Raw genomic sequence first — 1153433 nt, 5'->3', positions numbered from 1 at the left:
GGGGTCCTCTCTGTGCCCATGGAGGGGATCACACCTGCCAAATTTCAGACAGTTTGGCCCAGTTCTTTTTGTACCAGGTGCAGCTGAAATTTGACTTTTTCCACAAAATTCTCAGAGCAAAGAGCTGTTATCTCCCAGCCCTGTGCCTCCTCCTCCTGCTGCCTGCTTGGCTGTCGAGGACCGCTAGCCATCTCCTACTCACAAGGAGGAGATGGCTAGCTAGCAGTGGGGGCATGCGCCACACTGCTGGTTGGCTGTCCTTGACAGCTGACCAGGTATGAGGAGGAGGTGTGGAGCACACCCCCACTGCTAGCCATCTCCTGCTTGCAATTCTCCTGGGCAACTCTCAGCACCTTTTGTGTATAAGTCCATGTGAGCATAGACTTCCAATCGCTACATTTTTAAAAAACATGGCAATCATGATGGAGGGATCATCGAGCAGAGCAGGGGTTGGGTGGGTGGGCATCCAGAGAACTCAGACAGGGGTGGGTTCTCACATCCCTAAGTAACACCACCAGAATGATCTCTGTCTCTGAAATGCAGCCGTTTTTCTCCAGTTATTCAGTCTTCCCCCCTCCTCCACCACTGTCACTGATTGAGAGCCAGTGTGGTGTAGTGGCTAGGGTGTTGGATTGGGAGCTGGGAGATCCGGGTTCTAGTCCCCACTCAGCCATGGAAGCTCACTGGGTGACTCTGGGCCAGTCACAGACTCTCAGCCCAACCCACTTCACAGGGTTGTTGTTGTGAGGGTAAAATGGAGAGGAGGAGGATTATGTAAGCTGCCTTGGGTTCCTTGCAAGAGGAAAAAAGGCGGGATATAAATAATAATGATAATGATAATAATGATAATAATAGATTGCTGGGTTACGTTCAGCCCTGATTTGGCAACTAGAGTTTCCATTTGCCAAAGCTCTCTCCTCTTCCCTTCCCCCTCCTCCTCCTCAGCCTCTCATTGAACTTTCTCAAGGAGGTGTTTTGGGCACCAGGGTGTCTGGCAGCTCAGAAAGAATCACCAAGTCCAATGAGGCACTTCGTATACAAGCCACTTTGCTTCGGGGTGCCTTGTTGCTGTTCTGCTCCATCTCATATCACTCAGAAGCACCTCCAAAGCAGCCCACTTCAACTCGTTATTCGGGCTTTGGACCAAAGCGGAGCACAGCCTTATTACTTTGGTTTTGGTTTGGCTTCAGTCTATTTCAGTATACATGCTTCCCTCACTTCAAGTTTGACACTAAGGCCGCACAGCCCTATACACATTTCCCTGGGAGTAAGTCTCATTGAATTCAATAGGGCTTATGCCTGAGTAGACATATTGTATAGATGGCATGCCTACTTACTTGGAAGGAAGCTCCATTGAACACAGTGGGGTTATTTTCAAGTAAAGATGCACTGGATCAGGCTGCATGCCAATCCCATGATTGTGAGGAGGGATGGCTTTTACAACTATATTTTTCTGGCATCATCCTAGTACCTTGGCTAAAATATCCATTTTGTACCAGAAGACAGTGTAAGCAAAAAACTTGCATGCAGCCAGGAACAGAAATTTCGTGATGGCAGGGGTGTATGAAACCCCACTTACCTGGCTCCGCTGGGGTCCACAGGTGGGGGGAGGCGATCTGTTCCTCCCCTGGAATCCTCAACGGGGGGAGGCAATCTGTTCCTCCCCCCCCCAGAATCCTGCCCGGCCGGCTCTGCTCCATGGCCAGTCCGCGGAGCTGCTGGCCAGGCCGATCCACAGCAGGGCCTCCACCTGCTGCCAGGCTGCTGCAGATGCAAATGGCGTCCTGCGTAGGGGATGCCATTTGTATCCCTATGCTAGCCAGTGATAGGGTACGTAAATATTTACGTAGCCTATTATGGCTAAAGCAGGGACACAAATGGCGCCATTTGCAGTCCCTGCTTTAGCCGTGATAGGCTATGTAAATATTTATGTAGCCTACCACGGGCAAGCTTAGGGATGCAAATGGCGGCGGCTACGATGGCCGCCATTTGCTGATGCATTGGCCTGTCAGAGGCCGGAGCTGCCACTGCTTCATCCACCACCGTCACATCCGCCACCAGGTAGGTCCATCCCAGGGGGATTCCGTGGGGTGGGGGAGGCCATTCCGCCACGGATTCCAGGAGGGGGGGGATTCTAAAGAATCCGGCCTCACTGCAGTCCATGGCGGAATTATCTGACATCCCTACCTGATGGTAATGTGTGAATAGGGATGTACGAAAGTTCCGCCACGGATCTCGGGAAAGCCGAATGCCAGCGCATTCGGCCCCCCGAAATCGGTGGCGGAATGGCCCACCCCCCCGCCACTCCCCGGGATGGGACTTACCTTGGGCGGATCTTCCTGGCGGCAGTGGCTCCGGCGGCGGTGCAGCGGCAGCAGCTGCGGCAGCCGGTCTTTCAACTGGCTGCCGCCGCCACCATTTCCAGGTTAAAAAAAACAAAAAAACATGATAGGCTACGTAAAGATTTATGTAGCCTATCACGGCTAGATTTTAAAAAAAACACCATGATAGGCTAGGTAAATGTTTACGTAGCCTATCACGGCTGACTTAAAAAAAAACGAGCGTATGCAAATGGCGGCGGCCATGGCCGCCACCATTTGCATTCCTTATTTTGGCATGTCTTAGTCTACGTAAACATTTACGTAGACTAAGACAGCGAAAATAAGGGGGATGTAAATAGTGTAGACACTACGCTATTTGCGTTCCTCTTATTTTCGCCATCTTAGTCTACATAAATGTTTACGTAGACTAAGACGTGCCAAAATAAGGAACGCAAATGGCGGCAGCCATGGCCACCGCCATTTGCGTACGTGCTTTTATTTTTTTTTTTTAAATCAGCCATGATAGGCTACGTAAACATTTATGTAGCCTATCACAGCTGACTGCACTGACACAAACGGCGGCGGCTACAGCCGCTGCCATTTGCGTCCCTGCTAGCCAGCGGCCGGATGTCCGGCTGCTGGCAGAGCTGACCAGCAGCTCCGCAGAATCGTGGAGCACAGCTGGCTGAACAGGATTCCGGGGGGGGGGAGGAACGGAGCGCCTCCCCCCCCAGTGAGGGTTCCGGGGGGAGGGATGGAACGCCTCCCGCCCCACCATCAGCTTAATCCCCGAAAGTTAAGTGATTTTCGTACATCCCTATGTGTGAACTACCAGCAACCAATGCATTAAAAGTTTGTGGAGGCTGATCAGATCCTTCACTGATCAGACCTCCTAATGGTCACTTTAAACACCTTCTGATTAAGAGCTCTAATCACCTGTGTGGCTTGACAGTTTTTACTTTTTGTTTTAGTCTTTGAGAAAAGGAAACCTTATGTATGGCTAGAGCAAAAGCCACTGGACCTAACTGTAGGGATGTATGAAACACTAACCTGGTTTCGTCCAGGGACATCCATGGGGGGGGGGAGTTGCTCCTTCCCTCTCCCCGAAATCCTCGGGGGGGAGGCAATCCGTTCCTCCCCCCCCCAGAATCCTGCCCAGATGGCTCCGCTCCACTGCCAGGCTGCTGTGGACGCAAATCGCGTCCTGAGTAGGGGACACTATTTGCGTCCCTATGGTAGCCCATGATAGGCTACATATATTTACATAGCCTATGATGGCTAAAGCGGGAACTCAAATGGCGTCCCCTACGCCATTTGCATTCCTGCTTTAGCCGTCATAGGCTATGTAAATATTTACGTAGCCTATCACGGGCTACCATAGGGATGCAAATAGCGTCCCCTACTCAGGACGCCATTTGCGTCCGCAGCAGCCGGGCAGCAGCCGGAGCCGCCGGAGCCGAAGCCACAGCCAGGTATGCTGTTTCGCGGGGTGGTGGGGTGGGTTGCTCCTTTCCGCCACGGATTCCGGGGGGCCGAATTCACTGGAATTCAGCCCCCCTGGGATCCATGGTGGAATTCTCTAACATCCCTACCTAACTGTCTGAAATTTGGCAGGTTCAGTCAGCTCCAGAGAGGCTGCCAGGTCCCCAAATTCTATGCACTTATGTGGACTCACAAAACAATTATAGCTCTTTACTTTGGCAGATTTTCTTCTTTCTTAATTTTTTTAATTTTTTTTTTTAAAAAACACACACAACAACAACATAAATACACAATACACATACACTAAAACATCTCTTAAGATTGTAAGATATATACCTTTGGCTCCCTTTACACAACAAATGCTTATTATTTTCTCTAGTTCTTAGTTGTATATCATACATTGAGTTCACAGACATTATCTCATTTCTCTCCTAATTTTAACAACAACAACAACAACAAGAGAACCATCTCAAAGTTCAAAATCCGCATACATAGATATCATTTTTCTCTATTTCCTGTACAAATTTTATAAAAGGTTTCCAATCTAACATAAATTTAGTTGCTGATCCTTCTTTAATTGTAATAGTAATTTTTGCCATCTCTGCCAGCTCCATCATTTTCATGATCCACTTGCTCACAGTTGGTATTATTTCATTCTTCCACTTTTGTGCATACAATAACCTTGCAGCCATTGTCATGTAGAGAAAGAGGGTTACCCCCTTCCTTTTTACGTGTTTATCTATTAGTCCCCCCAAAAATATTTCTGGCTCTAATTCTATAGTCGTCTTTAATATTCTTTGAGCTAAAGACTGTATTCATTTCCAAAATGTTTTAGCTTTTTTTACAAGTCCACCATAAATGATAAAACGTTCCCTCTTGATCTTCAGATTTCCAACTTTTTCCAGAAACACCTTTATACATTTTTGACAATTTAAACGGTGACATATAGCATCTATACATCATCTTATAAAAATTATCTTTAAGACTTGTACATAAAGTAAATTTTAAATCTTTTTGCCACATACTTTCCCACTCTTCCATTGATATATTTTCAATTTCAATTGAAAATATAAAAAAAAATTATGACCAACATTTATAAATAAAAAATTATTATGACCAACATTTTGTGCCCATTTTATTTATCATACAATCTTTTACTTGTTCATCGTCTGTCTCATACCTTAAAAGTAATTTATACAGTTTAGCAATAACATGTTCATCATTTGTACACAGTGCTGTTTCAAACTCAGATTCTGTTTGTTCAAATCCACCATTTTTCTCATCTATTTTAAACCTTTCTTTAACTTGCAAATATGAAAACCACTGACATTGGAAGAAGAAAACCACTTTTTTCAATAAACTTTCCCTTGATTTTAACTTATATTCCCCTTGTGACAGTTCCAGTAACTAATTATATCTTATCCATTTATTTATTTATTTATTTATTTATTAAATTTATTAATCGCCCATCTGACTGGTCACCCAGCCACTCTGGGCGATGTACAACCCACCATAAAACAATTTAAAACAATAAAATTTTACCATAATTTTTTTTTTTTAAATACCCTAACCCACCCCAAATGCCTGCCTGAAGAACCACATTTTTAATGCACGACGGAAGCTCATTAAAGAGGGGGCATGATGGAGTTCCCTAGGGAGGGAGTTCCACAGAGTGGGGGCCACCACAGAGAAGGCCCTCTCCCTCGTCCCCACCAGTCTAGCTGTCCTGGCTGATGGGACAGAGAGAAGGCCATCCGAGGCTGATCTTGTTAAGCGGCCTGTCTGGTGTTGCTGGAGGCGCTCCTTAAGATAGGCTGGGCCGGAACCATATAGGGTTTTAAAGGTCAAAACCAACACCTTGAATTTGGCCCGGAAAACAACTGGTAACCAGTGCAACTCCTTCAGCACTGGAGTGATGTGATCTCGCCGGCGGCTGCCTTTAATCAGGCGAGCCGCCGCGTTCTGTACCAGCTGCAGTTTCCGGACTGTCTTCAAGGGTAACCCCACGTAGAGCGCATTACAGTAGTCTAAACGAGAGGAGACCAGGGCACGTACTACCAATACGGGAAGGAAGGGGCGCAGCCGCCGTATCAGATGAAGTTGATACAGCGCTGTCCGGCTCACAGCTGACACCTGAGCCTCCATGGACAGCTGGGAGTCCAAAATGACCCCCAGGCTGCGGACCTGGTCTTTCAAGGGTAGCCGTACCCCATTCAACACCAGGTCAACATCCCCCAGCCTCCTCTTGTCTCCCACCAAAAGTACCTCTGTCTTGTCAGGGTTCAGCTTCAGCTTATTCCTCCCCATCCAGCCACTCACCGTCTCCAGACATTTGGACAGGGATTCTACGGCCAACCTTGGTGAAGATTTGAATGAGAGGTAGAGCTGCGTGTCATCCGCATATTGATGACACTGCACCCCAAACCTCCTGATGATAGCCCCCAGTGGCTTCACATAGATGTTAAATAGCATCGGGGAGAGGATGGAACCCTGTGGCACCCCACAAGTAAGTGGCCACGGGTCCGAAACCTCCTCTCCCAGTGCTACCCTCTGGTACCTGCCGGAGAGGAAGGACCGGAACCACCGCAATACAGTGTCTCCAATGCCCAACCCCTCCAGGTGGTCCAGGAGGATACCGTGGTCAACGGTATCAAAAGCCGCTGAGAGGTCGAGGAGAACAAGGAAGGAGCATTCACCCCTATCCAGAGCCCTCCTCATATCATCCACCAAGGCGACCAAGGCCGTTTCTGTCCCATGCCCAGGCCTGAAGCCCGACTGAAATGGGTCTAGATAATCAGTTTCTTCCAAGTGTGCCTTCAACTGCACTGCCACCACCCGCTCAATCACCTTGCCCAAAAATGGCAGATTTGAGACTGGGCGAAAGTTGTTCAGAACTTGAGGATCCAAGGAGGGCTTCTTTAAGAGCGATCTTATCACTGCCTCCTTGAGGGCTGATGGCATCACTCCCTCCTCAAGGGAGGCGTTCACCACCGCCTTGATCCCCTCACCCAGTCTCTCTCTGCAGCTCATAATGAGCCAAGATGGGCAAGGATCAAGTAAGCAGGTGGTCGGCCTTACAGATGAAAGCACCTTGTCCACTCCATCAGGAGGAAGAAGCTGGAACCGATCCCACAAAACCGGTTTGCCACAGGCCGCCTCTTGCTCACTAACTGTATCCACAGTGTGCAGAGTAACACACCTAATCTGATCAATTTTATCTGCAAAGTGCCTTGCCAAAGCCTCACAGGAGGCCTTAGAATGCTCCAGTGGTTCCGGAGCCACAGGACCGACCAGGCTCCAGACCACTTGGAACAGCCTCCTGGGGCAGCTCTCTGCAGACGCGATGGAGGCAGCATAATATTCCTTTTTTGCTGCCTTCACCGCCACGTGATAGGCTGAAGATATAGCTCTAGCCCGTGTCTGATCGTCTTTGGAGCGAGACTTCCGCCACCGGCGCTCGAGCCGTCTCACCTCCTGTTTCAGAGCTCGTAACCACGGATTGAACCATGGTGCAGTCCGAGCCCTGTTCAGGGGGAGAGGGCGTTTCGGAGCCACCCAATCTAATGCCCCAGTAATTGCGGCATTCCAGCCACCCACCAGGGTCTCGACCGAGTGGCCGTTGGCATGCCCCAGAGAATCCCCAAGCGCGTTCAGGAATCCATTTGGATCCATAAGACGCCTGGGGCGGACCATTTTAATGGGTCCTCCACCCCTGCGGAGGGGTTGTGGAACCGAGAAGTCCAACATCACCAGATAGTGATCTGACCATGACAAGGGGGTGGTGGATATACCCCCCACTTCCAGATCACTCCCCGCTTCTCCAGAAACAAACACAAGGTCTAGTGCATGACCGGCTACATGGGTGGGCCCAGTTAGAATATGGTGCAGCTCCCAGGAGGCCATGGTCTCCATGAAGTCCCAAGGTGCTCCTGTGAGGATGGCCTCTGAATGTACGTTGAAGTCCCCCAACACCAGTAAGTTAGGGGACTGTACACGCATTTATGCATGCTATCAAATTCTCTTCTATGCATTGCTTCTTGTGAAGATATCCAATGTGGTATTTTTTGATAGAACCTTAATTTAGACAGATTTTCTTGAAAAAAGCAAATTTTATCTTTGACTAGCACAAAAGTCACTTGGCCTAACTGCCTGAAATTTGGCAGATTCAATCAGCTCTATGGGGGCTACCAGGTCTCCAAATCACATGTATTTATCATACAAACTAAAAACGTTATGGCCATTTCTATTTTCCATTGCAAGTCAATGGGAAAATGTTTTTAAAAATGGCAATTAGGACAGCTCAGAAGTTCCAGGGCACTGCTCAAAAAAGATCCGGGGCCTGTGCCCAGGTAGGCCCTTCCCTAACAATGCCCCTGCACAGCAGCCTGGAAAACCAGGGGTCTCCTAGCCCATTTCTCCATTCCAGAGATCAACCAGGGCTTTGACAGAATCACCTGCCGAGGTGACAGGAAAATCCCCAATAGCCATCAGAAAGCCATCTGGATTCATCAGTCTCTTCGGATGGACCATCTTAATGGCCCCCCCACCCCTGCAGAGGATCTGAATCTAAGGTTGGCGGAGAATTTCTCCACGAACCTTTGGGAGGCCAAGTGCCGACGCATTCGGCCCCCCAAAAGTGTTGGGGAAATTCTCCGCCGGCCCCCTGCCCCCCCCCCCGGGATGGGACTTACCTTCGGCGAATGTCCCTCTCGGCGGCGGGTCCCGGCGGCGGTTCGGCGGCGGTTCGGCAGGGGCGGGGGCGGCGGCCGGTCTCCCGACCGGCTGCCGCCACCGCCATTGCAAAAAAAAAAGTAAAGTAAAAAACACACACACACACACCCGTGATAGGCTACGTAACGATTTACGTAGCCTACCACGGCTAGATTTCCAAAGTCAGCCGTGATAGGCTACGTAAATCGTCACATAGCCTATCACGGGTGACTTTGGGGGGGGGAAAGTGCGTACGCAAATGGCAGCGCCCATGGGGCGCCACCATTTGCGTTCCTTATTTTGGCACGTCTAGTCTACGTAAAGATTTACGTAGACTACGGCGAAAATAAAGGAAAGCTATTTGCGTTGCCCTTATTTTCGCCATAGTCTACGTAAATCTTTACGTAGACTAGACGTGCCAAAATAAGGAATGCAAATGGCGGTCCCCATGGGAGCCGCCATTTGCGTATGCACTTTTTTTTTTTTTCAAAGTCACCTGTGATAGGCTACATGACAATTTACATAGCCTATCACGGCTGACTTTGGAAATCTAGCCGTGATAGGCTATGTAAATCATTACGTAGCCTATCACGGTTGTGTGTGGTTTTGTTTTTGTTTTACTTTTTTTTCACGACCAAGTAGACGGGGTGCTCCTACCCGGCCTGAATTTCACCTGCGAGGGATGGGGCGCCTCCCCCCCGGCCTGAATTTCAGCCAAGCGAGGCGGGGCGTCTCCCCTCCCTCACCTGAACTTCGGGGGGAGAACCGAAGCGCCTCCCCCTCACCGCGAAGCAAGCTGCGGGACCAGGTAAGTCCCTTTCGTCCATCCCTATCGGAGTCTCGTCAAGTCTAAACCTTACCAGATAGTGATATGCCCATGTCAATTAAATTATAGAAAGTTCCTTCACCACTATCCCACCCATCTACACAGAAAACCAGATCCCAAGTGTGCCTTGCTGAATGAGTGAATGATTGGGAGAGACCCTTGGTTGCCATTGAGGCCATGAAGTTTTGAGCCAATCCTGACAAGGCAGCCTCATCATGTGTGTTGAAGTCCCCAAGCACAGCAAGCCACAGAGACTCCAGCACCAACCCCGAGACAAGCTCAGGTAGCTCAGGAAAGGAGATTGTTGAGCAGCAGGGTGGGCAGTACACCAACAGAATCCCTATTCTGTCCCAAACACCCACCCTCAGATAGGAATGGATGGGCATCCCCCCCATTTGGGTTCTCTCAGTGCCCACCCAGCCCATGCCCTCGCTCACGCACCCCCGGACCTGCGCTTGAGCCCCATGCCCACTCACTGAGCCGCCTGCACTCACCCAGGCCCCATCCTCCTGCACCACGATCGCATGTTGTGAGAAAACATGGCGATCACAAAAATGCACACATAGACATATGTAAAATGGGGCCGTGACTTGCCCATATACACAAGATTACTGGACAGGTCAGCACACTCATCCAGGATCAAGTCCTGGATGGTGATTGTTTTTCCATTCCCATTTAGCAGAAGGACCTTCAACCCGGGGGGACTGTCACCAGGGCTATTCAGGCTATCTGATACGGGAGACAGCTTGGGAGCAGCCAACACCCTGTCGCATTCCCCAAACCCATAATGACCCAGCTGACTTCCACCACCATATCTCCCTTTGACCTCTACTGTTTCAATGGCCTTTCTTTGTGTCTTTCAACAGTACTATATGACTGCTGTAACATCCAAATTCTCAGTGTTGATCACTAGGTAAATATGGCAGGCTATCTGAGCAGACTTTGGTTATAATTAGTTATTTATTAATACTGAAGAGCCTCCAAAGTCGTTGGGATGTGGAACGTGTCACAGGTCATTATTCCAGTTTGAATTTGTGAGCATAAGGCTGTGAAAGCCAGAGTAGCCATTGTTCTCCATGAAGCCTCCTCCCATATGTGCCTGCCTGGACCTAAGATCATCTTCAAGGATCCTTCTCTGTGAGCCCCTGCCAAAGGAAGTGAGATGGGTGGCTACCAAGAAAAGGGCTTTTTCTGCTGTGGCACCCCGGCTATGGAATGAGCTCCCTAGAAAAGTTTGCCTGGCACCTATGTTGTACTCCTTTCGGCACCAGAAGACCTTTTTATTTTCCCAGTATTTTAGCATTTTAGTTTCCTAGCCTTTTAGCTCAGGTATTTTAAAACTGTATTTTAAATCTCTGCGTTGCTGCTAGGTTTTATTCTAATTGTACTGTGATACTGTGGTTTTAAGCTTTCTTATTTTAAATTGTTTTATGCTGCACCTTGTGGTTTTAATTTTTGTGAAATGCCCAGAGAGCTTCGGCTATTGGGCGGAATAGAAATGAAATGAAATAAATAAATGTTCCAAGTGATTGTAACCAACCAGGACATAAAACTCTTTGTTTTCCCCCTACTCTGAAACAAACAGGTCAACGTACCTGCCCGAACTTTACTTCACCCTCTTTTTCCTGATATTGCTCTAAATCTGTCTGTTCTGCCCCTCGGATGGCTAACCCTGGCTGTGCCACTGAAACTTGAGTGTCCTTTGTTGCATGTAGGCCTCTGAAGAGTACCCCACCGTTGCACTAGCAGCATCTGCACTCCTTACTTGGCAAACTGTAATTCTCCCATCTCCACCTTTTCTTGCTCTGTCACTGCTATTAGAGACCATTGGGGGAAAAGCTGTCAATCCAATGCTAAGGGTAGTATCCTAACCAATCTTTTCTTTATGTATTCATTTATGATAAAATAAAATTAAAAAACTATTTTTAACATTGAAGTTTTGTCAGTGTTTACTGGACTAATTTCCCCACTTTGTCTACATTTAGTGTACAGTCCGCTGTGTGTGTGGGCCACACCTCTGCGTAAGATCCTAATATTTCTGTGTCATTCGAGTACACCATTTACACTCATGTGTGACTGAGGACACATGGTAACAGGATACACCTTGGTTAGCACATCATAGTCCCACATAGTAGTTAGGCCTGCACCTCAGTTTGTGCATAAATAAGCCCCAAACGCAAGAAAATATATGACATGTTAATAGGCCTGTTGTTTTAAATGTCACTGAGGGTCAAACTAGATGTGTCATTAAATGCATCTTTGCATTTAATATGCACGTTTAAAAATGGAAATAGCAACCAGTCAGGGGTGAGGAGATAATTGTTAGGATCACAGCATGCAGGGAGGGAGAGTTTAATTATTTCTTCCCCTGCTGCAGTCCTGACAAAAACCAAACCACTCTTTTGAAACTGCTATTTGTATTGGGAAGAAACTTTCCATTGCCACTAATGTACTGTTCTTTTTAAAAAATAAATAAATAAATAAGGTTTCTCTCTGACACTTCTTTAAGGTATTAAAATGGTTTTCTTGCTATCCCTTTGGTATGAACATTGTATTCTCTATACGACTGTTAAAGAGTAACATAAAAAGAAAACTTACAGCTCAAGGGTAGAGTTAGTTTATTCCAGCTATGTGAGTTTTTATAGTCCTTTGCCATGATATTGTTAGTCATTGTGCTGTTATTATGAAGAGAAAGGCTTTATGAAAATAAATGTTGAGCTTCTTTTGCAAATAGCCAAGGAAAGATGATTCCTCTACACAGTAAATGGGTGATAACTTCACAATTATAATCTCTCCGGACCATTAAACCTTGTTATAGGTGACTTAAGTAATATCACTACTACTGAGCACTCATTTAGGGAACAGAGTGTAAGTAGCAATAATCTTTTTTAAGTGCTAATGGAAGTCCCAGGAGAAATGTCGGTAATAATGTGTGAGAGATACTTCAGTTACGGTTCAGTAGCCACTTCTGCATTATCTCCAGCTTCCAAGAACAGATTGTGCCAAAATGGACATGACTTTAGACATGGCAGCCAGTGAGGTGGTTTGCTAGGTGAAGCTGCTGGTAACCTTAGTGGGGCGATAGACTGAGGAGGGTATAATTTTGAATTGTTTTACAGAAGTTTTCCTTTGAGCTACAGTTTCCTCAAATGCTTTAGAAACCATATCCATCTGTGCAGTTGTCTTTTTTGTCTGATTTTTTCCCCCTCTGGCCATAACTGATCCTCTTTTTTGTGGCATTCCCACCTTTTCCTGCACTGGGGGTGGGGCAGTGGGAATGCCACAGCCAGTACCATATAAGTCCAGGCCATGACTCCGAGTGGCCATTGCTGAGTAAATGGGTGACCCAGAATGGGCACATTCTACTACTGATATTGGCAAGGACAACTATCTACTCAGCAGCCTTGTATTGCGTGGAGCGTGGAACCCCCACTTGGGCTGCTGTCTCCTGACACCAAACTGTACGGATAGGAATACCCATCTTCTTCTGTCTCCACACTGTAACCAATTTCAGCCTCCATGAAAAAAAGAAGAAGTCCACTCTCAGGTTAATACATCAGTGGCATTTAAAATCAGTAAAGCTACACCACATTAGGAAAACCTTCGCTCCACTGTATTGGAGAGGATGCAAGGAATGAGGCAGTCTTATTCACACGTGGTGGCCTTGCCCCTTTGTAGTGACCTTCCATCATCAACCAATAATAAATTGTTGTGAATGGTCCCAATGAAAAGCATCCCCATGCATAGCATTACATTTTTTAAAACCCAGACATGGTTGCTAACTATGCATTTAGCAGAATGTGCAGTTTGTCCTTCAGAGACGCTTGACATCAGGATGCATTGTCCAGGGTTTGGGAAAAGCAAAATACAGACACAACCTCTGCTCGTTATACTCAACCTCTTGACCATGTTTCCATACATCTGCCTTCATTTTGATCTTGCTGTCATGGTCCCGTGAATGGATTACAGCTGAATAGGTCTGAAAGGTAAAGGGACAGAGGTAGAAAGGAAGCTCAAGCAGGGATGCAGAGCTGGCCAGAAGTGGGAATCCTGTGGGATAAAAAGAAAGAAGCAGTGTTCTCTGTTGCATATAGGCCTCTGAAGACTGCCCCACTATTACACTAGTAGCACCCTCAGTACTCCTTATTTGGCAAATTATAAAAGACGCCCCCAAAAGCAGCAAAACACAGCTGGAAAAGGAATGCTGGGGCTAATACACCCACCTGGCTATCTATTCCTTATGGTCTATTTATCTCACTAAAAGGTAAAGGTAAAGGTGTCCCCAACCAGTCATGTCCGACTCTAGGGTGCGGTGCTCATCCCCGTTTCTAAGCCGAAGAGCCAGCGCTGTCCGAAGACGCTTCCGTGGTCATGTGGCCGGCATGACTGAACACCGAGGTGCACGGAACGCTGTTACCTTTCCCGCCGAGGCGGTACCTATTTATCTACTTGCAATGTCTTGCTTTTGAACTGCTAGGTTGGCAGGAGCTGGGACTGAAGACAGGAGCTCACTCCGTCATGCAGCACTCGGGTCTCGAACTGCTGACCTGCCGACCTTCCAGTCTGCAGTTCAGCGTCTTAAGCACTAAGCCACCGCGGCCCCTATTTATCTCACTACTATGCAGTAAATGCAAAATGTGTTCCATTACATTTCAAACATGAAATGAATTACGGTTTCAGCATTTGATAGACCTGTTTCAACCTTGTCATTTTGGACCACTAAAACAAACACCCTTCTTCCTTGAAGAAGAAAAAAATTGAATGCTTCTGCAAAAATAAGCACAGCAGCACCCCTCCTTAGCAATCACAGCTACATTTCTTAAAGTCTTTTCTCTTGCACAACTCTTGGCTGTTGTGACAGACGGCACCTGGAGGGGGAAAAAACCCAGGCCCTCTGTGGAGTAGATAAATGGCACTTCTTTGGATCATATTCATTTTGATTTTATTTCAGGCACAAAAGATACAGCTCAGGAAAAGTGACTTGAGGTGTTTGGGGGCTTTGGGTACTCATTCCTTCTTTTTAACAAAAAGGCATTTAATAATAAAATAATAACAGACAATCTTAAGCATTTGTTAAGGAGTTGCACTCTCACTTACAGCAAGTTTGCAAAGTTTTGATATCAACACCACCTGAAACATTCTACCTAGAATCATAGAATCATAGAATAGTAGGGTTGGAAGGGCCTACAAGGCCATTGAGTCCAACCCCCTACTCAGTGCAGGAATCCAAGTCAGAGATATACTTGTCTCTATTTGGCAGAGATTTTCTAGAACCTGTCACTCAAAATCCACTAGGGCCAGTCCAAGGCTTAGGGCTTAAGAGTGGAGGTCTGGCAAGGTGCCCTACAGTAAGCCCCTTCTATTAGTCAGTGAAACAACCATAGCTTCTCCCCCCCATTTGCCTCAGAGACGAAGACCAACAGCAGCTGTTCCTCCTACAGCTCTCACCACTCACTCACTCATCCACCCACCCGCCTGCCTTCTCCTTGGTGTGTGGGGATGAGGGCGTACATGCACATTGCTCACGCTGCTACTAGAGATTGTTTGCCCGTTCTGACACATGTGCCAGAATGGGCAAGCAAGTGGCAAAGATGCAGGGCTCACCCTACCATTAGGCAGAGTGAGGCAATCACTTCAGGTGGCCCATGCTGGGAGGTGACAGCAAGGTGTTGAAGGAAAGGGCTGTGTCTCCCATGTGACCTGCCCTGCATCCCCTAGGCTAGCATGCTGCCTTCTGGTGCAGAGGAGGATGGTGTCCCATTACAACAACAGCCATCTGCCCGGTCCATCTGACTGGTGGATAGGACAGCGGGGCACTGAGGAGGGGGGAAATTCTCCAAGTGATGCCCACAGATAAGGAAGGCGGCTGATGTCAGAGAGGTCAAAATCATTAGGAAGAGTTCCACTTGGCCCCACCTTCAACTCCTGACATCAGCCCTACAATCACTATTTATTTATCCCTGCTTTAGGGACTGTGTAAAATCTAGGGATGTCAGAGAATTCCGCGACGGATCTCGGTGAGGCTGAATGCCAGTGCATTCAACCCCCTGAAATCCATCACGGAACGGCCTGCCACCCCCCTGCCCCCCGCAGATCCCCCCCAGGACGAGACTTACCTGGGGCGGATGTTCCGGGCGGCGGCAGCTCCAGCAGAGGCTTCGGCGGTGGCAGCGGTGGCGGCTGGTCTTCCAACCGGCTGCCACCGCCGCAATTTGCAGTCTGTGACTTCCCCCCCCCATAGACGTGATAGGCTACGTAAAGACTTACATAGCCTATCACGTCTGGGTTTAAAAAGAAATGCGTACGCAAATGGCGGTGGCTATGGCTGCCGCCATTTGCGTTCCTTATTTTTTGCCGTCTTAGTCTACGTCAATATTTACGTAGACTAAGACGGCGAAAAATAAGGAACGCAAATGGCGGCGACCATGGCCGCCACCATTTGCATACGCTTTTTGTTCTTCTTGTTGTTACCGAGAGCCCTCCGCAGCCGGAAATCCGGCTGCGGACGGCCCTGGCCTGGGCCTGGCCAACTGTTCCACGGAGCCGCCGCGGAGCACAGCCGGCCATTGAGGATTCCGGGGGGGAGGACCGGATCGCCTCCCCCCCCCCGTCGAGGATTCCGGGGGAAGGGATGGAATGCCTCCCCCCCCACCATGAACAGAATCCGCGAAAAGGTAAGTCACTTTTGTACATCCCTAGTAAAATCCACCCCGTCTGTGTTTTGTGGATTGTCAGGCACCTTTCATTCTGTCAACCACTCACAGACAGATGTGAATATATTTCTTTGTCATGTGGAAAAATATGGAAATATTTACTTAAATATGTATGTAGATATTTATGTAAGTATTTATAGAATTTACTTCAGTATGTAACATTTAGTGTATTGTCCCCCATTCCATTCTACATTTCCTCAGCAGAAACCTGCGTATTTTTCTACAGATTTATGTGCAGAAATTTCAGGAAAGTAAAAAAATCATCCAAAAGTCCACGGACTCTGTACAGCCTGAGGGGGGCACTCCGCAGTAGATTCCTCAGGTCAGATTCTTAGATATCCAAGCTTATTTTAATTCATCTCGAATTTCTCCAGCATAAGGATGGACAAAAGTCCCTTACCTGGTCCCAGAGCTTGCTTCGCGGTGGGGGGGAGGTGCTTCGGTTCTCCCCCCAAAGTTCAGGCCGGGGGGGAGGCGCCCCGCCTCGCCCGGCTGAAATTCAGGCCAGGGGGGAGGCGCCCCATCCCTCGCTGCCGAAATTCAGGCTGGGAGAAGCACCCCATCTCCCCGGCCGCGAAATACAAAAGTAAATGTAAAAAACCCCACACACACGTGGTAGGCTACGTAACGATTTACATAGCCTATCACGGCTAGATTTCCAAAGTCAGGCGTGATAGGCTACGTAAATCATTACGTAGCCTATCACGGGTGACTTTGAAAAAAAAAAGCACGTATGCAAATGGCGGCGCCCATGGGGGCTGCCATTTGCATTCCTTATTTGGGCCTGGGTAGTCTACGTAAAGATTTACGTAGACTACGGCGGAAATAAGGGCAACGCTATTTGCGTTGTAAATATTTGTAATATTGTAGGTAAATATTTGTGTAAATCATTACGTAGCCTATCACGTGTGTGTTTGTTTGTTTTTTTACATTTACTTTGTAATGGCGGCGGTGGCAGCTGGTTGGAAGACCAGCCGCCGCCCCCGCACCCACCGAAATGCTGCCGAAACGCCGCCAGGACCCACCGCTGAGAGGGACATTCGAAGGAGGTAAGTCCCATCCCGGGGGGGGGGGGGGAGAATTTCACCGCCAATTTCGGGGGGCCGAATGCGTTGGCATTCGGCCTCCCCGAGATTCGTGGAGAAATTCTCCGCCATCCCTACTCCAGCATCCCTTCCCTGCTTTGCTTTAGGGAGATTTTTGGAGACAACTTAGTATGGCAATTCATAAGGTTTCAGCTACTTCCCAGGAGTCTGTAGAAATTTAATTTGGGGTGGGTGGGGAAAAGACATGTCCTGTCTCTAATGCACAGAAGTAAGGCACCATCAGGTGCATTTAACAAAGAGCAGCTGGTAAGGTTCAAACAGCACCGTAGGTACTCTGCTTTCCAGGGCCAACACAGGCATTTTACATCTGTTTCTAGCACCCATGTCTTTTTTTTTTTTTTCATTTTTACTCTACAATAGACACAGGGGGCCTGATCCAGAACTTAGTGTGTGGAGTACGGGGATTTTAAGATCCAGATCAGGGGTCCTGGGCCTACTCTAGAATAAAAAGAAAAAAGACATAGCTACTAGATACAGATTTAACATAACTATTTTGACCCATGACATATGATTACCGATAAATGGATACAGCAAACAGGAGAAGAAATGTCTTAAATAACATGTAGGAAAATTCAGACAGTAAACCATAATGCAATAATAAGAGTGTTACAAGTGTGCAAGGCCATCCCAATATTTATCTGTGAAATACTGGAGACTGTGCAACTACACAAGGTTAATTGTATAGACAACAGCCAATCAAATACATGTTCCTTCATCACACTAATGCATCCATCTCTCCTGTAGGAAGTGTGCACAGACCAGAAGTCCATCCTGATGAACATCCTTGTGGAAAACAGTGCTTCTCACCATCCCTGCAGAGTTTCTTCGGGGATTTCACTTGTCCTTGCCCATGAACTGCAGATCTATCCTCAGAGCCCATCTGCTCATAACAGATACCCAGACAGTAATGGAGGTAGTGATGGACAGTAATTTAGGCTCATTTTTTATCAGAATTTACCCAGTTTGCACCTCACAAAGCCAAATGCAGGCCTTAACACAATCTGTGGTTGAAGTCTGTACACGTCTGAGCTTGCAATGTGACTTGTTGAACAAAGAAAAATGTGTTTGAAAAATATGTACATTTTTAAAATGTTCATGAAAATGTGCACTTTTGAAAAATGCACACTTTCATCAATGGAAGAAAAATGCATAATTTTAAAAATGTGCACAAACACACTTTCATCAATGGAAGAAAAATGCGTAATTTTAAAAATGTGCACAAGCACACTTTCACCAGTGGAAGAAAAATGCGTACTTTTAAAAATGTGCATGAAAATGAGTTCTTTTGAAAAATGTGCACAAACATACTTTCATCAATGGGAGAAAAATGTGTGCATTTAAAAATGCACAGAATTGATGAGTACATTTGGAGAAATACACACGAAAATATGCATGAATATTCATGCAAACCCCCCCCCCCTCAAAGTTCACAATCTGATATGGAGAGAATGAGTTTCGAGGTAGAATTTGGAAAAACGTGACAAACTCACATTTTGCTCATTCTCACATCCCTAAATTCGAAGTGTGGCAGCACCCGATGCTATCCTCAGCAGGATTGCATTATGGGAAACCATTCTGTACGGTACGAAGGGGTGGCATCACCATCTAGCCATTGAATTCCTGTAGGGGACCCACTGCCAACTCCTTTCTGCTCACAGATGCATTCTGGTTTTCAGTGTGTAGAAAAATATGCAAGAAAATTCTGTTAGAGGGTTTGCCACAATTCATGTAATGTATGTTAGCATGTAACATTTATCATATTGTCCCCCACTCCATTCGTCGTTTCCCCATGTATATTTTCTAGAATGACATACATCTCAGCATAAACTTGCATATTTTCTAACTAATAAATTTGGGGAAATTTCAGGAAAGTACAAAATATTATCTGAAAGTCCACATATTCTACACGGCCCAAGGAGGCCAGTCTGCAGCAGATTCCACAGGTCAGTTTCTTAGAAATTCAAATTCATTGATTTTAGTCCATTTCAGATTTCTCCAGCAGCCCAACGGTTAACGTTGCTTTAAAACGAATAGTAAAGAGATTAAATATCTCTTCAATACTTGAAATTCTTGTCTAAAATTCAAACAAGATTTAAGATTTAGCTTTTTATCAGCATACCTGAACAATGAAATAAAAAACTAGCAGAACCTGTGCTTGAGGTCTAAAAAACTTGAAAACAAAACATGAAGGCCTGTGTTCAGTATTACTAGGGTTCTCATGGCCTGGGGAAAAGGAAGGTTTAAGGTAACATATTTTTTTATTATTTTTCTCAGCTTTTCACATGAAAACAGCAATTCTGTTTAGTCTAAATAAAACTGCCTTTACCTTGAACTGAACATAAACTGAATCCTTTTCTTTCAACAAATGAATCACCATATCCTTCCGACAAAACTGGAGTCATTTTGTGTGCTAAAATTGAATCAGTACTACACTCAGATCTCATATCAAACAAATATATCCCTTGAGAAAAATGAGGAAACAATTAATCAGAACTAAAGCTACTGTGGCAATTTTGATAGGAAAGATCACAGCAGCTATCTCTATTTAGTGTAGGGCTGGGCAACTTGTGGCCCTCCAGATTTTTTGTCTTATAACTCCCATCATCCCTCACCATTGGTTATCCTGGCTAGGGCTGATGAGAGGTGTATGTATCTGGAGAGCCACAATTTGCCCATCCCTGGTTTAATGGTTGAACTAGATGGACTATGTCCATCCCAAACCTATGATGCTAGAGGTATAACCCTCCCTAAGCAGCCTTAGGACACACCAGAATAGCTTCTTCTTTTTTTACAAAACCAAATGTTTACACTTCTCTTTAAAGCACGGTTGGGCAACAAGCAGCCAGCATGCAACATGCACCCCACACTGTTCCCCACTGTGGCCCCCTCTACCCCCAAATTTGGGGGGGGGGAGAAACTGGGGAAGAGATGATAAAGTTGACCTTTTGGTGGTTTGTGGCTACTACAGAATGCCAAACAAGCTAATTTTGATCCTTTGGGTGCTCCATAGCTGCTATGGATGCCATTTTAGAGAGATAGATAGAACTCCTAGTCCCAATAGCCTTAATCTGGAGGACAATTCCTAAGCATAATACCACTCCTATCTCTCTTTTTTCTCCTAAGGAACTTTCATCTCCAGGCATTCCAAAGTTCCACTCCTGATACCCATTAAACAGCACAGCTACTGATGAGGGAAGAAACTGAAATGTTTCACTTAAAATATATTTTTGAATACTCTGTTGCTAGTCTTTCCACTTTTCTTTATATATGTATATCAGTGCCCAAGGGGGTCCAGCCCACAGGAAATTCTGGGTGGAAATGGCCCCCAAACCTCCTGCAGTTGCCCACCCCTACTTTAAAGGTAGTCATGATGTGTCATGGGAGAACATTGCAACAACATCACATCTTGATCACATGCACATAGCATAGCCTCCGTTGGACGGAATCCACGCACTATGGTTTCCACTTCTGTCAAGAGCTGCGAAGGATCATTTTCTCACATGGGTGATGATTTGGTACAATTCATGAACTGAACAAATGTGATAAATGATCTGGGGCGGGGTGGATGTCACATAGGTATGTCTCTTATGTGGAAGTAAGAGCTGATTTAAAAATGCGGCAGGGCCTTTGGTACAATTTGTATCACATCAGATGGCATCACTGGTTTGAAAGCTCCCCAATTTCCAAGTCTCCCTGCATGAGACAAAATGACCATGTCAGGGAGGAGCCTAGCCTTTGTACATACAACGTATCAGGTTCAGTGTTGGAAGCTGTACAGTCCACTGAAAAATAATGGAACATAGAGGCACTTCACATGAATCATCCCATCCAAATTTCATATTAGTATACACCATGTGTGATCTACATTCTACCTATCTTCCCGTTATGCAAATCTATGAACTGATGGCTTCTTGTCCCTCCAACTAAAACATGTGGTTGCTTGGAGAGAAAAGAGACTCTATGCGTGTCTGCATACAAATACCTACATTTTCTTTTTTAAAAAAATAACAATTTATTTTATTTACCTACTTACGAGGCAAAACTCCATTTTATATTAGGTAATTAAAATTTATCTTTGGTTCTTCTGAGTGCCTTCATTGCCAAATGGGTCTATTTTACAAAAGTTGATGAGAATGGAAGTGTAGAAAGGGCATCAATTATGAGGATTACAGTTTCTCAGTCAAGGCCATGGGAATTAATTTCAAACGTCAGAATGACAGGCAATGAAATGCTATGAAGAATGAAAGAATTGTTTAATCTACGGTTGGCATTCTAAAGTGAACATAAAAGATTTTTTGATCAGGTAGATTAGTTTTGCCATCTGACAGGACCAACTCTCAAGCCTTCACACTAGTTTGTATTTTTCACCCAAATCATTGGAAAGGAAAAAGAAATCTAATTCCTTTTCAGTACAAGTTCTTATTTCAAACGCATTGGCAGTTAATGAGTGGAATAGTTGTTTCAACCAGTTCAGAGTGGTAGCTCCAAATCCCTAGCCCTGCCCCATGTGTTTACAGGGAACAGGAAATCAATCATTGATCTTCCAAATCTGTTTAGTATGTAAATAACTGAAATGAAGAGTTAATTAAAAGTGATCACTCCAATGAGATTTAAACTTGAACTGCAAGAAAAATGTTTTGTGAAGCAGTTACTAAATAACTGTGATTGACAAGTTGAGCAACATGTTCAAATAAGGGAAGTCCAACTTTTGCACAGGAAAGAGCTTATTTTTAAGAAGTTTTTTGTCCACGTACAGACCACATTTTCCTATTTCTTAATGGGAGGGGGGGGGAAAGGGGGACAGACATTCCTGAGCATAATTGCTGTTGCTTCCAGGCCCAGAAACCCCCAAGTCCCTAGCTCAAATGCCAGAGGGCTGGCCATTGCAACTCCATAGAAAAAAGAAGGACTCTATACCATGTTCAGAGGCAATTTCCCTTCCAGGTGTGGAGAACTGCTGTCCAAGCTAATGCACTATCTGGCAGACAGTCAGTTGGGTCCAGATTTAGGACATGCAACTGGGCTAGCAGAGGTGTACTTTCCATGCCAGTCCCTCCACCACCCTGAAAATATTACACCAAGGGTCAGAAGACCCTGCTGAATGGTGCAGGGAGAAGTGGGATTGAAATTGAGCAGAACCCTTCTGTTCAGGGAATGCAGTTCCTAGATCCATCCCAGTGTGTGATAGCAGCTTCTGAAACAGATTCTGGGGCCAGATGCTGACAAGCCCATAGCCAAATTAGACCTTGTTTTATTGTTTGGGATTGTAACCAACTCACATGAGCATATAAAAATTACAGAGTTGAAGAGCTTTTCTACATGAGGCTGTTAATCCACTGTATCTACTTTTGATTTTGTCACAGAATTCAGATCCGAGCACTACATGAGGGCTGTTTCCTTTCCTGTTTTTCTGCTATATAACCTCCAGGTGGCACTGTGGTGTAGTGGAATAGCATAAATGCATACATGGAAAAGTGTTTTCTTTTGCTTTTGCAAATAATACCACATTTTCCCTGCTCTTACAGAACTCATCAAAAATGCTTTTTAAAAAGAGAAGCAAAAGTGGAAGGTCATGACATCATCTAAAGGACCCAGAAGCAACTGTGATTAGGGAATGACAAGCACACAATAAATGCCTTGTGCAGAAAAAAATTTGTGTAACAGAGTTAAATCAAAGGTTGGCTTTCATCCATTAGGTATGGGGTGGGCAGACCTCAGGCTTGCAGCATCTACTATTCATTTTTAACTAAAATTTTGATGTCCACAATAGAAGCCAGGTGCAAAATAGTGGTTTAGACTGGTGGACATATGCTAAGAATTCAATAACAGGTGTTTCTAATCACTTGTTCAGCCCAGGAATTTGTGATCAGTACCACACCAAGCTCACAAGTCCTTTCACACAAAAATATTCTCTTGGTTTTCCCCCCTCCCCTGCCAGCCCCTGCAAGTATTCATTTCCAGCAAAGTAATTTAGGAGGGAGGAGCTTTTAGTTGTTCCTATTGTTAGACAATTGGGAGCCAGAAACCCTTGCCCATATACTGCAAATCATCCAAAGATCATCCTGATCTATCTTCTGCCCACCTCTGAGTTAGGTTGTAAACCATAACTAAGTCACACCCAGACTATTTTTGCATAGTTTTAAACATTTTATTTCAGGAAAAGAGAGAAAAAGAATGGCATAATGCTTGGCAGTTTGTCACTAAACTCCCCCAAGACATTATCTGTTTCATGGAAGACAGACAAAGAAGAGGTTTCCTCTTCCCCAATATTCTAATGTTTCTTATCATCAAAAATGTTTATACAGATTGTTTTCAGAGAGAATGTCATAAACACTTGATTTCTTTATTTATCTTTTAGAAAATGGATTGATGGGTGGAAGCCTCAAATATGGCTATCAGTATATGAACTATCCCATGATCCCAAGTCTCAACATTTTGTATCACATGTTCAAATGGCTTTAATTTTTACTTCCTTTTTCATGACAATAGCACTCATATAATTCAGCCTTTCTAAAAACGTACCACTCATTCAGAAGAGAAACAGGCATTATTACAAAGGTCCTCTACAGGTTCCAGCTCTTTTTACTGGATCCCATAAAAATGCTGATGCTAGGGAAAGTGGAAGGCAAAAGTAGAGGGGCCGACCAAGGGCAAGATGGATGGATGATATTCCGGAGGTGACAGACTCGACCCTGGGGGAGCTGGGGGTGGCGACGGCCGACAGGAAGCTCCGGCGTGGGCTGGTCCATGAAGTCACGAAGAGTCGGAAGCGACTGACCAAATAAACAACAACATTGACACATACGCAACAAGAGCTGGCCTTGGACTGTGGTTTTGCACATTATGCCTACCTTGAGAATGTGCCATGTGGCTCAGTGTACCAACTCCACCAGCTTCCTTCTAGATCAGTTTGGGAAAATGTCACAGAAAATGAAAGTAGCTCAACAAATGTACAGAATTATAAGAGTGAATGCATTCTTTGACCTGCTAAGTTTTTAATTAACCTATGTCACAACTGGCTGAACGGATTATCTCTGCTACAGTGGCTCATGCATAAAACCAACTGTTACAGGCCTTTGTAAAGCAGATCTTGCTCAACTGGCAAAAACTCGGGAATACAGGAAAATACTGCAGATGAAGAAAACACCACTTTCCCAATAAATTGGAACAATATCCACAATTTAATAAATGTATGTATGTAAAACAAAGCAAAAGAGACCCATTTGTTGCTCCCCACCAACTTACCAGGCAGCAGGAAGAGAAGAGACCAAGGTGGTGTGGGGTCGGGGGTGGGGGGAGAGATGGTGGCACAGAGTCCCTCGAAAGGACCTCATCTTACCCAGGGCATAAGGACTACAGTGAAATGGGAAGAATGCCTACATTCCCCAGTTCATTCATCCTAGAGTCAGATACATAGTGCAGCAAGAAGAGAGACCTGGAATGTAACAATAAGGATCCCATGACTGAGATCACAGCACCTGTTCATTTCTTGTTCCATTAACTTTACTAGGTAATTTTTGTAGGGCCCAGGCATAATCTTTATGTTCCTACCTGACTTGCCTTTTCTTTTTATATGTTCAATAATATTTTTCAAACTAGTTCTCAACTCAGTATTCAACAGAGATGTGTTGTACATCACATGTTAGTTTAATGTAAGTGTACTTTCATTACTTATATCCTGCTTTTCTGTTGGAACAATCAAAGTGGCTTACAATATGAGAATGGAATACAAAGGAAAACAAGGTAAGCACATACAGCTTGCAAAGGAGTTGCAAAGATTAATTGGTTCACCAAATGGAGGATGCTGCAGAGGGAATGCAGCTGGAGGAAAGTGTGTGCTAGATCCTAAGTCCTAACAATAACTTCCACGGGTTCAATATGGCCACTTAGCCATTTAGTGTTCAAAAGTGTGAGGTGGGAGGGAGGATGCTCTTGTTTTGCAAATATTTTATTCCATCTGTCTTTATTAAACTATTCACAATACGCTTAAATGTCTGGCTGTGTGTCCATCACATACTTTTGCTCAGCAATAAATGGACTGCTCCTCAAGTTGACAACTCAGCCAGAAGCTGCTATCTTGCCTTCTCTTCTTTCTCTGATGGGGAGAGGGCTTTGGGGAGGGGTGTGTGGCTTCACTGGAGGCCTTTGTGGACCAAATGGGGAGGACTGGCAGGTTGAGGTCCCCAATCCCCGCGTTAGATCCATGCAACCAAATTATTGGTTCCTGCAGATTATGCCCTGGATAGTAAATTGTAATTGTCCCAATGAAGCCTTTGTTTAAACTCATGTGTTTGTCATTCCATTTGCTTACAAGTTTGTTTATAGGTTTTATTCCAATATCTCAAATTTATTGCATTAACCAACAAACATACAAATAAATGTAATATACTATATATGTAGGGTTCCATCCAATGTCACATGAGCAGGCTTATGTTCACATGGCAGGACTTCCCCTTACTCTCCTCCCCCTGCACCTCCCTGTGTGTGTCCGAAATCTGCTTCAGAGAACACTCTGAAGTACATGGGCGGGGGGGGCAGGTGGGCTGCAGAAGGGAGAGGGCATCCGGTCTGCATGTGTTTTTCACACTGCACTATGTTTCCAGTTGGATTACAGGTGACTCATCCACCCACCCAATTTCCAAAAGGGGAAAGAAATGCAAAATACAGCACAGTGTACTTTCTCCCTTAAACACTGACACATTGAAATGAAAGCTGGTGTGCATGTTCAGGATGCTATTTTATGTTTCAGGCTGAAATCATAAATCAAATTGCCAGGGTCCTCTATAGTTTGGTCCTCAAACAAGATATTATTACCATGAAGAGTGAGGTTGAATGGGCCTTAAGAAGCTTTGCTAATAACAAGGCAGCAGGAGATGACGGTATCCCAGCTGAACTGTTCAAAATCTTGCAAGATCATGCTGTCAAGGTGATGCATGCCATATGCCAGCAAATTTGGAAAACACAAGAATGGCCAACAGATTGGAAAAAATCAACCTATATCCCCATACCAAAAAAGGGAAGCACCAAAGAATTTCAAACTATCGAACAGTGGCACTTACTTCACATGCCAGTAAGGTAATGCTCAAGATCTTGCAAGGTAGACTCCAGCAATCATGGAATGAGAATTGCCAGATGTACAAGCTGGGTTTCAAAAAGGCAGAGGAACTAGAGACGAAATTGTCAATATCCGCTGGATAATGGAGAAAGCCAGGGAGTTTCAGAAAAACATTTATTTCTGTTTTATTGACTATTCTAAAGCCTTTGACTGTGTGGATCATAACAAATTGTGGCAGGTTCTTGGTGGTATGGGGATACCAAGTCACCTTGTCCACCTCCTGAGGAATCTGTATAACGACCAAGTAGCAACGGTAAGAACAGACCACGGAACAACAGACTGGTTTAAGATTGGGAAAGGAGTATGGCAGGGTTGTATACTCTCACCCTACCTATTCAAACTGTACGCAGAACACATCATGCGACGTGCTGGGCTTGATGAATCCAAGGCTGGAGTTAAACTCGCTGGAAGAAACATTAACAATCTCAGATATGCAGATGATACCACTTGGATGGATGAAAGTGAGGAGGAGCTGAGGAACCTCATGACGAAGGTGAAAGAAGAAAGTGCAAAAGCTGTAGGGATGTCAGAGAATTCCACCACGGACTCCAGTGAGTCCGGATTCTAAAGAATCCCCCCGGAATCCGTGGCAGAACAGCCTCCCTCACCCCACCACCTCGCAGAATCCCCCCGGGATGGAACGTATCTGGTGGCGGATCCTGCGGCAGCAGCAGCTCCAGCTGGTCTTCCAGCCGCTGCTGGGCTGCTGCGGCCGCAAATGGTGGCCGTCGTAGCGGCTGCCATTTGTGTCCTTGCAGTAAGCCATGAGAGGCTACATAAATACTTACGTAGCCTATCACGGCAAAGAGCAGGGGTGCAAATGGCGGCCGTTATACCATTTGCATCATTGCAGTAAGCCATGATAGGCTACATAAGTATTTACGTAGCCTATCACAGCAAAAGGCAGCCACACAAATGGCGTAGTGGCCACCATTTGCGTGGCTGCCTTTTGCCGTGATAGGCTATGTAAATACTTAGGCAGCCTATCACGGCTTACTGCAAGGACGCAAATGGCAGCCACTGCGACGGCTGCCATTTGCAGTCACAGCAGCCCGGCATTGGCCAGGAGACCAGCTGGAGCTGCCGCCGCTGCAGGAGCCGCCGCCAGGTACGTTCCGTCCTGGGGGGATTCCGCGAGGTGGCAGAGTGAGGAAGGCTGTTCCGCCATGGATTCTGGGGAACCGGATTCTAAAGGGGAGGATTCCAGGGGAAGGGATGGAGTGCCTCCCCCCCCACCGCGGATTGACCGGCACAGAGCCAGGTAGGGATTTCGTACATCCCTAAAAAGCTGGGTTGCAGTTAAACCTCAAAAAAAACAAGATTATGGCAACCAGCTGGATTAATAACTGGCAAATAGAGGGAGAAAATGTGGAGGCAGTGAGAAACTTTGTATTTCTAGGTGCAAAGATTACTGCAGACGCTGACTGCAGCCAGGAAATCAGAACACGTTTACTTCTTGGGAGGACAGCAGTGACAAATATTGATAAAATAGTGAAGAGCAGAGACATCACACTGACAACAAAGGTCCACATAGTTAAAGCAATGGTCTTTCCCATAGTAACCTATGGCTGAGAAAGCTGGACCATAAGGAAGGCTGAGCAAAGGGAAATAGATGCCTTTGAACTGTGGTATTGGAGGAAAATTCGGAAAGTGCCTTGGACTGCAAGAAAATCAAACCAGTCCATACTCCAGGAAATAAAGCCAGACTGCTCACTGGAGGGACTGATATTAAAGGCAAAACTGAAGTCCTTTGGCCACATAATGAGAAGACAGGATACCCTAGAGAAGATGCTGATGCTAGGGAAAGTGGAAGGCAAAAGGAAGAGGGGCCGACCAAGGGCAAGATGGATGGATGATATTCTGGAGGTGACGGACTCGACCTTGGGGGAGCGACAGGGGTGGTGACAGCCGATAGGAAACTCCGGCATGGGCTGGTCCATGAAGTCACGAAGAGTCAAAAGCAACTGAACAAATAAACAACAACAAAGGACTTGGGGACATCTAATTGTGGGGGATCATAGCAGGAGGTAACAGAATATATCCAGAGAAAAAGAAAAGTTTGCATTCTTCTTGGTTATCAGTATGTTAGAAAAAGAAGAAAACAAACTTCCAAAGCCATGAGAAAAGTTGGAAGATTTTCTTTTAAACTCATAGGATTAACATATTTGATCCCCACCACCACCATATCAGTAGTTTCCTAAACAATTAGCACATTATCAGGAACATTTCTCTTTTCCATTGACCCCAGTGTATGTATTTCAAGTTTGCATTGGCATAGAACAGAGGAGAATTTGTCCTTTCTTGCCGAATACAAAAACTAATTAAAAGTAGTTCTGATTAACTGTGGCCTTCTAAGTCCTAAATTAATATGCCTTCATAGAAAAAAAAAATACTGTGTCTATCTTTGACCAACTGGCACGTCTAATTGTTTTCACCTTTTGAGGTCTTACAACCTTGCCAAGTTATGGTATTTTCTTCAATTTTCTAATTGAAAAATATACCAAGGCTTTAATATCTGTCATAGAATCCACAGGGGAGCTTGCCAACTCTCCTCTGTTTCAGTGTCATGTGTCTTGGTATTTTTCAATCAATAACTGTCTTGTTTGTCTATATGTTGATTAGCATGGTGCCAAAAATGTCTTCTGCTTTTTTTTGGGGGGGGGACCATTCTCATTTTATCTGATAGAAAAGAAATTGCTTTTGGGGGTGGGGGGAGGGGAATCAAAGAGGAAGAACATTTCATTGAAATGCTCACAGTTGGGGTATGAGGTTCTTGCACTTGCCTTGGTCACAAGGTGGCAGAGGGGTTTGTGTGTGAATGTCCCGACTTTCATGGTACAATCATCTCCCCAGTGGCTTGCAGCCTCCCAGGCTTCAATGGCTTCACTTAAATAAAAACAGAAAATGTCAGGAGGTGACTTCATGGGGCTTTTTTCAGATCAGGAAGGGACACTGCAGAACAATGGACAGATTTGTAATAGAAATAAGAAGAAACACAGCACCCTCAACCACCTAAAGCACCCTAAGAATGAGACAGAAAAACAGAAGCCTGTTACGACTGATTGATTGATTGATTGATTGAATCAATTTATATCCCACATTTACACTACAATTAGTGCTCAAGGTGGCTGACAACAATAAGATACAAAGTAAAATACAAAGTAAAATATACATACGAAGTAAAATACAGTAAGAGAGCAATCTTATGGCCTGCTAGACACTGTCTAGTGGGCCATAGGATATGCTCATTTCTGGGAACTGACCTCGGAGCCCGCGCTCCAAGGTCGGTTCCTGGAAAACTGACTGCCCACCTCACCCGCGCTGCCTCGGAGTGACTGAAAAGGGGCGGAGCTGGGGGCGTTCTGGGACGGGGAGGGCAGAGCTGCGTGTACAACACATCCAATGTGTCATACAGCAGCTTCCTCTCCCAGTTGCCCCCTTTCCGCCGCCGTTGCTAGGCAGCCAAAAACAGCTGTCTAGCAAAAAAGAGCAAGGCAGGAGAGCGTGGAGGGAACAATCCCCCCGTGCCTATCCTGCCTTGCTTTGGATAGGTGGTCACCTCCAAGGTCTGAGGCGGCCACCTATCTAGTTAGGATTGCGCCCTAAAATACACAATAATTAGAAAAGCAAATCAGTTGAAATCACATATGTTAAAAAGAAATGCAGGGGAATTCCTTCTTTTCAAGGGGAAGAAAACGTTTGGGGAAACTGAAGAACAGATTTTGGCACAGCATTCATTGCTGATGTTTCAAGAAGTTAATGCATTCAAGCTACATGAGGGGAAAATGTTTTATGTAAAATCTCATTGTTAAAAAGCTATTCTTTGCAATTATAGCTTGTCAAAAGCACAGCAATTACTTTCTTTGATATTCAGTAGTTCCTTAGAATAGTAGGGTTGGAAGGGGCCTACAAGGCCATCGAGTCCTTATTTACTTTCAGGTTTGAAAATCAAACTAGAGGTCATCATCCATTTTCTGCTTCAAATATTCTATAGCTTCACTTCTGAAAAACACCCTCACAAATACACACACACACACTCCTAGTGGGGTAGTACAAGCTTCCCTAAAAATGCTGGTGATGGAGAGGGTTAGCAAAGGAGCCTTTAGGGCAGCAGTGGGAAGCCTGTGCCCCCAGATGTCCTTGGACTACAACTCCTATCATCCCTGGCTATGTTGGCTGGGGCTGCTGAGAGTGCCTCTGCTTTAGAGCTTGTTACCTTTTCATAGCACAAGGCTGGTTTATCTATTTGGAGCCGTTAGATTTCAGGGAACAAAAGTGCAAGGAATACCCTAAGCCCTAATTACAGGCACCACGGGATTGTTTTCTGTTGAGATGGACTAAAGCCAGACATCCACACACTCACATATGTCTCATAAACTGCAAATTCACACTTTACTGTGAATGCTATACAGGTGATGCTATAAAGTAGTTGATTCCCTATGGCTCCTTTTTCCCCCTACTCTGGTAAACTTTGGATGCAGATGGGGCCAGTAATGTTGATTCTTTCCACCTAAATGTTGCCTTCCAGGTATTCTTATATCAAACATTATAGAGGCAGCATGGGAAGAAGACTCTGGAAATCTAACTTGGATGTGTTGGCATCAGTGGAAACTTCCTTCCTGGTGCAAATAGAAACATAGAGGTGGGCAATCTAGATCAAGATTGTGGTTGGTGCAAAAGGTTAGATCTCCCTCCCTCCCTGATGCCATGGTGCTAATCCAGATTACCCCTTTATTTTTTACTGCTTGGTAAAGAAAAAGCAAGTATGCAAGGCCCAGTCTTGTCAGTCCTGTCACACATCTAATTTAGCCCCGAGTCTGAGCAAAAATCAACATCATCCGAAACTCTTCAGAAACAAAAATCCATTGGAAGGAGTAGCAAATTTAATTTTGCTATCTCAAAACTTTCCCAAATGTCTAGGGACCAGCCTTGCTCAATAATTTTAAGTAAACAGCTCTGTATGTTTTGCATATGGTTCTTGCAATAAGGGGGCCGCGGTGGCTTAGTGGTTAAGACGCTGAACTGCAGACTGGAAGGTTGGCAGGTCAGCAGTTCGAGTGCTGCGTGACAGAGTGAGCTCCCATCTTCAGTCCCAGCTTCTGCCAGCCTAGCAGTTCAAAAGCAAGAAATTGCAAGTAGATAAATAGGTACCGCCTCGGAGGGAAAGGTAACAGTATTCCGTGCACCTCGGTGTTCAGTCATGCTAGCCACATGACCACGGAAGCGTCTTTGGACAGCGCTGGCTCTTCGGCTTAGAAACGGGGATGAGCACCACACCCTAGAGTCGGACACGACTGGTTGGGGACACCTTTTATCTTGCAATAAGATGTTTCATGTTCTATTTTATAAGCTCAAGTTCCTTTTACTCTTGCTGTACTTGCCAAATCCAACTCAATAATCAAATTCCACGGTGTTGCCAATTAAAGCTGGAGCGATGCAACCTCTTTTCTCTTATTTATCTATTTATAGCAAGAGCACCCACAACAATAAAATCAGATTTATCTCTACAAATCACAGTGGATCATCATCTGGTAATAATCACAGCGGAGAAAGAAAAAATAAATGCCGCAGCCTGCCTCTGAATAAACTATTAGTAATACCATTGATGCACTTCACTAGAATACGGCTGTTTGTTCCTAATAATGGCGCAATTAAATCCCTGTAACAAAAACAGCAAACCTATCACAAAGGGAATTTGGGGAACATATTTTTCAAAAGTATTTATTATTGGTAGAAGATGGTTGCAGTGGATACCTAATCATAATATTTAAGAACATCTAGCATTTTCATTCATAGAGGTAAATAAATATAAAGCCAGTGAAGGCTGGGGGAGAAGAAGCAGTCCATAGAATGTTGTAATTGTACTGTAAAAGAAGATTTCACCATTTCCTTATCCTCAGGCAAAATTAAAAGTATTTTGAAATTACACGTGGATGCAATCACAAATATCAGTGGTCAGTGGGAGTGGGGAGAGGAAGAACAGGAGGATCTGGATTACTGTTTCTGTTTGTCCGTGTGAAGGAGGTGCGATCTCCACTAAGAAGTACTGCGAGCAATCCCAGCACAACTAAAAGAGGCTGCTGGGTGGCTGGGTTGCTGTGCTTCCAGACCAGACTTTTATTATGCAATTACCCTGGCTCATTCATAGAATGCTTATTGGGGGGGGGGGGGTGACCGGATGCCATTATATTCCATTTGTAACTCTCCCATGTTCTCCCGCCACTTTTTCCATCTTTTGTTTTGTTTTTGTTTTTTTTAGCACCGATAGTCTATTAAGGAGGGAAAGGCAGAATAGCTGCACAATGCCTTTTAACTGGGTAGCATCAGAAGCCGTCTGTCTGGAAGCACCCCAAATATTCAGCAGCCTAAGTCATATGTGAAGTTCTAGCTCCATTTCAGAACACCAACTGGCTACAAAGCTAGAGCTCCTTCTATTAGATTATCAGAAAGAGAACAACATGTTTATTTTTGCAGTTCAGCAAGCTAGAATTAACAGCCCCCCCTAGAAGATCATCCTCCAAGATTCTGCAATTAATTGTATGTGTGTGTGTGCGTGCATGTGTGTGTATATATATATATACGTATGTATGTATGTGTGTGTGTGTGTATATATATATATATATATATATTCACATGTCTTCAGATTGGAGCCAGAAAGTTATCTTAATGACTAGCTCAGGGCTTGTTTGTCATATGAGCGCGCACATGCACGCACACGCACACGCACACACACATACTTGTATGACAAACAAGCCCTGAGCTAGCATTAAGATAACTTTCTGGCTCCGATCTGACATGTATTTTATTTATTTATTTATTTATTACATTTATATCCCGCCTTTTTTCCTCCAAGGAACCCAAGGTGGCTTACATTATCCTCCTCCTCTCCATTTTATCCTCACAGCAACAACCCTGTGAGGTAGGTTGGGCTGAGAGTCTGTGACTGGCCCAAAGTCACCCAGTGAGCTTCCATGGCCGAGTGGGGACTAGAACCCGGATCTCCCGACTCCCAGTCTAGCACTCTAGCCACTACACCATGCTGGCTCATGTGAATTCCTTTAGTGATTACATGGGTAAGCAGGCAGCTGATATATATCTCCAGATGTATAGACAAAACCATTTCCCTTTTCTGCCATCTGTCAAGTCTGGCATTTTTATGACATGAGGAGGAAAAGAGAATTTCCCCTGTTTAGACAACCAGCTAAGTTGCTGTTGCTGCGAACTCTGTGTAACCTCAATTAACAGGTTATATCCAAGCAATTAAAAACACACCTCCCACTGTGAATCACAGAGCTAATGAAGTGCAAAGGTAACAATCTTAATCATCCTGAGAAATGAAGCATTCTTAATGCGGCCAAATATATTGTATGGGAAAATCCATCATTCTGTTTGGGAATTAACATTTTCAATATATGACATTCAATTAGATAAAATATTGTGTGTGTGTGTGTGTGTGTATTATACCTGTAGCTATCTACATTCTTAATTTATTATATTTTTATCTCCAAGGCACTGAAGACAGTGTACATAGCCTCTCCGCCCCCCACCCCCATGTTATGCACATAGCTAAACTATGGAATTTGCTACCACAAGATGTAGTGATGGCCACCAAATTGTACAGCTGTGGGATTTGACAAATCCATGGAGGATAAGGCTATCAATGATCACTAGTGATGATGGCTGTAGTATATATTACTGCCAGTGGCAGAGGTAGTATAAAGCTGCTAGGCAATACAAGTGGGAGGGTGCTATTGCACTCATGTCCTCCTGCTGTGGGCTTCAGTGGCTGGCCACCGTGGGAACAGAATGCTGAACTAGATAGGTCTTTAGTCTGATTCAGCACAGCTCTTCTTATCCCCAACCAAAATGAAACCCAGGTCCATGTAATTGCACGTGCCCAAGTGGAGGCTGGTGGCTCTGATGTCAGTGGGGCAGTGCATCTGCTCTGGCTGTCAGTCAGAAGCAGTCAGAACACTAAAGGAGCTATCCAAGGTGACTGGTTCTGACTGAAACCCAGAGCAGATTCACCACCCCACTGACATCAGAGCCACCAGCCTCCACTGACATCAGAGCCACCAGCCTCCACTGACTTGCCCACATTGATTCCTTATTCATGCTTGCTTGCCTCCTGCTAGCATTCCTAGTCTTAAGTTAGAGTGTAAAGTTATCAAGGGAGGAAACTTGCTTTTTTTCCCCCGTTACTCTTGTTTATGTCACTCTATATAGCACCATGCACACTGATGGCTCTGTATAAATAAAAATAAAAGGCACCTTCTCACACTTAAAAATTAAGAACATACACAATGGATTGGAAGTTCATACACTCATGATCGTAAAAAAGAGGAAGATCTTTAGAAGTTCATAATAACAAGAAATCTACATGCAAGAAAAAAGACAGCAATGTCTAAAGTATATTCTTCAAGGTACAAAGGAATACATTTCACTTCACATTAATAAGTTACTCAAAAGGGGCATCTTATAACTATATGGAGAAATGCCAATTAAATAGAACGGAAATGGTATCTTTCTTGCAAATGATCATTGTCTTCTTATTTAGTCTTCTTCTATCACAAATGTGTCTTTGCTGTGAGAAATCATGTGGGATGTGGCCCTGGCAACTGCCACATGAGAGCCAGATTCTATCCACTTCATTGCCCAATTACTTGACTGGCTAGTTTTGCAGCAGGCTGTGTCCTGCATCCATTTATTCCTTTTCTCTCTCCTTTTTTAGCTGGTAGTCTGTTTTCTAAATGGCTACCAGGAATTATTTATTTTAACTGGGGAACTATCTGTCACTTTAGAGGGAAGAGGGGAGGCAGAGACAGGGTTTGAATAATGGAGGAACTTCTCAGAGCACAGAGACCCATTCAGCATGCCGCTTTGGGACAGGAGATCAGAACAGCCAACTCAAGGGGCAGAGGATAAATTTAAACTCCCTCCACCCATCCTGCAGTGGTGTCTTACTTTACCCTTTGAGGGCTGACTGAAACCTGGAGCGGATTCACTGCCCCACTGACATCGGAGCCACCAGCCTCCACTGACATGCCCACATTGGTTCCTTATTCATGCTTGCCTCCCCACTACCACCCCTAGTTTAAACTTAAGAGTGTAAGTTTATCAGGACAGGCAATGTGTTTGTTGTTTGTTTCTTTTTTTATTTGGGAGGAAGTAACAGTGTGTGTTCTCATAGACACCACTGGGAGAAGGTTAAACCTGTCCCTGCCCAAGATGACACCTTCTTCTTCTTGAGGAGAAGAGGTTTCCCTTCATTCACTCATCCCTTGCCAACTCAGCATGTGGAGCACAATTTTCTGTTAAGGAGGCCACCAAAGACCTTTCCTCTCTCTAGCAAGCCCTCCTGCCTCTGGTTATTCCACTTTCTCATCTCAAGACTGGGGGAAGAGCTTGGGAAGGAGAGGACAGGGAGGGCTGTCTAGCAGTAGGGGGTGTGCCATTTTTCAAGCCATATTTCAAATTCAAAGTGGGCTGAGCCCAACTTGAAATGGAGTGAGATTTTTTGAACTGGCTGACTTCATATTTTGAACTTCTAGATTACAAATTGTCCCCCTCATCAGTTAGTAAATCCTCCCTCCCTCCCTCTCTCCCTCCCTCCCTCACACACACACCATATTGTCCCCTGTGCTTCTCAGAATGTATGTGAAACCACTGAATGAGCCTATCCAGAAACTTGAGGTTGGGTATCATCAATATGCAGCTGACACTCAACTCTGTCTCTCCTTTAGGTTGGATTCAGGCGAGATGGTGGAAGTGTTCAAGTTGGTAAGAGACTTCGCTTTCTTTAGAAATGTATGTTTAGAGTCATTTATTTGAATCAGCTGGAGAGATTTGCTCTTCAGATCACCTTCCTTCCTGTAGTGCTTCTATTTGTGAAGATTTAATTTAATCCATAGTAGGTGAATGGTCATTTAGATACCTTCTTCAGTCTACATTATTCTTAGGTATATTTTTCGGTAACCATGAAGGCTACAGGCTTGGATGTTTCTGGCTTTTAAAAAATACATTCTCAACTGTGCTGTGTGGTATCAATGAGTGATTTTCCACTTGCCAGGCAAGCCAAAGGATGCAAGAAGTGTAGACTATCATAAGCTGTCCCACCTGCTCTCAAATAGCACTCCTGGGCAAATGTGCAAGAATCTTATCTCCCAATCAAGCTTTAGCAGGGGCTCATTCTAAACTTAAGTATTTGTTCTTTCATATGATGTAGCTAAACTGATCCCAATAGATAATATCTGTCATGCTTAATACACACAATTGTTGAAAGCACTAGGAAATGAGGTATGAGGTTTTCAAAATATGTGCAATAGGAAAGAAAAAAGCTCCTAAGAGATCTGTGTATGAAAAGCAAAAGAAAAGCAAAAGAAATTCTGTGCCAACTGAAAATACTTTTTTTTTCCCCTGACAAGGCAAATCAATCTTGGATAGTTAATGAAAAAGACCTTATCAGAACAAACTCCTTTCCAAACTATGCTTTAAAACAAACCCAGATTAGCACTTTAATATGTTGTTGTTGTTCAGTCGTTCAGTTGTGTCCAACTCTTTGTGACCCCACGGACCATAGTACGCCAGGCCTTCCTGTCCTCCACTCTCTAGCACTTTGATATAAGATACTGTAAAAACAAAACAAGAAGGCCCAACAATATGCCTAGAAATATTTTTAGACCTATTGAAATGTGCTGATCTGTGCCACACAGTAGACCTACATTTCCAAGAGGCATCATTTCTGAAGACCCATGAAGTTAACAGTTATCACACAGTTTAACCAAGTTTGAGTTCAACCCTTTTAGATCTACATTGTATTAAAGGAATGAATAAGATGCTCCAGTATTGCTTTGGGTATTTGAATGAAGGTTATGAATAACTAGAAGATCAGAGGTAGAGAGTGAGTCTGCAGTACTACACAATTAAGATACTTAACTCCTATTGACTTCAATAGGATTTAAGCAGCTTATGTTCAGGGTGGTGACTGTGCAGTCAGATCCCGCCATGTTTCCTTAGAAGTAAATCCCATTACTTTCAATGGAACTTACTCCCAAGTAAATATGCATAGGATTCCGGCTGTAATATTTTGGTAGGCTTAAGAAAAGGCATTTGGTTCATTTGCCTGCTGAAGACAGACCATAAGTCTCATGGTAGCTATGCTTAGACAAGCCAAATTCTGGCTGAACATCAGGAAAAACTTCCTGATTGTTAGAACATATAACAATGGAACCAATTACCTAGGGAGGTGGTGTGCTCTCCCACACTGGAGGCATTCAAGAGGCTGGACAGCCATCTGTCGCGCATGCTCTGACTTGGATTCCTGCACTGAGCAGGACTCTGGTTTTATAGACCCCTTCCAACCCTACTATCCTATGATTCTATGATCATCCAACATGCAGCTGGGCTGTATCCAAATATTTGGTACTATTTTTATAAGTTCTCTTTACATTCAGACTGTAACAGGACAATCTTATGCTTGTTTATTTTGAAGTAAGTCATTAAGTTCAGTGGGATTTACTCTCATGTATACCATTCCAGCCTGAGATTGAGGGAGAAACCTTGTGACCATTTTTTCATTTTCCTACTGAATGGGTAGGCAAGGGAGCAGTTCCCCAAATTTGCCAGGCTTGAGAAATTCCTATCAGCAGCTAAAGCGTGTTTGTCGTAGGGATGGCAGAGAATTCCGCCACGGATTTCAGTGAGGCCGAATACACTGGCATTCAGCCCCCCAAAACCCGTGGCAGAATGGCTTCCCACCCCCCGCCCCCCGCGGAATCCCCCCCGGGACAAAGCTTACCTGGGGCAGATGTTCCGGCGGTGGCGGCTCCGGCAGCGGCAGTTGGCCTATCGGCCGGCTGCTGCGGACTCAAATGGCGGCTGCCGTGGTGGCCACCATTTGCATCCAGCCAGGCTGCCATGATAGGCTACATAAGTATTTACGTAGCCTATCATGGCAAAGGCAGCCACGCAAATGGCAGCCACTACGCCATTTGCGTAGCTGCCTTTGCCGTGATAGGCTACGTAAATACTTACATAGCCTATCACAGCAACAAAAAGAAAAAACTGCTTACGTAAATGGTGGCAGCTATGGCAGCCGCCAATAGTGTTCCATTTTTTTTTTTTTTTTGCTGTCTTAGCCTACGTAAATATTTACGTAAGCTATTACGGTGAAAAAAAAGGGAACGCAAATAGCGTAGTGGGCGCTATTTGCGTTCCTTTTTTTCCGCCGTAATAGCTTACGTAAATATTTATGTAGGCTAAAACAGCAAAAAAATGGAACGCAAATGGCAGCCGCCATAGCCGCCGCCATTTGCATACACAGTTTTTTTTTTTCCGAAAGGCTACGCAGGGGCTGGATGTCCAGCTGCCGGCAGCCACAGCCAGCGGCTCTGCGGAATCTCCGCGGAGCAGAGCCGGCCGGATCAGGATTTCGGGGGGAGGTGTGGAGCGCCTCCCCCCCACCGTGAATCACCCCGTCGAAAAGGTAAGTGACTTTCGTACATCCCTAGTTTGTCAGAAGCCTCCCACCTCCCTGCCACCGCCAAATGAGAACCAAAAGAAAAACAGAACAGGGTGGAAAGGGTATGGTAAGGATTAAATGGATTCGATGGCCTTGTAGGCCCCTTCTAACCCTACTATTCTATGATTCTATGATAAATCATTACATTATACTGGACAGTCACCAAGCAGGAAATCTGCACAATTTGAGGCGAACAATGCTGTATATTCACACTAGACAAGTTAGAGGCCATCTCTGATAGATTCACTTCTGTTAATTGAAAACTGACATTTGTGTGACTGTAGGTTAACTCTTCCTCCACCCCTCACCCCATGATGGCTTGAATCCAGACTTACTCATGCTTAGAGTTTGCCATTGATTTCAATGGGTCTTAAGTTAGTCATGACTAATTTGCAGAAATTCTAACAGCAGCAGGTTGTTTTTTTCTGTACTTCTCAGACTGGCAGAGTTACAGTCGAATGATACCGAAGTGTTTCAAAAATCTACATATACATACAAATACAATAAGGGCACAATCCTATGGGGATAGGCGGCCGCCTCTGAACTTGGAGGTGATTCCCTATCTAATGCAAGGCAGGAGAAGCACAGAAGGGATTGTTCCCTCCGTGCTTCTCCTGCCCTGCATTTGTGGCTAGGCAGCCTATTTCAGCTGTGTAGCTGCGGGAAGGCGGAGTGGGAGAGGAGGCTGACGGACAACACATAGGTTGTGTCGTACCAGCATTTCCTCCCCCCCGCCCCAGAACGCCCCCCACAATGCCCCATTTTGGCCGCTCTGTGCTCATCCTCAGAGCACAGAGTGTGGGGCTGTTCCACGCTGCCTGTGAGGCAGCGCAGAATGGGGAAAAGGTCAGTTCTCCAGGAACCGACCTTGGAGCACAGGCTCCGAGGTTGGTTCCTGGAAAACCAGATATCCTATGGCCGTCTAGCCACTAACTAGCGGCCATAGGATTGCTCCCCCACTTGTTCAATATTTCAGAACCAACAAGGTCAGACCATAATAGTTTCAAGGCACCAATGGAAGGTTACATTTTCATATCAGATTCTGATTATATGACATCAGGTCTAGAATGAGACATTAGTTCAAGTCTTGAGACCAACTGATTAGCCCATGTGGAATCTTTCATTCACTGCCAACAACACTGGCTACCAAGGGTTTCAAAGGCCCATCTGGACCTCTCACTGAATAAATGCCCAGATTGTTCCAAAAGCCTAGAAATGGTTCTTGCTCTATGAAGTGAACCATTGGCATTAAAATCTATTCAGTGTTCTGGCAACCATTTACATAAGAGTTAATTTAGGGAAGAAGAAGGAGAAGGAGAAGGAGAAGGAGAAGGAGAAGGAGAAGGAGAAGGAGAAGGAGAGCATGTCAATCCAGTGGTGAAATGAAATATGGATAATGACTTATGACAGGAGGTATTGCATGGCCCAGCTGTCTTTGTTCTATCAATTTACATACACATGCATATTCATTAATGTACATTGCAATCATATGAACTAATTCCAGAACAAAGCAAGTAAGCTGGGATAAAATCCAGCCCATGATGAAATTCTAATTGTACTTTTTTAGATCTTGACTGGATGTAGCTCACTGTGCCCTGCAGGCACTATACTGTTTTCTTATTCTATCGTATGATTTGCTGCTTCATTCAGCAGCAAACTGTCTTCCATTGCATTTTTTTCCCAATTGCAGTCAGCTTTTTTCGAAGGCTTAACAGCAACATGTGCACTTTTAAAAGAAGTAACTTCCACTTTTCAAGAATCCATTTGTGGCTATGGCTGGTGTTGTGCATGTTATCAGTTCAATTATTACTGTTCCCAAAAGGAATGGCATTCTCTGTGGTTCTCAATAGCTCCTGGAGAACCTCACAAAAAAAGAGAGGAAAAATCTAAGAATAAGCTGAAATGGCCAGCCCCCAGCACTCTCATCCTGGCCGCAGTGCTCCGAGCCACTCACTGAACTCTGGGGAACTTGGCAGCCAGGTCTGTCAGCACCCCAGGGCTCAGCGAGCAGGATCTGGGAGGCTGGATGGGGGAGGGGGAGTCCATCACACTCTATTCCCTTTTTGGACTCCCACACCATCCCTAGAAAAGGGCATCAGAACACCCCTGCTGTTCTTGCCAAGCGGGGCAGTGATTGCCATTTGTGATCATGGCCAAATTGTCTCCATGGAGTTGTATAGGAAGGAATATAAAAGTGGCCCCGGCCAAAGATCAGCTGTGAGGGGACCAGCCCCAACCATGGGGCAACAGGGCCCATGGCAGGGGTTTGGATTTTGCCCCCCCCCCACCAGCCACTTTTCAGCATTGGAGGCGCTTAAAAAGAATTGTGCACATTCCCTGGGCACGGGGAACTGCAAAAAAATATTTTCTAGTCCCATTTTGTGCACAAATCAGCCTGGAAAATAATTTTTAAAAGTGCTGCATTCATGACCAAGATGGCAAGATCATGACTGGAGCCTGGAAGGGGGAATTGGTGGCAGGCAAGATGGGTCTGCCATCAAGTCCCCTGGGATGCGAGGCAGAGGATTGAAGGGGAAGGATGGGGTACAAGAGGGCAAACAAGCCATGTGGTGTGGGTTGTTTTCCCAATAGTCTGGCAGGTGCACTAACCACACAATGTGGGTTGTTGACAAGACAAGAGCTTCAGATCTTCAAAGCAGCCAATCAGCAAAACAAAACCCATGGGATATCCTAATCATGGATCCCCGATGTTCTATCCAGTGTTGCAAACAATCTTGAGCTATACGAAATATACTACTAATAATAAGTATGTAATAAATATTTCCTGGCCTGTACATTCCCATCTAATTTTGAATTGCACTCAATAGTCAAAGCATGTGCCCCTCTTTTTTTGTTTACTTTAAAACTGGTATGAACCATACACTTCCTGTTACTGCATTCTGAAGATAAGCAAACTACACACTGTCAGTGTAATAAAATACAAATAAGTAAGGTGTTACTTTCAATGGCATTGGCATGTGATTTGCAATAGTTGTCACTTCTTGGTGCTGAGGAAAAGTGTAGTCCAAATCTAGTAAATACAGCATGAATCTCTCCCTTAAATTAAATGAGTGATCCATCAGTTTTATAACATGACTTTTCTGCTTCCACTTAATTCATACAAAACATCTTTCCTAGTGAGAACTCTATTAATACAACTGTGCAGTATCTAGAAATGAATTTATCTCACTGTAACTTATTGGATTTCCTGGTCAGTTATAACTTGCAGCATTTATTTTTAAGGGAAGAGTGTTAGACATATGCAGAGAAGGGGATTTTTCCCTCCTATGAAGTCCTGCACAATTCTATTTCCTGTGAGAATAAACTGAAGTAGAGAGACCAAGTTTAAATAATAATTTTCAACATTCTCCACTAAGATTTCAAACTGCTGAACATGGCTTCAGTCAATGATCCTTTGGGTTCTTTCCAAACTTATGAAATTAACTCAAGATGCTTAGGAAGTTCTGAAATGTTATTTTCTAGTGGCGGCAAATCTATTCCTCAGAGTAATCGCATATTTAGAGAAGCAATTTCCTTTCATCATTTTTAGGATAGTTTCGTATTGTTGTATGAGTTCCTGTCCTTTTATTATTTTCTGCAATTACTTGATACCTGCGGCTGCTTTTCTTCATAAAAGACAGCCTTCTAGTGCTTGCAGGTGTTTGTCATTAGAGAGCTCATTTACTTCATTTGGATTGGACACTTAGTGCATTTGGCTCTCTACTGAGTGGCCTTCTTCCCAAACTAGCTTTCTAAGAGATGTTCTACATTCAGATAATTTAATCTGAAGGGTTTTGCTACCTATGTATAGATATACTTTTCTTATTTTCAGTAAAGAAATGAAATCACTTCAGAAAACAAAGAGGAAAATTGGTTTTCGAATAAAAAATAAATTAGACAATTCCCTCTGGTTAATTCATGTTTGTTTCCCCCAGCCCCTTGTGCCTATTTCTTCTCTTCTAACTTAACTTAGAGTTGTGGAGCAAGTAACAAAGCTTAACTAGAAATAGGTGTACACGCACACACACTCACATGTGCACTCACTCAATTGCCATAAACACAAATCCATTCATTCCTACTTTACATTCAAATGCTTGGCCAAACGCCCAAACCAGAAAATCTTATGTCGACTGCATAATGTGCATTCACCACTCCTTGCTGCGCATTGTTCTTGATTTCAGTCTGTGCTAGGGATGTCAGAGAATTCTGCCACGGATCTCGGTGAGGCTGAATGCCAGTGCATTCGGTCGCCCGAAATCCATGGTGGAACAAAGCCCCCCGCCCCACGAAAGGCGCACAAAACGGAGCACTTACCTGCTGCCATCCGCGCTGACTTGCGAATGGCGGCCACATCTGCGGCCACCATTCACTTCTTTATTATAGCCGTGATAGGCTACGTAAATAATTACGTTAGGGATGACAGAGAATTCCGCCATGGATCTTGGTGAGGCCAAATGCCAGTGCATTCAGCCCCCCGAACTCCGTGGTGGAACAGCCTGCCACCCCCCCACACACCCTCGCGGATCCCCCCCGGGACGAGACTTACCTGGGGCAGATCTTCTGGGCAGCAGCGGCTCTGGCTGCGGCGATGGCGGCAGTGGGTCTTCCGACCGGCTGCTACTGCCGCCATTTCCAGTCTTGGGGGGAAAAAAAAAAAGACGTGATAGGCTATGTAAATCTTTACGGCCGCCGCCATTTGCATTCCTTATTTTGGCCCATCTTAGTCTATGTAAATATTTACATAGACTAAGACGGCGAAAATAAGGGGGAACGCAAATAGCGTCCGTTAAGCTATTTGCGTTCCCTTTATTTCCGCCGTCTTAGTCTACGTAAATATTTAGGTAGACTAAGATGGGCCAAAATAAGGAATGCAAATGGCTGCAGCTGTAGCCACAGCCATTTGCATACGTGCGTTTTTTGGGTTTTTTTAAAGTCAGACGTGATAGGCTATGTAAAGATTTGCGTAGCCTATCACGGCTGACTACAGGGATGCAAACAGCGGCAACTACAGCTGCCGCCATTTGCATCCCTGCTAGCCAGCAGCCGGATGTCCAGCTGCTGGCGGAGCCGGCCAGCGGCTCCGCGGAATCCCCACAGAGCAGAGCCAGCCAGCCAGGATTCCGGGGGGGGGATGGAGCGCCTCCCCCCCCAGTGGAACCCGGCGGAGCCAGGTAAGGCCAATTTCATACATCCCTAAATTACGTAGCCTATCACGGCTAACGCAGGGACACCATATGCATCCCTGCGGAGGCCGTGATAGGCTACGTAAGTATTTACGTAGCCTATCACGGCAAAAAAAAAACCAGTGGATGCAAATGGTGGCAGCTACAGCAGCTGCCATTTGCATTCCCTTTTTTTGCCATTTTAGCCTATGTAAATATTTACGTAGGCTATTAAGGCGGGGGGGAAAGGGAACGCGAATGGCGGCCACTACGCCATTGGCGTTCCCTTTTTTTCTTTTGCCGTAATAGCCTACATAAATATTTACATAGGTAAAATGGCAAAAAAAAGGGAATGCAAATGGCGGCCGCCGTAGCCGCCGCTATTTGCGTCCGCTGTTTTTTGTTTTTGTTTTTGCCGTGATAGGCTACGTAAATATTTACGTAGCCTATCACAGCAAAATACAGGGATGCAAATGGCGGCAGCTACGGCAGCCACCATTTGCATCCCTACAGGCTGCCCAGCGGCCGGATGTCCAGCTGGAGGCGGCCCCAGCTGGCAGTTCCATGGAATCTCCGCGGAGCGGAGCCAGCTGGAGTGAATTTTGGGGGGAGGGACGGAGCGCCTCCCCCCCACCGCGAATGTCACCCTTCAAAAAGGTAAGTGACTTTCGTACATCCCTAGTCTGTGATTCCATCTGGCTCTTAGGCCTGCTTCACACCCACAATCCTAGAACCCAGGTTTAGGCTCAGGCCATGCCACTTTCCTCTTAATATGAATTCACCTCTATCCTGTTTTGGCATTATGTGTGCCCTTTTCCAGCTTAGATTGAAAGAATTCCAGTTAGAGATGTTGGAGAATTCTGCCACGGACTCCAGTGAGGCCAGATTCTTTAGAATCCAGCCCCTCGAAATCTCTGGCAGAACGGCCTCCCTCTCGCCACCCCCCGCAATCCCCCCCCCCGGAATGGACCTACCTGGCAGTGGATGCGGTGGTGGCTCCTGCTCGTCTTCTGGCCGCTACCAGTCTGCTGAGCGGCCACCATTTGCGTGCCTGCATTTGGCCGTGATAGGCTACGTAAATACTTATGTAGCCTATACGTAACGCCATTTGCACTACGCCATTTGTGCCCCTGCTCTTTGCCGTGATAGGCTATGTAAATACTTACGTAGCCTATCACGGCTTAATGCAAGGACGCAAATGGTGGCCGCTACAACGGCCACCATTTGTGGCCTCAGCAGCCCAGCTGGCCGGCAGCTCCACGGAGCACAGCAGAGCCAGCTGGGGAGGATTCCAGGGGGAGGGCGGGATCGCCTCCCCCTCACCGCCGAAGCCCCGGACTGGAGCCAGGTAAAGGATTCATACATCCCTAATTCCAGTTCACTGCTAAACACACTTTGAGAACCTGGGTTCCTACAGACTAGGTTGATGTGTTACCTTGGTAGTGTTGGAGGCTCAGCACCACCATTTGTTCTCATGCAATTAATAATGTGAGAGATGCCTGCACTGCAGCTCCTCCCCATACCAGCTTCAACTGCTGGAAAACTGGATTTATTCTGGAGTGGGAAGAGCCACAGAATGGACTTTGCCACACACTCACAAGCTTTCTCACATTATCCAGCAGCATAAGAAGGAGTAGAGCTGCTCCGGCCCTCATACTCCCAAGAACTTAACCCAGTCAAAATTAATTCAGCAGCACATCCAGTTTAATTTCTTGCCTTAGAGGCCACAGTTCACAAATGCATTTTCATCATTCATTCACTAGCTGGTTTGCATGTGCGCTGCAAACTAATGTTCATAGTCAGAATTTTCAGGTCAAACAATCGTTTTCCATGGAGACTACTGGCACATTTAGCCGAAAATCATGAAGGATCAAGAGGTGTGCATGCATGTGAAAACCCACCCCTGGTCTTCATAATATCATCAAAGATAATGAATTTTCTATGAACATATCATTAAAAAGAAGATAACCTATTCTTCATATCCGTTTACAGACAAGTCAGATTTTGTTTCTATTTCTATTGAAAAAGCAATACTCTCTGGTATTCTCTCTCTCTCTCTCTTGCTCTCTCTCTCTCTCTCGCGCGCGCTCTCTCTTTCTCTCTCTCACACACACACACACTCACACACACACACTGTTCCAAATAATTTAAAGGACTGCACATTCTATTTTTTAGTGCAAGGAGTGGGGAACAGACACTTTTTCCTGAATTCAGTGATTCAAGCAGAAGGCGTCACTGCCAGGCTCTGCTACTGCACCCCAGCAGCTGTTATGGATGTCAGGTGCTGATACTAACTCTGCCTCCACACCACAGAGTATCCCAAACATCATTACTCCATAGGGATGGCAGAGAAATCTGCCACGGACTCCGGTTAGTCTGGATTCTTTAGAATCCAGCCCCCCAGAGTCCATGTCGGAATGGACTGCTCCCCCCCGCTACCCTGCAAAGCCCGGTCAGGACGGACCCTACCTGGCGCTGGCTGGTCCGGGTCTGTCGCCTTCGTTCTGCAGCCATCTGCTGCCAGGCTGCGGAAGCGAATGGCGTCCGGCATAGCCAATGCCATTTGCATCCCTGCCCTTGGCCATTAGCCTATCACAGCCAAGGGCATGGATGAAAAAGGCGTCTGCTACACTGGACGCCATTTGAGTGGCAGCGGATGGAAGTCCAGCTGCGGATGGGCCCAGCCAGCAGTTCCACAGACTCGCCATGGAGCGGAGCTGGCCAGGGAGAATTCCAGGGGGAGGGAGGGATCATTACTCCTCCCCCCCCCATGGACCCCTTCAGCGGACTGGTAAGTGGGTTTTGTGCACCCCTATTACTCCAGCTTCATCTTTAGCTGTCTCATTGTCAGGATTGATTCTGAGCGCAAGGAGATAGTTAGCAGCTCAGATTCAGAAGAGGAGCAGCCAGAACTGGGGGACGGTTTTTCACAGGCCAGTTCAGATATGGGTAAGCGTGCTTCGCAGGTTACCAACTCCCAGATGGCCGGGCATGAAGCTTCATCTTAACCCCCTCTGTGAGAAGCAGCAAGGAGGAGGAGGAGGAGGGATGTACGAAAGTCACTTATGTTTTCACGGATGTGATTCGCGGTGGGGGGGAGGCGCTCCGTCCCTCCCCTGGAATCCTCGATGGGGGGGAGGCAATCTGGTCTCCCCCCCTGGAATCCTGCCTGGCCAGCTCCACTCCGCTGCAGCTCCGCGGAGCAGCCAGCCAGGGCCGTCCACACCTGGAGTTCTGGCCACGGACTGGCTGCTGCAGACACAAATGGTGGCCGCTGTAGGGGCCGCCACTTGCGTCCAGCCAGGCTGCCATGATAGGCTACGTCAGTATTTACGTAGCCTATCACGGCAGGTTAAAAAAAAACAAAAAAAAAAGGAACGCAAATAGCATAGTAGGTGCTATTTGCATTCCCCTTTTTTTTCGCCGTAATAGCCTACGTAAATATTTACGTAGGCTAAAACAGCGAAAAATAGGGAACGCAAATGGCAGCCATTGTAGCCGCCGCCATTTGCATACACTGTTTTTTGGGGGGAGGGGGGTTCTGCTTGCCGTGACAGGCTATGTAAATACTGATGTGGCTTATCACGGCAAACAGCAGACGCAAATGGCGGCCGCAACAGCCGGTCGAAAGACCAGCCGCCGGAGCCGCCGCCGGAGCCACCGCCGCCAGAACCTCCGCCCCAAGTAAGTTTGTCCCGGGGGGGAATCCGCGGGGGGGCGGGGGGGAGGCTGTTCCACCACGGATTTCGGGAATTCTCCACCATCCCTAAGGAGGAGAGGCTTGAGGTCTGTGACCTAAGAGATGCCAGGCAGAGACACAGAGCTAAGAGGGAAACGTCGGGGCAGAGCTTAGACGTTTGAACCGGTTAGCAATGCATGAGAGGCTACGCAGGGGAGCAGCAGGGGAGCAGCAGGCGAGGGGTGGGACCTCCCTCCCTCAGTTAGCCTAGTCAGACAGCTGCCCTTTCAAAGTGCGGGCAACTTCCGGTGATTCCATTTGAATCCCCTGGAGGCATTCCTTTGTAGCCATAGAGTCTTCGAGGATTTGCATCTGTAATGAACCTATGAATAATGAATTAAAGGCATGAGACTGAAGCCTCTCTTTTGTGTGTTTGTGAGTGCTTGAGGAAAGAGGGGGCCAAGGGAATCCTGGCAGCCATCTACTTGTACAAGAGGGTCACCAACTCTGTTACAACTCTGCATGCCAATATGTAATTGCATACAATTTCATCATGGAGCTGCAACTAACAGACAGGTTGGAGGATGGATGTGCTCCACTGTCCTTAGACAGGTTGTCTCATTACATCAGCAGAAACCACTCTGTGCCATCATTTCTATATGTATTTATGTAGGGCTGGACAACTTGTGGCCCTCCAGATATTTTTGCCTACAACTCCCATGATCCCCCACCATTGGCTATGCTTGCTAAGGCTGATCAGAGTTTTAGAGCAAAACATCTGGAGGGCCACACATTGCCCATATGTGATTTATAGGATCCACATGTTAGAATACAATAGTTTTTAAATGATGAATATGGATGATGGATTAATCCTTCCATATCCACATAAAACATTTGCCTGGGCTGGTAAATTCAACACGTACAGGGCACTCCTACCCTGCAGCCAGAGGCATTAGGCCTAAATCCAAATTGCTTCTTACACTCATGCAAGGAGCTTATGCGGAATTTTATTTTGACTGGTATTTTCTTTGACCAGCTGGCTGCCATGCTATATCACAAACTGTTTTTAAAATTGAGGGGAGTTTCAAAAACAGTTTACCACATGGCATGAGGAATTGTAGTTCAAGAAAAACAAGCTGAAATCCCCCTTGGGCTCATGGAACTAATGTTGCTGTTCTTTGCAAATCAGGCCTTAGAATCCAAGAATCCTAAACAGATGTCATGGTCTACAAAGCTATGTGGTACAACATTACAGTTTGAGAAAACACTGTTTAACACTGTTTTGAAAAATAAATGCTCTGAAGAAGAAGAAGAAAGGCATTATAAATACAGTGTAAATATATTTTCTTGGGGGTTTAGATATACATTTACTCCTAACCCACTACAACAAGCCATTAGTGCCTTAGCTCTGTTACATTAAAAACAGTTTGAGCAGAAAGATACATGCGAACCCACAGTGGGTTCACATGTAATGAGAAGCCACAGTGGGTAGATTTCCCTCATTGCGGTGGCCACTATTTTGAATATTTGAACCACAGCAATGGCACATTGTAGCTTGCCATTACATATGAATCCAGTGAGGGTGGGTTGTTGGTATGGTTAACAAGCCACCCAAAAGAGGCCATGGGTTCTGGGCGCCCCAACAACCCACCCTCGCCGGGTTTAATGATAAGCTACAACGCACTCCCACCGCAGCTCAAATATTCAACACAGCGGCTGCTGCTAAAACAAAAAACTCTGCAGTAGGGATGGCGGAGAATTTCTCCCCGAATCTTCAGGGGGCCGAGCGCCAACGCATTCGGCCCCCCGAAATCGGCGGTGAAATTCTCCGCCACCCCCCCGCCACCACCACCCCGGGATGGGACTTACCGTAGCCGAATGTCCCTCCCGGCGGCGGGTCCCGGTGGCGGTTCGGCGGGCTTTCGGTGGGGGCGGGGGCGGCAGCCGGTCTTTTGACCGGCTGCTGCCGCCGCCATTACAGCTGAAGTAAAAAACAACAACAACTCCGTGATAGGCTACGTAACGATTAACGTAGCCTATCATGACTAGATCTCCAAAGTCAGCCGTGATAGGCTACGTTAATCGTTACGTAGCCTATCACGGGTGACTTTGGGGGGGGGAAGCGCGTACGCAAATGGCGGCCCCCATGGGGCTCTGCCATTTGGGTTCCTTATTTGGTCCCTGTAGTCTATGTAAAGATTTACGTAGACTACCAGGACCAAATAAGGAACGCAAATGGCGGCGCCCCATGGGGCTGCCATTTGCGTACGCACTTTTTTTTTCCCCAAAGTCACCTGTGATAGGCTACGTAACGATTAACATAGCCTATCATGGCTGACTTTGCAAATCTAGCCGTGATAGGCTGCGTAAATCGTTACGTAGCCTATCACGGGGTCTTTTTTTTTTTACTTTCGTAGTTCGCGGCCGGGGAGACGGGGCGCTTCTCCCCGGCCTGAATTTCGGCCGGGCGAGGCGGGAGACTCCCCCCCTCGCCTGAACTTTGGGGGGAGAAGCGAAGTGCCTCCCCCCCACCGTGAAGCAAGCTGCGAGACCAGGTAAGTGACTTTCATACATCCCTACTCTGCAGGGAAATTCAGCCATGGTGGCTTCTCATTACATCCAAACTGGGTCATATTGACATAGGGTTTGATTATTAAATAGCAGCTTCAGAAGTTGCCATCTAATTTACTTTTACAGTCTTAAATGACCAGGACTCTATACCATATGAAGTGGTTAGTAGGGTTATGAAAAATGTAATTACTTGAAACATTTGACATTTATAGAATTTTACATTCATGAAACAATTGCCAAATGAATATATTGTATGTTGATGAATTCAGTGTCTTTCTTCCTTGTTCAGTGAATATTCAATTAGCATATAATCGCAGCTTTATTAAATGCAAATTAATGCATTGTTTGGTTATGGTTTTAGTATTATTTTAAGTAAATCATTGTTACAGCACCTCTCACATAGTTATAAAAAATGTTATCCCCAGATGAAATGGGAAGGCAAAATCAGCTAACATGTTCCTTATAGGCCAGCTTCTTCTTTTCTTATAATCTGCCTTCATTTATGCCAATTAATTCTCTTAGCAACTGGTGTGATAGATTTTGCATCTGTCAGATACCATTTTTTCTTTCAATCAGAGCTAAAAAGGATGGCTAGTACTGCTGATTTTGATACAATCTGTGGTTTTGTGGAGGACTGCCATAATGGGCCCCATTTTATCATCCAGTGTTTCCAATACTGTGGAGTCTGAAATATAAGAAGCGTTCCATTCAAAAGCCCCATGGACGGATCACCCTCAACCAATATGTTTACTAACTATTAGGGTCCACTCACTTTGGATAACAAACATTTTCCTAACTCACTCTAGCAAACCTGAAACAAATTGTTTATATAGGTATAGCCTGTTCCACAATACAAATACTTCGGGTGCATCTTTTGTGCTGAAGGTTTTTAGAAGAGAATAAATTACTGTCTAGGTTTTGATTAAAAAAAAATATTATTAACTATTCATTTATTCAATGTGTGCATTTTTAATGGTCTGATTTTTTTTTTTAAAAAAAAAATCTTTGCTTTGTAGTATTCAATTTTTACTTGCTGCAGTGGGATAAAATATTCCAGGCCACCATGAGCCATTTAATATTACGGACATTTTGTGTACATTTCATGCTTCAAGTTTAATTGCTTTTTAATACCTATTCATTTTGTAGTGTTGGCAATTCTGTTTTAGTAATAATTGATATCACTTAGTCTACCATTTTACCCAATGCCCAGAAATGAGAATTTTTTTGAGATCCATTTTTTTCTCAGTGGTTTTTTCAAAGGAAAGGACAGCAGCCATCTTATATATGTTTGCTGCTTGAAGTTATAAGATGGTTTACCCAAGAAGTCAGGAATACCAGAGGGGCTTCAAGCAATACTGATCAAATACTGCATTGTGTTCCTAGTCTCACCTGTACAAATCCACAGTAATCCTACAAGTAAACGATTGCATTTTGATTGGTGTATCTGAGAGTAGAAGCTGGCCCAAGAGATGGCCAAGCATATCTATTTCATGTACAGGGGTTTTCTTCGGGCGGGTAGTTGGTAGTGCTTTCTTTCATGAAAATTTGATCTCCCCAAGTTCCCCAAATGATTTATGATCTTGCTTTGCAAATCAAAGACAGCAGTACCTACTGCAGTTCAGTAGCGCACATTGCAACATTGACTGTTGTTATTGGGATAACTATATGCCTAGGATTAGAGCTGTGCACAGCTGGCTTCTTGAAATTCTTCACCTTGTGGACAGAGAAATTTGGGAGACAAATTCACCTAATTTCTCCAGGGGTAGGAGAACTCCTCAACAGTTTCTCACAGGTAGGGCTCGCCAATGGCAGGGGTCATAGCACAGCTTCCTTTTTTCACGAGAGTTTTTGAGTTTTTTGTGTTGCAACAGCATCAACTGTGTTGGCAGGCTTGCCCCCACTTTGCATCCCCCACAATGCAGGTGTGAGGGGGGGCAGTGTTGTGTCTAGCTACAGGGATGAGGTGGAGTTAGTGCTCTGCCAAAATCTGTCCCCCAATTTCCTGAAAGTTTTCTGCCCCCACGAAAGGGGCTTCCATTGTTCTGCCCCATTCTTAGGGTGTTTTATAATGTATTTTTCTGGTGTTTTTGAGCGTACCTCCTAATCACAGCTAGCCTCCCAGGTTGCCCACACATTCTGATCTGCAAAAGCCCCATAGGAGGAATTAGCTCATGGTGCCTTAAACTGGGCTTTAATTGAAGTGTAGGAAGCTGAGGAGTCTACAAGCTGCCAGAGAGATCATTGTACAATGAAAACCAGGACCCTTGTGCTCACTTCTCAGCCACCTCCTAAGTAAGGTAAGCCCCAGAAACCCAAACCCAGCCCATGAGAATTTCTCCAAACATTCTTCAGTATAGAATTTCTTTTCGAAAGTGATTTCTCTTCTATCCTATTGAATAAGGATGGTCAAAAACATGTGGCAGAAATTTTTGGCACAGAAAATTTTCCGCACCTAGAGTCCTATCATAGAAGTACATCTCATAATGTCTTGCTAGGGAGAAAAACTTGCTGTCAAAGAGACAGCCGAGGTTTTAAATCCAGCCTTTCTGATGGCAAATCGACTGTGGGCTGTGTCGGCATCCCGCCCCCCCCCGCCACCCTTATGGCCAATTGGCACTGGAAAGGGGTTAAGTTTGTTTCTTACCTACTGTGCCCTGTCTGGTTGGGAATGGGGTTGTTAATGATAGGGACGGTGTGTGGAGATTAGGTAGACCATACACAGTCACATCAGGCAGGACGGAGCAGGAAAGGAAATAGAGCAACTAAGGGTGAGCGGCTGGAAGTGCTAAAAGACCAGCAAGTCAGGGCTGTGGGACCTGGGCAGCAGGAAACAGAACTCCTCTGTGGTGTGTTGGCATCACACACCCAGCACTTTAGGAATTGTGCATTGGTGGGGGGTGACATTGGCCAGCCTCCCTCAACATGAAAAGAAGTATAGCAGGGACAGCTGAAGCAGACAAGGAGCTGCTTCTCCAACTCTGAGCTGTGGCTAAGCTCAGACTAGGCATGGCGGAGAATTCCGCCTAGGGATGTGGGAGAATTTCTCCCTGAAACTTCGGGGGGCCGAGTGCCAATGTATTCGACCCCCCGAAGTAGTTTCGGGGAGAAATTCTCTGCCCCCCCGCTCCCCCCCCCCGGGATGGGACTTACCTTTCCTGAATGTCACTCCCGGTGGCGGGTCGCAGCGGCAGTACGGCAGGGCTTCGACAGGGGCAGGGGCGGCAGCCGGTCTTTCGACCGGCTGCCGCCGCCGCCATTCCAAGAAAAGTTTAAAAAAAAAAAACGCCCCCGTGATAGGCTACGTGACGATTAACGTAGCCTATCATGGCTAGATTTGCAAAGTCAGCCGTGATAGGCTACGTAAATCGTCACGTAGCCTATCACGGGTGACTTTAAAAAAAAAAAAGCGCGTACAGATAATGGCGGCCCCCATAGGGAGCCGCCATTCGCGTTCCTTATTTGGTCTAGGGATGGCGGAGAATTTCTCCCCGAAACTTCGGGGGGCCGAGCGCCAACGTATTCGGCCCCCCGAACAAGTTTCGGGGAGAAATCCTCTGCCCCCCCGCCCCCCGCCCCCCCCGGGACGGGACTTACCTTCCCTGAATGTCCCTCCCGGCGGTGGGTCCGGCTGGCGGTTCGTCCGGTGTTCGAGCGGGGCGGGAGCGGCAGCCGGTCTTTCAACCGGCTGTCGCCCCCGCCATTGCAATGAAAGGAAAAAAAAAAACGTCCCCTGATAGGCTACGTGACGATTCACGTAGCCTATCACGGCTAGATCTGGAAAGTCAGCCGTGATAGGCTACGTGAATCATCATGTAGCCTATCACGGGTGACTTTAAAAAAAAAAAAAAAAGTGTGTACGGATAATGGCGGCCCCCATAGGGAGCCGCCATTCCCGTTCCTTATTTGGTCGCTGTAGTCTACGTCAATGTTTACATAGACTACGGCGAAAATAAGGGCAACGCTATTTGCGTTTTTCGCCGTAGTCTACATAAAGATTTCATCACGTAAATCGTCACGTAGCCTATCATGGGGGCGGTTTTTTTTTTTTACTTTTTATTTCGCAGCCGGGCAAGGCGAGGTGCCTCCTCCCCGGCCTGAATTTCGGCCGGGCGAGACGGGAAGCCTCCCCCCCCGGCCTGAACTTCGGGGGGAGCAGCGAAGCGCCTCCCCCCCACTACGAAGCAAGCTGCGAGACGAGGTAAGTGACTTTCGTGCACCCCTAATTCTGCCACGGATTTCAGTGAGGCTGAATGCACTGGCATTCGGCCTCCCGAAACCCGTGGCGGAACGGCCTCCCACCCCCCGCCACCCCGTGGAATCCCCTCCCCCGGGACAAAGCTTACCTGGGGCGGATGTTGCAGCGGCAGCACCTCCAGCGGCGGCCGTGGCAGCTGGTCTCTTGGCTGGCTGCTGCGGACGCAAATGGCGGCCGCCATAGCGGCCGCCATTTGCGTCCTGCCAGGCTGCCATGATAGGCTACGTAAGTATTTATGTAGCCTATCACGGCAAAGAGCAGGGGCACAAATGGAGGCCACTACGCTGTTTGCACCGCTGCTCTTTCCATGACAGGCTAAGTAAGTATTTATGTAGCCTATCACGGCAAAGAGCCACGCAAATGGCGGCCGTTTGCGCCCCTGCTCTTTGCCATGATAGGCTACGTAAATACTTATGTAGCCTATCACGGCAGCCTGGCAGGACGCAAATGGCGGCCACTATGGCGGCTGCCATTTGTGTCCGCAGCAGCTGGCCGCCGTGGCCGGAACTCTGGCTGCGGATGGCCCTGGCCGGCAGCTCCGCAGAGCCGCTGCGGAGCAGAGCTGGCCCAGGGAGGATTCCGGGGGGAGGGAGGAGCACCTCCCCCCCACCGCGAATCCAAGCTGTGAAAAGGTAAGTGACTTTCGTACATCCCTAGCTCAGACCTACATGGGGAGAGGCAGAGGCTCACCGGATGGCTCCTGTTCCCACCCAGTGATTTGCCCACTCTACCATTCAGTCTCATTGCAGATCTATTTCGTAAGTGTTGAGGAAGTTGTGGCCCTAGTTCAGTCCAACAGTGTGTCTCTTGCCAGATCTTTGGATGTGGGCACAAAAGCTGCTCTTCACTTGGGTACACGGCCATGTATTATCAATGCTAATTCTTGGATGCACACTTATGTCACGTGTGTATGAGAAACTTTAAAAAATCTAGTGGATTCCCAGTAACAAAATCTTCATCTTTACTCCTATTTTTCATCTCTTTTCCTCTTTTCTTTCCATTGACATTTTTGACAGCTGGTTTAAGGAGTTCTCAAGACACACAGGACTTGCCTGTGGTTAAGAGTGATCTTGGGATTTTAAGCAGTGAAAGATTATTCTCTCTTTGGCATTTTTTAATTTCTTGAAAGCTCCACTGTCCTTTTTGTTCAGAAAACAGTGAGCAAGAATTCTTCCGGGCCACTGTGATTACCTTAAATAAAGGGAATGCAGCTCTTGTACCCCTTCTGAAAGATATGTACAGACAGACGCATGTGAAATGGGCCTCTTTCATCTGCTGAGACTTTTATCAGAATATGGATGATAGGAAAGTGGGGAGCAGAGCCAGCCTTTTAGGGCTTACAGCAGACATCCCACATGCCAGCTACCATTTTGGTGGGGCAATAAAACATTAGGTTTTCATCATGATGACAGATATCTAGCAGTAGCCATTACCATGTAACAAAATAATTTTGCTGCAGAAAATCTAGCTAAAATGTACTTATGTGTTTAACTTTCAATCCAGCCCATTGTTATGGGTACAAATATCCTGCTGAATACATGGAGCTCCTATGCCCAGTGGCACTGCTAGCTATGGACCACTGGATGGAGGTGAGGGGTCCCACAGTCCAGGGCCGGCCAAAAGGGCCCACAAATGGAAGCAAAATGCTGTGCTGACAGCCAAGACTGCAACCACACATCATTTTAATTTAAATCATGCCCCCCACCTCACCTCACACACAGAGAGCAAGAGTAGCAGCAAAAAGTACCATCCGATTGGTTGAGCTAGCACTGTCACTTTGGGAGGAAATTATTTAAATTAAAATGGTGCATGGCTGCAACCTTGGAGTTGGCCAGTCAGTGCTTTGCTTTCCACTGCATGTCAGCCAGCAGCAGACTTTTTTACTTTGTCAGTGTCATGTCCCTAGCCCACGGATCTTCAAGTGTGCAGCAGAGGATTCTAATGAAGACAAGGCACAACCTAATTCCTCAGGGGTAGGACAGTCAGTGCCTTATTCGGGGGGCCCTTGGCCAGAGGAAATAGCCCTGCCATCATCCGCTGGATCTGAGGATGAGTCCCAGATAAAAATCCATCTCTTCAGCATCGCAGAAATTTCAGACTACATCAGATAAAAAGCCCTTTAACAGTCCAGCCAGCTTCTCTAGGAGGGCCAGAGCTTATCACATGATATGTCTTTTTAGCCTACATAAAGATTCAGTTGGCTTTAGCTCCCTGCTGAGACAACTTCCTCCTATTGTTCTAATAGGAGAGAGCCCAGCCAGTAGAGAGTTCCAGCAACTAGGAGCTGTCCAAGGTCCCATTTTCTTCCTGCCTTTATCTGACTGCCATCAGATGCTACCAGCTTCCCCTGCAACCCTCAAGGAACCCCAGAACAGGGCAGTCAACCAGAAGGGGAGGAGAGCAGAACCACCACCACCGCCCCCCAGTGGAGAAAGAGAAGGACAAGTGGGGGCTGTGGAGTCAGGGAGAAAGCCCAACAACAACTTCCAACAAGAAGCAGGATGGTCAGGGTAGTGGGAGGGGGGGTCTCAAACCTGGCAGCACCTCTGGGGATACCCCATTCACAATAAAGCTTCCACTGAAGCCATGAGGAGGCATCCCTTTGTGCATGTGCCTAGAATGAATCAGTATATTTCCAACCTATGTCACTTATATATGTATTCACTCATAGGTCCTTTCTGTCCCATTCCCTCATTAATCTGCAATGCATGAAAACTGACATTTAAACAATATGTTCAATGTATGATCTCTCAAAACACACATTTCTAAAAGTGCTTTCTCTCATAACAAGCATTTTTATAGTTTTGACTTGAGAACTGCATCGGAACATTCGAGGAAGTGCAAACTCTGGGGGATAACTAAGTTCTGATCTGCACATTGGTTTAGGAGGTGCAGATCAGATCACTTTGTATTGGAATTCACAAAGACTGAATTCCTCAAGCACCCCTGAACTTCTGGTAGGAGCCATGCTGCCCTGGCAAGCATCCTGTGGAGGCTCCGCAGGTCACCTCCTCAAACAGCTTTTAAAAGGTTGAAAAACCTTTTCATCTTCCCCTGGAATTAAAAGGGGAAGCTAGAGTACCATCTGGATAAGATCTTGGAAGAACAACTCCTTTTGCAGAGCGCAAGAGACGGCTATGCATGCCTCCCATAATATCCTGTCTGCGAGAATTTCCCAACTGGAGGCATATACCTGTAGAGCGAATCTGCGTACCCTTGGTAACAAAGATCTGCCTGCTGATATAAGTCTGTCTAAATTCTTGGATAAATTTCTGCATGAGCTACTCGCTCTGCCATCTGATTATTTACTTGATATTGAGCATGCATACCATGTTCCAGGTCCAGTTTGTGGCATCAAAGGGACTGCCTATACTGTTATAGTTCAATTTGCAAGAGTTTCTACAAAAATCATATTTTGTGCTTGGCAAGGGAAGTGGGAGAACTTTGGGGGGGGCCAACACAAGACAAAGTTATGTTATTTCCAGATTACACTAAAGAAATCACTGACAAAAGAAGGCAATTTACCAAGGCAAGAAATCAGGCAAGACAAATGAATCTGCAATATCATATCAAATATCCTGCTATATTTTGCATTCTTTTTGAAGGCCAGATGAAAAAGTTTTTAAATCATGAAATGGCAGAGGCTTGGCTAGCTGGAGTTCAAAGTAAGTCATGGGAGACATCTTCCCCAGCCTCATGAGCTGGGAACTTTTCAAATATTATTCTTCTTTGGATTTGTTTGGGTTATAAGGTCCAGGCAGTACACCAGTCCAGAGGACTGTTTACATATATTCCCCCCTTTTTTTCTCTCTTTTTCTTACTTCCTCTTTTTTTACATTAGACATGATATAGTGTATAATAAAATTCCTGTTTGTGTGTGTATAGATATGTATACATTCAGATATATATTTAGAAATGACACTATCTAAAATATAGATAGCATAAAGTTATTATTACTTATCCTTTTTAATTTTCTTCCTTTTTTATTATTATTACTATCATTATTATGAGGCTTTGATTAGTAATATTTTTGGCTGGTTAAATTGTTAAGCTTTACTATTATATGTTAACTGAAGGGCAATACATGGTTACTGGAAATGAACTGTAGGCCTGCTCCCTTGCTATAAGACTGAAGATATGATATTGAAATGTGAGGCTGATTATCTATGCTGTACTGAATTGTAATATTGGCAATGTTATAGGTATAACTTTTAAGTAGAATGATACTTGAAGTTTGTGTGTAATGCAGTGTAAATTTAATCCTTTTAAGTAACTTTTTAATATTTTTTCTTTTTCTTTCTTGCTTTCTTCTTCCTTTTCCTTCTTCTGTGTTTTTCTTTTTCATTACTGCTGTGTCCTCCTAAGAATACTGTATTGTTGGAAACTATAGATAATGACTAAGTTGTTGTTGGTACTGTTTATTTCATTTATAAAGATAAAAAATAGAATTAAAAGCATTTTTTAAAAAACACCCCTACCTTCATTGTTGCAATGAATAGCTCTACCCATACATTCAGAACCTCCATGTGGAGGTCTGGGTCAGAGTGCTAATCTCCTGAATGAAAAAGGCATTATCTAATATAGGGAAAATAGAGGCTTTCGGATCACTCTTTAATATTCAGATTCGTGTCTTAAGTTTGCTTGGGGCTTTTTGTGGGGAGAGCAGATTCATGTGGGATAAGGTCAGCAACACAGGCAGCAGGACACTGCCTCCCTGTATTGCCCCTGCAGTAGGTTTCGAACTCTTAATTTAGAGGTGCCAAGATAGTGATAAATCAGATCCAAGTTTACTTACAAGGAGACATTATTGAGTAACTTGCAGCACACAGGCATAACCAATGGTTGGATCAGACAGCTTCTCTGAACCCAGAACCATGGGGTAAAAATGGGTCTTATACTATACATGTTAGCAGTGAGGCAGCACGACACTAGCAAGTGCCACCTAGCATTCATTCCCAGCATAGACTAGCAGTGCTTGGTTCCCAGCATAGCCACCTGCAGCTTCGCATAAACATAGCCTCACTTCCCAGGCGCATCCTGATAAGATGTGCTTGAGGCTGCCCTATCACTCTTTGACTCGTCCTGGTAAATCAAAAGGCCTGTTAGGGAAAACAGTAGCCTTCTGAACCAAATTCAGAGAGCATTATGGGGCATCTAAGCCCCTCTAAAACTATTAATAGCTTGGTTCAGGCCCAAGGCCTTACACTCCCCAACCCTTAATGAGAGCTCATGCCTGCTTAACTGTCAGGCCCCCTGTGACTGGAAAATAAAGGAGGGAGATCAGCTTTGAGGCCTACTCACCCTTGTGATTCAGTGGTTTGATAGTGCCGCAACTTTATACAAACCCTATTGCTAAGGCCACCCCACTGCTCTGACTCAATTTCTTAACCCACGAGACCATGATATGCTTTGTGTTTAAATCTAAATCAATATTGTTCAGACAGGCTCATACAATGAAATAGAGGTGTTTATTTACTGACAAAGTCAGAGGTATAAATAGAACAAAAGATCATACGTAGAAATGAGATTGTTGTAGGCACCGAGAAGAACATGGAGATACAGTTCCATTTTAATTTGTGTTAGAAACACCTAGAAACCTAAAGCTGAGATTTTTTTATGGCATTCCACTGGCATTTATGATAATCCAATCAATTTCTCTGGCAACCTCAGTTGGGTTTGTAGCCCACAGCTTTGGGAATCATAGAGATAAAGATTTGTTCTACTTATATTCCCTTAGGAAGAGCAACAAAAGATTTCATTTCTTACCTGAAAGAATAATAGAGAACTTTGATTATTATTTTATCCCCAGGCAGGACCTAAATGACAGAGTGAATTCTACCAAGAGAATTGAAAGCCAGGGGTAATGCAGAATCTTTTGCAATACATTTTTACTGAAGTGGCAAACAGTTCTGCAATTGGCAAGAATAAACAAGTTCACATTGGGGATATATTTTTTTAGAGTTAGGATTTCACCTCATTTTTAAAGAGAATTTAGAGGGCTTCTTCAGAGGTAATATTAGCTTCCGTGGGGATGTTTTTTAATAAATTCCTGTGGATTCAGACACCTGAAAAATGTACGTCAGAATGGCCCATCCATGGCGACATGTATGAGAAGATTCTATAAGCAAGGAAAAACTATGACACAAATATCCTGGTTATAGATCTTTCTTGAAATCCACATGGACGACCAGTTTGAACAATGTTTTTTTTCCACACGTATGCTCCCATTTTCTTATGAAGGGTCATAACTTTATAGTAGAGCACATGTTTTGCATTCAGAAGGTCCAGATTCACTCCTTGTCATCTCCAAATAGGGCTGGGGGAAAGCCCTGTTTGAAACCCTGGAGAGTGGATGCCAGTCAGTGCGGAGCTAGGTCTGACATGGTGGATGGCAGCTTCCCATGTTCCTTCCCAAGGGCGCAAGCCTATCCAGATAGTCGACAGCCTCCAAAGTCAGAGGCTGCTGAGTATCCTATGCAGGGCAGCTGGAGCACGGAGGGGATCCTTTCTTCTGTGGTCCAGCTGCCCTACATTTTCGGCTAGACGGTCATTTTGGCTGTCTAGCCAGGGCGCTTTGGAGCAGGAGGGGGAGGCTGCACGGTGCATAGGAAGCTGAGTAAAGTGGCTTCCACAGTCTCCTCACCTTCCCACCCCTGGGATCGCCCTCTTTTTACCCTCTCCATGCTCCATTTCCAAGCGCAGAGACTGGCGAATACCGTGCTGACTATGAGAGGGAAGGGGGAAGGGAGCACAGTTCCTGGCAACCAGTGTCAGAGCCAGCACTCCAACCTCGGTTCCCATGAAATGCAATATCCTATGGCCCTCCAGACAGCATCTAGTGGCCATAGGATTGCTCTCTCAGTATCATAGAAGAACTGTTCTGAAGACACACAAAATCCCAAAATGTACATGGCATAGGTCAAGCTGTCAAAACACCATGTTTGTGGAATTAAAGTAGGCTAAATCTTCTATTATGAGTTCAAAAGGGATACTTAAACACTCTCTGTGAACCAGAATAAAGCACCTGATTCTTGAACAACAGAATTCAACCACAAAATATTTTATCGGGATTTAATGGCTGCAAGCAATCAAGTCGAATAACTATAAGTTCATACATGTAGTATAGTGTGCTTACTTCTTTCATTTGTTTGTTTCAGCACCCACCTGTACAATGTGACAGGCTACATTTTAGTATATACATTTGGGCTGTTCTACAGAAAGCTTTAAAAGCAAGTACAGGTTTAAAATCCAAGTGTGCATGCAAATGTGAAATGCCAAGTCTTGGAGATCATAAGGTATGTGTACGGTAGGGTGGAAAGGAAAAATACAAACACCCATGGTGATTTAATATCCCATATGCTTCTATTGTGCTGAAGGAAGCAAATGAGAGCTGAAATGATTGGGTGCTTCACACACTGAAAATTGGTCCCCATCTGGTTTAATAAATGCCCAAATGCATGTTCACAATGGAAGTAACCTTTGCCTTGATTAGCACTTCATCACCTCCTTGTTTAGTACTTCAGAATTTGGTAGTCCAGCTGTTCGCTGCCTTCCCTTTGTTTTGTGAGAGAGGCTTAATGGAGGATCAATGACCTACCGAATTTCAAAGGCAAAAGATCTGCAAAACAGAAGACAACATAATCCCATCGAATGAACACTTGAATCTCAGCAACAAATTTCACATAGGTATTTTTCAAATAGTAAATATCAGCAAAGCAATACTGGAAGGGATTTCCACCTGACAGATGTGCTAATGCATGTGTACTTTTAAGCTCCAAATCTACATGCCAGCGTGGGTAGTTATCTTGTAGTGCACAACATTCCAACCATCATTTTGAAAGCTGAATAGTAAAATAGAAGACTATAGTCTACATCAGCCTTCCCCATCCTGGTGCCCTCCAGATGTATTGGACTTCAACTCCCATCATTCCCAGCCAGCATGCTGGCTGGGAATGATGAGAGTTGCAGTCCAACACGTTTAGGGCACAATCCTATGCATGGTTAGAAAGAAAAAAAAGTCCTACAGCTCCCATCATTTCCCAGCCAGCTATAGCTATAGCCAGCTGGGGAATGGTGGGTGTTGTAGGACTTTTTCCTGTCTAAACATGAATCGGATTGCACCCTTAAGTTAGAGGGCACTAGATGGAGAAGGCTGAACTCTAAGTGGTACCTAACCTTACTCCTTTTGTGCATAGCAGTGTTTCGTTAACACCAGGAGGACGTGTCTGCATAGGTGCATCTTTTTATTATGATGCTTTTGAATTAATGGGTTTTCAATCCAAATCAGGTCCTCAAGGCAGCATCACACATCATTAAAATCACACTAAACCAACATAACTTAAAACAATTATGAGAACAGTACAAAATTATAAACATGATGTGATACACTTGTAAAATATGAATCTGTCAGGGAGACAGGATCTAACCTAGTCTTTTCCCTTGCATACTAGTTTCTGTTTGAAGGGTGTTTGTTACATAACAGACATTCAGTCATGTGGTCCTGACTCCTTATCTGCATTCTCAAGTTGTACAGGCACAGGAGTGCTACACCACATATGGTACAAAACAGTAGAGAACTTGTTCAGCCAAAATATATACATTGTGTATACACTTTGCAGTTATGTGGCCAAATATTTAGGAATACTGGTGAAGGGCTGGGAAATAAGCAGCAAACATGAAGAGAAGATTGAAAAAAGAGAATATAGTTCCTGTTGCATTCTTCTGAAAGAAAGAAATGCAAAAATAATTACTTGAAAAGTGTGCAGTGTTATCTGAGAGGTGAATAAACAGACAGAAAACATTAATGGGTTGAAAAGTATAGATGATAACTTCCACTTAAAGCTTAAGAGATGTGCTGTGATGTATATCTATATCTATATCTATATCTATATCTATATCTGGCTTATTCCTACTCTTAATATGTTGCTGTAAGAAAGCAAATTATAATTGCAATTATCACAGTTTCAGATCGGAATATTAAGCATACAAACCAACCTTGCATTCCTGGGTTAGTCAATTAAAAATAATACCCAGCTTATAATAGCACAATGTCCTCTAATTACCCATCCTCATGGAACCATTATGGTATATCACATCAACATTTTGCAGTCTAACAACTCCTTAAGAAGGAATTGTCAGGATACACCTGTTTTAGCCTCAACGGAGCCATAATAGGCTATTATATCTGAAATCTCTAGATTAAAGACTCCCTTAATGGACACTGAAATTCTAGAATAAAGCAACTACTACTGCTTATAATATCAAGCATCCCTTTAAAATTTAGGCTGCAATCTTAGACAAACGTACCTGAGAGTAAGTCCTGTTGATCTTAATGGGACTTACTACTGAATAGACATGCATAAGATTGCACTGTTAAGAAATCAATCCACTTCCAGCAAGACTGAAGAATTAGAATCAAATTGAAGAAATAATAGTAATTGCTGCCTCAGTGAGTACCACTAAATGGGTTTAACTTAAATGGAAGCATTGCTTTTACCTCACCATAAAATAGCAGATCTAAGTATCTTCTAGCAAGAATACCTTAATACAGGATATAGCAGAGCTCAGCTCACAGAATAAATGCCCAGTTAATTTTGCTTTTCCTCCAACACTTATTTTTAATAGAATATGTACAAGCTAGTATTAATTTACTGAAGTGCAGCCCTTTCTTAAAATAATCATTACTTGAAAAATCCTTTTTCACTTGGCAATAATTATAAATATTAGAAATATTTGTGCATATGCAAAACAGATGTATAACAGTATATGCAATCCACCAATTCTATCACCAAATCAACTTGGGCAAACCCATTACTAGGCCAATAAAAATTAGCTAATACATCAAAGACTTATTTACCTTCATATCTTCCAATGTGATAAATGCCATCTATTGCTGATCATGCCCTGTTATGTCTTTACATAGGCCAAACATGTGAAACTTTCAACGTGAGAAAATAAATATAGGGACAAGCCAGATACTACTATGTCAGCCTTCAGGAAATCACTAGGGGAGCTCTTCAGTCTTCCAGCAGCTGTTGGCCTTGAAGTTACCCTATTTCTACAAAAGGTTTTGAAATGGTGGACCTAATGTGAAGCTTCTGGATTAGAATACATTGGGGAATTTGATACTGTGTAATTCAAGCTTAACAAGCAACAGGCTCTCTCACCCCAGAAAGTATTTGTCCAGGGAATTGTCCCTATCCTGATTTATTACCAGTGCCTTCAGCTGGGAGTGGGGTCACATCTCCCTTGACTGGATCTTCTATTCACATGTGCTCTTGATAGAACTAAATACTTATATTTTTTAAAAATGCATTTTCTTGCCTCTTGGCCCTACTGTCTCCAGGTTAATACACCATGGAATGGTGTTATTTTTGCCATGGGAAACTAAGATGTCTACCTTGTGGGAATCTTGAGCAGAAACATTTAACTAGACCTTTGTAACTTGAACAGTAAGAATAAGCAGCATAGGATCAAGGATTGTCCCAGATTACACATATTAGAACATTTTTTAAGTATGAGGTCTCTAAACGGGAGAGTTCTAAGTGCTGCAGATGAAATCATAAAATGTGCAATAATTCTGCTCCCTATATTTAAAATGTGAAGTTAGGATGATTTTCATTTACTCATCCACCTGTTTTATGGAAATATGTATAATTTAAAATAGGGACGGATGAACTGGCCTATTTCTGGGCTGTGTCACTTACCTAGGTGTCCACTGATACGTTTGTTCTGTTTTCACATTAATCTAAGATTTTAAAACATCTGTGCAAATACTTATATTTAAATATTTTTAACACCTCTATGTTTCTGAGCTGAGAAATGCATCTGAAGTACATTTGGGAAGCATATAAGGTAGGGATGGCCGTGAATTTCTCCACGAATCTCGGGGAGGCTGAATGCCAACGCATTCGGCCCCCCAAAATTGTTGGTGAAATTCTCCGCCACCCCCCCACCACCACCACCCTGGGATGGGACTTACCTCATACTAATGACCCTCTCGGCAGCGGGTCCTGGCGGCGTTTCGGCAGCATTTTGTCGGGGACAGGGGCGGCGGCCGGTCTTCCGACCGGCTGCCGCCGCCACCATTACAAAATAAAGTACAAAAAAACAAACACCCGTGATAGGCTACGTAACGATTAACGTAGCCTATCACAGCTAGATTTCCAAAGTCAGCCATGATAGGCTACGTTAATCGTTACGTAGCCTATCACGGGTGTTTTTTTTTCCCATTCACTTTTTATTTTGCGGTCGGGGAGACGGGGCGCTTCTCCCTGGCCCGACTTTCGGCTGGGCGAGGCGGGGCGGGGCGCCTCCCCCCCGGCCTGAATTTCGGCCGGGCGAGGTGGGGCACCTCCCCCCTGGCCTGAACTTTGGGGGAGAACCGAAGCGCCTCCCCCCCACCGCGAAGAAGCTGCGGGACCAGGTAAGTGACTTTCGTACATCACTAATGTCAGGTAGGGATGTCAGAAAATTTCACCATGAATCTCAGGGAGGCCGAATGCCAGCGCATTCGGCCCCCCAAAATCAGTGGCAAAACGGTCTGCCCCCCCGCCCCCCCCTGGGATGGGACTTAACTTGGGCGAATTTTCCTGGCGGCAGCAGCTCCGGCAGCGGTTTGGCGGCGGTTCGGCGGCAGTGGCGGCGGCGGCTGGTCTTCCAACCGGCTGCTGCGGCCGCCATTTCCAGTAAAAAAAAAAAAAAAACTGATAGGCTACGTAAATCTTTATGCAGCCTATCACGGCTGAGTAAAAAAAAAAAACACGCACATACGCAAATGGCGGCGTCCATGGGCGCCGCCATTTGCGTTCCTTATTTTGGCATGTCTAGTCTACGTAAACATTTACGTAAACTATGGCAAAAATAAGGGGAACGCAAATAGCGTAGCGTCTACGCTATTTGCGTTCCCCTTATTTTTGCCATAGTCTACGTAAATGTTCACGCAGAGTAGATGTGCCAAAATAAGGAACGCAAATAGCGGTGCCCATGGGCGCCGCCATTTGTGTATGCGCGGGTTTGTTTGTTTGTTTCACTCAGCTGTGATAGGCTATGTAAACATTTACGTAGCCTATCATGGCTGACTGCAGGGTCGCAAACGGTGGCGGCTACAGCCGCCACCATTTGCGGTCCCGGCCGGCCAGGATTCGGGGGGGGAGGGACGAGGCACCTCCCCCCCAGCCAGAATTTCGGGGGGAGGGACAGAGCGCCTCCCCCCCACCGCGAATCAATTTCGTAAGAAGATAAATTACTTTCGTACATCCCTAATGCAAGGTGTGTGGGGGGGGATGTTCTGTTCTATACATTTGTCCAGGAGATGCGGATCAGCTTAGTTTGTACTGGAATTCACAAAGATCAAATTCTTTAAGCATCCCTAATTTAAACTTCCTCTGAAGAAACACTGACTCAGTTCACACATAACAACCCATGGGTTCTGTAACCCATGGGTTGTCGAGAACAAGCAAACGCACTGTCACTCACTCGTTTGCTGCTTCTGTTTTATTTCCACTTTTGTAAACAACCCAGGAATGCTCCAACAACAAACCATGGGTTAAACTCTGGGTTGCTTCTCCCCTCAACAATCCAGGGTTCCAGGTTCGCACATTATGATGAACAAGCCAGGAATGGGGCATACCTGGGTTGTTTACAAAAGCGGAAATGAAGTAGAAGTGGTGAGCAAGTGGCAGGCAGCATGCTCACTCGCTCCTATATGGCCCTGAGTATGGGTTGTTTAAGCAATAGCTGGTCGTGAAGTGCAAACCAGGTCACTTTCTCTGTCTCTGGGCAGAGTAGGTTAATAATAGCATCTGATTTTAATTTGGTCTAGTCTAATGCAATACTTTAAAAAAATGCTATAGGATGTTCATTTTTCTCGCCAATATAAGCATGAGATACATATTTCTTTCAGTACTTAGGTCTGAATGACAACAAAAAGGAAACTCCAAAGAATGCTATGATCATGCATGCCCATTTAAATTATACTAAGTGTATAATTGACTTATTTGGGAGGCAGCTGCAAGACCACCTGTTAAATGAGTTTACAAAGCTCATCTATACTCAATTTACTCTTTGGCAAGGACAGAGCTTACATTTGTTTTGCAATTTAATAGATTTGCAATCATTAAATGGTTGTGGTAGATTCCAAGAGGGAAAAACTAAAGGGTTGTTGCTTGTTATCATTATGAAAATAACATTGTTTGGATGGAAATATACAGAAAACAACTTCCTTTTTTGTATAAATTAAGTAATTATTATTTTTTTAAAAACTGAAAGAGTCATAGAATAGGATGAAGAAACATTCTGAAAACCATCTCAGTCAAACTGTGCTCTAGATGTATTTATAACATCTTTTAATGATCATTGCCTGAGCCTGTCAGGGGTCTTGTTAAAAATTTACAGGAAGATAAATGTACAACCTTTCCAAATAATTATCTTTATTAACCAGTTATAAAACTCTACATATTTTAAGGAGTATACACGCAACAGACAAATGTCAGATTAGGGACAAAATTAAACTAATTTGAGCACTTTTGAAAATCTAGCCTATAATTTGTTTTTCAAATCACTTTCTAGCCAGATGGTTTATTGCCTTTAAACCATTTGAGCAATGGGCTGATACATTCCACTTGGTTTAGCTGGGGCAGAAATATCCACATGTTCCTGCAACTCCACTGAAATAAATAAATCACACATTCAGAATAAAACCCACACTCAAGGCTGAGTATGGGTTGAGTGTGGGTTGTTGAAACATGGGTTGGGTTGTTGTGCTGTGTGAACCCAGCCACACTAAGAAACCATGTTTTTCTAATCACAAACAAGCCACAGTTCCCAACCCAACAATGACACATGGGTTCTCTCCTTGGGTTGTTCATAGTTAACAAACCAGCGCTTCTTAGCACAGCTGGGTTCACCCAACACAGCAACCCATGTTTCAGCAACAATTTATGGTTCAAAGTAGGGATGTATGAAAGTCACTTACCTTCTCACGAAATTGATTCACGGTGGGGGGGAGGCGCTCCGTCCCTCCCCCCGAAATTCTGGCGGGGTGGGAGGCGCTCCGTCCCTCCCCCCCGGAATTCTGGACAGAGGGGGAGGTACTCTGTCCCTCCCCCCCCAAATCCTGGCTGGCCGGGTGTGCAAATGGCGGCGGCCATAGCCGCCGCCGTTTGCATCCCTGCAGTCAGCTGTGATAGGCTACGTAAATGTTTACATAGCCTATCACAGCTGAGTAAAAAAACAAACAAACACGTGTATGCAAATGGTGGTGCCCATGGGCGCCGCCATTTGCATTCCTTATTTTGGCACATGTAGTCTACATAAACATTTACGTAGACTACGGCGAAAATAAGGGGAACGCAAATAGCATAGACGCTATGCTATTTGCGTTCCCCTTATTTTCACTGTAGTCTACGTAAATGTTTACGTAGACTACACGTGCCAAAATAAGGAACGCAAATGGTGGCGCCCATGGGCGCCGCCATTTGTGTACACGCGGGGTTTTGTTTTATTTTTTACTCAGCTGTGAGTTTTTACGTAGTTTTTACGTAGCCTAAAACGACTGGATGAAAAAAAAAAGGCATACACAAATGGCGGTGGCTATGGCTGCCACCATTTGCGTTCCGTATTTTGGGCCGTCTTAGTCTATGTAAATAATTACGTAGACTAAGATGGCGAAAATAAGGGGAACGCAAATAGCGTCTGCTACGCTATTTGCGTTCCCCTTATTTTCACCGTCATAGTCTACGTGAATATTTACGTAGATTCAGACGGCCAAAAAGAAGGAATTCTTTGTGGTTTTGTTTTGTTTTTTTACCCAGAGCGGTTTTGTTTTGTTTTTTTACCCAGAGCCCTCTGCGGCTGGAAATCCGGCTGCGGACGGCTCTGGCCTGGCCAGGCCTGGCCTGGCCAGGTGCTCCACGGAGCTGCCGCGGAGCACAGCCGGCCACGGAGGATTCCGGGGGGGAGGAAAGGAGCGCCTCCCCCTCGTCCAGGATTCTGGGGGGAGGGACAGAATGCCTCCCCCCCCTACCATCAGCATAATCCACGAAAGGTAAGTGATTTTCGTACATCCCTACTGCTTGTGTTATTTTTGATACACTGTGTCCAGGCTGCGCTTCTAGACTGCTAAAACAATGGAGCATATGATGGAACGTTTGATTAATATCAAGAAAGTTGGCTGAAAAGCATTCTATGGCCACTGTTGTTCAGCATAATTGACAAAATGGAAAAGAAAACTGATGGGAATTCTCAAGAAAGAAGGCATCATGGCAATAGATTTGAGAGAACAAGCAAGCTCCAGATGGTTGTCGCTTCACAGGGTCATCTCAGCTGCTTGTGACAAGCAGTTGGCAGCTCTGAACAGAAGCAAGGCCTGTTGTGGTCCAGGCAAATTACTACTGTTCTTTTTAGCAGTGACTATAAACCTTCTATTGTTTTCTTACTACATCCCTTCTTATTATTGCATTTCAGCAAGTGGAAATATACATCTAGACGAGGGGGAATCAAGAGAATTACATATTTACTATCATTTTATATAATGTAATCATCCTTAATATTTTTCTTTGTTGCTACAGTAGTGTATTACATTGATATAATAGGGTTATGAATCCACAATTGCAGCCTCATCATAATCTGAATGAACCATAATCCTTTTCTAGAGATTTATACACAAATCTTGTTGCATCTCACTGAGGCAATAGGAAACATAGCTCAGAGTCAGACGCCAATGTTTCTGCAAGTATAGCCAGCTTTCCGGGATTCTTCCCCTCTTCAGGACTACCCTCTAAGGAAGATTTCTTCCCTCCACAAGAAAGTTGTCTGAAACATCTCTCAAGCAGCTATGAGAAGGTTTGTCTCTATACTGCAATGCAACTTCTTAGAATACTGAGCACCAGCATATAATATTGTTGGTGTCAGCAGACAATAGCAGAAAGAAACTGTACAGTTAAATGTGACGTATTATTTGCCCCCAATGATCTCTGCTTCAGTTCATTATTTCTGAATTCTGTTACACTTATAAAACTTTTACAAAATTAAATTAAAGTAACAGTATTATTCAACCACACCAAATCATTAAAACTTAGCTATTAAATTGCTTGTCAATTCCCCACAAAAACCTAAGACTCTACCCTACATGTCTGGCTAACAAGTCTAAGGGAAATAACATTAGAGAATTAAGCACCCATCACAATGAAATAAAATGTAAACACAGAGGAATACACAGACAAAATGTGCACACATAAAACCAGACTTCTAAAATTCTGTATATGAAAACTCTCCCTCGCCCCCCACCATCCCAAGGCACTTCAAATATAGAGCATGACAACAATAACCTACAGAGCTGCTCCCAAAAGCCCTTATAATGAGATGATGGTTGCAGACATACTGGAATTCTTGTTTTCCCATTGCAGAGAGAGCTCTGTCTTCCCTGCCTTTGCTTCTCAAAAACATGCTCAGCATGTGAATCAAATCCTTCTAGCCTTTTCCTTTTCACTCCTCCCATATGCTTCAGGCAGTCTGTCTACTCTGTTCATTTGTTTTAAGAGCCTTGAGTGTTTATCTGGTCAAATGTTTATACAATGTTCTTTAAAAAGGTTTCAATACGCTCCCTCTCCCCCTGTACACACACACAAACACAATATTTTGTCTTTGAAAACCTGCTCCAAGAAGTGGGGAGGTGGATTCATGATTGACACAATAAGTGCCAGCCAATCGGAACTAGGGATGTACGAAAGTCACTTACCTTTTCACAGCTTGGATTCGTGGGGGGGGAGAGGCGCTCCATCCCTCCCCCCGGAATCCTCCCTGGGCCAGCTCCCTGGGCTGGCTCCTGAGTTCCGGCCACGGATGGGCTGCTGTGGATGCAAATGGCGGCTGCCATAGCAGCCGCCATTTGTGCACAGGCTGCTACAGACGCAAATGGCAGCTGCCATAGCGGCCGCCATTTGCATCCAGTGAAGCTGCCGTGATAGGCTACGTAATACTACGTAAGTATTTATGTAGCCTATCACAGCAAGCCAAAACAAAAACAAAAACAGCGTACGCAAATGGCAGCAGCTACAGCAGCCACCATTTGCGTTCGCTATTTTTCGCCGTTTTAGCCTATGTAAATATTTACGTAGGCTATTACAGCGAAAAAAAGGGGAACGCAAATAGCGTAGTGGGTGCTATTTGCATTTCTTTTTTTTTTCTGCCGTAATAGCTTACGTAAATATTTACGTAGGCTAAAATGGCGGGGGGGGAAAGGTTCGCAAATGGTGCCCACTACGCTATTTACGTTCCCCTTTTTGTCACCATAATAGCCTACATAAATATTTACGTAGGCTAAAACAGCAAAAAATAGGGAACGCAAATGGCAGCCGCCGTAGTCGCCATTTGCGTACGCTGTTTTTTTTTTTGGCTTGCCGTGATAGACTACATAAATACTTATGTAGCCTATCACGGCTATGATGAAGAAGCAAATGGTGGCCGCAGGGCGGCCACCATTCGCAAGTCAGCGTGGACAGCAGCAGGTAAGTGCTCCATTTCACGCACCTTTCATGGGTTGGGGGGGCGGGGGCTTTGTTCCGCCACGGATTTCGGGGGGGCCGAATGCACTGGCATTCGGCCTCACCAAGATCCGTGGTGGAATTCTCTGACATCCCTAATCGGAACTATGAACAGCACCACTGGAGATGTTTTTGTGATTGACACAAGGGCCTGCCAATTAGTGCTGAACAAACTTGGCTTATGCTGCAAACCAAAACAGTTTTCTTCTGAGAAGTGGTACTGTTATTGCAAGTAGATGGTGGTAATGGGGTCCTTTTTTTGGCCTCGCTTTGCCATCAAACAAGGGGAGGAAGATGGCGGGGAGGAAGAGGAGGAGGAAATGTAACCTGATCTTTGGGGGTGAAGATCTTAGAATCTAAGATTTGGTGAGTATGCTTCCATAGCAGGATCACCTTAAAATTATGTAAGTCTGTCCACATATTTATATATGCATGCACAACTGTGCCTAAATCATACAAAAACACATACAGGCACACATCTTCCCTCTCGCTGCATAGGTGTCTGCATATTGACCTGCTGTCTCCTCCTGAATTCCTGTCCTCTGATGATCCATTCATTCCTGCACACCTAAGGCCAGCTTTAGGCAGCTATGCCCACACTGCATTTTACATTCTTTTTTACTTTTTCCAACCAGTATTAACCTCTCTATCAGAAAAAAAGTGACTTGGGAATCAGCCTCGAGACATTTGCTTCTGATGCCCAAGGATTGATTCTCACTTCTTGGTTGTTATTTTTAAATCCAGTCCTCAGGGGATCTGATTATTTGAATACTGATGCCTCTTATCAAGTCTGAGAGTTTGCATGGCTAAAATCTGACTCTTGTCATAAAAAAGTATTTAAAGGCAGAGGCCTGATCCTTTCAAGGTCTGTTTGTTTGTGAATGTTTTCAAAGGAAGATAAATGCAGAACAGCACGTCAGACAACAAAAAGCCTCAGACTTCAAGCAAAGGGGAAATCGTAATACATATGCATACCACTGTAAGTTCCTTAGGGTAGGGACTTGCCTTTCTTTCCTTTTAAAGCAATGTTCATGTATGGATAATGTTGTTGATGATGATGACGATGAGACAATGCCATTTTGACGAGGAGACAATGCCATTTAGAATAGGAGCGGCAGCCCATGGCCTGTGAGCCCAGGGGCGTCCCACCCTCTTTTCCATACAGTCTAACTGCTGGGCTATGGGGAAAAGGCCAGTGTTCTGCTCTGCTGTTAGCATCGCTGGGATAATAAGGATTGTTGGAGGGGAGAGGCTTAAGCATCCCCCTCCCCAGGGATCCCATCTTCCCTGTGTGTGTATGCATGTATGTGTGCATATGCACATGCAGCCCCTGACCCCCCACCCAGCACTGCATGCGACCTTCAGGGCCGAAAAGGTGGCCCACCCCTGATTTAGAGGATATTATCAAATGCATGTGTCCCATTTTATACATGGTGAACACTCTCCTGGTGACTAGTCCCAGCCTCACTCAGTGAATCTAAGGCGAAGAATGCCAAAAAGATGCATCATGCAACCAATGAATTACACATCTAGAATACAAGTACAAACATTACCCCATGCCCTTCCTTCTCCTCCTCCTCCTCCTCTCCCTTTCACTCATGCACACAACAAAGGACTCAAACAAGCATTCATCACAGACACTCCTGAAAGGGCTTAAGTAAGCACAAGTTGCCACCCCCTGTATCCATGCATACAGAGCAAGCACCCAGAGGGAGCAGACCTGCATGTATTCCACTGTCCATGTGCAGGCCTCCAACCAAGCCAGAACCCCATGCTTTCAGGGTTCTAGCTCATGTGGAGACCTATGTGCTTCCAAGGCCTCTCCCTCCAAATGTTTGTGGTGTATATGCAGACACCTGGGGGGACAAAGTCCCATGTGTGGTGGGCAGGGGGAGGGCCAATGGAGGCTTGTGGCTCCAGTGTCAGTGGGGTGGTGAATCCGCTCCAGGTTTCAGTCAGAACCAGTCAGAACTCTGGAGCTATCCAAGGTGCTTTCGCCACCCCACTGACATCGGAGCCACCAGCCTCCACTGAGCAGGGCTATCCACTTCCTGCTTGCATGTTTACTGAAGCCATTTCAGGAATGCCTGAATAGGACTAGAAACAAAGCACATTCTAACCTCACGCTGTCGGCAGTGAGCCTTCTCCCTTTCAAATCTTGACTCCTTCCAGCAGACAGCCTCCTCCATACTGCCCTACCAACAAGCTCCAATGACAGCCTCAAGCCGACTTTGCAGCATCTCTTGCTCTTATCTCCTGTTCAAGCTCTACAGCTCCCTGCAGCTCCAAAACCAAGAACAAGCTGTGCCAGCAGGCCACGAGAGTGCGTGTTGGCCACATTGAGGGCAAGCAGGGATTGAAAGCTCCACGTACCCCTGCATTTGTAGAATAACTGCCAAACTAGATGTGACAGTAACCTGGATCAAGACCGCAGCAGGGGCAATGGGTTCAAGGCCCCCTACCCTCCACTCCAGGGTCCCGATCCGGATCGGGGGCCCAGCCCTGAGTATTTGTGAGGGAAACAAAAACCTGCACTTAAGGACAAAAATGTGTGATTAATGCCACGTGCAGATCCGCCCTCATTGTATCCACTTCCTCTTTGTTGCCTCCCAGACCAATTTTGCAAAGCACTTGCTAACTTGCTAAGCACAAAGTTGGGCATAGCAGCTCCGCTCTTCATTGCCCCACTAGTAACCTGAGTATCTATTGCCTTTCCCAGGGAGGTAAGAAGAAACAAACCCCAGGATGTCTGCAGAACAATGATGTCAATGTATGTGGCATTGACATCAGAAAATTGTGACAATCCCAGGGGGGTTGGGACTGCTGGAGGGAGGCGGGATAATTCAATAGCTCTTCCATAATAGTACCTTCAATTATTATCCTTCCTTTGGTATAATCCTGTTCAGGCGTTCAAAACTTGTCAGCATGGAGGGGAGCCAGGACACGAACTCCAGCCATGCCACTCAGGACCTCCCCATGTTGTTGAGGAAGATTTGCGGAGGAAATGGAACAGTGTTCACGTGAATGCAATGACAAAGCACTGGAGGAGGGTCCCGGTTGCACGGAGCTTTGTAGTTGTGTTCACTTATTTTATTTATTTAAAACATATTGTATCCCGCCCTATATCATTAAGAACTCAGGGCAGCGTACAGATAAAATCAATTTAAGCAATATAAAGCAATAAATAAGTTAAACAGCTAAAAGCATATTAAACCATTAAACAAGCTAATACCAATTAAAAATCTAAAACAATAAAACAGGTAAAACAGTGTGCAACTTTAGGGAATGCATTTAGCCCTCAAAGGCTTTGGTGGAAAGCCATGTTTTTTTACTTGGTGCCAAAATGAAACCAATGTCTGCGCCAATCGGGCCTCCAAGGGGAGGGCATTCCGCAACTGGGGTGCCACAGCAAACAAGGCCCTCCCCCACATCTCACCATAGTGTATGTCTCACACTGGTGGGATGCAAAAGAGGGCCCCTCCAACAGATCCCAGTCCTCAGGCAGGCATATATAAGGAGAGGCGTTCCCTCAAATATCGAGGTCCCAAGCCACTTAGGGCTTTAAATGTCATCACCAGGACCTTGTATTCTGACCTGAAAGGTATTGGCAGCAGTGCAATTCCTTTAAAACTGGTGTTATATGATCTTTACAGTATGTTCTCGTCAACAGTCTAGCTGCTGCATTTTGCACTAGCTGCAACTTCCAAGTAGTCTTCAAGGGCAGCCCAACATAAAGTGCATTGCGGTAGTCTAATTGGGAGGTTACCAGAGCATGTACTACTGTGGCTAGGTTATCCCTGTCCAGGAAAGGCTATAGCTGGCAGATCAGCTGAAGCTGGCCCCAAGTACCCCAGGCCACGGAGTCCACTTGGGGCTCCAGTGACGGGTGGATCTAAGAGTACTCCCAAGCTATGTACCTGCTCCTTCAGGGGGAGTACAACCCCATCCAGGACAGGTCCTGGACTCGGGAACCACTAGTCCACAGAGCTTCCATCTTGTCAGGATTTCGCTTTAGTTTATTGGCCCTCATCCAGCCCATTATAGACCCAGGCAATGGTCCAACACTTATTTATTTGTTTATTTATTTATTTATTTATTAGTATCTGGGCTGGGAGGGAATATTGGTCCACTGTTTGGGGCCTAATGATAATCCTTTGTGCTCTGAACATGTCCATGAATAACAAGCCTTTTGATTAAAGATCAACCTTTTTAAAGACTGGGGGAGGTTTTGGATGCAGGAAATGAAATAATTTGAAATTTAAAAGAGAGACAAGAAACAACAGTGCAATTGGAGATAGTCGTGAATAAAGCTATCATACCTTTTTCTAACAAATGTTCATCAAAAGGAACAACTCTTTAATTTAGAATGCTAGATATTTTTCCTTGGAAACCAAAATCTAGTACATAATCTAGAGATCTGATACATCAATATTTTGGCAGAGCAGTTAGACAAGCAATTAATTTTTAAAAAGTGTATGTATGATTCAGTAAGGGTAATCTCTCTGGTCTAAATGCTTAATTTGCACAGGTCATTGGGGAGGGACACATCAAACCCCTTTGCTCCATTGGTTCCATAAAGGCTTGACACAAAACATAGTTTTAACTGTGGTTGATTGATAAAGTCTTACCTAGTTACATCAGTGTACAAAATGAAGCAGGACAAAAGCTAATAGAGTTTTGCCAAGAGAACACGCTGATCATAGCAAACACTCTTTTCCAACAGCACAAGAGGCGACTCTACACATGGACATCACCAGATGGTCAATATCGAAATCAGATTGATTATGTCCTTTGCAGTCAAAGATGGAGAAGCTCTATACAGTCAGTAAAAACAAGACCTGGAGCTGACTGTGGCTCAGATCATGAGCTTCTTGCAAAATTTCAGCTTAAATTGAAGAACTTAGGGAAAACCACTAAACCATTCAGGTATGACCTAAATCATATCCTTTATGAATATACAGTGGAGGTGGGGAATAGATTTAAGGGATTAGACCTGATAGACAGAGTGCCTGAGGAACTATGGACGAAGGTCCGTAACATTGTTCAGGAGGCAGCAACTCAATCCATCCCAAAGAAAAAGAAATGCAAGAAAGCCAAGTGGCTGTCTGATGAGGCTTTACAAGTAGCTGAGGAAAGAAGGGAAGCGAAAAGCAAGGGAGAAAGGGGAAGATATATCCAACTGAATGCAGAGTTCCAGAGAATAGCAAGGAGAGACAAGAAGGCCTTCTTAAATGAACAATACAAAGAAATCGAGGAAAACAACAGAATGGGAAAGACTAGAGATCTCTTCAAGAAAATCGGAGATCTCAAGGGAACGTTTTGTGAAAAGACGGGCATGATAAAGGACAAAGAAGGCAGGGACCTAACAGAAGCAGATGAGATTAAGAAGACGTGGCAAGAATACACAGAAGAACTATACAGGAAAGATCTGAATGTCCCTGATAGCCATGATAGTGCGGTCACTGAACTTGAGCCGGACATCCTCGAGAGTGAAGTCAAGTGGGCCTTAGGAAGCATTAGTAACAACAAAGCTAGCGGAGATGACAGTATTCCAGCTGAGCTATTTAAAATCCTAAAAGATGATGCTGTTAAAGTGCTGCACTCAATATGCCAACAAATTTGGAACACTCAACAATGGCCGCAAGAGTGGAAAAGGTCAGTTTACATTCCAACTCCAAAGAAGGGCAACGCCAAAGAATGTTCAAACTACCGCACAATTGCGCTCATTTCACATGCCAGCAAGGTGATGCTCAAAATCCTACAAGCTAGGCTTCAGCAGTATGCGAACCGAGAACTACTGGAAGTACAAGCTGGGTTTCGAAGAGGCAGAGGAACTAGAGATCAAATCGCCAATGTTCACTGGATCATGGAGAAAGCAAGATAATTCCAGAAAAACGTCTATTTCTGCTTCATTGACTACGCTAAAGCCTTTGATTGTGTGGATCACAACAAAATGTGGCAAATTCTTAAAGTGATGGGAGTACCAGACCACCTTACCTGTCTCCTGAGAAACCTGTACGAGGGTCAAGAAGCAACAGTAAGAACCAGACATGGAACAACTGAGTAGGGTTGGCGGAGAATTCCCCGAAACTTCGGGGGGCCGAGCGCCAACGTGTTCGGCCCCCCCCGAAGAAGTTTCGGGGAGAAATTCTCCGCACCCCCCCACCCCTGCACCCCCCCCGGGACGGGACTTACCTTTCCCGAATGTCCCTCCCGGCGGCGGGTCCCGGCGGCGGTTCGTTGGGTCTTCGTCAGGGGCGGGGGCGGCAGCCAATCTTTCGACCGGCTGCCGCCGCCGCCGCCATTCCAATAAAACTAAAAAAAAAAAAACGCCCCCGTGATAGGCTACGTGACGATTAACGTAGCCTATCATGGCTAGATCTGCAAAGTCAGCCGTGATAGGCTATGTAAATCGTCACGTAGCCTATCACGGGTGACTTTAAAAAAAAAAAGCGCGTACAGCTAATGGCGGCCCCCGTAGGGAGCCACCATTCCCGTTCCTTATTTGGTCGCTGTAGTCTACGTAAAGATTACGTAGACTATGGCAACCAATTAAGGAACGCGAATGGTGGCTCCCTATGGGGGCCGCCATTTGCGTATGCGCTTTTTTTTTTTTTTTAAGTCACCCGTGATAGGCTACGTGACGATTTACGTAGCCTATCATGGCTGACTTTGCAGATCTAGCCATGATAGGCTACATTAATTGTCACGTAGCCTATCACAGGGGTGTTTTTTTTTAAACTTTTTAGTTGGCGGCCGGGCGAGGCGAGGCGCCTCCTCCCCGGCCTGAATTTCAGCCGGGCGAGGCAGGAAGCCTCCCCCCCGGCCTGAATTTCGGCCGGGCGAGGCGGGAAGCCTCCCCCCCCAGCCTGAACTTCAGGGGGAGAGCAGCAAAGCGCCTCCCCCCCACCGCGAAAAGCTGTGAGAACAGGTAAGTGACTTTCGTGCACCCCTACAAACGAGTGGTTCAAAATTGGGAAAGGAGTACGACAAGGCTGCATATTGTCAGCCTGCTTATTTAACTTATATGCAGAGTACATCATGAGAAATGCCGGGTTGGATGAATCAGAGGTCGGAATTAAGATTGCTGGGAGAATTATAAACAACCTCCTATATGCAGACGATACCACCCTAATGGCAGAAAGCGAAGAGGATCTCAAGAGCCTCTTGTTGAGGGTGAAAGAGGAGAGTGCAAAAGCTGGTTTGAAACTCAACATTAAAAAAATGAAGATCATGGCATCTGGCCCCATCACTTCCTGGCATATAGAAGGGGAAGAAATGGGTAGGGGTGCACGAAAGACACTTCACTGGTCTCGCAGCTTGCTTCGAGGTGGGGGGGAGGCGCTTCGCTGCTCCCCCTGAAGTTCAGGCCAGGGGGGAGGCTTCCCTCCTCACCCGGCCGAAATTCAGGCCAGGGAGAAGCGCCCCGTCTCCCCAGCCGCGAACTTCAAAAGAAAAACAAAACAAAACAAAAAAACGCCCCTGTGATAGGCTACGTAACGATTAACGTAGCCTATCACAGCTAGATCTGCAAAGTCAGCCATGATAGGCTACGTTAATCATCACGTAGCCTATCACAGGTGACTTTGAAAAAAAAAAAAAAAAAGCGCGTACGCAAATGGCGGCCCCCATAGGGAGCCGCCATTCACATTCCTTATTTGGTCCCTATAGTCTACCTAAAGATTTACGTAGACTACGGCGAAAATAAGGGCAACGCTATTTGCGTTGTCCTTATTTTCGCCGTAGTCTTCGTAAATCTTTACGTAGACTACAGGGACCAAATAAGGAACGCGAATGGCGGCTCCCTATGGGGGCCGCCATTAGCTGTCCGCGCTTTTTTTTTTTCAAAGTCACCCGTGATAGGCTACGTGATGATTAACGTAGCCTATCATGGCTGATTTTGCAAATCTAGCCGTGATAGGCTATGTTAATCGTTACGTAGCCTATCACAGGGGCGTTTTTTTGTTTTGTTTTGTTTTTCTTTTGAAGTTCGCGGCCGGGGACGGGGGGGCGGAGAAGTTCTCGCCCAGCCGCGAAATAAAAAGTTTTTTTAAAAAAACGCCCCCGTGATAGGCTACGTGACGATTAACGTAGCCTATCATGGCTAGATCTGCAAAGTCAGCCATGATAGGCTACGTTAATTGTCACGTAGCCTATCATGGGTGACTTTAAAAAAAACAAAAGCGTGTATGCAAATGGCGGCCCCCATAGGGAGCCGCCATTCGCGTTCCTTATTTGGTCGCTGTAGTCTACATAAATCTTTACGTAGACTATGGCGAAAATAAGGGCAACGCAAATAGCGTTGCCCTCATTTTCGCTGGAGTCTACGTAATCTTTACGTAGACTACAGTGACCAAATAAGGAACGTGAATGGCGGCTCCCTATGGGGGCCGCCATTAGCCGTACGCGCTTTTGTTTTTGTTTTTTTAAGTCACCCGTGATAGGCTACATGACGATTTACGTAGCCTATCACGGCTGACTTTGCAAATCTAGCCATGATAGGCTACTTTAATCGTCACGTAGCCTATCACGGGGGCGTTTTTTTTTTTTTTACTTTTATTGGAATGGCGGCGGCGGCAGCCGGTCGAAAGACTGGCTGCCGCCCCCGCCCCTGACGAAGACCTGCCGAACCGCCGCCGGGACCCGCCGCCAGGAGGGAAATTCGTGAAAGGTAAGTCCCATCCCGGGGGGGGCGGGGGGGCGGAGAAGTTCTCCCCAAACAACCTTCGGAGGACTGAATGCGTTGGCGCTCGGCCCCCTGAAGTTTCGGGGAGAAATTCTCTCCCATCCCTAGAAATGGAAGCAGTGACAGATTTTACTTTCTTGGTCTCCAAGATCACTGCAGACGGTGACTGTAGCCATGAAATTAAAAGACGCTTGCTCCTTGGGAGGAAAGTTATGGCAAACCTAGACAGCATAGTAAGAAGCAGAGACATCACCTTGCCGACAAAGGTCCGTCTAATCAAAGTTATGGTTTTCCCAGTAGTAATGTATGGCTGTGAGAGCTGGACTATAAGGAAGGCTGAGCGCCGAAGAATTGATGCTTTCGAACTGTGGTGCTGGAGAAGACTCTTACGAGTCCCCTGGACTGCAAGGAGGTCAAATCAGTCCATCCTAAAGGAAATCAACCCTGAGTGCTCATTGGAAGGACAGATACTGTAGCTGAAGCTCAAATATTTTGGCCACCTAATGCGAAGAGAAAACTCTCTAGAAAAGACCCTGATGCTGGGAAAGACTGAAGGCAAAAGGAGAAGGGGACGGCAGAGGATGAGATGGTTGGATAGCATCACTGATGCAATGAATATGGAATTCAGCACACTCCGGGAGAGAGCGGAGGACAGGAAGACCTGGCATGCTATAGTCCATGGGGTCAAGAAGAGTCGGACACGACTGAACGACTGAACAACAAGTTACATCAGTGGATTCAATATCGAGAAAAATAAAAATGGGATCTGCTATATCTTGGGAGGATGGGATTTTACAGGAATGAGGACAAGATCTCCTTCTTGCAGAAAAGTTATAAACCCAAGGGTCCTTTTCCTGCACCCCACCATGACAGCATATACCAAATGCAACTAATTCGTTTTGCTGTATGGTGTTCTTCCTCCAAGAGGGTTTTTTCCCATAATTCCAACATCTTCAACCAGAGTAAGTTATTCCAGAGGATCGTCTTCAGGATTCTCCCAGGTAGCTCTGTGCTGGGTTCTTGGGATGGTCCATTCCTGTTTCCAAAAGGAGGGTTTGCTATCATTGGTCTCCTCTGGAGAATTTGTCTTAGTCTCTCTGGTCTCCCAGGGATTACAGGGATTACAGGTGAGTTCCTAGAGTGAGATCATCTGCCAGCATGTGAGTGACTTCCCCTTCTGCCTCTCTTTCTCAATCTCTCTCCTCACTTCCCTCCTTCCCTCCTCTGGCCTCACTCAATGGTTTCCTTCTGTCCTCTCTTCTCTCTCCCTTCTGACTCTCCTCTGTCCTTCTCATCCCCCGCCCCTCTTTACCTTATCTCCTGCTTTTTGCCCTCTGCTTCTGCTTATGAGGACCACTCCTCCCCTTCCCTCCTTGTCCCCAGCACATCCAGGCAGCTGGCACAGACTGTGGGCACACAATAGCCACTGATGTCATTGAATAAGGCCATCCCCACCCACGGCCTCTCTGACCTTGCTGTTCTCAGTGGCAATGGGGCTTGAAGAGGAACAGTAAATCCCAGCTGAGTATTGTTCCATCCTGAGGGAGCATGGTAAGAGGTGGGGAGCCTCAATGACTCACAACACTTAATAAAGTCTTTCCAGTTCAATTCTCTTTTCTAAATATCCTTCCCCCCCTCATCATAGCTTCCTGCTATTCCCCTTTTTTCCTCTCACCAATAGAATAACCTCACAGCCAAACATAGGCTAGATGATGCTACTATTCAGTGGATTTGTAGCTGGTTGATGGGCCATCCCCAAAGGGCAGTCATCATCAACCAGGACAGAAATAACAACTTGGGATCTGTCCTGAGCTTATCTTGGTAAATGACTCGAACAAAGGGGTATTGGGGATGCTCATCAATTTTTCAGACAAATCCAAACAGGGAGGGGTAGTTAATACCTTAGAAGGAAGGAAGAAGATTCAAGATGATGTTGACAGGATGGAGAACTGGGATAAACCTAATAAAATGAACTTCAACACAGATTAATGCACTTAGGTAGGAAGCATCAGATGCACCACTAATACAGGATGGGTGACACCTGGCTTGACAGAAGTATGTGTGAAAAAGCTCTAGGGATTTTAGTAGACCACAAGCTAAACATGAGTCAGCAGTGTGATGCAGCAGCTAAGAAGATTAATGCAATTCTGGGCTGCATCAACAGAATGTGTCCAGATCATGAGAAGTAATGATACCAATCCATTCTACTTTAGTCAGACCTCACCTGGAGTATCATGTCCAGTCCTGGGCACAGTTTAAAGTTTAAAAACGCTATCAACAAAGTAGAACATGTCCAGAGGAGGGCAACAAAAATGGCAAAGGGCCTGGAGAACATGAACAGGTCATGTGAAAAAAGTTGGAGGAGTCAGGTATATTTAGTCTAGAAAAAAGGTGATGAAGAGGTGATATGATAGAATCTTCAAATATCTGAAGGGCTATGATACAGTTGGTAGAGCAAATTTGTTTTCTGTTGCTCCAGAGGAGTAGGACCCAAATCAATGGCTTCAAATTACTGCATCATGTAATTGACTGCTAAATGTGCTGCTGTCTGCCCAGCCCTTCAGGCAAGATTCCCAAGATGCATTGCAAGAACACATGCACACACAAAAAATTACAAACCAGTTTAGAACTCTTAAGGGAAAAGTGATTTGCTTCCCTAATTGTTTGCAAAGAAGGTTGTAATAAAGCCAGCTATAAGTAGAGTGGAGTTTGCACACCACAACACTACTTTAGACAGAACCTCTTAAAAAAGAAAGGTTTTTTTTAACAATTCATTAGACAAATTTCATAGCTAAGGATTTTCTAATTCTTTTACAGTCTTAATATGGCAGCCTCATGAATGTAAACAGGAAGTTGTCTGTTAATTGTTCTTGGCAATTAAGGCCAAGGCAACGTCAAAACCTTTTGAGCATAACTTTGATATTGAACACTTTCATTCAAGGATGGTTCTCAAAGAAGGGTAAACAATTCACTTGAATTGGATAATCAATGCATTTGATTAGACTCTTTGTTTATTCTATGAGTTGATGCAGAGGAATTCTTGAATAGGACTAGACAGAACAAAATCCACACAGGACAACCTATTTACGTAGCCTATCACAGCAAAAGGCAGGGACGCAAATGGCGTAGTGGCCACCATTTGCATCCCTGCCTTTTGCCGTGATATGCTATTGCTACGTAAATACTTACATAGCCTATCATGGCCTAATGCAAGGATGCAAATAGCGGCCGCTACGACAGCCGCCATTTGCGGCCGCAGCAGCCCGGCAGCAGCCAGAAGTCTGGCTGCGGCCGGCCCCAGATGGCAGCTCCGCAGCCTTGCCACAGAGCGGAGCTGGCTGAGGAGGACTCCGGCGGGAGGGACAGATCTCCCCCCCCACTGCGGATCCCCAGAACGGAACAAGGTAAGGGATTCATACATCCTTAATCTGGGCATCCATCTCTGATTGAGTTAAAATCCCCCTTCATTGAGAAATAATACAGAGTAGAATCATAAAACTGGAATTGATCAAAAAGGCCAATATAGCCCACTTGATGCTCCTGGGTGCTGAACACATGAGGGGGCTTCTGAGAACATGCCGCCCCTGGACAGGGATGTTCGTGTCAGCCATGCCTCACAGCCGACGCATAAGCGGTGCCAATCTGAAGGGGACCCTATGCACATACAGCTGTAAAGGTGTAGTCTTTATAGATCAGGGTTCTCACCTCTGTGGAGAGAGCTACATGCATATAAATGCATGCATATATCCATATATGTGTGGAAGCTGCTTCAGACTGATGGCAACCGTGTGTTGGCCAGAGGCGCGGCCAATGCATATGCTGCTGGCATCCTGCCGAACACCTGCAAAGAGCTGAAGTCCAATTCCAGGCCTCAAGGCTGGACCACCCACCCACCAGCCTCACATGGACTAGCTTACGCGATCCAGACCTCAGTCGATCATAAGCAAAGGCACTGCGGTAAGGTGCCTCTGCCTTTTTTATGCTACCTACCTAGGCACTTGGTGTCAGCAAATTATACTCTGCGCTCTCCCTCTCTTTTCTAGCCTTAAAAGGATACAGGAAAAAATGCAACCTCTGCATTTAGCCAGCCTAGCACCATCCTGTGTTTAATGCAGAGCACTATTGAACTGGTTACACAGACAAAGATAAAGGACTGGGTGCCACCATATCTGTCTGTAGGCTCACCTTGCTGTCTCCCTTTTGTCTTAAGGATTTACTGCCAAAGAAAGAGCGCGCATGACGACAGCATGGCTGCATCATTCACTACCTATTCCGCTGGGATTCAAAGTCCAAATGTAGTAGTGGTGGGGAATCCCTCCTGTTCTCAGTCAGTCCTTGTTCCAGGAGAAAGACCAGGGATGACTCACCACTTGCATCCAAGAGCAGCATGGATGGAGGGGGAGCACAGAGGAAGAGAGCAACTGAACATAGGAGAGAGTGTGTTACCACATCCCTACCAATTGTTTTCAAGGCTACAAAAGCTACCATAGCCATCCATAACACCAGCCAGTGAGCCAAGTCGCATGCTACAGGGAAGAACAAGAGCCAGTCCAGAGGTATAGCAGTGTGAATATGGCTTTAAGCTCTGTTTCATGCATGACGTTAATGCATTGCCCTTCTGTGGTGATGATGTATCGTCTGCACAAATATTTTTGGCATATTTTGTTTCCATTCAGACTGAAGACTTTCATAAGCTTTTCCTTTTGAGTGAGGCTTTTCTTTACCTTCCATAGATTCCTCTGCAGGTCTGAAGGGACTGTAAAGCTGTTTCATGGTTTTTTTTAAAAAAAAAAACTGTTCAGGGATTTGTTTTTTCAACACACTTCTGGATGTAGATAGCTCATTAGTTTCCATATTCAGAGATTTATGACTTGAAAGAAGCTCTCTCATTCCAGGGGGAATATCGGTCTTAACTTCTTAATTATCTGTCATCTCTGTCAGAGTATTCCCCCACACTGTCTAAGCCAGTCCCTCTGGCTTTCACTTCCTGATCTCTGTAACAAGCTAATTTGAAACTTTCCTGAGGAGGAACTGACATATTTGCCCTTTCCAGGTAGGTTGGGGACAGGCAGGGACTATTGTTATTAGGCTAACCAATTGTTCAGGGGTGATCATTTTTAACATGAAAAACAGCTTTCAGTGGACCCAAAAGGTTTCCCCAAAGATCCACCCCCCCAACTTTACCTCTTTTGTATCAGCTCGCTACTGTTTGCTGTCTTAAGCTGATGCTTTTTTGCTTGTTTTAAGAGTGCCCTTCTTAGTCATAAGAGAGCACAATAAATTTTGCTTTTTCGAGCACCAGAGCCTGCCTCCCCCTTCTTAGTCATGACACAGATTGGCTATGTAATTATGTCACTGAATTAGCATTGTTTGCCCTCAGTGAGAGCAATGTCAACTGGAATGCTGGTACAGTATTTGAACGTTTGCTTCATCATGTCAGGGTGCAATCGTATGCATGTTTAGACAGAAAAAAATCCTTCAACTCCCAGGATGCCTCAGTCAGCCATACTGGCTGGGGGATGCTGGGAGTTTAAGAACATTTTTCTGTCTAAACATGCATAGGATTGCACCTTCACTGGGGCACAATACAGGCATTGCTCCCCACCTAGGTTTGCCATGTCAAGGCCTCATTCAAAAAGACATGCAGCAGTGGGTGGTACTTTCCTGTGGTAACAATTTTCAGAGAGGTAGCTGTGTTAGTCTTGTAGCAAAAAAAGCAGAGAGTCTTGTGGCACTTTGAAGGATCTAAATCAGGCATTTCTCAGACTGCAGTCCCTACCCAATGAAGTGAAAAATACAGATTAACAGGACCAGACTGGTACGCAGGAATAATCTACTACAGAGTAGACCCAAAACAGAAAATGACAGAGCACCACTTGTCATCACCCAGCTAAGACCATACAGACATAATCAATGATCTGCAGCCCATCCTGGACAGCAACACTTCCTTCTCACAAGGCTGCTTATAGACAGCTAACAAACCTAAAAAGGTTATTCACCAGCAACAGCAGACCTCTGACACACGAACCAGACCATGTGGCAGACCCATATGCCAACTCTTCCCCCATATCTACTCTGGCAGCACTATTACAGGACCTAATAATGCCATCCACAATGTCAGTACCATAGGACTGGGTGGAAACAGAAGTCTAGCTGAAAGCCCTCTCTCTTTGGCAGCTCCAGGAAAGACCACCAAGTTAGAAGACTCCGGCTCTAAAAAGACACATCTCCTGTATCAAAACTATCCTGCTTATGCATACCAATTCTGTATTTCAACAAATCACACATGCTAATAAACTCTGTATACATGTGCTTTTTTTTTCTAATAAACTCTGTATGCATGTGCTGTTCGTGCTAATAAACTCTGTATACATCTGCTGTTTTTGCTAATAAACTCTGTATTAGGCATGTACGAAACTCACCTTTTCATGGAATCTTTAGCGGTGGGGGGAGGCGCTCCATCCCTCCCCCCAGAATCCTTGACGGGGGGGGAGGCGATCCGGTCCCCCCCCCCCAGACTCCTGCCCGGCCAGCAGTTCTGGCGGAGGCTCCGGTGGCTCCAGCAGTGGCAGCGGCGGCTCCAGCGGAGGCGGCGGCTCTGGCGGCAGCGGCTCCGGCAGCGGCGGCTCCAGCGGCTGCGGTGGCTGGTCTCCTGGCCAGCCGCGGCCAGGCTGCTGCCGCCACCATTACCATCCTGGCTTGCAGCCATGATAGGCTACATAAAAATTTACGTAGCCTATCATGGCTAGGTTAAAAAAAAGAAAACCACCATACGCAAATGGCGGTGGCTACGGTGGCTGCCATTTGCGTGCCCTATTTTTCACCAAATTATCTTATGTAAATATTTACGTAAGATAAAATGGCAAAAAAAAGGGGAACACAAATAGCGTAGTGGGCGCTATTTGCGTTCCCCTTTTTTTCGCCATTTTATCTTACATAAATATTTACGTAAGATAAATCAGCGAAAAATGGGGCACGCAAATGGTGGCCGCTGTAGCCGCCGCCATTTGTGTACCCTGGTGTGTGGGTTTTTTTACCTAGCCATGATAGGCTATGTAAATTTTTACTGAGCAGATATGTAGACGGTACGCTATTTGCGTTCCCCTTATTTTCGCCGTAGTCTACATAAATGTTTACGTAGACTAGACGTGCCAAAATAAGGAATACAAATGGTGGCGCCCATGGGCACCGCCATTTGCATACGCATGGTTTGTTGGTTTGTTTTCACTCAGCCGTGATAGGCTACGTAAACATTTACGTAGCCTATCACAGTATTTTTTAAAAATCTAGCCGTGATAGGCTACGTAAATCGTTATGTAGCCTACCACTTTTTCTTTTTTTTTAACTTGGAAATGGCGGTGGCGGCAGCCGGTCGGAAGACTGGCCGCCGCAGCTGCCGCCGAACCGCCGTCGGAGCCGCCCCCTGAAATTGTTGGTGAAATTCTCCACCACCACCCCGCCCCCCCCCCGAGATGGGACTTACCTCCCTTGAATGTCCCTCTCGGCGTCGGGTCCCGGCGGCGTTTCGGCAGCATTTTGGCGGGGGCGGGGGCGGCGGCCAGTCTTCCGACCGGCTGCCACCACCGCCATTTCAAAGTGAATGAAAAAAAAACAAACACACCCGTGATAGGCTACCTAACAATTAACGTAGCCTATCATGGCTAGATTTCCAAAGTCAGCCGTGATAGGCTACGTTAATCGCTACATAGCCTATCACGGGTGACTTTGGGAAAAAAAAAAAAGCGCGTACACAAATGGTGGCGCCCATGGCCGCCGCCATTTGCGTTCCTTATTTGGGCCCGGGTAGTCTACGTAAAGATTTACGTAGACTACGGCGAAAATAAGGGCAACGCAAATAGCTTTGGAAATCTAGCTTTGGACTTTGGAAAACTAGCCGTGATAGGCTACGTAAATCGTTACGTAGCCCACCACGGGTGTGTGTGGGTTTTTTTTTTCACTTTTGTATTTAGCGGCCGGGGAGACGGGGCGCTTCTCCCCGGACTGAATTTCGGCCGGGCGAGGCGGGGCGCCTCCCCCCCCGGCCTGAACTTCAGGGGGAGAACCAAAGCGCCTCCCCCCCACCGCGAAGCAAGCTGCAGGACCAGGTAAGTGCCTTTCGTACAACCCTAGATCCTATACACTGACCCTAACAGGGTAGTGTTTCATACCTCCCATGTTACTGCACAGTTGTAACTTAATAAATTTAACCAGTTAGCTGAATTGGCACAGACTCCTGCCATTGACTGTGGAGTAAACAAAAAAGGTGGAAGGGCAACCTTGTTTAGCTTCAGCAAAGCAGAAGCTACCTGTTCCTCCAGAGCACGCCCTTGGAGCGAATGCTAAAGCCGCTGCCTCGCAACATGAACAAAGACCAACCCTTACAATCAACCCAGTGAGACGGGTACGCAGAGAGCCAGGGATTGGCCTAAAGTCTAGGGATGTACAAAACCCCTACCTGGCTCCGCGTCGGGCAATCCGCGGTGGGGGGGAGGCGCTCTGTTCCTCCCGTCGGAATCCTGCCTGGCTGGCTCCGCTCCGCAGCCAAGCCGTGGAGCCGCCGGCTTGCTCCAGCCACCCGCAGCTGGACATCCGGCCGCTGGACAGCCCTGTAGGGACGCAAATGGTGGCTGTTGTAGCCGCCGCCGTTTGCGTCCCTGTATTGAGCCGTGATAGGCTATGTAAATATTTACATAGCCTATCACGGCAGGGGGAAAAACCCCAGTGTACGCAAATGGCGGTCGCAAATGGCGTCCCTGCGTTAGCTGTGATAGGCTACATAAGTATTTACGTAGCCTATCACGGCTAGGAAGAGGAGGAAGCGAATGGTGGCCAGGACGGCCGCCATTCGTACAGCTGCGTGGATGGGAGCAGGTAAGTGCTCCATTTCGTGCGCCTTTCATGGGGGGGGTGGCAGGGACTTCATCCCGCACACCTTTCGTGGGTTGGGGGGGCGGGGGCTTCGTTCCGCGACGGATTTCGAGGGGCCGAATGCACTGGCATTCGGCCTCACCAAGATCCATCATGGAATTCTCTGACATCCCTACTAAAGTCACACAGTGAGCTTTTCAGCCGAGTGGGGACTAGAACCCATATCTCCAAGTCCCATTATGGCACTTTAACCACTGCACCGAGCTGGTGCTCTAAGCTGCCAAGGAGGTGTGAAAACTGGAGAACCCCAAACCCACATAGCTACCGGCCTCCCCTCACGGGGGTTGGCAATGGCTGTACCAGGGCGTGAGTCAAGATTCTCACCATGCCCTACCCAGGGAAGCTGGGTAGCGAGCCTCAAACCTTGTTTAACAATAAGGGGGCTCTGTGAGATGCTCAAAGGCCCAAGTATGAAACTTAGGCAAGGCGGAGGGCCTTTCCCCTTTCTCTCCGCTCACTTTTCTTTTCTTCTCATTTCCTTTTGTCCCTTTTCCTCCCCGTCTATGGACCTTGCACTCCGACCTGGAAAATTAAGACCACAATTCGAAGCTGCCTCCCCGCGGAAAGGAGACCCTCTATGTGGGGTGGGAATGGACGGAAACAACCCTTTGAATTGTAGAGGGGCGTCTATGTCTCCACCTCCCCACCCAAACACAACAGCCCGCCCTAACGGTGGCCAGCACCCTCCTGTGGCTGGCTGGAGCCGTTGCTGCCAAGTGCCGCCGCCTCCTCCTCGACGCTGCTGCTGCTGCTGAGCCAGCCAGAAAAGCCAGAATGAATGAGGAAAGGGGACGGGGTGGCCTAAATATCAGCCAGCTCAGCCCTCACCCCACCTGGACATTGACAGCAAGGGCAAATGGCCTTCGATCTCATCCCACCCTTTCCCCCCCCTGCAACATCCCCCCCCCTGGACATGGCCGGACACAGGGTGAGGGGACATGTGTCGTACACACAGCTCCGCTCTCCCCGCCCCAGAACGCCCCCAGCCCTGCCCCTTTTCAGTCGCTCCGCGCTCCTCGTCTAAGCGTGTAGGATGGGGCTTCTCCACGCTGCCTCCAAGGCAGCACGGATGTGGGGGGAGGTCAGTTTTCCAGGAATCCACCTCGAGGCGCAGGGTCTGAGGTCGGTTCCTGGAAAAGAGCATATTCTACGGCCCTCTAGACCATGTCTAGTGGCCATAGGATTTCTCCCTAAAGGACTATAACCTTGTTTCTATATTTTTAAGTGCAATACTTTAATTACAACCTTTGCCAAATTACACATACGCACATGCACACACACACACGCATGTCAAAGGTCCTAGGTTTGACCCCTGCTATCACTAATTTTGAACATCTCCGCTATCACACCTAGGAAATAACTGATTTAGCTGCTGGCAATTAGAGTAATTATTACCAGTCTCAATTTCGGATATAGAAACATTAAACATTAACCACACACAGGCATGCAAAACTTCTGCATTATTCATGCGGCGACATAACAAAAAGATACAAAAACATACAATTGCAGTGTCATATAAAAATGGCACTTTTACAGAAAAGCCAGTCCCTGTAGACCTGATACACTTGGGCCTCCTGTATGCACTGGTTCTTGACTACACAGATGAAGGAACAACTGAAGGACAAGTCTGGGATTTGCCCTTTATGTGGCAGAAAAGCGGGATGGGAAAATATAAAAGAAAACTGTGGATGCACAGAGATTAAGTTCTAAACAAGCACAGTTTCTGACATTGCACAATATCATTGCAGATCTCGGGGCACATCTGTTAGGTTCCAATTTCCTGGCTTTGTGGAGCTCGAGCCAATACGAGATAGCCTAAACTCTGGTCTTAAACTAGGAGAGCACGAAAGCCACTTACCTGGTATCGCAGCTTGCTTCGTGGTGGGGGGGAGGCGCTTCGCTGCTCCCCCCGAAGTTCAGGCCGGGGGGGGAGGCTTCGTGCCTCGCCTGGCCGAAATTCAGGCAGGGGGGGAGGCTTCCCGCCTCGCCCGGCCGAAATTCAGGCGGGGAGGAGGCGCCTCACCTTGCCTGGCCGCGAAATAAAAAGTTTTTTTTAAAAAACGCCCCCGTGATAGGCTACGTGACGATTAACGTAGCCTATCACGGCTAGATCTGCAAAGTCAGCCGTGATAGGCTACGTTAAAATCTTTACGTAGACATAAATCTTTACGTAGACTACGGCGAGAATAAGACACTTGTATAAGACATTTGCGTACGCACTTTTTTTTTTTCAAAGTCACCCGTGATAGGCTACGTAACGATTAACGTAGCCTATCACGGTTGACTTTGGAAATCTAGCCGTGATAGGCTACGTTAATCGTTACGTAGCCTATCACGGGTGTTTTGTTTTGTTTTTTACTTTATTTTGTAATTTTTATTTTTTTATTTATGTAATTTTTATTTTTATTATTTTGTAATGGCGGCAGCAGCAGCTGGTCAGAAGACCGGCCGCCGCCCCCGCCCCTGCCGAAACGCCGCCGAAACGCCGCTGGGACCCGCTGCCGAGAGGGACATTCAAGGGAGGTAAGTCCCATCCCGGGGGGGTGGCGGAGAATTTCACCAACAATTTTGGGGGGCCGAATGCATTGGCATTCGGCCTCCCTGAGATTCGTGGAGAAATTCATGGCCATCCCTAGTCCTGAGTAGGGGACGCCATTTGCTTCCCTATGGTAGCCCATGATAGGCTACGTAAATATTTACGTAGCCTATCACGGGCTACCATAGGGACCCAAATGGCGTCCCCTACTCAGGACGCCATTTGTGTCCGCAGCAGCCTGGCAGCGGCTGGAGGCCCCGCTGCAGGTTGGCCTGGCTGGTGGCTCCGCAGCCTGGCTGCGGAGCTGGCCAGGCAGGATTCCGGAGGGGAGGAATGGATCGCCTCCCCCCCCGTCGAGGATTTCTGGGGGAGGGATGGAGACCCTCCCCCCCCCATGCATGTCCCTGGACGAAACCAGGTAAGTGTTTCTTACATCCCTAACCGCAACGGGGAAAATAGGGATGTACGAAAGGGACTTACCTTGTCCCGCAGCTTTTTTCACGGTGGGGGGAGGAGCTTCACTTCTCCCCGCGAAATTCATGCGAGGGGGGAGTGTCTTCCCACCTCGCCTGGCCGAAATTCAGGCCGGGGAGAAGCGCCCCGTCTCCCCGGCCGCGAACTTCAAAAGAAAAGTAAAAAAAAAAAAAAAGCCCCATGATAGGCTATGTAACGATTTATGTAGCCTATCACGGCTAGATCTGCAAAGTCAGCCATGATAGGCTACGTTAATCGTCACGTAGCCTATCACGGGTGACTTTAAAAAAAAAAAAAAGTGCGTACGCAAATGGCGGCCCCCATAGGGAGCCGCCATTCGCGTTCCTTATTTGGTCCCTGTAGTCTACGTAAAGATTTACGTAGACTACGGTGAAAATAAGGGCAACGCTATTTGCGTGATAGGCTACGTGACGATTAACGTAGCCTATCATGGCTGACTTTGCAAATCTAGCCGTGATAGGCTACGTTAATCGTTACGTAGCCTATCACAGGGGCGTTTTGTTGTTTTTTTACTTTTCTTGTAATGGCGGCAGCGGCAGCCGGTCGAAAGACTGGCTGCTGCCCCTGCCCCTGACGAAGACCTGCCGAACTGCTGCCGGGACCCGGCGCCGGGAGCGACATTCATAAAAGGTAAGTCCCATCCCAGGGTGGTGGTGGAGAATTTCTCCCCGAATCTTCGGAGGACCGAATGCGTTGGCACTCGGCCCCCCGAAGTTTCGGGGAGAAATTCTCCCCCATCCCTAGGGGAAGATGGGTGAGTGTGGAAATCACGTTTTAATGCGAGTTTAGCCTGACAGGACACCAAATTCATTGCGATGACGGGCGCAATGTAGATCAGCCCCTAGTCATGTGAGACTTTAACCCAGCCACATGGTCAACTTTCTCTTCTCAGAAATTGGGTTGCAAATATTTTGAGCTTTATTGTCTTAGCACCTGGAATGTTTGTGAACATTCCTTGCCATCACACCAGCTCAATCAATGTGTTTCAGATACTTTACAGCCACAGGCTTAACACAAAATAGTTTGGATACCAAACTGGGATTGTTATCAGAAGGACTGATAGTAATAATCTCATGTTTGATGTTTCTGAGGGCTGATCTGGCTTGTACATATCCAGTGTGGTTCACTGTGCATCTGGCCTGCTCTTTTGAAAGTGGTATGTGTAGCGGGGCACAGGAAAGAAAGAATGTGCCACTCCCTATACATCCTTTTGACTTGAGAAGGCAATGTGCCATTTGTGCTCTGGGTGCTTGAGACGGCCATGTGCTGTTCATTAACTTTCATAAGGGCTGTCTGACCAATCAGCAGCTCATGCTGTTTGTTTAGGCTTCTGCTCAGACAGGGATGAAGGGAGGGGTAGTTGGCACGAGAAATCAGGAAACAGGGGCCTATCTTCTACAACAGGGTTGGGAACCTCAGGCCCCGGGACCAAATCTGGCCCTCCTGAGGGTTCTCAGAAGTTTTACGCTAAAATATGGTGGGTTTGGGGTGGGTATTTTTGGCCCCACCTCTTTTGCCTGCCTAGCACTGGAATCCAGCCCCCAGGAGCTTCTCCGAAATTGCCTACTGCCCTCAGGCTAAAAGAGGTTCCCCACCCCTGTTCTAGAAGAAAAATCTGTTCTGCTCCGAGTCCTCCCTCTTCTTTTTGTTGTTGTTGTACCTTTAATTCTTTCAGTACCCTCTATTCTACCTGACTACTTACGGGTGGATTTCTAGTTTCATACAGCTGGATGAATTCCTTGGATGCTAAAGGTAGAGGCTGACTAGTTACTGCCAGCTGTGGCTCCGGGTGGATGCTCAGGTGTAATGTCACTTGGCCTTGTTGCTGCTGGATAACAGATTGGTTGGCAGGGGAGCTTTGCTGTTTGAATTGGGCTGGCTTCAGTCCTGGTCAATGAAGTTATGGCCCCAATTTTAAATCCAACATCTGTGGCTTGATTTGGGCATTGAGGAGGAAAGATGATTACATTCCATTCAAAATGTCCACACACAGGAAACTAAAAATGCAACGCCTGGGATACATCCCCCTGTCTGCGTCTGAACTGTACAATTAGACCTGAGTGTGATGCTGTTGGATGAATATTCAAGTGCAGAATAGGTGTTCCAGCTTGGCTGTAAAGCCTGTAATGCAAACTTCTAATTGACTCTTTCATGAAATTATAACTAGAGCAGGGAATGTACACGTGACAATAAATTACTGGTGGGTTTTACTGTTTGACTGTATTGCTACTAATGACTCTCCCTGGGTATAAGCATTTGCTTTGGCAAGCCCCTTTGCAAGCCAAGTGAATTACTGGGGAACTTTTGAGGCCAGAGTGATTTTTATAGGGCGGCTTTTGAATCTTCCAGTGGTGAAATACACAGTTCTAAGTGCAATTTCTATTGTTTTAGGGAATCTAAGGCCAAGACTATACAGGGAAAACCCAAAATTAAAAACATGAATCTTATTTGCAGTATTGGACAGGATAATCTGTGCCAAAGGATAAGCATTTAAAGGAACATCCCAAACTTCTTTTTTTTAAAGCTAACTTTTGAGGATACTTTATTAATTTTACAGTTACAGTAAATAGCCTGAAATATATTCCCTGTTTATGCTGCTTGCTTTGTTCATTTGATAATTCTTCTGATTTTTTCCCTGGATGGTGAACTATGCTGTCCACCACCTTCATTTTGGCAACATAATATTGAATATTGTATTTTTATGACTCTTGGGAAATGCAAACGTATACGCATTGTCAAGGTTCCACTTATGACCACATGAGTAACTCCTTAAGGATTTCCTGTCTCCTTGAGAGTCCCTCCTTCCTTCTTTTAAACTTCCCCTTCCCAATGATGTCAGGTTTAGGCTGTAGACGTGGGGTGATTGACACACCAGACACTTAGGGTTTAACCACAACAGTTTACTGTTAAGTTTAAAGCAAGCAATCACAATTATAGGTATGTACACAATAGAGCTGAGTGAAACAAAAGACCTTAAAAGAAAATAAAAGTTGCAAAATGCAACCTTTACCCTAGCTGTCCTTAGACTTTTCTAGGCTGCTGCTTCTTTCTCACTCTTCAGACTCTGCTCTCCTCCAGGCTCTGGCTGTCTCTCTTGCTCTGACTGCAGCCTGGTCTTTCTGATTCTTACTGGCACTCTCACTCTCTTTATATACCCTCCTCCCTCAAAACCTAAAGTACTGCTTCTAACTTGAAGAAATGAAATTTAAGTGGCGAAATGAAACTGACACCCAACCAGAGAAATGAAACTACTCCTCTCAGGCTTTCCACCTCCCAACAGAAAACTCCAGGCCTCTAAGCCTGACCATTTTTCCTTTTGCCTCTGTAGGCCTCAAACTTTCTCACCCATATATACCATTACCTCCAATATCTGCCATCCCATTTTGCCTTTTGAAAACTCATTTGTCAGAGATCTGCAAGTGAATATTTCATTTTACTTGAGCTAGTGAATGCAAGAGTCCTGTCTCTTTGCTATTGTGTCCTGCAGGGTTGCATCTTCTCATTCCCTGTTTTTAACATGTATATCACAGGTGGGGAAGTCGAGGCCTGCCAGATGTTTTGGCCTAGAACTCCCATCAGCCCTCACCATTGGCTATACTGGCTAGAATGGATGGGAGTTCTAGGCCAAAACATCTGGAGGGCCACAAGTTACCCAGCCCTGATCTATATGAAGCTGCTGGGTGTCGTCATCTGGGGGTCTGCAGTGAGATGCCTCCAGTATGCTGATGGCATTCAGCTTTGTTGCTCCTTATCTGAATCAGGTGAAGCTGTAGGAGTGCTGCTGAACTGGTGTCTGTAATCAATAATGGGCCGGATGAGGACATGTGAATTGAATTCAGTCCCAAGAAGATGGAAGTGGTGTGGGTAGATGGTTCTCAGGCTCAGTTAGGTGGAATTTAGCCTGCTCTGGAAGGGGATATACTCTCCCTGAAGGATTAAGTTTGCAGCTTGGGGGTTCTCCTGGAGACCCTCAGTGAGGCAGAGTGCCTTCTACCACTTTTGTCTGCTACACCACCTGTGTACTTTCCTGAACAGAGTTAATCTGGCCACAGTTATCTATGCCTTGGTAACCTCCTGACTGGATTATAATGCATTATGCATGGGACTGCCTTTGCAGATGATCGGAAGCTTCAGCTGGAAATTATACAACACTGGTAGGGTTGCTTACTTTACAGAAGAACTGTCAGAGGAGAGTCCTCTATCTGAAGTCTTTCTCTATTGGAGGAGCTGTCCAGACCAGTCCATGTCCAGTTTAAACATGCAGAACCAGAAGAAGAGAGAGCAGGAGGGCCTTGAAGTTTCCCGTCTACTGCATCTTGCCAGCAGACTAAGCAGGTACACAAGTCACCTGGTCACAGTCTTCCCCACTCTGGTGAGATATATTGACTGGGTTCACATGATCATGGATGGGAAAAAAACCCATGGTGCTCAGTCATAAGCCATGTGTTGGTTGAGAGCCACCTAATTAGCATAATTACTCTTGCTGGGCACAGATTGTCATGATGACCGAACCTGGCCAGGTTGGCTAGCTGGGGTGGCTTACAAACCATACTGAAACCAATGGCTTGTTCTTGGGTTTCAGGGTGTTTTGTAAACCACCCCTGCCATGCACCCTCACCAGGTCTGGATGTCACAGCAATCTGCGCCCAATGAGGGTAATTATGTTAATTGGCAGCTTGTGATCAGCACAAGTGGGGAGGGAAAGTAAGCCACAGAGGCTGATTTTCCCTCCGTGATCGTGCGAACATGCCCAATACATTTAAATGTTAGCCATTATTTCTAAATTTGTATATTCACATACATTAGCATATTCAAAAGATATACAGATCTGTGTTTTGTCATCTTTTTTGGTGTTGCAAAAGTGACCAGCATAAACACAGGCTCTCAAACTGGCCCCAAAGGAATTTGTGAGTGGCTTTTGAAAAGTGGGTCCATAGCCTTCCCATAGCTAATGATTTGGGGGTAGGCTCTTGAGTAAGATGCCCACTTCCCTCTCACTGCTACAGATGTCTGGCATGGGGAAATCTGTCCCTCTTGGGGCTTGATGGATTTCCCCCAAGCCCCCAGCTCAGCTTACATTGGCAAGCCAAAGTGCGGGCTCCCTGCCAGAACCGGTGAACTCCCATTCACAGGTGCAAGTCTTTCCTTCTCCTTCCTGGGGCTCAGGAGTAGGAATGTACGGATTTCCCACCTTCTGATCTGGTGGGGAATCCGCCTGGGGGGGGGAGGCGATCCGTTCCTCCCCCCCCCCCCGAATCCTCTGGAGCAGCTCCACTCTGGGAGTATTCTGAGGAGCCGCACACTGGCTCCGTACTGCTGGCATTATGGTAATGGTGGCCGCCATTACTGTATGCCAGAGCTCCAGAGCTGGTGTGCCTTTCCGCCTGCAATCCTCCTGGAGCAGAGGTAAATGATCCGTTCCACCATGGATTCCAGAGTCCACGAGTCATTCCAGCGTCATTTGAGTCCGTGGCGGAATTCTCCAACATCCCTACTCAGGACTGGGGTCTGGTCCAGCCAGGACCTACACTAACCAAATTCAGGAATACCAATATGACTGAAGTCCACTTGTGTGAAAGAATGATAGAGTTTATTGATGGTAAATGCATGCAGATAGAATAAAAGCAAATAAAACGTACACATCCTTAATTGTTAGTTCAGTCACCCTGGTTCCCAGGGAAGTGACAGACAGCTTTCAGTGGGGCTGGTTATCTGAGCAAGTGGTGCACCTTCTAAGGATGTCACGCAAGTCTGCACAGGGGTGGTGGAGTCTGATTGATTCCCCCTCGCCCGCTCTCCCAGACCCCATTCACCGAACCACGGGGCGCTCATGGACCCACTTGGCGAGTACCCCGCCGCTCGGTGGGTGCCCAGCAGCTGCCCGTCCTCCCTAGCAAGCTTATATTGTGCGCAATAATGGCAGCTTGGGCACTTCTGGGTAGGTACTGTTGCCTATTTGGTGGCCGTAAAGAGGCCATCTATGCAACATTACAGGCGTGAATGGAGCATTCATGCCCGTAATGTTGTGTAGATGGCCCCTTTGCAGTCACCAAGTACTCAGCATTACCTACCCAGAAGCGCCTGAGCCGCCATTGTTGCGCACTGTGGTGGCTCACTAAGGAGGATGGATGTCCCCACAGCTTTGTTGGGTGCTTGCTGGGCCACGACAAAGCTTGCACAGTGCTGCGAGCAGGGGCGGGTGGTGGTGGTGCTTCGGCAAGTGCCAGAAGATGCTGGGCATGGGTGAGTCCATCCATCCCTAGCACATTTCCCCTCTCAGACACGAACAGGTAACAGGCCAATTTGTTCAGGATTTTTTATAGAGCAAGTCTTGCTGAGTTAGAAAACTGTTGGGAAGCACACCCACCCTGCCCCCCCTTTACCAAGGCCTTTCCCTCTTGGAACAGTGAAAGGAGCATCCCTATCAGTTCAAAGTACAGACCATGCAGAGCTTTGCCAAGCAACTACTGTGCATTGTCTGTTTGTTTCTGTGAGTAGCACAAAGTGTGGCCTTCACTCTATATGAATACAGCTATGAGAACCCACTCTAAAATCATAAAAATTGCCAGCTGCTTTAGCAAATTAGTGTACTTATGCTGTTAATTACTGCATTAAATACTGCATACGACTCTGGGTAAATTCACGCCTGACTGCCCTCCATTCTTCCCAAACCAAATCCAACACAGGGAGGGAGAAGGAAAGACTTGTGCATAGCGACCAGCAACGGGGTCTCTGTGCACGAGTTACTCCTCTCTCCTGGGGCCTGGGAGGGAGAAGGAGACACTTGCACACAGCACAGCAATGGCAGTGGCAGTGGTGGCAGACGTTTACATGCTGGCAGGTCTTGACCTGTGCCAAGTCAGGCTAGCTCACGAACAAGTAAGCTGGAGTCAGGGGGCAGGGGCTGAGCTGCTAAAAGCTTGGCCAGCTCACCCCCTGGATGGTTTCCTCTGCCATCCCTACTCACTGCTGTCACTGCTGCCCCTTCACCTGCCTAGTTCCTCTTGAAGCACTCTAAGTGGTGGCCTGGCAGGAGGATTTAGTGGTGGCAGCTGCACGGGCCTTGATGTGCATGCCTGATGATGCCAGTCCCAGGGGCCAGTTGCTGTGCATGATATGGCCATCATGTGAAGACTGCCTCCTGTTGCTACAGGCTGGCAAGCTGGTCATCTGCAGTGACTCACCATGTGGATTGGGCAGTTCCTTTGCACCACAAATACAAAGGGAGCAATTTGTAGTAATGTGGGGAAATTCCTGTGCGATGAGCCATATTGTGCTCTGTCTCTTTAAGAAGCAAGCCAGAAGTCTCAACTTGAGCGGGCCATAAGGGTGAACTTGAAGACATAGTTTGACTCAGGAGCAGAAGCCTGAATGAGTGGTTGGACCTGCATATCCTCCTTAGGGGCCAGAACAGACCAATCCCCAGTTAAGTTGCCCTAGTTTCTTTTTCTCCAGCCCAAGTTTGTCTGCCCTGAGGTTTCCCAGTGAGCTTTAATAATAAATAGCTGAGTTTTTGGAAGACATTTGGTGCACGCCTGCTGTTCTCATATACAGTAAGCACATGCACTTGGAGGCTAGCCACATGGAAAGAGCTGCTGCGTTCAGAAGTATCTAGAAATTAGATCATTTGGAGGAGCAACAATAGTGTGATGGTATCAACATTTTGTGGCATAATAGTTAACCAATATAAGCTAAACGTTCAAACTATCTACATCTGGTGGACATTGGACAATACTGAATTTAGCTATTAAAGACAGAGATCCTAAAAGTGGAGGGTGAACATCTACCACCTAAAGATGGGACTTAGCTGGGATGGTACAGGCCTTCCAGCCACTGCCTAATACCGCCCAATTAGATAAGCTAGACCATTACCTAAAGTATATTCTCCACCTGTGCTATAAGGACCACATTTTTATTTTGCCTCACATTGGATCTATGTATTCCGCCTAGTGCCTAGTAACTTGTTGGCTTTTACATTCTTAAAAAATGGGGGAATTGCCTGCTTGTTTCTTTGTCGCAGTCCTTGGTGCAACTGGAAATTTCTTTTTGAACTTAACATGGTCCAGTCTATTTCAGGCTGGGAAAGACCTCCTGTACTCCATCTTCGTAGGGAACTGTTACACCCTACGAAGGTGTAACTATGAACTTCAACAGACTTTTGCCGTTTATAAGACCATAAAGGTCTACAGACCTTTGTAAGACTTTTATAAACAGCAGAGCTCGGGCTTTTCCATTATGCCTGGCCTTTTCTTCCCTCCCCACCATTCTCTGTCCTGAAGAAGGGTTGGACACTTTTCTCAGTTGGCCCTAATAAAGGTATTACCCTATTGTGCCTTAGCTAAGCTAAGTAAGTCATGCTGTGGAGATCCCTCTGGTCTTTGTCCAGTTCCTTGAGATGTTTTCATTTGACAGACCACTGTACGTTTCTATTATTCTGCCTTGCAGGAGTTTCTGAGTGACACAGCCCTCATTAATGCAACTTGTAAGCTATTTTCAGGTACTTCTCAGTCATAAAATTCAGTGCCTAATCTACGAAACAGTTACAGATCCTATTTTCACTTCAAGAGTCCACAACAACAGTCTCCTTAAAGTCTCAAAAAGCATGTCACTTGAATTAGAAAAAAATGCTAAGCCCTCCTATCCTATTCTACTGGAGCATTATAAGCGCTCTTGCTATTCTCGCTGGAGAGAACACTTGAAAACAGAATTGTTTAAGATAAAAGTCAAGGGCTGATAAAAGATAAGAACAGATTTTATGCCTCTGATAGAAGTGCTTCTAAAGATGAAAGAAACAGAGGAAGTTGATACCCCGGTGGCCCTCCAATCTGTGAGATTACTGGGCCCAGCTATAGTTTGGGGGCAGGGGATGATTTCTTTTTGAGAGCTGCTGGGGTGAGCAGGTTGAAAACCACTCACCCCAGTTAACAATACTACTGCCATGGCATCATCCTTTAGAAAAACTTTTAGGAACAAATACATACACATATTTTTTTAAAAAAACATACACACAGAGATAGATTCAATGATAACCCCTCCCCCTTGCTGGTTTAAGATAGGGATGGGGGAGAATTTCTCCCCGAAACTTCAGGGGGCCAAGTGCCAACGTGTTCGGCCCCCCGAAGTAGTTTCGGGGAGAAATTCTCCGCACCCTCCCGCCCCCCGCACCGCCCCCGGGACAGGACTTACCTTTCCTGAATGTCCCTCCCGGCGGCGGGTCCCGGCGGCGGTTCAGCAGGTCTTCGTCAGGGGCGGGGGCGGCAGCTGGTCTTTCGACCAGCTGCCGCCGCCGCCATTCCAATAAAAGTAAAAAAAACACAAACGCCCCCGTGATAGGCTACGTGACAATTAACGTAGCCTATCACGGCTAGATTTGCAAAGTCAGCCGTGATAGGCTACGTAAATCGTCATGTAGCCTATCACGGGTGACTTAAAAAAATAAAAAAAAAAGCACGTACGGCTAATGGCGGCCCCCATAGGGAGCCGCCATTCACGTTCCTTATTTGGTCACTGTAGTCTACGTAAAGATTACGTAGACTACAGCGAAAATAAGGTACGCATTTGCGTTCCTTATTTGGTCCCGGCTAGTCTACATAAAGATTTACGTAGACTACGGCGAAAATAAGGGCAACGCCATGGGTGCCACCATTTGCGTACGCGCTTTTTTTTTTCTTCTAAAGTCACCCGTGATAGGCTACGTGACGATTTACGTAGCCTATCACGGCTGACTTTGGAAATCTAGCCATGATAGGCTGCGTAAATCGTTACGTAGCCTATCACGGGTGTTTTGTTTTGTTTTTCACTTTTTATTTCGTGGCCAGGGAGACGGGGCGCTTCTTCCCGGCCTGAATTTCAGCCGGGCGAGGCGGGGCACCTCCCTCCCCGGCCTGAATTTTGGCCGAGTGAGGCGGGGCGCCTCCCTCCCACCGGCCTGAACTTCTGGGGGAGAACCGAAGCGCCTCCCCCATACCGTGAAGCAAGCTGCGGGACCAGGTAAGTCCCTTTCGTACATCACTACTCAGGACGCCATTTGCATCCGCAGCAGCCCGGCAGCAGCCCCCGCCACTGCTACTGCCGGAGCTGCAGCCAGGTAGGCTCCGTTTCGCGGGGCTTTTGCAGGGTGGTGGGGCAGGTTGCTCCATTCCACCATGGATTCCAGGGGGGGCAAATTCACTGGAATTGTCTAACATCCCTAGTTGTGGTGCTTCATCGAATGCGTGAGCTCGGTTCACACTTGAGCACTGTGCTGTTTTCCTTCTCTTAAAGATGGAGGCTCTCATTGGAGGATCAGAAACTCTTCCTGTTTCTGCTGATTCCATGCCCACCATGCTCACAGCTCTCGACAGCCCCATGCTGTCTTCCAGCTACTGATTGCATAGTTTCTCCAGCATTCATTGTTTCCTCAGCAACAAGCAAAGGGCTGGATGTGCATGCACTTGTCTGATCTCGGAAGCTAAGTGGGGTTGGCCCCAGTCAGTAGTGGGAAGGGCGACTGCCTGGGAATCAGGCTTCCTGCATTGAGCAGGGGGTTGTTCTATCCCTTCAAATGAGATTAGGTTTTACCCCCTTCGGCTTTCTTTTTTTAATTAAGGAATTATCTTTCAAGAATCATGGCTTCTCCGCAATTTTTTTCTTCTAATTCAGGCATGATCTTCGAAGATTTGAATCTTCAAAGATCATGCCTGAATTAGGAAAAACAATTGTGGAGAAGCCATGATTCTTCAAAGATAATGCCTTAATTTAAAAAAAAAAAGCTGAAGGGGGTAAAACTTAGTCTCATTTGAGGGGACAGAACAACTAGGGATGGCGGAGAATTTCTCCACGAATCTTCGGGAGGCCAAGCGCCGACTCATTTGGCCCCCCGAAGTTGGTTGGGAAATTCTCCGCTGGCCCCCCGCCCCCCCCCCGGGATGGGACTTACCTTCGGCGAATGTTCCTCTCGGTGGCGGGTCCCGGCGGTGGTTCGGCGGCGGTTCAGCGCGGGCGGGGGCGGCGGCCGGTCTCCCGGCCGGCTGCCGCCACCGCCATTGCAAAAAAAAAAACTAAAGTAAAAAAAAAAAACACCCGTGATAGGCTACGTAGCAATTTACGTAGCCTATCACGGCTAGATTTCCAAAGTCTATTTGTGTTGCCCTTATTTTCGCCGTAGTCTACATAAATCTTTACAAAGACTAGACGTGCCAAAATAAGAACGCAAATGGCAGCGCCCCATGGGAAATCTAGCCATGATAGGCTACGTAAATCGTCATGTAGCCTATCACAGGGTCTTTTTTTTTTTGTCTTTTTTTTTTACTTTTTTTTTTTCTTTTTGTTTCGTGGCCAGGGAGACGGGGCGCTTCTCCCCGGCCTGAATTTCGGCCGGGCGAGGTGGGGCGCCTCCCCTCCCGGCCTGAATTTCAGCCAGGCAAGGCGGGATGCCTCCCCCCCTTGCCTGAACTTCGGAGGGAGAAGCGAAGCGCCTCCCCCCCACCGCGAAGCCAAGCTGCGAAAAGGTAAGTGACTTTCGTACATCCCTAAGAACAACCCCCTGCTCAGTGCAGGAAGCCTGATTCCCGGGCGGTCGCCCATCCAACTACTGACCGAGGCCGACCCTGCTTAGCTTCTGAGATCAGACAAGCATGCACACATCCAGCCCTTTGCTTGTTGCTGAGGAAACATTGAGTGCTGAGGAAGCTATGCAATCAGTAGCTGGAAGACAACATGGGGCCGTCGAGAGCTGTGATTAGACAGGAGGCAAATACAAACACCACCATATATGGACAGGCAGGGGAGGGGACTATGACCAGATACGGTAGTGAAGGTGGAAAATCAGAGCACATTTAGGGGAAATATCAGGATATCAGGGTATTGAAAGCGGGAGCACAGAAGCAGGAAATTCCGGTTCCAATTCGAGGCCGGTACTGCGTAGTGTGAAAGATGGGCAGTAAAACCTCATTGGAAGTGAAAAAATCCATAAGTGTAGATCATCCCCTAGCAGGGCCAGCGCATACTGTCCTGCATATACGCACCTCCATTGTGCCTCCCTCCCGCATCTCCCCCCCTCCCCACTATGTCTCCTGTCTCTAACCTACCTCCCCATTACTGCCACTGCTGCGGCTCTCTGAAAAGCCACATCTTCCATAAAAAGTGGCCAGGGCAGCTCTGCAGACATACGGCCAGGCCCAAATGCCTGGCTCTGAGGGGTCCTTCCTCAGCACCAGGCTTTGAGAGAGAGGGTGTTGCTGGAGACTGCCCATCATGCGGCTGATCTCATCTCATACAGGGACACCCTCTTCCAGAAGGACCCCTCAGAGCCAGGCATTTGGGCCAGTGCGTATGGCCAAATTGGCTCTTCAGTCAGATCACCTACCTACTTCTGAATCACCCTGAGAGGATCCTAAGGGCAAGCCAGAGGGTGGGTGGCTGCTCTGGAGAGCCCTTTTGGTTGCTTGCCTCCTACAGCATTTGCTTCAGCAGGAGAGTGGGGCCATCAGGGCTCTCTGAGGCACCCGCTGTTGTGCTGCCAGGTGAGGCAGGAGTACCGAAGAGCCCCATCAGCTCTACTCTCCCACTGTGGCATATGCCACAGCAGGAGAGTGGCTGGTGGAGCTCTCCAGAGCGCCTTCCTGGCAGCACCCACCAAGCATCACCTGTGGGGCGGGGCCTCCTGCCACTGGGGACAGTGCATAATTTGCTGCTTCTCCCACTCCACTGCCTGAGGCAGGAGCTTCAGCCCACTTCATGTGTGTGTCTGCGGAGGGGGGGCTGGCCCTGATGATTAGCTCTGTGACACAGACTGAGGACTGAAATGAAGGCCCTGGCAAGTGGCAGGGAGCGTAGTGACAACAGGAATTTTGCTGACTAGTACACAGACCAAGAAACAGGAACTTAAGTGGAGGGTCATTAAATGATGCTTAATGAAAAGGGCAAGGAAATGGGAACTGAGGCAATAAGGAGCTAATGAAAAGGAATGTGGGGGCTGATTTGAATTAACCAGCCATTTCTCTGAATATTTTTTCAGGTTCTCTTTCTTGAAGTGGCTTCCTTTGCAAGCCCAAAGGTTAATGTTTTTGAGATATGGAAAATGAGGGTAGAAGCGAATTAAATTCAAGGGTGGATTAATTTTCCATCCTTTCTCTCCTAAACACACACACGTTTGCAACATTGGATGAGCTGGCACCAGAAACTAGTTGCTAATTTTCTGCCTTTTGACTGGGAAAAGGGGAGAAATTACACTATGTTTATATTGTAGCTACTGCTGTTGCCATCCTTGGGTAGTATCGGTTTCCCAAACTTTATATTAAAAAATCAAGAACCCACATAACCCTTGGCCCTTAGTCATTACCCTGCCTCATTTCCCCAATCAATCAGAGAGCTTATTTTCACTGCAGATTCCCTGATGCCATTTGCCTTTGCTGAAGTAACGATAAATGTACCTTGAAGACTTGTCATCAAGACAAATCCACCTTTGGCTGTGGTGGGGGATGGGGGGAGTCATCTCATATACACCACCAGGTCACACACACACACACAGAGTCTTCCTACATCAGTGTATTAAACATCAGGCCCAGGGGCCAATTTCAGCCTACTTGGGGTCCCAATTCACCCTTGGGGTCACCCAGGTCACCACGCACCCCCCCAAGTGTCTGGTGGTTTCCTGGGTTTTGCACAGGGTTTTTCAAATTCTAAAAGGTCAACATGCCTCTCCTAAGGCTTTGTTATTCATAGTAACAGCTTTAAGCTAAAATATCCTGGCATTCTTAGTATTTTGGGTGTCTGGAGCCCTGTTCCCTTTGCATTTGACCTTGCCTCCTTTTGCCTTTGGCCCCACCTACCCCTGGGATGCAGCCCCCAAGAGCTTCTCTGAGATGGAATTTGGCCTCTTGGGTTGAAAGAGGTTCAACACCCCTGTCCTATATCATGCACCTACCGTTGGTCAGAAGATCAGCAGCACTGTGGCTCCCTGTTCTAGCAAGGTTCTTTTTCTTTTCTTTTTTACTTCTTCAGGGCAGACCAGGTCTTCATCCCATATCACAAGCTGCTTTTGGAACTTTCCTCAGTTTCAAAAAGGGTATGCTTGGCAGCATAGCAGGGATGGAGGAGAAATTCTTCAGTTCACATTTTAATACGAACCAATCTATTTAGCACTTCCTGAACTAATAGATGAACCAGAATACAATTATTCATCAGCTTTTGCAAATGTTGTGATGCAGGTCTCTGATCAGAAAATGCATACAAAAATGTGTATATTAGGGCAAATTGTGTTTAAGAAATGCATACATTAGGGGAAACTGCTCCCCCAAAAGCCTATATTAGAGGAAGCTGCAAAGAAAGCACTCTGTATGGAAGACCGCATGCAATAATGTGTATGAATTTTCGTACCCTAGAAAATTGTGCGTGGGCTTCTTAAAAAAAAAAAAAAAACATTCACAAACTGATGCAGAACAGGACAGAATAAAGTTGTACTTGAAAAAATGTGAACATTACAGAAAGCGAAAAAGATGGATTTGTCCCTCCCTATGGCACAGAGCTTTGTTTGAGACACAGAAAGCCAAAGACCTCTTGGAATGTGGAGTTAGTTTTGCAGTACTTTGGTTCCTGACCAGTGTCATTAGTGGAGGCAAAACATTGACAGGCTGTGCAACAGTCAACTTTGGCCAATAATAACACTGTTTTACCTTAGCTGACCAACAGGCATTGGTCACAGTGCAACACAGTGAAACAGACAAGTGTGGGTTCTTCACACCAGGTGATAAACACACTTTTTTTAATTGCATGGGTGTGTGAGACTAATTCCATATCTGAAGCAGTTATTGATAAGGGATGTTGTGTATGCCTCATAATCTCTCCCAAAATAAATTGGGATTTTCAGTTGTTCATATCAAGCCTCCAGTCCAGGGGCTTTTCAAGTATCTGATGTGAACAGTCAAAAATCCCAGTTGAGTGACTGCTCTCCTTCACCTTCTCCAAGCCAATAAATGTTGACCCTGCTGACCTGGATTGAGACTCTTGTCCATAAAATTCTGGATTGCATCAGAGAAAAATGAGGTTTCAAGAGCTGGTTCTATTAACACAATCATTTAAAATGCTCCTTTTTTTACTTGTCATCTAGCCGTTGGTATTTTAATTGTGAATCTCAGACTTTTCCCTGCTTGGTTGCATCAGTAAAGGAATATGTTCTTTTCCCAAAACTGACTCTGTTGCACCATCTGCTGCCTTGTCACGTTCTCTTTCTGTAATAAAGTACTTTCTATGACTGTTATTTTTCTAAGTCTTTGGAGACATAATCATTGATCTTGAAGTCCAAAATCTCTGCCCATATAATTTGTAGTATTAAAAAAGCAAGAATAGCAGTTTGGAAAATACAAGTAGATAATGTCTATTAGGAATATATATTTGCTTAATATAACCAGAAAAGTATTTTTTAAAAAAAAAAAACCTGGGGGGGGAGCTGAGATCTTTCTTCAAGTACAACACACTCACTGGCCTGGTTCACACATACTTCTAAGCCATGGTGTGGTGTGTTGAAGTAGGGATGTTGGAGAAATCCGCCACGGACTCCAGTGAGGCCGGATTTTTTGGAATCCAGCCCCCCCGAGTCCGTGGCAGAACAGCCTCCCCCCCACCCCTCGAAATCCGCCCCGGGATGGACCTACCTTGAGGCAGATGCGGCGGTGGCGGCGGATGCGGCAGCAGCTCCAGCTTGTCATCCAGCCACTGCCAGGCTGCTGCGGCCGCAAATGGTGGCCATCGTAGCAGCCGCCATTTGCATGCCTGCATTAGGCCGTGATAGGCTACGTAAATACTTATGTAGCCTATCATGGCTTGGCAGGGACACAAATGGCAGCCGGCGTAGCAGCCGCCATTTGTGGGCGCAGCAGCCCAGCGGCAGCCAGATGGCCGGCTGCAGCTGGCCTAGCTGGCAACTCCGCAGAGTTGCCCTGGAGCAGAGCCGGCCAGGGAGGATTCCGGCAGGAGGGATGGAGCACATCCCCCCCACCGCAGAACCCCACAATGGATCATAGAATCATAGAATAGTAGGGTTGTAAGGGGCCTACAAGGCCATCGAGTCCAACCCCCCTGCTCAATGCAGGAATCCAAGTCAGAGCATCCCTGACAGATGGCTGTCCAGCCTCGTCTTGAATGCCTCCAGTATGGGAGAGCCCACCACCTCCCTAGGTAATTGGTTCCATTGTTGTATTGCTCTAAAAGTCAGGAAGTTTTTCCTGATGTTCAGCAGGAACGGAAGTAAGTGATTAGTACACCCCTATGTTGAACTCTGTCTTTTGGTTGTGACTTCTAATGGTTAGCCAGCTACAAACCACAATTAGAAGTTTAGAACCCATGCTTTGTTGTTGGCTTATGAAGTCTGATTAGGGATGGCGGAGAATTTCTCCATGAATCTTCGGGAGGCCGAGTGCCGACGCATTCGGCCCCCCAAAAGTGTTGGGGAAATTCTCCGCCGGCCCCCCGCCCCCCCCGGATGGGACTTACCTTTGGCAAATGTCCCTCTCGGCGGCGGGTCCCAGCGGCGGTTCGGCAGCGGTTCGGCGGGGGTGGGGGCGGCAGCTGGTCTCCCAACCGGCTGCCGCCGACGCCATTACAAAATAAAAAAGTACAGTAAAAAAAAACACACACACCCGTGATAGGCTACGTGATGATTTACGTAGCCTATCACGGCTAGATTTCCAAAGTCAGCCTCTGATAGGCTACGTAAATCGTCACGTAGCCTATCACAGGTGACTTTGGGGGGAAAAAAAAAAGCGCGCACGCAAATGGCGGTGCCCCATGGGCGCCGCCATTTGCGTTCCTTATTTGGACAGGGGTAGTCTATGTAAAGATTTACGTAGACTACTGCAAAAATAAGGGAACGCTATTTGCGTTGCCCTTATTTTCGCTGTAGTGTACGTAAATCTTTACGTAGACTAGACATGCCAAAATAAGGAATGCAAATGGCGATGCCCATGGGGCACCGCCATTTGCGTATGCGCTTTTTTTTTCCAAAGTCACCCGTGATAGGCTACGTGACGATTTACGTAGCCTATCATGGCTGACTTTGGAAATCTAGCCGTGATAGGCTACGCAAATCGTTACGTAGCCTATCACGGGTGTGTGTTTTGGGGGGGGTTACTTTTTTTTTCACGGCCGGGGAGACGGGGAGCTCCTCCCCAGCCTGAATTTCACCGGCGAGGGATGGGGCGCCTCCCCCCCCGGCCTGAATTTCGGCCGGGCGAGGCAGGGCGCCTCCCCCCCTCGCCTGAACTTTGGGGGGAGAACCGAAGCGCCTCCCCCCCACCGCGAAGCGAGCTGCGGGACAAGGTAAGTCCCTTTCGTCCATCCCTAAGTCTGATTCATTTAAACGATGGCTTGTTGTGGTGTCTGAATGCAGAACCGTGTCTTATCCTTGGCTTGCTGTGCTTCTGTCCACCCTGAAACAGAGACAACCTAGCAAGAGTAGTCTGAGGATGAAACTGCTCTGAAGGTTGGCATAATGGGTGGGTGAGAAACAACCCAGAAATAGGGAAAGCAAGACATGGTTTGTTTGCTCGTCTGCGAGACAATTCATGGCTAAAGCAACAAACCATGGTTCACATAAACCATGGCTTAATGTTATGTGTGAATGCAGCCATCAATTTCAGGCAACAAGATCAGTGCAGAAGCATCTTTGAATGACTGCTGGCACCTAACCATAGCTACAATGTTGATACAACAGCAACCACTAGCACATCTGTACACAGCAATGCCATGCAAGACGATTCAGCAGCCTGGGCTAGAGAGAAGCAGGGAAGAGGGCCACCAACAGTCTTTAAGAGGGAACACTCAGAAGAGCTATGGAACGTCTGGACCAATTGATTGTTATATATAAACAATGGAGCTTTATGGGGATTTAAAAACCAAGTGGACCATTGTTTTTCTCCCTTTGCCCTACTTGCCTAACATTGGGTGCTGTTTCAATTGCAGCAGCCCAGATATCTCTTTGTTTTGTTTTGTCTAAAAAGTCTTGTGAAAATCACGTTGCCAGTAATATTCTTCTTATGCTTTGCAAGGTTGTTTTACTCTCATTAATCTTTGCTAAATTTCTCCAGGCAACTATAATGCCTCGGTTAAAAACTCATTTATCATTATAAACTCATTTGTCATTGGTAGCTAGTTTGCATCTTTTTGCATTGTGCATCTTTGCTGTCCAATTAGCTTGCTGTTTTATTGCTCACTGTGTGTGCTGTGTGCTACTGCTGGACGGATCACTTAGGTCCCCTTCGCATATTACATGTTTGCTGTATGTCACCACTTCGGCACATGAAATTGTATGCCACCCCACCCCGCTGCCCCAGACCATCACAGGTGCAGTCCTGCCTAGAAAAGGATGAACAGGTCTCATGAGCAGGATACAAGAAGCAAGGCTGCCCCTTTCATCCAGCAGAGACATAGAAGGCACAAGGTATGCGACATAGAATCATAATTATACCACATTTGAACTCAATAAACGAAAGGCCCATGCCTAAGGGTAGGTTATTTACTCCCAAGAGATTATCATACTGCACACCACTGTCATCACTGACTTTCTAACTTCGCCACTTGTCATACATTCAGGAGCAGCAACTTCCATAAATCCAAAGAGCAGAGTGCTTCATTTCACTGCTGCCCGTGGCCCAATACACTGCCAATGCTCTTAAAACCACCAAAGGTAGTTAAGGATTGCCCCCTAATTAGACTAATTAATTGGGTGGGGGGACTTTTTATTGTATTCTATCACCTGAAGTACAGCATTCTAGGGCTGTGCAGCCCCCACCCCCGCTCTGTCTCGGAGGCTGCTCCGGGGCTTCGGAGTGGGCCTGCTTCGCTTCAGGCTGTGCGGGGGGGAGGGCTGCTTCAGCCTCCGGAGCTGAAGCAGGATGTGGATGGCCAAAACCCACTTGGGGGGCACCCTGCCATGCCGCGTGAGCCCCCAGCTCCTTACTTCGGCCATTGGGACGTGTGCCAGCAGCTGTCTTCCCGCTCCAGGGAGTCACCACCATCACCATCACAGATCTATTTCCAGAAATACAGGGACTCGCCATTTTAACAGCAGTGACTCCCTGGAAGAGGAAGAGGGCTGCCGGCTCATGTCCCGAGGGCCCAGATAAGGAGCTGGGGGCTGGCACAGCGAAAGCCTCATCTGGAAGCATCCTTGGTCTTCATCTCTACCCCTACCCTCATTCTAAAGCAGAAGAAGTTAAATACCTCTCCAACATCTGAACCATGTAAAGAAGATGTTGTTCCTGCTTTGAGGAATAATAGCGTTTCTGTGCCTGACAGAAGTGCAGACAGTGAAATAGATGATTATGGGCTTGAATAAGTTAGGAGTAATGGCACATTAATGGCTTTTCATGTCAGAAGTAATTTTTACATAGACAACCACTGTCTATCACTGTTCTATCAATCTACAAAAATGCACATTAATCTTTTTCCAGAACTGCCACATACGTTTCCTGTTTATCATGGAGATAATATGGGCATCAATAAATAATATGTAAAGGGATTATCTTGCCCTTTTGAATGCTGAATGGCCATGATGACTGAAGCTGAATTTTCAGCCAGTACTATTTTATAGTGAGCTGCATCAGGAGTGAGTGATAAGGCAAGGATAAACGCAGTGCATTGCAGCATCTTGTGTTTTGTCTCTTGGGATAAATGGGTCAATTGAAATAACTTGAGATATAAATGAGTGTGTTACAGGATGTACAGGTGGTGAGGTTCACCAATAAGAAGCAGCATCTTCCAAAGCAAGGGTAGAAAAAATAGAAGAGCAAACCTACCTCCTCAAGTTTGCAAGCCTGGAGCTGATGTAGCAAATTCTCTTCAAATCAAACAAACAAACAAAATACCTACCAGGTTAAAAAATCTGGCAAATCCACCACCTCAAACACATCCTACCCTGGCCAGCACAAGTCTGCAGGTCTACAGGAGCTGCGGAAGATTGGCCACTTCATTCACACATACACCCCAAATGCACTGAGGGTTCTCTTAATGCAGTTGGGGATAACAGAAGAAGGCTGTCTAAAAGACTTTCCCTACATGCAGTGTCATCAAATAACTCTTTATTGTGGGATGAAGGCCAACTTGTCCACCTTCAGAATGGATGTTAAGGAAAGCACTGGCTGAGAATTTAATGGAAAACAATATTTAATGTCCATTTTTGTAGGACTACGATCTTCACCTGAGTTATCCCCATGCTAATATAGAATAAAAGTGCACTATGTTTTTCAGTGTGGGAAGCAGCTATTTTACTCTACTATGGGCATCATGCAGAAATGCTGCAAAATATTCTGTCTCTTATCTAGCCACAGGCAAGATGTGGGATTTTTCCACAGCAACTGGGGAATAATGAGAAGTGACAAGCAATGTCTCACATTTACTGCTCATTTCAATTCCAAGCATTTTTCCCCCCCTGAAGCAGTGGAGTGGGAGTGTGGTAGAAAGGCTTGGAAAGCTCTCATGAGACTAGGCAAGTAGACAGGAAAATGGCAGATGAAATTCAATGCTGATGAATGCAAAGGAAGCACACTGGAGTGGAGAAATAACCCCATGACACTTACACAATGTTGTGTACTGAATTAACCACTTATATAAATGAAAGGGATTAAAAATACAGCAGTGGGCTTCCTAACAACAATAGCTCTGTAAAAGGAAAACTTTGAACTTGGTGATAATACAGCTCTGGACCCTGGATCTCTCAGTGGCTTTTGTTTCGGTGGATCACTGTATCTTGTTACAGTGTCTCCAGTTTTCATGGTTGGCTCTCCATTGGCTTCAGTCAGTCCCTTTTTGTCACACATAATGCATAATGCAAAAAGATTCAAAAAAGGGAAACAGAGGGTGGTCATTGTAGACACTGCCTCAGCTCCTTGGAGTCTGCATTGGGGAGTTCCTCTGGAATCAGTGTTAGGAGCGATCCTATTTAACATTTGTATGAAACCTCTTGGAAAGATCATCCAAAATCTTTGGAGTGTATTTGAGTTACTAAATGTGAGGGACTTGTTTTGTCTGTATTGAACTCTCCATCTTTAGAATAGATGCAGCGACTGGGAGTTTTGTTTGACATAGCCATGCTCTTAGATAAATAGGTTGCTAGAATAACTGGGAGAACCTTCTTTTGTCTCTATTAATTGCACAGGATCCCTCCTTGGCCAGGAGAGGTTTCGCTACATTAATTTCGTAACCTTTAAGCTTGACTACTGTAAAGTACTGTATGTGGGGCTGCCCTTGGAAACAACTCGGAACTTTCTGCTAGTTCAAAATGTTGCTACATATCTCCTAACAGATGTTGGGAGAAGTGAACAAATACAGTCAACATAGCAACTGCACTGGCTGCCAGGATGTTTCCAGGCTCAATTCAAGGTGCTGGCAATAACCTTAAATGCCTTCCATGGACTAGGCCCCACATATCTGGGCCCACTGAGGAAAACTCAAATGACTTTCTCACATGCTGCTGCTGCTTCACCAAGCTGCTTCACTGCTACATTCTGACCAACAGATTTAAATCTTTGTAAACCACTCAGAGAGCTCCGGCTATTGGGCAGTATAGAAATGTAATAAATAATAATAATAAAAACTGCCCAGACAGTGAACAGGAGAGGAAGAAATAACTTTTCATCTCCTCTTCAAATAGACTTTTTGTTTTACAGATTCTCCCTCCTTCCCTATTTTCAGTTGAGATTGTAAGCCTGGGGGCAGGGACTGTCATGCTACTTATCTTTGAAGGCCCCTCTGGGAGCCTTTTTGGCTAAAGGGCAGGGTATAAATGCTGTAAGTGGATAAATAAACAAATAAAATCTGAGAAACCACCCATCTTTGCATCATCCCCTCATCATCTAATCCTCAAATCAGGCCGTGTTCCGTGTGCTTATGCTGCATGAAAGGAAGAATTACTGCAGCTAGAAGCAGGTCCATCAGATGCTCCATAGCTGTGGGATGATTTCTCCCTGAGAGTTTTCCCTCCTTACTGGCTTTTAGGAGAAATTGAAAAGCTCATAAGAACACAAGAAGAGCCCTGCTGGATCAGACCAAGGGTCCATCTAGTCCTGCATTCTGTTCACACAGTGGCCAGCCAGCTGTCAACTGGGAACCCACAAGCAGGGCATGAACGCTCCCACCCATGTTCCCCAGCAACTGGTGTACATAGGCTCACTGCCTCTGGTACTGGAGGTGGCATGTAGCCACCGAGACTAGTAACCACTGATAGCCTTTTCCTCCAGGAATTTGTCCAACCCCCTTTTAAAGCCACCTGTTCTGCCTTCCTTTTAATTTGGCTGGCTAGTTTGTTGCCATTTTTTCCTGGATTGCTGTTCTTTTGCTTGTTTTTATTGTATTTTACCTGCTTCAATATTTACTGTAAGCCACCTTGAGCTGTTGAAAGGCAGTCACAAATGCTTTAAATGAACAAACAGTATATTCTCAACTTTAGTGCTGTGAGAAGTGCTGGTTACCCCGTCTCAGAAAAGGGTACAAGGGGGAAAAGAAGGCAAGTAAATACAATAGCCTATTGAAATGAACACAGAATAATTTTAAAGCATCTAAATACTTTTTGCTCTCAACTCAAATTTTTCCTGTGAGAATCCTTATCCTGCCATCACAATCTATATCCATCATAGCCTATATCTGACACAAGGTGACTTACAACACAGTTAAAACATACAAAATTTAAAGCAGCAAAACCAATTGTCCACTAAAATATATCCCATAAAAACAACTAAAACATCAGTGACCATCATAAAAAAATTTACTGATGCATTAAACAGTCCACCATATGCCATCAAATGCCTGGGAACAGAGGAAAGTCTTAACCTGGTACCAAAAAGATGACAATGTTGGCACCTCACTGTGGAGAACATCCCTTATTGGGAGGTCACCACTGAAAAGGCCCTCTCCCTTGTCATCATCCTCCTAATCTCCCTTGGAGAAGGCACTTGGAGGAGGGCCTCAGATATTTATCATAGGGTGAGTTCATACCAAGCGATGGCTCCATTGGGTATTATGTTAAATAGTAAATCTACTAGGGATGTCAGAAAATTCCGCAACAGATCTCGGTGAGGCCAAATGCCAGTGCATTCAGCCCCCTGAAATCTGTCGTGGAACAAAGCCCCTGCCCCCCCAACCCACGAAAGGCATGCGGGATGAAGTCCCCACCGCCCCCAGCCCACAAAAGGCGCGTGAAACAAAGCACTTACCTGCTCCCGTCCACGCTGCTTTGCAAATGGCAGCCGTTCTGCGGCCACCATTCGCTTCATCTTCATAGCTGTGATAGGCTACATAAATAACGCAGGGACGCCATTTGCTACCGCCATTTGCGTATGCTGGGGTTTTCCCCCCTGCCGTGATAGGCTACATAAATATTTACGTAGCCTATCATGGCTCAATACAGGGACGCAAATGGCGGCGGCTACGACAGCCACCATTTGTGTCCCTGCAGGGCTGCCCAGCGGCTCGATGTCTGGCTGTGGGCGGCCAGAGCCAGCCGGTGGCTCCGCAGCTTGGCCGCGGAGCTGAGCCGGCCGGGCAAGATTCCAGGGGGAAGGACAGAGCACCTCCCCCCCCGTCGAGGATTCTGGGGGGAGGGACGGAGCGCCTCCCCCCCACCGCAGATGCCCCTGCGCAGAGCCAGGTAAGGGATTCGTACATCCCTAAAATCTACCATTTACAACTGATAAGGGGAAAAAATCTCAATATCATAAGAAACATTCTATTGCTGGCAAGAATGCTCATGTAAATGAGTCCTAAGGATGAGATGATAAGTAACTGAAGCAAAAGAACCATTTTTCATTAACTTCCACCATCTCACCCTAAATAGACCATCCTTTTTAATTTTAAAAATAGCTGTTGAAATGACTTTCATAAATGTAAATTCAGTGGCACAAAAGAAAGGGCAGATGCCCTTGTCTAACTCTGTGCTGTGCTAATTTTGGATTACTAAAGACATTCTGTTTAGGAGGATATTACTGTTATGACCTGTATGGTGGAAAATCGCTTATCAAAAGCTTCACAGAAGCTGCACTGACAACAGACGTTCAGAATAATTGCTTGGTGATTAACATTTGGTGGTATTTATACTCCATAGAGATATTTCCTTCCAGTACTGAAAATCTGAATAATATCATTCCATTCAAACCATCATTTTCTTTAAATCTTCCTGCCATCTTTTAAAAGGCAGCTTAAATGTCTTGTATTTAAATAATAGATTTTTGTCCCTAATTTTGACCTTTGCATTTATCTTTTGTTATCTTAAATTGGGCTATTTCAAGCAAGGTTGTAGTTTGTAATGACTCATTGTTTGCAGACTTACCACATAGGAAGGCATTAATAACTCCTGCTTCGCAACAGCAAAGATGATATATTAGGATCATTTTGTTAACACTCAAATTAATCTTATCATCTACAAATAAAATTGGTGCCTTGGTTCAGAGGCACACTAACTTTACCAAGTCAGATTTCCAAATGAAATACATAATTGATATTTAAGGCATTTCTCCTCTAAAACTGGAAGATTTACATGTGACAACTATGATAAGGTCCCACAAAATAACACCCTGCTGCTATACATCTGCTTTTTATTCTGCTGTCTTCATGAGATTCTGCACACATACGTCGCAGGCTCACAAAACTTTGATTAATTTTGTCTGTTTATTTACTATGATTGTGTGCCACATCTCCTGGAAGTTTATAATGCCATTCATAAAACTGACCACTTGAACCGGGGGAAGCAGGATATAGCCCACAAAGTATAATATGTAGTAAATAGGAGCTGACAATCTGGATAAGCTCTTAGAAGTTGCTGGCTGAACAGAAATAAACAACACATGGAACCTTTCCAGAAGTTATTCAGATATTATTCAAGGTCTACCTTATGAAACCAAAAGTTCAAACTGAAGCATCACATTAGACATGCCATCCAGACCAATTTTTAATGTACTGAGTGATAGTCACAGGCTCACAGCATATGAATCTGAAGATTAAAAATTAGGATCACAGAGTCATATTGCTGACAGCACCCTACACTTTCACCAGGTTAATAATTTTCCCAATATGTGATTTAAAAAGCACTGGGCCACCCCGCTTCCTAAAAGAAACTTATCCACTCCCTCTTAAAAGTCTCCTAATACCAAGGGGGAAAAAAAATCAACTTTCCCAAGCAACCTGTAAAGTTGCCCAACTATTCTTGCAGTTAAAGCTCAACACATTTAAAAGAGGATGAGTCTGCCCACCCAATCCCATCAGTCCGTGATTCCCTATGGCTCCATCATTTGCTGATTAAACACGTATCTTAAATGTACTTTTTTCATCTGCTTTTTATGATTCTATTTAAACAGACAAGGGCCAAATGGAGAGCTCTGGAAATTAAATATCTCCTTCCTATTTCTTTTCTAGTAGTCATTCAGAATACATGAGTGAAATGCAAATTTGAATTTGCAATGCTTCTCACTCAGCAACAGTAAAGGGCACATGAAACCCCACTGAAACTGAATGCCTCTAAATTCACAAGTATAGAGGATATTTCTGGATTCAAAATGGAGATTTATCAAGTAATTGTACTTGAATCTGCTTTGGAATCCATTTTTCTTACTCTAGATAAGCTATGCTAAAAAGAGAGAGACTGAGGGTGCAACCCTATGCATGCCTGGCTGGGGAATGCTGGGAGTTGTAGGCCTTTTCTCTGTCTAAACATGCATAGGATTGTGCCCTAAAACATAGTAGTAACATCATGAGTGCTGAAAACTAGAACCCATTAGACTGACAGCAACCATAAAACTGTAGCTACAGACCACTTACTTATGGCAATTTATAAACATGGCTGTTCTAGGAGAGGACCTAGCATACACTATCATGTAGAATATATATTCTGAAGCCTCTGGTATTATTCAATAACCAGAAGTGCTGTTTTATATCACAGAATTTAGATTTTTCACACCAGTGATAAAAAATGTGGATGATAATGGATCTCAGTTGTGTTACCAAAGAAAATATGAACACACTGCTAAAATAAAAAGTCCTCACAATAAATAAATGATTGCTTCTTAAAACAAAATCCTGATCAGTAGCTGCTGTATCTGTGTCCTTGCAACAGGAATGTTTTCACCCTAACATTCTGTACCTTTGCAAGCTTGGCTCCCAGCTTGGCAAAAGCCTCCTTTTATGCCCAATATATGTGGGGATGGAGTGGCCCAGTCTGGGTACCAACAAACCTTTGGCAAGGTTAGTTGGTGGTACTTGCTAGCACACTTCCTACTTCATATCCAGTCAGATTGGCGGGAGGAGGGAGGGTTGGACACAGACCAGGCAGAGAGGTTCTCCACTCTGGTCCACACCTGGCCCATACATTGGGGCCTGCCCTGGGTGCCTAGGGATGCTGGAGAAACTTGAGATGGACTACAACAAGCTTGGATTTCTAGAATTCTGACATGCAGAATCTGCTGCAGAGCGACCCCCTCAGACAGCGCAGAGTCCATGCACTTCCAGATGATTTTTTTACTTTCCTGAAATGTACGCATATAAATGTGTAGGAAAATACGTAAGTTTCTGCTGAGGAAACATTGAATAGAATGGGGGACAATACGCTAAATATTACGTACTAAGATAAATTATGTAAATACTTATGTAAATACTTATGTAATTATTTGTGTATTTTTCCACACGATGAAAAAAAAAATTGCATCCATCTGTGGGTGGTGTCAGGAGTGCCCTAGCGGCCTCTTTCAGTAGACTCCAATAGCCAACTCAAGACACAGACAAAAGGATTCTTTTCAAGGCTTTAATCCTTTTAGAACTTAATGACTCTTTCAGATGCTAATCACCAGCGACTAAGCAAGGAACAGCAGAGAAACCTATGCTCCGAGTAGGCAGTTGATCCCCTTTTGAAGGAGAGTCACTTGAAGACCCTGAACTTATGGACTAGGGAGAGATCCTCCCTCTTTCCCTTGAGTCCACGGGAGGCGGCCGTTACTTGCGCGCCAAACGGGTGCTATGCCTCCTTTCCGCGCCCTCCATCGCTCGTTGCTCCCTGAGTCTGTGTCGAGCATCTAGCAAGCCCCGTTCCCGCACTTTCTCACTGCTAGGATCACTATCAATTTCAGGAATGCCAGTAGGAGGAATCTCTGCCAGCTGCTGTGCCTGTGAGGGATGAGCTGGCTCCTCTCCCACGGATTGCTAATCCTCCTCAGAATCAGAACTGCTCTGGGGTTCTATCGGCTCAGTTTCCACCCTGACAGGCAGACAACAGAACAAAAGGCACCTGACAATCCACAAAACACAGACGGAGTGGACTTTACATAGTCCGTACATCCCTAATGGTACCAAAAGTATTCTTTGGTTCAGGCTTGCAGAGATGCAAACGTAGGCACTGTTTATTAAAAAGAAGTAAAAATAGGATCAACATCAACCAGGCACTCTCAGAAACTATAGCCTCCCTAGGACTTGGCTTGAAGTTCTGCTCATATGTTCATAGTTTTCCATTGGTTTCTCCCTTTATTGTTTTGTTTACAATTCAATACCTCTATGTAATGTAAGATATAGCAATAAAAATGGACATTTCACATACATCTCACAAACCTTCTTTTCAAGTTCACTCTGCCACCATTTTGTTTACTTAAAACTTGTATACCCCACCTCCACCAGAACTGATCCCTAAAGTTCACCACAGACATTACATTAAAAACAACAAGCCAGTAAACACTGGGTAAATCAGGACTTCGAAAAGAATCATCAAAAATTAGTGCTAGAAAAGCTTGGGATAATTTTTTTAAGTGTTTATACTTCATATAGCATGGGTGCCACCACATAAAAGATCCTATCCCTGGTAGCCACTCCTCTCATCACTGAAGGTGGGGCCACCAGGAGCAAGTCCTCAGCACCATGACAGGAACACATGTTGTTGTTGTTTATTCGTTCAGTTGCTTCTGACTCTTCGTGACTTCATGGACCAGCCCACGCCAGAGCTTCCTGTCGGCTGTCGCCACCCTCAGCTCCCCCAAGGTTGAGTCCTTCACCTCCAGAATATCATCCATCCATCTTGCCCTTGGTCGGCCCCTCTTCTTTTTGCCTTCCACTTTCCCTAGCATCAGCGTCTTCTCCAGGGTATCCTGTCTTCTCATTATGTGGCCAAAGGACTTCAGTTTTGCCTTTATTATCATTCCCTCAAGTGAGCAGTCTGGCTTGATTTCCTGGAGTATGGACTGGTTTGATCTTCTTGCAGTCCAAGGCACTCTCAGAATTTTCCTCCAACACCACAGTTCAAAAGCATCTATCTCCCTTCGCTCAGCCTTCCTTATGGTCCAGCTCTCGCAGCCATAGGTTACTACGGGGAATACCATTGCTTTAACTTTGCGGACCTTTGTTGTCAGCATGATGTCTCTGCTCTTAACTATTTTATCAAGATTTGTCATTGCTTCTTAAGGCCCATTCAACCTCACTCTTCAGGATGTCTGGCTCTAACTCACTGACTACACCATCAAATCTATCCCCGATATTATTATCCTTCCTATATAGATCTTCCATATATTCTTGCCACCTTTTCTTGATCTCTTCTGCTTCTGTTAGGTCCTTGCCATCTTTGTTTTTGATCATACCCATTTTTGCCTGGAATTTACCTCCAATGTTTCTAATTTTCTGGAAGAGGTCTCTTGTCCTTCCTATTCTATTATCTTCTCCCACTTCCATGCATTGCTTGTTTAAAAATAATTCCTTATCTCTTCTGGCTAACCTCTGCAATTTGGCATTTAATTGGGCATATCTCCCCCTATCACTGTTGCCTTTTGCTTTCCTTCTTTCTTGGGCTACTTCCAGCATCTCAGCAGACAGCCATCTTGCCTTCTTGGTTTTCTTTTTCTTTGGGACGTTTTTTGTTGCCGCCTTCTGAACAATGTTGCGAACTTCTGTCCATAGTTCTTCCGGGACCCTATCTACTAAATCTAGTCCCTTAAATCTATTCTTCACCTCCACTGCATATTCATGAGGAATATTAGTGAGCTCATATCTGACTGCTCTGTGGGTCTTCGCTATTGTCTTTAGTCTGATTCTAAATTGTGCAATAAGAAGTTCGTGATTTGAACTATAGTCAGCTCCAGGTCTTGTTTTTACTGACTGTATAGAGGTCCGCCACCTTTGGCTACAAAGGATGTAGTAGGGATGGCGGAGAATTTCTCCCCGAAACTTCGGGGGGCCGAGCGCCAACGTGTTCGGCCCCCCGAACAAGTTTCGGGGAGAAATCCTCCGCCCCCCCTGCCCCCCGCCCCCCCCGGGACGGGACTTACCTTCCCTGAATGTCCCTCCCGGCGGCGGGTCCGGCTGGCGGTTCGTCCGGTGTTCGAGCGGGGCGGGAGCGGCAGCCGGTCTTTCGACCGGCTGCCGCCCCCGCCATTGCAATGAAAGAAAAAAAAAGAAAACGTCCCCTGATAGGCTACGTGACGATTCACGTAGCCTATCACGGCAAGATTTGCAAAGTCAGCCATGATAGGCTACGTCAATCGTCACGTAGCCTATCACGGGTGACTTTAAAAAAAAAAAAAAAAAGTGTGTACGGATAATGGCGGCCCCCATAGGGAGCCGCCATTCCCCTTCCTTATTTGGTCGCTGTAGTCTACGTCAATGTTTACATAGACTACGGTGAAAATAAGGGCAACGCTATTTGCGTTGCCCTTATTTTCGCCGTAGTCTACGTAAACATTGACGTAGACTACAGCAACTAAATAAGGAACGCGAATGGCGGCTCCCTATGGGGGCCGCCATTCGCGTACGCGCTTTTTTTTTTTTTTTTTTTAAAGTCACCCGTGATAGGCTACGTGACGATTCACGTAGCCTATCACGGCTGACTTTCCAGATCTAGCCGTGATAGGCTACGTGACGATTCACGTAGCCTATCAGGGGACGTGTTTTTGTTTTTTTTTTTACTTTCGTGTTCGCGGCCGGGCGAGGTGGGAAGCCTCCTCCCCGGCCTGAATTTCGGCCGGGCGAGGCGGGAAGCCTCCCCCCCCGGCCTGAATTTCGGCCGGGCGAGGCGGGAAGCCTCCCCCCCCGGCCTGAACTTCACGGGGGGAGCAGCGAAGCGCTCCCCCCCACCGCGAAAAAGCTGCGAGAAAAGGTAAGTGACTTTCGTTCACCCCTAGGATGTAGTCAATCTGATTTTGGTGTCAACCATCTAGTGAAGTCCATGTATAAAGTCATCTTTTAGGTTGTTGGAAGAGAGTGTTTGTTACGCACAGTGAGTTGTCTTGACAAAATTCTATCAGCCTATGTCCTGCTTCATTTTGTTCTCCCAGACCATGCTTGTCTGTAATTCCAGGTGTCGTTTAACTACCCATCTTAGCATTCCAGTCTCCTGTAATGAAAATAACATCTCTTTTTGGCGTATTATCCAGTAGGTGCTGCAGATCCTCATAGAACTGATCTACTTCTGCTTCTTCAGCATCTGTGGTTGTGACGTATATTTGGATCACTGTGATGTTAAATGGCTTACCCTGAATTTGAATTGAGATCATTCTATCATTTTTTGGATTGTATCCAAGCTCTGCTTTATCCACTTTATTATTCATTATGAAGGCTACTCCATTTCTTCTGTGGTCCTCTTGTCCACAGTAGTAGATCAGGTGGTCATCGGATGTGAAGTGGCCCATTCCAGTCCATTTCAGTTCACTGACACCCAAAACATCTATATTTAATCTTGACATCTCCCCAATAACCACATCCAATTTGCCCTGGCTCATAGATCTTACATTCCAGGTTACTATGGTGTGTTGATCTTTAGAACATCGGATTCGTCGTTCACCACCAGTACCATCAGCTGCTAGCCGTCGTTTCGACTTTGAGCTAGCTGCGTCATCACATCTGGGGCTAGTTGAACTGATCCTCTGTTCCCCCCCAGTAGCATTTTGACCATCTTCTGACCTGGGAGTCCCATCTTCCAATGGCATACCAACATATCTCTGGTTGTACTGATCCATTTAGTTTTCACGGCAAGAATACTGGGGTGGGTTGCCATTTCCTTCCCCAGGGATCGTATTTAGTCTGACCTCTCTGCCATGACCTTCCTGTCTTGGGTGTTCCTTCCTTCATGGTTTAGCTCATGGCATCATTGAGGTGCTGAAGCTCCAGCACCACGACAAGGTAACGATCTCCTTAGGCAGGCTTATATGGGAGCAGTTCATCAAACAACTCAGTCCCAGACTATGTAGGGCCTGAAGGCTGAATCCTATATCCACTTACCCGAGAGTAAGTCCCATTAAACTTATTTGGACTTAGTTTTGAGTAAACATCTATAGGATTGAGCTGTAAAAATCAAAATCAGCACTTTGAATTGCACCCAACAAACTGGAAGCTGATGCAATCTTCAATGAATGGTGAAATAGGATCAGCTCTGCATGACCCGGTGAATAGCATTGCTAAAGTTTCTGAATGCTATTCATAGGCAGTCCAAGATAGGAAGCACTGCAGTATTCCAGCCTGGACATTATCAAAGCACAGATCTCTACTTGTCCATTTTTGAGTGGAACCTCAAAGATATGAAACATATTTCTTGCAATCACAGTAGGGAAATGTTTCAGTCAAAACAGCTGAAAATTCAAATACACATAGGGATGTACAGAAGTCACTTACCTTTTCGATGGGTAACATTCGCGGTAGGGGGGAAGCACTCCATCCCTCCCCCCGAAATTCTGGCCGGGGGGGCGCTCCGTCCCTCCCCCCCGAAATTCTGGCCGGGGGGGAGGTGCTCCGTCCCTCCCCCCCCAAATCCTGGCCAGCCGGCTCCGCAAACAGCGGCAGCAGTAGCCGCCACCAATTGAGCCCCTGCAGTCACCCATGATAGGCTACGTAAATGTTCACGTAGCCTATCACGGCTGCTTTAAAAGAAAAAAAAACGTGCGTACGCAAATGGCGGTGCCCATGGGCGCCGCCATTTGCATTCCTTATTTTCGCTGTCTTAGTCTACGTAAACATTTAACTAAACGTAAACATAGACTAAGACGGTGAAAATAAGGGGAACACAAATAGCGTAGACGCTACGCTATTTGTGTTCCCCTTATTTTCACCGTCTTAGTCTACGTAAATGTTTACAGAGACTAAGACATGCCAAAATAAGGAACGCAAATGGCAGCGCCAGTGGGCGCCGCCATTTCCATACGTGCGTTTGTTTGTTTTTTCTTTTAAAGCAGCCGTGATAGGCTACGTAAAGATTTACGTAGCCTATCACGGTGTTTTTAAAAAATCTAGTTGTGATAGGCTACGTAAATCTTTACGTAGCCGATCACTTTTTTTGTTTTGTTTTGTTTTACTGGAAATGGCAGCGGCGGCAGCTGGTCGGAAGATCGGCCGCCACAGCCACTGCCGCCAAACCACCACCAGAGCCGCTGCCGCCAGGAAGATTCACCGAAGGTAAGTCCCGTCCCGGGGGGGGCGGGGGGGCAGACCGTTTCAACACTGATTTCCGGGGGCCGAATGCACTGGCATTCGGCCTCCCTGAGATTCGTGGCGAAATTCTCTGACATCCCTAATACACATACAAAACATCCTGACTATTTTATTCTGAAGTCAGGGTTCCTGAACCATGTGATATACATCAAAAAGCATATAAAATGACCATATGATGAAAGATTTTGCTAAACAGAAATACACTGAACATTTTTTCTTCAGAATTTTCCCTGATAATGGAATAGAGTTTAAATAAGAATTTATTCATTACACAGGAGAGACTTAGAATGACTTTACATAATTATATGATTTATAGTCTTCAATAACCCTTTTCATTCTAAAGGCTTTCTCTAACAAAGGGTGGTGTGATTAATAGTAAATAGAATACTGATAACAATACGATTTGACTTTAGAAATTGAAGTTCAATATACTGATTATGTTTCAACAATATTAATGGACTTTTATTAGGTCTGTGCAAATAGCAGATGTTATTCTTACAAAGGCAAGATAGAATGATAGACTTTCCAGGCCCCTTCAGGAAATTCCTGACTTGTGTGGCAGATAACTTCCTCCTACAGAAAGTAGAGGAAGGAACTAGATGATCGGCTATCCTTGACTTGATCCTAACCAACAGAGATAACTTAGTGGATAAAGTAGCAGTTACAGGAACTCTGAGGGAAAGCGACCATGTTATACTTGAGTTCATGGTTCCAAAGGAAGCAAAAGCCAAGTGTAGCCAAATCCATACCCTGGATTTTAGGAAAGCTGATTTTAATAAACTCAGAACAATGATCAGTAAGATCCCATGGCAAGTGACGCTAACGAGAAAAGGAGTCCAAGATGGGTGGGAGCTTTTAAAAAAGGAAATTCTCAAGGCACAATTACAAACAATTCCAACAAGAAGAAAAGGTGGAAGACAACAGAAGAAGACAATGTGGCTTCACAAAAAGCTTAGAGATGTTGTTGTTGTTGTTCAGTTGTTAAGTCGTGTCCGACTCTTCGTGACCCGATGGACCATAGCACGCCAGGCCTTCCTGTCCTCCACTCTCTCCTGGAGTGTGCTCAAGCTCATATTCATTGCATCGGTGATGCTATCTAGCCATCTCATCCTCTGCCGTCCCCTTCTCCTTTTGTCTTCAATCTTTCCCAGCATCAGGGTCTTTTCCAGGGAGTTTTCTCTTTGCATTAGAGCTTCAGCTTCAGTATCTGTCCTTCCAATGAGCAGTCAGGGTTGATTTCCTTTAGGATTGACTGATTTGACCTCCTTGCAGTCCAGGGGACTCGTAAGAGTCTTCTCCAGCACCACAGTTCGAAAGCATCAATTCTTCGGTGCTCAGCCTTCCTTATAGTCCAGCTCTCACAGCCATATGTTACTACTGGGAAAACCATAGCTTGGATTATACAAATCTTTGTCGGCAAGGTGATGTCTCTGCTTCTTACTGTGCTGTCTAGATTTGCCATAGCTTTCCTCCCAAGGAGCAAGCGTCTTTAATTTCATGGCTACAGTGCAGTCACCGTCTGCGGTGATCTTGGAGCCCAAGAAAATAAAATCTGTCACTGCTTCCATTTCTTCCCCTTCTATATGCCAGGAAGTGATGGGGCCAGATGCCATGATCTTAGTTTTTTTAATGTTGAGTTTCAGACCAGCTTTTGCACTCTCCTCTTTCACCTTCAACAAGAGGCTCTTTAGATCCTCTTCGCTTTCTGCCATTAGGGTGGTATCGTCTGCGTATCTGAGGTTGTTAATAATTCTCCCGGCAATCTTAATTCCGACCTGTGATTCATCCAACCCGGCGTTTCTCATGATGTACTCTGCATATAAGTTAAATAAGCAGGGTGACAATATACAGTCTTGTCGCACTCCTTTCCCAATTTGGAACCAATTGGTTGTTCCATGTCCGGTTCTTACTGTTGCTTCTTGACCCTCATACAGGTTCCTCAGGAGACAGGTAAGGTGGTCTGGTACCCCCATGTCTTTAAGAATTTGCCACAGTTTGTTGTGATCCACACAATCAAAGGCTTTAGCATAGTCAATGAAGCAGAAATAGACATTTTTCTGGAATTCTCTTGCTTTCTCCATGATCCAGCGAATGTTGGCGATTTGATCTCTAGTTCCTCTGCCTCTTCAAAACCCAGCTTGTACTTGCGGTAGTTCTTGGTTCACATACTGCTGAAGCCTAGCTTGTAGGATTTTGAGCATAACCTTGCTGGCATGTGAAATGAGTGCAATTGTACGGTAGTTCGAACACTTTTTGGCATTGCCCTTCTTTGGAATTGGAATGTAAACTGACCTTTTCCAGTCTTGTGGCCACTGTTGAGTGTTCCAAATTTGTTGGCATATTGAGTGCAGTACTTTAACAGCATCATCTTTTAGGATTTTAAATAGCTCAGCTGGAATACTGTCATCTCCGCTAGCTTTGTTGTTAGTAATGCTTCCTAAGACCCACTTGACTTCACTCTCTAGGATGTCTGGCTCAAGTTCAGTGACTGCGCTATCATGGCTTAGGGATGGGGGAGAATTTCTCCCCGAAACTTCAGGGGCCCAAGTGCCAACGTGTTCGGCCCCCCAAAGTAGTTTCGGGGAGAAATTCTCCCCACCCCCCCGCACCCCCCGGGATGGGACTTACCTTTCCCGAATGTCCCTCCCGGTGGCGGGTCCCAGCGGCGGTTCGGCAGGTCTTCGACAGGGGCAGAGGCGGCAGCCAGTCTTTCGACCGGCTGCTGCCGCCGCCATTCCAATAAAAGTAAAAATAAAAAACGCCCCCGTGATAGGCTACATGACGATTAACGTAGCCTATCATGGCTAGATTTGCAAAGTCAGCCGTGATAGGCTACGTAAATCGTCACGTAGCCTATCACGCGTGACTTTAAAAAAAAAAGCGTGTACAGCTAATGGCGTTCCCCATAGGGAGCCGCCATTCGCGTTCCTTATTTGGTCACTGTAGTCTACGTAAAGATTTACGTAGAGTACGGCAAAAATAAGGGCAATGCTATTTGTGTTGCCCTTATTTTTGCCATAGTCTACGTAAATCTTTACGTAGACTACAGCGACCAAATAAGGAACGCGAATGGCGGCTCCCTATGGGGGCCGCCATTTGCGTACGCGCTTTTTTTTTTTTTAAGTCACCTGTGATAGGCTACGTGACGATTAACGTAGCCTATCATGGCTGACTTTGCAGATCGTCACGTAGCCTATCACGGGGGCGTTTTTTGTTGTTGTTTTTTTAACTTTATTTCGCGGCTGGGCGAGGCGAGGCGCCTCCTCCCTGGCCTGAATTTCGGCCGGGCGAGGCGGGAAGCCTCCCCCCCCCGGCCTGAACTTCAGGGGGAGCAGCAAAGTGCCTCCCCCCCACCGCGAAGCAAGCTGCGAGACCAGGTAAGTGGCTTTCGTGCACCCCTATCATGGCTATCAGGGACATTTAGATCATTCCTGTATAGTTCTTCTGTGTATTCTTTCCACCTCTTCTTAATCTCATCTGCTTCTGTTAGGTCCATGCCTTTTTTGTCCTTTATCATGCCCGTCTTTGCACAAAACGTTCCCTTGATATCTCCAATTTTCTTGAAGAGATCTCTAGTCTTTCCCATTCTATTGTTTTCCTCAATTTCTTTGCACTGTTCATTTAAGAAGGCCTTCTTGTCTCTCCTTGCTATTCTCTGGAAGTCTGCATTCAGTGGGTATATCTTCCCCTTTCTCCCTTGCTTTTCACTTCCCTTCTTTCCTCAGCTACTTGTAAAGCCTCATCAAACAGCTTAGAGATGACCTGAAAACAAAAAAGGACACATATAGGAAGTGGAAAGAAGGCCAAATAACAAAGGTAGGGATGGATGAAAGGGACTTACGTTGTCCCGCAGCTTGCTTCGCAGTGGGGGGGAGGCGCTTTGGTTCTCCCCCCGAATTTCAGGTGAGGGGGGGAGGTGCCGTGCCTCGCCCGGCCAAAATTCAGGCCAGGGGGGGAGGCGCCCCGCCTCTCCTGGCCAAAATTCAGGCTGGGGAGGAGCGCCCCATCTCCCCGGCCGCGAAAAAAAATAAGTAAAACACACACACACACACACGTGATAGGCTACGTAACGATTTGCGTAGCCTATCATGGCTAGATTTCCAAAGTCAGCCATGATAGGCTACGTAAATCGTCACGTAGCCTATCACGGGTGACTTTGGGGGTGGAAGCGCGTACACAAATGTCGGCGCCCCATGGGTGCCGCCATTTGCGTTCCTTATTTTGGCATGTCTAGTCTACGTAAAGATTTACATAGACTACGGCGAAAATAAGGGCAACGCAAATAGCGTTCCCTTATTTTCGCCATAGTCTACGTAAATCTTTACGTAGACTACCCCTGTCCAAATAAGGAACGCAAATGGCTTATTTGCCATATATAAATATGGCAAATATTTATATATGCCATATATATATATATATATATATATATATGGCCTTGTAGGCCCCTTCCAACCCTACTATTCTATGATTCTATGATTCTAGGCTGTTTTTTTTTTCAATTTCTGGTGACTTGTCTGGGACTCCCTGTTTGACCTGGGAGCTAGGCAAACGCTGGATCAACCGAAGCGGAGGGCACCCTGGACCTTGTTTGGTTCACCATGAGGTTTGAAGCGGCTGTTGCCTGGCAACCCGGCAAGCAAAGGACTCCTGAAGAGACAAGGCGAGTGGCGGTCTTTGGAAGACAGGACGAAACGCTGTCTGACTCTGGGGTTGTTTGGAGGCTGAGCTATGAGGTAAGTTGGATCGCACTGTCTGGGCCATCTGGGGAGTGTAAATCTCCCAATCTTGTCCAGTTGGGCCTTGCTCAAGTAGCAGCAATTGGATAAAGAAGAAAAAATATAAAGAGCCGACAGGATGGGATCGAAACTTTCTGTAGGAGAACATAGCCAAGACCCACTGGGATGCATGCTTAAGAATTTTAAGTTGTTCAAGCTGGATTATGGTATTGAAATGACAAAAGAAGAGCTCATAAAATTTTGTAACAGAAAATTAGTAATGTTTAGTGTCGGCTGGCCGACTAGGGGAAGCTGAGAAAAAAATGTTGCGTCCAAGGTTTAGAATAAAGTGACTGTTGATAATGATTGGGATCAGTTTCCTTATATTTAGGGATTTACGAAAGTCACTTACCTTTTTGTGGATTCTGTTCATGGTGGGGGGGGAGGTGTTCCGTCCCTCCCCCCAGAATCCTCGATGGGGGGGAGGCGATCCGGTCCTCCTCCCCGGAATCCTCAACAGCTGGCTGTGCTCCACGGCGGCTCCGCGGAGCAGCCAGCCAGGCCCAGACCAGAGCCGTCCACAGCCGGATTTCCGGCTGCGGAGGGCTCTGGGTAAAAAAAAAAAAAATGCGTACACAAATGGCATAGCTACGGCTATGAAGAAAATGGCAGCTAGGCTACGAAGAAAAGAAAGGGGAACGCAAATAGCGTACTGGGTGCTATTTGCATTCCCCTTTCTTGTCTTCGTCTTAGTCTACGTAAATATTTACGTAGACTAAGACGGCAAAAAATAAGGAACGCAAATGGCCATTTGTGTATGTGTGGGGATTTTTTACCCAGATGTGATAGGCTACGTAAGTCTTTACATAGCCTATCATGTCTGGGGGGGGGAAGAAAAAAACACAGACTGCAAATGGCGGTGGCAGCAGCCGGTCAGACGACCAGCCGCTGCCACCGCCACCGCCGAAGCCGCCGCTGGAGCCTCTGCCATCCGAAACATCCGCCCCAGGTAAATCTCATCCTGGGGGGGATCCGCAGGGGGGTGGCAGGCCATTTCACGATGGATTTCGGGGGGCCGAATGCACTGGCATTCGGCCTCACCGAGATCCGTCACGGAATTCTCTGACATCCCTACTTATATTGATGCTTAAATGTTGAAAAAAAAATCCTAATTAGATAAGAAAATGTAAAGGTCAGTATTGTAAATTCATGATGGTATGCTCCGAGATGAAGCCCAAAGCCCCTGTTCTCTCTGACCCAAGCCCCACGTAAGGAGCTTGGAGATTAAGAGATCCTGCCCAAGGCTCCCTGGGTTTCCCCTGCTCTATTCGGCCTGTTAGGTTGGGAGGAGAAGTTGCTGGGGGGAGGAGGGAGGGAAGCCCCTCCGCTCCGTGGAGAACCCATCTGTTACATCCCCACATCTCGCTCCTTCTATGTATTCAAGTTTGTTAGAGGAAGCAAGAACAGCTAAAAAAGTTGTAAACTCTGAAGAAAGAGATTTGTTTGAAGTCTTAAAGACTGTGGCAAAATTAAAAAACAAACAAACAAACAAAGACAGAGCAATGTCTTAGTCTGTGTAAGCTTATCTTTGCCAGTCTACTGAGAGCAGAGCTAAGAGGGGGTTGCCTGGCCCCGCTAGAAGATGTCTGTGAGGACCTAATAGAAACAGTAAGATTTGCAAAATAATTGCCCCAGTTAAAGCATCACAGCTAGGGGTGCACAAAAGTCACTTACCTGGTCTCGCAGCTTGCTTCGCAGTGGGGGGGAGGCGCTTCGCTGCTCCCCCCGAAGTTCAGGCCGGGGGGGGAGGCTTCCCTCCTCGCCCGGCCAAAATTCAGGCCAGGGGGGAGGCTTCCCGCCTCGCCCGGCCGAAATTCAGGCCGGGGAGGAGGCGCCCTGCCTCGCCCGGCCGCGAAATAAAAAGTTCTTTAAAAAAAACACCCCCGTGATAGGCTACGTGACGATTTACGTAGCCTATCACGGCTAGATCTGCAAAGTCAGCCGTGATAGGCTACATTAATCATCACGTAGCCTATCACGGGTGACTTAAAAAAAAAAAGCGTGTACGCAAATGGCGGCCCCCATAGGGAGCCGCCATTCCCGTTCCTTATTTGGTCGCTGTAGTCTACGTAAATCTTTACGTAGACTACGGCGAAAATAAGGGCAACGCAAATAGTGTTGCCCTTATTTTCGCCGTAGTCTACGTAATCTTTACGTAGACTACAGCGACCAAATAAGGAACGGGAATGGCGGCTCCCTATGGGGGCCGCCATTAGCTGTACGCGCTTTTTAAAAAAAAAAAAAAAATCACCCGTGATAGGCTACGTGACAATTTACGTAGCCTATCACGGCTGACTTTGCAAATCTAGCCGTGATAGGCTACGTTAATCGTCACGTAGCCTATCACAGGGGCGTTTTTTTTTTTTTACTTTTCTTGGAATGGCAGTGGCGGCAGCCGGTCGAAAGACCGGCTGCCGCCCCTGCCACTGTCGAAGCCCTGCCGAACCGCCGCTGCGACCTGCCACTGGGAGCAACATTCGGGAAAGGTAAGTCCCATCCGGGGGGGGGCGGGGGGCGGGGGGGCCGAGAATTTCTCCCCGAAACTACTTTGGGGGGCCGAATACGTTGGCACTCGGCCCCCCGAAGTTTCGGGGAGAAATTCTCCCCCATCCCTAACACAGCTGGAAAGCTGAGCAGTCCTGCTCTGTTCTTATCTGTCGAAGAATCTAGAAGAGGTGTAAGGTTATACCTTCCCCTTTTAAACTAATGAAGAGACAGAGAGCTGTTGCTAAAAACATCCCATTTTTATTGCCCAAAGCCTTCTTTGTTTGGATCCATTATTGTTTAGACTTTTGAGAGGCATTCTGCACATGGACTGGAACTTTAGACTGTTAGAGACTTGCCATGAACAGTACTGTGAGGCTTGTCATAGCCTTGAACTCCCGTTGTTGTAGATTGTGTGTTTGTGATCAGCTCAGTGCACAGTTTGATTTGCATCTTCAACACTCAGATACAAAGCTGTATTTCCAAGGCTTTAATTTCGTTTACCCTAATGAAGCATACAGATGCAAACTGCTAGAGATTCACAGACTACAAAGGAAACAGCCTTCAAAAAGTTCAAAGAGAAACTACGAAAGTTAGTTACTGTTTAGAAAAAAATGGGGCAGTAAATTCTCTTAAGAAGTGAGAGAGGAAAATTCCCTCCCTTCTCCCATGGCACCTGTAAGCCCAGCTGTGCTTCTAAAGCCTGAGAAAGTTCCTGCCCCACGTGTTCCAGCTCTTTCTCAAAATCTGAACTGTCTGGACACTCTATATGCTCAGAGGCAAGCCTGACACTGTCAAAATTCATGAAGTGTGGAGTTGCCGATGCAAAAATAGTGGCTTAAAACTTTTTGCATGTATAAAAATGCCCTTCCCTTGATCTTGATGGGCCCTGACTATGCAGCCGGAAGAACAGTATAATTGCTAGATCTGCTTCACCATGCCCTACGATGAGAAAAAAAAATGTTTTTCAATCATGGTGTTAAATTTCAATGGTGTGAAGCAGAAAAGGCAGGGAAAAAAAGAAGCAAATTATATAAAGTACAGCAGGGACTGACTGAAGACCCTAGTGCATATCTTCAAAGGTTGTTTGATGCATTCCGTCAATATAGTGATATTAACCCTGACACTCCAGAGAACTTAAGGATGGTTAACATGATGTTTATTGCTCAAGCAGCAACAGACATTAAGAAAAAGTTGCAGAAGACTGATGGGGCAGCAGCGATGCCTCTACCTCAGTTGATGAAGATTGCTTATAAGGTGTATGTGGATCGTGTGAAAGTAGAGAAGAAGGAAGCAGATAAGAAGGTCAGACAGAATGCAGCTTTGATTGCAATGGCAGTCACAGGACAAGTCTCTGATTAGGCAGATAAAGGTTTAAAGAAAGATTTTGGGACTCGGAGAAAGCCGCGTTTGGGGAGAGATAAATGTGCTTACTAGGGAACATTGAGGGAACATAGGGAACTAGGGAACATAGAGAGGGAACATTGGCAAAAAGACTGCCCAAAGCAAAAGGGGAAGAAGAGGGGGGCAATGGTGGCCATAGAAGGAAAAGGATCAGATTGATGGGGACCAGGCTCCGAGACCTCCACCCTGAAGAGCTGTCCGGCTCTGAAGGACCCTCTGGTTATAATAAGGGTGGAGGGAAGAGAAATAATGGGACTTATTGACACAGGAGCAACTTATTCCATGCTGCCAAAAGCACCAAAGCCACAAATTAATAAAAATAGAACTGTAATAATTAAAGAGATTGAAGGCCAAGCCACTAAGGTGCCTTATACCTTTCCCCTTCTCACGAAGGTTAAAGTTGTCATTTGGAGCATAAATTTGTTGTGTCTGAAAGTGAAAGGTGCCCAGTTGCACTTCTTGGTCGGGACTTGTTGACAAAGTTACAAACAGAAATTTTCTTTCGCGATGACAAGATGGTTGTTAGGTTGCCAAAGCAGCAAGGATCTAACTATCAGATGTGTTCACAAGCTTATGTGGATGAAAACATGCAACGTACAGCAGATCCCTACTGGGGAGCCAATGTGGCAAAAAGGGCCCCTGAAAATGTAAGAGCAGGGAAGGCACTTGCAAGGGCAAAGTTTGTTAAGCCTGTGCAGATCAAACTTACTCATGTGCTGAAGCTACTATCTCCCTCCTGCAAGAATCGAACTTGAAAGGCTATAAAGTATCAAGAGAAAAGGCTCAGATTTGCCAGACCCATGTCACCTTCTTGGGCTACCAGAGTCAGAAGGGAACCAGAGACCTGAGCACTGCTCGGTTAGATGTCATACAGAAGTAGGGATGTCAGAGAATTCCGCCACGGATCTAGGGATATACGAAAGTTCCACCACAGATCTCGGGGAGGCCGAATGCCAGCGCATTCGGCCCCCCAAAATCGGTGGCGGACCGGCCCGCCCCCCTGCCCCCCCAGGACGGGACTTACCTCGGGCGGATCTTCCTGGCAGCGGCGGCTCTGGCGGTGGCGCGGCAGCGGCGCGGCGGCAGTGCAGCAGCGGTGCAGCGGCGGTGCTGCGGCGGTGCAGCGGCGGTCGGTCTTCCGATCGGCCGCCGCCGCTGCCACCATTTCCAACTTTAAAAAATTTTTTAAAAAGTGATAGGCTACGTAAAGATTTACGTAGCCTATCACGGCTAAATTTTAAAAAACACCGTGATAGGCTACGTAAATGTTTACGTAGCCTATCACGGCTGATTAAAAAAAAAACAACGCGCATACACAAATGGCGGCGGCCATAGGCGCCACCGTTTGCATTCCTTATTTTGGCACATCTTAGTCTACATAAACATTTACGTAGACTAAGATGGTGAAAAATAAGGAACGCAAATGGTGGCAGCCATAGCCGCCGCCATTTGCGTATGTGTTTTTTTGTTGTTTTTTTGTTGTTACCCAGAGCCCTCCGCAGCCAGAAATCCAGCTGCTGACGGCCCTGGCCTGGGCCTGGCCGGCTGCTCCGTGGAGCCACCGCGGAGCACAGCCAGCCATCGAGGATTCCGGGGGGGAGGACCGGATCACCTCCCCCCCATCGAGGATTCCGAGGGGAGGGACGGAACACCTCCCCCCAACCATGAACAGAATCCTAGGGATGGACGAAAGGGACTTACCTGGTCCCACAGCTTGCTTCGCGGTGGGGGGGAGGCGCTTCGGTTCTCCCCCCGAAGTTCAGGAGAGGGGGGGAGGCGCCCCGCCTCGCCCGGCTGAAATTCAGGCCGGGGAGGAGCGCCCTGTCTACCTGGCCACGAAAAAAAACAGTAAAGTAAAAAAAAAAAACACATACCCGTGACAGGCTAAGTAACGATTTACGTAGCCTATCATGGCTAGATTTCCAAAGTCAGCTGTGATAAGCTATGTAAATTGTCACGTAGCCTATCACGGGTGACTTTGGGGAAAAAAAAAAGCGTGTACGCAAATGGCGGCGCCCATGGGGCGCCGCCATTTGCGTTCCTTAGTTTGGCACATCTAGTCTACGTAAAGATTTACGTAGACTACGGCGAAAATAAGGGAACACTATTTGCGTTGCCCTTATTTTTGCCATAGTCTACGTAAATCTTTACGTAGACTACTGGGACCAAATGGCACCGCCATTTGCGTACGTGCTTTTTTTTTCCAAAGTCACCCGTGATAGGCTACGTAACGATTACGTAGCCTATCATGGCTGACTTTGGAAATCTAGCCGTGATAGGCTACGTTAATCGTTACGTAGCCTATCACGGGTGTGTGGGGTTTTTTGTTTTTTTGTTACTTTTGTATTTCGTGGCCGGGGAGATGGGGCGCTTCTCCCCAGCCTGAATTTTGGCCAGGAGAGGCGGGGCGCCTCCCCCCCTGGCCTGAATTTCGGCCGGGCAAGGCGGGGCGCCTCCCCCCCCAGCCTGAACTTCGGGGAGAGAACCGAAGCGCCTCCCCCCCACCGCAAAGCAAGCTGCGGGACCAGGTAAGTCCCTTTCGTACATCCCTACATATAAGAAAAGCAATCTTTTGAATCCTGCCACCTTGCTCCCTAAGCCAGATCTAAATTGTCATGACTGTTTAGAAATTTTGAGTCAGGTGACTCTGATCGAGCCTGACCTCACTGATTCCTTGTTACCAAAGCCAGACCTTGAGGTGTTTGTAGATAGCTCTCAGCTGTGTGATAGAAGAAAAAAGATACACAGGATGGGCAGTAGTTACTCTGGAAAAAGCGCATGGAAAGAGTGCCAATACTGAAGAAAGAAGAGGCAATGCTTTGGCAGATAAGGCTGCAAAAGAAGCCGCACAAATGGGAGGTGAGGAGATGCATTATAAAAGAGCCCTAATCCCATATTTGAGTACAGACTTGGTTCCAATCTACTCTCCAGCTGAGAATGAGAGAGCTCTTGAACACAAGGCAAAGCAAACTGAAAATGAATGGTGGATAGTCTCAGGAGGCAAAGTGTTCATACCCAAGCCTCTTTTGAGCTTTATAGTGAGAGACTTGCACCAGGCTACACATTTAAGAAAAACTGCAATAGAAGATCTACTCGAGAGACACAGTGTAGCCCCAAAATTATAAAATCCAGAAAGCAGTGGCTAATTGCCCTTTGTGCCTCGAAAACAATCCAAAGACGTTTAAGCCTCCAGCTCAAATGAAAAGTCGCCCATGGGCTTACTATCCTTTTCAGAGACTTCAAATTGACTTTTCAGACTTGCCCCAGATTCATGGCTATCAGTGCCTGCTAGTAATAGTAAACCAATTAACCAGATGGGTTGAGGCATACCCAACTCACACAGACAGTAGCCAAGATCTTGTTAAAAAAGTAGTCCCTAAGTTCCTGTTACCGGAAGAGATTAAATCCAATCAGAGGCCCCATTTTGTTAGACAAGTGACTTAAGCAGTGGCCCAAGCATTACAAATAAACTGAAAGCTACACTCTCTTGGAAACCTCAATCTTCAAGTCAGGTTAAAAAAATGAATCGCACTTTAAAGTCAATGCTTACTAAAATTTGTTCAGAGACTAAGTTAAAATGATCACAGGCCTTGCCAATCGCCTTGACTCAAATACGGTGCACCCCCAGGAGAAGTATTAAATTGACACCCTTTAAAATGTTATATGGGCGCCCACCTCAGATGTTACCTATGGCTGATAGCTTAAATATAAACTTAAAAGTAGAGGTTTAGAGATCCAAGAATATGTTACTGCTTTGCAGTTTGTTTTGTCTTGTCTTCACAGGTTCACAGCACCATACCAATCCTTGCCTTTAGATGCTCCAGTGCATAATTTCAGTCCTGGTGATTAGGTGCTGATGCAGTCCTGGAAAGATGAACCACTTACTGAGAAGTGGAAGGGTCCATTTCAGGTTCTGCTCACCACTCACATGGCTGTAAAAGTCGCTAGAGGAAAGAAGTGGATCCATTACACCCACATAAAAGCATCACCTGCACCAGAGAGGGTCACACCGGAAGCTGACCCACCTGAAGGCCACCGTTGGAGTAGCAAACCACTAGAGGGATGGGACAACTTGTAAGACTAATGAGTAAGAACTGTGATGACACTGTAATTATTGAAAAACAATTGTCAGATTCAGAACCAAACAGGGTAGGGGGTGGGCTAGTTACAGGATTGCTTACCCTGGGTTCATACCCAGGAATTATTGCATAAGAAAACAGAAAAAGCATCCTAGGCCTCACTTGCCATTTAGAAAAGACCATCAGTGCCACAGCCATAATGGTAAGGGCCATGCAATCTGAAAATGAAGATCTCAGCCAGCTAGTAGCCCAAAATTGGTTTGTTTTAAATTATCTCTTAGCATGCCAAAGTGGCTTCTGCACCCTAATAAAGCAAGTGTGTAGAGTAAAGTTCCATGATTTAAACAAAACCATAGAAGATGAAATCGCCAAACTACAAGATATAATTAGACAAAATTATTCAGGAGCAAGTGATCCTTAGTTATGGTTGACTTCCTGGCTCCCTGATTTTGCATGGTTAAAACAACTTGTAATTGGCGCAGTTCTGTTTGTTATGATACTATTGATGATGGTTTGTGCCTTTAAGTGTGTAGTCCATTGCTGGACCAAAAAGAGGTATGAGATTTGAGAAAAGCCTTTTGAGGGGGGAGCGTTATAGAAATTTCAGTTGTAATATGTCTGTTATCTCATGATTTTATAAGCTAGGCTATGTCTATTCTACCTCTGTGTGAGATTGCCATGCTAAACAAAGACACAGCGCCTTATCAGAGACTCAGGAATGCCAAGAATGTGTTTACGTAGTACACAACTATCTCTCTGCTGCCTCTCTCTACGCATGCCTGAGTATGTAAAAGGTGTTGTCTGTTTCCTGTCTCCCTTTCAGCTAGACAAAGAAAGTGGTAGAGAGTAGGCGTAAGACAGCCCCCAGAGACTTGTGTATATAAGCCTCTGGATCACATCACTTGATTGTGACCTTTGTTGGAGCGTTAGCCCCAAGGGTTGCCTTATTCTGCAGAATAAAATCATGTTGGACCAGATCTCTGCCTCCTCTTGTTCTTGGTAAACAAATTGGAAAGTCTACCAGGGAAAAGAACACAATTTTTGTAACAATAATAGTGAATTCAAGGATTCCCTCCTGAGCCCATTACTAGCCGAGCCCATAACTCCACTGAAGTTTGGTCACAGAGCATAATACGACTTTGGAGGTCCGCCTCACTGCCTTTCCTTTCCAAGCAAACCTATCCTTCCAACTGGTGATGGGGCGAGGAGCTGCCTTGTAGGCCTCATGAATAAGGCCTGGTGTTCCTGAACATGCTCAGGAGTGTCACCTGCTGCTGGGATGCGTAGGAATTGTAGCTTCTAATGTCTCCTGGTTCAATGGCTTGTCTAAGCTGAGGTGTGTGCCAGGCACCATTTGCCTAATCACCCTCCTGGGCCCGGCTTGTCGGGTTGTCCAAACCTGGGCAGCATGACTTGCTGGAGGGGAAAATAAATAACCCAACAGCAGCCCATGTGAGGGAAACAACCCTCAAATAATCGAACAGCAGTCCATGTGAACCAGCCCTTGTCCTTTGTTAGCCACCTTGAAGAATTTACTAAAACTAGGATAGATATTAGGGATGGGTGAATCCATCAGTTTCATTTTCTCCCACATTCAAATTCTTAAAATTTCAAGTCCTTTCTCTTCCAAATATGAAGAATGTTGTGACTTTTGGCATCAAAACAAACTGAAACGAAATTCTTACCTATCTGTACTAGCCAAATTCAATTTCCAGTATGGATTGCCAGTATGGAGTGGACTGTGATGTACTTGCCTGCCATAAAGCTTTTAGAGATGAGGAGCCTCTCAGAAAAAAAGATGCAGAAACCCACAGGATTAACATGGTTGAATTAGGGATGGAGCGGACACCCAACTTGGTCCGGGAATCTGTCAGACTCTCCACCCCCAGCACCCCTGGACTGTGCCTGCTGAGCCTCTGGCCTCACTCACCCCTGCTTGCGCCCTCCCGGCCGGATGTTCCCCACACTCACCCAGACCCATCTGTGAGCACCCGCCATTTTGCCAAGCTTATTTTTATGGGGGGGGGGGAGGAGGTCATTACAAATGTGCATATTTAAATATGCACAAATTCGGACTGAGAAAGGCTGATCTATGCAATATCAGAGACATAAATTGCCCATTTACGCCTCTAATATTGCATATATCAAGCTTTCCCAGCCTGAATTTGCACATATTTGTAATGACCTTGTTTTTTTAAAAAAATAAGCTTAGCAAAATGGCAGTCGGCCACAGATGGGATCCAGGGTGAGTGTGGGTGGCTTGGCAAGCTCGTGAGGACTCGAGCAGAGGTCCGGAGGGGCTTGAGTGGGGGCACCACTTCAGCAGGCACCTGCTGATACCAGATGGGGGTGGGTCCATCCATTTTATTTATTTTATTTATTTATTTAGAATATTTGTATCCCACCCTATATCATTAAGATCTCAGGGCAGCATACAGATAAAATCAATTGAAGTAGTATAAAACAATACATAATTTAAACAGCTAAAAACATATTAAACCATTAAACTAGTTAATACCAATTAAATCTAAAACAATAAAATAGCTAAAACAGTGTGCTACTTTAGGGAATGAAGTTTCACCCTCAAAGACTTTGGTAAAAAGCCATGTTTTTACTTGGCGTTGAAATGAGATCAATCAATGTCTGTGCCAATTGGGCCTCCAAAGGGATGACGTTCCACAACCAGGGTGCCATAGTGGAAAAAGTTCTCTCCCAGTGCCCACCATAGTGTATGTCTCACACTGGTGGGACACAGAGGAGGGCCCCTCCAACAAATCTCAGTCCTTAGGCAGGCATATATAGGGGGAGGCGCTCCCTCAAGTATCGAGGTCCCAAGCTGCTTAGGGCTTTAAATGTCATCACCAAAACCTTGGATTCTGACCAGAAGCATATTGGCAGCCAGTGCAATTCCTTTAAAACTAGTGTTATATGGTTTTTATAAGGTGTTCCAGTCAGCAGTCTAGTTGCTGCATTTTGCAATAGCTGCAACTTCCGCGTCGTCTTCAAGGGCAGCCCCATATGAAGTGCATTGCAGTAGTCTAATCAGGAAGTTACCAGTGCATGCACTAGGTTATCCCTGTCCAGGAAAAGCCATAGCTGGCAGATCAGCCAAAGCTGGGCCCAAGTACTCCCGGCCACGGAGTCGCCTGGGGGTCCAGTGACAAGTGGATCTAGGAGTACTCCCAAGCTATGCACCTGCTCCTTCAGGGGGAGTGCAACCCTGTTCAGGACAGGTCACTTACCCAATTCCCAGACTCAGGAACCACCAGTCCATAGAGCTTCCGTCTTGTCAGGATTTAGCTTCAGTTTATTGGCCCTCATCCAGCCCATTACAGCCTCCAGGCACTGGTCCAGCACCTTCACTGCCTCAGCCGACTCTGACGACAAGGAGAAATAGAGCTGAGTATCATCAGCGTACTGGTGACACCATCACCATCTATCCCTATGCTGAATAAACGGGAATTCAAACCCAGACTTTTAAGAGCTAAGGACTCAAAGCTCTGTGCCTGGAATGACAAATCTCTCAGTTTCAGTTTCTCCCACATTCATTTTTTTTAAAACTCTCCAGTTCTTTTATTCCCAAATTTGGGGAACTCTGCAGATGTCGATACCTTCTTATCAAAACTGAAATGAAACTAAATTCTCACCCATCCCTAATACACAGAAGAAGTAAATGAATAAAGGCTAACTTGAAAGGGGGATAGAGTTCTTCTATATATGGTAGAATGGTGGCCTTCTTTGGCGTCTGTTTAGATGTGACAACCTGTGTGGCCTATTACTTTGAATGCACCTCATTTATTATGCTATATCTACTGTCTTAATCTGAGAAGCTAGGGGTTTATGTCTGGTGTGTTAATCTGTTCCTTCAAACGATATGCACGTACACCTGATGTGTGAAAGCAACAGACAACAAAGGCTACCATTCCATCAGGCCACAGGAAGACCAAAAGGAATTTTACTTTAAAGAGCTTGAGTCTCCTTTTTGGAGGCTGGAAGTTCGCGGTATGTTTTTTCCGAAAGGCTCAGATGCTTGCTGACCTGCTCTTTGACCTACTCCATCCTCCAGGCATCATCTTCAAGTCTTTAACTTTTGAATTGCCCACTTGTTCATCCTCACATGGGTCTAAGGTTAAAACCTCTCTGACCTAACAAGATACTAAACTTTCTACATATTCTCTTTCTTTTCCCACATGCACACAGCAAGTGGTATAAACTTTTGTAGGATATACAAAGCATGATCAAAGATGCTCTTCAGTGTTGGAACAAGACGCTGGTGTTCAGGACACAGGGAAGGCCTGCTGTGTTGGGCAGTTTTGATTATTATTTTTTTTCCTCCCTCCTGAGGAAGACACACTTTCAATTGAACTTGGTATTGGTGAAGAACAGGCAGAAGAATCTAGTTCAGAAAACAGATCTACCCTGACAGCCATGACAAAAAGACTGACATTCATTAAACATATATATAGAAATTGCTTAGGCTAATGGTGAGTGGTTGGAGGGCCTTTTCAGTGGTGGGGCACATAGGAGTGTCCTTCCTAGGGAAACTCAGCTGGCACCAGTCCTGTTGTCTTTTTGGTGGCAGGTGAAGACTTTTTTATTTGGTGAGGCATTTTAGCCTGTTTGATAACTACTTTTTGTTTTATGGCATTTATTTCTTTGTTGAATGTATTAAACACCTCATAAAGTACATTTCTCTAGGCAAATAATAATAATAATAATAATAATACACGTAAAGTCACAATAAAATCAACAATAAAAACTAATAAACTTGCCAACAGCATAAAATATAATATCTGGTACAATGGTAAAAACCACATTGCAGGGACAAAATAATAGAACACAAAAATTTAAAAATATTTTAAAATACTTTAAGGGTGCAATCCTATGCATGTTTAGACAGAAAAAAAAGTCCTAGAACTCCCAGCGTTTTCCAGCCAGCATGGAGTTGCAAGATTTTTTTTTCCTGTCTAAATATGCATAGGATTGCACCCTGAGGGACTTTTTAAAAATTAAAACTTGGGAGAACAAGTTTTATCCTGGCACCAAAAAGAAGGATGCAGATGGATGGTATACAGCAGATGGATGGTACAGCTTTGTTGAGGTTTATTGGTTTTGTTTTCATTTAAGGTTTATACCCCGCTTTTCCTCCTAAAAAGAAGCTCAAATTCCAACACATACAGTAGCTGTGGAATCTTAAGCAAAAACTAACCAACAGATTTGGGAATCACAAGAGAAGAAAGGCAAGTGCCCAATATTTACAACGATAGAGTGTGAACGTTTGCCATTTCCAAACACGCGCAGAACTGCCCAGCCGTTGGACATTCCCCTCCAACCGCTTGTTTCCTCCCACCCGACGATCAGACCTTTTTGTATGCTGCACAGCAGCTATACAGAGTTCAACAGAGAAAAGCATAAAAACCTTTTTTCTGCTCCATTTGAGCAGAGAAAGCTGCTTATCTACTTTGGAAAATAGGGACCTCACGAAGCATTTCCAAATTATATCCTTTCCTTGCCAGTCAGTGTGCTCCCCACCCATACCTTAATGTCTGTAGTGTCAAACCACCATTCTGAAGCTTTACAATCAATAATTAAATACCTGAGATAATTATAAGGCCTGATGGGAATTTATAGAGATTGATTGCTACTTTGTGCAAATGATTTGCATTCTAACGGGTGTTTTATGATAACACACGTGCCGCTTTCAGAAGCAAGCACCTGGAAAGCGCTGGGACACTTCATGTCCTCACACTCTCCTTCCATAAAGCCCCTCGGGGACTACAGTGCAGCACAGTCATTGGTCGGGCGAGGATGGCATGCAATTATCTTGCCTAGCAAGAGGCTTGTCTTAATTCTAAGGGTCTTGCAGCGAAAATGAAAACTGAAATGGAATCAGCAGAGCTGAGCCATGTGCTTTTCGATCCTGCCAGCAGATGAGTCACTCATGCAGCATTTACCCAAGATGTGAATACACGGCCATTCAGGGTTAATGAACTGGCTGCTACGTGTCTTCGCTGTCGAATGAATCCTGGGCAGAACAATGCAACACCACTTGGAAGAGGCAGGTGTTCAAATGCATCCAACTGAATGATTCCGTATACTGGACGGAATTATGTATTCGGCTTAATTGTATATTTCCTCTGCTTCTTCATTCCTGTTTTGCATTTGTTTGTTTGTTGCTTTCTCTGGAGTTTTTTTCCATCCCTGTCAGCAGGTTGCTATTACAAATACTCCCTTTCCTATGTGTGATGTTTGATTAAAATGTTGCTTATTTGTTCTGCTTTAGTTTAGACCATGCTGAACAATGGTTGGCTAGGGATCTTTCACTGTGTCATTAAGGGCTCAATCCTATGTACGTTTAGACAGAAAAAGTCCTACAATTCCCAGCATTCCCCTAGCTGGGGAAATACTGGGAGCTGTAGGACATTTTCTGTCTAAACATGCATAGCATTGCAGCTTAGGGCCGAATCTACACATAGCAGTTATACCATTATCATACCGTTATCATAACTATTGGTACACATGACACCAATGGGCACCAATAGTTATGATAATGGTATGATAATGGTATAACTGCTATGTATAGATTTGGCCTAGGTTACTCTATTTGTACAGAGGAGTTTCTTTTCTTGTCTAAGTCAGCTTAGGGCACAATCCTATGCAGAAAAACATCCTACAACTCCCAGCATGCCCCACCCAGTATGGCTGGCTGGGAAATTCTGGGAGTTGTCAGATTTTTTTCTGCTAAACATGCATAGGATTGCACCCTTATGTATCATAAAATCGCCCAGTAATTGTTGCACAAGGAGGATCCCCACGTGAAGCTTTGATGGGTAAGAGCTGCTCCAAGGTCACTTTACAGTTCACCATAAGCAGGTAGGTAGAAGGAGAAAGCAAAAGAGCGAGAAAAGAGGGAGCAAGAGAAGGGTGCCCCACCCACCCTTGCCTCTGGCCCCACCCACCCTTGCCTCTGGCCCCACCCACCAGCAGTATGTGGTCCCTGACAGACTCACCCCCAAGGGAATGCAGGAAAAAATATCCCCACCCCTGGCCTAGGGAGGAAAACCAGCCCTAAAGTTGCAACAGAAGGGTGCAGTTTCAGCATCACTGGGAAACTCCCGCCCTTTGCTGGGAGTCCACACAAAAATACGACTGATACCAAAGAGTCCTTAGGTAGCTTGGTGATAATTTGGGAGAGGAAACATATTTTGAGAAGGGCCTGAGCATTTCCCTTTGGCCTCCCCTCCCTGAATGGGCCTTCCTCCACCAGAACCTCAGCCTGGATTACAATGGGTCCTTCTTATGGGGTATTTCTGCATCTGCCACTACTCGCTCCTATAAAGTGAAAACCTTAATCTGATATCTGTTATACCCATCAGCATCCTGAGAAAGTCATAATTGACTTTAAAGTGAACCAGCCAGTTCAGATAACAGTTGCACATTGGGAGGTACATTTACATGAATAAAAGAAAAGCAATGGCAGAAATGAAGTGGCTTTTTCTTCTTAGTAAATATACTTGGCATTATAGCCTAAGAGGCTTTCCATTAATATCAATATACCTTATTCACAGTATGCCTTACTATGCTCATCATAGATTTGATATTCAAGTCAAAAGCCAAAGTTCACTGCAAGTCAATTTCATAACCATTTAGAAAAATACTGTAGCACAGCTAATACATGGCGGGGGAATGTCTTGATTTAATTCCCTGGAAGCCTTTAAGAAAATGCAAGGCTTCAGTTCTTCTGTTGGTAGAGCATCACATATCACCTGACAGTGACCTCACATGCGTCATCATATACTCAATTATTATTTGTAATTAACACTATCAGAAACACAGTGAATTGTAATGCAAATGAGCCTGGCACATAGGTAGAATCAGCCACTTGATAGCAAGGAATAATTACAATTTATTAAGGTTGAATAAATCTCTCAAATAACAGTTTTAAAAGGTCCTATAAGTTCATAATATTTGCTGCACTCATTAATCTCCTTTGAGTGTCTTTAATCAGGGGGCTCCTTCAAAATCAAATGAATAGCAAGCTAAACCTCATCATATGAATTATTCAATTATTTAAAAAGAAATCCTGCCAATTTTAGACCAGAGTTAAGGCTCTCTCAAGTTGGCTCAAGCTCTACAAAGCCAGGAAATTGGAAGCTCGGGCTGATGCCTTAACACAGCGGTGGGCAACATGACGCCCTTGGGCACTAGTGCGCCCCGAGATGTCTTTTCTGGTGCTGGCCGAGGTGGCTGTGTGTGTGTGTGGGGGTGCAAGATGGAGACTGTGTGTGATGAGTCAGAGTGAGAGAGAGAAAAATGGTGAAAAGTGTTTGGTGCCAGGGGTGCAGCAGGTGGGGGAGAGAAAAAGCATGTGCCTTCTGTAAAATAGTTTTCTGTTGGCACTGAAAACTGTGTGTTCAAAGGAGCTGTTTTGTGCTCAGACCCCACCTCTGCCCTGTACTCAGTCTTTTGGGCAAGTTGCTTGTTCTTTGTGACTACTACCCACACTTCCGACCAGTGTGTTGTGTGTTGCCAAGGGCAGTTTCTCAAACTGCCGAATGCGCTCGCAGGGCCCAAAAGGTTGCCTCCCTGTGCCTTAGCAGAAGTGTCCCATGATCAGTAATGAAGTGGCACGATGTCACAGATGGTGCTTCCTTACATCTTACTCTCCATGCACCCACATTTTTCCTTGGTCTTTCAGGCTCAAATGAAATCCAGATAGGGAAGAATGAAGCGCCTGGGACCAGCAAAGATGCCCCGTGTTGTCCTGGTTCTGTGCTGCCTTATGACGCACCGGAGTCTTCCTGCATTGCTCGATGAATCCTCCTGTGAGTTGCCCCAGGCCTGTTTGTTGCTTCCATTAGCAGCTGGCAGGATGGGATAAAGACTAGGAGATGGAGCTCTCCTCCAGCACAGTGGGGGTGAGAGTGCCACTGCTGCTAATGTTGCTTGCCGTGGCGCTTGTAGCTCTGTTTCTGAGCACCACTGGATTGACTGATGATGCCACATGCCAGTAATGAAAAATGTCAAAGCAAGTTTTGGTAATAATCCACCCACTTCACAGATGTTTATGGGGCACCAAGAACTGATGTGTCTTAGCAGTGTGGGGGTAGGGAATGTACTGATTTTGAGCACGAATAGCTTGCTTAATTATTTCTATTTCAGTGGGTTTGTGGGCCAGTGCTTCTTCCCCTATAAAAAGTACTCACGGGGACCTCCTTAGTAGGGGTGGACGAAAGTCACTTACCTGTCATCGAAGCTTGTTCGCGGTGGGGGGGAGGCGCTTCACTGCTCCCCCCACGAAGTTCAGGCCGGGGGGGAGGCTTCCCACCTCACCCCAGCTGAAATTCAGGCCGGGGGGAGGCTTCCCGCCTTGCCCCGGCCGAAATTCAGGCCGGGGAGGAGGCTTCCCGCCTCGCCCGGCTGCGAACTCGAAAGTTTAAAAAAAAACGCCCCCTTGATAGGCTACGTGACGATTAACGTAGCCTATCACGGCTAGATCTGCAAAGTCAGCCGTAATAGGCTACGTTAATCGTCACGTAGCCTATCACAGGTGACTTAAAAAAAAAAAAAGCGCGTACGCTAATGGCGGCCCCCATTGGGAGCCGCCATTCGCGTTCCTTATTTGGTCGCTGTAGTCTACGTAAATCTTTACGTAGACTACAGCGACCAAATAAGGAACATGAATGCTTTTTTTTTTTTTTTTTTAAGTCACCCGTGATAGGCTACGTGACGATTTACGTAGCCTATCACGGCTGACTTTGCAAATCTAGCCGTGATAGGCTATGTTAATCGTCATGTAGCCTATCACGGGGGCGTTTTTTTCTTTTCTTTTCTTGGAATGGCGGCGGCAGCAGCCGGTCGAAAGAACGGCTGCCGCTCCCGCCCCGCACAAACACCCGCTGAACTACCGGCCGTACCCGCCGCCGGGAGGGACATTCGGCAAAGGTAAGTCCCGTCCCGGGGGGGCGGGGGCGGGGGGGGCGGAGGATTTCTCCCCGAAACTTGTTCGGGGGGCCGAACATGTTGGCGCTCGGCCCCCCGAAGTTTCGGGGAGAAATTCTCTGCCATCCCTACTCCTTAGAATATCACGTTAGAGAACTGAGCTCACAAACCTTAACCCACACATCATTTCTGTGGCACAGCAGTGTTGGGAGGATGGCATTTGAAGCAAAGAACTGGTGCGCTAGAAGAGCATGCTTAACCCTCCTACTTATCCCCTGGCTTGTTTCAACTGAAAAACCGTTCCACTACAAGAAAATAAGTGCAGGGACTGGGGCCCTTGTGCTACATTTCCACTTTGAGAAAGGTAGTGTGAGATCCTGTGGCTGTCTTCACAAGCAATGTAGTGCAAAGTTAGAGCAGTCTGAATCCCTTCACGACAGATTACATCGTCACCAATCCACTGCCATCAGCCACTTCCAGCTTTTGAAAAACTGCATTTCCTGAAACTCCTTTTACTCCAACTTTTTTTTACTGAAGGTGGCTCCTGGGTGGTTTTACCACAGTATGCCATGTGTCCCCTCCCCCACATCAAATCCTGTGCCTGTGCCTCTGTGACCTGGCAATGATGTGGTCAAGGGGGTGGAACACCCCATTCCCTCTTGTTTTCCCAATGGAAGTAGTTTTTCCCATTGAGAAAATTCAGTGCAGTGACCCTTGCAGTAGTGGGGTTACTCCTTCACTTTAGGTAGCCTGTTTCTAATCTTTAATATATCCCTCCTTCTGTACATGTTTACCCAGAAGTAAGAAATAAATCTCAATCCCCTGCAGTGAAAGGGTTAAAAGCTACCTTTAGTAACTTACCCAAAAGCGCTCTTTTGCTACTGTGTTGCTCTCTTAAATCACTATTGCGTGTTGTTTGATGTTCTGTAGTTTCTCTGATGTAAAGTCATTTCTCCATTGTTATGTAATGTCAGGGTGGAAACTGAGCCCAGAGAGGCTCAGAGCAGTTCGGATTCTGAGCAGGAACAGCAATCCGTGGGAGAGAGGCCAACTCATCCTCACAGGCTCAGCACCTGGCAGAGATTCCTCCTGCCAGCATTCCTAAGATAGATGGTGACCCTGGCAGTGAGGGAGTGTGGGAGGGGGGCTTCTGAGATCCTCGACGCAGACGCAAAGAGCGACGAGCAATGGAGGGTGCGGAAAGGAGGCATAGCGCCCGTTTGGCATGCAAGCAACGGCTGCCTCCCATAGACCCAAGGGAAAGGGGGAGGATCTCTCCCTAGCCCAAAGTTCTGGGTCTTCAAGTGACTTTCTTTAAAACGGGGATCTACTGATTACGTGAAGCTTAGGCCACTCTGCTGTTCCTTGCTTTAGTCACTGGTGATTAGCATCTGAAAGAGTCATTAGGTTGTAAAAGGATTAAAGCTTTGAAAAGAAATCCTTTTGTCTGTGTCTTGAGTTGGCTATTGGGATCTACTGGGAGAGGCCGCCATGGCGCTCCTGACATGTAAAATCCCTTCTCCGCTTTATCACTTTATCGCAGTAACTATCTTTCGGGTTTACGGGAGCGCCTCATTGTGAGCAAGGAGAAGGAGAAAGGGAGAAAGGGGGGAGGGGTTGGAAGCAATAATTCCGGGGCTGAGCTGCTCTCAGTAGGGTCCTTCAGATGCTGCACTGGACAACCAGGAATTTTGGCTTTTTCAGGGAAATCTGCACACATAGGGGAAATTAGTTGCTCTCCATTCATAATAATGTAGTAGCAGGGGGGAGTCTGGACAGAGGCAGGAAACAAGCCTCTCTCATTGGTTCAGCACCCCCTGCCAGTTTGATGACATTCAGTTCTACTCTCTGCACCCCACCCAGAAGTATGTTCCTTTCAAGCGCTGTGTGACCCCTGAAAACAGTTGGCTAATTTTGCTTCGTGTGTCCCTGATGGACCAAAGCTGATTCTCATTTCACATGCCAGCAAGGTTATGCTCAAAATCCTACAAGCTAGGCTTCAGCAGTATGTGAACCAAGAACTACTGGAAGTACAAGCTGGGTTTCGAAGAGGCAGAGGAACTAGAGATCAAATCGCCAACATTCGCTGGATCATGGAGAAAGCAAGAGAATTCCAGAAAAATGTCTATTTCTGCTTCATTGACTATGCTAAAGCCTTTGATTGTGTGGATCACAACAAACTCTGGCAAATTCTTAAAGAGATGGGAGTACCAGACCACCTTACCTGTCTCCTGAGAAACCTGTACGAGGGTCAAGAAGCAACAGTAAGAACCGGACATGGAAGAACCGAGTGGTTCAAAATTGGGAAAGGAGTACGACAAGGCTGTATATTGTCGCCCTGCTTATTTAACTTATATGCAGAGTACATCATGAGAAATACCGGGTTGGATGAATCACAGGTCAGAATTAAGATTGCCGGGAGAATGATCAACAACCTCAGATACGTAGACGATACCACCCTAATGGCAGAAAGCGAAGAGGATCTAAAGAGCCTCTTGTTGAAGGTGAAAGAGGAGAGTGCAAAAGCTGCTCTGAAACTCAACATTAAAAAAACTAAGATCATGGCATCTGCCCCATCACTTCCTGGCATATAGAAGGGGAAGAAATGGAAGCAGTGACAGATTTTATTTTCTTGGGCTCCAAGAACACCGCAGACGGTGACTGTAGCCATGAAATTAAAGACGCTTGCTCCTTGGGAGGAAAGCTATGGCAAACCTAGACAGCATAGTAAGAAGCAGAGACATCACCTTGCCGACAAAGATTTGTATAATCAAAGCTATGGTTTTCCCAGTAGTAATGTATGGCTGTGAGAGCTGGACTATAAGGAAGGCTGAGCGCCAAAGAATTGATGCTTTCGAACTGTGGTGCTGGAGAAGACTCTTACGAGTCCCCTGGACTGCAAGGAGGTCCAATCAGTCCATCCTAAAGGAAATCAACCCTGACTGCTCATTGGAAGGACAGATACTGAAGCTGAAGCTGAAATATTTTGTCCACCTAATGCGAAGAGAAAACTCCCTGGAAAAGACCCTGATGCTGGGAAAGATTGAAGGCAAAAGGAGAAGGGGACGGCAGAGGATGAGATGGCTAGATAGCATCACCGATGCAATGAATATGAGCTTGAGCACACTCCGGGAGAGAGCGGAGGACAGGAAGGCCTGGCGTGCTATGATCCATGGGGTCACGAAGAGTCGGACACGACTTAACGACTGAACAACAACAAATACTCCAAGGCACGTCTCATTCTGTTGTTGTGAAGACCCCTCCCTAGATCCTTTCGCTTCTCCTACCTATGCATTCCATGTCCCGCTCCCCTGAGAAATTCATGTAACTTTGAAAATGTTGCTAGTAGCTTTGTCTTACACAAAAAACCCAGACACAGAATCTGGTATGGACCAGGACCCTAGCTTGGGGGTTTATTCCTTTGCTCCCTGCTGTGGTCCTGATCCAGATTGTTGTGGTGCCTGAAATTTATATTTCAATGGATCACTTTTTGACAATGTAAATTGCAGATGTGGATCAGAACCACAATGGGGCTAAAGGGTTAAAGCCCCCATATTCCACCTGCTAGGGTCCCAATTCATGTAGTAATGTGTCATTTATTCCTTTTGTAATGGAATGTAACCTCTAAAGATCAGACATTGCACAAAGAATCCACTAGCTTCCCCCTGTAAACACTGAAGTACTGGCAGCACTCTAGCATCAGACTGAAACTGAGCATGCACCCTATAACTTTGCCAGCTGGCATAGGCTATAGTGGGGCAGGAAAATTGTGAACCAGTGCTCAGAACGTCACCAAACCAGTTACAGATTGCCTTCTTTGAAATGCCTGAATAATATACAACGGTACTTTTCACCAACATTTGAAAGAAATATATGCTATGCCCGTTTAAAAACTGGAGTAAAAAGTGTGAATTGCTGTCATCTATGTTTCCATGTGTACTTCTGCATTTCTGCACTTTTGCAGTTGCTCCATGTTTAATTTAGCAAGATAGAAAGTAATAGAAGCATATACAGTTTGTATCTAAACTATGTACTCTGAGTTCTCTAAAAATGATGTCCTTCATCAGGTAGGGATGTCCAAGAATTCCGCCACGGACTCCATTGAGGCTGGATTCTTTTGAATCTGGCCTCCGGAGTCTGTGGCGGAATGGGTCCACCTACCTCCACCTCCTGCCAGACCCACGCAGAGCCGGATCCTCCTCGCCAGCCAGCCCCATACAGCAAGCGATACGGCTGCCATTGTCATGCTGTATCACTGAGCACTCACTGCAGGAAGGGATCCAGATGCAAATGGCGTCTGCTACGCCATTTGCAGCCATAAAGGTGTTAGATTAAGCTAAATGCAGCCGTAAATGGCTGCATTTAGATCAATCTAATAGCTTTACAGCCGCAAATGGCATCCGCTTTTTCACGTGATAGGCTACACAAATATCTACATAAATACAAATGCATAGCCTATCGCGTGAAAAAACAGGGATGCAAATGGCATAGCAGATGCCATTTGCATCCGGATCCCTTTCTGCAGTGAGTGCTCAGTGATACGGCACGGCAATGGCGGCCTTATCACTTGCTGTATGGAGCCAGCCAACGGCTCTGCAGAGTCGCCACAGAGCAGAGCCGGCCAGTGAGGATTCCGGGGGGAGGAATGGATTACCTCCCCCCCTCACGGCCCCCCTGCCCCAGGTAGGGGGTTCATACATCCCTATAATCAGGAGGAACTTTTACTTCCTTTCATATTTTTATAATCTCCTGCCATTTAGCCTTTCAAGAGGCCACCAAAGAGGCTTTCAATAAAAACAAAAAATATTTCATACAAAATAGCGTTAAAAAAACCCGTGGGAAATCACATTTCTCTAGCGAGTTAAAACATCAAAACAGTTAAAACAGAGCAGTGAAAATCCACCCACAGCTGCAAAGGTCTTTTCTTCTTTGAAAGATTAGGTCTGGTATCTAAAGGGGTGTCTCCACAGTCAATTCGCTGTGAGCTGGCTCCATTTCGAGGCCGTTCGGGGCACATGACATCGTGCCCTTCCCACAACCACACTGGAGCATTTCACAGGAAAAACGGATTTCCTGAGACTCCTTTAAGTCCAATTCTTTTTCTTAAGTTTGGTTTTCCATGGTATAGTTGTTGTGTGCCTCAATCCACACGTGTACCTCTGCTTTGATAGCCCTGCCCAGGGGTGTACCTTTCACCGTGACCCCAGTCAAGGGGTCTTTCCTGTCCTTGTGTTTCCTGTCCCTGTGTTTCCCAGCACAAACCAATTAGTGTCTACTCAGAAGTAACTCCCATTGTGGTCAATGAGGCTTGTCCCCTGAATGCGCACGTCAGAATTTCCAGAGATCCCCTTCAATCAAAATAACAAGTTTTAAAGCACTAATGCCCTAAAGGCTGTAAAGTGCTATCTCAAAGCTGCGATCCTCTGTTGTTTGGTTTATTGCCATTCTGGAGTAACTAATTCTCACCTTCAACCCTGCACTGCATCAGGTTAGAAAGGGGGTTGGTTTCCCATCCCTGTGTTTCCCATCCCTGTCTTCCCCAGCATAAACATATGTATGTCTACTCAGAAGTAACTCCCATAGTGGTCAATGAGGCTTGTTCTTGAAATGCACACTCCCGAAGTTACTGAGATTCCCAAGCTTCGAAATAACACATTTGGAGCTTTAATGTTGACACTGCATGTCTTTGATATTTGCTTCCTTGCTTTTCAGAAGTAATTAATTCATAGCTTCGATCCTTTGCAGCATTGGGAGTTTCGACAGAAAGGAGAAAGGGGATTAGAAAGCGGGCCAGTTGGAGCCACGGTGCTTCATGTATTCAGAGGGTTAACTCTCCTAAAGGCTGTGAAGCGCTATGTCGAAGCTGCTTCCTCAGCTGTAAGAGAGTAATTAATGCAAAGCTTTGTTCGCAGCATTGAGTGCTTCAGGGGAGAAAGAAGGCTGCACCTGTGTTTCTTTGATGTTTGCTTTAGAGTAATTAATGCGAAGCTTCGATCATTCGCAGCTTTGTCAGCTGTAAGGAAAGGAAAGATAGGGGAAGCCTCTCACATTGGAGCGGGGGAAGCCTCTCGCATTGTAGGGATGTACGAAAGGGACTTACCTTGTCCCGCAGCTTTTTTCGCAGTGGGGGGGAGGCGCTTCGCTTCTCCCCCCGAAGTTCATACGGGGGGGGGGTGTCTTCCCGCCTCACCCAGCTGAAATTCAGGCCGGAGGGGGAGGCTTCCCACCTCGCCCGGCCGAAATTCAGGCCGGGGAGAAGCGCCCCGTCTCCCCGGCCGCGAACGTCAAAAGAAAAGTAAAAAAAAAAAAAAAAGCCCCGTGATAGGCTACGTAACGATTTACGTAGCCTATCACAGCTAGATCTGCAAAGTCAGCCGTGATAGGCTACATTAATCGTCACGTAGCCTATCACGGGTGACTTTGGAAAAAAAAAAGCGCGTACGCAAATGGCGGCCCCCATAGGGAGCCACCATTCGCGTTCCTTATTTGGTCCCTGTAGTCTACGTAAAGATTTACTTAGACTACGGCAAAAATAAGGGCAACGCTATTTGCGTTGCCCTTATTTTCGCCGTAGTCTACGTAAATCTTTACGTAGACTACAGGGACCAAATAAGGAACGCGAATGGCGGCTCCCTATGGGGGCCGCCATTACGTACGCACTTTTTTTTTTCAAAGTCACCCGTGATTAGGGGAGCACGAAAGTCACTTCCCTGGTCTCGCAGCTTTTCGCGGTGGGGGGGAAGCGCTTCGCTGCTCTCCCCGCAAAGTTCAGGCCAGGGGGGGAGGCTTCTCGCCTCGCCAGGCCGAAATTCAGGCCAGGGGGGAGGCGCCTCGCCTCGCCCGGCCGCAAAATAATTTTTTTTAAAAAAAACTGCCCTCGTGATAGGCTACGTGACGATTAACGTAGCCTATCACGGCTAGATCTGCAAAGTCAGCCGTGATAGGCTACGTTAATCGTCACGTAGCCTATCACGGGTGACTTTAAAAAAAAAAAGCGCATACGCAAATGGCGGCCCCCATAGGGAGCCACCATTCGCGTTCCTTATTTGGTCGCTGTAGTCTACATAAATCTTTACGTAGACTACAGCGACCAAATAACGAACGTGAATGGCGGCTCCCTATGGGGGCCGCCATTAGCCGTACGTGCTTTTTTTTTTTTTAAAGTCACCCGTGAAGGCTACGTGATGATTTACGTAGCCTATCACAGCTGACTTTGCAAATCTAGCTGTGATAGGCTACGTTAATCGTCACGTAGCCTATCACGGGGGCGCTTTTATTTTCTTTTATTGGAATGGTGGCAGCGGCAGCCGGTCGAAAGATCGGCTGCCGCCCCCGCCCCTGACGAAGACCCGACGAACCACCGCCGGGACCCGCCGCCGGGAGGGACATTCGGGAAAGGTAAGTCCCATCCCGGGAGGGTGGCAGGGGGTGGGGGGGTGGCGGAGAATTTCTCCCTGAACCTTCGGAGGACCAAATGCGTTGGCACTCAGCCCCCCGAAGTTTCGGGGAGAAATTCTCCGCCATCCCTACCCGTGATAGGCTACGTGACGATTAACGTAGCCTATCACGGCTGACTTTGCAAATCTAGCCGTGATAGGCTACGTTAATCGTTACTAGGGATGGCGGAGAATTTCTCCCTGAAACTTCGGGGGCCGAGCGCCAACGTGTTCGGCCCCCCGAACAAGTTTCGGGGAGAAATCCTCTGCACCCCCCCCACACCCCGCACCCCCCCCGGGACGGGACTTACCTTCACCGAATGTCCCTCCCGGTGGCTGGTCCGGCCGGCGGTTCGGCGGGTGTTCGAGCGAGGCGGGAGCGGCAGCTGGTCTTTCGACCGGCTGCCGCCGCCGCCATTGCAATGAAAGAAAGAAAAAAAACACCCCCTGATAGGCTACGTGACGATTCACGCAGCCTATCACGGCTAGATTTGCAAAGTCAGCCGTGATAGGCTACGTGAATCGTCACGTAGCCTATCACGGGTGACTTTTTTTAAAAAAAGAGTGTACGGATAATGGCAGCCCCCAGAGGGAGCCGCCATTCGCGTTCCTTATTTGGTCGCTGTAGTCTACGTAAACATTTACGTAGACTACAGCGACTAAATAAGGAACGCGAATGGCGGCTCCCTATGGGGGCCGCCATTCGCGTATGCGCTTTTTTTTTTTAAGTCACCCGTGATAGGCTACGTGACGATTAACGTAGCCTATCACGGCTGACTTTGCAGATCTAGCTGTGATAGGCTACGTTAATCGTCACGTAGCCTATCAGGGGGCTTTTTGTTTGTTTTTTTACTTTCGCGTTCGCGGCCGGGCGAGGCGCCTCCTCCCCGGCCTGAATTTCGGCCGGGCGAGGCGGGAAGCCTCCCCCCCCGGCCTGAACTTCGCGGGGGGAGCAGCGAAGCGCCTCCCCCCCACCGCGAACGGCCTTCGACGACAGGTAAGTGACTTTCGTCCACCCCTAATCGTTACGTAGCCTATCACAGGGGCGTTTGTTTGTTTTTTTTACTTTTCTTGTAATGGCGGCGGCAGCAGCCGGTCAAAAGACCGGCTGCTGCCCCCGCCCCTGACGAAGACCTGCCGAACTGCCGCCGGGACCTGCCGCCGGGAGCGACATTCGTAAAAGGTAAGTCCCATCCCGGGGGGGTGGCGGGGGGGTGGGGGGGTGGCAGAGAATTTCTCCCCGAACCTTCGGAGGACCGAATGCGTTGGCACTCGGCCCCCCGAAGTTTCGGGGAGAAATTCTCCCCCACCCCTATCATTGGTTGATCAGCACCTGCTAGATGATGTTCACTCCAATCCCTCCACCTCACCCAGAAGTATGTTCCTGTGAAGGGACTTAGAAAGGTGTGGTGCACCTGTTCATGGAGCCCTGCGGCCCTGCACAGACCAAAGCCGGTTCCTTGAAAAATCCGGCTAAGCCACCATTGGCCTTTCCTTCTCTTGTTGTGGAGACACCCTATAGGACATACAAACTGAGCTTAATAATTCAACTTCTTTTTTCAGTTCCATTAAGTGCATCTGGGTAAGAAAGAAGCCAATTGCAAACCCATAAATAGCAGGCCCAAAGTCACTGTTTTCTATCTGACCCCATAATAAGAAGAGTCTCTTTAAAATGTGGCATAGTCCCACATAGTTCACCTGCATAGTCCGGGCAGGACTAGCCTTACCATTATGTGATCCTGGGTGTCTGAGTAGTACCAGAAAGCCATTACAAACCATCCACTTTTAACTTTGCTTTATAAGAGTGTTTATAATATCCTCTCTCTTTTCTCTATACAATTAATCTGTCAGCTCTAAATGTTACATACTTGATTTCTAATACAGTCCTGTGCTTTTAGAACTGGAATATCTGTCACAATGACCTTTTGACTTTCCAGACTTCATTTTGAATTCAAAAAGCATTATTTCATTGTCCATGGTGGCTCCCTAACTAATGATTTTAAAATCCCTGATACAATCATTTATGTGGGTGAATCTGAGCTTTAAATGTCATATTTGTCTGGACACAGCAGCTAGCTTTGGATATGAGAATCTTCTAGTACTTGTAAACAATGAATCTGGGCAATATTAAAGAGGGTGCCTCTTTAGTTAAGATGAGCCACGCAAAAAGTTCCACTATTGTAACCCTCAAAGTTCTACTGCTTATAAAAATGACACCTGTTAAGCTAGTATCTTGACACTTGGCATACGTGAATTACCTGATGAGTTCTTTGTGTCTGCCAAATGTAGGGGTGAACGAAAGTCACTTACCTTTTCTCGCAGCTTTTTCGCGGTGGGGGGGAGCGCTTCGCTGCTCCCCCCGCAAAGTTCAGGCCGGGGGGGGAGTCTTCCCGCCTCGCCCGGCCGAAATTCAGGCCGGGGGGGGGAGGCTTCCCGCCTCGCCCGGCCGAAATTCAGGCCGGGGAGGAGGCTTCCCGCCTCGCCCGGCCGCGAACACGAAAGTAAAAAAAAAAAAAAAAACACGTCCCCTGATAGGCTACGTGACGATTCACGTAGCCTATCACGGCTAGATCTGGAAAGTCAGCCGTGATAGGCTACATGAATCGTCACGTAGCCTATCACGGGTGACTTTAAAAAAAAAAAAAAGCGCGTACGCGAATGGCGGCCCCCATAGGGAGCCGCCATTCGCGTTCCTTATTTAGTTGCTGTAGTCTACGTCAATGTTTACGTAGACTACGGCGAAAATAAGGGCAACGCAAATAGCGTTGCCCTTATTTTCGCCGTAGTCTATGTAAACATTGACGTAGACTACAGCGACCAAATAAGGAACGGGAATGGCGGCTCCCTATGGGGGCCGCCATTATCCGTACACACTTTTTTTTTTTAAAGTCACCCGTGATAGGCTACGTGACGATTGACGTAGCCTATCACGGCTGACTTTCCAAATCTTGCCGTGATAGGCTACGTGAATCGTCACGTAGCCTATCAGGGGACGTGTTGTTTTTTTTTTCTTTCATTCCAATGGCTCCCGCCCCGCTCGAACACCGGACGAACCGCCAGCCGGACCCGCCGCCGGGAGGGACATTCAGGGAAGGTAAGTCCCGTCCCGGGGGGGGGCGGGGGCGGGGGGGGCGGAGGATTTCTCCCCGAAACTTGTTCGGGGGGCCGAACACGTTGGCGCTCGGCCCCCCGAAGTTTCGGGGAGAAATTCTCCACCATCCCTAGCCAAATGTCAAACTGTTCTAATAAAAATTGCCGCAGCATGGCCATCTGCTCATAGGGGCAAGGAGGTGCAACTGTGCCCCCCTCTGGTATTCCAGTCCTGATGTCACTCTGAGAGGGCTGCTGTGCTGTGCCTGCCCCATCTATCTCTGCTTTCAGTTTTCAGCCAGATGGTCAAGGTCAGTAAATTAAACACAGGAGGGGGAATGCCCTCAAATTTAACCGATGCCATGGGAGTGCCTCCTTGTATGGCGCAGAGGTAGTAGAAGGCAGATGCTCTTTCAGGCCAAAGTAGCTCCATTTTGAGAATGGTAACAGCACCTTGTGCTGTGTAGGGATGTTAGAGAATTCAGCCACGGATCCCAGGGAGGCCGAATTCCAGAATCCGTGGCGGAATGGAGCAACCCACCCCACCACCCCGCGAAAGCTCTGTGAAACGGAGCCTACCTGGCGGCGGCAGCTCCAGTGGCGGCAGCTCCGGCGGCAGTGGCAGCTCCAGTGGCTCCAGCTAGGGATGGCGGAGAATTTCTCCCCGAAACTTCGGGGGGCCGAGCGCCAACATGTTCGGCCCCCCGAACAAGTTTCGGGGAGAAATTCTCCGCACCCCCCCGCCCCCCGCACCCCCCCCGGGACGGGACTTACCTTTGCCGAATGTCCCTCCCGGCGGCGGGTCCGGCCGGCGGTTCGTCGGGTCTTCGTCAGGGGCAGGGGCGGCAGCCGATCTTTCAACCGGCTGCCACCACCGCCATTCCAATAAAAGAAAAAAAAAACGCCCCCGTGATAGGCTACGTTACGATTAACGTAGCCTATCACGGCTAGATTTGCAAAGTCAGCCGTGATAGGCTACGTAAATCGTCACGTAGCCTATCACGGGTGACTTTAAAAAAAAAAAGCGCGTACGGATAATGGCGGCCCCCATAGGGAGCCGCCATTCCCATTCCTTATTTGGTCGCTGTAGTCTACGTAAAGATTTACATAGACTACGGCGAAAATAAGGGCAACGCTATTTGAAAAAAAAAATTATTTAAAAAAAAAAAACTTTTGAGTTCGCGGCCGGGCGAGGCGAGGCGCCTCCTCCCCGGCCTGAATTTCGGCCGGGCGAGGCAGGAAGCCTCCCCCCCGGCCTGAATTTCGGCCGGGCGAGGCGGGAAGCCTCTCCCCCCGGCCTGAACTTCGCGGGGGGAGCAGCGAAGCGCCTCCCCCCCACCGCGAACAAGCTTCGAGGACAGGTAAGTGACTTTCGTCCACCCCTAGCTCCAGTCGCTGCCGGGCTGCAGCCACAAATGGCGGCCGCTACAGCGGCCACCATTTGCATCCCTAGCAAGCCGTGATAGGCTATGTAAGTATCTACGTAGCCTATCATGGCTCAGCAAAGGGACTCAAATGGCGGCCACTACGCCGGCTGCCATTTGCGTCTGCAGACCTGCTGTGTGGATGCACCTGGCCGGCGGCTCTACGGAGTCGCCGCGGAGCGGAGCGGAGCCAGCCAGGGTAGGATTTCAGCAGGAGGTACAGAGTGCCTCCCCTCCACCGCAAATGTCACCCTTCGAAAAGGTAAGTGACTTTCGTACATCCCTAGTGCTGCGCATGCCTGCTCCATCTATCTCTGCTCTCCAGTTCCCTGCAGCCCAGGCGGGTGAGACCCAGGCAGGGGAGGTCAGTAAATTAAACCTGAGGATGGTGGACTGGGATTCCGTCAAGCTCAGTTGAGACTGGCTGCAACCTAAATGGTAGAATGTGGACCTGGAAGGGGCGGTGAGGCGGGCTTTCTGGCAAGCCCGGTCAGGCAGCACTATGGTCTGTTAGGCTCTCAGTTTGGTAACTGGCAGTGCCTGCCTTCTAAAGCAAAAGGCAGTAGTATGATGGGCTCCCTCACTGACTGACTATGAAAATCACTGTCTTCCCATCCTTTTCCACCTGGCATGGGCCCTTGGATGATTTCACTGCAATTTAAAGCGAACTAATGAGTTATTTTCCAGCCCACAGATGAGGAGAAGTGAAGTGTGGGGAGAATACAGGAACATCACCCGTCTGGGAATTGTGTGTGTGTGGAGGGGGGGTTGCTTGTAAAGACAATCCCTGCCAATCCCAGAATCACAAGGGAAGACGCATTCCTTACGTAAACTGGCTTTTTGTGGCTTAACACCCCCCATCCCTCCCCCATAAATGTGCATCGGATTGGGCTGTTAATGTTGGTATGTGAAAGCACCTTAAAACTCTACGCTTTCACCCACCAAGTGCTGGGAAAGTGCTGAAAGGGAACATCAGGGAAAGGGAGAGATGTCTAACCCTCACATTATGAAGACAGCCATTCCAAATTTCATCCATGCTCATGAGCATCTGCAGGAAGGGGCAAGGAAGGGCAATTCACACACACACACACACACACACGGAAAGAGCCATAATCTCCATATTCCCAGCTTTCATTTCAAGAAAAAAGCAAGTCCCTAGCCTTTATAGAACCCAAGTTATGAGGCAAAATGTTCAGCCACTTTTCTGCCTATACATTTTGTGAGAAACTCCCACCTTTTAGTGTTTGCAGCCAATGAATGAAGTCACAGCAATGGTTAACGCACCCACTATCTGGGTGTGTTAATCCTTCTGGATGTGTTAAGCCTTGGAGGGGGGGTCTTCCCTGTTAGTAAATAATTGCAGCCTCATTAAATTAAAAAAAAAATTAGGGAGCAATCCTATGGCCACTAGTCAGAGGCTAGACGGCCATAAAATAGGTCAGTTCCTGGGAACCGACCTCCACCCCCTCCCGCGAACAGCCCCACACTCTACACTCAGAAGAGGAGCACGGAGCAGCAAGAACAGGGCGTTCCTGGAGGCGTGTCGGGGTGGGGAAGTCGGAAATGCTGGTACGACACATCCTACATGTCATCCGGCTGCTGCTTCCTGCGTGCTGAGATCCCACAGATAGACAGCCAAAATCGGCTGTCTAGCCATAAATGCAGGGCGGCTGAAGCGCGGAGGGGACGATCCCCTCCGTGCTTCTCCTGCCCTGCATTGGATAGGTGGTTGCCTCCGAGGTGGCTGCCTATCCCTATAGGATTGCGCTCTTAAAAATCCAGGAGTTTCCTGTAGGTGGGTTTGGGCAGTAGTGTGCCTACCAAAAAACAAAAGGTAGCAGCAAAGACAGGAGTTCATGTTGTTTCTAACTCAGGTCTTGTTAATATGTTCTTTTTCGGAATTTATAAACATTTTAAAAATTACCTTGACAATGTATGCAGATAAAGTTCATCATTATTATACCCATATTGCAGGAGACAGGGCTGTGGCTGAGAAAATATGGGTTGCATAAGTCCTGAAAAGTAGCCCAGTGTTATTATTCCCATTTAGTGGAGGGTGTATGTTAGGGTGTGTGTTAGTGTATGACAACTCTGCGGTGTAGTCCAGTGTTGTTGGTGTTTTAGGGAAATGCAGATGGGGCTGTGAAATTGATTGTAGCAGCAGTGCAATTCGTTAATGGTTAGATCTGGTTGTTCTGCGTGTGCGTGCGCGTGTGTGTGTGTGCGAAAGAGAGAGAGAGAGTTAAGAGAACCTGCTATTTTTAGTTCTCATGGGAGGCCCAAGTGGAACCTCTCCCCATCTCTTAGTGTTGGCCTTGGAGCTGAGACAATGTGCCATGCAGCTCTGCAAAATGTTTTTCCATGTACTGTAGAAATAAAGAAACCTCTTTCAAAGGTACTGAATCTATTATATGCGTTGCCTGTAGAACAAAACGTAGCAATAGTCTCAAGCTGAACAGGTCACCCCCCCAATATTAACCAAGTCCTTCAACCCTGTAATGGTCTGTGGCCCAAAGGGCCATTACAGGGGTAAAGGGAAACAGGGAAAGAACTGAGAGTTTCAGTGGTGGGTGGAAAGACATTGTTTGGACACCAGGTCTACCCTTTGAGAAACAACAGAATAGCAGACCTGGGTTGTGATTCCACTAGGGATGGTACAGAATTCCACAACGGATCTCGATGAGGCCGAATGCCAGGGCATTCGCCCCCCGAAATCTGTGGCGGAACGGCCTGCCCCCCACCCCCCCCCACGGATCCCCCCCGGGACGAGACTTACCTGGGGCGGATCTTCTGGCCACCGCCATTTGCGTTCCTTATTTTTGGCCGTCTTAGTCTACGTAATATTTACGTAGACTAAGATGGTGAAAATAAGGGGAACGCAAATAGCGTAGCGGACACTATTTGCGTTCCCCCTTATTTTCGCCATCTTAGTCTACGTAAATATTTACGTAGACTAAGACGGCCAAAAATAAAGAATGCAAATGGCGGCGACCATAGCCGCCATTTGCATACGTGCATTGTTGTTGTTGTTGTTTTAAGCCAGACATGATAGGCTACGTAAGTCTTTATGTAGCCTATCACGGCTGACTACAGGGACGCAAACAGTGGCGGCTATGGCCGCCGCCATTTGCGTCCCTGCTAGCCAGCGGCTGGATGTCCGGCTGCTGGCGGAGCCGGCCGGCGGCTCTGCGGAATCCTCTGCCAGCGAGGATTCCGAGGGGAGGGACGGAGCACCTCCCCCCCTCAGCAGGACCCAGCGGAGCCAGGTAAGGGGACTTTCGTACATCCCTAGTTTCCACGACAACAGAAGGAGAAGCTAATGGAGGAGTACTGGATTTTTTAAAAAGGAATCAGCTTTGCTGTGAGCGGGGTTCCATGAGCAGATTCTCTGGAGCAGAAAAAAATCACTTCACAGAACACACTTCCTGGTGGGGGTGGGGATTGGAGTGCACGTCATCTGACTGGCAGGAGCTGCTCAACCAATAAGAGAGGCTTCCCCCTCTCCCCCTGCCTTTCTTCTTTCCCCTGAAAGTCCAGTTGCACCTGCATTTCAAGAGCAAGCCTCACTGAGCACAATGGGAGTTACATCTGAGGAGACACTACTGGGTTATTTGTGGGAAAGAGAGCAGTAAACACAAAGACAGAAACCAGCCCCCATTGTAACCTGCAGGACAGTGAAGAACATACTTCCTAAGGCAATGAATCGGAGCCTCAAGATCACACTTAATTGCACTTAAGGAATTAGGCTTTAAAATGTGCCATGTCAGCTGAGGGGCTTCTCTGTAATTTCTGTGGTCATTAGGGATGTCAGAGAATTCCACCAGACTCCACTGAGGCTGGACTTTTAGAATCTGTCCCTCCCAGAATTCATGGTTGAACGGCCTCCCTCCCCCACCACCCCACGGAATCCACCCAGGACGGAGCTTACCTGGCAGCGGATGCGGTGGCAGCTCCAGCTGGTCTCCCGGCCGGCCGCAGCCAGGCTGCTGCAGCAGCAAATGGCAGCCATTGTAGCAGCGGCCATTTGCATGCTTGCAGTCAGCCGTGATAGCCTACGTAAGTATTTACGTAGCCTATCACGGCAAAGAGCAGGGACGCAAACAGCGTAGCGGCCGCCATTTGCACGGCTGCCTTTACCTTGATAGGCTACATAAACACTTACGTAGCCTATCACGGGAAAGAGCAGGGGCACAAATGGCATAGCGGCCACCATTTGTGTCCCTGCTCTTTGCCATGATAGGCTATGTAAATACTTACATAGCCTATCACGGCTGACTGCAAGCACACAAATGGTGGCCACTATGACAGCCGCCATTTGTGGCTGCAGCAGCCCGGCCGCAGCCAGAACTCTGGCTGTGGCCAGCCCTGGCCGGCGGCTCCACAGAGCCACCGCAGAGTGGAGCCAGTCTGGGGAGGATTCCGGGGGGAGGGACGGAGCGCCTCCTCCCCACCGCAGATGCCCCGGAATGGACGGGTGAGTAAGATTCATACATCCCTAGTGGTCATTGAGAGGGCAAGCCCCATTCAGCACAATGGGAGGAAACACCCCTTGACCGGGGTCATGGTGAAAGGCACACCCCTGGGCAGGGCTAGCATACCCGAGCTAAATGCGGGGGTTGGGGCCCACAGCAACTATACCAGGGAGAACGCAACTTAAGGAAAAGAATCGGACTTTAAGCAGTCTCAGGAAATCTGGTTTTCCACCCTTTTCCCAGGGTGGCTGCTGGATGGCCATGATGTCATCTATCCCTAACAACCTCAACACATAGCCAGCTCGGAGTAAAACGCTGGTGGAAACACCCCCCTGGTATAGATTTCTCAGAGGCCAGATCTACCTATCTTAGTAGACCTAGTTTCCCAGGGCAGATTTTTCCCAGCCATTCCTAGGCCTGGACTCCTCGAAGCCTCTCGCTCCACCAGAGTCTTTCCATCAAGCCCAGCTGTTATCATTGGCCCAATTAATGGAGTCTCTGTCTGACCTTGAGCACCAGGGCCTGGGAGCTACAGTGAGATAACTGTTCACAGGCGGTTATGTCATATGTGCTTCCTGGGCCTAGCTTGATGGCTGGAGAAAGCCTGCCCATTGTTCTTGGCAAGCCTACTCATTTCTTCTTCCCTTGCTGAAGACACTCCCCACAGACTTCACTGCTCCTGTCTAGAGCTGCCTTCTCCAACCTGGTACCTTTCAGATGTTTTGGATTTTAGCTCCCATTAGCCCCAGCCAGCATGGCCAATGGTCTGGAATTCTGGGGTTGTGGTCCAAAACATCTGGGGGACACCAGGTTTGGGAAGACTGCTCTAGAGAGTGTTCACCACTATTTCCAAGAGGAAGGAAATCATTCTAGGATACGTCCTAGCGCTGGGCAGAAAACAACAGAATGACATTATGATTTAATAGGGATAAATGCCAAGTTCTGCACCTAGGGAAAAGAAACCAAATGCACAGTTACAAGATGGGCAATACTTGGCTCAACCACACTACAAGCGAGAAGGATCTTGGAATTGTTGTAAATAATGAGCTGAATATGAGCCAACAATGTGATGTGGCTGCAAAAAAGGCAAATGCTAATTTGGGCTGCATTAATAGAAGCATAGCCTTCAAATCCCGGGAAGTACTAGTTCTGCTGTACTCAGCACTGGTTAGGCCTCATCTGGAGTATATTGGAAATAGTGTCCAGTTCTGGGCACCACATTTTAAGAAGGATGCAGACAAACTGGAGAGGCTTCAGTGGAGGGCAACAAGGAAGATCAGGGGACTGGAAACAACGCCCTATGAAGAAAGACTGAAAGAACTGGGCATGTTTAGCCTTGAGAAGAGATGACTGAGGGGAGATATGATAGCGCTCTTCAAGTACTTGAAAGGTTGTCACAGAGAGGAAGGCCAGGATCTCTTCTCGATCATCCCAGAGTGCAGGACACGGAATCATGGGCTCAAGTTACAGGAAGCCAGATTCCAGCTGAACATCAGGAAAAACTTCCTGATTGTTAGAGCAATATGGCAATGGAACCAATTGCCTAGGGAGGAGGTGGGCTCTCCCACACTGGAGGCGTTCAAGACGAGGCTGGACGGCCATCTGTCGGGGATGCTCTGACTTGGATTCCTGCACTGAGCAGGGGGTTGGACTCACTGGCCTTGTAGGCCCCTTCCAACCCTACGATTCTATGATTCTTTGAGTCATGTGAAGTTGTCAATGCCATGATAAGGGCAGTGATGCCATAAAATATACGATATGATATTCTTAAATCAGCTGTACTGTGTTTGTGCATTGGTGTTTTTTTTCCTCTAGTTCCTATGTGTGAGTTTTTTAATCTTTCATTCCGAATAAAGTTTTGTTGGAGTTCATGATGCATCTTGAATATAACACTCTTCTGTATTTGTGCTGTTCAGTTCCCAGGATCTTCTACTACTCTGTGTAGGTTTCTACATGTCATGGAATGTGACACTAAGCAACAAAGACCACACACAAGGAAACCGCCCAGGTGTGTAGTAGCAGTGCGTGCCATGCGTGCGAAGTATGAACACAAACTGCTGTGCAGCTTTGCCTGCCCTCCGCCAGAAAAATTCCAGCAGATGCCCATGTGCCACAGGCAAGTGAAAAAGTTCTGAAAACGAACACATCCACTAAGTACTACGTAACTGATAGGTTTTATATGAAGAGCAAGTGGGACCTTGCTGCAAATGTCGCAGTGTGCTGTTCTTTCAGGATACTCCATTCCTTCTATTCCCACCCCAGTTTCCCAACCCTCCACAAGAGAGACTCGGCATTTCGCCACCACTGGGCATGCTCAGTCCTCATTTGGCTGCTTGGTTCAGGTTGGTTTTTTTATGTTGTTTTTTGTCCTGGAGGAAACAATCCTATGGCCCCTAGATGGCATCATAGGATATTTCAGGGACCATAGAGGGACCATAGGATAGTTCAGATTCCCAGATCTGAGGTCGTCGGAGACAGGGCCTCAGTGCTCCACACACACCTCTCCTTTGCAGCCATTGCAGAAAGGAGGCAGTATTACATAATCTGGAAAATGTCCCAGAACGGCAAGTCAAAATAAGCCAAATTAACCAAAATCCCCTGTCACGCATAACTGGCTAGGATGCAATGAGCCACAAAACCTCCACAAAAACATTGTTCTAATAACCAAACTTACAGTCTAGTTTTTTTACTTTTGTGGAGGATTTGTGCACATGCGTGTGCATGCATGCAAGAGCATTTGTAAATGAATGAAATTCTTGTAGAGAAGATCCAGTTCCGTCAGTGAGTGGACAGCAAAAGAAAGGATGCCTGACAATCTGCAAAACAGACAGCACAAATTTAAGAAAATGCCTACCTCCCTGCTCATGCCTCCCATTTACATTAACAGAAAGGCATGTGGCTGCAATGTAAATTGCAGGCATATAGGAAAGGGTTAAAGCCCCCCGACCCACCAGAATAGGGTCCTGATCCATATGAGGTCCCCTGAGCTTACTTTTGAGTAGAAAAGAAAGAAAACCTAGCTACATCTTTACAATAACACGAAGTTTGACCCTCAGATAATTTGGGAGGGGTGGGGATGGAATGCACAGATGGGGCGAGCAGACGGATCAGGACCTCACACCACCATTCTGAAAGTAGAAATGCAGTACAAGGACCCCCAATCCTTGCTCTTACTTTCTGTGTGGTGGGGAAAGAACATGCAAGGATCGTATCTCACACTATATTCACATGCTACACTGAACATGTATTCACACTCTATGTATGCCCATTTCATTTCACTTCCCAGACTTTTCCTTGGTCAGCAAAGATGCCCCATGTTGTCCTGGTCCCATATTGCTTTATGAAGCATCTAGTTAGGCTGCTCAAGTGGTCTCCCTCTCATTCTTTAACCCATCCGGCCAGCTACTGATGTAACTAATGAACAGGCCTGGCTCAACTCACAGGAGGATTTCTCTAGCAAGAGTAAGGCTCAGATACTTCATAAGGCAATACAGGACCAGGACAACATGGGGCATCTTTGCTGATACCAGACACTCCATCCTCCTTGTGTGGATTTGGGCCTGAAAGACCTAGGACAAACGTGGGTGCATGGAGGGGGTAAGTCGTAAGCAAGCACAATTCGTGACATTGTACAGCATCATCACTGATCACAGGGCATGTCAGTTGAGGCACCAGACTTAGCTTCAAATTTCCTGGATTCATTTGTGGACCTTGAGCAAGCAGGAGATAGCTTCAACGCTGGTCTTAAATAGTACTGTGCCAAAAGTTTCAGTTCTTCCATTTTTGGCATTTTGTGGAGGGGGTGAGGGCAAAATGAAAACTCTGGCAAAAGAGGCTGGGAGAGGTGAGAATTCTGGAGAATTCTCTCCTTGGAGAGGGGGACAGGGTTTCCACATACTTTTTTGAAGTGTAGGCAATTCTTGAGGGGTCTTCTTTCTATTTTTATTTTTATTTTTAAAAAATACCCCCTGCAAGAGCCCAGAACTCTTGTCAGGATTTGCACCAACTCCAGAGGCTGATCAAGAAACAAAAGACTGGCTTGTGAAGGGCAGTTGCCTGCTGCAGGGAAGGGGAAAAACATTTGGAGTGGATTTCTCTGGGAGAGATGGAAAGACTGTGTCTCCCAGCCTTTGAAGCTTGGTTTTGCCAACAGGTGCTTGCTGTGCTGTGGTTTGCCAAGGAACCAGGAGCAATATTTAATTTTCAGAGACCTGTAGCCGTAGGGGATTCTACAGGCTTATGCAGACAATGTCATCTTCACTATTAACCCTTCTCCTTCATTCTGTGGGAGGGGCAGCCTGCCACTTGTTGGGTGGAACATAAAAGTACTCTGCATGTGTTCAGAAGCTACTCTTTCTTACTTACGTCATGCTGGCTAGTAGAAATAATTGTTGGTGACTAAGCCCTGAAATAATTTGTGGGCCCTTATGCACTGTCATTGTGTTCATGGTCCCATTAATCATTCTAAGGACTAGGTCAGGTTAGTTCTTTACCTGAGATCCCAGGGAAATGATGCCTGGTATGCTAACACTACTGGGTGAGAAAGACTACAGCTTTGGATCTGTGTAATTAATGTAATATTAATTAATTTAATAAATACACAAAAGAAGAATGGAAAAGAAATATATTGTTTTTATTTTGCAATATTAAAATATATATTAAAATGTATACTACTCATCCTTGAATTTCTCCTCCTTTTTAAAACCTCTTTCTGGACGCAGAACCAGCCTTGGTTTTATACTTGTGCACTGTCTCTGCCTCTATTTCCTAGTCACCATGGTAACTCTCACTGATTTTAGATGGAGTGTTGTGCTGGTTTATGCGGTATACCACAAAGATGCAGAAGCAATCAGAGCACAGCAGCTAGGGATGGAGGGTCCATGAAGGCGGGAAGTGTCTGTCTGGCAGCTGCAGAGGAGGGAGGCCAGGGCAACAGGGGCATTCAGCATATGGTCAGTGGGGAGAGCCTCCAAGAGGGAAATCTGTGACTTCCATGGCAGGATTCCATGTGGATTACCAATGGAGGCACACAACTATGACAAAGACGAGATTCCTCCTTATTGCTTGCAGATGGTCCTACCACTTCCCTCTACAGCAAGGCTCGAACACTGAGGGGCAGCTAAGAGGCAGACCTAGTGACACATCATGTCAGCGGGGTATTTCATGTCCAATGGGGGAAAATATGCTGTTGGTGCTATTCTTAACCTGCCAGAAGCATTTGCTCTGGGTCTTGGGATTTTTTAAAGGGCTTGCACGTTGGACTTTTGTTGTATTATGCTTTGTTTGATTTTATAACTGGTATATCTATTTTATAAGACACCTAACATATTTAAATAATAGTATTTGAATTCTGTTTACTGTTGCTCACAGTCAAATGCAGTATAATATCACACACACACACATGCATACACACGGACACGCGCGCGCACACACACACATCATATATAATATAAAACATTTTTAATCCACAAATTATAATTAAAAAATAGCAGAATACTATTTCCCGGACAATAGTAAATCAGTCAGGCAATTTTCCCTCAAAGTCCTTCTGGAATAACTACATTTTCACTGCATGTTTGAATGTGAATAGTGATGGAGCCCAGGTCATCTCTGCTTCCCGCTCCACTGCCCCTCTGGAAGGACATTACACAGCCTTAGCTGGGCTTCATGGCACTGGTTGATTAGCTGTTTTCATGTACGAAACGCACACACACACACACACACACACACACGAACACATACACACACAGGATAACATGGTCCCAGCCAGGACATGGTCTGAGAGCACTTGAAGTAGCCACCTTGCTGATGCTAAGCAGGTCTTGTCAGTGCTTGGCAGGGAGAACACCTGGGAGCCCCATGTAGCCACCTCGATTTCCATGACAGAAGAAAGGTGGGATATAAATGTAATTAAAAAAAATGACAAATTCAAAAGGAAGACCAAGGCGTGGCACTGGTACATGTCCTACCTTTTATAACCTGCTAGTCCGTGGACTTCTGTATGTATTAATTAATTTAAAGTCTTTTAAATTTACTTTGGTTATTAGGTGGTCTAAAAATGTAAAAATTAATACATATAGAAAACGTTAGCTAATTTACAAACTTGCAGAGAAAACATATTAGTCTGTTTGTGGTTGGGGGAGAAATCAAGAAGAAAACTGATGTAATTACTAATTATAGATTACTGTTAACCTTTCTTTAATTGGATTCCTTAATATGTTTGGAATTACTAGATGTCTCCACCATTTTGATTATGCATTAACATGTCATTTTCTTAACTTTACCCTATAAATAAGGCTAATCTATGTTCATAATCTCTCCTAGAATGTGCAGTTATCGCACAGGGAGGAGAGAAGTATCTACTAAATTTTAATGAACAACTAATTGACACAGTTCAGAAAAGTGCTCTAAGTACAGGCGAATATCAGCCTCTTTTAAAATAAGAACATAAGAGGAGCCATGCTGAACCAGACTAAAGGCCTGTCTAGACTAGCATTCTGTTTCCAGAGGGGCCAGCCAGATGCCTATGGAAGACCACAAGCACAACAGAACTTTCCCATTTATATTCCCCAGCAACTGGTTTTGAGAGCCATACTGCCTCTGATACTGGATGTAATATTTAGCCATAACGAGTAGTTGCCATTAATATCCTTATCCTCCATGAATTTATCTAATCCCCTTGAACTCAGTGGCTTCCATTAAATCCAGGGGTATGTACTTCTGAATTAAAACATCTATAATCAGGCTGTAAATCTCTCTGTTAATACCTAATTTGTTTGTGTTTTTCCCTCTCCCAAATCTAGCTTTATAACAAATGCCCCTAACGGGATGAATCAGAAGATGGTTACCCCAGTTTTGGCAGTCCCAGTTGTTTTCTACATTATTAAATTCCAGAACCAGGTTGCATTGCCAGGATTCATTCATGGTCTCTCAGAATGCCTGTGTGTACATGATCCTAATGCTCTGCTGGTAATAACCATAGTCAGCATTTAGACACCTGGGGTTAATGGATGAATTTCTAGGCCAGAGAAAGGCCTAGAACATTGAGCCCCAGAACTTCTCTCCCCACCTCCTGCCTCTGCCCCTGCCATAATTTCTCAGATCTTTTCCCATTATCCCCTGTATAATAATATATCAGTAATTCTTACTGTGGCAAACTGACAACACTTTGGTCAAATGCCTGAGCAGGGAAACTTGTAGGATAAGTGACTAAGAAACTAGGCCCAAACACGATTTTGCTGGTGCTGTTATGAAAGATTATGCAATGCTACGAGGAAGCCTGAAAGAGCTCAAATGAATCTTGTATGTAAAATGGTTTTATATGATCACATGGGGATCATCACACCATACACTCATATGTAATATGCTAAAGAGAAGTGGCTTGCCTGTCACCTGACAATCCCACTTGACTGATGACGGAGCAGCTCTGTTTCCATGGGATGTTCATATACATGCACATTCAGAGTAGTGATGAAGAAAATCTCAACAGAGAGTGGACAAACAGTGTGGCTTCAGTGAGTGAAGTAAAAGATCAAGCAGGCTGGGAAGAAAACCTTCCACGGGGCCTTGGGAGAGGGGGAGCTGTAGCATTAGGAAGGAAGGGGCAGGAGGGCTAAGCAGGCATAAAGCTCAAATCTCTTAGGCTCCAGGTCTCTCGGAATATGTCACTTCTTTATTGTAAATTATTATTGATGGAGATGGAAAGTTGGATTTAAATGCAATCATGTTTTTCATGAAAGCCTGGTTATTGGAACCTTCCATCACCTCAGCTATTACAGATAGAGCTTTGTCACCTTGCATTTGTAAAATGTATTTCTATATGAGTGGAAAGCTTGGATCTACCTAAATCTCTGATAGCCGATGTATGATGGAGGATCAGCTCATCTGGCTATCTTAAAAAGTAACAGCTGGGCACCAAAGAGCTTGGTGGACATTTCTGTATGCATAAACAGGCCTCCCTTGGTAGATTTGTGATATATTTATACTGTCTTTCCTCCAAAGAGCTCAGGGTAGCATGTATAGCTTTCCCCTATCCTTTTGACCTTACAACAACCTTGTGAGGTAGAAAACACAACTGGCCTAAAGTCACCCAGTGAGGCTGAGAAGGAATTTGAACCTGTGTTCTGAGTTCTGACACCAGCCACTACACTACACTGGCTCATTTTCTTTTCCAAACATATTTCCTTATCCTTTATCCACGGGCACTTCTGAAAGGCAGGTCCCCTGAGTTTTCAGAGTGCTTTGTAAAGCAGTGCAGAGAGTTGTGGGGGAGTGGGAGGGTTGTCCAAATCTCCACTGCCTTTAAATTCAGTCTGATCGTAGCAAGCATCGTGTGAGATGCATGGCCGGCCAGGGAGACCTTGGAAGGGCCTGGCATCCAAACTGCCGAACTCAAGTCAGTTTCACTCTTCCTAAATTGGATCTCTTGATTACTGTACTGCAACAGACCTCTGAGCCAAGCATTAGGAGGTAGATGTCAGAGTGCCTATACACATACGCAAATTCATTTGTATGGATACGTGTGCCTCTGGACACTAAAAGCTGCTGTGGGGGGAAATTAAAGGACTGGAAAACAGCATTGTAAATGCCAAAGGACATACAAAAAGAATTCAGCAGGGGGACACTAGCAAATGCCAAATAAAGAACGCAATCTCCGTTTGAGGATTTGTCATTAAAGAATAGGGCCTATGCATACTACAATTCAATGTAAGTCACATAAACAGAACCTTTGAAGCAATTCCAGCTTCCTTAAAGGAAGCTCTCTGTTACTAAAGTTTATGTGGTCATAAGATCTCAGAGTCATTATATTTTTTAAAAATCCTCAATATCCCATAGTGCAGTTCTATCAAGGTGGCCCTAAAATGCACAAGCAAACATTCACCGAGTGTCAGACTTTGCATCTCTAGCCTCCAGATGGCTTGATCGGCCATCCAGTTATGCAGAGGTACTTGGATTTATGATACTGTATCCTCAGGACTATCTGTGGAGCTCAGGCGGAAAAGATGGTGCTTTTCTCCTAGAGGATGTTAAAAGTTGCCCTGGAGCTGCAGAGCCCTTCTGTTGGCCAGGGGACCCAAGGCCAGTGGGCGGCTGCAGCCCTGCCTGAGGAAGATCTGTCAGCCAGAGAAGAAGCAGTTGCAAGGAACTTGAGTTCCCTCTCCCTGCTGGAAAGTACACTCCGCTCCAAATGTCAGCGTCAAGCTATGCATTACCTTTGCTGCATAGTTCTCGCCCTGAGTAAAGGGTCACCCCCGCCACCTGCAAAATTGCCAGTATGGGAGGGGGGTGCTGATCCAGATCAGGAGCCTAGCATGGGGGAGGGGTATACAGGGGACAAGCCATTTCCACTGAGGTGGTGAGCCAGGCTAAGGCCCCTACGGCTGCAGTTTGCATTGTCAAAGAGGGTCCTGTTGTGTGCGGCATTGCCCTCGGACTGCAGAGCTGAAGGGAAGCACACCGTAGCCGCATCCATCAGTGAGGGGTTAAGGGTTGTTTGGTTGTGTGTGTGTTGTTATAGTCTACTGTAAGCTGCTTTGAAGAGCATTCTATTGAAAGGCAGGATATAAATCTTCTAAATCAGGGATGTGGTGACTCATGCCACGTGGATTTTCTGTGCGAAGAAAATAATCCCATCGCATCAAACTAGCTCTTTGGATTCTGACTGACACATGAATTTCACATGCTGTGGTAGTGCTCACATTTTGGATGAGGGCAGGGAAGAGGGCCCTGAGCCCCTTAACCTTTTGTGATGGTTAGCTACTGTTATTAGAAAGTTGCTAGGGACATCTCCCCCCACACCCTGCATAATGTGAGCATCGCTCTATGGAGAACCACCAGTTGGATTTGGGCAATTTGGGGAGTGATGGTGATGCATTTATTGAACATGTATATGTCTGCGGTGCTGTTTTTTCCTGCATATCTGTGAACTCTAGGCTTTCATAGGAACTGTATTAATTCGTATATTAAAAATTAATGAAACATGCCATTATTACACAGTAATAAACCCAGGGGGGATGGAATTTGCAAGGTGAGCCCAAGAGCAACAGGTCCGACAGCCACAAATTGAGAGTGCTTCTGTCTTACCTCAGGGGAGATCACTGTGCTGGCTTCCCTTGCCTTTGCTTTGCCAGAGACTGAGCTAAAACAATAGCTCCACCTGCTGATAGATAAAGAGGTAAACACAATGCAGCGTCACACATGTTCATGCTATGCAATGTCTACAAATGCAGTCCGAATTGTGTTTATCATATATCGTCAGTCTTCCTTTCTGCCCCGTGAAATAAAGTAGCTGCTTTACAGAACATCCTACATTTTGCTCTTTACGTTTTTATCGGAAGGCTCCTCCTGTAACTCTGCTAGCCTGCTTCAGTATTGCACTTCCAGCAGCAACATGCTGGGCAAGGAACTGGCCGCATCCTTGAGCCCGTATGGCGGAAGGGGCAGTTAAAATCTTTTAAATTACCTAAATGATATGTTTAAAAACTAGGGTGGCATTGACTATTTCCTGTTGTATTGAAAGTAGTGCTTGGGGCGGGGAAATATTTCCCAGAAAACCTCTTGAATATCTTCCTTGATGTTAAAAAACAAAACAAAGCGGTCTTCTCCTGCCATTGTTTCCTGAGTCAGCAGCTACATGGGGAGCATTTCTGCCCCCGTTCCTGGTTACGGTTTCTTCTGATTCTTAAGCGACCCCAGCCAATCAAGGATTTTGAGGCAAACCTGTTTATGGGATTGACATAGCCAGTTCTAGTTGGCTTCATAGTGTCAGTACATGATTATGTTCACACTCCATTTATCATACAAGACAGAGAGAGATCGCTTGTCTTGATTATAGGAACACAGGAAACTTCCTTATCCTGAATCAGTCCATCTAGCTCCTTATTGTCTACATTGAATTAATAGCAGCAACTCTGCAGGGTTTTAGACAGGAGTCTTTCCCAGCCCTGCCTGCAGATACCAGGGACTGAATCTTGGATATTTGCATGCAAGGCATGTGCTCTGCCACTGAGCTATGGCCTCTCCCTTCCCTATGGCCTTGTCCTGTCCTTATCTGACCACAGATGGGGGGTCTTCCGGGCCGGACAAATATGTTGCGGAGCAAACTGACACAACGTGCTCCAAGAAATTCTGGAGCCTGACTTGAGCCCTTTCATCCTCAGTCTGCCTCACTACCTGTTCAAGGCTTCACCCACTCTCTGAGGAGTGGGAGATGAGGCTTTTGGTAGAGGACAAAGTAGTTCTTTGAGGGAAATCCAGTGCAGGGGCTTTGGCAGCCTGAATGTAGAGTACTAGATTGGAATTTATGTTGGGGTCTTTGGCCCAGCTCTTGTTGCCCAGGCTGCAGGACCACAACTAATGATGGGTAGGGATGTTGGAGGACTCCATCCAGGGTGTGAAGTTGCCAAGCTTTCAGCAGCCCATCCCCCCCCCCCTGACTCTGGCTCACTAACCCACGAGCTGGCTCGAGTCAATCTGAGTCAGGCCAGCTCGCAGATTTCTGGGTGGTGTTTTTTTTTCTTTTTTCCCCAGAATTGCCATTTACACAAACTGTGGCCATAATTTGTGCAAATTTTAGCTGTAATTTGAGTTTGCACAAAATCAAGCAATTTATGGTCACAATTTGAACAAATTATGCAAATCACAGTTACAATTTGCGTAAAGTGCAATTTTAGGGGGAGGATGAGAAATTCTCCAAATTCCAGGAAAAAGCCTGTGGCTCGGCTTGCAAATGCAAGCCAAGCCAGAGGCTCTGGGTAAATCCGTCAAGCCCCCAAAGGGCCGGATTTCCCCATGATGGCCATCCTTAGGGATGGATGAGAATTTAAGTACAGTTCGGTTTTGATAAGAAATTACCAAAATTTATAAAGTTCTCCATATTTGGATGGACTTGAGATCTTAAAAAAAAGAATGTGGGAGAAACCAAAACTAATAGATTTGTCTATCCAGCCCCAAATTTGTCCATCTACTGCTTTGCTCAATCCTTGCGTATTCATCCCTGTTAGTACTGAATTAGGGTTGCCACCTCATTTTTCTGAGAGGCTCCTCATCTTTAAGAGCTATATGGCAGACAGGTACATCACACTCCTCTCCATGGTGGCAAGCACATCATGGACCTCTTCTGCTGTATCTATTGAATTTAGCTACAGCAGATGGGTGAGAATTTTGTTTTAGTTTGTTTATTATACGAATTTACTAAAATTCACAACATTCATATTTGGGAGAAAATGAACTGAGATTTTAAAAATTGAATGCTGGGGAAGGTGAAACAGGTTCGCCCGTCACTAACCACAACTCTCTCCTGGAGCTCTCTGACACTCCTCTTCTGAGCTGGAGTCCTCATCACTTCTCAACTTCTCAGCATTCTCTCCTTTTTTCAATTCTGCTTCTCATATTGTTTTCTTAACACATGCTGCTGACCATCCGTCCTCATTATATATTTTTCTACCTCTTCCTGCCCATCTTAATTATAAACTAACCCTTACTTTTAAATCTTGCTCCTTCATATCTCTTCACCTTGATTTACTTACATGCCGTTTTCTTATTTAAACTCCCGTCCATTTCAGTTTCCACTTTTATTTATTTATTTTTATTTATTTACAATATTTATATACCACTCCTCATCAGAAGATTTCGGAGCGGTGAACAACATAAGAATAAAACAATGGTTAAAAGGGTTTAAAAAGTTAAAACATTTTTAATGTTTTAAAATTTTCTTGGCACTGATTCACCTTTACGCTTTGGTGTCTCTGTATACTCAGAATAATTCTGAATAATTCTGAATAATTTCTGTTACCTGCTATCAATCTTGTCAAAAGCTTTTAAAAACCCGATTGTTCTGTACATAACTTTCTTCTATAAGCTCTTAAGTTTATAGTGTCCGTTTCCAACACTGAAGAAGGAGAATAGCCACCTTTCTGAGAACTGTGGTCTGGAGCAATTCTTCCGCAGTGTACCAGGGCAAGCAACATCCTGATTTTGGAGTGCTTTTCATGCACAAATGGGAGGATGCGGTGGGGTAGGATATCAGCATATTTAATTTGGAGGCCACAAGTTCAGCCTGTGAGCAAGTTGCATCCTTGGTAGGATCTCAGGCAGGGGCCCTTAAACGCTAAAGGAGTAATATATCCTTTGGACTACATGAACATTTTAAAAGCGGTCAGTAATGTAATGCTAGAGCGGGTGGCTCATTGTCAGATGGTGAGCCTCAGAGGGGCAAGCGCATGGTGATCTGTTGCCCAATACATTCCTTCGGCTTGAGCTGTACAGTTCCAGGTTCTGTGTTCTAAGGCAGGTCCTTTTTCAGCTCTGCTTTAAGCACAGCCAGTCATAACATTTCCTTCAGGGAATGGAGATTCAGCACTTCATCAGCTGAGTCATGTAACAAATATATTCCTAGACACTGCTTGAAAGTTCCAGAAATCTTTAAGTAGATCCTACGTTCTCTGTGCTAGATGAGGACATTGTGTTTCTCAGCACTTTCTCAATGATTTTTCATACTGTGGAACTCCATTGAATGGTTTGCTGTTTTTTATTGCTGATCACTTACTGATCAGTGATTACAAGTTTTGACATCAGATGCCTTTGCTAATACTGTGGCAAGATCTTTCAATAATCAGATACATCATGGTGTTCCCTTCCTTTTGGAGAGCTGTGTTAGCTAAATATTTTACTGACTATTTCCATTTCAAATAAAGTTGATATTCGCTGGGCTGTGATAAGGCAATGAATGGAGAGGTAATGTGTCATCTCAGAAAGGGAGCTGTAAGAAAACAAAAATGAAAAGCAGAAGCGTATTTGGCTTATCCCCCTTTCTGAGGTGGCCTATAGTAGCTTGATTAAGCAAATGATTCCATCACTGTAGCTGTCTCATGTGTAAAGGATACATTAGCAAGAGGGCTGAATAGACCTAATTTATTTCTACAGTGGTGAAACTTGCCCACATCCTCCCAGCACAAGTAAGCCAAGGCCATTCTTTCATGGGAAGTGTAGCTACAAAAGAAAGTTTCAAAAGGCAAAGCTGAAGGCGTCTGGGCTCTTTAAAGTAAGTCACCTATGAGACAGTTGCAGCTATTACAAGAAGCATTAGTCTGAAGGGTACACGAACGATATGCCAACCACTGAGGTGAAGATTGCAGTCTGTGTAAAGCACAAAAATAATTCAACACAAAAGCCTTTGGAGAATTAGAAGACAGTTCAAAGCCATTGCATTGGACACCAGTGCCATGAAATACAAACTGGTTCTGACTTGGAGAACCATTGTACTATTTTAAAAGACCTTCAGCTGCGACTAAAGTAGCCCCCTTGGAGCAATAGGTGACAGGATGATCACCAACAACTTCATCTAAATGTGAGGCTGGGTGAACGTTACCTTGAAATACATTAAGAACATCAGAAGAGCCCTGCTGGATCAGACCAAGGGTCCATCTAGTCCAGCATGCTGTTCACACAGTGGCCAACCAGCTGATGACCAGGAATCCACAAGCAGGACACGAGTGCATGAGCATCCTCCTGCCCATGTTCCCCAGCAACTGATATACATAGGTTCATGGCCTCTGATACTGGGGCTAGCATATAGCCATCAGGACTAGTAGCCATTGAGGGCCTTCTCCTCCATTAATTTGTCTAACCCCCTTTTAAAGCCATCCAAATTGGTGACCATCACTACGTCTTGTGGTAGAGAATTCCATAGTTTATCTATGTGCTATGCGAAGAAGTACTTCTTTTTATCTGTCCTGAATCTCCCATCAGTCAGCTTCATGGGATGACCCCAGGTTCTAGTATTATGAGAGAGAGAGAGAGAGAGAGAGAGGTGTCTCCCTATCCACATTCTCCACACCATGCATGCAGACATGATGCATCTCCATCATGTCTCCCCTTACTCACCTTTTTTCCAAGCTAAACAATCCCAGCTGCTGTAACCTTTCCTCATAGGGGAGTTGCTCCAGCTCCTTGAGCATTTTAGCTGCCCTCCTCTGTGCTTTTTCAAGCGCTACAATACCTTTTTTAGGTGTGGTGACCAGAACTGTTCACAGTATTCCAAGTGTGGTTGCACCATAGATTTGTATAAGGGCAGTATGATACTGGCTATTTTATTCTCAATTCCCTTCCTAAATATGCCCAACATGGAGTTTGCCTTTTTTTACAGTGGCTGCAGGCTGGGTTGACATTTTCATTGTGCTATCCACCACAACTCCAAGATCTCTTTCTTGGTCAGTCATGGCTAGCTCAGATCCCATCAGGTTATACTTGAATTTGGGATCATTTTTTGCCCCAACGTGCATCACTTTACTCTTGCTTACATTGAACCACATTTGCCATTTGGATGCCCATTCCCCCAGTTTGGACAGATCCTTTTGGAGCTCCTCACAATCCCTTTTTGTTTTGACTACCCTAAATAATTTGGTGTCATCCACAAACTTGGCCACTTTGCTGCTTACCCCTACCTCCAAATCATGTATGAATACATTGAAAAGCATCAGTCCTAATACAGAGCGCTGTGGGACCCCACTATTTACCTCCCTCCATTGGGAGAATTTACCATTTATTCCTACTCTCTGCTTTCTGTTCTTTAACCAGTTACTGATCCATAGGAGGACCTCTCCTCTTTTCCATGACTGCTCAGGAGTCTTTGGTGAGGGACTTTATCAAAAGCCTTTTGGAAGTCCAAGTAAACAATGACTACCAAATCACCCCTACCTACATGGTTACTGGCACTCTCAAAGAACTCTAAAAGGTTAGTGAGACAGGACTTACCTTTACAGAAGACATGTTGATTCTTTTTCAGCAGGGCTTGTCCTTCTATATGGTTACTAATTTTATCGTTAATAATGCTTTCAACCAACTTATCCAGAGCAGACCTTAAGCTAACTGGTCTGTAATTTCCCGGATCTCCCCTGGATCTGTTTTTTAAAAAGACAGCTTCGACTATTAGGCAGTATAGAAATGAAAATAAATAAATAAAATTCACATTGGCCATCTTCCAGTCCTCTGGTACTGGTACAGAGGCTGATCTTAGGGACATGTTGCATATCTTGGTTAGAAGACCAGCAATTTCACATTTTAGTTCTTTGAGAACTCTAGGATGGATACCATCTGGGCCTGGTGATTTATTTACTTTCAGTTTGTCAATAAGGTCGAGAACGTCATCTTTTGTCACTGCTATTTGCCTCAGTTCCTCAGACTCCCTTCCTGAAAACATCAGTTCAGGCCCAGGTATCTGTCCTATTTCTTCTGCAGTAAAGACCGCTGAGAAGAATCCATTCAGCTTCTCTGCAATGTCCTTATCCTCCTTTAGGACTCCTTTAACTCCATTGTCATCCAACAGTCCAACTGTCTCCCTAGCTAGCTTCCTGCTTCATTCTCTTGAAACTGACAAGATGTACACTCCCTGGCATTTGGACAGCTTTTACTAAGCCTGGCCTCAAGGTTTGATTGACTGACAGTGCAATCCTATGCATGTTTACTAAGAAGTAAGCCCCTTTGATTTCAGTAGAGCCTACTCTCAGGTAAGTGTGCATAGAACTGAGGTTCTAAATTAAACTGTCTGCCTCCCAAAGTATCCTTTTGAAAGAGAGAGGGTTTTCCTCGGTCAGAGGTAGGGATGTACGGAAGTCACTTACCTTTTGACGAAATGTGATTCGAGGTGGGGGGGAGGCGCCCTGTCCCTCCCCCTTGAAATTCTGGCCAGGGGGGGAGGCGCCCCGTCCCTCCCCCCCCAAATTCTGGCCGGGGTGGGAGGCGCCCCGTCCCTCCCGCCACGAATCCTGGCCGGCCGGGTCTGCAAATGGCAGCGGCCGTAGCCGCCGCCGTTTGCATCCCTGCAGTCAGCCGTGATAGGCTACGTAAACATTTATGTAGCCTATCACGGTATTTTTAAAAAATCTAGCTGTGATAGGCTACGTAAATCTTTACATAGCCTATCACTTTGTTTTTTTGTTTGTTTGTTTGTTTACTGGAAATGGCAGTGGTGGCAGCCGGTCGGAAGACCGGCCGCCGCCGCCACCACCGCCAAACCGCCGCCGGAGCTGCCGCCACCGCCGCCATGGAGATTCGCCCAAGGTAAGTCCCGTCCCGGAGGGGCGGGGGGGTGGCAGACCATTTCGCCACCGATTTCGGGGGGCCGAATGCGCTGGCATTCGGCCTCCCCGAGATTCGTGGTGAAATTCTCTGACATCCCTAGTCAGAGGTAGGTTTGTGTATGTAGCGTCCTCAATACAGGGAGCTGTCTTTTTCCTTTACTATGTAAAGCATCAAACACATTAATAGTGCTATATAAGTAACACATAATACTCTTAGCCTGGCATCCTTCTAATCCTTAGACTGAAAAGTTAGAATGATGTTCACACATTTTAGTTTCCTTTCTAAATTGTCTTTAGTCGTTGATATTTTTTTTGTAAAATGCAGAGCAAAACATCTTTTTTGGCTTAGGCTCTAGGCTGGTGTAATTCTTTAAGGTCAGGTATAACCCAAAATGCAAATATGCTCAAGTAAAGTTTCTGCTTTTAAGAAGAGTGGGTACTGTGTGGGGTTGGAAGACCACACACATAAAGAATACGGAGAGTAGACTGTGAACCCAGAATATGTCTGCTGTTGTGATTTTATCTCTCCTGGTTGGATTCCTAGAAATATTTTGGAGAGAAATATTTGGGGAGAAATATTTGGAGAGCTTCAGCTATGGGGCTGTATAGAAATGTTATTCTTCTTCTTCATCATCATCATTATTATCATCATCATCATTTATGGGTCTGGTGGCAGCTAGTTACCCCTTTGGTATGGGCCAGAGGAGATTTTAGTCAGAATTTAATAAAAAGGAATGCTTAAACTTCCTCAGGTAAACATGTTTATGACACAGTGGAAGAGTGAATTTCAAGTACTATGAACAGGTCTGTATAATAAAATTTGATTGCTTGATTTTGAAGTACTGATGGTCATGATGGCCGATAGGGTACAATGTAGGCAAAATGTAGTGCGTGTGTATAAAGGTGTATAATATACACCTTTATACACACACACAACCTCCTGCCTGTGCAGCCAGCTCAGGCCTGCATATCCCCAGGATCAAAGCCCAGTCTGTGAGTCATTAGTGACATCAAGCACAGACTGTGTAACTGGACTTTCTCCAGATAACAGTGGCCGTTTAATTTTAATATAACACATTTAAAAGCACAATTCTGTGGACTGCACTCCCATTAGACAGAAGCCTCCAAATCCAAACGCTTCCGAAAATCCTGTACCCTTCTGGGCTGTTACCAGCAGAGCAGGAGGAACAATGGAGGCGTTGTTTATTATTCTTCACAATAGCAATTTAAAAAATCAGCTAGGTGGGCCTCTAAGCCCATCTAGCTAATTTACTGGTGGGGGGTGGGCAATGAGTTCCTTGCCTCCCCTCCCCAGCTACCAGCATGCCCTATTTCTGGCCTCCCCGTGTTCCTCTGAAGTCACTTTCCTGGCCTCGGAAAGCACTTGTGCATCTTTCCACAGCAGTTGTGAGGGGCTAGGGGATGATAGATTTCCCCCTCCCAGAGTTATAGGAGCATGTATGGCTTCGGGATTGGGAAACCAAAATATCCTATGGTCCCTGGGATGCTCTACCAGAAACCATAGGATTGCTCTTAAGTGTGGAGGAAAACGAGATGAGAAACACACAAGCCCCCCTCCCCAGGAAACTGTAGACATCCCAAGGGGAACAACACCAGACACGAAATCAGCTGTGTGTCCAGGAAAATGAATGATCAGGAGACATTGGCTCCTACATACACAAACAGTTGTGAAGGACGGACTTTGCAGGCTCACATATCTCCCCAAATGAAGTTCTGCTCATCGTAAAAGGGGCACTGGGCAGGCTGTTCTCTTACTGAGATGCTCACCCTCTTGTGCTGTACTGCCCTGGGTGGTGCTTGTTTTTCACGGCTGTAAACTGAAGCAACGAAGCTGCCAGTGCCAAAAGCCGAGCTCTTTGCTGGATTGTTTAGAAATGGGGAGTTTTTATCAAAAAAAAACCGAAAAAAAGTGTATTGAGGGAAACTGAAAGCAGCAGGCGGTGCCCTGTGTGTGCATTTAGACTCTGCTTGCTTATTTGGATTACGGCCAAATCTTAATAAGCATCATTTCAGTAACAGTGCATTAATTAGAACAACTTTGAGATGCACTAAATCCTTGCTTTTAAAATATGCAATGTGGATAAGTCGCAGAAGAACAGGTAAAATTATGTATTGGCTGCTGTAACATTTTGTTTACATTTTGCATTTCCAGAGCATACTTAGTTTTCTAATTTGTGTGGGGATTAGGGGGTAGAAGTAAGTTCATAACATTAATTCAAATGGCCTTGAAATTTTAGAAATCCATTATTTAGAAAGCCTGATTTTGGTTGGTTGTTCCAGTGTTTTATACATGCCTCTTTGTAGTTTCAGGGAATTAATGTAGTCCTGTTCAGGCTTTGAGATGTATCTTTGACTGACCATATTCTGCATTTTAATTTATATATTTACTTAAGGTACAATCCTATGCATGTTCAGACAGAAAAAAGTCCTACAACTTCCAGCATTCCCTAGCCAGCCATGCTGGGAGTTGTAGGACTATTTTCTGTCTAAACATGCATAGGATTGCGCCCTTAGTTACTTACTTATTTACTAAGTTTGACTGCAGTCCTGTGGCTCCTGGGAGGTCATCCCCTTGGTGGAGGATATTCAACCTTGGATCCCTCCTTCCAGCCCCCATGGAAACTTCTGCATCCTTTACTTTCCCAACATTGGAGCTCCAACGATGGTCTTATGGGCCCCTTCCAACCCTACTATTCTATGATTCTTTGAAAAGGTTAAAAGGGGCAGATTGGGGGCATGGTATGGGTAGATCAGGGAAGGCTTTGGATGCACAAGATACAAAGCCCTCCTGGTCTCCAACCACATCCCAACGTGGGGAGCGGAGCGGGGACTTAAGTCAGCCTAGGAGCTGGCATAAATAATTTACTTCCCTTTGCTTGCAATATGTCTCACAGACATCTGCCGCAGCAGGCAGGCTGGGAGGAGAACCCCCCCTCCTCCCTCACTTTCTCTGTGCCAGAATGAGCCTGGCAGGACTGAGGATATGTCAGGGGCTCCAGGGTCAGAGCACTCGGAATCCGGAGGTAGGGCTGCCTTGCTCCCAAGACTGCAGTCCTGGCAGTACTGCCCAATGAACACAATTGGACTAAGTTTTGAGTAGACATGCACTGATTGCACTACTATCTACTTCATTTCTATACTGACCCAAAATTAAAGGTCTTTGGGCTGTTCACAAAATAGAGCTTAAAACCATACAATACAAAAATGTAACAATAAAATATGATTAAAAATCTAAAACAGAACTGCCACAAAATGAAACCAAAGTAAAACTAACAGCAGAGGACAACAGCAATGTAAGGGCTTAAAAAACATTAACACATTTTTTTAAAAGTCTGGGAGAATAAATGGTAGCCCCACATCAAGTTCTCTCCCCTCATCCACCCACATAACATGTAACAAAGTTTACCATGTGTCCTGATGTCCTTGCACTGTGTCTCCGAGGCCCCATGAGTGAATATCAGTAATGTGGTGTGCGGGGAGGGGAACACAGGCCATGGGCTATTTGAGGGTTGTTTCCCCCTCAAACAAGCTACGCCACCCGGGTTTGGATGGCATGATAAGTCATGCCCAGGCAGGTAATTAGGGAAATGGCATCTGGCATGCACCGCAGCTTAAACAGGCCACCATGGCTTGTTTAAGTCACTGTGGTCATGCAAACCAGGCCAGTGTGTAATGACGTCAGGTAACAGGGTAGGTTTTACAGTGCGGTACAGATGCCATTTTGGTGGCGTTCCCATTTTTCTTGGAGCACGTTCTGCCTTGTGTCTTAGATAAAGAGATGACGGGAGAGGACAAAACCCTCCTCCACCACATCCCTGACTTAGTGTCCATTATTCAAGCTCTTGGCACTATGAAAGTGAAAAATGGGCTGCGATGTGGGCTGTGAACATCCAGCCTGCGATGTTCCTACATGGGATACTAGACCCACAGCAGCCAGCTTTAAGGGGCAGAGACTCTAGTTACAGAGACCATTTAGTCTAGACTCTCTTAAAGGCTAAAATTGGCAAGAGGGTCTCTTCTTTTTAGGTTGCACTTTCAGAGATTTCTGGTCCGTCAGAGCTACCTGTCTGGCTGTCTCTGATAAAGAGTCTTCCTGTACTTAGCCTTGAGTTTCTCAAGCTTGGCATTGATTCTTCTGAAGACACAACCATCTCTGGTGGTCAAGCATCATTGTACCAGCACAGGTCCCATGGATTAATAATAGACTAGCCTTGTCCTACTAAGTGTCCCTACTAGAATTATGATTAGAGGAACAGACAGTCTCTTAAACCCTGTGGTTTGATCACTTCCCAAGAACCTCCAAAAGCTGGTTCCACAGAATGAAATACCCAGGTGGGAACATTGTTCCTGCTTCCTAGTAGATTGCAATCTGCCAGTCACCTCCATGGTTCTGCTAAATGTGAGGATAAATCAAGGTGGGCTGACTGGAAATGCCTTATTTAATTTTCTTTTATTCCAGGTATTCTCAGAGGGTTACAATATAACTTCAACTCAATATAACTATCTACACAAGTTAATTTGAGTAATCTGTTCAAGGCCACCCTGTGGATATCAGAGATGAACAGGGTGGTATATACACTGTATCCCTGAACAAGCAATGTGTGTGTATCACATAGGTCCAAAATTAAGCCATCTGGCAATCTAAAGGGGTTTGATTTGTGGTGTTGCTCATTGTGGCTGACTTCTAGCATTGCTCCGTGTGTGGTGTGTGCGAGGGGATATGTTCCACATCAAGACATTTTGTAAGTTTCATGTAGGGATGACTGTGGAATCCGCCACGGACTCCAATGAGGCCGAATTCCAGTGAATTTAGCCCCCCGAAGTCCTCAGCAGAACGAATGCACTTACCTGCACCTCTCCGGGCTGAATATCCACCCGCGGCCGGTTCCATTCCACCGTCTGTGCGGAACCCAGAAGTAAGTGATCAGATGCAAATGGAGTACACTACGCCGTTTGTATCCCCATTTTTCCTCGCGATAGGCTACATGTCTCTATTTACGGAGATACCTACGTATAGGGATGTCAGAGAATTTCTCCACGAATCTTGGGGAGGCCGAATGCCAACACATTCGGCCCCCCGAAATTGGTGGAGAAACGGTCTGCCCCCCCCCCCCGGGATGGGACTTACCTTGTGCGAATGTCCCTGGCGGCGGCAGCTCCAGCGGCGGTTCAGCGGCAGTTCGGCGGCGGCGGCTGCAGCGGCCAGTCTTCCGACCGGCTGCCACCATCGCCATTTCCTAGTTAAAAAAAAAACATGATAGGCTACGTAAAGATTTACGTAGCCTATCACGGCTAGATTCTTAAAAAACACCATGATAGGCTACGTAAATGTTTACGTAGCCTATCACTGCTGAGTGAAAAAAAAAACAACCGCGCGTACGCAAATGGCGGTGCCCATGGGCGCCGCCATTTGCATTCCTTATTTTGGCACGTGTAGTCTACGTAAACATTTACTTAGACTACGGCGAAAATAAGGGGAACGCAAGTGTTCCCCTTATTTTCGCCGTAGTCTACGTAAATGTTTACGTAGACTACACGTGCCAAAATAAGGAATGCAAATGGCGGCGCCCATGGGCACCGCCATTTGCGTACGCGCGGTTTGGTTTGGTTTTTTTCATTCAGCTGTGATAGGCTACGTAAACATTTACGTAGCCTATCACGGCTGACTGCAAGGACACGAACGGCGGTGGCTATGGCCGCCGCCATTTGCGTCCCGGCAGGACAGGAGGATTTGTGGCCAGAGGGACAGGGCGCCTCCCCCCCGGCCAGAATTTTGGGGGGGAAGGACGGGGCGCCTCTCCCCAGCCAGAATTTCGGGGGGGAGGGATGGGGCGCCTCCCCCCCGGCCAGAATTTCAGGGGGAGGGACGGAGCGCCTCCCCCCAACCGCGAATCAAGCTTCGGGTTCAGGTAAGGGACTTTCATACATCCCCACAGGCTATGTAGCCTATCGCTTGAATAAACAGGGATGCAAACAGCATGGTGGACGCCATTTGTGTCCCTGGTTTTTCACGTGATAGGCTACATAAGTATCTACATAAATAGGGATGCGTAGCCTATTGCGAGAAGAAACGGGGACGCAAATGGCGTAGCTGACGCCATTTGCGTCCGGAGAGCACTGTGGGAGCCAGGACAGAGCCAGCCGGTGGCTCCGCAGAGTGGAACCAGCCAGCTCGGATTCGGGGGGGGAGGAACAGATCACTCTCCCCGTTTAGAATTCCAGGGGGAGGAACGGATCAGCCCCCCCAGCAGACCCCCCCCCCGCAGACGTGAGGCAAGGGGATCTGTACATCCCTAGTTTTATGTTAATGGTTCATCTATCATGATGATGTGTGATTAAAAAACAATAGAAATGTGCAAGACTGAACTTCCGATAGGAGACATGTTGCCCTGGCAAGTGTCCTGCGGAGGCTCTGCAGGTCGCCTCCTCAAACAGCTTTGGTCCATGGGGTCATGAAGAGTCGGACACGACTGAACGACTGAACAACAACAAAGGAAATCAACCCTGAGTGCTCATTGGAAGGACAGATACTGAAGCTGAAGCTCAAATATTTTGGCCACCTAATGCAAAGAAGAAATGCCCTGGAAAAGACCCTGATGCTGGGAAAGATTGAAGGCAAAAGGAGAAGGGGACGGCAGAGGATGAGATGGCTAGATAGCATCACCAATGCAACGAATATGAACCTGAGCACACTCCAGGAGAGAGTGGAGGACAGGAGGGCCTGGTGTGCTATGGTCCATGGGGTCACGAAGAGTCGGACACGACTTAATGACTTAACGACTGAACAACAATTTGATATGATATTGCAGATTCATTTGTCTTGCCTGATTTCTCGCCTTGGTAAATTGCCTTCTTTTGTCAGTGATTTCTTTAGTGTAATCTGGAAATAACATAAATTTGTCTCGTGTTGGCCCCCCCAAAAGTTCTCCCACTTCTCTTGCCAAGCGCAAAATATGATTTTTTTGTAGAAACTCTTGCAAATTGAACTATAACAGTATAGGCAGTCCCTTTGATGCCATGAACTGGACCTGGAACACGGTATGCATGCTCAATATCAAGTAAATAATCAGATGGCAGAGCAAATAGCTCATGCAGAAATTTATCTAAGAATTTAGACAGACTTATATCAGCAGGCAGATCTTTGATACCAAGGATACGCAGATTTGCTCTATGAGTATATGCCTCCAGTTGGGAAATTCTTGCAGACAGGATATTACGGGAGGCATGCATAGCCATTTCTTGCACAGTCACCTGGTCTTGGAGAGCATTAACTTTCAATTAAATCTTTTGCAAAGAGCTATTAATTAAATCCACAGCCCCTTGAAGGTTAGTGATAGAATCTTGGATTGTATCCAGCCTCTTAGCCTATTCTGCTAATTGAGAAGACAAAGTTTTTATCAGAGCCAGCAACTCTTCTACATCTCTGGCATCTCTAGAGACCTTTGCCAAGGGAGGGGTTGGGGGAGTTGGCGGTGGTCATCCTCCTCTTCCGTAAAAAAAAGCAAGTAAGTATAATTACAAACAAACAGTCACTTCAACAGATTTTGCAGGTCCTCGGATATTGTTGGTATTTTTAATTCATAAATACTTTTGGAACTTGTCAGCCCTGAAGTCTCCTAATTACATAGGAGTTTCAAAACAGCTTTGAGTAGATGACGCTCCGGAAAACTGACCTTAGAGTCCAGCTCTTCTGCTGCTCTGCAAAAGAAATTGTTCTTCCAAGATCTTATCCAGACAGTACTCTAGCTTCCCCTTTTAATTCCAGGGGAAGATGAAAAGGTTTTCCAACCTTTAGGTTGGAATTTCCTTTAGGATTGACTGATTTGCCCTCCTTGCAGTCCAGGGTACTCGTAAGAGTCTTCTCTAGAACCACAGTTCGAAAGCATCGATTCTTCGGCGCTCAGCCTTCCTTACAGTCCAGCTCTCACAGCCATACATTACTACTGGGAAAACCAAAGCTTTGATTATATGAGCTTTTGTCAGCAAGGTGATGACTCTGCTTATTACTATGCTGTCTAGGTTTGCCATAGCTCTTACTATGCTGCCTAGGTTTGCCATAGCTATCATATCAAATATCCTGCTATATTTTGCATTCTTTTTGAAGGCCAGATGAAAAAGTTTTTAAATCATGAAATGGCGGAGGCTTGGCTAGCTGGCGTTCAAAGTAAGGCATGGGAGACATCTCTTCCCCAGCCTCATGAGCTGGGAACTTTTCCATTATTTTTGTTTTTTCGGATTTGTTTGGGTTATAAGATATGGGCAGTATGCCAGTCCAGAGGACTGTTTACATATAACCCCCCCCCCATTTTTTCCTCTCTTTTTCTTACTTCCTCTTTTTTTTACATTAGACATGATATACTGTATAATAAAATTCCTGTTTGTGTGAGTATAGATATGTATACATTCATATATAGATTTAGAAATGATAGTACCTAAAATATAGATAGCATAAAATTTATTAGTGATTTGTTATTATTATCCTTTTTAATTTCTTTCATTTTTATTATTATTATTACTATCATTATTATGAGACTTTGATTAGTAATATTTTTGGCTGGTAAAATTGTTAAGCATTACTATTATATGTTAACTGAAGGGCAATATATGGTTATTATTGGAAATTAATTGTAGGCCTGCTCCCTTGCTATAAGACTGAAGATATGATATTGAAATGTGAGGCTGATTATCTATGCTGTACTGAATTGTAATATTATATTGGCAATGTTATAGGTATAACTTTTAAGGAGAATGATACTTGAAGTTTGTGTGTAATGCAGTTTAAATTTAATCCTTTTAAGTAACTTTTTAATATTTTTTCTTTTTCTTTCTTGCTTTCTTCTCCCTTTTCCTTCTTGTTTTTTTTCTTTTTCTTTTTCATTATTGCTGTGTCCTCCTAAGAGTACTGTATTGTTGGAAACTGTAGATAATGACTAAGTTGTTGGAAATAACTGAAATATTTTACAATAACTTTATAATAACAGTTATTAACTGAAATAACTGTTTATTTCATTTATAAAGATTAAAAATAGAATAAAAAGTATTTTCAAACAAAAAAAGGAAGAAGAAATGTGCAACACCAATCCCCTTATTAATATGGAATTCCCATCTTATTTAGTTAGATATCTCTGGAAAACCCACAGAGTGCCTCAGATATCCTTGCTGTTTGAAACAACTTCTGAACATACTTAAAAAAAAAAAAAAAGTCCTCCAAGAGTTGTTGTGCGAATATATGTTACACTGGATGGCTGGTGCATATGTATGTATTGACATTTTACAAATGCTTGCACAGGGTCACTTGTCACTCATATTGTGATTTACATTTCAGTACTAATAGTGCCCTATTCAGTGGCGTGCAAAGGCTGCACATAGTAGTGCTGAAAATGACAAGCTTTCATCTCCATCTCTGTTGCCAGTTTGGAGAAGAGGGGCTGTGATATCTGATCAGTTTCACCTTGACTTGGGCTTTTCCAGACATCACTTCAAGGGACTAAGGGGACAGGCTCCTCAGTTTCACCACTGCTCTCTTAGTTTAAGCAGGATGTTGTGCATCTAACTGCATCTAATTATTCTCTGACCAGCATGTACAAATGTTTGCTTATCCAGCTGGCAATAATTCTCCCCCAATGGAATTTAAATGGGATAAAACTGAACATAAGATTCTTGGCCACACCTGTGGAACTGTTGGAAATATGGATGGCGGAGAATTCCACCACGGATTTCAGTGAGGCCGAATGCACTGGCATTCGGCCCCCCGAATCTGTGTCAGAACAGCCTCCCCCCCCCGCGGGTTCCCCCCAGGACGAAGCTTACCTGGGGCAGATGTTCCGCTGGCGGCGGCTCCGGCGGCGGCTCCGGCGGCTGGTCTTTCGACCGGCTGCCACAGCCGCCATTTGCGTCTGCTGTTTGCCATGATAGGCTACATAAGTATTTACGTAGCCTATCATGGCAAGCAAACAACAACAACAACAACAGCGTACACAAATGGCGGCAGCTATGGCGGCCGCCATTTGTGTTCCCTATTTTTAGCCGTTTTAGCCTACGTAGGCTATTACGGCGGAAAAAAAAGGTAACGCAAATAGTGTAGTGGGCGTTATTTGCGTTCCTTTGTTTCCGCTGTAATAGCTTATGTAAATATTTACGTAGGCTAAAACGGCTAAAAATAGGGAACGCAAATGGAGGCTGCCATAGCCGCCGCCATTTGCGTACGCTTTTTTTTTTGCTTGCCGTGATAGGCTACATAAATACTTACGTAGCCTATCACGGCAGCCTGGCCATTTGCATCCGCAGCAGCCTGTCCACAGCCAGAATTCCAGCTGCGGACGGCCCTGGCCGGCTGCTCTGCAGAGCCGCCGCGGAGCGGATCTGGCCGGGCAGGATTCCAGGGTGGAGGACCGGATTGCCTCCCCCACCATCGAGGAATCCGGGGGGAGGGACGGAGCACCTCCCCCCCCCACCGCGAATCACATCCGCGAAAAGGTAAGTGACTTTCGTACATCCCTAGTTGGAAAGAGAATCTGGGGCTTACCATGGCATCCCTAATTTTAAAGAAAAAAAGAAAAAATCAGTTTGTACCCTTGGAATGACAAGTAAAGCATGATGGAGATCCTGCTTAAATCCATCTTGCTGGAGTAAGTAAAAGCCAACATAGCCTCTGAAAACAGCCCCAACAAGGTAATATTTCAAATTTTAGGAATTTGAATCTCAGGAATCTCACTGTGTGCTGCTTCAATGCTAACCAGCTCTTATTTATTTATTTATTTATTTATTTATTTCATTTCTATACCACCCAATAGCCAAAGCTGTCTTCAAAACTGCTTCATGAAGGCAGATACAACTCATTAAATTGTGATTTTTATGGATCACAACCCCTTAACTACAGGATCCAAGTAAGCATATGAAACTGGGAAATCTCTCATTAGTCCACATTTGGCAGGGTATTTAGATGTCAGGGATCAGACAGAGGGATGAGCGTTTAAAATGAACCAATTAAAAGCATGATTTTACTTCAATAGAATTCAAATATTGAAATGGCTGCAAGGGGACTCCAAGGAATACTGTGGATGTTACTTCATTGTCTCTAGGAATAAAATGGGTTGGTGGTTTCAGTCAATAAAAGACAGGGACTGTCTTCATCAGATGGAAGAAATCCCACCTACACCTTCCTAAAATGAGGGTTGTTTAACCCTTGCATAGCCCACACTCACCAGGTTCGCACGGTACAACAACCCCCGAGTGGGGGTTGTATATGCAATGTGGCAGAGTGGCATGTCATCCAAACTTGGTCAGAGTGTGCATCCTGATGAACATGCTATTCATGTGATTTCAATTGCTGTTTGACACTTTCATCACATGGAACTTTTATGACAATCTTTTCACATTCTAGAACAAATTGTCAATGAGAAGAAAACATGCAAGTGACAGTCTCACCATGACCACATGAATGGGTTTCGAATAGGATGAGGCGGGGGGCTGATGACCTATCAGTATAGCCCCGTTGAACATAATTCCATATGTACAACCTGAGGCAAAATCGTCCTTGATTGTTTATGCCATATTCAAGACAAAATTGTTTTAAAATCTTTTCATCCTTGGTATAACAGGGCTTCATTTTTAAAACATTTGTGTCTTCCTCCATTTGTTGTTGTGACTTGTGATTAAATCCTTCTTGCTTTTAGCATTCCTTACTTCCTACAGTCTCCTAATTCCCATATAAAGGCCTCCTTTATAAATTAACTCTTCTATTCTTTTCATGCCTTCCTCTGGTTCCTTCCTGTCACTTTCTGCATATATTTCAGATTTTCCTTTCCATTGCTTGTTGCTCACTACTACTGCTACACTCAAGAATGGGGAACACAGACAGCACTGTAAGGCTCTGAATATTTATGAAGTGCTGCAGTCATGCTCTAGTGTGTTAGGTGTCTTCTGAGTCCAATTGGAATGTGTGGATTTCACGCCTCGATAGGCTGGGTTAATGTTGTCAACAAAAATGCCTTTCTCCCTAAGTGCAGCCTAGCTCAGGCTATAGTCTCATGAGGAGCAATACAAAACCCCATCAGTTACTTTCATGGAGTGCTACATTTATAGTTAATCTCTGATACTCATAGAACAGTGAATCTTCATTATGTCCCCAGGGGAATAAGGGCTGCTTCAAACATGACAAATCATGTACGCAGATAAAATTTCTGTTTAAGGACTAGCAAACTGCATGTTGACTGGAAAGAGTAACTTATTGTAGCTAAATGTTTGTTCTCTGTATTAAATATCCCCTAATGTTAATATTTTAGCTCAAAACGGTTTTGATAATAATTCACAATTTTGTATCTATTACTTCTTTCTTTTGGTTCTTTGTGGGATACGATCCCACATGCATCCATTTTCCCGCTGCTGAGCAGGAATCTAGGAGGAGGTTTCTGGGGAGAGGATATTTCGCTCAAGGACGCTGCAAGCCAGCCAGAGCAGCACCAAAGTGGCAGAAACATCAGGAGGCTGGGGGAAGGACTTCTTAAAGTAACTTGCATCATATCCTCACTGCCTCTGTTTTGCCACTACTGCTGAGGAACGATGCAGGACTTGCGCCTGATATGGGCCCAGCTGAGGAAGTCCCCCCTATGGATAATTGGAACAACTGGTTCTTGGCAAGAACCTAGCAGCTGACCTCCAGGGGAAGAGATATTAAGCCTGAGGAATTCTGGTGAGGCAACACCAAAAGGGGTTGTCTCCTTGAGTCATTGCTTCATGATTGGATTCAGCAAAGAACTCATGACTCCTTTTCTCTTGTGACAGAGAGGGCGCTCAGGTTTTTGTGGGGCTTTGGTTAGAGCTGGGTAATTACCAGTCCTGTGCTTGGGTGGACTAGCGTAAATGACTGATTATAGAAGTCACTGGAAAGGTATGTGGCTTGTGATGGTGCCTAAGCTTTCCAGAGATGGAGAGCCTATTAGAATGGTCCGCTACTGGCTCTCAATTATTTTCACACAGAATTTCATTTACAAGTGAAATCAATCTTATCATAGCAGTCCGTTTAAAACAAGATACCTTACATATCAATAATTAGTTTGACCGTAACCATCAAATATAAGATATTGGCTTCCATCAAAGCCATACTAACATTACAATTTTATTTTTATTAGATATGAAATGAATGTATTCTAATGCAAGGTATGCTGTAACTCAGAAACCAAAAGCCTGGAAGATAATCAGAAGTTATAAATCTTCTCAAGGTCATAATAGAAATGAAAATAATTAATCTTAGAAGGTTGTAAGAGTTGTACCAGATAGCTTGGAGCTAAATAAGGAAAGGCTTATTCAGGTATAAAGGGAATGTTATTGGTTTGAGTAATGTAATAGTAAAGGTCAGCAATACCCCACAATTGCAGGCATTTAAGTGTAACTTAAATGGGATATTAGAATGAATGAACAAGGAACAGCCCTTTTAAAAGGCATTCTAGACATTAAGAGATACATTTCTGTCATTGTCTCACTGCTCCAGCCAAGTACATTTTGTGGGGGGCAGCAGGGCAGGACTATATTCTTGCAGATACCTGGGATGGGGAATCAGGGATAGGAGTTAGGAGGAAGTGTTCAGACCCCATCTAAGCCCCGATGACATTAAAAGTGGAGTTGGAATGTGGAATTCTGCTTAGGAAAACTGAGCTACATCATGATTTGGAGAGGGAACCCCATCTTACACCATCTCAAGTCCCATGATGGAAGAAGTGTTCAGTATGAATAAATACATGAATAGTTTAGCTTGCTGAGCCCAGTCCTAATCAAGGCAAGGGGAGTTTTCCCATCACTGTCAGGAAATGCAGGTGGCTTACCTGTAACTGTGGTTCTTGAGTGGTCATCTGTGTATTCACACATATGGGTTCTGCGCCTGCGCTGAGTCCCATTTGGGAAGCTTATATAGCTGAGGAACATTTTGGCGGGAACCCTTCCCCCACCATCCAGTGTGCATGTCCCAGTGGATTCCCACCCATTCCCTCAGTTCCTTGAGACTGCCTATTGTGGCCTCGGACCCAAGGGAAACAATCACACCTTGGTACCAACATCGAAGGCAACATTGACACTGAACCGGGGACGGTGGGAGGGTTGTGTGAATGCACTGATGACCACTTGAAGAACCACAGTTACAGGTAAGCAACCTGCATTTCTTTTTTGTGGTCTCTGGGCATCACATATATGGGTAATTAACAAGCTCACTTAACAGAGGTGGGTAGGTGTCTTAAGCCAAGAGTGATGATAGCATGGCTTGCCCAAAAGCACAGTCCGAATGTGCTTGAACGTTGAGTTTGTAGTGCTTCACAAACTTCAACGGTTTTGACCATGTCACTGCCTCACACAAGTCCCACAACGGCAAGCCTTTGGTGAAAGCCATAGATGTGGCTACTGCTCAAGTGGAATGTACTCTGAGGTGATGAGGGAGTTCCAATCCCAACAAATCATAGGCTAAGCCAATGGTCTGCACAATCCAGGAAGCCAGTCTTTGGGAGGAGACAGGAGAGCCCCTCTTGGGACCGCTGATAGCAAATGAAAAGGTGTGGCGTGGTACAGAACAATGCTGTCCTGGATTTGTAGAAAGCCAATGCCCTCCTGACATCGAGAGTCTGCAATTTCCTTTCCAGATCAGAAGAAGGGTCTGGGAAGGATGGTAGCAATATGGTCTGGTTGACATGGAAGTCAGGGACTACTCTTGGTAGAAAGCCAATATCTGGCCTAAAGTCAACCTTGTCTTTATGAAAAATCATGTATGGGTGGTCCACCCACAAGGCACAGAGTTCACTGACACATCTAGAGGACGTGATGGCAACCAAAAAGGCAACTTTCCATGAGAGTAGGCAAAGGTCTGTCATGGCCAAGGGTTGGAAGGGCGTTGAGAGGACAGCATGTAAGACCACTGAAAGACTCCATTGAAGAACCAAAGTTTGAACTGGATGGGCCAAGTTCTTTAGACCCCGCAGGACCTGGTGAATAGTAGGGTGAGTGAAGAGGGGAAAACCTTGAACTGGCCCTCTGTAACAAGAAAGAGCCACTAGATAAACTCATAAAGATGAGAGTTTCAACCCTCTTTGAAATGAACTATGTAGAAAAAAGAGAACGTTCTCCAAAGAAGCCTGAAGAGGATCGAAAGCATGAAGATTGGCAAAGGACTGAAAAGACGACCACTTCGCAGCATAGGAATGACAGGTAGCCGGCTTCCTCACCACATCAAGGATTGCCTGAATTCCAGGCTGAACCCGAGAAGGAGTGATCGCTGCTGGGTCCTCCAAACTGTGAGCAGAAATGTGTCAAGATTCGGGTGACAGATCCTGCCTTGGTCCTGAGATATCAGGTCCGGATCCTGCAGAAGGTGAAGGAATCATCTTCTCAAAAGATGAAGTAAAGTTGGGAACCATGGTTGTCTCGGCCACCAAGGAGCAATGAGAATGCAGTCTGTCCCGTTGTGCTCTATCTTCTGCAGCACCTTGGAGAAGAGCAGGAACAACAGAAACAGGTAGAAAAGTTCTCCCCGCCAATGAATGTGGAACACATCGCCCAGAGAGGATCGACCGACCCCAGCTCTCATACAGAAGTGGGTACATATGGCATTTGCTGGAGAGGCAAACAAGTCTGTTGTTGGTAGGGATGTACGAAAGTCACTTACTGTTTCACAGATCTGCTTCGTGGTGGGGGGAAGGAGCTCCGTCCCTCCCCCTGGAATCCTCGACGAGGGGGGAGGCACTCTGTCCCTCCCCCCCGAGTCCTGCCCGGCGGCTCCGCTCCACGGGGATTCTGCGGAGTCGCCGGCCAGCTCCGCTTGCAGCCGGACATCCAGCCACTGGGCAGCAGGGACACAAATGGCGGCGGCCATAGCCGCCGTTTGTGTCCCTGTACTTAACCGTCATAGTCTATATAAATATTTACATAGCCTATCACGGCAAAGTAAAAAAAAACGCGTACGCAAATGGCGGCGGCTATGGCAGCCACCATTTGCGTTCGCTATTTTTCACCGTTCTAGCCTACGTAAATATTTACGTAGGCTAGAACGGCAAAAAATAGCGAACGCAAATGGCGGCCGCCGTAGCCGCTGCCATTTGCATACGCTGCACCCAGCTGCAGCCGGCCAGGAGACCAGCCGCCGCACCTGCCGCTGCCGCCGCACCTGCTGCTGCTGCACTCGCTGCCGCCACCGCCCCGCTGCACCTGCCGCTGCCGCACCCGCCGCCGCCACACCCGCCACTGCCGCACCTGCCGCCGCCACCCCACCGCCACCCCGCCGCACCCACTGCCACCGCCGCACCTGCCGCCGCTGCACCCGCCGCCGCTGCCACCCCGCCACCACCGCCGCACCCGCCACCGCCGCACCCACCGCACCTGCCCCGCTGCACCTGCCGCCACACCCGCTGCACTGTCAGGGATGATTATAACTGTAGTCCAACATCTTGAGGGCCACAGATTCCTCATCCCTGTATTATGGTATAAGCTTTTGTGGTCTACAGTCCAGTTCATGAGATGCATAAAGTGTTATCCACAGTTGGCAGGTGTACCACAATATGTTTTTCAATCCTTAAGGTGCCACAAGACTCTTCCTCGATATAAAAGATAGGAGTAACAAAAGGCTCACAGTGACCTAAGTGAGAGTGACCAAAGTCATTTGTCTTTAATTTAGGTGATGTGGGCTTAAGGTGGAAAACTGAAGAGTGCAGAAGGAACAACAGTGAAGTTAGGAAAATAATTGTTTCAATGCAATTTCAGAGAAAAACAAATGAAAAAAACTTAATTTTGAAAATAACTGAAAACCTCTAAGAAGCCAAGTGACAGCAAAACTACCTTGCTTCCATTCCAAATCTCTCCTTTTATTTGTAAAGACTGGCATTACAAGCAAAAAAGACTAAAATGGAGTGATGGACACGTCATTGGTGTTTCATGATGCAACTAATGAAATCCCTGAATGGATATTGCTTCACCTTTGATTTTAAAAATTGACCCAAGAAAAACTTTAATTCCACTAATGATCACAAATGGCAAAATGAACCAAAAGAAAAGGTAACAGAAAAAGAAAGTAAAACCAAACTACTGGCAAGTTCATAACATATACATAGTGGGTTGGTGACACTGATTCCAAATGTACAATAAAGCCCACAACACTTTATTACTATGGATATTATCGTGAATGGTTTCTCATGTTGATCAACTTGCTTCAGAAGGTTGCTTTTTTGTTGTTTAAACTTGCATAATAAACATGCAATGAAATAATTGTTTTTAAAGTTTTTTCTGCAGTCTTTTTGTTTTCATACAAAGATTTCATAAAGTTGCAGTGCTGCATCAGAGCATTACCAAAATAAGTGTAAGAGATAAAGAGGAAGATACCTGTGAATTTAGCTTAATGAGAAAAAACTACTTTTTATCCTGAGACACGCCGTAGTCTTATTAAAAAGGTGTGCACAGCCAAAGCCCTCCCAAGTCCTTCCAGAAGATAAAATAAATATTAACTGGGAAGAAAAAGAGGACAAATAAAGAAAATATAAGATGTCATCATGCACTCATCTTCTGCATAGCTCAACCTACATATAGTAAGGCACTATTTCCCCACAACTTAGTGTCCACAAAAATCCTTTACAGCACTCTGTGAACTACAGAGTTCCTTCCAGGATGATGAAATAAATAGACTGAATGAATGTGGCTATCACATTATCCCATGTGTGTTCTCCTAGTTAAGGGAGTCATCAGGCAGTCTCAAAGGGAAAAAAAAGCTGTCTCACATCTCTTTTTGTGTGTATGTGTTCATGTTATGTATGGGGATTTGTTGTGTGGGATTTTTTTTCTTCTCTTCCCAGAGTTAAGTTCTCATTGTTCTCAAATCAAACCCAGAAGAAAAAAGGACAGCTGAATCATCAAAAAACACTTTGGTGCTCCAAACAGCACACTGCTTAACAGATCCGGGAAATCTCGTAGATGTTCCCAAAGGAGTTGGGAGAGGTGTGGATGGTTTCTCAAGAGATGGTCCTCAACTATAATTAGTTAAGCTGGTCTTCATACTGCTTTCGAAAACAATCTCCAGCAGGGAAAAATTCCCAGCATCGCTCCTGGTACATTTTCCATACGTAGGATTCCTAGAAGACACAGAAGAGAACAATGATGAATGGATCTTTAAAGCATCTGTATCAATAAATCTGGAACTTTCAACCATTATTGCATGGATTATAGATACTTAGCTTTTTATATTGATATGTTTTACAAATATAAACTGAGCAATTCATGTATAAAAGAATAATTTAAAACGCACTTATGCAAGAAGTACCAAGACTATGGGCACAATCCAGTCCATCTCTATAGGGCAGGAAAGATGGGTGCACACCCCTGTGCCTTTTACAGACCCATTGGGGGCAACCCATATTAGTGGGGCTCCCAAATCCATTATTAGATGTCTTGGACTTCCCAGTATGCTTTGAGGGAGGATGGGAGGGAGCAAAATGGGGCTTTGTATGTCAGTTGCAGGTAGTCCTCATTCTTCTCCCTCCCAGGACAAGAAAAACATAATTCCAGATTTATGTTTCCGTTAGATTTAACCGGAAGGGGGGGGCATGCTTTACAAAAATGTTTGGCATTGGCCCCCTCCTTTCAGTGATATTTCACGGGTTACAGCAAAAGAGTAGCAGCCCACCCAGCTACATTGGCTGCAATCATCCATATGACCAGCACAGAAATGATGGCCTTAACAGTCAGTCTGCTTTGTTTTCCCTCAGTGATGTCATCACCCAGCCAAATCTGATTGACTATGTCACACTGTGGTGTCATCACATTCACAACACAACTGGTTGCAGTAATATAGTAAATGGAAAAGAGGTGATGGTGCAGAAGCAGTAGCAAATCAGACTGTGGACAGGTGTGAAAAACATGAACATTCAGAGGGAAGTGGTTGGGGAACATTACACACAAACATTACACATACACACCAAAGAAGGACATCTTTTGTGCTGAACTGGGGAACAATTGGTGCACCTCTAGTTTTTATTTTGTGTTTTTGTAGAAAATCCACATGGCATAATTCCCTGTCCTCTCATCCCCTGGCCCCTCAAAAGCCTCTCCTGAGAGCTGGCAACCTTTCTTCTGCTCACAGAAGGTACCTCTGCCTGATTTTCGGGGAGCTGCCCCACACCACAGTTCACAGCTCAGCAGGGTGTCTAGCTACTGGTGCTGAGTCTTACCAAGCTATTTCTGTTTTTCAGAAACTTCATCTTGCATGCTGCAAAAGATGATGTTGACTTACCTGCCCAGTATGTTCCGTTTCATCCTTATTAATGAGATACATCAGGAAAAATCTAAGATAAAGAAATAAATTTTTCATGGTATATACAGGACAGATAATATTTTCAATACAGAAATTGATTAAAAGTTAACAGTGAACCAATCTGGTCATTAGAAAGGAATAGGGCTCCCACATGTAAAAATGGCTATGTATTACATTTGATATTTTAGATAAGGTGATATAGGTCCAATTCAGACATCAGTCCAAGGAACCATGGTTTATCAGACCAGGAAGAAGCCACATACTTGTGTGCTTCCTCCTGATCCCTTCCTCCTCCCTGGCTTCTGCAAAAACATCCCGGTTTCTTAAACCATAGTTTCCTGTGACATTCAAATCAGGAAACCATGGTTTAAAAAGCAGGGGGAGGCAACCTTTTTCATCCGTGGACACATCTGGCAATTTGAGAAACTGTCCTGGGAACCACCACAAAATGGCTGCTATGAGAAGCATGGCAAAGGAGAAGTAACCAAAAGACAGAATACAAGGAAGAGGTGGGGATCTGAGCCCGAGCGCACGAAACCATTGCTTTGAACACACAGCTTGTAGCACCAACAGAAACCTGCTTCACAGCAATCACACCGCTGGTAAGAAATTATGTTGTTGTTTTTTAAAAATGGGAGGGCTAGGGCACCTTGTCAAGCACCTTGAAAGGTGTCCAGGTGCACATTGGTGCCCATGGGCCAATCCTTAGTTTAAGGGCTCCTTCCAAACCAGGATATGAAACAAAGATCTAATTTCAGTTCAATTCCCAAGAGATAGTATGAGTTAAAGGCTCAATACAACTCATTAATATAAGAGATTAAATGTATTTTTGTAGCACAACCTAGAAAAAGTAAAGCATGCCTATGTTCCAGTGAAATTTTACGTATTTGACTTTGGCCATGTCCCATGTATCGCAATAGAATTTAAGTGTTTTCTGGATTGCCAATGTAATGCTCTTTCCAAAGGATTCTGTTTCAGTTCCAAAATGCAAATAATAATATAAGTAACTATCAAAAAAGAAAAGAGGATTATCTCTTGCTGAAAATGCAAACAAATGAATAGGGGCAGGGGAGGGGGGTTGGGGTGACTCTATCTTTTCTTTGTTCATGGATTACAAATGCACTTTCTCCTTTTGTTTCCAGTCTGATATAAGACAGTTGGCAATATCATGAGTTACAGAAGAGTTATACTTCAAAAATATTGTTTTGTTTCATCTCCTTACAACGTTATATGTTTGGTGATATTTTACTTACAGATAATTAGCCAAGTTGTGCTCCTGTAGAGTGTGTGTTTCAAAACCATGCGGCACTGTGTCAAAGTAATCATTACCTATTCCACAGATAAAGCATTTGGTCTAAAAAGAATAAAGAAAACATGTACATTGTTCAAATATTCTGTATCAGTGCAGGAAAAGGTCTGAATCTATATATAGCAAGTATAAAATCTGGTTAGCAAAAGCCCTTGCTTTAAGGTCTTATGCTGGCTCAGCCAAGTACTTAAATAGAAATGTGATCATCATCATAACCTGTTCTTTCTCTATGATACAATACTCTGGTAAGTAAAAGGGAAGAAAGTAAGAGAAAAGACAATGCCAAAATGCACATTTTCCTTAGCGCTTTTCCTGTTTGTGTCTGGAGGAGCTATAAAAGGATATCTATACGCTAGGGATGTCAGTGGTGCTGGAGAAGACTCTTACGAGTCCCCTGGACTGCAAGGAGGTCAAATCAGTCAATCCTAAAGGAAATCAACCCTGAGTGCTCATTGGAAGGACAGATACTGAAGCTGAAGCTCAACTATTTTGGCCACCTAATGCGAAGAGAAAACTCTCTGGAAAAGACCCTGATGCTGGGAAAGACTGAAGGCAAAAGGAGAAGGGGACAGCAGAGGATGAGATGGCTAGATAGCATCACCGATGCAATGAATATGAACTTGAGCACGCTCCGGGAGAGCGCAGGACAGGAAGGCCTGGCGTGCTATGGTCCATGGGGTCACGAAGAGTCGGACACGACTGAACGACTGAACAACAACAAAGGGATGTCAGAGAATTCCGCCACGGATCTCGGTGAGGCTGAATGCCAGAGCATTCTGCCCCCCGAAATCCATGGCAGAACGCCTGCTACCCCCGCCACCCGCGCATCCCCCGCGGATCATGGGATGAGACTTACCTGGGGCGGATGTTCCAGACAGTGGCGGCTCCAGCGATGGCGGCTGGTCTTCCAACAAGCTGCCACCGCTGCCATTTGCAGTCTGGTCGCTTCTGGGTTTTGTTTTGTTTTTACATAGATGTGACAGGCTACGTAAAGACTTACATAGCCTATCACATCTGGGTTTAAAAAAAACAACAACACGTACGCAAATAGCGGTGGCTACGGCCGCCGCCATTTGCGTTCCTTATTTTTGGCCATCTTAGTCTACGTAAATATTTACGTAGACTAAGACGGTGAAAATAAAGGGGAACGCAAATAGAGCCAGCTACGCTATTTGCATTCCCCCTTATTTTCGCCATCTTAGTCTACGTAAATATTTACGTAGACTAAGACAGCCAAAAGGAACGCAAATGGTGGCGGCCGTATCCACCGCCATTTGCATACTTCTTTCTTTTTTTTTAAACCCAGACATGATAGGCTACGTAAGTCTTTACGTAGCCTATCACGTTTGAATACAGGGACACAAGCGGCGGCAGCTACGGCAGCCGCCATTTGCGTCCCTGCTAGCCAGCGGCTGGATGTCCGGCTGCTGGCGGAGCCGGCCGGCGGCTCTGCAGAATCCCCGCGGAGCGGAGCCGGCCAGCGAGGATTCCTGGGGAGAGGGACAGAGTGCCCCCCCCGTCGAGGAATCCGGGGGGAGCGATGGAGCGCCTCCCCCCCCCCCTTCGCGAAAGATTCCACGAAACGGTAAGTGACTTTCATACATCCCTACTGTATGAAGAGTTGGGAAAGACCATTGCCTGAGTCCTTGGAGAACTACAGCCACTTAGCATGGGCTGTAACAGCCAACAGTCCGACACGACAGTATAAGGCAGTGTCATACATTCATATGTCACAGTAACGGAAAACCACAGTGCGAGGGTCTCCAACCTTTCTGGGCCCATGGGCACATTTGGCATTCAAAAAAGTGCTCTGGGTGCCACCACAAATTGGCTGCTGCAGGGGGTTGGGGGCCAAGCACAAAAATGTTAGAGCACTCCCCCTATCTGTGGTTGTGCATGAATATGCACCTTGTGCATGTACCATCCACTCTGCTTGCTCTCTCTCTCTCTCTCTCTCTCTCTCTCTCTCTCTCTCGCTCTCTCTCTCTCTGGCTCTTTTCATGCTTTCCTTTCTCTCTCTTCCCCCTGCCCCTGCCCCAGCTCTTTTCTCTTTTTCTCTCTGGTTCCTTCTCTCTCTCTCTCTCTCTCTCTGGCTATTCTTTCCATCCTCTCTGTTTGGCTCTTCTCTGCCCCCCTTCTTCCCTTCCCTTCTCTGGCTCATTTTCCTTCCTTCCTTTCGTCACTTTTGGATGCTCTTCCGTCCTTCCTTCCTCTCTCTCTGGTTCCTTTTCTTTCTCTCCCTGACCTTTCTCATTCCTCTTTTTTTCTCCCCACCTCCAGTTCCTCTTTCAATCTCCCCCCTCTCTCTGGCTCCTCTCTTTCTCCCTCCCCATCCCCATGCAACTGAATAGGGTGAGAAAAAGCCCCCTTGCTGAAAATCGGCTGGAAGCAGGCAAATTCCACCCCCCACCAAGGACCCTGTTGCCTCAAGGGTCCTTGGTGGGGGGTGGAACTTCACACTCCCCACCAGCTGTTTTTCAATAGGGGCTTTTTTGCTCCCTAGGCAAGCCTATGAAGAATTGTTCCATACGCCTATATAGGGACCAAAAATAGCTTGGTGGGTGCCATAGCCAGACCACTGCCATCTGAGTTTAGAAACAGAATAAGTACTTGCTTTAGAGGACAGAACAAAAGTGATAATGAATGTAGTCTTCATTACCAATAAATAACCTTGAAGATGCCCAGTGCTCTGAGCTGAAGCCACGCAAGCGTAGTGTGCACCAATGGCTGGCCCATATATTCCACTATAAGGAATATATACAAATAAAATCTCAGTTTCCCAAACAGACAGTATTTGACCTATTTAAAATTATTTGCACATTCTGATACAGAATGTGTGGGACTTACCACTTCAGATTGCAGGTGGCAAGCAGATGGTACAGTTGAATCCTCCATATCCAAAGTTTCCTGCATGTAGAGAACTAGCATGCCAGCAAAAGACTAGGCTGGAATCCTCTCCCTGGCATGCTAGCTTTACACTGTCAGGAGATATTTGATGTGAGGAAGCATTCAAAGATGTAACTCACTCCCTGCACTATAAAGTTGTACAGAATAAAGCTTGCATTTCCAGGCTTTGAATTAGGAACTTCAGGGATTCATAATGATTGATTCAAATATGAAGCAATTATTATGAGCTCATAACTCTTCTTCAGCTCAGATTAAAATCTGGGCCAGAAAAGAATTCAACTGCTCCTACCCTCAACCTCACCTAGTCCTCTAAAACCCAGACCTGCTTACCTGCCCGCTGTGGGTCTTGCAACAAGTGGGAGGGATTAATGCTCCCTCATCCTCCACACCTGGTGCACTACATAGCAGAAGTGTGATAGGCAAACATGGACTTGGGAAAAGTATTTCCAAGGGCTGCGGACGGTAGATGTCAGCCCGTGAGAATACTACATTGCCAAAGTCTACTTTTGCCTGGCATACTACTGTGTGGTGCACCAGGTGTCAGAGGAAGAAAAAAGATCCCACCCTTCATCCCTCACTTTCACCACAAGAACAGCCGGAAGATGACACGGGGGGTGGGGTGGAGGTTTGCATCAGGTGGTTGAGTAGGCTGGTAGAGTTTCCCAAAGGCAAATCACTTCCTGGCCATTTATTTTCTCTGACAGTTATTACCTCCATGTCTTCTTTAACTTGTTCTTGCTGATCTCTTAGTTCTCCAAATGCATCAATAATTAATCCTGGTAATAAATAATGTGATATTTTAAACATCTGAGCATCAAATTATGACAAAAACTGGCAAATCAAAACCCTAAAACTGTAATGCTAAACTTGAAGATATATATTAGAGCATGGAGTGCCACATATTTTGAAAACATTTTTCTGGCTAGATGTTCAAACAAAACTAGCTAAGCCACACGCTTAATTTGTTTAGATTTTGTATTACAGGATTTAGTGAGGTGCCTGCAACAAGCAAACCTATATTATATACATTCAATTCTCAGAGCAGCTCCAAAGTTTGTGGGAAACGTGATTGTTACGTGTACATTTATGTCACAGTGGTCTGCAGTAGACCCAAAGCATGGGTGTTTTCTGGGCTGAAAATGCCCCCCCAACACACATACACTTTTGAGGGGCCACTTTAGGGGCATTTGGGGAGAAATTCTAATATGGGGGACAGGTTGTTTACCATGAAAGGTGAGGCGGCAGAGGTTTTCACAGTATTTTACTTTTTTTATTAAAAAAAAGAAGCTTTGTTGCCACTTCAAGCAGTGGCAGAGCTTCAATAAGCAGCGGCCTGACATGGTTTCTCATTGCCAACAGAATGGCCCAATGGGAACGGAACTACATCATGAAATAGTGTTATTTCCCGAGGTACTGTGGGTTAAAGAAAAAAGAAATTGCTGCTCCCCATCCACTGGTCATGACACAGAATCATTCACACTGGTCTGTTGTGCTGGCAGTGAGGAATACTACCAGGCTGCTGCTTCTTGCAACTTCACTGCCACCTGAAGGGGCAGCAAAGCTGTTTTAGTAAGGAGAGAATGTGAAACTCTGGCTCTGCGTCACCTCATCTATCAAGGTAAGCCACCAACCACCCCCCAAATATTAGAATTTCTCTCAATCCCCAGAGATAGAAAAAATCTTTGGGGGGCATTTTCACCCCACTGCCACCTCCTCCCAAAATTGACAAAAATCAGTGGGCTGAATACTTTGTCCTAGCACTAATTTAAAGGTATCCATTCTTGTGTTTAATGCAGGAAATACCGATGTACATCTTCATGTTTGCCATATAAACTGGAGCTGCCCAAAGTGCAATTCAGAGAACAAGATGAGAGAAATAATCGTTTTTGGACTTTGAACCCTCTCTTCCACCCCACAAAATATTTTCATATGGAGAACAAATCTTAATTGCGAAAAGATGTTTTATGTAACAATGTCTAGAGGTTACATCCTTTTCATTGTTCCTCTTCTAATCATGTCTGCATATTAGTAAAGAAGTCCCATTAATGGAGCTCAGCAGAAGTAATGGACCATGGCTTAGAAAAAATGAAAAAGAAATAAATCAGCCAAAAGCCAAGAATATAAATAAAAGGGAAGGGGAAATTTGTTGCAGCAAAAGGATAAAGAGGCTGAAAGTTATCTGGTAGATACTTGGGAAAGAGATGGGCATGGGCCAGCTGTGCAATGTCCTGCATAGGGATGTACGGATATTGTTAAGTCTGTTCTGTCTGCGTTTCATGGACTGTCAGGCAACATTGCCAGAATAGGATTTTTCTCAATTTCCCGAACTTGCATTCGTACGCACTTGCACAAATCCCTCAAAATGCACAGTTTCCCCTTTAGCCTACGGGAGAAATGCACATGTTCTACAGGTCTTTTTCATATTTTTGTATGAATAAATGTATGTATGATTCCAGAAAGTAAAAAAAAAAATGGTCCACAAGTCTGTGCGACTTGGAACAAATCAGTCCACTGTGGAATCTGCAGCTTGGTCTTACAGTAATTCAAACTCATTTGAATCCGTTGCAGATTTCTTCAACGTCCCTAGTCCTGCAGGATCTTATGAGATTAGAGATCTTGTAGAAGCAGGGCTAGCTCCTGTGTTTTCCTGGGGCCTCACAGGATATATGGGAGTACCACCTTACCTGTGTCCTGAGAAACCTGTACGAGGGAGGGCCAAGAAGCAACAGTAAGAACCAGACATGGAACAACCAACTGGTTCAAAACTGGGAAAGGAGTACGACAAGGCTGCATATTGTCACCCTGCTTGTTTAACTTATATGCAGAGTACATCATGAGAAACGCCAGGTTGGATGAATCACAGGTTGGAATTAAGATTGCCGGGAGAATTATCAACAACCTCAGATACGCAGATGATACCACCCTAATGGCAGAAAGCGAAGGGGATCTAAAGAGCCTCTTGTTGAGGGTGAAAGAGGAGAGTGCAAAAGCTGGTTTGAAACTCAACATTAAAAAAACGAAGATCATGGCATCTGGCTCCATCACTTCCTGGCATATAGAAGGGGAAGAAATGGAAGCAGTGACAGATTTTATTTTCTTGTGCTCCAAGATCACCGCAGACGGTGACTGTAGCCATGGAATTCAAAGACGCTTGCTCCTTGGGAGGAAAGCTATGGCAAACCTACACAGCATAGTAAGAAGCAGAGACATCACCTTGCTGACAAAGGTCTGTATAATCAAAGCTATGGTTTTCCCAGTAGTAATGTATGACTGTGAGAGCTGGACTATAAGGAAGGCTGAGCGCTGAAGAATTGATGTTTTCGAACTGTGGTGCTGGAGAAGACTCTTACGAGTCCCCTGGACTGCAAGGAGGTCAAATCAGTCAATCCTAAAGGAAATCAACCCTGACTGCTCATTGGAAGGACAGATACTGAAGCTGAAGCTCAACTATTTTGGCCACCTAATGCGAAGAGAAAACTCTCTGGAAAAGACCCTGATGCTGGGAAAGACTGAAGGCAAAAGGAGAAGGGGACGTCAGAGGATGAGATGGCTAGATAGCATCACTGATGCAATGAATATGGACTTGAGCACGCTCTGGGAGAGAGCGGAGGACAGGAAGGCCTGGTGTGCTGTGGTCCACGGGGTCATGAAGAGTCGGACACGACTGAACAACACAGGATATATAAGGCCTAACAATGCCATTTTAGATGGGAAATATGCTTATCCCCTTTTATGAGCTATAAACCATAGTATATATGTATGCTTGCCATTTGGGGTTGATACTTGAGAGTTGCAATGTTTTTCACCTTCAGTGTCATGGAAAGGGACACGTGGGGCATTCAAAAAATGCCATCAGCTCCATTTTGATGGATTGACATAGTGTTTTATGAATTCTGCCTGGTTTGTTCCTGAACCTGCACTTGGCTGTTTGGGCATATCATTCTTAATTATCACAAAGGCAAGAAAAGCCACTACAGGGAATGAAACACCTGAGCAGGACATCTCTTTATGAAAGGAAGATACTCCATGATTGGGACCACTTTCACAGATAGATATCATCATTGACATACAGCATATGCCAACAGGAGCTGCTGGCTGCTCAAAGATGGCAACCTGATCTTATAACTCTTTCTTGTGAGTGGACAAATCTGTTTAATGTGATATTTTGATCCCCCACCCCAAAGAGGGGATATTATTCTAATAGTTTAAGCCAAGACTGTCTATAGTGTCAGGACTGTTTAGATTTAGGTTCACAAATTGTTAAAACAGATTATAGATTATTACTGTCCTAGTTTGGGTTGTCCAGAGAAATCTTGCTGGGTGAGGAATTCTGGGGCAGTTATGTTCCAATCTGAAGGAGTAGGAAAGATGCTAGTATGCCCACACTACTGCCCTTCCCAAAGGCATTTTGGGAAGGATGAAAGAAATAGTAGAGGCCCCAAGCTCTGCTAATGTTGTGCTGGAGGTTTTTAAAAAGGAAACCAAGTAAAACTGTAAGATGAAACCCCACTCAGATGTTATAGTAAACTTCCTTATCTGACTTGGATTCCTGCATTGAGTCCAATCTGACTTGGATTCCTGCACTGAGCAGGGGGTTGGACTCGATGGCCTTGTAGGCCCCTTCCAACCCTACTATTCTATGATTCTATGATTCCTTCCCCTGAAAGAGCATTACTTGTTTTGTGTGGCTCTCTCCCTCACCTTTTTTCATTTTGAGTTTTCTGCAGAAATCAAGGCAACCCCTGAAAGTAAACTAAAGGAGACCAGTCCTAGTACAGCATTACAGTTGCAGTCCTGTATGCAAGAACATTACCAGACAGGCTGAGATCGCCAACGACTTCAGTCAGGAAATCTTGATTTGTAAGAAATAAGCAATCACAGATCCCTTGGAAGGTCATTCTCTTAGATAAGGGCTTCTGGACAATTATTATATTCAAAGGAACATTGTTTTCTAAACAACAACTGACAAGTTGGTTAGCATGGTTAAACCAGGGCCACATAAAGGGTAGCAAAATAAAGGCATTTTTATTATTTTTTTAAGAAACTTTTACTTTTCTAACTTTTTGCATAAACAACTTGGTATTCACATATACAACATCCAAGCAAAGGGAAAACATATCGAACACACCATGTGATTGATGATTTAAGGTTAAAGGTTCAGAATCCTTGTTATGTCTACTTGGTACAAGTAAGATCGTCCACTTTGCTTTTTCTTGTTCTTTTGTTCTCCCTCACAAAGACAACCCTTGGCCATATATACTCTTTTGCCAGCCCCTCCTTATTTTTAGAACCTTGATCTAAAAAGTCCCTTTGAATTTCTATTCAATTCCTCAAGATTTTTATACAGGAAAAATATGGCTTCATGCCGGGCAAAATACATGCTTCTTCACAAAGAGGCAATTGATTAAGAAAAGAATTGATGCTTCTCTACTGAACTAGATGAATTTCCATATCAAAAGAAGCCTTCCACCTGGTTGAAATTATTTGTTCTCAAAGCCTTCACAAGGCACTGAACTCGCATAAAATGGTCTCTGAGCATAAGCTAATATATCAGACACAGGCAATTTACATATTTCATATGTTGGATGGCGCATTTCACCACAACATGTCTTCTACCCTTGTGCCGGGGTGAACAAATGAAATTTCTATTAGCAGGGAAAATGTGATTTTGACAATTATACATTAAAACACAATTTAAATTGGTGAAAAGCAATGAATACGTACCTTGTATGATAGCTAGTAGAATAACAATTACAAAGAAGAAAAATGTAATATCGAAGATAATTCGATAGATTTCATATTCATCACCTGCTGGATCTTCAATTTCATCACCAATTCCACCACCAGCACGCACTCCCACATACATGTGAAACATGTAGCACTGTAAGTACATGAGAAGATACTGATATTTAAAAAATGTAAATTCTACAGAACCTGCTATGAGTACTTTTAATTTTACTTTGGGGCTTGGAAGCTCCAAAGGGAAGAAAGCTCCATAACTCAGACCGTCCTTCAATCCTTGACAGTCAGAACTGCAGATAAATGAGTGGTTTCAAAGAGAGTGGGAATGTGTATCTACCTGAGGGGAAAGGGTGAGTGCCTCACTCTCCAGAGAGAAGCTCTGGAGGATTCTGGCCTGGTTCAGGCATAGTGCCAAATCACAGTTTTGTACTTATAAATGAACCTTCTCAAGCCTCTGCGGTGAGTACTCCTTTGGTGCCCAGCCCCCCCATCACTTTCACTTTTCATCTGGGCTACTATGAAAGCGGGGGGGGGGGATTTCCAGCCACTTCCACAGTGGGGAGGATGAAATCTATTCAGTCTCGGAGGTGGGGGCTATCCATTATGAGAGGAGGAGGCAGAGGGTTCCCCATTATACTATTACTTGCCTGCTTTTTTTATTTTTGCTCTACTCCACCCCCTTAGTCTCCCCAAAAGTATAGGCCAAATACTTTACAACAGTGCTCCACCTTTCCAGCAGCACACACTAGAGGAGGAGATTGGAAGAATCTGCATCTTGGTTTAAACTAACATTGTACTGCTGTATGTCCAACAAGGCCAAACTGTAGTCAGTCCTAACTATGGGTTATTGAAACAAGCCTGACCAAACCATGGTTTCTGATCCTAGCTTGTTCCAATAAAACATACATTGAACAAACTGCAGTTCCCAGTTCAGACATAATGGCGAACAGCAGTTAGTTTAAAACAGCTTTCCCCAGCCAGGTGCCCTCCTGATGTTTTGAACATAAACTCCCATCAGCCCCAGCTATCATGGCCAATGATGAGGAATGCTGGGGGCTGTAGTCTAAAACACCAGGTTAGGAAAGGCTAGTTTAAACCAAGGTGCTTCCATCATCATCCTCTAGTGTGTGTGGCAGAAGGGGAGAGGGGAGTGCTTGACCTCAATGAGAAGGCTTCTTCACATGGCGCTAAACTATGGTTTCATGTTGTATCCGAACCAGGCATATCCCAATGTGAAACTGCACAGACAGCATGAGGAAGAACAAGATTAATTCATCGGGCAGTAATTTTGTTCTTAAAAATGGTAGAAAACTGTTGTAGCTGGGAAAGAGCTGTAAGGGACTGAAGTGGTTTCCTAAAGGTTATAAACAATGCCAATAACAAATCACAAACTGTAATAGAAATAAATATATTCCTAAAAGATCATGTGTCACATTTTGTTCTTTTCAACAGTAAGAACTGATTCAGTTGGAAGGGATAGTAGATGAGATTCTACAACACAATCAACATATTCTCATATTATGCAAAAATTGCTTGCTAAAATATAATAAATGTAATACATCAGCCCTTGCTATCCATCCTGAAGAGCCTATCACTAAGATTTTAGCTTTTTAAAAAGGGCTTCCTGCACAAAGATCCAGTTCCTGTATCAGAGATGTGCAAAATCTAGTTGCGCATGCAGTTACCCATAAGTGAAAGTATAGATTATCTGTTTGATTTCAATGGCAAAACATGTTGAATAATTTGCACTTAGAACCAAATGAGGTGCATCCGTTTTTGAAGAGTATAATGAATGTGGGAGTGTAGCACTGTCTCTGAGATCAAGGATTAGTATACTGGATTTCAGTTCAGTAAATGATCAGCCTAAATAGGCTGTCATTTTGGAACATCAAATACTACAGGATTTTCTTACATAAGGCAAGGGTGAGGATTTTTGTTAAAGAAAACTCTTAAGATTCAATTAAAGCTATCAATATTCAGTCCATCCCTATAAAAATCCTTTAACATCTGCTAAGCTCTAGGTTGGTTCCAGTTGTTGGGGGGTCCTTGTGGCTTATTAGTTGGCAGGCAGGCAGGCATTAAGATTGCAGTGTCACCAAGTTCAGGCATGTGAGCCTGAAGCTCCATTTGGCATTGCTGCTAGGGCACTCTCCTCCACCCCCAGCTCCCACTTGTCCCTGCCATGAGCAGGTGAGTGGGTGGTGTCTGAACAGTCAGACCGTAACAGCAGGAGAACAGGTGTCCCAATGGCAGCAGTGGTGGGCCCTTCTGAAGCCCAGCACTTGTCCAAGGATCCTGCATACTAGCACGGGGACAGACTAAGCTCCTTGAATTCCTAAATATTGATCATTGTTTTACAATGAATTTTAACAAAGTGTTATAGATTAAAAGGCCTAACAAACTGAGTGACTGATTTTTTAAACCAGCTGTTGTTGTACAACAAAAACTATTTTTGTTAATACAGGAGACTTCCCCTAGTAAAGAGGTGGGCAAATTGTCACCCTCCAGGTATTTTGACTTACAACTCCCATGATCCCTTATCATTAGCTATGCTGGCTTAGGCTGATAGGAGTTGTAAGCCAAAACATCTGGAGGGCCACAAGTTGCCCACCCCTGCTCTAGTAGAATGAATGAGTGTGTCTGTAATTCTGAAACCTCCATACTTCTACATGAACAAAACTCAACCCACGAAAAATTATCCCAGCTTCCCTGATTTTCATATTGCTATCCAATAATGCTAACCTTCTGTGATGTTTCTACTTGGACTAAATAATTATTTGGCAGCTGCAGAAAAATCTAATTCTTGTAATCTTCTGTTACAACCTTCTGACTCCATCAATTTATAGTAATAGAACCTTCCTTTAGCTTAAACCATTGTGTTTTACAGTAGCCACGCTGAGAACAGTTATATGAGATGGATCAAGAACTATATTAACAATATAAGAGAAAATGAATAAAAGTAAGATTTACCGTTAGCATATCATCACATTTCATATCTGGCATATCTCCATCTTCACTCTTATTGTAGAATTTGCGGAAAAAATTGAAGGCAACCACTGTGTATAGATAAACTACCACTGCCAGTAATCCCACTGTCAGCACAAGCTAAAAAATAAGTGACATGATATATGAATAAGGAATATACAGCAATATGATCTAACGGACGAAGAAAAGAATAACTAACTTTCTATGCTGAATGCTGCACATGCTGAAGTTTTCTTTCAAATAGGAAAGAGAAGTGTAAGCTGTGTTTTAAACATAAATTTCCCTTTGTTTTTCCTCTGTACAAAATTATTTTTGGCATGTCTTCTTTTTAAAACCACACTTAACCCTACAAAATTTCCTTTGCCTTCTTTTCCAGGCTAACTACAGATTTAATAACCTATCATCTGCTGTTTCATATTGTAAGTTATTATTTTAAAAGGTAAACAGAAAATAGGTATTTGCACAAGTAACAAAGAGCATTTCAATATCCCTCAGACTGAAGAAAACACCATCAAATGATCAAGTTTCCCCTCGATTAAGAAGTGCTCTTCCATATCAGCAATACATAGAATAGGGATGGACGGACTCACCTGTGCCCGGCTTCGTCAGGCGCTTGCCGAGCCACTGCCGCCACCTGCCCCTGCTCATGGTGCCACGCAGGCTTCGTCATGGCCCAGCAAGCGCCCGACGAAGCCATGGAGCCACCCTTCCTCCTAGAGAGCCAACACCGTGCACAACAATGGCAGCTCAGCCGCTTCTGGGTAGGTAATGTTGCATAATTGGCAGTCGTAAAGGGTCCATTTATGTGACATTGCAGGTGTGAGTGCTCCATTGTGCACAATGGCAGCTTGCTAGGAAGATGGGGCAGCTGCCAGGTGCTCACCGAGCAGGTCCATGAACGCCCCACGTTTTGGAGAGCGGGGTCTGGGAGGCGGGCAAGGGGGAGGTCACTGGACTCCACCACCCCCCTCCAGTAGATTCTCACAACATCCCTAACTTAGAAACAATATCCTGTAGACTAAGGTCGTAGACCTGAGAATAATTCTCTTTGATAGCAGGTGTACTTATGTCTGAGTAGACATACATAGGATTGCACTGTAAGGCTGCAATCCTAAACACACTAACTAAGGAATAAGCTCTACTGGAAAGAACTGAATTTAGTTATAAGTAAATACAGATAGGATTGCAAAGCATTCTTAGTACCAGTGTGCAAATTCCCTGTGTCTCTCTTAGAACTAATGAGGCAAAATCAGAGTTGCAATAGCAATACAGACTTCATCATATTTTCTCTGAATTTTAAAAATAGTACATATGATGAACGTTTTCCCCTTTGATTTATTTCTGTTCTTATTGCTCCTCTTTGTCCACTCGATTTTAAAGGATGGTGTGACTTTTTCTGTGCAGTTAATGATAGAAACGGCAACATTACCTGTTTCCCGTTGTGGGTCACGGATGACAGAATAGTCCGCAGTGTTTTGAATCCCATTGCTATGTCAAGGAGATGAGCGGCAAAGAAAAAGTTGTTGTAATGACCAAGGACTGACATGGTCATATACCAGGCCAGGTAAAGAAAAGACTTTTGGGCAGGAGGGAGAGAGAATAAAAAATACATTAGAAAAAGAAATGGTAACTGTGGCTCAACTACAAACACAAACAGTGAATTCAGTAGTTCATAAGGGTCCTTAGAGTCCTAGCCCTGATGATAGCAGCTCTCAAACAGATATAAAAATTGGATTTTAAAATTTAAAAATCTGTTTTTATTTAATTCAGATGTTATTTTTAAAACTCAATTATTGTGTTATTTTACATATCTGGTTAAAACTGAAACCCCTGTTTAACAGAAATGAGCATGGTAAAAGCCTAGACTTCCACATTTTAACAATTTGATCCATAGTCCCTTATCAAAAACATTGGACTAAAGCCTGCTTTTCTAAGCAAAAGAATGACTCCTGGGTGGAACATATCTGTGTTTGAGATCTGCACAACAAAATAAGCCATATATTTCTTAGTAACATAGGCTTCCTACTGGATTCAGGGATTGATAAATCATTACAAACAATGGAATCCAGGGGGAGCCACTGAATCTCATCAGGCTCACCACTGAACCCATCTGGATGATCTTGCAGGTCTGCAGTGTGATCAGTTCTGAAATTATGAATACTGACATCTACTAATCAAAACAGTGTGGGAATTTAATTGTCATCTCATAGAAAAATACTGATTTGCCCAGTAGAGATGGGTGAACATCCCCATTTGCCTCAAAAACAACTTCTTTTGGCAAACATTCAGTACCCAGTAGCCCACATTTAACCATAAAAGTGCCATTCTATAACGGTCAAGATATTAAGCTCAGGAATAAATGGGCAATGCTTGGTTTACTGTACCATGAGCCTTCATAGCACCAGCCTTCTTCATCAGAGGCAGAGCCGAACTATCCCTTACATGTGATGAATTAGACTAACCTTTCCCAACTTTGTGCTCTCCAGATGTGTTGGACTACAACTCCCAGCACCCCCCCAGCTAGCAGGGAGTTGTAGTCCAAGACATCTGGAGGCACTAGGTAGGGGAAAGCTCAATTAGACTTTTGCTAATACAATAAAACTAATGCCACAATAAATGAGAATATAAAATGGAAAACACAAGAAAAAACAAATTGAATTTTAGTCAACTGCTTGCCTTTACCCATGAAATTAACAATGCAGAGTCAATATAAGATAGCTTTGTTGTCTACAGCAGGGGTAGGCAACCTTTTCAGTTGTGGAGGTGCATTTGTTGTTTTTTCATGGGCCTGAAGATGCGTTTGCCATTCTTGGACGGAGTCTCTCTTTTTGTCCCCCCTGTGGATTCTCTTTTCTGCCCTCACCCATAGATTCACTCTTTTCTGCCCCCCCCCATGGATTCTCTCCCTCTGCCCCCATGGATTCTCTCTTTTCTCCCTCCTCTTTCCTTTCCACTTGGGATTTCCTTCCCACACCACATCTTCTTTCTTCTTACCACCAAGCTCACCTCCTCCTCCTCAGGATGGCGGAGAATTCCGCCACGGATTTCAGTGAGGCCAAATGCACTGGCATTCGGCCCCCCGAAATCCATGGCAGATCAGCCTGCCACAGCCCCACCCCCCCCCACGGATCCCCCCCCCGGACGAGACTTACCTGGGGCGGATGTTCCGGACGGCAGCGGCTCCAGTGGCTGGTCTTTCGACCGGCTGCCATGGATGCCATTTGCAATCTGGTCTTAGCCGTGATAGGCTACGTAAGTCTTTACATAGCCTATCACGTCAGGGTAAAAAAAAAAAACGGCATACGCAAATGGCGGCAGCTATGGCGCCCGCCATTTGCATTCCTTATTTTTCACCGTTTTAGTCTACGTAAATATTTATGTAGACTATTACGGTGGAAAAAAAGGGGAACGCAAATAGCGTAGTGAGCGCTATTTGCGTTCCTTTTTTATTTGCCGTTTTAGCCTACGTAAATATTTACGTAGGCTAAAACGGCGAATAAAAAAGGAACGCAAATAGCGCCCACTACGTGTCCAGCCAGGGAGCCAACCATTTGCATCCAGCCAGGGAGCCGTGATAGGCTACGCAAGTCTTTACATAGCCTATCACGTCTGAGTAAAAAAACCAAAAACAAAAAACGGCGTACGCAAGTGGCGGCGGCTACGGCAGCCGCCATTTGCGTTCCTTATTTTTTGCTGTTTTAGCCTACGTAAATATTTACGTAGGCTAAAACAGCGAATTAAAAAAGGAATGCAAATAGCACCCACTACGCTATTTGTGTTCCCCCTTTTTTTTTTTGTCGTAATACTCTACATTTATTTATTGCATTTATACCCCGCCTTTTTTCCTCTTGCAAGGAACCCAAGGCGGCTTACATGATCCTCCTCCTCTCCCTATTATCCTCACAACAACAACCCTGTGAGGTAGGTTGGGCTGAGAGTCTGTGACTGGCCCAAAGTCACCCAGTGAGCTTCCATGGCCGAGTGGGGACTAGAGCCCGGATCTCTGGGCTCCCAGTCCAACACTCTAGCCACTACGCCACACTGGCTCTACATACATAAATATTTATGTAGCCTAAAACGGCGAAAAATACGGAACGCAAATGGCGGCCGCTGCAGCTGCCACTATTTGCGTATGCCATTTTTGTTTGTTTGTTTGTTTTTACCCAGACTTGATAGGCTACGTAAAGACTTATGTAGCCTATAACGGCTCCCTGGCTGGGCACAAATGGCGGCTGCTATGGCGGCCGCCATTTGCGTCCGCACCAGCCAGTCCGCGGCCGGAAATCCAGCTGCAGATGGCCCTGGCCTGGCCGGCTGCTCCACGGAGCCGCCGCGGAGCAGAGCTGGTAGTTGAGGATTCCGGGGGGGAGGACCGGATCGCCTCCCCCCCTTCAAGGATTCCAGGGGGAGGGATGGAGCACCTCCCCCCCCACGAACAGAATCCGCAGAAAAGTGACTTTCATACATCCCTACCTCCTCCTCTTCCCACCCACCCATAATTTCCTTTTCTCTGCTGTCCCACTCACCTCCTCCTCCCCCTGCCCATGATTTCCTTTCTGTTGCTACAGTAACCTCCTCTGCCTGCCTGAAATTTCCTTTTCCCTGCCACCATGCTCAACTCCTCTTCCCCCACCTGTGATTTCCTTCCCACCACCGCACTCCTCTTCCACCTCCTGCCCACACACACAGATGTAAGGCCTCGGGCCTGAACCAAGCTACCAGTAGTTTTAGAAGGGTTTAGATGATCCATAATGCTCTCTGACTTTGGTTCAGTTGGCTGCTGTTTTCCCTAACAGGTAGGGGTGGACGAAAGTCACTTACCTGTCCTCGAAGGACGTTCGCGGTGGGGGGGAGGCGCTTTGCTGGTCCCCCCGCAAAGTTCAGGCCGGGGGGGAGGCTTCCCGCCTCGCCCCGGCCGAAATTCAGGCCGGGGGGGAGGCTTCCCGCCTCGCCCCGGCCGAAATTCAGGCCGGGGAGGAGGCTTCCCGCCTCGCCCGGCCGTGAACGCGAAAGTTTAAAAAAACAAACAAACGCCCCCTGATAGGCTACGTGACGATTCACGTAGCCTATCACGGCTAGATCTGCAGTCAGCCGTGATAGGCTACGTCAATCGTCATGTAGCCTATCACGGGTGACTTTAAAAAAAAAAAAAAGCGCGTACGCTAATGGCAGCCCCCATAGGGAGCCGCCATTCGCGTTCCTTATTTAGTCGCTGTAGTCTACGTAAATCTTTACGTAGACTACGGCGAAAATAAGGGCAACGCAAATAGCGTTGCCCTTATTTTCGCCGTAGTCTACGTAAATCTTTACGTAGACTACAGCGACCAAATAAGGAACGCGAATGGCGGCTCCCTATGGGGGCCGCCATTATCCGTACACACTTTTTTTTTTTTAAGTCACCCGTGATAGGCTACGTGACGATTGACGTAGCCTATCACGGCTGACTTTGCAAATCTAGTCGTGATAGGCTACGTGAATCGTCACGTAGCCTATCAGGGGGCGTTTTTTTTTTTTCTTTCATTGCAATGGCGGCAGCGGCAGCCGGTCAAAAGACCGGCTGCCGCTCCCGCCTCGCTCGAACACCCACCGAACCGCCGGCCGGACCAGCCACCAGGAGGGACATTCGGTGAAGGTAAGTCCCGTCCCAGGGGGGTTCGGAGGATTTCTCCCCGAAACTTGTTCGGGGGGCCGAACACGTTGGCGCTCGGCCCCCCGAAGTTTTGGGGAGAAATTCTCCGCCAACCCTAGACATGCCGCACTTTGAAGAAGTGCTCAAAGCAGGCTGGAGTGCGCAGCATCATCACTTCACCTGATTAGGATCCAGAGAGATGAGATCCTTGGGAAGTGGACACTGAAGACAAAGATCCAAGGGTTGAAGAAGAGGAGCTGGGGCAGAGTGAGGCATCAGGACCCAGGGCACAGGCTAGACCCCTCTTGGAACGTAAAGCGTGCCAGAGGACAGTCCCGTCCCGGGGCACAATGCTCCCCTGGTGGATACATTGCAAACTATGAAGGACTATACCAGCCAAGAGTTAATTGCCCTGCAGCAGCAATGTCAGCAGAAGAGAGGAGAATCTAACATGTGCTGGTTGGTCCGATTCTGGGATACAGGGGGAGATGTCATGCAGCTCACAGGAGAGGAAATGGTAACGCTCAGTGGGGTCACCACCCAGCCAGCTTTACGACAGATCCTCCAAATGGCTCCCACAGTGCAAGGCGTGCATAGTTTGACAGATTGGGTCATAAAGGCTATGTGCCAGGCGTAGCTGGACTCTACCGAAGTGGATGTCGCCACGCCCTGGCAAACTCTGGGAGAAGCACAAATACAGCTCTGGGAGCTGGGGATGTTAGCTGCCTGCTACAGGAATGCTTTCAACCGGACCAGACCAGGAATTTTTCACTGCTGGCATGCGGATGAAATTGCTCCAAAATGCGGGGGCAAGGGAGTGCTCCTGGGAATGCTAGGAACTGCCGTCGGCAGTTGGTCTGGGATGTAGGCATTATGCTCAGCCAGTTGGACCAGCTGGACGCCCAAATCGAGTAGAAGGACCCGAAAGACCATGGCAGGTGAGTCCAGGCAGTTGGCGAGAAGGAAGGTTTCCCGGAGGCAGATGTGGCGAGATCTCATCAGGGTGGGGGTGCCCAAAGATGAAATAGACCGGCAGCCTAATGCTGTTCTCCTGGAAAGATGGAAGCAGCTGCCCAAAAGCAAGCAGTTCACACCAGAGTCAGAGCCCTTGCATCCTCCCACCCCACCCAAGGAAGCAGGAGGGACCCCCAGTGGCAAGCAAGATCAGAAGGGGGAGCTTTCAACTGGCATCTATCCTGACCTGTCAGAGTTGCTGAAGTGGACACCCCCAAGCCCCCAGTGACGGAAAGGCCAGTTCCCCACTAGCGCGTCGGTGAGAAGAATCACAGGGGGACTGACGGCCTCATGTGCCCTTACAGATTTACTGGAATGAGAGAAATACTCAGCATGTGTTGGCTTTGTTGGATACGGGAGCAGAAGTGACTCTGATTCATGGGGACCCACAGCGGCATAGGGGCCAGACCATTTTCATAAATGGCTATGGAGGCAAGACTGTGCAAGGCGTTAGGACGCAAGTCAAGCTAGGAATAGGAAGTGGCCCAGCTTGCAAGGTGTGGGTAGTGATTACTCCAGAGCCTGAATACATCATAGGCATTGCCTTGCTGCAGGGATGTACTGTGGATACAGACCTTGGCACTTTCCAGTTCAGGAGGGCTCCCTGCATCCGCAGCGTGAAGCCAGTGTTGTGTTGGTCAGCCAAGTGGCAGCCTGTGGTGCTACCGCCTCCAGCGGAGCCAGTGCATGTGAAACAATATCGACTCCCCAGAGGGTTGCAAGAAATAGATGAGACGATGCAGGAATTATTGCAGTCAGGTGTCATACGCCCCACCACCTCCCCATTCAACAGCCCAATTTGGCCTTTGGTTAAACCTGATGGGTCCATTCGCTTTGGATTTCAGGCTCCTAAATCAGTGTGCTCCCCCATTGCATGCCGCCATCCCCGATATAGTTTATTTATTTATTTTATTTATTAAATTTATTAATCGCCCATCTGGCTGGTCACCCAGCCACTCCGGGTGATGTACAGCATATAATAAAACAGTTTAAAACAATAAAATTCTACAATAAAAACGTTTTCTAAAATACCCTAACCCACCCCAAATGCCTGCCTGAAGAACCACATTTTTATTGCATGGCAGAAGCTCATTAAAGAGGGGGCATGGAGGAGTTCCCTAGGGAGGGAGTTCCACAGAGTAGGGGCCACCACAGAAAAGGCCCTCTCCCTCGTCCCCACCAGTCCAGCTGTCCTGGCTGATGGGACAGAGAGAAGGCCATCCGAGGCTGATCTTGTTAAGCGGCCTGTCTGGTGTTGCTGGAGGCGCTCCTTAAGATAGGCTGGCCCGGAACCATATAGGGTTTTAAAGGTCAAAACCAATACCTTGAATTTGGCCCGGAAAACAACTGGTAACCAGTGCAACTCCTTCAGCACTGGAGTGATGTGATCTTGCCGGCAGCTGCCTTTAATCAGGCAAGCCGCTGCGTTCTGTACTAGTGACGCTAGTAGAAGATTTGGTGAAGAATGTTGGCACTGTGCATGCCGTGTTGGACCTGGCCAATGCCTTCTTCTTGATACCCATAGCGCCTGAGAGTCAAGATCAGTTTGCGTTCAAGTGGTGGCAGAGACAGTATACATTCTGGGTCTTGCCCATGGGGTTCGTCCACAGTGCCACGATATGCCACGGAATGGTGGCACAGGACTTGGCAGAGGTGCAACTCTGACCGGTGGTGTGTGTGTATCATTACATTGACGACGTCATGATAACTGGGAATGACCGTAGCACGGTCCAAGTAGCCTTAGATGCCATCGTGCAGCACCTTGAGAGCTGAGGCTGGGCAGTAAATCCAAAAAAAGTCCAAGGCCCAGCAGAAAGTGTGAAATTTCTGGGCATTTATTGGGACGGACAGCAAAGAGTCATTCCGGAGAAGAAGGCACTAGACAACATTAAAGGGGCAGCGCCACCTACTGACAAAAAGCAGCTACAGTCATTTGTAGGCCTGTTGGGATTCTGGAGGCCTTTTGTGCCTATGCTGGCACAGCTAATACGCCCCCTCCACAACTTATGCAGAAAGAAAGCTGCCGCCTTCAAAGGCAGCCAAGCAGCTAGTCTGGGAACACGCCAGACTGGACCCAGTAGATCTGAACCAGCCTTTTGAACTAGATGTCATCGCCACAGAGGAAGGGATGGCATGGGGCTTGTGGCAGCAAAGCGCACAGGCCAAGCAGAGGCCTGTGAGATTTTGGTCTGCCATGGGGATGGGAGTCCAAGAGAACTATAGCCCCTCAGAGAAGCAGATATGTGCTGCCTACCAGGCACTGCTAGACACAGAGCGGACCACCAGACCCCAGCGGGTCCAAGTAAAGACACCCTATTGCCAATTGGGTAGCGGATACCCAACTAGGGCGGCCAGGAACAGCACAGCACCCCACCATAGCAAGGTGTAGAATATACTTGCAACAGCGGAGCCGCATAGTGGCATCCCCCATTAATGATCAGATGGCAACATATCTCGGGGCTGTCATGTGGGAGGCTAAAGACAAGGAAGCAGCAGACCAAGATCTGCTGGTCCCCAGGTCACCTATTAAAGACCCACCCACCCACCCCCCTTGGACCAACTTCCACCTGAAGAGAAGCAGCAAGTCGGTTCACTGATGGGTTAGCTAGTGGCTCGGGTGGGGCACGCTGATGGGCAGCAGTTGCATATCAGCCAGAAGATCAAAGCCTGTATTGGGACAAAGGACTGGGCCAGTCCTGTCAGTGGGCCGAGCTGCGAGCCATCTGGATAGTGATTACCAGTGAAGCACAGAGGCCTCTGTACATATACACAGACTCATGGGCAGTGGTCAAAGGAGCCACCCTGTGGATAACCAACTGGTTAGCCAAAGACTGGGCCCCCATTGCCAGCAAGTCCGGGGGTCAGATATGTGGCAAAAGATGTACAGCACTGCACGCCAGGGTGGAGTGTATGTGGGGCACGTGGACTCCCATGCTGGGACATCCCCACTGGGCAACATAGAAGCTGACAAGCTTGTGAAAGTTAGAGGAGTAGAAGCAGCCCTTGCTGACTGGGCTCACACACACTGTGGGCACCGTGGGGTGGACTCTATCTGGGAAAGGGCCAAACAAAGAGGCCTACCCTAGCCAAAAAAGACGTTGAACAACTTGTCCAAAACTGCCCTGTCTGTAGCAAAGTCAAGCAGCATAAAATAGCTGTCCAGAAAAATTGGGGACACAGAGCTCGGGGAGCCAAGCCTGGGCAAATCTAGCAAATTGACTACATTGGTCCCATGCCTAAAGACCAAGGTGCCTGCTACACCTTACTGTGTGTGGACACTTTCAGTGGAGTGACCCAAGCTTTCCCATATGCCTGTGCAATGCAGCAAAACACCGTAAGAGGGATAGGGGCCTTGGAGAAAATGTATGGCATGCCCCAAGAAATTCAGAGCAATAATGGAAGCCACTTCAAAGGAAAAGACATCTTAACATGGGCAGAGGATAACGGAGTGACTTGGATTTACCATATCCCATAACATCCACAAGCTGCAGATTTGGTGGAAAGGGTTAATGAAAGAGCAAATAAAACTGTTGACTGGGAGATCTGATTTAAAGCAATGGCACAGACATTTAGATGAAGCTGTCCGCCTACTCAACCAGAGGGGGCTCCCAGGGGGGAGCTCGCCCATGGACAGGCTGGTAAATCCCCCCCTCCCCCAAAAGGTGGTGGATTGAAAGTCTGGAAATTGCTGCCTGAAGCTTGCATTCCTGTTCAAAGCACTCCGGGGCAGTGGACCTAGACATATGCACTCCCAGTGTGCTCAAGCTGTATGCAGGGGAAACTGCCACCAGGGCGGTGGGAACTGGAATCCAGACCCCTCCTTGCACATATGGGTGTCTAGCAGCCAGGTCAAGCCTGGCCTCCAAGGGCATTGCCTTATTGGGAGGGGTTATTGATCCAGACTATCAAGGGGAATTGAAGATTGTTTGCACAACCTATCCCCAAATTCTTATTCTTTTGAGCAGGGAGAACGCATAGTGCAGCCGGTATTGGAGAAGGCCCTACTCACCCCACATGTGATGGAGGGGGAGCCGCCTGCAGACACAACTGCACAAGGCAGCGGTGGCTTTGGATCGACTGGTGGACAAGTGTGGGTGCAATTGCTTGGGAGTACAGATCCAACTGAAGGAGAGGTACTGTATCAAGGCCCAGGGAATACATACACAGTCTTGCTGAGAGGGGAAGACCTGCCCCGAGCACTCCCTGCACACTTTTTGTTTTGCAGATAACGGCCAGTGCTGAACTGAGTAGAGGATTTAGCAGCCATCACCGGCATGCTGATGGTGTTCCTTCTATCTCTTATCTTTGGGTACCTAGAAATGTAAATGGCCTCCCAGGCTGACAGGTCAGTTGAAGAATATCCCCCAGTCTGTGTGATCTTTTTTCCTTTCTTGAGCAGTTGTTCAGTTATAAAGTTCCCCTGTGCTACCATGTGCCAATAGGGCTCTGGTGCCCTCACTGGAGCGTGGACTACTATGCTGATTGGTTCCCCGAAGCTCAGATTGAACTGCTCCGTTGCTTAACTGTCTTTGATGAAGTTAAAATGATTCTTAATATCCAAATTAGAGGACTCAGCCCCCTGGCAGGGGTGTGGGTGGCGCCTTCTTCCTCCAGGGGACACTTAACCCCCCACAAAGGAGGCCCAGCCCTGCGGGGACAGGCTATGCATAGAGCCATAGACCACGCCATTTGTCCAGACTGTTTCCCATGTTGATTCTTTCCTTTTCCTTTGCAGTCATGGCAAGGTTTTCTAGTGTCAAAATGAGTTTGTGGATATTGATGAGCCTGCTACTAGGGATGTCGGAGAATTTCTCCACGAATCTCTGGGAGGCCGAATGCCAACGCATTCTAGGAGTGCACGAAAGTCACTTACCTGGTCTCGCAGCTTTTCGCGGTGGGGGGGAGGCGCTTCGCTGCTCTCCCCCCGAAGTTCAGGCCGGGGGGGGAGGCTTCCCGCCTCACCCGGCCGAAATTCAGGCCGGGGGGGAGGCTTCCCGCCTCGCCCGGCCGAAATTCAGGCCGGGGAGGAGGCGCCTCGCCTCGCCTGGCCGTGAAATTAGAAGTTTAAAAAAAAAAATGCCCCCATGATAGGTTACGTGACGATTAACGTAGCCTATCACGGCTAGATCTGCAAAGTCAGCCGTGATAGGCTACGTTAATCGTCACGTAGCCTATCACGGGTGACTTTAAAAAAAAAAAGCGCGTACGCAAATGGCGGCCCCCATAGGGAGCCGCCATTCGCGTTCCTTATTTGGTCGCTGTAGTCTACGTAAAGATTTACGTAGACTACGGCGAAAATAAGGGCAACGCAAATAGCATTGCCCTTATTTTCACCGTAGTCTACGTAATCTTTACGTAGACTACAGCGACCAAATAAGGAACATGAATGGCGGCTCCCTATGGGGGCTGCCATTTGCGTACGCGCTTTTTTTTTTTTTTAAGTCACCCGTGATAGGCTACGTGACGATTTACGTAGCCTATCACGGCTGACTTTGCAAATCTAGCCGTGATAGGCTACGTTAATCGTCACGTAGCCTATCACAGGGTCTTTTTTTTTTAGTTTTCTTGGAATGGCGGCGGCGGCAGCTGGTCGAAAGATCGGCTGCCGCCCCCGCCCCGGATGAAGACCCGACGAACCGCCGCCGGGACCCTCAGCCGGGAGGGACATTCGCAAAAGGTAAGTCCCGTCCCGGGGGGGTGCGGGGGGCGGGGGGGCGGAGAATTTCTCCCCGAAACTTCTTCGGGAGGCTGAACACATTGGCGCTCGGCCCCCCGAAGTTTCGGGGAGAAATTCTCCGCCAACCCTAACGCATTCGCCCCCCCGAAATTGGTGGAGAAACGGTCCGCCACCCCCCCGCCACCCCCTGGAATGGGACTTACCTTTGTCAAATGTCCCTGGCGCTGGCGGCTCCTGGCGATGGTTCGGTGGCAGCGGCGGCCAGTCTTCCGACCGGCTGCCGCCACCGCCATTTCCAAGTAAAAAAAACCAACAACAACAAACGTGATAGGCTACGTAAAGATTTATATAGCCCATCACGGCTAGATTTTAAAAAAACACTGTGATAGGCTACATAAATCCTTACGTAGCCTATCACGGCTGATTTTGGGGGGGGGGAAGTGTGTACGCAAATGGCGGCGCCCATGGGCGCCGCCATTTGCGTTCATTATTTGGGCACGTGTAGTCTACGTAAATGTTTACGTAGACTACACGTGCCCAAATAAGGAACGCAAATGGCGGCACCCATGGGCGCCACCATTTGCGTACGCGCTTTTTCCCCCCCAAAGTCAGCCGTGATAGACTACATAAGGATTTACGTAGCCTATCACGGCTGACTGCAGGGACGCAAATGGCGGCGGCTACAGCCGCCGCCATTTGCATCCTGGCAGGAGATAAGATTCGCGGCCGGAGGGATGGGGCGCCTCCCCCCCAGCCAGAATTTCGGCGGGGAGGGATGGGGCGCCTCCCACCCCGCACAGAATTTCGGGAGGAGGGACGGAGCGCCTCCCCCCCACCGCGAAGCAAGCTGCGGGATGAGGTAAGGGACTTTCATCCATCCCTACCTGCTACCAGTCTGGACCACGGGTGAGGGCAACATGTATGTGAAACTTAGCCATCGTCTGACCCAGCCAGAGGAGCAATACGATTGCTGGATTTCCTCCATCATGCCTCACCATGTGGGGGGTTTCCCACTTATGGTGCTAGATTTTAATGAAAGTTTGTTGTGTGCATTTTATGATTTCTTAAATACTACGCGATACTTGCAAACGTCTTTACTGTCAGTTGCAACTCCGAACGATACTGAGTGTGGTTCCCATAGGGGTGTACGGAATACTCACCCTGTTCTGGTCCAGGCATCCGGGGCAGGGGGGGAGGCATTCCAGCCCTCCCCCTGGAATCTTGCTCGGCCAGCTCCACTCCACGGCGAGTCCGCGGAGCTGCCAGCCGGGGCCGCCCACAGCCGAACTTCCGTCCGCTGCCAGGCTGCGGCCGCAAATGGCATCTGGCATAGGGGGTGCCATTTGTGTCCTGCCCTTTGCCGTGATTGGTTATGTAAATATTAATGTAGCCTATCATGGCAAAGAGCAGGGACACAAATGGCGTAGTGGACTTGGATGATGAGATGGCAACGAGACGTCTTCACTTCAGCTGATTATGCCTGGAACTTATTACCTGGGGGTGGAGTAGCCACAATAATGTACAAAATGAATATTTTTGGAAGGGCAATGGAAATGGTACTGAACAACACTGCTGAGGCACTAGAAGTAGGAATGGTGGAGAATTTCTCCCCGAATCTTCGGGAGGCCGAGCGCCGACGCATTCGGCCCCCCGAAGTTGGTTGGGAAATTCTCCGCTGGCCCCCCGCCCCCCCCCCGGGATGGGACTTACCTTCGGCGAATGTCCCTCTCTGCGGCGGGTTGCGGTGGCGGGTCGGCAGCGGTTCGTCAAATGCGGGGGCGGCGGCCAGTCTCCTGACCGGCTGCCGCCGCCGCCATTGCAAAAAAAAAAAAAACTAAAGTAAAAAAAACCCCAAACACCCGTGATAGGCTACGTAACGATTTACGTAGCCTATCACGGCCAGATTTCCAAAGTCAGCCGTGATAGGCTACGTAAATCGTCACGTAGCCTATCACGGCTGACTTTGAAAAAAAAAAAAAGCGCGTACGCAAATGGCGGCGCCCATGGGGCGCCGCCATTTGCGTTTCTTATTTTGGCACGTCTAGTCTACGTAAAGATTTACGTAGACTACGGCGAAAATAAGGGCACACTATTTGCGTTGCCCTTATTTTCGCCGTAGTCTACGTAAATCTTTACATAGACTAGACGTGCCAAAATAAGGAATGCAAATGGCGGCGCCCCATGGGCGCCGCCATTTGCGTACCCGCCTTTTTTTTTTCTAAAGTCACCCGTGATAGGCTACGTGATGATTTACGTAGCCTATCACAGCTGACTTTGGAAATCTAGCCGTGATAGGCTACGTAAATCGTCACGTAGCCTATCACGGGTGACTTTAGAAAAAAAAAAAAAAAAGCGCGTACGGGGTCTTTTTTTTTTTTTTACTTTTTGTTTCGCGGCCGGGGAGACGGGGCGCTTCTCCCCGGCCTGAATTTCGGCCGGGCGAGGCGGGACACCTCCCCCCCCTCGCCTGAACTTCGGGGGGGAAAGCGAAGCGCCTCCCCCCCACCGCGAAGCCAAGCTGCGAAAAGGTAAGTGACTTTCGTACATCCCTAACTAGAAGCCATTGGGATAGAGATGACAAGCATGAGAACTGCCGTTTTACACAACAGCCTGGCCTTACACATGATCACAGCAGCCCAGGGCGGTGTTTGTGCCATGCTGCAGCAGAAATGCTGCCTGTATATTCCCGACAAGCAAAGTGTGATAAACCACAGCATCAGGGCTCTGTATGCGCAAAGTGAGAAGATACAGCACCTAGAAGGGGAGTCCCTCTTCAAACCGATTTCAGACTGGTTTCAAGGAACCGGGGGGAGGGGGGGACAAGTGGTTGCAATAATTTTGAATATTATTGGAAGTTTTATAGCTTTGTGTGCTTGCTCATATGGCTGTCATATTTTAAAGTATACAGTAAAGTCGATAACAACCCCCTGGTGATCAAACGGCAGGACAAAGAAGATCCGGCCCTCTGGGTAAGAAGAGATTGCGACGCAAAGATTTAATCGCCCTTTGATCATCTGAGGGGTGGAATGCAAGGCCTCAGGCCTGAACCAAGTCACCAGTAGTCTTAGAGGAGTTTAGATGATCCATAATGCTCTCTGACTTTAGTTCAGTTGGCTGCTGTTTTCCCTAACAGGCCTCTTAATTTACCAGGATGAGTCAATGGTCAATAGCACAGCCTCAGCACATGCCATACTAACGAGCTGGAGTGTCTTAGTGTCTGGAGTATGCCTGGGAAGTGAAGCTTGTTTGCCTTAAAGTGCAGGCGTCTGTGCTGGGAAAGCTCTGATTGTTTCCCTTCTGACCAAGCACTGTTAGCCTATGCTGGGAAAGTTGTAGATGAATGCTAAATGATGCTTGCTGTTGTCATGCTGCCTCACAGCTAACATGTATGGTATAAAACCCATTTTACCCCATGGCTCTGGGTTCAGAGGAGCTGTCTGATCCAACCATTGGGTATGCCTGTGTGCTGTAAGTACTCAATAAAGGCTCCTTGTAAGCAAACCTGGATCTGACTTATCACTATCTTGGCACCTCTAAATTAAGAGGCCTACTGCAGGGGTAATACAACGGACAATTTCCTTTTCCCTTCCATCACACTCACCTCTTCTTCTTCTCCTTCCACCCACATGGGATTTCCTCCCACAATGGCATTGCTGTACTCACCTCCTTTTATTTCCTCTTTAGGGCAGCTGAGGTGAGGGCAGAGATAGGCGAAAGAAGTAGCAGGGAGCAAGAAATCAGTAGTAGTGGTGGTGGTGGTGAGGGGCAGAGGAGGAAAGAGGTGGCGGAGGAAAGTAGTGGAGGTGACAGCAGAGGTCTGATGGGTGTACTTGGGGGTTCTGGCAGGTGCCACTATGCCTGCAGATACCACATTGCCGACCCTTGGTCTACAGCATCCAGCCAAATAGTAAGATGAATTATACTATGTATCAGGTAAAACATATGGTGGAACGGTTATCTGTATGTGCCCAGTGTCTTAATATACCACAGCATAGGTTTTCACTGCTAAAACATTGAAATCTCACATTATAAACCAGTAGTGCTCTAATTGATATTTGATGGTATAAACTCACATTATCAGTGAAAACAACTCCTAATTTCCACATCTGATACTTTACATCAATAGAATTCAGCCTGGAAAAAAGCACATATAAAACACACAATAGGAAACAGCACTGCATTCAGTATGTAAGGAGCACCTCATTCTGCCTGGTAACAAGCCATCACTAACCTGTTTTTGATACAGCTGCTAAGTATATTACGATTCATAGAATTCTAAGTCCTGTCATTGCTTTGGAATTTTTCATTCTCACAGGGCCCTCTAGGCAAAAAAGGCACATGTTGATCCTGGGGTTTTTGTTTTTTTTAACCCACAAGTCCCTGTCAGAAAATCACTACATTACCATGTAATGTCATTCTCGGTGTCTTCTGGGTAAAAACAAATGAAAGATGGCAGCTGCCAGTCAGTGGCTACTAGGTTTCACTCCCACCCCAATTTCACCTCACCTTCAAATCAATTTCACCCACCCCATCCTCAAAATGCTCTTCCCCTTTCATCACCTGCAAATTAGCTGGCAAAATTGGGGAGCCCTACGAAGGTTCTTTTGCAGGGGATGACTTCGGAACTCTAGTTTGAACCACTCCATTCCACCTTTTGAGGGTGAATGCTTTAATAAACTATCTGGTCTTTAGGGACCACACACCTTTGCTCGCAAGCTCCTTGACTCTGCTTGATTGTTTCAATGAAGTCTGAACTTGGAAAGTTCTGCCCCCAAGGAAGCCAGTCACCAACAAACACCAGCACCTAGGTTCTGACATCTCTAATTTATTTTTGTTACAGCAAATGGCCCCAGTCCAGATAAAGGTAGTCATACTTTCATTAAAATTGATGGGACAAGTTAGTCACAACTTACATGTTCCATTGTTTTCAGTGAGATATAAGCTCACTGAAAAGTATCTCAAGTATCTAATTTAGGATCACATGCTTCCTTATTGTCAAGAATGGCAACTGTTGTTTAAAAGCTGTTAGCTAGCTGCCATCTCTCTTTACAAAGGTAAATAAAATCAGAGCTTAATTCTACTCAAGTTCCTCTTCAGCACCAGTTAGAAACTGTGTTAAGTGGAAATCCTGTTGATGTGAAGCTTTTACTGCTAAAGTAGGTTGAGAATCTCATGTCATGAAAACTAAGCAGTCATTTATAAAAAGAGAGAAATGGCTCAACAAGAAATGAAAAATGCTTGAGTTTTGTTTTTTTTCAAGCAACGTTCTTTAAAAAAAAAACTTACACAGCTGATAAAGAACTATCTTTTTTGGGTTTCTTTTTTTCTCGGGCATCGCTGAAATCCAGAGCAGCTTTGTCCATTCCGAGCAATTCACTGATTCTGTCCTTGCCGTAGAACTCTCCATATTTATCCATAACCTAAAGGAATGCAGGTGAATATTATTCTCTCCTCTACTTTGCAAGGGCAATAAAACACGTCCTTTCTTATCTGAAGCTGATTTATTCCAACAGCCCAATCATAATGCAGTTAAGATACTAGTATACAAAACTGAATTATCAGTGATCTGGCTATTTACAGATCACTGTAATACAACGATGATTATGTGCCAGATGAGAGGAAAGGGAAAGGAAGGACTGGGGCCCAGTCTAGGTGTTCAGAGTGCTCTCTCATCTCCCTAACAGGCGACTGGTAATAACATCTGACAGCACTGATTGTATGACTGGAGCTTCATGACACAGTGCAGTCGGCTCAACCTTCTCCTGAATACATAGTTTCCTGAAAGGAGACTAATATGAAAAAGGAACCTGGACACATCAACTAATAGACACAGGATACTATGATACAAAAGGGTATATTTCTTGAGTTTAGACCAAGCATTTTGAAAATAAAATATGTACTCCAACAATAATGAAAAGAATTACCTTCCTTTTCACAAACTTGTCCCAATAGTTATTAGGAAATGACCTAAAAATATGAAGGAAAATATGCTTAAATGTAAGCTATCATTCATAAGGCTAAAAAAAAAATAATTCTGAGTTACAAATTCACGGGTAACACTGTTGAAGGTGATAGCAATTGCCTGCATCTAAGCTCAACGCAGATATGTATTACAAGAGGATTTCTTACTGGGAAAAGGCACTCAGTTCATCTGTGAGATTACTAATGACTTAATGGCTACCACCACCCTGTGATCTGAATACAAGTACAGTGTCACATCAAGACATCCCTGATGACCCTGCAGTCATCATTATGTTTAGTGTTCCTCTCAGAAGCTATAAACTACATCATAGGATTTTGAAATAAGCAGGACTCAATTATTGTTCAAATATGTGACCAGTGAAAAGATGAGAGTTCCGGGTTTGGACAGGACCATATGTTTACTTTTAAAATCAAAGAAAGGACCCGTTTAGACTTTCTGTGGGAAAACAAGTATTAATTCTACTTTCCTTTTTATATCTTTTTTTCTGTTCTTCTCTTTTCTTGAATACAGTTGCAAATGAATGCTTTCTCCTCCTTTATCCAATCCTGGACCAGATTATTAAGAAAGATAGACTGCAGATGCATGGCCTGACTGGCTTGCAGCTTCACTCATGGACAGCATCAGAATTGTTAGTTAATTCCTAGAAACCTGAAAATTGGTACGCCATGTACTCTTGATTTCTAAAAAAATCCAGTTGGAATTTCCTCCTCCCCAAGGTCCAAATGTCCCATCCAGCAGTGTAAGATGCAAAGGAATTTTCACAACCCAACATTCTGTATCATGTGAAGTTTAGTTTGCTGCATTCTGGAGTGCTGGGCCCTATCGTGAGGCAAGATGGTTTTGTCCGTTAGATGCACAAATATCCCTATTTCATTACTGAGTGATTGATTTAATTTGATTTGTATCCTGTATTTTTAATCAAAAAATAGCACTCAAGGTGGTTTTCAAGCTTTTTAGTAATTTCACTGGGCTATGTGTAGGGATGGCTATGTCAATTTAACATGTGTTCATTCATAAATCTGTTCCACCCCATTTCTACATTAATATGTGGATTTTTTAAAAATCTGCATCTCAAAATTCAGAGAAGTGTGAAATCCAAACAATAATTCAGTTCTGACCTGCCCATTAGTCCACGAGGTGCGGATCACGTCAGGTATTCACAAAGACTGAATTCTTCAAGAATTCCTAACTATGTGTGTATGAAATTTCATTTTATGAGTGCAATAAGTGTCTTAACTCTTTCAGGCTATACTCCGTCTCTTCTGAGGGAGAAATGTACAAATTTCCCATTGTTGTCTTTAGTAAACAATGAAACTTGGTCAACGAATGGACCAAATTTCAGCTTCCTATCAAATGTTGATGCACCTTAACCATTTGGAGTTACACACAGAATCACAGAATCATAGAATAGTAGGGTTGGAAGGGGCCTACAAGACCATCGAGTCCAACCCTCTGCTCAGTGCAGGAATCCAAGCCAAAGCATCCCTGACAGGTGGCTGTCCAGCCTCGTCTTGAATGCCTCCAGCGTGGGAAGGCCCACCACCTCCCTAGGTCATTGGTTCCATTGTCATATTGCTCTAACAGTCAGGAAGTTTTTCCTGACGTTCAGCCAGAATCTGGCTACCTGTAACAAATGTGCATCCTGCCTTTTGTTCCGCTAGGGAAACTTAAAGTGGCTAACAACACAGAAATAGAAAACAATCAAGACAATATGAAAAATAATGTAATAAAATACTCGAATAATCGAAACAGCATTTAGACTTATTAAGCAATTATCAGTTTGCCATGAGCTGCACATGTACCAACTTACCATTGTATTGTTTCAGTGGTATGGAATTGTTAACAATTTTGTGTACAGTCCAGACCAGGGAGAGTTGTGAATTGTGCGCTCCCCCGCCCTTGCAAGGAAAGCGCCTGCTATCATGTTGCTGGAGCAAGAGCAGCACTAGCAGGTGCATTGGAGAGTCCTGCCAGCCCTGCAAAACGCTGCAGCGGGAGAGAAGCTGGCGGGACTCTTCAGCGGGATCTCACAGCGAGACAGAGTATGGGCGGCAGCTGCTCCAGAGGAGCTGGTTGCTCTCTGGTTCACTCTAAGATCCCTCTCAGAGGGAGCCAGAGGGTGGATGGGCTCCCTGGAGAGCCGCATCAGTCACAAAAGTGGCCGGCATGGCTCTTCAGAGGCACCCAGACTCTGGCTCTGAGGGGGTCCTGTAGGCAATCTCCTAGGACACCTCTCCTCCGGAGCAGCTACCCAGTGCTCTGTTTAGCCAGAGATGACAGAGGATGGATGGCTGCTCTGAAGGAAAGGTGTCCCAGGAGACTGCCAGCAGCACAGGCAACCTCCTTGGACAACACTCAATCAATGCCTGGCTCTAGGACCCCCTCAGAGCCAGGCATTTCAGAAGGGTGACTCTCTGAAAAGCCCACCTTCACTCTCCTCAGGGTGGGCGGGTGGGAGTTGCGGCTGATGCAGCTGCTGCTGTGGCGGTGGATGGGGGAAGTTGCAGCTGCTGGGGAAGGGGGTCGCAGTGGCTGCAGCTTTTCTCCCAGGTCAGGGGGCGCAAGAGCTTGCGCTGTCACTGACAGTTCATGTCCATCTTTTAAAGGAACAATGTGGATAATGCGTAATTACTAGATTTCTCTTGAACTACGTGTGTTCCCAATTTCAGCTTTCCAGGACTTTTGGAAGTGAAACACTACAACAGTTTTGATATTCTCATGAGTGCGCTGTTGAGCGCAAATCATCTTTATAAATAATAGGAATAAAGCTGTTGTGTTATGAATTATTTTGAAAGTATGAAACACAAAAGATAAATAATTTGATATGTTACCTTCCATGTGTTAGATGGATTTTTTTTAATTCTAGCATTTTAAAGTTTAGCCAGCTTGACTGTATGAATTAACATTTCCTCCCCCCCCTTAAACAGTGATATTGACAGCACAATCCTATGCATGTCTTCTCAGAAGTAAGTCACACCAAGTTCCATCGACTTAGTCCCAGGTTAAGTGTCTACAGGATTGGTGGATAACTGCACACTAAAATGCTTCATGTGTTGGAGGGAGATTTTAAACAGAGCTGCTGTTTGCAGGACAGAAGAAATTTCAGATTGAAATCCTCACAGCAAACCAAACCAAAATGTGCATTAGATATTTACAGCTGTAGATGTATCCGATTATTATTAACTCCTGTCAAAATTGAGAGAGAATTACATAAGCTGTCTAACTTCAAGGAAGATAAATAAAAAGACTCACTGTGTGTTGATGACAAGTCTATCCCACTGCCCTTTAATATCATCTTCTGAAGGCTGTTCTGTAATATATAGCCCATCAAATTCCAATTTCCTTGCAACTTCCTTTTCTCGTTTAAATATAACCAGTGGAACCTGCAATTGAAAAATAAACATACTAAAAGTTAGTTTAAATTCACTGCAGCACTTGGAGCAACTATCTTTTAAGAACAGCTGTCTGCTGGGAAAAATGCAAAGACTGAATGAACCTGTGCAAACCCATAATGGAAACATTTATAATGTTATTGGGTGGATTAAAAATATAATACATAAATAAAGTGGTTTGGATTCCGCACAGCCCTTCTCCAAACAGAAGGTGCTGCAATTCAGTGGAGGCCACACTCACAGATGGGAAGATAGGTGACTTTCCTCCAGTTCTCCCTTCTCCCTGCGCCCTCCCATGCCACCTTCAACACCATCCAGACAAGTTTTTTGGAGAGCACAAGGGATTGCAGGGGGAAGAGTGAAGAAGTGAAAATCACCTTCCTCCACTTTTATGAGTAGAAGCATTCCATGAGTGGAAATACACTAACAGATCTCTGGATCCAACTTAATAAATAGTATGTTCTTTAAAAAAAAAAAGAAGAAAAAAAAGCACTGAATGATTCCAAGGCACACACTGAAGGATAAGAAGTAGAAAACTTACTGAGGCAATCCTATTTTACATTCAAGGAGCAAAAATTTATTTTCAGTCTTTATTGTAATTGCCCTCACAACAACACTTTGAGGTAGACCACTGCTACCTTAGGTTACCCAATGAGGAAAATGCAAAGATGATAAAAAATTGTGATGGAACACTGATATAAATTGCTTCCCTTTTCTACTGAACAATGCTCCCAGCTATGCCGTTTTCTTGTTTGTTTGTTTGTTTGTTTGTTTATGAGCATTTATAAACTGCTCTAAAGATTTCAAGGCAGCGCACACAATTCATAGAAACATAAAAATGAAGACCAACACATAAAATATATTGTATCTATATAAGATGCTAGGTTACAGAGAAGGTTTGCATAAACAGATGGGTCTTTAACATCCACCTGAAGCACAAGGGACTTGCATTTGTTTACATTTAGGAAATACTTAGGGCATACAGTGAAGTCAAACATGTCAAGTAGGAATGGGTGGATTTTCCTCATTTCATGCTGCTACTGCTCTATTAGTTCACTTGAACCAGGAATCCATATTGCCTTCTGTTCCATTTAACATGGAGTATTTCTAAAATGAATCCCATTTTTGCTTTGCCACAGCTTTAGTTTCCTTTTATTTGTTCTTTTATCCCCCTGCCCCACTCAGCCTTATCAATACAAATAAGCAATCATGGATGAAGACCTACAGGTATGTGCACAACCATCTTAACAGCAGTAAGATAGCGGGGAAGAAAGAAGAGAGCAAATGGAAGGTAATTAAAAGTTTAGCAAGCTGCATATGCACCATAGTCTCCACAGAGTCCTGAAATCAAAACAAAGCAATGGTAGATTTTTAAGAGATTTATACCATTCTACAAACAAGACATGGGGAGGATCTACACCGGAACACCTTTCATTTGTGAGGCACTGCTGTGCCAGTATTTTTTTCACATGCAACTGCTGCTCTGTGGGGGCCACAATATCCATGGTGTTTAGAATGTACTCAGGTGCCACACACGAATGCATGGTGTTATAATTTAGGGAGAAGTAGGGGGACTTAGAATGGTCACATGTGTTTTCTTATTTGTGTTTATAGTATCACATACCACAAGCCACATTATAGTGCTGCAATTGTGGGAAAAAGAGAGACTTCATGCTGCTATTTCAGGTTGCTTTAAAAATAAAAAGTCTGGAGATTGCATGCACACTTTCACAGCTGTGTGGGAATGTAGGCTGAGAAATAAATTGTGTAGTTATTAGCAGCTGCACAGCACTGTAGGTATGCAGTGAAAAAGACCCCCCCGCTCCCCCCCACACAAGCAAATATCACAGCTTTCCTACTTAGAAATCCTTCAAAATCTTTGTGAGGAAAAAAGCAGGGAAGGGGAGGAGGAAGGAAAGGATATTGCCGGGGGGGGGGCAGTGTTGGGGGAAAATGTTGCAAATAGGTTCTACAGCTTTAAGCCACTCCCACTGGTAAGATATTGCTAGATTCGAACACACATGACACTCCAAAACTGGGGAAAAAGCCATAAAATGGCTTATTTTGAGGTGGAAATAAATATTGGGGGAGAATATTGTCAGGACAATGGTTTGGGGAGTGTGTTGTGTGCCATATGACTGAGCCAGAAGTTCCAGTTCCAGAACAAAATGCTAGTGTAGATTGGCCCTGAATAATGTGTAACCCAAAAATCTGGAAAGGAATTTGGATGGGGAAAATTTTTGTAATCATCTCTAGCCTTAAGAGCATTCAAAGTACTTAAAAAAAATTGGTCAACAGTAACACTGTTACTAACAAATATCTGCTTCATTTATGTTTTTGGATAACAGCGCAGATAAACGTCATACACAATCTGTGCAATGCAAAGGAAGAAACTATACTAAGGCATATTTCAAAATTTGACAGAAAATTTCATCTTATGTTAAGGAATGTTTTTAATTGGCAAATATATGTTTGACACTTGAAACCCTGACAAAAAGGAATAGCAAGGAACTGTAGAAGGTTTCCTCTGTCCTTGAGGCCCATTCTTAAAGACTCCAATGCATCTGGACAATATTTGGTATTTACAGCACAACTTAAGTTACATAAAACTAGAAGCAAAATTCTTGGCATCATTTTAAAACAAGACTTTCACTGGATCCTGGTCAAAGCACAATGGAAAGTGCTTACCTTTAAAAACCCTATCTACCTTGGGATCTACTCACATATGAACCTGTCCCATGCCCTAAATGACCTTCCAAGGCCATCTTCACAGTACCCTCAACTGTCTGAAGTGAAGTAGGTGCCAAAAGTAGAGAGGTAATTCTCGGTTGCAGCCCCCACTTATCCAATTCTCTCCCTAGGCAATGTCATCAGGTACCTGAGATATCTCAGGTACCAGGCAAAGACCTTTTCAATTTCTCAGGCTTTTGACATCTTGTATCATCTGATGGAATCAGTTACCTCTCCTGGGTTTTTGCCCTGCCTTTTAAATCAGTTCTCTTTATTGTTGTTGTTACACTGCTTATGTTTTTAATGCTATGATACACAGCCTCGGAAATTTTAATTGAGGAAATACTTTATTTCGAAGTATTAAACACTTCGAAATAAATCAACAACATACTGCACACTAGCTAATCCAAATGTTAAAAGATATAAGATATCATTTGTTACTTCTTCAGTGGAGCTATATGACTTCCTTGTTGTCTTACTTTCAAACAGTAATAGCCAATGATGCAGAAAAAGGAGATGACTGTGTGTAGAATGGCTAAAATACGGAGTGTAGGTTCCATGTAACCGCTGCTTTCTTCAAGAACATAGTGCACTGTGATGATTCGATGAGAAGGGCTATCCAGGCTGCTTAGCTTGGAGTTCTCAGCAGAATCAACCACAGGGACATCCTTTCCTTCAACTACTGCAGATGTGGAGACCTGTTGATATAATTTGAAGTGAGCGGAGTAACAATTTAACATAAATGTCACATTTCTACCAGTTACACATACAAAGGAGAAAAAATAACATTCAGGGATGCATTAACTGACAGAAACAAGCCTATTCCAAAGGCATATTGTTAACAATTTCCTTGTGGAAACTCCTCTGAGAGGAACTGAGATTTTGAGACGGTGTACCATTCCCCCGACTAACGTAACTACATTTGCCTGTGAACTATAGAGAGAGCATTTCACGATTCCTGAAGTTACAGAAGGAGTCTTCGCTGGGAATGGTGCCAAGACTATCTTTTGCAGTTGGCCAGGAGAACTTTCCTACCAACTCTGTGTCCTTCTAAATTATGGTTTAACATCTTGAATATATATTTGCCTCTATATTTGGATTCTTTTTGCTGTGACACAGAGATCTAAATTCACTTGTTTTGAAACAAAACAAGGGAAGCGATACCATTTGTTACTGAGAAGCTCTGCCATGAGGGCTTGTACATCTCTATTTTGCTGGCATCACTTAGCTAGCTTCCCTCCCTCGCCTCCATTCTTCAGGTCTCTTGCTTCTATCCATGCTTGTTGAATAAAAGGCCTGCTAGATATGTGGTGGTGGGAAATAATAGCGTGAGGAGTGAATTCATTCTGTGCAATGAATCAACTGTCCAAACCTTATCGGATAATCACTGCTGCTCTGCATAAATGAGCCCTAACTCAGACATCAGTTTACTGGTTTCATGGGAATTCATAATATAACTTTTGCTACAAATTTAGCTCAAAATGGAGTCTGGAATATAACGCCTTCTAATTGTTTATATGTTAACATATATACATCCAAATGGATTCCGGAACGCGCTTGGGGATTCTCTGGGGCATGCCAACGGCCACTCGGTCGAGACCCTGGTGGGTGGCTGGAATGCCGCAATCACCGGGGCATTAGATCGGGTGGCTCCGAAACGCCCTCTCCCCCTGAACAGGGCTCGGACTGCACCATGGTTCAATCCGCAGTTACGAGCTCTGAAACAGGAGGTGAGACGGCTAGAGCGCCGGTGGCGGAAGTCTCGCTCCAAAGACGATCAGACACGGGCTAGAGCTATATCTTCAGCCTATCACGTGGCGGTGAAGGCAGCAAAAAAGGAATATTATGCTGCCTCCATCGTGTCTGCAGAGTGCTGCCCCAGGAGGCTGTTCCAAGTGGTCCGGAGCCTGGTCGGTCCTGTGGCTCCGGAACCACTGGAGCATTCTAAGGCCTCCTGTGAGGCTTTGGCAAGGCACTTTGCAGATAAAATTGATCAGATTAGGTGTGTTACTCTGCACACTGTGGATACAGTTAGTGAGCAAGAGGCGGCCTGTGGCAAACTGGTTTTGTGGGATCGGTTCCAGCTTCTTCCTCCTGATGAAGTGGACAAGGTGCTTTCATCTGTAAGGCCAACCACCTGCTTACTTGATCCTTGCCCATCTTGGCTCATTATGAGCTGCAGAGAGAGACTGGGTGAAGGGATCAGGGCAGTGGTGAACGCCTCCCTTGAGGAAGGAGTGATGCCATCAGCCCTCAAGGAGGCAGTGATAAGACCGCTCTTAAAGAAGCCCTCCTTGGATCCTCAAGTTCTGAACAACTTTCGCCCAGTCTCAAATCTGCCATTTTTGGGCAAGGTGATTGAGCGGGTGGTGGCGGTGCAGTTGAAGGCACACTTGGAAGAAACTGATTATCTAGACCCATTTCAGTCGGGCTTCAGGCCTGGGCATGGGACAGAAACGGCCTTGGTCGCCTTGGTGGATGATATGAGGAGGGCTCTGGATAGGGGTGAATGCTCCTTCCTTGTTCTCCTCGACCTCTCAGCAGCTTTTGATACCGTTGACCACAGTATCCTCCTGGACCGCCTGGAGGGGTTGGGCATTGGAGACACTGTATTGCGGTGGTTCTGGTCCTTCCTCTCCGGCAGGTACCAGAGGGTAGCACTGGGAGAGGAGGTTTCGGACCCGTGGCCACTTACTTGTGGGGTGCCACAGGGTTCCATCCTCTCCCCGATGCTCTTTAACATCTATGTGAAGCCACTGGGGGCTATCATCAGGAGGTTTGGGGTGCAGTGTCATCAATACGCGGATGACACGCAGCTCTACCTCTCATTCAAATCTTCACCAAGGTTGGCCGTAGAATCCCTGTCCAAATGTCTGGAGACGGTGAGTGGCTGGATGGGGAGGAATAAGCTGAAGCTGAACCCTGACAAGACAGAGGTACTTTTGGTGGGAGACAAGAGGAGGCTGGGGGATGTTGACCTGGTGTTGAATGGGGTACGGCTACCCTTGAAAGACCAGGTCCGCAGCCTGGGGGTCATTTTGGACTCCCAGCTGTCCATGGAGGCTCAGGTGTCAGCTGTGAGCCGGACAGCGCTGTATCAACTCCATCTGATACGGCAGCTGCGCCCCTTCCTTCCCGACCATCTGTTCCCATCGGTAGTACATGCCCTGGTCTCCTCTCATTTAGACTACTGTAATGCGCTCTACGTGGGGTTACCCTTGAAGACGGTTCGGAAGCTGCAGCTGGTACAGAACGCGGCGGCTCACCTGATTGAAGGCATCCGCCGGCGAGATCACATCACTCCAGTGCTGAAGGAGTTGCACTGGTTACCAGTTGTTTTCCGGGCCAAATTCAAGGTGTTGGTTTTGACCTTTAAAACCCTATATGGTTCCGGCCCAGCCTATCTTAAGGAGCGCCTCCAGCAACACCAGACAGGCCGCTTAACAAGATCAGCCTCAGATGGCCTTCTCTCTGTCCCATCAGCCAGGACAGCTAGACTGGTGGGGACGAGGGAGAGTGCCTTTTCTGTGGTGGCCCCCACTCTGTGGAACTCCCTCCCTAGGGAACTCCGTCATGCCCCCTCTTTAATGAGCTTCCGTCGTGCATTAAAAACGTGGTTGTTCACGCAGGCATGTGGGGTAGGTTAGGGTATTTAAAAAAAAAAAAATATGGTAAAATTTTATTGTTTTAAATTGTTTTATGGGGGTTGTACATCGCCCAGAGTGGCTGGGTGACCAGTCAGATGGGCGATTAATAAATTTAATAAATAAATAAATAAATAAATAAATAAATTCATTTATATGTCAGAGGATGAACACTTAAAACATGAAGGATTTACCTTGTAGAAGAGAAGAATGAAGTTAATGGCAAATGCAACAAACAAAGCCAGCATCCTCATATTGTAGAAATTCCGAGCAAAATAGTTCTGAAACAAAAAAATAGTAAATGCTAAGCATACTGAATAGTTATGTCAGAATTAGGGATGGTGTGGGTGCCCAGTTCTGTCCGAGAATCCGGCGGAACCCCCCCTGCCCGTACCCCTGTCCCCACTTGCCCCCGCCCTCACTCAACAAGCAGCCTGCAGTTACCCCAGCGGCCTCGGAGAACTCCACGGTCGCCATTTTTTGAAAAATAAAATTGTGATCACAAAAATGCGCATATTTGCATATGCACAAAAGTGCGCTTTTTTGTGAATGTGCATATTTTCACCTGTGAAAATGCACACTTGGCATGTTTGTGTATGCGCAAAAATGCGCATTTTGGGGGGGAAATTGCATTTTCACGCATACGCAAATATGTGCATTTTTGCGACTGCCATTTTACTTTTCAAAAAATGGTGACCAAGGAGCTCGACAAGGCCGCCAGGGTGAGTGAGAGTTGCTCGCTGAGCGCAGGAGGGGCTTGAGCGTGGTTCGAGTACCGGCAAGCAAGGGCAGGGACTGGGTGGGCGCCTGGACAACCAGATTCGCACATCCCTAGTCAGAATAATTAAAATCCATTAACCTACAGAACACTATCCTGAAGAAATTAAGTTACTGACCATATTAAAAAATGTTGGATCAAGATGATTCAAATGGTTTTATAAAAATAAAAAACTGTCCATCTTCCAAATCGTATTTGCATATTGTCTAATGAGTCTCATTGAAGAAGGTGTATCATGTACACATCAAAAACTGCTCATTTTAGGCCCAAACTATTCCTTACATTCAAATGGAGAAGCAGAGGGGAGGAATTGTCTATTTCCAGTAATAGCAGGCAGAAGTGGTATTAAGTGTCCCCTTCCCTCTTCCTTCTTCTCTGCTCTCAAAGTGTTTTTTCCAGCAAAAAAAAGAGGACCATCTAGCTGCCATTTCATGAAGATACATGTAGTTTCACCCACAAACTATATTAGGAACAACTAGAAAACTATAAGAAGAGTTGTCTATATATTAAGGTTTATTCTCATTTAATTACTAGTGAAATACAGTGTTCCATTAAGAAATTCAGACCTGCATAACGTAAGTCACAGTTTAAATCTTCCTCTTCTTCATACTGTATCTTAGTGATAGCATGTTCATTCAACAAACTACAAGTACTATCATAACCAATATTTGTGGTCTGCTAGCTTTATCCTGCTAAATAATAAAAACAAGCTTTCATTGATTTAGGCAGCCTGAGAGTCCAAAAGAAACATCGTTGTGAGAAAAAGTACGCCAACCTTCTGAGAACATGATATATACATTGGTTAACAGTGCTGGAGCAAGACCCTCCGCTGCCTGGGGTGGGAGGACACACTGCTGTCCTCCACCTCTGGCTGCCAGCTAGGGATGGTGTGGGTGCCCAATTGGGTCTAGGAGTCCGGCAGACTTCCCCCCGTCTGCTGCCCCAAGCTGTGCCTGACGAGTCCCCTGCCCTGTCCTACCCCTCCTGCTCGCTGAGCCGCCCTCACTCAGCCCAGGCCTGTCCAGCGATCTCTGCAGCTGCCATTTTGCCCTCCCCACACACACAAATGGCAACAGTAGATATCCACACATTTGCTCTTATACAAAAAGGCACTGTGAATGGCCGATATATGCAAGGTTATAGGCATAAATGGCCCATTTACGCCTACAACCTTGGGTATATCAGCCATGCACAGCACCATTGTACATAAGAGCAAATGTATGCATATCTGCATTTTTTAAAAAAACTTAATGTGGGAGAAAGTGAAACTCCCAGATTTGTCTATCCCTATGGAATGGCAGCCCAACAGGGGAGTTTATAAGCCACAACTTTCTCATGTTCAGCCATCTTCTTCAGGCCTTTATTGCAAAATCTTAAGGCTGGATCCAAAACTTGCCTCCAATGGACAGAAGGGTTCCTTCCATCCACACATTTCTCCTGGTGGAACGAACGAATGTGGAGGTGATTTTTCACTAATTCCCCCCTCCCCCTGCAGTTTCCTATGTCACCCCAGAAACTGCTCTGGAGAATTGGGGGACCATCCAGAACAGTGTGAGAAATGGCATGAGGGACTGTAAGGGGAGGGGGGAATTTAAGCCACAGTGGGTTGTAGGGCCTGGGGGAACCTGGTTGCCAATTCACACACCCCACTGCAGCTCCTCATGTTGTCTGAACCCAGAAAGGGTGGCTCGCTGGGGTGGATAACAAACCACCCCACAACTCTACAACAGGCCATGAGTTTTGGGTGGTTTGTAATCACCCCAACAAGCCAGCCTCACTGGATTCAGATGACATGAGAAGCCATGCCCAGTGAGGAGGGATGGCATGGGTATCTGGTTGGGGCTTGAAGCGTGGCAATTTCTTGCCTGCTCAGCCCCCTGGATGCCAATCCACGGACCCTGTGCTTGCCCGACTCAGCACACGTCAAGCTGGGCAAGTGCATAACTGCCCACTCCCTTGCCAAGATGCTATTTTATGTAAAAATGGCGGCTTGGCCTTTTTCATTAATAACTATTTATGCAAAGGGCGGCTGTAAAGGGGACACTTATGCAACATTACAGTCGTAAATGGTCTATTTATGCCTGGAATGTTGCGTAAATTGCCCCTTTACATCCACCAATTGCATAAATGGTTATTTAAGAAAAAGGCCAAGCTTCCATTTTTATGCAAAGTGGCAGTTTGCTGAGGGAGTGGGTGGCTGCTCGCCGAGCACCCACAGACCGCCCAGAGGCTCACTGCATGCAGTGAGTAGGCTTGGGCGGCTGGCAGGGGTCCAGTTAGCAGCGCAGGATAGGGTGAGTTCGCCCATCCCTACTGGTGAGGGTAATTATGTAAACTGGGCTGACACATGACCGGCACACACAGGGTGGTTTACAAGCCACTGTGGCTTATTAACCACCTTTGTGTCATGCAAACTGGCCCACTGTCTTTCCCCACCAGCAGGGAAACTGCACTCAGGGAATGGCTGCCACTGACAAGAGCAAACACTGGATCCAACTCATGATATATATGCTATATTAGCCTGCAGATTACTTATTCCACTGAAGAGAGATCTTACAAGAAGTTTCTGTTGGTATGCAATAATTTTCTTCCAGAAGGCTGATTCCTGCGTTTCTGGTTCACCGTGCCTATGTTTGTGATGCTGTCTTTGTTTCTGTTTTTCTTTATCCTCTTTTGTTTTCTCCTCCTTTTCTCCATCTTCTCCTCTGAAAACACAAATTACCCCAAAGCATACTGTGAATCATTCTCTACCAATTCCTGTATAATTTCTAAGTGGGAAAAGAAGCACTCTGAGCCATTCCCATGTTTCAGGGGATCTTTACAGAATAGTAGGGCCTTTTTCTAATACTTATGTAAGAGGAATGATCAGAGCTGGAAAGGGCAGTTAGGAAATGGATAAGAGCTAGCCAAACACATAATGTCTGGAGGATGCTGGGAGTTGTAGGACTTTTTTCTGTCTAAACTTGCATAGGATCTTACACTAAGTGTGTTAAAAAGGGAAAGGACATTAATAAATCAATTAATACACATAGATGGACAAGAGATGTAAAGCACTTTATAACAATGATTGCTAAAATAATCACTCTGCAGTATTCTATAGAATTTAGCTGTTGCTACATAAAATTCTTCATTTATATTCTAGCCCTAAAACATTTATTTGAAATAAACTCCCATTGATTCCAGTGGATTTTACTTCCAAATAATAATACCATCTTGATAAGTCAATTCACAAATAGTGTAAGTATTGATACATACTCTGCTTTTTCGGGTTCAAATTTAGTTTCTTCTTTCTCATCCTTTTCATCTTCATTTGCTTTCTGGTCCTTGAATGAATAAGTATATCCAAGAAGGAGGAAACCATTATGACAATGTGCTGCTTTCAAGTCATTAAAAAAAAAAAAAAGTGCCACAGCCCTGAATACTTAAAAAAAAAACAACCCACCTAGTAACATTCATGCTGAGCTGAAAATGAGGCATCACATTTTCACTTGCAAGGAGTACTTTCATTTTAAAACTCAAACCAATTTTAAACAAAGTACACTAGGGACTCTAACCCTCTTCCCTTAGGATAACTAAAGATTTCATCTGTATGTGATTACAAGCATGAAGTACTTGTTTAAAATACCTAGAAACAGGTCCAAAAAGTGTGAATATCAGATTTAAACAATGTAGATATACAAATTATATCATGTACCTGTATTTTTTCTTGCACTTCAGGTAAAGGGAGTAAAGAAGGACTACTCAACAAATCACTAAGGCCTGCATTTGGATTATGTGGGATTAGTTTATATTGTCCTCCCTCTCTTTTTAAATCCAAGCCAAATATGTCTGAGAGTAGGTCACTATCTTCTGACAAAGCTTTGAGATCCGTTAGATCTTCTGCAGGCAAGGCAGCTTCCGTTGGCTTCCTTTCCATATCTTCCCCTTCACCACGCACCTCATCTTGAGTGGGGTCAGGCATGTTTGCTAATAGTTCAGCCACCTTGATTTTCTTAGCCCCTTCAACCAGGCTTCCTCCAAGCAGCAAGCTGTACATGATTTGAAAGAATCCTCGGAAGACGCTTGCTATAAAATGCATCAAGCTCATTAAAATGCTCCAGTAGGAGGAAAATAAAGCCATTATCATGTCTTTCATTGTCATTTTTTTCATCTTCTTCATCTGCTTCTTTATACTTTTCATGCTTAGCATTTTCATGAAGGTCAAAATGTTATACCTGAGAGCTGCTAAAGCTGATTTGACAGTTACTAGAGAGAAGAAGCCAATTCTAGGATCCTGTTCCTCAGGCTTCTCATGCTCATTTTCTTCTTTATTTGTAGACCTCTCATTCAAATCCGATTCAGAGATCTGAGCAGCCAACTGCATTTCAAAGATGGTATCCTCACAGAAATTAACAAAAAGTTCCATTTTTTCCTTTTCCCCACCTTCATTTACTACATCAAAGATAAACTGTCTCTTTGACTCCTTAACTTGAGGTTTTTCCCACTGTGTCCGACTTGATTCACTTATCTCAAAATAAACTCGTTCAATGCGTTTTGCACTGCCCATTATTTCTATGCGGCCTAAGAAGGGCTGAAAATAGTTCAGAACACTGTCTGCCAGTTCCAGGAAAGTCTGCAATCGAGTATCATGAGGCATGTGCTCAGACAGGTTTGTCAGGAGAACTGCAACATTGAAGCCAATGTCTTTGGCTGGCTCATGAAACCGTTTCACAAATTCCTCATAGTCGAGAGTCTCATTCTCATCGGTTTCAGCGCATGAGAGCAGAAACTCTGTTTCAGATTGGGTGTAGTGCTTATGGCTCTCCATTGCTTTGTGGAAATCTCTTTTTGAAATGATACCCTTACCATCAGGATCATATTCTTTAAATGCATCCGAAAAAGTTAAATCCTTCAGTTTTAGAAACATATCAAAAAACTTTAAAATCATTTCTACATTGTTGGAAGATTCAACTAGCATGTCAACCATCTGCTTGCCAATTGTTCCGTTCACAACATTACCTAAATGTGGAAAAGTGCATTGACAATTTTATTAAAGTATTTACTTCCTTAACTGATTAAGTAAGAAGCAGAGATGTGGTGTGCCTTGTAAAGAAAGCCAGGCACTACAGAACAACAACATAGAATTGCACAGATCAGCATTTAGAATTAGACATTCTGGTGTTAGGTAATAAGAGGACAGAACAAAATTTCAGTTGGAAGGACAAAAAAAAGCAGACCTGAAGTATCTCATACTTCTATGTACAAGTCTAAAAGATAGTTTATACGTAATATTTCTGTAGCATTTATTCCAATTGCCCTCTATTGTATTATCTCTAGTCTTCAATTAGAGCAGGGATGGACAACCTTTTCCCCTCAAACAGCTACATGTGGCAGTGGGTGCACAGGCAGGCAGGGGTCACGTGCCAGTGTGCATGGCCAGGATTGGCATCTCCCTTGCACCCTCTCACATTGAAACACGCACACACACATTGAGGATGTGCTTCTCCCTTCCAGCTCCCCGGCCTCCCCAGCTTAATTGGGCTCTTGCTGATGGGAGTGCAATCTGGAAAAGAAGGAACACATGTGGGGACATGCATCCCCGTGTGCCATCAACTGTGCTCTGGCTAGCCCTCCAAACAACTCTTCTGTGATTTACAGGGGGAAGTTTAGCTACAGGGGAGGATTTGGTGGGAGTGGCTTTGGCACTTGGCGGGCTGCACTCAAGGCTTCCAAGAGTTACCCATATGTGACTTAGAGATAAACTCAGAGACAGCTAAATAGCGAATGCAGCTGTTGCCTTGCCTTAGTACCAGTTACGGGACAGAACAGGATGTGCAGAGGAAGAGATTTTCTATTCCAGTTATTGTAACTTGTGTTCATGGGAAATCACTAAGACAATGAAGTGCACACTGACAATCTGTAAAACAAAGACTTTCTGGAATAACTCCAGTTAGTGGAAGGAAAACAGGATACATCTAAAAAATGGAATGGGGATAATGAATACCCCTCCCCTTATAAAATGTAGAAAGGCTCTGAAAAATTGTATTTGGATATACAAGGGTTGATAACATGTGCAGAGACATTTACAGAGCAATCCTAACTTGCGGGGGGGGGGGCATAGGATTTCATGGCAGGCAATCTGCGAGTTCCAAAGCTCTGCCAGCTATCACTGGCCAAGGCCGGGGCCCGGAAGTGGGGGAGGGAGTATTTTTCTTTCTGTTTACCAACAGAGCTTTTTTTTCTTTTAATCTTCCTCCCATTGAACCAACAGGAGGGACATTTCCCACACCAACCCAAAGCTGGCATAGGTGAGGTCCCCAGTTCTGGGGCCTCCTGTATAAGTGAGGGGCTTCCAGTGGATCCAGTGCAGTGGATAACTGAACTTTTAAAATTGTGCTTTTGGACAGACTTCCTATAATGCTAAATTGGCAGGTTGCATGCTGTCTGGGCAAAACTAGATGTGGCGTTAAATGTGTTTTTTGTATTTAACTTGCACATTTTTAAAAATGCAAATAGCAGCTGGTGGGGTGAGTGGAGGCTAATCTTTACTGGGATTGCAGCTAGGCAAGGAGGGGTGGTTTCACCCTCTCCCAGGACCAGCCCTCCCATTAGGCAGAGTGAGGCAAAGCGCGCAGGCAGTGGACTGGGAAGAGTGGCTGGTCATGGTCATGGGCCCCCTCCACTCACCCAGCAGCACTACCAGCAGCTGCACCAGCAGCAGCAGCAGCTTTAGTTCAGGAGAGCCAGTTGTCCAACAGCCACTCCAGGGCCGGCACTCCCAGCTAGGGCGGTGACTGGCTTTTTTCCCTCTTGCACTGAAGTGCTGTGGCTGCTTCAATCCAAGAGGGAAAAAATGTCAGCTGTGGTCCTAGCCAGGTTTCAACACATCGCTCTGTCTTCAGGAGAAGGAAATGAAGGATGGGGTGGAGGAGGAGGAGCCGGTGGCGTGAGGAGGAGGAGGAGGCGGCGGTGGCGGCGGCAGCCATTTTCACCTTTTCTTGCTCCATCTGCATGCTTTGTGTGCTATAATATCCGTAGCTCAAGAGGACATCTTTGCTAATGTGTGGTTAATGTAATCTTCCTCTCCCACTTCTCTACACACCTTGCAGGGTTTAAAACAATTTTAGCAGCTAGTGTTCAGAGCACAGATCCACAGAACTCTCTTGGTGTGAAAAGGCTCTGAGCCTTTTCTATATTAGTTAATCCTTTGTTGTCCTTCTCTGAAATCTCTTCATCATGGTTCTCAGCTGGTGTTTCCCATTTTCGTAACAAGCTAAACTTCGTTTTGCTAATGAATTCTAATCAGTCTGTAGTTTGCCAAAGGTTTATTTCTGTTTCCAGACATAAGGAGAGCTCATAATTATTGGGCAGGGGAGTTATTTATTAACCCTGAACTTACACACAACCTGATAAGTAACATAATTATTGCCCAAAATGGAGCATTTGTACAAATGATACCATGGCCAAAATTATCAATTATCTCATAGATTATACCTCTCCAGAATACACTGCATTTGTGACTTTTTACACAAAAAATCTATGTGCAAACGCTCAGAGTTTGTGGGACTAACAAATGTGGGAACTGTGCAATTTATCAGAACAGGGAATTTATTTAATATACAAGTGTTTATTTCAATCAAAGTAACTCATGATCAGATTACAAATTTTCATGATAATATGGATCAGTTGATTTTTTGTAAGTAAATCATGAATATTAAAACTGTAGGGAAAGATTCAAAGGAGATAATGGCGAATATTGCATCAACATTGAAAGATAAGTAAGCAATCTTTAGAATCTCAACTTGAGGTTTGAACAAATGATCTGCAATAAATGTGATGAGACCAAGAAGGATTTTGAAAGTAAATAAGCAATATTTAAAGACACCTATTAGACTTTGAGGTCTAAAGAAAAATTGGCCCAAAGCATTAAATTATTAGTATTTTACAAGAAGAACAAGAACTACTGAATAAAATAAATATTCACTAAGATCTTCTTTAACAGGGGTGGGCAGACCCCCAGCTTGTCAGATCTACCTTGTTTTTATTAGAAGCCCAAGATTCAGCAGTCAGAGCCAGGTACAAAAGAGACACTACGACGTAAAAAAATAACTGGGCACCTTTGAGCACATTCTGAGACTAGGAATATCTTTTCAATAACGAAACTGAACTGAGCTCACAGTCCTTTCACGCAAAAGTCCTCTCCTGCGTACCCTCAAGTGTTCTTCATTTCAGCAGCCTAATTTAGATGGGGAAATTATTTTGTTGTTGGTATTGTTAAACAATTGGGAGTTGGAAAGTCTTGGTGATATACTGCAAATCACCCAGAGGTCTATTCCTGTTCTATAAAATAAGAAGAATCTTCTACTGTAAGACATTAAAGTAAAGCTCAGGCACTTGAAAATAAAGTGAAGAACATCAGGGCGAGCCTTACCATTAGGAAGAATGAGGTGGCTGATTTTGGGTTACTCCCAGGGAGAGGCATTTGTGGGATGTTCTGTCTCTGGTCTCAAAGAAACTTGGCCAGTCTTGGTACTATGCACCTTGACTAAGGGGTGTGTGGGAGGCGGCACCATTTCCTGCCCTACCTCAGGCAGCAGGATGTCTTGGGCTGGCCCTGTCCTCTCCTCCCCTCCTTGGTTTACATGCCTTTGGTTGGGTTGGGTGCTGTTTTTATTCTGTTATTTTGTGTTTTAAATTGTGTTTTAATATATTTGTTTTTTAACTAATTTTTATTTATCCATGGGCAGAATCCAACGCTGCCCTTGCGTTCATGGCCAGCCCGGCCAATTCCAATCTGCAACCGGCCCCTACCACTTGCAGAACAGTGATTTAGCGCTTCTGGAGGCAAGCCAAAACAAGTGGAAATGCTCATTTCTGGAAGGGGGCAGGTCAGCAGAACTCACATAAAGGAGCTCTGCTGAACTGCCCCCTTCCAGAAAGGAGCATTTCCACTCATTTGGGGGCTTGCCTCTGGAAGCACTGAGCTGCTTCAAGACTGGATTGGCGGGACTGGCAGCGTAGGGACCAGAATCAGTAGCCAGCTTCACTAGCAGATGTGCAGCACTGGATTCTGCCCTATGATTATAAGCCACCTTGAATGCCATTTTCTGTGAGACACAAATCACATAAATAAAAATCGCTGAGTCAATAAAAACGTTTTTCAAAATATGTATTTTTAAAAAATAAGCTTAAAAATTACCTTCTAACATAGATAGCAACATGACCACCATATCCTTCTGAAGATCCATTAATTCTTTCAGTAATTCAATTTGGCTAGAGTCCTGTCAACATAAAATATAAGATTTGTGACAGTGCCTTTTTAACACGGTCACTATAATCATATCGAGGAAACTACACTTGAAGTCACTAGCTTGGCTTGAATTCTTTGGGCAGTATCCAAACCTGCCAGCAAGCTGGTGGGACCCAACACTAGTGCAGTAGGAAGCTGGGAGATCCTGCAGCAATTGGAACTGAGCCGACACACTCATTTCCGGAATGGGGCAGGGCAACAGAACTTGTGGAAGGGAGCTCCTCTGACCTGTCCCATTCCAGGAATGAGCGTTTCAGCTCCTTTCCAGGGCTGCTATTGGAATGACTAGTTGCTGTTGTGCTTGTGGTGTGTCCTGCTAGTCACTGGTGGCTAGTGCAACAGAAACAGCAGGAGCACAGTGGCAGTATTGGATACTACCCTTTATATCTTAAGTAAACAAACTCACAGTGCAATCCTATATATGTCTACATAGAAGAAAGTCCCATCGCATTCAATAGAGCACTCTTTCAGGAAAGGGGGTATAGGATTGCAGCCTCAGATAAACATTAAATATGTAAGTTTGCAGACTATTGACCACATATTAAAAGACACCCATGACAACAATATAGCAAAGCTTTGAAATATGACTTCAAATTAGGTTAAAAAAATTCAGAACAGAAATCAACCATTTCAATTCTCACAGGATTGGGAACCAGAGTTTGAAAGAGGTTTGCAGAACCTTGATATGAATGAAGCTGATCAGTATTAAACACGGTTTGCATGTGTTCAGCTAAAACATGGAACCATGATTAAGGCTGAAAAGGAAACAACAGGAATTCACACTGGAGCAGAGAGTGGAAGGGAACGTGTGAGACCATGGCTCACTCCAACTTTCTGATTAAGAGATAGGCAGTGTTATGTCTGCAGCACTGGGGCACATTTGTATCAGTGAGAAACCTTTGTACTTACACATTGCATAGAAAATGCTAGGACGCCATTTGCTATTTTCAGCATGTCCACACCTTGAACGCACCTAGTGGAATTTTGACTATTTATCTTTAAACAGCAGACCTTATGCCATATTACAAACTTCTTTTGAAACTATCGGGCATGGAGGGTTGCTGTTTAGTACACACCAAGCCCAAAGCTCCCTTGGGCATATGGAACTAGTTGCATGTTTTTCTGGATCCCAGCCAATATATTTTATGCAGATCTCATTTTTCTGTTTTCCAAATTCTGAATGTAAGTAAATTTGTATACTACCACATTCTGGTTATTACATTCCAAAGAACTGAAAATTCACCATGCCGCTTAACTGCATATATCATATGATTCATAAAGGACTCATTTCTCATTTGTTAAAACTGATGTGTTCAAGCCTCATTTCACTCTAAAATTAGTTGGGGCTGTAGTAGCATGAGTTTTGCATTAGATATGTTTTTTCATATAAAATGAAACTGGTGAAGACTATATTTTTCTCAGTTCTCTTCATTTTAAGTACCTCTCTTTCAATTATTTTATAAGCCACTGGACACTGAAATTTCAAGTTTTTTAAAAAATCCCTAGGCTTATTTTTAACATAATGTAAATTCTCTCCCAGCTGTGCCCTCCTACTTGGTGCAGCACCAACACCGACTTGAGGGTCGGGGAGGGGGGGTTGCCATGGTCTATAGGAATTCAATCTCCCTCTCCAGGCTTCCTGCTCATTCGAGTGCAGATCTTGAGTGTTTGTACCTTGTGTTGGGTACCCGGGACAGATTAGGGATTCTGTTGGTGTACCGCCCACCCCGCTGCCCATCAGACTCCCTGCCTGAGCTGACGGAGGTGGTCTCGGACTTGGTGTTGAGGACCCTCAGGATGATGGTCCTGGGGGATCTCAACTTCCATGCCGAGGCCGCTGTATCCGGGGCAGCTCAGGACTTCATGGCCGCCATGACAACCATGGGGCTGTCCCAACATGTCATTGGCCCAATGCATATAGAAGGACACATGCTTGATCTGGTTTTCTCGACTAGGCAGGTGGATGGTGATCTGAAAGTGGAGGAATTAACATCTGTCCCTTTGTCATGGTCAGATCACTTCCTGCTGAGGTTTAGACTCCTGGCGGCCTTTCCCCTCTGCAAGGGTGGGGGACCTATTAAAATGGTCCGCCCCCAGAGATTAATGGATTCCGATGGATTCCAGAGGGCTCTGGGGGGTTTTCCTGCTGGTATGGCTGGTGCTCCTGTCGAAGCCCAGGTCGCTCTGTGGAATGCAGAGATGACTCGGGCGGTTGACACGATTGCGCCCAAGCGCCCTCTCCCTCTGAGCAGAGCCCAGCCAGCTCCTTGGTATACACCTGAGCTGAGGGCAATGAAGCAAGAGGGGAGACGGCTAGAATGCAGGTGGAGGAAAACTTGTGCTGAGTCTGACCAAACACAGGTAAGAGCCCACTATCGAGCCTACTCTGTGGCGGTGAGGGTGGCAAAGAGACAGTTCTTTTCCACCAGCATTGCATCTTCTCAGTGTCGTCCAGCGGAGCTTTTCCGAGTGGTTCGCGGCCTGTTACATTCTGGGCCAGGGAGAGAGACGGTGGAACCCTCGGTAGCACGCTGTGACAAGTTTGCGCGGCACTTTGAGGATAAAGTCGCTCAGATTCGTCATGAATTGGACACCACCATTAATGCAGTTCCATTGGTAGAGGCGTTCAGAGCACCGTCTGGTCCAGTTTTATTGGATGAGTTTCAGTTACTGAGGCCTGAGGATGCGGACAAGGTGCTTGGCCAAGTCCGATCGACCACTTGTGTGCTTGACCCTTGCCCTTCATGGCTTATTAAATCAAACAAGGAGGGGTTGTCTGGCTGGGTCCAGGAGGTTGTAAATTCCTCCTTGAGAGAGGGAGTGGTGCCTGCCGCTTTAAAAGAGCCGGTAATTACACCACTCCTGAAAAACCCTAACCTGGACCCAGAGGATGTTAACAATTATAGGCCAGTGGCCAACATCCCCTTCCTGGGCAAGGTGCTTGAGCGGGTGGTTGTAGGACAGCTCCAGGCACTCTTGAATGAAACGGATTATCTAGATCCATTTCAATCGGGCTTCAGGCCTGGTTTTGGAACGGAAACTGCCTTGGTTGCCCTGTGTTATGACCTCTGCCGGGAGAGGGACAGGGGGAGTGCGACCGTGTTGATTCTCCTGGACCTCTCAGCGGCTTTCGATACCATCGACCATGGTATGCTTCTGGATAGGTTGTCTGGGTTGGGAGTTGGAGGCACTGCACTACAGTGGTTCTGCTCCTACTTGGATGGCCGATTCCAGAAGGTGGTGCTGGGGGATTATTGCTCTGTGCCATGGCAATTGTGCCATGGGGTTCCACAGGGCTCTATTTTATCCCCCATGCTGTTTAACATCTACACGAAACCGCTGGGGGAGGTTATCCGGAGGTGTGGGCTGAGGTGCCATCAATATGCAGATGACACCCAGCTCTACCTCTCTTTTACATCAAAACCAGGTGAGGCAGTGGCTGTTCTGAACCAGTGCCTGGGCACGGTAATGGACTGGTTGAGGGCTAATAAACTAAAACTCAATCCAGACAAGACGGAGGTACTGTTAGTGGGTGGTTCATCTGCCCGGCTAGGTGATATTCAACCTGTTCTGGAGGGGATTGCACTCCCCCTAAAGGATCAGGTTCGTAGTTTGGGGGTGCTCTTGGATCCAGAACTGTCACTTGGGGCACAGGTGAACTCAGTGGCACAGAGCACTTTTTATCAGCTTAGGCTGGTATACCAACTACGCCCTTATCTGGACAGAGATAGCCTAGCTACAGTTATCCATGCTCTGATAACTTCTCTTCTGGATTACTGCAATGCGTTATACGTGGGGCTGCCTTCGAAAACGGTCCGGAAACTTCAGCTGGTCCAAAATAGGGCAGCAAGATTGTTAACAGGGACTGGCCTGCGAGCTCATATTACGCCAGTACTTTTCCAGCTGCACTGGCTGCCAGTCCATTTCCGGGCCCGATTCAAAGTGCTGGTGTTAACATTTAAAGCCCTTAACGGCTTGGGGCCAGGTTACCTGAAGGATCGCCTCCTCCCATATGTGCCTGCCCGGACCTTAAGATCACCGTCAGTGGCCCTTCTCCGTGAGCCCCTGCCAAAGGAAGTGAGGCGGGTGGCTACTAGGAGGAGGGCTTTTTCTGTTGTGGCACCCCAGCTCTGGAATGAGCTCCCTAGTGAGGTTCGCCTGGCGCCTACATTGTACTCCTTTTGGCGCCAGGTGAAGACCTTTTTATTTTCCCAGGCATTTTAGCATTTTAGCTTTCTAAATTTTTATCTTTGCTGTTTTAAATCTGTATTTTAAACTCCTGTACTGCTGCTAGGTTTTATTGTGGTTGTATTGTTATATTGTGGTTTTAATGTTCTAAATATTTTAAATTGTTTTATTGTGTGTTGTTTGGTTTTAATTTTTGTGAACCGCCCAGAGAGCTTCGGCTATTGGGCGGTATAGAAATGAAATAAATAAATAAATAAATAAATAAACAAACAAACATGTTTTCCCTAAAATATTAATTTTATTATTTATTAAAATAATCTCCCTTTCTATCAGTTCCGGTATTCAAGGCAGTGCACAATTCTAAAGTAGTTCCATTATTTCAAGTACCACGTATTCATATTTCTGATAAAACAGCACTATGAATTTAAGTCATGTGCCCTTGTTGATAAGGTAACTGACACAAAGAGATGCAGAACACAGAGTTTTCTATCATGACTACACCTGGTTGCTGGGTCATAACTTTAATGGGCTTTCAGGATAATCAATTGCTTTACTGCAGTGGATCTAGCTTTTTCCCCAAACGTTATTTTTTTCTTGAAGATAAACAGGATTTTTCCGGCACTCAGATTGCCATATTATGTCAGTGGGAAAGCAGCAATTCTTCTCCCAGCTATAACAATTTGAAATGGGAGTGAGTTGCTAGGTAGCTGAGCAGGGTGACAAGGAAGACATTTTCCCTGCCCATGACCTTTGTTGTCAATAGGTTTTATATTGTTGACACTTATTTAACCTCTTTAAAGGTCCCCCAGAGGACTGCTCAAACGGTCCTTTAAAAACAAAGGAAAAGGAATGAACACCAGCAAAGCTACCCTTTCCTTGCAACATGCCTTGTGCTTGCCACTTCCTGAATCTTTACAACAATCCCATTTCCCCCCAGTTAGTTCTTTCAAGGCAGTGTGCTTCTAAAATAGAAATGACCTAGCATTTTTAAATCATTCTGTACCTGAGAGAGCTTCATCTGCATGTGGGCAAACACATGAAGAAAACCAACCACAGCATCCCATAGCCTGCTATGTGCCAGACTCTGCTGGTTACCTGTACACGGTCCCTGCAGAAATTTCCCCAGCCCCCAAAAAAGAATAGGGTTGACATGTTAGAAAATTGGATAAATATAACATAAGCAGCATCTTCTGCCAGTAGGAATTGCTAATAAACATTTACACAAACGAAACAAGTTCCACTGATTGAGAGTAATTGTTAGTTGCTAATAGTTCACATGCTTAGCCCAAGCCAGGATCCCATCGTGCACCTATGAAAGCCAGATTTCCCATTCACTTCAAGAGAAAGGGCAGTTTCATATGGACATCCTTTTATATACACAGAATTGCCTACCCATTTCAGTGAGTGGAGAATGCATTGCATACAGTGTGCACCATTTGCACGTGGAGGTCTTGTACCCAGAAATAAGCACTGAATTAAAGCAACCGTCTTTAAAATATGCTTATGATGGAGTAATACATTAACTTAGAAACGTGCTCTAATTTGTGTTGCACCCTTTTAATAAAACTTCTTCCATACCAGTGACCTAAGGGTTACAAAAGAAATTACAATTGTTTTGACTTGTAAATTTGTCAAAGTTGCATATTCTTAAAGAATGTTATAAACAACCATCTTAATTTGTATAAAATAAAATCCTCTAATTACTGTAAAATATCCTTTGATTTTAAAAGCTGTGAAATAGTCCTAAAAGGCAGCTATATTACCTAAACAAATGTTACTTAAGTCAGTGTAAATTAGGAAGAACACATGATGAAGCTTTTCAATGAAGCTTTTTTTCTGTCCAAGATCTTTCATCTATTATAATGATACTAGCCTTCTTCTCATATCCTGGTCCACATATTCAATCAACATATCGAGGTGAATCGAATCATGGTCATTGGCCTTGCTCCCTCCTTGCATGTGCCCACTGGTCCTGAATCTTAACCTCCATGCATTGGGCAGAATGTGAGAATTAGCCCTGTGTGTGTGTACACAAGCATGTGTGTACAACCACTGTATGTGTGTAGAACCTATGCTAATATTCTGCTCAACATGTGGAGGTTGGGGTGGGGCTAGCACACTCAATCCTGCTCCCCTCCATGTGTTAATTGACTGCATAGACTAGATCAGACTCCCCAACCTGGTGTCCTCCAGATGTTATTGAGTTCACTTCCCATCAGCCTCAGCCAGCATGGCCAATAGTCAGGAATCCTGGGGGTTGTAGTCCAAAACATCTGGAGGGCACCAAGTTGGGGAAGACTGGTGTGTGACAAGGCAAGGGCAACTTTGGTTGCAGGCTTGTTTATGTAAGCAGGGGCATCACAGATGGTTTCAGAAGTTAATGATTCAGAGGTTAACGATGCGGCATGGAAAATGGATTCCACGCCACAACCACAATTCTCATACTCAAAAACTGTGTTGTTGTTTTTACTAAACATACTACAATTTCTTAAGTTTACCTGAATATATTCTGTAAGAGTATTGAAGACCTGCTTTGCAACTTGAATTGCTTTAGAGAAATTACGTTGTCCTTGTTCATCAATAACATCCTTTCCAGAATAATACCAATAGAAATCACTAATTGATTCCTGAAAATGGGGGAAGAAATATACACAAAGCACATGGATTCACAACTCATCCTCATAAATTGGCATTTGGTAAATCAAATAAAGAAAATTAAGTGGGCTACCCTGAGACAGACTAACATCATTAAAAATTACACTACCCAGAGTTCCTGTCAGCAATGGAAATTTCAAGCAGATCCAAATGTACTTGTTGCAGGAAAGCAGGAATGGGGAGAGGGAAAGGAGGATAACTAGCTGGTATTCGCAAATGGCTCTAATTTTGAGGAGACCAGATGATCTCCATTAGACTTTTTTGATGATGAGAAAATTGCAATGGATCCCACCAGTATGGATAGGGGAATTACACAAGATGTTCCTCATTCTATAGACCGCACTTTTCTCCCATTCCATATTACTGGAACCCTATAACCTTGATAGTTTTGAGAAGGCTGGAGAACAGGAAGTAGGCCCTCTCCAATCAGTCTACTCCATATAAAATATTCTAATGGAGGGAAATTGATGTGCTTCACAACTTATCAGCTATCAGCCATAAGCGAATTTTAATTATGGCAAAATAAGATAAACACTGCTGTTATAAGACTTTACATTTTAATTGCAGCTATTTTCAACAACTGATTTAACAACAGTTGACATGCAGTGTAGTATAGTGGCTAGAGTGTTGGATTGGGGCCCGGGAGATCTGGGTTCAAGTCCCCACTCAGTCATGAAGCTCACTAGGTGACTTTGGGCCAGTCACTGACTCTCAGCTTAGCCTACTTCACAGGATTGTTGTGAGGACAAAATGGGGATAGGGAGAACCATGTAAGCCGCCTTGGGCTCCTTGCAAGACAAAAAAGGTGGGATATAAATGTAATAATAAAAAAATAAAAACAAAATGGTATTTTACCTGAACTCTCAATAAATAATCCACAGTAGATATGATAATATTGACAGTTGTATTGTTACCAGTCTGAGTCCTCAAGTAATTCTGAAAATCTTTGAAGAATAGAATAAAATTGAATTAACAGTTGCCCCAACCTTAAATTCCTTGAAAATACTTTTCTATCATAACATACAATGTAGTATGGGTTTTCTTAAGCATATTTTCTGTTGCAAATCTGTATTTTCCTTTTTCAAACATCTTAATTATGTTAATTTAAAAGTACCTTGTTATTCCTTAAAATAATACTATACTCTTTTGCTAATTTAGGGGCCCTGGACTGGGATACGAGGGGAGGACCAAATTCAATTTTCATAAGGAGGACTAAATCCAATTTTGTGCTGTGTCTGCTTAGTTTAGCGAAAAGAGTTAATCACTTGACTAGTAGTACTATGTACTAAATAATACTTCTTGGACATTAGGAAGAGAATTTACGAAATAAGAAAAACAATGTTACACTTCTTAAAAAGAGACTAAAAGAACTTAACAAAGTAAGCACCATTTATTTCCCTTGAGATGTCATTTAAATATTTTTTTCATAGGTCACCTGTATAAGAAAATATGTTTTTAATTTACACAACTATTCTGTTTTCATACACTGCTTGTTTGGAGCACAATTTGGAAAAATGAAATAAATACGTTAAGTCTTTTACAATTGAGTACTTATATTTATAGCTGATTATTCCAGCATTGCATTAATTACTGGCATTCTGCCAACAAACCTGAGCTGTGCCCTTCACAAAGCAACTGAAGGAATCGAAAGAGGTCACAAGTAAATTCATCATCCTGCATCACCTTTTCTCCTGTGGAAAAGCCAGATGCCAGTTAAGTATTAGGAAAGATTAACTCTACAGACTCACATATACTGCTGCTGGGTTATGCTAAAAAAGACTGTGTTGATATAAGTGACTCTTACAGCATATTTTCAGAATCAAATATATGGCATACTCACACTTGAAGAAAGGTGTGTTCATCATAGGAAAAACATGTAAAATTTAGAAGTACATTTCTCTCCAAAAAATGTGGCAGCATGGGTTTGGCAACATTTTAGATTTTTTTTTCCATTTAAACTTTCTATTTGTAAACATATAATAGCTGGAATGTAATAGTTTCTCAAGAGTGACTAAAATGAGCTTCTGGTATAGTGATGCCAACTATTGACCCAAATGGGATTCCTGCAGAATTCTTCCTCTATTTAATTTAATACAAATGATTTCTATACTACACTTTAATTCAAAATTTCCAGGAGAGCTTACAATAACTAAGAAAGTCACAGAAAGCCACTGCTAAAAAGAATCACACCATGCATCAAAGTACATCGGAGCTTAAAAGTCTAGGAAAATAAGGATGTTTTCCTTATTTTGCCCTGGTGCCTAAAAGGCAAAGGAGCCCAGCAAGTTTCAATAGGGAGAGAAAGCCACAGGCTAGGTGCTGAAAAGGCCCCCTCCCCTGTGGGGATCTGCCCAACCTCAGATGGCCAGGGCACCCGGATGAGGGCCTTTGAAGACGAGTTTAGTGTATGGGCAGGCTGCGTATGGCTTTAAAGGTAAGTACAAGCACTTTGAATTGTGCTCCGAAACAGACCAGAAACCTGTGAAGATCTTTTAAGTATTAATATGTTCCCAACGTCTTGCCCCAGTTAGTAACCTAGTGTTTTGAACTAGGAGAAGTTTCTGAACCATCTTCAAAAGCAGTCCCACATACAACACATTACAGTAGTTGAGATTACCAGAGCATAAATAACTGTAGTCAGACTCTCTCTATCCAGGGGATGTTGCAGTTGGCACTCCAGCCTTAGCTGGTGGAGCACGCTCCATGCCACTTGGTTGGGCCTCTCTAGTGACAGAGATGGATCAACGATCCTCCCTCAGACTGCTAACCTGATTCTTTAGCAGGACTGCAGTTCTTTCCAGAACAAGTTGATAGATCCACTATCTATCCACCAACATCCACCAACACTACATCCATCTTGTTGGGATGGAACTTCAGCTTTTTGGCCCTCATCCAGCCCATCACTGCCTCCAGGCAGCAATTCAACACTCCCACTGACTCATCTGAATTCGATGTATTTGAAAACATTAAGTGTCATACGTATATTGATGACAACCAACCCTGAAACTCCAGATGACTCAATCAGCCATTTCATGTAGATGTTGAAAAGCATACGACACACGATGGAACCCCGCAGGACTCCATAGCATAAGAGCTATGAGAGTCAGACAGAAGTTTCCTAACAGCACTTTCTGGAATCAGCCCTCCAGATAGACGCAGAGTTACCCAAATATGGTGCCACTAAATCTCAACTCAGAGAACACCTCCAGGAGGATACCAGTGTCACTGGTATTGAAAGCTGCTGAGAAATCCAGGAAAATTAGCAGGGTTACACTCCCCTTGTCCTTTTCCTGGTGGAAGTCATCTAGAAGGGCAACCAAGAATGTTTCTGTGCCAAAACCTGGCCAGAAACCAGACTGAAATGGATCCAGATAATTAGTTTCATCCAAGAGTGCCTGAGATTGCACAGCAACTACCTACTTGAGCACCTTCCTTGGCCTCAGGTTTCAAAGGTTTCTTTAGAAATGGTCTCACAACTGCTTCTTCCAGGACAGATTGGACCACCTCCTCTCATAATGAGGCATTTATTACATTCTGGGCTCAGACGGTTAACCCCCTTCTATTAGATAGTATGCCAAGAAGGGCAGGATCTAGGAAGCATGTGCTCAGTGCCTATTCCAAGCAGCACGAAGCCAGTCTGTGTCCTTTATACTGTAGTAGGTGATGAGAAAGGGCCAGAGGCAGAAATTCTGCTCAATTATGACAAAGTTGTAGTTTTGTTGAATGGCGGTATTAAAGCCATAGAATTCCTTGTTACATCAGATACTGGAGATCTTATTGAATCAAGGACATCTTATTAAGCCCAAGGAGAGTACTTACAAGTAAAAATGAAATGACCACCCTTGCCATAAAAATATGAAACCTCAGCTTAATCAGAAAAATATTTAAATGGTGCAGAAGTAAGTATTACTGCAAACCCTGAGCTGGGCTTGTTCAAGAGAAATCTCGAACAAGATAATTTATTAAGTGTTTAATAAATTCAATAAATGAACAAAGAACAGTATTTGATTTGTTCCATAAAACTTTTGTCAAGGGAAATTTATCAAACCTTCAAAAACAAACAAACCTAGTGACACCTCCTTGATATTAAGTATCGGCCCATGAAAAAGAAACTTGTGTAGGAAGTCAAATCTTCATTCATGAATGTAGAGAAGGGGTATAGTGTATCTTTTAGGTCTCCTGGCTCTACCCAGCTTATACATGGTAGGGACAGACTACAATAGAGGAACAGATTGTACTTATATAACGAAAACTGGCAGTCTAAGCCAGAAGCCTTTAAAAACAATTTCGTATATTCTGTGCTGTAGATCTGGAAGAACAGTTATACATTAAAAAAAATCAAAGATTTAAAAAGGCTTCCTTTACATGTTTCTATTTAGCTAAAATACTGCCAGTGCCCATGCTGCATTTCAATGGTATTGTTACACATATAGATGGTTTTGTGTTTCCACTATGGACAATCTGAGATTGCAATGTATTAAACAAAAGTAACGTCTGGTAGAAAGAAAAAATGGTGTATGTTGTACTCCCTTGAAAGTGCTTAAATGCCAGTTTACTAATTATCTCTCCATGTGTTTGTTTTAAGGCTCCTTGTCACTAATAATCAGAAATGTTTAAAGAATGTTAAACATATGCAAACCACGTTTCATATTATAAGATGAGAAAAAGGTTCATTTCAGTTGAAACTAGGGCTGTGCACTGCTTCGGCCCGAAGCCCGAGCCCCAAGTTGAAGCAGGGAGCTTCAAGCCACCTCTGAGGCAAAATGGAGGGGGAACGAAGTGGCATGAAGTAAAGCGGGTCGCTCCAAAGCTTTTCAATGTGCTTTGGAGTGATCTGGAAGCCCAGCTGCCACACCACCACCACTGCTGCCACCCAGCCCCCAGCTCTTTACCCGAGTCCTCTGGACATGTGACGGAGGCCGTCTTGTTGTTCTGGAAGGGAGGAGCCATTTTAAAACTGGCGACAGGGAGTCACGATTTTCAAACTGGCGACAGGGAGTCACGATTTTAAAACTGGCAACAGGGAGTCATGATTTTAAAACTGTCTCCCCCTCTCCAGGACAACAAGATGGTTGCCAGCACGCATCCAGTGGGCCTAGGAGCTGGAGGCAGCAGCAGTTCTTCTGGCAGCAGTGGCAGCAGCTCCCCTAGTGGCAGCGGCAGCTCCCCCGGCGGCACCAGCACTGGCAGTTCCCCTTGGCAGCAGCAGCTGCCCCAGCAGTGGCGGTGGCTCCCCTAGCAGCAGCTCTCCCCCACTCATGGGCCAAGGTCCAATGTAAAGAGCTGGTGGCTGGATGGCATTTGGGGGGGAGAGAACCAGGATTCAGATGTCCAAATCCTGCTTCGGCTTCATAGGCTGAAGCAAGTGGGGGGGGGGGCAAATCAGCCCGAGCCGATCAGGCCTGCCTCAGAAGTCCCAAAGTGGCCTCCGAGTCAGATCGGGGGCTCCATGCACATTATAAAGGAAAAATAAGAAACCAGTAAGGAATGTTTATTTCTTTTTATTCCAAGATTTTACATTTAATTGGCCCTTGTCATATGCTCATAGGTAAGACAGCACCTGTGGTAAATGTACACTTGGCTTATCCCACCCCAGCTAACCTACCCATGAAATAGCTCCTAGGCAGCCCAAGTTGCACATCCATATTTACCAGAAGAAAGGTGCAAGCTTCTGGTATTGGCTAAGTCATCATTATCGACCAATTATACAGGAAAACTTATAAACAGATAGAATATATTCCATGGTTACAATTTAACATGGAATTTTCATTTATTTTACTGTGCCACCAATACCAATTCCATCAGAACTCATGACACATTTGACAGTAACCTCAGGTTTTCTTGAACAGTACTTTTTTTTCCCCTAGCCACAGCATGCACTAAATCTACAATCAATATCTAGAGAGAGGAGAGCTTGTCATTAGTGAACCTGGCAATTCTTGGAAGGAATAGGATGGAGCTAAAACTGGAAGGCAATAAATGGTTGAAATCATCTTTCCCCACCTGATTACTTAGGCTGCAATTTTAAGTACTGAACTCAGTGCGGCTTACTTATGATTAAACAGGCTATTAAGGCTATAATCCTGTCCACACTTACCTAACAGTAAGCCCCACTGAACTCAATGGGATTTACTTCTGAGTAGACATGTATAGGGTTGTGCTGTAAATATATTTCTTCTATGAATTAAAATCAATTTCAAGTTACTCCATATGTAACAAGATTTGAAACTTTCTCTTCAATGTCTGGGTGATAGGACTAAACAAAATTAACATCTTATACCATGAGAAAACCAAAGAGCATAAAAATTATTTTAAAACATATATATCAAATATATTCCATTATCTGTTAACTATGGTAAAAGACTGAAAGGAGAGAGAAAATGCACTTTCAAGCTTATCATGAGTTATGGGAACATTGTATAGATTGTAAGAATTAAATGAAAATGTAACACAAGTTAATGTACACTGATGTATCATGTATGCCTTTGGTTTTGAACCTTTTTTCCCAATAATAACTGTAGCAAGTAAAACATAACACATAAAGAAAATGCAACATTAATTACATCACAAAGACAAATCATATCTGGTAAAGAACCACCAATGTTTTACCAGTGGGGGGTCCAGTATTAAGAACATGAAGCATGAAGTTGGCCATAGTGAGAGGGCATCAGGACAGAGAGATTGTGGGGGAAAGGGCAGTACAAAGGTAACAACTGGCAACAAATCTTTCAGCCAAGTTGATTTACTAGACTATTTTCATTTTTTCTATCTCAAGGAAAGAGACAGTTCTGTATCACACCACCAGTTACAACATATAGATTTAGGTCTGTCTGAAATACTTATTGTATTACCTGCAATGAAAGCCCATACTTTTAAACAAGCAAGATATGCACTCTTCATTAAACCAACATAACGTATTCTATGCTTCATTCTGTTACTTAAAAAGAATTAACATATCCCTCAATTTTGAATAAATATGTGTTCTTTGAAAAACAGTATAATTTAAAATCCATTTTACAAAAGAGTTCTGTGCAGCTTATTGTAGTCTTGATTGTTTAGCTGGGCATAATAGAATAACACTGGATCCTATAAGTTACCATCCATATTCAACAAATGCATGTTATGTTAGAGGAATTGCTTCTATATAATTTCTCCAAGTTCCCATTTTGATGTCTAATTATCAGGAATATGCAATGCTGTTCTATTTTTAAGAGCTGACCTATCATGTACTGCAGAAAAAAATGTGCCCACTCAAAAACTCATGAGGGCTCCCTGCTTAAGTGGATTTCCCCATTCACTTCAACTAAAGGGGTAGTTTTGCATGTGCATCCCATGCTCTCTCCCCAATGAAATGAAGAAGCCCACACATGCAAAAACTCCAGGCATGATGTGCATATGGATTATGGCAAATATTTGAAAATTATAGTTCTCTGTTAAAATAAATCTTTATTATGCATGTAGTTGTTCTATCTAAATAATTATTCTATTAGATTATTTGTATCCTACAATCATTTATATTTTAGGGACATTTTATATGATTAGTACATATGGCTGAGAAATATCTGAAAAATAAGACACTATCAATTGAAAGTTAAACTTTCAATTTGAATTTGAAATCCCATTGATTTCAATGGAAGAGATGAAAGCAAGTGCTTTTAAGGCTGAAATCCTAGACATACCTGTCTGGGAGTAAGACCCATTGAACTCAGTGGGACTTACTTATGAATAGGGATGGATAGACTCACCTCCATCTGCATTTGTTGTTCACTCACCAAGCTGCCTCCACCACCCGCCGCGCCCGCTGCTGGAGGGTTTGGTGTGTGTGGCTGACAAGCACTGTAGGAGCGCCTGTCACTATACTGAGCTGAGCTGGGATTATGCTCAAAATGGTAGGGAATAGGGGAATATGGGGGAATAGAAGAAGAGCTGCTCCCTGCTAAAACCAGCAATTATCCACTCTAGCATCTGAAGGCTCCCCATGAGGTCACTTACCTGTGCAGTTTCACCCCATTCCAGCAAGCTGTCAGGGAGTTATAGCTCCCATCCCCTTTTTCTTCTCTGGTCACTTTTCCAAGAAGAAAGAAAATGACGGGGGGGATGCAGAATTCAATTTTTGCGCAATTCAATGTTTGCATAATTCTGTTTTTGCGCAATTCCACTATGGTGTTAAAGCGCTATAGTGAACAGAAGTGTCTCTGCCAGTATTATCTGGGAAGGGGTGAAATGCGCAACTACACTGTATTGCTAAACCGCTATAGCACTTTAGTGATTTTGAGATAATAAAGGCTTTATGCTAGCAATTGTTATCGGGGGGAAATTTGCAATTGAGGGTTTTGTCCCAATCCTGCAAAAACCCCAAGGGTTTATTTGTATCACCCTCTCTTTCTTGAACCTGGGATTTTCCCTCCTCTGGGGTAAGTGTGCAGGGTTTTGAGCGTGGCTCAGGTGCCTCCCAAGGAGAGGCTGTGTGTGAAGTTTGGTCCTGAAAACCTCCAAGCTTTTATAGCCGCCATCCCCTTTTTGGTGTACACAGGATTTCTGCTCCTTTGGGAGTTATTGCTCCCAACCTCCTTTCAAGCTGCAAAGTAACACAAGCATCAGAGAAGCTCCCAAGTAAGATGTACATCAGAAAAGGATCATGATTCCCTCATCACACAGCCCCGATACAGCAAAGTTGCAGCATCAGAGAAGCAGGGAAGTTGAGAGGTATAATGCAGAATGGGGAACAGCCATCATTTTGCACATAATTGCAGCTCTCTCTGAGGACAGCTGGCCCTTCAACGCTCGTTGGCCACTCGCCGAGCTCTCCAGCAACTCACGTGGCCCAGCGAGTGGGGGCAGGCATAGAAGCAGGCTCCAGAGGGGCAAGGGGGGGGAGCCCGGTGGACTCCAACCCTTTCCCAGACACCCCACGCTATCTTCCTTATGAATAGACAAGCATAGGATTGTGCTTCAACTCTACTAATGAAATCAATCAATTCAAAGTTCTTAGCTTTGGCTGTATCATACTCAAATATTGTATTTTGTGTTTGCTGAATGTTATTGCATCTTGATTTCACCACATGAAGGTGTGTTTAGATGAACAAGTAACCACTAAGAGTGTTTGGGGTATTCTCCCCTTGTGATGTTTCCCTGCCAAAATGGATTCAAATAATGTCACCCTTAGAATTTCATCTCTCTCCTAAGTAACATGTTTTAAGTCTTGCCCTGTCTATTAGAGTTTATTTCTACTAAGAGACTTGATTCTTTAGGATTTTGACTCAGTGAAGCACAGTAGGATCAGCATTATAAGAGAAGTCTTAGCAACATAGTTATGACTTTGGTGATCATGCATTAATGCTGTTTACTTTATAAAGGTAGTTTCTGTCATTAAACATCCCCTTTCTATCCCACCCTCAAACCGAACTCTGGATCCTCCACTGATTTCCTATGATTGCACAAACCAATGCAGCCATAAAGCCACATTAAATACACAACAGAAATGCTACAGGAAGACTACAGCACATGGTGGGTTTTAATATTGTATGCACACATTTTGTTTACATCCAACCATCACAAATACTTGGCCCACTAAGAAAATAAACACCACCAAATGAAGCAGAAAAAAAAATAAAAACCAAAAAAGCTTGCTGCTCTTACATCTAGTGTGCCAGTTACTGTGCAAATCCTGAGAAAGGGAGGAAAAACAAAGATGTGGGGAAAGTTGGCATACAAACGGAAAGTTTGGAGAATACAACCATAATAATAAAAAAAAGAGCCCACTCTTTTAAATTCTGAAAACAAAAACAAACTACATGGTGTTCAGGAGCTGTACAGTGCTGACACAAAGCTAACAACAGGAAAAAGAAAGGCAATTTGTATGTAATAATTACCACGCTCATGAGTGATGACTGAGGAAGGGAAAGACAGGACATTTATTTCAAAGAAAAGAAAACGGGGAAAAAAGAAAAAAGTGAGAATTTGTTTCAGCAGATTAAAAATATACGTAGCATTGCTTTTGGCAATTTAATTCTCTATGAATCCAAAACTTCAAATCAGGCACACACACACACACACAAAAAGCCTTCAAATGAGGAAACATAAAAATATCCTGACATCAGAAAAGTAATTCGTGTTAGTTATTTATATAGGCATGCTTTTTCCTATTTAGGTAACCTTTGCAGAGGTTTTAGAAAACTGGACTTGCTGAAATGAAAATCCAAGCGTTACTATGAATAATTACAGAAATATAAAATATATATTAACAGAAATTATGTCCCCAATGGCCAAGCATTATGGAGAATAATTTTCAGTAAATTAATGGATCGAGCAGGTCTGTGCATAATTTGAATATCAAAATTTACTCATATGAGCCGACTGCGACAGAACTACTCAAATGAGTAAAAATAAAAATGTATATAACATTAAAAATTGGATCATGTTGATGAATATTTGATGAAAGTAAAAGAATTTTTAGAAGAAACTGTAAAGAGCTTTAACGGTTTTCACTCAAGTTAATTGTTTTAGCTTGATGAAAACACTTGAATAATTAAGGATATGCCTGTGCATAATGGCTGCAGGCAAACCACTGATACATGCAATATCAAAAATATGAATTATGAAATTAGAAAACACAGCAGTAAATAAACAGTCACGTTTTCCCCCTTATTTTGAATACAAATATGAAAAGGATTAACTAAAGTAGATTATGGAAGAAATTACCATTGGGAATACAGACAAAGAATGGCTGCTTGGTAGCACAACTAATAATATAGAAAATAACCCAAGGATTTTGGACAGAAACAATAACAGTATTACAGTACAAACAAAAAGACAGCAAAGGGAGAGAACGAATGAGTGGATGAGAGGGTAGAAGAGGCAAATTGGTTCAAAATCAAAAGTTCAAATTTTCAGGGTTTTTCATGAAAGAAACTCAGTCTAAAATATTTCCAAGTAAATATATTTTCTAAAGAAGCCATCTTTCCGTGACATTTTATTTTAGAATTTATAAATCTAATTCTTTTCCACTGGTTTAAAATAAACAACCCTCAGGCAAGTGCTTTCTTACCACAAATCAATGAAACTATAAACTGTCTGAGGGCGCATAATCTTTAAATCACGCAGGGTGTGGCACTGGTTTGTGGTGGTCCTCCACATGTTTGGATATGACTTACTTTCATTCAGTGGATTTAAAGGGAAAGGTCACAAATCTTTTTCATTAAGACGATAATACCTGATCCTTCTTCTGTTACCATGCCAAGGCCCTCTGCTTTGTTTTGACGTTCAAAAGCATTTAGGTCAAGAACACTAAAATGAAAAAGGCAACATGCAGTTTAGATTATATCACAAGTCATTATTCTATTATGATGGACTTGAACAGGACAAATTCTTCTCTCATTTAAACTGGTGTATATCTGGATTAATTCCAATGAAGTAACAGCTGCATGTTTGAATTTTTATCTCTTTATGGCTGAAAAAATATGAGTCTCTCTTCCTTTTCACATTTTTAAGTAAATGGGCTTCATCTTTAAGAGACTGCTTAAACAGGAGGACTCACTCATTCAGAGGGACAATTAAAGATGTTCTGAATCATGCTTAAGACAAGTAAGATCTGTAAGAAATTCTCTGTTTCTGCAGTTGTGTGAGGAGGGCAGTCTTGAGTTCCATGGTCCGTAAAAAGCTGTACTAGTTCTAGGGGCTCCCATAGGTAAATTGAGCGCTCATATTTAATCAAAATAACTTTTGCAGGACCCCTTTGTACAGAATACGTCTACTAAAGAAAATGTATCCATCCTGCAGTGTCTAGGGAAGATGTATAAAAGTCTTATGTGACCAGTTTACAGATCTCCAGAGGCGAACTGCCTCAGAAAGCTGCTGTGGGTGACACCTCACCCACTGTAATCCCTTCTTAAGAGCAGAGAGCCTGATTCCAAAAGCCTACCCCATCATAGCAATGATGTACTTAGCCATGAGCTACCCAGACAAAATGGCTAAAACCTTCTTGTAATGAATCTCTGAAGGACAACAAAAAAGTATGGACAGCATACTCTTTTTTGCTTTCCTACCCTCATGAAATCTTTCCCTCTGTGCTACATAGCACTACAACAGGTTTGGGACAAGGAATATAGCAATATATCCCACGGGTGTCCTTTTTCCTTTCTTTCCTTCTGAATCCTCTCTGCATAGTGTAAAGAAGGAGTTTTTCAAATTCACAGATCTGATCAATCCTGCCTGCCCCCAGAACATTGTATATTGTTAGGGGCTCAAGCTGGCCAATTTACAACTTCATATTACTTTTTTTTTTTTTTTTAACTGACACCTTCAATATTCTGTGGCTCAACTATCCTCGATGTTCTGTAGATCCTGAAAGCCACTGAGCATACATCCTTACTGGTCCATTTTAGGCTTTTCAAAAATTACTTTTTCTTTTAATTTAAAACCATCATAATTCTGTGTACCAGGGAGGGACCAAAATATGACAAAACCACTACCTTGTTTTTTGAATGTCTCTATGGTACTTCTAAAATGATTGGCACCAGAATATTCAATTTAGGTATTAGAGGGAAGAACTGGATCTCCAAAACAAAATATTGCAGTGTATGCACAACTCCTAACAAGAGTGTTCCTGTTCAGCTAGTCTGTAGCAGGGTCCTTGTCACACTATTTAGGGTTCAGGACAGGAGTGAGGGGATGGAAAATACCTATTTCCTTTGTTTGCCATTCTCCCTAAATCTTTCCCCACTGTGCTATATGGCACTAAAGAGATCAAGTTTGGAACTGGTTATTAGCCCCAAATCTGAGAATGTCAGTACTACGTAAGCATGGTCAGGGAAAGGTTTCTGGGAAGCAGGAAAGGGTTAGGGTAGAAAGGGTTCTATCCTGAAACCCCCTTATTGTACATAGACAGCATTTTCAAAAACATTACAGCACACACATACACACTGACCCTAATTCCCTCCTCTTAAGATACAATAAGCTGCTAGCAATTCAAGAAGGCCAACATCCTCACCCATTTTCTGGTTTTTTAAGTCCAACTGACATTCTCAATATTCGGTCACTCCTGAAGGTCACTGAACATGTTCAGTCTTGGTTGGATTGGTCTGAGGTTTCTTTTCTTTTCCTTTTAATTTACAAACTAATATACTTCTGAACCTACCTACCCTACTACCTTGTCTGTTGGTGGCCATGATTTATTTCCAAGCAGATAGGCACAGGAAAACCAAATTAAGTACTGGAATTTATAACGATATGATAAAATTAGTGTGGAAAAAAATATAGTATTTGTTCTCTTACCTACAAGACTGCATAAGACCAGCAAGGCTCTGAAAGAAGCCTACATCCTTTTTGTCCTTGAGGTACTCAAGCATTTTCTACAAGGAAAAAAATGCTCTGTAAAATTATATATGAACTAGACTAGAATTTATTTTAGACATTTATATCCCATTACTTCAGCTCCAAGAGCAGCTCCAAGAATACTAATATACAGATCCATATAAAATACAGTACAGACATAGGAAAGCAGCAGGAATTTAAAAACAGAAACAAAGAACAGAAGGATTAAAAGACATCAGATGTCTGGATGAATAAAGAAGAATTACCTGGCACCAAAAAGATATCAGACTGGGTGCCAAACAGGTTTCCCTGGGGAAGTTGTTCCAGAGCTGGGGCACCACAACTGAAAAGGCCCTATTCTCTTCTCACTGCACACCTCACCTCTGAAGGCAGGGGGCTCTGGAAAAAGGCTTCTGAAGATAAGTTTAATGTTCAGGCAAGCTCAGAATCAAAGGATTCTGGATCACTTAAGGAGAGATTCAATTACTTCTTAACTCATCACAAACTGTAAGCTATCAGCAAAACGCGTAACAAGATACAGTAATACTAAGTCTGAAAGGAAACAGCAATTGAATTTTAGATTTTTAGATACCACCACAATTACCTGTTGAACAGTAGAATTTCCTCCATTCAAAATGGCAATTCCAAGTTTTAGGGTGGCTGCAACCATTGGGCCCATCTCACCTGAAAAGTAAACATTTATTTATTTATGATGCCCCAGTCAAAAAGGCTCTTATATTTCATTCCCATAATCTGAGTATTCTCTAGATACTTCAGATATCCTCTACAGATGACAGTAGAAATAAACACTGTTTTATACAAAGTTGCCAGCATCTTCCCAAATGCATCCCCACCCCCACAATTATTTGGAAAGAAAGAAAAGAAAAAGAAAAAGAAAAGAAAAGAAAAACTATAGATGAATGAGGAGCCTCTAAGGTTGCAGGTTATGTCTGAGAAGCATTCTGGCTCAGTGCTCAGGGGTAGACATGACATTGATTGCGTTAATCCAAGGGTGGGCAACTTGTAGCCCTCCAGACGTTTTGGCCTACACCTCCCCTCACCTTTGGCTTTGCTTGCTAGGCCTAATGGCAGTTGCAGTACAACAACATCTGGAGGGCCAGAAGTGAATAGGATTAATGCAATTAACCTGCATGTAGGGATGTACGAAAATCACTTACCTGTTCGTGGATTATGCTGATGGGGGGGGAGGCGCTCCGTCCCTCCCCCCGGAATCCTGGATGGCGGGGGAGGCTCTCCGTCCCTCCCCCCAGAATCCTGGACGGGGGGGAGGCGCTCCGTTCCTCCCCCCCCCCCCGGAATCCTCCTTGGCCGGCTCAGCAGCCGGCCAGGCCCAGCCAGGCCATAGCCGTCTGCAGCCGGATTTCTGGCCGCGGAGGGCTCTGGGGGGGGGGGGGAAACAACCTGTACGCAAATGGCGGCGGCTACGGCCACCGCCATTTGCATTCCTTATTTTTGACGTCTTAATCTACGTAAATATTTACGTAGACTAAGACGGCGAAAATAAGGGGAACACAAATAGCGTAGTGGAGGCTATTTGCATTCCCCTTATTTTCACCGTCTTAGTCTACGTAATTATTTACGTAGAATAAGACGGCCCAAAATAAGGAACGCAAATGGCGGCGGCCGTAGCCGCCACCATTTGCATACACCTTTTTTTTTTTTTTTAACCCAGACGTTTTAGGCTATGTAAAAACTTACGTAGCCTAAAACAACTGGGTTAAAAAAAAAAAAAAGGCGTACGCAAATGGTGGCGGCTACGTAAAAACTTAAGTAGCCTATCACGTGGGTGTAAAAAAAAAAAAAAGAACACCTGCAAATGGCGGCGGCGGCAGCCGGTTGGAAGACCAGCCTCCGCCGCCGAAGCCACCGCTGAAGCCGCTGGTGCAGCCGCCGCCGCCCAGAAGATCCGCCCCAGGTAAGTCTCGTCCCGGGGGGATCCACGGGGGGGGCGGGGGGGCAGGCCGTTCGGCCACAGATTTCAGGGGGCCAAATGCACTGGCATTCGGCCTCCCCGAGATCTGTGGCGGAATTCTCTGCCTTCCCTGGTAGGGATGTACTAAAGTCACTTACCTGTTCGTGGATTATGTTGATGGTGGGGGGGGTGTTCCGTCCCTCCCCCTGGAATCCTCGCCGGGGGGGGAGGCGGTCCGTTCCTCCCCCCCAGAATTCTCTGAGGCCGGCTGTGCTCCGCGGCAGCTCCGCGGAACAGCCAGCCAGGCCCGGCCAGGCCGGAGCCTTCTGCAGCCAGATTTCCGGCCGTGGAGGGCTCTGGGTAAAAAACAAACAAACCGCATACGAAAATGGCGGCAGCTACGGCCGCCGCTATTTGCGTTCCTTATTTTTGCCCTCTTAATCTAAGTAAATATTTACGTAGACTATGACGGCAAAAATCAAGGGGAAAGGAAATAGCGTAGCGGGCGCTATTTGCGTCCCTTTTTCATTCACCGTTTTAGCCTATGTAAATATTTATGTAGGCTAAAACGGGGAATCAAAAAGGGACGCAAATAGCACCCGCTACGCTATTTGCATTGCCCTTGATTTTCGCCGTCATAGTCTACGTAAATATTTACGTAGATTAAGAGGGCAAAAATAAGGAACGCAAATGGCGGCGGCCATAGCTGCCGCCATTTGCGTACGCGTTTTTTTGGGTTTTTTAACCCACCCAGCCATGATAGGCTACGTAAAGATTTATGTATCCTATCACGTCGTGTGTGGGGTTTTTTTAAACCTAGTCATGATAGGCTACGTAAATCTTTACGTAGCCAATCACGTCTTTGTTTTTCTTTTCTTTTTTTCTTTTACAAGAGTGGAGATGCCAAAGCCGAAGCCGCCGCTGGAGATGCTGCCACCTGGAAGATCCGCCCCAGGTGAGTCTTGTCCCGGGGGGGATCCACGGGGGGGCGGGGGGTAGCAGGCCGTCCCGCCACGGAGTTCGGGGTGCTGAATGCACTGGCATTCGGCCTCACCGTGATCCGTGGCAGAATTCTCTGCCAACTCTACTACGGAGTTGTGCTGTAAGTGTGGTTCAGACTGCTGCTGCTCTGCTCCTGAGGGCCTTCTCTGTGTTAAGGAAACAACCTGGGCTATTTCAGTATTGTCTTGCCTGTGGGGTGAAATGCGCAATTGGGAACACTTAAGTTTGCAGAATCGAGGCCAAGCTTCATACACAGCCTCCCCTAGTCAGGGGGCACCTGATGCGTCATCAAAACCCTGCGTGATTACTCACAGAGGAGCAAAAATCCCTGGTGCACCAAAAAGGGGGTGGCAGCTATAAAACCTTGGAGGTTTGCAGGATCAGGGCCAAACTTCATACACAGCTATAGTGCTCTTTAGTTAAAGTGCTATAGCACCTTTTCACTATAGCGCTTTAGTGAAAAAGCATTACAGCTGTGTATGAAGTTTGGTCCTGATCCTGCAAACCTCCAAAGCTTTATAGCCACCAAACCCTTTTTGGTGCACTCGGGATTTTTGCTCCGTTGTGAATATTTGTGCAGGGTTTTGATGGTGGATCGGGTGCCTCCTCACTAGGGGAGGCTGGGTATGAAGTTTAGCCCTGATCCTGCAAACCTCCAGTGCCTTAGAGCCACCACCCCGGTTGTTGGGGTGATGCTGGAATGTTGTCAATGGGTAAAACAGTGCCACTGCTTGGGCAGGAGGACTGCAGCGGGGCAGGGGGATGACTCAGATTACACACAGGAGCTTAATAAGCTACTCACAGTAGTTTATTAGCCCATTTGTGTGTGGTGGGGCATTGTGGATTATTTAAAAAATAAACTACTGTGAGTAGTGTATTAAGCCACTGTGGCTTAAAGTGACATCCAAACGCGATCAAAGTTTCTTTCTCTCCCACCATGGTCCCGATAAACTTTGCCTCCTCAAAGCTGGCATTTGCATTTCAAGGGAAGTCTCCAGCAGCAAATGTGAAATCTGCAGAGAAATGGGAGAGGATGTACGCATAATTTAAAAGCCCTTACCTTTGCTGGCACTAATTGTCTGAAGGACCATCTCAGCAGCTCCCCGATCATGTAGTCTTGCTTGCTGGTACAGAAGCTTTTGCTTTTCCATTTCTTTTTCCTGAACACAAATCCCAGTCACTTAAGTTGAGGCATTGCATTAATATTTGTTCTTTGTGATTTTTCATATGTATGGGCTCTATTGCAACTTTAGGTTTAATGCAATATATACAATACCGTACGGTCGATATTTTCTTTTCCAAACATCCAGCACAAGGTTTTCTCACTCTATTTTTGTGACGGAAGTTTAGTGACAGTCTCTAGAGGGGAATTGTCTCATCTGGACAAAATTAGGACAGTATTCATAGTCTTTAATTTGTATATCCCCTTTGTTTCAAACATGTGGTTTTGTATATCCTAGGGCAGCCATGTTCACATTTCATTAAAATATTTTGTAGTTTGAGAATTGCTTAATACTGCAAGCTGGAACTTTATGATAGAAGAATATATTATATATTCAGGAACTATTTAATAAGATGCAAAATTTAGGGGGACATACCAATTTCAATAAGATGACATAAGATGTAGTAATTTATATTTCACCTTTATATTTGATTGGAAATGAATAAACTGACAAGCAATGACTGAACTTTGCTTTGAATACTACAAGCTGCTACTCAAAACCTAAAAACAGTAAACCAAAAGCATCAAGGCACAGCTAATTCAAGATGGCTTGTAGCTTTCATGTAATTATTTGAAAACTGTTAGAAAATTTAAAATTATAGTAAGAAGAAGAGGTTGCATAGAGCACCATAACAAAAGAGAATCCATCCAAAGGTCCAAGTCAATGGGGCATGTCACTGTCAAGTAGTATCACATCCAAAAACACAGTGGCTAAATGATGTATATGACCTAAAAACAACTTCAGCAGAAGTACCAAGGTAGACAGTTTTGCTACCATGAACATTCCATCTAAAGTAAAGAAGGTAGACACTGGAAGATAGAAGAGGTTTAAACAATGAAAACCTTTGGATAGTCTACATTTAAAACCTAAATATTGAAGTGGGAAAGGGGAAGGAAATGTCTTTAGCAAATGAGGGGAAGTCCGTAATCTAAATCAAACTAAAGTTCCAGTCCTATAACGCTTACCTGGGAATAATCTTAATTAAACATAGTGGAGTTTACTTCCAAGTAAGCATGCAGATGATTGGGCTGCAAGTCAATTATATTGTTACCGGAAAACTCTTGTTGAAACCACACATGTGTTACTTAATTTTTTAAAAAATCATATTGGGGAAATAAAATGTGTTAGGTATTTGCTTGCCTCACATGATTGTTTAGGGTTCCTATGTTTGAACATTCTCAAGTGGTGTAAACAATCTAAATAAGGCATGTATTAGAAGAAGAAAAAATGCTTGGCAGCACTGCATTGCATTACTGCTGTAGTAGTTTGGAAAGTTTGCCTTCTTGTTTAAACCTCTTCTTGTGAAGAGAGAAATAAAAACAGAAACACACACAATCAAAACATAATTACAACACAGTTTCAACGAAGCTGCAATACAATATTTTGTCTCTTTAAAAGTATTTAAATATAGATCTTCATTTTTCCTACACTTCATTTTTTAGACCCAACAATCTTTTTCTTTTCATTCTGCTACAAATTTCATGTATAAATTTTTGCCAGTATTAGTAAAGAAAATTTTGACAACACGTTGGTATTAAGCCTTTTTCCTTCCATCTTAAATGGCTTGAGGTCAAAGTTATGGGCAAGTTGAAACAGAATTGAGCATCAGAGAATGTTATAATTTCTACAGGAAACAGAGTCTTATAAATAATGGCAAGTTGCAAAACCAAGAATAACATCAGAAATTATTAGCTATTAACATCTGACTAGAGAGCAATTGAATAGATCATGCTATGTTGCATGGACTGTGGGTGATGAAGAAAGAAAATATGTTAGAAATTGAGAACTAAAGCAATGGCATAGACATTGTTGTTATTATTAGCATGTTTCATCAGAGAACATGCCATCTGCCTATTCATTGGAGCACTTCCTTGAGCATTCCCCTGCTATGTGGGAAAATGTTCCCCTTCCTACATGGAGTTTACACCAGACTCTTGGAGCCAACCTACATGTTCAGAAAAGCATGCTATGTAGACATTAAATTAGGAGGTTGCAGTAAGCAACAAAAAGCTGCAATTTTTAAATATTCTGTATTTTTGTTTCAGCATTTTAAATAGAAAGCAGAACACAGCAATACAAATAAAAAGTATATGGAAAGAGCCATTTTATGTTCTCAATACTCTTCTGCCTATGCTTCTTTCTACTTTATCATGTGTTATCTCCTATTAAAATCTATGTTGAATCAGAAAAAATGTACTTTAAAATTTGTTTTTGTTTTTATCTCCTATTAAAATCTATGTTGAATCAGAAAAAAATGTACTTTAAAATTTGTTTTTGTTTCTGACCTAGCACACTGGAAAATATAATGTGTGCTACATTCAAACAAAAGCCCTAGTATTGGTTCCAGGTGTGCCCTTCCACAAACAGAAAGGCTCCTTCTATCCATGGAAGGGACTCTGATTTAGCCGAAGCTCCTGCTGGTGGAAGGGGGGCAGTGCAAATTTTCCCAATCACTCCTTCCCCAGCACCTCCCACACTGTTCTAGAGAGCCCCCTACCTTCCAGAGCAGCTTTTCAGGGAGCACACGGGGTTGTAGGGGAAGGAGGTATCAGCAAAATTCACCCACGGAGCACCCCATGAGTGGAATTCCCCTCATGGGAAGTCTTGATCCAATCCCAAATGATTTTACTGAATTCCATATAGGTCTGTAAAGTAATAATTAATCAAAACCTCCTTATGCTGCATTTTATAAAAGACTGATTTCCATCTACTCTAATATAGGACACTCATTCAAATAAATTTTATAAAAGACTGATTTCCGTCTAATAGGACACTCATTCAAATAAATCAGTTTTAAAGGAAAGAAGGACAACGCAAAAACACAGACACAAAGTGACTTGAAGGACATAAACATTATTGGATACTTTAACACAGAGGGTGGTATGTGCATGTGTATGAAATGTGCTTTACAATAGTTTTTCTACTGAAAGTTTTATCCTGCTAGAATTAGCATTTGCTCTAATGCTAGTACTACTGTAAAATCATATACAGTTAATTTCAGAGTATCTGTATAATGGCTCAACAGTTAGGAAGTGACAACATGTTCTGGACTGGTTCAGGCCCCATCTTCAGTGCAAACCCAAGGACCAGAAAATGCATCTGATCGAAAAAGAACACCCTAACACTCAAAGCAGACCCTGATCTATGAGATATAGGATGCAGCCTATGATGGGTTTGTCATCACTGGAGTGAACCAGTTGTGGTGGCTGAGGGATATACATAGATGCCAGCACACAGATGGTTGAAGTGGCCAAAAGTGCGACAGAGAAAATACAAGTTGTTTTCAGACACTGTTGCAAATGGAAGAATTTAAATAGGGAGGAAAAGGTAAGCAGCAAGCCTCAGCCCAGATACACTGCAAGAATAATATAAGTCAATTTCAAACTGAGGGTAGGTAGGGCAGAATTCCTCTCAGCAACCCTAAGATAATACAGGATTTCATTATACAAATGTAAGTTTGAAGGTACAGCTGACTATTAAGAAATAAGAGATCAAACACTACATTAAGGGATTAATGAACTACACCTTCTCAATTAACTTCCTTATTGTAGGATCACATTCAGATCCTACAATTCAATCTGCCTTTCTTTCTCTGTACATTAACCTGGAAAAAACTTAGAACTGTTACTATGGGTATCTTAAAATTGTTTCTCGACTCATTTTTGTCTTCGGAACCTTATATTACAATTGCTACATGAATCAGAAATTTTGAAGCCATGGAAAAAAGCCTAGGTATTTTCTACTCCCATCCCCAGAAAAAACAGAATTTTGGGGAAAAACTAAAATATATGCAATACTTACTTTCATATCAAACCTAAACTTATTCTACTGCTTTAACAAAATAAATGCATCATTTAAAACTTCATTAGCATATAAAATTGTATTTTGGTATATTTATGAAATTTAGAGAACAAGCCTATAAATGTTTACTCAGAAGACAGACCCACTCTGTTTAGTGGATTTTTCTGCAAAGTGAGAAAACACAGGATTTTAGCCTCAAGAGTATATGGCTTAATTTTGTATAATCCATAGCAGGGTGGCTGTGTCACAGCTGTGTGAAGGAAGAGATTAAAAAATCAACCACAAGAGAGTGACCAGGTCAAAAAGACAGCAGAGGTAGGATACTTCCTTCTAGTGGGCACCTATCACTAGCACAATCGGAAGATAGTGATTCCTGAAGCAATCAGAAACAAATGGGAAGACTTGTTTCTGGAATGAAGCAGGTCAGAGGAGCTCTCAGAAGGCTGCTCTGCAGATTTCTCCTATTCTGTAAACAAATGTTTCTACTCATTTCTGGGGAATAAGGATGTACGAAAGTCACTTACCTTGAACGAAATTTGACTTGCGGTGGGGGGGAGGCACTCCGTCCCTCCCTCCGAAATTCTGGCCGGGGGGGGAGGCGCTCCGTCCCTCCCCCCTGTTATTCTGGCTGGGGGGAGGCACTCTGTCCCTCCACCCCTGAATCCTGGCCGGCTGGGCCGCAAATGGCGGCAGCCGTAGCCGCTGCCGTTTGTGTCCCTGCCGTCAGCCGTGATAGGCTACGTAAATGTTTACGTAGCCTATCACGGCTGAGGTAAAAAAAACAACGCACGTACGCAAATGGCGGCGCCCATAGGCGCCGCCCTTTGCATTCCTTATTTTGGCACATGTAGTCTATGTAAACATTTACGTAGACTACGGCGAAAATAAGGGGAACGCAAATAGCGTAGACGCTACGCTATTTGCGTTCCCCTTACTTACGCCATAGTCTACGTAAACGTTTACGCAGACTACACGTACCAAAATAAGGAACGCAAATGGCGGCGCCCATGGGCGCCGCCACTTGCGTATGCATGGGTTTTTTGTTTGTTTTTTTACTCAGCCGTGATAGGCTACGTAAACATTTATGTAGCCTATCACGGTATTTTTTAAAAATCTAGCCGTGATAGGCTACGTAAATCTTTACGTAGCCTATCACGTTTTTTTGGTTTGTTTGTTTTTTTTTACTGGAAATGGCGGCAGTGGCAGCCGGTCGGAAGACCGGCCACCGTAGCCGCTGCCGCCGCACCGCCACCGGAGCCGCTGCCACCACCAGGAGGATTCGCCCAAGGTAAGTCCCGTCCCGGCGGGGCAGACCGTTTCGCCACCAATTTCAGGGGGCCAAATGTGCTGACATTCGGCCTCCCCGAGATTCGTGGCAAAATTCTCTGACATCCCTACCGGGGAAGTGCACTTTAGGAAGTGCACTCTTGTTGCCATAGCGGTAGACCCTGCATGCAAAACAACATGAGCATAGGGGCAGCACCAGTATTAGATACTGCCCCGTATCTACAGTCTAGATCAAACATCACCAGAACAAGGCAAGTAACAATTCACAAAAAGCAATGACCCTGTATACTCCTTTCGTAAAGATGGCAGCACTCTCTATTAGCAGAAATGCATCTTGAATTTGAGTGTTGTATATGTCTACTCTATGTGCAGAAATGATTTTCTAACGCTCTGGATAATGCTGTATAAAAATCTTCATACTACACATTTTGAATGAGTAGAACCTTGCCTTAAAATCATTCAACATTTCAAGAGAAAACATTTCATATCAGGTTTTTCAGTGTTCCCCAAAATTTCAACTGGATTGTTTTGTTTTAAGTTATTGAAAAGCAAACAGGTTCTACCACCCCCAACACTTTCTGATTGTTTTATGGGCCATCACAGTGACCACACATCATTCCAGGGGCATTTTGTGCAGGAAACATGGTAGTTCAGAGCTCTGATTCTGCTGCCAAAGCCCCTGCCAGCAGGTTTTTAAGAGTTTTTAAAAGAAAAAAGAGAGGAAGACAGTGCCAACATGGTAAGCACATCCACTTCCACAACTTTTTCAGACTCCTGAAACTGCACCAATCACAAAACACCAACATTACTAATTTAACTGGCTGTAAATGGGAGTGTTGAATTGGGGGCGGGGGAGGCTCGGCCCTGGGGAGTGTTACATACATATTCTACACTAGTATCCTATTGTGCCAGTACGCTTTCGGGAATGACTGCTCACAGTGGAACTTTTCTAAAATAACTTGAAATTAACAGAAACGCTCATTTCCAGAATGGGGCAGGTTAGCAGAGCTTACGGAACAGAGCGCTGCTGACCTGTCCAAATCAACAAAGTAGTATTTCCACCCATTTCTGGAGTTGTTTTTAGAAATATGAAAAGACCGTTGGTCACTTACCTATAAAAGGGATTTCTTTGTGCGTGTAACTAACAAACAGTACATCATGTGGGTCTTATGCGCCACCTAGTGGTCAAAGGCAAAATCGCTGCCCCAATTAAGTCTTAACTGTCTTTCCAGCCATTGAAGCTCAGTTTCCGTTTCCAATGACAAGCTCAGGAAGTACTAGGATCAGTGAGAACAGGAAAACACAAACAACAAAAACAGGACATTGTGCACCCTCTGCAGACAGGGCTTGGGAATAAACCAAGTGCGACAAAAAACAAAAAAAACAAACAAACATTAATCTCCACCAGCAGAAACAGCCATAACAGAATCTAAAGCTAGGATGTGGCCCTGATGTACATGCACAAAGAAATCCCTTTTATGGTTAAGTGACCAACGGTTTTTTCTCTTGTGCATGTAAACAGTACATCAGGTGGGACATACCAAAGCTTGACCCACGTAGGGTGGGATTCAGCAAGCAGTAGCTGCTGCTGCTTAATGACTGGGAAGGACATGTTGCAAGACACGCCTTCCAAAGGCCGCCTGAGCCGAGGCATATAAGTCAATATTGTAATGTTTAACAAAGGTGCTAGGATTTGCCCATATAGCTGCCCCACAGATCAATGCAGCAGAGCACTGAGGGGAAAAGCTGCCAATGGTGCGGCTGCTCTTGTAGAATGGGCAAAAATTTTGGTAGGTGGAGTCAACTTCAGGCAGGAATAGGCTAGGGAAATACATGCCTTTAGCCACCTACTCAGAGTGGCATTAGAAACCTTCCGTCCCAAGGAAGCAGGATGGAATGGCACAAACAAGGAATATGACTGCAGAAAAGTTTTGGTTCTGCTGATATAGGCCTCAGGGCCCTCCTGACAATAAGGGAATGCCATTTCTTTTCTGAGGGGTGCACAGGGGAAGGACAAAAAGTGGGAAGAAATCGCTCTTGTTGACAATGAATAGGAGACAGAACTTTAGGGCGGAAAAAGGGGTTAGGACGGAGCACCATTCTATCTTTATGGAATACACATAAGTGTTTATCCACGGAGAGGGCATTAAGTTCGGAGAACCTTTTGGCTGATACTACATCCACCAAGAATATAATCTTGAAAGAGAGCAGTTGGAGAGATACTGATTTCAGGGGCTCAAAGGGTTGCATCTGAAGTGCTGAAATTACTTTATGGAGTTCCCAGGAAGGGAAACAATGTTGAAGTGGAGGTGACTTTGAAAAAGCTCTGCACAGGAACTGTTTAAGAAGAGAATGAGAGCCCATGGACCTTTTGACAAAAGAGTAGATAGTGTGAAAGCCTGATGCTTAAGCATATTAGGCTTGAGACCCATAACCAAACTGTCTTGCAGAAATGCTAAAAGGTCTGAGATTCTGGCTTTTTGAGCCCTAAGTCCTTTTCCTAATACACCAAGTGGAGAATATCTTCCATGTACTCTGGTCAATTCTGCAGGTAGATGGTCTCCCATAGGCCAATATAATCTTGATTATCGCAGGGGAGAGGTCTGCTTTGGAAAAAATGTTTCTGTTCGATTTCCAGACATGTAAGTGAAGCCACACAAAGTTTGGGTGAAGGAGATGGCCTTGAGAGCTCCCCAACCAGAAAGGCTGGTGTCTGATGTAATCACTGTTTTGGGGGGATTCTGGAGGGGGACCCCTCTCTCCAGAACAGGATGGAGGAGCCACCAGCAGAAGGAGCCCCAAACAACCCTGGACAGATGAACGTTGAAGTGACATCTTGGAGCTATGTCATTTTGGAAAGGAAGCAGGGCCCATTGTAAGGGAGGGACAAGAATAAAGTCTTGCCCAAGGAGTTACCTGGAATGGTGACACCATGAGAACCAAAACCTTTGTTAGAAGCATGAGGTCAGCTGACTTCTTGAAGCAAATCAAATTGACTGCAGCTTGAATTTTGGAGAACCTCTCTGGAGAGACAGCCTTGATCCCTACTTGCGTTGCATGTCTATTACGGCCCGCAGGTGGAGTATTCCATGAGAGGGTAACAGATTACTCTTTGATTATTGATGAGAAAACTGAAGTCCTTGAGACATGTGCCAGTGTGACTTGCAGGTCATCCACTGCCTGAAGCCGAAAGGCTGAATGGATGAGAGATCATCGAGTTAAGGGTATACTGAGATCCCTTGCACGTGAACACGTGCCACCAAGGTGACCATGATCTTTGTAAATACCCTGCGACCCAAAGCTAGGCCAAAAGGCAAGGCTCTGTATGGAAAATGGGACCCTTCAAAGGCAAAATGGAGGTAGTGCCAATGGTTGAGGAAGACAGGAATGTGGAGATAGGCTTCTCTGAGGTCCACTGAAGTCATGAAGTCTCCTAAGCAAAGAGCTTCTTTGATGGATAGAAGAAGCTCCATCAGGAACAAGCGGTAACAGATGAAGTGGCTGAGAAACTTGAGATTCAAGATAGCTCTGATGGACAAATCTTCCTTTGAGAGAGAGTGTAAAGAAGTGAGAATAGAGCTCTAATCCTTTCTCTTCCATGGCAACAGTTCCCCTGCCATGATATCTAGTAGAAGTTGGATGGCCAATTTCACCTTCACCTTCTTGGCTGGATTTGCTGGGGCTGGTGATGGGAAAAAATAGTGGGGAGGTCTAGATATCAGCTCCAGATGCAGACCCATGCAAAGGGTCTCCAGGACCCAACAATCTGAGGTGATGGCCAGCCAGTTGTCGGTGTACCCAGAAAGATAACTGCCCACCAACAAAAGATTGGTGTCAAAATTGGTGCCTCTATCCCCTTGACATATCTAGCAGAGCCATATCTAGCAGAGAAGTTCTGTTGGCCTTTATTTCTTCCTCAGGAATGAGTCCAGGCAGGCCGGGTGAACCAAACATTTCTCCTTTGCCCAGAGGTTTTGGAGAAACGAAATGGCTTGCTAAGGATAAAAAGATCTTCTAAAGAAATGCCTTTCTTCCTTCTTTCTTGCCATGGGCATAGCCTTTTTCTTATCTTGATTCGACTACGACATCTTTTACAGCTTCTTCCCCAAAGAGCTTGCCCATAAATAAAGGCTCCGATGATAGGCTGGACTTCGAAGGAGGAGAAGCTTTCCAATGGCAAAGCTGCTACGGATCTAGCAGAGAACTGAGCCACATCCAAAGAAGCACCAGCAATAAAAGCTACCTCTCTAGAAACCTTGAGAAGGGTCTTACATAACCTCACTGGCTCATGAAGTGCCTGTAATGGCCCCAGGCCTGTAACCAAGTCACCAGTAGTTTTAGAGGGGCCTAGAGATCCACAATGCTTTGCTTTAGTTTGATATTAAGTGCAATTTCCTTGCTAGTGGGCCTCTGAGCTTGTAAGATGAGTCAAAGGTCGATATTGCCGCCTCAGCACATTCCATGCTAATGAGCTCTGAATTTTATCAGGGCCTGGGAAGCGCCTGAGAAGTGAGGCTATGTTTACAGGTGTCTGTGCTGAGAAAGTTCTGATTGTCTCCCCTCTGACGTGGAGCTGTTAGCCTATGCTGGGAAAGTTGCAGATGAACACTAATTAACGCTTGCTGCTGTCATGCTGCCTCACAACTAACATGTATGGTACAAAACCCATTGTACCCCTTGGCTCTGGGTTCAGAGAAGCTGTCTGATCCAACCATTGGCTATGCCTGTGTGCTGTAAGTACTCAATAAAGTCTCCTTGTAAGCAAACCTGGATTTGGCTTATCTCTATCTCGGCACCTCCAAACCTTAGCAGCCCACGGCCAGGGCAATACAGTGCCCCATCCAACACATCTTCCAACCACAGGAGGGAAGGTCTGGCAAAAATCGATGCTGAAGCTGCCACCCAAATAGACAGGGATGCTGCTTCATGGGCCTTCTTCAAACCAGTATCCAGCTTGCACTCAACCAATTTCTTGAGCTGCACATCGTATCTTTCACATGAAGAGCACAATTCACCAAAGCCACCATGGGCGCATCAATAAGAGGGACTTTAATTTAATCCATAATATGCTGCTCTAGAACATAATGTTTGTTAGCAATAGCGATGGATTTCTTGTGCAGCAAAGGAGAATTCAACTCACCTCTAATCACTTTTGGGATATGAGCAGGCAGCTTCACCTTGGTCTTGGGCTGAGGATCAGGACAGACAGCTGCCATCCTAGAGGCAGAGGGTTGAGGGGCTTCTTCTGAAGGAATCAAATCTAAGGCTGCCATAGATTTACATAGCAGGGGAAGAGAATGGGAGTCCTGGAATAGTTGATAGGAATCAGGCCCCTCGAGGTCAGACTCACCAGTCCACTCCTCTTCATCTGGGACAATTAAGTCCGCATCATTCTCATCTGGGTCAGGAGAGTCCAGATTTGGGTTGGACATTTTCTTTTTAACTTCCTCCTAGGTACATCATGAGGATCTGGAGATATATGATCCCTGTCTCGAGCTGGAGCTGAAGGAGACTGTGGAGACTGCTGTGACAGTAGGAGAGAGCCAGTGGGCTGCACAGCATTTCTAGATGTAGGAGACATAGAAAGGCTTAAAAGCTGAGAATGAACCAAGGCATCCTTAGTCAGGTCAGCTAATAAAGCCTCTTTCAAGTGCTGTAGCAAAGAAGGTGGAACTTCCAGAGAAACTGAATCCCCGCAGATTGCTCCCTAATTGTAGGGGATTGACAGGGTTTTGGTGGGAAAAAGCAGTGGGCCTGGAGGATGATGCCCCTGTTCCCACAGGGCAGTCTGTGAGCTCCTAGTACTCCTCCAGGGAAGGTTGCATCGAAAACAGACTGCCCAAAGTCCCCGCTAAGTCTGCCTCTCTGCCATCAGAGAGATCTTCATCTGCCCTGAGGCTCCTTCTGGCCAACCGCCTGGGCTGGGCTCCTGCGTAAGGCCAGGCTCCCCGCTCCTTGTCCTCCTCTTCCTCCTCCTCCTCCCAAACTCCCAACATCCATGCCAGCCAGGGCTATGTTGTTGCCGGCACTCGATCTTGCTCTGAGCCCTGCTTAGGAAAACTTCCAAAGGTGGAGAAAAGGGAGCTCAGGAAGCAACGGAAAGGCTTGCTTTTTCATATGCCGTAGATGGACAAGCCGAATGGGAGGAGGGTCAGTAACGGCAGCCATTATTGCCTTTCCATCGCTCACAGAGGCCATGCAGAAGCAGCTTGTGAAGAGCCCAAGGAGACTGCTAGGCGAGGTTTATGAGGAGATTCGTGGGCAGAAACAGACTTTCCTTTTGCTTTCCCCACAGCAAGCAGCAGAGCCGAAGGCACAAGGGGGAAAAGGCTGGCCAAACTGGAGCAGGGGCAGTTGGAGATGACGACAAAGGTAGCTGACAAGAACGGAGAAGCTGTGGTGGTTTGTTTCTTTATTTGTTACTGTTTTCCCTGAAAGAAAAAAAGGTTGGGAAGGGAGGAAAAAAGAACAGACAATAACACATGTGGACATGCAAAAGTTAGGGAGAAAATGGAAAAAAACAAGCCTGAGTCAGAAGAACACAGAGAGGCAAATCCACAACCACTTCAGTGTGGCAAAATCGCAAAACTGAACTTCAGAGGCAGGAAAAACAGTTACAATACTTAATTAGAGCAATGATTTTGCCTTTGACCACTAGGTGGCACATAAGACCCACCTGCTGTACTGTTTACATGCTAGGGATGTACAAAACTCACCTTTTTGAAGGGTGACATTCGTGGGGGGGGGAGGTGCTCCGTCCCTCCCCCCGAAATTCTCTCTGGCCAGCTCCGCTCCACAGAGATTCCACAGAGCCGCCGGCCAGGGCTGCCCACAGCCAGACATTCAGCCGCTGGGCAGCCTGCACAGGGACGCAAATGGCGGCTGCCATAGCTGCCGCCATTTGCATCCCTGTATTTTGCCGTGATAGGCTACGTAAATATTTACATAGCCTATCACAGAAAAAAAAAAGGAATGCAAACGGTGGCCACTCTTTTGCGCCCCTCTCTTTTGTTGTAATTTTGTTGTAAATATTCACGTAGCCTATCACACGGCAAAAAAAAAAAGGGAACGCAAATGGCGGCCGCCATAGCCGCCATTTGCGTTCCCTTAGTTTTGCCATGATAGGCTACGTAAATACTTACGTAGCCTATCACAGCTTCCGCAGGGACACAAATGGCGTCCCTGCGTTAGCCGTGATAGGATACATAAGTATTTACGTAGCCTATCACGGCTATAGGGAAGAGGCGAATGGCGGCCGCAGACGCGGCCGCCATTCGCAATGCAGCGCGGACAGCAGCAGGTAGATGCTCCATTCCGGGCCCATTTCGCGGGGTGGGGGGCAGGGGGCTTCATTCCGCCACAGATTTCGGGGGCCCGGATGCACTGGCATTCGGCCTCACCGAGATCCATGGCGGAATTCTCTGACATCCTTATTACATGCACAAGAAATAGCCCCAGTGCACAAGTGGTCACTCTCATGAGCACAACAGAACAAGCAGAAGGGAAGCAGTTCCATTGGATACTGCCCATAATTATGAAGTTTGCAAATGAAAGTGGATCAGAGTAAGTGCTACCTTTTTAATTTTATTTATTTAAACTTCAAAGAATTCTTTAAGCCTCTAAATCATTGAAGTTTTATAATAATCAAATAAGAGATGTTCTACAGCTGGGGTGGGCAGAAGTTAGACCACAGTCCACCAGTGGACTGCTGGACAATTTCTGGTGGATTACCTGTTGGTTACTAGTACTCTTGCAAAAAAAGAAAAGAAAGCAGAACTATGTGGAATTGCCTTGATTCAGTAAGGCACTTCTGGTATTCAGAAGCAAGACTGCATACTCAGGACCACTCCCTATAGCTTAATTGTGCCTTAATCGTTATGAAATTCTGAGTATCCTTCTTTGTTTTGGAAACATCACACACATTTGAGGATGAGGGGATTTTCAGTTGCAGCAAAAGTTGACTATAAAAGATTGGTCAGCCTAACCCTATTTCACATGTTATGTGGAAATCTTGGGTATGTGCTCCATATGTGAAATAGTCTAGAGGAGGGAACCAACTTGGAAAATGTGTTAAAAAAATATCATTTTGTGCAGGGAAACAAGAGTTGTTAAAGCCCTCTTCTAGAAGCGAATTGCTTGCAAAGGGCAATATCCAATGGTGACACTCCGCAAACTCAAATAATGTGAATGGAACTCCGCTGAATCTTTCCGTTGTGCAAGCAGTTGCCCATTACACTTGCACAACCGGTTGTGTGCTCAGATGAGCAACTAGTTACACAAGCGGAATGTCCAACCAGTTGCACAATGCATGCAAAGCAGTCACACAACTGATTACAACGCATTGCATGATGGGTGCAGGCAGTTACGTAACTGGTTGCACAACACACTGCAGAAGAATTATGCAAAAAACTGCTTGCTCAACCATACTTGTGCAAGTGTAACTTTATTTGAATTCTTCTCTTGCACATAGTTCGAAACCTAGTTTCTGCCAGGGCAACATCATTTGCTAGTGCAACAGAATGACACAGTTGGATACTGCCAAAAGGCGGCTGCCTTGAGTGCCATTTTTTGGTAGAAAGGTGGAGTACGAATCAAATACATAAAATAAAAAAGATACAGGCTGTAGCATATAACTATTGGTGGATCATAAAACTGATCTTGAAAAGAGTTTGTTAAAAGGCCTCTGCCTCTCTGGATTTGGCAGTATTTTTTTTAATGCAATACTCTTCCACTACGCTGGACACAACCCTTCTATAAGCAGAAGAGGTTTTAACAAGTGGAAGGGCTCCTTTGGATCCAAGCCATAGATTAATAGAATCTTGTTAGGTATACATAAAAGCTATAATGGGTAGTTATTAATATGTAAAGGCTAGCATGGCCATTTGCACATTGCCAAAAAAGACAAAAGAGGACAGAGATTTGCATAAAATGTACATAATGTTCATTTATTTATTTATTTAGATGGACATTTACAATAATTCCTACAATTTAAATAGAAATACAATATATCTTACCATAAAGGAGATGACTGTGATCAGATTACTTGTATGCCTGCTCAGTCCAGGTGCTAACTGCTGATGGGCAACTCCAAGGCCCCTGTTCTAGCTTCTTTATTGTTAAACCGGATTTGGACTTAAAACCAGATTTGGTCCTTTGAATACAGGGGGGATGGGCAACTTCCACTGATCTGGGGACCAATCCGGAACTCAGTGTGGGCTGCACCCTGCCTGGAATCGCCGCTGCATCAACAAATTTGCCTTAAAATAGAGAACTATCTTTTGACAGCCCTTCAAACAGAGGATTGTCCTCTGCAATGTAGGACGACTTACCCTAGTAAAGGCATTCTATATTTCTGAAGTATTGTAAATTAATTTTGAAATGTTAATAGTAGTAATTCACAGCTTGGAGTTTAAGGGAATTAAGCCATCTCATGGGACTGTGTGAATCAATCAGTTTTTATTACTGATGTTAAAGTCTTTAACAGCCCCCATCTCACAACATTTGCATTAGGATGAGATGTCTATGAATGAGTCTTACTTCAGGTTCTTACTTTTCTTCCTCAAAGGAAAAAGAAGGGGATGGAAGGATCCTGAATAAGACCCTAAAGTATATAATTCACTATCAAGTGATTGGGCAGATAAATAGCAATCTGTAGCCCAATTTATAACATGGCAAGAGCTTGAGGGAGTAAGATGAATTTCCCTAACTCTATGACTGGCCACGAGGACTATATTGTATGCAGACAGTATTAATGAGGCAAAAACACCAATGCAGTAATTGACTTTACATACTGAAACATCTGTCACATAAAGGGATTATCATACTTGGTGTAGAAGACTGCTGAGAGCAACAGGCAGGCAAGATAGTATCTTTGATTTCTCTTTGAACAGTGCTTCTGACAATATGTTGACAACTTGTTAGCATCACTGTCACTTATTTCTAGGACTCAAAATCTACTACATCCAGATATTCAAGTGGAGTACTAGGAGACCTCTGCTTACATTGCTTAAACTGAGTTAGTACATCAGTGCAGTGACATTTCTCTTACTTTGTTCTGTTTGCTGGCATGAAAACAAACAAGTTCTTTCCTGGAAGCCCTCTTTCTTCATCATACAAAAGCACACTCTGTGAAGAATCATACCAAGTGGTACATACCATACCAACATATGATTGACTAACATAAACTAATAGGGAGCATACCCAGTTTAAATTTCAAACAAATTATTAAGAGTTTAGGCTGCTAGAACTGGTTAAGGATTTGGGACTCATATGTGATCTGTTCTCCTTTCATAGCTGTTTTCTGACTGATCTGGGGCTGATCTGGGTGAGATCAAGACACCCAGTGTAGTGAATAACAAAAGGGAAAATCAGAGATGATTATTTTCTGCCACACATGCTATCAGCTTCCCACACTTCCATGGTCCTGCACTAATGTTCCTCATTTAAACCTCTTTCATTTTAACTTCCCCACACAAGTGGGTACCAGCTAGGAAGGCAGAGAATTCCGCCACGGATCTCGGTGAGGCCGAATGCCAGCACATTTGGCCCCCCGAAATCCGTGGCAGAACAAAGCCCCCCACAACCCCACCCCGTGAAATGGGCCCAGAATGGAGCCTACCTTTGTCAGCCATTCCGGTGCTCCTCGAATGGCGTCTGTGTCTGCAGCCGCCATTCGCGTCTTTTGAATGGCCGTGATAGGCTATGTAAATACTTACGTAGCCTATCACGGCTAACACAGGGACGCCATTTGCGTCCCTGCGGAGGCTGTGATAGGCTACATAAATATTTACGTAGCCTATCACGGTGAAAAAGGGAACGCAAATGGCAGTGGCCATAGCCGCCGCCATTTGTGTTCCCTTTTTTTGCTGTGATAGGCTACGTAAATATTTATGTAGCCTATCACAGCCTCTGCAGGGACGCAAATGGCGTCCCCTACACAGGATGCCATTTGCGTCCGCAGCAGCCCTTGAATGCTCTGGGATTGGTTTCTTGTCTTCTTAAAGTATTTGTCAGTTTTATTAGCTGTTAATCAAATCTGTTGTTGAGCACTATTTGCATCAGGTTTCAGGAAGGCCTGGGGCAGTATCCAACCACGTCATTCTGCTCATGCGAGTTACGTCATACGTAAGGGACTTCTAGTGCAGCACCAACAGAATTAGCTTGCATGATGGGTTTTCTGGGAATCCCATTGTGCAAACTAACGTTACCGGTATTGCACTAGAGGTCCCTTACACTAGCACAATGTAATCTGTGTTGGCAGAATGATATATTGGATACTGCTCCTAGGTTTATTATTTTATTTCTTAAACATATTTATATATCACTTTTCTACCCACAGGGGCCCTCAAAGTGATGTACAATCAAATCCAATCAAATCGCAACATATTAAAAAAAAGCAGAACTTTCCTTAAAACAGGCCAAATGCAATTTTAGAGATGGAGCCAGCCTGATGTCCCTTGGGAGAAGGTTTCACAGTTGAGGTGCTGCTACAGAAAAAGCCCTGTCTCATGTCCCCACCAACCCAAGCTCTCTTGGTGGTGAGACATGCATGTGGTCCTCTGATGGAAATCTCAAGTTAAATTACAGAGAGATTCATACAAGAGGAAGTGGTCCTTCAGACATCCTGGCCTCAAGCCATTTAGGGCTTTACAGGTCAAAACCAACACCTTGAACTGGGCTCAGAAACAAACTAGAAGCCAGTGTAGTTGGTTCAAGACCAATGATCTAAGTGCACACCAGACAACAGTCTGGCCACTGTTTTTTGTTCTAGCTGCAGTTTCCAAACAATTTTCAAGGGCGCATGTAGAATGCATTACAGTAGTCTAAATCAGAGGTAATTAAGGCATGGATCACTGTGGCTAGAACCACCTACCCTAGTTGGCATACCAATCAAAGCTGGGCAAAGTTGCTCCTGGCCACAACAGCCACCTAGCCCTCCTGGAGCAACTCTGGGTCCAAGAGTACCCCCAAGCCATAACTTGGTCCTTCAGAGGGAGTACAGCCCTATCCAGAACAGGTTGCACCCCTAATCCCAGGTTGGCTTCTCTGCTGACCAACAGAACCTCAGTCTTGTCTGGACTGAGCCTCAATTTGTTCACCCACATTCAATCCTTCACTGCATCCAGACAACATTTCAGGACTTCCATAGCCTCCTTGATTGAAAAAGAGAGAAAGAACTGAGTGTTACCAGCATAATGAGACCCAACCCGAAAACTCAGGCTGATCTTACCCAGCAGCTCCACATAAATGTTAAAAAGCACAGGCAACAATAATTAATGGTCGCAAGGCCAAACAGTGGTCCCACAGTACCACCTTCTGATAACTTTTGGCTGAACTGGACTGGAACCACCACAAAATGGTGCCCCCAAATCCCATATCAGCTAAATGGCCCAGAAAGATACCATGATCAGTGGTATCAAATGCCATTCAGAGGTTCAGCAGAACCAATAGAGACGCACTCCCCCTGTCCAGTTCCCAGCACAGGTCATCCACCAAGGCGACCAAAGCTGTTTCTGTTGAAAAACCAGGCCTGAACCCAGATCAGAATGGATCCAAATAATCAGTTTTATCCAAGAAAGCCACCACTCACTCTAAGACCTTAATTTTAAAAGGAAGATTGGAAACTGTAGTTATCTAGGATGGTGGGATCCAATGAAGTCTTCCTTAGCAAAGATCTTATATTTGTCTCTTTTAGAAGAACTGGAACATAACCCTCTTTCAAAGAAACGTTTACAACCTCCACACCCAATTGACAGCTCTTATCAGCCTCTATGGACATGTGCCTAACAAACAAATGGCTGGCCTTGTTTCTCCAAGCAACTTGTCCACATCCTTAGGTTGAACAAATTGAAACTCATCCATCAAAACTGGACAAGTAGTTGCCTCAATTACCTCACTAGAAACCACCCTCAATATGTAGTCCAAGCTGAAGTGGATGTGAGCAATTTTATCAGCAAAGTATTTTGCAAGTTTATCACAGTGGGTTTCTGAGGGCTTCTCCTCACAATTCTTGGGTCTAGAATGTAATAGCCCCTTAACTAACCAAAACAACTCTGCTGGATGACATTGTGCTGACACAAAGGTGGCAGAGAAGAGCAACTTCTTTGCTGCCCTCATGACCACAAAGTAGGCCCTGAAATGGGCTCTAACCTGTATTCGACTGGGTATGTCCTGAGTCTTTCGCCACCATAAGTTATCATCTACCACACTGCTTCAATGCCCTGAGCTCCTCAGAAAACCAAGGAGCCTGTGCTCTGCATCCAAGTAGAGGGTGCTTAGGAGCAATTGTGTCAACTCCCCATTCCACAGATCAACCAGGGTGTCAACAGGATCACCAGCTCTGGTAACTGGAATATCCCCCAAGCATTCAGGAATCCTTCTGAATCCATTAGTCTCTGAGGGCATACCATTTTAATGGGTTCTCCATCCCTGTAGAGGTTGTCCCAGCAAATAGAAACTCTTACACAGTGATCTGTTCATGACAATGGACTTCTTTCAAATGGCTCTATCCTGTCTCATGTGCAGTGCCAGACAGTAACTGAGTCAGGCCCATGGTTACTATGGAAACCATGAAATCCTTAGCTGCTCCTAATGAGGGGGCCTCAGCATGTATGTTAAAATCCCCCAACAAATCAGTTTAGGGGAAGACACCACCACCTCCAGGACCACATTTATCAGCTCAGGTAAGGAGACAGTTGGGCAGTGGGATGGGCAGTACACCAACAGAATCTCAATCCTGTCTTGCTGGCGTATTAGCACGTGTACATTCTCAAATCTTGGAGATTTCCAGACAGGTTTCTTCAGCAGAAGGACAGACTCACAATAGATCATTGCAACCTCACCACCCATCAGATCTTGCCTGCTGCTGCACCCAAAAACCTGGTGGGCCTAGTTGAGTCAAGTTGAGCCCTCCCCCATCTTTGGGCAACCAGGTTTCAGTCACCCATGCCGTGTCAGCTTGCTCATCCAGGATCACAAGTTGAGCATCTTCTTGGAGATTGTTTCCTCTGCACCAATCCAAATTGGAAGTCAAACATTTGCATAATGTCACCAGTTATAATTTAAAACTAAAAACTTTATGATCAGTGGAGTCTGGAAAGGATTTGCATGGACATATAATAGATAACAAATATGTCACAGTATACTGTGACAAATAGTAAATTTGGGGTGGTGGTGGTTATAAAGCAAATCAACGGCACATTCTGGAACATATGATATCAATAAATAGTATCTTATTCCCAATAAGCAACTATATAGATTACAATTAATTGGAAAAGGAAATCCTCTGTCACTGTTCAGCTTTCACCATCGTAAATTCAATTATGGTCAACAGTATTTTCTCAATACATAGACAGCATTTTGGGGATGACTGAAAATCAATGAAAAATTACTGCATTTCCCTCAGGGTGTTTCATATGGCATATCTAATTCCAATACTGGAATAATTCCAATACTGATTCTAATTCTAATACTAGAATCATGGAGAGAATTGAGATTATTTGTTCAGAAAAGAGCATGTGTCACTCTTGGAACTGAAAAAAATTCAGAAATGTATGAAAACATACTTAGAAAACTTGTCCAAGATGTTGGGTCTAACAAAACTAAGAGTCACAAAATTAGACCCACGTAAATACACACACATTATTTTACCTTGCTGCGTTGAGATCCTGTGACCTTAAGGAAAGGCGAGGATAAGAAATAGCAATGAGAAAAAAGTGTCCAAAGTACTATGATGGTAACTGAGCAACCAAATACATAAACCAGATTGTATTCCTGAAAGAATTATTATTTCTTTGCACATAATCTCTAGCAACTTAAAATACAAACCCTAAAACAAACTAGAAACATTTGAGTTTACGCTTCTCTTTCATGGAATTATTTAGCTCATCCTCTCCCTCCCTATAATACCTTCCCTATTTAAAAAACATAATAAAATGATGAAATTCATCTGCACAATCTCCACTTTTTGCTTAATTTTATATGTACACAATTTTTTTAAAAAAATCACACACTTCAACATGGTTCAGTAACAGATATTTAAAATGATCAAAAGACATATCTCTTGCCTGGTCACTGAAAGTTTCTATCACTTGCCCAGTTCATCTGTGGAATTCTGTCTATATGAATCCTTGCTATTATTAAAGACATTCTGGAAAAACTACTTTAAAAAATGTGTGTTTTTACTAAGGTTTATAATAGACATATTTACAAGACTGAGAGACTGACTGAAAAATAAAACCAAACAAGGAATATAACACATGCATTTCATGGACAACAGTGATTAGCAATAGTGAACAAAAATGATGGAAGAGGATAGGGAGAAGAGGACAACAAAAACAACAGCTCTGCGTCAAAGTAATTTTAAATGTGTTTTTCACACTCCCCAAATTATTTCAGTGTTATCAGTGAAGGAAGAGCAATACATGAAGCTGCCCCACCTCCCACTTACATATGTAATTAATGGCAGCACATAAATCGGCACATAGATTGACTTTCTCACCGTGGTCTGCATTTAAAAAAAATCATTTGCCCACCATAGCCCAAGTGCTGCTCGCACCAAGGCATCCTGCTCATGGAAATGATCCATGGAGTGGCCAAAAGCATTCCTCTTCTCATATAAGAAGATGGGGGGAAATCTAAGTATGCAGAGCTCAGTGGGTGCTCCTGCACCATAGAAACTGTGTGCAATTTTATTGCTTGGAGTATTATTCTATTTTCAGTTAAATAAGGTTTTAAAAATGTTTACTTCCAATAAATGGCTATCATCACATGTTTTGTATATATACCACTGTATCATTTTATACATCAAAACAAAATGCCTCAATAATTATTGTTCTTAATGTAAATAAGTAATATTAATTGAGAAAAAAACATATAGTAAGACTTGTAATCTAACTTAAGAAGTGAAGGAAATTTAGTGTAATTAAATACCCTCTATTCTATTTCTCATATTTAACATTTTAATCATATGATGATCCCTTGTATTTTTATAACGGAGGGAGCAATACTATGGCCACTAGTCAGCGGCTAGATGGCTATAGGATATGTGGTTTTCCGGGAACCGGCCTTGGAGCCGACACTCCGAGGTCAGTTCCCAGAGAACTGACCTTCCTCCCTTTCCATGTTGCCTCGCAGGCAGCGTGGAACAGCCCCACGCTCCAAAGGGGAGCGTGTAGCGGCCAAAACTGGCCGTTCCGGGGCAAGGAAGGCGGAAATGCCAGTACGACACATTCTATGTATCGTCTGGCAGCCTCCTTCCCTGCTCCACCTTCCCATGGCTAGACAGCCATTATCGGCTGTCTAGCCACAAATGCAGGGCAGGAGAAGAGTGGAGGGAACAATCCCCTCCATGCTTCTCCTGCCCTGCATTGGATAAGTGGCCGCCTCTGAGTTTGGAGGTAGCCACCTATCCCCATAAGATTGTGCCCTTAGTCTATTATAGTTTTAGAATTATATCTCAGCTATCCTTTCACCTACATTGCATGACATATCTGGAAACAAAAAAGTAAGGTGCCCAACTTCTATTAAAAAATACAGTGTTTCAGTGACAAAGCATGTCAAGGACACCCTCTAAAAACACAGATCCCAAGGTGGCATACCAGTTGAGTCAATGCATCCAGAGACCTTTGGACACACCCAAGTTGCAGAAATACCTTCAGATACCCACTGATTTTTATTGCTACCTTGCCAATGGCCTGGTTATGACAAAGCAGGTTGATAATCTTTTGGATGTTTTCATGTAGGGGTTGGGATGAATGAAACAGAAGCAAAAAAAATACTTAAGTGGTTCCACTCACTCCTGGCAAGGAAATCCCAGAGGTTTGTGATGAGCAACTGTTCTTCAAACATATACGTTTTCACTGATGGATCCCACAGGGTTCTGTTCCTGCCTGTTCTGTCCCGTGATCCTATTCAACATGTTTATATGCAACATCTTTCAGAAATCTGGAATTCAGTGCCATTAGTTTGACAATGACACCTTGTCATCCAGCACAAGGTTCGCAGTCTCAGTGCTTAGCGGTTATCTAGTCCTGCTGGTATACTGTATGTGGAAGAACTGACTGCTGCTGAATCCAGACTGAAATAATGGTGCTTGATGAGCTCTGTGGCTTTGGGAGAACAGGTCAGAACAGGCTTTGGGAGAACAGGCACACAGCCTTGGAGTTCTCCTAGATCAGCTGCTCGAAGCCCACTTTGCAGCAAAATTATGAGTATTTTGCTTCTGATAAAAAGATGATGGGCTAATTCCTATGAGACTTTGTATTTGGCATGAATATCAGAGGCCAAAATACATGAGTGGCAAAACAAACATGAACAATCCCTGTGTGTATTATCATCTCCATTTATCCTTAAAACACATCTGTACAGCAATTAGGTTTCTGCATATTGGCTTAAAGAAAGACAAATCAGAATAATAAGAGGAGCAGGCACAGTTCACATTTGAGTCACTACTATTTTGACTTATACCCAAGTACAAAATGTCTTGTAGAAATCAGCTCTCCATAGTCAGATCTCTCTACTACCTTCATTGACATCTTTCTAATCACAGGGATAGGTTAATAAACTCTATAGGTTACCTATGTTCATACTTCGAATTTTCAGATGATGCAGATCATGGCAACACATCTCATAACAGGGGTTGTTACAAGAAGTAAGTCACCAGAAATAGTGCTCTTGTGCACTAGCCTCTTTACTGATTTTCTCTTGCCTTCTGAACACTATTCTATGTGCTGGTCTATTTTATGTGCTTTACATACTGGGTCTAATGTATCTGATGATACGTCTACCACCTAATATCCAACTGCCTGAGATCTCTAAAAATCAACAAATACTGTCATCTTAATACAGCTTGTATACAATTGGAGATCAAAGGCCCATAGCAAAGTGTTTTACCTGTCTACCTACAACTATTGCAAAAACAAGCAAATAAACAAAACCCCTTCTAATTAGCAAACCACAAACATGGAACAAAATTTCCCACAGAGATTAAGTCATCAAATCCCTCAGGAATTTATTTGGAAGCAATATAAAATAGTTTAATTAGATTTGGCTTTTAGTAGTAAGTATGGGCTCAGAGTTTTAATTTTAAGTATTTTTATTCAAGCAGATAAGAGGTATGTACTTCTCAGGATTATGTTCATTAAGTATAGAAAAGCATGAACCAAGACATGCTAGTTAGTTAGATGCAATGGAATAATGCACAACAGAAAACATAAAAAGTAGAGAATAATAATAATCTTACTTCAAAACTCTTTACCTCTTCTTCACTGTCATCATCATCTTCATCATGACAGCTCTGAAACCATGCGAGAAGAACACCACATTCACAACTGGCCTCTCAAAGACAAGCATATTTGTTTTAGAGAGAAAAATCCCTCCTCTTCTTAAAGCAAAATAAACACATAAAATAAAAATTATCTTGTACAGCTATGAAAATCTATCTTTTTTATTTAGAGATAATGGCAAGAAACTGGTGATAGGAAGAATCTCTTGGGCTTGATTTGTAATTGGGCTCAGCTGACAACCTATTTTCCCCAAAAGGATGTCATCAGGAGCATAATAGGGTTTGATCCCTATCTCCAAGACCTTGGTGAACCCTACAAACACCCTTCCCTTAGACCCTTTGCCTGGCAGTGGCGTTCAGATGCCCTGGGGCAAATATGCTTCCCAAGGCTCCTGGCACATTTCAGGCAACGGGGAAGGGGAAGTGAGAAAGATAGAATCATAGAATAGTAGGGTTGGAAGGGGCCTACAAGGCCATCGAGTCCAACCCCCTGCTCAATGCAGGAACCCAAGTCAGAGCATCCCTGACAAGTGGTTGTCCAGCTTCATCTTGAATGCCTCCCATGTGGGAGAGCCCACCACCTCCCTAGGTCATTGGTTCCACTGTTGTATTGCTCTAATAGTCAGGAAGTTTTTCCTGATGTTCAGCCAGAATCTGGCTTCCTGTCACTTGAGCCCATTATTCTGTGTCCTGCACTCTGGGATGATCAAGAAGAGATCCTGGCCTTCCTCTCTGTGACAACCTTTCAAGTACTTGAAGAGTGCTATCATATCTCCCCTCAGTCATCTCTTCTCAAGGCTAAACATGCCCAGTTCTTTCAATCTGTCTTCATAGGGCTTTGTTTCCAGTCCCCTGATCATCTTTGTTGCCCCCCTCTGAACCCTCTCCAGCTTGTCTGCATCCTTCTTAAAGTGTGGTGCCCAGAACAGGACACAGTACTCTAGATGAGTCATAACCAGTGCTGAGTAGAGGGGAACTAGTACTTCCCAGGATTTGGAAGCTATGCTTCTATTAACAGAAATACCTCCCTCCCTCCCTGGCATTTGTGGATGGGAGGAGTCAGATTAAAATCTGAGCCAGAGAAGAACGCAGAGAGTCATAATGCTCACTTGATTTTTAAAGCAAACATTACGAGTCAGCAAGGTTTGTATTTCAAGACAAAGAATTAGAAAACTTGAGAACCTATCTACAAGAGATGGGAGGAAATTATGTGTTTCTGTGAAAAAATTACCTTTGCCATAATATCAGCATACGCCATATAAAGGTAATCTTCCTCCAGTTTACTGTAGTATAGAAAAGGAAGAACAAGTGGTTACTATTGTCATAAAAGAGCTACTCTGTGTCCAGTTTAAAATTACAGATTAATGGAGGACAAAGGCTGGTGAAGACAACAACCCTGTATTTACTGCTAGGTCAGCTGGGCCTGGGTTCCTGCTATCACCATAGCAACCTTGTAAGACCATATCTTTGCTGAATGGAACGCTGAAGGAGGAATGCCAAAGACAAAGACATCAGAATTTCTCCTGCTACTAAAACATCTGAGATTGACTCCTCCCACACACATAAACATAAATAAGAACTATAAATATATATGTGTATACTTAAAAATTCAGTATTTTTCTTTGTTTTTTCTTCACATTCTTTTATCTGTTCTTTCACTATTCAGTTGGCAATATGGATTTCAACAAGATGGTTTTCAACAAACCAAATATAAACAAACAAGGCCATTGTAGCAATGATAATGAAGAAATATGCTGCTATTCATTGTTTTGTGGTTGTACTTTTTCAAACCACAGAAAAAAAACCAGCCAGGACTTTTCGATATTCAATTTGTTATCTGCCTTCACAAATACAAAAAGTAGATCCAGCCCAGCTATTTGCTCAACTTTAGCTAAATCATTTTAATAGAAAGAAGTATAGTTTATCACCACTAACTGAGTATTCTTAGTGGTATGGATGAATTCAAAATCAGTTAAACATACTTGTACTTTACAAGTCCTTTTAAAACTCCATGAGAAGAATAACGGAAGGTCCATTCCAACATTATGAATAAGCCCTGATCTTTACATTTAGCTCTTCATAACTATGTCCAAGAGCAGGGTGCACTAAAAATGCAGATCTGGAGAGAAAACTATAAACGATCATAAATATCCTCTCTCCTATCAGTCTCACCATTTTTCAGTTAATGCTGTTCGACTGAACAGTAAAATAAGCTGATGCAAAGGATCAAATCTCTTAATGCATTGATCTTCCTCTGGTGGTTCTTCTCCCGGTTTCTATAGGGGGTGGGGAATGAGAACAGAATCAGGATGTAAAATATTTGAGATATGATAAACATATTTACTTGAAATTCTTATTGACTCCCATCAAACGTCCTGGGCAGTATCCAACGCTGACAATTCACCAGCACCAATCATATTGCACTAGCAGGAATGACTGCTAGCTTCATAGTGCAACCCCAGAATGACCGCTAGTGCTTCAGAACCAGAAACTAGTTCAAACTAGTGCTTCCAAAATGGGACATCAGCAGAGCTTTGCTGATGTGACCCATTCCAGAAGCACTAGTTTGAGATAGTTTCCAGTTGCACTATCAAGCACTAGCTTCCTGTTGCACAAGCAGTCATTGCCTCTAGCGCAGTGACAGCATTGGATAGTGCCCACTTCTAAGTAAGTCAGCTTAGATTTAGGATGCTAGAAGAATTTGATCTTTACCAATTTAGATGGGAAATGACCTGATCCTCACTTCTTGGACTAATATGTGAATCAGAACTCGGTTATTCACAGGCTTTTGCACTTTCCAGATGTTATGACATAGTTCTAAGCTTAAAAAACACATCAGTGTATATTACAAATGTGTATTTTGAGAGAAAATAGATTTTAAAATAGCTATTTAAGTACTTATTTAAATGCAAAGTTTCATGCAGATTTTTTTAAAAATTCCAAATTAATGCAGAAACATGATGGGATGGATGTATATGGGTGAACACATGCAAAAGTGGCATGAACCAGAAACAGACAGATTTCTGGTCTATGTTGGTCCATCCCCAGCATAGATAAACAATTTTGCAGCCCAAGGTGATGTCATCATCACATAACTGATTAGGATGGGATGAATCAAGAACTTTTCTAGCACATCATAAAACATCATGTTATACCATAAGTGCAGCAATGTTACTATTGAACTAAAATAGCTATGCATGTATACATATTTGAAGTAAGTGTTTCAGTTTATTAAAAGTCTTTGTCCACTGGTACCAGCTCTACAATTGTGTGTATCCTTGGGCAAGATACCGTCCATGAGCAACCTAAACTCAAAAGAGGAAGGGCATGCAAACCGATAATCTCTCACACTGCTTTTGAATTTACTGTGTACTCTGGGTAAAGTCAAAATGAAGGCACTGTTGGGTTGGTGAGCCCTTTTTTTTAGTTTTGCAACAGTAGCAAATTTCCTGACTTTGCCACCACCTGGAACTGGCCCTGGTATGCCATTGTAAATGCACACAAAATAAACAAAAGGTTCCAAACGCTATGAACTCCAAACATACTGCTAGGTCTTCTATCAGTGTATCTTCAAAGTAGTGGTCTTCTGTTTCTACCCAGGATTTTTCATATCCTTGAAGAAAAAGATTGACAGCTCGATGCCTAAAAAAGAAAATGGAAGTACTTTTTAAATGAAATTTACTTATTCCATGTTATTCAAAATGTTAGCACCACCAGTCCATAGAGAAACATACATTCCCTCTCAAAATATGCACATAAATTTTACTTTTCCCGTTTTATATTCAAACTGTATTATACACAAACTATTATGAATAAAAACACTCCCACATTTAGCATCAGGATCTGAAGAACAACATTTCTACAGGACGAATAAAGTATTATGTTTTTAAGCAATAAACACTAGCAGATAAAAAGTCACTGAAATATCTGTTTACTCATTACTTTTGGTAGAGAAAATTTTTAACTTGGTCCAATCTTGGGCTCTCACGCAACCCTCTCAGTCACTACAGAGAGTGCAGTTCATTCTTTGCCGACAGAAACTGATGAATGAACCATGCCATAGTTGTCTGAACACAGAACTCTGGCCTGGTCCTAGAGGAATGGTTTGGCTGTCTGTACTGGCACTGGAGTGGGGGAAAACATCAGCACAGCCTTCTGTGAATTGAACTGCATAGAAATATCAGATTGTTGCCAAGGTAACACTAGGAGGAAAAGTACAAAAACTTGTGTAGTTGTTTTGCCAGTAGCTGCGTATTCCACCAGTGGTTGCGCAAGCACTGGTGAAACAACTGCAAGCAATGCCTAATGTAATGAAGTTGCAATTGGTTTTGAAAGTGCTTGTGCAATGGCTTCTGCAATTTGAATCAAACTAGCACTTGTGCAAGGATAAAAATGGAGTTTCTGCAAGTGTAGAAGCTTTGCATGAGTGAAATGACACCATCGGATGCAACCAATTATATATATATATATATATCTGTATAGATTCTAAAATCCATGAAAATAACACTTTTTATGGAGAAAAAATCAAGTTAAAATTGTGTTCATTTAGATCATGGCTATAGAATTTTAATAATTTGTGAAGCCTTATAAAATGTCCAGTTAATACATGGTTTATGGAATTGGCTACATATTTTACAGAAATGGCTAATTTCTCATCAGCTTGACCTGTAGCTATTAATTTTTATCTATTTAGTATATTTATAGCCTTCCTTTCAGCAAAGATTGACTCTAAAAGCAACTTACAATTAAAATGAACAAAAATGTATATTATTAACAATAAACAGTGATGCAGTTAGGTAATTTTAGGCTCTGGACTTAATGGTCTAATGGGGACCTTCCTATTTAGATGGCAGCATCTGTTATTGCAACTGATTGTTTCAAATGTATATTGTCAAAACGAAACAGAGAGAAATGCAATGTTACACGATTGGGCTTTCCTCGCCCCTTCTCCTCCCCACTATGGCCCCCAACATCTGTACTGGAAGGTCCACCAACCCTCCGGAGTGGATTTTAAGGATGCATGGGGGGGGGACTTTAGGTGGGAGTGGGAAGCCCCCGCTCCCCATTCTACTGACAGAAAATAATCTGTTGGTGAGAGGGGTTCATTGGAAACCACCCACAGTATTTTTCAGTGAAAAAATCATTCGTTCCTTGTACTTTTTTTCTTTTTCTACTCAGTTCTCCCCTCCTAATTAGCAAAGTCCCTAGATGGCCAGTCATATGCTCTACACAAATCTGTTAACAAATTGCCTGCAGAATCATTACATTTGTGTAATACATACAGAAAGAAAGCAACAGGATAATAATATTGTAGTACATATTTTTGCAACTGCAATTTTAGCAGGTCTTTTCCAAAGTTGTAGCTTTTGAAAGTGAATGTGCATTCTGTGTGCTACACCTTTCTTTCTTTCTTTCTTTCTTTCTTTTTTTTTTTTTTAAGATCACACATACCGTGGAAGATTATATAGTGGTGCCATTCTGAAGCAAGCTACCACTGCTCTTTTTCTTTGTTTTGATAGAAGTTTATGCCATACTGCTTTTTTTGATCTCTGAGGATGTTCAACCTGTAGTACAAATGGAAATGAGCAACACACATCACTTTTAGGGCTTCTTCATACGGAGCTTTTATCCTGATATTGAGATTGGTTACTCATGGAAGTTTGCAAGTCCTTTAGGTGACGTCGTTAACCTCCAGGACACTTCCCACACTAAATGACCTTTATGCTTTATTCCATTTTTTTAAAGATTGGAGATAATGAGCTATGAAATTACAGTGCTTGCGTTCCGCTTGAGTTCCCTCCGTGTAAAGAAGAAAGCACACAATAAGAGGAACTAGACCACAGCACCATCTAGTGGCTGTATAATGAAACCTATGGAAGACTCAGATAAGGGGGGAAAGGAGGGGGAAAGAGGGGGAAGGAAGTGTGTGTAAAAGGAGTCCATCATGATCCTGCTTTTAAAATGGATACAGAAAGCCCCATTTTAAATGCGGGATTTTAGGCTAGTGTAGACCGATACTTAGTTATTAAAAAAAGACTAAAGCAATTAAAACCTCATAAAAGATATAAACCAAAAGTAGTATGCTACAGTGTAGTACTACCTTCTTTTTAGTGTGCCTGTGATACCCTAAGCCTAAAATGCATTGTCCCAGAAGCTATCTGCAGTTATGACATCCTACTCTACCAGGGGCAGGTGTTGAATATGTGTATATATGCATGCAATATTCAGTTAGGGAGCAATCCTATGGCCACTAGACAGTGGCTAGATGGCCATAGGATATCTTGTTTTCCAGGAACTGACCTCCCCCCACTTCTGCGCTGCCTCGGAGGCAGCGCGGAACAGCCCTGTCCTCTGTGCTCACAAGAGGAGCACAGAGCGGCCGGAAAGGGACGTGGCTGGGGGCGTTCCGGGGTGGGGAGGGCAGAACTGCCTGTATGACACATCCTGTGTCATACATAGGGATGGCAGAGAATTCCACCACGGATCTCGGGGAGGCCGAATGCCAGTGCATTCGGTCCCCCGAAATCAGTGGCGGAACGGCCTGCCACCCCCCCACCATCCCCCAGGACGAGACTTACCTGAGGTGGATCTTCCGGGTGGCGGCGGCTCCGGCGGTGGTGCGGCGGCGGCAGCGGCCGGTCTTCCAACTGGCTGCCGCCACCGCCATTTCCAGTTAAAAAAAAAAAAAGATGTGATAGGCTACGTAAAGATTTACGTAGCCTATCATGGCTAGGTTTTAAAAAAAAGTGATAGGCTACGTAAATGTTTACGTAGCCTATCACGTCTGACTTAAAAAACAACAACAATGCGCGTACGCAAATGGCGGCAGCCGTGGCCGCCGCCATTTGCGTACGCGCGTTGTTGTTGTTGTTTTTAAGTCAGACGTGATAGGCTACGTAAACATTTACGTAGCCTATCAGGGCTGACTGCAGGGACGCAAACGGCGGCGGCTATGGCTGCCGCCATTTGCGTCCCTGCTAGCCAGCGGCCAGATGTCCGGCTGCTGGCAGAGCCGGCCGGCGGTTCCGCAGAATCCCTGCGGAGCGGAGCCAGCCAGCCAGGATTCCGGGGGGAGGGATGGAACGCCTCCCACCCACCATCAACATAATCCGCGGAAAGGTAAGTGACTTTCGTACATCCCTAGTCACACAGCAGCCTCCTTCCGCGCTCTGTGCTCCCATGGCTTCACAGCCACAATCAGCTGTATAGCCAAAAATGAAGGGTGGGAGGAGCGTGGAGGGAACAATCCCCTCCATGCTTCTCCTGCCCTGCTTTGATAGGCGGTTGCCTCCGAGTTCGGAGGCGGCCACCCATCTTGATAGGATTGCACCTTTAGCAAGCCAAATGTTATATTAGCTGCAAATGACAAACTTTTAAAGGGCTGTGTAGTTCTGGGCCCCCAGAAAGTCTTTGAAACTGTGTTTCTTGAACAACAGCCCTCCCCTCACCACAACAAACTGTTTTTAAAATGCAGGTTTCAGAAGTTGTTTCTGCCATAGCATGGAAGTGTGCCATAAGGGAAAACAAGGCTAACATGAAAGTTTGCCTATCTAGATTATGGCCTATGAATTCTACCAATGAAGAGCCTAGTAAGGCAAAAGCATTTACTTTTTACTTCCCCCACCATGCATCCTAGTTCACTTTTCTGTACTTGAAAGCGTAGTCAAAAATAATCTCAATAGCATCCAGTGCACATCTGAAATATTTTAACAACATTTGAGGACTGTATTAAGATACTACCCTCTGAAATAAACCAGGGTTCATCAGATTGGTTGTATTGCCTGAGTATAACTGTCCACCTTCCACAATTTCATAATATCTTTCTTTCCACATGTAAGGTTTTGATCAATGGGATGATGAACAGTATTGCTCATCCTTGCTTCTGTGGAGTAAAAACTAGTGCCATCCACCAGAGATTCATTTTTCCTGACCATTCAACCTACTTGTTGACCCAGTCTTACCTTACCTCCACTGTTTCTGTTATCCCCTCCATTTGTTCTTTGTTTTCCTTAGACTGTAAATGTTCAGTGCAAATAGAATGTCATTTCTATATTTTGTGAAGTGTTTATCATGCCATGAGTATTAAATAATCTTTAAATAGCAATAGTACAAACCCTGCTCCGTTGCTGCTGTAAGACTTCCACATACTAGCTACTGCGTGATAAAGCATGAATCTCTTCATGTGGCTCATGAAGGGATTCATGGGATGAAATTACATATTCCCCATGGCAAATGGAGGTGAAAGATAAATTTCTGCAAGGATGAACAGGAATTGTTGACTTTGAAGCTTGCTTGGTTGAACCACAAATTATGCATATCCCATTATTCCCATAGGATCTGTGAAGTTAGCAATATGTTGGGAGATAGTATTATTCTTTATCGTAAAACAAACTCTAGCACTTCAAAACACATGCTAATGAGGACACTTTTAAAATGAAAGAAAAACAGAGTACTGGATTCAGATTAAAGTGAAATGTATTAGTACACTGAGTAATGGAAAAACATATGAAGGGTTGTGAATACAGTAACTTAATTAGACAAAGAAATAAAAAAATATCATTGATATAAAGGAGATAAATGTGTACTACAGAAGAACTCTTAGTGAAAAACAGATTAAGTGCTGGAAACTCTCAAACACAGAGTAAACAAAACAAGCATGTTATGAAAAAAGGTATCTGAAAAATATGTTAACCGAAATATATGTTAGGGACCAAAACATAGAAACGGATAAAGAAAACTATTCACAGGCCAACCCAATATGGCCCTAACATAATTAGCAACACGAAAGGTACTCTATACTTCCCATTCTGAAACATTTCCGGCCCCGATTAGGGAATTTCTGGAAGTAATAAAAGAAAAGAAAGTGATACATGAAGCAAAAAATGAAAGACCAAAATGATGCAATTTATTTTACAGATATAGGTAAAGAAAAAGCTTTGGAGTTAAGATATCTGGAAAAGACTATGCCTTGATGACCCTTAACTTAGGGCCAAACTACACATGAAGTTAAATGCATACCTTAGAGTAGTGTGAATATTTTTAAAACTGTAAGTAGTGGGGCCCAATCATGTTCATGTGCATGTGGAGATTAACCCTTTCTTCCTGCAACACAGTCCCAATGACCTCCCAACCCTTGAAGCAGCTATTTGGCATGGAAGGGAAGGTCCTTTTCTGGATAGAATCCCTCCCAGCTCCAGTTGCAGAGCTGGTCTGGATGGGGGGTCCTCTCTTGGCCACCCATGGCCTTTCTCACTGGAGAAATTCCGAGAGTCCAGTCACCAGTAAGATCCAGGAAGAGTGGAAGGAACTGTTCCTGTGAGAATCACTTGGGCAGGGGGGACCAGAAAGCCATTTTGTGTCTCAAGTGTGCCACTGTGCTCCCTTAAAACAGCATCTGAGTATGCTGCCAGATTAGTTACTGCACTAATTGTAGGTGCCAGGTGTATATGTCTGAAACTAGTAGCCAAGATCCAGTACTTGCCTTCTGTTCTGTACCACCAGCAGTCTGGCTCTTAACATGTCTGACAAAGCTTTGACAAAGCTCTGTGATTCAAGGGTTCCATGTAGGCTACAGCACCATCCTGCCTCAGTATTGTCAAGCCAATTCTTATCCACCAAGACCCATAAAGCCCAATCAGAACTCGCTCCTCCTCACTCTGAGCAACATGTCTTGAGCATGAGGTCTCTCCTCAGACTTCTGCTCCTTTTTCCTGACTAATGCCTTAGATCATGAATCCTGCCTGACTTTGACTATGCTCCTGTCTCTGGCCCTTCCAACTAGGGATGGCTGAGAAATTCACTCTGCCAAGTTTGTTTTTACAGATTCACCCAATTCACACCTCCCAAGCTCTTCTGCGAGCCAAGACAGAGTTGCATTCTGAAATCTGTATTTTTGCAAGCTTTCCAATGCAGCTTGTCTCAGGAAAAATGCAAACAAAAATGTACATATTAGGGGAAAGTGCACACGAAGTGCACATTGGTGGGCACTGTTTTTATTCTCCTATTGTTGTGCTTTTAATTGTGTTTTTAATGTATTTGCTTTATTATTGTTTTAATCACGTTTTTATTTATCTACGTCTGTAAGCCGCCTGTGCCATTTTCTCGGTAACATTGAAGGGCACAAATCAAATAAATATATAATAAATAGAGCTATATGAGTCTTTATACTAAGGCGTCTCTGTATAAGCCATCTATCTTCATATCTTTCCCCATTACCCACATCCACTTTTCTGTTTATCGCTCCCCCACAGTCTTGTTTCCATTCAGTGTTCATTATTGTCTGGGGTGAGAGAGGGGGAGTGCTGTTTGGAGAGTTAGGGTGGGACTGGGAAGAGCTTTAAAGTGGTGTTGTTTGTAGTTGCTTATTTTGCGTTATACTATTACAAGCTTCAATTAAATGATGATGAAGAAGATGATGATGATATAGGGGTCAGTTTCACTGCCATTTGGCAGCCCCAGTCTGAGGGGGCATGGCAGCCCATTTCCTTGGTGGGAAAGAGTTTGTCCCTGCTTCCCATTCAAAGGGGAGGTGCAATTCCAAAGGGCTGAGAATGTCTTCTGGCAATCAGGGGGGAACCTGACACACAGAAAAGGAATTGTATTGTAATTCCTCTGTTACAGCTTAGGGCACAATCTTTGCTGCAACTATCTCCCTTGCCTCTTCCCTCCACCTTGCCATATGTAAAAAACTGTGTTATGTCTGAATGTACTGCTGTCATGCCCTCTCCCCCTCAGCAGCAGGGAGCAGTCTCCCACACACACTGGTGAGGCACTCATGTTCACATGCAGGTAGGGATGCTGAAGAAATTCAAGATGGACTAAAATGAGCTCGGATTTCTAAGAATCTGACCTGCGGAATCTGCTGCAGAGCAACCCCCTCAGGCTGTGCGGAGTCCGTGGGCTTTCAGATAATTTTTTTTTTTTACTTTCCCAAGATTTATGCATACAAATTTGTAGAAAAATACACACGTTTCTGCTGAGGAAATGTTAAATGGAATGGGGGACGATATGCTAAATGTTACGTACTAAGGCAAATTATGTAAATACTTACGTAAATGCTTACGTAAATACTTATGTAATTATTTGCGTATTTTTCCTCACAATGAAAAGAATATTCACATCTGTTTGTGAGCGGACGACGAAACAAAATGCGCCTGACAATCCATGAAACACAGACAGAGCAGATTTTACACAGTCCGTACATCCTTACATGCAGGTAAGCCCCACCCCACCCTCACAGATGGAGCACCTGGCAGTGAGTAAGGGAAGGCGAGCTCTGGCTACAATGTATAACTGTGCAACTGTCACCCCATCATGCCTCCTTTTGCCACATGTAAAAACTGTGTCCTGTATAAATTGCAATGCTCTTAACATACTTCCCTTCCAACAGTGGGGAGCAGTTTCCCCTACATACAGCCAAGCTCTCTGTCAGCCAAGACTACTATCCACCCTGCTCCATCCATTAGCACTGCTAAGCAAACACCCATGTGTACTTTTGCCTTGCAGGATGACAGCCTGAATGAACGTAGCATGTACCATGCTGTTTTTTACATTAAAACATTAAAAATATATCTAACCTGTTCCAGATGAAAAAGCACATTAGCTATATCAAGAACTCGTTCCACTGTCTTCTCTGGATCTGAAGTAACTTCAGTTCTGTTTGGTAGATCTTTGTAAAGTGCCACCTGCCACCTAATGGCAGGATCTTCAAGCTGCAGGAACAAAAAGATTTTACAACCAATATCAGTGAAGCATCCAAAATAAGAAGAAACTTCTAGAAGCATAACCAACCATGCTTCTACCCAGAACTAAGCAATGTAAGATCAGGCCCAATGTGGCTTGCCCAGGCTCTCCCTTGTAAAGTCCTCTGCCATTGTTTCCTCTGGAATGACTAACTTTGGGTAAATCATCAAGCTGCTGAATACAGGCTGCAGGAATTACACTGCCTACTCATTTTAAGACAACATAAAATGAGCTTCTCTTTCTAGTATTTTCTTTTGAAAGGTCCAGTTGCTGTTATAGTATCATAGCATAGTTAATGCAAGGGTACATTTAAATCAAATTCTGAGGTGAGTAATTTGCTATGCTTTTGCAATATTCTTAAAGTGGACTAAACTGTTAATGTGTAAAATGTGACATTTGGCCAGGAAACAAAACAGCACCCACTAAAATGTACTGCTAAAAACACTATTTATGCCTTGTTATGAATACCCAACAAAAACACACAAGGTGCAAGAGACCTTACAGAACTGCATTTGATCAATATATTATATAAAAGAAATAAATGTATAGAAGTTCGCAGTAGCTTAACAGCCCCAACTGTCTCTTCTGAACACCTCTTTCTGGATTTCCTTAACTGCCTATATGCTGTCCGAGTGCTATCAGCAGATTCAAATGTTAGTTCCCCAGCACATTAACCTGCTGACTTAAATGACAGTAGAGTAGACAACATGTATAGTTGGGTTAGAATAGACAAAGGTTTGTAGTTTTTATTTGAAATCAACTAAAGGCACTCTGAGGAAACTAATTTAAATAGATCCACAGGTCTGGCCATGTTGTGTTGCATTCTAACCTGGACCACTCTGGAGCTGTGCAAAGTAAACATATGGTGGAACACAGCTAAGAGAGTAATAAAAAGATACACAACAACCCCAAATCCCCCATACATCTAGACAGGGATGCTGCAATTTCTGAGACAGATGCTGTAGTTCCATTAGTGCAGACCATTTCTAATTGATTCACTTTCAGTTGGCAGCTACTTGCACTGACTATTGTGCAAGCTAGACTGGGGTTTAAGAATGGAGATGTGCATCTGAACGTACAACCAAATGTGCATCCTATTGAAAGCAAAAGACAGCATCTACATTTGGGTGCACATTCCAATGTATCTGATTTATGTCCACAGTTTGTAGGGAAATGCAAGACCATGGTACAGAAAAACTGAAGACTCCTTGCTAATAAAAGACATCACACATCCTTAGTTCTAGCTTTTCAATTTTCAACAAGAACTCACCACTATATGTGAATATTTCAATGGGACATCTTAACCAATTAAAGCCAACTATTTTTTAAACATGGATAGAATAGCCATTTGCACTTGAGTACCCATCACTTCATATCAAGGACATGGTTTTTGTTATGCAGTTTTTTACATGCTTGACATTTTGAATGCTTGACATTTCGGAACCTGAGTTGATATGCTTGGAGAAAGACTTTGATGGTTTGCTCTTCATCCATGTCAAAATAAGTTTGTCCAGCAGTTTCTTGCAGTAAAATACTTGCTACTGAGATAACATGCAGACATGCAAAAAGAAAAAAAGAAAAGGGAAGAAAAAGGAAGAGGACAGAAGACACAGACATGAAATGAACACTGCTACACACACAGGACAGTAGGCTTCATTAATTATGATGGATCTTTCATCTACTACATATTATCAAAGCAAGATTCCGTTGACAATGTGGGATTTAAGCACTGGTAATTGAATATTGGAAAGAACATGGCACTCAGATTTAACTGGGACACATTGTGCATTCTTTTAAACAAGAGAACTGCTACTGTGAACCAGTTTCTCTATAAGCATTACCACACCTCCATGAGGCAAATAAAAGTTCTGTGCTTGCTAAACACTGTTAACAAGAAAGTTCACAAATATAGGAAGAAGCTTATATAGTCAATATACATTTAATTGTTTATAAAAACCCTGGCAAGTGGCATTTGAAAAATGGACAACTGGAAACTACCAACTAAACATAAACTCATTTCAGGCACCCGTAAAAAGCCTATTACAACAGTCACCCTTGCTTGTATAATCACTGGAGGTGACAGTATTCATCTGGGAGTGAATCATGTATTTCAATATCATTAAGCCATATCTACTTTAAGTATATTATACATTACATTTAATTTCCATTACCAGTTTAATGGTAAATTTACCTTAAATGGTAATTTAATGGTAAATTTACCTTAAATGGTAATTTAAGGCACCAAGAGTCTTGTGGTGCCTTAAAAACTAATAAATTTCTTCTGACATAGGTTTTTTTGGACTATAGCCCACTTCACCAGATGTATGAAGTGTTACCAAGAGTTTCGGGTATATATTCAGTGCAAAGTGTGTGATAGGTGAGGGGTAGGATTTGTAAATAGTGAGATAGAAGGAAACTAAATGCAGAAAGCATTGACAGTGACAATTACATTATTAACTGTGGCCATTCACAAAAGCGTTGCTGCTGATAACACTAACATCCTGGCAGTAGGTAAGCCAATTAACACATGCACTATGATAAAAGTAATCTATCCCATTTCAAGCCTCTGCTGATAGACTTGAACCTGTTGATGAATTCTAACACAGCTGTCACTTGGTCTAATCTACCTTTAACTGCTATCCAGGATCCATCTACTACAGAACAGACTCAGAAGAGGAAACAACAGAATATCCCTTATTGTCACCTACAGTTCCCAGTTCAAACCACTCAAATGTATAATCAATAATCTACAGACTGGGCAATGACACTTCACTCTCACAGGCCTTGCTGGCAAGTCTGCACTTGCTTATTGGCAGCAGCCTCCTTCCCAACAACCTAAAACTGCTACTCATTAGCAACAACAGGCCACATAACAATGATACAAGTACAGAGACCAGATGCTGAAACAAACCCAAATGCCACCTCTGTCCCCATATCTATTCTGGAAACACTGTTACAGGACCTAATAATGTCACTCACAACATTAGGGGTTCTCACTTGCTCATCTTCCAATGTGATAGATGCCATCTTCTTTCCGCCCTTCTGCATTCTACATAGGGCAAACAGGCTAGTCTCTACAGCACGGGTGGGCAACTTGTGGTGTTCCAGATGTTCTGGCCTACAACTTCATGGTGAGAGATCATGGGACTTGTAGGCCTTTATTTTACTCTATTTTTATTTTATTTTAATATATAAATGTTTATAGTATTACTTGACACATCAGTCTTAAAGTGGCTTTATGTCTACCACCATGGAGGCTGCTAAAATGATTCTGTATATAGTGGTAGTACTATATACATGTGGAGGCTTTAAAATGAGAGTCCTTTTTACCACAAGGATCACCTCCATCATGCAGAGAGTTCCTTTGCCAGGCCCAACTACTGCTAAGAACATGCTGTATGGTCATAGCAAATTTCCACAATGGGTGCAGTGCAAATGGGAAGGAGCTCTTATAGATTACAGCTTCCTCATGGAACTTCTGCAACATTAAAGTACTTCCAGCAATTTCACATGGTGACCAGAATTAGAGACATGTTAGTGTTTCCTTTGTTAAGGCCTATCAGTAAAAAAAGCATTCCACTATGTAAAATGGTAATCAGGGTGGGTTGTTGTAACCTAGGGATGGGCGGAATCCCTACCTTTTGTTCCAGGGGGGTTCCGCGGGTGGAGAGGCGATCCGTCCCTCCCCCCGGAATCCTCACTGGCTGGCTCTGCTCCACGGCGATTCCACGGAGCCACTGGCCGGCTCCAGAGCACCAGCAATACAGCCGCCATTGCCGTGCTGTATTGCTGGCTGAGGCTGACTCTGGACTCAAATGGCGTCCACTACGCCATTTGTGGCCATAAAGCTCTTAGATTACGCTAAATGCAGCCATTTACGGCTGTATTTAGCTTAACCTGAGAGCTTTATGGCCGCAAATGGCGTAGTGGATGCCATTTGCATCTGGAGTCAGCCTCAGCCAGCGATACGGCATGGCAATGGCAGCCGTATCGCTGGCACTCCGGAGCCACCGGCGGGGAGGATCCAGCCACGGAGGATTCCGCGGGTAGGCGGAGGTAAGGGATCCCTTCTGCCACAGACTCTGGAGGCTGGATTCTTTTGAATTCCATGGAGGAATTATCCAACATCCCTGTTCTAACCTTAATTAAATCCAAACGGTTTCACCAATCTTTCTGAAATTTACAGGTGCCAGAAAGAAGTATTGGTTTTACATGCCCTAAAAATTTCAGAATGACTGTTGAAATATTGAAGGAGAAAGAACAGTGTAAAGAGAAAAGGTACAAAAAAACCCCCTCTCCCTCTGTCAAAAGTGACTGAGAATTTGAGCAACCTTTTTTGCCCAGCATTTGTGAAAAAACCAAATTAGTTGTTTTACTCTAAAAGAGTTATGATTTCCTATTCCTCATGTATTAGGATTGGTGGAACACTTTTTTAAAAATTTCTGTGGGTTTTTTTTTAATAAGCTTTTTAGCAAGTAAAGAGAGTCAGTGGGACTCACCATAAGCCCGCGCAGATTCAGGAGCCTCCCTAGCATCTATCAGCTCAGCTGTTGATTTAGAATGTTGACAGAGGGCTTCTTCACACTGAGCTTTTATCCTGCGACTGAGATTGCTCCTTCACAGAAGTTTGCAGGCTCTTTACATGCTGTGATCATTCAAGGCCAATCTTGCACTAAATGCCCTTTGTTCCGTTTTTAAATAGATCGCAGATAATGAGCTATCAAATTACCCCACTGTGTTCCACTTCAGTTTCCTCCATGAAAAGAGTAAAAGCGGCAAGAAGAGGAGCGAGATCAATGAAAGAGAATGGAAGACTCAGATATGGGGAGAAGGACGGGGAAGGGGGTGGGGGGAAAGAAAGCACATGAAAAAGGAGTCGTTGTGATCCTGCATTTAAAACAGAAGCAGAAATTCCCGTTTTAAATCCAGGATTTTAGGCTGGTGTAGAGATGCCCAGGGAAAGGAAAAAATCTACAGCCTTTGTAGGCCTTGTTTTCATTGCAGGCCTTTGTTTCCCCCATCATGCCATGTTTTCTGCTGTTGTCAGGGGAAACAAATGGTTACTGCCATTAAAAAAAAATCTGAAAATTTCCGGCTGGGAAGTTTAGTGGGGATGTACTGAGCAAGCAAAGGACAGAAAAGTAGACTGGGATATTTTAAAGTAAGTAAATTCTTCAAAGAAATGGTGGTATAGATATTTTATTGTGTGTCTGCTTCTTCCTACCCATATAGCTCTAAACATTACAAGTGATTTTACTTTTGGTTTCAGTTTTGTTTCACTCTCTCCTTTCCCCCAAATTATCTTTAAATTAATTCCCTTTAAGCTTTGCAAAGATCTGTTCCTGAATATCAGCCGCAGAGGTTTAAAAGTCTCATGCTGTCATTAAGGGAGGGGGTATCATAGATTAACAGAGCACTACTATACATGTCTTTACAAAATTTCTTTATTTAATTAGGGATTGGGGAGAAGATAAGAGAGAGAAAGATCTACCTTTAAGGTGGATGGACTGGATATGAAATACCTCTTCAACTTTTTTTAAAATGGGGGAAGGAGGAGAGAGAGAAAAATATTTACATGGGAGGGGAGTGACGTTCAAGTTGCTCTAGAAAAAGTCCAAGAGACAGAGCCTCCATGTTCAGAGGCAGTGTTCCTCTGATTGCAAAAGAGAGAAAGGGACAGAGGGATAGTGCATGTGTGTGTGTAATAGAAAGAAAGAGCTTTTAAGAAAATAGAATTTGCAATGACACAAACATTTGTTCCTGAAAAGCAGCCTGGTGGTGGTGGTGGTGGTGGTGATGGTGGTGGAGATTACATTTTACAAACCACCTTCAGAAACCTTATGCCCCCATTCCTCCAGGAGGAGCAGAGAGAAATAAAAGTAGTTTGGGATGTTACTTACTTCCCAGACTCCACAAATGAAGTTATACAATTGAGCTCACAAACAAGAGCCCACACATCTTTTCTGGTGTGAAGTGATGTTGGGACAACATGATGAGTGAAACATGACAAAGGAGATTAATAGCACACTGTGAAAGAAAATTAAACTCGACATTCCTAAAGGACATAAATAAGGAACAACAAAACAAGAGGTTACTTCCTATGAAATATGAGGCAAAGGGCAAGAGGTCTGATACCATGCAAAAATGACCCAAGTAAACAGAGAGTGCTTAGTACCTGAAATAGGATAGTTTTTAAAAAGGAAATGTAAAGAAGAAAAAAGTTAAAATACATTAAAATTACCTTTCCTTGTAAATGAAGGTTATTACGAATAATATCTCGAACTTCATCCTCGGTGTCTTTCTGTCAAGAAAATAAACAAAACACCAGGTACATTTTAGTGCAAACATGTAGTTCAGTAAAGACTTTATTAAAGAGATATAAGCTTCAGTAGATTTGTTGTATTAATCCATATTTGCCAATAGTCAAGAGAGAACCATGGGTTTCCGGGATGCATTCTGAACTTTGGTAGTACAAAATACTATATGCTGTGTTGGGTAACTTGTAGCTTAAAGCTATTCTATTATTAATATCTGCACTTGGCAGATATTTATAAGAGAACTGCTCCTGTGTGCATCAGAAACAATTGGGGTTTTGCAAGCATTTCCTTCGAGTACTTGTAAAACCTCAAGGGCTTCTGCAAGTACTCAAAAGTAATGCTCAAAAAACTGAATTGTTCTTCCCTGCACACTGTGACCTGGTTCACACATAATGAGAAGTCACTGTGGGTGAATTTTCCTGTGGGGCTTTTTGTTGCAGCGGCTGCCATTTTAAATATTGGAGTTGGAGTTTCCTGCTTTTCCTAATATCCTCAAAAGTCCAACAGCTAGAAATTTAGTTTGACTTGGACTGCCATTGAGGCCCCTTTTTCATGGACATTAGAAATATGTCGTCAAAACAAAATATCCCAATTGGCTTTTCATACATAAGCCTCGTTTATTCACCATAATTTGAAGAGCTTCCAATGGTCCATGTCTCTACTTTTACAGTTTATTTCTTATTTAAGTGGGACCTGAATTTACTTGCCAGGAAGATATTTCATTGGGTTAGTATGTGGCCAGAGAGAGAATGCTGACTACTACTTCCTTGTTCTGTGTCCAAACTTGTGTGTGTAAATAGAGTCGAGAGGTTGTATTACTTGGGATTCTAATGTGAAAATGGCCAAAACATTTACTACTATAAAAGTGTTTCTGCCCTGTACTTATTAATATCATAAGGGAGAAAACTACTACATAAAGCTATATTAAGAACATAAGAGCCATGCTGGATCAGACCAAGGGTCCATCTAGTCCAGCATTCTGTTTACATGGCAGCCAACCAGCTGCCCACAGGAAATCCACAAGTGGGACATGAGTGCAAGAGCACCCTCCTGCCCATGTTCCCCAGCAACTGATGTACATAGGTTCATGGCCTCTGGTACTGGAGGTAGCACATAGCCATCAGGACTAGTAGCCATCGATAGCCTTCTCCTCCAGGAATTTGTCTAACCCTCTTTTAAAGCCATTCAAATTGGTGGCCATCACTATATCTTGTGGAAGTAAATTTCATAGTTTAACTACGTGCAACTATATTACCGCCCTTTACTCTATTACTAATTCCTAATAGTGTTTCCTAGGAATTAGAAATTATTATCATCGTTGTCATTATTATTTGAATTTCTTTTTAAAGAGAGAAAAGTGACTTACAAAAAAAATATTAAAACATACAAAATATAAAATAGTTAAAAACAATTTCATTAAAAATATCAAGACATAATAATAAAACATACATGCACAGTAGGATAAACTGTTCTCTCAATGTCATAGATGGTTTTTGGTCCTTAAGAAATTATGACCAGGGTGCGTCACAGAAAGAGGACTGGCAAAGAACCATTCCCATATGTGGAATGTGGACCACATACTGCTATGTGAACTACTATGGCATAACTGGAAAGAATCCAGGCCTCAATAATTCAACAAAATTGGTTGTTTTAGAAAGACAGCTAGGTTTTTCAAAGATGCCAGAGGTGAGAGCTTTCCAATCAATGCTGTGTCATGAACATGCAAATACTGTAGGTAATGTTGAACTTACCATAAATGTCTGTTCTCACAGGTTCCGGAGTGGGGCAGTCTTTATTTCTGGGAAATGTATCCTCTTGGATGACAAGTACGGTAAGTACAGCCTCTACCAAGAACAATACGAAGAGGAAAGGCTTCCCCTCAGCTCCCAGACTGAGCCCAGAGCCTGGATGAAAGTTACCCCCCCCCACGAGCCCTAACAAGTGAAAACTGTATACACACACACCCAAGAAAAATCATGCAACTGTGTAAGTGCATTAAGAGGGATACACTAAAGAAAAAGAAACACAAGCACATCCCACTTTTCTCCAAAGGCCCCTTGATCATGCTGTCACCTCTGGCTGTCATGTTCTATCACTTTCTTTTTTTAAAAAAAGTATGAGTGGAAACACTACCCCACTCCAGAACACGCTTTTCCAACAGCACAAGAGGCGACTCTACACATGGACGTCACCAGATGGTCAATATCGAAATCAGATTGATTATGTCCTTTGCAGCCAAAGATGGAGAAGCTCCATACAGTCAGTCAAAACAAGACCTGGAGCTGACTGTGGCTCAGATCATGAGCTGCTTCTTGCAAAATTTCGGCTTAAATTGAAGAACGTCGGGAAAACCACTAAACCGTTCAGGTATGACCTAAATCATATCCCTGATGAATATACAGTGGAGGTGAGGAATAGATTTCAGGGATTAGACCTGATAGACAGAGTGCCTGAGGAACTATGGACGGAGGTCCGTAACATTGTTCAGGAGGCAGCAACGAAATCCGTCCCAAAGAAAAAGAAAAGCAAGAAAGCCAAGTGGCTGTCTGATGAGGCTTTACAAGTAGCTCACGAAAGAAGGGAAGCGAAAAGCAAAGGAGAAAGGGGAAGATATACCCAACTGAATGCAGAGTTCCAGAGAATAGCAAGGAGAGACAAGAAGGCCTTCTTAAATGAACAATGCAAAGAAATTGAGGAAAACAACAGAATGGGAAAGACTAGAGATCTCTTCAAGAAAACTGGAGATCTCAAGGGAACGTTTTGTGCAAAGATGGGCATGATAAAGGACAAAGAAGGCAGGGACCTAACAGAAGCAGATGAGATTAAGAAGAGGTGGAAAGAATACACAGAAGAACTATACAGGAAAGATCTGAATGTCCCTGATAGCCATGATAGTGCGGTCACTGAACTTGAGCCGGACATCCTAGAGAGTGAAGTCAAGTGGGCCTTAGGAAGCATTAGTAACAACAAAGCTAGCGGAGATGACAGTATTCCAGCCGAGCTATTTAAAATCCTAAAAGATGATGCTGTTAAAGTGCTGCATTCAATATGCCAACAAATCTGGAACACTCAACAGTGGCCACAAGACTGGAAAAGGTCAGTTTACATTCCAATTCCAAAGAAGGGCAACGCCAAAGAGTGTTCAAACTACCGCACAATTGCGCTCATTTCACATGCCAGCAAGGTGATGCTCAAAATCCTACAAGCTAGGCTTCAGCAGTATGCGAACCGAGAACTACAGGAAGTACAAGCTGGGTTTCGAAGAGGCAGAGGAACTAGAGATCAAATGGCCAACATTCGCTGCATCATGGAGAAAGCAAGAGAATTCCAGAAAAACGTTTATTTCTGCTTCATTGACTACGCTAAAACCTTTGATTGTGTGGATCACAACAAACTGTGGCAAATTCTGAAAGTGATGGGAGTACCAGATCACCTTACCTGTCTCCTGAGAAACCTGTACGAGGGTCAAGAAGCAACAGTAAGAACCAGACATGGAACAACCGATTGGTTCAAAATTGGGAAAGGAGTACGACAAGGCTGCATATTGTCACCCTGCTTATTTAACTTATATGCAGAGTACATCATGAGAAATCCCGGGTTGGATGAATCAGAGGTCGGAAATAAGATTGCCGGGAGAATTATCAACAACCTCCGATATGCAGACGATACCACCCTAATGGCAGAAAGCAAAGAGGATCTCAAGAGCCTCTTGTTGAGGGTGAAAGAGGAGAGTGCAAAAGCTGGTTTGAAACTCAACATTAAAAAAACGAAGATCATGGCATCTGGCCCTATCACTTCCTGGCATATAGAAGGGGAAGAAATGGAAGCAGTGACAGATTTTACTTTCTTGGGCTCCAAGATCACCGCAGACGGTGACTGTAGCCATGAAATTAAAAGACGCTTGCTCCTTGGGAGGAAAGCTATGGCAAACCTAGACAGCATAGTAAGAAGCAGAGACATCACCTTGCCGACAAAGGTCCGTCTAATCAAAGCTATGGTTTTCCCAGTAATAATGTATGGCTGTGAGAGCTGGACTATAAGGAAGGCTGAGCGCCGAAGAATTGATGCTTTCGAACTGTGGTGCTGGAGAAGACTCTTACGAGTCCCCTGGACTGCAAGGAGGTCAAATCAGTCCATCCTAAAGGAAATCAACCCTGAGTGCTCATTGGAAGGACAGATAATGAAGCTGAAGCTCCAATATTTTGGCCACCTAATGCGAAGAGAAAAGTCCCTGGAAAAGACCCTGATGCTGGGAAAGACTGAAGGCAAAAGGAGAAGGGGACGGCAGAGGATGAGATGGCTAGATAGCATCACGGATGCAATGAATATGAACTTGAGCACGCTCCGGGAGAGAGCGCAGGACAGGAAGGCCTGGCGTGCTATGGTCCATGGGGTCACGAAGAGTCGGACACGACTGAACGACTGAACAACAACATGAGTGGAAACACTACCCCACTCCAGAACCCTGAGAATGGAAATTTACTATTAAGTTCAAATTTTCCTATCTCCAGTGGGTCCCAGATAGGACAGTCTTTACTTCTGGGATACAGAGAAACACTTAATCCCCACAGTAAACTTATATTTTCTCATTTTCTAGACACAACCTTTTGGAGGACAGAGCAACCAAAAGCTGCATGAGAGGAAGCAAATGTATTGATGAGACAGCCCCTAGAGATTGTATAGGCAGAGATCTTCAGATAACTGCCATATATAGTAACTCTATCAAAATGCTTTTTGGTGGAGAATAAGCATGGGTCTGATAGGCCAGACTAATGCAATCCAATTAGCCACCATAGAAGCAGAATCCCTGGAAACCAGAAGCAGTTGTTCAACAGGTAAGATCAGGATTCAGATTTGTAGAATCCTGGTTCCTGGAAAACAAAAGAAACTTAGGGCTCTTCTACCTTCCTTTCTTGATTGAATGGGAGGGATTTGGGCAGAGGAAGGCAAGACAATCTCCTCACACTTATGTAAATGAATGTGGTACATGTGAAGGATGTATAAAAATAGCTTTCCTTCTATATGGCACCAGGATGGCAAATAAGGCCTACATTTAACAATTTAAGGTATTTAAGCTGAGCCCTTATTTTTAATTATTTATTAAACACAACCCTGACTAAACCAGTTCAGTTCTTAGATGTACACCTGGCCATTGACAACAACCACCACAGCATGGATGTTCATTTTGTGGAACAAGAGCAGAAGTAACTGAACCAGGTGGCTTCTGCAATATTTATTTATTTGGCTGGTTAAAGATTAATGCTACCTGTTTCAGTACATAGAAAAGGTGAATCTGCTCTGACTCATTGAAGAACTATATGAAAAATTGGTCTGCCGAGAAAATCTCATTTCTATTATGCAGATTGCTTGAAAAAGGTCATTAAATGCACCATCACGATTTTGATTATGATCTTGGTGGCTACCTGATGGAGACTGAAAGATCTCATGCCACTCTGATGAATGACATAAGCCTTTGCCAACATATTGCCCAAATGTGGTTGCCTTCAGTACCAGAGAAGTAATGCTTTCTTGCCTATGGCAGGCCATCTAAGGACCCCACTCACAAAGCCAGGATGCTTAGCAAAAAAAAGGTAGATATCAAGCCTAAAGGACACTTTGTGTCTCTCTTATGGGTATCTCTATACTCGGTCTGGTTGGAAACAGAATCGAGACACCAGTGTAGCGATGGTACCCAATCATCGTCCATGACCTAACTCCATAGGCATGTTTGCTCTGTAACTGAAAGCTGGAAGACAAAAGGAGGAGCCTCTGAAAAAGCCATGTAGAATCCAGACTAATCACTCTTATCAGGAGCAGCTGACCTAGCAGTTGACCTGACAATGTAACCTCCACCTGCACCCAGTGTTTTGGCCAATGTCTTAATCCTGGATAATGTCTTCAACAACTTCGTTTTGTCACAGGTCCAGCATTTCTTATCTCTGCATCAAAGCAAAGGAACTCTCTGCTAGATTAAAAGTGAAGTAGTGGTCTCAGAGACATGCACAGCAAGCCTGAATTAGGATGAGATCTAACATCTTGCAGGCCAAAGGATGCCATAAACTCTACAAGCTTCCCTAAACACCCTCAGGGCTGAAAAGAAATAACTGGAAACCTTCTGTATTGGAAACATTTTCCAATACACACTATGGATGATCTATAGATGTCACAGAGATCTGAACTCTGGTGCCACTCCAGGTTCACTCCAGGGTGGAACCCTTCGCATTCATTAATTCTTCATGCAATGATTGAGCCACTTCAAGCTTAAATGGGTTGAATGTTGCCAAGGATCCTATTAATTGACCAGTGAGTTCGTCTGGGACATCTTCCCTTGAAGACCAGCAGATGTCAAGAGTACTAAAATAACGTGCTTGTGTTATGGACAGAAACCTAATTCTTGTTGGAATGCAATGAAACAGCTTTTTGGATAATGCACCAACAGCTGTTTGGGTAATGCAAGGCAAAGTCCTTGGAGGCAGTTTTCTGTACCCACTGATCTGATATTGTTTGAGGCTACTTCAGTGTGCAAGGTGCTGAAAAAGTTCTCATTTTGATGTCAGGAATCAGACTGAATATTGGAATGATTTCATAAACAACATCTTGTTTCTTTTCTTCATGAAGAATAAAGAGTAGGGATGTACGAAAGTCACTTACCTTTTTGAAGGGTGACAATCGCGGTGGGGGGGAGGCGCTCCGTCCCTCCCCCCAAAATTCTCTCCAGCCGGCTCCGCTCTGTGGAGATTCTGCACAGCCGCCGGCCGGGGCCGCCCACAGCCAGACACCACTGGGCAGCCTGCACAGGAACGCAAACGGCAGCTGCCACAGCCGCCGCCATTTGCGTCCCTGTATTTTGCCGTGATAGGCTACATAAATATTTACGTAGCCTATCACAGCAAAAACAAAAACAGCGAACGCAAATGGCGGAGGCTATGGCGGCCGCCATTTGCGTTCCCTTTTTTTTTTTTTTTGCCGTGATAGGCTACGGCCACTACGCCATTTGCGCCCCTCTCTTTTGTCGTAATAGGCTACGTAAATATTTACATAGCCTATCACACGGCAAAAAAAAAAAAAGGAATGCAAATGGCAGCAACCGTAGCCGCCGCCATTTGCATTCCCTTAGTTTTGCCATGATAGGCTACGTAAATACTTATTTTTCATATAGTTCTTCAATGAGTAATAGCTGATGAACCAGGAGTGGAGTGGTGTTCTCCAGACTTTGACTGAGGAAAGTAATAATGGTTGCTTGCCTGTCCTGCAACATTCCCACCTGTTGTGGAGCACTGCGAAATGCCAAGGGTGTGGCCAAGTGGTGCAAAGGATAGTTTAGTGTGGCTGAGCAACTGCTTTGCATCACTTCTAGCCCTAAAGTGGGGAGGTCAGGGAAGATTTGCAACACAAAAGTGATGCTTGCCAACTAGTTTTGCTTTGGTACCTGTTGCTTTCCCAGTCTGCATGGGAGGAAGAGAAGCCAAGTACAGGAAACTGCACCAGGAGATAAAAGGCTGTCTCTTTTTAGGAACGTTCTTTTCACCTTTGAAATGCTCTTTCCCTCAGGTTTCAGAGTCAGGACACAGCCAGAGTACAGCCAAAGTCCCTGTCTGAAGTAGTGCCTCTTTCCCACAAAAATTCCAAAAACAAAATATATAAGCTGCCTAAGTAAAAACCTGTTGTCTGGTAACCAGGCAGGGCTGGTCTTGGAGCTCAGGAGAAACCACTCTCCTTCCTGTCATTCTTGCTGGAGGCTCTTCCTGTCAACCAAGAGGAATTATGTCTTAGGAGACTGCCCGGCCCCACTCTGGAACCATTGAAAAAACTGCAGTTAACCGTGAATTGCACAACACAACTATATATATTATGGGCCTCTTTCATTGGCAGTTCCCTGTAACTAACAATTTTCTTTTGGACTATTTATCTCCTAAGCAGAAAGAAACTCCCGAGTGGCTAGACCTCTTTCTGATATTTGCAGCAAAGGGCAATTCTAATCATATAAATGGAGTGATTACGATGACAGCAGAAAATAAATATGATCATAAGAATATAAGAAGAGGCTTGCTGGATCACACCAAAAATGTTCTTTTTGTTCAGGAATGTAATTTGACTGGGAACATAGTAGGTAAGCTAATTTTTAGATGCCAGTAATCAACACTTTCAGTTACTGTTTTGGTCAAGAATTTTAAATACTTACTTTGTTATCTTATCATTTTAGGGCAACAAAAAAGTTTTTGTTTTAGAGTAGACATGCTTCTGTTAAAATTCATTGAAGCACTCCAATTAATTATTTCTTCAAAAAGCCCTCAGGTAACAATTTAAGACAGCAGTAAAATAATTAAGTATTATTTCGAGCTCCCGTGAGATTCATTCATGCTCTGCCTTTTTAATTTTATTTCTTCGCCTCAGCATTAAGCATGTTGTAAGAGAGGAACACAGTCTAGCTGTATATTGAATATTTTGGTGATACAAACAATAGTTTATTCTGAGGAAGTGCAGAAGTGACATTACATTCCGGAGTTGTCGTCAACTCATTCACTCAAGATATTCTGGCTTGGCTCATCAGTATTACGACTTGTATAAAAGGTATCTACTGAATTCATGAATGTATGATCATTTTTCTATCATTAAACATTACCATTCAGAGACAGAGTGATGTACATATACACATACTGATTTATTCACCCAAAATAATCTGGGTTGACTCATCAGTATTAAGATTTGGTGAAAAGAGATTTGTATTTATTGAATCCATTAATGTATGAGGTTGTTCACTGTTGTTAAATACCACCATTCAGAGATAGTATGATGTACATATACAGTTGTGGATTTATTCACCTTAGACAATCTGGGTTGCCTCATCAGCATTACTACTGAATTTACTAATGCATAAGCATTTGTACTATTGCTAAGTATTATCGTTCACAGACATAGTGATGTGCATGTTTTGTTTTATTTTATTTAAAATATTTCTTGGCTGCCTTTCAGGGAAGAAGCCCTCCCAAGGCAGCGTACAGCAATAAAATACATATTTAAATATTTTAAATAAATAAAATATTGTATGTACACTTGTTATCATAATTTATTGTGAACCTTACAATTACCAGTAGCATTATATTTGATGCTTTGTGGTCCCATTGATCCAGTTAGTGTCCCAAGAACTATGGCATACTGATCAGTCACTCTTCTTAACAAAGAACCTATTGCTTGAAGTCTCTCTGCCTGGAAACTTGTTTTCTGTCACTGCATGTGCTCCCATAAAGTCAGAACCCTAAGGGCACAATCCGATGCATGTTTAGACAGAAATACGTCCTACATCTTCCAGCATTCCTCAGCCAACCAAGCTGGCTGGGGAATGGTAGGAGTTGCAGGATGTTTTTCTGTCATCAACATGCATCGGATTGCACCCTAAGAGACTTGGTTCAGAAGCTTCTAATCCTAGACAAAGGATGGTCATCAACACATTCCAGCACTATGAGCCCTGTAGAAATGTTTGTGTAAATGTTTTGTGTAAACATACTTTGACATCCTCGTTCAAACAGCAGTATATCCAAATAATATATACATAAGGTATTAGGCACTCAATGCGGAAAAGAAGAGCAGCAGCAAAGTGGCAAATCTAACACGGTCCTGAAAAGCATTGCACTTAATATGTAGATAGGGAACATGATATCTCTGAGGGGATTTGGAGAACACAAATGTGATTGTATACCTACTGCTCAATTTCACAGGATGTGTTCTTGCCTACTGCATATCATACCAGTAGCATTGAACAGCTAGGCCCAGCTGCATTTTGCAGAACAGTGTAGGAATGCAACCATTTCTCCCACTTCCAGTCAACTGTGGGACATCCAGGAATATTGTCCCTATAAAAGGAATTACTAAGAGTGGAAGGAATCAAAGAGTCTATTAGGTCACATAAGAGGGGATACTTCACCTCTCTACCAGGTTAGATATACAAGCAGCTCTATATAATTAACTTACCATACTTAATCTGTTTTTTGCCAGTGCAATTAATTCTTGGTCACCAGGAGCACAAATATTTAGCCCAACAGGTAGCAATCTTTTTAAAGCTGCCACAATAAGAGAGGTCTGTGCTGAATAACGATCTCCTTTCCGCTTCATTTTTTTCCTTTCCTGATCAGAAACAGCTGCCTGAAATATGTAAGAAACAATCTATTATAAAATTGTAAAACAAGAAAAAGTCATCTATCCCTTAGATATGTTAGAGCCCAAAAGAGGAAAACACTGACTGTAAATCACATGCATATTAAATTCTTTATATCAGTAATGATGACGATGATGATGATAAAGTTCTCTTTTTCACTTTCATCTTCTTTATGCTCCCTCTATGAGACAACCTTATCATCTTTTATTTGCATTTAGACTGAACAGATAAAACTTTGCATCACACCACTATATCTTGCTATTTCTCAACTAATTTACCATCGTAATGTAATTCTTTTGCTCAGATAACATTCTTGCCCTTCAAGACATGTCCTTGTTAATATACCATGTACCTTTTCATCTTGACAAACATCTTTTTACAGATATAACAAATTCCCATTTTCTTCTGATTAAAAAAGGTGCTTACCATTGCAACAATCCTTGGGACTACATATTTTCTGCATATTTTTCTGTTATCTTTAACTAGACTGCAGGTCTAGTGTACATTTTGTAGAGAATCAAATGTAATTTGGACAGATACGTTTTTATCGTTTCTTTTAAAATAGTGATTAAAATTAAGGCAAAAGCTGGCATTCACTGGCATTCAAAACCTAACCCTAGATCTATGCCATGATGTCAGAAGTAGAGTCACTGATAAGCCAATTACGCAGTGCTCTTAAAGGTTTGCAGGCTTATCAGGACTATGAACGCTAGCATAATCGATCCTGCATTACCCTAATGCAGGAGTATGGAACAGTTTCGGCCCCAGGGACTGGGTCGCCTTCTGGGTCCCCCGCAGAAATTGGATGACTTCAGAGGGCAGGCCACTGTTGAAGCCCCACCCCTTCCCTGAAATCCCACCCCCATCAGAGGAGTCCCTTTCTCCATTGCACAGAGAAAGGGACTGCTCAGCACTAGAGAAAGGTATATTCACTCTTATCTCCAACCCGTGATTACTTTTGCTGCCAAAGCTTAAGGCAAAAGACATTTTTTAGCAATTTGTGGAGAAAATAATGTATAATGTCTGCAGTTTTCTGTACCTTGGACATCTTGGACTTAGTGTCAGTAATAAGAAAAGACATATTGTTGATTTCATTCTGCACAACAAAATTCTGTTCTTCCCTTTTAAAATTCTGAAATGATATTAGGAACATTTTTAACAACACACCAATTAAGTATTAGAAATAAATTCTGTAGCTCCCTGTTGCCTCACTCCCCTCCTTTGCTTTGTCCCTCATAATCCATAAAGTGCTATATAAACTATTTGTATATAAAAGTTTAAATATATGACATTATATATACAAAAAGGGGTTTATCAATGTTCACTTTTTTTTTTTTTTACTTACTCTGATCTTTTCACACACAGTCCTTTCTTAATGCTCTTCCTAGGCTCGAGGAATTCATAGAACTTATTAGGGCTCTAGGAATGTTATAATGATAAAAAAAACCTTCAGAGTCTCATTTTTATCTTAAAAATTATGGACCCAATTCATCTCTTCCTGCACACAACTAGTGATTCAGGAAGGGGATGCACATCTGCATCAAATGGAAATGTCAAAGAGAGCCAATATGAGTATTACAGTGTGGACTCTGATGCGCATTTGCGTCAGCTGTGTGTGGAGATCTGCTTCCTGAACAGATCTGTTTTGGTGGCTTGCGGCACACTTTCTTGGGTGCACTGGGCCTTTTGTGTTTGTCTATGAAATATTTTGAAGATAAAAAAGGAAAGCAGCCTTGCTGAAATGACAGCGCTTGGTGGACTACACTCAAAGCTTACAGTCCAGTGACAGTCACACATTTGTCACACACTTGACATTCAACAGAACATATATACACAGTTAATTTTAGGCAGTAGTCATTACTGTTCCCATTTTACAGACCAGGAACTGAAGGTGAGCAATCATGACTAGGCCAAGTCAGTCCACTCCACCGCAGAGGTGGAGCTTGAATCCAGATCATACACTTTTATACTCACTGGACCAAATTAGTACATTAATACAATCATCATGTAGAGAATAAATGCTCCCTAGTGTTTTCACTGAGGAAATGCCACCAGCTAAACAGTGTATGGCTTTTAAGAAAAGACACTGTCCACAATCACTTAGAAATTAATATTTGTTTCTTGCTTGAATAAAATGTCTCTCTCCTCCTTGACAAATATAGGCCATTTCCTGGGGCCCATAATGTTCTGGCATGGTGTCAAGAAGCTAGGCATATTAAAACAGGTTTAATTCTCAATGATTTCCAGTGGATTCTACAGTGCAAACGGGCTTTGATTGGGTAACAGTTGCAGGGCTACTAAAACCTAGCCTTTCCCCCAAACAATGGCTTAGACCTCACATCAATAGTGTCTCCAACTGCCATTTACTCCTTTATTCAGGGCAAAACGTTCCCACTATCCTTTATATAGGGTTGCGAAGCCTCTATAAACAGGAGCCCCATTGGTTCTTTTCACACTGACCTGGTTCGGATGGCATGGGAACTCATCATGGCTGCCCATAATTATGAATATGCAACCCCTGACCGGGGTTGTTGACAGTTGTCAAGTCATGCAAACCTGGCTAGCAGGGGTTATTTGAAAGCTAAACAACCTCTGCATAACCCTACAACAGACCGTAGGTTATGTGAGGGTTGTTTAGCCTTCAAATAACCCCTGCTGGCTGGGTTCACATGACACAACAACCCTCAGCCACAGGTTGCATATTCATAATGGTGATTAGCATGCGCTGCAAGTCCTCAAGGGGAAATGGACCCACGATGGGCTGTCGTGTCATACGAACTTGTCCACTGTTTCTCTGTCTCTCCACCCACCCCCTACAACACACACACACACATGTGCTATGGGCCCCTGCACATGTATATCCTGCCCATCCCAATGGCAAGTATTCTGCTAGTTACAATATAAAAAAAAATAATCAACTTACATGGGATTTTGACCAGTAAATGAATACTTCAGCGACCATACGAAACAAGTCTTCAGCCTCTGAGTTGGGTTCTTTTAGCCACTTTGCTCTGAAATAAAATAGAGAAAAATATTTATCATCACTCTTACTATTCTAGATAAAGCAGTTCGCATCATTTTAAGAGAATATGTGCCAAAGAGAGTCTATTTATTTTAACTTTCTAGACTAGAAAAGGTTGGGTTTGGTGTGGGATTTTTACAACCTTCTTGAAAAGCTCGACACAGTTTTTCCAAGCAAAAATTAGTTTTTTCCCCCCAGCTTCACTTTTCCGTAATATTAATTAGGGTTTCTTTTTAAGGAAGACCAAGTTTACTGATCAAGATACAGGGCAAAATATAAGGACAACTTCACAATCATATACATGTAGGATAGGATGTTTTATGTGTACACCTAAAAATGTGAATGCTACAAGCACATGTAGCATATAGGTACACTCAGTGGTAAACCCAGCTTTGCTAACACATAATGTTTGGAATGGGAAGAGCATATAGGGAAGCTCCAACATCCCTTTTAAAATGAAAGACAGTTTTAGAAGATGACTTTGAGCAGAGGAGTAGCTGTGAAGGGTCCTTAACCTTTGCTTGCTACTTAAATGCACCCCCCAAAACTGCCTCCATCTGCACATTTCCAAACATATGTTTATCTCATAAACATGACCCAGGATCTCCACAAGAGGGGAAAAAACAGCTTGGGGATAATTTGGAGTTGAAAAATAGCTGATGTGTAGAGGATTATGAACACCTACTGCTCAGAAGCACCCCATCCAAAACTGCTTTTCATTTTAAAAAATGGCAGGATTTCCTTGGCAGGAAAAGACCCAGGCTCAAATTCCACTCAGTCATGAAGTTCACTGGGTGACCCTGGAGTAATCACTCTCTGAATTAATACAGAATTGACTTGCTTCTTTGCATGCACTGAAACGCTTCACCAGGAAGCTAAGCATGCTGTACAGAAGGGCTTCTTCCCAATCAGCATTCCTGCTATAGTGTAACTATCTATATGTAGAATGATCTTCTCCTGCTCCAGATTCCTTTAAAACTACCCAGAGTTCAAAATATGATAGATCAGCACATAACCTGTGCTCATCTGTGGGGGATATCTTGGTTTCTCATGAGGAAATTTGCAAACACCTCTCTGCATTACACATTTCAGATAAAAGATGGGCATCTGATAGTGCAACCATTCTGGCATAGAAGTAATTACAGCTTGTGGGTCAGAGACTTGTGGAACCCCTAAATAGTATTCACTGTGAAGCCCAAAGTAATTCATAAGCCAACCCTGCATGTACCTGTTGTAGTCCACAAATCTAATCAACAATGGGTAGAAGGCATAAAGGTCCCGTGCTAGTGTAGTGAACTCATCTAGGATGAGGAGTTCTGCCTCAGACATATCTCCCCTGCCTTCTGCTCTTAAGTGTTCTTCATCAGATATAACCATTGCAGCTTTTTTCTTCAGTTTCTCCATCAGTGGCAGAAAATGTGTTTTCAGAAGTTGGGGCTTCACTTTGCTTATGATAGGCTGAGAAAACACTATGTAAGGAATCCATTAATATTATAGCATATTAATATGTGAAACTATGGTAAAAGATATTACACTCCACAATAGGACTCTATTACAGCTACATTATAGATCTGTATTACAGCTACTACAATCTCTCCCCAAACCACCAATCTATCACTGCCAGGATACTGGTTATCTGTCCTGGCTTGAAGACATGCAAACCTAGAGCCATCTACTGTATTCCACCCATCTACCACTTCTCTAATCCAACTACTAAAACCACTTACACCTTCTCATAATTTAGAATACCACAGCCTCTACCTTGCTAGCGCCCTCCTATTCCATTTTGCCCTCTTAAAAGCAATTCAATCAGAATACTTCTACCAAAATATCTTCCTTTACATTTCTCAGCTTCTTTCAAAAAATGTGTTCCTTTTCAGCTTAACATCCAAAGAAATACTGAGTATTTACATAGCAAAGAAATCCAACCAAAATTAATCAAGTAATGCGTGTTAATTTCCTTTTAACTTACCTGCCAATCTCTTCATCCAGGCTCCCTCATCTATGCCCAAGTTATTATGTATGATTTTCAGTATGTTCCCCAGAAGGGTATTCATATGTTCTGAAGTCAAAGCTGTGCAGCACATTTCACTCCCATCAGGATTGCTTTCTGGCCCATGTTCCCACCAATGTGACATGTAACTACAAAGCATTGGCAATACAACTTCCATTACATGAGGCATTTGTGTATACCGAATGCCAGATTCAGCTAATTCCACAATTTCTTCCATCAGCTTCTCCAGAGAAGGAATGTTTGGACAAAGCTCTTCTACACTGTTTGGTAAACTGATACCTAGAAGAAAGAACAATAATAACTATTAAAACAACAGCATGCTTAACAAGATTAGCAAACAAGCCCTTACATTCTTCCTGGTTAAATTTTTCTTTCAATATATATTTCCTTACATCATATTTCCATATATTACTAATATTTTACTTCAGACTTTTATCAACACGTTATTTAATTTTATGGAACTTTAATGCAAACTATCAGGACAAAAAGAACCAAAATGCAATGAAAAGAGATAGTTTAAACCTGCATTTAGGCAATCGTCCAAGCCTCACGCAGACTAGGAAGAATATGCTCGCCCAAAGAATGGTGAGTTTGATCAGGGGGGCTTTAACCTGAATCCTGTGAAGGATGAAGGTGGAAGCTCAGAGGGAAGGACTACAGAAAAGGATTCATGCACTGTAGCAGAAACTTGAAGAGCAGCTGAAATGGGGTGTGCTAAACCTCTTAATGAAAATGCAGGGAGGCCATTGAAGCATAAAATTCATGGCTTTCGATACCTTAATGATAATGCTCAGAATATGGGAGATAAACAGGATGAACTTGAACCTGATTCAAGAAGGTAAATATGACTTAATACTATAACTGGGACTTGATGGGATGGCTGAGTGATTTCCCATGAGTGAAATATAGCAATTGAAGGATAACTTGTTCAAAAAGAACAGGAGCCGTAGAAAGGGGAGAGGAGTTGCACTATATTAGAAATGTACACACCTGCACAGAAATTCAAGAGAATGAACATGGTGGCCCGGTTGAAATCATCTGGGTTAAAATAAGCAGAGTAAGGAATAAAAACAATACTGTGCTTGGAGTCTACTACTGACCACCCAGCCAAGGAGAAGATATGGATTATGCTTTCCAAAAGCAAATTGCAGATACATCAGGGAACCATGAAGTAGTTGTAATGAGGGACTTTAATTAGCCTGATAACTGTTGGTGGACAAACTCTGCCAAGCAAGGTCTGTCCAGGAAATTCTTGCTTTGTCTTGCTGACAACTTTCTCCTTCAGAGGGTGGAGGAAGGAAGGAGGGGATTAGCCATCCTTGACTTGATTCTGACCAATAGGGAAGAGTTAGTTGATGATGTGAAAATAGCAGGAACTTTGGGGGAATCATGTAATGCTTGAGTTCTTGATTTTAAGGAAAACGTGTACCTTGGACTTCAAGAAATCTGATTTAATAATAATTTTAAATAATTATGTACCTGCTCTGTCTCTTGAAGTCTTGGTGTTGTAAATAGAATATGTGTTGTGATTGTTCAGATGAGTTTCTAAAAATGCCACAGGAAAGGCACCAGCAAACGCAGCTAAGCATTCACCTAAGGCTGAGCGCTGCCTGCAAATGAAAAATTCCCATCATTATTTAAACACTTTCCCTTATTCCCTGCACGCATAGTTTGGGATCATTCTGAGTTCCTCAAGAAGTCTGTTAGATATTTATTTAATTATTTATAACATTTCTTATTGGCCCAATAACTAATGTTCTCTACACTTATTACTCCTTATCTCTATCTCTCTATCTCGTCTATCTATCTATTCAATATAGTAACTGAAAAGCCCATTGAGTACATACTGGTATAGAATAGCCCCTGAGTGATACTATGTGAATATTAGGTACGTATTTACTTATTTTATCCCACCTTTCACCAGAAACGCCCAAGGCAGCTAACAATAAAAATGTTTAAATTCAACATTTCACATTAACAATTAAAACAGTCAAACAATCATACAGTGGCTGAACAGGCCATCGAGTGTCTTGTGTAAGAGCTCTGACAAATCTAACACATTTGATAAGGAACTGAGAAGGAAGATAACGTATAATGTAATACAAAAATAGAAATCATTTTTTTAAAATTTGGAATTCACATTTTAATCCAAATATATCTTTGATTATATTATATCCTTAATTTCTGGATATTTGGTTTGTTCTGCTTTTTAATTTTGATTATTTATTTTGGAGGGTTCATTGTTGTTAAGCTAGTCTAAGTGAATTGGATGTAATATAAATATGTGTAAAATGACTTTTCTTTCGTTTCAAATGTAATAAGGATGAAAATTGTTTAATAATAATAATAGATGTTAAAGATAAAAATAAAAATCAGACAACCATAAAAACTATTGTCAAACAGGAATAAAAACTGAGAAACAGGAGGAATAAAATAGATCATAAATTAAAAGCTCAGGACAATATGATTAACTTCATCTGGCTGTAGGGATGGACGAAAGTCACTTACCTGGTCCCGCAGCTTGCTTCGCGGTGGGGGGGAGGCGCTCCGTTCCTCCCCGCCGAAATTCTGGGCGGGGGGGAGGTGCCCCGTCCCTCCAGCTGAAATTCTGGCCAGGGGGGAGGCGCCCCGTCCCTCCGGCCGCGAATCCTCCTGGCCGGACAGGACGCAAATGGCGGCGGCCATAGCCGCCACCGTTTGCGTCCCTGCAGTCAGCCGTGATAGGCTACGTAAATCCTTACGTAGCCCATCACAGCTGACTTTGGGGGGAAAAAAAAAGCCCGTATGCAAATGGCTGCGCCCATGGGCGCCACCATTTGCGTTCCTTATTTTGGCACATCTTAGTCTACGTAAACATTTACGTAGACTAAGACGTGCCAAAATAAGGAACGCAAATGACGGCGCCCATGGCCGCCGCCATTTGTGTACGCACGTGGTTTTTTTGTTTTTTGTTTTAAGTCAGCCGTGATAGGCTACATAAACATTTCTGTAGCCTATCATGGTGTTTTTTTTAAATCTAGCCGTGATAGGCTACGTAAATCTTTACGTAGCCTATCACTTTTTTTGGTTTTTTGGTTTTTTTTAACCTGGAAATGGCGGCGGCGGCAGCCGGTCAGAAGACCAGCCGCCACCGCCGAACCACCGCCGGAGCCAGAGCCACCGCCGCCAGGAAGATCCACCCGAGGTAAGTCCCGTCCCGGGGGGGGTGGGCCGTTCTGCCACCGATTTCGAGGGGCCGAATGCACTGGCATTCGGCCTCCCCGAGATCCGTGGCAGAACTTTCGTACGTCCCTACCTGCAGGCGCATCCTGGGTGCGAGAGGATATTTGTTCATCTTCTGAGGAATGAGTCCCTTCAAAGGAATCATTTCCCTCTTCATCAGAATGATACCCTCCTTCCCTGAGACCCGCCTTCTCCATGTCAGCAGAGGATCTGTCACCCTGGGAGTGGGACAAAGGTAATAGGACCCTAAAGGTCTCATCGACCAACCTCTCTGCCTCTCTTAGCTTCTCCAGGTCAGCAACCTTGGCCTCAAGGGAACATACTTGTTCCCTGAGAGCCAGGAGCTCATTACACCGAGCACACACCCATTACCTAGGGAGGTAGTGGGCTCTCCCACACTGGAGGCGTTCAAGACGAGGATGGACAGCCATCTGTCAGGGATGCTCTGACTTGGATTCCTGCACTGAGCAGGGGGTTGGACTCGATGGCCTTGTAGGCCCCTTCCAACCCTACTATTCTATGATTCTATGATTCTATGACTTCCATCCAGCAGGTAGGTAGTCGTACATGTGGCACTTAGTGCAGTACACTGGATAGCGCCCACCCCACCCCTGCTGGCTTTCTACCTTCATAACTGTTTTGTGTGTTTTTTAACTGGGTGTGTTTTCCCTGGAAAACTTAGTTGTTTGCTACAAGAAGGTGGGGAAATTATTTATAGTTATTTATTTACAGTTACTTACTGTGAGTACGGAATAGGGAGGAAAGAGTCGACTGCCCTGGCTTTCTCACCCAGTTGCTAAACTCGCTTGTTTGCTGATGCTTCGTCACTGGGGCTCCTTGTGCTTGTTAAGCGGGCTCCCTCGCAAGTGTGCCTCCTTATAGAGAGGCCTACTGCTGCTGCAGTGAATCTGATTGGAGGGCCTCATTTGAAAAGCAAGGGAGGCTGTGTGTGAACTTGTTTCTGAGCACAATACAAAATGCAGCTTTTAATCTTTAAAGTGTTAAAGATACTTGATATATCTTCTCTTATAGAGCATCTTTTCCCATATGAGGGACTCACCTGAGGGAGTCTTGATCTAAGTTTCACCACTGTTAGAGACTAGACTAATGATGTCAAGGAAAAGGCCTTTCCTATCAAATCACACTCATTATGCAGCCCCCTCCCCAAAGAGGACCCCCAATTCGGCTTGATTTTTACCTTGGAATAGGGATGTTAGAGAATTCCGCCACAGATCCCAGGGGGGCTGAATTCCAGTGAATTCAGCCCCCCAGAATCTGTGGCGGAATGGAGCAACCTGCCCCACCACGTAAATATTTATGCAAATATTTATTTGCGTCCCTACGCCATTTGCGTTCCCGTTTTCTCCGTGATAGGCTACGTAAATATTTACGTAGCCTATAACAGCTAAAGCAGGAACGCAAATGGCGTAGGGGACGCCATTTGCGTTCCCTGTTTAGCCGTCATAGGCTACGTAAATATTTACGTAGCCTATCACGGAGAAAACAGGAATGCAAATGGCGTAGGGGACGCCATTTGTGTCCCCGCTTTAGCCGTGATAGGCTACGTAAATATTTACGTAGCCTATCACGGACTACCATATGGACACAAATGGTGTCCCCTACTCAGGATGCCATTTGTGTCAGCAGCAGCCCGGCAGTGGCTGGAGGCCCCGCTGTGGGTTGGCCTGGCTGGCGGCTCTGCGGCCTGGCCACGGAGCGGAGCTGGCCGGGCAGGATTCAGGGGGGAGGAACGGATCGCCTCCCCCGCCGTCGAGGATTTCGGGGGGAGGGACGGAGCACCTCCCCCCCACCGCGGATGTCCCTGGACGAAACCAGGTAAGTGTTTCGTACATCCCCAGCTTGGAAGGGTAATAAAACCCTTATTATTTTGCTCCAGTAGGTATTCGGAGATGAGGACTTGATGGTTACATGAGCTGGTATGGGCATTTATATATTCAATCTGCTGGCAAGGTTTTTCCATTTTTCTCTGCTATTTGAATTTATGGTGTTTTATTGTTATTTTGTAAAATGTTGTTAACTGCCCCACCACTCCAGGCTCTATGGAACTCTGTTTGACAGGATACAAACAAACAAACAAACAAACAAATAAATAAATGGTTTAATTGAAGTGACTGATAACGATTTCCCCCTTACCGCTCCACATAGATACTCTTGCTGGTTCCCAGAGCATACAAGCTGGCCAATATTCTGTAACAAGAAACTTGTACATCTTCCACTAAAGAAAGTAAGAAGAAAAAAAAAGAGAGATGCAGAAAGTAATTAACAAGGGACAATATACCCTTCAGAAAACAACTTGCAACAATGAACAATAGAAGTATTACATCTGGAATTCTTATACACATGCAAAAACATAAGCTGATCTTGTCAAATAAAATGATATTCATACATCAAGCACACCAAGTTTGAGCTTAAATTCTATTATACAGGCACTTTTGAAAGTGGGAGATAGTTAATCCAAAAATATGCTGTGGTGGAAAATGGTGTTTTGATTGTTAATTTGCTCTAGATCATACACTTCGGAGTAATAAAACATCTCATGTTAATAGGTAAGATTCATTTAACAGTATTATTAACTGAATGTATTATATTATCATGGCATGCAGAGATTAAACCTGAGACCTCCTGCATGTAATGCATATATTCTGCCACTGAACTATGTCCCCAAAGTTCTTTATAGTGCAAGATTAAATGGCATATAACATTTGAACTTGCCCATAAAATTTTTACTTTCAAAAAATAAGGTCCTGCATATCATGCTTGGTTTGGTCAGAAGCAGAAATGCCCATTTGTCTCCAATAAGAGAGATATGAACCACTCTGAAATACTCATGCAGATGTTACAGTCAGAAATATAATGGTTGTGTGTGAAAAAGAAACAGTAAAGTATTACTGGAGGCCTGCACAACTTGAGATCCATCAAGTTAAAACCCTCCAGAAACCCAATAAACCTCTTAGTGTTGCTGCCTGCCTAGATTTACAAATATGGTGTGTGTGTGTGTGCGCGCGCGCGTGCGTATCTGCACGCCGCCAAGATCCTAGACAAAAACATGATATATAGCTGGTCACACGTTGAGCAGGCCTGTATTACAAGACATCTATAGGGATGGCAGAGAATTCTGTAAGGATGGCAGAGAATTCCGCCACGGATTTCAGATCCGTTCCGAAATCCGTGGCGGAACGGCCTGCCCCCCCCCGCCACCCCCTTGCAGATTCTCCCCGGGATGAGGCTTACCTGGGGTGGATGTTCCGGATGGCGGCGGCTCCGGCGGCAGGTCCGGTGGCGGCAGCAGCGGATGGTCCTTCAACCAGCTGCCGTGGCTGCCATTGTCATCTGGACTTTGCCGTGATAGGCTATGTAAGTATTTACATAGCCTATCATGGCAAGCCAGGGAAAACAAAAACAAAAAACGGCGTACGCAAATGACGGCAGCTACGGCGGGCGCCATTTGCGTTCCCTATTTTTCGCCGTTTTAGTCTAGGTAAATATTTACGTAGGCTATTATGGCAAAAGAAAGGGGAACACTAATAGCATAGTGGGCGCTATTTGCGTTCATTTTTTTTCGCCTTTTTAGCCTACGTAAATATTTACATAAGCTATTACGGCGGGGGGGAAAGGAACGCAAATAGCGCCCACTACGCTATTTGCGTTCCCCCTTTTTTCGCCATAATAGCCTACGTGAATATTTACATAGACTAAAACGGCGAAAAATAGGGAACGCAAATGGCGCCCGCCGTAGCTGCCGTCATTTGTGTACGCCGTTTGTTTTTGGCGCCCAGCCAAATGTTGCCCAGCCGTGATAGGCTACGTAAATACGTACGTAGCCTATCACGGCTGCCTGGCTGGATGCAAACGGCAGCCGCTATGGCGGCCACCATTTGCGTCTGCAGCAGCCCATCTGCGGCCGGAACTCCACCTGCCGACGGATCTGGCCGGCTGCAGAGCGAAGCCGGCCAGGCAGGATTCCAGGGGGGAGGATCAGATCGCCTCCCCCCCCATCAAGGATTCCGGGGGGAGGGACAGAGCACCTCCCCCCCCACCGTGAACACAATCCGCGAAAAGGTAAGTGACTTTCGTACATCCCTAGAATTCCGCCATGGATTCCGCCACTATGCTATTTGCATTCCCCTTTTTTCGCCATAATAGCCTACATAAATATTTATGTAGGTTAGAACAGCGAAAAATAGGGAACGCAAATGGCGGCTGCCATAGCCACCACCATTTGCATACGCCGGGTTTTGGGGGGGGGGTTAGCCGTGATAGGCTATGTAAATACTTACGTAGCCTATCACAGCAGCCTCGCTGGATGCAAATGGCGGCCACTACGGCGGCCACCATTTGCGTCCACAGCAGTCCGTCCGCGGCCGGAACTCTGGCGGCATACGGGCCTGGCCGGCTGCAGAGCAGAGCCGACCGGGCAGGATTCCGGGGGGGAGGATCGGATCGCTTCCCCCCCCATCGAGGATTCCGGGGGGAAGGACAGAGCACCTCCCCCCCACACACACCATGAATCAATCCGCGAAAAGGTAAGTGAGTTTCGTACATCCCTAAAATAATACGAAACGCATAGGGCTTTACAAATAGATTCAGGTGATTTACATTTTGAAGGTGGGTAAACTGAGACACCAAGACATTTCAATTATTCACACAATGTCACTGATAGTATCTGTCTCAAAGGCAGAATGAGGACCCAGCAGTCCTCTTTAAATCCCATCATTTAGGCAGCACAACATGCTCTAGATGTTTAGCTACCTCTGGAGTAGGGATGTCAGAGAATTCTGCCACCCCCCGCCCCCCGCAGATCCCCCCGAGACGAGACTTACCTGGGGCGGATCTTCCGGGCGGCGGCTTTTTTTACCCAGAGCCCTCTGCGGCCAGAAATCTGGCTGCGGATGGCTCTGGCCTGGGCTGGGCCTGGCCGGCTGCTCCACGGAGCCACCATGGAGGAGAGCCGGCCATCGAGGATTCCGGGGGGGAGGAACGGCTCGCCTCCCCCCCGTCGAGGATTCTGGGGGGAGGGACGGAACGCCTCCCCCCCCACCGTAAACATAATCTGCGGAAAGGTAAGTGACTTTCGTAAATCCCTACTCTGAAGTCCATATTCTAAAATTATTAAGATTAACTAAAGCTAGTTACTGACTAAAGCAGCTTTTCTTTAACCTGGTAGCCTCCCAATGTTTTTGGACTACAACTCTCATTATCCCTTACCATTGATCATACTGGCTAAGGCTGATGGGAGTTGTAGTCTAGAACATCTGGAGGGCACCAGGTTGGAGAAGGCCAGCTTAGAGCAACTGGGTTTGTATTATTGTCTGGAATATTAGAAGCCAAACACAAAATAATTTTTAGTAGTACAGAAATACCTTACATTATTATTTAAATACCTACATATTAGGTCTTCTCCAAACTGATGCTGACCAATGTGTTCAAATAATGAAGACAGCACTGGCAGGAGAGCCACAGTGGTGTAGTTAATTATTTGTGTCACTCCTTTCGGCTGACTCCTGGTATGTGTGAACTGCCCTTGTTTAAGGTTCTCCATTGTCTTCTCCAGGTCCTCTGCAGCATTATCCAAAAACGTCCTCAAAGCCATCTTAACAGACTCCAAACCTGTCTTCATCACTGTCCTACATGTTACATACACATAAAACAATATTAAATTCTGCTATAAACTAAAAACCATACACGTCCGTAGTCTCTGCTATCATACGTAAAATATAAAGTGGGAGATCTGTGAAAAGCCTCTAACAACCAGTGTAACTGGTCAGAGAAATGTCACAAGAGGGCAGTAGAAGCCCACGTACCTAGTGCAATTATTAATTTAATCCTATGCTTAGCAGTAAAACTGACTGCTAGGTGTATGATTAATGCACTACTTACAGGTAAAATAACCATAAGGCTACTTGGAACTGATGCTGCAATGTTTACACTGCATTTTTATAATTAAGAAGGCAAGATAGCAGCTTTATTTGATTCATAATTTAGCTATCATGATAAAAGTTGGCATTCATGACTATAAAATAATTGAGGTTAAATAATTCAAAGTTAAATAGGAGGTCAAAGTATTTGAGCATATTTTCCATCATTATTTAATTCAGGAATAGGGAACCTGTAGACCTCCAGATGTTGTTGGACTCCAACTCCTATCAGCCCCAGCCTGCATGGCAGTGGTCAGGTATAGTGGGACCTGTAGTCCAACCACATTTGGAGGGGCACAAGCTCCCAGACTTATTTATTTATTTATCTATTTACTTAGCGGTATCAGTGTGCATAGTGTTTGACAGAAAACAACAGGTCCCTGCTACAAGGAGCATACAATCTAAAATTCGACACGAGAAACAACAGAAGAAAGGGAGGGAAGTGAAAACAGAAGTAAATAGGAATGCAATATACAACTGTTTCAGTTACATGTGCTTATGTTCAGGCAGCCTTTCCCAACCTGGTGTCCTCCAGATGTTTTGAACTTCAATCCCATCAGCCAGCCTTAGGTACCATGGCCAATGGTCAGGAATGCTGGGAGTTAGGTTGTGCCAACGGTGGTTTTTGAGGGATTTGAAGGAAGTAAGAGAGGCAACACAGAAGTGTTTTGGAAAGCAGTTCCAAGCATATGGGACAACAAGGGGAAAAGGGTGGAATCTTTTGAGGGAGCAGGAAAATTTTGTATGGTAGAGGGTGGTAGATGGAGCTGGGACATAGCTAAATATGAAGGCTTCATCCACAGAACTATATATGCATTCAATACATTCAGATAATAGGCACATTATGCTTTACAATGAAGCATACATTTGCTTTACCATGCAAGGATGGTTCAGTCCTGACTGAGAAAGTGATTAGGTTAGAGATGGTGGTGTTTATTTCATCCAAGGATGTAATATTCAGACGTCTCTAAACAAACATGCTAAGACTGTGTGTGCTTACATGCTTAATGAAACTGAAATTAAATATATGATTAGCTTTTAATGTTTTCAGTGGTGCCAAGGCATAAAGAGCTTTCTGCTGACCCATTGCTAATACTTCAGATTTAACAACAATTCTCCATTATGGAATGAACTATGGAGCATTCTGTTCCAAATCCTACTTTTTAATTACTATTGACTTGTTTTATAATTCAAATAGTAATTCAAATCAAATGTAATTAACAGTGTGTAACATTTTACCTTGCATCCAAAGTCTGGCCCAAGATATGAAGACAATTGACTATTGAAGTCGCATCATTTCCTGAGGAAGGGGAAAAAGATAGAGACTTTGTATTATAGTATTCCTAATATTTTAAACAGTGAACAGTGCTGGTGATTTACAAGAGGGAAAAATGCCTATTAGAGAGGAAAATGCTCTGTATAATATTAATTAAATATTGTTTCATCCTTTTTAGCAGATTCCAAAATCAGAAACACTGATGCATCACCACGCAACTGGCTGAAGCAGACAAAACATATTTCATGAATATGGTGATAAACTCAAATGTATTTATGCGATTTTAAGGCTACAATTAAATCTGTGTCTCCCTTACAATAGGGACAACTTCAAAATCTAACCTAAAACAGGAACTTCAGGATACTTTTATTTATTCATTGAAAATTATTTTTAGGCGGCCTTAAAGACGGAACCCTCCCAAGGTGACATATATAAAAGAAACAATACGAAACAGTAAAACTCCCTGCTCTTTGTATGACTGCATTAAATGTCAAAGCCTATGTATCACTATATAAAGCACCCCTGCTACTATGTATCAGTACTATGTATCAGTACTGAATCTATAGCTCAGATGTAACGAAGAACTAAAGTAATGAGCTCTGCAAACAAGTATTGGCTCTTTATGATAGAAATCCCTTTTCATTTAAATTTAGGATTTGCAGAATGCAGCTACCAGACATAATATATATGGATTTTTCATACTACTTTAGTTATAATGTAAATGCATTCTCTTGAAGGTCTGTTGTAGCTGTTCTGTGAGAATATCTCATCACATAAATTGTCGAAGTGCTCCACAGAAAGGTAAAACCCAGGGTACAATCCCACCCAGTTAAGCAGTTTTCGGTTTTGATTTCAAGTGGAAAGTTAAGCACATGCTTAAATGTTTTCCACAGAATTCAACAGGCCTTAAAAGTGCTTAACTTTAGCTAGATTATGCGCCTGGGTCTTGCAGATTCTACAATGTAGAAAACACTATGGCTGGGATCCAAGGAGCTACTTAGCCTCACACACAGGGCTTATATCTTTCTAAAACTACACTGACTTTACAGGATCATCTAAAGTAGAATGAATGGGAAAAATTTTAGCAGTTCCTAGGGTGAGAAGAACTACTTCCTGTGGAATTCTGCATAATGGTAAAAACAGAATAAAGTTTACACATTATTGTGGTAACATCAAGGACACCATGTGTATGAAACATGTCAAACTCAACCATATGTTAAACCGATTAGTTAGAAATGTGGGTTAACAGTTCCTTAAAATCAGTCAAGCTGCACTCTTTCATGCTGAAAGATTTCAGTTTGATGCAGGATTCTTTCCATAACGTACAGATAAAATGTCCAGAGGAAAAGCAACTAACAGTGTAATCCTAAACATGTTTACTCAATCTCACTAAATCTCCCTAGTAAGAATGCTTAGGATTGCAGCCTGCGGCACCAGGGGTGCAAAACAGTTTCATAGTATACACACTAACCTGAGAACAAGTCTCATTGAACTCAGTGGAACATACATCTAAGTAGACATGCATAATACTGCAAACTAAAAACCTTAACTGTATGGATGGAATCTCAATAACTCTAAGGACTGAAAATAACATAAAACCTAAGCAGAAAGTATGATATGGGATAAGTTAAATTATTGGAACATTTATGAGCACAAAAAATGAAATAATATACCATAATACTAACAGAAAAAATAAAAGAGAAGAGAAGGTATAAACTGAGACTAAAGATGATCATATTTTTAAAAGGACTGTACATAAATAAACGTTCAGGGAGTAGAAAATATATAATAGAAAAATTATATTTTTTCCAGGTACTTTTAAAGAAAAAATACGTTATCAATATATGTGTATTTCTTTATATGCTACCTTTTATTCAAGGAAGTTACAAAAATGAAATCAATAATAAGCAATACAAACAAAACAAGAATCAGGTAAAAGTGCAATTAATAGTCAGGTTTTAAAATATTTAAGGTATTACCAAAAAAAACCCACCTGCCCAGCAGAACACAGAAGTTTTGCCAGGCACCTAAAAAGACAGCAAAGTTGGCACCGGACGTACCTCCCTAGGACACCACTACTGAAAAAACCCTCTCCCTTGTCAATGTAAGCCTAGCGCTCTGATGGAGAAAATATTTGGAAAAGGGCATCAGCTGATGAACTGGCATGTAGGCAGGTTGTATGGCTTACAATCACCGATATAAGTGTAATTGTACAATTACACATATTTTGCTGACATAGCAAATCGTATATTAGAAGTACAACAGCACTATATTATTCCATTCTAGAGAGGAATCATTCTGAGGAAACGATGAGGTGGATGATCTGTTCTTTATAACAGTTCACTATAAATGTAATAAATAACTATATCATACAAGTCGAACCTGTAACAAAATGTGGCAGTGTATGTTCACCTCTTGTTTTGCTTTTTAATTTATGTTGTTTAAATTGTTAAACCGGAACTTTATGGGTTTCTACTTGTTAGTGAGGCAGAGTTATCTGCCTCATGCATAGGCTGCAGAAACACAACACACTGTTTGCATCAGTGCACTAAAACAAACCCCTTAGGATCTGTCTGTTAGAAGGAAATTAAGGGCACAATCCTATCTAGAACTCGGAGGTGACCGCCTATCCAAAGCAAGGCAGGAGAAGCACAGGGGGGATTGTTCCCTCCGTGCCTCTCCTGCCCTGCTTTTTCTGCTAAACAGTTGTTTTTGGCTGTCTGCTGCAGGGGGGGAGGGGGGAGTGGGAGAGGAGGCTGCTGTGCGACACATAGGATGTGTTGTACATACAGTTCCACTTTCCCTGCCCCAGAACACCCCCAGCCCTGCCCCTTTTCAGCCACTCTGTGCTCCTCTTCCAAGGCAGCGCAGACGTGGGGGGAGGTCGGTTTTCTGGGAACTGACCTCGGAGCACAGGCTCCAAGGTCTGTTCCCGGAAAACAGCATATCCTATGGCCATCTAGCCACTGTCTAGCGGCCATAGGACTGCTCCCTAAAGCAATCGCTCTGAAGATAACCATCCTTCAGTTATACACTAAAAATGTCAGAAATTGCTTGTCTAAAATACAATAAACTATATTAGTATCTCAAACAAACCAGTTCAATAACATTTTGTATTGTCTAGCATATAGACAGCCACTGAAATTCAACCAGTAGTACTATACGTAGTACATTACAACAATATCTTACATTTTGAATGAATGCTTTCATTTTAGGTGTCATCTTCAGATAAATTATATTTGCATTGCTTACCAAGGACTATGAGGATCTAAAATGCATACATTCATACAACTTATCCATAAACCATTTCAAATGTATGCTTCTGAAATAGTCAGGATTCGAGCTGAAATTAACCTTCGAAAGTTCATAGATGTCAATGTTCACACTCTTCCATTAGAGAAGAGAAATGAATAAGTATATTTTCTCAAAGTTGTTCCCCACCAGTCACAGAGTAAATGGTTGCACTCGGACTCTAGAATAATTGACACCACATACACAACAATGTGTATATTGTGGGAGCAGACCAGCAGTCTCACTCTGCCAGTCTACATGGAATTTTTCATGACCCACATGCAGGTTTCCATGTATGCAAAACATAGTTCCCTTTTTCGGCACACGGAACAACCCTGTAGGAAGCTGCACAAATGTGAGGTCTCCACTGGATGTTGAGAAGAGAGATTACTGGATTGGGGTGAACTGCCGTGATCCATAAATGCATTGGATCCCCATTGCCAGCTATGGAAATGGAATTCCATAGTTAGGATGTGGAATGACTATGAGAATCCAAATTAATTATAACACAGAATAAATTCATATTGCATCTCCATAAGTGATACCTTATTGCTAGTGTATATAAACTCCTTTAGCAGGACAATTGTTTTAATTGTTTATCTTTTAAATCAAACAGTCAATACAAAGTTTGGATTGTTACAGAACTTTTAGGTTGCTATGTAAAAATCACTGTGATTTACTATCTTAAAGGATTATTAGTGGCCCACAAAGATCATGCTCTTGGCCGTGCAGTCATGCGGCATGCAAGAAGGCAGAACACACAGAGTTGCAAATAATGGCAAAGAAAATCAAAGGATGCTCACACAAGTATTTGTCAAAGGTCTCCTTACCAAACAGTGAAATCCTATGCCTGACAAGAACTCCAAGTTTGCAGAATAGGCTGAAGACAAGGGGTAAATAAAAGAGAAGGGAAGGGAAAAGGAAATAAAGGAAGAAAAATAACAGCTGATATATGAGCAGGAAAAAGCAACATGATGTTTTGCAGAAAGAATCAACTCTCTGAGCAGGATGTAGGACTGAGAATACTATAAAAGTTTCCAAGAGCAGCTCTTTAACAAACATGGTTAAGTAAGCACATGTTATAATTATAAAGAAACAGAGAAAAACTGACAATGAAGCTATTTACTATAAAAGCATATTTTATATAAAAAACCCTATCAAGAAATAGCCACTGAAACTGATTGAGTAGAGACAAATATTTGATGATGGTAGTACATATTAAATTTGTTTTATGTGCATCTAATCATGCTCAAAACATGTTTTGTCAATTAACATTGGCCACAGTCCAACAAAATTAAGTCCAGTGAAACTGATGGATTTAAGCATATCTAACTCATCACTTTCATTGGGTTTAAGTGCACCTCTGCTGAGCTATAAGTAGATATGAACAATTAATTTACTTAATGGGTTGGATCTATATATTATGCTTCATTGAGGGAAAGAGTTTCTACTCACAGAATCAGAGTTCCACCCACAGGAGGGCTCCTTCTGTGAATAGAAGCTCCTTCTTCCATGAACAGAACTGAATCTTTGGATCCAACCCAATATGTTTTGAATCATGGTAGTGCTCATGAAAGGTATTTGGCTCAGGGAGAGATAGAAAATGCAAGTGAGAGAACTGATGCACACATCTAGACCGAAACTAGATTATTCTTCATAACCAAATTCATTTTCTTGCAACAGTGAGGACCACTATAGACATTAATGATTCCCTTTACAATACTCAAAATAGATTTTAAAAAATCAGCAATTTGTCCTGACCCCTCTGCAGAGTACAGTATATGGCTATAGCCACTGATCATTGACCAAGATGGAGCATGGTCCATATTACTGGAAACTAGAAAGAAGGATGTGTGAGAGGGGCGACAAACTGCAGGTGTACTGCTAGTGAATGGTCCGTACTGCCACACAAGCCTCAAGTCAAAAAATAATCACCCATATCAAATTGTCCAAAATTAACCTGGGGTTGTCTCCGCTATAGTGGAAGGGTTATGGGCTCAGAGGAACGCTAATACATATGTGGCTGGAGTGCCCAGTGATTCTTGAATGTTAGTGGGCTATACTTCAAATTTTTGGCAAAATAACAAATCAAACTGTCTACTACTGAGGTGCCTTGTTTTTATTATCTATATTCACTGATGCAAATGAACATCTAATATACAAGGACTTGTAAAACTTTCATTGGCAGCTGCTCATTTGGAAGTGGTGGCTCATTGGAAGATGGGGGTTGGCCCCTCAGAACAGTGGTGGTTAGACAGAGTGTGCAACACAGCATTATCCAAAAAAAACTGGCTCATAAACTGAGGATGTTAAAGTGGGTGGAAACTTGAGACTCATTAATGTCTGTCTTCTTGCCATTTATTGAGTGTATCAGCAGAAAATGAGAGAGGCAGGGCCCGCCAAACATTCAGCATAAATTCTGCAAGGATGTATTATGACATGACTCTGAAATGGTATTATCCATATCTTAAATGAATGTAGACTGAGCTAAGTTGTACCTGTGATAAAGTGACAATAAATTATTATTATTTTTTTAAATCATCTATTTGAGACACTGCCGCCTGTTCATTACAATGGTGCTGCCTGCCCAGCCCTACCTCCTGCCCCACTGGTTTCCAGCAACGTCCCCCACTGAGGACATCCCATCCTCTCAACTGACATTCAGGATGTTTCCAGAGAGAGGGCTCCTGGCACTGCCAATAAATTGTGTAGCTATTCTGTATTTTCCTCCTCAGTGGATTTTTTCTGGTAGGAAAAAATATGGAAGTAAGTGTTGGTGAAACACAAGAGGGTTAAAAATGGAAGACGACAATATCTGAGGCCCCCATAAAATTCCGTGAATGACTGCACAATGAAAATCTTGTCTGGGGCTGGAAGCACTCTCAGTGATAAAGGATACTTATTGGCCACTGCCGCAGATTACCAGCAAAACGATGGTCACTGCTTCCACTGCCCACAATCTAATCAATGATGTAAAGCTGAAGATACTTATCAAGCAAGAGATATTTCAAAAGCACTTTATATTATTAACTTCTTCTTGAACTATCCAGCACAAATGTTACAATAAGCACACCCTCTCCTTCATCATATACATTCAATGGGGCAAAGAATCCATGAAATTTCTTAAACTATTCTACAAACCAACCAAGTGTGCCATGAAACATTTCTACTCTAACAAAATATATTTCAATTATGTCCTCATTAAAAAGCAGATAGGCAGACATTTCATTGCCAGGTTTTATTCCATGAAATTATTTTAATAAAATTTGCTACAGGAAGATGTTAAAATTAGCAGTACCTTTCAAATTACCAACTGGATCAATATTGGTGAATAATATGACTATCTTGTCTTATGTGTTTTCAGATTTAAATCTAATTATCATTTGTTACCTACATGCCTTGGAAATATAAAGAGATTGATATTGTGGATGGTATCCTAGTATCCACTGACAGAAGGCATCTATCAGCAGAACAGGAAGGGGGTTATTTTTGGCAATTCTCCCTCTCCTTTGCAGATGCCCATGCCCCCCAAATCTGCTCTGGAGGGGTCACAATGTTGTGATTTAGGTGCCAGTTAAAGACCCATTTATTTCTGCAGTCTTTGGGGGATAGACAAGTGTTTTATTTATTTATTTTGATAGAGTGATTTGATGGTTTTATAGTATTTTATTATATATTTGTGATTTTAGAGTCATGATTGTGATGTTATTTATGTGGTGTACCGTGTTTTATATAGGTTGTTAGCTGCCCTGGGCTCTTTGTGAGGAAGGGCAGGATATAAATTGTGTGTGTGTGTGTGTGCGTGTGTGTGTATTATACATTTATATACCATCCGTCAACCAAACACTTCCAAGGGCACTTCACAATAACATGAAAAACAATAAAATCCATTCAACAACAACAACCCATGTCCCTGCCTTTCTTCCAACAACAATGAGCCAACCCGCCAACTGAGCCGATAATGAATGATGGAAGAAGATGTGCAAGGATACCTAGCACTTAGAATGTTCATTGGTGGGACAGGGATATGGACAGATGTGCCTGTTCTCTTTCATCTGCGTACATACATCCACAAATCTGAGAAGTAGCCCAAATGTTCAATACATGTCAAATTCCTGGAAGGCCTAAAGTCGCCATAATGGGCAAGATCTAACATTGTGCAAGCTTTTACTTCTGCTCATGCAATGCAGCTTTCCCTTTCTCTCCTCCCCACTGCATCCCCTCTGCCCCCTCCCAAATCTGTCTAGAGAGTCACCCAACCTTCTCGAGCAGATTTGGGGGGGTGAGGCTGCAGGCAGGCAGGCAGTGGGGCGGGGGGCAGGAATCCATTCCAACAGCACTATCCCACTGGCAGATGGATTTATATACCATTCTATATCTGACAAGATTCCCGAGTGGTGAACAATATAAAGGAAGAAAGAATCAAAATGCAGAATTGAAGTATTTAAAATCAGATTATGTTATCTAAAACCATGACTGGTCAGTCAAGGAAGGCTTGTTAAAATAAAAAATTGGTGCTGAAAACAAAATAACACTGGTGCCTGCCTAACATGAAGAGGCAGGGAGTTTCACAGGGAGGGAGCCAGTACACTGAAGGCTCTACTCCAAGCAGACTCCAAAGAGATCACAGGTCCATGTGAAACTACCAGGAGCACCTCATCTGATGGCCTCAGTGCCTGGACAGGTTGGTAAGGGAGAAGATAGGGGTGGGAGAACCAGTGATGCTTGAGCTTGATGAAATTCTCCAAGCTTCACTCAAAGTTCGGTTCAGCTCACTCCTATTCCTGTTTGTGATCTGTTTCTTTGGTCTGTTCGAACGGGAAATGTGTACACTTTCCCTGCCCAGGCTAAAGTGTGAAAATGCAAAATTTTAGAAGCGTGCACTTTTAACAATGCATTTTTTAAAATGCACGTGTTAAATTGGGCATTTTTAAAAGTATTTATTTTCAAAAGTGTGCATTTCTTAATGTGTGTATGTTTAAAAGCACACACTCCCCCCTCATTAACTAAAGCATGAAAATGCACATTTTTAAAAGTGTGCATTTTTTAAAGGGTGCATTTCTTAAAGTGCACATTTTTAAAAGTGCACATTTTGTGAATGCATGTTCAGGAATTTGCAAACATTTTTCAAGAACATGAACCCCTGTTTGTGCTTGGAATTGTGAAAAGGGCATTTTCTAGCATCCTGCTAACTGAAATGAAATTCTCATACATCCCTAGGAGAAGGCGCTCACTCAAATATCCTGGTCTCAAATTGTTTAGGGCTTTATACACTAAGGAAAAATACTTAAACTTGTCCTGGTAGCAAATAAGCAGCCAGTGCAATTCCCTCAGCAAAGGCGCTACATGCTGAAAATAGGCAGCTCCCGACAACAGCCAAACCGCTGCATTTTGCACTAGCTGCAGCTTCCAGACCAACCTTAAGGGCAGCCACACATACAGCACATTGCAGTAATCTTTTTGTGAGGCTATTATTGCCTGCACCATTGTGGCCAAGCTATCTCTGTCCAGGAGAGGCTGTAGCTGGAGTACCAGACGAAGTTGGTAGAAGGCATTCCAAGCTGCCATGGCCATTTAGCCGTAGGCAACAGAGATGGATCCAAGAGTATTCCCAATCTATGAACCTGATCTTTCAGAGGGAGTGCAACTCCATCCGGAACAGGCAATAAGCCTATCTCCTGGGTTCAGAAACCATTCACAGGTTTCTGTCTTGCCAGGATTCAGTCTCAGTTTATTGGCCCTCATCCAGCCATGACTGAATCTAGTCACTGATCCAGGACTTGCACAGCCTCACCTGATTCAGATGTCACAGGAAGATAGAACTGTGTGTTATCAGCACACTGATGGCATTTTGCTCGAAATCCCCTAGTGACTGATCCCAGTGGCTTCATATAGATGTTCAACAACACTGGGGACAAGATGGTACTCTGCAAAACCCCAAAGCACAATTGTGAAGGGGCCAAGGAATGGTCACCCAATGTTACTTTCTGAAATTGGCCCCATAGGTAGGGTCCAAAACGCTGTAACACAGTGCCACTAATTCCGAACTCATGGAGTTGGTCCAAGAGAATACCATGGTCAATGGTATCAAAAGCTGATGAGAAATCAAAGAGGAATTACCAGGGTCACACACACCCTGTCCTCTCTCAATAAAGCATCCATCAAGGCAACCAAGTCTGATTTGGCCCAGTAACCAGGCTGGAACCCAGACTGAAATGGATCTAGATAATCAGTATCCTCCAAGAGTGCTTGCAGTTGCCCTACCATAACCCTCTCAAGAGCCTTCCCCAAGAAAAGAGCATTCACAACTGGGCAGCAGTTACCAAATACCCTCAGGTCTAGAGTGGGTATACAACCCAATATTTCTAAGCATTGAGACTGGACCTACAAATGTGAAATACAGAATGTTCAATAAAGAGTTATGTAACCAAGTACGTCAAAGTATGTTTAAATCAACATGTCTGTATACCTGCAATACACAAAATGAAACTAAATTATAGAAGAGAATATACAAAGAACAAGATTGCAAAAAGGGGCTTGGTCTTGTAATCCCCCTGCTCCTCGGACAAAAATTAAACTTTTTTGCAATTGTTTTAGCTCTGCTGCCTAAAAAAAAAAAGCACAGCAGCCTAGCCTGTAGCTACAATGTGAGGATGGAATTGGAATATGAGAGGTAGCGAGAGCATGGGAAACAGTACTGGGATAAGAAAAGGGGCAAGGATATGATTCAATCTGCAGTCTTTGTGGGCTGATCGTACATCCTTGTGTAACTGTTACTCTTCTTATTTCAGTAAGTATGTCCATAAATCCTCCCATGTTTCATAATAAGCTAATCAGCTTTATATTTTATTATGCCTTTACCTTGTTACCATTTCTTTCTCCTTGTTAGAGGCATGACCCCCACTGCTGAGAGGCCTGCTTGCTGCAGATAGGAAATACAGGCGATGGTTTTTGAAATACTGATCAATTAAAGGAAGTACAACCTGGAATAAATACAAGAGAGAAAAACAAACACTGGTTATCTCAAAGCCCCCTCAGCTGCTATTCTCAGTTTGTGACAGTTTCACGGCACTGAGGATTTATTAACATGCATCCAAATTCTCTGTAGGTCTTTCTGTCTGTCTCTCTCTCTCTCCCTCTCTCTCTCTATGTATATGTATATGTATACTCCCCAAATCTTCTACATATATAAAAGTCAAAAATTGTGTGTGGGTTTGTGTGTTTGTGGCTGGCTGCAGGGCCGTCTGTAACGCAGGGAATAAGGGGGAGCTGCCCCGGGTGTAATCACACTGTAGGGGCCCACTGAGCCTGTCATTTGGGCCCTACAGTTGCTGCCCCTTTTACTTCACATTCTCACTTGCCAGAGTGTATGACAGGAGTCACTGGGTTACATTATTACTTTGTTTATACTTTCCCTTACTAGCAAGTACACCCTCTCAATCAAGGTACAGGCCAGGTTTCTGATTTCAGCTATGAGTCGTCTTATTGGCCATTTTTCATTCTATTGGTCTCTCTCCCATTCGCTCTGACTTCCTTCACCTTGGATTGGCTGGCTGCCGTTTGTTCCCTCCCCTTTACTCATGGTTTCTTTTCTGACTGTGCAGAGCATTTAGTTTCTCTCCCCTCTTCCTGCAATACCCAGCGAACAAGCAACTTAGCGTTAAATATCTTTACCCCTTTCAATGCCAAAAGTATCTGTTAGTAGTGTGTGATTAACACTAATGTGAAATGTGGTGCGGGGTGTGCTCGCCTGTCTGAGGGGCTGGGATGACACAGTGGAGTGGAGACTTAGAGCTTTATTCATAATAGAGTGAACTGGCGGGAATTGAGAAGGCAATTGCAAAATGAAGAGCAAAATAGCAGAGTTTTACGTGTAGCTGAATTTTAGATTTTTGGGTTTGTGTGTTTGTGGCTGGCTGCAGGACCATCTGTAAGACAGAGCATAAGGGGGAGCTGCCCTGGGCCTAATCACACTGCAGGGGCCACTGAGCCTGCCATTTGGGCCCTAGAGTTCCTGCTGCTTTTAGTTCGCATTCTCAGAGTGTATGACAGGAGTCACTGGGTTACATTATTACTTTGTTTATACTTTCTCTTACTAGCAAGTACACCCTCTCAATCATGGTACAGGCCAGGTTTCTGATTTCAGCTATGAGTCATCTTATTGGCCATCTTTCATTCTGTTGGTCTCTCTCCCATTCACTCTGACTTCCTTCACCTTGGATTGGCTGGCCGCTGTTTGTTCCCTCCCCTTTACTCATGCTTTCTTTTCTGACTGCGTGGAGCATTTAGTTTCTCTCCCTTGTTCCTGCAATATCCAGCAAGGAAGCCTCTGTTGAACATTTTAATAGTGGTATGAGATTCAGTGTGGATTATATTGTAGTAGTGCTTACAGATTCAGTCTCTTGCATTTTTAGTAGTGTTTTTTATTCAATCTGCTCATTATAATTGTTGTGCTTTTTTAATCAAGTCTGGTGGATTCAACTTTTCACCTTTCTTATGGGGCCTTTCCGAGAAGCGTAAACCTTCCTTAATGTGTTTCTAACAAATAGTGCCTATGACAAAATTACATCCCAGGCAACACCGGGTATATCAGCTAGTATATAATACAAAGAGAGAGGGGATCAGATCAGAACAGAGATTGTAGCTTCTCAGCTGAGCAGTGGCCTCCATCAACCAAAGTAGTACCCTCCCCCTTCCTCCATTGCCTTTTTGTGGCCACCTCTGGGATATGTAGGGACTCTCCCTTACTTCTTCTCCTCATTTAGCACTGAAAGCCAGGCATTGGCATATCATCCGACATAGGCCCATGTCTGGCTGTTGGAACTATCAAACTGTGGAAATTCCACACTACTCCTGTTAGCAAACATCAGTACCCAACACAAGGGAATGAAGAGTGGGGAGGCTGTGGGTTCCATCCAACGTCACATGAGTGGACTTCTGCTTTTGTGGTTGGACTTCCCCTTCCTCTCCTCCTGCTTGTGCCCTCCAAAACTGTTTCAGAGGGTCCCCCAACCCTCTGGAGCAGATGGGGGGGCTGCAGGGGTAATGGGGAATCCATTCCACCAGCTGTCTGTTCCCACTGGTGAACAGACACCATTGGATAAAACCCATAGTTATTGGATACGTGGCAGGGAGGTACAGGATCATTTATTTATTTATTTACATATTTCTTGGCCGCCTTTTAGAGCAGAAGCCCTCCCAAGGCAGCTTAGAACAATAAAATATATAAAAACAATAAAAATATTAAAAGTGATAAAAATGTAAAAACAATAAAAGCCAACAATGATGTCAACAGCAGCAACAGCAGCAGTCATATCAGTAGAAGGCCAAAGTAAAATAATATGTTTTCAAGGCCTTCTTAAAAGACTGCAATGAGGGAGCATGGCGGACCTCCAATGGCAGTTTGTTCCAAAGATGTGGGGCCACTGCTGAGAAGGCCCTCTCATGTGTGTTCACCCACCTGACTGCTCTTACAGGTGGGCAAATGAGAAGGGCCTCTCTTTCTGATCTTAAAGTGCAGGCAGGCTGATATGGATGTAGACAGTCCTTCAAGTAACTTGGTCCCAAACCATTTAAGGCTTTGAAGGTCAAAACCAGCACTTTGAATTGGGCTTGGAAACGCACCAGTAACCAGTGCAGCTGGCACAGTATAGGCGTTATATGATCGAATCGGCTCACCCCCACCAATACTCGGGCGGCCACATTCTGCACAAGCCGGAGTTTCTGAACTGTCTTCAAAGGCAGACCCACTTATAGCGCATTACAGTAGTCCAGCCTGGACGCGACTAGTGTGTGGATAACTGAGGCAAGTTCCATCCTCTCCAGATAGGGGAGTTGGCATACCAGCCTGAGCTGGTAAAAAGTAGGGATGGCAGAGAATTCCGCCACGGACTCCAATGAGGCCAGATTCTAAAGAATGCAGCCCTATTTACGGCTGAATTTAGGCTAATCGACCAGCTTTATGGCCGCAAATGTCGCCCACTATGCCATTTGCGTCCAGGGGACTGACTTACACAGAGATACGGCACGACAATGGCCGTATCGACTTCCTCCAACCCTGCGGAGCCCCACAGGGTCGAAGCAGAGCTGGCCTGGACGGATTCCGGGGGGGAGGAATGGATCACCTCCTCCCCCATCGAGGATTCTGGGGGGAGGAACAGATTGCCCCCCCCAAGGACAGCAGGTAAGGGGATTCGTACATCCCTAGTAATAAGCACTCCTGGACACCGCCGCCACCTGGGCTTCCCCAGTTAGCTCAGAGTCCAGGAGGACTCCCAGAATGCACACTTGGTCTTTCGGGGGAGTGCAACCTCATCTAAGACCAGCTGTAAACCTCCTTCTGAAGTAGTTGGTTTCCCACCCCAGAGTACCTCTGTCTTGTCTGGATTAAGTTTGAGCTTATTCACCCTCCGTCAGGGTGGACACTGAGCCCATAGAATCCCAGAGTAGTTCTGATTCTGAGGAAGAGCAGTCGCTCTTGGGAGAGGGGCGCGCTCATCCTTCCCAGGGCCAACAGCTGGCAGAGATTCCTCCCACCGGCATTCCTGGCATAGATAGCAGTCCCGGGAGTGAGAGAGCGCAGGAAGAAGACTTGCTGGACACGCGACGCCGATGCAGGGAGCGGCGCCAAATGGAGGGCACGGAAAGGAGGCGTAGTGCCCGGCTGGCACGCGAACAACGGTTGTGCCCAGAGGATCCAAGGGAAAAGGAGAGGGACTCTCCCTAGCCCATAAGTTCAGGGTCTGCCAGTGATTCTCCTTCAAACGGGGACCAACTGTTCCCACTTAGGGCATAGGTACTCTGCTGCTCATAGCTAGTTGCTAACAGTAGAATTGTTAAGTTGTAAAAGAGGAATAAAGCTTTGAAAACAATCCCTTTGTCTGTGTCTGGACATGGCTACTGGATTAGACTGAAAGAGGCCGCCAAGGAGCCCTTGACACCCTCCTCCATCCCAAAACAGCCTCCAGACACTGGTTCAAGAGTTCCGCAGCCTCCCTGGGATGTGCAGATGGAAACGAGAGGTAGAGCTGAGTATCATCCGCATACTGATGACATTTCAGCCCAGACCTCCTGATGACTTCCCCCAGTGGGTTCATGTAGATGTTCAAAAGCATGGGGGTAGGGATGTACGAAAGTTCCGCCACGGATCTCGGGGAGGCCGAATGCCAGCGCATTCGGCCCCCCGAAATCGGTGGCGGAACAGCCCCCCCACCCCGGGACGGGTCTTACCTTAGGCAGATCTTCCTGGCGGCAGTGGCGGCGGCCGCCACTGCCATTTCCAGGTTTAAAAAAAAAAAAAACGTGATAGGCTACGTAAATGTATACGTAGCCTATCACAGCTGATTTAAACAAAAACAAAAAAACGCGCGTATGCAAATGGCGGCGCCCATGGGCGCCGCCATCTGCGTTCCTTATTTTGGCATGTCTTAGTCTACGTAATCATAAGATGGCGAAAATAAGGGAAGCGCAAATAGCGTAGATGCTACACTATTTGCGTTCCCCTTATTTTCGCCGTCTTAGTCTACGTAAATGTTTACGTAGACTAAGACGTGCCAAAATAAGGAACGCAAATGGCGGCGCCCATGGGCGCCGCCATTTGTGTACGCATTTTTTTTTCTTTTAAATCAGCCGTGATAGGCTATGTAAACATTTACGTAGCCTATCACGGCTGACTGCAGGGACGCAAACGGCGGCGGCTATGGCCGCCGCCATTTGCATCCCTGCTAGCCAGTGGCTGGCTGGCGGCTCCGCAGAATCCGAGCGGAGCAGGCTGGCCAGGATTCCGGGGGGGAGGGACAGAGCACCTCCCCCCGGGCCAGGATTCCAGGTGGAGGGACGGAACGCCTCCCCCCCAGCATCAGCATAATCTGCAAACAGGTAAGTGACTTTCGTACATCCCTACATGGGGGACAAGATAGAACCTTGTGGCACCCCACAGGCTAATGGCCATGGGGTGGAACCGAAGTCCCCCAGCACCACCTTCTGAGATTGCTCCTCCAGAAAGGACCAGAACCACTTTAAAACTGTGCCTCCCAAGCCCAGTCCAGATAAACGATCCAAAAGGATACCATGGTCGATGGTAATGAAAACCGCTGAGTGGTCCAGAAGAACCAGCAGGGTAGCAACTCCCCACCATCCATTCCCCAGTGTAAGTCATCAACCAGGGCAACCAAGGCTGTTTCCGTCCCATAACCAGGCCTGAAACCTGATTGGAATGGATCTAAATAATCAGTTTCATCCAAAACAGCTTGGAGTTGTGAGGCCACCACACTCTCCAGCACTTTGTCCAAAAACGGCAAATTTGACACAGGGCGGTAATTATCTGGAACCATCAGATCTAAATTTGGTTTCTTTAGCAAGGGCCTCACCACAGCTTCTTTCAAAGCTGCGGGGACCTTGCTGTCCCTCAAGGAGGCATTAACCACCTCCGAGGTCCAGATATCCAGCCCAGCTCTGGCCGATTTCACAAGCCAGGATGGGCAAGGATCTAAAGAACAAGTAGGATCATGGATTGTTCTGCCATCACCTGCAGCATTCCTGTGGCTGGTTCCCAATGTCTTAACTAGGGACGTTGGAGAATTCCGCCACAGACTCCAGTGAGGCCGGATTCCTTAGAATCTGGCCTCCTGGAGTTCATAGCAGAACGGAGCAATCCCCCCCCGCCACCCCGCAGAATCCCCCCAGGATGGAGCCTACCTGGCTCCGATGGCGGCTCCGGCAGCAGCTCCGGGTTGTCTTCTGGCCGCTGCCAGGCTGCGGCCACAAATGGCGGCCACTACACTGGCCCCCATTTGCATCCCTGCCAAGCCATGATAGGCTACGTAAGTATCTATGTAGCCTATCACGGCAAAAGGCAGGGATGCAAATGGGGGCCGCTACTTACGTAGATACTTACGTAGCCTATTACGGCAAAGAGCAGGGGTGCAAATGATGTAGCGGCCCCCATTTGCGTCCCTGCCTTTTGCCGTGATAGGCTACGTAGATACTTACGTAGCCTATCACGGCTAGGGATGTCGGAGAATTTCTCCACGAATCTCCGGGAGGCCGAATGCCAATGCATTCGGCCCCCCGAAATTGGTGGAGAAACGGTCCGCCACCCCCCCGCCACCCCCCCGGGATGGGACTTACCTTTGCCGGTCCCTGGCGCTGGTGGCTCCCGGCGGCGGTTCGGCGGCGGTTCGGCGGCCGGTCTTCCGACCGGCTGCCACCACTGCCATTTCCCAGTAAAAAAAAAAAAAACACAAGCAAACGTGATAGGCTACGTGAAGATTAGATTTTCAAAAAACAGCTAGATTTTCAAAAAACACCATGATAGGCTACGTAAATCCTTACGTAGCCTATCACGGCTGACTTTGGGAAAAAAAAAAAAGCGCGTACACAAATGGCAGCGCCCATGGGCGCTGCCATTTGCATTCCTTATTTGGGCACGTGTAGTCTACGTAAACATTTACGTAGACTACGGCGAAAATAAGGGCAACGCAAATAGCAAATAGATGGGCGCCGCCATCTGCGTACGTGCTTTTTTTTTTCCCCAAAGTCAGCCGTATTGGCTACGTAAGGATTTACGTAGCCTATCACAGCTGACTGCAGGGACGCAAACGGCGGCGGCTACGGCCGCCGCCATTTGCATCCCAGCCAGCCAGGAGGATTCATGGCCGGAAGGACAGGGCGCCTCCCCCCCAGCCAGAATTTCGGCCGGAAGGACGGGGCGCCTCCCCCCCGGCCAGAATTTCGGCGGGGAGGGATGGGGCGCCTCCCCCCCGCCTAGAATTTTGGGGGGAGGAACGCCTCCCCCCCACCGCAAAGCAAGCTGCGGGACCAGGTAAGGGACTTTCGTCCATCCCTAACACGGCTTGGCAGGGACACAAATGTCGTCCGGCGTAGCGGCCGCCATTTGTGGCCACAGCCCGGCAGTGGCTGGAAGTTCGGCTCCGGACAGCCCTGGCCAGCAACTCCGCAGCCTTGCCACAGAGCGGAGCCAGCCAGGCAGGATTCCGGGGGAAGGGACAGATCGCCTCTCCCCCACCGCAGATGCCCCTCAGCGGAGCAAGGTAAGGGCTACGTACATCCCTAGTCTTAACTGTGGAAATTAACTCTGCACTAGCCCTGAGTATAATACATTTGATAGTTGCAGAAAAACATAACAATATACTTTACTTTAGCAAAGAACTTGATTTCTTGTTCATAAGGGAATTGTTCTCCTTTGCCTCTACTGCCACCATCTGTATGAAAAAAAGATAAATGCTTCAGACTTAATGTAAATATGTTATGCCCAGTTTTGTAATCCTTTGTATTGTTTCCAGTCTTCCTCAACTGAATTTCTGGTCTGTGTTGTAGGCTTTAATATAAGTAAAGAGTTGCATTTGATCCACATTAGGTTTCCCCCCATTTCATCAGTGAAACAATGTGATAAATATTTTGGCCTCAGTGGTAAAGACGCATCTTCTCCTGCACAAAGAACAGTTCAAACCTCATTCATATCCAAGAGCTTCCTCCATTAACATTACAAGACTGAAGCAATCTCCACCCAGAGCTTGCTACCATGCCTCTTTCCCCCTCGTTTAATTTTCAGTATCCAGGACAAGAACATACATGTTTAATGTACAAGGTTACAGTTGTAGAAGGTTAAAGTATAATTCTGTCAGGAGCCACCAAATTAAATAAAATAAGATATGAATAGCTACTTGTGAGTAAATTACTTTAATCAGTCTGAATATTTAAACTTTAATTTGAACAGGCCTGACACTACAGACTTGATGACATTTTGTTCAAGGGAGATATCACTAAATGAAATATATTCATTTTCTCCACAACCACCCTTCCCTACACCCCAAATAACAATTTAGCTGAAAATCTATTATAAAATCAACAATTTCTCCAAGTATGGAGGCACTTCTTAAAATGTTAGAAAAAACCTTATCTAAGCTTATTTCATCAAGGAGAGCCAGGGCCTGCAGGAGAAGCTGCCACCACCAGGGAAGAGACATGCCTGCTGCTCCTGACCCTGCTGTGGCTGCTGCCGCCACCAACACCAGGCCTTCCCTGTGGACTTCTGCCTGGCAGACCGCCAGTCCCTGCAGGACCAGGCCCCCAGGTACCAAGCCAGCTGTGCTGCTTCCACCTGCCCCTTCCTGGAGGGGCTACATGAGGTGGCCTGGGAGAGCCAGGGCCTGCAGAAGAAGCTGCCACCACCAGGGAAGAGGCGTACCTGCTGCTGCTGCTGCTGCCTCCACCACCACCACCACCACCACCACTACTATCACTACCGTGGACTCCTGCCTGGCAGTATTTTTAAAGGGGATTTTTTATTTTTTATTTTTTTAATTTCTGGGGGATTCTGTTGTGTTTTTAGGGCGGGTAGCCTGCCTGATAGGTGGGAGCGAGGGGGCATGTGTCCACCTGATGGAGGCAGTGGGGGGAGTGTTGGGGGCCAGAACATACCGAGGCTGGGTGGCAGACGCTGGCGGAGCACTAGGGGCAGGCCATGCCAGGTAAGGGGAACAAGGGAGAGATGTGTAATATCTGTCCACTGTTCCGGGCCTGTCCAAAGCCAAAGGATGGCTGGGGGAGGCGTGACTCCATCTTCGGGCCTTCGTTTGCTGCTCTGCAATGCCAGGTCTGTTACCCAGAAAACATCCCTCATCCACGACATGATCCTGGATGAGGATGCAGACCTGGCATGTATTACGGAGACCTGGCTGGCCGAGGCCACTGCTCCAACCCTTGCAGCCATGTGTCCAGCCAGATTTTCGTATGCACAGCAGCCGAGGGCTGGGGATCGGGGAGGGGGAGTGGCTGTTATCTACCGAGAGTCCTTGGTCTTCACCAGACCCCCTCTCCGGGAGACCAAGGTTGCTGAGTGCATGTACTGGAGGTTGGGCCCGAAGGGCAGTCTGGGGATTCTGCTCGTGTACCATCCACCCCGCTGCACGACTGACTCTCTGGCCGAGGTGCTTGAGGTGGTCTCTGATATGCGTGTACAGTCCCCTAACTTATTGGTGCTGGGGGACTTCAACGTACATTCAGAGGCAATCCTCACAGGAACACCTCGGTAGGGGTGCATGAAAGCCGCTTACCTGGTCTCGCAGCTTTTCGCGGTGGGGGGGAGGCGCTTCGCTGCTCTCCCCCCGAAGTTCAGGCCGGGGGGGAGGCTTCCCGCCTCGCCTGGCCGAAATTCAGGCCGGGGGGGAGGCTTCCCGCCTCGCCCGGCCAAAATTCAGGCCGGGGAGGAGGCGACTCGCCTCGCCCGGCCGCGGAATAAAAAGTTAAAAAAAAAACGCCCCCGTGATAGGCTACGTGACGATTAACGTAGCCTATCATGGCTAGATCTGCAAAGTCAGCCGTGATAGGCTACGTAAATCATCACGTAGCCTATCACGGGTGACTTAAAAAAAAAAAGCGCGTATGCAAATGGCGGCCCCCATAGGGAGCCGCCAATCGCATTCCTTATTTGGTCGCTGTAGTCTACGTAAATCTTTACGTAGACTACGGCGAAAATAAGGGCAACGCAAATAGCGTTGCCCTTATTTTCGCCGTAGTCTACGTACTCTTTACGTAGACTACAGTGACCAAATAAGGAACGTGAATGGCGGCTCCCTATGGGGGCCGCCATTAGCCATACGCGCTTTTTTTTCTTTTTTTTAAGTCACCCGTGATAGGCTACGTGACGATTTCCGTAGCCTATCACGGCTGACTTTGGAGATCTAGCTGTGATAGGCTACGTTAATCGTCACGTAGCCTATCACGGGGGCGTTTGTTTTTTTTTTTACTTTTATTGGAATGGCGGCGGCGGCAGCCGGTTGAAAGATCGGCTGCCGCCCCCGCCCCTGACGAAGACCCGATGAACCGCCGCCGGGACCCGCCACCAGGGGGGACATTCGGGAAAGGTAAGTCCCATCCCGGGGGGGGTGCGGGGGGTGGGGGGGGTGGAGAATTTCCGAGTTGGCGCTCGGCCCCCCGAAGTTTCGGGGAGAAATTCTCCGCCAACCCTACACCTCAGGACTTCATGGAGACCATTGCTTCCTGGGAGCTGGACCATATTCTAACTGGGCCCACCCATGTAGCCGGTCATGCGTTAGACCTAGGGATATCAGAGAATTCCGCCACGGATCTCGGTGAGGCCGAATGCCAGTGCATTCGGCCCCCCGAAATCTGTGGCGGAATGGCCTGCCACCCCCCTGCCCCCCCGCGGAACCCCCCGGGACAAGACTTACCTGGGGCGGATCTTCCGGGCGGTGTTGGCTCCGGCGGCAGCTCCGGAGAAGGCGGCGGCCGGTCTTCCGACCGGCTGCCACCGCCGCCATTTCCAGGCTTGGCGGGGGGGAAGACGTGATAGGCTACGTAAAGATTTACATAGCCTATCATGGCTACGTTTAAAAAAAAAGAAAAAAACGACGTGATAGGCTATGTAAATCTTTACGTAGCCTATCATGGTTGGGGGTGGGTTTAAAAAAAAACAACTGCGTACGCAAATGGCGGCAGCTACGGCCACCACCATTTGCGTTCCTTCTTTTTGTCCATCTTAATCCATGTAAATATTTACGTAGACTATGACAGCGAAAATCAAGGGGAACGTAAATAGCGTAGCGGGCGCTATTTGCGTCCCTTTTTCATTCACCGTTTTAGCCTACGTAAATCTTTACATAGGCTAAAACGGGGAATCAAAAGGGGACGCAAATGGCACCCGCTACACAATTTGTGTTCCCCTTGATTTTCGCCGTCATAGTCTACGTAAATATTTACGTAGATTAAGACGGTAAAAAGAAGGAACGCAAATGGTGGCGGCGGCCATAACCACCGCCATTTGCATACGCGTTGTTTTTTTGTTGTTTTTTTTTACCCTGAGCCCTCCGCGGCTAGAAATCCGGCTGCGGACAGCTCTGGCCTGGCCGGGCCGGGCCGGGCCTGGCCGGCTGCTCTGCGGAGCTGCCACGGAGCACAGCCAGCCGTTCGAGGAGTCCGGGGGAAGGAACGGAGCGTCTCCCTCCCAGACAGGATTCCGGGGGGAGGGACGGAACGCCTCCCCCCACACCATCAACATAATCCGCGAAAGGTAAGTCACTTTCGTACATCCCTAGTTAGACCTTGTGTTTGTTTCTGGAGAAGGGGGGGTGATCTGGAAGTCGGGGTATATTCACCACCCCCTTGTCATGGTCAGATCACTATCTGGTGGCGTTAGAAGTCTCGGTTCGACAACTAGGCGTGGACGAAAGTCACTTACCTGTCGTCGAAGCTTGTTCGCGGTGGGGGGGAGGCGCTTCGCTGCTCCCCCCGCGAAGTTCAGGCCGGGAGGGGGAGGCTTCCGGCCTCGCCCCGGCCGAAATTCAGGCCGGGGGGGAGGCTTTCCGCCTCGCCCGGCCGAAATTCAGGCCGGGGAGGAGGCTTCCCGCCTTGCCCGGCCGCGAACTCCATTGTTTTTTTTAAAAAGAAAAAACGCCCCCGTGACAGGCTACGTGACGATTAACGTAGCCTATCACGGCTAGATCTGCAAAGTCACGGATAGATCTGCACGGCTAGATCTGCAACGCAAATAGCGTTGCCCTTATTTTCACCGTAGTCTACGTAAATCTTTACGTAGACTACAGCGACCAAATAAGGAACGGGAATGGCGGCTCCCTATGGGGGCCGCCATTATCCGTACACACTTTTTTTTTTTTTTTAAGTCACCCGTGATAGGCTACGTGACGATAAACGTAGCCTATCACGGCTGACTTTGCAGATCTAGCCGTGATATGCTACGTTAATCGTCATGTAGCCTATCACGGGGGCGTTTTTTTTTCTTTTATTGGAATGGCGGCGGCAGCAGCCGGTCGAAAGACCGGCTGCCGCTCCCGCCCCGCACGAACACCCGCTGAACCGCCGGCCGGACCCGCCGCCGGGAGGGACATTCCCGTCCCGGGGGGGGCTGGGGGGCGGAGAATTTCTCCCCGAAACTTGTTCAGGGGGCCGAACACGTTGGCGCTCGGCCCCCCGAAGTTTCGGGGAGAAATTCTCCACCATCCCTATCGACAACCCCTTCGCAGGGGTGGAGGACCCATTAAAATGGTCTGCCCCAGGCATCTTATGGATCCGAATGGATTCCTGAACGCGCTTGGGAATTCTCTGGAGCACGCCAACAGCCACTTGGTTGAGACCCTGGTGGGTGGCTGGAATGCAGCAATCACTGGGGCATTTGATCGGATGGCTCCGAAACGCCCTCTCCCCCTGAACAGGGCTCGGACTGCACCATAGTTCAATCCGAAGTTACGAGCTCTGAAAAAGGAGGTGAGATGACTAGAGCGCCGATGGCAGAAGTCTCGCTCCAAAGACGATCAGACACGGGCTAGAGCTGTATCTTCAGCCTATCACGTGGCGGTGAAGGCAGCAAAAAAGGAATATTATGCTGCCTTTATTGCGTCCGCAGAGTGCTGTCCCAGGAAGCTGTTCCAGCAGCTCCGGAACCACTGGAGCATTCTAAGGCCTCCTGTGAGGCCTTGGCAAAGCACTTTGTAGATAAAATTGATCAGATTAGGAGTGTTATTCCATGCGCTTGTGGATACAGTTAGTGAGCAGGAGGCAGTCTGTGGCAAACCGGTTTTGCGGGAGCGGTTCCAGCTTCTTCCTTCTGATGAAGTGGACAAGGTGCTTTCATCTGTAAGGCCAACCACCTGTTTACTTGATTCTTGCCCATCTTGGCTCAAGGGCTGCAGAGAGAGACTGCGTGATGGGATGGTGGTGAACACTTCTTCAAGGAGGGAGTGATGCCATCAGCCCTCAAGGAGGCAGTGATAAGACCACTCTTAAAGAAGCCCTCCTTGGATCCCCAAGTTCTGAACAACTTTTGCCCAGTCTCGAATCTGCCATTTTTGTAGGGATGGGGGAGAATTTCTCCCCGAAACTTCGGGGGGCCGAACACGTTGGCACTCGGCCCCCCGAAGTTTCGGGGAGAAATTCTCTGCACCCCCCCGCACCCCGCACCCCCCGGGACGGGACTTACCTTTCCCGAATGTCCCTCCCGGCGGCGGGTCCCGGCGGCAGTTCGGCAGGTCTTCGACAGGGGCAGAGGCAGCAGCCGATCTTTCGACCGGCTGCCACCGCCGCCATTCCAATAAAAGTAAAAAAAAAAAAAAAAGCCCCCGTGATAGGCTACGTGAAGATTAACGTAGCCTATCACAGCTAGATTTGCAAAGTCAGCCATGATAGGCTACGTAAATCATCACGTAGCCTATCACGGGTGACTTAAAAAAAAAAAAAAGCGCGTATGCAAATGGCGGCCCCCATAGGGAGCCGCCATTCGCATTCCTTATTTGGTCGCTGTAGTCTACGTAAAGATTACGTAGACTACGGCGACCAAATAAGGAACGCGAATGGCGGCTCCCTATGGGGGCCGCCATTTGCGTACGCACTTTTTTTTTTTAAAGTCACCCGTGATAGGCTACGTGATTATTAACATAGCCTATCACAGCTGACTTTGCAGATCTAGCCGTGATAGGCTACGTTAATCTTCACGTAGCCTATCACGGGGGCGTTTTTTTTTTTAAACTTTTTATTTCGCAGCCGGGTGAGGCAAGGCGCCTCCTCCCCTGCCTGAATTTCGGCCAGGCGAGGCGGGAAGCCTCCCCCCCGGCCTGAATTTCGGCCGGGCGAGGCGGGAAGCCTCCCCCCCCGGCCTGAACTTCAGGGGGAGCAGCGAAGCGCCTCCCCCCCACCGCGAACAAGCTGCGTGACCAGGTAAGTGGCTTTCGTGCACCCCTACATTTTTGGGCAAGGTGATTGAGCGGGTGGCGGCGATGCAGTTGAAGGCACACTTGGAAGAAGCCGATTATCTAGACCCATTTCAGTTGGGCTTCAGGCTTGGGCATGGGATAGAAACGGCCTTGGTCGCCTTGGTGGATGATATGAGGAGGGCTCTGGATAGGGGCGAATGCTCCTTCCTTGTTCTCCTCGACCTCTCAGTGGCTTTTGATACCGTTGACCACGATATCCTCCTGGACCGCCTGGAGGGGTTGGGCATTGGAGACACCGTATTGCGGTGGTTCCGGTCCTTCTTCTCCGGCAGGTACCAGAGGGTAGCACTGGGAGAGGAGGTTTCAGACTAGGGGTGTACGAAACCCCGCTTACCTGGCTCCGCCGGGTTCCGCAGGTGGGGGGAGGCGCTCCGTCCCTTCTCCCGGAATCCTCGCCGGGGGGGAGGCGCTCCGTGCCTCCTCCCGGAATCCTGGCCAGCCGGCTCCGCTCCACGGCCAAGCCACGGAGCCACCAGCCGCCTCCGGCCGCCCGCACCTGGACATCCGGCCGCTGGGCAGCCCTGCAGGGACGCAAATGGCGACTTTCATAGCCACCGTCATTTGTGTCCCTGTAGTGAGCTGTGATAGGAACGACGTAAATATTTACGTAGCCTATCACGGCAGGGGGAAAACCCCAGCGTACGCAAATGGCGGTAGCCCCCGCCATTTGCGTAGGCTGGGGTTTTTTTCCCCTTGCCATGATGGGCTATGTAAATATTTACGTAGCCTATCACGGCGGGGGGGGGGGGGAACCCCAGCGTACGCAAATGGCGGCGGCTACCACCATTTGCGTATGCTGGGTTCCCCCCCCCCCCGTCATGATAGGCTATGCAAATACTTATGTAGCCTATCACGGCTGAAGGAGGAAGCGAATGGCAGCCGCAGGATGGCCGCCTTTTACACAGCAGCGCAGATGGGAGCAGGTAAGTGCTCGGTTTCGCACGCCTTTCGTGGGGAGGGGGCGGCAGGCACTTTGTCCCCCGCGCCTTTCGAGGGTTGGGGGGGCAGGGCCTTCGTTCCGCGATGGTCTTCGGGAGATCCAAGATCCGTCACGGAATTCTCTGACATCCCTATTTCAGACCCGTGGCCGCTCACTTGTGGGGTGCCACAGGGTTCCATCCTCTCCCCGATGCTATTTAACATCTTTGTGAAGCCGCTGGGGGCTATCATCAGGAGGTTTGGGGTGCGGCGTCATCAATATGCGGATGACACGCAGCTCTACCTCTCGTTCAAATCTTCACCAAGGTTGGCCGTAGAATCCCTGAATCCCTGTCCAAATGTCTGGAGACGGTGAGTGGCTGGATGGGGAGGAATAAGCTGAAGCTGAACCCTGACAAGACCGAGGTACTTTTGGTGGGAGACAAGAAGAGGCTGGGGGATGTTGACCTGGTGTTGAACGGGGTATGGCTACCCTTGAAAGACCAGGTCCGCAGCCTGGGGGTCATTTTGGACTCCCACCTGTCCATAGAGGCTCAGGTGTCAGCTGTGAGCTGGACAGCGCTGTATCAACTCCATCTGATACGGTGGCTGCACCCCTTTCTTCCCGACCATCTGCTCCCATCGGTAGTACACACCCTGGTCTCCTCTCGTTTAGACTACTGTAATGCACGCTATGTGGGGTTACCCCTGAAGACGGTTCGGAAGCTGCAGCTGGTGCAGAACGTGGCGGCTCGCCTGATTAAAGGCAGCCGCCGGCGAGATCACATCACTCCAGTGCTGAAGGAGTTGCAATGGTTACCAGTTGTTTTCTGGGCCAAATTCAAGGTGTTGGTTTTGACCTTTAAAACCCTATATGGTTCTGGCCCAGCCTATCTTAAGGAGCGCCTCCAGCAACACCAGACAGGCCGCTTAACAATAGGGGTGGACGAAAGTCACTTACCTTTTCTCGCAGCTTGTTCGCGGTGGGGGGGAGCGCTTCGCTGCTCCCCCCGCGAAGTTCAGGCCGGGGGGGGAGGCTTCCCGCCTCGCCCGGCCGAAATTCAGGCCGGGGGGGAGGCTTCCCGCCTCGCCCGGCCGAAATTCAGGCCGGGGAGGAGGCTTCCCGCCTCGCCCGGCCGCGAACACGAAAGTAAAAAAAAAAGTCCCCTGATAGGCTACGTGACGATTAACGTAGCCTATCATGGCTAGATCTGGAAAGTCAGCCGTGATAGGCTACGTGAATCGTCACGTAGCCTATCAGGGGACGTTTTTTTTTTTTCTTTGATTGCAATGGCGGGGGCAGCAGCCGGTCGAAAGACTGGCTGCCGCTCCCGCCCCGCTCGAACACCGGACGAACCGCTAGCCGGACCCGCCACCGGGAGGGACATTCAGGGAAGGTAAGTCCCGTCCCGGGGGGGTGCGGGGTGCGGGGGGGGTTCGGAGGATTTCTCCCCGAAACTTGTTCGGGGGGCCGAACACGTTGGCGCTCGGCCCCCCGAAGTTTCGGGGAGAAATTCTCCGCCATCCCTACTTAACAAGATCAGCCTCGGATGGCCTTCTCTCTGTCCCATCAGCCAGGACAGCTAGACTGGTGGGGACGAGGGAGAGTGCCTTTTCTCTGGTGGCCCCCACTCTGTGGAACTCCCTCCTTAGGGAACTCCGCTATGCCCCCTCTTTAATGCACACGTCCGCCATGCATTAAAAACGTGGTTGTTCAGGCAGGCATTTGGGATATTTTAGAAAATGTTTTTATTGTAGAATTTTATTGTTTTAAACTGTTTTATTATATACTTTGTACATCGCCCAGAGTGGCTGGGTGACCAGCCAGATGGGGGATAAATAAATAAATAAATAATGTTGAAAAGTGACCATTTCCCCAAATTGCAGAAGGGCATTTTATAACCTTTGAAAAATTCAGTATGTTTTCCCTTTTTTGTTTTCACTGTTGAAAGGCCCCTTGTACAGTAAAGTGATTGGGAAACTAGGCAGGAAAAGGGGACATTCCTGAGAATTTGTATTCCTGAGAATTTCAGATTTTTTCACGACCACCTTTACATGAATTATAATTTTGCCAAGTTCCATTGTCCTGACTGTCCTAGAAAATGGTTGGAATTTAGCTGTGTCTATTATCTTCCTTGTCTATTGGCAGGAAGCAACTATTAATATATGATTATTATTTTTATTTGTCTGAGTCTTCTCAGAGAATTCCTTTACTGAATTCCTTTATGAAGTGCAAAGCAATTCAATCAGATTAGCTTTCAAATCTGTTTGAGCATTGAAATTGGAAGCATTTGAGGTTTTTACTCTACTAGTAAGTTAAAAATCCATGCCGATAAGGCAATTCAACTAGTCTTGTTCAAAGAGATATAATGTTGATTCATGTCCCCTCAAAAAACCCAGACTGAGTATAATATAGCTCTTTTTAAAGCCATTTGCTCCTGGTGATCCATATTAAAACATATTAATTTTATAATATAAAATGCTTATTTAAAATGGCTTACCAAACTCCAGAATATACTGATGGGCTTCATCTACATATCTTATCAGCTGCTGAAGAAAACTGTAAGCAAACCGTTTCTCAATGGAAGGCGTGTCTAACTCTAGATCCTTTAGGCCTCTGGAATAAAAATAGTAAGATTTCCCACGAACTGAGAAAAAAAAACCTCAAAAAGAAGATAAACTCTGAAATTATCACAAATAGCTGTGCCATTACCTATTTGCCCAATATGCCCATTATCTATTTTTTGCCATTACGTTGATTTTATTTCCTTTTATGTTCATCCTTTCAGTTTTGTATCATGTTGTCTTGGTTCCAGCGCATCACCAAACTGCTATGCTGGCAAAACTAGAATGAACCTTGGGTGTCTGCACTCCCCACTCCCCTCCCCTCTCCTCGAATACTGCAAATCCTCCTTCCCTTTCTGGTGTTTAGCAAACCATAGCAAACCAACAAATTATTCTTCACACTTGCCTTCAGATAGGATTGTTTCATCTTGGGGAGGAGTGTGTGTGTGTGTGTGTGTGTGGATATATGTGTGTGTATGAGAATCAACACAGCTGCCTGCATTTGATGTGGCTATGGGGGCATGGCTATGCAGGCTGCCATGATGAGCTCCTGTACTTCAAAATTTACCACTACACCACTACAAAGAAGGCCTCTGACTGTCCAATTTGTTGGTTGTGTTTTGTGTCCTTCATTTACTTTTGTTTTTGTTTACTCTGATTTGTTTACTTCTCATCCATGTGGGAACAAATGATACTGCCAAGAGGAGCTACATAGAAATCACGCCACACTTTGGAGCTTTTGGAAGGAAACCCAAGAACTTTGAGGCCCAGATAGTTTTCTCATCCATCCTTCCAGTAGTTAGAAGAGGGATAGAAAGGGAAAGAAAAATACTCCGGGTGAATGACTGGCTACGAAGGTGGTGCCGATGAGAGAGATTTGGATTCTGGGACCACAGGCTATACTTCCTGGAAGATGGACTGTTGGCAAGGGACAGGTTGCACCTCACAAAGGCTGGGAAGAATGTGTTTGGCCGCAGCATGAAGAACTTTATCAGGAGGGCTTTAATCTGAATCCTACGGGGAGGGGAGACGTAAAGTTGGGGGGAACAATGGACAAAGGCTCATGCACTGCAACCGAGGGAACAGCTCTAATAGCTCCCAATAATAGTCTTCACAAACATGTAGGAAGAAAGCCAGACCATGAAGCATATGGTCTTCGATGTCTATATACTAATGCCCAGAGTATGGGAAACAAACAGAACGAAATTGAATTCTTAATACAGGAGGGAAATTATGGCTTGATAGGTGTAACTGAGATTTGGTGGGATGATTCTCATGACTGGAATACAGCAATTGAAGGATATAACTTGCTCAAAAAGCACAGGAGCAACAGAAAGGGAGGTGGGGTTGCACTGTATGTGAAAAATACATATCTCTGCACAGAAATACAGGAGGAGGAGCTTAGCCCCATTGAGAGCATCTGGGTTAAAATAAATGGAGCAAAGAATAAAAGGAACATGGTGGTCGGACTCTACTACCAGCCACCCAAACAAGGAGAAGACGAGGATGAAACTTTTGAAAAGCAAATAGCCAATGTTTCAAGAAAGCATGATGCAGTAGTAATGGGGGACTTCAATTTCCCCGATATTTGTTGGGAGACAAATTCTGCAAAACATGGCCCCTCCAGGAAATTCCTGACCTGTGTGTTAGATAACTTCCTCCTACAGAAAGTAGAGGAAAGAACTAGAGGATTGGCTATCCTTGACTTGATCCTAACCAAGACAGATGACTTAGTCGATAAAGTAGCAGTTACAGGAACTCTGGGGGAAAGCGACCACGTTATACTTGAGTTCTTGGTTCTAAAGGAAGCAAAAGCTGAGTGTAGCTGAACACATACCCTGGATTTTAGGAAAGCTGATTTTAATAAACTCAGAACAATGATCAGTAAGGTCCCATGGCAAGCGATGCTAATGAGAAAAGGAGACCAAGATGGGTGGGATTTCTTAAAAAAGGAAACTCTCAAGGCACAATTACAAACCATTCTAACAAGAAGAAAAGGTGGAAGACAACAGAAGAAGCCAATGTGGCTTCACAAAAAGCTTATAGATGACCTGAAAACAAAAACGGACATATATAGGAAGTGGAAGGAAGGCCAAGCAACAAAGGAAGAGTACAAGCAGGTAGCACAGAATTGCAGGGATGGTGTCAGGAAGGCTAAAGCTGAGAACGAGCTGAGGACATTAGCAAGGGATGCTAAAAGCAACAAAAAAGCTTTCTTCAGCTACGTGCATAGTAAAAGACAGAGGAAAGAAATGGTGGTTCGGCTATTAAATAAGGATGGCAAAATGATAACAGATGACAAAGAAAATGCAGAAGTGCTCAATTCCTACTTTGGCTCAGTCTCCTCCCAAAAGATGGTCTATGACTCCCTTGGCAAAGGCGAAGTACAGGCTGAAGGGGCAGGATTGCAGCTTGAGATCACTGGCATATGGTCAAGGAACACCTAATTACTTTGAATGAGTTCAGATCTCCAGGGCCAGATGAACTGCACCCTAGAGTAATATAGGAACTGGCAGAAGAACTCTCAGAACCACTGTTTATTATCTTTGAGAAATCATGGAGGACAGATGAAGTGCCAGGTGACTGGAGGAGGGCTAATGTTGTCCCTATCTTCAAAGAGAGTAAAAAGGAGGAACCTGGGAACTACAGAACAGTCAGTCTGACATCAATCCCTGGGACAATTCTGGAGCAGATTATAAAGCAATCCATCTGTAAGCACCTTGAAAACAATGCAGTGATTATTTATTTATTTATTTATTTATTTATTTATTGCATTTATACCCCGCCTTTTTTCCTCTTGCAAGGAACCCAAGGCAGCTTACATTATCCTCCTCCTCTCCATTTCATCCTCACAACAACAACCCTGTGAGTGGGTTGGGCTGAGAGTCTGTGACTGGCCCAAAGTCACCCAGTGAGCTTCCATGGCTGAGTGGGGACTAGAACCCTTGATCTCCCAGCTCCTAGTCCAACACTCTTGCCATTACACCACACTGGCTCTCGATTCGATTACTTGAAGCCAACATGGATTTGTCAAGAACAAATCCTGTCAGACTAATCTGATCTCATTTTTTGAGCAAGTAACCTCCCTTGTGGACTGTGGGAATGCTGTGGACATAATATACCTTGACTTCAGCAAAGCTTTTGACAAAGTGCCCCATGACATCCTGATGACCAAACTAGCTCAAAGTGGGCTAGATGAAACAACGATCAGGTGGATCCACAGTTGACTACACAATCGGACTCAAAGAGTGGTTATCAAACTGGGGAGAGATAATGAGCGGGATACTGCAGGGCTCAGTCCTGGGCCCAGTGCTCTTCAACATTTTTATTAATGACTTGGAGGAGGAGGTGCAGGGAATGCTGATCAAATTTGCAGATGACACAAAATTGGGCAGGATAGCTAATACTTTGGAAGACAGAAACAAAATTCAAAGTGATCTTGATAGCCTGGAGCTCTGGGCAGAAAACAACAGGATGGAATCTAATAGGGATAAATGCCAAGTTCTGCACCTAGGAAAAAGAAACCAAATGCACAGTTACAAGATGGGGGATATGTGGCTCAACAACACTACAAGCGAGAAGGATCTTGGAACTATTGTAGATCACAAGCTGAATATGAGCCAACAATATGAGGTGGCTGCAAAAAAGGCAAATGCTAATTTGGGCTCTATTAATAGAAGCATAGCCTCGCCTCCAAATCCCGGGAAGTACTACTTCCCCTCTACCCAGCACTAGTTAGGCCTCATCTGGAGTACTGTGTCCAGTTCTGGGCACCACACTTTAAGAAGGAAGGATGCAGACAAGCTGGAGAGGATTCAGAGGAGGGCAACAAAAGATGATCAGGGGACTGGAAACAAAGCCCTATGAAGAAAGACTGAAAGAACTGGGCATATTTAGCCCTGACAAGAGAAGACTGAGGGGAGATATGATAGCGTTCTTCAACTACTTGAAAGGTTGTCACAGAGAGGAAGCCAGGATCTCTTCTCCATCATCCCAGAGTGCAGGACATGGAATAATGGGCTCAAGTGACAGGAAGCCAGATTCCACCTGAACATCAGGAAAAACGTCCTGACTGTTAGAGCAGTATGACAGTGGAACCAATTACCTAGGGAGGTAGTGGGCTCTCCCACACTGGAGGCATTCAAGATGAGGCTGGACAGCCATCTGTCAGGGATGCTCTGACTTAGATTCCTGCACTGAGCAGGGGGTTGGGCTCGATGGTCTTGTAGGGACTTGATGGTCCCTTCCAACGTACTATTCTATGATTCTATGATTGGCCTACCAGGCACAGTGTTGGCCTACCCAGTCTTTCCAATTCATTTGCCTCTTCCCACAGATGCCAACATGTGTTCCACTTTTTTATTGATAGTGCTGTAAACTGATTTTTTCAGGACCTCCCCCTCGGGATTCCTAAAGTCCACACAGCCAGCTACCACCTTAAACTATTTTTTGCCTGCCCCTGGATCCTGGACAAAAGCAAGTGCTACTGTTTTGCTTTACCATAGATAGTTGTACTCTGGGATGCTCAACACATTTTTTTTCTTGATCTGGAGAGGCTTATTAGGATGAAAGTTCGGAACCCTTGCACTCATTTTTGTTGAACAGCATACTTGCTGTTTGTACCAACTCAGACAAAAATCAAGTATTTGCAGAGAATTTCAATTGTTACAAACAAAAATGAATATTTAGTCTTTGTGGGTGCAAACTTGGGTTTAAGAAAGGCTCAGGAACAGGAAGACAGATAAGAAAGAACTCCACATTCCTTTCAGATTTCCTTCATGATTTGTGCATTTTCAAGGGACGGCAAAACAGAATTGCAATGGCATTTAAAAATACTTCTATATTGTAGTTTCTTTTGTATTAAACAGCACACACTGAAAGTTCTTTTATATTAAGCAACATACAGTGAAGGTAAAGCTACTGCAATACTGGGTTAGAATTTACCTTGAGACGACATAGCCATTAATCTGTAGAAACTTCAAGATATCTTGGGCTTTCTCTCTGTCCTTGGCCTTTTCTTTGGCTGTCAGCGTATCATAAGGAACAAGTAAGGGATGGTTTCCTCCTCCCACTATCATAAGTTAGGGAAATGACAAAATGGTTAGACTGAGGGGCAGCCACATATGATATATTGCAAACAATGTAAAAGAAGGATGACTTCTTTACTCTGAAAATTCATTAAGAGAGCAATCTTACGGCTCCTCAGATGGCATCTGAGAACTCATAAGAGCCTGGGAACAGGCCACCTGCCCCCGCCAGCCGTAGGCAAAGGTGATCTGAGATCTGTGGGGAGATCTGAGTGGGAATTGTGGGAAGAAGACAGGGCGCTTCTCTGCCATGCCCACTTGATGTCATTATGGCCTGCTGGGGGGGTGCGGTCATCCAATCCACAGCCCTTTGTATTCTGCACCCCTGCCCTAGAAGGAGAAATAAATCTCCATTCCACATGGATTCTTCACAATTAGCCTACAAACACTGGTGACAGCCACACCTCTCACTTGTGGCAGCCCTCCTCCCAGTTCTCACCTTGGTCTCCTCTCACAGACCCTTCCCCATCTCTCACCTGGGAAGGTAAAGATTGCCAGTCCTCCTTCAAGCCCCACAAAGCCCGAAAGTTTTAACATTACTTAGTCTCTCTCCACTAAGCTGCCCTTCGAGACCTGGTCTTCAGGCAGCAAGTTTTATTAGTCACCAAGGTGGTGGGCTGAGGGAGATAGAAATGCTCAACTCCATGATGTTAGTGTTTTTTCACCAAGCACATGAGATGAGGGATAGCAAAACACTCACAAGGCTATAGTGGACCTCTTGGAGTGGAGCTGCTGCTTAGCATTGTTAAGGTAAGCAACATCCAGCAGTCTATACCCAGTAGAGGCATATGTGGTTAATATGGGTAGCCAATTCGTGCCTGCCTCTTCCTACAAGGATAATGGTTTACTGCCTGTCAAGCAGACAAGGGTGAGCAATTTGTGTTTTGTCCTACAACCCCCATCAGCCATAGCCAGCATAGTCAATAGTGAGAGAGGATGGAAATTGTAGGTCAAAATGTCTGGAGGACCACAGGTTGCCCACCCCTGAGGCAGAGTTTAGGCTTGAGCTTAGTGGTGCCAGGGGGACATCACAGCTAGCTAATCACACCAGTCTCCATGAGCATCTCTTGGGTCTGTATGCAAATGCACACACACCCCTGACTGAGTGTCTATAGCGCCACAGCTTTTTACACTTCAGCAAAAAGGTTGTCTATTCTTGCCCTGCCCCATCAACCATTCATTAATTGGGCATCATAGGTAAAGTTCATATATGTTTTAAATAATGGTTTTTCAGAATAACTATTCTTTCAAAATAAAGGCAAGAATCCCTTAGAAGAAATGGAGTAGCACTCATAGTCAACAAAAGGGTGGGAAAAGCAGTACTGGGGTACAATCTTAAAAACGATAGAATGATCTCAGTACGAATCCAAGGCAAACCATTCAACATCACAGTAATTCAAGTCTATGCCCCAGCCACTGATGCCAAAGTGTAGCAGCTAGGGATGGCGGAGAATTTCTCCCCGAAACTTCGGGGGGCCGAGCGCCAACGTGTTCGGCCCCCCGAACAAGTTTCGGGGAGAAATCCTCCGAACCCCCCCGCCCCCCCCCCGGGACGGGACTTACCTTCGCCGAATGTCCCTCCCGGCGGCGGGTCCAGCTGGCGGTTCGGCGGGTGTTCGAGCGGGGCGGGAGCGGCAGCCGGTCTTTCGACCGGCTGCCGCCGCCGCCATTGCAATGAAAGAAAAGAAAAAAAAAACGCCCCCTGATAGGCTACGTGACGATTCACGTAGCCTATCACGGCTAGATTTGCAAAGTCAGCCGTGATAGGCTACGTCAATCGTCACGTAGCCTATCACGGGTGACTTTAAAAAAAAAAAAAAGTGTGTACGGATAATGGCGGCCCCCATAGGGAGCCGCCATTCCTGTTCCTTATTTGGTCGCTGTAGTCTACGTAAAGATTTACGTAGACTACAGCGAAAATAAGGGCAACGCTATTTGCGTTGCCCTTATTTTCGCCGTAGTCTACGTAAACTTTCATAAACTACGTAAACTACGTAAACCGGCCACGAACTTTCGCGTTCGTGGCCGGGCGAGGCGGGAAGCCTCCTCCCCGGCCTGAATTTCGGCCGGGCGAGGCGGAAAGCCTCCCCCCTGGCCTGAATTTCGGCCGGGCGAGGCGGGAAGCCTCCCCCCCCCGGCCTGAACTTCGCGGGGGGAGCAGCGAAGCACCTCCCCCCCACCGCGAACGTCCTTCGAGGACAGGTAAGTGACTTTCGTCCACCCCTAGTAGCAGCCATATCGGGTGTCAGACTAAGTAGCCTCATGTTACTGCCAAGTTATTGTTTAGCAAAACAAAAATGTGGAAATCTCCTGACTTGTCAGCAAGGCTAAGGTTAAGTCAAATTGCATATCATGTTCCTGTTCTTTACTTATTGTATATCATGTTCTCTTCTGTTCTCTGCTTATCATGACTACCCTATAACCCATTTCTTGTATTATAAACAATGGTGCTAGGAGAAGAAATGTTGAGGACTGCAACCCCACACGGAAAGGAGAGGAGGAGCCGTTTCCTATGTGTCACAATATCTATAAAAACAATGTGCTGATGTAAATCGGGGCTTCTGGCTCTTTGGAAATGATTCCAGCCTTAAGCCCGCGCGTTAAATAAAGAAACTCTTTTTCCTTCACTCCGTGGTCTCTCTGACTCTGAGTTCTGCAACAGAAGAAGCTGAGGTTGATCGGTTCTATGAAGACCTACAACACCTTCTAGAACTAACGCCAAAAAAAGATGTCCTCTTCATCATAGGGGATTGGAATGCTCAAGTAGGAAGTCAAGAAATCACCGGGATAACAGGCAGGCATGGCCTTGGTGTACAAAATGAAGCAGGACAAAAGCTAATAGAGTTTTGCCAAGAGAACACACTGATTATAGCAAACACTCTTTTCCAACAGCACAAGAGACGACTCTACACATGGACATCACGAGATGGTCAATATCGAAATCAGATTGATTATGTCCTTTGCAGCCAAAGATGGAGAAGCTCTATACAGTCAGTAAAAACAAGACCTGGAGCTGACTGTGGCTCAGATCATGAGCTTCTTGTTGCAAAATTTCGGCTTAAATTGAAGAACGTAGGAAAAACCACTAAACCATTCAGGTATGACCTAAATCATATCCCTTATGAATATACAGTGGAGGTGAGGAATAGATTTAAGGGATTAGACCTGATAGACAGAGTGCCTGAGGAACTATGGACGGAGGCCCGTAACATTGTTCAGGAGGCAGCAACTCAATCCATCCCAAAGAATGGATGAATGAAGTGGTGAAAACTGATGATTGTGTGAGTGGCTACTGCGGTTTCTGTTGCATACCGTTGACCGTCCGGGTGCCCAGGCCAGTAGCAAAGTGCGTGGTGTGAAATTCCTTGTGTGTCGACCAGTGAGACCCCTTACTCACTGACCAATCCCCTTCCCTCTTTGTGTCCATCTTCATCTTAAGAGGGAGGCTATGGGAGGTGGGGGAAGCAAGATTTGCACCCCCTTCAGATGTATGTTAAAAAAAAAAGGGGAAAGATTTTTTTTTTTTTTAAAGATTCAGAATAGGGAGAGGAAACAGAAAAAGCTCAAGGTCGAGCTGAGAGGAAAAAAAAAGAACAAGATCTGAGGCTGTTAATTAGAGAAATGTTGCAGGACAGCCTGGCTTTTAACGAAGTGTGGGAGCGTGGGAGTGTGAGGCCGAAGAAGTAGCTGTTAGCCTAGCGCGCCGAGAGGGGGGGCAGGAAAATTGCCCACAACATTCTGAGTTGTGCAACATCATCACCTCGCCTGGTTGAGATGAAATCCCTAAGAAATAGAAACTGAAAATGAAGACCCAGAAGATGAAGGCGCAAAATGGAGAATAAAAGTGAAGAATCAGCCCCCAGGGCACAGGCTAGACCCCTCTTGGAGTAAAAAGTGTGCCATAAGACTGTCCCAAGGAAGAATGAAGCGGAAAGACCATGATGAAGAACTCTGTCGAGGTAGCCGTGTTTAGCTTTGAACTGTCCTAGAATTTCATAGAGCCTGTAGACCATCAGCTATATGATTTCTGAAGAGCGTAACCGTTAAGCTTTTGCCGTGGGATTCCCTGCAATGAAGAAATCTCACTAATTTGAGTGTCCAGTGTTAGACTGCCTGAGTGTGTGTGCTGAAGAGACCGAGAAACCAGACAGCATGTTCCTGGCCAAGCCAAAATCACGCTACTACCATGCTCCTAGAAGCTGCAATAAACTGTGTAAGCTGGGAGATGAATATACAGTGGAGGTGAGGAATAGATTTCAGGGATTAGACCTGATAGACAGAGTGCCTGAGGAACTATGGACGGAGGTCCGTAACATTGTTCAGGAGGCAGCAACGAAATCCGTCCCAAAGAAAAAGAAATGCAAGAAAGCCAAGTGGCTGTCTGATGAGGCTTTACAAGTAGCTCACGAAAGAAGGGAAGCGAAAAGCAAAGGAGAAAGGGGAAGATATACCCAACTGAATGCAGAGTTCCAGAGAATAGCAAGGAGAGACAAGAAGGCCTTCTTAAATGAACAATGCAAAGAAATCGAGGAAAACAACAGAATGGGAAAGACTAGAGATCTCTTCAAGAAAATTGGAGATCTCAAGGGAACGTTTTGTGCAAAGACGGGCATGATAAAGGACAAAGAAGGCAGGGACCTAACAGAAGCAGATGAGATTAAGAAGAGGTGGAAAGAATACACAGAAGAACTACGCAGGAAAGATCTTAATGTCCCTGATAGCCATGATAGTGCGGTCACTGAACTTGAGCCGGACATCCTAGAGAGTGAAGTCAAGTGGGCCTTAGGAAGCATTAGTAACAACAAAGCTAGCAGTGATAGGCTACATAAACATTTACGTAGCCTATCACGTTTTGTTTTGTTTTTTTACTGGAAATGGCGGCGGCAGCAGATGGTCGGAAGACCGGCCACCGCAGCCGCTGCCGCTGAACCGCCACCACCAGGGAGATTACCCCAAGGTAAGTCCCGTCCCAGGGGGGCGGGGGGGTGGCACACCATTTCGCCACCAATTTCGGGAGGCCGAATGCGCTGGCATTCGGTCTCCCCAAGATTTGTGGCGAAATTCTCTGACATACCTAACACTGACTAGGGATGGCGGAGAATTTATTCACGAATCTCGGGGAGGCCAAATGCCAACGCATTCGGCCCCCCAAAATTGGCGGTGAAATTCTCCGCCACCCCCCTGCCCCTGCCCCGGGATGGGACTTACCTCCCTCGAATGTCCCTCTCGGCGGCGGGTCCCGGCAGCGTTTCGGTGGCGGTTCGGCAGGGGCGGGGGCCGGTCTTCCGACCGGCTGCTGCTGCCGCTATTACAAAGTGAATGTTAAAAACACACACACACGCGATAGGCTACGTAACCATTTACATAGCCTATCACGGCTGACTTTGGAAATCTAGCTGTGATAGGCTACGTAAATCGTTACGTAGCCTATCGCGTGTGTGTGTTGTTTTTTTACATTCACTTTTGTATTTCGCGGCCGGGGAGATGGGGCGCTTCTCCCCGGCCTGAATTTTGGCCAGGCGAGGCGGGGCGCCTCCCCCCCCCGGCCTGAATTTCGGCCGGGCGAGGCGGGGCGCCTCCCCCCCCGGCCTGAACTTCAGGGAGAGAAACGAAGCGCCTCCCCCCCACCGCGAAGCAAGCTGCGGGACCAGGTAAGTGACTTTCGTACATCCGTAACACTGACCAAGCAGAGTAACTGATGGGAAGCTGACGTCTGGTTGTCAAGGTTAGGGTTACTCCAGCAACACTATATGTGAGCTTGAAGGCCTGCTGGAAACACCAATCTAATCCAAACAGCAGCAATACATGAATCCCCTTTAAACTCTGAAGTGGACTACTTCTGTGCATAAAATAGACTATTGTTGAACCCAATGGGTTCCTACGTGTATTCTCCCAGTATGTTAGCATTTTAGCTTCCTAATCTTTTAGTTGTCTGGTGTTTTAAATCTATATTTTAAATCTCTGCATTGCTGCTAGATTGTATTCTGGTTGTACTGTTATATTGTGGGTTTAAGCTTTCATATTTTATATTGTTTTATGCTGCACTTTGTGGTTTTAATTTTTGTGAACCACCCAGAGAGCTTTGGCTATTGAGCGGTATAGAAATGAAATAAACAAATAAATGTGTACAACTGGGGAAGTGGGCCTCAGGTACCATTACAAAAAAAAAAATGCTTTTGGGGGCCAGGAGGCGGGGAGGAGTTCTTGTATTGGCACGAACTTTACTAGGTAGGAGAATCAGTACGGAACGTCACCAAAAAAAAGATATTCAGTTCCAAGGTTATTTCGAATCAGCTTGTTACTTATGTTCAAACTACACTAGGATTGATTTGTATTGCACAGTGCCATCAATGTATGAAGCACTCCAGTTATATAAGCAAAAAAGATAGGTATGGTTCTAAGTACGATTCAGGATAGAGATTGTTACTAGTTTTCTGAACATGTTTAAATGTTCTAAAATATATAACTGAATCTGTGGCCACTTTTTCCATAAATACATCAGTTTTCTACTTCAAAATGCAGGTCCTGATATTTAAGTCCTGACATTCTTTAGCAATGACTATTGCTGGGTAACCTAAGATGATCTTTCATATTTTTGTAAAGGTGTAAGCAGATTTACCTTTTGCCTCAAGTTCCATTTTTTTTTTCTTTGCCCATATGTTGTGATAGTTTTCAGCCATCATCTCAGCCATAGCCTGAAAAAAAGAAAGGATATGGTGTGTGTGTTTTTCATAATGGCTAATGGTTTTGCATTTTTAAAATGTATTATCGTGCTTTTTTGCAAAGGTTGCCTTAGCAGAAACAAACATCAAATAAAGACAAGTTTCATTTTTTTCTCCAAAATAAATGGCTTCAAACATTAATTTTACAAATCTAAGCTTCAAGAAATGATCTCAAACATAATGTGAGCAGAGTTCTGATCATGGGATGCACCTGCAGGGGGAGGTGATCCAAGCCTCTGTGTGGAAAATTACAAAAGGGTGTAAGACACCAGACTAAACAAGATAATTTCTAAAACAAAAAGGCTTGTTGAAACAGCCATGGTTATGAACCAAATCCCTCTGTACATGTCACTGCCACTGCTTACTATGTCAGGCAGGGTTGCACAACAGTATAAGTAACGGAATAACAGTATTCTTTTTCTCATCCATAGCTGGCAATGAAGAAAGCCAAAGAGAAAGTTCAGGACTTGCTTGCATCCAGTAGCTCCAATCCAGTTACTTGCTTTGATGCTTAAAAAAAATCTATGTGAGCTTCTTGCAGAATTTTATAACTAAAATACTAGAAGCATGAACTTAAAATACATGTTTTACAGTAGATGTCAGACATCAGGGAGAATGATACCTACCAGAGAATAAACAGGGAATTTTAATTAGACAAACAATGAAAAAACAAAAAAAAAAGCTTTCTTAAATGTTTTTAATACATCACATTAACTGTGATATAACTTACATGCAGCTCTCTGGAGAGGGTAACATTACTCATGTCAATTGCACGGGGATTATAGCCATGGACAGTATCTACAGAAACCTGAATAAATATTAGCAGATGTGTAAAAGAAAAATGAATGATCAAACACGTTAGATACAAAAACTTTAATGACAGCTTACAAAGGAGATGTTTATTAACACATCCATCAGGGAAGAGGGAACAATTGACAATTTATCAAGTCTACATGTTTCTCTATTAAACTGCAAAATGCTGCAGATTAATTAGAGCTAGGCAAAGTTAAAATACTAAAAAGAAGGCAGTTAGTGCAAAACTGTCACTTTTTGCACACATGGAATCCAATCATGGCAGTTTTCCATTTAGATAAATGAATAATTGACACATGTAAAATCAAAGATATATAGGTTAGAACTAAAAGATAAAATATGCTGGTCCTTAATGCAATACTCTTTCAGACATTGCAGGTAGACAGTAAGAGTTTTAGCTCATCCAGCCTCAGTAATTTCACTGGTATACCTAACGACTGAAGCCAAAGTGCTTATGGAAGTGAAAACATGTTTCATCTATAATTTAGATTCTGTGCTCCTTGAAGAAAAGGCTAATCTACTAGAAAAGGCAAAAAATATTTTAAAAACAAATGCTGGTATTTCTCTTTCCCCAGGCTCCTCCCTTTCAACACAGTGCAGACTGATTAATTAATTGGATTGTGCTATTTTCTATAAAATATTGCAGTCCTAATAATAATAATATATCAGGAGTAGTTGCATTTCCTCTTTAACAATAACAAGTTTAAAGTACACATACAAAATATGTCATTATAATGTAAAATTCATGCTATACTACTTGAAATATTCAGAACTGCATACCGAGACAGCTTTGTTCCCCTTGCCCCTCTGTTTTGTTTTAATGTGATAATACAACTAAAGAAGCACTGCAGACAAATCCCTCTGGTGAGGGCATGCCAAATCATCTGCCTCCAACCCAGCCCTTTATCTTTAATAAATAACCAGAGGATACTTGAGATGAGGTTACTAAGCAGAAGCACAGGAAACACTAGCGGCTTGACATAGGATGTACCTGACTTGTCTGTGATATTCGACGTGGCCTATTATAAAGAGCCATAGTATCTCCTTCCCTTGTTCTTTCAACCCGCCATCCCCAAGCAAGCATGGTTTTCAGAGACTCTTTGATTGGCCATCTGTAAATTTCTTTTTCCTAGGAAAAGGACAGATACGATCATCCTGTTAGTCACCAAGTAACTGAGCTGGAGAGAGGCAATTCAGTTACTTTATTTTAGTTATTGCACATATATTCCATTCTTCAAAATGCCTTACAGGGATCTCTAGGTAGCTTCATCAGGTTAGCTCCAGACCTTTCACTGGACCTGGTATAGCATTCAAGCTTAGGAATAACTAACAGATCACCCAGCATGTGCATATTGAGAGGAAAATCTATAAATGAAGAGATCTAGCTTGATCCTATGAACACCTATTTTAAAGCAAGTTCTACTGCCGTCACTGAGTAGTACCCAATATCAGCCCTACTTAGAGTAAAGCCATTGAAATGAATAGGACTTAAGTTAGACTAACACTGGATACCACCCAATGTCACTAACTTTTTAAAAATGCAATTAGAACTAGGGTGCCAGGTGGGATAATTGAATTGTTAATCTCACTGTATGAAATAGTGATTATCACGTTATCATACTACTAGTCATCTCTTATCATTATACTCATCTCAACAGGTAATAATTAGACAATGCATGACAAGGGAAGTGATAAATTGATTTTGTAAACACTGATCAAGAAGAAGAGAAAAGCAAACTAGTAAAAGCCACTTTTTTGTTTAAAGATTCATGTAATGTAAACATTTGAGGAATACACTAGTATTCCAGTATTATAAGGAAATAGTGTGGCTTTGAAGCAGTGTGCAGAATGGTGGTATCTAATTACTCTTCATTTCAGTAGCATCCTCAAATAATGCCATTCAGTTTAGGGGAAAAGGAAGCTCTTAATTAATGAGTTTCTGTCCTTCTCATAGGGAGGAGGAGATTCTAAGTTAACTGTCAAAAGCAGGGTAGGAAGAACCAAAATAGCTAGTCCTGTAAGCAGGAACTCCAAAAAAAACCCTATTGCTGTGGAGAAGATAGCAGCAGAACTAGGTGGGGTCTCTTCCACTGGAAATTGGATTAAGGCTTTGATTGTCATGGCCATGCCTTTGGAGTAACTGGGAGGAGTAATCTGTCTCAAGATAACCTCCGGGAGAACTTCTTTTTCCCTTCTTGTAGGGAGGAGAACATTCTAAATTGTGAAGTTAAAAAAACAGTACATCCCTGGGAAGGAAGGAAGGAATCCCCTGTGCTTAAACTGTTGAGACAACCAAACTCCAAGGCTTGAAGACAGTTTGAAGTACTCTATGGTTAAAGCATAGGTATAGTGGCTATGTAGTTGTCCCACAGATCCTTCAAGGGGGTTCTCTCCTAGGAAGCTGCAGAAGCCACCACACATTTGAGCCATCACATAATGCTTCCTGAGACCTGCAAGCTGGATAAGGAGTATACAAGAGCAATGCATTCTCTCAATAAGAGGGAAGGAGACCTTTTTCCCAGTGATGGAAGCCGAAAGGTGACAAAAAATGTGCAATGCTGTTGAAGGGGCCTAGTACAGTTCACAAAAAAATGTGGCAGAGCAGCACAAATTTAGTATGTGCCACTCCCATTCTCTGGAAATGAACAGGAGCAAATGTGTTCTTTCTGTTCAACAAAGATAAGGACTTGTGTACAGCTTGGGAAATTTGAATGTGTGGGTTAAGCCTCGAGAATTTCTAATCCTGGAAGGACAGAAGGAACCTTTGTGGGCTGGAGTGCGGGCAAGCCTAAGGAAAGGACTCCATGCTGGACATCTTCATCCCCAGGAGGCTGGCCAAAGACTGAAAGTGGACTGATCTGCTCATCTTCATCTTTAGTGCTAAGGTTGAGATCCTTTCCTCTGAATGAATAAAGGACTGGGCTGGAGTTGTTTCTACTGTTTCCTGTGTTCTCTTTCTCTAACACACACACAGACACATACTTTCTGTCTTTCACTTCCTTTGCTGGCACTTCTAAAGAGCTCTCACAAATCCTGCCTCAGGCTGGAAACAGAATGGGAATGTATGGGAAGTTCACACCTTCCAAGAAGAGGTTATTAGTCCTGCTTTCCCAACTTAGAATGTATTCTTACATATGATAGGAGAAATAGCATTATGTTTTTCTAAGCACCAAGGAATTTGTCTATTCATTGAGAAACCACTTAAATTAGTTCCTTCTTTTAATAATCAAAAGAAAAAGAATTACTAGAAACAAAACATTTCACATGATCTTACCTTTTCTGATAACAGTTTATATTGTTTCATTAATGGCTGCACTTTGGAAGATTCTGAGTATGTTTCACCATATATCCACCCATTTGCAAACTGACAAAGTTAAAAAAAAAAGGAGGGGGAGGGGGATAAGTTGATCAGGAATCTTGATGCCATTTATGGTTTGGATGCTCTTTTTGCATGCTATCAGTCCTACACCCACCCCTCTCCAAAAGAATTAGATGTAGCACCATATTTGTGCCCTGATCATTCTGATTTTAAAATGTCCTATAGCAGTAATAATAAAATCTTGTATTCTAAATAGTCATGCAAAGCTCATGTAAATTCTAAATACTGCAGTTAAGAACTTTGAATCTTATATACTAATAACAGCACCACTGATGCACAAGAGGGAGGTATCAGCAGGCTTGGGGAAACCCCAAAATTTGCAGAAGTACAAAAAATATTTAGGAAAAAAACTATGTGCGGAGGAAGGCATCCTCAAAAAAGTCCAGTGAGAACTAAGCATGCTCAGTGGACACAGAATACTGACTGCATGTTGAGTAGAAAGGAACAGAAAATGGGAGGGGGAAGGAATGGAGTATCTGGAAACTGAACAAAAGCGCTGCACACTGCAACATTTTGTTGCAAATCCCACTTGTAGTAAATATTGACATAAAGTACCTTTCAATGGATAAGCTTTGATTCAGGGAACTAAGACCCTGCATGCTTACTTTGTGCTCACATAGCCTTTTTGCCACCTAGGAAGGGCTCTCAGGATATAAACAATTAACAAAATTGAACATATATTAAGCAGTGCACTCATGGGGCAGAAGCACTGCAAATATAGCCTGCTTGATGGTTGTAGGTGTCCCCCCATCCCATGCAACTTCAAATTGCACTGTTGGTAGAGTAGATCTGCTAGTGGAAATTAGTGGATCAGGCAATTATGTGTTTTCATTTTTCCAGATCTATCTGAAAAATGACATTGTAGAAGACAAGCATGCAAATGCAACCATCCAAATATGTGATGATAATAGAGATACAAAAATCCTTATTAAAATAAACATGTTAACTAATTATATTAGTATAAATGATAAAAAGAACTACTCATTTATATAAATGTATTTAAAGAAAAATGTTTGATTCAAGAAATGAAATGATTCTAATAATGCAGCATAACCAAGATTCCATGATGAGTACTGAAATGAAAAATATGTTCAGAGTATAACCCAGGTAGATTCATAATACTTTAAATATGCCTTGAAAAAAAATATGTTATCAATATAGAGATATAGAGATAGAGATACACATACTTTACCTTTTCCATGCACCATTTATCATGGGAATGTTCAGCATATTTGTTAATAAAGTAGTCTAGCTTTTCAGGAATTGTAATGCTGCATGAGAACAAATCAGACAAATATCAGTACTTCGTAATAATAAACTACATTCTTTTTAATGTTAACTTTTAAAAAATCACTTCATCATACCATTGTATTTGCATTTCTCTGTCAAATTCTAATATTGTTCTCAGAGTATCAGAATATAATATTGGTATTTTATCATCTTAGAACAATTTGGGGGTGGGGTGTAGAAGAGATAGGATACTGAACATGAGAAATACTTAAGACCACAGTTGCACTTAATTTGATAGGAAAATCAGTAATACTTTATAGCCACTGAAAACAAAAGCCAAATAAAATTTCTAACCTATGAATCATCCCAAATAAGGCATTTGAATATATGTGTATTCAAGAATAGACTTTCACAAACAAATAGTTCAAGAATAATGAGTTGTTGGTAATTCTGTTTATCATTTAGAATAGGTGCTTTGTTTCAAGAAGCAAGGCTAGATATTTTAAAAGTGCTAACGCAAGGAAGATTGCATTCATTTTGCATTATTTTAAATTTTTGCCCCAAACAATGCGTATAATCAAAATATTCTGTGGTAGAATAAATCCTTACTTTGAAGTATCAACAGGTTGTGGATTGAAGTTCCCATCTGAATCCATGGAAGCTTGTTTTTCCATCACACCAACATAATTTGATTCCATGTAATCAGGAGGTAAAGCCCCTGCAACAGCACTCAGGCAGGGCAAAGCTAGTTTGAATAGTTCCTGTTCGTATTTCTGTAGATACAAAGTACAGTACAAAAGACTTAGCAATGAACTGAGACAGCCTCCATTTTTGCTAGAAAATTATTAACCCTTCATTAGCTGAGCTGTCATTTCTTGCATTTTTATATACCATGGTTAGTTCATCAGTGGGGTGAGCTGTTCTTTCATTATCATAAGATGAGCTCACTATAGACGACCATGCCTTTCACGTCCAGGTTCCTTAGGACCAAATCAGATGTGACATTAAATGCATCTTTATATTTAACATGGTTTTAACAAACAAAAATAGCGTCAGTGGAGGTTACTGAGGGAAAATGTAACTCTTTCCTCCCCTGCTGTAGTCCTGAAGAAATCCCCTCTTCTGCAGCTGACATTTGTGTGTGTGTGTGGGGGGGGGGGGAATCCCATATTGGCAGCAATGGGAGTTTTCTTTCAAATGCAAACAACACTTTCAAAGGATGGATTTTTCTCGAGTCCACAGCAGAGGAGGAAAGGGTTAAATTCACCTTCCACACCTACTGAGATCTGAATAGTCAAATCCACTCCACCCACTCCAGCTAATATTATTTGCAGTTTTAAAACCTGCACCTTAAATCCAAAGACACCTTTAATGTCATTTCTAGCTTGGCCTTTAGTATCTTGTAGAACACATTAGTGTACTTAAAAAAAAAAATAGTGCAACATCTATTTTTGAAAGCAACTTTTTTATTGCTTATGTTTATTTTAGCGTTGTAATTTATTTATTTATTTTAAATTCTGTAGAGTATAAACTGAAACTGAAGGATGAAAAATAATATATATTTATGGTAACCCATGTTAACAGCCACATAATGGTCTCCTCCAAACATGCAGCTGATAAGGTGCTCTCACAAATTGGCAGAACATCAGGCACAGCATCCAACACAGCATGAGGAGCAATTGCCAGAAAATGGGGGGAAAGAAAACCAGGTGTGGATATACAAGTGCTTGCTCATACATAAAGACGAGCTATCAGTTATGACCTATGTAATAATTTTTTTAAAACCCACTTATCATTACAAACACACAAACAAACAAATAACCACATATGGAACAGCTTTTTCTACTCACTTCTAATCAAATCTCTGTTCCAAAACTTAAGCATGAAATTCAATGGAATGTAAATTTTAAAAAGTAAGACATAGTTCTTGTTGCGCAGTGCATCTATAAGAGGCAAGCCCAGAAGGCCTCTCATGGATCACTGCCTTGTTGTGGTGAAGGGGCTTGCATAACTCAGTGAAGCCATAAGCTATGCCGTGCAGGGCCACCCAAGACAGACAGGTCATGGCGGAGAGTTCTGACAAAATGTGGAGAAGGAAATGGCAACCCACTCCAGTATTCTTGCCAAGAAAACCCCATGGAACGTATCACAAGGCTAAAAGAGATGACGCCGGAAGATGAGCCCCTCAGGTCGGAAGGTGTCCAATATACTACTGGGGAAGAGCAGAGGGAATTTCCAAGTAGCGCCAGAAAGAGTGAAGCGGCTGGGCCAAAGCCGAAAGGACACTCAGCTGTGGATGTGTCTGGTGGTGAAAAGGAAGTCCAATGCTGTAAAGAACAATAGTGTTTAGGAACCTGGAATGTTAGATCAATGAATCAAGGTAAGCTGGAGGTGGTCAAACATGAGATGGCAAGATTGAACATCAACATCTTGGGAATCAGCGAACTAAAATGGACAGGCATGGGCGAATTTAATTCAGGTGACCATTATATCTACGACTGTGGGCAAGAATCCCTTAAAAGAAATGGAGTAGCACTCATAGTCAACAAAAGGGTGGGAAAAGCAGTACTGGGGTACAATCTCAAAAACGATAGAATGATCTCAGTACGAATCCAAGGCAAACCATTCAACATCACAGTAATTCAAGTCTATGCCCCAACTACTGATGCCAAAAAAGCTGAGGTTGATCGGTTCTATGAAGACCTACAACACCTTCTAGAACTAACACCAAAAAAAAGATGTCCTCTTCATCATAGGGGATTGGAATGCTAACGTAGGAAGTCAAGAAATCACCGGGATAACAGGCAAGCATGGCCTTGGTGTACAAAATGAAGCAGGACAAAGGCTAATAGAGTTTTGCCAAGAGAACACGCTGATTATAGCAAACACTCTTTTCCAACAGCACAACAGGCGACTCTACACATGGACATCACCAGATGGTCAATATCGAAATCAGATTGATTATGTCCTTTGCAGCCAAAGATGGAGAAGCTCTATACAGTCAGTCAAAACAAGACCTGGAGCTGACTGTGGCTCAGATCATGAGTTTCTTATTGCAAAATTTCAGTTTAAATTGAAGAACGTAGGGAAAACCACTAAACCATTCAGGTATGACCTAAATCATATCCCTTACGAATATACAGTGGAGGTGAGGAATAGATTTCAGGGATTAGACCTGATAGACAGAGTGCCTGAGGAACTATGGACAGAGGTCCGTAACATTGTTCAGGAGGCAGCAACTCAATCCATCCCAAAGAAAAAGAAATGCAAGAAAGCCAAGTGGCTGTCTGAGGAGGCTTTACAAGTAGCTGAGGAAAGAAGGGAAGCGAAAAGCAAGGGAGAAAGGGGAAGATCTATCCAACTGAATGCAGAGTTCCAGAGAATAGCAAGGAGAGACAAGAAGGCCTTCTTAAATGAACAATGCAAAGAAATTGAGGAAAAGAATAGAATGGAAAAGACTAGAGATCTTTTCAAGAAAATCGGAGATGTCAAGGGAACGTTTTGTGCAAAGATGGGCATGATAAAGGACAAAAAAGGCAGGGACCTAACAGAAGCAGAAGAGATTAAGCAGAGGTGGAAAGAATGCACAGAAGAACTATACAGGAAAGATCTGAATGTCCCTGATAGCCATGATAGTGCGGTCACTGAACTTGAGCTGGACATCCTAGAGAGTGAAATCAAGTGGGCCTTAGGAAGCATTAGTAACAACAAAACTAGCAGAGATGACAGTATTCCAGCTGAGCTATTTAAGATCCTAAAACACGATGCTGTTAAAGTGCTGCACTCAATATGCCAACAAATTTGGAACACTCAACAGTGGCCACAAGACTGGAAAAGGTCAGTTTACATTCCAGTTCCAAAGAAGGGCAATGCCAAAGAGTGTTCAAACTACTGCACAATTGCGCTCATTTCACATGCCAGCAAGGTGATGCTCAAAATCCTACAAGCTAGGCTTCAGCATCATGTGAACCGAGAACTACTGGAAGTACAAGCGGGGTTTCGAAGAGGCAGAGGAACTAGAGATCAAATCGCCAACATTCGCTGGATCGTGGAGAAAGCAAGAGAATTCCAGAAAAAATGTCTATTTCTGCTTCACTGACTACGCTAAAGCCTTTGATTGTGTGGATCACAACAAACTGTGGCAAATTCTTAAAGAGATGGGAGTACCAGACCACCTTACCTGTCTCCTGAGAAACCTGTATGCGGGTCAAGAAGCGACAGTAAGAACCGGACACGGAACAACCGATTGGTTCAAAATTGGGAAAGGAGTACGATAAGGCTGTATATTGTCGCCCTGCTTATTTAACTTATATGCAGAGTACATCATGAGAAATGCCGGTTTGGATGAATCACAGGTCGGAATTAAGATTGCCGGGAGAATTATCAACAACCTCAGATACGAAGACGATACCACCCTAAAGGCAGAAAGAGAAGAGGATCTAAAGAGCCTCTTGTTGAGGGTGAAAGTGGAGAGTGCAAAAGCTGGTTTGAAACTCAACATTAAAAAACTAAGATCATGGCATCTGGCCCCATCACTTCCTGGCATGTAGAAGGGGAAGAAATGGAAGCAGTGACAGATTTTATTTTCTTGGGCTCCAAGATCACTGCAGATGGTGATTGTAGCCATGAAATTAAAAGACGCTTGCTCCTTGGGAGGAAAGCTATGGCAAACCTAGACAGCATAGTAAGAAGCAGAGACATCACTTGCCAACAAAGGTCTGTATAATCCAAGCTATGGTTTTCCCAGTAGTAATGCAATTCCCGGTAGAGAGCCAGTGTAGTGTAGTGGTGAGAGTGACGGACTGGGAGCCGGGAGATCCGGGTTCTAGTCCCCACTTGGCCATGGAAGCTCACTGGGTGACTTTGGGCCAGTCACAGACTCTCAGCCCAACCTACCTCACAGGGTTGTTGTTGTGAGGATACAACGGTGAGGAGGAGGATAATGTAAGCCGCCTTGAGTTCTTTGCGAGAGGGAGAAAGGCGGGGTATAAATGCAATAAATAAATAAATAAATAAATAAATAATGCATGGCTGTGAGAGCTGGACTATAAGGAAGGCTCAGCGCCGAAGAATTGATGCTTTCAAACTGTGGTGCTGGAGAAGACTCTTACGAGTCCCCTGGACTGCAAGGAGGTCAAATGTCAATCCTAAAGGAAATCAACCCTGAGTGCTCATTGGAAGGACAGATACTGAAGCTGAAGCTGAAATATTTTGGCCACCTAATGTGAAGAGAAAACTCACTGGAAAAGACCCTGCCTGATGTTGGGAAAGATTGAAGGCAAAAGGAGAAGGGGACGGCAGAGGATGAGATGGCTAGATAGCATCACCGATGCAATGAATATGAACTTGAGCACACTCCAGGAGAGTGGAGGACAGGAAGGCCTGGCGTGCTATGGCCCATGGGGTCACGAAGAGTCGGACACGACTGAATAACTGTACAACAGCAACAACCAGAAGGCCTCATTTGGCCTTCAGAATCTCCTGAGAGACCAGGACAATCCTGGGCCTGTATGACTGTACCAGTTACAAAGTTGTTCTGTGTAAATCATAATAAATCATAATAAGTAACTGTTGAGTTTGAAGACATCTAGTGTGTGTTGCTGTTTTCCATATACAAAAGCTAGTTCGCCCTCTTGTGGTGCATCAGTGCAACAAAGACTAGCAACTACCCACGCCAGAACATCTACCGTATAAAACCATTGTAGACTCCCTGGCAATGTGTGCCATACAGTAAATAAATAAATAAATTACATATACAAAAGTTCTGTAGCCCTCACCTTCTCTTACTAAATAAAACGTTTCATTCAATACAAAACCATCCAGAAGTGACGGGGGCGGGGGGGGGGGGGAGAGAAATATCCAATATACAAGAAAATGTAACTGCTATGCCAACGTGCACAGTCTATAACAAAATATTGGTAGAACTAAAAAAAGTATTAAGTGCCTCATGAAATACATTTCTTTAGGTGTTTTACAGAAACATAATAAGACAAATACAACTGCAATAAAATCAACAACATAAAACTAATAAATGTGGCAACACAGCATATAAAATACAGTATCAGTTATAAGGTAAAACCAGGTTGTAGAGACTCTCCGAGCACGAGGAGCCCCAGTGACGAAGCATCTCAGCTCCAGCGACAAAGCATCAGCACACAAGCCAGTTAAGTTAAGTATCTATGCATGTTTAGCATCAGGGCGAAGAGGTCAATTCTTCCTCTCCGTCTCCCATTAAGTAACTATAAATAAATAACTATAAATAAAAATATGTAACTATAAATAAATTTCCCACCTTCTCCTAATAAACTACAGTTTTCCAGGTAAACGATCTCAATAATAACAATTTTAAAAGTTATCAAGGTAGAAAGCCAGCGGGGGTGTGGGGACCATCCAGTATATTGCACTGACGGCCACATGTGTGAGTACCTGCCAGCTGGACATAAGTCGTGGGTGTGTGCTCGGTGTAATGAGCTCCTGGCTCTCAGGGAACAAGGACATTTCCTTGAAACCAAGGCTTCTGACCCAGAGAAGCTGAGAGATTGGTGGATGAGACCTTTAGGGACCTAACAGCAATACCCCAATTCCTGGGTGACAGCTCCTCTGCTGACATGGAGAATTGGGATCTCAGGGAAGGAGGGCGTTATTCTGAGGAATAGGGAAGTGATCCCTTTGAAGGGACCCATTCCTCGGAGGATGAACAAATACCCTCTCGTGACGAGGATGAGCCTCCAGGGTGCTTGTGATAGTGGGAGACTTGATCATTAGACACAGACAGCTGTGTTTGTGATGGGCATGCAGACTGCATGGTAAATTGCCTGCTGGTGCAAAGGTTGTAGATATCACATGCCGTCTAAATAGCTTTGTAGATAGTACTGGGGTGGAGTCAGTGGTCATGGCCCATGTTGGTACCAATGACATGGGGAAATGTCATCGTGAAGTCCTGGAAGCCAAATTTAGGTTGCTAGGTTGAAATCCAGGTCCACCAAGGTGGCTTTCTCTAAAATGCTACCTGTTCTACACGCAGGGCCAGCTAGAGAGGCAAAGCTGAGGAGTCTCAATGCGATGAGTCGGTGGCGTAGAGAGGAGGGATTCAGATTTGTTTGGCACTGGGGAACATTTTGGGACAAGCCAGGCCTATGCAAAAGAGAACAGATTCCATTGAACCATGCTGTAACCAGACTGCTGGTGCTTAACATTAAAAAGGTGGCAGAGCAGCTTTTAAACTGAGCCCTGGGGAAAGCTGAAAGGAACTGGGAGGCATTTGATTCAGGCTGAATCAACCCTAAGGGACAGGGAAGGACATACTGGAAAGGAGGTGTTGGTCTGTACATCGAAGTGTTGTGGGTGACAATACCAGGCTCGAAAAGTAATTTAATACTAGGAGCATGCAATTATCCCCCACGCCAGAATGCTCACGGTGATCTTGAGATGGAAAATGAAATCAGGGAGGGATTTATTACAAGGAAGGGTTGTAATAAAGGGTGACTTCAATTACTCCCACATAGACTGGATAAATGCATGTTCCAGTCACGACAAAGAGAGTAAATTTCTCGACATCCTAAATGACTGTTCCCCAGTACAGTTGGTCATGGAAATGACCAGAGGGGAGATGACCCTGGATTTCATCCTAAGTGGTGCTGCCCAGGACCTAGTACAAGATGTGAGTGTTGTTGAAACAGTGACCAGAGTGCTATCAGATTTAATATATATTATAGTAGAAAATTGCCAAGCAAGTCCAACACAGTCACATTGGCTTCAGAAGAGGAAACTTCTCTAAAATGAGGGAACTGGTAAAGAGGAAGTTGAAAGGGAGAATTAAATCCCTTCAAAATGCTATGTGGTTACTCAAAACCACAATAATAGAAGCTAGGGGTGTACGAATGCCACTCACCTGTCCGGTCTGGGGCATCCGCTGCGGGGGGAGGCAATCCATCCCCCCACCGGAATCCTTCCTGGCTGGCTCCACTCCACGGCGAGTCCACGGAGCTGCCGGCCAGGCCCATCCACAGCTGGACTTCCGGCAGCTGCCACGCAAATGGCGTCCAGTGTAGCGGACGCCATTTGCATCCCTGCCCTTGGCCATGATAGGCTACGTAAATATTTACATAGCCTATCACAGCCAAGGGCAAGGACACAAAAGGCATCCGCTACACCGGACGTCATTTGCATCTGCAGCCCAGCAGTGGATGGCTGTGGATGGCAGCGGATGGACCCAGACCGGCCAGCGCCAGGTAGGGTCTGTGCCTACTGGACTTCGTGGGGTGGCCGGGGGGGGGAGCAGTCCGTTCCGCCACGGACTCTGGGGGGCCGGATTCTAAAGAATCCAGCCTCACTGGAGTCCGTGGCGGATTTCTCCGCCATCCCTAATAGAAGCTCAGCTAGAATGTGTACCACAGGATAGGAAAAGTAGCACCAAGTCCAAGTAGCTTGGTAACCATGCTACTTAGCATGGTTTGGTTAACAATCAGTGCCAAGGAAGCAATTAGAGAAAAGAAGGCTTCCTTCAGAAAGTCTTGCCCAAAGGAACAGAACAAAAGGGAGCACAAACTTGCACAAAGGAGATGCAAGTAGTCAATAAGAGCTGCAAGAAAGCCTACTGAGGAACATATCTCTAACAACATCAAGGGCAACAAAAAAACCATTTACATATATCAGAACAAAGTTAAAGGAATAATGAAGTGTAAGGGGATTGCAGAGAAGCTAAATAAATTCTTCTCATTGTCACTGCAGACGATATAGGACAGATACCTGTGCCTGAATTGATGTTTTCAGGTAGGGAGTCTGAGGAATTGAGCAAATCACGGTGACGAAAGATGAAGTTCTCAACCTTATTGACAAACTAAAAGTTAATAAACCACCAGGCCCAGATGGTATCCATTCTAGAGTTCCTAGAGAACTCAGATGTGAAATTGTAACATGTCCCTAAGATTGGCCTCTGTACTAGAGGACTGGAGAATGGCTAATATAACACCAGGGATTAGGGATGACAGAGAATTCCACCACAGATTTCAGTGAGGCCGAATGCACTCGCATTCGGCCCCCCGAAATCCATGGCGGAACGGCCTGCCACCCACTCGCCCCACCGCGGTTTCCCCCCGGGACGAAGCTTACCTAGGGTGGATGTTCCGGATGGTGGTGGCTCCAGCGCCAGCTGCGGCGGCTGGTCTTTCGACCGGCTGCTGCGGCCACCATTTGCATCCTGGTCTTTGCCGTGATAGGCTACGTAAGTATTTACGTAGCCTATCACGGCAAGCAAAGCAAAACAAAAAACAAAAAAAAAGGCATACACAAATGGCGGTGGCTATGGCGGCCGCCATTTGCGTTCCCTATTTTTCACCGTTTTATCCTACGTAAATATTTACGTAGGCAATTATGGCGAAAAAAAGGAAACCGCAAATAGCGTAGTGGGCGCTATTTGCGTTCTTTTTTTTTTCGCTGTAAAAGTCTACGTAAATTAGGGATGTCGGAGAATTTCTCCATGAATCTCCGGGAGGCTGAATGCCAACGCATTCGGCCCCCCAAAATTGGTGGAGAAATTCTCCGACACCCCCCCACCCCCCCGGAATGGGACTTACCTTTGGCGAATGTCCCTGGCGCTGGCGGCTCCCGGTGGCGGTTCGGCGGCGGTGGCAGCCAGTCTTCCGACCGGCTGCCACCGCCACCATTTCCCAGTAAAAAACAACAACAACAACAACAACAACAAACGTGATAGGCTACGTAAAGATTTACGTAGCCTATCACGGCTAGATTTTCAAAAAACACCGTGATAGGCTACGTAAATCCTTACATAGCCTATCACGGCTGACTTTGGGGGGGGGAAGTGCGCGTACGCAAATGGCGGTGCCCACGGGCGCCGCCATTTGCGTTCCTTATTTGGGCACGTGTAGTCTACGTAAACAGAGTTCTACAGAGTTCTACAGAGTGGGGGCCACCACAGAAAAGGCCCTCTCCCTTGTCCCCACCAGTCTAGCTGTCCTGGCTGATGGGACAGAGTGGAGGCCATCCGAGGCTGATCTTGTTAAGCGGCCTGTCTGGTGTTGCTGGAGGTGCTCCTTGAGATAGGCTGGGCCAGAACCATATAGGGTTTTAAAGGTCAAAGCCAACACCTTGAATTTGGCCCAGAAAACAACTGGTAGCCAGTGCAACTCCTTCAGCACTGGAGTTATGTGATCTTGCCGGCGGCTGCCTTTAATCAGGCGAGCCGCCACGTTCTGCACCAGCTGCAGCTTTCGAACCATCTTCAAGGGTAACCCCATGTAGAGCGCATTACAGTAGTCTAAACGAGAGGAGACCAGGGCACGTACTACCAATACGGGAAGGAAGGGGCGCAGCCGCCATATCAGATGAAGTTGATACAGCGCTGTCCGGCTCACAGCTGACACTTGAGCCACCATGGACAGGTGGGAGTCCAAAATGACCCCCAAGCTGCAGACCTGGTCTTTCAAGGGTAGCCATAGCCCATTCAACACCAGGTCAACATCCCCCAGCCTCCTCTTGTCTCCCACCAAAAGTACCTCGGTCTTGTCAGGGTTCAGTTTCAGCTTATTCCTCCCCATCCAGCCACTCACCATCTCCAGACATTTGGACAGGGATTCTGCGGCCAACCTTGGTGCAGATTTGAATGAGAGGTAGAGCTGTGTGTCATCTGCATATTGATGACACCGCAACCCAAACCTCCTGATGATAGCCCCCAGTGGCTTCACATAGATGTTAAATAGCATCGGGGAGAGGACGGAACCCTGTGGCACCCCACAAGTGAGCGGCCACAGGTCTGAAACCTCCTCTCCCAGTGCTACCCTCTGGTACCTGCCGGAGAAGAAGGACCAGAACCACCGCAATACGGTGTCTCCAATGCCCAACCCCTCCAGGCAGTCCAGGAGGATATCGTGGTCAACGGTATCAAAAGCTGCTGAGAGGTCAAGGAGATCAAGGAAGAAGCATTTGCCCCTATCCAGAGCCCTCCTCATATCATCCACCAAGGCGACCAAGGCCGTTTCTGTCCCATGCCCAAGCCTGAAGCCCGACTGAAATGCGTCTAGATAATCAGCTTCTTCCAAGTGGGCCTTCAACTGCATCGCCGCCACCCGCTCAGTCACCTTGCCCAAAAATGGCAGATTCGAGACTGGGTGAAAGTTTTTCAGAACTTGGGGATCCAAGGAGGGCTTCTTTAAGAGTGGTCTTATCACTGCCTCCTTGAGGGCCAATGGCATCACTCCCTCCTCAAAGGAGGCATTCACCACCGTATATGGGCGATTCATGGCCCCATTTTGTTTATAAGCAAATATGTGCACTTTCGCAAGCGCCTTCCCCACCCACCCCCAAAATGACAATCACATAGCTCGACGAGGCTACCTGGCTGAGTGCGGGCAACTCAGCGAGCAGGGGCAGGGGGCAAGCAGGGGCAGGGGCTTGGCGAGTGCGGCTCAGGGGTGCTCAGGGGTGCAGACAGGGGGGTTCCACCAGATTCCTGGATGGAATCGGGCGCCCACACCATCCCTAGCAGTGACTGACCAAGAAAAATATTTTGGGGTTGTGGTAGACAGCTCAATGAAAATGTTGACCCTGTGTGTAGCTGCTGTGAAAAAGCAAAGTCCATGTTAGGCATAATTAGGAAAGGAAGGAATCAAAAATAAAACTGCCAAGGACATATTGCCCTTATACAAATCTATGGTGTGACCATACTTAGAATACTGTGTACAGTTCTGGTCAATGGCAATGCACCTAAAAAAGGATATTGTAGAGTTGGAAAAAGTGCAGGAAAGGGCAAGTGAAATTATCAAGGGGCTGGAGCAGCTCACCTATGAAGAAAGGTTTGCGGCTGTTTAGCTTAGAAAAAGGCAACTAAGGGAAGACTGGATAGAGGTGTACAAAATTATGCAGGGTGTGGAGAAAATGAATAGGGAGACATTTTTCTTCCTCTCATATAATACTAGAACCCAGGGTCATCCCATGAAGCTGACTGATGGGAGATTCAGGACAGATAAAAGGAAGTGCTTCTTCACACAGCACGTAATTAAACTATGGAATTCACTTCCAAAGTATGTGGTGATGGCCACCAATTTGGATGGCTTTAAAAGGGGATTCAGGCAGGGCTTTGGGGGAAGACCAGAGAAATAACCTCCTCCTCCTGGTCTGCTCCTAGGCTATAAATGAGAGGCCAAGAATGCAGGTTTGACACTGCTGTCACCAACTTCTCCCCACAACCCCTATTTAGTGCTCATTATATTGCTATGGACAGAGGTTAATTGCTGGTTAATGGGTCTGGGAAGGAATCTTACTCACATACACAAATGATACTAGCAATTGTGGTGGCTGGCCTTCCCCATAGCAATAATGTCTGTGTTAATTGCATTGTCTTATGACTCTGTCACAACTTTTTGTGACAGGTGCTGGAGGCATTAGACCAGATCTATAACAGGGAAAGCAGGGGTTGGGCTCCCTGCTCCACACTGGAGGATCCCCAGAAGGCAGGGGTGCTGAACCCAAATATGGTAGGATGCCAAATATCCCACACACACACACACACACACACACACACACACACGAGGACTTCAGTGGGCGTAGCCACACCCACTGACACTACCTTCTCCCCATTTTTCCTTTCTCTGTGCCCTCCTCAGCATGGAGCATGGATAAAAGGGCAGGTGCCTGGGTTTGTGCGGTGTGCGTTGTCCTCATGGGGATGGTGCATGCTGCACAAAGCCACTCAGCCAGGAAGAGCAGTTGTTCCCCACTTCCCCTCCCCGCACCGGCTGAGTCCATGGCTTTGTGCAGCACACATTGTCCCCCCACCCCAAGGCAAAGGCCCACCCCCTGGAAGAAGCCAAGGAAGCTCTGCGGGCCAGATATGGAACGTCCACAGGCTGGATTAGGCCCCCAGGCTGGAGGTTATGCATCCTTGCCATAAGGCATCTTGAGGTGTTGCTTCAATAATATCTCAGCATATGGACTGGGCAGTGGTATCAGCCATGCCAAACCTTAAGAGCTGTAACCAATTAAAGCTGTGGCCATTTATAATCAATTCCACCTATGTGTAGTTATTGCTTTCACTCCCACTCCACCCTGCTGACGCAAATTATAATTCTCACTTGAATGCTTTTTACATTATTAGGCAATTAAACCCTGTGAGGGGGGGGGGAGTAGAAGCATTTAAGTAAGGAGTTTGTAAGAAGGTCCATTTCTCAGAAAGAATCCCAATGTACTTTAATCTTCCTATCAGAATCATTACTTACACCATAAACATAAAGGTTACCTTTTGAGATAAGGCATCAAAAATACCCCAGAACAATTTTCTGGATAAATGAAGCTCCTCCTCTGAAGCAGCACCAAAGTTTCCCCATCCTCCTGGTAAACAGTAATACTTCCAGCATCTTTCATAGTGATTTGTCAACAACTGGAAAAAAAATGTGATAGCTCAATTTTTGCTAATTTTAAATTACAGAGGCACAGCTGTGGTAACCTGATGCAAGAAGATGCTATATGGCGTCTTAAAGATCAACAGATTTAGTTCACCATAAGCATATGTCCCAATAAACATGATAGTCTTTAAGGTGCCACAAATGAGTGAGTAAGAGTGTGCTTGTGTGTGCGCATGCTGTTTTTATTTTAAATCGGATATACACCAAGTAATTATTTCAGTACCCTGGTGTTATTCCAAAATCTATACAAGGACTTGCTCTGCGATCTATAACTCGTCCCTTTAATGTTATAGACTTCAATCAGTGATGGCACTTGACAAAATTTTGGGGGATGGGGAGCAGGCCTCAAGTAAGGGACAACATAGATCTATTGACTGTCCCACACATGAAGAAGGGTATTAGGTAAAAAGTGAAAAAGCTAATTTAGTCATTCAGCAAGTGACATTCAAACTTCTCCCTCCTACTTGTTAATCTTACCCTATACTATTATCTCCTCTTTTCTGTCCCCGGTCCCCTCCCTTTTGTTTTTCACTCCCTTTTCCTTTCTGTCATATCCTTTTATACCAGACTCCTACAGGAAAGGCCCATGTTTTCTTTTTAATTTTCTACAGCCCACAGGTAGTTGTAAACAGTAAAGAAATAAGAAATATTGGGTTGTTTCCAGTCAGTGTGAATTCACTGATGGCACTTTTGGAAATAGGAGAGGCTTCTGTCAATGGAACAGGGAGGGAGGAAATTTTCAGTGATTTTCCCTCCCCCATAAAGCACTTGCACCCTCACCCCAAAATCTGCTCCAGACACTGGGGGACCTGTCAGAACAACATGGGAGGTAGCGCAAGGTGCTGCAGAGAGAAAGGGGGATTGTTGAAAATTGCCCCCTTTCCAGTGATGGAAGCCTCTTCTGGATCAAAGAGCATCCTGTCAATAGACTGACACCAATTGGATATAATCCAAAATTATTACTAGCTCACTGACTTGTTGATGTATCCTACACAAATCAACAGAACATCCATAGAGGTATCTACTATATATTCATTAGTAGAAGCACCATATAGAACGTTATCCTGAGGGAGTGCTATATTTATAAACAAATATGGATAGGACAGAGATTTTAAAGGATTTACAGGTCGACATGCTATCAAAGCAAGCCACGCCAGATTATTCTGAGTATTTATTCATAATCCTGTTTAATATCTCAGTGTTCCACTTGTGCAAAATGGTATCCTTGTCCTGTTGATGTTTAGGAATGTGAATAGGGTTGCCATTCCCTGAGTGCTGTCGCCCTTTAAGTCTTTGCATGTCACATGTGTACAAGTGGGGAATAGTCTCTGAGTTACCACATACAATATCCAGGGTAGTCTTCTCCTGCTGCCATTGTTATCACAACTCATGATGTTGCTTTGGCACAATAATATTGGATCCTATCTGTTTTTTGCCTTACATAGGAAACCACTGAGTTGTCAGGCCGAAATCCACAAACCTTTTAATCGTGAACAATCCCCATCAAATTAATTCAGCTACTCTAAATTAAGTGTTTTGAAGATTATACTGAATGTCGCTGAAAATGATGAAATTTTTGCTTCATGGTACATTCGTAATTCTCTTATCAGACCCACATTTCTTCTGGTGAATGAGGGGAAGTGGGACCAGTTGTATATTTTGAAAGAGAAAATTAAAGGTCACACTCACCTTAAGAGGCATCTTTGCATGTTCATTTAGTAGAGGAATATCAAACACTAATCTTCTCAACAAATGTTGCATCATTGAAGGCCTCAGTTGACTGCAAGTAGAAGGAAAAGTTTTGAGTACAAAATAAAGTAAGTCTGTGTGTCCATGACTGTGGTCACACAAATCAGGGATATGTGGCTAATGCAGAAGGTTAACCAGTGATCTTTTAAAATTAGAATATCTATCCCAGGTTAATAGAAATGGGGAGATGCGAATTTAATTCTCTCATCGTTTGTAGTAGTAAGAGTAAATTGGGCTGGTTCACACAATCACAGCAAAGGAAATAAGCCACAGTGGCTTATTTCTCCTGCCACGCATGCAGTTGCATTCCCCAAATTACCCTTGCTGGCACAGCTTGCTGTGTCGTCCGAACCCAGGTGGCATGGCTTGTATGGGGGATGGCAGCTCTCAAATAACCAAACAACAGCCCATGGGTTATTTGAGGGTTGCTGCCTCTTAAACAAGCTGAGCCACCCAGATTCAGACGACACAGCAATCTGCACCAGCGAGGCTAATTAGGGAAATCTGTCCAGCACACATGGTGGGGTTAACAAGTCACTGTGACTCTTTAACCATGCCATGATCATGTGAACCAGGGCGATAAGGAGAAAACCTGCCTGATTGTTCAACCTTTAGGCCAAGCAAAGTCGAATAATATGTGAACTGGGGAGGTAAGCAGAAATGCTCAGTTTGTACTCAAGTTTTTCAGAATGTTATCTCACCGAACACTTTCAAACAGCAAACCCCCTTGACAAGTCTGAAAAGCATCCGCTGATTCTCTGATTAGTCTTTTGTTAAAAGAAAAGTATATTTCTAGCCCTTGTTGCTGCATTAAAAACCTCTGAAATGTTTTCTATACTTTGAGGGATGATAATAAGATGCCCTTAAGAGTTTTCCAGTCCCCTCCTCCAGACAGTGCAGAGTATACATTTTATTCTGCAAACAGTTGGCTATGTTGCTTGTTGTTAGTTTTCTGAACATTATACTGTAATAACATTAAGGAACCCATGAAAGGCAGCCCAATCCCATGCATGTTCATGCAGTTCAATAGGGCTTATTCCCAAGGAGGTCTTTGTACATTGGTTTAATTTTATATTATGATTTCAAAGTATCCTATTAGCAGGGAGGTGATATATCAGTATTCTTTATTTCTGTAATCATCAACGCTAATGTTATTATGCGTAAGTGAAGTTACTATTGGACATTTTTGTTCTAGCATCTCATCCAAGCCTATATCCTTACCCACAAATGGAGAGTAGGCACTCTTCAATAGAGTCCCGCTGAGCTTTGGTAAGAGAGCAGCCCTTGGAGAGTCGGTATACAGTATGTAGCAAGGAATCTATAAGGGAAGCATGGTGTTCTGTGCCAGCAAAAAGAGGAGCACATCTAGTTAATAAAGGCAAAACAGCAGTGCAGAGGTACCGATTGAGAGCCAGGGCCATATCTGTAGCACTCAGAGCAACCTATAAAATAAATTGTAAAGCTATTCAGATAGGTATGTTCTGTAGCATAAAAACTGTGAAATAGTAACATTAATTATTTGTTTGTTTGTTTGTTTGTTTATTTATTTCTATGCTGCCCAATAGCCAAAGCTCTCTGGGCAGTTCACAAAAATTAAAACCAAATGGCACACAATAAAACAACATAAAATATATAGAACATTAAAACCACAACATAACAATACAACCAGAATAAAACCTAGCAGCAGTGCAGGAATTTAAAATACAGATTTAAAACAGCAAAGCTAAAAGTCCAGAAAGCTAAAATGCTAAAATGCCTTGGAAAATAAAAAGGTCTTCACCTGGCGCCGAAAGGAATACAATGTAGATGCCAGGCGAACCTCACTAGGGAGCTCATTCCACAGCCAGGGTGCCACAGCAGAAAAAGCTCCTAGTAGCCACCCGCCTCATTTCCTTTGGCAGGGGCTCAAGGAAAAGGGCTGCTGAGGATCTTAAGGTCCAGGCAGGCACATATGGGAGGAGGTGATCCTTCAGATAACCTGGCCCCAAGCCGTTAAGGGCTCTGAATGTTAATACCAGCACTTTGAATCGGGCCCGGAAATGGAATGGCAGCCAGTGCAGCTGGAAAAGTTCTGGGGTAATATGAGCTTGCTGGCCAGTCCCTGTTAAAAATCTTGCTGCCCTATTTTGGACCAGCTGAAGTTTCCAGACTGTTTTCAAAGGCAGCCCCATGTATAACGCATTGCAGTAATCCAGATGAGAAGTTATCAGAGTACGGATCATGGTAGCTAGGCTATCTCTGTCCAGATAAGGGCGTAGTTGGTATACCAATCTAAGCTGATAAAAGGTACTCCGTGCCACTGAGGTCACCTGTGCCTCAAGTGACAGTTCTGGGTCCAAGAGCACCCTCAAACTACAAATGTGATCCTTTAGGGGGAGTGCAACCCCCTCCAGAACAGGTTGAATATCACCTAGCCGGGCAAACAAACCACCCACTAACAGTACCTCCGTCTTGTCTGGATTGAGTTTCAGTTTATTGGCCCTCATCCAGTCCATTACCGTGCCCAGGCACTGATTCAGAACAGCCACTGTTTCACCTGGGTTTGATGAGAAAGAGAGGTAGAGCTGGGTGTCATCCGCATATTGATGGCACCTCAGTCCACACCTCTGGATAGCCTCCCCCAGCGATTTCATGTAGATGTTAAACAGCATGGGGGATAAAATAGAGCCCTGTGGGATCCCATGGCACAGTTGCCATGGCACAGAGCAATAATCCTCAAGCACCACCTTCTGGATGGTTACATTCTGTTATGGTTACAGTCTGTTATGCTTCCTTTTAAAGAGGGTAAGAGGGGCATATGGGATAGGCAAGATTTTGTTGTTTGTTTCTTTATTCCATTAGTTTTCATTATTTAAAAAAAAGTATTAGTTCCATTATCCATTTATTAAAATCACATTTATTTTGCTAGTATTTAATTCTTTTTCATTTCTGTATTGTTTTTAATGGAAGACCCAGCTGCTATTCTGCTGCCTGCAAGTTCTCTGTTTTCTATCCAACGGGCATGAAGTTTTCTTACATTCATCTCCAAGAGATCAGACCTGCCAAATATGGACTTAGGCATTATAATTTGCTTTGGACACCCAAACCTTCTGGGAAGACATCCTTGTGTTTAAAAAAAAAAAAGTATAAATGAAAACAAAATACTTCCGCCCATGTCTCCCAGGTGTTCAGTGCCACAATATTTGCATGGGACACCTGAACCACCTGGAAGGAAGCTTATTTTGATTCAAATATTTCACCCAAAGAGGTGAAGGAAACAGGGTGGGGCAATGTTTTGCTAGCAAAATGTATTGTAGCCTTTGCTTCTGTGTCAGGCTAAGTTAAGAAGCATTCCCAGAGCTTGGCTAGACAAACTATGGAACTTTCTTCCAAGACCAGGGAGCATCTATGAGCTTGCCCACTGGTCTCCCTAGAGCAAGCATGCCGAATCTTGTGCTGGGAGACACATCCAGCCTGCCTGGGCTTCTAATTGGGTCCTTCAGAGTTCCCCCCATGGCCATGTCCCCTTTCCCTGGGCCCATCTTCTTTCCTTCATCCACCGCTCATTGGGTAGATTCCTGGCTTTTGTGCAGTTTTTCCCATTCTAAAAAGTTAAAATTTCTCGCCTAAGGCACAGTTACTGACGGTGAGAGTTTTACAGTAAACTCACATCATGGGAACATGGCCCCCTGAGAGTTTCTCTGAAACGGAATTTGGCTCGCCTCTCAGGCCTGAAAGGCCATGAATGAATTTCAAATGCAACTAACGAATAATTAATGAATATATGGCCATTTGGAACAAATGTGTTAGTCTGGCATTCATTTCATAATTAAAAGAATGAATGAAATGGATGAGATTTTCCATCCTTTGAAAAACAAATGCATGCCACTAGGTATTAGGCACACACTTTTCAAGTAAAAAAACAAACTGACAGCCTTTAAAAAACAAAGCCCTATGGTGGAACTTTGAATGATAAATTACCTTAAAAACAGATAATGTGCCAGAAGCATCGATTTATACATAAAACATACAATATATAAAATATACAAACATTGTATAAAATTAAAAATATAAAATGATAAGCATAAATCATATAAACAAAACATATTAATCAGTTATTAAAACTGAGAAGTATAAGACGGAAATGTGCATGAAAAGTGTTTTCTGAACCAAAGTGCATAGCAAACAGACTAATGCAGAGATCAGGAAACATGTAAAAGACTCACATACTTTCTGATAAGTAGGAACACATATTGGGTTGGATCAAGAATATGCCTCCCATGAACAGAAACAGAAGCCTTCTATCCTTTGAAGGCTTCTGATCCAACAGAGGAATCCCGATGGCAGAACGGAGAAGACTTTTTTAAAATTCCTCCTCCCCCTGCAACCACAAAAAAATCCGCTCTGAGGAGTTGGGGAACCCTCTAGAACAGTGGGGAGGTGGTTACAAGACTACAAGGAGAGCAGTAAATTGGTGAAAATCACCTCCCCTACCTTTCCATGGTGGGAGTATTCTGAGTAGAACTCTGCTCAGGGAACATTACCACCAATGCAAAAACACTCTGGTTCCAACCCATTGCTATTCATATTTGTACAACACTTTGTGATGGATGACAACAGTAATCTAGCATTTAACTGGACAGCCAGAACTTTTATTTGAACAACATTTTAATTATGCTTGAATTAAAGGGGGAAATTCTACATGGATCTCTAAATTTCTAGATCAAAACTACAACTATAAAGCCCATTTTATAGAAGATGACTCTTTACAATACACAGTGCTAATAGCCTTTTTTTTATTCACTTCTTACAACAAACTGTATTTCCTTTGTAGTTCAATTTATGTATAGAGAACTGAGATTTGACTAACACTACCCAATAGATCAATCTGATTTCGATATTGACCATCTGGTGATGTCCATGTGTAGCCTCTTGTCGCCTCTTGTGCTGTTGGAAAAGAGTGTTTGCTATGATCAGTGAGTTCTCTTGGCAAAACTCTATTAGCCTTTGTCCTGCTTCATTTTGTACACCAAGGCCATGCTTGCCTGTTATCCCAGTTATTTCTTGACTTCCTACTTTAGCATTCCAATCCCCTATGATGAAGAGGACATCTTTTTTTGGTGTTAGTTCTAGAAGGTGTTGTAGGTCTTCATAGAACCGATCAACCTCAGCTTCTTCCGCCTCAGTGGTTGGGGCATAGACTTGAATTACTGTGATGTTGAATGGTTTGCCTTGGATTCGTACTGAGATCATTCTATCATTTTTGAGATTGTACCCCAGTACTGCTTTTCCCACCCTTTTGTTGACTATGAGTGCTACTCCATTTCTTCTAAGGGATTCTTGCCCAGAGTAGTAGATATGATGGTCACCTGAATTAAATTCGCCCATGCCTGTCCATTTTAGTTCGCTGATTCCCAAGATGTCAATGTTCAATCTTGCCATCTCATGTTTGACCACCTCCAGCTTACCTTGATTCATTGATCTGACATTCCAGGTTCCTAAACACTATTGTTCTTTACAGCATCGGACTTTCTTTTCACCACCAGACACATCCACAGCTGAGTGTCCTTTCGGCTTTGGCCCAGCCGCTTCACTCTTTCTGGTGCTACTTGGAAATTCCCTCTGCTCTTCCCCAGTAGTATATTGGACACCTTCCGACCTGAGGGGCTCATCTTCCAGCGTCATCTCTTTTAGCCTTGTGATATGTTCCATGGGGTTTTCTTGGCAAGAATACTGGAGTGGGTTGCCATTTCCTTCTCCAGTGGACCACATTTTGTCAGAACTCTCCACCATGACCTGTCCGTCTTGGGTGGCCCTGCACGGCATAGCTTATGGCTTCACTGAGTTACGCAAGCCCCTTCGCCACAACAAGGCAAGAGGAGAAGGGGACGGCAGAGGATGAGATGGCTAGATAGCATCACTGATGCTGATGCAATGAATATGGACTTGAGCACACTCCGGGAGAGAGCGCAGGACAGGAAGGCCTGGCGTGCTATGGTCCATGGGGTCACGAAGAGTCGGACACGACTTAACGACTGAACAACAACCCAATAAATCCATGGAAGCCCCCCAGCTGAGAAAACCTTATTCTAAGGCAGGTGTGGGAAAATTTTGAGGATCTGGGGAGCAATTTCCACATCCTAGAAACCGACTAAGTGGGGGGGGCCTGCACCCCCACCACTGCTGAATTCCCACTGAACTCTCGTGTTGAGAAAAATTTTCACTTTAAAACAAAGTGCGTGGGGATTTTACATTTGTTTTAATGCAATGTTTGTATTTGTGTTAATGCAAAATCATGCTTCTGAAGCCTCAGGGGAGCATAATTTTGCATTAAAACAAGGCATACACTCCTCACCCACCTTCTTCTAAAGCGAAAATGCAGCAATTCGGCAGCACTCATTTGGGCACAGTGGGAGCCATAAAAAAAGGATGGGGGACAGATGGGGCCTGTGGGCTGCATGTTGCCCACCCCCTTGTCCTAGAGGATGATGGCAAAACTTTTAACTCATCATCTTCAAGGAATCATAGCATAAAATTTGATCAATGAGAGAAACTGGCAATTTAACATTATTTGTTACCGTATCTAATGAAGCAGCAGCACGAAGATCTGGAAGAAAGCCAACTTCTAGAAGATGTAGAAGAAAATCCTGGTCTTCAATTCCATAGACCCTGTCAAGGAACAATACCATGGCTGCCTTGTGGTCTGGGCAAAACCCCTCTGACATATCAGGTTCCGCCACAGTACCATCTGAAAGACAGAAAAGTCAATCATGCAGAGCTCATCCACAGATGCAACATACATCACAGTGCTAAGTTCTGTCAAGAAGAATGAATATATGAACATCCTTCAGATGATTTTGATGCAGGAAGGTCGCATATTCTACTGTCTGAATAAATGGCATTTGGTACCTAAAACCTAATCCAAAAATAATGTTAATTCCATCATGGCATCCCAGGATACATATGGATCTCCATGTTATTAAAAAATACTGGGAAAATCTTGCAGATGTAGTTAGTTTAGTATATTCTAATCATTATCTGACACTCCTGTTCTCCCACTCTACTACAACTGAGAGGTTCAAGTGCCATTCTATAACCAAATAAAATCAATGTGAATTTTTGACACTATCTCAGATGTAAGCCAGGATTGGCTCTCACATTCCAGAAAAATAAACATTGATAGATATATTTCCAACTTGTATGATGAACATTTACATTTACACACACACGACACTGAGAACAAATATTCTAGGCCATTCAGGTTTAATTTGTTTTTAGATGTCAAGAAGAAAACATTTCTTACCTTTTGCTATTGTTGGCATGTGGAAAGGAATGCTAATGACGCCCACCAAATCTTCCAAAGGAATCAAAGACCGCAGAATAGATCTGATTCTAATGGCTTCCCCTTTACCAGCATGGATTAGCTAATAAAGGAGTAATGCGAGTATTTGTTATATGATTGGGATCAGAATCTAGCCATCTTAAAATATACACGTATTAGTCATATCTAGAGAGTAATTAATTATATATATACACACACACACATATATATGTGTGTGTGTGTGTGTGTATGTATATGTGTATATATATGTAATTAATTAATTATAAATTCATGTACATGTATATAAGATAACCATAATATCAAAACTAACGGGTAAAATACTGTGAGAGCTAGAGTAAGGCACATGCAACAAACCCCGTAAAACTTGACATTTGTGGTCATGAGCAGCTGGCTTACAGCACTCAGATTCTATTCAAACTAGTGGGAAATTTCAAACAAGGGCTGAAATTAAGTATGGTTGTCAAGGCTCACTCATTTGGGAACTGAAAAGACAATGGTGTTATTAGTTTCATTTTCCTTTATGTCAAATAGGTGTGGCATTTAAAACATTCAAACTAAAGAAGTAAAAAAAACCTTGATTTACCCAAGGGTAGAACAAGTAGCCCATTTGTGACTGACAACCAGAGTCAGAAACATCAGCACTATTAGGGGACAAGTGGAGTCCTGCAACAAAGTGTTACAGTGATTCTGTGGAGCGATTCTGTTCAGGATTGTAGTCACTCCATTCCATTCCAATTTTCTTTCTTTTTTCCCCCCATCATCAGTCAGTATTCCATATATACGAGCATGCTCAGTCCTCACTGGGCTGGGGCCGGGGGGGGGGGGGATTTATTTATTTATTTATTTGTTGCATTTATATCCCACGTTTTTCCTCTTGCAAGGAACCCAAGGCAGCTTACATTATCCTCCTCCTCTCCATTTTATCCTCACAACAACCCTGTGTGGTAGGTTGGGCTGAGAGTCTGTGACTGGCCCAAAGTCACCCAGTGAGCTTCCATGGCCAAGTGGGGACTAGAACCCGGATCTCCCAGCTCCCAGTCCGTCACTCTCACCACTACACTACACTGGCTCCCACTGGTTGTGGGGGGAGGTGTCTTCATTTTGATGTTTTTGGGGGCTGTGTGGGGAGTGGCTACATTAAAATAATGGATTCCTCTTTTGATTTGTTTAGGCAGCTCTCACTTCTGTCCCTGTGGACATTTTAAAATAGCTTCTCAGTGTGAACCTGGAAATGCCTATCCAGACAATGAAAGGGCTCTCTCTGTACCCTTTTTATAGGGCTTTTTTCTTTTGTACCCCTTCAAACCTCAAGGTTGCCCTGAGTCTGCTGGTATCTCCCTTTTCTGCATGGGTGTTGCTGTTTAGTCTACAGATCCACGAACCCAAAAATAACTAAATCAGAATAGAGGAAATGTGATACATGTGCTCTGATTTACACTATTCATTAAAAGAGAATAGAGGTTACTTTAGTAAGGGTAATAAGTAGTGGTGAAGAAAAGAACCTACATGCATTTCTGGAGCACAGCGTCCTAGGAGATCGATCAAAGCAGCATAAAAGGTCATGATGGCATTTCCCATGTGAATAGTATCTTCTTCTTCTTCCACCTCACTTCTGTTTAATTGTTTTTCCCAGAAGAACAAAAATACAAGATCAGAATGCAATTTGTTTTAGTAGTTTAACTTCAATCAAAAGCAGGTTTACCTGACATATCCAGTTAAAACTCAGAGGTTTCAGAGTTGTTTGTGTTTGTTTGGTTTTTTTGTTGTTGGGTCTGATTATTGTAAACTGCCCCAAGGACATTTGCCAGTTGGGCAGTATACAAATCTAATCAATGAATAAATTTAGTAAACATACTCTGGACTTCCAACATTTCTGCAGAGGAAAATGAAGCTCTACAGTCGAGGAACATAATATATTGTGTCCCACAGGGACATTCCTTCCAGGGACATAATATATTTTGTCCCATAGTTTAACAGTTTGAAGAACCCTTTGCACAGAATATGCAAGCCATGATAATTAGTCCTTGGCCAAAGTATTCACCCCAGGCTTTGGGGGAATTTGAGGAAGTGGGAATGGGGTAAAAAGGGGGGAATGGGACAAAAAACACAAACCTCATTTGTGGGGGGAGGATCTAAGAACTTCCAGGTGGGGATAGACTTACCTTTAAAGATAAGTTGGCTTAGGGTCCCATCCCTCCCTTCTAAAAAAGAAAAAGATAGAAAAAGCTTTACAGTCGCTTGGCTGTTCTCAGCAGCCTGGCAGGGTTCCCTTTGTAATGTAGGGCACAATGCCCCATGGGAATCATGCTACAACCTAGTGTGGTTTCCATGGAGCATTGTAGCCCAAATCACAAAGTGAATGCTGCTGCTTGAAGTGGCATCAAAGCTTTTTTCTCCCTCTCTTAAAAAAAAACAACTCGGCCATCTCATCTTTAAATGTAAGCCCATCTCTCAAACATTCTTAGAGTTCACCCTCTAAAAGTCAATGAATATCCACGTGCACGCGCGCACGCACACACACACACACCACACACACACACACACCACACACACACACACACACAGACTTCTGCAAGGGATGGATGGTCCTGCAAATGTGTGTGCAAGGGGAGATATTTGGCCTGCTCCAAATCATAATAGCTTGGAGAAAGAGAACAAGTCCACTCTTTCCTCCTCCCCCACCTTTAATAAAAGAATACACCATGTGGAATTTAGGAAGCTTGGAAACAATACTTCCATGTTCACAAGTACCGTATTATGCCATTATTTCCTTTTTTAAACACCTTAATTAGACAGTTATATATTCTATTGCCAATATGTGATGGTAAAGTCAGTGCACTAAGCTATTGATTTTGGAGTAACATAAGGCAAGTCAAATCCAAGGAAAGACTCTTCTTTCTAGTGCAAGCTACAATTATATATTTATAATTCCAGTTTACCTGTCCTAGCTAATACCTACCAAAGAAGCTGAACATGGATCCCACCCCAGGCCTATACTGTCATCACTTTTCTGATATTATAAAATCTCTATTTAAAAAAATGTTATCCATTGCTCTGATTTTGGAGCATTCTGAATATCCAGTGAGCAAATGACGAACAGAACAGAAGGAACAACGGAGGCAATTTTTGTCTCTCCATCCTCCTTGTTGTTTTTTCCACTAGACGGGCTTCTGAGCCCATCATCTACAAGAGCTGTGCTGTTGAGGGGAGGGGGGTCTGGAGAGGCCAGGGAATACGGCATATCCCAGCCTCTACGCTCCCCGCCCACCAGAAAGCCCCCTTTTTCACCTTCCTGAAGTTTTATCTGTGACCTCGGGAAGCAGCCATCACATTTTATTTTTGCAGCAGCTATGAGGGGGTGGGGTGGAGGATCAGAGCTCAGAGTCCCCCACCCGACATCATAGGAGTGTTATCCAAAAAATACTACAACCCCTGGGATGCTCTCCCAGGATCATAGGATTGCTTCCTTATGGTTATTATGTTATTGACAAACATCTATGGGCTAAATATAAAGCCTTGTTTTCATTTATTCATTTAAAGAATTTATGTATCCCAATAGGGCCCTCAAAGTGATGTATAATAAAATCCAATAAAACCACAACATGAAAGAAGAAGAAAAAAAGTCTGGAGGAAGTAATCACTTCCCTTCTACTTACAGTGTTCTATTGGATCCATTACTTGGTGAAGGTCCATCTCTTGTAGGGTCTTCTGATATGTTTATGGCTTCTTCCATGGCAGCAAGCAAGCCGTTTCCGCCTTCTCCTCTCAATGCAGGCCCAAAACACTCGGGGCGCCGTATGAGCAGTCTGACCACCACATTAGCATTCTCTTCAACACTCTCTCCTGCAATCATGTTATGAAGCCAGCTATTTAACAAAGCCACACCCCAAGTGCTGTTGTTTACGTTACTTATACGGAAAGAAAGACCAAAGCTAGGTGAACCAGCACCAGCTCCAGCACCAGCGCCATGAAGCTGTTCCAGCTGGAGCTGAGATTTTACTCATTTTGAGATCCAGCTGCTACGATAGCTGTACAGGAGCGAATGCCAAGTCTAGGTGAAATGTGAAGATGACTATTGTGCCTGCAGCTTAGGGATGGATGGATCTGTCAATCTTGGTCTCACCAAGATTGTTGGGTTTTTGAGCTCAAGTTCGTTTTGTCCCATTTCCACATGAGTTTGCATTTTTTTAAAACCCTTATGGAAATTTGGGTACTTTTTGGTGAACATTTTCCCTAAGGTGTGCATCAATATATACGTTTTTCTGTACATTTTTTAATGTACGCATTTTTTTCCAAATATTTTGCTGAAATGCTGTTTTGCACACACTTTTCTGAAATATACACATTTTGCATGCGCTTTCCTCAAATATGCACATTTTTCCTAAAATGAGCTCCAACAGAAAGCTCTCAAAACAACAACATTGGAACAAACTTCTGTCTTGGTTTGCTGAAAGGCTCAGGAGATGCAAATTGGATAAATCCAGAAAAGAAAAGAAAAGAAAAGAAAAGAAAAGAAAAGAAAAGAAAAGCTTGATGGAGCATACTTCTCACCCATCCCTGCTGCAGCTGCAAGTGGGACAATCCCACTATATCCAGCCACATGGCCACTTTAAGGATTGGTTGTATCAACTATTTATGGGCCATACAGAACTTTTGAACTTCTGCCTCCATCTGACCTATTGGTGGGCAGAAAGTGAAATGAAACAAACATGGACAAAAAAGAGGGGGAAATGTGAGCTGGGATGGAGAACATTTTGAAGGGAATTAAAATGGGCAGTTAAAGCAGGTGGGTAGAAGAAACTAACATTCTCAACCAGTGTGATGATTTACACACTCTCTCATATGCAAAGCTCTTCTGATTTTATTTCTTTTTTGTTTGCTTCTCTAAACTGTTTGCTGTAACAGAGACAATTTCATCACATGCTTAGTTCAATGAATAGTAATTTTGGATTTATTGCAGTCCTACGGCCTGCAAGTTCAGACATGCAAAGATTAATGTAAACTGTTTAAAACCACACAAGAATAGCTAGCTATCTTTGTTCATTCACGATTGAAATACTCTGCCAAAGCTTGTCATGATGTAAATGTGCTTCCCCCCCCTCACGCACACACACACACAGACACACTCACAGACACACAACTACCTTACAAATCAGCAAAGAATAAAGAGTAGAAATTGAAGGGAGTGAGCACAGCCACACAGTGCCCCCCCCCACACACACACACACACACGGCCAGGAATTTAAAACAAAACAAAAAAGTTCATGTTTCCAAGCTCAGACCCTTCAAAGCACTGCAGTGAGAAAGAATGGAGCCACAAAGCACTCTGCCAAGTAGCACTTAATTAGCTGCATTAGTATCTGTAGCTCTGATGTTCAAAGATGGATATAATTATTTGGAACAACAAAAGTTTTACAAAACACATAGGCTCCTGCAGTACCATTGCAAAAAACAGCAAAACGAAGAAAATCCAAATATCGTTCTCCTTCAACTGGATTCCATCCAATATCCGGGTAGCCTTTAGAAATCAGCAAAGGGCAGCTTTGCAAACCACATCCAGCCAGGTAGCGGACTACCTAAGAACATGGTAAAATTAAACAGGAGAGGCATTTACTGCAAAAAAAAAGCTGAAGCCAATTAGCTGTTAAGTTGCTGGGTGGTACTGAGAGTTACAAGTCTTGCAGTGGACGATAATCCTATGAAGTTACATGCACATGGAAATTACATGTCTAATGCAATGCAAACTGCTGCTACTGTACGTTTGTGAGTAAATGCATGCTTACAAAGATAAGCATGCATTGTGCGAAGTCCGCCAGCACAATGGGACTTTCACCATCACTCTCCCCCCACCCCCGCCCACAGCCCTCCACACCACCTGAAAATCTGCTCTAGAGAATGTGAAGGGGGAATCACCCCCTCCTGGTTCTGCTGACAGAAATAATTCCAACAGCAGAATTACACCACTGGATTCAACCCCACAGTCAGCCATCCAAAAGATTATTTACCTTCTCTAAATCAGGCTCCCTTAAAGCTAGTGCAAGTTCGTTATTATCCATTACAGATGCTGCTGCAACATCTAAAGGTGTTGATCCACGCATAGAAGGGGATGCTGTTAAAAGAAGATTTCACGTATTTATAATGTATTCAACATGTATAGAAGTAGGACAATTTTATAAATGTTCCTATAGTTAAGGAAGAGTAATTATCCAAAATATTCATAATAAAATTCCACATTTTACAACACACAGACATGATTTCTGTTCAGTCAGTATCCTTATAATAGCATTGTACTGATATGATTTAGTAACAATATCATACTAAAGCTTTATTTCACATATCTACTCTGCATATACTTTGGGTAGCCAAATTTGGGAGTCATTAAAGGTCCAGTATAGACAGATGTGTTCTATACAGGCAGTATAGTATAACCACTGTGGTAGTGAATGCAATGGATGAGAAATAATATTCAACAGTCTTTTATGGAAGTCATTTATGTGCCACTGGCTAATATGCTGGAGGCTTTGTACCAAGATTTTCAGGAATCACATAAAATGTCATCAAGAACCTATGGACTCCAAAGTAGTCTCAAAACTCCTATGGGGTATGTGAGTTGTGAAATGCAGTGACAGAATAAATTGTGTAAATATTTTATTTATTTGTTTTTGTTTGTTTGTTTGTTTGTTTATTCATTCATTTCATTTCTATACCGCCCAATAGCCGAAGCTCTCTGGGCGGTTACTTACAATACTTACCAAGCCCAACACTACTGTTTTCCAAAAGATAGCTAAGATGATCAAACATAGCCTTCTGATTCTGTCTACTGATGCGGCAAAAATAACACAGAAAACGACAGCAATTTGCCACCATCTTAGGAAAGGTGATTTCCTAGACAAACAATACTATATTAGGACAATGTGTAAAAAAAAAAACCCACTGAAATGTTAATGTTTTCATGTCTCTTCATGCATTTTCTTTACAGTATCTACAAAAAATAAATGTTAGAATTCTTCATTTTACAAAACACACAGCTATACTGTGGTCCTGCTAATAGTTCCATCTGCACATTTCCTACAGTACATGGAACACAACAAATGTTTATACTATTCTAAAGAGGAGCCCATTCTTGCAAAATGCAAGAAAAGTACAAATATAAATCCACTCGTGCATCTTAATGGTGTTCCGAATAAATGCTTGGAGGATCATATATATTAACCTATTTAAATGTTAATTTAAATCTGGTGCATTTGTCTTTTAACTGCACATGTAGTCAAGAGGCTTTTAAACAAATATCTAGGTACTCTTGTTTCTCAATATGACTATATAGGAATACACTCATTTTTTACATTTAGAAAAACATGTGTAACCCCTCTCCCACAAAAGTCTGTGCTTCTATCTTTAAAAAAAATCCCATCCTCTTTTACTACAAATTAATACATGTATTCCTAAATATAGAAGTGTGCCTTCTAAATTAAAACTTTCATGAGGGAAGGGAAGAAAGGAGCAGATCACAGAGGAGGACATTTTTAGCTTCATTCTCCAGTCATCCACTTAGGTTTCCTCACTCAAGATGCAGCTAAGGAGAACTATGAGCTTACCACTGGGTAGAAGAGGAAATGGAGCTATAACATGGATGTGCATCCAATTGCGCTTCTGAATACGAATATGGCCTTTCTATACTGTTCAATGCCATCCATTTGTCATTCAATAGAATGCTCATCTGAATACACATCCAATTGCACATCCCAGTCTGGAAGAGTGTGATTTCCATTAAAAGAATGTTCAGATAGAGCATCTGCATTTTGATGCACGTCCAGTTTAGGCCTGAGATCCCAGATCTAGTAAGTGCTATACACCTGGAGGCCTGCTTCTTCATGTGCATCCCTTTAGCTGGATTGGGGCACCTAGCTCCAAGAAATGTAATCCAGGAACCATCTGCTCAAGCAAGGAATCACTGTCTTTTGAAGAGGATCTGTAGCAACGCTCTCGGGGCCTGGCTCCAAGGAGCTTGCCCCAAGGGTATTTACTTCCCCTTTACTCAAACTGGGAACCACATGGTAAGTAGAAGTTTCAGCAGGTCTTCTGGGGAACGGGCTTGAGCTTAGAAAAGATGCATCTCTCAAATCTCTGATGCCAATTTCTTCCCTCCAGTCCTTTAAACTGATAGGGCATCTGAATACAAATGCAGCCTATATGAGGAATACAAATCCACACTATATAGAATGTTGTTCATTCCCACTTAAAGTTCAAGGAATCCTATCAGGGAAGTTTGGCTTGCAGAACTAGGGATGTCAGAGAATTCCACCACAGATCTCGGTGAGGCTGAATGCCAGTGCATTTGGCCCCCCGAAATCCGTGACGGAACGAAGCCCCCCGCCCCCCCTGCCCCGCGAAAGGCACGCGAAACACTTACCCGGTGCCGTTCACACTGCTCTGCAAATGGTGGCCGTGTCCGCCGCCGCCATTCCCTTCATCACTATAGCCGTGATAGGCTACGTAAATACTTACGCAGCCTATCAGGTCTAACGCAGGGATGCCATTTGCGTCCCTGTGGAAGCCATGATAGGCTGCCTAAGTATTTACATAGCCTATCATGGCAAAAAAAGGGGAACGCAAATGGCGACGGCTACGGCGGCCGCCATTTATGTCTCCCTTTTTTTTTGCCGTGATAGCCTACATAAATATTTACATAGGCTATTACGGCAAAAGAGAGGGGCGCAAATGGCATAGTGGCTGCCATTTGCATTCCCCCCCCTTTTTTTTGCCATAATAGGCTACGTAAATATTTACGTAACCTATCACGGCAAAAAAAAAAGGGGGGGAACGCAAATGGCAGCCACCGTAGCCGCCGCCATTTGCATTCGCTGTTGTTGGGGGGGTTTTGCCGTGATAGGCTACATAAATATTTACGTAGCCTATCACGGCAAAATACAGGGACGCAAATGGCAGCGGCTACGGCTGCCGCCATTTGCATCCCTGCAGGCTACCCAGCGGCTGGATGTCCGGCTGCGGGCGGCCCTGGCCGGCGGCTCTGTGGAATCTCTGCAGAGCGGAGCCAGCCGTAGAGAATTTCAGGGGGAGGGACGGAGCGCCTCTCCCCCACCGCGAATGTCACCCTTCGAAAAGGTAAGTGACTTTCGTACATCCCTATGCAGAATGCAGGCCTTCAGGTGTGTTCCTCAAGGCCAATTTAATCACAGCATTCCTTTAAACTAAAAGGGGTCTTCCCTCTCACAGTTTAAATGATCATGTATGGAGAATGAAATTGACCAAAAAAATACATACCTCGGCATGATTCCCTAAACTGGATCCTATTTATATTCTTCTGACTTCACAAAAAATAATTAAAAGGAATATTTTTAAGTTTAATATCAGAAACCTAGTACTGGAAAGCTTCTAGTGGAACCTTGATTATATTTGTAATGCCCAAGGATTTTCTTCATCAGTAACTGTGAGCAAAATCCACAAACACACATATAAAAGTTTACATAAATTTTATTTCTGTTCAAAACCTACAAATGTTTATTAAAGTATATGTTATCATTAGTTCCTTACACTTACTGACCAAGTTGTAGAACAAAATCTTAAAACAAGTGGTTGCAATCCCACAGGTATTTGGTTCCTTAACTGAACCAAATAGGATTTTAGACTTCAATGGTGTTGCAGCCAATATTTAAAGTGTCTTCCTCTAGTGCATTACCTTTGACTCCCCTCCTCCAAGTACATTCACCATTACTTCCATGACAGTTTCATGCATTCCCAGTGCCCTCATAAGATTAGGATGCTGGTAAAAAACCTTATTGTTCATAATATCCCTACGTTGAAAAAGGAAAAAAAGTTAAAATATTTAAAATATTTAAACATATTTCAGTGTTTCATATAAACATTTTCCTTCAGTTCCATGCCAAATAATGTATTTCAATAATGCACAATAATTTTAGGAGAACATACTCTGTGAAGAAAATTATCTAGGTTTTAATTCCACATGCAGTTGCAGATAAAAGTTGCATAAAACTCCTGCCTCTGCCACCTTTCAACCCCTTGTGCTCTCCTCGCAAGGAAGGAGAGCATGAGGGGTTGGCAGGTGACACCAGCAGGAGTCCCCATCGCCACCCGCCAACCCCGCACACTATCCTTGCAAGGAAGGAGAGCATGAGGGGTTGACAGGCAGCGGGAGCAGGAGTTCCGAGCCACCCACCAATCCTTCATTCTTTCCTTGCAAGAAGGGTGCAACGGGTTGATGGACAGTGATGGCGACTCTTGCCCCCACTGCCTGTCAACACCTTGTGCTCTCAACTCTTGAAAAGAGAGCATGAGGAGTTGGCGGGTGGTGGAAAACTGCAAGCTTGCCCAACTCATTGTGCAACGAGTTGGGCAAGCTCAGGGATGCTCAAACTGTCTGGGAGGCCGAGCTTGCAGTAGCTCACCAAACTCTCCTCTTAAACCAGATTCCTCTGATATCCTTTCTCCAAAGTGTCCTTGCTGGATTGGCTTAAAAGCCCATCGAGCAAAAATTACCAAAGATGAGGCATGGGGAGGTGAGCAGTGGGCTGCTGCTCCTCCCGCCCTGCTGGCTTCAGCCCGGCAGAGCTTAGGAATCTCAGTTTTGAGGCATCTGAGTTCTGAGGCTTCCAAACAGCAAGGGCACAATCTATAGGATTACTTCCTAAGTATATTACTATGCATCTTCCTCTGTCATTTGGAATAATAAAATACAAATGTAAGCCATGCACAATATGGCGATTTCCAAGTCGAATATATTCTATACAGATTATAAGAGCATTTTACTTAAGTAAAAAATATTTTCTACAAAATGGATTTGTTATTATTTATTACATCTCTACACCACCCAATATCCAAAGGCCTAATAACATTCATGGGAAGACTACCAAAACAAAATGCTGCACTAAAACATAATCTTGGAGTGCGTCAGAGGGTTATATGGGTGAAGAAACAGAATGGGACAGGACTTTCCAACAGCAAATTGTGTTTGTTTCTTTTTGAAGCTGATTCAGCGCCAGCTTCCCATGGGCCACAGGACTCCTTTCCTAGAAATGTGAATTTGATAGCAGAACATCCAGCGATCTAAGCTGCCTTGATGAACTGTCCAATATCATGACAAATTATGAAATGACACACTCCCATTTAATCTCTCCCATTTAATTTATATTTCTGAGAATCCTGTCCCCTTTAATAATTCGTCATCTTCTTACAAATTCATGGTCCACAACTATTTTTCTTAGAGGACAACTTTGAAAGGGGAATGGGTGGTCATGGACTAAGGCTCCCAGTCTCTAAAGTGTTCTGCCAGCAAGCCCCATTGCCACACCTGGTGATCCTCCTCATCTCTTCCACTTAGAATTCTATGCATTTTTCTTTAGAACGTATGAAAATAAGCCTCAGAAAATAAGGCGCTGACAGTATTAGACCCTATTATTATTACTAATGACTGCAAATTCTAAGTATGTACAAAGATAACATTTGATTACAAGAATATAGTCTTCTAGAGCGTTACCTTTGACTCCCCTCCTCCAAGTACATTATTTGAAATGCTGACCCTTTCCTTGAGAGAATTCTGCAAAGAACCTTGTCTTTGCAAGGCAATGCTCCAGAACTGACTGGAGCAAGTGAACAGTTTTTGAGAGCAGATTCGAGACAGGCAGCACAGCCCACTTTGAGGCTGCTTCCCATCAATCTGCTTACACCTCCCGCCACCCCCGCAGCTTTAGATGGGCAGTCTTTGCAGTCTGGTAGCTTAACCTGCCTGGCCAAGAGGAGGAGAACCCTCCTGGGTGGCTAACATAAGCAGAATGATTGGGCCCCAATCAAATATGGAACATTCCCCCTGAGGACTTTTGATGTTTGAGGGGACTGCTCGGGGGGGGGGGGCTTATTCCTTTTTTGGTCAAGCCACCTCCTACTCAGCTATCCCTAACTGATTGGGGAAAAGATCCAGCTTACTCGTGATTAGGAACAGCTAAGAATTTGTCCAGTTCTTTTTTAATAGGAACTTACCAAAATTTGCTAATTTCTTCATAAAATGCCCTAATTTTCTCCATTACATCTGAATGTGCACAACCTGGACCAGTGCTTAGATGCAGTAGTGGGCTGGATGAGGACCAATAAGCTGAATCTGAATCCTGGTAACATGGAGGCACTGCTGGTAAATAGTTCCTAGATACAGGAATAATTAGGGAGTTTACCTGTTCTAGATGGGGTTGCATGCCCCATAAGAACAGGTATAGAGTTGGGGGCAGAGGGTGTTCCTAGATTAATTATCATTAGAAGCCCAAGTGACTTCTGTGGCCCAGAGTATTAATCTGGTGCTGAAAAGGGTTAACAAAGAGTAAAGATGGCTGATTTAATCTGGGAGAGGCCTACAAGAAGAGCCCCTAGAAGACCCCAGACTCATAAGCAGCTTTATGTTCTAGACTCTTGATCCCTGGCCGAGAAGACCATGAAGTTTGATTCTATACTAAATGATGTTATTTCACTAACTGAGACTCTGAGATTTTTCAGGACTGTTTTTTTTTTTTTTTTTTGAAGAAGGGAAAAAAAATGCAGCAATGTTTACAAGCGGCTTCACAGAGCTTGCTCAAGGCCACGACGTCCTGGCAGAGTGTCTAAATGAGATGAACAGCAGAATTGAGCATGCTCAGGTGCCTACTGAAAGGAGGAAAAGTACTGTTTTGACTTCTCGTGGTATACACCTGCTGATAAGAGAATGTCCCTACTCGATGCTAGTTGGGCGGGGAAGTGTAGCCCCGAGCACGAGCAACAATTAGGAGGAGGTGTTTGGGCAGATATGACCAAAAATGGCCAAAGATGACCAGGAGTTCAAATAAGATATACTGAAGAGCAATGCGTCAATCAAGATACCATGCCCAGATGGCAGACTTTGGGTCATATGTTGAGACATTTCAAAGTAGCCCGTTCGTAATAGTGCCAAACACATTCCCCAGACACATGAAATCATGGGAGATAGATGGGACACTTTGTTTCTGATTGGTGAGCAAATGCTCTAACCACATACACTCCATTTCCTATTGGAGGCTGATTGTCTCATTGCTCCTTGGGCCCCACCTTTGACCAGAGCGGGGGTATAAAAGCCCAGGGAATGGGAGCTCCGGGGGTGTTGGTGTCTTTGTTCCTGCTGCTGCTGCTGCTGCTGCTCCACTTCCCTCTTTCTGCTGTGCCACCAGACCTACGGATTTAGGTAACTATGGACCTTTTTAGAATCTTAGACTTTGGGACTTAGAATGATTTCTGAGTCTGGGACTTAAGGTCATTTCTGGGTTTGGGACTTAGAATGATTTCTGAGTCTAGGACTTGGAGTGTTTTCTGAGTTTGGGACTTGAAGGTTATATCTGAGGAGGGGATTTGGAATCCCATCTTCAGAGGTGACAGCTGGAATTATTCCCAAGTCTTGAGTTTTCTATTCACTCCAACTCCTTCCTCTACTCTTCCTATGCCTAGAGGAACTTAGTAATGCCTCAGCATAAGTTTTGTATTCAACTAAGAAGCAGGTGGAGGCCACGGGAGGGTTAACACATTGGTTGAATTACTTTGTTTAGCTTTGAACTGCAAGTAGTAAACAGGAGTAAGTTGGAAAGAGGAGTCATAACAATGCTAGAAGCTCAAGCTGTTATCTTATTGGCCAAGTTCATAGTACCAGCTTTGGCAATTGCAATTCTTTTGATTTATCTTCTGTTTTTATTGCATTCGCTTTCCCTGTAATTGGAGAGAGAATTTCTAACGCCCATATAACCACCATGCTATTTCTTTCATTTTGTATTTTCCCCTGAATTTTCAAGCAATAAAGCCATAAATATGGTTTCAAGCTACAATCTTGTCTGTAGTGGTGTTTTGAGTTGATGTTTACCTGTTGGGATTGCTTGGTTACCCGCTGGGGTGCTTTGGACCCATTTGGTGCAGGTTCTGAGGTTAAACAGAACCGAATTTACACAGAGCAACTTCGGCTGGTACATCAACTGTGCTCGTTCCTGGCTAGGGAATGTTTAACCTCTGTGATCAATGAACTGGTAACCCCAAGACTGGATTACTGTAATGCTCTGTATCTGGGGCTTCCCTTGAGGCTGGCTTGAAAGATGCAGCTAGTGCAGAATGCTGCAGCGAGGCTGCTGAATGGAGTGCCTTGCCATGCACACATAATACCTGTGCTGAAAGAGATGCACTGACTACCAGTTTGCTTCCGAGCCAGGTTCAAGGTATTATTATCTCTTGTTGCTGTTGTTGTTGACATATAAAGCCCTAAACAACTTAGGGCCAGGTTATCTGAAATATTGTCTCCCCCTATATAGACTCATTAAATCACTACAATCTTCAGGGGAGGCCTTGCTGTCTGTTCTGTACTGTGCACAGTCCCATCTGGTAGCAACACCACCATGGGCCTTCTCTGTGGTGGCACCCTCCCTGTGGAATGATCTCCCTTCTGTAATACATGAGACAGCGATGACCATGTGCTTTCTACTGTTACTAAAAACTAACTTGCTTACCCTGACTTTTCCCAACCATTAACTTATGTAAATGCAGTTCTGCTTTTAAAGATATATTGTTTTGTAATGTGTTGCGAGCCACTTCAGGATTTTGAAAATTGAAAGCAGTATATAAATATTCTTAAATAAAGAAAGTAACATAACATAACATAACATAACATAACATAAAATACAAGGGATAGAAAGAACTTGAGGGGTTGGGGGGAGTGAATTTTGGAGAAAGCTTTGTCCATCCAAGCCTAGGATTTTGAGTCCTTCGCTCTTAAAAGCCTGGAGTTGAATACACAGGGATTCAAACATGTTAATAGAATTTTACAAGATGTACAAGATGTACAAGAATTTTGTTTGGGTTTGATTTTAACTAGATTTTGGCCCGTTTGGATCCTGAACTTGAACACATTTTTCAAGCAAGCACATTTTTTCAAGAAAAGCTCACGTTCCTGAACTTGCATTCAGAAAATGCACATTAAAAACGTCCAGTTTTTTAAAATGCACATTTTGGAAACAAACACATTTTTACGCTTTATGCTCCAGTTGGACTGCCCCCCCTTTGGGAGATGAGAAGTGGGGACAGGGCCATCCCACCAGCCCTACTGACAGTCTACCTAATTATTTTTTCTCTCTCTTCCCTCCCCATTGCCTTTTCCTTGTATGTCATGTCTTTTTTAGATTGTAAGCCTGCGGGCAGGGACTGTCTTCTTTGTTCATTAACTGTAAGCCGTTCTGGGAGCCTTTTCTGGCTGAGGAGCGGGATAAAAATGCAATAAATAAATAAATGGGGGGGATAGTGCATGGTGCGCACTTAAAATAATGTGCACCCAAATGTACATTTTTCCTTCTTCAACAACGACAACAAGAGCTCACAAAGGAGGCCAAAAACAGGATGAATGAGCGCTGAGGGGAGGCTTGGAGAAATGCAAACAGCTCAAGCTGATTCTCTCATCCCTAGTGCTGAAATAGGGTTGCCACCTCTTGTTTTCTGGCAGGATCCTCATACTGAACAACTGCTTGGCCAGCAGATACAACATGGTCCTCTTCATGCTGGGAATAGCTGTATATATTGACTTTGGCTGGTGCAGATGGCTGAGAATTTTGTTTGGTACATTTTTGATAAGAACTTACAAAAATATGCAGATTTCTTCATAAATGGGATAGAAATAAGTTCAGATTTAAAAATCTGAATGTGGAAAGAAGCAAAAACTAATACATTTGTCTATCCCTACTCATGATACATAAATGCATTGCTTAATTAAAGAGAGAGAGCACCAGAACTCAAGGTTATCTAGAAGCCACATCCTCTGATCTCAGAAACCTTCACCTTATAAAAATAAGTTGCAGCTAGAGAAGAAAAAGTACACATCAAATGCCCAAATATGTTATCTGCCATCCTTATTTATACCTTGCCTATTCTTGCCCCATGATATTCCCAAAATGCTACCCAAATGGCAGTTCTTCAAGGCAGCTGACAAGAGTACTACATCACTTCGAGCTGAACCAGAAGCCAGAAGGACATTAGCAGTGAGATTCTCCACTTTTTCCTGACTTCCATGCCTAAGGTGCTCATCTCTGGCATTCAGGACACTGAAACATGACGTCCACAACAGTCACTCTTGGAGCCCATCAGGGTCAGGTTTTTCCTATAACAAGCAGTGCTCTTTAATCTAATATTAACAGTCAAACAAATTATTTAATGGTTAAGTGTTAATAAGGAAAGAGAGGTTTTACCCTAATCCACGAATCATAAGCTTCTCTTCTTCCTTGCCCATTCTGACACTGAGGAGAGAACGGATCTGGCCAAGAGATGCAAGCAGGTTGATTGTATCTTCCACAGATACACCATTTATAGTATACGTCTTTGGCAAAGCTCGAACCAGACCACCGACTCCATCATACTGGCGGTGTAGCAAAACAAACATAGCCCTCACCAACTCTGGGTCTTCTATTACTGACTCTTGAGCCCATCGTACCATGGTCTCTGATATCAGCTGTTGGAGAGTTGCTAGATGTAGAAAGCATTAAGACAAACATATAGCAAAACCATTTTTCTTCTTTAATAACAGTTAATTATATGCAATATACTACACCGAGTAGAATCATACATCCAGAAAAATTATTTCATTGGATTTTCTTAGTAAAGCAAGGCAATAAATAATACATTGTCAAGGTTTTAAAAATAATCTTGTGGGGAAAAAGCAACATCAGACTGTAAAAAGATTACTGTCACATTCACCTGTTAAAACGTTCCTAAACAGATTGCAAATCCCCCAACAGTATTTAGTTCTAGAAATATATAATGTAAGTATTTTAAAAAGCCATATAGAACAGCCAGATGATGATTCCTTAAACTAAAAATTAGAAACCGAAGGTAACTGGCGGTTCAAAGCAAAATAAAGCAATGGACAGCGCAATCCTATACTCCCATAATGCCGGAGGATGGGAAGATACACCGCCTCTACGCCAGTGGAACTGACACTGTATCCTATGCATGCTCAGCCCAGAAGTAGAAGGGAAAACACACAGTTTGAAATTTTTTAACAAGTGTAAAAACAGAAGACACAGCCCCAGTAGGTGTAAAGCAATGCCAGAGGAGACTGCTGCCCTGCACCAAAGCGCTCCAGCGGGTGGCAGAGGTGGTGCAGCAGCAGGCCATCCTGGCTGCATGGAGGACACAGAACCCTGAGTCAGCCCCCTTCCCACCCTGCTGTATTTTTATATATCCCTTGCCCCTGCACACCCTAATACCCACATCCACACTGCTCCTTCTCACACTGCCCCCTGCTCTGCTCCCTCCCAGGTGAGTGCTTGTATGCATCTGCCTACGAGGGGGAGCTGCCCTCAGACGCCTCAGACCTTGTTTCCTTGGCTCACGCTCAGGTATCCAGGGGGGTGACTGGGAGGTTCCTGCAATGTGTTTCCCTTCCCCTGCTGCTGCCCCACTACTTTACTTGCTCATGGGAGTGGGAATGGAATTTTTATCAGTCTACCAACCCCTACCAAAGAGAGGAACAACACAGGTTGCACAGCAATAGTTTATTGCAGAGCATCTATCTATCTATCTATCTGTCTGTCTACCTACCTACCTACCTACCTACCTACAACATTTGTATACTGCTCCCAATCCAAACAGATTCTGGAGCAGTGAACACAAGAAGTACAATTGTAAATTGTACTGGTAAATTGCATCTAGGATGGAAAGTCAAAGAAAGGTGTCTGCGATTGCCAACTAGTTGTTCCAGTAGGGCTCCTGTGACTTTGGCAGTTGCCTGACAAAGAGGAGCAGGGTGATGTTCCCACCATGGAGTTGGAGCCACAAGGAACATCTCCACCTGTTGCCTGACCATCCATCATTGAGATTGTCAGGATGCAGGAGCCTGCCCAGTACAAGTAGGTTAGCAACCCCACAGGAAAGAGCTGCCTGTGTCCTGGCCATTGCTGACATGAGATGGGGCAGGCCTCCCTCACAGTCTGCACAGGATAGCCAGTGTCAGGAGCGCCCTGGCGGCCTCTTTCAGTACACTCCAATAGCCAGCTCCAGACACAGACGAAAGGATTCTTTTCAAGGCTTTAATCCTTTTACAACTTAATGACTCTTTCAGATGCTAATCACCAGTGGCTAAAGCAAGGAACAGCAGCGTGGACTAAGCTTCAGGCAGGCAGGCAGTTGATCCCCATTTGAAAGAGAGTCACTTGAAGACCCAGAACTTATAGGCTAGGGAGAGATCCTCCCTCTTTCCCTTGGGTCCATGGGAGGCGGCCATTGCTCGCACGCCAAACGGGCGCTACGCCTCCTTTCCACGCCCTCCATCACTCATCGCTCCCTGCGTCTGTGTTGAGCGTCTAGCAAGCCCCCCTCCCACACTCTCTCACTGCCTGGGTCACTATCTATCTCAGGAATGCTGGCAGGAGGAATCTCTGCCAGCTGCTGAGCCTGTGAGGGATGAGCTGGCTCCTCTCCCACGGATTGCTGATCCTCCTGAGAATCAGAACTGCTCTGGGGTTCTATCGGCTCAGTTTCCACCCTGACAGCCAGTTCCTCAGCCCTTCAGCTGTACTTGTTGGAGAGTGGCCTGTGGAGAGCAAAGGGAGGGAGAGAGAGCATGCGCACGTGTGTGTGTGCAACAACCAATGACCGGCAGCTGGAAAAATGTTTCCTGGAGCTGGAGGTACAGCAGATGTTCGTGAGGGAACAGAAGGAAGAGTGAGCGGTGGCACCTGAGTGCTCAGCCAAGGCTCAAAATCATGCCTCAACCTCCCCACCCCTGCAGTGGGGGGAAGGGGTTGACTGCAATGACTGTGATTACACTCACCCCTTCCATTTTGGGGTTGCAGTGGGACTCTTATGTGTGCAGTGACAGCTTGTTCTGTTCCATGTGGCCAGGCTGTGATCCTGCAAAGCAAAGGCGCTCATGAGTGCTTGGCTAGCAGCAGCAAATGTTGGAGTAGAGTTCTTGGCCTTTTCCAATGGAAAATGTAGCTGCGTGTTGAGATGAGTGCCTCCCTGGTGTGAAAGGTACTGCTCCCTGCAGTTGGGAGTGGGGAGAATGTCAGAGCAATACAGCTGAAGCCAGATGGAGTACTATTTCCATACAACAAAGGAGGTATTGATGACAAGGGAGCAGTTTGTAGCAGTTATTCTTTGTCACACGGATATCCCCTTCTCTTGTTTACCTGTCTGAAGTACTCAGTCCTGGCACCCCCAGTTGTTGGAGTGGAGTGTTTGTACACGTGTCTAAGTGAGGCTGGGTGTTGTGTCCAACTTCCCAAGGCAAGGTGCCTGTTTGAGTTCTAGGCAGAGAAGTGTTAGCAATGCACTCAGTTTCCTCTGTGTCTTCTGGAGACAGGATGTTTTGTGCAGTGTTCCCTTTGTGTGAAGAGTGCCCTTTCCCCATAGTTTCCCTTCACCAAAGTTTTCCCTTGTGAACTCTAAGTATGTACAACATAGGTCCTATAATTGACTAATGGTCTCCTTGTGTGGAGTTTACATACTGGTGGTGGTGTGATGAGATGAGGCACTGGGTTACACCATGTGCTATCTTCTATTTAATTCAATGGGAGGGTAAACCTAAGTTTTAGGTCTGAGGCTGGTGCAGAGTTCTCCAATGACAGGGGCATGACTTTGGTCTAGAGGAGCACAGGGTATGGTGTAAGTGTGGCCCTCACCTCTGCTGCTCACATCCATCCATGACTCCACCCTGCCAGTGGAGTGTTTGGCCAGCTTAAAGTGTTCCACCAACACATCAGGAGTTCCACCGGTATAGCGGGGCTTCTGCCAGATCCTATGGTTGATCTCAAGTATAGGATTGTTCCCAAAAACATGCACAAAGTATGTCACAATATCTGAGAGAGAGAATGCTTTCAAATTGAACTGAATTTATTAGGGATGTATGAAAGTCACTTACCTTTTCGCGGAATTGATTTGTGGGGGGGAGGCGCTCCGTCCCTCCCCCGGGAATCCTCGACAGGGGGGGAGGCGATCCGGTCCTCCCCCCAGAATCTAGGAGTGCACGAAAGCCACTTACCTGGTCTCGCAGCTTTTCACGGTCGGGGGGAGGCGCTTCGCTGCTCTCCCCCCGAAGTTCAGGCCGGGGGGGGAGGCTTCCCGCCTCGCCCGGCCGAAATTCAGGCCGGGGGGGAGGCTTCCCGCCTCGCCCGGCCGAAATTCAGGCCGGGGAGGAGGCGCCTCGCCTCGCCCGGCCGCGAAATAAAAAGTTAAAAAAAACCAACCCCCCCCATGATAGGCTACGTGACGATTAACGTAGACTACGATTAACGTAGACTTTACGTAGACTACGGCGAAAATAAGGGCAACGCAAATAGCGTTTACTATTATTTACGTAATTACGTAATTACGTATTTATTTACGTAGACTACAGTGACCAAATAAGGAACGTGAATGGCGGCTCTCTATGGGGGCCGCCATTAGCCGTACACGTTTTTTTTTTTTTTTAAGTCACCCGTGATAGGCTACGTGACGATTTACGTAGCCTATCACGGCTGACTTTGCAAATCTAGCCGTGATAGGCTACGTTAATCGTCACGTAGCCTATCACGGGGGCGTTTTTTTTTTTTTTAACTTTTATTGGAATGGCAGCGGCGGCAGCCGGTCGAAAGACCGGCTGCCGCCCCCGCCCCTGACGAAGACCTGATGAACCACCGCCGGGACCCGCCGCCGGGAGGGACATTCGGGAAAGGTAAGTCCCGTCCCGGGGGGGGGGGTGCGGGGGGCGGGGGGGGTGCGGAGAATTTCTCCCCGAGACTTCTTTGGGGGGCCGAACACATTGGCGCTCGGCCCCCCGAAGTTTCGGGGAGAAATTCTCCGCCATCCCTACCAGAATCCTGCCTGGCTGGCTCTGCTCCGCAGCAGCTCTGCGGGGCAGTCGGCCAGGGCCGTCCGCAGCCGGACTTCCGGCCGCAGATGGGCTTCTGCGGACGCAAGTGGCGGCTGCTATAGCGGCCGCCATTTGCGTCCAGCCAGGCTGCCGTGATAGGCTACTTTAGTATTTAGGCTACGGCAAGCCAAAACAAACAAACAAAAAACAGCGTATGCAAATAGCGGCGGCTAGCGCGGCCGCCATTTGCATTCCCTATTTTTCGCTGTTTTATCCTACATTCCTTTTTTTTCCGCCGTCATAGCCTACGTAAATATTTATGTAGGCTGGAACGGTGAAAAATAGGGAAAGCAAATGGCGGCCGCCGCAGCCGCCGCCATTTGCGTACCCTGGGTTTTTTGGGGGGGTTAGCCATGATAGCCTACGTAAATACTTACATAGCCAATGGCGGACGCAGCAGCCTGGCCACAGCCGGCAAGGAGACCAGCTGCCGGAGCCGCCGCCGAATCCGCCACATCCACCCCAGGTAAGTTCCGTCCTGGGGGGATTCCGCGGGGGGCGGAGGGGCAGGAGGCCGTTCCGCCATGGATTCCGGGGGGCCATATATTAAAGAATCCGGTCTCACTGGAATCTGTGGTGGAATTCTCTGCCATCCCTAGAATTTATAAATTTGTCCTCTGAAAAAGATTATGGTACTGGAATGAGGAAAAATTATTAAACTATGCTTAAGATTCAGATAAACAGCTCAGACATTATTTGATGAAATGAAGTTATCACAGTTTTTATGGTACTGAAATAATTTTATTTTACTTACATGGTTTCTTGGCATTATCATCAACTGGCTTCTCTGCTTGTTTCTTTTTCAACTGAGTGACTCTTTCCACTAGGTATAGCAGCCGACCTTTAATAGTTAAATCACTGTTTCCATCCAAAATTCCATCTTCATCTAGCTGAATTCCTAGAGTTAAAAATTCAAATATTTATTAGAGCATTAAAATAAGAGATCAGAGGGACAGTCTCAGTATTTAGTTGCATGACCACCTTCAGGGTTGGGGGGGGTGGCGCTTGGCAGGGTGCTCTTTCGAGCCTTCTTCTGTCCTGAGTGCGCTCTCAGCAGCTATGCTTTCTTGGGTCCTGTCCTGTCCTGGTTGGGTGCCCCACTCAGCAGTTGAGGGGTGGCCATGTTTTTTTTTACCCACAATGCACCAGAATGGTAGTTTCTGGCATATTGCATCCAGGAAAAATAAAGCTGCAGTTGTCAAGTGGACCAAAGTGGGAGATGGTCTTAGGCAGCAATGCAGACTCTACAGGTATCGCCAGCAGTGTGGGCCCTGGCATTTGCCTGACCATGCCACACTGTGGCGCTGAGCCTGTTCAGTCCCGCAAAATGTCTTACTGTTAGCTACCGGTAAATCAAGCCATAGCTTTGTTTCAAAGGGTAGAATAACTGTTCCAAGGTAGAGCTAAGAGTTTAGATTGTTACTATCCTGTCATTATTGTCATATTTTTATAACTCTGCATACTTTCTTCAGGTTCCTTCACATATCTGCAAAAAAGCACTCTAGTAACCCAGGTTCAACTCATCCAGGCAACAACTAATCACTATTATGGAGGCTGTATTTTATCTAGGGATGGCGGAGAATTTCTCCCTGAAACTTCGGGGGCCGAGCGCCAACGTGTTCGGCCCCCCGAACAAGTTTCGGGGAGAAATTCTCCGCACCCCCCCGCCCCCCGCACCCCCCCCGGGACGGGACTTACCTTTGCTGAATATCCCTCCCGGCGGCAGGTCCGGCCGGCGGTTCGGCGGGTGTTCGTCCGGGGCGGGAGTGGCAGCCGGTCTTTCGACCGGCTGCCGCCGCCGCCATTGCAATGAAAGAAAAAAAAACAAAAACGCCCCCGTGATAGGCTACGTGACGATTAACGTAGCCTGTCACGGCTGACTTTGCAGATCTAGCCGTGATAGGCTACGTTAATCGTCACGTAGCCTATCACGGGGGCGTTTTTTTTAAAAAAAAAACAAACTTTGGAGTTCGCGGCCGGGCGAGGCAGGAAGCCTCCTCCCCGGCCTGAATTTCGGCCGGGCGAGGCGGGAAGCCTCCCCCCCGGCCTGAATTTCGGCCGGGCGAGGCGGGAAGCCTCCCCCCCGGCCTGAACTTCGTGGGGGGAGCAGCGAAGCGCCTCCCCCCCACCGGGATCAAGCTTCGAGGACAGGTAAGTGACTTTCGTCCACCCCTAATTTTATCTTTAGAACCTAAGTAGTTTCCCATACAACAAAGGCAGGCAACGTAATGCCCATGGGCCAAATCCTGCTGGCCAAGGATTTTCCCCTTTCCCTTTCAGAATGAGCTGCCTGTGGGTGGGTCAACATAGCAGCATTAGCATGAGACTGCATGTTTGCAGGGAGGGGAGCTGGGGGAGCTGGATACATGCTGCATCCGGTGCTTTGTGCTACATCTGGTGCTTTGTGCTACATCTGGTGCTGTGCAATATTAATACTCTGTTCAAGGACTGCAATATTTATTCATTTACTACATTTATATACTGCCTGTCTACCAATGCATCCTATGAAGTTTACAGTTTAAAATAATAGTTTGAATGCAGATTGTAATGTTTTTATCAGGATTCAATACAAGTCCATTTGGGTTATAATCATACCTCAATAAACTACACCTTGTGTAATAAAATGGTTGAGATTACTTTATTTGTTTTAACATATGGGGAAGTGACAGTATAGAAAGTGAAAGTTTACCACAATGTGCCATCAAATCTTCATGAAAATCCAAGAGGTGATCCCTTATTTCTTCTGGACAAGGACAATCATTTTTATCATCCTTAAAATTCAGCAGCATATTAATCTTCAAAAGAAACAATAAATTAAGAATATTTTATTTTAAGGGAAATTTTATGGGGTGATGTACAGGGTAAAAGAAAACATTTTACTGTAATACTGCCAGACTCAAATACTGGTTTAATATTCTCCATGCTCCTTGATAAGGGAAAGAATTGAGCACATGCTGCATTTCATCAGTGATCACTTGTGTGCATAGGGAAGGTAAGCGGGGAAAGAGCATTAACAAAAGAAAGGAAATAAAGGGTGATATTAGCAGCCCACCAATCCTCCAGAGCAGATTTGGGGGTATTCACCTCTGCTATTTCCAGTTTGGGGGAACACAAGGGCCTGCAGGTGTCTGTTCTGCTAGCAGATGGACACAGCTGGATACCACCCACAAGGTGTGGAAAACTGTGTGTGCATGCAATAGTTCTGTAATTAATGTCTGAAATGTCTCCATGTTAAATCGGAAGGAAATAGCCAAGAGAACCCAAGGAACAACAGCAGAACAAGGAACTCCACCCAACCCTAATTAAAAACACCTCCCACAGAAAAGCTGGAAAGATTAAAGTGTACAAAATCCCTGGACACAAAGGGGACACAATTATCTGCACGAAGCAAACTAGTGTATCAGGGAGAAAGGTTCCAGAATAGCCTTATCTCTGAAATATAGCTTTCTATATGTGGGCTTTTTCCCATTGCAGGTTATTTGCATCAGAAGAAAAAGTTGGAGTAATACCACACCTGATCCAAGGAGGCCATTGAAAGAACTATTAAAATAAAAGGCAACAAAAGATGAACTGATTGACCCTTTAACTATGATAACTAAATGGAACCTTGATGTACAGAAACTGTATACATTAATACAAAATATCTGTCTAAGACCATCACCATCATACCCTTTTTGTGAGCACCCAGCAGCTGGCTCTTCTTGGAACCAGAATGTTCATTCAAGACGATTCTTCTGTTCTTACGTCTACCTACAGTCCAATGTGGTATGGTCCAGGAAAAACAAAATCATGTGCACGCCATCTCTTACCCTGGACAAAAGCTGTTATCAATATTACGTTATACCTGTTCCTGTGGTGGAGAGCGAAACTCTTTTGTTTTCTTGGCTGTCAGTGCCGCAGACATATTTAATGCCTGCATAACTTCGTTGTATCGGAAACGTTGATTCTCTTGAAGTTTTGCTACAAAGTCATCCGAAAATGCTACAATGGCTTCTATTCGGTGGCGTATCTGGCAGTCACAAAGGTACTGGAGTAAATGACACATCTAAAAAAGTATGAACAACAAAAATAAGTTTACTATACATTATAAAATCCAGCCTGAGCATTATTACTTTGTAAATGTTTAGACAGATAATTTAGGGGCAACCCCTTTACAAAATATCATTCTTCTCTTTTAATACTTCTAATATGGATAGTTCTTAATATCATTTTTATTTTTACTTTTCTCATGCTTTTTTTCTTTTTAAGCTGTGTTACTGACTGATTATGTGTCATTATATTTTATGTTTAACATAACCCAAACTCACTATTTTTCTAATGTTTTGTTTTCAGACTTTTATTTATCTCCTATTCTGAACATCATCATGCGACGTGCTGGGCTTGATGAATCCAAGGCTGGAGTTAAAATCGCTGGAAGAAACATTAACAATCTCAGATATGTAGATGATACCACTTTGATGGCTGCAAGTGAGGAAGAGCGGAGGAACCTTATGACGAAGGTGAAAGAACAAAGTGCAAAAGCTGGGTTGCAGTTAAACCTCAAAAAACCCAAGATTATGGCAACCAGCTTGATTGATAACTGGCAAATAGAGGGAGAAAACATAGAGGCAGTGACAGACTTTGTATTTCTAGGCACAAAGATTACTGCAGACGCTGACTGCAGCCAGGAAATCAGAAGACGTTTACTTCTTGGGAGGAGAGCAATGACAAAACTGGATAAAATAGTTAAGAGCAGAGACGTCACACTGACAACAAAGGTCCGCATAGTTAAAGCAATGGTATTCCCCGTAGTAACCTATGGCTGCGAGAGCTGGACCATAAGGAAGGCTGAGCCAAGGAAGATAGATGCTTTTGAACTGTGGTGTTGGAGGAAAATTCTGAGAGTGCCTTGGACTGCAAGAAGTTCAAACCAGTCCATACTCCAGGAAATCAAGCCAGACTGCTCACTTAAGGGAATGATATTAAAGGCAAAACTGAAGTACTTTGGCCACATCATGAGAAGACAGGATACCCTGGAGAAGATGCTGTTGCTAGGGAAAGTGGAAGGCAAAAGGAAGAGGGCCCGACCAAGGGCAAGATGGATGGATGATATTCGGGAGGTGATGGGCTCAACCTTGGGGGAGCTGGGGGTGGCGACGGCCGACAGGAAGCTCTGGCGTGGGCTGGTCCATGAAGTCATGAAGAGTCGGAAGTGACTGAACGAATAAACAACAAAATTCTGAACATGGAAAAAATTATATTCCACAGCCTTCCCTTCTCTCAGCTTAAACCTTTAATTTCTGTTGTGAATTATGCTGTTCACGTGATTTTTAATTTTATTATTTACTCAGTGCTGTGATCAGATTTCGCTTCTTTATGAAGGGATTTCCTCCAGTGTCTGCCTATAATCTCTCATTATGCATCTGTTTTCTTATTCTGTTTGTTTATGATTCAGATGTCCTTTTTTATCTACTTCTGTCTATGTCTCAAATTCTCTTCCCCAAACCTCCTGCCTGAAATACTCTCTTTATTTGTTACCCAAGATGGTTTCTTTCACCCCCATGACTGTCCAAGCCCAACCTTTGAGCATAAACAACAGAAAAGCTGTAAATGTGTAGCTGTTATGATGACCTCCTGCACATCACAATTTACCACTACACCAGTGCATAGAAACATAGGAAGCTGCCTTCTATCTGGTCAGGCTGTTGGTCCATCTAGATCAGTACTGTCTATATCAGCCTTCCCCAACATACTGCCCTCCAGATGTTTTAGCCTAGAACTCCTAGGGTTCCTGACCACTGGCCATGCTGTCTGGTGCTATGGGAGTTGAAGTCCAAAATATCTGGAGGACACCAGGTTGGGGAAGCCTGGTCTACATTTAATGCTAGCAGCTGACCAGGATCCCAGTCAGGAGCCTCTCTCAGTCAGGAGCCCTATCTGGAGGCTGCAGGGCCTGAACCTGGGTCCTTCTGGGTGTAAAGCATGTGCTCTGCCACTAAGCAATGGCCATTCCCCTATGATCACTCGCACACTCTTAAAATTAAGGAGCAGTGTGGCTTTCCCTCAGAACGTTCATGGGCAACCACAACCTGTCCCTGCCCCATACAAATTAAGGAGCAGGGCTTACAGGTTGATTGGATATCTCCTGTACTGATAAGCCCCAACACCTCTCCCCCTTGAGAAACACTTTCATTTCTCTGTTGCACATATGTTGCACAAATCCTGTTCTGCTCCAAACAAAATCCCAGTCCTCTGTTTTCCCTCTTATTTGGTTTCCAGGAGAACTTTGCAAAAATACTTTTTCATAATTCCCTCCACCCCTGCACTTCTTTTGGGGGCGGAGGACAGGGTGCCCAGGAATTTGTTTTGAGTACCAGAATTATCCCACAGTCCTTCTACTCTCTCTATATATTTTTTTTTAAAAAAACCACTCCTGGTTTTTCCCTTGACTGCCACTTTTGCCATCACTCCAGAAAGTCATCTTGTGGAATGGGAACAGCAAGAGCTGTGAGGTATAGGGAGGGAAGGAGGAGGAAGAATGGGGAAAGAGATGCCATGCTCCTACTTTAAAGCATTAAAGACTCTGCTATTCCGGCAGGCCTTCCCTTTTTAGAACTCTTATTCCTTTTGCTGACTTTTGTATATAATTTTTAAGCAGTGTTGTTTTAAGATGTGTTTTATTATTGGGTTGTTGTTTTTTTAAGTTTTTAGTTCATAGTTGCTTTTAGTTGTATGTTGTTTGTATATATTGTCCATACGTTTTTATGTAAATGGTTTTAAAACTTTGTATATTGGATTTTAATGTTTTAACTTTTGTAAACTGCCCAGAGAGCTTCATCTATGGGGTGGTATATAAATGTGATAGATAAATAAATAAATAAATAAATAAACAAACAAACAAACAAAACTCTCACAGCCGTTCAGATATGCAGTACTGGCTGAAAGGGAAAGGAAGCAGAAACCCTTGCCAATCTACTGCATATCAGTCTGAGATTGACTGGTAGAATGCAATCAAAATTCTGCTCACCCCTGCTTTCTCTCTCTCTGTTTCTGTCCCTCTGTCTATCTAATCTGGCATTTAAAATACCAGTCTTACACAGAACAAAAATAAATGGGGAAAGGTAGCCACAAAATATATAATTACCTATGTATTATTTCATTGTTACCTGCAATTTCACAGGCTCGGGAAGTTTCATTTGAAGAAGGCCTGCTTCTGGGATCTTCTCTCCTCGGATTTCATCTGCTCCTGCTTCCGAATTTAGTCCCTCTGTAACTGGTTCCTTCACTAGAACTCGAGTCTCGTCTTCATGGCTTGCATCTTCCTTAAAAACACTAGGTTCAATCAGCTGCAAGATATGCTTCAGGTCTCCATTATGGAAGGCTCCCATTATAAGTAGAGTGTAAAAAAGCTTGATCAAAGGAACAAATAGAAACTCTGTAGTACCGCCTACTGGATCTCTGACATGAAGGCTTCCCTCCTGAACTGCCTCTGTCAGCATCTCTATTGTTTTAGCTTTTAAAATTTCCAGAGGAAATTCAGGACTGTATTGGTAGCATTCATTGTTAATTCTTACAAAACTGGGAGAGGAAAACTGTATTCTGGGCCGCAGGGAGGTGCTGAGTCCAATGCCAGGCAGGCCATGCTTTTTGTTTTCATCAGGAAACAAAGTGATGCTTTTAGTCTCATCTGTCATTGGAACAATAAATTCATTATTCATCATCAATCTTGCGGTGCCATAGGTGTTAAGGTGAATGTCAATAAGAAGGTCATAATAACCTGCACGTAACAAGCCAGGCATATATTTGTTCTCAATTGCATACAGAAGCTGCGATTCATCAACATGGCTGCACATGGCATATGCAACTCTATTGTTCCCAAGAGCACAAACAGCTGAGTACAACCTGAGAGTATGGTAGTGAAATTTTAACAATTCTTCTTGTTCTGACAGCTCTAAAATATCGACAGACCTGTGAAAAAGAAAGAAAAGTAGATGGTTAAAAATCGCCGCACTGCTTAGGAAAATTATTATCATCATCGTCGTCATCATTACTACTACTATGATGATGACGACATCTATTGAAACTATAACTACATAAAATCACTGGGGACTGGTTGACTGACATGGGTATTGGAATTCTTGTTTAAGTTATATAACAATTCATGCTGGCGCCAGCTTTTTAAGGACCCTTGGGCAAGTCACCATCAATGGGCCCCCTCCCTCAATGAGTCTACCTTCTCACTGCCATCGTCAGCAGCTGCTATTGCTCCTCATCCTCTTTCTCATTGCTAGCTACCATTTGCTCGCTTGACAGGGCACGGAGCCAGTGAGCAAGTAAGCAGTGGCTACTGCTCCTTCTTCTCACCACCTCCATTGTCTAGGCCAGAGTGAGAGGCAGGTTGCAATGATGAAGAGGAAGAGCAAATCCAGGGGGCCCACTGAGCATGCTGAGTTCTCACTGAGCTGTTTTGATGTCCCGCCCGCCCATCCGTCCTTGTGAAGTTTTGTTTTTGTACATCTGCAGCCTTTGGAGTTCCCTCAAGCCTACCAATACATCCCCTGTTGTGTGTGGATGGAGCCATTTTAGCAGCATAAGGATAGGCACTTGGAGAATACGTTTGCTATTAGTATATATGATTATGTAATTGATAAACTGGTAACTTGATATGGGCCACAATTTAGGGATTTAGTCATTTAGGTGCATCCAAGCATTGGGGCAAGCTTAGTAAGACTCCTGACATTTTTCCTTTGGATAGCAGCTATCCATGCCATGTGAAAAACTGCTTTGGAAATTTCCCCAGGTTTGAGAAACATCTTTCCAAGAGGCAGAGCAGGCTGTTTTATGGAGGAAAAAGAAACTCAAAAGCCCCAGTAGGCATGAATTTTCTCTTGCAGTTCTCTGGATTGTGGTCAGTGACTATAGGCTAATGATTATAGCACCTGCCTCTTGTACTGAACAAACGTTCTATCCATCACTGTTTATCCAGTAGAAGAAAACTGCATGGTATTGTACTGGGGAAGGGCAGCAGCTCAGTGTAGAGCATAGACACTGCATCCAAAAAGTCCTAGGTTCAATCCCAGCAGGTAGGACTCTTGTATGAAACCCTAGATAGCCACTGCCAGTCAGGATAATTAACACTGAGCTAGATAGAACTATAGTTCGACTCGGTACAAGGCAGCTTCCTGTGTTCATTTCCCTGGAAATCACACTCTGGCTTCATCCATTAGCCAAGATCTAAGGGCTAGTGGGAAGTCACACCCCTGCCTTTCAAGAAGAAAATCATTGCAAAGACTAGCCTGGCCCCATCCATTGGCCAGAAGAAGAGCAGCTGAAGGGAGCTTGCTTCTCTGCTCCCTGCTAGAAAGAACCCTCGGCTCCAACTCCCAGTTCCCCTGGGACTGCAGAAGTAAAGAGAAGCATACTCTGGCCCCATCCGTCAGCCAGAGAACTAAGGGCTGCTGGGTTGTGTGTGTGTGTGTGTGTATGTATGAGTTATTTGGGGGTGGAGGGTGGTATTATACAAGGCACTTGGAGAATCATTCAGTTACAAAGTGGGATATAAAATCTTGAAATAAATAAAATAATACAGACAAAGAAAACCCTTTTTCCAGAAATATGATTTGTCACACTTGCATTAATGTCACCATCCTATTTCAACTTCATTTGTGAAAGCAAAGAAGGAATACCTGTTTTCCTCTGGAATGTGAAGGGACATGAACTGTAAAGGCTCTAGGCACTGTACTGACCACCCTTGACGTTCACTGATCCGTGATATATCAACCTTCAGAAAGTGGTTTGGCACTCTGCTCCAGAGCACATGCGTCAGGAACTGAATGTGGAGACGGGGAGGGCACTGGGGAACTGGGTTTTTATGCTCACTTTTGAACAAGCCAGCTGACAACGGCATTACATTCTGGAGAAAAGAAAACAGGGTTGCCAAATGTAAGATTCTAGTAGATGGTAAAATACAAAACAAACATGATGAAAATATTTACACTGAATAGCCATGATCCAGAGATGCGTACAGATCACTTTAACATGTGGAATGGGACTTTATTTCCAAAATTGCAGTTACCACATTATTTTTCTCTTGCCATGGCATAAGTTGCTTTGGCCGAAAGAAAAGGATAGTATTAACAAAGGAATAAGGTGCAAGAATTCCTTGAACATCCATAAAGAAACTCACTGGGTTGGGGCTTAAGAACCTTTTAACAAATCATACCAGTACTGGTAGCTGTAAGTTTTCCACTGGGGGATAAATAGCAGGCTTGAGAAGTAGTATAGGGAGAAACAATGAACCCCCTTGCCCACTGCCCCCAGTACCAGAACCCTGATCCAAATCCCACCCCACAGCTGCTAAATAAACCACACACACACACGCACAAATGTGATATGCGCAGGAGATCCTTTTGTCAGATTTCCCATGTTATGTCTGGTTTGGCCCCAAAGTGACTGACTGGAATTCCAACTGTGAGAGTCCTAGACATAGTATTAGTATCTATCTATCTATCTATCTATCTATCTATCTATCTATCTTCCTATATCTCTGCTTTAATACTGGATTTTTAGTTGTAGCCAACTTCAAGAGCTTATGAAGCAGAGTAGAAACTTGAAAATAAATAAAAGGTTTGGCCGATCACCATCGGAATGATTGAAGTTATATAAAGGCTCATCCAAGTTTCAGTGAGAATAACTTACAGATAGTTGGCGTAATGTGTCGTTTCACACCTGTTCAATTGGGGAGTCCCTTCTCTGCTGCTAATGGTCTATTTTCCATATTGCACGTTTCAGGGCTAATACTACCAGCGCTACCTGTCTCAACTCATTATGTTCTGCCTCACTCAAGTTAGCATAATAACTGGAAGGAAAAACTTATGGCAGTTGTGGGAGGAGGAATTGGAAAGTGCCCAAAATAACCCATCTGAAATTCCTCAGGAATAGGGATTTGTGAATTCAGCTTGACAGTGTCTCCAGTTCTTATTGTCTGTACCTTAGTTCTTTGCAGAAACCAAAGGAAATTCAGCTAACTTTTGAAATGCTTATGTTAACAAGCCTGGAAGGACCTGTATTGGATTTGGTTTTGGAAGAATGGCAAGGAGTCAGGTGTGAACTTACACAGCATCATATGCAATATTTAGTAGCATATGCATACTTATTTGCTAGCGGAGTTGGCAACTATTATGAAGTTAGAGTTGGTTTTCATACTGTACAGTGAAGGTCAGCGCTTCTTGCTACTGACAAAGTTAAATAATGCACAGTAGTTGCTTTGTACAGTTTGTACCTTCTTTGTGGATAAGAACGCTTCTTTCTATGCTGTGAGAAAATGTCTTTCCTGCCAACAAAGAAAAGTCCCCCTTTTTCCTCTTGGGTGAAGAGAGAGAGGTGTATGTGGGCCTTCTGACAGTCAGAAACTAGGTGAGACAAGCCTTAAAATCCTGGGCAGATTGGCCTGTTACCAGTTCTTGTCGGGGGGTGAGGTGTTGCACCACCTGCTCAAATAACCAGCCCTGGGATGACCCCCATTGCATCCCGGGAATCAATGCAGCACTAATTGAGGGGACCATGTCTACCAATTGGGCGGTATGTGAAATCTTTTTCTTTGCTTTTATTATCTGCATCCATTTTCTATCAATAAACTCTCATATTTTCACATAAGCGGACATGAGTCATATTGGTAACTTCATATCTGTTTAGTGTGGGTCCTGGCTGGATCAGTCCCCAGGTTTAAGACAGGACCCTCTGTCCCAATGGTGAAATATATATGCAAAAGGATTATGGAGTCCCCGTGATTTCCTGGGAAGGTGACATTGAGCATAAAGGGGCAAACATATAGCCTCCATCTGAAGGAGTATTTACAGTTCCCTTGCCTTCATCTTTTCCTCTGAGAAGCATATTGGACACCCTCTCTCCTCATTATATTCTTCAGGAAAGTCAAGATTTTGTCATAAAGGTACCTGATGGCTGATAGGGATGTGCGAAATCATCCCTGTCTGGGTTCTCCGGCAAATGCCCATCCAGCCCTTGCCCCCACTCACCAGCCCCCGGACCGCGCTAGAGCCCTCCTATGCTTGGCAAGCAGCCTGCACTCACTTCAGCAGCCTCTTCAAGCTCTGTGGTCACCATTTAAAAAAAAAAAAATGATGATTGCAAAAATGTGCATATTTGTGAATGCACGAAAATGTACATTTTCACGAATACACATATTTGCATATGCTGAAAATGAGCATTTTCGCAAAAATGAGCATTTCTGCACATACATAAACATGCGTGTTCACAAAAATACACATTTTTGTGCATACACAAATATGCACATTTTTGCAATCACCATTTTATTTTTCAAAAAATGGCAATTGTGGAGCTTGCCTAGGCTGCCAGGGTTGGTGCGGGCCGCTCGCCAAGCCGGAGCAGGAGGCGAGCACGGGCAGGGGTTCGCAAGCGGGGCTTGGGGGTGTGGGCAGGGGGGTCCCGCCAGATTCCTGGATGGAATCAGGCATTCACATCATCCCTAATGGCTGATGAGGAACTGACAAGTAGCTCAGTGGCAGAGCACATGCTTTGCATGCAGAAGTGCCCACGTTCAATCCACACTATGTCCAGGTAGCAAAAAATCCTGCCTGAAGCCCTGGAGAGCTGCTGCCAGTCAATGCTCACAATACTGGGGTAGATGGATCAGTGGTCTGACTTGGTATAAAGCAGCTCCCTATATAGGCCGCGGTGGCTTAGTGGTTAAGACGCTGAACTGCAGACTGGAAGGTCGGCAGGTCAGCAGTTCGAGACCCGACTGCCGCGTGACGGAGTGAGCTCCCGTCTTCAGTCCCAGCTCCTGCCAACCTAGCAGTTCGAAAGCAAGAAATTGCAAGTAGATAAATAGGTACCGCCTCGGCGGGAAAGGTAACAGCGTTCCGTGCACCTCGGTGTTCAGTCATGCCGGCCACATGACCACGGAAGCGTCTTCGGACAGCGCTGGCTCTTCGGCTTAGAAACGGGGATGAGCACCGCACCCTAGAGTCGGACACGACTGGTTGGGGACACCTTTACCTTTACCTTTTAGCTTCCTATATGTTACAATGAGAGGCCCCCATTTTTACACAGTAATCTCAGGCTCCCATGAGGTAGAGAGAGAGAGAGATCTCCACAGTGGGGATGGGGGACAAAAATTTGTTTAATTAGTATTATAATATGAATTCCCTGAATTTCACACTTTTGAGCTGATATGGAAACCAAAACTCAGTTATCCTTTGAAAGTTGCACTTCTCTGAATTTTGCAACGGAGTTCTCCAATCAAAAGATGTGTACAAAAATGTGTATAGTAGGGGAAGTGCACACAAAATGCGTATATTAAAGTTCCTTGCAAAAATGTTGCTTGCAAAAATATGTATATTAGGCAAAATTGTGAACAAATATGCATTAATTAGAAATGCGCAGAAAAATGCATACGAATTTTCATGAGAAGATTTTAAAAGGATGAACATAAGATTAGAAACATTTCCGAACTTTGGGATGAACTGAATTTAAGATTGGAAAAATTAAAATTGACGAGTTCATCCATCCTTACTCCAGAGTACTTGACGCTGTTTGAGGTGTTGTACTTCAAGTCCAATACGAGAAACATTCTAAATTCAATAACTTAGTACAGAAACAAATGGTTTAAAAATTACCTTTATTCTTCCTAACTCAAACTGGAAAACGCTGGGACTTGTAGCTTGTGCAAACACTGCAGGAAACAATTTAGTGCTTGGTTCAACCTAAATTATGAATAAGCAGAAATATATTATTGTTCAAGATACTACTTTTATGAAGCATCCACTTTTTAAAATGAATTTTGTGGGAATGACTATTCCTTTTCATTAATACTCAAAATTATTATTATTATTATTATTATTATTATTATTAAATTTAGTCATGTGTTCTTGGACAAGCTAAAAATAATTACCTGATAATAAGTGCTTAATTCTTTGCCATTAGCTGTGAAGGACAGGATACCAGTTGCAGCATCAACCAAACAACCAATCTCTAATCCGTTGTTATTGCGTCCCTGTCCTGGACTCATGCTTTCTCCTGCACATACCATATAGCAGTTGCTTCGTTTGATACTGCATTTCAAAAGATTGATAACATGTGAGATACTATAGTAGGTTAATCTTACAAACCAAGATCCAAAGTTCCAATTGGCTCCAGTGCATACATGAACTTTGGATTTGCATGAGCTACTTCATTCTCTTCTATGTTAAAAAGAGCTTTGCATATCAAATGGGAAATTCCCACAACATCCACGTGCACACAGTATTTTCAGACTCACAGAAGAGAATGGAGTACACTTGCAAGTACACATTTCCATATACACTGCAACTCCTGTGCATGCATTAAAGACATGACACAGTGGTTAATGAATGCAACTTTTAACTTGCTTTGATTTCATTCTGCTAATGCTGCCCTGAGAACTTTTGTGACTTTTGTTACAGGGCAGCTTATAAATACTGTAAATAAATAAATCCAGAGAATGTGTGATATATCTGAATCCAATTAATAACAATGGGCCCTAACTGTGTAGTTAATTCCCATTTATTTCAATAAGCCTGAAAACACACATAGCTTTCTCTAGATTTCATGCAATGTCCTGGTTTGGATGATCATTCCAGGCTCCATAAATCATGGTTCATGAAGCTGAGAACAAGTGCTCTGCCCACCCCCTGCCCTCTCCCCTCCATATGTCACTTTGGTACTTTGTTTCTGAATTGTATTGAACCAGAGTTCTCTGTTAGGTCAAAACTGGAAAACTGGCTTAATGTCGATCAAGCCAGGATATAATGGGCAACTTTCGATTAATACAAACCAGAAACAAAGCACTGAAGCAGCGCACAAGGGGAGTGGGGAGTGGGGAGGCAACAGGAGGAGCACTCAGCCCCAACGCTCATTCCAGGCAACTTGGTATCTAGCAAGTATAATTAATATAAGTCAATACAAAACCATCAAAGATAGAAATACTAGCATTCTTAACCTGACAATATATTCACTGATGTGATGCAAGGTTTTGATTTCACATATTCCTAAACTAAAGAAAGACAAAACTAACCTCTCATGAACTTTCCCTTTTTCATCTCCTAGGGTTACTGTAACAGTACGGACTCTGTCCAAATCAAAGTTCATATCATATTGATGAAAGTCAGATGTAATCCAGCCCACCCAGACATTAGCCGGTTCTTGTCCAGGGAAGATACGCACAGAATAATAATACTGTCAAGGGATGAAAAAATGACCATAGTATTAATACTTCATTTTGATCCAAAATTATTTTCTTGCATAAAAAAATCTACAGATGATTTATAATTAGGACTCATAAAAAACTGTTTTTGTGTTTTCATTTTCATTTTTCCTCTTTTTTTCTCTCTTTCTTTTTTTTACTTATTGATCAGTACAAATTCTGAAATGTTCATTGTCTTTGCAAATTGGTTGAATTGTGTGGTCTTTGCAAATTGGTTGAATTGTGTGGTCTTCAATGTTGTTGTGGTGTAAGCTAATTCCATATGCTGAATTGTGTCTGGTAGCACTGACCAATGTGATTTGACTTCCAGAATGTGAGAACATCACAATGCCATTCATTGTTAATAATTTCAAATTATTTGCTATGTGATATCAGTTTGGCTTTAAATATCTGTATTATCTTATTATGGAAGGGATTGACAACTGTAAGCTGGAAGCATCTGTGCAAAGCCTGGTAATAAACAACTTTGAAATTAACATTGATATTTTGGTAAAATAGGCAATTTATTCATTAAAAAAATGGTGTCTGGGGTGGGAAGGCTGGTTTAAAACTGGATTAAAACAGGCCCCAAATGTATGGCTTCCAGCTTCCAGACGTTTTGGTGTTTCACGGGCTGGGGAAGAATATGAGAAGGAAGACAACTGGTTTTAGACAGCTGACACCACAAGCCACTCCCCTTGTCTGCTGTCTCCAGGTGGTGTGTGTGGCTGCCCTGTGAGCTCCTACCCCAAAGACCCGTCACGGCCTTCCACATGGGGCCCTCAGGGAGCCCACCCCAACTATGGTCCTGCCCAAGAACTAGAGCCAACATTGACATAGGAAAATAATGACAATATAATAGAGAACATATTCCAATCAAAATAGTTTGTTAAGAGGAAGGCAGCTCTCAGTGAACTACCAGGGTCTAAAGTAAAATTCCTTCTTAGCTCTGTCATCTGGCAGCTAACTGCTAGTCCATTGCAAAAACATACCATCTTATAATAATAAGCCATATCAAGTGAAAAGGCAAGAAATAACGGCATATTACCAAGATTCGCTCCCAATCCATAGTCAGGGAGCAGACCAAAGTGAAACTTGGTGTTGAGCCAGCTAGCCATGCTGACTAGCCAGTGGGTGCGGGCTTGCAAGAAGTGAGGGCTTGCTTCTCCCTTACCCTGCTCCCCCCATGCTAGGTATAACATGGTACTCCCACAGAAGGTGGGAAACCAAGCATCTTCGGAAGTTTTTATTTCAAAATGAAAATGTAACACCATGACATTTTTGTTCAGCCTTACTTTTAGCACAATGTAGCAGTGAGGAGCTAGCAGTAATAAATAAGGCTATTGTGAAAAGTAATTTAATTGCTGCTGTTCCAGGATAAGTAGTCTATTATTAATATACAACTTTAAAGAATGGTGTCCTGTTAATGTCTATAATAATTTCGAACTGTGTGCGTAGTATCAAGTTTTGTATTCGATCTTGAGTGTCTGCCAGTGGAAAGCAAACCACTGGTGGATCCATTTTCCCCTCCACACCAGCTTCCCGCTCTCCCTCCAAATCTGCTCCAGAGAATTGAGGGACCCTCTGGAGCAGATCTGGGAGGCACGCAGGGGTCTGCAGTGGGGAGGAGAACAAAGGGAGGTCCTGTTGCACAAGCAAAAGTCCACTCACACACACAATGTTGGATTTAAGCCCAAATCAAGAAAAATTGACAATTCTCTGATAAAGCAAAAAGTACAAATATTAACACTAAGCTGACATACTGTAGAAGTTTGCATTAAGTAATCATAATCATCTCTTTCATCTGCTAGGACATCTTCAGTGAGCCTCGCAGAGTGGCTTGTGCTATAGTCTGGTTTCGTCCTTCTCAACATAAATCTGTAATATATCAAAATATAAGAGATGGAATAAATCATCAATTTTGTAAACTTTGAATATATCACTTGGGTAAACATAATGATATACAGTCAGGGCCAGAAATATTGGAACAGGGATAACTGTTTTGGCAGTTGGCCTCTGTACACCACCACATTGAAGGTGAAAGGAAACACACCCAGATGGGAGCAAAGTCAGGACCTTCAGCTGTAATTCAAGGGGTTTGGCAAAAGTGGGACACTACCCATTCAGGAAGTACAGCATTGGGGGCTCATAAGTAATGAAACGAATAGCTGACAAGCAGCTGCATGGCCAGGTATGGCCTGTTTCCTGGGTACCCCATGACCAGTCAAGCAGATAAAAGGCCTGGAGGCGGTTCTGAGCGTCACATTTGCATTTGGTAGCTGTTCCCTGGAACTCCCAACATGAGGTCCAAAGAGGTGTCCATGCGAGTGAAGGAGGCCATCGTTAGGCTGAGGAAACAACATAAACCCATCAGAGAGATAGCAAAAACAGTGGGAGTGGCCCACACAACAGTTTGGAACATCCTGAAAAAGAAGGAATTAACTGGCAAGCTCAGCAACAGCAAAAGGCCTGGAAGACCACGGAAGACAACTAAAGTGGATGACCGCAGAATTCTGGTCATGGGTAAGAGGAACCCTTTCACAACATCTAGCCAGGTCAAGAACACTCTTGCGGAGGTAGGCATGTCACTGTCAACATCTACAGTCAAGAGATGGCTTTATGAATGTAAATACAGAGGCTTCACAACAAGGTGCAAACCACTGATAACGCTCAAGAACAGAAAGGCCAGATTAGCCTTTGCCAGCAAACACCTAAAAAAGCCTGCCCAGTTCTGGAATAAGATTCTTTGGACTGATGAAACCAAGATTAACTTGTACCAGAATGATGGGAAGATAAAAGTATGAAGAAGGAAAGGAACAGCTCATGATCCAAAGCATACCACATCATCTGTCAAACATGGTGGAGGCAGTGTTATGGTATGGGCATGTATGGCTGCCAATGGAACCAGGCCACTGGTGTTTATTGATGACCTGACTGCTGATAAAAGCAGCAGGATGAATTCTAAAGTGTATAGGGCTATACTTTCTGCTCAGATTCAGCCGAATGCTGCCAAACTGATAGGATTTTGCTTCATATTGCAGATGGATAATGACCCAAAACGTACAGCAAAAGCTACCCAAGAGTTTCTGAAGGCAAAGAAGTGGGATGTTCTTCAATGGCCAAGTCAGTCACCTGATCTCAACCCAATACAGCATGCTTTTCACTTTCTGAAGACAAGACTGAAGGCAGAAAGACCCACAAACAAGCAGCAGCTGAAGGCAGCTGCAGTAAAGGCCTGGCAAAGCATCTTGAGGGAGGAAACTCAGCATTTGGTCATGTCCGTGGGTTCCAGACTTCAGGCAGCCATTGACTGCAAAGGATTTTCATCCAGGTATTATAGGCGATCCTGAGGTTTGAAATGATGTTGGTTTGTTCCATTACTTATGAGCCCCCAACGATGTGGGGGGTGTATGCCAGGTACTGCCCTTCCTGAATGGTTAGTGCCCCACTTTTGTCAAACCCCTTGAATTACAGCTGGAAGTCCTGAGTTTGCTCCCATGTGGGTGTGTTTCCTTTCAACTTCAATGCGGTGGTGTACAGAAGCCAACTGCCAAAAAAGTTATACTTGTTCCAATATTTCTGGTCCTGACTGCATGTTCCATTTAATAAAAGCTGCTTATGGATTTATAAAAATTGAACAAGGAACACATTTTTTAAAAGGCAACTAATTAACAGACTAATTAACAAACTTCCCAGTCATCCAGGTTAACAATATATTCTTCATAAAGCTACAAGATAATGTTGTTGTTGTTCAGTCGTTAAGTCGCATCCGACTCTTTGTGACCCCATGGACCATAGCACGCCAGGCCTTCCTGTCCTCCGCTCTCTCCTGGGGTGTGCTCAAATTCATATTCATTGCATCGGTGATACTATCTAGCCATCTCATCCTCTGCCGTCCCCTTCTCCTTTTGCCTTCAATCTTTCCCAGCATCAGGGTCTTTTCCAGGGAGTTTTCTCTTCGCATTAGGTGGCCAAAATATTTCAGCTTCAGCTTCAGTATCTGTCCTTCCAATGAGCAGTCAGGGTTGATTTCCTTTAGGATTGACTGATTTGACCTCCTTGCAGTCCAGGGGACTCGTAAGAGTCTTCTCCAGCACCACAGTTCGAAAGCATCAATTCTTTGGCGCTCAGCCTTCCTTATAGTCCAGCTCTCACAGCCATACGTTGCTACTGGGAAAACCATAGCTTTGATTATATGAATCTTTGTCGGCAAGGTGATGTCTCTGCTTCTTACTATGCTGTCTAGGTTTGCCATAGCTCTCCTCCCAAGGAGCAAGCGTCTTTTAATTTCATGGCTACAGTCACCGTCTGCGGTGATCTTGGAGCACAAGAAAATAAAATCTGTCACTGCTTCCATTTCTTCCCCTTCCATATGCCAGGAAGTGATGGGGCCAGATGCCATGATCTTCGTTTTTTCAATGTTGAGTTTCAAACCAGCTTTTGCACTCTCCACTTTCACCCTCAACAAAAGGCTCTTTAGATCCTCTTCGCTTTCTGCCCTTAGGGTGGTATCGTCTGCGTATCTGAGGTTGTTGATAATTCTCCCGGCAATCTTAATTCCGACCTGTGATTCATCCAACCCAGCATTTCTCATGATGTACTCTGCATATAAATTAAATAAGCAGGGCGACAATATACAGCCCTGTCGTACTCTTTTCCCAATTTTGAACCAATCGGTTGTTCCATGTCCGGTTCTTACTGTTGCTTCTTGTCCCTCGTACAGGTTTCTCAGGACACAGGTAAGGTGGTCTGGTACTCCCATCTCTTTCAGAATTTGCCACAGTTTGTTGTGATCCACACAATCGAAGGCTTTAGCGTAGTCAATGAAGCAGAAATAGATGTTTTTCTGGAATTCTCTTGCTTTCTCCACGATCCAGCGAATGTTGGCGATTTGATCTCTAGTTCCTCTGCCTCTTCGAAATGCCACTTGTACTTCCGGTAGTTCTCGGTTCACATACTGATGAAGCCTAGCTTGTAGGATTTTGAGCATCACCTTGCTGGCATGTGAAATGAGCGTAATTGTACGGTAGTTTGAACACTCTTTGGCATTGCCCTTCTTTGGAATTGGAATGTAAACTGACCTTTTCCAGTCTTGTGGCCACTGTTGAGTGTTCCAAATTGGTTGGCATATTGAGTGCAGCACTTTAACAGCATCGTGTTTTAGGATTTTAAATAGCTCAGCTGGAAGACTTTCATCTCCGCTAGCTTTGTTGTTAGTAATGCTTCCTAAGGCCCACTTGACTTCACTCTCGAGGATGTCCGGCTCAAGTTCAGTGACCGCATTATCATGGCTATCAGGGACATTCAGATCTTTCCTGTATAGTTCTTCTGTGTATTCTTGCCACCTCTTCTTAATCTCATCTGCTTCTGTTAGGTCCCTGCCTTCTTTGTCCTTTATCATGCCCATCTTTGCACAAAATGTTACCTTGAGATCTCCGATTTTCTTGAAAAGATCTCTAGTCATTCCCATTCTGTTCTTTTCCTCGATTTCTTTGCATTGTTCATTTAAGAAGGCCTTCTTGTCTCTCCTTGCTATTCTCTGGAACTCTGCATTCAGTTGGATAAATCTTCCCCTTTCTCCCTTGCTTTTCACTTCCCTTCTTTCCTCAGCTACTTGTAAAGTCTCATCAGACAGCCACTTTGCTTTCTTGCTTTTCTTTTTCTTTGGGATGGATTGAGTTGCTGCCTCCTGAACAATGTTACGGACCTCTGTCCATAGTTACTCAGGCACTCTGTCTATCAGATCTAATCCCTTAAATCTATTCCTCACCTCCACTGTATATTCATAAGGGATATGATTTAGGTCATACCGGAATGGTGTAGTGGTATTATTAGACTTTTATTCAAATATGTAAGTAGACAAGTCATTTGGAGAAAAACACTTTTACTTTAAACCAGTATTCTTCACTGCAAGGCCTGAGGGTCACTGGCGGTCCCCTAAGCTCTTCATGTGCAGCTCTACACCTCTTTCTCATTCTCTCTCTCTATATATATTTGCAATAGCTATCCACTCTCAGCAGGGTCTATCTAGGTTTGCCTTACTGTTTGCTTTGGTAGGCCAACTGCTGGGATCTGGGAATCAAGTAGAGAAAGGTGAGCAACTTGTGGCCCTCAAGACGTTTTGTCCTACAACTCCCGTCAGCCCTAGCCAGCATAGCTAATGGTGAGAGATGATAGGAGCTTCAGCCAAAATATCTGGAGGGACACAAGTTGCCCACCCCTGCACTAGGGGATGACCAGCATTGGATCCCACCCACAGGTTCTACTTTTGACCTTCATGCATTAAGCTCAAAAATCTGAAGGCATATTCTAAATGTGTTGAACTTCTTATTATTTGTATTGGAAACTACCGTGGGATGGCTTTCACCCTTAAAGGTTCATATAAACCCTTTTAATTAATTAATAAAACAAATAAGTGGAACCAACAATGATGGGAACATTGGGGTCAGGGATTACTTGTAGTTCCCCATTCCTGTTCCCAGTTTAACCCCACACTGTCCAGCTGAACCAAAGAATGTAGGGCTTAAGACAGGAGTGGGCAACTCTGGAAGGTCTTGGGGGGCCTTTTGTCCCCCCCAGATACACATACGCACACACCACAGGCCAAATACCCCTCCCACAGGTGCAGAAAATGGGGAAGGGGCAGTTTAAAATGTTTTTAAAAATCAAAATGGCAGACAGAGCTGCTAAGGAGTACCAAAAGAGTCAAAACAAGCTAATCTGACCAGCAAATAACTTTTTAAAAAAGGGTTTTAGGTTTTCCGGTGTCCCTCTGAATTTTGTGGTTTGGTGGGAGCGACACTGAGAGACTGAGGGGGCTGAATGTGGCCTGTAGGCCATATATTCTCCACCTCTGGCTACTAGATCCAGGATGAAATATTGTGTATCATACTGTTTTGTTGTTTATTCGTTCGGTCGCTTCCGACTCTTCATGACTTCATGGACCAGCCCGCACCAGAGCTTCCTGTCAGCCGTCGCCACCCCCAGCTCCCCCAAGGTTGAGTCTGTCACCTCCAGAATATCATCCATCCATCTTGCCCTTGGTCGGGCCCTCTTCCTTTTACCTTCCACTTTCCCTAGCATCAGCATCTTCTCCAGGGTATCCTGTCTTCTCATTATGTGGCCAAAGTACTTCAGTTTTGCCTTTAATATCATTCCCTTAAGTGAGCAGTCTGGCTTTATTTCCTGGAATATGGACTGGTTTGATCTTCTTGCAGTCCAAGGCACTCTCAGAATTTTCCTCCAACACCACAGTTCAAAAGCATCTATCTTCCTTGGCTCAGCCTTCCTCATGGTCCAGCTCTCGCAGCCATAGGTTACTACGGGGAATACCATTGCTTTAACTATGCGGACCTTTTTTGTCATATCATACTGTACATCATGACTATGACTATTTGTAGCCCTCTTAATCTGCTATATCTGTCAGCTACATAGTCTACTGCTGGGACCTCCAAAGTGATGCCTGTAGGCATCAGTGTGCCTGGCCCTGCAGATACCTCTCATTTTCGTTAGGCTCTCTGCCCTCTCGATTTTTTATGTCACATTAAAAAAAAAAATCAAAACATTGTTTTTTAACTGGAAGACTGGCATGCTGCAAAGGGAAGTGCTGTACTCCAGTGCCATCTTTATTTGGATGGTTTTGTGGTTTTCAGCTCAGAGGCCACATATGCCTTACACTTATGCTCTTGGGCAATTTTCTTTTCTTTTAGTCTCACCAGTTTACCTTCTGGGAAAGGATAGTCTTTTGTGACTGGCCATGGCAGCCATTCTATTAATGGGCAAACTTCCCATGGCAGCCATTTTATGTGAGCACCCAAAAAACACTCCAAAAATTCCAAATGTGCCCAATGAGGTTGGGGTCTATTATATTGTTCTAATATGCTATTTTGTTTTATTGATTTTGTAATTCTGTATTCATTTTTTGTAGGTCATCTGGCATTGGCACTGAAGGATAGGGTATACATTCTAAAGTAGTAAAGTTGCTGAGCCTATTGAATCAGTTTTCACATTTTCTAGACGCTTTGTCAGAATACACAGTTCATGGATTTCAGAAGTTAACTGGTACCATAAGGACAAAAAAAATGTATTTTGCTGCTTTAAACCTAATAATATAGTGGTTGTATTAAACTTTTTAACAGCCTTATGTTTTATATATGTTTTATGAAAGGGAAAGCTGGGGGGCACAGGAGAGTCAAATGTTTACAGTTAATCAGAAAAGATTACTAACAGAAAGCAAACCTTTGATATCAGATGTCCCTCCTCTAATTGCTTGTTTACATAGCCTTCAAATTATAAATTCATTTACAGTGTGAGAAAGAAGAACATACATTTATATGCCCTTGAAGGTAAACAATGCGGTTAAAAACCCCAAAGAGATCAAACCACTTGACCTTTGCTTGAGCCGTGAAGGTTTCTCTTGTGTATAGTCTTTATGGTTATTGAATTCCGTTTTTACAGGTTCTTTTTCTACACGATCGGGTACGAGATGACCATGAGCAGTCTTCATAAGGACTTCAAAGTCAGAATCTGCGTCGTAGTCATCCAAGTCATTCTTTGGGCCAAAAAGGCTGGAACTTGGCACTCCTCCTCCAGGAATTTTAGAGAATACTTCTGCACACTCAATAGGCATGCTGAGACGATAGAACATGATATCCGTTTTGCTATTTTGAGACCCAAAAGACTTCTGCGTGACCTTCAAGCATGGGGAGCTGTCTGCAGTTCCATCTATTCTTGTAACCTACCAAATGCAAAAACTAAAATGTAAAATTAATGAAAAACGTAAAATTAAATGCCACTTTTACTTGTATTCACAGGTCTTTAATAGTATGCAAATGAATACCAGTTAAAATATTAATATTTAATAAGTGATGTATATTATGACATATTAGTAGGTAATTACTATTAGTAGGTAAGGGCAAAATCCTATGGCCGCTAGTCAGTGGCTAGACAGCCATATGATAGGTCGGCTCCGGGAACCAACCTCGGAGCTCGTGCTCTGAGGTTGGTTGCCTGAGAACTGACCTCTATCCCTCCTGTGCTGCCTCACAGGCAGCACAGACCAGCCTTGCGCTCCGCGCTCATACGAGGAGCACAGAGCAGTGAAAACAGGGCATTCCTCGGGGTGGGCTGGGGAAGGCAGAAGTGCCTTTCCAACGCTTCCTATGTATTGTGCAGCGTCTGCCCCCCCCACTCCAAATTCCTCGGCTAGACAGCTGAAATCAGCTATCAGGCCACAAATGCAGGGTGGCTGAAGCAAGAAGGGGAAGATCCTCTCCGCGCTGCTCCTGCCCTGCATGGGATAGGCAGAGGCGGCCGCCTATCCCGATTCCCGATAGGATTGTGCCCTAAATTACTATTAGTACAAAATGCTTATTACAGCATGAAAAGCATGCTTATAAATTTAACCTTCCTACTCTTGTAAAGCAACCACTTTACTAATCTAATATTGGGGTCAATAAATCATCATCGTAGTTTTGGTGTTTTTAAAAAAAAAAGATTTATTTGACCATGACTGTAATGTAAAAATATAAAATTCTATTAAGGAATATTGTGGATGCAACAATATTTCATTTAATCTTTCCTTCAACTCAAAACCTCCTGGAGTTATGAACAACAACAAAAAATTGAACGGGTACCGTTTCTTTATCTTAATCCTCCAGTGCTTTAGGAGTTATATACCCAAAGGGATATGTAAACTATGTAAAACATTTTCTGTCAACCTTTGCCATTTCATACTCTCTATATTGTATTATATTAACGTTGATTGTTCCATAGGGTTTCAACTGCACTTCCATTGTGTGGTTTTGGTGATGTATTTTTAATTTGAGGATTTCATTAAAATGAGAGTAAATGAAATGCAGCACACCTAAGGTACTGGTTGGGATCTAAATGAGACATGAAGGGCTAGAAAAAAACCAGAGGGCAATTTTTGTACCAGCCCTTCACCAGCTCTTCATGGTAAAAAGTCTCATTAACACCACAATTGTTGATTAATGCAGTGGGAAGGGGTATCTGCACTTCTTCCCCTCCAGAACAAGAAGGAAAGCACTGTGGGGCTTGCTGCTATATGCTCAAACTGATAATCAGAGTGGTAGGACAGAGGACACAGGGGTTTTACCTAAGCACATATACCTGTTGCCCTCACGGAGATGGCAGCTTGTACGCTGAATTTGACTGAGTTATACTGCAATTCTCTGCAAGGTTACTCAGAAGTAAGTCCCATTGAGTTAAATGGGGCTTACTTGCAAGTAAGTGGGTGTGGGATTACAGCCTAAGTTAACTTTATGTTCAGTTGCACAAAATGAACTGAAGATATATCAAACCTCAATATGTTCATGATTTGGTGGTACTGGAAGAAACTGAGGTAGTCTCTTGCTCAGCCATATGGTGATGTCCCGGTTTGTATTCACTGCAAAGGGTTCATAGCCTTCTTGTAAGCCACAAATAGTGAAATATTTCAAGGTGCTAACATCTTTCCCAAAGTTCATTCTGCCCACTTGCGACAATCCCAGAGTACATGCAGGTATGAAGCCTGCCAAAAAAGACAGATGCAATCCATGAATCATAAATATTTACATATATTTGTCTTATTTATTTCATTTAATTATGTTTTTTCACCCAAACAACCTAAGATGAGCAACAACCTTTGAAATGCACAATACCATCATTATATCTGCTTAGAAAATGCCTGGAAAAATATATATATATTCAGTACTCATATGCAATTCACTGTGGGGGTCTCTACACGAGCAATTTATTGCATGCTCATGATTGGTCACGAACAGAAGTTTGTGGGTCCTTTATATGTCATTGTCAACCTCCAGGACATCTCCTGCACATTTCCCCCTTTATCCCGCTTTCAAAAAGATCAGAGATACACTAGTAAAAAAAGTTAATGGCGCCATATCAGGAGTGTGTAATGCTGGTATAGCGCTATGAACTCGCTGAGGAAGGACTTTCGTCAATTCAAATGATGTGTCTGCTGTGTAAATGCTTGAGCAAAATGCCTCCCTGCAATGAAAGGAGACAGATCTAATACCCCACCCCACCAAGCTCAGAAACGAAGTCCTCTGTTGATTCAGAGCACCCCATTAAGTTCAGTTGGGCTTACACTCAAGGAAGTGTGCCGAGGGTTACAGACTTACAGCACAATATTACATCTGCTCAGAAGTAAGTTGCAGCTTTCCTGGGGGCTGCGAGGAAACAGTACAGCACAAGTTAAGTGACAAAAACAAGACTCCCCCCATCCCACTCCTTTGCACACATGCCAAGGAGGGAGGGAGGCGCTCCCTTGATTCAAACCACTGCCATGTGAAGGAGCCCATCCTAATCCTGCAAAGAAACCAACAACAGAAAGCCCTGGCAAGGATGCAGGTTTTTTGCTTAAGGTAGAGGCATCCTGTACCTCACATGGCAAGGTGCCCATGTAGAATGTCATTGTTGGACATAGACTCCTCAGCAAAGCAATTATGTCAAATGTTTGTTGCCAAATCTGATTGGAATCTTGGCTCCATCAAACACTGGAAAAAAGCTGCTACTGACTTAAATGAAGCCAGGGTTTCAGTATAAATGGGAACTCTCTCCTATGCATGGACCCAATTTGGATCAGGACCATGGCACTTTGGAAAGTGGGGTTAAACTTTTCCACCTCACTTCTTTTTGCTTCCACACCTAGTTGAAATAAGGCTCCACTGGAGTCAATGGAGCCTTTTTTTCTTGTTTTTTTTAACCCACTCCCCGGGGAGGGATTTTACACAACAAATGGGTGGGATGGTAGGGTTTAACACACACACACACCCAGAGAACCATGGTCCCAATCCAAATTGGGGCCACATGCACTTACATGGAAGCCCCCACCCCCACCTCCGTCTCTCAACTGCAACTAAAGGAGTGATTCACAGCTCCTTTAATTCACTGCCTTTTTTGCACCCACATCACATTGTTCGCTCATATTCAGCTTTTGTTCGACAACAATTCCAAGATAGGGATGTCAGAGAATTCCACGACAGATCTCGGTGAGGCCGAATGCCAGTGCATTCGGCCCCCCGAAATCCATCACGGAACTAAGCCCCCGCCCCCCAACCCACGAAAGGTGCACAGGACGAAGTCCCCACTGCCCCAACCCACAAAAGGCGCGTGAAACGGAGCACTTACCTGCTCCCGTCTGCACTGCTTTGTGAATGGCGGCCGTCCTGCAGCCGCCATTCGCTTCCTCCTTTTCATAGCCGTGATAGGCTACGTAAGTATTTACGTAGCCTATCATGGCTCAATACAGGGACGCAAATGGCGGCTACGACAGCCGCCATTTGCGTCCCTGCAGGGCTGCCCAGCGGCTGGATGTCAGGCTGCGGGCAGCCAGAGCTGGCCAGCGGCTCTGCAGCTTGGCCGCAGCACGGAGCCAGCCGGGCAGGATTCCGGGGCAGAGGATCGGATCACCTCCCCCCATCAAGGATTCCAGGGGGAGGGACAGAGCACCTCCCCCCCACCGCAGATTGCCCAGCACAGAGCCAGGTAGGTGTTTCGTACATCCCTATTCCAAGATCCTTTTCACTTGTAGTGTTGTTGAGCCATGTATCCCCCATCTTGTAACTGTGCATATGGTTTCTTTTTCCTAGGTGCAAAACTTGGCATTTATCCCTATTAAATGTCATTCTGTTGTTTTCTGCCCAGCGCTCTAGTCTTATCAAGATGACTTTGAATTTTGTTTCTGTCTTCCAAAGTATTAGCTATCCTGCCCAATTTGGTGTCATCTGCAAATTTGATAGGCATTCCCTGCACCTCCTCCTCCAAGTCATTAATAAAAATGTTGAAGAGCACTGGGCCCAGGACTGAGCCCTGTGGTACCCCGCTCGTTACCTGTCCGTAGTTTGAGAAGATTCCATTGATAAGCACTCTTTGAGTCTGATTCTGTAGCCAACTCTGGATCCACCGGATCGTTGTTTCATCTAGCCCACTTTGAGCTAGTTTGCTCATCAGGAGATCATGGGGCACTTTATCGAAAGCTTTGCTGAAGTCGAGGTATATCATGTCTACAGCATTCCCACAGTCCACAAGGAAGGTTACTTGATCAAAAAATGAGATCAGATTCGTCTGGCAGGATTTGTTCTTGACAAATCCATGTTGGGTTCGAGTAACCATTGCATTGCTTTCAAGGTGCTTCCAGATGGATTGCTTTACAATCTGCTCCAGAATTTTCCCAGGGATTGATGTCAGACTGACTGGTCTGTAGTTCCCAGGTTCCTCCTTTTTGCCCTTTTTGAAGATAGGAACAACGTTAGCCCTCCTCCAGTCATCTGGCACTTCACCCATCCTCCATAACTTCTCAAAGATAATAAACAGTGGTTCTGAGAGTTCTTCTGCCAGTTCCTTTATTACTCTAGGATGCAGTTCATCTGGCCCTGGAGATTTGAACTCATTCAAAGTAATTAGGTGTTCCTTGACCATATGCCTGTCAATCTCAAGCTGCAATCCTGCCCCTTCAGTCTGTACTTTGCCTTTGCCAGGGGGATCATAGACCGTCTTTTGGGAGAAGACTGAGCCAAAGTAGGAATTGAGCACTCCTGCCTTGTCATCTGTTATCATTTTGCCATTCTTATTTAATAGCTGAACCATCATTTCTTTCCTCTGTCTTTTACTATGCACACAGCTGAAGAAAGCCTTTTTGTTGCTTTTAGCATCCCTTGCTAATGTCCTCAGCTCGTTCTCAGCTTTAGCCTTCCTGACACCATCCCTGCAGTTCTGTGCTGTCTGCCTGTACTCTTCCTTTGTTGCTTGGTCTTCTTTCCACTTCCTATATGTGTCCTTTTTTGTTTTCAGGTCATCTCTAAGCTTTTTGTGAAGCCACATTGGCTTCTTCTGTTATCTTCCACCTTTTCTTCCTGTTAGAATGGTTTGTAATTGTGCCTTGAGAGTTTCCTTTTTTAAGAAATCCCACCCATCTTGGACTCCTTTTCTCATTAGCATCGCTTGCCATGGGACCTTACTGATCATTGTTCTGAGTTTATTAAAATCAGCCAGGGTACAGGTTCAGCTACACTCGGCTTTTGCTTCCTTTAGAACCAAGAACTCAAGTATAACATGGTTGCTTTCCCCCAGAGTTCCTGTAACTGCTACTTTATCGACTAAGTCATCTCTCTTGGTTAGGATCAAGTCAAGGATAGCCAACCCTCTAGTTCCTTCCTCTACTTTCTGTAGGAGGAAGTTATCCACCACATAAGTCAGGAATTTCCTGGAGGGGCCATGTTTTGCAGAATTTGTCTCCCAACAAATATTGGGGAAATTGAAGTCCCCCATTACTACTACATCATGCTTCCTTGAAACACTGGCTATTTGCTTTTCAAAAGTTTTATCCTCATCTTCTCCTTGATTGGATGGCTGGTAGTAGACTCCGACCACCAGGTTCCTTTTATTCTTTGCTCCATTTATTTTGATCCAGATGCTCTCGATGGGGCTACCAAGCTCATCCTCCTGTATTTCTGTGCAGAGATAAGTATTTTTCACATATAGTGCAACCCCTCCTCCCTTTCTGTTCCTCCTGTTCTTTTTGAACAAGTTATATCCTTCAATTGCTGTATTCCAGTCATGAGAGTCATTCCACCAAGTCTCAGTTACACCTATCAAGTCATAATTTCCCTCCTAAATTAAGAGTTCAAGTTCATTCTGTTTGTTTCCCATACTCTGGGCATTAGTCTATAGACATCGAAGACCATATGCTTCATAGTCTGGCTTTCTTCCTACATGTTTGTGAAGACTATTATTAGGCGCTATTAGAGCTGTTCTCTCCGTTGCGGTGCATGAGCCTTCGTCCATTGTTACCTCCAACTTTACATCTCCCTTCCCCATAGGATTCAGTTTAATGCCCTCCTGATGAAGTTCTGTGGCCGAACACATTCTTCCCAGCCTTTGTGAGGTGCAACCCGTCCCTTGCCTACAGCCCATCATCCAGGAAGTACAGCCCGTGGTCCCAGAATCCAAATCTCTCGTGCCGGCACCACCTTCATAGCCAGTCATTCACCCAGAGTATTTTTCTTTCCCTTTCTGTCCTTCTTCTAACTACTGGAAGGATGGATGAGAAAACTATCTGGATCCCAAAGTTCTTGAGTTTCCTTCCCAAAGCTTCAAAGTCTGATGTGATTTCTTCGTAGCTCCGCTTGGCGATATCATTTGTTCCCACATGGATGAGAAGAAAGGGATACCTGTCAGTAGGTTTTATGAGTGCAGGCAACCTTTCAGTCACGTCTCTAATCTGTTCTCCCAAGAGACAACATACCTGGCGAGTCCACGGCTCTTCGCAACATACTTGGGTTTCGATCCCACGCAGCAAGGAGTCTCCCACCATTACTACTCTTCTCTTCTTGTTGTAGGCCTGGGTTTCATCGCCTCTGCTTGACTGATCTTCAGCCTCTTGCTCACCCTCATTCGGGGTCCCCTGTAATTCTTCCTCTGTAGGCTGTCCTCCAGTCTCATCCTCAAGTACCTGGAATCAGTTCCACAGCCCCACTGCTTCCACTGGTGCAGAGTGGTGTCTAGTTCTTCTTCTCCTAACTGTCACCCTTTTCTAAGGAGTATCCTCTATAGGGATGTCAGAGAATTCTGTGACAGATCTCGGTGAGGCCGAATGCCAGTGCATTCGGCACCCCGATAACCGTCGTGGAACGAAGCCCCCACCCTCCCACCCCACGAAAGGTGCACAGGACAAAGTGCCCGCCACCCCCACCCCAAAAAAGGCACGCGAAACGGAGCACTTACCTGCTCCCGTCCGCGCTGCTCTGAGAATGGCGGCTGTCCTGCGGCCGCCATTCGCTTGCTCCCTTCAGCTGTGATAGGCTACATAAATACTTACGTAGCCTATCACGGCTAACGCAGGGGCGCCATTTGCGTCCCTGTGGAGGCCGTGATAGGCTACGTAAGTATTTACGCAGCCTATCACGGCGGCGGGGGGAAACCCCAGTGTACGCAAATGGCGGCGGCTACCGCCATTTGCGTACGCTGGGGGTTTCCCCCTGCCGTGATAGGCTACGTAAATTTTTACGTAGCCTATCACAGTGAAAGAAAGGGACACAAATGACGGCAGCTACGACAGCCGCCATATGCGTCCCTGCAGGGCTGCCCAGCGGCCGGATGTCTGGCTACGGGCAGCTGGAGCCAGCCAGAGGCTCCGCGGCTTGGCCGCGGAGTGGAACCAGCCGGCCAGGATTCCGGGGGGAGGCACAGAGCACCTCCCCCCCCATCGAGGATTCCGGGGGGAGGGACGGAGCACCTCCCCCCCCAGCGGAACCTGGCGGAGCCAGGTAAGCGGGGTTTCGTACACCCCTAATCCTCTACTGCATTTTTCCTCACCTCAGCATTGCCCATTTCTGCCTCAGCTTGCTGTTGCTCTTCAAGCTTCTGGTCTTCACTTTGCTGCTCTAGTTCCACCATTCTGTCCAAGAACTCTTCGTGTTCTCTTATTCCCCAGAGAGTCAACAGTCACCGCTCCAGTCCTCTTACTTTTTCTTCCAGCAGCATGATCAACTTGCACTTGTTGCAGGTGTAGGCCATGTTGTTCTCAGGCAAGAAAACAAATGTTGCACACACCTTGCAGGTCACCACCACTGGAGAGTCTTGTCCTTCCATAGCATCTTTTCCCTTTTTGTGTCTAGCTTTCTGATTGTTCTAGACTATCTTGGTCCGGGCCCTCTACTCACTAGAAGTTAAAAGCAGAGTACCACTGGTGTGGAAGTGTGTGTTACAAGAAAAAAAAAATTAAAAAATGTTAGGGGCCTGCCCCTTGACCTCCCCTGCCGAACTCCCCTGGCCAACTCCTGTTTGCTCCCCCTGTCCGCTCGCTCTGGTCGCTCGCTCTCTGGGAGCTTGCTTGCTTCTGTAGCAGCTGGAGCAGCTTCCTCTGCTCTGCTCACCTGGGAAGCGGGAAACAGACTGAAGCTTCCTTCCCACACAGCTGCTGGGAGTACTCAGGTCACACACACCCAATTTAGATGGAGCTCTCAGGAGCACCTTGTGCGCTCACAGCCACTCAGAAGGAAAAAGAACAGCCCCCTGGGCTTCCTGCAGCCCACTTACCTCTTTGCCTCTGTCTCCTTTGTCTCCTTTGTCTCTTCTACCACTGCAACTCCCCAGGCCAACTCCTGTTTGCTCCCCCTGTTCGCTCACTCTGGTCACTCACTCTCTGGGAGCTTGCTTGCTTTTTACATTATACTAGCAAGCATAGTTATGTTTAGGGATGCTATGAAATCTCCTCTGTCAAATTTGCCCTCAGATTTTGAGATTCTACTTTACTCAAGATGTTTACTGGAAAGTGGAAAGGGCAAATGAGAATCCATGGTTCTTCAGGAGGTGCATTTTGGCATGTGGCTTCATTTAAATATTTAAGAATAAAGATTAATAACAATTGTACTTCTTTTGGGTAGGGGTTTCTAAAATGTATTATTTAAATGTCTTGATGAAGTGCAGAAAAAAATCATAATAATCAAAATGTGCCATTTGGGGATGGCTACTTTGTGATCCTCATTTGAGAAAATCATAGCTCACTCCAATGGGCAATAGCATTTTACATTCTATGTTTTTATGTCGCTGATATTTTTATTTTAGTTTATTTATATTGAAATGATATTTAATGCTGTTGCTTTATGTAATTGTAATATATTTCTTTTTCATGTTTTTATTTGAATTAAATTATTTTTTTAAATTTAACTTTATGGAGATATACACCTCTGCTGTAACAAAACAGAACAACACTCTTCCTAAACTTCCTCTCTGGGGTAAAAAGAGATGTCTTCTTTGATTCAATTTTTTAAAAAATAATATGAAGATATATATAATTGTATTATATAGTTAGAATCTTAAAAGACTCTCCCCTGTAACAGTAAGGAAAAGCTTGGCACAGAAGCAAGTTCAGCAGTATAAAACTGTTCAAGAACTTACCATCACCAACCTCAAAGTCCTTGAATGCAAGTTCAGAACCCGAGTCATCAAGAAGGATTTCACCATTTAGTGTGAACATCATGGTGCGCTCATTTAAATCAACCATACATCCCACGATATCCCCTGTCAGCCATGATCGACCAAAATGCTCATTTCCCTGGTGCCACCGTTGGGCCTGGATGATAAAGAATTTCATAGAAAATGAAAGACAATTAAGAACTCAGTGCCTCCAGCAAATAACTAAATAAGCAGCCCCTAACCTAAATTAACACAGTACTACAATTAATACTGTCATTTTAACATTCTGAAACAATGCCTATAAGCCTTGTAAGTAGCTGTTGACTGCAAATCCTACAATTAGTGTGTGAAAGTAGTATAAAATACATCAAATAATCTGGAGGACAAATTACCATTCCAACACAAACAGTAGCAGAAGAAAAAGAACAAGCCTTTCATTCAAATAACATAGTTCTATTGCAAGCCAAAATGGTTGCTTTCAATACTTTTGTAAATGATGTATTAGTGTCATATATCTTGCCCATGCATTCTGCCAACTCAAAAAAACTTTCCCAAAAGCATTTTCCAAAGTGTGAGTCATTTAAATTTCAAGATTATTATTGTGACTAGGTCAGTTTTATGGGGCTGCCACCTTTCCTTTGTTGCTCAGCGCTATTCAGGAAACAATTGAATTATTCTAATGGTAATAATTAAAGTTAGTTACATGGCCTGTGTCCTGTTTTTAGCAGAAATCTAAGGTTCTCCTCTTCCAAAGAAATGGAAAAGTTAAATTACTTCAAATGGGATACTTCCCCACTTATCCAGCTCGAGTCCCCTCAAGAGGCCTGAGCAGCACTAGTAACTCCCATTCCATGCCATCTGTAGCCTTGGACAACAGCAATCTTATTGGGTGGGGATATATTGCAACATTGTGTTGCAAGTCCCACTTTTAATAATCATGAACTTCACTGAGGGTGCAATCCTATGGGGATAGGCGACCGTCTCCGAACTCGGAGGTGACTGCCTATCCAATGCAGGGCAGGAGAGGCACAGAGGGGATCGACCCCTCCACACTTCTCTTGCCCTGCATTTGCGGCTAGACAGCCAATTTCAGCTGTCTAGCTGCAGGAAAGCGGAACGGGGGAGGAGGCTGCCAGATGACACATAGGATGTGTCATACCGGCATTTCCGTCTTCCCCGCCCCGGAACGCCCCCTGGAATGTGCCGATTTGGCTGCTCCATGCTCCTCTTCTGATCACAGAGTGCATGGCCATTCCGCACTGCCTGCAAGGCAGAGCAAAAGGCAGGGAAGGTCAGTTCTCTGGGAACCAACCTCGAAGTGTGGGCTCTGACTGAGGTCAGTTCCTGGAAACCCACATATCCTATGGCCATCTAGCCACTGACCAGCAGCCATTGGATTGTTCCCTAAATAGTTATATTTGTTGGTGGTAACTGAAATCCCAATTTAAAAAGTTCATAATATAATACTCATCTATGTTAAAGAGCACCTACTTGCTAAAAGGATGCATTTTACTGACACACCCACTTGAATTATTCCCCCCTCTGACAACTGTCAAAACCGAGTAACATATGCTCACACTGATACGAAGTGTTAGTATTAACATTCAAAGCCCTTAACGGCTTGGGTCCAGGTTATCTGAAGGATCGCCTCCTCACATATGTGCCTGCCCTAAGATCATCCTCAGTGGTCCTTCTCCATGAGCCCCTGCCAAAGGAAGTGAGACAGGTGGCTACCAGGAAGAGGGCCTTTTCTGTTGTGGCACCCTGGCTGTGGAATGAGCACCCTGGAGAGGTTTGCCTGGCACCTACGTTGTACTCCTCCCAGCGCCAGGTGAAGACCTTTTTATTCTCCCAGTATTTTAGCATTTTAGCTTCCTAGTCTTTTTAGCTTTGGTGCTTGAAATATATATTTTAAAACTTTGCATTGCTGCTAGGTTTTATTCTGGTTGTACTGTTATAGTGTGGTTTTATGCTTTCATATTTTGTATTGTTTTATGCTGCACTTTGTGGTTTTAATTTTTGTGAACCGCCCAGAGACCTTCGGCTATTGGGCGATATAGAAATGAAATAAATAAATAAATTCCCATTTGCTTAACAGCAGCAACAAACACTTCTGCCCCACCCCAACCCAAATTCAGTTTTTAGAATCCCTTATCAGCAGTCACTCAGTTGTAGACCTGTACTTGTACATACACATCATCGCACTATATGGCTCATGGGGTGCAGTAGGTAACTGCCTCTACCCCCTGATCCAGCATTTTGCATTTGGCTCCTCCCTGAAGCCACTATTTTGCAACTTGACCTGGCTCTAAGTGCTAGGCCTCAATGTTCTAGTACAATAACAAGAAAGATCCCTCAAGGCTGTCCATGCCTCAAATACATTTGCCCTTTAAAAACATTTTTATTGTAGTTAAAATATGCAAATAATACCAATTCATTACATATTATATTATACAATATGCAGAAAAAACAAATTTCTTCCAATATTGTCACAATAAATTCCTATGTAAAAATAAACTTGAATGAAATATGAAAAAAACTACAAAATATATGCCACATTTGTTAACATAAACCTTTCAAGAAGCATGTAAAGAAAAATAGTATCTCACATTGGGATATATTAAATTATTTTTAATAATCAATAAAAGGTTTCCACTTTTCTTTCATCTCTATTTTCATTTGTTCTAATATAAGAAGTTAATTTAGCCATCACTGCTAGGACCTATATTTTATCATACCAACCTTTCACAGAAGGATGTGTCTGAGATCTCCAGTTCTTTCCATACAATATCCTAGCAGCAGCAAACACATAAGACACTAATACCTTGTGCTCCTGAACCACTAACCCCTCAATAAAGCTCAAAAGAAATGTTACTGAGTCCAAAGGAATTTCATAACCTAAAATCTTTCCTATAATAAGGTTTTATTCTTCTCCAGGATTGTTGAGGTAAGGAGCATTTCTACCATAAATGAAAATAACCTCCTGTTTTCTTGTTATACTTCCAACAAATAGGGAAGTAAAATACATTTATGCATACCTTGAATCCATCAAAAGCAAATGCTTGTTCATCTGACCCAAGCTCTTGTTCCGGCTGACAAGCTGGCTTGGCCCAACCAACCCTCATGTCCCCTGCTGTCACTGCTTCAAATTCGAAGTACCATTTCCCAGTTTTCACCGCATACGTCTTCTCTGTGCGGAAGATCCTAAACCTTTCCATCATACCACAGAACACATCTGGTCTTGTAGCTGCAAAGTTCAAAATATAACAGAATCTTTTCATTAAAGTAATAAAATGTATAATAAAATCACGTAATTTGTAAAGTAAGCTGAGAAAGGCTGCCAGTCTGATAAAAAACAAAACAAAAAAACAAGAATGTACCACATTATCAATGAAAAAGGAAGAAGTCACCAGGATGTGCTGCTGACTTTTTCTTAAATTACTTCAGCCTTCAGCTCTATCTGTATTATCATTTCTCTGTGCCTGAATATCTGTTGGACTTCTAACTCACAATGACAGTTATTGTCTTGTCTCGAACAAAAACCCAATGTATATTTATCAGAATGTCATTGGAGGCAGTCAAGTTGACTCTGATTTCAAAGGCAGATTCTGTGAGAATTTAGAGCGCTAAAAACTTCTTAGGGTGCAGCCTATCCATTGTGCCCTTGGTGATTGGAAGCCAATCATCCAATGCAGGGTGGGAGGAGTGACAAAGGCAATCTTCACCTCCCTGTCCTCCCACCCTGCGGGTTTTGCTAGACGGGCCTTTTAGCCCATCTAGTGACAGCACTTCAGAGGAGGAGGAAAGGAAGCCGGAGGAGGCTCAGGAGGACTCGTACCCTGGCCTCTCCAGTCTCTTCCCCTCCCCATCCACTGGAATGTCCCCTTTCTTCCTCCTCCTCCGAAGTTGCTTTTCCAACCTTGGAAGGCAGCTGGCACGTTCTTTCCACACAGGCTGTGAGGAGGTGGGGGAGGAGCGATGGATCTCCAACTCCCCATTCTGAGGTCGGAGCGCTGTCCGGAGGTCAGAGGAGTGGGAATCTGAACAAGCCTATGGTTCCTGTGACTCTCACCCAGGGACCATAGGATTGCTCTCTTAGATAAATGGGCTCTGACTGACTTTTACCCATTGGTGAAAACATTTTTATTCTGTCAGGCTTTCGCCAGGCTAACTACGTGAAATTATATTTAAAGTTGTTGTTTTTATTTCTGGACTGCTTCTGTTGTATTTGTATTTAATTTGTATTGAATGGATTGTTGTATATATTATTGCAATTTTAAATCGTTGTATGCTGCTCTGGCACTAAAAGGGCAAGGTAAAAATTTCTACATAAACAAACAAGCAAGCAAGCAAACTGGTTCTAATGCCATTACCACAGCATATTAAGTGCCAGTGGATTAGTCACTGCACCAATTCAAGCCACTTCTCTTCAGTCACAGCAATCCATAAGATAAAGTTCTTAAGAATAAGGGAATAGCAAGTATTTTATTTTAATGAGATTTGCGTGAGTGTGCTCTTCAGTCAGGTATAGCAAGCTAAGACACAGATGTAGGCATAGTTAAGCTTCATAGTGCTAACAGAAGGGGCCTGCTTGAGCCTTGGGCTCACATGCTCCTCCCTCCCCTTTTGTCCTCTGGCATGGCCATGAAACTGGAAGCATCAGTTTCCTGGTTTAAGGTAACCACAGTTTGTTTTGTCCAAACTGGTAAATGCAGTTAGTTTACACTATGATGTATTGTGTCATGCCCCCGCTGGAAGACTCAGAGGAAGAGCTGGAAGATCAGGGACCACCCACCACCAGCAATTCCCAGGATATGCCAGTAAACCAGGAGGAGCCCAGGCCCTCAGGGGTGAGTGCCATGGGGGCACTGCCTCGGAGGTGGAGGCAGAGAAACCCCCAAGCCCTCGGGAGAGACACTCCCTGAAAAGACAGGAACTCTGAAGGGGTGCTAGACTAAGCCTACTTGTGTGAAAAGGCCTATTTGTATGTAGGAGGCTTGCTCACAAGGAGGACTTTTTCAGCTGCAGTCACTAAGAGCTCACAGCTAAGGCATGACTCTGACAACCTCTGAACAAAAACAGCAGTGCAACGCTAAGAGAATTGCTGGAAACAATGTTGACATGAATCCAGCTCCCCCTGTCTTATTTCTGATGTAAGTAGTAGGACCTTTGGACTGAACTATGACTATCCTTCTGCCTCTTCCTTGTCTGCTGGGTTGCCTTAGAACCTTGTTGCCTGTTACCTGGACTAGACTCTGACCCTCCTCCTGCTTGCTCTTTGTCTAATGTGTTGCCTTGGAACCTTGTTGCCTGAAAAAAGCTGGACTGTTCCAACCTTACCTGTTGCCTGATCCCTGTTTGTGCTGACCATCTTGGACCCTTTAACCTGCAACGGCTAGGTTCAGACTCAGGAAACATGACATATTGAAATAAAGCCAAGATAAGAAACCACAATTTGACTTTGGCTTGTTTCACTATACCATACTTTAAACCAGGTGTGTGGAACCTCCAGTCTGCAGTCCAAATCTGGACCCCCAGAATCTGGAGTGCTGAGGTCTTCTCAGGCCATGCTACACCACCATCTAATGATGCTCCAGCTGCTGCATGCCATGGTCAGCTTTCTGAGCTCCCACAATGGACTGATGGCCTTCTTGCTGCCTCCTCTCCCCCCCACCCCCCAGTTTCTTCTGAAAAAACTGGAGACAGAGAGAGTGGAGGCAGGCTGGCTGGCAGGCAAATACAGGAGAACAGAAAGCTGACCATGCAGTGCAGCACCTAGAGAGTGTAAAGATGTCTAGCTGCTGTATGCCTGCCTACTGGTCAGCACCTCTGCCTCAGGAGCAAGGACATTAGGCTAGCCTGCCTCCCATCTCTCTCTTTCTCTCCCCACCTTTGTGGGAATAAGAGAATGACCAGGAGGCAGGGAGGCATGTGCAGAGACTAGAGGGGAGAGAGACAGACAGACAGACAGAGATGAGAGGCAGCCTGGCAGACTTAGGAACATGTCAGAGAAAGAATTAATGTGCATGTCATGGTCTTGCCACCTCAATTTGCTCTATCGTTACCCCCGCTGGAATGCAGAACCTGACAAGTTCCAACAGAGATATGAGAAACTCAACTGGAAAAAGGTTCCCCACTCCTGGTTCAAACTTTCCTAAATTTGATCAGGTTCAGATCTAATTACAAACTGCTATTAGTTTAAACCTGGAAACAGATGCTTCCAATGGCCTCTTGTGGCAGCACCAAAGGAAAGGGGAGGTGGGGGCACAAGTCTGAGGCTTGCTCACATCACACAAATTATAGTTTTGCATTACATCTGAACCAGGTGTAAAAGACTATAAGCCAGGGCACTTCCTCTTAAATTTGAGTTACCAGTTATATGACCTGTATGAATATTTCCTTTGAGATTTAAATAGCTATATGTGGCTTTCACTCAATTAAACTTACCTGAGATTAATTACACATCCTGATTAAACTACCCCAGCCTTCCTCTTTTAAAAAGAAGCAGGGATAGGCTGCTGATAAAGTGGCTAACAGCTCACACTGAGAGCTTCTTGACCGTATTTCATCTTTTGCCCAATACCTGTGAAACTGCTTGGTTCATATTAGTTCCTCCTTCCCACTTTTGTACCTTGCCTTTTCTGTGAGCATTTTTCCTGAACAAATATGTTCTGTGTACTTCCCAGTCCTGTCTGGATTACCTGCTACTGAATTAACTGAAACTGAACTGATAGCCTGCTGGTCACCTGTGTGCCTGGTTTCCTTAGGCTTATCCAAACTTACTTTCCAGGCCCTGGTCCACTTAAAGTTGCTCCCATCTCAGCAAGACCCTGATATTAGCACCTACAGTCTTATCTCTACATTTATCTCCAGTGTCATAGAATCATAGAATAATAGGGTTGGAAGGGGCCTATAAGACCATGAAGTCCACCTCCCTGCTCAATGCAGGAATCTAAGTCCCTTCTCTTCAGCTTTCACCTAATTACGGTGTTCCATTGTTTCACATCTACTTACTCTACCGCAATTCTCAGCTCCAGTGCAGAACACTAATGTTTTAGACTAGAGAGTACTTTAGGATAGCTTCTGCATAAGTTGCCTGGATTGCAGTGGCCTCTTGTACTTTGAGTCTGACTGACTGCTAAGCTTTTTGGTATAATAAATAATTACTTCTCCTGTCTTTTCATGCTTTACCAAACTGACCTCTGATTGTTCCCTTACTTCCCATTACCTTCCTTTTTCCTTTGTAAGTACACCATTAGGACTATGCCATTAGCTGTTTCTCTTATATTATACATTCTCTTGCCAAGTTCAACTACTCACATAATTAAGTTATCATGATTCTTCCTCACAAATCAACCCCCGCATTTCCTCCTACAATTTTTCAGCTCTGCATGGCTGTGTGACATTTTCTTCTAGATTTCTGACTGTTAACATAAACCTAATACTTGTACAAAGTGCAGTAAATTGATAGTAACCATGTTTTTTTAAACCCTATTTTCAAAGAGGTAAGTATCAGGCAAAGCACAGGGCAGTGAGAAAGGGACCAGTATTGCATACCATTCCTTCTAAAGCATTTCCACTAGTATCTATTCTCTGCTGTCACTGATAAAGGCAAAAGTACGGTGGGGATGCAAAATTCCTAATCCTCAGTACCTACCTATATAAACCTTCAGTAGCTGAGAGCCAGCATAGAAACTTCTCTAATTGTAGTACCTGCTTTTCCCCCTCATAGTGGTCCACAGACCATCTGTGATTAGGCTTCTCCGGAAAAAAAATCAGATCAAGACCCCTTAATCTGTAATAACTATCACCTTGTGACTAACCTTCCACTTCTGAGCACGGTTCTGGAGTGAGTGGTGGCCTCTCAAATCTCAATTGTCTTGGAGGATACTAATTATTTGGGATCCATTTCAATCTGGGTTCAGGCCTGGTTTACAATAGAAACAGCCTTGGGTGCCCTGTGTAAGGTCAAAAACAGACTGAACCATTCCAGCCACCCAGGGAGAGGAGCTGCTCCAAGGAATCACATGTCTCTTAAAGAAACAGGCCATATATATCACACCCTGGTGGATGAGTTAGGCTGGAAAATGGACAGTGGGGGAGTGCAACCCTGTTAGTTCTCCTGTACCTCTCAGTGGGTTTCAATATTATCAGTACCATAAATAATGGTATCTTTCTGGATTGCCTGGCTGATGGGGGAGGGGGCATGGTGTCATGGCTCTGATCCTACCTGGCTGGGCAGTCTAAGAAGGCGATGCTGAGGAACTTCTGCTCTGCCCTGTGACCTTTGGCCTGAGGAGGTACAGCAAGGCTCTGCCTTGTCCCCCATACTTTATCTGGAATATGTTATTGTAAGTATATCTCCCATTTTTTAATATATATTTGCTCTCAATTCTTGCTTTGAATTTATTGACACAGCATATCAACTACACCTTATCAGTTGCTCAACTGTGACTAAATTCCTCAGAATACTTTTTTTTTAAAGTACAAATCTGGAAATAATGATAGAGGAGGATAAAAAAAATCCTACTGTTACCAATTCATATTGACTCTTACCGGAACTGCTACTCTGGTAAGGATCATTAACATTGTGAGGATCATTAACAATGACCCCCTGCTTACAAATGAGTCACACTTTCCCCCAAAGCAGCAGCACTGAGTAGTCATATCCTGCTTACATGCAGCCCTTTCCATAGCCCTTTCTATTTACTTGCTGAGCTGCAAGACAGCCACTCTTTCAACATTCAGACTGTGTATGCTTCTGGAAAAATGGCCCAGTGGCCCAGTTCACACATAACAATAAACCATGACTTAACACTATGTAGATGAGCTCTGCAAGCCTGAGCAAAGCCTTGGGCTCACGTACTCTCTTCTTCCCTTGTCTGCCTCACCTGCCAGGAGGACTTAACCAGATTCAGTTTCACTTTCTACAGTTTACAGCTTTGCATATGAACCAGGAACCTTCCTGGCTTGTTGTGTATGAACTAGGAATTGTGATTTAAAACAAGCTCTAGTTTGTTAAACCAGTTAGCCAAACAACCCAGCTAGATAAACAACCATAAACAATTCTAGCAATTGACTAGAGTTTGTTTTAAATCATGATTCCTGGTTCATACACAATGACAAACCAGGAAGATTCCTGGTTTCCAAGTGGGAGACGGGAGCCCAAGTCTTTGCTCAGGTTCACAGAGGCTTGTCGATGTAGCACTAAATTGTGATTTAGCATTAAGTGGGAACACAGCCAATGTGTCCAAGTAAACAACACAGCTTGGATATGAATAAACAAAACACAAAAATATTAGGGGTATCAGAGAAATCCTCCACGGACCCTACTGAATCCGGCCCCCTTTGAGTCCATGGAGGATCGGATCTCCTACCTCTGAAGTCCTTGCCGGCCAGATCCTGCCTGCCGCCGGCTCTAAAGCCCTAGCGGTACAGCCGCCATTGCCGTACTGCTGGCTGGACTGACGGACTGCGGACGCAAATGGCGTCTGCTACACCATTTGCGTTCCTGCTCTTTGACATGATAGGCTACGTAAATCTTTACGTAGCCTGTTGCGTGAAAAAACAGGGACACAAATGGCGTATTTGCATCCCTGTTCCTTCGCACAATAGGCTACGTAAAGATTTACATAGCCTATCACGTCAAAGAGCAGGGACGCAAATGGTGTAGCGGAGTCTTTTTGCAGATTTGCTGGCTCTGAAGCCCTAGCGGTACGGCCGCCATTGCCATATTGCTGGCTGGACTGACAGACTGCGGATGCAAATGGCGTCCGCTACGCCATTTGCGTCCCTGCTCTTTGACGTGATAGGCTACATAAATCTTTACGCAGCCTGTTGCGTGAAAAAACAGGGACACAAATGGCGTATTTGCATCCCTGTTCCTTCGCGCAATAGGCTACGTAAAGATTTACATAGCCTATCACATCAAAGAGCAGGGACGCAAATGGCATCCGCTACACTGGACGCCATTTGCATCCACAGTACATCAGTCCAGCCAGCGATATGGCAATGGCGGCCGTATCGCTGCGGCTTCGGAGCCGGCCAGCGGCTCTGCGGAATCGCTGCAGAGCAGAGCTGGCTGGTGAGGATTCCAGGGGGAGGGACGGATCACCTCCCCCCCTGCGGACCCCCCCCCACCGGAACAGCAGGTAAGTAATTCGTACATCCCTAAAAAATACACACACATTTTTACACCTATTTCTTTATTTTTAAAATCCCTTTGGATTATTTTTACATTCAGTTAGAAAGAATATTAAATGGGAAAGAAATTTAAAGAATTTGAATTAAAATGATCATCACTAGGAAGATAAACAGAATCATATCACTGGTACATCTGGAACAACATTGCTCTACTGGGAGCAATTGACTGGGAGAAGCTCTCCTAACTTTCAGACATATTTCCAAGCCCTACCTGAAGATTCCAGACCCTGAAACTGAGACCATTTGCATGCAAACCTTGTACTTTACTAGTGAGCTAAGGACCCTAAAGATTAGTTGGTGTATTCTCATTCAAGGAAAATGCAATACTATGAGAACTGGCATAGTCTAGTGGCCAGCATATGACCAGGACACCTCAAGTTCAAATCTTACCTTAGACATAAGCTCATTAAGGGTGCTATCCTACTCATGTTTAGAGAGAAAAAAAGTCCTACAACTCATGGAATCCCCAGCCAGCCACTTAGGCCTGGGGCATGATGGAAGTTTTAGGACTTTTTAAATGTCTAAACATGCATAGGATTACACCCTAAGGGAGCGATCCTATGGCCACTAGAAAGCAGCTAAATGGACATAGGATATCTTGTTTTATGGGAACCGACCTCCCCCCACTTCCGTGCTGCCTCGGAGGCAGCACAGAACAGCCCTGTCCTCTGTGCTCACAAGAGCAGTGCGGAGCGGCTGAAAAGGGGCATGTCTGGGGGCATTCCAGGGCGGGAAGGGTGGAAATACCTGTATGACACATCCTATGTGTCGTACAGCAGCCTCCTTCCCTGCTCAGCCCCCCCACAGCTGGACAGCTGCAATCGGCTGTCTAGCCGTAAATGCAGGGTAGGAGAAGCGCGGAGGGAATGATCCCCTCCGTGCTTCTCCTGCCCTGCATTAGATAGGCAGTGGCCTCCAAGTTTGGAGGCGGCCACCTATCTGCACAGAATTGTGCCCTAAGTAGCCTTGTGCAAGATGCTGTCTGGTAAGAATTACTGATGTACATGAAGTGTTTGGTCCACGAAATATTCCATATACGTGATTATTATTATTGTTGTTGTTGTTGTTGTTAATTAGGTACACATTATTTTGATTGTCCTATTTTTATTATTCTTTATAACTGGCCACTACTTAATAAAGACAGCAAGATATATACCCCAGTAGTTAATGAATGACTGTTCACCTGAACAATTCTAGAAGCAATATTAATCTGTTGTAGCAAAAACCAAGGAAGACTTCTGTGGTACTTTAAAGACTGACTTTAAGACCAGCAGGCGAGTTTACTCAGTATGTTGTCCCATGAGTCCAGTTCCATAAAAACCACTAGAGGGCTTTAAGGTCACATTATATTGCTTTCAGATGTAGAATAATCCCTGAAACCATATTCATCTAGTTAGGTTACAAGAAATCTCTTGATACTCTAGAAGAAATCTCTTTAAACTTCTTGTAGTGAAAGATACTGGGCAGTGGTTTAGCTCTCAAATATTTCTTGACACTTTCTTATCATACAAGGTAACAAAGTAAGTTGTAATTTCTGACAAATGATATATAATAAGAAATGTTGCTTAGGCATAATTAGTACTAAATAACTTTTAAAATTACACTCTGAAGTAGTTGCTTTAAAGCAGAAAACATATTTCCTGATCTTTGGATTTCAGTAAAGTTGGTAGAAATTTCTACAGCACATAATAGTTATCCTGGGAGGGGTGTGTGTGTGTGTGTGTGTGTGTGTGTGTGTGTTCAGCCTGATTCTGTGCTCTGCTACTTTGCTGGACTCCCAATGTCAGTACATGGTGGCACAATATCCCCTTAGGGAGCGTTAGTTCTGGGGAAAAGCCACTACAGGACATGGGCATGCTGCACAAATTGCTTTTATGGAGCAGGAATGTACATGAAAAAAGTGGGCTACCCACAGCTTCTAATGTGAGATTCTTGGACTCAGGGAAATTCCCCTTCTTCCTTCACAAGTACAACCGAAATGGCCTGAACCAGGTAACCTTAGGGAGCCTTTCCTCGCATATGTGCTTCACCATCAGTTAACTTCTGCCGTTTATGATCTGCTCCTTGGGAAACAATGTATGAGTGTCTGGCACAAGGCCTTTTCTCTGATAGCCCTGCAATTATGGAACCCACTCCCTAGGGGGCGCTCTACAGGAGCCCAGTGGTATTTATCCTATGGATCCACAACCATTCCCTCCCCACCCACTGGCACATTCTTGACATGCCTCTGTTCCCCCTGCCTGAGATCAGAGTGCCAGCTTCAGGGAGGAAGCCACCATGGAAATGCCTGTGGTGCCTGGTATGAGGAATCCATAGTGAGATCTCCTCCTCCTAGGGTGGACCCCTCCCCTCTACCCCTTGGAGGGGAAAATCTACCACTTCCTATGGCTTCTGAGACACCCTCCCAGGAACCATAGGATTGCTCTCTCAATATTTGTTTCAAAACGCTTTTGTGGGGAAACAAAACCCTGAATATTAACATTTTAATAATGTTTTAGACTATATATATATAGGGCAGATAAAGTTTAAAAAATTACTGCTTCCGTTAAATTCAGTTGGTGAGTTTAAACATTAATATAACCCAACATATGCTTAATTATCACTTCCTGAAATCCAAAGTGCTTAATTGTGGCTAGATCATGCCCAAATTACCAATTATGGTAGTTAATTAAATCAAAATAACTTGAGAACATTATTTCTTAGGCATATGAAATAATATTTACAAATTTTCCTTGCAATCCTTTTGCCAAAAGTGGTCTCTATTTTATTTATTCATTAAGATGTTTTTCTTTAAGAAGAAATAAGATACTGTTCTAACTGAATGGCAAGCAATTTCCAGTACAGCAGGAAAATTGTCAGAAATTTATAAATGTCAGGATTGTTTTCCTACTACATAGATGTTTGGGGAATTTACGTGAGCAAGATAACACAGTCTGCTCAGCATGTTCAAATGCAAACTTACTGAGGAAGTCAAAATTGGCAGTTTGAAATGCAAAACAATTAGGCTAGTGAAATAACAAATGGATCATTACACCACTCCACTATCATTATATTAATGAAAATGCGTAAAATATGAAGTACTGCAAGTAGTGTGCTTGTGTGGCATTCAGGGCATCACCATTTCTCAGCCTAACCTACAGGTTAAAAGGCCACTGTGAGATTCTCAGAGGCAATACAGGATAGATGTTGCAAATAAATAATTTGAAATATCACAGCTAAAAAGAATGAGCCCTAAGCCCCTGTTCAAATCTCAGCTCAGCCACAAATTAATTGGGTCACTTTCAGCCTTAGTCCACCATCTGTAACGTGGGGATAATATTAATGCCCTACCTTGTACAGCTATGATAAGAGCTAACAAGACAATGCCAAGGAAGCACTTCGAGCACTCAAGGGAAGAATAATCCTGAAGTATGATCCAACAACAGTTAAATGCATGTAAGTGCAGCTTTCTGCCTGTCTCTCATTCACTATTCACTTTTTCTTTGTCAAGCAGCCTCTCACGCTCAGCAAGGACTCTCTAGTTTTGCCTTGCTTTAGTGGTGGGATGCCTGCTGTGATTTGGGCTACTGCTGGTGGCTTCAGGGGTGGGGAGAAGAGGCTTACTGCTTGTCAGCTGTAAGGTGGCTGGTGGTGGGGAAGATGAGAACACAGGAGCAATCAGCCAATGAGCTGTGGTGGGGGAGGAGCCCAATAGGCAAAAAGTAGTGTGATTGACCAGCTATGGTGCAGCACTGCGAAGGCACTGGAGGTGGAGAGGAAACTGAATGTGTGGGTGACAGAGAGAGAACAAACTGAGCTTGTACTGGAAGATTTTGTAGCACTGACTAGACCAGAGCACTCTCTCTGGTCTAGAAAAAGATCCATTCCAATCCAAGGACCAAGTGAGCCTGTCAGAATTTGCCTGCCTGGTGACTTGGTAATGGACAATGTGGAGGGGGTGGGGGAGGAAAGGCCCTAAAGGGCCTCCAGCTGGGTCTGGTGTGGCATTTCACTGCTTGACCTGCAGGTGGAGAGTAGAAGAACATGGGAAAGGCCTCCATATGGCCTTGGTGGCAGTGCCTGGAGCTAAGTGGCTCCTGCTTGAAAAACTGTGAAGACCGCTGACCTAAGTGGGAAGGAAGAGAGAATTCTTAAAAACTCTAGGAACATGGGGACAGTAAGGTGGCTAATCTTGTTAAACCTTCACATAAATATATACTGCTGAACATAAAGAGAAAAAAGCACTACAAAAAGAGATGCTTGGTATAATCAGAGCATCAAATACATTTTTAAAGCACTGCAAATCCCTATCTTTGTAAAATGTATTTAACTTCATTTAAGACCTCAGGCTGTGGAGAACCCCATCTAAATATGGAAACTGTCCTAGCTAGAAACAGGCTTGCTGTTGTAGCCAGACATTGCTATTTGTGTCTGCCACTGGCCCCATCTCTCCTTCAGTCCTGCGGCACATGCAGAGGATTCGGGGGAAAGGCTAGATTAGTCCTTAATTTTTCACCAAGCTTTGGTGAAATTTAAAAGTGGCAAGGTCAATTCTTTCTGTTTCTCAGTATGTGCAAACCAAACCTGGTGCAAAGTGCAACTGACCTCTTCTGCTTCCAGTCCTCCAAGTCTCCACAATGCATGGAAAACATGGGGAGAAGGGTCTCTGTGCTGGATATCCAGGGGGAAATGGTAATCAGAAAAAAATATTTAAGGTTACTGCAAGCCACCTGGCAACTACGTTTATGGAATCCATTTATGAATCATGCTGATTTTTTAAAAATGTGTGCTTTATTTCCAAGTACAATTTGTGCAGTGTTCATTTCTACATATTGGTTCATGTTGTGTATTCCTCTACTAGATTCGGGAGGAAGTCTTACTGAACTCCATGGGACTTCCTTCCCAGTAGACGTGCATAGTACTGCACTGTTGATATAGTAATTAAATCAATGGGCCTAAAATCCAAAGGTGACTTTAATAATATATTTAGTGTTAATAAAGCACTTTAGAACATGCAAAGCACTCCACACACATTATTTTCAGTCTTCCTTGCAACAACCCTGTCAGGTCAGTATTACTACTCCCATATTGCAGATGGAAGTTTGGGGCTGAAATAGTGGCTTGCCTAAGGCTACATGATGAGCCTGTGACTGAGATGAGAATTGACAGCTAACGTTTTAGCCGTTACATTTAATGGGACATGCCTAACTTCCTCAAGTCTGTACCATTTTTTAATTTATCTAACAAATGGTTTATATGCATTATATAGTTATAATAAAAGCATTTGTATAATTAGTTTCATGAACTTATTAAAAGAGCAAAATTTCAGTACCATGGTCTTGATCTGGAGCCTCAAGGTTATAGCCATAGCCAATGAGGGTACGAACTGCTTCTCGGAGACTATCTTTGTTTGATTTCTTGGTGCGATCATCTAGAAGAGCATAGGGGACAAGACGAGGGTTTCGGCGGTTCTTCACATCCTACAGAATGGAAAGAAATATGAATTATGAAGACCAATTTTAACAGATTTTATAAAACTTCTTAAAAAACATGGCTACTAGCATTAAATAAGCAAATTAAAGTAAACTGAAGGTCTATGCAACAGCAAATATACAGCTAATAGTTTCCAGAAGATAGTATGAAGAATAGTGCTATGCATTAACTCATTCTGCTCATGCATGGATCTAATCTACTGATACGTTTTGAAGTCTGATAAAGAGTTTGATCTTCAGAAAAGCAAATTATACAGAAGTATATACAGTTGAAAGCCTGAAGTTTAATTTCTTATGCTCCAATCAACAGTCTAGAAGAATACTATTTTAAAAACCACACTGAAAATTTATTTTAAAAATGCATGTATATATAAGAAAGAATGTTTATTGGTAACTATATATATATATATGTGTGTGTGTGTGTGTGTGTGTGTGTGTGTGTGTGAAAATGCGTATCTTATTCTAGAAATCCAGAGAAGGAAAGCCTTATTGATTGTTGCACTTAATATTGTAATTCTCTTATTGTATGTGTAATTTTTAATTAAAATTAAATCATATTTAAAAATAAAAGTATAGTACTTGTATAAAAGTTCTGAATATACAAGTATATTACTTACATAATGTTACATATGCACATGATTATGTATATGCATATGCCTACTATTACAGCAGCTTGTCACAAGGCAGTTCATACTTAGGTTCAGATTTCTGAACACAAATACATGTGTATTTTATCAGGTAAAAGGGGTAGACATGTAAAAGGGGTGAACATTCTTCCCTGTGGGGAAGAAGAAGGAGCAAGGCAGCAGGCAAAGGGAGCATCAGGGCCTGCTCCAGTTGGCCTGCCCCTCCTTTGGGAGATGAGAGGGGGAAACAGGGCCATCCCACCAGCCCTGCTGACAGTCTACCTAATTCTTTTTTCTCCCCTCCCCATTGCCTTTTCCTTGTGTGTCGTGTCTTTTTTAGATTGTAAGCCTGTGGGCAGGGACTGTCTTCTTTGTTCATTGATTGTAAGCCGCTCTGGGAGCCTTTTTTGGCTGAGGAGCGGGATAAAAATACAATAAATAAATAATAAACATGTAAATTGCAAATTTTCTCTTCAAAATATGCACAACTGGGAAAAGACTGAGCCACTTATGAATACTTTAAAGGGGGCACAGAATTATTTTCCTTTATACCTAACACAATAGGCACATATGTTGTAGTAGTCCAATTTCTGTACTGAAGAACAGAAAAATAGCATCATGAAAATACCATATATACTGTAGAGATAGAAGACTATTTCCCAAGCCTAATAGCCAAAATACTAGAACTGGCATGACTTGTACTACTATTTGAGACATCTGGTATCAGCAATGCAGAGCAAACTAAGCAATGTGTCAATGCTTGCAAGTTATCTGAATTAATGTTCCTTTGTAGGCAGAAAGGAAGGTTCTTTCTCTCTTCATTAAAAGACAATCCTCTATAAGAAAATAGTCCTTTAGTATCCAATATAATCTATGCAATTTATAATTAAACAGATAATCTCTGAGCTCTCTAAATACCTTTTCTAATTAGTATGATACAGTGTAATGTATCCCTCCTGTTAGTGGTCAATGGCATAAACTGCTTTTCACTATCTGCTCTGGTACATTTTTTCCCAGGGACCTTCCAAGAATACTGTGAGCTCACATTGCCATACATCATCCATTTCCTTTGGACTAAGGACAAAAGTGAACATAGAAAGGCATCTATTTTTATTTATCTTCATTATACATGGAGAAGCTCTTGACACGGTCTGGGTTCACACGTAGCGCTAACCCATGGTATGGGTTGTTGAATTTTGGGTGTTGTGTTGTGTGAACCCAGTTGTGCTAACAAACTTTGCTTTGTTAACCACAAACAAGCCAGAAAGAAAGCCCATGGTTTGTTGTCAGGTTGTGAACTCTGGATTGTTTAAACCATGGGTTGTCATTGCATGTGAACCCAGAAACTTGGATTGTTCGTGAGTTGTCTTGCCAGGTAACAGAGGTGGTGGGCAAGAGTGATAAAACAAAAAAACAAAAAAAAACCCACCCAGCCACTCTACATGCCAGTACTACAGCACTGCAAAAGCATTTGGAATACAGGGAGGGACTGGGCAAAGGAGGAGGGAAACAAACAAACCCAGGGGCTGAGAAAACAAACTGCAGTGTTTTTGATCATTTACCAGACAAACCCTGATTAGGGCAACAAACCATGGGTTAAATAAACCATGAGTTAGTGTTATCTGTGAACCAGGTTATGGTGAGGTTCATAATAATCATTATTAATCATCAAATAATAATTATTATTTATTATGTTTCTATACTGCCCCATAGTTAAAGCTCTCTGGGCAATTTACAAAAGTTAAGTGTGCCAAAAAGAGGTACCAAAGGTACCCCTAAATAATGGATTGATCAAACAAGCCCTATTGCCACAAGCAAGCTAGTCATTATGCCAAGTGCTACAACACATGGCACAAAATGCATATTCACCAACTAGTCATAGAAATGCAAACAGCTTTTCCCTAATCTCTAATTTTATGTTAGATCTAATTCTAGTCCCGCTTTGTTGAATGAGTTTAATGGGCCTGGAGGAGGATGCACATTCCTGTCTACATTAGATGTAACAATTAATTCAATGCATGAGCATCACAATGAGAATCTAGATGAACATCTGCATCAGGCCCATGTGCACATTTGCATTGCTGCACCGGGAAAGAACCTACAAGAATTCTTGCTTAATCCTATCTGTAATAAAACATCAGAAAAAAAACTTGAACTCATTATTATTTAATTCCATATCACTTTTCAGATGGCAGTGTTTGCCATGCAAAATGTTTTACATTAAACTGTATGGAAATGTAACTACTTAAATAACTATCTCTTCTATCTAAACATTTGATTAGCTGAATATTCTGACCATTCAGAATAATCATGAATTAAAAATGGTTAAAAGTCTTTGTTCATATGGCACCCATCCTGAGAAATTCAGATCATTATTTATACTGGAAACCTATTTCATATTTTTATGCATAATTTGTTTTTAGCATATTTTTAATATCACAGCTTTTTGCTCTCTGACTTTTCTATTTTACATCTCCTGGAAGTACAAAATAAGTGTGTAAATGTTATGCTTACTTCCTTTCATTTCTCAGTAAAACACTGCATGCTAGCACAATACTAGTAGCTGAGGTAGACATTTTGGTAAGAGATGCAAAGAAAAAAGCAACAAAATCATAGAAAGCAATTATTGCCTTTCAGTACCAAGTAAGTACTTCAGATAAGTAGTATCTGTTACAATGTTGCCACACCATCACAAAATGTAGCAATATATCAGCATGGTATGGACATTACAACAATGGTGCAGGTAGATCTGGCTACATAATTTTCAGAATCAAGTATTAATCAATTTATGACACTGTGTTGTATCTCACGTTAACCCTACTTAGAGTAGACCCATTGAAACGAATGGGCTTTAAGTCAGTTATGACTAACTTAAGTACCATTCAGTTCAATGGGTCTACTCTAGTAGGACTTACATTAGAAACAACCCATCAGTTTGAAAGCATGGCTCTACAATATGCTAATAAAGCAGATGCCTGCAATGCAGATTTGTTATTTTCAAACTAACATTACAAAATACACTACCTCATTAACATTAAAGCATTTTTATCATTTGTGTGTAATTAAAAGACATTATATTCACTCTCTGGGAACAATGTATCCATTTCTGCTATTGTATTATAATGACAAATGATGACTTTAAGAAAAGAGATAAGAAAATTTGGTTGGCCTTACATATTTTCTGCACTTATGTTTTCATAACAAAGAACTGCATGGAGTATCATTGTGCCTGTATCTTGTTTTCCAACTAATTTGAAGACAACTATGAGTGAGCACTCATAATTATTCCAATTAACCTAATAATTTCTGTCCATGGCTTGCTACAATAGATTAGAGTTGAACAGCTCCTAAAGATAACGGCTTGGATCCAGAGAATCCACAGGCAAAACTCTGCTCATGGGATGCTTCTACTGGCAGAAGTGAAAGAACTATTTTTGTTGATTCCCCCATCACCCCGTAGTCCCTTGTGTGGCACTCACCTACCCTACCCATCACAAGAATCTATTCTGGATTTGGCACAACAGGCTGCAGGGGAAGAGGAAGAGCTTCTCCACATTTAGTGAAAATCGTGCAGCCTTACCGGAGCTTTGTCTTCCAGAGTCTTCGCAGGTTTAACTATCAGCAAAATACACAAGCTCTCCCACCCTTGTTTTTGCCAGTTCCCTCCCATATGTTGCACTGATACCACCAGAAGATGGTGCTGTTTTATCGCGTGATTTAGGATGATTAGAGCATTTAAAATGGCAGATTATTCTTTGAAAACAACACGGGAGTCATTGGAGGTTGATGACGTTGTGAAAGGACCAGTGAACTTCTGTAAGTGAACAGTCATGAGAGCATGATAAATACCTTGTGCAGAGACGAGTGAATATTGCCTCCCTTTACTTTCCCCAGGGGTGAGCCTCCACTGCATCAAAGTCTATTCTGCAAATGGAACGACTCCTTCCATTCACCGAAGAGCAAGTCTAGACCCAAGGCAGTAGTTCCTAACAACATGTAATTAATTTATGGAATTCACTGCCACAAGATGTCGTGATTGCTACTATCATAAGTGGCTTTTAAAGATGGCTTTTAATGGTGATTAGACATGTTTGTTTATTTATTGGAAGGTTTATATCCTGCCTTTCCAGTACACAGCACTCAAAGATAGGTCTGTCAATGGCTATCAGTCATGATGGCTAAATGGAGTTTCAGTGTTCAGAGGCAGTATGCTACTGAATGCCACTTATAGAGGAGAAACAGTGAAGGGAGGCTATTGCCTTCACACCCTGCTTCTGGGATTCCCAAAGTCATCTGGTTAGCCACTGTGCCAACCAAGTCAGTAGACTTGGTAACTCATCTAACAGTATTCTTCTTATGCTCTTAAGTGTGCACTGGGTCTTAGTAACAAATGTATGTTTTCATAATACATTTATTTTCATAATTTAGAATACATGTGGATTTTGAAACTACAGGTGAATTCAAAGTTTAGCAAGTAATTAAACAGTACAGATGACAAAAGCAAAATCCGATTAGTTCACCATGGATATTTCAACTTCTATCAAGATCTCTTTATCTCATAGCCTTAAAATCTGATAAGATTCTCTCGACTCAAATATGACCTGAAAGGAGACATTCCCTCCCATAAAGGGACACTGTCAAGTATTTTCATTAAATTCAGGGTTTATTCTGTGTTGGATCTAGGGCTACTAGAGAAAGGAAAGACAGATTAAAATGAGTTCGGACCAGCCTCTTCAAGTTCTGCAGACTTTTGGACCATTTTTTACTTTCCTGAAATTGAAGCAATTGTATTTGTTGGAAATTACTTCAAAATATGCTAATTCTGAAAAATTACACAAATATGTACATAACAAAAAAACACCCCAAAATGTTTAATACGTCTCTCTCTTCAGCCTCCATGTCGCACCTTTTTGGTGCACTCTGCTCATTGTTTGTATGCTGATCTAAGTGCGTGCACCAGAACACTGTGCTCGTGGAAGCGGATAAATACATTAAATGTTTTGTACTAATGGAAATTATGTACATTGCAGCAAAACTCATAGTGGAATTTTTTGTGTGCTTTTCTTCAGCCAAAAAAGAAAGAAAGAAGAATCAATTCCATCTGTGAACAGACGATGGAATGAACAACACCTGACAATCCTCAAAACACTTACGGAACTGATTACACAAAATCTGGTCATCCTTAGTTGGATCCAGTGTTGCCCTTCTGTTCATGGAGTACTTCCATGAATGCAAGGGTCTTTGATCCAGCAAAGGCTGCTGCTAATGGAGGGGAAGTGATTCCCCCTCACTCATTTCATGTCCCAAGCGGTTCTGGAAGGTCCCCCAACCTTCCAAAACAGATTTTCAGGAAGCTGCAGGAGGGAAAAGGAACTGATGAAAATTGCCTCCCCCACTTCTGTTAGCAGAACTCCATGTGCAGAACTCCACACATGGGATTGTTGGATCTTTATCTAGGACCCTTTATTTTTGCCACTGAAAACCAATGCATTTAAGAAGCTGTGCTTTACTTACAGTACTTACTTGTTTGTGATCCCTGTCATCAATGATGTCAGCACAGTTCTGTGAAGAGGGGATACTAAATAACGTGTGGTCCTTCTGCTGGCTGGCTGGCTGGCTCTGCAGCAGCAGAATAAAAATACTGGGTACAATCATGCATAAACAATGGCTATTGTTCTTGAAAGGTTTCCTGGGAAGCAGTGGTGGATTCCAGAGAAGAAAATACGAACATTCTGAAGGGATTTCCTAAGTAGACTCTAACAATAAAAACGAGTAATAATTGGGACACAAACTACTTGACAGTATCCCTTTAATTTGTAGTGGTTTTTGAGATACAGAAAGGAAGGGTGGGGAAAAAAAATCAGTAAAGCGCTTGGTCTATCATTTAATGAGATTGTGTTCGACTTCTTATACTAGGTCCCATGGCTGATTAAGGGTGGAACTAGATATCGCAAGGGGCATTGGCACTGCTTCATGGCTCTTTCCCTCTCTTCCTCATAATATTTTGTTTAACACAAGGCATGGCATGACAAGAATGCATTCTGCTTTGTCCAGTCCTTGCCTGACATCATCAGCTGTCACTGAGATGATGCCACATCATGTTACATATTGTGTTAAACTAGACAAGGAAGAAAAGAAGATATGGAGCAGCAGCAGCAACTCCATGTCTCTTCTTGTAACCTCTAGTTCTGCCCTAAGCATCTTTTCACAGTTCTTCAGTGCAAATTCCTTGCCCTGAAATGTTGTTCCATATGGCGATTTATCTCTCACTATATAAACAGCTATATATCAAAGCACTTCAAGCCATTACACTTATCCAGTTCTATAACATCTCACAGTAATAATTCAAGGATGATGAATGTAAATCAGTAATATGCCCTAGTGGGGAACCTAAGCAGAAGCATTACTACAAGTATTAATTAAAGGGAAGCAATATAATGTTTCTGTAAGAACTAAGGTCACTTGCATACTAGCCATTTTTCCTGGAATTGCCAGCTTTTGTTCACTCGCTTTTCACAGAACGTTCACATCATGTTGTTGCCAAATTATTGCATTCCAGTGTTTTCCATATTGTCCTATCATGTCTCTTCCAATCTAATTTGTGGAGATTTTTTGGCTACAATACACAACTGTATTGTCTAGCTTATCTAGCACTGACGGGCAAAGCACTATTAGGGCTTTTTAAGGGGAACAGTTCCATTAAATTAATTTGAAGGTTCAGCCCATGGTATTGTTTCTGCGTCACACGGCCGGGAGAGTAGCACTGAACTGCTCCTTATTTAGCTACCCTTTTGTCCTTGTGAGGGGGGTGTTCAGGGCTGCATGTGCATGTGTGCACAGAGAAAATGTCTAGTTTCTTTGCATTTTTTTCCCTTTCTTTCACCATAAAAGAAAGAAAACATGAAAAACATAACGGAAAGAAAGTAGAAACATCATACACACACCACAGGAAATAAAAAGTGACTAAGTAGGCTGGCTCTGCAGCACTAATCCCCCAGCCACACTAACATGAGAAGAAATAAACTGACTGAGCCTGCAGACAGGAGATTTCATCTAGCATTAGACACCTTTGCTGATGGGAACATCTTGTGAATAAACATTATATTATAGAAGGATCTTTGCTATACTGCATAATATATTGTGCTGTGTGGAGCCTCCATTTTAATTCCACTTCCAGCTAATTATGGGAACACAATACCTTAGCAAATGTAAAGGCTTTTAGTATGGAAGCAACCTAAATGAGAGGCGGTTTTGTTTTACTTTTTGATATCTAAGGACACAATCCTATGGCTGCTAGACAGCAGCTGGACAGCCATAGGATTAATTGGTTTTCAGGAACCGACCTCAGGCCCCACACTCTGAGGTCGGTTCCCGGAAAACCACCTCCTTGCCTCTCCCCCTTGTAGGAGGCACAGATCGTCTGGGGTCCACACACGTAAGAGCAGCGTGGAGCAGGAGGGAAGGGGGCGTTCCTAGGGGAGAGGTGGAGTGGGGACCTCAGAAGGGCTGGTACGGCACTTCCTTTACGTCGTCTGGCCACCACCCCGCTCCGAAGTGTTGTGGCTAGACAGCCGAAATTGGCCATCTAGCTGCAAATGCAGAGTAGCTGGAGCCCTGAGGTGAAGATCCCCTCCGTGCTCTGCCCACCCTGCACTGGATAGGCAGTCTCCTCCGAGTTCGGAGGCAGCTGCCTATCCCCATAGGATTGTGTCCTGAATATTTTTCTTTTACACTACTTGTTGGTAACCTGGCTGTCCTTGCTTTTCCTACATTAAGGCTGCAATCCTATGTTCACTTACACTAGAGTAATCCCCACTAAACTCAATGGGACTTACTTCTAGCAAACATGCATAGGATCAGGCTGAAAAGGAGAGACTACCTAACTGAAATAAGGAAATAAATATTAGAAACCAATGGATGGCTAAGACTACAAAAAGGGAGGTAGTTCACCAAGAAACTTTATGCATGCAAATCCAAAGAGTATGGTAGATATGGATAAGAAAGAGTAGTTTGACAAGCATGTCTGAGAAAAGTGAAAAAGCGATTGCCTTCACAGTTTTAATGTAATGAAAAATGAAAAACCTGACCAGAGCTCCACATAGAAGGCAGCCTGGATCAGTAAAATGGAACATGGGGCATGAACATGGCATGTGTTTATGACTGATGGATGCTGCCTCATCATACTAATATACCTACCATAAAAACAATGGATTCAAAATATAAATGGAAAATATGTAAGAAGTGGGAAAGTAGATATGCCTTTTATTTTCTGCTCACTATTAGCTGCCCCAGGGCAGTCCCCCAATCCAGAGTAGGAATATTTTTCCCTACAGCCATTTGAATGGTGAATGGCCGGAGGTTGGGGAAAATGGCCAGATGTTACTTGCACAGGCACTCTCCTCAACCAATCAGAAATCCTTAGGAAGACCCAGATCAATTTGAGTCCAGGGCAGAAAAGGTAACACAGTGGACAGGGGGACAATAGAGGTTAGTGAGCAAGACAGGAGTAACGCTTATTTAGGCCTTAGATGGCATATTTTCAATTATCCTAGCTACCCCCGTAATCATTCTCTCGCTATACACACACACACACACACCTATTCTGCCTGCAGCCTATTACATATTCTTAGCCAGTTTTTCAGGATAAATGCATTCAGCCCTAGCTTAGTTATAGAAAGGCTAACCCGCATCATGGTTACATATTTTGTGAAATCAGGAACCCTAATTACACAGAGTTCCTGATCATATGAAGACTCTCTTCAGACTTTTTCCATCATCATGGCCAGGGGGTGTTTTTTGGAAGGGGGAGGGGTGCAGCATGCATCCCTATCTCCCTTCCACACTAGGATTCCACAATGCCTGAAGAGGGCTATTGAAACACTATCCAACCGAGCTTAGAGATATTTCCATTGGGAGTGATTCCTAAGCGGGGGGGGGGGGGGGCTGTTCTTTCCCAGTCCTTTTAGCACTGCACAGTAGTTGTTGTTGTTGTTCAGTCGTTCAGTCGTGTCCGACTCTTCGTGACCCCATGGACCATAGCACACCAGGCCTTCCTGTCCTCCGCTCTCTCCCGGAGCATGCTCAAGTCCATATTCATTGCATCAGTGATGCTATCTCGCCATCTCATCCTCTGCCGTCCCCTTCTCCTTTTGCCTTCAGTCTTTCCCAGCATCAGGGTCTTTTCTAGAGAGTTTTCTCTTCGCATTAGGTGGCCAAAATATTTGAGCTTCAGCTTCAGTATCTGTCCTTCCAATGAGCACTCAGGGTTGATTTCCTTTAGGATTGACTGATTTGACCTCCTTGCAGTCCAGGGGACTCATAAGAGTCTTCTACAGCACCACAGTTCGAAAGCATCAATTCTTTGGTGCTCAGCCTTCCTTATAGTCCAGCTCTCACAGCCATACGTTACTCCAGGGAAAACCAAAGCTTTGATTAGACAGACCTCTGTCGGCAAGGTGATGTCTCTGCTTCTTACTATGCTGTCTAGGTTTGCCATAGCTTTCCTCCCAAGGAGCAAGCGTCTTTTAATTTCATGGCTACAGTCACCGTCTGCGGTGATCTTGGAGCACAAGAAAATAAAATCTGTCACTGCTTCCATTTCTTCCCCTTCTATATGCCAGGAAGTGATGGGGCCAGATGCCAGGATCTTCGTTTTTTTAATGTTGAGATTCAAACCAGCTTTTGCACTCTCCTCTTTCACCCTCAACAAGAGGCTCTTGAGATCCTCTTCGCTTTCTGCCATTAGGGTGGTGTCATCTGCGTATCTGAGGTTGTTGATAATTCTCCCAGCAATCTTAATTCCGACCTGTGATTCATACAACCCAGCGTTTCTCATGATGTACTCTGCATATAAGTTAAATCAGCAGGGCAACAATATGCAGCCTTGTCATACTCCTTTCCCAATTTTGAACCAATCGGTTGTTCCATGTCTGGTTCTTACTGTTGCTTCTTGACCCTCGTACAGGTTTCTCAGGAGACAGGTAGGGTGGTCTGGTACCCCCATCTCTTTCAGAATTTGCCACAGTTTGTTGTGATCCACACAATCAAAGGCTTTAGTGTAGTCAATGAAGCAGAAATAGATGTTTTTCTGGAATTCTCTTGCTTTCTCCATGATCCAGCAAACATTGGCAATTTGATCTCTAGTTCCTCTGCCTCTTCGAAACCCAGCTTGTACTTCCGGTAGTTCTCGGTTCACATACTGATGAAGCCTAGCTTGTAGGATTTTGAGCATCACCTTGCTGGCATGTGAAATGAAAGCAATTGTACAGTAGTTTGAACACTCTTTGGCGTTGCCCTTCTTTGGAACTGGAATGTAAACTGACCTTTTCCAGTCTTGTGGCCACTGTTGAGTGTTCCAAATTGGTTGGCATATTGAGTGCAGCACTTTAACAGCATCGTGTTTTAGGATTTTAAATAGCTCAGCTGGAAGACTTTCATCTCCGCTAGCTTTGTTGTTAGTAATGCTTCCTAAGGCCCACTTGACTTCACTCTCGAGGATGTCCGGCTCAAGTTCAGTGACCGCATTATCATGGCTATCAGGGACATTCAGATCTTTCCTGTATAGTTCTTCTGTGTATTCTTGCCACCTCTTCTTAATCTCATCTGCTTCTGTTAGGTCCCTGCCTTCTTTGTCCTTTGTCATGCCTGTCTTTGCACAAAACGTTCCCTTGAGATCTCCGATTTTCTTGAAGAGATCTCTAGACTTTCCCATTCTGTTGTTTTCCTCAGTTTCTTTGCATTGTTCATTTAAGAAGGCCTTCTTGTCTCTCCTTGCTATTCTCTGGAACTCTGCATTCAGTTGGATATATCTTCCCCTTTCTCCCTTACTTTTCGCTTCCCTTCTTTCCTCAGCTACTTGTCAAGCCTCATCAGACAGCCACTTGGCTTTCTTGCATTTCTTTTTCTTTGGGATGGATTGAGTTGCTGCCTCCCAAACAATGTTATGGACCTCCATCCGTAGTTCCTCAGGCACTCTGTCTATCAGGTCTAATCCCTGAAATCTATTCCTCACCTCCACTGTATATTCATAAGGGATATGATTTAGGTCATACCTGAATGGTTTAGTGGTTTTCCCGACGTTCTTCAATTTAAGCCGAAATTTTGCAAGAAGCACCTCATGATCTGAGCCACAGTCAGCTCCAGGTCTTGTTTTGACTGACTGTATAGAGCTTCTCCATCTTTGGCTGCAAAGGACATAATCTATCTGATTTCGATATTGACCATCTGGTGATGTCCATGTGTAGAGTCGCCTCTTGTGCTGTTAGAAAAGAGTGTTTGCTATAGTCAGCGTGTTCTCTTGGCAAGACTCTATTAGCCTTTGTCCTGCTTCATTTTGTACACCAAGGCCATGCTTGCCTGTTATCCCGGTGATTTCTTGACTTCCTACTTTAGCATTCCAATCCCCTATGATGAAGAGGACATCTTTTTTTGGTGTTAGTTCTAGAAGGTGTTGTAGGTCTTCATAGAACCGATCAACCTCAGCTTCTTCGGCATCAGTGGTTGGGGCATAGACTTGAATAACTGTGATGTTGAATAGAGGGGTCTGTTAAAAAAAAAAAAACTTGCAAGGGAACTACAAGGTTAGGAAACTATGCCTTGCCTTCAACCATTTAAAATGCTGTTCAGCAGAAATAATACCTTATGGGCACAAAGAAGGCCTAACAGCTCAGCTCTGGGCACAGAACTTGCTATCATATTAATTGCCAAGACTTCATGATTATGGAGAAAAGGAAAGTTGTTGGCTCAGCTGCTACCCTATCTTAATAGGACAAGACAGTCCCTGCACCTGGAGGTGATTTTGTTACATCAGGGAGAAAATCATCTTGTTTAGATGCATGCTGAATTGGTCCTGCTGTTCTTGTGATCACAAAAAGAACAGCTGCCTAATTTTCAGAGAGACAGTGGGCAGTGCAATTGAAGGGATGAGGGTGGGGGACATGTTACTTTCCCCCATCATCACATTGCAATGAAGTTACAGCAGCTGAATAAGGAGGAAGGTCTTCACTTTTTTTAGGAAAGGTGTAACATGTTCTTGGAGGAACTGCAATAAACCCTGCTTACTTTTCTTGTTTGGCAGGTTTGCCAGGCATGGCAAAGCAAGGGTTTCTGTGGCAGAAAGCAGTGTAGATAGAGGATAACATAAGGGGGTTAGAAGTCTTGTGTTTCATCATCAGTATAAGGCTTGTCAGCTTGACAGACAGTGGTAATTCTGCCTTATCCCTTGGCATACATGTAGAGTGGACCGTGCCTTCCTGGCAGACTGATAAAAGCCTGAGAGTTTGGGGTGGGGTGGGGTGGGGTGGGGATTCACCAAAGAGTACAGTAGTTAGTGCAGAACAGGATTCTACACCCTTGCCTTTGGAGAAGGGTTGCAGGCATTGAAGTGAAGTGCCTGCAACAAGACTTGTAATACATGCAGTTCTAAAGACTTTGGCCATAGTTTACCCAAGCTTCTGCCTTTCCTCCTGTGTGTTTCAGTGATTCTGATTTATTCTGATATTCCTAACCTATTCCTGCAACGTTGCTGATATTACAATGGATTTATTGTTTCACAAGTCTACCCAAGAATATGTGTGGTGTGGGTATGTGTGTATGGGGGTGCAGCCACTTAAAACTCTGCTCATAAACATACTGACCTAGCTCACATGTCACAGCAGCAATTCCTAGGTTGTTTAACCGAAGAAATGTGAGACAAGCGAAGGATGTGAACTGCATGCTTGTAATTTCCACTTTTAATTAACAACCCCTTTCCTGGGTTGTTTCATGATGTGAAAACCAGAAACTCTGGATTGTTTATCAGTTAAACAACCCAGAGATAACCCAACAACAAGTAAATAAATGAGCTCCACTAATTTCATGCAATCTATTTTCACCTAAGTGTGCTTAAAGATGACAAACTTAGTTATAAAACTCATTGTAAAAATAACATGAGTATGAGTAGCATTTGACAGAAACTGTATTAAGTTCTGAAGACCACAGTGACCTCAGGAATCTCATCCAAAATACATCTATTTACTGTGACATTTTCAAGTAAAATGAATATGAAATGGAAAATGAAACATTAAGACAGAATATTGATTAATACTGTGGTTAACTTTTTGTTCAATGAAGTACTTTTGTACAACTATGTTTAATTGGCTTAATTTCTGTCAGGATTCACCAGAACTCATTCCAGGACCCTTCTGAGTGTCATGAAGAATGGAAAGTTATACTTAAGAGAATGCATCTAAACATGCGTAGAGTTTCCTCTCACCACCATAACCAGTATTAGGAAAATACTTTCTAGGTCATAGAAATAAAAAGTATGCTTGAATATATTTTTATTCCTTGCAACTGTAGAATAAGAAAGTGAACCCAATTTTCACCCACTCTCCACCCTCAGTTCTTCCACTTTTATTACCTCTATTTGCCTTCTGGTAGACAATGAAAAATGTAAAATAAATCTGAATGCTTTTTAGGATTGCATTACAAAAATCACTAGTAAACTTCAGTTTAGAGCTTGTCAATTCCCAAACTTCTATCAATGATTTGGTGTACATAAGAACTTGGGGAATTTTTACAAACAATAAAGTGTTTTAGAAAGAAAGATATAGGATGCCAACTTATTTCCAACATTGCTATATAACATTCTTGCTGCTATTTGATACTGTAGTGTTACCACATACTGTGTTGAAACTTTTATTGGTGGGTTGCGATCAGGTGAAAGTAGCCAGTAATGACACAGAAATAGAAACTCTTTGGACATATGCTTATGAGAACATAAAACGAAGGGAAGTATAGAGCTGATGCAAAACAGAAAGCTCACACACTACTGGGAAGTGAAGGGACTTGTCTGGCATTTCAGAATGTCAAACATGACACCCTAGGATACTTTTTCTTTTTTTAATGTAAAAGCTGTTGCAACCCTGGATTTCAACTAAAGGTTGAAAGGGGCACATTTTGGCATTTTAGTTTAATGATTGGTTGTTAAAGTGCACTGAAAGGCATCACTATTTGCTAGGAAATGTAAAAACTGTCTTCGCATAGATGGATACAAAACATGATTTGTAGGATAAACTAAAACTGCATTTGAAAACTAAAATATTGAATCATAGAATAGTATAGATCAATTGTTTTTTCTTCCTCCTCACAGCTTGACTACAACAACATTCCTGCAGCCAAGTCTATTGAATTACACTACTGCTGGTTTAAAATATAGTGTTATATATTTCATAGTGTAACCCTATAAATGTCTAGTCAGAAGAAAGCCTCATCAAGTTTAGTGGGGCGTACTTCCAGATAAGTGGATATAAGATCGCAGCCTTATCTTCCTAACCAACTAGCAGATGTATTTGCAAGTCTTACAACCTGCTTAAGGCTGAATACACATCACAATGCTTTTGGGAGTTACGTTCAAATATACATCTGCATTCATATGAATTCTGTATACAGACACCTGCTTCCGCTTACAGATCTCTGTGCTAAACCAAGGCATATACATTTCCAATGGCTTCAATAGCTACCATTAACTAGGTCTAATATAGTTATAGAGGGCAGTATCCAATGCTGCCTATACACTAGCAGAACCAACCGCTAGCGTGACAAGATGCTAATGGTTTTTGAAGTAATTGGAAAGACGCAGAAATTATCATTTTTGGAACAGTTCAGGTCAGCAGAGCTCACAGAAGGGAGCTCCGCTGACCTGTCCTCTTCTGGAAACGAGAGTTTCTGCTCACTCCCAGGGCTACTTTAGAAAGTGCTAGTTCCAGTTGCACTAGCGGTCAGTCCCACTGGTGCAACAGAGCACGCAGAGGTGCAGCAGGAGTACTGCATACTGCCCATTATGAAAATAATCTAGAAATATGTAGCAACAACTTAAATATAATGCAAGGAAGTAATTCAATCCTATAACTAGAATTGTTGTTACCACACTATAAAGGCAAAAAACACTTTCATCATCTGAGCCCAGCTGGAGGAAAAAGATTTGGAGGGATGGATTGTGGGGGTTAGGACAGGGTAGGTAGGGATCAGCACCCCCTTCCAGTCCCTCTTTAAATCACACTTGGCCCCTAGCTTTAGACATGACTAGGGCACACTAATGTTTGAAGATACATGTCTGACCAATCATATGTAGTCTGGCCTTGAATAACCTATTCAAACATAAAGGCTCATTCCCGAATTAAAAGTGAGTCAAATGGAGAAAGGGACAATAATTCAGACTGTTGTGCTCTGTGCTTTTATTGAAAGTAAACATTAACAAAAGAACATAAACTCTACTACCCCTTCTCTCTGCCACTTAAACCTTTGTTAAAATGTCTGATTTCTTGCCACAAATAATAACAGTTCTTGTACATGGGAATTCCAGTTTAGTCAATCTGTTCTATATTGCATATTAACATATAACTATCCTTTGCTTTCTTTAAGTAGTTATTGAAACACCTAGCTCCTATATATACCTTGTTCCCAAGGAACCCACCACACCTATCCAAATAAGATCATGATTCTCAAACTAGTTATTCCAAAGTAATTGCACTGATTTTAGCAGAACTGTTTTACATGTAATGGTAAGCAAAGCAATGCTCTCTAGAGTACTTATTACTCCTGTTAGGTTTATAAGAAACATATGAATTAAATATATGAATATACAGTCAAGACAGATAACAGCCTGTCCTCCAACAGTCATATTTGTTGGTTTTACCACCGTCAAAATAACATTCAGTTCCACGAGAACTACAGATGTGAGTGAATTTTCAAGCATCCATGTTGGAACGTACCTGCTGTATTCCATATGTCCAACCCTGCCTGATACGATCCCTTGCCCATACATTGTGAGCATTCTCTGCAAGTTTATCAACCATGGATTCCTGAGACGGGGTCAGCTTGATACAACTCAAATCCATGGGAGCAGGCTTGTATCCACTAGACAATAGATAACTGTCAAATGGAAAAATAAATACTCAAGTGAATTCTCTTTTATAAGCATTTCCCTAAATATTTTTAAAATATCAGTAGAATGCAGAAAGCAGTAGAACACTTATATAAATGCTATTTATTGCATCATAATGCTATTCCATGAACCAGAATGATATTCAGCTCATGGGTTCTTAGTGGTCTTCTTGCACAGCTGATTAGCAACACATTATAATAGTATAATGTTTAAGCACCAGTTTGCAAAAACCCCTCAAGCTTCCTTCTTCTGTGCTAGATGCCAATCCCCGGTATTAAAATTAAAAACTATTGGAAAGAAGCGGTGGTAGAAGTGTCACAACTAATTCCAATAACAATTCCTATATAAAAGACTCCGTCCCCCATCCCAAATATGAAATTGTCACTAATTCATTAATTTCTGCCAGGATAAAAGCAGCTAGTAATGGATAATAATGGAAGAACTGAATATTACTGAGTAGTTGAATGGAATCTGATGTGTTCTGCATATGATAAAATTAACACTATGGTAAGGAATTGAGAATTCATGAGATTATGAAAACTGGATTGATAATTTATTTTTTGGAATAGAAGTTTCAATCAAAATATACCTCTGATTATATTTGATCCTTGCCTTTTAAGGAATTTAACAGAGTTTTTTCCCTCTTTCCTGATTTATATTTTTATGTTTATCCTTAAGTTTCTTATTATAATGTAAATTTTTCTTGTAAGGGTTGGGTGTTTAGTATGGCTAATTAAGTGCCTTGGGTTTGGTTTTGTCTTGTTTTCTTTATGTGTACATTCTTAATTATGTCTATGTTTTTAGGTCATTTTGGACTATTGAATTATTGTAATATTTCATTTTATTTTATTTATTACATTTCTATACTGCCCAATAACTGAAGCTCTCTGGGCAGTTTACAAAGATTAAAAACCATTAAAATACATTATACAAAGTGTGAAACCATTTACAGACAAATATATGAAGTAAACAGACAGCACACACAGAGACAACTTATATCCAAACAATTTCAAACCATCAACAAGACCAATGCAGGACCTGATTAACCTCATCATATGCTGCCTATATGTGGATGTTTTGGATTATTCGGTCATTGTAAAATGTGTATTTATTTATTTATTTATTTATTTCAGGTAAAGAAGACATTCCAAAAAAGAATGTGTCGCATCATTCCCACTGGGCCATTCTCAATGAGGAATGCTACTTGGCTGCTACTACCTATTGCAGCTTTTCTGCTACTTGAAATGGCAGCAATGCTTTTTACCAATAAAAAACAAAAACTGCAAACCTCTGATGTCTTGTATCTATTGTAGTGAGCCCTCCACCCTCCCATAATATGAGAAATTTCTCCCAACCACTGAAAATCACAAACATTTTCAGGGGCCATTTCCTCCCTCCCTCAAAATGCTGAAAAGGTCTGAGATAAATATTTCAGCTCAGACTACCATTAACACACATGTCCCTAATACATTGCAGCTGTTAGGAATGGAAGGATTACTCACCGTCCGTTCTGTGGTCTTTTCCGCTGGTGGGAGAGGAGATCCGTTCCTCCCCCCCGGAATCCTCCAGAGCAGCTCCGCATCCGGAGGATTTCGCGGAGCCACACTCCAGCTCTATTGTTCCAGTGATACTGTAACGGCGGCCGCCATTACCGTTTCTCTGTGAGGAATACAGCCACAAATGACATAGTGGATGCCATTTGTGGCCGTAAAGCGCTGTTTTTACCTAGCTGCAGCCGTTACCTTTATGGCTGCAATTAGATAAAAAACAGCGCTTTACGGCCGCAAGTGGCGTCCACTACATCATTTGCAGGTGTATTCCTCACAGAGAAATGGTAATGGCGGCTGCCATTACAGTATCACTGGAACAACGGAGCCAGAGTTCCGTTCCACAGGAAATCCTCGGGAGGCGGAGGTGGGTGTGCCATTCCGCCACGGATTCCAGAGGCCGGATTCCAAAGAAACCGGCCTCATTTGAGTCCATGGTGGAATTCTCTGCCATCCCTACTGATAGCGGGCTTTTCATTGTAAGCTGTTTGGAAGCCAATCATGGCTGAAAACCAGAGCATAAGTACAGCTTTAGGTGTTCCTTCTAGATTGGTGCATAAAGATCTTGTACCTAAACAACTGAATTATAGTCAACTAGTTGATTACAGTTTCGGTAACACACTGTGGCCCTGTTCAGATGCACACTGGGGAAGAGCGGCTAGGCTAACCATGATGCAAGGTAGTTACCACTAACCACTGCGAATGCTACTGCCACATGTGCAGGTGACCATGGTCTGCAATGCGGTTAGACTAAATATTCTGTAAGCACCCTCCTTCCCATTGGAACCCACAGTCCTCCAGATGGGCAGCCATGCATCCCAGTGGCCTTTGCACTGGCTGGCCATTTTGGTGCTGCCAGCCATTTTGGTGCTTGGCGGTGTCAGGGTGGACACTGAGCCCATAGAATCCCAGAGTAGTTCTGATTCTGAGGAAGAGCAGTCACTCCTGGGAGGGGAGCGCGCTCCTCTTTCCCAGGGCCAACAGCTGACGGAGATTCCTCCCACCAACATTCCTAGCTTAGATAGCAGTCCAGGGAGTAACAGAGAGCGGATAGCAAACTTGGTGGACGCGCGACGCCGACGCAGAGAGCAGCGCCAGATGGAGGGCGCAGAAAGGAGGCGGAGTGCCCGGTTGGCGCGCAAACAATGGCTGCGCCCAGAGGATCCAAGGGAAAAGGGGAGGGACTCTCCCTAGTCCTTAAGTTCAGGGGTCTGCCAGTAATTCCCTTTCAAACGGGGACCAACTGTTCCAACTTAGGGCATAGGTTCGGTGCTGCTCAGATCTAGTTGCAAACGGTATAGTAGTTAAGTTGTAAAAGAAGAATAAAGCTTTGAAAAGAATCCCTTCGTCTGTGTCTGGACTTGGCTACTGGATTAGACTGAGAGAGGCCTCCAAGGAGCCCTTGACAGGCGGTTCAGCAGCCTACTTCCCCCTGTGCTGCAGCACACAGCACACGGGCACATCCTGTGGCATGGATTCACATGGTCTGAGATCTGTCTTTCCCATTCCAGAGGCCTATAATTGTCGCTCACCACCATAATCCACCGCCCCGATGCACAGCACATTCAAGCAGTCCCCTGTGGCACAAACAGACATGGGCAGCCATCAGGAATCAGCTTCTGCCACTTCCACCGACCGTTTATGCCACTGCAGGAGCAGTGCCAGAATCCATGCTGCCTCTGCAGTCACATTGTAGCAGGTGCCATTGCACATGGCAGCGCCTGGTCGTGCCCACTGTGGCGGTGGGCCAGGGCACAAGTGGCTGCAAACCGTAGTTCAATGCTTGCTTCTCTGCTGGTGTGCAGTGGGCTGTTGTCAGAGGTGACGTACTGGTGTACTTGCGGCAGCCACATCATTTGCTGCTAGGCATAAGCAGCTACTCCTTCTTTGGCCTGCGGAGCTCTGTGGCAGCTGTCAGTTAACCACGGAGGTTGTTCAGACATCACGCTAAGCCATGGTAGAGCCCACTAAGCATTTTGCAGCAAGTGGTTAGTGAACATGGTTAGTCTATGGTTAATAAACTACCATGGTTGGGGCAGACGCCTGTTCAGACATCACACTAAGCCAACACAATTAGCTCAGGGCTCCTAACCATCATGGCTTAACATGATGCTTGAATAGGGCCTGTAACTTAAATTCTCAGCAGATACCACCTTCCTGTTTATTTGTAACACTAATTATGTAGGTCTCACTTAGGATTTTTTTTATATCATACTGTCATTTTCCCACTATTTTTCTCCTTTGTCTTCCTTGGTATTTTATTAGGGAAAAAAAACAGTTAAAATGTGGGCATCATTAACACTTGTACAAATACTGATTATATACATACCGTTATGGAAATACACACACACCTCTGTTGCACAAAAACAAATATTCAATAATCAAACTTGATTATTGCCAATGGTGGCTCTGAGCAAGATAAGAGGTCCATATGATCACATAAACTTAAACCTCTGCAGCTATCACTCAGCAAATATTTATATATTAACTGGGATTTGAGCATGAACCAAATTAAATGACATGAAAAGTCATTGTGTTGTATAAAGGCAACGATGGGCAGATTACATTCAAATTCTATAAGTGTCCAGTATTAAACTCTATTAATACTTTTAGTATTCAGCTGCATCAGAATAAATGGGAAACCCTCAGATGACTGCACACAGCCTTATTAAATATGAGCCCTGTTGGGGAAAAACAAAGAGGGAAAATAAAATAAAAATTATTCCCACAGTTGTTAGTCATCCTCTTAAGGAACATCAACAGGGGATGCACAATTATCTTGCTGATCATTCCCAGTACAGCTTTTATATATCGCTTAATCAGGATTTATGTCTGTCAGAATCAGTGCAATATGTATAGTCATATGGACAACATGCACTTCTTATATATACTTAGTTAAAATAGGATTTTTGCTTCCTTCCTCACAGACCTTAGAGCTCTCTACAGCATTAGAAAGCCTGTCTTTCTCCCCTTTAACTGCCCAAAACAAGCGCAAGTACTTAAAGCCAAAAATTGTTATTGTATGTATTTTGATATGCCGATCATGGTGAGGTGAAATGATCCCTTCCTTTGTTCAGCTGGGGTATCATTTTTTTCTTAATAACAGTTAGGGTATCATTATTGTATTATTAACAATGTTTATATTTTATTATTTACTATTAGTAGTAGTAGTATTAGTATTACATTTATATCCCCCCTTTTCTCCTCCAAGGAACCCAAGGTGGCTTACATGATTCTTCTCCTTCTCCTCTCCATTTTATCCTCACAACAACCCTGGGAGGTAGGCTAGACTGAGAGTCACTAACTGGCCCAAAGTTGCCCAGTGAGGTTCATGGCCAACTGGGGACTAGAACCCGGATCTCCTGAATCCCAGTCTAGCACTCTAACCACTAAACCAGCTCTAAATATATATCACTTTTAAATGTTCAGTGGTGGTTATAAGCTTTATTCTAATCCAAGTGGCTTAGCAGGTTCAGCCCATCCCATGCCTGTCCACTGCCTGCTCACCCACCCCCAAAAGCTACCCCATTACTTTCTCCAGCTGTCCCCTTCCTTTATTGTGGCAGGGGCACAGGAGCAGTTCTGGTGGCAAAGGTAGGGAAAGGGAGTCTTTTTCCCCTGCCTCAGCCTCTCTCTCCCTCTCCCCACCACCATCTCATCTCAATGACAGGATACAGTGTACTACGGGTGTAGTTCTTTCAGGGTCTTTTGTAATCACAAGAGCCCCTGAAACAACTAGCCCTCCTATAGTACACTGCATCCTGTCACTTACAACAATGGAGGGGAGGGAAGAAGAGGTCAAGGGAGGGGGGAAATTCCATTTTCTCTCTTGTTTTGCCACTGCCACTGCACCTCTACCAAGATGAGAGAATGGAAGGGGAGAATGTTTGGGAGAGCTGGGGATGGTAGCAATGGCTTTGCAGGAGTGGGACAGCAGCAGAGAGAGGTGAGGGTGCAAGAGCCCTTCCCTTCCAAGTGTTCAGATTTTTATCTGAGCAGGGAGAGGAAGTTCAGGGGTTGGAAGTTCGCCTCTCATTTTGAGGTGGGTGTTCTGACCCTCTGAAGTTCATATCTGAGCCACTCTTGTGAAAACTCCCTTGGCATCCTGACTCAGAACTTGACATCTGAATTTTGTGCATGCTTGCACATATTAGCACGTAGACTGCTGAATCTAATTCAAAACCATGGAGGTATCACATTTTCTGCACAGGCCAACTGTACAGGAATACATTAAAGCCAACCAGCATACCAGTCACTGACACCAATACCATCTTTGCCACTCTTAAACACGTGTCTTGTGTTGAGGAAATAAGAACATTTTGTTGATAATGTTCAAGCTGAATTGAACATTTTATTCAGTTGGATATTTGAATTGGATGTTTTATTCAGTGCCTTCTCAAACAAATGAAATCAAGTGTTCTGATACAAAATACCAAGCTGCCTATAATAAGCAGCTGACAGCATTTCAAGGGGAAATGAAACATACCCTCACAGTCTAATTTACACATAGCCATAATTACTTATGAAAGTAATTAAGTTGGAAAGCTCTTTAATAATAATATCAGGACTTCCAGTTGGAACCGATGTTGCTCTGGCAGCTTCCCACAGGTTCTCCCGTGGGAGCTTTCTCAAACACCTTTTTAAAAGGTTGAAAAACCTTTTCATCTCCACCCTGGAATCAAAGGGGGGGGGGCAAGGTGGAATCTGGACATCTTGGAGAAAAGTACCCCCCTCGAGATAGTGGGGGAGCTGGATTCCAGGATTATCTCCCCAGAGCTTTATCAACGCAAAAAGCTGTGATGAGACTCCTATTTCATAGGAGAAAACAGGGCTGACGTGATCCATTATAATATATGCTTCAAGAAATATCAACAACTCCTGTGGGATGATTTAAGAAATATTAACAACGTCTGAGAACATCTGAGGGCCTGTAAGATCTGTTTGAGAGAAACATGAATGCACCGAGGAGAAGAAAGGGGATGGCTTCACCGCCAATTCCCCCCATATCTCCTGTGTCAAAAGTTTCGAAAACAAAAGATATAGGGGAATTAGTTACTCTGATAAAGACTTTATCTTCGCAATTTACGGAGCAAGCCAGAAGGTTGGATTTAATCCAAAATTCCATCACCACCTTGCAAGGAGCTGTCAATTTAATTAATGCGTCATGGCAAAAAATGGAGACAAGAATTAACGAGCAAGAAGACCGAGTAGCAGCCAATGAAACTTCGACACAAATTTGTTTTAAAAATACCTCTGACAGAATTTCTCAACTGGAGGCCTTCACGAGAAGATCCAATGTATGTTTTATTGGGATTAAAAATCTGTCTAATGATGTAAAATTGCCTATTTTTGTGGATAAACTTTTGCATGAGATACCCCCTATCCCATCTGATTATTTACTTGATATTGAGCAGGCATTTTGTGTGCCAAATGCAAAAGGGACTGACTATACCATCATAGTCCAATTTGCAAACATCTCCACAAAGAATTATATCCTGTGTTTGGCAAGAGAGGTTGGAAGCCTTTCCTGGAAACAAGACAAAGTTATGTTATTTCCAGATTACATCAAAGAGGTGGCGAATAAAAGAAGGCAATTTATCAAAGCAAAAAATATGGCAAAACAAATGAACTTACAATATTACTTAAAATATTCTGCTACACTTTGTATCGTGTCTGAAGGTCAGAGGAAGAAGTTTATAAATCATGAAATGGTGGAGGCATGGTTGAACGTAAAAATGTGTGAGATTCCTTTTATAACCCCATGAACTGGAATCATTAAACAAGCTTTGTTTACTGTTTGTGTTTAGTCTACATGATCCAGGCTAGGTCAAAAGATAAATGTTTATATATATATTCGTTTATTCTCTTTCTTCTTTTGTTTTTTCTTGCTTTTCTTTATATTTTGTATTTTAAAATAGATATGGTATGCTGTATTTAAATTAATTGTTTGAGGGTACAATGTGTAATGACTGAAGGCAAAAGGAGAAGGGGACGGCAGAGGATGAGATGGCTAGATAGCATCACTGATGCAATGAATATGGACTTGAGCACACTCCGGGAGACAGCGGAGGACGGGAAGGCCTGGCGTGCTATGGTACATGGGGTCACGAAGAGTCGGACACGACTGAACGACTGAACAACAACAACAATGTGTAATATATCTAGTATAAAATATAAAATATATTACTGACTGTTGAAGGTTTATGTTTAGTTTTATTATTATATAACACTATTCTTTTTTTAATTAGTAGTAGTAGTAGTGGTGGTAGTAGTAGTAATCTAGGCTACTGGGAATGAACTGTAGACCTGTTTCTTGGATATAAGATTGATGATATGATATTGAAATGTAAGGTTGTTTATTAAACTATAAGATTGTTAAGGTTATAGATATAGTTTGTAAAATAGAATGGCATCGGAGGCTGGAGGGTATTGGAGTTTAAATTTAATTCTTTAAGGGGGAGGGAGAGGGAGGGGGAAGGGGAAAAAATCTTCCTTTTTCTTTACCTCCTTTCCTCCTCCCTTTCCTTTTTTTCCTTTTTTTTCTTTCTTTTTCCTTCTCTTTTTGTTATTATGGTGTCCTCATCAGAATATTGTATTGTTGGGAAATTCTAGTATTGATCAGGTTGTTGGTATGTTTGGTACTGTATATTTCATTTATAAAGATAAAATAAATAAAAATATATTCAAAAATAGCTCTTTAATATCTACTGATGTAAATGTTCTCTTAAATTACTTACCTGCTTTTTGGAATCTAAAACATGGTCAGCATAAATGGATCTTTCGCACCCTTTTGGTTGCTAAAAGACCAATAATACGATACTAGAAGGATAAAAGCTCACTGCTTATAATGCAATGGATTGAAGACTTAACAATGCTAGCAACATTTGAAAGTGGTATATAGGCATAATCTGCAAATGGGCTTACATCTGCTCTGCTTTTACTGAAGTTTAGTGTAACCCTTTCTTTCTCCCTAGAATATTGCAATATTTGAAACTGAGGATTTTAGATTATTTGTTATATTTTTTAATTTTTTTGGTGTTGTTATTTTTTTGTCTGTTTTGTTAAAACTCACAATTTAAAAAATCATTTAAAAAACCATAGAATTTAATTTTTTACCTAATTTCCTGAATTTAAACTTACTTCTTTGGAAGTTTTAGTTTCTTCACCTTTTCTTCAGCATGCTCATCAGCAATTCCAACATGACAACCTAATGCCAGCAGTGTTCTAGAGGAGAAAATCATTAACTTTTAGAGACATAAAATGGTATGCTAAAAGGCAAAATTATAATTGCTTGCGGGGGGGGGGGGGGTTGCAAGACTCAAAAATTCCTAGAATCTATGGGAAGATGTTTGGGTATATCCATTAGAACACTTTTTTTGGTCATATTTGTGAAAAGCATTACTTATTTTAACACTCAGGATTTCAAAGTTGCAGTATTTAAAACCTGAAAATATATTTTCCAACTCAAATCCAAATGGAACAACAATCACTAATGTATAAATTGTTTTGCAACGAAGAGCATCAAAGTAAGATTTGCCCACAGAAATACTAGATTAAATAGATATGCAAAGTAAAACTTTAAGAACCTCACAATATCCTTGTAAATAAAACATGCTTTGAAGCAGCAGCATTTCTGAAATGCAACAAATATGGATGCATCTGCAGCTCCTGCTAAAAAGGCAGAAGAACATCAGACGTTATTAATATAGCAACCAGCACAATCTCTCAGAGGAGATTATTAGAGGACATGCATAATCACACTGATTAATACAATCCACCAAGCTGATGGGTACTTTGCTAATAATACATAAAGCAAACCTCACAGATTCATGCAACCAAACCAATTTGTTTGCAGAAACCTAAAGGTGCTTGTGATTAGACATCGGATGTATGAGGATTCCGTTTTGGGGGTGAAATCTAATGGACCTTTCTGGTTTGGCCCTGCTTGATTTCATTGTGCCTTTCCAACTCCCCCCCCCCCCTTGCTGGCATCGACTCAATCTGTATCAAGTCAATCCAATATGCGGATTTTGGACTTTTTAATGGCAGCGGTGATCTGCACAAATGGGATCCCTTTTTTCCCTTTGGGTCTTTAAATATGCGCAAATGGAGTCATAATTTTTTAATTATTATTACTGTGTGTCTTGCACAAGGGTGTACTTCTGCAAGTCTGCCCGTCCACTATGTAGCCCCATTGTAAATATCCTTTCAGTTTCATCCTCTCCAAATACTACTTCATTTACCCAGCAGATCTATATTTGTCAAATAACTGGTCACTTTCATCCTCTGCTTTGGCTTCCCAAGGGAAGGTTGGGGGGGGGGGATTGACAGAATCTTTGACAAGTTTGGAATATGGCTCTGCTGGGTTAAATGAAGTTGTGTGTGGAGAGGATGAAACTCACAAGGATATTTACAAGAGGGGAATATGCCTCTGCAGGCCTACATAGAGGACAGGTGAACTTGTGATCGTGTGCACTTGCACAAGATCACCAATAAAAAAAGTGTTTTTTTTTAAAGACCCCCATTAGCACAAATTTAAAGACCAGGAAAAAAGATCCAATTTGTGCAACCATCTGCACAGATCACGGGACCCCAAAAAAGCACAAAACATTTCTGGAATCGCGGGGGGGGGGGGGGGGGAATCCGCTACAGTCTACTGCCATGTATCGGAATGGAAACACTATGAAATCCCGTTGGTCTTAAACAGAACAGAATCCCCAGTGTTGCACATCACTAGATTAGACTGAGTGTGCTACCAACTTACTTTAGTGTTTCTAATGACATTTGGAGATTATAATTTCGTTCTTGTTCTGGCAGCTTTGCAAACTCCACCAAACATGGATGCTGTCGCTTGTTGTCATCTCTAACCTGCAAGATAGGAAAGACTAAGCTTCAAATTGTCCTAGATGGTCAATTCTACTTTGTAAAAAAATAGTAGAATTTCCCTACAAAAATAAAGCAACACTTATGCAATATGGTAATACTCAATTCAAGAAAGGCCAACCAATCACATGCCTCAACAACACTTTAGGCTCAGTCCCTCAACCCTGACTCTTGGCACAACTTGTGGCTTCCAATTGCTGGCTCCCCTTGGACTGCTCTCTATGGTCCAGCCCTATTAGGTGACAGCATATTAGAGCTGCTTCACATATAATCTTTTACTACGTGACAACTTGATGCAAAACCTCTGCTCTGTGAAATCACAAATGTTATTTAATTTCCAATTAATAGAAAGTGTTGCAAATTATATCACATATATATTGGTGTGGAGAAGATCCTGGCTCTTTATTCTATATTATTGATATAGAATAGATATAGAACTCCAGTTCCTTTATTTATTTATTTTTAAGGACAGAATACAAAATTTGAAGAGGTACATACAGGGCCATACTGCCATCCAAGTTCAATTTTATTCATAACCCACAGTTCATGGATATTCTCAGCTAGCTTTTCTCTAATTCTTTCCAAGTGTGGAGGCAAGACAATCTAAAAATAGAAGAGTGAGTCTGTTAAAAAAATTAAATGTCTCAGACAGCAATTAAGAAACGAATTAACCAACAAAATAATTCACTGGAATAAAATAAACTCCTTGCCGAAAGTCTATGTATTTTTCACTGATTAAGGCTGCAGTCTTATACCCACTTACCTGAGAGTAAGCCCCACTGAACTCAATGGGACTTACTTCTGAATGCACATGTATATGATTGTGCTGTAGTAGAGCAATCCAACCCGCCACATTGAGGAGATCCACAGGCAGATGAATTGCTGTATCCAAAGCCTTGCTTGGCCCATGCATGCCAGTAGGGCAGAAGTGAGGAAGGAGTGGTGTTTTTACTTCTGTTCCCTCCCCAGTCATTTTTTTAAATGAATTCCGTTCTATTCGTTTCTATGGGAGGGAATTAATCTATGTCATCTCCAGGCTTGGCATAGATCTGCTGGTTTTGGAATATGTCTGGACACTGGGAGAGTTGTGGTTCCTGTGGATCCACAGTTTCTCCTGGCATACCCCCCCCCAGCATGCCTCCTTTCCCCCAGTCTCTGACACTGGAGTTCCAACACTGGAGAATATCTGGCCACAGAGGTTTCTGTGGTGGCTGGGGAGAAGGTTTCTGTCCTTGGTGTGGGATATCCAACATATCCTATGGCTCCTGGGATGCCCACCTAGGAACTATAGGATTACACTCTGAATGTCTTAATCTAATGCAAATATCCTGCCCACTGCACAAATGAACTTTGGTCTGTCAATTAATTTAGGAAGTAAGTTTTCCTTTCAATGAAAACAAATGCCTTTAGAAAATAAAATTAAAATCCAAATATTTCATGCTGCTTAAAATATTCCAGAATTGAGTAATGCTTTATTTAAAGAACATACAATGCCTCCTTTGGTCCTTAGATTAAGGGGAGGAATCAGAGTGGAATTGCAAGGATTTACAATATCAACCTAAAGTGACAAAATAAAAAGCTTTGGAAAGATGGATGGTTGCCCCACTAAACCCAGCACTGACGATCAGCACAGGGATTGATAATCTGCTCTCTGACCCAAACATAACGTTTTCTATTAGACACTGATAACAGAATTTTGTGATGTTCACAGTTCTCTATTTTGGATAAGGACAGGCAGATTGGAATTTAATTAATGTGAACATTTCCTTGGGTAGAACCCAACGGGGCGCTTAGGTCCCCGCTGATTCCCTTTCACAAGCAGTGGGTTCCACCATTTCCGATGCACAAATGGGACCCGCTGCTTACGCAAAGGAGATTTAGCGCTTCTTAAGGGAAGCCCCAAAACAAGCAGAAATGGAATGAGGAAGGTGGGCGGAGCTCCCTTAGGTGAGCTCTGCTGACCTGACTCTTTTCAAAAGGAGCATGACCCAGTCTCCAAGCACTGTTGGTTTACATGGTACAGTGTTAATTAACTGATTCTAGTTGAACATCAGTTTCTGTCAGTAGTATGATGCTTTACATCCAGTTTTCTCCCTCCTTTTTTTTCATTTTTCTCACTCAGGTATCTCTTCTGAACCATCTCTTCAGTCCTCCTCTCCCCCGCACACTGTCACCATTCACAGTTCCCTTTCTGTTTCTTAACATTCTATGTTCCTTTCACTTGCCAGGCATTCTATGACCTCACAGGAATAGGCACTACATTTGGTACCTCTCCCTGAAACCTTCCATGCTTGTACACAAATCTTTCATTGCTAAAATAGCAGATAAGAGTACATCCTTCGTAATTACATATTGACTTCTATTGGTACACGTGTTCCTAAGCACTCATATAGAGCCCAGCCAGACTTACGGGTACTTTCCATGCTAGATTTTCATTCACAGCACTCTTCCTAGAAGTCACTCAGATCAATGCAATCAAAATGAATGAAGGATTCATACACATGTCAGCTCAGGAATCGGACACCTATATGACAAGAACTGAACTGCAGCAAATGTGACTTTCTAATAGCCGTGTGTGTAAACTCTTCCCCCACTAAAACTCAAGGGAGTGAAAGTTATAACATTTGAGAGGCTGCTCCTTTGTTTCTCTCAGAGATCCTTTTTTTGTTCTACATGGGGCAGAATTCAATGGGGTACTTATGCCTCAGCTGATTCTCTTACGCCCCACCAATTCAAATCTGCAAATGACGCCCACCGCTTGCAGAACAAAGATTTAGTGCTTCCAGGGCAAGCAGAAATGAGTGAAAATGCTAGTTTCTAGAACAGGGCAGGTCGACAGAACTAGCATAAGGGAGCTCTGCCGACCTGTCCTAGAGCATCTCTACCCCAGCCTAAAATCCTGCATTTAAAACAGGGTTTTCTGATTCTGTTTTAAGTGCAGGATCACAACTGACTCCCTTTACACGTGCTTCCTTTTCCCCCTCCCCTTCTCCCCATATCTGAATCTTCCATTATCTTTCATTGATCTCGCTCCTCTTCTTGTCGCTTTTCCTCTTTTCACGGAGGAAACTGAAGTGGAACACAATGGGGTAATTTGATAGCTCATTATCTATGATCTATTTAAAAATGGAACGAAGGGCATTTAGTGCAGGAGACGCCCTGGAGGATCACGGCAGGGACACGGCGTCACGTAAAAAGCCTGCAAACTTCCATGAAGGAGCAATCTCAATCGCAGGATAAAAGCTCAGTGTAAAGGAGCCCTTATCAAGAAACAACTGTTTCTGTTCATTTCAGGACTTCCTTTGGGAAGCACTAAAGCTCTGTTGTGCAAGCAGTGGGTCCTGTTCACACAATGAAATTGGCAGAACCCACTGCTTGAACAACAGAATCTGTGGGGTGCAAGAAAATTGGCGATGAAAATTAAGCACCCCATTGGATTTTACCCAGATATTTTTAAACATAAAAACCACGTAACTGTTCTGCTGGAAAGAGGACACTCATGGTTTAAGGAGAAGGCAACCACTTGGATGCATTCATACTAGCAAACCCAAAATAGGCATTACATGGATTATGTAAAGTATTGCAAGACTGCCAATTTCTGTCATTTGTTTAAAAATTTGTTATTCTTTTGTATAATTAAGTGATTATGTATTGTGTGTGTGTGTGTGTGTGTGTGTGTTCTATGGCATTTTACATTTCAATAAAATAAAGTATAAACAAACAAACAAGGCATTTTATTACTAAGTAAAGTTATGGAACATATTTGACCATCCCACTGATAATCTCAATAACAATGCAGTATTATTTTAAGACTACATTAGGTTGACCGATAGAACTCATCTCTGCCAGTTATTCTATGAACTGCATAACTTTATTTTGACTATATATACTTGCTTTGGTGAGGTAATTTATTGCATACCTTGCAGCTTGATTCTAATATTTACAATGACATTTGATAAAGCTTGGACTGTGAAATATTGGTTACTGTGTTAAACTAGAGTATTGCACTGGCACTGCAATGATGCTACCTCTACAGTGCAGGTAGATACATGGTGGCAAATATTTAGCATAATTATGTTTGTTACCTAAACACTTAGCAATAAAATATGACACAAAATTTGAGGCAAAATATATTTTTGAGATTCCTAATTTTAACATAATATAATATGAAATACATTACCCAAAGTGAGTGTAGATTCTATTTACCTGACTGGTATCTACAGGTACTGGAGTGAAAGCTGCTTGTGACAGAGAGATATTTGGACCCAGTAGATCTCTTGTGCAGTTGCGATCCTGTTTGTATTCTCTGCTGTGTTCCACTTTCAACTTTTCTTTTGGCAGAATTGCTTCAAAACAAGGAGCATATCCTGGAGGTGGAAGGAATTTAAATTCCCCGTGACGGCCTCCAAGCAAAAAGTGTACCCTATAAGACAACAACAATTTAAAGAATTCCATGTCTATAGATTGATTCTTAGATAAAACATTTCATTCAAAGTTACACTTTGTATATGCTGCATCTGTGTAGCATTTATTCTAGATTGCCTCTATACTAGGCTGCAATTATCTTCTAGTACATTAGTGTTTACCTGGGGTGAATTTACCATCAGCTATCTCTTAATTTATCTTATTAGTTTTATATGTCAAGTAATCTAAGAATAACTTTTAACAACAAAATCCTATGCACATTTATCATAAATAAGTCTCACTATGTTCAATAGGGCTTAGTCCTTCGTAAATGTGTTTAGGATTGCAGCCTAAGTGACATGAATCCTTTGGTTTATTCAGCCTTTGTTAAAATTAGAATTGGGGAAAAAATCAGTGATACCATCACTAGAATGGAAGCTGGTGTAGAGTAGTAGGTAAGAGTATAGTCCGTAAGAACAACCACAGAACAAATACAAATCCCTATCAACTATGAATTCCCTGGGTAGTCTTAGGCAAGCTAATATATCTTAATATAGGGATATTAATGCTGACCTCCCCTTCATGGATCACTGCCTTGTTGTGGCGAAGGGGCTTGCGTAACTCAGTGAAGCCATAAGCTATGCCGTGCAGGGCCACCCAAGACGGACAGGTCATGGCAGAGAGTTCTGACAAAATGTGGTCCACTGGAGAAGGAAATGGCAACCCACTCCAGTATTCTTGTCAAGAAAACCCCATGGAACGTATCACAAGGCTAAAAGAGATGACGCCGGAAGATGAGCCCCTCAGGTCGGAAGGTGTCCAATATGATACTGGGGAAGAGCAGAGGGTATTTCCAAGTAGCGCCAGAAAGAGTGAAGCGGCTGGGCCAAAGCCGAAAGGACACTCAGCTGTGGATGTGTCTGGTGGTGAAAAGAAAATCCGATGCTGTAAAGAACAATATTGTTTAGGAACCTGGAATGTCAGATCAATGAATCAAGGTAAGCTGGAGGTGGTCAAACATGAGATGGCAAGATTGAACATCGACATCTTGGGAATCAGCGAACTAAAATGGACAGGCATGGGCGAATTTAATTCAGGTGACTATCATATCTACTATTGTGGGCAAGAATCCCTTAGAAGAAATGGAGTAGCACTCATAGTCAACAAAAGGGTGGGAAAAGCAGTACTGGGGTACAATCTTAAAAATGATAGAATGATCTCAGTACGAATCCAAGGCAAACCATTCAACATCACAGTAATTCAAGTCTATGCCCCAACCACTGAGGCGGAAGAAGCTGAGGTTGATCGGTTCTATGAAGACCTACAACACCTTCTAGAACTAACACCAAAAAAAGATGTCCTCTTCATCATAGGGGATTGGAATGCTAAAGTAGGAAGTCAAGAAATCACCGGGATAACAGGCAGGCATGGCCTTGGTGTACAAAATGAAGCAGGACAAAAGCTAATAGAGTTTTGCCAAGAGAACATGCTGATCATAGCAAACACTCTTTTCCAACAGCACAAGAGGCGACTCTACACATGGACGTCACCAGATGGTCAATATCGAAATCAGATTGATTATGTCCTTTGCAGCCAAAGATGGAGAAGCTCCATACAGTCAGTAAAAACAAGACCTGGAGCTGACTGTGGCTCAGATCATGAGCTGCTTCTTGCAAAATTTCGGCTTAAATTGAAGAACGTCAGGAAAACCACTAAACCGTTCAGGTATGACCTAAATCATATCCCTGATGAATATACAGTGGAGGTGAGGAATAGATTTCAGGGATTAGACCTGATAGACAGAGTGCCTGAGGAACTATGGACGGAGGTCTGTAACATTGTTCAGGAGGCAGCAACGAAATCCATCCCAAAGAAAAAGAAATGCAAGAAAGCAAAGTGGCTGTCTGATGAGGCTTTACAAGTAGCTGAGGAAAGAAGGGAAGCGAAAAGCAAGGGAGAAAGGGGAAGATATACCCAACTGAATGCAGAGTTCCAGAGAATAGCAAGGAGAGACAAGAAGGCCTTCTTAAATGAACAATGCAAAGAAATCGAGGAAAACAACAGAATGGGAAAGACTAGAGATCTCTTCAAGAAAATTGGAGATCTCAAGGGAATGTTTTGTGCAAAGACGGGCATGATAAAGGACAAAGAAGGCAGGGACCTAACAGAAGCAGATGAGATTAAGAAGAGGTGGCAAGAATACACAGAAGAACTATACAGGAAAGATCTGAATGTCCCTGATAGCCATGATAGTGCGGTCACTGAACTTGAGCCGGACATCCTCGAGAGTGAAGTCAAGTGGGCCTTAGGAAGCATTAGTAACAACAAAGCTAGCGGAGATGACAGTATTCCAGCCGAGCTATTTAAAATCCTAAAAGATGATGCTGTTAAAGTGCTGCATTCAATATGCCAACAAATCTGGAACACTCAACAGTGGCCACAAGACTGGAAAAGGTCAGTTTACATTCCAATTCCAAAGAAGGGCAACGCCAAAGAGTGTTCAAACTACCGCACAATTGCGCTCATTTCACATGCCAGCAAGGTGATGCTCAAAATCCTACAAGCTAGGCTTCAGCAGTATGTGAACCGAGAACTACCGGAAGTACAAGCTGGGTTTCGAAGAGGCAGAGGAACTAGAGATCAAATCGCCAACATTCGCTGCATCATGGAGAAAGCAAGAGAATTCCAGAAAAACGTCTATTTCTGCTTCATTGACTACGCTAAAGCCTTTGATTGTGTGGATCACAACAAACTGTGGCAAATTCTGAAAGTGATGGGAGTACCAGACCACCTTACCTGTCTCCTGAGAAACCTGTACGAGGGTCAAGAAGCAACAGTAAGAACCAGACATGGAACAACCGATTGGTTCAAAATTGGGAAAGGAGTACGACAAGGCTGCATATTGTCACCCTGCTTATTTAACTTATATGCAGAGTACATCATGAGAAATGCCGGGTTGGATGAATCAGAGGTCGGAATTAAGATTGCTGGGAGAATTATCAACAACCTCCGATATGCAGACGATACCACCCTAATGGCAGAAAGCGAAGAGGATCTCAAGAGACTCTTGTTGAGGGTGAAAGAGGAGAGTGCAAAAGCTGGTTTGAAACTCAACATTAAAAAAACGAAGAGCATGGCATCTGGCCCCATCACTTCCTGGCATATAGAAGGGGAAGAAATGGCAGCAGTGACAGATTTTACTTTCTTGGGCTCCAAGATCACCGCAGATGGTGACTGTAGCCATGAAATTAAAAGACGCTTGCTCCTTGGGAGGAAAGCTATGGCCAACCTAGACAGCATAATAAGAAGCAGAGACATCACCTTGCCGACAAAGGTCCGTCTAATCAAAGCTATGGTTTTCCCAGTAGTAATGTATGGCTGTGAGAGCTGGACTATAAGGAAGGCTGAGCGCCGAAGAATTGATGCTTTCGAACTGTGGTGCTGGAGAAGACTCTTACGAGTGCCCTGGACTGCAAGGAGGTCAAATCAGTCCATCCTAAAGGAAATCAACCCTGAGTGCTCATTGGAAGGACAGATAATGAAGCTGAAGCTCCAGTATTTTGGCCACCTAATGCGAAGAGAAAACTCCCTGGAAAAGACCCTGATGCTGGGAAAGACTGAAGGCAAAAGGAGAAGGGGACGGCAGAGGATGAGGTGGCTAGATAGCATCACGGATGCAATGAATATGAACTTGAGCACGCTCCGGGAGAGAGCGCAGGACAGGAAGGCCTGGCGTGCTATGGTCCATGGGGTCACGAAGAGTCGGACACGACTGAACGACTGAACAACAACAATGCTGACCTACCATATAAGCTGGTATGTGCCAGATAATGTATTTGATGTGATCATTTGAACTCTTAGGAAAAGCAATGTATAATTAAATGTAATATTTCCTGCTCTGTATTTAACAGAGCACACCTCCTAAACTCACCTAGCATTACCTCAGCAATAATCCAAGATCTTCGGGGGGGGGGGGAATCAGAAGATCTTGGGTAATTTTTCCAAGCCAACACGAGGTCCAACATCAGTTCATTACACTGAATAGGGTGAGAAATAAAAATCTGGAGGAGGAAAAACCAAGAGGAGGAAGTCCATCCCTTGTGGAGGACCTGCACCCGCCATCAGTTTTTTGCTCCCACAGCTTCTAAGTTTTCCCCTATTCAATAAATGAAGAGAAATCTCCTTATTACAATCTGAGCTAGAAAATAATTCAGGGGCTTGTAAACCTAGCATCTTTGTAATGAGCCTCTATAGTGCTATTTTTGCCCAAGCCTGACCTGGGAGAATTTTGCTGGCATCTCTAGTATTTAAATCTTCAACAGCAAAACCTTCTACAGTGTAGTTTCCTTCATTATAAATAGGAAATTCTGTTCACTAAAGAACAAAATAGAACATATATATATATATATATATGATAAATAAAGTTTCTTTGAGCCCCAAAGAGCTATACCTACAGTGAGTTTTTCCAGACATGTTTTGATGGGACTGTTCTATTTGATAAAGGCATCAATAAAAAACAATATATTAGCAACTAAGATTCACTTCTAAAAGACAGATTGAACAGACTGAATTGAAATGAAAAAACAGGTAACTATGGAGAAAATTACCCGGTGCCTTCAGAACTCTCTTCTGATTTCTCACCCTTAGAGCCAACCTAGACTAGATGCAAGAGATCCATGACAGAATAGCCCACAGCTACAGGCTGAATTCGATTGGAACTATGATGCTGGAAGAGTTAAGCCTTTATCCTAATCTTCCCAATATAAATCACCCTGCAAAACTGCTATTTTCCCTGCTAATATGGCTACTATATGTTTTCCCTGCCAGAACAAATATAGTAGGTTTGAGTGGGGCAACTAACCTCCGAAGTGGCATGGCCCTGGGTCTGGAGGCTCTGCCCCAAAGAGGACTCTGAGCCCAACGAGATACTGGGGACCCCACTCCATGAAGGACAGTTGGGGACCTCTGCCGCATCCCCTGGACTTAAGCAATTGTCCCTCCCATCTATCTCAGCTTCCATAAATGGCTCTCCCAAAGCTTCTCAGATCCCTCAGCCATATAGGAGCTCAAGGCTACAGAAACGAGCATGTGTCCTTTAACTCAGTACCCAGAGGGACGTGGAGCTTCTGAGAGATCTGCCTACTTAAGCCATCAGTTGCTGCTAGTCCCTTGCTCCTTCCATAAGGAACTACCCCAGCCCAGCAGAAACTTTAGAGCAGGGGTCTGCAACCCAATGCCTGCACCTCCAATGGCACCCATGAATGGGTCCCCAATGGACCACCAATTGTCATGATATTCATGCCATTGGATTAGAGCCTTTTCTGTGAAGACTGTGTGTTGATCATTGCGCACTGATCTCCACACATGAAACAAATTCACGCACAGGCATCTTCCAGTCTTCCTGTGGGCACCTGAAAAAATGTGTATTATTATTATTATTATTATTATTATTATTATTATTATTATTATTCTGTGTTTTAATACATACATGGTTCTGTATGAAATACATACAACTTTCTAGCTATTATACATGGGCTGCAACAAAAGCGTGCCAGATAACCAAATAATATCCATTTGAAGAAGACATCTATATGCCAACTTTTCAAATTGAGGGTTGTAAGGACCTCAATCCATTGCATTATAAGAGATGAGCATTTATTCTTCCAGTGTTGTAATATCAGTCTTTTAGCTGTCAAAAGGTGCAAAGAATCCATTTACATAGACAATTTGTTAATTTAATGAAGCAGTTAAATAATTTAAAAGAACATGAACATCAGTGAATATTAAAGACTGTTCCAGTACAAAAATTATCTATGTAATAACATCCACCGGCAAAAGAAACAACTACTGGAGATTGCCAAAACATATGTTTAAAAGAAGCATTAGCCATATTGCACTGCCAGCAATTAGCTTAATTAGACAATCCCTTATTATAAAGAGACATTGCAGTGTCCAATAGACAAAAGGTTTTGCTGAATAAGATGCAGGCTAAGATCTACAGACGCGAAAGGTAGATGCTCAAGTGGAGATCCACTGATTAGCCATTTTGTGGTAGTGCCCACAGCAATATCTCAAATTCCCAAATGTGCCCATGGGTCCAAAAAGGTTGGGAACACCTGCTGTAGAGTGCTGTCTGAGTTGCTATTAGTCTCTGTCTTGCTGTGCTGTTGTTTACGTAGCATAACTGCTGACCAAATGTGACCCTTACCTTGCCAGCCCTTAATTCTTTCTATCAGAGTCTCCTTCAGTGCCCTATTGACTGGCCATTTCCCCCAGGTTCCACACTAGCCAGAACACAAAATAGAAAACCCCTATAATGCCACAATCCATAACAATATGGGACCACCACTACCCTATACCGGCTTTTAAGAGAAGATAAAAATGTCCAGAGATCCAATCTTTGAATTACCATGGCACATCTACCTTGGCCCTTACAGTAAGTCTAGTGAATAGAACAGAAATCCCAAAGTTAAATGAATGGGGGGAAAGCAAGGAAAATATTCAAAACTTTTGCAGAAAGTAACAGGATGCAGGCACTAACTTTATCCCTGCAGAGAAGCTGACAACTGGAAAGAAAAGACCATCTATGTTGAAATTCTCAAACATCCCCTGGACTGGTTGACCATTTATCCGGAATGAAATGCTTGGAGCACTCAAGTCAAGGCAGCAGCTGATTACGTCATCAGTCCTTAGTAGATGCTGATTGGGAGAATTCACAGATCTTGCTACACACCCTATGGTGTAAATACAAATATAATTAGAACAAAAGCTAAGGCTCATGTAAGAAAAGCTACTTTCAGAGAACTGGAGACAGACTTATAGAAGAATCAATATAAGTGACAAAAAAAGCACCAAGAGAACCAACACTGTATCATGGGAACCTGACTTATACAGAGTCAGATGATTGGTCCATCTAGCTCATAACTGTCTACACTGACTGCCAGCTGCTCTCCAGGACTTCAGACAGGAATCTTTTGCAACCCTACCTGGAGTTGCCAGGAACTGAATCTGGGACCTTCTGCATTCAAACCATGAGCTCTACCACTAAATTAAGTATTCCCCCCCCCCAAATTCTATTGGGGAACACTATATTCATATGTAACAATGTTTTACATTTAAAAAGTAATCTACAAAGTGTTTACACCTTAAAAGAACTCACTTAAAATATTTGATTTGTCTTACCTGACCATAGATGAAGTCCATCAAAACCATAGGAATATAGGTCATCACCAACACCATTACCTCCCCATTCTTCTCCTCCCACAGGATATGGTGAATAGCCTTCTGTTGAAGCCCAACCCACACGAAGATGAGTAGCTTCTGCTGTTGTAAATGGTTCCACATAGTCAACCATTAGCTCATAATACCATTTCCTGTACTGAGCCGAGCCCTCACTGATTCCAAGGAAAGTATTGGGTCTCATGCTGAACACAAGAAAAAAAAAATACATTTAAATGCATCCAAAAAAGAAAATCAAAGATTTACACAGTTTGTTTGTTTAAAGCATTTTATCCCACCTGTTGATCCTTGGATCTTCCCTCTCCCCTCTGTCCAGGCAAGTTACAATAAAATATGTAATTAAAGTAACAGTTAACTAGTACTTTTTAAAAATTTCATTTTATGCAGTTGCAGCTCCCTGTTTGTCACTGTCTCTAGAAAATCTATTGAGGTTACTGCATTTCTTATAAAAAAGGAAGCAAAAACAGGGGAAGAAGAGACAGGCTATCTCTTAACAAATGCAACCGTGATATTTGCTTATGTATGAAACCCTTGTTCAAGGGTTTATAGAAGACAATGTGTGTGAAGAAATGCCTGCATATAACTACTGTTGTTCCGTAATGTTTAGTTTGCATGGCCTCTATGAGGCAACAATGTATTTGAGTAGGCCTGAGGCCTTGTTTTGTTTCTATCAAAGGCCTGTGTAATAGCTGATGAGTGACATTCTGAAGTGGGAGAATGAGAGAATCTCTTTGAATATTGTTAGATGGAGCTTGGAGCATGTACATTCAATTCTGATTGGTTGGGGATTCTAGCTAGGTGGGAAAGAGTGGTTGAGAAATGCCAGTTAAGGAATGACAGTTGGCAATTACGGGTCAAAGTCAGAATCAGTCAGGGTTAGTCTGTGGAGACTGAGGGAGAAGGTCTGCTGGTTGGTGTGTGGTGTTTTAGAAGGAGAAACTGAATAATAGAGATTTTTCCTCTGTGGGAGAATCTTAGGTGGCTGGTGATGATCAGGAGTGGGGAGCAGCTAGCTGTGTTATGCCAAGAGGCTGTCCAAAGATCTTGCCAGAGGAAGGTTATACAAGCAAGCCGTAAAAACCCAGATAAACTGTCCAAGCAGCCAATAATACAACGAGAGGACCTTTGGGAGTCAGAGGAAGGCTATACCCAGAAGCTGGACCTGGTTGAAAGGGTATTTGGCTCGGGTGGAGGTTTAGGGAATTTGGCCTGAGGTAAGAGAAGTCCTTAGAGGCTTGTAACTAGGGATGTACGAAAGTCACTTACCTTTCCGCGGATTATGTTGATGGGGGGGGCGTTCCATCCCTCCCCCTGGAATCCTCCACGGCTGGCTGTGCTCCGCGACAGCTCCGCGGAGCAGCCGGTCAGGCCCAGCCAGGCCAGAGCCATCCGCAGCCGGATTTCCGGGCGCGGAGGGCTCTGGGCGGGGGGGACCGCGTATGCAAATGTAAATATTTACGTAGGGTAAATATTTACGTAGGGTAAAACAGCGAACCAAAAAGGGACACAAATAGCGCCTGCTACGCTATTTGCGTTCCCCTTTATTTTCGCTGTCATAGTCTACGTAAATATTTACGTAGACTAAGACAGCCAAAAATAAGGAACGCGAATGGCGGCGGCCGTAGCCGACGCCATTTGCGTACGCGGTTTTGGTTTTGGTTTTTTAAACCAAGCCATGATAGGCTACGTAAATCTTTACGTAGCCTATCACATTGTTGTTGTTGTTTTTTACAAGACTGCAATTGGCGGCGGCAGCAGCCAGTCGGAGACCAGCCGCCGCAGCTGCTGCCACTGGAGCCGCCGCCGCCGCCCGGAAGATCCACCCCAGGTAAGTCTCGTCCTGGGGGGGATCCGCAGGGGGGCGGGGGGTGGCAGGCCGTTCCGCCGCGGATGTCGGGGGGCCGAATGCACTGGCATTCGGCCTCACCGAGATCCGTGGCGAAATTCTCTGACATCCCTACTTGTAACAGCAACAATATCTCTTGTCCTAAAGAATTTGTCACTAAGTAGTCCTTTGAAAACCCAAAGTATATATTAGTAATCCCTTATGTACAATATCCCTTTAATTCATTATTTATTTAAAAGTTCATTTTGTCTCTAGTGTTGGTGCCCATCTCACACCTAAGCCTCTTATACTAGGGATGGCAGAGAATTCCGCCACGGATCTCGACCAAAAATAAGGAACGCAAATGGCAGCAGCCGTAGCTGCCGCCATTTGCGTACATGCGTTTTTGTTTTGTTTTTAAGCCAGACGTGATAGGCTACGTAAGTCTTTACATAGCCTATCACAGCTGACTACAGGGACGCAAACAGCGGCGGCTACGGCTGCCACCATTTGCGTCCCAGGTAGCCAGCGGCCGGATGTCCGGCTGCTGGCGGAGCTGGCCGGCGGCTCTGCGGACTCCCCGCAGAGCGGAGCCGGCTGGCCAGGATTCCAGGGGGGAGGCGCTCCGCGCCTCCCCCCCCCAGCAGAACCCAGCGGAGCCAGGTAAGGGGAGTTTCGTACATCCCTATCTTATACCAGCTACTAGGAGGTTTTAAAGGATTCTAATTGAATTGGTGGCAGTGGAAAACAGTCAGCTTGTGGAACTCTGAGCTAGGCAATTTCTTAGGCCCGGAAAAATAAGCATTTGCTATAAATAAGAAACTCCATAGGTGGGACTGCCTAGTGAAGGAGCAGTTTCCCTATGGGTGGAAGCAGTGATGGGGAGAGGAAGTCCCACATAGTGTTTGTGCACTATAATATTCTATTCAGTTTTTTACCTGCTCACATGGTTGACAAGGCGTGTTTGGAGAAGGAGATCTCTTCCTGGCAGAAGATTGTCACAGATCAAATGTTGATTAGATCGCACAGCTACTCCATGACATACACACAGAGAGCACAAAACATCTAACACCTGGGAAAGAAATGATGATGGTGGTTATGATGGTGGTTTTATACAGTCCCTATGATGCTGTTTAAAAACACTAAGTATAAAACAGTAAAGAATCTTCATTGCTATCCAGTGAGATAACTCACCGAATTTGCTACTCATAACACAGAATCTCTTATCTAGTGTCACGTCTGTCTTGCATACCTTATGGTTTCTTCCATGTTTGTCCAAAAGACATATAATTGATTTAATATGTCCTTCTTTAATAATATTTAAAGCTTCTGGACTTTCCACCAACACACAGTGTAAAACTTCAAGGATTCCTGAAAACATAAGACCACAATTTAACGTATGTAGTCCTTCAAAATCATACGATATGATCCATGCATTAAATGAGTCACAATAATCTTTCCCCTTACATAATTATCTTGTGTGAAAGACAGAAGAATGGGGTAATGCAACAAATAAAAACATTCAAACATAAAATAACACACTTTTTAAAAAATGTGATGAAAACATAACATAAAGATACTTAATTCAGCTTAAATCTACTCAATAGACACTGGTCAGACATAATGCTAAACCTGGGGTGGGGAACCTGCATCCTGAGAGCTGCATCGCTTCCTCTTCTGCTTCATATGTGCACATGTGTGCAGGAGATATAGAAGGGATGGGATAGCACAGAGAGAGAAATATGAATTCCTGCAGGCTCTGCCCATCAGTGGCTTTTCATGTGGATCAACAGCCCTTCATAGGAAAAACGTTTCCCACCCCATCCCCTCTCCTCCTCCTCCATGGCCAAAAGGACTTTGCTGGTGTTTATTTTCACTTTCTCCTATTCCTGGCTTGCCATGTATACAAACCAGAGATCATGGTTTATAATACAAGCAGAGTAATTGCATGAAATTGATATACTGAAAAAGCAGGAAGCAGTAAACAACCCGTGACCTCTCAATTAACCAGAATGATCAGGCAAATAAAGCTGTAGTCATTGCCATTAGACTTAAATGAGATTCCTGCACTGCTGCATTAAACCAAGTTCCCCTAGGTGCTCTAAGAGATCTCCATTTCAGTAGTAGCACACATAATGCACACAGTTAATTACTGCCCACTGTTGCTGCTACAGTGACTGAAAGTAGGCTTCAACCTAAGATGGCACAGGTCAATAAAGGTAGGTACTATGTTGTCTTCTCCCCCTTTACTCCAAACCACACAAACAACTACTTTTCTATGCCCACCAGAAAAAGAAACAGAAAGAAAAGTTCTCAGATATCCTTTTATTTATAAGAAGGCCTAGAGGGAACCAGAAGTTATGCTTGAGCTTATCTAGTCTGACAGCTACATTACCAAACCAATGATACTTTACTGCAGAGTAATCCTTTAACCCCTGCTCTTTTATTGTATTCAAGCTTCCCTACTCAGAAGAAATAAGAGCAGAGGGAATCATCTGTTCACAAATAGGACTCCTCCTGTACCTCCTTCTGTTGCCAGGAGGACAGAAAATCATAAAACTATGCTTACTAACAAGGATACCAAAAACATATTAGTCATTTCTTCATCACACAGATAAACTAATTACCTGAAACTAGTTCTAATTACAGATAAGGGTTTAACTGGCCTAAGTATTTCATATTTTGATCACTTGAATTATAATCAAAAGCCATTTACTATCTACATACTTCTCAAAATTATACCCAGTGCCCTAAGGGCAAACAAATAATCATGGTACTTTTTAAAATGTCTTCAACATCCCATCTTTTAATTTGAGAGATGAGGGCTTGAAAAAAAACCCAAACTGTTAATTTGATTTTTATCTTAAAGCCCACAGGCCAATTACATTTTTAATTAAGTAATCATATACAGCTCTCTCTGATGAGCTGAAAAACTGAATTACAGCACACTCCACTGTTCTTGGCTTCATAACCTATGGTGGAATCAATTTCCAGTTTTTAGCACATTACAAGCCATTGCCATTTAGAGTAAAATAATGAAATGAAAGTCTTAAAACCATTGGCAGATTTTTATTAAATATAATTTCATTCTATATAGGTTGGGGGGCAGAAAAACACTGTGAATTTTTTAGTTATAATAGGCACAATCCAGGCAAATTGAGACAGTTTCAAGTGTTGTTGGACCCTTAAATTGTACCAGGTTTAGTGGCACATACAATCCTAACGATGCTTACTTGGGAGACAATCCAGTTTAGTTCAAATCAAGGAAAATGAACAAACTGGACCAAAAGGTGGGGTAAAAAACTAGTAAATAAATAAATAAATAAATAATATATATATATATATATTTGTTTTTAAATGTTCAATTACATGAACTCAAAATTTAGTATATTTCCAATGTTATTTGCAAGATTAAAAGTATTTTGGTGAATAGCCACCTTTAAATTCTCAATTTTCTAACATCAGAATTCAAGCTGATTTCAAGCCGAATCAGTTGCAAATAGCTCTGGTTTAGAAATCACCAAAAACTTCATCTAGAAAAAATAAATAACTTTTCCTTTTTAAAATAGCTTCAGATATTATTTTGGTCATAATGAATAGCAGAAACTGACTGTGCCTAGGGGTGTACGAAACTCCCTTACCTTGGGTCCGTGGGGGTCCACGGCGGGGGGGAGGCAATCCATTCCTCCCCACCAGAATCCTCGCCGGTCCCAGCCGGCTCCACTCCATGGTGAGTCCGCAGAGCTGCCGACTGGCTCCAGCTGCTGGGACGCAAATGGCGTCCACATGGCAGGTGCCATTTGCGTCCCTGTTCTTTGCAGTAATAGGCTACATAAATCTTTACGTAGCCTATTACTGCAAAGAACAGGGACGCAAATGGCGTAGCGGGCGCCATTTACGTCTCTGCTGTTTGCCGTGATAGGCTACATAAATCTTTACGTAGCCTATCACGGCAAAGAATAGGAACGCAAATGGCGTAGTGGGTGCCATTTGTGTCCCTGCTCTTTGCAGTGATAGGCTACGTAAAAATTTACGTAGCCTATCACGGCAAACAGCAGGGACACAAATGGCGTCCGCTACGTCGGACACCATTCGCGTCCGAAGACAGGCGGGAGCAGGCAGGATAGGCAGCAGCAGACGGCTGGCAGAAGATAGGATCCAACCCCGCGCGGATTCCCCTGGGTGGCGGAGGTTAGTCTTTCGTTCCGCCACAGACTCTGGGGGGGGGGGCAGATTCTTAGAATCTGGCCTCATTGGAGTCCGTGGCGGAATTCTCCGCCATCCCTAACTGTGCCCCATAGGATTGCACCACTACTCATAAACCCCCAAACTCAGAAGCTTCCAAGATTCCTATGCTCTTCCTGGCTGGAGCTGGCAAGGCGGGAGGCAGGGGTGTCGTTATAAAGAGGACCACCTGGGCACGGGCCCTGAATCTTCTTCAGCTGGATCTTTTGAGCAGACCTAATTGCCGTTTTTTTTACATTTTCCCATTGACTTGCATTGGAAAACAGAAACGGACATAACGTTTTTAGTTTGTATGATAAATATATGAAATTTGGAGATTTAGTATCCCCCATGGAGCTGATTGAACCTGCCCAATTTCAGGCAGTTAGGTCAAGTGGCTTTTGTGCTAGTCACAGGTAAAATTTGCTATTTTCAAGAAAATCTGTCAAAGCAAAGAGCTATAATGTTTGTGCTTCCACATAATTTATTTTATTTATTTAAAATATTTCTTGGCCACGTTTCAGGGCAGAGGCCCTCCCAAGGCGGCTCACAGCAATAAAATACATAAAAAGAGTTAAAATATTAAAAGTTATAAAAACATACAAACAATAAAAACACCAATAAAAGCCAACAATCAAACCAACAACTATGTTAATAGCAGTGACAGCAACAATAGCAGTCATATCATGAGAAGGCCAAGGTAAAATAATATGTTTTCAAGGCCTTCTTAAAAGTCTGCAGTGACAAAGCATGATGGACCTTCGATGGCAGCTTGTTCCAAAGGTTTGAGGCCACTGCAGAGAAGGCCCTCTCACATGTGAACACCCACCTGACTGCTCTCATGGGTGGGCAAATGAGAAGGGCTTCTCTTTCTGATCTTAAAGTGCAGGCAGACTAATATGGGTGAAGGTGGTCCTTCAAGTAACTTGGTCCCAAACCGTTTAAGGATTTGAAGGCCAAAATCAGTAGGGATGGCGGAGAATTTCTCCCCGAAACTTCGGGGGGCCGAGCACCAACGTGTTCGGCCCCCCGAACAAGTTTCGGGGAGAAATCCTCCGCACCCCCCCGCACCCCGCACCCCGGGACGGGACTTACCTTCGCCGAATGTCCCTCCCGGTGGCTGGTCCGGCCGGCGGTTCGGCGGGTGTTCGAGCGAGGCGGGAGCGGCAGCCGGTCTTTCGACCGGCTGCCACCGCCGCCATTGCAATGAAAGAAAAAAGAAAAACGCCCCCTGATAGGCTATGTGACGATTCACGTAGCCTATCACGGCTAGATTTGCAAAGTCAGCCGTGATAGGCTACGTGAATCGTCACGTAGCCTATCACGGGTGACTTTAAAAAAAAAAAAGAGTGTACGGATAATGGCGGCCCCCATAGGGAGCCGCCATTCGCGTTCCTTATTTGGTCGCTGTAGTCTACGTAAATGTTTACGTAGACTACGGCGAAAATAACGGCAACGCTATTTGCGTTGCCCTTATTTTCGCCGTAGTCTACGTAAACATTTACGTAGACTACAGCGACTAACTAAGGAACGCGAATGGCGGCTCCCTATGGGGGCCGCCATTCGCGTACGCGCTTTTTTTTTTTTAAAGTCACCCGTGATAGGCTACGTGACGATTCACGTAGCCTATCACGGCTGACTTTGCAGATCTAGCCGTGATAGGCTACGTGAATCGTCACGTAGCCTATCAGGGGGCGTTTGTTTGTTTTTTTACTTTCGCGTTCGCAGCCGGGCGAGGCAAGGCGCCTCCTCCCCGGCCTGAATTTCGGCCGGGCGAGGCGGGAAGCCTCCCCCCCGGCCTGAGCTTCGCGGGGGGACCAGCGAAGTGCCTCCTCCCCACCGCGAACAGCCTTCGAGGACAGGTAAGTGACTTTCGTCCACCCCTAAAAATCAGCACTTTGAATTCGGCTCGGAAATGCACCGGTAACCAGTGCAGTTGGCACAGTATAGGTGTTATATGATTGAATTGTCCCCACCAATACTCAGGCAGCTGCATTCTGCACAAGCTGGAGTTTCTGAACTGTCTTCAAAGGCAGCCCTCATGTATAGCGCATTACAGTAGTCCAGCCTGGACATGACTACTGCATGGATAACTGAGGCAAGGTCTGTTCTCTCCAGATAGGGCTGCAGTTGGCATACCAGCCTGAGCTGGGAAAAAGAACTCCTGGACACCACAGTCACCTGGGCTTCTCCAGTTAGCTCTGAGTCCAAGAAGACTCCCAGAATGCACATGGTCTTTCGGGGGAGTGCAACCCCATCTAAGACCAGTTGTAAACCTCCATCCGAAGTAGTTGGTTTCCCAACCCACAATATCTCCATATTGTCTGGATTAAGTTTGAGCTTGTTCACCCTAATCCATCCCAAAACAGCCCCCAGACACTGGCTCAAGAGTTCCGCAGCCTCCCTGGGATGTGCAGATGGAAACGAGAGGTAGAGCTGAGTATCATCCGCATACTGATGACATTTCAGCCCAAACCTCCTGATGACTTCCCCCAGCAGGTTCGTGTAGATGTTAAAAAGCATGGGGGACAAAATAGAACCTTGTGGCATCCCACAGGCTAATGGCCATGGGGTGGAACTGAAGTCCCCCAGCACCACTTTCTGAGACTACTCCTCCAGAAAGGACCAGAACCACTTTGAAACTGTACCTCCCAAGTCCAATCCAGATAAACGATCCAGAAGGATACCATGGTAGATGGTATCGAAAACCGCTGAGAGGTCTAGAAGAACCAACAGGGTTGCACTCCCCCCATCCATTCCCCAGTGTAAGTCATCAACCAGGGCGACCAAGGCTGTTTTCGTCCCATAACCAGGCCTGAAATCTGATTGGAATGGATCTAAATAATCAGTTTCATCCAAAACAGCTTGGAGTTGAGAGGCCACCACATGATCCAGCACCTTGCCCAAGAATGGCAAATTTGTGGGGATGGCGGAGAATTCCGCCACGGATTTCAGTGAGGCCGAATGCACTGACATTGGCCCCTTGAAATCCGTGGCGGAATGGTCTCCCACCCCCAGCCCCCCCACGGATTCCGTAGCGGCCGCCATTTGCGTCCAGCCAGGCTGCCATGATAGGCTACGTAAATACTTACATAGCCTATCACAGCAAGCAAAAAAAAAAAACAGCGTACGCAAATGGCGGCGGCTACGGCTGCCGCCATTTGCATTCCCTATTTTTCACCATTTTAGCCTACATAAATATTTACATAGGCTATTACAGTGAAAAACAGGGGAACACAAATAGCGTAGTGGGCACTATTTGCGTTCCTTTTTTTTCGCCGTAATAGCCTACGTAAATATTTACGTAGGATAAAACGGCGAAAAATAGGGAACACAAATGGCGGCCATGGCCGCTGCCATTTGCGTTCCTTATTTTGGCATGTCTTAGTCTACGTAAACATTTACGTAGTCATTTACGTAACATTTATGTAAATGTTACGTAAACATTTACGTAAGACGGCAAAAATAAGGGGAACGCAAATAGCGTAGATTAAGCATTTGAGTACGCCGTTTTTTTTTTTTTTTAAGTCAGCCGTGATAGGCTATGTAAACATTTACGTAGCCTATCACGGCTGACTGCAGGGACGCAAACAGCGGCGGCTACAGTGGCTCCGCAGAATCACTGCGGAGCACAGCCGGCCAGCCAGGATTCCGGGGGGGGAGGAATGGAGCGCCTCCCCCCCCGTCCAGGATTCCGGGGGGAGGGACGGAGTGCCTCCCCCCCCCCACCATCAGCATAATCCGCGAAAGGTAAGTGATTTTCATACATCCCTAGGTGTAGGTTTGGGGGGTTGCTTTTTTGAGGTGCAAAAGACCTCTCCCTGCCTACTTTTCTGCTCTTACATGCCCATTGTTGGGAGCTTGCTTGCAATGAAACTTTGAAGTGGGAGAAGAAAGGGAAGAAGGAGTTCCATGTGAAATACTGGTATTTCATACCGCATCTGATTTTACTGCCCCAAACTGGAACTTCTGGCTTCTGCAGAAGTTTAATAGTTTCAGTACAGCAAAGGCTCCAATCAGCCTCCACAAACGTCTTTCTCTCCCTCCACTTTAATTTCTCCTAAACAGCTGTAGGACTCAAATTATCCAAAAAGGAGGCTTAGGACTATGTGGCACCATGATCGAGGAACTGCTGAGGCTCTTAAATAGGTTCTACAGCTTTAAAAAAAGCTAGAAAAAGCCCTCAGCCACCTCACCTCATAAACTTAATTTAAGTAAGTACAATCCTTACCAACCCTCCACAGCCTCCTAAATTCCTCTGAAAGAATTTCTGAAAGGAGCCACTTGGCTCAGGGAATTCTCTCTACCCCACCCCCACCCTGCACATTTCCAATCACCATTCTTCTTTTCTTCTTTTCTTCTTCCTTCCCCTATCCTGTTCTTTCTTTCTCTTCTTTATTCTACCCAGAGCATATCATAGGGAATTCTTAAAGAGAATTCTCTTCGGTGGGCAAGAGAAGTTCTGAATGGTATTTGACTTTATACAGAGAAGAGGGTTTTTCTCCTTCTCCTCACTCAAGCCTTTGAGAAAAGTGGGTTCACATGGTTGCAGAGAAACAAATCTGGGGCTGTTTTGTTTGTCAGTTGCCATTATCCAGCAACAGGAAGGGCTGTAGCAGCTCAAGTGGCAGAACACATGCTTGGCGTACAGAAGGTACCAGGTTCAATCCCCAGCATCTCCAGGTAGGGCTAGGAAAGAAGCCTGCCTGAAACTAGGGATGGCGGAGACTTCCGCCACGAACTTCAATGAGTTCGATCCATTCCTCCCCCTCGGAATCTTCCAGAGCAGTTCCGCTCCGCTCGGATTCTGGGGGGGGGGGGGACTGGCTTGGGGGTGCTTATTTTCCCTCCTGCCAGCCAGAGCCGTTCGCCTCCTCCCTGTCCCTGCCGATTGCCATGTCTTAAAAAAAAAAAGGCGATCGGGAGGATGTGCCCATAGACTTATACGCAAATAGAGTCATGAATCTTGCATATAAGTCTATGTGTCCATAGGCTTTTATGCAAGATTCACGGCTCTATTTTGTGTATAAGTCTCTGGGCACATCCTGCTGATCACATTTGCCCATAGACTTATACACAAAATAGAGCCGTGAATCTTGCGTATAAGCCTATGGACACACAGAGTCATGAATCTTGCGTATAAGTCTATGTGTCCATAGGCTTATACGCAAGATTCATGACTCTATTTGCATATAAGTCTATGGGCGCATCCTCTCGATCACCTTTTTTTTTTTTTTTTTTTAAGACATGGCAATCGGCAGGGACAGGGAGGAGGCGAACGGCTCTGACTGGCAAGAAACAGCTGAATGCCGTTCTGCCTCCAGTCCTCCTGGAGCAGATGTAAGTGGTCCCGATCCACTGCGGATTCCTGAGGATGGATTCCAAAGAATCTGGCCTCATTTGAATCTGCAGCGGATTTCTCTGGACGCCATTTGCGTCTGCAGTTAGTCAAGTCCCCTTCAGCCAGCGATACGGCATAGCGGCTGTATTGCTGGTGTTTTGGAGACGGCCAGCGGCTCCGCAGAATCACTGAAGAGCAGGCCGGCGAGGATTCCGGGGGGAGGAACGGGAGGAACGTCCACTACGCTATTTGCGTTCCCCTTTTTTTTCGCCGTTTTATCTTACGTAAATATTTACGTAAGATAAGTCAGCGAAAAATAGGGAACGCAAATGGTGGTCGCCGTAGCCGCCGCCATTTGCGTACGCTGCGTGTTTTGGGGGGGGTTGGACGTTAGCCGTGATAGGCTACATGTCAAGGGCTCCTTGGAGGGCTCTCTCAGTCTAATCCAGTAGCTAAGTCCAGACGCAGACAAAGGGATTTTTTTCAAAGCTTTATTCTTCTTTTACAACTTACAACTCTACAGGTAGCAACTAGATCTGAGCAGCAGCATCCCTATGCCCTAAGTTGGAACAGTTGGTCCCCGTTTGAAAAGCAATTACTGGCAGACCCCTGAATATAAGGACTAGGGAGAATCCCTCCCCTTTTCCCTTGGATCCTCTGGGCGCCACATATATATGTGAAAGCAGTCACATATATGGACTGCTTTCTAATCTAGGAATGTGGGTGGGAGGAATCTCTGTCAGCTGCGGGCCCTGGGAAAAAGGGGTGCGCTCCTCTCCCAGGAGCGACTGCTCTTCCTCCGAATCAGAACTACTCTGGGATTCTATAGGCTCAGTGTCCACCCTGACACTACGTAAATTCTTATGTAGCCTATCACTGCTGTCTAGCTGGACGCAAATGGCAGCTGCCATTTGCGTCCGCACAAGGCCGTCCGTGGCCGGAAATCCAGCTGCGGACGGCCCTGGCCGGCTGCTCCGCAGCCTGGCCGCGGAGCAGAGCCAGCCATTGAGGATTCTGGGGGGGAGGACCAGATCGCCTCCCCCCCTGTCGAGGATTCCGCGCGGAGGGACGGAGCAAAGGTATGTGAGTTTCGTACATCCCTACTCCCCTTCCACATGAATTGCTGCACCTATCCTTCAGAAACTTTGCTGGTTTCTTACTAAGGAACAACTCTAGGCTGTCTGGAATTTTCAGAACAATGGTCCACAAGAAAAATAGGGAGATAAGTATGGCCTCTTTGGAGATCTCAAAATGTCAAGGCCACCCTTGCACAAAAATCCTTGTGGCTATCATTCTGAAATTTGGCAGATGTGATCTGCTCTGAAGGGGCAATGAATCCTGAAATTTTCATCCACTTCTTCCAAGGAATAAAAATGTTATTTGCAGTTCCCTTTAAAGGAAAATCAAAATATAAATCCTGCACCAATTTTTCTGACATTGGGCAGGTGTAATCCCCTTCTAGGGGGCTACTATGCCTGAAATTATCATCCAGTTCTGACCAAGATAAAAAAAAGCTACAGGGTTTTTTTTCTAATTTCCCATGGTAGTCAACAGGAAGCATAAAGACTCATTTTTCCAGACATTAACTCAGGTTTGTTGCTGAGCTGAAGTGGTCTGACTACAAATTGGCCAGAGCAGAAGTGGGATGTTTTCCAAAAAGTTGAATCGGAGTCTGAGTTGAAGTGTGGGGGGGTGTCACACTTCTGAGCGAACTTCTGTATATATGTATATAATCTATACACACACACACAAGCATACCCCCCCCCACTCACACACACATGGATATATATTATGTTGTTGTTCAGTCGTTCAGTCGTGTCCGACTCTTCGTGACCCCATGGACCATAGCACGCCAGGCCTTCCTGTCCTGCGCTCTCTCCCGGAGCGTGCTCAAGTTCATATTCATTGCATCCGTGATGCTATCTAGCCATCTCATCCTCTGCCGTCCCCTTCTCCTTTTGCCTTCAGTCTTTCCCAGCATCAGGGTCTTTTCCAGGGAGTTTTCTCTTCGCATTAGGTGGCCAAAATATTGGAGCTTCAGCTTCAGTATCTGTCCTTCCAATGAGCACTCAGGGTTGATTTCCTTTAGGATGGACTGATTTGACCTCCTTGCAGTCCAGGGGACTCGTAAGAGTCTTCTCCAGCACCACAGTTCGAAAGCATCAATTCTTCGGCGCTCAGCCTTCCTTATAGTCCAGCTCTCACAGCCATACATTACTACTGGGAAAACCATAGCTTTGATTAGACGGACCTTTGTCGGCAAGGTGATGTCTCTGCTTCTTATTATGCTGTCTAGGTTGGCCATAGCTTTCCTCCCAAGGAGCAAGCGTCTTTTAATTTCATGGCTACAGTCACCGTCTGTGGTGATCTTGGAGCCCAAGAAAGTAAAATCTGTCACTGCTGCCATTTCTTCCCCTTCTATATGCCAGGAAGTGATGGGGCCAGATGCCATGATCTTCGTTTTTTTAATGTTGAGTTTCAAACCAGCTTTTGCACTCTCCTCTTTCACCCTCAACAAGAGTCTCTTGAGATCCTCTTCGCTTTCTGCCATTAGGGTGGTATCGTCTGCATATCGGAGGTTGTTGATAATTCTCCCAGCAATCTTAATTCCGACCTCTGATTCATCCAACCCGGCATTTCTCATGATGTACTCTGCATATAAGTTAAATAAGCAGGGTGACAATATGCAGCCTTGTCGTACTCCTTTCCCAATTTTGAACCAATCGGTTGTTCCATGTCTGGTTCTTACTGTTGCTTCTTGACCCTCGTACAGGTTTCTCAGGAGACAGGTAAGGTGGTCTGGTACTCCCATCACTTTCAGAATTTGCCACAGTTTGTTGTGATCCACACAATCAAAGGCTTTAGTGTAGCCAATGAAGCAGAAATAGACGTTTTTCTGGAATTCTCTTGCTTTCTCCATGATGCAGCGAATGTTGGCGATTTGATCTCTAGTTCCTCTGCCTCTTCAAAACCCAGCTTGTACTTCCGGTAGTTCTCGGTTCACATACTGCTGAAGCCTAGCTTGTAGGATTTTGAGCATCACCTTGCTGGCATGTGAAATGAGCGCAATTGTGCGGTAGTTTGAACACTCTTTGGCGTTGCCCTTCTTTGGAATTGGAATGTAAACTGACCTTTTCCAGTCTTGTGGCCACTGCTGAGTGTTCCAGATTTGTTGGCATATTGAATGCAGCACTTTAACAGCATCATCTTTTAGGATTTTAAATAGCTCGGCTGGAATACTGTCATCTCCGCTAGCTTTGTTGTTAATAATGCTTCCTAAGGCCCACTTGACTTCACTCTCGAGGATATCCGGCTCAAGTTCAGTGACCGCACTATCATGGCTTTCAGGGACATTCAGATCTTTCCTGTATAGTTCTTCTGTGTATTCTTGCCACCTCTTCTTAATCTCATCTGCTTCTGTTAGGTCCCTGCCTTCTTTGTCCTTTATCATGCCCGTCTTTGCACAAAACGTACCCTTGAGATCTCCAATTTTCTTGAAGAGATCTCTAGTCTTTCCCATTCTGTTGTTTTCCTCGATTTCTTTGCATTGTTCATTTAAGAAGGCCTTCTTGTCTCTCCTTGCTATTGTCTGGAACTCTGCGTTCAGTTGGGTATATCTTCCCCTTTCTCCCTTGCTGTTCGCTTCCCTTCTTTCGTGAGCTACTTGTAAAGCCTCCTCAGACAGCCACTTGGCTTTCTTGCATTTCTTTTTCTTTGGGATGGATTGAGTTGCTGCCTCCTGAACAATGTTACGGATCTCCGTCCATAGTTCCTCAGGCACTCTGTCTATCAGGTCTAATCCCTGAAATCTATTCCTCACCTCCACTGTATATTCATCAGGGATATGATTTAGGTCATACCTGAACGGTTTAGTGGTTTTCCCGACGTTCTTCAATTTAAGCCGAAATTTTGCAAGAAGCAGCTCATGATCTGAGCCACAGTCAGCTCCAGGTCTTGTTTTTACTGACTGTATGGAGCTTCTCCATCTTTGGCTGCAAAGGACATAATCAATCTGATTTCGATATTGACCATCTGGTGACGTCCATGTGTAGAGTCGCCTCTTGTGCTGTTGGAAAAGAGTGTTTGCTATGATCAGCATGTTCTCTTGGCAAAACTCTATTAGCTTTTGTCCTGCTTCATTTTGTACACCAAGGCCATGCCTGCCTGTTATCCCGGTGATTTCTTGATTTCCTACTTTAGCATTCCAATCCCCTATGATGAAGAGGACATCTTTTTTTGGTGTTAGTTCTAGAAGGTGTTGTAGGTCTTCATAGAACCGATCAACCTCAGCTTCTTCCGCCTCAGTGGTTGGGGCATAGACTTGAATTACTGTGATGTTGAATCGTTTGCCTTGGATTCGTACTGAGATCATTCTATCATTTTTAAGATTGTACCCCAGTACTGCTTTTCCCACCCTTTTGTTGACTATGAGTGCTACTCCATTTCTTCTAAGGGATTCTTGCCCACAATAGTAGATATGATGTTCACCTGAATTAAATTCGCCCACGCCTGTCCATTTTAGTTCGCTGATTCCCAAGATGTCGATGTTCAATCTTGCCATCTCATGTTTGACCACCTCCAGCTTACCTTGATTCATTGATCTGACATTCCAGGTTCCTAAACAATATTGTTCTTTACAGCATCGGATTTTCTTTTCACCACCAGACACATCCACAGCTGAGTGTCCTTTCGGCTTTGGCCCAGCCGCTTCACTCTTTCTGGTGCTACTTGGAAATACCCTCTGCTCTTCCCCAGTAGCATATTGGACACCTTCCGACCTGAGGGGCTCATCTTCCGGCGTCATCTCTTTTTAGCCTTGTGATACGTTCCATGGGGTTTTCTTGGCAAGAATACTGGAGTGGGTTGCCATTTCCTTCTCCAGTGGACCACATTTTGTCAGAACTCTCTGCCATGACCTGTCCGTCTTGGGTGGCCCTGCACGGCATAGCTTATGGCTTCACTGAGTTACGCAAGCCCCTTCGCCACAACAAGGCAGTGATCCATTATACATATATATATATATGCAAATTTGTGTTATGGGCCTGTGCCTTGTATTTTTTAAGAACCTAGCAATGCCCCTGGCGGGAGGAGCAGCAGAGGCAGTCTTTACCTCCCCGTTCTCCAATCTTTGCTTTTTTGCTAGACGGGCTTTTCAGAACATCTAGCAAGGGCACTTTGGAGGGGGAAGGAAGGAGGGGGAAGGAGGCTCAGGATAAATCGTATCCTGGCCTCTCCAGTCTCCTCCCCTCATTGCCCACCAGAACGTCCCTTTTCCCCCTCTCCAAAGTTGATTTTCCAACCTGGGAGAGGCAGCTGGTGCCATTCTCCCTGTGCCAGCTGTGAGGTGTTGGGGGTCGGATTTCTGACTACCTCTTCCAAGGTCAAAGCCCAGGGACCATAGGATTGCTCTCCCCATTGTGTTTTCATTTAAAACTGGGATTTGTATTGATCAAATTTCTCAACTGAAACTTAATGGAATTCCTGCATATGCACATCATGCAGGTATCTGCACACACAGGGATGAATAATCAAAATCCAGCAGTTCTGTTATATAAAATGTGCCCTGCACATGGATCTAGAAAAAGCTTACACAAAGAACGGATCTTCATAGGTTGTTGACATTTTTTGTTTGCTTCTTTACTTCAAGTAAAAACAAAAAAAGACACAAAAGCAGTAGATCTGGAGAACAGGAGTTTCAGACAAAAGAACCAAACATTTGCAAAACAGTGGAAGGAAGGGGATTTTTTGTGTGGACCTTTTTGCACCCTTTGAAACAGCATTGTTTGTATCACAAATCAAATGTCAAGAAATCCATTTTCTATTTAAGATTTAGCTACTTGGAAGGACGGAAGCTCCATTTCATGAGGAGGGGCCTGCATTCTCTCATTAAAACCGCCTGTGCGTGTTACAATTTTTCTCTTTTTTTGTCTCCAGGCTCTTCAAGGCCAGAGTGGAACTTCTTTCCCCCTCTCCCCTGCTGAAAGCCAAAGAAGTTATTCAGCCTGTTAGTGATTGGCCAAGGAGGATCACCTCACATTTGTCAAGGGCCTTGGGGGGCTAGTGGGGGGCTACTGTTGCCATATCTTCATTCCTGTCTTCATCTTGGTCTTCGTTTTGTTCTTCATTTTGATCTGCAGTCTTTGTCTGTGTTAAGTTCTCATTTATGTAATATAAATGAAACAGAGTACTAACATGTACGCCCAAACAACAAGAGGCTGTTTACTGAGGAATAGGCTAACACTGAACTAAATAGGAGAAAGAAAGTAAGCACAAGCTAAAGGGGTGGAGTCTAAACTCCAATCCATAATAATTGGAGACAATTTTTACCCCTATAGCTTCCAATGACTGCAGTCTGCCTGTACTAAGTGGCTTTCAGGCCTGTGAGGTTTTGGATTCTGAATTGGGCCCTCTCCTACAGAAAGACTCTTACCTAGGTAAAGTATAGGACAGGATAGGTGTTGCTTTGATGTTGTTTTCCTGCAGCATTGTTTAAAAAGGTTTCTCCATTGTTCTAAAAGGTTACTGAGGTTTCTTTGATTTCTGGACACCTTTATATCCCTCCCTCCCTCCCCCCCACTTCCTTATTGTAAATAAACTTTACATCTATTTCGGAGTTTGTGTGTGCTTTGTTCCAGGTAAAGCCCCAGTACTAAATTCAGAGTCTTCTCTTTGGTCTTGCTCAGAGCATTTTGGCTTGGGAGTGTGAAACAGAGAGTGTCAGCTTGAGTCCTTATTTATGTGTTCCAAGTGTGTCCTGAAAGGTCTGAGAGTCCCCTGGCTCAGGCTGAGGTGGACGTAAGGGATGGTGGAAGCTAACCAAGTAATTTGTTTGCCCACTTTGGACACTGCAGGGAGTTTGGGCAACTCCCCTTCCTCCCTTCACATCAAACATCATCAAAATTCTGCACAGCTTTATTCTCTTGCCAAAATTGGGAAAATCGGGAACCACATCATGCTGTATATATCTACTGAAATCACACACATCCATAAAACCAATTAGCTATATATAGTTATAAGTTATAAATGGTGCCCGAGTTTGCATGCTTGCCTCTTTCCTCTCCATCCCCTTTTTCTTTTATGTTGTGTCTATTACGTGGTGCCATTTCTATTAAATTGCCAGTAGGGATGAACTATCTTGTTTTTAACCTGTGCACAGTCCTTAGTAAATTTTAGGTGCTTTAGAAATAACAAAAGTAACCTTAAAGGACTATCCATATTAGCCTGCCTGTACCTTCTTATCTTCACTGGAGGCCCTGTATATGTTTCACTACTTAGAGAGGCAGGTTGGTAGGTACTAGGGACAGGGCCTTTTGGTAGCAGTACAGATTGTGGAACTCTACCAAAGTTAGTAAGATTAGCTCCTTCCTTATTTAAGACCATTTTGTCCTGTCAGGATTTTAATGTTGTATAATGTTTTGTCACTCTTCAATTTTAATGCCGTTCGTATTTTATTGCATGTGTTTTTGCTCCTGTGTTTCATGGCTTTATGTGTCAGTTTATACAAGTTTATACCCACTCTATCCAAGGAACTGTGACTGAATTACTACTAGAGTAAGTTTTCATATTACATTCTTAAGAAGGAATATACATACTTTACAATGCAGAAAAACATACCAGAAGATGCTTCCAATCTCTCTAATCTACTGATGAGCCAATCAAGAGATCCAGAAAACTGGGCACAGTTTTTACGATTCCCTCTAATCAAAGCCGCTAGAAAAGAATAAAGAGAGTGATTAATTCTAATTTTAGAAATCCTCACATTCACTGGTCACATTCACACATCACTTTAAACCAAAAATTATGGCTTAATAAACCACATTCATGCATGCAGCTCCTTCGCATGGGTGGGTAAACTAAGCGGGAAAGGACAGCTTTCTGTCATGCCTAAACCTACGATTATGGTTTAGTGCACTCATACAAGCCAGGATTGTAAATAGCGATAACTGGGATTTGTTGTTGGTTTACAAATCCTGGCTTGTTTATTCACACTAAACCATAATCCTGGTTTGGATGTCATGAGAAACTATTTCCTTTGTGGTTTAATTTACCCACACAAGTGAAGGGACCAGCAGAGAAGGAGCGAATGGGCTCTGTGCCCCAGCATGGTACTCCTTCGCGTCCTGGTTTATTAAGCTACATGTTTGACTTAAAGTGACTGGGAACATGGCTACTATACACTCTATGATTAATACTGAACATATGACTGTTTTTGTCTTGTTATAAAATGTGAAAAAATATTAGATATTGTCGCCACAAGTCTGTACTTTCCAAGCATCCCATCCTGATAATTAAGCACCTTATTTTTATGCCATAAGACAGGATTGTGAAATCTCAGGCCCATGGGCCAAATCCAGCCTGCCTGGGGTTCCAATCCGGCCAGGAAATGACATCAAGAATCAGGCTACAAGTTCATTAATAACGCAATTATTGAGTAAGTTTAAGAATTCCCCCAGATACTGTCAAATGTGTGAAGATTTCTTTTCTTGCTGTATGTCACTTTTCTTTGGCTTTCTGATCTAGCAAATCATTCAGCCAAAACTCTGGATAAAATCTAGGTTTCCAATACTACAAATTTAGGCATTTGGCTATCAGTAAGAACCTCAAACACAAAGCTTTGCTCCCAGCTGACACATCAGAACTTGGGGGGTGCTCCTTGATCCAGCACTGTCCATGGAGACTCAGGTAACCTCTCTGGCAAGGAGTAGCTTTTACCAATTTCAGTTGGTACGCCAGGTACACCCATTCATGGACAGAGATGACTTGGCTACTGTGATTCACAACTGGATTACTGTAACACGCTAGATTAACCTCACAACTGGATTACTGTAATATACTCTATGTGGGGCTTCCCATGAGGTTGGTCTGGAAACTACAGCTGGTGCAGATTGCAGTAGCATGGAGTGTTAAGTAGAGAACTAGGTTATGCCCACATTACCCCCATTCTGAGGGAATGGCACTGTCTGCCTATTTGCTACCAGCCAGGCCACTTTCAAGGTCTTGCTTTCTGCTATTGCCCCTGTCCTTTGGAATACTCTTCCCTTGCCTATACATGAAGCAACTTCTGTGGTGTTTTTGATGCCTTTTGAAGATACACTTTTTACTCAGGCTTTTAATTTAAAGGTGACTGATGTTGGACCCTGTACATTATTGTTACTGATGTTTTATTGGTTTTTATCTTGTTTTTATCCTGATTTATGTTTTATTTTGTGCACGGCTTAGGGATTACTTTTAATAATAAGCAGTTTATAAATCCTTTAAAATAAATACAATAATACAATTAAAGGAACATATCTAGTACTGCATGGAAAGGACTGTGAAAGTATAAGCGATGTTAAGAAGCCTGGGTCCCCTACTCACCAGGGGTCCCAGTTTGCCCCACAGCATGGGTGCTAAACCAGGAAGGCTCTGAAGGAGGGGGTCCGAGGCCGCAGCCAGCTGTTTATGGCTATGCCTCCTGCAGCCCAATCAGTGGCGTTGGCTGGGCTTGTGGGGGGTGGGGCTGAAGGAGTGTCCTGGAGGAAGGAGTTTTCCATCCAGTACGCTCCTCAGCTACTTCAAAGGGCTGCAGCCCGGGCCTACTCCTCACTCTACTGCTTTGGACTTGCCCAACCCACCTTGTCCTAAGTAAGACTGCTTATTGCTATGGACTGCTGTCAGCTGCCAGTTGACGGGGCTGGGAAGGAATTCTCCTGAGGACCAATTGGCTCATTTCACAGGGTTTTCGCCTTCCTCATAGCAGCGTAAGTTGGTTGAAAGGTCAATTATTAAGCATCACTGCCACAACTTTAGTGCAGATGGCATTGGGCTGGATCCAAGTCAAGGGGAAAGGGGATACACACCCTGCTCCCCAGCGGAAGGGAGGTCCCTGGGGGTGGGCCACAGGGCTCCAGCTTGGGGGCTGGCATGTCGGTGCCATGCCCAAGGGAGCAGGGGGACATGTGAATGGCCCATGCCGTGGCATAGTCAACCCCATTCTCTGGCCAAAACCTCCCCTTTAAGTTTAGGGCCACCCAGCACTTGGGTTGGGATGTGAATCAGTCAGCAGGCAGGCTGGCCAATGATCCGATCCAGCCTCACACTCTGTCAAACTCTATGCTGTAACCAATACAGGTGTAGCCAGTTTATAACCAATACTGTCTCTGTGTGGTTACTCGTAGACCTTCCTTGGGCGGCCACCCAATAAGCACTCCAGACGCAATCATACTAACTCTGAGCAGCACTTCCTTCCAAAAAGTGGAAGATGGACCAACCCAGGCCCTCGTGAGCTGATTCCTCACAACCTGTACATATCATTGTTGCTGTTTTAATTAATCCCTTCTGAAAACCTGTTTTGCGGGGGATGGGGGGTTAAAACTGTCTTTCCCTGTTTGAGCTCAACAGAGATTTTAATTATAATGGTTCAGGATCTCTGTCAGTATGAGAATAATAAAGGCTTTGTCCAGTTTTTGGTACAGGTTCAGATATGTACGATTCCTGTTTGCCTTGGATTAACTGGGAAGAACTAAGATCATTTTCTGAGCCTACTTCAGGCTTGGAAAATGACCCTCATGTCAAAGATGACACTTCCACATTTAGGCAGGTGCAAAGGTAGGCTATCGTCCCACCTCCAGTTTTATAACTGGAGAAGAACTGCCCCTGGGAAACTGAGAATGGGGTGCAAAAGGCCCTGCATAGGATACTTTTGGGGCAAGACAGTGCCCCATGGTGGGGGGTCTTTTGTCACCCAGGAGCACCCCTTTAAAGCAGTGGTTAAGGCAAGAGATCTACTCTGGCTTGGATTTTTATTTGAGCCAGAGAAGAAATGGGGAACGTCTAATGGTTGCCTCCCCTTGGAGATCAGTGTACCCTGCCCCTAAAGTTCATTTCTGTGCTTTAGCCCTGTTAACTTTGGCAACATCTTTACTTATCGATATAAATCACCATTCAAAATGGTGTGAGGGTATGCATAGGAAGAAACAGAAACAACAACAACAACCAATCCTAATCCTCTGAAACAAACCATATTTCTGTCTTACCCAACCAAAGCTTCAGAGCTGAAAATAACTATCAATGAATAATGTTAATAAAATCATAAATTAGAAGCATCACAGCTGTAGCTATGGCTAGTATTACCACAGGTCAGGTAAAATCTACAATTAATCATGGAACACAAACGTTCCCTGAAGACCTATCACGTTAGGAAAATAAAATATGTTTCATGAGCTACTATTGAATATAATATTGCAGAAGAAATGTATTATTAATCAGGAAACTGACAGAATTCATTATAATCACAAATCTCATCTACCCATACCGAAAGTTACTAATATAAGCACTATATTTCATTAATAGAGTAACTGAGAGTGATTAAACCTCCTTCTGAAGTAATATATTTGTAACTACCTTTGTGCTAATAAGTTTAAGAAACTATCAAATATCACTAAGTTACTTGTACAACTTTTTACTTTGGGCTGAAATTGAAGTCTTTTATCCTCATCTGCTCAGTATTGTTACATCTTTAACACCAGGGATAGGCAACCTGCTGTCCTCCAGGTGTTTTGGATTACAATTCCCATTAGCCTCAGCCAGGATGACAAAAAGGTGATGGCTTATGGAATTTGCAGTCCAAAACATCTGGAGGGTACCAAGTTGCCTTCCCCTGTTTTAGACTATACAGCCAATAGATATATGGATGTCTGTCTTCACAGAACAAGAAAACCACTGACCAGTTGGACCATTTTAACACCTGCAAGTTGCTGGAGTTCCTGAACCTTGGTTTGAGCCAGTAAGGCACTTCTTATATTCTTAAGCAAGACTGCAAACTCAGCACCATGTAACAGAGATTTGTTATGCCTTAAACCAGCTTTCCCCAACCTGGTGTCCTATAGATATTTTGCACTTCAACTCCCATCATCCCTAGCTAGCATGGCCAATTAATAGGAATCCTGGGAGTTGTAGTCCAAAACATCAGGAGAGCACCAGGCTGTGGAAGACTGCCTTAAATGTTAAGGGATCCTGAAGATGTAATTTGAGATGCCTTTGTGTAACACACTGATTCTACTAGAGGGAAAAAAACAAATAGTAAGTTGAAGTTAACCCACCTCTCTCATAAAACACTGCACACCGGCTACTGTCAGGCAACATTTTAAATCATGGAATGCCCACAGTGGCATGCTAGTGGTAGAATAAAGATTGTATCAACTAAGTACCAGAACACACTGTAAGAAATCTCGTGTGCAACCAGATCTATCCTTTCTACTCCTACAATCCATGGTAAGTTCTTCAACAGCTATATACTCCATTGTATATGGTTCGCCACTTGAGTTCTGTGTATGGTGCCATCCAAGCAAGAGAGAAGAATCATAGGCCAAAGTGGCAAAAACCATGGCTATTCAAGAGTTTGGCTAGTCAAGGGAATAAAGTGAGTGTCTTGACAACAGTTAAGCCAATGAAATCTAAAGCCTAAGCTAAGAGCAGCCTTGGACAAGGCAACTCTGTGTAGGTAACTGAATCCAATCACTTCCATGTTCAAGTAGTGTCACTTTGTTGCCACACCTAATGTGGATGGGGCTTCCATAGTGCCTTCAGCTGCCTGCATAGGATTATCATGACAAAGCTACTCTGAATACACTACCAAGATATTAATCTAAGACTGAACGCAAACTATAGTTCCACTTCAAACCTATGTTTTATGTTTCATTTCCTATACGAGTCTACATCATCACTACACCATCCCAAGATCTTGTACCTTCCTACATACCTTTCTCTGCTTCTCTTATAACTGGGCTTTTAAGTGCATTTTGCTTTGTAGGTACTCTGATAGATTATTTAAGGTTTGAGGTTCAACGTATGCTATCTGCTGAAGAGGAGAAAGACAGATCTGGTGGCTACCTCTGTTGGATACTGCCCACTGACATTATATATTAAATTTAATCATGAGAAAAACAACCGTACTATTTTGAGTATGACATTTTTCATCAATATACATAAACTGCAATCTAAATAAACCCTTGAATGTTAACCCAAGTATTCATTCGCACATTTCCTTCTGAAAATATTTACCAGCACTTGGTAAAGTAAACCTGATATAAGAGAAGCTAAGTGAAATGTCAACATTTTGGTTTTCTTAGCGTGTGTGTGTGTTTGGATACCAATAATCCTACTTACTCAAATGTATATCTTACCTAGTAGTTCATACAAAGAGTTTAGAATAGATTTCCAAGTCTCTCCTGCCTCCTTCCCAGCCACATCAGCAAAATGAGCTGCACTGCTGTATACATGTAAGCGATCAATACATTCAAGCACCAAGTTGATCATACCCTACAAGAAAAAAGGTGCTTATCTCAGGCAACAATATTTTGTTTTAAATTACAACAGAATCTACTTCTTATATCAGAAAAATAGCCCCAATTGTGTAGCTAATACACAATGAATGAACTGAGCTTTGGAGGTACAAACAGTCACAAGAAAGAGGAAAAGAAAAAAGATATAGGCAGATATGGATGTCTGTGCAGGTCACCTACATGCACCTACAGAAAACACAGGGCTGAATGATATATTAAAATAGAGTTCTTCTTTGTAACTGCTGTTTTTGTGTATATATGCTTTTTAGAGCAGCCATTTCACATCTACATGGAACAAGGAAGAAGAGACACATTAAGGGAAGACTGGGAATACCTGTATTTATCTTGCCAGTAGTCATAGTGTGGGGGTTCTCTTACCCCTTTTCTGGAGCATTCCTACTCATGCATCTCCCATGCCCCATCCCACCCCCGTGTCAGGAATGATTCTGAGCATGTGGAGATATTTAGCAGCTCAGATTCAGAATGGGAACAACCAGAACTGGGGGAGATTTCTTTCCTAGTGAGCTCAGATACGGATAGGTGTTCTTCTCAGGAACTTGGCTGAAAGATGGCTCAACCTGAAGTCCCCCTCCCCTTTCCTCCCCCATGAGAACCCAGGTCTCAGAGGAGGAAGAGAGTGAGGGGTGTGACCTGAAGGATGCTAGAGTCCAGCGCAGAGCAAAGTGAGAAAAATTAGAGGCAGAGCTCAGACATTCCACCCAGTTGGCTATGCGTAATAGCCTATGTAGGGGGGCACAACTGTAAGGGAGGGGCATCCCCCCCTAAGCTATTCTGGCCTGCAAGTTCTTGTTCAAACTGCCGGCAACGTCTCTGATTCCCACTTAGTTCCTCTATTGATATTCGTAATTGTGTGGAGTAGCTGTTTTCCTTTGTAGCCTGAGAGTCTCCGAGGATTTGCATTTGTAAAGAACCTGGTTGTTCTTGTTCAGTCGTTAAGTTATGTCCGACGTGACCCCATGGACCGTAGCATGCCAGGCCTTCCTGTCCTCCGCTCTCTCCCGGAGCGTGCTCAAGTTCATATTCATTGCATCCGTGATGCTATCTAGCCATCTCATCCTCTGCCATCCCCTTCTCCTTTTGCCTTCAATCTTTCCCAGCATCAGGGTCTTTTCCAGGGAGTTTTCTGTTCACATTAGGTGGCCAAAATATTTGAGCTTCAGTTTCAGTATCTGTCCTTCCAATGAGCACTCAGGGTTGATTTCATTTAGGATGGACTGATTTGACCTCCTTGCAGTCCAGGGGCCTCATAAGAGTCTTCTCCAGCACCACAGTTCGAAAGCATCAATTCTTCGGCGCTCAGCCTTCCTTATAGTCCAGCTCTCACAGCCATACATTACTACTAGGAAAACCATAGCTTTGATTATACAGACCTTTGTGGGCAAGGTGATGTCTCTGCTTCTTATTATGCTGTCTAGGTTTGCCATAGCTTTCCTCCCAAGGAGCAAGCATCTTTTAATTTCATGGCTACAGTCACCGTCTGTGGTGATCTTGGAGCCCAAGAAAATAAAATCTGTCACTGCTTCCATTTCTTCCCCTTCTATATGTCAGGAAGTGATGGGGCCAGATGCCAGGATCTTAGTTTTTTTAATGTTGAGTTTCAAACCAGTTTTTGCACTCTCCACTTTCACTCTCAACAAGAGGCTCTTGAGATCCTCTTCGCTTTCTGCCATTAGGGTGGTATCGTCTGCATATCGGAGGTTGTTGATAATTCCCCCAGCAATCTTAATTCTGACCTGTGATTCATCCAACCCGGCATTTCTCATGATGTACTCTGCATATAAGTTAAATAAGCAGGGCAACAATATGCAGCCTTGTCGTACTCCTTTCCCAATTTTGAACCAATCGGTTGTTCCATGTCCGGTTCTTACTGTTGCTTCTTGACCCTCATACAGGTTTCTCAGGAGACAGGTAGGGTGGTCTGGTACTCCTATCTCTTTCAGAATTTGCCAGTTTGTTGTGATCCACACAATCAAAGGCTTTAGTGTAGTCAATGAAGCAGAAATTGACGTTTTTCTGGAATTCTCTTGCTTTCTCCATGATCCAGCGAATGCTGGCGATTTGATCTCTAGTTCCTCTACCTCTGTGAAACCCAGCTTGTACTTCCAGTAGTTCTCGGTTCACATACTGATGAAGCCTAGCTTGTAGGAGTTTGAGCATAACCTTGCTGGCGTGTGAAATGAGCGCAATGGTATGGTAGTTTGAATACTCTTTGGCATTGCCCTTCTTTGGAATTGGAATGTAAACTGACCTTTTCCAGTCTTGTGGCCACTGTTGAGTGTTCCAAATTGGCTGGCATATTGAGTGCAGCACTTTAACAGCATCATCTTTTAGGATTTTAAATAGCTCAGCTGGAATTCTGTCATTTCCGCTAGCTTTGTTGTTACTAATGCTTCCTAAGGCCCACTTGACTTCACTCTCGAGGATGTCCGGCTCAAGTTCAGTGACCACACTATCATGGCTATCAGGGACATTCAGATCTTTCCTGTATAGTTCTTCTGTGTATTCTTTCCACCTCTTCTTAATTTCATCTGCTTCTGTTAGGTCCCTGCCTTCTTTGTCCTTTATCATGCCCGTCTTTGCACAAAACGTTCCCTTGAGATCTCCGATTTTCTTGAAAAGATCTCTAGTCTTTTCCATTCTATTGTTTTCCTCGATTTCTTTGCATTGTTCATTTAAAAAGGCCTTCTTGTCTCTCCTTGCTATTCTCTGGAACCCTGCATAAAGAACCTGGTAGCTAACTAATAAAGTAGTGAGCCTGAAATCTGGTGCCTTAGAGTGTGTGATTGTGAATGGAGAGGACCAAGGGATTTGACACCCTGTTTTGCAGGCCTGATACAGCTCTCTGTACCTGCATTCATTGCCCCTCTGGGAACAGTACATCTTATAGGCAGTTCATGCATTAGCCCCTGTTTTTTTGCTGGGGAGAAAACTTTTGGTCACAGAGATCTGGTTTGGACATAATGCTAAAGTATAGTTTAGCACCATGTGGATGAGTCTTGGACCTCCATATTCTCCCTCCCCTCCTCCACCAAATCTCCTCCTCTAGCATGTCTGCTTTTAACTTTACATCCCCAAAGGACAAGGTGTGGTTAAGTTAAGCTGGCTTATTGAAACACACCAGGATCAAACTGTGGTTTATGACCCTGGCTGGTTTCAACAAACCATAATTTAAATTAAGCAGAGTTCCCAGTATAGACATAATAAGAAATCTGGGTTAGTTTAACCCAGGAAGCAAATGCTTTCAATTTCCTCACTGTGGCCTGTACCAGGGGAGAAGAGGGGGAAGAGGGAGTGTGCAAGCCTGAGGCACACTGCTGCTCATTTGCATAACACTAAACTATGGCTTAGCATTCTGTCTGAACTACCCTAGCTAGACTCTCCTTTGCGGCTGGCAGGCAGTTCATTTGGCACCAACCATGATACTATTGCATTGTTACATGACTGGGTGACCAGATAAATTCTTTCCCACTTCCCTCTGTAGGGAAGATTACTAGTGTGACTGCGTAAGGCACATTTGTGACTGGGTAAGGCACTCAAAGGAAAGTACAAAGTTGTTTGCTTAGAAACAGAAACATAACAGGAGGGACTGCAAAATTCTGACATTTTCAAAAGGTAAAAGTATTTCTCTTTCTGACATCTTTTGCTTCCATTGGAGCAAAAAAACTGACTGAAAGTGCTTTATATAAATCATGCTGTTAATCTGAAGGAATTTTTTACCTGTACTAAAAGTAAAGTACCAAAGGAAAAACCAAGATTGCTACCTCTTCCTGGAAGAGATTCTGTCGATTCTTCAGTGCTCTTAGTCGGTTCTGCTTGTCTTCATGCTCTAAAAGCTCACCAGGTGGATGGAAGTAACCAATCAAGTCCTGGAGGCTAAGGCTGACTGATTCAATGGGCAAATCAACTGTGGAAGACTTTGCTTTCTTGCTGAGAGCATCGAGACCCCTAAAATGAATTAAATAGCTCTATAAGACATAGTTCTAGTCTGATTTTTAATGTTGTCATTATAATGTCCCAAATAAACTTGGGATAGTCATATTTATTATTTATTATTATTAAATTTATTAATCGCCCATCTGGCTGGTCACCCAGCCACTCTGGGAGATGTACAACATACAATAAAAACAGTTTAAAACAATAAAATTCTACAATAAAAACATTTTCTAAAATACCCTAACCCACCCCAAATGCCTGCCTGAACAGCCACATTTTTAATGCATGGCAGAAGCTCATTAAAGTTTGTAAGTCATATAAGTTTGTTAACAAGCATGTGATACAACTGATCTCTAACAGGCAGCCTTGTTCAGTATTATTACTGAAGAACCTCAAAACTCAGTCCTCAAGAATAAAAATTGTGCGTAGTAGTGCTAAAATGCTTATAACTCAGAAAGTTCTTCTTCCTATTCGGAATCGACCTCTATCACTTATTTAGCTCCAAACATCGTCCTTCCAATAGTGAGATTATGGACTAAGCAGTTTAAAGTCACACTCATTAAAACCTTGTTCACACTGATGGCTTCTCTGGCCAAAGGTGAAATGCAATTATTGAGGAACTGATGAAAAAGTTGAACTGATGAAAGTTAACTATATGCAATAAGCACTGAATGAAGGAACAATATCACACAGTACTATTTGTTCTAGTAATGAACTGGTATTAAATAACAAGTCCTGAAGTCGAGATCGTAGCAAGAATGAGTATTTTTTTAAAAGGTGGGGGAAGATCACAGGTCAAAATTACAGTTAAAAGCATCTAAAATACAATTGTGTTGAATTCTGCTAAGATCCTGCTCTTCCTTGACTGCAATTCTGACTTGATGGTTGCATTGTTCCCCCTAACATGCATGTCTGTCCTTTGTCTACTGCTCACTCTCCTTACAGTTCAGAGTATGCATGTCCATTTTATAAGCAAGAGCATGTGAGAGCAATTGGAGGACTATGAAAGACTTCTGAGTTAAATATAGAAAAGTGACTCAATGCTGGACCACACTTAGGCACAGTGCAGACATAGTGTTTCACCATCTCTTCCCCATAGCTAAGAGATTAGGAGATATCGTCACTCTCATGCACTCCTCCTCCCTCCCTCCCACAAGCTCACATTCTCTTTCCACGTCCCCCCTTCTCTCTCCCACCCAAATTCCTCCCATTGTAGTATTAACCACAGTTAATATTACAACTGCACCAATGTTAATGCTGCCCATGATGTTAATGCTGCCCATGATGTTAATGCTGCCCATGATTAAAATACTGACTGTGTGCATGGTACTTTTACAGAGTACGAGAGGACAGGCCACTGCTCCAAGGGGTTTACAATCTAAAATTTCACACAGAGGAAACAACAAAGGAAGGGGAGGCAAGGGTAAAGAGGGAAACAATGTTTGTTTATTTGAGTTACACACACTCAAGCTTAGTTAAAGGCTATGTTATTAGTTTTCAACAGAACATTTGTACCTTATGAACCTGTTGAAAAGGAAGACGGTACTACGAATTACACGTGCAGTACGAGATTCTTCATGCTGAGATCTAGACAATGTTAGACCATCATCCATATGGCCTTCATGGTGCATGATAGCCTGCAATGAAATTTCAAAGAGCACTCATTACAAAAGGGGAAAACTGTGATGATGTTTATGTAGCACAGGAGCTAGAGGACAGAGTGTATAACAGAGCATGATGAAACAATAGCAAGGGCATGGTACCCGAAGAAAGCAAAAGATTTAAACAAGGTGGAACTGTGGTGATCCAGGAAAGGCTTTGCTGAAGAAAAAGGTTTTGAGAAGATTTGAAAGAGAAGGGCCTAGCAGATCAATTACAGGTACTCTAGCCAAGCACAAGGAGGTGCAGCACATGAGACTCTTGACTAGATGCTCTCCCTACCCTGGAGGCTGTAATGGGTATCCCCCACCCCATCTTTTCTATTACACAAGTAATATGAAACCTTGCTACATTGTTACAGAATAAAACACTACAAAATGTGCCCAGTGTAAGCCTTATGTTAGACTTGTGTTGGAAATCTAATAAATGTGTGGCTTGGTTTCTCCATTAATTTATTTTTTATGAGCAGAACTGTGTATTAAAAATCCCCAACAAAGTTGTTTTCTCCTCTCCTTTTCTGTAATGTCTAATTCAACTTACTCCATGTCCTGATGACCTTACTATGTCTGTTTTCCAGCAGTGGAGATAAGGAAATACTCATCCTAATAACACCAGGCCATGGGGTAAATTGAACTATATGTTACTGGGGGAGTTGGAGGGACCATGGGACTGAATTCAGCAGCAGCACTGTATTCTTGGTAACATGTAGTTCTGCCCCAATAGTTCAGTGCCTTATTGCAATTTTGACAGACAAACCCATTTAGATTTCATATTTGGAAAAAAGTTGAAATATCAAAATGCAGCACTGGTGGTGTCCTTTCATTTTTATAATTTACCCTTCTGTAAAGCATCTTACCTTCCGTTGCACAGATCCCAGTCTTACAGACTTTGCATCCGCTGACTGGTACGTAAGCCACAAACCCGTTTCAACATGCTGTATGAAGCAGACAGAGTCTCCGTACTTTATCTCAGGTGCTCCCATCCCATCCACCTCTTTTCTTATCCCCACATCCAATTTTTCCTAAAAAGAAAAACATAGGATATTAGCCCCTACATGCAAAAGCATTTTGAAAGATGAAAGATTTTTTCCTCAACACAAAATTATAAGCACTTTTAACTACTTACAATCAATAACACTTAAGTGTGCAGTCTAAGGTTCATTAATTTCAATTGGATTCAGGTGTGCTTATTGTTCTCAGAACACTGCCAATCTCTCTAAAGAAGAAGCAAAATTCTCCTGACACCCATACATTCAGTTCCTGTTCTTTATATCCTTATTGACCAAAGCTACATTTATTATTACTATACTGATTCGCTGTGCCTGATGTCTGTAGTTTCACCATATAAATCTTCAAATACATGTAACTCTAATGTCTGTATACATTAATTATGTATACAAATACGAAGGACACAATCCAGTTCTCCAATACTGCACACATAACCAATGCAATAATGCACACATATGATTCCCATAGGCTCAATAAACCCCGGTTTCCCTGCACCCACATGCACATGGGTGTGATGAAGCAGGGCTTTATTGAGTCTATGGTGATCTTCTACAATGGACTGGACCATAGCCACAGAATGCTAACAATTCACTTTTGATCTGGCAGTTTTCTTCAGCTTCAAACTGTTCTAACAAATTTTGTGACATATCTCTGAGATTGTTATTCTTTCAGATGCCATCAGATAAAAAGCTACTATGCAGGGTTTTTTTAATCTTAAAAATTCATTACAAAGATTTAAAAAGAAGATGCTATTCTGCAGAGAGGCTGAATGCAAGCTCTTCATTAAGACTGACATGTCCCAACCTACTGAAGAATATGGGGGTGTAAGTGAAAAGTCTGAAAACAGGGTTTAAAAAACTTTTGTACAGGAAAAAAATTATAAACAAGTCTACTCAGAAATAATTCCTACTGAGTTCATAGGGGTTTACTCCCAGGTAAGTGAGTCCTAGAAAAATACATCTTTTCCCCAGCACTTCTGTGAAATTAGGTTTAATCAAATCAAATAGATATTTGACTTTGAGAGAGTCACGATTTTAACCTATACAGAGTGCCATTTTAGCCATTGTTAGCCATTTTTTAGCCATTTTTCAGGCTAACACTGAAAAAAGAATATGAATGCACATTTTAATGGAAATTGTGTGTTATAATTGTGTGTTCTCCTCAACCTCTCAGCGGCTTTTGATACCGTTGACCACAGTATCCTCCTGGACCGCCTGGAGGGGCTGGGCATTGGAGACATCGTATTGCGGTGGTTCCGGTCCTTCTTCTCTGGCAGGTACCAGAGGGTAGCACTGGGAAAGGAGGTTTCGGACCCAGGGCCACTCACTTGTGGGGTGCCACAGGGTTCCATCCTCTCCCCAATGCTATTTAACATCTATGTGAAGCCGCTGGGGGCTATCATCAGGAGGTTTGGGGTGCGGTGTCATCAATACGCGGATGACACGCAGCTCTACCTCTCGTTCAAATCTTCACCAAGGTTGGCCGCAGAATCCCTGTCCAAATGTCTGGAGATGGTGAGTGGCTGGATGGGGAGGAATAAGCTGAAGCTGAACCCTGACAAGACCAAGGTACTTTTGGTGGGAGACAAGAGGAGGCTGGGGGATGTTGACCTGGTGTTGAATGGGGTAAGGCTACCCTTGAAAGACCAGGTCCGCAGCCTGGGGGTCATTTTGGACTCCCAGCTGTCCATGGAGGCTCAGGTGTCAGCTGTGAGCGGGACAGCACTCTATCAACTCCATCTGATACAGTGGCTGCGCCCCTTCCTTCCCGACCATCTGCTCCCATCGGTAGTACATGCCCTGGTCTCCTCTCGTTTAGACTACTGTAATGCGCTCCACGTGGGGTTACCCCTGAAGATAGTTCAGAAGCTGCAGCTGGTACAGAACGCGGCAGCTCACCTGATTAAAGGCAGCTGCCGGCGAGATCACATCACTCCAGTGCTGAAGGAGTTGCACTGGTTACCAGTTGTTTTCTGGGCCAAATTCAAGGTGTTGGTTTTGACCTTTAAAACCCTATATGGTTCCAGCCCAGCCTGTCTTAAGGAGTGCCTCCAGCAACACCAGACAGGCCGCTTAACAAGATCAGCCTTGGATGGCCTTCTCTCTGTCCCATCAGCCAGGACAGCTAGACTGGTGGGGACGAGGGAGAGGGCCTTTTCTCTGGTGGCCCCCACTCTGTGGAACTCCCTCCCTAGGAAACTCCACCATGCCCCCTCTTTAATGAGCTTCCGCCGTGCATTAAAAACGTGGTTGTTCAGGCAGGCATTTGGGGTGGGCTAGGGTATTTTAGAAAACTTTTTTATTGTAGAATTTTATTGTTTTAAACTGTTTTATTATATGCTGTACATCGCCCAGAGTGGCTGGGTGACCAGCCAGATAGGCGATTAATAAATTTAATAAATAAATAAATAAATAATGCTATCTCAGACAGATAGGCGCAAATATCAAAGTAGTACCCCAGATGGTTTTATACCCAAGTGAATCACAGAATTAAATCCAACAGTCAAAGGAGCGTGATCTAAGAGCTGCTTTCAGAGCTAGCACATTTGTGTTTATGGTCCACTGTTATTTAATTTCATAGAGAAAATGATACAAGCATGTGTACACCAGTTGCTGAAGATACTGATGGGTTAACCTCAGGTCAACTGGAAATGTTAATGTTTTCATTAAGTTTACAGGACCTTATGCTGCACCTCAGTATGACTGTTTACCTATCATCTTTACAGGAGAGACATTATTTTCCTATCAAGTGACTGCTGACACTTTTTGTGACTCTTTACATCCTTCAACTGCCTTTACCTCAAGCAACAATGTCTTGCTATTTGTCATCAGGAAAACCAGAATGTAGGTGACATTAATTGGATAAGGAAAAAAAGCAAAGTGGCAAGGCAGGGGGAAATCAGCAGAGTAAGTGGGAGAGAGATGGAAGACCAAAGGACAGCTGAGCAAGGGGCAGCAGAAACAGGTAAGTGGCATATAGAACAATCCCCAACATAAGATGCCATCCAGCAATCTCCACCTATTTCTTTGTATGTGGACTGCTGGGGTGGCTGGAGCCAAGGAATTTTCTGGCCTCAGATTCCAGGGCAAGCAGGGCTGAGAAGTGATTCCTGATACTGACCTGGTCTGGACATTGTATCTTGGTTTAATAAACCCATTTGCTGCTCCCTTCACAGTCCAAGCAACCAATCCAGAAAGTCTCCAATTAACTGTAGATTCCTGTTTCATCCAAACTGGGAAACTATGGTTACCAGATTTGGAATATGCCAAGCTATTAAACCATGGTTTGAAGTTGGTTTAATATTGTCAGGGTTGTATCTGAGCCCATGGAGTCCCAAAGCAGCTCTGACTCTGAGAGGAAGAGACAACTCATGAGGGAGGAAGTTGGAGAGAATTGCCGCGTTTTTCCCAAACGGAGATCAAGCTGTCAGGATGCCCCTGTTGCCTACTGAATTCTCCAATAGCCAAAATCAGCACTCAGACAAAAGGGCTGCTTTCCAAGGCTTTAATTCCATTTATCCTAATGAGGCATACAGATGCTAATTGCTTGAGACTCAGAAAAACTACAAAGGAACAGCTATCTAGGGCAGGAGTCCCCAACCCCCAGGCCGCGTACCGGTACTGGTCCGTGGCCTGTTAGGAACTGGGCCATAGTAGGGGTGTGCGAGACCCCCTTACCTTGGGTCCACGGGGGTCCGTGGGGGGGAGGCGATCCATCCCTCCCCTCCCCCCCCCGGAATCCTCGAAGTCCGCAGAGCTGCTGGCCAGCTCCGGCTGCTGGCAGACTTCCGGCTGCCTGGACACAAATAGCGTCCCTGTTCTTCAAGTAACAGGCTACGTAAATATTTACGTAGCCTATTACTGCAAAGAACAGGGACGCAAATGGCGTCCGCTTCGTGGACGCCATTTGCATCCCAGCAGCCGGAAGTCTGCCTGCAAAACCAACCACCCCCCCGTCCATGGAAAAATTGTCTTCCACGAGACCAGTCCCTCGTGCAAAAAAGGTTGGGGACTGCTGATCTAGTGGTTTCTAAGGGTTAGGACATCAGTTGATCTCTGTTTGGGAAAAACGCAGCAACTCTCTGAACTTAAGGGGTGGGAGGGGAAGATCTCCCCCTCTCCTGCGATGCTTCTGGGCACAGCTGTTGACATCGAGCCAATCGGGCTGAGCACCGAAGCTCGGCCCCTGCGATCTCTCACTTGTGCCTGCGTCTGCACCTTGTGTCTAAAAGTTCAGGTTGTCCCCCCTTTCCACGTCTGGTTCACTGTCGCTCCCAGGGATGTGAGAAGGGGGGGCTCCCCCTCCAACTGCGCCTCTGAAGTCTGAGAGAGTTCCTTCCTCACAAGTTGTCTCTCCTCTTCAGAATCAGAGCTGCTTTGGGACTCTATGGGCTCAGATACAACCCTGACAAATACCTTGGCATGTTCAAAAGCCAGTAAACATAATTTCCCAGTGCAGATAAAACAGGAAGCTGTGGTTAATTTAACAGAGTGGTTAAGAACTAAAGTCATGCACTTTGCATTAAAATGTGAAACTTAGCACACTTATACATTGACAAATACTACACATTATTTATATGGATTCCAGTAAGCAATGCCCCAATGAACAGGGGTGGGGGGAGGAAATGTTTAGGCTTTATTACTGCATGTCCATGGCAAGTTTGATGCCCTTAACCCAAAGAATGCATGATTTGGTCAAAAAAACCTAGCTTAACTGCTCTGCTAATGAGAGACTTCCTAATTTGTTTGCTCACATCACAAAGGGGGGGGGCAAGGATCTACATGCAGGAGCAAAAGGCCCATTTCCATCTTGGCTTATTAAACCGAGATATGGTTGTCCAAATGCAGCTAATATCTATTTTCACAATTAATTAAAAATAAGTCATATTACAGTTTTTTTTACCTTGGAAGACCGAAAACAAAATGCTGTAGATTTCACATCAGCTTTCTCTTTCTCTGTTAGAAGAAGACTCTTGTCATCCATGAGGCTTAAATATTTCCCTGTTGTTATATGTCTTAATCTGAATGGCTGCCCCCATCTAATGTGACTTCCACTCCACCTAATAAAGGTTCAAATTAGCATTCTTAGATAATATAAAATGCCATACATAAACGCCAAATAAAAATATGAAAATGGTTTAAAATGCGTCTAACTGAATTTGGGCAAACAGCAGCATCTACAATTGCTGAGACAGCATTTAATTTTACTTACAGAATGAAAGGCACTTCAGCATTGTAGTTCAACGATTTCTTCAGCAAAGGATTTCAATGCACACGTGGCGCTACTTGCCAGCTAATCGTACATGCTAATTTCAACAAAGGCTGCGAATCCAGATGTGCATTATTTGGAACCATACATCTATTTGCTCTATTGTTCTAGGTCTCATGCCCACATTCGCAAGAGCTCTGTATGGACATCAGAGCACATACAGTGCTCTGTGTTAGTGCGACTGGATTACACTCCATCAGAATGAACTGAAATGAAAAGAGCTGTGCAGTTTGCACAGGAGATATTTTGGCTGATTCTGCGTCCTTCTGTGAAACATGCTTTTCCCAGATCTACTTTGGACAGTCAGCCGCATCCCTCTCTTGGAATTAAAAAGGCAAACCAATTCCTCCTTAATTGACCGCACTTCTCTCATGCTACCAATAGGGGGCTTGTTGTTGTTTACTCGGTCGGTCGCTTCCGACTCTTCGTGACTTCATGGACCAGCCCACGCTAAATTCTATTTAAATCAATGAGGCTTGTAGTCAGGATAAATATAAATTTCACACATAATACATCAACTTGGCCTACGTTCACTGATAGTAAAAATCCTCTCCCAGTGATAATTTATACGTTTGTTTCCTTGAAAGGTGTATAGACATTTCCTTAAAATGAAAAAGATGTGTTTGCTTAAAAGGTGCATTTCATAGCCAATAATCATAACTGAATAGCTGGATGCTGTTCAGAGTTATAAAGTATTCCTTTTATCACATTATTTAAAAAGGAAGATAGGCCAGTATCACTGTTAAACTAAAATTTACACAAGTATTCCTCTGAAATGTATATTCCATTGGTTACTGTAGTCTAGATGGTGCCTGTCAAGTTGAGGCTATGTGACAATCTGAACAACAGCTTGTCTTTCATCAGACCTCAACCTAACTAATAATTCCTATGCTATCCTACACAAGGAGGTAATGCACTTCTAAAACACACACTAGAGAAACATAAAGGAACCTATTTCTCATTCACTGCACTCACCTAGAATTCTCAAGGTCAGTTTTAATTCCCAAACAACTAAACAAGAAAAATATTCTTCCATTATGCTGTCAGTCTATTTTATCATCACTACTATTAGAATGCATGAACATAAAGAACAGCAATGTTATAGTGCAATCTTTGCCCACAGCTACTGTCATTTACTTATCAATCAGTATACATTCATTTCCATGGGATTTGCTCCAACCGAGTATTTTGAAAGACCTGAACCTGTCATTCATTTGATACCAGTAACTGAAACACAAATGCTTACCTGGAGTAAATTCCAAGGGAAACTTTAACAGAGCATGATTGTACATTATGACCTTGGTTAAATAACCATATCTCCAAATTGTCATCACAGCCTTTCGGCACAGCCACAACATTTTTGTCAAGAACCAGCTTGCATTTTAGGAAGGGGGAACATTAGTTACCATAATAAAATATATTATTCCAGAGGATATTTACTTACGCAACCCTCAAAGTCTCCAGTCGCCAAAGAGAACGAGCATGAATTGACACGGCACCACCTTCATAGTGGATAGTTCTGCAACACAAGAGGCATTTTCTGAGTTTCCCACACCCCACACCTTTAGGTTAAAACAGATGATATTGGAGATGAAGTCAGTTTCAAAGAGGGATTGCTCCTCCTAGCATGTAAACATCCCATACTGTTTTCACCACTGGTCAAACAGGTTTTGCACAGTTTCAAAAACGTATTTGACCAGAGACAGTAGATGGAAAAAATGAATATTTTCCATGTACAGTGTGCAGACTAATGGCTCCAAGATCACTCAGTTCCCTTAAAAACTATTGTCTATTCCCAGCCTTAGATGGCCTTTTTCAAACTGCTGAAGGAACTGAACTCCAAGATATATAATATAATTTGGTGAATCAAAGTATAAGATGCAATTACTAATTAGGCAGCGTCATAGCCATAAACAAAACAAACTTCTGTTCATTATATATTTCTGAGACACCTGTTCATTTAAATTAACATCTTAATTATTTCCTTTTGCGCTAGATAGTGCCCTTTATGGCAAAGCAGTGCACTAGAATAATTTTTTACTATTGTATAATCTATGTTTATTTATTTGACATGTTTTATTCATGCAGTAGGACTCCTTGTAGGACCAAGAAATTGGATGCTAGTGGCTGCCCTGATAAGTTTCTACTATTCAGGGAAATGGTAAACTGTAAAAAACAGTGTGTGGGTTAACAGAGAGGCAAGTGAACCAAGAGCAGCCCAAGACAGATCTGCCAAATAGCACACAAGTGGAGGCAAGAGAGAAAGGTTCACAAATGAGGAAGAGCTGTCTGTAAACGAATAGGCATGGTGGAGAATTCCACCACGGATCTCGGTGAGGCCAAATGCCAGCGCATTCAGCCCCCCAAAATCCGTGGCAGAATGAAGCCCCCGCCCCCCACCCCCACGAAATGGGCCCAGAACGGAGCCTACCTTTGTTGGCCATAGCCTATCACAGGCCGGCATAGGGACGCAAATGGCGTCCCCTACACAGGACGCCATTTGCATCCGCAGCAGCCCGGCAGTGGCTGGAGGCCCCGCTGCGGGTTGGCCCAGCCGGGCACGATTCCGGGGGAGAGGAACAGATTGTCTCCCCCCTGTCAAGGATTCCGGAGGGAGGAACAGATCGCCTCCCCCCACCTGCGAAACCCAGCGGAGCTAGGTAAGAGGGTTTTGTACACCCCCATAAACGAATGCTCTTTGATCCTCAAAGGGAACCCTGTCATGGGATGCCATCCAAACTGCTGAGTCCATATAGGCTGTGCTGCATTAGAAGAGTTGTCCAAGGACCACTGTGGAGTAGGAATGGTCCTCAGTTGAACCAATGCTGCCATGGTTTTGTAGGAGACCTTCCAAAAGCAAACCACAACTACTGTTCATTACTGTTCTAACAAGAAAATAAATGCAGAGGGCTTGAGGCCTACGTAGTTCAGAGAAAAAGACAGTTTCATAATCCATTCATGTTTCTACGTCCTCCTACAAAGGCAAAAAACAACCAGTTCTTCTTGTCTGGACTGTTAATCCATTTAATTTGGCTAAATACAAGCAGCCCCTAGGGTATGGAACTTGCTAATTTGCTCACTAATGTTATTCAGAATTCAGAATTCACTACAACCCTAAAAACAGCTCAACATTTCCCTTGGCTTTAAGCTTCCCATGATTATTCTTTGCCTTTGCACTAACATATTACGTGACACTATCAGGACAAGTGTGTGACAGCTAAGCAGAACTAATTACATTTCTATTGATATTCTGGCACTTTTTTTTCATCTACATGTGATGCAAATTGGGAAGTTGCAATGACCTGCCAATGGCTAGATCTAAACATGGGAGTGAGACCACTGAATCTATTCCATTTAGTTACAATAACAAACGAACTCCACAGGTTAAAAATAGATAACTGTACATAACATATCCCTAATTATTTGCAGATTTATGTTCCTCTAACACTACAAGGGAGAGGCATATGAAAGAATCAGACAGACTCCAATGCAGATCACTGAACAAGATAGGTAAGTTTTTATTTATTGGCACAGAAGATAATGGCCTGAATAAATGGCACCCAAGTCTACAGCCTTGCTCGTACATATCTTATGATCCCACTGAATTCATTGAACTGATTAACATGTAACTGGGTTTATGACTGCAGCCTTAAATGGAATAGCTACAGTTATTACAAATGCTCTCGACCTAAAATGCCATCTGTTTCTACTTATCTACTTATTATTTTTATTGGGCAATTTGCGGAGAGTTAAGAACATAGTGCCTGCTAGTGATACACCTGAATTGTAGATCAAACTATACTTACATTTGACAAAATTTCTGATCCTATCCCAATTCCCCCATATCTTCACAATAGCTAACCTCACTATACTACAGTGTTCCATAGGAGAACACACAAAATGAACCAACAAATTGCATAATCCCTTAAAATAGGGGATGGGGGTGCAGGCAGACCAGGAGTTTTTCATGCAATCTGCTCTTCAGGAGAAGAGGGGGTGCACTTCACACAGCATCTTGGGTTCTGTCACCGATTATCATCTTTCACAGAATGCACAGAGGATGGTGCAGGGCTAACAGGCATGTGGATGTTGGGGCAAGGGGCACAATCCCACTCTACAACTGTGTGTCCAGTCAATGTGTAGAAGGGAAAGTAAAAGGAGGGCTTAGCTATCCACAAATCCTTAGAAGCTCTCAATCACCCAGTAATATATTTTTTCAGCTGTGCTATAAACTGGCATTCCATAGCAAACAGACTGCTTATTATTAAATCATGTCTCATTCCCTGAACCCCTAATGCTTGTCTGTAAACCTACAATTATTATTAAGTTACTATTAAGTACATTTCACTAGGAGGCAGCACTCTAAACAAGAGGTGCCAGATGACTGGAGGAGGGCTAATGTTGTCCCTATCTTCAAAAAGGGTAAAAAGGTGCAGCAACAACACCAGCACACCTCATACCGACATAAGAACAAACGAAGACCCTTGCTGGATCAGACCAAGGGTCCATCTAATCCAGCATTCTGTTCACACAGTGGCCAACCAGCTGTCAACCGGGAACCCGGAAGCAGGGCATGAGCACAACAGTACCCTTCTACCCATGTTCCCCAGCACTGGTGTATATTAGGGGTGCACGAAAGCCACTTACCTGGTCTCGCAGCTTTTTGCGGTGGGGGGGAGGCTCTTCGCTGCTCTCCCCCCGAAGTTCAGGCCGGGGGGGAGGCTTCCCGCCTCGCCCGGCCGAAATTCAGGCCGGGGGGGAGGCTTCCCGCCTCGCCCGGCCGAAATTCAGGCCGGGGAGGAGGCGCCTCGCCTCGCCCAGCCGCGAAATAAAAAGTAAAAAAAAAAAAACGCCCCCGTGATAGGCTACGTGACGATTAACGTAGCCTATCATGGCTAGATCTGCAAAGTCAGCCGTGATAGGCTACGTAAATCGTCACGTAGCCTATCACGGGTGACTTAAAAAAAAAAAGCGCGTACGCAAATGGCGGCCCCCATAGGGAGCCGCCATTCGCGTTCCTTATTTGGTCGCTGTAGTCTACGTAAATCTTTATGTAGACTACAGCGACCAAATAAGGAACGCAAATGGCGGCTCCCTATGGGGGCCGCCATTAGCTGTACGCGCTTTTTTTTTTTTAAGTCATCCGTGATAGACTACGTGACGATTTACGTAGCCTATCACGGCTGACTTTGTAGATCTAGCCGTGATAGGCTACATTAATCGTCACGTAGCCTATCAAGGGGGCGGGTTTTTTTTTTTAGTTTTATTGGAATGGCGGCGGCGGCAGCCGGTCGGAAGATCGGTTGCCGCCCCCACCCCTGACGAAGACCCGACGAACCGCCGCTGGGACCCGCCGCCGGGAGGGACATTTGGGAAAGGTAAGTCCCGTCCCGGGGGGGATGCGGGGGGCGGAAAATTTCTCCCCGAAACTTGTTCGGGGGGCCGAACACGTTGGCGCTCGGCCCCCCGAAGTTTCGGGGAGAAATTCTCCGCCAACCGTAGTGTACTCGGTAGAGGCTCACTGCCTCTGGTACTGGAGGTAGCACATAGCCATCAAGACTAGTAGCCATTGATAGCCTTTTCCTCCAGGAATTTGTCCAACTTCCTTTTAAAGCCATCCAAATTGGTGGCCATCACTACATCCTGTGGTAGCAAATTCCATAGTTTAACTATGCACTGTGTGAAGAAGTACTTCCTTTTATCTGTCCTGACTCTCCCACAAATCCACTTCATAGGATGACCCTGGGTTCTAGTATTTTGAGAGGGAGAAAAAATATCTCCCTATCCACATTCTCCACACCATGCATAATTTTGTACACCTCTAGCATGTTTCCCCATACATTCCTTTTTTCAAAGCTAAACAATCCCAGCTATTTTAACCTTCTTTCATAGGGGAGCTGTTCCAGCCTCTTGATCATTTTAGTTGTTCTTTTCTGCTCTTTTTTTCCCAGCTCTACAATATCTTTTTTTAGGTGTGGTGACCAGAACCGGACACAGTATTCCAAGTGCAGTCGCACCATAGATTTCTATAACGCCAGTATGATATTGGCAGTTTTATTCTCAATTCCTTTTCTAATTATGCCTAACATGGAGTATGCCTTTTTTACAGTGGCCGCACACTGGGTTGACATCTTCACTGAGTTGTCCACCACAACCCCAAGATCTCTTTCCTCACCAGTCAGCGCTAGCTCAGATCCCATTGAGCTATACTTGGAAGCTGGGATTTTTTGTTCCAATGTGCATCACTTTACATTTGCTTACGTTTAACCCCATTTGTCATGAAGATGCCCATTCTCCCAGTTTGGAAAGATCCTTTTGGAGCTCTTCGCAATCCCTTTTTGTTTTAACCACCCTTAATAATTCTGTGTCCTTCACAAACTTAGCCACTTCACTACTCACCCCTAATTCCAGATCATTTATGAACAGGTTGAAAAGCATTGGTCCTAATACAGATCCCTGAGAGACACCATTATTTACTTCCCTCCATTTGGAGAATTTTTCATTTATTCCTACCCTCTGCTTTCTGTTCTTTAACCAGTTACTGATCCATAAGAGGAGTTGTCCTCTTATTCCATGACTGCTAAGTTTGCTTAGGAGTCTTTGTTGAGGGACTCCAGGTCAAAAGCCTTTTGGAAGTCCAAGTAAACAATGTCTACCAGATCACCCCTGCCTATATGTTTATTGACACTATCAAAGAACTCTAAAAGGTTAGTGAGACAGGACTTACCTTTGCAGAAGCCATGTTGATTCTTTCTCAGTAGGGCTTGTCCTTCTATACGCTTACTAATTTTATCTTTAATAAAGCCTTCAACCAATTTACCCAGAACAGACGTTAAGCTAATGGTCCTGTAATTTCCTGGATCCCCCCTGAATCCCTTTTTGAAAATTGATGTTACACTGGCCATCTTCCAGTCCTCTGGTATAGAGGCTGATCGTAGAGATCTTAGGGACATGTTGCATATCTTGGTTAGAAGATCAGCAACTTCATATCTGAGTTCTTCAAGAATTCTAGGATGGATACCATCTGAGCTCGGTGATTTATTTGCTTTCTATTTATCAATAAGGTTGAGACCTCGCCATTGGTACTGTCAGCAGCAACCCTATCCCCCTAGACAGCCTGGGGCCTGAGCACAAAGATATGTCCGCCCACCCCCAGAATCCGTGGTGGAATTCTCCACCATCCCTAATTATGGATAGATTCCCCTTATACCATTTTCCACAAGGAAAAAGTGATAGGACAGACATGGCTTTTCTCCCAAAGACTTCCATGTGAATCAGCCTTCTTTCCCTTTCCAACTTCTGATTTGGAGAAGAGACTACACACTTTAGATGTCCAGCAAGCCCTAGCTTTTTATAGATCAAGGACTGAATCTTTCTGTAAATCGCAGTGCTTCTTCCTATGCTACGGAGGACATAATAAGAGTTTGCCAGTTTCTTCCCAGAGACTAGCATCCTGGGTTGTACAGACTATTTGATTAGAGTACCAAGTCTCGGGGAAGGGCCTGCCACCTCGAATCCGAGCACCTTCAACATGGGGAGTGGTGACTTCTACGGCCTTTGCAAGGGGGGTGCCTCTGGTGGACCTGTGCAAGGCAGCTACTTGGTCTAAACCCTCCACTCTTATAAGGCACTACAGATTGGACACTCGAGCCTGATCTATCTGTGCTTTTGGCAGGGCTATGCTTTTATCCATACTGCAGTGAGACACCAACCCACCTCCGGTAAGTCAGTTTGTTATTTGCCTATATGTGTGATGCACAGAGATCACAAAGATGACAGACAGGTGGCTTACCTGTAACTGTAGTTCTCTTAGTAGTCATCCGTGCATTCACACAACCTGACACCCCCACCACCACCTTTCCCACTTTGTTATCAGTCTTCATATGTTATTGGTATTGAGATGTTTTCTCCTCGGACTCGAGACTGCCACTGCAGTCCTAAGGTACTGAGGGGAAGGTGGGAACCCACACGGTATACAATATAGATGGTGGGGGAGGGGTTCCCACCAAAACTTTGCTCAGCTTGGAAGTTTCCTGAACGAGTCTCTGCGCAAGCACAGAGCCCATGTGTGTGAATGCACAAATGACCACTCAAAGAACTACAGTTACAGTTAAGCAACCTGTCTTTCTCCATGGCGTTTGAGTGATTTCAAATGTATTAATTTCACTCCCTCCTTTTAAAAAATTGTTTTTCTCCATTTCTAAATTTGCTGTATTATGATTTAGGTTTACAGTTTTTTCCATTGTTTTAAGGTTGTAAATTGTAAGTCACCTTGGGGGCCCTTTGGGGGCTGAATGGTGACTCAGAAATAATTTTATAAATTATTTATACCACCGTAACTCAACTACTACAAGCCAAAACAAAGATAAATGTCTTATAAAGGCTTTGGAATTATGGCCTGCAGCGGCTTTGGTGAAATTCTAAGAGCAAAGCGTCTTGCATTCATCAGGCAGCCACTGAGAACATCTCTATGTGACATGCTATTTAAAACTGACACATTAGTGGCTTGGACAGTCTTGGAGATCGTGACAAGTCGCAAGAGAGGCAGTAGCCGCTTTAAAACATGTCTGTTACAATTTATGTAACTAAATAAAGGCCTAGACACCTGAATGTGGGTATTGACTTGTTTTAAGTGAAAATGTAGCTTCCATTTATGGAAGGCAAAAAAAAAAGAAACAAATTACCACATACAGAAAAGAAATCCTGGGAGCTCGATGAAGTTAAATGCATTTTTGCTTCCTGTAGCAGGAATAACAGAATATACATTACGGACTGGGTTCAGATGATCATGTCAATAAAAGAAGCCATTGTGGCTTCTCCCCCCCCCCCACCAGCCCCCACCACACGCATAACCATCATTTGCATAATTACCCGCAATGCAGCACAGGTTGCCCTGTCATCCATACCCGGTGCACGGCGGGGGTGGCTCCTTACCCACCCTACAACCCATGACTTGCAGTAGGGGTTTTAGGGTGGGTAAGAAGTTACCATCGCCGAGTGCCATGTTCGGACAACACAGCAACCTGTGCTGGATTCCCAGTATTATGCAAATGACAGCTGGAGTGCACAATGCACAGGGGCAGCAGAAGCCACGATGGCTTCTTTTACCAACATGATTGTCCAAACCCAGTCAGTAACTTCTCTAGTAGGTGAGTTCATCATCCTGCCATGCTCATCAGAGATATAATCCTAAAGGAGGAACCAATGCCTGGTACCATTATATATTTGAGTAAACTATACAGTTTAAAGGTTTCTATATTTTGCCATCCTTTAAAAAAAAAACTTTTTATTTTATTTTTGTCTTTATAAATGAAATAAACAGTACCAGCAACCTAATCGGTAACTACAGTTTCCCAACAATACAATATTCTTAGGAGGACACATCAATAATGAAAAGGAGAAGAAAAGAAAAGAAAAAAAATTGTAAAGGATTAAATTTAAACTCCAACACACACGGGCTTCAGATCCCATTCTACTTAAAAATTATACCTATAACATTGGCAATATTACAATTCAATACAGCATAAATAATCAACCTTACATTTCAATATCATATCATCAGTCTTATAGCAAGGGAGCAGGCCTACAGTTCATTTCCAGTAACCATATATTGCCCTTAAGTTAAAATATAATAGTAAAGCTTAACAATTTAACCAGCCAAAAATCTTACTAACCAGTCTTATAGTAGTGGTAATAATAATAAAAAGGAGATTAAAAAGGATAAATAACAATAATAACAAATCACTAATCAATTTTATAATATTTTATAATAAATTTATACATTTTTAAAAATTATAAATAAATTTATAATAATATATATTGTGCCATCCTGAGGTTGTTATTTTTTTGGTCAGCTCTGAAATGGGATATATTAAACTTCTGTATAGTTAAACAAACATATTCAAGTGATCAATGAGCCTTTTCATTCTCTGAAATCAATGCTACTTTTCTTGATGAGAAGAGTATTAATTGTTTTCTCTCTCCATTGATTGTTTAAAACCAGCAATTTATATAACACTTGTATATACCCAACAACCCAGGAAAGTACTTAATAATTGCTCCCATTTTACAGATAGGGAAGAGATGATGGGAAATAATGTCTTAGTTGAGCTGGGATTTAAACATTCAGTCCAACTAATTCAATATTTTTGTCACTCAACTTTGTTGCGGTTTCAAAACCGTAGGCCAAATGTACTTCAATGATTCAGCCTTCCCTCTTGAAGAGTGTCCTAACCAACAATACTAACCAACATATCCAAATTATAGTGAGTTTTGTAGTAACCTTTAACATCTCATCAGAGTAGGGTGAGTCAAGGCAGAAACAATATATTAACACTGTTTCTCATAAGAAATATTTTCCCCTTTGGCAAGTCTGCTCTAGCTCAAAACACAGTGACACATAATCATTATTCTCCCTCCAGGTTCCATATAAATTGACAGAGCAGCTGTAAGATTATTCTCCCTCTCTGTATTACTAATCCCTGAGGCAAGCCCCAGGTATTATAGGCAATAGGAAAATGAGAAGATTTCACAATGTTACTTCTATTCTCAATGCCTCAATAAGCGCTTGTATCAAATAGACCAATTCCCCAAGCCCTGGGCTAAGGCAAGCTTGATTCATTTCAATGGGGGGCCCTCCTGTGGCACGCTTAGAGGATTAGGCTCAATTTCTAAAGTAAGCCCTAAAATCCACCATGTATCTTTTTAATCAACATTATCACCAATGTTTTCTATTCTAGAAAAATTTCTCAAAGTAAGCCCAGGGGTTCCTTTCCTTTTATGCGTATGGTCTACTGTAGGTATGTATGAAAGTCACTTACCTTTAACGAAATTTGATTCGTGGTGGGGGGGAGGCGCTCCGTCCCTCCCCCCGAAATTCTGGCCAGGGGGGAGGCGCTACGTAAAAAAAAATAAACCCGCGCGTACGCAAATGGCGGCACCCGTGGGCGCCACCATTTGCGTTCCTTATTTTGGCACATCTAGTCTACGTAAACATTTAGGTAGACTACAGCGAAAATAAGGGGAACGCAAATAGCATAGATGTAAATAGCGTCTACGTAAATGTTTACATAGACTAGACGTGCCAAAATAAGGAACGCAAATGGCGGCGCCCACGGGTGCCGCCATTTGCGTACGCGCGGGTTTGTGTTTTTTTACTCAGCTGTGATAGGCTACGTAAACATTTATGTAGCCTGTCACGGTATTTTTTTAAAATCTAGCCGTTCTAGGCTACGTAAATCTTTACGTAGCCTATCACGTTTTTGTTTTTGGTTTTTTTACTGGAAATGGCGGCGGCGGCGGCCAGTCAAAAGACCAGCCGCCGCCACACTGCCGCGCCGCCGCCGCTGCGCCGCCAGGAGGATTTGCCCAAGGTAAGTCCCGTCCCAGAGGGGCGGGGGGGCAGACTGTTTCGCCACCAATTTCGGGGGGCCGAATGCGCTGGCATTCGGCCTCCCTGAGATTCGTGGCGAAATTCTCTGACATCCCTAGTCTACTGTACAAGGATGTTTCATTTACAATTGGGAACAGGGTCATATGAAGTTGCCTTATGCTGAATGGTCCAGTTAGGACCTGCATTGCATGCTCTGACTAACAGTGGCTCTCCCTGCTCTTCTACTTAAGATCCTTTTCAACTGGAGATACCAGGGACTGAACTTGGGACCTTAGATACATAAAGCATGTGCTCTACTGTGTGCTTTCCCCCTGAATCCTTGAACAGCTTTAGCTAAATATACCATGGAAACATGATGAATGAAGTAATCAGAAGAAATAGGGCATACCAACATAGTCTCTTAAGGCTGTGACCTGCACAGTTTAAAAATTGGCAGTACTATGAATATTTATAGATTTGTTTGCTTATTTCTTTTTGTTGTATATACTTTGATTGTATGGTTTTTATTTTATGATTATAAGCCACTTTGGAACTCTATGTCTGCGACAGAAAGTGCAAAGTATAACAATTTTAATAAACAAACAACCATTTGTCCTCAGTATTCACATTTGGACAAATGACTTATTATTATTTAGTTCATTTTAATTTCTATACCAGCCAATAGCCAAAGTTCTCTGGACAGTTCACAACAATTCACAAAATCGCAAACCACAGATACAAGATATAAAATACAGCATAAAATTTCAATACACAAAATTTAAAACAACTTAAACAGCTAAAAACAATTTCAATAAAATATTAAAGACAGCTGACATAAATACCTCATCATATGCCATTAATGCCTGGGAGTAGAGGGCAATCTTAACCTGGCAACAGAAAGATGACAGTGCTGGCACCAGGCGGACCTCAGTGGGGAGATCATTCCATAATCAGGGGACCACCACTGAGAAGGCCCTCTCCCTTGTTGCTACCTTCGAAGCCTCCCTTGGGGGTGGCACTCAGAGGAAGACCTCAAATGTTGATTGTAGTGTCCGGGTAGGTTCAGGTCCATCAGGTATTGCGCTCCCAAGCCATGGAGGGCTTTATAAGTTAAAACCAGTGCCTTGAATCGGGCTCAGAAACATACAGGCAGCCCATGCAAGCAGGCCAGAATTGGTGTTATATACTCAGACTTTCTGGTCCCCGTTAGTAACCTGGCTGCCACATTTTGCGCAAGATGCAGCTTCTGAACAGTGTTCAAGGGCAGCACCACACAGACTGCATTGCAGTAATCTAACTTGGAGGTTACCAGTTAATAGATTACTGAAACCAGGTTATCCCTGCCCAGATAGGGGCATAGCTGGACCACCAGCCAAAACTGGTAGAAGGCACTCCAAGTCACTGAGGCCACCTGAGCCTCAAGTGATAGAGATGACTCCAGGAGAACCCCACGCTCTGAACCTGCTCCTTCAAGGGTGGAAGGCCTCAGGCCTGAACCAAGCTATTAGTAGTCTTAGAGGGGTTTAGATGATCCATAATGCTCTCTTACTTTGATTCAGTTGGCTGCTGTTTTCCCTAACAGGCCTCTTGATTTACCAGGATGAGTCAAAGTTCAATAGCGCAGCCTCAGCACATTCCATACTAACGAGCTGCAGGGTCTTATCACTGAATGTGCCTGGGAGGTGAAGCTTGTTTGCCTTAATGCTGCAGGTGTCTGTGCTGGGAAAGTTCTGATTATTTCTAGGGATGGCGGAGAATTTCTCCCCGAATCTTCGAGGGGCCGAGCGCCAACGCATTCGGCCCCCCGAAATCGACGGTGAAATTCTCCGCCCCCCCACAACCCCCGGGATGGGACTTACCTTTGGCGAATGTCCCTCCCGGCGGCGGGTTCCGGCGGCGGTTCGTCAGCCTTTCGGCGGGGGTGGGGGCAGCAGCCGGTCTTCCGACCAGCTGCCGCCGCCGCCATTACAAAGTGTAAAAAAACCCAACAACCCTGTGATAGGCTACGTAACGATTAGCGTAGCCTATCACGGCTAGATTTCCAAAGTCAGCTGTGATAAGCTACGTAAATCGTTACGTAGCCTATCATGGGTGACTGAAAAAAAAAAAAGCGCGTACGCAAATGGCGGCGTCCTATGGGCACCGCCATTTGCGTTCCTTATTTGGTCCCGGTAGTCTACGTAAAGATTTACGTAGACTAGTCTACGTAAATCTTTACGTAGACTACCGGGACCAAATAAGGAACACAAATGGCAGCGCCCATAGGACGCCGCCATTAGCGTACGCGCTTTTTTTTCCCCCCCCCCAAAGTCACCCGTGATAGGCTACGTAACGATTTACGTAGCCTATCACGGCTGACTTTGGAAATCTAGCCGTGATAGGCTACGTTAATCGCTACGTAGCCTATCACGGGGGAGGGGTTTGTTGTTTTTTTTACACTTTGTTTCGCGGCCGGGGAGACGCGGCACTTCTCCCCGGCCTGAATTTCGGCCGGGTGAGGCGGGACGCCTCCCCCCCTCGCCTGAACTTTGGGGGGAGAAGCGAAGTGCCTCCCCCCCACCGCGAAGCACCCCTGCAAAAAGGTAAGTGACTTTTGTACATCCCTAATTATTTCCCTTCTGACCAAGTGCTGTAAGCCTATGCTGGGAAAGTTGCAGGTGAGCGATAAATAACGCTTGCTGCTGTCATGCTGCTTCACTGGCAACATGTATAGTGTAAAACCCATTTTACCCCATGGCTCTGGGTTCGGAGAAGCTATCTGATCCAACCATTGGGTATGCCTGTGTGCTATAAAATACTCAATAAAGGCTCCTTGTAAGCAAACCTGGGCCTTGCTTATCTATTAGGGATGGGGGAGAATTTCTCCCCGAAACTTCGGGGGGCCGAGTGCCAACGCATTCGGTCCTCCGAAGGTTGTTCGGGGAGAAATTCTCCACCACCGCCCCGCCCCCCGCCCCCCCCGGAATGGGACTTACCTTTCACTAATGTCGCTCCCGGCAGCGGGTCCCGGTGGCGGTTCGGCGGGTCTTCGTCAGGGGCGGGGGCGGCAGCCGGTCTTTCGACCGGCTGCCGCCCCCGCCATTACAAGAAAAGTAAAAAAAAAAAAAAACGCCCCTGTGATAGGCTACGTAATGATTAACGTAGCCTATCACGGCTAGATCTGCAAAGTCAGCCGTGATAGGCTACGTTAATCCTCACGTAGCCTATCACGGGTGACTTAAAAAAAAAAAAAGCGCGTACGGTAATGGCAGCCCCCATAGGGAGCCGTCATTCGCGTTCCTTATTCGGTCCCTGTAGTCTACGTAAAGATTTACGTAGACTACGGCGAAAATAAGGGCAATGCTATTTGCATTGCCCTTATTTTCGCCGTAGTCTACGTAAATCTTTACGTAGACTACAGGGACAGAATAAGGAACGCGAATGGCGGCTCCCTATGGGGGCCGCCATTTGCGTACGCGCTTTTTTTTTTTAGTCACCCGTGATAGGCTACGTGACGATTAACGTAGCCTATCACGGCTGACTTTGCAGATCTAGCCGTGATAGGCTACGTAAATCATTACGTAGCCTATCACGGGGCTTTTTTTTTTTTTAACTTTTCTTTTGAAGTTCGCGGCTAGGGAGACGGGGTGCTTCTTCCCGGCCTGAATTTCGGCCGGGCGAGGCGGGAAGCCTCCCCCCCGGCCTGAATTTTGGCCGGGCGAGGCGGGAAGACTCCCCCCCACGGCCTGAACTTCAGGGGGAGAAGCGAAGCGCCTCCCCCCTACCGCTAAGCAAGCTGCGAAACCAGGTAAGTGACTTTCGTACATCCCTAGCGGCAGTGCCTCCAGGTCGTCTTCCATCCGCTGCCAGGCTGTTTCGTAGTGGCTGCCATTTAAGTCCGTGCCTCAGGCAGTGATAGGCTATGGAAATACATGCATAGCCTATCACGGCAAAGAGCAGGGACGCAAATGGCGGCCAGCGTAGCAGCCACCATTTGCGTCTGCAGTGCGGCAGCAGCGGCTGGAAGTCTGGCTGCGGCCAGGGAGGATTCCAGGAGGAGAGGGATGGATCGCCTCTCCCCCCCCAGCAGATGCCCCGGAACAAAGCTGGGTGAGTAATCTGCCCATCCCTACTTATCACTATCCTGGAACCTCTAAATTAAGAGGCCTAATGCATGGGCAATACAAAGGGGAATGCAACACCATCCAGAACAGGTTGAGTACCCTCCCTCCAGCCAGCAGGATCGCCTCCCCCCCGCGGACCCCCACGGACCCAAGGTAAGGGGGTTTCGTACACCCCTAGGTTGAAGATATCGAAAGTAAGGATGTACGAAAGTCACTTACCATTTTGCAGATCTGCTTCGCGGTGGGGGGGAGGCGCTCCGTCCCTCCCCCCGGAATCCTGCATGGCCGGCTCCGCTCCACGTGGATTCCGCGGAGCCGCTGGCCGGCTCCACCCGCAACCGGACATTCGGCCGCTGGGAAGCAGGGACTCAAATGGCGGCAGCTGCAGCCGCCTCCGTTTGCATCCCTGCACTTAACCGAGATAGGCTACGTAAATATTTACATAGGCTATCACAGCAAAGTAAAAAAAAATACATATACAAATGGCGGCAGCTACGGTGGCCGCCATTTGCATTCGCTATTTTTCACTGTTCTAGCCTATGTAAATATTTACGTAGGCTAGAACAGCTAAAAATAGCTAACTCAAATGGCGGCCGCCGTAGCCGCCGCCATTTGCGTATGCTGCGCCCAGCCAGGAGACCAGCCACCGCCACCCCCGCCTCCGCCGCAACTGCCGCCTCCTCCACCACGCCTGCCGCCGCCGCACCTTCCACCGCCGCCCCCGCCGCTGCACCTTCCGCTGCTGTACCTGCCGCACCTGCCACACCTACCGCCCCCGCCGCAGCTGCACCTTCCACCCCCCGCCACACCTGCCGCACCTGCCGCCCCCGCCGCCGCCACCGCCACACCTGCCGCACCTGCCGCCACCGCCGCCGCCACCGCCGCACCTTCTGCCCCTGCCGCCACCCCCGCTGCCGCACCTGCCGCCACCGCACCTTCCACCGCCACTGCCGCGCCGCCGCTGCCACACCGCCACCGCTGCCACCCCGCCACCGCCGCACCCACCACCAAAGCCGCCGCTGCATCGCCACATCCGCCCCAGGTAACTGCCGTCCCAGGGGGTTACGCGGGGTGGGCGGGGGGCAGGAGACCGTTCCGACACGGATTCCGGGGGGCCAAATGCCAGTGCATTCGGCCTCACTGGAATCCGTGGTGGAATTCTCCGCCATCCCTAATCGAAAGCCATCAAGAAATCCAGGAATATCAACAGGGTCACACCCCGTCTCTCTACCGACATAGCTCATCATACTAGATGACCAAGGCTGTTTCTGTGCCACAACCCACCCTGAACCCCCACTGAAATGGATTCAGAAAACCAGTCACATCCAGAAATGCTTGGAGCTGGTTATGCACCATCCATCAGAGACTTTGCCCAGGAAAGGAACATTTGCCGCTCCCCTAAAGTTGTTAAGATCTTCGAGTTCCAGAGAAGATTTCTTCAGGACTGGTCTCACTGCTGCCTCTTTCAGAAGGCAGGGGTCCACTCCCTCTTGCAAGGAGGCATTAATTACCTCCCTTGCCCAGCTGGATGTCCCCTCCCTGATGATTTTTATAAGCCAAGAGGGACAAGGATCCAATACGGAAGTGGTTGCATGAACCTGTCCAAGCACCTTGTCAACATCGTCAAGCTGTACCAACTGAACCTCATCCAAGAAAACAAGACCATACTGTGCTCTAGATATCTCACCTGATGCACCTGCTGTTATCACTGGAGTCTCAAGTCCCGGGTGATGCAAGAGATTTTATCTTGGAAGTGTATTACAGTGGGCCTCAGATGGATCTGCAGTGTTGTTAGGGCCAGTATGTAGGCCCTGGACAACCCTAAAAAGTTCCACTGGGGAGCAGATAGAGGATTCAATAGAGGCAGCAAGATGTTGTTTCTTTGTCACCCTCATGTCTCTGAATATACCTGACTATAGGCACACACCAGTGTTTGCACATGATCTGAGTTTTTTCTCCATTTGGATGAATTAAATGGTACAGAATTATTAATTCCATATTTCAACCATTTTATAACACACATTTTTTAAGCTCTGAAAGTGACATGGGTCCAATCTACATGGAGATGCTTTATGAAGCGATTCCGTGTAAATCCACATTTTCAAGAATTCGAATTTGCTTCTTGTGCAGGACATAGGGATGTGCGAAACCACCCCCGCCCAAGTTCTCCAGGCGCCCGCTGAAGTGCCGCCCCTGCTCGCACCCCCCAGACCTGCACTCAAGGCCCCAGGACCTCGGCGAGTAGCCCGCACCAACACCAGGCCCATCCAGGGAGTGCCCGCCATTTTGCCACCTTTTTCGGCTTACAAACAAAAGGGAGCTTAAAAAATATGCACATTTGAATACGTGCAGTTTCTTTAAGCTCCCTTATTTTAGTTTTTTTTAAAGCTAGCAAAATGGCTGGCGCTAGCCGGAAGGGGCAGGGGGGAGTGTGGGGAGTGTCCAGGAGGGTGCCTGTGACGGGGCGCCACCTCCTCTGTCTCCTGCCTGGTCGGCTGTCAAAGGCAGCCTCCCGGGCAGCAGTAGCTGTAGGAGCAGGGCACCCCAGCCAATAGCTGTCTCTTGCTCACAAGCAGGAGATGGCCAGTGGAAGGGGTGCCCCGCTCCTCCTCCTGCTGCTACCCGAGCGGCTGTCAAGGACAGCCAACTAGGCAGCCAAGTCCAAGCTGTTCCCAGCCGCTTGCTCAGCTCCAGGGCACTCATCGGCCGGGCCCGTCAGTGCCCTAGAGTTCAGGGAGCAGAGGCCGGGGGGCCGAGTGTGAGGGATTTCACCGGCCTCCCAGACTAAGTCAGGCGCTCACAACATCCCTAGCAGGACAGGACACACAGCCAGTAAAGCAGTATATTCTTTTTTAAAAAAACACTTTTATGGGGCAAATGGTGCCTGAAACTGCATTAGTTCAGGGTTGGGTGGCTGGAGTCCCACGAGAAGGAATGAATATCAGGTGCAGGGCAGCAAATGGGCAGAAGCTTCCTCCCCACCCCTGTCTTACTCCCCACTTCCGAGTAGACATGTGAAAGCGTGGACACGAGGAGAGGTAGCCAACACCTCTCCTCTTGTCCACGCTTTCTCATCAGGAATAAGGTTCATCTGGGGGCGATCTGCTTTGAAACTCATTAAACTTATGCACACCTCCACTGGTCTGGATGAGAAGAGAACAGATTTAAAACAATCGGCAAAGGAATTCTCCCAACCCCTCTCCCCACTCCTGTGCTCAGTGAAGTGCAATGGAAGGCAATAAGTTACTTCCAAGTAGATATGTGTAGCCAACACCTCTCTGCTTGTCCACCCTTTCTCAGAAGGAATAAGTAGGGATGGCAGAGAATTCTGCCACGGATCATGGTGAGGCCAAATGCCAGTGCATTCGGCCCCCCGAAATCTGTGGCGGAACAGCCTGCCACCCCCCCCGCCCCCCCGCGGATCCCCCCCAGGACGAGACTTACCTGGGCCGGATCTTCCGGGCGGCAGCGGCTCCGGTGGTGGCTTCGGTGGCGGCGGCTGGTCTTCCGACCGGCTGCCGCCGCCACCATTTGCAGTTGGTTTTTTTTGTTTTTTTTTACCCAGACGTTTTAGGCTACGTAAAAACTTACATAGCCTAAAACGACTGGGTAAAAAAAAAAAAAAGGCGTATGCAAATGGCGGCGGCTACGGCTGCCACCATTTGCGTTCCTTAGTTTGGGCCGTCTTAGTCTACGTAAATATTTACGTAGACTAAGACGGTGAAAATAAAGGGAACGCAAATAGTGTCAGCTACGCTATTTGCGTTCCCTTATTTTCGCCGTCCTAGTCTACATAAATATTTACGTAGACAAAGACGGCCCAAACTAAGGAACACAAATGGCGGCGGCCGTAGCCACCGCCATTTGCGTACGCGGTTTTTGTGTGTGTGTTTTTTCCCAGAGCCCTCCGCAGCCGGAAATCTGGCTGCGGACAGCTCTGGCCTGGCTGGGCCTGGCCAGCTGCTCCGCAGGGCTGCCGTGGAGCACAGCCGACCGCGGAGGATTCCGGGGGGGAGGAACGGAGCGCCTCCCCCCCCATCAAGGATTCCGAGGGGAGGGATGGAACGCCTCCCCCCCCACTATAAACATAATCCGCGAAAGGTAAGTGACTTTCATACATCCCTAGGAATAAGGATCATTTGAGGGTGATCAGCTTTTAAAATCGTTACAGTCCTGCATACCTTTGCTCTTCCGTAACAGCGTATATTTAAAACAGCAGGCTTTCTCCTTGCCCCTCTCCCCACTTGCAGTGAAGTGTAACAGAAGAGAATGAGTTACTTCCGAGTAGACATGTTTAGCCAACACCTCTCATCATGTCCACCCTTTCTCGGCAGGAATAAAGGTCATTTGGGGGCAATCAGCTTTTAAAATCATTACAATTCTGTGCAACTTTGCTCTTCTGTAAAAGAAAAGATTTAAAACAACAGGCTTGCTCCATGCTCCTCTCTCCGCTTACATGCTTAGTGAAGTGCAATGGAAGAAAATGAGTTACTTCCAAGTAGACATGTTTAGCCAACACCTCTCTTCATGTCCACCCTTTCATGACATAACTTTCCCTTCCACCTATCAGTACTGCTCCCCCCACACCCCAAGTGAGGTTATACAGACTCCCAAACTGCACTGAGACCACTGCAATGTGACAAAATGCAAAATGATTTCGCAAAGAAGCGGCTTTCAGGCAGAAAAACACATGGTTGATGCAGCCATGTTGATGCATAGGGGATACATCATCTGCCATGAACATCTGTGAGGTGCAGTAGAACCAGAGTAAATCCCCCATGTAGATGGGACCACGGCTTTTTGGACTGTGTATCACCACAACCCCTTTCAAGATTGATAATAAATAAAGTGATCTGGTAGGCTGGACAGCTGGGCTTCAAGAGGGAGGTCCCTCCTCCATGATAGAATCAGGAAGGGAGAGGGCACAGGCTTACGGACAGTTGGGATTTGTCAGTTGAAAACTGTCAGTTAGGGAGTAGACAGATAATCTGAGAGAGAGAGAGAGAGAGAGAGAGAGAGGTATTTGATCTAAGCCTGTCTGTGTCATATGCATATAGGCTGGGTTCTCATGATCGGGGAAGGAAAATAAGCTACCATAGCTTATTCTTCTGCCCTGTGCTTGCCATTCATGCACCACATAATTACCATAACTTCCATCGCCAGGTGCAGTTTGTTATGTAATCCAAACCCGGTGAGGGTGCACAGCGGGGGTGGGTTACAAAGCACCCCATAGCCCTAGAACAAGGCATGGGTTTGTAAACCCACCTGCCGCGCATCCTTGCCGGGTTTCGACAACACAACAAACCACGCCTGGTGAGGGTAATTATGGCGATTACACAGCACGTGACTGGCACGAGCAGGATGGGACAATAAGCTACAGTGGCTTATTTTCCTTCCCTGTTCGTGCAACCCAGTCATATAGTTGTAGTACCCACTATAAGGATGTCAGAGAATTTCTCCACGAATCTCGGGGAGGCTGAATGCCAGCGCATTCGGCCCCCCGAAATTGGTGGAGAAACGGTCTGCCCCCCCCGGGACAGGACTTACCTTGGGCGAATCTTCCTGGTGGCGGCGGCTGGTCTTCTGACCGGCTGCCGCCACCGCCATTTCCAAGTAAAAAAACTCAAAAAACAAGCAAACGTGATAGGCTACGTAAAGATTTACGTAACCTATCATGGCTAGATTTTAAAAAAACACCGTGATAGGCTACGTAAATGTTTACGTAGCCTATCACGGCTGACTTTGAAAAAAAAACAAAAATGCGTACGCAAATGGTGGCGCCCATGGGCGCCGCCATTTGCATTCCTTATTTTGGCACATGTAGTCTACGTAAACATTTACGTAGACTACAAAATAAGGAACGCAAATGGCGGCGCCCATGGGGACCGCCATTTGCGTACGCCCTTTTTTTTTTTTTAAGTCAGCCGTGATAGGCTACGTAAACATTTACGTAGCCTATCACGGCTGACTGCAGGGACGCAAACGGCGGCGGCTACGGCTGCCGCCATTTGCGTCCCGGCAGGACACGACGTTTCGCGGCCGGAGGGATGGGGCGCCTCCCCCCCGGCCAGAATTTCAGCAGGGAGGGATGGGGCACCTCCCCCCCGGCCACAATTTTGGTGGGGAGGGACGGGGCGCCTCCCCCTCGGCCAGAATTTCGGTGGGAGGGACAGGGTGCCTCCCCTCCACCGCGAAGCAAGCTTCGGGATCAGGTAAGTGACTTTCGTCCATCCCTACCCACTAAATGACCCCAGAGTTAGACTGAATGTAGCTAGGGACTGTAGCCAGGTTGTTGCTTTTGTTCCTAATGAGTGTATGTTCTGTATATTAATCCTTGTTTGGTATCTGTAAATCCTGCCTATTTGCCTATGTATGAATAACCCCCATTTTGAATATTCAGTGGCACAATTTTAGGGATTCCTTCTTCACACACCTCCTGCATGACGCCTCATCCTCAACCCTGCTTACTGTGTGCAGATTTATAAAGATCAAGGGTCAATGAGAGGGATATGGCAAACAGGGAGTGATGGCAGAGATATCACCTGAGCAGACATTGTATATAATTAGTTATTTATTACTATTAGAGAGCACCCTAAGTCACAGCAAAGTAGTATGCATCACACTGATCTATCCAGATATCCTTTCTATAGTGGTTTCATGTCTGCCTTCGCTGATCCCACACTGCTAACTAAAGTACTTGAAAAACACAGGAACAAAGATGGTGTGGAGGGGGTTAAAATGCTACATAGGAAGAGAGATCCTGATAGCTGTGAAAGACCCCTTAACTTCCTTCAGTATGTACATTTCAGGGAAGGAGAAGTTAATTTATCTGTCCACGTTAATGCTCCCCATATCTGCCCGCTCCCCAATCCTGAAGGAGGGAGGGATAGGAAAGAATTGGAGCAGACCAAGGACCCTTTCTTTCCCTTTGGAATGCAAAGCGCAATCCTATGATGTTAACCTGAAGTTAAGTTCCACAGTGTTCAATCCTATATACACACTGGAGTGTGTATATGGGATTGCAGCCAAAGTTTCACATCTTTAGCTCCTGATAATAGTCCCACTATATAAACACCAGACAACTGCAGCTTTCTCCCACCCTCATGCTTCCAACTGCTGTCCTCTCACCCATTTTCCCCCAATGGTTCTTCCCCGGCATGGAAGGTAAAACAAGACTAGGCATCCCCAGTCAGCATTCAGCTGGCCAGGCATCCAAAGCCACCTGCGTTGCAGATACATGCACCAAAGGTATTTAATGTTGTCCCTTAAGTCTTGCTGTAATGCTCATTGATTGCCATGAAATTATATAAGCTACAAAGCCAACTGCTTTGTAGGTGCAGGCATGCACAGATATTCATTAATCCCCTTCCTCTCAATGAATTACTAGTTGATAGCTGTGAAATACATAGAATCATAGAATAGTAGGGTTGGAAGGGGCCTACAAGGCCATCGAGTCCAACCCCCTGCTCAATGCAGGAATCCAAGTCAGAGCATCCCTGACAGATGGCTGTCCAGCTTCGTCTTGAAGGCCTCCAGTGTGGGAGAGCCCACCACCTCCCCAGGTATTTGGTTCCATTGTCGTATTGCTCTTACAGTCAGGAAGTTTTTCCTGATGTTCAGCCGGAATCTGGCTTCCTGTAACTTGAGCCCATTATTCCGTGTCCTGCACTCTGGGATGATCAAGAAGAGATCCTGGCCTTCTTCTCTGTGACAACCTTTCAAGTACTTGAAGAGAGCTATCATATCTCCCCTCATTCTTCTCTTCTCAAGGCTAAACATGCCCAGTTCTTTCAGTCTCTCTTCATAGAGCTTTGTTTCCAGTCCCCTGATCATCTTTGTTGCCCTCCTCTCCAGTTTGTCTGCATCCTTCTTAAAGTGTGGTGCCCAGAACTGCACACAGTACTCCAGATGAGGCCTAACCAGTGCTGAGTAGAGGGGAACTAGTACTTTCTGGAATTTGGAAGCTATGCTTCTATTAATGCAGCCCAAAATAGCATTTGCCTTTTTTGCAGCCACATCACATTGTTGGCTCATATTCAGCTTGTGATCGACAACAATTCCAAGATCCTTCTCGCTTGTAGTGTAGTTGAGCCACGTATCCCCCATCTTGTAACTGTGCATTTGGTTTCTTTTTCCTAGGTGCAGAATGATAATGACACCACCCAACTAGCAAGTCTTTTTTGTCTACCTGAGTCAATTCTCCCAATTGTTTCTTGAAATTGTTTACCTTCTCTGCTCTTCTCCATGCTCTCCTGAAGGGACAGTCAGGCATTCATCCATGTGACCATGTAATAACCTCAGCACATCACCTCCTATCAGATAACCTATAATGAAGAGAAAAGGTAAATGTCACATATTTTAGGATTAGTTCAAGCTCAGTATCGGCTAATAGCTTAACTTTGAGCCAACTGCAAAGTATCCTCATGCTGCAGTGGTACTGGTTCTGACATTTTTCCACAAGTTTAGAAGGGCTGAAAAATTGCATAAGAAGCCAGTGCAGTAAAAACTCATCTTCTTTCGGTACTGAAGGTTTAAATGGCTTCATTACTATTACAGAGAAGGTGTAAATAAATAAATTAAGCAAAAATTTAAAAACAGAACAAAATAAAACACAAATTGCCCAGAGCTGGGATAGAAAAGCCATTATCCAAATGTAAATATATGCTGAGTACATAAAAGCTGTTTTCTTTCTATAAAAGCTACTTACTACCAGATCACACAAGACTGATTTTTGTGGCATATAAAAGAGCAGACACTGAACAAGATGATGAATGATTTGGGAGTGGGACTCCAGAAAAATCAGATGCCAACACCACTACCTGCTTATTACCCATTTGCCTTCCTTCTTCTTCCTTCTTCATTTTCTATATGAAATCAGCTACAAGAGACCCCAAGTAAGCCTAATTTTATGGTATGTGGCACTATCATCTGTCTTGCTTTCCTCTTACCTCTAAGTAGAATAATATGAGAGCCCTGAAAATACTTATTCAATATTGCAGTTGTTTGCAAGGCTAGAATAACAACAACAAACAACAACAAATTGGAAATTGAAATAACTAATCGATAGTACAATGATCATTATTATTTTATCGGTATTACTGTCAGGGTTGCGCCCAGGCCCATGAGGACTCCAATTCTGAATCAGAGCTGGAACAGCTAGATCAGAGAATGGGGGAGGAACCTCCCCCAGAGTCCACAGGCATTGGGTGAGAATCCCCCAAACAGATGGCCCAGGCCGAGTTGCTGCATCTCCCACTCACCATGGTAACCCAAACGTCTGAGGAGGAGGAGGAAAAGGGGCATGTCACAAGTCAAAACGGGCAGAGTAATGAATGGGGTAAAACACTCTGCCAGGATAGCCACTCTTAGAAGCCAATGTAGAAGGGAACCATCCTAAGGGAGGGGCATCACTGTTAGGTAGGTTTGATCGTTGGTGTCCATGGGCAAACTGTCCGCAACTTCACTACCCTGTGATTGCCTTCCCTAATAGCGATCTTAGCATAGTCATTTAGAGCCTAGGGCAGTTTGTGAGCTTCCTTGAATCTGCATCGTGGAAAGGCTTGCCTTTAGCATAATACAGCTGCAATACCTTGAACTACTAGTCTCTGTTTTGTTGATTGCAAAGGGGACGATCAAACACAAGAATTACCTTGAGCTACTTCACTTCCAGAACTGATTGGGGCAACACTCCACAGCGTTTGCTGGAAAGCTGCATCAACACGCAAGCTGCCATTGCCATAAGATAAATGCTGCAACCATTTGAGAAAGAGAACGCTCATTGTTCAAGTATAGTACAAGAATATAAAATAGCTATCCAGTATTTACATTTAGTACACATTTTCAGTAGCCTTTGCAAGAGTAACAAAATATGGATGACTTTATGCTTAGCACTCTACTGATTGAACTAGCAGTCGAAGCTCTGTCCATCATTCACATTTCTCATGTCTCAGTTAGTGTTCAGTACTCAGTGTCACAGTCACTGATTGAAGAACCATGCATCAGAAGAAAACCGGCAGTAAAAGGGCAGTGCAGACAATTTTAGTGAGTCAGACTTATTTCAAAGCAAGTTGATTCTGTTTTGAATTATTTGGCAAGAGTCTTCCAAATTCCCTTGCCTACTGCTAGGGTTGGCGGAGAATTTCTCCCCGAAACTTCGGGGGGCCGAGCGCCAACGTGTTCGGCCACCCGAACAAGTTTCGGGGAGAAATCGTCCAAACCCCCCCCCGCCCCCCGCACCCCCCCCAGGACGGGACTTACCTTCACCGAATGTCCCTCCCGGTGGCTGGTCCGGCCGGCGGTTCGGCGGCTGTTCGAGCGAGGCGGGAGCGGCAGCCAGTCTTTCGACCGGCTGCCGCCGCCGCCATTGCAATGAAAGAAGAAAAAAAACACCCCCTGATAGGCTACGTGACGATTCACGTAGCCTATCACGGCTAGATTTGCAAAATCAGCCGTGATAGGCTACGTCAATCGTCACGTAGCCTATCACGGGTGACTTTAAAAACAAACAAACAAAAAGTGTGTACGGATAATGGCGGCCCCCATAGGGAGCCGCCATTCCCGTTCCTTATTTGGTCGCTGTAGTCTATGTAAAGATTTACGTAGACTACGGCGAAAATAAGGGCAACGCTATTTGCGTTGCCCTTATTTTCGCCGTAGTCTACATAAACATTTACATAGACTACAGCGACTAAATAAGGAACGCGAATGGCGGCTCCCTATGGGGGCCGCCATTAGCGTACGCGCTTTTTTTTTCTTTTTTTTTAAAGTCACCCGTGATAGGCTACGTGACGATTGACGTAGCCTATCATGGCTGACTTTGCAGATCTAGCCGTGATAGGCTACGTGAATCGTCACGTAGCCTATCAGGGGGCGTTTTTTGTTTTTAACTTTTGCGTTCGCGGCCGGGCGAGGCGGGAAGCCTCCCCCCCGGCCTGAATTTCGGCCGGGGTGAGGCGGGAAGCCTCCCCCCCCCGGCCTGAACTTCGCAGGGGGGGGCAGCGAAGCGCCTCCCCCCCACCGCGAACGTCCTTCGAGGACAGGTAAGTGACTTTCGTCCACCCCTACCTACTGCAAGAATATAGAATAAGTCACACCCTGCTATGTAATTGGGAAAGGAGAAACCAGCATCAGTATGGAATAGCTACAATGGAAATGGGTGATTTAGAACATTAATTACAAAGTGAAGCACTAGTTCCCTGAAAGGTATTCTAAAAAAGATCCCATTTTTTCTATTGCCTCAAACACTGAATTGATATCAACTGTGTTAATATAATGTCTAGATGTAAAGAGTCTCAACAAACCTAATGATCTTATAAACCAAAGAATTATGCATTTACTAAGAAAAAGGATTTGGTCTCATTTTTCTTCTATAAATCATCTCCCTGGTATAATGGGCTGAAAATATCTCTGAATATAACAGTTGTATTTGACTGGATCTTAATAAAGCTGCTTCTAAGCAGCATTTTCAATCTTCTGACTTCATAGTTCTTTCAGGAAGACATTCTAAAAAGTTTCCTATTCTATTTGGATTTGTTCATCCAAAACATCCAGTATTACTTCCTCTTTGATTCATAAGAGCTGGGGGAGCTAGGGGTGGAAACAAGCCTCTCACATTCGCTGAGTGGCACTTTCCAGGTTGATGACATTCAGCTCTCCTCCCAGACTCCACCCACCCAACCCCGAAGTTTCAAACCCTGTGTAACTGGAAAAGCGTTTTTTGTGTGTGTGTTTTTGGTGCTGTATACTCCGTTTTTCTTACTTCATGAAACCCTGAGGGACCAAAGCCGATTTCATAAAAATCTGGATAATACCCTGACATGCTTCTCATTCCATTGTCATGTAGATCTGGCCCTTGTCAATTTTATTTCACTTTTCACAGTCATAAAGCAAAAAGGCAGATTGTCAAGCCACGAATAAATTGAAATTGACTACACAGCTACAGTCCAAAACCACTGAGACACCAGTGCACAATACATAAGCCAATGGTGCTACACAGTTCTCTGCAATATCAGGGGATACTCCACATATAGAGAACATTTCTTAGATATTGAAAATAATGGGATACCACTGCTCACATCGAGCCGTGCATGAACACGGAAACTCTCCCTACACTGACATTGGAGTTCCTAAATGAAGCAATAACCTATGAATCCAAAAGTCACTCAGAGACCCCAGCTGCAGCTAGTCACCTGCCTTCAACATTACACCCAATTTCCTTGCAGGTTTTTGGCCTGATGCAACTGACATTAGGTCAGGAATATTCTGTAATCACTGAATTCATGCTGCAAGACACACAGTAATAGTCTTCTAAAGGCATTTTGTTAAAAGACATACATAATCTTGGGAAACTTAGAGGTAGCTATATATTCAGATGAGAATAGTTTCTCAGCCATCCTCTGTTACAGCTATACCAGGGGTGCAGAACTCCTCTCAGCTTTAGGGCGAAGTTTTATTTCAGAGAAGCTCTTGGGGGCTGCATTCCAGTGGTGGGCGGGGCTAAAAGCAAAAGGGGAGGAGCCAAAATACACAAAGTGCCAGTATATTGTAACTTAAAGCTCCTACTGTAGGTCACTAAGCCTTGGGAGAAGCATTTCAACCTTTCAGAAGAGAGGAAACACTGCACAAAAGCCGGGAAACTAGCAGTGACAAGCAGTTGGGGGAAAGAGGGTGGGGTCAAGTGAAAGGGATGTGGCCATCTGAAGAACCGGGGGGGTGGGCAGATTGGGACTGCAGATAGGTCGGATTCCCCAACCCCACCCCGCCGTCTGAGGTTCTGCACCCCTGATCTATACTGATGCTGATATTATTAATTTTAGGAATATTAACTCTGTTTTGCCCACTTAAGAGACCCACATAAGAACGAGCAGACAACATTTGGAGTCCCTAGGATGTTTCTCTACAGCGTGTTGTATATTTATTTATTTAATTAATTTCTATACCACCCAATAGCCGAAGATCTCTTTATATAATCTTTATAATGTAATAATTATATATATATATATATATATATATATATATATATATTCTTCATCAATGAGAAACTGAAAACGTATGAGGCCCATATCTTTTGAGGATTAAAATACCAGGGTAATCAAAGGCTATCTAAGCACATCCTTTGACAATATCTCTTTGTCACTGGACTGAAACCACTCATCTTTTGTATGAGGGTGGACTCATCACACTTCCTAGCATGAAACAAAATGATTCTTGAACATGAAACACCATACATAGCATAAGGCTGTAATCCTATGCACATTTACAAGGGATTGAACCCCACTGAATTCAATGAGACTTATTTCTGCATAGGATCAGCTGTAAGACACAGATACTTGACTTCAGGGAAAACTGTGACTGTAGAAGGACTTGGAGGTGGTACTTTAGGCTTAACTCTATGCACACTGGAAAATGTCTATGTGTCAATAACCCTTGGCCTGGTACCCACTATATTCATGCAAATTAAATAAGAACAAATAAAACAGGCACTTCGACAGCTGGACACTTTTGCTAGACAAGTTTCCCACCTCTGCAGTAAAACTGGCAGTTGGTAACTTGCAGCTTCAATGAAGAATGCAAGGGAAAATAGTATACATTGTGTTTCCTGTTGGGCAAAGAAAGGCCCTTTTAGCTGCAGTGATGGCCAGTAATTCTACAAGAAAAGAGAAATTCTTTCAGTGAATTTCATTTTCTGAGTCCCACAGAGGGCATTCTCCACCTCAGGATGGCACCTCCTCCTGGAGCTTGTAGGCAGGGTCCACATCTAAATGTTATCTCTCTAGGGGGAGGAGCCATCCTATCTCCCAGACCAGACTGGAAGAAGCAAATGCTCCTCACCCCTCATTAACCTAGTAGAAAAAAGGACTACGACAATGGCGCATGTCAGGCTACTAACAGATACGCAAAGTAAGTATCTGCCTTCTAACAGTAGAAGGAAGAAGGGGATAGGAAGGTAGGGAAGAGAGAGAGAGAGAGAGAGAGAGAGAGAGAGAGAGAGAAGATTAAGAAAACAGAGAAAAATAAAGGGAGAGAAAGGAATTTTCCTACATGGGAAAACAAAAATAAAACCAAGATGTAGACCAAGTTCTGTAGAGTTCCAGACAGACCCAACAGCTCAGCTCGTTAGGCAGGGCTGGTGTGGGAGATAGGACGGCTCCTCCCCCTGGAAAAATAAAATTTAGATGTGGACCCTGCCTACAAGCTCCAGGAGGAGGCGCCATCCTGAGGTGGAGAATGCCCTCCACATGACTCAAGAAAAGAAGACACTTTAAGTGTGATTATGTGCAGCAGAGCTTCTCATAACTTGTTTCGCAGTGCCATCCCAAATGGCACCTGCTGATTAGCTGTTTAGAAGACCAGAGCCAAAGGAAGGGCCGTAAGAAGATTTAATTGTGCTGTACCAGTGTAAGGATTCAAGAAGAGAGACAAAAAGTCAGAAGCCCAGAGGAAGGGAGGAGGCTGGAGAAGCATATAGTGCTAAGAGTGACAGAGTCTACCATTTCATTTTTCTCCAGGGGACCATTTCCAGCCAAGAAAAGAAGCTTAATATCTCTGTCAGATGACCCCAGAATGAAAATAAAGTTTAGGTCATCCCCCTCCTGCAAAGGCTGGACAATCCACCAACCAGCCCTCTCCCCCTCCCCCATTTGGGTCTTCCATCTGCACCACAGTTCTAGTTATGGGCTTGTTGACCATTAAAATGCTTAAATCATTTTCCTCCATGAACTATAAGCAAGCTTAATGTATACATGACTTCCAGTTGGTTGCCAGTATTTTTTCATGCAGCCTGGCTTAACAAAAGTTGGCCTGAAGAGAAACAAATACTGGCAGGCGTTGCTTGATTCACTGGGGCATGCTGCTGATGGCTACCTATCTTCACCTGCTGAAATGCTTTTCAAAAAAAGGTTTCCTCAAAAACCCTCAAGCCTCATCTCTAGCACCTTCATTACCATATTAAGGCAGTCAACAGCTTCAAGCAGCTAGCATTTTGTAGTAAAATCAGCATTTTCAGTGCTACTGCACAAATGATGATAGTAGAGAGATTCTGAGCACACTCAGTGAGAAGAACAGATGTTTCTCTACAAGTCATGTGTTCCTGTTAGGATTCCCTTCCCAATCCCACGAGGTAAAAGTAACTAAAGTTCCTGTTTGATATTTGTGTGCAGAATAGGGATGGCGGAGAATTTCTCCATGAATCTCGGGGAGGCCGAATGCCACCGAATTCAGCCCCCCAAAATTGGCAGTGAAATTCTCCGCCACCCCCCCGCCACCCCCCCGGGATGGGACTTACCTCCCTTGAATGTCCCTCTCGGTGGCGGGTCCCGGTGGAGTTTTGGTGGGGGCGGGGGCCATCGCCGCCATTTCCAAGTAAATGTAAAAAAAAAAAACACGTGATAGGCTACGTAACGATTTACGTAGCCTATCACGGCTAGATTTCCAAAGTCAGCCGTGATAGGATACGTAAATCGTTACGTAGCCTATCACGGGTGACTTTGGGGGGGGGGGAAAGCACGTACGCAAATGGCGGCGCCCATGGGCACCGCCATTTGCATTCCTTATTTGGGCCCGGGTAGTCTACGTAAAGATTTACGTAGACTACGGCGAAAATAAGGGCAACGTTGACACTACGCTGAGCTGAAGGGGGCACCAAGCTGAGCTCAGTGGCTGTGTGCTTTTAAAGTACTGTCTGGAGTGAGCTAGGGTGGCAAAAAGCAAGTGTCTGTAACTTTCTTTCAAAGTTTTACAGATTGTTTGGGTCCTAACTACAAAAACGATCTTCCTTCAATTTGCTTGAAAGTATGTTTCTTTTTCAATTTCCACTTTGATGTCATTTGCGCTAGGTAAAATAAGTGAAACACAGCTTTACTTTGAGGCAACGTTACTGAGCACGCAGCACTTCAAATACTGTAAACACTTTAAGTACTATATAAATAATAATAAAATAAAGCCATAAGCTGGAAGAGGTCAGCTGGATACCGTTTTTATTTGTAACTTTTCTTTATTATGTTTAAAGTTAAAAATAATGGATATTCTAAAATAAAGAATGCTTACCAAAAGATAGGAACTGCTAAAAAACAAAAAATACATATTCTAAGTAAAACCTGTGATAGTTCTGCTGTGTTGCATAGTGCACTGCCACTGCTCAGAATGTGGCTTTTCGAACTTCGGTTGTGCAAACTGTAGCACAGTGGCTGAGAGATCAAGGCTTTGAGCAATGTCGTTCTTGATGGACATCACAGCTGCACCTGTGATTTATGGAGCACATCCATAAATCCTCTGGATGGGTGGGGGGCCGCTCTAAAGACACTCCTCACCCTGGGCATTATTTATCCTAGGGCTGGCCCTATCCTAGGATAAACAGGGATCAGAATATCTCTGGTGAGCCTAAGTGGAAGGGTAGAAGAAATCCAGAGAAGCGATTGTCAAATTGTTGAGGTGCAGCAGGCAGATGGCCAGGGAGCCCATTTTTTTCTTCATTTGGTTTCCTTGTGCTGTCAGTTCAGAGGATCAGGGATGGAGGCCTCTTAGCTCCTACAATGCATTGTATTGTGATGGACATGGGGGATGCAATGGAAATGGTTGGTTCTCCCATGGTGAACTGACTGTTGACAGGGTGGATGTTCCTCTTTATTTTTGTTCACCCCTCTCTTTCTCTCTCTCTCTGTCAAGCTGTATAAACTGAAGAAGTCATCTCTATTGTAATGCATGCACATTTGTTTTTAGGATTGATTCTCTTTGTGTCTTTCTTTGCCACAGTTTTTACTAAGTACATGCTGAGTTTCAGCTATTCTTCTACACACTAAACTTGTTGTGTAAATTCTGGTGCCATAAGAAGAAACCAGCATATTTGGGGAGTGTGTGCGTTTGTTTTAGAGTTTGCAGCTTTTAAAGCAATTACGTTGAGCGCCCAGGCTGATCCATGCTGCTTAATGTATGTGCACTGGCTTCCATGCTATGGGCTCAGAACGTGCAAGCTAAAAAAATGTAGTTGTCACAAAGAAAAAAAAGTAATCTAGGCCAAAAGAGGAAAGACAGGATTACCAACACCCAGAGAAGCATGTCTAGCATATCATCACAGACAGACTAGCAAAGGTAAAACTACACCAAATGGAAGAACTGGAAGTACAGATTTTAAGTTAGTTCTTTAAGGATATATGTAACACATGCCCTTTCCACCTTTTGCCCAAAACATTTAGCTGTTCTTCTTTCTTATTTATTAATTTCCAATGTGTATAACCTATTTTTCTAAACATGTTTCAAGATAGCAAACAAAAATATAACATTTTAAAACAATCACTAAAACATCAAAAGTATTTTAAAATTGTAATCAAAACAAAGAACAGTAACAGTCATTTATTTATTTATTTATTTATTTAATTTTTATACCGCCCAATAGCCGAAGCTCTCTGTCAAATCAGTCAAAAACAGATTAAAAAATCCAGGTATTAAAAAAACCTGCTGCAAAAGGAAAGTCTTATGTGCTCACCAAAAAATGAACAGCAATGGGGCTAGGCAAACTTATCTGGCTCAGTGTTCTGAAGCCACCACTGAAAAGACCCTAATAGTCACCCACTGTCCCTCAGATGGTATGGGGAAAACAGAGAATAGACTATCTTGATAGATTATCTCAAGACTTCAGCAGATTCATAATGGGTAGAGGTGATTCTTAAGATACTCAGGTCCCAGGCCATTGAGGGCTTTCATGGTCAGTAACAACACATTGAATTGAGGCTCAGAAACAAATTGGTAGCCCGTGCATGTGATGCAGCATCAGACTTATAGGTGCTGATCTGCCAGATCCAGTAAGCATTCTGGCAGCTGCATTCTGAATGAACGGAAATTTCCAAACTATCTTCAAAGGGAGCCCCACATAGAGCACATTAAAATAACGCAGTCTCAAAGTGATCAGGGCATGAATGACTGGGCCAGGTCTGGCTCCTCAAAGAATAAACCTTACCCCTCACTTCTGAAAGGGGAGCATATTTCAGAAATATTTTCCAGACACACACAAGATGCACATGAACACATTCCAGTGATTTTTCTCATCCCTTTGTGAAAGTGTGCAAAACTGTCGATAAGAAAAGGGAATGTATCCCCATTACCAAAGCAACTAGGTCAATGTTCCCTCCTCCATGCAGTGGCATGTTGACGAGATGAGATCTGGATGCCTCTACAGATGCACATCATATTGAAAATAAAGTGATGCAGATGGACAACATCCACAACTAGATATGCATCCAATGTTCATATCCAAATGAAGACTTCATTCATCTGCGCTGTATTCATTTTAATGGAATATCATTCCCACAATCTGCCCCAGCTAGCAATACCTCACTGTGTGAAACTAGAACCAATTTGGAGCAAACATCTTGCTGCACAGTGCTTGCAGGAAATGCAGTTGTTAACCCAGTGTAGCAAGACAGGGACTGAAAGACCACCAAGATAGGGGTGTGTGGTTTTTTTTACAACACTTGGAAGTTCACATTTTGTATAAAAATGAAATTTAATTAAAATATGGAACACCACTATTTATTTATTTATTTATTTATTTAATATAATTTCTTCAGATGCTACACCTTCAACACCAGGGTAGCTAAGAATATGTACAAAATATAATAAAGACAAAATGCACAATAAATGCACAATAGATAAATTCCACTTTCAAATAAAGTAATACCAATATTTACTCTAAAGGAAGAACAGTGCAATGTGGCCTTCGCTATTTCACACATGCATGATCATCACTTGTTGTAGCATCAAGTGATGACTTAACAGATATGAACAAGACATCAGAGGTTTATCAACCCAAATAAAATGATGGTATCACCCAATGTCCAATCAAACACAATACTTTTTAATAGAGTCAACTCACATGCTCAAATAAGAATCTTCAAATATTAATAATAATGTGATGTGCATGAATGTGTGAACCAACTGTAAAAGAAGTTAATCATAAATACAACCATATGAATGCAAGTATGCAATTACCATAGCAAAATCCAATTCCCACTAGAGATAACAAATAAGAGAAAATTAAGCAATTTCAATATGACTTGAGCATGGCTTTCTGTAAATTGTAGTCCATGGGTTATATTCAGTGGTATCCTTCTACCAGCACAATGAACACCACTGGTGGACTGAATTTCCCCTTCCCCCTGCAGCTCCCTGTGTACCCTACAAATCTGTTCAAGATGGTTGGGGGATACTCCTGAGCAGATTTTGATAGTGTTCAGGGGGAAGGGAAAAAAACCTTTCCATTGTGCAAGTGCAAGTTCATTCATATAATGTTGGATTTAACCCCTTATGTTTATGTGAAAGACCCATTAGTGTTTCATGAATACCTAAGCTGCATTTTTCACAAATCTTTTCACTGAGAAGATTGTACCTTCTGTAACATATAGAAATTTAGGCAAAATTCAGAAAAGGCTTCAGCTGGATTTCCCTTTCCTAAATACTGGTCCTAACTTCAGTCTCTTTAATACTATAAAATGATTTTAAAGTACATTTTACGGGGTGTCTTCCTTACAAGTAAGACATTTCAGAACCAATATGGACTGTACAGATTATGGCTAAAATGTTAAAAAATAATAATCCAATGTCATGTTAATAACTATTTTTTTCAGGACTACTGTCTATGTTATTAAGCTTTATTAAGTAATTACACTCTAGATATTATTCATTACTTACCAAGTATCTTTCTGAAGAGACACTGACAAGGATTAGATCATCTCCAACACGTACTTTTTCACCTTCTGAACGCTGTTTGGAAGCAGGGTGTATAGTCCACCAGCAGGCCTCACCTACATTACCAGAGAGTGTGGAAAAGACTGATATGACAATGGAAGCCACCTTGAAATGTATTGTTTCTATTTTTGCATCTACGAAAGATTGAAGGCAAAAGGAGAAGGGGACGGCAGAGGATGAGATGGCTAGATAGCATCACTGATGCAATGAATATGAACTTGAGCACGCTCCGGGAGAGAGCGGAGGACAGGAAGGCCTGGTGTGCTATGGTCCATGGGGTCACGAAGAGTCGGACACGACTTAACAACTGAACAACAAGACTTAAGGACACAGCTAATTTTGGTTTTGACATACTTGGATGTAAAATGAACAGGCAATTACATTTCTTTGCAATAGTAAGTATTATTTTATTTTAATAACTCCCCAAAACAGTGAATAGATAGGCTGCTGGCAGTTCATGCTAAAGACTCAATTATTCTGTCTCAAATCATTTTCATCTCTAACATTAACCATGTATTTTTTCCTCTGATCTAGAATATTGGGATGGCTTATATAAAATCCTTAGGATTTTGCAGACTCTACACTTGGTGGTGAACCTCGCCATTTGAAGATGGTGCAAGTGTGATATCTACATAGATTCCTACTTACCCATTTCTCATGAGCAACAGAAAAAGCAAAAAATAGCAACTGCCATACATACTGTGAATGTTAAATAAGGGTGTTAGATTAATAGTGACAGAAATGTTGCTATTCAGATCAAGCTGCGATAGACATGTTTTCTCGTATTCTGCAGAACAGATGTAGTCTTAAAAATATGCATTATCACAAGCTGATCTTAATTTGTGCCATACAGAAACATGCATCTAGGCTCTCCTTAAAATGGTTTCTGTTGCACTGAAAAATGGTGGATGAATTAATTCTAAAAGTGTGAGGAGAATGCTATTTGAATGTGTATAAAGCAGGTCAGTGTGTTATCACTGTACCAAACAAAGTCAAAACCAGTCTCAATTTACAGATACAACAGGGATTCCAAATAATAAATAACCTGTATTGCTTGCATGTTCACATTCATATTTTCTAACAGGAAAGGAACAAGACATTTGTGAAGCAAAAATGGAATTTAAAACATTCTAAACTTTTACAATACACATGCAAACTATTTAATTAGTAGTATAATAAGGCTCTCACTGGAAAAGACCCTGATGCTGGGAAAGACTGAAGGCAAAAGGAGAAGGGGACGGCAGAGGATGAGATGGCTAGATAGCATCACCAATGCCATGAACTGAGCACACTCCGGGAGAGAGCGGAGGACAGGAAGGCCTGGCGTGCTATGGTCCATGGGGTCACGAAGAGTTGGACATGACTTAATGACTGAATAACAACAACAACAAATAATAAGGATAGTTTATCTTGGAAATTTAAGGCAATCTATCTCAACTTGTTGCCAGTGTGCAGTTTTTCACAATGTGCAGTTTTTCACAAAGTTGTCTATTCACCTGTGGTATCTTCTTGCAAGCCCACATCAAATGCCAGTTTGTCCATTGATGTTCGTGAGGTGGAGAGGCAACACAGATACTAAAAATGAAAGAAAGGAGGAAAGAAATGTTCTAGGTTTCTGCTTCCCCTGTACATACAGATTCACTATCACTGAACAACTTAATAATTTTAGAGAAAAAAATGTAAATACTTTCTTTCATAGTACTAGCTTGTTAAATAAAGTAAGACACAAAGGGCTTTGACCAAGCTTAATATTTTTTGATAAAATACCCATCCTTCTTAACATCCTTTTCCCACTTTACAAAAAGAGAGACAGAGGCTGGTAATAAGGGAACTGGAACTTGGCTTGTCTAAAGTTGGAAAGTATAGAGACCAAGCGAAGATGTAATAGTAAAATACAAAGGACAGTGACCAATGTTGCCCATGAGCCTCTGCTGGCACAATAGGACATTAGCACTTCCTAGAGCAACCCTGGTAACAAACTCGAACACTCATTTCCAGAACAGGACAGATCAGCAGAGGTTTCTTCTCTACATTCCGCTGCCCTGTTCCATTCTGGAAATGAGCATTTTGGCTCATTTCTAGTTGCTTTAGGAAATGCTAACTTCCTGTTGTGCCAACAGTGGGTCCTGCTGGATCAGAGACAGTGTTAGATATTGCCCAAGATATTAGAAAGGGAGATTTCACCCATCCCTCTCCAAATCTCTAGAGTAAAGTAGAGACTAGAGATACTGTGGAGATATTCAAACAAATATGCAGTATGCATTTTGGAGGCAGTCTACTCAATGTAATATAGACACACAAAAAGTCAGCAACATGTTTTTTAGATGCTGTCAAATGAAATGAACAAAAGGCTGATGAATTCTAAATTAATCTGTAGTCAACAGACTGTTTAGTAGTGAAAGACACCTCACACCAGCTACCTAATGTGCCACCTGCATGAAGGTTTCAATAAGATAGGTCACTGCTACTGTTTATATTGGTTTTAGAATTATTGAACAGAGACACAAGACAAGATGATCGAATTACAGGAATAAAGATTAAAAAGGAGAAATATAAGCTGAGAGCTTTTACGGATGACGTGGTGTTTATGTTGGAAGAACCTTTAAAGGGAATCTCAAGAGCCTCTTGTTGAGGGTGAAAGAGGAGAGTGCAAAAGCTGGTTTGAAACTCAACATTAAAAAAACGAAGATCATGGCATCTGGACCCATCACTTCCTGGCATATAGAAGGGGAAGAAATGGAAGCTGTGACAGATTTTATTTTCTTGGGCTCCAAGATCACCGCAGACAGTGACTGTAGCCATGAAATTAAAAGATGCTTGCTCCTTGGGAGGAAAGCTATGGCAAACCTAGACAGCATAGTAAGAAGCAGAGACATCACCTTGCCGACAAAGGTCCGTCTAATCAAAGCTATGGTTTTCCCAGTAGTAACGTATGGCTGTGAGAGCTGGACTAAAAGGAAGGCTGAGCACTGAAGAATTGATGCTTTCTAACTGTGGTGCTGGAGAAGACTCTTACAAGTCCCCTGGACTGCAAGGAGGTCAAATCAGTCCATCCTAAAGGAAATCAACCCTGAGTGCTCATTGCAAGGACAGATACTGAAGCTGAAGCTCAAATATTTTGGCCACCTAATGCGAAGAGACAACTCTCTGGAAAAGACCCTGATGCTGGGAAAGACTGAAGGCAAAAGGAGAAGGGGACAGCAGAGGATGAGATGGCTAGATAGCATCACCAATGCAATGAATATGAACTTGAGAATACTCCGGGAGAGAGCGCAGGACAGGAAGGCCTGGCGTGCTATGGTCCATGGGGTCACGAAGAGTCGGACATGACTGAACAACAATGCCCTCACCCCATGCCCGGCTCGCCTAGCTGCGGGGGGGGGGCTGTTGCGGAGGGGGGACAGGGCAAGGACGAAGGCCATTGGCCTTCTCTCCTTGCGTCAGCTATGGGTGGGGTTGAGCCGGCCGCTATTTAGGCCGCACTGCCCGCAGCCTCCGCTTCACTCCTCACAGTTCGAGCTCTCCTTTGAGCTCCTCCATGGTGGTGGCATGTCAGCGGCGGCAGTGTCCTCTATCCTCGACTGCAACTGGCGCGGCTGAGGCACTGAGGAGACTGCAGCGAGGAAGAAGCAGCGACGACGTGCGGCGGCTGCAGCGGCAACAACACCGTCCAGGCTGTCTTGGGCGACGGTGGTTTGTTTCCCCCCCTTGTGGCACGAGCATGAAGCTTTGCCCACGCCTCCCTCCTTGCACCCCTGGAGGCGCGGGCAAAGCTTCATGCTAAGTAGGGTCGCCTACTTAGGAGAGGGGGGATTATTTAGCATCTGCGGGCGAGGCGGACAATGGCGGTTCACTCCCCTCCCCGGCATGAGCACGAGGCTTCTCCTGCGCCTCCTTCCCCGCGCCCCTGACTCACGAGCGTTGCCACAGATCACCGGCTGTCGCTTGCTCAGGGAAAGGGGGATTCTTTTCTAGGGATGGACGAAAGTCACTTACCTGGTCCCGCAGCTTGCTTTGCGGTGGGGGGGAGGCACTCCGTTCCTCCCCGTCGAAATTCTGGCCAGGGGGGAGGCACCCCGCCCCTCCGTCTGCAAATCCTCCTGGCCAGCCGGGACGCAAATAGTGGCGGCCGTAGCCGCCGTTTGTGTCCCTGCAGTCAGCCGTGATAGCACAGCTGACCTTGGGGAAAAAAAAAAAGCTAGCACGGCTGACCTTGTGAGAAAAAAAAAAGCGCGTACGCAAATGGCGGCGCCCATGGCGCCGCCATTTGCATTCCTTATTTGGGCACGTGTAGTCTACGTAAACATTTACGTAGACTACGGCGAAAATAAGGGCAATGCTATTTGCGTTGCCCTTATTTTTGACGTAGTCTACGTAAATGTTTACGTGGACTACACGTGCCCAAATAAGGAACGCAATTTGCGTACGCATTTGCCGCGCCCCCAAAGTCAGCCGTGATAGGCTACGTAAGGATTTACGTAGCCTATCACGGTGTTTTTTGAAAATCTAGCCGTGATAGGCTACGTAAATCTTTAAGTAGCCTATCACGTTTGCTTGTGTTGTTTTTTTTTTTTACTGGGAAATGGAGGCGGCGGCAGCCGGTCGGAAGACCGGCCACCGAACCGCCGCCGAACCGCCGCCAGGAGCTGCCAGCGCCAGGGACATTCGGCAAAGGTAAGTCCCATCCCGGGGGGGCGGACCGTTTCTCCACCAATTTCAGGGGGCCGAATGCGTTGGCATTCGGCTTCCCGGAGATTCGTGGAGGAATTCTCCAACATCCCTATTTCTGGCGGCAGCAGCAGCATCTGCGGGGCAAGGCAGTCAACAGTTGCTCCCCCAGGCACGAGCGCGTGGCTTCTCCCACGCTTCCCTCCCCATGCGCTTGACTCGCCAGGGTTGCCACGGTCTGCAGACCACCACCTGCCTAGGGAAGGTGGGATTCTCTTGTCCCGTGACAGCCCCTCTGAGATCCCCTTACTCCTTGCTGCCTGAGCAAGGTGAGTGGAAGGTGTTTGTTTGTTGGTTTGTTTGTTTGTCCTCAGGCCCTCGACCTGTTTCCCCCACTCCCCGACTGAATAGCTGTTCTAGTTGGCTGGCTGGGAGCCGAGCAGCCTCTCCAGTCCAGCAGGGGTTAGGCTTCAACGCCCCCTGGTGGCCCTGTTGCACCTTAGTATAAGTCTGTAACAACAAGAGGGGGAAAGGGAAAAAATATAAATAAATAAATAAATAAATAAAAGAGGTGGGGAGGAGTGAAAGGAAGGCACCCATTATTGCCCTCAGGACCTTTTCTGGTTCCTGGACACAGTTCACAAGCGGGGGGAGAAGAGGAAATTGAGGTGTATGAATGTATGTATGTATGTATAAATAAATAAATAATAAAATATAAAAAATAAATAAATAAATATTTTTTTAAAAAGGAAAAAAGAAAAGTACATAGGAGGGTAGTGCATTCCCCAATATATGGTGATGCCGCCCAAAAAGGGTTTTTTGGGGGGAAAAGGCAAGGGCAAAGCTGCTTGCCCCCCAGCTAAGCGCCCCTTCCGTTGGGCCGATTCTACATCTTCCGAAGATGAAGATCCTGATATGGCCCTCATTCTAGCTAGGCTCGAGGCAGCGGAGAGGAACTTAGGGATCCCTTTATTACCTACCCCTGCCAGGCGGGCTCCCCGGACCTCAGGTTCAAGGGTAACCAGAGGGCAAGCTCACAAAGATCTATTGCTTTCTAATTCAGACAGGCTGGGACCCATCGAGGCTTCTCAGCAGGTCATCGCTGGGCAAGCTGCATCCGCAACGGCCGCAGCACCTGCACGCTCACTTGTGGAGCAGCCCCTTCCCACGCAAGGGTCGCCGGCATCTGTTTCACCAGCTCCAGCAGTTTGGGACTGTAGCCAGAACCTCGACGCTCCAACCAACCATGGCGCAGATGAGGTTCCGAGACCTGGGGGGACAGCCCCACCGACCGGTTGGAACCAACTCCCGCCATTCGGGTGGTTCCCCTTCTCGGCCAGGATGAGTTGGCCATTTCACACCCCAGCAGGGGGTATCCCAGGGTTCCCTTTGCCGGGTCTACCGCCCCACTGCTTTGGCCTGGGATACACGCTCCTGGCCCACAGCTATGCCGTACCAGGTGGGGCCGCTCATGCGGCTGGCATCCCTGTGTCTGCCCAACCCTAAGGGGCCTTAGGCCCTGCTATAAACCCTGCTTGCGGGACCGAGGGGGGGGAACATCCACAGCCCCCCCCGGATCCTGAGCCTCACACAGCCAGTGTCAGGGAGGCTCCTCAACGCGCCCCATCTGCCATGGCAGCTTGCGCTGCCGTGTTGCATGGCCCCGTGGGCGAAGGCTCTGACGAGCCTGGGGCAGGCGATAAGGACCCTTATGCCCACATAGATAAAGGGGCAATCCCGACTGGGGGGACATCTACCCCCCTGGGATACCACCTATTGCCTGCCACTAGGGAGAAAATACGGGGAGAATTTGTTGACATCTTTTCCCTGCTATTCCGGGAGTCAGACACAAAAGAGGGGGAGAAATCTGGTGACAGGGATCTGGAGAGGGTCAGGCGTAGGAAGGTTTCCCGCACTTGGGCAAACTGGCTGCCCGGCTTCTTAATCTAGCATGGTTGGGTCCTCACTAAGTACTTGGATATTATATATAGGGCCTATACTGAATATGAAGGTGGAGCTTGGCTGGCCTACGACAAATCTTTTTGTATGCGGGCTGCGTTTGACTCCACATTGCGCTGGGACGCCAAGGATCAGGATCTCTGGCTGCAGTTTAAGTCTCCTGCCAGGCCAGGTTTTGGTGATCAGTCAGACAGTGAGCACATCGTAGCTAAGCTGATGCCCGCCTCAGCCCCTAAGGCTGGGGCGGGACAGGTGGTTCAACACTGCGCACTCTGCTGGGAGTTCAGCTCCAAGGGTATCTGCTTCAAGAATCCATGCCGATTCCGCCATGTATAGGGATGGCGGAGAATTTCTCCCCGAAACTTCGGGGGGCCGAGCGCCAACGTGTTCGGCCCCCTGAACAAGTTTCAGGGAGAAATTCTCCACACACCCCCGCCCCCCGCATCCCCCCCGGGACGGGACTTACCTTTGCCGAATGTCCCTCCCGGCGGCGGGTCCAGCCGGCGGTTCGGCGGGTGTTCGTGCGGGGCGGGAGCGGCAGCCGGTCTTTCGACCGGCTGCCGCCGCCGCCATTGCAATAAGAGAAAAAAAAACACGCCCCTGTGAGAGGCTACGTGACGATTAATGTAGCCTATCATGGCTAGATCTGCAAAGTCAGCCGTGATAGGCTACGTAAATCGTCACGTAGCCTATCACGGGTGACTTTAAAAAAAAAAAGCGCGTACGGATAATGGCGGCCCCCATAGGGAGCCGCCATTCCCATTCCTTATTTGGTCGCTGTAGTCTACGTAAATCTTTACGTAGACTACGGCGAAAATAAGGGCAATGCTATTTGCGTTGCCCTTATTTTCGCCGTAGTCTACGTAAAGATTTACGTAGACTACAGCGACCAATAAGGAACGCGAATGGCGGCTCCCTATGGGGGCCGCCATTTGCGTGCGCGCTTTTTTTTTTTTTTTTAAAGTCACCCGTGATAGGCTACATGACGATTAACGTAGCCTATCACGGCTGACTTTGCAGATCTAGCCGTGATAGGCTACGTGAATCGTCACGTAGCCTATCACGGGGGCGTTTTTTAAAAAAAAAAAAACTTTGGAGTTCGCGGCCGGGCGAGGCGGGAAGCCTCCTCCCCGGCCTGAATTTTGGCCGGACGAGGCGGGAAGCCTCCCCCCCGGCCTGAATTTCGGCCGGGCGAGGCGGGAAGCCTCCCCCCCCGGCCTGAACTTCGCAGGGGGAGCAGCGAAGCGCCTCCCCCCCACCGCGAACAAGCTTCGAGGACAGGTAAGTGACTTTCGTCCACCCCTAGCCATGCATGCTCCATCTGCGGGGGACAACACGCCTTCATTGGCTGCCCAAAGGCCGAAGGTTTGCGGGGCCCAAATACGGAATGGCAGGGTGGCAGGAAGTCTGGCGACGGCTCACAACCTCTGCCAAAAGGGGCCCAGCCCAATTAAGTTTGGGCCCCTGCGGCACCTTTTGAAGCGATACCCACTCCAGGATAACACCTGCTATTTGGACAAGGGATTTTCCCTGCGTTTCAGGATTCCGTTTCTGGGCCAACGGCAGGCCCAAATTTCCCAGAATCAGAAATCTATTGCGGGTTTCGAACAGTTGGTCATAGATAAGATCAATAAGGAGGTGGCCATGGGGTGGGTCATTGGCCCCTTTGATTCCCTCCCTTTCCCCAACCTCAGGGTCTCTCCATTGGGCATTAAGCCAAAGAAGGCCGCAGGTGAATACTGGCTGATCCACAACCTGTCCTTCCCCAGGGGTGGATTGGTGAACGACACCATCCCTGACCACCTATGCTCGGTCCACTACACGTCATTTGACACGGCAGTATCCATGGTGAAGGCACTGGGCCCCGGTGCCCTCATGGGGAAATGCGATATTAAATCTGCATTCCACATCTTGCCAATCCACCCTGATGACTTTAACTTTCCGGGATTCAGTTTTTTCGGAACATTTTATGTCGATCGGGCCCTACCCATGGGATGCTCTGTATCCTGCGCTATGTTTGAGAAGTTCAGTTCCTTCTTCGAATGGGCTTTGATTGATAAAACCAGGTCCCATAGGGTTGTGCACTACCTTGACGACTTCCTATTTGCGGGCCCACCCAGCACCCCCCAGTGCACTCAGCTAATGCGGGAATTTTCCGCCCTTGATGATGAGCTGGGTGTACCATTAGTGGAGGAAAAGACTGAGGGCCCTTCCCCCACTATTAAGTTTTTGGGCATTGAACTGGACTCCGTGAAGCAGCTTTGTAGGCTCCCGGCTGACAAACTGCAGGCCCTAAAGGATGATTTATTTATTTATTTATTTATTGCATTTATACCTCGCCTTTTTTCCTCTTGCAAGGAACCCAAGGCGGCTTACATTATCCTCCTCCTCTCCATTTTATCCTCACAACAACAACCCTGTGAGGTGGGTTGGGCTGAGAGTCTGTGACTGGCCCAAAGTCACCCAGTGAGCTTCCATGGCCGAGTGGGGGCTAGAACCCGGATCTCCCGGCTCCTAGTCCAACACTCTTGCCACTACACCACACTGGCTCTCTGCACATCTGTGCAGATTCTGCACATCATGCTGGATTCTAAGAAGGTCACGCTACTGGCCCTGCAGGAAGCAGTCGGTCACCTTAACTTTGCTTGTCGGGTAATCGCCCCGGGCAGGGCTTTCCTTAGGCACCTTTGTAATGCCATGCAGGGCCTGCGCTTGCCACACCATCAGATTTGGGTATTGTCCGCCATGAAGGACGATCTCTCTGTTTGGCTGCATTTCCTCAACACATTCGATGGCGTTTCCTTCTGGAAGCATGAGTTATTATTAGAAGCTGAACTGCAGATACACTCAGATGCATCGGGGGGCCCGGGCTTCGGGGTTGTGTTTCGGGACAGATGGTGTCACGCATGCGGGCCGGCAGAATGGCTAGATCTTGGTGTGGGTAAGGACCTTACCTTCTTAGAACTCTTCCCAATATATGTTGCTGCGCATTTGTGGGTGGCCCAGCTTTCTAATTCCATTATGCACTTCTGGTGTGACAATCAAGCCACTGTCCAGGTCATTAATTCCTTGTCATCTTGCAACAATAGGGTCATGGGTTTGGTCCGGGCTTTCATGTTGCAGTGCCTTCGGTGCAATATTTTATTCCGTGCACAGCACATCCCCGGCATGGACAATGCCTTAGCTGATGCATTGTCACGTAACCAGGTGCAGCGTTTCCGAAAACTGGCCCCTGGGCATGTGCCATGGGAACCCTATGGGAGGTTGGCTGGAAGAGGCAGAACAGGCTATTCTGCAGTCCTTAGCCCCTAGCACGAGAGCTGCTTACGCCAGATCAGGTAGGGAGTTCTTTGCCTTCCAGGTGGCGGCACATCTTCCTCGGTGGTGGCCAATTCCAGTTGATCACTTGCTTCAGTTTTGTGTTGACACCCACAGGCGGGGTCTAGCGGCCTGGACCATCAGTGGAAGGCTTGCTTCACTTGCCCTCTGGTCTAAAATGAAGGGTGTGGTGGACAACACCGCAGACTTCCAGGTCCGGCGGGTGCTTCAGGGTTGGTCCAAGGGGTCCCCGGTGCCACCCGACCCCAGACGCCCTCTGTCACCAGATATACTACTGGGTTTACAGGGCCTGTGGCCTTCGTTGTGCAACTCTACACATGAGACCACTTTGTTTCATGCTGCGGCACTCACGGCATTCTTCGGAGCATTCAGGATTTCTGAGTTGGTGGTGTCAGCTAAGGGTGACCTGTCGGGATGAGCCTTGCAGTTCAGTGACTTACAGTTTTCTCAGCAGGTGGCCCTTATTCGGCTTAGGAAGTCTAAGACCGACCAGGCAGGGAGGGGTGTCAGTGTGTTGCTGTTTCCAGCCCCCGTGTCGGACCTTTGCCCGGTCACTGCCTTGGGGGATTTTCTCAAGGTTTGGGGTAATCTGCCTGGGCCCCTTTTCTGCCATAGTGACTCCTCTCCCTTAACCAAATATCAATTTTGGGTAGTCACACAGCGAGCTTTAAAGGCGTTAGGTTTGGGCGCACTTCGTTTTGGCACGCATTCCTTCCGGATTGGGGCCACCTCAACCGCCACAGCTCTGGGGTTCACATCAGATAAAGTGCAGTCTGTGGGCAGGTGGCACTCCAAGGCGTATTGGGCCTACGTGAGGCCACTGCCAGGCCTTTAAGGCTATGAGGACTGTTGTGTTCATTCCTTGTTGCTTGTTCTTCTAGATGGTGGGAGTGCAAGTGAACCAGTGAAGGTGCTCATCTTCAGGCACTGCATGGTTTTTTGGGCCGGTTGGAGGGCCTCCTCCAGCTGCAGATCCCAGCTAGGGCTCAGCCGCTATGCCACCATTCAGTGGTTGGGCAGACGCAGGATGCGGTGGGAGCGCCTCCTGCCCACATTATTCCAGCAAGGGCTGGTGGAGGTTCCCCTTCAGATTCTGGTGCTGCATTTAGGGGGTAACGATCTAGGCCTGTTGAAAGGCAAGGCCCTGATTCTTCAAGCCTGGGAGGATTTGTGACTGATTCGGCGTCGCTGGCCAGGAATCACCATTATTTGGTCCAACCTGCTACCCAGAGTGGCTTGGAGGGATGGCTTGGATACATGCGCCATGGATAGGGCCCGTAAGAAGGTCAACAGGGAAGTCGGGAACTTTCTAATCAAACAGGGCGACCGGACCATCACCCACCCCGACATTTCTCCTGCCCGGGGGATGCTCTACAGAGCTGATGGTGTTCATCTCACCGAACTAGGCAATGACATCTTTTTGACCGATCTGCGAGGAGGCATTTGTTTATGGCACAGGTGGGGTGAGGGCGAGTAAGCAGAGGCTTGTCACCCTCCTGTGGCAGCTCCAGGCAGGCACTCCACTGGGGGAGAGGACAGGTGAGCATTCGTAGGCACCATTTCAGGTAACTGGTAAGGCCCAAGGCTTCCAGCTCTGGGTTTTGTGGCCCCAGTCAGGAGATATGGCTTACCTCTGAGGCCAACCCTCCTCACCCACTCGGGTTCTGTGGCTCAAGGGGGTGTGACAGGGGAAGGCCTCCCAGCCCAAAATTGGGTATGTCTGTTTGGGGGGGAGAGCGATGGTGGACACCTCGCCCTAGACGAGGAATGCCTCACTCAACACCTGTCATGTCGTTCTTGTTTGCTGTGTGCCTGCCGGTGCCTCCTTCACAGATTGTAATCTATCAGTAAATGTGGCCCCATTTTATCCCAAAATCTATTTGTGTCGTCTCGTCATTTCTTCCCCCCGTCCACCCGCAATTGAAATTTTAATGAAAAAATTAAAAGAATTTGGAGCAGTGGCAGGGTTCAAAGTTAATAAACAGAATACAAAAATTTTAACAAAGAATATGAATGTTCAAGAAAAAAACGTTGATGGATAAGACTGGCTTCCAAATTGAAAGAAAGTAAAATATTTGGGAGTCCTTTTGACAAATATGAATTGTACGCTTTTTCAAAATAACCATGTTAAAGTGTGGAATGAAATTAAACAAGACCTACTGAAATGGGAAAAAAATACAACTATCACTTTTGGGAAGAACTGCAATGATCAAAATGAATGTATTACCTAGAACGTTATTTTTGTTTCAAATGATACCCATTATTACATTGGATTTACCTTCTAAGCAGTGGCAGAGAGATATAACAAAGTTTATATGGCAAGCAAAAAAACCAAGAGTTAAAATAAAAATTTACAAGATGCAAAGGAAAGAGGTGGCTTGCGATTACCAGATTTTAAAACCTATTTTTCTGCCTGCTGCTTGATGTGGATGAAAGACTGGGTGATGTTGAAAAATAGAAGACTTTTAGAACTAGAAGGACATGAATTGAGATACGGGTGGCATGGTTATTTGTGGTTTGATAAAACAAAAGTGAATGTAGGTTTTAATAATCACTATACAAGAAGGGCTGTATTAAGGATTTGGAATAAATATAAATTAAGGTTCTATCAAAAAACACCACGTTGGATATCTTCACAAGAAGCAATGCATAGAAGAGAATTTGATAGCACGCATAAATGGATAAGGTTCTATCAAAAAACACCACATTGGATATCTTCACAAGAAGCAATGCATAGAAGAGAATTTGATAGCATGCATAAATGGATAAGTTATAATGAGTTACTAGAACTGTCACAAGGGGAATATACGTTAAAATCAAGGGAAAGCTTATTGGAAGAAGGTCATGTATGTCAGTGGTTTTCATATTTGCAAATTAAAGAAAGGTTTAAAATAGATGAGAAAAATGATGGATATGAATAAACAGAATCTGAGTTTGAAACAGCACTGTGTACAAATGATGAACATGCTATTGCTAAACTGTATAAATTATTGTTACGGTATGAGACAGAGGATGAGCAAGTAAAAGACTGTATGATAAAATGGGCACAAAATGTTGGTCATAATATTTCAATGGAAGAATGGGGAAGTATGTGGGGAAAAGATTTAAAATTTACTTTATGTACAAGTCTTAAAGAGAATTTTTATAAGATGATGTATAGATGGTATATGTCACCGTTTAAATTGTCTAAAATGTATAAAGGTGTTTCTGGAAAATGTTGGAAATGTGAAGATCAAGCAGGAACATTTTATCATTTATGGTGGACTTGTAAAAAAGCTAAAACATTTTGGAAACGAATACAGTCAAAGAATATTAAAGACAACTATAGAATTAAAGCCAGAAACCTTTTTATTGGGACCAATAGATAAACACGTAAAAGGGAAGGGGGGAACCCTCTCTACATGACAACGGCTGCAAGGTTATTGTATGCACAAAAGTGGAAGAATGAAACAATACCAACTGTGAGCGAGTGGATCATGAAAATGATGGAGCTGGCAGAAATGGCAAAACTTACTATTACAATTAAAGAAGGATCAACAACTAAATTTATGTTAGATTGGAAACCTTTTATAAAATTTGTACAGGAAATAGAGAAAAATGATATCTATGTATGTGGATTTTGAACTTTGAAATTTTTCTCTTTTTTGTTGTTAAAATTAGGAGAGAAATGAGATAATGTCTGTGAACTCAATGTATGATATACAACTAAGATAAGAACTAGAGAATAATAATAAGCATTTGTTGGGTAAGGGGAGCCAAAGTTAGATATCTTACAATTTTAAGAGATATTTAAGTGTATGTGTATTGTGTGTTTACGTTGTTGTTGTGTTGTTTTTCTTTTTTTAAAAAAATATTTTTTTAAAAAAGGTTTCAATAAGATAGGTGGATACTACCTCCACTATCACCACCACAAGCAGGAGGGTGCTTTTGCCCTATTTTGGGGTTTCCCCCAGGCAGTTGGTTTTCTACCGTTAGAACAGAATGCTGGACTAGATGGACCCTTGATCTGATCCAGCATGATCTGATTATGTTCTTATATTCTTAATATTTCAGAGAATAAAGTGCAACTGTGATCAGCCGTAAACCCAATTTATCATGAATCCAAAATTCATTTGCACAGACGATTGCACTGGAAAGGAATTGCCACAATAGCAGGATTTCTTTCGCATTGCCCATGAGTTGTAGCCCTCTAATACTGATACACCGAAGAAAAAGCATCAACACTATCACCACCATATATAAATTCATACATACCATACCACTGTAAGAATGGCGCAGCAAAATTGCATGTCCATAGAGGAGTGTTCGATGACCACCACCCTGAGCAGTCTGTATGAATTAAGAGGAATTTATTAGCATATTTACAGAGAATAGAATTTACAGAGAATAGAATTGTTTCCTTCTGTCAAAAAAATCTGCCAATGCCCCCCCCCCCATTCTAAGATAATCATTCTACCCTTTCTACTGAGATAGACTACACCATGACTCCCATTATTAGATGGGCTTCTCTGAAGTAGCTCATCTTCCATGACCAGGCAGTGGAGCATTGCTGCATCCCATTGCAACCTGTGCAGTCTGTGCCAGTCCCAAGTTTTGGAGGGCCCTTGGACAAGATACCCTCATGACCCCTTCTCTCAGTGAGTCTACCTTCTCACCAGGATATCTAGTCCTGAAATTTGCTGAGCAATCTCCTACTTAACTTAGAAAAAATAATTCCAGAAGCCTATTAGTACAAGCCATGGATTACTTATGGGATGTACCATACATAAATATACACTCGCAAAACCCCAAACATTTTCATGTGGTCTTCTCAACTGAAATAAAAGTCAACACACAGACTATGATTTCAAAGCAGTTTTGCAATAACCATCAGGATACCCAAAAAAGAAAAAGAAAAAAGTGGATATACCTATTCTCTCTGTGAACGTAATGTTGGATCCAGACTTGCCCCTGAACAAACAAAAGGGCTCTTTCTGTTCTCAGAAGGAACTGTGATCCAGTGGAGCCTTACTTCCCACATTGCTCCAGAGCAGCTTTCCAGGAGGCACAGGGGGCTGCAATAGGGAAGAGGAATCGGCAAAAGCCTTCTCCCTCCACCATAAGCAGAACTCCATTGAGCACAAGTCTGGTTCCAACTTAGGGTGCAATCCTATCAGGATTCCTGTCAGCCTCCAAATTCGGAGGCTGACAGGGATCCTATGCAGGGTGGGAAGAGCACAGAGGAAATCATTACCTCTGCGCTCCTCTTGCCCTGCATTTTTGCAGGGGCCCTGCAGAGAGCAAGGGAAGCTGGGGCAGCCGGAAGATTCTTCATATGCCAGCTGTTCCAGTCTCCTCCCCTCCCTGCCCACAGAACCGCTCCCTACCCTCCTCTCCGAGCTCACATTTGTGACCTCCAAGAGGCAGCTGGCGCAGTTCTCTCCATGCCAGCTGCAAGGGGGGAAGGGCAGGGAGCTCGGACTCCTGGGTCCAAGGTCAGAGTGCTGTCTCTGGCCTCAGAACCAAGAATCCAAAATATCCTATGCCCCCCCACCCCAGATTCTGTCTAGGGGCCATAAGATTGCTCCCTTAATATATTTTGTAGCAAAAGGAACTTTCAACAGTGAATGATGACCAGTATAAAGCTAATATTCGTATACAGTCTGTCACCATCGATTATATGTGCAATACGAAATGGGTGACACCTGTAACATATCTTGGGCATTTGTTTTCAAGCTGTTAGCTCATACAAGCAGAATAAGGGCAAGAGAGGCCTTGAATATATCATCTAAATGAGCTGCCTGCATACATTTCATTAATAAGGGGATATTTTACAGCCTCTGTTCAAAAGCCTGAACTCATTGATAATCATCGCTACCATTTATGCCAACATGATGATAAATGCTCCTGATTTTAAAACTACTGATCTGCTGGCAAATGGCAAGAACAAATATATAGCTAGAAGCATATTTAAGATGCCAAATTTGATTAACATATTGAACATAAAATATCTGATTTACTTTCCCAGCAACAGAAAGTTTGGTCTGTATGGATTTTTTTTTAATTAAATGTTAAATAAATCCATAATAAATTACTGCACTGCTCCTGTCTATGGAGCCTTGCAGGTAAAATATAAATATTTATCTTTATTGTTGAGATGGAACTTCTATTATCAACTGCTCTTTTCAAGCGTTTGCAAAAAAATGTCCGGTGTGAAGCTTAATTTGTTTTAATGTTCTTCATCTCACAAGTAAACGTAAGACTGCTAGAATATGTAAACCTGCTGGAATATACATTTAGTTTTTAATGTATATTAAAAACTTCAATTTTTCTTCCATTTTCTATCCTGCATTAACTACATTCACACTGGAAAACAATTTGCAGGACAGACTCTCAAAGGCACTCTTAGTGTCTGCATCCTAGAATGACTCTGTGATGCCACTTTTCTTACTTCTTTCAAATCCCTCCTCGAAACATACTTTTTCATAAAGGCTTTGATACAACCACATATTCCCCATACCCTAACTAAGCCTAATGTGTAACTGAAATAATCACATATTCTTCCCTTGTCTACCCCTGCCTATGCTTCATGTCTAATGAGATCCTCAGAAGAAGAATAAAAGTGAGCTGCACAGTTGTAAAAATCCACTTTGGAGGAGAAACATAAAACTTGGATCAAATCTAGTATCGTGATGTTACTCTAAATAGGGTATAAGCTGAACTTTGGCCTTATTTGGTTGTGGGAGTCATTTTCAGAAGCAGCCACTTACATAACAAGTGGATTTTGATTAATTTGGTATTGAATTTGTTTAAATTATATATTGGTCAAGTTAACCTCAATCCTTGATATGCATGAGATTGCCTCTAAGAGTGTTGTTTCTAAAATCTCCACAGATTGACAGCTGGAAATGCAATGTTTTCAAAGGTTGAATTTGGGGAGTTTGTACGTTTTAATAAATATATTTAAACATAAAACGCCTATACAGCTAAGTAAAACATTAAACAAAGTATAATTTAGGAAGCAATCCTATGTCCCCTGGACAGCATCTGGTAGACATAGGATTTTTCAGTTTCTGGGCTCCAAGGCTGGAACCAGGACTCCAACCTCGGAGCCCAGATACCGCATTCCCCACCTCCTCCCTCTTGTAGCCGGCAAGGTTCTCTCCAAACCAGCTACGTCTTTCCACTCAGAAACACAGCATGGACACAGAAAAAAGGGGTGGTCCTGGGGAGGGAGGAGACTACAGAAGCCACGTTACACAGCTTCCTATGCGCTGCACAGCCTCCCCTCCTCCTTCCCACTCTGAAGCTCTCCGGCTAGACAAGCGAAATGTCTAGCCAAAAATCTAGCCAAAAACGCAGGGCAGCCAAAATGCAGCTTCTGTGAATATACAACTCCCATCATCCCTCACCATTGGCTATGCTGGCTAGGGCTGACATTGTAGGCCAAAACATCTGGATGGCCACCAGTTGCATACCCCTGGCTTAACACATGATGGAGTTCCTCTAATCTAGTGTTTTTCCGTTTGAAAAACTTCAGTAAACTCAATTTTGGACCAGGAATCAGCTAAAAATAATAATAATCCAATCATCAATTATTCATTGTGGCAAATCCTGCATACTGGCATGATCTTGCCTCTGCTACCCATTTAGGAAATTAAATACTTAGATGCCTCCAAGAAAATTCTGGATTAAAATTTAAGATTCCAAAAGCTAATGCAGCACAACTTGGTCTCTTAGCACAAGAGTTAATTAAACTTGTTTTATCTTTGCTGCTTGACTGCCACACACGCCACAGCCACCTTTGACTAGGTGAGGACTGTGCTGGGGACTGGATAGGGTGGAACAAAGGGAAGGTAATTTTCTTCTAGTCTGTTCCTTGACCATAATACCGGAGCCAGGACTGAAGCTGGACTCAGTGTTTTTGCTGTCTTTCGTCCCTCCCACCCATTATGTTGTTGTTTTCACAGGGCTGATCAATCACACATATTCCATTGAAAGCACATGTCTTCAATAACATACTATAGACCATCTACCAGTTTGTTTATGTATGGGGACAACTGCTGGTTAAGAAATACACTTCCACCTATTTTAGCATCGAATCAGAGTAATATGGGTCAACGCAGATTATTCTTCCATAGGTTCAGGATGCTTGGTATGAACTGACTCACTGTAGGTGCACGACTGCCTATTCTGGAAACTATTCATGTCAGAACTGCAATACACACATTTATGTTCACGTGTTCATGTGAAAATCAACAGTACTCCCAAAACTATGGTAACACTAGAGCATCCATTTGGGGAAATGGTCACCACTGCCCAAGGGGGCCAAATTCAAGTTGGCATTATTTCCTATCTGCTTTGATCAGCTTGAAAACCCATGTATTTGAGCCAAATTTCATGTCTTACATTGTGAGTTGTTCTTGTTCAATATGATCCTTAACTGCTATACGAACATATTGGCCTGGGGGATCTGTCTAAATACAGGCCCTTTTTACAGTGCAATAAATCTTTGTGAATCCAGAGTGTTTTGTACATCATAGAAAGGATATATTTCACTATGATTTTTAAGCAATTCTCTCTTTATGATGTTTATATTGGTTTTTGCTATCTTATATTGTGACACAGAATCATAGAATCATGAGGTTGGAAGGGGCCTACAAGACCATCGAGTCCAACCCCCTGCTCAATGCAGGAAGTGGGCCTTGTTCAAGGTATTCTCAAAATATACTATCTGCTCGTAGGTAACCCTGATCTACCTGTTTAACTACGGATCCCTTACACAACAAGATACTACCTTAGAGTAACATTAAATTCTTATAAAGATATAGGAGATACAGAGTTTTCTGTTTTTCATACATCACTCTCTCAAACCAAGTTTGTCTTTTTCTTTACTGTAAAAATATCAGCATAACAATATTAAATAAAAAGCTTACACATGCATAGATTTAAATGCATGATACATTCAAAATCATCTTAAGGAAAGGCTTTAAGCAGAGCAAAAAAACAGGAGTTAGCATTAGGCTTACCAGGCTTGTCTATAGGCAATGCATTGAGGAGCCACTCCAAAAGACTAGTGTTCAAAAAAGTCTTTATATACTCTTTGCCCTCTCTTAAACATGTCTAGCTTGTTTTTACGTTGTTCATTTATGTCCACTTAAGGGCACAATCCCATTGAAATAGTCGGCAGCCTCTGAAGTCGAAGGCTGCCAACTATCCAATGCAGGGCAGCCAGAGCATGAAGGTGATCCTTGCCCTCATGTTTCAGCCACCCTTCATTTTTGGTGAGATGGCTGATTTTGGCTGTCTAGCTGTGGCTTTGGGGAGGGGGAGGGAAGGAGGCCACATGGCACATAGCTGCATAATGCGGCTTCCGCAGTCTCCTCCCCTCCCCCAGGACCGTCCTCTTTTCCCCATCTCCGCGGTCCATTTCTGAGCATGGAGACATAGCCAGCGCAGAGAGAACCATGCTGGGTATGAGGGGGAGGGGCAGGAGCAGGGGTGGGGAGCGTGGTTTCTGGGAAGCCGAAGTTGGAGCCCTGGCTCCAACCTTGGTTCCCAGAAACTGAAAAATCCTATGGCCCTCTAGACAGTGTCTAGTGGACATAGGATTGATCCCTCCAATACACTCCAAAGAATACATATCTATTCTTAAATCACATATGTCTAAACAATCTTACTAAAATCAAAACCTTTAATAAGATCAACAATTATAACAACACATATATAAAAACATTCCAGAATCCGATGACATATTACAGGCATGTGTGTGACACACGAATTCTTCATTTGACTCCATCCTGACCTGTAAGTGTGCATTCTCAAAACATAACTTTTGCATTTCCACTTTGAGAAGTCCCTCTTGGTATCTTATCTGACTGCATTCCTGTTTTTTTGGTCCATCTAATTGCTTTTATTATCCAAGTCATGATTCTGTGAGTGCTAGGTCACTAGCACTCTGTGCCCCAAGTACAAGAACTAGCACCCTTTGTTTGGAATCTGCTAAGAATAATAATAAACCAATCATCAATTACTCATTGCCTGGCACTTCTGTCCCTGATCTGGGATGCATCAAAGATAAAACAAGTTTAATTACTTTTGTGCTAAGAGACCAAGTTGCATTGCATTGGCTTTTGGAATCCTATATTTTAATCCAATTCTCTTGGAGGTATCTAAGTACTGAATTTCCTAACTGGGTAGCAGAGGCAAACATGCAAGATTTGCCACAATATAGTTTTGTGTTATTTTTAATAACTTCAGTACACAATGAAGCCTTCTTTGCTGGGAAGACCTAAATTAATTAATAATAGTTTTCAAGCTTACCTTCATCATAAATTTCTGGATTGCCATGAGGAAAAAGAAAAAGAGGAAAATATTAAATATTATTGCCAATCTGTACTTTTAAAATGTTGTTTTTCCTGTTCTAAAAGAAAAATGGGAAAGCAGCATTTATTATAACTGCATTACTATACTGAGTACAAGAAATAAATATTAATCAATATTCCCAATGTATCTGTACAGGAGTTTCTTCCACATTATCCAATATGTTAAAATTACACATACATACAATGATTAATATCATGAAAAAAAATGCAATGATCAAGAAAACAATGCTAATTGTTTTAAATAAGTTATAAATATGCAGAAACAAAGTAAAGAGAATTAAACAAGAATTACTAAGAACTCATGCGTAACAATCCTGAAAAATTACATCAATGCATACATGCAACTCTCCAGTGGAGCTTTATGACTCTTATAAAACCTATTTTTCATCTAGATTTTAAATATCCCTATGTCAGATCTTGTGAAAGATTTCTAAGTTGTCTCTAAAAGCTCTGCAACTGATTTCCATGCCTCTGAATGCTCTCAGCTAAATCCTAATAGTGTAACAAGTGCATAAATTATTTTATTTCAAAACATTTGTTAATATTCATCAATGAACGCTACAGACTGGTGAACACTTAAGTCAGTGAAATCTAATCCATTTTCTTTTGTAAGTGCCTATGACATCCTATAACCCACTAAATTGTTTCCCATTATTATTACCAGCCTGGCAAATGATGTATCAACATGTGACTGTGAATGATGTACCAATCTGTGATGCTGGTATAATATCCATGGGATTTATTAGCATGAAAGAGATGCTAATATACCCCATCCTGATTATTATTTTGCTCATCCAGGAAGTCTTGTGCCAATAATATGATACAGGTAATTTTGGACTTACTGGGGAACATGAGTGGAAGGGTGCTATTGCCATCATGTCCTACTTGTGGAAGCAGAATGGTGAACTAGAGGAGAATGCTGAACTAGATAAGGCTTTTGGTCTGATCCAGTACAGCTATTCTTCTGTTCTTACTTTCCTAGATCCTCTCCACAGGTATATAATCCAACAGATGGAACTCTCTCAGCTGGGTCCTATAGCCAGAACACCCAATGCTAAGTCATGCCCTGCCTCTAAGCAGGACAGGCACCAAGGACAGGCACACCCCTTCTTCCTCCTCTCCCCCCAACTGATTTTTTTCTGTTTCCCTTCCCTCCACCGGGGTTTCTTTGCCCAGATACATGCCAACCTTGTACCAAAAAGTGTAGCTGACAGAGCAGGTTACATTTGGCAGTTCTGCTTACTGTAGAAATTAATGTTCAAGAATTAACAGTGCAATCCGATGGGTGTTTATTTCGAATTAAATTTACAGAGATCTTGGGAAGGCAGCTAAAGCTGCAGTGCACACTTACCTGGGAGTAAGCCCAACGGGCAACTGAACATAGTGGGACTGACTTCTGAGTAAACATGCATAGGATTGTGTGATAAATCCTAAAAAGTGGCACAAACCAGCCACCTGCCCTGCCCCATAAGTAAATAATGCTGCTGCCGTGGCCAGCAGCAGCAGCAGCCCTGAATAGGTGGCCAGTGTTGCAGGAGAAGAGGGCAGTGCCGGACACGCAGGCACGGAACAGGGATGGGCAAAGAAGCCAAGAGCTGAGGAGGAGAAGGGGGGGAAGCGAGAGGAGGCTGCAGAGCTCCCTCAGGCTCCCTCTCTCCCTCTCTCCCTTTGTCTGGCCGGTTCTGCGTAGTAGATGAGAGGCAGCCGCTCGCACTCCCTCTGCTCCCTCCGCCTTCCCTAGCAGATTACGACCCGGGTGGGGGCTGGCTTCAAAAAAAGTGCCAGAGCAAAGCTCCGTCACGACCTGCTACCACTACACTGCTGATCCTCAGGTTGGAAGACAGGAGAACTAGCCTGTCACAGTGAGTGACAGGTGGTTCCACAATCTCCTTAGGGCCAGCATATAATAAGCCCAAACAGCCCTAAAAAGCTCCACTGGATGCCATACAGAGGATGCAATAGGGGTGAACAAGTAATGTTTCTTTGCTGCCTTCATCACCCCAAATAAACTTGAACATGAACACTAAGGATATAAGGATCTTGTATAATCTGCTCTGTTTGTGTTTTGCAGATTCTCAGGAGTCGTCTGCTCCATCATCAGGTCATTGACAGTTGCAGATTTTTTTTCTCCTGCTGGGAAAGTACACCCAAAAAATCTGTCAGAATTTATAGAACCTTGGCTGGTGTGTAATACTTTGTGTATTTTTCCTGGGGCAACGTAAAATCAATGAGCAGAGCATGTAAAACAAAGACTGCTACACTGCAGAGACTGATCAAAGATGTGTAAAATATTGTGCATGTGTGTTTTTAAATGGTGTATACTTTCCATAGTTTTGTATGATCAAAGTTGCATACAATTATGAAAAGTTTGAAAAAGGTTTGCAAGTCTGTGGAATCTTTGCGACTCTGGAAAGCCGGTCCTCTGCAGATCCTGCAGCATGGATTCACAGAAATCCCATGCCATTTTGATGCATTGCGGATTTCTCCTACATCCCTAACAAGCCTACAGCAGTATTCGATTGCATCTGTTGGGAATTTTCTGCCACCTACACTCAAGCCATCCCAAGCCCTGTTCATCACTCTCGGCTCCGGGATATGCCATGGAGCCATACGAGCAATACTAATCTGGAGAGGGTGCAATTGTGTCAACCACTGGGCCATTTCTGCATTCCACAGATTGACCAGGGCTTCACCAGGACAGCAGGCCACATCAGCTGGAAAACTCCCCAGAGCCCTCTGGAAACCATCCAGATCCATTAGCCTCTGGGGGTGGACCATTGTAATAGGTCCCCTACCCTTGCAGAGGGGAAAAGCTGTTGTACATCTAAACCTCAGCAGGAGGTTATCTCCAGTCTCCTGCTAGATATATAAACACTACTATAAGGATGTATGTGTATGTTAAAAAGCTGAAATTTCAAGTGTTTTGAAAGCATGCCAAAAATAAATGAATTTACAAAGCAAAAGCACCTGAGAAGCAATGTTTACATAATATGCTGTTTTCCTTGTCCTTGATCTCTGATTATTTATAATTTTACCTCAAAAAATCATACTAGGGAAACAAGACTATAATATCACAAGTTACTAGCTTAAGAAAAAAAGAAAAAATAATAAGCACTGCAGAGCAATGCCTAATGGTTCAACCTAGAACTATTAATATTAATAGAGGTCATGGACCAGGACCCTGAATCCTCATCTCCAGAGGATCCCACCCCCTCATTCTCAGATGAAGAGACTTAACAATTCAGAGAGAGGACTTGGTTACAGGAAGGCATCACAAGGCTTTCATCTTCTCAAGACCCAGTTCTCCCGGAAGACCTCAGGGACCTGGCCCCATGCATCCAGAGGAGGTCGCATTGCTATCCTCGAACTCTGAGAACTCCAGCCTTGAAGACACCAACATGCCACAGCCACCCCCACGTTGTCACAACCTGAGGCTGCTAAAACAGACCAGTACCCTTTAAGAGAAAAGGCCTTAGTCAGTGTGCACACAGGGCTAACCAGCCTAAAAGAAGCCCAACCCCTACTTAAAGCTTAGTCAGGATTTCCTGCTTCTTGGACCAACACATATACAAGTTTGCCTGGCTTCCAGTCCCAGCACCACTCAGAGATCTCCGTGGTGCTCTCCTAGTCCTGTTCTTGCTTCCCTGGGAAACCTGACTTGCCCAAGACCTTGATAAAGACCCTTGCCATAATGAAACCCTATAACCGAGGTCTCACCAGCACCCAACAATATTAAGCTCTCACTACGACAGTGGCAGAACAGAACATAGGCACCCTTCTGCTGTTGCTTAAACTGTGATTTGTGGATTATACCCTAGATCTGCTTTGGCTCTATTATCATCATCATCATCATTGTCCCGCCTTTTTCCCAATACTGGGACTCAAGGTGGCTTTACAACTTTAAAACTTATACAGTTAATACATATAAATAGAAATATACAAAAGCTAAAAATATAATTAAATCATCAATAATATTAAACTTGTATAAAATAACAGAATTTAAAAAACAACAACAATATAAACAATAGTACCAATCCATCATATTCTCACAGGTCCAGACTATCTATCCCCAAAGGCCTTCTGGAACAAAAAGGGTTTTGCTTGCCTGCGGAAACATACCAAGGAGTGTGCCACTCTCGCCTCCCTGGGAAGGGAATTCCAGAGCCTTGGATTCCAGCCACCGAGAAGGCCTTCAACTATAAACTAGCTGTTGGATTGAGCTCTAGAATTACTATTTGTTAAAATTAATACTCTGACAAAGTTAGCCATGACTAAGGCTGCAGGGATTTTTTTTTACTTTTACAAAATATAAGTCACATTTCCTTTAGCAGGTCTGTTTTGACTGCAGAAACTCAACAGTCAATTCCTGGCATGGAAACATAATTTGTTGTTACATGCATGAGCCAGCACAAGCCTCAGACATGTCTTGATACATGCATTTAACAAATCATGTTTTGTTGCTATGTCTGAACCCAGTCATTAATGATGGAAAATCTTGCATGTACTGAATTTCTGTCAGACACTTTGATAAAATCCCACTCTATCAAAGCACATACTTATTTAAATTTAACACGTATTCTCATGCAGTAGTCTACTGTGCATATGACAGATCCGTAGCTCGAGGAAAAATGTACTTTTCAGTGATTAGTAAACACTGAGACCACATGACAAACAAATCATATATGAAGACTTCTTATTACAAGACAAAATGATAAGCTATTGACTGATTAGATCTAACACGCCTGCATAGACTGAGAGCCTCTCTCTCCCTGAAAACAGCTGAGAAAATTTCTGTTCCATCATGTAGATATGTTTATTAATAGCCAAGTGGAAAGAGACGAATTGTCTACCATTATTCACCAGAGAGTCATTTGAATTGCCTTTGCTAATCTCAAGCATATATAAACATATTTTCAAATATTAACTGAATTAATGTACATAATATTCACAAAACACAATAATACTATAAATCAGAATATAGCCCCTTTGGAAAGAGGAATTATAATAGCATCCTTATTTTGCTAACCAGTGTCTTGGTATAGTTAAATTTTCAATTACCCTGGTTTCAGAGCAGGCATACACATATCTGAGAGGCATTTTCACCAAGGGGTACACAGTCACTGCTAAAATACTAAAATATCTATGAAAAATGTAATATAGTTATTTCCCAAATTCCTGTGGAAGGGTAATGCACCAGTGCATTCATAAAAGCACATGGAATGAATTGTAACTCATTGTAACACAGGCAACTAAAGTAATTTGAGACAAGAAACTAACAATCCACATAGCTAGCAAATAAAAATTAGAATCATGTAGACATGCAGACATGTGGTCTTCCAAACTGGATACCTATAGTATCTTTAAAAAAAATACAAAGAGAATTGAGTGATAACTCCTGAACATACACCCAATAAAAATTGCACATGCTCAAGAGATTCTGCACACAGATAATATATTACTTGCATGCTTGGCTTTTTAAACACACCATTTGATACTGACAATATTACATGCACACAGACAAATGGAGGACATATTTTCAAAGTTTTCCAATTCCAATAATTTACAAGAATTCATTATATTTTAATACACATATTCATTTCAGAGGATTGTTTCCAACTGTGCCATGCCGCTGATGGAAGCTGTTCCGTCAGTGGAACCAGGAGTGTTGTGATCTCCCCCTGCAGTCCCTCGCACATCCTCAAAGTCTGCTCTTGAGGGCTGGGAAACCTTCCAGAGCAGATTTTCAGGCACTGCAGAGGGCTGAGGGAGGGAAGGAGAGAGGGAGAATGTCCCATCATGCTCCTGGCCATCCGCTAGGTCAACATTGTATTTAACCCAGAATTAAATCTGTATATTGAGAAATTTGGCAAGATCTATGTAGTGATTTGCTTCTGTACAGTCTCTGGAAACATTTTATCACCTAGAAGAGCTTGAACTATATGGTGTTTGGTGAATAAAGCAATATGTTTACTATAAACATACAAGAAGGATTATGGTATTCACATGCATTGTTCAATTCAGATGTGTACAGACAAAGAAACAATGACAGGTTTAAAGGATGTACATTTACAGAATGAAATTGCAAGGCTCAAAAATGCAAGGCAGTATCCTTTTTATAGGGCTTTGTACTACAGAATGATGAATAACTGCAGGAATAATATATTTGCATTATTCTTTTAAGAGAATGGGAAACTATTTCAGGAATCGAAGAGTACTGGCTAATATAATAAAAGTACTTTTAAAAATTTGTATTGAGCTTTGCAAATTAGTGTTGTGATACATACAGAATTTTACAAAACAGACAATTTTGACTCTGTGATAATCAAGGGTTATTTTGGATTAAGAGAGTCAGAAGCACATACCCATTTTTCCACATCAACTAGCTGTAGAAAGAAAAGAAAACAAATAAGTACTCTGTTACTGAATATGATCTTTTGTAATTTAGCACTGACATTTTGATATAAAGACTATTATTATTATTATTTAATCTTCTTATTAAAAACTTATAAAGCACCTAAATATTTCTAAGCATTGTACATATATTGAAAGATAAGATAGTCCCTGCCCGCAGGCTCACAATTTAATAGAGATGATACAAAAGGAAAAAGGAATGGGGAGGGAAGAAGACAACATGTATAAAAATATGCTTTAATTTTTTAAATATTTATAATGAAAATGAAATTATATGGGAATCGTTTATAAACTCAGTTTCCAAAAATGTTCGTGTTTTATACAAAATACTTCCAAGTTCTTCATTACTTAAAGCTTTAATAAGTCAAGGTGGATACAGAAACACAGCAGAGCACTTTGAATATTGTATGTTGTATGAAAGCTTTCCATCTCTCTTGGCAGACATGAAAGCATACCATGAGACTTTCAGCAGTATTGTTCCCTGCTGTTTTTCCAGCTTGCAAAACATAGCTGAGAACAGGGTTTGCTGCATATGCCAATCTCAGCGTGCATGCACACCCCCTCAGACAGGAGGGAGAAAGAGCACACACACTGAGATTGGCGGAAGTCATGGTTGTTCATTGCATTTCCCTAGATGAGCATGTATGTATGCGCACACACCCACACAGTGGAGTATTCAAGGTGCTATTGTTCCTGTATCTCAATAGCTTAATTCAGTCATCGCACCAAGCCATGTTTAAGGAAGCTTAACTGTGGTTTTAGCATTCTGTTTGAATTAATAAACTATTGCGGATGAATAGGGGGGAGAAATGACACAACGACACAAATAGATTTGGGATAAAACAGGGCCACATTTATTGACATATTACAATCTGAGAAGGAAGCACCAGTGGGCACGTAGAAAATAAGCAATTACGACAGGTATCGAGTGAGGCATACGTCGTCTGGGGCATGGCGTCCACCGTCGCCACCTTGCAGATCTACCCAATTCTGGGCTGGGAGAATTGTCCCCTGTCACCCCCCCCCCTCGAGCCACGGAACCCGAGTGGGTGAGGAGGGTCGGACTCAGAGGTACACCATATCTCCCGACTGGAGCCACAAAACCCAGAGCCGAAAGCCTCGGGCCTTACCGGCCACCTGAAATGGTGCCTACGAATGCTCAGCTGTCCTCTCCCCCAGCGGAGTGCCGACCGGAGCCGCCACAGGAGGGCGACAAGACTCTGCTTACTCACCCTTCCCCCACGTGTGCAGCAAAAACTCCAGGATGCCCCCTCACAGATCCTCCAAAAAGAAATCATTGCCCAGGTCGGTGAGATGAACACCATCTTTGAGGATCCAAACCATCCTTCCATGCCACTCTTGGCAGCAGGTTGGAACAAATGATGGCAACTCTGGGCCAGCAACGCCGGATCAGCCGTGAGTCCTCCCAGGCTTGAAGGATCAGGGCCCTGCCCTCCAGCAGGCCTAAATCATTCCCTCCTAGGTGTATAACCAGAACCTGCGGAGGAACCTTCACCAGCCCTTGCTGGAACAACATGGGCAGGAGGAGCTCCCAACGCATGCTGCGTCTGCCCCACCACTGAATGGTGGCACACCGGCTGAGCCTCAGCTGGGATCGCAGCTCGAGGAGGTGTGACCAGCCCAGAAAGCCATGCTGTGCTCACAGACGACTATCCGCACTGGTTCACACAAACTCCAGGCATCTAAAAGAAAAAGAGACAAGCATGGGAACACCAGCGCCATCACACCAGTAGAACCCCGGCAGCGGCCTAACGTAGGCCCGGTACGCTTTGGAGCACCACCTGCCGACGGACTGCACTATCTCTGTTGTGAGCCCCACAGACGCGGCCGTGGAAGCGGCCCCGATCCGGAACTAATGTGTACCAAAACGAAGCGCACCAAACCCAATGCCTTCAAGGCTCGCTGTGTGACTGCCCAGAATTGGTATTTGGTCAAGGGAGAGGCGTCGCTATGGCAGAATAAGGGGCTGGGGAGACTCCCCCGGACCTTGAGAAAAGCCCCCAAGGTGGTGACCGGACAAAGGTCCCACACTGGGGCTGGGAACAGCGACACCCTAACCCCCTCCCAGCCTGGACAGTCTTGGACTTCCCAAGCCAAATAAAGACCACCTGCTGAGAAAATTGCACAGTCACTAAACTGCAAAGCCCGTCCAGACAGATCGCCCTTAGCCAACACCACCAATTCGGAAATCATAAATGTTCCAAAGAATGCCGTAAGCGCCACAGCATGAAACAAAGTGGCCTCATGCGGTGAGTTACAAACAGAGGGCCACTGTCCCCGCAAACCTAGCAACATGTCTGGGTGCTGGGGACCCCCGGACCAATCCTGGAGCATCTGCCTGACCCGGAAGTCAGAAGTACTGTCTGACACACCCTTCATCTTAGATCAGAAGGACAGCGCAGCGAGCCTGCCGTCAATGGTCCGAGCAGAGAGACCCGTCTTGTGGGAATCGACACAAAACCAAAGTGATGAACTGGGATAGGCCACAGCTGTGGCAAATGTGATGCCACCCTGAAGGTGAAGAACTCTCTACCTGCTCTGGCGTAAGAAGCTCCTGTGCTAGGGGCTAAGGACTGCTGAATATCCCATTCTGCCTCTTCCAGCCAACCTCCCATAGAGCGGCTGGCATGGTGTCCAGCAGTTCCTGCACCCAAGGGGCCAATTCTCGGAATGCTGCACCTGGTTATGCGAAAATGTATCAGCCATGGCATTGTCCAGGCCTGGAATGCACCATGCGCGGAAAAGAATGTTAACTATAGGCATTGCAGGGTGAATGCCCAGACAAAGGCCATGATGCCATTGCTGTGAGATGACAGAGAATTAATGACCCGAACCGTGGCCTGATTATCACACCAAAAATGCACAACGGAATTAGAGAGCTGAGCCACCCACAGATGCACAACGACATATATTGGGAAGAGCTCCAAAAAAGGTAAGGTCCTTGCACACTCCCTTGGCTAACCAATTTGCCAGTTTGCATAGTTCAGCACACCAGTGATCCCGAAATACGGCACCAAAACCCGGGGCCCCAGATACATTGAAGGGTATCTACAGCTTGGCATCCAATAATAACTCATGCCTCCAGAAGGAAATGCCATAAAAGTATCGAGGAAATGCAGCCAAACCAATATAGCACAGGACACCAAACATCCTATGGGTAGGGCCCTGTCAACATAAAATTGGCCTAGAACTGAATCCCAAAAGGTTGAAGTCATCGGGGCAGATAGGGAGCAGGTGAAATGCAGATTTGATATCGCATTTCCCCATGAGGGCCCCGGGGCCCAAAGACTTCACCCTGGAAAGCACTGAGTCAAAGGACGCGTAGTGAACAGAGCACAGGTACTCGGGGATGGCGTCATTCATGGATCCCCCCCAGGGGAAAGACAGGCTGTAGATCAGCCCGTATTCACCCACTGCTTTCTTTGGTACTATGCCCCAAGGAAAGACCCTGAGGTCAGGGAAGGGGGGGGAGTCAATCAGGCCAATGCACCTCCCCGCAGCCATGTCCTTGTCCATCTTTTCCTTGACAATGTTCAAAACTGGCAATAGATTTCTGATTCCGGAACATTTGGGCCCGGTGCTGGCCCAGAAACAGAATCATAAAACCCTGGGAAAATCCCTCCTCCAAATAATGGGTGTCGTCCTGGGGTGCCCGAACGACCCCAACTTAATTGGACTGGGCCCCTTTTGGCCGAGGTTGAGGGCCACAGCCAGACTTTCTGCCACCTGGCCATTCCAGATTTGGGCCCAGAGGACCTTTGGCCTTTGCACAGCCAGTGAAGGCATGTTGACCCCCACAAATGGAGCACCCATGGTGAAATCTGCATGGTTTGGGGGGCAGACACCCCTGGAGCTGAACTCCTGACAGAGTGCGCGGTGTTGAGCCGCCTACCCCACCCCAACCTTAGGAGGTGGGGCGGGCATCTGCTGTGCTATAATGTGTCTGCTGTCGGACCAATCTCCAAAACCTGGCCTGGCCGGTGTCATAAACTGGCACCATAGGTCCTGGTCCTTGGCGTCCCAGCGCAATGTAGGGGATTTACTGTGGCAAAGGTAGGGATGTCAGAGAATTCTGCCACGGACTCCAGTGAGGCTGGATTCTTTAGAATCTGCCCCCCCCCAGAATCCGTTGCAGAATGGCCTCCCCCCCCACGGAATCCCCACGGAATGGGGATTCCCACGGAACTTACCTGGCGGCAGATGTGGTGGCGGATGTGGTGGCGGCTGGCAGCGGCAGCTCCGGCTGATCTCCTGGCTGCTGCTAGGTTGCTGCGGCCGCAAATGGCGGCCGCTACGCCATTTGCGCCCCTGCTCTTTGCCATGATAGGCTACATAAGTATTTACATAGCCTATCACAGCAAAAGGAAGCCATGCAAATGGTGTAGCAGCCACCATTTGCGTGGCTGCCTTTTGCCATGATAGGCTACATAAATACTTAAGTAGCCTATCACGGCTTGGCAGCCACACAAATGGCGGCCGGCTTAGCAGCCTCCATTTGTGGCCACAGCAGCCCTGGCCGGTGGCTCTGCGGAGTCGCCACGGAGCAGAGCTGGCCGGGGAGGATTCCAGGGGGAGAGATGGAGCGCCTTCCCCCCACCGCCGATGCCCTGGAACGGACAGGTGAGTGGGATTTGTACATCCCTAGGCGAAGGTATAAATAGCCTGGAATGGTTTTGCCACTGCAAATAACGCGGGAGGGGAGGTGCAGGGGAGGGGGTTAATCCTGTGACACTAACACTAAAGTTAACCCGGCAATAGGTGGAATAAAACTATAGAAGATTTAATAATACCAAAGTGCCCTGAGTCCATAATTGGCATAGAGGGCTGCAAGCTGGCTCAGATGTCACTAAACCACATACTATACAAATGACACAGGATGGCTTGGTCCTGTGAGAGCTGTAGATCCCGAACTCGGAATAGGCGCTGAGCTGGAGGATGCTGGATGGCATCCAAATGCGCTAATGACACCAGATGACTTGATCCTTCAAAGCTGCAGAAGGATCTCAAAGCTGCAGAAGCAAAGGGCCCATAACCTGCAGCAGAGCCATGCTGGAGGAAGCTTTGATCGCGACCAAGCGTGCTGAAACAAAATTAATAAGCTACTCTGGGTCTGTCTCGAGGTTTGTTTGGGGCCCAGAGCCCCCACCGCATCCAAAACAAATAAAGGGAGCAAGCACCATCCCTTAGTCTTTTTCCCTGCCTTCAGTCTAGCACAGTTTGAGGTAAGACCGGCTGGATCTCATCATCACAGGAAGAATCATGCCTCCTCTAATGCCTATTGGCAAGTGGGCAGGGTGCATTCCCCTTCCCCAGCTTGCCCTTTCTTGTGGGACATCCTATACATAATGGGGGACATGGCCCACATAGGACAACCCACCCATCACAAAAGTAATGAAATACAAGCAAAGAAAAGGGGGGGGGGTGTCTTGGAACAGGCCTTGCCATCTGAAACCCCCGTCAAATCCACACAGAAAATAATTCTATACTTACATATGTAGATGGGATTCAGGTCACAGACCAGGCCTGACGCTGCTTAGCTCCAGAAAGCAGAAGCCTCCTGTTCCTCCAGACCATGCCCTTGGAGCAGATGTTAAAGCCGCTGCCCCACAATATCAACGGGAACAACCCTTACAACAACCCAGTGAGGCAGGTTAGGCAGAGGTCCAGGGATTGGCCCAAAGTCACCCAGTGAGCTTCATGGCCAAGTGGGAATTTATTTTTATTATTTATTATTAAATTTATTAATCGCCCATCTGGCTGGTCACCCAGCCACTCTGGGCGATGTACAACATACAATAAAAACAGTTTAAAACAATAAAATATCCCCAACTCCCAGTACAGCATTTTAACCACTGCACTAAGCTGACACTCTAAGCTGACTGGGGGGGGGAGTGAAAACAGGAGAACCCCAAACCAACAGAGCTACCAGTCCCCCACACAGGGGTTGGCCATGGCTCTACCAGGGTGTCAGGCAAGATTCTCACCACGCCCTACCCGGGGAAACTGGGGATTGAGCATCAGACCTTCTTTAATAAAACAGGGGCTCTATGAGGTGCTCAAAGGCGCCAGCCTAAAACTTAAGCAAGGGGGGGCTCCCACAGGAGAAGTCACGGGAATGAGGCCACCCGGGGGGTCCTAACTGGGATTACCCCTTCCCCTGTCTCCCTAGGGCCCATGCAGCCCAAACCTTTGGCCAAATGGCCCCAGAAGACCCATTGGCAAAGGAGCAGCCACTGATGCTGCTGTCATCAGCACCGTTTTGGAGGGTGGGGATTTTTATTTTTTTAAATCACAAAAAGGCGCTACAGGCCACCCAGGGGAATTAGTAGGCCTAGCCCACAGCTGGGCCGAAAAGACCACGCTGCTTTCGACCACTATTCTGGTGGCCTGGAAGCAGCCTGGTCGTGCTGCACAGAGGCTTGGGCGAACGGGCTGCGCTACAGACCACTGGGGGGTGGGTAAACGAAGCCCAACGCTGGGCTGAAAAAGCTACACTGCTTCGTACCACCTAAAGCGGCTATTCGGGGCCTGGAAGTAGCCTGCTCGTGCACGGAGGCATGGGTGAATGGGCCACACAGGGGCACGGGCTACACAGGGGCACGGGGAAACTCCCCTTTCCCTGAACGGGCAGTGAGTCCCCCCTCAGAAGGCTGTCGTGATCCGTGGCCCTAATGGCAGGTCCCATGCACGGGAAAAACCAGCCCACACTAACAGCCGCCGCCATCCGCGGTCAGATGTGCAAGTACGGGGCGCGAGAAAGTGTGATTTTTTTGTCCACCTTTAACTTCTCCCTCATAGTTACAGGCAGCAGAATCCTCAAAAGGAGGTTTAGGACTATGCAGTGTCATGTTCCAGGAAGTACTAGGGATGCTGCACACAGAGTGCCTCATGGCTCTGCCAGCAGGTGTGGAGCTTTGAAATAAGTTTTACAGTATAAAAAAAAGCAAGACAAAATCCTAGGGATGTCAGAGAATTCCGCCACGGATCCCAGGGAGGCCGAATTCCAGTGAATTCAGCCTCGCAGAATCCGTGGTGGAACGGAGCAACCCACCCCACCACACCACGAAAGCCCATGCGAGTGAAGGAGGCCATCATTAGGCTGAGGAAACAACATAAACCCATCAGAGAGATAGCAAGAACATTGGGAGTGGCCAACACAACAGTTTGGAACATCCTGAAAAAGAAGGAATTAACTGGCAAGCTCAGCAACAGCAAAAAACCTGGAAGACCATGTTGTTCAGTCGTTAAGTCGTGTCCGACTCTTCGTGACACCATGGACCATAGCACGCCAAGCCTTCCTGTCCTCCGCTCTCTCCCGGAGTGTGCTCAAGTCCATATTCATTGCATCCGTGATGCTATCTAGCCATCTCATCCTCTGCCGTCCCCTTCTCCTTTGGCCTTCAGTCTTTCCTAGCATCAGGGTCTTTTCCAGGGAGTTTTCTCTTCGCATTAGGTGGCCAAAATATTGGAGCTTCAGCTTCATTATCTGTCCTTCCAATGAGCACTCAGGGTTGATTTCCTTTAGGATGGACTGATTTGACCTCCTTGCAGTCCAGGGGACTTGTAAGAGTCTTCTCCAGCACCACAGTTCGAAAGCATCAATTCTTCGGCGCTCAGCCTTCCTTATAGTCCAGCTCTCACAGCCATACATTACTACTGGGAAAACCATAGCTTTGATTATACGAATCTTTGTGGGCAAGGTGATGTCTCTGCTTCTTACTGTGCTGTCCAGGTTTGCCATAGCTTTCCTCCCAAGGAGCAAGCATCTTTTAATTTCATGGCTACAGTCACCGTCTGCAGTGATCTTGGAGCCCAAGAAAATAAAATCTGTCACTGCTTCCATTTCTTCCCCTTCTATATTCCAGGAAGTGATGGGGCCAGATGCCAGGATCTTAGTTTTTTTAATGTTGAGTTTCAAACCAGCTTTTGCACTCTCCACTTTCACCCTCAACAAGAGGCTCTTTAGATCCTCTTCGCTTTCTGCCATTAGGGTGGTATCGTCTGCATATCTGAGGTTGTTGATAATTCTCCCGGCAATCTTAATTCCGACCTGTGATTCATCCAACCCGGTGTTTCTCTTGATGTACTCTGCATATAAATTAAATAAGCAGGGCGACAATATACAGCCTTGTCGTACTCCTTTCCCAATTTTGAACCAATCGGTTGTTCCATGTCCGGTTCTTACTGTTGCTTCTTATCCCTCGTACAGTTTTCTCAGAAGACCTGAGTAAGGTGGTCTGGTACTCCCATCTCTTTAAGAATTTGCCACAGTTTGTTGTGATCCACACAATCAAAGGCTTGAGCGTAGTCAATGAAGCAGAAATAGACATTTTTCTGGAATTCTGTTACTTTCTCCATGATCCAGCGAACATTGCCGATTTGATCTCTAGTTCTTCTGCCTCTTCGAAACCCCGCTTGTACTTCCAGTAGTTTTCGGTTCACATGCTGCTGAAGCCTAGCTTGTAGGATTTTGAGCATAACCTTGCTTGCGAAATGAGCGTAATTGTACAGTAGTTTGAACACTCTTTGGCATTGCCCTTCTTTGGAACTGGAATGTAAACTGACCATTTCCAGTCTTGTGGCCACTGTTGAGTGTTCCAAATTGGTTGGCATATTGAGTGCAGCACTTTAACAGCATCATCTTTTAGGATCTTAAATAGCTCAGCTGGAATACTGTCATCTCCGCTAGCTTTGTTGTTACTAATGCTTCCTAAGGCCCACTTGACTTCACTCTCGAGGATGTCCGGCTCAAGTTCAGTGACCGCACTATCATGGCTATCAAGGACATTCAGATATTCCCTGTATAGTTCTTCTGTGTATTCTTGCCACCTCTTCTTAATCTCATCTGCTTCTGTTAGGTCCCTGCCTTCTTTATCCTTTATCATGCCCGTCTTTGCACAAAACGTTCCCTTGAGATGTCCGATTTTCTTGAAAAGATCTCTAGTCTTTCCCATTCTATTGTTTTCCTCGATTTCTTTGCATTGTTCATTTAAGAAGGCCTTCTTGTCTCTCCTTGCTATTGTCTGGAACTCTGCATTCAGTTGGATAGATCTTCCCCTTTCTCCCTTGCTTTTCACTTCCCTTCTTTCCTCTGCTACTTGTAAAGCCTCCTCAGACAGCCACTTGGCTTTCTTACATTTCTTTTTCTTTGGGATGGATTTAGTTGCTGCCTCCTGAACAATGTTACGGACCTCCGTCCATAGTTCCTCAGGCACTCTGTCTATCAGGTCTAATCCCTGAAATCTATTCCTCACCTCCACTGTATATTCATAAGGGATATGATTTAGGTCATACCTGAATGGTTTAGTGGTTTTCCCTACGTTCTTCAATTTAAGCCAAAATTTTGCAAGAAGCAGCACATGATCTGAGCCACAGTCAGCTCCAGGTCTTGGTTTTACTGACTGTATAGAGCTTCTCCATCTTTGGCTGCAAAGGACATAATCAATCTGATTTCAATACTGACCATCTGGTGATGTCCATGGGTAGAGTCGCCTCTTGTGCTGTTGGAAAAGAGTGTTTGCTATGATCAGTGTGTTCTCTTGGCAAAACTCTATTAGCCTTTGTCCTGCTTCATTTTGTACACCAAGGCCATGCTTGCCTGTTATCCCGGTGATTTCTTGACTTCCTACTTTAGCATTCCAATCCCCTATGATGAAGAAGTCATCTGTTTTGGGTGTTAGTTCTGGAAGGTGTTGTAGGTCTTCAAAGAACCAATCAACCTCAGCTTCTTCGGCATCAGTGGTTGGGGCATAGACTTGAATTACTGTGATGTTGAATCGTTTGCCTTGGATTTGTACTGAGATCATTCTGTCATTTTTGAGATTGTACCCCAGTACTGCTTTTCCCACCCTTTTGTTGACTATGAGTGCTACTCCACTTCTTCTAAGGGATTCTTGCCCACAGTCATAGATATAATGGTCACCTGAATTAAATTCGCCCATGCTTGTCCATTTTAGTTCACTGATTCCCATGATGTCGATATTCAATCTTGCCATCTCATGTTTGACCACCTCCAGCTTACCTTGATTCATTGGTCTGACATTCCAGGTTCCTAAACAATATTGTTCTTTACAGCATCGGACTTCCTTTTCACCACCAGACACATCCACAGCTGAGTGTCCTTTCGGCTTTGGCCCAGCTCTTTCTGGCGCTACTTGGAAATTCCTTCTGCTCTTCCCCAGCAGTATATTGGACACCTTCCGACCTGAGGGGCTCATCTTCCGGCGTCATATCTTTTAGCCTTGTGATACTTTCCATGGGGTTTTCTTGGCAAGAATACTGGAGTAGGTTGCCATTTCCTTCTCCAGTGGACCACATTTTGTCAGAACTCTCCACCATGACCTGTCTGTCTTGGGTGGCCCTGCACGGCATAGCTTATGACTTCACTGAGTTACGCAAGTCCCTTCGCCACAACAAGGCAGTGATCCATGAAGGAGACAGTGATCCATGAAGGGGAAGACCATGGAAGACAACTAAAGGGGATGACTGCAGAATTCTGCTCATGGTGAAGAGGAACCCTTTCACAACATCTAGCCAGGTCAAGAACACTCTTGCGGAGGTAGGCATGTCATTGTCAACATCTACAGTCAAGAGATGGCTTTATGAATGTAAATACAGAGGCTTCACAACAAGGTGCAAACCACTGGTAACGGTCAATAACAGACAGGCCAGATTAGCCTTTGCCAGCAAACACCTAAAAAAGCCTGCCCAGTTCTGGAATAAGATTCTTTGGACTGATGAAACCAAGATTAACTTGTACCAGAATGATGGGAAGAGAAAAGTATGGAGAAGGAAAGGAACAGCTCATGATCCCAAGCATACCACATCATCTGTCAAACATGGTGGAGGCAGTGTTATGGCATGGGCATGTATGGCTGCCAATGGAACCGGGTCACTGGTGTTTATTGATGACCTGACTGATGATAAAAGCAGCAGGATGAATTCTGAAGTGTATAGGGCTATACTTTCTACTCAGATTCAGTCGAATGCTGCCAAACTGATAGGGCGCTGTTTTATATTGCAGATGGATAATGACCCAAAACATACAGCAAAAGCTACCCAAGAGTTTCTCAAGGCAAAGAAGTGGGATGTTCTTCAATGGCCAAGTCAGTCACCAGATCTCAACCCAATAGAGCATGCTTTTCACTTACTGAAGCCAAGACTGAAGGCACAAAGACCCACAAACAAGCAGCAGCTGAAGGCAGCTGCAGTAAAGGCCTGGCAAAGCATCTCGAGGGAGGAAACTCAGCATTTGGTTACGTCCATGGGTTCCAGACTTCAGACAGTCATTGACTGCAAAGGATTTTCATCCAGGTATTAAAGGCGATCCTTCAGTTTGAGATGGTGTTGGTTTGTTCCATTACTTATGAGCCACCAGCGATGGGTGTGTGTGTGTATGCCACTGGCTGTACTCCCGGAATGGTTAGTGCCCCACTTTTGTCACACCCCTTGCATTACAGCTGAATGTCCTGACTTCGCTCCCATCTGGGTGTGTTTCCTTTCAACTTCAATGTGGTGGTGTACAGAGGCCAACTGCCAAAACAGTTATCCTTGTTCCAATATTTCTGGCCCTGACTATAAGATTTCAGCCCCGGTTACTTTTGCAGGCAGGTTTGCAGCCTTACCCCCTGGATGTTTACTCAGAAATAAGTCCTGAGCTGTGAGCATGGTACTGCAGGTTTAATAAATTGCCTACCCCATTCCATTCCATTGACTTGGCGATCCTTTCAGCCCAACCCTATACATGTTTTGTCATTTGTGTGTGTGTGGGGGGGTTCTTTTTGCATGGACTGTAGCTTCAGTGGTGAGGGAAAGGCACTGGGTACATGCTCAGAGTTTTTTTCTCCATAATTTAACTCTAGTATTGAAAACAGACTCCTTGGCTGAATCCTGGTGAATCTTGGCTCAAATTAAGTTATGGGGAGGAGAAAACAACAAGAGCTTGCACAGAACATGGAGGAAATAGAGGGGAGTTTCAAAAAACAACACAAAATATATGTTCAGAGCTCTGTTTGAATGAAAAGTTGCTAGAGGCTGGAAAAATTAGGAGGAATTGTTATGTGAAGTAGAACAAAAATGCATATGATTAATAAGGTATGGTCAGTGCTTATTCTCTAAAAAGCCCCTTCCCCCCCGTGTCTGGCTTTCCTGGCCGTGGGGAGGATTTTGCGGGGGAGGGGACAGACGAGGGGCATGCGATCAGTGTTCCCAGGGTGGCACCACTATGGAGGGGAGGGGCCTGCTGGCCGTTTTAAGCTAGGGCACCCCTCCCTACCACCTCTTCGAAGCGCAGCTCAGAGGCACTCTTTATTTCACTGTTATTTTCACTAACATTGGTGAAATAAATTCTAGTAATGGTAAATGTGCATATATATGCGAATTTGTTCATGGGCCTATGCCCAGAATCGTTTAAGTACCTAACATGCCCTTGGCTATTCCTTATGTCAGAGTTCTGTCCATTTATTCTTTTGTGTATATACCGGCCTGTTTGTCCTATACAGAATGCAGTAGGGCATTGTTGGCAAATGATGGCATGTATCATATTGGAAGATGAGCAGGTGTATGAACCCCTGATATTATGGATGGCATTATTAGGTCTTGTTATAGTGTTGTCAGTGTAGAAATGCAGAGAGAGTTGGCATCTGGGTCTGCCACAGCATCTGGTCCTTGTGTCTGCATCTCCATTGCAAGGTCTGTTGTTGCTAGCGAGTATCCTTTATAGGTTGGGTAGCTGTCTGTAGGCAAGTACAGGCCTGTGAGAGAAAATTGTCATTGTCCAGGATGGATTCTGATGATACATTTGAGTGGTCTTAGCTGGGAACTATAAGTGACAATGAGTGGTGTTCTGTGGTTTCTCTCCCCACCCCCTACCTCCTACCCCCACAGCATGTGTATATAGATCTGCCAATCAGATCTGCCAATGCATCTGATGAAGTGGGCAATAGCCATGAAAGCTTATGCCAGAATAATTTGTTAGTCTTGAAGGTGCCACAAGACTCTGTTGTTTTTGCTGCATCTGGAAAAAACAGAGAAGCAGCTGTAAACCATGATTACTAGGAAACACAATAATATGATTAGAAACTTTGTTGTTTATTCGTTCAGTCGCTTCTGACTCTTTGTGACTTCATGGACCAGCCCACTCCAGAGCTTCCTGTCGGCTGTCGCCACCCCTAGCTCCCCCAAGGTCGAGTCTGTCACCTCCAGAATATCACCCATCCATTTTGCCCTTGGTCGGCCCTTCTTCCTTTTGCCTTCCACTCTCCCTAGCATCAGCATCTTCTCCAGGGTATCCTGTCTTCTCATGATGCGGCCAAAGTACTTCAGTTTTGCTTTTAAGATCATTCCCTCAAGTGAGCAGTCTGGCTTTATTTCCTGGAGTATGCACTGGTTTGATCTTCTTGCAGTCCAAGAAAAAGAATAGAGAAAATGAACGCTTAATCATGTTCAACATGATTCTACTTGCTTTTTCGGGATACTATCTCTTTTTCCATTATTAGGGCAGATGTTCTGTAATTTGGTTCTGTTTTCTGACAATGGAATTATAGTTCTATTCACACCTACTTCAACTCATGTAGAAACTATGCAATGGAGCAAAATCACACCAGACTCACCCTTGAGGTCCTTCTAGCCGAGTACATGGCCATATACTGAATATAATGTATAAACGCGCATGTTGGACTGATTGACTTCCTGTATCAGAAAGTATAATTAATGCGTTGAGGCCTGATCCATGTAATTTTTAACACCTAATTTTTTAAAGATAAGGATCACATGAATCACGCTTGTGCACGTAGACCCTATTTACACATTAGATGCAACACAGAGATAAGAGACAAAGTGTATTGGGGAGGAGGGACATGATTCTACTCCTGTAGTATCAATAGGATCTACAACATTTGAGTTAGGGTACATAATACTGTTCCCAAGAGATTAGCTGGGTTTGGATGCAATACTAACCTATAGTTTTGCTTTCAATCTGAAAGCCTCTTGCTCATGAGTTCTTCATCGTTCTCCTCAGGCACAGCCACAACAAAGAAATTGGAAGAATTTGTTTACATTTTCAGCTAACTGTGGTTATTATGTGCAAACCCAGAATTGTGGTTAATCTTAACTATAGTTTATGCAAACAAGCCAGGATAGTTTATGCAAACAAGCCATAGTTTGAAGTTGGCTTGTTTGTCTAAAGCACAATACAGATTAATCAGGTTCAGACATGGTTAGTTAAATACAGAAGCAAAAGCTTCCAATCACCTTTTAGAAGCCGTACAAAAAAGGGAGGGTGTCAGGGTGGAAACTGAGCCGATAGAACCCCAGAGCAGTTCTGATTCTGAGGAGGATCAGCAATCCGTGGGAGAGGAGCCAGCTCATCCCTCACAGGCACAGCAGCTGGCAGAGATTCCTCCTGCTGGCATTCCTGAGATAGATAGTGACCCAGGCAGTGAGAAAGTGCGGGAGGGGGGCTTGCTAGACGCTCGACGTAGACGCAGGGAGCGAAGAGCGATGGAGGGCGCGGAAAGGAGGCGTAGCACCCATTTGGCACGCAAGCAACGGCCACGTCCCGTGGACCCAAGGGAAAGAGGGAGGATCTCTCCCTAGCCCATACGTTCAGGGTCTTAGGGCACTCCGGGTAGGCAGTTGGTCCCTGTTTGAAGGAGAATCACTTGAAGATCCTGAACTTATGGGCTAGGGAGAGATCCTCCCTCTTTCTCTTAGGTCCATGGGACGCGGCCCTGCTTGCGTGCCAAACGGGCACTACACCTCCTTTCCACGCCCTCCATCGCTCATCACTCCCTGTGTCTGTGTCAAGCATCTAGCAAGCCTCCCTCCCTCCCTCTCTCACTGCCTGGGTCACTGTCTATCTCAGGAATGCCAGCAGGAGGAATCTCTGCCAGCTGCTATGCCTGTAAGGAATGAGCTGGCTCCTCTCCCACGGATTGCTGATCCTCCTCAGAATCAGAACTGCTCTGAGGTTCTATCAGCTCAGTTTCCACCCTGACAGAGGGGATGTCATGAGCCTGAAGCTTGTTCAAGTAATGTCCTGAAGCTTGTTCAAGTAATGTCAGACCATAGTTACATCCAAATAGCTGCTAAAAGATGAGATGGATTTAAGCTGATCCCTGCGGGGGCAGGGTGATAGGCATAAGGACAGTCTGGTTCAGGATTAATCATCCTTAGGGGATAAGGTGAAAAAAAAATATCATCCAAATGAAGGCTAGGTAGAAATAGGCCATAAGCACACAATAGAACATAATATCCAGTCAAAGAGGCCAAGGCCCTTAGGGCAAAATGTACATGCCAGAGACATTTGGAGAGGGAGACCATGAATAGGTGTTTCAGTTTCTATGTTAATTCTGAAGCCTTCAAGCCATGTCAGGGGAGATGAAGTGCTTCATTTAGAGGAGAACATAAATATAGCGGGGCATAATGAAAACGTAGTATAGTGGGGAGAACCAGTAGAATACAGTCATCTCTGGATACAAACTCTATAGGAAGGGCAAGGAATGATGTGCTGGGGGCTGTTTCACTCTGATTGTCAAAGAAGGCATAGTATCAAACAAACCTGAAACCTCAAAAGGGGCAGACTCTTCCACACAATTGGTGTGGAAGACAATACTAGGCCCCAAAAGTAATTTAGTACTGGGGACATGGTATTGCCAACCTGAGCAAAATGCTCAGGCTGATCTTGATATAGAGAATGAAATCAGGGAGGCATCCAAAGGAGAAGGTATTGTAGTAATGTGTGACTTCAAGCTGAATGAATTATCATTACCTCTCTTCTTGCAGGAGATGTAGGGCAGATACCTGTACCTTAACTGACATATTCAGGAAGGGAGTCTGAGGAACCTAGGTGAACAGTGGTAACAAGAGATGAGAGCCAGTGTGGTGTAGTGGCTAGAGTGTTGGACTGGGAGCTGGGAGATCCGGGTTCTAGTCCCCACTTGGCCATGGAAGCTCACTGGGTGACTTTGGGCCAGTCACACACTCTCAGCCCAACCTACCTCACAGGGTTGTTGTGAGGATAAAATGGAGAAGAGGAGGATAATGTAAGCCGCCTTGGGTTCCTTGCAAGAGGAAAAAAGGCGGGATATAAATGCAACAGCAACAACAACAATAATAATAATAATAAAGTTCTAGAGAAAAAGTGATGCGCTGAATGCTGGACTAGATAGGCCAAAGGTAGGCAACCTTTTTGGGCCATGACCACATTTGGCAATTTGAAAAATTATCCTGGGCACCACAACAAAATGGCTGCCATGGGAGGTGTGGTAACCTGCCCAAAAGACTATGTACAAGGCAGAAGTGGGGTCTGAGCCTCAACACATGAAACAACTCCTCTGAACCCACAGTTTGCAGCGTAAACAGAAACCTGTTTCACAGCAATCCCAGGGGCTGGTAAGAAAAGGTGTTCATTTTTTTAAAAAGTGACGGGTAGGGCACCTTGGCAGAGTGACTGGGAATGAATTGGGGCCCATGGGCACCACATTACTGACCCGTGAGATAGCCCTTTCGTCTGATCCAGCAGAACTCTTCTTATGTATCTATGTATTCATAATGTGCCAGAAACAATATTTGTAGACTATTTACACTAAAATTAAGCTTGTGTTCTTTTTGTATCAGCATCATCCAGAAGCAGACTGGTTTGATGAGAAATGGGTAATGTAAAAATTATATCAGTCCAGGCTGTGCCATGTTTCTATTGGATTTTTTGGAAGGTTTCTAACTGTTCCAAATTATTACTTGCATTAATCAGCTTGCATTAATCACTGTAGACCTGCCCATTTGTTTCACAGTAAGTTTTTACATCTTCTAAAGCCCCAGTTCTTTTCCATCCAGATTTCAGAGGCTGTTGTACCCATTACATGGAACTCAAAGTTCAATTTTATTTCAGCTATTAGCCCTGCTTAAAATACTTCCTCATAAATATGTGCCAACCCCCTTTTCTCAAACTAAAGTTTGCATTCAAGAGGCCAAAGAAAGTCCATACAAAAATGAGAATCACACAGCTGTTTGTTGTAGTTTTGATGGTATACAACATTGAAAGAAGGCAGGGATTCCCTCTTTGAATAAAAGCCATATTTGAAGTATCACAGTTGTAGGCTGACCAATTATACAGAAAGCACATCTTATTAAAAACAAATTAAACCAACAGAGATTAATCAACCATGATCTAAAGATTAGCTTGGAATTAATTGGCTCATATTACAATTTAGCAGGAACAGTTTTAACTGATAGATGGCCATATAAAAATTTCCCTGCAACCAAAATGCTCTAGGAGTTGGATAAGAAAGCTATGAAGTTAAAAATATTTCCATGTTTATCATTTCATGTGCACAATGAAATAATAGATTACTTAATCTTTTAAAGACTGACAAAACAGAGAAAAGGAGTGTGAAAAGGAAACGCCTCATCATCCTGCCGATCAGAGGGTAAAACAAACAAACATGGTAAGTGAGGCAGAAGTCTCTAATCAGTTTAGGAAGGAAAGTCAGGTCTGCCCATATCACTGCTTGCTCATAAGAGAAATTCACTAGTATCATAGCAAAGGGCACAGAATACAGGCCAAATTAAATGATCTTCTAACCACACATAGCATTTCTACACAAGGTTTTTATTGCTTACTTGTATTTGGTCACTCATGAAAGTTTGCAGGTCCTTTACACATTGTCATCAACCTCCAGGGCATCTTCTGTGCTTTCTAACCTTTATCCCACTTTTTTAAAGATCAGAGATAGCCCGATAAGGAACGTTAATCCAATACAACGGCTGCGTGTAATTGTGCAGTTCCATTATAATCACAGCGCCATCTAGTAGCTGTAAAATTAAACATATAAAACTTGCCAAGAAAAGGAATTCCCTGATTCAAAGCACATGTCTGCCCATGTAAAGGAGCCAATCTTAATTCCACAAAGAATCCAGAAGCAGAAGCCCTAGTAAGGATGCGGGATTTTAGCCTCGTGTGGTGAAGTTCACAGTGAATCTATGTGTGATACGTTTGTTTACTCCAGGGTTAGTGTGGGCTGGCCTCATTCAAATTGAGACTGTAGCGCTCTGGGGGATTTCCTGTATTTCTGTCAGGAAATCACATACATACACACGAGGGGGGGGGGGTAAAAAGTGGGGGAAGTCTCCAGACACAGGGGACTACAAGCCGGTATTGACAAATCTCCACCACAGCTAGCCAAGGGCATAAGCCCCCACTCTCCGACTTTGGTGAGCTCCCTCCCCCTTCTGAGTTCTGAATGAATTTCGAAGAATATGAGTGTGGGGAGGTGCCTTCCTCCCTCCAAGAGGTACCTGCTCAGAAACACAGTGCAGGAGGTTATTGCTGGTGGAGAACAAGCACTTTTGCATAGTAATTCTTCCCTTATCTGAGGGCTTTTTTGAGGCTTGCCTGGTCCTTTCAGGCATGTTTAACTCTTAACTACTGTTTAATTGTTTGTATATAGAGGATTCACTCAAAAGGTGGATGGAGAAAAGAAGAGATAATATGTCAGATATAATTCTCCCCTTCTCTTGTAGTCTGGCATTAAATGTAGAGAGAAGAGGCAGCCTGAGCCAAGATCCTGAGGGCAAAAACCTTCCGCACCACACACACACACTGACTCTATTCTTTCTCATGGATTTTTAAACTTGCTTTGTTTTAAAAGCTGCCCAGGACAGAAACTTGGAGATGAGAAGGCGAGTAGAATTAATAAGTAACAATGGCTGTGATGCTAGACTCTGAGGCTGTGTACTATGCACACTATTTACTTACTTACTTACTTACTGCCCAATAGCCGAAGCTCTCTGGGCAGTTCACAAAAATGAAAACCAAAAAACACGGGATAAAACAATATAACTTATAAAAGCATTAAAACCACAATATAACAACACAACCAGAATAAAACCTAGTAGCAATGCAGGGGTTTGAAATACAGATTTAAAACACCAAAGCTAAAAGACTAGGAAGCTAAAATGCCTGGGAGAATAAAAAGGTCTTCACCTGGCGCCAGAAGGACTACAACGTAGGTGCCAGGCGAACCTCTCTAGGGAGCTCTTTCCACAGCTGGGGTGCCACAGCAGAAAAGGCCCTCCTCCTGGTATCCACTCGCCTCACTTCCTTTGGCAGGGGCTTGCGGAGAAGGATGATGATCTGAGGATGATCTTGGGGCAAGCACATATGGGAGGAGGAGATCCTTCAGATAACCTGGCCCCAAGCCGTTAAGGGCTTTGAATGTTAATACCAGCACCTTGAATCGGGCCAGATGTGGACTGGCAGCCAGTGCAGCTGGAAAAGTACTGGTGTAATGTGATCTTGTTGGCCAGTCCCTGTTGACAATCTTGCTGCCCTAGTTTGGGCTAGCTGAAGTTTCTGGACTGTTTGCAAAGGCAGCCCCACCTATTCTGGATTAAACTCCATTAGAAGTGCAACTTACTTCTGAGTACACATGCATAAGATTGTATTATGAGTCTTTTAAGCACTACTGTTTGTGAAGTGCCTAAATAGAATTTATGGTGTAAACCTAAGCATCCTTGCTTAGACCTAAAGCCCATTGAAATTGGGATAGGTTAGATTTTGTAGATGATAAAGCTTGGCTATTAATTCCAGCCACAATTTGTAGATATTGGCTACAAGGAAGGCTGTTTCGTGGCTGTTTAAAAGAGAGAGAGAGAGAGAGAGGCACAAATATCAGGACAAGTTTTAACAGCTTTTTCATAAGCTGAGATAGTGGGCTTTTCTACACAAGGCTTTTATTGTGTGCTTGTCATTCCCCACTCATGGTTGTTTACAGGAGCGTCAGAAGATTTGTGACCCTCCAGTTTCACTTCTGTTTTTTAAGGGCAGGTTCATGGGTTTTTCACAGCAGGAAAAGGCAGTATTTTTTTTTTTTCATCCCTAAAGTGCAAGTTCCCTTTAGTGTACTTACATTATTCCGCTATACCACAGTGCCAACTAGAGGTTATGCAGCAGAAAGTATGGAAAGGCAAGAAAGGAAAAGCTCTTTGTGTAGAGATCCAATCTCAACTGTACGACGAAACCGAAAGTAAATACAGTGGGTTGACAGCCTCAACTAGAAAAGCTCAGTACCAGAGATTAGTTCCATTCTGATATATGAAGCTTGGCAGATGAGTATAAATTATGAAGGACCTTGAAGAAAGCTTCTTCATTAATGGCAAAACTAGTTAAGGCTTTTTTCCTTAACAGTCCTCCCCACGCCCTCCCTCCTGCCAATACAAAACAACCACATGGAGTACAGGAAGTAGAATTCCTCCCTTTTCATGCCAGCCATTCATCTGCTCAATATTACCCCCTCCCTCAGCTGTTTTCCTCCCTGAACTGACATAAAAAGAGTGAAATCCCCCTCCCACACTCCCAAATACATGTCCTACATGTAACCTGAACCTACCTGGGGCTATTTTGCTTCTGGGGAAAAACTGTTGGGAGAAACCAGTCATGGAACATATACGTAACATGCAGTTTGGCCAAAAACAGTGAGAAACACAAGACACCACTCAACAGTCACACCTTGGATAGATCCTTTAGAGTTCTGACTGGTTCTGACTGAAACCCAGAGTAGATTCACTGCCCCACTGACATCAGAGCCATCAGCCTCCTCTGGTCTGATCTGGTATAAGGAAGCTTCCTATGTCTGTCTTCCTGGGGCATAAATGTGGCAATTTCTGCTTTTTTCTCTCCCATTGAAGGTTCTTCTCTATTTTTTGGTAACTGATTGTAGCAGCCACAGCTTTCCCAGAGTACAGCTCTAAGCCTGGAGGAACAGTCAGCATTGTCTGGTTTTGTAATTTTTTGGCAATGCACACATGAATGCACCTTATGTTCTTCAACAAGGCAAATGGGACAACAGTTACAGCCACATTCTCCCACACACCTGGCACTTCTGAAATTATAACTGTGCCACATACACAAAAACAAGTGCTGTGACCAAAGAAACAAGGAACAGTATCCAAGACACTAATAAAACTAAAAGAGGGTCAGAAACAAAACTCTCAACAAGAAATTGGTCAAAGGAGACATCTCCAAAGAAAACATTTTGGCTTCTGTAATAGTGGTTAGAAGAGAACTGAGTGAGAAGGCAGGCACAGTTTAGGCAAAAAGTTCTCTCAAGCAAGGGTGAGAATGCCAAGTCCCTCTTAGCAGCTTTAGAACGTTCGTGGCATGAGCTCCACACAGGTGAAGAACCCATATATGGGATTGCATAGAGATCATGAAGAACAATGTGAAAGAACAGAATTCTTCTGAATAGTGGAAGTGTCCTTCCTTCATCATGGGACTTATAAATGGCTTATTTTTAGGTTGGCCTTCCTTTTCTTTTTTACGATGCCCACACAGCCACATACTGATGATCTGCAGTAATCTGGCGTCCAACCTGATTTTGGGACAGAGACTGCTCTAGTTAACAAGCTATGTTTGGATTTGGACATGGGGATGTGTCCCTGTTGATTCTCCTAGATCTCTCGATGGCTTTTAATACCATTGACACTGATATCCTTCTAGATCACCTTGCTCAGCTAGAATTGTGTTGCAGGAGTTCAGGTCTTTCCTGGAAAGTAAATCCCAAAAGGTGGTGTCAGGAGACGATATTCAAGCTTTTGGCTTCCAGAGTGTTGCAAGGTTCTATCTGGTCTGCTATGCTATTTAATGTCTACATTAAATTTCTGGGATAGCTCATCCAGGGATTTGAGGACAGTGTCATCAGTACATTGATATCATTAACTCTCTCCATCAAATTCTGGGGAGGCTATAGAAATTCTGAATCAGTCCCTGGAGTCCCTGATGATCTGGATGATGGTGTCGGGGTCCAGCATGAAGTCTTCTTGCACAAGGAGCAGGACCCCTAGCAATTCCAAGGAACTCATCATTCCTGTAGAGCCTTCGGACCCCAAGGTTCCAGCTGTAGCATTCAAGGTCTCCACAGTGGTTGCCTGGTCTCCTGGCTGGATTTTGGATCCAGGCAGACAGTGTCCCAGGCATGAGTTTCAGGGATGCATGCCAAGTGCCTAGCTAGCCACAAGAGGCTATTCTTTGTGTGGGCCTACTCTGGAGAAGGGGGAAGTCTATGTAGGTGCCTGCCTGAATCAGGTCTTGGCTGAGAGCTAAGAAAGCTAGGAAGTCTGGAGGCTCCAGCCCCAACATTGGTCTCAGTCTGAGCCAGGCCATTACTGATGCACCATCTCCCTTGGGGCTCTCTTGGCAAGCTCCAAGTTCCTGTTCATAGCCAGCTTGGCAGGAAAGTGGATGAAGAACAAACTGAAACTTAATCTGAACAAAAGTACTGCTGTTTGAAACCAAAAACTAGGCAGACCAGTTTCTTGCTGATTAAGACTGCCAACCCTATCCTCATCTGGTTCAGGGCAGTTGCCATTGCTGTAGCCAGTCAGTCATCATGGACTACAGGCATCTCCTTGTTGCTGCTGAGTGGAAAGTCTTCAGTATGGTGCTGGTGTCCTAGAGCCTTTCTAGGATGTTATATCAGCTTGTAGGATCTCCTTCCATCAGACTGCAGAAGTGGCAAAACAAGGTAGCAGCATATGGGGATACATTTGCTGCTCTCCCAAACTCTATCATTTGAGATGGAGAGCTTCACTCTGCACGACAGAAGCAGGGCAGTTGTTTTTTTTTTAATTGATTCCAATTGAGACTTTTTCTTTTCTTTTCTTTTTACCCCACCCCTATGCGGGGGATTTCAGGGTGGGAGAAGTGGGTGGGGGAAGTTTTAACCCTCCCTTCCCGATGGGCAGTGGTCCAATCTGGACTGAGGCTGCACACACTTGCACTAGAGTAAAGAAAGGACAAGCCTCAACAACACATTACACTACTGAGACCATTGAGAGGGTCAAAATAAATGGAGCAAAGAATAAAAGGAACCTGGTGGTCAGAGTCTACTACCGGCCACCCAATCAAGGAGAAGACGAAGATGAAACTTTTGAAAAGCAAACTGCCAATGTTTCAAGGAAGCGTGATGTAGTAGTAATGGGGGGCTTCAATTTCCCTGATATTTGTTGGGAGACAAATTCTGCAAAACATGGCCCCTCCAATAAATTCCTGACTGGTGTTGCAGATAACTTCCTCCTACAGAAAGCAGAGGAACGAACTAGAGGATCAGCTATCCATGACTTGATCCTAACCAACAGAGATGACTGAGTGGGTAAAGTAGCAGTTACGGGAACTCTGGGGCAAAGCAACCATGTTATACTTCAATTCTTGGTTCTAAAGCAAAAGCCGAGCGTAGCCAAATGCGTACCCTGGATTTTAGGAAAGCTGATTTTAATAAACTCAGAACGATGATAAGTAAGGTCCCATGGCAAGCAACTCTAATGAGAAAAAGAGTCCAAGAGGGGTGGGGTTTTTTAAGAAAGGAAATTCTCAAGGCACAATTACAAACAATTCCAACAAGAAAAAGGGGTGGAAGACAACAGAGAAGCCAATGTGGCTTCACAAAAAGCTTGGAGATTACCTGAAAACAAAAAAGGACACATATAGGAAGTGGAAAGAAGACCAAGCAACAAAGGAAGAGTACAGGCAGACAGCACAGAACTGCAGGGATGGTGTCAGGAAGGCTAAAGCTGAGAACGAGGTGAGGTTAGCGAGGGATGCTAAAAGCAACAAAGAAAGAAAAGGCTTTCTTCAGCTACGTACATAATAAAAGACAGAGGAAAGAAATGGTGGTTCAGCTATTAAATAAAGATGGCAAGAGGATAACAGACGACAAAGAAAAGGCCGAGGTGCTCAATTCCTACTTTGGCTCAGTCTCCTCCCAAAAGAGGGTCTATGACCCCCCTGGCAAAGGCGAAGTACAGGCTGAAGGGGCAGGATTGCAGCTTGAAATCGATAAGCATATGGTCAAGGAACACCTAATTCCTTTGAATGAGTTCAAATCTCCAGGGCCAGATGAACTGCATCCTAGAGTAATAAAGGAACTGGCAGGAGAACTCTCAGAACCACTGTCTATTCTCTTTGAGAAATCATGGAGGACAGGTGAAGTGCCAGATGACTAGCGGAGGGCTAATGTTGTCCCTACTTTCAAAAAGGGCAAAAAGGAGGAACCTGGGAACTACAGACCAGTCAGTCTGATATCAGTCCCTGGAAAAATTCTGGAGCAGACTATAAAGCAATCAGTCTGTAAGCACCTTGAAAACAATGCAGTGATTACTCAAAGCCAACATGGATTTGTCAAGAACAAATCCTGCCAGACTAACCTGATCTCATTTTTTGATCAGGTAACCTCCCTTGTGGACTGTGGGAATGCTGTGGACATAACATACCTCGACTTCAGCAAAGCTTTCAACAAAGTGCCCCATGATATCCCGATGAGCAAACTAGCTACGAGTGGACTAAATGAAACAACTATCAGGTGGATCCAGAGTTGGCTACAGAATCGGACTCAAAGAGTGCTTATCAATAGGATCTTCTCAAACTGGGGAGAGGTAACGAGTGGGGTACCGCAGGGCTCAGTCCTGGGCCCAGTGCTCTTCAACATTTTTATTAATGACTTGGAGGAGGAGGTGCAGGGAATGCTGATCAGCTCTGCAGATTGCACAAAATTGGGTGGGATAGCTAATACCCTGGAAGAGAGAAACAAAATTCAAAGTGATCCTGATAGGCTGGAGTGCTGGGCAGTGAACAACAGAATGAATTTTAACAGGGATAAATGCCAAGTTCTGCACCTAGTAAAAAGAAACCAAATGCACAGTTACAGGATGGGTGTACGTGGCTCAACCGCACTACAAGCGAGAAAGATCTTGGAATTGTTGTCGATCACAAGCTGAATATGAGCCAACAATGTGATGTGGCTGCGAAAAAGGCAAATGCTGTTTTTGGACTGCATTAATAGAAGCATAGCTTCCAAATCACGTGAAGTACTACTTCCCCTCTACTCAGCACTGGTTAGGCCTAGAGATGTCAGAGAATTTCTCCACGAATCTCGGGGAGGCCGAATGCCAGCGCATTCGGCCCCCCAAAATTGGTGGAGAAACGGTCTGCCACCCCCCCCACCTCCCCCGGGACGGGACTTTTCAAAGTCAGCCGTAATAGGCTACGTAAACATTTACGTAGCCTATCACAGCTGACTGCAGGGACGCAAACGGCGGCGGCTACAGCCGCCGCCATTTGCATCCCGGCAGGAGAGGAGGTTTCGCGGCCAGAGGGACGGGGCGCCTCCCCCCCCGGCCAGAATTTAGGCGGGGAGGGACGGGGCGCCTCCCCTCGGCCAGAATTTCGGCGGGGAGGAACGGGGCGCCTCCCTCCCCCGGCCAGAATTTCGGGGGGAGGGACAGAGCGCCTCCCCCCCCACCACGAAGCAAGCTTCGGGATCAGGTAAGGGACTTTCGTCCATCCCTAGTTAGGCCTCATCTGGAGTACTGTGTCCAGTTCTGGGCACCACACTTTAAGTAGGATGCAGACAAACTGGAGAAGGTTCAGAGGAGGGCAACGAAGATGATCAGGGAACTGGAAACAAAGCCCTATGAGGAGGGACTGAAAGAACTGGGCATGTTTAGCCTTGAGAAGAGAAGGCCCCCTTCCAACCCTACTATTCTATGATTCTATGATTCTATGTGTAGTTCATCGCACAGTAGGGCTGTCTCTAGGGGAGCTAAAGGAAGGGAAAACACTTATGAAGTTACACCACTGAACTCCATCCTACAGGTGATGTATTTTTTTCATTTACAGGAGCCACACTTAAGGAAGTTCAATTCCTTGGGGGATAATTCACTATTACTCTAAACACATTTTTCACAGGCTTGGGAAGTTTTCAATGAAGGAATATTTCTGTATGTCAAATAATTAGTATAGGTTTGAGTCCAATGAGTCTCTTCCTGAAACAGACATTCCTTGTGAGATTTTCCTCCAGGACTCCTGGAAATGGCTTCTTGCACAAGCCTCACTAAAATTAATGACAGCTGAAAGCATATGATGGGGTGTTGAGTAGCAATGTTTCGCACTGGACTGTGCAAATGATATCCTGTATGTCAACACTGAACTCATTCTCCAAGTGTGGATCTTCATGAAGCCAAAATGTCATCATCCACACACAAGAGGGAAACATCAGCAGGTTTGGGAGAATCCCAATATTTGTATAACTACACAAAACTTTAGGAAGGGAAACCCCTAGAATAGATCAATGAGAACTGCGCATTCTCAGTAGGAATACTGACTGACTGTTGGGGGAAAGAGGCAATGGAATGGAGTATTCCAGAAGAGGGCATGGCTGTCTGAACAGCACTCCACACTCTTAACATTTATTTTTGCAGATCTTACCTGTTTCACTTATAAACAGTGAAGTGATACTGCAATACACATAAGTGATCAGTTTTGCATAGGATTGTGAGTTTAAGCCTCCTTAGAGTTGTGTAGCATATTTTAGTGTTTTTCATTAACTTTATGCCTACTTTGATACAAGCTGGAATAGTCTGATTTAATGGATGAATATAGCTATGAAGGTTTTACAAGCACCATGCTAAACACCTGATTCTGGAACAAATCACAGAGAAACAAATTTCAGGACAAACTGTGGATGATACTAAAATAGGTTTATATAATTAAGTCTGACAATGTTTACAGCAGGCCCATCATACAGATCTTTTCTGATTACATTTTGTTAGAAGACATTAAACAGAACCTATTTAGATTCCTAGATATTGATTTAAAGAAAGAGGAGAGAGACAGATAAGACTGTTGCTGTCATGTGGTAGTTCATATGAGACACAAGGAAACAGACGAAAGGCAAGTCTATAAATAGGTAATATTCTCAATTGCTTCTGAAGCAGCTGCGGAAATCCCATTTTTGACAATAGTTAGTAGCAGACCACAGGGATGAGCTATGATCACTATGTGCAGAGACAGATCAAGACATTTTGATGTGTAGTGCCCAAGGTAGAGACATCCATGGTGGTAAAAAATATTAACTAAATAACAGGCAAGCTGCTGTTCTTTAATTGTAATTTAACCCCAACATTGTAATTTAACCCCAAAATCAGAGCAAAAAAGAATGAGGGATCAGCAAGCCGCCAACTGTGAACCCCCTGAACATTTTGAAGAATCCCCTCCCCTTCCACAACCTGCAAATGGGGTGATGAACTGGGGGATGGGGCCATTTTTGCTCAGGCCTATGGCAAAACAACTAAAGAAATAAGGACACAAATAACCAGGGGCAAGATTGTTTTATATAGCCAAAATACCTCCCTAAAAGTCAGAAAAGCAATAGCTTATCAGAAAATAGCTTTTCTAACTTTTACCTTGCACCTTCTTCAAACACCAGACTCTAAACTCTTTTGTACTGTGCTGATTTTCCTGAAAGTGCTTTACTTAAAGGGCTCCTTCACAATGACTTTTATCCTACAATTGAGATTGCGCCTTCACGGAAGTTTGCGGGCTCTTTACACGACACTGTGAACCTCCAAGGTGTCTCCTGCACTAAATGCCCTTTGTTCCATTTTTAAATATATCACAGATAATGAGTTATCAAATTACCCCTTTGTGTTCCGCTTCAGTTTCCTCTGTGAAAAGACTTAAAGTGGCAAGAAGAGGAGCGAGATCAGTGAAAGATAATGGAAGGGTCAGATACAGGGAGAAGGAGGGGGAAGGGGATGGGGGAAAAGGAAGCATGTGAAAAGGGGAGTCGCTGTGATCCTGCATTTAAAATGAAAGCAGAAAGCCCCATGTTAAATGCAGGATTTTAGGCTGGTGTAGAGATGCCCAAAGACTTGTAATCTCTTTGTTGTGATACAGCTTTTAGATATGCCCTACCCGGCGCCAGCTTGTCAGGCTGAAAGGGGGGGGCCATTGAGGGCGGGTGGGGTGATAAGACGTATGGGCCTCTGATTGGTGCACCCCAGTCGCACCACCATTTGGGGAGGAGCAGGCCGAGTTGTCTTAAACTCGACCCCCTCCTTATCTCAGCTCTTTGGCGCGTCGCAGCTAAAGACACGACGAGGGACTTTGAGGGACTAAAGACATGACAAGGGACCTGCTGGAGAACGGCTTCGTCCTCGTTCCAGCCGCCTGGACCCAGCGTGCTTCTGCGCACCAAAATCTTCGCTTTACACCTATTGACTTGCTGCTGGCCGTCGGGAGAGCCAACGTTGCTGCCTCCGAGGCAGTTATTGGTGATATCGTTCCGCCTCCCTCCCTCCCTCACTGGCTCCTTTCCCCCGCCTGTCGGTCTGTTCTCCTTGCTCTCCTGCCCGCTCGCCTGCTCAACCCGCCCGTTTGCTCAATTGCCCGCCCGCCCGCCTGCTCGCTCGCTTGCCCGCCTGCCCGCCCGCTTGCCTGACTGGTCCGCCGGCCTGTCTACCTGGCCGCCGGCCTTGCCGGCCTCTTCCTCCTCGCCTTGCTGGCCTCCCGCCGGTGCCGCCTCGGCCGAGGTGTTGTCCCGGTGAGAAGTGCCGGCGGGCGGGTGTGCGCGGCGCCGGTGTTTGCCGGCGGCAGCGCTTCAAGCAGCGGTCTGCCTGCCCCCCCCACTCGTCAGCCGAGTCTGCCTGTTGGGAGGGGCGCCTGGCTGCTGAGCCGAGTCGGAGCGTGTATATCACAGCCCCGATTGGTCGCCTCCCAAGGGCTTGGGACGTCTCCCCCCCACACCCAATAAATAAATAATAATAAATTAATTACTTAAATTACGATTATTAAATATTTAATTAATAAAATTGAGTAACAGTGGCGGCTGCCTGTTTGGCGCCTCCCGAGACAGGGTGCCCTCGGCTGAGGGCGCCCGCGCTCAAACGCAGCTCCATCACCTTGGGCCCCTGGCTGCACCTCTTGAAATCTGATTTTCTATCTAAACGGTAGTGCAGCGCTCCCATCTTCATCCCCAGGCCTCTCTGTCTTGGTCTGGAACTCGTACCTGCAGATCTTAAGACTGCGGGGTGGCTGCCTATTGTCTGGGGTGCCCAGCAGCTTTCTTAACTCTTTGATAGCAACTAGGTTAATTCACCTCCTGCAGCATGCCTCCCAAGAAAGGCCAGGGTGGTAAGAAAAGGAAGGGGAGAGGGGAGGGCCCCGCCCCCCCTCCCCAAAAGATCGCTGCCAAGGCCCGATTCTGACTCTGATGAGGACGCAGACCCGGTACTGGCATCAATTCTTTCTCGTTTGAAAGCTGCTGAGCGTTCCTCGGGGATCCCTCCTCCTCCCTGGGCCAGGCACAAAAAATCCTCAGTGGTCCAGCACAAGTGAACGCAACAGCAGACCCAACGCTCGTTGCTCCTTTCTATTTCAGATCGCCTGGACGCTACTGAGGCATCCACCTCCTCTTCCTCGGCTCTTCCAGAAGGCTCACCGCCTTCAGCGGAGCTCCTCCCTTCTGCTGCCTCATCTTCCCTGGGCGCACAAGCAACAACCTCGGTTTTTCCAGCTGGGGATCAGAGCATGCCCACGATTGGTACAGGTGAGACTGCTTTGGCATCTCAATTCGCCTGGCCGGGTATGGGGCAAATCAACCCCTTGGGTTGGGTGCCGTGGGTTACCTTTCAAGGCGGCCCAGTCCCCCCTCGTACACTTCCTTCAGTTATTTCAGGCCCCGCAGCTAGTACTCCTCAGCCCGTTGCCTCGGCCTCAACTCCTAGTTCAGCTGCTTCATCAGCCAGCCCTCCCAGTTCTTTGGGGCCTGGCGCTTCATTCCCCTTACTACTACCGGCAGGAGACGCCACTGCGCCTGCCCCACCATTAGTCCAGCCTCATCCACTTAACATCGACTCCGCCAGTGTTTGGCAGGGGCCCGCCGGTTCGGTTAGTGACCCCCTAGCTTCCCTACCTCCTTCCCTGCTAGCCCCACAGTTGTCCTCGATTGACCCATGCGCCAACCTAAGTCGTGGATCTATGCCCACTGGTGCGACGTCCTCCCCTATTGGTTTTCACTTAACCATTGCTACTAGAGAAAAGATATTGCGGGGTGAATTTATCGATGTCTTTGCCCTGCTGTTTCGTGAGCCCGAACCCAGCGTCAAAGATAGGACCCGTGACCGGGATCTTGAACGGAGCAAAGCTCGCAAGGTGCCTCGCACCTGGGCGAACTAGTTGCCAGGCTTTTTAATTTATGCTGGCATCCTCCAGCAGAGGTTCCCTGAGAGGGCTTGGGTTCTCACCAAGTACCTCGACATAATATTCAGGGCTTACTCCGAATATGAGGGGTGCGCATGGCTGGCTTACGACAAGACCCTCCGAAGGAGGGCCGCCATCGACCCCTCCATGAGCTGGGATCTGAAGGACCAGGACCTTTGGCTCCAATTCATGACCCCTTCTAGGCCAGGCTTCGGCGACAGGTCCGACAGCGGCCATATCCTGGCCACCAAGACCATTGCGGGTCCAGGGGTTCAACACCACTGGCTGTGCTGGGAGTTCAACTGCAAAGGTTCCTGCTCCCATAACCCATGCCGCTTCCGGCACGAGTGCTCCCTTTGTGGCGGTCAACACTCCTGCTCCTCTTGCCCAAGAGCCAGAGGTTGGAGAGGTCCCCCAAAGGATGGCCGGGGTGGCAGAAAACAGGGCGGTGGGTATCTTCCCCCTCCCAAAGGGCCCCAGCCCAATTAAGATTGTTCCACTCCTTCAATTTCTAGGTCGTTACCCAAATCGGCGGGCAGCGATCTACTTGGAACGCGGCTTTACATTGGGTTTCAGGATTCCCTTTACGGGCCTGCGCAGGCCGTATTTGACCGGTAACCACCGGTCTGTTCTTAGCATGCGGCGCCTGGTGCAAGATAAGATTAACAAAGAAGTTCAGTCAGGTCGAGTCATCGGCCCCTTTTCCTCGCCCCCACTACCCAACCTGAGGATTTCCCCTTTGGGAATTATACCCAAGAAATCGCCCAGTGAATTCAGGTTAATTCATGACCTCTCTTTCCCCAAGGGCCAGTCGGTTAATGATGAAATTCCAGATTACCTATGTTTCGTGTGTTATACATCCTTTGACACTACGGTAGCCATGATAAGAGCTCTGGGCCTAGGGGTGAACGAAAGTCACTTACCTTTTCTCGCAGCTTTTTCGCGGTGGGGGGGAGCGCTTCGCTGCTCCCCCCGCGAAGTTCAGGCCGGGGGGGGGGAGGCTTCCCGCCTCGCCCGGCCGAAATTCAGGCCGGGGGGGGAGGCTTCCCGCCTCGCCCGGCCGAAATTCAGGCCGGGGAGGAGGCTTCCCGCCTCGCCTGGCCGCGAACACGAAAGTAAAAAAAAAGAAAAAAAAAAGTCCCCTGATAGGCTACGTGACGATTCACGTAGCCTATCACGGCTAGATCTGGAAAGTCAGCCGTGATAGGCTAAGTGAATCATCACGTAGCCTATCACGGGTGACTTTAAAAAAAAAAAAAGCGCGTACGCGAATGGCGGCCCCCATAGGGAGCCGCCATTCGCATTCCTTATTTAGTTGCTGTAGTCTACGTCAATGTTTACGTAGACTACGGCGAAAATAAGGGCAACGCAAATAGCGTTGCCCTTATTTTCGCCGTAGTCTACGTAAACATTGACGTAGACTACAGCGACCAAATAAGGAACGGGAATGGCGGCTCCCTATGGGGGCCACCATTATCCGTACACACTTTTTTTTTTTTTTTTTAAGTCACCCGTGATAGGCTACGTGACGATTCACGTAGCCTATCACGGCTGACTTTGCAAATCTTGCCGTGATAGGCTACGTGAATCGTCACGTAGCCTATCAGGGGACGTTTTTTTTTTTTTCTTTCATTGCAATGGCGGGGGCGGCAGCCGGTCGAAAGACCGGCTGCCGCTCCCGCCCTGCTCGAACACCGGACGAACCGCCAGCCGGACCCGCCGCCGGGAGGGACATTCAGGGAAGGTAAGTCCCGTCCCGGGGGGGGGGGCGGAGGATTTCTCCCCTTAACTTGTTCGGGGGGCCGAACACGTTGGCGCTCGGCCCCCTGAAGTTTCGGGGAGAAATTCTCCGCCATCCCTAAGACCAACCCTACTTACTCACCCAGGTGTTGTGCGGCACCGGGTTGGGGGTGACACCGGAAGGTCTACCTCCCCCACAAGGGGCAGTCCGGAGGGATGGCGAGATCACCGCCACCCCTCAGGCTGGGTGTGTTTTCGCGCATGAAGTGTCAGCTAGCCGCTGACACAGTTAGATGCCCATCCTAGTTACCCCTTTGCAAATATTTCAATAAAATGTGGCCCAATTTTCAATCCAAGCTTGTTGTCTGCATCTTCTTTAACCCATCTCCGCTCGCAAATGCCCTACCCGGCGCCAGCTTGTCTGGCTAAAAGGGGGGGGCCATTGCGGGCGGGTGGGGTGATAAGGCGTATGGGCCTCTGATTGGTGCACCCCAGTCACACCACCATTCGGGGAGGAGCAGGCCGAGTTGTCTTAAACTCGACCCCCTCCTTATCTCAGCTCTTTGGCGCGATGCAGCTCCCTCCCACCCTCCCCTTAGCAGTGTGGGTTGTTGCCGGTTGCCCCTTTGGGAGCCATGTAGGAATTCTTTGGCTCACAGTCCGATTGGCCTAAGACTGTGAGTCTTTTTCGCCTACGTCACACTGTTATGCGGGTTGAGTGCGTCCTGCAAGGGAATTTAGTCTATATCATTGGTCACATTCCACTTGGCGGCTAGGACGGGCAAAACTGGAAAGGGAGTAGGGATGGTGTGCACACAGAGGCACCTTATGGTGACAGGTGACGCCTGAGGGCCCTCCGAACGGGTTGTGCAGCTCGGCGGGGGGATAAGGGTTGCCTGGGAGACCAACCCTACTCACTCACCCAGGTGTTGTGTGGCACCGGGTTGGGGGTGACACCGGAAGGTCTACCTCCCCCACAAGGGGCAGTCCAGAGGGATGGCGAGATCACCGCCACCCCTCAGGCTGGGTGTGTTTTCGCCCATGAAGTGTCAGCTAGCCGCTGACACAGTTAGATGCCCGTCCTAGTTACCGCTTTGCAAATATTTCAATAAAATGTGGCCCAATTTTCAATCCAAGCTTGTTTCTGCGTCTTCTTTAACCCATCTCCGCTCGCAATCACATATACCAGTCTTGACCGATCTTGCAGTCACTCCAATTAAAAATGCCACTGAAACTAGCCAGGTTCATCTTCAGAAACAAGTTTCAGGAGCTTTGTAATTGGGTGGGGAGGGAAGTACTCAAACATGGTGCTCAAATATCCAAGCATTCCTCTTCGAATAACTGCAAGTAGAATCAAGGCAGGCATAGCCCACATCTAGCAAGCTCTCCATCTTGTTTCTGCTCACACCCCACACTTGGCTTGGAAGGTGGTGCCAGATGGGCTCCTGATGTGGAGGTGCTTCCCGGGAAGTCGGATCATCTGGGATCAATGTTGAGAGTAATTCCCTCTTCCACTCTGCCTGGATTGCTTTACTGAACCATTTCTCAAGACATTTTGCTGAACTTCCCCAAGGCACCCTCTAACAAAACATAGAAAGAATTTGTGGCTACCACCATTTTGCTTTGCCAGGGATCCTGCACTTTTTGCAGCCACTAACAGACATGAAATTCAACAACTGAAGTCTCACACAACTTTATCTTCTTACTGAGCAAAGCTTGTCCCCAGTGAATTTCTCTCATGCAAACCTTTCCACCTCCACATGGCATTCTTCTATAAGGCAGATCAAGAAGCCTTCCCATTATGATTCTCTAGTCGGGGAAAAAACATTTTTAGTAGCCTATAGATACTGCAACTAACAAATTATTCCAGCATTAAAAGACCTTCACTGGCTTCCATCTTACTTCTAGGCTCAATTTAAAGCCCTAAATGGTCTGTGCTCAAAGTTTCTAAAGGGACTGTCTTCTCCCATATGAACTGGCCCACTGACAAAGATCTTCAGATGCCCTTTCCCCACATGTGTTGTTCAGCAACTGCCTCTGATACTGGAGGCCATACATAGTCCTCATGACTATTAGCCATTTATAGCCTTATCCTCCATGAAAGTCAAGATGAGCAGCCAGAGAGCATTAGTCACCACATAACAATTTCTGCCTGTTCTGTTTTCAATGAGACAACATGCAGACCTTTCAAACCCAGTTCTGTATTTTCTTTACTCACTCTGCTGTTTTACTTTACACAAGTAATTCTACCATCATGCATTATGTTCATTAGCATTATGTTCAAGGCAGCAAACTGCGGTTCTTTTGAAAAATAAGCAAAGAATCCTGAAATATAGCCACTTTGATTTCTTCCTGAAGATAGGACTCTGAGTGGGACTCCTCACCTGATCTTAACAGCCAAAAGAAGGGACTTGGGTCGCAGGCTGTGTGGGTTTTAGAAGTAATAACAGCATTTTGAAGTAGACCTGGAAGCTAATATACAGCCAGGGCAGTTGTCAGATATGATCTAACCTCTCCACTCTTGCAAGAGGATAGGTAATGGCATTATACACATTACCTGACACTTTCAACACATATTTGAAGGCAGCACTATATAAGGTACATTATAGTAGTCAGTCGTCATATAAATGTAGGAATCCTTTTTCACACACACAGAATCAAGCATTAGGAAACTTTTTCAAGCAGGTGCAATTCCAACTTGTCATTCTCTTACTACAAGGAATAATGATGATGTGATGCAAGTCAAACATCATTTTTAAAATATCTGTAAAGTACAACTGGCCAATTCTACCTCTTTTAATGGACATTCCTACTTTAGACACATATTTCCTTCCTATGTCTTTGAATCTTACCTACCATCTCCTAATTGGTTTTCTCTTATGGTCAGTTTCATCTACAGCGCTACAAATGTGCTTATTCATTTATTGGGGGCTTCTAAATAATGTTATTAGCAATCAAGATAATACCACTGCAAGAGGCCAGCTAGAGGAATTACTCAGATGTCCTTGTAAGAGGGTAGGTCTGAACGTTGTACTCTTGTAACAGAAGATCATTCTTTCTCCTTGAACAGATTAATCAACAAAAAGAAAATCCAAAACCAGAATGCTTTTATCAGTATAAAGGAAATACTATGAAATATTACAACTGGTGCTAAAAACATATAGCTTAATACCATCATTATGAGGTATAGGAAAGCAAGGCAATATCTGAGAAAATATAGAAAATGTATAATGAATTTTTTAGAAAAATAATGTTATTTTTACTTCTCTATATACATAGCATATTTATAATATAATATATATAAAATACAAAATGAAAAAAAAGACTTACGTTTAAAGAGGAGCAATTCATCAATACATGGTTAAAAGTAGACACCAAGCATTCAAATTTGTAATATACATAAATGGTTTCCAAGACTGACATATGTTCTGTATTTTGTAGATGTCATGCAGAAAGTATTTCGAAAAATAAACGGTTCATAAATTGTTTTGCTAGTTTATAGTGGCAGATTTAAAGAAAGAGTTTGAAAAAATGGTTTGGTTTTAAGTTTTCCATGTGGGCTTTATTCATGGGAGATTCACATTACCATAGGCTTAAAATTTCATGACAACCAAAACTTAAATAAAATAGAAAATTTTATAGAATAGGTATACTCCAAAGACTATTTTCATGAAAGGACCAAACACTGCAAGTAAAGTCCAAAATCAAGAGTTGGCAATACTATATTAAATTCCAAACTACTCACCCCTTCTGCTTTCTCCTCTGTGTTAGCCAGCATTTCCTGGAGAGCTCGCACTGATAAGGACTGTTCCAGCACAAAAGTGCAGATGGAGAGATCCGGAGGAACATTCTAATGGAAATTACAAAGGTGATGAAGAAAGCACTGAGTGAAGCATTTCCACTGACAATGCAATCCTAAACATATCTACTCAGAAGTACGTCCCATTGACTTCAATGGGACTTACTCCAACATAAGTGTGTAAAGGATCACAGCCTTAGATACTGACACATCATATCTTACTTACAGCGCAATCCTGCATGTGTTTACTCAGAATTAACTTCTAAATTCTAAGGGCTATAAATATTTAGGATCACAGCCATAGTTAATCATTGTTAATCAAATCCAAAGAGTCAATTAAAGAAACAAAGAGAAAAAGAAAACATGAAAACTGAATCTGAAAAAAACTGAATCTGAAAAATTTTCATTAAGTAAACAAACTAGGTTAAAGGCAAGGTTGACATGATCCTAGCAGGCATATATATGTCACCTAATCGTCAGCTCTGATGGGCCACTGCATGACCACGTTGGCCCATGAGCTGTTGCCGAATCTGTTACTGCTACCCCATCACTTGCCACTGTCTGAGTAGTCATTTGGGGGCCCCATGGGCTGCAGCACCCTGGACTTTGGCCTTAAGTGAACCACAGCCTGCATATGTGACAACAAACAATGAAGAAATTAAAATAAACAGAATTTGGGACTTTATTAAGGCAGTACTTTAGATGTGCAGAAACAAAAGAAAACTGAACTGCCCTGGGTAAATAAAGACACCTGGGGCATGTAGATTATGGATACAGGAAAAACAGATAAAGGTGGCTGAAAACAGATGAGTTTATACAGGACAAAGGCAGCAATAAGGGCCTTGTAATATAAAATCATATGGGAGTAAAATAGCAATGAAGGAAACATTTAAATACCTACTAACGTACAAGTGAAGGTTTTCCCACATGGAACCTTTTTTTTTTTTTGCAGCTCAGCAGTATCTGCACCATGTTTAGTCGCTTGCAGTTTTGCAACCCACGATCCACACCAACCCCCTTTTTCTCAGTGGGCATAGTGGGATTTCCCATCCACATGAGGAGGGTGTTCCATGACAGGATGTGTCCAGGTGTCATTTTCCTGTCCCCTTGCCCCTCCCCTTGCTTTGTAACCCACCCCCCCGTACCTTTTCTCCATTCTGGCCATGTGTCTGGGCTTCCATCTGGCTATCAAGTAGACACACATGTATAGAATATTCCTGTGACTGAAAGGCTAATGGGGGAAACAACACTTAAAAGCCAATTAGGTGGCCAAGCAATGGTTGTCGCACAACCTTCATTGTGTTATATTTCCAGTCTGTCCTAGCCTCTAAAATTCTGGGCCAGTAAAAAGTATACACTGTCCTGTTAAAACTAAGCTCTCTCCAAGACTTCAATAAAATCATCTCTCAATAATGGATTTATCCTATCAACTGAAGCCCACCCCAATTATTTTTTGAAGAGCTCTTACATTGCCTGATAAAGGTGCTCAAGCTCAAATGTTGGCTTTAGCAGGCACAGCCTGTGATCCAGGATTTAATTCCCTAGAACCTACTATTCACAAGAGTATGAAATAAATAAAAAAACAAGCTTCTAAATACAGAATTGATATGCTATTTACCAAGCACTTCTGTTTTAGAGCTTCATTCTCCATATGCTTCAGTGGAGCCTATCATGCCCTATTTTGTCACACTGAATCTCATCATATCCAGCAGATGGTTATTACAAATACGTAAATTTCAAATAAGATACTCAGAATTAAGGTATGTTTATACACATTACATGCTTTGGCTATTAGAAAAGGCCTACTTCCCTGTGGTGAGAAATCAGACTTATTAACACTTTCCTGATGAAAGAAGAAAGCTTTATTTGTCTTGATTAACTCAGCTTCAGAAACAGGAGTGACAGCTTTCCTCCTGCTGTACAGAACAGGGAAAGGAATGTCTCTCCACCCACTCACAGCTGAGAGATTACGTTTCAGAAACCCTGAGATGTGGAAATCTAGCTAACAATTTCAAATCACAACTAGGACTTAGAATTCATTTTCCACACTAATGACGGCAACACAGAACTCGTTCTATAATGGAACACTGTCATCTAAATCCATCACTGACTAAAGCAGTGTATATTCCAAACAGAATTTGAACAAAATATCCTCATTGTCTCAAGCAGACATTGTCATGAGAGTGGCTACGTGCTCATCATCAAAAAAGAGGACAAAAGAGAGTACACTTAGCATAAAATGTGCATATGCCAATGTAAATGTATAGACCAGGGGTGCAGAACCCCTTTCAGACCGAGGGCCAAATTCCATTTCAGAGAAGCTCTCAGGGGCCGCATTCCAGCAGTGGGACACACACCCCCCCAGCATATTTTAGCTTAAAACTCTTACTCCCAGCAATTAAGCCTTCAGAGAGGCATTCCAACTGTTTGGAATGGGAAGAAAGCTGCACAAAAGCCAGGAAACCATGAAATGAACAGTGGTTGGAGGAGAGGGAGCAGGCCCTGGGGAAGGGGGTGTGGCCTTCTGGGAGTCTTGGAGGAACAGGCTGGGACCCCCAGAGGACTGCATTTGGCTTCCAGATCTGAAGTTCTGCACCTCTAGTATAGATGCACATTTAGAAAAAAGTCATGATACTTTGAGTAGAAATACATTTCACCATAATGGGGAAGACTGTGACCAGGTGACCTGTGCTCCTGCACAGTCTAAGTATGGATGGATGTGACAAGGTTGATTCCACTCAGTTTCTCATTTTTCCTACATTAAGTTCATTCTGTCCTGTTACCACATCAGTTTGCGATTTTTTTTTTCAAGTCCGTACGAAAATTCATACATATTTTCATGTATATTTCTAAAAATGTATTTTTCACATAACAGGAATTTTTTGCAGGTGATCCCTCCTAAGAGAAAGCATTTTTGTGCACACTTCTCTATAATACACATTTTCGGTGCACTTTTCTGTCCTACATGTATTTTTGTACGCATTTTTTTCATGTGCAAACTTTGATCACAAACTTCTGGAAAGTGTGTATATTGATGATAAACTGTGTTCCAGTTTGTGTATGGTTTCAGGTAATATGAAGTAGGTAAGTTCCCATAAAAATGCAAACTGAATGGATTTCTCCCTCATTCCTAGCCTCAGTCTTCTGTCCAAGTGCTAACAGTTGATGGGCAACTTCTCAAGGCCCCTGCACTCAGGACCAGCCAACTGGAATCTGGTTGGTCAGAGGTTAGCCAGTGGAGCTGGTGAGTCAGAAGGCAGAGCCCACAGAAAATATCATCTTCATCTACAGTGTAGGCCTATTGCATGTGCTTATGGGCCTATGGGTTTGATCTTTGTGGCCTGATACCATCCACACATATTGTATCAGGCCCAATTGATCAGCTTAATCCAGATTACAGCCTGTATCTGAACTCCAAATCCCAAAACACATATTTGACCCCACATTTGCTAATGTAAAAAAAAAAAAAAAAACATTTCACAGGAGGCAAGTAATTTGCCCAAGAAGCTGAATACAAGGCAAAGGTGGGAGATGAGCCCCCAAACATCCCATATTTTTCTGCTGTAACAGAACATGCATTTCACAGAAGACAAGCCAAATGATCCCCAACCAAATCAATTCTCCTTCAATACATTTATTTCCCAATAAATTTAATTCACATTAATTACCCACCCAGTTCACCCCCAAAAAACCTCTGAAATTTGCATCCCGCCCCAAATTAATATCACACCCATATCATCCAAAATCAGTTCCTCTTCAATTAATTTACCTGCAATTAATTTCCCAACACTGCTCCAATCAATTCCCCTTCAGTTAATTACACCCATTCATTGTCACCCCCAAATAACCTATAAATCAATTCCTGTTAAATGAATTCATGCAAGATCTTAAATAAATATCTTAACCAGATAACCCCAAATAAATTCCCCCAAATTCATTACTCTCCCAAATCAATTCATTTTAATTAACCCCAAATCCACTCATTTTCCTGCTGCCCCCAACTCCAAAGTAAAGCGGGGGATGGTAATCCTAATATTCCTCTTATTTTCCTGCTCAGCCAATATAGCTCAAGCTCCCTGCCTTCCACTTAAAAAGGAGAGTCTCAGATGAGATAATGAACTTGAACAGCCAGTTGCTATCCAGTCAGTGTCTTGACAGCGAGGCTACCTTGGATGGTCTCCACATGCACCTCTCCCATCTTGTCATAGCAAAGACGTTCCTTTTGGCACTGATTTCCTCTACTGGAGAAGGCTTGGGGAACCCCAATTATGTTCTATCTCCTTATGCCAGCTCTGAATGGTGCCACAAAATAATGTTAATTTTTTTTAAGCTCACCTGTGCACATGAACATTCAGGGCTGGCCCTCCCATGAAGTAGGGTGAAGCCCCCACCTCAGGCAGCGGAGCAGCAAATCAGCCCTGTCAGGAGGGTCTGCCCCTGCCTCTTCCAATGGGTGCTCCAGAGAGCCCTGCCAGCTGCTGTGATGCCACAGTATTTGCTGCACCAAGAAAGCAACCAGCAGGGCTCTTCAGAGCATCCACCCTCTGGAGAACTGCATTGGCCAAAGACTCTTCAGAACTGCGTCAGCATGGCTCTTCAGAGAGCCCATCAGGTCAAGATGCCTGGCTCTGAGGGGGTCCTTCCTCACAGCCAGGCATGGCAGGGGTGTCCCAGAAGATAGCAGCTCAGTGGTAAAGGTAAGGGGAAAGCAATGGGCATGACGTAGTAAAGGGAAGGGATGATGGATCGGATGTGGGAAGGGGAAGGGAGTGTCATGTGGGAAGGGCGGGGCCGCGACAAGGTAAAAAGAAAGGGAAGGGGGATGCTACGTGGGAAGGGGTGGGAGGGGAACAATGCAGTAAAGAGAAGGGGAAAGGTGTTGGGGATGTTGCATGAGTTCTCTCACCTTAGGTAGTGGGAAAGCTTGTGCTGGGGCTGTGAACATTGATATTAAGGATTTGGGGTTTGTGGGCATGGAACTGTGCAGCAAGGTTCAGTTTGTCTCTGACGTGGAGAGAGAAGCCATGAGGGCTGATGCTTGCTCTGCTGTCTCTCAGCCCCAATGGTTGATGCAGCTGCCACCACAGCTCCCAAGGCCCCCCCCCCCCAGCTCTGCACACTGACATGGCACTCTCTTTGAAAGGCTGGGTGTGGACCAAGGGACTGCAGCGTTCTCTTCCTTTTCCACCAAACCTTCCCCTTCCAACTGGCATAGCTAGTGGCTGACTTAATGTCCAATTTTCGCAGACATATGTGCCAAACAGGACTTTGCCCTCGACACCCCTTCCTGTCCAGCTTAAGTTACAGAACATATACAGTACACCTAATTTAATTTAACCTCTTTCCTTCTTCATAGATAGCAAGTCAAAGCTTCTGGGAATTAAATACATTTTTAACTATAGGCAACTGTTTTTAAATGCTGAACTGATTTTGTTTGCAATACTGAGTGCTTAAAACATCCAAGGGATCATTGCATTGACTACAGAAGAAGCCTCAATCAGCTAGATGATAAACAATCCAAATGAGCTATTATAGGCAATTGAGTAAAGTGAAGTAGTTTAAGGAAGCTGTAATTACATATGTACACCACTGCCAGAAGACGATTATGGTCTTCTTTATGGCTTAATGCAAAAAGGCCAACTCTGGACATATGTCACCTAGTTTTCACCTGTCATCTTTATTTTATTTTCAACGACAAATTAAAACTTTTTTAATGTGCTGAAGTATTTTAATGCTGCATGTATGTATTATTTTATGGATGTTTTATTTCTTTTTAGTTTTGAAATTGATATGAAAAAGTGGTATATGAATGCTCTAAAATAAACAATTTCCCCCCCCTCTCTCTCTATATGTGTGTGTGTGTGTGTGTATATATATATATTATATATATATATATATATAATATATATATATGTTCGATACTGGATTCAAGTAATTTTAAAAGAATTTATTGAACCTATTTTTGTGTTCCACTGAACTGAAAGTTACCAAAGCAGAATCTGCACAAATACCTGATTCAATTCCAAACTCAGGCACAACACAAGCACAAGTCCACCTATCATCTGTCTCAGCTCTCTGTCCATGAAATGGAATCATTAAGGTTGAGTCAAGCAATTTTGTGCCTAGGCGAAAATTAACTCATATGTACTCCTTCTTGGCCCCCTATATCTTATTGTATGTGGGAGGGGAACTGTATAACCTCCACAGTGGTTTCTTAATCGTAGCACCTTCATCTCAAATGTCATGCTCCATAAAGTTCTTGTTCATTTTTCTTTTCCACTGACATCTAATATATGTTAATTTCTGAACTAGCACAATTTTACATACTTGACATAACTAGATCTCCAGAGCTGGTAACTAGCTTTGCTTCCAACAACTTGCTAATAAAATACAAGTTAAAAAAATTATTATTATAGGCAAGGGTTCCTAGAGCAGCTTACAATAAAATCAATGCAAACAAATAACACAATGTAAAAACAGAGGAGATAAAAGTTCAGTGGTGAAATGGGATTAAAACCACAACCTAAAAAGCCTGGACAGATAAGAAGCTTACCACCTAGTGCTGAAAGGGAAACAGCTGAGCAACCCACAATGGCATGAACATCCCAAAAGCTGTCTTTTCCTAGTAGGCCTGGGTCAAAGTTGATCAAGCCCTCGGTTGAGTCTAAGGACATAGCCAACTTGCCATCAACAGGGGATTAATGAAAAAATTATATGCAACAATATTTTTCCAGGAAAACTGAATTCTATCACAGTTTGACTATGGAACCCCTTCTGTTTATTCTTTATCTGTTGCCACCTGGACCTCTTACAATTTCTTTGGTATTATTACTTTTACACTGGCATGTTAAAGTAGTATTTTTCAAGTCCAGTTCTCACCATATCTTCAGTTGCTAATTTTTCTGCCTGCCTGGTCCCATTTCTTCTTGGACAACTTCTCCCTTTCTTAAGTTGACCTTCTGTAACACCGAGTTCTTAATTGTTCCTCTTTCCGTTTCTCCTTTGGTTCCTTTTGTTAGTTTAACACTTTCTAAATCATGTCACTATCTATTTATCACTATTTTTAAAATATAGTATTATTATTGATCTAAAGATAAAATAATCAAGCCTAGTTTTAGCAGTATTGCTGTTCTTGTTTGTCCTTCTTTATCTTATCTAAAACCGTTCTTCACTTTGTACATCAACTCCACTTCCTTGGCCATAAATATGACCACTCGTTAAACATTTTCTTTAACACGCAAGTTCTGAATTTGTAATCTATTTTTTTCTGGATTTTATAAAAGAAGAGACTTAACATCAGTAGAAGTCCTGATTCACACAAACATTTCAGATATGGTAAATCCCAAGAAATGTTTTCTTCATGAGGTATTTGTTGGCTTGGATGGGAAGTACCAACTTCCACCACTAGAGGGCACATTCAAACAACATAATCACAGGGTACAACTAATACGGCAATATCATTCTGTGGTACTTTCCTGCACACAAAAATAACATGTGAATTAAGTCTAAGTTTCTTTCCTGCACAGGGAGTGAAACAAACTGAAATCCATAGTACAAGTTGGAGCTAAAAATATTCTACAACAAAATATTTGTGGTGTTCACATAGAGATGTGAAAACTCAAGAACAAATGGGAAAAAACCATGCTAAGGGGCAAGGTGAGAGTAATTTTTGCCATTCTTCCCCATGCCCAGGCTTGAAATTAATTTTTTTAAATCAAAAAATCTTTTATTTAATATTTTCTTTTCAGAATAATGGGTGAAATATATTTTTAAAATGTGTTTTAAAATACTATTGTTACAGTCATTTTGTGCTGATGTAATTATTTTCAATAAAAGAGGGCCAGACTATTTAAGCAATTTTAAATATAATTGCAATGCCTTTCAAGAATAAGGTACTCTCTTTCAATCAACAACAAATAAAACTCTATGCCCTCCAAGTGATGCATTATTTTTCTCGTAACACCTGAAATTAGTCATAGGGATTCTTACTGTGATGCGTTGTAATTTAATTCCATTATTAAAAAAAAAGAAGTCTCATGTTGACTCAAGTGCAACAGAGCCAAGAAATGAGAAGCTAAGGCTGATGTCTTAACAGATGTGCCCCACGATCAGTAATGATGTTGTGGAATGTCACAAACTGTGCTTGTTTATAACTTACTCTCCATGCCCATGCACTTTTCATTGGTCTTTCAGGCCCAAATCCAGATGGGAAGGATGGAGTGCTTGAGACCAGCATAGATGCCCCACATTGTGCTGGTCCTATCATGGTACTGTACTGATGTAAGCAGCAAATAGGAATGGGTGAACTCACAGGAAAGTTCCTTTAGCAATACAGTAGGGCTCAGTTGCTTCATACGGCAATACAGAACCAGGACAATGTGGGGCATTCTTACTGGTTTCAGGCACTCCATCTTCTCCATCTGGATTTGGGCCTGAAAGACCAAGGAAAAGTGTGGGTTCATGGAGAATAAGTTGTAAGCAAGCACAATTTTTGACATTGCACAATATCGTTACCAATCACGGGGCACATCTGTTAAGACATCAGCCTTAGCTTACAATTTCCTGGCTCTGGAGCTTGAGTCAACATGAGATAGCCAGGTTTTATCACTGAATATTGTGAAACTTGTGATGGTATTCTATCAAATATTGATGACATAACAAAACAGAAATGTTCATAGGTGGCCTGAATAATGTTCCAGCCTGCCAAATTTTCTCCTAGCATCTATCACCAATTGGATAGCTGCAGAACCTGAAATGCCTTAAGTGCCTTTTCTGAAATAATATGCACTAGAGAAGACTGGACGTTGTTGGCAAAAACAATTCTTATTCTCCATTTCACCTTGTATTTCTGATTTCATAATTAGCAAGACCTGTCAGCTATTCCTTTCCTACATTAACTTGTACTAAAGGTATCTGATGGTTCTCTGAATGTCTGAAAAACATTTGCTTTTGACTGTACAAAATCAACTATAGTGTTATAATTGTATGAACATCTTTTTTTAGGAACTACAATGAAGTACTGGAGACAGTATGCTTGCTATTCCATTAAAATTTACTTATTTAAAAAGTTTTGTTTTTTGCTGCAGTTAGTTCTATTCTTCCACATTTTTAGTGTTAAGAATAATTCAGTTACAAGAGAATAAGCTAGATGAATTCATCAGGATCACTGCTATTATAATGAATAATTAATATTCAAATTAATATTTTATAATGATGAATAATACATTCAAAATTATGATCCACTGAAAATAAAACATTAGTCTGCACCATATGGGAGATAATATATTTAATTAAATTTATACTGATGGAATTTGTAGGCAGAAAATTTGACTGACCTCAACTCAAATCCTGTCTGGAGGTCTTATAGTCAAGATTCTTTTATTACATTTTCTTCTCTTACCAAAATGTTAGCCTTTATTCAAAAATAAATAAATATATGACATGCCACAGATGACTATAGCAGTTTATATCATTAAACCAGTAAAAATGGTCAGAATTCTCTAGTGGAGTCTAAAATGTTATGTCAGGTGCAACCAAGGGCTTAGGTACATTATGATTTTTATTTAATTTTCTTTTTTGAATTACAGACTCCCATTTCATATTACAGATTTGAAGACAGTCATCTGGAAAGACTTGATGGCTGGTATGTCTCTGTTGTAGGGATCTAGGTCCATTTTCATATGCAGGGCTAACTGCCACCAGATCAGGCTTGTTGACAGAGGAGACCCTGTTACAGCGCTGCCCTGCTTCAAGCAAAGTTTCTAAGGACTAGAGGCAGTGGTACTGTGGTACATTTTTGAAGTGCAGGCGCTCATATCATGACAGTCCCCATAGCCACGCCCCCAAGGAGAGTCCAAAACTTCAGACAACTGCATTGATCCATATCAACAAGCCAGTTCTAGCAGTTTTCATCTCCACCAGGACTTAATTACCTTTAAATGGGTCTTAATTGCCCATTTGTAAAAGATAGTGAATCTTAAGTTCCCAAACAAGTCCAAGCCACCAAAAAACACTTCACATTATAGTAGGGAACAATATACTGTTGCTGGGAAAATTCATTTCCCCCCAGCTACTGTGAGGATTGCAGCTAAGCTCAGAGGGAACAGGGCATTCTGAGGGGGGTGGGATGTCAGCATCCCTGCTAATAAAAAGGTGCTGGCACTGCATCGCTCCAAGCCCTGGCTCCTGTGCACCACTGACTGGACAGTAAAGCCAATACCAGCTAAAAATATTAAGATTGACAATATCTAGAAAAGGAATCTGCAAACCATTTAAACACATATAAATCTCCATCATGCTTTCCTTCCAATGGTCTACAGGACACGGTACAAATACCTCTAATTACAGTAAGGGGTACAGTAAGGCTGCATACATCTCACTGAATTGCAACTGAACTGCAGCCTAAGGCTGCAACCCTGTGCACACTTATTTGAGAATAAGTCCCACTGAACTCAATGAAGCTTACGTCTGAGTAGACATGTATAAGAATGCACTGTAAATAGATGAAGTACAATTGTTCTTCACTATTGGTACACTGGCACCACCTGGCTTGCACTGGGTGCCATACTAGTTATTAAGAAGCTATGGCACGTTAAGGAAGATAAAATATCAGCTGGATAAGCTCAGAGCATCTTTGGTTGGCAAGATTGATTTAGCAGACCCAAATGGAAATATGACAAATTAATTCCATCTCTGCCTTTTTTACCCATATCCATCAATGAGATAACAGGGATCTGTAACACATGGTCTTCATGAATTTAGGGCTGTATACAATGGATGTCTATCTGCCAATGAACAGCATCCATCAGTGGAACAGTTTCCCCCTCCCCACGGCAGCTCCCTACCCCCCCCCCAGCAAATCTGCTCCGGAGAGTTAGGGGACCCTTTGGAGAAGATTCTGGGGAAGCATGAGGGGCTATAAAGGGGAGGAGAGTGAGGGAAAGTTCTCTTGCATAAGCAGAAGTCTACTCATGCAATGTTGGATTTCACCCACAGCATACACATTTTAATTAACGAACAAACAATAAAATAAAGAAAACCCATTTCAAGTGGAACAGAACTCCTGATGATGGTATCCATAGTCAAAAGAGTTTTGTATGTTAAAGCATTGAGAATTTTGCTTTCATTAGGTATTTTATCCTCCACATTATTTTGCTGTGTACCAGCCTATGGAAGATTAACATATACATAAAGCGCTGGAATGCAATTTATCTGTGCCTCCTGCTAACATTTGCTCTACATCACAAAAGAAAATATTGCAACAAGAAGAAAAGCTTTAGCAGTTAATGTTTAAAACAGCATTAGAATAAGACAGCTTGTGGTACCTTGGAATTTGAAGTGGATTCCAAGAAGCAGAGCCTGTTGCCAAATCCTTCTGCAGCAAGGCACAATTTCTGTTGTTCTTTGTGAACAGTAGCCGTGCACTGCAGAACCACTTCATCATCCTATCAAAGGACAAAGAGACAAAAACATGAACATGGCTCGCGTTCTGATGCTACAGAACTTTCCAAATACACACAGCTGCAGTCAAGCATGAACAGCAACAATGAATCCCAGAGTAACTGTTATTTATGTCACAGAGGGTTTGAATGATTCAGAAGGAATATCCACAGTAACGCAGTCAGGTATTCTGTCTTCCCCCAAACGAAAAACAAATCCCCCCCACAAGCCTAACAATTGTGATACACCAACTCATTGTACAATAATTAAACATGTTTCCAGTTGGGAAGCTACTTTGAATTGCTCCCATGATCTGCCACATAGGGGAACCACCTGTCCCCATGGACAGCTTATGCTGGCACAGAGGCAGAAGGCCTTTCCATGCAGCAAGTTGCTGCAACAAAATGGCACTCCATTTGGAGGCTACTGCCAGAGACAGACAGCATTTTAAAGGCATTTCCTTGCGGCTGCCTCTTCATTTGCAGCAGTTCTAAGATCCCAACTGAAATCAAATGGGATGCTCTGGGATGCTCTGACTTGGATGCTCTGGGATGCTCTGACTTGGATTCCTGCATTGAGCAGAGGATTGGACTCGATGGCCTTGTAGGCCCCTTCCAACCCTACTATTCTATGATTCTATGATTCTATGATTCTGTTAATATACATAACATTACTCTGGACTGAGACCAATATTTGGACACTACATAGAGACTTATACATCATGATAGTTGCTTTATGTTTGTTTGTTTTAAGTCCCTTAACTATTCTTAATATTGAGCTTATTGCTCTCACTGCTGCAGCACACCAGCCTGATCTTTTCAGTGAACTTGCCATTATGTCCTCAAGGTCACTTCTTAAGTGGTTGCATTAAGACAAATAATTAGAATTGTTTCCCCCAATATGCATTTTATTTGCACTAATTTATTTGTTGCATTTGTACTTCATCTTTCTTCCAAGCTCAGAGTAGCATTTTAGGCTCAGAAACACCCAGTTATTAAGCCAAGTGTGGGGCTTTCGAAAGACTACCCCATCATTAGCAGATCAGGGATCTGAACTTGGGTTTTGTACATCCAAATACAACACCGGAGAGAGCAATCCTATGGCCACTAGACACTGTCTAGAGGGCCATAGGATATGCTCTTTTCAGGGAAATGACCTCAGAGCCCGTGCTCCAAGGCTGGTTCCCGGAAATCCGATCTCCCCCCTCGACTGCGCTGCCTCGGAGGCAGTGCGGAGAAGCCCCGTCCTCCACACTCGGACAACGAGCACGGAGCGACTGAAAGAGGGGGCTGAGGGGCGTTCCAGGGTGGGGAGAGCGGAGCTGCGCGTACGGCACATCCTATGTGTCGTGCAGCAGCTTCCTCTCCCAGCCAGCCCCCCTGCCACTAGACAGCCGAAAACGGCTGTCTAGCAAAAAAGAGCAAGGCAGGAGAGCGCGGAGGGAACTATCCCCCCGTACCTCTCCTGCCTTGCTTTGGATGGGCAGTCACCTCTGAGGTTGGAGGCGCCCGCCTATCTACTCAGGATTGCACCCTTAGTGACTGAACCACACTGGTTCTCTTATGTACCATTCTAAAGCCAAGCCATCCCCACTGCAATTAAGGTGAGCTTCTTACTGCTATAAGACTCCCCAGCGCTCAGAGAGCTGCATATTCAAAAGTGGTACCATGTCTTTTAGCACTAGCCAAAAGCATTCACAAGACCTCTTTTGGTGGCATCATATACAGAAACATTATGCACATAGGCATTTCACAATACCAAGAGAAACTATACCCAAAATGCCTATCTGCCACAAATGAATTAGAATTGCAAAATTTAACAAAAGCCGTAATCCTAAATAATTTACTACTGAAACATCCTACTGGATCCAATGGTGTTTGCTTCTCTAAGTAAATATGCTTAGACATGTGCTGTAAGCAAATGAAAAAGGGTTATTGAGCTTCCTATCATTAAATAAAATGGAGCTTGCTTTAAAACAGAATACATTAGCAGCTTGTGGGGCACAGTGCATGTATTACAACCTAGTGTATAATTATTTTGGACACCACTAGTAACATAAGTAACTCTGAAACTTCTTACAATATGCAGAATATTATACGCCTGTCAGATACAATATTTATTATTGACATCTGATATCGCTATCCTGCCTTTGCTTTAGAAAGGAACCCAAGGCTGTTTACAGAAAATCCATAAGAGTACTAACTTGGGATGGCCCTACCATGAGACAAGGTGAGCCTCAGGACTCAGGCAACAGATCTGGGAAGTACAGGAAAGCTCCACAGCTCAGCTGCCTACCGGAGGGAAAATCCAGGCTTGGGGCTGATCAAGCTGGTGCTGGGAGTGGAGCATGTGTTGACTAGCTGGCCATTTATAAATTATCTTGCCAACAAATTTGCTCGCTTTTCTGGATGTCTGTTTTCTCAATCCCTCTCCTGTCTGCTCATTTGCTTGGTCACTCTCCTCCCTGCCCATTTGCTCACTGTTCTTCTTCCTCCACCTTCCTGTTTGCTCATTTTCTACATGTCCCTTTGTTTGCAACACTGAAAGACGCAAAGCAAAGCACATCCAACTTCTTACATTCCTTTCTGAATGGAGAATCTTTCCTCCTCTGCCCCCCCTTTCCAAGTTTAATTTTTTTAAGAGACTCTCAAGCTTTCCCTCCCAACTTCTACTTCCTTCTCTATTTTTAAAATGTTTCTCTCTTGATCTAAAAATGGCAACATTCAGTTTTATCTTTTACAAACTCCTCCTTTTCCCCATCTGTTTTTGCACAAGACACAGGGGAAAAAACTTGTGTGCATGTTTCTCACCTTATGGCTGCCTTCAGTCTTTGGGTGCTGTAGGCGCTTTTATCCAGGGAGCACTCTTTGCTAATCTAAAGCCTTGCCCCTTGATCACCCCATGGAAGGATTTGGAAGAGGAGATTTGGGGATAAGAGCAACAATGGCAGAAGACATGGAATCGGGGGGGGGGGGATGCACGCACACCATATATATATACACACACACACACACACACACAGTGAGAAGGGTAGAGTTCTAAAGAAAGATGGGAGGGGCAGGAATGAACTGACAGTATCTCTGCTCTCCACCTTGTTTTCTTTGCTCTAAAACCTCGGACCTGAGCTCATTATCAAACCAATGCTGATGTGAGAAAACAGAGAATTTAAATCACTCTGTAAAAGATCATTGCTTCTTATAAGTTGCAAAATTCTGACACATGACTTGTCGCTCAAATTCAAACATGGAAAAACAAAGTCTCTGATCTGTTCCCTCTCCTCCTTTTCCAGCCCCGTTTGGATCTATTTTCAATGGCATTCTCTTTGTATAGGAATGGACGCTACAAATGCCACTTCTTGTTTTATGGTGCAACAATTATACTCAGAAGTAAGCCCTGTTAAATTCAGTGGGCCAGACTCCCAAGTAAGTGTGCATAAGATTGCAGCTTTAACAACCTTTTGTTAACTTTGAGGGTTTTGGTGCTGATGTGTATATATGTAAAGTGGGCAGTTTGGGACAAACACAGGCAACCAAAAACATTTCCTTTCAAACCAAATCTTGTCTCTCCTTCCTGTATTGTTTTCATGTTGTTGTTGTTGTTGTTCTAGTTCTAGACTGGATTGTACTGTTCCCATGTGCAGCGTGTGGTGTGGGTGGGTAGCCCAGGGCTAGGAGAAAAGTGTATCAAACAAGACCTTCCTTGTCCATCCCTGTTAAGTTACAGAAGAGAGAGTGCCTCCCTCATGGAACCAGCAGCTCCCCCCACATTTTGCTCGCCTATTTCCTATTTGCTTATGGAAGAACCTTCCATTTGCTTGCTCTCGTCCCACCTGCTCGTGCTCTTCTCACCCATTAACTTAATCACTCACTTTCAACCCTCCACACACCTGTTTGTTCAGTCGCCCACACATTTGTGTATTCATTCACTCTTTGTCAGTGAGGCTCTTAGCCGCTAAACTATTGGAAGTGGCAGAACTGTCCACCCCTCAGGCCACCAGCCACCTGTGATGCACACCCACCCATTGCTGCAGGAGGACAGAGCAGCAACACACAGGCAACTGTATCTACCATGTATGTCATTTTGCATTTGTATTCCACCTTTCCTCCAAGAGCTAAAGGTGGTGTGTATGATCTCCCCATTTTATCCTCACAATGATCCTGTGAAGTAGATTAACTAGAGAGGTAGTGACTGGCCCAAGGTGAGAAATCCTCTGAGAAATCCTCTCAGAAATTTTCTGAGGGGGAAATTTATTGGAATGCATCAGGGAACAAAATGCCTTGGGCCAGCCCCACTACTTAACCAAACCAACACCAGTGATTAAAAAAAAAAACCCACTAGTGTAGACTGATGCTGCTTAACTCAGGGGTGCAGAACCTCTTTCGGCCCAAGACCTGAATCCCATTTCAGAGAAGGTTTGGGGGGCCACATTCCAGTGGTGTGTGGGTCCAAAGGCAAAAGGGGCAGGCCAAAATACCAAAAAATACCAGTATATGTTAACTTAAAGCTGTCACTGCCAGTAACTGAACCTTAGGAAGAGGCATTTCAACCTTTCAGGATGTGTGTGAGTGCGCACAGATGCGCAAAAGCCAGGAAACCACCAAACAATCCCTGGGTAGGGCAAAAGGGAATGAGGCCAGGTAAAGGGGGCATGACCATCAGGGGAACCATGGAGGGCCAGACCGATACCCCTGAAAGTCTGGATTTGGCCCCTGGGCCTGAGTTTTTGCACCCCTGGCTGAACTGCTGTGGATTTAATGCACAATATGACTATGAATCTTGGAGGGCTCAGTGCTCAGTGACAGAGCATATGCTTTGCATGCATAACGTCCAGGTCAGTCCCTGGTGTCTCAGGTAGCAGGACAGAGGCCAGGGCCAGCGTCAATGGTAGGCATGGTTGGGCAACTGCCAAGGGCCCACATCCTAGCAGGGGCCCACTGACAAGAGCCTCCTGGAGTTGCTCATCCTCTTCTCCATTGCAGCCCTCTTGTTCACCTGCCTGTCTCACTCCAGCTCAGACAGTGGTGGTGAGTAGGAGGAACAGTAGATGTCACTGCCCATTTGCTCACTGGCTCTCTACTTGTCAAGCAAGCAAGTGGTAGCAATGATGAGAAAGAGGAGGATGAGAAACAGCAGCTGGTGACAATGGCAGTGAGAAGGTAGACTCAATGAGGGAGAGGGCCCATTGAGGGTGTCCTGCCCAAAGGTCTGCAAAAATCTGGAGCCAGCCCTGACTGAGGCAAGACAGCCCATGAAAGGGAGCAATAATGGGATGGACAGAATGGCACAAGTCAGTAAAAAGCAGTAACTTATATATGTATTTCTACCCTTTACTCAGAAGACGTTTACTTCTTGGGAGGAGAGCAATGACAAATCTTGATAAAATAGTTAAGAGCAGAGACATCACACTGACAACAAAGGTCCACATAGTTAAAGCAATGGTATTCCCCCTAGTAACCTATGGCTGCGAGAGCTGGACCATAAGGAAGGCTGAGCGAAGGAAGAGAGATGCTTTCGAACTGTGGTGCTGGAGGAAAATTCTGAGAGTGCCTTGGACTGCAAGAAGATCAAACCAGTCCATACTCCAGGAAATCAAGCCAGACTGCTCACTTGAGGGAAGGATATTAAAGGCAAAACTGAAGTACTTTGGCCACATCATGAGAAGACAGGATACCCTGGAGAAGATGCTGATGCTAGGGAAAGTGGAAGGCAAAAGGAAGAGGAGCTGACCAAGGGCAAGATGGATGGATGATATTCTGGAGGTGACGGACTCGACCTTGGGGGAGCTGGGGGTGGCGACGGCCAACAGGAAGCTCTGGCGTGGGCTGGTCCATGAAGTCACGAAGAGTCGGAAGTGACTGAACGAATAAAGAACAACAACCCTTTACTAAGGGGGGAAAACATCCATTTCCTTCTTGGCATTTTATTGGCTGTTAGGGAACAATTCAATGGGTCTTACTGTGAAGGCAGAATTAATTAATATATTCTGTCAGACAAGATCCTAGAGCTGGTCTGCAACTTTTCTCACTTATCTTACCTAGCCCAGTTCTTTGTTGAACACCGGGGCAACCTCCACCACACACAATTGCTTTAGCCCTGCATCCTGCTGGGCAAATGCTCCCTCAACACAGGCTTTCTTCACACAGAGCTTTTATCCTGCAATTGAGATTGCTCCTTCATGGAAGTTTGCGGGGTCTTTACAGGACGCCGTGTTCCTCCAAGACGTCCCCTGCACTAAATGACCTTTGTTCCATTTTTAAATAGATTGCAGATCGCAGAGCTACCATATGACCCCACTGTGTTCTGCTTGAGTTCCCTCTGTGAAAAGAGGAAAAGTGGCAAGAAGAGGAGCGAAAGCAATGAAAGAAAATGGAAGGCTCAGATACGGGGAAAAGGAAACATGTGAAAAAGGTAGTCGTTGTGATCCTGCATTTAAAATGGAAGCAGAAAGCCCCATTTTAAATGCAGGATTTTAGAGATGCCTCCAACCTTCTGCCCTTTCAGTGAATCCCCAGAATCTTGATCTCAGTAAACAGCTGTTGTACACACACACTTCTCAGCCCCAATTTCAAACCAACTGGACCCCTCACCTGCTCCCTCCATGTTCCTTCTTTGCCTTACATTATTCTTTTGCATCCTGGTGGTTCTGGGAGTCACCCCCTTAAAAACAACAACAACAAAAACCACACCCTCCTTTCTCTCATATCATAGCACGGTACAGAAATGACTCTGAGAACGAAAAAGGTCTATCTAACGAGGTAGGATGACCGAAAATAATTCACTTCTGCCAACCAACAAGCTCTTTATTTTCAGGTACTATAATAATCATAGAGTTCAAGTAGCCCAGAATCTTGTGCTACTTCATTGGCAGAAGTGGGGGGAGGGGCAGGGCAGAGAGGAAACCTACTTGTGAAATCACAGGCAAGCTAGCTGGTAAGTCATAAATCAACCCTGGAAAGTGGAATGTGCACATTTGCTCATGCTGCACATCCTAAAATGGCATAACTTTGCCATTTTAGCTTTGTTTTATTCATAGAACACTGTAATTTAGGGTGCAGAGATTATGTAAATATCTTCTACATGCACACAATTACATGTATAGTGCATACAAAATAAATATTTATTGTGTATTTAAACAAGATGAGTAATAACAACATTAAATTTTATTATTAAAATATTAATATTTATTCATAAATACGACAAAATATAAGGGATGACAATTAGTGCAGCGGCATAATCAATAAATAATGCACTTTTTCAGAAAATCACCAAATTTACACCATTTGTGTACTAACACACAGTTATGATGTTCAGATACTCGGACATGTGGTATTGCACGTGCGTGCACATACGCAACCAATTGGAATGATGCTTCTGTTTGAGCATGCTATAATACACAGTAACTTACATATGAAACAAGATGATATGATCACAGCCCATACAATCATTAAAAACATCAAGATACTTTGATCAAACAGACAAAATGTTTTAATTTTTTTGACATAATGCAATATGCACATGCACAGCTATTTGAAATAACTGGTCTGTGTTAGGCACATATAATGCTGCACACGTTCATAGAAAGCAAGCAGAAATTTCGACATGTATTATTAAAAACCTGATATAAGTTTTTGATTCAACAAACATTTATGTCAAACAAGATTGTTTCAGGATATTGAACTTAATTGCTGGAGCATTCTTCTGACAAGCACAGTGCATGGAAAGCTAGCCTTTTTCACTTGCAGAGCTTCTGACATCCTTTTGTGTAACAATGAGAGCAACTCCTACAGAGTCCAGAAATCTTCAGGGAATGCACCCCCAGTTCAAAAAACACACACACCCTCAACACAGAATGTTTGGACAGAAAGCTTTCTTTCTGTAAGATGGACATACCCTGAAAGTTAGGTTAGGATCAGATTAACCAATCTTGATTAATAAGCATACAAACATAAAAAACATTTTACCTACACTTATTTGACATGGTCTGCACTGGCTTTAGAGGAGAAAAGAAAATTTGTGTCCTACATTTTTTTAAAGTTCCTTAACTATCAAAGTTCCTGAAAAATGAAAACGGCTTGTTAGTAGTTACTGTTTTGCTGCTCTCCTATCTCTGTAATCTTGGAATCTGGAATTGCAAACATGTCTTTATCTCCAAGAGAGGACTTGGTTTCTATTGTACAGATATCTGACATAGCTGAAATCTCAGACAGCCAGGCACCAGGACAAAAGCCGTACGATCAGACCACACTCACACTCATCCCCTTGTCCCTTATATATCCTGGTATTTGAACAAGAGAACAAATTCCACCTTTTCCTCCTCCCTCATCTCCTCCTTCCTCTGCCCTGCCTCCTTCCCCTCCATATTTCTCCCAGTCAATGCTATGTAATTCCCTGACCCTCTACCTTTCTCCTAGCCCCGATGTGCATCAGTGGTTCATTCTTCCCTTCTTCTCTCTGTAATTTTCAGCTGTGGTTTAGGAATTCTTTGTTATCTGCAAAAATCATGCTATCCCAGCATGCTTCCATAGGATACATGGGGAAATTATTACTTAAGTGATACACCAATTCACCCAGACCTAAGTGATGCTAAATTGTGAGCTTAAGTTTTCTTTTACCACAACTTTGGGAAGAAATAAACATTAATCCTGATTTCCTAGTCTTGAATAAGTACTTCTTGAATAAGTAAAGAAGCACACACACTAAAGTAGAGCTTGGCAAGGAAAATTCTTCTTATTTACCACTGCAATGCAAGGAAATTTAGAAAGCCAACTTAATGATTAGGTCAGTTTCACTTAGAGCACAGGAGGGCAATCTGGCCTATGGGCTTAATCCAGCCTGTAGAGCCTTCCTGGAAGATCTATCTATCTATCTATCTATCTATCTATCTATCTATTTAATTTATAACATTTGTATCCTGCCCTATATCATTAAGATATAGGAGATTAAGATTAAGATATCTCAAGGAGCACCTCCAGCAACACCAGATAGGCCGCTCAACAAGATCAGCCTCAGATAGCCTTCTCTCTGTCCCATCAGCCAGGACAGCTAGGCTGGTGAGGACGAGGGAGAGGGCCTTCTCTGTGGTGGCCCCCACTCTGTGGAACTCCCTCCCTAGGGAACTCCACCATGCTCCCTCTTTAATGAGCTTCCACCGTGCATTAAAAACGTGGTTGTTCAGGCAGGCATTTGGGGTGGGCTAGGGTAATTTTAGAAATGTGATGTTTTTAATGTTGAATTTTATTGTATAAACTGTTTTTATTGTTGTACATATCGAGGCTGGGCGGCGGGCACTGGCAGAGTGCTAGGGGCAGGCCATGCCAGGTAAGGGGAACAAGGGAGAGATGTGTAGTATCTGTCCCCTGCTCCGGGCCTGTCCAGAGCCAAAGGATGGCTGGGGGAGGCGTGACTCCATCTTCTGGCCTTCGTTTGCTGCTCTGCAATGCCAGGTCTGTTACCCAGAAAACCTCCCTCATCCATGACATGATCCTGGACGAGGGTGCAGACCTGGCATGTATTACAGAGACCTGGTTGGCCGAGGCTGCTGCTCCAACTCTTGCAGCTATGTGTCCAGCTGGATTTTCGTATGCACAGCAGCCGAGGGCTGGGGATCGGGGAGGGGGAGTGGCTGTTATCTACCAAGAGTCCTTGGTCCTCACCAGACTCCCTCTCCGGGAGACCAAGGTTGCTGAGTGCATGTACTGGAGGTTGGGCCCGAAGGGCAGTCTGGGGATTCTGCTCGTGTACCGTCCATCCCGCTGCATGACTGACTCCCTGGCCGAGGTGCTTGAGGTGGTCTCTGATGTGCGTGTGCAATCCCCTAACTTGTTGGTGTTGGGGGACTTCAACATACATTTGGGGGCCATCCTCACAGGGGCACCTCGGGATTTCATGGAGACCATGGCTTCCTGGGAGCTGCATCATATTCCAACTGGGCCCACCCGTGTAGCTGGTCAAGCACTAGACCTTGTGTTTGTTTCTGGAGAAGCGGGGAGTGATCTGGAAGTCGGGGGTATATCCACACACACCCCTTGTCATGGTCAGATCACTATCTGGTGATGCTGAACCTCTCGGTTCCACAACCCCTCTGCAGGGGTGGAGGACCCATTAAAATGGTCCGCCCCAGGCGGATCCGAATGGATTCCTGAATGCACTTGTGGATTCTCTGGAGCACGCCAACGGCCACTCAGTCGAGACCCTGGTGGGTGGGTGGAATACCGCAATCACTGGGGCATTAGATCAGGTGGCTCCTAAATGCCCTCTCCCCCGAACAGGGCTCGGACTGCACCATGGTTCAATCCACGGTTACAAGCTCTGAAACAGGAGGTGAGACAGCTAGAGCGCCAGTGGCGGAAGTCTCGCTCCAAAGATGATCAGACACGGGCTAGAGCTGTATCTTCAGCCTATCACGTGGTGGTGAAGGCAGCAAAAAAGGAATATTATGCTGCCTCTATCGCGTCTGCAGAGTGCTGTCCCAGGAGGCTGTTCCAAGTGGTCCGGGGCCTGGTTAGTCCAGTTGCTCCGGAACCACTAGAGCATTCTAAGGCCTCCTGTGAGGCCTTGGTAAGGCACTTTGCAGATAAAATTCATCGGATTAGGAGTGTTATTCCGCACACTGTGGATACAGTTAGTGAACAGGAGGCGGTCTGTGGCACACCGGGTTTGTGGGATCGGTTCCAGCTTCTTCCTTCTGATGAAGTGGACAAGGTGCTTTCATCTGTAAGGCCAACCACCTGCTTACTTGATCCTTGCCCATCTTGGCTCATTATGTGCTGCAGAGAGAGGCTGGGTGAGGGGATCAAGGCGGTGGTGAAGGCCTCCCTTGAGGAGGGAGTGATGCCATTAGCCCTCAAGGAGGCAGTGATAAGACCACTTTTAAAGAAGTCCTCCTTGGATCCTCAAGTTCTGAACAACTTTCGCCCAGTCTCAAATCTGCCTTTTTTGGGCAAGGTGATTGAGCGGGTGATGGCAATGAAGTTGAAGGCACACTTGGAAGAAGCCGATTATCTAGAACCATTTCAGTCGGGCTTCAGGCTTGGGCATGGGACAGAAATGGCCTTGGTCGCCTTGGTGGATGATATGAGGAGGGCTCTGGATAGAGGTGAATACTCCTTCCTTGTTCTCCTCGACCTCTCAGCGGCTTTTGATACCGTTGACCAGGGTATCCTCTTGGACTGCCTGGAGGGGTTGGGCATTGGAGACACCGTACTACATTGGTTCCGGTCCTTCCTCTCTGGCAGGGTAGCACTGGGAGAGGAGGTTTCAGACCCGTGGCCTCTCACTTGTGGGGTGCCACAGGGTTCCATCCTCTCCCCGATGCTATTTAACATCTATGTGAAGCCGCTGGGGGCTATCATCAGGAGGTTTGGGGTGCAGTGTCATCACTATGTGGATGACACGCAGCTCTACCTCTCGTTCAAATCTTCACCAAGGTTGGCCGCAGAATCCCTGTCCAAATGTCTGGAGGCGGTGAGTGGCTGGATGGGGAGGAATAAGCTGAAGCTGAACCCTGACAAGACTGAGGTACTTTTGGTGGGAGACAAGAGGAGGTTGGGGGATGTTGACCTGGTGTTGAATGGGGTATGGCTACCCTTGAAAGACCAGGTCTGCAGCTTGGGGGTCATCTTGGACTCCCAGCTGTCCATGGAGGCTCAGGTGTCAGCTGTGAGCCAGACAGAGCTGTACCAACTCCATCTGATACGGCGGCTGCACCCCTACCTTCCCGACTATCTGCTCCCATCGGTAGTACATGCCCTGGTCTCCTCTCGTTTAGACTACTGTAATGCGCTCTACGTGGGGTTACCCTTGAAGATATTTCGGAAGCTGCAGCTGGTACAGAACGCAGCAGCTCGCCTAATTAAAGGCAGCTGCCAGTGAGATCACATCACTCCAGTGCTGAAGGAGCTGCACTGGCTACCAGTTGTTTTCCAGGCCAAATTCAAGGTGTTGGTTTTGACCTTTAAAACCCTATGTGGCTCCGGCCCAGCCTATCTCAAGGAGCACCTCCAGCAACACCAGGTAGGCCGCTCAACAAGATCAGCCTCGGATGGCCTTCTCTCTGTCCCATCAGCCAGGACAACTAGGCTGGTGAGGACGAGGGAGAGGGCTTTCTCTGTGGTGGCCCCCACTCTGTGGAACTCCCTCCCTAGGGAACTCCGCCATGCCCCCTGTTTAATGAGCTTCCGCCATGCATTAAAAACATGGTTGTTCAGGCAGGCATTTGGGGTGGGCTAGGGTAATTTTAGAAATGTGACATTTTTAATGTTGAATTTTATTGTGTAAACTGTTTTTATTGTTGTACATCGCCCACAGTGGCTGGGTGCCTGGCCAGATGGGCGATTAATAAATAAATTAAATAAATAAATACATCACCCAGAGTGGCTGGGTGACCGGCCAGATGGGCGATTAATAAATTTAATTAATAAATACATACATACATACATACATACATAATAAATAAGATCTTAGGGCAGCGTACAGATAACATCAGTTTAAACCGTATAAAACAATGAATAATTTAAACAGCTAAAAGCATATTAAACCATTAAACAAGCTAATACCAATATTTATCCCTGCTGTTAACTCTGATTGGCAATAACAGCAACAGATGCATACAGACAAGGGATCCTGCAAGATATATCCTATAGGATATGGTAAAAGGAATGCCATTTTATCTAATAGCAGGATTAAAACGTCCCCAATCTTTTCAGTATGATTATGCCCATGACAGAAAAAATAGTTAGAAGAAAAGAGAATCCTGTGGACGTTTATTTTTTAAAAAGAGTTGCTCTGCTTGGCATATTCTCAAACATTCTAAAGAGTCACACAATTTTTAATAATGAAATCAGGGGGAGCTCATGGCATCTCAATCATGGGTGCACAACCCACAGGCCACATGTAGCCTTCAGCTGAAGGTTGTGTGGTTCCCATCCACTTTTCCCTGCAGTCCAGCTATTGAGCTGAGCTGAGCTGCAAGAAAAGACTGCAGAAAGGAGGACCTCAAAAAGGCCAACGCTTGAACATCCAGTCGGAGCCATGGCATCCTGGCAGTGACTTGCGGAGCTCCGCAGATTGCTTATCTCAAACAGCTGTGAAAAGGTTGAGAAATCTTTTTATCTTCCCTTGGAATTAAAAGGGGAAGCTTACAGTACCATCTGGATGAAATCTTGGAAGAACAGCTGATTCTGCACAGAAACAGAGGGGCTGAAATCTAAGGTTAGACACCGGAGTATCATCTACCGAATGCTGTTTGAAACTTCTAAGCAATTAAGAGACATAAGGCCAGACGGCTCCAAATGGTATTTGTGAATTTAAACTACCAGCAATATCTGAGGACTTGTCCGGGACAAGACTTACCTGGGGCGGATCTTCCTGGTGGCAGCGGCTCCGGTGGCGGCTCCAGCGGCGGTTCGGCGGCAGTGGCTGAGGCGGCCAGTCTTCCAACTGGCTGCCGCCGCCGCCATTTCCAGTTAAAAAAAAAAAAATGTGATAGGCTACGTCAAGATTTACATAGCCTATCACGGCTAAGTTTAAAAAAAAACGTTATAGGCTACGTAAATGTTTATGTAGTATATCACGGCTGACTTTAAAAACAAACAAACACGTGTACACAAATGGCGGCGGCCACGGCCGCCGCCATTTGCGTTCCTTATTTTGGCACATCTTAGTCTACATGAAGATTTACGTAGACTAAGACGGCAAAAATAAGGGGAACGCAAATAGCGTAGCAGATGCTATGCTATTTGCCTTCCCCTTATTTTCGCTGTCTTAGTCTACGTAAATCTTGACGTAGACTAAGACGTGCCAAAATAAGGAACGCAAATGGCGGCGGCCATGGCCGCCGCCAGTTGCGTACGCGCGTTGTTTTTTTTAAGTCAGCCGTGATAGGCTACGTAAACATTTATGTAGCCTATCATGGCTGACTGCAGGGACGCAAATGGCGGCGGCTACGGCCGCCACCATTTGCGTCCCTGCTAGCCAGCAGCCGGATGTCCGGCTGATGGCGGAGCCGGCTGGCAGCTCCGCAGAATCCCTGCGGAGCACAGCCGGCCGGCCAGGATTCCGGGGGGGGGGAGGAACGGAGCACCTCCCCCCCGTCCAGGATTCCGGGGGGAGGAACGGAGCACCTCCCCCCCCATCAACATAATCCATGAAAGGTAAGTGCCTTTCGTACATCCCTAGTACCAAAGGAAAAAAAGAAAGGCTTGAGAACGCCACCTACCACCACCACCCAATTACTCCCCCAGCAAAGGTTGCTAGAAATGACGCAGATGAAGAGGAGTTGCTTGCTTTGATAAAAACTATGTCTTCTCAGCTACCAGAGCAGTCAAAGAAACTTGAAACAATTCAGGACTCAATCATTGCCCTTCAAAGGGCTGTGGATTTAATTAATATATCTTTTCAAAAGATGGAATCGAAGGTTAATGCTCTCAAAGATTGGGTTCCTGCTCATGAAACCACCATGGAAGCTTCTCATAATATTTTTTCTGCTCGAATTTCTCAACTGGAGGCCTTCACATGTAGAGCGAATTTACGTATCTTTGGTATTAAAGACGTGGCTACTGATATAGGTTTGGCTGAATTTATGGATAAACTTTGGCATGAGCTATTGGCTTTACCATCTGATTTTCTGCTTGATATTGAGCATGCATACTGTGTTCCTGGTTCAATACGTGGCACTAAAGGGACCTTTGGGATTGTTATTGTTCAATGTTTACGAGTTTCTACAAAAAATTATCTTATGTGTCTGGCAAAAGAACGAGGTGAGCTTTGGTGGGGACCAGCAAATGACAAGATTATGCTCTTTTCTGATTATACTAAAGAAATTGCTGACAAGAGAAGGCAATTCACCAAGGTGAGAAGTTTGGCAAAGCAAATTAACCTGCAATATCATATTAAATATCTGGCTACATTTTGCATTCTTTTTGAAGGCCAGATGAAAAGGTTTTTAAATCCTGATGCTGCAGAGTCATTCCTCAGTGGTATTATAATTAAAACAAGGGAACCAACCTTCTCAGTCTCCAGAGTTGGAATTTAGCCATCTTTACCGATTGTTTGCTCCCTTTCCTTTGCTATAAGACTGAGGTTATGACACTGAAAGATAAGGTTCACTATTTTTGGTGCAGCGGATTGAAGTTTTAATAATACCTGCAATGTCTGGAAGATTGCTGTATAGGTATAATTTGCAATTGGATTTATATTTGGATATTTGGTTTGTTCTTATTGAAATTTAATATAATCATTTTTCCCCCTTCTTTTGGTATCCTCCCCTTTTTTCCCCTCAGAATACTGTAATGTTGGAAACTGAAGATTCTGATTATATTGTTGGTATTGTTTATTTCATTTATAAAAATAAAATAAAAAAGATTCCAAAAAAAAGAAAAGAAAAAGACCAAGGCTCTTTTTCAGTGGTAAGCAGCAAAATCCCATCCATATCAGTGTTGGAGATAATAGCGATACCTTGTTCGAATATTTAAAAACATGAGCTGTGCTTCATACCCTTGAAAGCTGTCACACTGGGGCTTAATTCTGAGTAGACATTAATGCAACTGAGCTATGCTTTGTATGCTTGGTGGAAAATGTCCAAGCTGTAAGAGTTACATTTGTGTGTATGTGCATATGTGTATGTATGTGTTCGTGTGTACATGCGGCCCCCAGCATCAGAATACTCCAGTTGTGGCCCTCAGCCCAAAAAGGTTGTGCATGATCTAAATGTTGACTAGGTTTTTCTTCTAACCTGACAGAACTTTAATTGACCGCATTTAGTTAATTGACAGCCAAATCTCTCTGGTACAGTTGACTGAAAACAAAATAAAACTGAATAGGCATAGTCCAGGATAGAAAATGATTTCTTAGAAGTAAAATACAAACTCCACATTTAAAAACATCTAAATAGAGAGGATATATTGAAGTTGTATAACCATAAATATAGCTCTTAAAATTTTCTACCATAGTGTCTGCTCTTCATATTCATCTAATGTATTTTAAGCCTTTCTAATGTGTTGATAAAATGCATATTTATGCTTCTGTGAAACTTTGGTTTACATATTAATTTAAAAGTAAAAAATGTTGCTTTCCAGTCCCTCTAGTTAATATAGCTAATTTTAATACTACACAGTCTTATTTTAAGACCTATTTTATTCCTAACCATTTATATATATGTAATTCCTTTTTTAAAAAAAAACCCCAGAAGTTTCCAAAAATCTGTCACTGTCTGCAATGCTTACTATTTAGTTGGGTGCACCATTCTACCTCTCTTAAGTTATTCAGATCCCAGAAGCTGTGAGAAAAAGTGTTATTATTTGTTTCTCAGCTGCTCCTCTTAAAATAAGACTGTGCAGTTGCTGAGGAATGTACTGCTTCATATCATATTATACATCTGAAAAACACCAATTAGTGTTTCCAGGCATATTAATATATAATAATTAAATTATACCATGAAAATCCATCAGATACAAATCTTGGTGACTCTTAAATAAAATTGCAAGGTTGCCAAGTACCGAGAAGCTATTAAGCCACTTGTGACATACCCAGCAAAATGCAGATCCCAACCCATGTACTATGACTTGCCGGCTGCTCAGCAATACCCAGTTCATGCAGTCACAAAGACAGAATGCTGAAAATGGTTATCTGTTCCTAGTTTCTGCATTGCATAGAATCCAAAACAGAATTCAATAAGCCTAATGAAGACTTAATGCTTATGTTCCTGCACCTGCTTTGACTACCCCATATCATATACCTCCAAGAGTGGGGAGGGGACTGTCCCCTTCAAGAAAAGCAATAATTGTCTCCAATAAAACCATAATTTTTGCACAATGCACATTAATGCATGATAACCTGAGATGACAGTTACAAATAAGGAAATGGGGAATGAACCCCTCACTAAGCCTTGAGCCACCGCCAAATCATACATCCAGGACAATGTCCTCCACCAAATGGCACTGAATCATGCCTGTTTTTTTGGGGGGGGGGGGTTGGCACAAGGCATCATCATGCATGGTGCCTCCATGCTAATAATAGCCAATGTTTATAGAAATAAATGAGGAACTGGAGCTGTGCAACCCACAATAAGCCTTGGTCTAAACAAACAATACACTCATAACTAGAAGAGACTGTCCTTTATGAGATGCCATAGAATTGCATCTGATCTACAACTTTGAGCACAGGGCACACCAATAATAGCCAAACTATGTAGAAAATCCAGAATGTATGTTCCATCGGTCCCTTCAACCAAAGCACACATGCATGGGAACATCAAAGATCTATATAATATAGCACTACGCAGTCCAAGGATATTCTTTTTAATATGCTAGTTTCACTTGTGGTCATGCTGCTTTACTGTAGCTTGCAAAGCTCACAATGCAGTGTGACTATGATAATAGTGCACAAGTAGAAAGAGCAGTACCTCTCATGGAAGGCTTAGAGGACACATCAATCAGGAAGTTGTACAAGAACTTTATTGCCTCTCTTAAAGAAGAACAGAACAGAACAGACACAGGAAACTCCTCATTCCACTCAGATACAAGTAAGTCCAGTGGCATCTAGTGACTAAGCCATATAATGACACTATCTACACACTATAACAGGAAGATGTAGCAAGTAGCTGGGGAGGGGGAGGTTGACAATTCCATTTCTGGTTTTGCATCACAGTCATGATGCCTACACAACATTAATCTTACCGATCTATTTAGACTAGCACTAGTTGCGTAGAAATTGTGTGTGCCAGGTGCTATGCAAAAGGCTCCGTCTGGAAGCACTTTCATACTATGATTTAATGGATCATGGGGAATAAAGTTTAATTAATTTTAATATATTTAGGCAAATGAAAACTTAATTCTGAACAGATAGGATCTTAGAAGGTTTAGATTTATAGCAACCATACAAATTAAAACCTTTGCGAATATCACAGCTCTGAACCACTAGGCCTGTCAAACATCAAGACTAAGGCAGAAAATCATTACTATCATTTTGATCAAGAACAATGTTACACAGCAGCACCGAGTGCATTAAAATTCCACAAAATCTCCAAGTCTTGTCATTGATCTCAGCTTTGTTGTCTGATTCTGGACCTGCTAGACTGAAATGAAGCTTTGAGGGAATGTTAATACACTCAGCACTGAGAATATGGTAACAACACTGCCTTTTGCATAGTCAGCAAGGCACTTCCATTTGAATCACATCACAGAGTTAAAACTGGCAGGGCATTTTCTGCAATCATAACTGTAGCCATCAATTTGATAATTAACATGAATTTGGTTAATCATGGTCCTCAGCAATACTGAAAAGCAGGGGAAAGAGCTTTATGGATGTGTCTCATGTTGTTGTTCACTTTCCATCTTAAATCTCTATTGAACCAAGTCATTATGATTCCATGTCGAATTGGTTTTAGTAGGCAATGACATTAATATGTATGTGTTCTTAACTGATTCCTAATAGAAATACTCTTGCAACTGATTATATTTTCATTTGGGATGACTCATTTGAAAATTTTAACTGATGTGTATTTGAAGTCATGGCACCGAAAATGTCATGTTAAGCTGTCGGATAAGAACAGTAATTACAATATGCATCTGAAGTCATCGTTAACAAGAGCCTACTGATTTTGACTGGGGTTGCTCAGAGTCTGAAACACTTTTAAGTTGGTTTAGTTATAAACTTTTAAAAATTAACACATTAAAATTTGCTGTATCACACACTTAAAGCTGGCTAATATATGAAGCATCTTGGAGAACCAAAAAACTAGGTTCCCGCATCTCACAGTGCAGGAGTTTTGATTGCTGTTATTTCTCTTCTCTTAGTACGGGGATGCAGAACCAGGGCCTGAGTTCAGCCCTCCTGGGCTCACAATCCAGCCTTCTGGCATTCCCCAGATAGCCACACACCCATACACCCCTGGCTCCACTCCCTTTCCCTGACCACTGGTTATTTGCTGGTTTCCCAGCTTTTATGAAGTTTTTTTCCCCATTCTAAAAGGTTGAAATGCCTCTCCTAAGGCTTAGTTAGTTAATATGCAGTTTAAGATAAAATTTGCTGGTATTTTTAGAACTTTGGCCCCTCCACTTTTTGCCATTGGTCCCACCCACCACTGGAATCTGGCCTCCCCCGAGAGATTCTCCAAATTGGATTTTGGCCCTTAGGCTGAAAGAGATTCAACACTCCTGTCTTAGGACTAATGTTTCACATAGTGACTGCTAAAAAGCAGCTCTACATAGCAGGCACACTGTCTGAAAGATCCTTAACATATGTACTGATCCCTTCATCCAAGTACAGCATGTGAAGATTAACATCAAACATCCCTGGTGGCAACTCATATCAGGGCTCTTTACACAATTGTACTGATATACATGGGATGGGGATTTCAAAAGTTACAACCACCAAGTGGGACAAATCCATGCAGAAGTGCTTTGCAAAAGCCTCCAAATATGACTGTACAATAATAGAACATAAGGGAATTTGCATGGGAAAGCAATTTTACTCTTAGCCCAGTTCTGCTTTAGTGATGAATGCACTACTGTAGAAGAAACGAAACCTGTAAAATAGGGGTACTGCACTCCAGTGAAGAGTGGGGCCAGAGGTAAAAGTGGCAGGGCCAAAATAACAGCATATTTTAGCTTGAAGTCTTAGGAGAGGCATTTTAGAAAAGGGGAAAAAATCAGAAAAGCCGGAAAGCCACCAAACAGTTGGCAATTGGGGAAGAGGGGTGGGGCTAGGGGAAGGAGCATGGCAATCTGGGTAAACCCAGAGGGCAGATTAGCACCCCAGGTGGGCCAGATTTGGCCCACGAGCCAGAGGTTCAACACCACTGCAGTAAAAGAAAGAACAACACTGGACACAGATCACACTACCATGCCAGACTTAAGTTAGCCCCCTATAGCCATAGATAAACACTGTTACTCAGCCTCAAGCTACCATAAGTAATATAAAGATAACACTGGTCTACTTTACAGAGCTGTTGTAAAGTACTATATAAGTGCTAAATATTCATCATTATCATATATCCACTTGGTCAGATCCTCTAGGATGCTGCTCACTTAAACTTTCTATATTGGATGAGTTCATTCCCTACTGATCCATGGCACCTCAACCACTTCCATGACAGGCTGCACCCCTCCTGTTTTCCACTCAGTATACATGCTATACACACATTGGTACAATGTAACCACTACCTAGCCGCTATATGTGAATTCCAGCCCAGCTCTTCTAGAAACCCATTGCTGACCAATCCGACCATCATCATAGGCCAGCCTTCCCCAGCCTGGGTGCCCTCCAGATGTTTTGGTACTACAACTCCATGATTCCTGGCCACTGGCCATGCTGACTGGTGCTGATGGGAGTTGAAGTTCACAATATCTCGAGGCACCAGGTTGTGGAAGGCTGCCATAGGCACTCTCTCCCACAGAACTCCATAAAAAACAGGGAACAGAGTGGGTGCAGGGGTGGTAGAAGGCAGCTGTGGGATCCAATCATCAATTCCCCACACACACACTTTACTGCAACCTTGCTCTGCCCTGCTGTCACAGAGAGGCAGCTTCATCCTTTCAGACTTGGAACCAGGTAAGCAGAACAGATCATTATAGATAGATCAAGTGAGAGATGGACTGATTGGTGTGAGTGCAATAAAAGTTGAATGTGGGCTGGAGGGGCACAATCCAAAGGATTGCGAATTACAGCACCAAGGCCAGAAGCAATCATGGTTCAACAGCACTGAATGGGATTTTCTCAAGAGAGAGGAAATTGAAAGTGGTTGCTTGATATAACCATATGGACAATGAGATTCAGACTATTTTGCCATTCTATTATTTATATTGTTTACTGGTTAATTAATACATTTGGCTTTTCTGGCTTTTCATAATTATGAATTAATTTGAGGACTAGTTCATTATTCAAGGAGCTATTTTTTTCTGTGCATTTTGTAAGATTTATATGAAGTTTGGCAGTAACAAAGACTGCTTAGAAACTGTGAGAGCCAGAAAGTTTCTCTTCTATTATATTTTCTATGAATCTAGATAAATTTGATAAAGTTCAATCAAGTATCTTATCTTTTGCTAAAAAAAAATGGGGAGGGATAGAGAGAATAGTGACCATAAGGAGGATGAAGAACCAGGAACATCTTATTTACCTTTAGAAGTAATAAAGTAAATCTTTACAAAACAGCGTCTTTTGAGGAGAGAAATGCACTTTCTACTTTGGAAAATTAAAAGAAGCTGGAGACAATATTGAAAGAATGAGATATGGCTTTAGATAAAAGTTAACAGAAAGAGATTTAAAGATAGAAGAAAGAGATGAGAGAGTGGGAGAAACCATTAATGTAATTTCAGAAGTAAGTAAGGTGAAGAATCAACTAACCTTAGTACATAATAAAGTAGGGAATCATGGAAAAAATTACAGGAACTGGAGGGATTGCTTCAGATTTAAAGGCAAAAAACAGAGAGCTAGTCTGGGGCAAAATAAGGGAAACATCGGAAATATTAAGTAGTGAAGCTAAACATGTAATCTGAAGCTCAGATGGGTTCCAGAAGTATTGGGAAAAGGTAGTTTGGCTGTCTTATTGGAAGCAGGGATGTCAAAGGAATCCATGGGGTGGGGGTGAAATATACCGAGCATTAGTCAACTCAGTCTCCCAGACTTTGGCTTGCTTTCCTGAAAACTGTCCCAACTCAATCTGCCTTAAGTCAGGCAAGCTCATGGATTTCCAGGTTGTTGTTGTTTTAAAAATTATCTGTGTAAAGCAATTTTTGCTTTTTAGGCAAAAAAAAAAAAGACCAAAAAAATTCCCAATTTTCAGAACAAGCCCCAGCTCAGCTTGCAAATGCAAGCCAAGTCAGGGCGGCACAGGAAGCCATCAGGCTTAAAAGGACCAGATTTCCCAAGGATGGACATCCCTAATTGGAGGACACTTTAGTGGCTTATTTACAACTAGATTCACTAAACACAAAGGGAGTGGAGATGTCATATAGAATTAACTCAAGTTATGCAAAGCAAACTGGTAAACCTAGAGACGTATTATTGACTCTTTAGCTTAAGAGCAAAAGAAGCAATATTAAAGAGATACTGGTCAGGAGAGAACTTAATAATAGGAGAAGCCAAGGTTGAAGTATTAATAGATGTTCCACTGGATATTCTTGCAAGGAGAAGAGAGCTCAATTTTTTAGTGAATAAACTGAGGGAAAGACAGATTAAATATAGATTGGGTATACCATTTAAGCTTCTCTTCCTCATGAAAGGAGATTGGATTGTTCTTAGACCTGTGACTGAGGAACAGTGAATATTGGATTTCTTGGACAATCCTAATCTTGAGGAGGGGAGCAAACTGCAAAATACACAAGAAGACAGACAAGAAAAGGTAACAGAAGAAGGAAAGTAAAATTAAGTGCACAATCCTATTGGGATGGTCATAAACCTCTGAACTCGGAAGCTTACGGCCATCAATGCAGATCAGGAAAGGCGGAGGCAATCTTCACCTCTGCATTCCTCCCATTCTGTATTTTGGCTAGATAGGCTTTTTCGCCTGTCTAGCTGGGGCGCATTGGAACAGGAGGGAAGGAGGCTGGGGAGGCCCAAGGATACATCATAAGCCAGTCTCCCGATTCCCTTCCCCTCTCTGCCCACTGGCACGGCCCCTTTTCCTCCTCTCCGAGGTCACTTTAGTGAGCTTGGAGAGGCAGCTGGCATAGTTCTCTCCATGCTGGCTGCAAGGGGGATGGGGTGAGGAGCTTGGATTCTTGGGTCCAAGGTCAGAGCATTACCTCTGACCTCAGATCCAGAAATCCGAACTATTGTATCCCCCCCCCCCGACTCTGTCTAGGGGCCATAGGATTGCTCTCTAAAATAAGTTGACAAATGAAGATAATAATTCAAAATGTGAATGATCTTAACCACCAAAATAAGAGGAAAGTAAGTCTTTGTTTGAAATGAAATAAAGTAGATATCACATTTTTACAAGTAATTTATTACCAAAATATATTAGTTACTTAATTAGTTTGTATAAAGGTGTTGGCTATAGTGCAGCCACTAATTCAAAGATTAAGGGCACAATCCTATGCATATTTAGATAGAAAAAAGTCCTACAACTCCCAGCATTCCCTAGCCATATTAGAATTTGTAGGACTTTTTCTGTCTAAACATGCATAGGATTGCACCTTAAAGGAGTCTCTATTTTGATCTCAGATAAGAGGAATTGGGCATATAAAGATTCAATTGTAGACATGGAAGGATGGTTTATTATGGTGAAAGATTACCTAAATAATAGTTTGATTACCTTAATAATTATCTATGCTCCTAACCATGGACTAACAGGCTTTTTTTTTTGGCAAAGGTATTGAGAATAATTGACAACTATAGAGAATGGGATTAAATTTTGGCCGGTGACCTGAACATGGTAAGGGATTTTGCACTGGATAAATCTAGTTCTCAAATTCAGGACATTCAAATAGAATCCCCCGAATGTTAAGAACAGGGTACAGGAATAGGAAATTATAGATGCATGGCTATTCTTGAACCCTGGGATGAAAGATTTTACCTTTTTTTTCTAGCAGACATAGGGTTTATGCTAGACTGGATTATATATTTTTTCAGAGTGAATAATGGCAAACATAACTTCTGCAAAAACAGGTCCATTTGAGGTTGCTGATCACGTCCCAGTACTTATCATATGGCATCAGAAATTTGGCCAAAGGAAGAACATATGGCATCTGAATTCAGAGATTCTACAAGATCTAGTGATTAAACAGCAGATAAAGGAGGAGATTATTTATTATTATATAGGAGAATGAAGGTTCACTGAATACTGTGAATAATCTATGGGGTTAATTTAAAGCTGTAAATAGAGGACTGTTGATTTCCTTAACTTTGTATAAACATAAGAAGCAAAGGGCGATTAGAGAAGCCACTGTACACAGATGGGTAAATTTGGAAAAGGAACACTAAAATAGTTCAATCAGGTAAGATTTGGGGACTGTTGAAGTGTTTCAGAAATCAGCTGGATATCTTAGACAGAGGTAGAATAGAGGAAATTAATGGCCTTTGTAAAATGGGCGCAATCCTATGGCCGCTAGACAGTGGCTAGACAGCCATAGGATTTTTTGGTTCCTAGAGAACCGCCCTTCACCCCTCCCCCGCCGCCTCGTAGGCAGCGCAGATTGGCCCTACACACCGCACTTGGAAAAGCAGTGCAGAGCAGGGGAAATGGGGCATTCCTGAGGGTGGGGCAGGTGGCGGTACGACACTCCCTATGTGTTGTCCAGCCTCCCCACCCTGCAGTCCGAGGTCCTGAGGCTAGACAGCCAGGATCAGCTGTCTAGCCGTAACTGCAGGGCAGCTGGAGAGTGGAGGAGATGTGCTCCTCACCACCCCTCCCGCCCTGCAGTGGATAGGTGGTCACCTCCAAATTCGGAGGCAGCCGTCTCCCCCCATAGGATTGCTCTCTAAGATATTTTGAGGAAGGGACTAACGCAGCCAAATTATTAGCCTCAGAATTAGAAAAAACCAGCAAAGAAATTATATGTTAACTGAACAGGAGAAATAACAAAACACCCTGAAGAATAAAAAAGGAGGTTCTATTATTTTAAAAGGATTTGTATCAAATCAGGAAGTCCGGCTAATAAAGATACGCAAGACTTTTTAAATAAAATTCAAACACCTCAGGTTTCAGCAGAGGACAATAATTGTCTTAGCCCAGTTATTATGCACCACAAAGTTAAACACCAGATGACAAAACTAAAAGACAATAAAGCTTCAGGTCCAGATGGGTTAACAGCTGAATTCTATAAAAAAAATTGTGAATATATTAGCAGTTAAGCTATCTGGGTTGCAGGGTCATCATTAGGTAAAGGGCCCACCTGGGCACGGGCCCTGGATCTTTTGAGCAGTCCAAATTGCCAATTGTTTTCATTTTCCCATTGACTTGCATTGGAAAACAGAAATGGCCGTAACTTTTTTAGTCTGTATAATAAATACATGAAATCTCGTGATTGGGTAGGCCCCATGGCGCTGATTGAAACTGCCAAATTTCAGGCAGTTCGGTCCAGGGGCTTTTTTGCTAGTCACAGGTAAAATTTGCTATTTTCAAGAAAATCTCTCAAAGCAAAGAGCTATATTTTTTTTTGTGCTTCCACATTTGTTGTTACTGTTCAGTCGTTAAGTCATGTCCGACTCTTCGTGACCCCATGGACCATAGCACGCCAGGCCTTCCTGTCTTCCGCTCTATCCCAGAGCATGCTCAAGTTCATATTCAATGCATCGGTGATGTTATCTAGCCATCTCATCCTCTGCCGTCCCCTTCTCCTTTTGCCTTCAATCTTTCCCAGCATCAGGGTCTTTTCCAGAGAGTTTTCTCTTTGCATTAGGTGGCCAAAATATTTGAGCTTCAGTTTCAGTATCTGTCCTTCCAATGAGCACTCAGGGTTGATTTCCATTAGGATTTACTGATTTGACCTCCTTGCAGTCCAGGGGACTCGTAACAGTCTTCTCCAGCACCACAGTTCGAAGGCATCAATTCTTCGGCGCTCAGCCTTCCTTACAGTCCAGCTCTCACAGCCATACATTACTACTGGGAAAACCATAGCTTTGATTATACGGACCTTTGTCGGCAAGGTGATGTCTCTGCTTCTTACTATGCTGTCTAGGTTGGCCATAGCTTTCCTCCCAAGGAGCAAGCGTCTTTTGATTTCATGACTGCAGTCACCGTCTGCAGTGATCTTGGAGCCCAAGAAAATAAAATCTGTCACTGCTTCCATTTCTTCCCCTTCTATATGACAGGAAGTGATGGGGCCAGATGCCAGGATCTTCGTTTTTTTAATGTTGACTTTCAAACCAGCTTTTGCACTCTCCACTTTCACCCTCAACAAGAGGCTCTTTAGATCCTCTTCACTTTCTGCCATTAGGGTGGTATAATCTGCATATCTGAGGTTGTTGATAATTCTCCTGGCAATCTTAATTCCGACCTGTGATTCATCCAACCCGGTGTTTCTCATGATGTACTCTGCATATAAATTAAATAAGCAGAGCGACAATATACAGCCTTATCGTACTCCTTTCCCAATTTTGAACCAATCGGTTGTTCCATGTCTGGCTCTTACTGTTGCTTCTTGACCCTCGTACAGGTTTCTCAGGAGACAGGTAAGGTGGTCTGGTACCCCCATCTCTTTAAGAATTTGCCACAGTTTGTTGTGATCCACACAATCAAAGGCTTTAGCGTAGTTGATGAAGCAGAAATATACGTTTTTCTGGAATTCTCTTGCTTTCTCCATGATCCAGCGAAAGTTGGCGATTTGATCTCTAGTTCCTCTGCCCCTTCAAAACCTAGCTTGTACTTCTGGTAGTTCTCGTTTCACATACTGCTGAAGCCTAGCTTGTAGGAGTTTGAGCATCACCTTGCTGGCATGTGAAATGAGCGCAATTGTGCAGTAGTTTGAACACTCTTTGGCGTTGCCCTTCTTTGGAATTGGAATATAAGCTGACCTTTTCCAGTCTTGTGGCCACTGTTGAGTGTTCCAAATTGGTTGGCATATTGAGTGCAGCACTTCAGCATCATCTTTTAGGATTTTAAATAGCTCAGCTGGAATTCTGTCATCTCCGCTAGCTTTGTTGTTACTAATGCTTCCTAAGGCCCACTTGACTTCACTCTCTAGGATGTCTGGCTCAAGTTCAGTGACTGTACTCTTATGGCTATCAGGGACATTCAGATCTTTCCTGTATAGTTCTTCTGTGTATTCTTTCCACCTCTTCTTAATCTCATCTGCTTCTGTTAGGTCCCTGCCTTCTTTGTCCTTTATCATGCCCGTCTTTGCACAAAATATTCCCTTGAGATCTCTGATTTTCTTGAAAAGATCTCTAGTCTTACTCATTCTATTGTTTTCCTCAATTTCTTTGCATTGTTCATTTAAGAAGGCCTTCTTGTCTCTCCTTGCTATTCTCTGGAACTCTGCATTCAGTTGGATATATCTTCCCCTTTCTCCCTTGCTTTTCGCTTCCCTTCTTTCCTCAGCTACTTGTAAAGTCTCATCAGACAGTCAGTTGGCTTTCTTGCATTTCTTTTTCTTTGGGATGGATTGAGTTGCTGCCTCCTGAACAATGTTACAGACCCCCGTCCATATTCCTCAGGCACTCTGTCTGTCAGGTCTAATCCCTGAAATCTATTCCTCACCTCCACTGTATATTCATAAGGGATATGATTTAGGTCATACCTGTATGGTTTAGCAGTTTTCCCTACATTCTTCAATTTAAGCTGAAATTTTGCAATAAGAAGCTCATGATCTGAGCCACAGTCAGTTCCAGGTCTTCTTTTTACTGACTGTATGGAGCTTCTCCATCTTTGGCTGCAAAGGACATAATCAATCTGATTTCGATAATGACCATCTGGTGATGTCCATGTGTAGAGTCGCCTCTTGTGCTGTTGGAAAAGAGTGTCTGCTATGATCAGCGTGTTCTCTTGGCAAAACTCTATTAGCCTTTGTCCTGCTTCATTTTGTACACTAAGGCCATGCTTGCCTGTTATCCCGGTGATTTCTTGACTTCCTACATGAGCATTCCAATCCCCTATGATGAAGAGAAGTGCCCTCACCCTGCGCCCGGCTTGCCTGGACGCGGGGGGGGGAGGGCTGTTACGGGTGGCGGGGGGAGGACGGGACAAGGGCGAAGGCCATTGGCCTTCGCCCCTGGGGTCTCCAAGGGGCGGGTCCAGCCAGCAAGTATTTAGGCTGCGCTGCCCCGCAGCCTCCTCATTCCGGCTATTCCAGCTGGAATTTTCGCGCCCTTTTCAAGCGGCAGCACATCACGTCCTTCCTCATCCTCGATCTCGGCGGCGGCGGCAGTGTGGCGGCGGCAACCCCAGGGACGTGGCGGCGGCAACCTCAGGGACAAGGCGGCAGCTCGGCGGCGGCAATTCCGGGGACAAGGAGGCAGCTGCGCGGCAGCAACCCCAGGGACGAGGCGGCGGCTCGACAGGGGCAACCCCAGGGACGAGGCGGCGGCGCGGCGGTACCTTCCGGACGAGGCGGCTGCTTGGCAGCGCGGAGGTGGCTCGGCAGCAGCGGCGGCATTCCCAGGACAAGGCAGCTATTGAGCTGCATGGTTTGCACCCCTTCCCCGGCACAAGCGAGAGGCTTCTCACCCTTCCCTCCCCCTTTGTTTGTCCCCGCTCTGGTTTCCACGGTGTTTCTGCCCCCCCCAGCTGATTTCAGGAGGGGAAAGTCTCCTGTTTTCACCCCCTTTCTCGCTCCATAACACCTTCCAGTTGCGTGTTTGTGTGGGCTTGGGGGGGTCTCCGTTGGCTTCCCAGCGCTTTCGGGAAGCTGTTTTTAAGGTGAGGGAAGGGAAAGGGTTCTGGTGCCTGGGCTTACCTCCTCCTTTTCACCTCCGTGGGCCGTTTATCTGGGGCTGCCTTCAGCGTGCTAGCAGCAGCCTCTTTCCTTGCGTCCCCAGAGTACTGAGATTTTCCCGGGCTTTCTTTAGCACTCTGCTGCCCCCTAGTGGCCTGTTGTGCCTTCAACCCCCCCCCCCTTTGCTTCATAAAGGTAGGAAGGGGGAGGGAGGAGAACATTATAATAAATAAATAAATAAATAAATATTTTTTTAAAAAAGGGGGGGAGCAGTTGTTTAAGGGGAGTACAAGTAAGGCTCAAGGCTTCGCCTGGCAAGTATAGGGTGCGATTTAATATAAAGAATAATAACAGTAATGAAAGACAAAGCAAACAAATAAACAAATTAATTTACACGCAATTAATAGCATAATATTAATACCAATAAATAAATAAATAAGAATTATAGAAAGAGAAATTGGAAACATACCAAATATATCCATAGGTGAGCGCATTTCATTCAGGGTTCCATTTAAAGCCAGTTGGCAGATCTCCCAACAGACAGTGATGCCACCCAAGAAGGGTTTGGGGGGGAGGAAAGGCAAGGGCAAAGCCGCTTGCCCCCCAGCTAAAGCCCCCTGCCCCCCAGCTAAGCACCACTTCCGTAGGGCCGACTCTTCCTCATCTGACGATGAGGATCAAGACATGGCCCTCATTCTGGCCAGACTGGAGGCTGCTGAACGGGACTTAGGGATCCCTACATTAATCACCCCTGCCAGGCGGGCTCCCCGGACTTCAAGGGTTACTAGAGGGCAAGCTTGCAAGGATCTATTGATATCTATTTCAGAGAGGCTGGCAGCCATCGAGGCTTCCAAGGAGGTCGTCACCGTCACTGGGCAAACAGCATCTGCACCAGCCCCAGCGCTCGCATGCTCATCTTCGGAGCAGCCCCATCCGGTGCAAGGGTCACCGGCACCCGTCTCTCTGGCTCCTGCAGTTTTAGACCGCAGCGAGATCCCTGACATGGCAAACAACCTTGGTTCAGGTGAGGTTTCAGTCCCTGGGGGGTCCGTGCCAATGACTGGCTGTAACCAGTTCCCGCCATATGGGTGGTTCCCCTTTTCAGCAGGGATGAGTTGGCCTTTTCACTCCCCAGTAGGGGGCATCCCAGGGTTCCCTCACCCTGCTGTACCACCCCACCACTTCAGCTCAGGTTACATACTCCCGGCACTAAGCCATGCCACACCGGGTGGGGCCGCCATTACGATGGGCATCCCTGCATCTGCCCAATCCCAGGGGGCCCCCGTCCCTGCTCCAAACCTCTCAGGTGGGCTTTACGGGGGGGGAGCACCCGTGGCCCCTCCGGCTGCTGAGCCTTCTTCGGCCGGTGACAGAGTGGCTCCTCGGCACGCCCCTTCCGCCATGGCTGCCTGCGCAGCTGTGTGGCAAGGCCCCGTAGGCGGGAGCTCCGAGGAGCTTGGGGTGGGCAGCAATGACCCTTATGCCCAGGTAGAGAATAGGGCAATCCCGACCGGGGGTACATCCACTCCCCTGGGATATCACCTATTGCCAGCAACAAAAGAGAAAATACACCGGGGCGAATTTGTTGACATCTTCTCCCTGTTATTCCGTGAGTCTGAAACAAAGGAAGGGGAGAAATCTGGCGATAGGGATCAGGAGAGGGTCAGGCGTAAGAAGGTGTCACGCACTTGGGCAAATTAGCTGCCCGGCTTTTTAATATATATGGGTGTCATTCAGCAAAAGCACCCAGAGCGTGGTTGGGTCCTCACTAAGTATTTGGATATTATATATAGGGCCTACACCGAATACGAGGGTGGAGACTGGCTGGCCTATGACGAATCCTTCCGTATGCGGGCGACATTTGACCCCACGTTGCGCTGGGACACCAAAGATCAGGATCTTTGGCTGCAGTTTATGACCCCTGCCAGGCGGGGTTTTGGCGAGCGATCTGATAGTGGGCACATATTAGCTAAGCCGACGCCCGCCTCAGCCCCTAAGCTGGTTCAACACCACACTCTCTGTTGGGAGTTTGGTTCCAAGGGCGTCTGCTTTAAAAACCCATGCAGATTTCGCCACGCATGCTCCATTTGCGGGGGACAACATGCCTTCATTGGCTGCCCACAGGCCAAAGGTCAGCGGGGCCCAAATCGTGAATGGCAGGGTGGTAGCAGGCCTGGGGGCAGCACACAACCTCCGCCAAATGGGATCCAATCCAATTAAGTTGCAGCCCCTACGGCACCTTTTGAAGCGCTACCTGCTTCAGAAGGACGCCCGCTACTTGGAAGAGGGATTTTCCCTGGGTTTTAGGATTCTGTTTCAGGGCCAACGCCAGGCCCAAATTTGCCAGAATCAGAAATCTATTGCAGGTTTCAAACACCTAGTCTTGGATAAGATCAATAAGGAAGTGGTCGCAGGGCGGGTCATTGGTCCATTCGATTCCCCTCCTTTCCCCAACCTCAGGGTCTCCCCTTTGGGCATTGTGCCTAAAAAGGCAGCAGGTGAATACCGGCTGATCCACAACTTGTCATTCCCCAGGGGGGAGTCTGTGAACGATGCCATTCCTGAGCACCTGTGCTCTGATCACTACACGCCGTTTGATGCGGCAGTATCTATGGTGAAGGCACTGGGCCCTGGGGCCCTCATGGGAAAATGCGACATTAAATCCGCATTCCACCTCTTGCCAATTTCCCCCGATGATTTCGACCTTTTAGGATTCAGTTTTTCCGGTCAGTTCTACGTTGACAGGGCCCTACCCATGGGATGTTCCGTGTCCTGTGCTATGTTTGAGAAGTTCAGTTCCTTTTTGGAATGGGCTCTGATTGATAAAACCGGGTCCCATAGCATCGTGCACTACCTCGACGATTTCCTATTTGCGGGTCCATCTGGCACCCCCCAGTGCACACAGCTAATGCAGGAATTTTCCGCCCTCACAAATGAGCTGGGTGTACCTTTGGCGGGGGAAAAAACCGAGGGCCTTTCCCCCACTATTAAATTTTTAGGCATAGAACTGGACTCCGTGAATCAGTTGTGTAGGCTCCCGGCGGACAAATTACAGGCCCTAAAGGATAGGATACAGCACATGCTTCATTCTAAGAAAGTCACGCTGTTGGCATTGCAAGAATTTGTTGGGCATCTTAATTTCGCCTGTCGGGTAGTTGCCCCCAGCAGGGCCTTCCTTAGACGCCTTTGTAACGCCATGCGGGGCCTGCGCTTGCCGCACCATCGCATTCGGGTATCATCAGCCATGAAAGATGATCTTTTTGTGTGGCTGCATTTCCTTAACGCATTCAATGGCGTTTCCTCCTGGAGGAAGGAGTTGCTATTGGAAGCAGAACTTCAGATACATTCAGATTCATCTGGGGCCCTAGGCTTTGGGGTTGTGTTTTGCGATCGATGGTGCCATGCACGTTGGCCGGCTAACTGGTTAGCCCTAGGCGTCGGAAGAGACCTTACTTTCTTAGAGCTCTTTCCAATATATGTTGCCATGCACCTGTGGGCAGCCCAGCTTGCTAATTCTGTCGTACATTTTTGGTGCAACAACCAAGCCACTGTCCAGGTCATTAATTCTTTGTCATCGCACAACAGTAGGGTCATGTCCTTGCTTCGGGCTTTCACTCTGCAGTGCCTGCATATTAATATTTTATTCCGTGCACATTCCTGGCATGGATAATGCCTTGGCTGATGCACTGTCACGAAACCAGGTGCAACGTTTCCAAGAACTGGCCCCCTGGGCGCGGGCTATTCCGGACACCATGCCAACCGCTCTGTGGGAAGTTGGCTGGAAGAGGCGGAACAGGCCATCCTGCAGTCCTTAGCCCCCAGCACGAGAGCGGCTTACGCCAGGTCAGGTAGGGAGTTCTTTTCATTCCGGGTGGCTGCACATCTTCCACAGTGCTGGCCAATACCGGTCGATCACTTACTGCAGTTTTGCGTGCATGCCCACAGGCAGGGCCTAGCGGCCCAGACCATCAGGGGTAGGCTTGCGGCACTTGCCTTCTGGTCTAAAATGAAGGGTGTAGCAGATAACACCATGGACTTCCGGGTCCAGCGGATGCTTCAGGGCTGGTCCAGGGGGTCCCCAGTGCCCCCTGACCCTAGACGCCCTCTGTCACCAGACATATTGCTGGGCTTGCGGGATCTGTGGCCTTCCTTGTGCAAATCCCCTCAAGAAGCCTTGTTATTTGCATGACCGGCACCCATGTAGCCGGTCATGCACTAGACCTTGTGTTTGTTTCTGGAGAAGTGGGGAGTGATCTGGAAGTCGGGGGTATATCCACCACCCCCTTGTCATGGTCAGATCACTATCTGGTGACGTTGGACTTCTCGGTTGCACAACCCCTCCGCAGGGGTGGAGGACCCATTAAAATGGTCTGCCCCAGGCGTCTTATGGATCCAAATGGATTCCTGAACGCGCTTGGGGATTCTCTGGGGCATGCCAACGGCCACTCGGTCGAGACCCTGGTGGGTGGCTGGAATGCCGCAATCACTGGGCCATTAGATCAGGTGGCTCCGAAACGCCCTCTCCCCCTCAACAGGGCTCGGACTGCACCATGGTTCAATCCGCGGTTACGAGCTCTGAAACAGGAGGTGAGCGGGCTAGAGCGCCGGTGGCGGAAGTCTCGCTCCAAAGACGATCAGACACGGGCTAGAGCTGTATCTTCAGCCTATCACGTGGTGGAGAAGGCAGCAAAAAAGGAATATTATGCTGCCTCTATCGCGTCTGCAGAGTGCTGTCCCAGGAGGCTGTTCCAAGTGGTCCGGGGCCTGGTCGGTCCTGTGGCTCCAGAACCACTGGAGCATTCTAAGGCCTCCTGTGAGGCCTTGGCAAGGCACTTTGCAGATAAAATTGATCAGATTAGGTGTGTTACTCTGCACGCTGTGGATACAGTTAGTGATTAAGAGGCGGCCTGTGGCAAACCGGTTTTGTGGGATCGGTTCCAGCTTCTTCCTCCTGATGAAGTGGACAAGGTGCTTTCATCGGTACGGCCGACCACCTGCTTACTTGATCCTTGCCCATCTTGGCTCATTATGAGCTGCGGAGAGAGACTGGGTGAGGAGATCAAGGCGGTGGTGAACGCCTCCCTTGAGGAGGGAGTGATGCCATCAGCCCTCAAGGAGGCAGTGATAAGACCGCTCTTAAAGAAGCCCTCCTTGGATCCCCAAGTTCTGAACAACTTTCGCCCAGTCTCAAAACTGACATTTTTGGGCAAGGTGATTGAGCGGGTGGTCGCGGTGCAGTTGAAGGCACACTTGGAAGAAACTGATTATCTAGACCCATTTCAGTCGGGCTTCAGGCCTGGGCACGGGACAGAAACGGCCTTGGTCGCCTTGGTAGATGATATGAGGAGGGCTCTGGATAGGGGTGAATGCTCCTTCCTTGTTCTCCTCGACCTCTCAGTGGCTTTCGATACCATTGACCACGGTATCCTCCTGGACCGCCTGGAGGGTTTGGGCATTGGGGACACCGTGTTGCGGTGGTTCCGGGCCTTCCTCTCCGGCAGGTACCAGAGGGTAGCACTGGGACAGGAGGTTTCGGACCCGTGGCCACTTACTTGTGGGGTGCCACAGGGTTCCATCCTCTCCCCGATGCTATTTAACATCTATGTGAAGCCGCTGGGGGCTATCATCAGGAAGTTTGGGGTGCAGTGTCATCAATATGCGGATGACACGCAGCTCTACCTCTCGTTTAAATCTTCACCAAGGTTGGCTGTAGAATCCCTGTCCAAATGTCTGGAGACGGTGAGTGGCTGGATGGGGAGGAATAGGCTGAAGCTGAACCCTGACAAGACCGAGGTACTTTTGGTGGGAGACAAGAGGAGGCTGGGGGATGTTGACCTGGTGTTGAATGGGGTACGGCTACCCTTGAAAGACCAGGTCCGCAGCCTGGGGGTCATTTTGGACTCCCAGCTGTCCATGGAGGCTCAGGTGTCAGCTGTGAGCCGGACAGCGCTGTATCAACTCCATCTGATATGGCGGCTGCGCCCCTTCCTTCCCGACCATCTGCTCCCATCGGTAGTACATGCCCTGGTCGCCTCTCGTTTAGACTACTGTAATGCGCTCTACATGGGGTTACCCTTGAAGACGGTTCGGAAACTGCAGCTGGTACAGAACGCGGCGACTCGCCTGATTAAAGGCAGCCGCCGGCGAGATCACATCACTCCAGTGCTAAAGGAGTTGCACTGGTTACCAGTTGTTTTCCGGGCCAAATTCAAGGTGTTGGTTTTGACCTTTAAAACCCTATATGGTTCCGGCCCAGCCTATCTTAAGGAGCGCCTCCAGCAGCACCAGACAGGCCGCTTAACAAGATCAGCCTCGGATAGCCTTCTCTCTGTCCCATCAGCCAGGACAGCTAGACTGGTGGGGACGAGGGAGAGGGCCTTTTCTGTGGTGGCCCCCACTCGGTGGAACTCCCTCCCTAGGGAACTCCGTCATGCCCCCACTTTAATGAGCTTCCGTCGTGCATTAAAAACGCTGTTGTTCAGGCAGGCATTTGGGGTGGGTTAGGGTATTTTAGAAAATGTTTTTATTGTAGAATTTTATTGTTTTAAACTGTTTTTATTGTGTGTTGTACATCGCCCAGAGTGGCTGGGTGACCAGCCAGATGGGCGATTAATAAATTTAATAATAAAATATAATAAAATAAATTATTTCATGCTGCAGCTCTTACAGCATTCTTTGGGGCATTCTGGATATCGGAGTTGGTGGTGTCCGCTACGGGCGACCTCTCGGGACGAGCCTTGCAGTTTAATGACTTACAGTTTTCTCAGCAGGGAGCCCTTATTCAGCTTAGGAGGTCCAAGACTGACCAGGGGGGAAGGGGCGTCAGCGTGTCCCTGTTTCCAGCCCCCATGCCGGACCTCTGCCCGGTCACGGCATTGAGGGACTTTCTGAAGGTTCGGGGAAACCTGCCCAGCCCCCTTTTTTGCCATACAGACTCTTCTCCTTTAACCAAATATCAATTTTGGGCATTCACACAACGAGCATTAAAGGCGCTGGGTTTGGGTGCTCTTCGTTTCGGCACACATTCCTTCCGGATTGGGGCCGCCTCCACTGCTGCGTCTCTGGGGTTCACGTCAGATAAGGGTGCAGTCAGTCGGTACGTGGCGCTCCAAGGCGTATCTGGCATACATGAGGCCATTGTCGGGCCCTTAGCTTGTGTGGACATTTCCATTCATTACTTTTCTTGTTCTTCTAGATCACTGGAGTGCGAGTGATCCAATGAAGGTGCTCATCTGCGGGCACAGTATGGTTTTTTGGGCCGGTCGGAGGGCCTCCTCCTGCTGCGGATCCCAGCTAGGGCTCAGCCACTATGCCACCATTCAGTGGCTAGGCAGACGCGGGATGCGTTGGGAGCGCCTCCTGCCCACATTATTCCAGCAAGGGCTGGTGAAGGTTCCCCCACAGATTCTAGTGTTGCACTTAGGGGGGAACAATTTAGGCCTGCTGAAAGGCAAGGCCCTGATTCTTCAAGCTTGGGAGGACTTGCGGGTGATTTGGCATCGCTGGCCGGGAATCACCATTATCTGGTCCAACGTGTTGCCTAGAGTGATCTGGAGGGATGGCTTGGATCCTCGTGCCATGGATAAGGCCCGTAAAAAAGTCAACAGAGAGATCGGGAACTTCCTGATCAAACAGGGCGACCGGACCATCATCCACCCTGACATTTCTCCTGCTCGGGGGATACTCTACAGGGCGGACGGCGTTCATCTCACTGAACTAAGCAATGATGTCTTTTTGGCTGATCTGCGAAGGGGCATTTGGGAGTGTTTACTGTGCAGGTGGGGGGAGAGCGAATAAGCAGAGGCTTGAGATTGTACCCCAGTACTGCTTTTCCCACCCTTTTGTTGACTATGAGTGCTACTCCATTTCTTCTAAGGGATTCTTGCCCACAGTCGTAGATATAATGGTCACCTGAATTAAATTCGCCCATGCCTGTCCATTTTAGTTCGCTGATTCCCAAGATGTCGATGTTCAATCTTGCCATCTCATGTTTGACCCCCTCCAGCTTACCTTGATTCATTGACCTTACATTCCAGGTTCCTAAACAATATTGTTCTTTACAGCATCGGATGTTCTTTTCAACATCAGACACATCCACAGCTGAGTGTCCTTTCGGCTTTGGCCCAGCCGCTTCACTCTTTCTGGTGCTACTTGGAAATTCCCTCTGCTCTTCCCCAGTAGAATATTGGACACCTTCCGACCTGAGAAGCTCATCTTCCAGCATCGTATCTTTTAGCCTTATGATACGTTCCATGGGGTTTTCTTGGCAAGAATACTGGAGTGGGTTGCCATTTCCTTCTCCAGTGGACCACATTTTGTCAGAACTCTCCACCATGACCTGTCCGTCTTGGGTGGCCCTGGACGGCATAGCTTATGGCTTCACTGAGTTACGCAAGCCCCTTCGCCACAACAAGGCAGTGATCCATGAATGGGGTGCTTCTACATACATGCATGGGATTTGGGGACCTAGCAGCCCCTATGGAGATGACTGAGACTGCCAAAGTTCAGACAGTTAGGTCCACTGGCTTTTGTGAGTAAAAGCCATGAGTAAAATTTCATTTTCTCAAAGACTTAAACAAAAAGTTAAAAACTGTCAAGCCACCCAGGGGATTAGAGATCCTAATCAGAAGATGACCGTTAGGAGGTCATTATCCCTAATCTCTGGTGTAGATTTTTTCTGATGTGCAAAAAACCACTCCCCCTTACTTTTCTGCTCATACATGCTCACTGTTGGGAGCTTGCTTGCAATGAAATTTTGAAGAAGGAAAAGGAAGGGAAGAAAGAGCTCCATGTGAAATACTGGTATTTCACACAGCATCTAATTTTATTGCCCCAAACTGGAACCTTCAGCTTCTGCAGAAGTTTAGTAGCTTCATTACAACAAAGGATCCAATCAGCCTCCACAAACTTCTTTCTCTCCCTCCACTTTAATTTCTCCTAAACAGCTGTAGGACTCAAATTATTCCAAAGGGAGTGTTAGGACTATGTGGAATCATGATCGAGGAACTGCTGAGGCTTTTAAATAGTTTTTTTTTAAGCTAGAAAAAGCCCTCAGCCACTTCACCTCATAAACTTAAGTACATGCAATCCTTACAAACCCTCCACAGCCCCCTAAATTCCTCTGAAGTACTACCTCTCCGAAAGGAGCCACCTGGCTTAGGGAATTCTCTCTACCACCACCACCACCCCACGCATTTCCAATCACCATTCTTCTTTTCTTCTTCATTCCCTTATCCTGTTCTTTCTCTTCTTTATTCCACCCAGAGCACATCATGGCGAATTTTAAAGGTAATTCCCTTCGGTGGGCAAGAGAATTTCTGAACTGTATTTGACTTTATACAAACAGACAAGAGAGTTTGTTTTTCTCCTTTTCTTCACTGAAGCCTTTGAGAAAAGTGGGTTTACATGGTTGAAGAGAAACAAATCTGGGGCTGTTTTGTTTGACACTTGCCATTACCCAGCAATAGGAAGGGCTGTAGCAGCTCAGTGGCAGAGCACATGCTTGGCATGCAGAAGGTCCCAGGTTCAATCCCCAGCATCTCCAGGTAGGGCTAGGAAATAAGTCTGCCTGAAACTCTGGAGAGCCGCTGCTGCCTATCAGTGTCAACAATACTGTGCTATATGGACCCAGGGTCTGACTCAATGTAAGGCAGCTTCCTATGTTCCTAAGAACAGAAAGCTTTAATTTTTTTAAAAAAAATTAGTTTTTGGGTTGTTTTTTAAGTGGAGGGGAGATAAATATTGCTAATTTATGCAATCCTATGTATCCTCAGAAGTCCCATTGTGTTTAATGAGGCTTACCCTCAGGAAGGTGTGCATAGGATTCCAGCACAAGTTACTTTTGCAGGGAAGTTTGCACCTTGATGTTCTGCATGTTTATTCAGGAATAAGTCCTGAGTTGTGAGCATGGTACTGCAGGCTTAATACAGCGCATACCCAATTCTGCTTAATGAATTGACTACCCTTTCAGCTCAGTCCTATGCATGTTTTGTCATTAGTGTGTTTTGTTTTGTTTTTTGCACAAACTCTAGCTTCAGTGGTGAGGGAAAGGCACTTAGTACATGCTGAGAGTTTCTCCATAACTTAGCCATAGTTTTGAAAACAGACTCCTTGGCAGAATCTTGGTGAAGTCTTGGCACAAATGAAGTTATGGGAAGATACAACGAGAGGTTGTGCATAACAAGGAGGAGGTAGAGGAGAGTTGCACAAAACAAGATACCTGTTTTTATGAAGAGCTGCTAGAAGAAGGTAGGATGAGGAGAGATGGTTGCATGGAGGGGAATAGAATTGGTAGGGAGAGAATGTAAGTGTTCAGTGGTGAAAGAAAAGCATTCTGCACATGCTCAGAGGCACTCTATATTTAAGAACGTAAGAAAAGCCATGGTGCATCAGACCAAGGTCCATCTAGTCCAGCATTCTGTTCACACAGTGGCCAACTAGATGCTCACGGGAAACCCACAAGCAGGACATGAGTGCAATGGCACCTTCCCACCCATGTTCCCCAGCTGCTAACATTGGTGAAATGTAAATACATTCTAGTCATTCTAAATTTGCAGGTATGTATATCCTTCAGAAACTTTGCAGGTTTCTTGCTTGAGGACACCTCAAATGACCTGTGCATTTTCATGCAAATTTACCCATGGCTGAAGGGAAGGGAAAGCAAATCACTCCCTCCCCCAAACTGGAGAACTCCCCTTCCACATGAATTGCTGCACCTATCCTTCTGAAACTTTGCTGGTTTCTTACTTAGGGACAACTCTAGGCTGTCTGGAATTTTCAGAACAATGGTTCACAAGGTAAATAGGGAGATAAGTATGTCCTCTTTTGGAGACCTCAAAATGTTAATGCCATCCTTGCACAAAAACCCTCATTCTGAAATTTGGCAGACATGATCTCCCCTGATGGGGCAATGAATCCTGAAAATTTTATCCAATTCTTCAAAGTAATAAAGATGTTATTGGCAGTTCACTTTAAAAGAAAATCAAAATACAACCTTGCACCTATTTTTCTGACATTGGGCAGGTGTAATCTCCTTCTAGGGGTCTACTATGCCTGAAATTATCATCCAGTTCTGACCAAGAGAAAAAAGTTACAGTTTTTTTTCTAATTTCCCATGGTAGTCAACAGGAAGCATAAACACTCATTTTTCCAAACATTGACACAGGTTTGGTGCTGAGCTGAATGGTCTGACTACAAATTGGCCAGAACAGAAGCAGGATGTTTTCCAAAATGCTATATCGGGGTCTGAGTTGAAGTGGGGGGGGGTCAGTGCACACTTCCTATGTATGTAATCTATACACACACACACAAACACACACACATATATGAGAGGTGTGCTTAAATTCATGTGTGTGTGTGTGTGTGTGTGTGTGTGTATATATATATACACACACACACACATATATATATATATATATATACATATACATATATATATATATATATATACACACACACACATAGATATATATATACATATATATATATATATATATATATACACACACATACATATACATATATGTGTGTGTGTGTGTGTGCATATATATATGCAAATTTGTGTTATGGGCCTGTCCTCCAGATCTTTTAAGAACCTAGCAACGCCCCTGCTGGGTTGTATAATTCTATAATCCATGTTGGAATAATTCCACAGTCTTGGGACAGAGCAAAGATTGTGCTTATTCCAAAAGAGGAGAAGGATGTTATCCATGTCAACTCTTACAAGGCCTATTTCTTTGTTGAATGTAGATTATAAAATTTTCACTACTATTTGTAAAAAGGCTAACTGACATTATATGGACATATATTATGCTGAATCAAACATAATTTATCAGTAGAAGCAGCTTGACATCAAATGTTCATTGCAAAGTTAATATTATCAATAACGCATACATTACTGATAAAGTGACACTTCTGCTCTTCCCGGCGGTTGCAAACGATTTTGACTGGATGTAGAGTGGGGTTATGTGTTTCAGGTTTTAAACACATTTAATATAAAAGGGAATTGTGCCGCCTGGATAAAAATAATTTACGTATAGTCCACCTACCACTAGATTATTCATAAGCAATCAATTTACAGATCCATTTATCATGAGAGACTAGACATGGATGTCCCTTTTCACCATTGTTGTTTGCTCTGGCAATAGAGCCTCTGGCTGGTGCTGTAAGGGCTGGTAACACTGAAGGGTTCAAAGCAGGACATGGGCTGCTAAAATCACATTTTTATTTATTTATTTATTGCATTTATACCCCGCCTTTCTCCCTCTCGCAAGGAACTCAAGGCGGCTTACATTATCCTCCTCCTCACCATTGTATCCTCACAACAACAACCCTGTGAGGTAGGTTGGGCTGAGAGTCTGTGACTGGCCCAAAGTCACCCAGTGAGCTTCCATGGCCAAGTGGGGACTAGAACCCAGATCTCCCGGCTCCCAGTCCGTCACTCTCACCACTACACTACACTGGCTCTCATATGCAGATGATATAATGCTGTCTTTGGAACACCAAAGTCTTCAACCAAGTCTCTTTTCTCCTTACTGGATAGTTATAGCTTAGTTTCAGGATATAAAATAAATGATAAATCTGACATTTTAATATTAAAGTTAAGGTAATAGATAACTATTGGGCCAGTTTGCATGGAAAGAACCCATGGGATGTCAGGGATGAATGAGAGCGCTGCCAGCAGCATGCCAGCCACTTCTGCTTTTAATCAGCAACCTAGATCAGCCCATTCACAGGTTGTTGGGTGTGACATGTGAACCTGGAACACTGGGTTGTTTAGAGGCTAAAAAACCCAGCAGTTAACCCAACAACAAACTATGCGTTGTTTAGCCCTTAAAAACCCAGCACTCCAGGTTCACATGTCATGCTCAACCACCTACAATGCAGCCAATTCTAGGTCGTTAATTAGAAGCAGAAGTGGGGGGGGGGGAAGAGCACCTGTTCTCTCCAGCTCCTGCACAGCAACTCATGGGATGTTTAAACCATAGGCTGTCAAGAGGTGCCAACCAGGTCACTGAGTATATTGAGTGGCTTCAAGGTATTAGGGGTAAGGTTATCTGCTGATTTGGACTGCATGGGCAAGTTAAATTAACAGGACCTAATGGATGATATAACTTAAGGAGATCAATGGGTTGGCAAATTTAAAACTATCTTGGTTTACGAGAGAGGCTGCCATTAAAATGGCAATTGTGGCAAAATCCATTTTTGTTTATTGCGTTACCTCTTTTTATTAGAGAAATCCTTGGTTGGGATAAGCTTTTATTAAAATTTATATGGGAGAAGAAACCACCTAGGGTGAAAAGTATCTTTTAGAGAAGGTGGACTTGTTTGAGTCAGTATTTCAAGGCTGCCCAATTAACAAGGATGAAGTTGTAGTTTGGATGGAATACCTCAGATCTAGAATTTTTGCAGGAATAAGAATTCCAGTTCTTTTAGATGTTCCCCCATGGATGGTGAAGGAAGTAGTGGGAAATTTATTTGAGATAAAGTAATCCTGAGACATAGATTGACTACATAGGAATCGACTGAGCGCAGTGTTTTCACCTCTAATGTCAGTTGTTAGACATAAAAAAGTTTGTCAGTGTAGGAGGAAATTTTCAACAATGGGAAATTCATGATTGTTGTAGGTTACAAGACTTGGTAAATGACTTAGGGGTTATCCCCAGAGATATGTTATCTGGAAATAGGGCTGGGCAGACACCTCCATAGTAATTTTTTTTTTCAAATTGGGAATTTCATTCCATATGATCTAAAAATAATACATTTGAGACAGAGGACTGTGTTTGAGACAGTTGAAGTAGGAAAGAAAAAATGTTATCATGTTTATATCAGCTCATTATCACCTTAAATATCTGATCTCTCATCTAGAAATAGATGGGAGAGAGATATTGGAAAATCTATAGTTGATAAGGTGTGGTTAGAAATCTTTAAAGTAAGTAAACACTTTTCAGTTAGTAAAATAACTTGCAAACACACCCAGTTTGAATGTAGAGCTGCATTAATTATATATAACATCATTATTTTTACACACGTGGGATTTGAAAACAAAAAAGCGTTGCAATGTGGAGTTTAAGTTTCCAGGATCCATGAACTACAGCGAGTGAGAAATGGCGAGTGGACAGTAAAAGCCTCATCTAGAAAATGAGGGGGGCTTCTCTGTGGTGGCCCCCATTCTGTGGAACTCCCTCCCTAGGGAACTCTGCCATGCCCCCTCTTTAATGAGCTTCCACCAAGCACTGAAAACTTGGTTGTTCAGGCAGGCATTTGGGGTGGGTTAGCATATTTTTAAACAATGTTTTAATGTATAATTTTACTGTTTTAAATTGTACTGTTGTATATCGCCCAGAGTGGCTGGGGGACCAGCCAGATGGGCGATTAAGAAATTTAGTAAATAAATAAGCCCCGTGAAAGTCTAAATTCACTTATTGGCCAGAATGAAGCCCTTTATCATAGAAAACATAATATCCAAGCCCTGAATCATCTTAAAATTGCCACCTCAGATTGCCAAGAATACAGTAGTAAATTATCAATATTCACAGTACTTGAGAAATAACACTGAAATAGAAAGGCTGTGGAGTCATGAAATGTTAATCAGAAAACCACTTCCCCACTATTATGGAGATAAATCCCAGGATAAAGGTGAATAACTGTGAATGGAAAACTAAGTATTCATGCTTAGCTTAACTACCGATGATCAATCATTTCATTTTCTTGGTAAAAAGTTTAAAATTAATATTTTGCTACAACTTTAAAAGAGTAAAATAAGAATAAACAGCTTTTGAATTTCCAAGTACAACTAGAATCACAAAGCAACATAGAGTGCAATCCTATGCCTGCTAGAAGGCCATTGGATTGTTGGTTTCTGGGAACTGAATTTGGAGCCCGCACAGAGCGGAGCAAAAGGGGCATTCCCGGGGGTGGGGAGTGCAGAAGTGCCAGAATGACACTTCTAGCCTCCCCACCTCACTCCAAAGTCCTGCAGCTAGACAGCAGAAATCAGCTGTCTAGCTGTGAGTGCAGGGTGGCCAGAGTATGGAGGAGAAGATCCTCTCCACACTCCAGCCATACTGCATTGGATAGGCAGTTGCCTCCGAGTTTGGAGGCAGCCGCCTATACCAATAGGATTGCTCCCTTAATGTACTATTTCTGCAATATACTTCCCATAATCTTCCAGATACCCCTTAGAAAGGAGTAACTCCTAAGGGAAGCTGCAAACAATTATAAACATACTCTACTGAAGTAAAAAAGAACAAAAAAAGTATTAGAACAAAGCATCTTAAGGAAACTTCAGCAGTATGCTTCTCCTATGCAGAACGTACTTCTGCATAGGAAAATTATTGTTTAAATCATTAAATCTAATTATCATAGATGTGTGTGTGTTTCATTTAATGTACACACAGTGGGAAGCCATGACTGGCCACAGCTTGCCTGTCAATGTAGGGTACATTGGTCATACATGGCAGATTACATGCAGATCTCAAGTCCCTCTCTGGACTTTTTTCCAGTGTCTCTCATGGCCCTCAGTTTATAACTATTAATATAGTTTTGCATTGTACAGAAGAGGACAGCTAGCACATCAGATACTACTGCACCATAGTAGCATTCTTTAAAAAAAAAAAAAAAACACCTTCAAGAACTCAGCAGTGCCTAAATAGAGAGATTATTATATACAAGGTAAATCAGATAAAATTGTTGTTGTTGTTCAGTCGTGTCCGACTCTTCGTGACCCCATGGACCATAGCACGTCAGGCCTTCCTGTCCTGCGCTCTCTCCCAGAGCGTGCTCAAGTACATATTCATTGCATCAGTGATGCTATCTAGCCATCTCATCCTCTGCCTCAGATAAAATACAACCAACATATTACTGATGGCAGTCAGTAAAGAGATATCTGATCTTGCTGATAGTTTCTGTAAATGCAGTGTTTGACATGACAACACTCAAGTTAACAAAATGAGAGAAGCTGCTTCTTGTCCTTGCAGCCTATAAGTGTCTATAGGAAAATTTAATGTCACCTGATACCAGACTCTAGCAGAGAACAGAGATAAAACTTTTGACCCGGTTCCCAAAGCATTTTGGGGAGTGTGTTCATTTATTTACATCAGTGTTACAGCTGTTCCTGGCTGAATTACCAGGGCTTAGATGTATACAAGTATTGTTTTGTAGCTCATTTAAGGTTTTTTTAAAATGTATTTTAACACAGGGGTGGGCAGACCTTTGGTTTGCGGGATCTACTTTTTTGTTTGTTTTTCTAGCCAGAACCTTGAGATCCACTTGCCAGAGCTAGTCATAAAATGGTAGCTTGAATGTGGAGCCAGACACAAAATGGTGGCTTGGGGAAGAGCCTGTCACAAAATTTGCACATGTTGATTTATGTGTATTTGTAAATATAAAAAATAATTACTACAAGAAGCAAGCCAATTAGTTCCTATCCAAATATAACCCTCTTCCATAAATCATCTCAAACTAGATTCAAACTAAATTAATGTATTCCCCACATATCCTACCCTGTAATCCAGCTCATCCACAAATACATTATTCATCCTGCCCCAAACCAACCCCTCCTGAATTACCTCTCGATCTACTCATTTTTTCAGTGCCTTCAGCTTCAAGGGAAGGGGGGACCCAATGTTTGTCTTATTCGCCTGTATCAGGAAGTGCAGCAAGGCCACCCACCTCCACAGTCGGTACAAACACTGAGGAGGAAAAGAAGTCCTGGGGCCAATCTACAGAGCCACTTTAATGCAGTGGTAGACTGCATTGGGGTCACTTGTGACAGATGACACTGTCACCAACCCGCCACCATTCTGCAGCATCCGTCCGGAAAATGCGCATTTTCGGGAAGTCCCTTTAACTCCGTTGTTCGTCTTAAATGCGGCCCTGGAGCAGTTCCGTGGCAGTGTGCTCCATCCCCCCGCATTAAATCCTGGGCGCCCCCCTGTGACATGGCTGTGACCTGCAAGTGACATGGTCAAGTGGTGGGGCCGCCCCTTCCACACACCCATGCCCTCTTTCTCCCCATTTGCAGTAGGGCTGCTTTCACAATAAGTAGGCTCCTTTTCCCATTTATCATAGCAGTACTGCTGTTTCATTCACAACAGTAGAGTAGCCTGTTTACATGTAGTGCACAATAAAGAATACACAGACATGAAGGAGAAAGGGAAGTCAGTAGCAGGAGCCTGCATCTGTGGTATTTCACAGTCACATTTAGGGATGGCAGAGAATTCCGCCACGGAATCCATGGCGGAATAGCCTCCTGCCCCCCGCCCCCCCCCACGGAATCCCCCCGGGACGGAACTTACCTGGGGCGGATGTGGCGGATGCGGCAGCTCCGGTGGCGGCGGCTCCGGCGGCTGGTCTCCTGGCCGACCGTGGCCGGGCTGCTGTGGCCGCCATTGGCGTCCTTGCAGCTGTGATAGGCTATGTAAGTATTTACGTAGCCTATCATGGCAAGCCCCCCCAAAAAACAGCGTACGCAAATGGCGGCGGCTACGGCGGCTGCCATTGGCGTTCCCTATTTTTCACCGTTCTAGCCTACGTAAATATTTATGTAGGCTAGAACGGCGAAAAATAGGGAACGCCAATGGCGGCCGCCGTAGCCGCTGCCATTTGCGTACGCCGTTTTTTGGGGGGGCTTGCCGTGATAGGATACGTAAATACTTACGTAGCCTATCACAGCAGCCTAGCTGGATGCAAATGGCGGCCATGGCCGCCATTTGCATCTTGGTCTTTGCCGTGATAGGCTATGTAAGTATTAACGTAGCCTATCACGGCATCCCCCCCCAAAAAAAACAGCATACATAAATGGCAGCGGCTACGGCAGCCGCCATTAGCATTCCTTTTTTTCCTGACGTTTTAGCCTACGTAAATATTTACGTAAGCTATTATGGCCAAAAAAAAAAGGAACGCAAATAGCACCCACTACGCTATTTGCATTCCCTTCTTTTCGCCATAATAGCCTACATAAATATTTATGTAGGCTAGAACAGCGAAAAATAGGGAACGCAAATGGCGGCCGCTGTAGCTGCCACCATTTGCGTACGCTTCTTTTTTGTATTTGGGGGGGGTTGCCATGATAGGCTACGTAAATACTTACATAGCCTATCACGGCAGCCTGTCTGAATGCAAATGACGGCCGCTACGGCAGCCACCATTTGTGTCCGCAGCAGCCCGTCCGTGGCTGGAAATCTGGCTGCGGACAGCCCTGGCCGGCTGTTCTGCGGAGCCGCCATGGAGCGGAGCCAGCCTGGCAGGATTCCGGGGGGGAGGACCGGATCGCCTCCCCCCCCATCGAGAATTCCGGGGGGAGGGATGGAACGCCTCCCCCACCGCGAAAAACTCCGCGAAAAGGTAAGCGAGTTTCGTACATCCCTAGTCACATTACTGCGATACACCTACAACTTTGCAGTGGCGCGATACACCTGCAACTAAGGAATACCCAGAAGGGAAGGAGAGAGGGCAGCCAGCTTCAGTATTTCACAGTACATGATATTTTGCAATACGTGATAGACCTACAACTTCACAGTAACAACACACCTACAACTAAGGAATACCCAGAAAGAGAAAGGGCAGCCAGTACAACAAGAGAACATGGACAGGGCTGGTAACAAACCCGCCCAATCACGGAATCGTGCTGGGTCGCCCCTTCAGAGTAACGCAGCACTTTGCTTTTTACATTCACAGACAGCAGCCACCGATTCATTCAAGTCTTCCCTTCAGAATAGTCCCCTGTGTGTGTGATTTTTCTGTGCGTTTGTGGGGAGGAGGAGGAGTCTTAGTTCACTTAGGGGAAGTGGAGGCAGCAGCAGCAGCAGTAGCCACTGCTGCTGACTCCAGAGCGCAAGCAGAAGAAGGCAATTCCAGCCCTTTTCCTCCATGCAGGACCTAGGCACCCCCTATCTGCCTGCCCATTAGTCTGTCCCCAGGCTTCAATATTGCTGGTTTACAGTTTGTGGATGAAGGGGAAGAGGCGTAGGGTAAACTATCTGACATTACTCATCTCTTCTATTAAACTTCCCTGAGCAGTGAAGCATGGAGAGGGGCAGGAACAAGCCTCTCTCATTGGTTGAGAATCACCTGTGAGGTTGAAGACATTCACTTCTACTAGCGAGACTCCACCTATCCAACCACAAAGTAAGGCAGATTAAAGTGCAGTTTGACCTGTGAAAAGTGGGTTTTAAGGTAGTGTTTACTCCACAATTTTTGCTTCATGTGTCCGGGACAGACCAAAAATGATTTCCTGAAAATCTGAATAATACCAGAAGCGCTTCTCATTCCATTTCCATGTAGGCTCCCCACTGGAGACAGTGAAAGGACTTTCCACCCACAAATTGAACACAGAATTCCCACACACACACACTCATGCACACATGATCAGTAGAGACTATAAATGGACATAAAGGAAATATGATTGTGATAATCTTATAGGACAGGGGTCTCTAGCCTTTTTGGGCCCATGAGCACATTTGGCATTTTGAAAAAGTCCCCTGGGTGCCATCACAAACTGACCACTTTAGGGAGTGGGGGGCCAATCACAAAATGTTAGGAGTGCCCCCTTATCACCCTTCCTCAACCTGTGATTATTATAACATCACCACTCCTCATAAATATTTTGACAACACCAAGTCCTGATTTTAGCTTCAGAATTTCAGTACCTCTATATTCTCTCAACCTCTTCCTTGACACACCTTAGAGTGTGTGTGGAAGGAATACATCAACTATAACCTAAGCAATCACTTTATTAGGACACTGCCACCACCCTCTTCCTCATGAGGAATCTTCAATTTCTGTGTGTGTATGGGTGTAGATTCCTAGACTTTGGTCTATTTCTTTCATAGCTTCATCTAACCCTTTTACTGGCACCAAATTAAACTGAGAATGGTGTGGTTTGAAAGAACAAATTAAAAATGAAACTTTATTTACATGGTATAAGGAATTTCAATGTAGTTTGAGTTTTATGTGATAAAAGTCTTGTTTCAGGTTTTTATTAATTCCTTACCTACTCTACCCTTTCTAATAATGATACATCAAAATAATAAATATACCTCCCTCCACCTCCCAGGGGAATCTAACCACCACCAAAGCTAGAGCCAGATGTCCCAATCCTACCCTTCAGAAAGCCAAACCCCATCTCCCCCTCTAAAGAAAACCAAGTGCCTGCTATTCCCCCCCTCCCAACTGAACAAGCAACAGCCAATCAGGAGACACCATTTAAATCTGAACATTCTAACTCCCCCCTCCCCCCTACTTACCATGGCCTTTAGGAGAAAGGCTATGTTAGAATACATCAATCAAGCCAATGAACATTAAAATACACAATTAAATAACAAAACAAAATTCCATTTCATCACAACTGCCTGTGTGTGTGTGTGTGTGTGTGTGTGTGTGTATAAATGTATTAACGTGCACTCTATGTGTGTGCTACCCACTCTGGCTTCTTTCTTTCTCTCTGGCTCTTTTCTTTCACTGTGGCTCCTCTCTCTCTCTCTCTCTCTCTCTCTCTCTTTCTCTCTCTCTCACACACACACACGTGCACACATGCACACACACAGACACACACACCTTCATTCTGGCTCCTCTTTCATTCACTTTCTCTCTCTGGCTTCTTTTTCCTTCCTTCCTTCCTTCCTTCCTTCCATCCATCCATCCATCCTTCCTTCCCTCTTCTTATATATCAGCTGGAGGTGTCAAGGACCCTGTTGCTTAAAGGGTGTTTGGTGGGGGAAGAGTGGACTTCACACTCCCCTCCAGCTGATTTTCAGCAGGGGGCATTTTCGGTCCCTATACAAGCCAATGGAGATGCTTCCAGACGTTCCACATACTTCAAGGCACCAGGTTGTAAGTTCCTTCCCTCACTCTTCTTTCCTGGGGCACCATGAGGAGGCTTACTGTGAGAATGACCCTGCAGTTGACTGGTCAATGTTGTGCCCACCCCCAGTTCAACAGATCTACTTGCAAGAGATGAGAACTTACCTTTGCGCAGGCTAAGTCTGGCTTTCACATCTATAATTAAATACAATCTTTAATCTTCACTAGTTTCACTAAAGCAAAGATTTTGGCCCTAAATGCACACTTTGGTTTTCTCCTTAAATCTTTTATTTTTTTTAATCAATGTAATAATTTTATAAGTAATATAGGAATTTGGGATTTGCAACATTGCCCAATACTGTATTTTGATTTATTTGCATCTACCATATACTTAACACAATTTGGGGACACACTGCACTGATGTGTAAACTTACATTTTGCATTTTTAAAAATGGCTGCATTTGAGCAAGTTGTTCCTGTGAACAGAAGCTGTATTTTCCCTTTTCTCTAATCAGATTTGCTGCCTATCTGACACAGCTGTATTCTCCAGTACATAAAGTTCAACCCCATTTTCCTTTCTGCCAAGCCTGTTAAGCCTTCACACTCTTTATCTGTCAATTGCCCTATCTCTACCATAGTCTCTTTCAGTATTGAATAAGATAGTGTGGCAGCTTCAACAAGCCTCCGGCCATTATGTCTCTTAGCTTTCTATCTCCTGGGACCTCTTCTGATTCAGCTTTAGAGTGCTCAGTTTCCCCATCTGCCCACACAGTTCCCACTGCCTCTAGGGCCTCTTTGAGGGCTCTTCCCCTCCTTACACCTCCCTCACACATGCCTGCCTGTTTTCAGGCATTCTCTTGTTCATACATTCAGATTCCTATTAGAATATTCATTAACATTTAATGAAATCACAGCAGTTTAGCCATTTACATCTGTAGGCTTCATTACTACCATTACAAACTTGATGCTTTAGAATGTAAACTAGTGGCAAGAAGCCAAAGATTTGCAGGTTATTTCAAATTAATATATAAACCTCAGCCTTCCCTTTCCTCTGTAGTTCCTGACCATGTGCAACTCTCCACTTTGCCCATTCTCTCTCCCAGATTTCCTACACCTCTAAGGATCTTCCTCCTGGCATCCCCCCTCATTCTCCTAGCCAAATACTTTTTCCAGCCCTCCTTTGCTAGACCTTCCTGCTTCTTCTTCTCTTGGCTTGTCTTCTTCCTCCTCCTTTTCTTGGCCTCTGCTTCTTATACTTGCTTGTCCAGGCCTTTTTCTACACTTCTCCTGTCTAGGAGGACACAGTTCAACAAATGGAAGCTTCAAATCCTTCTGCCTTCTCCAGTCCCTCTGTGACATTAGGGCAGGTCAGCCAATCACGACGAGTCTTTGGCTGGGGTGAAACAGTGATTCAACAAAAAATGTGAAACTGAGCCAGTAATTTGAGGAGAAACAGTTAAAAGTAAATGGCCCTTGCCCCCCTCCCCGCACTTCGGGCTTCATCACACAGAGCTTTTATCCTGCGATTGAGACTGCTCCTTCATGGAAGTTTGTGGGCTCTTTACATGATGCTGTGAACCTCCAAGGTGTCTCCTGCACTAAATGCCCTTTGTTCCGCTTTTTAAATAGATCGCAGATAATGAACTATCAAATTACCCCGTTGTGTTCTGCTTCAGTTTCCTCCATGAAAAGAAGTAAAAGCAGCAAGAAGAGGAACAAGATCAATGAAAGATAATGGAAGACTCAGATGTGGGGAGAAGGAGGGGGAAGGGAGTGGGGGAAAAGGAAGCATGTGAAAAAGGAAGTCGTCATGATCCTTCATTTAAAATGGAAGCAGAAAGCCCCATGTTAAATGCAGGATTTTAGGCTGGTTTACAGATGCCCAAAGACTTGTAATCTCTTTGTTGTGATACAGCCTTTAGATTCACATATACCAGTCTTGACTGATCTTGCAGTCATTTCAATTAAAAATGCCACTGAAGGTTGCCAGGTTCATCCTCAGAAACAAGTTTCAGGAGCTTTGTAACTGGTTGGGGAGGGAAGTACTCAAACATGGTGCTCAAATACCCAAGCATCCCTCTTTGAATGACTGCAAGCAGAATCAAGGCAGGCATAGCCCACATCTAGCAGGCTCTCCATTTTGTTTCTGCTCACACCCCAGACTTGGCCTGGAATGTGGTGCAAGATGGACTCCTGATGAGAATGAAGTCAGCATGGATGGACGGGAGAGCCAGGCTCTGTATGCATAAATCTTGCAGCCCAGCCAACAAGGAGAATGGAACTCCTTAACTTACTGAATGCTGAAGCAGCTGACAAGGCTGCAGCTGCAGCCAATACCTGTCAAACATGTTCTCTAACTTCTGGTCCTTATGTAGTCAAAATGACACCATTCATGCGGGGGGGGGGGGGAGATATTTAAATGTAGGAGCTAAGAATATTTGATAGGAGCAAAGTTGCATACAATTCCTTTCAACATGTATGTTGGATTGCATGTGGGAATAGTCTCGAATAAGGCTGTACTACGTTGACAACAATTTTTCAGACATTTCAACCACCTTGAAAACAGCTGTTTTGTTTGGCTATACCTCGAAGGTAAGGAAAAATTCTTTTTGGGGGCAGTGAGAGAAGAGAATTGGAGTGGCTACCATTTTGGTTTTCAAAGAAAGCCCTGTTTGGAGGTGTTTTTTGAATGCTGGAATATTCAGAATGGTTGCCTCCTTTGCCGCTCATTGGGGTTCATTATTATAATGGATAGCCACTGAATATCTACAGAAAAATGCACAATTTTACAGAGTGGGCTAATCATTCCTCTAGTAGCTCAGTTTAGCTGAAAAGTGTAGTATTAAATACCACTTAAAAGAAAGGGCAGTGATTGAAGCAGGCTTGTTAAAAATACAAAGTCACAGTGTGTCCTTCCATACAACCCTATTCTTAAACTTGAATGGCTAAGAAAAATGCTTTTTACATTTGGATTTCTTTCTTTCTTTTTAAATAAGAATGTTTTGCAAACCTACCCCCACAAAGATACTATATTCAAAAATAGATCAAAAAGTTTAAAAGTCATCCCATGCCATTTTGGGGGCACAAGGGTGGAAACTGAAGATTAAAAGTGCAATCCTATGCAAGTCTACTCAGAAGTAAGCACCACTGAGTTCAGTGGGGCTTTTCTCCCAAGTAAACTTCAGGGAAATTATTTGGAGAAACAAAGGGCATTTCTATACCAGCCTAAAATCCTGCATTTAAAACGGGGCTTTCTGCTTCTGTTTTAAATGCAGGATCACCACTGACTCCCTTTACATCGGCTTCCTTCCCAAACACTTCATCCCTGGAGCCAGACACAACTCTGCCCCCACCTGCATTGCAGTGGATGCAAACTGGGAGCCAGCCTGCCAAGCCAGTTGATGCTGTTGCAGTACAGTAAGTGGGAGCAATTGTGCAGGAGGGGGGTTCTTAAGGAATAGGCATTCAAGAGTGAAAAAATAAAAACAGTTGTTTCTGGCTTTTCTTTTCTTTTTTACATATCCAAATATTGGTGATCTAGATGTTTAGGGAGCTATTTGGGACAAAGTAACAGATTACTGTAGCGGGTCTAGATAATTAAATTGTACATATGTCTAAATTCTTTGGTTCCAGGTAATACACAGTCTGTTCAATTTCACCAATGTAGTTGACAATGGAACATTTATTGCCTTTTAATAGCAACACTGGTAACAATATTTTTGTTTGCTAACCAACATGAACACAGTCACTTTCCTGTTGTGCCAGATTGACCTGCAATTCATGTGAATTGAATTCAGGAGCAACATAAGCTTTTAAAATATTCTCATAAGGAAAATTACATTTTCACGAATGGAATATGAACTAGCATTTAATTGTGCATTTTCCAAGATTTATATATTTTAATTACAGGCAATAACACTTTTGCCTTAATATTTAGTAACATTCTATTATTTAAGAAGATAGAATCATTTCTTTGCTATGTTAATGAGGAAACTGGGCACTTAGGTGATATTGCAACAAATATTGCAAACATACGAATAAAGGATAAATTCAGAACATGGTATTTATTTTATTTGTTTTTAACATTTCAACCATAGCTTTTAGCCCACCTATGGGTTCAGAAAATACTAGTTGGGGGCATGTGTGCTTGCCAGCACATCTCCTGCATCACTAGAACCTGAACTGTAAGAGCAATCTAGTGTGGGAAAATCCCATCTCAAAATGTCTCTAATTAACATAGAAATGTACTTGAAATTACCCATAACTGCACAGCATGACTTATGAAATCAGGTGGATCAGTCCACCACCACAATTACTTCAAATTAGAAACCATATTAAATGCATATTTTCATATAAAGTTGCGCATATTTTAAAAATGCAAATAGCAGCTTGAAAGAAGCAATTTTGTCAAAACCACAGCAGTGGTGGCAAGAGTTAAATTCTTGCCACAATCCTGACAATAAATCAGTCCCCTTAGCAGCTGCTATTCCCATGTTTAAGAAAGTGCATCTTCAGTGCAAAGACACATTTAAAATCCCCTCTAGTTTGGCCATCTTTCTAGTGCTAAAGTTTGGTGTTGTTCTCTATCTTTGTTAGAGGCACATTAGAGTGAGAGCAGTTACCGCTCATAAATGATGCAGATATCTAGCTCTTAAGAGCACTGTGGTTGAAGAGTTGATGTGGTTTACCCAAAATTCCTGCCTCTCTTCCAGAATATATTTTGCCTCCTGCTGCAGGCTGCAATCTACACGCAGCAGCCAATATTAAACTATACGTTTAAAGCTCCACAATAAATGGTTTCTGTTCTTTGCAAGTTACAAAGAGCTTTACTGGAAATGAAATACAACAGGTCTAGTGTGTCATAGGTCTATGTGAATAAGCCTTGGGTTCATCAGCTACCCCTCCCCTTTCCTCCTCTTGGATGGCTACAAGGAGAAGATCCAAAGTTTTCACTAGGTTTTCTAGCACCTGCAGTTTATTTTTACATCTGAATCTGGACAAACTGTGGTTAGTCTTAACTATGGTTTAAGGAAATTAAGTTGGCTTTATTTGTCTGGGTGAGGACATAATAATAAACTGTGGTTAACTGAAAACAAAAGTGAAAGCTTCTGATATCCTCCTCACTGTTGCACCAGGGAAGGAAAGTGGGGACAGTGCATGATGCTGAGGCTCATGCAAGTAACCCTAAATGATGGGTTAGTGCTACATCTGAACTAGGCCTGTACCAGCTATACAAGTACTACATGTATTTGTTTAGGCCTCTGTTTACAAAGGAGCAGGAGAAAGGTTAATGTAGGTTGCGTGTTACAGACACAGTACTCCTGTGTTTTACAGTTCACAAACTTCTTTCATTTATTTAATTTCAGTTATTACATTTCTATACCACCCAAGAACCAAAGCTCTCTGGGCACTTTACAAAGATAAAAACCTTAAAATACAATACTGTACATAATATAAAAACCGTTGACATACAAACTTATGAACAGACAGCATGCGCGCGCGCACACACACACAGATCTAACAATTTTAACAATCAACAGTAAGAAATCCAGGACCTGAATTAAAAACCTGAATTAAAAACATATGCTCTCAATGCCTGAGAGTAGAGGAAAGTCTTAACCTGGCATTGAAAAGATATTGGCACTAAGCAGGCTTCTCTGGGGAGATCATTCCAGAACTGGTGCAGCACCATTGAGAAGGCTCTCTCCCTTGTTTCCACTTTCCAAGCCTCCCTCAGAGGAAGCACCTGGAGGAGGACCTTAGATAATGAGTGTAATGTATGGGTAGATTTATGCCTGGAGAGACACTCCATCAGGTACTGCGGTCCCAGGCCATGTAAGGCTTTATAGGTCAAAAACAGCCCTTGAATCAGACTTGGAAACATAGAGGCAGCCAGTGCAAGTGGGCCAGAATTGGTGTTATATGTTCAGACCTTCTTGTCCTGGTTATCAATCTGGCCACCACATTTTGTACAAGCTGCAGCTGCTGAACTGTCTTCAAAGGCAGCCCCGCATAGAGTGCATTACAGTAATCTAACTTGGAGGTTACCAGAGCATAGACAACTGAAGCCAGGTTATCCCTCTCCAGATAGGGGCGTAGCTGGGCCGCTAATCAATTGGTAGAACTGGTTACTCTGTGCCACTGAAGTAATCTGAGCCTCAAGTGACAAAGATGGCTCCAAGAGAATCCCCAGGCTATGAACCTGCTTCTTCAGGGGGAGTACAACCGCATCTAGAACAGGTTGCGCATGCTCCATTCAGTCAGAAAAACCACCCACTAACAGCATCAGTCTTGTCTGGATTGAGCTTCAATTTATTAGCACTCATACAGTCCATTGTCATGTCCAGGCACCAAAGTAGCACATCCACAACCTTGCCTGATGAAGATGAAAAGGAGAAATGGAGCTGTGTGTCATCAAGCATACTGATGACAATGCACTCCAAAACTCTGGATGACCACACCCAACAGTTTCATGTAGATGTTAAGGAACCCCATACTGGAGAATCCAGGGGTCCAAGTAATATTCCCCAAGCACCGCTTTCTGGAGCCAATCATCCAAGTGTTCTTTGAACACCTGCTACTATTTCACATTATTTTTCTTCAATATTTTGCAACAAATCAAAAATCTCTCTTTACAGCATTAATTTCTGTTTTAATCTCTATCACAATTCCTAGCTTCTTAGGTTGTGAAATGGTATTTATTTCATCCTGCTCTGCAACAGATTTAATTGGAAGTCACTCCAGTTGATTTCAATAGCACTTACTTCCTGTGAAGAATGCGTTTGATGGTCACTTTAAATGTTTTAGTCCTAGTTCTCATTTAGGCCTCTGTCTTAGACATGTTGAGTCCCACATGACTGAATGTTCCTCCAATTAAAAAAATCCCTGTACCAAAAAAATTAATATCAACCTTGCCTTCTATCTGTCATGATAGTCTTATATGCAACATGTGTATGGTAGAGCACTTAATCACGCAAGCCCCCACTTACAATCTTAAAAGATGCAGCCCAGGTTTATCACCCAACTGAGAATTAGGCTATGCAGTGGAGGCCTTCTTACAAGATAAGGACTTTAATCCTTATTGGAAAATACTCAAATATGTTATTTGCAGATTTAAATATCTCGAGCATTTATTCTGAAAATTCTAAACAGAATTGAAGGAAAGCAATGAACATATAATGCACTGGCATACTTTACAGCAATGAAGAAGAAAACAAAAGGCAATTACATTTAATGTCAGGTCTGAAACATTTATAAAGAAACTAGCTATTAGAATATTGAAATTAAGGAGCAAAATAAAATTCAGTATCCTTCCTTGGCAATTGATATGCTAACAGCATACTAACAGAATGAAAATTCTCTGTTAACTCATAAATTATGCATTTTACTTCAATATCGGACTTAAGGCATTTTCTCATAGCAGGTTTTGCCATGTCATATTGCGAAGAATGGAAGCTGAAAGTAAGCTGCTGCTACCTGGAAAACTACAATTCAGTGTTTTGCTCTGTGAAAGATGTGTATTAATAATGAGAATCTTACACTATGACCTGTATATTGTTATTCTGCATGGGCAAATTCCTTTAACAAGGCAAAAATAGAACAATAAACATTACTTAAAACAACAATGCTCAGTGATCCTTGTCTTTACTGTTTATATTAGTGTGGACCTTTAATTTTGGCTTTGTTAAAGAAATTCACACACAAACATACACCTTTGTCCACAAGTAATACAACTTTTATAAACACCATTACTTTAGAAATAATATTTCGAATGTGGAGAGAAATGACCAACCTGTCCCTCCCCTGTGGGAAGCGAGGAGGGAAGAACCACAATTTCTTCCAAAAAATTTTTTTTACACATCATGCTAGACTGATGCATGAGAAGAGGGACTAAATCCAAAGATGTTCTTCTGTTCACACAACCTCTTGTGAAATGGAAGCCCAACTAAAGAACCTATTGTACTGTGTAAGCTTTTGCTGAGTAGCACTAGCATCTATTTTCCTTCCACATCGTTCTTCAGATCTGATCTACAGGGAAACACACATATACACTTGCATTTAGTATGAAGAACAGGCATATGCTTTACTGCATGTACACCTACTGGGAAGCCATAATCATTAAAAAAAAACTAGTATCTGTAGGACCTTCACATGAATGCACATGGCTGTCTTCTCTCACCCCCTGTGTAAATCCATGCTTTGAAAACATCACATGTGAAGCATTGCATGGGCTCCCTACAAGATTAATTCCCTGGAAGAAAACATGTGAAAAGTTTTGAGTATAGAACCTATTGTTTATATTTGTTGGTTCACAGAGCCCTTAAAGTGGTAACTAACAGTGCAATCAGAACAGGTTTACAGCAATAGATCTCTTGCACAAGTGCTACCGGAAGACCTCTTGGTGCAGCTCCACAATGTATCCAGGGTTGCATAACAGTATGAGAAGCATGGTGAATCAGGAAGATACGGGCTGTAGTATATAACCACTAGCGCACCATAAAGAGGTCTTAGGAACTTCTGTAAATGCTGGTGAAAATATAAAAATGTTTCAGGTCACTTTTCTCACACAGCACACCTCTTGTGCTAGGTCAGGAACAACACTTCCATAAGCCGAAGCAGCTTTCTGCTAGCAAAAGGTAAGATGGTGTCCAGCTATGGCTGGATCAGGTTCAGCATTCGGTTAAACTAAGGGGCAATCCAAAAGCAAATCAATAAGCAGGCAACGGGCAAAGGCACAGTTTTACCAGGCAAGAGGAAGAGTTCCAAAAGAGAGGTCTGAAGAGCAGCCAAGGTCAAAACACAGATAAGCAGTCAGATACAATGTGCAGTCCAAGAAGCAGCGATAAGCAGGAGTCCAAGGTCATTAGCACAAAGATTCAGTCACAGAGCAAGTAAGGACGGCATGGGCATCTGGTTGGGGCTCAAAGCTCAGCAGTTTCTTGCTGGCCTGGCCCCCGGAAGCCAGTCCATGGATAACCGCACTTGCCTGGCTTGGCCCACATCGAGTTGGGCAAGCACACAGCTACCCACTCCCTTGCCAAGCTGCCATTTTGCATAAAAACAGAGACTTGGCCTTTTTTGTAAATAACCATTTTTGCAAATGGCAGCCGTAAAGGGGCCATTTATGCAATATTACAGGTGTAAATAGCCCATATGCCTGTAATGTTGCATAAATGGCCAGTTTAAGGCCGGGATGGGGTGAGTTCACCCATCCCTAAGAGCAAGGTCAGAGGTACAAGGCACTGAAGCTAGTAGAAGGGATTGTTTCCAGCAATGGCTAGACTGATACTGCAGGCTTATATGGCCAGAGCTTCCTGAGCCCCACCTAGGGCTCAGCTGCAGTTTGTTACAGGCCTTGTTTCAGAGGAGGCCCTTCCTCTTGTGGAGTCATTATTTCTATTCAAGCACTTCTCCTTAAAGGAGCCCTACTGGCCTACTCCTGAGATGACTACACTTTGGGGGGCTAAGTGGCTGCCCAGGCTCTGCCACAGAGACAGAACTCCCCTCCTCCTGTGGGGACGGAACTATGGTCATCTCCCCTGAGAACCCAGGCTCCCCCAGGTCTCCTGCTGTGGATGGTTCCTTGGTGTTGTCCATCTCTGGTAGCTCTACCTCTAGTAGGGATGTCAGGTAATTTCGCCACGGACTCCAGTGAGGCCGGATTCTTTAGAATCCGGCCCCCTGGAATCCGTGGTGGAACAACCTCCCCCCCCCGCCCCCTGCAGAATCCCCCCGGGACAGAGCTTACCTGGCCGCAGATGCGGTAGCTCCGGCGGCTCCAGCTGGTCTCCGGGCCGCTGCTTGGATGCTGCAGCCAAAAATGGCGGCCATCGTAGCAGTCGCCATTTGCGTGGCTGGCTTTGTTCGTGATAGGCTACGTAAATACTTACGTAGCCTATTACGGCAAAGAGCAGGGGTGCAAACGGCAGCCGCTACGCCATTTGCGCCCCTGCTCTTTGCCGGAATAGGCTACGTAAGTATTTACGTAGCCTATCATGGCAAAAGGCAGCCATCCAAATGGCGTAGCAGCCGCCATTTGCGTCCCTGCCTTTTGCCGTGATAGGCTACGTAAATATTTACATAGCCTATCACGGCTTACTGCAAGGCTGCAAATGGCGGCTGCTACGACAGCTGCCATTTGCGGCCGCAGCAGCCCAGCCGTGGCCAGAACTCCGGCTGTGGCCGGCCCTGGCCGGCAGCTCCACAGAGCCAGCTGGGGAAGATTCCAGGGGGAGGAACAGAGCTCCCCCCCCCCGGCGGATTGCCCGGCACAGAGCCACGTAAGACTTTTCTACTTCCCTAACCTCTAGGTTTCCTCCAGCAGGAGCATGACAAGTGGTCAGGTGTCCTAGTTTACAGAGGGCAGTTGTTTATTTGAATGCATCTTCTATTTGAAAAGCTGTCCAGCAGTCTAATTCCAGTTTAAAGATCAAGAGCAGTAAGAGGAGTTGGGGCTTTGAAGTTGCCCATCAACAGTTCATACCTGGACAGTAGACTGAACCAATCTTATCACAGTCTACCCAACCATGGTGAGATATATTGGACTTCTATTTAAATTATAGCAATTATTTCTAAATTTGCACCTGTACATATGAATTATCATATGAACATTTTATGCAAACTATAGGCAACTCTGTCGTTTTTGGCAATGCATTTCCTCCTTAGTCATATGCAGGTGGCCATCCTAGCAAAAGGACACCTTTGAATCCAAGCCACTGTGTGTGTGTGTGTGTGTGTGTGTGTTTGCATTTATGGAACAAAATTCTTAGGGTACTTGTACAACACATCCCAATCCCAAAATATAGTATACACAATATGGATAATTTTACATCTCTTCTTCTTAGCTAAAGGAGAACAGGGACTGCAATAATAATTGGACAGGCCTGTTTGTCATGAAGCTATTTGCATGAGAGTGTAAAACAACCTAGCTTTTCCTACAATTTTTATTTTATTTATTTATTAAATTTCTTAATCGCCCATCTGGCCACTCTGGGTGATATACAGCAATACTACGGTTTTAAAACAATAAAATTCTACATTAAAACATCATATTTCTAAAAATACCCTAACCCACCCCAAATGCCTGCCTGAACAACCATGTTTTTAATGCGTGGCAGAAGCTCGTTAAAGAGGGGGCATGGCGGAGTTCCCTAGGGAGGGAGTTCCACAGAGTGGGGGCCACCACAGAGAAGGCCCCCTCCCTCGTCCTCACCAGCCTAGCTGTCCCGGCTGATGGGACAGAGAGAAGGCCATCTGAGGCTTATCTTGTTGAGCAGCCTGTCTGGTGTTACTGGAGGCGCTCCTTAAGACAGGCTGGGCTGGAACCATATAGGGTTTTAAAGGTCAAAACCAACACCTTGAATTTGGACCAGAAAACAACTGGTAACCAGTTAATTAATTTTTCACCACCACCTCTGAAGTAGTCCTTTATTTTAACTCACCTACTGTCCTTGTAACAGCAGATTGTGAACGCTATCTTTTTACTGAGTGATCTGTGACTTGCAAGCTTGGTCTATTTTGGCAGAAATACACATTGATAACAGTTGTTGAAACACTGAACTGCTTTTCCTGGACTAGTACCCTGAGCCTGTTCAACTTTTCTTATTGCAGATGCATTTTGTTAGCTGTGAAGGAAGTTTTTGAACTTGAGAACACTCCGGGAGAGAGCGGAGGACAGGAAGGCCTGGTGTGCTATGGTCCACGGGGTCAGACCATAGCACGGACCATAGAGTCGGACATGACTTAACGACTGAACAACAACAAATAAACCTCTTTTTCCCCAGATGTTCTGCGGAACCACTACCACCCAGTGAGACCACACTGGTTGAGGCAAAAGGTGCTTCCAGACAAAATATTTATTGTGCAACCACCCTGCCTCATTCACAAAACTGTATGGGAGATCTAGATAACAACATTTTCCATTTGTAACCCTCCCATGTTTTCCTACTGCTGCTTTTCTTTTTCCATTAAGGAGAAAAAGATGCAATAGCTGCATAATATACAGGGTATTTCAAAAAGATAGACCCGATTTGAAATCGCTTTATCTCTGCAACCACGAACCGCCCATGAATGAAACTCTTACCACTTGAAAGGGTGGGGCATAGAGTTTCAAATGATTGCCGCTAGATGCCTCTCTCAGAGCACAAACAGCACCGCCACATTAGCACCTGTAGGTTCAAAGTTTTCTAAATAACACAGTGCCTCAACGCTGGATAGGCTGCATGGGACCCCAAGACTTGGCGCTACACTCTTGGCCCCCAAGATCTCCAGACATTACACCCTGCGACTTTTTCTTGTGGGGATATGTCAAAGAACATGTTTTTGTGCCACCATTAGCGACTAATCTGGATGACCTCAAAAACAGAATCATGGCAGTGGAAGAAGACACTTTGAGTGGAAGAAGACACTTTGAGAGGCGTTTGGGACGAATTCAACTATCGTCTCGATATTGTCCGTACAGCAGGTGGACGGCACATAGAGCATTTATAAAATGGTTAGTAAAACTTGATAACTCATTAAACCATTTGTAACTTTTGGTGTAACTGTAATGTGTTGCCATCGTGAAATATGCTGCTTTGAAATTGGGTCCATCATTTTGAAACACCCTGTATTTTGATTGGTAGGACTAGGAGCTCCTTAAGTGAGCTGCACTTAACCACTTGTCAATGAATGCGTGTCTTTTAGGGCAGTTCCATCCCCTGCCCCTTTGGGCCTCTCAGAACCAGTTGCTGGCGAACACAAGTGGGAGGGCGCTGTTGCACTCAGTCCCAGTTGTGGGCTTCCCATAGGCAGTTGCACAGCTGGCCACTGTGCAGACAGAATGCTGGACGAGATGGGCCTTTGCACTGGATCCAGCATGGCTCTTCTTAGGTTCTTGGCTGTGGGCTAATGACTGCATACTACTCTGTGCTGCCCGTGTTGAACACTATAAAGATTTCAGCTGAAATCTACATATATTATAGTCCATAGCATTTTCAGTATCAGCAGCTTTGAGCTTTAATTAACAATGACTCACATAAGTCGAATTTTGTTTTGTGACTAGATAAATTTTCAGAAGAGACATATTTCAATTGGGGCGGGGGTGGGGAGACTTAACCAAATGTACATATCCAAAAAAACCTTAGGCATAATAAGATTTCAGGACACAGCTTCTAAAAAATTTATGATGTCGTTTCTCTGTGGATTCAAGGACCACTGACAGTCAGCCATACATAATGTATAATTGGTTTAGCAAAAAAAAAAAAGTTATAAGCATTATATAACAATGCAGTCAAACCAGCTCTGCAGTATTCCACAAGGAGGTTTGATTACCTATATGTGAGTTGAGTCAAAGATTGTTTCTCAAGCTGAAAACAGCTGGGTTTTGTTTTTAGTTTCAGAATTGTAAATATTTCCAGCAGTATGAAGACCTATGGCAAGGATGTTATATTACAAGGACATGTAAGAGATTATTTAAATAACAAGGTCCATAAACATTATTTGCTACAAAGGAAAGTTGAAGAAGCAATAATGTATACTTATTTTAGAAATGCCACATCTATATATTTCATTTTATTCAGGAATATGGTCAGTGTCCAGTATCTAGACAGTTTTTATTAAATGCATTAATTTGAGTAGCTTGACTGAAACCTCCACCTATATAGAATAATCCTGCAATATTACTGAGCATCTTCAAACACCACCAATCTTCTTGAATAATATCAGAACTGAGACTGATCAACACTTTGTGGACTTAACAAAGGATACCCATCACAAACAGGAAAGAACAAGAGCATAGTTTAAAAATGTTGCCATTTCTCCACAGAGGGTCTCCGAGGTAATGAGAACATCCTGCTTCAAGTTTCTCAGATACAAGGGTTGCCTCTGTCCACTACTTCAAAAGACATATAGTACAAGGGTTGTAGCACCCCTTTTACAATCTGGACTGTCTGGAGTATTTTCTTGTATACCTTAATACGTAAATAATCTAAAAGTGTGTATTATGTTATTCAGTGGTCCCCAATCTTCTTGGGCAAGTAGGCACATCTCGAATTTTGAGTGTCATGGGTGGTCTCACAAAATGGCTGCCATGGGGGGAGCTTGTCGGTTCACAAAATGGCTGTCATGGTGGGTATGGCCAGCCACAAAATACCCATTTCCCAGAAGGCAAATTGGTGAGGCTAAAAGAAGTAACTTGCCCTAGAACCTAGGTATAAGAAAAATACCTTGCCCTAGAACCTAAGTACAAGGCAGAGATGAGGGTATGCACTCCAAAGAACAAAACTACTCTTCTGAACCCACAGTTTTCTGCTCCAGCACTCATTTCACAGAAGTCAAACTGATGAGGCTGAGAACAAGTCACTTGGCAAAGAAAATGAGTACAAGGCAGAGCTGGAGTCTGAACCCCAAAGGCCAAATCATTTTATGTATGTATGTATGTATGTATGTATGTATGTTATTTATTTATTTAATTCTATGCTGCCCAATAGCTGAATCACTTATTTGCCCCCACAAAACACAACAAAAATAACTATGTTGCAGAAATCAAACTGGTGATGCTCAGTGAAACACCCATCCACAGCAAAAAACATAACTAAACAACCTAGGCAAAACACACCCCACACCCTAACACACACACACACAAATTACAAGATCCAGGCAAAACAGAGGGGCCATCTAAATGGCACCACTTTCAGCATTCACTCTGTTGTAACTGCGCAGCATTGTATCTGCGAATTAGCTTCTGCTGCAGTACACGTGCAATTTACTGCGGACTTCTCCAACGGAAAAATCCGCTGTGCCCTAACACATAGCCGTTAAAGCAAAGTAAACTGCGGCAGTCGCGCTGCTTTTTTTACCATTATATTTAAATGCGCAGGTGTGGGTAAGGGTACAACACTTCGGGTTTTAGTGGCTGTTTTGTATTTTAGGGGTTCTTTTGTGTCTGTCCGTTCCTCTTTGGTAAGATGTGGGTAATCTGCTCCTTCGTTACCATGCCAACTGTTTGTACACAATCACACCGGCAGTCCTCCAGCACCACACTCTCGCAATGGTTCACATGTGCAAAGGGCGTGCCCATGTGAGAGGTACGTGCCTACCCATCATTCCAAAATGGATACCTCTCTGTTACTGCACAGCTGCAAAGGAACAGGGAGGAATGGTGAGAAGTGAAAAGTGATGCAATCACCAAGCACGTCTACCCCAAGCCCACCACAAACTGTGACATCAGTTCGAGGAAGGGACAGACAGCTCAGCAACACGCAGCAAGCTAAAAAGACTGTAGCAAAACGCCTCTGTGGAAATCCGCATTTTCCCTGTGAAAACCACAGTTAGGCTGTGAAGTGGCGACTGCGTCGTATGTCCCGAAGATCCTTGGATCGCAGCAGCCCCAAAGTAAATGGCTCATGTAGATGGGGCCAGAGAGAGAGAGAGAGAGAAAGCGCACAGGCAAAATACAAACCCCTTGCTCCCACTCACCGCCTCTAGCCTCCCAGGAAACTCCCTACTACACTATCAAGCTTACCTTTTTCTGTTTTTCTGAGTAGCTGGGTGTATTTCAAAACCAAGAGTTGGGGTGCAGCCACCCACCATTTTTAATTGTCTAAGAATGCCTCTGAGGCTCACCCCTGATGTAGCTTCAGATGATCAAGACTTTTTTTTTTTCTTTTTTGAAACTCAGTGAATATATTTTATATGAAACATAGACATTTGTTTTAAAAAAAATTCAAACACTTGCACACTTGCATACTTGTGGTATTATAGTAACTATGGGTTGGATCCAGAAAAGCATGAGTATCCCCCAACAGTTATAGGGACTATTGACTAGATCCAGAAAAGCATGAGTAGTGTTCACACAATGGGCACAGTGGGGTTTCCCATCCCTTCCAGTGCTCAGCACCCCCTGAAAAAGTCTGCTCTTCAGGATCAAGTGACCCTCCAGGGGGAATCAGCAGAATTCAGGGTGGGGCACCTTGTATGAGTGGAATGGTCTTTCTGCTTGCACAAGGCACCTTTAGACACAAATCACTCTGGGTTGTATCCAAAGTGGGATGCTTACACACCACATTTCAATAAGAAAAATATGCCTTCATAGGAACACTCACTGTTATCTAAATGCTGTTTATTTATAGATCAAGTATAGCCAGAGGCAAAGCAGCTGGTATGAATGGATTGTCTGCAGGACTGATTATAACCCAGTGGCAAAAATTCCATAGATTTCCATGAAGGAAAATGAATTTATATTTTTTTCTCCTATTACAATATCCCATGTGTATCATTCATTTTCCTGGGCCAAATACTGCTTCCCACAGTTTTCAGGTCACCATGACCCCTCCAGTCCAAATTACAAATGGCATGACAACCCAAAGGTGTGGACCTGGCATCAGTTTCAGAGGTTTTCCAACTGAAGGCATTTAGACAGGAGAGGAGGCAATTTACATAAAGCCTGAAAAGGAGGGAGGAATAGCAGCAAAATGAAACCATGAATTACTTAAGACTCTAGGAACTCCAGTCTGACTACATTCAGTGGTTCAGCTAATTTTAGACACAGGACCTAATGATTTCATAGATGCACGTGTGCGCGCGCGCACACACAGGCTCTGATGATAGAGGCGGTAGCAGTGCCAGCTGGGGGAATGGAGTGGCTGAGTCCGGGTTTAAGGTAGGGAAAACTTTTTCTTTCCTTTTGGGATTGGGGGATTTTCCTTTCCTTTGGGGCTGGGGAAAGGGGTCTGTGTGGATAGGATGAGCAGAGCAATCCTATGTAAGCCTACACAGAAGTAATTCCTATTGCGTGCCATGTAAGCATTCATTAGATTGCAACCTTAAATGGGTATTTTTTGTGCTTCTGTGGAGTCAATCCTGTAGACTGGCTTTGAAATTCACAATCTTCCTCTTCTTGTACAGTTTCTTGGGTGAATTATTTGTCCTTTGACTAACTAGGCCCCCCACAGCAGCCATTATGTGACTAGCCAGAGCCTCCATGGGAGCCATTTTGTAGTGGTGCCCACAGCAATTTCTCAAATTCCCACATGTGCCCACAGCTCCAAAAAGGCTGGAGAGCCCTGCTCTGGGTGATCATTTGAGGGGGTCCTGCTCTGCAGAACTCTGGACTTTGCCCCCGAGGTCCAGCTGCACCACAGACTACATTGAAAGTCTTTCTACAATACTGTCTCTCTACAATACCATAGTACAAACTGTTCCCATGCATCCTGCTGCACACGCTGCCAGCAGCTGAAGGCTGTTATTTCAAAGTGACAGAATGAACTGTCAGACTCAGGTGGACCATGGGTGGCTTGGAATCCAAAGAGTGGCAAGGACTTTTGTTTTCTCTCATTTATGGGAGATGGATGGCCACATGCACCATAGAGTAGAGCCTGATAAAGTTTGATTTGAGAAACTGTAAGATTATTCAAATTAATAATTCATTTTTGTAGCTGCAACTGTGAAGGAGTTGAAAGTCCAAGCAGAAGATGCGAAACGGTCTATAAAAACTAGGAATCCCTAGAAAATGTGCGTCACTTGTCATGACACCACTTTCCACCAGGATGCTGAGAGTCTTTCTGAAATCAGAATTATTCACACATGGACAAAGTGTGTTACCAAGTGTTTTATAGGACAAAGTGACATCAGGACAGAAAGTTTTAGATTAATAACTCAGTTTAAACAAAGAGACATAATATTAATTAGCTAGTGACTAAATATCCTCATGCTGTTGGAATTTTTTTGCAACATGGAAGCTGCTTGTTTTACTTATTATTCCATGCATGCTCTCTTCAATAGCATAGAACATGAATTCTTTTGCAGGCTTTCAAAGTGCAATTACATCCCATGTAGATTTTGGGACAGGGGATGAATATTCTTCCCACATGGACCTACCCAGACCCTGAGATTATTGTTAGAGGCCCTTCTTTGGCTGAGGTACAGCAGGTGGCTACCACTGAAAGGGCCTCTTCAGTAGTGGAACCTCAGTTGCGCAATGCCCTCCCCAGGAAGACTTGCATGTCACCAACCTTAATGTCTTTTTGACACCAGGCAAAGTTCTTTTTATTTTCTCTGGCCTTTTAAATCTTGCTGTAGCTTTTAAATTAATTTTAGCTCTCATGTTTTATTCTCCTCTTTTAAAAAATCTTAATTGATAGTTTCTTTTAATATGCATCACATTTTCTTGTATTACACTTTTGTTGTTGCTTTGAGCTTGTTTGTTTTTATTCTTTAAGCCGCTGGAGAATTTTTGTTACAGGGCTGCTTGTAAATAACAAAAATAAATGGCCAGTATCAAATACTGCCTGCACGCCAGCGGGAGCCACTGCTACCACAATGGGGAAGCTAGCAGTTCTTAAAGGAACTGGCAATGAGAGGAAACATTTGTTTCCAGAATGGGGCAGGTCAGCAAAGCTGGCAGAACGGAACTCCACTGACCTGCCCTGAGCATTTCTGCTAGTTTCTGGGGTTACTTTAGGTAGCACTAACTCCCCATTACGCTAGCGGTAGGTCCTATTGCCACAACATAATGAGCAGAAGCACAGTGGCAGTATTGGATACTGACTGTCCAATATTCTTTCTCAGGCCCTCTGGCTGAAAAATATTATCCAATTTTTTCTTACTTTGGGGGGGGGGAATGCAATAATGACAAGTTTCTGATTGCTCACCCATTCCTAGTTTACACTTACAATTCAATAGAATGGCACCTGTGTAAGTGGTTGCTGGATTACCTTTTCAATTCCACTGGAGCTTATGTTCACTCAAAAGCAAGTCCCACAGCAGACTTCCGACTGGGACCGATGTCGCTCTGGCAGCTTCCCACAGGTCTCCGTGGGAGCTTTCTCAAACAGCTTTTTAAAAGGTTGAGAAACCTTTTCATCTCCCCCCTGGAATTGAAGGGGGGGGGCAAGGCAGTAGCCCTGGACAACATCTTGAAGAAAAGTAACCCCCATGAGATAGTGGGGGGGGGGGCTGGATTCCGGGATTATCTTCCCAGAGCTTTACCAATGCAAAAAGCTGTACTGAGACTCCTATTTTATAGGAGAAAACAGGGTTGATGTGTTCCATAATAATATATGCTTTAAGAAATATCAACAACCTCTGAGGGATGATTTAAGAAACGTTAACAATATTTGAGAACATCTGAGGACCTGTCAGATCTGTTTGAGAGAAACATGTCTGCGCCGAAGAGAAGAAAGGAGCTGGCATCTACTCCCCCCGCATCCTCTGTGTCAAAAGTGTCGAAAACAGAAGATATAGGGGAATTATTTACGCTGATAAATACTTTATCTTCGCAATTTACGGAACAAGTCAAAAGGCTGGATTTAATCCAAAATTCCATCACCGCCCTGCAAGGAGCTTTAATTAATGCGTCACGGCAAAAAATGGAGACGAAAATTAATGAGCTTGAAGACTTGAGTGGCAGGAAATGAAACTATGACACAAACTTGTTTTAAAAATATCTCTGATAGAATATCTCAGCTGGAGGCCTTCACAAAAAGATCTAATGTATGTATTATTGGGATTAAAAAATTGCCTAATGATGTAAAATTGCCTATTTTTGTGGATAAACTTTTGCATGAGATACTCCCTATTCCATCTGATTATTTACTTGATATTGAGCAGGCATTTCGTGTGCCAAATGCTAAAGGGTCTGATTACATGATCACAGCTCAATTTGCAAAAGTCTCCACAAAGAATTATATCCTGTGTTTGGCAAGGGAGGCTGGAAGCCTTTCTTGGAAACAAAATAAGGTTATGTTATTTCCAGACTACATCAAAGAGGTGGCGAATAAAAGAAGGCAATTTATCAAAGCAAAGAAGATGGCAAAACAAATGAATATTACTTAAAATATCCAGCTACACTTTGTACTGTGTCTGAAGGTCAGATGAAGAAGTTTCTAAATCATGAAATGGCGGAGGCATGGCTTAATGTAAAAATGTGTGAGAGTTCTGTTATGACCCCATGAACTGGAATCTTTAAACAAGCTTTGTTAACTGTTTGTGTTTAGTCTATATGATCCAGGCTAATTCAGAAGATAAATGATTATATTTATATTGGTTTACTCTCTTTCATTTTATTTTTTCTTGCTTTTCTTTATATTTTTTTATTTTAAAATAGATAATATATCTAGTATAAAATATATTACTGATGGTTGAAGGTTTATATTAAGTTTTATTATTATATAATTATATATATATATATATTATTACTAATAATATAGGCTTTTGGGAATGAATTGTAAACCTGTTTGCTTGATATAAGATTGATGATATGATATAAAAATGTAAGGTTGTTTATTAAACTGTAAGATCGTTACAGTTTAACTGTAGCAAAGGAGATCGTTACCTAGTCGTGGTGCTGGACCTTGAGCACCTCAATGACGTCATGAGCTAAACCGTGAAGGGACACCCAAGACAGGAAGGTCATGGCAGAGAGGTCAGACTAAATACGATCCCTGGGGAAGGAAACGGCAACCCACCCAGCATTCTTGCCATGAAAACTAAATGGATCAGTACAACCAGAGATATGTCAGTATACCATCGGAAGATGGGACTCCCAGGTTGGAAGATGGTCAAAATGCTACTGGGGAGGAACAGAGGATAAATTCAACTAGCCCCAGATGTGATGACGCAGCTAGCTCAAAGCCGAAAGGACAGCTAGCAGCCGATGGTGCTGGTGGTGAACGACGAATCCGATGTTCTAAAGATCAACACACCATAGGAACCTGGAATGTAAGATCTATGAGCCAGGGCAAATTGGATGTGGTTATTGGGGAGATGCCAAGATTAAATATAGACATTTTGGGTGTCAGTGAACTGAAATGGACTGGAATGGGCCACTTCACATCAAATGACCACCAGATCTACTACTGTGGACAAGAGGACCACAGAAGAAATGGAGTAGCCTTCATAATTAATAATAAAGTGGCTAAAGCAGAGCTTGGATACAATCCAAAAAATGACAGAATGATCTCAATTTGAATTCAGGGTAAGCCATTTAACATCACAGTGATCCAAATATACGCCACAACCACAGATACTGAAGAAGCAGAAGTAGATCAGTTCTATGAGGATCTGCAGCACCTACTGGATAGTACGCCAAACAAAGATGTTATTTTCATTACAGGAGACTGGAATGCTAAGGTGGGTAGTCAAATGAGACCTGGAATTACAGGGAAGCATGGTCTGGGAGAACAAGATGAAGCAGGACATAGGCTGATAGAATTTTGCAAAGACAACTCACTGTGCATAACAAACACTCTCTTCCAACAACCTAAGAGTCGACTTTATACATGGACTTCACCAGATGGTCGACACCGAAATCAGATTGACTACATCCTTTGTAGCCAAAGGTGGCGGACATCTATGCAGTCGGTAAAAACAAGACCTGGAGCTGACTGTAGTTCAGATCACGAACTTCTTATTGCACAATTTAGAATCAGACTAAAGAGAATAGGGAAGACCCACAGATCAGTCAGATATGAGCTCACTAATATTCCTCATGAATATGCAGTGGAGGTGAAGAATAGATTTAAGGGACTAGATTTAGTAGACAGGGTCCCGGAAGAACTATGGACAGAAGTTTGCAACATTGTTCAGGAGGCGGCAACAAAAAACGTCCCAAAGAAAAAGAAAACCAAGAAGGCAAGATGGCTGTCTGCTGAGACACTGGAAGCAGCCCAAGAAAGAAGGAAAGCAAAAGGCAACAGTGATAGGGGGAGATATGCCCAATTAAATGCAAAATTCCAGAGGTTAGCCAGAAGAGATAAGGAATTATTTTAAAACAAGCAATGCGCAGAAGCGGAAGAAGATAATAGAATAGGAAGGACAAGAGACCTCTTCCAGAAAATTAGAAACATCGGAGGTAAATTCCAGGCAAAAATGGGTATGATCAAAAACAAAGATGGCAAGGACCTAACAGAAGCAGAAGAGATCAAGAAAAGGTGGCAAGAATATACGGAAGATCTGTATAGGAAGGATAATAATATCGGGGATAGGTTTGATGGTGTGGTCAGTGAGCTAGAGCCAGACATCCTGAAGAGTGAGGTTGAATGGGCCTTACGAACCATTGCTAATAACAAGGCAGCAGGAGATGACGGTATCCCAGCTGAACTGTTTAAAATCTTGCAAGATGATGCTGTCAAGGTGATGCATGCCATATGCCAGCAAATTTGGAAAACACAAGAATGGCCAACAGATTGGAAAAGATCAACTTATATCCCCAGACCAAAAAAGGGAAGCACCAAAGAATGTTCAAACAATCGAACAGTGGCACTTATTTCACATGCCAGTAAGGTAATGCTCCAGATCTTGCAAAGTTGTTGTTGTTCAGTCGTTCAGTTGTGTCCGACTCTTCGTGACCCCATGGACCATAGCACTCCAGGCCTTCCTGTCCTGCGCTCTCTCCCGGAGTGTGCTCAAGTTCATATTCTTGCAAGGTAGACTCCAGCAATTCATGGAACGAGAACTGCCAGATGTACAACCTGAGTTTAGAAAAGGCAGAGGAACTAGAGACCAAATTGCCAATATCCACTGGATAATGGAGAAAGCCAGGGAGTTTCAGAAAAACATCTATTTCTATTTTATTGACTATTCTAAAGCCTTTGACTGTGTGGATCATAACAAATTGTGGCAAGTTCTTGGTGGTATGGGGATACCAAATTATCTTGTCTGCCTCCTGAAGAATCTGTATAACGACCAAGTAGCAACGGTAAGAACAGACCATGGAACAACGGACTGGTTTAAGACTGGGAAAGGAGTACGGCCGGGTTGTATACTCTTACCCCACCTATTCAACTTGTATGCAGAACACATCATGCGATGTGCTGGGCTTGATGAAGCCAAGGCTGGAGTTAAAATCGCTGGAAGAAACATTAACAATCTCCGAGATGCAGATGATACCACTTGGATGGCTGAAAGCGAGGAGGAGCTGAGGAACCTCATGACGAAGGTGAAAGAAGAAAGTGCAAAAGCTGGGTTGCAGTTAAACCTCAAAAACCCCAAGATTATGGCAACCAGCTTGATTGATAACTGGCAAATAGAGGAAGAAAACGTGGAGGCAGTGACAGACTTTGTCTTTCTAGGCGCAAAGATTCCTGCAGATGCTGACTGCAGACAGGAAATCAGAAGACATTTACTTCTTGGGAGGACAGCAATGACAAATCTTGATAAAATAGTGAAGAGCAGAGACATCACACTGACAACAAAGGTCCGCATAGTTAAAGCAATGGTATTCCCTGTAGTAACCTATGGCTGCGAGAGCTAGACCATAAGGAAGGCTGAGCGAAGGGAGATAGATGCTTTCAAACTGTGGTGCTGGAGGAAAATTCTGAGAGTGCCTTGGACTGCAAGAAGATCAAACCAGTCCATACTCCAGAAAATAAAGCCAGACTGCTCACTGGAGGGAATGATATTAAAGGCAAAACTGAAGTACTTTGGCCACATCATGAGAAGACAGGATACCCTGGAGAAGATGCTGATGCTAGGGAAAGTGGAAGGCAAAAGGAAGAGGGGCCGACCAAGGGCAAGATGGATGGATGATATTCTGGAGGTGACGGACTCGACCTTGGGGGAGCTGTGGGTGGCGACAGCCAACAGGAAGCTCTGGCGTGGGCAGGTGCATGAAGTCACGAAGAGTCGGAAGCGACTGACCGAATAAACAACAAAAGATTGTTAAGGTTATAGATACAGTTTTTAAAATAGAATGGCATCGGAGGCCAGGGGGTGTTGGAGTTTAAACTCAATTCTTTAAGGGGGAGGGAGAGGGAGAGGGGGAAGGAAGGGTAGGGAATTTTTCTTTTTTCTTCACTTCCTTTCCTCCTCCCTTTCCCCCCCTTCCCCCCTCTTTTTTCTTCTCTCTTTGTTATTGTGGTGTCCTCATCAGAATATTGTACTGTTGGGAAATTGAAGTATTGATTAGGTTGTTGGTAATTTTGGTATTGTTTATTTCATTTATAAAAATAAAATAAATAAAAATATATTTTTTAAAAAGGCAAGTCCCACAGCATTCAAGGTGGCTTATTCCCAGGTACATGTGTATAAGATAGCTTCCTAAGTCAGTTATGATTTAAACTTTGGAAGGAAACAGCTTTACCCCCTTGCTTAGTTGGCACTGAATAGCTAACATCTGCTAAATGTACAGTTCTGTGCAAAAGTCTTAGACGACCATTAGATTTGTTGTTTTAGCAATGGTATAATGACCATATATAATTATTTCTCAGTCTCTTCATTTAGAATACAACCAGAAAATACAGGAAATTTGTATACATTATTCAACAATAGGAAAAAAAAATAAGAAAAAACAGCTTCCATAGGCTAAAGTGGCAAGAATTTAGTGTGACCTCCCCTTACACTAGAGTAACAGCAGGAGCCTGGCCAGGAATGGTCTTCATGGAAAGGTAGCAGCCAAGAAACCACTTTTGCGGAAGGGGAACTGGGTGAAAAGGCTAAGATATGCTAAAGCTCACAAAGATTGGAATGAAGATCAGTGGAAAAGAGTATTATGGAGAGATGAATCCAAGTTTGAAATTTTGGAGTCCAATCGACAACATGTGAGAAGAAGAGTTGGAGAGAGGTGGACGAATGAGTGCTTGTGGCCTTCAGTGAAACATGGTGGAGGGTCTGTACTAGTTTGGGGCTGCATTTCTGCCAGTGGTGTTGGTGATCTTGTCCGTATTGATGGGATCATGAATGCTGAAAAGTACAGACAGGTTTTAATTCATCATGCTATTCCTTCTGGAAAGCGCCTGATTGGGAATGGCTTCATTTTTCCGCACGATAATGATCCCAAGCACACTGCTAATGCAGTGAAATCCTATTTAGCGAGGAAAACAGCTGATAAAACACTGACAGTCATGGACTGGCCTCCACAGAGTCCAGACCTGAATATTATAGAGGCAGTATGGGATCATCTGGACAGAGAAAGAAATAAAAGACAACCCACATCTAAAGAAGAACTCTGGGAAGTGCTGAAAGAAGCCTGGTATAATATACCAGAAGATTACTTCAGAAAACTTCAGGACTGTCTCCCCAAAAGAGTTCAAGATGTGCTTAGAGCCAAGGGAGGTCACACTAAATACCGACTTTTGCCTGTACATATTAAAACTTTGCTAAAACAACAAAGCTGGTGGTGGCCTAAGACTTTTGCACAGTACTGTAAGTGGTCTGGTCTAAATAGCCAGACTGCATCTCCTTGACTTAAACCCATTTCAAAGATGGGTTGCAGTGATGAATATTTGGTTGTACAATAATCTCTGGAAGAAGTCACTGTGATAACACCAGGATATCACTTTCCCCACTTACCAGCTACATTTCTTATTCCTGTGAGCTATCATCTCTCTTCATGACCTGGATTTCCAAATGGCATGTTAATCCTATTAGGTAGAACCAAGCATCTAAACACCATGGCGCTGGCTAATTTACTAAAGTGACACTATGTCATCTGTTTTATTTCATGTCATTAACTAAGAATGATGGCTTTATATACCACATTCTTGTGTCTGTTCCTAGGTCCATATTTTAAGCTTATCATTTTTTCCATCCATTAATTAATTTAGCAAGTCCAAGCACCAAATTTCAAATGAGAACAGAAATACAGAAAACAGTACAAAGAGTTTCCCTCTGGCATCTGAAATACTAGAGTGAACCGTTCAAGATTTTCTATGTGAGACAGTTGTTCTGCGTTCATCATTCCCTACTCATGGTTGTTCACAGGTTATTTAGACAATGATATGACCCTCCAGTTTTGCTTCTGTTTGTAAAGAGCATTTTCCGTGAGTGTTTTTAGAACAGGGAAAATGGGGCATCATTTCTAATGGCAAATTTATTATTATTTATTTATTTATTTATTTATTTAATTGCATTTATACCCCACCTTTTTTCCTCTTGCAAGGAACCCAAGGCGGCTTACATTATCCTCCTCCTCTCCATTTTATCCTCACAACAACAACCCTGTGAGGTGGGTTGGGCTGAGAGTGTGTGACTGGCCCAAAGTCACCCAGTGAGCTTCCATGGCCGAGTGGGGACTAGAACCCGGATCTCCCAGCTCCTAGTCCAACACTCTTGCCACTATACCACACTGGCTCTGAAGCATGACTTCCTCTTGTCTGTTTGTGCTATTCCACTATACCACAGTGTCACCTAGAGGTATTGTAGCAGAAAAGAAGGAAAGGAAATGCTCCTTGTGTAGTACTTGGATCTCAATTTTGCAACAAAACCATACATAGATGCAGTGGATTAACAGCCTTGTGTAGAAAAGCATTTGTTTGTTTGTTTGTTTGTTTGTTTATTACTTCTCTATACCACCTAATAGCCAAAGCTCTCTTTCATGAACATATAACATGAAAAGTCATATACATAAATTAGGGAAAGAATTCAGGTATCAGTATGCACTAAAGGAAACCTTGTACATAATGAGTTTGATGCCAAGATCACATGAACTGAGTTTTGCTTATGAAAAGGATGCTCCTACCTTGGCACCCACTAACAGAATGGGGAAGGTCATTTTCACCATATTTCTCTCCCTTTTGCACCCCCCAAAATATGCTCCAGATGACTGATGGGCCCTCTGGGAACAGCATGGAAAGTGTGGGGGGGGGGCTGAAAATTTCCTCCCTGACTGGATCAAATGCCCTTCTTCTGTGAATGGAAGAGCACCTTAGGATCCAACCCAAATACATTTTGCATCACTGCCAATCTATGAAATTAAACCATAGTTTAAATGTGAATTGATAGAAACTCTGACTTCAGGTTTATACAAATATAAATTAAATTCCTGAATATAGACCAGGACCACAAACAACAAAACTGAAATTAGTATCATCATTGCTATAAAATCCAAAGTTTTCATTTTTGAGACATATTTGCTGAATTTGGAATAACTGGAGAAAATAAACCTGCCTAATGAGGCAGAACTGGATCATCTAGGGTAATGTGATAAACCAGGCTTCTGTGTTTTGCAGCTGATACCTGCTTTCAATTATGCTTTGTTCTAGGATTTTTTTCCACTTCACACAGTTTCAGAAACAATGAAATCCCTTTTGACAAGTTTTGTTTTCAGCAAGTATACGTAGCTGTAAAGACTTAAGGATGAGGCAGCAATTTTCCTTCAACATACTTTATTTGATGCAGCTCCACTAAAATTTGGTTTCTGGCAATATAGTGAAACAAGAAAGTCCATTTGTTCCTTTTTTCCATATCAGCTAGTGAAATACAATAGTACATATCTAGAAACAACAAACTCTTGTGGCACCTTAAAAACTTACAAATGTATTATAGCATAACCTTTCATAGATTGCAGCCCACTTCGTCAGGTCCATAGATTCATGATATCTATAATTATTAAACAATCTGGTGTAAATTAAACAAGCCATTAAAATCAATAAGTTAAAAGTGTTATGTATCTTCACACTTTTCCTTAAAAAAAATAAAATAATATACTTTCATCCTTGTTTTACTGGTTCTCTTATCTCTTCCTCCATGTTGTATCTACTGACTGTAATTATTACTGTTGTAGGGGTCATTTATTTACGCATTTATTAGTCCTAACCTCATTACCAACCTCAAGACAGCTAACCAACAATTAGGTATGTTTAAAATATGTGAAAACTGACACCAGGAAGTACTCCTTGCTGTTGAACCAAACTATTTATCACCTCCATTCCCTGGGAAAATTCCCTAGTGCCGGAATCAGTAACTGGAGGGCCCAAGACCAAATTGGCCCCACCATACAAGGAGTACTAGCTGGCCTCTAGTTGCTCACCTACAGAAGTGTCTGGAGAGAGTGTAGTAGTGATAGAACCAAAGAGGCACCATCTTAAAGTATTGGCAGCCATCCGAGGCAGCCTCCTACAGTGGAAAGTCCCAGAGGAAGATCGTCTTATCAACTGCCTTGTTGAAACCAACAGTAACCTTCTTATTCATATTAGGTACAGCCAGAGGAGCCCCCCCGCTTGAGTAGCCACCACTCCTGCAGCTGGTTAGAACCAGTTCCAGCTAGATCGCTTCCTGCCCAGCTTGCAAGGACAGGTCAGCCATAGAGACATGTCAACTACGCATGCTTAATGATGTTCATGAATATTATGTGGCCCACGCTGCATAGCTAATGAGGTCATTATACTGAATGTATATAAGCTGTACCAAAAACATCTAGGGTGTGGTTCTCCTTTGTGGCGTTAGCCGTGAGAATCCACCCGAACAGTGCTGTTTGTCTCCTACCAAATAAAACTGCGTTGGACCGAATCTCAGAGTTCTGTGTGTCTCTAAGGGGATATTGGCATACCACTCTTAGAGTGAACGAATTTAAGCATAATTTGTGCAACAAATGGCAACTCCACCGGGACTTTTCCTCTAGTCAACCCCCGTGGCCAAACGACCTCCGATGGCAGGGAATGAAGTGTGCACCGGAAGCCTGAATTAGGATCCGCCATTCCCCTGCTTCTCGGACGTGTGTTGACCGGCGCCGGGGACCCTAGAGGGGAAGTCCCTTTCTGGACACAGAACAAACAGTCTTTTGCTCAGAGGTGACGGTTTGAAGCAGCCGGACGTGGCCACCTCAGACGAGGTAAGAGTGTGTTTCTCTTTTGGAATTAACATTGGAACAGAGGCCAGGAAAGCCATGGGTTCTGCCTCTAGTAAATGTTCTGAGGGCACACTTCTGGGGTGTATGCTTCAACACTGGAAACAGTTTAAGGGTGATTATGGTGTTAAAATGTCTAGAGAAACTTTAGAGAAATTTTGTAACCACGAGTAGGGATGGGGGAGAATTTCTCACTGAAACTTCGGGGGGCCGAGTGCCAATGTATTCGGCCCCCCGAAGTAGTTTCGGGGAGAAATTCTCCGCACCCGCCCCCCGCCCGGGATGGGACTTAACTTTCCCGAATGTCGCTCCCGGTGGCGGGTCGCAGCGGCGGTTCGGCAGGGCTTCGACAGGGGCGGGGGCGGCAGCCGGTCTTTCGACCGGCTGCTGCCGCCGCCGCCATTCCAAGAAAAGTAAAAAAAAAACGAAAACGCCCCCGTGATAGGCTACGTGACGATTTATGTAGCCTATCACGGCTAGATCTGCAAAGTCAGCCGTGATAGGCTACATAAATCGTCATGTAGCCTATCACGGGTGACTTAAAAAAAAAAAAAAGCGCGTACGGCTAATGGCGGCCCCCATAGGGAGCCGCCATTCGCGTTCCTTATTTGGTCGCTGTAGTCTACGTAAAGATTACGTAGACTACGGCGAAAATAAGGAACGCGAATGGCGGCTCCCTATGGGGGCCGCCATTTGCGTACGCGCTTTTTTTTTTTAAGTCACCCGTGATAGGCTACGGGACGATTAACGTAGCATATCACGGCTGACTTTGCAGATCTAGCCGTGATAGGCTACGTAAATCGTCACGTAGCCTATCACGGGGGCTTTTTCTTTTTTTACTTTTTATTTTGCAGCCGGGCGAGGCGAGGCGCCTCCTCCCCGGCCTGAATTTCGGCCGGGCGAGGCAGGAAGCCTCCCCCCCGGCCTGAATTTCAGCCGGGCGAGGCGGGAAGCCTCCCCCCCGCCTGAACTTCGGGGGAAGCAGCGAAGCGCCTCCCCCCCACCGCGAAGCAAGCTGCGAGACCAGGTAAGTGACTTTCGTACACTCCTAACCACGAGTGCTGTCATGATTATTGAAATGTAAAATGTCTCAGTGTAAAATAATAATTGTCCGCAGAGGTCCCCCGAAGGCTGCAGCTTCGGACAGCCTCTGCCCATCAGCCCCCGTTATTCCCCTGGCACCCGAGGACCTTTTAGACCCCTCCTTTATATCCCAGCCTCCCACAACCTGTGTCCCAGGAAACTCTGGCCGAGATTCAGGCCGAGAAAAAATGTTGGGAGGATTTTTGGAAAAAGGAACATGAAGAGAGGGAGGCGGCCGCTGCCAAGGCTCAGTTAGAGTCTCTCCGGAGCCACGAATCAGCCCCCCCCCCGAAAACGACCCTGAGGCGATGCCAGTAACATCTCTCCAAGCTCCCTTAAGGGAAGTCCTTGACTCAGAGGGACACACAGCCTATGTGTATGTTCCCTTTACTACCAGCGACCTCTATAATTGGAAACATCAAAATCCTACCTTCTCTGAAGATCCAGGCCAAATGGCTGGGGTCTTCGAGACTATCATTGACACTCACAAGCCCGCTTGGCAAGACATGCAGCTTGTCATGCGCACCCTATTGACAGCTGAGGAGCATAGACTAGTAAAAATAAAAGCAAAGGAATGTGTTTTTGAGACGGCTTGAGCACAGAGCGAGGATGAAGATAAGCTTAGCGGAGCCAAGGCCATCCCTGACACCAACCCCGGGTGGTCACATGGGACTGATGCGGAGCGCAAGCAGCATGCCAGCTATGCTAATCTGCTTGTAAAGGGAATGAGGAAGTGTATTACAAAGACAGTCAACTTATCCAAACTGTATGAAATAAAACAGATAAAAGAAAAATCCCCAGCAGGATTCTATGAAAGGTTATGTGAGGTGTGTCGGAAGTATACTGATCTGGATCCTGAGAACCCCGACAAACGGGTTCTGGTGTCCCTATTTGCGGGCCAATCATATGATGACATTAGAAGAAAATTGCAAAAGGTAGAAGGAGTAATGGGAAAGGGCACTGAAGAGCTTATTGAGATTGATATGAAAGTCTATGATAGGCAGGAAGAAAAAGAGAAAGTCCAGGGGGCCAGGCTTCTTGCAATGGCCATCTAGGGAGAAGATCCCGCATGCCGAGGAAGGGGCCGCGAGGGATGGAGAGGGTCCTCGCGCAGCGCACCAGGGCATGGTGAGAGTAACAGAAACACGCACCGCCATTTAGACAGGAACCAGTGCGCCTGCTGCAACCAGCACAGCCATTGGAAGAACAAATGTCCCCAGAACCAGGCCAATGGTGCACCCACTGGTCCTGCGCAGACACCAGCCCCCTCCCACCGGCTCCCCCTCCATGAAACAGCCCAGCCCCTGTTTGCCTTTAAATGGGAAGAGCCTGACACCCACCACAAGACCCAGCTAATGTGGGCAGTAGTGCCTCAGGGGCTCACATGCACTCCTGAGATTTTTGAGTCCCAACTGCAAAGAGACCTGTCCGCCTGGAAGGGGGGGCCTCGAAAAAGGCCAGGTCTTACAGTATTGTGACGACCTGTTGATCATCGCCAAGACCCCGCAAGACTGTGAACTATATACCTGCGAATTGCTCAATTTACTGGCCACCTGCGGGTACAAAGTCTCTGGCAAAAAGGCGCAACTCGTAAAAGCTGAAGTCACCTTTTTAGGCTATAAAAACTCAAAAGGCCAGCACTGCCTTTTAATCATAGCTGAATACAGGCCATTCAAAACTACCCCTCCCCGAGCTGCCTGCGTGAACTTTGGACGTTCTTGGGCTCACCAGATTCTGTCGCTTATGGATTGCAGACTATGGTGGCAAGGCTAAGCCACTCTATGAATCCTTGACAAAAGAAGAGGCGCTCAATTGGGCTTAGACCAGGAATATGGGGGAAAAAGCCTTTCAAGAGCTTAAACGGTCCCTAATGTCTCCCCTGGCCTTGATGATCCCAAATCCTGCCAAGGCCTTCTGCCTCTTTGTGCATGAGCAAAGGGGGGTGGCTGCTGGTGTGCACTGCCAGGAGTATGGGCCCTCCCCCTCGCCCTAACTAAAATCCAGAAAACACCGTGCAAAGGGATTAAGTTGTCCCCTTTCGAGCTCATGTTTGGGTGGCCACCCCGAGTTCTGTCCCCGGGACAACGCAAGGGAGCTACTTGAGAAGTGGAAAAGCAAATGTTGTGGGACCATGTTACTGGTTTGCAGTCTGTTTTGTTTCAGTTACACTGCCATGCCGCGGAGTTCCAGTCTTTGCCACTTGACCAGGCCGTCCACCCTTTCTGCTCTGGAGACCAAGTACTGGTCAAAAGTGAAAAAAGGAGCCCCTGACTGCCAGGTGGGACGGACCCTATACTGTGGCCCTGACTAGCCACACAGCGATAAAACTTTTGGGGTGGCATAGGTAGACTCATCATACTAGGATAAAAAGGGTATCCAGACCAGACCTCTGCATCCTGTCCCCAAGGAGACCCGGGGTCCACAAGCAACAACCCTCTGCCCTCTCCGACCCCGGACACTCGGGGAGGCACAGGGCAAGATTTAGAGACGGCGTGGGACTATCAGGCTCTTGAGGGGGTGAAGGGACTTTTTCGCCGAAAATGAAGTGGCTGTGGGTCCTAGCACTACTTACCAATAGTGTAGTGGGAGTGGGGCAATCTTGTTGTCAAGAAAATGGCCAAACAGTTTTCAGATCTTCTTTAGGGGCAGAACATTATAAATCCATGAAGTCTATCACCTGCCTAGAAAAATGCTTTTACTTTATTTTCAAAGTCGAAATGGCTGACTAACGTGTTTAATGCTCTATAAAAGGCTTTTAAGGGGGACTTGATAGAACCAAAGAGGCACCATCTTAAAGTATTGGCAGCCATCCGAAGCAGCCTCCTACAGTGGAAAGTCCCAGAGGAAGATCGTCTTATCAACTGCCTTGTTGAAACCAACAGTAACCGTCTGTTTCATATTAGGTACAGCCAGAGGAGCCCCCCCACCCCGAGTAGCCACCACTCCTGCAGCTGGTTAGAACCAGTTCCAGCTAGATCGCTTCCTGCCCAGCTTGCAAAAACAGGTCAGCCGTAGAGACATGTCAACATGTGACATGTGAAGTTCATGAATATTATGTGGCCCACGCTGCATAGCTAATGAGGTCATTATACTGAATGTATATAAGCTGTACCAAAAACATCTAGGGTGTGGTTCTCCTTTGTGGCGTTAGCCGCGAGAATCCACCCGAACAGCACTGTTTGTCTCCTATCAAATAAAACTGTGTTGGTCTGAATCTCAGAGTTCTCTGTGTCTCTAAGGGAATATTGGCATACCCCTCCTAGAGGGAACGAACTTAAGCATAATTTGTGCAACAGTACTAAGGCCAATATTGCTCCTGTTGCCTCACAGAAATAATCATCTGTACACAGCCGATGATATTTTTACCTCTCAAGAGGCATACGTGCCTAAAGGTCTGACTTAGGCCAAAAAATATTGAATCCATCTCCCCCTCCTTAATTTGTTCAAAGGGTCTCCACACCAGCTTTTCTGCTGTAGTATTTTGTAATCCTGGTCTCTCCTAGAAAGAGACAGCAAGGCCTTAACCAAAACCTCTTTTATTAAGTACTATTTACAAGGTGGTTCACTGTCCATCTGAAACGGGTTTCTATTCTGCTCCTAAGCCTGCCAATTTCCTGGGCCTGAACTCTTCCACTCAGAGCAGATAAAAGGAGTTGCCCTTAAACAGTTCATTCATGCATTTTAACTGAAACATATCATCATCACATTCCCTATCCAACATCCTAACACTAGTACTTATAGTTCTCCATACTTAAGGTTGCACGTCTTCTTTCACCTCCCCCTCTTCCTTCCAATTCAATATCATCTGCTGAGGTATGAAGCCTTCATTTGCTTCTTTCATTTCTGCTGTTATGCTTGTGCCATACTGATCACTGAAACTGGAAGAGACCATCTTCCCTACTTTTAAGCCTCTGCCCAAATCCAACTTTCTATAAAGACTTCCTTCAACTGCTTTATTTTTTCTTCCTTATCTAATAATCTTTAATTTATTCCTAGCTCTCCCTGTACCTCTGTCCTGACATCTTATTTAAATTGCAAGCCGTCTGAGCAAGCACAGCATTGTTTCTAAGTTGTGCATATTAACTCGGAAATGGCTGGCACTGAGCAATTACTTTTTTTTTTAAGTAGCAACAGCAATTGTAGAGGGTTAGGATGTAATCATTTGTCTAACTGTATAAAACTACACAGCTAGAATATGAATGCTTTTTTGTTCGGATAAATTTTATTCTGGTTCTATGTCATTGTGACATGGCACAACTTTTTCAGGGAAAGGATATCAATTGGTAGCCATTTGATTAGAAATGCAATGCAACTGAAGAGCCCTACGTCCTTCTATGTATTTTTTTATCCTCTGCCTTAGTCACTTTTAGATCAGAAGCAGCAATGTACCTCTAATATTACCAGATACTTCAGTTTGGGTCAGTTCAGATACAGTGCCAAGCCATGTTTTGGCATTAGACCAACAAGCCATGTGCAGGTTCCCTCCTATGGCCATCCATCCTGGTTTGTGATTTCTAGGGCTTGTGCAGTTGAGGCAGGCACTCATCATGCAGAATTCCATATGGGCAAGAAAGTACCTTGGAGCTTTGGAAGATGACACGTATGATCTGAGGCTCAATCCTATGCACGTTTAGACAGAAAAAACAACAACTCCCAGCATTGCTGGCTAGGGAATGCTGGGAGTTGTAGGACTTTTTCTGTCTAAACATGCATACGATTGCACCCTTAATTATACAAATTTTAGATGACTTTCCCATGAAGCCATACCAATAGTGATTTTCAATAAGCAGTAAACAAAAAATGGTTTAAACATGAAAACAGCTCCACCCCACCAACACCTCAGAGTCCCATCCTGCAGCTAGCTGAACCCATATCAGAGTGAGGGAAAGGGATCCTTACCCCCAGCAACAAAGACACAACATATGTTGCACAGTCAAAGCCTTTATTGATCAGCATCTGGGATGCAGTAGATCCTGAAAAGGAACAACAGATGTGTAGGGTTGCCAGACAGTAATCCCAGCCGGGCTCCTGTGCCTTGGTTAGTGACTCTAGAACCAGCAGGTGTAGTATTCCTTATAGTATTAGTTCCATGTTAGGAACATTTTCATCTGTTATAACTGTCTGTCATGAGTTTGCAAGAATAAGGCTAACAACTCCACAGAGTAGGGATGTGTGTACAAACAAAACTCAAGTTTGTCAAAGTTCTCCAAATTCCACCTGAAAGCTCGTTCCATCTCATGTCCATATCAGATTGTAATCTGTTGTTGTTGTTTTCCAAATGTACACATCAATTGTGTGCATCTTTGAAATGTATGCATTCTTCCTGCATTGATTAAAGCGTATTTGTGCACATTTTTCAAACGTACACATGCTGTCAAACGCATTTGGGGGGTCCATAAATCGCACTGCAAGCTCGGAAATGTATGAACTACAACCGTAGATTGCATTCGAGTCCATGTTTGGTTCAGAAGGTGTGAACTGGGAAAATCCTGATAAAAAACAAACGGAAATGAATTTCTCATACATCTTTACAACAGAGGAAGCATCTGATAATTGTCGGTGGTCATGGAGCGGGCCTCCCCACAGTCTGCATGGAACTGGTCATGGGGTGGGCCTCCCCACAGTCTGCATGGAATTGTATGCAGTATACTTTCCGTATCTGTGGCATACCAGCCTGTGGAGAGCAGAGACAGAGACAAAGAACAATACGCAACAGGCAATAGCCAGACCACATAATTCCTGAACCTGGATGCACAGAAGGTGTTTGTGAGGGAGAAGGAGTGGTGCCACCCAAGTGCACAAGCTATGCTCATGCCTCATCCTCTCGCCCTCCATCGGGGGCAGGGGGGGGAGTGGTAGACTGCAGTGACTCTGATCATACTCACCCCTTTCCGATTACACCTAACGGAAAGAGTGCTTGTGAGTGCTTGTGGCCAGCAGTGGCAAAGGTTGGAGTGAAATACTTGGCCTTTACCGATGGAGGACTTGCATCAGTGTGAACATCTTCCCTATGTGTGGGAGACACTGCTCCCCGCTGTTGCTGGGATGGGGGGAAGCAATATTAGACAATACAGTTCAGACAAGACCTGGTATTCACAATTTGCAAAAGGGGTGGGGAAAATATGTTTGTTATTGGGTGAATTGAAATATAATGAATAAATCGCAGCTGTGTGGGGCTCTGTTTGGCATCCTGAGTTGCTGGAAAGGAGTTTGGTGTTGGGCACTTGTGATGGAGCCCTCAAGGTGAGGTACCTGATAAGGGTTCTAGGCAGAAACCTGTTAGCAAGGTGCTCAAGTTTCATGGGTCTTGTGAGGCCAGGCTGTTTTGTACAAAGTACTCACGCTGTGTGCAAAGTGCCCTTTTTCTATATTTTCCCCTCACCAAAATTCCCCCTTGTGAGCTCCAAGTGTGCAAAGCATGAGGCCAAAAAGATGAAAACCCATGCCATGTGCCCTTTCATCTGAGCTGCAGGCACCCTCTATGGTGTTTATATACTGGTGATAGCGTACTGTCCTTGGGTACCGAGTTACCACCTTTGTATGGTCTGTTGTGTTGACATGGGCAGAGTGGCTGTTGATGCGGGGGCAGCTTCTTCTTCTTTTACTTTTACCCTCCCCCCCCCCACTCCCGTTGAAGTAAATGGAAGGAAAATTCTTTTTGCTGGAGCTGGTAAGAAGTTCAACCATTGACAAGGCATGGTCTGGACGAATATAGAATATGGCGTAAGTGTGCTCTTCCCCTGTGTTGCCTGCAGCTCCACCTCATTTTAGCCATTCCACTGGCATTATCTTCACTAGGGACGTACAGACTGTGTAAAATCTGCTCCATCTGTGTTTCGTGGATTGTCGGGCACCTTTTGTTCTGTCGTCCGCTCACAGACCGATGCAAAAATATTTTTTTTGTCATGCAGAAAAACACGCAAATAATTACATAAGAGGTTTTGTAACAATGTACATAATTTACCTTAGTATGTAACATTTAGTGTATTGTCTCCCATTCCATTCAACTTTTCCTCAGCAGAAACTTATGGATTTTCCTACGAATAAATATGCGTAAATTTCACTTAAGTTTTTTTAAAAAAACATCTGTAAGTCCACAGACTCCGCATGGCCTGAGGGGGTCACTCCGCAGCGGATACCGCAGGTCAGATTCTTAGAAATCTGAGCTTATTTTAGTCCATCTCAAATTTCTCCAGCATCCCTAATCTTCACCAGTGGAACAGTTCTGGTGGCGGAGTGTTGTGCTGGTATATCTGAGGTGATCTGCCAGCATATCTGTCATAGCAACAATACATCCAGTGTTCCACTGGCATAGCAGGACTTACTCCAAATCCTATAGCCAGATCACTGTTGGAACTTCAGTATAGGATTGAATCCCATATTTCTTTTAAGATAGTTTTCCCTCTTATAAAGCCGGCATGGTAGACACCATGCATATATGGCTTGCCCATGTGCAAAGAAACACAGCAAATTCTGAACAAATATGGTGGAAGTTGGGAGGAGGATGTAAAATAAATTGTTACATTGTCTTTCAAGACAGCCATTTTACTCCATTCTCACTTCAGTTCTCCAAAAATGTGAATTCACTGTGGATCTACACAGACATATAGAGATAGGGAACCAGAGACCTCATTTTCACCATTCATATATGTTCAGAGAAACACCAAAAACATTATGATAAATAGTTCTTTTTAGCACGTGAGACTAACAGTGCAATCCTATGTATGTTTATTCAGAACTGTGTACCAAGAACCAAGTTCAATTAGGTATTTGTTAAGCATGCATAGGACTGCAGTCTAACCTGTTCATTTTCTGTCCATATGATACTTATCTGTTCAAGCCTTCACCCACCCATGAGCCCATGCTATCATGAGTATGTGGTATCATGAGTAAATGTAGTAAACATAGTAAAAACACACGTCTCAAATGGATAAAAACATCCTGATGTTTTCCCTTTTTATATGTCACTGAAGCATCTGCTCTTTTAATCACACCTTCTATCCTTCCGAGGTCGGTAAAATGAGTACCCAGCTTGCTGGGGGAAAGATAGTCACGACTGGGGAAGGCAATGGCAAACCACCCCACTACAGTCTGCCAAGAAAACGCCAGCGAAAGCGGCATCCCTCTAGGAGTCAGCAATGACTCTGTGCCTGCACAGGAGGAACCTTTCTTTCTACAGTGCTTAATACTCTCTTCCATATTCATGTATTTCCTTCTCTCACCCTTTCCATCCCTCCCTTATTTAATCTGGAGATTATGAAAGTAACTTAAAAGCAAGGCTCTGTACATCATAATCCTTTTTCTGAACAATACTGAAAAAGGGCATCTTGAATTTAATGTTTTTCAGAGGTGTCATAGCACAGACATAATCTAGCCAGCTGTTACCTCAGCAAGATGATTCCTAACATAAAGTCAAAATAGAAGGATTCACAGTTTAGAGAAATATGTTTCACAAAGTAGGTCAGCTTTCATTTAAACAGTAATAAATATTTTCAGCCAATCAGATTTGGCACAAATGGCTGTATCAGCAATGCCCTCAAGATCCCCAGCTCTGTATGGATTTTTCAAACAATGCTCTGTGTAGATTAGGTATCTTGGCCTCCAAGCCAATGTAAGAATTAACATTAGAAAAAAGAGCTAAGGGGCCAGGGAGGTGAAAAGTCAGGACCATGCCAGCCATTTCACTGAAGTAATTAATGAAAAAGGATGATAGGAATCACTACAGCTTGTGAAAACATGTCCAACATTTTAATGTTCTGAAAGCTTGTTTGGTTCTACAACAAAATCTATTCAGTACTTGGATAGTATTTTAATAAGGGTGACCAATGCTCCAGCCCACAGCAATTCATAATGTCATGTTGATAAATCATGACTTTCATGTATTTCTAAGTACTACCGACACACATAAAAAAAGCTTGGACCACCGTCCTGTGTAGTCTAAGCTCAACTAATTTCTACCAGATCAAGAGGGAGGCTGAATAGACCTCCTGATTGGGAATGGCTGGGGATGGCTGAGAATTTTGTTTCAGTTCTGTTTTGATAAGAATTTACCAAAGTTCTCCATATTTAGAACAAAAAGAATTTGAGATTAAAAGAATTTGAATGTGGAAGAAAACAAAACTGACATATTCATCCATCAAGGCCCAGGGCTATAAGTGCTTGGCTCTTAAAAAGTCTTGGCTCGAATTCTTGTATATTCAACCATGTTAGTGCTTAATTAGGGTTGCTATGACTTTTTTCTGACAGGTTCTTCTTCATCTTTAACAGCTATATGGCAAGCAGGTGCAACATGACCCACTCCATAGCTATACCTATTGAATCTGACTCGTGCAGATTGGTGAGAATTTTGTTTCAATTCATTTTTTATAAGAATTTATCAAAATTTGCAAAGTTCTTCATATTTGAGAAGGGACTTGAAACTTAAAACATTTGAATGCGAGAGAAAGTGAAAGAGATTCACCAACCTCTACTCCTAATCCCCTGTAATGTGCATATCTGGGGACAGGGAGAGGACAGGGCTCTATAGAGCAGGGGTCCCAACCACCGGGCCATGGACCAGTACCGGTTCATGGCCTGTTAGGAACCAGTCCGCGGGGGGGGAGGCGATCCATCCCTCTCCCTTGGAATCCTCACTGGCCCCGGCTGGCTCCGCTCCGTGGGGAGTCTGCAGAGCTGCCAGCCCGCTCCGGCCGCTGGCGGACTTCCGGCTGCTGGGACGCAAATGGCGTCCGCATAGCGGACGCCATATGAGTCCCTGTTCTTCAATTAATAGGCTACGTAAATCTTTACATAGCCTATTACTGCAAAGAACAGGGACATAAATGGTGTAGCAGGCACCATTTGCGTCCATGTTCTTTGCAGTAATAGGCTCCGTAAAGATTTACATAGCCTATTTCTTGAAGAAGGAAAAGGAAAGGTTCCTCCTGTGCAAGCACCGGGTCATTACTGACCCCTAGAGGGACGCCGCTTGCGCTGGCGTTTTCATGGCAGACTATAGTGGGGTGGTTTGCCATTGCCTTCCCCAGTCGTGACTATCTTTCCCCCAGCAAACTGGGTACTCATTTTACCAACCTCAGAAGGATGGAAGGCTGAGTCGACCTGAGCTGGCTACCCAAGACCCGGCTTCCACTGGGATTAAACTCTGGTCATGGGGAGAGTTTCAGTTGCAATACTGCCGCCTACCACTCTACGCCACACGAGGCTCTTATTACTTGAAGAAGAGGGGTGCAAATGGCGTTGGCTATGCCGGACGCCATTTGCGTCCGCAGTCCGGGCACAGCTACCCCCACGCCACTCCCCCCAAATCCCTCCGGGATGGACCTAGACCAGCTGCTGCCAGGTAGGTTCCGTCCCAGGGGGATTTTGGGGGGTTGCAGGGGGGTAGTCCATGAAACCGGTCCCTGGTGCCGAAAAGGTTGGGGACTGCTGCTATAGAGCATTATGGATGGCTATCTCTCTGCATGCAGATGCTGTGCCCATGCTAGAATGTATTATACCTATGTTTCCAAAATTAGGAATGCCATACTACCTCTGAAACATATACTTCCCTTACCAAGTTTGGAGAATAAAAGCCTGTTATTTTCTTCTTCTCTGTGTACATTGTTATGTCACATGCTCCCCACTTCCCTAAACAGTCAGTTGTTACAGGGGCAGAACAGCACAACAGAATTTAGTTTCCTTGGAACAAGAGAGCGCTAGAAACATATGGTATGTTTTGCTTGTATATTTGTAAATGCGCCAAATACTGCAGAGCACAATGGAAGAAAAACAGGAACTCCTATAGCAGACAACAGATCCCCAGAAGCATGTACACTACACTATCCACCTACAAACTTTTAGCTCTCAGTCCTTTCAGCCTGCAAACTACAACACTCTCTCTTTCTTTCTGACACCACACACACACTACAGGGCACTGGTCTGAGATCCCATTCATACATGTCAGCCACCCAATCAGGAAACATAGCCGTTGGGGTCCCCAACCTTTGCTGGCCACTGGGCACATCTGGAGAGAATCACAAGATAGCTGCCCTGAGGGCTTGAAAATTCATAAAATGGTTGCCACGGTGGGCATGGCCCATCACAAAATACTCATCATCACCCATAATACAAGTTTATGAAACTAAATGAAAAGTAGCTTGCCCAAGAACCTAAGAACAAGGCGGACGTGGAGTCTGAATACCAATACAAAAAAACCTCTTTCAAACCCAAATAAAGATGGCACTGGAAGACAGCACTTCACTTTGCAGCATAAGCCTCCAAGTTATTGTCCTGCTATGGGTAGATCAGGTTCAGTGCTAAGGGGTGATCCAAAGGCTAGTCAATAACCAGGCAATAGTCAAAGGCAGTTTTACCAAGCAAGAGAGAGAGTTACAAGAGAGAGCTCTCAAGAGCAACCAAGGTCCAAACATAAGCAGTCAGATTCAAAATGCAGTCCAAGAAGCAGAGGCAAGCAGGAGTCCAAGGGTCAGTAGCACAAAGATCAGAGATACAGAGCACTGGAGCTGGTAGACAGATGTTGTTCCAGCAATGGCTAGACTGAAACTGAAGGCTTATGTAGCTTGACTTCCCAGGGCCCCACACAGGGCTTAGCTGAAGTTCATCATAGGCCCTCTGGCAAAAGTCCTACTCGTGAGGGCCTTGCTCATGAGAAGGCCTTTACTCTTGAGTCTGCAAGCAGGCACTCCTGCAAGCAGGCCCTCCTTCACCTGGCCATGGTCTTAGCCTATAGCTTCAAGCAGGAGGCTTCGGTTGCTCAGCCTCCTCCTGACACCATGGGTGAGGCACATTCCTCAGGGCTCCTGTCCATGGGTTCTTCAGGGTCCATTACTGTTAAAGAGTCTGGTGTAGCTTCCCTACAGTTGCTAGGGTAGCACTATCATCATACGGTTCCACATGGTTTTCAGGCTCTGCAATCTCAGGCTCTTCATCTGAAGAGGCACCCTGGCCTGGCACCAAGTCAGGCATGATAGTTATATAAAATAAATCTTAAATAAAATAAAAATCAGGAGGGGTGAGGAGCTTGGCAGGTGCAAAGATAGAAGTCCATAGACACATTGGTGCCCACAGAACCAGATTGGAGAGCCCAGCAGTAAACAAATGTTGAAATTTGACAAAATCTCAATTTCCATTGTTTCTTGGCTACGTGCAGTTTCACTTTTAGCTACTGGTGTTTCATTCACACCATCATGTGACACTAAGCAAAACCATAGTAGTAGACCTATTCACAAACAGCCAAACTCATATCATTTATAGTTTTCAAGCATAAAGTATTAATGTTTTGATTGTCGTACAAGAACAGGATTCTTGGAGCTTTAGACAATCTGAATCTTTTAAGAATTATTTTAATTATATGAAGAAGCAACAAGAAATGCACACACCTTAGCTGCAGGGTGTATTTCACCCTGTGATGAAGAAATACAATTCAAGAGACTTGAAAATAAATATTTTTAATTAAACACTTGCTAATAGCATGGCTTTGCTAAAACTATTGCTTCGGTATGTTACATTCTTTCATAATAAAATGAAATTCAAAATGACTCCACCAGTGAATATGACTAAGGTGGCATTTGAATGCTGAACTATGGAAAAGGGAATAAAAAATTAGAAAAATTAGGGCAATCACAATTGCTAACAAACCTGAAAGAAGAGGACGAAGTAATTTAACATAACTAGCGGACCAAACTAAGTTACCGATGCTTGGTTTGTTTTCCTGAACAGCACCAGATACATGGCCATTTTAATCAAAACTAGCATAAGAAGCTGGGGGGGGGGGGGCAATCCTATGCATGTTTATACAGAAAAAAAGTCCTACAACTCCCAGCATCCCATAGCCACCATGGCTGGCAGGGGCATGCTACCAGTAATAGGCCTTTTTCTGTATAAAGATGCATAGGATTGCACCCTTACTGACTTTGGCTTGGATCCCAAGTTGCTCCTGCTGACAGAAGCATCCTGTGAGCCAAGTTCTGCTCAAGGGATGCCTCATTGGCAGAAGAGGGAAGGCAACTTTCACCAATTCACCCTTCCCCTGCAACCTCATGTGGTCTTGAAACACTGCTCCAGAGGATTAGGGAACCTGCTGAGACCTAGAGGGGGAGGGGGGATATCAGCAAAAATTGCTTCCCCCACTTCTGCCAAAGGGATCCTCTTCAGAAGATCTGAAGCCTTCTGTGTGTGGATGGAAAGACCCCTTTCATTTGTAGGGAACATTAAAGATCTGTGCATTTCTTTTTAAAAGTACAGCCAAACAGGAACAGCGTAGATCCGCTTAATCGTTTTGACCTTACACAGAAAGCAAAACCTCAAAGATTACTTCTACCACTACCATGTAATGGTAGTAAAATTAAAGAGAGAGAGAGAGAGAAGCACTAGCCATCAGAGAACTCTCCAAGGTACAAGGTAACTCCAAAGCAAAGATACTCTTGTTCTCAAACAGATTATTCCTATATCCAAGTTCAATCTCTGAGGATCTGTTCATGATTCAGCAGTTAGCTGTCACCTTTCTTTTGTTACGAGTTCTGTTCTGTGAACTCATTCCAGTTCAAACCAATGACAAAGGGCAATTCTCCACATGAGCCAGAATGCTGGAAAATCAGCATTCTAGCTCATGTATATTTTCTTTAAGTATATTCTACCTCAGTAACAGCTAGTCCAACAACTATATGGAATCTCATATTTTAACTGCACACAGGCAGACTGATTCCTACTGGCAAATCCAAAGAGGTTTGCTTACTAATTGAAAAGAAAAGGTATCACTCAGGAGAGCCAATTATATTTTTAAAAATTATTTCACTAGAGTACAAGATATATTTGTAAGACATACTAAATATATGTGATGCATAAGAAAACAATCACTTATACCCACATATACCATCAGTTATTCTAAAACGTATGTTTATTTTCAATTCCATGAGATAACTGTTCACCATATTCTTTCTCACATGCTATAGCTCCTTTTCACTGTATGGCAGGTCCATCTATTCATTCTTTGTGGAATCACACCATCAAGTTAGAAGTGTGATCTCTCATAGGGACCATTCACATACAAAAAAACCAGGAACCCTATTTTGTAATCAATATCCAATTAATCCCAGCTCTGACAATTTCCTCAAAGGATTCAAAGGATGCCCTAAATCATTCTTTTTCCCTGAACTAGAAATATGGGCTTCAGCTACTAGTTATAATCTTAAATGAACCTAAGTTTTCTATAGGATTGGCACGCAGTAGTAATTCCCTAGGGAACAGTCTTTTCTTTTAATTTGTGTCATTTTTAGACTGATTTACAGAATAGTTAAGCCAGAGTATCAGCATTTATCAGTATCAGTATCAGAGAGCTTCAGCTATTGGGCGGTATAGAAATGAAATGAATGAATGAATGAATGAATGAATAAATAAATAAATACATACATTCAGTCAGCTTAATCTAAGATTTATGGTTTAACTTAACTGATTTATGATTCAGGTTACCATAGCACTAAAAAATTATTCCTAGAAGTATCTATCTTCCAAGTTAATTTTCATTGCCAGTACAAACTACTTTGCTCCCAATGTACAGAAGACAATGCAAAAGCACTAATATAGAGGGAGATCGCAGCACTCTTATCCACTATTTTATCTTGTAAATAAAATCAAATATTGCATAAATACATATTCCCATAAAGGTAAGTATTTGTAGAAGTATGCACTAACAGATTGTTGTTGTTGTTGTTCAGTCGTTCAGTCGTGTCCGACTCTTCGTGACCCCATGGAGCATAGCACGCCAGGCCTTCCTGTCCTGCGCTCTCTCCCGGAGTGTGCTCAAGTTCATATTCATTGCATCGGTGATGCTATCTAGCCATCTCATCCTCTGCCGTCCCCTTCTCCTTTTGCCTTCAGTCTTTCCCAGCATCAGGGTCTTTTCCAGAGAATTTTCTCTTCGCATTAGGTGGCCAAAATATTGGAGCTTCAGCTTCAGTATCTGTCCTTCCAATGAGCACTCAGGGTTGATTTCCTTTAGTATGGACTGATTTGACCTCCTTGCAGTCCAGGGGACTCGTAAGAGTCTTCTCCAGCACCAACTAACAGATTAGTTCTACCCTATTAGAACATAAGAGGAGCTGTGCTGGATCAGACCAAAGGCCTATCTAGTCCAGCACAGTTGCCAACCAGATGCCTACAGGAATCCCACAGCAGTGGAACAGCATCCTCCCGCTCATGTTCCCTGGTATGGAGAGCATACTAGAGATAATATTTAGCCATCATGACTAGTAACCCTTGATAAACCTAGTCCCAGTTCACATATAATCAAAGCTATCATTTCCTGCTATGTGAACAAGCTGCAGCCAAACCTGGGTTCATGTGATCACCCCTCTTCTTCTTTTACATATCAGAGAAAATCAGAAGCTTCTGCTTCCAATTTATAAAAAGCCAAGTTTCCTTTTATGTCAAAACTCAGGGAACTTTAAATAAAGTTAGTTAGCTCAAACAAACCAGGATAAAATTGTGGTTTTAGATCCTGATTTTTTTCTTACTAACTACAGTTTAAATAAACCACAATTCCGCAAGTTCAAAAATAATGGGGAACTTTGTTTGAAGCAGATGTTTCTCCTCCACTAGCATGCAAAAGAGGACACTGAAGACATATCTTAATTATTTGGACATGGTAAATTCATTTTTCCTTTGGGATAATTCCTGCTCAGTCACAGCAATTCTGCTTGGAATCAAGGCATGATGGACGCACACACCTTGATTCCCAGCACAGCTGGACTCCCAACAGCCTGCCAAACACCTGTTGTTTCCAAGAGAAAGTGCTGGGATTTCAACAATGGCAATTTCCAGAGGTGGAAAGAGGTGCAGCTCCCGCAGGGTTCCGGGGAGGGGAGTGTGGCACCCAACCTGCAGAAGTTGCCTACTCCTGCATGAAGCATTGGCACTATGGGTGGTATCTGTAAGTGGCATCCAGTTAAGTACTGTGTGTGGTATCCTATTACCCCCCCCCCATTTCAAGTACAGAAAAAAAGACAGAGAAAGAACAAGCACATACCTGAGAGATGTCTATTAACAAATAGTTAAGAATGTGTTAGTACACGCTTTTATTATTCAGCATAAAAAAGAATAACAGCTTTAGCCCGCAGTCCACAAACTACTTAATCTGAAGTTGTTTTATTGAAGATATCAGATCTATTTTGGGATAGGTATTTCTGGTAAAGAAACTTCGGTCAGATCGTTATGAGATGTGGTCCGTTCTAAGCAGCTGTATACTATAGTAACAATGGAGAACAATCTACCAATCTTTTCGGTAACAGCCTCTCACTTCACTATGACTTGGCAGAAGGACCACATGGTCCCAAATGAAATGAATTGAAATTGCATAGGTGAAAATCCAAAGTCACAGGCTCAGAAGTCTGGTCACATGATGGGACTTTCTTCCCACCACCCACCACCCCGAAGCCCACCACACACCCTGAAAACCTGCCATCCAGAGCAGTTTTTGAGAGCACGTGGGGATGGGTTGGAGCCGGGGGGTGAATTGCTCCCCTCTCCTTTCTGCTGATGGAAGCAGTTCCATTAGTGAGATAACTTAATAGGATACCAGCCATAGTACTTAACTGAATACCACTCACAGATAGGAGCATAGGAACAATGCTAAATGCAGGAGTGGGCTTCTGGAGGTTGGGGGGACCATATTGCCTCTGCCCAGAGCCCTGCAAGAGCTGCACCCCTCCCCTGCTACTGGAAGCTGCCACCACCGAAATCCCAGCAATTCTGCTCCAAACCAGCTGTCAAGAACCCAGCTGTTCTTCCCTCATGCCTTGCCTCCAATCAGAATTGCTGTGACTGAGCAGGAATTATCACAGTGTCTCAAAGGAAAACTGAATTTATTTATTTATTTTTATTTAATTTCATTTCTATACCGCCCAATAGCTGAAGCTCTCTGGGCAGTTCACAAAAATTAAAACCAAACAGCACACAATAAAACAACATAACACATATAAACCATTAAAACCACAATATAACAATACAACCACAATAAAATCTAGCAGCAGTGGAGGAATTTAAAATACGGATTTAAAACAGCAAAGCTAAAAGTCTAGAAAGCTAAAATGCTAAAATGCCTGGGAAAATAAAAAGGTCTTCACCTGGCGCCAGAAGGAATACAATGTAGGTGCCAGGTGAACTTCACTGGGGAGCTCATTCCACAGCCGGGGTGCCACAGCAGAAAAAGCCCTCCTCCTAGTAGCCACCCACCTTTAGCAGGGGCTAACGGAGAAGGGCCGCTGAGGATGATCTTAAGGTCTGGGCAGACACATATGGGAGGAGGCAATCCTTCAGATAACCTGGCCCCAAGCCGTTATGGGCTTTGAATGTTAATACCAGCACTTTGAATCGGGCCCGGAAATGGACTGGCAGCCAGTGCAGCTGGAAAAGTACTGGCGTAATATGAGCTCGCTGGCCAGTCCCTGTTAATCTTGCTGCCCTATTTTGGATCAGTTGAAGTTTCCAGACCGTTTTCAAAGGCAGCCCCACGTATAACGCATTGCAGTAATCCAGACGAGAAGTTATCAGAGCATGGATCACTGTAGCTAGGCTATCTCTGTCCAGGTAAGGGCGTAGTTGGTATACCAGCCTAAGCTGATAAAAGGTACTCCGTGCCACTGAGTTCACCTGTGCCTCAAGTGACAGTTCTGGATCCAAGAGCACCCCCAAACTACGAACGTGATCCTTTAGAGGGAGTGCAACCCCCTCCAGAACAGGGTGAATATCACCTAGCCGGGCAGACAAACCACCCACTAACACTACCTCCGTCTTGTCTGGATTGAGTTTCAGTTTATTGGCCCTCATCCAGTCCATTACCATGCCCAAGCCCTGATTCAGAACAGCCACTGCCTCACCTGGGTTTGATGAAAAAGAGAGGTAGAGCTGGGTATCATATGCATATTGATGGCACCTCAGCCCACACCTCCGGATAACCTCCCCCAGTGGTTTCATGTAGGTGTTAAACAGCATAGGGGATAAAAAAGAGCCCTGTGGGACCCCATGGCACAATTGCCATGGCACAGAGCAATAATCCCCCAGCACCACCTTCTGGAGTCAGCCACCCAAGTAGGAGCGGAACCACTGTGGTGCAGTGCCTCCAACTCCCAACTCAGACAACCTATCCAGAAGGATACCATGGCCGATGGTATCGAAAGTGAATGAGAGGTCCAGGAGAATCAACAGGGTCACACTCCCCCTGTCTCGGAATTAAGAGCAGGATCTATCACAATTTCTAGAACATAGAAAAGGCCAAATTATGAATTTATAGAAAAAATGTGCATCTGCAGAGTTCTCACAGACTAATATTTTGACTCCTGTTGAAACAGACTAAGGTACAAAATTTGCATTTAATTAGTTTCTTCCCAGCTACTTCTCAGGGTTTTTTTTTTTCATTTATTTAGTCTTAATTTGTTATGTGAGCTTGTTCTTCAATCCAAAAAGTTCTTAGAGATTTTAACAAGATTACTATAAACAATTAAATAATTAAAAAGGATTAAAAGCAGAAATAGTGTAGCCATCAGAAACCATAACAGAAACAATAAACCTAATATTTAGCCACTTGATATTTATTTTTTTAAAGTAGCTAAGAAACAAACATTTCAAATAGTTACCATATAGGCTCTTCAGAGTATTTTTTATAGATCAGAGAGAATATGGTAATATGAAGTCTTGTCATTTTCATTCAGGCAAGGTGAATCACTACTGCATTATCACAATTCTGAAACCAAAATATCAATAGCACTAACCCAATTATTAGATGCACACTTTCATCATCAAACTGCTTAGCAAGCTATTCCACCACTATTATCCCTATAACCTGTCAACACAATGACCTGGTGCAGAAGTAACAAGAAGCCTCTATGGGAGAATTTCCTGTGAGCCTTCTCATCGTAGCTTTTGCCACCATTCTGAATATTCAAGCCACGGCGGGCCCCCGTAGGGGCACGCTGTAGCTTGTCATTATGTGAGAACCCGGCAAGGGTGGATTGTTGCGGTGGTTGACAAGCTACCCAGAACTCATGGGCTGTTTTAGAGTTGCAGGTGGCATGTTAACCACCCTTGCAGGGTTCGCATGTAACAAGCTACAACACACCCCTGCCATGGCTCTAATATTCAAAGTGGTGGCCTCCACTCCACCACAACAAAAAGCCCCACAGGGAAATTCACCCATGGTGACTTCTGGTTACGTGTGAACTGGGTTGCTCCAAGCAATCTTCCCTTTTTTTTATAGCTAGTCATTGAAGAAGTCTATGCAAAGCAGTAGCTTCCTACATATGTTGGTAACTAAGCTAAAAAAAACCGAGGACCAATAACACCATCAATAGCCAGTGTAGTGTAGTGGTGAGAGTGACGGACTGGGAGCCGGGAGATCCGGGTTCTAGTCCCCACTTGGCCATGGAAGCTTACTGGGTGACTTTGGGCCAGTCACAGACTCTCAGCCCAACCTACCTCACAGGGTTGTTGTTGTGAGGATACAATGGTGAGGAGGAGGATAATGTAAGCCGCCTTGAGTTCCTTGCAAGAGGGAGAAAGGCGGGGTATAAATGCAATAAATAAATAAATAAATAAATGGGATAATCATTATCGCAAGCTAAGGGGAAAAAAACATTACATATGGAAACCCATTGTTATGACATGACTCCACACATTTGAGGTAATAGCCACTCCTATGATGTAAAATTTCCCCTTCCGTCCCAAAAGTTGATTTGCAACAATGTAATTAACATTCCTGCAACCATATGGGAAGCCGCTTCTGTCTATGCATCTGTGTAGTTCCATTTTTAAACAGACACCATGCTGCAAAAGTTATGCATGAAATGAGCCTGAGCAGCATCTGCTGACTTTATACTACGGCTAAGATTAAGACCTTGTCTTCCATGAATGATGTCATGGAATGATGTTTTGCATGATGTCATCTCGGTATTCTTGCCATCACTGCCGATTGACTGGTATCTTCTGTGCTGATGCAGGGGCATCATCTGGAATAATGTCTTGATTGGTGAAGATCTTGCTTGGGCTACCATAGGAGTGACTGTCATTCTTGGTCTGTTGCTGGTAACTCCCCAAACCCAAACACACACAGAAAAAGTATAGCACTTTTGGCATTGCTGCTTGGGGGAGTATAGGATACCAACGAGCTGTGCTGGTGTAAACTCTAATATTGCACTGACAATTTTAGCTGGAGCACAGGATAGGCCTGCCCATGTCTTATAGTAAGAAAATAAATTATAAGCAGCAACTTCAGACACATCTACATGGAACAGTCCTGTTTTCATGTTTGGTGTTTTAGTGGGAAACTATATTGCAAGCAAGCATAGACTGAGAAAATGTATACTGCAGCCTCCCCCAACTTGATGCCCTCGAAATGGTTTGGACTATAATAACTCCCAGCATTCCTGACCATTGGCCATGCTGGCTTAGACTGATGGGAGTTGAAGTCCAAAACATCTGGAGGGTACCAGGTAGGGGAAGGCTCATACAGTGCCTTCCACATGGACCACTGTACCATCATAACGTCCCATCTGATGTTATGTATTTATCTATCCCAATATTTAATATGCTGATTCAGTGGAAACTTCTACACCAACCAACTGAATTAAAATTTACCTTTCAGCAGAGTGTATGTGAATTTTTTGCTAGGTAACAAAGCAAATTCCAGCCAAAAATACCCAACAAACTAGTTTAAATACTAGCTTGGATACTTAAAACAAAACAAAGATGTTCTTATTTAACACCTTTCTCTGCCCCTGGAAATATTTTCTTGTCCCTTGCAAAAGTTTTATTAAGACTTTATAAACTTTAAAAGTTTTATAAGTCCTCCCTGGAGACTTCAAAAGCAAGGCTAAAGCTGCTTGGGAGGTTCTGCTTCAGAGGGAGGTGCTGTTCCAACCAAAACATTTTTTTTCCCCCTTATCTGCTCTGCCTGTCCCCTTGCCTGGGAAACCTTATAAGGAACCCTGGATTATTCTAGCTCTAGCATTTTTGCTGATGGGTTTTTGCTTTTGGATATGTAGAAGGTGTGTTTGGGCTGCAAGATTTTTAGTTGTTTTAGTTTTAAACAGCTATTGTGATATTTTTGCTTTAAACTTGTATTTAGTGTATTGCTTGAATATTGCATTTGTACATTTTTGTAAGCCGCTTTGGGGGCCTTTTGGCTGAAAGGTGGCATAGAAATAAAGTATAACATAACAACATAACAATTTTAAGTATTTAAGTTTGAACCACTTATGTGCTAATTTAGAAAACATGTGTGCCACGATGGCTTATTTTGAATTAAACAAAGATACTAAAAGAATTTAGCTTGCCTTTTTCCAAACATCTGCAACTTTCTTTTCCTTGGACATGACATTTAAAGTATCTTCAACACAGACTATTTATTTGTTACCTTTTGTGTTCCTTCAGGATTCTTTATCATTAGTCATTCTGACTTCTAACACTCCACTATCATGGAAAGTTCAGTTAACAAGTATGATAACATTTCACAGCAAACACAGATAAACTATAATGTCTCTGCTCTTTGACAGTTTGGAAAATGTCCAGAAGAGCTCTTGTACATTTTTAACACTGTGTTTAGATAATAATGGTTGGTCTAAGATGGTACAGCTATTATGTTACTTCCAGGGATCTTTCCAGACTATTGCTTCATGGCACAAATAAATGCAAAGTTATTACTCAGTTGTTGATTGAGAGCCAGAAGTCTTTCCCCTGCCTAGTGTACCTGTAATTGGAAAACTGCAATTTCCCAGCAATTACTGCAATATTCTGTTTAAAATACTGTTATCCCTAATGCAAAAAAGAATGCATCATTTTTTTTAGATAACAATGCAATTCCCCGGCTTCCCATGATAACACACATTGCAAAAACAAGTGCTCTGTACAAGGTCACAAGCATCATTAAATACCCACAGCTTTCATGCAGCTTACATATATTCTGTTCTATTAAGCAAAAGTGTACCAGCCACCAGTACCATTCTCTCCTTAGAGTTGTACACTTTCCCTTGCCTGCATCGTAAATCAATTATCTCCTCCCTTTTATTCAGTTTTCCAAACAGACTTTTAAACATTTCCCCATTTCTGTAAGTCACAGAAACCTCTTCTTCCCTTCTCGCATTAAAACAGTAGCTCACACAGGGAACCTTTGATCTTTTTGTGTCACCATTCACCAGAAAATTCCTACAGATCATTGCAAGATGGATGGACATGTCTAAATATGTTAGTAAGGCACAGGTGCCTTTTGACTACTTTGCTTCATTCTAGTAAATTATCTTGACTGACATTTGGAATAATGTGGTGTCTGTTCACAAAAGCCCCCTGCCATCACCAGCAAAATTACCCCCACACACACGCACACACACTCCAAAAGTAGTATCCTCCCAGTTTCCTCAAACTTGCTAATGCCTCTCTCTTATGTGTTGATTGTGCCATTTTGGCTACATACGGATTGGCACTCAGAGAATGAGTTCGGTGTTAGTACCTAAGATTGCTATTATTTACTATTATGTAATTCACTAGACTAAATAATAAAGGTTTCCCTGTTTCTAATATACTATGGTAAAATTATTTTGATCAAACTTTTGTACAACTTGAAAAGAAATAGAAAAATGTGTAGAACAGTTTAATTTCCTAGACATTTATGTGTAGATATCGTAAATGCAATTGATAGTGCACTCTACAACCACAAAACATGGACTACTGCAAAGCACAATACCCTGAGGTCATCAACTGATGCACTAAGTGCACTTGGCAAAGATGGAACCACAATCAAATATTCTGCAGTTGTTAGTAACAGCAACCTTTATTTTGCTGATCTCACTATGATATGAAGAGAGTCAGAGCTTTGTTGCTTTCCTGTTTTATAAATGAGATAAGTACCAGGGGTACATGTTTTCAGTTTCAGATACCCTCTCCACTACTATTCATTCTGCTCAGATTTCTGTTTTTCTTATGTGACATATCCATTTGAGGGGGGGCTTTACACACTTACAGACATTCTCTCATATCTCCCTGATGAGAGATTGCTGCTTGCCAGACTATTTCAGTATACCCTGGGAACATGTTTGCAGGGTGGGTTAAAATGCCTATTAACACACACACACACACACACTTTATCCTTCTCTTAATGCTTGTCTAATGTAACAGATGAAGTGGCATGGCAGAGTATTGTGGCTTCCAAGCTCCTCTACAAATATGATGAGCTCTGGACTGGCATATTGTATCCAGTTCTGGGCCCTGCTGTTTAATGAAAGATAAAACCTTATATACAGACACACGTTGTCCTAATCACATATTTATCAGCCTGTTAATCATAGCGCTAGCATATAACCATAGTTTAAGTCAGAAGCCATACCATAAAGCCTCATAGCAGAACTGTAGCATAAGTTTGGCCAAGAAGCCAAACTAGAATAAGATGACAAAGGGCATCTACATCTGCAATTTATTGCACATTCATGATCGGCCACTCCCAGAAGTTTGCACATCCATTACACGACATTGTCATTCTCAAGTGATTTTCCCACCATTTCCCCCTGCCTATCCTGTGTTATCCCCAAATGGAAAAAAAAAAAATGCAGTGTTTTTTCAGCCTGCACAACAGGAGCGCATGGCCTGTCCATGTACTTCTCCCTTAGCGCGAAAAACCCGCTCTGTTTGTGGTTGTTGGGGGCACAGTCATGATGACAAAAGCAGTGGCATTGGGGTGGTAAGTGTGTCGGTATACTGACCTACTGGCTTGCCACCATGCTGTGACTAAATGCAATGCGCTGACTTTTGCTCCCGACTTCAGCTGCTTACTCAGCACAGAATGGCCGGCATGTCAGCATTCTAGCAGTTCACCGGGAAACCGGTGCCTGCGCAGGCTGGGTTAAGGCACTTTGGTGAAAGTTGCTGTCCATCCGCACTGCATGTCAATTACAACCAAACCACTGGTAATCTGCCAGGGGAGGGAAAGGGGCAGGAACCAGGGAGGAAATTTTGCAATGTCCCCAGTGCATGTAATACCTTTTCGCAGAAAAGTAGCCACCCCATGAAAAAGTAAGTAATGGAATATAACAAGATAGGAACAAGTGTGTAAAGGAGCCTGATCGAATCCCGTGATGAAACCGGATGGAAGAAGCCCTGGTATTGATGAGGATTTCTGCCCCCATGTGGACCTCAGGGCCATGGAAGGTGATAGAAAGACGAACCTAGGAAGGTACAAGGACAACACATTTGCTGATTTGGTAGCTGGAAAATAGTTACAAAGAGAACAAACAGGAAGTAATATGATAGGTTCAGAAGCCAATCAGATATCAGAGCATACCAACATTTACAAAGTTTGATACTCTGAATGGGATATTTAAAGGGATGAAAAACTTTAAGGGGGTTGCTCTGCTAGCAGAAAGTTGTAACGGATAATGCATGTCTTGTTTCTAAACTTTGTCACGAAGTACCATGGTACCTATTCTTACTGTTTGTCGCAATGCCTTTTAAATGAACTTCGGGCGTTTTTACTTATAAAGTGTCTGTGCTGTTCAATTCCAGAAGGTGGGCAAAAAACCAAGAACCTACAAAGCAGAGGTGGAAATAGCCACCTGTCAGGGATATAGTACTAGTGTACTTCTTCCATTGGCTGGGGGTTGCACTAGAGGAACTTTGAGATCCCTCCAGTTCTATGAAATGTTTAAAGTTTCCCACACATATACTTTTGAATGTTCCACACATAAAAAATAATCTCCCTGCATGTAGTAAACTATCAGATCAGAGAGAAAAGTTTAGCCACAGTTCCTCTTTCCATGAACGAGCTGCTTTTGATCTGAAGAGAACTTGGGCATAAGACGTTCCACCTGCAGTATGAAGAAGAGCAGTCCAAGAACTGCTAAATCATTCTAAATGCATGGCTTGGCTCTGAACTAATGCAGTCCAGATGACAGTGAGTGTTGGATTTCACCTGGGTTCAATTCTTGGGTTAATTAAAAAAAACAAGGGCTGGGTGTGTGGCCATAAGCAAACCACCATGTCTCTGTCTGAGTTTCTAATCTATAAGAGGGAAATTATAAAACTGTAAAGCAAGGGCAATCTTAAATAAAATTTAAAGTCTATATTTTTAAAGAACAGGTTTGGTTCATTAAACTAAGTTTGCCCTTGTATTATGGACGTTCATAGGTGTCTATGCTCTCCACATTCCCCAAAACACATTGTTTTCCTTCTCATTCACCGAACAAGCACACTGTGAAGAGTTGCTAGTTTCACCCCAACAACCCTGCGAGGTAGGCCAGGCCCAACTTGGCCACAAATTATCCCAGAGTTAATCCAGTAGCTTACCTCCAGGCCAATAGGCACTGTATTTAGCACTGCAGTTATACAGGACACACCATACCAACTGGAAGTTGGATAAAAGTTTATTAGGGGAAAGGAACAAAGAGGAAGGAATGGGGAGACGTGGTAGGTTGGTACAGGAAATTACAAGCAAGGTACAAAACTCTAAGCAAAACCAGAAACGCCAATCACCAAGGCACACATTCCCAAGTGGAAAACAATAAAGCTAGCTAGTCTATCGTATACATACTAAATGGATAGCCATCGACCAGCAGCATACCCTAGTACCATCAGGGCCAAGAAGAGACACCCGCCCCCTCCTTAGCCCCCTTTCTATTGCCCAGCCCTAGCAACTCGGGACAGATTTGAAGCACCCAATCCAAGCCCAGTCTCAGGACACCCCACTCCACCCTCCAACGAGGCTGAATCTTCCCACCAGGCACGGCTGTTATCATCTTCCCATTAACCGGAGCAGGGCATGGCCTTAAGAAGAAGGGCTGAGAAATGGCCAAAACACTCAACCTCCAGGTGGCTGCTTTGTACGTGACTACCCGTACGTAACAGTGAATAATATATCAAACACAAACTAAAATTTCGAACCTCTGAAAAATGCAGTTCTCAATGCCTCCCCCAATTATTTCCATCCCAATTATGTCCAATTGAGTTATGGGAGGGAAAAGCAAATATTATAAAGATGCCTTGTGCTTTCAACTTCTATCTGCTATTTGTTAAATCCAGGTCACACACCACAATGTGTCTTTGGGGAGGGTGTTGGTAGAGAAAGGCAACATTTAAATTGCCTACATACCTATCCTGGAGGGAGGGAGGAAAATAACAGCTGTCAAATCTATTATAGCATTAAATTGTCCCAAGCAGCAGGGCCCTTGTGTAATAGTGCTATACTTCGGAGATTACTCTCATATACACTAGTAATTCGAACTAGGGTTTTGTAATATGCCAATTTGAGTCATTATTATACACCCATTCTTCATCCTAAGTTAAATTCTATGCTGCTTAAGACATCTAATGAAATAGCAAGGGGGGTTATGTGCTGCTTTGGAAGAGTCTTATATTCTGAAGGGTGATTTTCTTCCTTTCACTATTTAATGCTTTATTTCCCTCTCCCACTCCAGATCTTATCAGAATTTCAATTGCTGCAGTCCGGTCCCACCACCCCACCCCAAAAGGCAGCCTACTCAAGACTGCCAGCAGTGATTCAGCTAGAACTGTCTAGATATCTGCAGTCTATTTAACCAAATATTCAATAAAAGAAAGCTTTCAAAGCCAAATACAGGTCCTATTTGAAGCTTTTTAATCAGTCCCCCATTTTTATGTTCTTAATATCAATTTCAAAATCCTGTACTAGTTTTCTTTTCAGCCAGGAAAGGGGTCGGAGGAGAAAACACCTGTGAACTTAATTTTTACATCTAAAGCTGTATCCCACTGTGGGCCAATTTTGTTTCAGACCTATCATATCTAGGTAATACTGTCTGGAGGTGAGAAACTCAATCCATAACTCACTACTTGTCCCTTACTGCAAAACAGTAAAGCAGCAGATTTGCTCAAGCTAATGCTTACTTCTGCTTTGCAGCTGAATTCAGCTGATGTTGGTCTCAAGTGAAAGTTTATTGGAGGGATGCTACTCGAATAATAAACCAAAAAAGTAAATAGAACAAAATCCAGTCTTATAAACATCAGGTTGCAAAAAGAAAAAGCAAACATTTAAAATGCAAATCCCAGAGGATTTCTGTGGGCAAAACCAGGTCAGATAACTTTCCTTAAAAAAAAAAAAAAATCTGTCCAAAACCAGGGAGAAGGTGCAAGGAGGATGAAAGATGTGATCCCCAGCACACCATCTTGTGGACTGCGGAGGCCAATTACATGATTATCACAAGTACAGGCCAAAGAACTCTTGTGCGTTTAAGTTTCAGCCCCACCCCTTACTCAAATGCCACTCAGTAGTTGCAACCTATCAATTCTCAGAACATTAACAGTATAGCTGGGGTTCCCTGTATAGCAATGGTGCCCTTTTCATGTGAAACACACTACATTGCTTTGGGACATTATTTTTTAAAAAATCCAAATACATATTTGCAGATTCTAGTAAGTCCACTAATGGTTTTGGATCAATATATTGTCCTGATTCTGCTATTGGCAGCAACCCAAATTTTCATATACTATTTTCTGAGCAAACTTGGGAATTCTGCAGCAGAGAGAAGGGCATAGTCAACTCTCGAAAGAGTATTTGACCATGCTGGTCCAGACCCTTCTGGGCCATATAGCCAGAAGCGGTTGTTAAAACTGGTGATTTAAACCAGCATTCACAACCATAGAACACAAATTTAGGTGTCGGGTATACATTAAATGCTCATAGAAGGGCATCCAGTACCTGCAGCTAGCATTAGAGCCACCCCATCTGTGGTGCCAATGGGTCCTTTCAAAGTTCCATCATAACTGGATCAACAGTATACATCAGGTGTGGTTATGCTGGTTAGGGTTGATGGGTTTTGCTGGCCAGGGCTGATGGGAGTTGCAGTCCAAGAACATCTGAAGGACCACAAGCTGCACACCCCTGATGGAAGAAGCAATGTCTCCATACACCAGAGTTGCACCATGCTCCACGGTTCTACCACCAGCTATAGTATTTCACATACGCCCACATCCAGAGAGCAAAGTTGTAGCGGAAACATGTAAAGGGGCCAATATGCAACATTGCAGACATAATGTTAAAAGGGTGATTTGCAGTAAAACACTAATCACCAGTGATGAGCACTATGGATAGCTCTATTAGAGGTCTGACTGCTTCTGACTGAAATCTGGAATGGATTTACCGCCCCACGGACATCGGCGCCACAAGCCTCTGCTGCTAATCACATATCAAAATCACACTACACACATCAAAATCCTCCACCAATTAAAAAAAATGCTTCAGATATTTTTGATAGACAGATGTTGACAGATCTAAATTATGCACATTTTTCATTCAAAAATATGTACTTCGGTATGGCCAAATAATGTTTTTCTGGCCCCAAGAGCCTAGGCAGTACTGATACCTCCATGCTGGAGAAGCCAGTTTCTCCTTCTCCGACCATCTTTCACCTCAAGCTTGAGAGGCGGGCCTTGTGCATCCTCCCACATGCTGGCCTCCTAAAGTGGAATTACCTCAGCCCTCCCAAACATTACAACAGTTTTATCTTGAGTAGACAATGAGTGCACTGGCTCTATGGAGCCATATGCTAATATATGTCCCATTGCCCCAGCTTAAGAAGTTGGTCCTCCCTAAACAAGAACATACTCTACACAATTTAGATCCTCATTTGTATTATTTGTATAGTATTATCAGTGTACATGGCACCTTAAATGCATTTTTACCCAGCTCTTCAGCTAAATGGCTCCCAGAGCAGTTTTCATAAGACCAATACAAACAAGACAGTCCTTGCTGACAGGCTTACACAAAAAGAAAAAAGATTGTTGAAGAAAGAGGAAACCAAGCAAACTCAGGCACGAATTCTTAAAGTTACGGAGGTGGAATGGCTGCTGCTAAATTACTCTTGAGGTAGGAAGGAGACCAGTGGAGCTGTTCTTTCAGCAGAACCAATACAGTGACCCCGCTTTACAGTTTCATAAGGAAAAACCTGGACTGGTTCTTGCCCCAAAGGAGCTTACAATCTCATGTGGGTATGAAGCTTTCATTAATATCTTAATAGCAACAATTACATTACTTCCTTACATTATGGGGAAAAGTACAAAAGAAACCTACTTGAGTTGTTTATTTAGATTTTAGCAAATTACTTTCCATTGCTGAATGCATATGCTAACTCTATAGGAGCAGGGTGTTATTGTATTAGAACCAACGTAAAAAGCAAATGCAAATGGGAACCTCCATTTTTAATTTGAAAGTTTCCTCCTCTCTCCTAAAGCACAGATGTTTTGAGCATAGCTACCTATGCTAGCAGGAAGTGTGATACAACCTTTCAGCCTCAGTCAGATATTTCCAAAGAATATTTTTCTGCATTGTTACCCCACCCACCCAATTATATTCACTGGAATGTTGGTGCTATTTTAGATATTGTGCAACAGGCTGTAAGACCCAATTTTTCCAGTTTCAAAACTCTTCCAAGCTCTGCCCTTCTTTGCTAAGGACATTTAAGGTTGGATTATTACTACAGCTATAAACATACAATCTCAGTTGATCAATGATGGGATAAAGAAATATCTGGCTCTGTGTTATAACCTTCAATTGCTGTGCAGTTTTATCTGGAAATCAATTCTATAAGATCCATAAATTTAGAAGAGATGTTCTTGCATTTGTATGAAATTAGATTGCATGCTCACAGAGTAAAATGCCCTCTAGTAGAATGTACAATGGGTTATGGAGGTGTCCAAGAATGTTTGTTTGTTTTTTGCTGTACCTGTTAATGAATCTTCCTACAGGACACTGAGAAAGCAGAATGTTCATTGCATTGCTGCTTCTGTTTTGATGCTCACCTGGAAACACAGAGATTTGATGGAGCCACACTGTGAATGGAGAAAGCCTCCGGAGGGTTGTGAGAAGCTAGGCAGAAGGGCTCCAGTTAAAGGACCCAGTATGGATAATGGATCAATCAATATGGAACAGTGAAATTATAACTTGGTAAATCAAAAGAAAGGACACATCAACAATGTAATTTTCATCTTGATTCAATAACCTGCAGTGACCTTGACCAAGAGTAGGCAGAAAAAAAGACAGCAAATCTTTGAGTGGCCTACTAGCAACCCAGTGGACCACCTAGTGCCCGCTGGTTATTGCTGGCTTATCCTTTCAGACAGTACTTGACTAGATGGACATCTACTTGATACAGCAAGGCACTTCTTATATTGTTAGGCAAGAGAATCACGAACCCATATTAACTATGCCTTACTGTTACAAGATCCTGAGCATGCATTCTTGCTTTGTAAATATAAAACCTGTCAGTGGACCATGCAGTAAAAAGAATTCAGACTTCCAGTGTCCTTCTCTATGGAATATCAACAGCTTACCAACAATCCCAACGAACACGCAGAGATGGTTGGTAAAATGCATGAAAAGGCAGAACAAATCCAGTATGCTCTTGCTGTGAATAGTGACTGAAGGGTCATATTTGCAACCATCACCATTATCATATTTTAAAGTCAGTTTCAGAAGGAGCACAACTGGATCAATTTCTTCTTCACAGTGTTTTGAAGATTCATTCAATTTTATTCGTCAACAGCATCAAAACTCTGTTTCAGCCTTTGATCATAACGTTATTTTCATCTGATATCTTACCCATCTTGTATTCCTGTTTAGTTCTGCTGTTCAGCTGAGTTTCCCGCACTTACCAATATGAATGTAAATAGATATGAATGTATCTATTTATGAATGTAAATAGAATACGGTTCTTTGCATTGGTTGTATTCCATACCACATACAGAATAAGTTGCTCTTGATCTCTTCTTTCCTGATCACTCATTATTTTCCAACTTGTTCTGTCCTATCTTTGGATTCTATTTTAGTTAAGCCACAAATTTCTACTCCACTTAACCTTTTCTCTTGCTGCTTACATTTGAAATTCTCTGCCTTCTCACCTATGTCGTGCTGTTAATCTTTTCCTCATTCAAGAAACGTCAAACTTCAAGAAAAAAAATACTTCTTTTTAGCACTCTCTTCCAGACAAATTATGGACGCAGATGGGAAAATACTGGGCTAACGAAGAACATAATACCTGCATTCAGATGTAACACCAAAATCATGATTTGGCATTGTGGGAATGAGTAGGTATGAACCTCAGGTTCATGCGATTCCTGCACCAGGATAAGAAACCTCTGACTCCAGTTTGCAGCACACCAAAGCTTGCCTACAAACCAGGGGTTGGACCCAATGGTGTTCCTGCTTAGGCAGTCCAGGCCTGCCAGCAGCGGCAGTAGTGTGCGTACGGCCCCTACTACTGGCTGCAGCAATGTAGCTCTTCCGGGGACAAGCGCTGAAATGAGCGGAAACGCTTGTTTCTGGAAGGGGCGGGTCATGCACACGTGCTGCCACCAAGAGGCCTGGGCTGCCCACCCAAGGGCACTATTGGTAACTGCTCCAGGATTACAAACCAGAGTTTGGTTTTGGTTTCCAGACAATCATAAACCATAATTTGCATATTTAGGCAAAATGGTGAAATGTGCTTTGCCAGAACCAGATCTGATATTTACAATATCTGTTGAGCGAGAAGGAGGAGTATGAACTTGCGGCTTTCTTCATAATGCCAAACCACTGTTTGCAATTACATCTGAATGTAACCAGTATGGTACTAACGGCACATGATCGAAGATGCTATGCAATCAATTACCTTATGGCAAATTGCCATCTAGAGTTTACCCAGATTAAAATGACATAAAAGAAGTTGCGTTCCTTTGGGATATGCTTTGATATAATACATGACCTATAGTAATACTGTATGAAGACGTCAAAAGATGCTTACTATTCGTCCAATCGTGGCTGCAACAACATAATAGACAGAAGTCAAAGCGTACATGACATGACCCATTCAACTAATGTCTCAAGAGGAAAATATGGGTCAGAATTTGAAGCAAGATTTAAATTTCATACTTGGCAATAGGGCAGTCATTTAGACTCCCCAAAGTAAAGGTAATTGTGGTGCCATCCTTTTTGATCCCTTTTCTGTCACTCACCAATGCACACAAATATTAAACACCAGCAGAGTTCTTTAGCCTCTTCTGTGCAAATCATGTTTAATATATAACACTAGCATGGGCTAATCAGGATGGTTTGGGATTGGCAAAAACGTGAACGAAAGAATGTAATATTTGGTTGAATACGAAAGTGATGGTATGCTATATCCCATAAGCAATTTTTCTACCTTTAAAGAAAGTGGCACATGGGCTGTTTGTATTTGACCAGAACAAATTCTTCACTGCAATCTTTGTGATAAATTTATTTATTTATTTATTTATTTATTTATTTATTAAATTTATTAATCGCCCATCTGACTGGTCACCCAGCCACTCTGGGCGATGTACAACCCCCATAAAACAATTTAAAACAATAAAATTTTACCATATTTTTTTTTTTTAAAATACCCTAACCCACCCCAAATGCCTGCCTGAACAACCACGTTTTTAATGCACGACGGAAGCTCATTAAAGAGGGGGCATGACGGAGTTCCCTAGGGAGGGAGTTCCACAGAGTGGGGGCCACCACAGAGAAGGCCCTCTCCCTCGTCCCCACCAGTCTAGCTGTCCTGGCTGATGGGACAGAGAGAAGGCCATCTGAGGCTGATCTTGTTAAGCGGCCTGTCTGGTGTTGCTGGAGGCGCTCCTTAAGATTTATTTATTTATTACAATTTATTTTGTATCCCACTTTTCTGTCACTTGAACATCTAAGGCAGCTCCCCTAAGACCTCTCCTACTATCAGTGTTGTTAACTGCTTGAGGGTGGAATGAGCGGAATACAATGAAGCACCATAATTACACTAAATCTATCATTAGATTTAGTAAGACATTTCCTAACCAACCACGCTGGTTGAGCAAGTTGTCCTCAGAAACCTGCTCCTTAAAGTTTTAATACACAATTATTGTGAGTTTTTCAGATGAATGATTTATACTGAAAATGATGATTCCATTTCAAATATTCATTTCTCAATCATACACTGTTTTTCACTGGCTCCTGTCATCTCTATGGGGTCAATCCCAGAAGGTGGGATGCTGGGAGACTGCTGAACCACCCCAGTGTCTTTGGCATGTGCTATTTCACAAGGTTCCATCTCACCTATGCTTCTTAACTTCTACATGAAACTGCTAGGTTGACGCTGAAATGTCATCAGCATGTTGAAGATAATCAGCTCTAGTCTTTTTTATCTTGTGATCACAAGGAGGCAACGGAGGTCTTAAAACAGTTCAAAGCTAGATCTAGGAGCACTTCAAGATTGTGCACTTGCTCCTTAGAGGGCAAGTAAACCCATTATTTTATGCTTCAACATGAGACTAAAAGGAATAGAAATCTCATGTTATAACCAAACTTTGTACTGCTATCTTCAAAATACATCCTATAATAATACATCTACAACACAATGAGTTGAGTGGCTGTACACTCAGGTAAATAGGTATAGAATTGGAACCCTAGACATTTAACTGAAGAAAAGGCTGGATGTGCCTGATCTCGTAAGCTAAGAAGGGTCAGCCCTGGTTAGTACTGGGATGGGAGACCACCTGGGAATCAGGCTTCCTGCACTGAGCAGGGGTTGGACTTGATGGCCTTGTAGTTCCCTTCCAACCCTATGATTCAATTAGATCTATGATGTCCAAGTTTTCATACTATACGTTGGCTACAATCCCCAAGACTATGTACATCATTTCCACAACTCAGAGATCTGGGGTAGAACATTTTCTGTAATGGAAAATGTTTCTGTGATAAGCTTTAAATTGCTATAAGTTAATTGTTTCATAAAATCAATTAGTCAAATAATGAATTGATACCCGTCAAACCAGGCAGTTTCAAAGCTGTTAACTTTCCAGGTGGCTATTTCTAGGAAGCACGATTATTATCATGCATGCCTACAGCATGCAGCTCTTTGGGCATGCTAGTAGGTTAACAGTTTATTTCATTGTTTTTCTTAAGATTTCAAAAATATCAGGGAAATGCATGTTAATGAAAGGTCATGTCCTAAAATATTTACAAGTATTCTACACAGACACTTAAGACCAACAGCCCTGTGACAGAGAAACAGGAGGGGGCGAAAGGCAACAGAAGACACTAGATGCCTGCTCCTACTGCACTTGGACTGGATTGTTTTAGTTGTTTTAAGTGCAACATGAACAGACCTATTACATTTTATGAATTTTGTGAGCTGCTTCAGGGCCTCTGATCAAAAGGCAGTATCCAAACGAACAAATAAATACAATTTCCAAGTAAAGCTTTGAACATAACATTTAATGCATTAAGTGCACTTATTTGGTTACAAGTGTGCATGTGTGTGGGGGGAATCAATAAGAACATAAGAAGAGCCATGCTGGATCAGACCAACGGTCCATCTAGTCCAGCACTCTGTTCTCTGAGTGGCCAACCAGCTGTTGACTGGGAACCCACAAGCAAAGCATGAGCGCAACAGCACCCTCCCACCCATGTTCCCCAGCAACTGATATACATAGGTTCATGGCCTCTGGTACTGGAGGTAGCACATAGCCATCAGGACTAGTAGCCATTGATAGCCTTTTCCTCCAGGAATTTGTCTAACCCTCTTTTAAAGCCATCCAAATTGGTGGCCATCACTATATCCTGTGGTAGCAAATTCCATAGTTTAACTATGCACTGTGTGAAGAAGTACTTCCTTTTATCTTTCCTGAATCTTCCACCAATCAGCTTCATAGGATGACCCCGGGTTCTAGTATTTTGAGAGAGGAAGAAAAATGTCTCCCTATCCACATTCTCCACACCATGCATAATTTTGTAGACCTCTTATCATGTCTCCCCTTACCCTCCTTTTTTCCAAGCTAAATAATACCAGCTGTTGTAACCTTCTCTCATAGGGGAGATGTTCCAGCCCCTTGATCATTTTAGTCGCCTTTTTCTGCACTTGTTCCAGCTGTACAGTATCTTTTTTTAGGTGTGGTGACCAGAACTGGACAAAGTATTCCAAGTGTGGTTGCATCATAGATTTATATAGGGGCAGTATGATATTGGCAGTTTTATTCTCAATTCCTTTTCTGATTATTCCTAACATGGAGTATGCCTTTTTTACAGTGGCCGCACACTGGGTTGACATCTTCACTGATTTGTCCATCACAACCTCCAGATGTCTTTGTTGTTCAGTTACTGCTAGCTCAGATCTCATCAGGCTATACTTGAAGTTGGGATTCTTTGTTCCAACGTGCATCACTTTACACTTGCTTACATTGAACCACATTTGCCATTTAGATGCCCATTCTCCCAGTTTGGAGAGATCCTTTTGGAGCTCTTCACAATCCCTTTTTGTTTTATCCACCCTTAATAATTTGGTGTCATCGACAAACCTGGCCACTTCAGTGCTCACTCCTAATTCCAGATCATTTATGAACAGGTTGAAAAACATTGGTCCTAGTACAGATCCCTGTGGGACCCCACTATTTACTTCCCTCCGTTGGGAGAATTTTCCATTTATTCCTACTTTCTGCTTTCTGTTCTTTAACCAGTTACTGAACCATAAGAGGAGATGTCCTCTTATTCCATGACTGCTAAGTTTGCTCAGGAGTCTTTGGTGAGGGACTCCAGGTCAAAAGCCTTTTGGAAGTCCAAGTAAACAATGTCTACCAGATCACTCCTGTCTACATGCTTACTGACACTCTCAAAGAACTCTAAAAGGTTAGTGAGACAGGACTTACCTTTGCGGAAGCTGTGTTGATTCTTTTTCAGCAGGGCTTGTCCTTCTATATGCTTTCTAATTTTATCTTTAATAATGCCTTCAACCAATTTACCCAGAACAGGCGTTAAGCTAACCGGCCTGTAATTTCCCAGATTCCCCCTGGATGCCTTGTTGAAAACTGGTGTTACGAGGGCCATCTTCCAGTCCTCTGGTATAGAGGCTAATCTTAGGGCCATGTGGCATATTTTGGTTAGAAGATCAGAAATTTCATATTTGAATTCTTTGAGAACTCTAGGATGGATACCATCTGGGCCCAGTAATTTATTTGCTTTCAATTTGTAAATAAGGTTGAGAACTTCATCTTTTGCCACCACTGTTTGCCTCAGTTCCTCAGACTCCCTTCTGGAAAACATCAGTTCAGGCACAGGTATCTGTCCTATATCTTCTGCAGTGAAATAAAAATAATTCATTCAGCTTCTCTGCAATCTCCTTGTCCTCCTTCAGTACTCCTTTAACTCCATTGTCATCCAATGGTCCAACTGCCTCCCTAGCTGGTTTTGTGCTTCTGATATATTTAAAGAATTCTTTATTGTTGGCCTTGATGTTGTTAGCGACATGCTCTTCAAAATGTTTTTTTTTTTTGGCATCTCTTATTGTCTGCTTGCATCGCCTTTGTGCAAGCTTGTGCTGCCTTTTGTTTTCCTCACTTGGGCAAGATAATTTCAGTCAAGTACTTTTACCTATTAGAAAAACTTTTGAGCACTTAAAAAGCTTGCTGTAAAGTTTTTCCCCCTACACATAAAACATTTAAGGCATTGGGAAATTTCCAATTCAAAGTTCTCAAGAATACCCAAATCATTGCCACAGCCACACATCTTTTTATCTTGCATTTTCATGACATCAACTCAATAAGCAAACCATAAAATAAAATCAGTCTGCCAGTTTAATAGTGAGCTAATTCAGAATTAGGAAAAGGCTACAGAGAATATCCTCTGGATCATAGCCAAAATGTATAATGTAATGGGTTTAAATGTATTATAATTCTTCTCCATTTTTCTGTAGACTAGCCTACAGAACCTGGACAAAGCTGCATTTTTTCCTAATGAAGCTTCCTTCCCCCTTTTTTCAGTGTAAGGATTTCATAGCCTATATATCTGTCTACTGGTAGCAAAATAATCATCGGCAATACACAATACTCAAAAACACACAGTTGCAAGGATGGATATAAATTCAAACCAATCAAATATAAAAGCAGATTACTGGGTCAGTTACCATTCACACAAACAAGAGGGAGATACCAGCAGGCTTGGGGGGACCCCAGCATTTGCAGAAATACAAAAAAAAATATTTAAGGAAAACCCTAAGTGGGGAGGGGGAACTACAAAACAATCCAATGAGGACTGAGTAAGGCACACTCCATGGGCAAAGAACACTGAGTGTTTGGGAGGGGGCGGGAACAAAACTGGGTGGGGGGAGAAATGGAATCAAATATCATGGAAGAGGGTATGGCTGGCTGGCTGGCTCCATGAACATTTTGTTGCAGGTCCCACTCATTTTCCACTTTTAATCTACCATTCAGAAAAGCCCACTGTATATTTGTCTATGAACATCTCTTTTTAGAAAAAAGGTGGGAAATCTGCCTACCCAGATAAGACAACACATTGTTGTCTGACAGCAACTATTGCTGATACAAAATATTTATTAAGCCTAGCCTGCTGTTAGTGCTAATCTAGGTTTCTCATCTTTTTCACAGCCATTCAACGTTACAAGAGGCCACGCAAGGGTGGAAATTTGGCTAGCCTTATTATTCCACCTGAAGGTAATTGCAGTATTCCGGAGGAAAGTGAGAGCCGTCACATGCAGCTAATAAGCCCAACCAACAAAGGGAAAAATATAAGCTGACCAAAAACAGAAGGAAGGTGCGGCAGGGACTATATAATATATAGTCCCAATTGACCCTGGGACTATATATTAGCAAAGCATCAGCCTCTATGATGAGCCACATATCTCTTGTCTAAAACCAAGCTGGAAAATATTTAGCTTTCTCAGAGTATAGAGAGACTAAACCAACTCTGAGAGGAATTATCACAAATGTTTTCTGGCTTATCCATTTTTTCAGAAAGCCAGACTAAAATGTAATCAGTATTAAAAGTGAAGACAGTTTATTGTTTTTGTATAGGACATTTCTCCATTCTTTGACACACAAACCTGTTGTTTCAAGAAAACGATTGTTCAAGTTAGACTTGCCTCCTTTATATTGGTAATTGTTTAAAAAAACTAAAAATCACAAACGTGTATGATGTTTGAGCATTTTCTCATAAAACAATGAAAATATAATGATCACTTGAAAGCAAGCAGTTTTGCAGTTCGCTTTCAGTTTGAACCATTTTCTTCTCTCATGGTCCTGAAGAAGCCTTTGGAGACATATTTATGCACCCTGGTAGACCTCCTAGAGCTTTACCCTCATTTTCTAGAAAAGAAAGCATTTTCTCAAGGAAATCCAACCCAATTTTCATAATTTTATATAAAATACTTATCAAATACAAAGTTATGTTTATGCCAAAAGTATCTTTTATAAAGTCCCAGCACTGGAAACAAAAACAGCAAGGAAGCCATTTTAAAACCCAAGTAAAAACATGTAATATGAACAAAATATAACTGAACATATGCCTAGTGGTACGAATATATAAAATATCCATCAGAAATCAAATATAATGGTATGAATACATTCATATAAAATTAAATAAAAACCAAGCACACTTCAACTAGGGCTGTGCACGGATGCCGCTTTGGATCATCCAAAGCCACCCCGATCCACCTCGGACCAATTCGGACCCCTTCCAATCCGACTCAGATCCAAATCCGAAGTGAGATTTGGATATCCGGATTGCACATTTTGGGTGTTTTCCCATTGACTTCCATGGGAAAACACAAATGGTCATAACATTTTTAGTTTTTATGATACAGGCATAAAATTTAGGGAACTCTCCATGCCCCTGGAGAGAAGGTCACCTGCAAAATTTCAAACAGTCTGGCCCAGCGGTTTTTGTGCTAGACAGAGTTGAAATCTGATGTTCTCCACAGAAACTCTCAAAGCAAAGAGCTGTAACTTCTCCCTGTTTCCACACACGCATGTGACACCTTGGCCTCTCCCAGCACCAACTCCAGGGCATTGCACCCCTGAAAGTCCAGGCAGTTTTGCCCATTGGCTTGTGTGCTAGGCCTGGTGAAATTTGATTTTTTCTAGGAAAACTCCCAAAGAGCTGTAACTTCTCCCCACCTCTGCCAACACCCCAAACATGGTTCATATTGTGCTGAATTGCTTTGCCACACAGTGGACTGTTATTAGAATACGAAGGTAATTAATGTAAATACTATGTGTCTCATGCTTTTTCAACACTGCCTTTAAATTTGGATGTATAGTGTTGGTGGAACTACAACCTAGCATGCACACATACACATACACAGACACAGACACACAAGAGCTAAAGAAAAGCAGGACTACCTAAGCAAATGATGGGTTTCTTTAATTTATTGTTTTATATTTCATGTTCTTTTATAGAAGGCAGAATAACTTCAAGAAATACAGGGTGATAGCGCAGGTGTTTAGATAACCAGTGAGAGAGCCAGTGTGGCGTAGTGGCTAGAGTGTTGGACTGGGAGCCCAGAGATCCGGGTTCTAGTCCCCACTCGGCCATGGAAGCTCACTGGGTGACTTTGGGCCAGTCACAGACTCTCAGCCCAACCTACCTCACAGGGTTGTTGTTGTGAGGATAAAAGGGAGAGGAGGAGGATCATGTAAGCCGCCTTGGGTTCCTTGCAAGAGGAAAAAAGGCAGGGTATAAATGCAATAAATAAATAAATAAATAAATAACAGCCAAATCAAACCCTAATTAAAAAAAAAATCTTTAATTTCTGTTTTGGGAGGATCAACACAGATAAGTCACAGATGGTTCACTTCAGCATGGGGGCGGGGGGACAAACACTACACACACAAGCTGCTATAATGTGTCTTTCTTTCAGGATTTAGAAAGAAAGAAAAAACTGAATGCTGGACTATGACTTAAAAGAGTCATGACATAAAAGGGTCAAAAAGCCCAGAAGTCAATGTTTGTTTTTAAAATTCTAAATAAGAGTGGGTTTCTAAAAATCTAACAGAGACACAGTTGACTGACAAAAACTACAAGAAAACAGAATGGAGAAAGCAAAAGTAAGGCTAGATGTTACACAACAAACACAGCCTTTTCCAGAGTCCAAAATCGAGATAAGCAAACACAGGAATGGTGGGGGAGGGGGAGTGCGGCAGCAATTTGCAAGGAAAAGCCATGTTAGTTTGAAAAAATATGGAAAGGAGAGATGAATCTAATCAAATACAAATAACAAATGAGTTGAAGGTACAAAGACATAGGAGAAAGCTGCTGGAAGAGGTGCTGCAAAAGACACTGTCCCAATGGGGATGGACGATCAAGGAGCAAGAAAGGAAACGCTCCCAGTAACAACCAAGCTGTTTCCTTTTAATTTAAATTTTAAGGAAAGCCTAATGACGATCAAAATTGAATAAACTGAAGGAACAACTCCTAGGAATGCGCACGCACACACGATCATCTACCCACACCAGACCTCTCTCCCAAAGACAGCTAGCACAATGACTGAATGCAGCCTTTCGCCAAAGTATATACCCCCTTCCTCCAATGTTCTCTCTGACTGGAGACTGCTAATGTCAGTTCTGGCTGAGGGTTCCTATTCGCCAAAGCACACTCCCTCCTCCTCCTGAGCTCGCCTCCTCGCCTCCTCACGTACAGTTGCCTTCCCCCTCCCTCCCTCCCTCTCCTCCTGCACCTCCACGTGAGCGTTGAGAAGTTATACATTTCGGAGACAGCCTGTCTGGACTGCTGAGGCATTCAGTAGAGCTCCGAATATACAAGGCGGAAGAGGCACTTCGTGGGGCGCCTGCTTTGCCCCGGGGCACCTTGGTACTGCTCTGAACCACCTTGTATCACGAGGCTTTTGCTCCAAAACAGCTCACTTCACCTCATTATTTGGACTTCGTACTGAGGTGGTGCACAGCCCTAATTTCAACCTACGTGGTTTTCTTCAGCAGTACAAAAATATAATAAACAAGACTTCCCAATATATTTGGTGGACAATATAAACAACTGTTTTACAAATAATGAAATTATTTACACAGTTGCAGGACCTGAAACATATACATAGTTTATTCACATCTCCAAAGTTTCTCACATCAAATGCAAGATAATGCAGGTAGAAAACTTGACCAAATAGAATATGTATTATGCCTATATCTAGTTAGAATGTATTGAGAAGAAGCCAAACATCTGCAAATATTGGTACAAAGCACACAAAACCATAAAATGTTGTCATAAAATGGCAGGTGAAGTTTAAACAACAAGAAGAAATTTAAAATAACTACAATCTATTTACTAAAAAATATCCCAAGCAAGTTCAAATATACACTACATATCAAAATACTTACAACAAAACTTACTAGCATGGTGCAAACAAAAAGGGAGATTAAAAAAAACTCTCCCAAAATGAGACTGAAATGAAAATATATAATGTGTTATCTCCATCCAGCAATTTGGGGGGGGGGGGTCAGGTTCAAAATGGACTTAAGCACACATACAACCCTGCTCCGCCCCACAATGTGCTTTGCATTTTCTTCACATGCTTTTGCATGCAGGGAAGAAATGTAAAACTCGCTTAATTTGGAGTATTCTTATGAGATTTAATCCATGCTAACATTTTAACTGCAATGATCACAAATAGAATCTCTCTAATATAGAACAGATTAAGAAACTGAATTAATTGTAAGCAAATAATTTTAGCATACACCTATACCCAAGTCTTTATAGCAGGTCCACATATCAGGAAGAAAGAGTAATCCAAATGGGATGATAAAATGTATACGAATGAAAGAAATCCAGAATGGGCTGCAAAAGTTTGATCTTTTAGCAAGCAAGGTGTGCTGTGCCAATGCTGAAAAATGGTAAATATAATTGATGAGGTTTAAACTTCCTTCTACCAAATCCTTGTATGTACTACTTCTTCTTAAGGGGCCATCTCCTATCAGAGGTTAGCTATCATTACAGCTATTTTCATTTTTGACGCCACTGCTCTGAATAGTTGTATAGAAGTACAGCTGAACCATTCCCTCAGATTCTTTAACCATGATGTTCGTCTTCTTCCTTCCATTTTCCCTTGTATAATGATTTGCAGTATGTCATATTTATCACCTCGAATAATATGACCAAGGTATTGTAACTTTCTTCTCTTGATGGTCTTTACCAATTCTGTTTGTTCACTTACTCTGCATAGTATGTTCTCATTTGTTACTTGGTCAGTCCACGGTATTTTCAGCATGCATCAGTATGTCCACATTTTGAAGGATTCGATTTTCCTCAGATTATTCTTGAGTGTCCAAACCTCCACTCTGTAAAATAATACTGAGAACACATAGCTTGTATGTTCACATTTCTCATTTTTCTTAGTGAATTCCATATTGGAAAATGACTGTTGATTGTGTTATTTTTACCTTCCCATGGTAAAAACTGTAATATGAACTAAGAGCTATACATGCATTTAAACACAAGTAGGCTTCAGTTAATACAAATCCTTCTAAGTGTTGGGGAGGGGAAGTCAAGGACTAGCTCCATACCCAACCATACATAGAGCCTACGCATTGGGATATAGTGTGAACTGACCCTAGGTTATCACACTATTAATAGGTGGAGAGGGGTGGGAAGAGACTTCATTCAAGAAGAGCTTAGTTCCTTGATATAAAGATCCTACAATACACACACATTATCTATCTCCAAAATTAAATATTTTAGAAGATGGGAAAAGATTTTACAAAGTCAGCTCAGAAGGACATGGAGATCTGGCATCATCTGCTTGCCATTATGTGACCATCCATGAACTAACTATAACATTGTGATTCAGTGACACCTGAAAAAAGTTGGCGCACACTGAAAATATAATATTATTGCACATGGCCAGACTGAATACCCAAAAATATTCTGGAAAAACTATTGCACAGCAAATAAAATATATACTAAGGTGCCTGATAAAACCTATACCGGTACTAATGTGGACATTATTAGCAGGAAGAAGCTGCTTATTATTCTACCACATCTCTTATTCAGGACCTTTTGGCAGAAGCTTAATGTCCTGGAAAGAGAAAAGGCTTCTGAGCCTGATGTTTGGTTGTTGAGAACGTGGGGAGCTCTAATCAGGGAAAAGCTAACAGACCAAATCAGAATAGCCCCAGGAAGCAAAAAATAAAGTGATTTCCTACAAAGGCAGTCACAATTCATTACTTCATGGAAAAAAAAAAAAAAAGTTTGACAACAGCTCCTAAACCAACAATTTACTGTACTATTCAAATTGATCTAAAGCTTTAACCATCCTAGAGTTTCAATCTGCTCTTGGGATCCAACAGATCTCTTTAAAGTCCAAGCTGGAAATAAAGATACGATTTCAAAACTCATTCAAAGCTTAACAAGTTAAATACAATCTTTAAAAAATTAAAGGGGAAGGAGATACCACAGAACTGATCCCATAATTGTTGAGTACATGGAATATGAAGAGGTTCAGCTTTGCTAAAAAAAAATTAAAATAAATTACAAACAGCTGTTGAAAGGGTATACAAATATTTCAAACAGCAAGCTCAATGTACTTGATGGGATTTACTTTTCAGCAGACATATATAGGATTGCACTGCTAGTTACTTAGGATTGCACTGTAATTCAACAGCTATCTCAAAGATCTGCCATCTGGACTGTGTTAAGAAGAGCGGATGGTCCTCACTGGCAGAAAGTGCCCTCCACACAGGGAGGGGGTGGGGAAGAAAGCAGATCTCCCTCCATGCACCAATACAGCGTTCAGCCTCTAGGAAAGAAATACTGGCAGAGGGGATAAAAAAGCACGCATGGTGGGGGCAGAGAGCAAGTATACTTCATCTAAATGCCCTCCATTTCAAGAACCAAGCCACTTCAACGACAGGAAGTCACACCAGGGCAATGGCTGGTATAACTAAATTTCCTCCCATTGAGTTCAATTGCAGGGGAGAAACATCAGAAAAGCTGCCCCATTCCTGCCATGCCCACAATGGAACAACTGAGCTGAGCTTGCAGTATAAAGCAGCACCCAATCACAGCACACCACCACTAGTCTATAAATCCTGCACAGGCAGGTTATAACTTAGATGACAGATTGCACAGTATGGGGCTATACCTCTCTGGCCTCTTATATCACATAAGGAGGAACTCTACTGATGGGAAACTATGGAGAAAAGGAAGTTTGCACAACAAGGAAAAGAACATCACATCCTGAACGGGTACTTGACAGACAAAAAACAATCCTTACCACAAAGGTGGGAGTCCATACGTTCTGCCAACATTTCTCTGTTTAGAATCCTTGGGAACATAGGAAGCTACCTATACTGAGTCAGACCATGGATCCATCTAACCCAGTACTGTCGACACCGACTGGCAGCGATCCTGCAGGGTTTCAGGCAGGAGGTTTTCCTTCCATTCTACTGTTGCTCAACAAAGATAGCTGGCATCTGAATCTGTGTCACTGGAATTCTGTATATGTTTTATTTGCAGTCAGAGCCCAGGAAAGAAGGATCTCTCAGACCAGCATTCCCCACCCTGCTTTATTCCTCTGCTAAGGACTGTTTGGGGATTAGTTCCCCAACCTAGAGATCCTTGCACGCAGCAGCAGTTATGCATATGAGTGCGTGCAAGAATGTCTGGACGCTCACTTGTGGTCCAGACGCTCACTTGCAGGTTAACCCATGCAGGGTTGACCTGCCTCTTAAAAAAAAAAAAAGACAGAAGAGTACCACTAAAAGCATCTACAACTGTGAAGGTGGTTCTGTTCTTCTGCCACAGAAAATGCCTCTATTCTTCTGTCCTTCTCAAAAGTAGAGAGAGAGAGATACATGCAAGGATTAGAAATGGAAGCAGCTCAAGTCAGTGATCTGATTCACCTGGAATTTAGCTCCTTTGAACAATAGGACTTGTGTCCAAACGAACATGCATAAGATAGCACTGTAAAGATCCTTAATGAATCAAACTATTATCTTCATACTTAGCAAGGTCTTCTGTGTTTGTTTTCCTTTAAATTAGATCATAAATTATAAAATAGTTCCTGATCAAACATTAGCCTTTTAAAAATGTATTAAATGTTAAACACGTTAACTGAGCAATGGTTGCTGCAAGCATTTGAAACATTAACAAGCACTTTCATTAAAGTGGAAGCAGAGAATTAAAGACCTGAAAGAAATCAGTTATTTGCCTGTAAACAAAAGCTTTTTATAGAAAGACACAAATGAATGCTATACTTAAACTGGCTCTTATGTCCTCTTCCTTCCCTTTAATTACTACCTACCCCAGTATTATTAACATTTTAAGTTTGTGTCTAGAATAAGCTTTAAAAATCCCAATTGTTCTCACTAGCGGTTCTACTTTTCCGCTTAACACAAATGTGTCTGAAACTGTGGAGCAAGCCCCCACTGGGGACGCAGCACTCTGGGGGAGGAAAACAATCCTGAAGTGAGTGGTGCTCCTTTTCCCTCTGCCAAGACCTTGGTGGACTGGATGCCTCCTGGTAGAGGACTCTAACTGACCTATGTGAGATTTTCATGTCACTGCCACATCATTCCAATGCTCAGGCAGCTCAGAAAGAGCTAGTAGTTTGTTCTTATAATGTTTCCCTATGCATGGCTAGTCAGACATTTCCTGTCGTATTCCTCTGCTAAAGACAATGTTGGGATTAGTTCCGCATCTAGAAATCCTTGCATGCACATGAGTACATCCAAGAATCTCTGGACACCCATACAGGGTTGGGAGGCACCAGAAAGTTTTTAACAGACATAGAATCATTAAGATTGCATTCAGCAGCAAAACACCAGACATATATAAACACATTTCTGTGAAAATCAACATAGGAAGCTGCCTTATCAGGGCAGCTTTTTGTCCACTGGCCCAGTATTGTCTTTTCTCATTGGCAGCAGTTCTCTAGGGACCGAGGCAGAGGTCTTTCCCATCAGCTCTCTTATGTTTTTAGGTAGAGATGCTAGAAATTAAACTTGGTACCTTCTGCACACAATGCAAGAGCTTTATCGTTTGGCTATGCTCCCTCTGCAAAAGGTTTCATCTCTAATGTATATGGACGACACTTTTTGTTCAATAAACTTGCATAAGTTATCAGAAATCACTAGTGACATTACCACAGAGAGTTCCAGCAGCATGTCTTTGGGCTGAATCAGATCTATCTGGGTTTGTCTTAACACGTATTACATTCTTAATACGTTGTTGGCTTAAGTTTATTTTTATGTTCTACTTTTATACCCTGTATTTCTTTCCGTAGATAATGACTTATCTATGATGGACATCAATAGGCTTACCAAGATTTGTTATCTGGAACAGGTTAAGGGGCATACTGATTTGAAGACAAGGAAATAATAATTAGGCCAGGATTTTTTGTAACAGCATTTATGTCAGTGGGATCTAAAAACTGAAAACTCTCTAGTTAAGTTTGCAGTTTTCACTTCACTTAAGACATACAGGGGGGTTCAAAAAGATGGACCCGATTTGAAATCACTATATCTCTGCAACCACGAACCACCCATGAATGAAACTCTTACCACTTGAAAGGGTGGGGCATAGAGTTTCAAATGATTACCACTAGATGCCTCTCTCAGCGCACAAACAGCCCCTAGCCTCAGTCATTCGCAAGATGGCGACCCCGCAACACAAGGCATTTTGTGTTCTGCAGTTCAGCAAGACTGAATCCGCAAATGTGCTGTAGTGTGCGTTTCAACAGCATCTTGGCATTGATCCGCCAATGCCAAAGAGCATTCCTCGTTGGTACCGACAATTTGAGGAAACAGGCTGTTTATGTAAGGGGAAGAGCACAGGGCGACCACGCACTTCAGAGGAAAATGTGAGAAGAATTCAAGAGAGTTTTCAGCATAGCCCGCGCAAGTCCACTCATCGTGCCAGCCAAGAACTTGCTATCTCTTATACGACTATCTGGCGTGTGTTAAGGCGACATTTAATCATGAGGCCATACCGGTTGCAAGTCTGTTTCCTCAAACTGTCAGTTCTTGAAATAAAGAAAGAAATCAGGGAGACATATGAAAAGAGAAAGCGTTGCAATAATGGGAGACTTCCAAGTATCCTCACTTCACCTAGGGAAATGTATGTTTGAGTTGTGAAAGACATGATAGGGCTGTGCACTCCTTCAGTTAGAAGCCTGAATAATGAGTCGAAGCGGGCTGCTTCAGAGGTGCCTCCATGTGGTGTGAGGTGGAGCAGAATAGCAATGAGGCACCCCACAGCGAAGCAGCTTGTATACAAAGCCCTCATCTGACTCGGTGATTCTGAGCCACCCAGACAGCCTGGCACCAAAAGTATCAACTTCAGAAAGTTCAGCGAGGGAATTTAGGGATGTCAGAGAATTTCGCCACAAATCTCAGGGAGGCCGAATGCCAGCGCATTCAGCCCCCCGAAATTGGTGGCAAAACGGTCTGCCCCCCCCCCCGGGACGGGACTTACCTTGGGCGAATCTTCCTGGCGGCGGCAGTGCAGCGGCAGTGCGGCGGCGGCGGCCGGTCTTCCAACCGGCTGCCACCGCCGCCATTTCCAGTAAAAAAAAAAAACAAGAAACCGTGATAGGCTACGTAAAGATTTATGTAGCCTATCACGGCCGGATTTTTAAAAAATACCGTGATATGCTACGTAAATGTTTACGTAGCCTATCACGGCTGAGTAAAAAAAAAAACTGCGCATACGCAAATAGCGGCGCCCATGGGCACTGCCATTTGCGTTCCTTATTTTGGCACGTCTAGTCTACGTAAACATTTACGTAGACTACGGCGAAAATAAGGGGAACGCAAATAGCGTAGACGCTACGCTATTTGTGTTCCCCTTATTTTCGCCATAGTCTACGTAAATGTTTACGTAGACTAGATGTGCCAAAATAAGGAACGCAAATGGCGGCGCCCATGGGCGCCACCATTTGTGTACGCGCAGTTTTGTTTGTTTTTTACTCAGCCGTGATTGGCTATGTAAACATTTACGTAGCCTATCACGGCTGACTGCAGGGACACAAACGGCGGCGGCTACGGCCACCGCCATTTGCGCATCTGGCCGACCAGGATTCGGGGGGGAGGGACGGAGCGCCTCCCCCCCACCGCAAATCAATTTCGTAAGAAGGTAAGTGACTTTCATACATCCCTACGAGGTATTGAGGAGGAGGAAGGGAAGGAGAGAGGGAGCTCTGGTGAATGGAAATTCTAGTTGCCAAATCAGGGCTGAACGTAACCCAGCAATCTCCAATCGGAGACAGTGGTGGAGGAGCGGGGGAAGACTGAGTAACTGGAGAAAAATGGCTGCATTTCAGAGACAGAGATCATTCTGGTGGTGTTACTTAGGGATGTGAGAAGTGAGCGGGGAGGGCAACCCCTGCACCACTTGGTGGTCCCTCCACTGCAATTGCCATGTTTTTAACTCTAACGAGAAAAGGAGTCCAAGATGGGTGGGAGCTTTTAAAAAAGGAAATTTTTAAGGCACAATTACAAACAATTCCAACAAGAAGAAAAGGTGGAAGACAACAGAAGCCAATGTGGCTTCACAAAAAGCTTAGAGATGACCTGACAACAAAGAAGGACACATGTAGGAAGTGGAAAGATGGCCAAGTAACAAAGGAAAAGTACAGGCAGGTAGCATACAGAATTGCATGGATGGTGTCAGGAAGGCTAAAGTTGAGAACGAGCTGAGGTCAGCGAGGGATGCTAAAAGCAACAAAAAGGCTTTCTTCAGCTGTGTGGATAGTAAAAGACAGAGGAAAGAAATGGTGGTTCAGCTATTAAATAAGGATGGCAAAATGATAACAGAGGACAAAGAAAAGGCAGAAGTGCTCAATTCCTACTTTGGCTCAGTCTCCTCCCAAAAGAGGGTCTATGAGCCTCTGGCAAAGGCAAAATACAAGCTGAAGGGGCAGGATTGCAGCTTGAGATCAATAGGCATATGGTCAAGGAACACCTAATTACTTTGAATGAGTTCAAATCTCCAGGGCCAGATGAACTGCACCCTAGAGTAATAAAGGAACTGGCAGAAGAACTCTCAGAGCCACTGTCTATTCTCTTTGAGAAATCATGGAGGATGGGTGAAATGCCAGATGACTGGAGAAGGGCTAATGTTATCCCTATCTTCAAAAAGGGTAAAAAGGAGGAACCTGGGAACTACAGACCAGTCAGTCTGACATCAATCCCTGGGAAAATTCTGGAGCAGATTATAAAGCAATCCATCTGTAAGCACCTTGAAAACAATGCAGTGATTACTCGAAGCCAACATGGATTTGTCAAGAACAAATCATGCCAGATGAATCTGATCTCATTTTTAGATCAAGTAACCCCTCTTGTGGACTGTGGGAATGCTGTAGACATAATATACCTCAACTTCAGCAAAGCTTTTGACAAAGTGCCCCATGATATCCTGATGAGCAAACTAGCTCAAAATGGGCTAGATGTAACAACGATCCGGTGGATCCACAGTCGGCTACAGAATCTGACTCAAAGAGTGATTATCAATGGGACCTTCTCAAACTGAGCAGAGGTAACGAGCAGAGTACCTCAGGGCTCTGTCCTGGGCCCAGTGCTCTTCAACATTTTTATTAATAACTTGGAGGAGGGGGTGCAGGGACTGCTGATCAAATCTGAAGTTGACACAAAATTGGGCAGGATAACCAATACTCTGGAAGACAGAAACAAAATTCAAAGTGATCTTGATAGACTGGAGCGCTGGGCAGAAAACAACAGAATGACATTTAATAGGGATAAATACCAAGTTCTACATCTAGGAAAAAGAAACCAAATGCACAGTTACAAGATGGGGGATACGTGGCTCAACAACACTACAAGTGAGAAGGATCTTGGAATTGTTGTCGATCACAAGCTGAATATGAGCCAACAATGTGATTTGGCTGCAAAAAAGGCAAATGCTCTTTGGGGCTGCATTCATAGAAGCAGAGCTTCCAAATCCCGGGAAGTACTAGTTCCCCTCTACTCAGCACTGGTTAGGCCTTATCTGGAGTACTGTGTCCAGTTCTGGGCACCACATTTTAAGAAGGATGCAGACAAACTGGAGAGGGTTCAGAGGAGGGCAACAAAAATGAACAGGGGACTGGAAACAAAGCCCTATGAAGAGAGACTGAAAGAACTGGGCATGTTTAGCCTCAGACTGAGGGGAGATATGATAGCACTCTTCAGGTACTTGAAAGATTGTCACAGAGAGGAAGGCCAGGATCTCTTCTCGATCATCCCAGAGTGCAGGACATGGAATAATCATCCCAGAGTGCAGGACACAAGTTACAGGAAGCCAGATTCAGCTGAACATCAGGAAAAACTTCCTGACTGTTACAGCAATACGACAATGGAACCAATTACCTAGGGAGGTAGTGGGCTCTCCCACACTGGAGGCATTCATGATGAGGCTGGACAGCCATCTGTCAGGGATGCTCTGACTTGGATTCCTGCACTGAGCAGGGGGTTGGACTCGATGGCCTTGTAGGCCCCTTCTAACCCTACTATTCTATGATTCTACGGTGATTGGAAGTCTATGTGCACATAGACTTATATGCAAAAAGCACCATAAAACTTGAGTATATGGGCAATTCATAGCACTTTTTGCATACAAGTCTATGTGTGCACACAGACTTATACGCAAAAAGTGCTGTGAATCGCCCAGGCAGGAGGAGGAGGTGAGGTGCACGTCCCTGCCACTAGCCAGCTGTCTCCTCCTCATGAGCAGGAGATGGCTAGCAGTGGGGGGCACCTCCTCCTACCTGGTCTGCTGTCAAGAACAGCAGACCAGAAGCACAGCACACATCCCCGCCGCTCGCTAGCTCTCTCCTCCTCATGAGCAGGAGACGGCTACCGGCGGGGGACACCTCCTCCTCTTCCTATCAGGTCAGCTGTCAAGGACAGCTGACCAGGAATGGGTGACACTGCAAAACAGAAGACTTTTAGAATTAGAAGGATATGAATTGAGATATGGCTGGCATGGTTATTTGTGCTATAATAAAACAAAAGTGAATGTAGATTTTAATAATAATTATATAAGATAGGCTGTATTAAGAATTTGGAATAAATATAAATTAAGGTTTTATCAAAAAAACACTATGTTGGATATCATCATAAGAAGCAATGCATAGAATAGAATTTGATAGCACACATAAATGGATAAGATATAATGATTTACTGGAATTGTCACAAAGGGAATATAAGTTAAAATCAAGGGAAAACTTATTGGAAGAAGGTCATGTTTGCCAATGGTTTTCATATTTGCAAATTAAAGGAAGGTTTAAAATAGATGAGAAAAATGGTGGATTTGAACAAACAGAATCTGAGTTTGAAACAGCACTGTGTACAAATGATGAACATGTTATTGCTAAACTGTATAAATTACTGTTATGGTATGAGACAGAGGATGAGCAAGTAAAAGACTGTATGATAAAATGGGCACAGAATGTTGGTCATAATATATGAATGGAAGAGTGGGAAAGTATGTGGGGAAAAGATCTAAAATTTACTTTAAGATTTGTACATAAAGAGAATTTTTATAAGATGATATATAGATGGTATATGTCACCATTTAAACTATCTAAAATGTATAAGGGTGTTTCTGGAAAATGTTGGAAATGTGAAGATCAGGATGGAACGTTTTATCATTTATGGTGGACTTGTAAAAAAGCTAAAATATTTTGGAAACAAATACAGTCTTTAGCTCAAAGAATATTAAAGACTATTACAGAATTAAAGCCAGAAACTTTTTTATTTGGTCTAATAGATAAACACGTAAAAGAGAAGGAGGTAACCCTCTTTCTCCACATGACAACGGCTACAAGGTTATTGTATGCACAAAAGTGGAAGAATGAAACAATACCAACTGTGAGCGAATGGATCATGAAAATGATGGAGCTGGCAGAGATGGCAAAAATTACTGTTATAATTAAAGAAGGATCAACAACTAAATTTATGTTAGATTGGAAACGTTTTATACAATTTGTACAAGAAATAGAGAAAAATGATATGTATGTATGCGGATTTTGAACTTTGAGATGGTTCTCTTGTTGTTGTTGTTGTTGTTGCTGTTGCTGTTGTTAAAATTAGGAGAGAAATGAGATCATGTCTGTGAACTCAATGTATGATATACAACTAAGATCAGTAGAGAATAATAAGCATTTGTTGTGTAAGGGGAGCCAAATGTAGATATCTTACAATCTTAAGAGATAGTTTAATGTATGTGTATTGCGTGTTTATGTTGTTGTCTTTTTCCCTTTTAAAAAAAATGAAATTGTTATTTTCAACCCCCCAAAAAAGGGACAGCTGACCAGCAGCATGCCACATGCCCCCACACCTCACTAGCTGTCTCTTCTTCATGAGCAGGAGACAGTTAGCAGCCCTTGGGGGTGTTTCTACCAGCGATTTATCCCCTCAATTGACAAGACACAGAGCCCCTTCGTTATAGAGATCCTAAGGGTTAAAATGTGGGCTGGTTTCCATCTTTGTGTTGGAAGAAAGCAGAACAAGGATCCATGAAATCAAAAAGGGTTCTTCATGATTTCATATGATTTTTAAAGGGGAGACTCCCAAAACTACCATCCAATCACAGCGCACATTTGCCTCCATGGACTGAACCAGAAAAATCACAGAACCGCCACTCACAGGTGCAGCCATGGCGCAAAAACAGGGATCCGAGGCAGGGATCCTCTTGTTTTCATATAATTTTTTGCACCATTTGAGGTGAAGCAGAAGATCTGGGATCTGATGGGAAGCATCAGATCTGGGATTCTTGCTGTGCATACTTGGACAAAGATGAGTTCTGTATTTTGATGGGGGTGGGTGGGCAGGGAGGACCCAGTGTAAAAATCCAGAGGATCCATAAAGAATTGGGCATCTTATCCATGTCTTTGTAACATGACAGTGCTATGAAGCTCCAAAATCTATGTTTTTTGTCACTGAATCTGTGGGCATAGATGTGCTCGGTGATACGACGGCATTTGGGGGTATCTTTCTTGTAAAAATCATGAGGAGCCCTAAGGACCCCTGCCCCAAATCCGATTTTTTCCACCGTGGCTGCACCCATGAGTGGCAGATCCATGATTTTTCTGGTTCAGTCCATGGGGGCAGATGTGCTCTGTGATTGGATGGTGGTTTGGGGGATTTGCTCTGCAAAAATCATACGAAATCAAGAGGATCCCTACCAAGGATCCATATTTTTGAGCCATGGCTGCACCCATGAGTGGCGGATCTGTGATTTTTCTGGTTCAGTCCACAGAGGCAGATGTGCTTTGTGACTGGATGGTGGTTTTGTGGGTCTCCCATTTAAAAATCATATGAAATCATGAGGATCCCTTTTTGATTTCATGGATCCTCATTTTATCCAGTCCCCTTTGTGTTTACTTCTCTCTTTCCCAGCACAAGCATATGTCTGTCTACTCAGAAGTAAGAGACTTACTCCTGAAATGCAGGTGCATCTGGACTTTCAGGGGAAAGGAGAAAGGGTGTGTGGGTGTGTGGGAAGCCTCTCTTATTGGTTGAGCAGCCCCTGCCAGTCAAATGATATTCACTCCAACCCCCAACCCACCCGGAAGTATGTTCTGTGAAGCGATTTTTACAGGTACGGAGAACCTGCTTGTGGAGCCCTACATGGACCACATTGCAGCAAAGCTGATTCCTTTTAATTTAAAATCCAGTACTCCTCCATTAGCTTCTCCTTCCATTGGCATGGAAACACAGCCATAGAGAGCTGAGCAGGCAGGAGGAGGAGGAGTATTAAAGGGGTACAGGAGTGTTCCCTTAGTTAAGCTGAGTCACAAAAAAGGTTCCAACATTCTGTTGGTTATAGATGTAACCCTGTTAAGCTAACAACCTGAAACTTAGAATTCATGATGTACCTAATGATGTCTACAAGTGTGCAAAATGTCAAACTGATCCAATCACTATTGCCACAAGTACAGCAAGTTAAAAAGTACTGAAAGTTGACACATTTACCCTTTTTACTCCAATTTGTGGCATAGCATGGCATGCATTTCTTTCAAATGTTGGTGGAAACTACTGCTGTGCTTTATTCAGGCTTGACAAGAAGGCATGCCTTTCATCAGTTTGGTGAAGTTATGAGCAGCAGTTCAAAAGTTATCAAGGTTTTCATTTCCAATTAAATCCTATAGCAGCAACCCTTGTATAGAAGAACAAGGTTTGCCAAGGAAGAATCAGGGTGGTATCTGCAAAGGTTAAGTGAAAAACCCAAGCAGACTGAGAAGCAGACTGGGTACAATAAAATGTACAGTAAAACAGCACTTGAGGTTCATACAAAAAATGTAAACAATAGGGTCATATGGCAATGAAATGCATGAAGTACAGAGGTTCTCATGGAAGGCTTAGAGGACACAACAGTCAAGAACCTAGACAAGCTTAGATAAGAACTTCATTGTCCCTCTTAAAACAAGAATAGAAAAGCAACAGGAAATTCCTGACTCTACCCAGATACTCCTCTAATTCCAACTATTGACTAAATCATATAATGACACTATCCACACAGTGGTGCTACTACGAATTGTCACTTAAATGTCAGGCTTTTTGCATTGTTGTCATTGGACCTCAGTGTTTACATTTTTCTCTCTCTGCACCCCTATGTATGTATACCTGCCAAATGAGGACAACACTTTATGTATCTGATGAAATGGACTCTAGTCCCTGAAAGCTTATGCCATAATAAATATATTAATCTTTAAGTGCCACAAGAGTCTTTTTGGCATAGAAGTTTCAGTAGAAATAATACATTTGGAAAGTACAAATGTTCAGTTGTGAAAGATGTCTTACTGTCACATGACAGCATAAAACTACAGAGAAAACCACAAATGTAAACACTTTGACAGAAAAACAGCATTTTATTTAAATATATTTGGAAATTAAAAGTGTCACAAGGCTTTGGATATGTACTTTTCATTTTCAGTTAATTGTGTTAAAATACATTTAAATATCACCATAATGCTTTGTAACATTATTCACACTCATACATATGTGTCAGAACCAAACAAACCCTTCATAAGTTTATGTATCGTATGTAATAACACTTTACATTTATAAACTGTGCTAGACTAAACTCTATAAACTTTCCCAGGTAACAAAAGGTGGGACAGATGTTTGAAATCTGTCCCATCTTTCAGTCCTTCCCCCATACCTCAAAATCTAGGTTGCCCTGTCAGCCCACCCTCTGATCTACTGGTGCCACTTTTGAATGCCAGGTTGGTCCATAACAAAACAATTACTATCCATGACTTGATTGTGGATGAAGAGGCTGACCTGGTGTGTATTACTGAGACCTGGGTGGATGAGTTGGGCAGGGTAGATCCATCTCAGCTTTGTCTACCTGGAGATTCCATCTCCCTCATAAAGAAACCCATCCATCCTAGCACCAGTTTTGAGGGTCTCTACTTTGTGTTGGGCCAAGAGACAGAATAGGTATGCTTCTGGTGTACCGCCCACCCCACTGCCCAGCAGCCTCCCTGCCTAAGCTTGCTGAGATGGTCTCAGAGGTGGTGCTGGAGAACCCTAGGACTGTGGTTCTGGGGGACTTCCACATCCACACTGAGGCTATCCCGACAGGGCCCTCTCAGGACTTCATGGCAACCATGGGGCTGTCTCAGTACATCACTGGCCCAACACATGTGGAAGGACATACCCTGGATCTGGTTTTTGCTGTTGGGCAGATAAGGAATGATCAGGTTTGGGGGAGGAGGGTCAACAACCCCGTTGTCATGGTCAGATCATGTCCTTGTGAGGTTTAGTGTGGCGGTAGCAGATCTTCCCTGCAGGGGTGGGGGGCCAATTAAGATGATGTGACCCTGGGGACTTATGGAATCTGATGGATTCCTGAATGTTCTGGGGGATTTTCTGTCTGATAGGGCTGGTGATTCAGTCAAGGCCTTGGTCTCACTATGGAATGGCGAGATGGGAAAGCCCATCGATACAGTCACTCCCAAGCGACTACTCTGTTGCTCTGGAGCCTGTAATTCACCTTGGTTTACGGAAGATCTACAGGCAATGAAATAGACCAGACGATGGCTAGAGGGCAGGTGGTGCAGGTCTCGGAGCGAGTACAATTGTAGATTAGCAAAGACTCTTCATTGTGCCTATTATGCGGCAGTGAGGATGGCAAAAAAATCTTATTACACCTCTATTATTTCATCCTTGAAATGTCACCCAGCAGAACTATTCTAAGTGGTGAAGAGTCTGTTGGGATCTGGCTCAGGCTCAGAGAAATTGGGATTGGAACCCTTGGTCATTTTCTATAATAAATTTGCTACGCAATTCGAAGAGAAAGTCACTTGTATTCACACAGAACTTCACGCCACAGTTATCACAGAGTCTGGGGAAGTGTCCAGTGCTCCATCTGGTTGTGTTTCCTAGGATTAGTTTCAGTTGTTGATGCCTGATGGTGTGGACAAGACACTTAAATCAGTCTGTCCCACCACATGTAAGCTTGACCCTTGCCCATCTTCGCTAAGACGGTCTTGCAGAGGTAGATTGGCTGGGTGGGTCCAGAGAGTGGTAAATATTTCGCTCTGTCAGGGGGTGGTTCCTGCCACCTTGAAAGAGGCTGTAATGTGCCCTCTCCTGAAGAGACCCTTCTTGGACTCAGAGGTGTGTGAGAACTATCGCCTCACTGTTAATATTTTCTTTTGAGGCAAGGTGCTTAAGCGTGTGGTGGCTGGGCAGCTTCAGACATTCTTGGAGGAAACTGATTATCTGGACCCATTTCAGTCTGGTTTCAGGCCAGTGTACAGCACTGAAATGGCCTTGGTTGCTCTGACTGACAACCTACTCTGGGTGAAAGACAAGGGGAGTCCTACCCTGCTGATCTTCCTGGATCTCTCAGCAGCTTTTGATACTATTGATCATGGTATCTTACTGGATTGGCTCTGCGAGATGGGAGTTGCAGGCACTGTGCTACAGTGGTTCTACTCCTACCTGTAGGCCCAATTCCAGAGAGTGGTATTGGGGGATCCTGTTCTACCCCATGGATATTAAGCTGGGGGGTGCCATGGGGTTCTATTCTATCCCCCATGCTGTTCAACATCTATATGAAGCTGTTGGATTAGGTCATTAGGAACTTTCGAATGGGGCGTCACCAATACTCTGGTGATGCTCAGCTCTACTTTTCCTTGTCGTTGGAGTCAGCTGGGGCGATGAAGGTGCTGGAACAGTGCCTGGAGACTGTAATGGGCTAGATGAGGGCCAATAAATTGAAGCTGAATCCTGACAAGACAGAAGCTCTGTGGACTGGTGGTTCCCAAGTCCAGGAATTGGGTAACCAACCTGTCCTGGATGGGATTGCACTCCCCATGAAGGAGCAGGTGTGTAGCTTGAGAGTACTTCTAGATCCATCCCTGTCACTGGATCCCCGAGTGGACTCCATGGCCCAGAGTACTTGGGGCCAGCTTCGGTTGATCCTCCAGCTAAGGCCTTTCCTGGACAGGGATAACCTAGCCACACTAGTGCACGCGCTGGTAACTTCCCAATTAGACTTCCCGAATGCACTTACGGGCTGCCCTTGAAGACAACTCAGAAGTTGCAGCTAGTGCAAAATGCAGCAGCCAGATGGTTGACTGGAACATCACATAAAGATCTCATAACACCAGTCTTAAAGGAATTGCACTGGCTGCCAATATATTTCTGGTCAGAATTCAAGGTGCTAGTGATGACATTTAAAGCCCTAAGCAGCTTTGGACCTCGATATTTGAGGGAGTGTCTCCCCCTATATATGCCTGCCTGAGTACTGAGATCTGTTGCAGGAGCCCTCCTCTGTGTCCCACCAGCGTGAGACATACACTATGGTGGGATGTAGGAGAGGACTTTTTCTGCTGTGGCACCCCGGTTGTGGAATGCCTTCCCCTTGGAGGCCCAATTAGCACAGACACTGGTTTCATTTTGGTGCCAAGTTAAAACATGGCTTTTTACCAAAGCCTTTGAGGGCAAATTGGATTCTCTGAGTTTGCACACTGTTTTAACTGTTTTATTGTTTTAGATTTTAAATTGGTATTTGCTAGCTTAATGATTTAATATGTTTTTAGCTAATTATTTATTGTTTAACACTGTTTAGATTTATTTTATCTGTACACTGCCGTGAGATCCTAATGATATAGGGCAGAATACAAATGTTTTAAATAAAATACATTTCCACAAAAACATTTGAATGAACTATAACTGGCATGTTATATTTCAAGTTTTGCAATGCCTATGCATTTTATCTAATATCTGCACATCATTCTGTTATATATACTTCAATACTAGTTACATAGCAATTTTTTCTAGAATAATGGCTGTTAATAGTTTTCATTCAGATAATTTAAGGAGAACCATCCGAACCCAATAAATAAACATTGGTTATGCACAAATGTGTTTGAGTACACTGAAATTGTTGCTTCCACAATTTTCTCTGTCTCTTTCTCAAAATAGAATGTGGCAAGAGTCTTAACTTATTCACCACCAGGCACAGCCCTACATAGCACACAACATGCGTAGAGAATGATAGCTAAAAAAGGGGGTCAGGAAGGGACTAGAATATTTGCCATTGCCTAAACACTTTCTGCACTAGAGATCCACCAAGCCACTAATCCTAATGATCCACACACAGGGTCACACTAGGCATGGCAGACTAAAAGAGCCTTTAGCCTTTCCACAACACATAAGACATCTCAAGCAACACCTTAGAAGGGTTATTTGGAACATTAAAAAAAACCTTTGGTCTTCAATGAGAACTCAAGTTCCACCTTAGTTCCAAGGCTAAAAGTGTTTGGTCCACCAACCAGGAGTGAGGAGGTAGAGATAGGATAAGGACCCTGCACCAATGAGAGTGGATATATTCTCATGGAGAGATGGACAGCAGCATGCCACTAGGGACAGAGTTTGACACCCAAGGCTGAGCATATCCATTTGACATTTTGGAGATGAGCAGTTGGCACCCTGCATGTATCCAGGAAGGTGAGAATTTGAAGGATACTACTAATATCCTACTGATAGAACATCAATTAGGAGTGGGATTTCCAGCTTGTGTGCCTAGACGATTCTTAAAATACATTGTCCCTCTTGGTTCTACTAAACTTCTCAGTGGATTTTGATATCGTCAGCCTGAAGCATCTCTTTGGGATGGAACCTGGAGGCACTGTTCTACAATGGCTCCAGTCCTTCTGGGAGGGGCAATTTCAGAAGGTGGTGTTGTGGGATTACTGTTCAAAGCTGTGACCCTTGGCCTGTGGTGTCCCTCAGGGTTCCATCTTGTCCCCATGCTATTTAACATACACATGAAACCACTGGAGAAGTTGTCTAGAGTTTTGGAGTTCTGATGACAACCAACTCTCTCTCCTTTCCATCTAAATCCAAGGAAGGTGTTCTACTTCTAAATTGATGTCTGATGTTAGTAACGAGCTGGGTAATGGCAAACAAATTGAATCTTAATCTAGACAAGACAGAGGTTAGATGAAAACCAGATCAGAGAATAGGGATTCAACCTGTGCTGGGTTGGGTTACACTCCCCCTGAAGACTCAGGCTCCCAGTTTGGGTGTACTTCTGGATTCAGCCCTGAACTTGGATGCTTAGGTTTCGGTGGTGGCAAGGAGTACATTTGCACAACTGAGCAGTGCACTAACTGCACCCATTCCTAGGTATGTCTGATCTGGCCATGATCATGCATGCATTAATTACATCCTGTTTTGACTACTGCAATGCACTCTACGTGGGACTCCCTGTGAAAAGTGTTCAGAAACTTCAGCTAGTCCAGAATGCTGTGGTGAGACTGTTGATCAGGGCCGGAACGTGTGATTCTTAGTTACAACAGATTCACTGGCTACCAGTCTGTTTCTGGGCATTGTTATGACCTATAAAGCCCTATGTGGTTTGGGACCAGGCTACCTGAAAGACTCCTTTCTCCTATACAAGCCTGCCCAGGTTTTAAGAGCTTCAGGGGAGGCCGTGTTCTCAGTCCCACCACTATCAAAGGCACGTTTGGTGGGGATGCAATGGAGTGCTTTCTCTATGGTCCTCCCAAGCTTAGGAACTCCCTGCTGAAGGAGGCTAGGTTGGCCCCCTCTCTGCTGTCCTTCCACTAACAGGCAAAGATTTTTTTTATTTAGGCAGGCCTTTGGCACATATGCTAGTCTGTTGCTGAAGAGTGTTTTTTTGCTAGGGTGCTGTTTATTTCATTTATTTTGTGTTCTGTGTTTAATATTTTGTTTTTATGCTATGTTTTAATTAAAATTTTGTTTTTAATCTGTATTTTATTGTTAGCAGCCTTGAGCATCATTTTTTGGTGGAAAGCCAGGATATTAATTAATTAATAGGGGTGAATGGAGCAAGAAGGGCATCTGGGAGCTGTTACAGGAGACACGCTTAGACTACAGCGTCTTTGCCACAAGCTGTATTAAAATTCGAGAGTCATTATCCAGGACATACTTCTGCACCTTGAAATTCTGCTCATGCACAGTAAATGTTTAGCAGACCAGGCACCTAAAGCGAAGTGTTTAGTAAGCTCATGCACAGTTAACTCTGGATAAAATTCTCATTGATTAACATGAAACTACATGAAATGGGCATGTAATTTACAACAGAATACTGTGCTGCAAGATTAAACTGTAATAATTGCCCCATCATGCAATGACAAGCTAGGAGAGAATCCTCAGAAAAGTTTTTTTCTCCAAACATTCCCCAAGGAAGCTTGTATATACTGAGCCAACTCCATGTTGAGCCAAAAGGAGCTTGGCCATCATTATGTTTTTCACCCTTTAAATTTTCACCGATTCATTTTTGGCATATTAGGCTGCTGTTAAAGGCACAGGAGCATGGCCAGTACAAGAGATAGCAACTCTAGTCCATAGGCCAACTGTTATCTCAGCTATGAACTCACGAGATAGCTTTCGGCAAACCTCTATCTCTGTCCTTTAGCTCTCTGCTCCATCCCCCCACACTATCTGCAATGCAGGAATAGTTACCTATAAAGTTGATGTAAACATACTGAATGTATGTCAAACAGTTTGACCACTAAGTGCTAAGCATTATTATTAGCTAAGCCCATTTTGCTTGGGTATCCCTCCAGCCCTTCACCCCACATAGACCTAAAGGCAAACACCAATGTTAACTTCCAGTTTCTATCCCATTCAGCTGTTTATTGAAATGCTTGTGCACACATTACATGTCTTTACCATTTCAATCAAAGGTATCTACCACCATGTTACACTAAGGCTGGAAGTACCCAAAGCCACAAGCTGCATTTAAATATATGAATCCATAGTTAATTCTGAGCTAGTAAAATATATGTTTTATCTGCTGTTGCACTGGCTAATTAGGGCACACTATTTACCAAGGGGCACCTATGTTCTGCACCCATGTTTAAAACAATGGATTAAGGTAATCAGTTATATGAGTTATGCTCAGATATTTAGACTTGATCAAAATACAAGGAAACAATTTATTTTATCTTTCACAAAGCTCCAATGAAAGTAAAATTCACCTCAGGAAATGTGCACAGCTCACTTTCTCCAGGATGACCACATCAGGGGATCGTCAGATAAACCACAAAGATAATCCTTCAGCAGTGTCACACTAAAGGGCATACCATATTGGCAGCTTGAGGGTCTTTCCAAAGATTTGTGTAGTATTTTCCAGAAGGTTACATTTAGAGAATAATAAGTACTGTGAGTACAGCTTTGCTTGCAAAGTAGCCTGTAGGCAGTCTTTTATCTGTAGCAGAACTTCACTAGCTCATACCAATTGTGAAGTTCCATCACTAATCATTATATTTTACAAAATGGTAAGCAAAATAAACATTATATGCAACTACTATTTGAGGGCAATGGTTGCTCATTTTATCAGTAAAGATTAGGTTAACTTATTTATCTGAGTATGCTAGACACTAATCCTGCAGACTATTATGTGAAAGCAAATCTACAGATGCTGCAAAGGCACTAGAAAGTATTATTTTACCACACTCATATACAATTATTAGAATACAAATACTCAACATACTTTAAAAAGTTCAGAATATAATTTCAAATTACATACTCACAGTGCAATGTCTACTCAGAAGTAAGTCCTATTGAGCTTAATGGGGTTTCTGCCATGTACATGTGTACAGGATTTCAGCCAAAGGGTGCTATCCAATGTCATGCAAGCAGACTTCCACTTGTGCAACAGAATTTTTCTTCCTCCTCCCCGCCCCCAAATCTGTTCTGCTCCTCTTTAAAGCAGAACTGGAAGATGCAGAGCTACAGGGAAAGGAAAATCCATTTTGCCAGTGATGTCTGTTTCATTGCTAGATGGACACAGTTGGATATAACCCTTGAGTTTGAACAACATTCCTACTGATAAGTGGAACATGTATGAGCATTAAGAGAACTAACATGATACATACGTTCCTGTATCATGTTTCTAAAGTATGTTAAGAAGGAGCAAATATATGTAACAGGTCACCAAATACATTTTTACAAAATCTATGGAGCCAGTTTGGAGAAAATATGGCTTTCTGCAATCTTGCTCAAAGCATACCAAAGAAAGTAAAAATACAAAACTAAACAAAAGTGTGAGTAGAAATTTAACTATAGAGAACCACCCCCAAGAACAATATTCTTAGAATTGAGGTATTATTTCTCAATAGACTGTCCCATTTATTTCAGGAGGACTTACTTCCAAATAATTTTGTTTTGGGCTGCAGCCTCAGTCATTTTAGAATGTTTTAAAAATGATATTCCCATAAAAATAAATGTTTTAATCACAATTATCTAAATCAGGAATACTTGACTATGAGTAAGTCCAGTTAATGTATTTTTCATTCATAGAACTTATTCATAAATGAGAACTTAGGATCATAAGCAAAATACAGAGTACATGTCCAGTGATACAGATATATAAACCTCCTGTTATCACCTGGTATCTATTAACACTATTTTATCCTTTTGACATGGCACAGTATTTGAAAAGTACGGATTTTCATTAGTGATTTTCACTGATTTTCAATGTATGAACTAATCACATCCTCCTGACTAATCACTTTCCACTGTTATATTTTTCCTTTTCTAAAAAAACCCACATTGTTTCACAAAATTAAGTAGTCAATGGATACAACAGCAGTCAAATTGGGCAGTTTCAAAGTTGTAATTGATTTATTCCAGGTAACCACCAAGACAGAAGGAGTGTGTGTGTCCACAGCTCTTTAGGTGTAACTACAATCGGCATTGTTAACCGCTTTCAGTAGCTTTATTTGTTTTCTTTATAATTAAACTATATAAAGAAAATGTGTGGTATCATGTCTTAAAATATTTGAAAGTCCTCCAATAAAAATAATTCTCAAGTAAAACTTTGAATCTGTTTGAATGTAACATTTAAACCAAGTTAAGCACACACTCTTGGCTATTAGAAAAACTTTTGAGTTATTTATGCAACATTTAAAATTAACATGGTGTACTTTAGTTTTGTTTGTGAAATCAAAGTAAAACATACAAGTTAAATCAGATCTCAGTCTATTCAAGGCATTAGAAAATTTCCCAAAATATTGGGGGGGGGGGGGCCATGGGGATTTTCTAGAAAACCCAGAAAATGTTCAGATCCAACTTTTCTCAAAACTCAATTTCACTGAAACTGGTCTCATTCAGACATAATGCTAAACCATTGTTCAGTGTTATGTCTCAATGCAGCTAATGTCTAATCTTCTGCTATCCCCACCCCCCACAACCAATAAGTCTTTTTTTAAGAATCAATAAAGTTGAAACAATAGAAACAAACACTTACCAAACAAAATCAGAAATCAAGTCACTGTCAAAATGGTAGTAATCTAGGTTGAGCCAGAAATCTTGCTGGATCTTAGATCTCTGTATGCAACTGGAAACGATACAGGTGACATAGGAACAGTCAGAGGACATTACAGGCTCTGAATTGCAGGTGAGGGAATCAGAGTAAGCAAGGCCCATGACAACACAAAATGATGTAAATAAGATTGTGCACAGCTGAGGTTATAGCATCCTTTTGATTTCCTGTAGCATATTCAAAAGATTTGAATATTTTGCAAGATACATTTTCTCTAGACATGGTAAAATATTTTCTGTTCTTACACAGCTGTGGAAAAAGGAGATATCAGATTCATGTGAATTTTGGTGCAGAAATAATGAGTGATTGCTACTTACTCTTAGATAATATGTTCATGGAATTAGGCAAGAAGTAAAAGTATTAGAATACAGTCCTAATTGCAAGTCATTATGATTCCACTCCCCTTCATGGATCACTGCCTTGTTGTGGCGAAGGGGCTTGCGTAACACAGTGAAGCCATATGCTATGCTGTGCAGGGCTCCCAAGACGGACAGGTCATGGCGGAGAGTTCTGACAAAATGTGGTCCACTGGAGAAGGAAATGGCAACCCACTCCAGTATTCTTGCCAAGAAAACCCCATGGAACGTATCACAAGGCTAAAGGATATGACACCAGAAGATGAGCCCCTCAGGTTGGAAGGTGTCCAATATACTACTGGGGAAGAGCAGAGGGAATTTCCAAGTAGCATCAGAAAGAGTGAAGTGGCTGGGCCTTAGCCGAAAGGACACTCAGCCGTGGGTGTGTCTGGTGGTGAAAAGAACATCTGAAGCTGTAAAGAACAATCCTGTTTAGGAACCTGGAATGAAAGATCAATGAATCAAGGTAAGCTGGAAGTGGTCAACCATGAGGGGGCAAGATTGAACATCGACATCTTGGGAATCAGCTAACTAAAATGGACAAGCATGGGCGAATTTAATTCAGGTGACCATTATATCTATTACTGTGGGCAAGAATCCCTTAGAAGAAATGGAGTAGCACTCATAGTCAACAAAAGGGTGGGAAAAGCAGTACTGGGGTACAATCTCAAAAACAATAGCATGATCTCAGTACGAATCCAAGGCAAACCATTCAACATCACAGTAATTCAAGTCTATGCCCCAACCACTGATGCCGAAGAAGCTGAGGTTGATCGGTTCTATGAAGACCTACAACACCTTCTAGAACTAACACCAAAAAAAGATGTCCTCTTCATCATAGGGGATTGGAATGCCAAAGTAGGAAGTCAAGAAATCACTGGGATAAGAGGCAAGCATGGCCTTGGTGTACAAAATGAAGCAGGACAAAGGCTAATAGAGTTTTGCCAAGAGAACACGCTGATCATAGCAAACACTCTTTTCCAACAGCACAAGAGGCAACTCTACACATGGACATCACCAGATGGTCAATATCAAAATCAGACTTATTATGTCCTTTGCAGCCAAAGATGGAGAAGCTCTATACAGTCAGTAAAAACAAGACCTGGAGCTGACTGTGGCTCAGATCATGAGCTGCTTCTTGCAAAATTCCGGCTTAAATTGAAGAACATAGGGAAAACCACTAAACCACTCAGGTATGACCTAAATCATATCCCTTATGAATATACAGTGGAGGTGAGGAATAGATTTAAGGGATTAGACCTGACAGAGTGCCTGAGGAACTATGGATGGAGGTCTGTAACATTGTTCAGGAGGCAGCAACTCAATCCATCCCAAAGAAAAAGAAATGTAAGAAAGCAAAGTGGCTCTCTGAGGAGGCTTTACAAGTAGCTGAGGAAACAACGGAAGCGAAAAGCAAGGGAGAAGGGGGAAGATATATCCAACTGAATGCAGAGTTCCAGAGAATAGCAAGGAGAGACAAGAAGGCCTTCTTAAATGAACAATGCAAAGAAATCGAGGAAAACAAGAGAATGGGAAAGACTGGAGATCTTTTCAAGAAAATTGGAGATCTCAAGGGAACAAAGACGGGCATGATAAAGGACAAAAAAGGCAGGGACCTAACAGAAGCAGATGAGATTAAGAAGAGGTAGAAAGAATACACAGAAGAACTATACAGGAAAGATCTGAATGTCCCTGATAGCCATGATAGTGCAGTCACGGAACTTGAGCTGGACATCCTAGAGAGTGAAGTCAAGTGGGCCTTAGGAAGCCTTACTAACAACAAAGCTAGTGGAAATGACAGTCTTCCAGCTGAGCTATTTAAAATCCTAAAAAATGATGCTGTTAAAGTGCTGCACTCAATATGCCAACACATTTGGAACACTCAACAGTGGCCACAAGACTGGAAAAGGTCAGTTTACATTCCATTTCCAAAGAAGGGCAATACCAAAGAGTGTTCAAACTACTGTACAATTGTGCTCATTTCACATGCCAGCAAGGTGATGCTCAAACTCCTACAAGCTAGGCTTCAGCAGTATGTGAAACGAGAACTACCGGAAGTACAAGCTGGGTTTTGAAGAGGCAGAGGAACTAGAGATCAAATCGCCAACATTTGCTGGATCATGGAGAAAGCAAGAGAATTCCAGAAAAATGTCTATTTCTGCTTCATTGACTATGCTAAAGCCTTGGATTGTGTGGATCACAACAAACTCTGGCAAATTCTGAAAGTGATGGGAGTACCAGACCACCTTACCTGTCTCCTGAAAAACCTGTATGAGGGACAAAAAGCAACAGTAAGAACCAGACATGGAACAACCGATTGGTTCAAAATTGGGGAAGGAGTACGACAAGGCTGCATATTGTCGCCCTGCTTATTTAACTTATATGCAGAGTACATCATGCGAAACGCCAGGTTAGATGAATCACAGGTCGGAATTAAGACTGCCGGGAGAATTATCAGCAACCTCAGATATGCAGATGATACCACCCTAATGGCAGAAAGCAAAGAGGATCTAAAGAGCCTCTTGTTGAAGGTGGAAGTGGAGAATGCAAAAGCTGGTTTGAAAGTCAACATTAAAAAAACGAAGATCATGGCATCTGGCCCCATCACTTCCGGGCATATAGAAGGAGAAGAAATGGAAGCAGTGACAGATTTTATTTTCTTGGGCTCCAAGATCACCGCAGACGGTGACTGTAGCCATGAAATTAAAAGACGCTTGCTCCTTGGGAGGAAAGCTATGGCAAAGCTGGACAGCATAGTAAGAAGCAGAGACATCACCTTGCCGACAAAGGTCCGTCTAATCAAAGCTATAGTTTTCCCAGTAGTAACGTATGGCTGTGAGAGCTGTACTATAAGGAAGGCTGAGCGCCGAAGAATTGATGCTTTCGAACTGTGGTGCTGGAGAAGACTCTTACGAGTCCCCTGGACTGCAAGGAGGTCAAATCACTCCATCCTAAAGGAAATCAACCCTGAGTGCTCATTGGAAGGACAGATAATGAAGCTGAAGCTCCAATATTTTGGCCACCTAATGCGAAGAGAAAACTCCCTGGAAACGACCCTGATGCTGGGAAAGACTGAAGGCAAAAGGAGAAGGGGACGGCAGAGGATGAGATGGCTAGATAGCATCACCGATGCAGTGAATCTGAACTTGAGCACACACACCGGGAGAGAGCGGAGGACAGGAAGGCCTGGCATGCTATGGTCCATGGAGTCACGAAGAGTCGGACATGACTTAACAACTGAACAACATGATTCCACTGCTAGATCAGCACTTCAGATTCAGGTCACATGAACGCCCTAAAGTCACACACAAACAGTGAGCTAAATACCTTTATCAATTTTACTTTCAGTTCTATTTAGATTAAATAGTAGAAAACCAAATAAAGCTAGGTAAGTTATCCAACTTTAAATGAACCTCTGCTTGGCCATTTGAGAGTGCACATATGATATAACTGGAACACTATGGAAGCGAGGGACTTCTGGATAAACCTTAAAGAATAACCATGGTGTTCCTCTTTTGTCCATGAACATACAGATCACACTGAACCACCATGAGAACATTAATGATCATATTATAAATGTTGTGTTGGGAATTTAAAGTACAGATTTCATCTTTGCATCCCTACTACGAAGAAGATTTTCATAGGGGAGTAAGGCTTAAAAATAAAGATGTTGAACTATTCAAGGCCACAAAGTAAATCCATAGGTGAAGTGGGATTTAAACCCAGGATCATTAACCATAAATACTCTGGAGGTTATAAGAAGTACATCTAAAATGAATATTTGTTTGCTTTTAATCCTATTATACAGCAAGATCTACATCATAGACAGATGTATGCCATTGCAGTACTTGCTGCATGCGATTTTTAAAATACTACTACACCATCATGGTACACGAAATATGTTATTTTTGTGAGATAGAAGGATGCACTTGACACACAAATTAATGGCGAGACTAAAGAAAGGAAGGAAACTAATCAGTAGGATCCCTCCCTTTCCTTTGGTGATTCAGCTTTTACCAAGGCCCTGTGAGAATTCTACATTAAAAAAAATCTTCCGAGTGGTTATTAATTTGCCCCTTTCAAGGTCATTAATGTTACCAATGAAACACTGAGGATTTTAAAAAGATAATCCCTGGCTGGGATTTCCAGGTCTTTACTTCCAGCCAACACACATAACAAGAAGATTGATTTTACGTAATGCGCTTTTGCTGTCGAGTGCTGTAGCTCAAACATTACTTTATATGTCCAGAGACATTAGCATGCATGTTACCACTTTTCGCCTATCATGAATTCAGATAACACCACCTCCATGATTTTCACTTATGTTTAAACCTGCAGTAAGCCTGTAATTGCATAAGCCTTCCAGAGTAGTTGAGCCAATCAGAACAGTAGGAAAGAAGAAAGCTTCACCTACATAAATTATTTTATTTGCTTTAGATTATTGTCATCTCCACAGCCAGACATATGTAGGAAAGGAAAAGTTTCTAGTTTTATGTTTGTTCTGTCAACACTGCATAATAACTATATTCCAATCAAGAACTGATGTTTTGTGACGCACAAATAAGAATTTGTGAAACAGGTATGCAAAAGTATGCCTCCTGGAGAAGATAGCAAAGCAAAAAAAATCATCCAAACCAGCATCTCTAATTACTGCAAAATGCTGAGAACAAAACCAGTCAAATCCAACCAAGATAGGATGGTTCTCCCTTTTCAGTTTCTCTGTCACACATACATACACCACTTGCTGCAGACCCTTGTTTTCAATACAGATCCCATTATATAAAAATGAAATCAATGCAACATGACACTGTTTCCAGCATCTGTAAACATCCAGCATGGAAACAGATTATTCCCAAAACTACATAGACGTATCTGAGTCCATGCAAACACATCCATTTGTAAAACTCCGCTACAGCCGTATGAATAAAAATCACTTGGGACCTCTTAACAAAAACAGGTATGATTTAGAGACATTCCATAATAAGCAGTAACTGCAATTTAACACAAGACCAAATTTAGAAAAACAATGGTTCAGCAGTTGAAAATGTTAGCAAGCCTTCTTCTTTAATTGAAAGCATCAACATATCACTAAGAGTCCTTCAGAGAACTGAATGCCTCCACTTCCTCCCTCCTCTCATTTGCTTTTGCCAGAAGGGGACATACTGTTGCAGCTTTTAAGCTGAGCAACGCCGCTTGATGGAATATCTGCAGTACACAGAACAAATTCAGACGGGGCGGGGGAGAGGAGGAAGCCAGGGCAATAGTCAGGGGAAACGCTGTTCATTCGGCGGAGTCCGTATCATATTATCTAAGCCGTCCCTGGCCACCTGCTAGCGCTAATTTCGCACAGGATTCGTTATACCCAATAAGGGGGGGGGGGGAGAGAGAAACACACAAAAAGCGCCTGACTACGACCCATTCTATCGTCATCGCAGAGTAAGCACCGAGAACACCATAATGCCCGTGCGCCCCGCGCAGCGCCTCGCTAGCCACTATGCCCACACTTGGGAAGGTGCCCACTACCTAAGCCGTTACCTCAGCCCTACAAGAAACACCCGCTGGCTGCGCTTCTGTGCTCCCTAACGAGCGCGTTTCCAACGGGCGGCAGCCGAGAGTGACAAGCGCCCCCTTATCCGGGGGGATATTCTTTATTCCAGAAACCCCACAGAAAAAAAACTCTCGTCTCCTCATCCCAGCACGTCGCCCCAGGAGACTCTTAGAAAGCGGATGCCGTAGCCCTCAAAACAGCTTTGTTTCTGACTTGCCACCCGGCGCTCCTAGGAGCAGGTGAGCTGTGGGAACTAGAGAAACTCCTCACCGGGTTCCCGCCACAGCCCCCCCTCATTTCAGGGGGGAGGGGGAGAGACTGCCCAGTTACTCGGGATGCCCGTCACGCAAAGCTCGTCTCGCACTCCGTCTGTAGGCGGACCCAGGAACCCCAACACACAGCATACCCCGCCAGCGTAGGTATGTCTCGCAGCCCGAAGGCTCCGGACTCGCCTCCCTCCCCCCAGGCGCAAGGTCTCCTTCGTGGTGGCTGCGCGGCGCGCGAAGCGTCTGCCCCTCACCCCGGCCGCCAGCCCCCAGCCCCAGCCAGCTAGCAATGCAACACTCCGCACTGAGGTGAGGGGGCGGCGAGAAAAAGACCAGACGAGCGAGGGGCTTACAGTTCGCAGGAACTGTATCTCGTCCTCGCCTTCGCCCATTTCAGCCATGGCTCGCTCTTGCCTCCCGCTGCTGCCTTCGGTGCCCGGCTTGGCAGGTGGTGCGTCGGCAGTTGCAGGAGAAGGAGGCAGCCCCGCGGGGCACGGAGTAGAAGAAGAGGCGGCGGCGGCGGCGACTGAGCGAGATGCTCCCACACCGAGCTGGAGCTCTGGGGAAAGAAAGTGTGAGCGACCCGGAGCCAGCAGCCCCAGCCCGGCTCTGCCCGAACGCGTCGCTCCCTCTCTGCAGCAGATCGGCAGCTCAGCCCAATTTCCTTCGTGCGAGTGCATGGAGAGGAGAGGGAGGGGAGAGCTGTGATTAACAGGGGCAGCGGGGGAGGAGCTCCGCGGCGGCTCCCCCGCTACTGCAGGTGATCTGCAGCCGGCTGCCTCCCTCCGCAAAGCAAACCTGAGGCGCAGCGCCGCTGTCTGGCCGCTTGCGCAAAGCTGCAGGCAGGCAGGCGGGCGGGGGCGCGCCGGCGCGCGCACGCGGCTAGGGCCTCTCCCTCCACACCCTGCGCGGCGAAGGCGTGTGGGAGGGCAGACGCGCCAGGCGCAGAGAAGAGCTGCATGTTTACGTGCGGAGGGTGGGACCGCCAGAGGGACGGGCGGCCGGCGTGCGCGGCCGGCCGTTCATGCAGTGGCCCGTACCTACGGAAGCCCAATTAGCGGTGAAAGGAGAGAGACAGGCACCTACCCACAACTCGCGGGTAGTGTCGCCACTTCTTCCCCCACCTCCCCCTTGCGGCGCTCCTGTGTCTTCAGCAGCTAAATGACAGGTAGAAAACCAATAGGTGAGGCTTTCCCCTTCACCGCAACCTCGTCCTGTGGAAGGCTGGACCAGTTGTGTGGCTGCTTGTCATGCAGTTGTTCATGACACAAAAGCTCTGTGCGGAGGGGGGAGCACCTTCCCAGTCAGTTATATCCAATATTAGCTCTACTTAGAGTAGATCCATGTAAATGAATGGGGCTTAGGTTAGTCAGTAGGACTAACTGGATACTACCCAGGATCTTTTAATATTGTTTTACATTTCTCAAATTAGGTTTTTGGAACAGATACTTAGGGCGCAATCCTAACTAGATAGGTGGCCGCCTCCAAACTCGGAGGCAACTGCCTATCCTAAGCAAGGCAGGAGAAGCACAGGGGATCGTTCCCTCTGTGCCTCTCCTACCTTGCTATTTTTTACTAGACAGCTGTTTTTGGCTGTCTAGCGGCAGGGGGGCCGACCAGGAGAGGAAGCTGCTGTACAGCACATTGGATGTGTTGTACGCGCAGTTCCACTCTCCCCACCCTGGAACACCTCTAATTCAGTCGCTCCATGCTCATCTTCTGAGTGCGGAGAATGGGGCTTCTCCACGCTCCCTCGGAGGCAACGTGGACAAGGGGGAAGGTCGGATTTCTGGGAACCGACCTTGGAGCGCAGGCTCCGAGGTCGGTTCCCGGAAAACAGCATATCCTATGGCCCTCTAGACAGTGTCCAGTGGCCATAGGATTGCTCCTTTAGACTTTTTTTTCTTGCAGTTACCATGTAATCCTACTGGGATATGGGAGAGTGAATCTGCTTCAGAAATTCAGAATGCTCTGTCCTGATTGGATACCAGAGTTGGGTGGAAGATGTGAACCCCCAGAGCTCCCTTGGCCATGCCCATTTGCACCTGCCAAGCACCTGTCCGAAAAATAAACCCCAGAACAATCTTGTAGGCTAGTGACAAATATTGCCTGTGGGTATATTGTATCATCTGAAAGTAGGGATGGGCGGAACGCTTACCTGATGTTCCGGGGGGGGGGGGATGTCCCTGCTTTTACGTGATAGGCTATGCAAATATTTGCCTAGCCTATCACGTTAATCAAAAGCACGGATGCAAATGGCGTCCAGGATGCCATTTGCGGCCGTAAAGGCCTTAGTTTAAGGTAAATGCAGCCATTTATGGCTGCATTTACCTTAAACTAAGGCCTTTACGGCCGCAAATGGCATCCTGGACGCCATTTGCATCCTCAGTCAATCCGCCCAGCCAGCGATATGGTAATGGCGGCCGTATCGCTGGCGCTCCGGAGCCGGCCAGCAGGGAGGATCCTGTCAGCAAGGATTACTCCTGGAGGCGCAGGTAGGAGATCCAATCTTCCGCTGTCTTCGGGGGGCCGGATTCAATAGAATCCAGCCTCATTGGGGTCCGTGGAGGATTTCGATGGATTCCAGAGGGCTCTGGGGGATTTTCCTGCTGGTATGGCTGGTGCTCCTGTCGAAGCCCAGGTCACTCTGTGGAATGCAGAGATGACACAGGCGGTTGACACGATCGCGCCCAAGCGCCCTCTCCCTCTGAGCAGAGCCCGGCCAGCTCCTTGGTATACACCTGAGCTGAGGGCAATGAAGCAAGAGGGGAGACAGCTAGAACGCAGGTGGAGGAAAACTTGTGCTGAGTCTGACCGAACACAGGTAAGAGCCCACTATCGAGCCTACTCTGTGGCGGTGAGGGTGGCAAAGAGGCAGTTCTTTTCCACCAGCATTGCATCTTCTCAGTGTCGTCCGGCGGAGCTTTTCCGAGTGGTTCGCGGCCTGTTACATTCTGGGCCAGGGAGAGAGACGGTGGAACCCTCGGTAGCACGCTGTGACGAGTTTGCGCGGCACTTTGAGGATAAAGTCGCTCAGATTCGTCATGAATTGGACACCACCATTAATGCAGTTCCATTGGTAGAGGAGTTCAGAGCACCGTCTGGTCCAGTTTTATTGGATGAGTTTCAGTTACTGAGGCCTGAGGATGCGGACAAGGTGCATGGCCAAGTCCGATCGACCACTTGTGTGCTTGACCCCTGCCCTTCATGGCTTATTAAATCAAACAAGGAGGGGTTGTCCGGCTGGGTCCAGGAGGTTGTAAATTCCTCCTTGAGAGAGGGAGTGGTGCCTGCTGCTTTAAAAGAGGCAGTAATTAGACCACTCCTGAAAAAGCCTAACCTGGACCCAGATGATGTTAACAATCATAGGCCAGTGGCCAACATCCCCTTCCTGGGCAAGGTGCTTGAGCGGGTGGTTGTAGGACAGCTCCAGGCACTCTTGAATGAAACAGATTATCTAGATCCATTTCAATCGGGCTTCAGGCCTGGTTTTGGAACGGAAACTGCCTTGGTCGCCCTATGCGATGACCTCTGCTGGGAGAGGGTCAGGGGGAGTGCGACCGTGTTGATTCTCCTGGACCTCTCAGCGGCTTTCGATACCACCGACCATGGTATATTTCTGGATAGGTTGTCTGGGTTGGGAGTCGGAGGCACTGCACTGCAATGGTTCCGCTCCTACTTGGATGGCTGACTCCAGAAGGTGGTGCTGGGGGATTATTGCTCTGTGCCATGGCAATTGTGCCATGGGGTTCCACAGGGCTCTATTCTATCCCCCATGCTGTTTAACATCTACATGAAACCGCTGGGGGAGGTTATCCGGAGGTGTGGGCTGAGGTGCCATCAATATGCGGATGACACCCAGCTCTACCTCTCTTTCTCATCAAAACCAGGTGAGGCAGTGGCTGTTCTGAACCAGTGCCTGGGCACGGTAATGGACTGGATGAGGGCTAATAAACTGAAACTCAATCCAGACAAGACGGAGGTACTGTTAGTGGGTGGTTCATCTGCCCGGCTAGGTGATATTCAACCTGTTCTGGAGGGGGTTGCACTCCCCCTAAAGGATCAGGTTCATAGTTTGGGGGTGCTCTTGGATCCAGAACTGTCACTTGAGGCACAGGTGAACTCAGTGGCACGGAGCACTTTTTATCAGCTTAGGCTGGTATACCAACTACGCCCTTATCTGGACAGAGATAGCCTAGCTACAGTTATCCATGCTCTGATAACTTCTCGTCTGGATTACTGCAATGCGTTATACGTGGGGCTGCCTTTGAAAACGGTCCGGAAACTTCAGCTGGTCCAAAATAGGGCAGCAAGATTGTTAACAGGGACTGGCCTGCGTGCTCATATTACGCCAGTACTTTTCCAGCTGCACTGGCTGCCGGTCCATTTCCGGGCCCGATTCAAAGTGCTGGTGTTAACATTCAAAGCCCTTAATGGCTTGGGGCCAGGTTACCTGAAGGATCGCCTCCTCCCATATGTGCCTGCCCGGACCTTAAGATCATCATCAGCGGCCCTTCTCCGTGAGCCCCTGCCAAAGGAAGTGAGGCAGGTGGCTACTAGGAGGAGGGCTTTTTCTGTTGTGGCACCCCAGCTCTGGAATGAGCTCCCTAGTGAGGTTCGCCTGGCGCCTACATTGTACTCCTTTCGGCGCCAGGTGAAGACCTTTTTATTTTCCCAGGCATTTTAGCTTTCTAAATTTTTATCTTTGCTGTTTTAAATCTGTATTTTAAACTCCTGTACTGCTGCTAGGTTTTATTGTGGTTGTATTGTTATATTGTGGTTTTAATGTTCTATATATTTTTAATTGTTTTATTGTGTGTTGTTTGGTTTTAGTTTTTGTGAACAGCCCAGAGAGCTTCGGCTATTGGGCGGTATAGAAATGAAATAAATAAATAAATAAATAATTTCTCCAACATCCCTATCTGAAAGCCAAATCAGCAGAAAGCACAGAACTGACAGTAGTGCAATGAATAAATATACAAATAACAACATAGCAGTTGTTGCTTGTGCCTCAAAAACCTTCTCAGTAAATATCCGTCACAAGGTTAGAATCATATTGCGAGAGCAACAATGTCAAATGATGCTTTTTTGAAAGTGGTTAAAGGTGCAATCCTATGCATGTTTTGACAGAAAAACGTCCTGGCTGAAGAATGCTGGGAGTTGTAGGACATTTTTTCTGTCCGAGCACGCATAGGATTGTGCCCTTAATCACTGCTTGTTAAAGAGGGATCCATTTCCAGATTTCCTGTAAAAGACCCTGTTGATTCTCCTGAATCTCTGAGGCTTTTGACACCCTCTATTTGCTATTTTGCTGGGCCGGTGCTGTGGCTTGAGTGTTAAGAGCATAGCAATATGGTGGTTTCACTCCCACCTGCAGAACTCAGACAAGAGCGTGGGGGCGGGAGGTGGTCTGCTTGATGTATCCCACAAGGTTCCATCTTATCCACCATGTTTTTTGAACATCTGTATCGGGTAGGGATGTCGCAAGCGTACAGTTTGGGGCTCAACCTCGGCAGGTTCCCACAAGCGCAGTGGTCCCTGCTGCTCTGCCAAGCTGCCATTTTGCACAACATTTTGCACAAAATGGCAGCTCAAACTTTACAGTAAATCATGGTTCTGCACCAATGGCAGCCATGAAGAGGCCCATTTACACAAAATTACAGGCGTAAACGGTCTAATTAGCCATTGGCACAGAATCGCGATTTACAGAAAAGGCCAAACCGCCATTCTGCATGAAATGGCTCCACGGAGGAGCAGGAGACCGCACGCCACTCACAGGGCACCCGCAGATCGCCCAGCAGCTCGGTGCGTGCCACGAACAGGGTCTGGAGGCCGGTGGGTGTCTCGTGAGCGACGCAGGATGGGGTGAGTTCACCCATCCCTCATCAGGGGTGTTGAACGTCTGGCCCACCTGGGGTCCCAATCTGGCCCTTGGGTTTCCCAGAAGGCCACATGCCCTTCCCCTGCCTCATCGAAACTGCCAATCATTTGGTGAGTTCCCAGCTTTTGAGAAGTCTTTTTCTCCTTTCTAAAAGGTTGAAATCCCTCTCCTAAGGTTTAGTTACTGGCAGTAAGACCTTTAACCGAAAATATGCTGGTGTGTTTGGCACAGCCCCTTTTGCCTTTAGCCCTTCCCACCACTGGAACATGGCCTGAGAACTTCTCCTAAATTGGATTTATCCCTTGGCCTGAAAGAGGTTCAACACCCCTGATCTATATGAAGCTGCTGGGTGAGGTCATCAGAGGGTTTGGAGTGAAGCATCAGCAAAATGAAATGAAATATACCAATAACACCCAGCTTTATATTGCCCTGTTATCGGAATCAGGTGAGGCCGTGCAAGTGCTGAATTGGTGTCTCGACTTTGTAATGGGCTGGACTAGGGCCAATATCCTGAGACTGAATTCTGAAAGGCAGCACTGTGGGTAGGTGGTTCACATGTCCACTAATTGGGAATGCAGGTTTTAAAAAATGCAAACAATATCAGCAGAGAGTGGATTATATTTATTTATTTATTTTATTTCTATACCGCCCAATAGCCAAAACTCTCTGGGCGGTTCACAAAAATTAAAACCAACAAGCACACAGTAAAACAATATAAAATATAAAAACATTAAAACTACAATATAACAATACAACCAGAATAAAGCCAGTGTAAAACCTAGCAGCAATGCAAAGATTTAAAATACAGATTTAAAACAGCAAAGCTAAAAGTCTAGAAAGCTAAAATGCTAAAATGCCTGGGAAAATAAAAAGGTCTTCACCTGGCGCCAGAAGGAATACAATGTAGGTGCCAGGCGAACCTCACTAGGGAGCTCATTCCACAGCCGGGGTGCCACAGCAGAAAAAGCCCTCCTCCTAGTAGCCACCCGCCTCACTTCCTTTAGCAGGGGCTCACGGAGAAGGGCCACTGAGGATGATCTTAAGTTCTGGGCAGACGCATATGGGAGGAGGCAATCCTTCAGATAACCTGGCCCCAAGCCGTTTAGGGCTTTGAATGTTAATACCAGCACTTTGAATCGGGCCCAGAAATGGACTGGCAGCCAGTGCAGCTGGAAAAGTACTGGTGTAATATGACCTCGCTGGCCAGTGCCTGTTAACAATCTTGCTCCCCTATTTTGGACCAGCTGAAGTTTCCGGACCATTTTCAAAGGCAGCCCCACATATAACGCATTGCAGGAATCCAGACAAGAGGTTATCAGAGCATGGATCACTGTAGCTAAGCTATCTCTGTCCAGGTAAGGGCATAGTTAGTATACCAGCCTAAGCTGGTAAAAAGTGCTCCGTGCCACTGAGTTCACCTGTGCCTCAAGTGACAGTTCTGGATCCAAGAGCACCCCCAAACTATGAACCTGATCCTTTAGGGGGAGTGCAACCCCCTCCAGAACAGGTTGAATATCACCTAGCCGGGCAGACGAACCACCCACTAATACTACCTCCATCTTGTCTGGATTGAGTTTCAGTTTATTGGCCCTCATCCAGTCCATTACCGTGCCCGGGCCCTGATTCAGAACAGCCACTGCCTCACCTGGGTTTGATGAGAAAGAGAGGTAGAGCTGGGTGTCATCCGCATATTGATGGCACCTCAGCCCACATGTCCAAATAACCTCCCCCAGTGGTTTCATGTGGATGTTAAATAGCATGGGAGAGAGCCCTGTGGAACCCCATGGCACAATTGCCATGGCACAGAGCAATAATCCCCCAGCACCACCTTCTGGAGTCAGCCATCCAAGTAGGAGCGGAACCATTGCAGTGCAGTGCCTCCGACTCCCAACCCAGACAACCTATCCAGAAGTATACCATGGTCGGTGGTATCGAAAGCCGCTGAGAGGTCCAGGAGAATCAACACGGTCGCACTCCCCCTGACCCTCTCCCAGCAGAGGTCATCGCATAGGGCGACCAAGGCAGTTTCCGTTCCAAAACCAGGCCTGAAGCCCGATTGAAATGGATCTAGATAATCTGTGTCATTCAAGAGTGCCCCTGGAGCTGTCCTGCAACCACCCGCTCAAGCACCTTACCCAGGAAGGGGATGTTGGCCACTGGCCTATAATTGTTAACATCCTCCTGGTCCAGGTTAGGCTTTTTCAGGAGTGGTCTGATTACTGCCTCTTTTAAAGAGGCCGGCACCATTCCCTCTCTCAAGCAGGAATTTACAGCCTCCTGGACCCAGCTGGACATCCCCTCTTTGTTTGATGTAATAAGCCATGAAGGGCAAGGGTCAAGCACACAAGCGGTCGATCAGACTTGGCCAAGCACCTTGTCCACATCCTCAGGCCTCAATAACTGAAATTCATCCAATAAAACTGGACCAGATGGTGCTCTTAATGCCTCTACCAATGGAACTGCGCTAATCTGAGCAACTTTATCTTCAAAGTGGCGTGCAAACTTGTCACAGCGTGACAGTTCCACAGTCTCTCTCCCTGGCCCAGAATGTAACAGGTCACGAACCACTTGGAAAAGTTCCGCTGGACGACACTGAGAAGATGCAATGCTGGTGGAAAAGAACTATTTCTTTGCCACCGTCACCGCCACAAATTAGGCTCGATAGTGAGCTCTAACCTGTGTTCAGTCAGACTCAGCACAAGTTTTACTCCACCTGCGTTCTAGCCATCTCCCCTCTTGCTTCATTGCCCTCAGCTCGGGTGTATACCAAGGAACTGACTGGGCTCTGCTCAGAAATAGAGGGCGCTTGGGTGCGATCATGTCAACCGCCTGTGTCATCTCTGCGTTCCACATTCCTATAGACCACGGCAACCTGGCCGACCCTCGAGTCAGTGTTGGAGTCAGTGTTGGTGCTGCACCAAGTACCCAGGAGGGCACGTTACTGGGATCACAGCAGGCTGGGAGGAGGAAATTAACTCTTTCATCCCCTGCAGTTGTCCAAAATAAAATTTCTCCTCTGAAGCTGTTTTTTCCGTTGGGAGGAGATTTCCCAGTGGCCCTCATCTATATAGGATAAGTGAACTTCTATTCTGAATGAAACCACAATTTTGCTTGTTTCCAGTATGATGAACTTAGGTATTCCAGTTTAGGCTGGTATACCAACTATGACCTTATCTGGACAGAGGTAGCCTAGATACAGTTATCCATGCTCTGATAACCTCTCATCTGGATTACTGTACTGCGTTATATGTGTGCCTGTCTTTGAAAACAGTCCGAAAACTTCAGCTAGTCCAAAATAGGGCAGCAAGATTGTTAACAGGGACTGGCCAACAAGATCACATTACGCCAGTACTTTTCAAGCTGCACTGGCAGCCAGTCCATTTCTGGGCCCGATTCAAAGTGCTGGTATTAACATTTAAAGCCCCTAATAGCTTGGGGCCAGGTTATCTGAAGGATCGCCTCGTCCTATATGTGCCTGCCCTGGACGCTAAGATCATCTTCAGTGGTCGTTCTCCGTGAGTCCCTGCCAAAGGAAGTGAGGTGGGTGGCTACCAGGAGGAGGGCATTTTCTGCTGTGGCACCCCAGCTGTGGAATGAGCTCCCTAGAGAGGTTTGCCTGGCACCTATGTTGTAGTCCTTCTGGCACCAGGTGAAGACCTTTTTATTCTCCCAGTATTTTAGCATTTTAGCTACCTAGTCTTTTAGCTTTAGTGTTTTAAATTTGTATTTTAAAACTCTGCATTGCTGCTAGGTTTTATTCTGGTTGTATTCTTATACTGTGGTTTTAATGCTTTGATATTGTTTTATGGTGCTTTTCGGTTTGCATTTTTGTTAACTGCCAAGAGAGTTTCGGCTATTGGGCAGTATAGAAATTAAATAAATAAATAAAGTTCCATTCCAGTGATAGCTCACTTAATTTGCCATCTTGGCCTAAAAGCTGACTAGGTTAATGTCAGTTGTCACACTGCTAGAATGTGGGGTCTTTGGACTGATAAACATAATTAGACCCTCCTGACAGGCTTCTGTAAGGCTGGCCAGAATGCCAGTTGTCCTCCTTTAGGACATAACTTCATATTCTATGCTGGGGAAAAGAAGCAACATGTGTCGCCCGCAATCAATCTGGAGTAGAGAAGCAGCAGGAGGTTTGTGATTAACCTTTCCCAGCAGGGGCTTTTGTTAACCTCTTCACTTTGCATCTTCAGTCACCTCCACCCCCACCAATATTAAAAAGTGGTAGGAATGTCTGCCACCATTCCAAATAGATGCATAGTAACTCATTAAAAAAAAAGTTTTCTACCTGCCCTTTTGGCATTTGGAAGTGTCTTGATTCTCAAATAACCCCAAAATATATGTTTGCCAATAGCATAAGCACAACAGAGCACTTAAGTGTTGATAGATCATTCCAATAATGTGGGTTTTTTTAAAAAAAAAAAAAATAGGACTGTAGTTAGGAAAGCAGGATCACATGTCTTCCAAACACTAATGAGAAGAATGTCATTCAAAATCTAGCTTAAAGTAAAACATTGAACCCAGAGGATAAAAAGAGGAAAGGCTCATACTTCGAGAGTTGTAGGGTTCTTGTAGTTAAAATAAATTTTCCATAGCCACAGACATCAGTCACCACCACCCCCTGCCCCCCCAACTTAATTTGGGAAGAGTTGATATGCAGGAAGTTGGACTGGGCTTAGTTCACTCATTTGATTCCTGTTCCCAATACTATTGTCATCAGCAGTTCAGTTCAGCTTAGAATTCTTGCCAGCTCCCCACTCCAGTCCTTATATTACACTGTAGTCCTAGCTCCAGGAAAGGTGAAGGAGAGCAGCAAGGGTTGTTTGAGGGAGCAGAGAACAGATGGGTGAGGGATTCCCATGACTCTCTGAGTACATGTGGCGGGAGGCAAAGGGAGAATTTTCCTCCTGCTTCACCCTCTCCGCTACCCACATGTGTATGCATATGTGAATGGAGAGGGGAAAGCAAAGAGACTCCATCGACCAATCAGAATCTGTGTGTTTCTGTCTACTGTACAGTATGTATATGTGGTTGTATGTTTGTATGAATGTCTTTACAGTGTAAATAGAAAGATGCAGTAACAGCTAGGCTTTACTGAAAATGAAAGCTGTGTCCGGAATGAGTTTGGGAGCAGCTGACTTGGAAACAGTTTCCCCCCAGGGGACTGCTCTACCTAACTTCAATTCTGTTCATCACGTTGCAGTGAGAACATATGTGTACAGTTAGGACATATGTATGAGAGAATATGTGCATGTTGTTCACGGTGGATGGGGAGAGCCGGTATAGATCCCCCTGCCTTCTGCTTCTCCACCACCATGAATGATCATATATCCCACATTTGTAAACCTGAGTTTGTATCCCAGTCACCAGAAACTGTAAAAATTACTAGCAATGTACAGCAAAAAGTATTATGCACATATTTAGCAAGTTAGAGTTCAATAAAGTATTGGATTTTTGTGTGATTAATGTTTGTAGAGCAGCTTTGAAAAGTAGTATGTAAGTGCTTGATATTACTAGTATTATATAAGCACTACTATGTTTCACTTTGTACATTCAAGGACATTTGTGCAGCAAGGATTACGGATCTCTAATTATTGGAACCAGTGGAAAAACAAGAGTGCACATCAGGGTTGGACAACCTGTTCAGCCCCAAGAGACACCTTGGGAAAGTATCATGAACCAGATGGATGCTGCAATAAGTGCACTTGTTTTAAAATTATGTAATGGACATATTTTGCATATATTCCTCTTTCCCTGAAATGACAATTTGTGTTTCAGCTTCCCGAAATATGCTTATGGAATGAAATATAATTTTAACCTCACAGTCACACATTGTAGTATATATACTTCTTCTGGCATGTCTATCAATATTATTGTTGGAAAACCTAATGTGTGAAGTCGTAGCTCTCAGGATGTTTTTCCTGTTCTACTTAAGGAAGATAAATTAAACTATTATTTGTTTATTTTTAATGAATATTTATACCACCCATCAATAAGTAGTTCCAGGATGGTTCACATAAAATATATAAATCAATAAATAGATAATCAAATGACAATAACATGGTATAAATACAAAGTTGTTGTTGTTCAGTCGTTCAGTCGTGTCCGACTCTTCGTGACCCCATGGACCATAGCACGCCAGGCCTTCCTGTCCTGCGCTCTCTCCCGGAGTGTGCTCAAGTCCATATTCATTGCATCAGTGATGCTATCTAGCCATCTCATCCTCTGCCGTCCCCTTCTCTTTTTGCCTTCAATCTTTCCCAGCATCAGGGTCTTTTCCAGAGAGTTTACTCTTCGCATTAGGTGGCCAAAATATTTGAGCTTCAGCTTCAGTATCTGTCCTTCCAATGAGCACTCAGGGTTGATTTCCTTTAGTATGGACTGATTTGTCCTCCTTGCAGTCCAGGGGACTCGTAAGAGTCTTCTCCAGCACCACAGTTCGAAAGCATCAGTTCTTCGGCATTCAGCCTTCCTTATAGTCCAGCTCTCACAGCCATATGTTACTACTGGGAAAACCATAGCTTTGATTAGACGGACCTTTGTTGGCAAGGTGATGTCTCTGCTTCTTACTATGCTGTCTAGGTTTGCCATAGCTTTCCTCCCAAGGAGCAAGTGTCTTTTAATTTCATGGCTACAGTCACCGTCTGCGGTGATCTTGGAGCTCAAGAAAATAAAATCTGTCACTGCTTCCACTTCTTCCCCTTCCATATGCCAGGAAGTGATGGGGCCAGATGCCATGATCTTCATTTTTTAATGTTGACTTTCAAACCAGCTTTTGCACTCTCCACTTTCACCCTCAACAAGAGGCTCTTTAGATCCTCTTCGCTTTCTGCCATTAGGGTGGTATCATCTGCATATCTGAGGTTGTTGATAATTCTCCCGGCAATCTTAATTCCGACCTGTGATTCATCCAACCCGGCGTTTCTCATGATGGACTCTGCATATAAGTTAAATAAGCAGGGCGACAATATGCAGCCTTGTCGTACTCCTTTCCCAATTTTGAACCACTCGGTTGTTCCATGTCTGGTTCTTACTGTTGCTTCTTGACCCTTGTACAGGTTTCTCAGGAGACAGGTAAGGTAAGGTCTGGTACCCCCATCTCTTTCAGAATTTGCCAGTTTGTTGTGATCCACACAATACAAGGCTTTAGCATAGTCAGTGAAGCAGAAATAGACGTTTTTCTGGAATTCTCTTGCTTTCTCCATGATCCAGCGAATGCTGGAGATTTGATCTCTAGTTCCTCTGCCTCTTTGAAACCCAGCTTGTACTTCCGGTAGTTCTCGGTTCGCATACTGCTGAAGCCTAGCTTGTAGGATTTTGAGCATTACCTTGCTGGCATGTGAAATGAACGCAATTGTACGGTAGTTTGAACACTCTTTGGAGTTGCCCTTCTTTGGAATTGGAATGTAAACTGACCTTTTCCAGTCTTGTGGCCACGGTTGAGTGTTCCAAATTTGTTGGCATATTGAGTGCAGCACCTTAACAGCATCATCTTTTAGGATTTTAAATAGCTCAGCTGGAATACTGTCATCTCCTCTAGCTTTGTTGTTAGTAACGCTTCCTAAGGCCCACTTCAGTCTCTAGGATGTCCGGCTCAAGTTCAGTAACTGCACTGTCATGGCTATCAGGGACATTCAGATCTTTCCTGTATAGTTCTTCTGTGTATTATTTCCACCTCTTCTTAATCTCATCTGCTTCTGTTAGGTCCCTGCCTTCTTTGTCCTTTATCATGCCCGTCTTTGCACAAAACGTTCCCTTGAGATCTCTGATTTTCTTGAAGAGATCTCTAGTCTTTCCCATTCTGTTGTTTTCCTCCATTTCTTTGTATTGTTCATTTAAGAAGGCCTTCTTGTCTCTCCTTGCTGTTCTCTGGAACTCTGCATTCAGTTGGGTATATCTTCCCCTTTCTCCCTTGCTTTTCGCTTCCCTTCTTTCCTCAGCTACTTGTAAAGCCTCCTCTGACAGCCACTTGGCTTTCTTGCATTTCTTTTTCTTTGGGATGGATTGAGTTGCTGCCTCCTGAACAATGTTACAGACCCCGTCCATAGTTTCTCCGGCACTCTGTCTATCAGGCCTAATCCCTTAAATCTATTCCTCACCTCCACTGTATATTCATAAGGGATATGATTTAGGTCATACCTGAATGGTTTAGTGGTTTTCCCTACGTTCTTCAGTTTAAGCCGAAATTTTGCAACAAGAAGCTCATGATCTGAGCCACAGTCAGCTCCAGGTCTTGTTTTTACTGACTGTATAGAGCTTCTCCATCTTTGGCTGCAAAGTACATAATCAATCTGATTTCGATATTGACCATCTGGTGATATCCATGTGTAGAGTCGCCTCTTGTGCTGTTGGAAAAGAGTGTTCACTATGATCAGCATGTTCTCTTGGCAAAACTCGATTAGCCTTTGTCCTGCTTCATTTTGTACACCAAGGCCATGCTTGCCTGTTACCCCGGTGATTTCTTGACTTCCTACTTTGGCATTCCAATCCCCTATGATGAAGAGGACATCTTTTTTTGGTGTTAGTTCTAGGTGTTGTAGGTCTTCATAGAACCGATCAACCTCAGCTTCTTCGGCATCAGTGGTTGGGGCATAGACTTGAATTACTGTGATGATGTTGAATGGTTTGCCTTGGATTCGTACTGAAATCATTCTATCATTTTTGAGATTGTACCCCAGTACTGCTTTTCCCACCCTTTTTTTGACTATGAGTGCTACTCCATTTCTTCTAAGGGATTCTTGCCCACAGTAGTAGATATAATGGTCACCTGAATTAAATTCGCCCATGCTTGTCCATTTTAGTTCGCTGATTCCCAAGATGTCAATGTTCAATCTTGCCATCGCATGTTTGACCACCTCCAGCTTACCTTGATTCATTGATCTGACATTCCAGGTTCCTAAACAATATTGTTCTTTACAGCATCGGATTTTCTTTTCACCACCAGACACATCCACAGCTGAGTGTCCTTTCGGCTTTGGCCCAGCCGCTTCACTGTTTCTGGCGCTACTTGGAAATTCCCTCTGCTCTTCCCCAGTAGTATATTGGACACCTTCCGACCTGAGGGGCTCGTCTTCTGGCATCATCTCTTTTAGCTTTGTGATACGTTCCATGGGGTTTTCTTGGCAAGAATACTGGAGTGGGTTGCCATTTCCTTCTCCAGTGGACCACATTTTGTCAGAACTCTCCACCATGACCTGTCCATCTTGGGTGGCCCTGCACGGCATAGCTTATGGCTTCACTGAGTTACGCAAGCCCCTTCGCCACAACAAGGCAGTGATCCATGAAGGGGAAATACAACGTAGCTGCATAAAAATATCTTCCCAAGTTACAAGGACTGTATTTATTCATTCATTCATTTATTGAAAATATCAGTACTACATACAAGTTATATTCAGGCTGCGAACTCATACACATGTATCTGGGAATAAGTCTTGTTGAATGCAATGGGACTTACTTCTGAGTAGACATGCATAGGAATGTGCTGTCAATATCCTTGTTATTGCTAGTTGCATTTGTATGCTGCTCCTCTTCCAAGTAACTCAGGCAGCTCACATCACACATCCAGTATAGGTTTTTGTAAAGCAAAGACCCCATTGCATGAGCAAAGTGATTGTTAGGTCAAAGTGAAAATCCAAAACGTTCACTTCTCCAAAACATCCTTGAAATCTGACTTAAAAATCAAAAATTTAACAGACTTTCTAAAATCTTGCAAGCCAGGTTATGGCAGGCCTACCAGAATTATTATTATTTATTACATTTCTATACCACCCCATAGCCAAAGCTCTCTGGGTGGTTTACAGAAGTTAAAACATTAAATACAATATAAAAGATTTAAAAGCCATTTACATAAAAGCACTCACACAAGATACACAAACAACATATAACTAAAAACACTTTGAACTGTCAGTCACAAACAACATATAACTAAAAACACTTTGAACATATAACTAAAGACACATCCAGGACCGATTAAAACTCATCATGTGCTGCCAAATGCCTGGGAAAAGACATAGGTCTTAACCTGGCACCGAAAAGACAATGTTGGCACCAGGCTGACCTCATTAGGGAGCTTGTTCCACACCAGAAGGTGTGACACAAGTTTGGAGCCACATTAGATGAGGCTCTGCTCCCTCTCCCACCTTATAACATGGGTGCTGAACCTCATGTCTGGGGCCCAAATCCAACCCCCTGGGATTCCCTAGATGGCCATGCCCCTTTCCCCCGACTCCACTCCTTTCCCCCAACCATCGAACCTTTGCTGGTTTCCCAGCTTTTGCACATCGCTCTCTCTCTCCCCCACCCCATTCTGCAAGATTGAAATGCCTCTCCTAAGGGTTAGTTACTGGCAGTAAGTGCTTTAAGCTAAAATCTGCTGCTGTTTTTGGTATTTTGCCCCCACCTGCCCCTTGAATGCAGCCCAAAAGCTTCTCTACAATGGAATGCAGCGCTCAGGATAAAAGAGGTTCCACACCCCAGTATAAAGATTACCCCCTATATTGGAGGCAACTCTTATCGCGGCACTCAGTGGGTGAGGAGGCAATGATGGTCATACAGAGAAAGGAGGTTCCTCCATTGTAAAGTTAGAAGCAATGGACTGGTTCAGATGTAATAAGAATCCACAGTTTGTCATTATGAAAACTGCACCATTTGGAGATATGAGACCTGTACCATTTGAGGCCTTCTATAATCTGTAGTGTACTGGAAGATTCCTGAAATGGGGACTTCCTGGGCTGTGTATGACATTTTCATGTCCATTTAAATAGCTTGTGGCTTTATGTGCAATTGACCATTAGAGCCGAGGTTGACATCCTGTGATCCTTGGACTAGAACTCTCATCTGACCATTGGCTATGTTGGCTGGGGTTGCTGGGAGCTGGAGTCCAACATCCAAGGGGCATAGATTCCCCTCCCCTGCATTAGAGTAACAAGGGGAAGTGAAAACTGAAAGGGGGCAGTGATCCTGGGAGTGCTGATCCAAAATAATGTATGTGGTGTTTTATGGTGTGTTTGCTGGGTATGCAAATAAAGCTTTGAACTTGTGTACTGAGTAAAGTGTTCCATTGCATCAAGGGTTGTCTGTCTCTGGGAGCAAAGTAAAAGATACATAGACACATCTACAGGGAATCTTGCCCTTGGTAGCTAAGGTGACTTCCTGGAACAGATGTTAAGCTCTCCCATGTAACAGAATGAACCTACAGAAGCCTCAGGTTTGCCTGCTGTCCTCTCCTTCTCCACACACACAAAGGGATTAAAAGTTTCCATTTCCACTTTTGAAATAACCACAGTTTGTTGTTATGTCTGAACTCGGAAAACTATGGTTTCTTCTAACTGAGGTTGGTTAACACAAGCCAGCATATCAAACTAGGGTTTGAGTCTGGTTTGTTTTAACTTACCACATTTAGAGCAAATCATAGTTCGCTAAGTGGATACTTCAAAACTGAAAACTTTCAATCTCATACATATGAAGGAGAGGGGAGGGGAGAGCATGCAAACTCAAAGGTCATGCATACTTGTTCTCATGACAAACCATGGTTTCCTTGGGCTCAGAAATCTAGCTTTGTTCTTGTTTCTGTGTTTGTGCTTTATCAACCTAATAATATGCTATAACAATATATGCCTGATTCTCTGATGTGCCTTTACTGCTTTATGTGGATGTTTGTTCCACGAAGTTAACTGCTTTTAATCTCTACTCAGATCTCTGGTGGATGGGAGTGGCATTATAATCCTCATGGGAAACTAATTATAAGGAGTTACTGGAGGATCCTTCTGACCACAGTAGCAAATGAAGAAACAAGTAGTAATTCTATTAAATCAACAGAGTTGCTGCAGTGTAAAATCCATGAGGCATCTTAGTCTCGGCCTTCAAGATTTTCAAAATTGTCTGCATTTATTCTCAGTGATTTTTTGAGGACACATACATAGGCTGTATTTTACACCATATCAACTTCAAAGAAAGTCCAGTTCATAAGACGTATAAGGAAGTAAGCTTATACCATAGTAACGTTACATGAGCAATTCCCTGAGTGGTGAGAATTTCCAAAAGTGCAGGTACTTATCCAGGTTCAGTTTCCTTGTTGGAAAGAGGTCACAGGAAGCTGATGACTTTTTGTAATATTTGTGTTTATTTACAAATATACAGGTTGAACATAGATGGAGAGCATGGTTTAGCTTTCACATCAGGTGAACAGCCTACCCCATAAGATGCTTCAGAGCCTAAACAGCAGGTACCACCTGACCTTTTGAATAGTCAAATCATGGCAGGTGATCATCCTGGCTTATCGTGTTGTGTGAACTTGGCAAGGGTGCTTATGCAAGGGTTAAATAACCCTTGCAAAACCCATGGACTGTTAGTTTAACCACCCTTGCTGGGTTCACACCACATGATAAGCCATGACAACTTCCCACCTGGGTTGAATATTCAAAAAAGCTGCCGGCATGGGCCGCAACCCACCGTGGCTTAAATAAGCTGCAGTGATAGTCTGAACCAGCCCAACAGAAAGGGGAGAAGGCAATTCCCCATCCTCTAGCAGCCCTGTGCACCCTGCTATGATCTACTCCAGAGGATTGGGGGACTCTCTGGAGCAGGTTTGAGGGGGGGTATAAGGGATGCGGGGGAAGAAAGGGAAGGGAAAATTCCATTTTGCAAGCAGAAGTCTTTAGTCTTTAAGGTGTCACAAGACTTTGCTGCCATAGACTAGCAAGAATTTACCCCTCTGGAAGTGTTTAGGTTGTGATGCATCCTTCTCAAATTCTCAAATCATTGTTTTCCTTTGATGCAGATTATAATTGGGCAAATGGAAAAAACACAAATTAGAAATGCTGTTTGAACTGTGTCCCACTATCATTTAAATGAATGGGAGTTTTGCCACAGTCTTCAAGAGGGCTCTCTAAAAACTATTTGATGTTGTTGACTGTGATCATGCTTTTTCAGACTTGAGGCTCCCAGACCTATTTAAACAGAATTCAGTTGAATAAGAAAACATTTATTTAATAAACATCAGTACTTCAAGCACATTATGAGCCTCTTTCTTTTCCCCCCATCAACTGTTTTACATATACTGCTTCTGGTCTCTTTACCTTTTTGCACACCCACAACTCCCATTCAAATCAGCAGAATGTTGCAGTCTAAAGGGAATGCTATCATGCCTGCCTTATTAATGGTATAAACGTTTGTTATGCAGGGAGAGCTATTTAGGCTCACCTAAGTAAAACTGGTAATATAAATTGTTCCCCTCTCGCACCATCTATGGTGTACCCAGCTATATCTTTTATTTGTTTTGTTCCTTGATTTATGAACCAATCCCAAAAACTTTTGAATCTGCAAATAGATTCTTAGGATAGGTCATATGGAACCAGTCCTTTGTGACCATTCAAGCATTATATTTCAGTGAGTGCTTTCAATGTGGTATTACTCTCGGAAATGCACATGCCCTTCCCCTTTACCATAGGCCAAAAGTAACCAACTAACTGGGTGGTATTTCATCTCTTTGAACATAACAGGACCCTGGCCACCCATTTTAAACCCCTTCTGTTTCTGGGAACTGTCTAGTTGGGTGGCTTGGGGCAGCTGTGTATGAGTAAATGCTGTACAGGCAAGTTAATTCATTATTTTTGTCCCATGACAAGGGGAAAGCAGGAGGAACATATGTGTTTGTGCCCAAGATTAACAATTTAGTGAGAATTCTTCCTGGAATCCTATATACATATAGTGAACTCTTTCTCTGTGTCTGGATCCTTATGTAGCCAAAATGGCACCATCCACTGAAGTTCAGTGTTATTGTCAAATGCAAATTTAAATGCCATTGGACAAGCACCGAGACAGAGGCAAAGGCTCAGCAACTGACAGTGAAATCTCATGTGTCTCTACTCAGAAGTAAGCCATTGAGTTCAATGGAATTTACTCGGTGGTGTAGAGGTACATTTTGAAGTGCAGGCACTCACCATGACAGCCCCCATATCCTCATCCCCAAGGAGAGTCCAAAAATACCAACAGCTGTGTTGATCCATAACAACAAACCAGTTCTGGCAGGTTTCATCTCCATCAGCAGCAGGTCTTTTGCAAAGCGAATGGATTGCTCCTTCAAAACCAAGGGCTTTTCTACATGAGGCTTTTAACCCTCCACTTTACCCCAGCTTCTGTTTCCAAATTCTTTGCCGGATTAAGATTGGCTCCTTTACATGTGTTTTTTCCCCTGTGGATTTTCTTTCTCTTCCTTTCCTTATATTCCATCACACAAGCACTAGCTAGTGCTGTGATATAGCAGACTTGCACAATTACATTAGGGTTTATCCTGCCATTCACAAATAACACCAGACTTTCCTTGTTACAACTCCCCCACCCTGCTAAAATGGTTGCAAAGCACGGGAGAGGCCCTGGATGACCACAATGTGTAAAGGACCCACAAACTACCATGAGGAATCACGAGTGGACAATAAATGCCTTGCGCAGAAAGATTCCAAGCCACCCCAAAATACTTTGCACTACACTGGGGATAGCTCACAACAATATAGTTCTGCTGGGAACATCCATTGCCATTCCCACCACCAACACCACCCCAGCTACTCTGAGGATTGCAGCTAACCTCAAAAGGAACAAGAAAGGGGGGGATGTTGTAATTGTCCCTGTTAAGCAAAATGTCCTGGTACTTTGGCCCCATGAACACTGGCACCTTTACACCACTGGGTTTACTTCGAGATAAGTAGCTACAGGATTTTAGTTTGCAACCCGCATCTGCTGGTTTAATAGGCAAAGAGTGATGTGGAAAGTGCCCCTCAAAAGCCATCAAGGGGCATTCTGACATAAAAGCTGGGAAGAGAAACTGATTTTGTAATATGTTTTATACATGCTGATATAGAAAAATATTTGAAGCTGAATTTTGAATGTATTAACTAATAATTAGCTGGAATGGCAATTTGATTATATTCTTATGGGTTTGACTCTAAGAACCGGGATAATGTGTCCCAGATTTGCTGCTTTCAGATTTTATTGTTCACATCTGTGGGCACTGAAATGATATCTTTGTAACCAACTATTAATAGCATTTTATCATTTTTGAAGTCTTTCATTCAAATCGGGAACAGTGTCTTTGGGTCAGTACACTATAAATAAAACCAAAAACTCAGAAGGAATGTGATACTGCAATGTGTGTGTGTATAAATCCTAGGACTCAGCCAAAATGGGGGTGGAAGGGTTTGGGGGGATTTTTTCTCTCCCCACACATAGTGCACCCCCTTTCTGTAATTTTGAAGGGGCTAACATTCATGCAGCGAGAGTAGTTCCTCCACGGTATTTGGCAGTCTCAGGCATCTCCAGTGTGAGCTCTTTGCAGCTCTGATTAGCTGCTGTTTTTTGTGTGTTTGCCATTATTTGTTCAAAAATCAGTCTTCTTCTTGGGACATTCTCATGTAGCCAATCTGATTAGTTCTTAGGTTAACTTTCGGTTGTTTAACCCAAGAATAACACATAGTGTCTGGGTTCGCATGTCACAAAGCAACCTACAAAGCAATCTCTGGCTGATCATAAGAACATACATAAGAACATAAGAAGAGCCCTGCTGGATCAGACCAAGGGTCCATCTAGTCCAGCATTCTGTTCATGCAGTGGCCAACCAGCTGCCCACAAGAAACCCACAAGCAGGACCTGGGTGCAACAGCACACTCCCACCCAAGTTCCCCAGCGACTGGTGTACATTGGCATACTGCCTCTGATACCGAAGTAGCATATAGCCATCAGGACTAGCCTTTCATTGCCTTCTCCTCCAGGAATTTGTCTAACCCCTTTTAAAGCCATCCTAATTGGTGGCCATCACTATGAGCATCTCTGCACCAGCCTAAAATCCGGCATTTAAAATGGGGCTTTCTGCTTCCGTTTTAAATGCAGGACCACCAACGACTCCCTTTTTCATGTGCTTCCTTTCCCACCCTCCCCTTTCCCCCTCCTTCTCCTGGTATCTGAATCTTCCATATCTTTCATTGATCTTGCTCCTCTCCTTGCCGCTTTTCTTCTTTTCATGGAGGAAACTCAAGCAGAACAAACTGGGTAATTTGATAGCTCATTATCTGCAAACTATTTAAAAATGGAACAAAGGGCATTTAGTGCAGGAGACGCCTTGGAGGTTCATGGCGTCATGAGCCCACAAACTTCTGTGAAGGAGCAATCTCAATCGCAGCATAAAAGCTCAGTGTGAAGAAAGCCCACATCTTGTAGAAGAGAATTCCATAGTTTAACTATGCACTGTGTGAAGAAGTACTTTATTTTATCTAACCTGAATCTCCCACCAATCAGCTTCATGGGATTTCCCCAGGTTCTAGTATTTTGAGAGAGGGAGAAAAATGTATATCCACATTTTCCACACCATGAATAATTTTGTACACCTCTATCATGTCTTCCCTTACCCACCTTTTTTCTAAGCTATACATTACCAGATGTTGTAACCTTTCCTCATAGGGGAGTTACCCCAGCCCCTTGATCATTTTAGGGTGCAATCCTATGCATATTTAGACAGAGAAAAGGCTGGGGAATGCTGGGAGTCGGAGGTCTTTTCTCTGTCTAAACATGCATAGGATTGTGCCTTAGTTGCACTTTTCTGCACTTTTTCCAGCTCTCCAATATCCTTTTTTAGGTGTGGTGACCAGAATTGTGAACAATATTCCAAGTGTGGTTGCACCACAGCTTTGTATAATAAGCGTATAATCTTGGCAGTTTTATTTTCAATGCATTTCCTAATTATGCCTGACATAGAATTTGGGTCGATATTTTCATCAAACTATCCACCATAAACCTTTCTTGCTCAGTCACTGCTAGCTCAGGCTCTCTTCACACCTGGCATTTTATTCCACTACAAACCATTCCTTTTGATTCCTGATCCTTTCCAGGATTTAGATTGGCCCTGTATACAGGCATCTCTCATAGCACTTCCCTCCACTGTATTCCTTTTCACAGCTGGGCAGAGCTGCATGGAAAAATCAGGACAGAAGGTGGCTGCTGGCCCCTCCCCCCCTCCGCTGATCATTGGTTCCTGTAACATGATTGATGCTCCACCCATCCCTCCTGCCTTCCTTCCTGCATCCCCTCCTTCCTTATCTGTCATCAATGGTGGCTGCTCTCCCCCTTATTCTGCCTGCCCATAAACTGGCTTGTTCCCCACCAATGCACTGTTGTTGCTTCCCCCCTCCCCTTATTCTGGCTACCCAACAACCCTGTAAGGTGTGCTAGGAGAAGAGATAGTGGCTTCCTCCCCCCCGCACTGTTGTTGCTCTCCCCCCTTATTCTGGCTTCCCAACGACTCTGCAAGGAGGGCTAGGAGCAGAAATAGTGGCTGGCTAGGTGGGAGGGAGTACTAAGGAAAACCACCTCAGCATTACTGCCTTATCTAAAACAATTCCACACACAAAAAAGAACCCATTAAAAATGAAAGTTCCAAGCTCTGCATGATTAATTTATTCAGTGGAGGAGAAAAGTCACTTTTACCCTTTAAAATCCTAACTGTCAAGCCTTTCCCCTGTGTGGCTGAGAAGGGAGAATCCCCCATCCACCCTGAGAGGAAAAAAGCCCTTCAATCTGATGAGCAAAAGGGAGAAGAAGCAGTCAGTGGAGTCAATGGGAGGGGGAGGTTCCAAGTACATGCATTGAAGGGGATGGGAGACCTTAAGACTGCTACTCTAAGTAGACTTGTAATGCACTCCTATGCATGCCTACTCAGGAGGAAGCCACACAGATTTCAATGGCACTTACTCCCAGGAAAGGAAAGCCTTACATGAGTTTACTCAGAAGTAAGCATTACTGTGCTCAGGGGAATCTCAGAGAAGCATCTGGGATGGTTAATCACTTTACAGTTCAAGCGCCCACCCCGTAGTGGAATGGGAGAGAGGCAGAAACCCCCACCCTCCCATAGATTTGTTGTCATGACAATGTTATTCAACACCGCCCAGCAATACCCCCCAGGACGCACCCAGACAAAGTGGGACAAAGCGCTAAAGGGGAAATACACAGGGTGATTTCAATCACAAGCACAGAAAATGCCGGGTTTTCCCTGTTCTCGGGTATTTATTTATTTATTTATTTTCTTAATCGCCCATCAGGCCGGTCACCCAGCCACCCTGGGCGATGTACAGCATATAATAAAACAGTTTAAAACAATAAAATTCTACAATAAAAACGTTTTCTAAAATACCCTAACCCACCCCAAATGCCTGCCTGAACAACCACGTTTTTAATGCACGGCAGAAGCTCATTAAAGAGTAAGGATGGACGAAAGTCCCTTACCTGGTCCTGCAGCTTGCTTCGTGGGGGGGGGAGGCACTTCGGTTCTCCCCCCGAAGTTCAGGCCGGGGGGGGGAGGTGCCCTGCCCCGCCCGGCCGAAATTCAGGCCGAGGGGGAGGCGCCCCATCCCTCACTGCTGAAATTCAGGCCGGGGAGGAGCGCCCTGTCTCCCCGGCCGCAAAATAAAAAAGTAAATGTAAAAAAACCCACACACACACATGTGATAGGCTACATAATGATTTACGTAGCCTATCACGGCTAGATTTCCAAAGTCAGCCGTGATAGGCTACGTAAATCGTTACGTAGCCTATCACGGGTGACTTTGGAAAAAAAAAAAAAAGCGCATACGCAAATGGCGGCGCCCATGGGCGCCGCCATTTGCGTTCCTTATTTGGGCCTAGGTAGTCTACGTAAAGATTTATGTAGACTACGGCGAAAATAAGGGCAACGCAAATAGCCCTTATATTTAGCGTTGCCCTTATTTTCGCCGTAGTCTACGTAAATCTTTACGTAGACTGCCTGGGCCCAAATAAGGAACGCAAATGGCGGCACCCATGGGCACCGCCATTTGCATACGCACTTCCCCCCCCCCCAAAGTCACCCGTGATAGGCTACATAACGATTTACGTAGCCTATTACGGCTGACTTTGGAAATCTAGCCGTGATAGGCTACGTAAATCGTTACGTAGCCTATCACGTGTGTGTGTTGTTGTTTTTACATTTACTTTGTAATGGCAGCAGCGGCAGCCGGTCAGAAGACCGGCCGCTGCCCCCGCCCCTGCCCCCACCGAAACACCGCCAAAACGCCGCCGGGACACACTGCCGAGAGGGACATTCGAAGGAGGTAAGTCCCATCCCGGGGGGGGCGGGGGGGTGGAGAATTTCACCGCCAATTTCGGGGGGCCGAATGCGTTGGCATTCGGCCTCCCGGAGATTCGTGGAGAAATTCTCCGCCATCCTTATTAAAGAGGGGGCATTGCGGAGTTCCCTAAGGAGGGAGTTCCACAGAGTGGGGGCCACCACAGAAAAGGCCCTCTCCCTCGTCCCCACCAGTCTAGCTGTCCTGGCTGATGGGACAGAGAGAAGGCCATCCAAGGCTGATCTTGTTAAGCAGCCTGTCGGGTGTTGCTGGAGGCGCTCCTTAAGATAGGCTGGGCCGGAACCATATAGGGTTTTAAAGGTCAAAACCAACACCTTGAATTTGGCCCGGAAAACTACTGGTAACCAATGCAACTCCTTCAGCACTGGAGTGGTGTGATCTCACCAGCGGCTGCCTTTAATCAGGCGAGCCACCGCGTTCTGTACCAGCTGCAGCTTCCAAACCGTCTTCAGGTGTAACCCCACGTAGAGCGCATTACAGTAGTCTAAACGAGAGGAGAGGAGACCAGGGCATATACTACCGATGGGAGCAGATGGTCGGGAAGGAAGGGGCGCAGCCGCCGTATCAGATGGAGTTGATACAGCGCTGTCCCGCTCACAGCTGACACCTGAGCCTCCATGGACAGCTGGGAGTCCAAAATGACCCCCAGGCTGTAGACCTGTCTTTCAAGGGTAGCCGTACCCCATTCAACACCAGGTCAACATCCCCCAGCCTCCTCTTGTCTCCCACCAAAAGTACCTCAGTCTTGTCAGGGTTCAGCTTCAGCTTATTCCTCCCCATCCAGCCACTCACTGTCTCCAGACATTTGGACAGGGATTCTACAGCCAACCTTGGTGAAGATTTGAACGAGAGGTAGAGCTGCGTGTCATCCACATAGCGATGACACCACACCCCAAACCTCCTGATGATAGCCCCCAACAGCTTCACATAGATGTTAAATAGCATCGGGGAGAGGATGGAACCCTGTGGCACCCCACAAGTGAGTGGCCACGGGCCTGAAACCTCCTCTCCCACTGCTACCCTCTGGGAGCTGCCAGAGAGGAAGGACCGGGAACCACCGCAATACGGTGTCTCCAATGTCCAACCCCTCCAGGCGGTCCAGGAGGATACCGTGGTCAATGGTATCAGAAGCCGCTGAGAGGTCGAGGAGAACAAGGAAGGAGCATTCGCCCCTATCCAGAGCCCTCCTCATATCATCCACCAAGGCGACCAAGGCCATTTCTGTCCCATGCCCAAGCCTGAAGCCCGACTGAAATGGGTCTAGATAATCAGTTTCTTCGAAGTGTGCCTTCAACTGCATCGCCACCACCTGCTCAATCACCTTGCCCCAAAATGGCAGATTGGAGACTGGGCGAAAGTTGTTCAGAACTTGGGGATCCAAGGAGGGCTTCTTTAAGAGTGGCCTTATCACTGCCTCCTTGAGGGTTGATGGCATCACTCCCTCCTCAAGGGAGGTGTTCACCACCACCCTGATCCCCTCACCCAGTCGCTCTCTGCAGCCCATAATGAGCCAAGATGGGCAAGGATCACGTAAACAGGTGGTCGGCCTTACAGATGAAAGCACCTTGTCCACTTCATCAGAAGGAAGATGCTGGAACCGATCCCACAAAACTGGTTTGCCACAGGCTGCCTCTTGCTCACTAACTGTATCCACAGCATGTGGAGTAACACTCCTAATCTGATCAATTTTATCTGCAAAGTGCCTTGCCAAGGCCTCACAGGAGGCCTTAGAATGCTCCTGTGGTTCTGGAGCCACAGGACCGACCACGCTCCCGACCACATGGAACAGCCTCCTGGGACAGCACTCTGCAGACACGATAGAGGCAGCATAATATTCCTTTTTTGCTGCCTTCACCGCCATGTGATAGGCTGAAGATACAGCTCTAGCCCATGTCTGATCGTCTTTGGAGCGAGTCTTCCGCCACCGGCGCTCTAGCCTGCTCACCTCCTGTTTCAGAGCTCATAACTGCGGATTGAACCATGGTGCAGTCCGAGCCCTGATCAGTGGGAGAGGGCATTTCGGAGCCACCCGATCTAATGCCCCAGTGATTGCGGCATTCCAGCCACCCACCAGGGTCTCGACCGAGTGGCTGTTGGCGTGCTCCAGGGAATCCCCAAGCGTGTTCAGGAATCCATTCAGATCCATAAGACGCCTGAGGCGGACCATTTTAATGGGTCCTCCACCCCTGCAGAGGGGTTGTGGGACCAAGAAGTCTAACGTCACCAGATAGTGATCTGACCATGACAAGGGGGTGGTGGATATATCCCCAACTTCCAGATCACTCCGGCTTCTCCAGATACAAACACAAGGTCTGGTGCATGACCGGCTACATGGGTGGGCCCAGTTAGAATATGGTGCAGCTCCCAGGAAGCCATGGTCTCCATGAAGTCCCGAGGTGCTCCTGTGAGGATGGCCTCTGAATGTATGTTGAAGTCCCGCAACACCAATAACTTAGGGGACTGTACACGCACATCAGAGACCACCTCAAGCACCTCGGCCAAGGAGTCGTGCAGCGGGGTGGATGGTACACGAGCAGAATCCCCAGACTGCCCTTCGGGCCTAACCTCCAGTACATGCACTCAGCAACCTTGGTCTCCCGGAGAGGGAGTCTGGTGAAGACCAAGGACTCTTGGTAGATAACAGCCACTCCCCCTGTTAGAAAAAGGGGAAGTCTAGCGAGACAGTCACATAAGCATAATCAGAAATAAACATGTTGACACAGTCGTGCTCTAATGAGTCAGCTAACGGCTCAGTCAGTTGACATGTCTTGTGGCTAACAGAAAATTGTAAAGGGGGGGGGTATAAAAGATTTGTGCATGCTTAGCTCGGGGTCCAGACTGCTCTGCACCCGTTTTGCAAAACGACTAATAAAATAGTGTTGGATCCACTGCTGCCTGCCTGGCATCCTTTCTTTCAACCAGAAGCAAGAACTTTTTATCTAACAATTTGGTGCCGTGACTCGGATCCTGCTTCGGGGCACGTCCCCTTCGCGCTGAGCGGAGGAGGAGTGGCCACAGGAGGTTGTTTTACACTGCCTTCTCACGTCGGCAGCAGCAAAGGCGCTTGGGGACCAACGCCAGAGGGAGACGTGATCACTCCTTTTAGGCACCGGCAGTGGATCAATAAAGCAGCTGGACGCAGCTGTGGGCGGGACAGAAGAGGCCTTTGGGGTAAGTGAAACAGCTTACATTAGGGGATAAACGCGGGACGGTGGTGTGTTTGTGCTTGTGTGAGACGCCTACGGGCGAAGTGAGTGAGGAGCCCCGATCTGCATTTCCCTACCCCGGCGACGGGCTGGGTCAGAGGAGGGCAAAGCGTGAGACTTGTTGATTGAAATTACCACCGTCATGGGCGGGTCCCAATCCAAGCCTGAAGAGTCCCCTATGCCCTTAGAGTGTTGTTTGCGCAACTGGTTACATTTTAAGCAAGATTATGGAACTAAGATGACAAAGGATCACCTTGTCCTTCTTTGTGCCTGGGAATGGCCGGTATTAGAACCCAAATGGCCACCCAAGGGGTCGTTTGACCTAACCCTGGTATCTGCTGTGCGTATAATAGTAACACAAAGGGGAAGTTGAGACCAGTTCTCCTATATCGATTCATAGGTGACCTGCGTACCCCTTGGCGGCAAGCCCGCTCCGTGGGTTGTCAAATGCATGTCTCTAGCCCTTCCCGTGGTGGTCAATAAGAAACCAACAAAGAAAGGGCCACCTAGGGTCGTGGCCACGGCACCGGAGGACCCACTGCTTCCTCCTCCCTATGGGACGGCCGTCACCAGACAACCGCGCCCATTACATGCACCACCATCTCCTGAGGAGCCCACTCGGTGGCCAAATGCCCCCAAGGAGGACACCTCTCGCGAAGTGGTGCCAGAGGACCCCGTCCCTCTAGTTGAGTTCCAGGACACTTTGCAAGATCATCTGGATTCCCTTGAAAAAAGTTGGAAATACTAGAGGACACATGGGGACCCTCGTCACAGGAAAGGGCCCCCGAAAAGGGTTCCCCATCAGAGAGGTCCCCGACCCTACCGCCCAACATCGTCAAGGGACGATGTTTGTCTATGTTCCATTCACGACGTCTGACTTGTACAATTGGAAACAATTTAACCCTCCTTTTGAGGAGGATCCCGGCCCACTCCTCTCCCTGATGGAGAATATGAGGCTCACACACAACCCCACATGGGATGATACACAGATGCTGTTAAAGACCTGTTTCCTTAGTCAAAAACCAACCATCCTTGCAGGGGCATGGGCCAGGTTTAGAGAGAAACACCCCCAGGCAACTGAGGATGAGATGGCAGTGGCTCTGCCCACAGGACGGCCCGATTGGGGGGTAGCCATGGCGGCACAGAGACAGCTACATGCTGAGTATTTTCGATTCGTTTTAGCGGGCATGAAGCAAGCCGCGTGGAGGGCCCCCAATTTGCAAGAAGTCCTGACTTTAAAACAAGACAAAAACGAACCTCCTGCCGTGTTCCTCCAAAGGCTAAGGGAAGCCTTCGCCAAGTATACTGATATTGACTTGAATTACCCAAATAATTTAAAGATTCTCACGACTCAGTTCGTGGGAAATAGTTGCCAAGACATCAGAAAGAAGTTGCAGAAAGTTGAGAGAGGATTGGCGGCTGACCTTGGTGTTTTAGTAGAGGTAGCTCAGAAAGTTTATGAAAGACAAGAGGCAAGCAAAGCTCCTTGCTGTGGTTCTCGGACCCGACAAAGGAGGAGCTAAAAAGAGAAGAAAAGGAGGGAGGAAGGGGTCCTCCCTGAGAAGAGACCAGTGTGCCTTCTGTAAGCAAATTAGGCACTAGAAGCGTGAGTATGAAGCCTTGAAGCAAAAAGAGAGAGAGAAGGGTGCGGGGGGGGGGGGCAGAAAGGATTTTGCATAAACAAGAAAGAGACTAAGACAGACCGGGGCCCGGCCCCCTCTTAGCCGTCTCTGAGGCAAGACAGGACCCCATAGTCAAAATTAAAGTTGGGGGCCGCTCCTACAATGCCCTTGTAGATACAGGGGTCGCCCTGTCCATCCTCCCCCCTTAGCCAACCACCAACGGGAAGTGGGGGATCTACCACCATAATGGGGGTTGAGGGAAGGGCAACCCGAGTGCCCCTTTCTCATCCCTTCCTCACCAAGGTTGGGAAAACACACCTAGAACACGTGTTTGTCTGTACCCCCTCCTGTCCAGTGGCATTGTTAAGAAGGGACTTATTGACTAAGCTCCAAATTGAGATTGCTTTCACTTCTGACGGAAGGATAGAAGTACGGCTCCCCCTCTTTTGGATTCTCCTGATGCAAGCAGGGAGTCTATTGCAAAGGTCTCGAGCAAACTGGGCTCCGTCAGTCTGTGTGCCATCAGCCATTCCAGCTCTTCTGCTGATATTGGGGCCAACAACTTCCATGGCAACTACGCCTTTGAGGGCATTGGTGATGAAGACCTCTAGGGGCCCTGCCCCGACGCAACTCTGTGGGATGTAAAATCTCCTCCTGGGTGGATCTCCATGTGCCTCAACCCCAGCCAGCTGCCCACCCTCTTGTCTACATGGATTGGGAGACGGCGTGACCGCTGTATGAGGCGCTGCAAAAAGATAAATTAGATAAATGGAAATGGACTAAAGAAATGAATAAGTCTTTCCTCAGTCTCAAAGCTGCCCTTGTGTCACCACCTGCCCTAGCCATACCAAATCCCAGTCGACCATTTAGACTCTATGTGCATGAGAATAAAGGCGTAGCCTCGGGAGTACTTTGCCAGCGAAAGGGCCCCTCCTGGAGGCCGGTGGGATATTACTCCAAGGTCCTTGATGTCGTGGCAAGAGGCTAGCCGAGTTGCTTAAGGGCAGATGGGGCCGCAAAGAGGGCAGCCAAGGAAGGAATCCAAGGGACATTTCTCGTCTTACCCAGAAGGGAAGAGCGCCCCACATACTCCCCTTCCGAGTTGCAGATGGCGCAAGATCACAGAGTAAGTCCCTGTAGCGACGGATGGATCCAGATGACAGATGGGAGGCTGCTCCTACCACAGACCCTGCAGAGAGCTATCTTAGAGCAAGTGCATCATTCTCTTGGACACCCTGGGGCATCAGCCATGACTGACTATTGCAAGAGGCTGTTTGTCTCTCCTGGCCTAACTGTACGCGCCCATCGACTAGCCGCAACCTGTGAGGTTTGCCAGAAAATTAATTCCCCCAGGGCACCCCCTCCACCAAAGGGAGGGCAACCATGGGCATATTATCCCTTCCAGAGGGTGCAGATTGATTTTGCTGAAATGCCACCGTGTAGGGGTTACAGATATCTGCTTGTAATAGTGTGTCAAATGATGGGGTGGGTAGAAGCATTCCCATGCAGAAACTGTCAAGCAAAAACTGTAGTTGCTAAGTTGTTACAGGAGGTGGTGCCCCGGTTCTCCCTGCCTGAGGTTGTAGAGTCCGATCAGGGCTCACATTTCACCTCAGCTGTTACGCAAGGACTGGCACGAGCTCTGGGGGTAGAGTGGCACTTACATTGCCCTTGGAGACCCCAGGCGAGTGGACAGGTTAAAAGAACTAATCAGAGTCTCAAGGAGACCCTAACCAAGCTCCAGCAAGGGGTAAAGCTTACTTGGATTGAGGCTTTGCCAATAGCTCTAACAAAGCTTCAAAGAATGCCAAGAAAAGACATAAAGTTGTCCCCCTTTGAGCTAATGTTTAGATTCCTGCCCCGGGTACACTGCGGAAGGAGGGAAGAAGTCAAGTGGGAAATGGGGGATCAGATGTTGAGGGGCCAGTTGATTTCTCTACAGTCTGTTCTTTCACAGCTACGAGCTTACTCCATCCCATTCCAGAGGTTGCTGCTAGATGCACCCATCCATCTCTTCCAGCCGAGAGACAAAGTGTTGTTGAAAAAGTGGAATAAAGAAGCTCTAAAAGAAGGGTGAGAAGGGCCTACCTGGTGGGACCAACCAGCCATTCATGTGTGAAACTTGTAGGTTCTAGCAAATGGACACATTGCAGCCGGTTAAAGCCATTTAGATGACCCCTGCCTCCTCCTGTCACCCGGAAAGAACAGGAGGACACGGGCAACAGTCCTCTGCTCCCTGGCACCCCCCCGGAAGCTGCCAGGGACACATGCGAAGAAGCCATCCAGGAGCCACAATCGCCTCTTGTTTATAAATCCCAGCAGGTAATGGAAACTGCCCTGTCAAAACAAATGCTTTTGCTTTACTGCACAGACAAAGAAACTCCGCGTTAAGACATGAATAAAGTCTTAAAGGAGGGAATTGTTAGAAAAAGGGGAAGTCTAGCGAGACAGTCACATAAGCATAATCAGAAATAAACATGTTGACACAGTCGTGCTCTAATGAGTCAGCTAACGGCTCAGTCAGTTGACATGTCTTGTGGCTAACAGAAAATTGTAAAGGGGGGGGGGTATAAAAGATTTGTGCATGCTTAGCTCGGGGTCCAGACTGCTCTGCACCCGTTTTGCAAAACGACTAATAAAATAGTGTTGGATCCACTGCTGCCTGCCTGGCATCCTTTCTTTCAACCAGAAGCAAGAATTTTTATCTAACACCCCTCCCTGATCCCCAGCCCTCGGCTGCTGTGCATACGAAAATCCAGCTGGACACATGGCTGCAAGAGTTGGAGCAGCAGCCTCGGCCAGCCAGGTCTCCGTAATACATGCCAGGTCTGCATCCTCATCCAAGATCATGTCATGGATGAGGGAGGTTTTCTGGGTAACAGACCTGGCATTGCAGAGCAGCAAACGAAGGCCAGAAGATGGGGTCACAGTGGTGGCAGCTTCTCCTGCAGGCCCTGGCTCTCCCAGGCCACCTCAGCCAGCCAACTTATGTAGCCCCTCCAGGAAGGGGCAGGTGGAAGCAGCACAGCTGGCTCGGTACCTGGGGGCCTGGTCCTGCAGGGACTGGCGGTCTGCCAGGCAGAAGTCCACAGGGAAGGCCTGGTGTTGGTGTTGGTGTTGGTGGCGGCGGCAGCAGCAGCAGGCCCAGCAGCAGTAGGCACGCCTCTTCCCGGATGGTGGCAGCTTCTCCTGCAGGCCCTGGCTCTCTTCCAATAATACGGAAAGAGGGAGGGAAAGTTGTGAGATAGCAGCAGGAGACCATTTAAAGCTCCCATGCAAACCAGTGATTAAAGAAGAACGATCCTGCTAAAAAACCAAGGTGTGAAGAGAGCCTCAGATCCCATCATCTCAAGTTGGGTTTTTTTTTGCTCCAGTGTGCATCACTTTACACTTGGTTACATTGGACCACATTTGCCATTTTGATGCCCAATCTCCAAGTTTGGAGTTATCCTTTCGGAGCTTTTCGCAATCCCTTTTTATTTTAACCACCCTAAATAGCTTGGTGCCATCAGCAAACATGGCCACTTCACCAATTGCTCCTAATTCCAGATCATTTATGAATAAGTTGAAAAGCACTGGTCCCAGTCTGTGACCTGTCATGAAGACCTTTTAAACAAAAAGAACAAAAAAGCCCCAAATTAGCAAGGCTATTACCCTCCTCCCCGCTCCAGCAGTGACTTGTCACTTTATGCCCCCCACCCCATTTTTCTCCTCTTGCAGTTAGGCTAACCTATGCATTATGTGGGGGTGGGATTTTGAATCTCTGGGTTTATTCTTAGTATAAAGAAGGAAATAAAATGTGACTCCCCCTCCCCCACTTTTCCCCTTAGAATGGACTTTATGTTTAGCTATGACTGCCATAAGTTACAGGCCTAAACTGCATGTTTTGCTCTTCTAATTTCATACACAAAGAAAGCACACTTGGACCTTTCCTATTTAACATTTTGATTCTATCAGAATTAGATTTATCTTTTCCCTACCTTCTCTTGAATAGTGCCTTACATTTCATCATATATATTCTAAATGGTCTCAATATGCTTGCTTGCTTTTTTAATTTGGTAACTTGACTCTTAATGTTCTTTGCAAAAACCTCAGCAGCACACAACGCACATTGTATACATCCTGGAATGTCAGCCTTAGGCTGCAATCCTATCAACTGCGCCCTCAGTGACTGGAAGCCCCTGAACTTGGAGGCGTCCAATCATCTAATGCAGGGCGGGAGGAGTGGCAGCGACAATCTGTGCTTCCCCGTCCTCCCACCCTGCAGATTTTGCTAGATTGCTTTTTAGACGGCCTAGTGAGGGCACTTCGGACAGGGAAGGAAGGAGGCTCAGGATGAATTGTATCCTGGCCTCTCTGGTCTCCTCCCTCCCACCAAAATGCCCCCTTTCCATCACCTCAGAGGTTGCTTTTCTGACCTCAGAGGGCAGCCAGCACAGTTCTTTCCATGCTGGATGCAAGGGGGCAGGGGAGGATGGTCAGATCCCTGACTCACCCTTCTGAAGTCGGAGCACTGTCTCCGACCTTGGAAGGGGAAATCCAAACACTCCTGTGGTCCCTCAGATGCTTGCCCAGGGACTATGGGATTGCTCTCTCCGTCACTTTGGTTGAGCCCTGAAGTCTGCATATATAAATCAAGCTTATAAACCTTTTATGGGGAATATGTATGTTTAGGATCTTTCCCTTGACAGCAGCTTCCATTGTGTCTTGCTTAGCATATCACAACCGTGGACATCGATATTTCCATGCTTTTGCTGATGCGTGACTTATTTCAAGACTTCTGGGAATTCCCAGACTTTTGATCTGAACTGATCTGAATGGTAGCTGGAATCCATCATTTGGACCTGTTGTTTCTCACAGTGTAAGTTTATTGACCCCTTCATGGATCACTGCCTTGTTGTGGCGAAGGGGCTTGCGTAACTCAGTGAAGCCATAAGCTATGCCGTGCAGGGCCACCCAAGACAGACAGGTCATGGCGGAGAGTTCTGACAAAATGTGGTCCACTGGAGAAGGAAATGGCAACCCACTCCAGTATTCTTGCCAAGAAAACCCCATGGAACATATCACAAGGCTAAAAGAGATGACGCCGGAAGATGAGCCCCTCAGGTCGGAAGGTGTCCAATATGCTACTGGGGAAGAGCAGAGGGTATTTCCAAGTAGCGCCAGAAAGAGTGAAGCGGCTGGGCCAAACCCGAAAGGACACTCAGCTGTGGATGTGTCTGGTGGTGAAAAGAAAATCCGATGCTGTAAAGAACAATATTGTTTAGGAACCTGGAATGTCAGATCAATGAATCAAGGTAAGCTGGAGGAGGTCAAACAAGCGATGGCAAGATTGAACATCGACATCTTGGGAATCAGCGAACTAAAATGGACAGGCATGGGTGAATTTAATTCAGGTGACCATCATATCTACTATTGTGGGCAAGAATCCCTTAGAAGAAATGGAGTAGCACTCATAGTCAACAAAAGGGTGGGAAAAGCAGTACTGGGGTACAATCTTAAAAATGATAGAATGATCTCAGTATGAATCCAAGGCAAACCATTCAACATCACAGTAATTCAAGTCTATGCCCCAACCACTGCGGCCGAAGAAGCTGAGGTTGATCGGTTCTATGAAGACCTACAACACCTTCGAGAACTAACACCAAAAAAAGATGTCCTCTTCATCATAGGGGATTGGAATGCTAAAGTAGGAAGTCAAGAAATCACCGGGATAACAGGCAGGCATGGCCTTGGTGTACAAAATGAAGCAGGACAAAAGCTAATCGAGTTTTGCCAAGAGAACATGCTGATCATAGCAAACACTCTTTTCCAACAGCACAAGAGGCGACTCTACACATGGACATCACCAGATGGTCAATATCGAAATCAGATTGATTATGTCCTTTGCAGCCAAAGATGGCGAAGCTCCATACAGTCAGTCAAAACAAGACCTGGAGCTGACTGTGGCTCAGATCATGAGCTGCTTCTTGCAAAATTTCGGCTTAAATTGAAGAACGTCGGGAAAACCACTAAACCGTTCAGGTATGACCTAAATCATATCCCTGATGAATATACAGTGGAGGTGAGGAATAGATTTCAGGGATTAGACCATCATGATAGACAGAGTGCCTGAGGAACTATGGACGGAGGTCCGTAACATTGTTCAGGAGGCAGCAACGAAATCCATCCCAAAGAAAAAGAAATGCAAGAAAGCAAAGTGGCTGTCTGATGAGGCTTTACAAGTAGCTCACGAAAGAAGGGAAGCGAAAAGCAAGGGAGAAAGGGGAAGATATACCCAACTGAATGCAGAGTTCCAGAGAATAGCAAGGAGAGACAAGAAGGCCTTCTTAAATGAACAATGCAAGGAAATCGAGGAAAACAACAGAATGGGAAAGACTAGAGATCTCTTCAAGAAAATTGGAGATCTCAAGGGAACGTTTTGTGCAAAGACGGGCATGATAAAGGACAAAGAAGGCAGGGACCTAACAGAAGCAGATGAGATTAAGAAGAGGTGGCAAGAATACACAGAAGAACTATACAGGAAAGATCTGAATGTCCCTGATAGCCATGATAGTGCGGTCACTGAACTTGAGCCGGACATCCTAGAGAGTGAAGTCAAGTGGGCCTTAGGAAGCATTAGTAACAACAAAGCTAGCGGAGATGACAGTATTCCAGCCGAGCTATTTAAAATCCTAAAAGATGATGCTGTTAAAGTGCTGCATTCAATATGCCAACAAATCTGGAACACTCAACAGTGGCCACAAGACTGGAAAAGGTCAGTTTACATTCCAATTCCAAAGAAGGGCAACGCCAAAGAGTGTTCAAACTACCGCACCATTGCGCTCATTTCACATGCCAGCAAGGTGATGCTCAAAATCCTACAAGCTAGGCTTCAGCAGTATGCGAACCGAGAACTACCGGAAGTACAAGCTGGGTTTAAGAAGAGGCAGAGGAACTAGAGATCAAATCGCCAACATTCGCTGCATCATGGAGAAAGCAAGAGAATTCCAGAAAAACGTCTATTTCTGCTTCATTGACTATGCTAAAGCCTTTGATTGTGTGGATCACAACAAACTGTGGCAAATTCTGAAAGTGATGGGAGTACCAGACCACCTTACCTGTCTCCTGAGAAACCTGTACGAGGGTCAAGAAGCAACAGTAAGAACCAGACATGGAACAACCGATTGGTTCAAAATTGGGAAAGGAGTACGACAAGGCTGCATATTGTCGCCCTGCTTATTTAACTTATATGCAGAGTACATCATGAGAACCCCTTCATGGATCACTGCCTTGTTGTGGCGAAGGGGCTTGCGTAACTCAGTGAAGCCATAAGCTATGCCGTGCAGGGCCACCCAAGACGGACAGGTCATGGCAGAGAGTTCTGACAAAATGTGGTCCACTGGAGAAGGAAATGGCAACCCACTCCAGTATTCTTGCCAAGAAAACCCCATGGAACGTATCACAAGGCTAAAAGATATGACGCCGGAAGATGAGCCCCTCAGGTCGGAATGTGTCCAATATACTACTGGGGAAGAGCAGAGGGTATTTCCAAGTAGCACCAGAAAGAGTGAAGCGGCTGGGCCAAACCCGAAAGGACACTCAGCTGTGGATGTGTCTGGTGGTGAAAAGAAAATCCGATGCTGTAAAGAACAATATTGTTTAGGAACCTGGAATGTCAGATCAATGAATCAAGGTAAGCTGGAGGTGGTCAAACATGAGATGGCAAGATTGAACATCGACATCTTGGGAATCAGCGAACTAAAATGGACAGGCATGGGTGAATTTAATTCAGGTGACCATCATATCTACTATTGTGGGCAAGAATCCCTTAGAAGAAATGGAGTAGCACTCATAGTCAACAAAAGGGTGGGAAAAGCAGTACTGGGGTACAATCTTAAAAATGATAGAATGATCTCAGTACGAATCCAAGGCAAACCATTCAACATCACAGTAATTCAAGTCTATGCCCCAACCACTGAGGCCGAAGAAGCTGAGGTTGATCGGTTCTATGAAGACCTACAACACCTTCTAGAACTAACACCAAAAAAAGATGTCCTCTTCATCATAGGGGATTGGAATGCTAAAGTAGGAAGTCAAGAAATCACCGGGATAACAGGCAGGCATGGCCTTGGTGTACAAAATGAAGCAGGACAAAAGCTAATCGAGTTTTGCCAAGAGAACATGCTGATCATAGCAAACACTTTTTTCCAACAGCACAAGAGGCGACTCTACACATAGACATCACCAGATGGTCAATATCGAAATCAGATTGATTATGTCCTTTGCAGCCAAAGATGGCGAAGCTCCATACAGTCAGTCAAAACAAGACCTGGAGCTGACTGTGGCTCAGATCATGAGCTGCTTCTTGCAAAATTTCGGCTTAAATTGAAGAACGTCGGGAAAACCACTAAACCGTTCAGGTATGACCTAAATCATATCCCTGATGAATATACAGTGGAGGTGAGGAATAGATTTCAGGGATTAGACCATCATGATAGACAGAGTGCCTGAGGAACTATGGACGGAGGTCCGTAACATTGTTCAGGAGGCAGCAACGAAATCCATCCCAAAGAAAAAGAAATGCAAGAAAGCAAAGTGGCTGTCTGATGAGGCTTTACAAGTAGCTCACGAAAGAAGGGAAGCGAAAAGCAAGGGAGAAAGGGAAAGATATACCCAACTGAATGCAGAGTTCCAGAGAACAGCAAGGAGAGACAAGAAGGCCTTCTTAAATGAACAATGCAAAGAAATCGAGGAAAACAACAGAATGGGAAAGTCTAGAGATCTCTTCAAGAAAATTGGAGATCTCAAGGGAACGTTTTGTGCAAAGACGGGCATGATAAAGGACAAAGAAGGCAGGGACCTAACAGAAGCAGATGAGATTAAGAAGAGGTGGCAAGAATACACAGAAGAACTATACAGTAAAGATCTGAATGTCCCTGATAGCCATGATAGTGCGGTCACTGAACTTGAGCCGGACATCCTAGAGAGTGAAGTCAAGTGGGCCTTAGGAAGCATTAGTAACAACAAAGCTAGCGGAGATGACAGTATTCCAGCCGAGCTATTTAAAATCCTAAAAGATGATGCTGTTAAAGTGCTGCATTCAATATGCCAATAAATCTGGAACACTCAACAGTGGCCACAAGACTGGAAAAGGTCAGTTTACATCCCAATTCCAAAGAAGGGCAACGCCAAAGAGTGTTCAAACTACCGCACCATTGCGCTCATTTCACATGCCAGCAAGGTGATGCTCAAAATCCTACAAGCTAGGCTTCAGCAGTATGCGAACCGGGAACTACCAGAAGTACAAGCTGGGTTTAGAAGAGGCAGAGGAACTAGAGATCAAATCGCCAACATTCGCTGCATCATGGAGAAAGCAAGAGAATTCCAGAAAAACGTCTATTTTTGCTTCATTGACTACGCTAAAGCCTTTGATTGTGTGGATCACAACAAACTGTGGCAAATTCTGAAAGTGATGGGAGTACCAGACCACCTTACCTGTCTCCTGAGAAACCTGTACGAGGGTCAAGAAGCAACAGTAAGAACCAGACATGGAACAACCGATTGGTTCAAAATTGGGAAAGGAGTACGACAAGGCTGCATATTGTCACCCTGCTTATTTAACTTATATGCAGAGTACATCATGAGAAATGCCGGGTTGGATGAATCAGAGGTCGGAATTAAGATTGCTGGGAGAATTATCAACAACCTCCGATATGCAGACGATACCACCCTAATGGCAGAAAGCGAAGAGGATCTCAAGAGCCTCTTGTTGAGGGTGAAAGAGGAGAGTGCAAAAGCTGGTTTGAAACTCAACATTAAAAAAACGAAGATCATGGCATCTGGCCCCATCACTTCCTGGCATATAGAAGGAGAAGAAATGGAAGCAGTGACAGATTTTACTTTCTTGGGCTCCAAGATCACCGCAGACGGTGACTGTAGCCATGAAATTAAAAGACGCTTGCTCCTTGGGAGGAAAGCTATGGCCAACCTAGACAGCATAGTAAGAAGCAGAGACATCACCTTGCCGACAAAGGTCCGTCTAATCAAAGCTATGGTTTTCCCAGTAGTAATGTATGGCTGTGAGAGCTGGACTATAAGGAAGGCTGAGCGCCGAAGAATTGATGCTTTCGAACTGTGGTGCTGGAGAAGACTCTTACGAGTCCCCTGGACTGCAAGGAGGTCAAATCAGTCCATCCTAAAGGAAATCAACCCTGAGTGCTCATTGGAAGGACAGATAATGAAGCTGAAGCTCCACGACTGAACGACTGAACAACAACAACAACAACAAGTTTATTGATCATTTTACCAGCTACCCACAATTTAATCTGGATAAAAGTTATAACATCATCTGCAACAAGCTTTGATTTTTCCTAATTTATTTGACATTCATAACTGTTTCAATGTCATTACAGAGAAAAATCTTTAGTCTACATTTAATGATTATTCCTTTGGAACCTTACCTCACACTGTTTTAATGTTTATTATTTATGGGGTGTGATTAATCACCAAGTAGCATTTCTGCTTCCTGCCAGGACTGCCAAAATCAGAGGGCTATGTATTTTCAGTGATTGCCTGTATTTCTAAATGAGAACCATTGTATGTGTGCTAAGACCATTCAAGAAAAACAGCTTTTCCCCCAAGTATTCAGGAGAACAAAAGCATATTTGATTGTGCTGATACAGCCACTTCAAGACAACAAGTAAGAAGGAATCTCTCTGACTACATTGTGGACTGAATAGGTATGCTGTAACATTATCCCCTTCTCTATAATTTGACGAATTGACACTAAATCTAAACTGCAGTTTTCTCTCAAATGGGCTGATCCCTAAGACTCGATGCTCTAGTCTAACATCCTTTTATATTCTAATTCCAATTAAATTCTCTTGAATGCCATTGCATATAGAATGATAGAATCATAGAATAGTAGGGTTAGAAGGGGCCTACAAGGCCATCGAGTCCAACCCCCTGCTCAATGCAGGAATCCAAGTCAGAGCATCCCAGATGGCTGTCCAGCCTCATCTTGAATGCCTCCAGTGTGGGAGAGCCCACCACCTCCCTAGGTAATTGATTCCATTGTCGTATTGCTCTAATATGTAGCCAAAACAGCAACAGCTAGGCACAAGAGGAAAATATCAGTAGACTTGGAGTAATCCCGAGGTTTGTGGGAGTACAAAAAATGTTCAGGAAAAAACCTTACGGGGAGGAACTTCAAAACAACCCAATGACTGGGTTCACACAACACACAAACCCACATTATCTTCATGGCTTTTTAGCAGATAAGGCGGTATATAAATATTAAATATAACAACAACAACAACAACAACAACACAGGCAAATATTGCAGACATTCTGTTTGAATGGTCATAATATAAACTAAATATTTTAACAAGTTTGGAAATGGAGGGAATAAGTGAGGGCCTAGTACAACAACAAAACATTATATTGTGTGTATTGGTGGGCGGGAGCCCTCAGAGCTCTTCTTTCTCAGGCAGAAGGCTGCCCAGAAGGAGTGAACAGTCATCTGCCAACCAGCAAGAGAGTGAATGTATGTGTGGGTACTAGCCAGCGACAGAGTGAGTGAGAGAATGGGTGGATGCCTTTAAATCTCTGTGTTTCTTTCTCTGTCCTCCTTTTCTAGCCACTCCATTCCATTCTTCCTCCCACCCGGTATTCAGTTTGTTTCCATCTCAATAGCCAGTCACCATGCCGTGGGTGTTGAGCATGCTCAGTTCACTATTCACACAACACGCTAACCCAAATACAGTGGGTGAGTGTGGGTTGTTTGTTGAACTGTGGATTGTTTGTTGAACTGTGGGTTAGCGTGTTGTCTGAACCTAGGACATATTCTGCAGGGTGCCTTGTTAACCATGCAGTGTGGCTTTTTCCCTCCTCAAACAGGCCACCTTGAGAACCCATGGTTTGTTGTTGATTGTTCAGGGTAGTTAACAAGCCACACTGCATGGTTAACAAGCCAGCCTATGGAAAACCTCAAAACAATAAAAACAATAACATTAAACATGGAGTGAAATACCATGAAAACTACACATTTTAAAAGGCTGAATTGAAAAAATGAATCCTCACACCCATTCTGAAGGCCAAGAGAGTGGGGGCCAATTGTAGTTCTTAAGTGAGCACACTCCATAGTTTGGGGGCAACACAGGAGAAAGCCCTTTCACGCGTGCCCAGTAAATGGACCTCTGAGGGTAATGAACACGTACTCAACACAAAGATGAGGATGGGACATTATAAATAATACCACTGCCACATTTTTGTAAACATAAGAATGTGAGAAGAGCCATGCTGGATCAGACCACGGGTCCATCTTGTCCAGTATTCTGGCCACAAACTTTCCCCTACATGACATATGGGAATCAATAAACTATCAATCGCTAAATTAGATTTTTATTATATGGTTCAGAAAGTCATTAAATATTTTGCAGTTCTCCCATTGTTCTTCCATAACCATTATCATACTGTATATTCCTGCCCTACTTATTTTATCTACTTGATTTGACCTTTGAATATCAATTCTGACCTTTCCCCCTTCATTGCACTCAGCTAAAAGGGCTGTGGTCATTGACCAAACACATACTTTGTGTTCCCAACAGCATCAGTCTCTAGTACCTTTACCTCAAGGGGATCTTTAGCAATAGGACCAGAAGTGATGGCTATTTAACAGCCATTGCCAGTGAGGGTTGATAGTACTGGACAAGCTGGAGTATTGGTCTTACTCAATACAAGTCAGTGGCTAGCAACTGGATTTCAAAAAAGATTTATGCAACTATCATGCATAGGAGACCTTTAGTGCTAAATAAAGAATACATTTAAAGTTTGGCAGACTCATATATTTTAATATAAATGGCAGTATATTACTTCACATTTTCTCCTAATAAATATTTATAGAATTATCATATTATCTCGGCACTCATGAAGTAAGAGTCAGACAAACATCAGGTTAAGGTCAACCCTACAATTAAAGTATTACTCACTGGTAATACAATCCTAAGGATAGTTACTCAGCAATGAGTCTCACTGAGTGCAATAGAACTTACTCCCTAGTGTTCAGGACTGCAGCTTTGAGCCACCAAAATTGACAGCACTTGGGTAGTAAATTAGGCATCCACTTTTTGCTCTTCTGTTGTGAAGGCCTGCTTATTTTCACACACAATTATTTGTGTGAACTTTATGCAGGTACTAGAAAAAAAATCTACAATCATTAACTGAAGCAACTAGCTCCTTATCAAATTGATTCAAAATAGACACCTGATTAATCCTGGTTAATGTGGATACTACTGTAGAATGATACTCATTCAAATAATATGACCTTCTCGCACACTGGTGAGATTCACTAGAGCAGTGGTGGGGAGCATGTGACCCCCTAGATTTAGTTGGACTCCAACTCCCATCAGCCCTAGCCAGCGTAGCCAATGGTGAGTGATGATAGGAATTGCAGTCCAAAAACATCTGGAGGGACATTGCCCCCCCACAGAGCTGGCCATACCATTAGGCAGAATTAGGTGGTTGCCTCAGGCAACAAACCAACCAATCAACCTTCCTTTCTTTCTTTCTTTCTTTCTTTCTTTCTTTCTTTCTACTACTGTTGCCAGGGTGGCGGAAAGGGAGGTGCTTGTGGAATTTTCTGCCTCAGGGGCCAAAATAACTCGGTCAACCTTGGATACTATGTACCATGACTCTGGGCAGAGGGCTGCCATTTGCTGCTCCACTTCAGGCAGCAAAATGTCTTGGGCTGGCCCGGGACACCCAAGCTGCAAAACACCACTGAATGAGAAAAGTAGATCTCACAAAAGCTGTTCGTGAGTACAGTAATGATGGAGCTCCCAAGCGAGTGCCTAGATGCTGATTGTTAATGCCCCAGATTTGTGCCCAAATAATAAGATATACATGGGAATACTAGCCTACCTTATGGGGTGTTGCGAGGATTACTGAGGTAATGTATTTGAAACAATTTGAAATGCACTACATAAGTGATTATTATTTTTATCATTTAAAATATAAACACATAATTAAAGATACATTCCTCTGTATGTAGCTTGATTAGTGTATTCATACTTGACAGAGCTATAAAATTAAAATATATTGGATTGGTTCCAGATATTTGCCTACAGAAAGAGGCGGGTGGAAGCTGATTTTCTCACCCTGCTCCTTTCGCACCAGAAAATGTTCCCTGAGGGGTAGATGACCCTGCTGAGCGGAGTGGAATGTGAAGTGGGGGGAGGATGTCTCAGCCCCATTTTCCTTTGTCCCACTTCCCTCTCAGCCCCTATGCCACAATCGAATCCACTCAGCATAATCCCATGACCCTTAGGGAGCATTTTGGGGGGGACTCTGGGACCTGGCAGGGAGAGTAGGAAGTAGGAATGTCTGTTTCCTCCCACTTCCTTCTACAGGCAGATGTCTGGATCCAATCCAATATATTTTAATTTGGTGTCCCTGTCTCCTTATCAAATGTTAATGCACTAAATCGAATCAACGTACAATGGAATGCATCATTAATGTGGGCAGATATCTGGATGCAAGCTTATAGCTACATAGAAAATAGTACCAGTTTTTGTCTGAGATGTTAACTCCTCTAGGAAAGGAAAGGTTCCTCCTGTGCAAGCACTAGGTCATTACTGACCCCTAGAGGGACGCCGCTGGCGCTGGTGTTTTCATGGCAGACTATAGCGGAGTGGTTTGCCATTGCCTTCCCCAGTCGTGACTACCTTTCCCCCAGCAAGCTGGGTACTCATTTTACCGACCTTGGAAGGATGGAAGGCTGAGTCGACCTGAGCCAGCGACCCGAGACCCGGCTTCTGCTGGGATCGAACTCAGGGCATGGGGAGAGTTTCAGTTGCAATACTGCCGCCACCACTCTGCGCCACACGAGGCTCCTCTTAGTAGAATGCAAAATGGAAATGTGCTACATTTGCTATGCAATATCTATGACTACAAGCCAATGTACAATTATGTACATTCCAGCTGACCAATGAGTCCTAAGTGCACATATCTCTGTACTGGGTTCTGCCCATAGATACTGTACAGCAAATACAGCACATTTCTACTTTACATTACACCCTGTTAAGAAGAGCTGTGTTTCAGATTAACAGTGTTACAGTTTTCTACAGTTATTAATGGTTATGGCTACTGCTTATATAATCCTTTTTTTCACACTGGGCAGAAATGACATTGTACTGTACTTTACTGGGGATGGTTTGATACTCCTATACACTTATCATGCAGCAATAAACAGAGCCACGACAAATGCTCAGCTTAGACACTGCTGCAGAAAAAGCAGGAAAAATCAATAATGATTATACTCAACAGGAAAAAGAAACACAATTTAATGGACTATAGAGATTATATAACCTCAATAATTACCATGTCAACCAAAATAGATTTTTTTCTTCTTCTTCTGAATGATACCTTCCATTGATTATCTCTAATTCAAATGGAATTAGGACCTTTCAGACAATCAACCTCAGTAGAATTTTGTTCACACCTCAGCAGAAAACATCACCCTAATTAACCAGAGTTCCTTTCTGACTGAAGTCCATATTCTTTCTGATTTTCAGCACACTGAAGGAAATACTGCAAAAGGATACAAAATCCCAACAGAGCATGAAAAGTCTTATAATTGTATTTTCTATGTACTCTAAGGGTGTAGCATGCAAAAGCAATGCACTTTAGAGTCGTTTATTTTCACTATACATTTAAAAAATATCCATACTTTGTAATCCTTACTTCAAAAAATTAATTATGAGATGTTCTTCTGGCCATTATTCAATTAATCATAAAAGTATCAAAGAAAGGTATTTTATATTCCAGCATGTTTCTTAAATATGTATTTCTATATAAAGTTAAAAATGGAAAGCAATACAATAAATTTTAGCTTTCTTATGTCCTCCCAACATTAACAACACAATTTGCATTACAGACTTGTAGTGCATGAAAATGTGTGTAATATAATTTAAGTGCTTATAGCTATGATCCTTTGCATACTTACCGAAGAATAAGTCTTGCTGCAATCAGCAATACTGCTTACTTCCAAGTTAACATGCATAGGATTTGGCTGGAATCCTAACAATGTGAATTTGCTAATAAATTAAAACAATGGAAATTCCTTCCAACCAAGTAAAATATTTCTTCCAAGCAAACCTTTTGGGCCGTGGGCACATTTGGCAGTTTGAGAAACTGTCCTGGACACCACCACAAAATGGCTGCCATTAGAGGCATAGCGGAGGACAAGTAAACTGCCCAAAAGGCTGAGTACAAGGCAGAGGCAGGCGTCTTAGGCCCAACACACTAAACAATTCCTTTGAATCCAGTTTTCAGCACCAACAGAAACCTTTTTCACAGGAATCCCAGTTCCAGTAAGAAACCGTGTTAATTTTTTAAAAACATAAGTAGGAGGGTTAGGCACCAACGAAGTCCAACTTGATGGACACCAACAAAGGTGTCCAAGGGGACAGTGGTGCCCATGGACATCATGTTACCTACCCCCTACCTTAAACAGTCTGGAACCGGGATCTCTCAAGAAACATCTCCACCCATATGTATCTTCTCAAAGACTTCAATCCCCAGCTGCCTGAGATAGAGCAAGTGGTCTCTTGGGAGTGGGCTTTTTCAGTCAAGCTACTGCAGATGTGAAAAGTTCTCCTGAGGGAGGCCAACCTGGCTCTATCATGACAGGCCCTCCCACCAAAGAGCCATATTTTCACTATTTGGAGGAAGGCCAGTCTGATGGCAATTACTGTATATTGCCACCTTGAATTCTGCTAGTCTGGCAATGGGTTTCCACTATGTTAATGTTTCTGTTTATATTGCTAAATGGGTATAAATACATACATATATACATCATATGTCATTTAACCTGTACCCTGTGGCTTGGTGTACTTTCTTGTAGTTTCTGCTCTGCATGTAGATTATTTTCTGCTTACTGAATGTGGCCAAATTATGTAGATCTTTGGTGACATGGGAGCTGTAAACTGTATATCTTAGAACAGCCTTCCCCAACCTGGTGCCCTCTAGATATGTTGAACCACAACTCCCAGTATTCCCTAGCAGCCATGGTTGGGGAAGGCTCGCTTAGATAAACTGAACATTTTCTGTGGGCTCCACTTCTTGACCTGCCATTCCTGTTCCACCAGGCCCAATCACCTGACCCTTGACATACCAGTCCTCATCCCCTGATCTGCCAGGCTTTGCTGACAGGAAAGGCGTGGCAGGATGGGTAGAAATGCCTCTGATTGGAGGCACCAGTCACCAGTGGGTTCCATGTATATGCACATCTGCTCCTCCTTGAAGCACTTTGCTACCCTGGCAGCAGTATAAGTGGAATGTGTTAAGTTCTCTTTTATGTAATACAAATTAAACAGAGTACTCACTTGTAGGCCCAAACAACAAGATGCTGTTTATTGAGGAAAAGGCTAGCATTGAACTAAATAGGAAAACAAAAATAAGCACAAGCACAAGCTAAAGCGGTGGAGTCTAAACTCCAACCCATAATAACTGGAGACAATATTTAACCCTATAGTTTCCAATTACTACATTTCTTCCCCCACCCCACCCCACCCCTGCCCTCAATTCACAACTCAGACATAGTCCTTCAGATAATCAGGAGCCTTTTGCTCTCTCACTGTACACTTTTCCTCAGGAGTAGGGAGAACACGTTTCCTCCTCTAGCTCCTGAGCTTTCTGTCCATCATTAGCATCTCTGACTTGCTGATCGACAGTTTTTGTTAATGGACCCCCTTGACTAAACTCAGGATTTTCAATTACTTCCCTGGGCTCCACTTCTGGTGTTAACTCATTACCCTCGGGTGACTGCTCTGGTTCTTCTGGTGTGTTTGTCCATATATGGATGTCATCGTGATGTCACCTGACTACTCGGCGCTCCAAAATGGCCACTTTGAATGATAAATGTTCCGTTTGTTCTTGCATCCTGCCTGGAATCCATCAAGGTTGGTGGGTACTGAAGCTTTTTGTATAGACTGGACCCCATATCCTCAAGACTCTCTCTTTGGCATGATAGTCATGTAGGCATCTTTGACTGGTCTGTTTTCTCTGCACTTACCCCTTAATGTCAGGATACAGTAAATCCAGATGAGTCCTTATCCTCCTTCCCATCAGCAGTTGGGCAGGATCATGCCTGTGGTGGTTTGAGGTGTGGTCCTGTATTTCAAGAGAAAGCGAGCCAATTTTACCTCTAAACTTCCCATAGTCATTTCCCCCATCCCTTCTTTAAAAGTCCTCACCACTCTTTCCGCCAAACCATTTGAAGCTGGAGTGATAAGGTGAGGTTTGAATACGTTTTATCCCATTTTTGTTGAGGAACTCTTTCAATTCATGACTCGTAAAGTTGGGTGCACTGTTAGTGACCACTACTACTGGTATGGCAAAAATCTGTTGACAGTTGTTACACGTTGCTTCTGAGATTGTGGAGTTCATGGGTTATACTTCCAACCATTTTGAATGAGCATCTATGAGGATCAAAAACATCTTCCCTAAATAGGGGCCTGCATAGTCTATGTGCAAACTAAACCAAGGCTGCCCTGGCCATTCCCATGGTGCAAGGGGGCCTGTACTGGAGTCTGTTGATGCAGTTGACATTGGGAGCAGTGCTTAACCACTCCTTCCAGGTCTTCATCCAAGTGTGGCCAGCGGACATAGCTACGAGCTAGAGCTTTCATCTCGGAAATTCCAGGATGGAATTTCCCTCATGTAATTCCCTCAGCACGTTTTGTCATCCTTGGGGGGGGGTATCACAACTCGTGTGCCCCATAAGATGCAGCCATCCTCTGTGCTCAGTTCTGTGTTCCTTGTCCAGAATGAATTAAATTCTTCTCCTGGATTCTGTTTTGGCCATCCCTGTAAGATGTAGTGCATTACCCTCAATAGTACAGGATCTTGTCGAGTCCAACTCCTGATCTGGAATGCCTTCACGGGATCTGCTCCAGATGCTCTAACGCAATTATTTCCCCAGGGTGCTCTTCAGAAAGGGCTGATTCCGGAAGTGGTAATCTGCTGAGTGCTTCAGCATTTCCATGTTGAGTGCCTGCCTTGCAGAGGATCTTGTACCTGCTAGGGTCAATGCCCAACACTGTAATCGAGCAGCAGCCATTGTAGGTACTGCTTTATTCTCTTTAAATAGTCCCACCAAGGCATTGTGGTCTGTCATGATGACGAAAGGCTTCCCGTACAAATACTGGTGAAACGTCTTCATAGATAATAGAATCATATGCCAAATATAATAGCTAGGCTTTCCTTTTCCAACTGAGAATAGGCCCATTCTGCTTTATTTAGTGTCCTAGAGGCATAACCAACAGGCTGTTCTTCTGCTGGAACTATTTTATGGGATAGAACGGCCCCTAGTCCATAGGATGAAGCATCACATGACAGAATTAACTCTTTGGTGGGGTCAAAATGGACTAAATATTCTGCAGATTTGAGTAACTTCTTAGACTCCTGCAAAGCTGCTCTTTGACTTTCTCCCCAGTGCCATGATGTTCCTTTTCTTAGCAGATGGTGTAAAGGTTGTATCAGGCCAGAAAGTTTTGTGAGGAATCGATGATAATAATTCAACATCCTTAGGTATGCCTGACTTTTTGATGTATTATGTGAGGCTGGTGTCTTTTCAGTTGCAACTACTTCGTCTGCCATGGTATGAATTCCCTCCTTATTGATCTTATAACCTAGATACTGAACTTTAGGCTTCATAAAAAAAAAAACATTTCTTTTGTTTCAAACATATCCCTGCTTCTTCCAGTCTCTGAAATACTGTCTTGAGTGTTGAGAGATGGTCTTGATCACTTTTGCCTGTGACGAGAATATCATCAGGCCTCACCACTACTCCTGGGATCACCTTTAAGAAGTTTTCCATGGTCCTTTGGAATATGCCTGGCGCTGATGAAACTCCATAAGGCAACCTGTTTTACTGGCAAAATCCCTTGTGTGTATTCATTGTGGTGAATTTCTTGCAGTCCTCCTCCAGTTCCATCCGTTGGTATGCTTGGGACATGTCCAACTTGCTAAACTGTAGGCCTCCTCTAAGCACAGCTAGCAAGTCCTCAGTTCTTGGAAAGGAGTAATTGTCTAGTTTAGAAACTTGATTAATTTTGACTTCATAGCCCCACATATGCAGATGTTCGCATCAGGCTTAACCACGGGTACTATAGGTGTTGCCCATTCAAAAAACTGTACAGCGGAAATGATGCCCTCTTGTTCCAATCTGTTCAATTCTGTTTCAATTTTCTCTCTGAAAGCATAGGGCATTACTCGGGCTTTATAATACTTAGGCTGGCTGCCCTCCTGGATATAAATCCTGGCCTTTATTCCTTTTATTGTACCTAGCCCCTCTTGGAATATTTTAGGGTGTGCCACCAGAATTTTGTGTAGGTCTGACCATTTCTGAACCTCAACCTTGCAGATTGGTCCCAGTTTAGACTTTGTCCCAATCTAGTCTCAGTACCTTCAGCCATGTTCTACCAAACAAGTTTGGCTATTCTCCCTTTAGGCCTCAAATACTTCATGCTGTTCTTCGTACGTAACTGGAATGCTTACTGATCCTAGGACTGGGATATTTTCTGCAGTGTAAGTCCTTAATTTCACTCTTGTCTTGGCCAATGGACTCAAACCTCCTTTATATTGTTGATAAATCTCTTCATTGACTCCTGTAACAGATGCACCAATATCTATTTCCATGCTTACTGGATGCTTATTGAATTGTACAGTTACTTTATAAGGCTCCACTTTTTCCCATTACACAATAAACAGTCTGGACCTCTTCATCTGCTTCCTCTCCCCTCTCCTCTTGTACATGGTAAACTTTTTGTGTTCTTCCTTTTGTATCAGAAGGACCATGGAATGGAATATTTCTCATAGTCTAGATCAGCCTTCCCCAACTTGGCGCCCCCTCAGATGTGTTGAGCTACAACTCCCATGATCCACGAATGTTGGCTGTGGTGATGGGAGTTGTAGTCCAGCACATCTAGGGGAGGCACGAAGTTGGGAAAGGCTGATCTATGTAGTTAGAATGGCTTATGGGATGGACTGATGGTAGGGCAACAGAACAAGAAGAGATTTGCTAATCCATGTTTTAAACTGTTCAAAAGCATGAAGTCAATTCTTATGGTGCCCCTCTCCTTGAAATACCTTGGGAAATAGGCAACTAAGCACAACCAGGATGACTTGGTTAATAGTAATGGCCATGCACCTTATAGCAAAAACAAAGAAATATTCCGAGGTCTTCTGAAGCAACCAGTGGCCACAACTACTCAGAGACCTTGCACAAGCCACTTGTGAAAGCCCTCATGAGAGGAGGCTGCTACTGACTTTTGTACTCACTTAGTTTTAATTGGATGAGATCTTGTGCCTATAAGAATCAGCTTGGACTGAAGTCAGGTCAGGGAGAAAGAGGATGCAGAAAATGGACAAGCTCAGAGAGAAAATCATCCTCCAAAAAGCCTAGATACCACTGTGAGCACCCAAGCCTGCGTTCTCTCCATCACCAGACCAGAACACGGGCATGACCTTGGGTGTCTGGCTTCACCTCCCTGCCACTGAGGAGAGTGGATCCATCTTTTGTTCTCTGCCATTGGGGTAAAAAGACTGGCCACCTAACTAACTCAGAGGGGCGGCACATGAACTATATGTGGTAGTCCATGTTTCCTCGTCAGACAACTTGTGAAAGCATTTATTGGACTTGAAAGCATAATATGGAAAGTTACTATAACTATGCAAGCATGGGTGAGGAACATGGGTGGGAGAGTACTGTTGTGCTCATGCCCTGCTTGTGGGTTCCTAGTCGAGAGCTGGTTGGCCACTGTGTGAACAGAATGCTGGACTAGATGGACCCTTGGTCTGAGCCAGTAGGGCTCTTCTTATGTTCTTATGTTCTTAAGCAATTCGGTATGTACATACAAGCTGTGGATATCTCATTGGACTAATAAAAGAGCAACTTGTTTGAAGTAATTCTTCTTAGCAGAAGCACTGTGTTTGGTTCATAAATACGACGTGAAGTATGAAGTAAAACTAAGCATTTTGTCAGAGGAAATACACAGTTTAACCTTTTAGAATTTTCACCGCACTGTATCAGAAAATCCAGATTGTGGTTCACTGACGTTATTTATCTGGCTTTATTGATTTCCCTATATTGACAGTTCAGTCCCCTTTATGCTGCTGCTTAGCCCTTTTATATACAGATAATTTGGAGACAGGCTTTTGCTCCAGAGGTTAAAATCCAAGACAGTTCCTATTAATGTCTCAGTAGCACAAATGCATTTTTTGGCTTCACAGATGCTAATTTTGCATGCAATGCATTTAACAGTCTGTAGGCGTGTTAACTGGAGCTAATTATACCCTTATTAATGTGTGTTGACATTAACCCATAGAGTTCTGATTTTTGCTATGGTTTCAGTCTCTACAGAACCTGAAACTATAAGCCTTTCTAGTCACCGCAATATGAATGTGTAAGATGTAAATGGTTTGGATCCAGAATTGCGCAGAGTGGAACTTATCTGTATATGCAGGCATTCGCTGGTTTTAATATCTAGCTTGGTTAGGTTTTCCTTGTTGTTGTTTTATCTTTATATGTTATTGCTGTTTTAATGCATTTTTATACACTGTGATTTGATAATGAAGGGCAGTACATAAATATTTTAAATAAGCAATAAATATCTCCATTAATTGGATGCTTCCATGGATGGCAGGGAGGCAATTTTTGTTGATTCCTTCTCTGTTGTGAAGGCCCTTATGCCTCTGGAAAACTGGGGGTCCTCCAGAGCAGCATGGGAGGTGGCAGTGGGGACTGTAAGCTGAAGGGGGAAATGGTTAAAATCATGAGCCCCCTTCTGCCTGTGAGAGCATCCAGTTCACAGAGCAGGAACACCCATTGGATCCAGTGTCTATGTAGCGGAGGAGACCTTTGGTGTACAGAATAGCAGGTCTGGGTCCAACCCAGTGTTTAAAATCTCTAGCATAATGCAACATAGTAAGCTGGTTTGCAGACACGTCCTTGATGGTAGGAAAAAAAACAATCATGTATGACTTACAGCAACTATGCATAAAGATTTTTAAAGTCTTGTAGAGCGCTGAAGAATTGATGCTTTCGAACTGTGGTGCTGGAGAAGACTCTTACGAGTCCCCTGGACTGCAAGGAGGTCCAGTCAGTCAATCCTAAAGGACATCAACCCTGACTGCTCCTTGGAAGGACAGATACTGAAGCTGAAGCTCAAATATTTTGGCCACCTAATGCGAAGAGAAAAGTCACTGGAAAAGACCCTGATGCTAGGAAAGATTGAAGGCAAAAGAAGAAGGGGACGGCAGAGGATGAGATGGCTAGATAGCATCACTGATGCAATGAATATGAACTTGAGCACACTCCAGGAGAGAGCAGAGGACAGGAAGGCCTGGCGTGCTATGGTCCATGGGGTCACGAAGAGTCGGACACAACTTAACAACTGAACAACAACATCAGATAGAGACTGCTAAGTAATAAGGATTATGTTTAGGATTATTAGCTAGCAAAGCAAATGGAAGAAAGACAGGGCACATAGGCTGCCCTGCCACCACATTGCAATACATGCAAAAGAAAAGGCTTCAAGACACCCCCATTTCTAATCCTCCTCTCATGACATCTTAAGTGTAGAGTCCTAGCTAGAATGTACAGTAGCCATCCTACTTATTAAGGGAGAAGCTAAAATAGAAGGATGCATATTTGGTGGAGCATTTTCAAGCTTCACAAAGAAGATCAGAGTGGACTCTGAACTAAATACAACTGGGCAAAGTTTGAATCGTCTGTTGGAGAAACACCTCAATGGTTTCTCCAAGGTGAAGGAGAACATCAGATGTCAGGATTTGCCTGGGGCTAGAATCCTAATTTTCCTATCTTATGGGCTGAACATAGCATTCTGAGGTGGTCACACGTGTGTCCTGGAATAAGTGGAATGAGGTAAGATTTTTAGATCGAATCTTGAAAGAAAAAAATTCCACACAGAAACAATAGAATTCTGTGGGATCCTTGCTGTCTCTGGGTAATACCCAATGTTAGTTCTGCTTAGAGCAGACCCACTGAAATTAACTGGACCTCAGTTAGTCATGACTAACAAGTTCCATTCATTTCAATAGGTCTGCTCTAAGTAGGACTACAAGGATTACCCCATGGCATTGATACGTAAAAGGAACTTCAGATAAAAACTTGCTACATGATTCTAAAAGCCATGTTGATGACCAAAGTACTCTGTAGAAATGTCAGGGTGGAAACTGAGCCCAGAGAGCCCCAGAACAGTTCTGATTCTGAGGAGGAACAGCCATCCGTGGGAGTGGAGCCAGCTCATCCCTCACAGGCTCAGCAGCTGGCAGAGATTCCTCCTGCCGGCATTCCAGAGATAGTTAGTGACCCGGGTAGTGAGGGAGTGCGGGAGGGGGCTTCTTGGATGCTCGACGCAGACGCAAAGAGCAACCAGCGATGGAGGGCCTAGAAAGGAGGCATAGCGCCCGTTTGGCGCGTAAGCAACGGCCGCCTCCCATGGACCCAAGGGAAAGAGGGTGGATCTCTCCCTAGCCCATAAGTTCTGGGTCTTCAAGTGACTCTCTTTCAAACGGGATCAACTGCCTGCCTGCCTGAAGCTTAGTCCACACTGCTGTTCCTTGCTTTAGCTGCTGGTGATTAGCATCTGAAAGAATCATTAAGCTATAATGGGATTAAAGCTTTGAAAAGAATTCCCTTTCGTCTGTGTCTTGAGTTGGCTATTGGGATCTACTGAGAGAGGCCACCAAGGCGTTCCTGACAGCTTGATCCCCATTCCTCTTTTTTTTTCTACTCCTGCTGAATGGAGGGTGCCAGGGACCCAGCAGTGCAACCTCTGGCGCAAGAGAACCAGATCCTCCGTGATCAAGTGGCTCAACTGACGACTGCCGTACAGAATGTGCAAGCTGCGGTTCAATCCCCGCCACCTCCGATTTCCCCCCACCACAAGTGCCCGGTGGCTTTGCCAGAGAAATTTTCTGAGGAGAAAGGACTTTTTCAGATTTTAAGAGCCCAATCAGAGCTGTACATGCGCCTTCAACCTGAGGATTTCCTGACAGAACAGGTTCGTGTGGGCTTCATCATTAACCTACTTTCAGGCATGGCAGCTAGATGGGCTTCGGGACGTCTTCTCGCTAATGACCCCCTGCTCAGGGACTATCAAGGTTTCATGACAGTGATGGCAAGATTTTTCAGTGACCCCCTGCACACGCAGATGGCTTCTTGGGAGATTCACCGCCTCAGGCAGGGCAAGGACTCAGTTTCCAGCTATGCGACAACTTTTCGCTTACTGATGCAGGATTTACAGTAGAATGATGCTGCGCTGGTGGCTCAGTTTTTGGACGGTTTAAACGACGAGACCTTGGACGAGTTGGCACGCATGCCTAGCCCGCCTACTTTGGAGGACCTCATCCAGACCTGCCTCCAGATAGATAGTCGGCTGGAGGGCCACTGGCAGACCCGGTGGGGCGCCGAGGGCTGAGATTTCCCTCCTCCCATTCCCCCCCATTTCCTGCCCCCTCCCCCACCCCCCGCCCCTGCGGTGGGGGCGGAGGAGACCCCGATGCAGCTGGGAGCTACCTGAGCCCCACTGCCACCGGAGGAACTAGAGTGGCGGCGCATGGAGCGCTGATGCTTTCGGTGTGGAAAACTGGGACATTCGCCAAAACCTGCTGCACTAGACCTGCAGCTCCTCTGCCTCCCCCTCCTCTCCTTCCTCCCCCTCCTCCTCCTCACCCCCAGGCCTGACTAGGCTGCCCCCCCAAGCTGTTGGGGGTCTCCAGTGTGGGGGTTGTTTCCACACCCGGTGGGTGCCTTCTGCAACCCCCCCCCCACTCTCCCATCTGCTGTTGCAGGTTCACCTCCGCTCCTCCCAGTGGGGTGGGGTGGAGGCCCTGGCTTTAGTGGACTTGGGGGCTACGACCAGTTTCATGGATGAAACCTTCACCCTCTTCCACAAGATTCCTACCCTGCCTCTTCCTGCCCCCTTGGCAGTGGAGACCATCGATGGGCATCCTCTTTCTTTGGGCACGGTGACCCGGATTACAGCTCCGCTCACTCTGCACACCCAGTCCCACCTTGAGCAGATTCAGTTTCACTTGGCCAAGGTTCCCCAATACCCAGTCGTGCTGGGTGTTTCCTGGCTCTCTAAGCATAATCCTCAGATTTCTTCGGAATTTCAGCAAGTGGAGTTTACATCTCCCTACTGCCGGGAGCATTGCCTCCTGACCGAGGCGCCAGTCCCAGTCCAGGCCTTAACCCTTTCCTTCCCCTCCTCGTCTGCTTCTGGCAGTTCTTCAGCTACTGTGATCCTCCCAGAGAAGTATGCAGCTTTTCGGGATGTTTTCGACAAGAAGGAGGCCGACCAGCTTCCCCCCCACTGCCCATCTGACTGTGCCATTAACCTCTTTCCAGGGGCAACCATCCCCGCTGGACAGCTGTATTCGATGTCGGAGCCGGAACTTCGAACTCTGCAGGAGTTTTTGGACACAAACCTCAAACATGGCTTCATTTGCCCCTCCTCCTCCCCTGCCTGTGCCCCTACCATGTCTGCGCACAAAAAATAGGGAGAACTCCACCCGGTGCACGATTTCAGAGCATTGAATTCGATCTTGGTCCCCGACAAGTATCCCCTCCCCCTCATACCGGAGATGCTGGAGTGCCTGGGGCGAGCCAAGATTTTCACAAAGTTGGACCTGCATGGCGTCTACAATCTGATTCTCATCCAGTAGGGGGATGAGTGGAAGACCTGTTTCAGCACCCGGTACGGAGCATATGAATACCTATAAGCATATGAATAGTGATGCCGTTTGGGCTCTCCTGCGGCCCCCCCCCCCACGTTTTCGCGTTTTATGAATGCCATCTTCCGAGACTATTTGGACACTTTCCTCATTGTGTATCTCGATGATTTACTTATATTTTCTGAGGACCCCCACACCCATCAGCACCATGTCTCCGCCATCCCCAGTGCCTCCGCGAGAACCATCTTTATGCCAAGCTGGAGAAGTGTGCATTTGACCTAACCTCTTTGGACTTTCTTGGCTACATTATCTCAGCTGACGGCATCAGGATGGATCCTGCAAAGGTCCAGGCTGTGCTTTCCTGGCAGGCTCCATCCAAGAAGGACTTGCAACATTTTCTGGGGTTTGCTAATTTCTACAGAAAGTTCCTGCCCAGCTTTGCTTGGTTGACATCTCCTCTCACAGACCTCCTTAAGGGCAGGAAATCTCCTTTTCATTGGATGGCATCCGCCCAACAGGCTTTTGAGGAACTTAAGAAGCTTTTTAGTTCTGAGCCGATCCTGCTGCATCCCGACCCAAGGAAGCCTTTTGTAGTGCAAACTGATGCCTCTGACTTTGCGGTGGGAGTGGTGCTTTTTCAGCCAGATTGGGCGGGCGGCAGTTTGCAACCCTGCGCCTACCACTCCAAAAAGCTGAACATGTCTGAGAGGAATTATACCATCTGGGAGAAGGAACTGTTGGCCATCAAGTCCACTTTGGAGTAGGGATGGCAGAGAATTTCTCCACGAATCTTCGGGAGGCCGAGCACCGAGGCATTCGGCCCCCCGAAAGTGTTGGGGAAATTCTCCGCCGGCCCCCTGCAACCCCCCCGGGATGGGACTTACCGTGGCCGAATGTCCCTCTCAGTGGTGGGTTCCAGCGGCGGTTCAGCGGCGTTTTGTCGGGGGCGGGGGCGGCGGCCGGTCTCCCGACCGGCTGCCGCTGCCGCCATTACAAAATAAAAAACTAAAGAAAACAACAACACACACCCATGATAGGCTACGTGACGATTTACGTAGCCTATCACGGCTAGATTTCCAAAGTCAGCCGAGATAGGCTACGTAAATCGTCACGTAACCTATCACGGGTGACTTTGGGAAAAAAAAAAGCGTGTACGCAAATGGCAGCGGCCCATGGGCGCCGCCATTTGCGTTCCTTATTTTGGCACGTCTAGTCTACGTAAAGATTTACATAGACTACGGTGAAAATAAGGGCAACACAAATAGTGTTCCCTTATTTTCGCCGTAGTCTACGTAAATCTTTACGTAGACTAGACGTGCCAAAATAAGGAACGCAAATGGCGGTGCCCATGGGCCGCCGCCATTTGCGTACGCGCTTTTTTTTTTTCCAAAGTCACCCGTGATAGGCTATGTGACGATTAATGTAGCCTATCATGGCTGACTTTGGGAATCTAGCCGTGATAGGCTACATTAATCGTTACGTAGCCTATCACGGGGTGTGTTGTTTTTTTTTTCACTTTTTCTTTCGCGGCCGGGGAGACGGGGCGCTTCTCCCCGGCCTCAATTTCGGCCGGGCGAGGTGGGGCACCTCCCCCCCTCACCTGAACTTCGGGGGGAGAAGCGAAGCACCTCCCCCCCACCGCGAAGCAAGCTGCGAGACAAGGTAAGTCCCTTTTGTACATCCCTACTTTGGAGACCTGGCATCATCTGCTGGAGGGGGCACAGCACCCAGTTGAAGTTAGAACCGACCACTGCAACCTGGAACATCTTCAGACAGCCCGTGCCTTAAACCAGCGGCAGATTAGGTGGTCGCTTTTTTTTTCCCGGTTCCACCTAAAGATTTTCCATGTGAAGGCCTCCGACAACCTACAAGCAGATGCTCTTTCTCGTAAGCTGGACCTCCAGCCAGGGGGTGAGGGGAATCCCCTCCCCTCTCTGATTCTTCCCCCCCCCCGAGCCTGGCAGCAGCTGTGGTACCTCACTCTTGGGAGGAGCTCCTTCACTCTGCACAGGCTCAGGATGATTTTGTTCACACGAAAGTGGAGGAATTGGGGCTAGCCTCCACCCCCCCACTCTACCCCCTTCTCTTTGCGAGGTGGCCTGCTTTACCATTCTGGTTGGGTCTATGTGCCTTCTAGACCCCTCCATGAGAAGGTCCTCCATCAGTGCCACAACTCCCCCACTGCTGGGCATTTTGGCTTTGCCAAGACCCTGCATGGAGTAACGTGGGATTTTTGGTGGCCTCGTGTGTGTCGGGACATCAAGACCTATGTTGCCTCCTGCCCAACCTGCCAGCGGGCGAAGGCCCCCTCAGGCAAGCCCACAGGCTTGCTTCACCCCCTGCCTACCCCCTTAGGACCTTGGAAACTGCTCTCCCTCGACTTCATCACTGACTTGCCTCCCTCACACGGTAAGACCACCATACTGGTGGTGGTGGATTTGTTTTCTAAGATGGCCCATTTCATCCCCTGCTCTGGGTTGCCCACAGCCAGGGAGACGGCAGAGCTGTTTTTGGCACATGTTTTCCAGCTCCACGGATGGCCCGAGGGTCTCATTTTGGATAGGGGGACCCAATTCTCTGCCCATTTCTGGAGGGAGCTACTTGGGCTTCTCCATGTGATGCTCCGTCTTTCCTCCGCCCACTATCCACAGACGGACGGTCAGACCGAGCGCACCAATGTGACTCTGGAGCAGTATTTGCGCTGTTATGTCACTTACCAGCAGGATGACTGGTTTTCCCTGCTGTCTTTCACAGAATTTGCTTATAACAATGCCTGCCATGCTTCCACCCACCAAACTCCATTTTTTGCCAATTTTGGTTACCACCCCAAGGCTTTCCCATCCACCTTAGCTCCCTCTTCAGTGCCAGCGGCCCATGACTTTTTGGAGGAGTTGCGAGCGGTACACCACCTCTTACGGGACTCCCTCAAGCAAGCCCAGACAGCCTACAAGGCCTCTGCAGACTGGTGGCGCCAGCCGGGTCAGTCTCTGCAACTCGGGGACTGGGTTTGGCTGTCCACCCAATACCTCCCCTCTCACTCACCTGCAAGGAAGCTCGCGCCTCGCCACATGGGGCCTTTCCGGATTACGGCCCAAATTAACCCTGTTGCTTTTCGCCTGGCTCTTCCCCCGTCCATGAAGATCCATCCTGTTTTTCATTGGTCCTTGCTGTCCCCCCTGGTTTCTGGCAACCCTCATCGCTCGGCTGGCTCCCCCCCACCACCAGTGCTGGTGGAGGGGGAGGAGTAGTTTGAGGTTGCAGAGATTCTGGATTCCCGCCTTTCTCGTGGCCGCCTGCAATATCTAGTGGACTGGAAGGGGTACGGGCCAGATGAGTGATCCTGGGAACCCGCGGAAAATGTGCATGCTCTTTTGCTGCTGAGGCGTTTCCACCAGCTGTACCCCCACAAGCCCAGGGGTTGGCCTCATGGGAGTGGGGATGATGTCAGGGTGGACACGGAGCCCATAGAACCTCAGAGCAGTTCTGATTCTGAGGAGGAACAGCCGTCCGTGGGAGTGGAGCCAGCTCATCCCTCACAGGCTCAGCAGCTGGCAGAGATTCCTCCTGCCAGCATTCCTGGGATAGATAGTGACCCTGGTAGTGAGGGAGTGCGGGAGGGGGGCTTCTTGGATGCTCGACGCAGACGCAAAGAGCGACAAGCAGTGGAGGGCGTGGAAAGGAGGCGTAGTGCCCGTTTGGCACGCAAGCAACGGCTGCCTCCCATGGACCTGAGGGAAAGAGGGAGGATCTCTCCCTAGCCCATAAGTTCTGGGTCTTCAAGTGACTCTCTTTCAAACGGGATCAACTGCCTGCCTGCCTGAAGCTTAGTCCACACTGCTGTTCCTTGCTTTAGCTGCTGGTGATTAGCATCTGAAAGAGTAATTAAATTGTAATGGGATTAAAGCTTTGAAAAGAATTCCCTTTCGTCTGTGTCTTGAGTTGGCTATTGGGATCTACTGAGAGAGGCCACCAAGGAGTTCCTGACAAGATATTACGAACTAGTCCTGTACTAAGGGATCATGATTGCTGCCACTTTCTGTTTTGCTCCACGTATAGCACTTGCACTTCATAGTACTTTGCTCCCTTTACAGAACTTCCACTTAAATACCAGGATGGCTTAGTTGTACTGTAATTTGTATTGTATTTGCACCTTAATAACTTGCACATTGTACTTGGGAGTAAACTGGAGGAAGGGACATGTGAAGGGGGAGGTTTGGAGTTGTGCCATTAGGATGGTTGTTGGTATGGCGAAGTATATGTGGGGGAGCAGGGGATATCATAATTGAAGGGAGGGGCACAGGCAATAGTGAAGGTGTCCTTGGGCATCTCTACACCAGCCTAAAACCCTGCATTTAAAATGGGGCTTTCTGCTTCTGTTTTAAATGCAGGATCACGGCATCATGTAAAGAGCCCACAAACTTCCGTGAAGGAGCAACCTCAGTCGCAGGATAAAAGCTCAGTGTGAAGGAACCCCCTGTCCACTCAGCCCCCTTTCCCTCATATTTTGGGTACCCCTGCCAGCAAACCCTCCCACCTGGTGGTGGTGCTGTTGGATGGCAGGTCAGCCCACAATAAAAAACATCACTCATCCATGATTTGATCATGGATCAAATCCACATGGTGTATATAACAAAGACCTGGGCTTTCCCATTTCCCCCACCCGCACCCCCAGCCCCAGCCCCAGTGTTGAGGCTGGGCTGGGGCCTGGTGAGTCAGCCTCTGAAGGTACAACAGAGCAGCAAGCTGAGCCAGAGTACACAAAGTGTCCATCAGGGCTCCATTTTATTCCCCCATGCTATTTAACATATGCATGAAACCGCTGGGAGAGATTGTCTGGAGTTTGGCGGTAAATGCCGCCAATATACTGGCGATACCCAACTCTATTTCTCCTTTCCATCTAAATCCATGGAAGCTGTTCTGCTTCTAAATTGGTGTCTGATATTGGTAACGGACTGGATGGGGGCGTAATCCAGACAAGACAGAGGTGCTTTTGGTGAGTCGAAATGCAGATCAGGGAATAGGAATTCAACCTGTGCTGGCTGGGATTAGGCTTCCCCTGAAGACTCAGGGTCACCCTTTTGGTTAACTCCCTGACTTGGCCCTGAACCTGGATGCCCAGGTCTTAGTAGTGGGCAGGAGTATGTTTTAGGGATGTCAGAGAATTTCACCACGAATCTCGGGGAGGCCGAATGCCAGCGCATTCGGCCCCCCGAAATTGGTGGCGAAACGGTCTGCCCGCCCTGCCCCCCCCCCAGGACGGGACTTACCTTGGGCGAATCCTCCTGGCGGCGGTGGCGGCGGTGGTGGCGGCAGCTCCGGCAGCGGTGGCCGGTCTTCCCACCGGCTGCCACCGCCGCCATTTCCAGTAAAAACAACAACAACAACAAAACATGATAGGCTACGTAAAGATTTACGTAGCCTATCATGGCTAGATTTTTAAAAAATACCGTGATAGGCTACATAAATGTTTACGTAGCCTATCACGGCTGAGTAAAAAAACACAAAACCCCCGTTCGTATGCAAATGGCAGTGCCCATGGGCGCCGCCATTTGTGTTCCTTATTTTGGCACATCTAGTCTACGTAAACAGTTACGTAGACTACAGCGAAAATAAGGGGAACGCAAATAGCGTAGCGTCTACGTAGTCTACGTAAATGTTTATGTAGACTAGACATACCAAAATAAGGAATGCAAATGGCGGCGCCCATGGGCGCTGCCATTTGCATACGCACGGTGTTTTGTTTTGTTTTTTACTCAGCCATGATAGGCTACGTAAACATTTACGTAGCCTATCACCACTGACTGCAGGGACGCAAACGGAGGTGGCTACAGCCGCCACCATTTGTGGCCCCGCCGGCCAGGATTCGGGGCTGGAGGGATGGAGCGCCTTCCCCCCCCCGGCCAGAATTTCGGGAGGGAGGGACGGAGCGCCTCCCCCCCACCGCAAATCAAATTTCGTTACAGGTAAGTGACTTTCGTACATCCCTAGATGTTTGCACAATTATGGCTAGCTGTGCCCATTCCTAGAGATGACTGATCTGGCCAAGATCACGCATGTCTTACTTATTGTCCATTTGAACTCCCACTTGAACTACTGTAACATTCTATATGTGGAGCTGCCTTTGTAGACTGGAGATGCCCTGTTAACAAGCAAGAATCTTAAGAGGGACTGGCCAAAAAGATCACATTACACCAGTACTTTTCCAGCTGCACTGGCTGCCAGTCCATGTCTGGCCCAATTCAAAGTGCTGGTATTAACATTCAAAGCCCTAGAGCAGGGGTCCCCAACCCCCGGGCCACAGACCGGTACCGGTCCATGGCCTGTTAGGAACCAGGCCGTACAGCAGGAGGTGAGCAGTGGGCGAGTGTCCCTGTTCTTCAAGTAATAGGCTACGTAAATCTTTACATAGCCTATTACTGCAAAGAACAGGGAGGCAAATGGCGTAGCGGGGGCCATTTGCCTCCCTGTTCTTTGCAGTAATAGGCTACGTAAAGATTTACATAGCCTATTACTTGAAGAACAGGGATGCAAATGGCGTCGGCTATGCCGGACGCCATTTGCGCCCTCAGTCCGGGTGCAGCGGGTAGACGGCAGCGGACGGACCAGGACCAGCCGCCGCCCGGTAGGTTCCATCCCGGGGGGATTTCGGGGGTTGGGGGGGGATAGTAATAATAATAGAAATAAAGTACAGAATAAATGTAATGCGCTTACATTTAACTATCCCCCCCCGTCCATGGAAAAATTGTCTTCCATGAAACTGGTCCCTGGTGCCAAAAAGGTTGGGGACCGCCGCCCTAGATGGCTTGGGGCCAGCTTATCTGAAGGATCGCCTCTTCCTATATGTGCCTGCCCAGGCCCTAAGATCATCCTCAGCGGTCCTTCTCCGTGAACCCCTGCCAAAGGACGTGAGGCCGGTGGCTACTAGGAAGAGGGCCTTTTGTGCTGTGGCCGCCTGGCTATGGAATAAGCTCCATAGAGAGATTCGCCTGGCACCTACATTGTATTCCTTTCAGCACCTTTTTATTTTCCCAGCATTTTAGCACTCTGTCTTTAGCTCTGCTGTTTTAAATCTGTATTTTAAATCTCTGCATTGCTGCTAGATTTTATTCTTGTTGTACTTTTATATCGTAGTTTTAAGCTTTCATATTTTATATTGTTTTATGCTGTACTTGTGGTTTTAATTTCTGTGAATTTCCCAGAGAGCTTTGGCTATCTGGTGGTATAGAAATTAAATGAAATTAAATAAATACTGGTCAGAAACTTCAGCTGGTGCAGAATGCTGTGGCCAGACTGTTGACCAGAGAGCACATGACTCCCTTGTTATAGCGGCTTCAGTGGCTCCCGGTCTGTTTCTGGGCAGAATTCAAAGTGGTGGTTATGACCTATAAAGCCCTATACAGCTTGGGACCAGGCTACCCGAAAGACCACCGTCTCCCTTAGGAGCCTGTACAGTTCTTGAGATCTTCTGGAGATGCCCTTCTTTTGAGACCGCCATCTTCTGAGGTGCATTTGGTGGCAACCCGAGAGAGGGCCTTTTCGGATGCAACACCCAGGCTGTGGAACTCCCTCCAAAGGGAGGCTAGGTTCATTCCCCCTCTTCTATCCATCCACCAGCAGGCCAAGACCCCTTTTTCCAAGAAGGCTTTTGAGCTGTAAGTGGGTCTGTTGGATTGGGGTTTTATTTCATTTATATTTTATTCTGTAATTCAGTGTATTTTCTTGTTTTAATCAATTTATGCCCATAAGCCGCCTTAAGTACCATCTTTTGGTAGAAAGGTGGGCTACAAATCAAATCAAATAAATAAGAAAAGATTAAGTACCCCTCCTCCCACCAGCCATTTTTTCCTGTGAAAATCATCCCCTTTTAACAGGACTTGACAATGGAGGAGTGGCTGGTGTGGGTTTTGGAAATATGACTTGGCAATGTAGTGTGTAGTTCCAGGTTAATACATAAAGATGATCCAGAAAAAATATGATGAATGGGAAAGAAGCAGTGTGCATAATTGCAGCAAAGCTAGGAGTGGACTATTACATAACAAATAATATGATGTGATGACACTATCCAAAAACATGAAGGTTAAAGAAGCTGGAAAATTGTATGACCTACTGCCCAGATGGCTTTTGCGTAGAATCCACTAAATAGAATACTGAGAACACAATGAAATGCAAACCTGTAAGTTTTGGCTGGTGGGCTGGTGTTTAGAAAGGACCCAACATCCTGTACATTTAAATACTTGTCATGTGTTGAATCAGGAGACTGTCACACCTTCATCTGTCAGGCTGCAACCCAAATCAATAGCTGTGCTGCTGGTTTTTGTGATGTGATTATTCTTAAACTTTCCTTAGAAGGCTTGAAAAGATTGTACCAAGCCATTAGCTGAAAAATCACATCTGTGGCAAACATGATAGGGTTCCATTTTCTGCCAGAAAAAGGTTTAAGTATAAGGGGGAAAATATTGATATGTGCATAAGCCTTCTGGTATTATAACACAGAACTACAGATGAGATGTTTAAAGGCACTTATGTTGGCACAAGGGCCAAACAATGTGTGATGTTAGTTGCGTGTTTGAACATTTTAAATTGCTGGGGCAGGGCCTACGCAGGATTGAGACTGCAGCATGTAGAGCCTGAGAAAGACTGGGATTGTGGCATGTGGGAAGGCGGTGTACTCGTTCCCCTCCTGTGCTTCTGAAGAATAGCTGCTATTAGGCCAGGGAGGGAAGTTCTCTTGGCACCAATTGAAGATTCTATCATGGGAATAATAGCAGCTTTATGGTGGGAGAGGGATATCACTGGGGCGATGTTGGAGGGAAGGCTTAAACCAATCAGCTCCAATCCTACGTGGGCCCAAACCCCACTTTCTTACTATTTTGCATTACTTGGCTAAGCAGAAGGAGATGCTGTGCCAATCTGTGCAAGATAGACAGTTGTTGGACTATTGGTACAGAAGGCCAATGGAGCCATTTCTATCTCTTGATTCTTTGCCTTGCCGAACTCTAAAGCATGTGAGAGGCTGAGAGGATCCTGCTTTTCCTTTCTTTCGCCCTTCAATACAAAAGTCTGCAGACTTGGAGGACCAAACTGTGCCTGGAGTGTCATGTTCTAGACGCAGAGAGGAACACTTTCCACTCTGTTTACTGGGCAGGAAACCTATGACTCTTTTTGTCAGGTTGGATGAAACCAATATGAAAACCCTTGTGCTGGCTGCTGTGAAACCATTAAAATCTTTCACTGCTGGTGAAATATTTCACCAAAGCCTGAGCTTTTATCAACCAAGTGAAACTTCTGTTAAGGTTTGGAGGCCCAGTTAAACTGGTATTGGTGTGTTACAACATATTTTAATCCGATTTTGATTGTGTAGAAGTATAATTTTAACAGATATGTGTCACCCTATCCCCTATGATTAATGTAAATGGGTTATCCCATTTGTGAGTGCCATTTTTCTTGGTAGAAAGGCAGGGTACAAATCAAATAAATAAATGAATATCCTGTGAGGTAGGTTAGGCTGAGAGACAATTACTTTCTTTGTGCTACTCAGTGAGCTTCATGGGACCACAGACATTTAAATCCACATTTCAGCCACTCATAGCCACCACTTTATCCACTGCACTACACTGTCTTTCAAGAGACAGATATTGTATCCATGCATGTACAGATTCAGATTTAATTCATACTTGGAAAAGACCATACTTGGAGTAGACTATGTTTTTCATGACTTACTTACATCCCATTGCTTTCAGAAGGTCTATTTTAAGAATGGATCCAACCCAACCCATTTCAAGTTAAAAATCTTAGCCAAAAATGAAATCCCTCCAATGTCTCAGATAGGTTGTTGCAAGACTTGCCACCATCTTGTTTGTAACTTTGGCCAAAGGTAACCAATGTGGTTAAGTTAATCTTAGTACTGAGAGACTTTTGTCTGAAGCTTGGACAAGTACTTCATTTGGGTCAGTAGGTGTCCTCCTTAATAAGCCATCAAAATGTAATGCCAGTGTTCTGACACATATCCACCACTGTGAGAAATGCAAGGAGACGTTATCCCCTTTGGTCCATGATGGAGCCAAATGGATGATGAACTACCTAAAACAATGGATGATGAGCTACCTAGAATGGTTGCAGAGACTCTTACAGGGTTTCAAAGCTTGGCATTTTAGGCTTAGTTGTCACAGAGGTGGTAAATTTGTCACTGGGCTGTACCCAATTCAGAGTGCAGGTGGGGCTTCCATGATTCAACAATCCTTCATACAAAAAGATTCCCTCTGTATTAAAAAAAAAAAGGTGTGGGATGCCAGGGAAAAGGTTCTAGCCTAACCTTCTCACTGATGTGCTAGTTTTCTGTCTGCAGAATTTGTTTTTTTGTTTTTGTGGGGGATGGAAGTGCCTTGAATGATGTGAGCCTCTGCCTGTAATATGAGGTAGTACAGCCCAGACACTGGTGGTGGTGTACCACCTAATGTGGAACTAGGCCTTTGGGACAAGTATGTCCTGAATTCCAACGGCTTAGTACAAGCAATACTGAAGCAGTGCTTATAAAAGGCAGCATGATTTATAATAACCGGGGTACGATTTGTACCAACACGTATATAGTTTGTTAAATCAGGCTGTTGATCAATGTGACACCTATCTCAGTGCTTCCTGCCAACCAGACTCCCCTTAAATTGCTGAAGGATTTTCTCACAAGGTCACAACTGACACACAAATGTATCAAGAGTCTGTCAGCAATCTCAGTTCCATGCGCTAAAGAAGGCCTTGCACACTCGCAGCGAAACTCAAACTTCAGCATTAGAAATTCAGTATCCAATAGATACTGCCTGCTGAAATGAACCATGTGCTGAATCACACGGAGAGGAATTCTGGTTTAATTCACACTGGCAGGCCATCACAGAGATGTGAACAAGCCACACTCTAATCCAATTTAATTACATAAAACATTCACAAATCCTTCAGTAAATATTTGAAAAGGGGGAGTCATGGTGGAAGCCTAGAAGAGTGGGAACCTGGAGTGGCAGCCAACCAGCAAGATGAACAGGAAAGCAGATGAAGGCAATGGGAAAATATGAGATTTCCATGAAAACCTTGCAATCTCTAGGAAGGAGAACAATATTACTATGCGGGTGTCGCACTACTTATGGGACAGAGATAGCCAGGGTCAGAAGGAGAGGAAGGCGCTAGCTGTAGGAACTAATAAGGCTAAAGCCCTGCAATCACCCAAATGAATTTATGGGAGGAAGGAGGCAACAGGGTGGGAAGGAAAAGCTACTTGTACCTCTGGCTGATGTTGAGTGGTCATCTGTCACTCGAGTCAGAAGTCACATATGCGAGCTCTGTGCCTACCCAGAGCCAGCTCTGTGACCATTATAGAGCTAGAGCAAATGACATTGTATATGCCCCTTCTGGTCTCCCTGGAGATTTTAAATTATCAGTGCATACCTCCAGGAGCCTTCTCTTCCCATTCAGTTCCTTTCCCATGAAACAAATGTTCACACTTAAAAGCAAGGAATACCGCAATGGGAAAAGAGGGTGGATTGTGTGATTCCTCAGAGAACATTGGTTACAGGTAAGCAACCTGATCCTCTTTTCTGACGGCTGTACAAATCCACATATGGGTGTTTCATTAGCTGACATACCTAGAAGAGAGTGCAACTGTCTGTAGGAAAAGAGGTGGTGAAGAATGCTCTGCCAAATGCTCCCCCAGCGTTTCCATGCACTCAGTGGATAATATTTGACGGTGGAACGGGTTGACCAAATAGTAGCATCAGTGATGGAAAAGCCTCTTGAAAATGTAGCAATTCCCCTAATACAGTGGCTGGTAACTCCAGGTGATTGCTTGACAAATTCATAAGAGGGTTACTGTAGCAACCAGCTACTGATACAATTTTGGATCCATAGATCTTTCTTAGGATCAAGACAGGAAAGGAAAAGGAAGGTTGCTATCACTCCTGGACTGTTGAGATCTATCAAGAGTGAAGGCCAGCACGCCACGCATATCTAGAGTGTGCAAGGTGTGTTCTTTACCATCTTGTGGATTAGGAAAGGAAACTGTAAGAAAAATGTTGCGTGATACATGAAAATCAGATCACTTTTGGATGACAGGTAAGGTCAAGTCACACCGCAGCACAACCTTGCCATGGATCCAGAGGTGTCTTTGACAGGCAGAAAGGCACTTTCATTTACATAAGGCAGCCCTGCCAAATTATCCCGATTTCCCCAACCCACTGCAGCCCTGTGTGTCCCCCGCCCTGCCATACACTGTTCCAGAGGGTCCTTCGATCCTCAGGAGTAGCTTTTTGTGGGGCACAGCGGGCTGTAGTGGCAGGGGGAGCCAGGAAAGCCTCATTGTGTGGGTGGAGTTTTGCTAGTCTATCTCTCGATCCAACCCACTGTCTGTATGCATGTGAAGAAAATGTGGATTGTAGTGTAGACTGCATAGGTCACTGGCCTGCCTCGCTGATGTAACTGAGAAGAAAATCCATCTTGAATGTGAGAAGATGCCAGTCACAGGAGAATTTAGGCTCAAAGGGATGAATGAGGGCAAACAAGCTGAAACTAAACACAGATCAGACAGATGGACTGTGAGTTGGGAAGCTGACTGATCCGGCTAGAGGTGTGAAGCTGTTTCTGGAGTAGGTTGCACTCCTCTGAAGGACCCAGTTTGCAACTTGGGAATGCTCCTGGATTTGTCACTAGGTACTACTGGTGTCCAGGAGTGCCTTTTGCCAGATTAGGCTGGTATATCAACTGCAACCCTATCTAGAACAGTTGGACCTCCCTATGGTTACTCATGCACTAGTTATTTCCAAACTTGATTCCTGTACTGTGCTCTACGTGGGGCTGCCTTTGAAGGCAGTTCCAAAACTTCATTTAGCTCAAAATGCAGTTGCCTGAATGCAGATGGGGGCCAGGTGGTCCAACCATATTATATAAATTTTGCACCAATTGCATTGGCTACTAACATGTTTCAGAGCCCAATTCAAGGTGCTGATGTTAACCTTTACAGCCCTAAATGGTTTGGGGCCAATTAACTGAAGGACTGTCTTATTCCAATATGATCCTGCCCATATTAAATTCAGCTACAATGGCCCTGCTTGTGTGCCCACTAGTAAGATCAATTAGGTTGGCCGGCAAGAGAGATACGGCCTTCTTGGTGGTGCCTCCACAGTTGTTAGACACTCTTCCTATGGCGTAGGCCTTCAAGAATGCCTTGAAAATTCATCTGTTCTAGCCTGCCTTTCTTTAACAACGTTTTCTGTTACTGATTCATGAGGCTCTGTGGCTCTTTACAATACTGCATTCTTATGGTTAGCTGCTTCAAATGCATGTTGAATTTCAGTCTCATTGTGTGTTGCCTTGTGGGCCTATGCCCTGAAGTGTGGCCTAAAAATGCTTTAAATAAATAAATAATGCTGGGAAAGAACTAAAGATTGTCCCAGAGGTAGGATTTTAGGAGGTTTTATGGATGGGTAAAAAACCAAGATTATGGCAACCAGCTTGATTGATAACTGGCAAATAGAGGAAGAAAACGTGGAGGCAGTGACAGACTTTGTCTTTCTAGGCGCAAAGATTACTGCAGATGCTGACTGCAGCCAGGAAATCAGAAGACGTTTACTTCCTGGGAGGAGAGCAATGACAAATCTTGATAAAATAGTGAAGAGCAGAGACAGCACACTGACAACAAAGGTCCACATAGTTAAAGCAATGGTATTCCCCCTAGTAACCTATGGCTGCGAGAGCTGGACCATAAGGAAGGCTGAGTGAAGGGAGATAGATGCTTTTGAACTGCGGTGCTGGAGGAAAATTCTGAGAGTGCCTTGGACTGCAAGAAGATCAAACCAGTCCATACTCCAGGAAATAAAACCAGACTGCTCACTGGAGGGAATGATATTAAAGGCAAAACTGAAGTACTTTGGCCACATAATGAGAAGACAGGATACCCTGGAGAAGATGCTGATGCTAGGGAAAGTGGAAGGCAAAAGGAAGAGGGGCCGACCAAGGGCAAGATGGATGGATGATATTCTGGAGGTGACGGACTCGACCTTGGGGGAGCTGGGGGTGGCGATGGCCGACAGGAAGCTCTGGCGTGGGCTGGTCCATGAAGTCACAAAGAGTCGGAAGCAACTGACCGAATAAACAACAACACACAAAAGTTATGGAAGGCTCCTTAAGGTTCTGAAGAAAACTTACAGCAGCATAAAGAGAAGAGGTCCCTCATTGCTGATCTTGAACTTGGGGTGTTTGGATGGATGCTTGGAGCACTCCCTGGTACTGATCCCTTGGAAAAATGCTCTGCATCAGGGTGGGGGTCATTAGCAGGGCTACAACCAAAGAGAGCTTGCAGCCAGAGGCTCCATGGGTTGATCAGAGGCAGCAGCTGGCAACAAAAATGTATCTTGTAGAGCAGAGCTTTCCAAACTTTTCATGTTGGTGACACACTTTTTAGACATGCATCATTTCGTGACACGGTAATTCAGTTTTACTAGCAAACCGAAGTTTAACCTAACCCGTTATAAGAGATGCAGACACATACATAAATTGTAATAATGAAATGTATGGGGATAGAACATATCTCATGAAAACTTTTCATTTATATTTTTTAAAATATATGATTTGTAAGATAATAACATACATTGTTGTCATTTATGAGTAACAGTATGTAAATATGTGCAAGAAAATGTGAAAAATAAACAAAATTAACTAAAGTATTTACAATTCATATTAGGACACATAGGCCCAGGTAGGAGCTCAGCTGCAAAAACACATGAAGTAGAGAAGCAAAAGTCCAACAAAAATGGTGTAAATATGTATGTCTCACTACAAGGCTATATTGCTGTAAATATTTGCAATGCTTATGTCCAGAGTCCAGTTCCAGCACTCTCCGGTGGTACACTGCTGGTGGGTGGTTAATCCACAATTACAGCAGAGTAAAAATAAAAATGACAGAAATCAAATTATAAGTGCCACGTGGTGGGTGGCTTGCTGTCTGCCACATTGGGTTTGGGAGGGTGGCCTCCCTTCAGCCAGCAGCAGGTGGGTTGACTGGGTGACAGCCTGCAGCTGTGCTTGCCCGGGTGATTGGGAGCACGTTGATCCTGAGGCTTCTGGCCTCCACTGAGCTCCGTTCCGACTGGCCAAGATGGCGGACAGCCCGCTTGGTGCAGTCCCAGGCGGCGTTTCCACCCACACGCTACTCTGGCCTGGCCGCACAGCAGCGCAGTGCAGAGGTCCGTGAAGGGCGCGCTCGAAATCTCGCAGGGCTGGTGGCCGCTGCCACTTCTCCACGCCAGCGTCAGCCAAGCTTTGCTCCCAGGGCGGCACCTCCCCTCCCCTCCCCTCTCTTGGCCCGGCGCCTCGCCGTACTGCTCCAACACCACCAATCACGTGCATCCTATGTCAAGACGCCACATGATCCTAAAGCAGCTAATGTTAAAGCACCTAAGCTTTAGCTGCTTTAACATTAGCTGCTTTAGGAAGTTCCGGGGAGGGGCCAAGGGAAGCAAATGTGAGTAAGGGAGCTCCATGGTGCCCTTCTGCACAATTTTCTGCATTTTGCGGGACACACCTACACACTGCCGCCGACACACTAATGTGTCGCAGCACACAGTTTGCAAAGCTCTGTTGTAGAGGCTGAGGCTGCAACTACTCCCCTCCATTCATCAAATTGTAAACAACTGTTTTTATTTTGTTACTAGCTTGTCTGAAGATTGTTTCTCTACTTCCATTCAATTAATACAACAAAAACAAAAGTATGTAAGGTTATCTTTTATTGCACAACATTTTAATGACAAATATAAACTTTTGAAACTCAATCTCAATATGCATTAATTATACAAGACATTTTGCAAGTCAGAAGTATTTGTATTGCAAATGTATGTGCAAAACCTGTCTACTGAAATAACAATTTCCACGTTTCCTGCTGGATCAGCAATGCCCTGTGCATGTTCTTTTGTTTAACAGCTTAATAATCAAAGTTCTTGTTCTATTAACATCAGTTGTTAGCAAGTTGCACTGCAGAAACAGCAGCATCCTAACGCCGCTTTGCTGGCCTAGTGTGCAGGTTGATTGGCTACTCAGGAACAGAAAAACAGACCTCTAGGAAGCAAGCAGCAGATTTTCTATTCAGTGTTTATATATGCAGCTTGTATAACATTGCTGACGCTTTGCCCCTTGACTCTCTGCAGTCCTAGCAAAATAGAACCATCCTTTGAAAGGGATTTCTGTTCCTTCTCTGTGCACGTTGCCCTGGTCATGGCCCTACATCTTTTCTGGACCTCAAATGTGAGTAGTGCCCCCGAATTGTATTATAGATAGGTATGCGATAAAGGGATCACCTGATTGCTTTTCTGAGTCCCTTTTTATTTTACCTGAGTGGTGCAGGTAACATCACAAGCCCAAGGCCAGGAGGGAGAAGTCCATAAGGCAGCTGCTTCCCATGCCCAGCACTGTCTCTCCTAGAAAGAAGCAGGGCAATGCTCTAGTAGGAAGGACCACATTGTAGACTCCTCCCTTGTGGGGAGGGGCATCTTATGTTACCGAAGTGGCATGGGAGAAAGCTATGCTGCAGCAGCTCCCATAATGTTCAGATGATGCCAAAAGTGCCCTTTATACGGCTTTTCAGCATGCAGCATTGAGCACGTTTTTCCAATCAGTTTATCGAATGTTGACTGGCAATCTGGACCATGGGGAAATAGCTCTACGTCCACTTGTCAGGAAAGGGTTGTAGGAATAGTTCATTACAGTTCATCTTATTTGATCTCTCAAGAATGTCAAATTCAGTCCCATTTTAAACCTTGTATTCTGGGGTCAGCCCTAATCTATGGGTGCTGGGACTGAAACCCGCCCATCTTAATAACATTAGACGTTTCATTGTTGCTAAAGAAATGTAAACCTATTTACCTTAACTTTATAGAGGCCCTACACAAAACCACTCATGAATTATATACGTCTTTGAGTAAGAACACTAGCTCCAAGCTACAAACTGAAATCATGTTCGACATTCTAATAATGTAGCACTACTAATTCAAACCCTCAAACTCACAATTCCAGAGTAAACATATAGCGGGAGAAATCCAAACAGTCATACAGGCCTTCAAAAAAATCAATTGGGTGGGGAAGAAAAACTCAGTGAGATTTCAAGAGACTGACCTCATTATGGCAGTGGGATAAGTTAGCGTGACCCCACACTTTAAAAATCTTAACATTTTGTGACCTAATATTTTGGCAACTATTCTCATATGACAAAAACACAGACACAGCATGTTTCAGTAGTAATAGAACAGAAGGCTAAACCACCTGTGAGTATAATTTTATAACAAATAGAGATTATAAAACTTCCAAAAACAACATGATTTTCCTAGGCCTATAAGAGCAATGACTTTAATTTAATTTTATTTATAATACTTCTATACCACTTCGGGGAATAAAATATCTAAATGCTGAGTTAGGCTGAGCAATCAGGAAGTTTGTTTAGGAAGATGAAGGCTGAATATAGGAAGGTCAGAAGAAAATGAGAATCTAGGCACTTATTTCTGCCCCACATTATTAAGTCTATTTGCCATTCTATATACATACAACCCAATTAAAGATCAGTGTCTTACACACACACACACACACAAACACACACACACTCCCAGTCAGTAAGACATATCAGTGCAAATATTTGTCTTAATTCCTATGGCCACAAACAAATAGAACTGCTGCACTTAACCCAGTAACAATATTCCCGCAAGGAGATAATTATAGGTTATGGGCTCTGTGCAGCATTTTATTAGTAGTCTACTAGGGGCACATTTAAATATGGAAGTATTCTGTTCTCTCTCTCTCACACACACACACACACACACACACCCCCTCATTAAATTAGGCTCCAAAACCCAGCTGAGATTACTTTTCAACTAGAAACTGACACATTTGTTCACATTAACATCTGTAAACACATATGCACACATGAAACGGTTACCACATGTTAGCCACTTTGACTTTTTGTGGTGACCAAAATGGAGACACAATTGAGACCGGCGAAGGGACACCGATTGGGTGCCACTCAAAAGCCCATCCCAACCGCTCACATAGTTATTCTGGCTCATATCCAAGAATGGGTCCCAGCCATTTTTCAACTTCTGACACAGGCATGCTTTTCCTTAAAGCATAATCTTCAACCTGCAGAATGAAGGAGAGGATGGCTTATTTAACATTTTAATCACTACAGCTTCCACTTCTCAATGTCATCAAAATATCTGGAAAAGTAATTTTCCAAACTGGACATTAAAAGTTTTCTACCAATATAATCAATAACCAGTGTCCACATTTGTATCATAGTTTGATGTTCAACTACAGATTTGTTTTCCCCAGGCTTTCATCTTAACCACTTTGAACTGCTCCCATAATTTATTCAGCCTCTCTACCCTTTCAAGTCTCTCAGTCAACCTTACTTAGCATAAAGAATTACTTCGCATATAAGAATATACTTAGCAAAGAGAATTCTGGCTGTTGTTAATGCATATAATGTCAGTTTTTCATAGCCCTTTGGAAAGACATCATTAAATGTCACACCAAATGGTCTAAAGAAATTTGTATCAGAAAGATACAGGATCTGATCACTGTTTTCAAAAACTCTTGCTTTTACAGAGTTCCCTCACATGTGATAAAAATTGCCCTTATCAGTTTGACACTACCAATATTTGCCTTCCCCAGTTCTATATATTTTATGCGATTCCCCTGTTGTCAGGCAGGCCTTACCTGATCTTTCAATATTTTCCCAACAGCAAAGTATTTGGATTCGGGATTGGAAAAGTAGAAGCCTGATACTGCTGAAGCAGGCAACATTGCTAGGGATTCAGTGAGTTGAATACCTGTGAGAGTCAAAGAAAAACATTCATGGGCTGGCTAATTAGGAGCGGGTATAATGTTGCGGTTAAGAGAAGGAGCTGTGATATCTCTAGTTCAAATCTCATCTCAGCCACGAACTCACTGCATGGTCTTAAGGCAAGCCACTGTCCTATCAGTCCCAACTCAAACCAACCCATACCACTCAATAACCTGGTTTGCATGATCACCACAGCCCACCGTGGCTTACTTACGCCATGGTAGGTTGCGGTGTCCACAGGTACCAGGTTGCCAATTTACACCCCACTGCGGCTTCTCATGTCATCCAAACCCAGCGAGGGTGCCTTGTTGGGGTGGCTAACAAACCACCCACAACCCTACAACAGGCCATGGGTTCTGGGCGGTTTTTTGACAGCCCCAACAAGCTGCCTCACTGGGTTTGGACGACATGAGAAGCTGTGCCTGGGGAGGGTAATTAGGGACAATGAGCCAGCACGCACACGGGTGGTTAAAAAAGTAATTGTGGCTTATTTAACTACCCTCGTATCATGCGAACCAGACCAATCTGTAATATCGATGTAATCACACTTGTCTGTCTCACCATTGGCCCAAGATACCGAGATAATAAATATGAATTGCTTTGGGCAGTTAGAAAAATGTTACTTGCAAATATAGAGACCAGGTACATATGGTAGTCTGGCAGAGTTGCTCAGCCATTCTCCTTTTTCCTTGCTGCTGGAAGAACATGAGAAGCCAGGGACCTAGCAGGAGGAGCACATACGGTGGCTCCTCCCCCCTGCCAGTATTAACGAGCGAAGAATGTCATTTGGTCCGCATTTTTAAGCAGAGAGGCCTAATTCACACTTCCTGGACTAATACACGGACCGAAGAGAATTTTCCTTTGGATTACACACTTCTCCAAATCTGGCAAGAAGGTCCTCGGCTCAAACATTGCAAACAAAAATGTGCGTATTAGGGATAGTTGTGAATGATAGGGAAAATTGCAAACAAAAATAAATGCATTTTTTAAAAATTGCCGACTGATATGGAAATGGGACGGAATAGACTTACGGCTGAATACATGAAAAAGTGACACAGACCAGAAATAGACTGATTCATCCACCCCTATGTTAAACGCAGGTGTCCAAAGGTTAATGCTAGTGTGGACTGGAGCTACAACATGAGCTCCTCCTGGTCTGGGGCTCCTCATGTTAGTCAAGTGTTGTAGGAAGGAGGAGTGCCGCTGTGGATCCCATGCTGGTAAGGTAACCACCCAGTTCAAATGTTAGTACTCTTATTCATACTGAAAACCACAGTATTTATTCTGAGGGTTTTTTTTAGCACAACGAACACTATTTTGAACAGCTTTTAAATAAAAGACCGGGGGGGGGGGGGGGGAGTTAGAATCAAAGCCATTTAATTCTTCTATCCTGCTAAAGTGAGTTACATTGAGTAACTACACTTTGGAATGTTTTGTTTTAAAATAGTTATCTCTATATATACTTGTATTTACAGTTCTGACATTCAGATGAGGCATTCTGAGAGTTAGGGGTTTGGGACTCTAGCCAGGATGGTAAAATCAGCAATGCAATAGCCGAGTTCAATTCCACTTCCATCAGGTGCTCTTTTCTACAAGAACAGCAGGAAAGGGAAAACCTCATGAAACCTGGATGGTCCCATATTAAGTTACATCCTAACTTAATTTGTAACCCTACAGCATTCTTAGAAAACATTTTTTTGTCACTTTGCCCATTACAAAAATGTAACATTCCCTAAATGGGCTATGCTCAGGATCTATCTATGACATCACATATTTTATTTATTTATTTACAATGTTTGTATACCACTCCGCATCCAAAGAGATTGGAGCGGTGAACAGCAGACAGGATAAAATAAAAACGCCATGTTAATATATTTTTTTGAAGAACAGAGTTCCAACAAACCAAGTTTTGATATTAGGTCACTGTGCCGCTGAATTAGCCTAGATTTGCTCTTTATAGTGACTTGCCTAAAGGTTGGACCAGCTTCCCCCAACCTGGCACCCTCCAGATGTTTTCAACTTCGGCTCTCATCAGCCCCAGTCAGCATTGCCAATGATCAGGAATCCTGGGAATTGTAGTACAAAACATCTGGAGGGCACCAAATTGCGGGAGGCTGGATTGGACAATCTCTCAACAGAGCAAAAAGTAATTTCTTAGTTAGTTCCCAGATAGTGGTGCATATATAAAATAATTGGTCACACAAGGATTGCAGAAATTTCTAACAACACAAGAGACAACTCTATAACCTCTCCCCCTCCATATTAATACTTGCTTTACAGAGACAGAAGGTTTATACTTAAATGGGTGAAATGTTCCTCATCATTTTAAATATTCAGTGCTACACCTGAGGCCAAAAACACAAAAGCAGAAGTGAAAAACTGTATTTTTATTTCTTTCCCTCAATTTTAAAATACTGGACTTGTAAAAACAACAAAATTGTATTTTTTTTATCAAAAGCAATTTAAAAGAAAGCTTCCTAGCTAAAGTTTCAGCTAAGGTACCTGTTGCCTTCTCAATGTCTGCAAGTTTCCACATAGTGACTTTTTCAGTGTGGTCAGGTTGACAAGGATACCCAGGAGCTGGGCGAATTCCATCATACCTAATCCTACGCAGATCTGAAAATTCCAGCTGTTCATTTTTACAGTAAGCCCAGAATTCTTTCCGTACCCTTTCATGAAGTTCCTCTGCAAATGCCTTGGAACAAAGCAGAAGCAAGTTGTAATCTTGGCGGTGCTGAATCCAAGTAATTAACTCATAATTATTTTCACCTATTACATTAATACGTTAAGGTATACTTTATGGGTTGTTTCAAATGGTTCCCTCCACTGACAGAGGTCTAGGAGAATCAACAGGGTTACGCTTGCGCTTGTCCTTTCAGGACTTGCTGGGGTTTTTTCCCCAAAACTTCCCAGCATTACCTGCATTAGGGAGAGGGGTAAAACAGCAGACAAAAGCCCCTTGCTATCATGGATGCTAAGCCCTCCCACTGTGTAATGAGGCAGTGGAGATTTGCTGTGCAATCCACAAACCCTTCATTCAGCTAATAGCACATCTTCACCTCTGAAGCAACTACAAGAGCTTAGAGCTCTCCTCCAGGCCTAATTTGCAAATTAGTCTTTTGGTAAGAGAGCTACTGAAAGCAAGTCAGCTGCCTTTCAACTCCAGACGGGGTTTCCCACCGTGCTTGGCTGGCTCTTTCTGAGCTTCTGCCATCATGGAGGATCCTCTCAACCCAGCTTCTGACGAGCAGCCAATCTGGTGTGATGCCTCCCACCCCCTCTTCTCAGCTCTGCCTGCTTAACTCGGCGGCGAGTTCTGGCATCTGTTAGTCCCAAAGCTCCCTCTCCCGCCAACAGAACCTGGGTTCCCATGGGGTGGGAGGAAGAGGGTCTCTGAGCCTGGCCCTCCTTCTCGATAAGCTCCTGGGAAGGTTCTTCGCTGGCTCCTAAGGAGTCTTGGGGAATTTCCTCCCCCACACCCTGTCTCTGCTGGGTTTCTTCAAACCGTCTCCGAATCTGAATCAGACTCCAAAACCAAAACAGAAGGCCTGATCCAAGGTAGCCCTGCCTCAGGCAGTCACATTGAGTATAAAGGGGAGGGGATGATGACAAACACTCTACAAGGATCGTTAAAAGTCCCAAGGGAAGGAGCCAAGTATTCTGAATAAATGGTCAGTCCCAAGCAGAGACTTCTTTGAAGAGCCTGCCTCCTAGTGGACAGAGAGGGAACACCCCAGTATTTTGGACCACTGGATGGCAACAATTAGGGAGAAAAAGGATGTGTGTTTTCAATATTTGATTTCACCTCCTAACCCCACTTTTCAATTAATTCATCCGTAGTTCAGAGTTGTACAGAAAATTCTGCTACCTGCAAATTCTAGAAGTTGTTACCTCTGCTAATCGATCTCCCAGTGCTTTCACCATTATGATATTGTAATCATCGGACTGTTTCTCATACTCCTTGCACAGCTCATCTACTCCAAAGCAAGCCACAGCAAACAGACCCAAATAGTCAGGAACACAAGACTCCAGAGGGGATACAAAGTCAGACAAGCAATAAAAGGGATCTGTAGAAGCAGAGTCTTTCTCAGCCTGCAATAATAAACGGAGCACAACGTTAAATAAAAAGAACTCTCCCTTAAAAGGCCTTGGTATAATATAGGACATCCTATTTTCCCTCCAATGGGCTGCAATTGATAACATTTTAAAAAAATTGTTTGGAGACAAGGTATTTTTCACAACAACAACAGCACAGCATAAGAATTCCAATTAATTAAAAAAACACATCTCAGCTTAAAAGACTCTAACTTTAAAAGTTATCATTGTTTAAAAGCCTGGGGAAATAAAAAGGTCTTTGCCTGGTGCCAGAAGGATAGCAAAGTAGGTGCCAGGTGAGTGTTCCTGGTGAGGGCATTTCACAGGCTGAGAGCTACCACCAAAAGGTCTTCTCCCTGGTTGCCACCCACCTTACTTCTGATGGCAGAGGCATCCAGAGAAGAGCGTCAGAGGTAGATCTAAATGTACAAGCAGAGTGATACAGGAGAAGACAGTCCAGGAGATACATGGGTCTCAAGATGGATGTGAAGGGCTTTGCTAGTACTTTGAATTGGGACACAGTTCTCCTGAGAGCTGCATTTGCAGGGTCTTCCCTTGTGAAGCTCTGAAAGTATTCCAGATTTAAGATTATGCTTTCTGACTGATAAAATATATAAAGCACGATGAAAAAGTGAGCCTCCCACATTTAAAAGGTGCAAATCTATGGCTGCAGTCCACACAAGTGTTATGTTGTTCATGAAACCAGAAAAGGACCGGAGGAGAAGGAAGGGGTAATTTTCCACTGTATGTAGTGTATTTGGTCACACACCATAGTTAGGAAATTCTGAAACTTTATCTAAGCAAAATAGTTTTACATCCTACCTGTTGCCTTAAGCCACAGAACTTAGCAATTGGTTCTGAAGTCTCCTTTTCTGTGGCAAAGACATAAATGTCATCCTGAACACTCCGAGCTGGCCAGAATCCAACTAGACCTTTAGCTTTAAATTTATTTTGTGTAATCAAAGTTTTCAGCAAGTTCTGAGCTTCATTATAGATTTTTTTTGCCTCTTCCCCTAAATAAAGGAAAAACAATCCATAAGAACCCATTAAAACTCGAAGTTCCCAATGCATTTACAAAGAATTTCCCCCACTGTTTTGCAGCTATATCCTTAAGTTAACTTTCTTTATTTTCACTATCCTAAGTTTAACAATGACTATACATGGACAAGGCCCAATACATCTCCAGTTATGAGACAAAGCATTGAGAGTTATACAGTAAGACAGTTACCAATGGCAACTTGGTTAAAACAATAATCAAGGGGAACAGTGTATGAAAACATGTACATTTTCTAGAGATGTTACTCAAATGTACAAGATTCACACAGTAAACTCAAAGACTAGAAAACAGCACTGCAACCTGGCCCACAAAATTACTAGCTCACAAATGTTTTTGTACATGCTTCTCTTCCCACATATTCCTATGTTACTATGTGGCCTAATTATTATTTTTTAAGTGGGGGAGCCCAAATCTTGCCTGGTCACCCAGAAGTGAATCTTACTCTTCACAAGTAATTAGGGGAATGGCTATTCACAAGCCTTTATTTCATTCATTTCATTTCACTTATTACATTTATATCCCGCCTTTTTTCCTCTTGCAAGGAACCCAAGGCGGCTTACATTACCCTCCTCCTCTCCATTTTATCCTCACAACAACAACCCTGTGAGAAAGGCTGGGCTGAGAGTCTGTGACTGGCCCAAAGCCACCCAGTGAGCTTCCATGGCTGAGTGGGGACTAGAACCCGGATCTCCCAGCTCCCAGTCCAACACTCTAACCACTACACCACATTGTCTCTCTATTATATATTATATATATAAATCATTGATTTATAAAATCAAGATGCTTTAGAAAACTTAAACCAAATTAAGGGGGGAGAGGTGCACGCACGCTACTGGACAGTTTACAGCTGTTTCTTTAGTTCTCACAATTTTTCTGTTGCATCAGTACTTTATCTGGTTTTACCATGGAAGATCAATTCTCTCGCGCACGTATGCGTGCTAATTAACATTGCTCTCATGGGTATTGTTGGTTCTGCTCTGTGCATGTTTACACAATTTGAAGATACTTTAAATGATATTTAATCTACCTTTAGATTCTCCACCAGATAATGTTATTGTGTTACTCACCCACTGCTTTATCGTTGAAGATTTTAGGAAATCCCCTATTGGGGTATTTGCCTCTAAGCTGCCAGACATCGAAAAAAGGCTTCCAGTCAATGTATTCCACCAGCTTCTGCAAGTCATAATCTTCAAAAACTCTAGTGCCAAGGAATTGTGGTTTAACTGTAAAGATACAATGGGAAATTGTTGCAATTTGGAACATACTGTGTAGGTTACATCTATCTCTGTTATACAATGCACACTAATTTTATTATGTTCTTATTGAGCCTTAGTACAGACATTCAGTACCACAGGACAATTGCTGCTAAAATAAAACACTTAACATCAAATAGCCAGGGCTAGAAATGTCTGCCTCTTTGGCAGGATAAGGGTGCATGGAATAATCGAGTCCAAGTTACAGCATAACCAGTGGTTGTAAAAATGACGCACTTACATTAATTGATCTGTTTAAATTTTACCAGCATGAAGTAAAATAGTATGAAAGCGTAAATTGTGTTATTCTGCATCAGGGGGTGGCAAATGAATAAGCAAAGTATTGGGAATAACATGTCTACATTGCCATGAGATTCTGTAGGAAATAGCCTACTCCATTAGATGAAATAAGCTGTTGCATGTGAAAAATCACGGCACCATAAACCCCTCGGCCACTAAGGCAGTCAGCCTACAACTGGGGTTCTTACTTGTTCATGTAGGTTCAATTAGAATCTGAGAACAGGCTCAACTGCAGACTGTTATGGAAAGTTAGGAACATGTGTTAAGTTACAGAAAGGCAAACTAACCTGGTTTAGATTCAGTTAGCCAGTCATAATAGAAGCCTTTGTGCCTTGCTTGCTCTAGTGATAAATATCTCCTTTCCTGTGTGGAAAAGAGACTGGAATTCAGTTCTGAATGAATAACTCTGCCAGTTGATTTATTTGGTATTTTAACTGGTATGAAAGAAAATGGAGCTAGCAATGATAAATGATTAAGAAGGCCTATTAGCTCTATTTACCTTGAGGGAGTCATAGTGATCCTGTCTAATGTCTTCATACTCCTCTTGTATTTCTTCAAAGAAGTCATCCTTTAGATTCTCATCTAAAAGCTGAGAGCACTGGAAAGAACACAGCATGCTGATTAAACTTCAGGTTGGTGCATGCAACCCAGTATCTCTCTCTGTCGAGCGCCTATAAAGTGATAAAATCCCTGAGAATAATAATACATTGCCAGAGGAAAAAACATGATATGCTTCCTGTTATGGTGCCTCTTCATCTTTTTTTATAAGGACTATTTCACTGAAAAAGCTTCCAGATGAAGTTGTTGAGGACCACACATGCAGGCTTCAAAAATGACCACATTCTGAGCTCTAAAAAACCCCCTGGAATTAGGAGAAGAAGGGAGGGGAGCAGGGGAGGTTTTTCTTTAGGCTTCCGGCTGTAAAATAAAGTCACTTCCAAAGTTACAAAGGCACTGCTACTTTATTGCTGTCCCGTTTTTTAACACTTAAATATGGCCAAATGGGTTGAACCTTAGGAAGGGTTGAAAGTTCTAGGTTTATCAGTTGCTGAAGTTCCCTCTACTTAAGCAATTTCAGCCACAGTTGCTCAAGTAAGTTTATGTTGCTGAAGTATGGAGGACCAGTATTCCTTCCACATAATCAGTAAAGAGTTTAAACATGCAGAAACGGTGGAGGCCATTTTAAACCCTGGCAACATGGCCAAGAGGATTTGTGCCTCTCATCCGTAAGAGGGAGCAGACTGAAAATGCAAGTGCTGAAAGCCTAGCAAAGCATACCAAATACATCTCCAATCACAGGCAAGCCACTTCTGAGATTTCTATTACGCATTAAGCAAGCTGTTCTAGCCAGATTTAATTAAGCCCATGACCACCTTAAGCATTCAAAAACATCATCCCAAAGAGAAATACATGGTGCACCATACAGAAGTCTTTACAAACTAAGAGAATTTCATAATGTTTTTCATTTTCTTTGATAAATTAAGACATTTTGCAGTACATTTAGATATTGGCAAAAGTCATTTGGGAGGTATTTTCTATTACTAGTAAAGAGGATTAGCATTTCATGGGACAGCTCAAAGGTGTCCGGGGAAAAATAATTTTTTACACATCATTGATTGAGTTGTAGGGAAGCAGTTATCCAGACAAGCATGGCCCCAGTAAATAAGTATAACAATAAGTATATCCTATTTCATTCATGTACTCGTTAGGATCACACTCTTCATGGTTCTGTATGAGCTTAATCATGGCTACCAAGTGTATAGAAATAAAGTACATTGCACATTGATGGGCAACAGCAATAACATTTTAATAACTTATATCTGGCAGATAAAAGGTTTCATAGAAAACTCAAAAGATCCATTCATTCACAATACACATGTTAATAACACAACTTATAGCACAAACAATGGAAAGTATTCAGACAGATAACCAGTGGGAGCTTCAGTCTCCTAAAATAGTTATGGCCAATTATTTAACTGGGTTCAGTTTCATGAATGCTACAAGTACCAACAATGATGTAAGACAGCTCAGACTTCCATCCAAACAAATGTGTACCTCATGCCATAACACAACGACAAACGTAGGCTTCTCTGTTTTACATCCAACACTGCAAAAGTGGACTTCTGTTTGCACTTTGGACCTCTGCCATCCTCTCCTCTCCCTTTCAGCCCCCGCCCCAGATTTGGGGAGCTTTCAGTGGGGAGGGGAATCTGCTCCACTGGCAGATGCATTCTGTCAGTGGATGGGTACAATTGTATTTCACCCTCTGTTAGGATGCTGTGTTGCTATAATTCCAAAATCATATTATATTTTGGTACTGATGGGAAAAAGGATACTGAACTGAATAAGCTATCAATCCATTAGAATGAGTCTAAAGCAGCCTTCCCCAGCCTGGTACCCTCCAGATATTTTGAAATACAATTCCCAGCATTCCTGACCATTGGCCATGCTGGCTGGGGCTGATGAGAGTTGAGGCCCAAAACATCTGGAGGGCACCAGGGAATGCTGCTAATAGGGCTAGCAACATATTCCACAACTTACAACCACCACACTCTTTGATGCATCCAGGACGTGAATGACAGGAGCACTGTATCGTGGAGCAATTTTCACCGCTGTGTGTGTTCTGAAATGACAAAAAGGGCACCTAGGAGAAGAATTGTGTGGAACAAATTGCCTCTGCATCAAGCTGCTAATGTTCAAACATTTTTGTGCCCCAGTGGGAAAAACCCGTAACATAAATTGTATAAAGCTTTCCTTCAAGCTTATTTTCCTTTTCATGGAAATTACAGTCCATCACCAGCTCATAAAGGGGCAGAGGAGCACATTCTACACTGTTTGCAAGACTGCAGATGCCTTGTGATCTTCAAGGAGTCATAACACTTCACTAATTCTTAACAGAGAGCAAGTGCAGTTACTACATGCCTGGATTTCAAAAGTGAGGTTGTTCTCAGGCCTTCCTATCCTTCTTGCTGCCTGATTTCTCAGGCCTTTGTTCCTAAAAAGAGTATCAGAATTTGTTTTTTTTAATTAAACATCACTGGATTTCTTGGAACTATTTTCTTAAGGGGAGGAGACTACTGCCGATGAAAGTGAGGCTTACACTGTTGCATTTCCTATTTTTTGTGTGGTATCTACATCTCTTTAATTGTGCCTACAGAAACTCCCGGTTCAGATCTTGCTTAGCGGATGGAGGTTGCTAAGCCCCAGCTTACCCTACAACACATATGGTTGTACCGTGTGCGATAAGGAGTAGGAGAGAAAATTTGTGCATTACTGTTCTAAGCCAACATCATCAGCTGTCACATTTCTCTCTTCTGACAGCATTTCCCCATCAGAACTACTTTCTTTTCAGTATTGCAAACGCACTCCCTTAGGCTTGGATATATATATCAAGTCTAAGCTTCAAAATGCTCTTTCAGACTGCTTCTTGGCAGTCTAGCATTTCCTCTTCCAAGAATCCTGAGAATGCCACCTTTAGTTTTGTTTTTTAAACCATCATTTAATTTTCATGGCTGCAGAGATCATTCTGAGTAGTGCTGTGCCAAAAATTCACAGTAGATTCTTCCATTTTCAGCATTTCATGGGGGTGGAGGGTGGGAAACGAAAACTCTGGTGAATGAGGCTGGGAAACATGAGAATTTCAGATAATTTTCTCCTTGGGGAGGGGGACAGAGTTTCCACATACCTTTTTAAGTCTAGACAATTCTTGAGGGGTCTTTGTTCTATTTTTTTTTTTAAACACCCCCTGCGCTTGCAGGAGCCCAGGACTCTTCTCCAGCCTGGCAGTTTTTTCTGAACTCCCAGGAGACCATGTGACCTCTCCCTCTCCAGCAGGCATTCACAAAGAACTCTTGGCTGGAGAAGAGTCCTGGGCTCCTGCAAGTGCAGGGGGTGTTTAAAAAAAAAAAATAGAAAGACAACCCCTCAAGAATTGCCTACACTTAAAAAAGGTATGTCGAGACCTTGCCCCCCCCCCAGGATAAAACTCTCTGAAATTCTCCCCTTCCCTGCGAAAGAGGCAGCAAAAATAATGCCTCTTTCACAGGAAGATAAAAAGTTTCCAAAAATAGGGGGCAGGATTTGGCACAGAACTAATTCTGAGTACATAATGGCAAAATTCCCAGCATGATTTTCAGAACTGAATGGGTTACCCAACCCCATCTGTATCAACTGCTGACTGGATTGCAACATAACTGGAAGAAACTGTTCATATCTTGTAGATATGTTTGCTATTCTCATTAAGCACAATTTTGCTCATTTAACTATGTACTTATATTTGTGCAATGACAACATGTCTTTTGTTCTGCCCTTCATGTTTAGGATTTTCATTTACTTCAAAACGCATTCAGCATTTACTTTTCAATGGGCAGTAACCCACAGGTGCAACTGCAAACATAAATTACATTGCACCAGTGTAAACTACCCTAGCGCAACACCAGTAGGATTAGCTGGCATATCCGTTTCCCAGGGAAATCTGTGTGCCAGCTAATGCTATTGGTATTTCACTAGAGTACGAGTTGGATACTACCCGATGTTTTCAAAAATATCTTCCATTTTGCTACAGAAAACGTGTGCTTGTAAAATAAGAAAAATCCGTACTGTACATCTCCTATGTATGTTGAATCTAAACCTTGCACAACAGGACTTCCAGGACTTCCCCATCCAATCCTCCCCACTGTAGCCCCCCACATGTGCCCCATATCTGCTCTGGGGGGTCCCCCAACCATCTGGAGCAGATTTGGAGGACTTGCGGGGTTGGGGGGGGGAAGGAAATCTGTTCCACCAACAATTTTCTTCCACTGGCAGAAAGACACTATTGCATACAACTCACAGAGCGGCCTTCATTTATTTCCCATGAAACTTAGGCATGGGCTCTGACATCAAAGTTCTGGACTTTGTATTTTTCTGAACATGACATTAAACACTCAATGCCTACCCTATAAACGCATTTAATAAATAAATAAACAAATAAACAAATATTGTTTTTCAAACAAGGTAATTATCCAAAAGTTACATTAAAAAGTTAATTTTAAAAATCATATTGCATATCATGTATCTAAGCCTATAGAAAATGACATATACCATATTCACATTTATGACTCCATTGGGTACAACAAAAAGAGGAACCCAACTTACTTGGAAGTAGTTGCTCCTCCAATCAGCAATGGAATCTTTATTTCTAATCTCTCCATTTCTTTAGCAACAAAAATCATCTCATCCAAAGAGGGAGTGATGAGACCAGACAGACCAATGATATCTATTGAATATAAATGGTTAAAAATATTTCCATCCACAAGATTCCATTGGACATTCTAGACATTAGAGGGGGGAAAACCCGGTCACCAGTGCAATGCACCCATGGCCTTGATCTAGATGTCTGTACTACTGCTGTACAGCCATGGACATCACTCTAGGCATTCTGTGAAAGGGGTATCAGGAGGATATAAAATATCCAGGATGTCCACTTCGTGTCAAAATTGCTGTCCTTTCAGGGGAAGGCAAGGACATTTTTATTTTCCCAGCCTTTCAAATGTATTTCTTAAAATGCTAAAAAAAAACCTGATTTTTGTAATCTTGTGTTTTGTTTTTTTTTAAACCGTCACGGAAACTCTGGTAAAAGGCAGTATATAAATATTTTAAATAAATAAAATACAATTTTCAGTTAAAGGTTGACTAAACACTGTAGGTTGTTAAATATTTCAGAACACCTCTGCATTAAGACTCAAGAAAATGATTCAAGAAAAAAAGGGTACTTCTTATCCAAATCAGCCTATTATCTGTTATTCAAATTTACTGCACCCCCATTTTTATGACAAGTCCTAAGGCATTTTAGTATTCCTATAAATTTTTTCTCTAAACTGCAATTTATCTGCTTAGAACTCTGCAGTTCTTGAGATCAGTAAGAACGAGTCTTTCAAGATGTGAGCTCAAGATCCAAATTCTAGTATGTAAAAAAGAAGAATGCAGATATAACATCCTCATACCTGCTTTGCTTTCAAGAGCTGCTCTAAGTATCTTGTCACATGGCGTCATGACTCCCAAATCAATAACTCTGGAAAAAAAATGCTAGTTTGCTAGTCGTGGTGCAGGAGTGCTCAATTAATCCAATTCTGCTGTAGTGTATTATGAAGATCAATCCCCCTGTTAGGGAGGCCAAAGGGAACTGCATTTGGCTTTAAATAGCTAAGCAACCAGACTCCAGTTTTTCCCAGCATTCCATTCCCCCCAAGCCAAATTCCCTGCCCCATTCTTAGTTGTTACTACACATGCTTGAGATATGTGTATCTGACATGCATCTTAACCGGATTTTGCGTCCGAAGGGTTCTTTCATTCAGAACAATGACTTATTGGGAAATTAGGATAGCACTCATGGCCCTCCAGACACTGCTGGACTGCAACTCCCAGAATCCCTTACCACTGGCTATGCTGCCTAGGGCTGATGGGAGTTGAAGTCCAATAACACCTGGACGTCCAAATGTGTGTCATCTCCCCGCCACCCCGATACTAGGGAAACTGCTTCCCTCTGCAGCCCCTGGCTCTATTCTTGCCAAAGGACAAACTGTCTGAGCTGGCTCAGAAAACTAGCACCTTAGCCAAATTGTTGCCGGTCCCACTGGGAGGAGATAATTCCAATTTTCACAACAATAATAGACTACCTGAAATTATTGCAGCCCAAGACAACTCCCACAATGTTCTTGCCAATGTCGTGTACATCTCCTTTCACGGTAGCTAACACAATCGTGCCATGGTAAGGGTCCTGCAAGAGTGAAACCATTTTCAGGATCGATGAAACCACTTAGCACAACCACTGTTATTTTCAGCTGTTTTGAGCAGAAACAAAACATATGGATCATGGAGCAGAGTTATTTCTTGCATGTGGATATGCTGCCTACTTAATTCAGCTAATCATAGGATGGAAGATGTCCCCAAGTCAAAGCATCCTGCTGCACCCAACCATCTTACAACTTGAGAAGAAGCTCCAGTGAGACAGATGTAATAATACAGCACTCAACAAAACTGGAGGCAGACAGCTAGCATGGTGTAGTGCAGCATTCTCCAATGTGATGCCTACAGAGACATGCCAAGTATCTCTACTCCATCAGCCAGCCAAGGCAGAGAAAGTGACTGTCTGTCTGCCTTACTGCAGTGGAAGAAGATGGAGGAAGGGGAGGAGGAGTGGAGGGCAGCCCTTTGCACCTCCCAGGAGTGTGATTCTGCTTGCAAACAAGGCGCATGCTCCCCACAGGCTTTGTTTCCTTCCCAAACTGGTGCTTTTTTGCCACAATGGCAGCAAACTCCAGTGGCGGCAAGGGTGGGGTGCAGTTCCCAGTGGGTTCTGGGAAGGGCAATGTGCCCCACCCCGAGAGGTCGCCCACTCCTGCCCTACAGGATTCCATGTTTTTCTGCTGATTGGTTCAACAGAAACATCAGTTTTGGGGGAAAGACCAACTTTTAAGCTCTGTGCTAATTTCCTCAGGCAAATGCCTTCAAAGCAAGGCTCAACTACACCTGATAGTGGCACATCCATCTCTTTAAACCTGTATCTGCCCCAATCATGTAGAAAGCAAGAAGTGGGGAGCAGTTTTAAATAGAAACTGGGGTCCATGAGTAAGGGAAGCTGAACCTTCCCCCTTCAATCAGCTAACACACACACACAGCACTTTTCTGTCAACATGTTCAGAGCCCAAATTGGGGCACGTGCATGTGCGCGCGCACACACACACACACACACACACACCCCTTTTACTCTACCAATTAGTGCCTCCAACCCCCAACCTTACACATGATGGGAGCAAACCTTGGTTTAAAACAAACAGGTCTGCAAACATCATGTGTCACTTGAGCAGAAAAAACCTTTATATCTGATCATTGTCTTTTTTAATCCTCGATGCTTGAGAAGTCTTGTGTTGAGAATAATGATTAATCTCTTCTGTCTTCCTAAACTGTAGAGGTTTGGGGAGAATAAACATTCGAGACCATGCCAAGTGGCTGCGCTATTCAGCATCGTTCTGTGTTACATTCATGAATGCCAAAAAGCTTGCACAGCTAGGGCAGAAAGGCACATTTAATCAAGCTGAAACAAATACATATAGGGGAACAGCCCAGCAATACTTGTAGATTTATTTTTATAGATTTAATTGGTGATGGAAGTCCTCCAACAAACAGGAATGAGTAGTACTGAAAGAGAAGGGGAGGACACCCAACCCCAGACAGCGCTGCAATGTGGACCAGAGCATGCATTTGATTTTAAGATGTCTTCTACATAAAAACAAGAGGATTTCAAGCATTACATGAATTGGAGCACTCTAAGGCCAGGAACAGAACCAAATAGCTTTCTGTTTCAATCCTGGCACAAGCCTGCAGGCACAGCCATTCATTCTGAAACGTAATAACCAGCGTTCTATATTTGCTGATGTTCTGGCTCTATGGTTACTGCTCTGGAGGTGACTGCATTCCAAAGAGGGCCCATGCCAGGAGATATGTATCTTATTTTAAGAAAGGGAGGGAGAATGTATTCACGTTGTTAAGACACATATTTAGGGGCTAACTCAACCATTTTCCCTCTCTCACTCTCTCGTTTGCTAGCAATAGCAACATCCAGCATTTCCAAGAAAGGAGTCTGTAGCATATACTAAGTATTAGCAAGCAACAGTACAAGATTGGCCTAATTCCATACACGTTTAAACACTTTCCCCCTTTAAATAAGCACACACAAGGTTTTTTTTAAATACTAAACTAGCTCTTGCTTGTTTTAAAATGGTTTCCATAGCTTGTTCTGCCTTAGCTCATTCTGGTCTTTTACCAGATGCCAAAGCAAGCATAAAATTCTCAATTTGTTCTTAAATCCAACCCAGCCTTTGAAACAGTTTGAGCTACAAGAACAACAGCTGCTATTTCATTTTCACGTTAGGGATGAAATATTCTCCTATAGCACAAATTCTCAGGTTCTCTCCAGTCCTATGATTCTTTCCAAGGAGGCGCAACTAAAAATCAGTTTGACGTATGCTTTCCAAGGATACGCACATACTTATATAAGAACAGGAGCCATTCTGTTCTGGAAAATACTCTCCAGGTCACATGCACAAACTTTGCCTGAGGATCAACCTCAAAGGGAATAAGTTTTGCCAGTTTGAAACAAAGAGGCTGTGCAGCAGGGAGGCTTAAGGATTTCGCTTGGTCTGTGTTCAGATGCAAACCAACTTGATTCACACCTCCCAAATGAATGTGCAGATAAGAATACAGTTAGACTCCCACACTTCTCCGAATTTTGCAATAGTTATTGATATGCATTTTACAATAAAATGCTATCAAAATGCTTACAAATTTCCTTGAGGTTTGTTTTAACTGCTTATTAATGCAGAAACGGGATGGAATGTATTTATGAATGAACATGTGCAAAACTGACTTGGACTGATCTGTCTATCCCTATTGTGCAGTGTGCTGACTGGCTGGGCACTTGCGATATCAAGAAGCACCCACCCCAGAGCAGTTTTCAGCTTTAAAAAAATATTGTGTTTGTTTTTTTAAAGTCAAGCTCTTTATGATTGTACATGTAAATAATCATGCAAATGGCTCCTGAAAACACACACCACACACAAAAGGCAAACATCCATCAGAAGCATGGGGGAGGGACAACCTTGACAAGGACGATGTCAGTGTTTGCTATGGAATTCTGTGTATCATTTGAAGAGCTACAATGGAGGGAAGCTAGGCTTACCCTATGGAAGCAAAAGGCTGGGCTTGCTCCTATTTTTAAGTATGTGCACGCCATCCCAAGATGAATAGTGAAAGGCTATGGAAAATCAGCAGGGTGCTCAACCTATTAAGTACCATGTTTATGATTCTGGATCCTGATGCAGCACTGCAGGTTGTTAGTATATGTATCTTTTTATTGGCAAAATGTCAAAAGGCCAATTTTATGTGTTACAATCAGCCACTTGTTTCTGTGATGAAGAGCTCACAAAATGGATCCAGTTGTCTGCTCACAAACATTGCTGAAACAGCACTGCATGAACACTTGCCTCCTAGGAAAGTCTGTTCATGACATAATCAGCTAGCCTCTAACACAACTGTAGCCAAGACTCAGTTAAGAGGACCCAGCACTGAGGGGTACACACTTGCCTCCTCTTCTGTGCTACTGCACAACGCACGCATTTCCTCTCTTTCCTTCTCCATGAAGGGGATGAGATGACCAACGGCTTTCTTCATAACACGTGCGGACTTGATCACCTGGATAGCCAGATTCAATGAAAGAACTATTACAGCTATCAAAGTGCTTGTTTAAAGGTACACGATAAAAAATCACCACCACCCTAAAAAAACAACAACTCTGGACTATCAATCAACTCCAAGACACAACTGTACTATCTTTCCCATTTACTGTTAGCCCACAGAAACTCCTCCCATGGAACATATTAATGTGGCATCTTGCTGCTTTGGTCCACTCATAAATTCATCTCTGTGGACTCTCTCAATCATTACAGTGGACTGTTGACCAAGGAATGCGGATCAGTGCCCTGATCAAGGAAATGCTCTAGGACAGCTGCCTGTCTATGTAAGCTGAGCCAGGCAGGAGCTCACTGGGACCCACATCCGCTAAGCTGGCCCTGCTGTGATGCACAGTATATAAAATAGTAGTGCTTGGGCAAAAACAGGACAGTCGTTTGCTCTTGCACATACAACAAGAATTAAACTAACACACGAAAGGAAGTAGGAAAACTGTGAACGCATTGCCACCAGAGTATGAATGAATACAAAAAAGGACTAGACATATTAACACACAAAACTGAAACTTTGCCTGCTGGCATACACCTGAGTATTACAGGACATCTTGACGAAGTAATTGTTACGCATCCTGGGCTGGTGGATGCATACAGCTACCTGTACAGCTGAATTGGGGAATATCAACAGGGTGGATGAAAATAGCATCCATTTCCATGTTTAGGGTATCTAGCTTCTTTTAATTGCTGAAGGGCAGAGGGACCATAGCTCAGTGGTGGAGCACATACATTGCATGTACTAGGTCCCAGATTCAATCGCCAACATCTCCGGGTGATGGGAAAGACCTCTGCCTGAGACCCTGGATATCTACTGCCAGTCAAAGTAGACAAATGTCAGGAATGAATCTGAGTGTGTGGAGATGTCTGGCAGCTCAGATTCAGAATGGGAACAGCCAGAACGGGAGGAGGTACCCTCCCTAGTGAGCTCAGATACAGCAAGGCTTTCTTCCCAAGACCCTGACACACAGATGGCTCAGCCTGAATGTCCTCCCTTCCTCCACCAGGGGAACCCAAGGTTCAGAAGAGCAGGAGAGTGCGGGATGTGACTTGAGAGATGCTAGGGTCCGTCTCAGAGCGAAGCAGGAAAAGTTAGAGGTGGGGCCCAGATGCTCCACCAGGTTGGCCACTTGCGAAAACCTACATAGGAGGGAGCCACCCTAAGGGAGGGACATCCCTGCAAAGCTAGTCTGGCAGAAAAATTATTGCCCAGACTGCTGGCAACTTCTCTAACTTCCACTTCGGCTCCTCTATTAATATTTGTAGATGTGTGGATTAGCTGTTTCATTGCAGTCTGAGAGTTTCCAAAATCTGCATTTGTAAAGAAGCTATTGTTAACTAATACAGTAGTGAGCCCAAAGCCTTGTTTCCTGGACTGTGTTGATTGTGAAGGGGGAGGACGAAGAAACGTGACAACAAAACTGGGCAAGACTGACAAATAGCCAAGCATGGTGCAAGAAGAATTCCTATGTCCCATTCTAGCAACCTGAAGCATTCTGATCTGGCCAATGTCAGGGGTACTACTTTGGGTTGAAAGACCCTTGGCCTGGCCTGGAGGGGGTGTTTATGTTACATCTAGCCCTGTATTGGTGACTGGCAGCAGCATTCCATGGTTTCAGGCAGGATTTCTTCCTAGCCCTACCTGGAGATGAACCTGGGACCGTCTGTTATATGTTTACTTATTCCTTTTCACAGATAATTTATGATAGGCTAGTAGAAACTTCTAATTTTTCTTCTTTACCTGTGGAAGAAACATCTTGCCAGCCCCAAAAAGTTCACCAACTGATTTCATGCCATTCATCAGAGGCCCCTCAATTATATTCAGAGGTCTGGGATACCTTTCTTTATTTAATCTAGCCTCCTCTGTGTCTTCAACCACATATTTCTCAATGCCCTAGGAGAAAAAACATGAATAGCAATGTGTTTGCATATACAATAAGTATAACATATTTATATTACATTAACACAAGTGGGGACCTGCAAAAACTCATGGAGGGTAGAGGGAGCAGGACACAGTAGGTGGAAGAAACTCTCATTCCTTCCCACCTCAGCAAGCTTCCTTCATGGAGGTGACTGGCACAGGGACCCAGCAGTGATTGCTGGAATTCCTCAGATGGACTAGGTCTTTACCAGCAGATGCCAGCATAAGCCACCTCCATGGAAATGTATCACAGACATACCCAGGGCCTGCTGCTGCCACCATTCCCATCAGCCACGGAACTTCTTGGGGAAGCAGCTATAGCCCCCTTGCTTAAGCCAAGTGGCTCGGGAGAAGAGGAGAGTGAGAACACATTCCCTTACACTCCCTTCAGCTACGACTGAAGGTTTTTGGTAAAGGTAGGTGGGGGATCAGGCAACAAGTCACCCACTCCCTACTCACAGCCTATTGTCCCATAGCTAATAAGTACATCCCAGTGGATTTAGCCTAACATGCATAAGCTAGCTACGAGGTAGTTACGGAATAGTGTCCCTTCACTGTATTTCAAAGGAAGCTGAGATGGTTTCGCCTAACGGTGGATACCCTAGGGCAGGGCAGGGGTGGGCAGAAGGTAGATCTCCAGGTGTTCTGGACTTCAGCTCCCAGAAACCCCTACCAGCATGGCCAATGGTCAGAAATGCTGGGAGTTGAGGTCCAAAATATCTGGAGATCTACTTTTTGCCCTCCCCTGCCCTAGAGTGTGGTCAGACCTGCTTCCTTATATTGCTTCCTTGGTCCTTCTCATGGACAACCAAGCTGCTATTACAAGCAGATTTAAATGGTACTGCATCTGAATTTTCACTTTTTTTAATTTAAAAAAAAATCTTGCCAAGCTTTAGAGGGGAGGAGCAATCACATTAGCTTTTATCATACCATCCTGATTTCATCAAGATATCTAATTAGAAAAGATTAAGATAATTCCAGGATACTCAAACACGTTAACTATGTAATTATATTGAGAGCTACCTCTATATATCTTTTTTTAAAAGCCAGAAAAAAAAAAGAAAACTGGTTTTTGGTTGTAAGATTTATATACAATATCTCCTCTTAATCACAGGGAATCACAAGGCAGCTAACAAATATAATGCCATAATAAAAGCTAAACACATCAACAAATATAGCTATCAGCAGAAACCCAATATAACCTCAACAGAAGCCAAATATAACAGCAGCCTCAAATCATGTTGAAATCAGCAAAGAGCAACATTTTCATAGTCTTTTTAAATGTTATCAAAGAGAACACCTGACAAAGGAGACAGGGGAGGGCATTCACAGGCAAGGTGGCTCAACTCACGAGGCCCTGTTTCTCATTGGCACCCAACCCATTTCAAAAAGGTGGGGGCACCCAGAGAAGAGCCTTTGAAGGAAGTCTGAAGATCGACGGATGATCCTTCAAGCATTCAGAATAGTACTTCCTGCTTCCCACTGGCAGATGTGCTCAGTATTGTTAATGGCAAGTGAAAAAAATATAAAGCCAAAATGAACTTGGCCAGGTGGTCTCAGCCTCACTCTACCCCGTCCAACCTGTGGTGACTTTTGCTGTATATGGACCTACATTTAATATCAGCATGTCATTTCATATGTGATAGTAACTGTCGACCTGTGGCTGACATAACTTTAAGGGAAAGACCACAGCTAAGTGGCACAGCACCTGCTCTGCATGCAAAAGGTTCCAGGTTCAATCCCTGGTATCTCTGGGTAGGGCTGGAAAAACTCCTGTCTGAAATGCTGGAGAGCCAGTGCCAGTCAGCATCAACTATACCAGACTAGATGGACCAACTATACCATGGCCTGACGCACTATAAGACAACTCCCTATGTTCCTATTGACATAATCAGCAGCTCACTTCAAGCCAGTAAAACCACATTGACAGCAATCCAGCATCAAGGGATTTCGAGTCACTAGGTCTGCAAGGCATTGTTGCAAGTTTGACTCAGGTAAACAGGCGTTCCACATTTCATGGACAAGGAAGTAGGATTTGTTTAAAGAGGATAGACTTTGGCTTTGATATAGAAAGATGCATATTAATTCACCTTGACAAGGGCATACTCCAGTCTTTCTTCTGCAGAGCCATTCCTCCATTCATCAGTCTGCACCACTTTCTTTCCTCCTTGAGCATGGGTCTGGATTCAGATTAAGAGAGCCAAATTGAGAAATTAGATTTTTGTTGTTGCAACAGACAGATATTTAAAGACGATAAAATAAAAAGTGTATGCATTTGCCACACTGTTTCTTAGAAACATACTGGCCCAAGGAGAAGGTGTAAGACTGAACTGACTTTTTGCTGCCCAGCTCTCTAGAGACCTTATGTAGCTGCCATGGACTGAGGGTGAATCAGGATTTAGACTGGTCCTTGGCATTCCTGAGTAGATATGGCTGTGAATGGGATCACAGGAGATATTGGAGTGGCTTCTTTCACCTTCTTTGCTGCTTCCATCTGTGAGACTTCTATGCTTGAGTCTAGAATGATCCATTTATAGGATTAGAAGCTGGTCATACCATAAAAATCATGGCCAATTCTCTTCCTTCCCACATGCCCTGCTTGTGGTATTCTTGCCAGGATACCTTACTTTACAGTGCAAACCACGAATTTCAGCTTATAAAGGAGGTGTCCCTAGCCACTGTGGGACCATATTTGGGGGGTGAGGCAGTGGCAGTGAGAGGCACAAAAAAAGTTCAGGACGGTGCATGTGACCAGCAGGCCGCATCTTGCCCACCCCTGCTTTATGCAGAGGCAGATGATCCTGCTCCAACAACCAGTGAATGATACAGCCCCACAGTTAGTGGAGTATGCACCACCCTACACATCCCATGTCTCGACACAGAGGATGTGACAATCCTCATCCCAAGCTGGAAAGCAACAAAAGAAAAAGCTCAGGAAAAAAATTCCCTGGCACAATCAACTACCATAAGTGAAGACCCAGACAGCAGCTTATGTTCCCCGGGATATTAAACAGGCCAATATCATATTCTGCCTTCTGGACAAAAGAATACATACCAAACTTTTTGAATGGCTGTGATGTCCGAAAAGAGCTCATAGCTCCAGAGGTTATGCTTTCCTCACTTCAAACTCAGAAAAGCATTACTGCATGGATATGTATATCGTGATACACCCCCCCCCCCCATCGATATGTATATTCACATATAAACCCTTGCATAGGAAGATGGTGCATGGATGCGAGTGAGCTATATACGCTTTTGCACTTGAATGTTCTGCACTGGAGGCAGCAAATCTATTATGATGCTGATCAGCATCTACTAATACACATATCATGAAAATTAGACAGTTTTATCTGTTCTCAGGCCACACATGTGACACATGTAGAAGCTTTTGTACAAGGCTTCTGACCGCTTTGCACGAAAAAGTGAAGGGTCTCCTTCCAAAAGGGCTTTGCTTCTAAAAGAGGTAAGGCATCAACCCATAAATGCTCCATCAATAGAAATGTAAATGCTGAAAGGATTGAAGCTTTAGATTTTTATTTCTGGGAACTTAATTTAAATTTATCCTTGGCCAGTATAGCAGCAATTCATTTTAAGAAACTAACAAATTAATTTGGCTTTGGTACAGTTCTTGTTGGCAACAGATTATGTTATGTCCTGTAATGGATTGCTAATGAATCAAAAACTTTACTGAACCAGAACACTTTATCAGCTTAAGACAGCAAGCCCATCCTCTTTTGCTGTGTTTCGGAAAGGACTTCAAGGGGCTTTCCCCCCACCACATACACGACTGGACGTAAAAGATCCTTACTGAACATCATCTCTTTTTCTTCTGGTTTTCTAAGTGCAAGGAGATTTTTATTCAGGGTAATATTCAGTCATATTACCCCTCCCTCACCCACATTCTAAAATGATCATTGTTGCAGGAGGGCTGTGCCACAAGAGTCTTCTGAACATGCACCCTGGCTCTGAGTAACATTAGGCCTATTCAGGGCACAAAGTATGTAGGGGGCCAGGGGCATGTGCAGTGCCCCCACCCCCAACATTCCTGCATGCATCACCCCCTCTGCTGCGGACCTTTGCGCATTCAGCATGAAGGTCTGAAGGGGGGATTTAAGCGCATTCATGGAGTCTGCTAGAAGCCTCTCTGTGACTGGGGGCCCTGATCATGCGGGGTTCCTGCGCTTCGACTCTTCCTTCACACTGAGTGTGTGGCAGTCTGGAGTGGAAGAGGTGGCAGATGCGGGGACACTGGGGCTGGGGTGGGCATGCGTACCTCTGGAACAGCGGAGGCTGGTGGCTCCGACGTCAGTGGGGCAGTGAATCTGCTCTGGATTTCAGTCAGAACTTTAACGGGGCTATCCAAGGTGCTGAACCCAATCCCCCAAATAAGTTCAGCACTTTGGATAGTTCCTTTAGCATTCTGACTGAAACCCAGAGCGGATTCACCATCCCATGCCATCAGAGCCACCACTTCCACTGCCCTAGGACCAAACACACTTTGCTCCCTCATCCATTCAGGCTCATTGCCTGAATGAGACTAATGAGTGTGTCTGTTCTATAAGAAACAGCATATATACACTTACATATCAATAGCTAACAGTATGCTCCAGTATGGTAACAGAACAAATTATATTGATATTAGAGACACATCCATAGATGTATTACTATGGTTTTTATCTATGTATTTATTACAGCGGTCCTATCTTTCTCTTCCTTTGAGAATCTCAGAGAAATTTCCACAGGGCTGCCAGGCTAGCTTCCCTCCAGGCCCAAACCAGGCCATGATCTGCTTGCCTTTGACAATGTAAGAGTATCATTGGCCCTCAGAATCTCCCCCCCTCCCCCTCAGTGTGATTTGGTAAGTAAATTTTATGCATCTATACAGACAAATTAGGCATATAGAAGGGGAAGGAATGTAAGCAGTGACAGATTTTACTTTCTTGGGCTCCAAGATCACCGCAGATGGTGACTGTAGCCATGAAATTAAAAGACACTTGCTTCTTGGGAGGAAAGCTATGGCAAAGCTGGACAGCATAGTAAGAAGCAGAGACATCACCTTGCCAACAAAGGTTCATATCATCAAAGCTATGGTTTTCCCAGTAGTAATGTATGGCTGTGAAAGCTGGACTATAAGGAAGGCTGAGCGCCGAAGAATTGATGCGTTCGAACTGTGGTACTGGAGAAGACTCTTACGAGTCCCCTGGACTGCAAGGAGGGCAAATCAGTCCATCCTAAAGGAAATCAACCCTGAGTGCTCATTGGAAGGACAGATACTGTAGCTGAAGCTCAACTATTTTGGCCACCTAATGCGAAGAGAAAACTCTCTGGAAAAGACCCTGATGCTGGGAAAGACTGAAGGCAAAAGGAGAAGGGGACGGCAGAGGATGAGATGGCTAGATAGCATCACCGATGCAATGAATATGAACTTGAGCACACTCCGGGAGAGAGCGCAGGACAGGAAGGCCTGGCATGCTATGGTCCATGGGGTCACGAAGAGTCGGACACGACTGAACGACTGAACAACAACATACAGACAAATTACACCACTGGGCAAGGAAGACAAATACATACAGCAATTTTGTACTCTCCCCAAGCACCAATGTTTGTATGTTAAGGCTAACATCTTAAAAAGAATGTAGGAAAAATGGAAAGATTACCTGAGCATAACGCAAAAGCTTCTCTGTTGCATCTGGATCTTTATTCCAAATTAAATCTTCACACAACTGTAAAAGTTCCTTATGGATATCGTCATACACTGGCAGATTCCCTGCATTCACAATCCCCATGTCCATTCCATACTGGGAATGCAGAAGGAGAAAAAAATTAATAAATGCTACAAGGCGTATCTTCTGACCAGAAGCCATTTTGTCAAAATGCTTGTTACCTTAATTGCATGGTAAAGAAAAACTCCATGCATTGCTTCTCGAATAGCTTCCATTCCCCGGAAGGAAAAAGACAGATTGGAAAGACCTCCACTTATTTTGGCTCCAGGCAGAGTTTCCTAACAATAATAGGATAAGTATCAGCAAGCTCATGAAACTTCACAAAATTTGTTTCCCTATCAGAGGCCTGTGAGCCACCACTGAATTTAGGAATCACATCTTCAAGGTGCGAGGACTGCTAGCTACCAAGTCATATAGTGCTGGCAGGGTCTGGACACCAGGGAAAGAACAGGGGAAAAAGTGACACATACAACTACTATAATTTGGTTATTGACAGAGGGATGAGGGATATTGCGGCAAATACAAGAAAAGCTCTTAGACCAGGCATTGTTTCTCTCAAAACACAGCTTATCCCTAAGGTTGGCTGACCTGCATATTTTCCTACACACAGAAAATTTAACACAAGGTGGATTTTTTTAACTTAATGATTTTGTAGTATTTTCTCTGCATCATACAAAATGTCTGAAAATTATTCGAACTTGGAGTTGGTCAGTGTACAGATTAGATGTCTTGCTCAGTTTTTTTTTTTTTTTAAGATATCCTTAGTTGCTGCATTTGCTGAATTATGAAGTTTCAACCTGAATTTATGTCACATTAGTGCCAGGGGCATCCGAATGACTATGAGACTGAATAGTCCAGCAGAAAGAAGACTGGAACTGGACAATGGAAATCTAGTTCGAGTCCCATCTCAAGCCTGCTTCATACATTACCAAATTCCTATAAGGAAGATCAATTTGCCAGTTGCTAATACATAAATGTTAACATATGATCATATACAATTGTAAGTCACTGTATGTAGGTGTGCTGAGAAGATGTGATTGACTACAGCAGGGGTAGGCCAACTGGCACCTTCCAGATGTTTTGGACTACAACAGCCATAATCCCTAACCATTGGTCATGCTAGCTCAGGCTTATGGGAGTTGTAGTACAAAGCACCGGGTGGGCACCAGGTTGCCTACCCCTGAAAAACAGCTTCCCATGACATGCACACAGAGGTATTTCCATGCACCTCCACCCATCACATGTTACAATCTAAATCAAGGCAAGAAGTTAATTCATTTCCACACATAGGAAATACCCCCTTGTCCTCTCTTACAATCTGTCATAATACTGACCAACCTCACAGGGGTGGTGAGGGGATAAATGAAATAAAGAAATTCCTTTACCCTTGCTTTTACTCTCCCCAGCTTTAGGAAGAACCTGAGCTATAAATCCAAACTAATAAAGATAGAAATGGGTAATGACGGTATTTTTGCCCTGCATTTATATATATTGTGACACACACACACACACACACACAGAGAGAGAGAGAGAGAGGGTAGAGTCTTAAAAAATATTGTGTTTATAGAACAAAGTAAAAATACAATACAATGACAATAATGGAACTTGTTCTAATTAAAGAAGGCAGCTTTCACATGGCTTGTCAAAGGCCTTTTGGCGAAACTACCAACATTGTGTGAATATTGTCTCATTTAATTACTAGAAATATATTTATACTACAGTTAATGGCCTGAGTTATTTTTAAACTGCTATATAATTTATAATACTTTTGCTAATAGAAGCAAGGCTGAAGAACTAGTACTGTGCAGAGAGCTGTATTGTACCATTTAGGCCTCTCCTTATATTCTAGTGCACTCCACTGCTATCCTCTCCTCAATACTATGAACAAAAGAACCCAAACCCCATACCTTAAAGAACTCCCCAGACTCACTTTTATGGTTTTAGTCGCATCGATGAAATTAATTGCATACAAATTATGTTCTTCCATTCCAGTACCTATGGTCAGAATGTTGGGATCAAAAATTATATCATTGGGATTGAAGCCCACTTTGTCCACCAGGAGGTGGTAGGCCCTGGTACAGATCGAAATTTTTTCTTCTGATTCTGTGGCCTGAAAAAGAACGATGGGAGTGGGAAAGAGAAATAGTTTTAGGGTGCTTCCAGAAGAGACTTTTATTGTGCATTGCCCTACCTCACTCACAGAACTTTAGGGGGGGGCGCTTTCCACTTGTAACCCTCCTGTGTTTTCCCACTGCTTCTTCCACCATTTTTCTTACCACAGAAAATTAGTTAAGGAGAAGAGTAACCAACTGGTTTTTTCCCCCAGGGATTTTGGGAAAATGTGAAAAAAATATTTCCCCAATGTTTCCATTTTCCCTTCCAAGCCTCATGCTTCTCACTTGTCTCAGGTTTCTCATAGACCACATCAAGTAAACCAAACTGACGAACATTTGAAAATAAATCAAGGATGAACAGGTGAAAGGCTTGAGAAGCTCGTTTCAATTCATGCAAGTTTTCCAGTTTCTGATGCCCGTGAATTTCATAGTACAGAATCAGAAGCTATGGATCTTTCAGACACGGATTCTGATTATTTTCAATAATCTTATCCCCCACCCCTCTGTGGTTCCTACACCCCCATGAAAAACCTCTCCAGGGAGATTGGGGTACCATCTGTACAAGCTACAGCAGGGGTGGGGGGAATGCCTGAAATCAGAAGGTGGAATCTCCGGAAGAGCTGTGGAGAAGATTAAGGGCCCCATCTAGTCCAGGGGTGCAAAGGCTGGTAAGCATCCAAAGTGGACCCAAAAAAGAGACAAAACACCTGAGGATAAAATGGAGAGGAGGAGGACAATGTAAGCTCCCTTGGGTTCCTTGCAGGAGCAAAAAAGACGGGATGTAAACATAGTAATAAAATAATAAAATAACTGAGTGTTGCTTCCAATATATTCCTGTATAACTGCCCTAACTCGGGAGGTGTCACTTATTCTCAGATGCTTCTGCCGTGCTCTGTTTCGGTTCCCTCTCTGCTCCTTTTACCACTCTAGATTCAGGCCAATGTGTTCTATGACCTTCCTGGAAATCCAGTCTCTGATGTGTTAAGAAAGCGGTACTGACCTGACCTGCTTCATCAAAGGCCATAACCACCACAGCTGCTCCATATCTCCTTATTATTTTAGCTTTTGCTAGGAAGTCATCTTCACCTTCCTTCAGACTGATGCTGTTCACGATGCATTTGCCTTGACAACACTTCAACCCGGCCTCTATCACTGAGAAATTTGAAGAGTCGATACAGAGTGGCACCTGATACCAGTGGAGGGGAAAAAAAACCTAACAGTTAGTACTGCAAATTTAAAAATATATATTCAGCACCAAATGGAGCTTCAACAGAAGGATGTCACAAGGATGTCACAACAGTGTTGTCATTTTCTAAGGTATTGGAGGAGAGAAAGCAGGATAACTACACATAAAGATAATGTTCACATGCATGATTTAAAGAAATAGCCAAGGAATATGCAGCAAATACATGAGCTTATCAGTGTAATCGGAGCTACAAGTTCGCAAGTTTAGCTGTTAAAGATGCAAGCAGACAGAATAGCTGCACGATGCCTTCTGGTTGGCAGTGCTAGGAGTCCTCCATCTGGAAGCAGCCTTGCTGTTTTAACGTGTGACGGAACAATTCGTTTTTCTTTATCTAGATTTCTAACATGACTTCTCACACTGATACAACCAGTTCATATGGCTGCAGAGCTCTTAGAGCCAAGATTCAAAGGCAGTAACATTAGGAAGAACATTACTACTGCATTTGAAGCAACGCTCACAGGACTTGATGCTGGAAAAGTACTTTCAAACGTTGCTGAATTCGTAACATCTTGAGTCATGGTGTCTGTAACATACGCATGATAATGTAAATGTTTGTGTTTGGAGGGTGTGTGAAAGGTGGAAAGAGCTTGTGAGTGAGAGAATTCTAGGGTGTTTAAAAGGAGTGAACTGACAGTTTAGGGTTTAGGGATTCTGTGAATGTACAACTAGTGAGTGGGGTTTGGGGGAGAAGGTGGGTAGGTAGGTAGGTTAGGACTAAGTATAGGATGATTAAATTTTATATATACACATACACACACACAATGTTCTCGTGTTTAATAACATTTTATTTGTTTTATTATGCATATAAAATCATAGAATAGTAGGGTTGGAAGGGGCCTATAATCCCATGTGTCAGTTTAATTTATTAACGCTACCAAATAGAAAAGACTACTTTCCTGTTACTACTCCTGTATTGGTTAAAGGCAATCAGTTCACCTATTGGGTGTCTCCTTGAGACAAAGAAAAAGGGCTGGAGCTTTAGGTTTCAGTGAGGCAACTGGCCAAAGCTGAGGCAGACATCCTGGGGGTTTTCAGTTTCATCAGGTGGAAACTGGAGGGAGAATAACTTGGAGCAGGAACGTCACAGGGTCCAACATGGGAGTCTTGCAAGTATGTTGCTTCTGAAACATGGTGGCAAAGTCAACTAGCCTCATGCTTAGTGATGTAAAGGCTTGTGGGAGGGGGAAAACATAAAAAAATAAAATGTGTGTTTACCTTGCTACCAAACAAGATGATCATCACTGAAATATTTAGGAGGCTAAACAAAGCCAATATTGCTTCCCTGAAGATGCACTTCCAAATGGAGCAGTCAGGCACCCTCCACTGTGCCTGGATACAGCTCCAACTTGGACTCCATCCCCCCCGCCTCCCGCTACCAACTGCCCTTGCTGAGACCACCGGGAGCGGGGGGAGAGAAGCAATAGCCCTTCCATTGTGCTTAGAGATCCAACTCTTTTGTTCTGCTGAACTTTGTAACTAAGAATCTAGTGCCTGAATTTGCTTTTTTCCTCCTCCCTCCCAATCTCATTTCCTTTTGTGTCGTGTCTTTTAGACTGTAAACCTGCGGGGAGGCACCGTCTTATTTCTGATGTTTGTAAGCCTTTCTGGCTGAAGAATGGGGTAAAAATGTTTATTAATTATATAAATATATAATTACAACTCTATGCCACAGCTGGTAAGAGGGAGAATTAACACAGTGTTGCGGAGTCCTAAATTTTAGGATTCATTTATGTTTAAAAGCTATGTAGTTTTCCCTAATGCAGAACTCAAGAGAAATGAGAGGCTGCATATGTCTATCAAACCAGAGGTAGGAATACTAGAAAAGGCAGCTAGGCAAGTGAATAGTTCAGTCAGAAGTGTGTCCAGGCGTGTGTGTGTGTGTGTGTGAGAGAGAGAGAGAGAGAGAGAGAGAGAGAGAGAGAGAGAGAAGCACATAGCTCTGCAAATTTTAAAGGAACAGGGCACCCCATGCATGTATCACAATACGCACAGGTAAATATTCATTTCTCTCTCAAGAGCTTATTTAGGAATGCTCTCTGCAATCTATGACATCATCTGGAAAAGATTTCTTATACCTAACAGTAATATTTGCCTGACACAGAAATTAGATTTATGAAGGACACATAAAAGGTAGAGCTGAAAAAAAAACACTGAGCACAGCAATTTCCTGCCAAGCTCCAAAGGGCATCAGCTGGACGGAAAAAAAGAAAATACACTTCAGATTGAGTGCAACAAGAAAATCCTTTTCCCCCTTGATGACAATTTCACTTCTTGCTTCTCCTCATATCCAGCATGTGTTGCCAGAGGTGACAGCAAGGACACTATGGCTAAAGGCTGCCTGAAAAGCACACACTCTACCAGAACGCTCTGCTATTCATCTCAGAATGTGCAGGTAGATTAGGGCTAATCAGGGGTGAGTGTGTGAGCAAGTAGTACTCTGCTCACACGCAGGCTACATTCATCGCTTTTTCTTTCTTTCAGTAATTAAGACTTCAACGCACACCCTTTAGTCCCTTGGTTGCAGGAGATACAAATGTCTTCCCTCCAGATAGTTGCACTAGACTGTTTACCCACAACTTGATGTTCATGGTTAAATGTTTCAAACTGTCCAGAGAGCTTTGGGTGTTGGGTGGCACAGAAATGTAATCAATTAATGAACGAATGAGATTCTTCCTCTAGGTAGAAATGTTGAAAGCTGCCTTATACCAGGCCATCTAGCCCAGTATGAACTACTCTGACTGACAGTTTGCTCTCCAGGGTCTCAGAGAGGGATTGTGCAGATGCCAGGGATTGAACCTGTGGTCTTCTGTAAGCAAAGCATGTGCTCTACCCACTGTAGTAGGGTCCCTCCACCAAGCAGAATGTCCACTGATTTTACATTGTGGTGCTTAAGGTTATTGCAGGCTGACTATCACAGGCATCTGACTGAGTCTCATCAGGAGTACTATCCAGAGGCCTGTGATAGCCACACCAAAATATGTGTCACACATTCACTGCAATGGTGGCCTTGGATGCTCAATGATGGTTTAGCTTTACTTGAATGAATCTCAGACTTGTGCAGTCCCCCACTCCACCCTCTCCTCCTCCTCTGCAGCAGCTATTAGGAGATTAAAAGTTTTCACTTCCATTTTTAACGAACTGTGACTTATTGTTATGTCCTCACCCAGACAGAATGTGGTTAGTCTTAACTATGGTTTAAGCCCTAAATCCCACTTCAAACCATGGTTTACAATCCTGGCTTGTTTCCCTAAACCCCTGTGGTTTCAGTCTTAAATTGGTTAATTGAAAACTTTTTAGCAGCGACATGGGAGCTGTTTTTCTGTGGCTTTATCCCATAGCACTACTGAATTATTTAAAGACTCGCCGTCACATGAGCTGGTCTGATCACATGGGCCTTTAACATGCCACAGTCACCTGGACAGGATCAAGGACAATGACTGGGTTGTAAAAACCCTAATGACTGGTCGCATACAATTTGATGGGCTTTCAATGTTACAGCAATGCTGTGGGATGAACCCACTGAAACAGCAAGTCAACAGAAATGTGTCTGAACACCATGTGCAGCATAAAGGTTCTTCTTAATGCCATGTACCATTCTTCTAAATTTTCACCTCCTATTGCAAGAACATCCATTTAAATGAGACATCAGAAGCTGTGCATACAACCTTGGCAATGTCCGGTTCTGAAGCAATGAAGTTGCAGAATCTAGCCATAGCACGTGGTCCATCTAGCATTCCATCATCCATATTGATATCCAAAATTTGAGCTCCCATCTCCACTTGGGCCTTGGCTACACTCAGCGCTTCCTAAAAGGGATCACAAAAACATTAAAAAATAAAAAAATAAGTTACCCGAGGCGACTCTACACATGGACATCACCAGATGGTCAATATCGAAATCAGATTGATTACATACTTTGCAGCCAAAGATGGAGAAGCTCCATACAGTCAGTAAAAACAAGACCTGGAGCTGACTGGCTCAGATCGTGAGCTGCTTCTTGCAAAATTTCGGCTTAAATTGAAGAACGTAGGGAAAACCACTAAACCATTCAGGTATGACCTAGATCATATCCCTTATGAATATACAGTGGAGGTGACGAATAGATTTAAGGGATTAGACTTGATAGACAGAGTGCCGGAGGAACTATGGACGGAGGTCTGTAACATTGTTCAGGAGGCAGCAACTCAATCCATCCCAAAGAAAAAGAAATGCAAGAAAGCAAAGTGGCTGTCTGAGGAGGCTTTATAAGTAGCTGAGGAAAGAAGGGAAGCGAAAAGCAAGGGAGAAAGAGGAAGATATATCCAACTGAGTGCAGAGTTCCAGACAATAGCAAGGAGAGACAAGAAGGCCTTCTTAAATGAACAATGCAAAGAAATCGAGGAAAACAACAGAATGGGAAAGACTAGAGATCTCTTCAAGAAAATCGGAGATCTCAAGGGAATGTTTTGTGCAAAGACGCGCATGATAAAGGACAAAGAAGGCAGGGACCTCACAGAAGCAGATGAGATTAAGCAGAGGTGGAAAGAATACACAGAAGAACTCATAAAGGAAAGATCTTAATGTCCCTGATAGCCATGATAGTGCGGTCACGGAACTTGAGCTGGACATCCTAGAGAGTGAAGTCAAGTGGGCCTTAGGAAGCATTACTAACAACAAAGCTAGCGGAGATGACAGTATTCCAGCTGAGCTATTTAAGATCCTAAAAGATGATGCTGTCAAAGTGCTGCACTCAATATGCCAACACATTTGGAACACTCAACAGTGGCCACAAGACTGGAAATGGTCAGTTTACACTCCAATTCCAAAGAAGGGCAATGCCAAAGAGTGTTCAAACTACCATACAATTGCGCTCATTTCACATGCCAGCAAGGTAATGCTCAAACTCCTACAAGCTAGGCTTTAGCAGTATGTGAGCCGAGAACTACCAGAAGTACAAGCTGCATTTCGAAGAGGCAGAGGAACTAGAGATCAAATCGCCAACATTCGTTGGATCATGGAGAAAGCAAGAGAATTCCAGAAAAACGTCTATTTCTGCTTCATTGACTACGCTAAAGCCTTTGATTGTGTGGATCACAACAAACTCTGGCAAATTCTTAAAGAGATGGGAGTACCAGACCACCTTACCTGTCTCCTGAGAAACCTGTACGAGGGTCAAGAAGCAACAGTAAGAACCAGACATGGAACAACCGACTGGTTCAAAATTGGGAAAGGAGTACAACAAGGCTGTATACTGTCGCCCTGCTTATTTAATGTATATGCAGAGTACATCATGAGAAACGCCAGGTTGGATGAATCACAGGTCGGAATTAAGATTGCCGGGAGAATTATCAACCACCTCAGATACGCAGACGATACCACCCTAATGGCAGAAAGCGAAGAGGATCTCAAGAGCCTCTTGTTGAGGGTGAAAGAGGAGAGTGCAAAAGCTGGTTTGAAACTCAACATTAAAAAAACTAAGATCATGGCATCTGGCCCTATCACTTCCTGGCATATGGAAGGGGAAGAAATGGAAGCAGTGACAGATTTTACTTTCTTGGGCTCCAAGATCACCGCAGACAGTGACTGTAGCCATGAAATTAAAAGACACTTGCTCCTTGGGAGGAAAGCTATGGCAAACCTAGACAGCATAGTAAGAAGCAGAGACATCACCTTGCCGACAAAGATTCGTCTAATCAAAGCTATGGTTTTCCCAGGAACAACGTATGGCTGTGAGAGCTGGATTATAAGGAAGGCTGAGCACCGAAGAATCGATGCTTTCGAACTGTGGTGCTGGAGAAGACTCTTACGAGTCCCCTGGACTGCAAGAAAGTCAAATCAGTCAATCCTAAAGGAAATCAACCCTGACTGCTCATTGGAAGGACAGATACTGAAGTTAAAGCTCAAATATTTTGGCCACCTAATGCGAAGAGAAAAGTCACTGGAAAAGACCCTGATGCTGGGAAAGATTGAAGGCAGAAGGAGAAGGGGACGGCAGAGGATGAAATGGCTAGATAGCATCACCGATGCAATGAATATGGACTTGAGCACACTCCGGGAGAGAGCGGACGACAGGAAGGCCTGGCGTGCTATGGTCCATGGGGTCACGAAGAGTCGGACATGACTGAATGACTGAACAACAACAAATAAGAATAAAGAATAACTTACCTAGCCAAAACCATGCATACCTCTCTGATATAATTCATATAATTGGAGATGATCAGTAGCAGACAGCTCACACGCACCTCTTTTCTTAAAATAAAACTCCAAGCATTTATTAATGTTCTAAGAACCCATCCTCTTTGGTGGATTTAAGGCAGATTCTTCCTCTCTTTTAAAATTTAGAGTTTAGTTCACTCAAAAAGTGGTATCTATATCTCTACCCAATGTGCTGGACTGATAGCCTTCCTTGGCTATTGGAGCACAATTTGCACAATATCACAGTAGGGGAGCTGCTTCTCTGTGTCTTCTTCCCACACTGCCCCAGCACTGTATAGACTGCAGAAATCATAGAAAAGTGCAGAGGGGCAATTATGTTGATCCTTGTCCCATCCTCCCTGCAGGCTGGACAAAATTTTCATAGGGAACAGCCACATTATTGGCCCCTGTCCACATGGTTCCTCCATCCATGAGTTATGTGAGCCACCCCCACGCCACTTCTTCCCTCCAGCTCCTACACACACACACACACACACACACTCTTCATCTGAAGGTCAAGGTAGCTGGACCCAAGTTGTAAGGAATCACGACTCCATTCCTCTTTTCGAGCAATCCAAGCTCATTTGAAGCCCACACTTTGGGAAACTCTCTGCCTCGATTACTTTTAGACCTATTATCAGTGGGACGTGCAAAACCGCTTCCACACCAGACCTCTCACCTTTGCAAGAGAAATGGATCAACATTTTGTTTAATGCTGCACCAAAAGACATTTCCTTCAGACAACAGGAGATAAGCTCCTATCTGCATATATCTTATCAACTAGAACCAATACATGCAGACTCTTAAATGGTAGGATTATGCAACATAAGATATGGTAAGTTAAAGCCAATCTAGAAGCTTAAATTAAGTTGAACTTACTTCATACTTGTCTGCCATGACGAGTTTGGCAAATCGTCTTGATCCTGCAACATTGCAGCGTTCACCAATGTTAACAAAGTTGGTGTATTGCCCAATCCTGAACGGTTCCAAACCTTAAAAGAATGTTTTATAAACATCATGTACAGGGGAAAAATATTTAACACTGGTAGAAAGAAAGAAAGAAAGAAAGAAAGAAAGAAAGAAAGAAAGAAAGGCTTACCCCAATCCACATGGAGTTGGATAATAGTTGGATAATGTTGGACAGACTTAAATATCCTTATTGAAATTTATGTGGCACTGATTCTCCTTGCAACAGTAGAATGTGGTGCTACAACAGTGTAGTGTACCAGAAGTTACTTTGCAAATGAATAGCAGTTGTGCAGCAGTGTACTCTGTAGTGCTAAGGGTAATTTCCAGTGTTAGTCCTATGTAGAGTAGACCCACTGAAATGAATGAGATGTACGTTAGTCACAAGTAAGTTAAATGGGGTTAACTCCATTAGGACTAACATTGGATACTACCCTAGAATGTTACTGCAGTGCCCCACATCTATAGTGATGCAGACAAAAATGGATGAAGCAGGGAAGGGGAGGAACAGAGGAGTGGCTGATATAGCTGGGATCCTATTCACTGTTGGGAGCAATCTTTGCACCAGTGCACAGTGCAAAGGAGAAGTCAGTGTGATCCTGAACAGGCTCACTATATTCACTGGACAGTCCTGACCATCAACCCCTTTCCCCTTCCAGTCAGGCACATTGAAGGAGACGATCCCAATTAGCCCAGGAGGTGATCATGGCGCAGGAAGAGACGTGTCTAAGTCACAGTGACAGAAGGCAGCTAACACACGGCAAGCAGTGTGGAATGGCGCAACGCCACTCTGCCCCTAGACCTATGGAACTGTGAGAATGCAAATGCATACGGGGGAAAGTGATGAAATTAGCGAAAGGGTGCACTGTGCTTTGCTCCGCGTTTTCACAGACACCATGTCTCCAAAGGCAAGAGAGCCCGCATAGAAAAGAAGTGTTCTTGTGGAATAACTTAAGCCTCAGGCTCCCCCACAGGTTCTCTCTCAGGACTCTGTGCAAAAATACCCAACAGGAACCCCAACTGCAGGAAGGAGTGCAAGGAAAGAAGCACCCACACAGATCATTAACAGCCTACCGCAGAAGGGAGAGAGAAGGGGAAGAGAGGCCCAAACACTGATCTTTCCTCCCTGCTCCATCAAGTACTCTCAGAACAAAGGGTGTGTGTGTGTGAGAGAGAGAGAGAGAGAGGGAGAGAGGGAGAGAGAGAGAGATGGATGGGGGGGAGAGGGAGAGTGTAAGTGAGTGAGAAGCATGGGAACACTGATGGTCACAATTATTATTAGATTTGTATCCCACCCTTCCTACAAGGAGCTCAGTTGTGCACAGGATGATACTATCTTATTGTCCTAACAACCTCAAGTTCACTCAGTGCAACTGTGGAAGAGAAAACATAATGCTCAATTCACTATATTGAAGTATCCTTCTCTCCCCCACTTCTCCTGGGTACATGGGAGAAATGGGAGCTGTTCTCCCTTATTCAGCAGCTAGTAACACTAAGAATGAGCGGGACGTAAGCGTAAGTGGAATCGCACATAGGAACCAAACCCCCAAACCCATGTGCTGGGGAAGGAACCCCAGGAGAATGTCATGTGAGCACCCAATCCCTGGGCGTGCATTTGGGGGAACAGGGTCACACTGCAGCTGGCGGAATCAGGATCCAGACACCCACTCCATGGTGGAGCACATGCTCTGCGTACAGAAGGCGCCAGGTGCAGCTACTGGCGTCTCCAGTGACAAAGGATTTCAGGTACCAGAGCTGGGAAAGACCTTTGTGCAAGGCACTGGAGAACTGCTGCCAGCTGGAGCAGGAACTACTGGCGTAGACGTATCAACGGTCTGACTCAGCAGAAGGCAGCTTTATATGTTCCAGTGGAGAAGCTCAAGTGCAGGCTCGCTCCTAAGACGCAGCACCCAGTTACAGGTATTAGCCACACCAGCTGCAAAATAACGGGCAACATCTTTGGCGTGTGGATCTGATTTCTCCCTAGGCAGCCATGCAAAAAAGCAAGGATGTTTTCCCCATTGATGCAGACAGCAGCGGAGGTGTGCAAAGCAGCAGCAGCAGCCATCAGTACAGCAGTCATTCTTCTGCCATGTGGGCTCTCTTCACACCTGGCACCTTATTCCACTACAAGCCGTTCCTTTTGATTCCTGATCCTTTCTGGGATTTAGACTGGCCCCATATACGGGCATCTCTCATAGTGCATCCCTCCGCGCTGTATCTTTTCATGGCTGGGCCGAGCTGCACGAAACAATCAGGACAGAAGGGGGCTGCTGGCCCCAGGCCCCCTCCCCTCCCCTGATCATTGGTTCCTGTAACATGATTGATGGCTCCGCCTGTCCCTCCACTCTTCCACAGCACGAGCGAAGTCGAAAGCCGTTCTAGTGGCCTGGGTAGGGGACTATGGGGGCTGGCCCCCTCCTTCCACTGAGGGAGAGTCTTCTGGGTGGCTTACCCCGAGGTTGCTGGTGCTGCTAGTCCTTCTCTGCTAAATATGTCAGTGTGTGATGGAATTAAATGCAGCATATTGCTTGCACTACTGAGTTTGAAGGGTATATCGATTTCCAGGTTCCCAACTACAGAAGTAAGAAACGGACAAACGGACCTGTATACAGTCAATGCACTATGCCATCCCTAGCAGCCCCCCACCCCCAGGCGAATGCTTCATGGGGGACACCTTCTTCATTAGACCTGTCTTGTTTCCCCCCACCTGTGCTGTTGTTGTTCTTCCCCCTTATTCTGGCTTCCCAACAACCCTGCAAGGTGGGCTAGGAGACGAGATAGTGGCTGGCTAAGTGGGAGGGAGTACTATGGAAAACCACCTCAGCATTACTGCCTTATCTGCAACAACTCCACACCCCAAAAGGAAACTATTAAAATAACCATTCCAAGCTCTGCATGATGAATTTATTCAGGAAAGGAGAAAAGGCACTTTTATTACCCATTGAAATCCTAACTGTCACGCCTTTCTCCTGCATGGCTGAGAAAGGAGACTTTCCCATCCACCCTGGGAGGAAAAAAGCCCATCAGTCTGGTGAGCAAAAAGGAGAAGAAGCAGTCAGTGGAGTCAATAGGAGGGGGAGGTTCCAAGTAAAAGCACTGAAGTTACTGCTACTCTAAGTAGACTTACAATGCACTCCTATGCATGCCTACTCAGAAGCAAGCCACACAGATTTCAATGGCACTTACTCACAGGAAAAGAAAGCCTTACAGCCAATGAGTTTACTCAGAAGTAAGCATTGCTGTGTTCAAGGGGATCTCAAAGCCCATAGTGGAATGAGGGAGAGTCAGAAACGGTCACTGGAAGCGGTCAGTGACCTGCCCCCTCCTTCCCACCAATTTGTTGTCATGACAATGTTATTCAGCACCGCCCAGCAACACCCCCTAGCGCACACCCACACAAAGCAGGACAAAGCGCTAACGGGGCAATACACGGGGGGGGGGGGGATCGCAAGCACAGAAAATGCCGGGTCTTCCCTATTCTCAGATAACATGGGAAGAGGGAAGGAAAGTTGTCAGATAGCTGCAGGAGAGCAGCGGTGTCATCTAAAGCTCCCATGAAAAGCAGTGATTAAAGAAGAAGATTCCTGCTAAAAAAAACTCAGGTGTGAAGAGAACAGTGATCCCGACCTACCCCAACAAACCATTTCTCTCTCTTGCATGAGCTCACTACGCAATAGTCTGAAGACCCCAGACAGAGACAGTAGATCAACAAATCAGCCTTAGGAAGCAAAACTAAAGAGTTTGTAACCCCTATTCATTTCATAGACAGGCTATAACTGCATGAATTATATATGGGTGTCCAATTGCTTAGAGATGTCTCAAGGTAGAGAATAGCAGCTGAAAATAGGCATTTTAACAAACATTTAAAGGAATGCAGATTAGGAACTTTGGATACATCAGTCTCTCTCACCTGACAGCAACATGTAGCCTTCTGAAACAGAGGAGGCGGGGCTGCGCGGCTTGCATGCCTTTACCGCTTCAGCTATTGCCCTGCATGACAAAACAGCAACACACAAAACAGGAGCACAGAGCTTTACAAGAAGGAATTCAGCTCATCTGGAACATGTTAAGAGACCAGTACACACTGGTTTGTTTAATACGCTCCTTTCCTGCTCTTCCTCCAAAGAACTCACAGAAGTGTTTCAGCCATATGTATAATGCAACCTTCAGTGAAAACAGTAGTTAGCGTACTAACCTTTGAATACTGCCCGAGAAATGCATTACAGTGCAAAACAAATGTTTTATCTTAATAATCTTTGCATTCATGGGTGCATAATATATTCACATAAGAAAGCTTATGAAAGCTGATATACTGAAATGGATTGTTCTAGCTAAAATGGTTGCGTAAGTTGGCTCTTAATCAGGCAAAAGAGAAGTTATGAAGAGTACAACACTATGTGTGCCCTGTTCCAAACATTTATTCTCTTCAGCTACTTTTCTGCCTTTAATTTTACGGACATGGATCCTTAAGTTAACTTAACAAAGGTTTCCAGCCCTCCTTCCCAAACAGCCCCTCTTCCATCCCATACAGTTTTGGAGGAGCGGGGTGCTCCAGAGAGACTTTGTGGCAGGAGGGAGGGGGACAGGAAACTTTCCACCCCTGAACTTCCTCCCATTCACTTATCTTAGGATCCAAGCCACTAATACCCTGTGAGTATATTTAGCAACAGAAATGCTTATGGTCACTAATGATCTGATCGCAACACTGTTAGCATGTGAGACAGTTTAACCAGACAGTCTGTATATTCTGTCATCAACAAAGAAATGTGGTACCTGCAACAAGATGTTGCAGTATATGCTCACTGCCTAACAGGAGTGCTCGTGTTTAGGTTTCCAACCAGCAAGCCCTTTCTCCAGGATACTATATGCTGCTGGTGGCTCAAAAAATCCAGCTCACTCCCCCTTCTCCCCTCACTGTTTTCAGCTTTCCTTTTCCACACTTAACATTCCATGGTTCCCGGTGGCCACTGAGCATGCTCAGTACTCACTGGGCTAAGTTCTGAGGGAGCAGCCCTTCTTGTTTAGATGAAGGCTCCCCTAGGCATGCTGATAACTCCCTATCGTTTCTTAGTGGGTCTGTTTTGGATCCATTTTGGGTACGGGGGCACCAAGTTTGAGGTCGACATGGGGCCCCAAGTGACTGATCCAATAAATTGATATCAAGTTGCCTATGCTGTATTCCTTCTTTTCTGGGGTGGATGTGGCAACCCCACTCTTTACATACACAAGCTCTCAGGTTATATCATGAACTACCATAAGAGCATAGCTATTCTTCGCTCAGCTGCATAATAATCTCATCACCTTGCATTTCCTCTCCTTGCCCTCAGATGATCACCTACACTCAACCCCACCTTTCTATTCCCTCATAAAGCTTCAAAATTCAGCTCCATCACTTTTTATGGTAAGTGAAAGTTGCCTAAGCTCTTGCCATCAGAGAACAAATAAGAGAGGTTTTCCAATTAACTTTATACAGGGACTGCTGAAAAACATTTCAGCAAAGTAGCTATAGTTAAACAAATATATAATTTAATTAATGGTACTTTTATGCATTGCCCAATCAACATTTTCAGCAACAGGCACCAAGTTCTTTGAATCCTGAAAAAAAGGGTGCTTAACTTGAAGCACAACGAATTGAAATTTTCTGAAGCGTGAAGTCGGGCCGGCCTCATCTCTGCAGCCTGAAGCAGTCCTCCGTCCCATATGTCCTTTGCCCTGCTCCCTTTCCATTCACAGACCTCCTTCATGGGATGGATGCATCTGTCAATTTCAGTTTCTATCTGTTTTGAACATTTCCTTCTGCTCCTTTTCCATATCAGTCTGCGAGGTGTTTTTTTGTTTTAAAGTCCACACAAGAAATTGGATGCATTTTCGTGCACATTTCTCCTGACGTATGCTTTTTCTACACAATTTTGCCTAATCTATGGATTTCTGCATGCATTTCCCCCCTAATATAATGCATTTTGTATGGCATTTTCATGATTATCTGCATATTTGCGTACACTTTCCCTCATATACTCATTTTGGTACACATTCTTTTGATTGGAGAACTGAGTCACAAATTTCAGAAAAGTGCAAATACCAAAAGATAACTACATTTCAGTTCACGTATTGGTTTGGGAAGTGTGAATTAGGCAGGCTTGCATTAAAATTAAGGTAGATTTCCACCTGCAGTTTCCTATGCAAGCAGTCTCATGAAGGCAATTTGCTGAGGCACACAGTGGTTGCTGCCACCAATATTCTTGGTGAAGGCCCCCCAAGGACAAACAGCCTGCTAGCAGCAACCCACAAGACCCTCTCTAAGCTCCCTCCAAAGAGGTAACTCAAAGAGGTGCAGTTGTCACTGCTGCTGAAGTGCTCAGCCAGGGATAACCCAAGGCTGATTCTCATACAGCAACCACATCAGTAATATGCTAGTTATTTGGTGGGAACAGGGCTCAGCTCCCCTCCATTTTCCAGCCAGCCAAGATATGCCTACTGATGGTAGGGATCCTAAACTGTACTGCACTAACCTAGCAAATATCCGCTTTCCTTGTCCATACAGACGGTTGAAGTAAGTTGCTGTTAATAATAGAGATGAAATTACCGGATGTGTGCTGGAGTGGTCCCACAGCAGCCACCAACTATATTCACCAAACCATCTAGGGCAAAGTTCTGTAGAAGAGGAAAAGTAATTGTTGAGATATAATTTAGGCGGGGGTGGAGGGGAGAGGCTGAATTAGTAATAGAAGAACAGAACTCACACTGTTTCATATATTACTGCGGGAACTGAAAAGTAATAAAAGTACATTCAGATTCATTTTGGATATTTTATTATGAGCACTCAGATGTCTATATTTTACTGAAGTTGGAAATCCCCTTTATTGCAGTGGTGGTGTACGTTTCTCCCTGTTCATTTAGGTCAGCAGTTCTCACAACTTCCCTGGCAATAAAAAGTCTTAGAGGAAGACAAGTTTGGAAGAGGTTAAAATATTTAAGGAATGAGACCTGATCACCCACAAAACTAGGGCTGTAGCAAACTCAGCTGAACTCAGGTGGTTGTTTCAGCACTCTAGGGGGGGATCTTCACGACAAAGGAATGAGAAGCACATTGGAGTATTATCTGGATTTTCATGGAATCAGCTTTGGACTGTCAGGAACACACAAAGTAAGATAAGCTGAGTGTACCGTACCTTTAAAATCTGGTTTTCAGCTTTTGAAAAGAACATAATTCCAGGTGGAGTGTGTAGAACTGAACGTCATCAAACTGTCAGGGCTGCTCAACCAATGAGACAGGCTTGTTTCCCGCCCCTGTCCAGGCTCCCTACTGCTCCTACATTATGAATGGAGAGCAACTAATTTTCCCCGTGCGTGCAGATTTCCCTGAAGAAACCAAAATCCCCAGTTTTCCAGTGCAGTATCTGAAGGTTCCTGAGAGCTCCCCCGCACCCCAATTTTGCCTCATCCCAGCAATCTGCTGAAGAGTTATTGCTCCCACCCCATTTTTCCTCGCGTGTGCACTTTTGCCTATTGCTTAGAACCTCCTCGTCCAATGCACCCTTTCTCCTTCTCCATGCTCGCAACAAGAAGCTCCCAGAGGATCTTTACTGTGATAAAGCGAAGAAAGGACTTTACGTAACAGAGAAATAACTTTCCATCAGAGAAACTACAGAACATCAAAGCACAGCATCGCAATAGCGTTTTAAGAGCGCATCAGAGAGGTGAAAGAACACTTTAGGGCGTGTTACTAAAGTTAGCCTTTGACCCTTTCACTGCAGGGCAGTGAAATTTATTTCTTACTTCTGAGTAAACATGCACAGAAGGGGGGATATGTTAAAAAGTAAAAGCAGGCTACCTAAGGTGAATAAATATCCCCACTACTGCGGTAACGTGAGGGGTCGCTGCTGTGCTCCCAGGGATTTTCTCAATGGGAAAAACAACTTCCATTGGGGAAACAAGTGGGGATGGGGTGTCCCATCCCCTTGACCACATCACTGCCAGGTCAGAGGCACACCCAGGATTTAATGCAGGGGGGACAGGACACACTGGGGTAAAACCGCCAGGGAGCTGCTTTCAGTAAAGAAGTCAGAGTAAAAGGAGTTTCAGAAAATGCGGCTTTTCAAGAGGGAAGCGGCTGGTTGGCAGCGGATTGGTGACAACGTCATCTGTCACAAAGGAACTCAAACTGCCCTAACTTCGCACTAAATTGCTGGTGAAGACAGCCCCCAGGAAACTGGGGATGCAATTTCAAAGGGGAGTTGGTCTCTGAACTATGTCACGGCAGTTTGCAGGGCACTTACTATGGTGGGGGAGCTTTTTTTAAAAAAAAAGGAAAAACAAAAGCAATGGGAAAAGCCTGTTGTATGGCTGCTCCAGCCACCAGAGGATTTCCCATCTATTTTGGTTTTCAGAAGTGGAAAAAGAAGAGAGAGCTGTATCTGCCACCATAGTAAGCATCTTCTTCCCCCAAACAAACAGGAGACTGATTCAAACCAGTCCACCCCCAATTTGCCACCCAAGAATCAGGTTATGGATCGGGGAATAAGACAGATTGAGTCCGCTCTACACATAACGTAAGCTAACGAAGTGATAGTGTGGCAACGAAAGGTCAACACCATTTTCAGTTGTATTCACTTTAGTACTGGCTGGGCTGCTTTGGTTTTTTAGTCTGTACAGGTAAGATCCCAATTAGAGTAAGAGAATCTTCAAAATGATATCCACTAGCTAACATGAAGTCAGCTGAAGTTGACGGAGTGTCCATATTTGAAAAGAATCCTTTCATCTTTAAACAGGCACTTTCACCATATTTTTCAAATATATGGACTTGCATGAAACTTGCCCTGAATCCTCTTTGCTTACAAGCCTCACTTCCTTCCTAGTTACCAATGTAGAGAGCGTTTCAGGATGGGAGACCAATTCTTATACTGGAGGAATGGGGAACCTCTGGCCCATGGCTTAATCCAGCCTGCCAATCCACCCCATCTAGCCTGTGGGGCTTCCAGGACCGCCCCCTCGAGAATGGAGAGGAGGCAGGAGCAACTGTGCCGTGGCCTCAAGAAACACTGAAGGCACTTTCCAGTCTGCTGTGGTCCTCCCTTCCCTTCTCTGATCAGCGCAAGAGTGAAGCCAGGTGCTGGCTGATTACACATCTTCTTTGACCGCCTCTCGATGCAGATGCCAAGAGGCAGGTGAAGCAGAGTCCCTTTCTCCCTGCAGAGAGAAGCACACAGCAACTTCTCTTTGCATGGAGAATGGGGCCAGGTAACACCAGGGATTGGAACTTCATGGGGAGAAGCCCACCCCTGACATCATCACCCCTGGATTGGTCCTGGGACGCAATCTGGCTCCCAAGACCAATCCAGTTTCCCACCCTTGCTATAACGGCATCCTCCTCCTCGCCTTACTGAAAGCTAGTTTTTACACAAGTATTCCACTGTTTTATATCCTTCTTACAACCCTGCCTCCTGAACATACCCCAAAGCAGCCCATATGATGCTCCTAGGAATCAGCTGACTGGGTTCCTGCAGGTTAGCTGACCAACTTATGGGTCATATGTCAGCTACCCACATGACTTTCACAATGTATTTATAATCCACACTGACAATCTTGGGATTTCATATTCTGTAATAGGAAAATAGGGTATAATCCTATACACCTGGAAGGAGGCCCTACTGAACTCTGTGGAACTTACTTTTGAATAGAAATGTATAGGATTGCACTGTAATTATGTGACAGAGGAATCCTATGTATGTCTAGTCAGATGTAAGCTCTATAAGGTTCAGTGGGACTCACTCTCGGGTAAGTGAATATACAATTGCAGCCTATTTTTTTCTACTGCAGGAACACATCAATACCGGAAATATCCCATACCTTGAGGTGCTTGGCAGTCACTTCAGGTGTTTCATCATACCCACCGAATGTGTTGGGAAGACCTGAAGAAATATTATAAGGTACTTTAAACTCCATATGATCTGTAGATAAAGATAACTTTGTTCCCTTTTGTAATTTCAGTTAAATAACACAATTTATAATTTGCTCAATAGAACACATTGCACACACTTGAAGCATCCATACCCATAAACCCTCAGGAAGTATTTTCTTCCAAGAAGGGTCAATGGGCTTGAATCAGTTTCTAAAACGGGTGGCAACATGCAGCCCATGGACCTCATGCACCCCCCAGGGACTTTGCAGCCCCCACTGGGTCCCCCACCTCTGTGGCATGCGCCCCCCCACAGCCTCACAGCTGGATTCCCAGCAAATCTGAGAATGCAGCCACATAGCCACTTGCAGTTGTGGTGTGGTTGCAGCATGGGAGGGGTGTGGCCCCCAGAGACCAATATGGCCTTCTAACCCTCCGAAGTTGCCCACTGCTGTTCTAAAGCGATGATTTCCTAAAAATAAATTAAGGGAGCAATCCTATGGCCCCAGGACAGCAGCCGGGGGTGGGCATAGGATACCTTGGGTTCCTGGATCTGAGGTTGGAGACAGTGCTCTGAGCTCAGATCCGAGAACCTGCACTCCACGCACACATCCCCTCGCAGCCGGCGTGAAAAGAACCGCACTGGCTGCCTCTCCGAGGCCAGGGATTCGACCTTGGAGAGCGGGTACAAGGGATGCTCCAGTGGGTGGGGAGGGGAGGAGACTGAGCTATCCCAAGGCTTGTCCAGGCTCCTTCTCTCCCACTCTGGGCAAATGGCCAAAAAAGCCTGTCTAGTGCGGAGCTGGAAGAGCAGCAGAGGCGACGACTGGCTCCGCAGCTCCCTCTGCTCTGCACTGGATGCTCGTAAGCCTCCAGTGCAGAAGCTTATGAACATCGAGGGCAGAAGTAACAGGGCTGCAGCTTAAGAGCATCATGGCAACAGAGGTTATTTCATCAGAGTTAATGAGCATGTGCAACATTGCTAATAAAGAAAAAGCTCACTAGTCTTTTCTCAATTAGGTTTTCCCAGGCAATAGCCTGGGTTAGCTTTAAAATATTTGTTTTGCAATATTATTTGTTATTCCAGTTTTTTTCTTCCCGTTCTGAAAATAAAATGTCCTCTTTTACTAAAACCTCAACAAAAGCATTAGCAAGGTGCGGCAGGGAAAGAGTAGCAGCAATATTTAAATGATGTTTTAAACAGATTCATTCACAAATTTGGCATCTTTTTGACAGAAAACGTTTTCTTACCACAGATTTGAAACAAACAACATCTAATCGATTATACATCCAGCCTAGTATTTCAAATCCCAAGCTCATTGATGTTATTGGACGGTATCACACTATGGACAGATTACAAGACTGGGCCCAAAATATTCTATATCAACTAAGCCCCCAAACCTGCTCTCAGAGAAGATTTGTCCTTTTTTCAGCTTTACTCTAGAGTAGTTGGGGGGAAGAATGTTTTAAAGATTTGAAATGTGGCCCCTGCACCTACTCTAGAGTAAAAATGAACAAAAGATGTAGCTGCTAAACACAGATTTAAAGTGATGTCTGTTTTGGCCCTAAGTCTACTGAGAGACCTTGCCCCAGTTTGAGGGGAGCTATAACCTCTGACACCGATTGTGAGGCAGAAGGGGAAGCTGTAGAGTCAGGCCCAGCCATGGGAAGCTAGGCGCACGAGAACTCTGTTCTACCAGCCCTCCCGCTGGCTTACGAGCCGGGAGGGGGTGAGACACAGGACACTTATATGCCCTATTTTGCACAGCTGGGAGAGATGGCCTTGATGGAAGCCCCTGATTCTCAACCAGAGACATCTTCCATGGGAAGAGGGCAGAAGGAGGAGGTCTCTACAAGAGGAGGCATTTCAGAAGTGCCTCCCTTAGTCTGGCGTCAACTAAAGATGGCGGAGCAGAGGCACCCCATGAGGCACAGCAACCATCTAAGAGCCAGGTTTTCTTGCCCGGACCGAGTGTCCAATCTTTAGTGGCCACTCCCCTGTACTTAAACCAGAGTAACCAGAAGTAGACTTTGTTGGAAGCAACGCTCTGATCACCTGAAAAGCTTCCCTATTTCACTGGAACTCTGGATCTGTGTGATTTTATTTTGTGAGCTGTACCCAGGGCTGTTTGCTTATGATGCTCAAGGACTGCTCCTGCTCAAGGCCTTACATTGTGAACTGTTAACTGTGGATCTTTATTGAGACTATAAAAGCTGATAGCTTGTGCCTTGTCTCTGGGAAGTCAGGATCTGACATCTACCTTGCTTGGAGGTATGTATAATATTTATTATGAGCTTCCAGAGTGAAGTCATTTTGATTCAAGTGCTGGCAGGGAGAAGCGAAAATAGGGGCCTTATTCTGAACAGTATTCTATTCCATCTTTCAGTTCCAATTGTTACATGATGTGGACTCCAGTGCCAGCATATAAACACACACAAGCACAGGGTCAAGTAAAGAAACTACATATAAACCAGAGCCAGTGCAGGGTAGTATAGTCTGGGGTTGCTGTAGACACCAGAAGCTGTTTGAAATATTTGTAAAACTTTTTTTTTTGCAAACTTTCACCACTTCGTATACCATGTACTCCAACAATTACAAGGTCAGTTGTTCTCTCATGTTTTTATCTCCCCTGCCCCTCAATCTCAAAGTTTACAAAAATGTACACTTGGCTTATCAGGGGTCCAATTTACCCCTACTGAAATGCCTAGGAAATGCCTGAAGTAACTGGGTTCCATTCTATCCCCATCAACTTCTTAAAGTATGGTAGGGAAAACATTAGTATTTTGTCTGTATCATAAATTCAATTTTTATGTGGTTATATCACTTCAAGAACATTGAAGTTGATTTTGTGCTGTTTTTGTAATGTTTTCCCATACAATCCTGTGTGTACAAAAACAAATCGTCCCTGATCCCCAGAAGTAACTTTTACTGGGGGCCGGTGGGGTGGTAATTCTGCTCCAACCTGGCTTAGTCTTGAAACAGAAGTAAACGCTCTCTCTCTCATAGTACAAACTTGCAACACTGATTTCTTATTTAAAGAAAAACACACCTTATTAGGCTATTATTGTTGTAAGCTGCCTTGGGAGGGCTTCTGCCCTGAAAGGAGGCCAAGAAATAGATAGATAGACAGACAGACAGACAGATAGGAATACACTGGATTCCTTCTGTTAGTGACTATGAGCCCTAGCCATTATCTGGCTTCTGTCTGCTTTCGCTTTTGTTAACACTGTAGGGTCCAAAGTACCCCAGTCGTTTTGATGTAAGGCTATGTTTTTGGAATGTAATACAATAAAATCATCTTTAACAAAATGTGGTTTGCAACACATGTTATTTCTATTGATATAAGAAAGCTGAATTCCCATAGATCTGGGCATACCTGCATTGGGATAACAAATGATGTAGGCAGTTGTACACTTCCCAATAGTTTCAATGAAGGGCCTCATTTCCACAGCCCCCAAAGCACAGTTTAATCCAATGCTAGAAAGACCAAAAACAAAACAAAAACAGCAAATAAGAAAAACAAAAACTTATTTGTTTGAATTACAACTTACAGAAAACACCATTTTGTCTGCCTGTTACAAACAACCTATTGATGCTAGGCTGAACAGGAATTGGAAGGCACACCCCATACATGTTCACCAAGCTAATTCTACATTTTGTGGCTTCAACTGAAGCAACCATTGTTGTGTTTATTTATGTTATAATTTAATTATAAAACAAATTTTAAAGTAAAAAAAGACTGGAAAAAAGCTGTGTTCCTTAGTGTTCCTCCTTTCATAGGTAGGTAGAGCAAGGTACACACTTCTGTCTTCCTTGAATTTCTGATATGCTCTGATATTGGTCCAGTTGTAAGAGATTCATTATGCATCAATCCAGCCAAGGTGATTTGGCAAAGAGTCAAATCATCATGAAAACCACATTAAAAATTTTATGAGAAGAAATGCAAACGAATACCAGTAATTTAGCTGTGAAATCATTTAATGGCAGTATCCCATGCTGGCAACCTGTCAGTGTTAAACATGCTGCATTGGCAGGAATGACTACTAGCGCAATGGGAAGCTAGTGCTTCCTCGCACAACCCAGAAAGCTCACTGAAACTACCAGTTCCGGAATGGGACACATCAGCAGAACTCCCTTCTCCAAGCTCCACCGACTTGTCCCATTGCAGAAAGGCTAGTTTCCAGTTGTGCTAGCCAGCTCTAGCTTCCTGTTATATCAGCAGTCATTCCCGCTAATGCAGCAGTAACACTGGATAGTGCCCTAAGACTACAGAAGCAAGATAACTTAGTATGGAATATCATACTGGTATCAAAAAATTGTTTGTTCTAATACAACCTATCTTGTTTTAGCTACTCAGTATGCCTTAAATTGCTACATATGGAGTGACAGATAGGTCACACTGCTACTTGGTATTCTTCTTTAAAACATTTAATAAGACTGGGAAACACTAGAAAAAACAGAGCACATACGTAGAGTGACCCCTGCCAGACTGATAATGTCTGTGCTGTGGCTATGAACAGATCAGAAATTCTACAATGAACAAAGAAAAGGTCAAAACAAAGCCTTTTCCCTTCTGAAAAAAGTGTGTAGAAGTTACAAAGAACTACTCCCAAATCACCTGCCTATAGTTATTCTTATGCTCTTTCAAATATTTTTAAAACAAGGAAGAACTTGAGAGTGCATCTGCCTAAGATGCCTAAGGCTGGCGTTACAATGGTGCAACTGAATTATCTGCTTCAATTCTCATGGCGCAGAGAGGATTTTCCCCCACATAGAAAGAGCTGCAACAATCTCTCACCAAGTTATTAGCATGCAAACATCAACACCAGACACGTTAATACAATTAGGCCTCAATTTCTAATCAGCTGACAACCTCAGATCTCAGAGGAATTTGAATATACAAAAAGAAGACTTCCTATGGTTACTTTTGTCTTCCTCCCACAGTAAGGAATCAGATAATGCAACTATAATCAATACCACTAGAAAAAATCATAGATTATACTTCCTTATTTGATAAAAGTGTATACAATTTAGGGCTACAATATCCTTACATCAATTTCCCTGGTGGGAATAAGCTGCACTGAACTCACTGAAGTGTACTTCTGAGACATGTACAGGATTGAGCTGTGACTTGACTAAGAAGGTGCCAGGATTAACTGAGCAGCAAATTAGCTATATCTAAATACAAGCTCAGACACGTAGTATGTATAGCCCAGCCTTCTCTAACCTGGTACCCTTCATATGTCTTGAACTGCAACTCCCATGCACTGGCCATGTTGGTTTGGGTTCATGGGAGTTGTAGTTCAACACATCTGGAAGGCTAGGATAGGGAAGGCTGGGCTAACCCATGACCTCAAGCAAAGATAGTCCCAGTGCTTGCCACCCAAGATTCTGGGAGCAAATCTAGGAGTGTATACATGCATGATGTGTCATCAGAGATGGTGAATGAGCGATGTTCAAGTTCGCTAGGATTCTCCGAACCCTGTCTTGCTGCTCGTCTTGTGCCCAATTCCCATTCGGATTTGCGATCGCTGCTTGCTTTGCGGGAATGGGAAACTTGCACAAATTGAACAGCGATCGAACAGGGATTTGTGCAAATCTCCCAAAATTTGTGCAAATCTCAGATTTGTGCAAATCTACTAATTTGCACAAATTTCCTCCACAGAGTAATTAGGGCTGATTCACTATACTGAGGAAATATGCTCAGGAAATTTGTGCAAATCAAACTGGGAATCAGGAACGAGACAAACATGAGCATGTGTTCAACAATTTGCTAATATTTTTTGGTGGACACATACTTGTGCTCACGTTCGGGTCTTCGAATGGGGCATGCTCACATATTTTGCAAGCAAAACATTAAATTCTCCTTATGTGTTGTTTTTGACTAACAAGCCTCTTTACCAATAAAAATGCTTCCTATGGACACAATGAAGGAAAATAATAGTACCTAAGAATGTTTAGATACACGTGCTGGAGAGATAGTTCATGTAAATATTAACACACCAGCACACTAATTCCTGTTTTCCAATTAGGTATTTAGAAGTCTCTGAGCACCACAGACTCTGATCTGAAGATGCTCCACGTAGCTCTGTCTTTGAAACTAAACAGGTTCTGGCCCTGATCAGAATCAGGAGACAGTTAAAAAACCACATGTCTACTGCGGAGCTCCTTGGAAAAAAGGTAGGCTACAAATATAATAAACGATCTCTTAATAACCACAGAGTCACATATATCCTCTTGCTAAAGACATGGACTAGCAATGTAGCCTACATTGTAAACAAGTAACATTTCTGTCCTCTCTTTGGCTTGATCCATACCGAAATAACTGACATTTTTAAAGTAACTGTAGTAATTATAAAACTGGTTTTACATAGATCACTTGTGTAAGAGGTCAATCATCTCTATGGTGCTGCACACACACATGTTTATATAAGCTGGAATAGAAACTATGCCAGGGAGCATGTCATTTCAAAAAGAGGAGAAGTAATGCTGGATCTGTCTTTTGACCCATTACTCTACAAATGCTGCAGCCAAGATAAGGGTAACTAATGCTACCATCCTTATCAAAACATAGATAAATACTGTTTCATTCTACACTGTTAAGTCATGGTTGATTTATAAGCTTCCAATTTTTGTTTTTCCTTTGGCCCAGGCTCCCTTTTCACCTTAAGCTGCTATATTTCACGTCATTACTGCACCCCATCTGTTTCTGTCTGTCTCTACAAGCCACATCTGTTGATCTCTCTGGAGCTCCAGGTTGGCTAAGTGAGTAAGGAGGCAGGTGGTTCAACAAATGACTAAGAATCTGTATATTCTCACTGTGAATCATGTACCTAACCCTTTTCCATAAGTCTCCTTGGAGATTCAAACTCAGATGACATAGCATCATACACTTTCAGGTTTTTTGCATTAGGGCAAAACTTCATGGTGAGCTGCAGATTTGAGGTTTACAAAACCCATGCATTCTCCTTTCTGATCAGCTATATGGTCAAAGACTGAAAATGGGTGGGTGGGTGAAACAGAGAAGATGCACATTTGGACCTGGAGATGGCCAGATGGGCCTGCTACAGGTTTCTTTTGTGTAACTGAAGCACAGCTCTCCCAGGGATTGCCGGAGTTTGTCATATGGCGGTCCCCTTCTTCTCAAGTGTTAAAACTACGGCATCCAAGTTTTGCCTCTTCTCAGTGCTCATTAAGTGCCTTCAAGCTGTGGGCAAAGACTGAAGGAAAGAACAGCATGTTCACATGGAATCAGTCAATGACTAGAAAGAAAGCCTCTAGGATGGGGTGCGGGGGAAAGATTGCAAGAGTTGCTACATTGATCCTGAGCACTTTACAGTGAAGAGTGGGGCACTGATAGGTAAGGACTGGAAGTAGCCCAATGCTCCGCCTCCTGCCAGTCAAGATGTACCTCAGGAGAGGTATGGAATGACCTCTTTAATTGTCTGCATCTCCCAAAGGACACCTTCTGTACTCTTGGAAAGTCCTTGCTTCTCTGAGAACAACTGGCTACATTTGACAGGAGCCCAAACTATGTGCACCCAGTGTGCATGAATTACACCATCACAAGCTCCTTGCCTCTGAATCTGTTTTAGAAAAACCGGTATGAAGCCTATCACTACTGCACAGCCTTATTGTAAGTGGACTCCAGAATATATATACATATTCTCTTACCAGAGTGGGCCACTGTGAGATAGACTGATGACGAATGCTTCCCCAGTCTGGCCAGAGAGAGTACGGCCGCTTTTATCGACAATGGTCCCTGAAACCTAAAGACCACAAGGGCAGTGGAGAGAAAGACAAAAACCTCATATTAAGAAGGCTACAGCAGCAGAGGCTAATCTGAAGTGAAAAATGCCCAATTAAAAATTAAGCTTGGTGAAGGCCCTATGCAGCAACTTCTGCAAACGATATTTTACCTGTCACAAGGAATGGTCTGTAAATAAATAGTTCCCTTCCTTTATCCAAAGGCAATACGGAAGGAGAAAACTTTTAATTGAATATGCACCATGGAAATCTGAATATCATATAGGGAACACACAAGCACTCAAAACATCAACCAAACCTTTGAGATCTTGCTCAAATCATCTTTTTTCTTTTTCTTTTTTAAGGGAACACTCATTTATTCTACACCAGAATGAAATGGAAGAGTGCTCCTCCTCATCTCCTTAAGTCTATACTTTGGCATGTGAAACTTTCGTTTTGACATACTTCCGAAAAACACAGGTCCTCAGGTTCTTTTATTCAACACTATACTTCTAACACTACATATAGCTGGAGACTGATTGCTCTAATGGTCTTAGTACCATTAAATTTCCAAAACCACACAGGTTCTCTATGGAAACAATACTGTATTACATAGCAACTTATTAGCCTTTTAAGTACACATAAAGTTCTGGTCCATCAGCCATATTCCCTCATCTTATGATCTGAGATGCTGTAAAGACCCACAAGACAAAAGGTGAAATCTTTTTTTTGAACCAGATGTGATGCTTTTCCTAATATCCTCATCCAACAGAAGCTCTCATGTATCCCTCTAGCAAACAACAGCCATAGGGTAACTTTGTCATCACATAGTAGTCATCACACAGTAGAAGAGATTAGGGTGAATTCATGCATGAAACACATATTGCTTCCACCACATATTTAATGATAGCTAATCCTTGATGGGGTTATTTAATTACTTGTGTATTTAATTTATATTAAGAGGTTATCATCTCTGAGCTTGACTCTCAACAAAGGATAACTGTCCAGTGTGAAAATAAATGTATGTGTAAAGAACATCATCGTGACTGATACTTGTTTCACCCATTTGTCACAGGATGCGGAAGGCTTCCCACTGGGGTTTGTGACAATGCTGTCCTGTCCTGCCAGCTGCCTTTGAACATGCTCATCTAACGATGCTCCAGTCTGGTGGGGTCATTCAATAGCAGCTGGAAATCATCCGCATTTTGCCAACAGCATCCATTGGCAGCTCTTACACTATGCATGCAAGCTACTCCCACCAAGAGCAGAAAGTTGCATATGGGGTCGTACAGAAGAGCTGTTGGTAAGACACAGGAGGTCTTCACCTGCTATTGAAATGGCCCAGCTGGGTTGCAGTACACACAAGGGCAGCTGGCAGGGGATGAAAGAGGTGTTACAGAGCCCAGCATGAGCCATTCTGTGAAGAACTGCACAGTAAAGTGATTACTTCTATTATTATTTTAGACTTTTAGCCTACAGAACTCCAAGGCCTCTGGGCAGGAACCAGTATATTTTAAACACACAAAACAGCCAAATGAAAATTGGGGCGGAGGGAAGTATTGTAGTTGCTGAAACCACAACTTCCTCGACCCAACATTAACTCTTGTCACCCAATGCCAACATAAATAAGGCCTTGTGTCCATTGTGAAAACCGCTCATACTCAGGGCACTGGTAAAACTCCAGGCGAAGAGAGTTGTGGGCCAAGTATACTCTCTACACATACAAGCTGCTGGAGTTTGGCACCCTGGCAGTATCACCAACAGGGCATCCTCAGTCGACTGGCAAGATTGCAATGAGATGCAAGACAGGAGGCGATATTTTGGGTTCTCTTTTTTAAAAGTTCAATTCTTATACTCACAAACAATGGTCTGGGTTCATACTCTTCCTCAAACAATTTTTGGAGTGCAAAGAGAGCTGCCTGTGCAATGAAAATATCAAACTGTTAGTCTCCCACCTTCCTTTCATTTTGGGATTTTCAAACTATTTCACACATCATGAGAGGATTCAGGGGTGGGGTGAGGAATTACATCAGTATTAAAATCTTCTCTGCTAAAGGAGACTCAGTTTCCTCCAACAAAAACAAGTACCTAGAACCACAATGGAGTCACAGGTAGTTTCTAAGGGTGCAATCCTTAGAAAAAAGGAAAGTAAGAAGAGACATGATAGAGATGCACAAAATTAGTGAAGAAAGTTGATAGAGAGATATTTTTCTCTCTCTCTCACAATACAAGAATGAGGGGGTATCCTATTGGTGGGAGATTCAGGACAGATAAAAGGAAGTACTTCTTCACACAGGGCATAGTATGTATGTATGTATGTATGTATGTATTTATTTATTTATTTAATGTATTAATCACCCATCTGGCCGGTCACCCAGCCACTCTGGGCAATGGATTAAACTACTGGTTATTAACCTATTGGAAAACTGTTGGAATTAAACTATGGAATTCACTTCCACAAGATGTAGTGACGGCCACCAATTTGGATAGCTTTAAAAGGGGATTAGACAATTCATGGAGGATAAGGCCATCAATGGCTACTAGCCCTGAAAGCAATATACTGAAGGCAGTAAGCCTATGCCCAATAGTTGCTGTGGAACATGAGTGGGTTCATGCTATTCCACTCATGTCCCAGTTGCGGGTTTCCCACAGACAGCTGGTTGGCCAATGTGTGAACAAAATGCTGGGCTACATGGAGCCTTGGTCTGATCCAGCATGGCTCTTCTTACATTCTAATGGAAGCAATCTGTCCTACAACAAATCTCATTACCACGAGAAATGCACGTCAGAGTACATGAGCTGGAAGCTGAGACATGTGCTTTAAGAAGACACCTCAACCATGACATCATTGAATAAAACAATCAGTGGCTCTGCAATGCTTCCATGTGCCTGCACAGCAGTGGGGACCCACAACATTTCCCATACGAACCTGCTCTGGTTCTAAGGTCTCTGGGGGAGCCCTTCTCTTGATCCTGCCACCATCAGAGGCACATTGGGTGAGGATGCGAAAGAGGGCCCTTTTCTTTGGCCACTCTCAGGCTCTGGAACTCCCTGCCAAGGGAGGCTTGGTTGGCCCCCTCTCTGTTGTCCTTCTGCCAGCAGGCAAAGACACTTTTATTCAGGCAAGTCCTTGGTATATAAGTTGGTCTGTTGCTGAAGGGGGGTTTAATTGGTTGGTGCGGTTTATTTCTTTACAGTTGTGTTTTTAATTTACTTGGTTTTATGTTATGTTTTAATTAAGATTTTGTTTTTAATCTGAATTTTATTGTTATGATTGATTGATTGATTTCGATACAGCCCAATAGCTGAGGCTCTCTGGGTGGTTCACAACCATTGCTGGCTGCCTCGAGCATCATTTTTTGCAGAAAGGCAAGATATAAATAAAATAAATACATAAACGAAATGTTGCAGTATCTCCCCAGCTCCTAACAAGAACACTCAAAGCTTCAGCTGCAAAGCTCAAAGGTGCAGAAAAGGACAACTAAAATGATCAAGGGGCTGAAGCATCTCCCCTATAAGAGAAGGTTACAACAGCTGGGACTGTTTAGCTTGGAAAAAAGGAGGGTAAAGGGAAACATGATAGAGAAGTACAAAATTATGCATGGTGTGGAGAATGTGGATAGGGAAACATTTCTCTCCGTCTCTCAAAATACTAGAACCTGGAGTCATCCTTTGAAGCTGATTGGTGGGAGATTCACGACAGATAAAAGGAAGTACTTCTTCACACAGTGCATAGTTAAACTATGGAATTCGTTACCACAGGAAGTAATGATGGCCACCAGTTTGGATGGCTTTAAAAGGGGGTTAGACAAGTTCCTGGAGGAAAAAGCTATCAATGGCTACTAGTCCTGATGGCTATGTGCTACCTCCAGTACCAGAGGCAGTGAGCCTATGTACCCCAGTTGCTGGGGGACATGGGTGGGAGGGTGCCTTTGCGCTCATGCCCTGCTTGTGGGTCCTTGGTCAACAGCTGGTTGGCCACTCTGTGAACCAACCACTGTGCTGGACTAGATGGACCCTTGGTCTGATCCAGCAGGGCTCTTCTTATGTTCAGCCAGCCTAGAAGACAAGCCTTGTAGTGATGTCTCACAGAAGCAGGCAGTAGACACTTGCCTGCTTCTCACCCTCCTAAAATCTTCCCCCGTTTGTGCTACATAAACCTAAAGAATTCAGGTTTGGGGTTTGCCTGCTGTGTTGTTGTTATATTTTCATGGTGGGGTTGTTCCGGAAAGGGAAAATGTATGTTTTTGTTCCCTTGTTCCTGAAACCTCCTCATATAGTGCAAGGAGGAGACTTTTTTAACTTCATGGGATACATCCCTCAACCCTAAGCTATTAGGGGCTCAAGCAGGGAACCTCTTCCCCTTTTAATAGCACTTGTAAAAATAGAAGCCATGTTATCACTTTAAATAAAAGAAGCTAAATCTTTTTTAGACTCTGGTTGCCTACATATGTGATCAATAAGATTTTAGTTCACACAGGTTCTTTGCTGGTGCTGATGCTTTAATTCCCATTATCAACCTGTTTCATAGGCTTTTAGAAATCTCACCTTGGCATTGGCTGTATCAAATATGGTTTCAACTAACATGATATCTGCTCCTCCATCTAGAAGTCCTTTGGCTTGTTCTGTGTATGCTTCTACCAGTTCATCAAAAGCTAGAACACAACAATACATTCTGTCGTTATGCTATGAGTGACAATGAAATAATCATTCTGATCTCAACCAGAAATATGGTACACCTATGTTCCAAAACTGGTAGATATGTAGGAAGGTAATTTTGCATTGTAATTCCTTATTGTTTGGTGTAACATATATGATAAGATATGACTGGTCTCTTGTAAAGTTGCTTGTCTACCTAACAGATATCATACAGTCATCTAATCTAGAATAAATAATGAATTTATAAACTGCAACAAAGACATGAAACTGGCATTCAAATGCAAGTCTTTGGACCCACCAGTCACATATTACCAGATTTGGAGGGGGGGGGTGAGTTTTTGTTACAGAACCGGTGTTCGTACAGAGCTGACAGCAAGAAAAGCAAAAGAAAGGATTTTTACTCTTAGGCCCTATTTGGATATAACAGTAGCGTCCAGTGGCAATTCGTGGGTTAATTAACCCACGCATTATGGGGAGGAGCACTGTGTGCGAGCCACACACAAGCTGCTTCCGGTTTCCTGATGCAACCTACAAATACAGCATTCACAGGTTGAAATCTGAACTTGGGGTTGTTCATGGATTAAACAACCCTAAGTTGACCCATGGCTTGTTCTTTGGTTAACCTGCAGTTGTTTAATCCATGAACACCCAAGTGCCTGGGTTTGGACGTCATGGAAACAACTTATGAATGCCGCATTCATAGGTTGTTCCAGGAAACCAGAAGTGACTCATGTGTGACACGCATCCTTACAATTATTAATTAATTAACCCACAAATTGCCACCAGATGCTGCTGTTCCATCCGAACAGTGCCTTAGTCTTTGGAATAACAGTATGAATACTTACTGACATTCCGGTAATCTGGCCTTTCCACTGAAGGGGAGACAGAAAGGGTCTTGTTTGTAGGACCCATTGCCCCAGCAACATATCTTTTACGCCCTGAACAAAGAAGAAACACAGAGACACGACATTAAAAAAAATCTTTATAGTATTGCGCTTGTGATGATGATGTCTCTAACACTGATTTGGCTGAGCAGGTGTGATGACTTCAAATGTTCAATTGCTCAAGGAATGAAGCAGTTTGCAGTCCAGCTTCTGTGCAGGAAGGGAAAGTTATCAGTTTGGCAGAATAAACATCACACAGGGGATGGCTGAGGACTGGGAAAAGGTAGTAGGGCAAGGGTCCCCAACCTTTTTGGACCTGTGGGTGCATTTGGGAATTTGAGATACCGCTGTGGGCACCACCACAAAATGCCTAATCAGTGGATCTTCGCTTTGGCATCTACCTTTCTCATCTATGGATCTTAGGCTGCGTCTTATTCAGCAAAAACTTTTGTTTCGTGCCTATTGGACACTGTAGCAACGCTTTAATAAAGGACTCTCTAATTAGTCATTAGTCTAATGGCATTAGTCTGAGGAGCAACCAAGAGGTCAATGGTAACTCTGAAGGAGCTGGAGAGATCCACAGCTGAAATGGGAGAAACCGTCCATGGGACAACTATCACCTGGACGCTCCACAAAGCTGGGCTTTATGGAAGAGTGGCGACAAGAAAGCCACTGCTGAAAAAAAACAAACCCCTTATCAAATCCCATTTGGATTTTGCCAAAAGGCATGTGGGAGACATGGAAAACATGTGGGAAAAGGTTCTCTGGTCTGATGAGACCAAAACTGAACTCTTTGGCCTTACCGCAAAACCCTATGTGAGGGGCAAAGCCAACAGCGATCATCACCCTGAGAACACCATCCTGACGGTGATGCATGGTGGTGGCAGCATCATGTTGTGGGGATGCTTTTCATCAGCAGAGACTGGGAAACTGGTCAGGATTGAGGACAAGATGGATGGAGCCAAATACAGGGCAATTCTAGAGGAAAACCTGTTTCAGTCTGCAAGGGACCTGGGACTGGGGTGGTGGTTCACCTTCCAGCAGGACAATGGCCCAGAACACACAGACAAGGTTACACCGGAGTGCTTTAAAAACAAGAAACTGAGTGTCTTAGAATGGCCCAATCAAGGCCCAGACCTCAATCTGACTGAGAATCTGTGGCAAGCCTTGAAAATTGCTGTTCACCAACAGTCCCCATCCAACCTGACAGAGCTTGAGCAATTTTGCCAAGAAGAATGGGGGGAAATTGCAGGATCCAGATGCATAAACCTGGTAGAGACTTACCCAAACAGACTCACAGCTGTAATTGTTACCAAAGGTGCTTCTACCAAGTACTGACTCAGCTGGTGATTACTTATGCAACAAATGCCAGTTTGTTTTTGTTTAATGAACTTTTGTGGCACAATAAAAATATTTTGCACCTTCAATGTTGTGTAAATCAAATGGCAAAAGTGCCAATTAAATCCATTTTAATTCCAGGTTGTAACACAACAATATGTGGGAAAGTCAAAGAGAGCTGAATACTTATGCAAGGCACTGTATCTTATTGTATCCTTATTACTGAATACTGCCCTGGAATCTGTCAGGATGAAGGGCTGGTGAAAACTTTTAAAAAATAAAGCAGGAAGTGGCTTGAAAAGCAGAGAACTAAGGAAACAATGGGTGGTGAAGATAGGGAGCTCGGGGTCAGGGGAGGAGAATATAGTATTGGGCAAAACACTACACCCAGCCTATGCCACCCTTCCCCAACTTGGTGCCCTCCAAACGTTTTGGACCAACTCCCATCAGCCCCAGCCAGTATGGCCAATGGTCAGGAATGCTGGAAACTGTAGTCCAAAACACCTACAGTGCAACAGGTTGGGGAAGGCTGGCTAAGAGACAGCAGGACTTGTCCATTATTGGCAAAAGGAAGAACCAAGAGGACAGAGCATTGTTGGGGTTAGAATCTAACCCTGACAGTAAAATTCTGGTAACTGTGGCTTCTCCAGTCACTGCAGCATTGTGATCTGCCAAGTCTGAACGGGCAACAAGAGTGGGAAACCTGCATGCCATACACTGACAAACTACCCTGCCAGTTGTTATCAGAAAACTTCTAATAACTACAGTTCAAATTTGGAAGGCTGGCTGGATATTCCATGACAGAAATATGAAACAATGTTGGAGAAGATCTTTTTTTAAAAAAAACTGCCATTGTACCCTTAACTGTAATTTGTAAACAAAGTTGTAGAGATCTCTCTTTGCTGGTCCGTTTTATTCTTGATTTTAAGACAGCAGAACCTTCTCTTTGAAGCGGCTGAGAGTCCATGTTTGAAAATCTCAAAATCGTGAGATTCTGCTGGAACTTTGGACACTGATCATTTCCAGTCAGCACTTAGCACCATGCTGCCAAGCACTGGAATTTGCAAATGAACCAAGCCAATCTGCTTGCATTTTAGCTAACCTGGTGTAAGTAAGAAACCACGCACGCAAGCTGCAGTGGTTTGGGAACAGCAGTGACTGGCCCTCACGTCTAGAACCTAAACAGCCTTTCAAATCCACAACAGTCCCCAATGAACAGTGCCTGCTGCATCAAGTTTTACTGAAGCACACCTCCAACAATAATGTCCTTTAAACAAACAGCCCAACAAGCAACAGTGACCCTGAGGAACTTGAGATCCATGTGCAAACCAATGTGTTATAGGAAGAGAAATTTACTCGCCTGTCTCAGCAGTGATATCATCGGCTGCTTTCCGGGCTACCTGTGCCGATATTTTATTTAACCGATAAGCCTGATCAGCAGAAGGGTAGGTGGGTAGGGGACATGCAAAGCAAAATACAGAAAAAACAGTGTCATATTCAAGGTTGACCTCTATTTCAACTGCATTCTAAAAGTGTCAGGCTTCAACATACTTTAGGGCCACTTCACAGCTTACAGCAAGAAGAGGGGTCCCTGTGTTTCCCCTCAGGATATGCTGACAGCGTGCACCGACTCACCTCCATTTTGGGTCCCCACACCATCCCCTTGGCTCAAAAGTCTCCATTCTGTATGGAAACATTAGCTGCTAAGCAGTAGCCACCATTGAAAGGGGCGGCGGAGGGGGGAGTGTGCCAGCCCTCTATATATTGGCCTGGAAACTTCTGAAAATCTGGGAGCCAAATCTCCCCCATTTAGAAATAGGAAGTGGGAAACTGGGGAAAAAAACAGAAAAATTAAAAAAAAAAACAATCCCGCCCCCCCACACCATTTCCCCAAGAAATCCCAGGGAAAGAACAAGTTTTCCCCATCCATTCCCCACCTGCATTTTTTTTCCAGGCCTCACTTCCTAATTCAATCAAGACAATACTGTATCATTTATGAATTGGCTATTGAGACCCCCCAAATTAGTACCCAAACACACCGACCTAAGCATCCTGTTTGTCAAGAAGTATATACACTCATCTTCCCTTTTTGTGACCTTGGAAATCCAGTTCATTTTGTCTTTCTAAGACTGTAACTGGCCTTGGATTCCTGAACGCAGAGTCATACACAGCAGACATGCAGCCTCAGGGGCTATAGTTGGACAACATCCTAAGCATGTGGTAGCTGCTTCTAACCTCATACCCTTCACATGGTAGAGTCCCATGATAGAAATGCAGAGAATTCTGTCCTGCTATCAAGGCTGCCCCAGTACAGACTGCATACACCATGTTGGCCCTGCAATGCCCCCATCCTCTCTTCTACAAAGACAGGCATGGTACCAATCAGGGTTCCTGAATGCACTTATAAGCTCCTACGCACACCTTCATGCACCTCTGAGATAGTTGGGCATGCAGGAAGACTTGGGGCAGGGCATGCGTGCTTGCACATGTCCCATCCCCACTTTAACCCTACACATGATGCAGCCAAGTGCCTGCAAAGGGCAACATGCTGGCAAAGAGGCAAATGTTCTCCATCAGAGATGGGAAAAACAGCGCAGCCCCTTCAAGAAGAATTTTTTTTTTAAATATCTCCAATTCGAATATTGTATTTCCAATGCCCCCCGCCCAACAGCATTTTAAAGTACTAGGGTACTTCAGCTCCCCCTGCCCTGCCCCAATTCCAGACTGCACAGTAAACAACAGTGATGGGAGAAAATGTACCTACTGCAGGCAGAGAATCATAGAATAGTAGGGTTGGAAGGGGCCTATAAGACCACTGAGTCCAAGCCCCTGCTCAATGCAGGAATCCAAGGAAAAAGCATCTCTGACAGAAGGCTGTCCAGCCTTGTCTTGAATGCCTCCACCAACCTTTTTGAGTCAGAGGGTCCATTTGGAATTTTGGAAGGGTGTCATGAATGTTCTCATATAATGGCTGCCATGGGAGGAGGACTGGCCATTCATAAAATGGCTGCCATGATTCGGGCAGGGCCAGTCACAAAACACTCATTTCCCAGAAGGCAAACTGGTGAGCCTATAGGAAAAGTAACTTATCCAAGAACCCAAGTACAAGGCAGAGGTAGAGGCTGAGCTCCAAACCCAAAACCACTCTTTTGAACCCAAATAAAGATGACGCTGGAGAGCAACAGTTCACTTTGCAGCATGCCAGCCTCCCAGCTAATTTGGTTAATCAAAATAAAAATCAGGAGTGGCAGGGAGGCTGGAGGGCACCAAAAGGGGTGTCTGGGGGGATATGGGCATCCATGGGCGCTGTGTTGGAGACCCGTGATCTACTATAACTAAATTAGAAGTAACAAGGCAAGGCACTCCTGTTTGTAGAATTAGGCTTATTTAATGAAAAGACAAATGGGGCATGAACATATTTAACTTTAATCCAGCGTCTAGGCTAACAAGCAAATGCATTGCAAGATATAATCCAGCCTTCCAATTAGACACTAGTTTGGTTATCTAGTAAGCTTCCAGGAGACTAGGCCTGCCCCATAACCATCACTGTATGCAAACTCTCAGTCTCAGCAGAAGCAAGAAATTGCAGCTGCTGTGCTTTAAGCTCTAGATGAGCAATGGGGTACTTCTGGCTGTTAATCCTTGACTGTTCTCTCTCCTGCTTGTTCAGTCTTTATTTGTGAGGCTGGGGTAATCTTTTATCAGAAACAAGCACATCAAAGCTATTCTACCTGTACCCTCTCAGACACATGTTGTTGTTGTTGTTGTTATTATATTATTATTATTATTATTTTAGATAGTTCCATCAATATACATGGCACTTTGCAGGATAACATCAGGAAGCAGAGCATGTGCCTGTCCCACCTAAATGTCCATAGCGGGGGAAGACAACAAAGGAAGGGAGGGAGAATGGTAACAAGCGCTGTACGTCAACAAATGTCAGTATGGATACTGGTGCACTCCAAAACCAACACTGAGCTTTATTGCTGAAAAACCTGACCTTGACGAACAAAATTCAAAATCCTTACCAGATGTTCAAGGCCATAGTCCGCTTGTGCTATTCTAGTGCTGCTGAAGGTGTTGGTCTCGATGATATCGGCGCCAGACAGCAAGTACTCCTACAAGAAGAAGAAGAAAGCAAGTGAGACCTCAAAGTTCAGAATACTGGGAGTGGGGGAAGAAGTGGTTCTCCAAATGCAAGCAGGACCTCCTCCACAGAAATGTGAATTGTGTCTAGAGGAGGTACACGCTTTTTTCCAGTCCTCCCTTAGTGTCTTAATTGGGCTACAAGGAGTACTGTGAGCTCACCCTTCATTTGGTGCCACACTGGAAACTGCTCCGTTGCTCGAATTGGTGCCACACAGTGTTGTTCAAATTTAGAGCCCGCGAGGTTTGAGGGTGCCCTGGAAAAGTGCCCTTGGGTGGGCTCCCACCTCCAGTGGTGGCAGGCAGTAGCAGTGCTCCAAGCAGCATCACTGAGGGCTGCCGCTTCCCCACAGAAATGGCCCAGAGTGGCGCTGGGTCAGGGTCATGGTGGGATATTAAAATGGGAGGTAGAGCCAGCCTCATGTACGTATAATGTTCCCTACTAGATCTTTGAATGGCCAATGTACAGTCAGCAGCTTGCTGACTACTGCTGGTAAGTAAACAGGTGTAACATGGGACTCACTCTCTCTCTATAATCACTTTTAATTATACTATTAATATTGGGAGATTAGACAAAAAGCTTAAAAAGTCTTACCATCTGCAAATTCAGCTAGTGCCTTTTCATTATTTGAACAGCAGGAGAGTAAAATCTACCATATATTATGTAATTAAATTATAATTGAAAGTGGCAACAGCAGCAATTTCTCTTTGATACTCATGCTGTTCCCCAAAATGAAGACACTGCAGCTCCTAAAAGAAATGTGTGTTTTTTTTCCCAGATTTGGAAGCACTGATATGGTGCCGTTTAAACATTTGGGATTCTTCTTGGTGACAAAGAAAATAAATCAGGACAAGGGTAATTACAGCCAATTATATTTTAATCAAAATGCTACCAGAGAGGAATTCCCAATTTAGATTTTCAAAGAAACGAATTGATAACTGATGAGGTTCCTCTGGACAGCCACCTGTTTCTGACAACTAAGGGTGAACCTACATGATTTTATGCCGGAAATGTCACCAAGAGTTTATATTTTTTTGAACTTCATTCTCTTGTAGTAACTTGTTGTTGTTGTTGTTGTTGCAAATGCACCTCAGGTATTTGAATATTAAAATAGATGTCCTTCCCAACTGCAGCTAAAACCTTTAACATGAACTGACGTCTAGGAGCATAAACGCACACTAGAGTGGCCACTCACGCATCACCAGAGAAGAGGAAACATATCACCAAAAAAAAAGACAAAACAGGACAGTGACTTGCATAACATTTGCATATGCTAATCTATATAGGTGCAAATTTTTAAAAAATTACTATAATTTAAATAGAAATACAATATATCTCACCATAGTGGGGAAGACTGCGACCAGGTGACCTGTGTGTACATGGCCACCCTAATGCACACACAGGTGGGTCTCACATGTCATCTGTCCACCCCTTCTTGAAAATAGGGCCCATTCACATGGACTTTGGGGACATAAATTGGAAGCATGCTCCAAAACACTACCATGCCAACTCAACACAAGCAGTTACCTGAGGAGCCTAACTTTGGCAGCGGGCCACCAGTACACAAAAACAGAAAAGACATTGAGCTTTTCTGCCTTCATGTTCAGTTCTCACACTGGGCCCGTTTGTATCACACGGTTGGCTCATTGTGGATTATTTAACCCATGATGAGCTGCAGTGCATGCTGGGCATGTATGGCCACTATTTTGATGGCGAAACCCCCAAAAAGCTGACTGGGGGGTCGTGCCATGTTGCCTGAACCCAGTTATTGTGGGTTATTTGAGGGTTAAGCCCCACTTGCTTAACCCCTACTGCAAATCATGGGTTATGCAAGAGTTTTTAACCCTAGAATAATCCATGATGACTGGGTTTGGCCCAACTAGAAGTTGCACAATCAAGATGGCCCCGGAGAGTTAAATAACCTACGATGAGCCGGCTGTGTCATGCAAACCGGCTCATTCTCTCTCATGCACACTCTCCTGCATTGCATTTGTTCATGTAAAAACAAAAGACTTCCTCCACCTCCTACTTTATATCTGAACAGGGCACATATGCACATGGCTGCCACATGCTTCTTCCAACTTCTTCTCAGATTGTAGAAAAGTCCAACTTTTTGGCAAGACCAGCACAGTGGTACAACTACCACAGGTGTAGACCACTTTAACATTGCTCTTCTGCCTCTTTTTTAAAAAGAGATGTGTTTTTGTGTGCGCGCAATGCTGTTTCAAGCAGATAAGCCTCTTGCCACACATTTGCACCTTGACTCACCTTCACTATTACCTAGTTGATGTCATTGTATCAGTGTGGTGCCACTATAGGAACACAGGAAGCCTTATACCAAGTCAGGCCCTTGGTCCACCTAGCCCAGTATTGTCGACCTTGACTGCCAGTTGCTCTCCAGGGTCTCAGGCAGGATTCTTTCCTAGCCCTACCTGAGATGGTGGGGATTGAATCTGGGACCTCCTGCATGCAAACATGTGCTCTACCACTGAGCTACAGCCCCTCCGATTACCTTCACTATTATACAGTTAATGTCATTGTATCAGTGTGAGTATTTTTAATTGATCTTTTAATATGTGCTAAAGCATCTTTTTTGTCTTTATTAGTCAAATATTTGTGCAGTAATACTTCTCTGATCATGCATTTTAGCACACAATTTAAAAATGGATTTAAAGTAAACATGTGCTGCCTTCCTGTGGTCATTTTAGCACTGTATGTCCCTCCCACCCACCCAGACATCTTTTAATTGCTGCAAAAGCATTTTTCATCCGACTGCTTCAAAAAGTTATTAAAGTAATGGCACATAATCAGAAAGAGCTTTAGCGCAAATTAAAACATTGTTTTAAACATTTATAGGGGGAAAGGTGATTTAAAAATGGCATGCTCGGGTGAATTGTCCCTTCCCCACCTACTTGGCTCTGTCATGCCCACACTCTGTGGATGGAACACAGTGAGATATAAACGTACAAGAAGTGTAATTCTCCCCTCCCTGCTCCTCAAAAAGTGTGGAAAGTCTGTTACATTTCCACATGTAGCTTACATGGAAGAAGAGCAACAACTGGGTAGCATTCTAGTCTGGAAACAACTTTAATGCCACAGGACAACTGGGAAGAAATGAGAAGGTGGAAGAGGTTTTGGATCAGTGTATGGAGAGAAAAACTTGGGGGAATGGAAAGATCGGGGACACAGAAGGAGGTGAAAAGGTAGAGAGTGAGGGAAAATTTGGGAAAGCTGGAAAGGTAGAAAAATAGGAGTGCAGACATTTGGGCAGAGAAGCAGCTGAGAAGGTAGGAAAAGGGGGAGGGAAAAGGGACCTTGGACAGCTGGGAATATATTTTATTTCTTCTGCTTTTGACTTTCAGCAAACAATTCGCTGAGGAGAACGTGCTGGACAAGCATTACATATATTTAAAGTTCAACTTGGTGATTGGGGTAGTTTATGTTTTTCAAAAACATGAGAAGGAAAATTTATTTCATTTATTACTGTATTTATATAGATGCCCCATAACAAACATTTCTGGATGGCTCACAGTCAAACACAACATTAAAATATAGTGTAAAAAACTTGTATTAAAACTAAAAACAAATTAAAAACACATCATTTTAAACTGAGAGGCCCAGGCTAAAAGATAAGATATTTAAAAAACTGGGTGAATAAAAAGGTATTCACCTGGCACCAAAAAGATGGTAAAGAAGGTGCTAGGCAAGCCTCTCAGGGGAAGTTTCAGGGTTGGATCGGAGCCCAGAGAGCCCTAAAGCAGTTCTGATTCTGAGGAAGAGATAGAAACTGCGGGAGAGGAACCTGCGCGCAGAGGAGCAGCCAGGGGGACAGCCCCTCCCAGTACACATTCCTGAGAGTGACAGTGACCCTGGCAGGGTGAGGGAGGCACAACAGCAGTTTCTGGATGCTAGACGCCAGCGCACCCTCAAGCGCGAGGTGGCGGACACTGAGAGGAGGTGCTCAGCCCGCTTAGTGCGACGGCAACGGCAGCACCCCGATGCCCCACAGGAAAGGGGTGGAATCTCTCATCCTAGCTCATAAGTACAGAGGTTTCCCGCATTCCCCTCCAAAAGGAGATCAACTGATTCCTAAGGTTAGAACCCCACAGTAGGCAGCTCTCTTAAGTCTCACTCGTAGGATCAAGCAATTGGCATCTGTAAGCGTCATTAGCTTGAATGGGAGTAAAGCCTTGGAAAAGAGAATTATTGTCTGTGTGTTAATTCTGGCTACCTGCATCAGAAGGCAGCAGGGGTGACCTCCTTGACAGGAGGCTTCTCCATAACAGGGTGTCACCACTAAAAAGGCCCTTTCCCTAGTGGTCATTTGCCTTCTCTCTTCTGGCTGAGGTTCAGCACTGCAACATGAAAATAACATGCCTTCCAAACATGCGAGGGAGCACAGGGATGGGAGTTTTAAAAAATTAATTGCATGCATTCCTCCAAAACACATCCTCCCAAACGGTACCCCCCCCCACACACACACACACCACTTCCAAGATACTCACTGTAAGCTGTTAGGGGTTGAGCAAGCCAATTTCCTCTCTCCTCCTACTCTGTTTCTCTTCCCCCTCCTCAACTGACACCCTCATTTTTCCATGTATCAATTGCTCTCAATTATAGATAAAACCAATAGAATCACACTGTCTGCCAAACCTCTGGTTCCTTAGATCTTTTGGCGTTTTGCCCCAGGGCAGTAGTGAGAAATGGCCACAGTAAAAACTGGAGAAATTCAATATTTTATCATAGCTGTGAATGTGATTCAGCAGCCATGTGCCCCACGCCCCCACCAGCAACTACAACAGAAATGCCTCCCTTTGGAATTTAATTACAAACTTAGAAGTTCTTTTTCCGGACAATGACCTGATTCTCATGACATGCTGGGCTCCCCGTGGGTTATTTAACCCACCATGAGCCATGGCACGTGCGAGGCACATGTGGCCACCATTATGAATATGCAATACCTGATGGCGGTGTGATGTGCCATCTGAACCCAGCCACCATTTATTTATTTATTACATTTCTATACCACCCAATCGCCGAAGCTCTCTGGCCAAGGGTTAAATAACCCTCAGTGTGTAGTAGGGTTAGGCAAGGTTGTTTAACCCTCAAATAACCCATTGTGGCCTGGTTCAGACAACATGCCGCAATCCATCGGGGCTGCATATTCACAATGGCAGCTGCATGCACCCGGCACACACTGCAGCCCATCGTGGGTTAAATAACCCACAGTGAGCTCTGCATGTCATGCGAACCAGCCCACTGAGATGAGTTACTCTAATAATTTCTTATCCCAATTCTCTCAACCCTGGGAGCTCAGAGGTGCTTGTTAAGACGTTTTGTTGTTTGGCTTTTTCCATTTTGGAGTATACTATTTAAGAAATACAAGGTAACAATTATATAACAACTAAAACATCAACACACACGGGCTGTTTTACATTATTCATCACAGATTCTATACATATTTTAGAATCATTGTCCCTGAACATAATCTTGTTGTATACATTTTAAGCTCTGTTACAGCCACAAAACAATCACTTTTCAATTATCAGCCTTACTGGTTATTAGAGATGTAAAATTTCTGGAAATTTTGAAGCCACGGGAAAAAATGTTTTTTTCCTGTTGCGGGGGAGGAGAGGGAGTGGAACATAAATTTGGGGGGAAATGGAAAAATAAGCAATACTTCTCCCTTTTTTAAAGCACTCGTTACGGATCTAAAGTCACTTTGTTGCTTTCAGACAGCCTTCCCCAGCCTGGTGCCCTCCAGATATTTTGGACTTCAGCTCCTATCAGCCTCGGGCAGGATGAACACTGGTCAGGAATGCAGGCCACTGTAGTCCTAAATATCTGGAGAGCACCAGGTTGAAGAAGGTCACTTTAGGAACAGCCTTTATGTAAAACAGTAAAACAGCCTTTATGTTCCTAAATTTGTATTATATATTACGTAATTTGCTCATAAAATTACCGTTATATTTGAAAACGTTAAAAAGTGAGCTCAGTTAGTAAAAGTGTAGTTATGGTCTGAATAAACTATACTTTTAAAATTTAATATACAAAACATGATTAATTATATGAGCAAACCAAGTTATACACAACATTTAGGTTCCTAGTTTATGTCTCATCAGAGGGAACTTCACCAAGATACATCTGAATCATCCTAGAAGCTAGAAGAAGCTGGAAGAACCGGAGGCAGAGGAAGACAAGTCCAGAAACACAGAACTCTGTAGAACAAAACCCAAACTATCACGAATATACGTTTTCTTCCATATTATGATATGGTGACTCTATTCACATGTTGGGAAACTGACCGTGACTTGGAGCATCCCAAAATGTTTATCTGTAAAATATGCACTGGATCAATAATTTTAATAAGAAGTGAAAGAAAAAACTATGCTTAGAATCTTACAGAGAGGATTGAAAAACATTTTTCCCATGGCTTCATTATTTCCGGACACTACAGCTCTAGTACAGCTTCTATAAAAGTATTCTTATTATATAGTTTTTAGAAATTGGGGGGGGGGGAATAAAGGCTTAGTAACAATATATGGCCTTAAATTCTAAAAGAAAATACTTCATAATCCGAAGCTGTTCAATTTTTTGGGAAAAAAACAAAAATGGTGCTTGGGGGGAAAAATGGTAAAAAATGTTTTTTTCTAATTTTTTCCAGGTTTTTTCCAGGCCTTCACATCTCTACTCGTTATTACACCCTTCCAAATGATTTTTCTTTTACTTTACAGACTTCTATAATTCTGCATACCTAGGGAGTTCTCGAAGTATATAGAAAGCATCCCTTTATTTTGGGGTGTCCCCATTTCACTTCCAAACTGAATGGTACTCTGCCACTCAAGTTCACTATCAAAGGGAGGAAGTGGGACCTGCAACAAAATGGGAATGCTTCTATTCAGGGTTCCAGCAAGCTATTCTTTCCAAGCATGGCATTCCAGTCCTGCTCCCTAAATTGTTTTTCTTTCCCAGCTGTCACACTCAGGGCCGGCCCTAGGATAAATCACTCCCTGAGCGAGGAGTGCCTTTGGTGAATATCCACCCCCCCACCGGGTCTGCAGCACCCCCAGAGGATTTATGGGGCCTGGTGCAGGTGTGATGTCCATCAAGGATGACATTGTTTAAAACCTTGATCTCTCAGCCACAGTTTGCACAAGCCAAAGTTTGAAAAGCCACATTCTGAGCGGTGGCAGCGCACTATGCAACCCAGCAGAACTACCACAGTTTTTATTTATAACATTTTTTTGTTTTGTAGCAGCTCCTGTCTTTTGGTAAGCATTCTTTATTTTAGAATAACCATCATTTTTATCTTTAAAAATAATAAAGAAAAGTTATAAATAATATAAATAATAAAGAAAAACTACCCAGCTGATCTCTTACAGCAGCAGCATTACTATTATTATTATTATTATTATTATTATTATTATTATTATTATTATTGTGCTTATAGTGTTTACAGTATTTGAAGTGCTAAGTGCTTGGTAACATTGCCTCAAAGTAAAGCTGTGTTTCGCTTATTTTTACCTAGCACAAATGACATCAAAGTGGAAATTGAAAAAAGAAACATACTTTAAAGCTAACTGAGAGAAGGTCATTTTTGTAGTTAGTACCCAAACAACCTGTACTACCTTGGGAAAAAAGGTTACAGACACTCGCTTTTTTGCCACCCTAACTGCAAACAGTACTTTAAAAAAACACAGCCACTGAGCTCAGCTTGGGGCACCCCAGGCAACCACCCAGCCACCCTAAGGCTGGCCCTGGTCACTTTACATACCATGGCTGCTGAGCATGATCAGTCCTCACGGGGGGTGGGGGGCTGTGCCCTTAAGTGTTTTGCTATAAATAGTTTTTGTAAACCTCAACATTTCCCCAAGCATGCTGATATCTGCCTTCTTGTATCTCAGTGGCCCTGTTTTGGCTACATAGCCATCAGCAACTGAATTAGCTATTGGAGGTAGTAACATTATGTCATTTCTCCAAAGGATGTGAGATATTCACAAATGGAGGTGGGAAGTCTGATAGGGTGAACAAGGACTGAAACTCTAAATCTGTTCTTAATTCCTTACAGCTATTTATTTTCTTCTAAATGCTCAGGACAACTAAAGTATAAAATCACAGTATATATTTAGCATTTACATACCACTCTCTATTTGCTAAAAACCTATGAAGGTGGTGCACAACAATTTTAAAACAAGAACATTAAAAGCAGTAACACATTTACTGCATAACTTAAAAAGCTAAATTAAAAAGATGTGTCTTTACACCCTCTTTAAAAGCCAAGAGAGGGGGGTCCAACTGTAGTTCTTGAGGGAGAACATTCCAGAGTTTGGGAGTGACACAAGAGTGGGCCTCTCACACACACCTGACAAATGGGCCTCTGTGGGTAATGATGTCCTCAACAGGGCCTGTCCTGCAGATCTTGCTCACCAAGAATGTTCATAACAAGACGGGGAGTCCCTTACATACCCGGGTCCTAAGCCACTTAGGGCTTTAAAGGTTAAAACCAATACCTTAAATTGCCGCCAGAAACCAACTGGCAACCAGTGCAGTTCTTTCAAGGAAGGTATAATATGTAAAGTTAGCAAAATAAATTTGTAAAGAATATGGATGCAAGACACCGGACAGTCCTTTAGGAAAAACATCTCCACAACTGCTAAGTGTTAGCGCTCCTGTACGGATTTTGCATCACTCTCCTATGTGATGTGGGCGTGTCTCTCACCATACCGGTTGTGAGGGGTTGGGATCGGATCTCCAATGCCCCCTTCCAAGGTCAGAGCACTGTCCCTGACCGCGGAAAGGGGAATCTAAGCCATCCTATGGTCTCTGAGACACTTGCCCAAGGACCACAGGATTGCTCTCTTATACTTCAAAACTGGAAGTCCAAGTCCACACCAGTGTGGTGTATTGGCTAGAGTGTTGGACTGGAAGTCAGGAGATCCAGGTTCTACTCCCCACTTGGCCATGGAAGCTCACTGGGTGGCTTTGGGCCAGTCACAGACTTTCAGCCCAACCCCTCACAGGGTGGTCGTTGTGAGGATAAAATGGAGAGGAGGGGGAGGATTATGTATGCCATTTTGGGCTCCTTAAGGAGGAAAAAAGGTAGGATTTAAATGTAATAAATAAACTCTTCAATGGACAAAGGACCTTACTGCCCTTTCTATATTTGAACATGCAGCTTGCTACAGACAGTAGTGTCCAGACACATATTTGGATATCATAAATTGATATGTATGCCTGAATATGAAAGAGGTGTCACTGAATATGTTTCAACTTAGTCCCAATCCCCTCCCCTCATTTTTTGAATCTGTGAAAGAGAAAATCTAATATAATAATAATAATAATAATAATAATGATGATGATGATGATGCGAGGGTAATCCAGTTCCATTCAAACTAATGAAAGCTTTCCAATCCAATGTAATGGGATATGAACTAATCCAATGTAATGGGATATGAACAAGACGTTGTATCTCTTTTCTACTGAACTAATAGAAAATACGTAACAAGCCCTCAGCAAATATTTCTGTACACACCCTGGTCTGCAGGACAGTTTTTGAGCAAAAGTACCCACAATCATGATTATAGTCTACTCTAGACCATCTGTAAGTGAATCTCATAATCTTTCATTTGCTTCAGAGAAATAAATACATCCTTTCCATAAAAATCCTAATTAAAAAAAAAACACATACTGACCTTATGAATTTTGCAGATTACATCAGGCTGAGTTATACTCAATAGGTCATTGTTTCCCTTTAGTGATTTGAGGTGATCCTTAAATTCTTGACCTCTAAATTCCTCTTCTGTCAAGGTATACTGTTGAATCATGGTCCCCACGCCTCCATCCAAAACCATAATGCGCTCCCGCAAAATTGATTCAATTTCATCCTTCAGGCTTTTCTTGGTAGCTGCATTAGGAACAGAGACAAGTTCTGAGGAATATGTATTCAAAGCAGTCAACATCCTCTACCGCGGGGGTGCAGAAATTGACAACAATTGTGAGAGGAGCTACATAGCACACACACACTTTCAAGATACACACCATTCCTTCCAAAAATTAAATGAGCTTCCCCTTGAACCAATCAATTTGAGAGATGGACACCCCACAGGAGCAATCACTGACAGTCCCATCTTAGCAATGCTTACTCTGAAGTCTCACCAAGTTCAATTACACTTAAAGTATGCTTAAAATATAGTCTTAGAGAACCATGGGCCAAGGTCCAGTTCAACATCCATACTGGAGTACAGAGTTTACACTACATCTAGCGATAACATATTTGGGACGTCCATTGTTTTCTATGTTGAACTGAGGGAATGATGAAGAATACGTGTATATTTGATTGAAGATACATATATTCAGCTCGTGGTGTAGAAAAAGTCACCTGAAAACAATGTTATTGTATACGCACGGAACCTAGCACCAATATTATACCTTAGCTCAGTTCAGGCAGTACAAATCGTATTGGCCCTGCTTTCAGCTTGAACTGCTATGCAAGGGACTAGAATGGGCTTAGCTAAAGCATGTGGGGATCAGATATGTTCATGCAACATCCTTCAAAAAAAAGCTCCATATGTATGTATTCAAAAGTTAGAAAGGTTGCTACTTATTTTAGACTAACACCAATCAAATAACAGACAGGATTTTGAATTATCTGGAATCCTTCCACAGGCAAAATATAAGGAGAGTTAAGTTCTCCCTATATAGCAAACAAAATAAACCATGAAGACTACAGTCCTGCTCACATATCCTTAGGAGTAGATCCTGTTTAATTCAATGGCACTTTCTTCCAAGTAAACATGCATAGGTTCAGGGCCCAAGCATATTCTGGGGGGCCCAGGACAAACTTGCAACATGAGCAAGTTCCACTCACATATCACAATCCAATCCCATACATACAATCTTATGATCTGTATTTAAGGCCAGACATGGCAGCATAGTGTGTGAGTGTGTGTGCATGCACATGAGAGAGAGAGAGAATCAGACATTCACTCACATATTTTGGGCCTGTAAATCCTCCCAGTAGCATTGGGTCCCACTGTCCCTGGGATCAATGTCCCTGATTATTATGGTACTTTGTCCCTCTTATCAGCTGTCCCTCCCTCCTGCCTATGCACAAGGAACTCTGGGACAGCATGTCACATTTGGAAGCACAACTATCTCTGTCAATGTACAAATTGTAGTTTTAACTGCACAAGCATAAACTCTCTATTCTAGAGAAGGGTCAGGGCCAGTAACACATCATACAGAATGGCCACATTCACATGTAGGGCTAAAGCATGCTCTAGTGCTACTAACAGGAATTAATCCATCCAAAGTGCCAGGCTGACATGCTTCCCCTCTACTTCTCCTCCCCTGCTCCCCAATGTGACTGGGAGGAGGAATAACCTAGGCTTCAGCTTCATTTTAGCAGATTCCTGGCTTGCTGTTACATGCAAACCAGAAATTGTGGTTTCAAATACATTCTAGTTTGCTAAACAAACAATGAAAGCAATCCAGGGTTTGAAGTTGGTTTGTTTAGCAACTGACTAGAGTTTATTTTAAACCACAATTCCTGGTTTACATGTAACAACAAGCCAGTAATCTGCTAAAGTGAAACTAAATTCTGGTTTATTCCTCCTCCCAGCTGTGCAGAAGAAAGAGAGTGGTATGCCTGATCCTGATGTTTTGTGTGGACACATTTCTGTTCATGCAGAGAACACTAAATTATGGTTTGGCGTTATGTGCAAATTCACCCAATGTGTTTGTTCTGCTCTAACACCTCTTCTGATTTACTCCAGCTAGTCTCATGAGCTCTGGACAACAGATGAAGAGCAATATATTTCCATAAGCATCCTTAAGCGTGATTTACAATTAGGCTCATTTCCACCATCCCCTCACAGTAATTGGAGCCTGGGTTGGTCCTAGTAAAGTGTACCCCCCCACACACACACACACTTCGGTCCTATAAAGGATCAGACTTCAAATAGTATAACTTTCAGTAGTGTGGACTATTCAGTAGCCTTCACTTTAAAAAGCTTGAGCTTAATTTTATTCCTCATATGCATATTGCTATGACTATGCCAAAGGGCCAAATTCTACAAGCACTTGCAAGCCTGCTTGCTTTTGAGTAGCTTTCAGGCATCACAGGGGACATCTTCCACTCATAAGCCTCTCGTGTTTTCCCACCACTTCCTCCGTCTTTTCCCTTATCACAAAAAACCCATCAGGGAGAAAAAGGCAGAATAGCTGTACAGTGTAGCACTAAGAGCCCCTGTCTGGAAGCTCCCACGGAGGCAGCAGTGGAGGTTAAGCAGTAGTTTTACTGGTAGATATGAAGAATGCACCAACTTATTTACATTTTGGGCTATTGCCCATAACTATTAAAACCACATGATTTAGAAAAACAACAACCTGCCAGTCCTGATTGACCAGAGACCACTATCAAGCTTCCTCTGTGCCTAACGTTCCTTAAAAAATACCATCAGGCAAAGTTCTCCCTCAAACCTCTTAGCCATGCCAAACCAAGGCAGCAGTCTGTCGGAACCACGTCTCATCCAAAGTAAACGGAAGTAAGCCACGTTGCACGTGGGCCGCACAAAATATATGTTGATGTATTTTCGTTTATTGGGCAACAGGAGATACACAGAAGGCTGGAAGCCTCGCAACGGCGTCTTGGGGGTGTTCCACTCGCTGCTATTGGACGCATGTATGCGAAATATCCACTGATTCCTTGTCCAGCTTAGCTTGCTTCTGCATTGTTAAATCAGCAAGCTTTCTTGCATCATGTTCCGCGGTCCAGTACCGCCACTACTAAGGGGAGAGAGATACGAGAAACCGACCAGTGTAAATCGAAGACAGGATTACGTCTTCCGACTCCTAACGCAGCTCATCCGACTTCGGTAAGGGGAACTCTCACCGATTACTTTCGTTCATCTTCAGATATTCAGTCGCAGCATCAGCGCCTACTCCCACCTTGGACCTCTGAAGAAGTGAACTAAAACACACACACACAAGTACAACCACTCCGGAGTACTCCGCTTGCGTGGAGCCCGCCATCTGGCGTCCGCGCCAGCCCCGCTATAGCAAGCGCCTTCCCGGCGACAAATCGCAAGAAGCCTGCCTTAGCGGTCACTAACGCGGGGAGGAAGGGGAAAGCAAACGCAGGCTGCCGGAGCGCCCGCCCGCCCGCCCGCCCGCGCCCCCGACCCCGACCCCGACCCCGGGAGAGCCAAGCTCGGATCTTGGCACGTCCCGAGCCCGCGGGCCCTCCCGCGCCGCTCCGGGAACACGCACCGCTCGCCTGCTGGCTCGCGAGCTGCTCGGCCGGCTCGCGGATCGTGGGCGACATCCCGCTTCGCCTCCCGCGCCCGCGGCGGGAGAACCCCAACCCTGCGGGGGGGACGGCCGTGGGCAGGGCAGAGAGCGCGCCTGCGTGCGCGTCACCCGAGTGCGCAGACGCGGAGGGGCCTCGCCGAGCTCGTCCCCTTCGCAGCAGTTACGCGGGTCGGGGAACTATGGCCGGGCGGGCGCGGCGCGGCGCGGGGGGCCGTCTGGGCCGCATCCCTGCAGGCCGGCGCGGCCTGCTTCTCGCGGTTGAAGACTCCCTCTTTGCAAAGCCGCTCCTGCATTGCCAGGAGGCGCGCGCGACCCCTGTCCAAGCTTACGCGTGTTTTATCCACGGAAACTCGCCATCTGATGTTCCGTCTCTGGATGTGTATAAAAAGTAGCGGGGGGGGCGGATCTTGGGGGGGGGGCTTCCCCTTGCGCCGTTTCCCCAGTGAAATCTCTCCCCCCACCCCCGCTCGACTGTTCGCCCCGTAAAGGAAAGCACACCGGGGGGGGGGGCGGGGAGTCATTGTAGGGGAGAAGAATTAAAAATCCCTCCCACAGACCCGCGGACCTAATCCAAATCGCGGGAGGGCTCGGCCGCTTCTTGTGAAAACGGAGAGGCGGCCCCGTCGTTTTGTGTACTTTGGCGTCGAGTCCCTGAAATGACCAAAGTCCTCAACTTGAGGCCGGCCAGGGTGCTGCGGCGTTAGCTTTCGCCCGGCTCCATCGGATGCAAATGACATTTTATGACATTTAGAGTCTTGCCTACAAAAGCTCATGCCGCATGTCGCTTTCAGTTGCTCACTACATATGTATGCGATGCTTACTATTAAGCTGAGAACAGCATTGGCCCAGTACTCCACCCCATCGAGTTAACATTCTTTTTCTTATGCACGGAATGCTGGGAAGCTACGCCAGGAATGGATTTGTGTCTTAACTGATCGAACAAATGAGTCCCTCTTGCAGAACTGCCCTTGCAAGCCTCCAAGCAAGAGGTTTGATTGGCAGCCAGGCAATTGGTTGAAGCCTAAAACTTGACGGCCAGCAGAAGGTAATGCTGGCCACAACACTGGAAGGTAGGGACAGGTCTGCTTCTAACTGCCTGTGCATTTCCCCCTGTGTGTCCACAAATAAACTTCTACAGAAGTACTCTTTTTAAATTAAACCTTGAAAATTTAGGGAAGGGGCCTCTGATCATCTTAACCGTAGCTCCAGAGCCATATGAAGCAGTAAAGACAAAAGTGTTTTTTAGTATGTGGCCTTGCCACTAAAATTGGGTTCTAACGTTACCTGGCTAGTATGGGAGCTGCAGCAGCTCTGCTCCTTCCTGTGTCCGCTGGGTATTGTGAGAAGCCCTGGACCACATGGAAGGAGCCGGACTCAACCCTTGGAAAGCTGGATTAATGTTGGCATGAGGAGACACAGCCTGGGCTTATCCCATGTCCGAGCAGTGTATGAAGAAGTGATGCTTCTGTGGCCCCCACACCCTGAGGGCTGCCCATTCTTAAACAGCATGGGCAGCACACTCATCTGGTGCTGGGAGAGAGGTTTCAGTGTGTGTGTGTGTGGAGGCGGGGGGATGGAGGGGTCTCTTCTGTCCTTAGAAAGTCAGCACCGTGAGGCTTGGCAGCCAAAAGCGCTACGCTCAAGACCGTATCGTGTATATGTCTTACTGCCAGATATTTGCAGTTCACATTGGGGAAATAATATTGCCCTCATTATTTTCTAGTGCATGTGTACAGAACCTCAACCCCTCTGGGGGTCCCAACCCAGCCCTCCAAGGTTCCCCAGAAGGCCACCCCACCCTTTTCCCCCACCCACCAATTGTTTGGTGGTTTCCTGGCTTCCGTGCAGGTTTTTTCCCCTAAGGGTTAGTTGCTGGCAGGAAGAGCTTTAAGCTAAAATATACTGATATTTTGGCCCTGCCCATTTTGCCCTTGGCCCCTCCCACCACTGGAACGCAGCCCCCGACAGCTTTTCTGAAATGGAATTTGGCCCTCAGGCTGAAAGAGGTTCTGCACTCCTGTTCTTGTGGAACATCTCCTTGGGGCAGCTGCATGAACAAACTCCGTGTGGGCCGTTGTGATGCCCAAGGCTGGCAAGAACTATGGCTTTACATTACGCCTGCTACAGTCTACCAGTGGTGTTGTCTTACTCTGTTTCATTCCTTTCATAAGGTGCCAGCCTGTGTTAAGGTGTTAGCTCAAGCTTGCCTCTTGCACATATTTTAAATTAAGACACACAAATCCACAATAAATTAAGTCTGTTTGCTAGAAGGTTGTTATTGGATGAGTAGATAATACGTCATTGGCTCCACTGTGTAAAACTCCAGGCTTCTCACTGTGAACTTGCATCATGTTTATTAGTTGGCTTAGGGCGCAATCCTATGCATGTTTAGACAGAAAAAAGCCCTAAAACGCTCAGCATTCCCCTGCCACCAATGATGGCTGGGGAATGCTGGGAGTTGTAAGACTTTTTTTCTGGCTAAACATGCATAAGATTGCACCCTTGTTTGTTAAATGTGATAATAGCAAATGGCTACTTACTTTGCAGAGCAAGATCTTTCATGGTAGAGTTGAAAGCTGGCAAGTATGTAGAAATCCACTAAAAATGACATTTCTTCCATCATACAATCATAGAATAGTAGGGTTGGAAGGGGCCTACAAGGCCATCGAGTCCAACCCCCTGCTCAATGCAGGAATCCAAGTCAGAGCATCCCTGACAAATGGCTGTCCAGCCTCGTCTTGAAGGCCTCCAGTGTGGGAGAGCCCACCACCTCCCCAGGTAATTGGTTCCATTGTCGTATTGCTCTTACAGTCAGGAAGTTTTTCCTGATGTTCAGCCGGAATCTGGCTTCCTGTAACTTGAGCCCATTATTCTGTGTCCTGCACTCTGGGATGATCAAGGAGAGATCCTGGCCTTCTTCTCTGTGACAACCTTTCAAGTACTTGAAGAGTGCTATCATATCTCCCCTCAGTCTTCTCAAGGCTAAACATGCCCAGTTCTTTCAGTCTCTCTTCATAGGGCTTTGTTTCCAGTCCCCTGATCATCTTTGTTGCCCTCCTCTGAACCCTCTCCAGTTTGTCTGCATCCTTCTTAAAGTGTGGTGCCCAGAACTGGACACAGTACTCCAGATGAGGCCTAACCAGTGCTGAGTAGAGGGGAACTAGTACTTCCGGGGATTTGTAAGCTATGCTTCCATTAATTCAGCCCAAAAGAGCATTGGCCTTTTTTGCAGCCACATCACATTGTTGGCTCATATTCAGCTTGTGATCAACAGCAATTCCAAGATCCTTCTCGCTTGTAGTGTTGTTGAGCCACGTATCCCCCATCTTGTAACTGTGCATTTGGTTTCTTTTTCCTAGGTGCAGAACTTGGCATTTGTCCCTATTAAATGCCATTCTGTTGTTTTCTGCCCAGCGCTCCAGTCTATCCAGATCACTTTGAATTTTGTTTCTGTCTTCCAAAGTATTAGCTATCCCTCCCAATTTTGTGTCATCTGCAAATTTGATCAGCATTCCCTGCACCTCCTCCTCCAAGTCATTCATAAAAATGTTGAAGAGCACTGGGCCCAGGACTGAGCCCTGCGGTATCCCACTCGTTACCTCTCCCCAGCTTGAGAAGGTCCCATTGATAAGCACTCTTTGAGTCCGATTCTGTAGCCAACTGTGGATCCACCGGATCGTTGTTTCATCTAGCCCACTTGGAGCTAGTTTGCTCATCAGGATATCATGGGGCACTTTGTCGAAAGCTTTGCTGAAGTCGAGGTATATGATGTCTACAGCATTCCCACGGTCTACAAGGGAGGTGACTTGATCAAAAAATGAGATCAGATTTGTCTGGCAGGACTTGTTTTTGAAAAATCCATGTTGGCTTCGAGGAAGCACGGCATTGTTTTCAAGGTGCTTCCAGATGGATTGCTTTATGATCTGCTCCAGAATTTTCCCAGGGATTGATGTCAGACTGACTGGTCTGTAGTTCCCAGGTTCCTCCTTTTTACTCTTTTTGAAGATAGGGACAACATTAGCCCTCCTCCAGTCATCTGGCACTTCCCCCGTCCTCCATGATTGCTCAAAGAGAAAAGACAGCGGTTCTGAGAGTTCTTCTGCCAGTTCCTTTATGACTCTAGGATGCAGTTCATCTGGCCCTGGAGATTTGAACTCATTCAAAGTAATGAGGTGTTCTTTGTCCATATGCCTGTCAATCTCAAGTTGCAATCCTGCCCCTTCAGCCTGTACTTCGCCTTTGCCAGGGGGGTAATAGACCCTCTTTTGGGAGAAGACTGAGCCAAAGTAGGAATTGAGCACCTCTGCCTTTTCTTTGTCATCTGTTATCGTTTTGCCATCCTTATTTAATAGCTGAACCACCATTTCTTTCCTCTGCCTTTTACTATGCACGTAGCTGAAGAAAGCCTTTTTGTTGTTTTTAACATCCCTTGCTAACCTCAGCTCATTCTCAGCTTTAGCCTTCCTGACGCCATCCCTGCAATTCTGTGCTATCTGCCTGTACTCTTCCTTTGTTACTTGGCCTTCTTTCCACTTCCTATATGTGTCCTTTTTTGTTTTCAGGTCATCCCTAAGCTTTTTGTGAAGCCACATTGGCTTCTTCTGTTGTCTTCCACCTTTTCTTCTTGTTGGAATTGCTTGTGATTGTGCCTTGAGAATTTCCTTTTTTAAAAGCTCCCACCCATCTTGGACTCCTTTTCTCGCTAGCATCGCTTGCCATGGGACCTTACTGATCATTGTTCTGAGTTTATGAAAATCAGCTTTCCTAAAATCCAGGGTACGCGTTTGACTACACTCGGCTTTTGCTTCCCTTAGAACCAAGAACTCAAGTACAACATGGTCGCTTTCCCCCAGAGTTCCTGTAACTGCTACTTTATCCACTAAGTCATCTCTGTTGCTTAAGATCAAGTCAAGGATAGCCGATCCTCTAGTTCCTTCCTCTACTTTCTGTAGGAGGAAGTTATCTGCCACACAAGTCAGGAATTTCCTGGAGGGGCCATGTTTTGCAGAATTTGTCTCCCAACCAATATCAGGGAAATTGAAGTCCCCCATTACTACTACATCATGCTTCCTTAAAACATTGGCTATTTGCTTTTCAAAAGTTTCATCCTTGTCTTCTCCTTGATTGGGTGGCCGGTAGTAGACTCCGACCACCAGGTTTCTTTTATTCCTTTTTTATTCCAGGTTCCTTTTATTCTTTGCTCCATTTATTTCAACCCAGATGCTCTCGATGGGGCTACCAAGCTCCTCCTTCTGTATTTCATCATGTGACCCAACAAACAGTCTATATGGTAGCCTTCCCCAATGGTTGTGCTGGCTGGGGATTATGGGAGCTGTAGTGGAACAGATATGGAGGGCAACAAGCTGGGGAAGGCTGCTCTGTGGATATTCAGAATACATACATGGTCCTATTCCAGAAGAGCTAGTTATTTTGTGGTGGACAATCACCTTTACAAAATTTAATTTGTCAGTTTCAGAATAGATTTAGAAAACAGAAAGAATGGGCTTGAATGACTGATGTCAGATTTGTTACTGATAAATGTGAACATATATGTGAATGAAAGGAATACCTCATAATCAGCAGTAAGGAGATTCCACTTATTGGGACTGATGTTGATGTTTATCATAAGAATGCCATGTGGCTGTAAAGGAGGAGCATTGTATATCATTTTACCAGTATTTGCAAATTAAGAGCTTTGATGATACAAAAAAAATAGCAGTAAGAACAACATTACAGACTGCTTAACTAAGCTTGAAGTACTGGCTATGATTAAATGTCAAGGAAACTGTAGTGATGATTGGGTAACCAAAGATTGTCTAGGTACTAAACCATGTAAAGCTAAATGGGAAAAGGATCATAATAAGATCTCAGATGTTTGGAGGTTCTTGTCCCTTGGCATTTAATCAGTGGAGGCTGGTGGCTCCGATAGTGGGGCAGTAAATCCACTCCGGGTTTCAGTGAGAACTCTAAAGGAGCTATCCAAGGTGGTCATCTCCTTGAATAGCTCCTTTAAACTCTGACTGGTTCTGGCTGAAACCAGAGTGGATTTACCACCCCACTATCGGAGCCACCAGCCTCCACTGTGTTTAATGTCTGAATCTTGAGAGATGCTACTCATTAGAAAACACTGACCTAGATAGACGGTCTGACTCAATATGAGGCACCTTCTTATGTTCTTCCTTTTAAAGGCAGAACCAGCTGTTATAAGGCAACATTTGCCTTTTAGCGCTAAGGCAGGGGCAGGAAAAGCACATGCAAGAGCTGCTGCTTAATCCTTTCTCGGCCTACTAATTCTCTTCTTCAACCCCCCCCCCCGTCTTTTTATTCTCAGCTGCCTCAGAGATTGAAAGTAAGTCCAGCTGAGAGAAAAACAGCCTGGGAGAATCAGCAAGTGGCAAATGGTTTAAGCATCCACCTATCTGCTGATTCTCCTGTGCAGACATTTTCTTACATTGCAGCCAAATGTGTTTGAGAAGTGTTTCCCAGGATCATATGTAGTTTTGTCCTATTAAAAAAGGGAGACACAGCAAGGTGATAAACATCGTATTGCGAGAGAGAGAGAACAATATTAAATTTTTGCTTGTGTTTCTTGTCTAGAACTCCAAATCTCATTTGCCCTGCGGTCTTGGGGGACTAGAAATCTCCATGGATCAGAAATCACTTGTCAAAGGCCATTTGCTGTTAGTGCCAGCAGGCTTGTCGCTGTCATGGAGGATGGAAAATGAAAAAACAGCTTGGCAATGCTATGTTCATCAGCATTGCTAATGTTTTTAATAAGGCAAGACATCATGGATGTTTCTGCTGCCCCCATCAGCTATGTGTAGCTCACTGTTACGCCAATGACAACAGATGGAACTACCTTCTTGTTAGCATGCCCACGCTTTTGTACTTCCTTGCAATAGGGCAATTGAGTCCTATAGGACTGAAAGGTAAATGGGAGGCAACTGAACTGATCTTTCTGACAAGACTGGAGTGTCATGTGCAAACGACTCATTCAGCACAAATCCAAAATATTCCATCACAAAGACGGTCAAACAGCAGTGGAAGCTGGTGGGATAAATGCAGGTGGGGAAGGCAAAGCTGGAGACCAAGGGCTGTTGTAATACCCCACTGCATGGCTGCAGGAAGTCTCTGTCCCAATGGGGACCTCAAGTCCACTCTGCAGTTACTTTGCTTGACTTGGACAAAGGGCCAGTTCACACGCAATGAGAGCCATCTTGTAAGGGAGGGGTACAGAGCCCACAAGCATAATTTGGCTCGCTAAGCCCCGCAGCGGAATCCCCACTATTATCTCTGATCTGAGATCCCGTATATTGTAAGAATGTTGGTGCACCTGCTGGTAGGCAGTGTTCCCATGGAAGCTTCCCCTGGAGCTGTATGATTTGCATGACTGCAGCTGTGTATTTTTGAGCCATTACAGTTGTGCAAATTAGAGCTGCCACATATATGGAAATGCCAGTCTACACAAATGGCACCTCCCTAGGAGCAGTGACCTGCAAGGAGCCCAGAAATAGCCCCACATGCTCCCCAGAGCACTCATGTGGCAACAGCTGGCTCATATGCATCCCTCCTAAATATAGGGCAATTACAGGAAACTTAGCATTTGCCATTTATTGCACACCCAACACGCCACTGAAGATGTAACCTAAACAGAAGAGAGAGATAATGGCCTTTGCCACATATACTGTCTTCCCAGAAGCTACAAATTACAGAACCCCACCCCTGTAGCATTTCTTAGCGATGGCATATTGATAGTGGCCTGGAAGCACTTTATCCTGAGTTGGGTGAGGAAAATTTTCTGTTGATAGTTGCAGATACCTCTAATATTGTACTTCTGTCTTAAAATCAGGTGGATCATATAGTGTGTATAACAGGAACCTAGACTAACACTCAAAACTTACTAAGGGCTTTTACTGCAAATTCTGAGGCCCTCATCAAGACGGGACTGGCATAAGAGCTTTGCATAAGAAATCCAACTTACTTGAGAATAAGCCACATTACATTCAATAGGACTTCTGAGTAAATATTCAATGACTGGGCTGTTAATAACTATTTGCCATACTTGAATTTGATCCTTATGGTGGCTAACCTGCTCTCCTTCAAGGTAGGCTGGCCCTGAGCCAAGAGTATTGATGGGAAGAAGTGCAGCAACACACCTTATAGTCACAAACACACGTTATAGTGACACGTGGAGGGCCTTCTCAGCGGCTTCTCCCAGTTTATGGAACCTGAGGCCAAGGGAGATTCATGTCTGTTGTCCTTCTGCCATCAGGCAACAACATTTTTATTCAGTCAGGCTTTTGGCTTTTCAGCTGACTTGTTTGCTAAAGGAGGTTTTAACTGGTGGGTGCTGTTTATTTCTTTTTTATATATGTGGTTTTCATTGTGTGTTCAGTTGATGTTTTAATTATAATTTTGTATTTTATCTTATTAGCCACATTAAGCACTATTTTTAGTCGAAAGGCAGGCTATACTTTTAATAAATATTAATTATAAGCTTTGCACTTCCCATGCAAATGAAATAAGTAAAAAGGTGGTCAGGTGGCTTGTTACGTATAGCCCACTAAAGCAAACCATCAAAACTGGGATAGAGAAAAATGGGAAAGTCACCACGTTTTGCATTTTAGAAGGTATCTTGAATGAATCTCAGTAACTGAGTCCATATTAAGGTTTGAAAAACAGACTTTATTTAGTAGGCACATTTTAATAGTACTGGATTGTACAGCTTTTGTTGCCATCTGTGAATATTTCCATTTTCTTGCATTGTTTTTGTTTTTTTCTGTGACTGCTAGGCTTCAAGTAAAAAAGTTTATTGCTCTACAGGCTGCTGAGATGAAAATAGTTAATAAACGACCACACAAATTGCATAGCTGTACTAAAAATGGACATTCAGCATTAATCAACACCAAATGCAGCAGAACAATGAATACGGCAGAAAGCAAACTTCTTAACACTGACATATAGAGCTTCGCTGTCTGTCAATTTTGTGCCCTATCAGTTGCCAAGTTAAAAGCCAAGTATTGCTATTAAAGTTGTGGTTATACATCATCATCAGTCTGTTGGCAATAAACTCCTAAGGTTCAATTATATTGTGCTAACAAAAAGCCAAATTGAGATTCAAATTACAGCTTCACATTAAAAAAAATAGTTTCAAATGATATTAGCTATGTTATTTGTGTGATTCATTTTCTTCTTTCTCTTGTATATGCAACTCCACCTGCAGAAGCATACAAAATCTGGTATCTGTAGATGAGAGCATTACCTTGGCATGAAAGCAAAAAGGAGATACCCGGAGGGACATCACAGAAGTCTCACATAAAGCGTGAAGAATTCTTACAGAAAACATTTCATGAATATTAAAGCTGTGTTGGTTTTGATTTTCAAAAGGGTTAGATACTTCATTTTTCCTGAGGCTTCCTAAATTGACACTGAGAGAAATATCTCTTTTGTTCCCCCCCCCCCATTAAAAACAGCAACCAGTAAGGCGCTGGGCCGCTGCAGTCTGTAACTGTATAAGGCTGACAACGTAAATACAAACAACGTAAAAACCTATCAAAGCCACACACTTTATATGGTATAGTTACTTACTGAGTGAACGTGCTAAGCTCAAGAAACTTATTTTGAGTCAGCTTGCCAATTTTTTCAAGGAACAAACTGGAAAATAATATATATTTTAATTGCTCACAGTGACCATATAGCTGGTTAGAGGTCACTTTCACCATACAATGCTGATGAAAATGAGGTATAATCCAGAGCTCCGGGAACAGCACCTGGACCCTTGTAGGCTGGCATTCTCTTGATGCAGTACTGAGCTTGTTCAGGGGGCAGTTCTCGAACCAACTCGTCAGCAAGAATATAAGGCTGCAAAGATTTAAAAAGAATTTGTTCAGAGGTTTTCCTGTAACTGCTCACAATTACAAAATATACTTCATGGTGGCAAGAATATGGGATTGGGTAAAAACCCAGGTAAACTTTGATGTGCCATAGATCCGCCTTCCCAACATGGTGCTCTCCAAATCTGTAGACGGTCCAACGCATCTGGAAGCCACCAGGTTGGAAAAGGCTTTCATCTTGTAGCTTTTCCTACCAGATATGCTAAGTCGTTTCTACGTATTTACAGGGCTGTGGTATACCAGTTTAATATACTTGTTTTCCACTCACACGACACACGCAACTCCCTCTGATCCCGTGGAAGTCTTTATTGGGGGGGGGCGAGTAGTGGGTAGATGTTGTGCAGCACTCTAAACAACATTGTGCTTTTTTTCATTTTCTTCTTCCCATGTTCACAGCTTGGTGTTTAAAGGCCCAGATCCAGAATACAACAATCTGTGATGGTATGCTCTAAGAATCTCTTGTCTTTAATTAAAACAATATCATGCAAGTTTCCAGTCCACAAAATTGTAGAGAATAATGAGTGGGCCGTTCCTGCTGAATGGTTAGAAACTGGAGATGGCTGGAGTGATTGAAATAGTAGGAAGTCTGCACTGAAAATAGCTCCCAGCCCCTGCATCCTTGTCCTTAATCTCCTGCACTCCTCTAGAGGTTTATGATTCCCATTTTGCCATACCCAACCCCCAACACATCCCCTGATAAAAACAATAGTTTCCAAATAACTCAACTTTCCTCATATGGTTTTTCAGTAACAACCCAGCAATACAAATGGGTTTTCTGGTTAGAAAAATTCAGCTCAGAAGTTTTAGGTGCACTCTTTAGTCTAGGGGCAGATTTGTAATATTTAGGTCAGGTTTTTCTAGACTTGCCAAGTTTAGAGAATTGCTTATCTGGTTTACCAACATTATCCTGCTGCCTATCCTTTATGTAAATTATTTAATATCCTTTTACCTGCTAATTTAAGTTTTTTAACCTAGGCCGCAACCCTTTGCTCAACTTTTCTAGCATTTGGTTATCCTGTTGCTTTGGAAAAGCAGAATTTGTAAACAAAGATGAAGAAAATGGAAAACCCTATTAACTAGAGACAAAAACACAAACCTTATCTGAAGCTAGGATCCTGAAAGAAGCAATAACTTGTTCAGCAGTGTCAGTATCTGCAGTCTCTCTGGTCATGAAGTCAATAAAAGATTGGAAGGAAACCGTTCCCTGACCATTGGGGTCAACTAAGGACATGATTCGGGCAAACTCTGCTTCACCCTTGGATACGGTTCAAAATCATTCATAAAAGTTATAGTGGAAGGAGAAAAAAAAGAATTATATAAGCAAATACACAAGTTCACGGTTTGTTCTTTACAATATGGGATTCACTGAGTATCAAATTTACCATTATTTGGGGGATATACTTTATTGGATTGTGGCCACGAAGAGTGACACAGATACCAAAGCCAAAAGTAATAAATAATGAAATAAAGAAGTGTAAGGGTCATGCCTAGATTCTTTTTTTAATGAAGTTATCCAAAATAGAAACATAAACTTCTATACATATTTGCCCTGGTGGATGTAAAAAGTATTTCAGAATCATGTATATGGATAAACAGCTGTTTGCATAGGGCTGCAGCAGTGAATAATCTGTAATCCTATGGACTAGCATCCCCCAACCTCCAGATTTTTTGGACTTCAGTGCCCATCAGCCCCACCCAGCATGGCTCATGGTCAGGAATGCTGGGGGTTGTAGTCCAAAACATCTGGAGGACACCAGGTTGGGGAAGGCTGCTATAGACACTGAACTGGGAGTACGTCCCATTGAACTCAGTGGGACTTACATCTGAGTAGATACATATAGCGCTGTAAATGTATTTGATAAACTAGGATTTTGAGTAACAGACGTTCTGAGCGTGGGACTTCTACAACAGAATAGGGGACTTCATCCACTGTATGAAAGGAACACGGGATTCTGCGAGGGCATCTGTAGTGTAAAATCCTGTATTTGCAATGTGTGGAATGCTATTGTAAATTATTGCATCTTAAAATTCATACCAAGTCATAACCCATTGAAATTAAGCAGGCTCTGAAATCCTCATGGTCCATAAGCCCGTTCTTCTTCTGTCAGTCATAGCAACACAGCAGTTAGAAGGAAGCCATCATAATTTCCATGAAGATAAACAGGCCCATCATCAGATGCACAGGATGTTCATTCAAGGGCATGTCCAAGGAGATCCACCAGTTTAGAGGAAGTAGAAGTAGCTTACATGAAAGCAGACACGTCACGGGAAATAATGCCGGAAAGGACCAATGGATCACAGCAAACAACCAAAGAAGAAGGAAAGGGAAGGGGGGAAAACGTTAAAGATCCTTGAATAAGTCAAAATCAGTTAGTACAGACTGCTTTGGTGCGACATAATTTGAAGTATTTTTAATTTTAGTATTTTAATCTGTGGTAAGAATTACAGTACTGTAGAAGAGGCATTGCTTACATGTCCCAAACATGCTGAATTCTGTGAGTTGAAAGTACTCATTTGAGGGGCTTGGATTGATCCATTGCAATTATACTTAGCGCATAATTTTGCAGGGAATTGGGATGAGTGGGTCTAGTCATTATATATTTTATCTTGTTTTCAGAAACCTCCCTGGAAGTTTTGCTGAAAGGTGCTATGTAAAGATTTTTTAAAACATATTAAAAAAAAATTAAACTGCAGACATCCAACTTTAAAATGAGATGTTGGACAGGGTGGGGGAGGTGACTTGGACTAACTATACTTTATTTTACTGGGGCAGGGGGGGAGAATCAGCTTGTATTAGCCATTCTTACAAGCAGAGGTAAAGGTATCTATCATGCTTAAAAATCAGATGATAGATGTGGCTAGCAAAAGATCAAGCCAGTAACCATCAACCTTCAATTTGAATCTAAGAATTCTAAATCACACCAAACCAAACTGTACTTATTGTATAAGCCACCATCAGTTGAGTTTTAATCCACAGTATTTATCAATTTATTTGAAGTCAGGAATGCATCAGCTCGCCTGTACCTTTGGCTTATTTTCACCTTTCCTAAACTGATGAGTCAGCTTTTAACTTCATTGTAATCCAGACTGCCAGATTCACCCTACAGTCACGTAACATAGGGTATCTAAGGAACAGGGGAAGGTACACAATGGATTAATCTGAGTTAGTTAATAAATAACCTTGTGAAATGGTATCTTTGCTGTATTAATCAACCTGAAGAACAATAAAGGTTTTGTTTAATTCTGGATATCTTACAACAAATTCCTTATTCTGATGGGATTCAAAGCACATTAAAGGCACAAGCCTATGCATGCTTATACAGAAAAAAAGTCCTATAAATCTCAGCATTCCCTAGCCAACCATGCTGGCAAGGGAATGCTGGAAGTTGTGAGGCTTTTTTCTGTGTAAACGTGCATAGACATGTGCCGATGTAATTATGGATATCTGAAAAGTTTCAGAAATCTTAACTGGTCTCAACATTGCCTCCTTAGGGCCCTGTTCTGGCACTGTGAAACAGATATACAAGGATGTACTGCGGGGAGTAAACTGCTGCTGCTGCTGCTGCTATTTTTAACATCATCCATTCCTTCTAGGGCCCATCTATCTGCATAGAGGTTTTCAAGGGTGACGGATATGGATCTAGTGCAGCTCCAACATTCACAGTCCACTATAAGCATGACCTATCCATCCAAATACCAAGTGGTAGACAGTATGAGAACAGTGCCAGGCAATGCAGATGTTGAACTTTCAACCTGCAATAAAAAGGAATCTGACATTTTCTTTAGGTAGCTACTTTGTCCTGCTTCCTTCATTTTTTTATGAACAGAAAGCTGCCACCCAGATGCAGACCTAGAGAAGAGTGGGATTGTAATATGTAACAGACGGTGGTAGAGATTTGAGGCTGACATGTTGATTCTCACTGCAATCCTATACATGCCTACTTAGAAGTAAGTCCCATTAAGTTCAACGGCACATACTCCCCGTTAAGTATGTATGGGATTGCAGCCTAAGTCTTTCAGTAGAGTTTCTGGCTGTAATGCCAGCATGACGTCTAAGCACCAGCCTAAAATCTCGCATTTAAAATGGTGCTTTCTGCTTCCGTTTTAAAAGCAGGATCATGATCGGCTCCTTTTACAGTGCTTCCTTCACCCCTTTTCCTCCTCCTCTTCCCCCTTATCTGAGTCTTCCATATGTTTCATTATACAGCTGCTAGATGGCGCTGTGGTCTAGCTCTTATTGCAGGTTTTCCATGGAGGGAACTCAAGTGCTGTAATTTGATCGCTTATTATCTCTGATCTTTTAAAAAATGGAATAAAGGTCACATAGTGCGGGAGATGCCCTGGAGGTTTATGACGTCATCTAAAGGACCGGCAGACTTCTGTGAGTAATCCATCTCAATAGCAGGATAAAAGCTCTGTGTGAAGAAGCCCTAGCATAGTAGCTGGAATACCCCATGCCCTGCACTTGCAGCTAATGCATGAAAAGTAGAATCAGGACATAATTAAATGCTGTAATTCTTGGGAAAGAGACCCTTTGTGGCATACCCCAAAATTACTTGTGGCAATATTCCGTGTTTGAATGTGTTCTTTTTTAAGTAGGTAGATTTTATTTGAAAAGAAATAGGAAAAAAATAAAAGCTAAGTACCCAGTAGTAGATAAGGAGGTCCTTGCATTATTGAGGTGGCTGATAGGCCAAGATTAAATTTTCAAAAGTTTGTTTTTTAAGAATATAAATATAACTGATTTTTAAACCCTTTCTGCCAAACTTAAATAAAATATTGATTCATTGCAAGCAAAACCCTGTTTCATTACTGGTCTCCATAAAAATCCTGTCCTTATCTGTCTGAATGTGTCTGAGACTGCTTTTGGATGTGGTGAAGGATGCTATCCCATTGCCAGTGTTGAAGAAAGAATCAAGGATAAGTCTTGTCAGCTTTTGTAAATGGAATGGGAGGGGGTGCCATTTTGTTCTTCACCTCAGGCAGAAAAATGCCTTGGGCCTATGCTGTATATCTGACAAGCGCTCAGGACACACAAGCCCCATCCCACAAGGCAATTGCAATAGTAATGCTGTTCTATGTAGGGAAAGAACTACATTTTGCCAGATACAAATGACTGAATGTTCGCCAAATGACATGCTCCGCATCAAAAGCATTGCCTTTAGGGACGATGTCTAGATAGGGCACAACAAATTACTAACAAAAGCACATAATTGTCTGAGTAAACAATGGTGTGACAAAGGTCCCCCCATCTCTCTCTCTCTCTCTCTCTCACACACACACACACACACACACACACACCAATTACCCTTCTAGCTAATATCGAATTTAAATTGAATAATCCCAGGGAAATCATATCAAAGACATTAATAATTGGCTCTGCTGTTCATAAGTATTTAAACCATATTCATCAGGCTTGAACTTAATTTTATGGATCTTTTACTGATTGTTTTTCACTGAATTAACCACTGTATTTCCTTTTCTTTTTCTGCATAAACACATCAATTGTTCAAAAGCCCTCTTAGAAATGACATATTTAATTATCTTAAAAGCAATTTTGTTTTGCGGCTGGTTCTAAACAAGGAGGGTAATACATCTCGGGGCATTTTTTCCCCCCAGGCAAGATGTACAGAAGTATCTCTCAGATGTGAATCAGTCAGCCAAAAATCACTTTATAATCTGACGTAGTAATCTGGGCAAGTTCTCTTGATCAGCCTGAGATATGCACTTCAATTTAGACTATCAATCCTCTGAGCAGGGCCTATTTGACCTTGGGCTTCTCCACATTAATGGAAAACCCTGCTGCCTTCCTGGGGCTTTCTGCTTCTGGATTCTTTGCAAGATTACAATTAGCTACATTACACAGGCAGACAAGAAGACCACAAGTGGTTTGAATTCAAACCTTCTGTTTCAGCACTTTTCCTATGTTTTCCTTTAGACAGCACCATCTAGTGGTTGAAATATAGCATTATGGCAGCATTACATGCTACTGATTCTGTGCATTTTTTTAAAATACCTGATTTAGTCTGGTGTTTTTACAGTGGGATAAACCTGAAAAAGTATGGGAGGGGCCCTAGATGTTGACGTTGTATAATGGATTCGCAGACTTCGGTGAGAAGGCCAATCATGAGTCTGCAATAAATTACTGGTATAGAGAAGCTCTTTGTCCTTTGTATAGGATCTAACACATTACTGGCACAATATGCACATGTATTTTGTATGCAAATGGTATTAGGGAACTGTCCAAAGTTACAGATAAGTAAGGGGATGGTTGTTGGGGGACTTGAGGAGGCGGGCATGGGATATAGGTTAGCGCTGGGATTGTGGAGGGCAGACAGGAGGATTGAGGAGTTCAGTAGATCAATATAGAGAAGGCCTTTCACCTACTGGACATTTTGAAAGTAGAATCATAGAATAGTAGGGTTGGAAGGGGCCTACAAGGCCATCGAGTCCAACCCCCTGCTCAATTCAGGAATCCAAGTCAGAGCATCCCTGACAGATGGCTGTCCAGCCTCGTCTTGAACGTCTCCAGTGTGGAAGAGCCCCCCACCTCCCTAGGTAATTGGTTCCATTGTCATATTGCTCTAACAGTCAGGAAGTTTTTCCTGATGTTCAGCTGGAATCTGGCTTCCTGTAACTTGAGCCCTTTATTCTGTGTCCTGCACTCTGGGATGATCGAGAAGAGATCCTGGCCTTCCTCTCTGTGACAACCTTTCAAGTACTTGAAGAGTGCTATCATATCTCCCCTCAGTCTTCTCAAGGCTAAATATGCCCAGTTCTTTCAGTCTCTTTTCATAGGGCTTTGCTTCCAGTCCCCTGATCATCTTTGTTGCCCTCCTCTGAACCCTTTCCAGTTTGTCTGCATCCTTCTTAAAATGTGGTGCCCAGAACTGCACACAGTACTCCAGATTAGGCCTAACCAGTGCTGAGTAGAGGAGAACTAGTACTTCCCGGGATTTGGAAGCTATGCTTCTATTAATGCAGCCCAAAAAAGCATTTGCCTTTTTTGCAGCCACATCATATTGTTGGCTCATATTCAGCTTGTGATCGACAACAATTCCAAGATCCTTCTTGCTTGTAGTGTTGTTGAGCCACATATCCCTCATCTTGTAACCGTGCATTTGGTTTCTTTTTCCTAGGTGCAGAACTTGGCATTTATCCCTATTAAATGTCATTCTGTTGTTTTCTGCCCAGCGCTCTAGTCTATCAAGATCACTTTGAATTTTGTTTCTGTCTTCCAAAGTATTAGCTATCCCGCCCAATCTGGTGTCATCTGCAAATCTGATCAGCATTCCCTGCACCTCCTCCTCCAAGTCATTCATAAAAATGTTGAAGAGCACTGGGCCCAGGACTGAGCCCTGTGGTACCCCACTCATTACCTCTCCCCAGTTTGAGAAGATCCCATTGATAAGCACTCTTTGAGTCCAATTCTGTAGCCAACTGTGGATCCACCGGATAGTTGTTTCATCTAGCCCATTTTGAGCTAGTTTGCTCATCAGGATATCATGGGGCACTTTGTCGAAAGCTTTGCTGAAGTCAAGATATATTATTATGTATATTTCCACAGTCCACAAGGGGGGTTACTTGATCAAAAAATGAGATCAGATTCATCTGGCAGGATTTGTTCTTGACAAATCCATGTTGGCTTCAAGTAATCATTGTTTTCAAGGTGCTTACAGATGGATTGCTTTATAATCTGCTCCAGAATTTTCCCAGGGATTGATGTCAGACTGACTGGTCTGTAGTTCCCAGGTTCCTCCTTTTTACTCTTTTTGAAGATAGGGACAACATTAGCCCTCCTCCAGTCATCTGGCACTTCCCCCGTCCTCCATGATTGCTCAAAGAGAATAGACAGTGGTTCTGAGAGTTCTTCTGCCAGTTCCTTTATTACTCTAGGATGCAGTTCATCTGGCCCTGGAGATTTGAACTCATTCAAAGGAATTAGGTGTTCCTTGACCATATGCCTATCGATCTCAAGCTGCAATCCTGCCCCTTCAGCCTGTACTTCGCCTTTGCGAGGGAGGTCATAGACCCTCTTTTGAGAGAAGACTGAGCCAAAGTAGGAATTGAGCACTTCTGCCTTTTCTTTGCCATCTGTTATCATTTTGCCATCCTTATTTAATAGCTGAATCACCATTTCTTTCCTCTGTCTTTTACTATGCACATAGCTGAAGAAAGCCTTTTTGTTGCTTTTAGCATCCCTCGCTAACCTCAGCTTGTTCTCAGCTTTAGCCTTCCTGACGCCATCCCTGCAATTCTGTGCTACCTGCCTGTACTCTTCCTTTGTTGCTTGGCCTTCCTTCCACTTCCTATGTGTCCTTTTTTGTTTTCAGGTCATCTCTAAGCTTTTTGTGAAGCCACATTGGCTTCTTCTGTTGTCTTCCACCTTTTCTTCTTGTTGGAATTGTTTGTAATTGTGCCTTGAGAATTTCCTTTTTAAAAGCTCCCACCCATCTTGGACTCCTTTCCACGTTACAGTCGCTTGCCATGGGACCTTACTTATCATTGTTCTGAGTTTAATAGGCTTTCCTAAAATCCAGGGTACGCGTTTGACTACACTCGGCTTTTGCTTCCCTTAGAACCAAGAACTCAAGTATTACATGTTCGCTTTCCCCCAGAGTTCCTGTAACTGGTACTTTACCCACTAAGTCATCTCTGTTGGTTAGGATCAAGTCAAGGATAGCCAATCCTTTTGTTCCTTCCTCTACTTTCTGTAGGAGGAAGTTATCCGCCACACAAGTCAGGAATTTCCTGGAGGGGCCATGTTTTGCAGAATTTTCTCCCAACAAATATCGGAGAAATTGAAGTCCCCTATTACTACTACATCATGCTTCCTTGAAACATTGGCTATTTGCTTTTCAAAAGTTTAATCCTCGTCTTCTCCTTGATTGGGTGGCTGGTAGTAGACTCTGACCACCAGGTTCCTTTTATTCTTTGCTCCATTTATTTTGATCCAGATGCTCTCGATGGGGCTACCAAGCTCATCCTCCTGTATTTCTGTGCAGAGGTATGTATTTTTCACATATAGTGCAACCCCACCTCCCTTTCTGTTCCTCCTGTTCTTTTTGAACAAGTTATATCCTTCAATTGCTGTATTCCAGTCATGAGAGTCATCCCACCAAGTCTCAGTTACACCTATCAAGTAATAATTTCCCTCTTGTATTAAGAGTTCACGTTCATTCTGTTTGTTTCCCATACTCCGGGCATTAGTATATAGACATCGAAGACCATGTGCTTCATAGTCTGGCTTTCTTCCTACATGTTTCTGAAGACTATTATTGGGCGCTATTAGAGCTGTTCCCTCCATTGCGGTGCATGAGCCTTCGTCCGTTGTTACCCCCAACTTTACATCTCCCTTCCCTGTAGCACTGATTACCTGCTTTGAACTAATACAAAGCCTAGCAACCTCAGCAAAATAGTAAAGTTTAGATTTAAGGCAAGGAAGCAAATGTTTGCAGTCATTAGACATCCATCTACGATAAACATTCACTCCTGTCCTTTAAGCGCCCCATCTAGTTTCATAAGGAGAAGGTGATCACTCTCACCATAGAGTACTATGCTAAACTAATGAAATACTACAAAATAAAATCTATCCACCTTCTCACCTTATATGAATTCTGTAGACCAACCTACTATCCTTACTTTTTAATACAGATATTATTTTTTGCTCTGAATGTTCAGGAAACTAATGTTGTCTTATGAACTCATATATATCAAATACAAATCCTGGGCACACACTCAAGAGAAGGCTTGGGGCACTGTTCCTAAATAAATAGCTTATGGATTTGTTCTGCCAAAACTCTGCCTCTTTACCTCCAATCTCATCGTTATTGTTCTCTCAGCCAACATTTTTCTTCAATACACTGTACAAAAAAAAGTGTTGATGTTTTGGTAACCCTGCACAGGCATGCAGCAAAATGGCTGGACAAAATGTACAAATAATTACTCGATTCAGGATGTTTTAAGCCAGACCTCATTTAAATTACATTCTGTTGCATTTAGACCTTTGGTGCAATTACTGCATCATCAACTGATTCAATTTGTATACATCTTACCAATGTATGTAAAATTACATCAACATTTCAGCCCTTCCTTTGTGATACGGGGTTGTAGGATCACAGCCTTCTTCTTTGCATTCATCCACACTCCAACACACATTGGGGGCTTTATAAAGGGGGGCTTTCCTCAATAATCCTTATTACATTCTATTTTAAGAAATATTTTTAGGGGGAAGGTTTTTATGTCTGATTCTATAAAAAGTTTTAATATCTGACAATGTTACAGGGAGGATGTAAAACAGGTCATTGTTTTACACTAAGTTAAAGCTTTACTTTATAGTGCATACAGTTATTTCTTTAATGCCTTGTAAGATTTTTCTTTCTTTTTTTTGTAGATGTTAGCAGCACATCAGGAATAAAAATCCTGAAATGGACTTCTAATCCATTATCATAATACAGTACGTGATTTTTAACTGCATTCTGTGATTGGCTGTGGTTTATTGTATTTTTGTTTGTAATAGTGATGGTTTTAACTTGTTCTTATTGTATCTTGTAAGCCAGCCAGATAATGACTGTTACAGGGTGGCCAGTAAATAAAATAAATAAATACATCACAGCAGGCCATTATTTCATTTATATGCTAAGAAGTCCACCTCAGCTGGCCTCATGCATAAGATGCCCAGTTTCTTTCTTAAGAAACTAGGCATCTGATCACCTGGGAAGAGGGGCATGGAAGACAAAGTTATTGAAGGCTTCACTCAACCCCCTTATATATTAGAAGAATGTGGTGGGGGTGTCACAATTTCAAGCTACATAGCCGTGCTCCAGCCATGCCCTGATTATTTCATGATGCCCTCGCCCTGATGTGAAGGAGCTCTGCCAATACACGTGAAGAGCCCATTCCTGTGGCTGCCAATGTGTGGTCAGCTGAGGAAACCGTCGGTGCCCACATTGGTGAGGGTCAGGACTTCGCAGAGCAACCCTCCGACCACTCCATGCATTCTTTTCATGCACGAAAGGGTTCAAGGGAACCTCCCATTCATCACAGCAATGGGGATGAGTAGGAAAGAGATAGAACTGCTGGGTCAGTTCGCACAATTGCCATTGCCCACTCTGGCTTAAATAAGCCACGGTGGGTTGCACATCCTGGCTGCCATTGCTACAGCCCATGGGTTCTGGGTGGCTTGTTACCCACAGCAACAAGCCCCCCTGCCCAGGTTCATATGGCATCATGTCACGATAATCTATGGCGACCACCTGCCGTGGCTTGAATATTCACAATGGCGGCCAGCATGTAATGCAACCCACCATGGCCCATTTAAGCCATGGTAGATGCTGCCAATCATGTGAACCAGGTCAATGAGGAGTATGCAAGGAACAGAAATACTGCAAGAATGTAGAAGAGACAGGAACAATATCAAGGCTGTGAGCAGGCACCTTTAGCTTTCATATAGATGCAGAAGTGGTGAAGATGAGAAAGAGAGGCTGGCCTTTCAAATACATTGGGGGTTACATTGATTATTAACAATCACATTAATGACACAGCACGACACGAAGGCGGTTAATAAGCCACGATGACTTGTTAACCATCCCTGTTCTTGCCAGTTGCATGCCACCCAATTTACCTAACTACCTTCACTGGGCACGGCTTGTCATGACAGCCAAACCCAGCCAACGTGGGTGGCTAGGGTGGTTAACAAACTACGTGGAACCCATGGCCTGTTCTGGGGTTTCTGCGTGGTTTGTTAACCACCTCAGCCAGCTACCTTCATTGGGTTCAGACATCACGACAAGCTGCACCCAGCGAGAGTAATTAGGTAAATCAGGCAGTACACGAATGGACAGCACATGCGGGGGTCATTAACAACCCACGGTGGCTTATTAACCACCCTCATGTTGTGCGAACCAGCCCACAGTGGTGCACTTCTTGGCTAGAGAAGAAGTGAATGCAAATTAGGGTCTTGGGGATACATAGCAGGACTAAAGAAAGTTATACTATGTATTTCTATCTTAAAGAGCGAATAAACCAATTTGTTTTTAGAAGTCTACCTCTGGGTTTAAATGCGTATCGTACTTTTTTAGACTGTAGTAGAGAAATGCACAAATGCTTTCTAGCAGACCAACTCCAGGTTAAAAGAGAAAGAAAACAGACTACTGTACCCTGTCAAAGTGATTAAACGATGCCCTGAATTCATTCATTTGTTTCTGGGTGATTCCTTTGGCATCTCTTGTAAGGATCTGATTCTCAACTTCATTGATAGTTCGGGCAACGGTGGTCAGTAACAGTTCCCATCCAACACGGACATGCTGTAGCGGAGAAATTGGATACTTTAAGAATAACCCAAGAGAAATAAAGAACCAACAGCTGAACACTTGATTGAAACTATTGCCTAGTAAACATGTCACCAAATACAATAATTGCACTACAAATAGAAGACTGACAAGCAAAATAACTCAGGCGAAATCTACCTACTTATACCTATTTATATTCTCATTTTCCATTTGCCTGAATTGTTCATTTTGGTCACAATCAGCAACTGTATTTTGGACAAGGTCTGGAGAATCATATTATGAGCACCAGTTGTTAGCTAATAAACATTGTTGAAAACTTGTAGTCAACGCAGTTTACAAACTTATTTCAGGATGAAAACTCCCCTGGAAAGGATAAAAAGGCTATAATATATACTAATTGCTGCAAGTATCCACTGCTAGGGATCTTGGGTCTGGCTGTGTAGATGTTTTTTTGCAGGAGTGATGCAATTCTTTGATTATGTGAACTGAGAGGGAGTCATCATGTGGTTGGCACTAGGAGAGTAGCCAAGGCCAGTAATGGGGGTGTATAAAGTGACATCCAGCATTTTGGAGGAGTATGTGTAGGAGGCTAAGATGGATGCCTGACCTTGGCTAGGAGTGCAGGAATTAACTATCCCAATTTATTGTAGCTTTACACTTACATTGGGCAGACAATGCCAGCAGATAAGCCATCTCTAGCCCAACATCACACTTAAAACAATCCATGTTTATGCCTTTTGAATTTCAATCTTGCAATGTCTTCTGTGTTGGCCTGTCCCTCAAGACTGCCAGAAGATGGTGCACAGCATGATGTTCCACCATGTAATAGAAAAAAAGTTCTGGAAGGAACTATATCAGTGCTCTAGTACCTGCACCGACGCCTTGTAGCTTTTGGGGAACAGGTCAAGATACTAGTTTTGATTAACAAAGTTCTAAATGGTTTGGATGATGTGTATCTAACGGTGCAGTCCTATTCATGCCTACTCTGAAGTAAGTCCTATTAAGGTCAATGGGACTTACTCCCAGGTAAGTGTGTATAGGATTGCTCCCTAAAACTGCCTCCTTCACTATGTCACATTCAGGCCCATTGTCCGCACCTGGCTTGGTGGGATAAATCCCAGGGCCCACTGGCCCAAGAGGGCCCACCAATAATAGTATTTTCATTTTTGTTACAGTCCAGCGCTCCAAGGTAAGGCAGCTGGTGCCATCTTAATTTCCCCAAAATTCTCCGGGAGCGCTGGGCTGCACACCACCACCTGTCCCTGCTGCTATTCACTGTGGCACCATCACCACCACCTCTGCCCACTAGCAGCAGGCAGAGGACACCTTTCCCAGGGCCCTCTCAAACCTGGCCCTGGTCACATCATAACGCTCTGTGTTTAGAAGACAGTAGTTCATTTATGGCATCTTCCATAAGTTCAGTGTTAATGGTGATATACTTGGGTCTTGCTTATCAAATAAATTGCCTCCTCTGCTGTGTCCCATCTGCATTTGGCATAGAGTGGCTTATTGATAATGTCCTCCAGATGACCAGTATGGATCATGAGGACAGACAGAGAGGTATTCTCAATGGCTGTCTCCCGGTTCTGCTACTCCCTTCTTCTTGGTGTTTGACAAAAGACATAGCATCTTCTGAAGGAAGCTAAGCCCATTCTATTTTGGCAAGCACTTAGCAGCTGGAGATAAATAGAAGGTGATTTTAGTTTTACATTTATATTTTCCTACAAGATATAATCTTTTATGATCCCATTTCATAAATCCTGTTTTTTTATTGTTGTTCCCTGACATGAGCCCTTGGGGACAGGGGCAAGATATAAATCAAACAAATGATTTGTTGGGCTGGTTTTCTATCATGAAATGCAAGAGCAAATTCATGGCTCATTTTAAAAAATGGCACCGATTGGGGGGTGCGAGTGATTGTAGTCTCTTCCTGTGCAACTCCCGTTAAGATCAGAAGCTGTCAAGGCATGCAATAACTTAATCTTATTAAGTGGCTTGTAATAAGACAAATGCTTTATAGCAGAATCAAATATGTTAAAGAGCTTTCCAGGGCTGAAAACATTTCAAAGCTGCACCACCTTTAGAACTGGTGTCACAGAGTGGCTAAGACTGTGAGCTTTGAGATGCCTTAGGTAAGGATCAAACCAGGCATGATGGTGGCAGATCAGGGTGCTTAAATGCAGATCTGCCTCAATCATATAGAAAGGGAGGGTGCATCTGTTTTTAATATGGGTACCTGGTTGAGGAGTGCAGAACCTTCCCCTGTCCGCTGTTCTTTCCCCTTCCTCGGGCACTGTTCTCCTGAGCTGAGTTCTGATATCAGAAGTGTGCTCAGCTGGAGCAAGGCCAACACCAAGGGGTGGCATTGTGGGGCACTGTCAAGGGCCATGCCCCAATTGGGGATCTCCTGTCAATCCCTGGAGCCTTTTGAACCTACTCCTCCTCCTCTTCCTCCTTGCTGTCACTGCCTGTTCACGTGCCCTCTCCAAGCAGTGAAAGGAGTGAGGGGAAGAAACAACTTCCACATGGCTGGCCCATTCCCTCTGGGAGGTGGGGTGGAGTGGCAAGAGAATGAACAGCAGCAAGAATGGAGGGGAGGAGGTAGGCATACTCAGGGAGGGGGACCCACTGAGGGCATCCTGCTGGAAGGCCCTCCAAAACCTGGAACCAGCACTGGCTAGGAAAAAAGCACTTGCAGAGAGGGGCTGCAGGGAAGAAAGCCCTCGGTGGGTTCCGCACTCCTTGCCTGGGTGCCATCTTCTTTGTTAAATCTGACCCCCATTTCCTACTTTCTATATGACTGAGTCAGATCTGGGTTTAAACAGTCTGCCACTGTCAGGTGTAGTTTGGTCCTTAGTTCCCCATCTGTAAGCTCTCTGAATATGATAAAAGCATGATATAAATGCAAAGTATTATTATATTGTAATTGAAGTGTTATTGTTCTAGGACTGTATGAAGCACCCTTGATTTTTTAAAATTCAAACAAGAAATCCCCATAAATTCAGTGTGCTTGCTACCACCACCATGAAACTCATGCAACAACAGTGAGACCGCATACATGAAATGGACAAACTTGTTATAACAACAGGGCACAGACGGAGTCCATAGCTACCTCCATTGTATAATTAGTATGCTTATTATCGAACACCAGGGCTTCTTGTATCAGTTGATGATCTCCTTCAAGTTTGTCAATATTAAGTTTGTAATTGATAATATTGTGTTCATGCTGCTTTAACTGATTCATCTGGTCTTCTAATGGCCCTGTTATATCAACTGTGGTTCGGGCAATCTCCTGCCATAGGGAGAGAGAGAGAGAAAAATCCTTTGTTAGGTTGCCAAAAATACATGAACCAGCAGTAATTAAACTTTCCCTTGCATGCACAAAAGGAGGGATGAGATGGAGAACTGTACTGTACTGCCTTTCTAAATCGGCTTCTTTCTGCCTCCAGTGACCAGAGTAGCAAACATATTGCCACATTAGAAGAGTGGTAAGGTGTATCTCCAGGAAGAGGTTGGGACTGTGGTCATAGCCCTCCTCCTATCACTGCTCACCCAGCATGATCATTGGACTATGATCCAATGGGGATCACCCATGGTTCATATGTACTTGTGGCTGTTCGATGCATTGATTCACTATACCTAACACTTGCAAAACCCTCCATCTGGAAACATCCTAAATTACGTAGGCTCTATTCAGGAGCCTATTCCAGAAGGATTTCCATAAGGACATAAAAACATAAGAAGAGCCATGCTGGATCAGACCAAAGGCCGATGAAGTCCAGCATTCTGTTCCCACAGTGGCCAAACCAATGCATCTGGGAAACCTACAGCAGGACATGAGTGCAATAGCAACCTCCTGATTGTGCTCCCCAGAAAATGATATTGAGAGGCATACTGCTGTCTCGTTCCAGTTGTCTCCATGCCTTCCACCATGCTGCTCCCTGCGCTTGGATAACTTCCCCCCAGCCTCAACAGAGTCTAGCTTCCTACCCTTCCTCCTTGATGTTCTTCAGTAGCAAAACTTCTCTTAACCACCTGCGTTTCTCCTCCCCTACTCCTCCATTATTTATTTATTTGTTACATTTATATCCCACCTGTCTTAAACCTGGGGCCTGATCCAGCCATCCACACTAAGCAGATTCGAAGGTACCAATACGACTCATGTCCACTTGTGTGAAAGAATGATGGTTTATTGATAGTAAATGGATGCAGATAATAAAAGCAAAGAGAAGCTTACACATCGCCTTTTCCTCCAAGGAGCTCAAGGCGGCATACATGATTCTCCTCCTCTCCATTTTATCCTCACAACAACGCTGTTAGGCAGATTAAACTGAGAGTCAGTGACTGGGCCAAAGTCACCCAGCGAGGTTCATGGCCAAGTGGGGACTAGAACCTGGATCTCCCAAGTCCCAGTCCAACACTCTAACCACTACACCACACTGATCCTCCTCAGTTTCATCCTTATTACTCATTTGTCAGTTCTCCAGATAACTGTCAATCCCACCCTCATTCTTTTTTGTCTGTCTCAATTATATTTCAGACCTCCTCCCCCAAGACAAGGACTGTCTCATTTTTCTGTTCTATATCTGCTGACACTAAACAGCCATGACTGATAGCAGTATAAAGTGAGTATTCATAAGCTTAGGAAAAGCAGTTGTGTAGTGATGGACTTCGCCAAGAAAACTCTGAATGCTGCTGCATATATCTTAGAGCTCCTTCACACTGAGCTTTTATCCTGCGATTGAGATTGCTCCCTCACGGAAGTTTGTGGGCTCTTTACATGATGCTGCGATCATTCAAGATGTCTCCTGCACTAAATGCCCTTTGTTCCGTTTTTAAATAGATCACAGATAATAAGGTATCAAATTACCTCGTTGTGTTTCCTCTGTGAAAAGAGGAAAAGGGGCAAGAAGAGGAGTGAGATCCATGAAAGATAATGGAAGACTCAGATACGGGGAGAAGGAGGGGGAAGGGGGTAGGGGAAAAGGAAGCACATGAAAGAGGGAGTCGTCGTGATTCTGCATTTAAAATGGAAGCAGAAAGCCCCGTGTTAAATGCAGGATTTCAGGCTGGTGTAAAGATGCCCTGAGTCACATTTACCTCCATCTTGCTTTGGATCCAGGGCCCAATGACGTTGGCCTGAGCAGCAAACTGGCGGCGCAGGCGCTCATTTGCATGTTGGCGGGCCAGCTCCTCTTGCAGCGATTGATCCCTGACTGGCACAAGTTGTTTTACCTACCAATGTGCAAAAGTAAGTTAGTCCGGAGCCAAAATCAGATGATTTTTGAAAAAAAGGAGTGTGACTTGCAGAAACGCAGGGAGACTCTGGGAAGGGGGAGGGGAGAGAGGCTACTGACCCAATAGGCTGATCAAATGTAAATGACTGTTCTGAGATGATGTTTGTTTAAAATATGTATCAGCCACCTTTTAGGGAAAGCCCTCCCAAGGCGGCATACAAAATGTAAAACCACGAAACAAAATAAAACGATGACAGAAATAATAACAATAATTAACTCAAAATTAACAGTTAAAACCAGATCACACCATATGCACAATGTCACCCAATAAAGTTCTGACTCAGTTTGTAGGCTAAACAGGTAGGCAGGTTAAATCTTTAGAGCTCACATGAAGGCCTTTAATGATGGGGCCTCACAGACATCAATTTGAACAGAGTTCCACAAACAAGGGGCCACTTCCAAAAAGGCCCTGTTCCTCAAGCTTGCCGACTTGATTGCTTTGACAGGTGGACATGAGAGCAATTTTTCAAGTAACCTCCAAGTTTAGATTAGTGAAAATTCACTGCAGGTGTTAGTTTCTACTAACCTATGTTACTGGCTCAATTTCCAGCATACGGTGCAGTCCTATGCATGTTTACTCATTTGCTAGCCAAGTCTTGAGTCTTCCTTTTAGGTTTTGCTTCAGTAGCACAGATGTAATATTTTGTCAGAACTGTTTGTTCTTGGAAAAAACACTGTTCTTTCCCCAACTAGCATATTTTGAAAAGCAGCAAGAATAATGCAAGTCCTATACTGGCCTGCTATTTCAAAAACCTTCTCTTGAAATGTTCTTTAAAAAATAATAACTAATAGTGAACAGGCTGTGCATCTCCCTGCTCTCCTTGACCCCCCATGCAAAGCCAGCCTAGAGCACTCATCCAGACTAACTATTTTAAAAAGTGAACATGTATGGCTATTGCCTCATCCATTTTCCTAGCCTATATCCAACACCAATTGTATAATATCCCATATACAGGATGCAAACCTGTAGCCGGGCAGGGGGGGCATAGGGGGGGTCTGCCCCCCCTAAAATTTTCTCTTTTTTGGTGTGTCCCCCCTCCAATGTTTAGGATGGCTATGAGCCTATCAGGATGGGATATTATACTACTTGTGCTGAATTCAAGTTTGCAAAGTAAAGCACTCAAGATAAAGTCTTTTCTTTCAATCACTCAAAAGGTCCTGTTTTTTTCCCCATGCTGTCATTCCCCATAAAACAACCCATATTTCTGCTTACCATACCTTATCCCATTTGGTACGGATCTCTTCCAGAGTGACTGTGCTGTAAGGATTGTTGGAACTTATTCTGAGGCTGTAACTCTGAATCACTTTCTCCACTTCATTGTGGATCGATAAGATAGCCTGTCTTTCACCATCTGCCTCCGGTAAAGTGGCCTTAAACTGCTCGTGGGCAGTGATTAAACTCTGAAATGTGAACAAGAGATGGAAAAGTAAGACAGAAAACACTACCCCATCAGCTACACTGTGTGGAGCAGCACTTTCTCTCTCCCACCCCAATAGGCATGCAAACATATGTAAGATAGTGTAGTTGATACACTCTATATAATCCATGGAAAGCAACCTTCCTCAACCTGGTGCCGTCCAGATGTGTGGGGCTGCAACTACCCTTGGCCATGCTGGCTGGGAATGATGGCAGTTGCAGTCCATCACATCTACAGAGCACTGGGTAGGGCAGGGGTGCAGAACCATCTGGAGGTGGGTGATGAGAGTGCCCCAGACCTCAAAGTGCCAGATTGCCCCCCACTGCATCTATTGCGGGCTGGACAGCATCAGTGGATGTGGCCCCACCTACTGATATCATTGCCCAGCCCCTGTTTTTCCCCCTCCCCATGCTGGGAGTTCTGTGCCTCCTCCCAGCACAAAGAAAGAGACTCAGCCTGCACCAGGAGCAGCAAAGACTCCTCCTGGTGCTGCCTGAGTCCCTGGATTCAAGCAGCAGCCGTTCTTCCCATCACAGGCCAAGCGGCTGTTTTTCCTGGCACAGGCAGCATCCCCCCTTCCAACAGCTTCCCTACCTGGTTGAGAAAGACTGATGCAGAGGTACCCCATCATCGTTCCTTGTGCAGTTATTGAAAAAACAGACAAAGGCAGCTCCAGAATGGAACACTTTTTAAATGACTGAAACCTTGTTCCCTCCCTCATCTCCCCTGCAAGTCACACACAATCTTAAGATCATGGGTTAGTCCAACAGTTGTTCATCTCCAACTGTTAAGCTGTGCAGGAAAATAATTTTAACTTTTTAAGGCATCGATAAATAACCCACTCAGGGCTCTCAAAAAGACCTCTGCAAAAAGTAAGAGTTGTTGTCAATTGCTAACAAAGGAGCACATATCCTTTGGGGGTGGCATTGTTGGGCCCCTGCTGAGGCCCACGCCTGATCTCAGCGCCCCCTGCTGCCACACCGGACTCTCGTGGCCTGTTCACTTCTCCTGTCTGAGCACGCAAGCTATGAAAACATGAGGAAATGGAGCAGCATTCTTCACTTGCCTTGGGCTCTCCCTCTGCGTAACTGGGTGGGCTGGGTCCAGAGGGAGAGGGCAAGTGAAGGTGCAGAGGTGACAGTGGCAAGGAGGTTGTGGGCCCATTCAGAGAGAGGAGCCAATTGGGACCATCTTGCCCAAAGCTTCACCAAAATCTAGAGCTGGCATGAAATTAAGCGCTTTCCCAAACCATTAAAGGCCAGCCAAGTATCACACTAAGCTGACGATTAGGTCTGTGCTGCCCTCACATTCCATTCTGGCTTCATACACAGATCAGAATATGTCCTGTACTGAAAATGAGACTGAGGGTGGCCTGATCCCAAAAGTGCTGCTTCTACAAATCTGAGAATGGCCCCGCTGCTCAGCTATGACTACTGCCCTATGGTTTACAATGTAAATAATTAAATGAGCAGAACTTGAATTCAGGTCTCCCTGGTCCAAATCACACTGGCAATTGCTCCGCCTCCCAGCCCCATTATATAGGACCCCATGATCCTGCAGCTGTGTGTGTCAGACTAAATGCATCTGGTCTTTGGACATTTAGGAAAATTCATGTGTCAGGAGATTTTTTTCTCCTAATGTGTCTTAGGAAGCTTTTCTACATGAGGTTGTTAATCAACTGTTAATCCGCTGTATCTTCTGTTGATTTCATCACAGAATTGAGCATTACACAAGGAATGTTTCTTTTCTTGCTTTTCCACTATGTAACCTCTCGGTGGCACTGTGGTACAGCACAATAGTGTAAATATACAAGAGGAAATCTCACTTTCTTTCGCTGTCACAATTAAATGCTGTGTTTTCCCTGCTCTAAAAAAAATCTCGCCAAAAGCACTGGTTAGACACAAAAGCAACACTGGGGGGTCACAACATCATCTCAGGAACCCATAAACATCAGGGAGTAGGGAATGAAGACTGTGAGATAAATGCCTCATATAAAAAGGCCCTAAGACACAAATAAGGATAAGCAACATTTGAAATATTCTGGAATTACGCTACAATAGGAAAGGATGATGAGGGTACTTCCCTCCACAGTGAAAAGGGACCTTATTTGGGGGGGGGGGGCTCTTAATGCAAAATCATGGCTGTTGTAGTTGTTTTACCTGGATCTCCTCTATAGTATGAACAATAAACATGTCTTGCAAGTCTTCCATTGCACCTTCCATCCAGTTGTTGAATGGAGCTGCTCTCTTGGCAAACTCCAGGTGAAGCTGATCAATTGTTTCCAACAGTTTCTCTGTCCTCTGTTAATCAGACATGCAGAAATGGAATAAATGAATTTTCCTTTTACAAACATACATTTACTTTGGCTTATGTTTTGGAAGTTTGACTCTGCAACCCTTCCAGATGTACCATGAAACCCAAAGGAAACACCTAGTATACAAAGTTAAGCAAAAGTAGTGACCCCCACCCCACCCCCCACCATATCTATCTATCTGGCAAATTCCATCCTTTGAATGTGTATTTTCATCCACTGGCTGGCTATTGGCTTTCCTGCAGATCTTCACTGTAGTGATGATACCCATGATATTAGTGCAATCATGATTCATCACTACTTATTGCATCAGCTGTGGGGACAGGGAAAGGGAGAGAAACACATTTCCATGGCATGATTTTTCTCCAGATCAGACATTAACCAGGATGTATGAGACAGTCAGTTGGTGGTGCTGGTGGTGTAGGGAATGACAGTGAGTCCTGGCTGAGCACGTACAAGATATAGTGGCCATTCCATCAACATAACAGTGGCCTATCTCCCCCACCCCCTGGAGTAATTGATGTATAGGATTGCTGTGGCCATAAATATTTATATAGTTGATTCTGGGGGGTGCTGATTGTATATTTCAATTGTACTTTTTAAATTAACATTTGCAGCTTGGCAATGTACAGAAAAGGTTGTGGAGAGGATATACATTAAAATCATTTATTAACCCAAAAAACTGATCTAAGAATTGGCGAGGAAATATTATTTCTGCCATGCATCAGCTTTCCAAAGGGTGGTGCTAGAAGCGGCCCCTCAACTCCAACTTGTCAGTTGGTGCTTCATTATTGCATTTGGCAGTAATACAGTGACAAATCTTTTATAACCAAGCCATTTTTCTTGCCAATGCAGTGGCAGGGTGGATGGTGGGTGTGGAGACAGAAGTAGCAGAGCACCACGGAGAGTTTTCTTTAAGCATCAATAGTCTATCATAAATTGTATAAGGGCACAATCTTATGCAGGTTTAGACAGAAAATGTCCTACAACTCCCAGCATGCCCTCGCTGGCTGGGGGATGCTGAGAGTTGTAGGACTTTTTTCTGTCTAAATCTGCATAGGACTGCACCTTAAATCCCTCAAGAGTATATTGCCCTCAAAAAGTGAGCTACTTCTTGACATCAGTTTTACCTCCAAGGCTTCTCTCCTTTTCTGAGTGAGTGTTCCCAGTCTGTCCCACTGGTCACATATCTTCTGACATCGATCATTAACACTTGCAGCATCATGATAGTCCAGTTCACTAGAAGAGAAGGGCAAGCGTTTAACTGGCCAACGGATAGTCTTAAAAATACAACACACAAGACTTTTTCTACAGTAATTAATCTAGAATAACGTACACTTTGGTTTTCTACTTAGCAATCACCAATGTGGATTAGAATTAATATTTCACACATGAACAGGCACTTTGAGTAAGTAGCAACCTTGCATCATGGGAGACTTTCCCCGTATTACTGAAAAGTATTGCCCATGTCTTGAGTTGCATAAAAGCATAATGTTGGAAACATTATTTGGGACATGTGAATTTCTGATCTGCTTACACCAATTTTATGGAGATGCCAATTTAATTTTTGTACAGGGGCTCCTGTGTCCTTAACATCTGCTAGACAGGCACAAATCTAGCAGCAGAAGCCTTTCCCATGACTTCATCCCATACCAGAAAAAGCTTGAGCAGCTAAATTTCTATGAGTTAGGGGCTGTTAAAAGCACAGAATCTTCATCAGGAAACAGGTGGATGCACTAACATTATACACTAGCCTTTCCCCTTTAACAACCATTCTGATGTTACATTTGCATTCATCATATGATACGGGGTGACTTTAAAGGGCACATCTTTGTCTTTTCAAAACAGTGGAGAGCTGCCTTTAGACATAGCAACCATGGATGCAGTCAGTCAAACATACCAACTTCATATACTGAAAGTGCCTCTGAATCTCCCCTAAGTTTGCCTTGGGGTATTTGGGGGCTGTTGTTCAAGAAAAAAACCTCAGACCCCTGGGATTCGTGAAACTAATTTCAAGTTCCTTGGATCCTACACTTTATTACTGAAATTTGAGGAAAAACTCTGTCTAAACCAGTTTTCTGCCAGTTAAGCTGTGTAGTTCTAGTGAGAACCAACAATTGTATTCTGTCCTCAACTAGTTGACTTTCATGAGTGTCTCCTCATATGCTACATTTAGCTCTTGGCTGCTACCAGAGTACTCTTTGTATGCCATTACTTATCACAGACATTGTAATGATGTGAGTACATACCAATTTGAGTCTCGGATTTAATCCAACATGAGGCCAACATTTTAATTCCAGTCCAGGCAAGGGATGTTTGTAATGATTTCCTGTATTTGACAGGGGCCTTCTTAAGTCATATCATAGTGAGCCTTAAGTGTAGAGCAGAAATAGGGATTTCCCATGAATAAATCCTAAAGGACAAAAGCTGACTGTGCCTAGTCATGACCATGCTTGCCCTGAGCTTAAAGGGTCAGAAGTAGACGATTGGCACCCAGTACCATTAATGAAATGAGGGGAGGCACATTTCATCTGTGTTACACTGATGGAAGATACTACTACTGGTAGGAATACAGGCAAGTACAATTTCTACTGGATCCTTCACTTACTTTCCATCTGTGTGAATATTGAGCCAGTATAATTTTGTTTCTGTGTTGAAATGTGAAGATCTGGGGGCACAATGGGGGAAAAAACATTCCTGGGGCAAAAATCCATTTCGCCTACCCATTTTTTTTCTGGGGTTTTTCCAGGCCATCACAACTCTGTTTCTGTGTGGCTGAAAAAGAGACTCTCTAGAGCAGCCTTCCCTAAAGTGGTACCCTCCAGATTTTTAGGCTACAATTCCCAGCATTCCTGACCATTGCCCGTGTTGGTTACAGCTTATGAGAGTCGACATCCAAAACATCTGTGGGCAGCAGGTTGGGAAAGGCTGCTCTACAGGGTGTATTCAAAGTAAGATCCCTGTGTAAAAAAAGTATGGTAAAGGAAGCATATACAAGGCCTTGCAACAAAACATCAGTGCTCAGGACTGTGAGCCAATTGGACAGTGTTGTTTAATGCAGCCCGTGTTTATATTATAACTGGAAAATGCATTCTTTTTTCCTTTACTACTTTGAATGGCTTTGCATCTGAAGTCTGTGATCATTCACTAGCTCCTATTTCTGGGATCACACAGTCTGGCACGCAATAGTCCTATTCACACATGCACGCGCGCACAGTGTTTATCCAGACACCATCGCTCAACAAGCCTCCAACAACTTTAACCTTTATGCTCTTAGCAGACCCAGCTGATGTAAGAAAAAATGGCAGAGCTGACACTGAACTGTAACCAGCATAGCTCAAGGTCACCCACACCAATTGTTCTCCAAAAATAGCAACCTTGCACTGCCAAGAGATGAGGTCTGGAAAATATGGCACCGTGCCAACCAAGAAAGTAGAAAGGAACAATCTCTCTCAGAGGTACTGATCTAATAACTAGCAGAGCTAACTGAAAGACCACAGTCAACTTCATGTCCAAAGTGTCTTAGCCCACCTACCTTTGTAAGAACCATCCCCAGAGAGGAAGATTCACACTTTTCTGTCTCTAATCCTTGTTATTCTGTGGAAATTATTTTGGGAAATGCTAAAAACATCAGTTCAAGTGGAACTATTTTCTCGTAGCAAATTATAGACCTGTTATTTATACTTAGCACTGTCCAATCTATCATCACATGGGCATTAGAAGTGCTAACTAATTTAGGATACAGCAATATCATCCACACTCCCTGGGGGTAAGTTCCACTGAAATCGGTGGGACAAACCTCCAGTTAAATACACAAATGTTTCATAACCACTCTTAGAGTCCAGGCAATGATATTTGAAGAGAAGTATAAACAGAGCTTTCAAAGATACTATCGGTTTTACTGAATTCTACCTACTGAAGGAAGAATGCTGTCTTGTGTCTGCTTTACATACACATGCCAGGATACACCACATTAAAAATTAAGACAGAGTAAGTGGCAATTTTGGCCTATCAGGATGTTTTAACTAAGGCAGATCCATTCTTTGTAGCTTAGGCTACCCAAAAGAGTATTCAGCGCCACGCATGACTTTCTCTCATTTCCCTACACAAAGGATTGGGTCCCAGGTTGCACCTAATTGGGCTAGAACGTGTTTCTGAGGACATATGATACAGAGAGCTTTTCTACATGGGGCATTTAATGTGCGCTTGTCCTTCCCTACTCACAATCGTTTATGGCTTCTTTGATGTTCTTCCAGTTTTGCTTCTGTTTTTAAACAGCATTTTCAGTGAGTTTTTTTAGAGTGGGGAAAATTGGGTATTATTTCTAATGGTGAAAGAAAGAGCAATTTCCTTTTGTGTAATTCTGCTACACCACAGCACCACCTAGAGGTTATGTAGCAGAAAAGCAGGAAAGGAAATACTCTTTGAGTAGTGCTCAGATCTCAGTTCTGTGACAAAACCAAAAGGAGATACAGCGGATTAACAGCCTCATGTAGAAAAGCTCACAGTCACGTTGTTGAAGCTAAGCAGTTTAGTGCCTGGTCAGTGCCTGAATGAGAGACCACCTGGCCCATGTAAGCTAGATTGAGTTCCAAGATGGAAGGAAGGTGGGCTATGAATGAACTAAATAAAATGAATAACTACTATTGAATAAGTTAATACTGAATAAAATTCAGCCAAAATTAAGCACTTTCACGTTCAATTGATTTCAGTTAGAAACATTTCAGCACATATTCAACTCTCACACTGAAATCAATGTGATTATCTATGTTTACTCCAAAGTAAGTCTTCCACATTTTAATCAGCCTTACCCCCAAGTCAGGACAGCGACTTAAAAGTGCTTAACTTTGGTTGAACTATGTTGTTCTTCTTGAAAATGTATTAAGAATATAAGAAGAGCCATGCCAGATTAAACCCAAAGGCCCATCTAGTCCAGCATTCTGTTCACACAGTGGCCAGCCAGTTGCCTGTGAGAAGCCCACAAGTAGGACATGAGTGCAACAACACCCTCCTGCTCGTGTTCCCCAGCAACTGGTGTACACAGGCATACTGCCCCTGATACCAGGCGTAGCATATAGCCTTCATGGCTAATAGCCAGTGTGTGTTTGTGTTTGTGTGTGGGTGTGCGTGTGTGCGCGCGTGCACGCACGCGCATACACACAAATGAACTGAATAACTGAATAAATGATAATGGCAATAATGGCACAATTCAACCAAAGCTAAGTACTTTTAAGGGTGCTTCCAGACAGACAGCTTCTGGCACTACCAATCAAAAGGGATTGCACAGCTATTCCGTCTTTCCCTCCTTAATGGATTTTTTGTGATAAGAAAAGGGACAGAAGAAGCAGTGGGAAAACACAGGCAAGTCACACAGAAGACAATGGCATCTGGATCCCCTGAAAAATACCATGAATGAGGCAGAGTGACTGCACAATAAAAGCTTCTTCTGGAAACTGTAAATCCCATTGATCTCAGGGTTACGCATGGGCTGAAATGTTTCCTACTGGAATCAAGGGGACTTAAAAATGCATATTGACAGACAAGTGGAGGGGTTGGACGGGAAGAAAGAGAGAGGCATGGAACAAGGGATGAATATGAGCAAAATGAATATAGATAGAGAGTACATTGTTTATATTGATTATCAATAAAACAAAAGATGCAATCCAAAGATCTCCATTACTCATGCACACAGGTTTGTATGTATTCCAAAATCCAGATTAGGGCAATACCTTTATTAAGCAAACTCAAGGTCACAAAATAGTGTGCAAGCTTTCAAGGTCAGTATTTTGTGACCTTGAGTTGGCCTATTAAAGGTATTGCCCTAATCTGGATTTTGGATATTTTTCTTATGGCCTAACACAGATATCTTTGCTTCTAGCAAGATTTGTATGTATGCACTGTGCTTTTTTTGGACCTTATTGAACTACAGCCCTCCTCTCTCCATACTGCATCCCAAGTGGCTCTTGAAACTTGTGCAAACTTTAAAAACCTCTTGAAATGTGACATGTGAAGGCACCATTTGAGAGTGCATTTCTGGATCAGGGTCACAGTCCAAATAAGTTGGTTGATTATGTTTTGGCGCCTCTTGGAAAGGAAAGGCTATCTCTGCAAACAAGCAATTTTCTTAATTTATATTTGCTTGAACAATGCTACATGCTGTAGAAAATAACAGAAAGAATTTCTGGAAGGCTGTTTTCTCCTTCTAGCATCCTTCAGGCTAAACATATGAAGTCCGAACGGACACCTCACGTATCAGAGCTACTGACCAGGAAGAAGGCAAAAGTAGCAAAGCCTTATTATTAATGTAGCCTTGAAATCTTTGCCCTGCAAAGGCACCTCTATTTTTAGTTTAGGAGGAAATAAGACAGGTTTTCGATGAGTAGGCCAAGATAATAACACTTACAAAGCTATCTGTGGAATTCTTACATTGTACCTATGACACTATCGAATTTATTGGAAAGAGTTTATCGGGTAAATGTCAGCAGCTGTGTGCCTCTAAATGGAACATACTTCAGCTCCTGGGCAATGGCAGCTATCTGTTCCACCCTGTCCTGGTGAGCGGCCAAGTCGCTCTCGAAAGCTTCATGTTTCCTCAACAAAGCACGGATCTCTGTCAGGGAAGCAGCTTCATAATCCTTCTGCTGCAGAATCTGCTCTTTGCCTGGCGGGAGGAAAGAAAAGCCGAAACCACTGAGATTTGCCATTAGGACTGTTAATGACGAATGGCTCAAGTACCCAGAGAGATTGCTCCCAACAGCATCCAGGCCCCAACAATACAGGCATATTTCTATAAAAGATACATCTACGTGGAGTTATTCTAGGCTTTCATAAGATATTTGCGATATTGTTCACTCCATATTATAACCCTTACCTGTTTATTGTTATTCATTACTGGATTATTTATGTTTATACTTTAAATGAAAAGGAACAGTTTCTTTTTTAAAAAGGAAAAAAAAAGAGAAGGCTAATTACTTTTAGCAGACTGTAATGGTTCTTTAAAGAAGTGGCCCAATGTTTTCCAGAATCAAATCAGCATTTGTCATTGTGATGAATGAAGGCACCATCAACAAATGCATTTGCTTCAATTGTGGTATCAAGTACCCTAGCACATGGGTGGGCAGAAGGTAGATTGGGATCTGCTAATGAATCTCTGGGTGATTTGCAGTGGATTGGTAAGGATTTCTGACTCCCAATTATTGAATAATAGCAGCAGCAACATCACCCCCACCTTTCTGCCCAGAACAGGAACATGCGAAGCTGCCTTATACTGAGTCAGACCCTTGGTCTATCTATCCCGGTACTGTTGACACTGACTGGCAACGACTCTCCAGGGTTCCAGGCAGGAATTTTTCTTGCCCTACCTGGAGATGCCAGCATGCAAAGCAGGTGCTGAGCTATGAGCTATGCCCCCTCCCCATTATACTACTGAAATGAAGAAAGCTTAGGGCAACAAGAAGTTGATTTCAGTGGTCTAATAAAAAAAAACCAAAGCAGATCCCAAAAGCCTGACATCTGTCCACCACTTGCTCTAGGCCTGCAGGCCTTGTGAACCATCAAGCTGAACACAGCCCCAAAGCAGCCAAGTTCGATAGCCCACTAGGGTCTTGATAAACCTTCTGCTTGTCTACTTGCTTGGAAATGTGAAATGAGGGAGGTTTGCCAAGCACCTGGCAGGCCCCCATATGTGGCTAGGCTACTGAGCAGTATCCATCTTGATGGTTCACATGTTGTGGAGGGCAGACATACGAACAACTGGAATGTTAAGGGGCATTAAAGAGGCCACACCTTCCATTCTTAGTTTGGTCTAACCAACTTGTAAAAGTGAACAATTTTTTAAGCTCCTAGAACAGCCTTTGCTGTCTGGGCCTCCTTTGAACCTCCAATGTAAGGAGAAATTGGGGCTTTGAATAAAAAATTGTGCCATTATCTATGGAAAGGTGGCAACAAGCATGGAGGCCTAAATTTTAAGGCACACTATGGCTTGGATCCTGAGATAAGTTAACTTCAGGAAATTCACAGAAAGAAAGTCTCCTATCCCCTCCTTTCACCTGCAGTCACCATCATATGGATTTGCACTACAGGAGCCATTTTGGCAGTCAGTTAACCACGGAGTGAAGTTGTCAGTCCGGGCAAAGCTTATTATTCCCTTTTATTTGTTTCATGATAAATTATTGAGCTTTGGTGTTCCCTTCATAAAACTGTCCCTCTGCCCACTTCCTCCATATTGCTACATATCCTTCAACTCCCCCCCCACACACACACACTTTTGCTTCATTTAAAAGTGCATGTTAATCCAAATCTGGAAGTTCCATAGAGCCATCACAGCGTCAGGATGGGATATCGGATGGATATTGGAGCTGACAATAAGCCTCACGCTTACCGTATGACCAGGTTTCATGTGAAGAAGCCTTTTGCCTAAATTTGGCAGCCAGGTGTTCGAGTCGCTCAAGCCTTCGTATTTCATTCAGCAGCCATTCCTCATAGCCCTTCTCTGCTTGTTCAAGTCTTTGCCAAGCACTGGCGATATCCTATGAAAAGTGTGGAAAAAATGCAAACAGAACACCTTTATTTATTTCGTGTCTCAAGAACACCTGAACAGTTGAATATTGTCTTCCCTTCCCTTCACTATCTCTCCCAGTGTCAAAATTTAGATAGTAAGGTCCTTGGGTCAAGAAAGGACCTGTTTTGTTTTTGTTTTCACTGTCTTAACTCTGTAAAGCACCACACACATTGATGTGGAAATAACAGTATGCAAAGTAGAGCAAATTACAATTGGGATGTAACTAAAAGGGAAATGGGGACTGAGAGCGTTTGAAACTCTTGTCAATTCGCTACAGGTCATTTAGAAAATTGTCAAGAAAAAATCAATGCAAAATAAATTTATTTATGTAGTTAAACTGTGCAATGTAAAAGTACTGCAGCAAAATGAAGGATATATTGCAACTAGAAAATATGAACAGATAATTTCTATAGCTCATTACTGCCAGTCCTTTTTGATACATTTTATGTGACTCGCTCATCAACCCCCTTTTTCCTTATCCGATCACTTATTTATAAGATCTATGTTATGCAACACAAGAAAGTTTCTACAGAAAATGGTTCGGGGGAGTGAGTGACTAAGCATCACTCTGAAACGGAACGTTTACATTTCCTGTTACTCTTCCTAGGATGATAAGTAATGAGATGCACAGTAATAATTGGAGAAAGCTCGCTATAGTGGTTTCCTCTGGGATAGTGCCAATAACATCCCAAGCATATCTCTCCCCAATCCTCAGAACAGTTTGCAACTGTTTATTAAAATATTTGTTTTTAAAAAAACATTTAAGAGGCAGACAACCTGCCTGAAACAAAGCAACAAGACAGAGCAATGGCCCAGACTGAACTTGCATCTGTGCAGGTCCATAAAGCAAGTTGCGAAGCTGAGTACACCATGGATGAAGAAACTGCTATGACTGCTATTAAAACCGGTACACATCTGCATTTGCCCTTCATTCAATTTAAAACTCAGAATAGCTGTTACAATTAATTTTGAACAGATTTCAGTGGAGGCTCATGGCACCGATGTCAGTGGGACGGTGAATCCGCTCTGGGTTTCAGTCAGAAACAGTCAGAACTCTAAGGGAGCTGTCCATGGTGCGAAGTGCCTTGGATAGCTCCTTTATAGTTCTGAAACCTGGAGCAGATTCACCACCACACTGACATCGATGCCACCAGCCTCCACTGACAGATTTGCTGTTTCCCGAGTTTAATGACATGAGTTTAATGGCTCTTCTACTTACTGAAACCATCTTCCCTTCTGAAGGCATGAATGCTGGCCTATTGCTGATCCTCAGCTTTGTTTGCAACGTATTGAAATTGATCTCCAACTGGCATTTTTCCTGGACCTTAGGAGGCTTGTGCTTACGGCGATAATCTCTGAAGTCCTCCAGCTTCTTCTGCATAGCTGCCATAGTCTTCTCCGGAGTCCTGTTTTCCAGCCACGGAGTTGTGCGGCGAATCCATTCTAAAAGCTGTTTTCAACACATGTAACATTACAAACATTATTTTTTTAAAAAGACAGCCAGGAACAGAGAGCAACCAAAGAAGACAGTTCTTGATTTATATCAAATTTGGGGACTTCTTTAAAAAAAAACAAAAAACATTTTTATAGTTAAAGGGTTGGACCCAGACTTGCCATGAGTGGATTTCCATTCATGCTGAAGGAAGTGGAGGAATATTTGCTGATTCCTCCTTCCTGGTGCAGCCCCCAATGCCCCTGGAATGCTGCTTCAGAGATTTGGGGGACCCAATAGAGCACGGAGGTGGCGGGGAAGGGGAAGTTGGCAAAGGTCATCACCCACCCTTCAGCATGGAGGATCTTGGTCCCTCTTACAAACAGCGGAAGGCCCTTCTGTTTGCGGAAGGGCAAGTCTGGCTCCACCAAGCCTAAGAAAGCAGCATACCGCACTTTCATTGCGTTGAATCCAATGTTAGTCCTACTTAGAGTAAACCCATGAAATGAATAGGACTTAACCTAGACTGACACTGGATATGACAGTAGGTTCAGAAATTAGCACTATTTGCACCCATCAGGTGAAGAAGCTCACTATGGTGGTTACATGAAGAGTGAACCATAAGAAAAGCTAAACAGATGGCTACTTTTCACAACAGTTGAACCATTGCTCAACAGTGCAAAGCAATGATTTCTTGCAGCACGCTTCCTTTGCAGAAGGAGGTGAAACTGACTGGGAGTGCCACATTGGGCCAGTTTGCACAGTCACTGCAGCAACAGTGGGCTGGGGCGATCATAAGAACCAGGCCTTTGGCTCCTGGTGTTCTCGCCCTGCACCCCAAACACTGTGGTGCTAACTGGCCAGGAAGGAGGATATGCTGGGGCAGACAAGCGTGAAGACTGCTTTGCCTTGGCACTGCAGCCTCCCAGCACTGCTTTCCATGAGGTGCGTTTTCCATGAGAATTTTGTAGTTGTGGTTGTTGACCATTGTTTATAGGTGAGCAGGGATTGGCTGGGATCCATCATTACCTGAGGAATATAGGAACATAGGAAGCTGCTTGATACTGAGTCAGACACATGGTCCATCAAGCTCAGTATCTGGACCAAGGTCTAAGGCAAACCCAAAGAGCTTCCTCTCCCTTTTGCCTGCAAAACTGAAGTCCTTCATAGCCTGTATGTGCAAATGATAGGCACCCACAGTTTTATAGGTAACTGAAATCTAAAGATCACCCCACCGTTTGGAAGCAAACACATACGGGAGTTTTAATCCAGCAACAATTTCTAGTTCAAATTAAGCTGTGCACATAAGACATCTCTTTTGCATTTAAAAGTGCATAACACTTTACAGTGCTAGATAAAAAGGCAACAAATCTATTTTCAATTAAAATGCAGACCGTATTAACTGCAATGGAGATTTCCTTTCTGCACTTAATGATTATGTTTGAATAAAAAAGACCCTCAACAGTTGATTACAGCTTTGCAGAAAGGTAGCTTTTCTGTGCTTATTAAATTGCTTATTGAAACCATCCATGCATTATTATCAGAATAATTACTTCAGAAATGTGTCAGGTGTCTTTTACCTCACTTGCTAGCCTTTCATAGTCTTCCATCAACTTTTCATTTTCTTGGTTCACAGCAAGTACCTTACAAATCCGATTAGCTGCTGTTTCCGCCTGAAAAACACCAAACATAAAACAGTGCCAATGTGCCATGAAACAAAATAAGAAGGACCATGCAATGGCTACTGCAAGGTAAAATAATGGGCAGGTTCACTGAAGGGATTTTATCTTCTGAGGCGCAAACACCATTAAAATGAAGGGGAACCGTAAAAGAGCATGACTGTTCTTTCAGTGGAGCTTCTACATAAGAACTTCCCAGTGGATTCTGTAACATCAGACCAGACGTGCAGGAAGCTTTTCATGCAGACACACACCTCAAATTTATTAAGTGGGTTCAAAGGGTGACGCTTATATGAATTTTCACCACTCAGATATCTAGATCAGAGGTGCTGAACCTCTTTCAGTCTGAGGGCCGAATTCCATTTTGGAGAAGCTCTTGGGGGCTACATTCCAGGCGTGGGTGGGGCCAAAGGCAAAAGGAGCATAGCCAAGGGTGAAAGGGGCAGTGCCAAAATGCCAGCATATTGTAGCTTGAAATTTTTATTGCCAGTAACTAAGCCTTAGAATAAGCATTTAAACCCTTTTAAAATGGAGAAAGAATTGTACAAAGGCCAACAAACCACCAAATAATTGATGTCAGGGGAAAGACAGGTGGTCATATGGGGAATCCTGAGGGCCAGACTGGGACCATAGGCAGGCCAGATTTGGCCACCGATACTGAGGTTCCACACCCCTGGTCTAGATCAATGTTTGCACTGATAGACCCATTTCCCTACTCTATTTAATGAAAGAGTTGCATAGGTTATAAATCATTCTACTGTTTAGTGTCTTAAATATTAAAATTCTGTTATAGTTGCAAGTTACACGATAGACAGAACTGTACTATAAACCCCTGTTATGAAAAAAAAAAAAAAAAGCCAACACTTTAGGCTAGTTCACACAAACAAGCTGTGTTTGTTCTCTTCCATTTGATTGTGTACACGTGCATGGAGAAACTCAACTGTGAAAAGCTACTTGTGTGGGGAAACCAGAGCCATGTCTGTGAAGATGGCAACCTGAAAAGGTGATACAGGTACAGTGATAGAAATGACTGCAGCTTTGTCCGTGTAAGCAGCCATGTCGCACAGATGTTTCTCTACATGGCTGTGTGGACAAGCACACAATGGGATGTACAAAATAAGTGTAACTTGTTGGTGTAAACAGGCCCTAAGAGGGCAACCCATGGTTGTTTCAGGTACTTCCAGATGGCTGCTTCCTCCAGCAATAGTGGTGACAAACAGGGCATGAGAAACAGTATCTTAAGGAATATATCATGACCTCAGAGCCCAGCAGTGACACAGACACAGAGGCTAAGGGGTCCATGGTGCTGATGGAGGAGGCATGGGGCCCAAGCGCCATGAAAGAACCAGAGACTCCAGAGATGCTAGAGACCCCTGAGAGATACCTGAAACTCCCAAGCCTGAGACACACCCCCCCCCCCACAAGGCTGGACCAAAGACTCCTGAGATTGAGATACCTGACACCCTGAGCCAAAGACCACCAAACCTGGACCAAAGACTGCAGCACCCAAACTTAGGCCCAGCAAGGACACCATGGTCTTGCACTCTGTTGAGCCGTTGCACCAATGCAGGTAGTGTGCGTGGCATCAGTCTGTGGAGAGGTGATGGAGTACTAGGCTCCAGGCCAAAGAACTGCTCCTCTAAGGTTCTACACTCTTCAGCAAGGAGGAGGAGCCTGAGAAGGGTAGTCAGGCTCAGGGAGCATGAAAGGGCTCACTTGAGGAGGAGCTCCCGTAGGAACATTTCTCACTACGCTTTGTCCATGGTCCTGAAGGACCTGCTACCAACTGCCCTGATTTCCAAGCATCTGGAACATGATGAAATGTTGCCTTTCTGTTTCCAGGCTGCCCTCTCCTCCTGTTCCAGACTTATTAACAGATTTGCACCTTTCTGGCTTTCTCATGGGCTCTTCATTGCCAGGACAGGACAGGACAGGAGGTGGCATTAACACTAACATTACTACTGATTCTGCTAGATTGTTTGGGCTAATACAGGGAGCAGCACAGTTGCTATGTGGATGGCAGATGGCAGATGACCTGAATCCTGATGATACCACATGCCTGTCACTCATAACAGCTTCAATCTGGAAGCACCATTCCTGGGGTAGGCCTTTGGGAATTGTCTGTTTGGTTGCAGGCTACAAGTGCCATAATCCAGCATTGTCTTTGATAGCCTTCCCCAGCTGGGTGCCCTCCAGATGTTTTGGACTTCAACTCCCATCAGCCCTAGCTAGCATGGTCAATGGTCAGGAATGCTGGCAGTTGTAAGTCCAAACAAACTGGAGGGTACCAGGTTTGGAAAGGCTGGTTGATTAAATCCCCTTGAGGGCTAAAGATCTACACTTACAGCCATAGGCCTACTTTCAGAGGTTATAAGCATAGCAGAAAAGCGTTGTACTTGTTAGTTGCCCTGTGAAGAAGACAACATTATCAAGAGTCAATTTAGTCACCTTGTCAAATCAGCCACCAAATCTAAAAAGGGCAAAATCTCATTTTAAAATAATTTGAAAGAATTTACTGATGATGTATTAGTTTGTAACTTGGGGGTGATCATGAACCTAAGGTTCTACTTTTAGAACAACAGCCAGATGCTCTGCTATGATCACCTGTTTTCTAGGTAAGTTACCCTTGAAAATCCATCATTTTAATTTACTATGCCAATCATGGAAATGATGTGTTTTCCCTTGTTTGTACTGGGAAGAGGAGATGCATTGGATCTAATATAATGGAGTTAGAGGGGCAAAAAAAGACCATCATGGAGCAAACCATTACATATAATACCTCAAGAAGTGGCTAGCAAAGATGCTTCAAGGGAGGTGTTTATCGGACAGGGCAATTATCAACTAACCCACCCAGCAACATTTCAAAATGGACATTCTCATTCCATCCCTGACCATCTTGGCTAACAGCCATTCCTAGGTCTATTGTTAACCCAGATGTACAATAGTAACAAATAGTAATTTCAAAGGGGTAGTTGTGGTAGTCTGTTACAGGAAACACACATACACAAGACCTGTTGCACTTTAAAGACTAAGGGCACAATCCTATCCAGATAGGTGGCCACCTCCAAACTCAGAGGCGACCGCCTATCCAATGCAGGGCAGGAGAAGCACGGAGGGGATCATTCCCTCTACATTCCTCCTGCCCTGCATTTTCAGCTAGACAGCCGATTGTGGCTGTCTCGCTGCGGGGGGGCTGAGCAGGGAAGGAGGTTGCTGTATGACACATAGGATGTGTCATACAGGCATTTCCACCCTCCCCGCCCCAGAATGCTCCCCAGAATGCCCCTTTTTGGGTGCTCCGTAGTCCTCTTGGAAGCGCGGAGGACGGGGCTGTTCCACACTGCCTCCAAGGCAGCGCGGAAGTGGGGGGAGGTCAGTTCTCCAGGAACCGACCTTGCAGCGCAGGCTCCGAGGTCAGTTCTCAGAAAACCAGATATCCTATGGCCGTCTAGCTGCTGTCTAGTGGCCACAGGATTGCTCCCTAACCGATTTACAGCATAAATGTAAGCCACACTAAATCTGTTAATTTTTAAGGTGCCACAGGATTTTTTTCTGCATATATTAATTTAGCTTTAAAAAATTAAGCATTAGAGAAAGACTTGTGGGAGTGTAGGTAGTGCATATCATTAACAACGACACTATAGTTTCTTTGATTAATTACTCGTTGTCTGTAAGGGCTGTTTGGGGTTTTATCTTTGCCAATTGTGATTTAGACCACATGTCGTCTCAGTATGCTGTGTATATTCAAGAAAGATGATACTAACTCAAGGTAACACTAATTATGCTACCATCTGGACACTGTCTGAATAATAATGAAATCAAAAATCAGAAAATAATGACGGAGATAAGAACAATGAAGAAACAAAAGATTAACAAGCTCAACATTTTCAGCCAGGAAAAATCTGAAGGTGAAAGGGGCATTTTAGGGGCTGAAAACTTTAATGAGACTTTTTTGCACACTGTGCCACTTTCTGCAGCTGCTTTTTTCCCCAACCTGAGGCTTTCGTATCATTTTTTAAAATAGGCTTCTCTCCCAGACAAACCTGGCCATGATTACGTAGGTAGCATGACGACATCATAACATCATTAGTCAATCAGATTTCACTGCCTAATAATATCATGAAGTTGAATCAGAGTAAGGGCAGGAATTATTATCCTCACTCTGAACAGACTTCCTGTTGATACCATATAGCCAACTAGATTTGGCTATGTGATGACATCATAAAGTCAAATCAAGATTGCAAGATTTTCTACTTCTACTCTAGATGAATTTACATTTTTGTCCTGTTTCATAGCCCCCCATTACTGAAATAGGGGTTGTGTTTCATGCGGGACAAAGATTGTCTCAAAATGCTCCCCTATTTCTGTTTAACCTTTCAAAAGATAGATCACATTGTTATAATGATGTTATCTTCCATCTTTGCACAAATTTGCATTATTTAATACCATATACAAGTTACTACAATATTACAAGTAATATTTTAGTTTATTATTTGAGTAGTCCCAACTAGTTATTTTTCTTTTTTATTATGCCCTGTTTCTCTGCCATTTCGCAGATGTTTCAAGGCAGAAATGTAAGCAGATGCCATTTTCCTGGTATGGAGATAGAGGGATGAGGAAAAACTTTACTTGCTTAATTTCTACATGTCAGACAGTTGTTAAAAGCATGGTAGTAGGGTAGTATAATGGCAACCTTAGTCCCCAGAGTTTTCAATAGTATTTTCAACTCGAACAGCCCATTTTATCAGTGGTTTTCAAACTGTGCTTTGTCCAGGGAAGTCTTCCCATAAATGACATGGCTGCCAAATAGCGCCTGAGCATGTCATTGAACCCCTGCACATTGCAGAGAATTCTGGGACATGATCTAATTTAGTTTGTACAGTCAGTTCACTTAAAGTGTTGCTCAGAAGCCCACTAGGCCTCACCTCCCCATGAAAACTGAGAACACACCCTAGAACAGCCTTCCCCAATGTGGTAACCTCCAGACGTTGCAGTCTACAACTATCGTGAGCCCCAACAATCAACATGACCAATGGTCAAGGATGATGGGAGTTGTATTCCAACCCATCTGGAGGCTACCATGTTGGGGAAAGAGCCCTAGAACATACAAACCACTCCCTTATGGCTGCACACATTTTGTGGACATTTGGTAGCAAGGGTCAAGCTGTCTTTCAGGGAAGCTTGTTTGCCATTATTGCTTTTCCCATTGAAGAAGCCCTGATACAATTCAGAGGAACCCCAAAGTTTCCTGGGACACAATTTGAAAAATACTCCCTTAAAAACATCTATATGGCTTCTGAGTAATTCACACAGTCTAATCGTATTAGAGCAGCTGGGGGAATATTTTGCTCCCTTCTCTGTAAATTGCCTTTCCGCAACATAAAATATTGTTTCTCAATAGCCAGGTTGTGCTGAGAAAATAAGAGATTGTCTTTGCAAAGCTGATAAAAATGTTCAATGCAATTGCACTGATTTCCATAATACAACGTAAAGATGACTGTCATGCCCACAATAGCATCAGGGTCCAAAGCAGGATCTGGTTAATAAATAAATGAACCTCAGCACTCTCACTCACCATAGATTTGTCAGTGCTCATTAAAAAACACACACAAAGAGACTTCAGGGAAAATGAAAAACCCAATGGAAACCCAAAAACACACAGCAAAAATACACAGCAGTCCAAAAGGAACAAATGGATGAATACCTGCTCTGCTCCAGCAAAAGCATGGTAGAAGCAGGAAACATAAGTCATGATAGCTCTCTCATCAGGCTTGGGGGTATTCACAATATCTACAAGGGAAGGAGAAATAAAACAAACACAAAGAGTCGAAGCACCGAAGAAAGCAAGGGAAGTATTAACTATCACCCTGCTTTGCTTTCTGTATGCCAGGCAGGTCTCTAGCCCTGTGCTTCAGACTTTCCAAAGCTGAAATTAATCATCTGCTACCTGTATATGTGCCAGCTGGAAAGGGGAAATATTGAAACTAAGACTGAGAACCTGGGGTGGCGGCGGGGTGGGATTAGAAAATCTGCAATGCTTTTATGAATAATGTCCACCAAATTGCTTCTTATGGAGCAATCTCTGATTTCAAGACATCTGCCTCATCTACACAGAGAGGTTGCTTGCACTGAAAATGTTTGCATGATTGAACCTTTACGTATGAGGTTAAAATGCACTGCATCTGTGAAATCACATACACATAGAAGTACTGATTTTTACAAGTTTTCACCAGACAAAGGTCCTCTCTAAAAAAGCATAGCTCTTAATTTCTGCATGACATTATCTAATTATTTAAAAAAAATAATTAGCGCATTTTAAAGTGTGCCATTTGTAGCACTTGCACTGTTCTTTATCTTTGTCATAAACTTTCTAGGATACAAATACAAGTTTAAATTATATTATTATTATTATTATTATTATTTGTATTTCCCACATCATGAAGATTCCTCAACAATGCCATGGATACAAATAGCATTTTTTATTAAAAAAAATGTAGATGCTGTTGTATCCTAAGAAACCATACAGAATAGTAAGACAGGCAGCTACATTTTTTTTTAAGAAGGAGGTACTGAAAATTAATAGTGCATGTTACATAGGAGCAAATTAAATCTAAAAATAGTCATCTGCCTTATCTACACAGAGAGACTGCTTCACTGAAAATGTTTGCATGATTGAACCTTTATGTATGAGGTTAAAATGCATTGCATCTGTGAAAGCACATACACAGAAGTGCTGATTTTCACCAGACAAAGTTTTCATCAGACAAAGGCGCTCTCTAGAAAGGCGTAGCTCTTAATTTCTGCATGATATTATGTAATTCTTAAAAAAAATACTTAGCACATTTTAAAGTGTGCCATTTGTAGAACTTGCACTGTTCTTTATCTTTGTTATAAACTTTCTAGGATACAAATACCAGTTTAAATTCTATTATTATTATTATTATTATTATTATTTCCCACATCATGTAGTTTCCTCAATAATGCCATGGATACAAATAGCATTTTTTTTAAATGTAGATGCTGTTGTATCCTAAAAAACCATACAGAATAGTAAGAGAGGCAGCTACATTTTTTTTTAAGAAGGAGGTACTGAAAATTACTACTGCATGTTACACAGGAACAAATTAAATCTAAAAAACAGACAAGAAGAGATCACAGAAGGAAAAAAAACTGTAGAACATCACAGAAAGCAAAGGGCAAAAACTAGTCTCACAACCTCACCTTCTGAGCCCCAGCAAACATATATTATTAACAGGAAACATAAATCATAATACCTCTTTCAAGAAGGTTATCTTGTCAGATATTGTAATAATTATGTACCAGGTGACAAGGACACCATCTCACATGCTCCAGGAATTGTGCCATAAGGCTGTTCAGTTCACTTACATTTAAAGATCTTCGTGTTGGTCATGTTAGGAAGAAATCAATGAAAAGCTACCACCTTGTAGGTTGTGGCCCTCAGATCATTCTCCTTCAGTCTACAATTATTCCAGGGGCTGACTGGGCCTGGGTTTTAGAAAGATGAGACACTACTCCCCATAGCCAAAGAATGGTCTCATTTGAATATAATGTTAAACTGTGGTTTAGCATTATGTGAACGAGCCTCTTTTTTGGTGATGCATTTCCTCTTTGGGGGCAATGTGTAAGTGGCTACCCTAGGGAACTTCTAGTGTGCCATGAGAAATTTGTTGTTGTTTATTCGTTCAGTCGCTTCCGACTCTTCGTGACTTCATGGACCAGCCCACTCCAGAGCTTCCTGTTGGCCGTCGCCACCCCCAGCTCCCCCAAGGTCGAGTCCATCACCTCCAGAATATCATCCATCCACCTTGCCCTTGGTCAGCCCCTCTTCCTTTTGCTGTCCACTTTCCCTAGCATCAGCATCTTCTCCAGGGTATCCTGTCTTCTCATGATGTGGCCAAAGTACTTCAGTTTTGCCTTTAATATCCTTCCCTCCAGTGAGCAGTCTGGCTTGATTTCCTGGAGTATAGACTGGTTTGATCTTCTTGCAGTCCAAGGCACTCTCAGAATTTTCCTCCAGCACCACAGTTCAAAAGCATCTATCTTCCTTCGCTCAGCCTTCCTTATGGTCCAGCTCTCGCAGCCATAGGTTACTACGGGGAATACCATTGCTTTAACTATGCGGACCTTTGTTGTCAGTGTGCTGTCTCTGCTCTTCACTATTTTATCAAGATTTGTCATTGCTCTCCTCCCAAGAAGTAAACGTCTTCTGATTTCCTGGCTGCAGTCAGCATCTGCAGGAATCTTTGCGCCTACAAAGACAAAGTCTGTCACTGCCTCCACGTTTTCTCCCTCTATTTGCCAGTTATCAATCAAGCTGGTTGCCATAATCTTGGCTTTTTTGAGGTTTAACTGCAACCTAGCTTTTGCACTTTCTTCTTTCACCTTCGTCATGAGGTTCCTCAGCTCCTTCTCGCTTTCAGCCATCAAAGTGGTGTCATCTGCATATCTGAGATTGTTAATGTTTCTTCCAGCGATTTTAACTCCAGCCTTGGCTTCATCAAGCCCAGCACGTCGCATGATGTGTTCTGCGTACAGGTTGAATAGGTAGGGTGAGAGTATACAACCAATCTTAAACCAGTCCGTTGTTCCATGGTCTGTTCTTACCGTTGCTACTTGGTCGTTATACAGATTCCTCAGGAGGCAGACAAGATGACTTGGTATCCCCATACCACCAAGAACTTGCCACAATTTGTGATGATCCACACAGTCAAAGGCTTTAGAATAGTCAATAAAACAGAAATAGAGGTTTTTCTGAAACTCCCTGGCTTTCTCCATTATCCAGCGGATATTGGCAATTTGGTCTCTAGTTCCTCTGCCTTTTCTAAACCCAGCTTGTACATCTGGCAATTCTCGTTCCATGAATTGCTGGAGTCTACCTTGCAAGATCTGGAGCATTACCTTACTGGCATGTGAAATAAGTGCCACTGTTCGATAGTTTGAACATTCTTTGGTGCTTCCCTTTTTTGGTATGGGGATATAAGTTGATTTTTTCCCAATCTGTTGGCCATTCTTGTGTTTTCCAAATTTGCTGGCATATGGCATGCATCACCTTGACAGCATCATCTTGCAAGATTTTAAACAGTTCAGCTGGGATACCGTCATCTCCTGCTGCCTTGTTATTAGCAATGCTTCTTAAGGACCATTCCACCTCACTCTTCAGGATGTCTGGCTCTAGCTCACTGACCACACCATCAAACCTATCCCCGATATTATTATCCTTTCTATACAGATCTTCCGTATATTCTTGCCACCTTTTCTTGATCTCTTCTGCTTCTGTTAGGTCCTTGCCATCTTTGTTTTTGATCATACCCATTTTTGCCTGGAATTTACCTCCAATGTTTCTAATTTTCTGGAAGATGTCTCTTGTCCTTCCTATTCTATTATCTTCTTCCGCTTCCGCGCACTGCTTGTTTAAAAATAATTCCTTATCTCTTCTGGCTAACCTCTGGAATTTTGCATTTAATTGGGCATATCTCCCCCTATCACTGTTGCCTTTTGCTTTCCTTCTTTCTTGGGCTGCTTCCAGTGTCTCAGCAGACAGCCATCTTGCCTTCTTGGTTTTCTTTTTCTTTGGGACGTTTTTTGTTGCCGCCTCCTGAACAATGTTGCAAACTTCTGTCCATAGTTCTTCCGGGACCCTATCTACTAAATCTAGTCCCTTAAATCTATTCTTCACCTCCACTGCATATTCATGAGGAATATTAGTGAGCTCATATCTGACTGATCTGTGGGTCTTCCCTATTCTCTTTAGTCTGATTCTAAATTGTGCAATAAGAAGTTCGTGATCTGAACTGCAATCAGCTCCAGGTCTTGTTTTTACCGACTGCATAGATGTCCGCCACCTTTGGCTACAAAGGATGTAGTCAATCTGATTTCGGTGTCGACCATCTGGTGAAGTCCATGTATAAAGCCGTCTCTTAGGTTGTTGGAAAAGAGTGTTTGTTATGCACAGTGAGTTGTCTTGACAAAATTCTATCAGCCTATGTCCTGCTTCATTTTGTTCTCCCAGACTATGCTTGCCTGTAATTCCAGGTGTCGTTTGACTACCCACCTTAGCATTCCAGATTCCTGTAATGAAAATAACATCTTTTTTTGGCGTACTATCCAGTAGGTGCTGCAGATCCTCATAGAACTGATCTACTTCTGCTTCTTCAGCATCTGTGGTTGGGGCGTATATTTGGATCACTGTGATGTTAAATGGCTTACCCTGAATTCGAATTGAGATCATTCTGTCATTTTTTGGATTCTATCCAAGGACTGCTTTAGCCACTTTATTATTAATTATGAAGGCTACTCCATTTCTTCTGTGGTCCTCTTGTCCACAGTAGTAGATCCGGTGGTCATTTAATGTGAAGTGGCCCATTCCAGTCCATTTCAGTTCACTGACACCCAAAATGTCTATATTTAATCTTGACATCTCCCCAATAACCACATCCAATTTGCCCTAGCTCATAGATCTTACATTCCAGGTTCCTATGGTGTATTGATCTTTAGAACATCGGATTCGTCGTCCACCACCAGCACCATCGGCTGCTAGCCATCCTTTCGGCTTTGAGCTAGCTGCGTCATCACATCTGGGGCTAGTTGAACTTATCCTCCGTTCCTCCCCAGTAGCATTTTGACCATCTTCTGACCTGGGAGTCCCATCTTCCAGTGGTATACCAACATATCTCTGGTTGTACTGATCCATTTAGTTTTCATGGCAAGAATACTGGGGTGGGTTGCCGTTTCCTTCCCCAGGGATTGTATTTAGCCTTCCCATCTTGGGTGTCCCTTCACAGTTTAGCTTGTGACATCATTGAGGTGCTCAAGCTCCAGCACCAAGACAAGGTAACGATCTCCTTTGCTGAAGCCATGAGAAATACATTAATTAAATTATTTGAGGCTGCTAGTGGACCAAAAATACCCAACGACACATGAAGCTACTTTGTGCCTCTCAGTATGATTCTCTGTAGGATCCACTGTTCTCCTTCCAATCGTTCTCCAAAGGTAGTTCCCACTGCATGTCTGCACTGGGTGTGAATCCATCTTTCAATCAGTCCCAGTACAGACCTCCAGCAGAATTATCCACTCTCAGAGAAGGCTGCTGTCTTTAACTGTTTATTTCCTAATGGGGTGAAGCTGAGGAAAGGGGAAAGAAAGGAGTACTGGCTGCCAGCCCTGCATAGAATCCATTGCTTTAGCAACTAAAGGCCAAACTATATGCAACACTAAACACTTCATTCAGCAGTTCATCAGGGTTCTTTCTTCCTTTTTTTTAAATTAATAGCAGGTGCTGCCCCTCTTCCCCAAATTTTGTTTGGACTGCAGTGGGGAAGGTAGGGGTTAAATGTCACTGTGGACCTGATGAAAATTGTCCCCATACCTGCTATTAATTAAGACCAAAACCTGACATGGTTCTTAATAGTGCATTTACCATCACATCTAGCTTGGCCCCCAGTCACAGCAATGTTACCCACAATCCTTCTCAAGAACCAGTGTTTCACTATTCCAAAATGCATTGCTCGATGTAATCTCATATCTGCAACATCTGCCAGCATTAACTAATGCATTCAGACTGCAAATCTCCATTTTGAGATTGAGTCTGTCTATATTGCAGACCTCATAGCCACAACACCTGGGCAAATCTTATTTCTTTCCCCATCCCTGCATTTTTTGTTTTTACTACCTAGCCTGATGAAGAGTTCTGGAGAACTCGAAAGCTTGCACATTTTTGCGAAATTTTGGTTGGTTCTAATAAAGTTTTTGTCCAACTGTAGATTTCCTATTGTTTTTGTAATGAACCAGCACAGCTATCTTTTGTGTTTTTTTAAACCCAAAACAAATGTATTCAAATTTTAGTGGAACCAACTTACCTCAAGCCTGACAGGTTTTCTAATGATGTGTTACATCTAGTTTAAGTCCTAACAGACAGCACTGGAATGACTGAAAATACACTCTTAAGCTTCCATTCCAGCAGGAAGAGGGTGCTGAGATGTGAAAGCCCTTGAGACATGGATGCCCAAGGCAACCATTCACAGACTGAGAGATGGATCTTAATTAAATCAAAATACATTTGGCATACTCCAGTATACACAGGAATCACAAGTGAGATAAACAGCTGTGTGAAAGAGATCCTTTTTGTCATGACACAGGGAAAGAGAAGATGTTGAACGGTTGCTCTATGTTCAGCCCACTGCTTATGGAAAGCACATTAGCTCCCACCTTCTGCATCCAACATCTTTGGTATATCCAAATATTTTTCGGCAACGTCCATGGCAAGGTTTATGTTCCCAAGTGGGTCATCCTGCACAAAAATCAGGAATTAGAATTAATCACTAATGTATTTTAAACAGGATTGCTGCAATAAATATATGAAGCATTATTCAGAACTAAGGGAGAGAATATTTTAACATTTTTACTGAAGGGAGGCACAGACATTTCCAAAATAAAAATACAATACTTCCCACTTAAACACTTCTGAAATGGTAGCTTCAAAGTGAATCCCAAATAAGCCATGTGCAATGCAATCCTATATCTGTCTACTCAAAAGTAAGCCTCACTGAGTTCAATAGGCCTTACTCCAAGGTAAGTTTTTATTGGATTGCAGCCTAACCGTCTGTCCCAGAAGAATGTCTTCCACTTTGGTCAATGGGACTTGCTCCCAAGCGAGGGCATAGGACTGAAGCCTTAGTGCAGTCTTCCCTGACCTGATGACCCCAGATGTTTTGGACTTTAACCCCCACCAGGGCCAGCCCCCTCATGAAGCGGCATGAAGCCCCTGCTTCAGGTGGCAGAACAGGAGGAGTAGCAAACTGCACCACTCCCCTCTGCCCCCACCAGGAGGGCCCACTGCTGCTACTTCCAGCAGATGCTCTGGAGAGCCCTGCCAGCCACTCTCCCACTGTGGGATATGCTGCAGAGAGAGACCAACTGGTGGGATTCTCCAGAGCAGCTGCCCTCTGGAGAGCCACGTCAGCTAAGGAAGCCGGTATGGCTCTTCAGAAAGCCAGCTAAACTGAATTGCCTGGCTCTGAGGAAGGAACCCCTCAGAGCTAGGCATTTTGGCCTGGTAGGCTCTCTGAAGACTTGCTGCTTCCTACAGCCATGCAGCTCAGTGGTAAAGAAAAGCAGGACGAGGAAAGGGGGGGTGCAGTGCAGGAAGGGGGTGCAAAACAGCAGCATTAAGTAGTGGGGGTGGGGCACAATGTGGCAATAGTAAGGGGAAGGGGGATTGTGACATGGGAAGGGGGGCACAGTGCAGCAGTGGTTAGGGGAAGGGGTGGGGAGCACAATGCAGTGGTGGTAAGGGGGGAACACAATGAGGTAAAAGGAAGCAGAAGAGGGTAGGGGTACGATGCAGTAAAGGGAAGGGGAACAGGAGTGCAACACGGGAGCGTGTACTCTCTTGCACACCACCACCACCACTCGGGTGCCAGGAGAGTTTGAGCTAGGACTGACTCCCAACTGACCCAGCCCAGCATGGCCAATGGTCAGGAATGCTGGGAGTTGTAGTCCAGAATATCTGGAGGGCACCAGATTGGGGAAGGCTGCTTTCGTGTTACTAGGGAGCTATTGCAAATTTAGATTGGTGGAACGAGTATCGATCATTCACAGATTTTTACAGGGGGGGGGGCAGTGCAGACAGCGACACCATCCACTCGTAACTGTCCCATGTCTTCCTACTACTTTTCCCATCTTTTTTCTTACATCAAAAACTCCATTAAGGAAGAAGAACTAGCTGCATAAGGCCTTCTGATTGCAAGGGCTAGCGCCCCTCTGTCTGGAAGCACCCAAATCAGCCCTCACAGAACTGCAATGGACAACTCCACAGTAGATGCAGGATGTAAAATAACTGGCCACATGTAATCCAATATCTCCTAGCCCATGTGAATGTGTTTTTATTACCACTGAATTCAGTGGAACTATAGCAGCTTAAATCCTAAAGCCATAATCCTGTATCCTTTTGGTTTTTGAAATGTATTTTTACTGTTTGGTTGCACACCATTTTGAGAGCCCTCTGGGGTGAAAAAGTATGAACAGTGGTGTGGTGGAGCCAGGGCTCACAGGGACACAGAGCCAGCACTTCTTTGTTGGCAGGGATGGTGATGACATCTGCCACCCCGCTCAGGCTTTCCTGTTCCCTCTGAGCTTACCTGCAATCCTCAGAGTAGCTGGGAGGAAATTAATTTTCCCAACAACAATATATAGTTGTATGCTGTATGCAAAGTATTTGGGGGTGGGTTGGTTTTGAATGGGCAATGAAGACCCATTAGCTTTACAAACAAACCTGCTCTAATGGAGATGGAAATGGCTAGAACTGGTTTGTTGATGTGGATCAACACAGCTGCCTGAACTTTGGGACTCTTCTTGGGGCAAATCTAGGGGGACTTGTCATGATGATCACCTCCACTCAAAATTTACCACTACACCACTGTATACAACAAACAAACAAACATTCCATTGAAGTCAGTGGGACTTCTGAATAAACATGCTTAGGATCACAGTGTAAATCTTCACTTTAACTAGGTTTTGGATTGGATTGCCAGTTACATGAAGCTTTGCTTATTAAAGCTACAGTGTCTCCTATGTATCTGCCATATTCACTAATCTTGATAGAAATCTAAAAAAAACCACACAAATTTGCTATGCTTAAAGTATCGTAAGGAAGATCAAGCTGTGCCTATGTAGACGAGCTTTGACAGCAAGGCCATTCTCCCAGCTGCAAAACGAAAGCAAGGGAAGGCATGCATGAAGCAAAACCAAACCAAGCAACAACAACAAAAAGCCACAGCAAAGCACTTGTCAATATACTGAAACAACACATTGGTAAAAGAGAGAAACAAAAAAAGGCAAGCATTGCATGCAGTGGTGCTAAATACAGTGTTACTGCCTACAGAGGCTGTCGACAAAATAGCTGTCACATGCTCTCAGATGAAATTTTTTAAAAGTTTTGGGCTGTATCAGGAAATCTCCGTGAATTATGACTTCCTTCTGAGGAATGATATTGCCCGAATGCTGCGGGTGGTGTGTGTGTGTCTGTGTACATGAGAGAGAGAGAATCAGTTCTGCACTGGGCTCCCCTCTGCCAAGGGGCATAGAATGCTAGATGTCTCCAAACGGTAGCTTATTTTTCATGGCACGCTTCAGCCTCCTTCAGAGCACACAGTTTGGTTTATTGAGTTGGGGTAATTTATTGCCTCATCTACATCTGCTGGGCAGGAGCCAGGAAGGAAGGCCATCTCAAGTTACTAACACCTCAGTTGCCCATTAAGAAAACATGCTAAGCACACAGGAAGTGAGCCAAATCACTGCAAATCACCACACCGCATCACCAAGATTGACGACCTTCGATAGCTTGGAGTAGTCAATAAGATCAGGTCGATGTCTATGGATAAGTGCACAGAGGCCAAGGCCGTCTTTCCAGCTTCACAACAAACAACCAAAAATAAAATGGAAAGATGTTAATGAAATCCTGGTAACGTCTGGCAGCTCAAGGTCTGACAACATGCAGAAGCTGCACAATATGCCCAGTAATACTATCTCGTGAAATTCACAATAATTCCAGGCAGTGAAAGCTGGTGGCTTCGATTTCGGTGGGGCTGTGAATCCATTCTGGGTTTCAGTCAAAACCAGCCAGAACTCCAAAGGAGCTCCCCAAGGTGCTGAACTCTATCCCCAAATTATGTTCAGCACCTTGGATATCTCCCTTAGCGTTTTCGCTGGTTCTGACTGAAACCCAGAAGAGATTCATAGCCCACCAAAATCAGAGCCACCAGTGTCCACTGAATCCAGGGCATGCTGTTATTTGTTTTGCTAAATCTCATTCAGTGGTCAAGAACACACTGAGAAGATCTAGAGCATCTCTACATCAGCCTAAAATCCCACATTTTCAACAGGGCTAAATGCAGCATCATGACGGACTTCCTTTACACACGCTTCCTTTCCCCCCTCCCTTTTCCCCCTCCTTGTCCCCCTTATCTGAGTCTTCCATATGTTTCATCATACAGCCTCTAAATGGCGCTGTAGTCTAGCTCCTCTTATTGCAGCTTTTCCTCTTTTCATGGAGGGAACTCAAGCAGAACTCAAGCGTGATAATAGCTCATTATCTCTGATCTTTTAAAAAACTGAATAAAGGTCATTTAGTGTGGGAGACCCCCTGGAGGTTCACGACGTCATCTGAAGGACCCGCAAACTTCAATGAGTAACCAACCTCCTTAGCAGGATAAAAGCTCCATGTGAAGAAGCCCCAAAGCATGAGCTGATGAATCTGGCAATCAAATTGAATTTAGTCTGCTTTCAGTGCATAGTAAAACCATCCAGATATTTGGAATGTAACTTCACTGGTATTTTTGGACTCATACAAGATGAATTTCCTAAAGAGTGGTCACTTTTGTGTAGGAAGGAACCTGGATAAATCCCATGCACAGTTCATTACACATGATGAATGGACATGTGTTTATTTTGTAACATGCAGCACACCGTCACAATTGGTAGCAGGATGGCATGGGGCTGGATGGACTGATGCTTTGACTCTACAGTTTGCCTAGCTAAAAATGGTCTACCTTTAAATTTACATGGCATGCTCAAAGAGGCTCAGAAAAATATATTGTTCACATCTGCACAAAACCAATACTAAAATGTTAACGCCATAGCAAAAGAGCAGAATATTCAACATCTTAAAAGCCTGGCAGAATAAACAGGTTTGAATGGGTCTGATAAGTCTAACCCAGACATGGTAGTGTCAAGGAAAAGCCTACCCCAATGGGGATGATGGGAGTAGTAGTCTAACACACCTGGAGGATACCAGGTTGAGGAAGGCTGTGTAGCCACCAGTCTAACCTCTGAAGGAAAAGGCACAGTGGCATACAGACCACAGCGTTCCCCCCCACTCCCCGCCAGATGAGCATTAGGAGCAGGGAGACTCGTATGGGAGAAGACATCATTCTTCTGGATAGTAACTTGACAAACTGGAATAGTCTATACTAGCATTTACCACTTTTAAAACACAATACACTGTTTTAAATCAACATCAAAGATGTGGTCACTAAAACCGTCTCTAACAACCTAAATGAAAATGCTGGATATTTGGTAAAAACCAAATACTTTCAATCACCCATAACCTAACTTTGCAAACAGACCGCTCTCCATAATGCAAATGTTTTCTGTTCTGTTAATAGTCCATTATTAGCAAACCAGATTTTTCAGTCACTTGTCTCTTAGCTTGAGCTATGTACACTTGAGATTCTGCTGCCTTTCCATTCTGTCTCATAAAAGTTCTGTGAAACTTGAAAGCTTACATACTTATATGTGACCTAATTAAGTCCAATATTTTTATTTGCAAAAAGGCTCCTATCTCTTTGAGACCTACACAGCAACCACCGTTCACTGGCACTGGGAAAAAATAGCATCCAGTAGTCACTCCACAATGCCCTAGTTATACCGTATTTATCATGAAGTACACTCTGCTACTATAACGAACCCCTGAAATATGTCTTTGCTCCGGTGTTTGTGGAACCTTTGTTGTATTTTATGGTTTTAACTACTGTGAACTGCCCAGAGAACTTCAGCTATTGGGAGCTATAGAAACATAACAAACAAATAAAATAACAAAATCTTTGTCACTGAGTTTATACTAAATTTGTTGCAATGCAATTAAGGGCACAATCCTATGGCCGCTAGACAGCGGCTAGACAGCCATAGGATTTTTCATTTTCTGGGAACTGAGCTCGAAGCGAGCACTCTGAGGTCGGTTCCCAGAAAACGACTCCTCGCCCCCTCTCTTGCCGCCTTATAGGCGGAGTGGGGGGGAAAGAGGCGTTCAAGGGGGCGGGGAGGGGACAGCAGAAGTGTCATTACGACGTTTCCTATGCTCCATCTGGCCTCCCCCCCCCACTCCAAGGCACCCTGGGGAGACAGCTTAAATTGTCCATCTAGCCACAAATGCAGGGCGGCTGGAGTGCGGAGAAGATCCCCTCCGCGCTGCGCCCGCCCTGCACTGGGTAGACGGTCGCCTCCGAGTTTGGAGGTGGCCGACTATCCCCATAGGATTGCGTCCTAATTTGCTAGAATCCACATATATTCACTCTATGCAGACTGTAGCAAGAAACACAAATGGCTCTTACATTAGAAGAGCAGTACAGCTGCCACTCCCCTTCGGCTCCACCCCATGCTGCTCTAGCAACAATATAGTTACTTTCTCTGCCAGCACACCTCACTTTCCAAGGACCCAACATCAGGCATATGAATTAAACATGCTGTTGGTTCCTCCCATATCATCTTGCTGTTTTAATTGCCAAAGTAATCTGGGAAGCAGCTGTGATGAAATGGCAATCACATCATCCTTGTAAGAAGAGCCATACTGGATCAGACCAAGGGCCCATCTAGTCCAGCATTCTGTTCATACAGCTGCCAACCAGCTGCACATGGGAACCCACAACAAGGACATGAGTGCAACAGCACCCTCCCACCCATGTTCCCCAGCAATTACTGTAGATAGGCATGTTGCCTCTGATACTGGAGGTCGCTCATGATTAGTAGCCATTGATATCTTCTATTAATTTGTCTAATCCCCTTTAAAACCATCCAAACTGGTGGCCATCACTACATCTTGTGGCAGTGAATTCCATAGTTTAACTATGCACTGTGTGAAGAAGTCTTTCCTTTGATCTGTCCTGAATCCCCCACCAATCATCTTCATGGGATGATATTGGGTTCTAGTGAGAGAGGGAGAAAAAATTCTCCCTATCTACTTTCTCCACACCATGCATAACTTTGTGCAACTTTATCCTGTCTCCCTTTACTCACCTTTTTTCTAAACTAAACCAGTCTCAGATTTTGTAACCTTTCCTCATAGGTGAGTTGCTCCAGCCCCTTGATCATTTCAGGGCACAATCCTATTACAATGATCATAAGCCCCTGAAGTTGGAGGCTTACACACATCCTATGCAGAGCGGGAAGAACGGCAAAGGCGATCTTTACCTCCCTGTCCTCCGGCCATGCATTTTCACTAAACGGGTTTTTCTGCCCACCTAGCGAAAGCATTTCAGAGTGGGAGGGAAGGAGCCTGGAGTGGCCCCAGGAGAGCTCATATCCTAGTCTCTCCAGTCTCCTTCCTTCCTCACCCACCGAAACGCCCCCTTTCTTCCTCTCCGAGGTTGCTTTCCCAACCTTGGAGAGGCAGCCAACGTGTTTCTTTCCACGCTGGCTGTGAAGGGGAGGGGGATGGATGGCGGATTCCCCCCTCTGAAGTTGGAGCATTGTCTCCGACCTCAGATCTGGGGATCCAAATACTCTACAGCCCCTCAGATGCTGTCTAGGGGCCACAGAATCCTCCCTCCATTGCCCTTTTCTGCACTTTTTCCAAATGTACAATATCCTTTTTTAGGTGCAGTGACCAGAACTGTATACAGTATTCTAAGTGTGGTTGCACCATAGATTTCTATAAGGGCAGTATGATATTGGCAGTTTTATTCTCAATTCCTTTCCTAATTATGCCCAACGTGGAGTTTCCCTTTTTCACAGCAGCCGTTAAGTAAGATCTGGCCCAATGTCAAGCAGCAAAGACTAAGTGATACTCTCCTCTGTGAACTGATGGCAAAACTCAGGTGCAAAATGGCTAGTGATAGTTTCACATTTGGAAATTATTAACCTTACCTAAGATGAAAGTTTTGAATGTTCACATTTCTGTAAGGTGCAGTTTTTCTCTGACACCACAGCAGCAGCCCTTCTTTTGCAGATGTCTCTGAAAAGATCACAAAAGGAGATGCATAAGACAAGTAACAAAACTTCAAATCAAGCTTGCTATATGGTGGTTCTCTAACAACCACAGGTTGAGTACCTGTGTGGGATAATGTTGATTAACTCGATAGGTAATATTTTCTACAAATGGTGTGCCACAGAACATTGTTCCCCAAATACTTTTATCCAGTTAGGGTAGAGAAATATCACCTTCCCTGTCTCTCTTCTGTGTGGTTTCATGTGAAATGCAATGACTGGACACTAATATTGTGTTTAACACAACTGAAATTCTATTTCAACATATAATGGTGCATTGATATGAACAAGTAACTCTAGAAGAATGACTGGGACATTCTGATCACATAAATTCACCATGACTCCCCCATCATGTAAACATCCATTATTTATTATTTTTATTCTAATATTTATATCCTGCTTCATTAACCCGGCACAGGCTCTCAAACCATTGACATATTTTAGGTTATATCAGTTAATCTATTATATTACATGGTACCAAAATCCGTATCAAAATTAAATCAAATTTCATACAGCACTTAAAAATTGCTGTGTGAAACTCAAAATCTCACTGACGTTTAATTCTACCGACCTAGTCCAATAAAAACAGTATGTTTAACCTGCTTTATTTTGGTAGTTCTTCAGATATGAACATCACCAGTTCCACCACTGCAGTTATAATGCTTAATGCTGGTCTCACTGGGCTGGTTCAGACAATCATATATCAGCTATGTAGGTCCAGCAGCCCAACATTGAATACTGTTCACTGAATGTAAATCTCAACCAAATTCAAATGTTTCTTAGGGCTCAGTCAGTGCCTATTATAATTCCTTTTCATATCCACTTGGTGCCTCAAGGTCGTAATATGACTCATTATGCTTATATGATAACTAGTCATCCATTAGAAAGTTGACAGCCCATTCCAGGCATCTGACTTGCTGAACTACATACCTAACTCTTTCTATGTTTAAAAGATGAAGGACACTTATAAATGCTGATATATACAAATTGACCACATTATGTCAGCCTCATGCTTGCTCTTTCGTTATACCATTGATTCTAATCACCTCAGTCTGAGGGTGGATTCAGGGGACCATTTTGAGCAGGTGGCTGACACAAGGAGGTTCTAGAAGCCAAGCCACCACAGACGTATGTGGAGAACATAGCCCATCTGCTCACCCCACTGAAAAACTTCCAAAATGTGTCATGAGGGGGTAGGGCACCATCATGACAAGTGAATGCAGCATACAAAGATTTTGTCAGAATCAGTCACACCAAATCATTATATAATTCATCACCTTATTTTGGTTGTAAGAACTGTTCTGAAGAATTACATGATACAGAAGAATCACTTGATACAGTCCTTCCTTGGACTGCATCAATTCAGAGTGAAGGTGGGAGACTGCAAGACTGAATTCTCCACAATGTAAAAACTCCTTGCCAATATAAAGGTAGCATGCCAGGAAGAATGGTTTTAGCATAGATCTCTTCCTGATGTTCTCCTTTTCTTTGAGCACAGAGATGATGTGTGCATTGAGGGGGTATTCAATCAGGACCCCACCATCACCCCTTCCTTCTGAGGAGAAATAGTCCCAGGAGGGTTCAGCCACATGATTATTCTAAATGTTTCTGATTGATCACTCCTTTCTTGGGTGTTGAAGGTGGATATAAAAGGAACACATTGCGGAAGCTTCAAAGCAGTTAGTGCCTCTATGTTCCCGATCATTTTGTGGGAGGAGAAAAGAAATAAACAGTTGTAGTTAAAGTTCACATATAAATAGTTTGCTTTCCTACAAGAGCTTTCCTCGCCCTACTGAGAGAAGACACAAGGAAGAAAGCAGATTAGCAGACTGAGACAGCCTGTAGTCCTAAATGCTTACACAGAAGCAAGTTAACTGCTATAATAACAAGTGTCACATCAGCACTCATTATTGTCAATAGACCTATCATTTGCTTAACAACCTGCCAGCTCAAGTCAGTACTTCTTGACATAAATATGTGAGGACACTGTTGTGGAGCATATCCTTACCTTCTACTGAAATATCTTGAATAGCAAAACGAAGGATGATCGTCCAAATCATACCCAGGGTCATTTTCACATTGCCGTCTACGATTTCTAAAGTGAAACAGAATGGATATCTTATGCAACATGCTGTGGTCACAGAATACATGCCTGCTATAATTTTAGTTTGGGGATTTTATTCATAAACCAATACTTGTTTAAATATAACTTTTCAATAGACCATAATTCTGCTTCAACATCATTCCATTTGAAGAGTTCCTAAATCTGTGAACTTTCTAGCAAGCCTCAAACCCACACATGAGAGATGGATGACAGCAATGGAGGGTTTTTCCCTTTCTTGAGCCCCCGCAGGAGTATGTGTGTGAATTTAAAGAAAAAAAGCTGCCGGGTGGGAAGGTTAATCCCCCACCCGCCCGCCCACTCACCCACACGTGGTGGTCCTGAAGTGGATCAGGGCCCCACACTAGAGTAAATAAAAACATTAGGATCACTTATAAGCTACACGTTTAATGTAACATGTAGTTTAGTTCTGAGTTACTCTTCCTGTCTACTACCTCGGCTCTTCTACCTAGTTCCACATACTTTGATATATCTTTCCATTTATAACTTTAACAAGGATAAGTATATTTACAGCTAACTATATCGTTTCAAACACTCAAGGGTGTGAGTGTAGACATAGCCTTTTAGGTGGTGGGTCCTTGTACCAGTTGATCTGTCCAAGTCTTAATCTGTTTTGCTACAGGAGAAGTTATACTTTCCTAATGACGATTGGTATTTGTGGCACCTAAAGAAGGCTGAGATGAGCGTGAGCAGGCCAGTCTCTTGTTCCCTTGAGTGGAGGAATCTGGGTTCTCTCCAGCTTAAGGGCCAAATACTGGAGTGGCATCTTCTGCCTCCTGGAGTTGTCTCCCTTCACCCCATCTTAGTTCTGAGTCTGCTCCAGGTCGTCTGCTGCTCCACAAGTGCCTTTGATTCCTTCTCAAGACTTGGTCCTCCAGGGTCACCATCTCAAATGAGTATTTGTTCACTTGATTTTGTTCCTCCACGCTTATTCTATCACTTCGTTTGCTGCATCCAAACTTGTTCATCCACATGTCATTTCAGTAGGTCCTTCGCTGACTAAATGTTGTAATGAACCTGCCTTCATTGCTGTTTTGCTATTGGTTCAGCTCATCTGTTGTGGCCCTCTGGCTGTAGTATGTTCCTCACGTAGGAAGCAAAGTTTTTGTCCTTAGACCCATCGGTCCCTGCACTGGACTGCTATCCAAACCTTGTGAAGGTGTGCTCCATTGGTCCAGGATGGCTAGGTATGGATCAGTCCCTGCTTTCCTGGCTTTGGTCAAAATTCTCTTCGCCATTTTGATGGCTGATTCAGCTTTGCCATTGTTCTGGGGATAGGCAGGTGAAGATGTCTGATGATCAAATTCCAATTGAGAGCTTTTCTACACAAGGCTGTTAATCCACTGCATCTAGTTTCGGTTTTACTGAAGAACTGAGATCTGAGCACTACATGAGGAGCATTTTCTTTCCTGCTTTTCCATTACATAACCTCTAAATGACACTGTAGTATAGCAGAATAGCGCAAATAACACAAGGAAATTGCACTTTCTTTTGCTTTCACAGTTAAATGCCACATTTTCCCTCTTTTAAAAAAACCTTGCTAAATGTGCTGATTAGACACCAAAGAAAAACTGGAAGAACCCGTAAACAACCATGGGGAGGGAATGCCGAGTGCACGATAAATGCCTTGTGTAGAAAAGCCCTGAGTCTGAAATGCTCTGAATTCTTCTGACATAATTATGGTCTATTATCTGGGAATACAGTACCTGCTATTTTATAGCAGACAAAATGGCTCTTTAGCTTCTTTATGATTGTCTGAGATCTGGTATCCAGCAGTGGATCTATTTCCCAGAAGTTGGAGTAGTAGTCTACTGTTATGAGACAACCCTTCTCTTGCAATGGGAAAGTATCTACTTCCACTTTTTCCCAGGGTTGGCTCAGTACTTCATCTGGGTGTCTCCTTTTGTGGTCCGTCCCCATGCAGATTTCAGATCTCACATTGTTCCATGTATGCTTTCAGTGTGGCATTCATGCCTGACCCATAAACCAAAGTGCTTTTTCCAAACTCAGAAAGGTTAACACAGAGCTTTTGCTGTAAGAATTTCATAGTACTTCTATGCAGAATGTATGCCTATCCCCCTTCCTGGCACTGGGCCCCTTTAAATTCTCCACTGCTCAGATAATCGTGACTGTGCCCTTAGCACATAGCAGGAAGACATATTTGCAGTTGCAGGGAAATATACAAATATTTAAAGACTTAATTTTAGCCCCCTTTTGCCCTTGACAGGCTCCCCGTCCCCTTTAGTCATTTTATGAAGCTGTTAGGACGTGTATTTTAAATCTGCATTGTTAAAGCAATATAATCCTCAATATCATATAAATCTGAAAAATGCTAATGGCCTGCCAAGCATGAATTCCAGAACAAGTATTGATTCCTTGGATTTATCCACATGGAGTTTTTATAACGGCAATCAGATGTGTGCGCAGTGCTCAGTCCAAGCCCTCCACAACTTCACCTGCCCTCAAGTTCCTTGCTTGCCTTATTAGGTTGTATCACACGCCATGGCAACAAGAGAAACAGTGAAGGCCATGATGTCCACTCAACAACAGTTGTACTGTGACCTTTAAAGGATGCTCTATTTTTTTTTCAAGGTATCCACTTGGTTCAGTTTCTTTTTAGAGCCAGAGAAGCGCGGGAAGTTGCTATCTGTCCCTGTTCTTCCTGTGGCAGATTTCAGGTAATGCATTGTCTGTGAACAGGACGACGGCTCTGCTACGTATGTTCGTACAGCATGAGTTCAAGCAGAGGTGAGTGCTTGCCGTATGGGAAAGAGATATAAGGCTTATTTTGAAAACAGTTCAGCAGAGGGCTCCAACGTCCATTAGTTCAACTCTGACAGATAGTTTGATAATGTCCACTGAAAGCCCAATTAAATGTGACTCTGAACTTCTCTACATGAGGCATTTGTTGTGCACTTGTCAGTCCCTACTCACAGCTGTTTACAGGTTCTTTAGACAATGTTGTGACCTTCCAGTTTTGCTTCTGTTATAAACAGCACTTTCTGTGAGGTTTTTGCAGAGCAGGGAAAATGGGGTATTATATCTGATGGCAAAAGAAAGCACGATTTCCGCTTGCATGTTTCCTCTTGCGTTCTGAAGCATTTACTTTCAGTTTTGTTGCAGAATTGAGATCCATGCACAATACGAGGAGCATTTCTTTTCCTGCTTTTCCACTACATAACCTCCAGGTGGCACTGTGCTATAGTAGAATAACACAAATATGTAAGAGGAAATCACACTTTCTTTTGCTTTTACAATTCAATGCCACATTTTCCCTGCTCTAAAAAAAATTCAACAAAACTGTTGTTTAAAAACAGAAGCAAAACTGGAGGGTCACAGGATTGTCTAAAGAACCCATTAACAACAATGAGTAAGGAATGATGAGTGCATGATAAATACCTCGTGTAGAAAAGCCCTAAATGCGTGCCTAGCACCTATGTCTTCTTTTCATTTTTACTCTAAGGTAGCCACAGGGCGCCTGATATGAACCTTAAGAGCCCCCTACCCCCAACACTAGGATTCCAATCTGGATCAGGGCCCTGCAGCTACTCTAGAGTAAAAAAAATTAAAAAGTTGTAGCTGCTAGACATGCATTTAGGGTGCAATCCTATGCACTGTTAGACAGAAAAAAAATCAGACAACTTGCAACATGGCTGGCTAGGGATGCTGGGAGTTGTAGGACTTTTTCTGTCTAAACATGCATAGGATTGTGCCCTTAAAGTAATGTCTGTTTTGTCCCTTATTTAATATATTCTGTTCCCTAAATTATTCAACTCAAAGACCTGCTTAAATGTCAGGCATGTTGTTTTTTTTTTAAAAAAAACAAACCCCCACATGTATGCACACAGTGTTTTATGCAGCTGGTGTCTTCTTTAAATTGGGTCACTTCAGCTAGGGTGGGCACATTAGCACACCATAAATTTGTGAGATGGGAGTCCAGTTTCTACAGTTTCAACATAAAACCAGCTCCATGAAATGCCACACAGGCAGCTTTTTTGGTTTGTACATGATATGCATCAGGTTTACATCTGGTCTAAGCCACAAATCTGTGCTTTTCTACTTTATCCTAATTGTTGTGTTGTTTTGGGTGCAGTAGATTGTGGAGAGGAAATCACTAACTAATCCCGAGGCTTTGCTATGAGTTTTCTTCTCTTTAAATCATTTTAAATCCACACAGGGGATTACCTTGGCTGATCAGATGTAAAAGTCAGTCTAACACTGAGCATGGACAGTTTGAGAGGAGCCAGAATCTGAAATGAACGCAAAGAAACCGTGCCTGCATAGTGAACCAAAGCAGCTCCCAAAAGTGTAATGCATCATGGCTGAAAGTCAAGCCTTGCTGTTGGCATCTTCTACATACCTTCTGCACCAATGGAGACAAGTTTGACACCTTTGCTGGCTATAAAATCCAGGGCTTTGTTGACATTTGCAATTTTATGGAAACGCATCTTTCCTCTGTCTGGTTTCGGAAGTCTTTCCCCTGTAGGAAAGCGAGTAGAATATGTTTATTGACACTGACATCTGGCTGCAGGCACATACCAGTGACCAGACTGTTGGCGGGAGCATGCTTTATGCTACCTAAACCAAACACCAATCCTCTTTACTGATTTCTCATAGGTCCAGAGACCATTCCCAAGGGGGGAAAATACAAGTATAAAAGTGATTTGAGGTTTTTGATGCAGCAGCTAAACCCCAAGTCAAATGGTTATATCTATCCAAAATATATCAAAGAATTTGCACATTCACTCTTCAGCTTAATGTTTTTGTTAACCCTGTAGCTCAGTAGTAGAGTACCTGCTTTGCATGCAGAAAGTTGCAGGTATGATCCCCAGCATCACCAGGTAGAGCAGGAAAAACTCCTGCCTGAATCCCTGGAAAGCTGCTGCCAGTCAGTGTCGACAATCCTGAGCTAAATGGACCAATTGTCTGACTCAGTATACGGCAGCTTCCTGTGTTCTACTTTAGCATTTTTGGGTGGGAGTATTTTCATATTACAGATAAAGCACATTGGTTCTGATGCACAGGTCATCCTATAATCATAGTGCTGAGAATGTCCAGAAGGACATAAATTGTATCCTAATTATCCCACTGCAAGATATAATTGTCCACACATTGGCTAGTGCACATTAATCTGTAGAATCCAGATTGTAACACAGGGCATCTCTACACCAGCCCAAAATCCTGCATTTAAAACGGGGCTTTCTGCTTCCATTTTAAATGCAAGATCACAATGACTCCCTTTTTCACCTGCTTCCTTCCCCTCTCCCCTTTCCCCCTCCTTCTCCCCATATCTGAGTCTTCCATTATCTTTCATCGATCTCGCTCCTCTTCTTGCCGCTTTTCCTCTTTTCACAGAGGAAACTCAAGCAGAACACAAGGGAGGTAATTTGATAGCTCATTATCTGCGATCCATTTAAAAACGGAACAAAGGGCATTTAGGGCAGGAGATGCCCTGGATGATCACAGCATCGTGTAAAGAGCCCACAAACTTCTGTGAAGGAGCAATCTCAATCGCAGGATAAAAGTTCCATGTGACAAAAGCCCCAGAATACCACAAACAGAAAACAAAGCTGAGCAAGGTGCATTGAAGCTAGACGTTGGCAACACAAATGGGAAATAGTTAAGCATGTGCTGAACTCTGCAAGTGAAATCAGTGGAACATTAAGGCTACAATCCTGTGCATGCTTATCTGGGAGTAAACCTAATGGGAACACAATGGGATTTACCTCCAAGCATACGCGCGAAAGAGGACTTGCTTAATTTTAGGGGGATCACATTCTTCCACTTTTCAATACTAGGTTTATTAATAACCATAATTATACGATCACTTCTTATACCAATTGTTTTTTCCAGGCCTACAAAACTCTCCTTCCTGTGTCACCCCTGATAAATCTGTAGAGTGCAGATCCCCCTCAACTGTTTCTCTCCACTAAACTTTGCAGAACAAGCACCTTTGGTCCATCCTCACAGAAGAGGTTCCCCATCCTTGTTTGCAATTGTAATTACTTGAATCCATCCTTCTTGAACATGAGTGACCAAAACGTGCATCACATTCCCCTTATTGCTAGTTATAAGATAGGATGATTAAACTCATAATGGTTTTGAAGGATTTTCGTGGAGCAAAAAAGACTGATGCTCCCTCCCCAGCCATCTTTTTCCCAGTGTTTTTCTTTATCACTGCAGACCCTGATTCCCCCCCACCCCGCCCCATCTTCAGTTTGCATTGTCTAGTTACAGATTTTGGAGTATGTTCTATAATGTGGTTTGTTAAATTCCACTTCGTTGGGGTTTGTCTTTTTAAAAAAATGTTTTAACTCTTTTAACCTGTTGTTCACCGCTCCAAAATCTTCTGATGTGGAGCGGTATATAAATATTGTAAATGAATGAATGAATGAATGAATGCAGAAAACTATATCCTTTGCAGCCCAGTCTTATACACGAGGAGGGGTAGTCAAGGAAGGCAACTAAGCTCAGTGGTGTTTGTTCATAAGTAAGTGTGCATAGGATTGTACCCTTCAATAATTACAAACATGCAGTTGGTCAAGAGACAAAAAAAGGGGGGGGGGATTAAATCAGAAAAAATAAACAGAAAACATAACTGTTGCCTAGTAGGGTAAGACCACTATGGTATGACATTTGCTATCTTTAAACAAACCTGAAATGACTTCCAAGAGCAACATCAGTTTAAGCCCATTCCTGAAATCCTCTTCAATGTTCTCAATCTGCGTGCCTGCTTTCCTGAGGTGGGAATTGCACCAGGCTGTAAATGTCTGCAATCACAATAGTCAAAAGCGTTAGAAAAGACCGCAAACAGCTATTAAAATTCAACTGAGAAAATGTTAGAGGTTTCAATATAAGATCTGGATGCCCACTTTCAATCACTGTTATATGTGAAGTAAAGACACAGAAGTATTGCAATTCTAGAAATGTTTCACCTCACTATATGGCAAATATACAAGATTAAATACAAGATTCATCTTGTATTTAACAAACAGCAAGGCCCAGCATTTATAGAAATTTAATATTCCGTCGTCCAACTCTGCATAGATGGAGTACGTGTGAAGTACCACACATAACAGATAGGTGGCATCTCGACACCAGCCTAAAACTCTTCATTTAAAATAGGGCTTTTTGCTTCCGTTTAAAATGCAGGATCACAACTCCCTTTTTCACTCGCTTCTCCCCCACCCCCTTCTCCCCGTATCTGAGTCTTCCATTATCTTTCATCGATCTCGCTCCTCTTCTTGCCGCTTTTCCTCTTTTCACAGAGGAAACTCAAGCAGAACACAAGGGGGTAATTTGATAGCTCATTATCTGCGATCTATTTAAAAACGGAACAAAGGGAATTTAGTGCAGGAGATGCCTTGGATGATCACAGCATCGTGTAAAGAGCCCACAAACTTCTGTGAAGGAGCAATCTCAGTCGCAGGATAAAAGTTCCATGTGACAAAAGCCCCAGAATACCACAAACAGAAAACAAGACTGAGCAAGATGCACTGAAGCTAGACGTTGGCAACACAAATGGGAAATAGTTAAGTATGTACTTAACTCTGCAATCTATTTAAAAACGGAACAAAGGGCATTTAGTACAAGAGATGCATCATGTAAAGAACCCACAAACTTCTGTGAAGGAGCAATCTCAATCGCAGGATAAAAGCGTGTGAAGAAAGCCACATTGTCCATGGTATTCCTTATACCAGGAATTTGGCCTTTATTTATTTATTGCATTTATATCCCACCTTTTTTCCTCTTGCAAGGAACCCAAGGCGGCTTACATTATCCTCCTCCTCTCTAATTTATCCTCACAACAACAACCCTGTAAGGTAGGTTGGGCTGAGAGTCTGTGACTGGCCCAAAGTCACCCAGTGAGCTTCCATGGCTGAGTGGAGACTAGAACCCAGATCTCCTGGCTCCCAGTCCAACACTCTAGCCACTACACCACACTGGCTCTCAATTCAGCCCAAACGCCAAATTCTGTTTCGGAGAAGTTATTGGAGCTGTAATCCAGTGGTGGGCTGGCCCAAAAGGAAAAGGGGCAGGGGCAAAATACCCCAAATACCAGCATATTTTAGTCTAAACCTCTTACTGCCAGTCACTAAGCCTTAGGCGAGGCCTTTCAACCTTTCAGAAGAGGAAAGAAGCTACACATGTTTTAATAGCATGTTTTAATAGCACATGCTTTCTTAGCCCAGGAAAGACAGAGGCTTACATGCTGTGACTAAAGCTTTACTGAGAATGAAACAAGACCTGTAATAATACTTGCTTAGGCTCCTCCCTCTTGACCTTTCTCAGAGTTCAGCTTCTGGTCTCCTTGCAGTCCTTTTGCTGGATATAACTGCTACCTATTATAACAGCACAAAAGTCCAGAAACCACTGAGAAAGAGGAAGAGGGCGTGCATTAGGACCCCGGGAGGGCCAGATTTGGCCTCTGGGCCTGAGGCTCTTCATAGCAACTTTGTGAAATAAACAGTACTATCTGCCTCACTTGTTATTGGGTACACATACAGATACATGTGATGTACACTCTATCCCTGTTCTGGCATTCCTTCTGTGTAGGAAATGAATGTGCAAAGAGAGGGAGCGCTCTAGCCCCATTCCCTTCCTCTCGTGTTTCCATTGCCCTATATGCATGGAGGGTGATGGTCTGAAAAGGAGAGCCTGCTATATCCATGGAGGCTCTCCATGTGAGCCTGGAAAATCAGTACTCAGCACACAGCTCTCTTAAGTATTAGGGCACATTACTCATTTTGTTTCCTACCTGGACATTCCTTATTGTTAATAAAGGGTATGAACTTGTGCAAGTGAACTGTAAATTTCAAAAACCTATAAAGAAATCAGATCTGCTGATTTTGCCCAAATTACCATCCGTAACTACAATAGCAAGTTACCGTCTAACCTTTTAAAGATAACTAGGGGTATCTGCTTTTTAAATCTATGTTCTAAATTAAAATTGATAATCAAATACACTATTACATGAACTCACAAAGTTAGATGACTATTGATTCATAAAGCTGTTGATACCCCCATTCCTCAGGCCTATGTCAAATGTAAGAGCCCTCTTCCATATTTTATTTTATGGTATGGTTCTCACTTCCAGTATGTCTATTTTTATCATTATCATCAGTTATGTGGAACCTGAGTCAACTACCATAGCTACAGCAGTTGAACAGTTACATAATTTATCACTGTAGGAGCTTTGCAAGGTTTGCTCATTCAATGCTCCAATACTTATCACAATTGTTTCATGCCTGACTGATGGCACAAATACAGTTCAACCTTCAGGTAACTAGTTGTTAGGGATGAGCTGGCATGGGAAATTAACTGCTGTAAAAATGGAGTTGCCTGTATGATGCATCTGATAGAAGTTATTTCTTGTTCAGTACTTTCCCATTAACTCCTAGGGTGGTTCCAGACAGAGGGTTCCTAGTGCTAACAATCAGAAGACATTGCGCAGCTATTCTATCTTTCCCTCCTTCATGGATTTTTTGCAGTAAGAAAAAAAGACAGGTGAGAAAAATACAAGAGGGTTACAAATGAAAGATGTTGGCATCTGGACGCTCCATGAATGTGGCAGGGCAACTGCACAACAAAAGCCTCACCTGGAAGTACCCTGAGAGACCTAAATGAAATTGGTTTGACCAGGACAGGGGAAGGATCAGGTTTGTGCACTCCTATGCAGGTCTACTCAGAAATAAGTCACCCTGATCCATTAGTGGTCATTGAGTTCAGTTAACTCAGCAGCATTCACTTTTGAGTAGATATGCAGAGGATTGCAGTGTTAGTTGTATACTTTTATATATTATCTTTTATTTGCATATTTTAATTTTAATTTTTCTTACCAAACCTGAAGCTAAGGGATAGAGCAGGATAGACTTTAAAACAATACAAAAATATTATTGCTACATCCTTGTTGAATGTTATATTACACTTGGATGGCTTTTAAGAATTCCTAGGACGTGAAGGTCAGGAGACATCAGTACTGATTTCAATAGTGCCAGTTCTACGAATCATGAGATATGCAATTGCAAGCTGTGATTTCTCTGTGCATGTGACAGTGACTTCCACTTGTGGCTTCTGCTTTGCACAGAAATCAGTGCTCAGCACACTACCCTAATGCACTAAGAACTTTTCAGTGGCTTGTTATTGCTGACATGTTTGCTGTTGTGTATATATGTCTATATACACATTTCGGGGATAGTTATCTCCTATGTATTCATGATATGTATGTATTCATACATACTATGTATTCATGATGATGGGGCCGCAGTGGCTTAGTGGTTAAGATGCTGAATTGCAGACCGGAAGGTCAGCAGGACAGCAGTTCGAGACCCGAGTGCTGCATGACGGAGTGAGCTCCCGTCTTCAGTCCCAGTTTCTGCCAACCTAGCAGTTCGAAAGCAAGAAATTGCAAGTAGATAAATAGGTACCTAAAATAAATATGACCTAAATCATATCCCTGATGAATATACAGTGGAGGTGAGGAATAGATTTCAGGGATTAGACCTGATAGACAGAGTGCCTGAGGAACTATGGACGGAGGTCCGTAACATTGTTCAGGAGGCAGCAACGAAATCCATCCCAAAGAAAAAGAAATGCAAGAAAGCAAAGTGGCTGTCTGATGAGGCTTTACAAGTAGCTCACGAAAGAAGGGAAGCGAAAAGCAAGGGAGAAAGGGGAAGATATACCCAACTGAATGCAGAGTTCCAGAGAATAGCAAGGAGAGACAAGAAGGCCTTCTTAAATGAACAATGCAAAGAAATCGAGGAAAACAACAGAATGGGAAAGTCTAGAGATCTCTTCAAGAAAATTGGAGATCTCAAGGGAACGTTTTGTGCAAAGACGGGCATGATAAAGGACAAAGAAGGCAGGGACCTAACAGAAGCAGATGAGATTAAGAAGAGGTGGCAAGAATACACAGAAGAACTATACAGGAAAGATCTGAATGTCCCTGATAGCCATGATAGTGCGGTCACTGAACTTGAGCCGGACATCCTAGAGAGTGAAGTCAAGTGGGCCTTAGGAAGCATTAGTAACAACAAAGCTAGCGGAGATGACAGTATTCCAGCCGAGCTATTTAAAATCCTAAAAGATGATGCTGTTAAAGTGCTGCATTCAATATGCCAACAAATCTGGAACACTCAACAGTGGCCACAAGACTGGAAAAGGTCAGTTTACATTCCAATTCCAAAGAAGGGCAACGCCAAAGAGTGTTCAAACTACCGCACAATTGCGCTCATTTCACATGCCAGCAAGGTGATGCTCAAAATCCTACAAGCTAGGCTTCAGCAGTATGCGAACCGAGAATTACCGGAAGTACAAGCTGGGTATAGAAGACGCAGAGGAACTAGAGATCAAATCGCCAACATTCGCTGCATCATGGAGAAAGCAAGAGAATTCCAGAAAAACGTCTATTTCTGCTTCATTGACTACGCTAAAGCCTTTGATTGTGTGGATCACAACAAACTGTGGCAAATTCTTAAAGTGATGGGAGTACCAGACCACCTTACCTGTCTCCTGAGAAACCTGTACGAGGGTCAAGAAGCAACAGTAAGAACCAGACATGGAACAACCGATTGGTTCAAAATTGGGAAAGGAGTACGACAAGGCTGCATATTGTCACCCTGCTTATTTAACTTATATGCAGAGTACATCATGAGAAATGCCGGGTTGGATGAATCAGAGGTCGGAATAATATTGCTGGGAGAATTATCAACAACCTCCGATATGCAGACGATACCACCCTAATGGCAGAAAGCGAAGAGGATCTCAAGAGCCTCTTGTTGAGGGTGAAAGAGGAGAGTGCAAAAGCTGGTTTGAAACTCAACATTAAAAAAACTAAGATCATGGCATCTGGCCCCATCACTTCCTGGCATATGGAAGGGGAAGAAATGGAAGCAGTGACAGATTTTACTTTCTTGGGTTCCAAGATCACCGCAGACGGTGACTGTAGCCATGAAATTAAAAGACGCTTGCTCCTTGGGAGGAAAGCTATGGCCAACCTAGACAGCATAGTAAGAAGCAGAGACATCACCTTGCCGACAAAGGTCCGTCTAATCAAAGCTATGGTTTTCCCAGTAGTAATGTATGGCTGTGAGAGCTGGACTATAAGGAAGGCTGAGCGCCGAAGAATTGATGCTTTCGAACTGTGGTGCTGGAGAAGACTCTTACGAGTGCCCTGGACTGCAAGGAGGTCAGATCAGTCCATCCTAAAGGAAATCAACCCTGAGTGCTCATTGGAAGGACAGATACTGAAGCTGAAGCTCCAATATTTTGGCCACCTAATGCGAAGAGAAAACTCCCTGGAAAAGACCCTGATGCTGGGAAAGACTGAAGGCAAAAGGAGAAGGGGACGGCAGAGGATGAGATGGCTAGATAGCATCACGGATGCAATGAATATGAACTTGAGCACGCTCCGGGAGAGAGCGCAGGACAGGAAGGCCTGGCGTGCTATGGTCCATGGGGTCACGAAGAGTCGGACACGACTGAACGACTGAACAACAACAACAACAAATAGGTACCGCCTTGGCGGGAAAGGTAACAGCATTCCGTGCACCTCAGTGTTCAGTCATGCCGGCCACATGACCACGGAAGCGTCTTCGGACAGCGCTGGCTCTTCGGCTTAGAAATGGAGATGAGCACCACACCCTAGAGTTGGACACGACTGGTTGGGGACACCTTTACCTTTTTTTATGTATTCATGAAGAAAAGGACATGTAGAAACATGGTAAATATGCTTCTGAAGAGGCTCTACAAAGCAAAAGGAGCAGAGCAGAGGAAATTCCAAAGCCTTTCATGTTAGGTAGGCCTCTTTCTTGAGGCTTCATTCTGTTTCCATGTGTTGAGTGGACGAACTGCTGCCTCTGACTAATCTATTCTATTAATGGGCATTGAGCAACTATTCAAAATATGCTCAGGTCTTAAAGATGAAGCTACGGCCAACAAATAGCACTACACCCTACACATCTTTAATCACTTGGGATTGGAAAAGGTGTTGCATTAATTAGATCAGCCAAAAAAAAATTAACTGCTGAACACATGGAAGCAGAGTAGTATATCAGATGGCAATGAAATGCCAGGTGGAACCCAAAAGCCCACAATCATGCATCACACAAATGCTTGAAAAACTGGACATTTCAACTTTACAGTTAGTGCCGCAAAGCATTTCCCACTATTAAAACTAAATGCATCTGAGCACATCTTAAAAGCTGCTACTACCATAGTGCCAAACAGAAGGCCCAGGTTGGTGTCAAGGCCTTTATAGATGATCAATTTTCAGTACTACAGATATGCAGTTGTTACTAATTTGATCCAGAGTATCCAGATCTCTTTCTTGAAGGTAAAATTTCTGCTGCAGAGATATTATAGATCAAACCACAGTTTGCTAATTTGCTGCTGCTGGGAAAATGTGAATTCTACTCACACACCCAGCTACAGCATCAGTGATGATAGTGGGTGCTGTGCATGTGGAATGTGATTTTGCTGGTGGCATGGACACCAATCAGTTAGTGACACCCTTAGCGATGATCAGTACAACCCCAACCATCCACACCACTTTGTGCACTTTTTAAAAACTGTATGTTTATTTTTTTATTTGTTAGACAGTAAGATCTCCTCTGCTTTTGCCTGTACCAATTAATACAAAATGATACGGTTTATGACCCTCTTGTTCTGGATGTCCCTCTACCACAGGGGAGGTCAATTTCTGGGGCTTCAGGGGCCAAGTCCCCCCCTCCCCGGTACCCACCAGAGGCCATTGTGCCACAGAAATCGATGCCAACATTTGATAGCAGAGAAGCAAAAAGGGATGTTTTCTTTAAAAACAACCCATTTTGCTGCTGTGCTGCCAAATTTCCTCAGCAAACCATGGCTTGTTTTACTAGATATAAGGGGAAATCGGCCCCCTTTTTGCTGCTGTACCGCCAAATTTAAGGGGCAAATTTAGTGGTGGCAGCAGCAATGGCAGTCACAAGAATGCCTGAGGGGGAGCCGCCCCTGCATCTATCACAAGCCTGCACAACCAGTGACCTGGCAAACCCAATGCAAACCCAATGCAATCCAATAACCTTGTGCTATGGCCTGCCAGCTGCTTGTCAAATCATTCTTTTAGAACCTGGGCAGCAAAACAAGAGGCTTATCCTAGCCCCTGGCAAGCTATAGTACATGGCTCTGCCAAAAGCTGTGCAGGACAGTTCTACTGCAAACACATTGCCTGGTCTCCGAGTCCACATTAGACCAAAACATGGGACTAGTGTTAAATGGTCAATCTGTCACAGAGACTCCATCCTATAGGGGGTGGGTGGAATTCTGGGATGAAAATGGGAGGGGAAAAGCTTAAATCCCCTCACTCTCCTGTAGTGCCACAGTCCCAATCTGAATTGGGGCTGTGCATGCTAACACTGAGGTAATTAATCCAGTCATGTGTAACTCTGCATCATTCAGTGACATGACCGTCAAAGGAAAAAACCTCCACTATTTGATCATCCCATAGGTGTTTTAAATCATGGCTAACAATGGATAAATGCTGAGGGAGGAGGAGAATGCAATTTCTTTCTCTTTTACAGGTGGTTTTCGATCCTTCTGCTGTTTCTCTGTAAATCCAGTTTACATGACTGCTATGCATGTGGTGAGAAGCTTCTCTCTCTCTCTCTCAAGCCTAGTTATATCTGTGCTCTTGAGACAGAGCTATACTGTTGCCAAGCGAATTCAGAGGAGGTAGGTAGTGAAGAGCCTCCAATGAAGGCTAGCTGCAACATTAATGGGGAAAGCAAATTAATGAATAAATATTAATGGGCCAACAGAGGCAATACTTAAAACGATGTGGTGGAATTAGTTAAGTAGCACCACTCTCCTCATGAAGTGCCTACTATCCCCATGAAGATAAGGTGAATGCAGGCAGCCATAAACCAGCCCACTACCCCTACTACTCTACGGATTACACTCTGGAGAAATGAAGGCTCAGGGTTACTCTGCCAAAAAACTGGAGTGAGGCAGTACGTGTACACCTTCCAGAAATTCCCTGAATCCAAGCTGTCAAAAGTGAGGGCTGTCCTTCCTCTAGATTCCACCTGAAGGTTATGAGGGAAACTCAGATGCTGGACAAGTTTTGAGTCCCCATATTTTTATTTCTAGGCCACCTTTCAGGACAGGAGCCCTCCCATGCTCTCATGGGGATCCTTCAGATGCTGCACTGGATAATTGGGGATTGGGGCTTCTTCAGGGAAATCTGTGCACATTGGGAAAAATGGGGTGGGAGCAATAACTCCATGACAGTTTGCTGGAATGGGGAGAAATTGGGGTGGTGGGATGCTCTCATAGGGAGCCTTCAGCATCAGATGCTGTACTGGATAATTGGGTTGTTTCTAGAGGATTGTGAATTCGTTACTCTCCATTCATAATAATGCAGTAGCAGAGGGGAGCCTGGACATGGGCCGAGAAACAAGCCTCCCTCATTGGTTGAGCAGCCCCTGCCCAACTGATGACATTCAATTCTACACCGACCTGGAAGTATGGTCCTTTAAAGCACTGTGCGACCTGTGAAAACCGGGTTTTAAAGGTAAGGTACGCTCAGCTTTTCTTGTGTTATGTGTTCCTGACGGCCCAAAGACGATTCCATGAAAATCTGGGTAATACTCCAACGCACTTCTCATTCCATTGTCGTGAAGATTCCTTCCCCCCACCCCCCCACCAGACAATTGGTCCATCTAACTCAGTATTGTCTACAGTAACTGGCAGCAGATCTCCATGGTTTCAGACAGGAGCCTTTCCCAGTGTATTTATTTTATATAAGAATTTCTACCCTGCCCTTCTCATGCATACTCATAACTCAGGGCAGCTTACAACAATAAAAATCATAATACCATCCTAAAACAGCAATATCAACAATATGAACAAAATGCAGAGAGTTAGGCAGAACAGATTTTAAAAACCCTCAGGTAAAAATAATTATCTACCTACCCTCCAGGCACCAAAATTAGTGTTTGGATTATGGGAAAAAGGTAGGAGAGCCCTTAATGAAATATTCTTCCTAATTGTAACTAAATTAATTGTAACTGTAGGCTTTTGAAAACTAAGGAGGCTATCATAAAAGGAAAGGGGGCTGGGCCCTCCCTGTAGGCCCCCTACCCCCTGCCGGACCAAGAAAGTTTTTATTAGGCAGCAGAAGGTGGTTAAAGCGGGGGGGGGGGTGGAGAGGGTATCTGAGCCTCATGGGACAAGATGTTTCACAACGTGGGTGTGGCCACTGAGAAGGTCCTCCCTCTTTTCACAGCTAACCAGTTAACCACACCACGATAGGTAGGACACAGGAAAGGACCTCTCCAGAAACTTAACCTAGAGCCTTCCTATTGCATGCAAAAGTTGTGATCTTCCTAAGGCTGGCCTGAAAAGTTAAAAAAAAAAAAAGGTCATTTGTTGGGTGGGTAGAGACAAAATGATTCCCTCCAAAAATCATGGGGGGGGGATTTCTCTGGATTTGTGGGGATGAGATTGCCACTTACTTTGCTTAACATTATGATGTACCCAAGGGTTTTCCGATTTTTTTCTTGATTTTTAAACTTTTTTTGTAAAGTCCTGCACTGCTTACTGTGGTGTAAGATTCTGTTTGCAGCTTCCTGCCAGCTGTACTCTCATGGCATTCTGGGAAATGCAGCTGGTGGGAAGCACAGTGAGGTGTTCTCTCTAGCTTCCCACTACTCACTATTCCTGGAAGGCCTTGGAGGTGACGCCGTGTCATGTTGCATTGCTTTCAAGGCATTCCAAGAAGTACACCTGGCAGGAAGCACAGAATGAGCCTTGCATGTTGTGAGTGGAGCAGGGCTGTAAAAAAAAGTTTTAAAAGCAAGGTAAAACCAGAAAATCCTTGGTCACCTTGTAAGATTAAGTAAAGTAAATGGCAACACCCATCCCACCCCACCCCACCCCCAAAATCAGCAAACCTTTTTTTCCCACTGCCAGAGAATCAGTAAACTGGCTCCTGTTTTTTCAGGGAGGAATATTTTCAGGAAACTGGGGTGGGAATTTTGGCCCCGCCTTACTTCTGCTTCATAGAATAATGATTTTTAAAAGAATGCGTTAGATCTCACCCAGAAGAAGAATACATTAGGAATGGATCATATTCCTACCTGATAATGGGCTGAATCCCAACTCGGTCGTATTTGGAGTAGACCCATTGAGATCGGTGGGGCATCAGGTTGTCATGACTAATTGAAGTCCCATTGGTTTTAATAGGTCTATTCTGTAGCCTCAAAAGTGCAAATAAGCTACCCAGGCTAGTCTATGAACCTTCTTTTATAGTGCAATCCTATGCACGTTTAGACAGAAAAAGGTCCTACCGCTCCCAGCATTCCCCAGCCAGCCATGCTGACTGGGGCATGCTGGGAGTTGTAGGCCTTTTTTCTGTCTAAACATACATAGGATTGCACCCTTAGTGTGGTTTCAGACATTATGAAACATGGGGGAGGTGGGGAACAGGAAGCAGAAGTGTCTCACGCTTCCTCTTTCCATGTTACTACTCCATATTATCTGACAGAACTTATCCATGTCTTCCCACTGGAAAATGTGCAAGCTTCTGATGGGGGAACAACTTGCACATCTTAGCAATGGGTGATAAGGCATTATTTTTGATAGAATGAAGACGTGCAGGTCATTTGTGCTTTGATAATATCAAAAGTTGCTCTCAAAGTTGAGTTGAGTTCAAAACTGAAGTGCTGTTCTATTCCAGCACCTATAGACAGCCATAGCTCCCTTCCCAAGTCATTGCCAATGACTTTGCAGCTGATGAGACATACCCTAACATCAACAAGCCAAGTTTCGCTAGCCAGGAATGGGCAACATGTTGCCCTCCATATGTTTTGGCTCACAACTCCCATCATCCCTCAGCATTAGTGTTACCCCGCTGCACTAGACAGTAGCCTCTGGCCCCAGGCCATGAATACAAAAAGTGATCCAAATGAGAACTGCCTGGATCACACTCTGAAGTTTAGACATTTTAGCTAGCCTTTAAATGTATGCTTGCAAACTATTAATAGAATATTCTATACATTCCAAATGCTTTAAAGTGATAATTCTATAAGCACAACTAGAACTCCTTAGAAAGGGATCAGATTCATGCAGCTGCTGCTGAGGGAAGCTATGCATAAGAGCAAAGGAGTATCCTGAAAATTTCTCCTGGTGGGTCCCAAAAAATTCTGCTGGGGCAGACAGTTTTCAAACATGTTTACATGTGAGCAGAGTTTAAGGGAGCAGGGCGCAGCCTGATGCCCCCAATGCCTTCCACAGTGAATATATCATGCTCAACCCTACTCCCCTACACAGGCAAAAAATTTAAAGGAAATTCTGAACTGCACTGTGGTATGTGATTGTAATGTGTGTGCCTGACACATGCCGTTACAACTCACCTGAACATTTTCCTTCTGTCTACGTGCAAATGCTTTGTTGCTTAGTCATGTTTTGTGACATTTACAGGCCTGCATGAAGTGGGAGAAATTCTTCGGAACTGGGAACATGACCACACAAATGCAGAAGACCGTTATATTCAAGCTTCATACAACAGGCACAATGAACTATGCATTGCATTGCCCTAATTACATAATGCCTAGGTAAGGCTTTTAGTAAATGAAGGTATATGTAAAACAATTCCCAATGCATTCTCCTCATTGTTCTTGTCATGCACCCATTGCTTGAATGTGAGATCTGGATGAACAGTGCATGGGGATGGGGGGATTATTTATTCATTTATTTGCTCTTTAGAGCAGTGTTCCAATTATTAGAACCACTGTCGGAGAAAGGTGGTTTCCCATCTTCCTCCGTTGTATATATTCTGCAAGTGTATCAGAAAAACCTTGTCAGTAAAAAGAAAAATGAGTAGTCCAACTAGGGGTTCCCATTGTACCATTTATAATTAAAGCATCACCCTCCTCTGTCTTAACTTTGGAACACAGCCAACTCCGATGTTGCATGGTTGGAGACTGTGGTCTGGCCCTCACACCACTGCAGGCAAGCCAGAAGCATTGAGAAGGACTTGGAGCAGCTGTAAGGCATTGTGTGGTGTCACCCATACTTACCCCACGCACACACGTCTATTTTGTGAGGAGGTGAGCGAGCTTTTGATGGCTGGGCCCAGGCCCCCTAGTCTCACCTATATATGGCCCTGCAGAAACCCTCAGTGCTGGATATTCCAGAGCAAGTGTGACTGCTTAAAAAGAGAACTGAGGATATGAAGGAACTCAGGAACTCCCTCCAGAAGTATGACTAGGCCCTACTCTTTTGGCTTTTAGAAACGTTTTTAAGACACATCTCTTTTACCCAGCCTTTTAAATTATTTTTAGCATGCTATTGTTTTAATCTTTGTAATGGTTTTATTAACTTTTTTGTTCATTTTTATAGTTTTGTTTTAGATTTGTTATGCACTGCCTTGGCCACTTTGTTGGGGAAAGGGTGGTATAGAAAAATTAATAAGAAATAAATAAACAAACAAACAAACGAGGCAACTGCATGGGGAGGGCTTATTGCACAAGTCTTTCCCACATACAGGGCTCATTCACACATAACAGTGGCAAATCCTGGGTTAATTTAACTCAGGATTTGCCACAGTGAATACCAGGTGCATTCCAACGCCATTTTGCCTATGCAACCTCTGACTGGAGGTTGCTACATGAAGTCTGAATCTGGACACCATAGGCTAATTGTGGGTTAAATAATCCACAACTAACCTAACAACTAATTTTAGGTTAAATGTAGCTTGCTTAACCCACAAGTAACCTATAGCACTGGGGTTTAGACATCATGTAGCATATGCAAAATGGCAGCAGAATGCATCCATCAGGCACCACAGCAAATCGTGGGTTAATTAACCCACGATTTGCTGCCATTACATGCAAACCAGGTCAATGTCTGCACCCAGGTGGGAGTGGCTCACAGAAAAGTGGTTTCCACATGGCTGTATCTGAAGGGCACGCTTAGAATCATAGAATAGTAGGGTTGGAAGGGGCCTACAAGGGCATCAAGCCCAAACCCCTGCTCAATGCAGGAATCCAAGTCAGAGCATCCCTGACAGATGGCTGTCCAGCCTTGTCTTGAATGCCTCCAGTGTGGGAGAGCCCACCACCTCCCTAGGTCATTGGTTCCATTGTCGTATTGCTCTAACAGTCAGGACGTTTTTCCTGATGTTCAGCCGGAATCTGGCTTCCTGTAACTTGAGCCCATTATTCCATGTCCTGCATTCTGGGATGATGGAGAAGAGATCCTGGCCGTCCTCTCTGTGACAACCTTTCAAGTACTTGAAGAGCACTATCATGTCTCCCCTCAGTCTTCTCTTCTCAAGGCTAAACATGCCCAGTTCTTTCAGTCTCTCATCATAGGGCTTTGTTTCCAGTCCCCTGATCATCCTCGTTGTCCTCCTCTGAACCCTCTCCAGTTTGTCTGCATCCTTCTTAAAGTGTGGCACCCAGAACTGGACACAGTACTCAAGATGAGGCCTAACCAGTGCTGAGTAGAGGAGAACTAGTACTTCACGTGGGTTTTTAAATTTTAAAAATAATGGGAGGGAATGCCAAAAAATGAAAGGTAGACCTACGTTTTAAAATATTTGCCATGAAGTGGAACCTTATGCCTATGCAGAAGTAAGTCCCATTTAGCTCACTGGGGCATACTCCCAGATAAGCTGGTAAAGGATTGCAGCCAAAATGAACATATTATCCTCAAGAACTGTATGGAACTCACTAGCTTTCAGTATTTTTCTGTTTTGATCAAGAGGTTGATTATGTATTTATTTATTTTTGCTTTTCAACCAAATGATCCTCAAGACAACTTACAACCAGGGTCCAAGAATCGGGGGGGGGGGGATTAAAATAGAAACGTTTGATCTTCCACCTTGCACAATCCCATCCTGTACATATAATCTCAAACATTTCTATTTTAATTCTGCAGTTACATCATGGTCCACTCTGTGGCTTTTCTACCATGCCACCCTCACCCCCAGCTGTAGCCAACATCACTTTTTGCTAATTTTTGTTTAACATAATATCCAGAATGGTCATTCATGAAAGCGCATGTCACGTTGGAATCACAAATCTCTCTACATCTTAAATGACAAGTCATCGTTTTACTGCACAAACACTCTTTCTGTCCTAGAGAAGGCCCTGGGCTAGCAACTCATTATTCAGAATGTTGCTTGTTCTGCTCTAAGGCTGCATCTGATTGGCTCAACCAGATCTCAAAAGAGTAGCCATGTGTTGTCTTTTGCAGGGGACAGTTCTCTATTTAAAGGGCTGCCCTCTGTTTCAAGGCATCCTCTATTTGAAGTGTTATCCTGTCCAATTTCGATTTAAAGATAATGAACGATAAGAACTGTTGCCTGTCCGCTATTAGCACCTGGACAGCAGAGCGAACAGGTAGGTCTGTATTTCTATTTAAATTTAGAATTTCCCCCCTAACTTTGCATCTACACATATAAACAAGACTATGCAAATTTTGTGCAAATCAGTGTCCTCTTTTGTCCTCTTTTTTGATGATGCACTTCCTCTTTTATGATGATTCTTAAGTGGGCAATAGGTACGAAGACAGAGAACAATAATTTTCCATAAATATCCTCAAGCATGAGCTGCAATTTAATCTCAGTAGTTTCCAGATGGTAACAGGGTTGCAGCCTGGATCCCCCAGTAAAGTATGCCATTCCCAACCCCATGTCTGGGCCCTGCTTACAACAGATTGCAATTTGTTAGTTGTGCCAATGAATCATAAGGACCACAGTCCAACACAGCACATTTACAGCTCAAGCCTATCCATGTTTATGTAGAGGTAAGTATCTGTATATTTAATGGGGCTTACTCCAGAGTAGGTTTGCATAGGATTGCAGCTTTAACCCACTATTCCAATGGGCATAAACACACTTATAGTGCAATCCTATATATGTCGACTCAGAGGTTCAGTGGGGCTTACTCCCAAGTAAGTGGATCTAGGATTACAGCCTTAAGTCCATTGGGTCATGGCCAACATGCTAATGCAAATCTTTAAAAAACCAAGACATATAAACACATGGTCTGTACATATTTCAAGCTATTCATAGGAATAGGGTATATGTGTGAACTGTCACAAGGTGACTTTAAAAAGTCACCTTGTATTGCATAAAATGGCTTTTGCCTTTCTGTTAGTGTACCCTTACATAAGGTTAACGTTCGTGATGTATATGCCAAATCAATTGCATAGATTATTTTAATAAAACATACATCGCATCTATGGAAATCTTTGAAACGAAGAATTCCACAACAAGGAGTTTGGATTATTGCAGACCATGCTACCCTATGAGCTGGGGTTATAATTAGGTCCCATGTCCATTGTAATCCTAAGGACGTCATCATGTGTTACCAGCAACTGTTGACAGATCTCATACCATGCATATCCTGAAATGGCAAGTCTGGAGAGGGCAGCCCACAATAGAAACAATGGCATTTATTTTTGTCCTGTTCCAAGATTGTCTCATAGAACATGTATGCTAACCAACTGCCAGGCTTGCTTGAAGATCACTGTTCAATATTATATTACTAGTTTGAACAAAGCTCAGCAACCATGCAGCTGCAACCTTCGCATCATATATATGGACATCTGGAATGTCCTTTGTGGAGCTTATTTTAGCACTATGGAGAAGAGTCTGGCTCCCTCAGATCTTTTCAAATCCACCAGTCCTACAGAGAGAATATGTTGCTCCCCGGAACACAAATGCCAGTCTGACTCCCAAGCCAAGGAAAGAGAATGCTTTCTATTAGGCGTTATTTATAGGCAAGTGCCTCCATTTCACATTTGTGTTAAATTCTCAGGACAATGTAAAGTAACAAAGGTTACCATGCACCAACCACTGTTTATGCACAACCTTCATTTAGAACAGCGAGACATGCCAAGAGCTCCTAAATAAACTCCATTGAAATGAATGGGCTGCACTGCAGCATCGATTCACATATTGTTTTTTCAACTGCATCCTGAAATATTTGCTGCTTTTCAAAGTATTGTCTAATTGGGTAAAAAAAAACAAAAAAACCCAACCACTTCTTTTTCATTAAACATAAGTATTATAAAAGCAAGTTCTATTTTTTTTATGCCACACGTTGATTTTGGAAGCAACTTTTCATGTTATGGAAACTGTTTTGGAGGTTGTTTTCTTGTTTTGTTTTAAATTAAACATCCATTGTTCATTGTCATAGAATCAGAATTCTAAATAAGGGCTAACCTTACTACTGTGTGAAGGTGCATAAGGTATAAAGCCCTGTCCGGAGAAAATCTGTCATGCTTTCCACTTCTGAAATAAGTGAGACATTGAAATTAATTGATTTCAGTGGAGCGTTAACACAATTAACCTTCTCAGAATTGGGGTTAAGGGAGGTATGTATTCAGCATCTGAAACAAAGTTTTAATTTCTTTTTTCTTATGGAGAAAAGGGTCTGAAGGGTGCCAGGTTGCCTATCCTGGGTTGGAGTGTCAATCTAGGACTTTAGAGACCTGGATTCAAACCCCAGCTCAGCCCTGAAGCTGACTGGGTGACTTTGGGCCAATCATTCAGTGGAGGCTGGTGGCTCCAATGTCGGGGGGGTGAATCTGCTCCAGGTTTCAGTGAGAACCAGTCAGAACTCTAAAGGAACTGTCTAAGGTGTTTCACAGCTTGGATAGCTCCTTTAGAGTTCTGACAGGTTCTGACTGAAACCTAGAATGGATTCACAGCCCCACCGACACTGTAGCCACCAGCCTCCACTGCAATCACTCTCTCTCAGCCTAACCTGTGAGGATAAAAATGAGTGTGAGATTTAACCAGGTTTGCACCCTTGAGCTCCTTGTAGAAAAGGTATAATATAAATGAAATTAAAAACAAACTAATACAACAACACATCACATTAAATGTGTAATTGCATTTAACGTATCTGGTTTGTTTAAAAAAAAAAAAAGCACCTGCATGGGGCATAATCAGAATTGGGATTGTGCTATGCAGGGAGGGGGGCTTTAACCCTTTCCCTCCATGCCGTAGTTCTAACAAAATTATAGAATTATAGAATAGTAGGGTTGGAAGGGGCCTACAAGGCCATCGAGTCCAACCCCCTGCTCAGTGCAGGAATCCAAGTCAGAGCATCCCTGACAGATGGCTGTCAAGCCTCATCTTGAATGCCTCCAGTGTGGGAGAGCCCACTACCTGCCTAGGTAACTGGTTCCATTGTCATATTGCTCTAACAGTCAGGAAGTTTTTCCTGATGTTCAGCCGGAATCTGGCTTCCTGTAACTTGAGCCCATTATTCCATGTCCTGCACTCTGGGATGATGGAGAAGAGATCCTGGCCTTCCTCTTTGTGACAACCTTTCAAGTACTTGAAGAGCGCTATCTTATCTCCCCTCAGTCTTCTCTTCTCAAGGCTAAATCCCCCCCCCCACAAGGCTGCTACTTGCCATGGGAGGGAAGCTTCCCTCCCACAGCAAAGAATGGCAAAAGGGAAAGTGTTTTAAAAACAACCACACCCTTCTCTGCACACTATCATTCCTATCCTATAGCTATGGAGATATAGATCACCCTATATCTCCATAGCTGTTTAAAAATGCACACATGTCAAATGCAATCACTCATTGAACATAATGTATAATTTGGCCACAAGGTGCAGATTTTATTGGACCATCTTCTCTGGCATATGAATTATGCACCCTATCAAGCTTATAGCAGTTTAAAATCCTGTTGGGTCAAAGTACTACATGGCATTACACTGAAAACCTGACTGTTTTGCAGACTGTGTGATTGGAACAACAATTTTGTGTGATTGGAACAACTGAAAATAGATGCATTAACACACCTAGTTCTTCCTGTGCCAAGATTAAGAAAAATGACCATATTGCTCAAAGAAGAGCTATGTGTAGCACAAAATCTTACACAGTCTTTTTCTCCTGTTATGTGTCTCTCCTGTTATGGGTCTCTATGTGATAACTCTATTTTTCTCCTGTTATGTGTCTCTATGTGACTAATTCACATGACCCTGCAAGTTTGGTCAATAATGTGAGCTGATGTGCTAAGTTTGAGCATGTGGTAAAATCCCAAACATTGCGCTCGATTGCTGATGAATTCGTGGAAAGCTTTGGGCTGAAGCTTAAAATGCCCAGTCCAGCTTATGAACACTGAACAATCAGGACTTGGGTACCTGGGAAAGCCTAGATGAGAAAATGCTTTGCCACATGCCCAGTCTGTCAATCCACAGTTTAGCCTGCATTTCCAGGATCATGTTAATTGGGGTCTTCAGTCTCCATGACCAAGATGATGACACAAACAGTATTAAATACCCTTTTAGAAGAGACATTCATAGTCCATTAGCTACATGTACAGCCTTCATTTGTTTTGCCAAAAGATCCCCAAATCTCAAAATCCCTGTGAAATAGTGCCCAAATGTCTTTTAAACCTATATTCATTGTAACTCAGCCAACATTTCAAATGATAATATAATACCAAATTTAGGGCCATGACTGTATGCTTCACCAAGAAACATTAGGCGGAGATAAACAGTATCAACTGCAATTTGGTATTAAAGCGGTTAAGATTCTACATAAGCACAAATTCACATTGCGTTTTAAATATTTTTCTTTTCCTGACCTTCCTTTGCTGTTTCTCCCATGCAGGGTCCAGGAGCAGGTCCCTGTCCCATTCGTCTTCTTGGTTCATATACTCATCCTCTTCATACTCATAGTTGTAATGTATGCTAGTGTCTATTTGAGTCGTCATGTTGCTTAAGAATCAGATTTTGCTTCACACCTGCAGAGAGTTCTTAGTTCTTAATAAGGAGCTTCTCAAAAAAGTAAATGGACCTTGTACACAGGCAGAGACAGGAAGTTCTGTGTCCCCCCCCCCTTTTTTTTTTTCTTTTGGGTAGGAAGGTAAGATTTATATATGGTCTTGCTGATGTGCCAGAAAAAAAGTTGTCAGGGTGCAGATCAGAGCTTGCCTTCACTTCCTCCCTGTCTTTCAGTCCCTGGACCGCTGCTGTCTCTGAAAGGAATCCTGGCGCACGCTGAAGGCGGCTGCTGGTGCTGCGGCTACTTCTGCTTCTTATCCCCTCGCCTTGTCACGTGGCTCTGCGCTGCCCGGGAACCATCCATCCCCCTCCCCTGGTTTTCAAGTTCTCCCTTTGCTGTTTGCAAGCCAGATCTTGACAGGCAGAACAATTGCCCTGCCCTTACAAGCTAATGGAACACAGTTTGGGTATTTACTACCCAATCTTAGGAAAAGAAATAGGGTGCTGTGTGGGGGACCTTTTGGACAGAGAGCTGAAAGAGGAGAGAGGACACTTACTTCAGCGATTCTGTCTGATGCATCATGCCTTCTGGGATCCCTCCCTCCCTTCCACTCCTCTTCTGCTTTGTGAGGGCTGATTCAAATGACCAGTTTATTTTTTCCAGACAGAGACTAGCTGGCCTGGATTGTGGGTCCAGTTTATGGGTTGGGAGCGCCCAAAGCTGAAGCAAGATGCACAGCTAATGTGGTGACTTCCTTTGGATGGGAAATGGTTACGTGCCCTTTGAAATTTCCCGAGGAAGAGAGGGTGACGAGTTTAACACTAATGAAAAAAATGTGAATGTGATGATGCATTGGCTTGAACACTCCTTCATTTGTCCAGAGGTTGATTTAGACTAGTCTTCCCCAGCTTTGTGCTCTCCAGAGGTGTTGGACTGCAATCCCATAACTCTCAGCCAGCATTGTCATTTGTCATGCTGGCTGGGAATCATGGGAGTTGCAGTCCAATGCATCTGGTGGGCATCAGGCTGGGGAAGGTTGATTTAGACTATAAATGCTTTGATAAGATCCTAAATTAGTCTCTGGACACATGATGCCACTCAGGCAACCATTTCAACTCCCAAATATTCCAGTTCTGCACAATTGAAAATAATTCCCCAAAGCAGTTGCATGTATCAAGGAGAAACAGGAGAAATAAAGCTAGATCAAATTATAACTGTCAGATTACCGACCAGAATAGGACCTTCATAAGACAGCAAGAGAAAACGACTGATCTTGCAAAGTGCTTCACTTCCCTGGATGCACAGCTTGTTGCGAAAATCACATTCTGGCTCTGATCCTCCAAGATACTGGTTTAGACATAAGAATCACCTTTTTCAAGGAAAAGCTACTATTTCACATGGTAAAGTGGCTTTGGAAAGGCAAACACACACCCCTTTCCCACACGGTGGGAATACTACCACTAGTTCTGACTCGAACCCTCACCCTGGAAAACCTGAGATCCCAGTGGATGTTTTGGTATATCCCTCTCCCCAATGAGATATAGAACCCAACAGTGGTGCAGCTAGGACTGGACTTTGGGGGCGAAGTCTGGGCCCCCTTGCCCTCCTCCCCCAGTGACCAACCAAGAAAGTGGCATGGGATGAAGGCATCAGGGCAGCAGAAGCAAACTCAGTTTTATTCCAGTAGTCATGCTGGTGGAATGATTTAATTGGGTTTAAAACGCAAAACAGCACATGGTCAGAATATATCTATCTATCTATCTATCTGGGTTGACAAACAGTTTTGCTGTTGTTATAACGTATCAGGAATGTAGAAGCAATCGTAAAGGATAGAGTGGCTGTTGAAACGGGGAGGAGAAATGTTAGCAGGGGAGGTTAGTGGCTCCAAGGTCAGTGGAGAGGTAAATCCGCACCAGGTTTCAGTCAGAACCAGTCAGAACTGCAGCTACGGACCTTGGATAACTCCTTTAGATTTCTGACTGGTTCTGGCTGAAACCCAGAGCCTATCCCACTGCCTCGGAGCCACCAGCCTCCACTGAATGTTTGTGGGTGGTTCATAACTGAAGTAGTACATGTGGCAGTCTAAAAGCACCTCCTCCCCAGAAGACCATTAAGTCCAGGGTCTAAAATTACCTAGCTTCACAACTGTGACCAAGGAACTGCATCTATCCAAATTAATAAGCAACAACGGGGGCAGTATCAAAACAGTAGCATGGACAGAACTAAAACAATATACCCAACTTCAAAAAGCTGCCACTTCCTCCCAAGGTTTAGATGTTCCAAAGGAAGTCTATGTCCTTTGCTTACTCTGCAGAGATGCAAAAAACTGAGTGCATTGAAATACACCAAGCCAGCAGCAGCAGCCTCCAGTAATTCCTCCAAAAACTCGAGTGTGTTGAAATACAGGATCCAGCAAGCGGCAGGACTCTTGGGATTCAGACCATGTTCAGGATCCCTTGTAGAAAGGCTGTGTCTGACAGCATTAGACCCTTGCAGAACCCCCATGGTCACCCAAGGAGAGTCACATTGAAGCTATACTCCACATATTTATGGGAAATTTTAGGCCAGTGAGAGCTGGCCTCCTTCCTGGGATGGAGTGTAGTTTGAACCAATGGCAAAATAAGCTCCATTTCTGATGTAACTGGTCAAAGTAGCCAATCAGAAATTACTTAGGAGAGTGATCCCACTTCCCTAATGAAGTTAATAAAAGAGCTGGCCCATTCACACCAGCTGGACTATTGCGCTTTTCAGAATTATTCATAGGCAACTTCCACCCCAATTCCTGAACACATATCTTGAAATTGTCATCTTGATTTTGTTGGAGCTGGCTTCTCTGTAAGTGCATGTAAAGTTGCAGCCTTGTCCTGACAAAGTCTTACTAAATTCGAAAGCTTGACCTGCAGAGTGATCTGTGAGTCAATCTTCCTCCCTGTCTGTTAATGCGCTAGAACTGTAGAAACACCATCCAGACTTACACACGGTGACAGGTGGAAAACTACAAATAGTGCTGGCATACAAGTGGAAAAAATGGAGAGACAGATCCAGGATTTTAAAAATGTTTCAGCAATGGGAATGCAAGGGGAGGGGAGGGGCGGGCAGCACGATGGGTGTAGAATAACCTATTACAAGCGTTCAGGCAGTCATGTGTTTTTACAGCTTAGCTGTATGTCTATTTTACATTAGCTGGTTATCATTTCCAATACAATAAGCGAGGAATAAACTGCATTTCTAGTGTCACTTTGAAGTCACTTATTAATATATCTATTTCTTTCTTTTTAACCACCATGCTGTCACTGAATATTTTCAAAGGTGTTCCATACCCTTTAACACTGCTTCATACACACACAATCTGTATTACACAAATTTAGCAGACTGGATACGTGATGGCTTCATCGGACAGATGTCCAGTGGAGGCTGGTGGCTCCAATGTCAGTGGGGCAACGCATCCGCTCCGGGTTTCAGTCAGAACCAAGGTGCATCGATGGCTCCTTTAGAGTTCTGACTGAAACCAGGAGAGGATTCTCCACCTCACTGACATCGGAGCCACCAGCCTCCACTGCTGACATCCATAATGGATCTGTTGTGCCCAAGGTTGTCCCCCACCCCAGTTTTACATGACCTGTTCCAACGGTTGCCATGCTGCCAGCTGCTTGGCTCCATTAGTGGGAGCAGCTGGCCACAAACAGGTGATCTCCCTTAGCACTGATGTCCTTGCCCAAGAGAGGCGCCAGCTCAAGACACCAGCCATGAGTCTTGAAGTCAACCACAGCGTTGACCCTTGAGAATAAGCACGTTAGGCCCCTACTTGGGCTAGAGTAGGGGTGCAGAACCTCAGGCCTGTGGTCTAAATCCAGCCTGCCTGGAGTCCCAATTGTGCTTTGACAGGTAGCCCCATCCCCTGGCTCCACCCCCTTTCCTCCAACCATTGATCATTTGTGTGCTTCGTCCCCATTCTAAAAGGTTGACATGCCTCTCCTACAGCCTAGTTACTGTCAGTAAGAGTTTTAAGCTAAAATAATTTGTATTTTTAGTATTTTGACCCCACCCCTTTTGTCCTTTGCCCCACCCACCACTGGAACGTAACCCCCAAGAGCTTCTCCAAAATTGAATTTGGGCTGAAAGAGGTTCAACACTCCTGGGCTAGAGAGCTCCACCAGGGCCTGGTATATCATGCTTTCCTCTCATACTTTGAACGGTTCTCTCATTTTCATCTACAACACCAGCTTTATTGCATCCATCCCACTCACCCCGCTCAAATGGGGAGATTCTCCACCATGAGGAAAGTCACATATCCCTCTGCCAAAAGTAATATATGCCACAGGAAGAGGCCTCCTGTGCCTGCAGTCTTCCTGGGATGCTTATGCCAACAAATTACATCATGCCTTTGCCATTCAGTCATAATGGGGCCCCATTGGGGCTGTTAGTGGCAATATCTACAGTGATCCCACACTTGAAACATATTTTATGAAGGCACCAGGTTGGAAAAGACCAAGGTAGACTCTAGGCTCAAGCAGCTGTACCCTGTGAATTGTCAGCTGCGCTGCGTGGAATCTGCTGCAAATCCGCTTGCAAAGCCAAATCCCCTCTTCATTTACTGTTAAGAGTTGTTCCTAAGAAGGATTTACAGGGTAGTATCTCATGTTAGTCCTATGTAGACCCATTGAAATGAATGGGACTTAAGTTAGTTGTTACTAACTCAAGTCCCATTCATTTCAATGGGTCTACTCTACATAGGACTAACATTGGATACTACCCATGGATTGTGAAAGATCATGCTCCATGTTAAGAAGCATCTTTTTCAGTAAAACCCAGCCTTTTTGTTTGTTTTGTTAGATCGGGGGGGGGGGGGATACCTTTACATTAATAGTGATCATGAAAAACAAACATCTCAGTACAGTTCTAGTAATGTCCTTAGTCGCTCATTTGCATTCTTCAAATGGACAACACTCATGCTTTGAGCTACAGCATTCATAGACTGTTTTCATGACCATGATACATGCAGTTATCTCTTTCTGATCCTCTTCATATCTGTGAAAAAATAAAAACCATTCTAACAGCCACCACCTTCTCATAGACAACCTATTTTGTCACGAAAAGGGAAGAGATCAGCCTCCCTGTAGGCTTTGGTATAGCCTAATTATTGGCTACTGTGGGAGCAATCCTATGCATGTTTAAACAGATTTTTAAAAAGTCTTACAACTCCCAGCATTCCCCAGCCAGCAACTGAAAGGTTTTTTGATTACTGAATATTTACTTAAACATTTATGTCTATGTTAGATACTTAGCTATGTATTGATGAAGACTTTTACATCCTTTTCGACTGTATTTCAAAGTATTAGGGCACAATCCAATGCATGTTTAGACAGAAATAAGTCCTACAACTCCCCAGCGCTGCTGGCTGTGGAATGCTGAGAACTGTAGGGCTTATTTCTGTCTAAACATGCATAAGATTGTGCCCTTTCTCTGTTATTTTTTTTCTTATCCATAAATATTATTGTATCTTTTTATTTTAGCTAAAAAGTAACAAAGAACCAGTGATTCTGAACTTGCTAGGACTTACTTATGAGTAGGCATGCATAGGATTGCACTGTCGGTCTACATTTATAGCCCCCCCCCCCCCCGCACACACTTTGGGCAGTGGGGTCTGGTTTCAAAAGAAACCTCTGGCCCAGGCCTTGAAATGCGAGCTTGTCCTATGTGGCTTCTGCTCAAAATATCTTGAGACAGATGAATTAGCTCAAAGACATAGCAAAACACAAACTGAAAAGCAGGCCAAAAAAGATCCCCATTCCCTCTCATAACATTTTACACCCAAAAGCAAATTATATTATTTAAAAGACCATCTTCCTCTGCCAAATGAAAACAACGTAATAATGTCGACCTTTAGTTTTTACATATTTTTAAAAATCCCTGAATAATTAATTGGACTCCTCCAAACAAAGCTAAATTCGCCCGGTGACTCTCGCCCGTTCGTAGCAAGGCTGGCCCGATGCGGCGCAGCCAGAGACCTCGTGGGGGCAGCAGAGAGCAAAGCAACCCGAAGTGATCGTGGAAGGCGGGAGAACTCCGATACCCTTTAGGCCACGACTCTCTAGCATCGAAGCGGAAGCACTCGGCCTCTCGTTTGTATGTCCGGGTCAAAGGTGAAACATCTGGCAGACCTTATCCACGTGGGAAGAAGAAAAATAAATGGGCTCGTCGTTGAAGGTAGGGATCGGCAAGGTGCAGCGTTGGTGTGCTGGAGGTTGGCCCTTTGCGTGCGTGATTTTCCCGTCTCCCAGTAAAAGGACTGCTCATTCCTATTTGCAAGGGCGCAGAGCTCCCTCTGGAGAGGAGGCAGCGGCGATCGTTAAGTGTCGCCTCCTCCATTCCCTTTCGGGACTCATTTTTGGCTAAGCCGCTAGTTCAGCTACATAGTGCTTCTGTGTGTGGCTGTCTTTCTGTCTCTCTCTCTGTCACACACACACACACACACACACACACACACGCTCACACGTAGGAAAAGCGGGCTTTAGAATGGGCAGAAGGCTTCTGGACAGGGAGGTATGTATCTGTCGTTGTGATGTTATGTTTTATGTACAGTGCTTGACACATGGTTGGCATTCCATAAATCAGGGGTCAGCAACTTGTCGGTCTTCAGATGTTTTAGCATCTCCCACCATCCCTTGGCATTGGCTATGCTGGCTAAGACAGATGGGAGCTGTAGACCAAAACCTCTGGAGGACCATAAGGTGCCCACTTCTGCTGTAAGCAGACACACGCCACAATGTATGTGGGCCTGCTAAAAGTCACAGCCCAGTTCTGGGTGGGGATATTTAACTGGAAGTTAGACTTACTAAGGTCAGAAGTGCTTACTCACAGCATAGGCTTTGTGTTTCACAGCGCTTCTCAAAATTCACATATAGCCCAATTCTGTGTGTTGTTACTCAAAAACAATTTCCCACTGAATTCAGTGGGGACACTCCCAGGTAAGTGTTCACAGGATTGTAGCTTTAGTCCTGTTGTGCTCAGTCAGACTAAAGATGGCTCACAGCAGAGTGGGACTGTGGTGTCAAGCCCTGGTTTAATGCATTCACCCCCTTGTCTAGCCTAGGGGTGGGAACCTGTGATCCTCCAGATGTTGAACTACAAGTCCCATAATCCCTGACCATTGGCCAAACTAGCCAGTGCTGTCTCAAGGTATTTTGGTGCCCTAAGGCAAGGTACAATTTTGCCCCCCATCTGTTGAACATCTGCATCAAAGTCTACAAAGTTAACCAGGTAGCTGGTTGGCCCCTGTGTGAACAGAATGCTTGATTAGATGGACCTTGGTCTGATCCAGCACATCTCTTCTTATGAAGTCCCAACAACATCTGGAGGACCACAGATTCCCTACCCCTGGTCTAACCCCTTCCAGATCTTCTGCTGAATGGGTGGGATGGGGCCAACCCATGTGATCCCCCTCCATGCATTCAGGCTGTGTGTGGAGGGAATGCCTGAAAAGTGTATATAAGTTCATACATGCGCTTGGAGGCACAAACACTCTCCCCAACTGTATATCTGGAGCCTACACATGTACAGCTTGTTTACGCATAGGAATCTTCCAGACAGTACAGTGAATGCACGGAGGTGTGTGTGAGTGTTGCCACATGTCAATGACTGCTAGCATTTCCAAATGCTCGTTAATTCAAGGCATTATTTGTCACTATAAAGAAACTCTTAAGCTGTCATTTCAATTTTTCTTAAAGCATCAATAATACTGTTGCAGAATGTATGGACTATAATTCCCACATGAATGCCCATCGTATGATATTTAATCAGTCAGGTACTTACAGCTGGGCTTGTGAACTGCCTTCATTGTAAAGTGTTGTACTGGAGTATCTCTGGGTGTTACTGACATGATGGCAGTCTTATGTGTACATGTTATTGCTTAATGAATGGTGAACATGTACATTTGAGCTCACCTTTAGCAGCAGATGTACGCGTATTGTATGCACAGTACTAAAAAAAAAAATGCTAAACAGTAGGCACCAGACTTCTGAAATGAAGTACTCCTTCACACAACATGTAATTAATGTGTGGAATTCACACACTCCACCCCACCCAAGGGCATGGTGATGGTCACTAGTTTGGACAGCTTTAAAAGGGGAGTAGACACATTCATGGAAAGTAGGACTATGAGTGGATATTAGTTATGACGGAAACTCCAGGTTTAGAGGCAGAGTACCTCTGAATTCCTCTGGGGAGCAATGGGAAGAGATTATTGTCTTCATGTCCGGCACCAGTCTTTTTGGAATCTGAGCAACAATCCACATGACAGATATAAGGTAACAATAAGACAATACTGCTTAGTAAGCATAATGATAGAAAAAAATGCACTTTTCCTAAGTACTCAAAGCATGTTGTTGTTGTTGTTCAGTCGTGTCTGACTCTTCGTGACCCCATGGACCATAGCACGCCAGGCCTTCCTGTCCTCCGCTCTTTCCTGGGGTGTGCTCAAATGCATATTCATTTCATTGGTAATGCTATCTAGCCATCTCATCCTCTGCTGTCCCCTTCTCCTTTTTACCTTCCATCTTTCCCAGCATCAGGGTCTTTTCCAGGGAGTTTTCTCTTCGCATTAGGTGGCCAAAATATTGGAGCTTCAGCTTCAGTATCTGTCCTTCCAAGGAGCAGTCAGGGTTGATTTCCTTTAGGATTGACTGATTTGACCTCCTTGCAGTCCAGGGGACTCGTAAGAGTCTTCTCCAGCACCACAGTTTGAAGGCATCATTCTTTGGCACTCAGCCTTCCTTATAATCCAGCTCTCAGAGCCATACGTTGCTACTGGGAAAACCATAGCTTTGATTATACAAATCTTTGTCGGCAAGGTGATGTCTCTGCTTCTTACTATGCTGTCTAGGTTTGTCATAGCTTTCCTCCCAAGGAGCAAGCGTCTTTGAATTTCATGCCTACAGTCACCGTCTGCGGTGATCTTGGAGCCTAAGAAAATAAAATCTGTCAGTGCTTCTATTTCTTCCCCTTCTATATGCCAGGAAGTGATGGGGTCAGATGCCATGATCTTCGTTTTTTTAATGTTGAGTTTCAAACCAGCTTTTGCACTCTCCACTTTCACCCTCAACAAGAGGCTCTTTAGATCCTCTTCATTTTCTGCCATTAGGGTGGTATCGTCTGTGTATCTGAGGTTGTTCTCCCAGCAGTCTTAATTCTGACCTGTGATTCATCCAACCCGGAGTTTCTCATGATATACTCTGCATATAAATTAAATAAGCAGGGCAACAGTATACAGCCTTGTCGTACTCCTTTCCCAATTTTGAACCAATCGGTTGTTTCATGTCCGGTTCTTACTGTTGCTTCTTGACCCTCGTACAGGTTTCTCAGGAGACAGGTAAGGTGGTCTGGTACTCCCATCTCTTTAAGAATTTGCCAGAGTTTGTTGTGATCCACACAATCAAAGGCTTTAGCGTAGTCAATGAAGCAGAAATAGACATTTTTCTGGAATTCTCTTGCTTTCTCCATGATCCAGCGAATGTTGGCGATTTGATCTCTAGTTCCTCTGCCTCTTCGAAACCCAGCTTGTACATGTTACTTAAATTATCTCAGTAGTCTTTGCCACAATGCTCGTTACTACAGATATGACAATTGGATGGGGTTGCTGAGCTTGAGAATTAGTGGCTTGCCTAAGGCTAACAAGTGAGTTAACGGCTGGCTCTGAGCCAAGGTTTAAATACACTTAGGGCGCAATCATATGGGGATAGTTGTCAGCCTCCAAACTCAGAGGCTGATGGCAATCCAATGCAGGGTGGCCAGAGCATGGAGGCGATCCATGCTCTAGCCACCCTGCATTTTTGGCTAGACAGGCGATTTCTCCTGTCTAGCCAGGGAGCTTCAGAGCAGGAGGGAGGGGGGGCTGTGCAGTGCATAGGAAGCTATGTAACGTGGCTTCTTCGGTCTCCTCCCTGCCCCCAGGACTGCCCCCTTTTCCCCATCTCCGCGCTCCATTTCTGAGCCTGGAGAAATAGCCAGCATGGAGAGAACCATGATGGCTACGAGGAGGAGAGGTGGGGGTGGGCAGCACACTTTCTGGGAAGTGAGGTCAGAGCCAGGGTTCTGACCTCAGTTCCCAGAAACTGAAAAATACTATGGCCCTCTAGACAGTGTCTAGTGGCCATAGGATTGCTCCCTCAGAACTTCACATTCATAGCATGTGCTCTTAACTACTGTGGTGCTTCGCTGTTGGGTTGTAGTGGGCTCCTATGCCCTTCTGTAGCCTGCTAGCAAAATAGCTTATATAGTGTTGGCCTTCAGGATCAGCCAAAATTGTTATAGCCTAGTTATATAATTTTGTTCATGTTAGACTGGCATAAAACTGGAAAGAGATTCATATGATAGGTTTTGCTTTATCTAATAATTGGTAGATCTGTGAGAGGCTACCACTGATTTTTTTCTCCTCCACAGAAGTGTAAAAAATGACATCGCTTGCCCACCAGCTGAAGCGTCTTGCGCTTCCTCAGAATGATCCAAGTCTTTTGTCTCGAAGTGAAGCAGCATCACTGCTGTTCGATTGCAAGGAAGCGGCCAATATTGACAGGGAGACCTTTTTCGCAATAGGTAAGTTTGGCCCTTAAGAGCATGGTCAAGTATGGTCAACAAATGTTGATTGGCCTTGGTAGCCAGCCTCCATTTGTGGTTGCCACTGACTCTGCCCCTTCCCTGACTTGGGGGAGGGGTGGGATCTTGTCTCTTGATGTTGGCCTAAGCTTTGGAGCAATCAGAAGCAGTGATCAATCACATTGTTTCTGGATGCTTCCAAAGTAGAGCATGAAATCAGGGCTGAACTTTTCTCTTTGAGTTGGTTTAGGTATCACAAATGTGTTCGCCAGAATAAAAAATAAGGTCGCCACTGGCAAGTGCATTTGCAGACTCTGGGTAAGGTTGATTGTAAACTTGGCATAAAGAAGAATGGGGCAACTATTTTCTGCTGTTCCAAGTGGAGGAACACTTTCCTGTCTTTGTTAATTTCACGATTATAAGTAGGAAGTTATTTAACCTTGCCTCACAATTCATAAACTTGCGTTGTATTCATGGAATGTGCTCTGTGAGAATGATTACAGTACAGTTCAGCCCTCCCCAGCCTAGAGACCTCCAGACATGTTGGACTGCAACTCCCAGCATTCCCCAGCCAGAGTGGCTGGCTGGGGGATGCTGGGATTTGCGGTCCCAACACATGTGGAAGGCTGATATAGTTGGTTCTGGCTGATCAAAAGCAGAAGTGTCATGTAGGAGAAACCCGTTTTGGCTGAAAAGAAGGGTATAAATATAATAAACGGTGTCTTGTATCCCTTGGGTCTTCAGATGATAGTAAAATGATTTGAATTGAGTATTTGGACAGCTCTAGAGTGTGTCTGCATTTGTGTGTGTGTGTGTGTAGAAAGTAACATCTAGCTTGTGAGTCTAACTTGTATGAATCAGCAGTTCTTTGTGTGTATTTGTTGGGTCAGATGTTCTTTCCTCTATGGGACTCCATCTCCAGGAACCCTCTACATAGAATGTTTTACGTGCCAACTGAATTGGTTCTTAAAAACAGTATGATGTACTGAAACTATTCTAATGCCTTTCATAGGATGCACTGGCTTAGAAGAGCTGATTGGGATTGATCCATCCTTTGAGATGTTTGAGCCAACACTTTTCAGTCAAATGTCCAAAGGTTTGGAGCGCAGTGTCCAAACTAAAGCAGTAAACCAGCAGCTGGATGAAAGAATTTCATTGTTCCTGATTCACTTGTCTCCTTACTTCATGCTTAAACCAGCCCAGAAGTGTCTTGAGTGGCTGATTCACAGGTAATCCATTCATGCCTATCTACATCTTATTTGTAGTGATCTTCTCTAACTCATGAAATCAACTGTTTGGGCTTCCTAGACTGTTAGAACAGATTGCTTTCCCAGGCAATGCAGAGATAAGCGGGTCATTGGAGTTTGTACTCTGCAAATCGGTATCACACATTGGGTCTGTTCCCACAACACGCTAACCCACACTTAGTGGTTGAATGTGGGTTGTTTGTTGAACTGTGGGTTATTTGTTGAACCATGGGTTAGCATCTTGTCTGAACCAGGACATTTTCCACAGGGTGACTTGTTAACCACCATGAACAACCCACCAACAAACCATGGGTTGTCAAGATGGCTTGTTCGAGAAAAGGAAGCCAGACTGCATGGTTAACAAGCCATGCTGTGGAAAATGTCCTGGGTTAATACCACGTTAACCCACGGTTCAACAAACAAACAACCGTTCAGCAACAACCCACACTCAACCACTAAGTGTGGGTTAGTATGTTGTGTGAACCCAGTCATTGTAGCTTACTAGATGGACAGTGAGTGCTGTGATCTGTAACAGCTTTTCAGTCAAGTGAAGTTCTTTGACTCAGAGGACTGCATCCAATGTTATGCAAGCAGACATCCACTAGCAAAACAGGAGTTGTCCTCCCCCCTGTAGCCCCCCCATCCCCAAATCTGTTCCTAACCCTATGAAATACTTTTGGGGCACACACGGGGGGGGCTGCAGGGAGAAGGGAAATTTGATTCGCCGGCAGTGTCCATTCTGCTGGTGGAAGGACACCACTGGGTACAACCCAGTAATTCTGATGTTTAATCATGTGGGTGTGTTGTCCTTTTTTGGCTTAGGTTTCATATTCATCTTTACAACCAGGACAGTTTGGTTGGCTGCGTGTTGCCCTATCATGAGACTAAGTTGTTCGTGCGTGTTATCCAGCTTCTAAAAATAAGTGACCCTACTCAGAAGTGGCATTGGCTGCATCCGATTCAGGTGAAGTAGTAAAAGATGAGCAGTTGTATTCTTAATGTTATTCTCTCATCAATATGTTTGCACGTAGAACTATCTGCCTTTGCTGGCTGTTTTGGGAAGAACACTTTGATCAAAATAGACCTACTAATTTGGAATGGCTTTCTTTTTGGCACCATTCTTATGGTTGCCCATTTGGATTTCTCATTTTTTCTGTTTATCTTCACTGCTTTTTAAGTTTTGCGTTTCCAGCATTTTATAATTGTGGACTATACAGATCTACTCATTTCAAGACAATAAATAGAAGAGCCTGGTATTTTTATTATGCCAGTTCCATTTTGAGCTGAATTTCTTATTTGCCACTAACGAGAACACTTAGTAAATATGTATAAAATTATGTGGCTGAGAAGCTCCTTGGCACATAGGCTGCAATCCTGTACAACATTACTTGAGAATAATTCTCACTGTATTGAACAGGGCTTACTTTTGAATAAACATTTATTTTTGACACTTTTTCCTGCCGTTCTTCCATGGAGCTCAGAGCAGTATCATCCCCCCCCCCCCGATTTCATCCTTACAACAACCCTTTGAGGTAGGTTAGGCTGAAAGAGAGTGAGTGGCCAAAGGACTTGAATCTGGACCTTTCCAGTCTTACTGCAACACTCAGTCGCTACACCACGTTTGTTTTCATAGGATGGCTGAGACGATAGGATTCTCAAGTAAGTGTGTATTGAATTGCACACTTACTTTGGAGTAAACCTCATTGAATTCACATCAGGGCTTGCTTTTGGTATATGTGAATAAGACTGGGCCACAAGGCTACAGTCATGTAATGAGTCATGTACACAAATACCGTGGAGATAAACTGGACCTAAGTTCAAGTAACTGGGTACAGGGTTATTTTCATATAATGTAGAGCAGGGGTGGGCAGAAGGTGGATCTTCAGATCCTGACCATTGGCTGTGCTCGCTGGGGCTTATGGGAGTTGAATTCCAAAACATTTGAAAATCTGCCTTCTGCCCATCCCTGATGTAGCGGACAGCTGGGCCAAAGTGCCATGTGGCAAACATAGTATTACTTTACAGCACAGATGCTTTCTCTTCAGTATGCAAAACTGATGGGCTTCAAAGTGCTTTAAATTTATGATAATAGGAATGACTTACCATGAACTGTATTTTGTCTGTGTTTTTAAATTTGACTATTCTAGTTTATTGCTTTTTTCCTAATTATTTTTGACTTTCTCAATTGCAGAAACCAGGAGTCCCTCTTGCAAGGGGAACTTTAATTACACACTGCCGCAAAGACCTTGGTTTCATGGACTTCATATGCAGCCTAGTGACAAAATCTATAAAGGTTGGTATACTGTCCCAGTGCAATGCCACATTGATAGTCTCCGCAGCAGTATATATAAGAAACAAAACAAATATTCCATTAAAGCACTGAAAGGAAACAAGAAGATGGGAACCTAACTATGCAATAGAAAGTATTGAATTGGAGCCCACTTACACTGGGCAGATCTGAACAATGCCTTTGTTTACTAGGTATCACACTATCAAATTACAAAATTATTGGGTGGCTGCATTCACTAGAGCCTGGGGTCATCCAATGAAGCCAAATGGTGGGAGATTCAGGACAGACAAGAAGAAATACTTCTTCACACAGCACATTCTTAAACCATGGAATTTACTTCCTTAGTAGGTAGTTATGGGTACCAACTTGGACAGCTTTAAAAGGGGATTAGACAAAGTCATGGCAGATAAGAGTACCAATGGCTACTCGTCATGATGGCTAAATATTACTTCCAGTATCAGATGAAGTATGGCTCTCAAAGCCAGTTGCTGGGGAACAGGAGTGGGAGAGCGCTATTGCACTCAGGTCCTACTTGTGGGTTTCCCACATGCAGCTGGTTGGCCATTGTGTGAACAGAATGCTGGACTAGATGGATTTCAGTTAGATCTCACAGGGCTGCTCTTATATTCTTATAACTGAAGTTTCTCTGGGACAGTTCACATGTTCACCAGCTAGGTGTCCTGTGCACGTGATGAGGGAGGACATATATCTGCTTCTGCTGCTATCTTACATACAAGATAACACCACGTACCACAAAGATCTTCCAGTTTGTACAGTCATGCTTCCAGTTTGTACAGTCATGGGAAGTGTGTGCGTGCCAGTTCCCTCACCCATATGTACAGGATTCGTCACTGCTGAGTGTATGAACCAGTTCAATGTTTTCTTAAGATGCCATAGAAAGTACATTGTTTCTAGTCAAAGGAATGCTGTGCTTATGTTATGTTATCCTAAACACATTTTTTCTGTCTAGGCCTTTTCACTGTATCCGGGGAGCTTATCACAGATGAGAGTCCTGTTTACTTTTTATGCCTCTACAATTGTGTCTGCTCTTGGGGCTGCACCAAATATAACAGACACTCTGGTCTCCAAATTGCTTCCTTATATCCAAAAGGTACCCAGTGACCCAGTTTTCCTCAAAGTGATTTGTTTTGTTCTTCCAATTACAGCAGTTTGTTTTTGGAAGTATTTTGCAGGTGGTGAACAGAGATGTTCATTTTCTACATGTTGAATGTTGGGGTTGGGGGAGAAGGCTGTTGAGGTTGCCATGGTTTGGAGATGCACCAGTGTTATATGAACAGCTTTGTCAAATGACTATTGACAATCTCTCACTTTCTCTCACCCATTACCTGTTTCCCTTAACTGTTTATATTTCCCCAGTATTTGGATTGTAAACAAAAGTGTATTCCTTTCATTGTTATCTCTTGGAGCATAGGGAATTTTATCATCCTTTTCTCATTACCATCCCTGTTTGATATACGGAAAATTGGACCACCTTGTGTATTCAGGACATAAATGGTACTTCAATGCTGGTTGTACAGATTTAAGTTCAACATTGTACTACTGGTAATTCCACTCTGCTAATTAGCAATAGCTCCAGTTCAGACATTCTTTTTTAGATGCTCCATTGCTTGGTAAGGCTTTCCCTGTTCAGGGGATATAGCATCTCCATAAGAGCAAAGGGTGAAGGAGAAGCCTGCTTGCATTAGACTTCTGTGTACTCATTGGAGTGAATGCACGGTTCTGAATCAGAAAAAGCATTTTAAATAGATGTGTGTCTTCCAAAATACGCCATATATTACTCTTCCCAAAGATTTGCTCTGTTTCTTTGCACTTAGGGTGTCAAACATATTTTCCATTCATTTTCTCACCATAGGGTTTGAAATCATCATTGATGGATTACAGAGCAGCAACCTACATGATAGTCAGCCAGTTGGCTGTGAAGATGACAATGGAAAAGTCTCTGGTTCATTCCTTGATGTTACAAATCAGCAAGACCTTAACCAAAGCACCCTCGCTTATCAAAGAGGGGCTCGGCTGCCTGATCGTCCTGCTACAGAGTCAGAAGGAAGGTGGTCTTGGGAAAAAGTAAGCATGCACAAGTTGATTGGTAGGGGAACTAATAGGCCTCTTCACTCCTCAGTCACTGACACAGCTTTTTTAAAAGTCGCATTTCCTACGGTTGATTTGTTCGCATTTTCCCAAACTTTGTGTAAGTTGATAGTCTGTCCCCGAAAAATGTGATAATGTTACTGAACCCATGAGCCTACGGTTTTCCATAATAGTAGGGATTGGGGGATAATATGGAAAGGTATTCTTGTCTACTGAATTTAAGATGAGTGGATGATCAAAGTTTTTTGGAGCTGCATTAAATAATAAGGAAATTCAGATTTTGATGGATTTAAAATTTCTCTCTGGTCATTGAATTCCCACCTCTTTGACTTCCTTTCCATATTCAGATTTTGTACATAGACATTTACACTAGTGCATTTCTGCAAAAGCAAACTTGCAGTTGAAAGGGGAAGTCCTCTCGCCTGAAGCTGTAGCACTCCTTCATTTGTCCAAGAGCTTATGCCTGTGTTGGTACACTGGCTCCATAGATTGTGAGCTCTTGGAGGTGGGTGAGCTGGTCCATTGCTAGAGCTGGGCTCAAATGCTGCTGTTTTTGTCCAAGGCTCAAAGGTCTCTGGCTCCAGAGCCTCTGGGGTCTCTGGTTTGGAGTCTGCAATAGCTCAAGGGTCTCTAGTTCCTTAGTGGAGCCTGGGCCCAGTGTCTTCTCCATTGGCACCACTGTTTCTTCAGCCTCTGTGTCTCTCAGGTCACTGCTGGACTCTGGGGTCATGACATCTTGTAGGATTAGGCAAAGAAGGAGTGGAAGGTTGATTTGAATGTGCAGATGAACTGCTTCCTACAGTGTGTAGGATGACAAGAACAGCTGGATTTTCTGGCTCTTCCAAGATGACCAGCTGATACTCATAACCCTACACCTGAGAAGACTTCTTCCTTCTTTCTGGAGTACTGACACCTGGTAACAGGCCCAGAGTGAGATGGCCACCTAACTGAGACCAAATGAATGCACAACTCAAGAACTTCAGGAACCTTGGTGCGCCATAAAACAAGCCATACGGCCTTCATCATAATATTGGAACAGGAGAGTTCATCTCTGGAAAGGATAAAAGTATATACTGTAATGAAGCCTGTCATTTATCAGATGAAATTTAAGCCTTATTACAACTGCTGGTATGGTTTTTGCTGAGGCCTTAATAGCAAGTTGTTGACAGCTGAGAATTCTTGAAAAGAAAAACATGTTTATGATGGCTTTTTGATTTTTTCTTATGCAGGCCATTTAACCATCTATGTAATATACCCAACTTGATTCCCACCCTTTGTGAAATTTCAACAGCTCATGAAGTCAGTCCAGTTTTGCATTACATGTTGCCATACCTAGTTCAATCGATTATTTATGGAAAGACAGGTATGTTCATGTACATTAGGTGGCTCCACTTATAAGTGATATTTAGCTGTTGTACTTCTTAGAAGCATGATTCTTTGGGGCTGTCTGTAGGACAAAGTAGGATGTTGTTGACAGTGGCCTGCTGGTTCTGTATCACTCTGCTTGGGCCCACGTAAGATCAAAAGTGTGACATTGTGCTGTGCTGCAGAACTTCATTAGTGCTCCAGCAAAGTAAGCACTAAGAATGTTGGAATGTAAATGTGTTTCTTTCTAAAAGTAGTTACTGTTTCTTTGCAATATCTACCTTTTTCAGAGATAGAAGAATCTGACGTGGCTGGTACTCAAACCCCCATAAAACATCTAGAAGCTATAATTACAAATATACCATTAGAAAATGGTATGGATCGTTTATTGGCCTGGTAAGCTTACCTCTTCTTTCATGTCCTTAGTGATCTGGAGAGCACTGAGTATTTATTTATTTATTGCATTTATACCCCGCCTTTTTTCCTCTTGCAAGGAACCCAAGGTGGCTTACATTATCCTCCTCCTCTCCATTTTATCCTCAGAACAACAACCCTGTGAGGTGGGTTGGGCTGAGAGTGTATGAGACACCCTGTGAGGTGGGTTGGGCTGAGAGTCCCTGGCCCAGTCACCCAGTGAGCTTCCATGGCCGAGTGGGGACTAGAACCTGGATCTCCCAGCTCCTAGTCCAACACTCTTGCCACTACGCCTTCTTCAGATGTCACGTTAAGCCAGAATGTGAAGAAGCAAGTGTGCTGATACACACCGCTCAAATGTTGCCTCTTTGTTCCTCCTCCCAGTGGAAGTGGCTAAATCATTATTATTTATTACATGTCTATACTGCCCCATAACCAAAACTCTTGGGACGGTTTACAAAGGTTAAATAAGCCAAGGACTCCCTCCACGGTTTGTTTAGCGTGACATCCGAGCTGGGATCTCTGGCTTTTTTCTCTCCTAACAGGACAGAGTCATAAGCCAGAGTTTGTTCTTGGCTTATGACTCTGTCTTGTAGAGAGCAACAAGCCAGAGATTCCAGTTCAGACATCACACTAAACCAGCCTTCCCCAACCTGGTGCCCTCCAGATGTTTTGGATTACAACTCTCAGCATTCCTGACCATTGGCCATAGTGGCTGGGGCTGATAGGAGTTGAAGTCGAAAAATCTGGAGGGCACCAGGTTGGGGAAGACTGCGCTAAGCAAACCACGGGCAGAGAGTCCCTGGCTTGTTCAGCTGCTCCCACTGGCAGGAGAAGCCAAGCAGGAGCGATTGAGCAGCGTGCATTAGCACACTTGCTCCTTCACAATAAGCCAGAATTCTAAAGAATTCATCTTGTGAATGCAGTCACTGACTCATTTTCATGTTACAATTTGACTTTCTAGATATAAACTAGCATTGGTTGTCTTTTCTTGTCCCTTTTCCCCACCTCCCTGGAGATCCATCTCTTAGAAACTGCAAACATTTTGATATTTCAGTATTGGGGTGAGCAATTCTAGACAGCATCGGGGGTGGGGGGCATGGGATTGTTTGGATTCCTGGAGCTCCCCTCTCCGCTTGCAGCCAGTGTGGAGAGAACTGTGTCGGTTGCCTCTCTAAGGTTGCAAAAGTTGACCTGGGTGAGGAAGGAAAGGGGGCGGTTCTGTGGGCAGGGAGGGAACTGGGGAAATGGGGATACGACCTATCCTAGCCCTCTCCAGCTTCCTTCCCTCCTCTCCGCAGAGCCCTAGCTAGATGGGCAAAAATGCCCGTCTAGCAAAAATGCAGAGCGGGAGAGGTGCGGAGGTGAAGATGGCCTCCACATTTCTCCCACTCTGCATAGGGAGCCCGTCAGCCTCTGAGTTCAGAGGCTGACAGGAATCTAGATGGGGTTGCACCCTTAAGTTCCATTGTATTCTTTTGTGAATAGAAATAGCTATCTACGTAAGGCATTCAGATTTGGCCTTGAGAGGGGGAAATCGTTTTCCTGGAGACTGAGTATTTCAAAAAGAAGTTGCAGCTTACCAAGAACAAAGCAAAAAACCTGTGTTACTAAGGTTTTAAATTAATTGAGAAAACTGATAAAATAATGTTCATTGCCTGTTATCTTTTGTGTAAAGACATCATTTGTTCCTTTTCTTACCACTTCAGTAAATTTCTGGAGTACTATATCTCCTATGGTGCAGAGAGTGACTCTGATCCTGGCAAAATGGCTGCACTTAATAAAGAGCTGCTTCCCCTAATTAGGCTTTTTGAAAGAAAGTAAGTAATGAGAGATTTGTGTCCTATAAAACCAGTATGTATGTTGGCAGCAGTGAATGATCATAGGACATGGAACTGGTACTAGAATACTTATCTGAGTTTGTAACCTAAATGTGTAGATCTGTTTTATTATTTTACATTTTATCCCACTTTGCAATTCCCTAAGGCTCTATCTCTTTATCCATCAAAGTCTTACCCAACTGGAAGGCCTTGTACTGTTGTTTGAAAATTCTGGGCCTGTGGTGAGCCTTATAAAGGAGAAGGTTCTGTTGTCATTGTGGAAAATGAGTAAAACATGTGTTGAGGCTGTTTGGACGTGGGCCATGAATTTTGGGGTTAATGCAGAGCAGACAGGAGTGTGCAGCAGGCCCTGGGGCTGAGGCATGTCGGGTGGGGATTCTGCTCCTGAACCACCACCCAGTTTTGGCCCAAAGAGGGGAACTTAGAGAGAAACCAGCAAGGAAGCCTCCATAGCAATAGAGCAGAACAAGGCCTATGTCACTCCATTCCAGGTCAGGCTTACTCCATGTGAGCAAGAAGGGGAGTCTGCTACTCGTGTTTCTTTTGAGGGTCTACACCTTGTCTCCACCCAAGGAGCTCATAGTCACATCTAATAGATATAATGGGCTATGGGAGGGATGTCGTTTCTAAGGACCAAGCTATCAAGGTCTTCACAGGGCAAATTGACTCCATGAATTTTACCTGGAACTCTGTAGGGAGCCAGGGTAGACTTTCTACTGTAAAGCGCTCCTGGTAGACCATCTCTGTGAAGTGGCACAGTGCCATGTTCTCCACCAACCTCAAACCAGCCTTCAAGGATAAATCCAGGTAGAGCTCAGAGCTCGATGTTCCAGTCTACACATCCAGATGGAGAGGATGAATTGTGTTCCTAGTAACCATTTGCGTTCCTAGCTGCCACCTGCAGTCTCTGTTCTGGGTGTAGTGTAGGAACACCATGAGGCTGTTAAGATGTTAATCTAATGTTGATATGTTCTGAGAACTGTGTTCAGTCTTCACTGTTTTGTATGAGCAAAACTTGTTGTTCAGTATCAGTCCAATGAGAATTGAAAGAAGGTTTGTCTTGGTTATGTATTTTTTTCTTCAATTCACACTCCTCCCACCACTATAGTGTTTGAGCAGTTTGCATATTTTTTGTTTATTTAAAACTTTTATTCCCCAGCTTTCTGTCAAAAAAGCTCAGGGTCACAGTTAACAACAAGAAGTTAAAACAAATTTAATAATACAAAATTACTGAAAACAGCAGAACACAAAACAGCGATTAAAACAATTGGGCATCTTCTAGTGGTGAAACCAATTCCTATGCAGCAAATTAAAAACAAATCAGTATAGGAGCTCAAAGAACATTCACTGCCTTAAAACCTCCTAAACAAAAAGGTTTGGAAGGCGATCAAGGAGGGGGCAAGATGAGTCTTGCTTAGCCTAGCACAGCTGTTGAGTATGTTCTAAGTCATCTAATTCAGCATGCTCTCGGAGGTTCCACGTGGACCTGTGGCCCAACTGGAATCCACCAGGAGAAGAGCCTTCGGTGTGGTAACCCCCTTTCTTTGGAACTCTCTGCCCCTGGAGGCCAGGTAAGCGCCAGCACTGTGTTGCTTCCAGCGCCTCCTGAAAGCAGTTCTGTTCCAGGAATTATTCCTTAAATGTCCAGCCATGGTTTTTATTGGCATTTTGTTTTAATTAATTTTAATATGCTGTTTTAATCTGTAATCTTTTTTTACTGTTGTACTTCTTGTGTTCACCGCATTGGAATCTGTTTGGATGGGGAGCAGTATACAAATGTTGTAAGTAAATAAATAAATAATAGTATTAGAGCTTTGATTGTTGCATAATAAATTGGGGCAGAATCCAACTACCTCTGCTGATGGAAGGCAACTGCCAGTGGAACGGGGTTGGGCCCGATTTTCAGTTATTTCCCCTCCACTAGTAGCCCCCCATCTACTGTGGAGGGTCCCCAGCCTTCTGAAGCCGTTTCATGGGTGTTGGACAAGGCTGCAGTGGCGAGGGGGGGATAGCTGAGGATCATGCCTTCCCTTTTCCGCTGACAGACACTTCCATTGGTGGAGCGTGCTCTTTGGGCTGTTTGAGAAATAGAATTCCTTTCACTAAATTAGATGTTGAGTACTTTTTGGTGCCTTTATTAATAATCTGAAAATGATATTACCTGCCCAGAAATGTGGCAAATAGGATGCCTTACGATATTCTCTAGAATACAATATTGTTTATTGTTTTCTTTGCCTATGGTAGATACCCCAGAACACTAGATTTGGTACTGGAGGAATATCTGAAAGATGTTAGAAATCAGAAGGAGCAAGATCTCTTCCACCAATTTATCTCCCTTTCAGTGAGTGGTGGTAAATACCAGGTAAGTCAAAGTAATTTTCAGCAGTCCTTAAGACTTCCCTTTGTTCTTTGCTGTTATTACAGCTTTAAAGTTAATGAGGGTGTGAGGGTGGTACAAAAATGTATCTGCCTGTCTTTCTTTTAAAATGAACTTTGATTGAGTTGTTATGCTTTCCTATTATTGGTGCTGGTGAAAAGAAATTACTATCTCCTAGGATTGTTACAATTTTAACCCTTTGGTCTCAGGAACTCTATGCTAGACTATTGCCATGATATGATGACATGACCTCCACTATTCTTTCTCTGTATTTTTACAGCTGGAATCATAGAGGTTGTAGGGGGTCAACAGGCCATCTGGTCCATATCTAACAACCATAAGAGAGATGACCCCACTGTATCTAGATCCGTAGTTTTCATTCTGGGTTTTCTTGGATACTTATCAAGGGCTTCTCAGTGAGAAGATGAGTAATGGTAGACCAATTTTCTAAAAGCTTGTCCACAGCTACCTGCCACCAGATGCATGGAAATGGTGGTTGTTTTCTAAGCCACATTTTCAATTCATGCAGGGTGCCGGTGAGGATCTACAGGCCTGGCCAGTATCCTGCATGAATTAAATATGTGAGTTCTTTGGCAGACATGTCAAGATGGAAAGGTAGAATGTTGCTTTAAGCTATGTCCTTCCCCATTGGTTTCTGGTTTATTCCATTACCTAACTCCGTCTTGGGTTTTTTTAAGTTGGTTTGAAGGCCTTTTATTTTTTAAAGAGAGCTGAGAAACACAGCTTGGGAAGTTTATTTGGAGTGTACTGCTAAGTAGGTTGTGTCTACTGCATTCATGTCTAAAATGTACACTTACAAATAATGACCTTGTTCATATATCACACTGAACTTGCAATCCTGCACCTGCACGCAGCCCATTTCCTGCCACTTTGCTCCTCCCTCCACCCGAGTGGCAAAACAGACAGGATTTCATATTTATAGCTTCCTGTTACAAGGTAACTGGGAACTATGGTTAAGTGCTTCCTAACAAGCCAGGATTTGTAGGCCAATTTCAAACCCTTGTTTAAAGCTGGTGTCCAGTCCTGGTTTGTTTGAAAGCGTTTAACCATAGCTCCCAGCTCACACATGACAGGAAACTATGTTTACATGCTGAATCCAGATTTTTTGGACTTACTCTTATCAGCTCCGGCCAGCATGGCCAGCAATCAGGAATGTTGGGAGCTGTAGTCCAAAACATCTGAAGGGCACCAGGTTGGGAAAGGCTGGTATAGATCAACTATTTGCTGGCAAATTTTACAAATTATTTTCTTCAGAATTCTTTTATTTTAAATAATGTATATGCATTACTAGCACAGTAACAGCACGCTCATATATATGTCTATAGAGAAATAAGTCCAATTAAGTTCAGTGGGGCTTATTCGGAGGTAAGTGGATATAGGATTGCAGACTGAGTAATTTTAAACTATATTCCCAGTTTCTAGAAGATTCTGATACATCTCTGGTCCTTAGCTTGAACCATCCACAGTCATCAGTCAGAGTTCTGGCTGTTCAGCATTTGAAAGAAATCATTGAAGCATCGAAGGTTAGTTCTCCTTCATCTTTTTATTTGAATCCTTCTCTTTAATTCTTTGGTGGATTTTTAATACGATCTTACTAATTTAGCAACCACTGAAAGTATTCAGTATTTATTTCTCACTGAATCTACTTTTCATCTCACAATTAACTGTTGGGGGGCAGTCAAATTTCCACTTGCTTCATGCTGATAAACAAGGTGAAACTATTGTCTATGCTGACTGGAAGTGTCTCTCTGGTGTGTCAGACAGGGATCTTTCCCAGTCCTACTGAAGATGCCAGGAACTGAATCTAGGACTTTCGGCTTGCAAAACATATTCTCTTTTGCTGGGCTACGGCCAGAAGGGACCATAGCTCAGTGTGATGGAGCACAGGTTTTGCATGCAGAAGATCCCAGGTTCAATCCCCGGCATCTCCAGGTAGGGCTGGAAAAATTCCTGCCTGAAACCCTGGAGAGGCACTGCCACTCAGTGTCAAAAATACTGGGCTAGATGACCAAAAGCCTGCTCCATATAACATTGTTTCCTGTGTTCCTGTTCCCCAGCCAGACTTCTTGTTTGGTTATTTTTATGACTTACTAGCCAGTCCCTAATTTAGTTTGTTATCGCAGTCAGCTGTCAAGGCATTGGTAGGAATTGAGGGGGGGGGGGGCTACTATCCTTTTGCTTTCCCCAGTTATTGTGCATTGTTCATGATGTGCAGTCTACATTGGAAGGCTGGAAATGGAAATCTAGAAAAACCTTCAGCTAATTCTAGTTTGTCATAAAGACACACAAAAGGGTGAGCTTATTGTCCTATGAATACTACAGCTATGATTCTATGGATCACTTGGCCCATAGCTTATCACCATATGTAGTGTGTAATGATCAAAACAGTAGTGTCTACTGCTGAATGTTTCACTGAAAATAATAATTTATTACATTTAAATTTAATTTTAAGATGTTTATTTCCTCCCTGTCTCTTTCTCTTTTTAGGAGGGCTTTGATGATTCCTTCATAGAAGAAGCCATTTTAGCACGACTTAAGGATGATAATCTAGAAGTGGTTATGGCATCTCTTGGTACATTGGAGGTCTGTCTTCCTCTCTTGAAGGCCCAAAGCGTTGTTGATATTTAGAACCAATCAGAAATGCATGGCTTATAGTGGCATGCATCTCTGGAAAAGGATTCTTTGTTAGGTCTTTACCATGTAATGTGATGAATAAAACATTAAAGTAAGCTTTATAGTGGATTTAATAATCATATTCAGAGAATAGTCTAGAAATCCTCAGCTTGTCTGTTCAAAACTTTAATATTGAAAGATATTAAAGGGGAAAAAGTTTTTTCCTTTAATGTAAAATGCACTTCTTGAGAATAATAAATTTTTCATAAAATTTTGCATTATACATACTGATTTTTGACGATATATGTATTTTCATACTCGCTGCTTTACTCTAGACTCTGTTGCGTAGTTTGAAGTCTTTTGATGAACAAATTGGCTTCAGTCTGTTATGTCTCTTTGAAAGAGCTGACCTCTCAAAGGATGAAAAATGGTAAATGGTTGTTTTTATACTTCTCTCTAAGACTCACATTAATAGGTTTAGTTTTTTCCTCATTAATTCATGTTAGATTCTTGATATGGAACTTTTGTGCAAAGTCCTCCAATACCTTTTCAATTTATTAGACACGTTACACATTACATTTTAATTTCTTGTCTTGTGATCCATTAGATAAGGCAGTTGCTGGTTTAACAGCACATTTTTCTTTGTTTTATTCTGGCATCTGTGTCTGTTAAAGGAATGTATATATCCAGTGGGTTCAGTCATTCAAAGAGATGTAGAGGGAGGTTTTCTATTGATAAAGAAAAGTTAAGTGCATGACTTCTTCTATATCTAGAAGTATACAATAAGAGGACTCCAGTTTTGTGTTTCAGAGCAGAACGTTGCTCCAAACAATGCAAAACCTCTCTTAACAAGCTTTAATGATACACCCACTCTGCCAGTAGGTGTAGGGCAGCCCTACTGCTGGAATGCAGGAGCCGCCTCAGGCAACTGATTTTGGGTGTTGTGAAAGGACAGAAAATTGTTAGTTATTTAAATTGTTGTTGTTGTTGTATCCAGGGAGAGAGAGAGACCTGTGGGATTTTCTCCTTCAGGTGCCAAAATAATGAGACCGGCCTTGGGTACCGTGCAGCGTGACTGGGGGTGGGGGAGGTGGAAAAGCGCCATTTGCTGTTCCGTTTCAGGCAGCAAAATGTCTTGGGCTGGCTCTGCAAGTGCATTTGGCACTAAATATGCTTTGATCGTATTAAATCATATCAAAACATTTAAATACATTTTAGGAAGGGAAATCTTGAGGAAAAACTTGATTATGGGAATGTGATGTGTACCTTTCTGTTCCTCCTCCTTCCATGTGTGTCCTAGGTGCAAGATCCTGGAGAGTGCAATGCACCTTTTAATCAAAGAAGAGATTCTTAAAGAGAATAAAGATCTCTTAAATCAATTAGTTCTACAGTTGTTTCCATTTATAATCATAACCAGCAATAATTCGAAATCTGCTGAATGGAAAGTGGCCCTTTGCATAGCAGAGTCTGGTCTTTGCTCTCTACATCCTTTGTTGAAAGGCTGGCCAGAGGGTAAGTCATAGAAATGGCTGCTTTCTAAAAGCAGAATAAGTAGCAAAGTTACTGCATTTGTTGTTGTAACATTATTTACTGTAAAATATTACGCTTTCTTAAAAATAACCAAACATAGTAATGCGGTTCAAAAAGGAAGTAGGGTGTTAAAAGTTTTATTTTTGTGATAGTTAATTTGTGGTTTTGACATTACTAGTAAATGGAAATAACGTGGGGCAGTATCCAACGCTGCCCACATGCTGGCAGGACCCTCCGCTGGCTCAATGGGAAGCTAGCGGCTTTGGGAGCAACCGGAAATGAACCGAAATGCTCATTTATGCCATGGGGCCAGTTAGCGGAGCTTGCAGAAGGGTGCTTCACTGCCCTCCAGAATCCAGACCTGAAGCCTGTGACACAGAACTTGGACACAAAAGACATGGCTTGATCCTGTGCATATGTATTCACTCAAGGGGAAGTAGCATTCTAAGGGCACAGTCCTATCTGGATGCCTGTCAGCCTCCAAACCCGGAGGCTGATGGGCATCCCATACATAGTGGGAGGAGTGCCAGAGGCAATTGTTGCCTCCCTGCTCCTCCTGCTCTGTATTTTAGCTAGATGGGTATTTTTGGAGGCATCAGGGAGCAGGAGGGAAGGAGGCTGTGGTGGCTGGAGGATTGTTCGTAAGCCAGATGCCCCAGTCTCCTCCCTCCCCACCCACAGAACTGCCCCCTTTCCCTCCTTTCCAAGCTTGCATTTATGAACTTGTAGAGGCAGCCGGTGTGGTTCTCTCTGTGTCAGCTGGAAGGGGGAGTGGGAGGGGAGTTTGGACTCCTGCGTCTGAGGTGGGAGCGCTGTCTTCAGTCTTGGATCCAGGAATCCGAACTGTCTTATGGCCCCCCAGATTCTGTCTAGGGGCCATAGGATTGCTCTGTAATAGGCCTTGCCTCCCAAAAAAGGAATCCTACACATCAGTTGGTTTTCTTAGGCCCATGCTGCTGCTGCTGCAGGGCACCAATTAATATTGCAAGAGATGCATCCGAAGGCAAGATTGAACTCAGTGAGGCTTACTTATGAGTTGACGCATGCAGAACTGCATTGTCGGCATGGTACAACAACGCTTCCCTTCCCAAGACAGGATAATAGTTCTCATGTGATGGTTACACAGAAAGATGGCAGATCAAGTGCAAGCGGCCATAGCCTAGGTCAGTTTTGGAGGCATGGGCCTCTCTTCCAAAGAAAAGAAGCCTGTCTTCACGAAGGCTTGATAGGCTTCAGACTATACACAAGAGGATGAGAGGTGCATGGAAGCTTGGAGCTTGAGCTTTTCTGTTGCTGCCTTTAAGGATGTGGCTAAAGATAATATAAAGTTTGATTTTGAAGTACATTGGCTGGAAAGGAGGAAGGCTTTTATCGAGGTTCAGTATGTGAAGGCTTTGGCAGCACAGAATAACTTCTTAGTGTAAAAGAGCCTGGCATAAGTATCCAGTTTCTATGAATGGCTATATGTGCTTTTGAAAAATAGCAGTAACATTTTGTTTTTTTTTAAAAAGAAGTGGAGAGGGTTTTAAGGATTTTAGCCAGAGTTTCCCGTGCTCATTAACCATACTATTTTTGTGTTGCGTTGCATTGTGTTGTGTTCATATACTTATTTTGTTTTGCTGAAATAGCTTTCCAAAAAGTGACAGCTAAGTCAGAAGACTTGATAGGTGCATTGAATGCAAAACTGATCAACCTCTTGTCAGAGAACCTCATTTCGGAGGATCCTTCCTTCATGTTACAAATGGTATGTGTGCAGTTTACAATATCCTTTTTAAAAGAAGGCTGTTCTTTAAATTCTCTGACTAGCAGATTGAAGGGATCCCTGAGACAGGTGATGTAACAAAAAAATATAGCTGTTGGAGTGCTGTTTGTGGTGCCTTAGACTGGTGCAGATTTTAGTTATTGAAGCCCAAATTTAATTACACATGTAGGTCTGTATCCAATTCGACTCTACCACTACCGTAAATTATGTTATGTGAAAGTAAAGGACCTCTGGCACAGTGCCAATAGCGTTCGGTGGCATGATAGGTATTCCAGGGGGTTATGTGTTTTATTGCTGTACCCTGGAGGGCTTCAGACAATGATGGGCTAGATCAGGAGTCTTCAACGTTTTTGGTTCAGTGGGCACATCTGGAATTTTGAGCAAGTGCCATGGGTACTCTCACAAAATGGCTGCCATGGTGGGCGTGGCCAGTCACAAAACACCCATTTCCGAGAGGGCAAACTGGTGAGACTAAAAGAACAGTAACTTGCACAAGAGTACAAGGCAGAGGTGGAGTCCTGAGTTCCAAAACACAAAACTACTCTTGAATCCAAATAAAGATGGCATTGGAGGGCAGCACTTTGCTTTGCAGCATACACGTCAGCCTGGAAGGCAGCAAGAAAGGTGACTGCAGGCACATTGGTGCTCATGGGCACCATGTTGGAGACTCCAGAGCTAGATGGACCAATGGACTGACTCAGCATAGCAGCTCCATTTGTTTTGCTTGTTTTATATTCTGTATATGGCTTGCTTGCTTATTTATTTATTTATTTATATCCTGCCTTTTTCCCAATACTGGTACTCAAGGCAGCTTTACAACGTTAAAAACTTGCACAGGTAAAATATATAAATAGAAATATACAAAAGTTAATAATATAATTAAATCATCAACAATATTAAAATTGTATAAAATATCAGAATTTAAAAAACAACAACAATATAAGCAATAGTACCAATCCATCATATTCTCACAGGTCCAGACTATCCGCAAAGGCCTGTTGGAGCAAAAAAGTTTTTGCCCGCCTGCGGAAACATACCAAGGAGGGTGCCACTCTCGCCTCCCTGGGAAGGGAATTCCAAAGCCTTGGGGCAGCCACTGAGAAGGTCTTCTCCCGCTTTCCCACCAGGCAAGCCTGTGATAGTACTGGGATCGCGAGAAGGGCCTCCCCTGAAGATCTCAGGCCACAAGCAGACTCATAGAATACGGTCTTTCAGATCACCTGGACCCAAGCCGTATGGGGCTTTATAGGTCATGACCAGCACTTTGAATTGTGCCTGTATTGATAAAAATATATATGGAAAAGCAGGAACACTTAGAGATCACAACAGCTATTGGCCAAGCTCTTTTCACAACAGGCAATTTCTCAGAAACATAGAAGAAAATAAAATTGTTGTACAATGTTGTGATTTCTTTTCAAGGTGGAAGGTCTCATCAGTACTGCTGAGAAAGAGTCTCATACTGTGAAACAGAAGGTAACAGCTCACGTGATAAGCTCTGCTGTTGTCCAGGCCTGCTGCCATAGTTCCCAAGTGGAAGAGCTCCATTTGCCCCTGGCTTTGAAGGCCTTCCACCTTTTGAGTAGAAGAATGCGAAAATTTGAAGAGAGCTATCCCACAGAGGTGAGGACAGATTTTTGTAACATGGGAAGAAAGGAGAAAAGAACGGGGCAGGGAAAGAGAGAGGACATGATTTTGTTCCCTTTACCAGCATTTCTAAAAACGATTGCATGGCAAGCTTCTTCAGTCAGGATGTGCTTGAACAGCTACAGCTTGTGTCAAGCTTTTTCTGCTTTCCTGTGCAGCTGTAGACTAACACACCTATACTGGTTCCAATTATATTGCTTAATGCTGTATTTAAGCCAAGGGTGCAGAATCTCTTTCAGCCCACGGGCCAAATTCCATTTTGAAGAAGCTCTCAGGGGCCACATTTCAGGGGTGGGAGGGGCGTGGCTAGAAAACAAACAAACCCCAGCATATTTTAGCCTAAAGCTCTTACTGTCAGTAGCTAAGCCCTAGGGGAAGCATTTGAACATTTTAGAATGGGGAAAACTGGAACAAAACCCATCAAACAATAGGTGTCGGGGGTGGGAAAGGGATGGGCCAGGGGAACCCCTATTTGGCCTCCAGGCCTGAGGTTCTGCATCCCTGATTTAAGTAACCACATTTTAGAAGGGGTGCTGTAGGGCCGGGGGCATCTTAGGAAAGTGAGAAGGAAGGTCTACATTTTGGCAAGCTCTACCAAAGAGGCAAGGTGAAGTTGCAGGTCAGAGGGGCAAGCTCAGGTCAGTTCCTAAAAGACAGATGGTGCAAAGACAGGGAGAGAAGCATGTAGTGAAAATGGCAAGAATGGGGAGCAAGGGAGGGATAAGGAAAAGAGCAGGGCTGGTGAGGTCCCTACAGTCTGTGCTTTACATAAGGCCAGAAAAGGCAGGGATCAAAGGCAGAGATGGGTGGAGAGTCGAGACCCCAGGAACCTTTTGGCTTTTCTTGGAGATGCAGTCGCTCCAGGATCGGTACCTAAGCCCACCTCCTCCTTCACCAAAAATTATCATCCCCAAGTATGCAATATTACATTGGGGGGGATGGCGGGAGAGCATTGTCAGATTTATTTTAAAGAACATCATTTTGGGGCTTTTGAACTTGAACACAGATGTTGTGAATGGATGGTATGCATTGCTTTTTTTCCTAAATAAATGGAGGAAGAGGGAGAATTGCTACATGTAAAGAGCTCTGTTTTCATTTTCAGGAATTCCTCCGCAAATTCTCCATTGAATTCACGTCTGGCAGTGAGCTGTTCCTGGAGGTTTTAGCAGCATATATACAAAAGCTAAATGCTAGGGAGGCCAGTGATTTAGAAGATTCTGTCTTGCTCATCATTTTGTTGAGAAGCTTTATTAAAGGCCTGTTGCCTCCAGCGTCCTTTGTGAAAGGTAAGTCTTCAGTTGCAAGAGAAACTATGAACTAAAATGTTCATCTTGCAAGTGCTTTGCTAATTGCAGTGCGACACTTTTGTTTTCTAAAGATTCCAGGAGTCTTGATCCTGGAAGTGGACATCATTCCTACATTTGTGGCCTGCAGAGATAATTTTTTGTTGTTGTTTCTGAATATACTTTTGGTGTAGCCACTAATTGGTGCTTCTGTACATTCATACAGACGAGGTGTGGTGGAATCCTGAAGCTTTAAGTGAAAAGAGCAAAGACTATTTACAGCTGCTGTTGCGGCTCTTTGACATTCTAGTCCGTGGAGCAAGTGAGGGAGTCTGTGCTGATCATTTTCGTGCAATGATGCGACTTCTCTTTGAGGTATTCTTTTTCATATTTAAACATACACACACACACACGCACACACACACCTTAAAAGAGAGCATGTTTGACTACTATTCTGATTCAGACATTTTAAAATAGTAATCTGTAGAGTATATTTATTTAAAATGTACATTGTTTTTCAAATATCCATGGTAGAAAAATTGACGTACCAACTTCAGTTAGCTAAAGGCAAAGGCAAAATTATTAAAAATCTGATATTTATAAAATATAGCATGATTTTATTTCCTGTGCAAACCAAGGAATATGCAAGAATATTTGTCAAAGCACTTCCTCAGATTATGGAAAGGAGGCTAAGAGACCAATCCTAAGCTCCCTGGGCGAGCATTGCAGGGACCATAGGATAGTTTGGAGTCCCCTCTCTGAGTTCAGTGAGAGCACTCCGACATCAGAAGGGGGAGTCGGAGATCTGACCCTCCTTCCCTGCCCCCTTGCAGCCAGCATGGAGAGAACTGCCCCGGCTGCTTTTCCGAGGTCAGAAAGGGGACATTCCAATGGGAGGGGAGAGGAGCAGAGAGGACAGGATACAATTTATCCTGAGCTTCCTCCAGCCTCCTTCCCTCCCCCTCCAAAGTGCCCTCACTTGATGGGCTGAAAAGCCCATCTAGCAAAAAAGCAAAGAATGGAGAGCAGGGAGGCAATGATCATCTCCGCTGCTCTTTCTTCCCTGCAGGCTTCAGTCCACCAGGGCAAAAGAATCTTGGAAGCCTTCCGAGCAACGAGGGTGCAATCAATTGGATTGCACCCTAAATTTAATTTCTTATGAAGAACCATAAAGAAAACCTCCAAGCAGCCAATGGATTTCACCTATATTTTTGTCTGCAAAGTGAAGGGGCAGAAATGTTAAGGGCAATGTCCAATGGGGTGCAGCCAGCAACATAAATTACGTTTCGCTAGTGTGAACTACCTCTAGAGCAATGCCAGCAGTGTTGGCTGGCGCTATTGACATGCTGGAGGTAGTTTACGCTAGTGCTATATCATTTACTACTAATTGTCCCCTACTCTCTGTCAATAACTAGATTTAAATTCAGTGCATTTTTTGTTTGTATTTTGGAAATTAATGACGTGTATTTAATTATTTTTAAATGTTCAGTTCGTTGAAGTTTTGCTGTAAGTTAGCACTCCCAATTAAATCAAATGCAGGTGTTTTGTCTTTTCAAACCCAGAGGAAAGCAAAAGGCAGCTGACACCCACGCACAGACCAACAGAAAGAGATATACATTAAAGACTACACTTTTCTTTTTTAATCTGAAGGTACATTTGAAAGAGCCAGAGAATCAATTCAGATTTCTCTCCATCTTGTGGACTTACAATTACAACATCTCCAATCAGTTGAACTTTGCAATGGATGCCGTGCTACAGACTCGAGCTTTGTATATGGGCTCTGCAATGCTTGCATCGCAAGCTGTGCAGAAGAAAAAGCGACTCGCATCAGCAGCTTCTCCAGGTATGGTGCAGTGATGCTTGTGACATTTTTCATGATCACTTCTAACCTTCGTGGCATCAGTGGCCTTCTCAGATGAGTTACGGGGAAATGACTGTTTATTATCTTAGAGATTTCTGGCTGCCTTTCAGGGTATCTAGCCTCCTGAGCTGGCTTACACCTGCATGATAAGTCTGCTGCACCTTTTAAGGGGAGGCTTAATTTTAGTAGCTGTACTTTTTGGTAATTTTGCTCTACGTGAAATCAGGATAGGCATTTTTAGGGCAGAAAACAGTCTTTTTGGTTCTGTATAAAAAAAACAATTCTGGAGGAAAGGAAAGCATGGGTCCTGTAAGCTGGCCTCCCCAATTCTGTGATCAGGATAAATTATTGTACAGTTTGATGTTGGCTATAAAATATGCCTTAACTTTTTTGTGCCCTTATAAGGACTGGCAGAATTAAAGGTAGACAGCCCAAGTAGGTAGGACTTCTTTTTTTTAAAAAAATAGTTTTTATTATATTTTTTATCTTTATAAATGAAATAAAAAGTACCAGCAACCTAATCAGTAACTACAATTTCCCAACAGTATAGTATTCTTAAGAGGACACAGTAATAACAAAAGAGAAAAATAAAAAAAGAAGAAAGAGAAGGAAGGAAAAAAAATGAAAAAATATAATAAGTTATGTAAAAGGATTAAATTTAAACTCCATTACACAGAAACTTCAAATCCCATTCTACTTAAAAATTATACCTATAACATTGGCAATATTACAATTCAATACAGCATAAGTAATCAACCTTACATTTCAATATCATATCATCAGTCTTATAACAATGAAGCAGACCTATAATTTATTTCCAGTAACCATATATTGCCCTTCAACTAACATATAATAGTAAAACTTAACAATTTAACCAGCCAGAAATCTTACTAACCAATAATAGTAATAATAGTAAAAAAGAAAGAAAATTTAGGAGGATAAATAATAATAATAATAACAAATCACTAATAAATTTTATAATATATAATAATAAAGCTTAAAATCAACCTCATTACAATCACTAATATATTTTGTACTAGATATATAAATGAGTGTGCACATTTCTATACACCCTCAGACAGTAAATTTCTGGCAGGGTGCTGTCAAGTCAATAGTGGGTGCCGTCTTCTTGCACACACCATTTTTATAGCAGCTGACAGGGCTGTCCTTTGGTTTTGCACCAATTTGTTAAAAAATGATAGAATGTATAGGTTTCTAAACTCCTAAATTCACTGAAAGCATTATATAAGCCTCTAACATCCAAAAGCCAAGATTTGTGGAAACCTCTTGACTGTGAATTAAGTGTAGCTAGACTACACTCATCCCTGCTAGGTGGGCAATTTAGGAGGACAGGCACAGCACAGGCAAACAGAGGGAACGTAGAAGGTAGATATAGGAAAGGAAGTGGAAAGCAGCCAGAGCTGGAAGAAAGCTGGAGGGTCCTTAGGCAAAATCAGTTTTTGTACTTCATTTCCTTGAGGAAGTGTGCAGAGTGCCAAATCCTGAACCAAGGGAACCACTCCAGTATTATATATTTATTTGGGTTATTTATATCCTGTCCTTCAGCAGGATTTTCAGTAGTTTTGACATGACATAAAGATGACAAGTCTCTGAAACACAACACTTAGGGTGCAATCCTAGGCTTGTTTAGACCGAAAAAAGTCCTACAACTCCTAGCACTCCATGCTGGTTGGGGCATGCTGAAGGTTGTCTAAACATGCCTAAGATTGCACCCTTAGCTATTTTATCAAACCTGCTAGACAGATGGGATTCTAACTGGGATAGAAAGTGCTTTTACTTTTTAAGGCATCCCTGTAGTTTACAACAGTTGTTAATAACTGCTTTTTAAAACAACAAGATAAAATCCTGTTTCTTCCTACTTGTTGCCTTCCAGTGATTATTCCTTTGCTGATCAACTTGGGAAGTCCTGTGAGCGAAGTCCGAAGAGCTGCTCTTAACTGCCTTCATTCCCTAAGTGGAATAAAAGAATCTGCATTTCATCCTGTTCTACATAATGTAGTTCAGAAAGCCGAGGAGATAATGTCTGACCAAACTTATGTTATCCAGGTAACCCTTGGAGAAAAATATTGTGGTGCCTGCTTTGAATCTGAGGTTCTCTGTACTTCTTCCTCCCAGTGGTTCAGGCACTGGGTGCTCTCCTTGACATCCCTTAAGAGGCAGATGCTTTGAAGAAAGCCTTGGCCAGGGGCTGGACTTGGAGACACCTCCACTTCCTCTCTAGAGTCTGTCTTTTTCTTGCTTCCGGTGGGTAAGGTTGTAGACTATGCTACCGCCTTCCGCCACCCACACCCTTGCTGTTGTCTCCAATCTGGAGATAACGGTGGGAGGAAGAGCAGCATGCAGGGGAATGCCCTGTGGTCTTTGATGGGAGATCATGGTGAGGATGCAGGCAGCGGCGGATTTGCAGTGGGGATGTGGGTGGCAGAGGGGGTTATAGAACAACTTTCCCCAGTGAAAGCAAGAGTGGGGATTTCCTACAGAGGATTCCTCCAGGGGTGGGGCTTAGAGGCCAAGCCAGGCTGCTCTCTGGAGGAGGAACTCTAGGAGGCTCTGCATGCCAGATTAGTGAGCCCAGAAGACCAGATCAGGCCCATGAAATGGGGATGTGCACCCCTGTTATAAAGTGTCTGGCCTGCTGCTTGGCTTTAGGCCAAGGCTTTCCTTTGCCTGCAGGCCAAATTGAAGAAAGAAGGCTTCCATTGACACTGAACCTTGCTGGGCTTCCCTCACCTCATAGACCAAGTGCATAAGGCGTCACTGGAGCCAGCCTCATGTGGTGCAGCTGAGGTATTTGTGTGAATGTTGCAAGGAAATAAGACTTTCCCTCCCAATTCCCTCCCTCCTTCCTTTCCCTTCCTTCTGCCAGGAGGGTGCTAATTGGGTGGGAAGAACCCACGTGATCTGTCCTGTCCATATGGTTGCCATTTTTCACACCTATACTGCAGCTGCATGGGAGTGCTACATGGCGAAGCAGCTCCCATGTGATTCAGTGTGGACTTAGATGTCCTGAGCAACAGGGTTAAATTAAGGCTTGTACTTTTGGGGTGAAACATAAGTAGAAAGCGTTAGTACAGAAAAAGGGCAAAATACAGAAACATTGGTGGGGCACAGGGGCACCCATCCCTTGGATAGTAGGAAATGTTCATCCTTTTGTTAAAAACTCTTGTACCTCATCTCCCATTTCGTAGCAGTTCTGTTTTTCATAATTATACACCACTGCAGTTCAGTTTTAGTACCTTTGTCTTTCAGTAATAAATAAAATGCTTCCATATTTCATAAATAGACATGTTGAATAGCTCATTGATGCTTCCTCCCTCCTGTTTGTTTGTTTTTATAATATAGAGTCTTGGTCATTTGTTTACGGAACTGCATACTCAACGTAAGCAAAAGACCCAGCAGCAGAAGTTGTCAGAAGTGCTTGGAGTGTTACTGGAATGCATACAGGCCACCAAATGTCCATCATACATTGCAAGAAACATGATGAAAATTCTTCACGAAGTCAATGGCAAGGTGTGTGAATCATAGAATCATAAAATAGTAGGGTTGGAAGGGGCCTACAAGGCCATCGAGTCCAACCCCCATCATGTATTTTACATCATGTAATGTATTTTAATGGTTTATATTTTTGTGAACCACCCAGAGATCTTCAGCTATGGGGCAGTATAGAAATATGATAAATTAAATTAAAACATGGTGGCATATCCAAATGCTTTTTTCTTTTTTTGCGTAGTAAATTGCGCCTGAGATTATTTTGTTCCACAGTATCAGTTAAGACAGACTTCCCAAGCTGGTGCTCTCCAGGTGTTTTGGACTTCAACTTGAAATATGTCACATTTCTGGAAGTTTGTTAAAGCTGTAGTTAGTTGATCTTGGAATCCGCTCTCTCTTACGGATGTTTCTACTTTCAGGAGGTGCTTTCTCACCTGCTGCCCACCCTAGATCGATTATTGGAGAAAGCTCTTAAGAGACCAGAGGAGATGTTAAAAGATGAAGCTCTTCTTTTGCATCTCTCTCTTGGGAAGTTTAATGAGCACTCGGCAGTGCTCCTTTGCACAGATCAACAGTGTCTAGATGTGTTCATCAAAGCTTTGCACGCCTCACAGGAAGTCTACAAAGGACTTTGTACTTTCCAGATTAGAGCTCTTGGACAGGTGAGATTGAGAAAAAGAGACTTTCACTATAATAATTCACCGTGGGTGTTAAGACATGGAGCCTTTAAAAATGGGAAGGTTCATCTCCCATTTGTCCATAAAAGGTCCTCCAAACTTTCAGAACAAAGTACTGCTGATCATGTTTCTGTCCCTCCTTTCATTTCCATTTATTTATGTTATGAATAATGATAAAAATAGTGCTTTACCATAGTAACAATGTCTTCACAGTAAACAGTTGGCCAAACTCCAGTGCATATGCAGTGCAGCCCCAACCGGAGTGCTGTTTTCGTCACACTCTGTCTCTGGGCTTCCCAGCAGCACCTGCCTGGCTGCTGTTAGACACGAGATGGTTGGACACGAGACTGGACAGACCTTTGGTCTGATTCAGAATGACCCGTTTTATGTTCTTATAGTATATCAGATACATGAGGAGTTCTGTGTTCTAGATAAACTTGGCTATTAGCCTATAAAAAGGACCTTGTTTGCAGTTGTGCTGGTTAGACTATCAAGTCATAGTGCAACTCTATAAATGTCTACTCTATAAATGTCTTATTTCTAAGACCCACTGAATTCAGTAGAACTTGCTCCCAGGTAAGTGTGTATATGATTGCAGCTTCAGTGTGAATAGATTCCACAGTGGGTTTTGGTTTTTTTGTGGTCTGCCTTGCATAGTTCCAGTCTGGTGTAAGAACTGCGTGTAAGTCTGGTGTAAGAATTTCCAGTGACTGGAATTGCCCATGCATTTTGGAGACACTAGGTGATTCTTAGTGAAGAGGATGCCTTTGTTTGTGGTCTGTTTATCTTCTCTGAATAAGAAAAAGATATGTAACTTGGTTTAGGCACAAGTTACTTGAAGGAACACATTCTTCTATACCAGCCTGCTCAAACTCTGAGGTCATCAGCAAAGACCCTTCTCACTTGCCTGCTGCCAAGGGCAGGTAGGCTGTGAGTACAAGGCAGAGGTCCTTTTCAGCAGTGGCCCCACACCTCTGAAGTCATCTTCCACCCGAGGTTTATTACAGCCCTTCTTTGTAAGTCTTCAGGGAACCTCTGAAGATCCACCTGTTTTTGTTGGCCTTTCTTTGGTTCTTGGGCTGCTGGTTGTATTGTAATTCCTGTTTTTATTGAATAGGTTATTTACTGATTTTTAAATTGTATTTGTTTCATATCGTTTTTTAATCTTCTACACCGCCTTGAGAGGATCCACCCTTAAAGGGTGACCAATAAATATTTTTAATTACTTCACAGAGAAATCCAATGGTCTCTGGGAGAGCATCCAAGGAACTATAGGATATTTCAGATTCCCCCTCCCAAGGCTGTAGACCTCAGGAGGGGGAATCCAGCACTGAATCCTTCCCCCAGCCCCTTCACAGCTGCTACAGAAAGAACCGTAATGGCTGCTTTCTGACCTCAAGACAGCATTGTTGAGGTCGAAAAGGGGGTGTTCCAGTGGGTGGGGAGAGGAGAGGCCAGGATCTGCAGAATATCATGGATTCTCCATTGCCTGCCCCCGTCCTCTGCCAGTACGTGAGCTAGACAAATTCAGAGGACCATCTAGCTGGGGGGAGGGGTTGAGGAGGCACAGGAGGAGAAATTGCCTCCAGCCTTCTCTCGCCCTGATGGCAACAGCCAGGCAGGGTGTAAGATTTTCAGAAGGCTCCAAGCTCCAAGGCCTCCGTCTAACAGGCTTGCAATCCCATAGGATTGTGTCCTAAGTAAGTAACATCCAAAAGCTGTTACTTACTCAACTGTAAATACTATGTGAAAATTATAAACCCAAAATGCAGCAATAGATTTCCTAAGGCGTGGATTTTAATTAACAGTCTGCCACATCCTGAACACCAAGACACACCACGTATTTCTAAACGTTGTAGCTAAGTGGAGATCATGTTAAACCTGGACCTGAGAAACTCAGATTCAAATCTTAGTTTGGTCATGAGATCATGAGGTGTCATTGGCAAGACACTGTTTCTCAGCCTCTGTTCCCCAACTGTAAAATGGGAGTAATACTGACCTTTTCTTTCAGGATGTGGGAATAATGCAAACAAAAGTGCTTATACACATTATACACTTTTCTTTTTTCCTTTCTAGATTACAAAACCATTCTTTGCTGCACTGTCAGATGGGAAGGTTCAGCAAAAGATTTTGGGAGTTCTGTTTGATTTACTGCTAAATTGCAAAAACCCAAATTGTGCGCAGACCATCAGCAGTGTGTTTAAAGGGGTAAGATCTCTCGGGTCTTAATCTCTCAGAACGATGAGAATACCATTTCTCTTGCCAAGTGGAATTTGATTATACCATCGTGATAGGATGGTTATGTTTACAGATTGCACTGCTGTCAGTGTGGTGCTCCATAGAAACTAACTAAAGCACAAATACTAAGTAAGGGAGAATAAAAGCACAGAACAGCCATTACTGCAGTATTCTGGAAAATTGGTAGTATAGTTACAAACGTGTGTGTGTGTGTGTGTGTGTGTGTGTGTGTGATCTTACAGTAAAAACTAATACTGAAAGGAAGTTTTTTCTTAAAACAAAAAACAGTGAGTTGGATCCAGATTTCCACCTGTGGAAGGGTGTGGGTGGACGTTGACTTTGTTGCGCCCCCCCCTTCCCGGCCACTCCCCAGAGCCACCCCAAAATACTCCTTCAAGGATTGTGGGCTGCTGCTGAGGGGGAAGGGGGAGTTCATGGAGCAATGGACAGGGCCACCTTCTGCTTCACCCTCAGGAAGTGTCTCTGCCCAATTTTCCACAATCTTTCCCTTCAGACCCTTCCCCCTCCCTGCCATTGCTCTCTCCAGCAGGGCCTCCTGATCCCCAAAGATCAGGGTGGCTTGTTGGCTTTTTAGCAAGTTTTCCCCAACTTGCTTTTTAGCATGTAAGGCAGGATATAAATGTTAGTAATAATAAATAAACTTTCTGGGGGCTGGTGAGGAGAGAAGGGGTCCAGAAGGTCAGCTTCTTTCCCCTCCCCCCACCAACTATTGCATAGGCAAATATTTGGTTCCTTTCAAGCAATAAATGTAATTGTGTTTTCAATAGACAACAAAGTTGCTGTACCCATCTATCTATCTATCTATCTATCTATCTATCTATCTATCTATGAGTCAAAGGTTGCCTTCTAGAAATCTTTCGCAAGGTTATTTATTTATTGTGTATATATTATTTTTCATATACTTATAGCACTTTTTGTACTCCACTCTTCAGTCAAAAAGGTTCCCAAAGTGACTTACAATGATCAGAAATAAGACAGCGCCTGCCTGAAGGTTTACAGTTTAAAAGACAGAACACAAAAGGAAAAGGGATTGGGAGGGAGACAGGAAACCCGCGAACTCGGGCTCTGGATTCTTAGTTGCAAATTTCATCAGGTAGTAATTCGTCAGGTCATGGAGCTGGATCCAAGCACAATGGAAGGGGTGCTGCTTCCTCCCTGTCTGATGGCATCAGCGGTGGCTGCTGGAGGGACGGGGGCTCTCAACTGCAGCTGTGTCCAGGCACAATGGAGGGAGTCTGACTGCTGCTGCTTCTCACTCTGATGGCCTCAGCAGTGGCAGTCTGCAGCCCAGGAAATCTTTTCTTTCCTCTACATGTATGCAGATGTAACATTGCCATGCCAGCTGATGAAGAGTTGGTCAGATCATATGCTACTGCTGGGCTGCGCATGTCCACTGCACACTGGGCTTGGGTGTGCCATAGGTATTGTCAGGTGTGGTGAGTGACTGACATGTGCTGTGTCCCTTTAAATCAACTGTTGCTTCCTTGTACATTGTTTAGATTTCAGTTGATGCTGAGCAGGTTAGGGTGGAACTGGAACCTCTACCGAAAGCTAAGAATGTGGCTACTGTTCACCAAACGAGAAGGCAGAAGATGCAGCAGCAGAGGTAAAATGGGTGGAAAAAGTGAATGCCATATGCACCGTATGGATAGCCATGAATTAGCTTAGGAGATATTGAGCCAAGGCTGGTGGAGATACTGCACTTCTGAGTCTCTGCTTGCATTGATCCGTCAGCTGTTCATTTTCATGATCTGTATCCTGCCTCTCCTGTCCAATTAGCCACATCAAAGCAGGTGACGCTAACCTCATAAACACATAATTATATAACAGGATAATAAAACACTTGGGCAATGCCAAACATGGAATCATAGAGCTGGAGGAGACCCCAGAGGTCATCTAGCCCAGCCCCTGCTGCTGCAGGAAATCTACTAAAGCATCCCTGGTAGGTGACCACTTAGGCTCTGCTTAAAAATCTCTAATGAAGGGGAGGCCTCCACCCTCCAAGGTAATCTATTCCACTGTTGAACTACTCATACATTTTAAGCTTCAGTTGGTTCCCTGTGTTTACAAGCAGAGGTTTCACTAGATTTGGATACTTGAGTTGAGGTATGTGCTGAATTTCATAATTGTATAAGTGGTACAAGTGGTGGTGGAGACACTATGACTTGGTTGCCACAATCACTGCAGCCCACTATTGTTTATTTAAGCCATGGTGGGTTGTGGCGCATGCCGGGTGGCTTTTGAATATTCAAGCTACAAGCACAGCTTGTGACATCCAAACCCGGCAGGGGTGGGTTGTGTAAGGGTTCAACAAACCTTGCATAACTCTAAAACAAGCCATGGGTTATGTGAGGGTTGTTTAAACCTCGCAGAACCCACTCCTGCTGGGTTTGGACAACACAACAAGCCACGGTAATGGCTTGAATATTCAAAATGGCCGCCCCCACGCAACCACAGCCCACTGTGGCTCAAACCGTGGTGGGCTGTTTGTTCATGCGAACCAGCCCTCAGACTCAGTTCGCATGTTGTAACAACTCACAGTTAACGAACCCTAGGTTGTTGAGATGAGCAGGAGGCTGGGAAGCAGCACGCACGCTCACTTCCATTTGTTCACAACTGGGTAGCTATGATGTGCGAACCTGAGTAAATAAGAAAACTACTTGTATGGTTAAATGGGAGAGTGACTTACAGACTTGCTTGGAGGAGGGCTGGGCCGATATGGCAAATAAATATACCTTTATCTTTAAAGTATTTTAGGGAAGTTGCCGTCTATTCATACTTTTATACATATGTGACACTTGTGCCTATTCAAAATATCTGTAGAAAAGGTAATAGGGCTTGTTGGAAAGGGTGTAAGGGCGGGAGGCTCTTCCTTCCTACTCATTGTCATCTAATGGTCCAAACGCTGGAGTGCTCTCCTCTGCTGCCACTAAGAGGCAGCATCTTTTCTTGAAGAAAGACTTGGCTGGTGCTAGATAGGAAGAACCTTCTGCTTCTTCCCTAGAGTTAGTTGTTGTCCTGCCTCCACAGGTCCCTGGGTCTGCTCTGTTTTCCAGGGCAAAGAAAGGTACAAAGCTTCTGTGGTGGAACGGAGCAGACATGTCACAGGCCACAATATCCTGTTTAAATCCCACCACTGATTCTATTAAATGGCAAATAAAAAGGAGTGGGTTCAATTAACTCTTTTGCAAATGGTCTGCAGTTACTGTCGCTGGTTAGATAGATGCAGGCATTTAACCTGGTCTTGATGATACATCTAGTCTTGATAAATACAAGTTCTTTTTGTATGTCTTAGCTGTGTTTTGTTGATAATTACTTTAGTCTACATTCTGTTTTATTCACAGAAACACTTCCTTTGAAAATGGGTGGAATAGGCCTTTGTACATAGAACTAATTTCTTCTTCCTCTCTCTTTTTTATTCTTCAGAAAAGCTCAGGATCAGGAGTGTGTACAAGAAGAAAGCAGTGTGAACTGGCAGAGAGTCATGCTTATCCTGGAACTGCTACAGCACAAGAAGAAGCTCAAACAGCCCCAGAGCCTTTTGCCTACCCTTTTCAGCTTGCTGGCCAGGTAATGATGCTTGCTTTTAGAGAGCGATTCCAAACATCTTTATTGCTCAGCCAAGCTCTTACATGTGAGTGCCTGGTAGCACTGAAACATCCCTCCGTGCCAACCCATGCGGGGATAGAAATCCCAGAATTTGGCCGGAGGCCCTCCCTCTCTTACTGGATCAGATAAATAAAAGGGATCCTGTCAGATATTCTGTACCTCCACACCAGCTTGGTTCAGTCCAGACTCTGTATCAGGTATGCAGGGCCTCTTTTAGCCCAAGGGCCAAATTCCATTTTGGGAAAGCTCTTGGGGGCTGCATTCCGGGGGTGGGCAAAAGGGACAGGGCCAAAATAACCTCAGATGTCAGCATACTTTAGCTTAAAGCGCTTTCTGCCAATACCTAGGTGGGAGATTCAGGACAGATAAAAGGAAGGACTTCTTCACACAGTGCATAGTTAAACTACAGAATTCGCTACCACAGGATGTCATGATGGCCACCCGTTTGGATGGCTTTAAAAGGGGGTTGGACAAATTCCTGGAGGAAAAGGCTATCCATGACTACTAGTCCTGATGGCTATGTGCTGCCTCCAGTACCGGAGGCAATGAGCCTATGTACACCAGTTGCAGGGGAACATGGGTGGGAGGGTGCTGTTGCGCTCATGCCCTGCTTGTGGGTTCCTGGTCGACAGCTGATTGGCCACTGTGTGGACAGCATGCTGGACTAGATAGACCCTTGGTCTGATCCAGCATGGCTCTTCTTATGTTCTTAACTAAGCCTTAGGAGAGGCATTTAAACCTTTTAGAATGGGGAAGGAACTGTACAAAAGCTAGGAAACTAATAAAAAATAGGTGTTCTGGTGAAGCCCCCAGAGAGCTTCAGCTATCGGGCGGTATATATATGTAATAAATAAACAATCAATCAATCAAAAGTGTGGGGCCAGGTGAAGGGGGCGTGGCCTTCTGGGGACCCCAGGCCCGAGGTGCTGCACCCCTCTTCACCATGGTCAGGATACAAGCAACCTATGCCTGGCAGCTGGATCGTATGGATGTGGGTGCCTTCCGAGGGGGTACAGAGGGCCCTTGCTGCCACTCAGTGGCTTCATGCATCGTGGCAGTGACTGCCCCGCTGTCGGGTGCATAGTGGGGTGGCAGCCATGTTGCATGATTTTCCATCCCAGACTCGTTGGGCACCAGAGGCCTTTGCGCTTGCCCTCCGTGCATGCACACAGTAGACTGCATTGTTCCCATGGAAACCTCTCCAAAGAATGTACTTTGTCCTCACTGTAGATTTTATTGGGTTTTACAGTGTGAACTCCTATGCGTCTTGGGACACAATAAATATATTTTTCAGTTATAATTTTTTGTCCACTTGTCCCATTTTCTTCTGTTGGATGGAACATAAAATACAATTGTTCCTTGTTATATCCTGGAAGTATCAACATTTGCATATATTTGCTTTTTCCTTGAAGATGGGAGAGGAGCGCATGATGATGGTGGGTGGGTGCGTGGGGAACAGCTGAGGACTAGGAAGTGAGGACAGCACTGTGTCCTGTTACTACTGTGAGCAGACTGCATTGTGTTCCTGGCTTGTGGTCCAGTTGTTCTTTGTGCAATGAGTGTTCCCACGTGGGACACCCCCAGCCTTGGTAATATCATACTTACCTGGAAAGCACCATACATACTCACAGCTATTATATCCTGATACATGTATAATTTGTACTAAATCTTGATCTCTATCTTCCAATATAAAGGATAGGAGTACACTATCACATTTTCAAACTTGTGTTGGCTGTTAAGAAAAGAACACTGGATTGGCAAGATGAGGGCATCAGTGTGCCATTGGTTTGATTGGTTTCAGAAAACATTTGGTTCCTGGTTTGGTTTCAGAAAATGTTTGTTTCTTCTTTGTCTTGAATTTTTAATACCTAACGCAACCACCAATTTATTAGGCAGTATAATGTAATCTTACATATAATGTATTTCTCCAGAGTTATTATGTGACTGTTTTCTGAATTTCCAGGTGTCTGGAGCCTTCTACAGAACAGGAAAATCTTGAATACATAAAACAGCTAATACTTGGTGGACTGTTAAACATTTGTCAGAAACTGTCTCCAGATGGCAGCAGGATAAAAGCAGGTAAAACGGGCAGGTGAGGCCGTGGGGAGGGAGTGGGACACACACCAGATTTGGATCTGGTATATGAAAACTTGCCCTGAGCTTTATGCACATTCATGCCTTTTTGACGTATGGTCTATGAAATGGGTTATTTACTGTAAAAACAGCACATATCAGTACATGAATGGAGTTGTAATCAGGTGTACTCGTAATATTAAACTAAGTCTTGGTAAGCACAGAATGTTTCCTTTGCTTTTTGAGGTATTCTTGATGAAGAGAAGTTCAACGTAGAGCTGATAGTTCAGTGCATCCGGGTTTCCGAAATGCCTCAGACACACCACCATGCTTTGCTGCTGCTGGGTGCTGCTGCTGGAATGTTTCCAGTGAGTATACATGCTCATCACTCGGAAGGGAAAGTGAATGTTGAAACTGAAATGAATTTCTAAGATGCGAAATGCTTTTTTAGTTGTCCTGACTTGGTGGCTTTTTGAACACTGATGCTCAAGCGTTAGTTCTCAGCTGGGTGCCTCAGTTGATCCCTCCTTGCCAACCCCATCCCTAGGCTTGGAAATAGCCTCCCAGTTTGGCTGTTAAAGCCGCTTCCCCCTCTTTCCTCCCGGTCTCTTCTCGAAACCCACTTCATCTTCACAGCCTTCCTGGAACTGCCTCAGCCTTAACTTACCTCACTATTTCCTACCCCATCTCTCGTATTCATTTGTCAATTGCTGAATTGTCCCACAAGCATGGTCTTTGTTTCTGGACAGGGGCCTTCTGATTAGCACCTAAGGATTAGACGTTGAAGAGCTGGTGTAGCTGGATGGGAAACGCTGATCCCTGTCCTCCCAGTGGCAGATAGATCCTACTCTCCCAGCAGCAAGAAGCCCAGTGTCCCTTTTATTGGCTGATGGGAGGGTCTATCTCTGCACCACAGATCTCTGCTCACACAGCAGCAGCTAAGGCTGTAAAACAAGGAACATGAGCCCTCCCTGTCTAGATAGGCGCATTGTCCTGATGCTGGGTGAGGGTGTGATGGGCTTTGCCTGTATCAAGGAGTGCAGAATCTGAGGCCTGGGGTCACAATCCGGCCCTCTGGAGTTCCCCAGATGGTCATACCACTTTCCTTCAACCACCGGTTCTTGGGTGGTTTCCTGGCTTTTGCGTAGGTTTTTCCCATTCTAAAAGGTTGAAATGCCTCTCCAAAGGCTGAGTCACTGGCAGGAAGAGCTTTAAGTTAGAATATGCTGGTATTTTGACTCTGCCTCTTTTGTTTTTGGCCCCGCCCACCATTGAAATGGAATTTGGCCCTTGGCCTGAAAGGTTAAACTCTCCTGACCTATATAGAAAGAATGCCCAGTTCCTGTAATTTAAAGAGAAAAGTTAGGGCATCCCGGGTTTTCAGTAGGAGACAAAGATCTGTTTCACTGGAAAAAGAAAGGGCACTATAGGAATGGAAACCCAAAAACAAATGCTGATCTGTTATGGGGGCAACTGATTTCTCTTGTCTAGGGTAAAGTGCTACACAATATCATGCCCATTTTTACATTCATGGGGGCGAATGTCATGCGTCTGGACAATGCTTACAGTTTCCAAGTGATCAATAAGACAGTGAAGATGGTCATTCCTGCTCTTATACAGGTAAGACATTTTAAACTGGGGACTGGGTCACTGGAATAGGACAAAGCAAGTTTGGCCTGCATCCCAAACAGAATTGTTCTTAGCTCTTGGCTGAACCCACTGATTATTAAGGGGAGTTTCCTTTTCCATGGAATGGTAGACTTTTTTCTTTTTCCATGTATAAAATATCTGGTGCTGAATTTACATTAGCAATTAAGAGAAGGTTCTGTGGTAGTTAATCCAGAGCAAACTTGGTGGCGAAGAAGTGGAGAGACTGTTTGCAGCTAGCGGGTTGGTTATCCTCGATAAAATGAAATCGGAGAGATGGTACAGGGGAGTAGCTTGGAGGAAGCAATAAGTGACGGTGTTTGTATTAGAACTTCTTTACCATTTATTAATGTATTTGCAAAACATATAGACCTCTCTATATCTAAAAAAGATTCCTGAGCAGTGAACAGTTCCAAAAAAAAGAAAACGAAGCAACATTGGTGCCTCCCTGACATCAACTGAGAGGGGGAGCCAGTATGCTAAAAGCTTTATTCTGAGTGGACTCTAAATGGATCTCAGGTCATACGGAACCACCAGGAGCTCCTCATCCAATGACCTTAGTGCCAGGCCAGGCTGATAATTAATTCCATATGGTTTGACATTTTGCTTTTTCCACAGAAGTGACTTAACTAGTCTAACCTAACCTGAGCATCCTGCAAACTGTACAAACTGGACTTAGAAAATATTAGAATTAGAAAAAAATTAGAAACTGGCCTTCTAGGTTAACATTATACTGTGATTTATGCCCTGCAAGTCCTCTCTGATGGTTCAGTAGCATCCCTGTGTAAGGTCTACATAGTTTTCTGAGAACAAGTTATGCTGTTCTTTCAAGTGTTCGATCATAAACGACTTCCACTCACTTACGGCCTCTAGAACCTCGCCATTAGCACACACTGATGCCTTTTTTAAAAAGTAGACAATCCCACGGCCTCTTGACATGATCAGATCTTTGGGCATCATGTTTCAATTTTAACTTTGGGTTTTCTGTTTCAAAAAGGCTGCCACCTCTTTGTCTACTGTTTAGAATTATACGGATCCTCAACAGGCTGCAGTTCGTATGTACAACATACTCATTCTTGAATGTTTGCTTTATAGGCCAAGAAGGATAGTGGTTCTTCAGAAACTGCAGGAAACCTGGAAGGGGTGGTGATAAAAATAATCCGTGTGTTTGTGGATGCTTTGCCTCATGTGCCGGAGCATCGACGCCTCCCTATCCTAGAACAGCTGATAAGCACTTTGGGAGGGGGGCAATTTCTCTGGATTCTCCTAGTGCTGTTGTTTGAACAGCATGTGACAAAATCAGTGACCGCAGTAGCTAATGGGGAAAAGGTAAGGATAATCATATATGCTGCTTTAGTTAAGAATTTGCTGCAGCTGCCCAATTTTCCTTCTTGAAATTATGTATTTTCTTTTTCTTTCCCCCATCTCAATACTTATACAGGATACTGTTTTGGAGACTGACACAGAATTCTGGATTTCTGTATGCTGTGAATTTAGTGTAATGCAACAGCTACAGAGTGTGATGAAAGTGCTGGACTATTTAACCAAACTACCTGAGAACAAAGAAGGTAATTAATTGCTAGAGAAATCACTTGTGCACTTCTGCCCAAGTGCAAACCAGTTAGGCAGAAACACTTGGATATAAACGGCTCAGGTATTCTTACTTATATAGTTCATAGTCACAGGTTTAGCATTATTTCCTCTCTGCCTTATTTAGGGAATGTGTACTCAAGTGGCTTAAGTTATTCCTCATGTTGTTGGCTCCATGTTACAAGCTTAAGTGCAGTAGCATCCTGCACAGATCTTATGATTCCCCCCCCCCCATTCCTCTAGGCCTTTTGTGGCTGTGAGGATGGTGAGTGGAGAAAATCAGCTGAGCTGTATGGTATAGCACTGCAGGGAGACATTTAAAGTGGCCTCCATGTAGCTGCATGCTTGTATGAATGGCAGTTCTAAAAGAGTATCCGTGTTTTCTCTGCATAACTTACAGCACGTGTATGAAGGGCCAGAACAGAGAGAATGGAATGCATTGTACTTACATCGGTTGGATCCAGAGTTTTATTCTGCCAGTGGGAATATTCCCAAATGGAATTCTGCTCAGAACACTCCTGATGGCAGAAAGGGGGGAGGCAATGTTTACCGATTCTCCCCTCCCTCTGTAACCCCCCAGTGCCATCTCCCCCACTGTTCTAAACAGCCGCCCAACCCTCCAGAACAGATTTTCAGGGGACGGCAGTAGGAGGAAAAAATTGGCAAAGATTGCCTCTTTCCCTGTTTAGCGAACAGAAAAATTCTGCTGAAACAAACCCTCCTGGTAACAGAAGGAGCGCTTCCTTCCAAGAGAGGCTTTTGCTGGATCCAACCCATTATGTGTGCATAGTAGCAATGGCTAAAGCGAATACTGCTGTCGTCTACCTGCCAGTTTTTGTTTGTTTCTGTTTTAAAAGAAGCAAGCATCTAGATCTTATTGTGGAAACAACTTAAAAACAGCACAGTTGTTGTCCATTAATGGCTAAAGAGATCACTGGCAGCCTGGGGTGATGGATCTTCTTCCTGCACATCTCTCACTTTTCTTGATGACACATCAGTTATCACCAGTATCCCCCAAGTCTCGCACTCCTTCCCATGCCCTGACCAAAAAATCTATACAAAAAGCCCACCCAGACAGTAGTTATGCAGAACAAGTAAATGCACTTTAATTTTCAGCATTTATTTATATTATAGTATTTGGTTTTTCAAGTTGCGAAACAGTTTTAAAAGACATAATTCTAGATGAACTGTCTCCTGTAAGCTATATGTCACTTGCAAGACCTGTCCTTTTTGGGCCGCTTGGTAGTAAAACCTTGTAGGGTGCAATCCTATGCACGTTTAGACAGAAAAAAGTCCTATAATTCCCAGCGTGCCCCAGCCAGCCATGCTGGCTTGGTCATGCTGGGAATTGTAGGATTTTTTTCTGTCTAAACATGCATAGGATTGCACCCTTAATCTAGCATTTGTAGTTACACTGAAATGTTTTTTTCTTGCTTTAGCAAAACAGTATTTTTTTTGGGGGGGGGATATTTTTACAGATGACCCTGGACTGAAGAAATCAAGACTACACAAGATAAAACCCCACTGTGAAGAAGCTGTACTCTTTAATGTGGACTCTCACTCTGGCAAACAGCTGAGGCATTTCAAATTCCTGTCAGTCTCTTTCATGTCACAGCTGCTGGCTTCTCACAGTTTTGTGAAGAAAGTAAGGCAAATTCATCTTTCTAATGGTTTGATATAGTTTCCATTTTCTGTGTAACTGTGTAACTCACAGAAACATGTTTCTTATCAACTGCTGTCTGTCAATTGATGTTGCTTATTAGTGACTGGAACTGTACCTGACAATGTGTGTAAAGTAAATTTGTAGTTATGTTTTACTTTGTTATAAGCAAAGTCTGCACATAAAGAGATCATTACAATAACAGGAGCATGTTTGACTAGATGTCTCAGGAATGGGGGAGCACCGACTTAAATAAGGCTCATACAGTGGACTTTTCCCCTGTTGCCTACTTTAGAAGAAATCTGAGCCAGGATTTATAAATGACCCAAGTGACAGCTGAAGCACTTACCCATGTAAGTGTTCCATCTTCGCCCCATCACATGGAAATGTGCTTGTCACATATGTCTGACCATTCACATGTTACGTTGGCATGCTCGTCATCATGGTAAATGTATTTAAATGGGCTGGGATGAGCATTGGACATTTACATGGGTTAGCACTTTACCCATGGCCCGTGTCGTATAGGAATGAGGCCAAAGGCCCGAACTAGATACTCAAAAGTATTTGCCTTTAAGGGGAGGGATTGGCATGGCTTTGTTAGAGAAGAGGTTGGCAAACTGGCAAGGGGCTCAGGATTTTTAGACCACCGCCACCCGTATGTCCTGGGTGGGAATCAATAAGGCAATGATGAGAAGGGGATGATGAAGAGTGTACACACTGAGGCCCTGCCACCAGATAGACCATGTCCTATTGTGTAATGGAGAATCTGATGAATGGAACTTCGCTGCTGCGTTTTCGAGAGTCAGGAACATCGGAAGCTGCCTTATACCGAGTCAGACCACTACTTCATCTAGCTCCTCGTTGTCTACAGCGTCTGGCACTGGCCCTCCAGGGCTTCCGGCAGGGCTACCTCCAGAGGCCAGAGATTGAACCTGGGACCTTCTTAATGTAAAGCATGTGCTCTACCTCCCACTGAGCTACGGCTCTTTTCCTTAATCATGAAATCTGAAGTGCTGGGCTTTTTCTAAAACAGATGAGAATAAGATGAGGTTATATGGAGTCCGAACACTATTAGTTTTTCGTTGTAAACTTGGACACCGGGACAAAATTGCAGTCATGCAGATTTGATCTGTTTTACATATTATGAAACACTATTTGATACTATCTACGGGCAACTCACTATTGGCTTTTGCACCAGAGCTGTTTATATTTCCAGTCACATGATGTTGTCCCCATAACTGATATTTTTTCCTTCTTTTCTTTATCAACTAGGTAGTTGAATGTGAAGATGCTGAAGAGTTAAAGGAGTTTGAACAGAGGTTTGAACAGTTTGTTTACCTATCGAGCGTAAAAAATAAGCACAGAATTACGGAAGTAGGCAACTTTGATTATGTTACTGTAAACACTCACTCCGGGGCATCTAAATACTGTATCTGCTAGATACATATTTGGTGACTTGAAGCTATAGTCTGTTAGATAAAGGCACATGGTACAAATCTGTGTCCAAGATGCAAAGATGAAAGAAGAGAGGAAAAGAAAGATAGAAACTTCCTTTTAAACTCGTGTAGGAGGTACATTTTTTTTTTAAAGGCTGTTACTTGAAAGTGATATTCAAGATTTTCTCGGTGACCACAAGAGCTAGAAGCTTTATAAAATAAATACTGAGGTTTTCCTTTAGTTGGCCTTTCATTGGGTTGGATCTGGACTTGGTCATAGTTAGAGGAGACCAATTGAAATCAATGGGAGTCAAGCTAGTCATGATAAATGGGACTACTCTAAGTATTATTTGAGTCTGGATCCAACCCATAGTATATACATTTACAGTTGTATCCAATGTTAGTCTACTTACAGTAGACTCATTGAAATGAATGGGATTTAAGTTGGACTGTCATTGGATACAACCCATAGAAAACACAATTCAGTCCATTTGTCTTTTTTCCCATATGGGGAACTGCTGCAGCAAAAACTCCAGCTGTGCACATGGTTCTCTTGCCCTGTGCCCTGATTCTAGTGGATAAATAGTTTACTTTTTGAGATCTTTTTATTGAAATGTCAGTAACTCACTATAGTTGTTCATTTAGATTGCTGGAAGAAATTCTTTGCTACATTAATGTTGTGGCAAATTCAGTGGAAAAAAATGCGGATACACCAACAGCAAAGTTCTGGAGGGCACTGCTCAATAAGTCCTATGATGTATTGGATAAAGTAAGTTGCTGTGGTTGGTGGTGATTTTTCCCCGGTTTGTAATGTGACTTGTATCCTTTATTTGTGATGTTGATGTTTTATAATGGTGGACTTAATATTATGTATTATGTTAATGGTTTAGGTTTTATGTTTCCCAAAACGTTCTAGTAGTGCAAAATTTCCCTGGGTGGCATACACTTTGTAGTAAAAGCAATAATATAATACAGATAAAAACAATGTATGAACATAATAACAGCAATGGAAAAACAGCATTAAAAAAAACATTGAAAATAAAATTAACATGTAAAATGCCTCAAGAGGGTGGGGTGGGAGGCTTTACTTAACTTGGCAGTTTTGGTTTCCTCAGTGCATAAGAAGCAACAGATGGAGCCCAATTTCTGTGTTCGTGTGAGGGGAATTCCCCAAACCCTCCACCCCATTGCAGCCCGACCGCCCCCTTAAAAGCCTCTCCTGCAGGATGGGGCACCTTGGGAGGGAACTGGGATATGCTGCAGGAGACCACCATGAGGAGGAAATCAGGTGGGGTGCTTCAGTGTTCTATTTCCCTCATCCCACTGCAGCCGCCTGCCCCCCATCCTAGGTCTCTGAGGTCCCTTGACCTTCAGGAGAAGCCTTGAGGGGTGGCTCTTGGCTCTGCAATGGTAAAAAGAGATGGTGGGGGTTTCTCCTTGTGTGAGGCCTGCAATTGGTTGCCACCCAATATCAGCAAACCCTGGAGGGGAAGAATGTTTTGCCAACCCCAGCCTAGTAAAGGGCTCTTGGGAACAGTATTTGGCGTCCGTGAAGAAACAGCAAGTAAGGAGGAGCTCTCTTTTTCCTGTTATTTTTCTAAAACAAAAGCAGTCCAACACTGCTGGAATTTTTTTTAACATTTCTGGAACTTTTTCTCTAGGTCAATGCCCTGATCCCAACAGAAACCTTTATTCCTGTGATCCGGGGCCTGATGGCCAACCAGCTGCCTTCTGTGAGACGTAAAGCAATGGATCTCTTGAACAATAAGTTGCAGCAACGCACCCAGTGGCAGCAAACACAGGTAACCTTTAAGCTTTAAACTGAATCCTACAGGGAAGGGAGATGTAATGTTGGGGGTAACAATGGACATAGGCGTATGCACTGTAATGGAGAGAACAGCTCTGATAGCGCCCAATAATAGTCTTCAGACACATGTAGGAAGAAAGCCAGACTATGAAGCACATGGTCTTCGATGTCTATATACTAATGCCCAGAGTATGGGAAACAAACAGAACGAACTTGAACTCTTAATACAAGAGGGAAATTATGACCTGATAGGTGTAACTGAGACTTGGTGGGATGACTCTCATGATTGGAATACAGCAATTGAAGGATATAACTTGTTCAAAAAGAACAGGAGGAACAGAAAGGGGGGTGGGGTTGCACTGTATGTGAAAAATACATATCTCTGCACAGAAATACAGGAGGTGGAGCTTGGTAGCCCCATCGAGAGCATCTGGGTTGAAATAAATGGAGCAAAGAATAAAAGGAACCTGGTGGTCGGAGTCTACTACCGGCCACCCAATCAAGGAGAAGACAAGGATGAAACTTTTGAAAAGCAAATAGCCAATGTTTTAAGGAAGCATGATGTAGTAGTAATGGGGGACTTCAATTTCCCCGATATTGGTTGGGAGACAAATTCTGCAAAACATGGCCCCTCCAGGAAATTCCTGACTTGTGTGGCAGATAACTTCCTCCTACAGAAAGTAGAGGAAGGAACTAGAGGATCGGCTATCCTTGACTTGATCCTAACCAACAGAGATGACTTAGTGGATAAAGTAGCAGTTACAGGAACTCTGGGGGAAAGCGACCATGTTGTACTTGAGTTCTTGGTTCTAAGGGAAGCAAAAGCCGAGTGTAGTCAAACGCGCACCCTGGATTTTAGGAAAGCTGATTTTCATAAACTCAGAACAATGATCAGTAAGGTCCCATGGCAAGCGATGCAAGCGAGAAAAGGAGTCCAAGATGGGTGGGAGCTTTTAAAAAAGGAAATTCTCAAGGCACAATCACAAGCAATTCCAACAAGAAGAAAAGGTGGAAGACAACAGAAGAAGCCAATGTGGCTTCACAAAAAGCTTAGGGATGACCTGAAAACAAAAAAGGACACATATAGGAAGTGGAAAGAAGGCCAAGTAACAAAGGAAGAGTACAGGCAGATAGCACAGAAGTGCAGGGATGGCGTCAGGAAGGCTAAAGCTGAGAATGAGCTGAGGTTAGCAAGGGATGTTAAAAACAACAAAAAGGCTTTCTTCAGCTACGTGCATAGTAAAAGGCAGAGGAAGGAAATGGTGGTTCAGCTATTAAATAAGGATGGCAAAACGATAACAGATGACAAAGAAAAGGCAGAGGTGCTCAATTCCTACTTTGGCTCAGTCTTCTCCCAAAAGAGGGTCTATGACCCCCCTGGCAAAGGCGAAGTACAGGCTGAAGGGGCAGGATTGCAGCTTGAGATCGACAGGCATATGGTCAAGGAACACCTCATTACTTTGAATGAGTTCAAATCTCCAGGGCCAGATGAACTGCATCCTAGAGTCATAAAGGAACTGGCAGAAGAACTCTCAGAACCGCTGTCTTTTCTCTTTGAGAAATTATGGAGGACGGGGGAAGTGCCAGATGACTGGAGGAGGGCTAACGTTGTCCCTATCTTCAAATAGGGTAAAAAGGAGGAACCTGGGAACTACAGACCAGTCAGTCTGACATCAATCCCTGGGAAAATTCTGGAGCAGATCATAAAACAATCCACCTGGAAGCACCTTGACAACAATGCCGTGATTACTCAAAGCCAACATGGATTTGTCAAAAACAAGTCCTGCCAGACAAATCTGATCTCATTTTTTGATCAAGTAACCTCCCTTGTAGACTGTGGGAATGCTGTAGACATCATATACCTCGACTTCAGCAAAGCTTTCGACAAAGTGCCCCATGATATCCTGATGAGCAAACTAGCTCAAAGTGGGCTAGATGAAACGACGATCCGGTGGATCCACAGTTGGCTACAGAACTGGACTCAAAGAGTGCTTCTCAATGGGACCTTCTCAAACTGGGGAGAGGTAACGAGTGGGGTACCGCAGGGCTCAGTCCTGGGCCCAGTGCTCTTCAACATTTTTATGAATGACTTGGAGGAGGAGGTGCAGGGAATGCTGATCAAATTTGCAGATGACACAAAATTGGGAGGGATAGCTAATACTTTGGAAGACAGAAACAAAATTCAAAGTGATCTGGATAGACTGGAGCGCTGGGCAGAAAAGAACAGAATGACATTTAATAGGGACAAATGCCAAGTTCTGCACCTAGGAAAAAGAAACCAAATGCACAGTTACAAGATGGGGGATACGTGGCTCAACCACACTACAAGCGAGAAGGATCTTGGAATTGTTGTCGATCACAAGCTGAATATGAGCCAACAATGTGATGTGGCTGCAAAAAAGGCAAATGCTATTTTGGGCTGCATTCATAGAAGCATCGCTTCCAAATCCCGGGAAGTACTAGTTCCCCTCTACTCAGCACTGGTTAGGCCTCATCTGGAGTACTGTGTCCAGTTCTGGGCACCACACTTTAAGAAGGATGCAGACAAACTGGAGAGGGTTCAGAGGAGGGCAACAAAGATGATCAGGGGACTGGAAACAAAGCCCTATGAAGAGAGACTGAAAGAACTGGGCATGTTTAGCCTTGAGAAGAGAAGACTGAGGGGAGATATGATAGCGCTCTTCAAGTACTTGAAAGGTTGTCACAGAGAGGAAGGCCAGGATCTCTTCTTGATCATCCCAGAGTGCAGGACACGGAATCATGGGCTCAAGTTACAGGAAGCCAGATTCCGGCTGAACATCAGGAAAAACTTCCTGACTGTAAGAGCAATACGACAATGGAACCAATTACCTGGGGAGGTGGTGGGCTCTCCCACGCTGGAGGCCTTCAAGACGAGGCTGGACAGCCATTTGTCAGGGATGCTCTGACTTGGATTCCTGCATTGAGCAGGGGGTTGGACTCGATGGCCTTGTAGGCCCCTTCCAACCCTACTATTCTGTGATTCTATTATTCTAACCTGTACTCCCTATAGTCTCTGTTTCTGCTACCATAGAAACTGGTTGTCTTCTCATAACACATGTCCTGATGGGGTGGGGTATTATTTTATTTTAAATATTTTTATTTTGTATTTTTATTTTTGTACCCCTTTGCTGTTTGCTGCTCAGGAATCTTTAGCAGATGTAGAGCAGTTTATACATTTTATAAATAAATAAAGTCGTTCAAGGACATAGAGAAAGGCATTTCACTGGAAGATGCTCATGCAACTGGCAAAGCACAACTTGGCTTGGAAAGAAGAGTGGGGAAAGTTTATGTAGCCAAACTTGGCCTTAAATGGGGTAGGATTCTTGGTTATTGCTGAGAGACTTCAGGCAATCACTCCCTGAGTTTCTTGTTTTTCAAACAGCAGGATCCCTCTTTTTTCCTTGGCACTGAAACCTGAGAGAGCACTGATCTACATGTCTCATTTTGTGTTTCAGGTGGCACTGCTGTTAGAATTGGTTCCTGATCTCATTGCTGTCGTGCAGCGTAACACACAGGAGGCCGAGGAGGAACAGGCTGTCAATAGGCAGACAGCTTTGTTCAGCTTGAAGTTGCTCTGCAAGTGTTTTGGCACAGAAAGACCTGAGGTGTTTGTGGCTGTGCTGAAAACTGCCACTGATGTGATTTCTGTGGAAGGGAAGGAAGAAAGAAATGTTGCAGGAAGTGCTTTGCTGTGCACAGCTGAGGTCACTTGTGTGGTGAAAGCGCTGGCAATACCTCAGCTCCCAAGGTATAACTTTTCAAGCACAATAAATAATAATTAGACTCTGCACTTTAGGTCAGCTTCCCCAACCTGGTGTCCTCCAGATGTGTTGGACTGCAACTCCCATAATTTTATTTATTTGATTGACTGATTGATTGATTGATATACTGCCCAACTGGCAAATGCCCTCGGGGAAGTTTACAATCACAACCCCAAATAACAACGTAACTATGAATGAATGAAAGAATGGAGATATCAAAATCATAAACATTAAAAATTTAAAAAATATTAAAAACATTGATGAGCCAGCAATAAAAGTAATAAAGCAATTAATGGTTAAATGCCTGCTGAAAGAGGCAGGTCTTAACCTGGCATCTCAATGTATAAAGAGAAGACACCAGGCTAAATGTATACAATGAAGACACCAGTCATAGACCACTACAGGGAAGCCCCTTTCCCTGGTAGCCACCCATGATACCATTGTGAATGGTGGCTCCCAAAGGAGAGCCTCCAAAGAGGATTTTAGCAAGCGGGCAGGAACATACAGGAGAAGGTGTTCCTTCAGGTAGGCTGATCCTTAGCCATTTAGGGTTCTGAAGGTCTGCACTTTAAATAGGACCTGGAAACTGACTGGCAACCAGTGCAGTTGACTCAGCACTGGAGTAAGATGTTCAAAACAGACAGTCCTGGCAAGCTGCCCCGTTGTTCTGTTCTGCTCTAACTGCAGTTTCCGGACCATCATCAGAGGTAGCCCCACATATAATTGCAATAATCCAGGCAGGAGGCTACCAGACCGTGGATAACTGTAGCCAGGCTATCTCTGACCAGATAGGGTGGTAGAGGGTTGTAGCTGATATACCAGCCGAACCTGATCAGAGGCAATTTGTGCCATTCCCATGCTAGCTAGGAATTATGGGAGTTGTAGTCCAGCATATCTGGAAGGCACCAGATACATTAGGGAATATTTCAGTAATATTTCTATCAGCCCTGCAAGATAGGCATTTAAAACAGCCTCACCGGGCATTTTTATCCTCATATTACAGATGCTTCGCCAAACCTGAGAAACTAGTGACAACTAGACCTGGTTCGCACATAATGATAACCCATGGTTTAAACAACCCATGGCTTGTTGTGCACAAATGGGAGAGAGAGCACGCAGCCTTCCACATGCTGCCACTTCTGCTTTTACTCAACAATCTGTCACCAGCTCATTTGTAGGTGGTTGAGCGTAATGTGCGAACCCAGACTGATGGGTTGTTTAGGGGCTAAACAGCCAGCGGTAGCCCATGGTTTGTTGTTGGGTTAACCACTGGGTTGTTTAGCTCCTGAACAACCTATTGGTCTCGGCTTGCGTGTCACACTGACAACCTCCAATTGGTGGTTGTTTACAGAAAACAGAAACAGCTCTCCCACTGCAGGAAGTGCACCCACTCATAGGTACATTAGAAGAGCCATGCTGGATCAGACCAAGGGTCCATCAAGTCCAGCATTCTGTTCACACAGTGGCCAAACAGCTCCCCAGGGGAACCCACAAGCAGGACATGAGTGCAACAGCACCCTCCTGCCCATGTTCCCCAGCAACTGGTGTACATAAGCACACTGGAGGTAGCATATAGTCATCAGGACTAGTAGCCATTGATAGTTTTCGTCTCCATGAATTTGTCCATCCCCTTTTAAAACCATCCAAAGTAGTGGCCATCGCTACATCTTGTGGTAGCGAATTTCATAGTTTAGCTATGCGCTGGGTGAAGAAGTCCTTCCTTTATCTGTCCTGAATCTCCCACCAATCAGCTTCAAGGGATGACCACAGGTTCTAGTATTGAGAGGGAGAAAAATGACTCGCTATCCACATTCTCCACGTCATGCATAATTTTGTAGACCTCTGTCCTGTCTCCCCTTACCCTCCTTTTTTCCAAGCTAAACAATCCCAACTGTTGTAATCTTTTCTCATAGGGGAGGTGCTCCAGCTCTTTGATCATTTTAGTTGCTCTTTTCTGCATTTTTTCTAGCTCTACAGTGTCCTTTTTTTAGGTGTGGTGACCAGAACTGTACACAGTATTCAAGTGTGGTGACATCATAGATTTGTATTAAGGGGAGAATGATCTTGGCAATATTATTTTCAGTTTCTTTCCTAATTATGCCTAACATGGAGCTTGCCTTTTTTACAGTGGCCGCACACTGGGTTGACATTTTCATCGAGCTGTCCGCCACAACCCCAAGATCTCTTTCTTGCTCAGTCACAGCTAGCTCAGATCCTCAATGTGCATCACTCTATCTGCTCTCTCCTGCTCATCTCCAACAGCCAATGCTTTGTTTAATCCATGGGCTGTCATTATGTGTTTATTGCCCCCTAGCAATGGTTGACGCAAGATTTGAATTGGGGACAAATTTAGCAATTACACCAGCCTTCCCCAACCTGGTACCCTCCAGATGTTTTGGACTACAACTCCCAGAATTCCTGACCATTGACCATGCTGGCTGGAGCTGATGGGTGTTACAGTCCAGAACATCTGGGAGGCCCCAAGTTTGGGACGGCTGCACTACCTAGTGCTAACTGGTGTACCGTAAGCCTGGAGTTTTGCTGAGATGTCTTAGGATGTCTCATGTGAATATGCTGTGTATGTGGGTGAATGTTCCACTGTATGGTTGTCCTGCGCATATTTCTGGACTATCAAGCCGTTCTCACAAAGCTAGATTTTCCAGGATGTAACTCTAGCTGAAGTTCCATTGATGATCTCAAGAACGTTTAATTTGAATTATTTGCCTGCAGTACAGTTTCAGACACTCTGTGGTGGAATATATTTGAGTGGAATTGGTGAGAAAATACCCTTTGGCGTTGTTGTTTTTTACCGTGAGAAGGTCTGTTTGGAAATGAGTGGATTAATCTTCGGTATATATTACTTCTAGGCTTATGCCAGCATTGCTAAATATACTGAAACACAAAAAGGAGTTGGTTGCCAGTGAAATTTACTTGCTTAGCACAGTGACGGCTCTATTGAAAATTGTAGAAACACTGCCACTCTTCCTCAGTCCATATCTGCTGGATATCTTGCTGCAGGTGAGTAAGAGGTCTTACTGTGGATGTGAGGAATTTATGAATCAGTTCAGCAACAAAATGTGTGAGACTTCTCTGTGAACCTTAGACCTATACTTTTGCTGCCTGTTAGGTGGTCCATTTGGAAAGAATTGCAGTTGAAATGGGCCCTTCATCTCATGTTAACCTACGTGTCACGTCTCTGAAAACTACTCTAGCAACAAAACTTCCACCAAGAGTTCTTCTGCCAGCAGTTGCAAAATGTTATGGTGAAATTGCAAAAACTTGTAAGGTTAGATATGTTTCAGTTCTTCACTTAAGTAAATGTGCTTATTACATAGATGCATTGTTTTATATTACAATTTTAAAAAATCGTAATAGGGAGGAGTTCAGAAACCAAGTGGTTTCATGTTTAAGATGCCAGGAGGGAGAATTCCATCCACAAAGGCCTGATCTTATTTTACAGACACTGGTCTTGATTGACAGTTTTCACCCACACCCATGCTCTAGTACAGTTTCAGATTTGCTCTAGTATGGATTTGGAAAACAATTTATCTTTTGATGCTATCTTTAAAGATTAAGAGAGGAAATACCCTCAACTGAAATAGGGGAGAATATTTCATGATTACTAGTAATGTCAAAAATCCATGCTTCTCTAATTTCATGTTGAGTGTCCCTATGTTGACCAAAGCATTTTCCGATAGGAAAATACTGATCAAGATTATTAAAGGAAAACCACAACAACCTTGCCAGTATATTTAGAAATAGTGTTTGTCCCCATATGTGCTGATTTGAACTTGCATCTATCAGTTACATGATTTGTTTTTCTAGAACCATCTAGGTGCAGTTATGGATATTCTGAAGGAGCATATTGTAATTCTGGGAAAAGATCAATTCACTGCCCACCAGTCTGAGCTAACAGCATTTTTCATGAAGGCCCTAGACTTCAGAGCTGAACACACTCAGGTAGTATATGGGATATCTTTTTGGAGTGAGCATGAATATATTAGTTCTTTACAAGATGTGCCGGCCTTCCTTCACCTGGTTCCTCACTAGATGTGTTCGGCTACATCTCCTATAATCTCCAGCCAGCGTGACCAACCAGTGTTTGTTTATTGATCTCACCACAGAGAGTACTACAATTCTGCAGACAACCTGCTTTAAATCTCATTGACAAATGGGATTAAGCAGCCCAACTGTGTGCAGGATTATACCCACTAATTCTCCATTTTAGAGTCTTGCATATTGACCAATTGCTGAAAGTTATAAACATAAACAAACAAAAATCAAGAACATCCTTAATATTAAGCATAGTAAAAACACAGCCTATTAAGTAAACATTGTAATGTTGCTGTAAAGCCTTTAACACCAACTGTTTTGTTCTAGGATGATTTGGAAGAAGTTGGGAAAATTGAGACTCATATTATTATGTGCTTAATCAGCATGGTTATGAAGCTTTCTGAAATGTCTTTCAGACCCCTCTTCTTCAAGGTAGGAGTTTTGACATGCTTCTGTCTTAGCAATTTATATTTGTTCCAAAACTAAGTTTCTTCTCTCTGTTTCAGCTCTTTGACTGGGCCAAGACAGAGGGTGCCTCAAAGGACAGGCAGTTGACGTTCTGCCGCTTGGCAGATTGCATTGCTGAACACCTAAAAGGACTGTTCAGCCTCTTTGCCGGGCATTTAGTGAAGCCTTTTGCTGACATGCTGAACCAGATCAATACTTCCCAAACAGGTAAGTTCCCAGCAGCAACAGATGCAAAAAAAGACGTTTCTGTGAAATTTAACAAAATACCGATCAGATTTTCTTTATATTTTTCCTGGTTTTAATGTAATAATTTCACCACTTTACTGCAAATCAAAACTTGGGATTTTTCAACCCAGAAAGTAGTCAAAATTCTGCAAGTTCATTATAAGCACAATAAACTGTAATAGTTACACAAAATGTGGAAGTGCTGTTCGATTGACCTTGTCTGAGACAGCGTCACCTGTGCAACTGTAAATATGGCTGTGATGAGGTGTGCAACTTGTGAGGTATTTCCAAATAGTATACTTTTTTGAACTGTACTATTATAGGTAGAGGACCTCCCTACAACCATAAAGGCTAGAAATTTGTGCTTTTGCTAAATTAAAGTCTGGATTACTGGGAACACGGATAATATTCTGAAGGAACTACCACAATTTGTAGTACTTTGTAGTACTACATTGCATACAGTGGTCACAGTAACAACAAAGAATCTTGTGGCACCTTTAAAAAGTAATCATCTGATGAAATGAACAGTGTCCATGAAAGGTTATGCCATAATAATTATTTTAGAATTGGATCTTGTACTTTCTGTAAGAGGGAGGGCTCTGCTCGCAGAAGTTCCCTCCACCTGATTTTTGGGAAGCCCCCCTCCCCCCGCCACAGCTCACCCCATTCAGCAGGGTCTCCTGGCTCTCTGTGTAGCATTTTCAGGGGGCTGGATGGGCTGCAGTGGAAGGAGAGGACAGAGAAGTCCACTTTAGTCAGTGCAGTTGATCCAGTACAAATCTGTCCTTAAAGAAGCCATAAGACTATAGCAGCAAAAACACTAACACAGCTACCCCTCTGGAAAGTGGTCACAATAGTTTCAGCAAAACTAGTCAGATCACAGGCTCATTTCTATATATTGTGTAAATGTCTGCTTTAACCTCAGTGTGTTCCGACATTCTCATTTGTATCTTGTGCAGATCTCATCCACTTGGAATGTTATGTCATATACATGCCTCATTCCTGTCAGTCTCTTTTGTTGTTGTTTTCATACGCAGATGATGCTTTCTTTGACTCGGAGAACAACACTGAAAAGAGCTGCTTGTTGCTACAGTCCATCCTTGATTGTTTACACAAAATCTTTCTTTTTGATTCCCATCATTTTGTGAGCAAAGAGAGAGCAGAAACATTAATGATGCCTTTGGTCGATCAGGTATTGATAAACAGATTATGGTTTAGCTGTTGGACAGCACACTTTTGCTAGTATCCCTTAAGGAATTCCCTACTTTACATAATACACTTTCATGGCTGCTTAAACTAGGGGTGGGCAATATGCGGGCCCCGCGCGCGCGCGCGCACACATGGCCTCTTGTGCAGCCCCCACTGAAACACACACCTGCTGCTGAATTTGCTGCTGCCATGGCATCAGTGAAAAGGACAGGGATTTTGCTTGAAAATATGGTGCACAGGGAGCATCCTCCTTGTTTGGAAGTAGAATCAAGCTCCCAGAAGCAAAGGGAGGGTGTAAGGGTGTGGCCCATCAACCCCCTGATGCTGGGTTTCCCCTTTCCTTATTTTCCGATACCGCCAAAGCACTGTACCTAATTTAGGCCATGAACTTAGCATACTGACTTAGTTCCATTGTCTATAAAGGAACTTAGTTCTGTCTTCCAAATTAGATACAAACAATGCCAGTGGATTAGTTGACATGGATTCCAGAGAAGGTGTGTTAAAATGTTCTAGCTGTAAAATGTCGAAACTGAAAATTGATTAGGTGACCAGCAAAGAATTTGGGGAGACTGGCTAGTACAATATTGTAATTGGCTGAAATGAAAATATTCCACCTTTTCACTTGGTGTGCGTGTGATTATGTTTTTCTAAATAGCTGGAAAACATTCTTGGGGGAGAAGAGAAGTTCCAGGAAAGAGTGGGAATGCACTTGATCCCATGTATAGCTCAGTTTGCAGTTGCAATGGCAGACGACTCTCTGTGGAAGCCACTGAACTATCAGATTTTGCTGAAGATGCGGCATGAGTCACCCAAGGTATGTAGTAGAGCTGGACAGCTCTTAAAAGAATATCATACTAAAGCCACTCTGACGGGACTAAGATGGCAGCTGACTTGTGTCTTCAACTTAATGTAATTCTTTGCGGGGAGGAACAGCAGGTTGCCACTGTGCGAATGGAATGCTGGACTAGATGGTCCCTTGGTCTGATCCAGCAGGGCTCTTAATATTTGGACTTGGAATTGTGACATGCTTTAGTAAATGAGAGACCAGATTGTGTGTTGTGTGACCTGTGTAATAATTTTGTTGGTCAGTCTTTAACAAAGCTGTGATTTTGAATTTGCATAGGCAGACTTGTGTTTAGCACCTCCTCTAGGTCTCTGAATGCAGTAACACAGTGTAAAGAATCCCTGTTGTAACCCTGGCAATTCCTCTGTTTAGGTTCGATTTGCTGCCTTGTTAGCTTTGCTGGAATTTGCAGAAAAAATTAGAGAGAACTACATGGTGCTACTACCGGAGTCTATTCCCTTCTTAGCTGAGCTTATGGAAGGTAATGTATCACGTTTTTGTCATTGTGAGCATTTTCACTTTACATTTACTTTCAATGAAGTCATGTACTTGCTGTCCTCGAGTCCTACCCTTTCTCTGACAGGGTAAGCAACCTGGAGTCCTCCATAGGTTTTGGACTACAGTTCCCAGAAACTCCCATCATTGGCCATGCTGGCTGGGGCTGTGGGAGTTGTAGTCCAAAACAGCCAGAGGGCACCAGGTTGCCTTCCCCTGCCCTATGGAGTCCAGGATACTGTGTGAACAGCCTGTCCCTATAGAAAACCCTTGAGACTGGGTTGTTTGCTCAGTCAAAGTGAATACCAAACTGTATTGTTAGGTTCCAAGAACACTTCCATGCACTGCACATAACATTAGCCCAGATCTAATATGGGCTGTGCATTTTGTTTTCACTTAAAAAGGAACTTTTTTTTCTATTGAGCTGCTTCAGCACATTAAAGGAAGTAACTGTAATATGTCATGTTTAATGTTCTTAGTCTAATGAGTTTCTACAGTACTAGATCGAGAAACCGTAGACTCTATGTTGGAAGTTTAACTTGTTGGCAAACATACACGGTTGTGAAAGGTGTTCATGACCTTTCATCCATGGGTGATGTTAACATGCTGTTGTCATCCATTTCAGTTTGGGCAGCGCTTACTAGGACCAGGTTGCATTATATATGAGCCCTTTGCAAGAGAGCAAGTATCAATTAGCCTGTTGTAAAACTCATGATACTTAAAACAGCTTTAGTTAGAATGTTTGAAATTAAAAAAATAGTCTTCCTTTTAAAGACAGACAAACTCTGCAAGAATAAGAAATCTAAGTAAATGGTGAGGTGGCAGGTTCTTGTTTATGGCAGTCCTTGACACCGCAGTTGCAGTGGGACAGAAAGGCTTCTGTTGGCCTGGCTGAGCAGCATCTTACTTGACAAGTCTTGATGCAGTTTGTCAGTTGTAATCCCACTGCGCTCTGTGTGAATCCAACATATTCAACATGTAGGGTTGCACTGACATTGCTGGCTAGTGCCATTAGTGCTGTATGATTTGTGCCCAATCCTGCCCCTCCCATATTTTTTCTGTTTAGTTCTTTGCTTTACATGACACTTCCAGTCAGCCTGACAATGCTGACCTTTGCTAGTATAGCAGTACCTTCCCACTGTACTGTGCTGAGTGGGTCAGTTCATAATAGCAGCAGCATTGTATATGTCAGAGTTGCTTTGTGGTAGCAATTGTTGCACTTTCACCCTGCCACATCTGTGATCAGCAAAGGCTGAATTCCAACTGCATTATAAAAACGGAACTAACGGTGGGTTGTATGGTGCTAATAATGGATTGTAATACTTTTGTACTACTTATATGTATTCCTCAGAATAACTTGTTTGAAACCTGCTGTAGAAGTTTCCAGCATTAGGGCTAGCACTGCCAATTTAAACGGCATTGATTTCCGAGCCTCCTTCAAGTTAAACACTAAAAAAACATGAAAGGGAGCAGGGAGGTGATACAACTCTGAATTGCGTTTTTTCCCAAGCATTTCAGTTACTGTGTTTTTCCTCCCCTAGATGAATGTGAAGAAGTTGAACATCAGTGCCAGAAGACAATTCAGCAGCTTGAAGTTATTCTTGGAGAACCACTGCAGAGCTACTTCTAAGCCTCAACATCTTCTTAAAGCTTTAGAGCATGACATGTCCATGTCAGGTCCAAGCAGGCACAGCTGTAATGCAGAGAGCCACAAACATGACCTTTTTGTCACTTTTACTATAATCTTTTACTAGCATGTAAGCTGCTTAATCATTTTAACAACTGTGAACATATTTAATGTTAAACAAGAATTTTAATTTGTATGAATGTGTTTCTGATCTTTGATTTAAAAACACACACACACACACACACACACTTGGACTGCCCCTACTCTTGAGGGAGGTCTGCACGTGGGAGCAATCTTCCACATGTGGCTTGTGGAAGTGTTCCACATCACCATTATACATAAAGCACACCCTACTGTATCCCATCTAGACGTGCAACTCATAATGGGCAGCTCTAATCTTTATTTATTTACATTATTTATATACAACTCCAAATCAAAAGATTTTGGAATGGTGAACAGCAAAGATAATAAAACACTATGTTAAAACACTTTAAAAAGAAGCAAGTTCTGATAAGCAAACCATGGCTGGTCACTCAAGGAAGGCTTCCTGAAATAACAGTGTCTTTAGGAGGCACTAGAAGCAACACAACGTTGGCACCTGCCTGACCTCCAAAGGCAGGGAGTTCCACGGGAAGGGGGCCACCACCCTGAAGGCTCTTGGATCATGGATCTAAACAGGAGGAATAAATCTAACCCTTTCATGGGTGATTAGTTCTTTAAGCCCAGCCTAGTGACTGCTAGCAATAGGGTGAAGTTGAAGAAGAATCTACCCCCTTCCTCGCTGGTTTAACCCTTGGTATTCTACCTCCTTCCAACTGCTTCTCCAAAAACATAAGCAGTTCAAGCAGACTATTACAGTTTGTTTGAAAACAACATCACCACCAAGCTTGATACTATAGAATTTTGGTTTTATTTTGGAACTCATGATATTTATTTTTTTCTGTATAGCTTCACAGAAGTCAAATTTTAATTCTGAACACATCAGAGCTGTACACAATCCTTTTGGCCAGTTCAGCCGAAACAAATGGACCATATGCCTCTAATCCCCAACTACCTAGACCACCACCACCCCATCCCACAGTTATCTGGTAAAACAAACAGGAACCTTTCCATTTTAATCATGTCCTTGTGCAGAAATACACCTGATGAAAGATTTCAACACTTCTAAAACAGGCTGTGTAAGAATTAAGAGACTCACAGGGCAATCCTATGCTTGTCTACTCAGACATAAGCCTCAATGGGATTTACTCCCAGCTAAACTGGTGTAAGATTGCAATGTAATAAGGGTGTCCGTATGGGAATATCTACTGTAGTGCACCCAGTTAAAAGTATTTATCTAATGTCTTCTGTTAGGATAAATATTTTGGCCATAATTTCTGTAAATGTTGTAAAAGGATGAAAGCCTAAAAATGTTGAGAACATAAAAGCTCTTGGGAATCTGTGAGCCCTTCCATTATCAGCATCAGTGTTGGCTTCATGAAAACCTGCACTGATATAGTTTTCAAATTCACTATTTGCCCTTAGGCATTCTCAGTAGCATCGCTGGTATTTATCACTTAGTATACTGTGAATTGTTAGTGTACATTTACTATATGAGCTGTGATTAGTTATTAGCCAGAATACTTCAGTTTATTTCTAGGGCAGGTATAGAGAGGTTTCTGCAAGCAATCGACATTCATTTTTATTGTAGTAGATCAAGGTTAAGGCAGCTCAGAATTCTGCAGATTAGAGGAAGGGGTCAAGCTTACAGTTCTGGAAGCAATTTGAAAGTAACATGGGTACTGCTACCAACTCCTCACATCTAGCAGTCGAATGTCCCCTGAGATTTCCAGTATGTTGATCTTGTCAAGCTGTTTAAATCGGTGTTTGTACTCCAAGGAATGCACACCGTTGACAGCAATGTTGTACTGATGGACTTTGCAGAGTATTATCAGCTGAAAGTTTAAAGGGACATCCTTAGTCAACCAGGAGACACATTCAAATTGTGGGATACTTCAGATAAGACTACCTCTTTAGGGGGAAGAATATAACCTACCCAAAGATTAAGGTTGGTCTCCTAGTTTTGAAGAATCATTTACAAATTAGTCTAGTTCCAGTTCTCCCCCACCCCCACTTCTCTTCCAGCTGCCATTTTATGTCCAGTCATAAAATATTCAAATAATTATAATATGTCTAATATACATTTTTAAAAACTACAGTGCAGTCAGACACACTTATTTTATCTGCTTTACAACTCCGCCTTATATTTTTGCTTTGAAGCTACACAACCCTCCTTTTGTTGCATCCAATAGGCTGGTGATCAGCCTTGCAGCTGCAAACAGGATGGAGAATGTGTGGCTAATATCCACGAGGAGTATGCTGCTGCTTCAGCTGCTGTAGCACAAACTGTTTGTGCTATTTTAGCTAAAACTCATGCATAAGATCAGGCTGTTGGAGTCAACTCACAGGACCCGTTCATCCCATCACAGGTTAATGCCCCTGATAACTCCTATGAAAATGTTTCATCACTGATCCAGGAACAGTAACTCTGGTTTCTGGAACATGACTGTTGCTAGTTTCATTGGTAACCCAGTCCCTTGTCTGAACAGGCTGCCCCACAAGGATCTGTAAGGCCAAGTGTAACATGTGGCCTTACTTGAGTTTCCCCATCACTAGATGGTAGCTCTTCCCTTCACCCCAGCTGATCCCTCACCCCCTTTTGCCCCAAGCAAATGTCCGCGTGAATATCACTTGGTGGAGCACTGGCCTAGTTTAGCAAGTTACCTCAAAGTACATTCCCGGACTGAAAGGAAAATGAGAAATGTGCCTTTCTTCTTCTCCCCAACTGTCAGACAGGTAGGAATTTCTCACAAAAGTGTTATCTTTTATTCGGGGATTCAGGTGTAGAGCAATATCATTTGAGTCGCTGGGTTTAAGGTTAACTGCAAAACTGCAAATAAAATGGTAATGTTAGTTATATTGCCGTAACATCATATTCAGCCAGCCGTGCTGGGGATGGTGGTTGTTGTTGTTCAGTCGTGTCCGACTCTTCGTGACCCCATGGACCATAGCACGCCAGGTCTTCCTGTCCTCCGCTCTCTCCCGGAGCGTGCTCAAGTTCATATTCATTGCATTGGTGATGCTATCTAGCCATCTTATAAAGAATTGACTGGGGTACAGTATTCATCTCTTTTTTTCTTTGAGGAAGTCAAATATCATTATTAAGGTTTACAAGTGATCCCATTTTTAAAAATTAATAATTGCTGCTGTAGAGCAGGGGTGGGCAGAAGGTTGACCGGGATCTACTGGTAGATCGACAAGGATATCTGACTTCCAATTGGACTCGATGGCCTTGTAGGCCCCTTCCAACCCTACTATTCTATGATTAAATTGTTTAACAATAGCTAACAACAAAATGACCACCCCACACCCTGAATTATACTGATGAAATGAAAAAAATCTTGGAGCGACTGGACGTAGATTTTTGGATGGAAGGACTGTGAGCTCTGTTCACTTCTGATACTCAGAAACAAATTCCTAGTCTCTGAATTTTTTTATTTCCAAGTGTATGTCTTTTCCACCAGGCTCCACTTGGTGGATTTCAGGCAGCTAGTAAAACAAAAAACAAAAGTAGATCCCACAAGCCTGAAAACTGCTTTTCCCTCCTGTGTGTAAGGAAGCTCAGATCTCTGATGAACAAAGGTTTTAAACAGTGCTTGAAATTACTGAGATGCTGAGTCATTACTCAGTTCAGTTTTGAAATTAGTCCAGTTTTGCTATGGACTTCCGAAGGACACCGCATCATAAAAACACACACGCACAGTAAAAAAAAAAAAAAAAGTTCCTCTTAAGTCCTGTTCCAAACATTTGCTACTATGAATGGTATTTAATGACATACAATATCGTGTACAAATGATACAGCCAAGTACATAAGCAATCCTGAAAGCATTTACTAAACTATTCAGAACTGTGACTTCAATGGGCTAGGATCAGTTTATAAATCTTCATGTATCTAGAAAATAAATGCTTGTTGACTTGCACACCACCGCATAAGTATATACCATGCATTAAGTATATACCATGCATTAACGCTGATTTTGAGGGTACATTTGTCTTAGAGACCTGCAGCACAAAGAGCTTAATGATCCTCAGAATAGGTCATAGGTGCATATATACACATTAGAGACCTACAGCCAAAGATGCAGCTGGTTAATTCAGACAGTGTAAAACCCAGCATCTTCTCCCACCCGCCTCCATCATCTCTTGGTCACAATTCTTCTTTCAAAGCTCCCTAGCCAGTGCATTCCCTTCCTGCCCACAGTATACAGCCCCTCCCATCACCAGCCTCTGTGTAAAGTTTTCTCCCAGGACCCTTTTTATATTGGCACTTCCTTTCTTCAGCTCCTTACATCCTTTTGTTTTTACAGGCCATTGCCACATATCCTTACATTATTCTTTTATCCTCAGTTCACTGCTAGTTTTGTCCCCTCCCTTGCCTCTAGGCTATCTTATTTTTTTAGCTTCCCCATCTCCTAGATCAGCCTTCCCGCACCTATTGCCCTCTGACTCCCATCAACCCTAGCCAGCATGGCAAAGGGGCAGAAATTTTGCTTTCCAGCAGACAGCATGTTTGTGAACTTTCCATAATATCAGAGCAGCTCAAAAACTGATGAAAGGGGGAAGAGCTTGATAGATTAGGCAGAAATTCTACACACACTTAGGGAGTAAGTCCTGAACACAGTAAGATTTACTTCTGAAGAAACATGCTTAGGAATGTGCTAGCAGTGTACGCGAGAGACACAACTCCATTAACAAGGCAGCAACATGTAAAATATTGTAGCAAAGTTTATGAGCAGTACTCCAATTTACTAACCCATTTGCTTTTCCATTGACTTCTCCTTTAATAACGATTGTTCTCCCAGGCTCAAGAGAAGAATGAAGTCGTGCAGTGTAAGGAACTACCTGAAAAAATAAGCATGCTCAGGGTTAACTATACCCAAGAGATTAATGGGCTGCGCTTTTAGGGTGTGGGGATATTGTTGACAGTTACTGATCTATTTACACCTCCCTCAGAGTTCATCCCACTTTTTTGGACAGACCTTCTTTATTTTGACAATACATTCTTATTTAACTATCTCCAAGCTTTATGGCTCATTCCCTTACATTTGTGTTTGAAGAGGTACTTTCTCATGAGATAATTCAGACTTGGCACCAATAACATTTGCCCCGGCTACAGGTTTGGTTCCTGCAGTGAACATGTAAAAATAATGCCCAGTGAGGAGCCCCAACCAATCAGGGCTCCCCAGCACATAACCTGAGAGATGCTTAAGGAGACAGGCATCTGCAGTTCACATCATATGTATTTACTGCAAGAAATGCCAGTTTAACACTGTTGTGACCACGGCAAATGCAAGAGATTATCTGAAGTCAAGATACATTCAATACATTTATTTCCTCTCATCCATGTGCTTGCTGGTACCCTGGAAAACTCTGGAAGAATGGAGACAAGATTTCCCTTTACAAATGTTATTTAAGGAAGTATATTCAGTGAAACAACATAATATTTTGTTGTACATTTTGTACTGATTTCTATCAGTACTTATTAGCTAGGTTTCTGCAAACACTTGTATCTAAGAGTGATTTGCATGTATTGTTGCAGAAAGTGAACAGCAAACTAATGCTTCAACTTTGCAAGTAATAATGCACTTGCTAATCTAAACAGAACCAATCCAGAGAAAGTTAAAATCAATGCGACGTAATGGCAACTAAGTTTGTAGATCAGGGCCAGCATTTAATCTTTCACTTCACAGCAAAGAGAAGATTTCATGATAAGCCCAGCTTTACAAGTGTAATAGATGGGGTCCCATAAGTTTGTAATGTATCAAGTAATATAAGCAGGAAAAGGAACCTAGAGAGCTTGATAAGAATTAATTTGTATATTCCTAGTTTTAAGTGTTGGTCTAGAACAGTATAAAGAAAAATGTATAATGTACAGTAACATTATACTATATGGTGTAATGGACTGGAAAGAAGTTAATATGGGTTAATTGGGAGTTAATGTGGGTATGCTCATCCTGATCAGGTGTGCATTTAAGTAAAAGCCCTGAGGCAGAGAGGGAAGAGTCGCATTCCTGTGGCTGCTGCTAGTTCTTGTTCAAAGGATGCTTTGAAAGAAGAAGAGCTGTATGGACAGAGCACGGAAGGCTTCAAAGTTTTACTAAATTAAGAGACTGGTGTGCTGATCCCACTGGGGGAAGAACCTGCTTTGCAACAAGGAAAAGAGAGAGCGTTTTTCTTCAAGAAATGAGAACTCAATCTTGCAAAATGGGATTTGGTGGCTGCTGAAGAGCTGGAGGCTAGTAGTCTCCTGAGCCAAGGCCAAGTGTGACTATATATTGCTGAGACTTTGGGTTTGTGATGTTTGGGAGTAACTCACCCATGGAGATCTGAGGAATTGAGTCATGCCTCTCAGTTGTGTTTGGTTATTCTGCCAAGGACTTATCAAGGTGGGCCTTAATGTTTGTTAGGGATGTGGTATTTGTTTAATGTGTAATAATAAATGTTATTTGACTTGTCCTTGACCAGATGTGTGAGTAAGGTGGAATGCCTGCATCCAAGTAGTAAGATTTTTGAGGGGTTTGTCTGGGACTCTTTTGTAAAGAGGCAGTACCTCCCACACATCTTTGATAAGGATAATTATTTGGAAGATAAAGGATAATGATGGTATTGCACTTGTTGGAAGATTGGTGCCAGGGAATGTGTTTAGATCCCCCAAAAGCTGTGTTGGTTACTGGAATAACTGGAGGATAGAATGATGACTCTGTAAGGCATGTGTTACAGGCTACTGAGGGCATGGGGGAAGGTAAGGTTTATGGTTTAATGTTTTGTAGATATGATGCAGCCCATGCTGTCCTGTGTGCTCTGAAAGAACCAGTACAAGCCATACAACTGCCGAGGGCAATCATAGTGGAGGAAACGGTCTGGAAGTTGGTAACTGAGGCTGTCCAACCTGATTTAGCTGACGTTCCACCAGCAGAATTTCTAAAGAAAATGACCCTTTTTCTAGAAAAAGAAGGGAAGACAATACAGGATGTTCCCAGTTCACTGGGTTTAACTACCCCATTAGAACCTCCTAAGGGGGCTGTTGCATCAGGTTCATTGGCTGAAGCTTTTGGGAAAGCACTAGAGAAGGTGATGCACCCACATTCAGAAGCAGTGCTCCTTAGGAAATTGCATTTGTTTGCAGGGTGGGGGGAGTTCCCATACAACGAGAAGAGCCATTTGAACAATGGCTTGAGCATACCAAAGGAATTCTGTTAGAGTTAAATGCTCCTGATGTGGAGAAAAGTAGACGTTCAATATAATGCTTCAAAGGGCCAGCCTTGGATGTAATCCAGATGTTGAAAATGGATAACCCAAATGTGACTACTAGTGAGTATTCAACACCACTGGATCATACATTTGGGGTGCAATCCTATCCAGATAGGCAGCTGCCTCCAAACTCAGAGGCGACTGCCTATCCAAAGCAGGGCAGGAGAAGCACGGAGGGCATCGTTCCCTCCACACTTCTCCTGCCCTGCATTTTCCACTACACAGACGATTTCAGCTGTCTAGCCGCAGGGGGCGCCGAGTGGGAGAGGAGGCTGCTGCATGACACATTGGATGTGTCATATAGGCATTCCTCCCTCTCCGCCCCCAGACATGCCCCTTTTCAGCTGCTCCATGCTCCTCTTGCAAGCGCGGAGGAGGGGGCTTCTCCGCGCTGCCTCCAAGGCAGCGCAGAAGTGGAGGGAGGTCAGTTCTCCAGGAACTGACCTCGGAGGGTGGGCTCTGAGGTCGGTTCCCGGAAAACAGGATATCCTCCAGCCACCTAGCTGCTGTCTAGCATCATAGGATTGCTCCCTTGGTAGTGTAGAGAGCTCAGATGATTTATATTTTAAACTCTGTTCACCCTTATTTTGACAAGTATTACAATCTTCTCATTATTTGCAGTGGTTGGAAAAGTTATTACAGGAAGTGGTTAGCAAAGGAGCAGTAAGTTTCAGCCAAATGGATCGTTTACCATCAACACAATTTGTAAGGGGGGCCTATATAATGAAACACTGTGGCTCAAACTTAGATTGATGGAACAGAAGAAAGACCTTCTGAGTTACGCACAGCTTAAGAAGGAAATCAGGGAGAAGGAAGAGCAACAAGATATTAAGGAATGTCAGCGGGGTGGTTTTAGTACCAACTGTTCTAGAAAGCCAATTCAGTCTTTGACAGCAGAGGCAGCAAGTTCAGGAATTAACTGAAAGGATATTGGGGCTACAAACTGAGGTGGATTAAGTCTTCCCACACCTCATCAAATTCCTGGGAAAAAAACACAATTAGTAGGCAGCAGATAAGAGGAGATCAAGTGGGCCATTTCTTTGTTATAGATGTGGGGAGAATTGGCATATGGTTGCACAGTGTCAGAATGATGAAAGCCCAACACTGGTGTACTAGAAGCTACAGGAGCCCCAGGGGCAGGCGGGAAACGAGAAAAGGGGGTTGCGATTGAAGCTGCCCAAGGCTCCCAGAAAGGGACATAGCGTTTAGAAAGATACTTACGAACTGTGAACTATCAGGTATTTCTTCCTGCTGAAAAAGAAAAACACAGACTTAACTACAACATAAAAAGCATACAGTTGCAAATACAGTCAGAGAGAAAGAATACATACACTTCCTGTGTTTTTCTTTGTTGCCCCTAGCAAGGATGGCTGAGAACCTTCCAAAGACTGCACAGAAAAGATAGATTGACAGATTTTATTTATTATTTATTTTATTTAAAACATTTGTATCCTGCCCTATATCATTAAGATCTCAAACCTATCTCCATGAACTGTGAACTCTGAATATCTAATTGCTAACATTTCACTAGTGAGCTGTAAGAGTCACTGTTTTCCATTGCTTTAGAACAATTCTCACACACATTAGCAAGGAAGAGATGATACAGCAGGGGCAAGAAGCAGGTTCCTTTGCAGAGCTGAGAGAGAACCATGAGGCACAATATCAAATGAGGTGTACTATGGAGTAAGTAATGTGTTGCAGGATAACTGCCATTTCAGTAATCTGTTAATGGACTTGGAAAAGCAGGATTTATTGCTCATGGAGTAATTTCACAAGGACATTATGCTGGCATATCTTCTGCCTAATATTAGCACTTATAGAAATAATGTGCTCAGAGAGCTGCTGGGGTACAATACTCTTCACTGCCAAAAGGTATCACATACTCCCTGCCTAAGCCACAATCTACTGCAACAGACAATATCTCCTCCAATGTTAGTAGCTGGAAGTGAAGGAGACAGTCAGACCTATTCTGTTCATAGCTGTAAACTGGTCCTTACTGTTCCCACATCAGCACAACATTATAAGGAAAATGCCTACTAGATATATTTAGATCAATCCCAAAATAAAGTACAGCCTTATGTAATAACGTACCTTATTTGAAACAAATCCAATCATACCAATGCGCACTTTTCCATATATCCCAAGTGTGTCTATTTTTTCAAGGTTAATTCTATGCTTATAGAGCAACACGTGTTTTCCATTTACAGACACCTATGAAAAAGCAGCAAACACATGCACAAATATTTTAGAAATATTGAAACTCTGCTATTAAAAGTATTTCCCCCACATTCCTGAAAACACATTTGATATGTTTTGGGCATATGACAGTATGGTGATTGCACAGGTACAGTATGTCAATAGTAAAGGTTTGTATATATGTATGATGGCTGGTATGTATCTGGAATGATTGCCAAACCCCGCCTCACACTCACCTGTCAGTGTGGGCAAGAATGACATTTTAGCAAGTGGAAGAAAGGGGGAGTGGCTGAGTGAGAATGGCGATTGGAGTGTGATTGGAGGAGAGCTTGTGTAGAAAAAGGTGGGGTGATTGCTTCTGGAGAGTCAGGTAAGTCTGGGAGTCAGATTGGGGTACAGCTAGATAAGTTGGGGATTAGACTGGGAGTTAAGAGTAAGAACATCTAGTGAGATAGTCTGTGGGTTAGTATGTGTCAGTGTGAGTATGTGAGAGGTTTTGAATATAGAAATAAAAGCAAGAGTTATATTGTGCAGTTTATAGTGTTGCCTTTTAATCATCATTCCTGATACCTTTTCCTCATCCCAACCCAGTTCCTATTTCCAATCCTGTGGTACCAAATAAACCTTCTTTGTTTTCAATTTTAAAAGACCGTTTCCTTTTTTAGTTATTAGGAAGGGTTTTGTGGAATAACCCCCATGTGCTGGCTGCTTGGTCTGTGCTACCAAAAAGAAAGGAAGCAGCTCTAAAAGGGTTATTGGTGGGAGCAAGCGAGAGAGTGGTGAAGCATCACAGTATACCAAGAGAGGGTTGTGGGTAAGAGCCTAAAAGTGGCAGTGTGAGGAGAGACACTGACCAAAGCACCTGACCTAGTGACTAGAATTAGGATCATGAGGTGGTCAAAAAGACCTCAGGTCCCTACAGATAGGCTTTAATGAAGATTTTGGCAGCTTGTTTTTGTTGTTACATTATATTACATTAACAAACAACATTACTAGAAAGGCAACAATCCACAAAGTTATTTGATTCAATGGTTCCAAAACGCTTGGTCTGGATGCTCTATTAGCTTTGCACATAAATTATTGGGCTGTCAACAGCAAATGCTAAGGGCAATGCAGGACCAAAGGATGAGGGTCATGTGACTTCCAAGGCTGCATCCATGCCAGTGTCCCTCCATACACTATTCACATGAAGCAATCAACACTGACCCACTGGACACGATCAAACAACCCATGGTTTATTAACCATGATTTGTTTGTGAGCGTGTGGAAGTGAGCACACTGCCTCCCACCTTCTTGCCTACTTCCACTTTCAGTTAACAACCCAGGAACATCCCAATGAAAGAACTCAGGAATTGGCTGTGACATGTGAACTGGGTCGCTGTATACCAGCGTTCCCCAATCTGGTGTCCTCCAGATGTTTTGGACCACAACTCAGCATTCCTGACTATTAGCCATGCTGGCTGGGGCTGACAGGAGTTGAAGTCCCAAACATCTGGAGAATACCATGTTGGGAAAGGCTGCAGTATCCCATGTCTGAGTTCCTGGTTTTCTCTTGGTAGGCCATCTATCACATTAAAAACATACAAGAGTTTGCCACTACCTTTAGCCAACCAAAGTCTTTAGTTGCCCCTTTCTGGCCATTGCCTCACTTCCACCTCCCCTGTAATTGACTCTTTCTTTTTAATCTCCCCTCCACCTTGAGAATATTCACCCCAATCATCCAGAAATCTTGCCAACTTCAACTGCTAGCAAACGCTAAGTTCATGAAACTCAGACAGAGGTATTTCGTAATCTTTGATTCATCCCCTCCACTCCCCTTTAGTTAGCGTGTTGCATCAAATTTATCAGGGGAGATGCCTGAGTGCAAGTGCACAAATCCAGTACTTGTTAGCACAAAATGAAAAGCCCGAGAATGGAATTCTAGAAGGAGGAACAGCATGTGCATGAGAATCATGTGAAGATTTCGTTTCATCACTACTGCAGAAGTGAAATTAGTTGCGTTGGGATAAACACAACTTAAGTCAATGGGTGAGAATAGTAGACATGTTCTGATACAGTTATTTGGGAAGTGTTGCATCAATGTTTTCTTGCTTGTATGGATGCCATAGACAGAGCCTTCTCATTCTGGTTCAAATGAGAAATTCTTTAAAACTTGCATGCACTCCCACCAGCAAGCAATGGTCTATTAAGGCCTCATGCTGGGTCTCTCTTGCTTGCTGCTAATTACACATCACCAGCACCATAAAACACTGGCTTTCAAAATGCACAACGGCAGGAGTGGATCCTTGCAGGGATGGAAAAGCCCCTCCCTCATAGCTATATGTATTTTGGACCCATAGATAAGAGTGCCAGCCTAGACTCATTCTGACCTATGACATTCCATGCAGGGAAGCTATGTGCATGGAATGTCATAGGTTCTCAGTCAAGAAATAGTAAAACCATATTTTTCTGTACGGTTTTACAACCCTAGGAGTGCGTCACCACCATATATTTTAATTCACATCAAACAGTACACCATTTCGAAGCAAGTTGACCAATGGGAGATATTAAGAACACCACTGATCCAGAAACACTCATCTGAAAGGATGCAATCCAGGCAAATTTAAGCACTTTTATGTCCCATTGATTTCAGTGGGAGTGTTAAGGCCATGCTTAACTTCCTCCCACTGCAATGAATGGGACTTCAGTGTTTAATTATGGCTGGACTGCACCAACTGAGCTTACTGGCACCACAGATGCACTAAACAAGCAATGGCTAAACATGTAATCAACTCCTGAAAACTCACCTGGAATTTATCATGCAGAACCATAAAAACAGTCTCAAATGGCTTCCCTTTTTTGAAAGGCATCTCATATGTGATCTCTTCCCAGCCCCATCGTTCATTCTTCAGGGTATTGCAAACAATGCAACCAGATCTCTTGAACCGGGGGTTGAAATGGAAGGCTACATCAGCACGCGGTTTTGTGCTACTACCACACTGGAAGTCTACCTGGAACCTAGCAGTAAATCGAGACACATCAGTTAAATGCAGCGTGCCCAGAAGCAACACTAAACCACCACCTAAGACAAGAGAGGACAACTTTACAGTTGCTACCTGTGAGAATGGGAATGCTTATTCTGTATGTCACGTCTGCTATCAGTAGACGCCCTCAACCCCTAGCCTGGCTCATGCGCAATAATCACACTGGCAGAGGGCTTAGCCATAGCTTGGTTATCATGGACCCGCAGCTGAAGACGCTTAACTGCACTCAGTGAGGGGGGAACACAAGTCTCAACTTCACTGCTTCCTGACAATGAAGATGACCAAGGGTTAACCATGTGAAACACAGAAAGGATCTTCACAGCCTATATAGCAGGGGTGGGCAACTTGTGGCCCTCCAGACGTTTTGGTCTACAAATCCCATCAGCTCTAGCCAGCAGAGCCAATGGTGAGGGATGATGGGAGTTGTAGGCCAAAGCATCTGGAGGGCCACAAGTTGTGGACTCTGTATAGCAGGGATGAACATCACAGATCTAATGAACGCCATTATTTAAAAGAGAGTATGCTCATGGCTATGGAAATCCTTGAAAGATATTTTCAAAGATCTAGCTAACGTGTTGAAACACTGTGTGTGTGTGTGTGTGTACACACACACACACACACACCGAATAAACACAAGTTCTTGCATATCAATTCATTTCATCATTATCTGCATGTCCTATTCAGATTTTAAACAGAAATTAGAGTGAACTGGTCCCCTGAAAAAAAACCAGGGGACCAGTTTTTTCCACCACTCCCTCCCAAGCCATATCTATTTGAAATGAAGTCTGTGGACTGATTTCACAACACAACCATTCCCATCGGAGAACCCATGAACTGATCAGAATCAATGGTTAGTCCTTCCAATAAGTTATAAAGCTTCCCAAAAGCCCTAAATCCACAAAGGAAGGATGTAACCATTTCAAACAGTACATTTTTTCTTTCCTTTTTTGCTTGATTGCTGGCAACAACACCTACAAGATGACTCTTTACAGTCATCTAATTTCATTTCTTACCTCTCTGCATCTTCCGGAACTAACCCACGTATTACAACAAGTTCTCCAGGCAAAAGACCACCAATTATAGTCTCAGTATATGGAACATTCTATAAAGCAGAGGGGAAATGGAGTTATTATGCCTCAGGCCTGAGGAAAAAAGTGAGTTTTATGCATAATTTATTTGTATTCTTAAACTTTCTTGCATTTTATTAACCCTAGAAGCAATAGATTACACTGCAATAGGATGGCCATGCTAACTGGGATATGATGGTAGTTATAGTCCACCAGGTTGTACATCAAAGAATCACACTCATCTTACATTATTGCAAAGCTTCTTCATCCCCTTCCTGGTCAGCTGCCTACTATACTGGGAAGAAAAGCCTTAGATTTTGTACAGAAAGTCCCTCCTTCCTCCCAGGAGCTCAAGGTGGCATACATGATGCTCTTGCATCACTTTATCCTCTTCATAACATTGTGAGGTAGGTTAGGCTGTCAGATGGTCAGATAGGTCACATAGTGAGTTTCATGGCTGAACACCCAGATCTTCCCAGTCCTAGTCTGAAACTCTAACCGCTACACAACAGTGGATCTCATCATTTATGATACCACAATTGCATATACTAGAGAATCCCAAGGCTGTGCCAGTGTATCTGTGTGATTTCTCATTGCACGTCTTTAGCCAGTATCTGTGAATCAGGCTATATAAGGCCCAATTCAGAGAAATTAGCAATCACATAGTGGGCACTTTAAGAGCAACCATGTAGAGTTTGCCTTCCCCAAACTTGGTGCCCTCCTGGTGCTTTGGACTTCAACTACCATCAGCCCCAGCCAGAATGGGCAATGGTCAGGAATGCTGGGAGCTGTAGTTCAAAACACCTGGAGGGCACCAGATTGGGGAAGGACTGATGTACAGCTGCTTTACTCGTCCCATCACTGCAAACTGCCAAAATTAAAGGACTGTGGTTATGTGGCAAGAACTGGCAATGTGTGGCTGCACACATGGCTTGTCATGGGGAACATCCTTTGATGTTAACATAGTCAACATATAGCTACTTCCTTGTGTAGACTGAGCCTATGTGGATCAAATCACCAGTGTAGGAAAGGGTCCAGGATGGGCACATTATCCATGTACAACATGGGGCTGGGGCCTAGACCAGTCCTAAGCCAAAGGGATTCACAACCAATCAATCCAGCCAGGATTCATAACCCACACCTATGCTCCTTTCTTCTTCTCTCAAAGGATGGACACACACCCCAACTGCTGCTCCATACTTCTCTAGCTTCTTTCAGGTTGCAATCCCAAATATTAGGGTGAAAGCCCCAAAAGGCACAGTGGGGCTTACTTCTGAATAAACATACACAGGATTGCAGTGCCAGACTCTCCCCACCAAGGTTACCTTCTTTTCTCCCCCTTCTCAGCCCAATCTCAAGGGACACGTCTTTGAGTTTCCCTAGGCTGCACTTCTACCATCCTTCTTTCTCCTCATATGCTTTGCCTCCAGCCTAGTTTTTGTCATTATCACTTCACAAAGCTAACGTGCCCACAAGCCTTCTTATGATGAAAGGAAAGACTCTATTGGGGTCAACAAGGAAGAAGAGATTGTTACCGGGTTCTCGACTGTCCTCTGAAGATTGTCTAAGGATATCATTTTCTGTACTCTAATCTATGGAAGCATTCAGGTTCAATAGGACCCACAGCATGTGCCTTCGTAACAAGATTGCAAACAAAACCTGAAACACAAGTCAGAGAGTTAGGCCGTAACCAGGGATTTCACACATTACATAAACTTGGTTGTGCCACATATCTATTTTACAACAGGGGTGGGCAGGCTTATCCACTTTGTTTTTTACTAGAATCCTGAGATCCACCAACCAGAGCCTGCTGCACAGTGGTATGTGATTTTAGTTTGCACACAACACACCTGTACATTTTCCGTTGCATGCGCACTCTGCTGCTTCAAGTCACATTCCATGACACTTAGAAGCCTCACAGAGCAGCAGAAATCCTGGGAATTTGACAGCACTAATACAGAAGAGTGTTCTATTCAAGCTTCACACAACAGGAATCATGAACTCCCAACAAAATTTTATTTGGAGCGAGCAATATATATTTAAAATATATTTAAAAAATTAAGAAAAAGAGAAAAAGAACCCAATGTACATCTTAACCTGTAGTCTTCAGAATGTCATCCTGAATATTTTCTAGGATCACCATCCTTTATCACAACACTGACAACTTCACATGAAGTGTCAGGAAAGCCCTTCCGCCCCAATAATCTAGAATGATTTCCTCATCTTGGAAACACTGGCAAACACTCTCTCATGAGTGGGTTAAGCATTTTTTAAAAGCCCTGATTGTGTCAGAGAACATGTCTACCATTTCTGGGAGACTAGGTGACTTGAGTAGCAACAAGGCCTGGGAAGATCTACCAAGGTAGGTAGAAATTTGTATACCGGGTCTCTACCCCCACCCCCACATCTTTTTCTCATGAGCAGACACGATGTCCAGAAAATGGTTTTCCACCTGCAGCTGAAATCCTCAATTCTTTCCCTGGCTCAGTTCACCCCATAATAGTCCTTGGGTACGGTTAACATGGGAGGTGAGCTTGCAGTCCATCCCTATGCTCTGCTCTCAAGCTAACACACAAGAGACTCCCATACCTTTACAACTGGGTTCTTTATTACTACAATACAAGGGAAAACACCAATTTCAGAAAAGCTGTATAGCATACTGCCTCAGCTCCAAGGCCCACACCCAGTGGGACAGGCCATGCAGGCCTCCAGGAGGAAAGAGAAACTGCAACTTGCAGGCTCTTCTAAAGCTATATATGGCTATATATACATACATCACAACCGCCTCTAAACAACTGCACTATTGCTACAGTCAATTTCATCCCCTAGTGCTCTGTACTTCCCTAGGGACGCAATCCTATGCGTGTTTAGACAGAGAAAAGACCTACAACTCCCAGCACTGCCAGCCAGCATGTTTTCTCTGTCTAGACACGCCATCGGATTGCACCCTAAAACACACACCAGGAGACAGGATAACACCGCAGGGTTTCCAAACGCTACTCTAACTCCCCCCGCCCCGCCAATGTCCCAGAAAAACGGCTATAACACTTAACAACCTCCGATATGCAGACGATACCACCCTAATGGCAGAAAGCGAAGAGGATCTCAAGAGCCTCTTGTTGAGGGTGAAAGAGGAGAGTGCAAAAGCTGGTTTGAAACTCAACATTAAAAAAACTAAGATCATGGCATCTGGCCCCATCACTTCCTGGCATATAGAAGGGGAAGAAATGGAAGCAGTGACAGATTTTACTTTCTTGGGCTCCAAGATCACCGCAGACGGTGACTGTAGCCATGAAATTCAAAGACGCTTGCTCCTTGGGAGGAAAGCTATGGCAAACCTAGACAGCATAGTAAGAAGCAGAGACATCACCTTGCCGACAAAGGTCCGTATAATCAAAGCTATGGTTTTCCCAGTAGTAATGTATGGCTGTGAGAGCTGGACTATAAGGAAGGCTGAGCGCCGAAGAATTGATGCTTTCGAACTGTGGTGCTGGAGAAGACTCTTATGAGTCCCCTGGACTGCAAGGAGGTCAAATCAGTCCATCCTAAAGGAAATCAACCCTGACTGCTCATTGGAAGGACAGATACTGAAGCTGAAGCTCCAATATTTTGGCCACCTAATGCGAAGAGAAAACTCCCTGGAAAAGACCCTGATGCTGGGAAAGACTGAAGGCAAAAGGAGAAGGGGACGGCAGAGGATGAGATGGCTAGAGAGCATCACCGATGCAATGAATATGGACTTGAGCACACTCCGGGAGAGAGCGCAGGACAGGAAGGCCTGGCGTGCTATGGTCCATGGGGTCACGAAGAGTCGGACACGACTGAACGACTGAACAACAACAACAACTATGCAGAGCTGGTGTAATCCACACTCTCTGAGCCACCTTCTGCAATATGAGTATAATAATTACGGACTATACCTTTACAGCCTGGCAGCGGCAGTCTTGTTTAATGTTCACAAACTCGGAGAAACCAACACCAATTTTTAGAGTAAGAGCTGCGTTAGAAATACCACTGACACCTTTCTTTACAACTACCTTTAGTTTCTGAGTAGACGCACTACTGCCCAATCCCAGCTACAGGATACCAGCCTATACCCGCTTACCCGGGAGTGCGCCCCTTTGAACTCAATGGGGCCGCACTTCTGGCTGCACAGGACTATGCCGTGAATCTCCCCGAAATCCTGGGAACTTGCTTCTGAGTTAACCTCGATGGGATTACGCGCGCTCTCCATACATTTTTAAAATACTAGTTTTATTTTATGAAATGCGGCTCAAAGCGTGCCTGTACTGGCTTCTTGAGCCTCTCATCCCTATTCTTTCCCACAGACTCAGGAGGAGATAATTCAGTCTTTCTCTACGTCAAAGCTTTGTTTCGCCTTTAAAATCTCTCCAGCTCCTCTTAGAGGAATGCCCTTGGTCTGCTTAAAGCAGTCTTAACTGGGCGGTGCGGGCTGCGCATTCCGCTTACCTTCAAGCGGGAACCAAACTAAGCACCGGAATCCACCCAAAATCCTCGGCGCTCACTTCGTGCCCCTTGCGCTGTTGATTCTCCTTGTGCAGTTTAAAATGGTTCCTCCGCATTCTTGTGTTTCCTGGTTCACACGCACCGCCATAATGACCTCATCTCATACAGGCAGCTCCTCCTTCCCTTAAAGGCACTCTGTCTGATTAGACCTCTTGCGACCCGTTGCTCTCTTTACCAACAGCTTAGGAGCGCAATCCTATGCATGTTTAGGCAGAGAAAAGACCTACAACTCCCAGCATTCCCCAGCCAGCATGCTGGGAGTTGTAGGCCTTTTCTCGGTCTAAACATGCATAGGATTGTACCCTTACCTTGCTTGTGCTGGAAGAATTATGGAGGAAAAGGTAGTGGGCTGCATAATGAAGTTCCCAAACCCTCCAGGTTTTTAGCCAAATTATGCCTCAGCTGTGGTCTTCTATTTGAGGACTGCTGGTTTTCTTCAGTTTATTCTATCAGGTTAATATTTGTATAACATTATTAGCTATGGTTTTCCCAGTAGTAACGTATGGCTGTGAGAGCTGGACTATGAGGAAGGCTGAGCGCCGAAGAATTGATGCTTTCGAACTGTGGTGCTGGAGAAGACCCTTACGAGTCCCCTGGACTGCAAGGAGGGCAAATCAGTCCATCCTAAAGGAAATCAACCCTGAGTGCTCCTTGGAAGGACAGATACTGAAGCTGAAGCTCCAATATTTTGGCCACCTAATGCGAAGAGAAAACTCTCTGGAAAAGACCCTGATGCTGGGAAAGGCTGAAGGCAAAAGGAGAAGGGGACGGCAGAGGATAAGATGGCTAGATAGCATCACTGATGCAATGAATATGGACTTGAGCACGCTCCGGGAGAGAGCGCAGGACAGGAAGGCCTGGCGTGCTATGGTCCATGGGGTCACGAAGAGTCGGACACAACTGAACAACAACAAACATTATTTTACTGTGTTTGGGTATTTTTTATGGAACTTGCTTTTAGCTTTTTTATATTTTGTATGTCTTAATAATTTTGTTGTAAGTTGTAGGATTTTTCTGTCTATGTCCATGTCCAGTGAAGAGCAGATCCGCAGCGGTCTTGACAGCTCTTCCCGCGCAGCTCTGTAGCCGGCCAAAATAACCCATGGTGACTGCCAGATGACACAATAACTCACGATGGGTTAAATAACCCACTCTGAAGACCATGGGTTATCAGAGTGGGTTATCTTGGCCAAATAAACTATCATAGGTTAAAAAAAACTCCCACCAGATGGCACAGTAACCCATGGTGGGTTAATTAAGCCATCGTGGTTTAATTAATCCATTGTGGGTTATCATGATGTCTGAACCCAGACTATGCCTAAATTAAAAACTTTAACATTTAATTATCAATGTTTCAAGTAATTTTTTAAAAGGGAATTATTTTTCTGCAATTCTAGACATCAATAGCAAATGCATGTTATTATGTATTGTGTACCCATTCAGCTCTGCGATGCAAATTATAAACTTTAACAATTAATTGCAAAGCTGTCAATTTATTTTCTGGGGTATTATTATTTTTCTGCAAATCTAGGCATCAGCAGCTTTAATTTGGGACCATTTTGAACCCAATCAGCTAATATTTAGGGGTTGAAATGGAGTGAACAAAAATTTGTGCTCCATATTAATATATAGATTTGAGGAAATGCTTCTTTCTATACGTCTTCTCTTCAGGCCAAATATGAACAAGGCAAGCTTTTGAGCAGTACTAAATGTGCACAAAGTTCCAACAATACAGGCATTGGATTTGATCTGGATGTAATTGTTCATATGAATGTTACCTATGGTTTGAAAGTTTGTACGTTACCTCACATGCCTTTGAACAGAAAGCATGAGATATAAATATTATCAATAAATTTTTAAAAATAGTGAGCCTTTTTTTATGGCTGGTAATTTTTTATCCACTGGAGGCACACAAAAATTCAGTGATGCTCTTGAAACAACGTAAAGCACTGTACAGAATGGCATGTTGTTTTTATTACGTTTTTATTCCACTCCTCCTCCAAGGAGCTCTCAAATATTGTTCTTCCCCTCATTTTATCATCACCCTGTGAGGTAGGCTAAACTGAGAAATAGTGACTGGACCAAGGTGATTTTCATGGATGAGTAGGGATTTGAAGCTGGATTTCATGATCCTAATCCAACTCTGACACTAGCTCCAGCCACTACGTTACACACAATCTGATAACCATCACTGGATTAATTTACTGTTGCACACTCCCATATCATATCACTCACTAAGCCCTTGTCTTATTTTGCAAATGCTTTAGCTTTTCTGCCTCTCCTTCATGCATCCTGCGCAGCAGTTCCAGACAATGTTTCCCCCTTGCAGCCTGGACAATTCACGTTCCTCTCCTGCACTTCACTTAGGGCTGTATATACCAGGGCTGGGCAGAAGGCACATAAGGATCTACTGACAGATCTTTGAGTGATCTGAAGTAGCTTGGCAAACGTTTCTGGTTCCTGACTGTTTAACAAGAGTAACTATTAACACTTATTTAAAAATAATAATTAGGTTGTAGAAATTAACATAGCTTGAGGGGAAACTAATCGTGGATTTTTGTTTCAAGGGACATTGAGTTCAGTTCTGGAATGAAAACAAATTCTTGGGCTGAGCATGTGCTTGGAGGCACTCTGTTTTTTTATTTCTAATGCATTGGCCGTTAATGAAAAGGTGTGTTTGCCCCTAGACCCACTATTTTGCACTTGGTTTTAATTACCTCGCAGTTCTATAAAAGAAAAGAAAAAATAGATCCCACAAGCCTAACGTCTGCCTTCTGCTGATATATACTCAGTGCTTAAAAAAAAAAAGGCTGAAGTCAAACCTATATATCAGAAAATATTTGCATATATTTACTTGTTTTGCATCATTTGGGGAAGGGCAAGGAGATGTTCAGGACACTGAGCTTTATCCTTGATTACTCAACACTACAGCTCCCATGCATACACATATACACACCGTTAGGCTTCTGACTGTCCATACATTGAAGACTATCTTCACATCCATTGGTACTAGGAACCCACAAATTAATCATTTTCAGGATGGGGAATTCTGCTCCCCATACTTAAACACTGCAATCACAAAATGCTCAGAGCCCTGACTTTAACCTAGGGCTGTGTGTCTGGCTACAAGAGTACATCCCCTCTAGCAGGCTCGCTGCTTCTGCAGTGATTACATTTGAGAGCGGTCATGCAATATAGCACTTAAGGGGAAGTAGTATGCACAAAAATGAGGTACAAGGTTGCAAAGAATCTGTGCAACAATCCTTTGGCAATCCCTCATCTGGAATAACTCCAAACCCACATGCTGACACCAGCAGTCCCATTTGAATTTAGCAAGAATCTGTACAAGGACTGGCACAATATCCCCTTATGCAGCACTAAGGTGAAGTTGGAGAACAAGTTTTTGCATGAAAAGCCTAGAAAGTAGAACACAAACAGTAACCTATCATGCGATTTTATAAAATGGATGGTGCTCCCTTCTCATGCGCATATCAATAGAATACTGCATGGGAAGCTGTCAGTGTTGCAAGCGACAATACTACTCAATTCCATAGCAGTAAGGCCTGGGTACAGGGTTTGTTTCTGGGCACTGTAGTTCAAGATGGAAAGGATGCTGAAAAGAACTAAAGCAGGGCCAGAAAGTGAAGGAAGTGCTGAGAGAACTGTTTGAGAGAGGAAGATTAAGAGGAGACCGGGGGGGGGGGGGGAGTCAAGATGTATTGAGAGCTTTCACATATGTAAAAGGATCAAAGAAGGAAGAAAGGAAACTATAACCAGCCCTACCATTAGACAGAATGAGACAACTGTCTCAGACAGCATATGCTGGAGGGCAGTGGCAGCACCTCCCTGGTCCATTCCTCCAGGCTGTTCCCATCGCTGGAGGACAGAGATATGTGTGCCATATTGTCTGTCCTGTGCCCCTAAACAAGCTGGTGCCATCAGGTGCCCTCGGTGGCTATCTCGTTGCCACTGTTGAACTTAGCTTCATCTGCCATTCCAGTTGGCTTCTGTACATGGAATGGGAGTGACATCTTGTCCTTCACCTCAGGCAGCAAAATGTATTGGGCTGGCCCTGATATCTGTCCTATTCACTGAAACATAATGTCCTAGTTCACACATAATGATGAACCACAGTATGGGTGGAATATGCATTGTCGCTGAATCGTAGGTTGTCATTACATGGGAACTCTGCACTGTGGTCTAATTATGGGTTGTTAACCATGAACAGCCCAAGAAGAGAACCCATGGTTTGTTGCTGGATTGTGAACTCTTGATAGTTTGTGGTTAACAACCTATAGTTAAACCATAGTGCAGGGTTTGCACATAATAACATCCCACAATTCAGTGACAACCCATACTCAACCTGTATTCTGGGTTGTTGTTAGGTACAAACCAGGTCTATCTGTGAAGTGGCTCTGATTCTAAATTTCTAAACACCAAGGATTAAATTATTGCATTACTACGTTTCATCAGTAGATGGGGTGAGCCTGCTTTATTTTGAGGCTTAAAGCCTAAGCTTCTCATGTTTACTCTGAATTACTTTTCACTGAGTTTAGTGGGGCTTACTCCCAAATAAAATGCTCAGGAAGGCAGCTCTATTTATTAGATACCATGTCCTGTGACATAAAGACAAATAATCAGTTTAGTTAAAAGACACACAGGCTAATACTTAAATCAGACATAGTTATTTTGTTTTACACATAAAGGCATGTATAATCAAGTCACTAATCTACCAGAAAGTTCATGGCTTTGTAAACAGCATGCTTGGTAGAGGGAGCTTAATGACTAGTGATGTGGTGGAAGTACATGCATTACAAAAACATTGTATTCATGCCACTTCCTAAGTTACCATTTTTCTGTGAAAGAAGCGCTCGTGACAAAAAGAAAAAGTGTAATGAAGAAAGGCATTCTTTATCTATTAATATGCCAGATAGAACTATGGTGAGACCTAGGAGTGGCTTGGCATATTTGCTTCAGAATTATCATCATCACCATCTGTGGATATGGTGATTTAGGAATAGACATGATAGATTTTTAGTCACAGAAGACATTTGTGGCGGCACTCCTAGCATGAGTTGTAAAGTAGAACAGCCCCTTCATTTCTAATTGCATGGAAATATATCTATTCCTGGTCTAGGAGGCAACCTGGTGTCCTCCAGATGTTTTAGACCACAACTCCCATAAACCTAACCCAGCATGCCTAATGGCCAGGGGTTATGGGAGTTTTAGTCCAAAACATTTGGAGGGGACCTGTTTGCTAACCCCTGCTCAAGTTAAGAATATAAGAAGAGCCATGGCCATCTAGTCCACACAGTGGCCAACCAGCTGTCGACAGGAAACCCACAAGCAGGACATGAGTGCAACAGCACCTTCCTGCCCATGTTCCCCAGCAACTGGTATACATAAGCAGTTCCTCTGGCTGTGGGACAGTAGGATTTGGCAGGACCCCCACTACACCAGGAGAATGCTGGAGTCACCACTACCATGAAAAATATGCGCTCGAATGGCTGGCCCTCTTGGCTCAGGTGGTGAATCATGCTCCACACACATCTGCCACTGCTATCAGCTGCTCACAGGGCCACCTGCCACCAGACCACCCCTCCATGCTGCCACCACACACCCACAAGCTCATCCACCCCCATACCAACAGCTGCCCACTCTCTGTCCTCTTGAGAAAGCCAAGGCTCAGTGTATCTGCCGGCTGTGGAGTGGCCACCAGTGACCCCCGCTTAGGAGAGCCACCACTGCTTTGCCACAATGGCAAAATCTGTTCAAAAAGTTTGCTGCTGTAGCAAAGCACAGCAGTCAGCAGCACTTCTAAAAGGCTCTCTGCAGCGATTTCACTCAGTCACCCCAACACTTCACCCTGAGGAAGAACTCTACATAACAACACTGGGTCCTTCAGAGTGAGGCATTGCAGGGCAACGTGGCCATGGAGAACCCCATGCAATTGTTTAAACGAGGAGCAGCCATATGCAGCAAACAGCAGTCACTTGAGCTGCAGCTTCAGATCAGTGCACCATATGGGACAGGAGGCTAGCAGGCAGCAGGTCGGTGGCATTTGCTGGTCTGCCTCAGGCAGCAAAAGATCACTCCTCTAGCATCAGACTGGTTTTACAGTATACGGGATGCCACTACAATAATAAAACAGACTCACTCGGTGTGTATTCCTGAAGGTAAACAAGTGGGCAGTTACTTCATACAAAGCCCTGATCAATGTTTGTAATGGCCTGGAATTACACATATCACAATAATGTCTGCCTATTTAGGTTGTTTTCTCTGATATGAAATGGGATAAGTAGTAATGGGAGATAGTAACATGTAACAAAATACAATTTACTAAAGTGGATCACTGGCAAAAACCAGTATCTGTAGACATCTACCACAATCCAACAAAGCTGATCCATGAATAGGTGGGGGACCAATTTGGAGGGTCCACCACAGGAGATTGATGGAATCCAATGGATTTCCGAGCACTCTTGGGGATTTTCCAGTGGGAGAGTTGCTGATCCAGATGAGGCCCTAGTCTCACTGTGGAACACTGAGATGCAGAGGCCTATCGACTCAACTGCACCCAAGTGCCCTCTCCAGTGCTGTAGAACCAGCTCTGCTCCTTGGTATACTGGGGAGCTGTAGATAATGAAACAGGCTGCATGTTGGCTAGATGGCAAATAAGACTCAAAGTGAAGATGACCCAGCATGCTCTAGAGCATATAATTGTGACTATTGTGTGGTGGTGCAGGTAGCAAAGAAGGCCTGCTTTGCTGCCTCCATTACATCCTCAAGCAGCCATCCAACGGAACTCTTGCGGGTGGTCCAGGAGTTGTTAACCCTCTCTCCAGTGAATAGAGCCCTGGACACTTCAAGGACTTGCTGTGATCTTTTTCCATTGCACTTTGAGGACAAAATTGTTGGTCTCCACAGCAAACTTGATGCTGTTGTTAGTGCAGCTCCAGTGAAGGTGTTTGACATCACCATCTACCCAATTTTGTGGAATAAATTTCAATTGCTATGGCCTGATGATGTGAACAAGTTTCTTGAAGCAATGCAAGTAACCATCTGCCCCCTTGATTCTTGCCCTTCCTAGCTGACAAAAGCTAGCTGAAGGCGTATGACCAGGTAGGTCCAGGGAGTGGTAAACACATCCTTGCATAAAGGGGCAGTTACTGCTGTCCTTAAGGAAGCAGTAGTGTAACCTCTCCTGAAAAAATCTGGACCTCTCTGGACCCAATGGTATTTGACAACTACCACCCAGTTAGGAATAACCCCTTCTTAGGGAAGGGTCATGGGTCATGAGATGGTACTTGAGAGGGTCATGGCGGAGCAACTGCAGGCACTCTTGGAGGATACCAATTACCTAGTCCAATTCCAATCTGGAGTTTGACCTGGCTATGGGACTGAATCAGTCTTAGTCCTTCTGATGTATGACCTTCATCAAGAGAGGGACAGGAGGAGTGCAACCCTGTTAATTCTGCTTGATCTCCCATTGGCATTTGATACAATGGACCACGGTATCCTCCTGGATCGGTTCCATGGGTTGGGCATTGGGGGCACTGTGTTACAGTGATTCCAGCCTTACTTGTGGGGTCAATTTCAGAGACTATTCTTCAGCCCCTTGCCAATTGAACTATGAGGTTCTACGGGGTACTATCTTGTTGTTCAACATCTATATGTTGTTCAACATCAATATGAAGCTGCTGAGAGTGCTCATTAGGAGACCTGGAGGAAAGTGCCATCAATATCCTTATGGCACACAGCTCTATCTCCCTGTGACATCTGAATCAGGTAAGGCTGTGCAAGTCAGTGCCTAGACCTGATGATGGGTTGGATGAGGACCAATAAACTGAAGCTGAATCCTGCCAAGACAGATGCCCTGTGGGCGAGTGGTTCCTGAGTCTGGGAGACAGGCTTATCTCCTGTTCTGGATGGGGTTGCAGTTTTTTTTTTTGAAAGATCAGATTCACAGCCTAGGGGTACTTCTTCACTGTCATTGGAGGCCCAAGAAACCGTTTACAGTTTCAACTGGTATGCCTGCTACAGCCTCTCCTGGATGAGGATAGCTTGACCACAGTGGTACAGGTGCTAGTAACCTCAGACTGGATTACTGCAATACGCTCTATGTGGGGCTGCCCTTCAAGTTGTGGCTAGTGCAGAATGCAGCAGTTCGGTTGTTGTCAGGAGCTGCCCCTTTTCAGCATGCAACTCCTTTGCCAAGGAAACTGCACTGGCTACTTATTCAGTACTGGACCAGATTTAAGGTTTTGCTACTAGTGTATAAAGCCCTAAACAACTTCAGACCAAGATACTTCAGAGAGTACCTTCTCCCTTCCCAAGGTGCCTGGTCATCGGGGTAATCAGATGAGGTGCTCCTGGTGGTTCCGCATGGACCGATGGCCCAGCTGGAATCCACCCAGAGTAGAATCTTCAGTGTGGTAGCTCCCTCTCTGTGGAACTCCCTGCCTCTGGATGTCAGGTAGACACCAACATTGTTTTGCTTCCAGTGCCTGCTGAAGACATTTTTATTTCAACAAGCCTTCCCTGATTGACCAGCTAATGTTTTTATTGATATACTGTTTTGTTTTTTTTTACTTTTAATATTGTGTTTTATTCCTTTTATCTTTGTTTACCACTCTGGAATCTGTTTAGATATGGATTGGTATATAAATGTTGTAAATTAAAAAAAAGAATTGCAGAGGGGCTCATTTGCTGACAATTGTTGTTGTTCAGTCGTTAAGTCATATCCGACTCTTCATGACCCCATGGACCATAGCACGCCAGGCCTTCCTGTCCTGCGCTCTCTCAAAAATATTTGAGCTTCAGCTTCAGTATCTGTCCTTCCAAGGAGCACTCAGGGTTGATTTCCTTTAGGATTGACTGATTTGACCTCCTTGCAGTCCAGGGGACTCGTAAGAGTCTTCTCCAGCACCACAGTTCGAAAACATCGATTCTTCGGCGCTCAGCCTTCCTTATAGTCCAACTCTCACAGCCACACGTTACTACTGGAAAAACCATAGCTTTGATGATACGAACCTTTGTCGGCAAGGTGATGTCTCTGCTTCTAACTATGCTGTCTAGGTTTGCCATAGCTTTCCTCCCAAGGAGCAAGCGTCTTTTAATTTCATGGCTACAGTCAGAAAGGCTTCCATGATCTGTCAAATTCTTCTCTCTCATAGGGGATTTCTACATCTCAAGTTTATTGAGCATTCATGGTTGCTCACTCACTGAATTGTGCAGGTCCATTACATGACATCGTCGTTGTCCAGTCGTTATTCCACTATTTCCTCCCACCTATCCCGTGTTTTCCTCAAACAGAAAAAAATGGGTATTTTTCCAGATATGCGCAAAGGGAGCGCAACGTCCTCCCCGTGTATTTCTCCCCTAGAGTGAATGAAGCATTGAGTGTGGTTGTTGGGGGTGTGGTCATGATGTCGAAGGTGGTGATGAAAGTCTGATGGATGTTCAGCCTTCCCGTGCCTGAGCGATTTGGCTCCTTGCCATTTTCAGCCTGCCTGTTCAAAACAGAGCGGCAGAGTGGCAGCGCACGGTGGCAGAGGGCTGCTGCGATTGCTGCTGTGTTTGTCCAAATCAGCAGGGACTGGCCAAAAGGATGGAAGAGAGAGGCAGGGCCCAGGGAGATCGGTGGGGGGACTGTCCGCATGTCAGTCCCCATCCACCAGTAATGTGCAAGGGAAGGGAAAGGGGCAGGAACCCAGGAGCAAGTATCGCTGAACCTGGGGCATGTGTAATGCCTCTTCATGGAAACATAATGCTGTGGGAACAGCCATCTACAGAGAAGGAAGCGTGTGTAAATTATTATTATTATTATAGTTATACCTCACCTTTTTCCCAGTACTGGGACACAAGGCAGCTTACAAACATTAAAACATATACAATTAAAACATATGAAAATATACAAAAGTTAAAATATGATTAAACAACAATACCATTAAAATTATATTAAAACATTAAAACAGCATTTTAGCAGCTTTCCCCCAGGTTCCAACTATGTCCCAAAGGCCTGCTGGAACAAGAATGTTTTGTCTGCCTCTGGAAACACCTCAAGGAGGGAGCCATCCTAGCCTCCTTGGAAAGGGTGTTCCACAACCGTGGGGCAGCCACTGAGAAAGCTCTCTCCCGGGTTCCCACCAAACGTGCCTGTGACAATGGTGGGACTCAGAGAAGGGCCTCCCCAGAAGATCTCAGGACACGAGCAGGTTCATAAGGGAGGATATGGTCTTTCAGATAACCTGGACTGGAGCCATATAGGGCTTTATAGGTCATAGCCAGCACTTTGAATTGTGCCCAGAAACAGACTGGAAGCCAGTGAAGCTGTTTTAACAAGGGAGTTGTATGCTCCCTGTAGCCAGCCCAAGTCAACAGTCTGGCAGCAGCTCTTTGGACCAACTGCAGTTTCCAAACACTCTTCATAGGCAGCCCCACATAGAGCGCATTGCAGTAATCCAAATGGGATGTAACTAAGGCATGTGTCACCATGGCCAGATCAGACATCTCCAGGAACAGGCGCAGTTGGCGCACTAGTTTTAACTGCACAAAAGCACTCCTGGCCACTGCTTAAAGCTGAGCATCTAGGCTTAGGCCTGAATCCAGGAGCACTCCCAAACTGTGAACCTGAGTCTTCAGGGGGAGTGTAACCCCATCCAACACAGGCTGAATCCCTATTCCCTGATCTGCCTTTCAACTGACCAGGAGCACCTATGTCTTGTCTGGATTAAGTTTCAATTTGTTCTCCCTCATCCAGTCCATTACTGATGCCAAACACTGGTTAAGGACAGAAACAGCTTCCTTGGAATCTGGTGGAAAGGAGTAATAGAGTTGGGTGTCATCAGCATATTGGTGGCACCGAACTCCAAAACTCTGGACAACCTCTCCCAGCGGTTTCAAGTAGATACTAAATAGCATGGGGGACAGACCAGAACCCTGAGGGACCCCGCAGGCTAACGGCAATGGAGTTGAACAGGCATCCCCCAACACCACCTTCTGAGATTGCCCCGCTAGGAAGGAATGGAGCCACTGTAAAACAGTACCCCCAAGTCCCATCCCAGCGAGGCCTCCCAGAAGAATACTATGGTCAATGGTATCAAATGCCGCTGAGAGGTCCAGCAGAACTAACAGGGACACACTCCCCCTGTCTAGTTCCTGGTGTAGGTCATCCACCAAGGCGACCAAAGCTGTCTCCGTCCCATATCCAGGCCTGAAACCAGATTGAAATGGATCAAGATAATCTGTTTCATCCAGGAACCCTGGAGCTGGGAGGCCACCACACGCTGTAATACCTTGCCCAGAAATGGTACATTAGAGACTGGACAATAGTTACCTAGAATGGTGGGATTCAGGGAAGGCTTCTTCAACAGAGGTCTCACAACTGCCTCTTTTAAGCATAATGGAACAATGCCTTGTTCCAGAGAGGCATTAACCACTCCCGTTGTCCACTCAGCCAGTCCTCTTCTGGCCTCTTTAATAAGCCAGGAGGGGCAAGGATCCAGCATACCTGTGGTGGCTCTCACCGCTCAAAAGGATCTTGCCCACATCCTCGGGCTGCACAAATTGAAAAGAATCCATCAACAATGAACAAGCAGGAGCCAAAGTGACATCCACAGGATCTGCATCAACTACAGCATGCAAATCAGAACGGATCCGAGCGATTGTATCAGCAAAGTGCTGGGCAAATTGTTCACGGTGGGCTGTCGAGTGGTCAGAATTTTGTGATCCTGCATTTAAAACGGAAGCAGAAAGCCTGTTTTCAAAGCAGGATTTTACGCTGGTGTAGAAATGCTCATAGCCACCAGTTGGAGACTTGTGCATACAGGGTGTTTTGAATCATAGGTCTTCACTCATATGAAGATATATTCTAAATTAAGACTGTCATCTAGGGTTTACACATCTTGAATTGGTAGAGTTTTTTTAATGATTGAAATGTTTGCCTTAAATAATTATAATAACCATTGTTCAGAAAAGAAATAGCAATGTACTCAGTAAAAATCTAGTGAAAAGCAAGGATTTGTTTCTTCTTCTAACATTGCATATCAAAATATGTAACAACCACGTAGCAGAGATTGATGATACATACAGAACAGAGCTTGTGAACATAGATGCATTACAGTAAGAAAATGTATCTATGTGACAAAGATCTAAAACATTCAGTATATTATTATGCAAGTATAGGCACAGTAATAGGAGCAACACTCTGTGGCTTAGGTTTCAATCAACTTTCATGCCTAACTAGCTGATCTGCAGAGTGCTACAGCTATGAAAACTTGCATTTCAATGAACTGTGGAGTCTGGAAGCTGAACTCCCAATAAGAGTTCTTCCTTTTGGAGGCACCTCTTATTCTGGTTTTCAGGGGGGTTCTGGTTTCTGGAGAGCCAGTGTGGTGTAGTGGCGAGAGTGTTGGACTGGGAGCCAGGAGATCTGGGTTCTAGTCCCCACTCGGCCATGGAAGCTCACTGGGTGACTCTGGGCCAGTCACAGACTCTCAGCCCAACCTACCTCACAGGGTTGTTGTTGTGAGGATAAAATGGAGAGGAGGAGGAGGATGTCAGCCGCCTTGGGTTCCTTGCAAGAGGAAAAAAGGCGGGGTAAAAATGCAATAAATAAATAAATTTCAGGGGGCCTAGTGTGTCTGAAAAAGTACTTCAATTATAAGCATGCTTACTCGGAAGTATATCCCAGTGAATTTAATAACAGTTACTACTAAGCAAGTGTGCTCAGCAGTGATGTAATACTACATTTCGAAGTGCAGGTGCTCATCATCATGACAGTTTCCCGAGCTGCACCTCCAAAAATGCAGGCAGCTGTGTTGGTCCATATCAACAACCAGTTCTAGCAGTTTTCTTCTCCACCAGAAGCAGGTCTTTTATAAAGCTAATGGGTCTTAATTACCAATTCAAGACCAAGCCATGCCAAACAATTTTGCATTACAACAGGGAGAGCTGTTGTAATGACAACAATATGGTGTTGCTGGGAAAATCAATATAGACAACAGTATAACGTTGCTGAGAAAATCAATCCCCCCCACACACACACACCTAGCTACTGTGTGGATTGCAGCTAAGCTTAGAGGGAATCGAGTCTGAGGGGTGTGGGGGGTGTGCGGGGGAGAGGAAGTCAATCACAATGCCCAGCCCCACAGCTTCTCATTAGCTTTGCTCTGACGCACATACGTAATAAGTGATCCCTGTTTTATTCCCCAGCATACTGTGTTTCCATTCACATTTGTACTGATCTGCAATGCGTGATTTTTAACTCTGAATTGACACTCTGCCCATTATTGTGTCATGCTGCGTAAACCAATGCGTATTCATGACATGAAGCAACTCTAATTAATCTGAAAGTTAATTTCTGAGAATATTGCAATAGTATCACTAAAGTTTACTAATAGATCTTGCAATTGTAATTATAACATTGTAGAGATAAAAGCTTTGTAACTGCCTGCTCTAACACTAGTTCTCAAACTGTCTGTGAAAACATGTTAGAACATATCTTCGAATTGCCACAGGGGATGAGCACTTCCAATTATTGTAATAACTCCTAAAACATTTTAATATATTACCCACATTTAAG

At 44.1% G+C, this 1153433-nt stretch overlaps 5 protein-coding genes across 14 annotated transcripts; 1 reads left to right on the top strand and 4 right to left on the bottom strand.

The window, feature by feature from the left end:
• Positions 1-197874: 197874 nt before the first annotated feature.
• On the bottom strand, positions 197875-743476 carry RYR2 (ryanodine receptor 2). Its single transcript, XM_084828209.1, has 105 exons — positions 743339-743476; positions 664059-664178; positions 652681-652785; positions 617095-617115; positions 610671-610685; positions 604623-604697; positions 591899-591977; positions 590346-590458; positions 580315-580414; positions 578893-578989; positions 556636-556710; positions 554826-554982; positions 549773-549937; positions 548773-548894; positions 547086-547269; positions 543145-543280; positions 537596-537691; positions 521669-521787; positions 521355-521488; positions 518535-518776; positions 517894-518086; positions 511155-511371; positions 507447-507551; positions 506830-506933; positions 505206-505289; positions 496346-496505; positions 479808-479955; positions 467332-467540; positions 464276-464450; positions 456676-456884; positions 454744-455090; positions 448117-448231; positions 446186-446346; positions 445046-445205; positions 444771-444857; positions 440799-441025; positions 438279-439080; positions 434978-435178; positions 433823-433928; positions 431888-432031; positions 426470-426743; positions 419929-420043; positions 416984-417116; positions 416237-416340; positions 415672-415807; positions 413888-414074; positions 411738-411843; positions 410193-410313; positions 409468-409637; positions 404132-404352; positions 402851-402941; positions 400996-401136; positions 388353-388516; positions 387706-387784; positions 386409-386498; positions 384126-384263; positions 383052-383129; positions 382219-382294; positions 375457-375583; positions 370449-370564; positions 360422-360486; positions 353126-353247; positions 347095-347144; positions 342937-342997; positions 341168-341406; positions 337916-337997; positions 334019-334149; positions 332498-332818; positions 331754-331994; positions 330427-330514; positions 328543-328635; positions 327320-327490; positions 317275-317334; positions 310868-311002; positions 308096-308130; positions 304743-304856; positions 302837-302933; positions 301464-301567; positions 300523-300574; positions 299250-299303; positions 275758-275857; positions 272367-272446; positions 271724-271800; positions 269664-269737; positions 260062-260142; positions 259307-259395; positions 258295-258423; positions 256800-256904; positions 251498-251579; positions 246014-247317; positions 245575-245642; positions 244877-245024; positions 241736-241822; positions 238377-238595; positions 235028-235158; positions 231717-231759; positions 231079-231212; positions 229866-229926; positions 214902-215048; positions 213458-213592; positions 210470-210626; positions 205457-205521; positions 201783-201883; positions 200509-200560; positions 197875-199351 (listed from the first exon to the last, which is right to left on the bottom strand). The coding sequence occupies exons 1-105, from the start codon at positions 743384-743386 to the stop codon at positions 199256-199258; spliced, it is 14904 nt and encodes a 4967-aa protein (XP_084684335.1). The 5' UTR covers positions 743387-743476; the 3' UTR covers positions 197875-199255.
• Positions 743477-885022: 141546 nt separating this feature from the next.
• On the bottom strand, positions 885023-965396 carry MTR (5-methyltetrahydrofolate-homocysteine methyltransferase). 4 transcript variants are annotated; one of them, XR_014786804.1, is made up of 33 exons: positions 965209-965360; positions 961632-961843; positions 951821-951910; positions 949153-949222; positions 946416-946508; positions 945460-945566; positions 942771-942830; positions 940840-940934; positions 936542-936642; positions 933116-933177; positions 929853-929920; positions 927180-927259; positions 923180-923292; positions 919792-919932; positions 915881-916066; positions 914697-914876; positions 912928-913044; positions 912701-912841; positions 909134-909223; positions 906864-907016; positions 904968-905075; positions 901502-901602; positions 900830-900897; positions 899982-900102; positions 897387-897468; positions 895345-895443; positions 895133-895208; positions 894360-894515; positions 893058-893248; positions 892032-892232; positions 890741-890835; positions 888014-888126; positions 885023-887434 (listed from the first exon to the last, which is right to left on the bottom strand). XR_014786804.1 is itself a non-coding variant. In XM_084828208.1 (33 exons), the coding sequence occupies exons 1-33, from the start codon at positions 965261-965263 to the stop codon at positions 887348-887350; spliced, it is 3831 nt and encodes a 1276-aa protein (XP_084684334.1). In that variant the 5' UTR covers positions 965264-965396; the 3' UTR covers positions 885023-887347. The 4 variants fall into 4 exon arrangements, 3 of the variants coding, with proteins under 3 accessions (XP_084684334.1, XP_084684332.1, XP_084684333.1); XM_084828208.1 differs by having other exon boundaries at positions 890643-890835; positions 897387-897489; positions 965209-965396; XM_084828206.1 differs by having other exon boundaries at positions 890643-890835.
• Positions 965397-973917: 8521 nt separating this feature from the next.
• On the bottom strand, positions 973918-1055759 carry ACTN2 (actinin alpha 2). The gene is made up of 21 exons (XM_084819412.1): positions 1055631-1055759; positions 1036684-1036798; positions 1034389-1034508; positions 1029915-1030001; positions 1027787-1027874; positions 1023479-1023557; positions 1020356-1020437; positions 1013835-1013920; positions 1008032-1008124; positions 1006239-1006469; positions 1004840-1004987; positions 1002970-1003120; positions 997590-997698; positions 996308-996448; positions 993949-994131; positions 992534-992668; positions 990546-990725; positions 987302-987448; positions 977179-977244; positions 976240-976398; positions 973918-975111 (listed from the first exon to the last, which is right to left on the bottom strand). The coding sequence occupies exons 1-21, from the start codon at positions 1055757-1055759 to the stop codon at positions 974953-974955; spliced, it is 2688 nt and encodes an 895-aa protein (XP_084675538.1). The 3' UTR covers positions 973918-974952.
• Positions 1055760-1061809: 6050 nt separating this feature from the next.
• Positions 1061810-1121892, top strand: HEATR1 (HEAT repeat containing 1). Of its 2 annotated transcripts, XM_084828199.1 has the most exons (45): positions 1061810-1061977; positions 1066208-1066360; positions 1067373-1067589; positions 1068430-1068571; positions 1069799-1069900; positions 1070868-1071008; positions 1071771-1071982; positions 1073236-1073369; positions 1073662-1073767; positions 1075495-1075605; positions 1077871-1077988; positions 1079440-1079547; positions 1080512-1080607; positions 1080973-1081067; positions 1081938-1082149; positions 1083796-1083911; positions 1085349-1085549; positions 1086676-1086859; positions 1087083-1087231; positions 1088507-1088699; positions 1090612-1090784; positions 1092081-1092248; positions 1092647-1092889; positions 1094981-1095112; positions 1096663-1096769; positions 1098590-1098733; positions 1100736-1100851; positions 1101092-1101213; positions 1102337-1102465; positions 1103588-1103821; positions 1103934-1104060; positions 1105561-1105727; positions 1107015-1107061; positions 1107824-1107947; positions 1108840-1108980; positions 1112462-1112754; positions 1115635-1115785; positions 1115895-1116053; positions 1116593-1116727; positions 1117148-1117252; positions 1117327-1117495; positions 1118551-1118705; positions 1119378-1119536; positions 1119939-1120047; positions 1121603-1121892. In XM_084828199.1, the coding sequence occupies exons 2-45, from the start codon at positions 1066219-1066221 to the stop codon at positions 1121689-1121691; spliced, it is 6477 nt and encodes a 2158-aa protein (XP_084684325.1). In that variant the 5' UTR covers positions 1061810-1061977; positions 1066208-1066218; the 3' UTR covers positions 1121692-1121892. The 2 variants fall into 2 exon arrangements, with proteins under 2 accessions (XP_084684325.1, XP_084684323.1); XM_084828197.1 differs by lacking the exon at positions 1121603-1121892 and having other exon boundaries at positions 1119939-1120209.
• Positions 1090608-1139884, bottom strand: LGALS8 (galectin 8). Of its 6 annotated transcripts, none has more exons than XM_084828201.1 (12): positions 1139795-1139884; positions 1136860-1136983; positions 1135271-1135359; positions 1134021-1134231; positions 1131130-1131249; positions 1130370-1130426; positions 1130260-1130289; positions 1126541-1126629; positions 1124452-1124617; positions 1123488-1123622; positions 1118176-1118231; positions 1090608-1090688 (listed from the first exon to the last, which is right to left on the bottom strand). In XM_084828201.1, exons 2-11 carry the CDS (start codon positions 1136899-1136901, stop codon positions 1118181-1118183), a joined length of 990 nt encoding a protein of 329 aa, XP_084684327.1. In that variant the 5' UTR covers positions 1136902-1136983; positions 1139795-1139884; the 3' UTR covers positions 1090608-1090688; positions 1118176-1118180. The 6 variants fall into 6 exon arrangements, 5 of the variants coding, with proteins under 5 accessions (XP_084684327.1, XP_084684326.1, XP_084684328.1 ...); XR_014786803.1 differs by lacking the exon at positions 1090608-1090688 and adding an exon at positions 1116857-1117534 and having other exon boundaries at positions 1123437-1123622; XM_084828200.1 differs by lacking the exon at positions 1090608-1090688 and adding an exon at positions 1116857-1117534.
• Between the last annotated feature and the right edge of the window lie 13549 nt (positions 1139885-1153433).

The sequence above is a fragment of the Heloderma suspectum genome, chromosome 1 (genome assembly GCF_057233095.1).
Source record: "Heloderma suspectum isolate Gila_16-S chromosome 1, 16-S_ref, whole genome shotgun sequence".
NCBI classification, from domain to species: domain Eukaryota; kingdom Metazoa; phylum Chordata; class Lepidosauria; order Squamata; family Helodermatidae; genus Heloderma; species Heloderma suspectum.
The sequence above is the reverse complement of the archived record's forward strand: the minus strand, read 5'-3'. Positions and strand labels throughout refer to the sequence as shown.

Bases quoted from the DNA above. Each gene is read 5' to 3' on its own strand.
- ACTN2 (XM_084819412.1), bottom strand. From the start codon at position 1,055,759: ATGACGACTCAAATAGACACTAGCATACATTACAACTATGAGTATGAA. The intron at 1,013,921-1,020,355 runs GTGGGAGCTAAT...CTTCCCTTGTAG, and splicing joins AAAGATGTTGGATGCAGAAG to ATATTGTGAATACCCCCAAG. The intron at 996,449-997,589 runs GTAAAACTGATG...TCTGATTAACAG, and splicing joins AAAGGAGAGAAGCCTTGGAG to AGGACAGAGAAACTGTTGGA.
- HEATR1 (XM_084828197.1), top strand. From the start codon at position 1,066,219: ATGACATCGCTTGCCCACCAGCTGAAGCGTCTTGCGCTTCCTCAGAAT. The intron at 1,081,068-1,081,937 runs GTAAATGGTTGT...TGTGTGTCCTAG, and splicing joins CTCTCAAAGGATGAAAAATG to GTGCAAGATCCTGGAGAGTG. The intron at 1,107,062-1,107,823 runs GTTTGAACAGTT...TTGTTCATTTAG, and splicing joins TTAAAGGAGTTTGAACAGAG to ATTGCTGGAAGAAATTCTTT.
- LGALS8 (XM_084828201.1), bottom strand. From the start codon at position 1,136,901: ATGATATCCTTAGACAATCTTCAGAGGACAGTCGAGAACCCG. The intron at 1,135,360-1,136,859 runs GTAACAATCTCT...TCTGCTTTATAG, and splicing joins AGAGGACAGTCGAGAACCCG to AATGTTCCATATACTGAGAC. The intron at 1,130,290-1,130,369 runs GTATGTATTCTT...TTTCTTTTTCAG, and splicing joins CAAAGAAAAACACAGGAAGT to CAGGAAGAAATACCTGATAG.
- RYR2 (XM_084828209.1), bottom strand. From the start codon at position 743,386: ATGATAGTCTCGAAGACCCCAGCCATTTGGCCTGGATCTTCAGAGAAG. The intron at 537,692-543,144 runs GTAAGATATACA...ATTCTTTTCTAG, and splicing joins CTCTTTGTATGAACTACTAG to CGGCTTTGATTAGAGGGAAT. The intron at 420,044-426,469 runs GTAAAACCTCTC...TTTTCAACGTAG, and splicing joins CTTATGATTCGTGGATTAGG to GGATATTATGAACAATAAGG.
- MTR (XM_084828208.1), bottom strand. From the start codon at position 965,263: ATGTCGCCCACGATCCGCGAGCCGGCCGAGCAGCTCGCGAGCCAGCAG. The intron at 936,643-940,839 runs GTAAGAGAATAT...TGGTCTTTCTAG, and splicing joins TCTCACAGTGGCCCACTCTG to CATTGGATTAAACTGTGCTT. The intron at 909,224-912,700 runs GTAATCTTTCCA...ATCTGAATCCAG, and splicing joins AGCTTTTGCGTTATGCTCAG to ACCCATGCTCAAGGAGGAAA.